The sequence below is a fragment of the Poecilia reticulata genome, chromosome 13 (genome assembly GCF_904066995.2).
Source record: "Poecilia reticulata chromosome 13, P_reticulata-male-v2, whole genome shotgun sequence".
NCBI lineage: Eukaryota > Metazoa > Chordata > Actinopteri > Cyprinodontiformes > Poeciliidae > Poecilia > Poecilia reticulata.
In genome coordinates, this window is record NC_088842.1 from 22082314 (window position 1) to 23177480 (window position 1095167).

Below are 1095167 nucleotides of genomic sequence, written 5' to 3' on the forward strand. Positions count from 1 at the left end.
TTCTATTAACGACGCAGCACCACAGCTTGCGCCATAAAGTAAAATTCTGAACCTTAACTTCTTAGACAACCTCTTCTTAAATTAAAGTCGAACAGTTAATGAAGAGTCTAACTTCTCCAAGGTTTAGCAGGAGGAGAAACACTGTGGGGTGGACATTAATTATAAATCAAGACACCTGAAGGTCAGGGTCTTGCCAGTTTGTGTTCATGGTAAGGACAGGAGTAGACTGAACTCTGTTAAATTAATTTGACCTTTCACTCTGATGAGGGCACTAAGTGATCTGAACTCTGAGTTTCTGCACTGCAAATGATTAATTGTCTATGGATAAAGTTTCTATTAGAGACCGTCCTATGTCTTCAGTTTCCACAGACAAATTGGTTCCTGGTGATGTTGGAAATACTTTAATAATTCTTTACAATTATGTGGAACCATACAGTTACAGCACCCTAGTAAAGTATTCATATCTCTTTAACTACTTCACATTTTAGGACGTTGTGACTGCAAAATGTGTGTTATATATATATATATATATATATATATATATATATATATACTGTATTTAGTAAATATTAGTTGAACATCTACTTGCTGCTCCTTCACCTTTACATCTCCACCAACTCTGGCCATTCTTCTTGACGAAACGGCTTAACTTCATTCATATTTGATGGATGGCAATTTGTAGGCCCTCTCCTTTTTGGGTTCCAAGTTACTCTCTTTGCATGAGAACCAGAAATATGGTTTGAGCCCCTTCAGCAATTTATGTGAGCACAATGAATCTGATGAGGTGTCCTTTATAGAGTGAAGTTGGCTACATTGTCAGAATAGTCCTGGCTTGAAATATTCTGCAGGTCAAATTTCAGACAAACCGCTGGCTTTGGAAGTGAATTAAAAGCAGTCTGATGTCTGATTGAGTTACAAATCATGGAGACCCTCAGCGGAAACAGAGGGGAGAAAAATTCTAGCCCAGGGGTCTGCAACCTGCAGCCCTGGCTCTGGCTAAGATGATAAAAGATGATAAAAACCTAACAATTTTGAATTTGGACACAATGACAACATCATTACAGCTTTCCATTTGCAAAACCATTCTATTTTTCCTGTCATTACTTACAAACCATGTACTTTTTTTCTTTTTTTTTTTTTTACATTTTCTGCAAATATCAACATCCTGTAGAAGACATATCCATCTTCTGTTTGCAAGTGCTGGTTTTTAAGTTACTGTAAAACCAAAGAATCGAAATAAAATGTCAACTCATCAAAAATGACAAGTTTCATACAGTTGATATTCATCAAAAATGAGAAGTTGTCTTTTTCAAAAGGTCATGTAACATGTGCAGATCTAAACTAAGTTCTTTTAGACTCACTAAGGGAAAAATGATTCTTTGGATTATAAAGATTGCAGACCCTTGTGCTAGCCAGAGGAAAGGGAGGATTGTATTTAGTACAGGAGTGTGTGCGCATGTGTGTGTATATTTGTTTAGCCATCATATTCAGAAGCATTTTGGCATAGTTACTAAAATTTAGAAGACCAAGTCTGCTGTGACAACTACAGCTGTGTAGTTTGCCCTCACTTAGTTGAACAACAACTTTTTGAGAGTTTTAGTCAACTGTAAATATGTGCCTTCGAAATACAGAGAAAGGCGCTAAAACGGAAAAGTATACAGTCAAAAACGGACTTAAGAGAAGCAAAGTTTATTCGCTAATAGTTCTTAAACGTTCTCCACTAAGCTGACTACTTGGTCCTCATCACCACATATGCATGAAGTATTCATATATGTGGAAAACTGACTTTGCATTACTATTTTAAGCAATTTAAAACACGATTTAAAAAGCTGTTTGAGATAATCATATTGACTTTTGTGAAGTGCTGAGTGTGTCAACATGCAGATTAAAATCATCACTGAGTACATGCAGTGCAGTGTCAGTTTTATTTAAGATCCACTAAGAGGAAAAAAAAAAGAGAATCCGTCCCTTGTTGACATTCTTTACCTTCCTGCTCTCAGCTGTTACTTTCTCTAATTTATGTTTTGTTTTACAGAATCGCATTATTCAAATGCCTCCATAAATATTCATGGTGAAATATGACAAAAGCTGGAGGGCATTTTCTGGCTCCACCTTTGTGCTTGTGGTAATTATACAACTGAATTCTGATGGAAGCGCAGAGTGAATTAAAGATTGCTAGAAATGACTGGCATATAAATGCATTCATCATCTAAACATTTGAACAAACACATTTTTCAGTTTAAACACTATAATTTGTGCATAGGTCACCAGGATATTTTAAATACTGCTCATGGTTCTTGTCATTTACCTAGAACCGTTTTGAACAATAGAACCCCTCAGAAGGCTTGTGCAGGAACTGAAAACTTTGTTTTTCAGGCATTTCTAAGACGGCTTTGTTCTCAGACATCCTGGTTTACTTTCTCCTTGCTTGTGTGTCCGCAATCAAATCTGCCACTTTATTCTGGTCACATCTTTGGGCACAGATCATTAACAAGACCACTGTTGGCTTGATGGAAAACTGAAATTGTGGACAATCTAATAACATCCCGAGAAATTAAGCTTTAAAAGCTGGCCATCAATTTGCTTGCAGAATCATAGCTTTATTTATTTATTTCATTTTAGGAGGTTGTGTGGCATATAATAAGGGGTCTGTGAAGAGTACTATCTGAAATGTGCAATAGTATGAAAACTTTTCTTGAATTTCCACTTCTGTCTTATCAGTTAGAGTAAATTTTATTAAACAATGTGCAGGTTTTATGCAACCCACTGTACATTTCAAGATATTCAGTTTAGTGTCCTGCATCCAGTCCCAACTGTGCAGTGTCTTTTGTTACACAAGTTTAAAAGGAGCACTGCTGAATCATTCTTACCCTCAAAATGTGATTAAGAAGAGCTATTTATATTAAATTATTGAAGTTAAACCAAGTTATGAGTAACATAAGAAGCTTGGGGACAAAACCCAGAACCAGGAATTGATTTCTGTAATACATGGATCTTTGGGAGGTAATCCTTGTTTACCTCGTCCATAATCGCACTGTCATCACTCTTGATACAAATGTTTGTCTTTAGCAAACATCTTGGTATTTGCTGAAAATTTAAAATGCTCCATACGCTCATTGAGAATCTGTCTTCGATTAAAAATTAATCTCTTCGAAACAGTGCCACTGTTTGATAAATGAACTCTGAATTAAAACACACTTCTGATTCTTATAAGCTGTTAAAAATCCATTGTTAAAGAAGCAGATGTCATTAAATGAGTCGGGTGTTAAATTTTCCCTCTTTAGCTCCAAAGATGGTAATTAATCACAGCTCTGGGGTTCATTACACTTTTGGGGGGGTTTTGTAGACATGACATCTAAAACGAGAAATTGATTTGAGACTTGCTGCAGGGATAACATCTCTGAGAACTAATAAAAAGTTTGTACAGCTCAATAGGATCTGTAAAGCTGGAACATGTTTCATATAACTTGTTTTGACAAAAAGGTAGCCTGGTGCCCAAGTTACACAAACACTTCTCAGTCCAACGCTCTTAAGCATGATTGTAAATGAAACAATGAGAGGCATTGTTGTGATGACGTGTTGAGGGTGAATTGTCAGAGTAGGAATTTTTTACATTTCAAAATCATATTTCTTTTAAGCTATGCTTGATATATACAACATTTTTATAACAAGTGAAGGTATCTGTTACTTGATTGTGCTATATAATGGCTTTATGTGCCTAGCAAAATCATATCACCTCTTTAAAAACTTGATGCAACATTAATGCATTTATATTATTTTCCATATTTTTGAAATGACAAATTAGTATTGTGTTAATAAAAGTATTTTTTTTTGTCTAGTTCTCCGATTTGCTGAAAATACAGTGAACTAAAAACCTAATATTGAAACTACCGCCACCATGAAGAGCGGTGCCATAAGTATTTATTTTACAATAATTGGTTATGTGGTTAATTTTGCAGCTTTACCCGTCGATACATGGATCACACAAACATTTGCACTATGGCAAGCATAACATCGACCTCCTGCAAACATCCTTTATTCCAGGCCTACATCTGAATTAATTGGTGTTTTAAAAGGAGTTTAGTTGAACCTCAACTGGCATTTAAAAGTCAATGCAAAGAAGAAATGATGGGGAGTTCAGAGGAACTTTGGCTGCATTATTGGCAGAAGCACAGAACAAAGTGAGTTGTGGCATGGGAAAAAAAAGAGAGGTCACCTCCAAATGCTTTAAGATGGAAAAATAAATATTCTTTAAAACTAATCCATGATCTAGAAATTACTTTCAGCCTGTTTTTTCAGAGGAGCCTCTTGAGCACGCTCTCTGTGAACATGGGTTAGACATGCATCTGCATCACCAAACCTAACTAAACGTATTTCTTGTTATCTTGCATATCTGGTCACTTAATCTGTATACAAAACACAAAGAAAAAAAAACAAAACATTTCCTGCCTCATTGATTTTTCCACAGTTCAGCTGTGTTTGAGATTATACAGTTGAACTACAATATCATTACATTACAACATAAAAAGGTAGCCAAGAAAGTGATTGCATGTTTATTTGGAGCATGCAAAAGGACCAGCACAGCTTTCCTGCCTCATTGATTCCTCCTCCTTACCTGTATCGAGTTTCTCTGCCGTCGGTTCTAAGCTCCTCTCTACCTGCCTGTTTGACTTCCAAGCAAACCCCTGGAGCTAATACAACCTCCTAATCCACAAAGACATTATTCACCTCCTCCACTCACACGACCAACCCTGATTCATCAGTAGAACCCTTTAGCTGTCAGTCGATTCTAAATTGGATCATTTACTTCAGTCCATCATTAACATATTCACCGGTACTTACCTGAACCATCATAGCTGCTTTTTTTTCCTCCTCTAAAACTATTTCTGGCAGATTTTCTGAGACGGAGAAGCAAACCATTGTTCAATATAGTTTTCTAACTGCATGTGTTTTGCTCAGACTTGACCAAATCTTTTTCCAGAAAAAAGACTATATTAAAAGCTTTTAAAAAGAATAATAATCTGATTTTATATTGGATTACTTTCAAGTGCCTTGAGATGACATTTGTTGTGAAATGGTTGTATATAAATTAACTGAATTGAAATTGGTTAAATGGAAAAGTCGTCTTATTCACACACGATTTAAAAATGTTGTTTAATAATAAAAAGGAATACAGAAATTCCTGTCCAGGGACACATGAAGAATGTTGCTAACGTTTTCAGCCTATGTCCATTGTATGACATTTGGAGCAATTTATTTTAATTACTCCGATTGGTCCATGAAGGATAAATTGAGCCAATAATGTTATCAGGTTATCCCAAGATGACACTTTATTTGGTTTCCTATTTTGTCCCTGACACTCATTAAGCAGTTCAGGGGAGAGAAGGACTTGGTGACAGAAAAAGCCATGATGTTAACAGATCTCTCTAAATGCAAATTACAAGTGGAAGACATTGGTTTTAGTTGAAGTGCTTGAGGTGTAGATTTAACAGTGTTAGAAAATATGAAAACAAATGCGGCGTAAGTATTGTGGCTTCACATAAATTCTTATTTTTTTTAATCCATGTGGCAGCTAAAGGGCCAGCAAACTTCAGTAAGTTTTCTAGATCTTACTAAAACATGACTTTCATTGAAAAACTCAGTCAGCGAAATGCATTTGCCACACATCTCCACATTAAACAAGGAAACTTTCATGAATCTTTCTGTAGCAGCAGATTTATTGAATGAGACAGTGAGTGAGTGCAATGGTCATAGCAGATTTATGAAACACGTCTTGTGAGACTTCTCCCTTAGTGAAAGTGATAAATGGGATCAACAGCAGAGCATTGATGATGTTCTGCCTCAGTGACAGGGTGAGTCAACAGCTGCTGGCCTTGTTAAAAGCCTGTTATCTAGCTGCCCTTACAAACTAACACATACAGAATATACACAAGCAAGTCAAGAGCATATTCGTTTTCAAAGCTAATCTCACCTTGCCTAGATAAAAAAAAATAAAAATAACTAGAACTCAGTGTAACTCTCTACTCATTTATAATGTCTCTTTAGAAATATGTTAAATTTAAATTCTGTAACAATACTTTGTTTTATGCTGGCTATTAACTGGTTAACATGTCCTCAAACACAAAGACATTGTCATCATGATATTTACAGAATAACTAATGTCCTAAAGAAGATTGTAAATCTCTGTTGGCCTCACAGTTGGGAACTGATCTCGCATAGTGAGGCCAGAAACACATCATTATGGAAATGTCCTAACTACTCATGACTGGGAATATCACTTGGTATCTAAAGGGGAGGTAAAGCCATTACGTTGGTGTTTTCTTTAATATCCTACTCAGTCCTGAGTGTATAGATCCTCTTCTCTTTCTGCTCTGAGGCAGAAGAATCAATCTCTGCTAATATTACATCCCCATGGTAGTGGACTATGCTGTTTCAAAGGCTCCATCTGTGTCATTAAAGCAGTAAAATCAGTCTCAACATAAATTAATCCTAACACACACACACACATACTCATGAAAGTTTATATATATATATTTGGATAAAATTACTGAATTTATTTAAAGAAATATGTTAGTTTATTGGTTTAACAGTTTAAGATGTATGTACATCTAAATAGAATGGACACATTATTGGTTCAGGAACAAAAAGTGACTTATTTGGAACATGCTGGCCATGCTGGCCAAATCTATTTCTGTTCTTGTCTATGAACTCAGGTCTATTTCTGTTTCAGGTTACTAGTATTGTCTCTCCCCAGTGGGGGAAAAAAAAAAGGTTCAGTCTGTCTATTTGGTGTGGCAGTATGAATAATAATTATTGGAACCGACATGCTGCCAGGGTTCGTTTCTGTGAGGCCAATCTGTTCCAAGATGTCCTGAGGTGCTGCTAATTCATGTAGACAGTCTGAGCTATGACAGAACAAGGCAATAAAGTGGATGACATTTATAACACTCACCTCAATATCTGCATTAAAAATCAGATGATGCTTAAACCCCATCCCATTGATCATCTTGTAGATCTTGAACTGATTTGCACTCACATCATGTCAAGCTTCTTTAAAGGTCAAACAGTAATTGTGCTGTACTGGGAGACATTCTTTGTCCCTGTTGACTTTTCTCCTTCCAGTAAATGAGTTAATAAGACATCTCACTCTGCACACATTAGTCCTACAGTGAACTGACTTTTTTTCTTTTTCTTTTTTTGCCTTAAGATTCCTCTGAAACACCAAATGGATTGAATGTCGTCACTGTTCAACATCGTACAAATGAAAATTTGAATTGAAGATTAGTTAGATGCAGACATTCCAACACGCAGAGAGACGGAATCTGTTTGGATATCTATAGTTGAATAGAACCACTGTCAGAAGATAAAAATTACTTGCATTCTCTAGTGCAAAGCTGATCATACATAAGATTATTAAGCATGGCCTGCCTGTAGTCCATTTTCATCAGAATGGATGTTTTCATGAAGACCATTTTTAGAGTACGTCTGCTTTCCATTCTCTATTCTAAGTGAAAAATTATAACACAAACGCAATTAAAGCATTTCTTTTTCTTGTGATTGATTCTGTCCAAAACAAGAAAAAAAATGTTTTGGTTACAAATGAGATTAGATCCTTTTAACATTTCTATCACACTCATGTACATTTGTATTTGGGAGGCTAAAACTCTTTTGGTGTGCCAAAAGACAAAACCAAAACAAAAGACATCTAGTCCCTGTTGTGTAATTAGTGGGAGAAATGACTCCAACCACATATATGGTTTGTGTCTCACTTACATGTAACATTGCACTTCACTCAAGATGTTCCGCTACATACATGCAACCCAACACACGACACAAACACAGCTCATCGAGAATAGATGTATGATTATGAGAATGACAAAAATAGCCTGGGTATATTGAATCGGCTTTGTACGGTAGACCTAAGGATTCTCAAATATCTTATTGATGCTGTAGTGATTAAACTGTTGAACAGACTGGTGTGATTGGTCAGATATACTGTAGTCATCCATGGAGTAATTTTCTGCAGAAGAGTAATATTTCTTCAGGTGGTTGTAATTCTTGGTTATAATTGTGTCAGCAGTTTTGTCAGTGTGGCCTTGGTTTGCTCCAACTGATCATTTTGCCAGAGTCTTGATTAACGGCTCTCAGTAAAATCCCTTTTTCTCATTAGAGAAGACCAAACACCTGAAGAGCATGATAACATTTCGAAGTAGTCCTAATAAGTACATGTTTCATAGCACAAGACTGGTCTTTTCAGCATACTTAAAATTATAAAAATAGAATCTTGGATCATCTTTTTTAATGTGGAGGATGAAGAAAAATTTTCAGTTTAAAATGAAGAAGAAATCTTGTTATAATCAAGGTTTCTCTTTGTTTTTTTTGCAAGTACACAAACACAAATGTAACTGAAATTTACCAGCACAAGTATCTTCAGAACTAATCATGCAAGTCTTGTCATCATAAATATTTATCCTTTCTTTATAGTTAATAAACTAGGTTTCCAAACAGATGAAGTGTGGGGATAGGGCAATGTAATTTTTTTGCACACAAATTCTAACAGCTGTTGGTTTTGCATTGAAATATAATAATGGTCGTGTACTGTATTTTTCAAAAATTAACAAATTGGGTTTAGGTTTGAGCAAAAATATTTGTATTCTCAGTCTAGCATGTGAAATTTATCCTACAAACAGTGCAACAGTCATATTGCTTGGTTCCTAGAGATGAGTAAGTATCACCACAAGGGGGCGCCTATTCCCTTTTTCCTTTGTCGTACTTCTGTACAGAGTTATAACTCGTCTTCCATGTTATAGAGAGGAGAAACATCGGTGGTAATGAGGTGCAGAGTGGTAAACCTTTGTTACTTTTCTCATGTATGTAGAATATAATGTTGAGTGCCGTGGAGATCTGTCTTTACTTGGACGAAGTGAAATCGAGAAAGTGTGGAATACTTCAATCATCCGTCCTGCTGTTTCGGGTTAGAGTGGCTAACCACCGCTGCTAACTCCTTCTCCAACCTCCCACTGCACCGTCACAACAGCCGGGTGGTGTTAGTCATAATCTATTGGGCTTTGAGTTCAGTTTGATGATTTTGGTTCTGTTGTAGCCTCTTGTATTACTTGACAAAACAATTAAAATTGCAAGATTCAAGACAAACCCATGTCCCCTGCAGTATTCCCAAAATCACACTCCGTAATGGTCCATATCTGAATCCTGAATGGGTGCATTTTAAAAGCTAAATGGAAAAGCAATGGGTTCTTCTCATGGGCAAATCAAATGTACTCAACATTTCAGTCTTAAGCATCTCACAAGAGCCTGGTTGTTTATGGGCAAATACTGATCATATTTCACACACTCGCGTTCATTTTCTCTAGGGAGGTGAATCTATTTTCCTTATCAGACAGACAATAAGTCCGGGAGACTTGAAAGAAGTGGATGAAAGGAAACAAACATGCATAAAATATGAGGACATTGTTGGAATTGATTGGAACAGGAACTTTTATTAAAATAGAAAAGTTTGGCAGCTAGACTAAATGGTCTTCTTGAATAAACATTGATTTGATAAGGAGATGGTGAGAGATGGAGCTTTGGGGAGATTGGACAAGGAAAAGACAGATAAATTGTTAAAAGGGAATCTGAAGAAAGAACAAGATAAAGTGTAACGAAGAATGGACTGATTTCCCTCAGGAGATGTGCCATAGTTGTGTTAAACTACAATAAACAGCAGCGAAAAGGATACACAGTTGACTATTAGCATCAGAGGAATTAATCATTGTAACCCTGGTAGTTTTGGGTTTTTGTGAAATAATTTGGTTTCTATGTGCAAAGCAAATCAATGTAAATATCCAAAATAAAACTAGGATGTTTGGAAAAGCTGTATTGAAAAATCATTGATCTGTTTAACATCACATCATGAAAAAAAATAATAATTACATTTCATAAGGGGCTTGATAATGTTCCTTATCAAATTTAAAATGCATCTCAAGTGCATTTTTGTTTATCCAGTTCTGTTTCATAAAACTGTTTTGATAAAAATTGCTTGCGCTTAAACCTTGTTTAGAAGAAACATTTGGCAGTTTCTTCTAAACAGCTTTCAGTTAAGTTTTTGGTTATTGTCTTTACAGTTTAGTTACTTTTCCTCATGTTTTGGAAGTTTATCAGAAAAAGTCATGATCATTCCTGGATTAATACTGCTGCTTACACAACTTACTCACTCCTCCTTACAGGTCAGACATTGCAGTGCTTCTGGCTCACTCCTTTCACTGACATTGCTCCTGGATTTCAAATGTCCCAGTTGTCTTCTAACTTTACGTCCACCTCACAACACAGTCAGACAACCATCTGCTCAGTTCCCCAATCCAACACAAACCTTTGACCCCCCGATGCTTTTCTAGCTGCTGCATTTTTCATGGGCAACACTTTGGCTGACAGGAAGTCAGCATACACAGAACAGCATGAAAGCATGGTTTCAGATTTCTGAGATCATTATGCATTTTTTACTGCTGAGGTGATGAGCAAATTCATATTCAGTCAGGTGTTTTGGTTTGTATATCCAGGTGTACTTGTCAGATATTGCTCTGTAAATGCTGGGCTTCAGGCAGTCGAACATCTTTCAGCTGTCAGTGTTTTAGCTTAATTGAAAAGGATAAATCATTTGTGCTTATATCGTGATTAAGTTCTCACTGTTCGCTTTTCAAGCATGAACATTGCTTGGAACAGTTTTAAAAGTAAAATTAGCAGCTCAACATATTTGAGCTTTATCATCTTTTGTCATAAAATAAGATGCATACTGCTTGGTTAGGAGATAGAAGTTTTGATTATGTGATGTAAGATTAATATTGCATCAGGCTTCAGTGGATCCTTTGGGACATTTTTGACATCCCCGTTTCTCCAATGGGGAACCAAGACTGTCAGTTTTCAATTTGTTGACAACCTTGAACCATCAATAAACTGCAGGCTGCTAGAATAAAAAAAAAAACCAAACACACAATTTGGCAAACACGAAGAATCTGTCCTGTGTAGATTTTGGAAGATGGTGAAATAATTTGCTATCACTATTTTTTTTAGCCGTGATTTATTTCACAGGTTTAAAAACAAAGTCATGTAACTGACTGAAAATGCTTTTGGCATGTCCTTTTTTTTGTCATAAAAACTTTTACTCTTCTTGACTAAAATGAAATTTCTGACATTCTCAGTGGCTTTTAGCCACATTGAGTTTAATAATACTGATGCAGATTATTGGATTATTAAAACCAAACACGATTCAATCCAATTAAGTTTATTGATATATTGCTGATTCCCAAAAGTTCACGTAAATTTAGTTCACAGTAAATTTAAAATTGTGCATGAATCTCTTGTTTTTTAAAAAAAAATTATTTATTCAAGCAGGGGAATTTTTTTTTTTAACAGTAATTGATGGGACATTATTCAGATAGGTCTATAAACCAGAAATGCAAATGATTAAATACTGTATTTCATGAACTGAAACTGTAGATACATATATTTGTTTTATTATTTTATGCACAATTGGTAACAAAAACTTTTTGTTTACCTTTTGGATTCTTCATTTTTTTTCTTTCAATCTATTGTGCCTGAGTTCCTCAAGGCTTCCTTGTTTTCAGAAATAACTCACTAAACTGTTGCCTAAAGTTAATTAAAAATGGCCAGTAGTTGCTTTAAGGTTCACCAGACAAGAAAAAGGATGTTATTTTTTTGTATTTTTCATTATTCTCTTCTCGGGGACTTCCTATTTGTTGCACTCTGGGAAATTGGTTTTCTCAGCTTGAAGGTGCCATTTGTCTATAATAGGTTCTGTCTCAATCAAGTAGTTTACTTCCACACTTAATGAGAAATTTAGAGACAATCAATGAACATGTGTTCTGAACACATACTCATATAGGCACAGCTTGTTGGATTCTGGATCCTAATTTAATTTATTTTCAGTCCAAATAGTTTTTTTAAGTGGTCTATATTATGTTAGCATGTCTGAGATTTTTAAGTAGCCAAGGTTCCAGTGCTGTAACAAATGAGTTTGCAGGACTGTCATAATCTACTATACATTAATTTCAATTACAACATGCAGCACAAAATAAATACGACACTCATTATTAGGCACTTGAATAAAATACAAACTGCTCATGGCAAACTGATCATGATTTAGATAAGACCACGGCAGTAAAAAATAACAGCAAAAGTACATTTATCTTTCATTAAAAAAAAAAAAAAATATATATATATATATATGCCAAACCTACACATTATAGACTTTAACTTATGCCAACTATTTTTTTTCAGCCAGTATATAGCTAATGAAAGAAATATAAAATAATACTCCTACCAGCAATTGCCTACTCCTACTGCAGTATTTACAATTTGATATCCAGCTAGAATACTGAGTATATTTTTGTATATAGTGAAAAACTCTGCAGTATGTCAATCTTAACTCAGATACATCCGATATAAAACAAGTGCGCATCATTTTTACAGAATGGACAAAAGGGCTATTTAACATGTCTGAATAATTTTATTTTATCACAAGGTCTGTTTCCACTGAATATAAACAGGCCTGGATCTCTGCCTGGAGCTCCAGGCAGAGATCCAGACCTGGATCTCCAGACAGAGAACCAAGTGGTCAAAGATTATCTTTAACCACTTGGGGGCACTCATTTTTCTTTCATGCCATAATGACCAGTTACTCCTTCAATACAGGTGGGGCATGGGGGAGTAAAATAAGGTGGTGACATAATGCCAAAACTAAGGTATGCCAAGGTAGAACATTGTGATTTTTACACTTTCTATTATTTTGGAGGTGGTACAGCAGTGCAGATGTTGCAGCTACTGTCTTCCAACAAGAAGATCCTGAGCTTGTTTTTATGTAAATGTGTTTGTTCTCAATGGATACTTCATCTCCCTCCACAGTCAAACAAAAGCAGACATAGCAGGTTAACAGGAGATTTTTAATCGCCCGTAGGTGTGAGTGAATTATTGTCTCGTATATCTTTGGAATGCTCTGAGATGGATTAGCAACCGTTCCAGAGTATTTTCCTCTTTACGCCCATATACTGTTTAAGATCCGTAGAGTGTGTCCCACAAGCCCTCAACATGATTCATCGAGTATAGAATGGATGACTACAGATTGGATAGATGGATAGATGTTGGTCTTTGGTGGTTGGAAATTTATAAGTGAAAAATATTTTCTCTGTGGGGTGTTTGCTCTTAATATATTTATTGCACAGGATTTATACGTTTTACAGTTCTCCCTCATAGAGCGCACAAAGTACTTGGCTTTAGGGTGAAACTGCAGGAAAAGCAGAAATATTTGTTTGCTGATCTAAAAAATCTGACGGCTTGAGAACAATACTTTAGATATATTTAAATATTTTGTGATTATTAGCTTGAACATCAGTACCAGTGTTGAACAGTGATATATGTTTTTTATGATTACATTGTAATAAGCAGGTTGTCTTTCTTCTTTTTTGTCTTTTCTCAGGTAAGAAATTCCTGATTGAACCGACTGCATGTGTCTGTCAGCTGAAGTTACTAGATTTACAGTAAGGATAAATTGACTGTGTTCACTGTAGCCATTCCATGTACTATATGCTTAAATTTCTGGAGAACATAGTAATATTTTCTTTTGATTTCATATACTTTCATCACATGTCTATATAGTACACAGAGTATGCTGAATATGCATACTGCATTCAGAGACTTTCTCAAGACACTATTCTGTCATGACCAACAAGGGAAGCAACAGGTTGAAGGCAAGTTGCAGGTTGTGGTTTGGCTACTTTCTGTTTTAAATCAATGTTTGATAGCTGACGAAAGGCTAATATTAAAATGTCCTATTAGGAACCATGTTTTTTTGTTTTTTTTTTTTTTTCAAAATATGTTAAAAATGTAGTGGCATGAATTTTAAAATAAATTCTCGATTATATTTTGTATAATTGTTAAGCATATTTCACATCCTGAAAGTTCCAGTTGCTCCTCTTGAATACAGACAAGCACAGCAGCAGAATGACTATGTGCATTCTAACCTCTTCCTGTTGTTGCTTTGCATGATGTTGATAAAGAGGGACATTTGTTTCAAACAAAACCAAAGACGGCTTATCAGCAGGCACACTTTAATAACTCGGATAAATTCTCAACCTCAACCTCAACAACACACAAAGATTTAGTTGACATATTACCCTCAACATCATAAATTTAAAGATAATTTAGCAAATATGAAAAGAACAAATACATTTAGGATGAGCTGACCCAATGTACTCCCAATATTATCATGTAATTTTCCCGTTTTTAATATAGTTTCTTACGATGTGACATACTGTGGAGTGCCATTACAATTAGTGGCTCCTCTCATTTTGGTTTAGTAAATAGACTATCCAACTTTCTATAAGTTCACCCTCGGTTCCAATAATGACTTTTCACCAGCTGTGTCGATGTCATCATTTGGGAGGATGAGCTCCCTCCACAGTGATTCATGAGCATATTTTAAACACCTAACAGAATAAAAGCATCTACAATAACCATCTGAACTTCCTCTAATACCCGTAATGTTACATGCAGTACTCCCTTTCTTTACCTTTTTTTTTTCCTAAATGAAACATGGTTCATTAGAACCTAAATGAAGAGAATTTGATGTGACCACACAGACACTAGCAAACGTTAAGGGACTGGACATTGAGTAAACTCTTATAAGTACCTCTGTGTTCACCTGAGCAATAAGCTGGAATGCAAACATAATAATGATGCTCTTCATAGGAAGGGTCAGACCACACTCTACCTGCAGGGGGCACTCCAGAAGACCTTATTTAATTCTGTGGGGGGAAATGGTCATGTTCTATTGTGCAGTTTGTTGAAACAGCTGCAGCTTATCTACAGCTGAGAGAAAGCGGTTAGATACGCTCACAAGCAGATTCGCTCTGTCCTATGATGCCTCCTCAACCCAGTGTAGGTAATGGGAGATGAACTATGGCAAAAATATCATCACCATTGGACAATGTGTCCCAACACATGCATGGAGATTTTGCAGAACTGGAGGATTCTGTCAGTGGCAGATTACTGCATCCTAGGTGCACAAAGGAGCATTACTGCAGGTCCTTCCTCCCAGCAGCTGTTGGACGTTTTAAAAAATCATTGCTTCCAGGAAACTCGGTAGGGGTTTACATCCATTTTGTTGTTTGCAGTTTCTTTATTTCTTGTAAATAGTTTTTTTTTTCCTATGGACAAATATACATGCGCATTTATATATTTTAAAATAACCATACACAGCTGCACATTTGTTTTAGTCTTATTATTCTAATGTAAACAGCTGCACAGTATTTTTTTTTTCAGATGTTGTACATTTGCCTTTACTTTCATCTTTTGTTTTTATACTTTTACCTTTGTGTGAATCTGCATGCTTCCATTTTCCCTGTTACTTTGCTGCTGGTCCATTGCAATAGGGAAAAAATGGGTTTTTCTTTTCTATTTTATTTGAATCTAAATGCCTGTAGATGTTTCTTTTTGCCTTTTTTTATGTTTGGCAAAGGATATTGGGCTTCTCTCAAAGTTGCTACTAGCTACAAAGCTACAGAAAGACATACACAGATAATACAGTTTCACATTGCCAGAGGGTATTCAGCTGGCATAACATATTCAGCACTCACCAAACTGACTGCCATTAAAAGCCTTCAGGCATGGCCAAGGACAAGGAGCAGCCTGTCGCAGCAGGAGAGCCCAGAATGTGAGCAGTGGGGAAGCAGAGAAGTGTAATCTGCCCCAAAGGTGAGATACAAGACTGACACAGACAGTGATGTGGTTTCAGTCTGAAACTCCAGATCTTATTCAGTCCCTGTGAAAAGACACAGAGTCAGAATGACCAATAAAATGAGTGATATTCAAAAAATTCTGTCTGGAATTCTCAAGAGCGAATCCAGCAGACAAAATTCTAAATTACATTTCATATTTTGTGTTCTACCAAAAGCCCAAAATGGGCTTTTTTGACTAAACCTGGTTTACAATTTCACATTGTTTCCCTCCCAAAGTCATAATAAAAACCTGCTGTATTCACTATAACATTTGGACCCTGTAAACCAGGGGTCCCCCAAACTTTTTCCTGTGAGGGCCACAAAACTTTTTCCTTCTCTGGTGGGGGGCCGGAGTCAGTTTGTAACAGAAAAAGTGAGACGATTGCAGGAGTGCCTAAATGTAAAAATGTATTGTTTTCCAGAAAGCACAATCAAATAACCCTCTCTAGGTTTGTCGCAGAACAAAAGTCAGGAAATAAATAACACTATTAATGAAATGAATAATAACCAAATAAACCTCTCTGGGTTCTTCGCAGAAAAAATCCAGGAAGGATCATAGTCCGTATTTTCCTAACTATGAGCCGCACCGGACTATAAACCACAACCCCAAAGTTTTGTTTTTTTTAACCAATAAACATACACATATAAGCCTCAGATATCTCTGCCGCTCCAGGTTTTCCACAACAATGCAGCAGCAGCAGAGGGGGGCGGACAGCCAACATTTTAGTCATAACAGGTCAATTGAATATCACATTTATTACGTAGGAAAAGAAAAGTTGCCAAGTTTAGATTTAACTGAACTGATTACGGTCGTTTCCGAACGATCACTGTAACAGTAAAAGTGCTGATCCTTCGTGTCTGCTACTAGCATGTGCTAAAAGAAAATGGGCTCCTTCTTCTTTAGATTTCAACAGCAGCTTGCAACCATTATTGTTGCACTACTGCCATCTACTGAATCCTAATATCTATACCTCAAATTCTCATAATGATCCCAGTATTATTTTAAAAACTGTTAAATAACATTTCCCCTCAATGCTATTTAACTGATCAACATTCTCAAATTTCAATTCCCTATTAAAACCTAATTCCGTTTTAATGGGCGCCTTCTTTTATTTCCAATTTTGACTTTCAATGATTCACTTTGTAATGGTCTCGCTATGGTGTCTTGTACCAAAACTAATCAGCCAAACTCCTTTCACACGAGTCAGGATTGATTAGTTCTTCCTTTATTTCCATGTAGAATGGAGTGAAACTGTTAAAACACAAACAACTCAGGATGAGCTCAGAGCAGCTTACAGAAGTGTTTTACATTCAGTTACACACATTAGAAGTACAACAGCTACCTCAGAATGCTAAGAGCGGCAATGCTATGTAACCTGAGAAATCTTAGCAGCCTGCTAGTTAGCAATGACGTAGCAAATAATTAAATCGCCCACAGGTATTTCCAAAACTAATTCAATAAACAAGTTATTTATTTTACCATATGTTAACATAAAGGCTCATTTTGAACTATAAGCTGCTACTTACAGGCATTGCTTTGAAGAACTCGACCGGAATGCGGCGTTCATAACAGACACATGTTTTCATCTGCTCTACTGCTACCAACCGTACTGATTACATAACATAAAAGTCGAGCAGTTCCCTAAAAGTCCAACAGATGGCAGCAATGCGCCATGCAAAACAAAACACCCACAGTTTACAGGACACACTTCCTGCTAAATAGCCCCTTGGTGGTTGAAGAAAAATCTACATATAAACCGGAAAATACAATATATGAAAAAAAATCTGAATGCTTTCTGGTATTGTTCAGGGGGCCGGACCAAATGTGGAGGCGGGCCGGATCCGTCCCGCGGGCCGTAGTTTGGGGACCACTGCTGTAAACCAAAAGGAAAATATTACTTGCATGACAGATTGCATGACAAAGTGAATAATTTTAAAGTGGGATTATGTATGAAATATTATTTCAAGGCCCTGCGACAGACTGGTGACCTGTCCAGGGTGTACCCCGCCTCTCGCCCGGAACGTGAGTTGGAGATGGGCTCCAGCAACCCTCCCGATCCCACTAAGGGACACAGGTGTAAAGAAAATGGATGGATGGATATTATTTTAAGCTTGGGACATCTCATTGAGGACTGCTTGACCCATCTCCTTTGACGGGGTATTCAACTCCTGTCCTTTATGGCCGGTGTCCTGCAACTTTTAGATGCAACATTTAATCCAGGTCTGATTCCATAGACCTGGATTAAATGGCTGAATTACTTCTTTGGTTGACAGTCAAGTTCTACAGAGTCCTGCTAATTACCTGATTATTTGACTCAAGTTTGTTGAAGCAGAGACGCGCCTAAAAGTTGCAGGACACCAGCCTTTGAGGCCTGGAGTTCTATAACCCTGTTCTACAACTTGGTCGTCTACCTGAACTGTAAGGCCTTAAACTTGCAGCCAAGAGTCTGATGGTAATTCTGAAACGACTGCTGAGAGCTACAGCTGAAGTTGGAGAATATGTCAACAGGGCAGATGATAGACATGTTTTCCATGAGTCAGGTGTTTAAGGAAGAAAAGAGGAAAGTTATTATTTTAAAAATGCATGAAAGATCCTGTTTACATTTTGCCATAAGCCATCTATGTATTAGAAGGATATGGAATAAGGTGATTTGTTCAGATTAAACCAGAAGTCAACGTTGGTCCGATTTTGAGCCAGTCATTGTTGAGCTAAGTACAAAGGCTCACTATATATTCAGGAGCAGAGCAGATAATTTTTGAAAACAATTGTTTCTCTTTATTCTAGATTGCATTAAATCGCTTAAATATCACATGAAACTGAAAAAAAAAAACATTGGAATTGTGATGTTTCAATGCACAGTGTGATACGTCGTTGTCTTTAGCTGTTCTTAATGTTGAGATCAGGAATCGGTAGGGTTAGCTTGGCAAATTAAAGGACATCGTCAATCTTAAAATATCAAGCAGGTAGCACCAAAAATATGTGACTAAGTCTACAGTAATTACTGTAACAGTGCATCTACTAGTATAATTTAGAAAAAAATAAAAAATGGACCAATTTGGTGGAAAATCAATGAATAAATTGTGTTGCATATTGGTTTGTAAGGGGAAAGGACAAGCTGTTATAAAACAAAGATGGGATGCACATAAAACCATTTTTTTTGCTCAAAACAAGGTGAGAGCTGTAAGGTGACAAAGAAACTGGTTTGGATGTGACGGATTGGAAGCTTTTCTATATTTTATTCTTACAAGGAAAATTACAAGAGATAATGCATTCACAGTGAGAAATTTGACTCGAGCAACAGGAAGGGCAAAGCTTGCGATCACAACTTAATGCTGTGAAATAATTTCTTCACTTACTCACCTTCACTTACTCTCGCATTCAATTGAGCAAAGTTTTCCATCAAGTAACAGAATAAGAAGAAATGTCTTTCAGTGTACAATTTGAACAATCCTGCCTTTAGATTCACCATATTTGTTTGAAAAAGTTATTTTTCTTTTTGACAGTTAACTTCATCAGAATTAAAATTTATTTTTTCCAAGAACACAAAAGAGAAGGAATATAGGAAAACGGTGCAGATATGAATCCCCACCAATCATAAAACAATAAAATTGTTTATCAGTTGGCACTATTTTTATTGCACTATAAATGACAGAAGAACATGCTTATTTTGTTGTTCTTCTAATAAAGTGTAGTTTTCTAATAAAAATGTGGTTGTATAAAAGGAACAACTGACAGAAAGTGAAAGTTTAAGAGATACAACAAATGAAAAGTGAAACAAAGGGACCCAAGTAGAGGTAAAAAGGAAAAGGGAGATGGATAGTTAAATGTGCTAGCAGATGTAAATCATGGCAGCAGCAGATTTTTACTTTTGTCCTGCCATGATGTTTCATCTCTCGCATCCAGTAGTAAAACAATTTCTCCCCCACATTAACTGTTCAAAATTCTACTACAGTTTGTTCTTTTTAGCGCACATAATTTCAAATCTGTTACTCAGAGAATATAAACTGCTACCAATTTCCATACATAGTGGTAACCAGGAACCAAATGTACCCACATCTATGCTGCAATCAAAGTGTTTCTAAGGTGATAATTGAGAAATAAGGACCTTCTGGCAACACTGTGCTACCCAGTCATGATGTGATTGCTAAAAAGATGCTTTTTGTACTGACATATGTGTATAGCAACATTATTGGAGTCATATTAATTATGACATTGTATCTCAGATGAAGATTATATGCAATCACAATTGTGAACATGTGGTTCTGTGGTATTGACTACATAATTTACCTTCTATTAGAGGTAAAGCACAGTACATGTGTACCTTACAAATGTACTGTGCAAGGCATGTGTAATTTACCTCCTAAATTGCACATGCCTTAATTTACCTCCTATCAAATTGGAGCAAGCAGAGAGTTTAAGAAGTTAGAGCTCCAGGCTTCTTAAAGCAGAGGCCCGGTGAGTCCAACACAATTGAAGTAGATCTGAGCCCGGAGATGCAGTGCTGCTGCTCAAGTTTAATGAGGGTATAAAAAGGCATAAATCATATGATCTCTGCAGAGATGTAGATGTTATGCTGTAGGTCTGCTGTGATGGGAGCCACTGGGATGAAGTCACCATAAATAGACAAGAACTCTTTATTCAGGACAGAGACCAATAGCACAGCAAGGCAGAAACTGGAGCTCCAGAAATCATTAGCAGCAGAGTGCAAACACCTCAAGGCACCTGTGACTTTTTTGGGGCTTTTATATTATCTTCTAGGTTTACTGTATTGTTTTTGTAGATTAACAAGAGTAAATGCAGCATTTTACCGTCATAATCTGTGGGACTTTGGTTTTGTGTTTATCTTGGTATTTATATTCTGCTTCCTTGTTCCCTGTGTCTTTGATTAGCCATTTCTTCCAATTCCTCAGTTTAACTTCAGTCAGTAAATACTGTACATGAAGGTTAGCTGCTCACAAATACGAAAACACAAATAAATTTTCATTCAGTGCAGGTCACAAAGTAGTCAAAGCAACGATCGAGTCTCCCGCTTTAATCAGGTTCCCTCAGATTTCCTCAGGTTCCTCCTCTTGGCTTCTCCAGCAGCGCTCTCTGTTCTGGAAACTTGCAACTAAAGATGGCGCTCCATGTGGAAGAGTGCAGAACTTTTCTACGCGACATTCGGACTCCATGAGTAATTTCTGAATACACACAGCTTGATTCATTGGAAACGTTTTCCTGTTTGGATTTCAAGGCAAGATATCATTGCAACACTTTGTTGTTAGCTGACCTGACCCCTACAGAAGATGCGTCTTTCCCTGAGACTGGAGTTCTGAAGGTATATGGAGTCTCTTTCTTCGCTGAAAATACCTGATAAGGCAGAGAAGAATCTAGCCGACACTCTTAAGGCCCAGGCTTCACCCTGTGTAATAGTCTGTATGAAGTTACTGATGAGTGGAGATGAGCTGATGACAGTCTGACTATACAGCATAGTGTGATAAAGGGAACGGCTCTGGAGGCTGATGGTGCTGCTGACTGCTTCCCTATAGAGTTGAGTTAAAACGCTGGTAATGGCATGAGCATTGGGCTTACTGTGTAGAACTAAAAATCCAGTTTAATTTCAAAGGTTTTACAGTATTTTTGAGAGTTGTGAATAAATCAGCTTGGCTCAATCAACTTTGACTCAAAGGACTCTTTTTGGCACATGTCTCACATTAGCAGGGAGTCCATAAATGTGGAGTGTGTTCCAGGCGGACGTGATTAATGAAGATGTTGCATTTGAAAAGTGCCACAGGAAACATGAATGAAACCTGTGAGAGGCGGAAGACCTGTGAGGATTTTTTTGAGTATTTATTTTGCCAATTTTTGGAGGTCTGGGCTCAAATGAGGTGGTTGAATTTCTCCTTCTGAGAATCAAGAAATTTGTTCTTGGAAACATTTAAGGGACGGAGGTTTCAGGGACTCTTTCCACTCAGCATTAAGTTGCACATTTGGTTACCATTGATCCTTTGGATGCAGACTGGTGAAATGTAATTGCTAGCCAAGTACTTATGCAAAGCTGATTTGTGAACTCCCCTCTTGCTTAGTGTTTAGGAGATGAGACGCAAAGTGCTGTTCCTTTCTCAAATATAGTTATCTCTCTTATGTCTGAAGAAGATGCTAACTCACTAAAACATCCATGGATAAACAAAACAATATCATGTATTACATGTTAAGAACTACTTGTTACTTGTCAAGAACAATAAATGATCAAACCTTTTAATACTGCAATCAAGCAAAACCATGTAAAAACCAATGCTTCTGGGTAAAAATACTATTGGTTCTTGAATGTTTTCTTTCTTATTCTGGAACTTCATGCAACCTTTTTATCTACCTAGACCATTTTTGTGTGCATTTTCTCTGACAGACCAAACAAATCTCTTGTACATGAGACGCATATAGGACCCTCCTGCTACCAATATCCACCTTTAGTTCAGAATCCATCCCAAATGTCGTATTTCCCTAACAGAGCTGTCTTTTGGGCATATTTCTATAAAAGCTAGTCTTATTATCACAGCCAGTACTTACTGTGATAACACAGAACTGAGAAAAAATAGCCCAGAAAATGAGTCGGTTTCCTGAAAAAGTACCTTCAGTAAAAAAACTAAACAAAAAAAAGGACCTTAATTTACTTTTGGAAAAATACATTTGATTGCTGTTTTTTTCTGCACTTGAAAACCTTACAAAGTGGGGGTGAGATGGTGTTATGGATTACAGGATTACTACTGATGGTCCTGTTTAGATGTTTAAATACCAAATACACACATTTGTTTTTTTTTTTCTGTTGAGCCTTCTTTCAATCAGGTAATCCTGTTAAGAAGAAAATGCTGCTCTCATCAAAAACAAAAACAAACATCTGTGTGTGATGTTTTATGGTGTGTGCCAACTGAAAAATATAATTTGCAGTCCTCCTATATCTGAGAGGAGTGTCCCATCTCTGCAAATTGATGCTTTCTAAGGAACCCACATAACATGTATCCATACACAACCATGAGTATAGATTTACTTTGCCGACCATCATAAGAAAGAAAATTACATCCGTCAATTCCCTTTTGTGTGAACCTATTCATCTTGATGTTGCTGTTTTACACTGTGGGACAATACTAGCCTTTTCTGTTTTTGCAATGCAGATTTGATATGTTGAAAACCAAGTTTTTGCAGTCTTAGTTTTTGAAGGTTGTGTTTCTTATTCATTTCTTTTTTTTTTTTACATGATCCAGAGAGGGAAAGACCTCAGTGATGATCTTCTCTCCATCGGTTTTCTGCAGCACCTTATTCTATTGAGGATTGTCGCATAAATGTTAAAAATCCATTTTTTGCTCCCCAAAAGTCTTGACAGGATTGTCGGGTAATTTCTTTGCCTTTTACTTACAAGTCTTAACTCAGAGACTTCACAAATGAGAAGGATTTATGACCGTTTCTACTCATTCCAGTAGTGGATGTTCCAGTAAGTTCTAGCAGTGACTGTGTTCATCATTGATATGCAGCCTATAGTTTAAGTTGATTACCTGAAATTGTTTCTGGTACACCTCATAGCTTCTTAAAATTAATTGGTTAGAATTTAACATAACAAATTTGGTATGCCTGTGCAAGACTTACCCATAGCCCAACCTCCCACAACAGCAGTTTAAGGGGAAGTGCAAAAAAAATGCTTGACTCAGTCTCTCCTTTCAGGCTTTTTCTGATTTTAAGAGAAAATTAGTTTCTGTCAGTTTCATTTCTCCCGTGGCGAACACATCGGTACATGATGCTCCTAAAAATTCCTCCAAGGATTGAGAAATCTCCGTATGTGTGAGCTATTTGCTTCTTCCACACATTAACAGCTCAGTTCAGCATAACAAGTTAGCTGGACTTAAGCTAAACTTAGGAGCTGCTTTATGTTCACTACTAAAGCCTTCCTGAGGAGACTGAGCTCTATTGTCCTTTTTTTTTTTTAAAGTTTCACTATTTTGTGAAATTTATAAAATTGATTGAGACCTTATTAGAGCATCACGTTTAAATCTTTTAAAGCAATCAAACGAGTATTTGTATGGTCATGGGTGAATACATTTCCATAGGAAATCTCGCTGTGACTCATTACGGACGATCATATTCCACTAAAATGAACACACTTTTAAGATCAATATAACAGTAAAAGGTTACCCGTTCTGTCTCATCTGCCATATGTTTCAGTATGTGTCTAACATCTGCTTCACAGTGTGGCTCTGGTTGTTAGAGAAGCACCTGCAAGTGGGTGAGTGGGGGGATCTGGGAGGAAGAGGGGATATAATGGCATCTTGCCAGCACTCAATTCACACCGCTGCAACTGTTGGTTCTTATTACTTCTATACCTTTCAGCTATGTCTTCTCTCTCTTATAGTCTCTGATGATTACAACTGAACTGACATCTCCTTTGTTGAGAGTCAGCTCTCCGTGATTAAATAATATGCATAGGCTTTGTCCTCACATGTACAAAAAGACATTTTACTTCTAGAAGCATTTTTGAAACGCCATGTTGAATCATTCAGGAAATATCTATGCAACTATGCAACCTGATGTTACAAACGGTTCGCCATCCACATTTCAACTTATGGCCTGTTTTTTGTGTTTTTCCCTCTGTACTATAGTCTCCTACACATTCTGTCTTGAATTGTAAAAAAAAAAAAAAAAAGTTTGTAATTACAAATTATTTGGTACAATAATTTGTACCAAATAATTTTGGTACAATTTTGGTACAAATAAAACTTAGAACTGCTCCAGTTCTAAGTTTTATTCCCAAATTTGGGGGAAAACAATAGGTTGTTAATCAGAACTTAAGCGTAATTAAAATATATTGTTGAATTGATATTTATCAGTTTATCTAATCAAGGTGAAATGGGAAGAAACTGGAACTGAACCTACAACCTTACAATTGCAAGACAACTTACCCACTGAGCCACAGGCACCCTTCCAAGCATATCAGTGTAACATATCCCTGTAATATCTAGGGATTATATGTTGTTAATGAGTCATTAAGCTGTTTAAAATGACTGTGACTTAAAAAACGTGTAAACATGGGTTAAATACCAGTAAGTCTTATACAGTTCAGTGCGACTGAAAACGGCTTGTTAGGGTGGTCCATGGCTCCTGGCACATTAAATTAGACCTCAGGGAACTGGCACTCTCAGTGGTTTCTTGTTAGACAGCTTCCTAAATAAGCTGTCTGTCTTCTATCTGAGTTTCATCCGTCAGCTTCTTTTTCCAAGCCGTCAGTCATTTCTTTCATACATTCCCTCATGAGGACACCAACAGCATAATGCCTGACTGTGACACTTTGAAACCGTGCTATAATGCTGATACAAGCTGTCAGTTCCTAGCCTGACACTTAACCTGTTTACTTCTGGCTGCTGCTGCTGCTCACTCAAACACAGGTCTGCAAGCAGAAAATGATTAGTCGTTGTACCCAGAGTTCAATGGTATTATCTATTTCTGAAGTGTGTTTCTTCTAATCTTTGCATGCAGACACAGACATTCACACACGCTCACAACTACTTCACTTATGAAATTGAGACTTGCATAGTTGGAATACCACCAATGCCAATAGGCATATCCAACCCTATTTACTGCCAGCACAACCTACCAGCATCACTTGAAATAACCCTCTCATCGTATAAATGTTCACTGATATCAGCTTTAGCAAAAGAAAAGACGTTGTATTTTCTCTAATAACTTGATTTTAAGTGTCTTTTTTTTCTTATTCATTTGATCTTTCTGCACTGCTTGTCCCATTTCCTCCACACCTACAGAGGCTTTATGCGCATTCTATGAGCCAACAACACTTCCACATGTTTACTGCATTTTGTCAATTGTCAGTTTGTTATCATTCTCACCATTTTCCCTTTGTTATGAGTAATGTTAATTAGGACAGACAACACGAACAGAATAACACACTGAATATTGCCGCCTGTGCTTAATTGTTGAGTGGAGTTGATGCAAAGTTGGTGGAATATAGAACCCTCTAACTGTTCAAATAATTCTCTCCACCTACATGAAGGAAACTGAGGTTTTTGTGAAAATTCCTTTGGGGTAGGATCACGAACTGTCGCAGAGAGCATTGCAATCTTCAGTGAGAGTGGGAAAGCATGTACAATATTCTAAAGAAGTGGAGTTAACCTCTGGAGAGAGAGAGGAATGAAAATTGGTAGAATCAAACCGGGACAATTTTCCGAGTGTTTGCCCATGCGCCTATCTTTCTATATGTGCACACCACAATCCTTCATGCAAACAGGACTTCATTTCATCTCTGAAAATGTTGCATATGTGTGTAAAGATGCCCTCACACTCAGACATTTTAATCTGCCTTGCTGTTCCCTGAGTAAAATCTTTTTTTAAAATGAATGTTTTTGTACAGGAAGTTTTATGATGTTTCTCCATCTGCTTGTTGGTGTGTTTGCAAATAGTGATTATATTCAGCTGTCTACAGTTTATACAGGGTAGTTCCTGTTAAGAGCTTGAAGCAAAAGTAGATCTCACCTAGACTTTTCACAACCCTTTTTTCACAGCAAATAATATAAATTATTAGGAACAAAAACTGAAGACGTATCTCTGTAATTTGGATGTGTGTGAATATATATATGTATATAACATAGGTATGTTAGAGACGTATTTCATTATGACATTTAGTCAAAGGGTGAAAACATTCATCCCTACAATGTATGAAAAGGATGTAAATATGAAGAAAACAAAAATTAGAGCAGGAAATTCTGGTGTCATCATAGGAAACATTAAATAAGCTAAAGTCGGTGTTAGCAGGTCAAAACTTATACAATTAAGATAAAGATTAGAAATTGATTAGAAATCTTTGATCAGTGCATTTCTATTCATGATATACTGTGACGATTGAAAGTATCAACATTGAGCATTGGAGCATTTTTTCATCATTCTGCTGTTTTTAAGTCCAAGTTCTGCACTAATACTGCCTATAACGGAGCTACACCTCAGAATTGACAAACAGGGTTCACAACTGAAACAGAGCAATATGACCTGCTACTAAGCAACAGACAAAATGCTGACCAAGTGGAAGATTTTTGGTTTCACTTTCAGTCCGTTTTTTTTTTTTTTTAAGCTGGAAAGCCTCTGAGCCTCAGTTCAGCTACAATAAATAGTTGATGTCCAAACAAAGGGTCATGGACTCTGGGTCAAGTACAGCTCATGCACTGTGACCCCACTTTACTGTGGTTGCTTTCATCAATAAAAAATATATCTGACACTGAAGCATTGAGTAGAATGTATTTTTTTCATCATCATAGACAGTACTACGTATACATTAACTCTTTGAAAGTTAGCATCATGTCATGGACAGCACCTATTTTCTATCAGTCTGCTTCAGTCTTCTGGAAGATTATTACTAGTGAAATATGATATTAAGGGATTGTTGACATAAAACAAGCTTCTTTTCAGTGTTTTAAGGCATTTGCACAAGAAAGTAGATCAAAAATACTGGGTTAAAATTTTATGTTTTTATAGTGCACCATTTTGTTTATGCCCTTCAAATGTTAATACCGGCAGCGATGTCCCGTCTCACTTATTCTTCTGTGTGATGCTGGTCTGTGCCAGTTGTTCCAACCTCTCCCTAGCTCCCACTAAAGCCATTAGCTTTCAGCCATTTGATTAGATGCTACCACTGATTCACAAAGGAAATGAGTCAAGTGTAGCATTATTTGATCAAATCTGCCAACTCCCTAATAAGAAGTCAGCATAGAAAAAAGAGAGGGTAGAGGAAATATTGGGAGGAGATGAAACAGCCTAATATGAAATGTACACATAGTTACCTAGCACCCAACACATCATGGTTTCTGACACAAACATTGTAACCGCTTTTATGTGATGTATTTCGTTAGATCTTTTTATGAATGTGTTCATCCTCTGACAAGGCTAACTAGGAAACCTATAAACATTTTACTGGTTTTATGTAAACTTTTGGAAAGGGTTAATTGCACCTACTCTGATGTTCCTCATGTATATAGAGAGGGATAAAATAAAAGTGCAGCGTTGAAGGCTCTTACTGATGAATGGTTAAGACAAACGGAGAAAACTAAGGGTTGGTGTTGTACTACTTAATTTCAGTGGAGCTTTTGATATTGTTGATCATGAGCTTTTACTTATACAGCTGCCAGATTATGGTTTTAAAAAGTCAACTATCAACTACTTGAGTAGCTTTATTATTGCTAGAAAATTGTTTTGAAAAATGGTATTTGTATCTCAAATGTTGTAAACCTTGCATGTGGATTTTCACAAGGTAACTGCTTAGGTTCTCTGCTTTACAGTATTTCTGTAAAGCAGAAATACTATAAATGTTATGCTACACATAACTGTTACGCTATACATTAGTTATGTATATACATAACTAATGTATAGTTATGCTATACTTTGATAAAAGTATATGCATCTTCATATGGCATAGAGCAAGTAAATATGGTGCAGCAACAACATTGACTGGGTGACGGATAATAGGTAAAAACTGACTGTTTCAAAAACAAAATGAGTGGTTTTGGGATCTAAATATTCTGTAAGATGAACACAAATGCTACATGCTTCTAAAGAAAGACAATCACTTCAACAAGTGAAAGAGACCAAGCTGCTGGGAGCGATGAAACATGAATACTCTTTTGTGGTCTACACAAATGAATCATAATTAAAATGGGTAGAAACATTGCTATAATTTGGTGTAATGCTCATATTATGTCTGTCAAAATAAGAAAATTAAAAAAACTACAGTCTTTTTGTCCTTTGTATACTTGAATACTGTTCAGCTGCTTGGTTGGGTGCTTCAAAAAAAAAATCTGGATAAACTGCAGACAGTTCAAATTAAAGCTGCAAGATTAGCACTTGGCTGTCACTTCAGTTCTAATGTTAATTTCATGCATCAATGCTTGTCATGGAGTAAAGTCAGTGACAGACTAACATGCACTTTGTATTTTGCCCTTGCAGAAAATCTGTAATTTACATAAACTCTTTCGCCTCTGCTCTCAGTTGCTACCTGCCTGTAATAGACATGATTTTATTAGAAAAGCCTCTGTCATTACTTTTGTACTACCTCTGCCTAGAGTTAATGCCAAAAATTCCCAGCCATGTATCGAGCCATTTCATACTGAAATTACATTAATTATTGATCAAACATTTAGAAAGAATCTTGAAAATGTGTAATTATTATAACGGAAAATTATTTAATTGGATGTGTTTAATCATGTAGTGTAGACTGATACTGTTTGAAGGTTTTATTTCCTTGAAAATGTTGATTGTTTTGCATTTTTTTATATAAAAAAGAGAGGGGATCCAAAAATAAATATATGTATATGTGTATATATATATACACACACACACACACACAGGGGTGAAAGTAAGGGGGTATGACAGGGTACTGGGTACCGCTAAAAGATTTAGAGTGGGTACACAGTACCTGCAAGAGAGGGGAGCAGCTGTATGCTGTAAAAAAATCAACGGGTTCACTCTGCAGCCGTGAGTTCACCCACTAATCATCAGTGACTGATTAATTTTTCAAGAACAATCTAAAACACGACTTGATCAGTAAATAAATGGCTTTTTTCCCATTTTATATTGTTTCTGAACTGTTCGTGCTTTACTAGAGCAGGGAGCAACAAGTCGATCGTGGAAGGTTTTGAGTCAATCTCGGCATTAGGTGACAAACTGAACGCCGCCAGGACGCTGAGAGCAGCACGTTCTCCTCTGGCTCGCTTAAAACGTTCGTAACTTTATTAAAGAACAACAACAACAAAAAAATCAATAAAACGTGTTCAAATTAATGACCCAACAACAATAATGGTCTCAGTGATTATGGTTTCAACAGGGTGTTGCGCAATTCTGTGCGTTTCGGTTCCATTACCAAAATAACGAGCAGAGCAGGAGTTTAAAATTAACTAATCAACCACCGCTGTGTTCAGGGAGGCTTATTAATAGGGAGGCTTATTAATATTCGCAAAATAAATATCAAGCCTGAAAACCTGATATCGTAACGGACTGAATGTTATGTTTTTAACGTAATCTCTGGTCGGCTTGCGGAGCGCAGGCGGTTGCCACGGCAACAGGTGTGCTTAAATGAAAGGGAGAGAGAGAAAAAAGGTGCGAGTGGTTTAGAGTTGATCACCTGTTCAGGTTGTTTTACCTTTGTTTTCCTTTGTCTTGGCGCATCACAGCCGCTGTAGTTTCTGAACATTCAATAAACGACAAACTTGGACTAATTACCTTGTTCTTTGTGACTATACGTCATTTACAACAAACATCAAGCATGGTAAATATGTTTCATTGAGTATTTAACAAACAAATGGCTTCTACCGCAATAATTATGTGAAATTAAATTGATTGTCTAATATAAAAAAATCCATCCATCCATCCATCCATCCATCCATTTTCTTCCGCTTATCCGGGGTCGGGTCGCGGGGGCAGCAGCTTCAGAAGGAAAAAATATGATAACCAATATGATGACCTTTTTCAACCTTTATAGCTCCACTGTTGAAAATGAGAAGTTAACATTCACAAATTACATTGAAATAAAATCCAGTCCAACATCTTTGAGGTGGTTCCTCTAGAACCTATTAGGGGAAAATATCCCAACTTCAGAAGATGTGATTTTAACTTAACATAACTCTGTGGTTCCTCCTATCAGTAAGAGAGTCAGGGTGAGGAGGCGCCATGTTAGGAAGATAAAGTGGAAACTGCAGGATCTTCAGAACAAACATGTCATGATGCTGGGCTACTGATTATCCCTCTGTCTGGACACAGGATCAATATAACCAGTTTAAAAGCTAAAATAAATGGTTATATGCCAGACATGGAAAACTGGGATGCAATTCATGCCATGATGTTCAGGACTTGGGTCTCATGGCATCGCAACGTTTCAACATTAAAGCCATGCAGTGGGCCGAAGGAGGAAATTGTATATATATATATATATATATATATATATATATATATATATATAGTCATAGTACCCCCAAGAATTTAAAACTACTTTCACCCCTATATATATATATATAGGGGTGAAACTGGGATTTGAAGCCTATATATATATATATATATATATATATATATATATATATCTTTGTACATTCTCCTTCCCAATTGGGTGTAAGTAATGTGTTTCTTAGTGTAATGATGGCTGTTTCAGAATCAACAAGGGAGCCATTCCAGACTAATCAATATCAATCATGGATTCTAAACCTCAAGATTGAAACTGGGATTCGAAGCCTGTAAGAGTGGGTTGTGACAGATAATCTCAGCTACAGCTGAAGATCAATGAAACGTAATAAACCAAAGGAGCATAGCTATTCTCTCCTACACGTTTTTTTTTTTGTATTAAGGTCAGGATTATTGGCACCCCCTGATGAAATTACATAAAACTCTTAATATTTCCTTGGAAATGACCATAATAAAAACTGTTCATATTCATACTGCTTCCAAAAGAACTGAGAATAAGTCTAGAAATATCCTTTGTTGTACAGAGGGTAAATTCAGTAAAAGTCACCAAAAATTTGTATACATATAGCTTAGTGATGTGCTGAATTGTAACAAGAAAACTGAAAGCCCCTTTTTTGTCCCTTAGCCCAGGTAAGACGCTTCTCACCTTGACTCTGATTCAGGAGTGGCTTTACATGGGGAATGTGTCATTTGTACCCTATTTGTAGGATTTGTTTTTGCTTAACACTGTGTAGGCAAGTTATAGTTATTAGTTACTTTTCAACTAACTAAGTTACAAATGATCAAGGAAAGTAACTAGTGTGTTACTGTGTGTTTTTAAAACACAAAAAAAAAACATGTTTAATATGTAAAAGCCTTTTGGATCCCCTCTTTACTTTCTCTTTGCCTCATTCCGCGATCTGCAGCTGTAGGTTCTACTCTCGTTTCGTTTGCTGTGTTTGTGTGTGATCACTGTGGTTCACTGCCTGGGTGTGAACACCTGCCCAAGTCTCCCTTTGATTGCATTACAATGACTGCTTCAGTCTTAGAATCTCCTTAATATATCCTTTTTTTCTTTCTTAAATGAGTAACGGTAAACTTTTTCTCTATATTCTATTATGCACTTGCATGTGGTACTATACTTTTCACTGGGAACAACCTGCTCGTCAATTCTAAAATTTCAACTGTTGAATACTAATATGTCCCTTTCCCTTACATAATAAAAGACTTAAAATGATGGAAGCACCTGGAATATCAAATAAACAAGAAGTCTGCCTTCATAACCTGGGAGTATTTTTGTGTATTTGTTACTGGCTGATGTCTTTGGATGTTGGTTCAATATTTCCACATAATATCCTTTCCTCGTGACGCCACCTGTTTTGAGAAGTGCACCAGTCTGTCCTGCAGCAAAACACCCACACAACCTGCTGCTAGCCCCATACTTCTCAGTTGAGATGGTGTTCTCAGGCTTGAAAGTTTCACCCTTTTTCGTCTAAATGTAACAATGGTCAATATGAGCTAACACTTTCATTTTAGTTTTTTTAAGAAAGCACGTCTAGAAAAATGAAAGCCTTTCTCCTACTGTGGTTGTGCAAGCTGTAATCTTGTTTTCTATGTAGGTATTGGGTAATAGTTTCTTCCTTTGAATGATCTTCCAGCCCATTCTGATGACATAAACGAAAATGTCCTTTCTTTTCTTACTCTTGTGTGTGCAACAGAGAAACTGACTTCAACATGAACTTTGGCAACTAGTTTGAAGGCTGGAATGTGGCAAATTAACAAATTATGTCCTCTAACTCCACACGCACAAACACAAATCATAGAAAAGGATAACATAGTGCAAAAATGTGTGATAATGTTATATGCCTTAATTTATAAAAACCTGCATTATAAGCAGTTGTGCTCTAGACCATTATCCTGCAACTCACATTGAACAGTGGAGTTTACAAATTACTTTACAATGTCTGAATTTCTAAGAAAATAGTCATCTGGCACCACACATGCAGCCCTTCTGCAATATCAATTTCTAAAAAGAAAAATTGATACTGTTTAACTCTCAAATGTAATTTTACAAACACATTTCAAAACTAACATCCCCACACAACAATGTCTCCCACTACATCCAATCATACAACGATGCAAGATGCACTTTTGCAAAATCGACAGGCTTGATTTAACTATTTTCACCGTTAAATGTGGTACGTTTAGATATCTGCAAATTACAAATTGTTCTTAAAACTGAACCAATCTTGAGGAGGTCCACAGTTTTCCTGATGTGTTGGCAGATTTTTGACTAATTTTGGGTCAGAGATATTAGAGGAGGGGGGTTGGGAGTATGGTGTCCCATAAAGAAACAATATTTCAGGTGTTATCTGACCATCAAGCTCAATTAATTAGAGGCTTACAGAGACTTTACAAGTAAAAAGCACAGTAATTTTAGTTTAAATATTCTAAGAAATGTTTCAACATATGGACCAGAAAAGAAATTATACTACAGGATACTTAACTATACTTGTCTAGTGTGAACATGAGTATCTAGTTAATAATTACTTTGGATCAACATTAGATTTTTTGAACTACTTTGGGCATTGTATTTCTGTTTTTGTCCATAAAAGCACACAGACCAACTAATAGACTACATTTCTTAGGTTTATTTCACAGATCATCCATCCATCTGTTCATCCATTCATTGTCTACGCCACTAAAATCTGCAGGGTTGAAAGCTTCTGCATGAGTGCAGGACACACTCCAGACATGTTTCCAGTCTGTGTTGTCTAGTTAATGTGATTATTTGCTCACATGGTCATTTATTTATGTCTTATACACATGTAGTTGATAATTTGGATACATATCTGTCTATTCACCAAACACATGTATGAGCAAACTGTTTACTTTTTTTTCCCCATCTTAGCATCACCCTATCTTCATGAGCTGTTTGGCCGGAGGGTAGAGTGAACTTCAGTCAGTCCAGCTGTATCTCCTCCAATTTTAGGTTGTGATGAATTTGAAAGGCTGCCTCTTGTTATTGTCAGCTTGGCAGAGCTCTTGGTCTGCCTCTGAACTGGGCCCAGCAGGCTGTGTTGTGGTGTCCAGTTGGGGGCTCTGGAAAGTTCAAAGGCGGCTTCACACTGATGCAGAAAAATGTGGAAGAAAAAAGTCATGGGAATCATGTATGATTACATGAATGGGAAAATAAAGAGTGATCCATTCAATTATATTCCAAGTGAAACTGGTTTAAAGCTGGTGTTTTGTCTGTGCTGTGTAACTCTGTCTGAAAGATGGTGCAGGAAGAATTTGATTTCAACTCTTAATCGCATGATTCTGTTTTATGGTCTTAAATATTCAGTGAAGGCTTTCACTCTAATCTTCTCCCAACAAGAACTCAGTCCCCTCCTGAGACAGACCATGTGAAATTTTGATTCATTAAGACAAAAGATCAGAAAAAATCCTAAGAAAAAGTTATGTAAACATTTTTTCCTGCCAGATCTCCAGTGTATTGTCAAGATTATACCAGATTGTGGCTTATCTGTTTTTATTGAGGCCTACCTTAACTGATATGCAAGACAGGATAGTCAATTTATGTAATGTTGAACAGGATAGTTTGAAATTAACATGGGCTTCTGAATACACTTCAACAATGGCTGTTGTAACTACATTTCATTGGCTAATTAAACTGCCAGGTTGCAGCTATATGCAGCATCCTGTTCAATGAAAGCTGCCCTAGCAAAGTAATATATTGCCAATAATGTGTCTTCTCTTTGAGGAAAAGAAAAGGCTTTCTGTTATGCCTAATGTTCAAAACATTCAACTCAAACACAATTTCAGAAGTATTGCACCAGCAATAAAAAGGGATAACTGTTGAATGTAATTTTGCCATTTTATGAGCTTCTTTGTTGTTGAATTCAACATGTTTAATATGATTCATTTCAGCTTAATTCTTACGGATTAAAAAAACCCCAAAGAAACAATGCTTCCGTTTGATTCAAGAAGTAAAGAATTTCACACAAGTCCACTATTTTTTGCTTTCATTGAGCATATAATATTTTATGGATGATGTACCTTGATGCATTTTACCTCCAACCGTGGTTCATCAAATATAGGTAAAATGATGTGGTGCAGACTGAGCTTTGTGGGGGTTTGAGGGTTTTCTATGTGCAGTTTGTGTTTTGTGACGTTGGCACAGTTGCATCCGGTCATATTTACTTCAGCAGTATAAGCAACTAGATCCTTCATACTCTTCTCATATCAGACTGTTTTAACTCTGACTAGTCTCTGCCAGCTTGTGTTTTCTCATGCCATGTGGTGACAGCCATATGGCTGGTTTGTGTTTGTGTGATGAACTGCAGTCATGAGATTCAGTTGTCCTGGTGATCGAATGCCTCATAACATAAACTCAAACACTGTGATTTAGGTTGTGCAGACATTACTTTCTGATTTCAAGGTTCTGTAGTTCTGGGACAATGGATGTTCCAGCATCGTGATCGATTTTGGCATCAGTTTAGAAGCAGCTTGCGATTATTCATGGAAAGCAGTCAGATTTTTATTTTGTTTTTCCATTCTGCTGTGACTTTTTAAATTATGGTCAAGCAGAGAATTTATCCTGCCCAACAGTGTGCTCATACATAACAAACTCGTGTATAAAAGCAAATAATTGTTGTTATTGAGTTAAACTACTAACAATTTATGTTTAAACTTGCTGAAATCATTCGCAATCCCAGTAAAACTCACTCTGAAATATGTTCATGGCTTTAATCTTAATATATCTGCAAACCTTCCTTAATATAATTTATTTGCAACATTAAGCTGGTAGTAGAATTAGGGGTAACCTTAACCCTAAGTTATAGGATTCATTGGGTAATTGTTACCCAATTTGTGATTAGAACAATAACCACAAGTTGGGTTTTTCCTGGCTTCCAACAAGCCAGGAAAAACTTAGACATGACCAACTTGCCTTTGGATGGTCTTCATCATAAGAGAATTGACAAGAGATGCGGATGTGAACAAGCTAACAAGTCTGCAATGAGCCAACAGGACAATGAATGGGAGAACAAATAAGGCCTCTGCTTGTCTGACCGAGAGTTAAGGGAAAGTAGTGAAATGCAATGAAGGGGAGAAAAACTGACTGTTCAATATGGATTATGTCTAAAACGTTCATCTGAGTCAATAAGTTCTATATGGTCTTAAGGAAAAGGCTAGTGTTAAAACGATAACTAATAGATGACATTTCAGTCTTGAATATAGTGATGGCAGATTCCCATGTCAGCATCTACTGTCCATTTCCCTACTGAGTCACATTCACATTCACAACGCTGGGTGGTTGTTGCTGTGGATTTAGTTTTTATTTAGTTAAATTAGGGACTAACAAAACCCCACAGAACGCCTGTGAAAAGTAGTCAGACATCTTGTACTTTTATTGTACATCTGCCATCACGGTGAAGGTAAAACAAAATGCTAACACTACTTTTTTTCCTTCTTTTTTTTTTTTTTTCTTACAAATGTCCACCAGTAAATGACATGGTACCCAGGTTTTATTTAAACTGAAGAAGCTCACTGAAGTTGGTGGGTAAAGGCCCATCAGGTGCCATTTCATAAAGATTTTGCTTCTTTCTGCACTAAAGATTAAAGGATTGACCTTTTTTATATTGGTACTTATCAAGTTAAATTACCTCATTAGGAAAACAGAAATGATCATATTTTTGGACACAAATTTACTTAAATTTACATTTTGTCAGACATTTTCAGCCACTCATTATAATTTTGATGGGATGGGGCAGAATTGCTAATTTTACACCTAAGATGGGAAAAAGATGTGTTGAAATATTCATTATTATTCCGTATGCAGACAAATGTAGTTTTTCACTGCCTGTAGTTTGAGTTATGTTTGCTGACAGGCTACATTCTGTATGCAGAACTACTTAAATTATTAATGGAACACAAATGGAAAAATGTGGCACACACATTTTAATATCATGGACATTACCATGTATCTTCTACACTTCAGTATTGCTAAACAGTAACATCTTCAGTCAAATATATATTTTACATTTAAAAAGAGTTTCTGTGACATACCCATTGAAAGCAAAAAAGCTTTTTGTCTTTGAATGTAGCAGGATTTTAATGCTGCACAAAGTTTCTTGTAACGCTCTATGCAGAGGTTGGATGTAGCATTTGGAGTTCAGTACCTATAAGACAGTTTTTCCTGACAGATGGGCTGAAAGGACAATACATTTTTTTTTAAAGGTTTGTCCTTCAGTGTCACAATCTTACAGAATTGAAGACAAACGTTAGACTCTCAGAAGAAGAAAAAACTAAACTAGACGGCCCTGATGGATTCCAACACTTGTGGTACAACAAGGAGATCTCAGTGGAGATGTTTTCTACATGGAGCAGCAGAGGAGAGGAGGTGCCATTCTGGTCTTGGGAGCGACTTCCCTGAATAGAACAATGGAGCTATTGAATATTCAAGAGCTTTAACCATGGTTGACGATGTTGAGTTGTTGCTGTTTGCATCGTCTTTGCTGACAGTACCCATCTGTGTAGTTCAGATTGAGTCTGCGAACAAGACAAGATGCAGTTCATACAGGACTTCTTTCATGAAATTGTCACTTTTTGTTCGAAAACCCCATATTGACAATGAGTGCATCTGCTCTCATTTTAAGTGCAGCAACATAAACTGAAGGTTTACACCATAGCTGTCAAAACCTAGAGATCAGTCTAATTCTAAAGTATTAAGTCTGCAACCATTTTGTCAGTTGTGCAGCAGTCAGCTGTAGAATGCCACCTGCACAGGGAGAGAGAGCAGCTGGGGTTTTGAAACGGAGACGAGCCAAAGGGTGGAGTTGTTTGTTCCAACCTTACTCTCAGACACCAAGCTTGTTAATTTATGTAAGGAATGCAGTGATGTACAACTCAAAAACACACAAGACGCAGTATTGAGTTTACAAGAATGAGATGAAATAAGATTTTACTTTTAAGAAAAATTCAAAGATCAAATGTATTCTTCTAAAAGATCTCAATTTGGTATTTTTTTGTTTTTGCTTTTTTGCCATAATCTCAACAACTAATGTCTTTGGTTTTATGAATGGTTTTTATCACTTCAAATGCTAGCACAGCACTTCAGCAGTAAATTTACCATTTCCCAGCTGCCATCAGTACTGTGCACTGTGATAGTGATGTGACTATCATCATAATCACAATTGATGGCTTTTTCCTGACATCAAGTCATCAGTAGTTATAGTGATGTTTTGTTGCTCCTTCAGCATCTGAACAATTTTCTCTGCTTACATATTGTTTTTGTTTTGTCTGTCATTGTGTTGCCATTTATTGTTCCTACTGGAAACCCAAAATACTGTCAACCAAAATGATTTAAGAAAAGCTGGGCCATCCTTTATTACGGCTTCATCAGACAAAGCCATCTTGACAGCAGCTGTCTTGTGTTTGTGTTATAGCAGTCAACTCAACAAGAAATATTGATGTAGTATATCGGGTATTGTTTTTTGGGATTGATTGATGTGATGATTTTGCTAGCAGAATTCGAAAAAATCTGTATTTTTGATTAGAAAAATTAGTTGCACTAATTTTTTGTCCATTTTATGCTTTTGTTTCCCAGTAGCTAGGTGAATATGCGAATAGGAGCAGCTTAATTATTCTGAATTACACTGTTTATGTAAGCACATATTGTTGAAAATACTATAAAATGGCATAATTGCTAAGATAAGAAATGTACCAACTGACCTATGACATCTTGCCTAAATATAAAACTAAATGGTGAATGAATTCAGCTTTTTTTTCTGTAACGGTAACATTCAAAAATTAAATGCATACAAATTGTTATAGACTAAAAGCTTATTTATTTAAAACATAAGTTTACCAGACTGCATGTTCTGTGCCAAGAAAGACCAGAAGCATCGCCTTCCTTGACATAGATAGCTGATTAATATATCTTTGTTGCATTATGAAAAATGTATCTCTCAAAGGCATAAAAATTTAAATCTAATCTCAAGTTTTAAAAGACTTGAAGAGAAACGTGAAGATAGCTTTGCAGTGTTTCTGCTTTCCATAAATAGAAATCAAGTGGAGTTGCTTTTTCAACAGTGAATACACTCTAATCTCACCAATGTCAAACTATTGGAAATTGTTATCATTACCTGGAGCCACAGAGGTTACTCACAGCTGTCCTACCAGAATGAACTGATGCTCTGATCTGTCACCTATCAGGATGGAGAAGAGAATCAGAATTAGGAATACTTTCTCTTAAGGGACAACAGATCTGTATTGTTGGCTTATCTGCCAAGTAGTGTCACGTCTTCTGAGGTGTAGAGGGCATTCATGAATATCTTTAAATCTGTTTGGCATCTTCTGCTTTTCGTGAAGTAACCCGCTGGCACAGTAGCATCTTGACTACTGAAGGAAGGAGGCTTCATAAACCTGAAGGCCAGCTCTGTTTGGAATGCTTCCGCTTACTCAGTGCAGGTCATTAGAGACGAAACAAAGCAAGAAAAGCTATCGAGCATGACAGTGTGCTGGTGCTGGAAAGTTCCTCCAGTGACAGGCTACTGCTGCCTAAGTCATGGAAGAGCGTTATCACAGACGATGTGTGGTTGCAGCCGTCAGACTTAATAATGATCAGCATGTCTTCCAATATAAAAATTTACTTAAAAAATATCAGGTTTCAACTGTTTAAATTAGGACATTATTGCAAATGTTACTCGTCAATATACAGAGACAGTCTGAAAAGTTTTACGATGTCATTGTAGTGTAACGTAAAACTTAAAAGCATCTTTATTTAGACATTCTAATTAGATCTATTACCAATTTACAAGTTGTTTTAGTGTAAAATTAATGCATGAGTGTGTTTCGTCTTTTAGTCTCACTGTGATCTTGATGTGAGTCTGTGGTGAATATTTCCAACCAAAAACATCATGAATTAGTGTGATTTTTTTTTTTGTTGTTGTTTTTTTTTGTGTGTGTGTTTTGGAGGTTACTTCCTCAATAAAATGACTTCAATATCTGGTGTAAAGAGACTTGTCAAACTTGTTCTATTTTTTGATATGCAAAAGCATGTTTACTTGAAAGAAAAGACATAATAACCGCACTGTTTTACAAGAAAAAAAATGCTTGAGTGCTCTGAAAAAAGTGCACTCAATGGCACTTATGCTCTTCTTAAGAAAGAGGTTGCCTCTCAGGAAAGGAAAACATGGATGCAAGCCATTTGGCATACATCACACAATAAGCTGATAAAAGCTTCAAATGATAAATGGTAACTAACTTGCATTTGTAAAACACTTTAGCAAGTCAGAGGACTTCAAAGCACTTTGTACTACAATCAGTCACCCGTTTGTATACAAATTCCCATTCCGATGGTGGTAAGCTACATTGTTGCCACAGCAGCCTTGGGGCAGCCTGACAGAAGTGAAGCTCCAATGACCACCAAAGTGTCTTGCTCCAAGGATACAATGACTGAAAAAGACAGATCAATCAATACAAATGATTACTGAAACTAAAGTAGATCAGAGTGATGGCAACCATAGCTTCTGGTTGTGAGATTAAGTATCTTAAACTGAGCAGAAAAACAACCTGAGGCTATCAAATCGTTCTAAAGACGACTTTAGGAGAGAGGGCTACGAACGTACAGTTGCATGAGAAAGTGTTAGTCATATTTCCTGTTATTTTGTATATTTGTCACTAGTGATGGGTAGTAGTAAAGCAAGGAATTATAATTACAAAAAGTAATGGATTACTGTTTTGTCATTTTGTTTGTGATAATGTCACGAGATTCTCACATCTCATTACCACTGAGCGTGCAACATTAGTGGTTACAGGCAGGAGTGTAGACCGACAACATTAGTGCAGCAGGACTTGGAAAAGTACCAACATTAGTGTAACTCGGTGACAAAAACATTAGTATCCAGGTGTACGCTCTGTGTGGGAAGAAAACTTATCGACAGCGATAAACGCCACTTCAAATCCAGTAAGACGCAGAAACTCCCAATTCAGCCCCACTGACTTGATAATTCCACCGCGCAAAACTCCGACCGCCCGTCTCTTGTTAAACCGGTGAAAATAGATTTTTTAAAACTCATTATTACATTCAACATTATTTGAGTGCTTTCCATTACACCAGATATCATGGGTATTACCTGTGTGTGCAGAGAGAATTGATATTTTCCTGTTAGTCTCATTAGCTTTAAGTTAGGTCACGGGACTGGTGACCTAGTCTGGGTGTTTTGTGCCTCTTGTCCATTGATCACTGGAGATGGGCACCAGCCTCCCACCACAACTGAAAAGGATTAAACGAGATTAAGGAAAGAAAAGGTACGGATGGATGGGCAATTCAGTTCTCAGCCACAGTAGTAAGCAGAGTATGAATAAGCCTTTTTTGCTGCTGTGATTGTTCACTCTCAGCATTCACACTGGGTGGTTTTCTGCATGAAATCTTGTGGAAACCATAATTTTAGTTCTTTAATAAATAGTAAAATGTAAAACTAGCCAGGTTATTTCAACCTGCATGGAAAACTTAAGATACTGTCATAGACCAAACTAAACAGTTGTATTTATAGTTTTATAATGAATGGCGATGTATGGTTAAAAAGAGACTATTGCACCTCTGCCTGAGCCTGAGTAAGGCATATGTCACAAAAAAATAGGCTGATGAGTTAAAAATATACTCGCAAGCTATCTTTAAATTAGCCAACCATACGTTATTAAAAACATCATGGGCGACATGCTGTCAGTGTGGACGTCTGCCTGTAACCCGGCTTTGTCTGCTTCAGGTTTTGAAGTGTCTTGGATGATGAGCTCCAAAAGAGTTGAAGCACCCATTTTGTCTGTCCTCTTTTATAATGGTTCTGTTGGTTTCAAGATAGGTGCAGATGCCATCACCTTTTTTAATGATATCCAGCCTAACAGAGTTGTTGAGAATGGGACTTGTGATCCATCTTCCATGTTTTTTTTCTCCTTTTTTCTTTTAGTTTTAATGGCATCCTCCATGTATCAAACTCATAGCTAAGCTGGTGTGAAGCCACATTAAATGTTTAATTATAAGGCAAGACGTTTCAAATTAAACTAAGCAACCCTTGCTTGTCACATCTGCAACCAGGTTTTGCACTTATTTTTTTAAGTAATTAATTAGATATTTTCAAGTGGTGTAATTTCAAATGCATGGGAACAGACAAACTGAAGGCACTCAGATTGTTTTATGCAGACACATTTTATGCAGACACATAAAATGTGTGTCCAGGTCATATGTACTGCTAAATTATACCAATTAACTTATTGCTTGAGTTACAAGGTATCAAGTTTTCTGACCTATAACTTTCCTACTCCTGTTTATCTGTCCTTTTTTTCAAATGTAAAAAGTCAGTATAACCTTGAGTGTCAGGGAAGAAGAAAATGGCTACTTACTTATTCAGACTGTGTTGTGCACTAATACCTGTCGCAGACAATTGACCACTTAGAACAGAAAATGCCAGCTGACAAACAGCTCAGGATTACACTGCTGTGTCATTGTATATCAAGTTTTACTTAATTTGTGTTATCATGTGTCCAAGTTAATGTATAGTCTGTCTATGAGGGATGAGGCAATCAGAATAACAATGTGAACCACAGTATTAAAACCAATTTGTGAGCACAAAAGCAACTCTCATATGAGTAAAACTTCATACAGGAACTGACCATCACAGGTTTTTGTTGTAAAACAAAAATATATAAAGCACAAATATCAGTGAGTATTGTATTAATCAGTGACGTGCGGTCAGGGGAGGCAGGTGAGGCAGAGCCTCACCTGTCATCATGGAAGAATAATATATAATAAAATTTATAAAGATATTTTCACCCTGTGGTTTGTACTATAAAGTACCTATTTTTCATTTCATTTAACCAAATCGTTGAATTTTCGCATTTTCCCATTCAAATGCTTGGAAGCAAAGCCGGTGAGGCAGCAGTGAGCTGAGCCTCACCTGGGATTGCGCAACATCTCTCTAACTGCACCGGTTGCTATTCTATGAGACCATGCACCTTCTGCCTGTACGTCGCCAATAAAATGGTTAAAAACAGTTAATGTATGTATGAACTGATTTTCCATAATTTAGCTTATGTATTTAATGTACTGTGTTTTTATTGTCACCGACTGTGTGTGTAACGTGTTTCATGTGCTGAGGAGCGATCAGAAATGGCAGAGAACAGATTCGAGGTGAGGCAGGCAGTTCTCGTGCCTCATCACTGGGGGCGCTCATGATCCCAGACATTGTAACTCCACAACTGCAGAGTAAGAGACAGTAACAGCAATCTAGCCATACAGAAGCTGTGCTGATACAGAGAGAGAGAAAGAAGTGGTTTTGAGTTGTACTTTAACGGTTTCTCAGCACGAAATTAATAATATCTGCATGTCTAAGTTTGAGATAATGAAATTATTCTGTGGTGGCGGCGCGGCTATGGATGGTATGTAAAGGAATAGCCTTTCTGCCCTCCAGCATTGTACGCATGCGTGAAATTTACTTATGTAAACGATAACATGCTGGGGTCTAGATTTGTAAATCCGATTATAATTAAGTCGGTGCCTCACCAGATATGAACCTCACCGCACGTCACTGGTATTAATGGTTAGCTTTAGTTATTTTGGGACTCTTATATCTATGTAATAGAAACTGAATAAATAATAAATTAGCTGGATTTAATTTTATTCTTTTTCCACCACCATCAATGTTGTTGAATGCTTGCCTCAGTCTCCATGGAAGCAGAAAATGCATTGGCAACATGCACATGTAGAGACACCATAAACAATCATATGTTTTCTTCTTTTTAAATGCATTTACTGGGCCCAAAGAAGACAGAAGTGTGACAGAAACTACCAGGCTTGAGAAGGAGCAGATAAAGACCAGCGTGTTTATCATCAAAAAGATTTTAAAAAGTTACCCGTTCCACTTGAAATGATTGCATAGATTAAACAAACAGCACTTTAAAATAAATCTAGATTTGAAATATGATTCTGGCTTTTCCAGGTAAACATTATCTAACAAATTCAGACTGAAAATATTTCATTAAGCGGTTCTGCATGAATCTTACATTGGTGTATTCATGATTTATACCACTGATGCCTTAATTCCATCCATGAATGTGCAAAATGAAAGTCTCCACAGACATACGAGTCCATCAACAAAGTGTGAGCAAGTTACAGGTATCAATGTGCTTATTATCAGCAACGTTGGATGCTGAAAAGTCAAGTTTTTGTATAACACATTTCAACAAGAAGGCAGTTCAAGGTAAACCCCCCCCCAGAAGAATCAATTAAGAAACAAGCAACAAACATTACATAAGACACTGCAGGCACCGCTGATCACCACATCCAGATTTTGGGTCTGATCAGTAGTGTGATAGCTGTATAGCTATGATATCTCATGTTCTTACTTGTGATAATCTGAGGCGAGGGAGCATGTCGATATTAAGTAAGAGGCGCCCCAGGATTGAACCTTGGGATATCCAGCCTGTGACTCCTGTCCACTCTGATGAGAAAGTACCTGACACATAGGGCATTGTACATTTTGCCAAGGCAGCCTTAACACTGGTGTGAGCAAATCAGTTGGTCATTGTTAAAAAGCTGTTTAGCTTTTGAAACACATCTTTTCCAATAACAGAAAAGAGGGAGAAATGAGGGTGGGAAAGAGTCGGCAGCTGCAGAAGGACAAAAACCAGTGATCGATTACAGCAGCAGTCACGCCGCATGATCAGAAACCGTTTGATATTTGTCCTAACTCGTCTTGAGTCTTGAGATCTCTAACTCAGCAGTCGGTGTGTCTATTATGCTGAATTATTACAATCCACAGCTAGTGCTTATCTTTGAGGACCAAACATTTTGACCAAAGCAGTGGAACATCTCACAGTGTGAAACCAGCTTAGGATAGCACAGAAATTATCCAAGCATAAGGGCTCAGCCATTCTGGCATTCTTATCAAATTTATGCACTCAAACACATATTGATCTGCACATGGATACACCAGATAACCCAGTTTCCAGTTTGTTTGTTCTTCCTTACTTAAGCTAAGCAACCTAAAACTACTTCAGATGTCCAATTAGGCTTCTGAATAAGATGATGGGATACTTTGTATTAGCTGTACTATGTGAGAGCGTAAAGAATCTCCCCACAGAAGAACATCTGACACTCTGAGTATCATTTTAATCAGTCACAATTTGAGCTCCTCTCTTTAACCTCCATTTGCCTTCTTGTCCTTTGCTTTCTTTCTTGTTTTTCGCTTAAAATGTAAATTCAATTCAGATATGTAGTGCTTTCAAAGAGCACTTTCTTAATCATAATATCTTATGTTTGCCCTCTTCTGTTGTTTAGTCTGCATTACTGATTTTTGCCAAAGCAGCTACATTGATGTTTATTTAATTTAGTAATTTAAACAATTTTTTTGTGAAGGAGAAATATAAAATCTGATGAGATTTGCAATAAATTTTAAAGATTCATCCAGACCTCAAGCAGTCTGGTTTTTTTGTCTGCAACTGTCTGTGGGTCAAAGCTTTTACACGGTTCACAAGGTCACTTGAGGCAATGACATTCTTGCAAAATCTGTTTTTGTCCTTTTTGTTAGAAATTGCTTTTAATTATTTGTGTACTTATTTTTTTCTTTTTTATTTAAATGATTTCGAATTTTTATTTTTTATAGCATAATTTCATATATTCAGAGGCCTGGCAGTACGTAAGTCTTTAAAAAATAAAAATAAAGGTTTTCTTTATGTTTTCTAAAGTGTGCAGACTTTGGTCACAGCTTTTGGCTCCTAGCATTTGTTTTCTCATTTGGACTGCGTTCCAGCACTACTTGTTTATTTTATAAAGTTGGTGCCAACACTGTTTTCACAATCAGAAGTGACAATGAAAGAATCATGCTCTATTCTTTAATCAAATTGCTCAGAATAATCAGATGCAAACCCTTTCTACATCCAGCAATCCAAGCATCCATTTTCCCCAGTTTCCTTCCAGGATTAAAGCCAAAACTGAAAGTGATTAATTTTAACCAGTAAGATCTTAACCACTTAAATCCATTCAATTTCAGTACTAAGCCATACTGCATTCTTTTTGTCATCTATTTGTAAGTAAATGTCTATAAGAATCATAAAATAACAAAGGGGTCAAGCAAATCTGCTGAATGAGCTCACATGGAGCAGTTCATTTGATCATAGTTTATTTCTTGTGGGTCTTCCTTTTTTTCAATGTGAATTAGCCGTATTTGTATCTTCTGGTTTGGAGTGAATCAACTATGAAGCTATCCATCACTGTTAAAAAAAAAAAAAAGAAAAAAGATACATATGCAGAGTTTGCATACAAGCTTTTCAGAAAAATGGAGAGTTCTTCCCTCTAAGCTGGAGGTATAGACATTTAAACTTCTCAGTTACATGCCTTTAGTAAGTCACAGACCTACCAGTGGATGGGAAAGTTTACTATGCCAGAACCTATTTGATAAATGTGTCTCCTTCTTCCCTTTTTCACATCAGCTCTTTTTTTGGAAACCCAAAAACCATCTTACGTGAGCCTAAAAACTTTTTTTTTTTGCAAAATTGAAGAAATTATTTAAAATTTTGCCGTTTCTTCATCCAATTTTAATGCAAGTACCAAAAATGTTGATGGAAACTAAGCGATTGTACATAGATCTAGGTTTCAGTACTTCATGTCTTGTGGTTAGATGTTGCAATTAGAGCTTATATGAAATCAGCAAAGGAACATTTTGTTGATCCTGATATACACAACATATTTATGATTCATACATGAAAGTTGCATTTTTTTCATTTTTTAGAAAAAAAGTTATCCTACGTAGTTCTGTAATCTTTCCATAAGTTCTTTTTGTTTATTTTTGACAAATGACCGATTGTGATGTTGGCAGCAGAAATTTACGAATCTGAGCAAAGTTTATCACTGAACCCTATGGAATGCCTGTCTCATTGTCTCTTCCAAAAACATTTAAAGCAAAGCCTTTTATACTCTCTGTACAAGAGTCGAAGCTTGCCAGAAACCCAGATGATCAATACTTTGTTGATTTAATCTACTTTGCTAAAGTCCTACAGATCAACACTATAATTAGAGCGATTTAAAGGCTATGTGGAAGCACAGTACAGTTGATGGATGTTCTGCAGCATGCTTGGATCATTCTGGTTAAACATTGCTTACATTAATCATTACATTTTAATTCAGTATATTTTTAAAATAAATTAAAAACTTAAAACATTGATTTTGTAAATATTCATGTATTTAATTGAAAAAAGGATATTTAAAATGTATAAATTATTCAGACAAAACGATTTGAAAAGTACATCAAATAGAAGCACATAATATCAACCTGCCATTCAGGCATACTTACATAACCCCACCATATATTAAATAGATTTCTATTCAACTTATTTCTAGTATTTTGTTCAATGAGCAGTAACAAAATAAAACAAAAACAGAATTTGGTGTCAGAAAGGCCTGAGTAGCCACAGAGAACATGGAAAATCTGCAGACGTCATGCACACCCCAGACCAGAACTCCTGGATTTTCCACCATGCAGCCCCGTTTATTAGACGTCACAGTCGAATAAAGAAAATGCTGAAAACCTGTTGAAAAATTAACTTAGATTGAGGCTATATTCATTTGTCACTTTTCAAGACGGAGGAAAGCAGTTTAATAGCTCAAGGAAACATAATTTTTGTCTCTAAATAAATAAAACATGAGCCATGTTAGCTGAAACTGGAATGGTAGCATCATCTTTCTGGCCTGATATTGAGGTTAAATGTTGCAGTTGGATGTGAAACAAACTCACCATCTGCAGCCCAGATGTAATAAAGCTTTTAGGCATCAATTAGAGCTTTATTTTGGCTACAGGTGGCTTAACATCCATTGCTGGCTGACGGCAACAAAAACCACAAAAATCATTTGATACCAGACCAGTTAGGAGGACTGATTTTTAGTTCTTCTCCCCACTCTTCTTATTTTTTTGTTTGTTTGTTTGTTTATGGATGTTTGCCCCATGTGTCTGCACAACCTTCCCATTGCAATTTTCTTCATATTCTGCATTTAAAATGTCAACTATTTGTATTTGAGAAATGACTGCTTTGGACATTTTCTGGAGTGTCAGGAAACAAAACTAAACAACACAATCGCATTCATGTGAACAAAAAGGAATAAAAGTAGATTGTGGATCTGGATGTTTGTTAATTATCTGTTTAAATGTAAGTCAATGCATCACAAAGCAGCATTTTTTGAGCTTTACTCAGCATGTTCTGTAGATGAGCCAAAATTCTGTCTCATCTCAGCTGGATCATGAATATTTAATTTGATCAAAATATTCAAATCTCTTGCCGTTATTTGGCTTTGAGTGTGTTAATGTCATAATTAGTTTGCTCCTCCTTGGTGAGAGGAGCAACAAAAACATATATCAACACAAAACAAACAGGTCTGAGTCAGTACTTTTTCACAGAGGTGTAGTCAGATCAGTCATGAAATGAATGTTTTTTTGATTAATACAAGTTGTGTTTTTTTGATGCCAGAAACAAATAAACAAAGCAAAGCAGCTAAAACTCGTGTAGTTTATTTTAGCACAAATTAATACTTGCTTACTTTGAAGAGTTGTAGCGTTTGAACTTCAATAGCGTTTGAACATTAATACTTCAAAAAGCAATTTTTTCTTAACATGCACAATATACACCATCTTAGCACTAGCGCAGAAGCTAACATCAACAGTCTTATTACCGCTGTAGGGGGTACAGATAATTAATGCCAAAGAAATTAAATGGTTAATGGCTTGTGCCTAGATTTTATCATTTCAAAAAGTGCATTTTCTTTTGATTATTTTATGTATTGTATGCTCCATTACAAAAAACAAAACACAAAAAACCCAGCAAATACACAAATTTGCCAGAAACACTTAAGAGTTAAGTTGCAGAGAAAAATCTGCAAATAGGTTAGTCAGTGAATACCGGACCACAAATGGGTAGGGATTTACTGTATCACACCTACATACAGCATAATTGATGTTGCGTTAAGATTTTGTGCTAAATATTGTTTGTGGTCATTAAAGATTAAAGTAGTTACATATAATGTTTTATCAAAGTGATGTTACTATCTAATCTCTTAATGTTGCTACTTAAACAAAAACTGGTCCATATAAAACTGACAAAAAACCCCAAAAAAACAGTGGTGAGGCACATACGTGGAAATGCCATAAGAGCATAAGAGAAAAGATGAGATGGTTGTGGAAATGAATGTTGCTTTCAAAGAAAGAAGCCTGCATGGACAAGAAAAACGAGATGAAGACGATCACTGACGGAGTGAGGTGAAGATAGCAAATCTCAAGAGGGACATGTCAGAGAGGGGAGGGATGTGTGTGTTCTCAGCGTGTGTCACTATTGTAGCCTGTGTGGATCTGACTGACAACTCAAGTTGATATTGAGCTTGTGCAGGTGAAAGGGCTGGCTTGGTGTCTCCCACAGGGACAAAGACCCGATGCTCCGGGAAGAAGAAATAAACTTGTATAGAGAATGACCAAAATGCTCAGAGCTTTGGTTCAATAAAACTTCCTCACATGTGTCTAAAAGTAGCTGATTACCAGCGACATTAAAACCAGTCATAAAGTTGCTATTGTAATAATGATCAATATTATTTATTTTTATTATAAACATGTATTTTTCCTTCCATACTTTCTCGCATACCTGTGTAAGCTTGATAACCTGTGTTATCAAGCTTGTGACTAAACCAGATTTTCAGCCGGAACAAAGTGAAATCTAGTGATCAGTTATGGGAGTTGCACCTTAAAGCAGCTGAAATCCAATCCTTTAGGTCGACTATTATGACTGGTACAATGCAAAAGAGAAAATAAGTATGAACACAGTAACATATGGTCCATAATATCCATAAAAAAACAACTGTGCAATCCTCTCTCCAATTATAAGTGATCTTCCCTCATAAATCTTTGTAGTAGTTTTTTGTTTTTCTTTTAGACCAAGTAATCATTAAGAAGCTCATTCGCTCATACAATATATGTGATTAGCTGCTTTGTTGATGTTATTGTTTGGCTCTCTAATGGCTAAAATGGTTGAGGAGCAACAAGACAAATGAGCTGTGAGCTGAAAAGTGAAAGTAGTTTAAAGTAGTAGTGGCTGTGTAAGTAGTTGAAGTGTTAATGAGTGATTCATTAGAGTAATCAAAAATCTTTATTAAAGCTTTTTTTCTGCTAATTAGTTTTGGTGATCATGTTTTTCTGAGCAGCATCACATTTGCTTAAAAGCTCCTTTTAAAATGCATGGAAAAACTAAAGACATTCAGGTCTGCGGAGATCTGATCGTGTGATCGTTCAAGTGCTTCACTGTGATTAGGTATTATTGATTCTTTTATCTTTTCATATTTTTGTCCCACTTTTTAAATGCCTAATTGGTATTTGGTAAACAGACAAAAAAGAAAACATTTAGAAAACAGCTTAAAATCAACACATGCATTATATAAAAGAATCAACACACTGTCTCTTTAACAGAAATCACTCATTCATCTTGCTGTTGCACCTATAACTGAATGCATTTTTCATAATGAGTTGTTAAGGCAGCTACTGAACCAAGTACGGCCATGTTTATCAGCAAAAACTCTCCTTTCTTTCAATCTCAAAGCTGATAAAGAAGCAAAATCTACCACTTCTTATCAGTAATTGGAAAACAATGAGTTGAGAAGGAAAAAGAGCTTGATAGAATGGAGAATAAAAGGAGAAAATAACGGATAGTAGTGGAAATTGATTTTGAACAAGTGCTTTTATACTACAAAAGCTCTACATCTGAGGAGAAAATGATCCCTTTGAATAAGAAGTGTGGTGGAAATGTGGCTTAGACCTGATAAAAGGATGCCAGAGGGAAGAGGAGATAGAGACAATGGTGTGAGAAAGTGTGATTGAAGAGAATGAGAGAGGAAGCAGAGTTTTAAAAAAAATCTGTAAGGAAAAGAGGATTGTGAATGGGATATGAAGAGGGGCAATAGCTCTGTGCCCTATATCCTCAGGTATACATTACCAACACAGATAAACCTGAAGTATCTCTTTTCTATTTTTATGATCTCATATGTCACTGTCACGTTACAAACTAAGCCTTTGTCAGTCAAAGGTACACAGGTAAGACAAACTGATCACCTGCTTATTTTCAGTTGTCATGTTTTAAAAACTGATGTCAGAAGTAGAAACTCATCTTTTGAAAGAGATGACATTTTCTCCAGTTTTTGCATTTCAAGAACTCTTTTCCTGTCTACTTGTGTTGCATTAGGTAGGTCAAGCGACTCTTAAAAACAAAAAATAAAGAAAATATTCAAAATTACACACAGTAACATCTTAACAGTCTATTGCACTGCAGTTTCAACTCATTTATGTGCTACATTAATTCTAGAGACACATAAAGTGGGAGTGGTGGTGACTTACAAAATACAAGCCAGAAAGGTCTGTTGAACAGAGTCAGTATAATCCCATCATGGCCGCTGATCTGTATCTACAGCAGAATGGGCAGAGATAAGCATATAATTTAGTTCTGCTAAAGTTTGCATAATGACAGAAGCACAGAAAGGAAGTTGGGTTTCAGAGATCTGAACAGAGCTCATCGAGTCCCTTTATGTAATGTTTTAGCCCACCGAGCGGGAAAATGGCAGACAAAGCATCAATTTCACAGTTCATAAGATATTCCTTTATCACTTTTGTACTAAGGATCATCAGATGCAGACAGAAGCTTGCGGAGATACTTTGACATACTGATAAGAGCAGGAGACCATTTTTTAAGTCTACATGTTGAGTGGGATGTATATCACTAAGGTGGTGTGGTAATTCTTATTGGTCAGTGAGCTAAATGATTTAACAGCTGTTCAATCTTAATATATAAATCGATTTACCTGTTAGCAGCTAAAATAAATGATGGCTGGCTCTTCTGGGAGGAAAGAATAAACTGAAAATCTTATTCACTAGTGTCCATTCCTAAATAATGCATTTTCAACTAAATGACAGAGACCACAGAGTAGCAAAAACATTTTCCACTGTGACCCAGCAGTTTTTTTGTAGACAAAATATGAAAAGTAAATGTTGGCATTCCCTCCTTCAATACAAATGTCAGAGGCAGAAAAAGTGAGAGAAAGGGTAGAAAGAATTGCTATTCGAGCTCTGACACTTTCATGAGCCAATGTAGAAAATGCTGGGGATCTGAAGAAAACACGCTTCCTGAAGGTGAAAACCAAATGAAACATGACATCTAAAGTAGGAGAGAAATAGGTAAGAAGATTTTAATATGTTGAGAAGGCAGAGTTGCCTCCCTGCTTGGAAAAGACAATAACATGATGCAGTATTCCCTTCACTATTGCTCTCCAGCTTCATTTATTATCTCAACCAGAATATCACAATGCCTCTTCACCCATGGAGACGATGACTGCTATGTGATTACTCACAGATTTAAGGTGTCATAGTCAATAAGAATAGCTAAATATCTGAGAAAAGAGGCACATCCCGTACTTTCAAGGATTTGCCAGTCAGAAAAAGAATACCGCTCAGATTTAAGGTAGTGTGAGATTGATTCTTATTTTCATTCGTAATCTACATGGAATTTTAAACTTTAAGACCTGGTTCACAGTAAATCTTTAACACTCCCAATGGAAATTGCCCACTCACTTTGTCGTATTGTGATGTATGGAGGTCTCGGTACATAAAAAAATTTTGGGGGAACTTCTCAATAACCTGCAGGAAAACTATCCAATGAAAATCCTAATTAATTTTACAGAAGTCACAGCTAGGAGGAACCAGTCTGTTGCTGTCACCCAAGGATAGAAATGGTAGATTATACCAAGATGAATCTTGCAGAAGAGTTGTGAACAGGGTTATGCTATAACTGCACACAGACATCTGAAAACTGCTTTTTTTATTCCAGCAGCACTTTTGATTCATAATCTGTTCACTCTTTGAGGATGTTTTATTTTAAAAATACCATAAAATTAGTTTTGTTGGAGCTTTCTCTCTGTACCACTGTCATTATACAAAGTCTGCAAGGGAAAAATATATGCCTCTTTGTCCATGCTGCTCTTAGTTACAGCTCAACAGCCATGATGAAATTAGATCTACGGTGTTCAAAAGATTTTTCTTGCTTTATTTTTTTTCTCTTGTAAGTTGCCAAATCTATTACATACTTCATTTGTCTATAAAATGAATGTAACTTATAAATGAGCAGAGCAGTGCAATAAGCATCATTATTGTGAGTAATATTCCCACAAGAGCTTTTATCCATGGTGGGTCGGTCTACACTTTCACATGGACACATCAAACAGAACAAAAGCAGAATAATGTTGAAAAGACTATAAATATTTTACATAAAAAGACAGTAGCCTAAATGAAAATTTTGCAGTGTGACTGAATTTTGTCAGTTTTGTTATGTGTGGGTAGTTTAGTCATGTGAATGAGCCCATTCTCATTCCACAAGGTAATTTTCTACTTTGAAATGTTCAGTGTTTCTATTCAGGCTTAACAGGGTTCAAACACTTTGTCAGAGTGAGGACATGAGGCCTTGTGAGGAGTGTTTGTCTGATGGTGAAAATGACTGCAAAGTACTTTTCGTCTTCATCTCATTCCATAGCAAGCCCTTTCATATTCACTCAAACCTCTACATGGAACTTTTTGAAGGACACGGGTTCAAGTGAAAAAGAGCTTTGTCACTATGCCTGGTGATTTGTTTTGATCTGAGACTGAAAGAACCTGCGGTTCAGCACTGCTATGTTGACCCACTATGCTATCATAATTTGTTCAACTTATGCAGTTATGATAATTTGCACAAAACAAACCTCATCACTGATAAACAGATTCTTATTTATCTCTCTTTTATAAGTGATAGAGTTCATATTTATTTCAATATTTTTTTATTTTAATATTTATCTCTCAATTTGAAAGCATAAGCCAGAAATGACTCAAAGAACATTTCCATAAATTTTCAAAGTGTTACCAGTTTTCTGAATGTTGCTTATGGCTTTTTCTACTTTTTCTTTCATATGGACATGTAGTTTATTATATTTCATTGCTGTTTCAATGAATAGGATTTTTTTTTTGCCTTATTATATTTTATCTTTAGTATACTTTCTCCTCTTTATCATGTCACCCCGCTTTCATTTAGCAACTGCTCATTTAAACCCATTCTTTTTTAACTATTGTTGAGAACTTATAGTTTAAATTTATTAAATGGTAACAATGTGTACTTCAAAATAGTAAAATCATAAAGAAACAGAAATGTTAGTATCACCTACATCAAGTGAAGTTTTTGTCTTTAGTTGACTTTGTATGAACTGTATTGAGACCACAAACAAATAGTTGTAGTTCACCTGCTGACCCCAAAAAGAAGCAGGGTGGTCATTAAACCACAAATGTATAACAGCCAGTCTCCGAAATGTGTTTTAATTAGATGTAGAAACAATTTTTAAAGCAATGTTAAGAAATAGATCATTTTTACTTGAGAGATTAAACAGAACAGAGACGGGGGTTAAAATGTATAGAGGTTAGGACAAAAATAAGAACTGAAAACAAGGGCAGATGGACATGCACTGCTCAGAAAAACACACAAATTATGACTTAATGCAAACAGCAGGAGATATGTCATGCTGTGCCATCCCAACAGGCTGAAGGGAGCATCGACTGTTAATCATGGGGACACCGTCCATGTGTTGGTGTAAATCCTCTGATCTGCCTCCTACAGAACAAAAACATCTCTTACTGTGTTTGTTTGCATGCTGGGATACGGAGGTACTTTGCTAAAGACTTTTGTTCTTAGTCTCCAGACTGTTTGAAAGAAATGTTTGATTTTGTTTTTTGAGCCATCTAAAACTTCAGCCAAGTTTTAGATTACAACCCGTTACTGGATAGTTCAGGCGTCCCATAGTGTTCAATAGTCAAAAAATTAGACCAAATATGTGTGAGGATGCCCTTACATTGCTGCAAACAGAGGACCACCTGCTATTGCAGGGTAAATCATAAGAATTGGAGGCTTTCAGCTAAGAGTGATTTCTCAGTTTTTGACAGGTTGCAAAGTAAAAGTGGTTGTTACTCTCCCTAAGCTCCAAAAGGGTGTTTTATAGTTGTTCTCTGAATGCTGTTTATCACAATTTTTCATGAGAAACATTAAGTCTTTTTGTAAGGCTCAATGAATGCAAGCTACTGCTGGGCTTAATATGAGTATGTTTTTGCCCAGCTCCTCAGGGCGGTGTGTTTCACTTCCACACAGTCATTCTATGTTTTAAGTTCTGATCTCCCTTCACTTTGAAAAAGACATCTTGGAGACTTTTTTTTTTCTTACCTTTGTGATGGTGTGCATCAGACTAGTGGGGTCACTTGGAGAAAGACATACAAGGAATAAGTGTTTTGCTTGTTGCTTAACTATTTTAAATGAAATACATTTAAATACACGTACAAAAATTTTTGATTTATCAAGTACCATCTCCTACAGTCTACCAGTCATGTTATGTAGAGTTGGTTGTTCAAATCCACGAGCTGCTTTCATTTCTCCCACTGAAATAAGGACTCCCTTAAAAGTGGACAGGGGTAGGGAATCTATGGCAGACCAAAAATGGAACAATTACAAAGGAAACAACAAGGGATTGGCTAAAAGGAGACTACTAAACTTAAAGAAGAAACAGAAATTAGGAAGTGAGGACAATAGAGCAGAGAAGACCAGTAAACTACAAATAAAAAAATAAAAAAAAGTTTCTGGACTTCAATGTTTTAAAAAAACATTCAACTTTAATTAGTTTGGTAACATGGAAACTTGAGATAATTAATCATAATTCCATTATGAAATTAAATGTGACTTTCTGACTTTTAATGAGAAACTATGTGGGTGCACTATTCCTTCTTTTCTTTCTCTCCTTTGCCCACACATCCTCTTTTTATTCAGCTTGAGTAGAGCTCACTACCTCTCCTGAATTTTAAAGCACTGAGAGATTTGTTCAGTCTTCATGCGCATCACTTAACTTTTTAACTGGGTAATATGGTGAATGATGTTGACTTGTATGTTCTTTTTAAACTCCTTCTCTTGCTTTTACCAATTTCTTACTAATCTGTCTGATAAGCACCCTATGTGTGTAACCCTATATGAATGACTACAGTAGCTGTGCTTGCTGGTGAAGTAGAGCCATGCAGAGACGAGATGAAGAGTCTATCTTTGATCTGTCACTCTGGAATTCAGTGACTTATTTCTGCTTCCACTTTCAGAGTTGTCCTAATCCTCCACAGAGCAGTAACTCATCTACACACAGACGCTGTGAGTGTGTTAGGCTTTTACCTCTGGAAACTCTTTGGGAACAATTATCTCACACATAATGCACGATTCTTTATGAAATCTCATATAATGTGGGTGTAGATGACACTATGTACAGCACAGAAAAAGGATTAATGAAAAATTGCTCAAAAATATATCTGAGGCAGGAGGGGTATACTTTTTTTTCAATACAAATATCAAGAAAGATGCCATCTGTTTAGAGTGATGCCCTTATTAATATTCTATATAAAATGATGTAAATATGTGAAAGAATTTATCAGGTTAAAACACTGACACCTATATTATTCAGAGGGATGTTTTATCTTTATTTAAAGGGGATGTGAGATTACTGACATGCAACAGCCTTTTTTGTATTTAGTTGAATTAAACTACTATTTCAGCATTGACACTTATTGCAGAAAATGTTGCTGTGAGATATAAAGGTTGATGTTAGAAACACTCTCTAAGAAAGCCACAGGGAAACAAAACTAGCATTGTTTCTTTTTACCACAGATTTTTTTTTTTTAATTAAGTACAAAGCAGTGACCTGACAACAGTTGAACACAATGATTGACCCCCTGCCCATTCAGTTTTTTTCTTTAGTCTTTTTTTTTTTTTTGCATGCTCTTATCTGTTGTCCAAGCAATTCATCCAGCTCTGGAAGCATCAATCCCACCTCAAAGTCCCAGGCTGTAGTCCGAGTTACAAAGATGGCGGCGAGACCCTCCACTCTCTGTAAACTCCACTAGCCTGCTCAGAAATCAACAGTGTAAAAAAAAAAAAAGTGAAATCACTGAACAGAATGGTCTCCATCCAGTTGAACATAAACAGGACTCTTCCCAGATCACAATGGCAACCTTTTGTGTGTAGTTGCAATGGGAAAAAAAAATAAAAAACCTTAATATCTTATACTTGCTCTGAAAGTTACTCTTTCTATGTTGGACTTCACAGCAGGGGTGTGGGCCTAGTGCTCTCATTTGGATAAATAAACCTAACAAATACAAAACTTATAGACGGATCAATGGTGTTTATGCTGGATGTACTTGGCACTTGCATAATCAATAAATGTGGAAGAGTTACAGTGCTAGTGCTGAAACATTCTATCAATTGTTGCATGTTTTTTTATGAAATATTAAATTTGATCATCCTTTCTTGCCAAGAGATCAGATTAAGTTTATTACTACAATGATGGAACTAGGGCAATAATTTATTATAAAAGCACATATTTTAATGTGGAGACGCAAATATGTCTTAATATTTTTAAGGCTGCAATGTCTTCTTTTAGTCTAACAGCTCGTCTGTCTCTAGCATGTTAAATATATCGAGTTTAGACAGAATCTACCTGAGCTACATTACAGACAAAGAGCATTGTCCCACTATTGTGGAGAGGCATTGCAGAGAGGCAGTGGGTCAGCACAAAAACAGGCTCAGGCAGGGTTTTGTGGCATCTCAAACTGTGAAGCCAGACACAGACACTTGAGATGTCACACAGTCACAACTTATCAGCTATTGTTAAATGATTCGCTCCACAGCTTCTTTCCTTGGCTTCAATGATGAGCTCAATCATAACTTGGAGGATCTTTATTTGTATTTTACAATCACAATAGGCCCGTTCTAGTTCCAAAATATGCATCCATGTTTTGATGTTTCCAGAGTTATCAGAAATGTGGCTGAATGAGTATAGTATATGCCCTCCCAGTTAAGAAATTGCACATTAATAGAACAGTAACTGTAGAGGTAAGCAAAAAGCTTTAGAAGAACCGCATCAACAACACAAACTTATACTTAGTCTTATTGTAAGATTTAAACATGATTTTTGTACATTGTGACACTGATATTTTTGTATTTATATTTCTAGTTTAGCTTGTATGGTGTTTTACACTGTGGCATATCTCTGCTACTCTTGTTTTGCTATGTCCATTTTCTGCCATGAGAGCTTAAATATTCCACTAGTGGGACTAAAAAGGGCTTATCTTATCTGAGCCCATTAGTTTGACTTCTCAAAATGTGATGCTGTGGTATGAGAAAGACAACGCACACGTTGAGCTTCCTTCACATTCAACCGGAAGATTTATTCTTCTGTGTTATGAGCACACTTCATATACAACATACTTCAGTAATGGCTGTAATATTACTTTAAACCAGTGGTGTCCAGAGTCGGTCCTCGAGGGCTGGCATCCTTCATGTTTTAGTTCTCTACCTGGTGGTACTAACAACCTTTTCAGCTTGTCAATGTTCCTCTTAGGCCTTCTAATGAGCCATCATTTGATCCAGGTGCATTAAACCAGGGAGAGAACTAAAATATGCAGGATGCTGGCCCTCGAGGACCGACTTTGGACACCACTGCTTTAAACCAGTGTTTCTCAACCTTTTTCGGGCCAGCGCCCCCCTAGCCTTTATCCAGGTCCCTCACCGCCCCCCACCAAAGAATTTGCAGGCTACTTTGCACTGACTATTATTTTATCATTAATATTACTATCACTATTGTAGATGTTTTGATTTTTATGCTTGTTTCTGTATTTATCATCAAAAATTATTTCCCAGAGAACAAAAAAGCCATGTGAATAGAAATTATTTTCACAGGTGTCAACAAAAAATGCAATGAACATTCAAGTTAAAATTGGTAGGCCTAACAGCAGCCAATCAGTCAAAAAATATTCTAATTTTGTGCCATTTTCTAGTTGTTAAATATTCCACAAAATGACCAGATAAAAGATGAACAACATGCCAGTTTAAACTTTGAACTATTTGCAAACCGACAGAGCTCTGCAACCTTAAAACATGGATACAACTGTAACTACATTACTCCTAGCTCTTCTTCTCTTCAGTGTTTGTCAGTTTCTAGTGGTGCAGCTCTGTGCTGCCTTCAGGAGAATGGGACATCAGAGTATCATTCATAAAATTTCACCCACATGGCATTTATTGTGCAAACCAGAGCTTTCAGTGGAAAAACAAAAGTTCCAGGTCCTTTTAATGCCATACAAATATGAGACAGAAACATGGATCATATCTTTATATCAACCTGTCTATTGATTTATAGATTAATAGTTTTGCTGGACAGAAATTACAAAAAACAAATCTGGTTCTTAATCAAATCCTAATGAGTCCAATTGAAAGTGTCATGGAGTCATCAGCCTCATGACATTAACACTGATATGAAAAATAATATTGAAGAAATAAATATATCAAATATAATTAAAAACATAAATAAGTAATCAGTTCTTTACTGTTATGGTATGTAAAATATATTTATTCTCAGTACTAGATATGGTCTTAAACCCATGACATTTCAACAATATTATTTTACTTATCATCTGGAAATAGCCTGTTTATTCTTGCCATACAGTCTCTGTATTAATTATTGCTCGAAAGGTCTTGCCATACCAGTTTATTCCTCTGTATTTACTTTAGTTTCTTAGTTTATTCTTGCATTTTGTTCTTCATTCATTTCCATTTAGTTTCATTTGATTATTATTATCCTCTCTTGGTTTATTGCTATGTCCACTTTAGTTTCTTTCCTATTGCTAGATTTATTTTATCATTTATCCATTATAAGACAAATAATATAAGACAAATAATATTCACTCGTCATCACCTGCTGCACCGTCTAATCGTCATGTGTTTCACATCATGTGTTGATTTTTTTCACTATTCAGCGTCGGATTCTCTGTTTTTATGCCATGATTCACATCTAGTTCGTCGCTCCGTTTTATGTCCTGTTTCTCCTGTTTCAGAGTTTTGCGCAATGTGCGCGTCTTTTTTTTTTTTAAGCCCCTAAGGTGCTGGGAGGTCAGGAAGCGTATCGATGGGGAAAAGGCAGACTGAGATAAACCTTTTAAAACAACGGAAACAATTTCTGCATTCTGATTATTGAAATTTAAAAGTATCACCCCCGTTTCATATCAGACCACTTACAGCACTGGTGTTAATGCTATAAAATGAATGATCTCTATCGTTGTATCACCCATGGAGGGATTTCTTTATTTGAATGGGTTCATTTTTCAGAGGGATACACGGTGAGGGTATCGTGATTTTAGCTACCAGCAGCAGGAGACCGAGCTGTGCGCCAAGAAGCTAACAGAAGCTAACAAACACTGAATAGAAGAAGAGCTGCCATCAATACTTGCAGCCAAGCATGATTTAATGTTACACAATACAGTTTTACCAAGTTGCTCAAAGTCTAAACTGGCATTGTTGTAGATTTAAGGTGTAGAGTTTACCTCCAACTAAACGCCCCCCAAAGGCATCTCAGCGCTCCCCTTTTGTAAAAATGTCCGCCAGCGCCCCCTGCCGTCCTCTGAACGCCCCCTGTGGGGCGGTACCGCCCACTTTGAGAACCGCTACTTTAAACCAAACAATTATTATTTTAACATGATCCATTTAGCATTATGAATTCCATCAAATAACAAAGCTGGCTAAGCTTCACATATATCCCAAATATATGGTTTTTTTCAACAAACCCATAAAAAGCATCACATTTATAAAATAAAGAAAACAAAATAATGTTATTTGAGTGAGAATTATCTCGAAATGTTCAAATGAACTCCGCAGTCCTTCAGCTAGCTCTTCAGCTAGATCACACACCCACATGTAAAAGTCTGCTAGCATTAGCTCCAATTAGCCTTCAGAACAAGTTCCGTTTTTGTACACAATAACAATCACAAAACGAACTACGTGACTCATTAATTGACATTCAATTTAAGAACCTTTTTTACTCTTCAAGAGAACTGGTATATGTGTATAAAAACATTTATACTGACCTGTGGTATGAGAAAGACGAGGCACATATGTTGAGCTTCCTTCACATTCAAACGGAAGGGTTGGGGTTAGGGTTACTTGATTACTTGGTTAGGGTTAGGGTTACTTGGGTGCTCAATCTTCTCTATGCCACCAACACGGCAGCTCCCCTAGCGGTTGTGTGTGGAACTGCACAGACTAACTGAAATAACACTAAAACACTTATTACAACGAGAAATTTAAGATACAAAATGGAAAATTAATGTTGGGGTGCCTATTTTCTTAATTATTTTTATTTACCTATAACTTGTTTTTCACCCCCCTACATTAGTATTTATTTTCACTTACACGACATAGAGTGAAAGTATTAAAGGGAAACTCTTGCAAAAATGTATTACCCTGAATAGCTAATTTTGATGTCTTACTCCTGACCCTTACATATCATTAAGTGCATGTGCATGTGCCTTGTACCTTGCAGCTAGTGAAAATATACTGTTCATGAAATACATTTTGATATAAAACAAAAGTATATGAGAGATTTCAGAGAAAATATGCTGTATATGAATTACAGGAGGCTCCTTTAGGCATTGGCAAACTATCTCATCTATCTCATATTTGAGAAACTATCGCATTTCAAATATAAAAATAAGCAGGATTACCAACTAGCACACATCTGACATGAGACTCATGCATTTTCTCTCGTTCTTACTGTTACAGTTCCCCTAGACACGTTTCAGGAATGTAGTTGAATAAGCATGAGACATGCTGGAAGTTCTTCCAACTTTCTTTCAAAACTAAAATGTGTTTGCTAGGCTTGAGTTCTAGCATAATGCTTAATTTTGATGATGAGAAAGGAAGAGTATTGCAAAACTTATGTTCAAGGTTGATAGGATTTATCAAATAATTTTTCAATTCTTAAAAACAACTTCACATCTGAGACTCTCTGTGATCAGATTTTTTATGTTATGCATAATGCTTCTAGACCTACAGAGAATTACTGTAAAATGTCTGTGTATGATGGCATAGGAATAGATAACAGTTAAGAACTTGGTACCAAAAGCTCCTTCACCTACCTATGATAATTCTGTCACTGTTCAGCAAATTGTTTTACAATTCATTTGTTGCATTTTCCAACGTTTTCCAACATTTTACACACACGCACACGCACACACACACACACGCATGCATGCACACACACCCACACATACATTTAAAATGTAATACTTCTAATATATGACATGGACATGTACGAGTAAATTGATACAGCCATGAAAAGTTTATAGAATATGCTAAAAAAAACATCTGTACTATTCAAAATGTTAATGTTAACATGCTCTATAGTCAAATTGTGTCTCAAAATAGTGTGTGCTTTTGTGGAAGGGTGAGAATCATGGCTGACTAACAACAATCAGCTGCTTGCAATTTACTTTCCTCAGGGATCTCAGCCATTGTCAGTTTGAAATCTTTAGATTATTTTCTTTGTTGGCCCCAGCTGTTCTCCTCTCAGCAAAACACAAAACCCACAAACCTTGAAATGCAGTCAATACATGTGGGAAGACTGGGCTGTGGATGATTTTTATTTTCTCATTCTGGTTTTACAATCTGTTTGCCATGCTTAGTGTTGTGGGTTTGTTCTTTAGAGGAAGAAATTAAAAAAACTAAAATGTAAGTATTAGGAGAGACAATTTGTGTTTTATTAACAGATCTATGATATATGATACATGTAATGAGGACAACTTTTCACTAAGGTATGTCAGTTGCAGATATTAGTTTGGTGCATTGTGAAGCAGAGTCGTCATTACTACCACCTTTACTTTCATTGGTATTTCAAATTAAGTTCAGATTCACGACTCAAGTCCCTGACCCTATTCCCCTAATTACATTCAAAATCAGTGTTAAACTTAGCAAAGTAAGGTGTGATGCTTCAGTTATAGCTTAATTGGACTGCATTTGAGACCTGCCTGTGTCAGTGAGTGTATTTGATATTGGGGAGGTATGGCCAAAAAGCTAGATAGTTTAATGTATGAAGCTTTTGAAAGCACTGCCATTGTTTCTGCTGTTCTGTTTTATAACTTTTGAAAGGTCATTATGGAAAGGTTTCAAATAAAGGCTGTTTTGTTTAAGGTTAATAGGTGAACTTTATATGGCTGATCCCTCTGGAACCTGCAGTGTTATTGCAAATGATTAATGTTCCATAAGAAAGCTGTATTGGTGTACAACAGGACTTCTCAGTTCAATGCTCCTCACTCCTTTCTGAATTTATGTACATATTTCACAGATTTCAAGACTGCATGAGAAAAAGATTGAGTTTGGAAAGTATTTTTTCTCCTCTAAGAAACTGGGAAGCCCATCAACTTAAATTTTAAAACTAGTTAAAGATCTTTGAATTATGTAACAACAATTTATATTGTTTTGGATCTTGTGTGTCCATCTCATTTGCTTCTGTGTTCAGTTTTGAACTATTTCCCCATTTGTTTCTCGAGCTACTTATTTCTCCCTATTATTATGGTGGGTAAATGTTTGTAATTTTCTAGGTCTTCCTTACTACTCTTCTTCTGAGCTTACATGTTTCCGAGCAATTGGCAGCCGTATGACTTTCCCAGATCAGTCATCTTTGTTTCAGGCTGTGATTTGTTGTGTTTGTCTCTTCAGCCTGTACTTAAATCATTTTTCTCTTTTACTTCACAAAAAACTGCCTTGTATGTTATGGATGACGACAACAATCGGGACCAGACGGAGACTAAAGGAATTACTTACTATGAAGCTGCACTTGTTCCAAAATGCCAAAGCATAGACACACACTTAGCTTGCCATCTGCCTGTAAGGACAAATTGATTATTATTATAAGTAGTTAGTGCTTATAGCTCCATGCAAGTTAGAATCCCTCCTTTATTGCAGTAATAGTGATTAGACTCACAAAAAATATGAAGTAATGTCAGAAGGGATGACGGTTAAGACCGAAGATGGATTTGGCCTAACTCCAAAACGATGCTAGGCATATTTGTATTAAAACTAAATTTACCAAACACAGTTAGTCTTTCTCTTTATTTTCTTCAACTTGCACACTGTTAACTAGTTAAACAACAGTAACAATTCTTTGAGATTGTTTCAGTCGTTACCCAATATTCATCACCCCACTGATCAATTTCCCATCTGCAACTACTTAAAACACCACAAGGGGAAAGTTTACAGAGAGTGGTTATTGAGTTAACCTTATTCAGACAAAATGTACAGTAGATACTGTATGTGTTGTACTTTATTTCTGCCACAAAGAAAATTCCATAACATAAAATAACATAATAACATAAAAAAATAGTAAAATGTTTTAAAGCTTTTTTTGAGACACTCTTGAGATCAGTTCATTACTATGTGTGTATGAATTGATAATTATTATTTAAATAAATGTATATGTTAAACATCCATCCATCCATCCATTTTCTTGCACCCTTATCCCTTAGTGGGGTCGAGGGAGCATGTTAAACATGCTACCAATTATTTTATTTGTGATCAGTTGGTCATCTTTTTTCATTTTGTTCTCCCTTTAATGCAGACAATAACCTGCTCAAAAGAATTTCAGAGTCACATCATTGACCCAGAGATGAGGTTTCTGATATTCATAGAATATCAATAGAATGTATGTCTAACAGCCTTTATACGGCAAAGGACACTTCATTTGTTATTTTAGTCGAGAGACTATCATGTACCTATAACAGAAAAAGGAAAGCATTTTATTATCCAGATTCTGTTAAATTTCATTTTCAGCCTTAGAAAAAAAACATGCCTGGCTGTAGTTTTAAACAAGAGCAGTGATGTCAGAGATTTGCTTGAATGAGTTTGACATCCTTTAACTTTAAGAGATCCATCCTCAATAACACAGGTGAGGCAAGGATATGTAGGGCAGTTCAACCATCCATTTCTACTGAGTATTGGTGGGCGTCAATTCTTTTCTGCAGTAAAAGAGAGCAGCAATTTTCAGCAAATTGCAGAGCTCTTTGTAAAATATTGCCGTCTTTTTTTTTCCTTTGGTCAAATTTACTGCAAAACACGTTGGTTTCTATCAAAGTCTGACAAGACGGCACACTTTATTACTTTCAACCTAGCTTTCCTTTTTTCCCCCTTTAGTGAACATGTTTCTCCAGATCTTTAACACATAAGAACTTACATATTCCTACATATTCTGTGAGAACATCAGAATAATATTTCAGTTATGCGTAAATGCCTTACTCTTAAATTTCGCAATGACTGAAAGGGATTTTGCTTCTATAAGTGACTAATCTTGCACTTGGTAGAAACACAATGTAGAATCCCCCAGAGAGTTTATTAAAACCAACAAAAGTGTTTGGGGTGACTTGCCTGGATCACCTTTCATTATGGATGTGCCTATTGTTTTGGTTGCCATCTTCATTTATTTATTTTTTCTGACCAGTGCATGGCGTACAGTTACATACATTTTGTCTGAGGGCACCTTTCTAAAATCCTAGATCACCTTACAGAGAAGATCAAAGAAATGATTAAACAGGCTTACTAAAAGTCTGTTTTGGATGGATCAACATCGACTGTTTTGTCACTAAAGCGTAATTTATTTTTTCAGAAGATCACTAGCGTGGATTTTGTGCTGAACAAAAATGTATTTTTCATCTAGGATTTCTAAAACTGCGCTTTCTAATGAATTTAATGTTGAAGGTTTATTTTGAGTAGTGACGCACCTGTCTCTACTCATTATTTGAACCTTGACTAGATCTTATGTCGTACCTGCATATGCTCTTTGTTTTCTTTCTGATACTGAAATGATTTCTAGCGTTTTCTAATAACTGGTTAATATATGAGTGTCTGTGATTTTACCTTGAACTGTGTGCAGTGAGGAAAGGTACTTTGTCTAAAACTGATAACTAAACAGAAATTGTTATGTTATTGTTTTGGATTACAGATAAAACTGTAAAGATATTTTAGGATAACAAATATGCTTGGACACTGTATCTACTAAAATATCATGAGAAAGATTGGTTTGACTATTTACCTCCAATATGAAATAAGTTTCAAGTTGATCCCGACATTTAGCACACAATTGTTCCGGACCCTGACAGCATGGGGACGTTTTTAAAGTGCTGCTGTACAGAGATCCAGTCTAACCTTAGCCTTTTTCTTGTGTGTCCCTTTAGAAATGAAAATATAATTCCATTCGCAGCGTGAAATATAAACTAGAGCAGGGTTACAGAAACAGATGGGCAGCACATATTAACTCTCCAAACCAGTTCACTGGTGTCATATGTTCTTGTGGCAAGATGCTTCACAGATGGAAACTAATCTTAAAAAATAAAAAAAATAAAAAACGGCAGACAAAGAATAGCTTAGTTTTAGTTTGGAAAGTAATGTCAGACTTACAAACTTTAGCCTGTTTCAGCATGTGGTCTTAAACCTTTGATCAGCTGATGAACTTCTGGCTTAAGTGTAAATTTAATTTCAAGTCTTCTGTTTGCTGACATCTGTCATGATGGGTGTCAGGAGAAATATTGTCAGAATGCTCAAACTTAGGTTTTCTTGTGAGTGTAATCAAATATTACAGTACTATTTGTGACCATATTGATTTCTAAGAAGCTGATAGATTCACCAAAACCAAGCCCAAAGGTTTGACAAACCTAAGGCTTTTTATTCTTTTTACAGGAACTATAGGTCATGCGCTTGTTGCTGCATGCTTCTTAAGGAGTGTGTATAAGCATTTTCAGAGTTGCGTTTTAAGTATTTGATTCATTTTCTCATGAATTCTGTGTTTATTTATTTTTTTACATACAAGCACATAATCCTTTCTAAATTGGTGCACATGCATATCTTAGATATTGCTGTTCAGATGCAATGATATCCATGTGCTCTGCTCCATATCATGCTATTTTAGGCAGTAGTGCTAAAGTTATTCACTCTTCTCTGCAAATCCTTGTTGCAATAAATTATTCAGTTTGCTGTGACATAATAGCATATGACTCATTAAATTTATGTCCAGAAAGAAGGTATTTATTTATATCTTGTATTTGATTGATCAGAATAGTGAGCAGCTGATTGATCTGCAGGGAAAATGTTATTGAGACAGTGTTTAGATCCAGCAATTATGTAATTAAATTGTGGAGTCAGCTGATGGATAGGCTCATTTTCACAGTTTTCCTCCATTTAATTCCCCTCGAACCACAAAGTAATGATGATGTAGCTTTGGTGTTTTTGTCTAAACACTAAAATGAACCATTTGTTTATGATTCTACATTAATCACAGTTTCAATAATGAGCTGTGGAAACCTATCATGTGACATTAGAGCAATGTCAATGGCGGTCAAGTCTGACATTTGCCGTGATGATGCAAAATGACAAACTCCTGTGGTAGTAATGGATTCGCAGTCACACACTTTAATGAACTGGATAGTTTAATGTAAGCTGAATGAAAGTCAATCATCTGGTGGATTCTGTAATCAAATGTTATTAGTTAGGGCTCTTCACACCAGAGAGTGCAGTTTGCTTACAGTGGGAAATCAAACGACTATCCAGCAAACAAAAGAGAGAAAAAAAGAACCAACAAGTGGAACTGACGTCTCCTATGTTATTTATTAACTTTAAGTGGGACCTAAAAACTTTGAAATCCTCACTGTGAAAAACATCAGCAGCACATTACAATCTCTTGCTTTCTGCTTTGTTTTTCCATGCAGCTGCTAACGGCTAACTTCTCAACACACACTCTTATCATTTCATTTAGACATGCTGCGTACGTTTTCTACAAGCTGCCGTGGCTTTCTGACATTTGAATCAAGTATGAGCAATTTGGCTGTTAGTTAATCTTCAATGTTTATTGTAGGATACCAGAAAACATAAATACAGTAATTTTCAGTCACGTCTGGTCTTTAGTTTCACTTCAAACAATAAAAACTAATAACCTGTGTGGCATTCCTTTAGTACAATAAGTTTACTTGACTTACAAACATGGTAATTGCATATGGATCACAAAAATATCATTACTGTGTTGTTTATGAAAATATTCCTCTTTATTTCAGCTTTGATTAGATTTGCTTCATATGTTTGTTTCTAATTATTTCTCCCAATTTCTATCTGTCTGTTTTTGACATGCTGCCTCTGGACCATCAAATACAGGTAAAACAAAACTTGTTGTGACATAGATTCTACATTAAAGGCGGCTTCAGCCTTTATGTGTTGTACTTAGTTTCTGAATCCTGACTTTTCTTCACCACTGTTCAATTTTACCAGTTGCAACATCTGCTACTCTAGATTTTCTATATATTATGGTTGCTCTTAATTGCTCCTTTTTTTCCACGGTGTGTAAAAAATATTTTATTTTCAGGGTTTTTTCTTCAAATTCTAAGAATGATCTATATGAAGATCTATCTATATCTATATGTCCAGTGATAGTTTGTAAGAGGTTTCAAACTTTTTTCTATGAAAATCTGCCTTTTGTGATTTATGAGGGTTGACGTGAACCACAGCTGTAGAGCACCATGACTTTAAAATAAAAGTACAATTTCCATTACACCTGTTCTGATTTATACTGACCGCTGGAGAAAAGCACCAGCCCGCCTGTTACTCTATAAGAATTAAGCAGGTAGAGACGATTGATGGATAGCTCAGCCACAACATAATGGTATAATACTGCTCTCCACAAACCCCTAAAGTGCTAATATTTTGTAAAACTTCCTAACTTATAGATGGATAACAATAATTTATGCTTTACTTTCCTCCTCTGCTTTCCAGCCACCTGTCATTCAGATGACTGTATCTCATAGAGAGTTTTTAGTGTCAGTTTTACTGTTAACAGATATTGACCCTTTGCAACTACCTCACTTAATCATGCTGGGCCATGGCAGATGTTGGAAATGAGGGCTGGGAGTATTGAACAGAACATCTGAAATTGTCTTCCCAAGTTCCTTTTGCCAGTTTAGCTTTGGGTTTTAATTGTACAAGTCAGGCTAATTTGAGAATGCAACACTCTTGGTTAGGGCTCATAGATCCTTTATTTACAACCAAGCCATGCTTCCTTTGTCCTGATGTGTTGATCAAATTGCTGACCCTGCCTGAATTCACGCCAGAAGATTTCTATCGCTATGTCATAAATAGCATTTCCCTTTACACCGGAGCATATATGTTGCACGATGGCGGGGCATTTTCTCCATGATTATTAATTGCTTGACAAGTACCTTCTCCATCATGCAATATTTGATTGCATCTTTCTAATCATACTCGTAAAGCATATGAACGTTAATCGTCTTGCCTTGTTAAAAGTTTTCGCTGCAAATCTGGGATTACACCAAGGTCTGTCAGTCATTATGATTGAGGTCTGATATCCAATCTTTCCTCATTAAAAGTTATACAATAAAATGACAAGTTTGGTTTGCATCCTTCTCTGTTTTTGCAGCCAACCACTGAGCTTCTTAACATTTTTACAGTGAAATAAATTAAACAGAAGTGATACTAGGTAATCAGATATCTGTGTTTTGACAGGCTTCGCAGGAGCGTCTAGGTTGTTTTAACATCCATTATGGCAGATTGGGGAGCGTTCTGAAGGGACTGACGTTACATGTAAAGGGTCAATTTGGATTGTTTGGAGTTGAGTAGAAGCATGTCTATGTTCTACAGAAAATCAGGGTTGTCTTTAAGTCTAATCATATATATAGAGAAAAAGATGGACCGAATGCCAGTAAGTGTTGCTCACTTGCATTTGGACAAAAACACTAAAATAGAGTTTTACACATGGATGGAATGCTACAGGCAAAGCAAGAGATAATATTGAGATAATATTGAGCAATGAGATAATATTTTAGTTTGACAGCTTTCATACAGAGTAGTTTGTGTTTTTAAAAGGTCTATGGTGAAATCTTTTGGGATGATATGGTCTGAGAGGAGATTTGGATGCGAAAACTATAACAAGTCTGCAGAGAATTGCCAGGAGAATCCTCAGGGGATTAACTGAGGGGTTTTTCTTTTTGGGCAAATTCTGTACAAACCATGAAAACCAGCTTTTGAACTTTGCAAAGACTTTAACCCCTTATTGTTTGTGTGTGTGTGCGTGTGCATGTGTGCGTGTCTATATATATATATATATATATATATATATATATATATATATATATATATATATATATATATGTTGCCAATACCAATACAGTTTGAAAATTTAACCATATCTCTGAGACAGATTCTTGTAAATGACATTCTAAAGAGGCTGTTTTCTTCATTAATTTACATCCTTTAATTTCACAGCCTTCCTCACTTCTAAATGGAGATAATTTGACTCTTCTCATGGAGTTGAATCAATTATGTCTCCCACTGGAACACATTACCTGGAAAAAAGCCCACCCTGACCAAATATTCTGGACTCACTGTAACCTCGGTCTGATGCTGGCAGGTAGCCTGGATGGTTCACTGCATCATACTGGGAGGTGGAGCTAATAAGAGAGATGGACGAGGCTTTGTGAGAAGAAAAGAGTAGAGAGCAGCAGGCAGTGTGAATTAAAAATAGAGAATAGAAAAGTTGAAATGGTCTCATTTTTCTTTATCTTTGTAAAATGATTGTAACAATGGGCTGGTGATATGTGTAGAGTGTACCCCTGCAGCTTCCCTGGTTGACCCTGCAAGGATATGTGTGTTTAGAAAATGGAGGGATGCATGGTAGGATTTTATTAAAAATGAGGACCATTGACCTTTGTACTTCATTTGAGGATAAGCACTATTTATTTAGAATTTGAGTGTAGCTAAAAGAATCACTGAATGAATCTCTGTTTATTAGTTCTTTCAATATAGCAACAACAGGCAAAAGACTGCAAAACAAAAGCTCACACATTTGAAATGGTTAAAACTTTAACAAAATACAAAACTGTAATTATTGCTCTGACAGCTATTTTGATAGCTCATTAGCAATCCAAGTAAGTAATTAATTAATCTTAGAGGAATGGTAACTTTTGAAAATCGGTTACTGTGCAGGATCACAGTGCTCATTCCCTACACTGAACTTGGTAAACTGTGCTGGTTGGTGATGTGCTTCATCTAAAATGATGAGAGGGCAATGGGTGTGGATTTGATCTGTCATTCTGATTCATTACATCTGAGGTTCACTGGGTGATTTTTCTTTTTCTTCCTTGCTGTATTTCAGCAGTCTTCATCTTTCACGGCTCAGCAACTCATCCACCCACAGTGTACGTGTCCAGTATGTTTCTGCTCTGAATGGGTGAAAAATATTATGTCCTTCTGTTAAACTGTCTAAAATAAGCTTAAAATACAGAGATTATAGCTTTATTTGAAAGTCTAAAGAATATGTAATTAATCTGTATATTATCATGCAACTTAGGTGAGTTCTTGAATTTCACCAAAGTATTGTATTCAGAACTTTCATTCAGAGTAGTGTATTTGCAAAAGCTGTGTAGAGAAATGCTTTTTATTTTAAAGTTGTAAGTAAATGGTTATGTTTTAATTTCAAAAGCAATCCAAGGTTACCAACATAAATTAGAGTGACAAAAATGTTACAGCTTTTCAAGCTATTTCTGAAAATATACCCTGGTTCTTAAAATGCCTGAAAGCACAATAATGCAAAAAATGCATACTTTCCTCCTTTGGCAATCATCTTAAAGTGACAGATTTTTAAAAATTGAAGGAATGAGAACCAAACACAGACATTTTTTTTTTTGGAACATAGTAGCAGAGGACGACAGACAGGTCAGTACATTGACTTCAGTTTAACATAAAGGGAAGACCAAACATGATTTTCAAATGTAATCAGAAAAGAGAAATGTCAGCCAAAGTCAACTTTCAAACAAGAAAAAAAATCTAATTTGACTTTGTTAAATATTCTTTTATTTTTGGGATCGTATTGTTCTGAGTAAAGCATAATTGATAGCTTTAATTGGTTCTGGTCAAAATTTAAACATAAGCTTTTCTATTGGATTTTGGATTTGTAAAACTGACCCTGGAGGAGTTGGTGCCTCACCAGTCATGAATCTCACCGCACATCACTGGTTTATTATTGGTTCTGTTTTGTGTCTCTTGTTGTGACAAACTGTCCAGGTGGTGTCCTGCCTTTTGCCCAATGACAATTTAAGATTGACACCATTGTTGGTCCATTGAACCTCGACTACAAGCTTCAGTGATTCCTATTTGTCTCCTCATTCATTTGATGCAACATGACTGTGCTAGTGATTTGGGCAAAACGAATGTATCTGGAATAGTAGCAACTTGTTTGCGCACGCGACTCATCTGAGTAGCCTTGTTCTTTATAAGAACTGATCCAAAGTACAAGTCAGACGACAGCGTTGGCGGAGTTGGGTTTGCTTGTGTCAGAGACTTGGCACATTATGTTTTATCTTCTGTTGGAGCAGTGTATGCTTACTGAATGTGTCTGCCTATAGTGACAGAAGCTTTGACACTCAGAGCAAACACAAACTGTGCAGTTGAACAGACAGACACAATGTAGCTCTCTTTCTAAAGAGTCTACACTGCTCCGTTTCTGTGTAGACAGCTTGCTGGTTCTCCTGAGTATTGGAAAAAAAACACTGTCTAGACTTTGAGGATTTTTGATGTATTTTTAGATGTGATTGCATTAGGGCTCTTATGAATCAGTTCACATAATTAACTAAACCACACATCAAATTAGCAGAACACCTGAGATCCTGTTTGATTTTTGCATTTTTGGTTTTACCTTTGCTACTTAAATATGTAATGATATAAATAAATATTATTCACAGATTCTCCCTTCTTCTTCAAGCCATGATTTGTATCTGCCTGATTAAGTGAAGCTGCCAGAACCATATGTTTCACAAGACCTAGGCTTTGTTCTTCCCAGTCACTTTCTGTTGTGTGCCCTCGGAGAATTACTTGGTTTTTTTAACATGTAGCTGTCATGTGTTGTCATGAATTGTCATGTCACCCATTTTATGGTCACATAACACGAAGTCTTATCTCAAGTCTTAGAAACCTCTGTCATGTGCACACTTGTTTTCCACTGATTTTCTTTCAAGCTGATGACGACTATATAGAAAACTGGCACTGACCTTTTTGCAGAGTCCTTGTAAGGCAAAATCATTCCACAACCAATGCACTAACTAGACATGAAATGCTTGTTAGATGACAGTGTGAAGGACAACTATTGCAAGCTAGACGTGCTTAATTTTTGCTAGCAAGCTGTTGTTATAGAAGAAAGAAACCATAAAACAAGCAAAAAACAAAAGATTTTGGACCATATGTAGAAAATGTGTTTTCTCCTACATGATGAGGGTCAATAATGTGGTTTGATGGCTCAGGATGCTTTTCCTTTACACCTGCAATATGTTCGCTTCATCTTGTTAAACGACAGTAGCATGTTAGCTAATTGTATTAGTACACTTAGCTAACGTGTACTCTGTTGACAGGCGAATGACCTTTATTCTTAGTTGACTTTGATAGTTGGTCTAAAAGCCGTTTCTGCAGTTTCAGGATATGAGAAAAGCAGCAGGACGAAAGCTCAGCTCTGTACAGAAATACTAGCAATATTAGTATACACAAAAGATTTGTGACAGTTATAGTAAGAAAAGTAGAATAAAACACAATACATAATGTTGAAGTGTAACAACCGTTAGTTGAAAATACTCAAACATCTAGTATATACTAGTGTGTTACAATGAGATGACAGATAACAGAAGCATTATGACTGTAGGCCAGGACAGTTAAGTCAGGAAATACCTAATGCATAAATAGTGAATGTGTCCCTACTCCAGAATAAAGCGTTCCTGGGACTGTGTTTCCATCTAAGCATCTGACTACATGCTGCAGAAGCTTGTTAGCTACAAATTAACTGCCTCTTTTGAAGTCTTTTTATCTGTCAGTTGTTCTTCCATGCTTGTCATGACGGTGAGCTCAAGTGAAAACTTAATCCTCTCCAGATTAATCAGGAGAATTAGCTACACCTAATACACCTGTATATTTCTGGCTGATTTCTTCACTAAAGTCTTACTTTTACTAAGACAGACAGTTGCTCCCAGTCAAGAAACATAAAACTCCAAAATATTTACCTTTAAAAGAACTACATGCAATTAAACTGTATTTGACTGCATGCAATTGCATTGCAATCTTAATGTAATCACAGTTCATAAATTTGTCACTTTTAGAGAACATTATATACTTAATGTCTTTCAATCTTTCTAATCATTTATAAATAAGGCTGATAATGGCCAGAGTTTGCTGAGGTTACAAATTCTGTTCGTAAAATGTAATTATTTTGCACAGTAATCCATAATTCCAAGGAAACAACTTAGTTTTTTTGTCTTTTTTTCTTCTATCTTATGTTTGCACATTTGTTTCCGCTTCCTCCCAGACTTTTAGGAGCACAGCTTATGTTTTTATGATGAGTAATATGTTATGCAGCACTGGTGTGTTTGATCTATTTGCCAAAAAGGTACAATCCAGAGTCTCTCTTATTTTAGACAGTTTTTATTTTATTTTATTTTACTGCATAAATCTATATCAATATAAATGTTGTTTAGCAACAATATTTACTACACAAATGTTTAGAAAAACATTGATCTATTCATCTGATATATTCATGGTAGCACGATTTCAACCATCACAAAGAGTCCTTTCTGAGTTGACCACTATTTCAGAGTCGGTAATACTAACATTAGTCTTTTTGGAATGATAAACTCTAAGTTGGTGGTCTTCTGTTACTGTTTGCTCAGTATGAGCTAACCGAATCAATCTTTAACACAGCACATTGCATAGATCAAATGTGCTGCCAGCCACCTCAAAATATTCAAAAGCAAAGATTAAGGAGAATATTAAAACTCCCATAGAACCCATAGATCAGCTCGGCTTGTGGGAGAAAAATGTCAACTTTGACAGGAAGCTTCAGGCTGCATGACATGGGAGGTTGCAGAAAACTGAACTCAGTTCCTGAATATATACAGATACCAGCATGTCAGATTTTTAGATATTTATGGCTAACTCTATTCTTTATGAGCTAATGAAATGATGCATGTTGTATTTTCTGAGAAAAACAATGTGCTCGTTACATTAATTGGTAGAGTTTCATAATAGTTACATATTCTGCTTCAAATGTAAACTTAATTGGATGCAAATACAAATTGTAACAAACTCCTTTTATCCAGAGCCTCTAAAACCTACAGATATTTCTGAGTTAAACTGGATAAACTTTACTATCTGGGGAGGAGAATCAAGTATTTCTGTGTGCACATTTGTAGTTGACACCGTTCTGATTCTCACCCTATATCTACCATATTCAGTGTCGTAATTTTGTTTCCCTTTGGGATTAGTCAAGTATACTTTTATTTGAATTTGATTTAACTGAATGTGTTACCTTCTACAAATGCATGCTGTGTCATTTCTTGAATACTGCGTTGGTGCATTTAATGTTTGTGGCAAATCGCCATTTCTTCACCTGCAGAGAAGGTTAAATTTTGCATAAACCAACATTACCCTCACTTGTTGAGTACTTATACAGGCTCTTTCTTAGAATTAAGAGTTCTGGTGTGACTTCTGCTGCAGGGGATAAGGTTGATAAGCATTAATAATACACTTTCAGAAGTTATGTGGTTGCCTGTAAACACAGAAGAAGGAGACATATTAGAGTCTCCCCATATCAGATGTGAGCATAAAGAGAGGAATGCAGCACTGGGACTGCTATCTACTTATGAAAAAGACCTTTAAGTGTGTGTATTATTGTGGGAAATAGGAGAGTTGTGCAGGTTTTGATTTAATAAAACGCCTTCTTGTGTAAGTACTTTCTAATGGAAGTGATATAATGTTGGATTTTGGGACTTAAAATGTTCATAATCTGGTTTGAATTCATCTCAGTCTTTACACAAAAAAGCGCCAAGTCTAGGGATAAATCTTTCTCATCCGATTGCTGCTGTAGATCTTCTTCCTTGTGAATGTTTTTTTTTTTTAGGTGGATTATTTGATCGGTGTGAAACAGAATCTCTCATCATGACTTTATTAAAGTTCTTGTCAGGACAGAAATGAAATGGTATATTTCTCTAACCTCTTCTTGGTGATTCACAGAGCTGACTCTGCACCACGTATGTGTTTTTTAAAGATCACAAGTGAGAAAAAAAGAAGTACACAGCATAAGCAGAAGGTCAAACAGTTTGAATTAGAAAACTGTTTGGCTAATTCTTATTTTTTAGTTGCTATTGGTGAATATATACATATGTTTTACAAAACAGGATGGCAATGTTATTTTATCAGATACAAAAATGAAATTGTTCACGGTGTTCAACTTTGTGCTCGTTCTATTCAGTCTATTGTACTTTCCACTTTCTTCAAACTCTGCAAACACTTCTGGAGCTTCTACATTAATAGTCTGTTAAAACTGGCTGGAAGTCTGCAATGGTACCACAAACAAGCAGGACATGGGGTCAAATGCAGATGAAGAACGGGTTTCTAATAAAATGGAGAGAAACAGGCTCAAGTGATGCTGCCTAAAGAGACTCTCTTAGCCATTATTGCTCCTTGCTGGAGGTTTTATGAAAGAGACCTGATATGCTGTGGCAGTTATTTGTATGGTAATTTGGTTCAGAAACACATCACTCTCTGGAAAACAAAAAGAGCTAGGACAAGAAGTAAAACAATGTAGAGGCTTTTGGAGCAAGTTAAGCACAAGTCGAACGTGTGTCATGTTCATCTTTTGTAAGCAATATTCCTTTAAAGGAAAAAATCAGCAAAACCCTGCACAGGTAAATTTAAAAGCAAATCATTGAGGGTGAACAATGTGGATAATCTCAGGTCCCAGACTTTGGTCTCCAAAGAAGATTAAGTAAAAGATCAAACCGATTATGATGTAAATTAGCTGGTCAGTTTATTGTACTGAATTACACTTGATTGTATGTACTTTATATGCCTGTTTTATGATTTTCTTTATTTAATTTTTAGTAAAATTAAACGTATATTATTTTTACATTCTTGCCTTGGTTTTGGAACTCAACACATTGGCAAATTAATTTTAGTCTGCTGTCACAGTTTTCTGTCTTTCCATGTGTGCTTCTATTTTGAGAAACATGTACCATGAAGATCTAAACATTGTGACAGGAAGGTGATTTTGTGGTGCAGTGATGTCTTTGAAGTATGTGTGCAGCTTTTGATGAGCTCCCATTCAGAATCAGGGGTGTACAATCAGTACTATCAGTGGATTGGACTTCAGAGTTTTACTCCATTGTGACCTGAATACATTACCATTACTTCTCTGTGATATGGCTGTCTCATTTTCTTTTTATGATGAAGGATAAACTGACTTAGGATTACATTTAAATGCTCTACGAATGCACCCAAGTGGTCAGATAATTGTTAGCTGATATAATCATAAAAATAGCTTAGATTTCCCTTCTGGTTTGAAAGATCCAGGCCGTATGGGTCAGTAAATCATCTGTGCAGCTTAGCATGATATTATGTAATATTATTGGGTCATTGCTAAGATATTTGTGTTGCAGTTACTGTGATTTTGTAGCACTAATGCTCATGTGGGGTTTCGTAGTGTGAGATAGTTGCAGTCCTGATGTGGGGGAACTGAACATAATGTTTGTCACTGACCTAAGAGCTCTAACAGAAATAAAGTCAGAGGGCTGACTTTTTTTTATACTTGAAGCTCTGTGTTACCAAGAGAGCCACTGCCAAGGTATCTGTGTTGGCTTGTTTGATTAAGAACATAGATTTGACCTCTGATTAAGTTTCAGATTCACTTCATTATATTTCTTTACTTACTTTTTTTTTATCAAGTGAACTTCCTTGCAGTGAACTTAAAAACAATGTTATACACAGTTACCGGTCTGTCCACTTGCCAGCGACCACATGGTGTTAGGGTCTGTGCTTGTAATGTCATGTGTCACGCTGCCAGGGCCAGCAGAGGGTCCAGGAGTGGATGTGACCCGCAATAAGGTTAAGGCAGAGACACCAGGCAGGAAGCCAGGATAGAGCAACATAGCATTATTTACTGCCAAGGTTAGACACCCGCACAAATACACACATGATCACACACTGCAATTCTTACCCAAGTCTGCACAGTTGGCTGCGAGCAAGTAACACAGAATCACCCCCCACCACCACCTCCACCACCACCACCACCACCAATCTATTGGCATAGAAAACTTTTAGCCATAGCAAACAACAAGGAGAAGCATGTCATAGTTTGGGGACAAAAGGCCAAAGGTAAGATACATTGACAGGCAATGGCAGAAGCAAAGTTTGAAATGGCAGGGCACAGCTAATCCCATAAAAATAACAGAATGAACAAGACACTGGGGGTATATGTATCACTTTACAGTGGCAAAACTGATTGGTTTGTCATGATAAGTTTCATGTGTTCATTTATGTGTCCCATACATTAACATATTTTGGTCCAAACTGTGCAGACTGACCTCATAACAAAAGTGAAAGGCTTTTCGAAGAAGCTGGCTGAACCTATGCCCATGTCGGTACATGGAGTGTGCTGGAAAATGTTTTAGTCAGATTCAAATACTCTAGTTTCTTCTGTTGATGTAACAGAACTGCATGGGCTTCAATTACAAATACTGTCAAAAGGATACACAGTTAGGTTTTACAGTCTGAATCCAGCCTGTTTTAACTACAGAGGACAAATGGAACATAGTCCGATTTTTGGCCTGCCGTCTTGTGTGTGGGGTGTTTGTATATTCTGAATTAAGAATGAACACAGGGGACATCTGAGTGTTAGTATTTGATGACTTGAGAATGAGAATATGCTAATCAGAGAACCTGTGAAGTGAAATGATCTGCATTACAGTGTGGTTTGACCACGTGTGAAGACGAGGCGGGATGCTGAGCCGTGGACTAGAGAGTCTGTAATCTGCCCACTCAGGAATGCTCTGTAGTGATAGTTTACTAATCCTTTTTAACATTTAAAAGCCAGTGCCTCTTTGGTTTTTGACACCAACACACACAGTTGTCTACACACAAACACTCAGTATTTATTTCTATCTTCACACGGATTTTGCATTGACTTACAATTGTTTTTCATTCATTTATATATCCTGACCCTGACTCTTATACCTAACCCTAAATTTAACCTAATCTCTATTCATCTCTGAGTCCCAAATGGAACTGCTCAGCCAAATACAGCACTTCTCCTTATGGGGCCCAGGCTTTGAGCATGAGTTTAACAGATACGGCACCTGTTACTCTGCTAAAAGACGCATGTCGATGGAAACATAACAGAATGTAACAAAATTTTTAATTAATTGCACCTTAAACGTGCTCTTTTAGGTGAAGATTTGGAATCTACATACGTAAGCCGAGTCCCCTCTGACATGACAAACATTTTGTCTCAGGTGGTATTTAAGAGGACAAATACAACAGATGGCAAATTTAGAATAATTTCTTTCATTGTGGGCATATGTCTTTTCTTCCCCAGCAGCTTTTGTCACTGTGCTAATATAGCTGTTTATAACTCCTGCATTACAACTAATCTTTATATATGTTGGAAAAGAAAACAGATTTGAATTAACTGCCTGTGCACTTCTTAATTTGTTTATTTCAGATATATAGAAAAAAAAATATTTTTTTTTACCTCTTCATTTGTGCAGTCACCTTAACTTTTCCATTAATTTGAATACTGACCAGGTTTGCTGAACTAAACATAAAAAAAAGAGCTTCAGAAAAATTCTAACAATTGCTAAAATAAATCATACTTCAAAAACACCTGCTGACAAACTGAAATAGTGTGGTAAAAACACAAAACACTCTTCGAGGAAGTACATGGTGAAAACTTGAGGTGACAAATCATGTTCCATCAGTGCTGTCAAACAAAATTACAGAAATGTCAGCATTACTTTTTGAACCATATTTTTTAAATCTATTACCTTGAAAGACATTTTGTTTTCCTCTGTTCTTTTTTTCAGCTTCATCTTTTGAAATATCAACTACTAGTGAGCACAAATTTGACATTGAGTATTTTTTTTAATAATAAATATTCATATGAACTCTGAAAAGAAACAATATTAAATTAAATTTAGTTTTTATGTTTATGCCAGGTAGGATAATCCCAATGATTTCTGTCTAATTGCCAGGATAATGAAAGAGAGAACCTTTAGACAATTTTCTGACCTGATTGAAGGAAACCAGATATTGACATACACTGAATAAAAAAGATGCACATTTTTTCTCACTGACTGAAGTTAAATCAAACCAAACTTTTCTTGTTTTATCAACATTTTTAGAGGGTTTTGACTTACAATTATTGGTTTTTGTTAATTTCTTCGAATTAAGAAATTTACACACATTTAGTCATCAGCGATGAGTATCTTTTAAAGTGTATAACTTGGATCAAACTTTTAACAACAACTTGCTGGAGTTCTGGCCCATTCCTCCAGACAGAAGTGATGTAACTGAGTTAGGTTTGTAGGCGACCTCGAAACTGAGAAGTTATGCAAATGCACTTATGCATACTCTCCACCCCTCAGTTTGAATTAAGGCCACCTCCTCGCACAATGTGAACTTTCCACTTTAATAAAAACAGAGCTTGTTCTCTTCAGCCAGAGGCATGATGAGGGTCTCCTTTGTGACCAGTTGTTGGTCACATACTCTCATGTTCCACTTGTTTGCCCCTCAGCTTATCTAAAGTTAGACAGCCGTCCTCCTTCCCACACCATCGTCTGAGTGCCACAGGCCAGAGCTGCTGTCAATTGGTCTCACATGAAGCGATCACACACAGTCTGACATCCTTTCCTGGTCCTTCAAAGTGGAACAAAACTCCAGCTATCAGTAAATTGGCACTCTCCAAACACCCTCCTCCGTTAATATTGGACTTCAATGTTAATTGTTTTACTTTGGTAGTATTTTAGTGGGAAGATTTAACATGGATATGAACTTAATTTATTCCATAAAGCTTTTTGAGCAATTGTGTAAAGATGTGCAAATAACCTATTTTTCTACTAGATATGTAAGTTGAAGTTAATGAAATACATGAACTTGTTAAAAACCAAATGTGTTTTTTAAAAAAGCATAAAATCCACTGTAGTCAATTAACAATTTCCACTGATTCATCAGCATATAAAAACATTTCCCAGTTAACAATGACCATCAGAACCATAATTATGTCACAATTTATTAGTGGCATTGCAAGTGTTGTGCCGTTCCTTTAGAGAAACTGCTTGAAACTTGTATTTTTACTTTGTGACAACTTCAACTGCTCTGACTGCAGATTCAATACTCATTCTGGATCATAATCCTAAATCAATTAAGTATGACCCAGAACACTTCTGGGTCATATTTAATTGGCCCAAAATTAAATATGGGAACTTTCAACCCATTTATTTTTGCTTTGATCACATAAACCATTCTAACAATAAATTAATTACATGCACAGTCAGGAAGACATCTGCCAAGGGGCCTATATTTAGAAGATGTAGGGAAAAATACAAGTAATCCTGGTCTAATAGCATGGCGGCATTCGTTTTGACTTTAGTACACAGTGCAATGTCAGATGTCTTTTCTTTATTTTCAGTCTTTTTTTTCTGTTACAATCAGCATTGTTGATCACAAGCAATGCAAGCAGATGGGAGTAAACAAATAAAGCATACTAGTGATAACACAATATACACTTATGTCATGGGAAACAAATGACTGATTCCAAGATGTTACTATATTGGGTGGGTGATGGCGTCACATCATTGTTCCAAATGTCTGGCATTAACAGCTTTTAGCCAGTAACAAAAGGCTGCTAACAGACACACAGGACAGAGAGTAACATGTTCTGACCTCCAGAGCTTTGATAAAACCAGCTGCAGCCCAAGTGGCCATAATGTGTCCCAGTTGTAAAACTCAGGACTACCACAGGCTGTAACTAATGTTTAAAAAGTCACCTTGTCCTAATTTAAAGATGGCATGAGGTACGAAGGAGGAAACAGATGATTGCTTTTGTAGTGAAGATTTGGTAGTTTTTTTTTTCTTTTCTTTTGCTTCTTTTTTTTAATAAGTAGAAAAATTGGTCAAGGGTAAGGAAGAGGCTGACGTCTATCTTGAGTGGTATTCCAAGAAAGACAAAACTGAAGGAAAGGTGGTGGTAAGAAGTTTCTCATATCTGTTGGAAACGAGATGGAATTATGTTTTTCGGGATGTCAGACCACCTTGAACAGTGAACATGTGAAAGGTGTGTAATCTTTCATCATGACTTGACAAAATGTCTGCTCTCCAGCTGTGTGGGTGACAGGTCTCAGTGTCCTTAACAAAACAAACTCCGTTCAAATTTTATGGGAAAGAAATATGATCTTTTGACTCTTTTAATGGTTTTAGTCATTTGTGACTTCCTTCCTTTACTTTTGGTTATTTCGCCCTCTCAAAGATCCAGATTAAGTCTCATCATTATCAGAAAGAAAGAAAAAAAGTTTGGACTTCACTGTGGTTGAAGGCTTTAACTGAAAAAAAAGTCATTTGACAACTAATCTCAGATGTCTATCAAATTTAAAAGAGCTGTCGGAGAACCCTCCAAGGTGTGGCGATGAGAGATGTCAAGGAGCAGAAGACCTTCCACTATGCCGCGGGAAAATCCAGATTTTCTTTTATATTTCAGGTTTAATCATTACGTCTAATCTCAGACTCCTGACATTTTTTAAGCCAATGATGTAAAGATACAAAGAGAGATGTAGCTGCATGATGTCTGTTGACAATATCTCCTCTTACGCCTGCAGCAGTTTGAGAAGAGCACTGCTGCTTGGGGTTTGATCTTGTTCCCCATCTTTTCCTTCTATCCTTTTTGCATATCAAAGCTCCAACCTGCAGAACTCACTTCCCTTTCGACGCACATCCCATCCTTTATGTTGGAGATATATATTTTATCTGTAGAAAACCAGAACAGATTAACATAATGTGCTTGCAAACAGGGTAATACAAGAGTAGATAGCAAAATTAGATAATAACATTGCATTAGGGCCTAAGAGAGGCAATCCAATATGTTCATAATTTACAGCATATTAATTCTCTTCTATTGTAACAGTTTAAGAAAACCAAAACAGAAGTGTAAGTACTGAGATGGGTTCAGCTTCAGACCCTCTACTGTGCTTGATTTTTGATGCATCTTATCTTTTGGCTTATCTGTAAACTTTTACTTTGGGGGAAAAAAAAGCTAATTTTCACTTTTTTTTTTTCTTTTTTCCACTGGTTGTAGTTATTGATTAAGCAAACGGTTATCCCTGATCTTTATTTATCACTAAGCATACAAACATACATTCATATTAAATGAACTATTAAGCTGAATCAAGTTCTGAGAAGCAATATTGACTTTATTTGAACCTTGGGGCAGAATAGTTGCCAAGTAATTTCTGTGACATGTAAATCATTAACAGGTTAATCCTGTTTTTGAAAATCCATATTTTGTCACTGTTGAAATTATGGTAGATGTAAATAAATTTTTTTGTTTGACATTCTCTCAAGAGTTACAGTGTTGCTCTTGTTCCGTACCTTATTGTAGATAAGTTATATATTGTATATACGGAATATTGACTGTCAATAATTTTGATCATTATTACATGGTTTCAGTTACTTTTGAGAATCCTTGAGCACAATTACCCTTCATGTTGAAGTTACAAATATCTTCACATTTTATTATCACAGTTTAAACTGCGTGACAGTTTTATGTTTTGCTACAGCAGTTATAATCTTTTGTACTTTTAGTTTGTAAAACACATTACTTTTTTGGGAGGGTGGGGGGTCTGCAGATATGAAAGACTGAGTTTGAGACATACTGCAGGGAACCTATTCCAATTTACAAACTTAATGACTGCACCACTTGCCAAGTGGTGCAGTCATGGTAACTGCTACACCAAACAGGTTATGGATCGTGCTTGCCTCTACTTTCCGCTGTTTAATCTTCCTGCTGATCTGTTACTCAGAGTCTAAATTAAACTGTTTCTCAGTTGTCCCAAGGAATTGTTTTGGTCTTGGTTGACACCTAATTTAATAATTCAGAGTTTAAGCAGGGTGCAGCTCGACCTGTCTAAAATTCAAAATCAATTAAAATAGTTTGATTTATTTTCATTATTTAGAGATTTTCCCATCATTTTTAAAAAATTTTTTATTTGAAAGCCACTGTATGAGAGAACATTGTGTTCAACAGACTGTCTGCAGAAGAAATGCTTTTAGGGTAAAGTCTGCAGAATATAAGAAGGAAACAAAGATGCCTATTGATGCGGTCAACCCATCCCAAAAATCACACTGGAAATACTTTGCGGTCATCTAGCAATCAGAGTTATGACAAATTATTCATAATGTCACAAATTTGTTAAGTAGTGCAATTTACATAAATTTAAGCTCAAGTTTAGGTTTACACAATTCACCCAATTCCATTTCTCAAATCAACAAAAACTCTTTTTATTATCTATGCAGTTGCAGCAATATCAAAATATAGAATAGTGCTTGTGATGGAGACCAGGGCTTCCATCCCATGTTGATTATTGATGTTGTTTATTTACAATTCAAATGTGTTTTGTATTGGTTCTTTATTTCAGTTACATTGTGACATTTAGTAAACATTCTTGTTGGGTAGGGAGACTGGCCATCTTTCCTGTTCAGAGAATGTGGGAGAAAATGTCAGTTTGTTTCTGATTGGTTTAATTTGAGTTAATTGTTTGAGTACTTGCCTTTCTGGGTGTGTCTCAGCAAGATGGAGCAGAAAGGGAGACAAATGCTTAAGAGGGGTAATACTCTGAGGATTTATATTTAGTTGCATTTACTTTTTGATTGACCTTAGGTTAGTTTAGTTTTAACCATTTGCATGCATGTAAATATTTGTTGGATCATTTATTGTTTGTTAGGTTTGTGTAAGTAGTGTTTGTTTCTTGTTTGTCTTTCTGTGATCACCCCTTTACCTGGTGTAAGTGTTGGAACTTGCCTCAGGTATAAATGTAAGCTGCTTTGTTTCACTGGGAGAGAGGGTGTTGGTGTAACTTTGAGCTCCCGAATAAAAACACTTCTAAGACATATTGTCGCCTCACTTCCTCCTTACTAACGCAGAGCCTCCGCCGGTCAAAGTGACGGTGCTTATAATGTCCTTTAGCTCAGCAAATGCTTCAAATATCTTTCAGGTGAGGTGTTGACACACACGTTGCCTCTAAACGTCTGTCAACCCAGCAAAAATCCCAATTCCTTCCTCATTCTTGGTGTAGCAGTAAGTTTACAGTAAAGATGGACAAATACTTTGTCCTGACAACTGCTATAGGGATCAATTTCAATGAGTAGGCTCGCCACTCAGCTCTCTGAGATTCAAATCTGAAAACGTAGGTCTTTGCTGAGGAAAATAAAACCCTGGCCTGAAAATCTATGCTAATTCTCCAATATAGTTTCGCTCTGCATTGCTACGTTATGTTTCGTTAATGTCAAACCCTGTAGATCCAATGCACAAATGAAATTCTGTGGGTTACGGATGCTCCAGGAATATACTGAGATACTGCTAATTTATGTAAACAGCTCGTGTGACAGAGCAATGCAATAGTGCAGATGACATTTTCATATCACTTTCTCATTATTTGCATTGGAAATCCCTTGCTGTTTAACTGCAGCATGTTGATAATCTTGTAAATCGGTTAACTGACTGCTCTCACATCATGTCAAGCTTCATCAAAGGTCAAACAGTAATTGCTCTTTGCCAGAGATGTTCAACATGGGTTTTGCAAACTCCTGGGGAGGTCAGTGAGGAACTGCAGGGAGGGGTCGCAAAATATCTGAATAATTACATATTTATTTATATTTTGGTCAAAGAGATAATTCAACATTTTGTCTTCAAGTACACATTAACATGATAATGTCACAAGAATTTAACTCTCTTTTCAGAGTTAGAAGGGGGTGAACTTCTATTGACTTAAGATATAATACCAAGTGCTTCCTGTGAGACAGTTGGATGAATCTTATGCTCTGCTTAAAGATGCACAATGGGAGTTTTGAAAAATTAACTTAGCCTGAAATTTTGAACAAGCAAAAGAATGGCAAGAATGTCCTGAGGCTAAATTTGGGATCCCAGTTAGCCGAGTGCCCATGTATCAACCTAGAAAACAGTTTCTCTGTAAATAGATTGATGGGACTTTCACAATATATTTCTTCCACCCAGCAGTTCTAGGCTTTATTACAGTCCCATGCGAATAAAGATCAATGCATACACCGACATCTTTCAGGGGCACAATGCCATTAGATGATCAACCATGTATCAACATTTAGCAGTGATAGATGCTGTGTCATCCACTCAGCTTTTAAACAAATGTCTCTTCATAATGAGAATCATCCTGTGACAATTACGGTCATGTTCCTTTAACTGCACTTCTTTCTTTATGTCTCTAGTATTTCCTCTAGGTAGTAAGGATTAAATGAGCTCTGAAAAGAATCTACACATCGTGACATAAAAACACACATTTAAAACATATATATAGATAGATAATTTATAAATTACTTTTAAGATTTTTTTGTTTTGATTACTTGGGCTGTTTTCGACATCTGGGGCAAATTTCAGTAGAAATGTTGATATGTTTAATGGGAAAAGCATGTTCAATACTTATTTTACCAGCTGTGTAATCTGGTGTAACTCTTCCCAGAGTCATTACAGAGTTCTCTTCTTCAAGACCGGATACTCAGATTGAAGGGACAAATAATGGCCGTACATTCTCTGAAAGCTATATGAAGTATTTGATGGAAAATGCATGGAGGTAGACATTAAATCTGGGTGTTTTCTCTGTTTTATGACATTGGTCTCATGACTTCGCAGTTTTCAGTATGACATTAACAAGAGACACTATGCCGGCAAACAAAGGTCAGATTAAATGTTACATGGACTTTAGAGGATTGCCACCAGTCTTGCTGAAAGATCACATCAGGGTGTAAAGGGGATGATGCAAAATGTATGTGTGTGTATGTGTGCGCCCTTTTTTCTATGTTTCCCTGTGCTGTCTGTTTTTGCAATAATATGTCACCAGGAAGCAATGACTGCAAGAGTCAGCTCTAAAAGAAAATGTGATTGTTTTCTAATGGGATAGACACAGAGGCAGTACTGTGATTGATCTGCTGAGTAGTACTCAATATTTTCCCTATAAACATTTGCAGTGTTATTTTCTGCTGTATAATATTATTTGCCATTTCATTTTAAATTGTAACTGAGTGAAGGAGTTGTATTCTAACATTTATTAGTCATGTGAAACTCCAATATTCACTGTCTGTATTGAGAAATGAAAAGTACTTTATTTGCTTATGTTGGCTAAGCTTTCACTCCCTCACCTTGACAACAGCTCCCATATTCGAATATCTCATTGTTCGCCAGGGGAACATGAACGTCTACTCTCTAAAGGAGTTGTCTGAGTAATCAGGACAAATTAAACTCTGTAATATTAATAAGTGATTGGCTTGCTTCATGATTTGCAAAAACAGAAGACACAGAGACGAGTCATCAACAAATTCTGTCTCAATAATCTTGCTATGACTCCTCATCCTCATAATCACACAACCTCAAAGAACTAATGAGGTAATCTGACTGCTCTGTAGTGAGGAAATAGGACATTTGTTTCTCTTGTTGAGATGTGATTGAGTGATCAGTCCATCACAAACTAGTAAACATTATCTATACTTTTGTTGGAATGATTACATCTAATCCAACATCCTCATAGCTGATGTAGATCAAAGTGCTGAATATTTCCAAAGAGGATGCATGTTCTTTCTAAAATAATTAGACATTCTGATATTCATGAGAACATTGGAAACACACAGTATTTCTCTGGTTGTTGTGTATAGACCTTAAAACCATCGGTTTTCCACAATCCGAGTGCATCTCCAGATTTTCCAGCTGTCTAATACAACTTTAAATGTCCTTAATTGTCCTGTCACTATACATACATTTATTTTCTCTGTCAGAGCTGCACAACTGTGGCATTAACAGAAATAAATGATATCCGTATCTCCTTTGCGATAAATACCAGACTTCATGGAAGGATGTTGAGTTGTTTAAGATATGAACCAATTCAGTTCGGAGCACTTGTTCAAAACTGCACAACAGTCCCGGTATCACATTTAAAAACATTGCATGCTCACAAAACAGCCGGGAACTAGTAGACTTTTCACGCAGAGGCTGCAATCTATGGAAAAAAAAAAAATAAAGAAAACTTGATGGGAGTGGTCCTTCACACAAACTCTGACCAATACATACACGCTCATACTGGAGACGGAAAACTGACAGTGCAGATGGTAAGGTGGACACTGCATCATGAGTCCTTTCAGACATATTCACTCCTATATTTAAGTTTAGTCATAGGTTGATTTTGTCGTAGGTATTCAAAACAGAAGTGTCATTTATGCTTCTGCTGGTGAACCATAACCATACAAAGGACCTTTCAAATAATAATAAAAAAAGGCCTTCAAGTTTTCTAAGCAACACATTCCTCTCCTCGGATGATCACCAAGGTGACGTGTACCACGGATTAACACATAAAATGTGACAATGTGTCAAAATCAGACTGATTACTACATTTAAATAATGTGGCAACACTCGTGATGCTGTACAATGGATGCATTGACACTGCAGGAAGACCTTGTAAATTTCAAGGAGCGTGTTTTCAGGGATCTCCATGATTTTTTTGGCTATTAATGTGGCAGTCATATGTATATGACACATTTAGTGACATGACATGATCAAAAACACGACTCCCTCATCCTGGCATAAAGCAGTGCACAAATGTGCAGGCGATATATATGATGACTGTGTTCTTGGTATGGTAAGTCAAGGAAAAATTTACTTGGAAATTAGAACTCGATAAAATTGTCAAAGACATAACATTGATCAGCTGGCTCACTTAAATACACCTCAACACCCATGAGGTATTTTACATTGAGATTTTATGGTCAAATGTGGGTATGCAGAGGGATGTAAATGATAAATGCCCTCAACTTGTATAGCACTTTATCAATGTTTATTCAGATTTATTTATTCACACATACATTCATTCATGGGCTGCACAGTGATGCAGTTGGTAGCACTGATGCCTTACAGCTAAAAGGTCCTGGGTTCGAATCGCGGCCCAGGATCTTTCTGCATGGAGTTTGCATGTTCTCCCTGTTCATGTGCGAGTTATCCCCACCTTCCTCCCACAGTCCAAAAACTTGTCTCTATAAATTCTCTGTTGTTGAGTGCGTTCATGCATGGTTGTCTGTCTCTGTGTTGCCCTGCCTTGGATTGGCGACCTATCCTTGGTGTACCCCGCCTCTCACCTATTGACCACTGGAGATAGGAACCAGTTACAGTGACAGCCTCATAGCAGATTTTTAGAATGCAAAGTTTGTACAGAACAACTGTCTCTGTTTAAATGCCCCAGAGTCGAATCATATTTCATCACACTGCAGAAAAAGAAATTAAACTGGAGTTTGTGCGAAACTCCACAGGTTGAAATTTCCCAGATTCCTTCTGCGGATACAGGGCAGACCCATCCCTTTTTTGGCAAGGGGATGCTCCACAGGATTGCATGTCTGAATGCAGGCAGATCTCCTGCAGAGAAGTTCTGCTGTGAAACCCCCCACAGCTTGGAGATCAGTTGATTTGAGCAGATGGTTTCTTTCTTTTAAATCTGGTTCAAGAATTTGTAATAACTCCACAATGGCTTATCTTGGAACACAGAATCAACCTCAGATCAGTCCTTGATTTTTATTTTTTTTTTTCACAACTCTCAAATTCAGTTCATCACAGTTTGATAGCGGAGTATGCAACATGATTGTAGATCTCACTAGAATCACTGAGACGATCAAAAATAATATTGATGATTTACAAATCGGGTTTTATGTAAAGTTTACAATAAGTCTTTTATGGATTCTTTTTTAAATTACATACTTTCAGTTCAGTAAAAGATAACATATTAAAAACATCCTTGGTCTCCATGCTAAATGTCATCATTAGACATAATTCATAAATCAAGCCACCAAAAGAAACTTGGAGGTTTTCAGTGAATTTTTTTTCTTCCCTGTACCACAGATGATGCTTCTTTATTCTATTGTATTTTCTGACCTCTCTCCTGTCAGCGGAACTGTAAATAATTTCTGGTGTTTTTCACCTGAATTGCATGGCAGCACTCTCTACCAAATTAAACTTTAATTGGACTCCTACTGGGGACAGACAAAAAAAAAAACAAAAGCAATGCAGTCACTTGCTCTGCTCAACTTTCTCTCTGTCATCACTGTGCCTGGGTGTAGACAGGGTCTGCTTCTGTGATCATAAAGGTCATGCCAGCTGTGCTGCTCTGGCCACGTTGTCATGGGAGGCTTTATGGGGACTCTGAGAGGTTAACAGAGGGACAAACATATACATGGAAGCAACTAAACTCCATCACCTTCCACAGACTGCCCACATGTTGCTTTCGCTCTGTGTTGTTCACATTTAGGATTTGCAGCTCGAGATATGACATGAGATATGAGTTGTTAACGCTGTTCAATTAGCAAAGGGATCTTTTTTCCAGAAAAAGAAAACAAAAAAATTTGGTTCTTCATGTATTTAAACAGTGAGCAGATAAAGTAAGATGTATGTGCATGCTTTAAAGTTTGGCTGGGATTTGTGTGCCTTTATAGGTGAATTTAAGTCTCATCAATATCCCATAGTCATGATCAAGTAAAAAAAAAAAAGCAGCTTGTCACCAAAGTCGAGCCCAGAATATAAACAAGGCTGCAGAGAGGCGTACTTTCCTAAAGCTCAGTTAAGATACACACATAACTTCTTGATGTTTTTTAGCTCAACTTATGATTTCCAGCTTTTTTTTTTACTTCTTTCTGATTTGAAAGAAAACATGTACCATTGTTATTTAATTTATAGTAGAGTTTATAAAAATCTAAAATCGAAGTATCAATTAATACTGACTCATTTTGAATCTTTCACTAAAATTACCAGCTGCAGGTTCATCCATCCTGTCTCACTTTTATTTAGCTTTTTTCTGATAGATACGGGACTAAATATGTGTATCTTTGCAAGCATCTATTGATATTTGCACCTGTGATTCAGCCGGTGTTTGTTTTTGTGTCGGTCTCCCTGAGAGAGCAGCCGTCCCCTTTTTCAGTGTTTCAGGGAATAATTTTGAAAAACAGACCGACTCGGTGGCTTCCCTCTGAATCATTTCAGGTTTCATCTGTGTTTGGAAACACACATCAAGGAAAGTGGAAAGCTTTTGCAAGAATATGCAGCAGGTGGGATTTTGTGCTGCAAAAAGGGACCGAGTCACTCATGACAGTAACAGCTGTGAAGTGAGGCAGGGTTGATAAAATGAACATCGATGTGATAGTGTAAAGGTTTCTTTCATTTTACAACTTAATGTTCTTCTAACCATATTTCTGTAGAATAAGAATACATTTGTAGGATATTGCGTGAACACGGAGAGAAGACTAAACTTGATTATAGATTTAATTATAACTAACATCAAGCTTAACAAGACACCAAGATATTCATAGTTGACCTAGTTGACAGAAAAGCAGAAATATTTTTAAAAAATGTTGCTCACCGAGATCAAAGAAGCATATGCATATGCAAAGGAAAACTACTAAAGGTAAATACAACAGAAAGTGTAAATAAATGTAAATGCATTGTTTCAGCATGTTGAATCATCTAAGTCAGGCAGGAGAAAACATTTCTACTTCTTTGTCATGACAATTCATCCATCATTGGCAGAAAAAACTGATTTAAAAGATGCACAAACTGATCAAAATCCTACTGCAGTCACTCTGTATTGGCTCAATTAAATCTCAAATGATGAGAATAGAACTACTCTCATACATGGTGATAGTCAGGAGCTAAAATCAAATAATAATTCTGTGTTCATTTTTAAGGCAGAATATGTTTTTATTGGTCTGTGGCATCCTGAGTCATGTGGAGGGAAATCATCTGGCTTTTTACCGAACACTGAACAGCAAGGTACAACGGTTTTGTCCTTTTGTTTTTTTCAGCATATAAACTGTAATCTTTCAACAAACAATCTATTCAGTATGTTGGAGAATTCACACCGTCTTACAAGTTATAGAACGAAAGAACTTAGACTTATAAAAGTGAGTTGTGGATATCTTGTCTTGCAATATGCTTTATAGCACAGATATACTGCATTAAGTGATTTGGAATCAGAAGCTTTATAGTCATTGCTCACTAAAATAGAATATAATTATTTGCAAACCCTTTTTTTCCCCCATTTTCAAATATGAAGTGTCTCAGAAGTTCAGTTTTATGCAATGTAAAGTTACCTAAACGTTGCATTTCCTGATTGGGATGGTTGCCCATGTTGTCTGTATCAGAAATCGCCCCTGTTAGAAATCCTCGGTCTTAGCTTCTAAAGAGTGCACCGCACTTCTAGATACTTGGATAACTGAGCTCACATTCCTCCTTTGACTTCAAGGCAAGTCATCATTTTATTCACTCTTCTACTAATCAGATTTCTATTTTTTTTTAACCAATGCAGAGATGAATCAGCACCTGCAATTTAAATCTGTCTCTGTCTGATGCTGACTGGAGCTCCAAAGGCATAGGGAGTGTCTATCTTTTCTGAAAACACCTGACAAGCCAGAGAAGTGTGCATCCCGGCGGTGAAACCCCAGACTTCACTGCGCTGTATTCAGTCTGAATAAATGAGAGCAGGAGATGAGCTGACAGCAGTCTCTGTGTACAGTAGCAGAGTGTGACAGAGGGAAGCGGCACTGGAGGCTGATGGTGCACCTGGCTGCTTTGACAGAGTCAGAGGGTTAAACGATGAGCTGATGACTACACCTTCTTCAAGCTCTAGTGTGTAGAAATAAATGGTTTGTTTGAATACTTTATCTTCTTCACTTTGCATCTCATGATGTACAAATCAAATTTTGGATCAGTCACTTTTGACCCAAAGGACTTCCTTTAGGCACCGGTTACACGTTGTCCGGGAGACCAAAAAAAAAAAAAAGTGTCGTTTTCCCCAGATGGATGTGACTCAGGAGTGTTCGAAGATGAAAAAGAAGTGCCACAGAAACAGGAATGAATGAAACCTGTGTGAGCCAGGAGACAAGGTGGCAACAGCAAAGGGAAATTAGCATTTGTTTCTTTTCTCCTGCCTACCTTTGTAATTACATGTCAAAAAGAATTAATGACACTCTGATTTTAAGTGCATCTGGTCAAAAAGGAAATGTGACTAAGTGGTGAAGCAGCGTTTGAATTAAGGAGTTGCAAAAAAGAAGTGAAAAGGGAGTCCAGCAGACTTAATCTGAAGAGATTTTCTCTGTTCTGTTTAAACCGAGATGTTTGCTCAATTGCTGCACAGGGATCGATCACTTGTTATTTTTTTCTTTACAATTTAGGAAAGATTGGAAAAAGTGTAGAACATGCCTCAGAGATGCACATTGGGGAAAAGGCTAGAGTTTCAGATGCCATAAAGAGTCTATCTTCTTGTTTGACTTGTGTATTTCACACTCTAAGCTGTAAATGTAAAAGAGCTGATTTTGGGTAACAAATTCAGACTTAAGATTCTACTGTCTCAGTTCTTGGTTGGTTGGTTTTTGTCTTTAGTTGTAATCTTCCTCATTCTTTGGTTTACACAAAACTCTCACATTTCACTATGATTAGATTACTTGCCATCTTTTGACTGACACTTATTTTTTTTCATTATGTCCTATGATTACCTCCTTAACCAAAGTGAGTTGAAATCTACTTTTTTATGTGTTTTATGGTTTGATATAGTTTCAGGGGCTCGGTAATGGGGGGGAAAGTGATGACAATTCTAGGGGCCCTGACCAACAGGGGGCCCTCCACAATTTAATTATTTATTTTTTGTTCACAGAAATACATAAAAAAAATTGGAGCCCTGTCAATTGCAAAATTAATCATATTGTATTGTCAAAGATTGTTTTTAGCAGTAAAAATTTAATGTTCCCACTCCCAGATCAAAAAACTCACATCCATATATGCCACAACCTACTTGCATACTGGATGTGGACTGTTGGATGTTAAATTCATGAGCAGTAAATATTGTGCTAATTATCAGTATTGAACCAAAGAAAGCAAAACAGATGCCAGCCTTTAAAATTATGACGCTTTTTGTGGGTCAAATAAACTCAAAAAATTGTAACATGGGTTTGTAACAAAAATAAAAAATATTATTCAGTAATAGTAATCTACATTCCTATTCTATAATTCTAAAAGATTTATTCGTCTGATATATTTTCTAATAAATTATTGTTTTCATTAGCTGTAATCAAAAAATTATGGTTACTAACGGAAGAGAGACCTTCAAAACAACTGTCTGGTGCCACTAATTTATATAAAGTGCTTCACTTCGTGAATTGATTTCCTGAAATACACAAACGTTTCAATAATATTCTAATTTATTGAATGGGTCTGTAAGCTGTCAGTTCTCAGCCGGCTACTTCTCACTACAGCTGCTCATTAACTTAAAAACAGAAAAGTATTAATCTCATGACGGTAAGGGTTCGGTGGTAGTACTCAAATCTGCAGTGTTCCTACTTCACTACACAAACAAACACATTTGTTCACATCTGACTGTGGAAATCCAGTTGTTCAATTAGCATAACAAATCACCCCCAAAGTATTGTTACTGCCAGCTCAACCAAGCAGCAAAAACGGCAGGGCTCATCTGAAATACATCATCTGATTTAAGTTTAACAGAACTCCCGAGCCCCTTAGCACACAGCTTGGTTAATTTTGGTGTCATTTCACAACCAACATAGATTACAACCTGCTTCTTAACCAACATATTTAAACTGCTTTATTTATTTTCAGTTTTGTACACCCCTAAAGGTTAATATATCAGCATTTCCAGTAATTTTAGATAAGGGACACAGTCCACAAAGTGTCATTCACTCTGTTTTAAATGCCTCTTGTGTGATTGTTGATGATGGCTAACACACTGTGGGTGGTTGGAAAATGCTCAAAAGGCTCAACCCACACACTCTACCTACATGGTGGAATTAAATTTGAATCAAATATCCTTTGGAAGTGTTTGTTTTATAGCAAGACCTTCATTTACAATTACACTTCATTGTATTCAATGAGATTTTTGAGGAGCTATTCACTTTCTGAGTTACGGTTAATCTTCGATTTAGATTAACTTATAGATGAGATTGATGGCCTTCTTACCATCAATAGTTTCAATTGGGAAACAGCAGCCATTGTTGAAGGCAGGGCTGAGCACTGAGGAAACACAGGCGTCAGGGTTTTCAATCTGTTGTTCCATGAAGAACATTTATACCACTACTATATTTGCTAAATGCACACTCTCACAATGTCATTATCCTTGGGTTTTTATATATATCAACAAGTTTTTATTTCAAAGATATAGTGAGATGAGAACATTTTATATTAACTAAATGGACTTGAAACATTTTTTTGGTGGTTAATGGATGCTTTGGTAATGAGGATATACATTAGGTTGAAACTAAGAATGAAGAACATCAATAATCTAACGTCTTACATTTTTGGAGATTGACAATTTCTCCTAATGTAGAACAGATAGAAACAGTTTCTTATTCTAAGATTATAGTCTAATTTATAGCAGTACAAATCCCATTCACTTATAAGAACTGATACTAACACAAAAATGTGCCTCTTTGCTCTTTTGAAAAAATAAGAACACTTGTTGGAAAAACTGAAAACATTGTTGGGCTCTCAGTGTGATAGTCACCTGAAGCGCTTTGAAAAGCCAGACAAAAGTACCAATAAATAAATTAAGCCGTTCTTTCTTTATTTGTCCGTTGGAAGTAAAAATGTTCAAATTATGCTGGTTTCTTGCTGGGCTGTTTGGACAATACACAAAGGTATTTGAAAGAGGGGGAAAATGTATTTTGCAAGCACATAGTGCCATTTCATATCACAATCAATTAACTGTTAACCTCAGTTATAAAAAACGCAGTAAATATCAAATATAACTTAAAAGAAATATGACTGCGCAATTTGCCACCTTGAATTTGGGCCTTCGTCTCTTAAAGATCTTTTTCTTTTACATTCCCACTTTAACACATTATCATAAAAGCGCTTCTCCATTATGCCGTTTACAAATGTTCTTAGGAGAATTTGTCTGACAAGTAGTTGGAATAATACATTCAACAGATACCCACCAGATGTTTTTTTAATTGCTGCTGCCGCTAGTCTGGGGGAGCTGTGTGAGGAAGGTATGGGAGAGGTGTGGTTTGTGGAGCAGAAACTCAGATGGAAAGTGTAGCTCCAAGGAGCATTGTGGCAGTTCGCAGGAAGAAACATTTACCCCTGAATCGCTGCCATGGGAGATTCAAGGATTCCTCAATGAGTGAATGACATCCATCCATCCATCTTCTTTACACCCTTGTCCCTTTGTGGGGTCGGGAGAGGTGCTGGTGTATATCTCCAGCTAACGTTCCGGGCGAGAGGCGGGGTCACCCTGGACAGGTCGCCAGTCTGTTGCAGGGCAACACAGAGACAAACAGGACAAACAACCATGCACACACACACACCCACACCTAGGGGCAATTTAGATGGACCAATTTACATGTAGGAGGACTGTAGGAGGAAACCAGAATACCCGGAGAAAACCCATGCATGCACAGGGAGAACATGCAAACTCCATGCAGAAAGACCGGGGCCGGGAATCGAACCCAGAACCTTCTTGCTGCAAGGCAGCAACTCTACCAACTGCGCCACTGTGCAGCCCAAGTGAATGACATAAGACATAAAACTCAAAAATAGCTGATTTTACATAATGCCTCCATTATAAACAACCATTTGTGAGTAATGGTTGTTTTACACAACCATAACTCACAATGGTTTTTTCCTGCATTGCTGAAATGCAGGAAAAAGGTGAACTGAAAACACACTGTTCACATGTACAGATCCCTGGATTTTTAGACATCTGACCTTTATGACAAGTACTACTTTACTTTCTCCATGTCAGAACTTTAGTTCAGTCTCTCAGTAGCTGTTCCACAGCATATTGTCAGCTATCTCTTTGAATCTTTTTATGTTATGATAAATTTGAAATTCTGCCTCTGGTTAATGTCAGCATGGCAGATATATTGGTTTTCGATTGAACATGACCCAGCATGCAGTTTCAAGGTAGAATACTGGGACCTCTGCATTTACAATGATGTAAAATAATTGAGAAAAAAATCCAGGGGGATGGCTTTATTACATTTAAGTGAAAAGAATGCATGGTCAATTCAGAGAGATTAAACGTAAAACTATAATTTGTAACAGTATGCAGGCAAAATCTCATGCAGAAGGATTTTCATTTTCAGTCCTCATCGTAGAACTCTGGGTTCACGATTGTACAGTCTTGACAGCTCAGGAACATCTCTGATATTACTCACACCATCAATCATTCACCACTATCAATCGCTCAGGTTCAGACTGAAACAAATTGTTCTTTTTTATGACTTGGACAAGAGAAAAGAATAATATACAGTGATCCCTTGTTTTTCGCGGGGGTTGCGTTCCGAAAATAACCCACGATACGTGAAACCTGCGAGGTTGTTACCTTAAGTTTTTACAATTATTATACAGCATAATTATATACTCTACATTGAAACCAAAGAACAAAACCTGTTTTCAGATCAGCGGATGTGCGTATTCATCAATTGAGCCTTAATGTGATCTGGAGTCATGCCATTAAAGCGTCTCCTCCAAACTGCCCCGCGAGATTCACAGCTGTATCTACGGCAGAGCGATGGATCTCGTCAAACGAGCCTGCAGTCTGGTTTTGCGCTGCCTCTGGCCACAGTTTTTTCCAGCAGGCATTCAAAGTTGTCAGCTTTCATCTCCTGAATGGCCAAGCTGTATTACTTGTATTTAAATACCATAACGTTATTGGCACTCAGGTAGAGAAGGAGCCCGGAGACTGTTTTAGCCAATCAGGACGCAGAACACAATGCACTGTGAAAAATACTGCACAAAAAAACCCGCAAAGCAGCGAGACCGCGAAAGGTGAACCGCGTTATAGTGAGGGATCACTGTACGTCATCAGGACAAATTATCTTCTTCTCAGACAGATTCATGAAACATCCACCACATTCATACTGATGGGATTAGATTTGAAATTGTAGTTCACTTTTTTTAGGAGACTGCTGCATGTAACATCTGCAAATGGCAAAGTTACATGTAACATCATGTCACTTATTCCTATAAAAAAAAGAACAGGTGAAATGAAATCTTGCTTTTAAATCATATGTACGTCATTCCATTGGCACTGAGATAGTTTGTTGCTGTGGAAGAAAAAATAGATAAAATACGATTTTACCCTTGGAAACAGAAGAAAATGCTCACAGGTGTTTAAAACTTTTAAAAGCTAACAAATTCACATATTTGTAAATGTTGGAGCATAAGACGTTTATCATGAATTTGTGAATATTGTATCTTTTTTTATTTAGAAATGTAGGCTAAACAATATTTGACTATGGTGCAGGTCTTGTCATTTCATCATAGAGAATAGACTTTAAAATACTGATGTTAGTTTAGTTTATAAATCACTGAACGGTTTGGCACCACAATACATTAAAGATCTGTTATTGTTGTACCAACCGTCTAGACCCCTCAGATCTTCTGGTTCTGGTTCTGCTCTGCATCCCCAGAACCAGAACCAAACGAGGAGAAGCAGCATTCAGTTTCTATGCACCACAGAATTGGAACAAACTTCCAGAAAACTGTAAAACAGCTGAAACACTGGGTGCCTTTAAATCTCAACTTAAAACCCACCTGTTTAGAGTTGCTTATGGCTAAATTAGGGTTAGAGTGCGGGTTTTGATGTCTTCAATGTTTTTATGTCATTAATGTTTTTAATTTCTTTCTATTTCTTTTCTCACTGTCTACGTTTTTAAAGCCTTTTTAAGAAAGTTTTTATTTTTACTTTTTAATTTATTTTTTATTTCTCTTTCTCTCTTTGTCACTTCACATGCTGTTTTTATTTTAATTGCGTAAAGCACTTTGAAATGCCTTGCTGCTGAAATGTGCTATACAAATAAAATTTCATTGATCATATTAGGAATAATAATGTGTTTTCTCAGTGTGGATTACAAGTCATGCAAAAAGAGACAAACGTTACCTATGTTTTTGCCAAATGGTCATCATAACTGAGTAAATGATATGAAAGAATATACTTTTGTCATAGAAAATGTAAACTGTGGCAGTTTTCTGGTACAATGCATCAGGAACATTTTAACAGTGTTTCACTTCTTCCACATTGTGTTACATTACAGCCTCATTCCAGATGTAATAGTTCCTAGTTCCCACACGTTCCTACGCCTATGCACATTACAGCTGAAGATGGTAAATGGTTTGGGTCTGATTGCATTTGACTTTTTCCTCTTTTTTTCTCCTTTTTTGCTGGGATGCCATTTCGTGATTGGCTTCAACTCCACCTTCAAATGCAGGTAAGATGATTTCTGTTTTTCAATAAGGCTTTGTGCATGATATGTTTGCTGTATATATAGTTTTGGCTTCTGGTACAGTTTCCACCATCCTCCTTACTTGAATGGTAGACGGTCCCACCACTCTATCCTACACTTCACTACTGTGATACTGACAAGTTGCCGCTTGCTTCTGTTGTCGCACCTGTCATGTGGTGACAGCCACATGGTTGGTTTATGTTTTGAACTGTAGCCATGGGGTTTTGTTGTACTGGTGACAGCTCACATCATGAACTCCAGGATTGTAATGCAGGCTGCGCAGGCCTAATTTTTAGATTGAGGCTTCTGTGGTTCAGGCCCAAACTAAGGATAGATGCTGGCACCACTTCTGTAGCAGCTTGTCATTATTCATGGAAAGCAGACAGATTTTTTTTTTTTTGCACAGCAGTGACTTTTTAAATTTTGGCCAAGAAGCAAATTTAAGACTGTGCTCATTCATATCAAGGTGGTGTAAAAAAGCAAGAAAGAAAATGTCTGTTAATAAGTTGAATTTATTGAGAATTTTTACACGTTTTCACTTGATGTTCATCATTTCAGTTATCTAGAAAAGTAAACATCCACATTTACTGTTTATCATAAACGGTTGCTAACTCAGAATTTCAATAATTTCATTGACCAACAGACTGCCAAAACAAATCAGGCTACACATCAGAAACTCAGACATGGCTAGCATAACCACTGATATCGTAGTACTGAGTGATGATGCTAGTCTGGAATTTTTGTTTCTTTTTAAGCGATGTTGACAACATGCTTAGATAAGTCCATTGTGAAAGACAAGAATCTTTAATAAATTTATCCTTCACTTATGTTTATGTTCTTCATCTCCATGCACTCCAAGACTGGTCAAATTCCATAGAAACAGTTTATTTTTGCTCCTCAATAATTGTGGATTTTTCCTTTTAGACATTTAGGGCACAAAAGGGTAGCTTTGGTGTTCGATTTAAAGAAAACATAATCAGAATTTTGGAGATGCCAGTCCTTCAAAAGAAATACTTTTGTTCTCATTTTACCAAAAAAAACAAACAAAAAAATGAATTACTCAGTAATTATATTTCAACCTTAGGGGTAGAAATCCTTATTCCTCTCGTTGGCAAACATAAACCCTGTTAAAACAAACTTCTTGACAGAGATGTGACTTAAACCCATTATTGAAACAAAATAGATATTTCAAATGAGTTTAAATTAAGTATTGATTGAATGATTCAAAAGGGTCCGTTCTCAGAAAAACTGGTCATTGCATTCAAATTATTGCTTTGTTCTACAAAGATGAAAAAAAAAAAAATTCATATTAAATAAATATTGCACTCAAAGAATGTAACTTTCTTAGTTACTGTCTCACAAGATGCCACCGTAATGTGGTCATGTGTCAGAAAAAGCTTTAGATTAAAACCCAAGCAAATGAAAAAGGTTGGGGAAAAAATCCACTTTAAATATGAAAAAATAATTTAAAAAAAATGCATATTTTGAATCAGATCTAGGAAACTACTAAGGAAATGCTCTGAAATTTCAGAAAATGTGCTCTGTTAATTTTACATTAGATCAACCCATTGGTGCTGAGTGAACATGTTTATAAAACTGATGTTATTTCTGACAATCTTTTTGCAAAATAACATTAAGTTCCCAAGAAAAAAAAAACACTTGTGGATTTGGGTTGGAAGTGGTTAAAGAAATGCTTTGTTGGATGCAATTCTTCATCTCTTCTTCACACAGAAGAGAAGTAATGAAAAGTAAAAAATTCGATACAGAGTGAAATTAGTAGATACAGAAATCCATTATAAATTCTGTTATTTCCTTTTTGTGCCTACAAAGTTCAATATCCATCCATCCATCCATCCATCCATCCATCCATCCATCCATCCATCCATCCATCCATCCATCCATTTTCTTCCGCTTATCCGGGGTCGGGTCGCAGGGGCAGCAGCTTCAGAAGGGAGGCCCAGACTTCCCTCTCCCCAGCCACTTCTTCCAGCTCCTCCGGGGGAATCCCAAGGCGTTCCCAGGCCAGCCGAGAGACATAGTCCCTCCAACGTGTCCTGGTCTTCCCCGAGGCCTCCTCCCAGTGGGACCTCACCAGGGAGGCGTCCAGGATGCATCCTGACCAGATGCCCGAGCCACCTCAACTGGCTCCTCTCGACGTGGAGGAGCAGCGGCTCCTTCCCTCCCTCACGGATGACCGAGCTTCTCACCCTATCTCTAAGGGAGAGCCCAGCCACCCTGCGGAGGAAACCCATTTCGGCCGCTTGTATCCGTGATCTCGTTCTTTCGGTCATGACCCAAAGCTCATGACCATAGATGAGGGTCGGAACGTAGATCGACCGGTAAATCGAGAGCTTCGCTTTTTGACTCAGCTCCCTTTTCACCACGACGGACCGGTACAGCGCCCGCTTCATTGCAGACGCTGCCCCAATCCGCCTGTCGATCTCCCGCTCCCTTCTTCCCTCATTTGTGAACAAGATCCCCAGAGACTTAAACTCCTCTACTTGAGGTAAAGTTCAATAATAGAGGAAAATGTTACAAAGTTCAAAATCTTGTTTCCTTCCTCTTTTTGCTGTCCCTTCATAAACTGTTCACTGTAATTTAACAACAAACATGGCAATAAAAAAAATCTAATAAACTGCCTAATGAAAGTCATAAATTATCGCTAATAAGTGATCTGTCATAAATTAGTCTCCTACCAGCAATAATTCCTAACAGGCCCCTAAGGATAGATTATATGACAGAAAAAGAGGGACAAGGTGAACCCTGCAGAGGTTATGGGATCTGTTTAATACTCAGTACAACCTCTCAGGCTTCCAACTACAATGTTAAATCCCTTGAGGTCTGCTGGCTATATGAAAAATGTTTGATGTGACAGTTTAATAAAGTTAAAAGGCTTCTGATGTTAAGCTTCAATTCTCCTCTTCAGATTGTCATGGTCACACATTTACCAGATACAGATGACAGTGACGAGTCAGAGAATGATAACTGCACATAGGCTGAAGCAGGGAACTTAGTTTAATTGCTTTTTTTTATTTTAACGAAAAAGCTTTTGAGATTTCTTCATAAAGTGAACGCAAAGCTGCCATAAATTTTTACTGCGTGCACCATACGCAATAAAAATGTATAATATAATATAATAATATAGCTTATTTAAATTTGATGTATAATAAATGCAAGAGAGGAAAACAAATCTATTTCAAGAAAGGTTATCAGGAATGAAAATAAAACTATCTGAACATTTCTGTCTGGTCGTATAAGAGAAGATAGACAATCTTTGCACACAAATCCAGCACACAGAGAAAAAATCATATTGTTTTATTAACAGACCTTAAATCTTGATCTATCAGAGCAAATTAGAGACTGAAGTAATGTTCTGTGGTTAAATTGTATTGTTCTGAAAAGGTGGCTCACCTGGAACCTGTGAGGACACGTTAATGCTTCAGATTAGCAGAGTAGCTGCCCTGTCAAAGTTAACAAAAGACTTTGACCAGTCAACTCTCAATCAGGAAAAGCAGAAATATTTTCTTACAGGTTGAAGCAACAGTTCAGTGGCATTCCTGATGACCTTCTACGAACCTGCTTTGGCATCAGATCAGTTACTGTACAAATAACCAAGCAGGGGCAGTAGCATCTAAGATGGTGATAGAATTTAAAAACAGATCAGGAAGGCCAGCTCTGCCTTGGTGTTCTCCCTCAACTCATTGGGGGCTCTTAGACAGAAGAATGCTTCAAAGCTGCCGTGACTCCAGCACAAGGACATGCACAAGAGTGGATTGGTGCTGGGAAACTCTTCCAGTGACAGGGTGCTGCGGAGTAAATTTACAAAAGGACATTATCACAAATTCAACAGCTTTGAGACACAGGACCGATCATCACTAATTATCATTCTGTTCCTCCCAATAGAATAATAATGGGTAACACTTTATTTGAAGGGGGGTGTCATGATCTGTGTTTCTGTGTAGTTATTGTAAGGTTTTTCTGTGTTCAGTTTCTGTCCTGTGAGTCTGTCTCTGCGTCTTCCCCTGTTGATTGATCCCAACTGTGTCTCGTTCCTTGAGCACCCTCCCAGTGTATTTAAACCCACCTATATTTAAACCACCCGAGTTTCCTGTGTCCGCTGCTGAAGAGCAGCCCCCCGAGTTTCCTGTGTCCGCTGCTGAAGAGCAGCCCCCCAAGCTTCGTGTGCCCGCTGCCAATGAGCAGCCCCCCGAGCTTCCCAGTGCTCCGTCTGAGCTTCCCAGTGCTCCGTCTGAGCTTCCCAGTGCTCCGTCTGAGCTTCCCTGTGCTCCGTCTGAGCTTCCCTGTGCTCCGTCCGAACTTCCCTGTGCTCCTGCCGGCCTGCTAGCCGACCCGTCCGAGCCTCCAGCCAGTCTTCCCCTCTGCCGGCCTTACAGAGCCTCCAGCCGGCCCCACGGGCCCGAGCGCCTCCTGCGGCGGCGGCGACCGCCGGAACCGCCTCCACGATTCCGCTTCCTGCGGCGACCGCCGGACCAGCCTCCTTGCCTAATGGTTCTTTGCCCACCTTGGTTGGGTAGTTTTTTGTTTGGACTGGGTTTTTTGTTTTTTGGACTTTCTGGATGCTTAGATTAGTTTGTGAAACATTACAAATATTCCTTGTTTGCTACATGTTATTATACATTAAACTGATATACTATGCTGCAGTTAAAATCACCATAGACATTACATCGATAGTGTCGCAGAGTTTTGAATACATTCTAATCAATTTAAGTAAAAAAGAAACAAAAATAACAAATCTGCTGTCCCACTGTAATATTTGCTAACTGCTTCATTATTCATTAATAGATATCACTAAAAAGTTGGTTTCTTAAAAAGTGGGGTAGTAATATGCCAAAACATATAACGCATAAAAGAGGCTTTCTGCTTTCTCCTCTAAGCACCTCCATCTGTTGTATCCCCAAGAGAGATGTGGTATCTTAGAAAATAAACAACCAAATAAACTTGAACAATTGTCCTTTGGCATAATCTAATAAACTGATAGAACATCGACAATAAGAGTGCATCTCTAAGTGTGAACAAGGTAAACTGATAAGTGACACTGAACAAGAAATTACAGCCAGCACACTACTTGACTACACTTGGCACCATATCTCAGTTTTAAAGCCAAATGTGAAATAGTGCCAAGGATCAAAAATAGAACACATCAAAACAGGAAAAATAATGAACCTCCATAATTTAAAATGAAATGTAGTATAAATGACGGGTGCCTTTATTTGACCTCGGATTAAGCAGAAAGTAAATGATTGACTATTCATCTCAAAATCTTCCTGCAGACATCATAACTTTTGCTATGGCTGAATAGCCAACAGTTGTGAAAGAATCCATAAGAATATTATGAGATAAGTTATCTACTTTGTCTTATTAGAGAAATAAACAGCCCAAGGCAAAAATACAAATAAGGGCTTTGGTCTTTGAGTAGATGCTGACAGTGACGAAGAGCTAAGTGATTGTATGGATAGTGGAAGGTGTGAGATTAAATGCCTTGAGCTGAGCACAGAAACAATCTGTCTGTTGTCTATCAAGCCTCTCTAAGGTAGATGTATCTAAGTTGAAGGATGAAGATAGACTGACAGGATACAGATGCAGTTTAGTACAGTTGGTTATCTCTGCTTCTCAGGGTGCTGTTTTTACTGTGTTGGATAAATGTTATATTATCTTTTTCTACTTATTAGTTTTCATTCTAAATAATGTAGTTATCTATAAAAGTATCTCTTCTGTTTATGAATAGTGTGTGGATTTAGTAGGAACTTGTGTCACATATTTGTTTCATGTGGATTGTAAAACCACCCCCGTTTCAGGACGCCAGCAGACAGAGTAGCTGGTGTCAACAATGCATGCTGACCATTACCTTATAAGGAGAAGAAGGCCAGTTGGGGGCATCTGGAGAAGGAAGAGGAATGCATACTGTAAACCAGTTTCAGCCTGTTTGCTCCCCCACCTTTAGAAATCATCTGTAACCAGGGCTTTCCCTAAATAAAAGCGGGGAGAGCGGAATGCAAGCCAGAGTTTGTTTGGGGCATGTGACTGGTTGCATCTCCGAACACCTCTCCTCGCAGCGAGTTGAATTCTAATCTCTGTCTCCGTGTTTCTTTTGCAGAGTTATATACTTATGTCAGGGGTTAAACCTGACATATATTTTGGTCCTTCGAGCCGGAGCTCAAGACACCTGAAGGTTGGTCCAGCACGCAAGGGGATCCAGGTGAAGTCTGTGGCCACAGCTTAAAAATCCTTTTCCAGGACTGGTTGCCCTTGTGGGGCTGGACCCCGGACGGTTGACGAGTGATCCAGAAGCACGGGAGACAGTGAGTAGTTTTCTGTTAAAAAAGGCCTGTATGAGACGTGTAGAGCACGTAGAATTAAAACCCTGAGAATCCTAGGCACTATCAGGTAAACTGAGTAGTTAAATTCCGCAGGGAGGGCAGACTCCTCTAACTGATAGTTAGTTAAATTCTGTGTGGGACGGCGGAGTCCCCTACTGCAGTTAAGAGAAAAGAAGCGCGTTCTAAAAGTGTGAGTGTGTGTGTGAGTGAAGACTTCTGACTCTAGACAGAACTCTTATACCAAAAAACAATAGGAACCAAGTGATGAGATTTTGTGGATGCATGCAGGCAAGAAAGCTCCACTCTTTTTGAGTTGAAGTGAGCTTTACCACAATCTAAATTATCATCACCCTATTGTAAAAATCCCAGTGTTTAGAACACAGTAGGTGTTGAAACCACACTGGGCTAAATTTAGTGGAAAACTAAGCGTAACACAGCTGAAAGAACTGCAGGACAAAATTAAAACAAAATGTAACGGAAAAGAGAAGCAAATGGCAAAGGAAGGTTATGAGCAGATAAAAGTCTGGCTCCAAATAGCAAGAAAGAGAGAGGATGAAGAGAGAAAGGCTGAAGAAAGGAGAGAGCGGGAGGCAGAAGGACAGGAGAAATATAAGGCAGAAAAGACAGGTTGTAAGAAGGAACCAGGGGAAGTAGCAAAGGTACAGTTATGTTTCATAGGAAAGAAGATGACAATGAAAGCACGGTGTATGCAGCTCTAATGAGAGAAGCAAGGCTGCAGCTGAGCAGAACACAAGGAGCTACTGCTCCTCCCCCACCAACACCAAGCACCCCCGACACATCATATATAGCAACAGCACAAGGCAGAGGCTTGCTTGATAGACCACCCTCATATGATTCGAGCCCAACACCCACAAGGACCAGATCACGGGGATCAGTGGGGGGATGGTCTCATAGGTTGGGAGGGCTATTATCACCTAACCCACCTCAGATGCCCAACCTCCATGCAGGAGATGAGGACTTAGTTAACCGGTCCAGACTGGTATCATGTTAAAGGGGATTATGACCCAATGAATAGAGTAAATGACCCCCTGGTGATAGAAGTAGCAGATGAAAAAAAAAAAAAAAAAAAAAAAATGGAATTAGGACTTTCCTAAAAGAGGACAAGTCGAAAGCTAAAACTAAATAATAAAATTCTCCTCAGAGAACAATGTTTAAAGATTATAAAACAAACTTGGTGAATCGATCCTTGGCTTCTAGCTGGAGGGGTCAGCGGTCAGAGTAAGGTACCGACCTGGACATTGTCCAGCCTCGTAACTCTTAGGCCTTGAGAGGAGGACTGCCCGCTGACTTCACAGTCTGCAGCACTGAGATCAACAAATTTAGAGAAATCCATTGTTCTCTGGTGAGACGTGTCTTAGATGAAGTTAACTTAAACGTACATTCTACATTTTACAAGTTAATGGTGAACATGATGAAAGAGACTACAGCTTTTAACATGTTTCATGTTTATATGTGTTTGAATAAGGAAATGGTTTATGACTTCTTAAAAAGTTGGATAATAAGTGGCTAAAAGCTATACGATGAAAAGAAAAGAAAGTTATAATTGACTCTTATTTGCTTCTTTCCTTTTCCTCTGTCTGAGCCTCGCTGCGCTGCGTCTGACCTCTGACCTCAGCTCAGATCTGTCCTGCCAATCAGATGACGTCCCTCCTTTATCACCAGCTAGTTGATAAAGAAGCGAAAAAGGACAGGACGATTTCTACCAACTGGACACTGAAGGCAATAAAGTGTCCACTGGTCCTAATTCCTTGACATCTGGGAACTGCCATGCAGCAAAACTACTGTATGGAGTCTTGCTAGATGTTTGGAAAAAGAAAGCAAACTGAACTGTTTGCCGCTTGTTTCATTGGTGGACTAAGGGACGGTCTGGACAACTTATAAATAATCCAACACCAGAGCCAGTTGGACCGACAGGGAGATGGAGGAGGGGCAGAGGGAGGACCAGCTGCAGTGACGCTAGCAGCAGGAGGAGAAATGCGAGATAAGTTATACACACACACTGCTGTGATACACACACTGCTACTGTAATGAGGACTTGCTTGCTTACTTACTAGCAGGAAGGACTTATCTATTTAGAAAAGAACATTTTGAAGGTTTTAAGGTACAATGTTAGATAAAAATCTTTCATTTTGTACCCATTAACTCAGTCCTTAACAGAAGGACCAGTGATCCTCTTAGGGCCCACGAGCCATAGATTGGGAAACTGTGAAGGAAAAAACTGTAATGGTTAAAAGTTAAGAAAGAAATAAAAAACTGAGTGTGATACGGCTAAATTACACCAACTAAAATTATTAGATTCAAAACTAATAGTGATTTGCAAATGTTTTATTTTCTTTGAAATAAATATACAAGTTTGGAACTAAATTAAACATCTCTAAGTGTTGAAATTAATTGATATTGCAGTGTTGAAATACTATGAAGTATTTCTTTGCATTTAACTGAAACACTTAACTTAGAGTTTAATTATATAAAGTATCTATAAATTGATCGGGATTGTGTTTGTGTGTTTTATATTGGGATGAATGACAATTGTTTTGAGAAGAGAGATATTTTACTGCTAAATTGAGTAACGGATAAAATTATTGACAATTAATTTTTTATAAAAAACTTACATTGTTAACTTGTCTGAAATGCGAGGTTAAGGGAAAGTCTGGGACTTTAAGCAACCTTGTAAACAGCTACTAAAAACTGATGATTGTGATTAAAAGCAACATTTTCTAGATTTCAGTCTAGAACATTTTAATCCAGATTTGATTGATAGTCAATATGCATTTGCAGATAAGCATGCAAAAGCAGCAGCAATGAGAGAAATAAAGGTTTTATGGAATGCTACTGAATCATTACAACAGGATGTTTTAAAAGACATGCAACAACAGTCACCTACACAGGAAAGAGAATCTTGGTTAAAAAAAGGGGCAAAAGAAAAGAATGGAATATACACTTGACCAGTAGGAAAACCAATCCTACCAAAAAATTTATACAAATGGGCTGCAATATTGAGCCACGGTGATACACATGTCTCAACAGGGGGGATGGTAGGACTAGTATCTAAATACTTTACTACTTATGGATTTAATACTTATTCAAAAAAATTTTTTGCAGAACGTGCCTCATCTGTGCAAAACACAATGCACAGGGAAACTTAAGACCAAAAAGGGGACAGTTTCCCAAACCAGAATATCCTTTTCAGCACATACACATGGATTTCATAGAATTAGATGCAGAAAAAGGAAATGAAGGAAAAAATATTGTCTGGTAATTATAGACTCCTTTTCCAAATGGGTTGAGCTGTTCCCAACAAAGACACCTGACGCATTAACAGTAGCTAAAGCACTATGCAAAGACATAATACCAAGGTATGGGATACCTGAGAGAATATACAGTGACAATGGAACGCATTTTGTGAATCAAATAATAAATAACATAGGGAAAGCATTTGAAATAAACCTAAAACACCATTGTGCTTATCACCCACAAAGTGCAGGCCTGGTTGAAAGAATGAATGGTACTATAAAAAACAGGTTGAGGAAATGTATGGAAGAAACAGGTAGACCATGGTCAAAGTGTGTAGATTTAGTCAAACTGCATATTAATATTACTAGCACCAGTGGGCTAACTCCCTATGAAATGCTGTTTGGAAGACCATATAGATTACCATATTTTGGAAATTCCTGGGAAACAAATGATGAGAGTAATCTAGCTGACTATATGAGAAAGATGTTAGAAAACCAGAAACAACCACCATCTGATGATGAATTCCCATTTGTCTGCCCACAGGAAGCCTCACTAGTTAAATCAGGAGATTGGGTGCTAGTGAAAAGTATAAAGAAGAAGCATTGGCACTCACCTAAGTGGGAAGGACCCTACCAAGTATTGTTGACTACTGGCACTGCATTAAAGATAGCAGAAAGAAATACTTGGATACACTTAACACATTGCAAACTGGTGATACGGAGAGATGACTAAAATTACATTTTTAATAATAGTGTTCAACTTGTAATAGTAATAAGTGTTGTAGTGATAGCAATTTTTTTTTACTTAGTGTAGTATTGTGAGGATTTCAAAGACCTCCAGAGAAAAGTCCAGCTACAAAGGGAGTTGCATTTATAGTATACAACTGTCTCAAACCTGGTGAAGATTGTCCACAACTCTGCCGAGAGGTGCTTAGGAAATCATCATAATCTACAATGTTGACCAAAAGAAATAAAGTCCTACTGGGACTAGGGATACTGATCCTAGCCATTGTAATAACAATTATTTTTAGTTTTAAGATAAGACCACACCAGGTAGCGAAAAGAAGATCCTTCCCAGTATGCAGGATATGATTTTTATCTAGATAGTCATGTAAGAAACACCAGGGATTCGTGGTGGGGAGACACTTTTATCACTACGTCTCGCTCATGGAAGCCAGACTCATATGGGTGGACGGATTTAGCAAAAACATGGAGGAAAATTGTTACAAATTTAACAGTAACCACAACCTCAGTGTATCTCACCATTAACTCAACGGCAATGCCCCTAAATAAAAAAAAAAAAAAGAAAAAATGTTCAAGGATTAGATTATGCGCATGGGCACCAGGTACTGACCCATGTTGGGAGCTAAGACTGTGTCCTTTGTTCATGGCCAACATGGCAAAGGCATCAAATGAGACTGGAGGAAATTTAACTCCCGCAGGGGGACAAAAAAAGAATTAAAGCTATTGTTGTAGTAGACTATAAATTGCCTATTGATGACTGGTTTAGGGTAACCACAGGTATATCTGCAGAAAGCAATAACTGGCTTTTAATGGCTGAACAAGCTGCAATTGCAGTTAAACAAGAATGTAGACAGAATCAACTACATCCACTACAATGTTCAGAGGTTAGGCAACAAAACTCAGGAAGGATTTGAGGCCGTCCACGCTCAGTTGTCTGCTACCTCCCTCATGGCTTTCCAGAACAGGATTGCGGTTGACATGTTGTTAGCTGAGAAAGGAGGCGTCTGCAGTCTCTTCGGAGCTGAATGTTGTGTTCTAATTCCAAACAACACAGCGGCAGATGGTACCTTGACCAAGGCTATTGATGGCCTGAGAAGCCTGAATAAGAAAATGAAAGACCATTCAGGAGTGGACACTGAGATGTGGGATGCATGGGCAAATATGTTTGGAAAATACAAAGACTTGGTAGCCTCAGTCCTAATTTCCATAGCTGTCTTTGCAGCAATCTTAACAATGTGTGGATGTTGTTGCATTCCTTGTATAAGAGCACTTCTAAATAGATTGATCACAACAGCAATAACTCCTATGGAAAAGCAGCTTTATGCACTGTTGCCATTGGATGACGAAGAACTGGAAGAGGAAGATGCAGCGGACCCTGATGGAGAAGAACTGTCACTGCATCTGCCAGACTTGTATCCTGATCCTAATGACTTTTAAGAGCTAGATGTAAACGATAACTGTTGACCCTTTTTCTCCTCTGAGTGTAAATAAAAGTACTTATAGTGAACTGGTGTTTGAAAATCTGAAACAGAAGAGGACACTAAGTGATTTGAGAATAGATACTTTTATGATAAACAGGAGGGAAATGTTGGATAAATGTTATATTATCTTTTTCTACTTATTAGTTTTCATTCTAAATAATGTAGTTATCTATAAAAGTATCTCTTCTGTTTATGAATAGTGTGTGGATTTAGTAGGAACTTGTGTCACATATTTGTTTCATGTGGATTGTAAAACCACCCCCGTTTCAGGACGCCAGCAGACAGAGTAGCTGGTGTCAACAATGCATGCTGACCATTACCTTATAAGGAGAAGAAGGCCAGTTGGGGGCATCTGGAGAAGGAAGAGGAATGCATACTGTAAACCAGTTTCAGCCTGTTTGCTCCCCCACCTTTAGAAATCATCTGTAACCAGGGCTTTCCCTAAATAAAAGCGGGGAGAGCGGAATGCAAGCCAGAGTTTGTTTGGGGCATGTGACTGGTTGCATCTCCGAACACCTCTCCTCGCAGCGAGTTGAATTCTAATCTCTGTCTCCGTGTTTCTTTTGCAGAGTTATATACTTATGTCAGGGGTTAAACCTGACATACTGATAGTTGAACCTGATTTCTTTGGAGAACTTTTAAAAATAAGTTAAAATAAAATATTATTCTGTACTTTGTACTAGCAGATTGATTCTCTTGGTGGAGATGATGTTAATATCAGACATAAAATAAGTCATTGCAAATATTGTTTTTTGCAACATTGTGACTCCTTGGAAATTTCTGGAAAATAACTTAATACATGCAATGCCTCTAATTTGAGAGGGCATCAATCCTGTATGTCAGAATAAAAATGATAAAAATTTTGACCAGTGAACCGCTTCGTAACAAAACAAATTTTGGTCTGTTCCCGATAATCCGTAGCATATGTAGCATTACATTTTCTACCACGTTGCCTAATGGGATTTCATGCAGCCTTTACTTGTTTCTGTCTTAACAGCTTTGCTGTTGGTAAAGATAAACACTTTGCTCTATTGCTGTGTGCCCAAAACACAGCTGTAGAATAGAATACAATGGGATGAATGACTGGAAAAAAAAAGAAAAGAATTAAAAAATAGTAATAAATGCTGATACTACTAATGAAACAGAAACAATGGCTAGTTTTTTGTGACGGTCTTATTTTCTCACGCCTTGAATATTGATGATTCTGTCAAATAAAATGAAAGTGTTTTGAGTATGCTTTCATCCTTCTTTCATCTGTTTTATGTAAGACTAGCGTCCTATATTCAGTATAGTTTGAGCAAAGATGGGTATCTCTACTAAATTTTATGTAAAAATTATTTCAAAAGCAGGAAATGTATTTGATGATGGTTGATGAATGTTGTTTAGGTTTTCAGTAGTTAACTATGCATGTAAAAGTCTTAAAATTAAGTGTTTCAAAAACACAACAAATACTTATAAAAAACTCAAAAGCTTAGAAAACATCAATGTTACTCCAAATGAGAATGTGAGTCATTTAACCTGTTTATACTGATAATTGATTTTATTCAACAAGAAGGCCCCAAAAAATAATGAGGCATGTTAGATCCACAAAAAAACATTTGAGTCTTTTAAACTCCAGTTTAAGATGACGTAAAAATTGTTTCTGAAGTGCTAAGTCTTGTACATGTCTACTGCTCAGTCACATTGGTTTCACACAGGATAATTGAGGGCAACTGCTGTAGTTCTGAAATCAAATAATTCCCCATTGTCACTGAATAGAGAATTTAAGCTACTTATCGGTTTGGAGGCTCCTTTGTCTCTTATTTTTATTCATAATGTGCCAAATCATTCCAATGACATTTTCACCACAGTCCGTTTTGTTCCATCTGTTTTTAGCCAGAGTTTTTTCTACCCTGCCTGTGACTAAGCTCTACAGACCACAGTGCTTTACTGCATTACATGTTTCCCCCTGCAAGTTTTGTTTTCCCTATATTTTGTCGTTGCACTTTTGTGAACTGCTTTTTTGTTGAGCATTGAGTATTTCTGTTGTCATTTTTGTGTTTCTTTGCCAATCTTAATTGCTTATATGGAATTTAAACTGAGCAAATGTTAGAAAAAGGAAAAATGTTTTAGCATTAGATTTGTTGTTAAAAGGCTAAGATAATGCTAATTGTGACTGTTCTGCCCTTTAACTTAATGTGAGATACAGTAGGTGCTTAATTCTAATTTAGTCTGTCTATTCAGTCTTTTATTTTGAAGATCAGCTTGGGCATGCAACAGGAAGTCAGCCATTTTCTGTACTTTTCACTCAGCCACTTGTGAGAAAGTTAATCTATTGCAATCTGCTTTCCGTTTATGCCATCGACATCACTATCTCTTAAATTTTGATTTAGTTTTCAGGAGTATCATTTATTTAAGTAAATTTTACATTTACTTAAAGTAAATGTAAAATTTGATTACTACGTGATGCCTGTGAGTTCATGCTAATTTATTTCAAATATGGCATTTTAATTTTGTGTTTGAACTTTTTTCTAGTAATGCTAAATTAAAACTAAGTAATAGTTGTACTCCATGTTAAAACATGTATGTGGTTCATAAAAATAAAGTGGAGCTAAGGAAGCTACATCCTGACTCAAGTATTCATTCAGCTGGCGTTAGACTTACTGCAAAATTGACGCAAACAAGGAGAGCAGAATATTGATAAATTCAAAAATTCTCATTTGGCTAATGGAAAATTATTTATGCAATAAAATGTAATAATATTTAACAACATGAAGACGGTATGATCAATAGAAGTATTGATCACTCTGAAGCTCTAGGTAAAGTGGATTTTATATCGGTGGCAGCAGATTGGATGGTATTTGATTCCTTATCAATAGTGACTTTGCAGTGTGCAAGATGTTGACCTACATGTGGAGACTGTCAAGGAGGTGATCTGGATAATATTAAATTCAAAAGTAAAGTACAGCTGATGTTTAAAGGAAACAGAGCTTTTAAGTGTGGTCTCTCAGTTGTTGGAGCAGAACATGGAACTCAGTGAAACCAAGTAAAGCCAGGATCCAGTGTGTTCTGCTGTTGGAAGACGTCTGTGGGGATAAAAATCACACATATTGACTCTCTAAAAAAAGAAGTAAAGACAGAGTTATTTTGCAAGTAAAACACCTTCAGATCCGTTGTCAGCAAAGTGATGGAAGCATTTATTTTTGTACAGGCATTAGTCTTCTGTTTCCTCCTGTGTCTCTGTATGTCTGGATGTGATGATGAATATGATGTCGCTGTGATTACAGTGCACTGGGATTACAAACTACTACTTTCTCCCTGTGTTGGGGTGTAGCACTTTTCCATCAGTCCACTACATCCCATCATCATGGGTTGCCGCTGTCATGTAGAATGATGATTCCTGTTTACCTTTAAGATATATGACTGCAACATCCATTATGAAGAGGAACAGACAGGCCAGTTGAATACATTCAGCTTTTTTGCATACACTGTCTGAATCATACTCTTCAAATTACTTATTGCTTTATCAGTTAAGGAAGTTAAAAACCTTACTGACATGCGTCTTACAGGTTTTATAACAAATGGCTTGCAACACCATGAACATGTTATTTTTGTCAAAGGTTTAACACCTAGTTATTATATAGTTATTTTAAATGCTTTTCCTGTCAATGGGTGTTTGTTCAGTTATTTGTCACTTACATGACTTGTGAAAGTAGCAAAATTTCATGAACACTGGATTCATTGCTGTGCTTTTATATTGAATTTCATATCAGACATGTGCAGGAGAAATACTTCATGAATATACTGGTTATGGTTTGTCTTCATGATCACTGCTGTGAATTCTGCTGACATCACTACATGTTTTTTTTTTTATTATTCTATTTGATTTTATCCTTTATTATGTTACAAAGGCAGTAATATTCACATTGCTCACTCCAGTTCTGGTTTGTGATTGATTTTTCTTCATGCATTTCTGGGTTACCTTGTTTAATGCTAAATATAGATTTTATAATAGAGCTTCAGTTGTAAAACTGAATAGAGATTTGCCCGAGTTAAAATAATGCTACAAAATACCTAAAAATGAAGTCACAGATCTCCAGAGAGCACTTTGCTGCCCCATGTCGGCTCTTTCTGAAATATGTTACTGTTGAAAGGGAGAAAATACAAGACTGAAGTTGGCGATGTGTTTTTTTCCACATATGCAAATTATTGGAAATGATGTTGGACTGTTTCAGGAATAATAAGGAGAAAACAACAGAGCTCTGCAGATCAGCAATAAGGAGCTTCATTATCAACATGAAGTCAACTGGAATACAGACTGCTATTATGTTATTTTTGTGCCTCTAATGTGTTATCTGCCATGAAGATATCTAGATTCTGCGTAGCAGAGATTAGTCTTGAAACTTTTTTTATTGTGTGGCGCAGCAGAGGTACAGAGTAGCTAAGAGTGGGGCAGGTGCATTCCTTAACCCTTGTATGTAGAAATGGGGTCCAACCGACCCCACACATGTAAAACTTGTATCATTTGCCATAGTCCTCTACTTTTGCCTCAGTCCTTGCATGCACAAGGGTTAAAATTAGACATGGAGAAGTCTTTCATCATTCATATGTAAATGTGCAACACTCCTTGAGTGTGCCTTCAGTAAAGGAAAACAGAAACTGCTTTCTTATTCAAAGTGTGTTTTCTGTAAGAATGTCTGTCACAGGCCATTGGTCCTGTGGAACAGAAAATGTCAGCTGACACACAGCTCAGAACTAACCCCGCTGTATCTTTGTATATTAAGCTTGACTGACTTTTCCATGCATATGTGGGTCCAGATTTATATCCGTCTCTGGGAGAGGATGGGGTGGGAGAGCAATATACAGTATAATTAGCTAATTTGTGTGTGTCCAGAAGAATGACAACTGTCTAGAGATGAAGTGGAAAAACTAAGGTTATCATTCAGTAATAATTTTTTTTTTACAGTAAAAGTTATCACTCAAACCTCATTACAGAAATCAATGGAAGTAATAGGTAAAAAAAAAAAAAAGAAAAACAAACAACTGACACCTATCTCTATACCACAACACAACAGACTTTCATTCTCCATACTGTTTGACTGTGGATGGTTAGTTGGCACGTCCTATAGGTTGTGACAAGCTGAAGCTGAATTGTGTGGTGTCCTCAGAAACAGTTCCAGAAGACACATACCCACACTGTACCTTGAGGTTGCTCCCTGGTGTAATAATAGTTCAGTACCAGTCGAGTTTGAAGTTATGGTTCGGTTTGGTGCTTCAATCAAAAAAAGAAACGATGAAGATGATGATAGTATATGTCTACGTTTTTAGTAGTTATCAAATTTACACTTGTATATGCTGTAACCCTCTGAACTCCCTAAAGTCAATTTAAGCATCTGGTTGTCTTTGTTTTTTTTTTTTTTGTTTTTTAAAGTTTGTGGAAAAAAAAAACTTCATTGCAGGAGAGCTAGACGAAGGGAGACCAGACTTGTTTGTTGACCTCAGAGGGTCAGACTTTTAATAGATTTCCTTCAGTTCATTTTCTCAAAGTGAAAACTCTGTGAAGCAGTAAATCAGTTTCTCAGGTACAACAGAAAAAAAAAAAAGTGCCACCGGGATTAAGGCTGCTTGAACAATGAGCGGTATGTCCTACAAGAGGAGTGGCATGTTAAATGCATCTGTCTAGCTCTTTTTTTGTCTTTTTTTGTCTCTCTGTCTATATCAATCTATCTAAGAGATCATCTCGTAATTACTTTCATCCTTAGTTTCGCACTGTCCTAATATTGAGTTGGCAGGTTGCCTTCATGTAAGACGCATAGAAGCAGTGATTTGTTTTTGTTACATTGATCCTTTTAAAAGCAAAGCCACTAGAGAGAACTGAAATAACACAATGATAAAACATTTATCTTCTGTTGCTCATATCCAAACCAGATGAAGTTGTTATAATGTGGAATGTTGACATAAGTCACTGTGTTGTAGCAAACAGTGGTTGTGTTGAGCATTTAGGATTGTGTTAAAATATGTGTGTCTGCTGCAGAATGTGTATGTTTATAAGAATCATATGAGGTCACCCATCAGAGATTGATCAATAATCTGAACCCTTTAGAGCCTGATGTGCATTCATCAGGCTCTAAAGTGTTGCTGAAGTGTAAATTAAGTGTTGTTCAGGTGACCAATTAAAAGACCCCCATTACATGTTTAGATATGAGATTAGAAGTTTTACATTGCATCAAAGCATCAGTCCAGGAAGGTCCACAATTCTTTAAATTAATTTTGGGTTGTTTGTATTACAAGGCTTTTGCAGGAAAAATCTCACTATTATTCTGATCCTGTCCTTAAAACAGAGAGTTGTGGTCTTTTTGTTTTAGTTATGCTTCCAATTTATCATGGACAGAGAAAAGAATTAAATAGATCCTGGCAAATATTTTTTTTTACATCATAGTTCTGTCTCAGTATGATCCAATCCACCCCCAGTACAGGGATTCATTGAATCGTATTTCTAGGTATTAGCAGCCAGCATTGTGAAACTGAGTTCAAAATCCAAAGGATCCAAAATTGTTTTCATCCTCAACAATAGGCCACTTATTCTTCTTCTCTGACTTTCATCCCCGGGGTTATTGTAATGTCTATTCCACTTTGAACTCAGCAGGTGATGTTCAGCTATTCACAATCTTTGACTATGACGTAGTTCAACATGTTGCGAGCAGAAAATTACATGATGACCAGCAGATTCCTCCTGCGTCTTCTTCTCTTTTCATGCATTTTCTCTGCATTATTTCCCCACCCCTCCTTCTTTGGTTTAACTACTACTCTCCTTTTGTTTTATTCAGACAGCTTGCCATCCTCCTCCTGAACTACAAACTGGCACAGCCTGTTAAAACTCTGCCCTTCACCCCCTTGCATTCCTGTCTTCAACTAAATGATCTTACAAGCAACCATTACTGACGATCATAACACTCCTATTAGTCATCATTTTGATCATGCTAGATATTTCTTTTCAATCTTGTTAAATCACGGGAAAGAAAATGATAATAATAATAATAAAAAAAAACATTTCCTTGAGGTAAATTCCAGCTTAGTGGATGAGGAATATGGGTTACATTTCTTGTGGCCCCTAAAATCTCTTCTCATCACAGAAAGATGGTGAACATTTAAGAAGGGTAAATGGAGCAAAAAATTCAAACCTTTTGCAGTTACAGCCACCGGCAGTTTTCTCGTTTTCCATTAGTTTCCATCTCCTTACTGAGAGACACCAGCAACAGAACCATCAATGCAAAAGCACTAGAAAGAACCATGAAAAAAGCATTTTTCAATTCAGAGAAACAACATTTCCCTGTTAAATCAATCATTCCATACCCTAAGAAGAACCACTCATACTGTGAAACTCAATAAAAAATGCTCCTTGCCTTTTGGACATGAGGATTATTTCCACATGGACAAAGGTTCTGTGATCTATGTTATCCACTTTGCTGCTCTGTGCTGATAAAACCGAATAGAAAATGGTTCCTCTTAGAGACGGTGCCACAGAAGGTGCAGAGATTATTTGAATATCTTCATGAGGACAGATATTAGTAAAAATGCTGACACAATAAAACTGCTAGTAGCTGAAATTAATATTTTCATTATGTACTCTCCTTTAATTGCTTTACAGTTGCGTTGCTCATTTAGGAAATAGACCATTTACCTGAAGTTTTATTCACTCGTATTGTTCCCTCACGGTATTCTTATAAACTTGGAAAAATGGATCAAGACCTTACAAAATTTTGTAATGTAAAATGCGATACCTTGATGAGCATTTAAATGTAATATTTATATTGTATCACAGCTGAAATAGTTCATTATGGGATCACTCTTGAAATGTAATTGCTTTTTAGATAGCAGCTTAATTCCTTTTTTAGTTTTAAGGCACATCATTATTGTTGTTCAGTGTGCTTTCTATATTTTGGTTTTTTTCAAGTAATGATTTGATTTGGTGTTAAAGTAACTTAAAGGGAATTAAGTTTGAGAAGTCTTTCAATTGAACCCTTCCTGACAAATGTCTGATTCAATATCAATATAATTTATTGCAAAAGAGACATTTAGAAGTGATTTTAGAAAACCCAGGTTTGGGGATTGTTCATGTCAGCTGATGACCTTAGAAGATGACTATTAAAACTCATGTCGTTTATCTAGAACTTCTGCTTTGGCTTTCTGACTTTCAGCAAATAATTTTTATTCAAATGTTGAACTGAATAATTTCCATTACCAGGAATGTGGAAACAGAAAGCCTCTGCTGGCCTCTACAACACGTATCTTTCTGTTTTCTCTCCTAGAACTCGGCATAAATATTTATGACAGTATTTGAATAATGTCAAGTAAAATTATGGAAATTATCATTTGCAGAGGTGAGGAGTAGAAATGGCAGGAGTTTAAGGGAAGTGAACCAGCCGAGGTGAAGGAATCTTCCAAACAATTAACCAAAGTTCTCTGGGGTTGAGTTTTTTTGACAGTAGGATTAATGTCGGATCAGTTCTAATCAAAATTTAATGTATAATTTATGTTGCAGTAATATTTTGGTTCATTAGTTATTTGTGGCACTGATAAAACTGTGATATCTGCTGTACTGTTCTGTTAGGTGTGACACTTCTTACTGATCTAGATTCAGATCAATTGAAGAATTGCTTCACTCATTGTAGCAACATGCTGGAGCAGCTGGGTTGAAATTTTCTTTTTTGTCATTTTTGTAGATTTTTCTCTTTTTTTTTTTTTTTTTTTTTTTTTTAGTTGAGGCATTACATATTTGGAAAATTATTCCTCTTTTTTGATTTTGGATGCTGTGTTGTTGAAAGGATTTTGGCACCGACTTTTTTGCTTACCAATCACCATAACAAAGGGGTATTAGTTGTTTTTTTTGTTGTTGTTTTTTACAACTAGGAATAGCTGATTAGCATCTCAAAAGCTCAAGTTAAACTGGAATTATGACCTGAAATTCCAGAAGAGTTGAAGAGGAGGCTCTATTGATACAGAGTGGTACCAAAGAGCAGAGAGAGGAGGAGGAAGTTCAAACCACCGGTTCCATCAATCATAATGGGCCAGGATCATAATACCGACTCTGATGTCTCTGCCCAGCTTTCTGACTGTTCGGCAAGAGAGAGATATGAAGAGAAGTAGCAAAAAGCAGATGAGGTGGTGCTTACCAACAACTGATTTTCATCCATGACATGTTACTGTGGAATATCATCTCTGCTTCAGTGGAAGATCTCTTCTGATTTGTTGCAGGATTGATCACTTTTGGAAATCCTCTTTGCCCACAGCATCACCATCCACAATGACTCTTTCTTTCAGCATACTTGGAGGATTTGAGTTACGCCTGCATTTCATTTCATTTTGGGGCAAAATATTTTTGAATTGAACTGAATTGAATCAATGAGTTTTGTCACTGGAAGAAAAGACATTGATTCTAAAAAGCAAAAACAAGTTATGACAAAAAGGGAAAACTGTTAAACCGGGCATGGAGGTAAAAATTCTCATGAGAATAGAAACGGGGGGGAAAAAATGAGATCCTTGTGGAAATGTGAGTTGGTTCTTTAAGAGAAAAGACTGAATGGAAGAGAGAACAAGATGAAAACAATCACTGCAGAAGTGAGGTGAAGATAGCAAATGTCAAGAGGGGTGAATGCGAGACGAAAGAGGTGTGTGTGTTCTCAGCGTGAGTTGCCGCTGTAGCCTGCGTGGATCTGACTGACAACACAAGTTGATTCTGAGCTGGTGCAGGTGAAAAGGCTGCCTTGATGTCTCCCACAGGGAAAGAGACCTGGTTTTTCAGAAACAAGAAATAGTCTGTTTAAAAAGAATGACCAAAATGTTCAGAGCTGTGGTTCCTGAAACTGTCCTTTGCTCTGTTAAAAATATAGAAGCGGATACAAATAGATTTAAAGACACGCAGCACATTTTGAGCTGTTGTACATTGTGTTAAAGGTCAACTGATTAAAGTAATGTTTTCATTACACCGAGTATGTTTTGTATACAGAGGAGAATTTTGCGTTTTGATAAATCAATATTTATGGATCAATAAGTATTGACCCACCTCCTATGTAATTCTATGTATTGATCATATTGTCTTTTCTCTTAGTGAAATAACTCCTTTCTTTTCTTCTACTATAATCTCCAACTAAAAGTTTTGGTTCTCACAGATTCTATACTTCATAGTTGTTTTTTTAATGGATCAATTTATCAAATCATTTAGATCACCATTTACTCACAAAGCATTTCTAATGAGCTTTTTTGTTGAGGTTATTTATCTTTTCATCTTTTTTTGCTTTTGGGCATTCCTCATTCTAATGTTAAACCTAAACCTGACCAACTGCAGCAACTACAGATCACAGTGCTGCCCTGGAGTTTGGAAATTAGGCACTAAGTATGATGAGCGCATCCCTTCATCTGCCTCTCTTATCTTGATGCACCCATCACTCTGGAACAGGGTAAATCTGCACTTATTAGACCTTTTATTGCTCTAGAGTCCAGTCTAAAGGCAAATGCAAGCTTTTTCTCCAATTCAGCTTCACAGATTAGTTTTTCTTTTCTTTCTTTCTTTTTTTTGGTTATACAGCTCTTTGGTCCCAGTCCTTTAAGTTCTCTTTGCATCGTGAGTGGGTGAATACTCTCTTTCACTAAGGCTGTTTGTTTTCTTTGATTTAATTTCAACAAATGGTTGCAGAGTGGTGTAATTGGTAGCACTTTTGCCTGGCAGTAAGAAGGTCCTTGGTTCGAATCCCAACCTGGTGTCTTTCTGCATGCAGTTTGTATGTTCTCCCTGCACATTCATGGGTTCTCTCCAGGTACTCTGCTTCCTCCCAAAGTCCAGAAATATGACTTCTAGGTTAACTGGTCTCTCTATGTTGTCCTTAGGTATGAGTGTGCGTGATGATTGTGTGTTCTATGTGGACCTGTGATATGTGCAGGTTATCACAGGTTTTTGGACCTGTGATAACCTGATAGCTCATCCAAGGTCTATATTTCCCACTGACTGCTGGAGCTCCCCCGCACCCTTAACTTGTTATAGAAAATGGATGGATTGATTGCATCAAATGTCCACATCACTGATTAAAACGATTTGGGATTTTTTCCCAACCACATTTCCTTTCCTTGGTAATGGTGGGTCTTCACTTTCCTTCCACTCTTTAATAATGCATTGGATGATGTTGATCTGGTTGTTGTAGTCTGTGCCGTCTGTTTAGATGCTTTCTCTGCCTTATTGCATGTCATTGACTTTACTTGTCTTTTTCCTCACACCTAGATGTGTCTTTTGACAAAGTTGTTAAAAAAATTAAAAGCTAGTGTTTGCCCCAGTTGAGGTTAAATGGCTTGTTGCCAGTGAAAGAGAAACAACCATGCCATGATCCTTCAATTGGAGCCTCTTAGCTGCTTGCTCTGGTAAATCCAGGGTAAGTGTATTTGGGGAAATTAGATTCTTATTATTATTTTATTATTATTGTTATTGTTATCATATATTAAAAAAACATAACCTAGATGTTGCCTTATAGATACAGCAATTTAATTTAGCTGCAGACTGTCTCCTACATTAACATGAATTTGAAAAATGTTTCTGAAACCATGCGATTTGAAGCTGAGACACCCACTGAACCAAGCAAAGTCATTTTTATCACATAAACTGTTTTGTTACTATGTTCAAACTGAATCTACTTTCTTTGAATGCTGTGACCAAAGACAATGAGTTGAGTTGAGAAGCAAAGAAGGCTTTTTTAAGAACTGAGTATGAAAGGCAAAAATAAAAGATGGTAGTGGAAATTGATTTTGAACAAATGCCTTCATGCCACAAAAGCTCTGCATCTGAACAGAAAGGGATCTCTTTGAATAAGAAGTGATGTGGAAATGTGGTTTAGACCTGATAAAAGGAAGCCAGAGGGAAGGTAGGTGAGGATAATGGTTTGGGAAAGGGAGATAAAGATTGATTGAGAAGAATGAGAGAGGAGGCATAGAAAAGCAATGTTGAAAAACAAGATGGAGCAATGACGGGAAAAAATGTTGAGAGAAAAGGTGGGAGGGTCAAGAAGGACAATAGCTTTGTGCGGTTCAGGTTTAGATTCCCTACATACAGAAACAATAGAGGGGGAAGCGTCTTGACATCTTATTTGTCACATTCATATTTGAAACTGAAGCTGAGTCAGTCAAAGGTTCCAAATAATCTCCCATTTATCCAAGAAGTAAGCCAAACTTGTTTAGCAGAAATGCTTAACGTGGCATCATCGGTTTGAGGCTATGCTGGTTAGTACATTTATCTTCTACTGATAAATTCTCTGGTTTTGATTTTTTTTGCATGGAGTCTTCATCTTCATGAAACTATTTTATAAAAAGATGGAGGTTTAAAGGTTTATTTCCATAATCTCTTTTATCTGTTTAGTTTTATCATGTCCATTAAAATACTCCGTAGACATAAAACTAAAACTTTGAATATAACATTTTCTACATGCTTTTAGAATTTCTTGCAATGGTGACATTGGTAAATTTTGTGATATCAACTTCAATGTATGCCTGTTTTTCTTCTTCCCCGTCTTTCCCATTTGGGTTTTCATCACTCTGTCATTTGTATGAATAAAAATAACCTTCATTGTCCCACTGTGGGTAAATTTCTGAAACAAAACAGTCCGCTCCATTGTGTGAATGCAGAAAAAAATACAGTTTTAATAAAAATACATAGGACTTCAAAATTAATATTTTTAAAGAAAAAATCAGCTCTTGAAATTAAGTGAGAGCTGCTTTAACAGGCTCCCTGCTTCGGTGGCAATAGAAATACAAGGTAAAAGCTACCTCTTGGTAATTGATGACCAAGAGGCAGCTTTTTATTTATATTATCATTATTTGCTTGTACTTTAATCTTTATATCTAATGCTTCAACTAATCCAATGGTAAAATTCAGACTCTTTTTATTTCCTGGGCTAATTTACTATTGAAATTGTTATTTTGGTGTTGTGGTGGAACCATAGTTATTTTAAAAGCCCAAATCTTTCTTGACACAAACCTTCCTGCCTTGATGAGTCCAGAGTCACCGTAATGGGCTGATTTTTGGATTGCAACCCCTTTCTGTTGAGATACTTAAAGCACTCTTCCTTAATGGTGTGCAATTATCTTGGAGTGTGCTTTAAAGGGAAAAACATTAGGGCTCTTGTCATGCTTGACCCGTTTAGTTGGAAAGGTGTGTTTGCCTGTCACTCCTTCAAAATACTCTATGATGACATTCTTTTGGTAAAGACACATTTAGAGTTCGAAATCATGGAATGGAAATGACATCGTCTGAGACAAACCACAGGCCGCATCATGCATGTGTATGTAGTATGTTGAAATATACATTAATTTACTGGGCAAATATAGAGTTATTATTTTTGAGGAAAATCGTTTTTTTTTTTTGTTTTTTTCCTCCACCATTTAAAGAAGCAGTTGATTAGTTCCACATTATATCATTTATGTTTCCCATCATTTGGCTTATTGGACAATTATGTCTACATCTGGTGATCCTTAGTGGGAAAAGGAAAAAATGAAGATGTGGTATATGAGTTGTGAGATGGATGCTTTGTCTATTTATCCTGCTCAGTAAGATAAAACGTAAAATACAGTAACTTACTTAAGGCATTCACTTCTTTACAAATTATTATTTTAATTTCAAGTTTTCAGTGTTTGTGATGACTTAAAACATCTTATTTTCTTAAGCAGATGTATTTTTTTCAGGTAAGAGGATTATCTTACCCCAAACAAAAGGTTAGATTAAAATGAGTGAACATTATTTTTTCTGCTCACTTTCTGCATTTAGCCTGAGATTTTAAATTTGAAACAGAATCACTGCAAACTGATGGAATGGTAACAAGAAAGAAACGCATCTTTCAATGATTCGGCAGTCGTTTTAGACAGCAATCCACATGGACACAAGTATTTATTTTAACATGAATAACGTGAAATTCTAACTGGATGCTGAATTAACACTGAAACTAATTTTGTGACACGTTTCCTGTGTTTGTGTTCAACAGTATTATAAAATCCTAAGCTGTATATGTGTTGTACCTTTTTCATGCTTACTTGTCCGTCTCCAAATTACCTAAAAAAAGTCAGTTTCATTGTCATTCTATTGAACATTACTTCTTTATCAACACTGACTCGAGCCTGTTGTTACACTCTGCAGCATGTGGCTGATTTTCTGGTCAGTGTGTCATGTGTGTGATTTTGAAGACAATGAGCCCATTCTCATCCCCCAATGTCTTTCCTGACTTTCACACTGTTATTGAGGCTACATCTGTTTGTCAAGGTGAAGTAACAAGGCCTTTTGAGGAGTATTTGCCTCCTTGCTGATGGTGGAAATGATTGCAGTATCTCTGTCTTCCCATCTGTTTGCAATAACCCCTCCGCCCCCCTTATTTTCACTCATCTTTAAATAGAATGTCTCAAAAGACACTGAGGAAACTAAAACAGACAATCAACATGCAACTTGTTGATTTGTTTTGCTTTGAGAGATCGGAAGAGTCCACTTGGTGCAGTGCTTCTTTACTCATCTTGTTAATATTCTGCACCATAGTCTAACCTTTATGCAAATAGCGAGGAAACATCATTAAGCTCTGTCCAAATTATATCACCACAAATGTAACGTTTGATGCTTGGCAAGTAAAATGCTGAAAATGGAGTCCAGCTGGTGACAAAGTTTTAAGGCTCACTGTATACTGTTCTAGAAACTAACCAATTTCTTTGCTATTGTTTTTACACTTAGAGTTCACATAAGTATGCAAATCGTTTTAGCATTTCATACTACATTATATTGGAGGAACAAATAAGCTGCATGGGAATTGTCAGACAAATTGAGTTCGTTATTCCACCCTCATGCATTGCTAGATTAAAAATCTACTTTTAATACTGTCAATTGGATGACAGCTAATATTCTAACAGACTCCGCAGATCTTGATATGCATATGAACGATCTGATTTAATTATGAAATCTGACTTCCAAATGACATTTAATATGTTTTGATGAAATGGAAACATTCCAAAACCCTGACAGCAATAAATTAATATTGAGTGACGAAAGCACAGAAATCACTTTTCCCCCCAAAAAGTTTCATGTCAGGTGTTTCTTTCAGTTTATATATTGTTTATGATTTTCTCTATTAATTTCATTGACAGTTATCTGACAAATTATTATGAGCATCCACCATCGGCTCCAAATTGCGATGCCCTCCTACACGGCTGACAGTTCATTAACTTTTGACAGAAGCATGCCAGTTAGTATGCCCATTCATATTAAATAAAAAAAGGCAAATGAGGCAACTGACAATGATAAGATGTGAAATTAATTTAAGTACTTTTTCATTAAGATTGAAGTCAAATATAATTTCCTCAAGCTGTTGACTAGTTTTTGAGCTCACCATTTGCCATTTTAATGATAACACAAAATCAATATTTGTTATGCGCTTGCAATATTTTTAAGGTATTTCCTAAATGAGTGTAATGCTTAGCCGGGATGTTTCTTATTACATATATACAAATTGTTTTTGTCCTTCAAATAATGGTGGGAGAGGTTTTTTAAAATGTTAATTGAATTTTTGCATTCATTTAATCAAATTGTGTAGACTCAAGTGCAACATTTCTTAGTTGACAGCTGAAAATTGTCTATAACTCCATCCTCTGAAGTCCTTATATGCCAACAATTTCATATCAAACTTGAACGAGCAATATTAAAGAGACGGAGTCACTGACTGCTGTTGTAGGTGTGGGATTGCACAGAGACGGGACGCAGAATCAGGATCAGTGAGGTTCTTATGGACACTGCCGCTGCGAAGCCTGCTGCAGAAATTGAGATGTCACACTCAGTCACAGCTTACCAGATACAGTTAAAGGATTTGTTCCAGAGCTTCCACCATTCCTTGACTTCAATCGTGAATTCATCATAACTGTAAGAATATTTCTACTCTTCAATCGCAACGGGTGTTGTTCACTTTATACATAGCTTTTGCAATATTACTTTTTCTGCTGCAGTAGAGTCCTGTTCTTCTTATTTGTTTTTTATTACCTTTTTTTACATTTCCTTCCTGACTTTTCAGACATGCCATATGGTGGAGCTGGTTGTCAACGTGTTGGTTTTGCTCTGAAAAAAGGGATATCAAAAGATGGAATCCCAATTGGCTGACAGATGTTATTAAAAGAAGACTGCATCTGGCATCCAAGTAGAAAGAACACAACAATAAAATAGGGATTTGTATTTTTGTGACCTGGTTTGACTTTCCACAATTTTATAATCCACATGAATATGCGTGTGGGTGGGTGGACTTATGTATATGTATATGCGTGCGAGTACGTGTGTGTGCATGAGCAAACTTATTTCACGTAGGCAGGGCAGACTGGAACTAAAATTCAATTCTGATCTTTTTCCTGGAAATGTCCACTTCCATGATGCACTCCAACAAGCTTGGTCTGATATGTGTAGATCACATTGCAATATGTATCTCCAAAAATGTAAATATTATGAATAATTTAATTGGGAAATTAACACCAACCCCAAACTTAGCCTGGTATGGGCGCATTGCTTAGGCTCAGCACTGCAAAATGGCAGAATGTTATCTAACCTCATTATGTCTTGAGTAATGACAGAATATCTCTGCAGTAACAACAGCGTGGATAATCATATGGGTGCTCTGTGGACTGAGATTCTATTCATATTTTTATTGTCAGTAAAGTCATTCATCATTCTTTCATCTTCTACCAAATGAAAGCCTAACTTCATATGCAGTTGCTTTAATCGAGGTTTGATAAGATCTGAGTAAAATAACCTGCGATCCCTGCTGTGCCAAGTAAACATCTCCATGCCTCTTGTGCACATTGTGGCTAAAATTAGAGTTAATTTGAAGTTGTTTAAACATACTTGGGCTTATAAAATGTGATTTATTTGTTTGAACAGTTTTGTGTTTTTTATAACTTTTTGTTCGGCAAAAGACATCACTGAAAGCCGTCACTTTTTCATTATAGAAAAAAAAAAATATTCCGAGTTTACACCAAAGTGTTAGATTAGGGTAAGAAGAAGGGGAATTGAAGTACGTTACTCGTGGTGCGTTCTCAAACTTTTGAGGCCTAGAAACATTCAGCTGAGCAATTTTCCCCAGATGTTAAAGGAAATGTCATTTCCCCTGGGTAATGACTCTGATGCACTAACAGAGAAGAAAGATGCATGATCCTTCTGATAATTCCTACTTTTCGTAGCGTAGTGAAACAAACCTCTGAGTGATAAAAAAACAGAAACATCCCAGGGTTTTAGTTCACATTCTTGATTCCATAAGGTCAACGTTCAGGCTAGAATTTCAACTGAACCTTCCCAAAGACTGCAAAACAAACCAAACTAAACGCTGCCAGTTTCACGCCAGCAAATCATTTCAACTGTCGGTTCAAAACATTACAATGCAGGTGCTTTTTATGGCGAGATGTCATATATCAGAGAAGCATCTGTCAACTCGTCAACCTAACATCTGTGCGATCCATCTGGAGAAAAAATTTCTGTCCGAGTCCAACTTTGATTAGTTTGTAGCATTAACATAAATTTCAGTCAAACCCGTCTTACTCACAGATGCTTTTTTTCAGGCCTTATTTAATCAAGAGATCTATTTAAATCTCGAGGGAGTTCCCTGGCCAAGACAGATGGCAGCTCAGGACAGCAAAAGTTTCAACATTCAAATTATGAATGTCTACTCCGCTGATAAATTACACAACAAATCCATTTTAACCTCAAACACAGTAAACTAGAAATTCAAACATTTACAAATGTAAATGCTAAAATCTCTGAGAACTAGGTTGAGCATTGGAAGGTTCAAATGGTTCTGGAGTTGATTTCTATCGTACAGGGCTGAATATTTTAAAAAAAAATTTTCCCAAAAAGAACAAAGACTGGAAACCAACACGGCGTCTTTCTGTTCCTTGTTACAACATTAATTATGTCCGCAGTTTGTTTACTTTAAAAGTTAAGAGGTTAACTTTGTAGAAATTATTTTTGCCACAGTTCAGCAAAATCTTTCCTCTGGTGCCTTTGGCTCACCTACTGCACAAGCTTGTGTTGCATGTCCATGCCAATATAATTGGCTCATTGGTCTTACTAATGTAACTGCAAGTGCTTAGCTCTCGTTTATTGTCATCTTAAATGTACTGAAAAGCTGCTTCATTCGGTGTGGGCTATATAAGTCCTTTAAATACGGTGAGACGTTTCTGACCTTGGAACAGTCTGAAAATACAGATGAGATGGAATATTTTTACATTTCAACATTTCATTCCAACTGTTAAGACAGACATGCAGCTTCTATAAATATATTTATTGTTGTTCATGCAAAGCAGTACAACAGACACAATGGAATTAAAAAACATAATAAATTAAACCACGTTACCCTCACAGAGTCTGACTCTTGCAGCTGTACTGACTACGAGTGAAACAGAACAAAGAAATAACCAAGTCATCAAAAGGCAAAACAAGCAAAGAGTGATTATAACAATGAACAGGAATAAATTGGGGTCTTGCATCCAGGTATGGTGTAAGCAATGGAGATGGGCATCAGCCCATTGATGGATAATAGAGAAATAGAGTCTTTAGCAGGGTACAATGTGTTTTTTCTTTTACAGGGACAATCAGATGTGCCATTTAAAGTGAAAACATCAATAGAAGAAAAAAAAATCAAATTTTCTTTAACATAGGAACATGAGTTTCTTAGAAAGCTCATGCTAATCTGAATATAATTACCCAGTTACTGTTTGTCTTTGTTTTGTATTAATAAACAAAATGGTTAAATTAGAATCATGCCAATAAATACCATGATTATTTCATCTGAAAAGTTGCATAAATGGTTATTAATGTAATTATATTAAATAAAAAGTTAATTCACCGCTCTGCTGGTGCTAGGTAACAATGTTTGGCATATGTCCAGGTTAATTTACTTCCGGTCTGGTCTTGTGGGAACTATGTATTCCAACATATCATGTACTTTGAAATACTTGGACAAATTCAGTGTCTTGTACAACTCTTGACATTTCACAATCAATACTAATCCCTGTACCTATACACAAATGCACACTGCTGTGCCATTTTATACTTATGTTGCTTGAATTTTATATTTTGTCTGACTTGGTTTTGTCTTTTTTTTATGGTTTTATTTTTAATTTTATCAGTTTACACTGGGACCAGAGTAACAAATTTCATTCCACCCCATGTTTTTTAACACGTCTTGAAGTGACCGGTGTATTCACTTGATCTCCATGTGGTACAGTAGGCTCAGCTGAAAACAACATTACACAACAAAGCTTGGACAAGAAGTTTTACTGTAACTTAAACAGTTGGTGTGTGTATCCCTGGTGCATTTTTGCTCACAGTGTGTTTGTTGTTCATTCACTGGAGATACCAGTGGTGGGTAGAGTACCCCGACATTTTACTCGAGTAAGAGCAGCGATACTTATTTCTAATATTACTCGGGTAAAATTAAAAAAGTATGGTGCAGTAAAACTACTCCTCAAGATACATTTTCTATCAAGAGTTACTAAACTGAATGAATAAATGTAACTAGCTACTACCCACCTTTGCAGTCACTATATGAATGCCTTGGTAGAGTAAGTGCAAAAAAATTGCTCTGAAAAACACATCTGTACTCAGAAAGATGTGAAATTTTAAGAAATAATTAAAAAGCAGAATTGCTCAATGTTTTGAGTGGCTTTTGACAGCCACTTAAAATGTTTTTCAATCAAGCCATGATGAAACGGAAGCCTCTCAAAACAAGGTACATTTTATGATATTTTATATCTCATGAGCAAATTCGATGCCTGAAGTACCAGAAATGCAAAATACACCAGCAAAGTGCTCAAAATAAGGTTCTGAGATGTTTTGTTGAGATGGAAAAAGTGAGAGGATTTTAAAGAAGATAGCCTTTTTATATAGGCAGATGAGACAAAGGCGCATAAATATCTAAAATTGTTTTTCTTAGAAGAACAATGATAGAATAAAGGCTTTTCCACTTGCAAGTCACGTTCTAAACGGTTAATGTGCAGTTGGGCTGTACCCCAGGCAGCTTCTCCATTCTACAATCTGTTACTCACTGTTGTGAAAGGGCCTTGAGCTCGCAGCAGCTGCGATCAACTGTGTGGATGATTGCAGTGATGCTCAGCAATGGAGAACCTCGAGGTTCTGGTTCTGACGGACTTAAATAATCCCAGGCGTTTCATTTGGTCTTCTAGAAATTCATTGCTGCACCAAACTTTGGTGATAAAGACTCGGCTCAGCGGATTATTTTGCTATTATAATCAGCTATAATAATTACATATAAATGTAGTTACATTATGGCACTTTATTTTGCTGCCCGTCCCTCAGTGAGACGAGCTGCTTACATAGCTGCTAAGTAACGCTCGTTCCGCTCCAAAGCTGAGCTGCTAGTGATTAAAATCATAGTTACTCTCCTCTGTACTGGGCAGCTCTCTGGTAGCAGACAGCATGACTGCAGTCCACAGCTAAACTAGGCTATTGTTTACCATGAGGTAATCACAAGTCGGTCAATAAATGCGGCTAGCTGTCAATCAAATCGCTTTGGTGCCGTACCCTGCTCGCTGCGGCTGGTGCTACCCCTGAAGTAGATATGAAAATATGAGAACAGCCGGGCAGAACCACGGCGGATCTGCTAACAGGTTAGAGACGCTCTAGTAGAAAAGGGCCTTAAGTAGTTTTTAAGTATTTTGGTTGATGTATGTGGACTCCATTTACATACTTCATCAAGGAGCTCCAGCACTGCTACCCTGCTTAGCCCCCATGCACCCAAACTCTACTCTCAAAGGTAACATTTTATAGACCTTCCACTGCTACATATGGATATGAAGCGTTTGATTTTACACCCCAGAATGCTATGTGGATCTATGTAGTTTGCATCGGATCCTTCTTTCTTCAGGACAACATAAAAGCTATGTTCTAAATGTCTTCTCCAGTTAATTAGGATTAATTGAATTCAGTGATTTAAATGAATGTTTAGTCTGCTTCTTGAGCGAGACATATGGAGGAAGGTGGAGACCTATTGTTGGTAAGCTTTGTTTTTGTTTGGTCTTCTTGTAACAACTCCGCTTAAGAAACGCTCAGTCCCATCTCAGTAATTAGATGAAGCTGCTGTATTGTTCTAAAATGGAACACATTTGTGCCTAATTTGTTTTAGTGAGTGGTTTATCTCAATTTAGCTTAATTCGACTAATCATACATTATACATCTGTCTAATTAGAGAGCTTGTTTTTTTTCCTCTTCTGAACATATTTGATTTGTTGTTGAACAAATGTAAATATTTATTGTATTCTCCAAATTGCTTAATATATTTACCAATACTCTACTCACTCCACACAATTCAATACTCTAAATATTTTGCCACGAAAAAGTACTAGGGAGGAGTATTTTGTGCAAAAGTGTTTGTGCCTTGTAAGTCTGAGGTTGAGGTCAGAGCCGGTCATCTGTGTAACTGTGAAGTCGTGGCTCTGTTTGGTGGGGTGCTGAAATTTGGGACCCAGCAGTTTGAACGGGTTTGTAGATACCATTCACAGAAAAGCGACAACGTTCACGCAGGCAACTGTCGGGAAAAGCTAACAGGTTGGATTCATCCTCACAACTACTTCCCATCTGAAAGCACTTATTATTAACATTATTACATATTTTACATGGTATTGGCAACTGTATGCAACTGCCTTTACTGCTATAAAATGTACAAAATGACAAATTGCCAAATCTCAAATTACAGTGGCAGTCACACAAAATTATGTGTGAATAGAGAGTGGGAGTAAATAAGTTTGTCTTCTTCCCACTCCTTTATGAGCTAAATCCATTTCTTCACTGTGTGTAAATACAGAAGGCATTATATAAACACTTGAGGGCAAAATTCACAACACATCTTGCTACTTGTTCGAAATAGCTCAGTGACAAATATGCACAATTATTAGGCAAGTGAGTATTTTGATCATCTCAGCTTTTTAGGCATGCTTCCTAGGGTTTACCTGGATAAACTTGAATACTTAAGGGATTTAAACATAGCCGATGACGAGGGAGGGTGTGGCCTGCGTAGGTCAATGCCCTATCTCAAGGTGTGCATAATTATTAGGAAACTTATTTTTTTTAGTCAGAAGGGGCCAAAAACAGATTTAATAGACTCTGAAAACTCAAAAATTACTGAAGGTTTCTCAGAGGGGAACAGAACTGCTATGAAACTGCTATGATATGACGGTGTGAATCATCAAAGGTATTTTAGCAAATAGTCAACAAGGTCACAAGAATCATGTTGGGAAAAAAAAAGATGCAATCCTGCACAGTAGTGTCAATAACTGTGCACAGATATTCTCCTAAGAAAGACACAACCTCATTTTTATTTTGTTATACACCCATGTCTATTGCTTAATAACATTTTGGATTAATCAAAAGAACTGTAATTGTAAAAATAATCCTCAACAATAAAACTGGCCTAATAATTGTGCACAATATATTACAATGTGCATGTCAAGTTGGAAAGAAAATGCATTTCAGATTTGTTGCTGCGGTGAGATCAGCAAACATTTGGGTAAACAAGTAAAAATCAGTTATATATAAAGTGAAAAACTCGAGCTGAAACATCATCTGCTATGTATAACCCTTGACCCCATTCACTCAGGTCACTTATTTTAATAGCCTGATTTCTTCAGTGAAGACATCAGTAAATGTAGTTCCTTTACATCTTGTGTTTTTAAAGATTTATTTGGCTTAGGGGAAGGTCTGTGAGTTGAGCATATTGGCATCAGTTCAGATTTTATAAGAAGGTTAATTATTTTGCAGACTTCAGTTGATCAGGTTGATCCTGTTCTTCTTTCTGCACATCATCTTTACCTCAAGTCCTTCTCCATCTCGTCTTTGTTATTCTCTATGGACGCTACCCCGATTCTTCCTTTTCTTTGAGCTCTGTTGAGACTGGTTAAAATTCACCTAGTGCCATTTCTATTTTTAGGACACACTTACGTGTTTTTAAATTAAGCCTTTACATGGTTGAACAACAGGTGGTTGTGTTTAACCAGTTGATTCATAAGTGTGGTCATTTGACAACTTGAAATGGCTAAATAGAAATATTGTTTGCCTGAGTTAATGTGTTTAATGTTTTGCAAATAACCTGGTCACAAATTTTGTGCTTTTAGTTGTGCAAATCTGTTCTGATGTTTCAGGATATGAGTTTTTATTTTGTGTGGAATATTTTTATTTATTTATTTATTTTACTTTAGTGAAACTAATTTAAACAGTTGCAGTTTAAACAAATGTGCACATTTCATCTCTGACTTCAAATAAATCTTACAACTGGAAAGGAATCATTAATTTAGCATTGAACTAGTCTCTTGATAAAAAAAAGGATTGAATGAACAAATAAACTTAATCTACAATGCTAATATTTAATTTGTATTTCAGTGTTTTGATGATTACTCTTGTAAACATAACTAGTTGATTGTACTTTCAATAATTAACAATTTATTTTCATGTGATTCATTTACCAGTTTTAATTGAACAAAACTCTGCTAATAAATCAAAGGAAATATTCACTCATGGAGGGTTATATCTCACTCAACGTGTAAAATGTACATTATTCTCTGAGGGTGTATAAAAAGAAATATTAATTCAGTTCCTTGACGAGACAGTCTTTGAAGCAACCACTGAGAAAGTTGCATTGGGTTCTGAAGTCCTCTCTGTCTTGAGATTAAGTGTTAATTAACAGGGTAAATGAAGTGTGGTGAAGAGATTAGAATAATCATCCTTCAGGTTTTCCACTGCTATACTCATAAAGCACCACCTCCTCAGTAATTCATAGACTGGGTTGACAGCTTGAATATCAATAGAAATGTGAAGACTATGTGTGTGTTAAAAAACATTTACTGAGAATTATCCATTTCTCTGATTGGATTATATATATATATATATATATATATATATATATATCAAGCCTTGGTAGACTGAAATCCTGTATACTCCAACAAACTTGCACACATAACAGATTTATTTCAACACGTTACACACGTTTAAATAAAGATACTTTATACCCAAAAATGTGCATTGTGTGCGGACAATGATGACGTAGACAGCTGCTTTCTTGCAAGTTTAGACATTTAGACTACATGTTGGATAATGTAAGTATGTATCCATAAAGCACACCAAAAGGTTTCAACGAGAAACTTCTTTAGGTTCAGAGTGTTAGGATGTATTTTGAAAAAATATTACATTGGAATGAATTTATCCTTCATATTTGAGTCATCTAAATTTAACTTTATTCAGAATAACCACAATGTCTATGCCACACAGTTCCCCATACATTCACTTCTTACAATATCTAAGTGAGTATTACTGTTAATGGGGGATCAGTGGGACATTATTTGGACAGATAACCTGTTTAGTTTCTACTTTTGAGAGACTCCAGCTTAACATAGCAGAAAAGTATTTAAAAGTGAAAGTCACCTTTCACAAGAGTACAAATTCCTCTGCATAAACTAAATCAGTTGGAAGTAACTCAAAAGCACAACAGAAACTTTTGTTGTTTTTTCTTTTACCAAAACTCAATCTGATCCGATCATTATTTGTGGTACCGTTTGTGGCATTCGTTAACATTATTGGTAAATGTTCTGACTAGTAATTATTCTGGTGCCAAATAGATTTAGTATTGAATGGGTTATGTTATGAGTGGCTTTAATGTTTTATTTAGTTTTTTTTTTTTTTGTTTTTTTTTTTACCATTAATTGTGATCTTAACAAAAAAGATAAAGAGTGAACAAGGGGCAGATGTAGATAGTTGGAGACAGGAGTTTGCATTAAAAACTAGGAGGGGAGTCGAGTAACGCGAGATGAACCAGGTTGATGCAAAATACCCACAATGAGAAAGACCACACTGTTGTTTCTTATTATTTTTGCACCAACCAGTGGTCCCAGGGATTTCATAGACAAAAAACAATATTATTTCTCCACATTTTCAAATATAACTCTCTGCTCTTCACTTTGAAAATGCCACATCCTTTACAGCCTCATTTATATGCAAATCTTCTTTCATTCACATTCTCCAAATCATACAGCCATGAAAAAATATCATGTTTTCGCTTTCAACTTTTAAACGATCACTCTAAAACCATAGATAGACGAAATAAATGATACTGACAGAATAGACAAATGCCTCCCTGTATCCATCATTGTCATGCATTTATATACTCATTGTCATGCATTTACATACTCATATTACCCTTGTTGCTAATGTTGTGTAATTTACAGACTCATGATGACGCCCATTATCGTAAATCATGGAAATTAATTTAGTGTTCATGTGAACACAGGGGTGAAAATAGTTTTAAATTCTTGTGGGTACTATGACAAAAAATAATATATATATATATATATATTGCTTCTTTGTGTGCTTTGGAGTTTCTGTGCTGATAAATTTTTTTGCAAAGCAATAAAAGCTGGTAGCCCTTGAATTGCTACAAAATAAAGCTGTATTTCCCTCAGCCCCACTGGCAGCAATGTTAACACCTTGAGATGCCATGAGACCTAAATTCTTAACATCATGGCATGGAGTGCATCCCAGTTTTCCATGTCTGGCATATAACCATTTATTTTAGCTTTTAAACTGGTTCTATTGATCTTGTGTCCAGACAGAGGGATAATCAGTAGCCCAGCATCATGACATGTTTGTTCTGAAGCTCCTGCAGTTTCCACTTTATCTTCCTAACATGGCGCCTCCTCACCCTGACTCTCTTACTGATAAGAGGAACCACAGAGTTCTGTAAAGTTAAAATCACATCTTCTGAAGTTGGGATATTTTTCCTCCAACAGGGTCCAGAGGTATCACCTCAAACCAGATGTTGGACTGGATTTTATTTCAATGTCATTTGTGAATGTTAGCTTCTCATTTTCAACAGTGGAGTTATACAGGTTGAAAAAGGTTATTATTTTGGAGAAAGTCTCAACATCAATATTTCCACTAAATAAGAGGCAAAAAAAAAATAAATTGTTTGATAAAGGAAACTGTGCTGTCGGACTCTGAGCCCGACAGCACCAAACTATTTTTTATATTAGACAATTAATTTAATTTCACATAATTATCGCAGTAGAAGCCATTTGTTTGTTAAATACTTAATGAAACATATTTACCGTGTTTGATGTTTGTTGTAAATGACGTATACTCAAAGAACGAGGTAATTAGTCCAAGTTTGTAGTTTATTGAACATTAAGAAACTACAGCGGTTGTGATGCGCCAAGACAAAGGTAAAACAACCCAAACAGGTGATTAACTCAAAACCACTCACACCTTTTTACTCTCCGTCTCTCTCTGTCATTTAACCACACCCGTTGCCGTGGCAACCTCCTGCGCTCAACATGCCAACCAGAGATTACGTTAAAAACATAACATTCAGTCGGTTACGATATTAGGTTTTCTGGTTTGATATTTTGCGTCATTAAGCCTCTCATGAACACAGCGGTGGTTGATTAGTTAATTTTAAACTCCTGCTCTGCTCATTATTTTAATAATGGAACCGAAACGCACAGAATTGCACAACACCTTGTTGAAACAATAATCACTGAGATTATTATTGTTGTGGGGTCATTAATTTGAACACGTTTTGTTGATTTTTTTGTTGTTGTTTAATAAAGTTACGAACGTTTTGATAAGGACACAGAGGAGGATGTGCTGGTCTCAGCGTCCTGCCAGCGTTCAGTTTGTCATCTAATGCCGAGCTCGACATATTGCACCGCTGCTCTAGTAAAGCACGAACAGTTCAGAAACGATATGAAATGGGAAAAAAGTTATTTATTAACCGATTAAGTCGTGTTTTAGATTGTTCTTGAAAAACTAATCAGTCACGGCTAATTAGTGGACGCACTCACGGCTGCACAGTGAACCCATTGATTATTTACAGCAGACAGCCGCTCCCCTCTCTTGCAGGTACTGCTTACCCCCGCAAAATTTTTTAGGGGTACCCAGTACCCTGCCGTACCCCCTTACTTTCACCCCTGTGTGAACAACAGTAAAACGTTTTGTCTCTATCCAGTTGACGCATCAGACTTTTAATGACATTATTGCACTTCTGTTTTACATTTATCTTTAGTTTTTATGAGCTTATAATTCCCTCATTTCTCTTTCATATATTTTCTAATGACTTCATTTCAGTAAGTGCTGCTGATTAGACAGTAATTGAGTTCATAAGAGCTATTTAAATAACACCCTAAAATACTGCTAAATCAAAAAAATTAGAATAGAATAGAAATATAATTTATTGTGGGGAAATTTGGGTATACCAGCAGGAAGCTAATGATAAGATTAAAAACTAAATAAAATTAATCATACACCTGGTAGATTTAGGTTTAAAACTGTATTTATTTCACCAAGAAATTTGTTTCCAATGGCAAATGAGACATAAATATTAAAAAGATAATTAAAGATGAGTAGCAAATCAATAAAAAAAAACAAACCTCAGTTAGGTTACAAACGTGTCTTTATTGTTACTGCAATCAAAGCGTTCTGAAGTGCTGACCAGCTTTCTACATGGCTCTACCCGTATTTTGACAATTTGTCTTAGTTGATCAGCTCCATGACTTTGAGACAGAAAAATTGCATTGGTGAAATTAAACCATTTCTTAAAACCATAATTCTAGACGAGAAGCTGAGTTCCACCTGAAACAAATTCATCTATGTATTTTTACATGACAAGATGTAATTTGAAAGAGATACAAGTTTATGTACTTTACTGGCTGATTGTTGATGCTTTAGAAACACGTCTTTGAAATTCCGTATGAGTCTGTGAAAAATGGAAAGATGAAGACATTCAAACACAATGAATAAATACTCCGTTTGTCCAAATGTGTTAACAATTGTTTACATACGCCGCCCTCGGCCTTCTCCTTACAGTACACTCAATCAGATAATTGATGAAGTCATACTGCCATGTTTTCTTTGGATTTTTTTTGTGCAACCTGTCGAGGCTGTATTGGGTACAAGATGGTATTTTTCTTTTTAAACAGAACCATCCAGGCTGAAAGACTGGAACAGGCTGGTGAACAATACTTAATGAGGGTCAGTGGTGTTACAACAAGAAAAAAGCTCTCTCAATTTTTTTTTTCTTCCAGTGTGTGTTTTTGTGTAGAAGCTGTGTGGTGGAGGAGCAAAGTGGGAAGCATCATGGCACAGTGATACAGATCAGCCACTGGTTTTCTCTTGTTTCATCTTTGCTCCACTTTCCTCACTCTATCGCAACAGCCCAGTCATCTCTGTACTCTCTGTTCTCATTGAGTTTTATATTGAGATTTCTGGTTACTACATTTTGTATTGATTTGCAGTATTATATAAAAAAAGTATTTGTTTATGTTTTCATATTTTTACATATTAAACAATTTTCAATCATTTCAACTGCTCTGTTTTCTAGGTATAGCACTGATCCCGACTTGATTCATAAAGGACAGTTTGTCAATGTGAAGTCAGAAAATGAAATTATGCTTATCATAAGGGGAGCTCAGAGCTGAACTTGGTAAACTTTTGACTGTTCTTAATATTCAATTAAAGCAGTAATCTTACCCACCTGCTGTGTCTGCAAATTCATCAAAACAGCTTCATCCTGTGTGTATTTAGCTGAGGGGGATGGAAACCCTTATTCAAGCAGACACAAAAAAAATGTAAAGTAAGCTTTAGATAGGTGTTTCAAATAGAGATGGATAAAACAGGCGCAGGGTTGCAGTGACATATACTGATTAGGATGCATGATGTTACATTAAGGCTGCAGGGTTTGAATTGACTGCACTTTGTTTATGCTGGTGCTCTATATGTAGGAGGAAAAGCTTTATAACTAATGGAAAGAGAACTCGCCCATTACTCTCAGGTTCAGCCATACTTTGCCTGTCCTCTTTTTTTCTCTTTTATTGGCATTGTCATTTTCAGAAAAATAAAAAAACAACAAAACATTGCTTTCTACATTTCCTACCAAAATTTAAAAAAGAGATCTGATCAAAATAGAACAAAGGATAAGATTGACAAATATTTGCAAATCTGAAGCCTTGTATGTTCATCTGATGTTATTGGTGGCCATTCTTACTAGCCTGAGTGTTCATGGCCAGCTTTGCCGGAAGAAAAAGAGGAAGGGTGTGAGTTGTGATTGACAGCGCTAAGACCCTCCTCCAGGCTCTGATTGGTTGTTTCCAACAGAGCAGCGTATTTTTTGCAGGCAATAGGAGTACTGTGAAATGGATGATTACCTGTCTTATAGAATATTGTCATGACATAGTGAAAGTTTTAGCAAACATGTAAAAAACATATTTTTTATATATATAATTTACATACTGCAGCTTTAAAAATGTACAGATAATAGCTTCATGGTCTGTTTTTGTTGTGAGAGCTGAATGAATGTTTGATACAGCTGGAGAAACGGCGTGCACAAAGTAACTAACCCCCGGAATATTTTTAACGAGGTATTTATTTTATTTTTTTTATGGATGTCACGTTTGTTTATTCCTTTAAATCTGGATGAAAGATTCATGCTTTAATAGGAAGAATTTTACAGTAAAACAGGTCGCTGCATTTCTCTGCTTTTCAGTTTCACTGAAGCCTGCAGACATTTTTTTTTTCTTTGATATGTGAATAATTTTCCTTTTGTTGTTGTTAGATATGTGGCACACATTGCGAATAGAGAGTGATTTATATACGTAGACACGCTTTTCAGATGGTTTTTGTTTCTGATGGCTGGAGTGCAGTTTACATTTGATTTGTAAGCTGACTAGATGCTACTTTTGTTTGTGGACCTTTTCAGAGACAGAAAATGCTCTCTAGTTTTGTTGAGATTTAAAAAATATTTATATGAACATTGATCTACTAGTATATCCAAGTTACTCAGGGTGTATTTGTAGACTTGAAATGCTATTGTTGGTGTGAAAATAAAAGTAATAAAATGGTTTTGGTTTGCTGGTTGCCCTCCCCTTTTTACTGTAGTATACCAGAATAACTACATACAGTATTCAGCGATTCCCATTGTGTGAAGTCTGTTGTTCACTCTTGCATCAAACAATAGAACCTATTAATCTGTGAACGTACGTGACACAAAAACAACACTGATTTGCACAGCACTGTGAATTTGTTGATATTTATTAACATATTGTTGGCAGTAAACAATTTGTTTCTGTTCCAGTTTTCATATTATTGTTTTGTTTTGTTTTTCTAATTATTTGTCACCCTCTGTATTTTTTGTCAATGCTGTTTCCTGGACTTTATCTGTGGATCCTAAAATGAAAGTTGGACACAATTTGCTCTTTCTGAAATGACTGCAGCATTTGATAATCTTGGACACGCATAAAACTTTCATGAACGTACCTTTTCTTTTAGACTTCAAGGTATTTGACTCAAGCTTCTAATAGTTCTCCTCAACAGAAAGTTTATGCCACAGGCTGTGCTATGGAATGAGAAGTAGGGCTCGGAGGCCCTGCTTACATGCTGAATAACGTTTTTAACCTCTTCTTGGTGGAAGTGAGGACATTATTTGAGGTGACAATAGATTTTTAATAAATGTCACATAGCCGTGATGAAGTTTAGCAAGTAAAATTTGAGGAAGAATCTCTAGAGGTGATTTTGGAGGTAAAGACAATAGACTGTAGGGTCTCCTCAGGAGAACAATGAAAGAATGTTTCTAATAGGCCAAATTAAAGATAAATCCAGCTGTTGCATGCAGCAAAACCAGTTAAGAAAAGTCTGGGGGTGAACTAATTTTACAAGGTCCATAGGTCTCCTGCAGCATATTTGTGTCATGATTTACAGAATAGCATTCTAACAACCTTTAATGTAGATAAATATCAGTTGATGTTTTTAATGTGTGCATACAGATTAACAAAACATTTACATTTTAAAAAACCTTAAATTTGAAGGTATGGGGATTTAAAAGTTCCACTATTTATCAGAGGGGCTCACTTTGCATTGACGTAAATGCTGCTACTTATTCTGAACTGAACCTTTCCCGTCTTTCATTCCTCTCCTCTGACTTCACATTTTCTTCACTTCAGCAATAACTGTACTAAATAGAGCTGATCTGACTCCTCTTGAGGAGTTTAATCAATTAGCTCCTTATGTCTCCCATTGGTTCACACTACCTGGAAATGTTCCTATACTGACAAGCATTCTGGACTCACCGTAGCCCTGCTTTGATCTTGGCAGGCAGCCTGAATAGTTTAATGTGCCAGATAAAGAGGTTTGGAGACAAAGAATCGTCAGGGGAAGAGAAGAAAAAAATGAAAAGGAAGCTGGTAAAGCTTTTGCCTTTCTGTTTCATAGAAGAATATGAAGCATATCATTTAGATTTAGATAATAACTAAATGAGTTGTGAAGCAAGAATTTTCAACAATCTGTGTTTTTCTGAGGTAGTTCATGGGTGATAATGCCTACTGTTTTTCAGAGTTTCTGCTTGCAGACTGTTTTGCAGCTGTGTTTTCCTCTTCATTCTCACCGTCATAGATATTGTATTATTAATCTCATTTTGAGTTGCTGAAAAAAATGGCCTCAGGGCCCAGCTTTGTGGCATGAATACAACTTGATTTTTTCTATTTCTTCCAGATCTTAAAAATTCACAATTGCTCTACAGCACTCAAGCTGTTAAATTCAACTCAGCTAAATTCATTACCATCACGTTAATGGATAGACTTTTTACTGAATATGGTAAACAATGCTGTTTGGAAATGTGCTTCATTGCTGGTAGAATATTGTAAAACAACTAGAAGGCAATAAGTATGGGTTTGGTCTGACACTATATATTATCATAACTGATTGAGTGGATGATGGTGCTTCTGTAGTCATTACACTCCAACTTTCACAGCTAAGCTGCTTCTCCTCCTACTGTTGGCATTTACAATATGTCAGTGAGCTGTGACTTGAGATTTCCTTTCCATGAAAGCGTTAAGAAGAAACAAAAGAGATGGAAATTGTGTTTTGTGTTCTCGTTTTTATGTGTGTATATTTCTTTATCAGTAACCTGATCAACAATGTGTTTGTATTTGTGTTCAGTTTCAAAAGTAACATCATGCGACTGCCTAACACCTGGTTCACAAGGCAAGATTTTTATGCCAATTTTTCCCTTTCCTTGAGAACACCCTAATGTTCAGGACGGCTTTTAAGATAATCTTATGAATGTTCCTGCCATGTCTTATTTGATAAGAGTGAACTGTCTGCTCGGAACGATGTCAAGACCACTCCAGTCTAAAAACTGGGATATTTAACATGTTGGATTGTCTTGGCCGGGTACCACAGTGTGTGGTGTTCCCCTAGGACAAATGAGCACAAAGCGAATGTGACATGTAGCCAATCAGAAAGCAAGGTGAAAGAAACACGAAGGAGCATTCAAAATACACATAGGGCAAAACGGCTGTCATGCTGCTCCAGAAAGTCTGGTGAATGTTGGAGATCAATTTTGTTTTTGTTTTTTTCTGTTAAATATGGTCCACAAACAATTGCTGTTGCTTTTTCCCAGTCAGCCATGTCTGCATGCTATGAAATAAGGTTTGGTCTGTCAAACATATATATATATATATATATATATATAAGATTTATTCTGGTTCTAGTTTAGTCTTTAGTCTATTCTCTAGACTAGGCCTTTATTCTATAGTGATCAGATAGGAAAGTGGGTTGTGTGAAAGGGGGTGAGATGCGGCAAAGGATCGGTACTCAAACCTGTGATGGCCGCATCAATGACTATGGCCTCCTTCCTTGGGTTGCCCACCTTACCTCTGTACCATTGCCAGTCTCGAGGTTTTGCAAGATTTGTGGTCTGATATGTGAATGCTGGTGAGGGAAAACGGTTTGTGTGTGTTGCTCCTGCTGTGTGGCTGCACACCACACACTGGGTGACCAAACCTCTTGTATCTAAGATTTCTTATTTTTTTTTATCTCTGTGTGTGGTCTCTGACATTTTGAAAATCTGTCAATAAATTTAAAATTCTGCTTTGCGAACCAGGCATAAATTACAAATAATTAATTTATGTTATTATTGATCATTTGTTTCATTTTCCAGGCAGAAAGAAACTCATTCTAATGTCCTCTTACTCTGTCTCAGTTTCTCTCCCTTTCTGTTGGACTGAGTTATTATTCCACATTATCTGCCAAAGCATATAAAGACAAAATGTATCCAAACCTTTGTTAGTAACACTATGTACTTTTGTATTGAGTTTTCATTATTACCTGTTTACTCCTTCATAAATAAAACTTTATTTCCTCTCAAATGTCCAAAATTCCAACCATACAAATTGATATGGATGCACTTTTATGTAAGGAAGCTTCTTTCTTGTACTTATTTCCCTTTCTATCGACCAGCTTGAATTTTTTTTTACCCGTTCAAACAACCCTCTTCCCCTTTCTTTGAACAACTGTCTTCTGCCCTTTGCCTGTCTTTAATCTAAGCGTTTGGTCAGGAGCCGCCAGAACTCCCGGGAGTTTTAGATTTTCTTCTTTCCAGGCAATTTCAGTCGTGTCCTTAGAGAACACTGGAACTTCTAATTTGCTTGTCACACATATTTCTGTGAACTTAAGCCAATTAAAAATGCCTCACAGCATACACAGCCATTACATACTTTTTAGACACTGATGTTATATGCAGAACTGCTGTACATGAGCTTTTCCTTCAAACTAATAAAAGAAACACAAATGTATAATTCTTTGCATGTTGTTGAATTTGTCAGATAAAGTCTACTACAGTTTAAATGAAACTAAACATGAAGTAATACGAGGGCTTTACATAGCTGCAAACTGCGACTCACGTCACTAAGGCCTTACTGACTGAATTTTTACAGTATAAATTGTGAAATATTACAAAGCCATACCTGTGTAATAACTGGAATATAACAGATGGGATTATTTTAGCTCATGTTAGCAATGTGATATTCTTACTCTTTAATAATCTGGTTTTATCTCTTCCATTAATCCCTTACTAACCAGACCTTGCTCCCTTTTGTTTTACTGGAAACAAATAAGAAAACTCAGTTTCTCCTTTTGTGAAATTTGCCTCACTGCAGTGAAAATTCAATAAATTGTTTTATTGACCACACATGCTTATGAAAAGTCTACAGAGCAACTTGACTGGACCAGCATTTCGAGCAAAAGCAGTTTTTATTTTTTTATGTATTAAACAGTTGGGTCACACTGTGAAGATGGTTTTCTAAAGCAAAGTAGGACTGGGTGTCTCAATCAAAATATTCATTCTATCAATACAAAGCTGAGTATATGTTTGAAACAATGCTAGTGGGATGTGATTGATGGCTTTGTTTGCAGTTTCTCTTGTATATGTCCAGCAAATTACTCAAATTTTCTCACATAGTTTATGCAAGCATATATGAGGAAATAAAATGCCAAACTATTAAGAGCTTGCAGTTTCAAATTGCAAGCTCCAGGCCTTGTAATACTTGCACTAAAACATGTCCGCTTTCTTTTAAAAACAATCTGCTTAATTCCCTCATAAACGCAGCTTCACTCCAACACTGTCTGCACAAACAGCGCACCTCTCTCTCTCACTATTTTCACAGTGTAATCTGTGATCAAAAGTGTAATTTTAGCGTACCAGTTAAACTATTATTATCTATTCAGGCAGCTGAAAAAAAAAAATCTTACTGAAATATTAATATAGCTGAATATAACGCTTCTGTGTTACTATTGAAAGGGAAAAATCTTGCTCCTTTTTTGGTTGCATGCAGATTACAGTTAGCTCAGACTTGGTTAATAAAAAAATAAAAAAAAACTGTGTAGTAGAAGGGAAAAAGGGAATTAATTTATTTATTTTCTTGTACATTGTGTTATATGGTAGTTGGTTAATAAAAAAAACCCAAACATTTTTGTCCTAAAATATTTTCTCAGTATTTTTAGCATAACCATAATCAAGTAACTGACGTTAAATCACCAAATTATTCAATGCTCATGATGTTTCAAGGAACATATTGCCATAGAATTTGAGCATTGAATTTATTTGGTATCAGATGGATGCCAGTATTCAGTGTCCGGCATCCCTATCGCAGTTTATTCTGCCCCTGAGATTCATACCAGTACTGATCATTTTGTCTCTTTGTTGGAATATGATGATAAATAGATTAAATATTTAGTTATCTGTTGCCTTTTAATGCATTATCTTTGTAGTGAGGTAAAATGTGGTCAATATCAAAAAGTAAACCAATAAGTCTTTGAAGTATTTTATGTAACGTGTGCTGTGTGTCATTCTCACAATAAAGCCTGGTGCACACTGTGATTTCATTTCACATGCATTTTGCTGGTAGCAACTGTGGTAAACCTAATCTCTGTTCAACTAAGCTACAAAGGAACTAAATTTAGGTTCTCTTTTTTTGATCTTATAATTTTATATTAGAGCATGAATGAATGGATGTACTTTGCTAATTCCTCAGGAATATTCAATATCTACAGTAAAGTAACATAAGTACATTAAGATAAATATTGCTTTTAGGGGTGGGTGACAGTGCATCTTTGCAGTGCAGGGTCACTGATACCAATACTTTTTATTTAAAATTGATATGTCATCAAACTTTTGATCGAGTGTCTTTCCCTGTTGAATTATTTTGTTATAACCATGGACAAACGTTTGACATATATTAATGTTGCTTACAAAATAATTTAACATGTTGACATGATTCTGTGCATTTTTCCTAATGCAGAAAATATATAATTTGAGTGCAAATCAAAAGAAAATCTTTCCTGAGGTAGAGTTGAGGAACAAATATGAAAATGACCAAACATTTCCAGCGTAAATTTTAAAGAAATGTATCAGTTTTACCACATTAATATCGATCCAAAACTAACACTGATTTGGTTTTGGTATTATTGATATTTTTGGATGAATCCACCCACCTGTGCTATAAATAAAATTACCTTACCTTACCTCTACTATCTGAATTTGCAAGTTTACAGACTTCATACACAGCTCTTTGACCTGATCACAAGTTCAGGTATTGATTTTCGCATTGATCTTATTTGAAATGATCAGCTCCTCGCGGTTGAGTCTCCTTCCTCTGTTTCTCTTTCAATATTCTCTCTCCAGGGTGGTTGGAGTGTTAGTTAACCAAATCAATCTTTAACATAACACGTTCCTTTGATCATATGTGATGCCAGACACCTCAGAAATATTCATAAAGTTAAAAAAAAAAAAAAAAAGATTAAGGGGAATATATAAACTTCTTTTCCATAAATCACCTCGGCTGTGTGTTGGAGAGAAATGCGAGGGCTGACAGGAAGCTCCAGGCTCCTTCCTGCAATGAGTTGCTGAGAGCTGAGCTCATATTTTGACTACATATCAACAGATGCCATCATATAAACTATTGCTTGACGACAGTTATATTCATTGTTGGCTACATCTTATGTTCATTATCTAATTCAGAATAAAGACACAATTCTTGTCTAATTAATGTGATATAAGTTTCAGTCTTATATCACTTTTTGACTTATCAAGTCAAAAAATATATATAGCTATACCTCTGTTCAATTTAGATGATAACCTGGATTATCTACATTTCCAAATTGACAGGGCACTATCTATGACAGAATCACTATCTGTTATTCTTTAAGTGTTTGGAAAATAAAGCTTATTTTAAACGACTTCTCAGTGAAGTCATTTAACATTTTGGCCAAATCTCCATCTCACCGCCTAAGAAGGTCAAGCTTTGCATGGAGCCCCTTTACACACGCTCGTTGAGTTACAGCCTCACTCAGATTGGAGAGTTGGGGTATTATTCCTGCTGCAGAGGCTGATGCTGATAAGAACCTGTAAAACACTTTCAGCTGCTCTGTGGCTTTAAAGCTGTGAAAAGAGAAGAATGAGTCTGATTAGAGATTCTGGTCACATATCACAGAGCAGATGAGAAAGGCAGCAGCAGCAGCACTGACATCCACTTATGTAAAAATTAAAAAAAACAGAAGTATGTGTCTGTTCTCAAGGGAAATAAGAGACTTATGCATATTTTGATTTAATAAAATAGCTCTATGTGCAAGTAACCATTAATTAAAAGAACATAATGATGGAAGATGAGCTTTGTGACTTAGAATTATCATAATCTGGAATGTTTTCATGTCAAAGAGCACTGTGTTTAGAGATAGATATTTCTTGATCCCTTGCTACAGTTGATATATATATATATTTAGGTGGATTTTTTTAAATGGCGTGCTTCAGTAGTCTTTTAACCACATTTTAATTGTCAAACATACTTTTTGTTTAAATAAAGTAATACTTTAGACTGTCTGGTATTTTTTGGTGATCTTTGATGATTCAGGGAAATCAAACAGGTGAACTCAGTGACTCACCTCAACAAAAAGAGCAAAGTTTTGGTGGATGCTAAAAAACAGTCCTTTCATACATCACCTTGCACTATCAATGTCATTTTTATTGTTTGTCTCACAACATAATTTTATAAATTGTGCTCAGCAAGGAGTAAATATTTTTAAATGTGTAGTTGTAAATCTGCAGGGGTTTTTTTTCCACACCTACAGTAATTTCCAAAGTACGCATTTTGTGTGTTTGTTTAGTTACACACATTTTTGGTATAATAAATGTTGGAGAACCATTTCTAATAAATGACATCCCATGATGTTGAACCTCAGCATATGTGCAGAAGAAATTTCAGGGTTTTTGATGTTGAAATGCGCTCGGTGGGACATTTAGTAACACTAAATTACCATTTAAAATGGTCTAACAAGTGTTTTTTTTTTTTTACCCACTCTAGCTATAGAAATATGATTTAATAACAATCAATACCAAATACAGAAATTACCCAAACAAGTGATTACTTTTGTCATTGTCGGTCTCACTTTATCTCAGGACACTGCTGGCAGGTATAATGCACAAGCCTGCAATGGGAGAGTGCTGATGTTGCAATTCTAATTAAAGTGTGTGTCAGAATACTCTGCAGGAGTCTTAAGCTCTTGTTTCTGCTGTGTAATGTTGATCTGAGGTTGTACATCAACAAAAGGAGCATCACAAGCGTCTCTGGCCTCTGGTTGTTTGATTGTTGACACTGATTGTCAATCCGAATGAATCAAGTACAGTTACAGTGCCACTTGATTACATCTGTTTGTTTACTGAGGAGTCCTGGCAGATGGCCGTGATTGATTTTACTCAGTCTGTCTGTATCGCTACAGTTTATTTGAGAGCAAATGCTACTTGGTTTCAGCTAGACATACACATTTGAGGTTGATTCCCCACAGGCCACTTGGTGTCAGCCTCTCTGGTTTCCGTGTCATGTGTCTCCTTGTTGGTGTCTAGAGGTTTCAGGAGTGGATGTGACCCACAACAACAGCAGAAGTGAGACACCAGCCAGGAAGCCTCCTTGAGGGAACACTTTAAACTGTCATGGTTATACAAAAATATACAAATGTGAGGACACATTCCAGTATTAACTAAGATCTCTGCTAGGTGAAAATACATTTGCTTACAAATCAATTCTCACAAACCTGTTCACATCAACAATCTTCAGCCACGGCTCAAAACCAGAAGGATGATGTCACAGTTTGGGAGAAGAAAAATGTCAGAGAAAAGTATTAGATTGCACATCAATATGTATGTTGATAGATTAATGTCTCTGTGAGGTAAAGATAATGATTAGCTGTCACATGTGTCATCATTTTGCTGGGTGCTGTTCAACATTCAAGCTTTAGAAACTGAACACCTAAAACTACAAAGCAATAGGAAAATTCATAGTAACCTCGCATTGTACTTCAAAAATCGACATCGACTTTGAAATTGTTGTAATTTTGTTCAGCAGATTTAAGTGTTGCCTTTTGAGATGCTCTACTCATTACTACATTACTTTTCCAGATATTGTTTTTACCACACTGTCGTGTTCAACCAGAGGTACTGGACTGTCAAAATAATTAGCTTAAAAAAATAAAACTAATGTTGGCCTATGGAAATTTGATTTTGTAGATATCAATAACATCTTCTATAATTTTGATTTTTTTTTTTAACTGTAATGACTGAAAAAATGTTTAGAAATATTTGTAAATGAACAGGCTGAAGTCAATAAACAGGAGGAATGAACTATATTTCTATATAACGTTATTTCATAATGTTTATTTTTCTCAAGTAAACATAAAAAATAAACAGCATTTTTCTAATATTTGTTTCACTATCCTAGCATAGGCATAAATGATGGGCTTAAAGAAAGTAAGTGCTGACAAGAAAGTGTTTAAAGAAAGTGACGGCTCAGCGTTTCGGTTTGCTGGACATTGAAATCATTTCTTCTTAGGTTTCTGCTACTGAACATTTCTAAAAGCTCCTGAGTTGCTATTTGTTTATATTCTGCAAACGTTGCACAATTGAGACAAATGCAGTGTGCATAATTACTGTTTCGGAGAGCAGTTTGATCCCAGAAGTGCTGTCATGGGAAATCAAAGACACTCAGCGAGAAAGAAATCATAGTAATTTTAGTCAATACTGTGACGATTCTGTCATCTGTTAAATTTATGAACTTGAATATCCCATAGAAAATACAACTTGAATATTAACTGGAGACTCCTATTTGTTGAAATGAAGCTGCAAAGATCTAAAATCTAAGCTAATAAATAAACATTTAGGTTGCTAGGAGAAAATTATGAAATCGATGCGCTAACTGCCAAGGCACTTTTCACTGGTTACAACCAACATATTTACATGTAACTTTTGCATGGAAATGTGCTACTTAGCAGAATAACAGATGTTAGAGAAGCAGAGTCTCTTAGAGAAGTCCTGTCAGTCATCAGTCCTGTATCGTTAATGTTGGAGCTGCACAGTATTTTGTGAACTAAACTCTGCATGAGATGCCAGCAGTGCTGAGAGTTTGCAGTAATGACCAAAGTTAGCTCTGATGTTAAATTATCAAGGACCAACAGTCATGGCTGTGTGGATTAAAATCTGTCTTGTGCTCTGATCAACAACATACTGCATCACAATTTCTCTGATCAGCAAGTTGTTGGTCCCAACTCCTTACATACTTTATCTATTTACATCCACAGCCCATTAAACTGTAGATTGTTTCTGATCACTTTTTTTGTCAGAATACATGCTGCATCAGCTGCAACCGTAGAGCAATATCAGACTGTGACTTTGATTTTGAACTATTAATATTGACAGGTATGTATTTTTGGATAAGGTCTCAAATATTTAGGGAGCTAGTCAAATATTACGGTTTCCTAATAACCCTAATAATTGGGTGCATTCAACATTTTTTCTGCCTTCATTGTTAACACACAAATACCATGGAACACATAAAGTCCTGTCAACCAGCTTTAGTATGACAATAGCGTAAAGTGCATCCATGTTCTGTTAATACAGAAATTAAGTCTGTTATTTCAGAAAAGGATCTCTGGAGAATCATAAATATTAACTCATACTGCCTCAGGAAAGAATTCTTGAAAGCGTTTATTCACCAAATGCTTTCCCTGTCTTAGTTCATAAGGCTTTGTAGGTAATCTCTTAATTATTGTTCCACATCCGTAATGGACACCTCTGTGTGGCTGAAGGTGGGTCAGAGAAAAAATATGAAGACATTGTATACCCTCAGTCCAATAAATAAGAGCACTCAAGCTCCATGTAGGGAGCCAGCAGGAAGAAGGCAAAACAGTCCAGGTTGAAATACAATAGCATTAAAAAGTTCAATATTGTACCAGCCAGGTACAAGTAAATAAATGCACCAGTTAAATGATAAGCAGCAAGTCAAATTATCTCTATAGAAGCAGGAATGTTAGCAGCTTGATAGTTTATTGCATTTCAGTTAACACAAGATTAGAGAGTTAGTCTGTCAGTGTAAATTAATGACATACTTATTTACAAATAGTTTGGTACAGGTCCGTGGACTCACTGATGTAAGGCAGATGACCCCATTAGATGAAGGTCTGAACCTAACCTAGGAGAGGGTCTTATTTCAAATTGAGCAGCATGTTTATATATTCCTGATATTTTAAAGACTACAAAAAGTTTTAATTAGAAAATGTTTAATGGAAAGAATAAACTGATTGTAGAATTAGGACTACACAGTTGGTAGTACTGTTGCCTTGCAGCAAGAAGGTCCTGGGTTCGACTCCAGACCCGAGTTCTCCCTGTGCATGCATGGATTCTCTCCAGGTACTCCAGCTTCCTTCCAGAGTATAAGAACACAACTGTTAGGTAGTTCTCTCTAAATTCTCTTTAGGTGGGAGTGTGCATGTATGGTTGCTTGTTTCTATAATGGACTGGAAACCTGTCCAGGGTGTTCACTGCCTCTTGCCTGTTGATCGCTGGAGATGGGCACCAGCAACCCCTCGCGACCCCACAAGTGATAATTGTGTATGATAATAGATGGATGGAGTTTAGGGTTACAGACTGACTTAAGAATTTAATTCATTACTGAATACTGTTTTGGTGGATCATGACTCGGGACCTGAAAGCTGAATCCTTGAACTACTGAAAAGACCAATTTAGATTTAATTGAATGTTGGCTGATTGCCACATTATTAGAGTTGAAAGCTTCCAGCTCCCATGACTTGTTTCCAGTCTAAGTAAGAAGTGTTCATTATTTTCTACAAATCAGAGTGATTTATTCAGGAAGAGTAATGGTCAGTGATGCTTGACCATAGTAATAATAAGGAAAGTCTCTATGGGTCAAACATTTATCTGCTACATTCCTTTGTTTTACTGCAAGTGTAACACCGAGAGCTGTTGTTTCATTTGGGCCAGCCAGACTCATTTAGACCCCACAAGTTTTTTACTCTAACAGTTCAGCGGGGTCATGTGTGTACTTTTACAAACTAACAGTCGACCGGGACAGTCCCCCGTTTCCCTGATGTCCAACTGTGACATTTACCACGCTTCTCCTGACCGTCACGCTAAGATGGCAGGAGGGTTAAATCGAATTTTCTAAAGGAATTACCATCTCTAAAAAAGGAAAAATATAATGTTGAAAGCTGAAAGCTGACCTTACGTTCTTCTCAAATTTAAAACATACAACCCTCCAAAGTGTGAAGATGTGTGATCTCAAACAACTGAAAACATTCCACGCTTGTCCTCTGATACTTTCTGATACTTTTATTATCACTTCAGCTTTATCACTGTGTTAGATCTTAAATTCAGCTGGTATTTTTAAGATGAAGATTTTGGAGATACAAGGACAGATGTGGGCTGACAATATCGCCGCTTACGCCTGCAGCAGTTTCACTATCAATCTGAGGAGAACAATCTTGGGTTCCAATCTAACTTATCGTTTCACATTTGTAATGTTGGAGGAGATTTATATCTGTGTGTCAGACTCCAGGAACATTAAAGTAGTGTACAAAGTGGCACAAAATGAGTTTAGTACAAATGTAGTAAGCACAATTAGACAACATGTGTGTTGCAGTAAATCTCAGTGAAGTGAGGCTCTATGTTACTGCTGTGGATATAAACTGCAAACATGTGGCCAAACAGATTTTACTACGTGGTTGAAAATTTGCATTTTCTTATAATGTTATTTACTCATCTAAAACATACCTTGATTCTTTCATGCATGTTTGAGAAATCCTTTAATCTCCCATGGCAATCAATTATTCTTTTTTTTTGGGCCATTTCTGTAACCACAATATTTGGAACATCCAACCATTAAGACTCTGTCTTCTCCTTGCTTCCTCACATTATCTCAGAAATGACAGACCACCAAATCTTTCCACTAACCCTGCATTTGCAATCACTTAGTTTTGTATCTGTTTTTCAAATGGAATACTGATATAATCAGCTCTACTCGGACCTTTGAAAATGTTCAGCTTTTTTGATTTTTAATTGCGATTAGCTTCATCATTTTCCATTTTGTCTAATAGTCACATAGTTGTCTGATAGAAATCAGATAACTGTTTGAAACCATTTCACCTCTGAAGGTTAAAGAATGTGCTGTCAAAACAGACTCCTGAGCAGCAGACTTGTGCTACATCTTTAAAGATGACCTTGAAGACAGAGAAATGAGGTAAACATTCATTATATTCAGTTATGAGTCATGAAAGGAAATACTTCTTTTGCAATGTTGCAGCCCGAAAGCCCTCATTACTGCTATATTCACACAAAGCCAGTCAACACAAACAGTTGTTTACACCAACAAAGTGAAACCTACTATTTGGTTATGCACACATTTTTAATATTTTTGTCTCCTTTTTACCCCTTTCTAGACCTCTGCGAATCCAAAAATTCAAGTAGAACACAATAAGTTTTGCTACTATCCAGTGATGTATATACAAGTGTGCTTATGTTATCCTCTCCAAGGTCACAATGCTTACTGATGTATGTACACAGTGGTAGTTAATTTGCAAAAAAATACATTTTTTAGGGTTTGGATAAAATGGTGGAGAAAGTACGCAAAACATTTACTTAAGTAAAAGTACAAATACAAAGACAAAAATGTACTCAAGTAAAAGTACCACATTATCATTATACTTAAGTAAAAGTAAAAAAAGTACTGGCTTTTAAAAATACTTACCCGCCTCCGAGACGGGACGCGCCTCCGAGACTGGAAACGCCTCTGAGTCTGGACCTGCCTCCGAGAAAGGACCCGCCTCTGAGACGTGGCCCGCCTCGTCTCAGAGGTACCCGCCTCCGAGTCTGGATAGACCTCCGAGACAGGACCTGCTTCCTAGTCAGGACAGACCTCTGAGACAGGGTCCTGTCTCCGAGTCCTCATGCCTAATGGTGTTTTCAGGATTTTTTTCTCACCAACGGAGTGACACGTTGTCAGAAGTGTCCAAACTGGATGCGTTTCTTCAGCAGAACTTCACATCTTACAGGAGTGGATGATTATGGCATTAAGAGTGCTTACAAGTTTTCGATCTGAGAATACTGGAAACCTTTGGTCATCTGCTGTTACAGTCGTACTGAAGAGTCAAGAGTCAGAATGGGGTGGCAAAGGAACGGTGGCGGACTGGGGGACTAGAGTATAATTAGAAGGGGTTTGAAGAAGAAGGAGAGAAGGTGGGGGGCTGACATATCGTTAGAGGGGTGGGGGAAGCAAAGAAGGAGGGAGCAAAGGAGAGACATTGAGGGGGGGCTAGTGTAGCATTAGAAGTGTGTGGGGTGGGATCGAAGATAGTGGGGCCGGTCTAGCGTACCATTGAGTGCTGGGGGAGCCGGACGTACGGCGTATTGCAAGAACGGGGAGGTCTGGCTGTAGAAGGAGGGGGGCAAAGGAGAGACGTTAATCCCCCGATCCCCTATAAATGCTATTTTATTTATATAATTAGGGCTATTGTAAACAAATATTTTAGTAATCTATCGATAATTCTTACGATTAATCGAGTAATCGTATAAAAAAATGTAACAAAATAAAGTATTGGTAAATCAGGCATAACAGCAATGTTGCTATCGGATATCAATATCAGTCCAATTTTTCATTTTTGAGTTTCCCTAACAGTTACTTTGTTGCAGTTAAAAAAACTAACCTGTAATAATAACAGCTCGCTTTCTAAGTTAAACCTGAAGAAAAGTTATACAAAAATCTGAAATTATTTTCATTTTAATAAAAAGAGGCAGGCTCACAAATACGCTTATTAAAAATGTCTATGATCCAGCTTTTAGTTTATGTCTTCATCTTCAGTCAGTTTAATAGATAAACTCTCATGTTGCCCCATACCTGTCAAGCTTTGAATTTGAGAATATGGGAAATGTCGCCTGAAGTGGTGGTGGTGGTGGAGGACCATAATTTAACAGTGTGTATATGTTAAATTACGGGGGAAAAAACTGTTAAATTACAGAAATATTTTTGCTGGAAATTCCGTAAAAAAACAGAAAATGTATTGGCAGAAAATTACCAGGATGAATGAAGAACAAAATACAAGAATAAACTACGCTGCCTAATCGTCATGTGTTTCACATCATGTGTTGATTTTTCACTGTTCAGCATCAGAGTCTGTTTTTATGCCATAATTCACATCTAGTTCGTTGTTCCGTTTTATGTCCCGCTTTTCCTGTTTCAGAATTTGGCTTAATGTGCGTGTCATTTTTAAATTTTTTTTTCCTTTTCCCCATCGATAGGGCGCATTGATGGGGAAAAGGCAAACTGATATAAACCTTTTAAAACAACGGAAACAATTTAGGTCTTCTGATTATTGAAATTTAAAAGTGCTGTGGTACCGTTGTTCTATCACACCCGTTTCATACCGGACCACTTACAGCACCGATGTTAACGCTATAAAATGAACGCTCTCTATGGTGGTATTACCGATGGATGGATTTCTTTATTTAAATAGGTTCATTTTTCAGAGGGATACAAAGTGAGGGTATGGTGATTTTAATAATTACATGTTTATAAGAGCGACTTTCTGTTGTCCTTCCATGGAAGCGGGCAGCTTTCAAACGGAAATAAAACACTTTTTAATATAAGTTACTGCTTTGACATGATCACAGAACTGCCAAAACATATGTACAAAATACCAGACAAAGTGAATCACAGCAACGTCATCAGCCGGTGTAACGCTGAACTGATGCAGTAAAGCTACCAGTAGCAGGAGAGTGGAGCTGCGCCAAAAAGCTAAAAGAAGCTAACAAACACTGAATAGAAGAAGAGCTGCCATCGATACCATTGCAGCCAGGCATGTTTTTTTTTTTTTATCAGATTGTTCCTGAATGTCATATCTTTGTATTGCAGACTTTGGTCACAGCGTTGTCCCATATATGCACACCTCAGTCAACACTTCCACACAATAATTCAGAGCATGAGTGACAACTTGTTCTCATCGCAGATGCAACATGTCTCTGTACAGCTAGCTTAGCTAGCATCACGTCCACATATCTTACCTTTGTTTAAAGCTTCCTTTCCTAGTGACGCTAAAAGTTGGACGAAGTCCTCACCGTCTGTGAAAGTGAAGCGCTGCTGATTTTACATGTCGCCATATCTTATGATTTATGCAGCGCTATTATATAACTGACGATCAGACAGACATGTTCTCCCGCTCAGAGGAAACCACTGCACGTCTGGAGCTCCGTGTGCGAGTAAAGGGGGTGGCGATGTGTGACAACAGACACATAAGTCACCTTATTGCTTGGATTTTATGGTGCCACCTTAAGTCTCTGAACTTCATATTTTAATGGAAAAAAAGCGCAACGCGACTTGGATGTAATGAGTAATGCGACACTTTGTAGAAATGTAGTGAAGTAGAAAGGACAGATACTTACTGTAAAATGTAGTGGAGTAAAAGTAGAAAGTATCCATTATTAAATCTACTTAAGTAAAGTACAGATACACGAAAATTGTACTTAAGTACAGTAACAAAGTACTTGTACTTAATTACTTCCCACCACATATATATATATATATATATATATATATATATATATATATATATATATATAGTTTTTATTTATTTATTTTGCAAATGTAACATTCATACAATCAAATCTCTAATCTGAATTATTCACAAGTGTAATGACAAAAATATTAGAGATTACAACTCTACAACTTATGGAGCAGGGCTGAAAATCAGTATTTTTCTTTCTAAGATGGGGTTGTTGCCATGTGACATAATTTTGCACAAACAATCCAGCAACTGACATGTCTGTCTCTGACACTGAATCCAGTCCTGATAAATAAATATCATTTTTTTCCATTCTTACCAATTTGAAGCTGTCATTCAGAGTGGAAAATCTGCTGCTCCTCACCTCATGGCTTGCAGAGTTAATCAGTGATTATCGGTAACTTGCAGTTTGGAGTCGGCATTCCAGTTTCTAACAAGCTTTAACTTCAGCCTGTTATGTTGCTCTGATTCCACCTGTTTCTGTGCACACACCAAGGCTCCCTCGCTATGGTATGAGTGGCTGCTCTTAAATGAGCTGTATCCCCTATTGCAGCCCTATTAAAAGTGCTCAGTGTACCTTTTGGGTAATGAACAAGTCGGGCTGGCATCCCTACGCTGAACCACTCTTCTGTACTTCTCCAGAATGGAATTACTAGTCCAATCCAGCATGTTGTGCAGTGTGTTTGTGCTAATAACCATTTTTTTTATCTTTGTTTTCTTATGAAAAGCGTACTGGAACCATCTGCACTTGCTCTTTGCTCAAGGAGCTTTGAAGCTCCCAGTGACAAATTAGTTCCAAAATTACTGATCCAATTTGTTTTTACCTTGTTGAAAACAAGCTGGAATAATTATTGTTGTCTTCCCATGTTTCCATTTTAAGTCATGTAATTATACAATTGGTTTGTTCATTGTTTGGATTAGAGAGCTTACCGGCTATTTCACCTTATGCTTCCAGGATACGGTTCAACTTTGAGTTCGGCACAGTTACATTCTTATGTTGACCTTCTAAGTATATATTCTACATGTATAACATTCATCTTTGTTGTTTCATGTTCCAACTTTGGAGTTTTTACCATGTGACCAGCCTCTGAAACTAAAGAGTAAATAAATAGTGCTACTTTCCTGAGGTTTAACTGGGAAAGAGAAACTCTGAGATTAATATTAATTATTAAATCCAGGCATCTAAAGGTCACGGGCTTACTATTTTATGTTCATGGTTAAGGCATGAGTGGACTGAACCCTGGTAAATTAAATTGACCTTTAACGCTGATGAGGGTATAAAGTAAAAAACTTGTTTTCCAACATTCAAATTCAGGACTGTAAATGACTAGCTTTCCATCAATAAACTTTTCATTAGACACGTTTGGAAGTCTTTAGCCTTTTAAATGCATTACTTTCAGGATTCTTGCATGTGTCTGTTGTAATTATGAACTTTTAAATTTTAAAACCAAAGAAATGGATATTTATCTATATTCAGCATCCTGTTGAATATACTAGTTGTATGGTAGTCCAGACTCTGTTGAATTGAGATCCCGCCTGATTGTTTCAGTGTTAGGATAAGAAATGGTTTTGGGTTGTAAGAAATTCTTGTGAGCAAGAAGAAACATATCGAGTGTTCTTGCGTATCTTTGCCTATGTTTCAGTACTTACCTGAAATATTCTGCAGGCCACATTTGAGACAAAGACCACTTTGAACCTCAAAGAAGGCTTAAAACAGTCTGAAGTCTGACTGAGTTAGAAATTGTGATGATCACCATTAGAAAGGGGAGAAAAAGCTGACCAAGGGGAAATGTTGAACACTATTTATTTTGTATAGGGATGGGAATGTGCTCATGTGTTCACACACGTGTGTTTCAGCTCTTATAAATTCAATATCATTTTTAGATATACGTTTTCAAGCAACTTTGTCTTACACACATTCAAAGATGAATGCAACTAATTTAGAATTAGTGATACAAATATTGAAACTAGAAGTTGTGTTTGACAGGATGCAAAACTTTAGTTTGAGTTTAATATCATAGTAAAATGAATAGTGATATGTAGTGAATCATGTCCATATAATGTTTCTGGTAGACTGGTGAGAAAAATACAAAATGTCATAAACAACAGCAACATTTAGATTACTGCCCCTGGTGGGGAAAAAAAAGTAAAAGCTCAAAGAAATAAATAAGGCTGCATAAACCAAATCTGCATATGTTGGTCCCTGTTGACTTCCTTCTGAAAGGTATTTCACACGCCATGTGAAATATGGCGTGTGAAATACGCCATATTTCACACGCCATAATATGGTGTATTTAGTTGCCTTGTTCTAAGGCAACTATTTCTTAGTTGCCTTAGAAATGTGTATATATATATATATATATATATTTCTAAGGCAACTAAATCCTCAAACTCACACTCGTATAAATGTGGTATATGATAGCTTTCAAGGCTCTTTCTGTCTTTAAAATATATTTTAAAGTATATTTATATGCGCTCGTGTGATGATAATGTAAGAACACATTGGTTTAAGCTTTGTAAAAAATTTTGAAGAGCATAAAAATAAGTTAGTTTTTTGTATTTAAAAATGATATAGATTGTATTCAGCATTCAGTCAATAAGTTGATCATGATAGATTTCTCAAAATCAACAAATAAGTTAAAACCACCTGGGGCTATTTAAGTTTTGTCAGCACTGAAATGTCATCACTTCCTTCTAAAACTGAAACTGTCTGAAGAAGCAAAGACGAACAAAGCTTGCAGAACAGAAATTTCGTGACATTTCATTATGAGATGAAAAATAAGATGAAAATGGGACAAAAATAGCAAAGAAAGGAGACCATGTGATGTTTCATTTAGTTTGCTGGATTTTACATGTAAAGTTGGCTCCTTCCTTAATAAAGCTTATTTTCTAAAAGTGTAAATTACCGCTGGAGACAATATGCTTTGAATATGTTTTTTCTTCTTTTGACATATAAATTGTTTTTTGGATACATTTTCTTTCCCATTTGAAATGATCGAATGTGCCATTGTTGTTCCTTAGAAATCCTGCTATGTTTCTGCACGAGAGAATAATATTATAAAGATAGGATAGATTTCCATCCATGTACACCAAGCAGTCCATTTTATTACAAATTCCTGAATGATGTGAAATGTATTTCGATTTCTCTTTTATGACCCCCTTAGTAAATTAAGCAATTATATTAGCATCAGCTGTGGGAAAGGCAGCTTTCAGCAAAGACCAGTCCTGTTTAAGCATGCAATTACAGGGTAGCGTGAAAGTGAAATAAAGTTATCTGTTTGTGTAGGCGAAGTATGCAAGATCACTTTCGAGTTTTTTTTTATTTTTATTTTGCAAGACTTTATAAAAGTGCATAAATCTATTCATTGGACATATCTGCAATTTTACATTATGCTGTTTCGCTCATTAACCCCAAGAAGATCCAGCTGTAAGTGGGAGATTCGTTCTCCTTCACTTGTTGACATTCTTCACCTTTCAGCTGCTGTTCCTTCCTCAAAATGACGTTTTGTTTACAAATTCAGATTACTCAAATGTCTTCATAAATATTTATGCTGAGATATAGCAGAGGCTGGAAGACATTCTCAGGCTTCACCTTTGTGCTTGTTGTAATTACTCAACTGAATGTGACAGATGGAGAGAGAGAGAAAGTGGGATTTTTTAGAAATGACTTGCATTCAACTGCATTCATCACCTAACTATTTGTACAAGGACATTGTCCATCTTAAATAGCAAAAATTGTCAGTCTCCAGTTTGCATTCAAATTCTGGATGGTTGATATTGTTTAGCCTGTTACAGTTTTGACTGCCTTTCCAATTCAACAACAAGCAAGTGAGTCAGTCAATCATGTAAGTACAGTTTATTTACATTGCACTTGTCACAAATTCAGAAATTGCTTTACAAAGAGTGCATTCTGTCAACAACAGATCATAAATATACTAGAATATGATTAAAAATAAAAGGGGCAAATTTAATGAAATAGACTGCAGGATTGACCAAGCATTAAAGGACGACTCATATTTTGGGCTTTACCTGGTTTAAAAGTGCAATGTGCAGAAAAAGATTGCAGAAACAAACTGTTACAAAAATATCTTACTGGAAGAGGTGAAATTTTGTTTCCGTTAATAGCTTGATGTAAAACTGAGTCCCTACATAAAGGAGAATGATCCCTAAGATGTGTGAAAAAAATATCAGTGGGAAAGCATATAATGCAGGTGCAGAGGATTGTAATTCAGGAGTTGGAGTACAAGGAGATTTTCCATGCAGACAGAGAAAATAATATATTTTCTCCATTGCAAAGCCCCAAACTCTGCTTTGATGTGTTAGTTCCAATCATCACACTAGGAAAAAAAAAGGCAATAATTCTCATTTTATACAGCTTTTAGCTTCAAAAGAAGAGAAAAAAAAATCTTTCTGTGAATGAATAGAAGCTTTCAGGGGAGTTTTGTTCTGAAAATCTAACAGCAAATTTAAGTGTTTTATGGTAATTTTGTATATTCAATATAAGATTACAGTACATGCCTTTCCAAAATAAATAGTAAATCTGAGATAAGTGTTACAACAATGAAATAAATGAAAAGGCTAGCAGTGGTCCAGTGTTGTTTCTGTGGAATGTTTTGTGAATTCTGAACACGTGTGTGAGGACCACAGATTATTGACAAGATAACTGTGTGCTGGACATCACACTAATTGTTAGCAATCTGTCTCCTTCTGTCAAGAGAATTTAAAGACTGACCATCCATTTAGGTGCTTAATTACCTGTAATTAGGCCCAATAAGGGGCAGACTGGAGCTGAAATTCAGCCCAGGAGCTTGATTTGGAGAGGCCTTTTATCCAATTGCAAAATAGATTAAAAAAAATTAAAATAAATTAAAACAAAAGAATTTTGCTTGCAGGTAACACTATATCTCCTTCTTTTTAACATATGTCTTAACTAGCTGCTATTGGGCTTATTCTGGTCCTGAAGCTAATTGCTAACAGCCTCCCTAGTCTCATTCTAGATCCGGCATGCTCTCAGCCTGTTCTGCAAAATCACTTTTAGGCTCTGAATTCGTAAGCTTCGACTATAATTTCATCACAAAACTTTCACTTCCACTTAGGCTCTCACACAAACATGAACACACACATGCACGCACACACCCACACACACATACACTCAAACAACAAACCAGGGTGTAGTCCTGAGAACTAAACTTTTATAAGCGCTGGAATACAAGCACCATGAGTGTTTTACAGTTGTTTGTGGAGGGGGTGTTAAGTGTGTAGTCATTAATTTGCCATTTTTACAATTTCACGAGAGTCCACATAGACCTCCTGCTGAATTATTTTGAAACCGGTGAACAGATGAATTCGCATTATTCTGTGTAAACACAGTAAAATTCTATCTCTCTGTATAAATGAAAAAAACTAATCAAATCTCTTGGAGTGCCAACATTCTTGGTCAAAAAAATGTAGTCTATGAGCTATTTGTGAGATAACACTCTGTGACACATGATTTGTGCAGGAGAAATACTGTTTGGCAGAAGTCTGCAGACCATGTAATAGGAATATGTGCAAAAGTCAAACATTAAGAGAGAAATGGAGAGAGAATTTCATTTCTCTTGTAGCTGTACTTGACAGAACAATGTTAGGTATGTTTTCAGGGCTTCAAACTGAGCACAAACTGCATAACAATGTGGCTCCTCACACAGCATAGGTATGATAAGCTAATTATTATTTTTATATATATATATATATATATATATATATATATATATATATATATATATATATATATCCTGTGGCATTTCGGGTATAACATAGAGAAGCTTGTTTGTGCTGCATGACTAAGGGCAGTGTTGCTCTTCAAAAAGAATATGAACATGGTATGGTAATTGGATGGATGACTTTACTTAATCAAGGCTACATCTGGAATGAAAGTAGACACACCACATTAATGATGTAGTAGCATATATTTATTTGACCTTCAGCCAGTTGAATTTGGTCGATGTGCGTGTGTGTGTGTGTGTGTGTGTGTGTGGCCTTGTATTTGATACATCGTAGGGAACATTTTTCCAACAAATAGTACATTATGAGGACCGACTGTTCCTTATGGGGCCCAAAGCCCGGGCCCCAAAAGAAGTAGTACGTTTTTTGAGTTGGGTAGGTACTAAAATAAAAGTCAGTACAAGCTCCTAACATAGATAAAACTACAAACTTGTGTGTGTGAACGTGTCACCTGATTGTTCATAGTTATTAGAAGCAGATCAGGTTTACATAACCTAGACTTTTAAAGATGACTGCAGCTCAAATCAGACAGACACCAGGAATATCTAGGCTCAAAAGGCCCTGGGAGAGATGGGTACCAAACTCCTCGGTCCAATGCCGCGTCCTCATGACTGCGAGGTCTGGTCAACCCAGTACTGAGGAGCCTACACCAAACCAAAGGAAGGCACCAGAATCTAGCCAAGTTCTCCTGCCCACAGTAGCTGAACAATGTAGCCATAGGCTGCTGGCCAGAAAGCAGTCAAGCTTGATAGTTTGATGCAATTATTTTGAAATGTGCATGGTTGAAGACTTTATCGAAATAATGCTAGTTTCAAAATCATAGTTTACTAGATTGAGGAACCATAAGTAATATTCTTATGACATTTTAATAAGCTTTCCATGAGACTCATCTAATATAATTTCAGCTTCACATTTTTTGTTTTTCTGATGAGTGACATCTAAAATATGCAGGTGGAGTAGTAAAGATGTTACAGCATCAGAGCAGATTATTTTTATATTTTGATGTGAGATCAAAGTTTGCTTTTACATTCAGTCACAGCAGTGGACCTCTCAAAATGGATAGCCTCACTTGCATCATTCTGACTTAGTAAAACCCTTTAAAAGTCTGTACCTTACCAAACACCTACTCAGTACTTCAAATCAACTATTCAGTTTGGAACTCCTCTTTAGCCCATAAATGGTATTATGCACCACACACAAATTTGTGCAGTGCTTTGCGAATGAAAAATCAGATTATATTGGTTTGGTTTAAACATTTTGAGAAAATGCTTCGTATTCTCGTATGTTTTCTAACCAGTTGACAGCCCGTGATGTTGGTTCAGTCCTCCACTCTACAGCTGATTAACTGTGTGCCAACAATAAGCATGCACTGGCAGAGATGCTCTGTCATCCATCCAGCTCTAAAACAAATCTTTCTCCATGAGTGGAATTATTACTGTGACAATGACATTTAGAGTCGCTTTAGTGTACGCTTATTTGTGTGCATCTCTGTGAGAACCTTTGTTTTTTCATTAGTTTGAGCCCCCATGCGGTGTGTATGAAATCAGTTCTTTGTAAAGAAAGTCAACATACACTCATCACTCAGAAAAAAGGCATATTTGATACAAAAATGGAGTTGATGCTGTACTATATTATCGAAACACAGAGGCTTAACAAATGAAACATTGTGTGTTTCCTTTGCAGTAATTAATATGTAGTCTTTTACCATTTAATGACCTCACATTAATCTGATAATATTTAACTTGCTAACTAATATCTGATATCCTGCTTATTCTGTCAGTTTGATAAACTTCAAAGAAATTAGACATTTTTCTTTTTTCACTTAATGATTGAAATTATGCTATCCTTCTGGCAGTCAAAATATACCAAAACATACTATTTTCCAAATTCATCAAAATTTCTGCCAATAACTAGACTCCAACAATACCCCTAATGTATATGAGCAAATTTTAAGCAACATTTTTTGTAACTCCAGTAGAGACACAGAAAGTGAAGTCCTGTAACAATAGGAATTCACCTGTATGCTAAAAATGTAGTTGAGTATATTTAGTATCTAAGGCGAGAGGTTTAAAATGTCTACCTTGGCAGATACTGATCACATTTTACCATCTCCCATTCATCTTCTCAAGAGAGCTGAGTCTATTTCCTTTGTCAGACAGACAATAAGTCAAAAGACCGGAAAGAAGTGAATAAATGGGAAGAGACATACATAAAAGATGAGAAAGTTGTTGCAGTGAATTTGAGCAAGTGCTTCGCAGCAAGAGCCTAAAAGGTCTTCCTGAATAAACAGTGAGAAAATGGTGGCAACGTGATTTGATCTGATAAAGAGATGATGAGAGATGTGGCTTTGAGGAGACTGGAGTGGAAAGAAAGGATATAAACAGATAACAGTTCAGTTAAGACAGCATTTATGTGTAAAAAATATGTGTGTGTGTGTCAAGACCTTTTTTCCTATCTGTGCGTTCCCACAGTTCATTTATGCATATTAAATGCTGTTCTAACTTGATGCCTGCAGTTGTGGTAAAGTGCTGACATGTAGGAGTAACTTCTTTTGGATTTGTCTTTCTCCACACAGATATGTTTATATTGAAAACATGTTGACATCTAATTATCATTCCTGGTCTTTAATATGTTCTAGTTGTCTATTTTATTTTAAACCTGCTCTCTTTTTCTTATTTTCCTCATTAACACACCGCCCTGTCAATGATTTTCTATTAACATCATGTCTCTAAGAGCTAAAAATAAATATTCTCAGAATTTTTCTTCTTTTCTCTTTAATATGTTGGCTGATCCATAACATGTTAATATGTTGGCTGATCCATAACACTGCTGGATCCATCCAGCAGTGTTTTGAAAAAAAATAAAATAAAATCATGCATGTCGTCAATATATATCTGAAAAAACTCACTACAAAACTTCCTCATGACACAGCCATGGCATTTCAGAGTGATATTGCAGTTTGTTATGCTCAGCATGCAAAGAAATCTATTTGCAGACCTCTGGATTTCACAAAGTTAGCTGAAAAGGATAGCTAAAGTGATAGCTGTGTTCAAAACAGAGTGAAATGTTGGTTCCATGTCTTTGGAAACTTCCCATAAGCCATACTTCTGGGACATGAGTCATACAAATACAGGGTATTTTATATCACGGCCAATGTGACTTCCTGTGGTTCGTAGCATCCTGAAGGACCTTTAATTGATGGATTGATTGACTGCTTCAATCCATCAAATAATTAATTTGCAAGCTCAAATTAATTATTTGTCAACATAAAAACTGATATTTGAGTTACCAATACCAATCACCTTATCTATGTGTTGAACCCTCAGTTTAATTTTCTTCAGAGATTTCCGATATCCTCACTTTCCTTCTACTTTGTACCTCACAATGCAGCCAGACAGCCATCTGCTCTTCATCCAGTCCCAAGCTAACCTTTGATCCTGGGATGGGTTTCTGTCTGCTGAATACTTCACAGACTGCACTTTGGCTGACAGGAGGTCACCCTACACAGAACGACATGAAAGCAGGACTCTGTTTCTGGGATCATTATGCATCTCCACTGTTGAGGAAAGGGGCAAATTCATATTCAGTCAGGTGTTTTAGTTTGTACATACAGGTGTCCCTGTCTTCTGATCGCTGGCTGTGGCTTAAACAGAGACGGTGCTATGAAAGACTTTAATTAACGAGTCCAATATATTTTGGCTTTAAAGGTTTTGGCTTTGCAGAAAGGGTTAAGTCAAATTAATTTCATTCCATCTCTCATTTTTAGTCAGAGAAGGTGGTCCGCTATCATTCTGTGCTGAAATAAATTTACTTTTGGGACAATTAAGCTTTTTGCGTTAGTAAGGATTACACACCAATGAAATGGTTGGAAAATAAATACATTTTTGTACTTGATGTGAAGTATTATTTGTTACTGCTCAGGTGATCCAGGTGATCCTTGACTCGGGATAAAAGGCCACCTACTTATCTAAAACTGAAAAGCTAACAAAAAATGTGCATGCTTACTCCAGGACATACTCAGAATTTTCACTTATCCCACTTTCTGAAACAGGGCAGATATGGATTAAAACAGAGACTCCTTTGTCCCACGGGCCATTAGGCTTCATGACGCTGTGATTTCTGGGAGGGAGACGGAGTAATTAGCATTTTTATGTATTTAAGCTCTTTACTAGACCACTTTTTAATGTATGTATATTGTGTAGCTTTTATAGATGTTTCCAGTTGTACGATTTTTAATGCTCTGTGGATGTGAATTAATGTGTGAGCAACAGACAACCTTAATTTCCCTACGGGATTAATAAAGTTTTACCTAACCTAACCTAAAATATTATGTGATCTGAAGGATTGCTTACAAACATAATGGCATATAGATTGATATTTTATCTTGAAATATTGTTTAATAGTAATTAAACAATCTTTCTTCTGGTTTTTTGACAAAGGTAAAGTTATATAAATATAAAAAATGCTCACCAATACGGTATATGAAATGCGTCTCAGTAAACTGTTGTTAATAGTAGATTCTATGATTCATAATTGCTAACTGTTGTTAGATATAATGGAGCTGTTTCTATCATGTAAAGCGCCTCGTCACTGGACAGGCTGTAAACCATTAAAGTTTTACTTATGTCTCTTCTGTGCACGCTGCTGACAAAGAGGCATTTGTCACAAACAACATGAAGGACAGTTTATCAGCAGGCCCGGTTTTAATGCCTCAGATAACGTCTTGACCCTAACACCACAAACACGAGCCCAGACAGGATTTCAGAGCTCATGGAATGACCTCACCACCGTACACGCGCAGATTAAGATTACAATCTGTCAGATGTTGGAGCAACAAAGACACACAGCCTGGTCTCACACGGTGCTGTGTTTCTATAAGAACAACAAACACAGCTGGGTGATCATTTAAAATGTTTTTCTTTGGTTTTTTTTTTTGGTTTTTTTAGAAAAAGGACAAACAATTGACTTGCAGCACTTTAATGCTGGCTTCTAAAGACAAACACTTAATCATGAAACATATTTTCAGGAATTGTGAGCAACTTGGAAGCCTTTTATTTAGTGTCAATAAAGAGAAACCTTTCTTACAGTCTTTGAAAGCAGGGTCAGTTACATGCATTTTTGTGTGGTCTTCTTGTTTATGTTTGTTTTATTTATTCATTATTCTTGTTCTCATTCTTAAGTGTTAAGAATAGTTCCTGTGTTGTCTGGCAGAGAGACTGGAGATGCAAATTAGTTTAATACTCTTATCAAAGCGTAACATTTTAGCTTAACACTATCCCTGCTTAAATAATGCAGAGGATAAGAACACATGCAGCGATGAAAGGGGATGAAGTAGTCAGCACTGCTGAAGCCTCAAGAAGGTTCTAGCTCTCCAACACAGGATCTTTCTGCATGGATTTAATGTTATCACATTGCATGTGTGGGTTTTCTCCGCTGTTGACCCTGGTTTTCCTGCTACAGTACTGCGGGTTGGGATAATTGGCTTCTCTACATTGCCCTTAGGGATGAATGTGTGCTTGCATGGTTATTTGTCCAGTTTGTTTCAGTGTAACCGTGTCTGTCTGGTGACTTACCCAAGATTTCCCATGAATCTTGTTCAGTCACGGCTTAAGTTAGGCTATGATTGACGAGGAATAATCAGATATAGAAAATAATGCATTACCGGAGACTCCAATTTATTATTGACACTAAGTGTTTGTGTCCTTTGCGTTATTTTCTGCTGGATAGAGATTTTTTTATTGATGGATATTGTCAAGGTCTAAGAAGAAAATGTGATTGAGTAGGAAAGATTGGATCTGACAGTAAGATGCAAACCAATTAGCAAGCCATCAACAAAGGAGCTATTAGCTTAAGTTTTGAGAAAAAAGGTAAAGCAATTAATATATTTTAGGTTTAAGTGCTGATTGACATTATTGGAAAGCATCTATAATTTCTTCCACCAAACAAAAGTTCTTATTGTGCTTATTGCCTGTAGTTTTGGTGTGTGGTGATTTTTTTTTTCTTTCTCTCCTGTCATAGAATTTGTTGATATCTGGTCTTTTGCACCTTAAGCACCTGGTCACACTGTGGACTGAATTAAACTTTAATTAGACTCGTACTGGGAACATAAACAACACAGATGATTGCTCTGCCCAACCTTTTCCCCGAGATTCCCCCCTCATCACGGTGCCTGAGTGTGGATAAGATCTGCTGCTGTGATCACATAAGGTAATTCCGACTGTTGGTCTCTTGGTCGTGCTGTCACGGGAGGCTTCAGATGGGCTGTGTTTCAAGAAAAAGATATGTTGATGAGATGTTTGAGAAAACATTTTAGTAGACAAAGTAAATATCTTTCACTGTTTGCTTGATGTCAATTACATAGTGTTTTTGTCAGACATAACATGATTGAGTTTTTACAGGGTTTTCATTGCTAGTTTGATTTGGTAATTTTTTTTCTTTTTAACTTTCACACAGGCTTATTTACGTAATTCCACAGTTTGAATAGACATATTTACCTGTGCCTACGTGCCATTAAATATTAAGCCGCGTCATTTTTTACATTAGCTGAAATAGGCCGTAGGACAGCACTATATTAAATGCTTTAAAAGTGGTGATTTAAAATAACACAAATCTGTGGTCAGTTTTTTTGTGGAAGCTTTGATTGGTTTGCTTGTTAACCATTTTAGTAAAATACTGTTTGTTCGATGTTTTTTTTTTTTTTTTTATTAGCTTGATGCAACAAGCCTGAAAACGTTGGTCTGTGATTGAAGTTTTATTTTCTTAAAACAGTTTAGATGGTGTTGAAGTTTTCCTCTACATACACCTCAGATAAAGAAAAGTCCAGCATATTTGGCAAAAGGATGTTTTTGTGGACAACCCACTCAGAGTAATGCATTTTGCGGTCTGAACTGACCCTTTGAGCTCTGATTTGTATTCACAACCCTTCCACATCTGAAGCATCTTTGAAGCCTCTCTGTGTTTCAAAGTTAGGTCGTGTAACCATTGCATCACTGTAGCGGCAGCTGTGACTGATAGTACTATGGTTTGTTCTGCAACTTCTGATTGTAGGACCACATGTGCTTTGGTCACCTCACTTTCTTTTAATGTCTGTGATCACTCAAAAATTATTTTTCCGTTGTTTTTTTTTTAATCATATTAAAAAGCTTGTTAAGTAGCTGTAATGTTTAAAATTTGTTTTATGTAATTACTTGGAGTTTACACGGCCACTGTAAGTTTTGTTGGCTCAATCTGTTCGGAACTATTATTAGTAGACTTGAGACTTACCGCTAATTGTTAGCAGAACTCACCCTGTCAAAATAAGAGAGTTCCCGGACCCTGTTCCGGTAGGGTCTGTCTCAAATTAAGCCCTGATGTAAAGCAATTAGCAGAATTATGTGTGAGAACAACTTCTGCAATTAGCAGGAAACAAATTTGTGGTCAAACTAAATAAATTGGTGCACGAAAAATGAAGCCAAGGGGGGAAAAAAAATACTCCTCTGTCACAGCTTTTCTAATTTTCTTTTCTCTTCGTTTTCAGCTGTAAATTTGCTCATTCTCTCCAAATGTGTGGGATAATTTATGTTCTCAGAGAGGTTTTGAGAGCAGAGAGTGACTCTGAAATGCTTGAACCAGTTCTGAACCAGGAAGGGATGTTTTGCTCTGCTGTCAGTTGGCTCTATTGGAGCCAAGTCTGACAAACCCTCACAGTTTGAAAAGAAGCTCTCAGAGGTTTTGCTTGCTCACTGGAAGCTGAGGCATGGCTCAAGCTTAATTAGCACAAAACAGTCATAAATCAAATGATCTCAGAAGAGATAAAGTAGGCATGCTGAGGATCTGGTGTGGTGGTAGTGGAGCCACTAGAAATACACAAAGGAACTCGTCTTTTTTTTTTTTTTTCTTCTTCTTCTTCTTTCAGGAGAGAGACCAGCAGTAGAGCAAAGCAGAAAACGGAGCTCCGGGAGTCATTAGCTGCAGACTTTAAAATACCGGTGGCTTTGGTTGAAGTTTTTCACCATTTCATTGTTCAACAATGTATGCATGCAGACGCTTGACTAGGAGCATTTCTTAAATGCGATAATCGATTCTTCAGTCTAATTAATCTGTTTGTTGCTGTAAATTGCTGTAAGTAAGTCATTTACATTGCCTAAAACAATATACGTACATCAAATTCCTAAATCAGACCAAGCTGTTTTAGCACCTAAACACAATCACATAGTGAATGTTCTATCCTGCAGTTAAATCCAGTCATTGTATTTAAACAGCTTATGTAACATACCTCAAATATTTTGCAGACTTTTATTTTATGGTTTTGTTCCTCCACAGCAAAGTTATGTGTGTTTCCTGCCACATAATGTTCTCGGATGGCTCCCGAACGCTGAGGGACGATATATATTTGATATGGTATTCACTTACAGAGAATATATAATGTTAACATATCTTCTCTATGAAAGTAACATTTCATGGTTATTTATTACCTGCCTGATAAAGACCCTAACAGAGAATGCCACAAGTTGGAAGGTGTCTTCCATTTCAGAAAGATGCAGACTCCTTTTTTTTTTTTTTCTGGTCAGTTTCTGGTCTGATGGCACCCTTCATCTACAGCTGAGACTTTTTTTTTTTTTTTTACTCACCCGGAATTTTTTCCCTTTTATTATGCCCATAATTCAGTTTGACTGAATTAACCTAAATTAAAAATGTTGATCTCTTAATTGTATATTTACAGTCGCGATCATGTAGCTGTCACGATGGTACCGTTTCACTTCAAATGCAGACCTGGGAAAGAGGGAATCCCCTCCCCTCCCCCCACAAACACGCCAAGACAGTCGCTGTCAGTGCGCTCTTCAGCAGGGGTCGCTACTCTCCGTGTGAAAGCAGCAGTCAAAGCAGTGATCGGCTTTCATCAGCTCTCCTTTAGATTGGATTCCTTCCTCCGCTCGGCTTCACCTGCGGCGCGCTCTCTTCTGGAAACTTACAGCTGGAGACGGAGCTTCGTCTGGAAGAGCGCGGAGCAACTGAGCCTGAGAACCGGATACCATGCGTTACTTCTGGATACCCACGGCTTGGCTCACCGGGATCGCTTTCCTCTTTGGATTCCAAGGCAAGGGATCGTTTTCTTATTTTCTCTTTAAATGATGCGATGGGTGAGAGTTTTTTTTTTTTTTTTTCGCCCCGTTTTAAAGAAATGTGGAAATAAGTTTGGAAGAAAAATAAATAAATAAAAACGCTTACAGTGGATGTTTGAATGTGTCTATCTGTCTGACGCTGACTGGAGCTCTGAAGGTATGTGGAGTTTGTGTCTTTCCTAAAAACACCTGTCAAGGCAGAGAAGTGAAGCCCCAGACTTCACCCTCTGTAACAGAAGTGCTGTGTTCAGTCTGAATGAAGTTGCTGATGATTGTAGAAGATGAGCTGACAGCAGTCTCTGTGTTACAGTAGCAGTGTGTGACATAGAGGAGAGCAGCGCTGCAGGCTGATGGTGCAGCTGACTTGCTTCAGCAGAGTTGGAGAGTTAAAAGATGGGATGATGGCTCCAGCTTTAGACTTAACCTATGGAAATAAAAATCTAGATCGGTTGAAACTCTGAACTCGCCCTTTCTACCTTTTAAATCGCACATTCAATTATGCCAGATGACTTTGATCCACAAAGTGATCTGGCACAGTTCTCATGTTGGCAGGTAGCCCATAAATGCAGTGTGTGTTCCAAGTGGATGTGATTCATGAGGTTGTTTGAAGATGGCAAATAAGTTGCACAGGAAATAAACTTGTGTTATCCAGGGAAACATGGTGGAGATAGGAAATGGGATTTCATGATATAATTTCTCCTGCCTACCTTTGTGATTATATATCAACAGAAGCATTTTTATTGACTTTAAGAGAAGGAATTGACTCTGAAAGGAGATGTGATTGTTTGCATGCTCAATTTCAGCTGAAGAGTTTGAAAACACTGTTGAATGCTTGAGGCTGAAGCAAGAAGTGAGCATGACGAGCATTTCTCTGTTATGTTTAAGTCGAGACATGCTGAGGTTTCAGATAGAGGCGTTGCTCATAAGGACAGGGGCAGACCTTCACATCTGAATGATGCACTGCCTCTAAAGTATTGGCTAATTTAGGTTACAGCCCTTGTATTGGCCACAAAACTTTGTTAAAAAATATTGGAGAAGTAAGGAAAGTCAGTGACATTCACCCCCACTGTTCCTTACAATGTGTTGTTGTGCACTTATGCATCCAATGCTATCTTTATATTCCTGCTGCTTTCTTGCGGTATTCAGGATATCCTCATGTTCATGCATTTCATGGATTAACACTGTTCTACCTCATAACTCTAACAGCTAAGCTACATTTAAAAAAAAGGACAGATTATTTGTTATTGTGCAGAAACATCCTCATGTGACAAGACTGAAAACCCAGGTGCCAATTAAATTCACCTTTCATATTTAAATGTATTTTTAAGCCCATTTGTTTAAAACTCAGGTAGATGAAACTAAACGGTCAGAGGTAAATAATCTGTACTTAAGAGTTCTATCACTATCTATCCTATGTCTTTGTTAGTCAATTTTTGGCTTTTATTGTAGCCTTTCTCTCTTATTAGTTCACATACAAATCCCACCCGTCTCTGCTGAGTTGTGAAAATTTGATTGACCCTACCTTACTTACTTACTTTTTTTTGTTGTTTTTGCTTTATTTTGTCACTGCATTTATTGATTTTTTCAGACTAAGATAGTGACTTTTCTTTTCAAAACAACTAGTGATGAATCTAGCAAAAGAGGGAGCGTAGTGCTTTTGTGCCAGAAGTGATGAAGTTGTACCAAGCTGTACTGCTGCAACCAATAGGAAAATTGCCTAAGAACCGTTTGACCATAAAGTGCAGTAGTGAGAAGGTTTTAAGCAAAACTGACAAGTAAAGGAATTCCGCAAAAATGTCAAAATTCAAGCTGAAACATAAAGATGGAACCATAAGTAACTTTTAAAGACGGTTTAAAAAAAAAAAAAAGTTGATTTGGGTTGAATTTTTGCCAGACAAGACATTAGTGGGTACATTTTTTTTGAAGTAGCAAAGCTCTTTCAATCAAGCATTAGTTTCATTTGTAAAAAATAAATAAATAAATCAAACAAAACAAACTAGAAACTCTCAATTTCTCTTGAAAGCTCGCATCAAAACTGAGGTTGTGAGGAAAGCTTTACATTTGTGTACAATGTTCTGTATAGTCAGAATGTGGAAGAAGGTTAGATTTGAGCTTTGTCAAAATTCATTTTATATTATATTAAGAAATTAACCTTTTCAAATGTACAAAAATTTTTCAGCTGAGTGTGTCATTTTTATTAGTTTAAAAATGAAAGCATGCAAGAGACCAAGGCTATGATGAAAACAAAAAAAAAAATGCTTATTGTGTGAATAGACTGGTACAAAGAAAGTCCTTCCTCCACAGAAAGATAATCTTCTTTCAATAATACAACTCATTAAATAGACATTTTCATCTCTTTTCTTTCCCCTAGATATAGTTTAAAACATTTTCTCTTCCTTCTTGGCCCACTGGGCTGTCATCCATTATTCTGCTCAGTGTTCTGATGATCCATGCTTGTTTTTGGACTGTTTTTAAAGAGGACCTGCTGCCTCTTCTTTGCGTTAAAACGTCCTATTCGCAGTAACAAATTCTAGCTAGTCTAGAAGATTGATACTATACAAATATTAAATGAACCACAATTTGTGAAGAAAATGTAGAGTTCAGAAGTCTTAATACAAAAGAATGATTACCTTTGTCTGCCGTGTATATCCTGACTGTTCATGCTAACCCTAGCCCATATGAAATCAGGGTGAGAACCTGAGGCATCTATTTTTGCTTTAGGGAAACATTCATACTTAAACTCATGAAGTAACAGGTAGAATGTTTAATTCTTAATGGCTGTTTACTGAATACCATCTGGTCATCCCTTCTGTGATTCAAAACTATGCGATAATATTTTGTACTTTTAGCCGTGCCTTCTGAAGCAAGTACCTATCTCTCTCCACTGTCAACTGGAACATCTGGAGTGTTTATGTTGTTGTTTTTTAACAGTGTTTACTCTTGATTTATTTAGTCAATGACTTCAGAACATATTTTTCCAATGCTGACTTGGCTGCCTTGGATCATACATCTTTATGGGTCGCCGTATAAGTCTTCATGCTTTCTTTTATACTTCAGAGTTCAAAACATCAAAGGTGAGACCAGGTTATAGGATTAGAGGATTACCACCATTTGCTTTGCTTGAATGTTCCCTTCAAGTCCATGTACAGAGCTGGTATTAATCCTTCATTAAAACATGTAATCCTGTTTAAAATAATAATAAATCTTTATACTCTGCCAGTCCGGGTGATTCACATTGCAGTAAACTTGTTCAAATAAATAAAGAGTATTTTGGGTAGACTTTGTGTTTTTAATGTCTTACAACCGGGATTTGAGACGAACAGGACAATATTAAGTGCAATAATAAGTGAGTTAATAGTAACAATGAAAACAACTGTAATTGTGTAACTATGTCAGTGAGATGTTTGGTATTAATGCCAGCAGTAGATGTGGCGGCAAATGCATTTCAATTTAGACAAATTGTTCCAGATTCTGAGATTTTATAGTGATCATCAAATCCAGATACAGGAATTAGTTTAAAATGGAGTCCTGATATTTATGAGCCACAAAAAATATATTAAATTTGAAGTGCTCTACCATATAACTATGGGGAGAGGACAGAGATTTTATCACTGCTCAGTCTGGATAAAGATGACTATAGTTGAGGACGTGTCTCTGGAGAAAAATCTTTCGACTACGGTTTTAGGAGCAAAGTTAAAGTACTTTACACTATGCTGTGTAGAATGAGACAGGAGATGGATAAAATGGTTGAGTCACGCTGTCTGTCAGCAGAGACATCACAGACAGTGTCACAGATGACTAAAAATGGCTGTATGTCTGCTGTGGCATGGTGTGTGCCAGCTAAGGTTTCTTTTAGAGCCTTCAGACATTCCTGCTCACCAGATTGATGCTGTCAGGCAGCCTTGTGATGCCTGCTGTGCAACACACACACACAGATTTTAGCATGAGACAGATGAGAAGTGAAAGCATTACTGTGGAGAGTTCAGGAGGCCACTACTACAAATATACTGAAATCGTGAAATTGTGGATTTTTTTCATTAATGACAAATCCTTGCTTACCCTTGTAAGATGAAACTGAACTTGAATGAATGGTACAATGTCTAAGAACCTCAACTTACACAGTCTATTAGCTTTTTCCACTTAGGCTTTTCCTGTTTTAAGAAGTCAGTTTTTGTTGGGTCAGTTAGGGTTGAACAATGAAAAACTCCCCAATCTTAATATACTGACACATCATTGCTATAAAGGGGCATTAAAATGTGCATTAAAAAATACACATTTTAGTATTTTTAAAAATTGGACATTTCCACACGTGATTACTGATTAATCAGACCAGAATTGACAATTTGTGCACTTCTCATGGATCGAGTTCAGTCAGGTTCTTGGATTGAATTCTGGCCAGGCAACTGTAACACCCGCTCAAGTACCTAGTGCTTTTTGGTTACCAAGTCTCTTGAGGCATCCTTCTGAAGTGTCCTGAAATGAAGAATTCTGTTTAGAGGGTTGATCATTTCTAAACTGCAGTTACATTTGAAAACAGGAGTTTGGGATGAAATCTGATAATCACATTTAACTTCAGAGCGGTTTTCTTTACCTACCGTATTTTCCGCACTATAAGGCGCACCTAAAAACCTTCAATTTCCTCAAAAGCCGACGGTGCGCCTTATAATCCGGTGCGCGTTATATATGGACCAATATTGAGCCACAACAGGTCTAGCAACTACGGTAAGCAGCCGCCGACTTCATTTTTGCCCGTAGAAGAACATGCTGGGATAGTTGTCAGAACGCTGGTTTGTTAATAAAGTTTGACTGACCCATCTACCTACCGACCGTCTAGAATCAGGTCGTCTGCAGGTCATTTAGCACCACGTTCTCCACGAACATGCTGTGCGCGAACGGAGAAGGGTGACCATCGTTCGGCCACGGCCCGGCCCAGTCGCGGAAGGCTCTCCCTGCCAACCCGAGTCGGACTGTTTTGTTGGCATTCTTTATGTCAACAAAGTGGCTTTAGATATTCATCCGGGGTGCTTCGACTAGGGTTACCAAGGGACCAGCCTCTATACATTTAAAGCCTGGGGTGTCGGGGGAAGAGAGACAGAGACTGCGGCAGCTTGTCGGTTGGTCTGTGTCACCCAGAAAGCAGTTGGGCACAATATCGCAACACCAACACCGTAAGTGAAACAATGACTGGGGCAGCCTACTATAATAAAGTACTCGGGGACCAATTCTTTATTATTACACATCCACATTTGTAGAGTATGGAACAAACCGTGTGGCAACCCTAACTGTAGCGTCTATTCTATGCGTCTTATAATGCCTTATGAAAAAAAGTTTTAAAATAGGCCATTCATTGAAGGTGCGCCTTATAATCCGGTGTGCCTTATAGTGCGGAAAATATGGTACTTAAATTGCTGTTGTGCAACTTGTTCCTGGCAAACGCATTAACAAGTTAGAATTAGCAGCAAATATCGTTTTGACATTATGCATAATTTAATTAAGACACATATTTAAAAGAATATTAGACTGGCAAAACACCATTAGCATTTAACTGTTGCGTTAATAAAGACTGGGCCAAAAATCCATAGAAGCCCCAAATAAAAGCACATTTCTTTATATAGAGAAACTTCACAAGTGGCAGCTCGTAAAGTTTACAAAAACCTGAAAGCAGTCCAACTGAATCAAATAACTAATATGAAACTATGTTCAGACTCTGTAATGAAAGTCACAGGAGAACTGTTCACTAAACTGAACACACAGCTAAGAGCTAATTAGTCAGGGAGAAGTAACAAACTGACAGTAATTAAAAAAAGAGCAAACTTAAGATGATTTGCTCTGGGGCTTCTGATGGAAATAATATTTCTTTAAGATCCAAGGTACATGTTAACTGGCTTGGAGAGCAATTAACGGGGAACTACTTAAGCCTTCATGACTCTGATTACTATTACTACTGAAATAATAACAAACATAACATCACACGCATATGCTAATCAAATATGCTGAACAAAATACGCTGAACAAAATGCTGAACAAGGATATTATACTGTATTTTGGGGGATGTTCAGGCATGAGTTTTCTTTGTCTTGGCTTGAACTGGAAGCAGGTAATTAGCTTTGTCTCGTGAATTTCTCTAACACATAACAGATTCAGTATTGATCGGTTCGTGTTTCATGACAGCCAGTTTATGTTTTTAAGGATTAAAAACAGGGCTGTGGTGATTCATTGAATGATTTGTGTAAGTTGATTATTAAAATTCCTTGAGGCAAATTTAGCTCCATGTGTTCCGGCTGGACAATTTTGTTGTGCATCACACTCTCTTTTCTGCCAATGAGTTGTTGACAAATGCCAAATTCTATTAGCATAACATAGGGAAACCAAATGTCCCCAATTCCTTGGACTTGTCCAGTTTTCACATTTTGGACGAGGCATCCGGTGCAATTTCATTGATTGATGGTATTGTCTGAGTTTTCGTAGTTTTTCAGGGGGACCAATAGGCCTCTTTAAATTGACTGGCGCAATGCGTCGAATACAACAGTCTTTCTCTCAGAGCTGCTACCTAGTGGGTGATTCGAAGCAAACGGCGGTGAAGTGTGTGGCGGGTGTATGTTGACAGGTGAAGCAGAGACATGTGCAGATAGATGGAACATAGCAGTAGCTGATGCTTAGCCCGGGTATAGCGCGCGGAAGAACCAGAAAATAAATTTCATATCACGTTCTGGTTATTGTTTCTCAGAGACGTCTGAGTAACAAAGGACTGTTGTCCAGCATATAAACTGCCAGTGATACTGAAACAGAGAGATGACAGCCTCTCTGCCATTTCTCTCTTTATCATCGGCATTATCAAATGCCATAAACATTTTTATAATGATTATGTCCTTAAATCTCAGAGAAATCCCTGGAGACACAACTATTCTTGTAAAGATCCCCTGAGACCTTTTGATATCAGGTTATTTTGTTTTCTGTTATAAAATAAGCTGTAGCCATGCAACAGAAGTAGGACATCCATATACCAGCAAATGGCTTTTGTATTTAATGAAGTTATTTATTTGAACATCAGATGAGTGTTGTCGCGGTCTGAGCGAAATGAGTTTCTCTAAGAGAACATGCTGTGATTCAATGATATATTATTAGATCCAGTTAATGTAAACACAAACTGTGCAAGATTCTGGTTTGGATTGCTTTGTTTATGAGTCTACCATCTGTTTCAGCGTATCGATCAAAAGCACCTGCAGGGGGGCTTTGTGGCATTTTGCCAGGCACGGCTCTGTAGGCATGGGTTTGTGTGTAATTTCAACACCCTCGGGTACACCGAACTTCATTTAGCTTCCTCTTTACTCAGTCATGCTTTCTCTCTCCATTAAAATCTGTTTCATAGTATTATCTATTAAATTCGAACTGGCAACTCTGTTTACGAATCTCTTCTTCAGGATATGCATATGCTCTGCTCTCCCTTGAACTCCTCTGGTGGAGCCTTATTAATCCTGGCAGCATCTTTCAAACACGGCTTTGATTCATGTAGAACATTCCTAGTGAGCTGCGCTACATCATTCAACCTTTTGTTGTTGTTGTTGTAACTGGTCCAATGTTTTGTGACATGTTCTCCAGGAGAGTTTTTTTTTTTTCTACCTGGGAGATGAACAATGTGAAATACTAAAACACCTTATTGAACATGTTAGTCTGTTATGAATGATTAACAAGTAGCTCATTATTTAGAAATGGTTTGGACTGAGACACTAAAGTAGATTCCACTGATTGATGTGCTCTGTTACCCAGCCTGAGGAGAGGATAATAAATGACTGTGAGCTGTGGAGAAGTTGTTGTCTCACATTCATCAATTTACTGAGTTATGTCTGAACTCAACACCTTGTAAACATCAGCTAGGCACTAACTGTGCCTATGCCTCTTAATATGACTGGGAGTTAAGTTAGTCCTGTTCCATGGCACAGTGAATTAGAGCTCAGTAGGTTGATGGTCTCTTGTTGGCAGGTTTTTAAAAAGGCTGTCAGTCTTCCACCAGGATTTAATCTGTCACTTTCTGCACACTCGATGTTGTCAGTCATCCCTTTCATGCCTTCTCTCATGAGGGCTTAAGGAGTCTTATGCCTGAGTGTGACAGTTTGAAAGCATACAATAATGGCAATATAAGCTGGCAGTGCACAGTTTGATACTTAGCTGTGTACTTTTAAGTCCAACTGTTCACTCTCATGATAGTCTGAAAGCAGGAAATGATTAAAGTCATTACACTAAGAGTGTAATGGTTGTACTTAACACCTGTGGTGCGCTCCCTCTGTTACACACACACACTTCTTTATGTTTGCTTTCTCTGGGACTTTCACTGTGGGAATACAGCAGCCAAATTAGCATAACAAATTAATATCCAAATGTTTCACTGCCAACATGGCCTAACGGTAACAAAGCCCTTAACAACTCCTCTTTTTAAATACATCCCCCGGTGGGGGCCTTGATACAGCTGATTGACCACTCAGCACACAGCTAATACACAGAGTAACTTGGGATTTCTATTGTTTGAGGTTGGAGTTTGTCTTTTGGATTTTATGTTTTCATATTTGACGACTTAGTTAAGCCCCTAATGCCACTTACCAACTACAGTATATTTGCAGTTAAGTGGTTTGGGGCTATATTTACAATTATAGTCTTTTATTCTTTTTAATATACTTTTTTCAGTTGAACTTGTTGACTTGCTACTCTTATTTTCTCAGCACTTGATACTTCTTGTAGTCATATTTTTATGTTTGAGCCCCGTTCACTTCCTCTGCAACCACCATGTTCTTAATTCCTGCTATTAGTTTTTGTTGAATTCTTCTTCTTTACCACCTGCAGTGTTTTGCCAAAACATTTAGCAAAAGCACTTTTGTTCAAAAACTTGAGAAGGAGCACGACTTCAAATGAGTTTAGGTCCATTAATTATTCTTAATATAATTTCAGGTAAGAAAGCTAGATATTAATTCCTGGTTTGGGGCCTTGAATGAATTTTCAGTGAAATACTGGGCTCTTCTACAAGGCAGGTTATTGTGTCTTCGCTGACTTTTTCTTTGCTTTGGTTTTGTTACCAGGAGTTTTATCTATTTTTTATTTTTTTTGACTGAGTTTATGGTTCTTATTTCGAGGCACCAAAAGCATGATTGATGCAAATTCACTGCATCAATTACTGCATGGTTAGGTTTAGTTCCTAACCATAATTCAAACCTAGGACTACAACCAGGAACTGTTGAACAACAAAAGTTTTATTCGAACAAAACCTTTAAAGGTACTTGTAATGGATCTCTTTAATATCAAACGTATATCTTTGATACAAAATAACTTAGGATAAAGCATATCTGTTTTTTATATTATGAGTATTTTGTTGATTGGCAGAACAGATGCATAATTTAATTGTGGTTAGGGCAAACCTTGGCACCATTTTTGCTTTGTTTCCCATCCTTTGAAATACTGTCCTCTGTCTTCCAATTTGTTACTTTTCATTGGATTATCAGTCACAGGTTTCAGGGTGACAGAGTAAAAATAATCATGTTATTGTCACTGGTTTCGTTTTTATTGACATTTTAGGGAGAAGGCAAATAGACTGACCACTGACTCTAGTGGAGATTTCACATTATATGATACTTTGACCCCTCAAAGCACACTTGCACAGACGTTTAGGTGGACTGTTTAACTGGATGCCTTCTTTCAGCATTCTTCTCCATTTATGTGTTTGTTTGTTGAACAGCGAATTTGCCTTTAGGATATTAATCAGAACATTGTTCAATAAATGGAGTGAACAGCTGAAGAAAAACATCTGTGAAAATGTCTCCAATCAAGTTCAGGAAGGCAATTTGAACTGTGCTGCTGCTTCACACTGGATCTGCTTCACACTCCAAAGAACATATCAAATATACCCTTCTAATCTGGGTGGTTTATTTGAATTGCAAAATGCCCTGCTCCATTCAGCATATCAATGATGGTGCAGCTTCTGCCGCTGCTGCTTCCGATTGCTTGCTTCTATTCAGCCATCCACATGTGAGCTTTGTTGTCAACATGTTGCCCCCTTTAAACGTGACTTGTCTGTCTGAAGTAGTTGGTTATGGGAGAATTCTTTATTGTCAAATACCACTGGAAATCCTAATGTGCAACACAATATCAAAATGAAAAGTAATTGTAAAAAAGTGTGTAAAATGAAGCCAATTAATCATAAATAATTGGTTTGTTTTTTGCGTTGGTTTTATTATTTGTAACATTAACCTCTTTAATTGTTTTCTATAAAACTGATTAATTATTCTGTTTTGGACAAACTGACCATTGCATGACATTTCTGATTAATTTAAGAAATGTGGGTTCATTAGGCAGGGATAAAATGAACTAAACTAGTTTCCTACAATGAAAGCAGTCGTTCCCAAGCTCTTCTTGTCTAAAGGCCTCTAAGTATATGTATGAAACCTAAACAAACAAACAAACAAACAAAAAAAACAAAGCAACAACGCATAAAACAGGACAGCCCAATAATTTAATAAAATAAAATATTACTTCTGTCTTGAATTAGAACTGGGGAGTTTGTCGTAGTTTACATTAGAAGTAGTTCCAAATCAAGAAAATTTACAGACAAGGGTTAATTAATTATTTGCTTATGAAATCATCACTAAACAAAGAAGCACTAGGATTAATATTTTGCATCAAGTAATAGATATTTTTCTGTTAGGTTGCCCTTTAGGTGTTTCTACCCGATTCTACATCCAGTGTCAGTTATTCTCCTGTCTGATGCTTTGGCCCAATTGCAAATCCGACCAGGGCTATTACTGCCTACCATTTCATTAAACGCTACTATTGATTAGTCAAGTACAGCATCACCTGATCAGATCAGCCAGCTCTCTAATGTGGTGTTAGCCAGGTTGGAAAGAGGAATTGCCACAAGATGGGAGTTCACATTAACAGTTGGGAGTGGGAGAACAACTAACAGCTTAATGAGAAATACATTAACAGTCCCATGTTGTGCCTGACTCACCGGCCACTTGCAGTAGCCTCAGGGCGTCATTGCTTCAATATTATGGAATAAAAATGTTTAAACTTTGAAGCTTATAATTTTCCATTTCCTTACCCAGCAGAGGGCTTGGAAAACACACTAACTTCATTAATTCATCCCCATGCCTACCTATTTTCTAGTCAAGTATTTACTATGGGTGTTATTTTACTTTGACTGGTAAAAATACAAAATTTATTAGTATTTAATGCTGGTTGGACAACAAAAATGATGTCCAACCCAAAATTCTACACATGCCAATCATGAAGGCTGCATCTTTAGACTAGATTTATGGAAGCACTGCATTGACTAAAAAAGTGCTAGTTGAGGTTATTCGATAACTAAGTCATAAAAAAATGGTACCTTGCTGAGCTCAGCTTTCAGAATAAAGGTCATTTGTATTTAGATTTTTCTTTTCCTACTTACTTTCTTTCCTCCTTTATGTCTTCCTTCCTTCCATCTTGTGCCCTATCAGTAGAGAAGTATATTTATATCAGATGCAAAGTAAAAAAAAATATTCTTATGAAACAAGTCACATTATTTTTTCCTTATCTGTATTAAATGCACAGCTAAAGTGTATTTATTGGGCATTAACAAGTTGGCAAACAAGTGTACATACATTGTTTTGTTTCATAATAAAGTTTGCACTATCCATTAATTTGTCTATTGTTACTCACAGATAGGTGAATTTTTGCCTGACAGCTGCACCAGGGACAGATAACTTCCACGTATGGTGTGTCTGCTCTACAGCTGAGCTTCTTGATGTCCCCTTCCAGAATTAAAATTTTAATATATTGCATGTACTTAAAAAAAACACATATTTTTCTGAGATCTCCTGTGACAAATGCATATGCATACTTTGTCTACTGCCATGCGCCACAATTTTCTTGTCTGTCACGAAGGTTCAGGTGAAAATATCCTTACACCTTTTGTCTTTATTTTTATGGCAATTCAGTAAAGAACGTTTTTTATCCTCCAAAATCTTTTTTGTAGTTTGCGTAACAAATGTGTTACCTAGTATAAAAATAGTTGTTGTTCTGGTCCAACAGGGACCCATTTCTCAGTAATCAATAGCAATCACTGATACTGTTCCTCAAGTGCAAATTGAAACTGAAAATAAAAACTTGACATATTTTCAGCAATAGCTGGAGGTCAAAGGACTGTATATTAAGTGAATGTGTCACAGCTGCTCTTTGTAGCACACAGCGGTGTGTTGCATGCAACATGTGGCTTATTTAAATTATTTATTTCTGATCTATTCGCCACTATATTTCATAGATAATAAAAATCATTACATTTTTATTCTTATTTTAACTGAAATTTTACATGTGCTAAAACTTGGGAGCAGGATAATACAGGAAAGTGACAATATATTTAGCATCCAGTTTTTTAATTGTAATTACGAGAAATTATAATTATATTAAGTATTTTTTCTCTATCCTCATTTCAGTATGAATCATCTTGATGTAAATTGTCAATTCTTCCCTTCTTGGCAATAAATAGTTAAAATTAGCATTTTATATTGCTCAGCTATGCATAGGTGGACAGCGTTGTAAAATAATGTGTTTCACATATAATTCCAAGCAGAAAAAGACTCAATAATTTGGTCAAATTCAAACTTTGTTGATTTTTACATCTCAAATTTCAAGTTTAAAATTTCTTCTGTTAGTTTATTGAATCAGCTACAATTACTATCAATTATCTGCAGACAGATCAAAGTTAGTAAAACAGAAGGGTCAGTGTTTAGGTACCTATAGACACCTACAGGGGTCTATCTCCAGGGGGAGATGGGCACCAGGGAGATCGTTTTGGGCGAGAGGCGGGATACAGGTCGCCAGTCCATCGCAGGGCAACACAGAGACAGACAAGACAAACAGCCATGCGCACGCACACACACACCCACACCCCCACACACGCACACACACACACACACGCACACACACGCACGCACGCGCACACACACACACACACCTAAGGAGAATTTAGAGAAACCAATTAACCTAACAGTCATGTTTTTGAACTGTGGGAGGAAACCAGAGAATCTGGAGAGAAATCACACATGCACAGGGAAAACATGCACAAAGACCCCGGGCCGATAATCAAACTCAGGACCTTCTTGCTGCAAGGCAACAGTGCTGATTGTACGTGTAATTGAATTTAAATAACTTTTTTGTAAAATGCCTTTAGACTCCATTTACTGTAAATTGGCTCTGTATAAGTAAACTGAATTGATTTTTTTGTTTATTCGGTCTCAAATATGTAGCAATTGTGCAGAATTTTTTTTTATTTTACTAAACACAGATAACACCTGTGTTTTTTTTTCTTTTTAACAACAATGTTCCCATTTTCTTTTAACCAACAAACAAGGAGAATAATGAAAAAAGATAATTAAATAACCAATAGAAACTTCAGCTTCTCTATGACCTTGGTATGACAAACAATCCTCTCAGAAAAAGCTGTTTGGACAGACAAGGTTACTGAAGAATTAATATTTGGAGCCTTTTTGTGTTTATTTGTGTGTTGCATGTAAAACTACACACTTATTTCTTTGAGTTCCTCTAACAGCCAAACCTGTGTGACACATTTATGAGCCGTGTGAGCATGTTAGCCTGAGGATTTAAGTTGTCAGGCTGCAGTAGATCTTGGATGGTTGCTTTCTACTGAAACCCCTCAGGCTGAGCCAAGATATAGAAATAAATAGCCTTTATTGTCCGACAGAGGCGAAATTCAGGTGTAACAGCAACACCAAGATGGTCACACTAAAGTTCAGAAAGTGTTAAAACTAGTGGAACAGGTTGGATATAAAAGCTGCATGGAGTTAATGAGAGCCACTGGCAATGTAAGAACTGTAAACACAAGGTGTTCTCTCTGGATATGTGAAGGTAAGAAGCTTCATGACTGATTAATATGGTTCAGGTGCTGGGAGTCCTTCAGCTGCACATCCCTGAAGCCGCTTTTAGTTACCAACAAAGTCTTGTTTTTACCCCCAAAAGAGAAAAACAATAAAAATAATTATATATATATATACTACATTTTTTTTTTTTTTTTACTTTTTGTGTTACCGTGCAGCATTTTGATGCTAGATGTAATAGATAAAGTTCACACTGATAATGATTTACTCATAGAAAGGTAGCAGACTTCCTGGATTTATTTGTATCTGTGTTCGCCAAAGAGGACAAAGAAAAACTCTCTTAACTCCTTGTTGACATTCTCCATCTCAGAGTGTTACCTCAGTCTCTCAGCAGGTGTTTGGCTGCAGTGTGGACCCTTTTTACGCCTTTCAGTCCAACTGAATCTCCTCCAAAACAAGTTGTGATGGACTAAAAATTCCTCCACAGATATCGTCATCATGGCAGATCTGTTGATTTGCCAGTGAACCGGGCCCAGCAGGCTGTGCTGTTGGATCCAACTGGGAGCTCCAAGGCAGTTTCACAGTGATACAGGATAATTGAGAAAAAAAAAAAAAAAGCTATGAGGATCTCGGTGTGTGATTTCATTTTGTGGCAAAATAATAATCTGATAAAAGGTTCTTTGTGAAACTTTGCCTTAGCCGTAGAGCAGTTTTGTTTGGTATTGGCATCTGTTTACAGAAACATCATGATCCATTTAATTTGTGCTGTCAGTTGCAAGTGTTTTTTATTTAAAATCTATCTATTGTTTTTGGTTCTCGTGTTTCATTTTTTAGATGTGTATATTTAAAATGTCTTCCATTTACAGTGTTAAGTGTTCTTTACAAAAAGTTTGTTTCTCTGAGAAGATGAACTTGCATTATTTTACCATTATCGATACAATACCTGAAAATGGTCTCAAAACATTGTGATAAACATATTGTTTATCACAATAATTGCTAGCAAAATTTATTGTTTATCAAAATTTGTTAAGACCTGATGTACTGATGCTCTATTCCAAAGTAACCCTTAAGGGACAGAGACTTGGCTTCTTCACCTCATCTGTTGGTTTGAGAAAATCCTTTTGGACTTTCAGTGAATATTCCTACACACAATTAGTGTTACAAAGCTAACTTTGATTGTTCCATTCTGAGACCTGGTTTTCGAAAACCTCTGGTGTCAGAGACTCTGATCACAGGAGATGTGTAAATGACTGGATCGCAACAAAAATGTCATGGTTTCTTGAAAGTCTATGTAAATGAACTCTACCAAAGAAAATATCTGGGAAGGTTACCATAAGGAATATTAACACCTCCATTGTTCTCTTGCCATCTTTTTTTTTTTTTTTTACCAATCAAGGAAGTAATTTCAAATTGAACAGATGATGATGTTTTCGACTGGCTTCTCAGATTGAATAGGCAACCTTTGTTTGGATGGGGGTTTGTGCTCAGAAGATAAACTGCCTAAGAAAACAGCACATAAAGTGCCGTGTCTTAGAGTAGATGTTTGACAGCAGAGCAGCGCAGACTGATGGCAGCAATGGTGGGTGGCTGTGAGATTAAATGCCGTAAGCAGAGCAGAGGAACAATCTGTCTTGTGGTTGTCTATCAAGTTTTTTCAATCAGTGTGTACTTGAGTAGAGGGAAAAAGACAGACTACAGTCAACTGTAGACAGACTACAGTTGACTGTTCTTGGTGATCATGATGCTATTTTATTGTCTTCCACCTCCATTTGAAAACTATGGAAAATTTTCAAAACCAAGCAAAAAACACTTGAGATTATAAATATTCTGAAAAATAAATACCAATGTGTCTAATTGGTGCTACCAGTTACACATTGTACAACTATGTGTATGTGTAAGACTTGAAAGTGAACACATTGGATACAATGGTCACTATTGTTTTGAATAATGGATTCCCTCTGCATGCCGATATAGAAATCAGTTATTTCTCTACAAATGAGGGCAGTTGTCATTACATTTTTCACCCTGTTGTAAAAGTGTTTGATTTTTTTTCCCTGGCAATCAGCAGACTCTTCTGTCCTGCCTTTGATTGAAGAATACATGTTTTATGGTGATGGGGGTCCATCTAACCTTCATTTCTTTCTGCCTTGGCAGTGCAGATGGTAGCAAACAAAAATGAACATTTTATTCTTTTGCTTTGTCCTTTGAATGCTTTCCACTGCTGAAAGATTGAAGATTTCACTGAGAAAAGAAAAACCCGCTCTGTCAAAAAGCATGAAATAACTTAGCTGAAGCTTCCATCTTTTCCTTTTTCTCTCCATTATCAGTTTTGCCTTGGATTCATATGCAATAAATCAGAGCGAGCTGAAATGAACAACTAAATCTCTGAATTCTTCTGAGGAAGAGAGTCTGTAGTTTTTTTATGTCATGATATTGAAAGTTTGAGCTGCTGCCGCCTCATTTTCACTCTTACTCTCATTAAGCTGATCTTATAACTGTGCATCTGCAGTGTACATAGAACTCTATCTGAATATCCATTTTACCATCTCATTAACAACAAAGCCTTGCTTCTGACATCTTTCTCTGTGACCCCAGTATTTAAAAAAAATGCATATTAAGAATTGTGTCAGCCTTGCAGCTTTATCATAGATTATTTTTCTGTCAAATTGCTAATCATAACATCCCCGTTGTGTGCAGGTTGTACCACGGTTGGAGCTGCACTCTTCGGTTTCTTCAAGTCTAAATATGTCCAATTGGCAAAAAGGGACTCTCCTCCACATTGTCTTCATTTTTTATATGCTTTCTCTGTGCACATTCTCTATTAGGACTCGGTAATGGGTTCATGACCCAGTCTCCAATGCAAGAGATCCGAGTCTGGTTTATCACTGACCTGTGGTACTGATATTTGTTACAGCATACATTTAGCAAAATAAGATATGCTGATTTTAATAACAGCAGAAATTCTTCTCTTTTATAGATGCTGAGCCTTGTAGCATAAAACTAGATCAATCTTAACAGTTCACAACATCTGCATGACAATCCTCTGTCTGAGCTGTGAAGCAGGAACTGCCTCACCGACAGTAAATATGGATGTCTTTTATGACTGTGGCCCTCCAGTGCTAATGACTTTGGAAATGTAAGTCTCGATTCTGAAAGTATTCTCCCATGACTTTGTCAGCAACACCACTGCAGTAGTTTCCGTCACATCAGCCATCCAGATTAATGGCCATGGGTGTGCAAGGGCTGTAGCTTCTGTGCATGTGACACATGCTCCAAACATTGAGCAGCCCAGCACCCCAACATGAATGTATTGGTGTGTAAAGCTGCAGTACTTAACACTGTACTTGTTAAAATGTATTTATTGCTGCTGTGATTGTACCTTTTATTTATCATAGTTATTATAGCTTAATAAATCAAATGGCACTTTCAAGAATACTGAGCAATTTGCCACATTTTAAGCAAAATTACCTGCATGTGTGAAGGTTGGGTGTGTAGCAACTGTCCGAAAAATGATGCCTGCAGTGGCATCTGAATCCCCCAAATGTGTATTGATCACTCATAAATATACTTAATGTCTTGTGGCAAATGATTGGTAGTTGGGAATAAGAATGTAATGTTAATTTTTATACATTTTTGGTAATCTTTCTGAAGATATGCCATGTGATGGACTGGTAACCTGTCCAGGGCGCATTCCGTCTCTGACCTGATGACCGCTGGCGATGGGCACCAGCCCCCCTCACGAACCTGCAAGGTTAAGCATGTTGGATGATAGATCCAATAGGAAGATGAAAATACTGAGGATCCTTTAGTTTTCAGCCTTTAACCTGTACATCTTTGATAAATGTCTTTTTTTGTCTTTGCTAACATAAAAAAAGGCTTGTGTTTGAAATGTTAGGACCTCACATTTTATGCAGACTGTTATATTTAGATGTTATAAATCACAAAACTCGGCATAATAGTTGATTAGTCCTCTCGGTTTTTGACCGGACTGCCAACATTACTCTTGTTTCAACATGTGCAGATTAGAATGGAAAGACTAGATTTATGTTACCCTTTGTCAATTTTTTTTTTCCTGTTTTCTTATGCAACTGTGGGAAATCTATTGAAAAGCCATTTGTCAGTTAATCAGAAGGTTTCCTGCTATTGCATAATTGTGTTATTTTAGGTAATTTCACAATAATTTATTTCATGGGGGTTGGGACTTTTGTCTTGTTTCACTTTATTTTAGGATTTTTCAGTCTTTTAATATTGAGTTCATTCAATAGGTTTAAAATTACTTTTGGTTTACTCTAGTTTTTGAAATGTATTTTTATTCTGCTCTGAGTTGAAGTCATTAGATTTCATCACCTTCCTAAAATAATAGCCTAAGCCATTTTGTTGATCGGATTTACTTTTTTTGTTTATTTTTTGCATACCTGCCTCTGCCCTACATTAGGGTTCTGCTCTCAAGTGTTATTTCGGTTTCAGTATGTCTTACTTTTCTCTTCTTTGATATCTTAACATTCAGTGTTACCTTGAGTGTCTTCAGCAGAGAGAGATGGCCTAGTGTCTTATTCAGAGAGTGTTTGCTAATAATGTCAGTCATATACCATTGACCCTCTAGAATACAAAATGCTGTCTTACACAGACATCAGAATTACCCTGTCATGTCTTTGTGCATTTAGTGACTTTGGTGTGAATGTAAGTAAAACTGCAACGGTCAGAACATTTTTAATGCCTAAACAAGTATGCTTCATCTTATGAGTAGTAACTATTGAAATCTCTGACCAGCAGTTGCGCTGACTGAATATTTAATGTTTTTTTTAATTTTTTTATGGTGATTGGATTTTTTGTGGATTGTAGAGCAAAGCGTAATCCGTACATTTAGACTACTTGTATATTAGCAAAATACATTTAAACTTTTTATACAAGAAGAAAATCCTTTGACCTCCCTCCTTTCATTATCACTTTAACTTTGCTTTGCTACTATCTAAAACTTCATTTCAAAGGTCCAGAGAACTGCATAAGGCTTCTTAAACTTAACTTTTAGCTGTAACTCTAGAGAAGAGATGAAATGAAATCTCCACACAGAACCACACCCGACACTCAGAATGTACCTTTCATCATTCAGTCACACTCTGTGCCTGGCTTCTTTAACCTCTCCTTACTTCATTTTCTTTTGCTTTCTCTCATTGATTTCTCACTTTATTTTCAAATCTAATTCAGAGATAAACTGCCCTTGCAGAACATCTATTAAAACATTTTATTTGGGCCAGATTTAGTTTACAGTTTAACTTTTTTTGCAGTCTCACTTTTTCAGTTCTGTCTTTCCTCTGTTCTAAACAGAAGTCCTTTATACTTAAAATGTTTCCCCAAAATCTAAACCTGTGCAGTGTCCAACGTAACTAACTCCCTGGACAATGGGTAAAATGGCAAAGTTATTTTGACACAAAGCAGGACCAACTACAAGGGACATTCATTTGCATATCACAATTTATGCACAAGGGAGTCAAAGAAAAAAAAATTAAATACTGAAAAGTAAAAGCAAGAAATGCATCAAAAAGCAGTAAAATTATAACAACTGTGCGTTCCATCACCATATTTAAGTATTCCATTCATCCCCCTTCAAATGCAGATTTCTGTATCACAGCCAGAATAGTCTGTACTTTCAATGTAAAGGAGACAAGCTGTGGTTTCATTTTAGCAGCAGTGATGTAAAGCTGTACCATAGTTCAAACAGAGCCTGTTTTGTTCTTATTGCTCAGATAAAACGTAATGATTGTTGTTTACTATTTTCAAACATATTCAAAATGTTTACAATAATGTCAAATAATGCTACAGATAAGTCAGGTTTTGTGTTTTACATTTGGTACATTAATCCTAACCACATCATACAAACTTCTTATTATTGACGCAGCAAACCTCGACTCACATTTTGTTTATGTCAAAGTGATCTGCAATAAAATTAGTGAGCACTGGAATGAGTTTAACGTTTAATAGGATTGTGTTTAACTTTTATTTTGCTTATTTGGATACCTATCAACTTTAGAGTGACGAGTGCTGCATAGAAAAACAACCGTCTTGTACTAAACATTTGTTAAATGTTTAGTACCTTAGAAAGTTTGAATCTGCTGAGCTTAACATACAAACTGCTTCTCAGTTCAAAGCTACTTAGACCGGTTGAAAATGACATAATGGAAAGACATTGCCGTGAAGACAGTGTCAGAAAGAACTGGATGTAGTTACTTAATTTGTGCTACAAAATGGAAATATGTTCATGAAAAATACATAACACCACCCCTTTAATAAATGGAAGTTGAATATCCATCTCTATTATTTTTTTTTAGTAAAATCCTAGTTGTTTACATTATCAGCCTCTTCTGAAATTGTATGTTATTTTACAATTTTCCTTTGTTGGAAATTTCTTCAAGTCCTGATAGATAATGCGATTCTTATGCAAAGCAGGTAATATCGTAATCCCATTAGCCTTTTAGGGTAGAGTAAAGCTGTGTGTCATCAGCAGGGGGTCATTTCATCTCATTGCCGGTTTATCCCTGTCTCTAAAGATGACTGCTGAGACTGAGTTGAAGCATTCTCTGCTACAGAATAAAACCTTTTTGCAATTCTTTTTTTCCCACCATCCTCAGGTTTGTGTGATCACTGCAGGAGGGGTACCTGTGGTTGATCAAGTTCATCCTAAAGATGAACTTGATGTTCTGTCAGTGAAGCCCTCCATTGACTCTGATCTAGAAACTGTGACTGAATCGTTGCTGTAAGAATTAATTAATACAAAATCACAATTAGGGAAATCTTTTCACACTACTATTTCCCTTTGTTGGTTTATAATTTGAGTTAATAGAATTAGTCTAATTAGAATAGTGTGTTATTCACCCATAATCCAATCATGCCTGCTGTGGCTAGTAGATTCTTTAAAATAATTTCAATACTGTTGAAGATTTACTGCGTCGGTGATCATTGCGTATTGATCCTCTTGTGACTTATTACATGGATATGTCACAGCTTACCATAGATCAAAGCCACTCTCCCACGATTATCCACTCTGCCCTTCAGGAAGACATTGTGAGCTCTGCATTCATAGCAGTGGCATGAGCATGATGCCCTTTAGCACTCCTCAGATCTCATGGAAGCTTCGTTTACTTATTCTATGTGGTGAGGGAGAAAAAAAAGAACATCAAACATTTTATTTGATATATGACTGACATTCCAAGCTCTGTGTTCAGTTCAGAACTTGAAGTGGATGTGGTTTGTTAAGGTATAGGTGCAGTATGTTTATACACTTGCTTGTTCACAATTTTTATTTTTTTTATTTTAATGCACAAGAGAGTGGCAGAATTTTTTTTTATCACTGATGTTTATGTGCTGAGAGACTGTGCTACCAGTAATGTGAACTTTTGTTTAATATCTCTCAAACGGAAGAGACATTAGGTAAAATACGGCTCACAACTGTATTTTAATTAAATAACCAGGTCAAGTGTTTTCAACTCTGCATTTGATTTAGATACACCTATAGCATGTTTAACACATGTGGAACACACTGGAAAACAAAACAAAAAAAAACCAAAAAACAAACGGGATAGAGGACTGTGATATATCTTATGGCTCTATTCTTGGCATTTCGACCATTCAGCACACTTTTGCAGTCATGTTGCAATCACCAGACAGCTTTCACAAGCGTAGACATTCATACACTGATTGGCAGGCAATTTAGGATTTTGTGCCTTTCCCAACACATACTGACACGTGGCAAGGGACGAAGCTGGAGTTGAACGTGTAGGTTTCTTGCTCTTTCCACTGAACCACATGTAGTCAGCAAGTAAACAACAAAAAATTGTATCCAGACATTTCAGTAGGTTGTCTGCTGCAGGAGATTCTGAATTACATAAGTCATTATCACATAAGTTCCTTCTTTCTTGCCTAGTGCTGGCCAGAAATTTTGGCATTATAAAATTTTTGAAACCGTAGAAAAGACACTTGTTCATGAAAAGGATCAGAGGCTATTTTAGTATTTGCATAAACCACAAATTTGCTTTTAGAAGATGAAAGAATTGTCATAAATAGATGTAGATGTATAGCTTGGTATGGATTTCTGAAACAATTTATGACAATCAAAGCTACAAGAAAACTTACCAACACTGGTACTTGTAGCTCTTGTCATGAGATGACATTAGAAACTTAATTCAAAGATGCCAAGAACTGCTATTTCATACACTGTTTTACTAGTTGGCAACACTTTATGCTCCCAACCAGCTCCACACAATTTGGTCATTTTACCTAAAGAAATGAAGGCAAGATGTTAAACAACAAATTATTACTATATGCAAGTAATTAAAACAGTCAGGTGGACACTGGGACCCAGGTGGAAGCTGTTTCCTCTTACCTTGGGTTTTACAGTTACTGAGCAGTCGGTCCAAATGAAGTTTTTCAGATATCTTTGCAGTAAGGGAGGTAAGCTTAAATTGTATGTCAAAGGCACTTATTTAAAGAATTGGAGCTGTCTGTAATTAGCCATTCTGTTTGTCTATGCCATAGAATATCATTAAATTCCAAACTCAATAATACTGTGAGCTAAAATAAGAAACTTCAATAAGTCAATATTATTGTAACAAATGTTATGTTTCTATTTTTGTAGCCTGCTGAGAGAAATTTAAATCATAGCAATTTCTTCACAAAACACAAAACAATTATAGTAAAACTTTTCTTCAGTTAAAAAAAATCACACCATTCAAGTCCATGCCTTAGAGTAGCAAGGGGAATGCATCAAAAGCATTCATTAAAGCTCACTTTCCTACAGTCTGATCAATTGTGATGCACGCTGGTCCAAACAAGTTACCTGATATCCCTTCCTGTGAGGTCACTTTTGAATGTCAACAGCAAAGGAGGCCTCATAGGTCCTGATTAACGTGCTGGTGCACCAGCACAGCACCAAGGGATTTGTAGTATTAGTAGTCCATGTGCTCTCCACCGACAGGCCAGCTTTAACTGACATTTTAATTACCTTGTGGGGCAAATATAATTACATTGGGAGCTAAATTTGGCTTGAGTTTTACACCTGTAGCTTCTATAGTTAGGGTTAATACTGTAAATCCCCAATCAAAGATTAAATAGATGCATAGTAGATGAATTTTCTGCAGACATTATATGATTTGTTCTGATTTAACTATTGGCCCCAGTTAAATTTTGTCTCTTTGAAAAGCAGATTTTGACAATGTTATAACGTTTAACCAGGGTTTTTTTTTTGTTTTTTTTCCCCCCCCATCACAGTTGAAATTTGGACATTATTGGAAACTAATGCAATAAATCCTTTTTATTGATCAAAAGTTAAATTAATACAAAAAAGTCAGCTTTTAGTTTTTGGACCCCATCCTCCTTTGGTACAAAATACAGAACATACTCCAAACCTTTTAAAACAAGGGTGAAAACTAGTGCAAATTGACAGAGCTATTAATGTAATTTTACATGTTTTAGATCATTTTTTCACATTACTCTGTTATTTGAAAATTAATCTCACTTTGAAATTTTAACTACTGAACATTTTTTTGGTGATTTACATGTAAACATTTGATTTCAGTTTTTGTTCAAGCACAGTTAAAGATGGTACTTGGACCAGTAGAACTTAACGCGTGTATCAGAAGTTGACTACTGATGGCGTCACTGACAGCAGAATGACATGAAGCACCACCCAAAACGCTGCCTCTCAGACAGATGAAAAACAGAATGCAAAGTAGTTTCAGGTCAGTCTGGTGGACAGATTTGGTTAAGCTACATGAGAGATTTTAACTTGCATGGTTGCACAGAAATACAAACTGTGTGTGTGTGAGGCCACATTCCCCTTTTTGTGACAATTATCCTGCCATTTTCTGTAGAGGTGAATAACAATAACTGGCACTTTTTGAGTAATGATTTGCGCAGAGTAAGAATGCCATGCAACGATGGTAGGATAGTTCTCCAACATGGTCACAACAAAGTTTATGGTTTTAATTTTTGTGGTGTTGTTCTGACTAAAGATTTCAAACAAGATATGACACCTAATGAATTTTATTTCTCTTGTCAAACATATTTGAATTTCAAAAGAAGGTTACTGACAAAAGCAACAGGGCTATTGCTAATGTTCTAAAAGTTTTATGATATGTTCAGATGTAATTTTGTTGTATTTTTCTCTCAATTAAGAAATTATATTTACTCAATGTGAAGCAGAGGGTTGTTGGTCTGAATATATTCTGGAAAGTTGAAAACTGACAATCTCTTGAAAGGACTGGAAGCACAATGGGACCTAAAATTATAGAGCGAGACAAAATCTCTCGGGATTTGATGTTTCAGGGGGTTCATTCTGGCAAATAAATGTTTTTTTATTTTTCTTTATGAATAATAAACTCTCTACTGTGTTAACAATGGAAACAAAGATGGAGCAATTTGTGAATCAGCTGAGACTACTGGTGTTAGTTTTGGTGCGGAAAATAGTTGTGAATTGTTCAGATAAGAGCCATATTCACCGACCCCTTCCCCATTAACATGGTAAAAGCTCTGCCCAGAAATCTGCGCGGGGAGATTAGTGAGAATTCTGACTCAATGAAACTGCCTGTCCCTGATGTGAATATTATCAATATTTGCTCAGCTGTAATTACATTATTCTTGTACCAAACAAATACAAGTTAACTACAGTGAGTTTTTCTGATATTTTTTTTTCTCAGTCACATTATGATTGCTATCAAAGTTTTATTCTGGTTGAAAGCCACTGTGTTATGCAAAGGAATCTGAAAAAAACATGGTTTAGGATTTAGTAGACCATGACAACTATATTTACCTTATATGCCTTTATGATTGGCCGTTATTGTTTGGGCATTTCCCACTTCATGACTATAGGTTTAAACCCAAGCCACTTTTTCAACATTGGAAGAACTGCTCCAGTTCTTTAAATTTGTTTAATATTTCACTGCAGTCTCCACAGAATAAATCACAACCTTCCTCTGCTTTTAGCTCTTGAAGAAAGAATGACCTGATTTAGGATTTTTTTTTTTTTTTTTTTTTTTTGGGAAAAGGAATTTAAAGTATCCTGATAATTAAAGTATCTACAGAAAGAACCAAAAGACAGAAATATGGACAGAATGCCATTGTTATCACTTATTCATATTTCATCAAAATATATGAAATCAGCTATAATTATGTGTCAGTATAATCACATTAACTGAATGAGCCTTGTAAGAAAAATCACAGGCTTGTCTTGGAGCAATAGTTAATTGGTTGTCAAGTAGGTTTTTTGTTTGTTATGCTGAATTTGGAACAAAAAAGTAACCATGTTTGGTCCAAAAAAAAAAAAAAGATAAAGTCTGAATAATTATCCAATGTTGCAGTCATTCCTAATTAAAATATACTTCCCTGAGAAAAATCCCTCAGTTGATAAAGAATGTTTTACTGGAGTTGTGACAGAAAACTACACCTCTTCTGGTTTCACTTCACTGACTCCCTGTATATTATAAATCTGGAGACCCTTAAAAACATTGAATACATTTGTGTTTGGCTCCCTTGTGCCACATAAAAGTACTTCACTCAAACTCAAGTCAGACATGATACTAATGGGTAATAAAACTGTGGTTCAGTGAGAATTGCTTGCAGGAAACCCAGTTTTAAGAGATTCAAATTTAGCAGATACATTTGTGGAATGACATTTTATACTGTTCATTATTTTTTCTCAACGTCACTGTGATTCTTTCATTTACAGAAATTATTTTCTAATCTGATTAATAGTTTTATTTTTTGTGACGAGGAATCTAGGAGCAGAAATGCTTCCCTGGAGTCTAATACATATTTGACTCATCCCTTTCGTAGAACCCATCACACTCATCAACATTTATGGAATTTTGCTATCAATACAAACTGAAAAGGGAAAATGTTGTTTGAAAAGGAATAGTAGGAAGGGTTTAAATCCTGGATAAATAAATCTTCCAAGCTTTTGCCTTCTGGGCTTGTGGGCTGGGATCGCAACAGGAACCAAAAAATGGGTGCTCCTAATATATTTGTGCCATTAAAAATTAGATCTCTGTTAAAGTAACTTCACAATGTGTGGTACTACAATTGTGGACTTAGCAGGTGTTTGTGATAGTTAAACTAATAAACTTTGCATATGTTTTGTTCCTCCCATGTTGCACCCTGTTTTCTGGAATGTGTGTTTTGTAAAACTGATCAAACTGATGGGGAAATAGTGAGTAAATGAGGTGTGGAGGTGAAAACCTGTCATGCGAAGTTCATGACGAGTTAATTAAGGTTTTCTCAATTACTGAAAGTACATTGTCCAAATACCACTGCAATCATTCGGGTTTGGTCTGTGTTTAATAAGGATTTAATTATTGTTATTCTTATAACAATTTTTTATAAAAATGTAAATAAGATCATTATTTTTAAGCAGATTTTATGCTGTTTAATTACCTCTTGAGTGGTGCCCATCTATTTATTTTCGTCACAAACAAACTGTGAAAGTCCTGTGAAAGTTTTTCACAGTACAATAGTGCTGGTTATGTTGGTAGTGGGCAAGTTGTTAAAGTATTAGTTAATGAGGATAGCTGTAAACCAGTTGTTCATTAGAATGATTACAGTTTTTAAGAATGTGTTTTGTAGAGTTTGTGGAAGAACACGATGTGTGAACAGTGTGACGAAATGGATCACTTTAAATGACCAATCTTCTGAGCTTTGTTTATATCGTGCTATACATTTTTTTTTTTTTGACACCTTGAACTGAAGCCTCTATACATCAGATAAAGACAGAATGATTGACAGTCTTGATCCAGGCAGTTATACATTTGTTGTCACATCAGTCATTTAATTTAAAAGGCAGGTGGATTATTGATGAGACAATCGATGTCATGTCAACTGAAACAGTATTTTTGTCTCTGGAATTTGAGACACCTGTGTAAATCATCAGAAATAATGGTCTTCCTCTGGTATGTAATAAATGTACAAAGCCCTCTCTGGCACTTTAAATCTGTTGGCAAATCACCTATCAATCACTATTTGTATGGTTGAAGAGGCACTCTGACATTGCGGTTGTCGTATTAAATGAAGGTGAGGAGGACTGGCGTAGGGAATCATGAATTACTCTGCTTTATATGTCATATCGAATCTAAGCATCTGATTGTCTTTTAGCAGACCACCAGCCTGAAAGTAGCAATGCTTTCATGCTTATCACTTAAATTCGTTTTACCCTTTATTTAAACCCTCCCTGCCTTTTATTTTTTTTTGCCTTTTTTTGGTTTACTAAAGCACTTTGAAATCAATAGAAAATGTTTTGCTTCACAGCTTTTCCCATGATTTGTTATTGCACACTTAGGTGAGAAATGCATTATGTAGAACTGTGCACTTAAGGTAATGAGATATTTTACAGTTTCGTTCCCAGCAGGAAGGCCAAACATTAAACAAATTAATGCTTGATGCCAAATGATGATGTTGGATTTCTAAGATGTTATGATGATAGCCGTGACCTAAACATCAGTAAATAAGGTACCAGACGTATTTTATACACACTTTAGTATGAATGCAAATAATTAGAATGGAATTTAAGAACAGTAAATATAGCATTTTGGTAATAGAGGTAACTTTTTCTCTTTTAAGCAAATTTCTCAATGTGTCATGCATTGTAGCAAAGAGGACCCAAAAGTGGGCTAGTGGTTTATGTATGGATGCAAAAAAATAAGTTTTATTTCATTTTTAAAAAGTTACAAAATACATTATTATTATTTTGATAGAAACCCCAACAACACTAAAAACTACACAATAACCTAGAACTACACATGGAAACCTGGCAGCAAAAATGAAAAACATTTTATAAAATAAACATACCTGCTAAATCTAGTAAAAAGTGAATAGAAATTGGGCTGTAAAATGTATAGAATATTTTTTTCTTGTCGTTCGTATAAAGATTTCAAAAGCATTCCCACTAAACTGGCTTCAAACATCTTTATTTGATGAACACAGCTATCTAAACAAACCTGACCCAATGTAAAACATACAGATGCATGTCAGTAAAGTAGAATATCCATTCCAATGACGCTGGTTTATCAGATTAAAAGCACTTTCAGACATCCTTTTCAATAAGCCCACATTTCTGTATTAATATCTATTTCTTTTGGCCTAAAATAGTATACTTATCTTCTAAAAAGAAACTCCATTTTCATTAGTTGAGGTTGATACAATCAAGTTGTACCTTAAATCTTAATTCAAATTCAAAAATACTTAATTAATCCCAAAGGGAAATTAAAAAAGCCATTAAATGTACTGTTTTGCTTCCTCCTTTTTTGATTGTAATCTCAGGTTGACATATTTAAAACAATCTGCCTCGTGTCAACGCTTGCTTGACATATGCTTGGTTCCTGAGGAGCCCAGTGACAATCCTATGTGTCACCATTCTTCTTCTGGAGAAATTCCAGGAGAAAACCTTTGAGACTAAATTACTGTGTGGCTTTTCTCCTTTTCTCTTGTCTAAAGAAAACACTCTGGACATTCTGTGATGCTCCTCTATTTTAAGGGGTCAGCTTTGTTTTGTGCAGGTTATTTAGTCATGTCAATGAGCCTACTCCTTTCTCACCAGGTAATTTCTCAGAAATTGTTAGTGTTTCTGTTAAGGCTAAGCCAGTGTGTAACACTTTGTCAGAGAACGGTAAAGAGGCCTTGTGAGGAGTGTTTGTCTGCGGACTGATGGTGAGAACACTTGCAGTGTGTCCTTTTCCTCCAATCTATATCATATTCTCACTGTCACTCAAACTTCAACATGGAACTTTAAAACGCAGCTCTTCAAGTGGAACAGAGCTTCATTCAGCTGTGTTTTGTTGAATGGCTTTGGTATATTCACTGGTGCTGTGCCGCTTTACAGAGCTCGTTAGCAACATCCAGTATTGTTTGCTCCTCTGGTACAATTATTGTCATAATCTGTACCGACAAAACTCCAGCTTAGATAAATAGCCTAACTTGTCACTTTTACAAACAGGCCAGACAAATCTGCCACTAAGCGACTGCTTTCCAAAAATCTGTCACTATGACTGAAATGTTTGATGCTTTGTTAGTAATATGATGAAAATGATAGTCGATCAAAGCTCAATTTATTCCATTTTAGAATAAACTCATTTCCATTCCTCCAACCATTTTGACCTTAAATTTATTCACATAAAATATATTTACAACATAATACAATTTCATGTTCTGTTATGTGTGTGCAACGTGATCTAATCTGCCCTTTCAAAAATTGAGATCTTTCCTCCATCCCACCACTCTGTTTTGATTTAAAATCTACTTTTAGTACTATCAGTTGGGTGACGGCTCATATTCTGACACGCTATAAATTTTGATATGTATATTAGAGATCAGATCTAATCAAAAAATTGACTTTTAAATAACATTTGGTATGCTTTATATTTAACTATTTGTAAACTGTAACAGCAACAAAAATAAGAATAAGAGATGGAGGCATATGTCTTTCCAAAAAGTCTCAGTGAAAGATATTTTTTATCAGATAATAATGTTGTTCATTACTATACTTTCTCATTTATTTTTCAGGACATTTGTCTGACAAACTGCTATATGTGCAGCAATCATCAGCACTAAACCTTAATCCCCACCTAGATGCTACATATTTTATTGATTTTTGGAGCACCTGTCATATAGCATGCACTTTGGAGTCATATTAAAGTGCGAAGTAAATATGGCAAATTAAAGTGATAAGAGCTGAAATTACACCCAGTAATTTAATCAAGATTGAGGCCAATTATAACTCAATTGGGCAGCTTACTAGTTCATGTGTGTAACAGGAGTTACTTAAGTTCATTATTAGTTGTTATAAAAATGCCATTCCAAAGGGTGGGTATACACCAACTCAATCTGCTTACGTCATACAACAATCTGACACAAATAATTACTTAGATGGATCGCCCTCTTTTTTTTTTTTCGAATAAGCTTATTTTTGTTTTCTGTCGTGATAGTGAGACATAAATTCAAGTCCCCTTAGCCTTGTTATCACTGCTCTGATCTGCTTTTTTCCTCCTCTAATATGTGAAGCAAAATCTGAATTAAGCACTCAACACAACTTAAGCTTGCAGAGAAGGGTTCTTTCTCCTAAATCCCATTTAAACTTGAGGATGAATCCTTAATTATTTTTCTAAAGTGTTGGAGTAGACGGTTTATTATTATTATTATTATTATTATTATAGTTCTTTTTATTGATTTTATATTTACATGGCGTTCAAGTTCCAATTTTTCTTTCTATTGTCCTTTCTATTAACCGTCTTTCCTCAACCGGACCAAAGCTAGATGTTTATCATGGTTATGCTGTTGGTGTGTTTGCTTGTGCATGTCCTCTGATCCATATAGATGTTTTTCTAAACACTTTTTACTCTTCAGACGATATGACAAGTAAAAGCTTCAGCTCTTTGTACCATTTAATAGTCACCGATTTACAAAAAAAGAAATGTGAACAATCCCATGTCTTGTTACTCCATCCTGCATAAAGATGAGCACCTGTCAGGTAAAGAGGAGGACCTGGAAGCCTAGAGATTCTCACATGGTTTCTTGGCTTTTGACAGGTTGCATTGTGAAAATTCTGGCTAGTCTCTCTAAACTGCCAGGGGGTGTTTATTCTGCTCTGTCTTCTGCGTGGAACAGTCTTTGTTAGACACATTCTAGTTTTTGTTTGTTTTTTGGTATTAAGGCCCAGCGAATGCAGCCAGTGGGTTTGACGTTAGTCCTTATCCTTCTCTGTACTTGCCAGGCTTCTCCAGCAGTGTTACTTTTTAATAAACACAACCAGACTTCAGAATTTTTATTCCACACTTATTTAAAAGAGACAGCCATTGTATTTTATTTTTTTTTTTTGTTCAGTTATTTGAACATTCTGGGTGAATGTTCAAATTCTGGGTGTTAACATTTCACAATATAGGGATTTTAATCAAAAACAAATCAGGGTGTAATTTGTAGTTAACTATTTGTCTCATAATGAGTTAGGAGTCAAGAGCCTGTTTAATGTTGGTTGCATCATGTAGTCACATTGTCAGGAAAGCCTCCTTTATGCATGTGGTCAGTAAATGGGCTTAAAGTCTTGTAATACAAACATGTTTCCTCCACAGCTTACTACTGTGAGAATCAACCATATTGAAACATGAAGTTGACCTTATAAATTGTAGCTCGAGGAAGTCTGTGTGTTCAAGTTGATTTTTCCTTCCACAAAGTGTCTTTTTTTATCTCAATTGAGCCCAACCCCCCTTTCCCCCCAAATGTCTGTGCACGCCACTGAAACTGAGTCATGCCTAAAATAGACTATATACTTTGAATTCAAAGTTTTTGTAGCATAGATGAACTTTGCTCTCTGAATTGTTTCTACTGAGACATTTCAGCTGCCAAGATTGAAGTTGTTGTTCATTTTGATTGCTTGTCATTGTACTGAATTATATACAGTAAGTTCATAGATAACAAAAAAGAAACTGAAACACTGGTAAAAGAGTATATACCTGTGTTATTAATAATGTTATGTTGCTAAATTTCCTCTATCTATTTGAGCACTTACGTCACATTTAGATTAAACATAAGTTCTCTGTTTAAGCTCAGCAGTGCGATGTGGCTGAATGTTATCTAACCTCATTATGTCTTGAGAAATGAGAAAACATCTCCACCATCAGACTTGGAGCACTATGGATTGGGAATGTACTTATGTCTTAATGACTAGTAAAGTCATTTATCATCCTTTCATCCTCCAGCAAATTAAAAACTAAGTTCATATGCAGTGACTTAAATTCAAGCTCCTTTACACAGTATTCAAATAAAATCATTTTGGTATACAGAAATTGTATAATGGAGGCATATGCGAGACTCGTATGAAAAGACAACATCTTACTTAAATACATCTTACTTAAATGACACACGGTCTAATTAGTTCTGATTCACCTTGCTTCAGAGTGATGGGATGTGAGAGTGAGAAAACTAGACTCTGATGGATTAAACATGGAAAAGGAAATTTACTCAGTGGCCATTTCTTTTGATTAGTATTTCATTCTGCTACTTTTCAATTTCAATATGTCGGTGTAATAAGTTACTGGGTGCAAAATTTGAAGGATTGGTTTAGGTAATAGTGTGCCTTATTTTGCTTTAGTTTTTATCTGTTTAAAACTTTAGTCTGATTTTTGTAGCCATCTCCAGAAATCAAACAGTAGGTCAGAAGACTCTGGGTCTTTAAACACATAGAATACAAGCACAGACATAAAGCTCAAATTCCTGTGTGATTCTAGCATTACAGTTTTCAGTAACCGAGCATCAAACAGACGGGAGTAATTTCTTTGAAATCATAATTGTAGTAATAAAGCTCTGGGGTGTTATTGAACTTAATGAACCTCTTAGGGCACAAAACACTGATTAATTAGTCTGAAAAAAAATAAAAGGCACACAGTTCTTATTTAGATATTACAAAGCCCCCAGGCTTCTTGCTGAATGAGACGGTGAGAGCGCTTTTAGTCTGCAATGGATGCGACATGTTCATGGCACTTTGTCAAGACATCACAGGGAAATTCAGTGTCGTGTCTGCATTCATGGGGCACACGTTTACTTTATGAATCAGGAGATTTAAAAAAGAAATATATAGTATTATAAACATTATAGCAATACAGACAAATCATTTATATAAAATGGTCAGGTTTCCAGATAAGGATTAAAAACAGTATGTCTAAGAATTATTTTTTGGAAGATTGGTGAAATAAAAGCTTTGTGCAAATGTATGAATAAATTATTCCAGTTTTGACATACTCTGTCGTTAATGTGCTTGCTATTTAAAAAATTACATCCACACTGATATTTTTAATGTCTTCTGTGTGGCTCTAATATTAAGTCGGAGTGAGATAAGAACGTGTCTCAATGGCAAAATGGACTATTTTAAGACAATTATACACATAATTGTTGCACATATTTTATTAGTGCCAATGTTACTAAAGTGGAGCTGTGGCTTTATGGATGAATTTCAAAATTGTTTTATCTTGCAGTATTTGGAATTGTGTTTTTTACTCAAAAATGTGAATCTTGTTTATTGAACCTATTTAAAATCAAATTACATTTTGATGAGAAAAGTTGAAAAACTTTGTACAAGTGGTTATCAAAATCTCATAATCTCATTTTGATAACAAAATTATTTTATTTTGATATCGGGCTATTCTCTGAGATCACTGCAGAGAGTAGACTTTAAAATACTTCAGGTTGTTTGAAAAAAACAGTGAATGGTACGACACCAAAATACATTGAAGACCTAATGTCGTATCAACCTTCCAGGCAACTCTGGCAACTTCTGGATCAAGTCTACTCTGCAACCCCAGAGTCAGAACCAAACGCAAAGAAGCAGCATTCTGTTTTATGCACCACAAATCTAGAGCAAACGTCTGTAAAACTGCAAATCCACTGTTACGCTAAGTCCCTTTTAATCGAGGCTAAAAACCCACCTGATTAAAAACGACTGGATTGATGTTTTTGTTGACAAAGATTATTCTTGATGATTTTGACAAAATTTAATATCAGTTTCTTGTTTCATAATTGTTGTTTGTGTTATGTGTTTGTCATGTAAAGCGCTTTCAGCTACTTTGTTCCTGAAATGTGCTATGGACATAAACTTGATTTATAAAAAAGATGAAAGTAAATTATCAATGCTAACTTGGTAATTTAAGCTTAAGGAGAAACTGTTGAGGGTTTGATTTCTAACCTACAGCAAAGCAATGCTAGATGTGCGCTTTGATTTCATTCTTGTGTAGAGACACCGTTTTTAAATCTTGACTTTGATTGAAAGACTCGACATTGCTTGGACTTTCCCCTCAAGGAGCGTTAGACTTGGGGAAAAAATGACTTGTGAACATCTTTGATTTGAAGCTCTCTTACTCTCATCATGTTACCATAAAATAGACTTCTTTCATATTTAATATGGGTATATTGCAGTGATGTCTGGCACAGCCTGTTTCCTTTTGGAGCAGAGCATGTCAGCTGACGCACCATTTAGCATCAACCCACATCACAACTATTTTTGGCGATTTATTCCTGAGCAGGTGAAATGCATCCCCGTGCAATGTTTGCCTGTCCACGAGTGGCATTTTGCGTTTTAAATCCGAATCACGTTTCTTCATTTTCCACTCTTTGAATTTCTCATTATCACTTCTTGGTTATGTCCTGACTGAAATACGAGGTAATTTTATTACAAGGGTCATATTTTTAATGTCTTTCTGTTCTTCCAAGTGAGGTTTTTCTTGGCACTAAAAAGACATTACATTAGCTATGTTCTTCAGTGACAGATCTTTTTCTTGACATTTCTGTAAAATATAGGAGGGCACGGATGCTCCTGCTAACGCTTTCTTCAGTTATTCACAGAGGATCCACCTGGGAGAAATCAGTTGTCCATTTCTGCATGCATGGACAAAAGAACCATGCATGTATACACTTATACCTATGAGCAATTTGGAGATGCCTTCGAAAGTTTGACTTGTTGAAAACTCCACTCAGAATGACCACAGGCCGGGATTTGAATCCAAAACCTTTGTGTTCCTGACGCAAAAGTGCCAAAATCTCTACCATCATGCAGCCCATGACAACAGCTTCTGGTGTTACTTCTGATGTTAAAATTGCAATTAGTGTCAACCTTATGAGAAAACCAAACCACCAAATCAACATATAAAACAGTCATAGCGAATAAAAGCTCTTAATAAAAAACATTAAAATGAACAAATTTTCCATGGCTATGCATATACAAGTTATTTTTTCTTGAATGTTTGAAGACATTTGTTGCATTTGATTTGTCTTTGCCTAAATTAATACAGCTTGTGCAGATTACAGTCTTCATAACAAAGATTTACTTGGTATTTAACCCGTGCATTTTAGTGGTGCAAACATCTCTTAGTCCCGTTGACATCATCAAGAGTTTCCAGATAGACATATTACAGTGGATTTTAGGTCAATCTGCCCATTCACCAATTTTAGCTCCGATTTCATTGCCATTTTTGTGGTAGTCTTAAATTTTATTCTTGAATTCAAACCAGCAAATCCATAGTTCAACCCTTCACGCAAGGTTTGGTGTATGTCTGTTTTTTATTGTAATCAAGTATAACAAATTACGGAGACACATGGACATTTCATTACACATTTTAATTCAACAGTATACAATTTTTTTTTTCCATTTATCCTCATCCAGTGGTTCCCACCTTTTGGGCTCAATCTAAGGTTTCAACCACTTGAAATTGAACTCAATTAGCAGGAATCAATTTGTTTATCTTATAATTTTAAAAGTAAAAAGGGAGAATCCAACAGAGTAACCAGGAATGAAAGGATACACATGCAGGAGGGCTTATCAGGAGATGAGGAACAGCTGGATTCAACGAAGCTAAGGGACAGTTGAGAGACAGATGAGAGCATCTGAGATGAGAGCATCTGTGCAGAGGGGAGGATAAAAGGAAAGAGAAAGAAATGAGAAATAAACCTGAATTTAATGAACAGAAATTAGCACTGAAGAAACAATTAATGGAATTTAAAGTGGGCTAACAGAAGGGATAAAAGGAACACTGGTAAGATGAGGAAATACACAAAAAATTGAGCAAAACAGAAAATAACTGAAGCTAAATGTCCAAACTATCACATGTCAGATTTAAGGCACCCAAAATCACTTGGACGCATTTAATGCATTATTCAGTGATCGTTTTAACCTTATACTTTTGCAGCTCTGATTTCCTTCAAATAAACAGCATCACATTTAGAAAATTACTTTTAGCTTCATACCTTTTTAAAAACACACATTTTAACTGCTCTTTAAAACGAACCACTCGCAATGTGAATTTTTACTCGCATGATTTTAATTAATTAAATATTTGCGCCACGCTGCCCTGTGCATGTACCCTTCCAAACTCCTCTGATCTGAATTCCACCTGGAACAAACAGTTTGCTGCTTCCCGGTCGGCAGACACAGCCTGACCTGCGCTCAGCCACAGACGAGTGTGGCCAGAAATTCAGCTCAACAACGTTGGTCCTGAGACTCATTTTTTTCCATTGACACTTGAAATATGACAGATTCAAAGCCCTGATCAAACTGGAATAAGATTGCACTTAGGGTTTTGTTCCCCTCACCCCCCAATTTTACTTTGTAAAGCTCTAAAGTTAATTGCAAAAACGTGACTGAAATTATCTTTCAAAGTGGTTAAAACATTTTCTGTCAAAGGAAACCAAGCAGATGGCCTCTCATCACAAGCTCTTTCTCGACAAGCATGTTCAGTGGTCAGTGGATTGTGTTGTTGATTTTGCAGCAGTCTGTCATACTTAATATGTATGGCACAATAGCAGAAAGGAAAACTCTCCTTTAACAGTAGGAGACCTCCAGCAGACCTGGCTCACAGAGGGCAGCCAACTGACATGACACACTAGAAACAAAGCAAAAGAAGAAACGGAGAGGCTCCAGTTTTTCCTTCTGTTAAAGAAAAGCAAAATGTTAATGTAAGAAGTAGCTGCTTAGATTGATTCATCGAGGAGAAAAACACAGCTAAGAAGATAATCTCTGTGTAAGACGTCAAGTCTGGGATTATTTTGGCAATGTTCCACAGATGAAAGAAGGACACCAGTAGTATTGAAAGGGGTGGGGGGTAAACAGAACCGTTAGGTATTCTTCAAAACCTTAATCTGTTTAGTTTTGTTTTCAACTTAAATGTAGAAACTCCTATAGATAGAATTTTGTTTCTCGGGAACGTGAAAAACATCTGAGCAGACATGAGGGTGTTTCATTTTCACCTGCAGTGGAAGACTTTTGATTATAATCGGCTGTAATTACGGACTCAGTTGGAATTGTGCATTTTCCCTTTGACTTGCATCAAGACGTATTCTTTTCATTTTAACTTCTGAGCTGTATATGTAAAAAAAAAAATCCTCATAGGAAAAAAAATCCTGTATCTTATTTTACCAATAATCATAGTAATTTTTTTTTTTAAAGTTGTACTCATTACATTCATCTGTAATGAGGCAAAATGAAAATTTTAATGCTCTAACTCTCACTAACTCTGCATGTACATCATTCCAAAGAACAGTAATACGTTTTATGTCCTGTTTTAATTAGGTTATTTGACATGATTAAATAAAGGCTGCATAGTGATGCAGCACTGTTTCCTTGCACCAAGACGGTCCTGAGTTAAAATTCCTTCTTGGAGTTTCCATGTTCTGTGTTTTTGAGTTAGTTATGGTTGTCTGCTTTTATCACTTAGGGTGTAGTCAATTTCTTCTGTTAAGTTTCAACATCCTTTCTTATTTTCTACTCTCTTATATTTTGAATTTAAGTGTAGGTCATTTTTTTCTTTGTTTAGGAGATTCTTTCTTATTTTTAGTCGGCCCTTCCTTGCTGTTCTTTTACTCTCACCCTGATACGATGTACTTTTATGCCTTGTGTCAGATTTGTAAGCTCCTTACAAGCTGCTAAATCGTCTCGCCAACATGCCCCAAACCAGGCATTTGGGTTCTATTAATCCACAAAACAGATCAACTCAGGGTTTAGACCCCCAAGGTTTTTGTTTCGTCCTGTTGACCTTGTAACTTAAGCAGACCACAACATCACACTCAAACTAATTAAAATCAAACCAATGACACTGAGATATGTTTCTGAATACTAAATATCTAAGAGATTAGATTCACTCTTATTTATGGTCATTTTAAATATCCCCAATTGGAAATAGGGTATTAAAATATTATTTTCCACTTGTAAATCAGAAGTGAGAAGTAAAAGAACATTTTCTTTTAACTTTTTTTGTTAAACATTGTGTCCTCTGGCTGCAGTTATAAACAATACGAGAGGTGTCAGGGATTTGCTTTACTGAATCCTTTAACTGTGCGGCTCCAGCCTTAATAAGAAAGGTGAAGCGAAGATATACAGGGCAGTTCAGAGACTGATTTTTATTGGAAATCTGTTTGTGTCAATCTTTTTCCAAGAGTAAAGCAGAAAGCAGCTATACTCTTCTTCCACAATATAGAAACCAAAGACCTTCGCCAAACATTACCGCCAATATTGTGTTTGCTTTCATCAAAATCCCTGCAGAGGGTGTTTGTTTCTATTCTAATTTCACAACATATTGCAAGACGTTTCCCTCAGTTTTTCTGATGTATTTTTTTTGTCTTTTTTGGATGTTTGTAAAATTCAAACAGCACAGAAGTTTCCTTTTCAGTAGAGCCATACTTTCAAATTGCCACACCACGGCACCACGGAAGTATTCCTTTAATCCCTAAAAATGAAAGGCGATCCACTCTGTGGAAGGGTAATTTGTCTGAAAGTTGATGGTTTAATTTGCAGGCTTATCAGTCTAATATTGGTGTGTGTGTCTGTGTGTTTGTGAGTGCGATTAGATATTAGCTATACAGCTCTAGTCCCCAAGTCCAGACCTTTAAAGCTGCCATCCTGCAAACTTTAGATTCATCTCTCCTCTCCTCCTCCTGTTACTAACCTCCAGCATAGCTGAATGACTGTTGGTCAGGAAATTCAGCCATTTGATTCGAGTGTGTCGGAGCAAGGATTAATTTAAAAGTTGCAGTATAGGACTGGACTTGGTCACCACTGTTCCGGTGTAAGAATATTGAGTTATCAATATGTATCGAACAGTGTGTTATAAATTAATTCCACTTGTGTACTATTCAATTTGTGTACGATTTATGGTGGAAAAAAGTGATGTATGACATCCAGCATCTTGAAATCATCAAGAATTATGTAGACATCATCATTTTGTATCCACACGGCCTCTTGTGCAGACATATCTGACTCAAGCTTGAGCTTTTACAATTATTTTATCTCATAAATCCGTATCATAATAGTTTAGGACCTCTGAAAATGTTTTTGCTTTGAGAGGAAGAGGTAAAAGCAACCATAATTCTTAGTTTTTACTTCAATTGACTCGCAATTCAATCATTTCACTGTGTTGCTTGTAATAGGAATGAGCAGACATAGAAAAACTGCCATAAACCCCTTTTTATGGCCCACATCTCAAATAACATCTTTCAATAAAGCAGGTATAACTTGATGAAATGTTTGTCTATGTCCAACAGTCAATGAGTAGTAGTGAAGAGCTAAAACGGATTACCTGTCAATCGCAAGGCCACTAAGAAAAAATAGTTTTTCACATAATCCCAAAGTCGATCTTAACTTCTTCACATGTATTTTTATTTCTGTTGTTTTAAGCTTTTTCTGGGCTACAAAGGAAAATCGTGTGTGATACTCAAGGTGGTATACTGAATTTGCAGCAGTCCAACCACATCTGAAGTGGATGAGATGCTGCGTTTTAGAACTTAATAAAAAAGTCTTCGATGTAATGATTTCTTTAAAATGGGTTTCATTTTCTGTATTATTCCCTTTTGTACCAAATGCTGACTTTGCTTCATTTGCTTGGATAACCAAGCTGTCAGAGTGAAAAATAATGTAATAAAGCTAAAAGATCAAATGTTAAGATTATCCTCACTGCCTCCTAAATTTGCTCACCGTGGATTGTTGTCTTTTCAACCCCAGCCTAACTTCTTTTTCATCTCTTAGCCATAAAGTGTTTTGTTCATCTGCTACTTGAAGATATTCACTCATTTGACCTTTGATATATATTTGAGTTTTGCATCATCCTCCAACAATGTATTTACCTATGAAGAGTTTTAATTGTTACACCATGGGATCCATTGCTAAGTTGTTGTGTCAAATAACTGATGAGCATTTGATTCCTCTGCACAGTTTCTGGTTGTATCTGGTCAGGGACTCACCAGGAACCCATCTCTGATTATGAGTCGCTATAATCAGATACACGATGATCATGTATTGTAGAAATTGTACATTTTTACAGTGAAGCAGTGAGATGCACTTTGCTTTCAATGTAAGAGTTTTTTTTCCCTCTCTGAAAGATAAATATAGCTATTCTGATCTTACTCACTCAGCCTTAAATTTTAACACATAAAAAGTGTAAAAGCTATGCCTCAGTGATTCTGACAACTTCCAATGCTTGTGAACTGGATGTTGTTGATGACAAACCCATGCAAACATCAGTGTGTTTACTTTGGCATCAAAGGACTTCATGGGTGGCTAAGTGCAAGAAAAATGTCTGTCACTGGTGCTGAAGAATATATATATATATATATATATATATATATATATATATAACCATCACTGTGGCAGATGTCCAAGACAGAGTCTCGGGTATGAAAAACTGGACAGCACCAGGACCTGACATGATCCATGCCTACTGGCTTAAGAAACTCACTGCCCTCCATGAGCGACTGGCAGCTCAACTGAACCAGCTTCTACAAAATGGGACTCACCCTGAATGGTTAACTGAAGGGCGCACAATCCTGATACAGAAGGAACCCTCGAAGGGTTCAGTCCCATCCAACTATCGGCCAATAACCTGTCTCTCTACAACATGGAAGCTCATGTCAGGCATCATAGCGGCTAAGATAAGCGGGCACATGGATAAATACATGAGCAAGGCACAGAAGGGCATAGGCATAAATAGCAGAGGAGCCAAACACCAACTCCTTGTAGACCACACAGTCGCCCGAGACTGCAAAACCCGACACACCAACCTGTGTACCGCTTGGATTGATTACAAGAAAGCCTATGACTCAATGCCACACACTTGGATCATTGAATGCTTAGAGATGTACAACATCAATAGGACTCCAAGAGCCTTCATTGCAAACTCGATGGGGCTGTGGAAAACCACCCTTGAAGCCAACTGCAAACCACTTGCACTAGTGTTCATCAAATGTGGCATATACCAAGGAGATGCTCTGTCCCCACTGCTGTTCTGCATAGGCCTGAACCCTCTCAGCCAAATCATCAACAAGACTGGCTACGAATACCGACTCAAGAATGGGGCCACGATCAGTCACCTCCTCTACATGGATGACATCAAGCTGTACGCCAAGAGCGAGCGAGACATCGACTCACTGATCCACACCACCAGGATCTACAGCACTGACATTGGGATGTCATTCGGACTAGAGAAGTGTGGTCGGATGGTTACAAAAAGAGGGAAGGTCGCCCACACAGAAGGGGTCTCACTCCCAGAAGGAACAATAGCAGACATAGAGCACAGCTACAAGTACCTGGGAATACCACAAGCAAATGGCAACCTCGATGAGGTCACAAGGAAAGGAGCCATAGCCAAATACCTCCAACGAATAAGGCAAGTCCTGAGAAGCCAGCTCAATGGCAAGAACAAGATCCGTGCAATAAACAGCTATGCCTTACCAGTAATCAGATACCCTGCCGGAATAATTAGCTGGCCAATGGAAGAGATGAAGGCCACGGATGTTAAGACTAGGAAGCTACTAACCATGCATGGAGGGTTCCACCCCAAATCCAGCACCCTGAGACTGTACACGAGCCGTAAGGAAGGAGGCAGAGGACTAGTGAGTGTGAGAGCCACTGTCCAGGATGAAACATCCAAGATCCATAAATACATCAAGGACAAAGCCTCAACGGACGATGTGCTCAGCGAATGTCTCAGGCAATGGAGAACAGAAGACAAGGTGCTGGAAGTACCATCATGGGAGGACAAGCCCCTACATGGGATGTACCACCGACAAATAACTGAAGTGGCTGATGTCAGGAAAACCTACCAATGGCTGGAGAAAGCTGGACTCAAGGACAGCACAGAGGCTCTCATCCTGGCCGCCCAGGAACAGGCCCTAAACACCAGAGCAATAGAGGCTCAGATCTATCACACCAGACAAGACCCAAGGTGTAGATTGTGCAAGGAGGCCCCTGAGACAGTCCAGCACATAATAGCAGGGTGCAAGATGCTGGCAGGGAAAGCGTACATGGAACGACATAACCAAGTGGCGGGCATAGTGTACAGGAACATCTGTGCAGAATATGGACTGGAAGCCCCGAGATCAAAGTGGGGAACACCCCCAAAAGTGGTGGAGAATGACCGAGCTAAGATCCTGTGGGACTTCCAGATCCAGACAGACAAGATGGTAATGGCGAACCAACCGGACATCGTGGTGGTGGATAAAGAACAGAGGAAAGCCGTTGTGGTGGATGTAGCAATACCAAGTGATTACAACATCAGGAAAAAGCAGCATGAGAAATTGGAGAAATACCAGGGCCTCAGGGAGGAACTGGAAAAGACCTGGAAGGTGAAGACCACAGTGGTGCCTGTGGTCATCGGGGCCCACGGGGCAGTCACCCCCAAACTGGAGCAGTGGCTCAAACAGATCCCAGGAACAACATCAGACATCTCAGTCCAGAAATGTGCAGTTCTAGGCACAGCCAAGATACTGCGCAGAACCCTCAAGCTCCCAGGCCTCTGGTAGAGGACCCGAGCTCAGAGGATGAAACAGACCACCCGCGGAGGGTGAGAAGGGAATTTTTTTATATATATATATATATATATTTATGAAATAAAAACAGGGCAATTTATTTTAATGCTCGATATTACCCATCAGATACCATTTCCCCTATGTTAAAATCACCCATCAGATACCGTTTCCCTTGTTTTACAGTGGGGGAACGGTATCTGATGGGTAAGATTGAGCATTAAAATGCATTGCCCTGTATGTGTAATATATATATATATATATATATATATATATATATATATATATATATATATGTATGTATGTATGTATGTATGTATATATATGTATGTATATATATATAATTACTATTGGTTTCCCACAAAAACGTGAAGAAAGTGACAACTTTGCCGAAACATATTGTTTGAGCTTTCACGGTGTCTGTAGTTCCCTATGCGCGTGGGCGGGGCGGAGCGGCAAGAAGACGCAAGGGGAACCGTATCTGATGGAGAAACGCGGATTGACGTAACATCTATTCAGTGAGGGACATCATCTGGAGAAGTGCGCAAAATAACGTATACGTAAGACAGAACAAACTTCGTTTTGGGGAAGACCTTTCCAAGGAAGACAAGGATACCAAGTCTGCTCTGTGGCCCGTCATTGAACAGGCTCGCAAGGATGGGAAGAGGGCCTACATTGTGGGTAGTAAAGCTTATGTGGATGGAAAGGAAATTCGAAGGGCTTCTGGAAAATGATTTTTTTCCTCAGCAGTAAACACTACACCTTACAAATGGTTTAGCTCATTTTGATAGCGGCTTCGAATTTTATTTTAGGCATCATCTTAAATGCTTTCTTTTAAGATGACTCTGCTTTCTTTCAGAAAAGCACGGAGCTCTCATTTTTATCTGTTAAGGGGTCTGCGTAATGATGTAAAACGTAAAGCGTTTTTTCTTTTTTCCAAAGAGGTAAGAGTAGATTTTGTTTTTCTTCAGGAATGTCATTCATGCTTAGAGGATGAATCCTTTTGGAAGAGTCAATAGGGCAAAGATATATGCAGGGGTGAAAGTAGTTTTAAATTATTCGGGGTACTATGAAATAAATATATTTCAAAAAAGTAGCATATTGTGATAAAGTTAATTATTTTTCATAGTGTAATGATAAAAATTAAACTGTCATATATTTTAGATTCATTGCACATCAACTGAAATATTTCAGGTCTTTTGATGTTTTAATACTGTTGATTTTGGCGTACAGCTCATGAAAACCCAAAATGCCCGTCTCCAAAAATTAGCATATTTTATTCGACCAATAAAAGAAAAGTGTTTTAATACCAAAAAAGTCAACCTTCAAATAATTATGATCAGTTATGCAGTTATTCAGTTATTCTCCTTCCTTGCTCTCAGCTATGTGGGCTGCTGACGCTGTGCTGCTGATGGTGTCGAGCTCTCAGTTACACAGAAAAAGCTGGAAGACATTACGTTCTGTCTATTGTTTACATTTCTGCACCGTACAGAACAAATGTGTTTGAGTGGGTCGTTTACAACCCACCAAATATCGAGTGGCAGCATCATTTCTTTGGGATCATTCTTTATTCTATATTCATGCTAACTTGTAAAATTATTAAACTAAAATTATTTCCTTGTAGCTCTTCGCCAAGCAGGCAAAATTTGTCACAATTTACAACAGCAGCAGCAAATGTTTGTAAGTTGCATTTAATTTTACTTTTAAGATATTTTTAAGTCAAGTATGATTCAAAATTTTAAACCTGATAGAATGATGAAAAACCCTACTTAAATTAATGATTTTAATATAACATTGTCAATCTAAACTTAATATTTAGCCATTAAAATCTGTGGTTTTAATCCCTAGCCTCCTGAAATAAACCCTTCTGAAGTCCGTCATGGCACCTCGAATGATTAGGTGATGGAGTTGCAAAGGGTTAATAGTTTGAGTCATGCAGAACTGATTTGACCGTTTCCATGGCAATGATCAGAAGTAAGATATTCCCCCAGAACTACTGTGAGCTCATTGTAGCTATGACCTCATCTATGACAAAGATCAAAGAACATCTGAGGTTATGAATGCTTGGGTCTCAAAGCAGGAGGTCATATCCAAGCATCTCTCTGAGCAATAGCACTGTTTGATTAATATTTTGATAATGCAACAGATAGGATTCTCCACCGTGTTTTTTCCCCTCTCGTTTGGAGCAGGTTATTTGATCACAACGGGAGTAAGAAAACTTTTTAACAGGGTATTTCCTGGGATCACTTTTGATATCAGTAGCTACAAGGATGAGCATGAGTACGATGAATTCGATGCGTACCTCTTCAAGCCTTCCACAACTGTAAAGCAAACATCACAGCAAGCTGCCCCGGCTGGGGCAGCTTGCTGTGATGAAAAAGGACAAATCTCACAAGGAGAGACCCCCGTAGAAGGGATTGCTTTATCAAAAGCAATCCCTTCTACGGCGAGACCGTCTGCTCTTTGCTCGGGCAAGAAAAGGGAAACAAAACACTTGCGTGTTCAATTCGAAGGTAAGCACAAAGATGAAGAAGATTTTTGTTGTCCGTGTTGTTGTCCGTCATCTTGACGGACAACAACACGGACATCAGGGCTACTGATATCAAAAGTGATCCCAACATCTGTTGCACTCCCCCCTGATTTTTTGAATGACAGAGAACTTGGCATGTTATTTCCCCTGGGTTTTGGTATTGGATATTTGATTACATCAGGAATGAGGAACAGTTTTGACAAACAACTTTCTGGTAGCAATTTGGAAAAAATTTGCTTGCAGACATCAAGCCGTTGTGGGAGTTTTCAGAAAGATCGGTCTGATAAAAAAGCAGTTTGGAGCGGAAAGAAAATGACAAAACTAGAAGAGAAGAGGAAAGACGGATCTGCTGTGTGAGCTGCATATTACAGTGTTTGTAGCGATTCTTCTGTTCATCGATAGAGAAAATTCATCAGACATCGTCTGACTGCCGAAGCTGGATAAATATTCAACATCACTAATTAGAAGAAAAAAAGAAAACGGATCGACTATCAACTCAGAAATCCGGGATCATAGAGCAGTTAGCGGTTGAGATTCGTTAGCCGCTAACGGTCTCACCTCACTTTGCGAGGAAAAAGACAACAGTCAAGAGAAATTGTTTCTGAGTTGAATATTTGGACATAGCATTAAGAGACGGAAAGATTCTGGTTTAAGCGCAGTGCTGGATGTTTATTCAGTAATTGTTGCTATAATTATCAGCGACGGCGGCGGGAAATTCCGGAAAGGACCAACCGTTAAACATTGTATCAAAGTGAGGACGCCTGAGAGCCGTTACCCAGACAAAGCAAGATTAAAAAGAAACTAATTCATTGCAGGAGATACAACCGGGAGAGATAGAGAAAAGTAAAAACCCAACAGTTGATACCGAAAAAGAGAGAAAAACAGGCGCAGTGAAAGGAAAAACCCAGGTGAGGAGCCAGTAAGATGGCTTTTTAAAACGTCTCTATTTAAACTGGACTCCAGCCTAGTATGAACAACTTCTGAGAAGCCAAAAATATACAGACTTTCCGCAAATCTTGCGTGACCGAGAAGCCATAAACTTTATAAAACAACAAAATAATAACATTTTCAACAGGATACTGTTACTCTGCTGAGTAAAACAGCTTGCAAAGAAGAGATGAGCGACAAAGGAAAAAAAAAGAAGAAAATAAGCGGAAGACCAGGACATCAGTCACACCTCAGATGCATGAGCACAACTACAGTAATGGGAACACTGATGCCTATCCTATATTCCCGGTGTTACGTCAATCCGTGTTTCCCCATTAGAAACACGGATTGACACGGGGCGGAGCGTCTTCTTGCCGCTCCGCCCCGTCCACGCGGCAAAATACGCGCGTGCTCGTGATGAGCACCGAGAAAGCACGCGCGTAGGGAACTACGGACACCGTGAAAGTTCAAACTATATGTTTGGGCAAAGTTGTCACTTTCTTCATGTTTTTGCGGGAAACCAATAGTAATAATACTAATAACAATAATAATAAAAAAATAATAGTAATGATAAATAATAAATACAACATATATGTCACATATATTTATTATAAATGTATATATGTTTAATTATATATATATATATATATATATATATATATATATAATGATGGGTAATATTGAGCATTAAAATGCTCAATATTACCCATCAGATACCGTTCCCCTTGTTTTACAGTGGGGGAACCCTATCTGATGGCCATATTTCGCCCATCAGATATCGTTCCCCCACTGTAAAACAAGGGGAACGGTATCTGATGGGTGAAATACGGCCATCAGATATCGTTCCCCCACTGTAAAAAAAGGGGAATGGTATTTGATGGGTGAAATATGGCCATCAGATATAGTTCCCCCACTGTAAAACAAGGGGAACGGTATCTGATGGGTGAAATATGGCCATCAGATACCGTTCCCCCACTTTAAAACAAGGGGAACGGTATCTGATGGGTGATTTTAACATAGGGGGAACGGTTTCTGATGGGTGAAATATGGCCATCAGATACCGTTCCCCCACTGTAAAACAAGAGGAATGGTATCTGATGGGTGAAATATGGCCATCAGATACTGTTCCCCCACTTTAAAACAAGGGGAACGGTATCTGATGGGTGAAATACGGCCATCAGATATCGTTCCCCCACTGTAAAACAAGGGGAATGGTATCTGATGGGTGAAATATGGCCATCAGATATCGTTCCCCTACTGGAAAACAAGGGGAACGGTATCTGATGGGTGAAATATGGCATTCAGATACCGTTCCCCCACTTTAAAACAATGGGAACGGTATCTGATGGGTGATTTTAACATAGGGGGAACGGTTTCTGATGGGTGAAATATGGCCATCAGATATCGTTCCCCCACAGTAAAACAAGGGGAACAGTATCTGATGGGTGAAATATGGCAATCAGATACCGTTCCCCCACTTTAAAACAAGGGGAACGGTATCTGATTGGTGAAATACGGCCATCAGCTATCGTTCCCCCACTGTAAAACAAGAGGAATGGTATCTGATGGGTGAAATATGGCCATCAGATATCGTTCCCCCACTTTAAAACAAGGGGAACGGTATCTGATGGGTGAAATACGGCCATCAGATATCGTTCCCCCACTGTAAAACAAGGGGAATTGTATCTGATGGGTGAAATATGGCCATCAGATATCGTTCCCCCACTTTAAAACAAGGTGAACGGTATCTGATGGGTGAAATACGGCCATCAGATATCGTTCCCCCACTGTAAAACAAGGGGAACGGTATCTGATGGGTGAAATATGGCATTCAGATACCGTTCCCCCACTTTAAAACAAGGGGAATGGTATCTGATGGGTGATTTTAACATAGGGGGAACGGTTTCTGATAGGTGAAATATGGCCATCAGATATCGTTCCCCCACTGTAAAACAAGGGGAATTGTATCTGATGGGTGAAATATGGCCATCAGATACCGTTCCCCCACTTTAAAACAAGGTGAACGGTATCTGATGGGTGAAATACGGCCATCAGATATCGTTCCCCCACTGTAAAACAAGGGGAACGGTTTCTGATGGGTGAAATATGGCCATCAGATATCGTTCCCCCACAGTAAAACAAGGGGAACAGTATCTGATGGGTGAAATATGGCCATCAGATACCGTTCCCCCACTTTAAAACAAGGGAAACGGTATCTGATTGGTGATTTTAACATAGGGGAAACAGTTTCTGATGGGTGAAATATGGCCATCAGATATCGTTCCCCCACTGTAAAACAATGGCCATGGTATCTGATGGGTGAAATATGGCCATCAGATGCCGTTCCCACACTTTAAAACAAGGGGAACCGTATCTGATGGGTGATTTTAACATAGGGGGAACAGTATCTAATGGGTATTATCGAGCATTAAAATACATTGTTTTTATTTCATAAATATATATATGTATATATATATATATATATGTATATGACTTGTATGTATTTATCATCACTATTATTACTATTATTGTTGTTATTGTTATTATTATTAGTTTCCCGCAAAAACGTGAAGAAAGTGACAACTTTGCCGAAACATATTGTTTGAGCTTTCACGGTGTCCGTAGTTCCCTACGCGCGTGCTTTCTCAGTGCTCAGCACAAGCACGCGCGTATTGTGCCGCGTGGGCGGGGCGGCAAGAAGACGCAGGGGGAACCGTATCTGATGGGGAAACGCGGATTGACGTAACACCGGATTCTCCTATCAACAGCCCAGCTGCCAAGAAATCCTGCGGCGATGAGTATCAACCCTCTCTACACGCCATCTTAAAAGCGGTGAACGACAGAGCGGACAAGGTAAAGGCTGACATCAAGGATATTAAAAATTCTATTGAATTCATGCATGCCGAGATTGAAGTTCCCCATGCGTCTTCTTGCCGCCCCGCCCACGCGGCACAATACGCATGTGCTCGTGCTGAGCACTGAGAAAGCACTGAGGGAACTACAGACACCGTGAAAGCTCAAACAATATGTTTCGGCGAAGTTGTCACTTTCTTCACGTTTTTGCGGGAAACTAATAATAACAATAACAACAACAATAATAATATTGATAAATACTTATAAGTCACATATATATATATATATTATAATTATTTTAAATGTATATATATATGTTTAGTTATATATATATATATATATATATATATATATATATATATATATATATATATATATATATATATATAAAGCCTATGACTCAATGCCACACACTTGGATCATTGAATGCTTAGAGATGTACAACATAAATAGGACTCTAAGAGCCTTCATTGCAAACTCGATGGGGCTGTGGAAAACCACCCTTGAAGCCAACTGCAAACCACTTGCACTAGTGTCCATCAAATGTGGCATATACCAAGGAGATGCTCTGTCCCCACTGCTGTTCTGCATAGGCCTGAACCCTCTCAGCCAAATCATCAACAAGACTGGCTACGAATACCGACTCAAGAATGGGGCCACGATCAGTCACCTCCTCTACATGGATGACATCAAGCTGTACGCCAAGAGCGAGCGAGACATCGACTCACTGATCCACACCACCAGGATCTACAGCACTGACATTGGGATGTCATTCGGACTAGAGAAGTGTGGTCGGATGGTTACAAAAAGAGGGAAGGTCGCCCACACAGAAGGGGTCTCACTCCCAGAAGGAACAATAGCAGACATAGAGCACAGCTACAAGTACCTGGGAATACCACAAGCAAATGGCAACCTCGATGAGGTCACAAGGAAAGGAGCCATAGCCAAATACCTCCAACGAATAAGGCAAGTCCTGAGAAGCCAGCTCAATGGCAAGAACAAGATCCGTGCAATAAACAGCTATGCCTTACCAGTAATCAGATACCCTGCCGGAATAATTAGCTGGCCAATGGAAGAGATGAAGGCCACGGATGTTAAGACTAGGAAGCTACTAACCATGCATGGAGGGTTCCACCCCAAATCCAGCACCCTGAGACTGTACACGAGCCGTAAGGAAGGAGGCAGAGGACTAGTGAGTGTGAGAGCCACTGTCCAGGATGAAACATCCAAGATCCATAAATACATCAAGGACAAAGCCTCAACGGACGATGTGCTCAGCGAATGTCTCAGGCAATGGAGAACAGAAGACAAGGTGCTGGAAGTACCATCATGGGAGGACAAGCCCCTACATGGGATGTACCACCGACAAATAACTGAAGTGGCTGATGTCAGGAAAACCTACCAATGGCTGGAGAAAGCTGGACTCAAGGACAGCACAGAGGCTCTCATCCTGGCCGCCCAGGAACAGGCCCTAAACACCAGAGCAATAGAGGCTCAGATCTACCACACCAGACAAGACCCAAGGTGTAGGTTGTGCAAGGAGGCCCCTGAGACAGTCCAGCACATAATAGCAGGGTGCAAGATGCTGGCAGGGAAAGCGTACATGGAACGACATAACCAAGTGGCGGGCATAGTGTACAGGAACATCTGTGCAGAATATGGACTGGAAGCCCCGAGATCAAAGTGGGGAACACCCCCAAAAGTGGTGGAGAATGACCGAGCTAAGATCCTGTGGGACTTCCAGATCCAGACAGACAAGATGGTAATGGCGAACCAACCGGACATTGTGGTGGTGGATAAAGAACAGAGGAAAGCCGTTGTGGTGGATGTAGCAATACCAAGTGACTACAACATCAGGAAAAAGGAGCATGAGAAATTGGAGAAATACCAGGGCCTCAGGGAGGAACTGGAAAAGACCTGGAAGGTGAAGACCACAGTGGTGCCTGTGGTCATCGGGGCCCTCGGGGCAGTCACCCCCAAACTGGAGCAGTGGCTCAAACAGATCCCAGGAACAACATCAGACATCTCAGTCCAGAAATGTGCAGTTCTAGGCACAGCCAAGATACTGCGCAGAACCCTCAAGCTCCCAGGCCTCTGGTAGAGGACCCGAGCTCAGAGGATGAAACAGACCACCCGCGGAGGGTGAGAAGGGAATTTTTTATTTTTTTTATATACACACACACACACACTTCCTCTGACTTTCCTGGTGGTTTCGTCACATATTAGTAATTTCTTGTTTCAGAAAATGTTTTCTTATATTTGACTTGAACTTAAGTGCTCCTAACTTTTATTTTTGGACCTTTGTTTGTTACTTTGTTTGGCTGAGAACCTAGAAGCCGATTCACAGTCTGACACTTTCCTCTTTACTATTTTCCATTAACCTTGCTGTGTTCTTTATTATTCAAGCTGCAAGCCAAGTCCACATAAACTCTAGCAAGTTTTTTTTTACATCACACATCCACATTTAGGCTTCCAGCTATGGAGATTGTCCAGTTAAATTGCTCCAATAAATGTTTTTACCACATTATCCAGCCAGTGTAAACTCAGAACAACAAACATCCAGCCAAAACGGTAACAATTACTTCCTAGTCCAGTTAATGCAAGCTTTAGTCGTCATGCCAAAAGATACAAGTACAGAAAATATCAATTAAGATATATTGCAACTGCTAATTGGATGGAAGGTTGCACCATTTTTTAACATCTTGGTTTTCATATTTTTGGAAATGTGTTTAAATAAACATGTCCTCCAAACATCACTGACTGCTTTGACGGATTTGGAGGTAGGTAGTCTATTGACCAGTTGGTCTATTGGTAAATCTAAGCTAAGTTGGGAGACAGCAATGACATGTTCCCTCAGAGATCTTTCCATCTTTCTTTCCATCTCTCTCTGTCTATCTTTCTGGATTACTCTCTCATTCTCATTCTGTCCCACTTTCCTTTTCTCTCATTCTCGTCCTCTGCCTTGCATTGTTATCCAAAATAATAATAATTACAATAAAAAATACAGTCTGGAGTTTTGAAAACTGGCTGTTTGTACTTCACTGAGCTGAATCTATATCCATACGCTCATCGTGTTTGAGTGTAAAATGTGGACCCTCTAATCTAATGATTGCAGGCTTTGTACAGAGCTCTTTCCTAATTCAGAGTCACTTATATTCCCACTGATCTCATTTTAAATGATCAACTTCTCCCAGTTGTGTCTCCTTCCTTTTTTCCCTCTGGTAATATGCACTTTGCAGGCCAGCTGGAGTTAATCAAATCAATTTTTACGTTACAGATTCCATAGATCAAATGTGATGCCAGACACCTCAAAATATTCAGCTAGCAAAGATGATTAAGGGGAATATTAAATCTCTTTCACTGTAGACCAGTTCCTTGTTATTGTTTATATAGTCAGAAATTAAAATGATACACTCTGTTATTCATTGCTTTAACATTTTCAGGAGTACTGAATATGGTTATTCAACTTTATGAAAAATAATGTATATCTGTATCCCATTTTAAGCAACATTTTGTTGAATTCTATTCTGTTCTGTCATACCTACCATTTAAGAAACAGCAAGCCAATCTGCCGCTACCTTCAGTGCATACAGTACACCATACTGTGAGTGCAGGAAAAAATAACGCGCTATAATTTCTACTGAAGACTTTTGACATTTTTGGCAAATCTCCAAGACTGAGGCAGTATTTCAGAAATCTAAAATTTAGTGTGTCTCATGCCATAGTTGCCATAGTTGCTGAGGTTCAGAAGAACCTGTGAAATACTTTCAGCTTCTCTCTGATTATAAACATGCTAAGAGAGAAGAATGAGTCTGATTAGAGAGTCTGCTCACATCCTAAAGCGCAGAGGAGGGAGTCAGTAGAAGGAGCACTTCCATCTACTTATGAGAAAGATCTGAAACGGGCATCTGTGTGAGAAATGAGATCTGTCCCACTTTTGATTTAATAAGATTTGCGGCTTTTTAAATGGGAACCGATGATGGTGGGAGATGTTTGATGTATAAAATGTGCTTAATCTAAGTGGTGTTTATTTTAAAGACTTTACAGCCAAGCCCAGGTCTACAGGTGTTGAAAATGTATAATATCTGCAATTAGTCAGTTTACTTTTAATGTGTTTTATTGTTGGATTAATAAAGCACAATAATGAAAATATAGAGCTTTTTTTTTCTAACTTCTGCTTAACTTTCTTGTACTAAGTGATCACAAAGGATTCTTCATCCCAGCTACAGACGTAAATGCTGTATTGTCATTTGTCAGTGAAAAATAAAACCTCAACCTCCACATATTGAACACATCGTCTCACTTTGTCACCAGAAGAAAATATACAATTGTCTCATTGATTGCAAATACCTCAAAGTTTTAGATGTGTTGATGGTAAATGGTCGGACACTGGAGTGTTCATAGAAACTGCTATTTCAAAGTAGTTTTATGGTGAAAAACACATAAAACAACAAAGTGGAAAGTTCTATTTGAGTCATAGCACAAGGGCATGGCCAACCACTCTCATCCTCCTGTCATTGTTATCTCTCTTACTCTTCTTCTATCACTTTACTTCCACCCTCATATAAATTCCCTAGAGTGATACTACTCCTGACATTGCCTTAAAGTATGTTTACTTGTGTTAACACTGCACATAAATAGTTCTGAGATGATGACAGAAGCGCAAGGACGGACAAATCGAATTCTGATAGGATGGAGGGAAATAGGCCTTTGCAATATTTTCTGAAGAGACTCTTTTGCCTTTTCTTTCTCCATTTGCATGTTTTATAACAACCCCTAGTTTGCTGCATCACTTATTTGTATGGTAATTCAGCATTGAAACCCATCACACATTAGAACACACCAAATTGGAGATGGGATTTTCTTTGAGGAGACCGAAATTGAGGCTTCCAGCATCTTGACGCGCACCTTTGTGCAAACATGTCCTCGCAAAGGTCAGTTTATTACAAATTCTGTATGTGTACTCAGTGATGCACTGAGTCACACAGGAGACCCTGAAAGGCTCCATGGAACAAAACTTACAATTGTGCTTTTAAATACGTTTACACAAACAAAACCATTCCCTTGCATAAAGACAACCAAACTCTCTCACAGACACTACTATGATCACAATGTCTCACACAGACGCTATCAAATTCTCTCACATGTACACATTTTTACCAATAGTGATGTCAGCCTTAATACTACAACACTTATCGAGGCAAAACATTGCCAACAAATAGTTGGCACGAAATCATGCAAAACAAACTAATGTTAACGCTAACCGACGTGCTATGAAGTTTTGTTTATATTCGATGCAAAATGTCCAGTCAGCAGATTGGCGGTTAATGACCAGTTAGCATGAAGAAACCAGCCGGAGCGCCAGGGTGACAGACGGGTTACATACTTTCTGGCACACGCCCACGATGCGATATATGACCCAGAATAATTGGGTAAACCAGCACTCCTAACTAGAGGCAGGACACAATGCATTTTATATGTTGCCTCTGATTCTCTGTTCTGTTCTCCTTGCTGTCTTGTTCACACAGTTAGAAGAGCTGTGAGACTTGCTGTCCCACTTCTCACGTTCTCTGATCAACATGTTCTCACTTCCGATTTGTGAATTACTGACAGCTGGTCATAAAATCCCAGCATCCATATTAATTCCAGAAAACACATGTGCTTTGTCTGACGGGCAAAGCACATGTGTGGTGTCAGTGTTACGCCACTACAGAGGACGACTTCACAGAACTGTGGCACGTTGAAAACGTCAGTTTTCATTTATTTTATGCAAGTTATATGACGGTCTGTGAGATTCTCATCGAGACTTGTAATGTAAGTTGTTCTTGTGTTCAAGATTAAAAAAAAAATAAAAATCTTTGTGCCCCTTTATACTTTGTCCTATTTACATTGTCACTACACCCTTTTTACACACTTTGTTGCTACCTATTTGTTTACTGTTATCACCGCCTCCACCAGTTTTTTTATTTTTTTTTATTCTGCACAGTTTCATTTCCTGCAAATCCCTGCAGCTCCTTGTGTTTTGAAGGATTTTTGTTGCAGCATGAATGCGTAGGCTTTGGTTTGCTTTTTAACCATTTGATGCTAAACATTTTTTTGGTAATGATCCTGTTTTATTTTTAGCTGGTCAGACTTGTTCCATATCATTAATAACTTAAATCATTAACTGAAACACAAACAAGCCCATCTAACGGTTCTGTACATAAACATATCTGTACTATTTTTTGTGTACAGCTTGTTGGGGAAAGAAACTTGACTAAAATAATTTGCAGGTTATTTTTTTAGAATGTGAAAGCAAGATATACTTTTGATCAGATGATGCTTGTACAGGAATTACTGTGTGTTTGCCAAATAGTGAACGGTTTCCACCACGACTGCTTAGCTCTGTGGTTTGTCTTCCTGCATTGTACATAGCAATATATGTCTGTCAAGTGAAACAGACTGTCAGTGTTCCAACAAAGGGGCTCAAACTGGCAGCGCCAGAATTAGGAAGACGTGTCTGGATTTCTATAAACACAATCACAAAGCAGTGTCCTGCAACCTCCCTCTGCATCAGTTTAACTGAGTCACTCTGAGAGCTGGCATGTTAAAGACACTGTCTTACAACAACTGTGTAAGAGTCTGCATTGTAGTTTCAATTTACCACAGCAGGGATGTGCCAGCTGCACAGGCACCCTGTTCCAATCTGAGGGCAAACAGGAAGACCGTGGGATTTTGTCTCCATTGAGTAAAATGGAGACAAAATGTTGGATTATTTTTTACCCAATTACTTCTCTTTCATCCATTCTGGTTTATTAGATACAAGTTTTATTCATTCAAAATCAATGTGCAAAACAAGGAGCTTTGTTTCATTGTTAAACATGAAGATGCCTTTTTTGAAGTGAGACTGAAAGTATTTCTGAGTTTTTACCACGTTTTATTTTGGAAAAAATTAGAAAATTTGTTATTGGAAAGCCAGGTTCTAATGCCAAGAACTCGTTCATGGGAACAAAACCTGAACTTCCTGTTTCCACATTTCTTTAAGGTTATCTTTAAGCCATTCCTTCTTGATGATCTTACACTAAATCCATCCATCCATCCATCCATCCATCCATCCATCCATCCATCCATCCATCATCTTACATGCTTATCCCTAGTCGGGTCTCTAGGGGTGCTTGTACCTACTGTATTTCCAGCGGGCGAGAAGCGGGGTACATCCTGGACAGTTCATCACAGGAAGTCTTACAGTAAAAATGAAGAATATAATTGCAAATGACGCATTTGAACACTAATTTCCTATCATAGCAATTCAATTCTAACTTCTGCAAATATATTTTTTCTCAGTTTGAGATTTTCTTTGGTATTTTAGCAACTGTTTCTTCATCTGCAAGTTAGCAGAAAACTGCCTTCACCTAATTTGAGAAATGTACTTAGGATAGAAAGAATTGCTACTTTTCCCGAAAGTAGTTATCGTCCTCAGCAATTTGGCACCGGGTCATTGTGATCAATGGGCATCCATACTCTGTTTAACACTGAAAGCAATCTTTAAAGTACTGCATCACAAAGTGGTTCATCCAAGTACTTTATGCAAGTCAGTACCCTGCAGGTTTCATCTATAATTGAGGCCACATCCTCACATGAGATGAACTTCCTACCTCTGTAAAGACAAACTTTATTCTCTGTGGCTGGAGGGGCCATAGGCTCTCCTCAGTGACCAGTCCTTTGTCACATCCACTCGTGTTGCTTCTTGTTTTTTCCCCTCACCTTATCTAAAGTTAGACAGCTGTCCTCCCTCCCAGTCTGGCTTCTGTTAGAGCCAGAAGGATGTCGTCGGGTGGCCTCACAGAAAGTAACCTCACACAGTCTCACTCCCTCCTTTAAACCCTTTAGATGGGACAAAACTCAGTCATTAAAAAGGTACTCTTCAGACCTTATGTCCTGTTTACTCAGTGACCTTGAGGAAACTTGAGGAAACAAACAAAACAGCAATTACAAAATGGTGCCGGTTTAAAACGTCAATTCTCTCTGTGGGGCTATCTGGAGAGCTTGTGTGATCCATTAGCTATGACTTTGTTAGGATTTGTCCAGTTTAGCTGGGTGCTCTTAGTTAAAAAATTAAGATGCGTCTTTTATAGTTTCTACATATACAATAGGTTTGAAATATGTGTTGGATTTTGACAAAATCAAGAACAAGTCACTAGAGCAGGAGATATGCATAAGTCATGAAATATAATATTTTCAGTGCCAGTTTAGGAGAACTTGGTGGCTTAGACAAATAAAAACAGCTGGCACAGAGCGGACAGGACTTCAGCAAATAACTGGAGTGCCTGGTGGGAGGCAAACCAGCAGCCCCCCCCCCGTCATTATCAATGCATACTGGTAATGAAGTGTCAATGAAGTACCTATTTAGAACACCCACTATGAATAATGCTATGTATGCTATCAGTGATGCATCTATTAAGGGTACGTTGAACTGTTAACTAGTAATCTTTCTCTTTTTAATACATAATTTGTTTTATATATTCATGTATTTGATTATTTATCATCATCTTGGTGAAATGCATGTTGATTCTGTTCTCTGTATCTCGGAAATATTGTGACTTTCGATGAACAACTGCTGCATATTAAATGTAGCCTGGCTGCTGGTTTTTAATGAAAAGAAGCTTCCATGCTTTGCTATAAGGAAAAACACTTTGTTCTTTTATAAAAAGAACCTATCTTCTAAAATCACCTTTCTTCTATACTTGTATGTTATCATTTCTGTTCCTTTTTCCGTGGTACTTATAGTATTATCAACAGTAGCCACTCAATAGGAGCTTTGCAAATTTTCTACTTTTCGGCTTTTAGCTCCAATGAGCTGCATCACTTCTGTCTCTCCGAGAGCTTATAATGTTATGTAATTTTATGTTGAAATCAACTAACAGTTTGAAACTATTTCACCTCTGAAGGTTAAAGTCTCGGCTGTCAAAACACACATCTAAGCCAGACTTATCTGTACCATCTTAAAGAATGACCTTGGAAGCAGAGCACTGAATTAAATTCAGAGGTGAAGCATGAAAGGGGGGAAAAAAACCCTGTCTTTCTCAATTTTGATGCATAAAAATCCTCATTATTCCAATACTCTCACAGAGTCACTTGACACAAAGGAAATGTTGTTTTCTGCAAAAACATAGCCACTGCTGTATTTGTGTATTTAGCTTGTATTTTAATAGCCTTTTCTCCTTTCTCCTCTCTTTCCCACATCTTTCTGTCTTGACTTCTTTCTTGTTGGAACTCCTCGGACGGATTTTTAAATTCAGGTAAAAACAATCATTGTGTTGTGATGGTTTGTGTGCGTTTGTGTGTTCATGTGTATGCATTGTGTGTTACAGGTAGCTCATTTGTATGTTATTGCACTCTGATAAATACATTAAGAAATTATTTTTTTAAGGTGTTAGTATGCTTCCCTGGAATATATATTGTACACAAAAGTTCGGCTTTTGAGATGAATATATCACAGTATTTCAAACACTGTTGTAAATTGTTACACAATGTGATGAGGTTGGCAGAAGTTTACATAGTATTTGTTTTTGTTTAATATCTCAATGTGTTTGACTCTTAGTTACAGCTTTTAGTTTCATAAAGCGCAACTTGATTACCTGTTGAAATGACAGTTTTTTTTGTTTTCATTTTATTTTTAATTTTATTGGGATTCGGTCAGTTATATGACTCACCCCTCCAAAAAAAATTCAAAGGAAAATAATGCCACCAGCTGTGCATCCTTCTCCTTATACATATTTTTTTCTTTTACTTAAATCATTCATTCAGTCACTAATAATCCTGAACATATTTTCTAATTAATAAACACTGCAGGGGCCTTATTTCTGCATTTACTTAGGGAACTGATACTTTTGTAACACTGTGATTTATTAATTTAGAAGGATGTTCTTCTTTGTCGTTCTGTATTACCTTTTTCCATTGAATTGAGCCCAAAAAAAAATCAAAACCATCTGCACTGACTCTTCAATCAAGGAGCTTTTAACTTTGTCAGTAAATAAATTTAAATCTAAATTAAACATGTTATTTCCACCCTGTTAAAAAAAAGTGAAAGTAATCAATGCACACTTTGTGTATTCGCTCAGTGAAGTGTGACAATCACAGAATTGATTTCAAACCTGACATGAGCCACAGACTTTGTTGACTAAGATTAATAAATAGATCTTAGTCCTTTTATCTTTTGCTTTCATCTTTATACATAGTACATGTGATAAATTATGTTTTACTTTCTAAATATACATGACACGCCTTTCACATTTAGCATTGTTCTCACAATAACACTACTCAGCTAATCTGTGGTTCCTGCTCAAACTTGGGAGCTGGTTCCACAAAACATGACTCTGAAATTGAACATCTTAAAGAACTTCCTCTCAAATTAAATAGGGAGTGTAACTTCTCCAAATTTTAGCTTGGGAGAGAAACACAGTGAGGTGAACAATAATTAAAAATCCTGACGCTTAAAGGTCAGGGTCTTGTTGCTTTGTTAAGAGTAAAGACAGCGGAGTTGGTGAACTCTGTTAAAGGAATGTGACCTTTAACAGGTGATTGTGTAAAGTGAGCTGAACTTGTTTTCCCTACACTCAGATTCTGAATTGTAAATGAGTAATTGTCCATGATTAAATTTTTATTGCTGTCTGTTTGACATATTTTACCTTCATATGCAAATTGCTTCATATGCTTTGCTGAACATTTCTATATGTCTGCTTTATTGATACAATATATTACTATTAAAGTTATGTTTTACTTTTTAGATCCAAATTGTTTTAAGAAATAATATGAAAGCATGGAGTGGAAATGATCACTTTTTCTATCTCTATGTCAGTCTAGTCTCTGACATCAACTTCAGGTCTGATTGCTTTAGTGTGAGGGTCAGAGGTGGTTCGTGATACAGCAATAATTTCTGAGTAAACAGAAGCTGATGATGCGTCCTTGGCTATCTGTGCGACATCGCCTGTGTTTTCTTTAAAGACGTGTCTTGAAATACTCTGCAGGTCAAATCTGAGGCAAACTGCTGGTATTGAAAATAAATTAAAAGTAGTCCGTCTGAGTTCAAAATCATGAAGGCCATCAGGAGAATGCAGATATAGACTGGAGAAAAATACTGGCCATGCAGAGAGGAGAGCAGTATTTATTTTGAAGAGGAATTTAAGTGTGCTTGTATCTATGCATGTGGCCAGGAAAGACAATGACGGTTCCTTCGATGTGTGTTTCAACCCATTCAGATTCAATATCGGTTCCATCTTTCAGATAGATGCTTTCAAACAGCTCAGTGATGGTTGTCTTTTTTGTTTTCTCTATTTCTTATTTATATAACATAAACACTCACTTAATTTAACTTTAGGATTAATCTTACTCAAGCTACTTTCATAACTTTGAGTCTGTGAATACACAGGAACGTGTTTTTTTTGTTTGTTTGTTTTTTTCTAAAATGGATATTCTGTTTCAAAAACACCTGCATCAAAACGGGAACATATTCGGAAATGTTTTCATCCAGAAACACGTGTTTCTGTGTTCAGAAATAGTTTCTGTGTTTCTGTGTTCAGAAACACGGATGATGGCTCAAAATCGGAGATATGTTAAATGCATTTCGTGCTTTTATCCAAAGAGACTTACAAATATGGATGTAGCAATTCAGTGGTTATCAAAATTAACAAAAAACTGCATGGAAGGAGGACCACTAGTCAGGTTCCGACCAAAGTGGAGGGGGTGAGTGTAATGGAAAGCAGACATAGAGAGGAATGCAAAGTAGGAATTCAATGGAAAAAGGAAGTAGATGTTGGCGTAGGAGATTCTCTCTGAATAGCTGGTCTTTAACTTTCTTGAATATGGACAGGGATCTCTGATGGCACTAAGTAAGTTATTCCAGCTTTGTGGAACAAATTATCAAAAGAGTCCTTATGTTGTAGGCACTGCTAGCAGGCAATGACTTGACAACCAGAGTTGTGACAAAAGCATTAGCAAGAGCGTTATAGGTGGATGGGAGCCGTTCCATTTAGCACTTTACTAGGTCAACACCAGTGACTTGAAATTGATACGGGCTGCTAAAGGTAGCCAGTGGAACTGCATGAGCAGAGGGGGGATGGATGCTCTTTTAGGCTGATTGAAGAGCAAATGCACTAGCAGGTTTTGGACCATTTGCAGAGGTTTCACAGTGCAACTGTGAGGTACATAGTTAATCTTCCGCTCTTTATGAAAAGAAAAAAATATATAGCTTTGTGATCAGATAGCAGGTTTTTACTTTATGCTCATAATATAGGATGTCCAGGAAATTGTAGAATGTTTGTCTTTAACTTACCGAGCAGGTTAACGACTCATCTGATGAGTTCCATATTAATTTAAATCATGAAACAAATTAATTCAACCAGTGTTAAAAATGTTATTTGCAATTCCTCAACTAGCCATCTTTTTTTAGTACTCAATGTGTTTTTTTTTGTTTTTTTCCAACTGACTTGTTCTGCACAGAGGCCACTTGAGCATTTTTTAAATAACAGGACTCACACAGACCTACCATTGGATTTTCTTGACTCTGGCTGACAGCTTAATTAAGAATAACTTGGGGTTTAAACACCGTGCAAGTTGGATTCTATCTAACGCTTAAAGCTAATTAAAAATAACTTGACTTTTTTTTTTCCTCCATTTCCAAACTTTCAACTCAGAACATTTTTCCAGACTGTGATCCATTTCTAAGAAAGCGCTGTGAGACAGAATCTCTGCAGGAAATACGCTGTTTGAGTAAAGCCTGCAGACCATGTAATAAGGAAATGTACAGAAGTCAAACATTAAATCATGCATATTTAATTTCCCCTGAAGCTGTTATAGAGAGAACTAGGGTAAAAAGAACAAGGTGTACTTTCACAGCCACAAACTAAACTTAAGCTACATTGAGTCATAGACCTCCACTGTATGCAATACAGTGCATTGTAAAAATATATGAAGGTATTATGAAATTTCTAATATTCTTTTCCCATTATGAGTACATTGCTTATAATAAACTAACACAATTTGTTTGTGTTAGTTAATTAATTTTGTTTTAGTTTTGTTCAGAAATAATAATAACAAAAAATACAAAACAGAACAATGTGCCTTATTTTGTAGCAGTGTTGAAACTAGCCATTTGGGTGTCCTTCACATGCTCTATTTGTTGAATGCAAACCCATAAAAACAACAAAAACATCTAACTTTACAGAGGAAACTGACCCGTATAATCACAACAAGCTTTGTTTTTCTGAGGAGGATTCATTAGGAGCAGCTTATAAATGCCAGTTAGTTGTTTTTTTTTGCCATACATAGCAGTTTGAAAGTAGGCCAGAAATCTCAATTTTAGTCTCATATGATCCCAGGAGCTTTTTTTTCTGTCATGCCCCTGAAATGGTCCATGGCAAACTGCAGGTGAAAGTTCTTGTGCCTTCTTTTCCGTAGTTTATATATTCTTGCTACTTTTCCAGAGAACTCAGATTTGTGAGGCAAATGACTAATATTTAACCTCCTTGTTGCCTGAAGGGCTTCATCCTTCAGGCGCCATCTTCCTGACGCATTCTTGGAGTTTGTATATTTCTTCTTGGAAGGTGGCTTTGATGCTCACTAGACTTGTGCCTCCTTCTGTACACTAAGTGGTCTGAATTTCCTCCTTTGGACAACTTATTACCCCAGGAAGGTATCTGATTACTGACAAGGGATAGTTGTTGATTGCCTGCACCTTGTCCTTGCCATTGAGCAGACTTCTCACAACTTGCAGGTAATTGGCTTCTTTCTGAGACCCGCTATCATGCATGTTTCATATGACTCACTGACTTAAACATATGTCTCTTCTGATTTTGATAATCTGCTGAGGAATTATTTCACTCGTTTGAATGAGGTATATTGCAAATATGAGCCAAGTAGACCAATCAAAGCAAAATATATATATATTTTTTTTATATTTATGCGAGTTTTTTACTAAGTTTAGATTAACAAATAAATGCGTTTAAGCACATTGAAAGGGTTCATTAAATGTCTACTATATACTGCTTGTTTGCCATGTGTGTTTTCAGAAGACTGTTTTATGTTGAAAGTATTTTTTTTATTTTATATGGGAATAATTTTCAAGCTCTTGAGTATATTTTATTGATAAATTTTACTCTCGATACTTAAAATTCATTGCATGCTGGTTTAATTTTTTTTTAATAACTGAACAGATGTAATAAATAAACTATGAAGGATTTTAAAAAATAGAGCATGACATGTGTAATTTATTTTGTATTGTTGGCCCTGCACTAAAGGGGGATATAAACGTTTGTTTGCCTCCCAGCAGGCAGCAGATCACACATGGTGAGGATTGAAACCAATGATTTTGTAGATGTTATAATTTCTCAGGATAGGGAATATATCTTGTGTCTTGAGGGGAGGGAGGCCATTAGTCTGGTGTTTTATTTAATACTCTCACTCACCCCTGAGTGCATAGTTCCCCTTATCAACAACATTCCCCTTTCGAGCCGGCAGAATTAAAATTTTTGGTTTATCAAGGGACTCGTGAACTATAAGTGCTGCTCTTTTCGATCTCATCTAATGGCCTAATAATGCTTGTTGTTGTTTGTTTCAGTCCTGCCCGACATTTTGTGTCTGATTAGGAGACTTATTTCCACATAGAGGGGAGGAACTTGTGGGTGACATTGTTGGAAAAACTTTTCAAGACATGTTTTTGTTCAGCTAACAAATATGTTGCTGTGAACTAATTTCAGCCTTGTGGCCCATACAGTGTAACTTTAACAGAAAAGTAAACATTCACACTAAACGTTTGAGTGAGTCAGCAAAGAGTTTGAACTGGGCAGCTCATTCATAATGCACTTGGTTTTGAGGATAATGTCACAATAGCCATTATTAGTTATATTTTGTGAGGTCTTTTTTTTTTACAGAAAATTATAATTTAGTGAAAATTTACAATTCTTCCTATGGCTTTGCAGATAAGAAACCATCAAAATATCAAAGATACATCTCTTTTTTAACTTTAGTTTTCCATTGAACTAAATCACGGTTCCTCTTTGTAACAACATGCTGTTCGTGTTGTGTTTAACAAAAAACTGGTTAGACTCGGATCGAGCGATTTACAGGTTTTGTCTTAGAATCAGATAAGGATCGTCTCTGTTTCGGTTACCGATCATAAATCCTGAATCTCAGCAGTGGAAAATGTTTTAGTCTGCTTTACTTGACACTCCAAATGGTAATTATATGGACAGACCCTTTGCAGTGGTTGGATTCAGTGAGGCAAATCTGCCTGAAAGAACAATGCAATATAGCACATGGCATTTACATAATTTTGACCTCTCTATCTGCATTCAGAACCACTTTCTGTTTAATTCCAGCTCGCATATCATCGTATAGATCAGCTAATCGGCTTCATTTACATCATGTCAAGCATCATGAAAGGTCAAACAGTAATTGTTCGTTGCTGTTGGGGAATTCACCTTTTTTTTCTTGTGAATTTTCTTCTTTGGCGAATGAGCTGACTAAATACTGTATATATATGTTATACTATATATTTTAAATGTATATTATATATTATAATTTATTCATTGATATGTATGTATGTACTTCCATCCACAGGCACATAATGGTCCAACAGTGCAAAGACTGACAAAAGAAGACAAACGATGTAACATTTATTTTCTTAGCAGAACTGGGCATGACTCATAAGAATACAAGGTTTAAAGAAATGTTTCATCTGTTAGCTGTTTGATTTAAAATATCAAATTTTAATTTATGACAAGGTCCCTGTACAGTCTGTCTAAATAGATGGACAGCGTTTACGCTCTTTCTCTTCCACTCTGCAGTTCAAAAGTTGGGTTTTAATCCCAGTCTCACGTGAAGAAAGTCAAACATGCTTCCATCTCCCATGAATAAAATTTTAATATAAATATTTATATTTGTAAACATATAAATATGTTTTCTAAGGAGCCTCTTATTATGTTTTATTTTTATAATCTGTCACCCTGTAGTGTCGGCTCAGTCCTCCACTTTGCAGCTGATTAACTGTGTAACGTCAATTAGTTTGCAGTGGCAGAGATGCCTTGTTGTCCTTTTAGCTTCAAATCAAATCTCTCTGCACGATGGGAATCATCACTGTGACAATGTTTATGTTCCATTCGGTGTACACTTCTTTTTGTGCGTCTCTGTGAGAGCTGTTGTTTTCTCATTAGTTCACTCTCCATGCAGTGAGGATTAAATGAGCTCTGGAATACGGTCTACACACATGCACAGGGCTCGCAAAGAACACACACACATTTAATACAAAAAGAGAGCTGATGTTACAATTCATTATCAAAACAGAGAGCGTTGACGGATAAAATCATACAAGTATATCAACTGATTGTTGTTTTTTATTGATCATTTTACAGATCATTCGCATATCAATCCAGAATGCAGGTCTATATTTTTGATGGCATAGAGTCCAGTTCCTTATTATTGTTTTTACATCATCTTTGCTAAGAATTGGTTATCTGTGATCATCTAATAAGATCATTGAACTTTAACCCGACATATTTCATTGCATTACTGGACTCTTGTTTGTGAAAAAGAGAAATTTTCTGATTTGTCAATCTTTTTTTCTGATATTCAGCTCTACAGACTTGCTGCTGTTCAGAAATATGCATTTACCGAAGCAAAGGGCCTTTGAAGGCATCCTTCATCACTTAAGTCTTTATTACCATAAACTTCACAGTGATGATCTGTTTGGAGTCACAAAGACACAACTCGACACACACAAATCCAACCATAGTTCAGTCAGTTGTTCGTATTTCTGTAATAATCTCGGTGACATCACACGGAGATATCCAGTAGGACGTGTTCTGTAATACAGACCTCAGGTCTCTCAGGTCTCTTTGTGCTGCTGTAGCGATTGAAATGTTGGTCGGCCAGGTATGACAGGCTGGATATACTGTAGCGATCCATAAAAATTATTTTCTGCAGCAGACTGTGATATTTCTTTAGAAGGTTGTAATTCTTGGTTATAATTGTGCCAACACCCCTGACAGAGTGGCCTTGGCTTTCACCTGTAGCTGGCTGAGCACTTTTTCTTGAACAATTGCAGTCAGAAGTTGCTTTGACAGGGTAAAACTTTCTGCCAGCAGAGAAGAAACCTAATCTAATGGAATAATGAGGTTTGCTTACGAAATGCCTTTTCTCCTGCTATAGTTGTTCGCAAACACAGGGGCAAACATGTTAACTAAACCTCTCATGGGACAAACAAGAAGAGATGAATAATTGTCTTTTATTCCCCAGTTTCTCTATTTTTTTTTCTCAGGGTCCAAAGATATTCATACTAAGTGAATTAGAGGATATAATTTACTCTGAGGTGTAAGTGAATGTCAGTGAATTCTTGTGGACTATGACTCGGGGTTCTCAGAGTTTTCCTGGATTCTACAGGATTTGTCAAGCTTTCTGTGGTGTATTTGATCCTCACTTACACATATAAACAGACTTATTTTATCAAATTGTTTTATTTTAGTGCATAGAGACAGAATTTAAAACAAACAAAAAATCATAAAAGCTAAATATTTATTTGCATCTGTGAGTGAATTTATACTTTCCCAACAACATATTTTAGTTAATTCTGGCGGATAAACTGCTGAAGATTTAAACACTGAGGATAACATTTCTGCTTGCCACCTTTGCTTTCTTCTGACTAACTATAGTCTTGAAATATTTATATTATTAAAACCCAAAAACAGGTGGTTTTGTAACTGTTTATTTTTCTAAACCAAAGAAAAATAGATTTTTATTTAAAAAATGTATATTTGTTTGCTGACTTCTTATCTCAAACAGTCTAAGATAAGATTAATGTGAATGCACATGCTGTGATACTTTCATAACCAGTCAAGTGTTGATGAATAAAGCAAATTAAAGTTCTGAAGCCTTATTTTGATCATGACAGCTTTCAGGTTTTAGTTCACCCTCCTCTTTGCTCCCTGAGGCTCTACAGCCTCCCTCTGGTGTCCAACAGGCAGCTTTGTTTTGTCTCTTTCACACAGGAGCAAAACATAAAAGTGTGTTTTTTTATGTTTTATGTATGTCAGTACAAGTACTGTCTGACAGTACAGTACTGACATACTGTCCTGATATACAAATAGAGTATGTCAGTACAGCATTTGTACTGAAATACAGAAAGGATACTGACTTTTTTTTCTGTACGCAAGAAAGCTGCTAAAACCAGCAAGTAACGATGATGATCTTTTAAATATGTCAAAGGCTTATGGCACATTTGAGGTTTTTCTTTCATCCAACATCTGTGTCAAAAGGGCTGTTCTGATTCATACACAAATACACATTGTAGCAACACTAACCCTGTTTACATGTTTGCAATAAACGGTCGATCTGAACAAAAATGAATCATGTAAACGTCCCACACAGAAATTTGAACTTAAGTCTGAATAAGGGGGGTAATTTATCCTGATTGATACTCTGAATGGCATGAATGTTCGGATCATGTCTTTGAATGTGGCAAACTGACCGGACTGCCCTATGTCAATATAACTAATGTGTCATGGTCAGAACTTTAAAGGATTATTATTTCCGCCTGCTCTCTCAACTTGAAGACCAAAAACAAGTGTTGCTTAGCCTGACTCTTCTTTAAAGGAGGTCTATTATGCTTCATTGAGCAAATTTGAGCTGCACAAAACATATTCATTAAATATTTTGCACAAATCATTCAAGTCCATCAGACAGCGCCCAGTGAGAACAAATGTTTAGGTCCTACCTGAATAGCTTCCACGGAAGATTCGAGGATTTCTCAGTAATGCATGAAAGAATCAAAGCAAGACTTCTATAATAATACATCTATAATAATACATTTATACAAATCTAAAAAAAAAAAAATACTTTCCACTATAATTGTTTTATTATTATTATTTGTCTGAAAACATTTTAAAAAATCAGGTCTATGTAAAAAGACTAATCCTGTGGCAACTCATTCTTTATTGTTATTGCAGCAGATCCATGGAAACTTAGGTGGTGTAGCAATAGTCTCACGTGTAAACTGAAATATAGTTGAATGTATTCTGCATCTCTGTCAAGAGTCTTGAAATATTTCTCCTTAAGCAGATACTGATCACATTTCACAAGCTCTCTTTCACCTTCTCAGGGGAGCTGAATCCATTTTCCTTATCAGGCAGACAATAAGTCAAGTGACCTGAAAGAAGTGAATGAATGAAAGCAGCATGAATTAAAGATGAGGTAATGGTTGTAATGGATTGAGCAAGTGCTTTGTTGCCAAAGACTAAATGGTCTTCCTGAACAAGCTGTGAAAAAACAGTGGAGACGAGGTCTGAGCTAATAAAGACATGAAGATAGATGTGGTTTTTGGGGTAGATTGGATAGGGAAAGAAGGAGAAAGACTGATAAAAGGATAGATGGAAGTATGAAAAAACTATCTTTAGGGAAATTATTAAGGATTGTGTTGGTGTGTTTGGTTGTGAAGATTAGCCCCTTCCAACTCAATAATGATAATTTGGGTCTTTCTGATTAAATACTTTGATTTTACTTTTATAGACAACAGAACATGCTTCCAAAAATAGTCTCCTCATTTCTGCATATGAAAAATTTAATCTGAGTTCTAATATTTTTGAATGCTTGCTTCACCTGCTCCAACATGACCTTTCAGCTCACGTTGGTGCAGGTCCTGTGCACAGTGACACTTTCTTAAAAATAATACATTATGTTTAGGAGAGCCTTTCAAAACACTCCAGGTCACTTTCCAATAAAGTAAAAAACAAATTCCTCAGCAGTATAAGATCTTATAAGCAACATAGGTTTAAGATCTTATGTTTTTGTTTATATACATATTTGGCAACAAGACGATTTATTGGACAAATAACCTGTTTTATATCACATTCTTTATTTCTGGCCATATTTCTTTAGGCAAGGCAAGTTTATTGATACAGAACCATTCATGCACAAGGCTTTTATGAGACCGATCATAAACTTACCAACTCATAAAAACTTCATATAGGTTTTAAAAAAATTATTATATTGAATTGTTAAATCAATTATTGTAGATTTAAAAGGACCACCTCTCATCACTGCAATCTATCTCTTTCAGGTATGAGAACACATGACATAAACTATTGAATCAAAGTAAGTTAGACAAGCTTATCCATATTTAAGATTATTAGCTGACTAGAAACTGCCAAAAAATATGCTGACGCAAATACATTCTCCATTTCTACTGAACAGGCTTTGGCTGGAATGACGCATAAACCTTGAGCTTCTCTGTATTCAGCCAATTCATTCTCTGAGTTTTTCATATCTGCTCAAATATGCATAAGAGAGACACATCATCATTTCATGTCATCTGTCTTAAAAGATAAGGAAGAGGAGAAGGAAAAAAAGCCCAGCAATCCTTGACCATAAATCTGATACTTGTCCCACAAAATTTAGTAATATAACCAAATCCCACTAGGCAGAAGCTTCGTTGTCTGTTGTCAAGGGGTCACATATGCATGTGCTCCAGTATCGGACCACTTTCTTGAAAAGCGTTGGGACGATGTTCTTCCCGTAGATCCAGGGTCATTCCACTGAGGGCCAGTCACAGTGTTATATCTATAGGTGTTCAAACTGCAGGAAATATTTGGGTTGATGCCTGTTGACAAACGCTGATGTTTTTCTAGCTTAAAAAAGAAATCTGTCTCATCAGCAGGAGATGCAAACCAGCACCAGTACATACATCATGCCGTTCAACAGCTATAAAAGTTTTATTTGTTTTTTTAATTCAGTGACAAAAATAGTTATGTGATATTGGCTAAGTAATAAAGTACATTTGTTCTTCAATTAAAAAATAATGTGAGAACTAAATGTAATCAGAATGGACTTGATCAAGTTTTCCCACCATATATTTATGCAAATTAAACACTTTTCACTGTTGCTTTTCTGGTTAACCTGGAATTGCATTTTGACATTTATTAGTTAAATAAATTAAATATGAAGTAGTTAATCTCTCTCTCTCTCTCTCTCTCTCTATATATATATATATATATATATATATATATATATATATATATATATATATATATATATAATATATATTTACATATATATATGTATATATATATATGTACATATATATATGTATAATTAATTCTAGGTTTTCCTTTGACATGATGATCAAAACAAACTGAGATCATGAACATTTCTACATTATCTGAAACATTTTTAATTTGGTGAAATATTAGTGAGGAGGAAACAATACATTGAAAAATGACCATCAAAATAACACACACTGTCATACAAAACAAGATCGAGTGAGAGAGGGAGAGAAGACAAAGTAGACAAAGTATAAGTAACATCATTTACCATTTAATCACAACTTGGTCTCCTGTCAAACTTTTGTAAATCGAATGTCAGCGTTAATGATGCTTTCAGATTGTAAGTAGCTAAGCTCTAAAAGGTGTTCTGGTAATGGAGTAGTAAAGATCGATCAGCAGAGAGAGGAAAGCTGTCAGCACAGATCTGTTTCCATTAGGTCTGCTGGAAACAGAACTGATCCAGTACTCTGCCAGAGAAAATAACTTGCATTAAAGTCCGGAGGTGTTTTACTTCATTCAGGATTAACGAGCAGAGGTTTAAATAAAGATGTGCAGTAATGAAGGATGCAGAAGTAGTACTAAAGTGCTTTTAACCATACATTTGAAAGTACTGACACCCTCAGACAACATATGGATATAGATCAATTTTTGTGTATTGTATTTGTGCAAAGTTTTGTTGTTTTAACGTGATTCCTGAACAACAGAATCAAGCATGTGAAAAAGAAGGCTGGTATGGAGGTTTGAAGAACCGACATTGGCGCTTTGAACAATGGCCTTGGGGCCAGGAGAACACGCATGGGCCTCCTGACCTCTGCAGAAGTCAGCTTTAGAGTTCACTTGATGACTGGCAGACAAGAGCCAGAGAGCAAGCCAGGTTTCCCTTGTTGTAGAGAACAGCAACTTGATAATGAAGCAAGATCAACTTGACCCCGTTGTCATGGAACTTGAGGACAGGAGCATGAGACACATCCTCCCGGGCCCCCTTGGAAAACTTGAGAACAGACTAAGGCGAGTTCTCCTTATTCCCCTTGGAGATCTCAGGAACAGGAACATAAGACTAACCTCTGCTGCTACTTACTCAACACCTCATCATGTCTTATCAGCATCTCTAAAGAAAAAAAAAAACTACACAAAAGTAATCTGCTCTTCTTCAGCTGGCTCCAGTGTTGGCTGCATCATTCTCTCATAATGGTGTATGTGTGCAGGACCCAAATACGGGCAAGAGGCAGGTAGAGGCAAATTAACGGAAGGTATTTAATAACCCAAGAAAGTTACAAAAACAAGGTTTAGCTTAAAATAATCTTTCTTTATGTTTTCTTTTAACTTTCAGTAAAAGTTTTGGCATTTTTATCCAAAAAGTGCCACAAGGATGAGGTGGGGGTTATTTTTTTGGTTGTATGAAAATTGTTTTATTCTGCAAACTAAATTAAACACATTTTATGCATCATACGAGTCACGATCAACAACCAGATTGTGGCACAAAATCATGAATAAGAAGAAGACGGGAAGTAGTTTGGAGGATCATTGGTCCTAGAAACTATCATGGATCATGTTTTTTTAACGATTTATCACATCAACAGACTTCCAGGTATGATTTCAATAATGTTTCTTATTTAATGAAAACACTGCAATTATGAAATTGCTTCTTTTTTTTTAGGTACTAGTAAACAATACCCAAGCAGAACAGAACTGGTCATGAGTAAGACTGAAAGACAAAAGGAGACTGGGGAGCAGGAAGAAAGTACAAAGCAGAGAGAACACAGGACAGAAAAACCTAGACGAAGCAGAATAAAATAGAAAACTACCATTAATTATTTCAGAAACTAAAGAAAACTCTAAATGTATGAAACCTAACTATACAACATCTATTCCAAATAGTAACCTCTGCTATTGTATCTATTCCATCGGTCTGATTTTATGTAAGATATGTGGTAGTTAAATTGGACATAATCTGCACTGCTGTAATAGTTAGGTCCACTGTGAGTCCCCCCCATGTGTATAACATGCTGACTGACAGGAGCCTCACAGCCCTGCAGGTAGAGGTTATGTTTCTAATTCCCTGTGATGGGGTAATGGCTTCACCTGCCAGTTAAGGAAGTCACTGATATCTTTAGATGAGACATGAGAGCAGCGTTCTGTAGGAGACAGCACCTCCCTCAAAACATTAAATGGATCTTTTGGAAAACGGTGCAGGAATACAGATTTTTATATGAATGGCACCGCTTTATTATCTGTTGAATGAATGCTTAATTTTGCAAGGTCAAAGGGACATTTTGGTTCTGAAGAAAAAAAAAATCTAAATGCAAATGAAAATTGCCTTTAGGCTCACCTTACAGTCAGAATAGTCAGATACTTTGCTGCAAGACAAAATTAGATTACTTGCACTGTCGCAACAATTGTGTTTTCTTTATTCAAAAAAAATACAAAAATGTCTGCAAATACATGTTCATATTGATAATCATTATTTTAGTTCCTTTACACTTTATATGTTAATATTTTGTATGAGTGATTATGTTTCATATAGAAAGCAACTGTTGCTGAAAGCTTTCCATTAATTTGAATTACAGACAGTTGCAAGATTTATAATTTGACCTTTGACTTCACTACACACATTATGGGGTAGGGCTGTAGTGATACAATAATCTCATGATACGATACACAATATTCTGCTCACGGTATGATATATATTGCAATATTCAGCAAACGATACAATTCAATACACCTTTGCGATTTTCTGAAAGATTTTAGAGGGACAGAGTGATTTTGGTGACATTTTGTGACTGTTATAGAGTTGGATTGAATTAATTTAACTGAAAACTGATTAAAAGCACCAATTACACAATACCTGGCTCTGGTTGGACATGGACATAGACTTAAAGTCAACAGCTGGACAAAATGAATCAAAGAAGTGGTGAGAAAACATGTTTCTTTTAATTGAAACAGTACAAACTGTAGCTTACATGCATTTGTAAAGTAAATAAAGTGCACCAACTACCCTGCTCTGAATAGTTTTGTACTTTGACACTTAACATCTGAAGGAATCACTCTAAGCCTGCTGACCTAATCACTCTCCCGGTGAAGCAAGGAGTGAGTGAGCAAGGTGACAGTTGGATGTTTCGATACTTGCGGATGAATATAGATTATTTTCTAGGAAAGAAAATATTGATATATATTGCAAAATCGATATTATTACACAACCCTATTATGGGGAGTGGGAATTGATTATCTCACCTTTCACTAATTACCTGAGGAAAGTGGGTAAAAGTTCCCCTTTGAGCATGTGGAAGGATAACTTGGCGTTGACGGAGGGATGGACAGATAGACACAGGGATTGAAGGATGCCACTTATTCCTAGACAGCAAATATCCCTGCTGTGTCTTTCAGGCTCAGGTCATCTGTGATTTACCATTTCCTTATGTTTATACTGTGAATGACATTGGCAAAGAGACATTTGTCACAAACCAAATCAAGGACACTTTATCAGCAAGCCTGCTTTTAACAACTCTGATAACTTTTGACCTTACCGCATCAAACACAAACCCAGTCAGAGCAGAGAGAATATCTTCACAGTCAGACACACAGATGGAGATAACAATTGGTCTGATGTTTAAGCAACGAAGACATGCTGCTCGAGCTCACAGGGTGTCCTCCACTGTTGTCATGTTGCTACCAGGACAGCAATCCCAGCTGGATGATAAATGGAAACATAGAGTAAAAAAAAAAAAAAATAACAAAACATTCATCTCTAGCATGTGCTGCATGGTAAGAGATTATCCTGTTTTCTAACATATTTTAAATAATCATCTTGCAATAAACACACACTCTGGTTCACTCTATGTTCTCTTTGTTACAGTGATGACTTGTCATACAAGAATCCATCTTCAACTCTAAAATAGTTTATTAAGTTAAAAAAATTAAAATAGATATATGGTTGTGCAGAGATCCCAAAGTGCCAGAGGCACTTTGTTGCACTTCTCTCCTCTGCATGTGATATAATGCTAATGTAGTAAAAACAGACCAACACACACATAAGGTGTTGAGATGCTTAGATGTGTTCTGCACAGTCTGCTCTTTCTGTACGTGCCGCATTTTAGATGTAAAGATGAAATAGTGTGTGGATCCAAGAATATTTTACTAGCACAAAGCATACAAAATTTGTACTACTAAAGGATTACCTGTATCATTGAGGTTTTACAATAAACTGCTTAAGACAAAAACATTCTTTTGGGTAGGTTTGTTCAACTGCACAGTAGGTAAAGTGACTGTTTCATCTAGAATAAATAACCTTTTTTGTGCAAATCATGAAATATTACTTTATCTTTAAATGAGCAACGTGACCATTATTGAACTGATTGCTAGTTTAAACTCAGTGAAGGACATTTTAGGATTTAAAATAAAAATTAAGTTTATTGAAACAGAAAAAAAAAATCCATAATTTTTTTGTCTGCACATGTAGATTTCTACTAAAGCCAAATCCATTTTCACAAAAGGTTTTGAACATCTTTGTAAGTGTATGTATGACGCCACAAGAAACGATGTGTTAATTAACCACCAAATGAAGCTTTGGGAAGTTTACATTGTCGGTGCTTCCTTTGTGTGGTGTATTTTTCTGACTTCTCCTTTCAGAGAGATTGCTAATATAATCTGGTATTTTGCACCTGCATCACATGGAAGCACTTTGCACTGAATTAAACTTTAATTAGACTCATACTGGGAACACAAACAAACAACACTGACACTTGGTCTCCCCAACTTTCTCTCCCTCATCACTGTGCCTGAGTGTGGACAGTGTCTGCTGCTGTGATCATAAAGGTCAGGCTTGCTGTTTTGGTGGTTTGGCCACGCTGTCATGGGAGGCTTCTAAAGGGCTCTGAGAGGTTAACAGAGGCACAAGCAGAAAGTTTGGAGAAAGAAACAGAAATGCATTGCCTGCTGACCGACTGCCCACAGGCTGTGCTTCTGTTTGTGTTGTTCTGCTTTCATAAATGCTATGAAATAACTAGAGTATGATTTTAAAACAATTATTTAATAAGGTTTCGAGACATAGTTTTATAGAACATGCAGACAACTTCACACAACGTTTGTTGTCCTGAGCCCCTTGTTTTTGTCAAATTCACTTTAATGCAGGTAAAAACCAGTCAAGCAACAAACGGAGATGAGACTGACTTTCTCCTTTTACTAACATTCCTCTATTAGCACACATTCATACTGGATGTATTAACAGGTCTGTGGCATGGATTTTGCTACAGGATTAAAAAGTACATAAAGTGTGCACAGAAAGGATGCAATGTTGTTCATTTATTTGTGTGTCAAAGCTAAAACCATAATAAAATAATAATAAAAACACATTCTAGTATGCGGTTCATATCAGGCAAAAAAAATGCAAATGCAAACACAAACACAATTTAACTATTTTCAAGTGAATAGCATGTGTTAGCAACTGCAGAAAAAATGACATTTTAAAAAAAATAACAAAAACAAATGCTAATGTTGTTTATCTTGTAAGGCCTGAAACACAGGTCCTTATGTGCAGAGTATGTGTTTAGTGGAAGTTAAAAAAAAACAAACTATAAATTAGTGAAGAAAATCCTCTGATACACAACCCAGGTCTCTGCTCATTAGTGAGAAAATCTGATATGGAAACTTAATCAGGAGTTCCCAGAAAGCCGTAGCTGTATCCATACTTATGAAATGTGCCAGAGAACAGAGAGTGACACACACATGCACACGCACGCACACACACACACATCCACGATATAAATTAGTGTATCAGAAAGTAGGATGGAGGAGAAAATCTTCATTCACTCTTTTTATAGTTCACAACAACTAATATATATATTTTTAGATCTTTTTATCTCAAAATATGCATGATCACTTTGTAGGTAATGAGCTCTAGACGTCTTCAAGCAGATACCAAGTGAGTCCAGAACGCTTTAGCTACAGTATATCTGAACCAGGAAATGATGTTCTGCTCCACTGCCCTTTGTCTCTTAGGTGGAGTTAAAGTTATACTTTCAAAGTCTCAGCTGGGCTATCCAGACCAGCTGAGAGTACAGAAGTCATGAAATTGTGTCAGCAGAGGTGTGGATGTTATGCTGTGGGACTGCTGTGATGGGAACCACCGGGATGGACTAATCAGACAGACAGAGGAACTTTTTATTCAGCACACAGAGCAACAGCAAAGTAAACCAGAAAATAGAGTTCAAGGTCATTACCAGCAGAGGCTGAGCACCTTAAGGCCTTTTTTTTTCATACATTTTCCATTTGTTTCTTATTTACCTCTGAGATGTTTTTGTTGATTTCCTGAACATTTGGAGATCCTTACTCTCCCACGGTATCATAGCATCTGAGGCAACCCACTCTATCGCCGAGCATGTTACACACGATCTGGTGCTTTTACCAACATTTGTCATAAACCTAGCTGCACCTAGCACTTTGTCTCAGTGAGGTGGAGGCTGAAGTGGTGGTTTACACAAACTTTTCAGTTCTGAATCCAGAGTGCAGCGTTACTTTAAACATCTTTGTCTCGCTGTGTAAAGTAGATCACACACATGCAAAAATCTGCAGTGGCTAGCATTTTTTTGGTGAGCTCTTCAGCATGGGTTGCTAAAGTTATTGTGAAATAAGGAGTAAAAGCAGAGATCGGGTCTCCAGTTCTTATCAGATCCTTTCAGACTGTTGTTGCTTCGTGCACTTGGTTTCATCTCCTGCACTCTCTTTTTCTGAAAACTTCCACATAGAGACAGAACATCATCTGGAAGAGTGCAGAGCTTTTTACCTGTTGTCCAAACACCATGTTTTTCTTTTACATACCAGTGGTTTAGATCACTGGGATCCCTTTCCTCTTTGAATTTCAAGGCAAGGAATTATTTCATTATTTTCTTTTTAAGTAATGCACTGGGTCTTTTTTGGGGGGGAATCAAATTTGAGAGGAAAATAACACCTAAGGCGGACATTTGATTTGAAGTCTTTCTGTCTAATACTCACTGGAGCTCTGGAGGTATTTGTGGAGTCTTTGTCTTCCCTGGTAAGGCATAGAAGTACGCAGCCTGCACAGTGAAGCCCCAGATTTTATCCTGTCTTCCGTCTGAAGGAAGTTGCTAAGTGTATGAGACGCACTGACAGCAGTCTCTGTATACAGTAGCAGAGTGTGACACAGAGGGTGCAGTTGGCTGCTTCATCGGAGTAGGAGTGTTAAACGACGGGGGAAAGAGCTTCTTTCAATTTTAGGCTTACACTATGAAAACGAAAATCCAGATTTCTTTGAATCTCTTGACCATCTGGCACTTTCACACTGAGCGTTGGAGTCACGCGCTTCGGAGTTTGTATTGTATTGATTTCCTTTTGACCCGCAGGACTCTCTTTGGTACAGCCTTCATGTTGGCAAGGAGCCAATAAACGTTGACTGCTTTCTATGTGGATGTGATTCATGAGGCTGTCTGAAGATGACAAAGATGTGCCACAGGAAACAAGAATGCAACCTGTGTGAGCCAGGAAACATGATGGAGATAGGAAAAGGGAATTCTTTTTTATTGTATTTCTCCTGCCTACCTTTGTAATTACATGTCAACAGAAAATAATGACTCTCTGTTGACTGTGTGGGTACTCTGAACGGAAATGTAATTGTTCTTCATGGAGATGCTTAGTTTCAGGTGAAGAGTTTGAAAACATGATTGAACACTCGAGTGTTGCAGTAAGAAGTGAGTCTGATGACTTCTCTGCTTTGGAACCAAGACGCCATGCTGAGGTTTCATTTGAGGATATTGTACAATGAGAGTGAACCACACTTATTCATTTTACTAATGTGAGTCTTTTCAGACAGGTATGCACATGGGTATATTAGACTCGGATTTTTGTTAGTAATAAGTAACAACATAATACAGTTAAAAGTGAACAGAGTATGATTAGAGGCTGTAAAGGGACTTGGATGTTTGAAATCTGATTGGAACCTTTGTGATTTACTTACTTTTTCATTTTTCAGTTTTTTTGTTTCATTTTTCTTTTCTCTGGATTTAATTGTTGATTCTGTGTATTCTCATATGTGTTATGTGTCAGCCATGTTTATATAACATTTCTGAATTATTTTTATTTGAATTCCTTTTGAATTTCTTTGATTGCGGTTGGAATTTTGAGTGACTGACAACTATTATTGTTTTGTGTATATTTAATGCAGCCAACTATGTGGCTGCATTAAAGTAACTGGTGGCGATTTTAAGGGGGAAGCAAGAGAAAAACTGGGCTCAAGACCATGCCAACTTTACTAAGGGATAAACCACTCATTCACTCCCTTTGACCCACCAGGGAAAATCCCAGGTAGTTGCATTATGCCAGCACTGATTGGCTAAGCAATGTAACGTGATCCTCTGCATTAAGTGATGGCAAAGCGGCGCGTCATCACGTCTTTACACAAGTGTGTCTTTACCTCCGCGGCAGAAGCTCCGCCGAACCCCTGAGACCGACTCATCGAACCCCTGGGGTTCGATCGAACCCAGGTTAAGAACCACTGATCTAAATCAAAGATCAAATCTGTTGCTGTGTTCAGACTGTAATGAAAGTCACAGGAGAACTGTTCACCAAGCCAAACACCGGATTTAGAGCTAATTAGTCCGAGAGAAAAAAAGCAAAGCGACAGCAATTAAAACCAGGTCAAATTTAAGATGATTTGCTTCAGGGCTCTTGATGGAAATAAAATTTTTCTAAGATAAATTGTACATTTTAACTGGTTCAGAGAGCAATTACTAGGGAAGCTCTTCAGAGCTTTGACCATAACTAGCTGATTAAAAATAGCACACAAAGTGTCACACACAGACATTGTGTAACAATAACGTTGTGATCTACTTGCATTTGCAAGTATGGGGACAAATGTTAATGTTACTGTTTTCTATGTTTGTCCAAACACAAAAAAACACACAAAAAAAACATGTCCACTTTTTGCACTTTGAAAATATATTTCCACTCCCCTTCTCTGTTATTTTGTTGACTGCTTATTTGGTTTGAATATTCAGATTGTTAGTACAGCACCAACTGACAAAAGATTTTGTCTTGAGGCATATTACCAAAAAAAGTACATTCAAACACACATACATTCCAATTAGTTAGTTATCCAATTTGATAGCTTAATTATTCAAATTAATTCAACAATTTCTATTAGAGATGTGCCGATCAGGTTTTTTCCTGCCGATACCGATCACCCATGAGGGCCGATCACAGATACCGATCACCGATACCGATCACAAAATTATTATTATTATTTTTTTTTTATCATAAACACTACCGGTTACATTATGTGGAAAAAGGAACCATGAATTCACCTTAATTTAGACAAAAACTTGTTTTTAATAACTGTTTTCAAGAAGAAAACTAAACAAAACAGGCATTCTGCAAATTGTAATGCTATCAGTAATACTATCTTTAACAGACTGATAACGTATGAAGGCCCTGAAGAGGCTAAATAATGCAAAGAGCCAAAATAATACCTCTCAACATTGCCAAAAAAATGCAAGTATAAAACTTAGCATTTAAAGGCAAATACAGGTTCTATTACAATAAACAATCCTGAGTTACTGAATGAAAACTTCCCGATAGCATGGCGGCTAGCTGATTACTGCTAGTTCTGATTGGCTGTTTCTGACTGAGCAGAGTAATTATGCAGAGCAGGGAGGAGATCGATTATTTTTTTAGAGATTATCTATCTCATGTTAGGACAGCAAAAGTTTTAATACATATGTAAAATGTATTTTTTTAGGTTTGATGCTGCAGCTTTAAGCAGAGGTTCGGTGTGAGAGTCACTACCAGGTGGAGCAGAAGCGGCCCCGTCTGTGAAATATTTCTGCCTGTAGCGCGTAGCAGCGGTTCAACAGCGAGAGCAGAACCAGCGTCTTACATCGCAGCTCGAAGACTGAAATAATTTTGCGGGTTATTTGTTTAGCTTTCTGACCGTCATGCTAATCCGGGTGAGTGTTTGCAGCTGTGCGCTGCTTTACCTGCTATCTGATCCTCCGTATGTCTTTTTTACTGCAGTGAGCCTCGATGTAGCGAAACTCCGTCAAGTATGGCATTGTTTTTATGTCGTATTAGCTTCGTTGTGTTGATGCATTTTGACGTGCTTCAATTTTCTGCCGCAACACGCAAACGTCCCCATTCACTCAGTACGTTATAGTTCAACATCGCTTAGGATTTGTTGCTGCGCGTTTGCACAGTGTGAAGGAAAGAGGAGACCAGTTGCACAGGCAGGCTGCGAAATGAGATGCAGGTGATCGGTATCGGCAACAAGAACCAATGATCGCCGATCACCAATCATTCACTTTTTCACGAAAATCGGCCCGATTATGATCGGTGACCGATCGATCGGCACACCTCTTGTTTCTACCTAAGGAAACCCAAGAGGGTGCATTGAGTCATTGACTTGTAGCATTCATTTCTCCTGCATTTTGTTGTTGACTTTTAGCAATCCCTCATACTGAACATGCATGTAGAACCAGTGCTGAGGAAAAACTTCCCTTTAACACAAACAAACCTCCAGCAGTACCTGGCTAATTATGAGTGGCCATCTGCTATGAACTGACACGGAGAGTAAAAGAAGAGAAAAGTGAGGGAAAAAATGGTCAGCCTAAGCCTACACCAGCACTACTACAGATAACCTAAGCCAGTCTAACCATAAGCTTTATTAAAAAGGAATGTTTTAAACCTAGTCTAAAAAATAGACGGGGTTTCTGTTTCACGGACAAATACTGGGAGCTGGTTCCACATGAGAGGAGCCTGATAACCTATAATTTGCTTCCAACTCTACTTTTAGAAATTCTAGGAATCACCAGAAAACCTGCAGTCTCGGAGCGAAGTTTTCTATTAGCAACATACGGAACGACCAGATCTCTGGTGTATTACCAGAGATCATACACCAACCCCCAAACCAATGACCAAACAAACAAAACCCAAACAAATGAACTACCAACCAACCAACCCCTAATGTTCATATGAATCCCCAAACCAATGGCCAACCAACCAACCAACCAACCAACCAACCAACCAACCAAACCCAAACCAATGACCAACCAACCAAACCCTAAACCAACCAACCAACGCCCAAACCAATGACCAACCAACCAACCAACGACCTACCAACCAACCCCCAAACCAGTGACCTACCAACCAACCCCCAAACCAATGACCAAACAAACAAAACCCAAACAAATGAACTACCAACCAACCAACCCCTAATGTTCATATGAATCCCCAAATCAATGGCTAACCAACCAACCAACCAACCAAGGCCTTGGTTATAAGGCCTTGGTTGGTGAGTGGCCATTATGTGAGATTATTGTGGTCATACAAAATAGAACAGAATAAAATTTACACCTAAGTACTAGTTAGTCTACATTTCTTTTAATATGAAAATAACATACATTTGATGTTACATTGCACATTACTTGAACCAATTAAATATAAGCCCACACACAAGATGCAGGGAGAATGTTTAGCTGTTAGATTTCATGCTTTCCTGATTCTTTAACTTTTTCTTGCAAAATGGAACAGCAGAACATCTACAAGTATTCGCGTGATTAATAGAGCAATGAAAACAAATAGCAAATGTGATAAAATCTCCACAATCCAATATTTGGAAATGTCTAATGATCCAATAAACATTTTAGATGTGTGAAGGCTTGGTGCTGCTAGTCACAGTCATGCAACAGAAACAGGACATTTACGCAGCAGGAAATAGCACCTCTGTTTAATTAATAAAGTTATGTGTTTATGAGAACATCCGATTGTTATTTTCATGGTGAAGGTCAAAATAAATTTCTATAAAACGGCACGCTGTGTTTCAACCTTTTTTAATCAAATTCAATTAATAAAAGATGAATCTCCTCTCTCGGTTCCAGTAAATGATGTACTCTCGGCACTCATCATTTCTGTGTAGGCATCCAACATCTGCTTTATGGCATTGCTCAGGTTGATGTAGAAAATATTGGACTTAATGGGGGTTCCCAACGCAGCTTTTCTTTCTTTATCCTGCAGCTCATGGAAACTTAACTGGTTTGTCTTTCTTCTTATTCTCATTTAAAATATATATATTTTAATTTGAGCTCCCTTTGCACCTCCAAAACACTTTCAGGCATTAAGTCTCACCGTAGCAAACCCTGTCTGCAGTCAGGGCAGAGAGGGATGGAGAGCAGTCTAACTCCACAATGCAGCTGAATCACACATCAACCAAGTTCTCATTAATTCTACTCTGAATCACAAAAAAATTAAAATATAATTTCATATTTTTTTGCCACTGTTGCAATAAATTAAACCTTTGGATTTGATTTACTGCCACAGTCAAGGATAAATGGGCAGTGGATGGGGGAACACCCTTGACCAGTCACCAGTCCATCACAAACAACAAACCACCACGCAGCTTCACACTCGTATCTAAAAAATGTGTTCAGACTGTGGGTGTTCAGAGAGAACCTCCTCATGCACATTGTTACGACTGGCTCAAGGTCATAACAAAACGGGAGACCATGCAGGGGTTAAAGTGTAGAAAAATGGCTATTTATTAACAAAAACAACAATGGATTGTGGATATCAGTATCAGTGGTGTAATGCAAATGCTTGGATGTGTTGTATGAGTGCATATGGAAGTGTTGAAGTGCCAAAACAAAGACAAACGCAAATGTGCAAAAAGGAGGGGAGCTGAGGCCTGGCAACAAAACACCACAAGCATCAATCGGCAGAGTGGACGCCGAAGGCGACCCAGAAGATGGAGACAGCCAGGTTTAAGTACTCTACACTCCCAATCAACCTGATCAGCAGCACCTGTAAAGGGGAGGAGCACAAGGACAGACAAAAGCAACACCTGCAGCCCAGCCCTTAAGGCCCAGGGCCATAACACCCCCACCCTTAAGAAAAGGGCCCCAAAGGGGAACCTTTAAAAATTCAAAAAAACAAATATGAATTTAAAAATGTTTGGGCTGGTAGTACATTACCCAAGAGGTGTTCATGATGACCACCGTCACATCAGCCTTCGTGTTCCACAGCCATAAGTTGCTGTGCCCATCATGTCCATTCACTGGTTAAAAAGACTGGCAAAGAATGGTAGGCAGCTAAAACAGGACGTCCTTAATGCGTCAACACGTTTAACTTACGAGGAGAGAACCCACTTACGAACACAGACCTGACACAAATGACCTACCACAGGTTCACAGCCAAATCAAAATGGATTCACCCAGTTATCACTCGCTAAAGCAATAACCAGTAATCCAACCAGATCTGAACTGATGTTACCCAACACAAAAGGTCACAGCAACATGTTGCTGTGACCTTGGTCCACTACCACAAAACGTTGCTCCACAAGTCAGGTAACCAAACAAGTGACCAACAAATTATGGAGAGCGACACCCACAACACGATGACCCTTAGCATGGTCCAGCACCATACTCAAAGTTACTGCCGTCTCACAGCCAGCAACACCAAAAGGGCATCAAAGAAAGTGAGCTGACATCTCCACAACACCAAACAGCCACATCACTGCTTCACAAATTTTTTCCCAGGGTAGAAAACACAAACTGTCTGGAGAAAGTCCCCAGGCCAGGACCTAGGAACGTCTGTCCATGTAATGTCTGTGCTCTGTTCTCCCATCTATGCCTCCAGTTGAAACGTATTGCTCAGTGTTTAAAAGACGCTGGCTTTTAAACACTGTCTCGATTCAAACGCCGAATGTAGCTACTGAACCGTGTTTAATCAGACATACACAGCTGTGCATGTTCTTTTCTAAAAATGAATGGTTCAGTCCCCTGAGACATGTTTCCCCAAGTGTGATTTTTTTTATTAACAAGAGGAAAACAAAAATACAAAATATCTTATGTAATGACAAATTAGTTTGTCATGAATGATCAACAGACACACAGGAAAATAGTTTGAGATTGACTCAATTTCCCAGCTTTACTTCCAGACTTCAGCAGTTTTACTGTGCAGATGTCTTTCTCAGAACCAAATCAGAGCTTGCAGACATTTGGAATGTGACATTTATCTCAGTTTAAGTAATGGATCATGAAATTAGGAAAGCTTGCCTGTGAAAAGTTATTTCACAATTATGAATTCACTGAATCATTTAGTGAGCTGGACAATATCTAAACATGAGCTTAATACCAGCTTTGCTTATGCCACTTTAGCATGACTTGGTCCACGGCACAGTGTCTTGGGGCTCAGTGGTTTAAATGTTTTGTTGTCAGACATGTTTTTAATAAGATGTCAGTTTTCTGCCCAAGTTTCCTCTGTCAGGTCCTTGTAGCCTCCATTTTCTTAGTCATTCGTTTCATGCCTTCTCTCATGGGGATTCGTGCTTCAGCAGTTTAGTAATCAGGTGTGACTGTTAGAAAAGCTTACAATTAGGTATTGGTTACTTCACAGTTAGACATTCGCTTGTTTACTTTTAACTTCACACTTACTGTTATTCTGTGAAAAAGAAAGTAATTAAAGTTATTACACTAACAGTTCAGTGTGAACACCTAGATCTGCAGTGCTCATACACACACACACACCCACACACACTTCACATCTGACTTCACTGGGACTTTCACTTTGGGAATACAGCAGCTAAATTAGCATAACAAATTAATTTCCAAGACTTTTCATTGCCAGCACAGCCCCACAGCAACAAAGCTGAGAAAATCCCATCTTAAATACGTACCCTGCTATACTTAAGAATGCAGATGACCTCTGAAAACAACTTGATTCATCCTGGTATGCATTTTAACCACACGTGAAACAGATTCTAAATTATAATCATAAAGCAAATGACAGCAACCCGAAGTGCAGAAATGAGCTCAGTTTAAAACCTGACGTTTTATTTTATTTGAGTTGGAGTTGGCCTTTTTTGCTTTTGTGTTTTCTTATTCCGCCTTGTTCCTTTTAGGCTTGATTATCATCTGTGGAGATGACAACTGACTAAAGGGGAACCTCTTTACACACATGCTGCCTCCTTTCATCATCCACAACACTCTGTCGACTGTCACAGGAAATACCCATCTCACGACCTGAGATGATCCTCACATATTTATTCTGTCCAAAAGAAGGCCCAGCAAGAGACTATGCTTCCTGTTGCAACTTTCGAAGTTCAGCCTTCTGCACCTTCTGCACTGCCATCATACGATCTGGCATTGTGTTGATCCATCTCTGTGGGGTGTGGCTCATCCACAGAACAGGACAGGTTAAAACTGCAACAAACATCTCTGTCCTCAGAGAGGCTCATTAGGACTGACCCTCCCTCTACTCATGACCTGCACTGATCTAGAACCAGCTAAAGGACGGCCTGCGACCAGGATGCCGAACTTAAAAAGAAATTTGACTTTGCATCTCTCTGTCAGTTGAATGTATGCAGAGGGAAAGAAAACATATTGCCTCCTGGAGCCAGCTGAGATATTATTTTGTAGAACACTTTGATCCTAAAAGACACAGTCGCACAAAAGGTCAGGTGCACTGTCCCACCCGATGCCCTCTGCCAGCACTCTGCTGCTTTTAAGGTAATATTTGTTCTACAGTGATTCTGCCCTCCCATGTAGTTAAAAAAATGGACTGAGCAAAAAAAAAAAAAAAAAAACAGAAAAATGAAGCAACATCTGATAGCTACCTCTGGAAGGCAACTCCATGCTGCAAAGCAAGCTGCTTTGATCCGTTGCTTGCTGCTACTTGCTTGCTTCGTTCCACCAGCATCTACTTGCGGACTCTGATATCTGAGACACCCTGAGTGTCACGCTGAGCAGCATGGTCAATGAGTGACTGAATCAAAATCTAGACACAAAACTCGGAAATATATTCTGTAGCAAAGACGTGCACTTTAATAATTATGCATGACTGAAATATAACTTCTTAGCAAATAAGGTGCTGACTACTCATCACTTTTCTTCTTTCAGTATTGCAGCCAATGAGTCTGATGCACTGCATAGCATTTAGAAATGGAAAACAAAAATTGGTTGATGTCCATGGTGAGGGTTATGATTTCAAGTTCAACTACAGTTCATGCTGCGATTTAGTTGTGGTTGCTTTTCCAGTCAGACACTGTAATATTGAATTCGATGTTTTTAACATCACCGTAGGAAATTACATGCATGCAAAAGTTGTCTAGTTGTGATGAGTGGCAAATGAGAATTTTAACAACCAGACTCAAACCTTTTGTTCTGGTAGAAAACCTATCATTCAGAAGATAGCCCGGATATGAATACTTTTCTGAAGTGCTTGTTTAAGATGAAAGAAATATGTGAATAATAAGCTTTGACCCAGATAAATACAGCCAGATGGGTCAGATCTGACAGGTCTGGCCATTCAGGAGAAAAGGTACCAGCCACCTTATCTGTCTCTGTTCTCACACAGGCATGCCCACAGAGGAGATGCAGATTGTTTTAATCTGATGTTTTTTTCTTACTGTTTATCACAAATATCTCTATATAAAATATTGGTTGGTTTCTCTCTAAATTTTTCTTGCGAGTTTGTCTGTGCACAGTTGTTTGTCTCTTGTGTCTCTCTGCTCCCTTCTGGTGACCTGATGACCTGTCCAGAGAGTACCACATGTCAGTGAGTGCTAGAGGCAGGCAACATCCCTCTGTGATACTGCAAGGATAAATTAAATACTATCAATTGGTTAGTTATTGTTAAGCGCTTAGTTAAAATTTCTTCATAAAACATTTTATTCATGCATAATGATTTTTTTTTTAAATCAGCACAAAATTTGTTTTATGAATTTTCAAAAGGAAAACATGTTTTGAGTTGACAATGTATAATGAAAAACCAAAATTAAAAGGAATTTCAAAACAAACAATAAAATCTGAGTTTTACTGCTTAAAAATGATTAAATACATAAATTTTTTTTTGTCATCTGTTTTTGCTTCAAGCCAGAGTGATTCCACAGTGGTGTTTGGGTTATCCAAACTTACCAATTAATGTTCAGATTTAGCAGAGTGCAAATTAGGTAAAAATAATTTCTTTATCGCATGGGATGAGAAGCCAAGCAAATCAGTATTTATCCATGAGTGGAAACAGCAGCTGCTGTGGTTGGCAGTTGTCTTTTCGACCAAAGTTTTCCCTGTTGGTCCCTGGTCCCTCAGTAAGATCTAAAAACACAGCTTGCTTGTCACTATGAGGAAAAAAAATCACTTTAATGCTCTGACTCTGAAGCTAATGTTCTTCATCATCCTAAAGTCATTACAGTAGGAAAGATGAGTGAACACAAACACTTGATGATCTGCTGCAGTGGCTCTTTTCTCTAAAGCTATTTAGAATTCTTTTATTTATTATTTTTTTATTTTTCATAAAAACAACCAAAGACTGTGTGTGTCTGTTTTTGGGTAGGATGGGTGCACGCCCTTTGCATGAAAACAGGGCAGTATAAGCAAAATGAAACCCTTAATGCTTTTTTTTTATTTCTACTTTAAGTAGGCAGTAAAACTCTGCTGCTTCTAAAATTGTAAGCTTATTTCTAGTATCCTACACTCACTAAAGCATGTTGTAAATGAGACATTCAAGGCTTCCAGGTTCTGAAAATTGGTTTTAGGAATGGACACAACAATGACTTAATCATTGTTGTGTCCTGCACGGCTTAGCCATGAGTCAGTTGGACTGAAATTAATTTCAAACCTGTTCTTAACAGGCTTGCTCCTCTCGTTGTGCCCCTTTTGATAAAAAAACCAATAAGTCAATGACTACTAATGTATTGTTATGTGATGCTTTCATAACAATACATGGCAACACATGTGTTGTAGCAGTCATCTCGATTCTTGAAGTTTCATCTTTAACCTCTCCAGTTGAGCTTATTCCAGACGGTGGTTGTATCTTGTATCAAGATTAATCAAAACTGGCTTCACATTTCACAATCAGTATTTTGATTCAACAGATATGAATCAATCTGCTGATGCCGTGTCCTACATAACTATAGATATTATAGTACGTAGTTGATGTGTAGTTACTATAGTAGCCATATCTATTTGTGTCTGACTTCTGTTTAACACGAGTCATCTGAGTGGATTATATATGCACTTTCAAGTTAGAGTATTAAAGCTCAGGGACTTTTTGCATCCCAAGCTCGTTGATATTTCTTTAAGAAAGAAAAAAAAAAGAAATACCACTTTATTTTATTAAATGCTGCATGTCTGGAATATACTTGAGAAGATAAAACTCTAAAATATCACAAGTATATTTTTGTTTTCAAATTATGTCAAGTTATTTTGTGGCACTGTAGTGCTCTCGTTCTTACACTTTTGGCTTCCATGGCAAAAAAAAAATTGACACGACTGCTTTAAGAGAATCCAGAGAATGTAAATTGATTAATAACTGTCCATGACTGCATCCCAATGTGAAGAAATAGACTTTCTCTAATTGTAATAACATTACATATTTTAGATGTTTTATTTTGCCATCTTCCTTACAGCAGAACCTGTTGGATGGATATAAAGTAGATTTTGTACTTGAGCCCCTCACATTGAAATAGTGGAACAGATTGAAATTAAAAGCCACACATGGTTAATTAAAACCACAGGCAATGCAAAACTACAACCACAGGATGTACTCACTAGCTGAGGCTTGGCTGAATAAAATAAACTGGCTAACGGTTTCATGGTCTTCCAGCCATGCTTGCTAAAGCTTATTTGCCACAAAGTAACAATAAAAACAAACTTGAAAGTAAAAGAATCTGAAAATAAAAGAACTTGCAAGAATTAGTATTTGAAAGTGTTATTCAGATTAACTTTCTATAAGGAAAAAATATTGCAGTAGCTTTCATAATTCACTCCTAATTTATAAACAAGCCTTAGACATGTGAGCTCTTATGTGGCTCAGCTCTCACAACATAGATAACTTAAATATCTGTTTACTCTCCCACGTCTCAGTGTACTATGTCAGATTCTCACAAGATGTTTAGCTGCAGGGAAGAGTCAAATACATCTTTTAGTCCAACTGAATCTCCTCCAATTTAAAGTTATGATGAATTTGAAATGTTGCCTCTAGTTATTGTCAGCATGGAAGATTTGTTGGTTTGAATGCGAACTGGTACCCGCAGGCTTTGTTGTGGTGTCCTACTGGGATCTCTGGAAAGTTCCAAGGTAGTTTCAAAGAGATGGAGGCTAATTTAGATGAAAAACCCATGGGAATCTCTGTGTGTCATTGCATGTAGGAGAACTAATGAACGAAGCTACTTTTTTAATGTTGTTTTTCCGTTCTCAACTCTTTGGCACTGATACAAATGCTGGATGTCACTCACCATTTTCCAAATTGTGACTTTTTTAAAAATGTTCTTGAAAATATGCTGGGAGCGCGAGTCAGTGATTGAAATGTTATACAGTATCTGTTGAATTCAAACTCCATACTGCACTGACAGTGCTGCTTTGTAAAATGTAAAATATGTTATTTCAAAATGTCAAAGAGAGGTGAAGGGGGTGCATTGGGATTCATGTTGCTGCCAGTGTTGTAGTTTCTCTTAACCTGAACCCTGACTCAGTGGGATCCTCTGTGGCCAGTGTGTCCTCTAATCTTTAAGACGGTATGCATCCATACACTAGCAATCATAGAATTAGCATTTCACCATAACATCAACTTCTGACGATACCTGCTAATAAAGAATTCAGTTAATTGTAATGTATTTAGGAAGGACATATTGAAAACATTCATTGAACAAGACCACTGCTCGATATATTTAAATGAAGAACTCTTCTGAAGTATTACAATAATGTGTTTTGTGACTGTCTGATTGTAATTGTCTTTTTTCTATTTGTTTTTTGGGGGTTTTTTTCTTCTGTATTCCCTGCCTGGATGCTGATTTCTGACCTGCACTAACTCCATCTGTCGTTCTTCAAATGCAGGTAATGCAATTTATTTTTTTACACATATGCAGTTTTGTGGGGGTCAGAGGCGCCCCATGTGCAATATGCATTTTTCTTCTGCATAATGTTGTCCCCCCATTGAATCCCACCACCCTCCTTCTGCACTGGAATGTTTTGACTCTGACCAGTCAGTGCTTACTCGTGTTTTTTTCATGTCATGGGGTGACAGTGATATGGTTGGTCATGCACTTCAGTTGTTCCGGTGACAGAGCAACTGCAAGCATCAACTCAATCACTGTAAATCAGGCTGTGTAGATGTTGTTTTCAGATTTCTGTGTAGTGTGGTGGAGCAATAGATGGTCCAAAATTAGGATAGATGTTGGCATCACTGCTGAAGCAGCTTGCTATTATTCATGAAAAGCACTCAGATCTTTTTTTTTTTTTTTTTTTTTTTCTCTCTGCAATGATTTTTTAAATGTTGATCAAATTGCCAATTTAACCCTGTGGAGCAGTGTGTGCATACATAAAAAATGGTATAAAACCAAATCATTTTTCTGTTGTTGAAATAGAGAAGTCTGCGTTTTGTTTCTGCTAGTTGATATTGTCCGTCACATTGACTGCAACCCGGCTCCGAAAACATTTGGTTGCTTGTCTGAGTGTGTTAAACATTCTGATGATGGCAATTTAAATAGCTTGAATAAATTAAATTAAATAAAAGTAAAGCAAACTGGTCAAGTTTGAGCAATTCATCATACTGGAACCAACTAAAAAGTCTGCAGTGATCCGAAAGGAGAATTCACAAGGGAACAGATGAATGTCTCTGCTTGTCTGAATTTCACTTCGGAAAATACGACAAAATCCAGCAAAACGAAAAAAACACAAAAAATGCATAAGGTTTCCTTTTGAAGAATCTGCTCCTGTAAAAATTCTAATAAGTCAATATTTTTGTCTGTTTGTGAAAGAGCTGCAGATTCTCACAGCGAAATGTTCTTTCTATTTTTCTATTGACTCAAAACTGACTGACATTGTCAGCTTTGGGTGGAGCTCCTACTGAGTTTTTATTTATTTTATCCAAATGTGTATTTAAATGCTATTCAAACTCCACTCAGATACAAGATGCAAGTATGATTTTTATGATGAGGATAAAAATATATATATATCTCTCATTACTGTCATATTTCATTTTGAGCAAAAGCTCAAGCCTTTTCATTATCCTCCACCAATCTGTATATTTTTGACTCTCGATGTTCAGCTGCATTAGTGAGTGTCTTAATTCCTCCACTGTTAAATTTGAACAACACAGGGTTGGTCACAGGATTTAAAGTTTCTTACACGTCAAATTTGCGTGAAGTTTTTGTTCCTTTCTTATTATGGCCACAAAAATGCATACTATTTAAAATTTAACTCATGAAAGTTCTTAACAAAAATTTAAAACGTTTGTATTTCAACATCATGTTGAAATACAAACATAACATATCAAACAGGTGCATTTAAATTATTAAAAAATATATATATATATATATATATATATATATATATATATATATATATATATATATATATATATATAATAAAGAGTTCTTTTGTGCATCCAAATGTTTGCTATATTTAACAATACAGCTGTTATTGCTTCATCAGATAAACACCAATGAAGCAACAACAGACTTATAGCTTTCCACCTTGACAATCAGTGTTGAATTTAGTACAAATATCAAAGAAAGAATTACCTTTTTCAAAAATAATAATAAAAATCTGACTTTAAAATAAGCTTGATTTTCTGCATCCATTCTATATGTGAGACGAAACAATAAAACAGCTACATCTGTTTTTTAGAAGTTTTTAAGAAAATGTATCAGTTCGACTTATGTTGCATGTGAAGCAACATTTTAATGAGTAGGTCTTAGATAGGTCTTGTATAGGATAGTTTGATGGTTTTTAACTTCTCTTTTTATCACAATAAATCAAGTTTTCCAAACTGAAACGCTGGGATTTTATGTTTTATTTATGCAATTAAACTGTTTTCATCAGAAAAGGAAATTCTTTGCAGAGAGAGCAGTAACTGTAATAGGGTCAAAAAGGTCTAGACTTTTCAAAGGTTTAAAAAAAAAAACATGATGGTTAAGCTTACGCTCATGCGGTATTTACACATAGACCAATGATGCAGAGAATAAAATGAAATGACTAAACAATCCGGGACCTTCTTCATGTGTCTACTACATTTAAGACAAAGTTGTCTTAAAATGTGCAGTTTGCTCAAATTAATTTCCTGTCATCAAGAAGTTACTGCATCTGTTAAACAATATATTTTAACTTTGTCATATTAAGATACTACGTATGAACAAAACAATTTTTTTATTATTATTTCAACAGCAAACTAATTTAGTGTGTTTGAGGTTGACACATTTTCTGAATAAGAAGTCAAACATAATGCTATTTTAAGTCTGGAATAGATATTGGTATCTGATAATAATTAGATAAAAGGTAAAAGCATAGGGTCATATTTTAACATCATTTCAGGCTCTCAGAACATTTTGCAATTAAAATAGACATCATTCAACAGTGAAGAAAACCACACATGCTACAGAACACTTCAATAGATCATTGGGTGAATCAGTGTTGTGTTGCTATTTTTAAAGACGAAGGTTTTGTTCCGTCACATACAAAACACATTATACGCAATCAGCAGGCACAGCCTTTGAGCCTGAGGACATTAGGGTCTTAACTGGAGATCAGTGGAAATGTTTTTTTTCTTCTTCTTAAATTGAGAGGTTTGTCGAGAGGGCACAGAGTTTCATTCATACAGTCCACACAGCATCACAGCCAAACTTCAGCCACACTGGTGGATCATTTAGTCATAATGCAGTTTTGATGGGCATTTTTAATTTGGATGGAGCCCTGCTGAAAGCGACATCTAGCTGAGTATGCATATTGAAGTGTACAAACATTATATCTCATAACTGATGCTTGAGCAAATAAATTTAGGGGACTTTACGACTATTGCCTTTTATGTTATTTTCAATTCAGATTACCGAATTTTCCGCACTATAAGGCGCACCTAAAAACCTTCAATTTCCTCAAAAGCCGACAGTACGCCTTATAATCCGGTGCGCCTTATATATGGACCAATATTGAGCCACAACAGGTCTAGCAACTACGGTAAGCAGCCGCCGCCTTCATTTTCCCCCGTAGAAGAAGAATTGGCGGTGCATGCTGGGATAGTTGTCAGAACGCTGGTTTGTTAATAAAGTTTGATAAAACATTTAAAGCCAGGGGTGTAGGGGGGAGGGGCGGGGGAAGAGAGACAGAGACTGCGTCGGCAGCGTCTCGGTTGGTCTGTGTTACCCAGATAATCCGTAGAAAGCAGTTGGGCACAATGTCGCAACACCAACACCGTGAGTGAAACAATGACTGGGGCAGCCTACTATATAAAGTACTTGGGTACGACTTCTTTACGAATGTGGATGTGTAATAATAGAGTACAGAACAAATTGGCAACCAAAATTGAAGCGTCTATTCTATGTGCCTTTTATATGAATAAAGTTTTAAAATAGGCCATTCATTGAAGGTGCGCCTTATAATCCGTAGGTAGGTATGTATTTTTGGAACTTATCAGAGATTGGTTAACAGCGTGGTGACTCATAAGGTAACCTACAAAATTAATTATCACACGTTGCCTAAAATGATAGCAGTAATGTTTACCATAACGCACAGGGTTGGAAACCAGAGGTGTACTAAAGAAATTAGCTTGGTTTTGCTGGTACAGGCAACCATGTACAGCAAATCAGCAAAAGCTTTGCTTGTGCATGGTAGTTTAACTCAGCGCAGTCATCTAACTGGCATATTAGATTCAGGTTTTTGAAAAGTAATCCATCCATTGATTCCTTGTGTGTTGTTTATTGTCATGTCTCAGATTATCAAATATATTTTTTTTGTATCAGACAAAGGTAAAATGATTAAACAATATATAAAAAAATAAGATAATTTTACTATTTTTCATAGATGTTCCAAAAAGAAACAGAAATAAAAAGGTACAGAAAACAAATGTTAACTATAAAAATAAAGTTGTACCAAACCAGTCACTCATCAGGAGAACTACAATTGGTATGATGAGGATTCTTCATGTATCATTTTGTGCGGGAAGCTGTTGGTTTCATTGTACTTATTTTAATTATCTCCTCCCGACTCATAGTGGAGCAGCGTCCTTCCTGCACAAAGGTCAGGATCATCTCAAGGAAGTGTTCTTATAATTGGGTATTTTTATGTCTGAAATGTCCTTCATTCACAGCTGCTGCTTCTACTGGAGAGATCTACATTGTTCATGAAAGGGTTAACAACATCATGATTTGTTGGATTCAACTGTTATGAATCATTCACACTCAAGAAAACAAATTTAGGTTATTAGATAAAAAACTGATAACAGTTGACCAAACTCTCCTTGTGAAAACTTTCAAGCCAAATCGCTAAGTATAACTTATGGTCATCACAGAATTAAGACATCAGTGTAAACCCTCTCATGGAAAAAAATAAAAATAATGATACATTTATTAGATTTTACCCTATTATGCAATTTTCCACAACTACCTATCATCCCACATATTGATCACTGCTCCGTTTGATTTATGCTACTAAATATCTTAAGCCTCTCTGTTCTAAATAATACCATCATGTTAGAAGAGGCACCTTTAGTCAGCATACCAGTTTTCTTTCTGAACCACTAAACAACTTATTTAAGGAACAGCAATAGGACAATATAAAAAAATATAGCAGTTTTTAACATCAATACTGATCAATTCTGCTTTCAACAGAAAGTTAGAATTAACCGCTGCTTGGATCACCATTTGGAACATATTATCCCTGCTCCATCTAAATTGCAATATATGTTTGTCATTGCATCTGTGGTGCTGAAATATCTTCCTCAGATGTACTAATTAGGTGTTAATTTATTGTGAATTAATAAGATATGTTGCAGTTAAATCAATCAAGGTGTGTTGCAGTTAAATCAATAACGTTCCTTCTCTCTCAGTGATCTTGATGTGGTTTCATATTTAGAGGTTCCGGTAAGAGAAATTAAGCAGTAATCCCTGTTTTTTTTTTTGTTTTTTTTTATCAGGCTGCAAATTATTACGCATATAACAACACCAGCATGTTTCGGAAAAGAGATGCTTGCACACAAACCTTACACAAATATGGCAAAGTTCTTCAAGCTTCATCCTCTAAGTGTCTTCTTAAACTCCTGAAATTCCCTGGTGCTCAGGAGGAAATGTGATACAAGCTTTTCAGCAGTCAGCTTGTGGCAAAATGACTGAGGATCCACAATAAAAGAACACCTCAGACTTCCATGGCCAAACAAAGATAAACTGATAAGGATTTGAAGTGGCACCAAGCGAGGAATCACCTCCTGCACCCTGCTTGACTCCACTTGGCTCTCTCCTTTTGTCTTTTAAGCCCAACACAAAATTTGGCCAAGGATCAAATTTATTCCTCCAGCAAGCTTACTATACCTTACCCAGCAACAATAAGATGTAATTAGTTGGGGACGTGGCTTTATTTTCCTGCAGTGTTATGCAGATTAAAAACCAAATGCACAATTGAGAATTCAGCCTTAGCAGAGTTGTTTTCTACAGGCTCCTCACAGCCTTTGCTACGGTTGAGGAAACAACCTTTGTTAATAAACCACAGGAAGATTATGGGCAAGTGTCTTTGCCCTGCCTCATTCTTATCAGATAAACAAACAGCCTGAGGCAAGAGGACAAAAAAAAAAAACTGTTCAGCCTTTGAGTAGACATTTATTGACAGTAAAGTAGAGCAGACTGATGGCAGCAATGGTGGGTGGTTGTGAGATTAAATGCCGTCAGCAGAGCAGAGAAACAATCTGTCTTGAGGTTGTCTAACAAGTCCCTCCAAAGAGGGTGTATCAGTCGTCGTATGAGGACAGACTGACAGGATTACAGATGCAGCTTAGGGTGTACAGTTGGTTATCCCACTTCTCAGGGTTCTGTTTATCTCAGTTTATATATAATTTTTTTTTTGCTACTAAGGAAACCATTGTGACATTATTTTTATCTGTCCTAGTAAAAACTTTCTTTCTGCATGTGGTGAGAACAAAACCTCTTCAAAATGCTTTCTTGCAGAGTTGTAAACGGACTATTGTAACCACTGTATATCTACAATATAAACAGTGCTCCTTGGTGGTTGAAATGTTCTGATATGCTTTCACTACCTATACCTTGAAGCTGGAGTGACAGATATGAGACGAGTTTGATAGATAATCAAAAACCTTGGAGTTCATCATTTGTGCTCCAAATCAGTATGCTGTTGACTCTAAGTTTATTTTAAAGCAACAATAATTTAACTGAACCAAAGATCAGTAACATTTTCAATTCAAACAACCATTCAATGTTTTTCTTTTGTCAGATTTTAGAAGAAATTGAATCATCTAGGCCAGCACAGTGGGACAGTTTATAGCACTATTGTCTTGCAGAAAGCAGATCCAATCCCATCTAGGGGTCCTTCTGCATGAAGCTTACATGTTCTTCCTGTACATGTGTCGGTTCTCTGCGGGTCCTCTGGCTTCCTCCTAAAATCAGTTGATTATCCCGAGTGTGCGAGTGTTCATGGTTGTTTGTCTTGCTTGTCTCTGAGCAGCCCTGTGATGGACAGGTGACCTGTCCGTTGTGTACCCTGCTATGCCCTGCCCAATTCTCACCCAATTCCACTAGCGATTTCCACCAGGTGCCCACGAGGTGCACAGACAAGCAGGTATAGATGATAGATCACTGGTCTAACTCTTGCAAAGTAAAACAAGAGTTATTTTTTCCACAATGAATCCAGCTGAGTGAGCCATAGCCCACTTAAAAATGTAAGGCATATAATGGAAGAAAATGAAAGTTTCTATCATTGGTGCCCTTCTGTTGTAGCTACTCTAAATAACCTACTGCCTTTTCAAGTCACTGGACTTCAAAGGACTTTACACTACATTGAGTCGTTCACCTGATCAATAGCCTGTGCAGATATTGCATCAAAACATACAGAGAAACTACTTAAACCACCATTTCTTACTCCCTTGAAAATTAAGACTATTTCTTTTTTGATTTTATTAGAGTCTCAAAACCCGCGGGGTGAGGATCCCTGCACTGTACTGTGCCAATATCATGGTAATCATTTACCAACTTAACTGCTGGAAAGCATAAGTCATTAACTAAAAGTTAAATTATCAAGCTGAAGAAACTAGAATGCATTCTATAAGCATTCCCGCAATCTCTATGCTGCAGCAGATCATTAGCGTCTCATCATTTATGACATCATAACTTCACATTGACCATCTTTATGTGTTCCTTACATCCAGTTTGTTTAAGTTTTCTATTTTTTTTTTTGACTCTTCAACATTTTTTTCACCATATTAGTTAAATGGAATTCCGTCAAGTCTTTGATTTGTTTCAGAAAATGTTCTTCCTTTGCTTTGTGCTTGAAATATAAATGTGATGGAAAATGGGATGAGTGAGAATACCAAACACATTTCATCTCTTTGAAAACCCAGGAAGAACTAGAGAAAAAAAGGCATATTAGAACATAATGTGGTTTATTTTGCGATGTTTGTAGCCTGTTCCTTTCATATGCTGACCTTGAATGCTTAGGATTCTACCAAGGAAGATTAAAGAATTTGCAAATCCTTTCATCCTTCTATCATTTGTGTAAAAATTCAAGGTGCTGCATTATAGACAGCGTGTGAAGAGAAGGGTCTCTCAGTCTCAGAGTTCTTCAGTTGGCAGCTTTTAGTGTCAAGACAGTGAGAAAAGCAGGTGATGTCTTAAGTTATTTTTTCACCATGTGAAAAAACCTGAAGAAAAAAAAAATTAAACCTTTAGCATTAATTGTTTTATTTTTGTGCAGTGGGGGAAAACAACCTTTTTAAGTGTCATTTTATAAGTCTGCTACCTCGCAAAGAAAATAACAGTCTTTGATTCTTATGGTACCTTCATTTTAATATGGAGACTGAATACCAGTCAAGAATCCTGTGAAAAATATAAAAATGCAGTACATGAAATGTGAGAATTGAAACCCTGAAACAGCTCAGAAGGTATTATTTGTTTGTTATGGGCCATTAGTAACAAAGTCAAAGAAGGCAAAGGTTCTTTTCATAATCTGAGTCTGTTGACTTTTACTTCAAGAAATGTAGATGCTTTTTCTGAAACTCTGCATAGGGATAAGGTCGTTATAATATTCTCATCGCATTTAAAAGAGGAACTCTTTTGTTCTTGTTTTTTTGTTTGTTTTTTCTGGGTCTCGTTAGTTGGTTGGAGGAGGAGGAGGTGGTTCAAACTGGTATGAATTTGCTTTCACACAGGATTTAATGCAAAGAAAAGTGATTAGATCAGCTGACTTACAATATTGTCACCTTAAATTGTGCAAGTTAAAAGCTTGGTACACATAAAGGAAAACTCAGATTTTCTTTTTAATGTTATTTTTTCCTGTCTATTTTGAAGTGAAGTAAAGGTTTAAATTATTTAAAAATTTAAATAATTTAAAAATGTTAACTGTAAGGGTAATTTAATAGTTGGACGTTGTAATCTCATTTTTCCTTAAAGCATTAAAAAAATCGCTTAGAGTTTTTAAAGAAGCAAAACAAAGACTTGCATTATTCATAATCCTAGCTAAATGCAGTGTGCATATTTACAAATCAGTCTCTTGTATGTTTTGTATACACATTTTACACAGGAAATGAGCCGTTCTGAATCCAGCTGTTGAAAAACATCTCCATCTGTTGAGGTGCCTCCAAAAACTAACAGGTTCAAAGCCAGAAGGGAAGCCAAAAAGGGAGATTTTGTATTTCTCCACACAGCTACAAAAAATTGACTAAAAAATTAGCAGAATGACGGTTCTTAAAAGTAAGTAGTGCAGTTTTTATGTTTTTGCTGAAATCTGTTGGAACCTTGTTGTTACTGAATGTATCAATACATCTCAGCATTGCATTACAAGATGTGTGTTAAGCCATTAGGGACTTCAATTTTCTGCAGCAACAGTAGCTGCTGCTGGTAGAGAACAGCCCTCTTTATTATTAGTACTTCAACCAACACATTATCCAAAGGGGGAAGAAGCAAACACATCAAAACTCACACTTTATCTAGATCTTGTCAGACAAGAGTTGTTGTTCGAACACTTTGTTGTTCGAACAAGATGACTACTGTGAGTCAGTCATCTTGTTTCCTTTGACCTTACTGTATTAAGAACTTAGCTTTAATGTGACTACAAACTTCTGTTTATACCTGGTAAAAATGCTGCATGTTTAACAAATGTATGAACTATAAGGATTTTCTGGTTGTTTATAGAATGTAATAGAATAGTAATAGTCATGTTGTAATGTTATTCCCTCATCAAAAACATACCTGGAGTGTTGCTTTGATTCTTTCATGTATGTATGAGGAATTCTGGAGTCTTCTGTGGCAGACATGTTGGGATACTGAAACACTCAAACTGAAACACTCACTCAAAGCGCTGCCTATTTACCCAAAGCTCCTCCTTGGAGCTTTACTACCTAGCCAAGTCACTATGCACTCCTCCCATGCACCTTCCCCACATTTCTACCAGACTATTCAGTGATCCAAAGAATATTTGCAAAGGGTATAATGGAGGAGCACTGTTGTGATGATGTGTAGAAGGCGGAGTTCTGGAAACAATAGTTTAAAGAGGCAGAAACCAATTTTAAGTTATACAATTTCTCTTTAGAAAATATGTTTGATATATACAGCCTTTTTAAAACAACCAAAGGCAACCTGGTTACTTGATTGTGCTATAAAATGACACTATGTACCTGGCACATACATAATGCCGCCCCTTTAATTGGTACATCATTGTGTTTCTGATTGCCATGTCTAGCCTCAATTAATGTTAATTGATCTTTAATTGGCGACCAGTGCTCACAACACTTGACTGCTGATTTGAGTTGCTGTCACCTTCTGACTATGGGCAGAACAAAATGAAAGAAATGGATGACTAGTACAGTGACCTTACTTGGTCTTTTTTCCCCAGTTTTTTTTTCCCTTACCACTTTTAGAGTTGCACTTTTGTGTAGAGCACATGAAGTAATTTTGTCAGGTCTGACTATACTATGTGGTCTTTGGAAGAGGTAAAAAAAAAACCCAACTCCATCTACTCCTTCTCATCGTTTCCTCTCTTTGTATGCGCTCTCTCTGTTCATCCTTCTCAATTAGGACTCAGGTAATGGGTTCATGGCCTAATCTTCATGGCTACAGATCCATGTCTCTAGTTTATTACTGACCTCTGGCTTTAGAGAAAAGCTTTTGCTTCAGTAGGAATTAGATTCAAGTTATTACTCCTCTTTGTTTATGATTGCAGAGCATTATGCCTGTGCATCATGTATGAAGAAAACATATAAATTAGAACTAAACTCATCCTCCAGTCCTCCTTTTAAATCATCATGTTGAACTACTTCAACTACAGTAAATGTAGCCAGATTGTGGAACTGTTGAACTCCTACAATGACCTTTGACCTCAGCTTTTTCCAAGCAGTTAGTTCTTGTTGTATGAATATGATAAGGCTGCACTGAGATAAAACAAACAAACAAAAAAAACAATGTTTTGTGTGCATGCCAAAGAGTAGCACATTTCAGTCCATTACATCCCATAATTATAGGTGGCTTTTGCCAGGCAGTGTAATGACAACAAGTCTATATGCAGGGCAGGATGAATAAGGTGAATTCAGTCAGGAGCAGACTGTTTGTAGAACTACACGTAAATGCTCACTTTTGGGTCCATTAATTGCATTTCATTAATGCATAGGTGCATAGGTTATATTCTCCTCATAAGAGTATTGGAATTATTGTATGTTGTAAAGGCAGTACTCTTTTTTTTCATTTCTTCAACCTGCTCTGCTCAATTATTATTGAAAATACAAAGGATGATTGAGTCTCATTATGTTTATTTTGGCTTACTTTTTTTCAATGTGCCCTCTTGTGTTCCGTATTTATTTTATTATGGCTCCATTTTACATGTTTATGTTGGATGTGTTTTACAGGAATAACATTTGAACTGTCAATTAACATCAGAATCATCCATATTAAAGTTCAATTGTGCTTTCATCAGTGGAATGTCTGTTTCCACAAATGAAACAAACTTTCTTGGCAAAAAAAAAACTATAGTTCAATTAAAGCAGACTAAACAGAGCTGGTGTGAATGCACCCTAAATATATCTTCATTAGCCATGAAGATGGAGCAGTAATAGCAAATTAAAAAAAAAATTGATACCACAGAAAATTTGAACAATATAAAAGACAAGAATGCCGTCCACGAAAGTACAGTAACACAAGTAAAACCTCTTGACGTGTTTGGTGATCCTTTGTTTAGTTCTGGGTCTGCAGAGCCGGATCCAACCATGGACACAGAAACCCGAGCCCCAAGGGCAGACCACTCCCCAGAGACCCGACAGAGCCAGGTCTCGCCAAGCAGCCACCAGGAGTGAGTCGGCACCTACCCAGGATGTTTCGTTGGCGGCCTTAAGCTCATCTAGAGTTTTGGGTCTTGCGTCTCTCAACTTTCTCTTCACAATATCCCACAGATTCTCTATGGGGTTCAGGTCAGGAGAGTTGGCAGGAAACTTGAGCACAGTAATATCACTGGCACTGTGTCAGTGGTTCTGGCACTGTGAGCAGGTCCAAGGTTGTGCTAAAAAATGAAATCTTCATCTCCATAAAGCTTTTCAGCAGATGGAAGCATGAAGTGCTCCAAAATCTCCTGATAGCTGCTGCATTGACCCTGGCCTTGATAAAACACAGTGGACCAACACCAGCAGCTGACATGGCTCCCCAGACCATCACTGACTGTGGATACCTGACACTGGACTTCTGGCCTTTTGGCATTTCCTTCTCCCCAGTCTTCCTCCAGACTCTGGCACCTTGAGTTCCGAATGACATGCAACTTTTGCTTTCATCCGAAAAAATTACTTTGGACCACTGAGCAACAGTCCAGTGCTGCTTCTCTGTAGCCCAGGTCAGGCGCTTCTGCCACTGTTTCTGGTTCAAAAGTGGCTTGACCTTTGACCTGGGGAATGCGGCACTTGTAGCCCATTTCCTGCACGTGCCTGTGCATGGTGGCTCTGGATGTTTCTACTCCTGACTCAGTCCACTGCTTCCGCAGGTCCCCCAAGGTATGGAATCGGCTCTTCTCCACCATCTTCCTCAGGGTCTGGTCACCTCTTCTCGTGCAGCGTTTTCTGCCACACTTTTTCCTTCCCACTGAGGTGCCTTGATACAGCACTCTGGGAACAGCCTTTTCGTTCAGAAATTTCTTTCTGTGTCTTACCCTGTTGCTTGAGGGCGTCAATGATGATCTTCTGGACAGCTGACATGATTGCGGTTTTGAGTAATGAACCAGGTTGGGAGTTTTTAAAAGCCTCAGGAATCTTTTGCAGGTGTTTAGAGTTACTTTGTTGATTCAGATGATCAGGTTAACTGCTCGTTCAGAGAACCTTTTCGTGATATGCTAATTTTTTGAGACAGAAATTTAGAGTTTTCATGAGCTGTATGCCAAAATCATCAGTATTAAAACAATAAAAGACCTGAAATATTTCAGTTGGTGTGCAATGAATCTAAAATATATGACAGTTTAATTTTTATCATTACATTATGGAAAATAATGAACTTTATCACAATATGCACATTTTTTGAGAAGGACCTGTATATGTGTGTATATGTGTTTGTTGGCCTAAGTTTCTCATTAAAATTTCAACCAAGCAGTTGAAGGTGGACCAGTCTCTCAGGAATTCCCGGACCAGTTTTTCCCCCCAGTCTGCCTCTGGAAAGGAATGATATGGTAAAAGAACAGACTGTGTGGAAAAGGCTGATGGAAAACTTTGAGCAGCTGATAACTGAGTACAATGAGAGACAGAGGAGGACAGATGGAGCAGTAATAGAGCGTCGGGAAGTAAAGGACATTAGTAAAGAGGAAGTCGGGGCAGCTTTGGGGAGGATAAAGTGTGAAAAGGCAGTTTGTTCTGGACAGTGAGAGGTGATGTATGATTGGAGGAGTGTGCTACTCATTTTCAAGAACAAGGAGCATGAACCGAGTTGTAGTAACTTTAGATTGATAAAATTGATGAACTACCCGATAAAGCTTTGGAAAAGCAAAGCTAAGACAAGAGAGATCAGTAAAATTGAATTCATTTTATTATTAGAGATGAGAAGTGTAATGGACCTAATCCTGTTCAACTGGAAGTCAAAGCTGTACTATTTTTTTCTATTTTTCTTTCTTCATTAAGTTCAGCTAATTCTGTAATAAGAATTATTCTAAGATAGCTTTTGTTATGTTTTGTAACCAAATTTAAACCGAAAGCTCAAAATACGTCCCTCAGATCTATGTACAAATTATTCATGATCAACAAATGTTTCTTTTTTTGGCAAAAATTATATGTATTTCAAAGTGAAACTTGAATTTAGCAAAAATAATGACAATTAAAAAAAGTTTAATATAAGATGAATGGCTGCATAAATATTCACCCATATTAGACATTTATTTAGGATGACATAATTATGACTACAAACATAAAATTGACCCAGAGATCAAAAACACTTAACCAGGTTATATCAATCATTAACATTTTAACAGCAGCAAAAACTCAAAAATGGCAACATGAGCTTCACCGTTATTAATAATGAAATTACAGATAATTACCTTTCCAGAAATAAGTTCAGGAACATGACATTTCTCATTCTCAGTAGGGTTGTTTCACTCTTCTGGGTTGTACATAAAACAACCCATTTTTAGCATATTAGATAAAACAGGTTTTATGCATGTGGAGAGGCAAACATCTGGATATTTAGCATGTATAGGGACTTATTGCGATCTCGCATCATGTAACCTTTTCTTGATGAGTTTTGTGGACCTAAATAGAGTCGATCGCTCTACCATCAGGGATGTCATTGTCTCCTTGTTTCTCTCCCAGGTTTAAAAGAGCAAAGAGGAGCTTTTTAGGCCATCTACATGGAAGTCAAAGCTGGCCAGCAACAAAGTAAATCAATACAATTTGTTGATTCAACCCACTTTGCTAAATGAATGACCTCCTATAGACTGAAAGTGAAAATGTGGGGTGCATGTATATTCAGCCCTCTCCTCCAGAATAAATTATATATATATATATATATATATATATATATATATATATATATATATATATATATATATATATATATAGGTTTTTGTCTGTCCTACAAAATAAGTCCAAATCACTTAGATGGGATGAGAGCATTCGTAAATATAGAGCAGTGGCTTAAATATGTTAGCGGAGGCCACCGAGATGTTGGATTTGATTTTTGGTTCTGGAACTTGGTGTGTACTTTGATGAACGTCGTACGTTGGCTTCTGTTGTTACTGTGCGTTGGCACGGTCAAATAGATCCCAGATATGCTCGTGATCTACTTGAAGCCAAACAAGAGAGAAATGTAATGTCATCCAAGCAATATATCTGCATTTAAAACCTAAAACTTTTACCCAAAAATTGTCTCTGCTGCACAGATAATTTTTCAAACAACGTTGGCAAATGCATCTTATCTGTTATCTGATTTTGCACATGACTTACCAGAACCAATCGTCTAGCCTGGTGACATTTAAAAGCTTTAGCTGTTTAAATGCCAACAAATGTACATGAGACAAAAAGTGATCTTTCAGAGACTACTGGACCCAAGGCTTTAACTCAAGGTATTTATCTTGTATTTGCTGGAAATGCAACCTATAAAAGTATACATATACACCTTACATATTTTTACTATCCCCTTTATCATGTTGAAAGTGAAGTGACTGAATTGCTTGGCAAAAAATTGTATGAGGAATACATTTTCTATTTCACAGTAACCTTTAAACAAAAGTGGTAACTTTGGTAAAAAAGTACATTTATGTAAAAACAGATTTTGACACCGATCAGCACATTATTACTATTATTAATGCAAAAGCACAAAACTCCTGGTACATGAAGATGTACGACGTTTTCTTTGAAGACCATATTTACATTTTTATACATAAATGTGTTGAGTAGAGAAATGGGATACTGACAAGCTTTTGAAATGTGGTACGATAACAATTGTCAGTTAAACCGGGTTTGAGGGGTTTAAAATGGAGCTTATAAATTTGGGCAGCGACAATAAAAATGTACCCTCTTTTTTGTACCTGTCATAGCGACTTTCATTTACAGCAAATAATTGCTATTCAGATGTTGCACTAAATAATTTCCATGACCAGCAAAGGCAGAGTAGAAAGCTTCGTGTGGCCCCTAACACATATTTGCCTCATTTTACTCTTAGAAGTCGGCATAAATATTTATGACAGCATTTGAATAATGTGAAATGAAATGACAAAATGTCATTTGGAAAGGAGAAAAGTAGAATAGGCGGAAGGTTAGAAAGTGGAAGCAGCTGAAGTGAGGGAATCTTCGAAACATTCAACACGGGACCCCGGGGGTTGAGTTGTTAGTGCAAAGTGGTAAAAAAATGAGTGATCCTCATACTTTGAACTCTCACGCATGAAGATAAAGAATCTTGGATGTAACATTTCTGCAATGTTTTGTGTAGTTGATGTGGCATTAACATTTTGGTTCATCAGCAATTTGTGGTATTTGAAATAGAATAAACATGGTTGCTTTGTTCTTCCAAATGATGTTACACTGATCTCTAAATGGAGGAGACTGCTGAATATAAAACTGATGGCAAAAACATAAAACAAAACTGTTGGCAAATGAGGCATGGAAGAGCAAAAGACATGGGAATACAGTGCTGAAAACAAGATGAGCTGTTTGTAGGAAGAGGATTGTAGTTTTCAAAGCAAGAGGGCTGCATGGAAAAAGACTTATTCTGTGTCTGTACTTACCTCTGCACTTTTGAATATTAATGTTTTGGGAAGGCGTATCAAACATTTTTTTTTCTTTTTATGTTGAATTAACCAGGGTTTAAAACACCAATAATTTGATCTGGATAAATTAAGATTGATGCCTGTAAGAGATTGTAGATTAAAGCAGCTGCAGATGTTGTATGAGTTATGATCAATTCAGACAAAATTTCTTCTTCCTTTCCTGGAGTCTAGTTAAACATTTTAATTGTTCATTCACCCAAATCTCATTAATAATTACTTTTTTTTTTTTTGGGGTTGGTAGTATTTGTATTATGCTTGGATTTGTTTGTTTTGTAATTAGTAAAAAATAATTTAGGAGTGACTGTTAAAACAGTCAAACTGTAAACTGATGGGTAAAATGAGCTGAAATGGAAGTTGGTGTATTAGTTGTGGAAATTAATTAATGAGCAAAAAGTGTAAATTTTTTATTGCAGCAGTTTGAATGTTTATTTGGGTTTCTTTTTTAATTAACCAGCTGTTATGGTTCTGAACAGCATAAGAACAGTCTTAGTTTAAAATAAGTCTTATTTGCAAGGGAGTCATTCAAGGCTTTCAGGCCTTCAGGGGTCAGATTATTTACGCAGCATATCCTATATCCTTCACTAGGGGTGGGCAATATTGACTACAGCACTGTTTTTCTTTTCTTTTCGTTTGTTTATCTTTTTCATTTTGTCCCACCTTTTGAAAGTCCTGCATAATAGTAGAAATTTTCGTGTTAACAAAAGCTTTGATTTCGCAAAAGATCTGCATCTGAGAAAAAAACCTCTGTAAATAAGAAATGAGGTGGGGATGTGCTTTAAATTGGATAAAATAATGCCACGGTAGGCACACGCACATACATTAGGGTAATTCAGAAAACTTAAAGTTATGTTTACGCCGTAGGAGGAAGCCAGTGTATACAGAGAGAACCAATGAATGCACAAGCGGACCATACAAAATACATGCAGAAGGATTTGAACCTATGATCTACTTGCTGCAAGACAACAGTGCTACCAACCATGCCACTGAGCAGTAGAAATACATATATGTTCCTTTTTTCAGCTATGAACATGGTCTGATTTCAAAAGCTACTGTCCAAACTATGGATGAATCTTATGAATGAACCTACAAGCAATAATAGGATGCAGTGTCTTATGAAAGGGTAGTGCTGCAAGAAAGTTTTTTTTCTTTTTCCTTTCTTGTCCTTGTTAATTTAAATAGGGCCATTGTGCTGCTCTTCTGGAAGGGATAAAATTAGCTGCTGACTTTAACTTCTTCAGACAAGAGATGACAATAAAAGTGCTCTGAAAGAGTCTGAGCACCTTCTGTGATAAGGCTAACAGCTGCTGAGACAGTGGCCAAAGTCAAAGTGGAATTCTTCTACAGGGCTCCTAATCTGAAAAAAGTGAGGCGCAGTAAGGAGCTTAACTTTTTTTTTTTTCCCAGATCCAGATAAGCAAGTTAAAAAAGTAGGATATGGAGAATGTTTGTATTTCAATACCTTATTCCCTGCCCATTGTCTCTTCATCAGTTCATTAGTTCTATGTGTCCATTAGTGACTTCATTCGTCTATACATTTGTATCTCATGGGAAACTACAGTACTATGGCTACGTAGATTGCTCTCAGTGAACAGACTTATTGGTCCAAAGTATCATTGGAATCTCAAGAAGAGTTTTCAGATGTGTGTGTGTTTGTGTGCGTGTGCATGTACTTGTTTAGCTATGTTATTTAGGACCATTCCTGGCATATTTTAATGAAAAGTGGTGGATCTTATGGGGATCAAAGACACCCTGGTCCTAATATGATGGCCCACCTTGTTTAGGCCAAGTGTTATGTTTAGAGATATGATGTGCATTAGGCTTCGCTTGACGTTGGGGATTTTACAGATTTCCAGATCCCTCTTGTTCTGAATAATGCCCTTACATTGAGATTACTGGTGCATAATGGTGATGTTCTGCATCATGACTCGAGTGCCTTTGAATGGTCAAGTAAGTACCAGAGAGTAAATAATGTCTTGAATTTCACTTTCATTTCCAAGCATCTAGCCTCTTGAGGTGAGCGAATAACCTGCATAGCATAGTGTTAGATTTAAGGATGAGTCATTGTAAAGACATCGGGGAGGATTAGACTGGAAAAATGCCGATGATCTATTTCAGTTTGTTGACATTCTACACCATCATTTCATCATTTGATCGCAAATTGTGCCAGTCCAATGCCCAATTTGCAAAATATTTGCCTTATCTGCTGCTTTTACACAAACTGAAGAGAAACTGGCTACTGAATGACTACTGTCTTGTAGTTAGTACTCAGACATTGAGTATGCCAGCATGATTGCAATGTGTGTTGCTCAGTCAATCAAGTCATGAAAATGGGTTGCCACTGATGATCATGGGTGTTTTTGAATCATGTCATACTGTTTTCGATTAAACGTATTACTATCTTTGCTCTTGTGAGGAAATTGAAACTTTTTCTTCTATATTTAGCATTTACATAACAGATGTGGTCCAAGTGTATTTGCCGAAGTGGGGATTAACTTCAAGTCACATCCAGTCATGTTACTTTCTTTGCTGTGCTTTGTGCTTGTTCTTTATTCTGACATGCAAAGTAAGATTTCTTTTCCTTATCCTTATCGGTCATTAGAGATTTTTTTTTTCTAAACTGAGTGAGCAGATGGCTTATTGTGATTCTAGTTGCCTAAAAGAATTAGATTTTAGATATCATACTGAGCCATCCCACCAGGCTGAATAAAGTGTTGACTGTTATTTATGGGGACACTGTCCATCTGTTTTTGTGCATCCTCTGACCTGCCTTCTGCAGGACAAAAACACATTTTTTGACTGGTTTTTGTTACATTCTAGAATACTAAGGTACATTGCTGATGACTTGTCTTCGGAGTCTTCATACTTTATGTTTATTTTTTTCTTTCATTAATGCCATTACATAATTAGAAAACACAAATATAACCCTTTAGAGGATAGCATAGGCTTAATTAATAACCCCAAATTTACAGCAAAGGAATGCAAAGATACTGATGCACTACAACATGCTGTGTTCAAATGTCCATCTGCCAATGCTTGCTAAAGCAGAATACTAAAAGCTTTTACTTCAAAGTGGTTTCTCAGCTTTTGACAGTAAAACTGGTTGAAGCTCCCTCTACTTCTAAACTGCCAGTAGGTGTTAATTGTTCTCATTTATCTTGAAACAGTCTGTGAATTAACGTTTTTTTTTTCATGGGTGTTGTGTTTTTTTGTTTTTTTTTCAAGGGTCAAGAAATGTAAAGTCCCCAATGGTTTTGATATTAGACCTTTTCTCTCCATCTTTTTGCCTGAGTCCTCAAACAGTCTCTCTTTTTCAACACCAACATAAAGTCAGTCTCCAGAGCTTTTCTTCACTTTCCCTTTGAAAGAGATCTGGGTATATTTCCCCTTTTTCAACCTCTGTAATTAATGGTGAGTGTTAACACGTATTAGTACGGGTTACAAAATTGGTAGCAATTTAGATTTCACTATCATCTCATGATTAACCACAACAGTCATGTGAATGAAAAAGGACATCCCATTAGACATTCTGTTAAAAATCAAAAATCGGTGGCTAATTATATATCTGTTTATGTCTGGACTGGCCTGACTGAATTACAGATAGCCTAAAATTAACCATCTTTAACTCATTAAAGCTATAGCATGTAATTAGTCTGAACAAAATCAATTTCAACCACCTCCTCCTGGTGCTCCTTTTGCCATCTGCAGAAATGGACTGCTCTCTGTCAGTTGTAATATTGTGCTGGACAGGAACTAGCTGTAGCGAAGCAGAGAGATTTTAAATTACTTTGTGCCCAAACTAGATTAATTACCCCTTACAGTGTTTTGTCTCAAGACCTCAGCCTGCTTTATCAATGTCACAATGATGTTCACTCATACATCAACATTTGGGATCGCAGCTAACTAAACTTATGAGGTTTAAACAAGATAAACCTTCAAAATGCAGGTGAATAATGTGTTAATTACATGCACGTATTATCGTATGATTGTGTGTAATTGTAGCCATTTTAAGGCGGAATAAATATACATGTGTCCCAACCTATTTCTCACTTGAAATTGTGTTGGATTCTTAAATTTTACAGACTATTTCCCTTTTCACAGTTCATTTTATGCTACTGGAATCTCTCTATATTTAAATGTCCAAATGAAAAAAACTAATATTTGTTTTCTCATATGACTGCACCTCATTAACTCCTAGCAAGTTTTTGACCAATTAAAAATTAAGTAAATATCAGTTATTGGATAATTATGGATTAAATACAAAACAAATAATTTAGGAATAAACTTCTAATGACCCATTTAATAATTAGGATCTCCCAAATGATATGATAAATGTAGCAGAACTTATTGCTATACATAAGTTACTCAGTGTTTTAATAATTAATCCTTGACAGACATCTTGCTGTTTTTTTTGTGTGTTTTTTTTTTCGTAGGTCAGCCAGGGACCTTGAAATTATTACGATCTTAGCTAATACAGTTGTGTAATATTTCCATTCTGGGATATAATTATGAATAATTCAGTTGGATAACTTGAGAAGAGTATCTATCAACTCCTCCTGCAGTCGGTCTTGTCTAGGTTTTGCTGTCATTTATGAAATCATCTGACACCCATTGTAACCACAATTGCCTACTAACAAACAATATATAGTTCCTACCACTAAGTTGAGTTAAATCAATAAAACACTGTTTCCTTCCCAATGTGACATGTTAATTAGAGTTCCTAAATATGGATGATCTTACCAAATGCAGTATGTTCTCTCCAGTATTGCTCTGATGCTGCTCAGCAGCCTGAAAAGAGTAGCACATTATTTTGGCATAAGAAGAGAGAATGACGGGGAGACACAAAAAGGGAGAAAACTCATGACAGGATTAAAATATGTGTATTACATGTATTATAATTCTTTGCTTCCATTTTCTGTTTCACAGTTATTTCACTGCACTGCTCTAAGCAAGCCACATTTTATTGGTTTATTAAAACAGATGTTTATTTCCGTAAATTAAATATTCAAGAGACATGAGATAATGAATTATCACCTTATCTTTAATTTTAATATAACTACTTAATTTCACCAAGAAAAGGTCTGCCTTTTTCTTTGTATTTCTCTTTCCCTTGCCCACACATCCTCTTTAATTCAGCTGGTGTAGAGCTGGCTGCCTGTCCTGAATTTAAAAGACTACTGAGCTATTTCTTCTCAGAGCTCAAACACAAGAAGAGTTTTTTTTTTTTTTTTTTTACTTTGTAATGCAATCAGTGGCGTCCCCAGTAAATCTTCATAGGGATAACCAAAAGGGGCCAGTGAACATTTTAGGGAGACACACGCATAGTTTTTATGAACTTATCATTCATTATAAGAGGTCATGGTATTCTCTTCTGGGCAGTGGCCACAGCTTTCCCTGCCCACTGACTCCACTGAATATCGTTTTTTTGTTGTACATACTTTCAGCAAATTATTAGTGAACATTTGCCATTTTAACCAGTAAGTACACAAGCAGTGATTACAGTGATCTAAGTGATGAAAGGCCTTCTTGCCAGTAGAGCCAGCAACAGCTTTTCCTCACGCAGACACTGATTGTGTGTCTGTGTAAGATTGGCACACTGCTGTTTCAAGGAGCTCTTTGGGAACAATTATCTCACACAAACAGAGATTGGCTGATCCTATATAAAATAACACAAAGTGAGCATTGAATAATGTCCAAAAAGTTTTTGTTTTGTTTTGTTTTGGTCGTCAATCCCCAGAAGTACAGAATGATATTGACATATTTTTATTTTATTTTATTTTTTTCAAATGTAAAAGTTTGCAAATACTAGGAATAAATTCAAAAGAAATTATATATATATATATATATATATATATATATATATATATATATATATATATATATATATATATATATATATATATATGGACATAATTAAGAGACACACCTCTGGCCTAGCAAAAAGTACTGGTTCAATTTATCAGTGTAATAAATGTTATATAATTTCAATCATCCATAGAATCTTTGAAGACATTTTAACTCTTCAGGCCTTTTTTAACTACAATTTTAACAAGCTGGATGTTATTCTGTCTGACTCTTATTACTTTCAGAGCAATACAAATGGTACAATAGAAAAATCCCCTCTTATTTTACTCTCATACTTTGCTCAATTTACATTTTGTTGTTAAGATGTTTTTGTAAGTTTTCAGCTTTCAAGGTTTTAAAAGATGCGTCTCACTGATGCATCGTTTAAGGTAATATGCTGTAATAATGCGTTTCCCTTTCAGAGAGTAAATTAACACATTATAGAAGTAAAGAGTGCTATTTATCTGTGATGTTTCATATTAAAGGGATCAACAAGCACTTAAATTGTAAGTCTTTATGCTCAAGTAGTAAATTGCATTTATATTGAATAATAATTTGCTAAATTAAAGTAAAGCTCAAGGAGCTAAAGCAGTATATAAAAAGGTAATCAATCTTTTTAGAAATTTTACGGGAACAGTCATTGACGAATGGACTAGATTTATTTTTGTATGCATTTATTTTTGTTTATGACAGAGTAATATCAGCCTTATGTACATCTCTTCAACTAAAGTGTTACCAAAAATATAAACTGGACTATTATCAACTTCAACTTAAAAGCAGAATTGTAACCTTGACCAAGACATTTTATTATCCCAGCATATTTTAAAAACTTATTGTAGTAATAATTTGATAAAGGTAAAGATTTTTTTAGTCTCCCTAAGGGATCCAGTTCAATGATAACATGTACATTTGATGTGGGGTGCTGACATGTTGGAGAAACTCTGTCAAACTGAGTAAAATAATTGGTCCCTCAGAAATAAGACTGTTGCCAACCCCTTAATAAATCACATACAACCTTTTGTGGTATTTTTTGAGTTTACTATCACACACAGATGTCCCTTTACATCACATGTATTGTACTAGGTGTAATAACATAGTGGTATTGCAGGTTTTTCTTTTATCATACTGTAATACAAACTGATGACAGTTCATAATAAAGTTGTTCTTCAATAAACATAAAAGCTAAGAGTAATGAACCACATAGTGTTTTTATAATCTTATGTATTTATGGCTCACAGTAACTAGATTAATGTTTTTTTGCATGAAAGTCCCCCTAACGCCTGTTCACACAGAAGCTTTGTAACAAAAAATAAAAAGTTTATCCTGAACAGCTGTCTTTTGTGTAAAATAATGGTGTACAAATTATGGCCTGTCATGATTAAAACTTAAATAGTCTATCACAACTTTTTATTTCAAGGCTTTTCTATTTCATGGGAGTGTGTCTGAAATAAAAATACATTTATCAAAATTAAATTCTTAGCAGCTTGTACAAAGTGTAAAATGAATTATTTCCTGCAAAGTGCAGGCACTGTAATTAAGCTAAATTAAAATGCTTGAGGACAAATCTTTAAGAATTAACAAGTTGTATCTCCTGTAAACAGTTATATGGTAAACCATGAAAAGTCCTGAGGGCTGTATTCAAAGTACATCACTATACATCCTCGTGATTAACTATTTAGCTAGTCGGCACAGGTGTTACTTAAATAATTTTGTAGTGGCTGGATATCTGTACTGTTTAAGTTAATTTGTTCAAGTGTTTTGGTAAGACTGTGAGTTTGACTACTGCTCTACTTAAGAATAATCATCGAAATAAAGTGAGAAAATAAGAGATAATAAGTTTTTGAGTTATATTGAGTGGGCAGAGGAGAAAAACAATGAGTCACTAAATCATACTGTTATTTTCTGATACCTCTTTTCCAAAACATGTTTTTGATCAAGTTTCCCTTATAAACCTGATAAAATGCACCAATTTTCCGATAAACGTTGACACCTGAGTTATGCTTCCTGGAACACTGCAAAACTAGTTTAGCTATTTTTAGCATTGTTTGAAACTATTATTTCTGGAAGTTATTCGTATGCGTTATGTTCTCATTATGTGCCATGTGACGAGCCTGCTCTCTGACTGTGAATGGTAGCTCTTGATCTCTTCTCTGTGGAGAAGGTTTCTTGAAGAAGAGAAACAATGTGGAAGCTGTGACTTCCAAAGGTTTGACTTCCAGTCAAAAAAAATCATATTCCTTTTTGATTGCCTAGTTTTGATGACTCAAACTTAACCATCAAGTCTCATAGCTTTAATGATTAAAATGCTATAGAGGAAATAGGTTTGGATAAAATGCAAAACTCTACTATCCTTTTCTCTGCAATACAGACACAGTCTTGTGCAAACAGGCACTTCCTGTTTATCATGAAGGAGGGAGCCATTTGTGAAATCTCTTGGCAGACACTGTGGGTAGTAGTATAAGAAAATAACACATGGGCATCCTATGTGTGTAAATGCATGTTGAATTCATTTCCATAAATGACAAATGCAAGAGCACCTGTTCCAAAACTAATAAGCAGATATGTTTTTTTTTTATATTAATATTTATTTCTTCCTTACTCTGGGGGATCAACACTACAAAGTTGTGTTAATTTTGAACAGATGAGCATCTGTATTATGGGCTGATTTCAAATATGCATGAGTCATTCACAATGAGTTTAGGATCATTAAACATGACTCATACCAAGATGTTGGGTGTACTTAGCTTGCATCACCTCAGATTTTTAGATATAAATCAAGATAAATGGCTGATCCTCCCACATTCATCTTCTAAAGGCCCATTTAAATCGATGTTTTTATAGAAGGTATCAGGCTATTGAAAAAAAAATGTTGCATATGAAAGTAAAACTTTCTGTACTGTCTTTTTTTTTTGTTAACGTTAAGCAGCAGGATTGTGTTTAAGATCTTATGTTTCGATTTTCCAGTCTTTTTAGTTAGTTGTCAGTTGAAAATGCATGAAATGTTCTGTGGTGTGCTTGTCAGATGTGGTGCAATACTTTTGTTTATAGTACATATCACAGCCGATTAACAAAGGTTGATTCAAAAACAGCGGATCTTTAATGTATTTTGGTTCAAAGCCCTTCAGTTGATCCAGAACGTGAGTTGCAGTGTTCTGGATGAGCTCCGTCTAATCTTAAAGTTTAATCTGTTGTAATCAATTCAGATGCATGAATGAGATCTTGCTGAGACATTAGTCCTTCAATCCTGGAAATGTTCTTCAGATTATTAGAAAGCTGTCTTTTTAACAGTGTCAATGTGGCTCTGAAGGTTCAGATCTGAGTTCATCATCACACCCGGATACTGAGCCTGATCGCTAGTTTCTAGCTATAATAACTGAAACCGTGTGCTAACTCTAGATTGTTCCTCTTTAGGTCCAGAGAGAATAGATCCAGGTTGTTGTTTTTTTCTATTCAGCTGGAGAAAGGTATGGTACATTCACACATTGATTTGGATGGATGGAGCTGTAAACAAGTGAAATGTAGGGAAGTCAAGTGATTGACTAGGTTATTTGAAGCAGTTTTACTTTCCTTCCCTGAAGCCAATCAAGACTTTCCTTGGCTTTGTTTGGGTCCACTATGTATCTTGGAAAATCAGACTTGATTCACTTCAGAGTATGATCAAAAATGTCATGGTACGTTTGTCCACATATCCTTTCTCCTTTCATATAAAATCTGGTAGTAGCATATGCTGTAAGACCTCCCACATCCCGCAATACAGAATATGTCCAATAAAGTTGCTGGGCAATTGAATCTGTGCTCTGTGGTGAGCCTTATTTCTCCTGGGACTCTTCTGCGCTTGTCTTCTGATTACTTGGCTTTAGGTTTATATCAATACACTAAAATCTCTGACACTACCAAGGTTATCAAAACTGCTGAAGTGCTCAAATTAGTTTGAATGATGACGTTTTTTTTAAATTAGAGCGTCTCTGCATGTATGTTTGTGGTTTTGATCTAACAGTTTCCGATATACCTTGATGCAGAGTAATTTGGGTAGCAAATTCCTTCAAGTGGCCCAGTGGCCTTTTCGCTTCAAGGTTATGTATTATTTTTACATGTTACTAGTTGTCATTCTCAGCTGAAAGTTCAAATGTTCATTAGGCTCAAACTGAAAGAGTATATGGAATACATCAATTATAGGGACATTTTTTTATTCAATTTTTTTTACTTTGGCTTTGTAACTTTTAAATTGTGGTCAAATTTATATATCTGTTAAGGTGTCCTGAAAAAAAAATTGTTGGGTAAATGTAATTTATTGTCTCGAGAAGTGACAGTTTACTGTTTTTTTTTTTTTTTGTAGTGGTCAAAAATATAATAATAATGCAGCTCTTGGGTACCGTTAACCTTAATGAGCTATATATTGCAAAACATTGATGAATTTGTTTGACTGCAGTATAAAATAAATGAGGACACACAGTTCCTATTTAGATGTTGCAAAGCTCTCGGGCAACTTGATGAATAATACTGAAAAAAGAAAAAAAACATTTCGCCTTTGACAAAAAAGAAAACGTATTCATCCGAATTAAAGTTACATGGTAAGGCTTGTGTTTGTCTACATAATTTTTTATTTTTAAATTACAGTTTTGACCTGATTACGAATGACTCATACAGATAATCTGTACAGATCATCTCCACTTGTGGATACAAACATACTACATAATAGAGATTAATAGAGATTCAAATTCCAGGATAGGATTTAAATGCTTTTTCACACACCTGATATGCTGTCTAAATCAAATAAAATTTTAATTAAAATTGTGAAAATGTATAAATTATGTTCCTGTTATCTTTTATATAATGTATATTTAATGTGCTATATATTTCCTATCTGTGTTTGATCAAACACCGTCTTTAATATCTTCTTAAGGATTAGAAGAGGAGGAATCCTCTGTGGTTTCTGCAGGATTCACAACAAAACACATTTTGAGAAGTGCAGCTAGTTTAAAGCTTTTCAACAAAAGTATATAAAAAGAGACAGGCTAGTTTTTCCTGTGGAAAAGTAATGAACAACCTCTTAACAGATGATTACTAGGTGTTACATCTTGAATTAATTTTTCTAAAGTCTGGTGTCTAAAATCAGATCTTTTTTTTTAAATCCACATTTAAACTCTATTGAAACAGTTATTTTCAAACAATTATAAATGTTTTGCAATGTAATTACATTTTTTCTTTTCCTGTTTAAAGGAACAGAAACCTCATACTTTGTCCTTTATTGCTCTCTCTGTGCCATTAAATATTAGGTGAAAACTATATTGTTCTAATGATAATGATGAGTGACAGTTTATTACAAGTTTGTCAGTGAGTAGGAGGAATGTCTTAATGCTGTCAATCACCATATTGGACATGCTGCTCACATCCTCTCCCTTGCTCTCTGCAAAGCTACAACGAGTTGCCACACCAGAACTCGTCATGAAAGCTCAGGTTAGTTAGCATAGTCACCAATGACAGCAGATAAACAGTCTTCCTGAAACAATAAGTTCTTTCTCTCCCATTTGCACATCGAGCAACATGTACACAAGCCTAATTGACAGCACCAAGGCTCCCTTTCTGGCTCTGATTGGTTGTTTCTGACTGGATATGAGGTCGATGCCCCTGTTAACATGATTATTATATGTTTGCCTTGTTCAAATTTTGGGGAGCACATAATAACTAACTAGGATCTTTCTGATGAATGAGAAATGTAAGATCAACAGATGTGCAACAACTTGACACTTGATGTTACAATAACCAAGATTGTTTTAAAACAAGAAGCCATAAGACTATGTGTTAATTTACTTTTACGCCCACAGTGGTGTTTGTCTAGCAAACCAAAAAATATCAAAGATAATTTATTTGTAATGGCTTTACTGGCACACTATGTGGTGATCACAGCTGAGAGGACAGATGGATGGTATGATGCTCCCATCATAACACAGAGAGGGACATCATTTATGAAGATTCAGCTAAGCGATAAACAGCCCATAGATAACAATAGCTTCCATAGTTCCCACTTTTCCATTTAATAACGGCACATTTACTGTCTCCGTTATGCCTTTTGTAAGCATTTTGGAGTTGTTTTAAAAACAGCTGTGGTCTACAAATAAAATTTACTGTTACTGTAATCACTGCATGCAAGTAAGCATCACAACTTTTTGCTTACACCAAGCTAACATATTGCGGTGTTTAAAGTCAGACAGTCAGCAAAGCACGTTTTGCTTAAATGATCTGCTTACCGGGGCACATTTATGTTCTGTAGGAGGAAATTCACCATGTTCTAATCTATTTGATGTTACACAGCGAGAACAATGTGGCCATATGTTTCCCATACTAGCTAACTATTTGGTCATAATCAGGGTATTTGCACTCTAATACTGAGAACTATTATTAGATTATCAAATAGCCTAATGCCAGAAATGAAAAAAGAAAATACTCATGGCTGAACTTCAGCTTATTTGTGTACGTTGGAACTAAAATACATCACTTCTTTATCATTGTCTGCATGTCTCTTTTTATTTTCTTAATTTGTAACTTGCATAGCTCTCCACGCTCTCAGCTACTGAGTCTGCAGTCATACATCTCAGAGATTGTTGTGATTGCTTTGTTTGTTCTTTTATTTGAATGGTAAGGCAAGATAATTACCTTACCACTTCTAGCAACAAGCTGAGCTTACCTCAACTTACCTTTTTTATTACAGAAGGGAGGAAAAAAAAATTGAATGAGGTATGGAAGAGGTCAAATAATAAAACGACAGAATGACAAAGAAGCTAAAAGATTAGATCTAAAGTATTAGATTTGTAGGGCAGAATTTTATTTTCTTGTCTTTTCCACTGCAATGTTGCCTGTGTTCACCTATAAAGCAGATGTCTTTGGGAGAAGTTATGGCTCAGTGGGCATGGTATTCATATTGCAATCCAAAAATTATGGATTTGATTCCAGCTTTTTTCTGCCAGGGGCACATCGTGTTGATGTGCCCTTGGGCAAGGCAATTAACCCCGAAGTTGTTTACCAATCTGTGTATGAATGTGTGTTTGTGATTGCAACTGGGAGAATTGAGCTCTCCTGTAAAGCACTTTATGTGGTCAGTACAACTTGCTATATTAATCAAGTTACACTGTTTTCGATCCGTGTTTAGTTTCTGTTTAGCTGGTTCTTGCGGTGTTTGGATCTAGGTGTCATCACGCACAGTCCAGGCATTATGCAGCTCCGTGACGTTTGGATACAACATTGAGCAATATTGTAAGAGTGATACAATTACATAACCGGAAAATAACAGTTAACAAACCATGTTCTTTTAAACACAGATGATCTGTGAACCTTGAGTTGAATTGTAGGAACAAGTCAACTATAAAGTATATTTCATTAAAAATATTGTTAAAATCTTGGCTCTTATTATTTTTTTTTATTTAGTGTTGAGTATCATGTCTTTTTTTTTTTTTTTTTTTTGCTTTTGACTCCCAGACTTCCTGTTTCAACCTGTTTATCATTATGTTAAAGTCAGAAAATAACTTGTTCAAACTGATCAGATACCATTCAAATGTTTCTGAATTAGAATGACTCTGGATTGTGGCCAATCCAGAGACCTCCAGGTTGTGTAACAGGTAATTCCTTATTGTGTCTAAATAATTATGATGCAACGACAACTGAGAAGTAATATTACATTTTTAGTTTTTTTTTTTTTTTTTTACTTTTACTTTTGTTCCATCAGAGGAAGAAGAAAAAGAGAAATAAATGGGCCTACGTGTGACTCTAGTTTTCAACAAGAGAAGTGATGTAAGGGATTTGCCTCACTGAGTCTGACATCCTTTGACTGTGAGGGATCCAGCCTCAATAACATAGGTGAAGTAAAGACATGGAGGGCAGTTCAGCCATCCTGGGTATTGGTGGGCGTCAATCCTTTTCTGCTATAAAGCAGAAAGCAGCAATTTTCTTCTTCCATGAGGCACAGACCATACTGCAAATTGCAGAGCCCTTTGTCAAACATTTCTGCCACTGCGCTGCACGCCAAGGGCAAATTTGCTGCAGACTTTGTTGGTTTCTATTAAACCCTGACAACACTTGCTTTTAAATGGATGGATAGGGTTTGTTTTATTATCATTTTATATATTGTAAAGTATTACTTAGCAAAGACACTTTCACGTATAAGCCTTTCTTTTTTATTTCTTCTTGTCTTTGTTTCAAGAAATGGCACATAAGTGCTCATGTATGGTAGTTTAGGGATACATTTGGGGAACAGGTTTTATTGTCTTGTAATGTTGTTTAGGTCCATGAAAACCCAAACTAGAAAATGCTGGTATTTTCAGATGTTTGAGGGAAGGTTCCACCTTTAAGATGAGGCCATAAAAATATCTTGAATCTGCCGCAGTTGTTATGCCAGAAAACTAGTGCAGTGTACTTTTTATTGTACTTTTAGTTTGATACTAGGAGAAGCATGACAAAGATAAATGGATGGGGACAGGTTGAGAACTCTTCCACTGAAAACACCAGTGAGAAAATATTTCACATTATACATTATACATGTATAAATACAGAGGCACCTAAATACATGTATAATGTATGTATAAATACATTATACATGTATTTAGGTGCCTCTGTGTGTTCATGAAGATATGAAATAAAATACCAGTCCTTCAGCAGAGCTGTTCATACACCTGCCTTACTGGATTAGCATCAGACCACATCTACTGAGCTGAATAATGTTCCAAATTTGAAAATGATGAACTGATAAATGCTTAGATTGGGATTAATGAAAAGCTAAATTACTTGTAATAGTAATTAGATGGCTGCTCAACAATGCATGCAATCTTATTCAGGTGTTACTTACCATAACTTAGAGCCCGAAATCTGGATGATAAGTAACTTGGTAAAAAAAAAAAACAAAAGAAAGAAAGAGATCTAACAACTTATTCTGTCACATGTTTCTCATGTAGTTGGCATAATCATGACATCATGAACGTGGCATGATTATTACATGGCGTCTTTTCTGTTTTTTGTCTTTTTTTTAATATTGATGTTGCCTCGAAGTCTCTATTCTACACATCTTTGGTCGCCAAACACTTCTGAACTTTTGACAAGTTAAACCAAAAACCTTTGATCAGAAAAGGCAGCCAGTGAGTCTTCTTCCACTATTAGAGGACATGGCTTTCTGTCTCTGATGCTAATAGTCTTTCCACATAAGAGGCACACGCCCACACACACAAAAAAAACATAGTGCAGTTTGTTAGACTGTCTGATCATCAGTACACATTCGGCCCATGCTTCTTTCTACCCCCGTACTTTTTTACATACAGATGTTGTCGGATCCAACCTCTCAGCCTTATGTTTTTCCTGGATGTGGTGGAAGAGCATCATTCTCTTCCACCACTGGACTACCAGTGGCAGTGTTACTGAAGGCATCTTTGCTTGTTGGAAGGTGCTGCTGTTTCTAACAGAGTCAAGCTTCAGAGGACAGTGTTAAATACCGGATTGCTGGTGAACAAGTCTACTTTTTTTAATTACTTCTGGCTCATCAAGTTGGATTTTATATCCTTGCCCTAAACTTGTCTTTGGCTTGATAGGGCCCCTTGTTTCTCTGAACTCCTTGACTGTGGCTGCTCTTTATAGCTCCTGCAGGCCTTTAGAAAGGGTGGTGGGAGCGAGGAAGGTTATAAGTACCAGAAAGAGAGGCTCACAGACATCCATCTGTATATAGTTGCTCTATATATTATGTTTCACTTAGTGATAAATTTAATCAGATTAATTGACGTTTCAATATCCTAATTTTGCTGACGGGTCACTAAGTTTAATCTGTGCTGTCAGAATCTGTATTATAAACTATCCTCGGAGTGCTGCATGTGGAACCTAAACTCTTCTTCCCTAATCACCTGTGCAGTGACGTACCAGTCACCAAAATGTGTGAAAGATTTTAAGAGTGGGGTTGCTGACTTATTGGAGAGAGTTGTTGTTCTTGATCACAGGGCGGGTGGAAGATGTTTTTGCTCTTTCTGTTTCTTTTCATGTAATACGATATATGAGTGATCAGACACTGCTGGACATCCAGACACTGCTGGTCATCCAGCAGTGTCTGGGCTGCTTTCAAACATTCAGTTGAGCAGCTTCTTATCAAAAAGAAAAATACTGATCAAAATGACCTCTCTAGCAGTTAATATAAAATAATAATAATAATAAAAAAAAACATGAAAGCCAGTGACTTGGGTATCCTTGATGGTCTTGTTAGTGAGAACAATGGCCTTATTCACTATAAGGCCAATCACACCCATGGCGATTGCGCCATGGGTGTGATTGTTTCTGATATTTTCTACCCAAGCTTCAAAACTGAAGAAGCTTCTTGAAAGAGAAGTTAAATGTGTTCATTAAAAACTGAAGATTATCTTTTCAGGGCATAATAATCTAACTAAGAATCTACACCAACTTATGCATGTTTCTTTCTTTTTTGTCTAAGCCAACTAAAGTTTTTGCATGGAAGCTCCTGTGGTAGGTTGATGCAACCTCCATTGCAGCAGAGAGCTCAACTATAATAGGAGCAAAACAGCCATAAATCAAACCCACTCATTAGAGTTGTAGGTAATCAGCTGTGGGCCTGCTGTGATTGAAACCACTGGGATAGAGTCACCAGAAATAGACAGAAGAACCATTTATTCAGGACAGAGAGCAACAACAGAGCAAAGAAGAAACTGGAGCACCAACAGCCATTAACATCAGACTGTGAGCACAAAGGAGCTTCTGTGTCTGCAGTGCATCTGACACACCTTTGCAGATCATGCCAAAGATTAGGGAATCAATCTTGCCATAGAGGAGTACACTGAAATGTGATTTGTGATGAGTTGCTAGTAACCAAACAAACATATTTTGAAGTGCTCTAACTAAAATGTGGTTAAACATGTGTAGTTCATTGTTGATTTGCTTCACAATCACTACGTGCCCTCGTCATGAAGCTCTTCAGTAAAGGTTGCTATGAAATGTGGGTCATTCCAGAAATCAGGCCCTCTTTATGAGGAACTCTTAAGAAAATGCTTACTCAGACATTGTTTCAGAAAATCTATTTTCATTTGTAACACGTGCGAGAAACTGACGTCTGCATAGCTATCAATCCAATATTTTGCAGCCGTTAACTTGTGTGGGTGGGACATAAAAACTGCCTCAAGCCAAGGAGTGAACATTCTCCTTTTGTTTTCTTTTTCTTTTTTTCTTTTTATCAGAGGGAGGGGGATCATTTCAAATGCAATGGACACAAAGGCAGAAAAGAAAGATGAAAAGAGAAAAAAAAAACGAAATGAAGGGGAGCAAAATCTTAAAAGGGGACAAGAGAGGTAAGAATATAAGAATAGAGACTATAAAAAACCCAGCAGAAGTCTGCATCATTACCTGTAGGCCAACCCCCCGCCCCTTCCTTAAAAAACCCAGGAGAGAGTGTATCTGTAAACACATCAGTCCAAACACCTTTGTGCGTGCTTGTGTATGTGGGGGTGTTCAACAGCGGGTGTGAGGAGCCACAGCACTGACCCCCAGAACCCAATGCAGACATCCAAAGGACCCCCACAACATTTGAGCCCTGAGCGGACCATCACAGGATTAACCCCCTGGAAACAGACCAACAGCCACATTGCAGAAGCCCAAAGGGACTGGAATGATGAGAAGGCCACCGGCAGGAAGTGTGGTGGGGGAGGAGAGGGGAGGAGCTGGAGGGGGTTGTCTGTGCGCACAGAGACACCCACACACACACAACATGAGGCACATGCGGGCACCCACCATGCACCTACACGCACTCACTGTACTCACGCTATACTCCCAGGCTCAGGTATATAAATCATCAGGGTTATAAAACCATTTTGAGAAAACTAATAATCTAAGCAAGCAGAGAACTACGGTGCCATGAGGTCATCCAGCACAAGAAATCATAGATGGAAGCTAACCAGAAAAAAAAGAAAGAAAAAAACACTGTCAGAGTATTTAAATGATAATAAATGATAAGGATAAGGCGATGTCTTAGTTTGCTGGGTAAGGTCAGAGATAATGCATGTCATTTCTCTTTATGAAGGCAGAGGCAGAAAGATAGTGGGAACATTTAAATAGTTAGCTACATGTTTTTAGACTGATGGGTGGGGTTCGGGGTTCACAGCAGATTTAGGCATATTCTGTGGGAAAAAAAAGATTGTGTCAGTTGTATAAATGTGTTTCTGGTCTGTAGATTCCAGGGCAGTAGTGATGCAGTAAAGCCTTCCTGGGATTCAAAAAAGGAGGGAAGGACAAAAGAACACAAAAGTGTCAGATTGCCTTCACAATCCTATGTAAAGAGAAACTAACAGATATAGCTCTTCTTTTAAGTATTAGACATTTGCATGAAAATTTTCTCTAATTATGTCTATTTAGAACAAGATAAAATATTCTGTTCCCTGAAAATTTGTTTAATTTTTGCTTTTCTGGCTTTGCCGTCCTTGGTGAGAGAACCGAGCTGCCAGGAAGAGAAATGATGCAATGTTAAAAGTTAAAAGAGGGAACATTAAGATTCTCCTCACTGGCTCTAAAACTAAATCCATTCTCAGTGGGTTGTTAAGTCTTTTCAGTCCTTCTTTAACTTCTTTCCTATTGTTTTCATCCATAAACTGTTCTTTAGTTCTCCTACGTCTATACATTCTTCTGTTTTTCTTCTGGTTGCTGTTTCATTCTGGCTCATGGGATAAGCAGAGTTTATTTTTTGGGTTTTTTGTAGGGCACCAATTAACAAAATTCTTTGTTCCCTCTATGACCTAATCTACAAAAGGCTCATGTTTTTTTTTCTCACTGTCAGCCATACTTTTGTATTCAAGTTTGAAAGAAGGCACATAAAATAATCTTAAGTCTCTGTAAGGGAGAACTGTTGTGAAGGACACCCTGGCATATCATCTTCAGTCGAGTGCATTAACTTTCTCTCAGAAAAGAGTCTTCCCTCTTCCTTCCTCAGTCCCAAGTTGTTGCACATAAAGTAGTGTTAAGGATGTGCATCAATGATTCTAACATTTTGAGAGGATTGTGAGCTGGGAGTCACTAACAACAGGATCATGCAAAGAACAATGCGTTTACTTTTGCAGCAAAGGATTTCATGGTTGACTAAATGGCATGGAAATGGATCTGTTGGTGGTTTTGAAATACAAACGATTCACTCCAAATGTCTGTTCGTTGTTGAATTTGTCATGACTGCAGAGTTTGTGCCTCCTCTGACATTATCTTTACTTCTACAATTTCAAGAGGAAAACAAAAATTGCAAAACCATTGACTATATTCTTTCTTACAGAAGACATGGAAGTGCAGTAAAACTTGTTTTTAAATATGGCAATAGGTAATTGAAATGGGCTGCACAGTGGCGCAGTTGGTAGAGCTGTTGCCTTGAAGCAAGATAGTTCTGGGTTCGATTCCCGGCCCCGGTCTTTCTGCATGGACTTTGCATGTTCTCCCTGTGCATGCGTGGGTTTTCTCCGGGTACTCCGGTTTCCTCCCAGAGTCCAAAAAAACATGACTGTCATGTTAATTGGTCTGTCTAAATTGTCCCTAGGTGTGAGTGTGTGTGTGCATGGTTGTGTGTCCTGTGTGTCTCTGTGTTGCCCTGTGACAGACTGGCGACCTGTCCAGGGTGACCCCGCCTCTCGCCCGGCACGCTAGCTGGAGATGGGCACCAGCAACCCCCCTGACCCCACTGAGGGACAAGGGTGGAAGAAAATGGATGGATGGATGGGTAATTGAAATATTTGTAACACTGAGCATCTGGAATCAATATAAAAAAAAAAGACAAAAGGGTTTGTTGGTCAAAGGTAAGTATGGCAAATTAAGTTTTACCATGATGAATTACATGGCTCACACACTTTAATGAGCATCAGCTGAGTAACCGTGCTTTTGGTGATTTCTGTGAATGTACATCATTAATCAGAGAAGTTAATTAGTGGTGGGGATTCAGTGGGACTGGGATTTATTTTTGCGAGCACACGCTCATTTTAATTTTATCAATCTATTTTGCTACTTCCAAGTTCCTATCTTTATTATGGACACTCTCATCAATTAGTGAAAAGCCTTTTGTAATTATGAGACACTTTGAAAATATACATTGATGATAACATTAGCTACCAGCTAACTCTGTGAAGCCTTACTGTTTTCTTCATAATTTAAATTCACACCCTTATGCATTTTCACATAACAGCTCATTATGTTTCAGCTGTGGGAATATAGGAGCCAAATTAATATAATACCATTCATTTCAAGAATACATATTCACACAGTGTAACCTCACATCAACACATATCCAACCAGACACCTAATGCGTCTTTTACTTTCATCTTGTTTTCAACTCAACTGATTAAGGCTGAGGATAATCACCAGTGTCATCATGCAGCATTCTAACATTAAGTAAATTTGAATGAAGCACATCTGGAGGTTGTTGTTAGAGGTAATTCAACTTGACCTATTATAACAAAAGATATATCCTACATTGACCTATTCAATGAATTAAACTATTGTTCCAAAGCTCATTTATTTCAGTTACTCAATTCACAAAATTAAACCACAACTTATATGCCACTAATTACACACAGACTGATTTTAAGCTTTTATTAAAGTTACTTGAAGAGATTTTTGCATTAATGGCAACACATGTATGAGTAGAGTATTACATAAGACCAATAAAAACATTTGTAATAAAAAAAATGTACTAGAAGCACAAACTAATAGATATATAAAGACACAAATTCTTTCGGAAACATTTGAACTTAAAAGTAAGTAAGCAACAACGACTAACTTCCTTCTGGCCTTTTACCATACATAAAATAAAAATAAAAAAAATAAAATTAATAAAGGAACAAACTTATGCTTGGTGTTACCTTAACAATATTACTACTCGGATTAAGTTGCACATTTGATCAGTGACTGGTTTAAGACACAAAAACCAACTCTACTCATATCTTTCATGCCTAGTTTTGGGACTTGTTTGGAAAGACATGAGATTCACGACGACTTTGTGCCACCTCTGACTTTCAGCACTGCAGGTTTTTAATGTTCCCATGTACTTGTCTGGCACAACTTTAATTTGTGTACAATACCTGTATTTTCCTTTTTTAAAATATTAAAAAAAGAAGTGAACCTTTTGTTTGTATAAAAACCGAATTGTTTGTTATCCCAGTCTTAACATGACTGGGATAGCATGATTTAATTTATGTTTCCAATAGTTCATTCTCAGTGCTGCCTCCCAAATGTCAACTTTGGATGTTAAAATGCAGGTATAATACAACTTTTTACATAAGTGATATGTTAAAAGGCATGCATGTTTGAGGCTCTTGTGCTTAGCTCTCTAACTATCCACTGACCTTCAGTGCAGTTTTGTTTAAGCAACAGAAAATGATTTTAAAAAAATCATGTCGCTTATTCAGGTTTCTGCTTTGCTAAATTTTCTTCTTTATATTATCAACAGCAGTGCTATCAAAGGTCTATGTTTTGCAAGCAAGAATTAAACATGTAGATAGACTCAGTTTGTTTGTATATGATTTGTTTACATTTTGAGGAAAGTTCATATTTGTCTTGTAGTGACCTCTTGAATGTGGACCAAGCTGCTGTAAACAGTGAGGGTGTTGACATTTAGAGGTGGTATATGTGCATAGAAGAGTGTGACTCAGTCGGTTTGCTGGAGCGGATTTGAACTGATCTTCAGGGGTTAAGCAGACTTTGGTTATTCATGGGACACACAGCTGCTTAGCGTTTGGGATTTGCACACTGCACTGAGTTGTAAAATGAAACAGACATTCCCTCAGTGACTTGAGTTAAAGTGAGGTTTTCTTTTCTGCTGATTGATCTGATTTATCTTCTGTCTCTATTTTATGGTGTTATTTGCACTTGAGGAAACAACATAATTGAACAAATACTGCTAATATATTATTTAATTTATGAATTAGTAAATTTACATTTTGAATAGATTTGTTATTTTGCTGTGCTTTTTTTTTGAAAGCCTGCATCTTAGAAATTTAAATCTATTCATTTAAAAAAATTAATTAAAAGATAAATATTCATTAATGTGAGTCTGAACATAGTAGCGTGTGGTGTGAAAAAAGTAGAAAGAAGATGAAAAATGAAGTTTTATATTAGTTTTGTGATTAATGTAGTAAGTGAAATTTTTATCTTAATTTTCTAAAAAGATTGGTTGATGTTTTATTGAAAGGGCCTGTGTATTATGTGTAACAATATTATTTCACATTATAGATGCCTTCTCCTTTCTGAAGTCTCTGCTTGCTGAACTTTATACCTCTCTATTTTTTATCTTTGCTCACCCGTATATCTATTTTTTATGCAGCACATGTAGCTTCATCCCAGGCCCAAATTTGTGCTGAGAAATAGTCTCAGACTGCAGCATTAATAACATTTTAATTTTTCATATTAAATCATTAAAACCCATTTAATGTAAGATGCTAATGTAATTTCAACTACCTGACTAATGAAGATTGTTCATACTCTAAAGAAAACCATGATAGAGACGGGAGTAATCGACTCTGACTGACCAGTTATTTGTTTTTTTAATTGCCTCACTGTTAGAATCATCTGAAAGGACATGAATGCAATAGGTGCACCTTTTGTCTATCACTGTATTTCTTCAAATCTGATATTCAGTGAATGATTCTAAATACTGTTTATTTCTAAATAAAGTTTATTATTAGTATTCAAAGTCCTTCAGACAAATCAGATAGTGCTTAATTCACATGGCAAGATTTTTATGCCAAATGTTGTCCTGGTTTTCTACCTTCAACAATCATAAGTATAGAAAGATATTCCTCCAATTTGTGGTATGTTAAGAGTGATCTGGTCAGCAAAGGAGGACATCAGGACCCTCAGATCTAAAACTGGGGATAAATGGTAAATGGATGAATTTATTCTGAATTTACTGAATAAATGGTAAATTGACTCTTATAGCTCTTTTATAGTGGTTTTGACCACACAAAGAGCTTTACACTACAGCCATATTCATCCATTCACACTCACAAAAACACATACATGTATACACCAGATTGGTAGGCAATATAATGATATTCAGTACGGCCCAATATTGCATAGTGTGTGGTGTCCCCCAAGGACAAACAACACTGCAGTCTGTTCAGTGGTTCTGAAAAGTCAGCTGACAATTTTAAAATGTTGCTGTATGAACCAGGGATAAAAGTTTAAAATCTAAAATGTTCTGGAACTGTGTCAAACTTGTTTAAACTCAAATGTCTTTATCATCAGTGGAGAACTGAGTTCTGCTGTTTGGTCTCTATCCACCTAATAGTCTAATAGTAGCCTGTAAAATAATGCTGACTCTAGTTGGTTCAGACACGCATGATATTTTAACTATAATTTCTATTACAAGTATCCTGGAATTAAAAAGAGTAAACGGCTAATTCTGTAAAAGTCGTGCATAACAAGCTGTCTACTGAAGGCGGGATAATTACTTATAATCATAACCAACAGAATCCCTCTTCAAAAGATAGCATCTAACATATTAAGATCAACGTCACTCCACACAGACATAAAACTACATATAAAATTAAGCTCTGAAATTGAACAGGCCAAAAAAATGAGTAATTCAGCTGTCATGAGGGCCAGTTTAAATTTAAAAAGTTATATTTTTAACTTGAGAGTGGCTATGCTTTTGATTCTTGATTTAAAAAAAAAATTATTAAGGTTACTGCTGAGGTTTATCTTCACTTATTTAATAAAACAGTAGAGTGCGTGATGTGGTTTTGTTTATTTTTTTATTCCATGCTCAAAGCCAAAAAGATAAAATCTGACCAATTCAGTATCTATTTGGTACAGCCTCCTCTCAGCACCAAACAACAAATATCTCACTATCGCCACCCAGGACGGTTATTGATCCAGTATGCAGTCTAGTTCTTTCTTTCCTTTGTTCCACTCATTTTTTTTCTTTCTTGTCATCTGCTTTGCTTTATTTTATGATTTATTCCAGATGTAATTCTGGGGAAAAACAGACTTGTGTGGGTGAATTTATAAGTCTGCTAATTCTTTGATTTATTTGAGAATGCAAAGTCAAAGCATTGATTCTGTAAATGATCTCTTTGCCCTTGTTCATCCTAATTTGTCATTAGAATGTTTAACATGCAGGACACAGTTTGTGTCTTAGAATAAGATGCCTCATTGATTTAGAAAATGTGAGCAAAGTTTCTTTTGTTGTTTTTTTTCCCATACATTCTTGGTGTGTATTATAAGGTCAGACTCTTCTAATTTTGCCAAGTACAAGTATAGTTCAAATTTCTTTAATGCTTTGTTCCATAAAGTACATATAGGCACAAAGGCGCATGAAGAGAGATGTAAAGAAATAGTCTGTATTGACGCTGTCTGAAGACTCTTAGCTACTGCTTACACACAGATTTTTGAAAAAGAACCCTGATATGCTGCAGCACTTATTTAGATGGTAAACATCACACATCGGACCCAACCTGCTTTAACAGAATCAACATGGGATGTTCTTTGAAGGGAACAGAAGACGAGACTTTTAGCACCTTAAAGTCAGACATGCAGTTCCAATGCAGACCTGATTTTTTGAATATGTCCTTATTTACATTCTGCACCATAATTGGTCTATTGTTTTCTCCTGCAGGAAATACATTTTTCAAGTATCACTGGCTCAAATATGGTCCTTTGCTGAATGACAAGGGTTCCAGTGAAAATTTTTATTATAATGTAAATAATTTATGAAATGTATCTGTATTTATGTAGGTGTCTAATGAGACTAGTCATTTTATTTAAACAGTGTTATCTGTAATGTTTTTTTCACTGCTCCAATATTATATTATATAATAAACCTTTTATTTATTTATTTGTAATTGAACTACTTATACTTTTTTTTACTCTTATGTTTTTTTTTATGTCTAATTACTTGGAAAATGCTAATTGCTTTTTAGAAATTAACCTTATTTAAGTAAGGTAATTTTTAATGAATAATTTCAAAGTATAAAGTCAGATATTGATTTGATTTTGATTGTCTTTTGACAAAATAATGTTTGTTTCATGTTTTATGATTGGTGGCTGCATTGTTTTTATTGAGTAAAGCATTTTGAAATGCCATTTTGCAGAAATGTGCTATAGAAATACACTCGACCTAATTTGGTTCAGTTTGTGCTGCTGAATTCTTGCTTCTGTTCTGCGGAGCAAGGTCTCTGAGCTGTCCATGGTGCTGAACATCAATAGACTTGTTTCTGTGGTTTTAATGTCATGTTTCATGATGTCAGGAGAGGTTTTATGATGAATGCAACTCACATTGATGTTCAGGCTTAGACACTAGACAAGCTGAAAGGAACACATGTGAGCAACATGATTCACTGCCAAGGTTAGACACCTACATAAATACAGACACATCAGTATACTCTAATATAGTGTGGGGCCATTAGTCAGCTGGTGGAGACCAAACAGCATATAAAAACCCAACCAACCTGTTGGCACTGAAAGTCTTTAACCGTGGCGAAAGAACAAGGCTGTCAATGGAAAGAAACAAGATGTATTGTATATATATATAAAAACTAGCAGAAGTATTTTAAAATAGATTCTGTTATCTTCAAGGAGACGATATAAAGACTTTACTTGACATGCATGTGACATGCTATTTTCCTAGTTTTAATGAGAAGGTGAGCAGAAGCATTCTGGATCAGTTAGGCAGACCTGTGAAAATACTGTTTCCATAATCAATTTGACTAAAGGCTAAAAAATAGATTTACATAACATGCATTTTCCACCCCATTTTGGACTCCTTTTGGACCATTTGAGTTTCTCATTCTAGGATGCCTCTGCCATCTTTATTTCTGTGTCAACTGGCTCTGCTTAAAGATGTCCTGAGATACCCTCAATATTGTAACAAATGCTACAAACCAGATTGTGAAATCAGACATTATCAGTTAATCAAGTGGCACATATATCTAATATATATGTGCCACTTATATTAGATATAAGTGGCACATATATATCTGTATGTATGCCACAGAGCTACCAGACTGTGAATCGACTTATGATTGTCGATTAATAAATAATTAATCGACAATCGTAAGTTGATTAATTGTTTAGCATGAAGTTGTATTTCTAAACTAATTAAAATGAGAAATACTTGATGTAAGATAACTGTATAATTCAACTGTGCATTTTAAAGTGCATAAAGGAAATTTTTCGCTATTTTCAGTAAAAAAGTTTGTACAACATATATCAAATGTGTTGGATCAGTCATGAAGCTCGCCGGTGGTCACTGTCGTGAAACATGCTCTTCAGATTCTCTCTATCTTTCGAGTTTTATGGGGCTTCAACATCTATAGCCTTTTAGGTACTGTGTGAACTGAGCCCTCAACCGAAACATGATACCCACTGCATGAGAAGCCAACTGTAGAGAGCATGCCTGTCTCAAAAGCCAATATGGCTCTGGCCTTCAGATGTTCAAAAGGATGGGTGAGCTACCAGACTGTGAAGATTACAAACTGGGTGTAAGGTTTTCCGCTGCTCAGCCTTTCTTTTTGCCCTTTTCACACAGTCACAGTGAGCTGTGTGGAAAACTGTTCCGCTTCACAAGTTCTCTCAGCGTATTCTCTCTCCCAACTCATCACATACTGACACTTGATCACACGTCAAAATTTTATTTCTTAAAAACAAGCTCTGACAGATGGAAAAAATAAGTTATTGTGGCCAAAGGTTCTGTAAGTCCAACAGAGCTTGGAGGGTATATGAAAGGAACTAGCTTGTAAACTACAAAAAAGGTGAACAATTTTAAAGGGAAGACGTGTTGAAGGAGAAACTGGTGCAATTCCTATCCAGTCACATGGAGTCCAAATCAAATTCAAATCATTCTAATTCGTTCTACAACACTACCACATTGACTGTATGTTGTCCTATACAGTCAATGCAAGATAGGACAATGACCACTACCTCATAAAATCCAAACAAATGAGCAACGCTTCAAGTAAAAAAAAGTGTTATTTTTAAATGTAAATCATCAGTTATGAACATTTCTCATCAGTTTGGTATGTATGTTTGAAAATTCAAGCTACAGTTTCCTTATCTGTTTAGTTACTACTGCTATGTCCCCATCTCCTGAGAGAGACATATCACAAATGTATGCTATATTGACAAATATGTTATCTTGGTTAACTTGTCACAAATTCATTATAGTCAAAGGGTCTGAATACTTTCATTTAACATGGATTGCTTTCTTTAAAGTACTGAAATCAACACAGTCTATAATGTGTTTTATGGAGGTCAGTACCCTGAGGCTCTGTTTAAATTGAAGTCACATCCTCATATGATGTGAACTTTGCACTTCTGTAATGATAAAGTTTGTTCTCCTCAGCCAGAAGGATAATGAGAGCCCCCTTGGTGAACGGATCTTGGTCACATCCTCTCATGTTGTCCATTGTTTTGCCTTCAGTTTATATAGAGTTAGACAGTTGTTCTCTTTCCTAGAGTCTGTGACATCCAGAGGGAATCGGGATTGAAGTTTTAAATTTCCAGTTTTGAAACAACAGGTAACAGGATGTAAAAATGTCTTTAAACATAAAAAAAAATGTACTCTGGAAATGTCAAGACTAAATAAACAAAATTAGAAATAACAGGGGAGGAGCATAGCATTTCCAGTGCCCGAGTTTTAAAACCACAACACAAATTCTCTGTCCTTAATAGTGAGTGGAGGCAGTGAGCAACTCACCGTGAGGCAGCAGCTTAGCTTCTCTAGAAGACTACAGTTTTAGATGTTCCGCCACTCCAGCACAGCTGATTTAAATGACTGCATTACCTGCTTTGCATGCCTCACATATTCACTTAATTTAGGTGTGCAGCAGCAGGTTAACACCTAAAATATGCAGGACTGTGGGTCCTGAAGATGAGGGTTTGACATAGAAATTAGAAAACCATCTGCATGCTCACTTTTAGTTTAATTTCTCCATCCTGGTAGAAGGAGTCATACAATTCATGTCCTGCCATTGTTTCTGTTTCAATGTTTTTTTTTTTCTTGTTTTTTTTTCCCCTTTGTTTTCTCCAGAAATGTATTAACCTGAAGCTACTCATCAATGTGTGAGCCATAGTATAGATCTTAATCTAAAAAAAAGCCTTTTACTGAAGTGATTTGGATGAGTGCCTTGCTTGGAGGCACATCATTTGGAATCTCAATTTTAAAACCATCAGTTAAATATGCTCTTCTCTGATGAAGGGGAATGACCAGCAGCTCAAGATTAGCTTATGCAGTAGGACAATGAGAAGAAGCACACAAGTGCACTGCTGGATTATAAAATAAATAAATAATAATAATAATAATAATAATAAGGATTTTGATGTGGTCTAGTCAATGTCTGAATGATATTGCATGTCATAATGCCAGCTTTTTTTTTTTTAGCTAATTTTAACTGTTTATTGTTTGTTGTATATACACAAACAACCTGAAATATATTCAACTATTGGAGACAATATATTAATGGTTATTCTGTTTCCGCAATAAGCTTACCTCCATATATTTCAAGTCTGGCTGAGGCTGTACCAGGAGCAAACATCCAGACCTTGCATACTGGTATTCACTGCTATGGAAAACCAAGCAGGAAGCAGGCATGATGAAGTGTAGGTAAATAGGTGATTAAAATGTTTTAATTATGCTAAAAGGCTCCATGTTGTACTCACCACTCCTGTAAGCTCCGTCAAAACAGCATGTTGGACACAGTCCACACTGGTCAGCCGTCCATCACCTTAGAAACACATGGCAAGACAGAACTGGCAACGACGCACACACATTCAGACTGTGGATAAGTATAGATTGGCTAGTTATCTATCATACATGTCAGCGGTCAGTTTAATAAAGAAAGTCCAGAGGAAACCCACACATTCATAGGCTCTCTTCAGTACTGGCAGCATCAAGACAGTTAGATGTGACCTTTTAAATGTGGGGGATGTAATTGTAACCCACAACTAGTCAATTAGTCAAAACTTTTATTTTTGCGGGCCCACTTCCTGTTTTGCCCCAAACTCTGCAACTTCTTTAAAGCCCCGCCTCCAGCGCAGTTTGAACACAGCACCTGTTCTACTGTGGTTGTGGCTGACTGGCGTCTTACTGATAATTCATCCTGGCAAATTTATCAAAATCTCTGCAACCACTGATTTGATCTATTGGTGAGTTTTTGATTGTATGATAGCAGTATTGTTTCAGCATAAAATATCTGTTTGATTGCTCATTGGAGCGTTGTTTTATTAGAACTGGCGTTTGTTACCTGGGCAGTCACCCTGATTGTGGTCTAGTACACCCCACTCTCTTCACAAAGGTAACCTGATCATTGGTTTTATGCAAGCTTTGGCACTGTTGTAATGAAATTTATTAAAATAGGATGTAGCTACATTTAAGGAGATATTGCGCAATATAATTTATTTAATTTACTTGTTTCTTTTTTCTTTTCCCCACTCTGCTAGAGTATTTTGAGTTAATTTATTTTTTTCTTGATTGATATTTTGAAAGTGAACTTTGATTTCAACTTTAACCTTAAATTGATTAGTTTAAAATATGATTGATATTCTTTTTGTTTATTGAAATTATGGTTAATTTAACCTGCCTTAAATGTTTAGTTTAATTATTAGATATTTAATAATTGCATTTGTATGTTTGCACATAATTGTTTCATAAAACACTTAATGGGTTTTTTTTTCATGACTGATCAGATCCTCTTCTGAAACTGATGGCGACCTAAGAAAAAGGACAACAACTCTATGATCTTTGAATTGATTTATTTTGAATTAATTTGTCTCTGTGTATTTGTAATTGTTTGTTTGTTGCTTTCCCCCACCCCCCTCCAAATCACTTGTATACACCAAAACTAAAACATTGCTTTGTGTCTTCATTCACACCTCGGGCTCCTTAGAACCATCTTCTGATGCTGCTTTTGTAGCCGCAGTTGGCTACATAGCCCATAACTGTTACATAATGTAAGCAGGAGGTCAGAGGAGGAGAGGCGTTCACATTAAACACTCTGCTCCTGCATGATTAGCTATATCCTAGAAAACATCTGTTCGACAAAAAAAAAAAAATGCCAAAAAATGAAACACTGTGTGTACATATTTACTCATAAACAAGACTCTAAAACAGAGAATGTAACACACTTAAAACTGACCATCGTACATGTACAGACATGCTTCTTCTCTGGTGCTTTTAAAGGGACTCTGACATCTCCATAGAAACAGAATCCATGTTGGCTGTGACCATTAATCCATTGGCTGGAGAGAATTTTGAGCATCGGGAAGCTGTTCCCATGTTTCCTCTTGGATGGTCATGACTCAGCATTTGAAAACCAGATCAGCCATTTTAAACTTTACTTACTGTACTGTATATGATGAATTACTACAGAATAATAGCTGACACATTCCTGCTTCACGTGACTTGTTTCTACTGTAAGTAAGAAGTGTTCATTATTGTCTGCTAAAACCGAGTTTGTGATGCAGAATGAGTAATGACTGCTGACACTTAACCACAGTTATGATCTACTTCAATGGATGGAAAATTGCTGAGGGTCAGACATTTATCAGACGTGTTCCTTTGTGGAAGTATCTTTCTCTTCAGCGCAGATTGTGACCTCTGTTTCTGAATGAGTGGCTTTGTTACATAATCCTTAAGATGCCCATCTTTCTTTGAGATCCCTGAGGATGGTATATTCTGTTGCTGTGTCTTCATAATTTCTGTCTGCTTATCTGCTTCATCTGCCTTATTGTCCACCTTTATTCTTTTCTTGCTGTTCTTTTTTTATACCCACCCACAACTCTCTTAAAGATTGCATTGCACTATTCTTGAATAATTCACATTCAATCTCAGGGTTATTGGCATTATTTGAGTGACTATACTTCATCATAATGAATAATAGATATACCCTCAAAAAAGTACATAAAACCTTTATTAGGCTAATTTTTCTTTTTTTCCCTCTTTTTTTAAGATTCCTTCACATTACAACTGACTTTGCTTTTAACTCTGGGAATCACTGATTCTGACTTTTAAAAAAGCTAATTGAATTTCTTCAACTCAACTTAACGGGATTTTTATCAACAGGTTAACAAGTGATATTAACACACAAGTAATTGCAGTAATTTAATTTGAAATAAAATGAATAACTTTTTCAAAGCTTTTTAAAGAAGGTTAGGACTTCACTGTGGCTGAAGATTTTACCTAAAAAAAAGAGTAAATTGACAACTAATCTCGAATGTCTGTCAATTTCAAAAGAGCTGTCAGAGAACCCTCCAAGGTGTGGTGATGAGAGATGTCAAGCGCGAGAAGACCTTCCACTCTGCTGCTAGGAATACCAGATTTTCTTTTATGTTTCAGGTTTAATCTGTAAGTTTGATCTCAAACTCGGATGACATTTTTTAAGCCAATGATGTAAAGATACAAAGATGTCGCCTCATGATGTGTTTTGACAATATGTCTTCTTGTGCCTGCGGCAGTTTGAGAAGAGCACTGCTGCTTGGAGTTTGATCTGGTTGGTCATCTTTTCATTTTGTCTTGTTTGCATGTGAAAGCTTCCACCTGCATATCTCACTTCCCTTTCGCTATCCATTGCATCTTTTCATTTTGTTGGTCTACATTTCATCTGTAGATAACTGGAACAAGTTAAAATAAAGTGTTTGCAATCAGTACAAAGCAAGATAGCAACCACATAAACATTGCATTAAAGTCCAACACAGGCAAACCGATAATTTACAGCAAATGGCCATATATTTTTATATACTGCCTGTAAAAAGTATTTACTGCATTGGATTTTTTTAAAGTCATTTTTATTGATTATACAATCATAATCAACAGGGTGTAACTTTTTGCGAGACTGGAAGAGCACTCTGAGGTGAACATTAATTATACATTTAGGCACGTCAAGTTCAGGGCCTTGCAGCTTTGTGTTGAGGGGAAAGAAAAGAGCGGATGAACTAAATAATTGTCTATAATCAAAGGTTTCATTAGAATAAACCTCGTCTTCTGATATAAACTGGTTGCTTTGCTTTTCATAATGTTCACACACTTCATACAAAACCCCAACAATACTCTAAAGCTAGGTGAACAAAGATGGATGTAAACACTTCTCATAAACTGTTGCCAAAGTAACTGCACATCATTAAGATGCAAGCAGGATGTTAAAGGGCTAATTAGGTTGTGTCTCATGACATTTTGAACAGAAGACTTTGTTAAATTCTGCCCATGTTCAAAAAGTATTACCACTATCCAGACTGAAGGTCCATGCACTAATTTAATGTCTCTGAAAGGTATTTGAAATGGCAAAGTAAATGTCCATTCATACACCAAAATGCATTAGTGAAGCCTAAGATACTTTACAATTGGAGATTGAGTTTTCTTAAATAAATATAGAAATACAGACATTTGATTATAAAGGGATTTTATAGAAGAAATTGGGAAACATTTTGGCTTGTGATGTTGACACTCACTTTTTGTGTTAACATACACCGTGTACATAACCTTTTTTTGTTTACATTTGCATAAACCTTGCCTGCATATTATATGTGCTAACATTATTAAATGAAAAAGTATGAACAAATATTCCTCTTTCCCAAATCCCAGTCAATCTATCCACTGACATTAGTTTATACAATAAACAGAAAGGCTTTCAAAAACTGCAAGTTTTTGGTAACTCACCACATTTTTGGCATTTTGCTGAAGGGGGATTTTGTTTGTTTCAATGAGCATATCTCTCTGCTTAATGGATGAGTGCATGTTACTAATAACTAATAAATATTTAAAATTATTTAAATGACTGAAAACATTACATTTATCTCTTTCCCTCAGATATGTTTGTCATCCATAATGTTTCCTTTATTGCATAAATTACGGATATCTGTCGTATAGAGGCAAAAAGCTTGCAGAACAGAAAATAATTGACTGGCTGTGAGAGACACCAGCTGAAAATGACTGGGAAGAAGAAGAAGAAAACATTTTTTGATATTTAATTTTTCTTGAACCTTCCAGAGTTATACCTCTGCATGAGTTTAGCGATAAACAAACAAAAATGAGGAATGTATTAAGCTAATCAGCTGTGAGTAGGTTTGCTAATCCTTTTTTAAACAAGTTCAGTGTACTTAAAATCTGATGCATCATATTTTTTTCTTTGGGAGAGTTGCACAATAATCTAGTTTCCACAAGAGTCTAAATATGTAAAAACTGTATCAACGATATTCAAATTCGAAGAAGATGTCTGTTCCACATCTTTGTACAATTCACATTTTAAAGGTTTTATTTTTTTAGATTGAACCAGCAAAAGTTAGCAAAATGCTGAAGAATTCTAGTAATTTGTGTGCACAAAAAAGCATGTCAGTCTTTCAGGTAGTATGAAAAAGGACAGATTCATAATTTTGTTCTGTTTCTTTCTTTTGGCCTTTGTGACTACGTACATATGCAGTTTCAGAATATTCTGCTTTGCTCATTAGCTCCGAGGAGATCTAGCTGTAAGTGGGAGATTCTTCCTCTTTCACTTGTTGACATTCTTCACCTTACTGATCTTACTCAAAGTTATGCTTTGTTTTACAAAATGAAATTATTGAAATGCCTTCATAAATATTTATGGAGGAATATGACAGAGGCTGGTGGGCATTTTCTTTACACAACTGAATATGATGGAAACCCAGGGAAAATGTAGGATTGTCAAGAATGACAGGCCCATAATGATATGCATAACCTAAATTTTTGCAAAAGAAAATTTTCTGGCTTATATGATTTGATTTTATCTTTAGTGGTGATTGGTTCTTCTTTGAAGATGAGCACTGCTTTGTAAAACGCAAATGAAAAATGTAAATGAAACTTCAAATTACAACTACTTGTATGAAAAAAGTTTAAATAAATATTTTCTGCAGCCCTATTCAGGCCAAGCCTTTACAATTTCTTCATCAGCCGTGGAGGCTACCGAAAGGCTTTACTGAAGTGTATGGCTTCTAAAGTTTTTACATCTTCCAAAACCTTGCAGACGATATGAAAACTGAGGTCAGACAAAAACACAACGCCTAAAACTGGGGAAAAATATAATCACACAGTATGTGTGCACTGCAGGCACACAGAACACTAAACCCTTTGTCATATAGCCAGAAGCACATCTTCGGGTTCTCATTTTAAACATAATCATTAAGCCATGGCAAGTCTCAAATAGTACTGCTGGGTACTATAAGTCTAATTGAAGTACGTTTGGGTACTATAAGACTGGCCCTATTATTGCTCCTGGATGCCTCGGTTTTCCCAGCTTTGCCTTTACGCCAATAGAAAGCAATAATTTTCTTCTTGACTGAGGGTAGCAAGAACCCTTTACTTGACAGACTTGTTTTCATCTTCTTTTGTGTGAGTACTCAAAAGAAGAATATATTGTTTTTCTCCAACTCGGTTCTAATATTGGAAGTGCTAAATCAGAACAGAGGAATTTAGCTGGAGGGGGCAAAAACTTATTTTTGGGGGGACACAGTCATTTGATATAAATACATAAGCAAACATTTATGTAACCTTTAAATTAAATATGTTTTATTAATGCAATACAAATAATACTAATGATGTAGAAAATGCTTTATGATTATGCTCAGATTAGCATAAACATTAGCTCATATGTTGCAGAAATCTAAGCATCTAATGTTTACAATCTCTGTCCATTTCCTTAAATGCAAAATCAATGTACTCAAGTAAGAGTAGCAATAGTTCATTGAGGGAAGTCTGGGCCTCCCTTCTGAAGCTGCTGCCCCCACGACCCGACCCCAGATAAGCGGAAGAAAATGGATGGATGGATGGATAGTTCATATTATTCAAGTAAAAGTGAAAAATGCAGTTCAGTAAGACTACTGTGAAAAGTACCTTTTCTTCCCAAAAGTTATTAATTTAAGTAAATGTAACCAGCATTACCCACCTCTGTCTGAAAACAAAATAATAATAAAATTAATAGCTTACTCTTGTTATCTATCTTTATATAATATATTGTCACTGATTGGGTCGTCATCTTTTAGCTAACATTATGTGCATGCCACAGCATTACTCAACACACTTGGTTTGCTTAGAAAAAAACTGCCAAAGTAATTTGCTTTTTACTGGTTTGCTGACATGATTCTAACACGCACAGGTGTAGAACAAGCATGAACACCTTAACGTGCATGTTGCATTTAAGAGCAACTCGGAAAAACACAACATGTGTTTGTAATTGTTGTAACAGCTGAAAAAAAGTGCGAGGGGCAGAGGGCAGATGCATTAGTGTGGGAGCCATTACTGTGTCAAATCGAGGTAGGAATAATAGAAAGTTGGCCATTCTGAGATAAAAGAAGCAAATAAGTTCAGGGAGGCCATGGCTGACTCTGTAGACAGGCAATATCTCCAATGTTTTGGAGAAACTGACAATAGTATAGATTTTTTAATGTGCATTTCAAAACTGCTCTGTACTTTAGAAATGTGCTTTTTCTTAGTGTTTTGTCTTTGTTACAGCACTGGGACAATAAAACAGACTGATTCCGGATCACATTTGTGAAGTACACAGACATTATTGATAAAGTTGATGTAGCTTTCAACTAAGCTGTTGTCACTTCGGTGAACTATCTTGTCAAATACCTTCTTCAGTCAAGAGACTTTACATGCTTGCCATCCATTTGTGTGCTGGATTGTAGCTTATTATGTTCAATTAAAATTAATTAGACTCTTTGCAAAAATAATGAGGGGCTTGTGCACAGTAAAAATGAAAACAGCGCGTGGTGGTCTGAAAACTATTACCGAGTGCTCACTTTTCCTTCTGGATTCTTACCAGTTACATTTAATTTAACTAAATAATATCCAGACTCTGTGCAGCTTTCTGAAAACACAGTAATGTAAATCTATGTTTTTATTTCTGTCTCATCATTTTAAAAATGAAATATCTTCTCTTTTTTTTTTTCTTCCACAACTCATTAAACTTTGCTCAATATTTCTGTTCTGTTGTTTAAAGTTGATTCAAATAGTTTAAGCAAATATTCTGTATTTTCTAACTTCTCTGCTGGAGGAATCCTGCTTGGCAGCAGTCTACAGACGATATTATAAGGAAATCTGCAGATGTTAAACACAAGATAAAATGTCATAGAAGGAACAGTGCTACCCTTTGTTCCGCAACTTTAAACTAAGCACAAACTGCAAAGCATTATGGATGTTCCACAAAGCTGCTAATATATCATTAGAGAAGTACACATTCATATTCAATTTGTAAATATAGTAGTTTTAAAAAATTATATTTTTGCTCTGTCATTGCTAATATTCAAATAGTAACTCTAATACTGTATTTTCTAGTCTACTCATATTTTCCGATATTTGACAGCCAGTGTACGGAAGAGCAACCATTTGCTAATTGGGTGTAATTATTTTGAAGAGGGTATGAGGTGAAAATACGACCACTAATGTTATCAGGTTATCCCAAGATGAAACCTCCTTGTTCTGTCTGCTACTTGGTTTCTGACCCTCATTACACAGTTCATTTAGTTCAGGAGAGAAAATCTCTTGGTGATTTACTGGAGGGTGGCTGCACAGACAGAGCCATAATGTCAACAGTTCTTTCTAAATGCAAGTTAACAGATTAAACTGACAAAAAAGTTAGAGCAGGGGAAACCTTTTTTTTTCACTTTAAATGTAGACGTGTTGGTTTCTTTTTGTTAATTTAGTACATGAAGTTTTTTTTTAAAACAGGTAAGTGAAAAAATGTATTTTCAAGATCATCTTTCACACCATAGAAAAAATGGTATGCAGTAGTTTTAATTGTGCAACCCTCTACATATACCACTTTTTATGTCTGTCTTCATATGATGCGAGGTTTAGAGGATGCAGAATAGTTTGCTGATCATACACAATCACAAAACTAGACAAGTTCATTGTAACATCAGCTATAGCAAATTGTTGAGGTCCTCAAGCTGCCCGAGACCCTTAAGCTACCTCAGTCTCCATCTTTGTCTGTACATGTAATGTTATACTCCAAGAAGACTGTTAGTTTTATGCCAGATGTTAAATTTAGCAAAAAAGTTCCACTTTTCTCAATCATGCACAACACTGAAGTAGTGTTTGACATTCAGCTATTTGGATCAGTATGTGTGTGGGTGGATGATTGTGCATTTGTGTGCGGAGAAGGTCTGTGTGAGGTGCAAAGTTGTTTGAATAGAGTCCAAGAGTCCCTGTGCCTCTGTTCAAGAGAGGCAGAGGGAAAGAGGATGGTCATCCAACCTCCCGGCTCACAGTGCAGGCCAGGCACATACACAAGATCCCAGGAGCCGTTGACCAGAACTCGGGAGGACCAAGGGAAGGAAGGCACAGTGTCATCCCATCTAATTAGATAGCCCAGCTGCAGTGGCCCACAACTGGCCTGACTAATCACCATTAGCCCCAGGTCACCGGCATGTGACCTGCCGTAGTGGCTCTCACTGTGGTTCAGGAATAACCCTTTACAACCAGTCGGATGTCAGTTACCTACTTCGTGCTGTTCTTTTTCTGCATTATTTATAAATTAAGGTCAGCAAATCCTGCTCCACAATCTCTCTTGCAGAACAAGCCTCTTGTCATGACTTCTCTGAGGACTTGTCAGTGATTGCTGAAGTCTACAAGTCATTTTGTTTTGGTGTGTATTTGTATAATAAGATTTTGAACACTAAAACTGGTCTCCAGTGTTTAAAGTGATACTTTCAAAGACATCATGTAGGTAAGAGGTATACTTTCCTTGGCCTTCCGGTTATTTATTGCTTATTGGGTCTGATAAATGTCACTGTGCATTTATCAGACCCAATTTATAGTGACTCATGTGCAAATAACCAGTCAAATGCATTATTGAATTAAAGGTTTTATGAGGCTTAGTCTGCTTTTCAATGCAGGTGAATGTGTGGTGATATGTGGTCTCCTGGTCGTATTTTGGGGGCTCAGTGCAGGATATAATTCAAACACTATAATTTGTGAAAACACCACAAAATATCATGTCTGAAGAGCTGAATGGTGTGAAACCAAAACATAATCTGGTTTGTTTATTTAAAGCAGTTAATTAAACTGAAATGTATTTCTTTTTTCATTAGTTGCTTATGTTTTAAAAGAGCAATGCTTTTCAGAAAGCATTTCTGAAACTGCATTCACAAAGCTGCATCTTCATACTCCCAGAATGCACCCCACCTCTCGTCCAATGACAAATGGAAAGAGGAACCGGTGCCACTGCCGTCCTGCAAGGATAATCAGGTATAGACAATGGAATGATGAACAGATGGATGGATAAATGTAAATTACATAGGAAATTGGCTTTCAGACAGATCTGACTCTCCTTGTTGAGAGCTATGATGGCTAGTCTCCCATTGTTCACAGCTATGAGAAAATACTTTCTAGCAGCACAAATACATGTGTTGCTGTCCCCATCCATTAAATAGTGAATGTTTCTCTTTCATTCTGAAGCAGTGTTGATGAGTAATGACAAAAATAGATAGTGATATAGAGGCAAACTAGCAGCAGGGATTATATTTTGCAAGGTAAATCTGACAGAACAATGTAATAAATTGGATGGCATTAATATAATTCTCATCTTACGTTCTGCATTGGAAACCACTTGCTGTTTAATTCCAGCATTGATCATCTTATAGATTGGCTAACTGACTGCACTTGCATCATGTCAAGCCTCATCAAATGTTGAACAGTAATTGCTCGTTGCTGTTGGAAGAGATTATTCTTTGCTCCTGGTGACTTTATTTTTCCTTTTAATGGATTTGGTAGGAAGCAGCACTCAGTCCTCAGACACAGCGGACAATTCTGAACTTATTTCTGTCAAATAGATTAACCAACATTAATATTTCTTAGATTTAGACATTTCTCTTTATGTCTTGTGTTTCAAAATTCAAAGAGGAGACCAAAATTTCAATCATTTTAGAACTAAAATATCTATGGGGTTGTTATGAACAGCTGATTTACCTAAAATCTTATAGACCCTGCAGAAAAACAACCAATATAACAGCAGTTTGCAGGAAACTAATAAAACAAGAACAATTTCAAAATGTCATTGCAAATAAAATCACAAGTAATTTCACCAAAAAAATCTCAAAATTAAACACTACTACTCAACATTATTCATCCAAAATTAGTGAGATGAAGGTTGAAGGTTCAAAACACCCAGTGGGATTTTCACCAAGAATTTTGCTGGTACTCAATTTAATTGTCCTCACTTTCAATAAGCAGCAGGTCTCCTGTATCAAAGAAAGCAAAACGGCTCCAGAGCTTCACTAAGCATGTGTGAGATCTAAACCCACACACCTCGAATTGTTTTAATTATTGTAAAATCCACCAAAGCATCATTTTGAACGGATTATTGAAACAACACTAATGTGCTTTGAGCAAATAAAAATCATGACAAATGATAAACACAAAAACAAAGACATGAGAAATCATCCCAGTTTCAGGACAGTTTTTGAAGCAACTGTCCTGCTTCAAAAAGATTTTACTTTGAGCAGCAGGGTTACAGTCTGTTGATCTGGGAAAAAAAAGTCAGCAGAACTGTGAAGACGTTTTACAATTTGGTTTTACAGTTTTGTTTTCATTTTGGTGCATTTCTCACAATACTACTAACACTAAAAAAATGTAGTGCATTTCTTTTAATTACTACAAACTGCCAAATCCACCTGAACTGCAAAGACATGTCACTTGCTAAAAATGCATATTTCATTCCTCAAAGGTAAATGTTTTTTGTCAGTGATAGTGTCTACTATACTTTACTATACACTAACTAGTAGACTACTTTCTGTTGCTAGAGTTGACACCTGAAGTGTACAAGCTTCTTTATATAGCAATACAAATTTGTTTTAATAAAAGCTGTCTTTAAAATATGCTTCTCTTGTTATTCTGTCATTTAGCGAATAGAAAAAAAAATGGTAATCCTAATTGACCTAAAACTGGAAAAATTATTCAAATTTCATATCAGACAGTGTGAAAAAAATGCATATGTGTCTCTTCTTGTTGCTGTAGTGATTAAACTGTTGAGCAGTCTGGTGTGATGGGCCAGATATATTGTAGCCATCCCTGAAAATTATTTTCTGCAGTCAACTGTGAAATTTCTTGAGGAGGTTGTAATTCGTGGTGATAATTGTGCCAGCAGCTGTGAGAGTGGCCTTGGCTTGCTGTTACAGTGGTCTGAGCACTTTGTCAGATGGTCTTGAACAATTGGACTCTGTAGCTCTGAGGATCTACAGTTGCCTTCTGGCAGCAGATAAATTGCAACATTCCTTTATTGTCCATTTATGTTTGTTTCCAAAATCTCTTCTTTACATGCTGCTGCCATTTGTTAGACATATAATAGAGGTGTTGTCTAAACCTTTATTCTGAGGAATCTACAGTAAATGTTCACTGTCGGTGGTACAGAACTTGTATGACCTGTGTGGTTTACAACATACGGGTGGACATGCTGAGTGATCAGGCTACAGTTTTTTTTGTGAGGCAGAGTGTCGGTGCTTTCTTTTTTGTTTTCGAGTTTTCATTTAAATTTCTTTGTAACTTGTTCTTTAACCACTGCAAATGTGTGGGTAAATACGATTTTCCTTTCACAGTTTTATTGATTTGACTTGTTATAAATGAAAGATTAAAATATCCACTTCATTTTAATATGGAATTGGACAGTTAACAATTAAGACAAAATAAGCAAAATATCTCCGTTCTTTTAAAGATGACAGGTCGCAATTCTTCTTAATTATTTTTACAAAACTGTGCCTTTTTGTTTTTCTGTGAAACCTTGCAGCATAAAAACAGGTGAGGTAGAGCTGTAAATAAATGTATTTAAGGATCGTTAATAGAAGTAGTGAGCTAGATAAGACTCATAAATAACAGTAGCAATCACAAAGTCAGCAAAATGTCATTTTATGCCATCTTGTTCAGTGTCTTTCTGTTCTGGTTTCCTAACAAATCAAGATAAGCAGCGGAAGTTATTTATATGGTAATACACTAAGACACACAGCACATGTAGTCTGGATTCAGCAGAATATAAATGAAACGTGCTTTGAGAATTAGACTATGTCCATGTTTATACATGTATATTCTTATTTTTCAAATCTATTTACATTGCAGATTTTTTTTGTCATCCTATGCTTCCAGGTTTCAAAAGTACATCGTATACCTGTAACGTTAAAGTATTGTATGAAATTACACCCCTTCTCCTCAGTGCATTCAGTCAGTCACTAGTTTACGACTTTGCATGTTGTCTTACAGACAGTGAGATATGAGCTCCATTCACAACTCAACAAGCTGCAGTAACTGCTACAGAGAACCTAGGCAGCAGTAATAGTGTGTATGTATACTTGCTTCATATTTTCTCAGCATTGAAGAGTCTATAAAACTGATATCCACATAGACAAGGGAGCCATTATAGACAGTAATACATGTCACATTACCAACAGCCGGAGTAAAATATTAAAAATAAAATCCAGCTCTGCAAAGTTTTACTCACCAATATAATCTAAAATAACTCCTAAATTTCTCACATAGGTATAGAAAATATATTCTATCAAACTTCCTCTTAAAAAAGAGGAACAATACAACACATTTTTTGTGCAATCTCTACATAAATGTTGTTACAACAGAAGGAGATCGGTGGAACAATAGTGTCCCATGAGCCCAGCATAATACAGTCAAGTATATTCAGCCTCCGAGTCAAGAGCCTAGAAATACAGGTTGTCTCTCTTAGCAGATACTGATCACATTTCGCCATCTCTCTTTCACCTTCTCATGGGAGCTGAGTCTATTTCCCTTATCAGACAGACAATAAGTCAAAAGACCTGAAAGAAATGAATAAATGGAAAAAGACATGCATAAAAGATGAGGACATTGTTGCAATGGATTTGAGCAAGTGCTTTGCAGTCATAGACTAAATGGACTTCCTGAATAAACAGGGCGAAAATAGTGGAGACATAGTTTGACCAGATAAGGGATGACGTGGAGAGAGGTGGATTTGAAGAGAGAGGAAAAGATAAAGATGGAAAAAAAAAGATGTAGAGAAAAGTTAAGAAGGAAAACGAATAATGAAAAAAACAGAGCAACAGTGATAATGTGTTTCAGAACTAACAACTTTTTGTAAAACGATTCTGTCTTGTGAGGGACCAGACTCAAACAAGGACAAAAAAATGTTCAAAGTATAATGTTTCAATTTAATATTTAAAAAAAATCATTAACCAAGCATAAAGATTTAAAGCAAGAATAAATCAAAGGATAAATAACAAATTTGGATCCAAATTGACTGAGGTCAACTGAACTCTAACTGAACACAAACATAACTGACCTCCCAACAAAGAACAAAAGGCTGCTTAAATAAGGGTGGAGTAACCTAAATCTACCACATGAGGGAGGCCTGACCTAACAAAAGAACAAATAAATACAAAATTAAAGCATTCTATAAAAGAAATAAAGCAAAACTAACTTTAACTTAGCACAAACAATAAGTGAATATTTAAGTGACAGTCTTTCAGAAAATGGTAAATGGTTTGACCCAGGTTCCTCTTCCAGCTGGTTCCTATCAGCGGCACCACAAACAAAAACACAAGTGTAAATAAACCATTCAGACAGACATTAACTAAAGTTAATGTCTTAGAAAATATATATCTAAATGAAATAACTAACTTAACCCTATGTAGTCGCTACTCGCTGCCCGGCGTACAAGCATGTGACGCATTAATAAGGCTTTGTAATAACAGACGGCATACCGAGTTTTCATTTCGACTCTTCTAAATGTACCACATTTCGAAACAACCAATGAAAATGTGTTGACGGTCTGTTGCTAGGTAGAATGGAGACACGCGAAAAGAGACTAGGGGGTCGGGGGATTTGGATACGGCAAGAGACTAGGGTGCGGCGATGCTGGGGATTTTACTGAGTGTTTCGATGGGTTTTTTAGACCATAAGTGTGTTAGTTAGAGTTTGTGGTGTGTGTAGGGTTAGTAGTAGTTTTGCTAGCTATCGCTACATGGCTTCATAGCGAGCGCTGACGCACAGAGAAGAGAGACTGGGATGGCCATTTAGACCTCGACTGCACATACTATAAACTATACTAATAAAGAAAAAATTACTAACACGATGTGGTGGTGGTAGGAGCATCCACCACGTATCTCCTCACCTTGTCGCTACATTCACCAAGTTAATTTACATGGTTGGGGGGTTCAGGCACATTATGCTATTTAAATGCGCAATTAAATAAGTGTGTTACCTTTCATTGATATGAAAATGCTGCATGAGTCACTTAAAACGTCTCTGTCGCCTCGGCGCTTGCCGCAACAAGATCAATTAAAAACACGTGCTATACATTTATCAAAATAGGCATATTGCATATCCACGTAAAGGGAAAATGCTCTTCTAAATGATAGGATCGATATTTTCTTCCTCAACAACACCCAGATTGAACACTAAGCAGATTAATAAAAAGAAACGCAATTAGACGCAAACGAGGCTAACGAGGCACACCCGGTAAAAAACGCAATAGTAAAAGAGCAACGAGGCCCGATATACAAAAACTATTAATCAGAGTAAAGCCGAAGCTCTGAGGTTTTTAACAATACTAGAGTCACCACGCTACGTGCAAAACTCAATGAACCAGCAGCTAAAGAAGAAAAACAGAAATAGCTCATTTCACGAAGCTAAAATCAAAAATCCAGTCCTACCTTTGCCGTTTCGTGGTCATAATCCATATTAGAGTAAATATTTCCACTTGGTCCAATAATCCCTTTTCCCTGAGTACATCTCAAATGGTTTTTGGTTCGGCACAGAGGCATTTCAGTGTTTTACGTGCATTCACATTATGCCTGGTCAAATTTGGTCAATTTACGTCACATGCCTTTTTTTCGCTGTAATTGGTGAATGACTTTAGTTTCCGTATTAATGTCAACGCCCTCAGATTCTATTGGCTCTGACGGTTCGAACGACATGTCAATCGTCAAAATTGACCAATGGGTTCCCGAGAAACTGCCCCGCGTAGTTTTGAAAAAATGAATGGGGAATTGGGAGGTTTTACGCAGAGAGCGCAGAGCGCAGTTATTGTAATGTAATTATGAGATATATTAGTTTTTCCTTTGATCATATCATTTTGACAACTTAGTTTTCATTGCTATTTGCATTTTCATTGTTGTATAATTCTATTTGAAGTGTTATTGTGAGTTAATCTGTTCCATTTTCAGTCTATTACAATTTGTCTATTTTTTTTCTCTTTTTATGAATGAATGCAATGTGGATTTTTCAAAAGAACCCCCAAAAACAATTATTAGATGTAATTACTTATTTATGATAAATAATAATTCATTATATGAAAAGAATAAATGATTAAAACAGACCCTACAGAAATAAAAACTAAGAAAGTTCAAATGGCACAAATTGTGCCAAAATGGCTAATTTGGAAGGTCCGCCTAGATTTTTATCTAGAAGCACCTCTCTAAAACTCATATGATTGACTTTTTTTTCATGAAACTTGGCACAGTAAAAGGTCAGATTGTGTACTGTTGTTACTACTTTTTTTGGCTTTCACTGCATGTTTTGAAAGGAGCATTCATAGATTGAAGTGGGTTTTTTTAGGCGGAAATTGATTTTTTTCTTAATTTCTGCTGTTTATCATATTAATTCACTTTCCTCAGTAACAGGCAGAGTGGTTTTTAGAGCTGTAACATGTTCTCTAGGGTCTTGCCTTTGTTTTGATACCAAAACAATTAAAATAAACTCTGTAGTTCTTGAGATACATTCAATTCATTTTGGGCATGTTATTTTCAGCCATATTGCTCAAAAGGAGGCCATGTTCCGGAGAGGATAACCTAAATGTACTTATAAACATAGCTCTACCTGAACCTGTTACCCTGACTGACACCCTTCCTTCACCACTTCATCACGATAGTGCTTCATGCCGTTCACCAATGCCATTCACAACCGTTCTTAGGAGGCTCGTAGTTCCACCATGTGCTTAATAGTTGCTGCTGCCACCAGTATGGGGACTGAAGCTTCAAACCAGAGCTCTGTGGAAAGAGGCGGGGATTTGTAAGAGCATGCGTTAAGGTACAAACTGAATGGCTGCCACGGGAAATTCAAGGATTCCTCAGACATACATGGAAGAATCAAATTTCTTCCATGCATTAATATTTTAATTGGTAAATAACATCATAATATGACGTAAAGCTCAAAAACGTTTATTTTACATAACACTGCCACTTTAAGTGATTTGATAAGTGAAATTTAGGACAGCTTTTCAAAAAGTGATTAAACACAGATAAGTGAGTTGGCAATGAGGGCAATTAGGATTTTACATGGGGCCAAGTTTGTTTTTATAATAGGCTAACAACAATTTGTTTGATGTTCTGAAACATTTTGTGAGACAAAAAATAAAAGAAACAAAACTGAAAAAAAAATGTAATTGAGTACTGTAGTTGTTTTATTTGGGCTTTCCACCAGTTTTTATCGAAGGGATACAGTAGAGGATGTTCAGTAGTTGACACTACTCCTAAACAGACAAGAGAAAATGTAGGGAAAAGAGTCAGTCACTGTGCAATGATGTGTGTATTTTTTATGTTTTTTTTCTGTGTTTACCTTCCTGGCTACTTTTGTAATTAAATGTCACCAGTAAGTAATGATGCTCCCCAGACTGTAAGTGCATTGGCTCTAAAAGGAAATGTCGATGTTTGCTAATGGAATGCAGACAGAGGCAATGCTATGATTGATCAGTTGAGCAGCATGACTTAAGGAAACAGGTTGAGCTGATTGCTCAGTGGAATGAGAGTTTTGTCATATTATTAGCTCTATGCTTAATTTTTCCCTCTATTACTGAATTCAGATTAACACATTTTCAAGTTGCTTTTTGATATTTAGTGAAATCGACCTCAAATGTTTACCTTTAATGTAGCTGGTAAAATGTCAAGTGACTTGTCTCGGTTTTTAATGCTTTGCTGTCAGTCCCCACTCTGACAGCAGCTTGTGATATCTCAGCTCGTCATAAGGACATGGAGGGCTTTTTCTGCAGGAGTTGTCCAATTTCTCAGGTCCAATTATTTCTGCAGTGTTAGTTAGTGATTTGTTTATTTTAGAGAGCAAAGATAATATCATTACTCAGTCTCCTAAATCGTGTTAGCACTCTTTATCATCTCCTTAATCGCTCAACCTCAAAGCACTAATGAAATATTCTGACTGCTCTGCAGCAGTGACATGTTGCCTTTGTTGAGAAGTGATTCAATCTATTAGGAAAAAGATAATCACTACCTGTCATGATTATAGGCAATTATCTGACCCATATGTACAAATACTCTCAGGAGGCAAAGTGAGCCTTAAAAGGTTTATTTTACAATTATTTGATTAATGACTTGTTGCTGCTCCAGTGGGGTTGCTGGAGACTGGAAGCAGAGACACTGTGTGGATAAGGCGATAGGTAAATGGCCTGTACTAGTATAGCGCTTTATCTAGTCCAGAGGACCCCAAAGCGCTTTAAACCACATTCAGTCATTCACATACACGCTGGTGGTGATGGTGGTAAGCAAAATTGTAGCTGCATTTCTCCTGGGGAAGATTTTACAGCAGTGAGGCTGCCATACACCTGCTCCACAGGGCCCTCTGACTAACACCAGCAGGCAAGGTGGGTGAAGTGTCTCGCCCAAGGACAGAACGACAGAGCCACTGTCGGCCCTCCTGAGCAAAATGGAAGAGTGAATGTGAATAAGTGGAGGGGATAAAAGGAAGGAGCTTACTGAAGGGTGAAGCACACCAGGGAGGAGTGAGTGGAATCCAGGGTTGTTGGTGTGTGTGGTAGTTTTAGCCAGAGGTTTGATGGAGACTTGGAGCTGGATGATGAGGAGAGTGCAGGAGGCTCGGAGCTGGGAATGAGGAGATGACGCTGAGGGCTTCAGCAGGTGGAACAGAGTGAGCGTCGGAGAGCAGACAAGTTGGCTCAAAGGAAGATGATGATGAGGAAGGAGCACAGAGATTGCTGGAAGGGAAAGAGATCCAGAGCTGTTATTGGTGAAGAAGTGCATCTTTTACGAGGATATCTACGGAGAGCTGAGATAGTGGGTCTAGGAGACACCACGGAAGCTACCACAAAGATTATTGCTGCTGAGCTTCGTCCGCCGAACAAAAAACAGCAGCTCTAGATTTCCACTGCGTCCTCTAGCCAGGCCAACTAGTGGAAACATGGATCTCCGAAACTGAGAGAAAACCCACCAAGCAAACACAACAAAATCTATTTCTCTTTCTCACTGTTTATTCAATGTCACATGCTGTTTTTATTTTAATTATGTAAAGCATTTTGAAATTCCTTGCTGTTGAAATGTGCTATACAAATAAAATTTGATTGATTGAACAACCCAAATTCCTGATATTATCTGTAATATGCTGAGAGTGATTGCATCTTCTAAACTGAGAGTCTGCAAACTGTGGCTCCCAACTTGCCTGTGATTTGTTAGGCCCTTTACACTGGCCTCGTGAATTATTAGTCAATAATAATAATAATAATAATGATAGTAGTAATAATGATATCAGTAATATGAAACAGAACAGTGTTTTATCATTTGGAGGTGTTGAAAAAATGTGCAACAGGTCAGGCTCTTCTCTGTGGAACATTAAACTCAAAGTCTGTAGTTAGTGTTCATCAAAGTGCATTGCGGAGATAAAGTTTTTTGGATACACATACCGTCTAGTACGCATAAATATTTGATTGTGTCATATTGGGGAATACAATAATTTGAAGTGGAATATGCTGCATTGGGTCAATAATATTGGTAATTTCCTTGAGGTGACTTTTTTAGAGTATAGATCAAATCTGCCGTCTTGCATATATTTAGAAAGCTGTTGGGTCATTGTTCGATAGCACAATGCTCACCTACCCAACACCAAACAATTACCCTTATGTGTATTATGTCCAACACTAATCATCTTCAACATGGCTTGCTAAGTTTCGATGTGTAAGACATCATTAATACTGCTTACTCATTTAAAACACAGATTATATTGATTAGAACATCATCACGTATCGGACCTTTGGAATACCTGCATGTGTATTTGTATGTCTAATTTGTCTGAACAAGTATGGAATTATCAGCAGACAGGATATGTATTGACAAGACCCCGACTTATAAAGGCAAAGCCAGCAATAAATAGAAAAGGTAATAAAAAATAGTATGGAAGAAGAAGGGTGAAAGACATCAGAGCCTATGTGAAGAATCAGATAAAAACAAACTTCCATCTCAAAAGATTTCATTCTATAAAACAAAAGACAAGGTTTCTCATTTGTGTTTGTATAAATGAGCAGCTGAAGTCGTAACTTACCTTTATTAAAGACCCTCTATAAAAGGTATATAAAAGGTGATTTTGATTTATGCTTCATCTATGAACTCACTTCACAGCCTGTGAAGCAGATGAATGAGTAAAGCATAAAATCATAAATGATGAATGTTCTAATGTCCAAGGCAAACTCCACCACCTTCTGTGAACCATTTGTTCTTGGGTGGTTCACAGAAGGTGGTAGACAAATTTCCATAATTTGACATAAACGCATACTTTCACTGATTGTAAATGTATGTTGGTGTACAATTAACTGATTGAAACTGACCAAAAGGGACAAGTCGTACAGAGAAAGCGAGAGAAGAGAATGTAAAAGTAACAACACAGTGGGAAACATCCGTTTAATTCACTCTCTGCCTGCTGTCAACCTTTGTAAATTGAATGTCAGCATTGATGATGCTTTCCAGATTGTAAGTAGCTCAACTCCAAAAGGTGTGTTGGTAATGGAGTGGTAACGATCGATCAGCAGAGAGGAGAGAGCTGTCACTACAAGTGCAGCGGTAGATCTCAACTCTCAGCCAGAGAAAATGAAGCTTTTCCACCTCCAAAGTCTGTAGTTACATCACGTTTTTCAAGATGCCAAAAAAAGAATGATGCCCAATAATTAAATCTGAATCAAAATATTTGTGTGCTTTAATGTGTAAACTCTTAAAAATATGATGAAAGAAAGAAAAAAAGATCAAGGGATGTCTAAGAAAAACTTTATACAGCAATTAGTCTTCTTATCTGCTTATTAATATAAATGTGCAGAGGCCCACTTGGGGAACTGATCCCCAGCAGGGGCTTCATGTTACTGCCTTAGTGCCCATTTCTTCCCCCTTAAAATATCTTCACCTTTCTGAAATAATGGCCTAAGTTGTTTTTTCCCCCAAAAGTAATTTTTGAAAAAAAAAAAAAAAGAAAAAACGAATAAAAAAAAAATCACCAACCCGTTTTTGCTAAAAAAAATGACTTAACTTTTTCCAAGAAGAAAACTAAACAAAACAGGCATTCTGCAAATTGTATTGCTATCGGTAATACTATCTTTAACAGACTGATAACATATGAAGGCTCTGAAGAGGTTAAATAATGCAAAGAGCCCAAATAATAAATAAATAATTTTGCGGGTTATTTGTTTAGCTTTCTGATTGTCATGCTAATCCGGGTGAGTGTTTGTAGCTGTGCGCTACTTTAACTGCTACCTGATCGCCTTTTTTACTGCAGTGAGCCTCGATGTAGCCAAACTCCGTCAAGTATGGCATTGTTTTTATGTCGTATTAGCTTCGTTGGGTCGATGCATTTTGACGTGCTTCAATTTTCCGCCGCAACTCGCAAACTTCCCCATTCACTCAGTGCGTTATCGTTCCACATCGCTTAGGATTTGTTGCTGCACGTTTGCGCAGCGTGAAGGAAAGAGGAGACCAGCTTCACAGGCAGGCTGCGAAATGAGAAGCGGGTGATTGGTATCGGCAACAAGAGCCAATTATCGCCGATCACCGATCATGCATTTTTTCACGAAAATAGGTCAATTATGATCGGTGACCGATCGATCGGCACACCTCTAGTAGCGACTCAATAATTCTTTGATTATGTAGCGACTCACTCATTCTTTGATTACCCAGCTACTCACTCATTGTTTGATTACGTAGCAACTCACTCATTCCTTAATTATCTTGTGACTCAATCATTCTTTGGTTACGTAGTGACTCACTCATTCTTTGATTATGTAGTGACTCACTCATTCATTGGTTATGTAGAGACTCACTCATTCTTTGGTTACGTAGTGACTCACTCATTCTTTGGTTACGTAGTGACTTGCTCATTCTGTGATTATGTAGCGACTCACTCATTCTTTGGTTACCCAGTAACTCACTCATTCTTCGGTTACGTAGCGACTCACTCATTCTTTGGTTACATAGCGACTCACTCATTCTTTGGTTACGTAGTGACTTGCTCATTCTGTGATTATGTAGCGACTCACTCATTCTTTGGTTACCCAGTAACTCACTCATTCTTCGGTTACGTAGCGACTCACTCATTCTTTGGTTACATAGCGACTCACTCATTCTTTGGTTACATAGTGACTCACTCATTCTTTCACTACCAGTAGCGTCTCACTCATTCTTTGATTACCCAGCGACTCACTCATTCTTTGGTTACGTAGCGATTAATTCCTCTTTGGTTACCCAGCAACTCACTCATTCTTTGGTTATGTAGTGACTCACTCATTCTGTGATTATGTAGCGACTCACTCATTCTTTGAGTGTGACTCAAAGTACGTAGCGACTCATAGCGACACACTCATTCTTTGTTTACGAAGTGACTTACTCATTATTTGGTTATGTAGCGACTAACTCATTTTTGGTTAACCCAGCGACTCACTCATTCTTGGATTACATAGCGACTCACGCATTCTTTGATTACATAGCGACTCACTCATTCTTTGATCATGTAGATGTAGTGGCTCACACATTCTTTGGTTACCCAGCAACTCACTGATTCTTTGGTTACATAGTGACTCATTCATTCTTTCATTACCCAGTGACACTTTCATTCTGTGAATATGTAGCGACTCACTCATTCATTGATTAAGTAGCGACTCACTCATTCTTTGGTTACCCAGCGACTCTTTCTTTCTTTGATTACATAGCGACTCACTTATTCTTTGATTACGTAGTGACTCACTCATTCTTTCATTAGGTAGTGACTCACTCATTCTTTCATTACCCAGTGACTCATTCATTCTTTGGTTATGTAGTGACTCACTCATTCTGTGATTATGTAGCGACTCACTCATTATTTCGTTACCCAGCGACTCACTCATTCTTTGAGTGCGACTCAAAGTATGGAGCAACTCATAGCGACTCACTCATTGTTTGGTTACGTAGCGACTCACTCATTCTTTGGTTACACAGCGACTCTTTCATTCTTTGATTACATAGCGACTCACTCATTCTTTGGTTACGTAGCGATTCACTCATTCTTTACTCATTCTGTGATTATGTAGCGACTCACTCATTCTTTGAGTGCGACTCAAAGTATGGAGCAACTCATAGCGACTCACTCATTCTTTGGTTACACAGCGACTCTTTCATTCTTTGATTACATAGCGACTCACTCATTCTTTGAATACATAGGGACTCACTCATTTGATTACGTAACAACGCACTCATTCTGTGATTATGTAGCGATTCACTCATTCTTTGGTTACCCACTGACTCACTCATTCTTTGAGTGCGACTCAAAGTACGTAGCGACTCACTCATTCTTTGGTTACATAGCGACTCATTCCTTCTTTGTTTCCATAGCGACTCACTCATTCTTTGGTTCCCCAGCAACTCACTCATTCTTTGCGTGCGACTCAGGGTACGTATCGACTCATAGCGACTCTCTCATGCTTTGGTTACATAGCGACTCACTAATTCGTTGGTTACATAGCGACTCACTCATTCTTTCATTACCCAGTGACTCATTCATTATTTGTTAACGTAGCGACTCACTCATTCTTTGGTTACCCAGTGACTCACCTATTCTTTGGTTACCTAGCGACTCACTCATTCTTTGGTTACGTAGTGACTCACTCATTCTTTCCTGACCAGTGACTCATTCATTCTTTGATTACGCAGTGACTCACTCATTCTTTTGTTACCCAGTGACTCATTCATTCTTTGTTTACATAGCGACTCACTCATTCTGTGATTATGTATCGACTCACTCATTCTTTGAGTGCGACTCAGGGTACATAGCGACTCACTCATTATTTGGTTACCCAGCTACTCACTCATTCTTTGGTTACCCAGCAAATCACTCTTTCTTTGATTACATAGCGACTCACTCATTCTTTGGTTACTCACTCATTCTTTGATTCGTAGCGATACACACATTCTGTGGTTACCCAGTGACTCACTCATTCCATGGTTATGTAGTGACTCACTCATTCTGTGATTATGTAGCGACTCACTCATTCTTTGGTTACCACCGACTCACTCATTCTTTGCGTGCGACTCATGGTACGTAGCGACTCATAGCGACTCTCTCATTCTTTGGTTACATAGCGACTCACTCATTCGTTGGTTACATAGTGACTCATTCATTCTTTCATTACCCAGTGACTCCCTCATTCTTTAACGTAGCGACTCACTCATTCTTTGGTTACCCAGCGACTCACTCATTCTTTGGTTACGCAGCGACTCACTCATTCTTTGGTTACCCAGTGACTCATTCATTCTTTGATTACATAGCGACTCACTCATTCTGTGATTATGTAGCGACTCACTCATTCTTTGTTAACGTAGCGACTCACTCATTCTTTGGTTACCCAGCTACACACTCATTCTTTGAGTACGACTTAGGGTACGTAGCGACTCATAGCGACTCACTCATTCTTTGGTTACATAGCGACTCACTCATTCTTTGGTTACGTAGTGACTCACTCATTCTTTCCTGACCTTTGACTCAATCATTATTTGATTACGCAGCGACTCACTCATTCTTTTGTTAACCAGTGACTCATTCATTCTTTGTTTACATAGCGACTCACTCATTCTGTGATTATGTAGCGACTCACTCATTCTTTTAGTTCGACTCAGTGTACGTAGCGACTCATAGCGACTCACTCATTATTTGGTTCCCCAGCTACTCACTCATTCTTTGGTTACCCAGCAAATCACTCGTTCTTTGATTACATAGCGACTCACTCATTCTTTGGTTACATAGCGACTCACTCATTCTTTGATTACGTAGCGACACACACATTCTTTGGTTACCCAGTGACTCACTCATTCCATGGTTATGTAGTGACTCACTCATTCTGTGATTATGTTGCGACTCACTCATTCTTTGGTTACCACCGACTCACTCATTATTTGCGTGCGACTCATGGTACGTAGCGACTCATAGCGACTCTCTCATTCTTTGGTTACATAGCGACTCACTCATTCGTTGGTTACATAGCGACTCACTCATTCTTTCATTACCCAGTGACTCCCTCATTCTTTAACGTAGCGACTGACTCATTCTTTGGTTACCCAGCGACTCACTAATTCTTTGATTACATAGCGACTCACTCATTCTTTGTTAATGTAGCGACTCACTCATTCTCTGGTTACCCAGCAACTCATTCATTCTTTGAGTGCGACTTAGGGTACGTAGCGACTCATAGCGACTCACTCATTCTTTGGTTACATAGCGACTCACACATTCTTTCATTACCCAGTGACTTATTCATTCTTTGTTTACATAGCGACTCACTCATTCTTTGTTAACGTAGTGACTCACTCATTCTTTGGTTACCCAGCGACTCACTCATTCTTTGTTTACATAGCGACTCACTAATTATTTGGTTGCATAGCGACTCACTCATTCTTTGGTTACCCAGCGACTCACTCATTCTTTGGTTACCTAGCGACTCACTAATTATTTGGTTGCATAGCGACTCACTCATTCTTTGGTTACCCAGTGACTCACTCATTATTCGAGTGCGACTTAGGGTACGTAGCGACTCATAGCGACTCACTCACCTAGCGACTCACTCATTCTTTGGTTGCATAGCGACTCACTCATTCTTTGGTTACCCAGCGACTCACTCATTATTCGAGTGCGACTTAGGGTACGTAGCGACTCATAGCGACTCACTCATTCTTTGGTTACATAGCGACTCACTCATTCTTTGGTTACCCAGCAACTCACTCATTATTCGAGTGCGACTCAAAGTACGTAGCGACTCATAGCGACTCACTCATTCTTTCACTACCCAGTGACTCACTCATTCTTTGGTAACGTAGCATTTGGTCTCGGTCTTGTCTCGGTCGAGACCGCAACTGTCAAAACATCACTAAACGTACAGTATACTGTCCAGTTTATTTGTTAGCATCTTTGTTTTCAGTGGATGCAAAACGCACCGATAAAAATCCAACCAATAACGTGACTATTACGTGTTTATGTTTCTCCCCCCCTCCCCACCTTTCACTCGCACGCGGCGCTCCAAGACATGCGCAGTGGTTTTCTCTCAGCGGCAGATCTGTCTAATTGTCAGTAATAGAATAAAGCTGCATAAATTATAAGAAATCCGATGGCAACAGCTAACTCAGCAGCGCTTTGCTTTCACAGACAGTGGAGACTAGGTCCAACTTTTTTCGTCACTTAGAAAAGTATCTCAAAGAAAGGTAAGCTCCGTTGACGTGATGTTGGCAACGCTAGCTGTATTGAGACACATAAGCATTGTGATGAAAAAAAGTCACTCACTGCCTGAATTATTGTGTGGAGAGATGTTGACTGACTTGTCGCACATATGAGACAATGCTGTGTCCAAAAGTCTGCAATGTAGTGATGAGACATTCAGGAGCAGTACGATTCTTCTGCACGGGTCTTTACTTATTGGATAGGACTGGAGTGTCTCTGAGAGCCTATCAGATTACCATACCATGTCAGAATAGCATACATCAGAGGTTCCCAAACTGTGGGGCGCGCCCCCTAGAGGGAGCGCCATGCCATTGCAGGGGGGGCACGGGAAGCCGTCTGGATAAAAAAAACAAAAAAACATGAACCTTGTATGCGCTGGGTTTTTACTTTAGAACGGCCAAGTCTCTGTTATTCCTCTGTCAATTTGATACAGTAGGGGCTTCCACACTAACCATATCTGTGTCCTCTGTCACTTTTATCAGCAGTTAAAACTGTTTAATCCATTGTTAACATGTGGTAATCTGTTTTTCCAAGCCGCCTTTAAACGCAACATGAGCGCTACGACGCTGGGTTTACACTTGTACGGCAGCGAAGGAGACCTGCTACTGTGTGGAGTTGCACAGGTGTGTTAAAATCATGGCAGCAAAACGCAAATAACTTTTCACAGTTCCCCCCCAAAACCAACAGACTGTTGAGTAAAGCTGCTTGATGCAGGTAAAGTTAGCTAAAAGATGACTGGCTAGAAATAGTTTGGAAACCACTGGGGGGGCCCAGGAGAAAAAGTTTGGGAACCGCTGATGTAAGGGAAATGACGTGAAAGAAGCACAAAGTTTCCAACCTAATAATAAAAAAACATTGATCTAAAAACATTTGTACTTTCAGTTCTACTCTGTTGTGAAAATTAACACAAATATTCTATAAAAACATAAAAAACTGCTAAAAAACTGCATTTTTATTGTATCTTTGTTTAAAAACATTAATAGGTTCTTGATCAATTTAGCCAGCATTATTAAGGAGTAAGGAGATCAAGGTTTCAAGAGAGATGGAAAAAAAAGAAAAAAGAATCCCAAAGCCCTGCAGGAGAAACTGTTTAGTTTGATGAAACCAAATATGACGATTCCCCCCCACCTCAAAAACACATTGTTCAACCACACAGCTATTTGTACAGGGGTTGGGGGTGTAGAAAATGTTTGGAAACCACTGGGGGGGTGCAGGACAAAAGGTTTGGGAACTACTGGCATACAAGTATCTACTTCTTGCTTGTTGCTCCTTGGTCAGTGTTTATAGTTGAGCATCAGGGCTTTGCCTCAATTGCTATGTTTAATGGTGCAGATGGTGGTTTCTGACATGAGCAACATGGGTAAACAACCAGGGCATTATCTTTTTAGGGATGGCACAAGACCACCGCAGATCGTAGCACAGAGATGGAAGCAAAGCAGAACAAAGAGTTTGTTAAATTTAATATTGGTTTAAATTTGTTAAGTATTTAATATCTATTGGTTTTTATGGGAATATGGATCTTTCAGATCAATTTGAGAAGTAATTTTGATGATATTTTACATTTTATTGTGTCATGTAGCGCGGGGCGCTGTTCTTGGTCTTGACTCGGTCTCGACTTCCGTCGGTCTTGGTCTTGACTGGGTCTCGGACCCTAAAAGTCTTGGTCTTGTCTCGGTCTTGATACACTCTGGTCTTGGTCTTGTCTTGGTCTCTGGTTAGGTGGTCTTGAACACAACACTGTTACCCATTGAGTTATTCCTTCTTTGGTTATTTAGTGACTCACTCATTCTATGATTATGTAGTGACTCACTCATTTTTTGGTTACCCAGCGACTCACTCATTCTTTGAGTGCGACTCAAAGTACGTAGCGACTCACTCATTCTTTGGTTACATAGCGACTTATTCATTCTTTGGTTACGCAGTGACTCATTCATTCTTTGTTTACATAGCAACTCACTCATTCTTTGTTAACATAGTGACTCACTCATTCTTTGGTTACCCAGTGACTCACTCATTCTTTGAGTGCGTCTCAGGGTACGTAGCAACTCATAGCGACTCACTCATTCTTTAGTTACATAGCGACTCACTCATTCTTTGGTTACATAGCGACTCACTCATTCTTTGGTTACATAGCGACTCATTCATTTTTTCATTACCCAGTGACTCACTCATTCTGTGATTATGTAGCGACTCACTCATTCTTTAACATAGCGACTCACTCATTCTTTGGTTACATAGCGACTCACTCATTCTTTGGTTACATAGCGACTCACTCATTCTTTGATGACGTAGCGACTCACTCATTCTTTGGTTACCCAGCGACTCACTCATTATTCGAGTGCGACTCAAAGTACGTAGCGACTCATAGCAACTCACTCATTCTTTCATTACCCAGTGACACACTCATTTTTTGATTACATAACGACTCCCTCATTCTTTGTTTACGTAGCAACTCACTCATTCTTTGATTAAGAAGCGACACACTCATTCTTTGGTTACCTAGGGACTCACTCATTCTTTCATTCCCCAGTGACTCATTTATTCCTTGATTACATAGCGACTCACTCATTCTTTTATTACGTACCGACTCACTCATTGTTTGGATACGTAGTGACTCACTCATTCTTTCATTACCCAGTGACTCATTCATTCCGTGGTTATGTAGTGACTCACTCATTCTGTGATTATGTAGCGACTCACTCATTCTTTGAGTGCGACTCAAAGTACGTAGCGATTCATAGCGACTCACTCATTCTTTGGTTACCTAGTGACTCACTCTTTCTTTGGTTACTTAGTGACTCACTCATTTTTTCATTACCCAGTGACTCATTCATTCCATGGTTATGTAGTGACTCACTCATTCTGTGATCATGTAGCGACTCACTCATTCTTTGAGTGTGACTCAAAGTTTGTAGCGATTCATAGCGACTCACTCATTCTTTGGTTACATAGGGACTCACTCATTCTTTGATTATGTAGCGACTCACTCATTCTTTGGATACGTAGTGACTTACTCATTCTTTCATTACCCAGTGACTCATTCATTCTTTGGTTATGTAGTGACTCACTCATTCTGTGATTATGTAGCGACTCACTCATTCTTTGAGTGCGACTCAAAGTACGTAGCGACTCATAGCAACTCACTCATTCTTTCATTACCCAGTGACACACTCATTTTTTGATTACATAGCGACTCCCTCATTCTTTGTTTACGTAGCAACTCACTCATTCTTTGATTAAGAAGCGACTCACTCATTCTTTGGTTACCTAGGGACTCACTCATTCTTTCATTCCCCAGTGACTCATTTATTCCTTGATTACATAGCGACTCACTCATTCTTTTATTACGTACCGACTCACTCATTGTTTGGATACGTAGTGACTCACTCATTCTTTCATTACCCAGTGACTCATTCATTCCGTGGTTATGTAGTGACTCACTCATTCTGTGATTATGTAGCGACTCACTCATTCTTTGAGTGCGACTCAAAGTACGTAGCGATTCATAGCGACTCACTCATTCTTTGGTTACATAGGGACTCACTCATTCTTTGATTATGTAGCGACTCACTCATTCTTTGGATACGTAGTGACTTACTCATTCTTTCATTACCCAGTGACTCATTCATTCTTTGGTTATGTAGTGACTCACTCATTCTGTGATTATGTAGCGACTCACTCATTCTTTGAGTGCGACTCAAAGTACGTAGCGACTCATAGCAACTCACTCATTCTTTCATTACCCAGTGACACACTCATTTTTTGATTACATAGCGACTCCCTCATTCTTTGTTTACGTAGCAACTCACTCATTCTTTGATTAAGAAGCGACTCACTCATTCTTTGGTTACCTAGGGACTCACTCATTCTTTCATTCCCCAGTGACTCATTTATTCCTTGATTACATAGCGACTCACTCATTCTTTTATTACGTACCGACTCACTCATTGTTTGGATACGTAGTGACTCACTCATTCTTTCATTACCCAGTGACTCATTCATTCCGTGGTTATGTAGTGACTCACTCATTCTGTGATTATGTAGCGACTCACTCATTCTTTGAGTGCGACTCAAAGTACGTAGCGATTCATAGCGACTCACTCATTCTTTGGTTACCTAGTGACTCACTCTTTCTTTGGTTACTTAGTGACTCACTCATTCTTTCATTACCCAGTGACTCATTCATTCCATGGTTATGTAGTGACTCACTCATTCTGTGATCATGTAGCGACTCACTCATTCTTTGAGTGTGACTCAAAGTTTGTAGCGATTCATAGCGACTCACTCATTCTTTGGTTACATAGGGACTCACTCATTCTTTGATTATGTAGCGACTCACTCATTCTTTGGATACGTAGTGACTTACTCATTCTTTCATTACCCAGTGACTCATTCATTCTTTGGTTATGTAGTGACTCACTCATTCTGTGATTATGTAGCGACTCACTCATTCTTTGAGTGTGACTCAAAGTATGCAGCGACTCATAGCGACTCACTCATTGTTTGGTTTCGTAGCGACTCATTCATTATTTTATTACTTAGCAACTCACTCATACTTTGGTTACATAGTGATTCACTCTTTCTTTGGTTAATTAGTGACTCATTCATTCTTTGGTTACGTAGCGACTCATTCATTCTTTGGTTACCTAGGGACTCACTTCTTATTTCATTTCCCAGTGACTCATTCATTCTGTGATTATGTAGCGACTCACTCATTCTTTGAGTGCGACTCAAAGTACGTAGCAACTCATAGTGACTCACTCATTCTTTTGTTACGTAGCGAATCACTCATTCTTTGGTTACCTAGCAACTCACTCATTCTTTGGTTACGTAGTGAATCACTCATTCTTTCCTGACCCAGGGACTCATTCATTCTTTGATTACGTAGCGACTCACTCATTCTTTGGTTACCCAGTGACTCATTCATTCTTTGTTTACATACAGACTCACTCATTCTGTGATTATGTAGCGACTCACTCATTCTTTGAGTGTGACTCAAAGTATGCAGCGACTCATAGCGACTCACTCATTGTTTGGTTTCGTAGCGACTCATTCATTATTTTATTACTTAGCAACTCACTCATACTTTGGTTACATAGTGATTCACTCTTTCTTTGGTTAATTAGTGACTCATTCATTCTTTGGTTACGTAGCGACTCATTCATTCTTTGGTTACCTAGGGACTCACTTCTTATTTCATTTCCCAGTGACTCATTCATTCTGTGATTATGTAGCGACTCACTCATTCTTTGAGTGCGACTCAAAGTACGTAGCAACTCATAGTGACTCACTCATTCTTTTGTTACGTAGCGAATCACTCATTCTTTGGTTACCTAGCAACTCACTCATTCTTTGGTTACGTAGTGAATCACTCATTCTTTCCTGACCCAGGGACTCATTCATTCTTTGATTACGTAGCGACTCACTCATTCTTTGGTTACCCAGTGACTCATTCATTCTTTGTTTACATACAGACTCACTCATTCTGTGATTATGTAGCGACTCACTCATTCTTTTTTAACATAGCGACTCACTCATTCTTTGGTTACATAGCGACTCACTCATTCTTTGGTTACATTGCGACTCACTCATTCTTTGATGATGTAGCGACTCACTCATTCTTTGGTTCCCAGCGACTCACTCATTATTCGAGTGCGACTCAAAGTACGTAGCGACTCATAGCGACTCACTCATTCTTTCATTACCCAGTGACACACTCATTTTTTGATTACATAACGACTCCCTCATTCTTTGTTTACATAGCAACTTACTCATTCATTGATTAAGTAGCGACTCACTCATTCTTTCATTCCCCAGTGACTCATTCATTCCTTGATTACATAGCGACTCACTCATTCTTTTATTACGTACCGACTCACTCATTGTTTGGATACGTAGTGACTCACTCATTCTTTCATTACCCAGTGACTCATTCATTCCATGGTTATGTAGTGACTCACTCATTCTGTGATCATGTAGCGACTCACTCATTCTTTGAGTGCGACTCAAAGTACGTAACAATTCATAGTGATTCACTTATTCTTTGGTTACCTAGTGACTCACTCTTTCTTTGGTTACTTAGTGACTCACTCATTCTTTCATTACCCAGTGACTCATTCATTCCATGGTTATGTAGTGACTCACTCATTCTGTGATCATGTAGCGACTCACTCATTCTTTGATTACGTAGCGACTCACTCATTCTTTGATTACCCAGTGACTCATTCATTATTTGGTTATGTAGCGACTCACTCATTCTTTGCTTACGTAGTGACTCACTCATTCTTTCATCACCCAGTGACTCATTCATTCCATGGTTATGTAGTGACTCACTCATTCTGTGATCATGTAGCGACTCACTCATTCTTTGAGTGTGACTCAAAGTACGTAGCGATTCATAGCGACTCACTCATTCTTTGGTTACATAGGGACTCACTCATTCTTTGATTACGTAGCGACTCACTCATTCTTTGGATACGTAGTGACTTACTCATTCTTTCATTACCCAGTGACTCATTCATTCTTTGGTTATGTAGTGACTCACTCATTCTGTGATTATGTAGCGACTCACTCATTCTTTGAGTGTGACTCAAAGTACGCAGCGACTCATAGCGACTCACTCATTGTTTGGTTTTGTAGCAACTCATTCATTATTTGATTACTTAGCAACTCACTCATACTTTGGTTACATAATGACTCACTCTTTCTTTGGTTACTTAGTGACTCATTCATTCTTTGGTTACGTAGCAACTCATTCATTCTTTGGTTACCTAGGGACTCACTTCTTATTTCATTTCCCAGTGACTCATTCATTCTGTGATTATGTAGCGACTCACTCATTCTTTGAGTGTGACTCAAAGTACGTAGCAACTCATAGTGACTCACTCATTCTTTGGTTACGTAGCGACTCATTCATTCTTTGGTTACCTAGGGACTCACTTCTTATTTCATTTCCCAGTGACTCATTCATTCTGTGATTATGTAGCGACTCACCCATTCTTTGAGTGTGACTCAAAGTACATAGCAACTCATAGTGACTCACTCATTCTTTTGTTACGTAGCGACTCACTCATTCTTTGATTACCCAGTGACTCATTCATTATTTGGTTATGTAGAGACTCACTCATTCTTTTGTTACCCAGAGACTCACTCATTCTTTGAGTGCAACTCAAAGTACGTAGAGACTCATAGCGACTCACTCATTCTTTGATAACGTAGCGACTCACTCATTCTTTGCTTACGTAGTGACTCACTCATTCTTTCATCACCCAGTGACTCATTCATTCTTTGTTGATGTAGTGACACTCATTCTGTGATTATGTAGTGACTCATTCATTCTTTGATTACATAGGGACTCACTCTTTCTTTGGTTCTTAGTGACACTCTCATTCTTTCATTACCCAGTGAGTCATTCATTTCTTGGTTATGTAGCGACTCACTCATTCTTTGAGTGTGACTCAAAGTATGTAGCGACTAATAGTGACTCACTCATTCTTTGGTTACATAGCGACTCATTCATTGTTTGGTTACGAAGTGACTCACTCATTCTTTCATTACCCAGTGACTCATTCATTCTTTGTTTACATAGCGACTCACTCATTCTTTAACATAATGACTCACTCATTCTTTGAGTGCGACTCAGGGTACGTAGCAACTCATAGCGACTCACTCATTCTTTGGTTATATAGCGTCTCACTCATTCTTTGTTAACGTAGTGACTCACTCATTCTTTGGTTAGGTAGCGACTCACTCATTCTTTGATTACATAGCGACTCACTCATTCTGTGATTATGTAGTGACTCACTCATTCTTTGTTAACGCAGCGACTCACTCATTCTTTGGTTACCCAGCGACTCGCTCATTCTTTGGTTACCTAGCTACTCACTCATTCTTTCCTGACCCAGTGACTCATTCATTCTTTGATTACGTAGCGACTCACTCATTCTTTTGTTACCCAGAGACTCATTCATTCTTTGTTTACATAGCGACTCACTCATTCTTTAACGTAGTGACTCATTCATTCTTTGGTTACGTAGCGACTCATTCATTCTTTGGTTACCTTAGGACTCACTCCTTATTTCATTTCCCAGTGACTCATTCATTCTTTGGTTATGTAGTGACTCACTCATTCTGTGATTATGTAGCGACTCACTCATTCTTTGAGTGCGACTCAAAGTACGTAGCAACTCATAGTGACTCACTCATTCTTTTGTTACGTAGCGACTCACTCATTCTTTGATTACCCAGTGACTCATTCATTATTTGGTTATGTAGTGACTCACTCATTCTTTTGTTACCCAGAGACTCACTCATTCTTTGAGTGCAACTCAAAGTACGTAGCGACTCACTCATTCTTTGGTTACGTTGCGACTCACTCATTCTTTGGTTACCCAGCAAATCACTCGTTCTTTGATTACATAGCGACTCACTCATTCTTTGATAACGTAGTGACTCTCTCATTCTTTCATCGCCCAGTGACTCATTCATTCTTTGATTATGTAGCAACTCACTCATTCTTTGATTACATAGCGACTTACTTCTTTGGTTACCCAGTGACTCACTCATTCTTTCATTACCCAGTGACTCATTCATTCTTTGGTTACATAGTGACTCACTCATTCTTTGGTTACGTAGTGACTAGGGATGTGCAGATCAGGTTTTTTCCTGCCGATACCGATTCCGATCACCCATGAGGGCCGTTCACCAATACCAATTACATAATTTTTTTTTTTTTTTATCATAAACACTACTGGTCACATTATGTGGAAAAAGGAACCATGAATTCACCTTAATTTAGACAAAAACTTGTTTTTAAGCCATTATTTTAGGAAGGCGGCGATATGCAACAAGACCCAAAGTATTGGATCTTTAGTTTGGTATATTGGATCTTGCTTGCATAGGAGAGACTGACTGTGCCTCCCCCTCAATTTGTTCCGATGTATACTGCAAGCCAATTTGAAAGCACTATGCCACTCACATTTCTGCAAACATATGTACATGCACAAGGACTGAGGACAGGCGGTAGTGTGGTGTGGCTCTCTGCTGCGACTGCCTTACATCTCTGCTGTCTCGGTGGGCAGTGCTGGCGTTAGTACAACATTGAAATATCTGGTGGCAGTATGGCGGTGGACCAGTAGGGAAGGGCGCCCCTCTTGTGTCATGAGTCTCACAGCTCTGCAGATAATGCTTGAGTTTCTGATTCCATGTGATAGGGTAAGGCTTAACTTGCCAGTGATTGCAGTCACTGCAGATATGTTTTGATTATATATTATGTGAGTTACATTGTGTCAGAGACAGCACTTCTCTCAGAACATTAACTGGGTCTTTTGGAAAATGGTGCGTGATTAATGGTTTTTACTCGAATGGCACAGCTTTATTAACTGTGGAATGGATGTTTTATTTTGCAAGGCCAAAAGGACATTTCAGTTCTTTCTTAAGACATGGAGGGAAAATTAAATGATGGTCACTTAGCATTTCAAGGGAAAGACAGCATAGGCTTGACTCTGTATCTTATGAAAAGATGGGCCGAATGTTCTGCATGCAGTTTTGCTTCAGATTATTTGAAAATGATCAGTGATTATTTTTTCTCAAAGCCTTGGCTTTTCTGCTGACATCTGGGAAATGTATTTATTTTTCCCATCAAGGTATCATTATCTGTAAACAAACAACACATTTCTGACCCAGCTGCGTTGTTCACTGCCACGTCTAATTGGACATTTCTATGCGATTAGTGGTCATGTGTCTTGGGCATACACTATTTTACTTTCAGTCTAAAGTTAATTCTGATTATGGTCTGTCATGTTACATTTTCAGTCATACCTGTCTGTTACAGCTTCATCTTAATTTATTTCAGTCAAATTTTAATAATAGTGTATATGATTTACTGGAGAAAGAGAAGAAATGAGTGTGTATCAAAGTATAGGTAAAATATTAATCAGTTGTTGGTCATCATATTAATTTAACAACTCTCAAAATATTTTCTCTGTTTCATATTGATAACAATAGGAAGAGAAAATGGAAATGTCGACTCCAAACTGGTAAAAATTCTGACCTTCAGCAAACACTAAGGATTCCTCCTACTGTCCTTTGTTGTACAAGTATCCACTTTCTTCATCTACTTTATGAATGCTTTTTTTTTTTTTGCTAATTGTAACAGCTAAAACGAAGTCAAAGAGCAGGCACTCATTTTTCAAAACAGCAGTCAGCCATTGATTAAAACAGGAAGTTACTATGGCAACAATAATTTAGGGCTTCCTCTTTTCCACAGTTCATGTTCACTTCTATGTAGCTGGGCCCACAGCACTGACAAACACATTTTCTCTCTCATTTAGGATATGTCTAAGCTTTTACCAGCTGAAAAGTGAAATATATGTTTACATAGAATTTTCCATTAGAGTTAGGAGAACCCAGAATGCTCATCACAAATCTACATTAGTTTTGATTTATATGTTTTATCATTCAAATTACAAATTACGAGAAAGGGAGAGAGTCAAACACAGTCAAAGCCTGAGAAAGAAAAGTATATGCAGATTACATTCATAGTTGGTACAATATTTACAAAAAGCAAGCCTTTGGTTTTTGCATCTGGTTGTATTTCACATGTTGGTTTTCATATCACTAGCACACTAAATGATTATGGCAAGACACTATTAAATAAGGAGTGGACAACGAATGTGCCAATCTAAATGCTAAAAATCATTCACAGCAAATTGTGATCAAGATTATGTGGTTGTTTGTCCTGTGTGTCTTTGTGTTGCCCTGTGATGGACTTGCAACTTGTCCAGGGTGTATCTTGCCTTTTGTTCAATGATTGCTCAAATAGACACCAGTAAGGTTTGCAGGGGGTTTAGACAATGGATGGGTGCATGGATGGATCTTTTTCATTTCCATCATGTCTGTGGTTTATCAGATCATCTGTGGCTGTTTGAGATTTAGTTCAGTGGTGTGTTTGATATTATGCTTTCATCTAAAAGACAAATATATTTCAGGCTCTGACCTTATGGTACACACTAAAGTGGATGAGCATGAGTGACCCTGCCTCTCATCCACCGACTGCTTGAGACTAGTTTCAACTCCTGGATGGATAGATAAATAAGCCTCTTATTTATATCTGAAAGCAAATATTGTAGGTCATCCACTGTTTAACCTTTCCTCTTGTCTCCACTGTGCATGGTTTGACAAAAACACATTTGTCACAAATAACATGAAGGATAGTTTATCAGAAGGCCTGGTTTTAACAATTCCGATAACTTCTGACCTCCAAACTACAAACGCAAACTCAGACAGTATTTCATAGCTGACAGAGTTTATGGAATAGCTTCACAGATAAAGATAATAGTTTGTCTCATGTTGGAGCAACAAAGGCATGCAGGCTGAGTTCATATGGTGTCCTCTACTGTTGCCATGTTGCTACAAAGGCAACAAACACAGCTGGATGATAAATGGAAACTTAAGACAAGAAAAGGACACAAAGTGGAATTCTTTCATTTGGACCACACAGGCTTAGTAAGACTGACACTGGAAGATGAAAATGTTTTTCAGTAGCGAGGGTTTACATTGAAGCATTTATGTAAACAAATGTTTTGAACACATTTTTGAAGCAGTTTATTGCAGTGCGCTAAAATGCTGTGCACTTTGTGGCTATTAGTATTTCCTCTGTAACACATTCAATGTCATTTTGTTGAGATAAACACACCGTCTAATTCTCTGCATGTTGTCTCTCAGTTACGGTGATATCTTCTCTGACTAGAATCGTATTTCAATTTTTGTACTGCTTTGAGCAATTTGAAGCAACACATACCTTCACAGTACCCTATGGCTTCATTGTAAAGCAGCAAAAGTGAGATCTATTTAAAGGAAGAGGTGCTCATGTATATGTGCTTCTAGTTTTGATCCCATTTAATGTAAACAACAGAGGGACCAAACACACATTGTAATTTAAGGAGGTGCATGCAGTTTCACAGTTCATATCAAACAAAGGGTTTCATTATTTGTTGTTAGATCAGATTGTTCTAAACACTTATTCAGTAAACTGGTCCAGCCTTTTGTTTGCCTTTATAGTAACTGTTGTGATGAATAAGTAAGTTTGATAACTTTAGTAAGGATTGATATCAGTAAGGATTGATATCAGAAAGACTTGCTAGCGATGTTTGTTTCAAATTTTTTGACACATTAGATCCGTATAAATTTGTAAAACTTTAATTCAGAATGGTTTGATGAGGCAGGACTCATGTACTTTTGAGAGATAAAGTAACTGCTTCACCAAATCAGCCATGTATTTTATTCAAGACCATTTAACTCTAAAGGACAGTTCAAGATTAAGAAAGAGATTCACTACAAAAAAGTCATATCTATTTTCAGATTTATAAAGTTTTTTTTTTTAATTTAAGCAAGTCCATTTCAAAGTGGAATATTATGTAAAAAAAATACTTCTTTAATTATGTTGTAGTGTTATTTGATCATCAGAAACATGCTTGGAGTGCTGGTTGGGTTCTTCCATGCATTTTTAAGGAATTCTTGAATTCACCATGGCATCCTTCAGAAGTGCCTAAACACTTGTTTCCACAATGTGCCACAAAGTTTCTCCTTGGAGCTGCAGTACCCAGCCGAGCTTCCACCTCACAGAACACTCCTCACCCGCGCCTTTCCCAGCGAGTGGCAGAAGCAATTAGCAAACACCATGTGGAAATGTGAATCTGTTGAAATCATGTGAGCTACATTTCAGTGCATCACTTGTTAAGGAATAAGGCACAGCATTGTTTTGATGATGATGATGATGATGATGATGATGATGATGATGATGATGATGATGAAACAGATGCTTAAAGAAACAGAGGGCAATTTCGAGTGTCAAATTGAAAAGTAAAATTTCTTTTAAGCTATGTTTGATAAATATAGCATTTTATAACATCTGAAGGTAACATAACTACTTGATTGTGCATAATAATATGGAAAATGCATGATATCAAACAAATCCTGTTGTTAAAATCCACAAAATATTTTAAAAACACAGAATATTTTTAGCTCTTGGTGCTTAGAGACATCAGAAGCAATTTCTAACTTCTATCATCAAAAAAAAGCTTTTAGATGTCTACAGTGTGTTTTTTCTTTCTTGCTGCACTGATGAAGAACCTTACCGCCGTTGTATTTTTCTTACCCCTTTCTTGTCTTAGAGGTTGTTAAAAAGATCTGGTGTTTTGGACTTGAATCACATGGCAGCACTTTGCACTGAATTAAACTTTAATTAGACCTGTACTGGGAATATAAACAAACAACACCGACACTTGCTCTGCCCACCTTCCTCTCCCTCATCACTGTGCCTGAGTATGGACAGGGTCTGCTGCTGTGACCATAAAGGTCATGCTGCCGGTGTTGGTCTGGCCACGCTGTCATGGGAGGCTTCTGAAGGGCTCCAAGAGTCTAGCAAAGGCACAAACAGAAATGAAAGGGGATGAGCCAGAACTGTATGAGCTGCTACCAGATTGCCTGCAGACTTCTTCTGCTTCTGCTGAGTCCTACACTCTAACAAAGGCTTTGAGTTTATCTACAACTTACATTTTTTTAATAATTAGCAATTAGTTTCGTGTGCAAAGGTCTGGTCATTAACCCTTGTAAAGTCATTATTCATTTTCTTCTCTTCCTTCTTTTTCCCTTGACCTACATACATAGGAGGAAGTGAAAAATTAATAGATTTACATAATTTGTTTGGGTTAATGTGACAGACACGCAGCTTGCCTTATAATGAAGTTGCAGATCTTTGCTAAAAAGACTAAATTAATCACTGATGAATATGAAGTTATATAAGGTATATGCATTGGCAATGTTAGGGATATATGGCTCTGTCTCTTTTCTCTACATCTTTTATCTGCTTACACACACACGCACACCCCCCCGCCCCCCACACACACACACTACTGCACACTTACATAACCATAACATATAGGACTGGCGACAGTCAAATGTAAACATGACTGATTAAGGCAGGCCAACACTCCTTAGAGAGGGTGCAGAATGAGGAGAAAATAAAAGCAGACCTCACACTCCATTCTTTGCTTCACTTGATTGCACCCTTAAGTGTGCTGAGTGGAGCCCAGAGCTGGACGGTAACTCTGTGGCTTTTCCATTTGTATGACTTGTAACTTTTGATCATTTTCGGCATTAATGCCTGTCTTATACTTAGCCAAATCTCATTATTTTTCAAGGTAATGAATCTGAGAAGCTTTGGTCGGGTCCTGAAACTAGGAAATTAACCTGTGTGTTGCACAGAAGGGAAAACCGTGCAGCACAACATCAATGTGAAATTAAAGCTGCAAGCAGCCTCAAACGGCCCTCGCAGCTCTGCGTTGCTCGGGCCTATTGGCCATTGCGGGGGTTCCTGCAACGCCGCCCGCCGGCCACTGCAGATGTTCTCGCACAGTTCCTGCACCCGTCCGCCAAGTGATACTCATTGATGCGTTCAGCAGCACTCCCTTACGACGCACAAAAAATGTGGTGCAGATCGGCTGATGCAGGGAGGAGATACAACTGATGGATTAACATAGGGGGCGCAGTGGAGTCAAACTACAATGTAATCCTTTTGGGCTCTTTAGAGGTTCACTAGAGTCTATCTTAAAAAGTTTGGTGCAAATCGGATGATGCATATGGGATTTAAAGACAACCGCATGCTAATGGCGAGGGATTGAAATTTGCCGTTTGGCCACACCCCCACACGGCTCAGCCAGCAGCCAGCATTGACAGAGTTCATCAATATGTCATTTTATGCCATTTGGCACAGGATTAAACCCATGTGAATCATAGAGTAAGACATCCAGTAGACAAAACAGGTCACTTGCAGTTGGAAGTGGGCGGGGCTAAAGTGATGTCATCAATCCACCCTTACAATGTTATCAGGACTGGTTTGTAGTGAGACATATGAAGTCTGTTGCAGCTGTGACCTTGATCAATCACTGAAAGTTTGGTGCCTCTATGAGTTTTTGTGTCGCCAATTGAAAGTTTGGTGTCACAAGGCGAGTAGGCAAACTTTGACCCCAGGCAACCACCTTCAGCATGCACAAAAACTTGCCGTTTTGATAACTTTTAATCGGCCAAGCCTTATGAACAATCTGACCAAGTTTGAAGCCGATCTATCAAAATCCCTTTGATCAAATGCGAAGGCTGTAAACGGCCAAAATAGGGTCAAAATTGGAACTTCAATCCAAAATGGCCGACTTCCTGTTTGACTTGCCCTCTGACATTAATTGTATTTTCTGTGCGTCTTGGGGAGCTGTACAAGTGTACCAAATTTAATGTCTCTACGATGAAGTGAGGTCATAGCAGAGGGTATTTTGAAAGTTGCTAGGTGGCACTGTTGAGTCGCTTTTTTTGCAATTTTTGCGATGACATTAAAATACGTAAATTTCACACAGGCTCTATGCGTCTGCCAAGTTTGATGAGTTTTTGAATATGATAAAGCCCCCAAAAAGTCAATTTATTTGGCGGAAGCATAAGAAGAAGAAACAGTATGATTACAATAGGCCTTCGCAGAGCTTTGCTGCTAGGGCCTAATAATAAATAATACGATTACAATAGGCCTTCGCAGCGCTTCGCTGCTCGGGCCTAATTAGATACCATAAATATCATCCACAACAGAAACTCAGCAGCTGCTTCTTCATGCTGTCTTTTTTTGTCAAACTTCTGAGGGTCACAGCTCTATAAAAAAATAGAAAAAAAGCATCTCCTTGGAAAAGATCAAAGGGAGAATGATGTTTCTGAGTTTTTGCTTTGCTTGAAGCCAAAACTTTGAGCATGTCTGTCTCAATACAATCCAGACAGAATTTGTTTGCATCTTTTCTTTTCTCCAAATTTCTTCATATTTATTCAAGAGTTACATTTATGCTGACTAAGTGTGATGTCTAGGTATTTGTTGGTGTGGGATTTTTTGGAGTGTCTGTAGTGACAAGGCTCCACACACATATTTGCAGTGCCAGGGGGAATCAGCTGCTTGGCATAAAAATCCCACCCCTCTCCCAACTGACTGCCATTACCAGCCTTCAGTCATGGCCATAGACAAGAAGCAGCCTGTTGCAGCAGGGAGCCCAGAATGTTAACAGTGGGGGAGCCAAGAGGTGTAATTTGTTGCAAAGGTGAGATGCAGTTTCAAAAAGAAAATCTTAAATTGTGGAACTTACACAACATTTTTTAGTACACAATATTGTTCTGATTTGCAAGTATCTGAATTTGTACGTCATATATTCTATAACACATCTTGAAAATCTATTATATTCACTTTATTTCACATTTATGTACTACTGTGTGGTGGTGTGTATCTTATAAAATCCCTTTCATTTTGGGAATATGTTATTCTTGGAACTTTGATTCTGTCAAACTGGATTAAATCTAATGAAAAACTGTATGAGAAATTAAGAGTAATGGGAAATTCTAAATTTTCAACTGGTTTTTGGCTGAAATGTGTTGTAGTTGTCCTCTGTCTGGTACTCCAATGTCCAGCGGAAGCCAATCCACCACCACTGAAAGGTGAGCACTGCCTTGATTAGGCTGATGAGCTTTACCTGTGACCATTTGACCCAAAACAAGGACAGAAAACTGAGGAGATGATGAGAGTTTACTCTGGGTGTTTTGGAAGAAAATTACTTGCAACCAAACCAAAGGAAAACCATCTCTAAAAAAACTGAACTGAAAACCTGCCAGTGGGCTGGCTGCTAAATGAGGTTTTGGGCAACCATTTCTGGAGGTGTAAGCAAATGGAACTTAAGGTGAGTAAACCACATCACTGTTATCTCATACCTCCTTTAAACAGTCAGTTATCCTCAGTTATAGAAGGCTGAGAAATTTGACTGCTTTTATGTTATTCTTATTTAATCCCATTTTGCTGAACCCTCCAAGTGATTGTTTAAAACTCTGAATGCACATGTAATGGAAAATCAAATCTGCAAACGTAGTCCTGTTAATTTCATTTGGTGACTCCAAGCTTCTTTTTGATGGACAAACTTTTCCAACTCTACTTGGTGTGTCCTGTCCACCACAACTCTACCCCTGTCTTTACGTTACATATTTACGATCAACTGTTCTCCATAAAAAGAAAGCACACGTACTGGAATTGTTTGGATAACCTGAAGTTGGCAAGTAAAATGTTCAATTGTACAAAACGTAGAGAGAATGCTTTCAAAGAGCTATGGGACTTCAATATACAATATTTTGTACCTTGGTTGATGATTACTGGACTGTAAATGCATGTTGCCATTTGACTGCAAAACAGATTAATGTTGTTTTTCATCAGCTTTTATGGTTTTTGTAGCCATGTGTTTTCTGTACCTATTCATAGAATGTTACAAAAAATATTTTATAGTGCAGGCAGTATGGATTTTAAAATCTGTGGTGTTGAATAACTTTAGAAAATGGGTATATTTTGTTAGCTTGACTTTGAAGAAAAAAAACATGTTGACTGGTGAATTAACTGATGATTTGAATTTTACCTGTGTATATAAGAACTGCATATTGCAGCTGTTGCAAAATATATTGTTGTAGCATGTATTACATTTTAATAAAAGTATGCATCTTTATATTCTCATGAAAATGTGCATTTTTATTTGACCTAAACTATGAAAACACAATTTTTCCACATATTTGTATTGATTTCAATGACAATAGTTGTGTTAAAACCACATACACATTAGTTGTGTCAATAAAGACAATTTAATACATCACTGTAATTTGTTGCAATTAATGGGACCTGTGCTTTTATTTGTATTCCTGTAGCTTGTTTAATATTACTCAGACCATTTGTTGATCTCTATAACAGGAAATTGTTGGATTTTAATTTTTTTATTTGTCTTACCAGTTATTTTTAAGTATTGATCATTTTTGATTTATTCAATCTTGGATGACAAAATCTCTTAAAGAACATCTCAGTCAGTTGATTTAAATTGGAATTGGAAAATTTACAATAGCCTTAAGTCATGCACAACACTTCTCACTTGACCAGTGTGACGGTCATTAAATCAATTTTGCTGTTAGGTTTATTTTCTGTCTTGTCTTGAAAAGCAGTATTAGGTCCAGACGGACTGTTATTTATTCTATTTCACACTGTCTGAACTGACTCTTTGAGCTCTGATTTCCTGTCACAGCTGCTTTACTACATCTGTAGTCTCTGAAATGTGACTGTTTTTTAAAGTTAGATTGTGCAACTGTTGCATCACTTTAGGGGGCAGGCACTGATACTCTGATTGGTCACGGCCTGTTCCGTGTCTCCTGATTGCAGTTCCAAGGATGGCTTTACTGATTTTCTGAAGGGTCACCTTTGTTCCTACATTTTTCATTTCTGTGACTGCATGCGATCAGATGTTTCTTTTTCTCCTGTAATTTTTGCCACTTGAAGTGCAGATGGTACATGCAGAAACAAATGGTAAAATAATCTGTCTGTGATTTTTGAAAAGCACTTAAACAAAATTTTGTGCAAATTCCAAACGTTAGGAAGGGCATTTTCTGCTGCCGTCAGTATTTGCATATCAGTCCTTTTGCCATTTGTTGGATCTTTTATAGGCTTTTCTCAAAAAAATATTTTTGTATAGTACAACCATATGTTACCTTGCTGTAACTCTACACATACCTACTGTTTAGGCTGCTTAGGTAGGTATGCATTTCCTGATGGTCCTTGATCCACACTGCCCTGTATGTTTCCCTGGTTTAACACCTGATTAAGATGATTTGAGTTCTGTACAACCTCAGTAAACAGCCATCAATTGGAATCAGATTTGATGAAGCAGGGAAACAATTAAAACATTCAGGGCAATGTGGTTTGAGGACCAGGGAAGAAAAAGCACCTTTGTTGACTGCCACTGAAAAATAAACCGTTAATTTCAAGACATTGCTAGATTTTTCTTTTTTTCCCCAAAAATAAATATAAGAAAAATCCCAAAGCTGACATGAATTAGGAGGCAAGTCTGCATTTCAGTATTCCAGATGCATAGAGAAAGGCAAGTTGATGTTTTGCTTTGAGTGAAGAGAGAATTAAAAACATAGGCTGCTTCCCACAGAAGTTATTTAATGAATCATATCACTAATATAATTGCTATGACTTATTTCACACCATTTTAAAGAGTATTGTGCACAGGAATAAAGTGAATGATGCTTTAAAGTCTCTTCAATTCAACCAGCTCTTCCTACTTAGTGACATTCAGCACTAATGGCTGCCATTAGGCTTTTGCTTTAACTGACAATCTGTCTTTTACATCACTCTGAAGGAATGTATTCCCAGACTATGTCGAAATGTTTCAATTCAGTCACTTTGGGGTTTTCAAGCATAAATATTCCATTGAAAACCATAGCACAGGATCTCCAGTTGATTAGAGATTTGACAAGGCCAAAATCATAGTTGTTTTAGTTTTTTTTTGTTTTTTTTTTGAGCCACTAACTGGTAGCTTTGCTGGTTAGCTTCATGTCAAATGCTGTATTACTTGACCTTGAGATCAGAGCTTTGTTATGGGCTACATATGGGGAGTGACAAATGATGGTGAAAAGCAACCGTTTTCTGCTACTCTGGGTAAACCCAAGACACAGGATATTACAGTGACAAAGTTTTAACATTTTTCATCGTTCTTGCATTGCTGCCCTGCATGTGCACGTCTGCTCATACGACCTCAGAATTTCAAATGCACAAATTCCGGCAGTCGCTTGGCTGGAGGAGGGAAAGCTATTGTGGAGAGTGAACGACGTTACCTTTTCTTCCATCAATTAGCACAAACATTTCAGGTTCCTGAATCAACAGAGCAGCCCAGAATTATTACACTACTATTACCATGCTGATGTAATAGTAGTATTTTCTACTATTAGAAAAAAAAATAAATAAATTCTGAAATGGTGTTAGTTTTAATGCAGATGTAATGGTGCACAGATTTTTAAGATTTTTTTTTTCTTTTTCCTTGTCAGTTCATATAATATTTTCCCAGAAGGTTTAGGTGTTGTTTAGTGCTGGTTTGAGGCATGACTAAAATGCAGAGAAGAGATTGAGATTGTCATGCATAATTTAATGAAACAAAGAGAACATTTACAGGTCACCGTAACGGAAGAGAGCACAGGCAAGAACATGGAAGGAATGGAACAAACAGGGGAGCTTAAATACTGAGAGAGAGAGGTGAAAGTGACAAAGAAACCAGAGTAGCTAATCATCTGAGAAAGCAGCAGACTGAAAGTGCAGGAACAGGGAAATCAAAGGATAGGAAATGGCTGAGAAGAGGAGCAAGACGGCACAAGCAGAGGAAAAGGTAAGAGCTGAAGAACTTAAGAGACCGAACCACAAACTGACTTGATCAGAAACACTAATAAAAGAAGCTCAAAGCACAACCAATTGGATAAGGTGAACTAACTCAGGAATAACCTAAAATAACAAGAACTAACCAAATAAACGATAAAGATATTAAATGGAAACGGGTGAAAACCGTAATACAAACTTGAGGATCATAACATTGAGAGGTCCCTAAAGGGTTTAGCTTGGTGGGGAAACAGATCTCTGTTTTAGTAAGAAGGTATCATATTAGAGCTATCCCTTTGTGAGGTTTTAAACAGGATGTGGATAATCTAAAACTGAAGAAACTGTAAGAGGAGCAGTTGCCTATTCACTGTACTTAAGCACACACACACACTTTTAACATTGCAACACTTTATGCTCCCCTGAGGCAGCAGATGAATCCAATAAGATTTGTCACAGTGGTTTTCACAGATCATTTCATGGTTTATGTATGGTCTATCTACGTGTCACCAGGGTGGGTTTACACACTATCACCATCTTTGCTTGCTTGGCTTTTTGCATATTTGCTTTCGTTTTTATTGCTGCAAATTTATGAAAATAATTGGTAAAGAGGGTGAAGGACACAAATTTTAAGCTTGAAATTTAGCTTGTAAAAATATGTGAATAGTTTCTGCATTTGTCCTAAGTCATCTTCAGTTTATAGAATCCTCCGAGTAGCAGGCTTTGATTGACGTAGATTGCAGATAAGCTATGCATTATCAATGAACCTTAAGTCTAAGAGCTTTGGAGAATAAGGGGTGTACAAATTATTGATGGGCTTCTCCAGCCATTACAAGGTTTGTCATAGAAAGTCAAAGTAGAGCTGGTGACTTAAAAAAATTCAGTGCAACCGTTGTCTGCACATTTGAGTTTGTCCTTACCAAAAGCAGGTGGAGGTGGAACAATTGTTTTTCTGTGAATCATTTGTGGTAAATGTGGAAGAAAAAGTTACAAGTGACTCCATAACGAGCAGCAGTGTGGGATGTTTGTACAGAAATGAGAGAAAAGCTGTGAATGAGCTTTTATGTGGGAATGTGTGGTTGAATTACTGAGCATGTATAGATCTTTTTTTTTCTTTTTTTTATGTTGATCACCTTTAACAAACAAGTTAGCTATGATATTCTATTATGAAAGTACTTTCTCAAGAGATTAAGAGCTTTCTTGGCTTTGATGGAAGTTATTTTATCAAACACCATCTCTGAGAGAGGCCTTAACAAATTGTATGCTCTGATTGAAAAGTACATCATCTGCCTAACATCCTTAATGTTTAAAAACTTCTCATGGAAATTCTTGTATCAGTGCATGTCTACATGGCTTGACAGCACTTAGTCATTATTTAAATCTTTACACCTGGGACCAATTGTGATGTTTAATTCAAAAGTTAGTTTTTTTTTTCTTTCTTTGCAGTCATCAGTGGAACATGGTGTTCAGTTGATGGGTGTCTGATGTTGAACTGCTCCAAGTGGAGCATGAATTAGTCGGGGTATTTGTTACTTTGATCATTTTAAAGTAAAATGCTGAGTTGAGAAATGCAGTATCACTATAGACGTTGAGCTGATAATTGATTATGGACAGAATTATCAACATTGAATTTATTTTAACTTGCAAGGTGGTCTCATTTCTATGCAATTCTCTGTAAATAGCACAACTGAAACGAACCAACTTTCTTTTACTGGTTTTTAATATTTTTTTATTCATAATCCTACTGAGTTTCTTTAGCCTGACGGATAATCCAGAGAGGGGAGGGAAGTGGATCAGATTGATCTCATTACTGTCACCCTCCTAATAATAACCATAATAAATGGCAACTATTGTGGATAAATGTGCAGCAAATTGGCACATGAACTTTAATGAGCTGTATAAATAGGTTGTATTAAATATTCTTGACCTACATTCAGTTAGCAAATCTTAAAACGGTATCTTCCTACTATGTGAAGCTTTTGAATTAACAAAAAACTGTCAACTTTAGGTACATTTTTCCATTCTCTGTATGGAAAATTTTTTTAAAAATGAGTGATTTATTTAGAGTAATCTTAAAAGTTTACCCAGAAAATGGGAGGTTGTAGAATATTCAATGGTGAATGCACAACCAAGTGAGACGTGTCCATCTGATCCACTGACTACAGAGCAGAGAAGAGACAAAAGAAACGTGGAACCAGGAAAGACTCCATCAGTCTGGGTTTTATCTCATGACGGTTGTGAACTTGGAAACTTACAAGAATGAACACTATGAGCTGTCTTCTTTAACATCAGTAAAGGGTTGTATATTTTTTTTTTCTTTCCACCAAAAAGTGCTTCCTTCATTTTTGCACATGCTCAGTGCATTTGCTTTAAAAATACCTCAATATCATCCCATTTTAATTTCTGAACAAATGTCAGGTAGCTGAAATGAAATACTCAAATATGAGGGGTCAAGGAAAATGAACTCAATAAATGCAGGTGCTACCACAGCAAGCATTGTTTAGTTGATGCAACTCTTAGTAAAGGTGTGAAGCACTTCTAATTCATCACACTGAATCACTTTGTTGTTGTTTTTTTTTTTCAACAAACAAAAAACAGTACTTCACACATTGCAGAGGACTCGGGGAACAGATGAATATTTAATTTCTGCCTTCCTACTCTCCTTGCCTTTACTATTTTAGTCCAAAAAGCAGTTAGATTTATTTTTTTTTACCAAAAATAATGAGCTTAAATATGTCTAAATAACTATCATTTTCTTGCTTCCACAGTTAATCTTTTTTTGTTTTTGTTCCAAACGTCTGAAAGGCATATTTTCAGTTAATGCACTGTTGAATTGGTGAACAATGAGCTTGTGACCTTCTTTTCATTTTCTGACCTGGACTGTGGGTTTGAGAGCTCAGTGGGAAAAGTATCCATTTTTAAATCCGGCTTGCAAATATGACATCAGACAGCTCTGCTGGTTACTGAGAATGTTGACATTAATGCAAAATATGTGAAGCAATTAGTGAAGTGAGAAAATCTCGCGTAATTAGAAGAAAGCGAATCTGTTGCTGCTGTGACGAGGAGGAGGTGATGAAGAGAAGCTCCTTTGGCTCCAACAATACTGCTGTACTGGGGGGTGTCCCGTTTAGTTCCTTTTACATTAAATATTTTCCCGTCTTTCATAATTTCACATCCTCTTCTCCATGCCTTTCAGTATCATGTATAATTAGCTCGGGTTCTCATGTGTTGCTTTGAATTATTCATGTTGAGCATAGTTAAGTTCTGCATGAGGGAGAAATTGTCAGGTAAAGTTGTCACAGTACAATGAAAATGAGTAACAGATTTAGGGGCTTTGGAGAAGTTAAGTTGAGGAAGCTCAAATATTTTTTTAAAGGAGGCAAATATGGTAAATCCTAAAGTTCAATGTCAGTTAAAAACAATCTTCTGCAAAAAAATACAAATTGGCTGTCATATTTAAAACTATACAAGCAGACACTATTTCATATATTATAGCTAATTTGGTATAATTTACATGTTTTAAAAAAATAAAATTTTGGGGGTGGGGGGAAATGCAAATATTGTTTATGCCCGTATAAGGCTCTTGGTCACAGATTTGTGTTCAGCGAGGATAGGTTCTGAGTGCAAGTGAACACACTGTAAATTATTGAAGACAAGCTACAGAAAATCCTCTGACATGCAGCAGGTCTGTGCTCATTAGTTAAAGTTGATGCAGAAACTGAATAATTGCTCACCTTGAGATCTGCTACAGTATGCAAGATGATGTATGCACATCAAACAAACCCATGTATCAGCCAGGAAGTAGTGAGACATTATGTCACTATTTTTGTTTCGTCTTAATTAATTTGAATATTTTGCAGCTGTAAATTGTTTTCTCTTTATATGTAGGATCACTCCTGTTGGTAATGAGCTCCATACTTGTTCAAGCAGAGGCCCACAGTCCAAAGTACTTGAGCTATATCTGAACTAGGAAGTGACGTTTTGCTCTGGTATCATCTCACTCTTTGTTGGAACCACAGTCTCACTAACCCTCAAAGTATGAAGGGAGCCTCTAAGGGGTTTTCAGACCAGAACGCTGCGGATAGTTCAAGTTAATGAGAGCACAACAGTCATAAATCAAATGATCTCAATAGAGTTGAAGATGAAATGCTAAAGGTCTGCTACGACAGGAACCACTGGGATGGAGTCCCCAGAAATAGACGGAAGAGCTCCTTATTTAGGACAGAAACAATCAGCTTAGCGAAGCAGAAACTGGAGCTGCAAAAAACATTAGCAGTAAAGTCTACAAATGCTAAGATAACCTTAGCATTTATTTATCTTATAACCAAATGCTATAGTGACAGAAGCTATATAATTTTTTTTAAACTTACTTTTACATGTCCCATACTTGATCAGAAGCATTTGCAATCATGAAAATAATCAAGAGTGTGGTTCCTCTAAAATAAGGAAAAATGGGTTTTGGGGGTGTAAATACACACACATATTTTTTTCATGTTACTTTGTGTTGGTACATTTTAACAGTTTTAAAGATAATTTGTAATGTTTTATTAGGCTTTCATGTTCCTCTGAAGTGAATCTTATCAACTCTGGAGCTGTTACTATTAACATTTGGTTAAAATAGAAGACTGAAAAAAACACAGGAAAATAAAATTACAATTAACAAATGCATCAATGAGTAGAATATTATACATTTTATAAACGGTACAATTTAATAGTGCTTAAATGTATTATTGGAACTAAAGTGGAAAATACATGGTCATTTATAAAAACAATTGTTGCGTTGTTAGTTTGTTTTTTATTGGACCGTTAATATATTTCGCCTTTTATTTATTTTTTTGTCAGTTTCGGTTCTCCATCGTCTGTGTTAAAGACTTGGAGATCACCAAAACCTACAATGTCAAAACCACTGTATACATGCAGAAAGCTGTTGAAATGGCAGACAAATATCACGTCTAAAAATGGAATGAATCACTTTTATCAATGTCTAAATGTTTTTTTTTTTTAATTATTTTTATTTCATATACTACGCTTTACACTCGTCTTTCGAGAGATGTTTGATTTGTCTTGCACATAAACGTAAAAAATAGCTGACATAACTTCTCCATATAATCTGCCTCGAGTTATAGGCATAACTGTAACCGACTTCAAGCATAACCTCAAGAGGGAATCCCTCCACCTCGCCCCCTCACCCACACCTCATCCTCCCTCCCCGTGCAACACGGAACTTATCCTTCTCTCGGTGCGCTCTTCAGCAGGGGTCGCTACTCTCCGTGTGAGAGTAGCAGTCAAAGCAGTGATCGGGTTTCCAGCTTTCATCAGCTCCCCTCAGACTAAGGATTCCTTCCTCCGCTCGGCTTCACCTGCAGCGCGCTCTCTTCTGGAAACTTGCAGCTGGAGACGGAGCTTCGTCTGGAAGAGCGCGGAGCAACTGACCCTGAGAACCGGATACCATGCTTTACTTCTGGATACCCACGGCTTGGCTCACCGGGATCGCTTTCCTCTTTGGATTTCAAGGCAAGGGATCGTTTAATTATTGTCTTCTTAAATGACTTGACAGGGTTTTTTTTCTGCGTAAGTTCAGAGGGAAATAACTACAGTGGATGTTTAAATGTGCGTTTCTCCGTCTGACGCTAACTGGATCTAAGAAGGTAGGAGTATCTTTCTTCCCTGAAAACATCTGACAAGGCAGAAAAGTATGCAGCAGCAGCAGCAGCAGCCGCCGTGAAGCCCCAGACTTCACCCTGTGTGACAGTAGCGCTGTCTTCACTCCACGTTGCTGATGAGTGTAGGGGATGAGCTGCTAGAGGTCTCTGTGTACGGCAGCATTGTGTGACAGAGGAAAACAACACTAGCGGGTGATGGTGCAGGTGACTGTTTCAGCAGAGTTGACTGGGCTCTTGGCTTCAGTGTAAAGCTTCAGATCTGTTTGAATCACTTTGCCATCTTGCACCTCGTTTTGCTCCTTAGAGTCTTAGAGTTATATGTACATCCATTTGGATTGATCACATTAGAGTCGTAGGACTTATTATGGCACAACTTTTTCCAGAGAGTACATACATTTGGAGTGTGTGATTCATGTGGCCCACAAGGGTGTTTGAAGATGACAAGGAAGTGCTGCAGGAAACGGGAATTAAACCTGTAGCAGCCGGGCAACATGATAAACAGAAAAAAGGGAATTCATTTTGAATTCATTACCCCTGCATTTTCCTTTCTACTTGTATCTCAACATAAATGACTGAATGTAAGAGAGTCTACTCTAAAATGAAATGTATCTGTATTTGATGTTGGAGCTGTTACTTGGTATGCTTGGCTTTCAGTTAAATAGTCTGAACACTCTACAACACTTCAGGCTGAGTGCTGGAACAAGAATTGACAACGGTGAACATGATGAGCTTTTTCTCTGCTTAAATCAAGACACATGCTGAGGTGTCAGGAAGAGTGCTCCACAGAGAGACTGTCAGGCTTTCACATCCCATTAATATGTTGCCTTTAGTTGTCCACATGGCTAAACGTGTATTATGATTTGCCACTTTGTGTTTTTGAATGTGTTTAAATTTGTACAGTTTTAGTATAACTGTTAAATGTGAATTTTAGCCTACAAACATTGGTTTCTTGGCAGATGTGTGCAGATGTAAATTTGTTCATTCATTTAGTGCCGTTTGCTGCTGTTCTACTGAAACCAACAACTTATTGGGTGCTGCTTTTCATGATGTCCTGTTTCCCATACAACAGTAAAAATGTACACAAAAAAAGACCCGTGCTTAAAATTCCCTTGACTATCTCAGTTCTTGGCTTTTGTCTCTTATTGTAACCTTCTTCATTAGTTTGCACCAAATGCCACTTCTTCCTCTATTTGACTTGCTTATCACCTGTTGTTGTCGCCTCCTTTTCCTTTTTAACTCATGTTGTTGAATCATTCTCCATCACTCTGATTTAAGTTGTTTCTTTCTATCTGCACTGCTTGGCAAGAGTGTCCACCAAAATAAAAAAATAACACTTGCATTGCACCGTCTTTAGCTTTGATTACAGCCCTGTTCCAGAGTCCAATCTTCATACTCCCTATCAAACTGAAGGCCTTTTTTATCCCGTTAGCCTCAAAGATTTTAGTTTTTCTTGTAGCTACACTGCTATTCATTCTCAGTTCCTTGAGTTTCCTTTGCATAGTTCATTTTCCCTTGCTTTTACAACTAAATGTAACCCAGAGTGGCTGACATTACGTTTTTTTTTTGTTTTTTTTTCATCTACATTCCATCCTCAAAGATGATGGCTCTCCGTTTTCATCAGTTTAATATTGCTTTGGTGAGTTCCTTACCCAATTTTTTAGCAGTTTTTGCAATGTCCTTAGATGTTTTCACTGTTTAATGTGTGTCAGTGGTTTGGCCTTTCTTAAACAAACCAACATATTTTCCGCAACAACACAAAATGACTTTCTACACAGTGTTATAGAAAATGGGAAGCTGATTGCATTAGCTGGGGTTAAATAAATTGTTGCCAGCTGGAATACAAGTACCCATGCTCTAATTATCCAATAGGAGGCATAAAGCTATTTGCGTTGTTAAATCCAAGCTGGCACTTTTTTTTTTTTTTTTTTTTGCACCTAGGCATTGTATGTTCTCCAACATTTTAGACCCACAACAGAAAGGAAACTAACTGCAAACACATTTTGTATTGTCTCATAGCAGCTGTGATGCCCATATCACTCCAGGCCTACTTTTGAACTTGGAGATAGAAACTGATTTGCACATTTGACCCTCACTGTTCCTGGCTTTTCCCTAAATGTAGCTAGTATACATAAACGGTCTCCTTTTTAAAACAGCATAGACAGTTGCTATTTAATATGAATACTTTATTTCCTTTTTGATACTCCGCACAGCTGCTTCCATCTCAAATATTATCCTATGCTACACTCAGCTTTAATCACACAGGTACACACTTTCTTTCAACCACAAAGCCAGCTGCTAAAGCATAAAAAGAAAACATTACTGGAGTTTTCTGTACTTTTTAGAGCAAATCAATTACAAGGAAAAAAAAACACCTTTGTTTTTGTACCACAATGCAGAAACAGTTTGCAGAAGCATTATCAAGCCTTAGTCTGTATAAAATTTGCAGATCTGTTCTAGTTTTTCTTTATATTTAAACTTGAATGTTTCATATTATGGATTAAATTTTAATCAAATTTATGACCAAAATAAATGCACGCACTTTTCAAATGATTGCTAATGGAAATGGCTATCTCAGGCAACCAGACTCTGTCAGAAAAAGTGATTATCCACCATGCTAAATCATAAATTAGCTCAGTCACAAAAGTATATTGTTCTTTGATCTGACAACATGGAACAAATCTTTTAAACAAGGCAATGGTTTGGGGAATGATTTGTATGTCCAAATTTGTTCCTACTTTCTTTGCAATGTTACTCGGGTTACTCAGTTTAATGTCTTCATTCATGTTTTTTCTTATGCGCCAAATGAATTGGTGTGCTACTGCCACTGTGACCTACAGTCTGTATTGTGGATTTTTCCAGTTTTGGTATAACGTCTTGTCATTATTCTTCCACGATGAAAGTGCTGAGGCATTTGTAAAAATGTAGAAAGTATAGATATTTATCTTAAACTGTAGGGGGGAAGTCATCAGAAAATAAACACTCAAGGTACATATATGAATAATCTATTTAGGTACAGTAATGGAATATTTTTACTTCACTTGACACCTCTGGGTATATTTATGCATATGCTGCCAGCATGTTTCATTTATCATTTATGGCTATGTAAACACATGTGGATTGAAGTCTGGCATCAAAAAAAAAGCTCTCACTGAAGGTGCAGTAGGAGTATTGGTCAGGGTAGATGAAGTGAGATCAATGAAGGGGGAAATTATTTGTTTTGGAAGTTGAAAACCATTGTATTTTGTCCATACATCCATCCATTTTCTTGCACCCTTGTCCCTTAGTATGGTCGGGAGGGGTTGCTGGTGCCTATCTCCAGCTTACGTTTCAGGTGAGAGGCGGGGTACACCCTGGACAGGTCGCCAGTCTGTCGCAAATTGTATTTTGTGGCACTACTCATTATTCTTGCAGGCTAATTTCCTACACATTCTTAATGGAGCACTTGTGGGATTGGCAGCAGAACGGAGACTCGTGCAGTGTGAATCTGGGTTAGTGCATTAATGACTCATCCATACCGGTCACTAAAGAACAAAGAATACAATATAAACCACTGCAGATATCTTCATTAAACAATAAAACAAGGGCTAGCAAAAGCCATCATTGGATAGTTGCAAGGATAAAGACGGCTGACCAAAAAGAACACAATTTTGGGGCCATTCTCCCAAAAAAAAAAAAATAATACTCTCAAAAATGTTCATGGTACTGCTGAGACAAAATTGAAATGTTTGGTTGGATTTGCAATTTCCATTCCATCTAGTATAATAAGACGGCATTCTAGAAAAAAAATAACATTCTTTTGATAATATGATGGTCTGAGACTGCTTTGCTCCTTCAAGAGCAAGAAGATTTGTCATAATTGAAGTTACATATTATGCTCCTCACTAGAACGACTGTATGAAGAATATTCGGCCACCTTAAGATGTAATGCATTTTGGATATATAGCAGGAAGATGATCCAAAGCACATCAACAAGTCCATTGTCAAGAACTATAAACAACAAAAATGCAAACCAATCAAATTTTCACCTTTGCACACCATGTTTGAATTTCTATTGCAATGGTTGAGAATGAATAGAAGTTAGAGTGGAGACAGTGTTATAGGACTTAAGAATTATCACCTTTGGACCTGCGCAAGTGTTTCCCTATTAAATACTTAATTTGCATACAAATCTATTAATCTTTAAGTTAATCTTGCTAAGACAAACACCGTAGATACTTTTTCATACTCAAGTAATGTTTCAGTAAAAGTTTGACTTTTTTTTGGTCAATTAGTAAGTTATGTTAGATCAGGGCACTTACACCAATTATATCTTGGTCAAATACAAGATGGAATAATAGCAATAAGAAGTATGGGGGCGGGGGGCACATTAATAAGGGGTTTGGTTATTTATTGATTGGGTTTTGGTGAGAGACGAACACTGAACTTGGTGATTTGTTTAAAACAAAAAAAACTATAAAAACATGAAGAGGTTTGTGTGGAAATAATTGCAAATTATGTTGAGTTCTTTGCAACTAAAGTGATTTGTTAGAACAAATCACTTCTATCTTGTTAGATATGTTCTATCATGGATATGGTAGAACATATGATAGAACATATCAACTAAAGTGATATGTTCTTTTTTCCTCTGAGTCAGATTGTGTTCAGTTTGGATTTCTCTAGCAGCACCACTATAGATCTGGTCACTGTACAGGAGACGAAGATGGTTGAGTCGGGCTGAAACTACGGATCATATAGTCTCACAGATGAGTTCTGTTTCACATGTGCCAGTTGGCAAATAAGTATGGGCTTTCAAAGTGAGGTAGAGCTACCCCCCCTCCCCCGGTCAGACTAAATTACTGCTATTTCAGTAAACTTTTTACTGTTTCTATGTTGTGGGATTTAGCTTCTTTAACTGTCAGTTGTCTTATCTCTTATATTGCCAGTGTCCAATTTCCAATGACCAAGATTGGCCTTACCCTTCATGATATTTTTCTCATCCAGCCATTGTCTAGGTCAGCTTATCTTTGTATGATAATGCGTGTGTCCATAGAAGTCACTGGGCAACAGGCGGGTTACACCTCGGACATGTTGCCAGTCAAACACGGGGCAACAGTGAGCTCAAGTGCTCCCTTATGTTTGTTGTTGATCATGTACTTCACAGTGTTTCTCATGCTGTAAAAGCAGCTGCGTCTCTTCACATTATGAATATGTTCTTTTGTCCCGGGTACATCCCCCAGAAGAACACAATTGTTCCTGGCAGTTTATTGTAAACACTGCGTTAATTCATGCATCAAGCTATTATTGATCCATACGTCCTAAGCCAAATGTAGCAGGACATGTAACCTTTTTTTTTCAAAACGGTCCAGCTTCCTGTGAGTTATTTCTACAAGTAGAATGGCTTTATTATTTGTAGGTAAGAATTATAACTTACTAAGCAACAAATTGGTCTGTTTTTAAATGATCAGAAAATGTAATCATTTGACTAAGAACTTAACTTTCAACTTGGAACAATATTATGGTAGCTATTCAGAACTGTTTGGCGATTTCACATGTCTGTAAAACCTGTAAATAGTCAGAGGAGGAGGATGTGTGACTATAAATCCTGAAGAAGTTGCTTCAGTCATTCGTTTCCTGCGGCATCATGAACTGAGCAACGTTCAAACGCAAACTGAATATTTACTGTGGCATGGTCCATGGCTTCTGGCAAATAATTTAAATCTCAGGATGGCACATGGTTGCAATTATTTACAATTAGGTTTTTAAAGAACCTGTCAATCTTTTACGTAGGTTTCAGAAGACACTTGATTCCCCATGATATCAGTCAGTCCATCTTCTCTCATGAGGACTTCAGCATTCTGATGCTGGATTGTAAACCTTTCAAAGCAAAAATTGTGATAAAAGCATTTACATTAGACTATTATACTTGCCTCCTTTTATACAGCAGCTCATGTGTAAATGATCAAAGTCTTTACGCATCAAGTTCAGTATTAACACTTAACACCTGCAGTGTTCTCCGTCTGTTATACACACTCACCCACCCACCTACAGACACGCACATTTCTTCATGTCTGACTCCACTGGGGTTTTCACTGTGGGAATAGAGCTAAATTAGCATGACAAATTAGGATCCAAACCTTTTCACAGCAAGCGCAGCATCACAGTAACAGCTTCTCATCTTAAATATGTCCCCTGGTATCAGCATTAATACAGCAGGCTGACCTTTCAACACACTGCTTACTTCATTTTTGTGTATTGCTAAACTCCACATGAAGCAAAGTATAGATAACAACCATAAACGTCTGAGAAGTAGCTCTTGACAGGAGAAACCGATTGGGTGCTGATTGGTTGTTTGATGGTTTGAGCTTAAAGGTTGTCGTTTTCTTGTCTTTTTTCATTGTTGTGCAACAATAGGTTTGGTGCATCTGGTTAACTTAATTAATGCCAAAGGCAATTATTAATACAATTAGTCATTTACATCAAAATTGGCAAGTGGTTCACCGCCCTATAATCACAAAAATAATGAGCAAATAGCTTTCAGTCTTATTGCTTTAAAATACTGCCTTGCTAATTCTTGGGTGATGGCTGATGTTCTCAAACAGCATAGCTCTTTATGTGTGTCTTGAACACAACTTATCTCTGAAATATAAAATATTATTCACAAAAACAATCAAACCTTTCTGTTGACTACATTAAGTCACAACTGCACCTTAGGCTTTTTGATTAAAAATATATTTTATCCTTTTGATCCGTTAATAAAAGCAGCTGGTAAATGCTGAACTGGAAATTCAACTTGTGAATGCTTTACATGAGACTTGTATCCCAACTTTATATTTGCTTTCATTTGTTTCGTTTAACTTAAAACAGATTTTGGTTTTCCACGCCTTCTCCTCCTTTTTTTTTTTTCTTTTCTTTCTTTTCCAGCATGGGTGTACAGTTTATCTTGTATAGCTGCTTTATTTCAGGTAATCCAAACACATAAGTGTTTACAACAAAGAGCATTTCGAAGTATGATGTCATAAGAATAATCTTTTGTACAGTCATGACGATGAAAAATCATTTCCCATCATTTATTCAAATAAATAATTTGACTATGTAGTCCTTGATTTATGTTCAAGAACAGCACAATAACACTTCTTTTATATTTCAATTTAATTCTATTCTGCTTAGCCTTGTTTACAACCTTGATGGTGGCAGAGTCAAGTTTCTCTCTACTTGTTTTTGTTTTCATTTACTTCTTGACTTTTCAGAGGCAAAGACAAACGGGATGAAATATCACTTTATAAGATACTTTGACCCCCTCGATGCACAGCTACGCATCAGGTCAGGTGTTCATTCTCACCTGATGTGGTGTTCTGCTGCTTATCAATTTATGTTTCTTCACAGGCAATATTGCTTGCGAATGATTTAGTTCTTTTTTTTTTTTTTTTATAAAAGTCATGAATAAGTGAGAGTGCGGATTAAGGCAGGCAGTTCACCACATATTGAACTGCCTGCCTTGATCCACGCAGCGTCATAGTTGATCTGCTCCAGACTAAATAACATCAATTTCATCCTCCTGATCTGGGCAGTTTATTTAAACTGCAACTATGTATCAGTCTGAATAGCTGTACCAGAGCTTCCTGTTGCTTATTTAACTTTTTTTTAACTTGTAAATATGTCTTGCCTAGTACTATGGAGAGCTTATTTTTATCAGAATTTTAGGCAATATCAAATTCTGATCAAATTTGATCAGAAAATCAGTGAAATCGTTCACTGATTTTTAGAAAGGAAATTAGCCCAAATATACCCTTTTTAGAATACGGATCAGTGCTAGGACTTGTGCCTCCATCTTTCACATTAATTAACCTCACTTAGATTCAGAACACACTGAGTAATCTCGTTATGCAGTAATTTTATTTTTCAAAAAAAGACCTAACAAGCCAGCAGAACAGACCCTATTAAATTTAAACAGGCAAAACTAATTTACACAGTTAATCAGTTAAGCAAAGCAATATCAGTCAGTAATATTTGTTTCAATGTATTTACTTTGTTTTTCTTCATGTGAATGTCACCTATTAAAAAATGCAGATGTAGTGCAGACAGATTTTACATTAAAACTGGAAACCTGATCAGTATTACAACTGTTATCCGAGTAAAGGTGGACCAGGTTGATTATCAGTGGTGATTGACTTGACTTGGCGCTATAGGATGAATCACTGTGGGATGGGGCTGCTTTAGTGTAAAGACAAACTGATGCTAAAATTTAGTTTTAACATTTTGCTCCCATTTTGAAATTAATTTTGAAACACCCATTTGAAAATATTTTAGTCATAACACTGAACCTCATTGCATAGCAAATATATTGGGTACTTCCTTATAAGTGTCTTTTGGTTTATATACTATATATTGAGAACATTGCAGATAATGCTGTAATTGGTTTACAAATCTGAATTCCTTTCTGTGAAATGTCTGGTAATCTATGTACTTATCAATAATCCCTGCTCCTTACACAAATATATATATATATATATATATATTTGTGTAAGTTTTAGGATGTGTAACATAAATTCTCTTTTTTTTTTTTTCATTTTAATCCAGTGTCTCCACAGTGAAGTTTTGGTGTAAACACATTACATTCTTGTCAGCAGATGCTCATTGAAATGCTGCGAGTTAGATATTGAAAGTAAAGTGCCTGGAGATAAGCAGGTGGAGCCATAAAGGCACAGCAGAAGGAGAAGGAAAAATACAGTAGTAATAATGATGGGAACATGACATCTGTTACTGGCTGCATTTCCATTTCAAATATGTGCAAATCTTTGCCTACATTCTGCTAATGTTACCAAAAACACAATTTTGCAACAGTGGTTTTCCCATTAAATAAAAAAATTAATTAAAATCACCCATGAATAAGCTTGTTCATCTAAAAGATGAGTCTTTTGGAATCATGGCACCAACAGATGCAAACATTTACATGTGATATAGTCATAATTCAGCAATGGGGCAAGAGCTCATCTATCATCCATCAGAGGAGACGTTGGTGTCATATACTTGGCAGCAGCTAAGTATGCTTGGGGAAATTGTAGTCAGCGATTTTACATAAAAGCTATGGATTCAATGCGTTTCAATGACGCAACTTTTTATGAACTGCAATGCTGTGAGAGCTCTAATGGCGCCAGCTTCACATTGTTCTAAAAAAGAACGATCCTCCTCCTACTACGTCATGTCATCATCTTGTTTTCGCCAGTAGTAGCATCCGGCTGTTCATCACATAACTCATGTTATGCGAATAAAGTGTTTCCATTGCAGTTTTACTAAATAAATTTACCTTATCCTGGCGCAAAAACTGTTTTTTTTTGTTTGTTTGTTTTGTTTTTGTTTGGTTTTTTTGTTTAATTGCTGTGTTTTCAACAAGCAAATTTATTTTTGTCATCTGTTTAAGGGAAGTGTAGCTACTGTTGCTCAACTCAATATTTTAAGAACTTTATCTTATGACTTCAGGATAATATGGAATGGAATAAACTGATTTCTTAAACAGAAATCAACAGTTTTCACCCATGTTTTGGTCACAATCTTCATGCAAGTTTGATCTGCAGTTTTGCAATTTCTGCCATTGTGGTGCTGGAATAAGTAATTCTATGGCAATGGAAACAAAAATGTGAGTATGGTTCTTGCTTATCCAAAGATTACTGCCCTAAATGACATCCACTCCCAGTTGTCCTCCTGTCTGACGTTGAACTGAGTCAGTGTGTGCCCTGGTCCCACCCCAGATTCCACTAAGACCATTAGCTTCCAGCCATTTGATTAAATGTTACCATTGATTCCCACAGGAAATGAGTCGGTACAGCAACATCTGATCACATCTGCCAGCTCCCTAATGGTGAGTTATCAGTGGTAGAAAGAGGGAGTGGAGGAGGCAAGAGTTCACATTAACATTGATGGGGTGAAAGAACATGAAGCTGCACACATCAACAACACCCAGCCTCCTGTTGTGCGTGAGTTTGCCACTGCTTTGAGCAGCCTGAGGCCTTCACATTATATTGCACTAGCTGTTAGAAGTAACAATGTTTAAACATTAGGCTTTTGATTTCGTGTTCTCTATCATAGATGATGTTGGCTCATTAAACTGGGCCCATTCTGTGTGGATTTATATTCTACCCTTTGCTCAAAAGATTACATTCAAGACATTTTGTTGCCATTTTGTTTAGGTTTTACGTTTCTCTCTGACGTTTTACCTTAACGTGACAAGTGCAAGTTCCGATAGTGGTTAATAGACAGCAATATTAAAGCAGGATGTGCTAAGGGGGAAAAAAATTCAAGAAGTGTGACACTGAATATAATTTAGCTCGGATCCTTTCATCCAAGTTGTCACTTGTTTTATCACATCAAACTCCTTAATATCAGCACCCGTTCTCGATAAGAAAAAGCACTCTTTGTTCCTGCAACTCAGATTGAGAAATTGTTTGAGGAACAAGATATTCTATGGATATTATTATTTAAATACATGCCTCACAAATGATTAATCATTTTTGCTTTTGATATTTTCTGGACTAGTGGTGATGTAGTTGTTGGCAATAAATGCTGAAGGATCAAAACCATTGTGACAGCATTCAGGTTTCCATCAAAAACATTGTCAAGGCAATTATCTCTGCAGTTAATAACTGTAGCTTTAATAATTGGCTTACTTTAATTTTATAAATTTAAGGTAAGTTTAAGAACAGATTAATAATCTTGGATAATTTGGGGACAACTTAAATAGTGAATGGTTGGCCAAAAAAGTATCTGAATTCATTGTTTATGAAAAGGTCAAGAGACGAAACAGGACATCGATGCAGAGGTTATAACACAATGTTCTGAAAAAGGTTTCACACAGCTAGGCTAAAAAGTGACGGACAAGAAGAGATGCATCCTAAAGTTCTGTTATGCCTGAGTGTTGCTTTGAAATATTGCTTTAATTAGCATGTTTATGCAAAGCTCTGCCTATTTCCACAAAACTCCTCCTTGGAACCTCGGTCTCCAGCCAAGCTTCTGCATCACCACTCCTTCCCCTATGCCTTCATTACTGAGCTCCACCACACTAGCAGCAGGAGCAATTGGCAAACAAATGCTAATAACTGGCACTACAGAATAGATGAATGGATGAAAATAGTAATCTTCTGGCACATTTGTTAAGTCCAATTTTTACGATACATGGGGAATCCTGTCCTGTCTTTTTTTCATATCTGAAGTAGACATGAAATATGAGAGAAGCATCTGATGCAAAGTGATTTCTGCTCAACAGGCATTTCAAGAATAACCAAAAGCCTGGCGTAGCTCCATGTGTGTAGCTCGTAGAGAATTGTGTGCTCATAGGTATTGTAGTCATATTTGTCTTTACATCATTGCTTTGAGCAGTTGGGTTTATTTTAAGAGCTATTTTAACAGACTGAAGCAGTAGAAAAGTTTCTACCTATTTATGCTTCAGTTGGATTTCACCTTTGTAGTGTTTCAAATAAGGTTTTCAAACGAGAGGAAACACAATGACAACATTTTGCTGTGTATTTGTGACGGAAATGAAATGAAGAATATGATTAGGGCACTTTCTTACAAAAGAAATTGCGTAGAAGAAGCGTAGAAGGATAGAAACTGTTGCTAGCTTTGAATTTAACGTTCTGTTACCAATTTCACCTGGATAGAATGAAGTTTGTAGCGGTACAAACTTCATTTTATAAGAAAACAGTCTTGCACAAAGATGCCTCCTGTGCTGTTCCAAACAAAATGCATACAAATGATCATATTCATACAACCCATGATGTTTGGGCTGGATTTTGTGACTTCCTGACCAGTATTCTTACAAATGGTTTCTCTCAAATTAAACATGAATAGAAATACGTGGAAACAACCTGAAGCTTGATAATGTTGCACCATCATTTATGTAAACGTTCTGCAGGACATCCGCATATACAGTAATGTTTGCTGTATTTTGTTTGAAAAAGTCTTACTGCCACACATCATCCAGTTTAAATTCCGTTTGTCAATATCTGGAGGAATATAGATGGCTGGCTGCTCCTGTGTGGCAGGACCAAGGTGATCTTATAGTCACAGAGCTGTGATGTTATGAAGATAAACTATAATTTCTTATTGATTTTTTTTTTATTTTATTTTTCTGTGCACACTTGCTGTGTATTTGAATATTTTCAGCACTTGTAGGATGAAAATGTGGTCACGGATGGAAAGACCAGTGTGGGTACACTGAATAAATATTCCTGATCATGAAAAGGTAACGGAATTACTAAAACTATGTTGGGTCTTCTCTCTGTAGTATTTACAGTCCATTTCAAGAGCCTATGTTTCTTTGGTAAATAATTGCAACAATATATTAGAAATCTTGTATTAAAGTGAAAAGTTGCCTGCAAAAAAAAGAAATTCAGTTAAGCTGCAGTTGAGAACTACAGCTCACTGCATTCAATTACCTATCAAAATAAGCTGTTTTTACAGCAATATCTTACTGGAAGAAAGGAACATCAGCCTTTTAGCAGAAAAGCTGATTTTTTTTTTTGTATATTTCTCTTTTTTTGTTCGTCTTCATCTTGTTGACCTTTGTTTTGGTATTGCAACAACATTCACTCTTCACAATAAGAGTGAATGTTGTTTGAAATTCATATTTCCAAGCTCATTTTGTCTCCGACAAATGGACAACAATAGCTACTTGACACAGTAAAAACAAGAGCACACCAAAGAGTCGTGCTAGACCTTTAGTCAAAGACTTTAAAGCAGTTTATAAATAACTGTTAAATGTTTTTTTGTTTTTTTTATATAGATGGTGTAGGCTAAGTTAACCACCTGTTTTCTTTTCTACACCTCCAGGCATCATCTCAGTCAGTCACGAGCTGTTTGTCTGAGTGGAATGAAACATAAGTGCAAAAATGTGTCTTTTAGCCTTTAGTAAATGTATGTGTGCATGTCTATCAAAAAACATATCTTTTAATTTACCTTTTAATCCTGTGCATCAATGATTTCGTACTCATACCTGGTCTAGTTATTCATTTTTCTGATCACTAATTTGTCTTTCTTTTTCTTTACCGTCCCGGGTTCTGGATTGCGCTACCTTAACCTGTGGCACTTCAAATACAGGTAAAAAAAAAGAAAACGCGGAAACTTCTGTAAAGCACATATTTGGCTTTGTCTAGATTTCAAGGTGCTCTGTATGGGTTCAGTGTGTAATCTTGCAGTGGGTGTAGACAATGTGCCAACAAGGATTGTAATTTAATCACCGTAATGTCAGCAGCTCTCTACTACATTGCACTGTTTTGACTGGCAAGTTGCCAAATGCATGTTTTTTTTTTCACCTCATGCGGTGACCATCGTATGCTTGGTTTGAACGATATGTCATGAGGTTCAGTCGTCTTGGTCTTGCAATGTAAATTCTAATAATACTGTTTGACTCTATATTTACAAATCTGTATCTACGGTTCAGGTGGAGTAGATTGGCCAAACTCAGGATGCATTTCGGCATCACTTCTGAAGCAGCTTGTTGTTGGTGTTGAAAAGCAGACAGACTGTCACTCTGTTGTGATTCTATAAATGTTGTTCATGCAGTCAATGCAGTTCCCTACAACAGTCTGCTCATACATTACAAGTGAGTGTTTAAAAGCATATTCGGGTGTCGCGACAGTTTAGCTAATAATAAAGTGTTTTCATGTTGATGATGACTAGTGTGCTTCATTGAACCATTGCTGTGTTTTGAGAGATTTTTTTTATTTACTTTTTAATGCAAGAAAAAAAAAACAACAAAAAAAAAACTTGTGAAAAGGTTGTGGCTTTGTCCAGGGCTTAAAACCCAATACGAATTGAGCATTTTTGACACTTTACATTTACTAGTTTTATGTGAATCTTTTGTACAAGCTTCTTAAACCATTTTAGGTTAATGAAAATAAGTATTCTTAAAGATGTTTTAAACAGGACATATTAAAATAAATGAGTCATTGGATGACAGCACTGTATTTCTCAATCATCTAACACTGTTTATCAGATATTTTGCCATTTCTGACCCACTGTAGTGTCAATTATTTTACTCAATAAGGCCTGAAAAAAAATCTCCACTTGGATCCAAGTACACTGTTAGACATGGTTGACATAGCAATCGTGGTTAGGGGTCTTGTTTTGAAGGGAGACATTGATCGGACGGAAGATGTGGAAGAAATCGAATCTAACGGTCTGGAGAGACCTGGCAGGAGAATCGTCAGGGGAGAAAATGAGGTCTCTGCTTGTCTGAACGGTCACTTTAGGAAATCGAGCAAAATCCAGGAAAAACTCAAGGGGATGAATGTGTACATCCAGCAATTTATTATCCATCTTCCAGGACAAATATTCGACGAATGCCATAGAAACTTTGCAGTTAAATTAAACCCAGACAGCATGAATCATTTGCAGTAGGTGCAGTAGTAGCTTTTGTTCATAAGGATCAGTTCAGTCATGTTTAAATCAGTTTTAATGAAAGCAAAAGATCTTGATCTTTTTTTTTATTCAAATGTATACAATCAAACTTTTCTTTTGCTAGAAATTTTCTTCTTCTCCACATTCTTTAACTGTTATTTAGTGACAAAAAAGTGAGCTTAAAATATACACCACTTCATTCCCGAATACTACCTGAGCTTTCCTTAATTCATTTTTCACCTGATTTATTTCTTTAACCTGAAAACTGAACCCAACAAATTTAATTTCAAAAGCAGCAGCTTTAAAGAAAAGTTAATTACATGCCAAGGTTAGCTGTGAGATTTTCAAAACACAATACAAAATTTAATCAAACCTACTTAAGTCCCAAAGAGGCAGTGACCAAGAATAAACAGTCCTTCAATATTTAAATATATTTATCAGACGCTAAATCTCCCTTGGCTAGAAGGCAAAGGTGACCGGGAGGAACATGCATCAGCACCATGAGCTTTCTGTCTACATGGGAATTATATAAATATATCAATCAATCAATCAATCAATCAAATTTTATTTGTATAGCACATTTCAGCAGCAAGGCATTTCAAAGTGCTTTACATAATTAAAATAAAAACAGAAATAAACAGTGAGAAAGAGAGAAATTTAAAAAATAAATAAAAAAAAAAAAAAAAAAAAAAACTCTTCTTACCAGAGGACGCCGCCGTCCCACACAGAATTTAACTAACTTATAGTTAGAGGAGTCTGCCCTCCCGCGGACTTTAACTGGTTCCATTCCATTTCCATTCCACTTTAATTTTCATCGTTTTCCACCCTCATTTTTCACTTTCTTCCCCATACATAAAAAAAAAAAAAAAAAATTAAAAACATTAAAGACATAAAAACATGGAAGACATCAAAACCCGCACTCTAACCCTAATTTAGCCATAAGCAACTCTAAACAGGTGGGTTTTAAGTTGAGATTTAAAGGCACCCAGTGTTTCAGCTGTTTTACAGTTTTCTGGAAGTTTGTTCCAAATCTGTGGTGCGTAGAAACTGAATGCTGCTTCTCCTCGTCTGGTTCTGGTTCTGGGGATGCAGAGCAGACCAGAACCAGAAGATCTGAGGGGTCTAGATGGTTGGTACAGTAATAACAGATCTTTAAGGTATTGTGGTGCTAAACCGTTCAGAGATTTATAAACTAACATCAGTATTTTAAAGTCTATTCTCTGAGCTACAGGGAGCCAGTGTAGGGACTTTAAAACTGGTGTTATGTGCTCTATCTTCCTGGTTTTAGTGAGAACCCGAGCAGCAGCATTCTGGATCAGAATATATACATATTTTTCCCACAGTTCAAACAAACAATCACAAATGATTCTAAATACCTGTGATCATTTCCAGGGGGGAGTGAGGTGAATCAAAAGGTTATTGGATCAGTTTAGCACAACCTCTCAGTTTTAACCAGAATGTGAAATCTTTTGAAGTCCGCAGCCTGTATGAACATTGTGCGATGTGGAAGTTTAATAAAGTTAGAAGGCCTCTGATGTTGAGCTTCAGATCTGTACTTTAGACTGTTATGGTCACACAATTTGTCAGAACAACACACCACAGAAGAGAAAATGAGCTATGACAGGTGTTTTAAGTGAAGAAGTGGAACTGTTTTGTAAACTTTATGATGAAATGAGCATGTCAGACTTCACAAGTGAAGTATTTATATGTACAACAAATACAGATGAGAGCCAACGGTATCTCAAAAGGCAAATATGGTTTATTAGTTTAACAAAGATTTACAGTTATAATTCAGCCATATCTTGACAAGTTATGGACAGTGTTGACTTGCATTTCACACCATTAACCATGACATTATTAAAGCAGCTGGAGAGCTGGGTAGGACTCTCCGGTCCAGTACTTGGTTTGTTCAAATGTTACCTAAAGTACAGGGACTTCCTGGTATCAACAGATAACTTCTCATCAGAGTGGACAAAAGTCACGTGTGGGGAAAACCAAGGTTTAATCATGGGACTCCTCCTATTTAATATCTACATGTTTCCACTATTTTAGATTATAACAAGTTTGGTTACCATAAGTATGCTGATGATGCACAGCTCTAAAATGTCACCAGGAAACTGAACCCATCTAATCATTAAATAGATGCCACAGTTTTCTTCAGCTGAACAGAAACAAAACTAAAGTTGTCTTTAAACCTAAAGAACAACGATCCTGACTAGATATGCAGCTTCAGTTAACTTTTAGGTAGAAGTTTTTGCTAAAATGTACTTTAGTGATTTTATGACTTGTATTTATGAGAGTACGAGATGTGAGCTTCCTGCTGCTACTATACACAAGCAGTGTTCTAGACAATGTACTGCAGAGTAAGTTAGAAAAGTGCCACAGGTATGATAAATCTTCCTTTTAAAGGAGCCAAATATTACCACTGCTCAGTTTTTGTCTAAAAATGAGTAATGCTGTCAAGTTAACTATTCGAGGAATTGCAGGAATGGGAACTCTTCAGCAACAAGGACGTATGTCTCCCTCTCTGCTGAAGGAGTCTCGTATCATATCCACGACACACGTAAGTGTTTCTTGAGGATCAGAGCGAGTGACAGGTGTGTCCACCAGACTAGAATATTTGGATGGGAGGATTCTTTTAGATTGTATTCATATTAACATTAAGCCACATGACAAATGTATATTCGTTCAAAGGCAACAATTATATTTTACCGTCTGTGTTCATGCTATTTTAATTCTGTCAGCCTCCAGCTTACCAAACCTCCAGGTCCTCATGGCATTTCTGCCATGAGGACCTGTATACACTACCCTACTGCAGTAGGGTAGTGTATACAGTTTCTCTGTTTCTGATTTTTGTCACTTTCCTTCTATCTTGGCCATTGCCTTCTTGTGAAATTCCACTCCAATAAAATTTCGCTTACAGCACTGTCTGTGCTTTCTCCCCTTAAGTTGGATTCCCTCCGGTAGACGGGAAGTTGTCAAAGATGATGTCTATTTTCTGTATCGTTTTAGAATTGTAGTCCGCTTGTAGTTTTAGCGATGGCAGCAGAGGAAGTGAACGACGCCGTTCAGTCCATGTTGGCCAAACATCCAAACACTGAATTAACATTAGCTGTCATCCTGTTCGACTCTGCGCCTCTCTATTTGCAGTGGAGGATGGTTGCTTACGGCGCAGGTACGGCAATTTCTCTGATTGGCGTATAACATACTGGAAGGCTAAATGTAGCGGTTGGGTAAAATGTAAACCTCGACACAGTCCACACCTCCAGGAAGCAATCGTTTCTCGGTAGCCAGAGCTCAGACCCTCTGTACGAAGCAAAGTTTAGTACAAGCGCAGCAGGTTTTTACCATGTTAGTGTTCTTCTTTAAATTGTATAATTTTTGTTTGTGTTTGAAAGCTATTACTCTTATTGGGGAACAAGTTTATCATGCAGAATAATATATTGCAAATATAAATGGGCAATTTTTATATTGTGGGATCCTAAATCAGTCTTGCAAAACCAGTCATGAAACCCAACTCAAGAGATAGGATTTTTTTTTTTTTTTTTTTTTTTTGCCCGAGTAGGTAGGAATTTTTTTCCCATAATAATACGTCCACTTTATGCCAAGAAATCATTTACATTTCATCCGTGTGACCAGAAGCCATGGCCAGATCTATTCCATTATAAAACAAGATTTGACTTCTTCCTGACAAGAAGTGGTGTCTTCTGTTCTGACTTTGACTCCAAGCTATATTTTTCATCACATTAGTTTAATGGGATTTCAGCCAACCTGCACTTCGTTGGCAGCATTGCTGTTGGCAAATTAGGATGAACACATTGTTCTTTTGCTTTGGGCCTGAAATACAAATGTGTTAGAAAATGGTATAAATGACTTTGAACAGTTCAGGCACCATTTACCTCTAGGAAGTTTCAAATAGACATCTGAAAGAAATCTGAGAATTCTGGTCGATCAAACAAAATTATTTTTTTAGAAGCTTTCATCTTTTTCTCTTTAATCTGACCTTAGAATTAAGGTCCTAGTTAAATCCCAACTTCTCACTTAAAAAAATCTTTGTTAGGCTGCTTTGTTTTGCTGTGCTTGGTTTGACTGTGGGTGACGATTAACAATTAGTAAATGCCAAAAGCAATTGTAAAACAAAATTGTAATTTAGATAAAAATGACCAAGTCAGGACTCCATCTGATTACAGAAAAATAAGCCAATAGTTGTTAGTCAGTTATTGCTGTTGAATGAGGCTCGGGCATTAAACATGATGGGTGAAGAATTCAGGTTCAGCTCTGGTGTTTACAGTGTTTTAAGTTAACAAAAATAATTCAACCTTCCAATTGGAATACTTTGAACAACAAAATCTAAGCTAGTAACAATCAACAAAATTACTTGGTGACATATGAAACAATTAAATTGTGCAGACTGCTAAAGTCGAAAAAACAAAACGGTGAAAATGAACAAATAAAAATAAAACCAATATCGAATAAAGAAGATGCAATGATGTCACAGTTCAGATGAACTGTAAATGTTGAGATGCAGGTTTAAGAGGAATTTGGAAATGAGGACATATAACCTTTCAACTATTTAGATTGTTTTGCACAAAAATAATGATTTGTTTAGACAGCAGACAAAGCAAACTATTATCCACTTAACAGTACCCAAAGCTGAATTTGATCCTTCACTGTGGTGACGGGCGGGGTAAAGCTACAGAGTGCTCTGTCTGGCAGGCGGGGAATTGTTTTAGAAGCTGTGACGTGTTCACTTTCAGGACAGTTGAAGCGGTAAAGAGAAAAGCGGCGGTGGCAGCTTGGCTAGGGATGCATAAGCTCAGTGTGCTAAGACGAGCAACATGTGTGGACATGCAGTCCCTCTTGACTCTGCTCCAGGACTGGACTAAGCATGGGTCTGCAGCGACGGTGGTAGCAGAACCAGACTGGTGCTGGCGTCCTCATTTCTCAGGACATGAACGTCACAATAGGCGGTTTTAATGCTTGTATGTTGAGATATACCTTTGAGTGTAAACAAAGACAGAAAACTGAATTATGTTTCAAGACTTTTACAGTTCATATTAAAGTGAAAATAATCCGAAGAATTATGAAAGATTTGGGCCGAGGCAGATGTGCTGCATCACTTTCACAGTTGGAGGTTAAACCAACTGTTGTTTCTGGAATGAGTGTGTAAAGCCACTTCACAGTTCGTGGCCTTTTTGTCTTGGATTCCTATTCATAATGTGCCAAATGTTCTCAATGACAATTTTCTGCAGGCATTCTAGTACCCAGATTATTTTTCCTCTCATACTTTGCAGAGTTTGTCAGTAATTTAAGTTTTACTGCTTGTCTGAAGTGTTTCTGAACTCTTGGCAAGATTTCTCTCTTGATGTGAAAGAAAGTAGTCCTGTAATTCTCCCCTCTTTGTTTGTTCTTTTCATTGTACATTACATGATTTTATTTTTACTTTCTCATTAAGCTAATCATTTGTGTAATCTTTAAATGTTTTTACGCAAAAATTAAGGACCTTGCCATTACATTAGTGTGAGATTACATACTTTAAAGTTTGATAGATGTTCTGCCAGTTTTAGGATTATTGATCTAAGCATCAAACATCCAGATAATATGTAACAGCAGTTGCATAGAAGAACTATAAGCTCCTAGCGATTCTGTCTTGTATATCACTGGGACATGTCAAGACCATCTCTCTTGGAAGAAGTCTGGAAGTCATGCTTTCTGGATTCACAAATAAGCTTGAATGGCTCCATTCAAAATGGAGAAGGAGCAGAAAAATGTTCTGTAACTGGAATGGCCGAGCTCTTAACACTGTCTAGACTTTCTTTCATAGAAGTTTATAACAGCCGTTTTAAACTTACACTTTTCATCACTAACCACAACTTGCAGCCATAGAAAAAGGCTTGGTTGACTGTTGAATTGGCAGCTTTGACTCTAGCTGTTTTTTTTTTTTTTCTTGTTTCAAATCGGCATCACATGCTAAGTCTACTACTTTGCTATACTTTTAACACATACAGTAAATGACTAAGTCTCCTGCTGCATATCAAATGTAGTTTTTTAGACCTCAGAGTGCATTTCATTCATCTGGATTTTTTTTTTTAACAAATGTGTCTTAAATGCCGTTATTCTCCCCCCATTCAAACAAATGTACACATTTCTCTCCAAGTCCTGGTCTTTGGTACTTTGAACCTTTTTTGTAAAAGCTTCAAAAAAGCAGACAAATTAAAAAGTAAAACAATCTAGAATTTGTCTAGATTGTCTTAAATGCCGTTATTCTCCCCCCATTCAAACAAATGTACACATTTCTCTCCAAGTCCTGGTCTTTGGTACTTTGAACCTTTTTTGTAAAAGCTTCAAAAAAGCAGACAAATTAAAAAGTAAAACAATCTAGAATTTGTCTAGAAAGGAAGATTTTTTTTTTCTACTTGGTAAACAAGACGGTGCACAACATTTAAAGGAGAATAAGGCATTTTCCTCCCTCAAGTGTCCTGGCGCAGATTTTTACGCATACCATTTAGAGTCAGCTTACACATGTCAGGACAGATTTGCTCTACAAAAAGTATATCTCAATTCATATGCGAATGCACATTTGCAAACTATTATCCACTTAACAGTACCCAAAGCTGAATTTGATCCTTCACTGTTGTCGAGGAATCTGGTATGGGTGTGAGATCTGTCCAGGTATACGCAGAAAAATGGAATAAAGGCCTGGGAAATAACAGTATAACCCTGATTAATGATTAAAAGATGATTATAAATGTTAAGTGATTATAAGATGATGATACTCATGCCAATGAAGCAATGTGTGATGATACTCATGCCAATGAAGCAATGTCTGTGATGTGTAATTAAAACATATACTCTGTACTTTTAATCAAATGAATGTTATAGTAATGTATGCTCTGTATGCTTAAATCAGTTAATTCTACTACATTGTGAAAGACTGAAGGTGACGTTGTGGAGTTAACAATAATTAACATAACTATGTATGGTTACCATATATTATTAAAATTGTGAAGACTGAGGAAAGGAGAAAAGCAGAAATTCTCCTCACTGAGTGAGAGGCGAGAGGTGGGGGCGAGAATGGAGCCAGATGGCCGGGGAGTAAGAGGCCTTGGGAAGGTCAGGCCGCCCGGTCTTGCGAAACGTCAGGATGATAAGGCAGATAGGCGGGTTCCAAGTCAGGCAGCCCGGCCTTGCAGGATGTCAGGATGATGTAAGGAAAGTAGGCGGGTTCCATAGAAACACAGTGCATAAATACTGATGGTCAAAAGAAAAGTTCGTACTTCGTCTCCGGCGCAGAAGAGGAGCCAGCAAAGGGAAGCAAACTAAAGGCCAGCAGAGGACTACACTCGGGACCGAGGAAAAAGCTCAAAGACTTCACGCCGACAGCAAGGGACAAGTTCCACCGGCCACCAACTCCGGTTCCAGATTCGACCGTATCCTCTGCTTCTACCCAACGCTCTCTAAAATCATCGCAGCCGACTTGGAAAAGGGACGGAGGTCTTTTAAAGATAAAGAGTCTGCACGTTTAATGGAAAGCGTGAGTCTTCTCTCCGCTTCTCTTCATTAAAGAGGACTTTGCTCCGGCTGGACAAAGACTCTGACCAAGGACACCGAAAGATTACAGCTGCCGAGATCAAGAATCATCGGGTATGAGTTGACCTGCTTCCCCCAAAGCCTCGCTCAGTGAATTTAGTGAAACAGGTTAGGAATGAGAACAAGGAAAGGAGGTGATTAATCCTAGTTGATTCATTATATTTTTGCTTCTTTTATAACTCTTGGAAATTAATTTGTTGTTATATGCCCCTGCTAAAGCTTGCTTAATAAACTTGTAATTCTAAAATTCTAATGAGGATTGTGAACAGTGAGTTTAATTGTGTCAGTCTTAATTATTGTTGGTTCTCCTAAATATAGTAAAACAACATACATGATGCTAGAGACAGGGTGGCTTTGTGTTTTCCTCTGGTGAGTGTTAAAATAATGACCTTGGGACTTAACTCTAAGTCACTAAATTTAATCTAGCCGTTAACAAGTGCCGTTATTTTAGGAAAGGAGCTACCGTTAACAGGAGTGGTTGTAGGGGTTATGTCGCTGTGAGGGCTACTCAGCGGATTGCCCCTCAACTGTAAAAGGTCATAACTTCTGGATCGAAGGTAGTCAGAGCTAGACGTGTCCTTTCCGACCCCAGTTTAAACAGATAATTCTCCACAAACTATCGCTAGGGTAAGACCCGAGTTTCTGGGGGTTTTCCGGACCTGTTAGACAGAGAACTGGGCAGTAGTGAGTCCAAAGAAGTTGTGAGGAGTAGGCGGGACTTACTATTGGGTAGTAACAGACATGGCGTCCCTGGGTGGGCCCCACCCTAATGAGTAGGAGGGCCCTACTTTGACCAAGTCAGTAAAAACAGACGAGAGGGTCTGAATAGCTCACTTGGGAGACCAGCTCTTAGGAAATAGAGTTGGGAGCGACTGATGAGGCTTATCAGTCGCGACCCTTGCAGTAACTGTACAGCGTGCAGGCGAGGGAGAAGCTTCCACTGAGGCTGAATAGCTATATCCAGGACGGGAGGTCCCAGAAGAATACGTGGATGAGGTCGTGCGGAGCGTGCATGAAGCCCTTGGACATGCAGGCGTACGGCCTACCCGTAAGGAGCTGGATGAGCATGAGCTTTGGATCCCAGTGAAACAAGTCCAACGCGTGCTACGGGGCTGTGAAGTATGTGGACAATACAACGCAGGCCGCCGAGGGCAGCGGTTGGAAGGATTGACCATCAAGAGCACAATTCCCTGGGGCTCAGTCTGCATGGATGTAGCAGGCCCCCTGGGAATAACGGGAAGAAAAGGTGAGAAGTACCTTTTAGTGCTGGTGGACTCAATGTCGGGATTTGTAACTGTAAAAGCAGCCAGGAAGGCTAATGGCAACAGTGTTGTCGGCATGCTGGAACAAGTGTGCAGCGTCCTGGGAATCCCAAAGGAGCTACGTACGGACAATGGGACTCATTTCCGTAACGCGCAGGTTGACCAATGGTGCCAAAAGTTTGGCGTGATAAGAGTTTATTCACCCCCTTACACCCCTCAAGCCAACGGGGTGGTGGAACGGACCATTGGATTAGTCAAAGGCTGGATAGCTAAGAATGCTAACGACAGCAGCTGGAGCACCGTGGCTGTGGAAATAGGACGGGCCCTGAATGACAGGAACAGAGTCGACAGGCCCGCCCCATCCATGGAACTCAACCAACGACCGTTCACCACGAAGGAAACGGGGCGGGGCTCCAGTGATAAAAAGGAGAAGCTGACGCCCAAAGTGCCATTCAGAGTGGGACAGCGGGTGTGGATTAAAGCAAGAGAACAACCTGTGAACGCAGCAGTGAAACCTAAGTTTGAAACAACAGACATCATCAAGCAAGTACTGGACAGGAATACAGTACTGCTGGAGAAACGGGGATCCAAGGAGTTGAGCAGCTCAAGCCAGTTCCTGACTAGAGAGAAATAGAAGCCGGTGAAATGGCCAGTGCATCATGTATCGTTCCACCCTATCTCGGACTGGCCACCGTGAAAGGGGTGGTTGTAATTAGGAGAACAACTTCAGGGATCTGGGCAGGACGAGCCCTGAAGAAATTGGATTGGGCCAAAAATGGAGTCCTGTCAAACGAACCTGAAATGCTGAAGTGGAGTAGCACCAAAGACCGTTGCCCAGTATGTCTAACAGTCCTCCAGCTCCCCCTCACCTGGGAAGGACCAGGCCGCGACAAACCCTGGCGGCAGGAGTCAACGGCGGACGGGCTGCGAAGCCTCCCCGTCTCCCCGGTTTCGGTTATAAGCATTACGTTTTGCGGAAATTGCCGAATAGGATACCTGCCACGAACCCGGGTGATAAATCAATGGGGATGGCGAGAAGAAGAACCAAAAAGATGCCTCTGCCAGTGGGACGGAGAAAAACTGATCTACTGTGCGACCTGCGAGGAACAAATCCGCAGGGACGAGGTGACAGCAGCGGGACAGGCTGATGGCTGGCAGGTGAGAAGATACTACAGCTCCCTAAGATTCTTCCAACCTTGCGTGGGGGCCCAACCCACTTATGGGAGCCCCATACCCTCAGTATATTGGCCTCCAGGACCTTCAGCTCCCCCTAACACCCCAGAGGGACCCTCGGTCAGAGAGGACTGGATTTGGAGAAAGGCGGAAGGGCCGCATGACTTTCTTTGGGAGTCTGTCCACGCTGCATGGCCCTATGATCCTGCACGAGCAGGCCTGTCCTTCCCGCCAGTGAACACCTCATATTCCCCAGTCATTTTCCGAGTGCTGCGGCCTCAGACAGGCCCCAATTCTGTAGAAGAATTAAGTTGGCTTCCGGATGACACCTTAGCACAGGCAGTGAACGGAGGCTGGACGGGCCCCTGGGAACTGACTACCTGGGCACATCTGATTTTGGAAACCATCAATGACTGCACCATCCCGATAGTGGATTTGCCGGACGTGCCAAGAGAGGGTGAGATACGCACGTCGGATCTGTACTATTGCACCACTGAGCTGGATGGGTGGGGTAGCAACGCAGCAAGACCCAAGGAGAAGTCGGCCCTGTTCCGTGTAACAGCAGAATGCAACTTTCGTGACGGAGTCCTGCAGGTCCCAGGAGGCGTGGCCCATAGAGTGAAGACGCCCTCTGATCCTGACACTACCCGTTCGGTTCAACTGTCAGTGCAGATGCTCACCATTCCATATAAAGGAGTCTATTCGGTGGGAGCAACAATCACCGTGGTCTCGGACGACCAGGTCTACCCCACTGTGTCCTGTACTGAGCCAGAGAAGCCAAGAAGAAGACTCGGAGGCGGCGCTTGGCGGTCGCTCTCCTCCACTTTTGCACGAAGGAAGAAAAATTAAAAAAAAAAAAAAAAAAAAAACTGATGGATACACCGGCAGAAGGGGGTCAGGTCGTCAAGTCTACGAATCAGCGAAAAGATAAATATCAAAATGGGAAGAAGTATTTTATAAGCAAATTATTTAAAGTAGGAACAGAAGTCTGGTCCGGACTCTCAGACAAAGGACCCTTTCTGAAACTCCCAAATAGTTCAATCTTGTTGGATACCCCTCGAGAGGACTTTACCGAATCCTACCCGCTTTCGGAGGCTTATTTCCTTAACCACCTCGTCTATGTTCGACCCACAAATCTACAAGAGGTGAAGGTAGTACGGGGAGTGAGGAGGCAACGCCACGGCCGTGGCATGACTCATATTTCTTCCCCCCTGCGGAATTCCCGATTTGGAAAGGAAAAATGTCTCCAGAGGCCATCAATCACACAGGGAGTACGCCGACCTACCAGCAACGACTCCCGTGGATCTTTAACACAGTAAACCTGCCATTGGGGGAAAAGAAATACAGGTGCGATGGGGACCCCATTATCTGGAACCACTGCAAGGCCTGTACTGCGAGATATCAGTGAATGGCGTGATCATCTGGACTACGTCACCAGGTATGGCCAGAGCTGTGGTGAAAATGGAAGCAAACCCAGAAGATTTCATTTTCAATAATACCAGACTCCCACTAAAATTGGAACTAGACCGAGTTTATCCCAACCCGCCACACCTGAAGATTTACACTCCACCACCGTGGGGATACCGCACACGACTGACGTTACGTGGGCAATCGTTGTGTACGTACGTCACAATGCCAGTGCCGCTAGGCTACAAGCATGAGGCCTGGCAGGATCAGGCACTAAGAGAAGGTACGATCCAAGGCCCATTTCCTCGGCCAGATAGTTGGAGAGTATTTCTGTGGAGGTGGGTGTGGAGGGGGTTGGAACCTAAGTTGCCCTACCCCTCTCCAATATATAACTCGCTGCTACAAGGACGAGCCACCAGACGTGCAGCTACAACCGCAGGACGTCAGCGATGCCCTAGAGCCTTAGCAAAGATCGGCACCGCACATGGTACGACAGATCCCAGACTACCACTGACCTACGCTTTGAAGAACCCAAAATGGAAGACACCCGCTTAAGACGAGTGGGGACAAGAGCGAGTTTACTGGATGACCTTACGGATTCGGATACCACCACAGACGACGAACCAGACACCCCTGAACGACCCTTGCTACGAAAAACGACTACGAGAACGAAAATACCACTTTGTATTAAAGCTTTGCTTACGCTTTTGGCTCTACTAGTTACTGCTACTATTCTCATCGCCATCCTGTACTTCATAGGAGTTGGGCCATGGCACCTTACGCATACAAAGGTTACCTATGGTCGCTCCAAGTACTTCACTTTCAATTGTTGGAATACCAGTACCACCTCTATTTTTGTGCCATGGGACAACGAGTCTTCTGTTCATAACCAAAGTCAATTATTCAAGAAGGAAAACGGGAAAAAATATGTGGAAAGCAGAGCTTATAATCTAAATGACTCCATGATTGATGACCTCCTAAACCGCACCTGGGAGATCTACAGCTACAGCCTCCTCAAAGATGGAGTGATCTGCTGGGTAAGGATCATGCATCAGAAAGAGCGACAGACGGCCCGATGCAACTGGATCCATCCAGACCACGGCATGCCAGAATGGCATTGCAACAGAGCCTGCCGACCCCTGGCGCTGGCACCGTCCCAAGGATACTGGGACACCGAGGTGATTTATTCGGCCCCACACAGGTCCTCAGGCTGCAGGACTTGGCTCCCACGGAAGGAGTTTTGGGGAGATTATCATCTGAATTGTGAAGAAGACGAAATTGACACCGAGACCCTGTATCAGAACCGAACTGCTAGTAACAGCACTCGGACACGACCGACGGGGCAACCAGCACAGCCCGTCTGGGAAAACATCACAGCCTTCCTGATTAGACAAGGACCCAGACGGTTCATGTATCAGGCTGACCAGCAAGAATGTTATAAGACTAAATTTGGTGTCCTAAATGCATGCCTATGGAACAAATATGTTAGTTGCACCGGACAAAATCACATAGTTTTGGCTCTGAAGGAAGATTGGTCATTCTCGTGGACCCGAGCCAGAACCGTGCAAACAGAAATAGAACCTTGGTTGAATGACTCGTTTCCCTGGACTGGTATAGCAACAGATCAAGTATTCTTCATAGGAGATTTCCCGGAGGGGGCAGTTCGCTCCCCTGCCGGGTTGAAAGGACCGCACTTTGCTGACATGCGCACACAACCACTTCCAACTCCAGATGACCTCCTAAATGCCCCTAAGGACCAGTTTGCACAAATTGATGAGTGTGTAGCCCGACGCATTTTTGATAGCCTTAACGACACAGAATGGGTGAAGACGATGTCCTCCCCACATGTCAGGACAGATTTGCTCTACAAAAAGTATATCTCAATTCATATGCGAATGCACATTCGCAAACTATTATCCACTTAACAGTACCCAAAGCTGAATTTGATCCTTCACTGTAGTGACAGGGGAAAAGCTACAGAGTGCTCTGTCTTCTATACACTAGAACCGTAATGTGTTTCTAGTGTATAGTGAGGATTCAGCATGACTCGGAAAGCTTTGTATAAGTTGCAATTGTTTTCTTCAAGTGCTTACTGGCTACTCTAACTTCTTCCCACAGTCCAAAAACAGGGTTGGTAGGTGAATTGGTTTCCTTAAACTCCATGTAGGAGTGAATGTATGTGTCCAATTGTCTTGTGATGGATGGACTGGCAACTTGACAAGGTTTTCCCTGCCTCCTGCTCAGTGACCACTAGAGAGAATATTGCGAGGATGTTTTTTTGTTGTTTTTTTTTAGGCAGGAACAGTAGCTGGTTGGTATTGAGAAAATAGATGGTGCTAAATACTGGTCAATCTGAGGGGAAAAACAGAGTCCTAAAAAGAGTTAGTTAAAAAGAGTTTGCCAACAAAAGTTCAGACATGCATGTGGGGACCAAATGCACAGAGATGTAGACATAATCAAAGACATAATCTGAAAATTAAACAAATTAAAAAACTGGTGGCATAAGGGGGTTGATAGCAGAAGGAGCCTGCCTATAGAGATTAAAACCAGAGGGGAAGAAATACTGAAGATTGATCACTGGAATGAGAAACGGATGAGAGCAGATTGAAAACAGCTGAGGGAGAATCCTGACGAGGGAGACAGGTAACTTAATGAGGTGAAGTGGTAAAAAGGAACCTAAAGAGAGGGGCACAATATGGAACGTTCATAATCTGCACAGATTTTAGACTTTAAATTCATACTAACAGACAGACCAGCTACAGCAGATTGTTTCATGACTGAAAGACCAGGGATCACACACTTAGCAGCTGAACATGCTGATGGATGACAGGTTTGATCAAATTAAAGTGAATACATCATCTCACAAGGGAGACCACTTCATTAGTAAACAGTTATACAAGTAAGTGGTGGCAACAGAAGACATTGAATTTGGAGAGACAATATTTCCCTTTTAACTTTAAAAGGATTTTGTTGTTTCTAATGCAGTCCTGGAGTTCATATTGTAGATGAAGAACATTCTTAAACCCAGCATTTGTTGCAACTTGAGTGCACCTGTGCTCATCAATAATCCAGTCATAATCATTGAAACTGGATTCAATTTCCTCTCTGAGGCTGTTGGAAATGTGTGCATAAAAACCACCTGTCATCTGTAGGGCACAATATTACTAGTAACATTTCTCTGACTGTCTGTGCTGCAGTTTGTGCATGATGATTCAACATGCGGGCGCCGTTTTATGCCCCGACAGTAGAGATTGATCATGTCTGCTGGTAATGGCATTTCATGAATCAGAATTGCATCCTTCTGCAAAAGACAATGCAGTCATCATTCTGTTGTGCTATGCTAGGTTTGTTTACTGTTGAATAAGCTTGCTCCACCTGTTTTTATATGTAGTATCAAACCAATTGTATTTTGGATATTTTTTTCTCAGATTTCTCCTCTCCGTCCATCCGTAATCTAACACTCTTGTTCTTGCAGAGTTGCAAGTGTGGCTGATGCCCTGTCCTGATGCCAACAGGACAAAGGGGTGCACCTTGTTTTGTTAGGTCCTGAATTCATCACAGGATTTTTCTCTCTCATCTCTTTTCCTTCTTTCTAAGTTGTATTGTAAACTGAAACATATTGCACAACCACAATGACTTTCACCCTATGACCACATAACTGTGTGCAAAAACCAGACCAATGGACAGTATAGTTGGTATGCGAAATAAATGTGTATTTTGATTATTTCAACTCAATAGATTATTTTCTTGTGATATATCAAATCACATTTTCATTCTCTTTTCATTTTATTTAAATGATTCCAGGAATCTTTTCAGCCCTGCTTGAAGCTGTATGTCTACAAACTGTTTCGAAAAGGTTGCTAGATGCAGACACACACTTTTCAGATTTATATTGTAAATTGTTAAGAACAATGTACAGTTTTGTTTGAGTCTATAATAATTTTTATTTATTTCCAATTACAATATTCCTATGTTTCTCAAAGTTTGGTTGTGTTTTTGGAAACAATGTAAAGCAGTTCAAGGCATATGAATAATATTCCAATTAACTATATTGTCTTCTATTGCACATAATAAACAAGCCTTTTAGACTCCAGCTGTTTGATAAACAATGCTCCACCTGTTGGGGTATTTTTTCAGTGCGAGTTACTGCCAAAAACCGAGAGGTTCAAAGTCAAAAATAACGCCAGCTGTTTTACCTCACATTCAGTTTAGATATTGTATTTGTCTCCATAGCTGTGACAAAATTGATCATTTCCCATGTAAAAAACATTCATGAATAAAATCCATTGCAAAGTAGAGGATGATTATGAGGTGCCATTTTAATGGATGCATTTCACAGCATACATCTAACATGAGTTTGCATTTTCCACAACCGAACATTTAAATACTTTTTCATTGATACCTATTAGACCATGAGAATAATGTCATTATATGTCATTTAGCTCTTACAGAGATGTTATATTCAGTCTCTTCATTAAGTTACATATCACTGCTGATTTCTACTTACTCTCACTCTACATGGTACTGAAGAAATATTTGAAAGTGACTATTTAAAAAAAAAAAGTTTCTTTTTACATTGCAAAAGTCAATAAGGTTCTTGCTCTTCCCTACTTCTTATAGACAATGAGTTAATTAGAGCTTGACTATTGGAGATGTCGATCATATTGAAATGTACCTGGAAGTGGCAGCAACCTGGAAGGTATTTGATTCACAAATAAACCAATAGTGACTCTGCACAGCTTGATGATTTGACCAGCATATGGAAGCAGCCTGCACTGGATGGAAGCTTGATGGAGGTTGTGGTTCAGGGAGATTAGGTGGAAAATATTAAGTTTAAAGGCTAAAAGCACAGTTCATGTTTAAATATAAAGGCCCGTCATGTCACCCGTGATCACCAAAACACTTTAATTCTAGATGTAAAGATGAACTTTAGTTATATTTTGTAAATTTTAGTCCTCATAAGCTCCTATCGAACAGGTTACATAAACAATAAAACGTAATCGAGGCAAATTGAAATAAACTTTTCTGCATTTTTCCTTTGCACATCTGAAAATACATTGGAAATGCTGCATGATGCATTATTTTGGTTTTTTTGTTTTGTAAATTTAAAAATCTCTTACAACATTATTTACTATGAACACAGGAAGACGGAAGGAAAAAAGTGTACAAGAGGACTTGAGGTTGCTTTAGCCACATGTTTTGTCATCACCTTTGTTTTCAGAATATAATTGTATAGTAATTATTTAATGCTAATTAAATGTGCCACGGTGCAAAAAGTATAAATGCTTTTTTTCTTAAATACTTAAATACATATTGTCCCATTTTAGAATTGTAGAATACTGCAACTGAAACTATTTACTTGGTGAGTCTGGTAGAAATCTAACTTTGCAAGGACTTTGGAAAGCAGTCGTCTGCTCTTCCCTAGTTTTTAGTATAATCTGTCCCACAGTAATGGCAAAATCAACACTAGCTAAAACACAGAAACAAAATAAAAAGTTGCCTGTTCTGGAAAGGAAGAGGAACAGCTGCTGATTGGAAGAGTTTAAGAGTGGAGCCCACAGCCATCCTGAAATGAAAGAATCTGCTTTCTTCTTTCAATGAATATAATTGTCTGCTCTAAATGCCTTCAGGTGCATGTGGGTCTTCTGGTTGGATGCATTTTGTTCATCACAGTTTACTTTGCAACTGTGAATGTTCTGGCTGATTGAATAAAATAAGCCTGAACAAAACAGCTTTTGTTTACAGAGTAGAGTAGTGCTCTTGTAGTTTTCAAATCTTCTGGAACACACACACACACACACACACACACATTCATTATGAATTGTATTCTGCTCCTATTGAAAATATTTAAAAAGTTTTTTTTTAAAATCAGCATAATTGGTGACTTACTAAATGACTTGATTTTGTTTGTAGAAGTGTTGCTACCCCTCTGGAGATATGAGTCACTTTTGTGACATGTTGATGTCAGATATCCTGTACAATTCAACATGATCCAAACTGTAGTATTCTGGAAATTCATGGGATTTAATGGAAAAAAATGTATCCCCATACACAAATGTAGTGGATGGTTCCCTTGTTTTCAAAATTCATAACTGGGATTGCATGTAGATGCCGACTTTACAGATGCATCTGAGCGTCATCTCCAAACCTCCTGTGGCCTTGTCGCTGCAGCCTCCTGGGACTTCAGGGGTAATTTGTCCCTGCGGTGGCGCTCCTTGGGTTCTGTGCTCGGGCGCCTGTGGCTCCTGTCTCCATGTCTTCTTTGGTTCCTGGTGGGTGGATTTGTGACTCGTCACACACGCTATAGAACATTTTTATGGCAAAATCGTACCTAGACAAGCACGCACACACACAATTTTTATTTTTTTTACATTGTTAAAATTATCCTTTCACCTTGACAGTATAATATAAGACAGATAATCTGTGAAGTCATCTTTCTTCTCCCAGTATCAACTGCAGAAATACACCACTGTCAGAGCCAACCAGTCAGACAGGAGGGTCTTTGCGCTGTCGGTCACTTTCATTAACACCCCCCCACTTTGCTGCTTACTGTGCTACAGCTGGATACATACAACATAACCTGCCATGAAAACTAAAGCTAGTTGACATGGTGATGATGGGAAAACAGTTTTTCTGTACTGGTAAGTTTATTCGCCATACATTGAGCAGCATTGATTCTCAGAGCTCCTCATCACCCTGATTGGTTGATTTTTGACCGAGCGCGGTGCATTTCTTCAGACAACAGTAGCTCAGGGAAAAGATGCTGGAGACAACATGTTGACAGCTTTAATAAATATAAAAAAGCATATATTTGTAACAGTTACATACAGGAGCTTTAAGGTTCTTGTGAGTAATCTGTCCATGTATATTATTTTATCGCTATAACTCCCCCTATCTTATGCAACCGCACTCAGACTGATTTCACTGCAGAATGTCCCTGGAGATATTGCAGCATTGGGTCTTCATTGTCCCAGTGGACAAAATGAGCTCACAAAGGCAGAAAGTGTGTCAGTGGTTGTTTAATTCTGGAGTCTTTGGAGCTTGTAAAGCTAGTATTTCATCCGAAACAACCAATCAGAGCTAGGAGGAGGGTCTTGTCGCTGACGAGGATGAAGCCTGAGGGCAAAATTTCAACTGTGAAGTCCAGGAGTGGAAGCATCCTGGTTTGCCATAGGTGTCCGTTGCTCTGTCTGGGGTCACCTGTTCAGTAACCAAACAGGTGACAGGATGTTCATGGTCCAAAAGATATTGCACAAAATAATTTAAATATGCAAGGAAATTGTTTGTCAGTCACTTTAAACGGTGTGATTGAGTGCAAAATCATCAGGTAATATGTACATTTCATCAAACATGGAGTTTAATACTGCAGCGTAATAACCTGCTGGTCAGATGAAATTAGAACAAAGAAAAGACTCAAACCCTTTTCTGCACAGACATGAGGAATGGTCCAGAGGTCTGGTGTAATGGAAACTAGAGCAGTAGCGTTACTGACACATGGGCACAAAAAATACTTTTAGAACAGGGACCCAACAAGTTGGCCAAAGCTGAGCTCCAAAGTGATTAGTACCAGAGTGCTGCAGCTACTTGAGATGGACATGGTTACTTCAAATCAAGCAGTTCTGGATCACAGCTCAAATTCAACACAGCTGAGCAGTGGTTTAATCTATTCATGCTATTTCTGTTTTATAACATATAGCCGTACTCAATTTTGAGTCGCATAGCTCAGTTTTAAACACATTATATAGAATCTCTATACTGGACTTAAAAATATGTCTTGCATCTCATTTATGCTGAAAAAGTTCAACTCTGCAGCCACGGGTCAGTTATAAACTACAGAATAGGATTTGTTGCCTTGAAGACTGGGTCATGAACTCATTATCTCAGTTAGAGCCGAGAGAACAATGAAGAAAAATGAAGACGATGTGAAAGGAAGAACTGTAGTGGATTTTTTTTTTCCTCCTCCTCCGAAGACCCTGTATTATGGTCAGGCCTAAAGAATGTGATAACATTTTTTCCTGCATACTGCAACCCTAAATGTTTTTTTTTCCCAAAATCTGTTGAAAATTTTAAGACCAAAAGATTGTGAAAATATTTTCTCTAGTTGGATGTCAGAAGCATTTTTGCACGATAGAGAGAGAGGGCACCATGTGGAGGGGAAGTCCTGCTAGAAACTTTGCAGGTATTTTGAGTTACTTAATGATTAGGGTGCGACACCATGAGTTTCTACTAATGACCTTTTCCCAGTATTCCAAGTCTAGAGACACTGAATTTTGGGTTTTCAATTTCTGCAAGTCACCATCATTAAAATTATAAAAGACTAGAAATATTTCAGACCATGTGATGATTATAGATAATATATGAATTTCACTTTCTAAGATGAATGACGGGAAATATTGCACTATTAAATATATAGTTTTAGTTTTATTTGTAAATTCTAATATTAATTGTATACCAAAATATTGTTAAATGGTGCATACAACTTCCTCCCTAAAAGTTTGGTTCAGATAGATTATTTTTAAAATGTCTGGTTGTATGCATGATCATGTAAAGTGTTTTTATTTTATTTTTTCGCCTTTTTATATTGTCAACATACATATTACCATGCAAACGTATGATGAAATATGAAAAGCTTTTAGAGAAGTTCTGAGATTGTTCATTGGTGGCTTCATGATTCCATCCATATTCTTTTTGCATGTGCAGATTAGAATGAAAAGTCTAATGGTCTGTCGTCAGCACAGAAATGGTCTACTTTCTTATTCCAAGTCATTTCTGTCACAGACCATTGACCCTCTAGAACAGAAAATGGCATCTTACACACAGTTGAGGATTAACCCTGTTGAATTTTTTGTGTGTACAGAATGACTGAGTGTGTGTTCATATTGGTGTGTGTTTGCAGACCCTTTTTTTGAAGCTCATAAAAAAAATGTGTATTATCAGGTAAATATAATCGGTCAGTTAAAATGATGCTGCTTCACACATAGAATAAATAGTCATATTGTTAAAATGTAATGGCCCACTGTCACGGTTTTAAAGCTCTGATTATGTGGTTTCAATTTGTTTGAACAGAATTCAAGTATACAAACATCTCCAAATATTTTTTTGATTCAGTTTTTTTCTTCTTTTTTTTTTTACTATGACTCCTCATTGCTTTGCTTCCAGTATCTCTGTTGTTGACTGCTTGTTGCAATAACTTTGCCACGAAAGGGCTATTTAAGGAATGACACATTGTAAATTTTAGGAGGAGCAGCACAGCTTGTTGTGTGAACTTAACAATGAATGCATGTTAAGTTCACACATCGCAAATAAACGGAGGCATTCATCACTGGTGTTAATTTGTGATGCTGTGCCAAAACCCACAGGTTCATCTTAATGTTTTATTATAATCAGACGCAATTAGAGCTAAATGAAACGTAGTTGAAAAATATCACTGATTACAGTCTTAATGCTTTAATGTTTTGCCTCGCCCATTTGTTTCACCACAAGTGAACAGGAACTAAAATGAATACATCCCCAAAATCTGATGACTTTTGGACAAAGAGACAGATTCAGATTTATATTTTTAACTCTTTCAAATGGTGTGAAATGTAAAAACCATCTTTGCTAGCATGTGGGTTTGGGATTTGGGGACGGCATTAGGCTTATAAATTTTAATTATTAACAATTGTATTGGAAAGGAGAAGACATTAAACCTGTCACAATCTAAGCTGCCCTTAGTTGAATGATCATTGTTTTTCCTTTTGACTTTGATCCTGTGAAATGTGCATAGGGTTCAAAAAGCACCATCTTTTTTCAAAACCACGAAGATTAAAATTATGAAATTGCCCGACCCTTCTGCATGTCTGGGCTAAAGCATTTCTGAATCTATACCAGGAATTTTAGCGAGTACACACAGTCGTCTTTGACAAGACGCCCACATTATTTGCTCGCCATGCAGATTTGGATTTGAAGTAATTCTGCAACCATTCTAACCTGTGATAAGATGTGATGTAAAGCCTGTGTTGCTTTTCTTTTCTTTTAAAGTAATTTATTAAAAATTAATTTCTTTTCAAATTGACTCGGGTTTCTCATACTCTTTGGACCATATAGATCAGTTTTAGTTTAGTCAGAAGCAAGATAAAATCAACATGAATAGGTTTCACCATTATAGTCTGCATTCATCTGCCTTACTTTGTTCCTAAGCATTTACAGTTCAGCATCATCTGACCTTTTTCCAGTTGTGATGCATAATGTAACAGCAGTAAAAATCTGCAGTTTTATTAGTGAATACCTAGAGATAGAAATAGACTGCCACCCAACCTTTTAAATGTTAGGATGCTGCATGATTTATTTAAGAATAAAGTTAACCTGCAATCCTTTAATTTACTGTGCACTGACCTTTTAACTGGCTTATAAAGAAGATTTGTGCTCCATAGTAATGCAAGTGTGCTTTTTAATATCCTGAAAATCTGAAATTATGGGGCAAGTTGCTTGTTCCTAACAAATAAAATGCATAAATCTTAAATGTGCCGCTTGAAGCGGCAGTAGGGAGTTCTCAGAAAACTTGGGCTTGGCCAGGGAAATGTTAACCATCACATTGATACGGGTGCCTCTCGGTGCTCTCTGCTGCGATGCTGTCCTCAGCTCCTCTCCCACAGTGGAGCCTGCCGACAAATTGAGAAATCGGCAATGGACTGAAGTCATATCGTGCTGCTCTAGTCACACCCCTAGAAGTACTATACACAAAAGACGTATTTAACCATTCAGACACATTCACAAGCAGTGGACACACTGTGCAACTTGGAATTGAACCTACAACCATTGCAAGACGGCAAGGGATGCAAAGGATGTGCCAGTTCACATTTGCATTTTAAAATTTTGTAAAATGTTATTTCTAAATGATAAATTAACAAAAATGTTAAAGAACGCAGACCAGATGTTGTAAAGGAGATTCGACATTAAATGTAGCACAAATAGTTTTGGCACATGGGTCATTTTGTGCAAATATACTTTATGTTGCTTAGTGTATTTTGTGTTCTGTTATATTTTTGGGGTTACACATAAACACAACGGCATCAGATTTTGCCACAGACAACTTATTTGAAATGATTAAATGAAAAAGAAGTTAAAGCAAAATCCAAAAGGAAAATTACTGTACCCAGTTTGAAATTGTACAGGATATGCTTCATCATTGCAGTCAGCTTTAGGTATTTGGTCTCAAAACTGAGGCTGTGCAGAGGCAGAAGAGCTGCTTTATATGAATGCATCCTTGGGTGAATCATTCAGGTTGTGCTAAATAAGCTTTACCTACAGCAGCCACACGTGTTGACTGACCTTCAGTTGTCTTTGAGTAAACCTGTTGAAAAGTTGAAAGATGAACACACTTGGCTTTTTTTTTTCAGAACCTTTTCTTTTTCCAAGTAATCTATAAATGTATTATTCTAGTTATTTTGAAACCTACATATGCTTATGGCAATAAGCACATGACCAGTACGTTCTATGAAACGGGTAGCCTTACTGTATGTAGCCTTTACTTTTTCTTTTTTTTTTTTTTGGGTGGTCAAACAAAAAGGCTAACTGATCTCGTCTCCTATATAGTGAAAACAGGTGAAGAAGGGAGACCAGATCAATTTGTTGACCTCACGGGTCAAATTTGGAATTGATTTCCCTCACTCCATTTTCCCAGTGTGGAAACTCTGTGAAGCAGTAAATCAGTTTCTCAGACACAAAAAGAACAACTGCTGCTTGGAGGAAGGCTTTTTTTCAACAATGAATAACGCATTTCCTCTCTTGTGAACGCATACTAGAGGTTGGCTAAGACATTGACTCACAGATGCATTAAATTTATTTTTAGCATCTTTTTAATATTTGCCATCTTTCTTCACTGGAGAGTACTTGCCCAATAACCCAGCATGTGTTTTTGAAGACGGTACATTGTTGCTTATATCAATCAAATTTCATTTATATGGCATATTCACAACTTCAGCTGACCAAATTGCTTCATGATAAATGACATAATTATGAGAAAAATAAGTTTGCTAAAAAAAAGAAAAAGATAAAATTGGCAGTAAAATACCAATGAAATAATACAAATAAAAACCAGAACATACTTGATTGTGGTTGCAGGAATTTTCTAAAAACTTTAATCAATTAAGTACATTTTTTTTCCCAGTGCTGCCACAGAAAGACTCTTGTTACCTGCAGTCTTTATAGGTCTGTGATAACTCTAAGCTGTAGTACCTGCAAACTGTAACTTTATGGCTAAAATAACATTAGGTTTAAAAACAAAGACTATGAGCACAATTGTCTCACACACAGTTTGTGCACAAATCTGTAATTTTGTACACTAATCTCTCATAACTCAAAAGGCTAATAATATTAGACATGCTTAAGTCATTTAATCATTTCCAGTTTGGCTACAATTTCCACATTATTTAGGGAAGATGCATTTCTATTCATTTTTTTTTTAATTGCATTAACTGCTCCTCCTTTGTTTTTTCTTATTTTTTTTAACATTTTTTTTATTTGTACGATCATTATTTTTACATTCTTCCCAATACATCTGCATAGTACGGGCCATCGTAATTTCTGTCAGACATTTTCTGTGTCTGACTGCAAGCTATTCCTCCATTCATGAACATTTCGGCTTTATAGCATTGCCAAATATTTCTTTTACTTTGATGCATTTTGGTGGGTCCACTTGTTGGCATTTTTGCCTGTTTTCTCCCAATTTTCTAAATCATGTCAGCCCTGGACTGGTCCATGATTTTGGGCTGATGGGTAGTACGCCCCTGACTGGAGGAGTACCCTCATCAGTGAATTTGAGAGAAGAAAAAAAAAAGATTGCAACACACACACACCTTGCCTACTGAAGCCGCTTCCTGCCTATTTTCTAAGAAGACTACGACTCTGATGGCTTTGATTTGATTTTTGCTTCAGCTCTTGTCATCCTAAATGGTTCCTAATGACTTTGGCAGGATATGAAGACAATTACCACTAATTTAACAATGCGGAGTCGCTTTTCTCCACCAGTTTTGGTTAAAAGTGCCTGTTTTACAGAACTCCATTTTACATGCTCCAGGAATGGTGTTTAAAAAACTCAGGCAATTAAAAATCCACCTGTTCTTATTCTTTTCTCATTATACAGACATGCTTTAAGTCTTCGCCTAAATTAGGTTAATTTTTAAAGCAAGGCAAGCTGTTATTTTTTCTTGAATTAGTTTTTGGCAGTGTATGCAAGGAAAAAAGTATTTGATGCTCTGGCTCTATGTGTCTCAGGTACCACGATTTTAAGCCATTCTGGCACCAAATGTTTACTGTAAGGCAATTCTATTAGCATAGCACCATTTATGCACAAGAAACTGTTAATCAGATTGCTTTACGGGAAAATATTGACGTAGACAATAAAGTCACCTTTTAAAAAAGATAAATATATTAAAGGAGCTTACATGTGCAACAAAATGTAGTTCATATATAAGTGTCTTTGAGAACCCTTGACAGTTTAAAAGCACTACATAAGTCAGACTTCATTTCATTATTAGTCAGAATGATTTGTGATATAATTTTGAAGCAGAAGTGCTGTAGAGTATATTTTTGAAAGTTTCTGGAACGGTAATGGGATTAAAATAACCTGGGACAGGTGTCAGTGGCTTCTAATGCAACATCAGTTTCTGCAGGCTATGTAAAGTAGTGAGGAAGTTTGGGCTTCATGGAATAAATAAATCCAGAAACTGCATTACTGATTAATTTTCATTCGACTTTACGATATTGCCAACGCACACTGTGACTTTTAGCATGTTGGGTACTGTCAGTTCTGAGTAGCCAATAGCTCTATTGATACATTTCTTTACATCAAGTATGGAAGTGAGGGGTCAAATGATGGACTACTGAAAGTTGACACTTTAATTTGTGTGCCTTTTTATTATAGCTCAGTAAAGTTTATGCATTTGATGAAGGGCTCAGGTAACAGTGGGATGGGGTTCAAATTGCAACATTTATTACATTTCCAGGTGTGTTTCAAACAAACCAAACCCTGCGGAAAAACCCGTTTACCCACCTGCCTATACAGTGCTGCACCAGGAATCTCTGAAGGAAGCAACACACAAACCTCTGAACAAGACAATGAGCGCAACTTCCTCCTTCACAAAATGCTGACATCTGGCAACTGATTTTAGCAGTTGTAGGATTTCTCTTTTATCTTTGGCAAATGTGCCAAGCAAATGCTATTTAACAATTTAATCAGCATGAGCAGAAAATGAGGCAGACATGCACATTTGGTTTAATTGTATTTACCTAGAATGCCATGCAGTACTGTCTGGTTCCTGCTTTTGGAGCGGTCTGCAGTCTGCTTGGCATTCAGATACGCTTTCTCTTCGACCAAGCTAAGACCTAGGTTTTTTGGCGTGCCAGAGTTCACTTTTTTAGCCCACATCAGAGTTCAAATATGCTTTCACACCTTCTAAAATAATCTGGATTTTCCAGGTAAATGAACTGGAATTTGATTAAAGTGGACTAAATAGGACCCGTGTCTGCATCCTCAAAAGAGTAAGAACGGAACGCCTGAGTTTTGCATCCAGCAAATATCTTTCAGGACTCAACAGCATCTTTCTCATTCTTTTAGGTGACTTGTACCATTGTGGGTGTTGCCTGCTGTGGCTGACAAAGTGAGCTTTTCCAAGGGACTTTTGAGGTGCAGATACTTGGCCAGTCTGCTGTGTTCAGGATTCTGCTCAGTTTCTGATACTTATATCCAGCTGTGATCTGCTTCACTGGAGGGAAAATCTCTGATGGCCGACTCCTCTCTCTACGCTGATGGAGACATGCCGTGATGCTGGGAGCGTTTCCATCTGTCATTTTGTCACTTTGCACCTTGGTTACATCTTTCCTTTTGTGTCCAACATTATCCATCTTAGTACGTGTTTTCTTTTATTTCTGTTTTTTTTCTTTTTTTCAGATTTGCTACATTTCCAATTCAGTCAAAATCCTACACTCAAGTTGAAGATGTTATTGTTGCAGTAAAGGTGGAAAGTAAATTATGTTACATTACTTTGATTACTCTAGCACACCACCTTCTTCAAGGTTTAGCAGTATGGACAATTTTGCCAAATGGATGAAGCTTTAAGATCGCTTTTGATGCCACACAAACATTTTTATCTCTATACTCTGTTGCATCGTCTCTTTGTGTATTTTTTTATATAAAGGTTTTGTCCTCTATTGGTATTTATTTGGTAGTTGTCAGACAGGAATGGAGGTTATTACGGGTTGAGGGGGTTGATATTAGGCAAAGGTCATTGGGCCAGCTTCATCAAGAACTAAGGCCTCTGAACATTGGTGGCTGGTCATTGCACCAAGTGCCCGGTCATTGCACCATGACCGGGCGTTTCCTCTTCGCTTTTAATGAACTTGCAGATCTCACACAACTCAATTCTTTCAGCACCGTTGCCTGGCAATAACCACTGCCCCTCTGTGTGATGGGGCAAGTAACCACATTCTGAAAGGACTTGAATTTGTGGTAAAATTTAACCTTTGGCTGTAATAAAATGAACCACTTGTGTTATGGTACTCATTACATGTATTTTCAAAGCTTTGCCACATAATGATTCATAGTGTCTGATGCAGCAATGAACTGTCAAGTCTCAGATCCTTAAATAAATTCCCTCTTGTGACAACACATTGTGGTCACTACATATATTGTCAGTCCCTCAAGTTCATCACAGGTCATCCCCATCTGACTTGCACATCTGGACACCTGTTCAAAGACATCTTCCTTGTTCTTGTGCCAGTCATTGAATGTAAACCCCCAAATCACCACTGTCACATACAGGCTCGAGTGCACTGCATGGATAAAAATTGACAACTTTGCACTATCCAAATTGTTGGTGCTCTTATCTACAGCTAGGGGCAATGAAATGAAATATTTTCTGTTTTCTACAAGGTTTTTTGGGGAATTGGCAGCATGCTGGTTTACACAGTCAGCAACGGCGTTTTGGCTTAAACTCATATTTATAAATGGTTGCCTTTTTTTCTGGGTACCCGGCATTTCAGTCTTTCATCACGCAATTTTTGACAAATTCATTATTGGTAAAATGCTGGGCTGGTTTTGCCACCTCTGCTGCCACAATTAAACTGGCCTTCACATCTACGTCCTATTGCGATTTGGCTCTTGTGAGGACAGCCTGCTGTGACGCCAGATTCGTCTTTATTCTTTCTCCTGCTGGAGTCTTTGTTTTGTGTCTGTTGTGGTGCCGCATTTCATATAGTCTTATTATTTTATATTATTTTATCACAGCCAGAGTCTCTGTGCACAGAAGACACAGAGCTTTGCCCTTTACATTTGCAAACATACGCTGTCTCCCACCTGTCTTGAAAACCCCTGTTTTCAAAGTCTATTTGTTTAGAAAATTTTTGAGAAGGGAAGAATTTGAAAATAAATAAAGGTGCTGAGAAGCTCCATAAGGCCACTGATGAACAAGGAACTCATGCCCCACCCCCCCCCCCAACAAGCAGGGAGTGCACACATGGTGGTGTGTCAGTATATCGGCAGCCCAGCTGTAATGGTAATTACAGCGCCATATATAACTTATTTATGTCAAACTCAAGTCCCTTTTATACCACTATGGTTCATTTTAGGTGTTTATTTTTTCTAATACAATATTGATATTATGAAGACTTGAAATGGTATAATGTAAATAGCAGACATTGAAATAAACAAAACAAAGAAAAACGCTGAACACCTTCCATAATCTTTCACCAGATGTCAAGGTCATGGATGTACTGCTGCTGTCCAAGTCTGAAGTTTGATTTGAAAATTACAGTGCATGTTAAATAACTTGTAAAAAAGCAAACTGAACTTTATCTATGGTGATATCGGACAGTGAAGTTTAAGGACACTCTATGTTGAAGAGACTGTACATCTATGTATTTTCCACGCACAAAGTGCCATTTTAGAACACAATCAAGTTGCCTGTTAACTTTGGTCCCTATAAAAAATTTTGTAAATGGCAAAAGTGACTTAAGCATGAGGAGGAGCTGCATGGAAAAGGTGATACTCCGTGAATGCAAGTATTTATGCATCCTGAATGGAGATTAAAGGATTTCTCAAACATGTTCGAAATAATCCAAGCAACATCCCAGGTGTGTTTTTGATGATAAATTATTATTGTAACATGATGTAAAGCTCAGAAAAGTTGATTTTACATAATTCAACCCCCACCTTTAAAACATGTTTCCTTTTGCCAATATAATGCCAGTCATATTTTGCCATCCCTCCCTACCGCTGTCTGGTTCTTAAATAAACAACAATACAGATATTTCCACATTTACAGTATACAGCAACTGAAAATGCGTAAAATTCATTTCCACTGAATAAAATGAAGCTGACTTCAAGGTAAAGTTCATTTGTTCTGTTTGCTTTGCATGATTTACATGCTGGTTGTGGACCTTGTGTATTTTTAAAACAAAGTCTTACCTAAAACCATTTTTAGATAGAACTGTGAATAGATGTATCATGGAATTGTGTGTAAAAAAGGTCTATGTGGAGCATACATATTGAAATCAGTATATTTCCTGCTGGGACTAGATTAAGTGTATTGTATTAAGTGTAGTTATCAGTTGAATATCTTAACATCCTAATTAATGCTATTATTACCATCTGTTGATGCATTGATCATGTTTTTTCCCCCCATTTGTTGAACTATTTCTTCAAACCCTGACACATTTTCTGATTCTTATTCAAAGCAGCTGAATTGATGATCCCATTAGACTGTAGGGGGTAAAGCTGTATACATCTTCAGCAGGGAACCGTTTTAGCGCCCTGCAGGTTTATCTCCGTCTCTGAAGATGAATGCTGAGTCTGAGCTGAATGACTCTTGAATCCATTATGAATTCTCTCTCTGTGGCTCACTTTTCCCACCATCCTGAGGAATGTTGGATCACTCCAGGAGGTGCCCTGGTGTATTTTGGTGTCCAAACTGAGCTTAAAGACAAACGCGAGGGTCTTTAAGTTGATCCCTCCATCAGACTCTTTGATCTACAAAATGCAGGAGGAGAAAAGAAAATTATAATTGGAACTGTCATTGTTTAAAGCAAATAGTTGCCTGAGACTCGTTGAGTCAATAGTGTTTTAAATCCCCTTGGGAGTTGCTTCATAGATGTGTCGGAGCATGCTGAAGCTGAAAGCTGCCCTCCTACAATAATCCACTCTACTGCGCCGCAGGAAGCTATTGTGAACTCCAGATTAACAGCAGTGACACGAGCCTGCCCTTAACCCCCTCTCAGGCCACATAAAGCTGCCTTCAGTTACTCGCTACAGTGAAGTAAAGATGTTTTCGGCTAAAATGTGGAACCTGAGCTTCACATTCATGACGGTGAAAGTGCATGAATGAATAAGACGCACTGATCTGTGAAAAGATACCAATTTTTTCCAGGATTTAATTAATCAAATATGTGAATTTTCAAATTGTCTCACTCCAACTGGGACTGGCATTGCTGTTAAAATATCAGGTGTCCATCATAAACTCACTTTTATTTTATTTTAGTTTTTTCAAATACATTAGCAAGTCCACCTCTAACGTCAAATATTTAAATGTGACAAAAACAAAGTCTCGAAAGTCTGGCTAAAGTGGATAAATGCTTTTGTCACAGCCGTGTACGTATGTACGTATATGTATGCTATTATGCATTAGTGCAACTCACTTAAACAGTTGCATCACTTTGTCATTACTTTTAGTAATTCTTTGTTTAATTATTCATATTGGATACCTTTTATTTTTAACAAATGCATGTAAATGTTTACAATCCACCCTCATGGTTGATTTTTATCTTGAAAATATTTCTTAGAGGATTTAAATGGCCAGCTGTGGGTTCTGTGCACGCATGTTTTTATTTATTTATTTTTTTCCTTGTGGTTTTTGGCATCAGTCATTTAATTCCTCATCAGTTATGTCTGCCAGTGTTTTATGATGAGACGAAGCTTCTTCTGCCAACAAAGTGAGAAAATGTCAATAGGAATGGAAGAACTCCATTACACGCTTTAATCAGATGGCTCAGAATAATTACCAACAAAAAGCTTTTCGCATTCGTCGCTCCTAATACTTTATTTGTAGGTTTTCCTTTTAGGACAGAAGCCAAACAAAGTCAGATTTTACAACCAGTAGTGGAACGCCACCAATCTCAATAGTAAGCCAAAATGTGGATTGTTTTTTTTTTTTTGTTTTTTTTTTATGGATAAGTATGCAGTTTTAAAAATGTACAAAACTCCTAATCCCAGGTCAATGCGTATTCTGAGCAATAAAATTCTGATTTGTAGAAATAGGACCAAAAGCAAGGCAATTAAAAAACCCTCTGCATAGATATGCACTGGTCTTCCACTTCCAAAGTTGTTGTTTTTTTTCTGGGAGATTCTGGCATTGTATTGTTTTCATACTGCTATTACAAAGAATGGATTAGCTATCTGCCTGTGGTGGACTTTGCCACAAACAAAAACCAAAGGATGAATGTAAATGAGCGTGCATACGTTATCACAAGGATGTCTTAGCAAGCAGATGCATTTGTGAGCTCTAAACCCTCCTTATGTAAATGAGCTTAAACAATCGCTGCACTATTTCCCTGTTTTGGATCATGGGAAAATAATGATGGAAAAAACAGAGGCAGACATGCTTCTAAAGTTGTTTTTTGTATTTTTTTTTGTTTTTGTCTTTTTCCATAAAATGGAACCAAATAACTGTACTTCTGTATTTTGACATTGCATTATATATATATTTTTTGTCCCATGGGCTTCAAGTAGCTCCAAAAGACATGAGTAAATCAATGTGGTTAGCAATTCCCTTTAATATTGTACTATAAAACATGTCTTAGATGAGAAGTACTGATTTGAATTATATAAAATATTGAAACTGAGATCTGTTCTTGATTTTCCCTCAGATTCTTTAACAGCAAAGGCAGCAGCTATTCAAAAACATCCAGCTGACAAAGTTGATATAAAACCATAGCAGTAAAAGGAAGTTACTTTTGCAGAAGAAATTACCTTTGCACAGAAGTTTAATTCACATCTTTCTACTTGTGAGAAACTGCTTCTTTTATTGGTCTGTGTTAATATAGTTGAATTAACTGTAATTATATATATTTGTGTACACATACAACCCCATCTTATATGGAGCAGTTGCACTTCCAATCTATTTAGCCATTTTTGCACATTTGTCTTTGGAGTACTGTTTGTTTACAGTGTACTTTTTTCGGAACTTTACAGATATAATGGTTTTGGAAAACCTCAAGCAACATTAGAAACACAAAAACTAGATTCTTTTTTTTTTTGTTCAGAGATAATTTGGGCTTCCAATAGACAACGTGCTGTTTGGTTAATTTTCTCTATCCACAAGGTTTTACTTTTTTCTGCTCCAATCACTGCTTGTATGTTTGTTTAGTACATTAACCTCTTACCCCCTAAGGGGGTATAAATAAATTTCCGCCTGACAAAAACACACAAAAGTAAATCACTTATAGCCTCACAGCTATTAGATCTAATAAGAAACTTTTGGTACCTCTGTAAAGGTAAGATGTCATAGAATGGTTTTCTGGTGTCAGCACCATTGTAGCTTTGACCCTGCCTGAAATATTAGGGACAAAATACAAAATATTTTGCATTTTTTTTAACCTCGCCAAAATTTTCTTTGAAATAAACATTGAAAACACTACCAAAATAGTATTTGTAACACAAAAAAGTAGTACAGACTTTTAAATCTAAATGTTGTGTAAAAGTATACCAAATTTGGACTCAATCAGATGAATCATATTTATTTTAGAATGGTATTAGTGAGAAATTTCTTAGGCGGAGAGGCCATTTTGGCACATTTATCCAAAATGTCACCAAACTGTGCCAAATGTGTTTTTTACATCAATACTGGGGGTTTGTTAAAATTAAATAGCTTATTACCACCTAATGACACTTTCTACATATAATATAACCATTGGTCATGACATTTACCCCATTTATATGCAAAATGTACCATTGTGCACAGTGTAATATGTATAATAATGATGACCTGAAAGCTCTTTCTTTGACTCCAAATAGAAAACTTTTATTGAAATAAGATAAAACAGTCAAAAATACTTTTTGAATAATTTAAAAGAGCAAATAAACAATTTTGAAAATCCACCACCACCATCACCACCAAAAAATGGACATCTTACCTCAAAGAAGGTGAAGAATCATGAGAGGTGGGGGAGGTGGGGGGAGGTTCAGCGTCACCCGAGCTTGATGGTTCGGCTTCCACTCGACTATAAATAAAAATAAAGTATTTGAAGAATTAGAGGTTTATTACAAAGTAATGAACCAAAGTAAACATGAAATCCTTACTAGTAAAATAAAACATATTTTAGTAAAACATAAATAAACAAATAACCACATGGTTTTACTTCCTGCCGTTATTACAAGCATATAATCACTGAAATAAATAAATAAATAAATAGAACCAAAACATCAAATATTTTGTGTGAAATTGCGGGGGGAAACTTACACATCACCGAGATCAAGTCTGTCAGCTGTGTCCGGCTCTTCCTCTTCGTCCGAATCCCACCAGCTATCTGAAGAGCTAGCTCCACTCGTAGCAAATCGAAAAACTGTTGTTGTTCAAAAGCCTTCAAAAGCCTCTAAATCGTCCAGTTTCTGCTGCTATGATCGATTTATCATAAATAAATCAAAACTGAACTCACGGAACCGAGATAACTCCACGTGCTCAGACTCCCGTATACCACACCCGCTTACGCATCGAGAACGCATAAATTACGCATACATTTAGATCGGGTTCCGGAAAATACGTTATGATTTTGCGTAGCCGACATCTTGTGCCATACTCTGAGAGTCTTTCCACTCTCACGTGAAGCCATAAAATGGCCGTGATGATCAGCTGATCGGGTGTTTTCCAGGCAGTTGCGTCATCGCCCGAGGACCTTTAAATCTCATCAGCTGTTTTTAAATAGCTCTAAAATCTTAACATTTTGGGCAAAACCTTTATGCGGAATAGTTTTTGAAAGATTAAAGCCTCTTTTAGCGGATAATAATAAAAAAAAAAATTTAAAGGCACACGGAGCCTTTGTTTACAGAGCGAGTCGAGGTCACATGGCAGCTGGAACCCTCGGAGGGTCCGTCGGGCTTAACAGGTTTTTAACCCTTCTGTTATGTTGTGGGTCAAATCGACTCGTTTTAAAGTTTACATTTTTTTTTTAAATAGTTGGAAGTATTTTTTTTTGCATGAAACTTTTTCTATTTGTCTTAATAGGTGAACTCTACATATAAATTGAAAACGTTTTCATTTTACACATTTGCAGTCCCCCCTGCCTCTACTTGTTACATCGATACTGTTTGGGTCAATTTGACCCGGCAGTCAAGTTAAAGCGTAAAAAAAGATTAAAATGTTCAATTCGATGTGTTTCCTTGAAGCTATGAACCATATTTCACCACACACACACACACACACACACACACAAACACAACAGGCCAAACACACACATGCACATGCAGACGCACACAAGCCCACTTTCTCCCTACTGTCTTTACTTCATTATGAACTGCGAGAAAGCAGGTGTTCATACAACTTTTGACGGGAACCTATTCTGTTCCAGTGGGTAAACTCCACCCACACTGAGTGGACACTCAGTAGAAGTGGAGGAAAACATAAATACTCTCTGCATGACTCATTTATCTTGATTTTAACTGGCGGGTCAATTTGACCCAGAACAGTATGTGTGTCTCAAGTTCAATTATAGAGATCACCCTTTGAAAAAAAAAATTTATGTAATATAAAATCTTTTTACCAAAGATCAATTTCAAGGATTAATCTTTGGTAATTTTTTTATATTACATTTAATTTTTTTCCAGAAATGTCAGAATTTCCTTGAAATTATCTTCAAGGAAATGTTATTTTTAAAATCTCTCAATTTTCAAAAGAAAACGAAAAAAAAAAAATCCCAACATAGTTATTTTCCTTTTTTTATTTTTTTAAATAGGATCACTCTGGGATGGTAGTGCAATGCCTCTCATTTGGAAACATGAAGTACTTTTCTTGTGTGTCTAGGTTTTTTTCAGTGGACATAAAAAATGTAAATTCCATTTTTTATGTCCAAATGAGTAATTGAGTAAGTTGTCATCACTAATTTCTGAGAAATAAATTTCTGAGAAATAAAAGAACATCATTGCACAAATATTGATTGAAATGGTTAGTATTGGAGTTAATAATCAGATACAAAAATGATTTGGAGGAATTTTTTGGTTTCTGACACTATTGCATGATAAAACTCTCCCTGGGTCAAATTGACCCACGGACATTATTGCTGTACCTCCGAAACGAACATAACAGGAGGGTGAACTGGGAAGTAGAGCAATCAATGCTGGAATGACAAAGTACGTAGTGATATACTTTAATTTTCTTCAATAAAACTTAAAGCTGATCTTCATTATAAACATTATAATCCACACAGATTTTGTCCTGCAGTGTGTGAAAATGTTTTTAAGTCTAAATTCGCTGTCACATTTGTGGCCTCTGACTATCTGCTGTTGAACTGAGGATGTTTTAAGAGATTCAGTGTGACACCCTGCACACAAAGGATCGCTTATGTGCTTTTACTTGCATAGAAGATAGAATAATTTTATATAGAGCTTTGCTAGTTGGACTGACCACCCAAAGTGCTTTTCATTAGAGCCACATTCAGCCATTCACACTCACAAATGCACACAATTTTATACACTATTATGCAGTTGGTGAGCAACGCATGGTAGAGTGCTTTGCCTGTCAAATCCAAAAAGTTGTGATTGCAAGACATCTGCTTTATCCATTAAGCCAAAGTGTCATGCTACCCTTAATCTCAAGGATTTGATATGATATTGTCCCTCTTTTGTATCTCAAACCACTTAAATTATTTGGTACATTTTTGACAGCGCCATTGTGTGAGAGGGTGGTGACCTCTTCAAGTTGAAATTAGGGTTCTGTGTAAGTCAGTCAAGTGGTTCCACACCAAACTCTCTCATCCACATCTTTATGAACTTTGCACAAATATGTGGTCATGTTGGAACTGGAAGGAACCATTCCAGACTTCTCCCATAAAGTCGTGAGCTTGAAATTGGTGTGCTACATTTTACTGGCGCTAAGAGGCACGACACACAACCCCACACCATAATCCCACTTACACCAAATTTTATTTTCGACACACCGGAGTCATGCAAGTTCTGTTCTTCTGGTAACTCCCAAACCCATAGTGATTCATAAAATTGCCAGAAAAGGGGGCATGATTCATGACTTTTGAATCATGACTCCGGTTCTATAGAACAGTTGACATTTTGTCTCAACTGTTCTATAGTCCAGTGGCAGGGATCTTACCTGGGTAGAGATGAGATTTTCAACAAATTTATTTGGCGCTTTGTTCCTGATAAGTTTATGAAAAACAATCTCTGCCATAGTTTATTCTTGCCCAGTTTATGTAAATGAAGAATATGTGTGATATTGACACAAAACTTCGAGATGTCACTCCTCCCCAAAAGATATGGGGTTTAGATGAATACACCTCCCTCACACATTGCTTTTAGGACACAGAGTTTTCCAGATTTTGTTCACTCTTGACATGACAGTTTGGAATAATGCATCTTTTACTGCTCTGTGGGTGGCAACACTGTCAAACACATCAGCAGGGAAGAAATAAGGACTCCACAGGAGGAGCAGGAGAGAGATGGAGGGGCGGGAGTGACCATTTCCAGTCTATGCTTCATAAATCAAAAACTTGTATAAAAAAGGCTTAATACAGAATAAATCAAACTCAGTGAAACCATGAATATATGGCCCCATCCGAAAGGTTAGACACAGCTATCCATGTATAATTAATAAGTAGGTATGTTGAGACTTTTTCACAACAACTTTTAGACATTACAGTCATCCCAAGTTTTCTCTTAAATCTCCTAAATAGTTTCATGAGGAAACTTTTAAAGCTTCTAGAAAGACATCTTTCCACAATGTTCTGTCAGATCCCTTTCACTATTATATGCATTCATGCATCACTCTTTCTCTATAATTTCATGTATGCTGCTTCTAAGTGTATGTATGTGTATATAAATATTTACTCTGGACCTAAATTAAAACTATGTAGTCTGCTTCTGAACATGAGATGATGTTCCCATCTTACGTTTACTTCCTGAAGTCAATTTAAAAATGGGTTTATTTCAGAAAGCTGAAAAGTGGTACTTGTACAGACTGTGACAACTGAGCCAGTGAACTACAATAATACAAGAAATATAATGTGATGGAATGTATTGCGTAATATCCATAAAAATCAAATAATGCAACTACATGAAAAACATTATGGGTCATGTTTCCTTGACTCAAGCGAAGCACTTCAGCTACTTTTAAAAAGTCTGCCTGGATGAACTGTCATGTTGCAGCCCATCAGGCTGTCTAAACAGTCTGAAAACATGACATTTATAGATCAGTGAGGTTTTTCTACTTCTACTTGTACATAAAAAAATTGTTTTTTCTAGGTTAAGCATATGGTAAATTTAAAAAAAAATCAGTTTTTATATAAAATGATTTAAATGTCATCTCACTGCACTTTTTTAATAAAGGGTCCAATTCATATCCAGTCATACAGTTCATATATTCCCATCTAGTTCTATGAAGTTTGACGTAAACACATTTCAACTGATCAAAAAAGACCAAATTATAGAAAAATAAATCATAAATAAAAAAAAAATATATAAAAATCATAAATAAAAATCATATCAGGATGCCAGAATATTGCACAGTATCTTGTGCAAATGCTCCTGTGCAATATGTATTTAAATGTCTAAATACACTATTATATCTTGATCAAGCACCTTGTAACTGTGGAAAGGATTAACTCCTTTTTAACATTAAGTATCTTCAAGCAGAATGACGGGGATTAAGAGAATAAAGCATCGTGTTTGTACTTCCTTTTGGAAAAAGAGCAACATTAATGGGAGTAGTAACTGCCAGTAATGCATAAACTGAATGTAAATAAAATTAAGAAAGCAGAGTGAGAAAAGCAGATTACAGTTATGTCTGTAATCTGCATCACAAACTCTCAAACTTCCTATTTAAAGAACTGATTTTATAGAAAACGTCAACAGTTTGGAACACACAGTGGTGAGCAAATACCTCTTAACAAAAATGCTTACAATTTACAGTCAAAAGAAATAAAATTTTCCTTTTGCAATTATTTGTCTTTAACTGTTGACAATAGAACTAAATTGTCTTTAAAAAAAAACCTTGACTTTACTTACCTAATTACTTCTCATTGCTCAGTAAATAATGTAACGGCTCCAAAAACCACCAATAAACCTGCAGTCTGAGTACAAAGGTAATCAGTAATTTATTACAGGATGGAGATTGATTATTCAGAGTCTTATGGGTAAAAAAAGACTGTTCAGATCTGGATTTAATAGCCATCAAAAAGGAACAAAAATTCAATATTTCACATGTCATAATCGATCCTGATGTTAGAAACCCTAGAAGCTTTTTTAGAGTTTTATGGACCTAAGCAAAGTCAATCAGTGCAACCTCATGGATGCCTTTGTCTTTCTGTTTCTCTCTCGGGTTGAAAAGGGCACAGTAAAGCCTTTTAGACTGTCTATGTAGAAGTCGAAGCTTGCTAGCAACCAAAATAATCAATAAAGTTTGTTGTTTCAACCTACTTTGCTAAATGAGTGATCGCCTGCTGATTGAGAGATGCCTGCTGGTTGGCTCAATAATTAGAAAAGTTCAAAGCTTAAATAGATCTGTTGTACTACATATGAATGTTCTGATAACCTGGATTTGGCAAGCTATTTCTGCAGTATTTTTATAAATTCAGAAGAATAACTGTTCTCAGTGCATCTGGGGTGTCTGATTATATTCTTTATCTTTTTCTTTTTTTTTTTACTTTATTCAGTATCAGAAACCACTGTGCTGTCACTGTTAAATGAGATTTTCCACAGCAAACCCATGAACATTAAGAAGGCACTGGTTCTGAGGATTTTTAATTTGCTTTCAGCTGGCAGGTCATATTGTGCAAAAGTCACATTAAACCAAACCGTTATGTTTTCCTAATTTGTAAATAAATGTTTCAAATAAAGCAAAACATTTTTCCTACTGTCACACAGAACAATGATGCCTACTTTTTTTTTCTTAGAAGTCTGAGTAAAAAAAAAACAATTTGCAAAATGCCTATACAGAATGCTGTGTCCTAGACGTGTGCTTTTATGAAGTTTTTGGCAATAACTTCTGCCTGATTATTTCTAGCATCTCAACTGCTGTTGACCGTTTGTAGCATTAGTGATCAAGGCTGGGTTATATGCTTTTTGACATACACAGACAAGTTAATTAAGGACTCATGAGTTGGAGCCCTGATGCACTGGTTAATGAAAATTAATCTGACACTACAGTGGACTTTTTCTGCATAATTGAATGCTGTCCAGAAGAAATACCACACTGAGGTTTGTGAACAGTCACATCTAAGCCTTTTGGATCTAGCAGACTTAAACGTTTGAGCATAGCAAAGCTTTGTGCACTTTTAATTAGACATTCTGATGGCTGATGAGCAGGTGAAGTTATTTTCCTGCCAGCCTAACTTAATTAGCAAGTGATGGCAAAGATCAGGAGACACTTGAACTTTGTCATATTGTCTCACGATATCAGGTGGTAAACAAGAGAGTGACATTCAAAGTCTTGGTGCGTTTGCATGCTTGTTCTGTGGCTGTGAGGCAGATTTGTTGACTATAGAACAAGGAGCCATTGCTTGATTGGACAAAAAGGTTGATGTAAAAGGTTAATAAGAAGGAGGACGAGGACAGCTTTCACATTCTTTTATTTTTCCTATTTGTGTTATTACTGCATGGGTGTGTTAAAAAAAAAAAAAAAATCACCTCACTGGCATGACACTTATTCTATCCATTAGTTATACCCGCTTATCCTTGCGGGGCCTCAGGGGGGCTTTTGCCTATCTCCAGTGATCATTAGCTGAGAGGCGGGGCACACCGTGAACAGACACAGGACAGACAACCATGCACACACATGCTCATACCTAAGGACAATTTAGAGACTAATTCACCCAGCAGCCAAGTTTTTGGACTGTGGGAGGATGAGAGAGAACATGCAAATGCCACACAGAAAGAACCCAGGACCTTCTTGCTGCAAGACAGCAGTGCTACCAACTGTGCCTCTGTGCAACCCATCATATATTTTCCAAAACATATCGAGCTGCTTTTAGTATGAATTATTTTTACTTTGTGAATGCCCAGAATGATGAAAACTTATGAAGTTGCCAAATGTTTGTGTTCGACAGCTGGTCTGAGTCACAAAGTGTCATTTTTAACATTGGCAGTTTTCTGTGCATATTGTGTTTTTTTGGTGACATGTGCCAAAGTCTTGTTATTTATATCTAACTCACACTTCATGATTCAACATGTTATGCTTGTGCCAGACTTGTTTGGAAGAAAAATGAGGAAAAAGCTTTATAAATGTCAAGCTTGTACAAGCAAACTTCTTTTTAGGAAACACTAGTTTTTTAACTGTTTAACAAGAATAAACATGGATGGTTTTCTGCTGCAGTAAATAGTATCTCTGCAGTGCTTTGTAGTAGTCCTTGTGTGTTATTTTGTCTTAGGCGGTATGTATTGGATGGTAATATACTTTTCTCCAATTGGCTAATATATTGTAAAGGAATATTGTATATTCTTCCAGCAAGACATAATTTGACAGTAACTGCATAAAGCACAGAGTTCTTTTAGCTGTAGATGGCTAGACATCTAAACATTGACAGCAGCAGCAGCATTTCATCTAAAACCACAGAATAGTTGCCTCGTTACAGATGACCGAAGAATCCCAGACAATAACAGATGTCTGATGGAATACAAAACGCACGGGCCTTGTCTGCAGGGCTAATTCTGGCTATGATTGGCTGCACATAGATATAAAATAGGGATGGCGTGAAGAAATTCCACTCAGTTTCATGACCATTATAGATTGAATTTAGGGGGAAAAAAACAACAAAAAACTTTTAAAACAATATTTGTTGTTTTAACAGTGACCTCAATGATTTTTGAGATTGTGCAACCACAGTAACATAACAGTTTGCTAACTCCACTGCTAACACTAAATGTGGATTGCTTTGTCTGGGCTTTTTGTGAAGATACAAGGGAGGTTTTATGCCAAACTGGCTGAATATACTGCTTATAAACATAAACCCAATTCATAATGAAGCACTCCCATGAGTCTGTTTTAGCCATATGTTAAAAATAGTTTGTCATTAAAACAAAAACTTCATATGCACCTAAAAATACATTTCGGTGTTTTGGATTTGGAATTAGCATTTTTCTGCCTTTTGAACCATCGTTCTGTCCTTGCATAGAGAATATGCTTACACCTCAAGTAGCTTTAGTTGCAAATAAAAGTATTTCTGAGAGTAGAAGAATTTAAATCTTTTTTTTTGTATCTCAATAACTTGGTTCCCTCTTAAACGGGGAGTAAGTTACAAAAACGACTTTTTTGAGCTTTAGATCGTGCTATGCGATTTAATCTTACCTGGAGTGTTGCTTTGATTCATGCATGCATGTTTGAGTATTTCTCGAATCCTGGCAGGATGTCCTGTGATGCCTGTCATCTACTTTGCTGCAATGTCTGATATTGACCTGGCACTGTGCCTGGAAGTAGGACAAACGGAAAGCAACGAGCTGTTAGTGGAATATTGATCTCCTTAGAGACGATATCACAGAACTTGGATAGAGGATTTAAATGTCATCATGTGGACATTGCTGCCTGTGGCCATTACCTTTAACAATGGTAATGTTTTTATGAAGCTGCAATTGTATGACTGTGCTGCAACAACACATACTACATTATTGTTAATGCAAAAAGGATTTCTTCAATATTTACCATTGAGAAAAGAAAAATCCAGTATTTTCATATTAGTTATAGAAAAAATTAAACCAGATAAATTGGGGGGGATCTAAACCTCCTGCAGATTATTGCAGTTAAATGTGTTTCCTTATTAGATTTCTCCTCCCTACTGAGAGATTTGAGCAAGTGGCACATTGTTATACTAACAAACTCTAATCTTTGAATCATTACTGCTACACTTTGGTGGAGACTTTTCATGAATGTTGCCACTACGCCTTCAGTGAGTTGGTTCTAGCAGATGTAGTCAAATGCACTAGTTCGACAAATACATGTTGCGCTGTATTTGATGTTGAAAACAAATATGAAGAAAACTGAACAGTTTTCATAAACTGGAACTGACAGTAATTTTGGCGCAGGAAATATGAAGCTGTGAATAACTCAGCTCAGAGCCATGCACTGATACCCACCCATCTCATTAACATTGCGGCAGCTGTGCCTGAAAATCTGTGTGGCAAGATTAGTGAGAATTTTTACACAGAAAACTGCGAAACCCTGACATGACTACAATCATTATTTACCCAGCTGTAATTGCAGCAATCACTATAAATGCTAATAATCACCCAAATACTTTCACTTTTTTTCTGTTTCGTACTGTCCAATCGTTGTCGTTGCCAGTCAAGTTCTCAGTTACAAAATTTGCTAGATTTTGTGGAACAGGTACTAATAACACCTTTTCACACCTATATTTAGTTTACTACGGACTGCATCAGTTCATGAGTTAACCTTGTAACTTTTTGGGGTTGTTTTGTTTCTTTGTATTCATAAAAAAAACTTGTCATTCTGATCTCCAATTAGTGGCATTTTAATAAAAAAGGGGTTATGTTAAAAAAGATTTATAAAAAAAAAAAGGGATGGGCAGCACAGTGGCGGAGTTGGTAGAGCTGTTGCCTTGCAGCAAGAAGGTTCTGGGTTCGATTGCCGGCCCTGGCCTTTCTGCATGGAGTTTGCATGTTCTCCCTGTGCATGCGTGAGTGTTCTCCGGGTACCCTGGTTTCCTCCCACAGTCCAAAAACATGACTGTCAGGTTAATTGGCCTCTCCAAATTGCCCCTAGGTGTGTGTGCATGGTTGTTTGTCCTGTGTGTCAGGTTGCCAGTCTGCCCTGCGACAGACTGGCGACCTGTCCAGGGTGAACCCCGCCTCTCACCCGGAACGTTGGCTGGAGATGGGCACCAGCAACCCTCCCGACCCCACTGAGGGACAAGGGTGGAAAGAAAATGGATGGATAAAAAAATGGGTGTTAAAGCTGTTGTAAAATTAGGAAGGAAAGTGAAAATGTCAGTGGGACAGAAGAAAAATGAATAGATGGTTCTAGGAGTGTACGGTTTTCTTTAAAAAGAAAATAAAAATTGAAGAAAATGTTTGAGAAGAAAGCAAACATGTAGTCCTGTTGTGGGCTGTGTCACTTTTGATAAGACGAGTTCCTTCTGGACTTCTACAGGTCAAAGGTTTGTCTTCATGTCTCCCACAAGGGAGAGACACCTGATGTTTCAGAATGTGCCCCTGAGGGGCTTATTATATAAAATATTTCTCAGTCCAATGCTTGAAAAAAACTTCTGTAAACAACTTAATGGAGAAATGTTGCTGTGACAAAGTGCTGTCAGACAAAGCAGAAGCTTCTTAAAGAGACAGGGGCCCGATTTCAAGTTGTCAAATTGCAAAGTCAGATTTCGTTTAACTTATGTTTGATATTTACAGCATGTTTAGAAAAACTGAAGGAAATAACATGGCACTGCTGGAAAAATACTTTAAACATAGTAAAGGGTTTAGGTTCTATTCCAATCTGGAGACATTCTGCAATGAGTTTACCAAGTGGATGTTTCAGCGTGGTTGAATTAAAAATAATTTTGACTCCTTACCAGAAATCACAAATGCTTGATGACGGTTGTTGCCACCAGAATTAAAATCAATGAAAACCTATTCAGCTTATTGAGAAAATTGACTTGTGAGAATACAGAATTATAAAAGCTGTGATTGTCACTTGTACAACCTTGTTTTTCTTTTTTTTATTCTTCTTGTGGGAAACTGACATACATTTCAGAAGCTAATGCACCCACACAGTGTGAATAATTGGCTTTTTATTGTTTGTTTCTGTCACTGCTAAAAAATGGCTGGAGATGATCTGTTAAGACTGATGCACTGTCAGACTGAGAAGTAACAGCAACTGAGCTGTCAAAGCTGTTGCAAAAACTAAATGATGGTTTAAACAAAATGTTGTTTGCTTTTTTTTTTACTTTTCATTTGTTTTTGAAATCATTGCTAAACTTTTTCATGAATGGTTTTTATTTGCAAATGCCACAGCACTTTCTCCATAGCAGCAACTCAATATAGCTGTAGTGTTTTATTAAATGATTGTTCTATGCAAAAATAGTACAAAATATTGACAACAATCGGCAATAAAACTGGGCTCTAAACGCATCCCTCGGGCGTCCCAGTGTTGAGGCATTGTACAGATGACATTTTCAAATGCACAATCTGTTGTCTGCCACACTGCACCCCAGAATGGCTGGAGAACCAATCAAAGCACAAGAACAACATCCAACCAAACATGGCGCATCTCATAGAGCCACTGAGAACCCAGGGAATGCAACATATCCAAAACAAGAGACAGCAAACGGCTGAATGGCTATTGTGACAGAAATGAACCACCACATACCACAACGTGACTCAAAACCCAAAGATCATCGACTCAACCTTAAATTCATTTTTATAAAAGTCAAATTCTTGTTTAGTGAAATTAATGGAGTGCCTGGAGTTTATTACAGAGCAAAGTGCTGCCTATCACAAGCTTGTAGCTTGGTCTGCGCGTTATTGTTTTTCACCTTGACCTTTCTTGCAATAAAAACAATTGCAAAATTATTGATTGGTCTATGTTTTTGCTTTAGTCTATGGATAAATGGAATATAATCATTTAATTCAAAGTCATCATACTAGATGAATTCCAAACCCATCCATGCATAATGGATAGGGTACTGCTAAAATGTATTTATTTTTTAAGCTTTTGCCTGGACAAAAGCAACTGGTTTAAAACATGACCTAAGGTCTGGTCATGAAGCTTTTCACGTGTCATCTCTACTAAAGTATTTGTCATCTTTACTAAAGTATTTATGCTGTCATTCTGAGAGACTAGAAGTAGGGAGAAGTCCCCCTCTGGCAGAAACTGGCCCGACTTTGGTCATCAAAGTTGGTGTAGAAGTTTCTCTGGAATAGAAGTGTTTGCCTTTTCTGGATTGTATCTTTTGCTATCTGTCATGTTCTTTAGTGCACTTCACATGTTTTTGCTACTGGAGCTGAAGAAAAGCCTCTACTATGAAGCCTAAAATTAACCTTTTTGTACAATAGATACCACATTACCTGCACATTTTGTTGTGTGGATAGCAATATCTATTTTTCTCTGTACAATTCAAAACACCTATAATTGAATGCACTTTGCATAATAAGTTACTTTGATACAGATCGAACCAAACCCAGCAGTGTTTGTCATAGAAATGCTGTTCTTGTTCCAATCTTCAAGCTGAATGAAGGAGCTGAATCTACTTTCCTTATCACAAAGCAGAAAACAATGAGTTGAGAAGCAGAAAGGGCTCGAAAGAATGGAGGGTGGAGGTGGAAAATAACATAACAGATAGTGTTGGAAATTGATTTTGAACAAGTGCTTTTATTCCACAAAAGCTCTGCATCTGAAGAGAAAATGTTCTAACCGAACAAGAAGTGAGGTGGAAATGTGGTTTAGACCTGATAAAGAATGCTAGAGGGAAGGTAGATGAGACAATAGGTTGAAAAGGCAGATAAAGTGTGATTAAAGAGAATGAGAGGAGGCAAAGCAGAGGAAAAGAAAAACAATGTGTTAAAGCAAGATTGGGCAATGAGAAGGAGACAAATGAGGAAAAAACAGTGGATGAAAAGAAACACGAGCTTATGGCATTTTCGGTTTTAAAATGCTAACATTCAGAGAAAAGCGACACCAATCTTTACTTTGCTCAGCGTGACTTCATCACAGGGGTGTCAAAAACTGGATTTGAGTCGGACAAAAGTTTTAAATGGCATCTTTTTATCCAAGAAGTGAAGGTGATAATGAAGCTTTTTTAGTGATGTGAAAATCAGCCCTATTTGATGCATCTTCAATTTGTTTAGTCAACGGAGGAGCATAAGACATAAAGAGTGCTGTAGTTGGTGTTTACACAGTACGGTTTTTAGGAAGAGCAGTGGTATAAATATTTTTCCCTGTAAGTGAAACAGTGGTTAGGGAAAATGCCACTAAAATCTCCAAGACTACGTTTAAATGTTTCTCGAGTAACTACTATCAAATTTAACTGGTAACTGATTGCATCAGAAAGGCCAGCTCTGTCCTAGGATGCCCCCCTTGATCCAATGCAGGAGATAAATTAGCTCCAGCAAAATTAACGTCATTGTTTGACAATATCTCCACTGACGGCTGCATCTTCTGTGCACAAAGGAGCATCATCACAGATCCTCCCTTCAGCCATTGCTGAATAAAATACTTTTAACTACACTGTACATTCTCTTTTTCCTTGCATATATATATTTTTTTATTTTGTATTAATCTGCATACTTTGATTTGCCTGTCAATGTGCTGCCGGTGCACCTGAATTTTCCCACTGAGAGAAAATAAGTTGTATCTGTTCTATTTCTAATTATCCCATCCTTTGTCATAGATGTTCCCCCTTTTTTTTTTTTTTTTTGCTAAAGGTTTTTCCTGAAGTAACTCTGACAGACTATATTAACACAGATTTACTGTGTTTATTTAAATTAGGATTTTTGAGAGCCTTTCCCATAGGTTGTCAAGTTTCTTCCAATATCTTTTCTTATGAGGTGTCCATGCATTTTATACCTTGACAGAAGGTCTCACAAGATCAGCATGCAAGCAGCAATTTATTTATTGTCACATCTGTCTTTATAGGCAGATGAAGGACTCATAATAAAAATATTGCAATAAATTCATGCCTTATTCTGTATGTTAAGATACTTGTGTAAATCATTTGAATCAAGCACAGTGTCTCTCTTCGTCTGATATTTATTAACCTTCTCAAACCCTCTGACACTTTAAATCTGCTGCAAATCACCCATCAGTCATGATCTGCATGGCTGAAAGATGCACTATGACATTGTGGTTGCAGCGTGAAATGAAGACGGCGAGCAATAGCAAAGGGAGCCATGCATCACGTTATTGTGCAGATTTTCTGCAGTCCGGTCACATAAAAGCCTTATTATCCATTCTTCTTCTACTTTAGATGTCATTTTCCACTTGGCGTTCACCTTGGCAGAATGTCTCTTTTACGAACCACCAGCATTTTCTACATTGGTTCATGAGGTGGCAGCTCTTGAATGTCAATTCTTTCTACCCTTTCTCTTATTCTCTATGCCTCGTGCCTCCTTGTTCAAAAAGGAAATGATTCAACGGATTACTTCTTTTATTTGGCAGAAATAACGCTGCTGCAAATGACTAGATCATTCTAAGCCACATTGCGTTTCGCATTTCATGTTTTTTTTTTTTTTTGTTTTTTTTTTATGTGCACACCCAGGTGTTGTATAAGAGTGAACACTTCAGTTAATATACTTTATACTAGTATGTGGGGTATATCAGGACGTTGAGGTTCTTCCTGCAACAGGTGGGTTGCCGGTTCGGACCTCAGCTTTATGTCTCTGTGTCCTTGGGCAAGACATTTGCATAGCAGCATCACTTCTATCAAACTACGATGTTGTAACTTGCTGCTATCAACATGAATGGATGAATGATTGATGTGGTTTAAAGTACCTCGGGGTCCTCTAGACTTTAATGCTACACAAGTACAGACCGTTTATTGCATAAACTCTTTTGGATCATATTACAAAAGCCTATAATCAAATAAATTACTTGAATATGCCCAAGTATAATTATTGTAACTTAACTCACCACAAGATTGCTTTAATTGCAAGTTGATGATTACTAAGTGTAAAGGATATCATCAAAAATTAAGATATATGCATTGTAATGTTGCATGATGTTTGATTGTAATGACGGGTAATGGCGTGACAAAAAGGATGAACTTTTAATGATTTACAGCAGGGTGTCATTGATGTCAGATTAGAATTAAATTCCCTAGCAGATAACATCTGAGGACATTTCATTACTTGTGACAGTATCTCTCAAAAATACCTATCATTATCATAACCCCTGCTGTATATTTTGTGTTAAAAACTAAATGTTAAACAGCGGGGGCCTGACCATCAGATTACAGTTTTAAAAAATTCAAAGTAAGCTTTTATTTGTGAAGTAAACTAGGCATAAAATATAAGTTCCAACATACCCCACTTATTTATTTTTTCTCCCTAATTGACCCTATAGTAGTGGTCAAGAGCCCCCAACAAAACTCCAGATTTTGAGTTTATTAAGCCTGTTGTAGCTTAATTTTTCAGCTTGCAGTTAGTCTGTACAATCTGAATTCTGCTATGTTGAAGCAGCTCATGGTGTCATCAGTCACATTAACAGCAGATGCTTGTGGACATACAAACCTATTGATGGTTGAGTACCATCAATAGGATTGGAATGCAACCATAATGGGCTCCATTCCATGACAATAAACCTCTTGGGTATGCTGCAATACCTGCTTTGCTTAAATCATTCTATTGTGCATTGTGAGTTTTACATGGAGAAAATATGGTTACAAACAAGTCCTTCCATGATTATGTGTAAAAAAAAAAGTCTTGGAAATTTTATTTTACATAATTGTTTAAAGCAAGCATGGTGAAAGGGTAAAGTAGGATTTTTATAATGGATCTAATTGTACATAAAAGCCTTTTTTTAGGACATAGAAAATAGTTTGTTAGAATAGAAAATAGATGACAAACACTGGCTTTGCAAACTTATTGGCATTACTGTCAGGAAATGTTCTATTTTATCAAATCATAAGTGAGAAAAGGCAACTAATCATGGCAATAACAGGTAATGCAGATATTTTGCTGTGGAAAAAAAATCAGATGATTTATTAGCCAATAACATCCATGGACTGTTAATGGTTTACAGCAATGTGTTCATCTGTTCTGTCAGAACGATATATTCTGTTCCTAACTACCATGATGTAGCACACGGATATTGGTGCGTCACAAACTAAAGCTAATTATCTCAACATTGCTTTAAATCCATGTTGACAATGTAAAGCGCTATAAAAGCTGAAACATGTTCCTTTGAAGTTATTGTGCTTTTTGTAATTGTCACCTTAAATCATGAACAGTGCAAAAAAAAAAAAAAAGTTAAAATTCCTCTCTACAAAAAGCTGCCTTATTCAGTCCAGACTCCCTGCAATGTTCTGATTGCTGCTACCCTTAACCTTCTATATGACTTCCTCCTTTGAAGTGTAGCCTCTTTTTACGTTGACAGGTTTAAAGCAATCCACCTTGTTAATGATGCATAATTATCTCGGAGTGTGTGAGGTGAAAACTGATTTCTCCATGTCAGGATTGTTGACAGCTCGACTTGTTTAGGCAGTAAGAGGTGGCCATTTGTCATCCCTGTGAAATCCTCTGTGTCAAAGCTGGCTCTAGCCATTTTGGTGCTCTGGGCGGGATTATAGATCGGCACCCTCCCACCTCAAATGGTAATGGGCAACAGCTGCGTAAAGGTTTAAGGCTTATGCAGACAAGCTATTTTAGCTTTAAAATGTCCTGTAGAAAGCTTGATTAAATACTGAAGGTTGGAGACTGTAGTTGCAATGTAAACTGTATTTGTCATTGTGAGGTAGCAGCTCCATCTGCAATTACATGACTCTGTCTGAATGTTAACTACAACCTTATCACCTTACACACTCACCTTTTTTCCTTTTTGTGTTCTGTGGCAAGACCAAAGATGCATGCATTGAGACTCTAGTATCAATTTTCATCTTAGGTCCACAATTGTACATGCACTTATGTCCTGTAGTCACCTGCGAAGCAACACACAGACCAAAGCAAGCAATGTAATTTTATCATCATTCATCAGAATTTAATCTTTTATTGTGTAATTATTTTCTTGTTGAAAACTAATGCTGGCGATAATTGGTTGTTTTTGTGTTTTCTACATTTGTCATTTGTTTTTCTGTGTATAAAATGTGGGGTTGGTTGTTAATTTGAGCAAAACTGAGGGTTTATAAGAAGAGACTTGGTCTTGATTTGTTACAGAGAAGGTTACAGTAATTTTAAGGTACAACTTCTACCATAATGATAGAAGTGTGTGTATTGTAGCTTCTGATAATAGAAACAGTTTGGACTAATGCAGTCTTAATATTAAAATATTAAATATGGAGCAAACTGCATTGAAATTAGAATTTGAATGTGTTTGGAAACTAGTATTCACATTGCTTTGCTCTCCCTATGGAGGTTTAGAAATACTTAGCGATTTAGCCATGTTATTAGCACAAAATAAATAGTTGGAGCCTCTATTTGTTAACATATTTGGCAGGTGTTTCAATGCATCTGTCAAACAGAAAAAAAAAAAAAGATTTTATGTCTTTGCAAAACATGGCTACAGAACAGATTACTTAATGTGCTCAAAATACCACATATCATCAAGCTGAGAATAATTTATAGTATTGTTGGGGGAACTTAGCTTTATTTTAATTTAGATAGCCAATAAAAATCAACAAATGACAGGGCAGGCCGGTACAGTGTGCTGCAACCAAAAGGCTCAAACAACCTGACAAACAGGACGATGCTCCAACCAAACAACATTCAGATCAGCTCTGTTCCTCGTCAGAAATAAAAGCCATGGTCCAATCATTCAATTTGCAAACATTTTTCTGGAGAATAATTAAATTGTGGCAAGATAATTATCTTTCATTCCAATTTCCGTTAACCTAACAACACTAAGAGCATGATCCAGATTATTTTGTGAAATACATGTAATATTATATCGCATAAGAGAGAAGGCAAAAAGTTTTACATTGAGCATTTCATGTTTTCCAACCATTTAAAAAGAAGGCACAGTATCCCTTATTTTCTCAGCTGCTCAACTATTGTAAGGCTGTTCAAACATCAGCTTTTATAGGTGGAAAACATAATTCTCCAGTCAGCTTCTGATTAAAAGCCGACTCAAATTCAAATGTTCATAAGTGAAACAGCTGTTCTAGAAGCTACATATTTAATGATAATTTCACCTTCTAAAAGCTGAAATTATAACTGATTTAATGAGCCACTCGCAGTTTGACTATACTGGCCGTGTGTACTTAGACTTGCATGGCTTAATCTTTGAGACAAGCATATGCTACTGGCAGGATCATTCAGGTAAACCCCCTTGAATGACATGCCTCCGCCGCTAAAAGAAATAGATGGAAACACCATTCAACTGATGTCTAAAAGTTAACAACTGCAGGATGTTGCTCTCATGTGAGCCAGTCACATGACTCTCTGCAGGGTTGAGGTGTGACCGTCAGGTTTCCCTGTGGCATAGGACAGGTCATATTGTCCTGAGAGCAGCGGGTATGCCAGGTGTAAATAAAACCCACCTGCTGAAGCGAGTTAGTTGAACTGTAACTCCAGAAAAAGAAACATTATAAAGGTTAACATCTGCAATTAAAAGATATTTTGAAGGAAAACCTAAAGGAATTCACTTAAATATTTCTGTATCTGCTTAGTATGTATCAGCTGATGGCGCATTGCTCAGGATGTTCACTTTAAGGCACATTTGAGTGATGTAGTGAGGGGCGGCAGGGGGGTTCATCAAATAATGAAAAACTATAGGGACACCAGGGGTTTAGCTGTAGTTTATATGCATGAGCAAGGGGCATCAGTCAGGTCTTCACTTCATTTATTTATTTTATGTGTCCCTGCTCTTTGTCCATCGCTCGGAAATTAAATTCACAGCATCAAAAAACTCTGAGACTTCCTGTATGAAGGCAGAACAAAATCCTCAGAGCTGTTACAATCGTTGCTTCTCAATAAAGTCAGCTTGAAGAAAGTTGGGTGGGTGGACGACATCTAAAAGTACAAAAGACTGTGGGTATACTATCAGCTCGTGTAGATCCTCAATCATCCGTGACATTCAAAAATTTGCAGCAAAGTAGAGCTCCAAGTTCAATGCCACTGATGAGATTCTTACTAACTGAATAGATGAAAAAAGTTCTGCTTTCACAAAAACATACCAGTCACTTGTTAAAGTTAATTCAGTGATGCCGTTATTGATTAGTTCCTCATTAAATAATTGATCAAACTTGTATGAAGATAGATTTTTCATCTTTTCTTTATTTAATCTCCTGGCTCTTTGAACTAAAACTCACTGCACACACAGCTGCAATAATCTAAATACACACCACACGGCGACACTGGAAGTGCAGCCTTAATGAATAACTCTGAAGTATTTTGATGTGCAGATCAAAGTATCTCTGGCAGTCTGAAGCTTCTGTCTGCATCTGATAAACCTTTGCGTGAACGTGATAAAAGTATATATGGCATATGAACTGTGAAATGGATGCTTTGTCTGCCATTTTTCCTGCTCGGTGGGCTAAAACTTTAAATGAAAGGACTCACTTATCGAGCTCAGTTAAGATTAATGAGACCCACTGACTTCCTCGCTGAACTGATGCCATTATGCAAACACATGCAGAGGTAAATCATAGCCGTTTCTGCTCTCAGATGCACATCAGCAGGCACCATGAAATTAGATTATCTCTGTCCCCAAAAGGCCTTTCTTACTTGTCATTTTTACACCACCACTCCTGTCAGTATCATCCTGTGTCTATAGTATGAATGTTGGTTAGATTTATGACTGAAGACTGCAGGTCTTCAAGAGAGTTGGTTATTTAAAACGCCTAACCATTAAAAAATGTTCATCTGTTGATGTTTTTCTATACACTTTTTATAAGGAAATCTCTGCACACTTGTGAGGGGGTTGACTGTGGTTTGTCCTAGTTTTTTTTAGAAAAGTCCAGATGATTGAATGTTTGCATGTTAATTTAAATCAATTGCACCTTCCTAATTTTCTGTTTTTTTGTTTGTTTTTTGTTACAGGTAAGTGGAGTCTCTGAGTCCCCCCAGGAGAGTGTAAGAAAAAAGTTATCCATGTAATCTTTTACTTTCTTTATGTTCAAACTTCTTTCTTACTTATGTTTCAGTGGTAAAAACATAATTACGGGACTTAAACAGAAAAAAAGTGAAATTCTTTTAGAGGGATGTGTGTGTGTCTTTTTAGTATTTCTGACATCATAAGACCCACTTTTCCAACAAATGCAGCTTTGTGACGACCCACTGCTCCTTATAAGGCCCATAAAGAAAAGTGCTGATTTTGGGCTAGGTTTAGGATTAAGGTGTGATATGAGTTTAGGATTAGGTGTGTACTGGTAATGATGATGTTTAGGGTCAGGTTAAGGCTATAGAAATGAATGAAAAATGAACGCAGGGCAGTGCAATGTCCTTGTGAAGATGGAGAGCTGCAGAGTTGTATGTGTGTGTGATTGTTTGTCCCGTGTGTGTGTTTTATCTTGTGATGGACTGGCAGCCTGTCCAGGATGTACCCCACATCTCACCTAATGTCCTGTGGCGATAGCCACCAGGGAAGCATAAATGGATGGACTATATCATATTTTTTTTTAACATATGCATTCAGGCATCATTTTAGTATTTCTTTATTCTAACTGTAGCGAGGGATTTTAATCAACTTTAAATGCTGATTGGCATTTTTGATGATTTGCGTGTCTGTGTTCATAATGCGTATAGGTTTACTAAATAGGTTTTGGGGGATTCCTGCCTTTTTTCCGAATTGTGTGGTGCGCCCATAATGAGTAACACACACTGCAGTTGTGTGAATATCTGACATTTTTTAGCAAACTTTTTCAGTCCTACTTAAATAGGATAAATGTACAATGACCTTGATCGACTCAAGGGAACAAATTAGCTCCACAAATATGGCACAAAATACAAAACTGCTTCATTTTGGTCACCCAAACAAAGTTTCATCTGGACCCTGGCCTGTAGCTAGATTTTATTGAAGTGATTTTGTTTTATTCACAGTATGTTACTTTAAGTTGCTCAGCTATTCCTTTTTTATAAGAGTAATTTTACAGTGGGCTATGACTGAAGGGTGGGCTCCATCAGCCTAATGCTGGAAGAAAAAACAGAAGCAGTTATTTAAAAAAAAGAAAAAAAAGTAAAACACACCCCCCAATCAACTGGAAACGGCAACTCTTATGACAGCACCAAATAGCCAGAGGGTAAGAATATTTTGAAAATAAGTGGATTTTTGGATTGTATGTTTCACATTTGAATGAAATGAACTTGGTCACAAAGGCAAAGTAAGCTTTTTTTTTCTATTCTTTTTTTAACCTGCTGACAGCTGTCTGCTCATTTTAAAGAACACCTGGAGGGAGGGATTGTGTGCCCTTCCTATCAGAGAAAGAAAGACAGATCTGCATTCGTTGACTATAACAAGCTGATGGAAAGTTTCTGCAGACATTCTGAAAGCTTCAGGCTTTGACTCAAGCTCATCCTACTTCTTCAGAATACATTTCTCATCGGTAATGTGGCTGGATTTTCAAAGAAAGTCACACAGCTCTTAAGGCAGGGCCTCCTCAGAAGCATGTCGTAGATCTTCAAGCAGATGTGACTTTGAGAGAGCTAGTGTGAGAAACTTCTCCTTTTTTAAAAAAAGATTTCTTTGGCTCCAGTGGACTTAATTAATCAGCAAGTTGACAGGAAGAAGGGCAAAGCGAGAATGGGAAGACATCCAGTAATAGATCCAAGTCTTGAACTTGGGACACCTGCACTGAGGAATGTGGCCTCTGCATATGGTGCCACCTGCTCCACCACTGATCCACACTGCAGCCCAAGCTCTGTACCTATTAACCATGTTTGCACTGCATGCATATTCAGTCCAGCTTTCTTTGCTGTGAATATCATAAAAAGTCTATATTTGCAGGGTATAAAAAGAACACCTACACAAAAATATGAAAATGGCTCTGACACAACTACAGTCAGAATGTTAAAGTATGTTTGGTCAAATGAATGCAGCCCTGTTACTGGTTTTATTTTGATGGTTCTCAACTGTAGTTCAGTCAGTCAGTCAATGTGTAAATGTTTAGCTATTCTTTAAGGTGTGACTTTTGAGTTTCTCATCAATCCATGGCCATGCTGCTCAGCGGTGGGCGCATCTCTGCCACTCTGAACACGTCCTAATCATGTCAGGAAAGTGAGGAAAGGGCAAGGGGGATAATGGGATAGTAGACTGACGAGAACCAAGCAGAAACGGCAGCAAAAGGCAGGCAGGCAGGAAGACGCACTGGCAGGCAGGAGCATTAATGCAGAGTGCAGCTGGAGGTTTTTCTGCTCAAACAGACCTTTCGAATCATTAGGGCACGCTTGATTCTGGAGAGTGAGAGAAAGATCAGCTGTGATTAACAAGCATAGCTTGAGTTAACTGTCTGAAATGGCTCGCAGGCATGGCCTTTTATTTTAATCCCAGCAATATTTAGACTTCACAGAATGGTTGTATCATCACTCTTTAGGTTAATTTCATGCAGTTTATAACTGTAAAAATACATCTCCAGAAGGTCCTGAAGTCATTGTTTAACTGAGAATTGCATAAAACCGAGTTTTATGTAATTATATGCCGATTTGTCATCAGCTTTGTTGTGTGACGGTTGTGAATGATTTCAAATGGGTGCCCTCCCATCCCACACGTTAATTTCTTTCTTTAAATTGCTGTGTTGCTATTTAGGCTGAACAGTGCTGTCTCTTTGTTAGAGCACTCTAAAGAGGCCTTGTGAGGAGTGTTTGTCAGATGGCTGATGGTAGAAATGATTGCAGAGTGTCTTTGTCTTCCCATCAGTCCATAATAAGCCCTCTCACATTCACTCAAACCCCCGCATGGAACCTTTTGAAGGACACAGGTTCAAGTAGAGCAGAGCTTCATCACTCGGCCTGTTGATTTGTTTAGCTTCAAGAGATTGGAAGAATTATTGTGGTACAGAGCTGATTTCCTGAGCTTGTTGACATTCTCCATAGTCTTTTCATCATCTCCTGCAGTTATGGTCCTAATTGGCATCATTAAAACCCCGGCTTTGGTAAATAGATTCCTAACCTGTCACTACTACACAAACACTGTAGAAAGTTTAATGGATAAGCATTTCCAGAGCCACTGCATTCCCCATGATTGTTGTTGGAATCTAGTGTGTTATCATCATACTGTTTTAGAAGACATTTTGCACTTTTGCCTGCTGCCTTTGTGATCTACTGTCAAGTATATTTTTACACACTTTCAAAGTGTGTAGAAAAATGTTGATGAAATGGGAAAGTACCAAAACTCTGACGGCAAGACTGAATGAAAGTAAAGGCAGCTAGTGTTCTTTTGTTCCTTTTGCCATTTTATATTTATTAGGATATCATTAATTTCAACTATGTTTGTCTACCAAATTATTATGACCAGCTATGGTCAGCACCAAGTTTTAAATCTGCAAACTTCACCGATTTGAAACAGGCCTCCACCCCATGTTTCAAGGACAAAAACCATCAAAGACCAGAATTGCTCAATAGAATGATGTAATCTTAGCAAGATTTCATCTTTTCTGAGCATGCCTTTAAGCATTTGCCACTTGTGTAGTGCATGCATGACGTAGTGCCACTTTCTCAAAACAATCATTGGAATTTAACTTGGATATAATTCCAGTTAAATTAGGTTTTAGAGAGACTTAAACAACATAAACAAATAAAAAGTCATTCACATTTTGGAACAAGAAATGTATGTCCTCCATCTAAATGTGCAGCTTTTTGCTCAACAAAACAGCAGATGAGTCCAAAATTAAGTGAAAAGAAGAAGAAACTCCTGTGGCAGTTAAATGTTTCTTTGGAAATTAAACATCTGACAGTTGTCCCAGAATATGATCTACAGTTGATGGATTTTGTTGGTTTTCAACAAAATCAAACATTATATTTGATAAGTGTATCTGTAAGTAGTAGCAAGAAATGTCTCTAACTTTTATACTTAATTTGTTGCAGCTGTCACTGGTTAATGTTAAACTCTCCCCTCCAGTGACTTATCTGTCTTTTGCCCCTCGTGGCGGGAAATGATTTTTTGTCATCATAAACCAATTTAGTATAATTTCAAAGTAGTTTGCATGTTTTCTTTTAACTTGTGGAATATAAAATATGTTGATTTAACCACTCTCCAGTGAAGCTTTTAGAGGCTTACAGATTATGATTCTTTTTTCCAATCAAACTCATGCATGATTCATTACCTGTTTTTTTTTCTTTCTCCAAACTGTGTGAGCAGATGGTTTATTATGTTCCCCATAGTTGTGTAAATGAATAGAATTCCTATTTTTTGACATTGATTTCAACTTTTCTGGAGGACAATTTTTCTCATTTCATCATCTTCTTTCTTCAACCACCTGCTCGTTCCATTTATTTCCTTCCTTTTTCATGAAAATTGCGAAGTCTTTATTAGTTTTATTCTGAGGAAATTGGTAATAAACTACATTTGGAACTGGTTACAGATAGCGGAGTTCAAGCTTTGGGTAATCACTTCTGCAATAGAAAAAGGACAAAGAGGAGAAATAGAGGGGTGGGGAAGAGGAGAGGCTCAGGCAGTTGAGGGTTTAGTAAGCTATTGACTTTGCATCAATTGGATTTGGTCCACAATCAAATGGTGGAAGTCGGCCCATTTGCCGTAAAAACATCCAGCCCGGGCATTAAAACAAAGATGTTTGAACAGAGTTGCTGAAATGTGTAAAATCTCAAACGGATGAAGCTACGAAGTGCATAAAGCTTCATATCTGCTGTATCACGACAGAACGTCAGTTTAATGATAAAATGCAGATCACGAAGGAAAGCAGAGATGATGCTATGCTGGGCCATCTCCCCAAGTGGAAGTAGAGAACTGAATGGCATGTATGGGAGTAATCTGCATGTGTGTTGTGTGTATCCTGTAGCCTGCCTTCCGCAGAGACAAACACCTTTTTTTACTCTCTGTTTGCATGCCGGGACATATAGATGCTATGCTTTTTTTTTTTTTTTCAGACTGATTTAAAACATTTCATAAAAATTCAACAAAAAAAACCTTGAGAGTTTCTGTCCTGCCAGATTTTTCATCTTCCCTTCAAAGAAATCTTGTGGTGCCATCTAAAACCATATATTCACAGATTTATAGCACACTGTATATTGAGGACCTCCTGTCACTGCAAGGTAAAGGAAAAGAAAACACTCTTAGTTTGCAGCTGTTCTTTGACAGGTGGTAAAGTAGATGGTTTTGAAATGTCAGGGGGTGTTTATTGTTGGGATTTGTCTTCTCCTTTGCATCCTCTTTGTGAGGCAGTTTCTTTTTTTTTCTTTTGCTCTCTCTTTTGAGTCTTGTTTTTAACACTCTAATCCATCGACTCCTAGTAGTGGTAGTTTTATTTGTAGTTCTTTTCTGTCTTTTGCAGGCTTCGCCAACAGCCTCTCCTTTTCTGTTTGAAACAGAGTTATTCCTACTCAGGAATTTGTATTCACCTTCTCTCTGTAAGAGGTTTTTGGCTGTTTTTCTTTAGTCTTTTTTTTTTTTTAGTTGTCATGAGAGATGGAGCCAATTTAGAACAGTGTGTTTCATTACTCATCCTACACACAGATAAGTACACATTTGTAGCTGTTGCCTATGAACAATGAATCAATGGAGCTGGCTATCGTCTAGGTCATTTACTCTCACAAGAGGGCTCTGTTTAATATAATTTATTTTCTTTCTTTTTTTTTTTTCTTTTACAACGGTTGCTGAGCTTGAAGATGTCCAAAACTGCCTGTTAATAAAGCTGAACCCTTTTAAATCTAACTTAGGCTTGATCAAGAGCCAACCTTTCATGTGACTCTATGCCAAACCCAGCTGGCAAACACTCCATTTCACCCTGGAGTCGAGCAGACCCTGCCAGCCTCTGGTCCTGCAGGAGAAATCGGCTAATTAGTTATATACAGGTGAGACACAAGAGCTTTTGGCAGCTGCCATCACTGAAGGACTGACTTTTTATTCCCCATTCTAAATTACAATTATCTGCTTTTATATGCTTAATCATATGATCAGTTCTGTTGCAGTTTGTTAGGTTTGCTGGAGTGTAACATTTTGGAGATGGTTATATTTCTCCAAAATGGTATATATATATATATATATATATATATATATATATATATATATATATATATATATATATATATATATATATATATATATATATATATATATATATACACACACACCATATTTTTCGGACTATAAGCCGAAAAATACGCTTCCCACGCTTTGAACCATGTGGTTCTCGCCCGATGCGGCTTTTCTCTGGATTTTTCTTCAACCACCAGGGGGCTCTGTAGGAGAAAGTGAGTCATTGGAAGTCAAAATTGTAAATCAAAGAGAGCGCAAATTTCCATTTAGAACAAGCACATGCTAGAAGCAGGCAAGACGAAGAAATTTCTTCAAACTCATACCCCCTCATCACGGAAACCACACGAAGAAGTTCATATGATGCAGCTTTTAAGTTGAGGATTATCGATCTGGTAGTACAGGAGGGAAATGGAGCCGCTGCACATAAGCTCGGCATAAGCTCCATGGTTCAGTGTTGGAGACGGAGGGCTGCGTTCTTAATAAATCAAGCATATTTATTAAGAACGCAGCCCTCTGCTGTGACCTTGTGAAAAACTGAGTGGTTTATATGTGTACTTTTCCAGTTTTTTTTTTGTGTGAAAACCAAGCATACACAAAATTGCTTTTAAAATGACAATCCCAAACACATCAGTATAATTTTAGTTAGACTAATAGATACAGTCAGTAAGCTAGAAATGGGTATTGCAAGTTAAGTCGTGGACTTCAGTACTGATCATTTAAAAAAAAAAAAAAATTTTTTTTTCATTTGAATGGAATCATCTTGTCTCTGCGCATCATAATGAGCACTGTTTTTCCAAACTAGTTTTGCTTGCATGATAAATTTACCAAGACAGTTATGAATGTGTTTGAGAAAGTTTGGAAAAACTGTAAAACCTGTTTTATTCTAAATTAGATATATTTCAGCCCTTACTCTTGCAGAACTTACATTTTTTGTTTTCAGTGTCCTTGAATAAAAAGAGTGTAATTGAACATTTATTTTTCCTTCTTCAGCTCCTTGGAGAATAACCAGCTGGGTTGTTGCCAATGTCATTGCAGCTCTCTCGGTGACAGCCATATGGTCCGTGTGTGTGTGTCACCTTTGTCACATAATAACCTTTTGTTGGGTTGTTTTCAGAGTTCCTCAGCAGTGAGTAATGAACACGTCAGCATGCAGGGGAACAGGGCATGACAAAGAAAGTCATATGAAAGAGAAGGTGAGAGATTTGTAGATCAGGCGTTTCGTCATGTTTTAATCACAGATCCAGCATGTTAAAATGTGTCTCCAAGGTATACGTTTGGTAAACTCATGTCATGAGTGTTACCATGCCTGTCAGATGAGTGTAGAAAAACGCAACTTTTTTTTTTTCAAACCACTAAACCTAATGTTTCAGCATAGCTGTGTATTGATGTTGGGAAAGCTTTTCATTCTCTGTACCTGTTGTATAAAAATTTGTATTCACATAAAAATCGATACACTTGTGCATCGCTACATTGTGACCATGAGCGTCTTGCTGTGACTCAACGCCGCGTTCGCACTGCTCCCCCAACATTCACCTTTCTGCATTATCCTTTTTGCCATTCCACGACAGCGACTGTGCTCTGCTCTATATACGTCTTTCATCCCAGCGTGTGTACGTGAATTCTGATTCAGTTCAGCCATAAAGGCAAACACCGATATCTCCACTGGCATGACAGCGAAGGCGCTGATGCAACTGGTGGCTCAAATCCTCAAATTCAAACAGTCTTCCACTGCACGGCTCCTCCGGGCAATGAAAGGGCCTGAGAACAAAGCTCTCTGTGAAATCACTGCCTGTTTGCTAAAAGCATGTTTCGGTAGCGTGTGTGAGAAGAAACAAGGGATGCGAATAAAAATCCATCACCCACCTGCTGCATGGGCAGGGTGTAGACTGGATTTGTTTGCTTAAAATACAGCACATTTCCAATTTGTTGCAGAACCCCTTTAATCTCTTCATCCCAGCTCTCCTCTCCTTAAAAGAGGAGTCATACAGCAGCAAGTGCATTGCCTTGTGCGTGGGTGTGTGTGGGAGCTTTTGACGACCACACTTCAACAGGACTTAGCTTTTTTTTTCTTTTTTTTTTTGCGTCAAGCTGCACATCATTAAATGGCTAGCAAATTTGATTGAATTCTCACATCTGATTTGTACGTGTGGCAGGTTCCTGAGCTGATGTTTTGGATGGCAGTCACAAGTTTTATCGCCGGAGCCCGAAATTTGACCAGCTGCAAAAAGATGTATATCTAACTGCTGCGCCTTGTTAAATATTCATCGAGGCGCCATTTGCTGCCTGCCAAATGGTAGCCACAAACATTTGTCAGACAATCAAGTCACACCAATGCACGCCTACAAACCTGTACACCTGCTCATGCATACCATGATATCACTGTATACTAATGGCAAATGGATTCCATGAATTTGTTTCCCATATAATTAAAGAGGTTGCATGTGACGGTTACAGCTGCGAGGGGGAGGCAAGGGAGTGTCCCTGGACAGACAGAAGTCACTTATGAATATGCAAACACATCTGCATGATGATGTGCTTCTTAAAATTGTGTATTTTCAAAAGCAAACGAGGACAAGTGTGCCTTGCAAAAGTGTCGATATCCCCTGTACAGTTTTTCATTTTGCCACAAAACACAACCTTCTGGGGCTGTTGCTTGGCAGAACCGTTTTGTTTCAATCACAGCTGCATTGGAGGAGAGTCTCTCGTATAGTTTCCTCTTTCTTCTTGCAAAATACAAGACTGGATGTGAACCTGAACTTCTAAATCCATCTTGGAATCATTGGCAAGATTTTAATTCAGACTTTGACTGAGCTACTCTATCACATAAAAATTATATTTAAAACTTTTCTTTTGTAGAATTATTTTCAAAAGATGAAAAAAAATTGGTATCAGCTCTAAATAGACGCTGTTCCTCTTAAGAAAAGCATCTCCACAGTATGACACTGACACAACCATGTTTTTTCTTCATATTTAGAATTTTGCATCTATGTAAAAAAGTTTGATGTTTCCAGACCATATGGACATGCTAGTCCTCCAGAAAGGCCACATTGCGAAGTGAACAAGACTTTCACCAGAGCTGCTGATCTCTACAGCCCCCCCAGAGCTACAATGAGCCTCACATTTAATTTAATAAATTTCATGTCACATATGTGCATCTTTTTCCATTTCACAATTGGACACCATTGTTGTGTGTCAGGCAAAAAAAAAAAAGTAAAATTGTATATTTAAAATTATATATATAGATAGATAGATTAGAGAAAACCCAATGTTTTAGCTGTGATGTTGTAAAATGCAAATAAAGGCTATTAATTGTTTTACAAGGCTTCCAAAGATCAAAGTGTGTTGCAGTTCAAACTGCGGCATAATATTTGTTTGCTTCAGTCCGGACTGAAGCAAACAAATATTATGCTGTTCTTTGTTTTCATACTGCTGTAATAAATATGTATTTGTTACTTTGTGTCTGAAGCACAGGGATTTCTCAGTTGTGAGCAAAAGCACCGACGCCGGTCAACACTCAGCTTTATTTGGTGTGTTGGTCCTTGGTTTGACTCCTTGTTCATTTGCATGTACAGCATACCGACACACATTGCTTCAATCAAATGAACCTTTGCTTTCAGGGAAGCTGAGTGCTTTCCATTGTTCAATTTGCCCTTATCAGAGCAGCATTGTAGACGAGGCTCTGAGCCATAGATTAAATGTCATTATTTAATGAGAGCAGACCAGGATGGATGCGGCGTGTAATTAGTAAGACACATCCACTGCTATGATAGATCCATCACTATAGGAGAGACAGAAGCGCTTTTTGTATGTGTAAGGGGTTTCTGTGTGGGTGTTCCTGCCACTGACTTTGCCTTTCAACCCCCTAGTGAGTGTGTGGATTTAAACACTCAATGCATCAGATGATGCTCATCAATCTTCTGGTAAATTTATTTCCCCCTCCCCCAGATGAGCTGCACATTCACTTAGATGTTTGGATACCTCTCCAACAAGGCAACATTAAACATCACGCAGCACCACACTGGGATCGTAATTTCCCTAGTTTTCCTGCTTTAATATAGTAATAATGTTGAGGCTTGGATGCAACAACGTCTTCCATGACTAATGGTGGGATTCACTATCTATTTATCTCTGTCTCCCCATCTCTTTCTCCCCCTACGCCCATGCAATTTCAATTTTCTGTTTAGACACAGTCATAAAAATTCAGCTGGTATCCCATTTATCAAGCTAAAACATGACATACCAGGCACCAATCTAAAAATACAGGCTCAAAGTAACACAAAAGTACACAACAATAATATAGCACTACTGGAGAATTTGGCCTGATGGTGCACAATAACGAGGCAAGCAGATGAACTATGAAGATCTGCTGACATCTAGTGATTCGAACACGGTATTACAGATCACAATTACAAACATTTTACTTAGTCTTCATAATATCTGTGGCCAGTCTGACTATAGACATTTCTTAAACATGTTTTTTGATCCTCCATAATGTTATTTTTATCTAATGTGACACATCTAAGGGATAAATTATGATTAAATGTCATTTCACATTTTTAAGGTAAACACTGATGTGATGACGAGCTCCTAAAATATTTGATCATGAAATTCTTACATCTAAGTGAATAGACTATTTTCTAATCCTCACTGTACATTGAAGTGAATAGCAGTGACCTAGAGTCCTGGTCACTGTTTGGGCTGGGTTCCACTTCCTCTGAACTTGGATTCAGGAATGACATGAAACCCACCTGAGCTGTGTTCAAGTTTTGAGTTTGATAAACAGTCGATTCATTCAGTGACTAATGGGCTAAATAGAAAACGATAATAATGCATTTTTCAGCATTTTGTACATTAAAACATTGCAGGAGCATATTCGTATTTTATGTGATTCTTGGCGAAAAAAGAAATCTGATGAAAATGTTTACAGCTGCAACTTGATTTCTTGCTACAATCAATAAGCTTTAAATGCAAAGTATATTGGATTTTGGCATTCGGTTTAGTGAAAAACCCCAGCTGTCCTTCTCTGAACTCTGAATTACAGGGAACTTTATTTTCCAATTAAAATCTTGGATATTTTATCTTGGAGTGAAGCTGCCATAACAGTATTTATCTTGCCATGTATGTTGGTGGCGAGAAAATCATGTTAGATTAATTGAACTTATAAATGACATTTTGTGGAACATCGTGTCCTGTTCTATCTCGGAAGTAAAAATATCACATTAACCCTGTCTTAAAAAGTTTTTGTGCAGTTCAGATCAATGGAGTGGAGTGCGTTACAAACCTTAGTGTGTAACTTCTGCGACATTACCATTTTGTTCTACTTTTTTTTTTTTCAAATAATTATTATCTGATCATGTAAAAACTAAATTGACTATTGTTGTATCCCAGAGGCCAAATCAGTGATAGCCAAATTAATCAGACGCAAAGTGATCACTTAAGTTTTACTTTCAGTCTCAAAGTAAAGCTGTTCCCTGAAGGGCAAAGGGCCTGCAGGGTCACTGGTGTGACACTGTAGCTTCTGTAACACTGGTGCACAAGTGCAGAAAACGTGATGTGTGATGACATTTTCAAAAAGTCTGTGGCAACCTGCTTGATGTGGTAGTAAAATGGAATATGCTACAGCGTTGATGCGTGGGAACGTGATGTGGGAGCTTTACTTTCTCTAGCAAAAATATTAACAAAGCGAGGGTTTGAAATGGAACAGAAGCTTTTTCTTTTTCTTTTGCTCTTAAAAGGAACAGCTAATGTTGTGAGAGTATTAAACAATTAAACACAGAATAAATGGCGTTCAATACCGTACCTGATGGATTCTTGATCCTTTTGCTGTGCTATGTCAGAGAAGTGAGGTTGTAATGCTGTTTTTAAAATGTAGGTCAGTACAGAGGAACTTTGCATTCACTGTGGTTTTATAAAATGTTGCAGAACTTCTAATGTGTACATACAGTGGTAAAATATAAACATCCAATATGTTATGTACTATTTTACTCTAGAGAGATATTATACTTTTTCACCGTTTTCTCTTCGCAGCGCAGCACTGGTACTCTGTTATATTAGCAAACAGCAGATAGTGAGTCTGCACTTGGCACCTGAGGCAGCATTCCTCTTGCTTACCAGCCATTGTTTTAGAAAAGTGTTACTTATTAAGATGAATAGGGGCTTATTGAGGGGGGGCTACTCAATGCTCTAAAAAAAGCAGAGGCCACTCATGTATTTTCTCTGGGAACTATTTGAAAATAGTATAACCCATGGAAGTGATATGACTGAAAAACAATATGCAGTTTTGAACTTTAACTTCATGAAACCATTGCATCACTAGATAGTTTTAAAAAGCAAAGCTTACTATACATTATACCGAAGAGTGAGCTAATGTTTTATTGAAATGTTGGGTCCCTTAATGGTTCCACTACGTTATAAACAGATAAATAAATCAGTCCTTTTTTATCTCTGTTATTTGGAGAAAAAGCCATACTGTGTAGATGCACTTGAATGTCATATTTTTTCTTTTTTTTTAAAAGCAGTTCTGTGTTTACCATGAGTGTTCACACTTCTGTGCTTTGATGGCCAAATGTCAGAGAAAGTGTCAGCGTGTATGGTGCATTTGTGTATATAGATAAGGAGAGAGCCGAAAGGCAGTGGGATGCGACCGGCTGGCGGATTCGGCCTTCGCTGCACAGATGAGGGCAAGCGCACACTGCTCATTAGACACAGCTCAGCAGTCCTCTCTGAAATCTCACTCTGTCACAGTCATACTCCAGGAGACACACACTTATAAACACATCCACCGCACTCAGTGCCTTTCTCTCTTGCTGTCTGACGTTTCTATGGCAACGGCGAGCAGCCACAGAAGTAGGGAAAGAGGAGCTGTTATTCCTAGAGCTTGCCAATAATTACGCTCAAAGAATATGGCACACGATTCACGGAGCCGTTCTGAACTCTTGACGACTTTTAGCATGTTTCAGTTCGGTTTCTGAGGGCAGAGTTCTCAGGGGTTTACTCGAGATGAGAGGATTTGGTCAATTTGATCTGAGATGTAAACTCTGAGATATAAACTCTGAGTTTTCATTCCATCACAATGATTCATGAATGAAAACTCTTTGCAAATAAGTTTTTTTTTTTTTTTTTTGCATTCAAGTCCATATGAATGATGACTCCACTTTACCAAACACCATTGTGTCACTGTGGATGTCTTCAGAATTGCTCTTATTTTTAGTTATTTCACATTAGCTAAGACCTCATCACCCTGACAGACATGTCTACACCGGCCTCTTGTAAAGATGATGTTTATTCAACTTTTGATTGTCTGCCAGCTGTCTAAAACATTGACATAGCCAACATATGCAAGGCAGATGGAATAGGGTGCTACTTTTAATGAATTCCACTCGGAGCACACTTGGCAGCCATGGCACGTAGTCAGTTTAAAGATGGCTGCCTCTCAAGAGTTACGCTGGCAGCATATGGCTGTGTCAGTTTGTTGCCTACATAACTGTAGCATCAAAACAACAGAGATAAACTTGTGATAAAAGTGACTGTTGGAGGAAAATGTAACAGAGTTTAATAACAGAAGAGAAGATTGTCAGCTTATCCAAATATTAAAAAAAAAAAAAAAAAAAAAACAGTTCTCCCTCCCCCAGATTTTCTCTGCAGGATTGTGTTTCCATCCTTAGACGGTAAACTAGTGCAGTCCTCTTTGAATCCATGTCCCATTAAAGGCCCATATCTTTTGCAAAATATGCCTCAGTTAACCTAACCGCAGTAAACAACAGGCAACCAAGTGTCATGTAAATGGTGAAAGCAATGGGACTCAGGCACTCTGAGAGGTTTCTGCAGAAATTAATGAATGTCTGCCTTTTGAGTCTTTGCCATGGAGTCATCTATGAACCACTTTAGTGGAAATAAACCAGGTGTGTAAAACTAATTTTAATTTTGGGCCCCATCAAGAACATGAATGCCCTCAAAGGACTGCTTGTGGCAGTCAATTAGTTGCCCATTAACTTATTTATTAAAATATGATGGATTTCTAAATTAAATATCAAATATATTTTCATATTGATGAAAACTACTTTGATTTGAGTGAGGCCATCTTGACAGTAGAGCCATATGTATAGTCAGGGAGGATTTCTGTTCCTTGGCTGGCCAGGGAACGCCTTGGGATTCCTCTGGAGGAGCTGACCAACCTCAACCTCTCTGCTCTGGCTGTAGCCCCCCACGATCTAATTATCTAATATAATATATTAGACAATTTTTTGTTTCAACCCGAAGAAAGCCCAATGTAAACAATTACTTTATTTTAGGCATTCAGTCAGATTTATGAATTTTTATGTATCCATGAAATCAAACATCTGTTAAAGGGAGTTTAAAATGGAGATGAACACAATCTGCCCGTTCAGTACACTATTTAAATAATCCCTGCACTGATGCTCAGGAGCTGCTTGTGCTGTTGGTCTGAAAGACCGCTGGTAACCAGCAGATGTCTCCCCTTTTTAAAGGAAGGAGAGGCAGTTCACAGAAGCTCCCACGAGTCGTTTCAGTTTCTCTCTTATGCTGTCAAAGAATATGGGCTTATCTGACAGATGGAGTGTTGATAAACAGACACATCCCTCTCATCACTTTGAATGAGGCAGTGCAGTTTGATGGATTGGCCTTATCACAGATCTCCAAAAGACGAACAGTGACACCAGATTTCTGTCTTGAAGTGCAAAGTATTTCATTTGCGTGTTTCCTTTGCCATTATGGACCAAAGTGAAATAAAATTTAAAAAATGCATTTTGCATTACCCTTTTTTTTTTTAACAAATCTTGGTTTACCTTTACAGCTTAATGCCAGGACAGCTTTACTTTGTTTTTGCAAAGTGTCTATTTTAAGCAACCAAGATTTCTTGGTGTTTTCCACATGCTGAAATATGTGCAGAATGTACTAGAACCTAATTGGGATCAACTTAATAATTTATCTGTGTTACCATTAATAATAAATACTACAAGCCTTTCACTTTGTATCTCTGGGGGTTTGTACAATGTCTTGTTGTTGCTGTATTAGAGGATTCAACAAAAATATTAACATTTTTGATAAGTTGTATTATGAACTCAGAAAATTCGTCAAGTGGCTGAATGTTATGCAATTACTGGACAGTTCTACTTCAAAGCATTCAGTACAATATGAAAGGTTGTAGACGTGCAATTCCTCTTTTTCTTTCTTCTTTTTTTGCCTTTTCCTTTTTCAATTAGAATTTTCAAAAATCTAAATTATGGTTATCTTTACATTGTGATTTCTTTCGTGTTCCTACTCTTTTTAGATCTACTTGTAAACGACTTCCTCACAAACGGCACACACACTGAGCAGTGCCCTCGTTCTGCACTCTGGCTACTCTGTGCTTGGCTTTATTCTGTTTCATCCAAGGCTTGCAGCTTGTGATCCAAGCATTGCCTGCACACCGGCTTTGCTTAAAATAGAGCCTGTAAGCTACATGGCTCCTCCCAAGGCAACAGGATTCCAACTGATAGTAGAAATACAGTAAATCAAGAGTTGTTTCTTTCATGGTCCGTTGTGATATTTAATAATTTTTCTTTTCCCATATGCATAAAATAGAACCTTTTAGGCATTTAATGTAGTCCATGTACATCAGCCCTTGTTTTGTTTGAGCAGAAGTGTAACACCTGGACCTAATCAGTTGCTGTTTCAGTCTAAGTGTATATCAAAAGACAAATTTTGATTCCAGTGGTACAAGGGATTTTATTTCTTTTTTTCCCACTAAAATTTCTTTTTCCGTCCTCCAAATGTTGGTTAAAATGTTTTTTTTTATTATTATTATTATTATTTGATGATAGAGAGCTTTATTTCTAACTGTGCCTGGGACTCTTAGCGGGAGGCTGAGGCTAAACACCACTTCTGTGGTTTATGCCAATTCTGTATTTATAATAAGAAAGCAGTTGATGTGGGTTAAACAGTGTGGCACTGTAACTCTATTTTGAGATTCACTCAGTTTTCCAGTTTTGTTCTTGTTATGACCAGGATTAGGAGACATTTTGTTTTGGAAGTAATTTTATTTAAAATAAGTTCCACATAGTGGGTTACCTCATTGGAATAAAGATTGGTTTATGCTTGAACACGTGGAAAAAAAAAAAAAACAATAAAAAACCCAGCCGTCATTAGTAGCAAGACTGCAAAATCTGTAAGTTCCAAAGAAAAGTAGGAATTTTTATGTTTGAAGTGGAATATAACTCACTCGTGAGACCAATGTGTAGAACTGATGAACAAGTACATGATCAGTATATCCGCATATCTGTTTATAGATTTGACGATTTGTTGAAGCACATCAGGATGGAGCTCAACATGTTTGCTCAGTGAAATTGGAAGAAAGACTTGCCGTCGTTTGTGTGCTGGCATCAGGAGACAGTCGGCTCAGCCTGGCACATAGCTACATGTTGGCAGTCAGAACATCCGCTCTTATGGCTGGCATTCTCCAATGAATTAATTGCATTACCTGTTAAAGGCAAATGAAAAACAATCTCCCAGACATTCTGGCATGTGTGGATTTTCTCAAGTTCTTTGGGTTGTATTGAAGAAAAAATATGCGACAATCAGAGCACCACTAAATGCATTGAGTGAGTATTTTAACCATCAAGGAACTTGTTCCGTTGTCCTGGTGGCAATTTTTGATGCAAATTATAGATTTATCATATAGGAGCATATGCATTGTGGCATTTTTTTCAAGATCACACATTTGGGAAGAACTTGCTATGCAAAAGTGAGTACACACTTATTAAGATTTGTAGTAGCTGTTATTAACCAGAGACAGTTCAGTAGTTCCAGTATGCTTCTCTCGGAACTTTTTTAGTTGCATCGTACAGCAATTATTTGGCGAGAGCTTCCAAAGCATCAGAAGAATATAATTGTCAAACATAATTGAGCAGAAGGGTATAAAGAATTTTGTAAAGCTATAAGACACAGGAAAAGCAGTGGTCTTCAAGTTAATATTAACAAAAATATATTATTTTTTCAAAGTGATGAAAAGCCAAAAGGAAAATTGGTAAAATAATCTGGTCGGAGGCCTATAGAGCTAGTATACTTCCTGAGAAGTACTGGCTGTTTATATGCAAAACAAGAATCTACCAGTTCCAGTATTAGTCATATGATTCTATTTGTGGCCAGTCGGAAAATTCGTCCTTTTCTTGGAAGGAAAAATACACTTCTTGCACTGTTTAGACTTTCCAGAAAGACACTCGAAGTCTAGCACAATCACGTAAAAAAAAAGTTTTAAAGTCTAATGCCAACAAGGTTGAACGTTTGGGTTTTAATCTAAAATGTATATTTTAAGGCATGGAAATAAGGCAGGATATATATGGATATAAGGCATCATGCTGTGGGGCTGTTTTGAGGATTGATATGAATTGCTCCAAACATTAATTGGGACAAAACCTCGAGGCTTCTGGTATAACATTAAGTTTAAAAATGACCTTTTCAAGAAGCTGGAAACAAAAAATGTCTAGAAGATTTTCGTTCACTTCAATTTAGGCATTCTCTCAAATTTATTTTACAAACGGGTATCTAAGGAACGCAGGGAAAGTAAACAAGGTATTTACTTCCAACCTAATAACCCTAATCTATCTATCTGCTTCTTTATTACCATTAATCTTTTTATCTGAGACCAAATTAAAGTCATAGAGCACTTCCCTTGGGTCAATGTCGCCCGTACACAGTGAAATCAGTCAGTGTTTGGATTTGTGAAATATCCTTCAACAACGACGTGACGAAAAGCTCAATTTTGACCCCAGTCAAATAACTCAACACCTTTACGCGTGTCCTTGTCAAGCACTGAAATGATGATTAGGTTGGAAACTTGGAGGACAGGGAGGTGGTCATGCCTGAGTGCATCTGTATGAAGGAAAACAAAGACTTGGCAGCTGACAGAGTGGGGTGAAATCCCAACCACGAAGCACTGTGTTACTTTCATCCTAAAAACAAAAGAAAGAAATGAAAGGGGCAGACTGTTCATGTTGCGAGAGAAAACTTTGAAAAGCCAAATAAGCTATATCATCCCGTAGCCAATCACAAGTCATATGTTTAACTGTAAAAAGAGTAAGCGAAAGGTGGCTATCCCAAATGTGCCGTCTACCTCCTGTTTATTCATGTAACGTAGGTGGTGAATAACAATGAGTTATGAAACTTTAGGCATGCATACATTTTTTCTTCAACTTTGTAACCTTAAACATTGACAAGCTTAGAAGCTTTATCATGATTTTTATTTTATTTTTTTTTATGTTTCTATTTTGGTGGGGCAAATTGTTGGAGGAGATTGTTGTATTTTTTCCCTCCAGACTCGTCATGATTCAATAGCTCTTGCTTTTTTTTAGGTACAGGGCACATTGGCTGTCAAATAAAACTTTGGCTAAACGTTTCATTATCACTAGCCTAGGGAACGAAAATATATAAAGGAGTAAAGGTTGAATCAAAAACCTCTCAGAATTTTACTTTTACCATTGATCTGTTGCAATATGCTGTGTTTTACAAACATTTGCAGAAGTCATTAGCATTAAGGTTGTGTGTCACAGAGCCATGTCAATGATTACCAATAATGTTTGCTGGAGGACAAATGGAATGCATTTACTTGTGCATAATCAGTTACATAATTATCAGTGTGGATGCAAGAAGCTCTAAGTCATATTCAGTTAGCCTGTTTTAGATTATAAGGGTTTACAAGGTTGCATGTCTTTCAGCTGCTAAAATATGTTAAGTTAGATTAGCACATTTTGTCTCTTACAAAATTATTCTTACCACTTGAAGGTTTCCACCTTTTGCTATTTTTCCTCTACAAACCTCATACATTTTGCTGTGATTTTACTTGACAGATCAACACAAACTGGACATACTGTAATTATGTGGAGAGATAATTTTAGATGATTTTATTTTTCTAAATTAACACTGACAAAAGAAAATTCTGAAGAGCATCATCTATAAACTTGGATGCTTTTCACATGAATTTGCTTCCTGTTGTGCTGTGCTCTTTTTATTGTCAGATATTTGATAAAACGTTGCTCTACGTTATATTCACTGCTAGGCATTTTGCTTCATACCCAAGTAAAAACCAGCCCCTTGTTTTACGCTTTGCTTCATACAGAGGGTCTGAACCATCAGCTTTTGAGAAACGATTACTTGCTGGAGGTGCAGACTGTCGAAGTTTTAAATTTTACCCAATTACCAATGTTTGTTTGACCAGTTCCTATGTAATTTATATAAATCTGCTATACGTACAAAGCAAATGTTCAAGCTTAATGAAGCTTACCAGAAATTGCATGCACTATAAACTACCCTGTAGTTAGTAGGGCTATGAGATGTTTGCCAGCAATAACATCCCACGTGCTCCGACTTTAACTGGTCAATATTTGGGAGTGTAGCCAACATGGACTGAATGGCTTTGTTCACTTTCTTCAATGACATAATTTCAACTTGAGAAATCAAGCTCAATGGGAGAAGTCTTGGACGTAGCACTGAGCTGAACTGCATTGGAAGGCAATGGCCGGGCTAATTGTTTCATGACCTGACCCTGTTTTTAACTACTTCACAACTTTATCCAAGACCTGTCTGCTGTATTGTTTGGTCTTCATCATGACGTTTGTTCACTGACGCTCTCTAAAAAACCACAGAGAGACTTCTTCTGTCTTCCAACACTGATTTACAAAGTATCGATGCTCAGTTCTGCAACGTTTTTAGCCTCAAGAAAATACTTTAAGCACGCCTGGCTCGCTGGAAGCAGAATGTTCAGAAGTTAGGGGTTGTTTTAAAATTGTACCCAGTTTTGTATCTGTTTTTTTTTGTTTGTTTTATGTAGCATAACCTCCTAAGTCCTGTTGGTAAGATCTATATCACTTAAAATGCAACACAAAATAGATCAATGTTTGATTACAGCTGCTGGCCTTGTGTTATACATGACTCCTACATACTGAGCTGTTGCAGTTTGATTAAATTTTATCACTTCAAGAGGAATTGGTATTCCTTTCAGTCACATAGTAAAATATGTTTTCTCTACTTGCATCCACACATTTTTCTTAATAAACCATCTAAAGTTTTACATTTGCTTAATTTCCTCATGCCACCTTCAACCGAGCGTCTTGGTGTGTAATGCTTTAAGAGATTAGTTGCATCAGTAGTGGTGACTGATATTGGCCACTTCTTAAAGTATCACTTTACAGGTGGGACATTTGGTGTATTTCTGTGAAAAGTCCAAACACTGCAGCACATTGCCTGTTATCCAGTATATCCTGCTGACTCGGCAAACAAAGGACACGTGTGCTCAATTAACAAGCAAAAAGAGGCATTTTTCCAAACTTTTCAGGGGGTAATCTTCTTTCCAGAATGTGTAGCCCAGTGTGTTTGAGTAGTCAGCAGGATATTATTGATGACTGACATATTTACTGAGCAATCAGCCGAAGCAAAGTGTCTCTTTTCAAGGCTCCCTGCCCTCCCACTGTTAATTCACTTTCATGTGAAATAGTGTTTCTGTTTTTCTTTTTTTTTTCTGCTTCCCCCCTCTCCTGCATTTTCTAAGTTTCTTGGTGGAATAAGACTGACTTAGCCCTGGGGTGCTCTTGTATTTGGCAGAGTCCTGCCTCTGGGCATAGCTTTGGAAGAGAAAGTGGCTACATGATGTTCGCTGGATGATTATTAAGGCAGCAGTTACAGAGCCATGGACGGATTTCCTTCAGTTTCTGAGAGTACAATGTCTAAAACTCCTCTGGCGTTAAGTACAGATTAATACTCTGGAGACAACAAACTGGACAAAAAACTAGAGCGCTTTTAAAAGTTTTGGGTACAAAGTCCAAAAATCTAATTAATCAAATTGAAACTGACCTCAGCCCACCACAAATGAAGTTTACAAAAAACAAGAAGGCATTTCATAGGGCTAAGAGAGCAGAATATTAAGACTGAGATACAAGACCATGTTTTGACATTTTGAGCTACAGGGATACACTCAATTGCTCTTCTCATTTCCCTGTATGTTATAGGCTATGGCTGACATCACCTGTCATCTTTTATAGCACAGACTTCCACTTCAGCTCTATTCCTGACCTCTTGTGTGAAAGTTTCAAGGGTCACCATTTCTGCCCGGATCATCTTACATTCATCAGCTGTAGCCGTCTCCACTACGGTGATATACAGGCAGCAATTCAGGAGGTGGGTCGTGCTGTTGCAACATCCTACCTCTCGTATTTAATTTGTAACCAATTAAATACTTTTACAATTTGGAATATGCGCGTTTAACTATGTTCTTACGAATTAATTGGTGGTTAAAAAAATAAGTAATTTATTTTATTTCCTGTTAATTATCCTTTAGATGTTGCAGTTAATGGTGAGGTAGCCCCCGTTGTTATATCAAGGATGTCTTTTAGGGCTACAAGCTATTCTATTCTGAGACATTTAAGTGCCTGAAGCATGATTGGACTGTGGTGCATTCATCTGATTTTTTATACCTGCCAGTTAAACACCCACAACGTTCAGTTATTTATGCATCATAGAAACAGTTTCTCATTCCTACTAACAAATCGCAGTTGCTTTAACCCATGGATCAATTGCTTCCATGTAATTCTTTGCTGATTTTTTTATTTATTTATTTTTTATAATTATTGTTTGCTTATGTTGTCAGTCAAAATAAATATAATAAATGCTGAGTAGTCGTTTCCTCTAAAACTAACGGTCCTAATTTTATAGCATGAGTCACTGCACACAAAAGGGTTGAACAAGTTCTCAAAACCTGCCAACTTAATGCCTCTCTTGTTATTCTTTTGGTGGCATGTTGCCCAAATTGTTCAATTTGTGAACTTTGGTTTTCACAGATGACTTCTGTAGATTAACTAGGTTTTGCAGTCTGTTTTAAGAAACTCATTAGTTGTGCAAATATTAATCTGTCTGCACAACTTTGAATTAAGTTTCATATTTCAGATTAAGACCTTAGCACTGCTTTTCATAGTTAATCATTACTGAAGCTGAAGAGGTGTAAAAGGCTGGAAATGGGATGATTTCTCATGTTTGCTTTTGTACTTGTATATTATGATTTTTATTTTTGTTCTTTGCAATCTAGTGGTGCTTTGAACAAAATGCTTTGCTGCAAGAGAAGAGATTCATAAGGGAGAATGTGTTTCTAGTGCTGCAATCATGTCTCAGTAAAATATAAAAAAGGATAATTTCAGCTGGGTGGGGCTGTGGATTTTAATTTTACTTATGCTAAGAAGATGTATAGAATAAATTCAATGATGGTATAATTGAAAGTGATTACATGACCGCAAGGCAGGGTTAAAAGTCAATACACGATCAACCTGCGTTTTTTTTTTTTTTTCTTTTTTCAGGTCTGTTGCTTCTACATACTCACTTTTAATGGACAGATAAACGTAGCTGTGGATCCAAACTGACTGGAGCTTCAATGACATTCACTCAACAAGCTGACAGGTCTGAAAAGGGTCGACCAAGTGTGAAAGCAGCACTGAAAATAAACGTGGCCCCTCCACCGCGCTGGTGAAGCTGCCTCCTTATTGATGCCTGAAGAGCCTCCTTTCTGCTAAAAACATGTACATCACACATGTGACCCCTGCCAGGACTCCAAGATGAACTGGTTGAATGTTCTCTGAACATTTGCATTCAGTAGATCTCTGCAGAGCAGGATTTGATTTTCTTTCTTTTGTGAGTGTGAACGGGGAAATCTAAATCCTGACCTTCAGCTGGACTGACCCTGTAGACTTCAGGTGTGAGAAGAGGTGAAACAGTTGCCTCTGGCAAACATGTACTGATAGACGTCAAGAAGGAAGGCCAACATATTTGTTGTCTTCCTTCACATTTTATTTTCACCCAATGTTTTTTTTTTCTTCTCATACTTACAGTCGTCAAGAGTCTCGCAATCATTCCAAAGAAAGACTTCAGTATTGTATAATGCAGTTCTCATATATCTCGTGAAGGGTTTGATTTGTAGCCTGACAGCTTGATTCTATTAAAGTTTGACTTAGCGGAACCAGAATCAGTCAAAAACGTCCCCTGTGTATAACAATATGCAAAATGGATTTGCTTTTTGTAGGTATTAGTCATAGCAAATTTGAGGGCACATCAGTCACAGAATGTAGCATGTGCATATTGTGTACAGCATAAAGAGAGTAAGATCTATGCTGTTGGATTGGAACAAAGCAAATTACTTTTTTTGCATTACCTCAGTGTCATTTTTTTAAATTTATTTATTTATGTATTTATTATTTAATTATTTTTATTGAAGTTCAGAGTTTAATGGACTACCAGAACATTCGAGAGTTGAAAAATTGGTCAAAATCACATCAGAACAATGTATGCGAGTAGTGTCTCCAAACAGGAGAAGTCTTGAAACATGTACAGTATTTAAAACTTTTTTGAAGTGATTACATAACAATTCCTAATTTATTCTGCAATAAAGTTCCACACAAGTTCTATTAGAAGCTTTTTCTTTTTATGTCCAAACTATGTATATGTTTATCCATCAAGTCTTTGGTTTATTCCTCTTATAAGTCAAATGCAGTTTGAAATTGAGCAGGAAGATGAAGCAGCATTACTCACTATGATACTAATTCTACATGCAGTTTAGTATCATTTACCACTCGGATCACAGTTCCCTATGACCAAAAAGAAAATCCAATTGCAGATTTCTCAAAGAAGAAGCATTCTCGCTCCTCTGTGTCCAATCTCTTTTTCACAGGCTTCTGTTCAGTTTTCTTTTTTTTCCTGGCCACTCCTGTCTCACACTCCCTTTAGTTTCCTTTTTATTGTCCTTTTGAATCACAATTCTGATGGGAAAGAAATAATCAGGCTGGTGAGATGGTTGGACATGGATGGCATAGGAAGCTTTGATCTGGATTCTTTTCTTTTTCTTTTTTTTTTTAAAACGTGCGCACATATAAACAGAAACGCACTCTTACACAAAAAGGTCACAAACCACAAAAACAAGCTGAGCTGAAAATGTCTTCAGACTTTTGGCCCCAAAGCAGATAGTGTTCCAAAAAATGACATCTATGGAAGCTACATGTTCCTCTTAGCTTTTTGTTTGAGCTGAAGCAAATAAAAGAATTCACAATGACATTGAGATTAAAGCCCATTAAATTTCTTAGCTACACTGAAAAATATCTCGCATCCACATCTATGGAAGGGAGATTCTGGATGATAAGAGGCGCCTTTGTGTTGCGTTTTGTCATCGCTCACGTTCATAGATGTGTATGTGTGACTTTTAATGCCTGTGTGTAACTCCCGTGTCTCCGGAGCCATGGGATAAATGGTTTTCTTTAGTCGACTCCCCTGTTCAAATAAAAGTTTCAAGGTCTGAAAATTTAGTGAGTCCTAAACCTACAGAGGGTTTGCTCCACACTGATGAATTGCCCAACTGATATGCAAATCTTGTTAATCCCAAGAGTCAACTCTGTTAATATGGTCCTTGTTTGTCTTTTATGTAACCTGGGTATTGTGGCTTACGTAAGCTTGGCAGCTGTCTGCGTGTAGTCGCGAATGAACCCAGTCACTGTGCAGATGGTAAAAGCATTTCCAGGTGCATGGCGCCCAGCTGTTGTCGAGCTTTACAGCAACAATAAATCCCGTTCCATTGTGTGGCTTAAACGTGATCAAAACGAGTGGTGTGAAAGAACTGTGTCGGTGAATTTAGTAAATGGAGGGATTTTACTTGGATCACATGTTGTGTAAAGCAGGGGCTTGGTACAGCATAATTAGGACAGGATTAATGTGTCTTCTTTATATGGTACAATAATCAAATGTGATTTAAAACACAAGATTTGGTTTTAAAACCTTTATAAATATAGCTTGAAAGAGTAGAAAAAATATGTGCACCAGGCAGAGAAGGAAGTTCTTGCCCTGGGCGTCCCTCATGCAAGAATCACCACAGCTCCTGTGACATTGGCATAAACAACCAATTATATGCAGAAATACATCCTTGTCTCATTTACTCTCTCTGAACAACCGGCAATTAGATCTTTATCGATGAAAATGAATGTAGTTTTTTATGGTTAGCATAAACACCTCTAAAATGCACAGGCTGGATTGTGATTAACCTTTGATTCTATTCCAAACTGCTTTATCCAAGAGAACCATTTAAATGACAAATGCACATTGGTTGGTAATTGATATATGAGGGAGGGACTTCTCTTACCAAGCTGCTTCTCAGCATCATCTCCCCCAATGCCTGGCTGGGGCCGTTTAGCACTTATTCGCCCGATCAGGCTCCTCTGTGCTTAATGGGCCAAAGAAGAGCCACAACTCAGTTTACACCTCCTCCTCTCATGAGGTGATGTGTGTTATAATTCTGCTGAAAAGCCAGTAATATCATGGATATTTTTTTTTTTTCTAGATTTCCATTGAAACACTTATTTTTTTAATTATTTATCTATTGCAGAACTTTCTCAAACATGCTTTGGTCAAAATTTTGTAACTGCAGAATCCACACTTTTGTTTTTAGAGAGGAAATATATATTTAAAGTTAAATCCAGCAGGATTACTAGATGATGTGGTGGTAGCGTTACGTTAAGGCTAAACGTGCTTCCAATTGTGAAACAAAACAACAACAAAAAAACATTTCCAGCATCCTATTGGACAAAGAATAATGGAGACAGATAACACAAAGCATTATTAGCACATTTGTTTTTAAAACCAAGTGAAACGCACACCAATAATATATTATGAACACCTACCTGACAGTGTGTCGTGTCGAACAGAATGCATAATAAGTTACAGGGAAAGTTTATTGAATCAAATTAAATAAAAAATAAACTTCAATAAATATTCTTAATTACAATTTTCTACTCGTAAAGGAATAACATGTAAATCAAAAAAACTGTTCAGTGCTCCAAGATGCAACCAAAAACAGACAAGAATTGGCCGATTAAATTACCGAGTACTTTCTCCACGTTTTCCTCAAGAGATTAGACAGGTAGACACCTTACTGGAAACCAGGAGCAAACAAACATTTAAAACGCTGATTTAGCTAAGTGCCTGTAGCTGCTTTCTAAAGACGGAGGCATGTGGTTAGAATTACCAGCACCTCTCCTGCTCTCCACTTTCCAGAGAAAGTGCTGCCATGAGGCATCCAGTCACCGTGATGTATTTATCTCTGGCTCTCTGCTCATGACTGATGCTTTTCCATTAGCATTGGGTGAGACGGGGTGGGGAAAAAGGGGCGGAGGAGGGGATTTTTAAATCTCCACTGCTCACTCGCATGCCCCACACCTGAATGATTTCAATCTTCCTCTTCCCCTCCGACTCTCCCGTCGCCCCATCTGACTACTGGCAGATCATATCCCACCCACCCGTCCACTCATGAGTGTCCTCTCTGCCATCTCTCCTTCAATACTGTTGCTCTCCTCTCCTCTCTCAATCTAGATGGCAGAGTCCCTGCTCAGTGCCCTCCTCATCTCCAGGCTAGCTAGTCTGTCTTTGTCGCCTAAAAGAGAAAGCATTATTGAATAATACACTGTAAACGCTGCCACTGGGGAAAGTTAATGCCACATTGTATCAGCGTCGACTTTCATCGGCTCCAGTCTGCATGGCTCTACTGGTGTTTTTATTGAACATTTGGATCTGCAGACTGATATGATCTGTTTCTGATGGTAAACAGTTGGAGCTGGCTGTGAAATCAAACTTAGTTCAGAACTTTCACTTTTGATTATCATAACATAGATGGTGCAGGGCTTTTTTATTGTGCACTTTTTTTCTTCTTTAAATCATGCTTTTGTCTGACAACCGAAACTTTCTAATGGCATGAAACAGAACAGGAGCATCTATTTCTGAGTCGTGGTGGAGGGTAAACAAATATGGACCATTTTCTTCTTCTGACTGCATGATTATGCACATAGTCAAATGAGCATAATCCATCCATCCATCCATTTTCTTGCACCCTTTTTCCCTCAGTGGGGTCGGGAGGGGTGCTGGTGCCCATCTCCAGCCAACGTTTCGGGCGAGAGGCGAGGTACACCCTGGACAGGTCGCCAGTCTGTCGCAGGGCAACACAGAGACACACAGGACACACAACCATGCACACACACACTCACACCTAGGGGCAATTTGGAGAGGCCAATTAACCTGACAGTCATGTTTTTGGACTGTGGGAGGAAACCGGAGTACCCGGAGAAAACCCACGCATGCACAGGGAGAACATGCAAACTCCATGCAGAAAGAATCAAACCCAGAACCTTCTTGCTGCAAGGCAACAGCTCTACCAACTGCGCCACTGTGCAGCTCCAAATGAGCATAATGATTTGACAAAAAGCACATAAAAAGCAATTTCTTCATAAGGTTTTACCTCTAAACATTTTTACATCTTAAAACCACAGATAGCACTAGAACGTTTTTGAAGACATTTAAAAGGAGCCTCCCAACATGGTTCTCAAATTTGAATTGGTTTGTGACGCAGCAGGCCTCGGCTTTGAGCAGTGAAGCCTAAATAAAGCAAAAAATTCAGTTTGTGTCTGTCATGTGGAGTTTGTCTAAAAGGATGCTAACGTTAAGATGTTAACGTTAGTTGTACGAGCTAAAATTAGCTTAAATCAAAAACAAAAACATGTGGGATGTCACTAGCGTGTTGACATTCTCCACTCATTATGTAATTTTATCTGTATGACAACGTTTCTGAAGAATCCTCTGAGTGAAGACACTGTTTTTGTATAACCGTCTCATAAGGAGGATTAATTTTCAAGGCTTTCACGACTAGATTAGATCTGGACTTTTTGTTGTAGCAAACACAAAGACTGACTGTCTACTATAACCAAAGGAATGCACATGTATGACAAAACATTTAAGAGCAATAATAAAGGAACACAAACCTAAATAACAAGTGATCAAAGCAAACTGACAAAATAAACCCAAAACTCAAACTAGGACCATGACAGCACTACACTTGGCCATTCAAACACAAATGCAGGTTTTTGACTATAATTTGATGAAATATGAGAAAGTATTATGCTTTACAATGGGCTGTTGCAGAAGAAGCTGCACCATATAAAACATGAATTTAGTATTTTTTGGTCACTTCAGTTGGAATCTTCGGCTCCTTTAAAGTTCTGAGGCTAAAGTTTCAGATCACAAACTGAAACGTCAATCTTTGTGACGGATATTGCTTTGAAAAGAAAGACAGAAAAAAAAGACATTTCCTATCTATGAAAAGGGTGAAACCGGAATGAACAGGGCATAATGAAGTGTCTCATTTGACTTCGGTACTTACTTACCAACCTATCACGGACTGAGCCATATTCTACTGCTGAAAATTAAACACCTTTTCCAAAGGTACATGGCAACATTCTCAGCTGGGGAAGGTTTTGAGACTGCATAATGTGCTTGTGTCAGCTCTCAGTCTCCAAGCCAATCCATCACCAATTGAAGAATCCTGCAGAGTTGTTTGAACCGAGTTAGGTCTCGTTAGTGAAATAGATGAGACTCCAATCACCAGTAACTATGGGAACAAGCCAACATATAGCAGCAGGAAATGCGCTGGCGGAGCTTAAGCAGCTCATCAATGAGTTGAGGAAATGATCAGTGAAAGGATTAGCGAGCAGGTATTGTGATTTATCATCCACAGAACATAACATCAGAGTTTCTACTTTGCAACTTTAGATCAAAGTAGTTTTTTTTTTTTTTTTTTTTTCAGATTTGAATTTTTCTAGATTGTATGATTAAACTTAGGCTGAAAAGGTACATGTCTAGAATCAAAAGATAAACAGAGAAGGATAGTTACAATTTCTATAACTTTTTTGGACTGATTGTGGTGTCCAGTTGTGAAATCTCAATGGGGCAAAAAAAGGGATTGAGTTTTTCATGTATGATACCGAGATATAAACAGGCTTGCTAATGTTTATTTATTTTTTTCTTATTTGTTATAAGTAAGCCTATTTCAACATTTTGTTTTGTTTTGGGGGTTTTTCACAGTATTTCCCAATGACTACGTACTCTCTGAACACAAGATTAAATTGCACAAAAGGGACGTTCATCTCTAAAGTAAATTATGGCCCATGGAAATTAATTGGACGTAACCAACACAGTCGGCCCCGGTCAAATCTATTTGCAGGTCCTGCATGGTTACTCCCCATTTTATAGAACAAGTGGTGCAAGCCAAGTATTGCACACAAGTGATTCAATTAGCAGCAGCCTGCATTTATTGATTGGCCTGTGGATTTACATCACTAGATGAGTGAAGACTGTAGTAGCAGAACAGTAAATACATTGCCAACTGGATAGGGGGATCTGCAAAACATTTACCAAGAGATTTTGGAGAAACGAACCACCCAAGGGTGCGCACAAGCAAAATGAAATAGTCTTATTGCCCACTGCTCCTGCGTGCTCACACGCCCACATTCCTACCTATGGTCATGTCCACCTAGTGAGGAGCAAACTGTCAATAGAGACAAGAAATTCGGCTAGAACCGAACTAGACATTTACCAGCTAGAATGAGACTTAACAGCTGAAAAATGGCTCAGTTTTTAAAAGTGAGGTTGCTGCTGCTAACCTTTTCTAGCACCAACAATGACGTTCTTTTGATTTTTGATGACTTTGTTGCAATCTACTGATTTGGATAGACATTGCAATTGTTGATCAGTATCCCAGAGATGATGGGTGTGAAGGTTTACTATGAAAACACACACAATTCATTCCTGGGTGAAGAAAATCCCCTTTATCTGGAAATAAAGCACACCGGGTAACCTGGATTGAACCAACTTAAAGGGGGAGCAGTGTAGGACTCGAGTTTAGTAATTAGATTATTAATTCGTTAAAGAAACATGTACAATGAAACGATACAAATGGGGAGAGCAAAACCAAAGTTTACTTCCTCACTTTGATAAATAGGACAGCGGTTTCACCACACTCACAAAAAAAAAACAACCTTGCATAGTCCATAAAAGTTTTTTATACAACATATTTTAATATGTATTCCTATTTGGCCAGTGGCAAATAATATATTTTTTATCTTTCTTGTTAGCTGTTTATTTCATAGTTGATTTTCTTCTTGAATAACAAACCTCACGCAGTCTGTCACAGATAAATCTGAACTCATCAGTTAACTTTGACAGACCCGAATAGGAGCATTCAACCAGATGCCTGCAGCATTCATTGTTCGTCCAATTTTACGCTACCGTTGTCAAACATTTCATCCCTGCAGCAGGTAAGCGGTGCGCTGGGAAATTATCACAGTTTAATCAGTCACAATTTATTTCTGTCTTGCAGCAGTGACACCCTAATGCAATAATAATGAGATGGGAATGAATAAGACTTTCTTCCTGAAAACAAAGGTTACCAGATGCCTTTTGAGTATCTGTCTTTGTGTTGTGAAATTGTAGCATATGGTTATCCTTGTGAGAAAAACAAGACCTTGTAGCTTTAAAGTTTCTTTAATACAAATTAATTGTGTAGCCCCATGGTGCTAATGAAAGCTTCTCTCCATGTTTCCTGACCAATGTCTTATGGAAAAATGCAGACTGATGATGTAAATGCTTCATTACTTTGGCTTCATGACAAAAATCTTTTTATCACAGATGAAGCATATATCATGGTAGTGTAGAATCACAAGAAAAAAAATATAATTTTGTCTTGCAAGAGTCACTCAAACTATCTTACTTTGCAAAATGGAAACTCTTTCAAATTATTAGTTCTGACTCCTACGGATTTCAAATATCCCATTAGTTATAATATATTCCTTTTTTTTTTTAAACAGCAAAAAAAAAAACCTCCCCTAGTCTGATTTCCTTTGCTGCAACACAGTTAATTCCTCCTTAGCTGCACTCTGGAAGCAATCAAGTATTATAGGTTTGGGATATGTCCCTATTTGTGCCGTATTCAAAAATGTCTTTGTTCCGCCCTGCATTCAACATTGCTGTGAATGGAAAATCTACCATTCACAGCAAGTCTACCTTCTGCTTGTGATTGTTTTACGCCACTTCAAAACTCGCATTATCAAAACATGAAGTCAGAAATTATATTTGGAAAATTAGCATATTAGTTCAATTTATGGACAGTGTCCTGCATGATGAGTCTTATTAAAATAGTACAGTTTTTTTATTACAAAGAAAAATTACAACTGTGTACATTTTTTAGTATAACTTTTACTTATATTTTTTTTAATCTAGGATCATTCAAGGTTTTCAAGTTGCCATGGTTACTCTTGCACCTGTTTATCTCTAAAACTTCTGTTCTCTTCTGTTTTTTGACTCAAGCGTCCATTGAACTTAATGAGCTTAGTTGTAGTGAACCTTTACCCAAAACACAGGTTACAGTTGGTTCTCATCTTTGCTGACATCCCTGTGTTTTGACTGTGGAATTATAGAAAACATCTAGATGATTATTATTCTTTACATTGAGCTCTTATGACATACTATTAAAAAATGTCTATGCCCATGGAGGAAAAGCAATCGTGAATGATGTATGTCAATAACTATGTTAAGGTTACTTCCTGCTTCCACTCTACTGTCTTTACACTTCCCGGCTCTTGACCAATCACAGACTACAAAATTTGTTTGCTCAACACCCACCACTGTTGTAAACCTCATTGTTCTCAGCTCCTGTGTTTTTATTTCTTGAATTTATTCCTGTTTACAGGTCAGTATGTGGGAATTCCAGGATTCACCTTTTTAATGACACAGAAGGCTTTGCTAATAGAGGTCATGTACTTGCACTGATCACGATAAGGGGACTATCAGTGGGTAAAGTCTTGTTTTTGTATCTGTGTGGTTTTATGTATATCGTACGTGTGGAAGGTTAGCTTGTTTTATTGATGAGACCTGAACTGTGTACACAATGGTTGGGTTAGGGACACTATTTCGGCAGCCTGTAATTACTTTCCATTAGATGCAGCTCAGTGATGTCATAGAATAGCTACACATTTTATGACTCTGCCTCCTGTAAAGCAAACATGTTGAGTTGACTCATAATATATCATCAAACCTTACCTCAAAGATCATCCTCTAAGCCTGATTCCAAGTAATTCTACATCCAAATAAAACTAGAAGATATTGGTAAGTCAAAAAAGAGAAAAGGCTCACTGCATGATAAAATCAAATCTGGTCTTGCAGAGAGGCCCACATAAGACTTGAATACAGATAAGAGGCAACCAAGGTTAATTTAAAAGCTCAGGATCCAGCCTAGGAACAGAATGTCTGAGCCCTTCTGGATTTTAGATAAAGGAAGTTTTATTTACTTCGCATTCTTGCTTAATGTGATGTCAGCATCAGTTTTCAAAAGACGCCGAGCTTTCTATGCAACAGGGGAAAACTGTGCTTAGAAATCGCTGTCATCCCTCAGGAGCCTCTCCCACTTTTTCAAGGTCAGAATCACAGCAGCATGAGGTGAGACGTGGTCACCAAAGTGTGCACAGTTTGCTCTTTAAATTTTTACAATGCAATCTGGGAATCTTTGCTCAGGACATTTTGTGAAGGTTAGCCCATCCTAATTGCAAAGGGATTCATCCACTTTAATACTCACTGTGAACTTTGAGATGAAAGTTTAATGATAAAGTAATGCTTCCATTAGATTGATCAAATGACAAGAGATGGTTCTTGGTTTTTTGTTCTGATAGGTTCTTTTTTTATTTATTTATTTTATTTTATTTGAGGTAGCACAGAAGCATTTTAGGCTATTTGGAAAATTAAGAAGTTCAAGGAGAGGAACTCTGCAGAGGTCACGCTATAAGCCTTTTAAACACTATGACACTGTGAAAAAATAAAGGCAGCCTTATCAAAGTTTGCATAAACGTTTTATGGACTGTCATGGTAAAAAAAAGAAAAAAAAATAAGATGATACTGGTGCGAGTTGTGAGTCGTCTGAAACAAACTTCTAAAAAACTGCAAAACAGCTGAAACACTGGGTTCCTTTAAATCAAAACTAAAAACCCACCTTTAAAGTTAAAGTGAATATCCACTGATTATTTGCTTAACAGTCTATTCTTATTTTTGTTATTCTAATCAGTAGCCACCATCTTTACCTGCATCATACAGGTAAAGATGCAAAAACCAATACCAACAACTATCCAAATAATAAATACCCCAATGGGGAAATAGATACCTGCATATATTCATAAATGTATCTAAGGTTGCTGGTAAAATTTATCAGGTTAATATAATACTGAAATTCCTACAATTTAAACTTTTAATCAAAGTTTTTGTCTAGTTAAAATCAGTAAGATGTGATTATTGATAAACTTTCCCAACATTTCAGAAGCATGTCTCTTTATCAAGCTTTACATCAAACTAGCACCAAGCCAAATGATAAAGGGTAGCATTTTACCATCACAGTTTGAGTTAAAGCACAACGGTTCTCCCTGTGCTTTATCTATCATCTATCTAACCAGCTGGAGGCCAACATGCACAGAGGTAAGTACAGATTTATAGCTACCTATTGAATTCACCAAATCCCCCAGGAGAGGAGGCTAAATGAAATGTGAATAGGACTCATTAGGGGCAATTTAAATGTAAGCCTCTGAATCACAGCTATCTGGAAAGTGTTTATTGCAGCTGAATATTAAATGCAACGCACCACAGCTGTGATGGAGTCCAATAACATGCGATGCAGTGGCTAAAAGGATTATCCTCCTCATGCCTCGCCCACAAGAGCTCATTACCCCAGCCTATTTTACCCGAAACCCTGACTAGGGCTAATCTAGTTTTAAACTTCCCACACACCTTTTTTTTCTCTCTCTTTTTTCCCCCACTCTTTTAGCCCCTGCTGTTTTTACTATTGAGGCATATCTTTCCATCCTCATGATCAGCCTCTCCACTGCCACCATTTTGAACCCCCTCTACCTTATCCCATTCTTCACTCTCTCCAGCTGCAGCGCTCCTTCCGAGTCTTTCTCTTCCCTTGCGTGATTAGACCATTTCAGAAAGTTCTGAAGCTCTTTCTCTCCATCTCCCTCATGACTTCCCGCCTTGAACAGAATAACTTTGGAGTTTAAGAGATGGGAGCTGTGAATGGTCTATAATTTTGTGAGGCTTTGTGTGTGTGCGTGCGTGTGTGTGTGCGTGTGTGTGTGTGTGTGTGTGTGTGTGTGTGTGTGTCGGAATCACTATTTTGCTGTGCATCAGCACCATAAAACCACACGACATAAACTTGCTTGTGTGCAATGTAAATGGGATCGTTCTCTTGGAGTTTAGGGAGTGGAGGACGTAAACCTTGCTGTAATGCTAAGTTCTCTTCATCACCTTCATTTTTTTCCCTCATCAATTTATTCAATAGCAGCATAAAGGACAAAGACTTAAAGGGATAATGCTGAATTTTTATTTGAAGGGAAGTTCCAAGTCGAGTCAAATTTAATGTATAGCATATTTTAGCAACGAGGCAGTACAAAGTGCATCACATCATAAGAACATAATTGATACAGTCATCAATTATGAAACAAGCAATAGAAATTACATTCTATCAAATAACATCAAAATTGTTAAGCGAATACAAACCGAATATGTGGATCAATGAGTCACTTACTATTGATCAAAGGCAACTTTTAACCGGTAGATTTTTTTTAAGCTTTGATTTAAAGGAACTCTGTGTTTCGACTTTTTTCCATGAATTTATCTGATACTGTCCTCCCCTGTAAATGGACTGAACTTATATTGCGCCTTATCCAGTCATTTTTGACCACTCAAAGCGCTTTACACTAGAGTCACATTCACCCATTCGCACTCACAAATGCTCACACATTTATACACCGATACGCAGCTCGGGGTTAAGTGCCCAAGGGCACATCGACACGTGGCAGAAGGAAGCTGGAATCGATCCTACAACCTTCCGATTGCAAGACGACTCCTCTACAGAGCCACAGTCGCCCCTGTAGTACAACTGCATCATATTACAGCAAGTTCTAAGAAAAGTTCAGAAATCCTTAAAGTGTTGAGAGACTGCCAACTACTGTTTGTTTGAGTTGATTTAGCTATTTAAAAAATCTCGGACTGAAATTGTTCAAATCTGTGGGACACACCGCTACGTTAGCGGATAATAATAGACTACACTTTTGCCAAGAAACGGTTGTTAATTTTAGCCCTGTTTTCTCAGCTGAACATTATTATTTCAGCCCCCCCCAAAAAAAAGAAACTGGAAAAGCATGTGAAAGCTTAAACCTGCGATTACCAAAAAGCTTGAATTCCTTCTTGTATCAACAAATCAGTCTGGATCCACAACTTATTACAGTGTGATCAACTGAGGCTTTCTTTCTTTACTGTAATATTAGTTATTAACAATGAGAATATTGAATGCAAAGCTCTTAGTTTGGGAACGAGGAGAACTTCTATGAGGTAGACAAATAAGTGGAACTGCAAAGAAGACAATTGCAAAACATATAATCAGTCAGTCATGTCAAACTGGGGAAGGAAGGAAGCTAACACTAACCAAGCATATTTTCCTGTGGAAGGCTTGTAATCAATACAGAAATCCAAAATCTATCACTTTTACATGACAAGAAGGGTAAGGAACAGGGAGAGTAGAACCAACACAGAGTTTGGACAACAAAAGGAACTAACAAGATGACCAAAATGAAATGTATAGAGGTGACTGCAGCAGTGGAATATGTTACACGTTGGAGGCTAACTGAGTTAGAGCTTCTGCATGAGAAACTCTAATGGAATCAAAGAATAGAGAGGAGAGAAACAGAGACCAGAAAATTGAAAAAGTACACAAAACAGAATGCAAGTAACCATGTAAGCCTGCACAAAGTCCAAAAAATCAGACAAAATGGCTCAAGTATATTTTTTTCTCCTAATCAGAACCAAACATCAAAAGGCAGTTTTTATGCTCCACTAACCTGGAACAAACGTTCAGAAAAATGCAATAATGTCAAACCTTGAGTTTTCATTGAATCCCGCTTTAAAACTTATTTTAAGCATTGGTTTTGACTGGTATAATTAATAACTGAAACATCTTTAATTGTATTCTCTAGTCCAACTTTTCCATAGTCTGCTACTGCAATGTACTCCCTTTTCTCATGTTATGGAAGCTTGGGTGGAGACTCCCGGGAGAAGCTCTACAGACGTACAGTAGGTGGTTGCCATGGGAGATTCAAGCATTTTCCATGTGTATTTTTGATGACGGAAAAACATTATACCATGACAGAAAGCTCAAAAAAGTTTATCTTACATAGCACTTTCCCTTTAAGAGTAAGTAAAAGATACAAATGAGACAAGAAAACTCATATCTAGATATCTAAAAGACTACAATCCTTTATTACATCAGAAACTTCAGTAAATGAGAAGGAAGATTCCAAAATATAAGACGTATGCATACAAAAAAAGTTTGTAGTTACATGTGCAACAAGTCATTCCATCAAATTTAAAATCAAAATCTGCATCTCCTATAGAAACTTTCTAGAAAGTGAGAGGAACAAAATATTAGTAAATATCTAAAAAAAAGTTTACGATTTGTTTGGTTTATGTTGGGGAATGTGCTATCACTTTCCAATGGTCTTTATTCTTTCACCTCATATTGAGGAACCTGTGAAAGTCTCTTAGGCATTAATGGCAGAGAAGCTGTCAAGCAGTCGTTGTGACAAGTGAAGCCTTCCTCTGCCAGAAACGATGGAATGGAATTAATTTTTAAAGCCTGTTCGGTATTTTGATGAAGAAAAAAAAGATGACTTTTGCACAATAACTCTCAGCATGAATTGCATATCGAAGCAACCATGAAAGTTCAGTCCCGGAAGTGCTCCAGGGTAGACATTTTATCCCAGTAGCAGAAACATAAAATACTCTACTTGGCTGTAATATGTCGAATACATTTAAAATCTAAATGTCTAAAAGCCATTGAGATTTCAGAATAAGTGCTCTGAAGGATGTATTAAATTTTAAACTCAGAGGATTGTTGTGGTCCTTCAATAAATGGTTTTTTTTAAGTATTTCTCTGGAGATGTTAAACTTTTTTAAAATGAAAAGCTAAAAAAAAAATGGAATAAGCGAAAAAGATCCCATTCTTTTATTGATATATTTGCTCAAAGCAAAATACTACCAACTACTACTACCACTTGGTGGTAAAGATAAATATATTTCAGGTAGTTCAGGATATGGTGAAGCATGAATAAACACATTAGTTAGTGCATATTGGAAGAAAGACAGTGTGACTCTCTCAGGAGGATGAAGCTCTAATGTGCATTTCTCTGTTTTTCTGTGGACTTAACTTTTTTCCCTAAGAACCTTTTACTTTCTTGTGCTTTTTACTCCGCTGCAATGGCAGGTGAATAAACTGACAAATATTCTGTATCAAGCTGCTGGTAGATCGTTTTCAAAGGAGGTATAGCTAGAAAACATCCAGTTTGGATCTCACCTATGAGGCCTATTTCTATTACTCGAATGGATCTTGGTGTTATTGAGCCTTCTTGACAAAATGACAAATCTACCTCCCAAAGGCTAGAGCAGGGCACAGTGGCCTTGCTGTTTCATTTACAATAAATTCTCTTTGTAATGGAATGTTTCAGCTGCATTTCCAGACTGTGTTCACACATTCCCTCCACATTCAAACAGTGGGGGAAACGTAAGGTTTGGTCATAAATTCATATTATTTCTGAAAGAGAATTTTTAGCCTAGAGAGAGCATTTGAGTTTCAACGCCTGGTTCAAACCAGACATGCTTTCATTACAGGTTTGTGGTAGATTTCCATTGTTTGTGAAGGGCTGATTGACATTACATTTGATAAATCGTTCGTTTTCTGTAGCTACACAAGAATGCAGTCTGAATGTGATTTGGGGGACAGTCATGTTATTTTGTGGCCTTTACTTAACAGTGGTCAGAAATGGAAGTGGGCTATGAGGGAGGGAGAAGAGACGGGGCAAAGGTCAGGTCAGGACTCAAACCTGTGGCAATCTCTTCCCTTCTGCCACCACCGTGCCACATTTTCATTTAAACGTTAGTTTTATTTCCTTAATTGAAATGTGAAACATCTTATGGATTCTTTTCACACAATATGACGTATATCAATCATTTATTACTGTCATTTGTTCAGTATGCTTAATAGCTAAGTAAAATTAACTTTTTTTTCTTGTGAACTTAGCATAAATAAAAGATCAATTTAACCACTTGTGAATTTGTTTTTATTTAATTTTAATCCCGTGATGACTGACTGAGAAGGAGAAACTGGTTTGGTCTCACGAATAATTAAAAATCCATTTCAAGGCTGACTTTTTCACAGGAACTGAACATCGGAACGAGATGCCAGTCCACTTTCAAACCAGTAACTACGATCGGTGCCACTTTCTTACTCCCTCTGAGAACCACTGCAAATTCTATAGCTGGGAATGCCTGCTATGTTCAAGCAGTCAACTCGGTTTTTGGAGTAAAGGAGAACTTGGCATCTTGATTTATTTGACCAAGTCAGCTAATAACTCGGTGACATCAAGCCACGACGGGTCTGTGAAACTTTTGAGAACATTTGGAGAAGTCAGAGTTTATCTCCAGCTGTCAAACAGACCTTCTTCCATCAAGCAAATAAAAACATGTACATCACAAATACAACAGGAAAGGTGACTCACAGCCTTGGCCGTCATGGCCACAGAAGAGGATTTGTCGATGGAAAAGAAATGAAGAGATCAGCTCTATGACGGTCATTGAAGTCTTCCTGCGTGAAGCGGGGAAAGAAAAATTTGTCAACAAAGAAATAATCAGCTACTGAGTGAATATGTGGCAGAGCTGTGGATGTAGCATACAGGTTGGAAGTTGTGTTAATTGACTTTCTTGTTTTAATGATATTGTTCACTTTCAATGCGCAAAATGTCCTTAATTAGTAGTACGGTAATTGATGAATAAAACACCCTCTCGGTTGCTCTTCCTCTCCCTCCCTTTTTCTGCGCATATCATAAACATCCTGCTGCTGAATAATTGCAATTATATGTGTAAAACAATATCGGAAGGAATAATAATTTCTTCTAGCAGTCTTAAATGAATGCAGCAAAGTTAGTGAGATCTGGATCGATGCGGTCACTTAAAACGTATTTAAAAACGTATTTAAATACCAAGTCTGAATGATGGCCTGTATAATTGTAGCATGTAATCTCTGTACCTATGCCTTCACACACTTTTTGGCTGTGTAGTAGTGAATTCTCAGAATTTTGTGTTTGCGCTAATTACTGATATTAGGCAATTAGTAGAATCGTTGAAATCCAACGGTAGATCCCTCACCTTCATCTGGTACTCTCATTTAATTGTCGTTCGTTAGCAATCCATCTATTTGTGTTTAGCAGGAGTTACAGAATGAGTGAAGATGTGTCACGGTGCTCCCATGAGGTTGGTTCTTGTTTCACACCATAAACAGTGTTGAAAGAGGCTTCACAAGTCTGCTGCTGGCGGAGAGCTAACCAGATGGGCTCATCATACTGATAGTGTGTGAGTGTGGGAGAAAGACGCACATAGACTCTCCTTCCTCCGTGTCATTAGGCCTTCCTATCTCCATCTCAGGAATACACAGACATGCCCACAGAGGCTTACACTCGGCGGTATAATGCAATCTGCAAAAGCAGCGAGCACAAGCGGAGAACATCTGCGGAGCAAGACAAAGCCAAATTCCGACCGCTGAAAGATAGTGACCACAGACATGGCCCATATGGACAGTCCACTGATTTCCAACAAAGCCAAATAATGATTGATAAAAAGCAGTTACAGAAGCGTCTGTGCATTCCCGATTCACCAGAGAGTCTCAGTTGGAGCCAAATGAGCAAATAAGCCATGATTTCATTGCTGCTGATGATCAAATTTACCTGCCAGTCTAATTTAGAGCAGGTTGCACATTAAGTGGGTTCGGATTTTGCCCTGTCTGCTGCTGAAAGGGGAAATTACCATAACTGGGATGATGATATGATACGTGTGTCACTGAAACTCTTGAGCTGTGACTTTCATTGCATCTTTTTTCCGACAGAGTGCTGACTTAGAGGATGACGAAAACGTATGTAACTGGAGCAGTTAATTCACCTTGCAAGACCCAGAATGAATTTTATCTGAAAGCCTGGATTATGTTATTTGAGCAGAAGGCTGTAAAAGAAAAATGTGTATTATTACAATAAAGAAATATTTTAAAACCTTTAATAATATGTACAACTAAAAGTGAGTATTTGTTTTACTAATTTAAATTAGGCTTGTACTTTTCAGAAATGTTTAGGCAAGGACACATTCTTGATTTTTACAATGAGGAAATATATAATAGATTGCTGTTTTTATATGATCCATTTTGATACACATTTTCTGCTGAAAGGTGTTTGGGGTTTTTTTTTCGTCTTGAACAGAAGGCGAGCATAACTTGAGGACCCACTGATGCAGAGTTTTTTTGTAAGAAAGTCTCAAAATAAGCCGAAAATAGCTACGCCAAGCAAAACCATAAGTTTGAACAAAACTCTGAAAACAATGTAAATAATGTCAGAGGTCTTGAGAGGGACATGAAATGTGAGGGGTAATACTGTAAATATCTACTGAATTTCTTATGAGTAGCTCCTTTAACTGCATTGTGTGGAGACAGAAATATTACTGGAGTTCTATAGATATTTTTATCAGAACCATCAACAGTTTTGAATAAAACTGACTCGGCAGGATTACTGAGCACCATCAATATCAGACCAGACATTGTTGGTAAAAGGTAAGTCAAATAAAAGAATGGAGACATATTGTTTTATACGTATTTGACATCTCTGAAGTGCCAAGTCTTGACTATACAATACTTGACTTGTATAGTCTAATATTTCTGTTGAAATACCCTCTTATTTTTCATCTGTAACTCATTCCTATTGTTACTGTTTTTGTTTGTCATGCTGTCAAAAGTCCAGCTTCAGTGAAGGATTTGTTGGTTCTTTAGATCCTGCATCTGCTATTCCAGTCTTCTTTTAAGTAAGAGGACTCAAATAGGAGTTTGAAAGATTTCAATGCTTTTACAATTGAGCAAAAAAATATTATGTTGTCCCCTCCACCACCTTTAGCTAATTCATCTTGCCTGTTAAATAGGACGTCATTTAATTAATACAAGACATCTACGCATATAACATACGCCAGTGTGAATCAGCCTCTTATCATACTGTTTATTTTTTAAATTATATTCCATCTTTATTTATGCAGGCAAATTTAAAAATGAACTGTTTTAGATTTACAATGTACATAAAACAGTTTTTGCAATCTATAGAACAAAATACCCGAAGGTTCAGCTGAAAATAAGCCAGTTAATATATATTTAAAATTTTGTTTGTTTTATTATTTTGTATTTTGTTCATTCCTTTAGTTCTTTCCTTTATCCTGCATTCATAATAGTGTTTTGGCATAAATGTTGCTTGGCTGGTCAACGTTCTTTCAGAAATCAGAAAACACTTTCAAACTACAATCGTCTTTTCAAAAGGCTTCAGTGGTAAATTTGGTGCTATTTTTGTGAAAATTACATGTAGTATTTACCTCTTGCCTACAAGAGGTAAATTGCATCAAGAAATCTTTGCAGTTTCTTGATGCAAAGATTAGAGACTTTGCATCAAGAAACTGAGTTGGGCTCTGTTTGCCTTTTGGATTCAATCACTAAATCATTTCCTGCAGGTATGTGAACATAACTCGACCACAATTTGTATGCAATCTGTTGTTTTAATAGGATCATTGTAGCAATGTGCATTTTTTACAGGCTGCACAAGATTCCTTTAATTTAGCCACCTGGATTGGTGCTCTGCATCATTAACACCTTTAGAGACACTTTGTTTGTGCCTGCTGGTTCTCTTAAGGTTTTCTTTTCTCAATACCTACCACTGAAGATGATGTGTAATGATGTGCCATTCCGTTTCCCTGCTCGCTCACCAAGCAATAAAGTTTATTCAGCCCATCTGTGCCTGCCATGCTTGTTAATGCCACTCACCTGCACCTTTTGCTATTTAAGCTCCTTCCACTCAGACAGATTATCAAAAGCCACAGTGTGGGTACTTATAGCCTTCCTTTTGATGCATGATCACGATTTCCCATTTATGATGTTGTTTTTTTGCCTTTTTGATTTTTGCCGTCTGGTTTCTATGCTTGCATCTACTTCTTGGATTCCATCTCTTGACCTGTTCTTTCTTTTTCCCTACCTCGTTTTTTTATTGATTTCATCAGTTCTCCACTGCTGTGAAACCAACCCTCACCTGTCCCTGGACCAAGCTCTGTCTACCTGTGTTCGATTTGTCTACTTTTGGGATCTCTGTGAGCCACCCTGGATAGGATCTAAATTGCTCTCTGAAGGATTCCCTTTTATAACCGAGATGTCACCCGAGATGTCATACTCTAACTGCTGATAGGAATCTCCATGACGCTTACGATTTGAGTGTATATGATGTTGAGCTGGATTTGTTCCTGAGCTTACCTACCTTTGTTCCAGAACTCCTACCACTGAAGCGCATAAAATCTTTAAACTCATCCTCAATTACACAGCGTCTATTTGATCCCGGTCATCGTAACTGAGTGGATGTTGTACCAGATTTGCTATGAAGTCAGCCAGATGTGTGAACCTTCATACCGACCTTAGTCAATATAGGGAACATTAGGTACTTAAAACAATGAATATTCTTACTTAGTGGTGTAAAGAATCAGAGTAGATTAGACTTAGCTAGTTTCTGAGGATTTTCCGGGTGACTGAGTTATTTACTTGCATGAACTCAGCAACTGCACATTATTTTAAATGTGTTTTTTTTACACTCTGCCACCACTGGAGATGCATTTCAACTGGAAATGACATCTTTATTATAATGTGGCCATACATTGCTTCTTTATTATGAATTCTAAAGACAGTAAGTTAATAAGGACCCTGATAACATACTGCTCAGACATGCTTGTTTTAGCAGATTGTGCTCCTACATTTCCCCTCACCCACGCATAAGCACAGCATTCTGCATGTTTTCACTTGCTTCACATGGTTTGACAGTGTGAGTACTTCCATATTCTTGCAAAATGCAATTAGACCTGCAAACTTTCTGAGTAGCTGTTTAATGAGCTACTTCTGCTGTAACTTAGTTTTGTAAGAATGACTGTTAAACACTTTTTTTGACCTCATCAGTTTTTGATGTTGTGATATATAGAACCTTTACCCAGTGAGGATAAAGTGAGGCACTGACTCCCTCAAAGTCAGATGTAGAAATCCAAAATCCAATATAGAAGCTTATATTTTAAGACAGCAATGGGCATGCTTGCTTATTTTGCAGTGTGTGAAAACGCACCACAAGAGCTGAGACACAACACATAAAATATTTGGATTCTCACTGACCAATGAGACAAAACTGTTTGTTCCTATTTTGGGTCAATTAGCATGACAAAAATATTTTGATTTACCAAATGGCAAAATTATTGTGAGGTTGTTCCCGACTGTCACCATGATATGTAAACGACTTCCTCTGATTCCTCTTTCAAAAATCACGCAGCAAAAGTCAAATTTGCGAAAAGTAAAGGTAAAAGGAGTGTCAGTTTAGTTCTTCATGATTTTTTTTTTTTCCTGTCGTGCTCTTTCATTGTTCGCATAAAAGTACAAGGCTGACACAATGTTCAAAGTGCTCAGGATCAAAGAAGAGCGCTCTGCTTTTCTGAGTGATCAGGGTGGGATTGGATCCAGAGGGTTAGCTGGTGTCAGACCACATCAATCTTCCTTTTTTGTTTTTGCTATTACAGTTTTTTCTCCTGGTTTCTCCTCCCAATTACATCCTTGCTGCTGTGCTTGATAAATCCAGTCTTATGCCTTATCCCAGCCTTATCAGGAGAAAAAGTTCCCAAACTTTTTCTCCTGGGCCCCCCCAGTGGTTTTCAAACATTTTCTGGGCCCCCCCCTATGGATTACAAATAGCTGTTGAAGGATGTGTGTGTGTGTGTGTGGGGGGGGGGGGGCGTGTGTGTGTGTGTGGGTGGTGGTGGGGGGGGAAGTTCTTAGAGTCTCCCTGTCTCTAAGAATGGGGGGTGGAGGAAAATCGACTTTTTGGGGAGCAAAATTAATGTACGTAGCTGGACATAGAAAACAACATCGGTAGCCTACAGGCTACTTGTTAAGCTTAAGGTGATGTATTGATATTAGCTAGCTAGTCATCTTTTAGCTAACTTTACCTGCATCCAACAGCTTTACTCAATTCAGTTCTTTCCGTTTTGCTGGTTTGCTGCCATGATTCTAACACACACCTGCGTAGCTCCTCACAGCAGCAGCAGGTCTCCTTCACAGCCGCACAGGTGTAAACCCAGCGCGAGGGTCGTAGCGCTCATGTTGCGTTTAAAGGCGGCTCGGAAAAACAGGTTACCACATGTTAACAACGGATTAAACAGTTTTAACTCCTGATAAAAGTGACAGAGGACACAGACATGGGAAGTATGGAAGCCCCTACTGTATCAAATTGACAGAAGAATAACAGAGAGTTGACCTTTCCAAGGTAAAAACCCAACGCATACAGCGTTCATGTTTTGTTTTTCATCTAGACGGCTTCCGGCACCCCCCCTGCAATGGCACGGCGCAACCCCCCCCCCCCCCCCCCCCCCCTAGGGGGCGCGCCCCACAGTTTGGGAACCTCCGCCTTATCCTATGTTTTTCTTTGACTGACTAACCCTACACTCTTCTTTTCCTTCCATCACCTTGTTCTTTCTCTTCCTTAGCCTGTGTCCTCTCTTTTCTCTTAATCACTCTCTGGCCCCAGTTGCCATTAAACATTCACTTGCATCATATCAGTTTTTCCATCCTACTTCTTTACGTCTCCCCCTACCTTCTCACTCCATTTCCTTTGCTTCCGACAGAGGTACTTAAGACTAATAGTGATTCTAATCAGCACTAGTAAATTCATTCGTGGTTTGAATGTTTCCAAATTGATATGAAAGGATAGAGTTTGTTGCCACTAAAAGCATATGTGCACAGAAAGTATTTTAAAAACTAATACTTTTGCTGTTGTTTAGTTTCTCAAATAGTATCTTTTATAGCATTTAACGAGACATGTGATAAAGAACTTCTGCTTTTTTTCCTTGCTGTTTACAAAATATACTGAAAGATCACCTTAGATACTTTGTGAAAATCAATAACTATCTAAAGTATACTTTTGAAGCTTTAATTGTAACATTTAATGCATCACATTAAGAAACATGCTGTAGAGTTTAAATCCTTAACTTGCATCACAAATTCCAAAGGAGTATTTGTTTTGTCTATATAAAGCTTCAATGCTTTCCAAGACAAACACTTAACCTGTGGTGATATGACACAGTGATTTCATTACAAAGCAGTAGTCACAAGAGTCACCTGAACATCCAACCAATTAAAACAATTTCCTTTTGACTACAGTGTTAGGCAAGGTTTCAGTGTTTACGTTGGGATATATTACGCTGTCGTTGGGATTTTTTGTGCTATAAACAGCAACATCATTTGAAGTGTAAAGCTAGACTAAGTTTAGATATTTGGGCAGTGTGAATAACATCTGATTAACTCAAAAACAATTTTAGAAAATGATTTGACCATCTGTGGGTTCTCAGACTGTGTGCATAGAGCATTCGACTTTAATTGTGAGACTGTCAGTGGATCATTATGTGAGGAACAAGGGAAAAAAAACAGTGTAAATAGTACAAAAATAACTTGCTCTGTGCAGATGCAGTGTAAATTGTTAATTTTTCATCCCAATACAGACTATGCATCATATGTGGCATACACAGATCACAGATTGGACTTTATGTAATTCTGAAAAATATTTAAATCCACATAAACTTTTTTTTTTTATGTATCCAGCCAAACATGTAGAAAGATGACATCTGTGTTGAATCAATGCACTGGAAAGTGTCTATACAACAGAAGGTGACCCAGTTGTTTGCTTCACCAGCTTCAAGAAATTTTGAAATGATTCAAACTCTCACTCGTGTCAGATCTGTACAAGTTTTGTTGCAATATTTTGTAAAGATAAAAGGCTTCACATACACAAATTATCACACACACACACACACACACATGCACACACACACACACACGCATGCACCCCCCCTCCCCCACCTCCCCACACACACACACTCACCTTGCTTTCTATACCTGTTGTGAAAAGCAGCCTGTCTTACTTTGACATTGTGAGAACTTCTTGCCTACTGTAGCATATACGTGTTTGTTTTAAGTGTCTCTATCTGTGTGAGCTGTACGGTAGACTGCAGGGACATTCAGCAGTTTCCTGTGAAACGTGTGTTACTTCTCACATGGTGTTGATACAATGCAGGTCATGGTAATTCACTAGAGAGACGAAAGAGGCTGTGTGCTGGTTTCTCCATATGTTCACCTGGATATAGGTTGTACTCAGCACGATATGACTCACACACACTCACTGGCTTTATAAGCACTGCTCCAATTTGCTTGGATATGTACATCAGTCACCTTTTGTAAGAAGATTTCTCCAAAACTACATCATCAGAGAGTGTCAGGGAAGACTGTGGTTAAACCAGGGTGTGAGAATTCTTTCCACAAAATGTGAATTTTATCATGCTTGGAGTATAAAATTACCAATAATGACCAGAAAATGGGAGATAGAATGCATTTTGGTTTCACACCAGACTGGAGGCAGCTCTAAGGGGGAATCCATAAACAAGGGGCCGTCAACTGGTCAGGTTTTTTTTGTTAATAAGCCGTTGCTTGTGTGTTAGACATTTATATGTGCGCAGGATTATTGATTGATCTGAATTGCTGCAATCTGAGGTGCTCACTGCTGATAATGTTTCCCGCTTTGACCAAAGAGAAGTCATCTCCCTTTCAAATGGATTATAGATGTAATGGCAACATTATAACCTGACACAGATGCTTAACTGTAACCCTCTTCCTTCCACCGCCACACTCCAATCCTTCCTGGCTCCCTGTTCTCCCGCTTCTAATTCGGTCTGCTTCTGCGGCCCAGAGAAACACAATCAGAGCATAAGCCACTGACAAATTTTCATTATATGCAATTTCATGGACGATAAACCCACTTGAAATCAGAATCATTCCCTGAACGTGTGTGTGCTGCTTTTCAAATGAGATAATTATAAAAATCCTCATTTTTTTTTCCTATTTATTTATTCATCCTCATGGAGCCCAGGAGAGAAATTTATTGAAATGGAACACAAATGGGGCACAGCGATGATGGTATAGCTCCATGTGAGAGAAAGAAGAAACCTTGGCTTCATGAAGAGCTTTTGTCCAAAGCAGCAGCCATGGACTGTGTAACTCAAACTTACCTTTTTTTTTTTTTAAGATCGTTAACCACTTATTTTCTAACGGCATACAAAAAAAAAAAGAAACATTTCTAGACCACGATTGATTCCTTCTTAACACCTATAAAGTGACAACTTAAAATAACCAGGGTTTTTCCTAGGAGTACTACATATAGATCCTGTTTTTGGGTAAAATTCTAAATAAAACCAGTTATCTTTGATGTTCAGTCAGACTAACAAGCCCCAGTGGCTTTTAAGCATTTGCATTTGGGTAATTGAAATAGTCTACATGGACCTAAACGTACAAAGAAGTTTGTATAAGGTGTGAGAAACTTTGTTGGGAGCTTCACAGCAGAAATGATTAACGGGAGCCGGGAGGTGTTCTTTTGTGTTTCTTTATAAATCACTGTCTACCTTATTTTAGAAGTAGACTAATATTTAGTTGGGCTTTTTTTTTTTCTCTCACCCACAGATGCAGTTGTGATTCTTGCATGAATGGCACCCACGGAAAGAATCATCTTCACCTCCTAGCACCCATGCAGCAAAATTAACTCCCAGTGCCCTTACAAAATGAGTCATGACCAGAAAAGAAAACCGTTTTTATTACGGAGCTTCTCAGAATCACGACAGGCCAAAAAATACTGAGCTGACCTGAATGGGAAAACTAGATCAGTCATGTTTTCCTTTTAACATTTACTGGATTTTTTTGATGTCTAACAATAGAAAGAAGTCAAGTTGGGCAGCTAATTGGAATAGTTTATTCCACTGTGGATTATCCTCTTTCCTGCTTCAACAGCCCTTTTTTTAGACAAACCCCTAAAACAGCTTTATCATTCTCAGGACTAGGGTTCTCTGGCTTCACGCCTTACTTGTAATTCATTGCTTAATCTGCAGCATATATCACTTCTCCTTCACTATAAACACCATAAATCTTTTGACACTTGCGACTGAACAAGCACAAGCTGCAGGCTCTCTGTCACTTCTCATAATTTGTCCGACTGAAAATACTTTTGTAGTGCACGCAGATAGCAAGCAAAGGGCGTATGTTTTATACCGATGTATGTGTTCGCTAGAGTAATGAAGGACTCACACATGCTGGTCCAGTAGTTTTCCATGAGAATGCACAATTTCTGATGCTATTGTGCCTCGAAACAGACTTAAAACCTTGGAATATTAGGGAATCAGAACAATTTCATAATGTATATGTACTTCATGAAGAGGCTCAATGTACATGAAACAAGCAACCCTATGAATTATTTACTACTTGTTCCACATCTATCGTTAAGTCTTCAGAAATTGGTTCAAATGACAGCCGTACTCGTTCTAATACAGAGAAAGTAAGCTATCGTTCTAAAAAACAGATAGTGAAAATGCACATTATAGCAACTTCAGTTGCTATAATGTAAATAAAGTGATTCATGTAAATTAAAAATTGAAGATTTAGAAATTAAAATACTAAGAAACAGCTGTTTTGTTTGAGAATCCATAATTCAAAGCTAAATATCCACACTTTGTAAAATGATAAGAGTGTGAAATAATCTTAAACCACTTCAGTGAGCAACATGGTGGCATTTGATAATTTTCATTTTCTTTTGGACTCAGATCCCACTTTTTATCCACCAAAACATAACCTGACTTTCTAAGCATAAATGTGATGTTGATATTGATATCCAATATTAGTATTGCTGTTATGGCAGTATTTACCAATATCGTATTTCATCAAATATTTTATTTGATTACTCAATCATTAGAATAGTCAATAGGCTGTTTGATTACTAAAATAATCTAAATTAGAAAACGTAAAACATTGCTAAAAAACATAAGCATTACTCACAACTGGGTAGACCACTCCAAGAAAATAATGTTTATTAAGTCCAGTGCAGTGAGGGACCCACAAACATCCATACAGGTTATGCTAAATGGCAGATCTGGAAATGTTGCTACAACATAAGAGAGCCAGGTCCTGGGGTCAAAACTCAACATTTTGACTGAATCTGAAGGATTACGGAAAGCTTTCTGATATGTATGAGGTCTATGTGCACATTCGGAACAGAGAAGAAAGTTTGCAGTTGGGTTATATGCCAACATTTTTAATGCATACTTTGATTTCACACATTGGAAAAGGTCACAAACAAATTTGAAGAAGAAAAGGACATTCTCAACTTGGCTGCATTTTTGTAGCAACACATTACAACATCTGATGTTTAGTGGAAACCTACGATATTAATAAAAGACGAAAATGTAATTCACTAATTGGAGGCAATAATTTGATCAAATTGGGTCCAAACTTGTTTTGAAGTTGTCCCTGTCTTTCTTGAAAAGAACTGATCCCACATAATGACAGAACAAAATGACAATGAAAATTAGTAAATGCATCATAAACTCTATGCTAGCATTAGACCATTTTAGAAAACCTATTGTACTTTTCATGAGAATAAATTCCGCACAGTTTGTATTTGGGCATCTCCTGTGTTCGAAACTGAGGTCATTTTGCTGTCGGTGTGCTGCCGTTTCTGACGAATGTTCTCTTCTGACTCATCAGAGCCCAACAAGCACTTCAGCGATAAGTTTCTGTAATATGTAAATTTGTTCCTGAGAGAGACAGAGTCTGACTGTCTCCATGTGTGGGTGTTAAACGTTATGTCCATGTAGGAGAAGTGAATTGGCCTCCTTAATTCCAGACATTCTACCTTATTCCACTTGACGTTTTCATGTACATCCTGCACATAAATACCTCAATCACACACACATTATCACACACACACACACAATGAGACAATAAAAGCAATTCATGTTTTTATTCTCCGTACGTGGTCATTGAATGCACATAACTGATATAGGAGTGCTGGCGAGACAGGTGGCCCTTCTCCCCATCTGTCTCAGTTAAAAGGGTCAGTACGTAGGGTAATGATGGCGAGGCCGTGACGATGAAGAACGTAGAGTGACAAGCTACAAATCTTCTGTTCAATTTCACTAAGTCCAGCAGCACGGGGGCTGTCATTTGTAATTGAACACATATGACTTAATGCTGACATGAAAATGGCCCCACAGGCAAAAAGCTTTCTGACAAAACTATTTTGGCCAATAAAACTGACATAACAGCTCGCATACATTTATTCAGGTGGAATTTAATCAGCGTCTCTAAGAATAATACATTTCACAGCTAAAAGAAAGATGTATAATTTGTCAATTATTTACATTAACTAACTGAATATGAATTGGACATGTTGGTCACAAACTTATTTGAAATGACATTTGTTGTAATTGGGCACTATATGACTAACACATATAGTGACTTGAACTGGAATTGAACTGAATTTAAGTTGTATGTACTATAGGCATTTCTTGAAACAATGCCTTGTTAAGGTTTTTTAAATACCAAATACTTCAGATTTTCACAAAGCCTTCAAAGAACAATTTTTACAGTTGCTGTTAGAAGTAGTAGCAACAAAATGACAATTCAGCTCTTTGAAAATCTATTAAAACTGTACGAAGGCGCCTTTTTGAGGAGAACAAACCCCTTTGAGCGTGGCAGAAAATGATGTAAAAATGTTCATCCTTACATAATACTTGGCTTTAAAAAACATGGCTTTTCGTAGGGTAAGAAATTAGATTCTAAGTCAGTTCACAACCTTAAGTAAAAAAAAAATAATTCAATTATGAGCAAAGTGAGTGTAACTTGTGGCATCATTTTCCCCCAACTGTATGCATTTTGTAGCCTCAGATTTTTCAAAGCCCAAAACAATGGGTTTAAAGATTATCTAATAAGACACCAACACATTTTTCAGTGATGTCAAAGCTTCACAGCGTGCTCCCTAACCATCAGGAGGGACTTTGGCTTTTAGTTTCTTGCCCAAGGATACTCCTCTTCATCTTTTGCTTTCATGGCTTTCCTCTCCCCAGCAGCACACATGTCACACGAATAATGATGCATTGCAAAATGCTCAGTTGAGATAGGCATTTCTAATCCCCAGCTGTGAATGGTAACGTTGTCTCACAAGGTTTCAAAATTGTTCCCTTTTTTTCGCATTTAAGTTTGGATTTTTGAGATTTCTAACACCATGAAAGATGTAAAACTGAGGATTCTGTCCTCTTAGGTCCCGTTTTCTACCTTTTTTTTTTGTTTGTTTTATTTTTCTTTGTTTAAAAAGATGCCAACAATGCCTGCTTACTTTGTCTATTCAGATTGTTGCACTTCTGTTTTAGTGTTGGAGGGAGTTTATTGGTGGGTGATTAAATCAAATGTTATGATCCACAGAGTTTTGCTGCTGAATGCAACACTGATTTCCATCCAGCTCTAACAGCTTCATAATTGCAAATTACATAAAATGTGCTGTACTACATGGAGTAAAATAAGTGTTTTCAACAGTTTCACTGGGGGCGACTATTCCAAGAAATCACACAGTGATGTCTAATTCCTGCACATCTTTCTGTGGGCTTTGCTTTTCAGTTTAATTAGTTCTTACTGCAAACCAATTCTCATGAAACATGGACAATGGTAAAGTTAGACAACTCATCCCCTTTTGGAGGCAGAGCTATAAATCATCCAGTCATCGCAGGAGGACAAACCCAACATGCACTGAATCACCACAGGATGGTTTCCTAATCACATTAGAACAGAACCCGGCATGCAGTAGTGATTGATAGCTATACTTTTTCACAGTAAAGATTTATCCCGGAGTCTGAGTAAGTAAAACACGTGTCCTGAACCATAAAGATACATCCACGAGTTTAAGCAACAGTACTACTGATGCTCACAGTTTAAATGTGTCATTTTATTTTGAAATTGAATTTACAAAAGATGAATTGGACCCGCTTCTCCTGCTGTACTACAAGATCACATGTGTTGAGCCAGTATTCAGTGCTCGCAAAAGAAATTCTTACATGGCAGATCAACAAAAAGTACTGAAAATGTGTGTTCCAACTTTGCTCCCTCATAGCTCTTCTTACTTCATTGAGACACGTCTTGCCGCCGTCTATCATTCCTTGACATTGGTCCAGAAAAATGTGTCCCACTCTTTACTTCTAGCTACAAAGTGGTTTGGTGGTTCTTGCATTTACAGCATGTTTCAATTCATTCAACAGCATCTCAGAAGGTTAAAAACTTGGACAGCTCCACATGGCCGCAGACTTTCCAATTCTCATACGGCCCGAGGTGGATTTATCATCATGAGGCCTTGACCCAATGACTTCTGCTTCACTTTTACTTTTTCTCTACAGATTGGCTCATGCTTTTCTCTAGCACCCTCTGATACACGGTAGAATTCAGAAAGAGACTATAAGATGGTGAGCTGGCCAGATCCCTCTGCAAAGCACCACCAAACTATGAAAAAACAGAGAAAGCTTTCCTCGTGTGGTGTTTTGTAAAGTCCTAAACCAAACCAGTTCAGATGTTAAAGCCACACCAGTTTCTTTTTCTCTGGCTAAGCTAAAGGTCCAAGCAAAAATGAAGGTAACCAGTGAGAAGTTCACAAACAAGAGCTTTATTTTTATTTTTTTCACTCATCTTCCAAATATAGCATTTTTTGACTGTACAATAGCTTCAAATAAAATGTCATTTAAAATTATTTTTGAGCTCATTTAAAATGAGAGAATACTTCATCCCCTATGGACTGGTACAGTATATTTTATATTGATGTTGTCATGCATTAAAGGTGGCTCTGTTCTTTTCTGGGAAGAATTTGATTTGATTTGACAAGTTTTTGTCCTGTTTTTTATTTTTATTTTTTATGCAGCTTACTTTAAGAAAGATATGACAGCTTTTCTGATCTAAAAGAGAGGTCTTCTTAGCAAGGTTTATCACTTCCAGGATGAAAAAAATATGCTCGACTTCTGGTGTTGATTTAATGTCATTGATGTAAAAATAGCTGCATCAAATGGGCTTGCTTTTAGGACTTTTGTGACATGTTCACGCGATTCCTATTAAATTATCAAAGCTAATTCCTTTTACATCCTAACACAGTTCTTTAGCAAATCCTCACTGAAAGCAGAGTGCTGATTAGTGTGAAAATGGAAGTGTGATGCTCACATTTTCAGTTAATATTCATAATAGAATTTTATTTAAGCATGACCTTGATTAGGAACAGCCAAACCATTGATACTAAGAGAAAATTAGAACAAGGCTGAGAGTAAGCTAAAATATATGGTATCTATGCCCCTAGTGGAGCTGCTGCAGGCTTTTTAAATGCTAGCAATACCTGTACATATATAAACTCAGAGTACACCCTGTAAACATTGTCTTTGCTAAATGTAATTGTCTCTATCTATACCTAAACAAGTTGGACATATGCTTGTTTTTTGTTCCTACGTGTTGTTTTGACAACAAATACTGCACTATAAAATTTTGTAACAGAGGATGTGTTTTTTTTTTTTTTCACTAAATTTGCTGGCAGACACACCAACAGTTCAGAGAGAGACCTGTAAGGTAAACAGAAGTGTTTCTCCACGTCACAGATGCTATGGGACATTAGTTTAATGATTGCTCCCAGAATGCACAGTAACTTGGAAAAGTAGCCCTTAGACTTTTTACAATTTTGTATTGTTACAGTCACAAGGTTTGAAGTTAAATTTATATTTTATGTAATATACCAACATAAAGCAGTGGAAGAGGTCAGTTTCTTTTTACAAATAAGAATCAAAAAATGCTTTGGGTATTCATATCGTAGAGAGGTTTAAATCAGCAATAAGCTATAAAACAATATAGAATGTTAAGCTTTGAACATCTTACACAGCACTGTATTTTGATTATGTAACTAAAGGCCCTGACATACTTAATCTAACCTGCCGAAATGGTTCTTGTTTACATACATGCAAATTGCATAATTTTGTTTGCCTGCTGAACTCGGCACTAGACCTGGGCGTCCCCGTAGATAGTGGCGTGACATGAAGTGGGCGGCTTTCCTCCAGGTGAGCCGCACTTTGCAAAGTTGTGTGCGAATACGATTTGCAACCACATGCCCGTGCGTTGACTGTTCATTTATGGATGAAGTATGTCGAGGTCCTCAAGGAACATCTAAATAAACGACTCATGTTTGCCTCGTGACATGACATACATCCATAGCATGTACGAGTTGACATTTTTGAATACAATATAGTGACCGCTGGCAGGAGGTGGGCAGAAGAACGTGAGACTTGATGGTTTAATAAACAAGTTCATGAACAGATCAGAGAACAACTTGGTAATTCAGTAGAAGAGAGATAATTCATAATGGGAGGAGGGATTAGTGGAAACATGAACAGATGGGTCTAATTAACAGGATGTAGAACAGCTGTGGGGAAACGTTAACTGAGAAAGCTAAGAAAAAATACTCTAGTTAACAACCATAAAACACAGAACAAATTCACAAAATGACAATGAAGTCCATCAACTCATGACTGCTACTCTATCTGCCATTTTGTTTTAACAGAAACGGCACTAAAAAGGAGGAAAGTCTGTCATTTCACCAGCCTTAAAATTCTTTATTTGTGGACGAGTGTGAAGATGTTTGCTTGCACCTCTGTAAACTGAATTGCAAATATATAATCCTACTTTAAAACAATCGGAGACCCAAAAATTCTCATTGAAAAAGCATAGTTTATAGAAGAGTTTGCTTTCCAGCTTGTTTTTGTCCTTATGCAAGATTTTATTTTTAGTACTGTTAAAGAGATTAATAAATCTTATTTTAAGGTGAAGCACTGAGTCAATCAAGAATGAATTAAAATGCTTTTTGATTATAATTTTATCCATAGGAAGAAAATGACCGATGAGACTCTGGACAAATTGAAAGTAAGGAAAGAAAAGACGCTTGTTCATCAGCCCTGAACAAGAAGGGTGGAGGAGTTTACAGCAACTTCATACTGAGAACAACGAGATCAGTTCATTTCACAACTCTGGAATTTGCGCCTCTGGTCTTGAACCAAATCCGGTTGAAAAGAGTTTCAACAAAGAAGAACAAAAGCTCTGATTCTTCCCAGTAAATAAGACAAAGTGTATTTTGTCATTACAGTACCAAAGAACAGCGAAAAATGGCATTGGTCAAAAACCAACCAGCAACCATGAGTAATAAACGAGATTTGATCAAATTTGGTTAACTGTCTGTAATGCCAATGTAGGGCTGTAAAAATGTTTCTTCAGATGGTTTTAAATTAACCATAATCTGGGGGCGTTAATGTAAACACTTCTCTTAACACAGTTTCTAGATAAGTTCAGTCCTGTTGGATTAAACATTATCTCAGTGGCTTACACTCCATGGTATGCGGTTTACTCACCCTGGATCTGCGGCTGACTTGAGGCATTGAAGACTCACTCATATATTAATAATTGTAAAGCAGTTACACTCCATCAGCTGCACAGCCTCCCTCCCCAGTGTCCTCTGGGTCAGCGGAGGGTCTCAGCAGCGGCGCACGCTATACCTAAGAACCTGTTTTCTATCTCATATCCCCTCAGGAGATCCTTTCTGTCCTCTACGGTTTGTCAAAACGTCAAGCACTAAAGAGGATTACATGTCGTTCTTAGCTAACTGTTAAAGATGCTGTGGTAGCTTAGCTGAGAATGTAAAACAAACCTCTTTTCCTGAAGCCAAGTGCTGTTGTTGCATTACAGGATAATTAGTAGTCAAAACTGATTTTCATTAGCCAACTCAAAGGACAAACAAAGCTACTATGTGTCATCTTTTTCTTTTAGTTTTATTCTTAAAACAAAAATAAAAATTTGTTTTACTTTCATTTTGCATCCTAGTTTTAAACCAAAAACATGAAAAAAAATCGTACGTAAATTTCATGTCATTACAAACTATGTTGGTGTGCTTGTTTTACGAAAGAATCTAAAAGTCTGTTAAGAAGTGAAGGTCAAAACAGGAAGAATCTTCAGAATAGTGCAGTTGCTGTGTGAAAAGGAAATCCATCCATTGTGTATACCTGCACGTCTTTTCACCTGGGGCTGGTGCCGATCTGTAGCGATGATTGCGTGAGAGGTGGGGTACGCCCTGGAAAGGTCGGCAGTCCATCACAGCGCTACACAGGATGACAAACCATACACTGATGCCTAAGGGCAATATAGAGTAACCAATTAACTTTAGAGGCGTGTTTGATGGACTGCGGGGGAAGAACCCATGCAATGGGAGAACTAAACAAGAAATCAGAGAAGAAATTAAAAGAATTAAATCTATAAAATAAAAATAAAAAGATTTTATTAAGGGATTATAGGATTCAATTTGGGGACGGTGGTCCAACAATTATAAACACTCTGTTACCTTTTGTTTTCTCTTCAATTAAATCAGACTGAAACGTTCATCTTCTAGTTAAGATGACCAAAATTACTAGGAAGGATTAAAAAGCTTGATGTGTTCACTTCAAGTCTTCTACTTTTGGTCCAAGCAACACTCTTTAAAGCTTTTCTAACTCTGGTCTGAAGTCCTATTTTATTTTCTTCTTTCTTTTTTTTTCTTGTTTATTAGACTGAAGTCTTGCTGGTCTGAGATGCTTTGCTATGCGGATGGTTCTAAACAAAAACACAGCTTTTTTATTATTATTTGCAGGTGTACATGCTGAGTGTGTACTTGAAGCTATGAATAATCCCTCCTCCAGGCGATGAACATTAGCAGAAAACAGCCAGGGCTGTATTTGTTTCCTGCAGACCAACCCTAAGTGGTGCTTTCCACATACTTTTGCTCCCCAGCCTCTGTCCCTTCATTGACTCCGCTTTCTATGAGGCTTCACTCTGTCATTTCAACCAATCAAGCCCTCCTCCAGCAGTTAGTTTAGCTGCCCTCTATCCTAAATACGTTAGTGAAGCTCCGTCCTTATCCACAGTAACAAACAGCATCAATAATAATCCCTTTAACCCGAGGAACCAAAAGCAAACTGTGTTTTACTGAACAAATAAATGCATTTGCTGGCATTCTGAAAATATATTTCAAAATGTATAATGCTACATTTTGAGTTTATCACAAAAGATTGACCTAATTGTAACACTTGTAGTCTGGATTAATTTGTGTAGCCTATATATATTCCAGCAGATATATCCTGTTTTCAAAACTTCATCTAACTGATCAGAATAGATCTTCACACACCGAGTTTCTGAAAACAATTGCATCTGATTTTGAAGTGAAGCACTGTTTCAATTTTATACAAGAACAGCTGAATCTCACAAGTAGCTAAATCAGCTGCATTGGGGTCCCATTTGATTCTTTTTGGGTGTGTGCTGGTTGCTGGTGGGATTTATTTCATGTGATGGACTCGCATCCTGTAGGGGTTGTTCTTTGCATCTTTATGTGTCGATTGCTGAAGGTACCAGCCAGATTTGGTCAGGTTATAACTGGATAATAAATGGATCAATGAGTGCTGCTTCTGTGGGTGTACATTTTCCAAATTTAGACTATCTAATGTGTAAACTTGTAACTGTCTGGGGAACAGGTGTAGATTGTCTAGCTAGAGGAGTAGCAGATGGACCAGCAGTCATGCATTACATCAATAGCACCTCTCCTGTGTCCTACACAGGTTTGGGAAATATTTTACTACCCTTTCCCCCACCTCTGATTCCATCCACTCTAGAGGGCTATATAGGCTGCTACTGCAGTTTTAGGAATGACAGCTTGTGCACTGCTGGATTAATATAGGGTGTGAATGCTTGTGTATTAATGTGTATGTGTCCGCATGAATCAGGTCACCTCTACTCCCTCCTGGCCTTCCCCACTTTCCTCCATACCTCCATCCTCCTTCTGTTTCCCCTCTTTCCGTCATTAACAGCAACAACTCTCTTTAAAAGTTAGTCTTCATAAAATCAAATTACAGTTGTTTCTTTTTTTAAAAATGCTGAATTATTAGCACATATTTAAACACGTCAGATCAGTATTTTGTGTTAAATAGGTTTCTAGCAGCTAAATTATGCTTCTTTCTATTTATTTCTCTTAGTCTGAATAAAGCTGTCATCACATTACTGACTTGTTATGCCTTTAACATCTTTTTGAATTGTAAGTGAATCAAAATTAGATTAGACTTAAAACCCTGGCTGGCATTTTAATAACTTAGTTCTATGATGAATATCTTGCTAAAAGATGGTGACAAGTGAATTAATCTATTGTAGAAAAGCTAAAAACATAGTAGCAAAATCACAAAGATCAGTAACTCACAATTCAACTTTGTAACTAGATATTAACCACATTATTTTTCCATTGACATTAATTTATAGTTGAAGACTGTTTAAGTTTAATCTCAAATTTACAAATATCTTGTTTGTAAATGTTTTTGAACACAGTTTGTCATTCTTTCCCCTTTTTATTTTATAAGAATGAGTCACAGTAAGTGTGCCACCACATTCTATGAGCTGAAAAGTTTTGAGACTTATCTTTTTTTTCATATTTCATATAAAGAAAAGTGCAAGCATGCATACAAGGCTAAATCAGGCAGACCCGTAAACCAGAGCAGCAGGCGGCTGACTGAGGCTGGTCAGCATAGATATGAAACATATAAAATGGCTCTTCTACATCATGTATTTCTACTGCAGACTAGTTGGATGACTCCTAACACAAGCATGTGTGAATGTACTGTATGTCCTCATACAGGGTGCCAAATTTGTCACATCGGTACATTTTGCTCCTCACACTGAATGCTGAGCTGACGGTATGCTGTATGCATTCAGAGAACTGCAGACTTAACAAATGTGCCTTCTGCACCTTGGTTGAAAATCAGACAGTGTCTGATAGTATAATATTATGTATTCAATGAAAATACATTACATAAAAAATGTTTAAAAAATCCTTGTCAGCCGTAATTAATACATAATTTGAGAGCTTGTTAGAAGAATAAACCACATGATCATGTAGCAATTCAGTTTATATGATGCAATAATTATTTCTTTGTTTTGATGTGCTAAATGCCACCCAAGCTTTGCTGACAGCTTTTTTATTTTTTTTTATTTACTTGTCTCAGTTATATAAATCCAGCCCGGTGGACATTTGCAAAGCGGATTACTGTAGCTTTCTTGTTTGTTTTTAAATTTTCCTTGAATCTGTTAGACTGGGAAAGAACTTTGAGGCAGTCTTTTCAGTACTTACAGATAAAATGCTGAGATAGAAAACCAAACTCTAAACATAAAGCTCAGATTTCAGTAGGAGAAAAAAAAAAAAAAAAGTTTTTTACACCTTTTGAAGTAACCCACTCATGTTTCAGAGGTAAACATGAGTGAGATGCTCATGTTTACCTTTAGGGTTATGTTGACCCTAAATGTGTCATAAATATGTAGTGGTGAGTCACCAGTAACTAGTTGCAAAGAACTAATTGTCAAAAGCCCCAGCTAATTTATTTTTTTTGCTGTATTAGTGGTGAAACAAGAGTTTGTGCCATAAGAGCTTCTGATATTAAAATGTCCTTGTATTTCTTCTTCAAGTGAAGAAACACTGCCCAGCTACTCCCAGCATGTGGCTTTGAGTGCTGAAATAAGTGTAAGCCATTTTTATGGGCCCGCAATATGAAGGTTTGTCTGACAACCAGAATCTATGTTTAACACTTGTTTCTGTCTAATTGAGGTTTGGTTTGACCTTCAACTAATAAAAACTTTTTGCTGAACTGGCGAGTTAGAAACCATGGGGGGAAAAAATCATATTATCTATCATTTGTTTGTTTGGCAACACTTTGGTTATCCAGTAGAGGAAAAAAAAAACAACAAACAACCTGACAGAGATGGTGCAAAATCAGAATAACCTAACTGGTCAATGAATGGCCACCAAAGGTGTCAGCAATACAACTTTAATTTCCTGTCTAATCACATGGATTGACTTGGTCTCTGCCACAATAACTCACTATAATACAGCCCCTACAGTATTGCTTTTTTTGTTACACATGTTTATATATCCTCCTTATGTCATTGTTAGGATTTCTAAATCCATTGGTGAGAAATGTACACTTCAAGGCTTCTTATTTCCTGTTTTTTTTATATTATTATACAGAACAGCAATCACAACATATCATGCTCCTTTCACATACTGTTTATGGCGAAAAATGTCGGCCTGACTGTTTAGAATGAGATTACTTCAATTTAGTACTCCATATAAATGCTGCCTGGAGCTTGACTGGATGAGATAAGGGTCAAATATTGACAAAAAGATGGATTTTGGCCATTTTTGCCTGCAGTGTCAATGTAGCCTTAGAGTTGGTCATAGTTTTGAAGGATGATATTTGATCAATAGAAACCATCATCTTCTGAACTACTGAAAAAATGTGTATGATTCAGTGAAACTATGCTAATCGGAGGACCCTGAAAGCATGAAAAAGGATTAAGTAGGCAATGAAAAATGAAAAAAGAATGGACATTTAAATGAATTAAACCACCATTCATGTTTCAACAAACAAAAATCTTGCTTTGCTACTTCCCCCTTTAGGAGCGAGTGCGATGATGCATTTTGCTGGTATGGCTGCATTTTTATTTATTTTTTTACTCCTCCGCAGTGCAGGTGTCTGATCAAAAACAATAAAAATGCTCCTTTTGACATAATTCTATAATCTGTCTGAACATGACCACAGGGCTGCAGAGATGGTGACACATTAAGTTTGTCTATGTGATAGAATTAACTCTAATGTTGCCTGCAGCTTACTGTAAACACGCAAAGCTCTTTAAATCATAAAACTGGGTTATAGCTGTCGTCGCCTTCTGCGCAAGAACGATGAACGTCCTCTGGGTGAAGAACCCGTTGGCCGCAAGCTTGTCATTCATTTGCTTTCCTCATTTGCCTTGGTATTCAGCAGAGAAGGGGAACAAGAGAAAGACATTCATTTCTGTCAAGAAATGTTTGGAGGGAGATTGTGATTTAGTGAATTCCATTAGATATGAAATAGGGGTATTATCTAAAGAAGTTAAGCTCTAGCCCTTTTGCTCTAATGCCTAATGAGCAATGATTCGTTGTAAAGGCTTTATGTTGGGTTGTTATTGACTTTTCTGCCTTGTGGCATTTCTTACTCCCTTAATTATTTACTCTGCCCTTTTGCCACATCCCATCGCCTCGGTTGCCAGCCGTAAATAATCTGGATAAAAACATGTGCTCTCAATGATGAGCAAGTTAGACACACAAAGGATGCAGCGAAACTGACAAACATGTAAAGATAAAAGACGCCAGCGTAGGAAAGCAGATTATAAGGATTTGTCACAAGGGAGAAATAAAATGAGAAATCTCCAAGAGTGCTATTACTGTGCCTTCACGTCCACATCCTCCCAATTAAGAGAACAGAGGAAGAATGCAGATTAAAGGGGAGGGCCTGGAGATAGCCCTGTGGCTCTGCGGTCTTCAGAGAGAAGTTCGTCCAGGGAATTGCTTCGTTCATACCAAAACAATGAGGGGGTCTACATTATTCATTTATGGAAGTGAGACTGAAAGCCAGTGGGAGAAAGGAGCCTAGTGAAACAGGAGTGGGGTTGGAGAGCTAAGATGTGAATTGCCTGCGAAAGAAGCACTTCGGGGTTCTGCAGATCCTTTTTCATGTAGGTGTGGTTTGACTTTATTTTTTTACTTTTTTTGTTCTTGTCAAAGCTGCTATAGGAATCCTGACCACCCGGAGAATCCAAGCCTTTCAAACCTGTAACACTGTGATATATCATCCTTTCATTAATACATGATGCACTAAGAAAATAAGGCTCTCACACATTGCATTAGATTTTTTTTTTGTTGTCTGTCACTTTGGCTGACAGCATAAAAAAACAAAATTATTTCAGTTTCTATCCATCAATTTTTAAATGATAATAATGACACAGATTATTCAATTGTATTTCATTTTTATTTGATTTAATATTCAGCAAGTTGTACAGAGAATCCAGATCCCATCACACAGCAAGCAGATGAACACATGTAACCACAGACTGCGGCCCCAATAACTACACATGAACAATGAAATTAAACTTTTTATTATTATTATTATGTTGCCTCTAAGAAGTACTTTGTGTGTGAAGTTAAAAATGTCTGTGTGTATGAATCAAGTTATCAGGGGTGTAAATTGTAATCCGTCAAAATGATGGACAGTCTTCAGATTTTTCTATCATCTAAAATAAAAAAATCCACATAACTCTGCTATGCATTTAACACTGAAGCATCCATAATTTGACCCCTTGATAAACCAGCCCGCCACAGATATTTTTTTGGACATGTTGAAAAGTTCCTCCACATGTGCATCAGCTTTCACATGTGCACCACTGCTTTTATATGTGCACAACAATAACTCTTGATCTCAAGCTATGGAGTCTATTCACTCAAGTCTAAATGCTTCATGCTGAAAATGAAGCTTGAGGCAATCTCTATTGCCTGATTAATAAATCTCATAATCGTCTAACCGCAGTGACTGATGTTTATTTCCATTTGATGCAAGGGAAAAGAGACAGACCTAGTCATGAAACAGCGGGACACTGATTTCTACACTATGAATCTCAATGCAAACTGACTTTTCATATTTGGAGCGTTTCAGAGAACTTAACCGAATTCAAAGACATCACATGAATTGGTTACAAAATCACCTTTTCACATCACACTTTAGCCCACATAAGATATATTCTTCAGATTTCCAGCAGACATGGCAAAGCAAAAAAGATTGTGACAGCAGCTTTAGGTTCCTCTGGTTCTGCTCTGCAGTAAGAGCATTGTGAAAAATGGGCATGGTGCAAAAAATGTATTGCCATTTTATATCCTCAAATGAACCTTTTACATGTCCACTTAGCAGAGGACATGTCTGAAATTATTCTCAGACATACAATTTTGAGAGGACATTATAAGAAATGCATGTTTTCTTTTGAATACCAGGCAATATGGAATGATTGTTCTCCATTATTTTCAGTAGATGTGTTTCTGACAGTCCAATACTGCAGGAATATTATTTGGTGCTGGACAGCTCAACTCTGGACATGCAATTATTAATTGGACACAACATGTGCAAGCACAAACCACAGGAAATGCTAATTTTTCCTTCATATTGTCAAGTTTTTCTTCACAAACGATAATGCCAGTTTGAGCACTGATGCAGAGTCAGTGTTCCTGTCTGCAGATGTTGTCTGTTCTGTCATGTTCAGTGTTTTCCCCTCATCATTTAGTTTCCGGCTTGGTGTGGATTTTAAGTACCAGTTTTTAGACACTCAAGAAGGTTTTTAATCCTACAAAACACACCTGTCATTGTAGCTGACACATTCATGCAGCTGCTTTAGTCTTTTAAGTCAGTAAATGGTAAAGCACCGCAACAGTGGTGCATTTCCTCTAATTAAATGTACCATGCTTGCTGCAATTTTTGACATTCCTTTGTGTGGCTTTAAAGAATTCTAGTTTCAGATGTCATATCTGTAGCTTTTCAAAGTTCCTCAAAATATTGGGTGCCCAAAGTCGGTCCTCAAGGGCCGGCATCCTGCACGTTTTAGTTCTCTCCCTGGTGGTGGTAACAACCTTTTCAGCAAGTCAATGTTCCTCTTAGGCCTTCTAACGGGCCATCATATGATCCAGGTGTGTTAAACCAGGGAAAGAACTAAAGCATGCAGGATGCCGGCCCTCAAGGACTGACTTTGGACACCACTGCTCTAACTAGTATGTGATCAGTTATGCTTTTATTTCAACAGGGGGCTGCTGTATAGGCAGAATCTAAAACTGGGGACATGTCCTTTACCTTTTTCCATATTGAGAACACATTATGGCTCATAGGTACAGGCTATTTGCCTATGAGTATGCATGTAATATATATGTGCTATGTACAACATGCATGTTTAAGATGTTTTCTTGCTCTAACACAAATGAGTAAAATACATAAGCAGAAATCCGCCAATTTCTGCACAGGCTTGGAACTAAACCAGAAATCTGACTGAAACAGTGACAGATCTAAATCATGCAGAAAAGCTCCTCTTGATGATGACTTTTGACATGTCTTGTGGCAAACTTTAAAATGGAATTGTCATGGGTTTCTTACAACAGGGATTTTCTTCTTGTCACTCTTCTACAAAGTATTTGGCGAGTGAACAACTAACAGTAATACTATATTAACATATTCCCCCACCCTAACTATGGACCCCTCCAGCTCTTTCATAACTGCAATCGGCAACTAGATGCTTCCCTTGCCCAGTCTTATCAGGTTAGGTGAACAATCATGTATAAATTTTAAGCTGCCACATACTCATTTTCAGATGATACATTGAGCAGTGTTCTGTTAGATGTTCAAGCTTGATATATTGTTTAATAATCAAATCCTGAAACATCTTCACATGACAAAGATGGGGAAGTCCATGGCTTATGAGTGGTTTTGAAAGACACTGTGGCTCAGGTCTAATGATACGAAATATTTCATGTTAGAAAAGTTACGAATGGTTTGCTGGGACTTGGAGTGACCGGTTGTTACAAATGAAGAACAGAAATCATTTAAGAAATCACCTATAATGTCCAGTTATATTAAAACACATCCTCGTTGTCCATGTGTGAATTTCAGTGATACACAGTTTCATGTTCTGAAATGAAACAGCTGTGTCAGCTGGCACATTGTGCTGATGGTTTTTTAATCTGAGCTAAAGAAGGAACCACTTAAGTGCAACCTGTTCACTTCATTACAGCTTTTTAATTAATATCAATCAATGGACTGCACAATAAAGTGTGTACTGTGATTTTTTTTCTCTTTTTCTCTGAGAAGAGGCATTTCTTTTTGTGCAAAGAAATCTGTGTAAGATGTTCTTTGGCAACGTTCTGAACTACCATGGAGAATTACCAGGGAGAGCCCTCCAGAACTAGAAATGGGATGGAAAACATCCAGACCACTGGCAGCCCATAGTGAAAGGCAAATCCGTTTGGGATAAAATTCCTTGGCTTGTAATAACTGCATTTACCATGTGACCAGCTGACATAACTAAAGTTTTGCAGTCTTCTTTTGTGATGCTTTCTGTACTTCCTCTTTCAGCTTTTTCTTAATTGGAGGGTGTCTCTTCAGTCTGTTTCATCGGTAACTATGTACAGCTCAGGGGCTGTGAAGATGCTGCTAAAAGAACTTTAATCTTGTTTAACTTGTTTAATCACATTTTTTCCCCCTTGTAAGAAAACCATCAATTAATCATTTGAAAACTGTGTTTTACCACAGTGTACCATATATCTTTAAAAGCTGTGCAAACTTAATATGTTTCTAAAGTATTCTCAAAGCACATTTGATCTTTTGCAGCAACAACAAAGCTCTGTTGCTTGAGTTCCTCACATAGTGTTTGTGCAACACAAGCAGTCATCTTGTTGGGAAGTGAACCAACTAGATCATGTTTCATTTTTAATTATATATTGCTTTAAACTATTAAACAGTCATGTCGAAAATACTTTTTTTTTTTTTTTTTACACAGGAGGATGTGCTGCATCAGCATTCAGATTAATTAGCAAGTATTCAAATGGCTGTAATTTTGTCTATTCAAAATAGCTATTTTAAAAATGTGCTCACGGATAAAGTAATTTCAGTTAATTACTTTTAATTTCCTCAGAGTCGCTTAGTTGTTTGGAACAACAGTGCTGTCTCTGCAGGTCTTAATTAGTTATCCATCACCTCTTGAAATCCATCCCACCATAACTGAACTGATGCAGAGAATAATTCAAGCATGGTCGTATGATGGTTTGCATGAAATAAACCCGCTGCAGATTTGAGGAGTTGTTTTTGTTGCCAAGGACAAGCGCCTTAAATCGCTCTGACCATTACACTCGATGCTTCTGTTCCTGCAAGGTATTCATGGTGTTGTCCTTTAGGTTTTTACCTTGAACAGCTAAACCAATCCTCTGCAGCAAGGTCCCTGAATGCCTGCACTCTAATAGAACTGCATAGCAGGAGCAGGAGATGACCCTCGGGGAACAACTTAAAGCAATTCTTTTGTAAGCAAATTGAGGAGCAGCCATGGCACAAATATCAACAGTAAGGGAGAAGGATGATGCACAAGTCCTGAGAGCTAAGGTCACATTTCGACAAGCTACACATGCATTAAACTGATAGTAAATCCTCTTTCAATTCTATTCAATAAATTCGATTTTACTTTGCCGCACAACCAAATCAAGAATAATAAAACATACGAATGTAGGAAAAGTGTTGTCGTTACCCTTGAACTCCACCTATTTAACTGATTAGCAGTACGTTCGAAGCAGAAATGTTAGTAAATTTCTTATGTTGAGCATTGAAGTATGAATCCCGAAGACGAAAGATAATGGCGCTGCTTTACAAATGCCAGATAATGGCTTTACAGACATCATTTGAAAACTGTGCTGTTTTCAAATGATGATACAGACATCAGAGCTGATCTGATCCAGCTGATCTGATCCAGCTGATCAGATGCTTGCCGATCAGCTGGATTTGGGCTCCACGTATTATGTGGTCCATGACTAACTTTAGCTTCTACTTTAACAAATGTTTAAGTTTATCTAGGGTGGGTGAAATTTTGAAAAGAGAATTTTGAATACCTAGTTTAAAAAGCTGTTTGCAAATAAATTTACATCAGCCCCAATGATTTGAGGCAACATTGTCCGGAGTCTGGAATATTGCTTGATCTCCTCTGCATGCCATCTAGTTCTGCTGAAGTCTGTTAATCGATAACTTGAAGTTAAAATTGAAGTTCCATAAATTAGATTTTTTTTTTTCCAACAACTGAAGCAGAGATGTCTCTTTGGCATGTTGTCTGTAATAAAGGTTGCATTGTGTCAGAGGTTTGCCTCATTTTGTATTCCTGCTGACAGAGAGAAAGAGAAACTATGGCGCGTGCACAGGGCTTCAGGCATAGGTTGGTGTGTTTTGTTAGTGTGCATGACTATCTGCTTTGAAATGCAATATATGCTTCAAAGGATGTTGCCAGATATTGTCTTTAGTCTTTCATTTTGCTGCCAAGAATACATTTTTGATATGTATGCCAGGGTTCAACGTGCATATGTTTTGTTTTTGTTTTTTTTTTTTAATTTGAAAACAATTTTTTTTTTCATTGTTTTGTTGTGCTTTCTCTTACATCTAAGTTTGTCTACGTGGAATATTTTTGGAAAAGTCTCCATAGGTTGGCACAAAACACATTTGGGCCCTAAAAATGAAAGGATGTGAGAGCAGTGTTTGGCTCATTGATCTTCTATTGCTCACACCAAAGCTAACTGTGATTTGTTTTCATGCAGAGGTGCAAGAGCAGAGGTGGACGGAGAATCAAACTCCCATTATAGAACCTCCACTTATTGTAACTGCTCTGTTGTTTGTCTTTCATAAGATGGTATTGATTTCATGATCTGAAAGAGTGAGAATATATCCTGGAGCAAAATTCAGAGCAAGGAACTTTGTTCCAAAATGATAATATAACACACACAATGTCAAAAGGTAAATCAGTGAGTAATTACATTTATTTTAAAGAAATATTGTTTATAAAAAAGTATGTTTGGAGATTAAAAACCTCTAAAACCTTTTTAGTTTAACTCTTTGGGACACATCCTTTATTTATTTCTTTATTTCGCTAAATGTGTTGCACTGCTGATTTGTGTTGATAAGCAACTGAACAGGTCTGGCTAATAAAGAGGATGCATATACTCCTAAGTGTATGACATTTATCAAATATGCCTCAACAGTGCCCTAACACTTCAGGATTATGGGAGCAGTGTAAGGATTTTTCTCGAAAAAAAATAGGTCCCACAATAGCAATAAAGCATCATTTAAACTCCACAGACTACTTTAGTCTGTCTCTTTATGATCACATAGTATCAGCCTTCTGATGGGTACGTCTGGTGGATATTTGGAGATTAATAACTGAACCCCAGAGGTCTCAGCAGTCTGCAGATCTCAATCCAACATAAAGTCTTGGATGTGTGGTAAAAAAATAAATAAATAAAAATCTGCAGCTAATTTGTTATGTTATGTCAACATGGACCAACATCACTGAACAATATTTCTGTTGAATCCATGCCATGAGGCATTAAGGTTGTACCGAGGCCAACGGAGGGAGTTGTACCTAATAAAGTGGCCAGTGAATCTACATGTCTAATGACAAATCAAGGTTTCAACTTCATCTCTTACAGCACAACATGATTTAGCTGCCATGCAGCAATAGTTCACATACGAACAAATGGAGCTGCTGTTAAAGTGTTCCTTGTTCTCCTCTTCCCCTCCCACTGTGACTTCCATCTGTACACATCATTAGGTTAACAGACATTGTCATTTGCACTCAATGGGAAATTTGATAGCTGTTTCACAGACTTTCCAAAACAATATTTTAGGCTGCCAAATAAAAAAGTGCAACTTAACACTGGTTTAAAGGATTTCTCAAACATGCATGGAAGACTCAAAGCAACACTCCAGCTATGTTTTTGATGAGGGAATAACATTATAACATGATGTAAAGCTCAAAAAGATCATTTTACAAAGCACCGCTGAATATCTAGGAGACTGTTGCGTTTACAACATAAACACAAAAACACATGCAACATAGAATCAACAATCAAAGCATTACATTAAACCAAGTGCCATCACTGAATTCGTAATTGATTAAACAGTCGCCACAACTACGGTAATTTGACTGCAGACTACCGATTAATTATTAAAAAAGTAACTTGGTTACATTACTGATTACATGATTTCAAAATTATCTGCCAACACCAACCTCCTAGCTTTTGTTGATTGGATGGTGGAGGTACTCCTGAATTAACTGCAGCTCTCTGCTGACAGAACTTTATCTTTAGGTTTGCCTTTGCTGCAACTCAAAATATTTCTTCAGTTTTTATCTAGTGCTGGTATTTTTACTCCTTACTATTTCTTATTGCCATCCCTATTCTGTGCAAGTACCAGGAGTTCACTGGTACTTGCACAGAAGAACCAGTGAAAAAATATTTTTCTCCCCGGGACAAAAGTTACTTGTTTCGGCAAGAGGTCAGTTTTTAAATCTTTTTCTAGTTCTTGTTTCCTGAGTGGCAACTGTACAGATGTCTTTATTACTTACCCATGTGAGAATGAAGTGAAACTTCTTGACTGCGTTATAAATAGCATGAATATGTGGGTGCAGTCAGGCCTTAGAACAGGAAGTAAACCTGACAGACATAAGATATGAAGATATAAGGATGAAGAGCGAGCAAATGTCAGGACTCTAAACCAAAACTAATAACTTTACAAAAAGATAAAAAAAAAAAAAAATCTAACTCTGAACCCAATAACCACCAGTGGGGACATTTTTTATTGTGGAATTCATTTCTTATCTGAAAAAGCAGTTGTTCCACATAGAGATATCTGACATTTTGTTTTTCTTTTTCTTTTGCTTTGATACAATGTACCCTTTCAGAGTCATTAGCTGAGGGGGAAGTCAAGACACCATGCAAAAGTGTAATATCTAAATCACACCTCAATAGTTGCCCTTTAATCTAGACTTTGACAAAAGTACATTTCAAGTTTTACCAACAAATATATAAAAAAAACATTTAAAGTTTCAGAGTAACCCATTAAAATCTGAATTACAACTGAGCTTTAGATACATTTACCAACAATGTAATATAATTATAAGACAATTAATTAGATAAAATGTTGCAACATTTATTCTATGTAGACTGTTATGTTGTACTATCTAAAACCAGAGATGAATAACAGCTCATGTTCTGCCTTCCACTTGAATAAACTGATTTCCTCTTTTGCTGCAGTGGTTTCATCATTTATCTCGCTCCGACTGTGGTGCTCATCATAGATAATGACAGTTGTTTTTGCATTTCTCTGAGCCATACTATTCTCTTCCAGTCTCACTGTCCTGAAAAAAAAAATCTCTTGGGTCCTTGGTAATGCAGTACTTGGAGCTGAGGCACAAAGAAACATGCTGCATATTTCACCAGGGAAACAAATTCAATAAATATCCTGTCCAGGAGTGACACTGAAAACTAGTCATGGATTTGTTACTTCAAGGCTGGGATTCTTTACTATCAAGAAGTCCACACAATCTAGTTAAAAGCTTTCAGCTGATCCAAAATGATGCAGCAATGGTCCTGATGAAAATTAAAAAGAGAAATATTGTTTCTCCTATTTCAGCTTCCCTTAATTGACTCCCCGCTAACTCCAGAATTGAATTTCAGATTCTACTCCTCACATACAAAGGCCTTAAAAATCGAGCTCCATCAAACGTCAGAGATCTGATTGTTCCATATGTTCCTAATAGAGCTGTCAGACTGCAGCTTTTCTGGTGGTTCCTAGAGTTTCTAAAAGCGGAGTCGGAGGCAGATCTTATAATTATCAGGCCTCTCTGCTGCGGAACCAGCTCCCAGTGTGTGAGCCAGAAAACCCTGCCTACTTTTAAGACTAAGCTTAAAATGTTCCATTTTAATAAAGTTTATGGTTAGACTGGTTTAGGTTATCCTGCGCTATCTCTGTAGTTCTGCTGCTATAGGCAAAGGCAGCTGGATAAATACCTATCCTGGAGGAGGGCATCGGCTGAGATCTCCTGCTGTTAACGTTTTACTTTTCATAAACATTGAAAATATTCCTACATCAGTTCATGTGTTTTTTTATGCGCATCTCCTCTGTTTCCTCACATCCCCAGTCGGTCGTGGCAGACGGCTGCTCGTACTGAGCCGGGTTCTTTCGGAGGTTTCTTCTTGTGTTTTTTTTCTCTCTCTGCTGTCGCTGTATGCATTCTCAGTATGAGGGATTGCTCTAAAGTCCATGACAAAACGCAAGTGATTGTCTACTGCTGCTACATGCTCGTCCAGGAGGAGTGCATGTTGCAAGTCAATGACTCAATGCAGTCTGCTGGGTTTTGTTAGAACTTTTTGAATTAATTTGGATGCTTATCTGAGCTCTTAACATACTGTTTGTAAACTAGGGTTATTTGGGATATATGTGTGACTGAACTGATTTTTTTTTTTTCTTGTAAAGAGCCTTGAGCCATCTGCTATGAACTAGCACGCTATAAATAAACTGAATTGAGCTTAATTATATAAAATGTGCCTGGTTTGCATGTACATTTTCAGTGTATTTGGGTTCATACAAAAACAAGTAATATTTTTTTCAAAAGCCACATACTTCTAAATAACCTTTTATATAGATCTCTCTTGCATATGAGCTTTATATGGGGTACCTTACATACTTTGAAAACCACAACACTAAAACTTTGCGTGTATCATGCCAGCTTTGTTATAACCTCGCTATTTTTCAGCCCTCAGTTTGACTGTCTGAGTCCTTCAGTGTAGACTAGAGCAGAGACTGACTGGCTCTTTGTTAGGCATTCATGAGTGCTGCTGTGCTGCTGTATACTCAGATCACTGACCGACTTCAGAGAATGTATGACTAAAAATACAGCTCAACACCACATGAGATTCTCTGCTGTGTAGCTCTGTATGCAGAGTGGTACCCTGCTCTCTTCTTCAGAACTAGTAGTCCCAATTTAAAGTGGTTTTAAATGCACATACTGCTTTAACTGTGTGATCTTTAAGATTGCTTCCACTACCAGAGGCTTAGAAGATTGGTAGAGGGCTGCAGGGATTTTAGGGACGGCTTCACATCGTATCGATAAACAGATCTCAATGAAAACATGTTTTTAACTTATAAACAAACATTACACCTTCAAACATTTACTGATGTGAGTAAGCTGAACATTTTAATATAAACATGTTTTTGTTTTTTTTTTGGTTCCGTTATTTCCAGTTATACAGCTTGTGTCACAGTGGAATAAGCTCCAGATAACAAATTTATTCCCCCATCACTCTGTCGCGTCTCTACCTTGCATTTTTATGACATACAAGGATACCCAGATTTAATGCTGCAGCATGACCTTTCTACCAGTCTAGTGCTGTATTATGCGAAGTTTGTTCATTTGCTACAACAAGCGGTTATAAATTTCATGGATATTTTTTAAAGATTTCACAGTGATGCAACTTTAAAACAACACATGCACCACAGATTTGCACAATTGGCATGTTGTTTAAATAAAGGCTATTTAAATGTTACAATGCCCCATAAATAATTGCATCCTGTGCTCTGCTGCTATGTGTGTTGATGAAGATTCACCCACACCCGGTCCACACCAGTTTAGACCATTTTTTTTTTTGGCTTTTCAAATGTTCCTTTTCCTTATAACAGAATCTGAAAGGTGTTTTTTTCCCATGTTGACAAGACAGTTTCAGTTTGTTTCTCCAGCATCAGCATGCCAACATTTCTTGGCTAAAAATCTTTAGTTGCCACTGGGTGTGAGGTGAGGTACCTCTGGACAGGTCAGTGGTTAATAACAGGATAAAACACGCACACACACACACACATCCATACCCAAAAGCAATTTAGGGTACCCAGTTCACCTAGTAAACACATTGGCGTCATGTGTGGGGAAGCCAAAGTATCTAGGGAGAACCCACACATCATGGGGGAAGTGAGTATTAAATGCAGAAAAACCCCAGGTCGGTATGGCATGTCTAAAGTCATTTTCCTCACATCTAAATATCTGAATGAATAGAAGTAGCACCATGTAATGGGGTACAATCAGACAGGTGTAACTAATGATGTAGACAATAAGAATACGGGAATTCTCACACAGTATAGTATGGCCAGTCCTTATAACTGGTTGCAGAGGTTTTTTAATTCCAAATGTTGAAACTGTAGTAAAGAACACAAAACAAACTGCACATTTGAACACATGGTCAAGTGAGTATAGATGGGCATTTTCAATTCTAACTGAAAATTCAAATTGAAATTTGAATTGAAATTCTAAATCTACTGTATTAAATTGTTACTCTGAACCAATCTGAATCTTCCACTGATCACTAGACAATGCCTAATATAGCTGTTGCATAGTTGGTAAGAAAAACTGTCTTATTGTCATGTTTTCAATGGCTTTTACACATCTGTAAAGGCTACTCCTTATTTTGGCACAGTGTTTGTGCCAACACAAACACTGTTCACTGTTCACGCAAATAGTCCTTTCTAAACGAAGTAGAAAATTGCATTACTTCACATATTTATTGGCTTTACAAGTGATGTGATCTTGAATTAAGTTTGTGCATTTGTTAATGTTGGTTCAGTAGTACAAGAGGCTTTTATGTTTCTTTCTCTTCTTCTATTAACAGCATTTTTAGATGTTATTGCCCTGAGCACAGAATTAATGAGTATCTTCTGTGGAATTATAGTTTGGTTTTGTCAGAGCATCTGTTCCGATGTATGCAGCAAGAACAATAGGTGTAGTTCAATGTATTTTTAAACTTAGGTTCAGAAATTTTCAAGAAAGCATTTTTTTACTGAGCTTAGCAGTGTTGCACAGCTCATGAAATCATATACAGAAATTCCTGAATTATATTTTTGCATACAGTTACATGCATACTGCCAGATAAATAGGCAGGTTTGAAAGTTTTTTTTTTTTTTTTCAAAGTAGATGGCCTATGTTTCTTGGCTGTCCTAGGAATGCTTTGGGATTCCCCAGGAGGAGAAGGCTGGTGAGAGGGAAGTCTGAGCCTCCCTACGTAGACCTGACCTGACCGATGGATGGGTGGATGGATGGTCGATCATTTTGTTTTATCCTTGCAACAGGATTTCCAACAGTTGATTCGGATTCAATTCAGGGATTCTTTCTTTATTTTGGAATGGGATTTCTAGCTAAAGCTAGTCAGTGTGACAGACTATTGGAACATACACTTTAATTAGAATATTAAAAAAATGATTGAAAACAGTCCAATAATTAAATGAGAATGGGAATTATTTTGGCCATTCTATACCTAAGGTTTTAAGATCTTTAAAGTACAGGTCTCCGGGCTGCTATTCAAAAAATTAATTCACCAGCGCAAAACTGCCAGGCCTGGAAGCTCCTTGGTGATGTTTTAAATAAATTAATACCTATAAATTCAATGACTAATGTTCTAATGATCCCCATTGTGTCTCTTTGCATACATTCCTGCTAAGCGAGTTTAAAGCATATTCTTGCCTTCTCTTTTCTAACCTATAGTACTACTTATGTTAAAGGAATAGTTCATGATTGTGTTTGAGGTTTAGCACTATTCACAGAAACTAAGACCTTTTTGAAGCTGGGTTTGTGTTAGTAAGGTTTAATTATCTGCCATGGGGAAGGGAGACTGGACAAAGGGACAGGTGGGCCCCAGTGATGCTTCTTTTTTTTTTTCTCAATCCATTCTGAATAGAATTAATCCCCAAAGAGAATGTTGGAGACATCAGAGAACACAATATGCATCAGTCACTATTGACACCAGACGAGCCTTTAGTGGTGGTGCTACAGTGTAGGCAGATGTGTCTGATCAATACAAAACTGCCCAGCACTTTGTAAATGCTACAGTGATAAGCCCATACTACCTAAACACCATCCAGACATTGTGACCCAGCATGAACAACGCAAACATAAAAAACCTCTAAGATCAGCTGAGTCTCCATGTAAAGGCTTGTAAACCTGTTTCCCACAACATTAGTTACCTGAGGATCACCCTTCAAAAGTGGGATGTAAGGCCTCAGCAGATAAGTTGACTTGTGAACAGCATCAAACATTGTTGTCAAGCTGTAATGTATGCACAAGAGCATATGAAACGTTATTGAGACAGTGACATTTTTGTTGTAGCATACCCACCTCTAGCAGTAATGACATTGTAGTCGTGTGAACTTTCTATGTTCTTCATAAATTTTACCAAAAAGCCAAATTAGTAATTTATCGATGTCAATTATTTTGACAGGAAAGCAGACATTCTCAGAACATGGAAGAATGAATCATTGATGACACACTACCTCCTTCTTCAATTTCTCTTTTAAATAAATCATTGGGTTTCTCTTCAGTAATAGCCCAATGCAAGCATGACAACCGTTTACTGGTTCACAGAATAGCATCCACATACCTAAAATGTTCTTGAGAATGAACTTGTTTTAAGATGATAGAAATCTGCTTTAGTCTTGACTTCTCTTAGTGAAGGAGCCTCCCGGACCAATAAATATGGACATATGCTAAATGAAAACACCACGAGACTTATCCATCATCAGTAAGATATTTACAGCTTATAACTTTTACCAGAACCACAATCTCAATTTTTGAACTATCCCTTTAATATACCCCTTAACATGAATATTTTTGAAAACGTTGTTTTTATCTTTCATAATAGTACTTTTTTTTTTCTTTTTCTTTTTTGGACAGTTATTTTACGGTGGTCCTCACTCAGCTGTGTGTCACTGAAAGGGACCTCAGGTGGTGCTGTTGTCCTGACAACGAATGAAGGGAGCCTCACAGTTAGAGGCTGGATAATGTGAAAGAGAGAGAGAGAGAAAGAGTAGGAGAGAGCAGAGAGGGAAACAGGGAGGAAGAGTGAGGAGGTGGGGAGTTATTTTCACAGAGTCTAAACAGTAGCCTGCCTCTCTCCGTCGCCGCTGTGGGTTGTGAAGTCCCTTTACGCGGGGAGCATTACGCGTCACTGGACTGTAGAGCGAGGACCCCGCACTTTTCCACCCCCCAGCCGTGAACTATTTCAGGCTCTCATCCATCCCGCGCTGTTTTGGACCTACATTTATCCCGCGTTTATTTACAACAGAAGTCTGGACCACTCGTCTTGTTTGTTTTTTTTTTTTTTTTTTTTTTTGGTTTTTTTTTTTTTTTTTTGAACGTTTGGATCTATTGCTCCCGAGACGCGCTTTTAAGATGCATGTGGGGCGCAAATCGTGTTGGAGGCAGCTGCAGGCTTCTTTTTTCAGACTGCTCTGTCTTATCCCCACAGGATTCCCCGTCCGGAGTGTGGATATGCAGCGGGCCACCGACAACATCACCATCCGCCAGGGCGACACGGCGATTATAAGGTAAGAGTCCATCTCACAACTTTTCCTCCAGGACGCAGCATCGTTCCTGCGAGCACGCAGCTACTTGGGGGGAGGGCGGACCCGACTGTTTTTTTTTTTTTGTACTTTGTGCTACAGACTTTTTCTCTCTCTCTCTCTCTCTTTATTTCCCTAATGTAAAATGTCATATAAATTAAAATGAAAATATTTTTTTATTCAAACTCTACAAAATACTGAAAGTTCCTGGTCACTACTTGTTCAGAAACATGAGCTATTAAATGTTTATTCGTTCACAAAAACGTGGATGTGCACGTAGCGAGCTGATTTATAGTTTAGATCGAGATTTAGACAGGGGGACCTTGTTACTAAATATATTTTTTGTAATGGGTTGCAGCAACAAATTATATTATTTTAGAAAATGATAACGGGATGGGAGCTATCTGATCTGTAATGACAACTTTCCTGTGGCTTTTGGATATTTTTTTAAAAGAAAATAAATAAATAAAAACAGAATGGTTCATGTTCTTGCATTTTCTCTGTGCTTTCGCTTGAGTTTGAATGTCAAACTGCAAACTGCGTTTTCTCCTTGCTTCAGTTGTTCCTGGAGTACCTTACCAGTACAATTAATCACGGCTCAGGCAATGCAAGCTGTCAACTTTGTCATACTCAGATGCTGCATGGACAGACGCCACTGGCCACGTGATCGGAGCCATGTGTTTGTGACAGCCTATAAATGAAAGCGGATTAAGCGTTTTCCCTCGTTTTTTGGTAAACATGTCCCTCTGCTTCAGCCTACCTCCCATCAACTGAGAAAAGGCGATGCTCTTTCATATTGTCAAACTGGAATTGCAGGGCTGCACAAAGAACACACAGAACACTCTGCATTGATTTTACTCTCATTCTCTGGATCTGTTTATTTGCACCTCCAACCTAATACTTGCTGCATGTCCAATCTGAACAGGCATGAGCCATTTCTCAGGATCAATGTAGGTTTTTTAAAAGTTAGTGTCATAAACATTATCATTTTCTATTATAACATGCTGCTTAAAGGTGTTCTTTTTATTTTTTTATTGATTTTTTATTAAGATGCCAGAAACCATTTCAGTTTTTCCTGAGCGTCCTTGCACGCAGAGCTCCCCCAACGCCAACTGTCGCTGCACAATACTGCTACTTTCTGAAGTTTACAAAATTATGGATGTTTTGAAATATTTCCCATTTCAAAAACACGAATAATAAAAAGTAAAAAAAAAGAGACATGTAATATATGTATTTTATTTTTTACATATTTGTTAAAAGTGTCACCATGTCATGAAAGTATAATACAAGATAAATCATCTGTGAGAAAATTGAGCTCCTCACTCCTCCCAGTTCTACTCTCGCCATCCCAGTTCTACTCTCCTGGCAACCAATCAGAGCCAGGAGGTTTGATTTAACGCTGTCAGTGAACCTCGTGGATGAACTCCTGAACGGCTAATGACAGAGAAATAACGTATTTTTCGCATGATAAGGCACACCTAAAAACCTTCAATTTCCTCAAAAGCCGACATTACGCCTTATAATCCGGTGCGCCTTATATATGGACCAATATTGAGCCACAACAGGTCTAGCAACTACGGTAAGCAGCCGCCGCCTTCATTTTCCCCCGTAGAAGAAGTAGTGCGCGGTGCATGCTGGAATAGTTGTCAGAACGCTGGTTTGTTAATAAAGTTTCATAATACATTTAAACATAGACATAATATAAGAGTAGATGCCTCATGGACAGCTCTCGCCTATTGTCGCTGACGAGATTTAGGGCGGCCATCTTGGAGCGGTACTCTACTCCACTCAGCGTTATGTGTTTAGCAGGCAAAATGACATATCAGTGCATTTTATCGATCATAACACGCTTTTTTGTTACTGGAAACCATATTCAAACATCTATCAAAGATACATTTATAAACAATTGTATTTTTTAAGTATGTTTTTAATGCATAGTTCAGCATATTTAAATATGCTTAGTGGCTATAACAATAGAATAGGAATGGAATATTCTGATATTGATGTATGATGAGCATATTACAAAGCCCACAGCCATTCATAATTTATTTAATAATTTATTTAGTAAGATCAATACATATTTATATAACTATACAAACACAAATAAATAATGATTAATAATGACAAATAAATAATGATTAATACTGAATAATATATATTGGATACATGTTTATATACATCCAGCCGACGAGTTCTAGCTTCAGAGATTCCGCACCTGAGATTGAGTCCAAAATCCGATCCGAGATTCATCTGTGCTGCATGAATCCATCTCTCTTTATAGATATCTCCCACTTCTTCCTCATATCGTGTCTTTATAAAACCTTCAAAACAAAAACAGAATATTTGGGATGTATCTTACTTTTGACAGAGTGAGATAATTACACATAAATAGTCTTTACCACCTGTCTAAACTTTGCTGGTGAATGTTATAACACATAATATAAGTTTTATAATATGTGTTATATTGTTTCATTTTAAATATAGGCTCTTGTGTCAGATAATTTAAGTCAATGTTAGAGAATAATGTCTATGCATTTAAAGCCAGGGGGGGAGGGGTGGGGGAAGAAAGACAGAGCCTGTGGCGGCAGCGTGTCGGTTGGTCTGTGTTACCCAGAAAGCAGTTGGGCACAATATCGCAACACCAACACCGTGAGTGAAACAATGACTGGGGCAGCCTACTATATAAAATACTCGGGGACCACTTCTTTACGAATGTGAATGTGTAATAATAGAGTACGGAACAAATTGGCAACCCAAACTGAAGCGTCTATTCTATGCGTCTTATAATGCCTTATATATGAAAAAAGTTTTATAATATGCCATTCATTGAAGGTGCGCACTTATAGTGCGGAAAATACGGTAACTTGCTGTTGCTGAAAAAAACCTTCTGTCATCGGCAGCCATGCTAACTAGCCTGAGCTAACTATTGTGGTGAACAAGCTGAAGTATAGCTGAGAGAAGGTGGAGGGTGCAAGCAGTGCATACATGAGCAGAATTGCCAGAATATATATTTTTTATGTCACATACTGCAACGTAAAGCAAACCAAAACATCTTGTGTGAATGCCATTATACCTTGAAACTTCTCTATTCTTTTAAAGCATATCATAACATTAGAATCATATTATGCATTGTGAATGACAGTCCAGATGTAACCACACAAGCTAAATACAGTTGCAAATACACTCAAACCATTGTGATGATAGGGTTGCCAACTTTTGTTCTTCTGGAGTGAGACGCTTGCTCTCGTATTTCTTACTCTTCCAAAAACAGTTCAAGTAATTGGAGCAAGACACTTGTTGCCACACTCCTTCCTGGAGGGGTTCCTTCTAAACACAGTGGCACATCTTACTGTTGTGATGGGCAGCTCAAAACGTACGACATCTAAAGTACTGAATTTCAAAATTTGTTTAATCACTGTCTACTTTTATTTACAATTTTTTTGGACTTCCTTCTGTCTTCAGAACTCCCTTAATTTCACATGACATAGATTGAGTAAGGTTTCAGAGCCATTAGTGATTCTGGTCCAAGAACTGAAAATACTCTTGCTAGTGACTTTTAATATAAAACACAGAGCACAGAACTCTGCAGCTTTTTAAACTGTTTTTCATGATAAACATTCACTAATTAAAATGTAATTTCTGGTTGTTTCTTAAAAGTAAGAATGTGTTAGTGAAATCCAGTTGTTATGCTGTCCCCTTTCTTACCCCATCTTATCTCAATCTCCACTCTACAGATGGCAACCAGCTTTAGAGGTGGTCTATTAGACATCTGTCTGCATTAGTTCTACAGTATGAACACAATCTGTTCTTTGAGATGAATTGAAGGACAACCCAAAGACCTGTAAGCTTCCTCAAGCAGCAGAGTTATTACCTAGACTTTAGGCCGTTAAATCAAAATTCGTGACCAGCATTGTTAAAATCAGAAATTGCTGTCAGCTAATTGCAATGATTTTACTCCAGTATAAACCTAGGATCTATTGTTTGGTGATATTTTTTTTCATCAAACTTTGTTTTAGTAATTCTACTCTGTAATATCTGAGTGAATCTGGATTTTACCGATCAGTGGGTTTCAGGACAAGGAATGAATGAGAGATTATTGTTTTTAGACAGTTATGGTCACCATGTTGTTAGATTTGTGTAAAGGATATATATATATATATCAGTGACGTGCGGTGAGGTTCAGTCTTTTATGTTGACGTCAGAAGAGAGAAGAAAACAAATATATTGCTGTACTTTACTTATTTACTGTGTGGCTAGCTCCATGGCTAGCTCACTGTGTCTTACTCTACAGTTGTGGAGTCACAATATCTGGGAACATGAGCGCCCCCTGCCATGAGGCAAGAGAACTGCCTGCCTCACCTCGAGTCTGTTCTCTGCCGTTTCTGATTGCTCTTCCACACACAAAACACGATACACACACACAGTTGGTGACAAAAAACGCTGTACATTATATACATAAGCTAAATTATGGAAAATCAGTCCATATTAAATGTTTTTTAGCCATTTTATTGCTGGCGTACCGACAGGACGAGCATGCTCTCATAGAGTGGCAGCCAGTGCAGTTAGCGAGAGGTTGCGCAATCCCAGGTTAGACTCAGCTCACTGCTGGCTCACGGGCTTCGCTTCTGAGCATTTGAATGAGAAAATGTGAAAATTCAGCGATTTTTAAGAAAAAACTAATCAGAATTGGTTAAGCTAAGTAAAAAATAGATATGTTATAGTATAAACCACAGGGTGAAAGTAGCAATATAAATGATTTTATTATTATATATTATTTTACCATGATGACAGGTGAGGCCTTCCCTGACCGCACGTCACTGCGGTCAGGGGAGTGCGGTCAGGGGAGGCCTCTATGATATATATATATATATATATATATATATATATATATATATATATATATATATATATATATATATATATAATATAATATTCCGCAGGGCCTACCCTGGTCCTGGTTATGTTTGCATTGAGCAGAGTACCACCTTGAAAGTGAGAACTCAATTCGACTCATTCACAAACAGAAAGAAAGACAAAAACTACAAAGAAACAGTCCAAATGGTCTCTCGTGTACAAGAGAATGCATTCGTTCCTGCAAGCAGGTGCCATCCATTCAGGTATCTCTTAATCAGATTATCTTGTTGCTGTGTGGTTCACAGGTATTTGTTTCAGTTCCAAATCTAATTGTCTGCTTCTTTGCTAAATCCAGAAAGTTAGTCAGCTGTAATGGCAGACTATGTATAGAACTACAGCTAAGTAAGACTATCCTTTGAATCTGATCTGAAGCTTTTTATTTCACCTGAATCCTTATAAAATGTTTTTTTTGTTAGTAATTGTAATAATTACTTAAAGGGTGTCAATAATCATTTTTGAACCATGTGTTGCATATCATTGGGTTTGATGATCAATCTTATTTATTTCCAGTCAGGCAGTCCTAAGTCAAGTCAGGTCCCCATGGCTCTTTGAAAAACAAAGCTGTTTTTCACACCCTGTTTCCACCTGACAAATTGGAAAGAGAGGGAGGAAAGAGAAGAAAAAAAAAGCAAAAACCAAACCCGTAAGGGTCTAAAGAGCAACAAAAGTTTGCTATATCTGTTCCGGTAAGCTGTGTTTCTGAGGAGGCTGAGGGATATTGGTGACCTGGGGGCGTAACGGGGCCCGCTCTCGCTCAGTGGAGCCCCTGGCTGAAGTCGTGACACTCCAGGCGCTCAAAGAGAGATGCAGTGTTATGGAAACAGTATGTGGCCAAACAACCACTCTGACAAGAGCACACAGCAGCGGTCCACAACCTAAATGAGAACGGAAATGTAGTTTAACCAGGGGGCTATGAGGTCTGTCTTGCTGAATTCACAGGAAAAAACAAAGCAGGAAACTTTCAGATTTGCAGCACTGCTGTAAGGGGATTCTGTTGACCAGTGTGTTTAAACCATATGCTGCATAGTTACTAATGCTATTTAAAATAATGCTCATTTCTATCATAAAGTGCTAAAGAGGGTTAACATGCCAATGACTGCTGAAGGGTATGTAATCTATATAGGCCTCAGCAGTCAATATATACTGTATAAAGATATATTGGTTAGCAAAGCTGTTGTTTTTTTTGAATGGATATTTTAAATCATGATTTTTTTGCTTTGTGATATGTAGGATTTGAAGTATAAAAATAATAAATATTATGTAAGACTCAAGGAGAGATGCTGCAATTCCTTTAAGTTGTATTTTATTTTCCATGTAGCTTGGAAAATAAGCTACAAAAAACAAAAAAGTCAGTTCTCTGGGGGGTTTTTTTCTGCACCATTGGCCATTATTTTATTAGGTAATACAATTTTTTTGCTTAAACGGTATTCAGTTTTTTTTATTTTTTTTTTTTTACTTATTTAGAAAATAGAAGTATTTTGCCGTTATTTCCCATTCCTCCAGTAAATTAAAATCAGATGAAATTTCCACCAGCAGCACAGAGCACCATCAGAAACCAGCCACAGAAAATCTTCACCGTAGATTGTAGATTTAAACGTCATTGTACACATTCTGGCCATTTGACGTTGAGTCCTTGTCATTTGCTCAGCATTTCATCTCACAAAGCTTTGTCCTGCGAGTGTCGGCCTTCCTCAGATTTCATCAAAAGAGAACTCATCGTAAATATTGACATAGATATCTGCCAGCTGTCCATGCCATTTGGGAATGACAATAAATCTACAATTGATTTTCGCCATTCACCTGCAAGGTGGAAATGTGCTCTCTGTAAGAACGCTTCACATAATTAGATTAAAATACTCTTAATCTATATATATCTTAATCTATACAAGAGCTCCTTATCCTGAACAGCCTATCCAGCCGTTAATCTAAACGGGATTACTCTTTTACAGACGGTCACTGTGTGGGTGCGGTGTTGACCTAATGAACTTTTTCACACTCCTACTTGATCAGATGTGGTTCCATCTACTCATTTAATTTTTGTTTTTGTTTGTTTTATTTCTTAAAATATCTCATTTGTCTTCTGTAACATGTCCCTCTGTGCAGTAATTACCAGACATACTCTAGTTTTCCACTACTTAAAATTCAGAGGTTCTGTTCTTAGTTCAAAGACCAGCTATCTAGTCTTACATTTGTCCCCAGGCTGTTGTATCACTCCAAAGAACGATGGGGGAGGAGCATTTTTAATTTGTATCTGCTTGATGTGACATTTGGCCCTGGAAAGCATGAACAGAAGTCTCTGCATGGCAAATCTAGGCCCATGTCCCAGCAGTCATGTTTAGACCCATAAGATTTAGGTCAGAGAAAAAAAATCCAATACTCCAAAGCCAGTTTTGCGGTTGCTTAGCCTATTTTTAATTATTTCTTTACAAGTATGACATGAACAAGCAATAGGAGACTCCTCTCAGTCTCTGAAAGATGCCTAAAGAATCTAAAAAGATGGTTAAAACGCGTCTTGACATTTGTTGAGGCCATTTCTGCAGCATAATTTTTTTTTTGCTTTTTAATTGCTTTTTCTTAGCCTGTCGCAGTGATGGGGCCTTCAGGGGCTGGTCGCAGTGTCAGGAGAAAACTCAGATAATTGACAATTGCTTATTAAACCATTGATGACACAGTCTCAGCGACCACTCTCCTCTGGGTCAATTATCTGCACTTTGACAATGCTCCCTGTCTGGCTTATGTTCAGACAAGATTCTGCACTTTTGCTTTGCCCCAAAAGGATCTTTATCATAACTTCTCTTACAACTCTGCCTTTAATTTAAGTCAGAGTCAGCCATATATTATGTAAGTGGATCCTGCTTGAAGCCAAAGCCTGATGTCAGTCTGATTCAAGACCTAATGGAATTCACAATGCTCGAGAATGCAGTTAGTTTCATTTGCATTATTGAAGCACAAACTATTGAACTCTGACGGTTGCATCTTTCCACGCAGATGTGCACGTTGGAACACTCTTTGGAGTGTGGCTAAAACAGAAACAAAGGCTTTCCAGATGCAGCAAATAAGCCGCATATACCAGCAGATTTCACCGAGCGTAAAGCTGATCGCACACTGTGTCTCCACTGAACCAGATGGTCTAAATTCTAGCAAATATTTACTATGGAACAACAGAAGTTATCAACTGTTACACACATCCTTTAAAATGCAGAGTTTACAATTAAAGTTACTATCAGAAATTGTTCTGTGAACCACAATTGCAAGCTACACTCAATACAAGCATCTATGCAATAATTATGTATCATATTAGCCAATCCTCATTTAATATTCCTAACATCCAAGGACGCTCTGCACTGGTGATGTGATTCGAGGTTTGTAGCAAAGAGAGTGGATGTAAAACATGGCAACACTATGTTAATGTCAAAGCTCAGATGATAAAATTTGACTTTGAAAATTCTAAATTCAACAGTGAGTGGACTGATGCATATGTTTTTACTGAAACTGCCAAATGCAAGCCGATGTGCCTGCTTTTCTTCAAGTGCATCGGCATTGTGAAGGATTACAACCTGTGGAGGCATTTTCTAACCAAGTTTTGTGGCTTCCACCAGCCTTTTCTAGCTGGTTCGGACATTAGCCAGTAAAAAAAAATCTGTCGCCAAACAAAGTGTGAGAGTAGCAGTAACACCTGACTTCAGCATGTGTTGCTGAAGTCAAGAGAGAACTGCCGTAGCTTTTCTGTGTGCGGTGTGGATCCTCTGCAAAAGGAAACAGCACTTCAGAGATGGTTTAGTGCCTCATGGCTTCATTAGATGAAGGGGTCGCTGAAAATCATGTAAGAAGAAGTGCTAGCAAGCATAAAGTCTATCACATCTGCTAGAAGTAGGATGGACATTCTGGCCTCAGAATTTTTTGAAAGTGTTGTGACTCGGACGAGGAAAGCTAAAGTGATGTCTGATTGGCGATGAATCCACCGATAGTTCTGACATGGCCCAACTTTATTCGATTTTTGACTGTTTCAGAGAGGACCCATTGAGCTTGATATTTTGAAAGGACATACCACTGCTGCAATTAATGTTCAAAATTTGGGTATTTTTAAAAAGACGAGCTCAAACATGTTTTTGACTGACAATCGACAGTGAGAAAAGTGAACGGGCTTTCAGCTCGGCTGTTAGTTGCATGGATGAAATCCCTTCTGTGTCTTCTGTGTGCCTAGCAGTGAGTGAAAAGACTACATTAACCTCAGTAATCTCTATTAAATTTATCCGATCAACATCCAGCCTCCACACACAGGCTGTTTTGCAGGCTAGTCGAGTCCACTTAGCATCAGGACTTGCTTTTACATAATAATGTCTGCCGATTAAGTAAGGTAAATGCGCAAGCTTACGGAGGAAACTTTTATTTTTATCTGAGAATAAACACAACAAAGCCACCACATTTCTGTCTCAAATGCAGGTTTATGTGTGATTGTCAGAAATGTGCTTTTCAAGTGCAGTTGTGTGCTTCAGTCACGCATGTAATGTCAGATTTTTGTGTTAAGTAGAGTGACAACTTTGCAGTAAGATTTAGTGACTTTGACATGTCCAAGGAGTTGCAAACCCAGGTATCAAATAGGTGAATACAATCATGTGAAAACTGGTGTCTGGTGGAGAGGTAAAAGCAAAGTTTACCTTTGAACAATTATCATGAAATTATGACAAATTATAACAATCATAACATTTTAATGAGAAAAAAAACACAACTAAATCTTTCACCTCTGCCTAAATGCACCTAAAATTGAATGCTCACTGCACACACTTATGTTCTCTAAACGCATGCAAACATATTTTAAAGATTTCTTTGGTATTGTTTTTTACTCCTTGTTTTATCTTTCATTGTCTACCAATCCAATTTCTTGCTGGATCACATAAGCAAAAATATCAGACCAACTTTTCCCAAGTTACCTTGTCTTACACAGTGTCGTTTCCAAGCTTGAAAGCTGGTTGAGCTGTACAAACTGTTCTGTAAGCCTGGTCCTGGGTCAGAAGAATCTGCAGGAAAAATGTTTAGATAAAATCCTAAACAAATGCACAACCAGACTGAGCAGGTTTGTTTTATTGCCAAGGAACAGGAACTTTATAGGCCCCTGTTTCGTGGCTGAACTTCTAAGAGCAGCTGTTGCCTTGCAGGAAATAGTGTTTGGCTTGAAAACCTGGTAAAGGCTTTTCTGCATGAGTTTACATCTTCTCTCTGTGCATCCATTTGTTCTCTCTGGCTTTGCCTTCATTCCACAAGCATGCATGTTGAGTTAACTGAACACAATAAGCTATAATTATGAGTGTGTGCGTGTGTGGGCGTGTGTGTGTGTGCGTGTGTGTGTTTGTTTTTTCATTTATGTCTCTGTGATGCCCTCTGAGAGACCAGTGACCTGTCCATATGCTGCCTGGATTTCTTTCCTGCGTAAAAAAAAGAGGAGAATGAAAGTTTAAAGCAGGTTCAAATACAACGTTTCTAGACTGGTTTCAAACAGGAACCAGTGTCCCTGTAGAACTGCAATGGCTCCTGTGCAAAAGAGATAATACAAAGTAATTTTCTTATGATGATATGTTGTAGCACAGAAATAACTAATTGATGCCTTGGAACAATACAATTTTTGCAACAATGAATTAAAAAGGAATGTGTTGTGCCTTTAGCTTGAGCCATATTGATACAGGATCACAGTCTTTATCTGCTAGATTGGAGGTCTGCTTCCTGCAACTTTGGAGATGCAATTGGCTCTGTGGCTCACTTAAGATATTAAATGATGAAATGTCGCCTTGTGTTTTTGTCTCATTCTTATTTTTTGTGTGGTGTCCCCATTTATTTATGTATATATTTATTTAGCAGCATGCAGCACAAAACATTTTGTTTTTCAAAGTTGAGCATATGTGTATCGTGGAAATCTCAACGTACAGCAGTGAAATAAGCAGATATTAAACCTGACGCTTTGACATCAACACAGCAGAGTTGCATTTACTTCTGACTCATTAAAGTCTTTGGTATTCTCTTCCTAAAAAGCTAAGGTTTCCACGAAGAAAAATGATTAGTAATGTTAAAGGGATTTACAATCAAATCCAACCTGGCCCTTTCTGAAAAAGTAATTGCCACCCTAAATCTAATTACTGGTTGTGCCAGCTCTGGTCACAACTGCTATGAGTTTCTTAACTGGCAGTACATCTTTTACATTGCTATAGGGGGGTTTTGGCCTTCTTTTCTTTGCAGAATTGTTCTAATTAAATCAGTTATATATTATTCACTTATTAAAAAAATATTTAAATAGTTGATTCTCCCTCTTAATGTCTTTTTTTTGTGAAGGACCAAAGGGCACACTGACAGCTTAACTCAGCAAATCACATTATTCCAAAAAACCTGCAAACAGATGCTCTAATGTTACCATTTTATTTTGTTAGTGCTGTTTTAAAAAGCAAGCATTGCTTGTGAAGGCGTCAACATCCTTATCATCAACACTCTGAAAAACTGGGATTTAACACAACTTTTACAGCATGATTTATTAACAGAACCTGGCAATATTAAAAGACAGATGGTTTTAAAGACCTTAGTCAGAAATAGAACTTATGAATTCAGTGCAAAAGAACGAACTGTTGTTAGCACAGGTCTATTTTTGCATTGTATTGATACTTGACAGGTGAATTAAAAATTGCAGGAAGAAAACAAATAGTGAGCATGTTTTGTTCTATAGCTAATCCAACACTTAAAAATAGTTCAATAAGGCATTTTTACAGTTTTTATGTCTCAGATTTCACACATCAAAAACGAAACTAAACTGTAGAAAACATAATGCATTGTTTTTCTTGACCTCTACTATCCCCCATGAGACTGCCTATACTTGCTGACAAAAGCATTTCCTTCCTTCGGTCTCCCAGCAATCTGATGCCAAGTTAACACCAGACTGGCATCAGTCTGGTGTTAACAGTGGAAATACAAAGAACTAATCACTAGCACAAGCGGACTGCTGGAGCTTCTTAAGAGTAGCTTTACAGACAAAACAGAAAATAAATTTACCACCATCCCTGTCACAACAAATAGTGGTGGATTACATGTGAACGATATACCTGTCAGATGTTTCTGTGTATGACGAAGGTGCCAAATTCCCTGGCTAACATGGACACAAAAGCTATAAGTGGCTGCACAAAGTAAGGGTTCATCTAATAAGTTGACTGGAGATGAATACATGAACTAAAACTGGAGTATGGACCACTTGTGTCGTGACGTCACGTGTTTCCTGCTGGAAGATGGGGGCGGCAGACGATGATTACTATTGGTTTTCGCTGCTACCGTAAGTTGTCAATATAAAAATCTTAGATGTATGCCTGCTAAAAGAAGAAGGGACGCACTCCTTTGCTACCAATTGTCAACAGTAGGACAACTAGACAAGGTAAGGAAACGGTTTTAATTAAGACAAAAGTGAGTGAGAGGGAAGTAGTTCAGTTGTGCTTGCTTAACTGTGATAATTGTAGATGTGATGTGGGATTTGACGTGTTTCGGTTCAGTTGCAAAATGGAAAAAGGCGACCACCAACACTTGAGACCATTAGTAGAGCAGGTGTTTGCAGCTAATTAGCTACCACCGCTGTTAGATTAGCACTAGCAGCAGAAGCTAATCACTTATTAATAATTGCAAGATTAACATCGAGCCTAAAAATATACTCCCGTAACGACCTGAATGTTCTGTTCTTTGTGTGGGAAATGTCGGAGTGTTTTTTTTGGGTTTTTTTTTTTTTGGTGTTAAATCCAGATAGAGATGGAGACGTTATTGTCAGTTGCGAGTCTGCGTGTAAAGTAGCTGACATAGAGAGCGAGAAAAAAAAAAGAATAAAGTGGTTTTGAGTTATTCTTCAACGGTTTTTGTTTGGAGTTTTTTCCCTTTCCTGTGGCACACTTGACTAAATTGGTACCTACATTCCCAGGTTTCATTTAGGTAGCAGAATTGCTCTGCCACTGCGGCTATGGATTGTGTACAAAAGGTCGATTAATTTTTTTGCCCTCCAGCATTGTGCGCATGCGCAGAATTTTCGGACGTAAACAATAACCTGGAAGTGGTCCATAGACATTTGCTTAAAAATAGAAGAACCATAGTGGAAATCTGGATATATCATTTCATAGCACTTTATCTAAATCTGACCTTTGTTTTCCACAATCTAGGATTTTATTTTTCATTTTGTATTAGAATTGGGGAAAAAAAACAAAAAACTTATTGAATTTTTCATTTTGCTATACAATAATAAAGTACTTCTGTATTTACCCACTTTGACAAGGTGTTAAATATAAGATGATTTAATTAATTTCCTTTAAATATAACTGTAAAATAAAAGAGAGAGAGCAGGAGAGACATTTGCTTGTTGCAGCGATGGAATAACTCGTGAATGGGAATTGTAATCTTTACCGTAATGTGATCATCAGAACTACTCTGAACAGGTGTAGGTTTTCACTTGTATTTCAAAGCTGTTTGAATGTGAACCATAGCAATGTAGTCCTGGCTGTATTCAGAAAAGGGGGGGAAAAAAAACAGATCAATTTCTCGATTTCCGGGCAGGGGGCAACAGTGCAACATAATTTGGGAATTCCAGGCCCCAGGGTGGCTTTACACTCTATGTCTTCTAACTGCTTATCAGTTCAAAAGTATGCTTTTTGTTTTTTACAATTTTAACCTTCCCTCACCACCTTCATATCTTATCTGCCCAACATGCTGCCCCCTCCACTTTATTTTCTTCTCTCTTTTGATATGCCAGCACTGAACTTTCTAAGCATGTTTCGAACTGTGAGCACAAAATCTGGTGAATGGATGGAGCTTACTTTTGGGAACAATGCAAAAAAAGTAAAATGAACAAGCGACGACCAAAGAGCTGTTATCATGAAGGAACGGCACAACGGGGGGATGGGGAAATGATGGGTGGAATTAGTGTGGGGGAAGGCCACAGTATTAGGACAATCAGCACAATAATCCCTTCTGTTCCAGTCTGGCCCGGCGGAGGATTTTCAAATCAATTTCATTTTCGCTCGGAGGCTACAGTGGTGGGGCTGTGAGTTGGGTCATTGTGATGTTCCAGTTTAGGCTCAGGCCAGAGCAGAGGTGAGGGCCGGCAGGGTGAGCTTTGTGGGTGGAAGGACGTGAAATTTGGCAGATTGTTCTTTTTCTTCTCCGTTTCTCCAAAGTTCTACTGGTCTTTTACAATGTCTCTGAGACATTCAAAGGTTTTCATGTTGGTCAGTTAGATCTGTCTGATGGCCTGCAGAGACAAAGCATAGCCTATTCACATAACGTTCAGAGGCTCTCTTTTAAACCTCGCAGACCAGTACAGTTCAGCAGGACTGACTGGGACTCCATCAAAGACTCCCAGCCAGTTATGCTTTCAGACTTCAGTTTGATGTTTGCTGGTTCATCCGCAGTAAACACACCATGACTCTCCAAGGTCTTTATTATTTGCTTTCAACATGTTTTTGTGAATAACTCAACAGGGAATTCAGAGCTGAACTTGTTTTTTCTTCTTTTTGATACAACTGAATATTAAAGGAGCGCTTCTCCCTAAAAGCAATTCCACTCCATTTCCCTCTTTACCTAGGGTTTTGTTGGTAAAGCCAGACTGTCTCTAAGTGCATATTTAAGATACTCAGAAGTTTCTCGTTGCCTTTGGCAACATACAGAGGGCAGCCAGAGTGGGCTGCAGGACTATTCTTTCTTTCTCAGAGATCCTAAGTATGTCAGACAGCCACAACACTGCAGGATGTGTGTTATTTAAAAATAAAAAGAAAAAAAGACTGGGACTATGATTTGTGTAACACCCATTTTATATCGATATACTGTCAGGAAGTTAGGATTATAGTTTCCACTTTGATAGATGATTATCTCCTCTTTTCACTTAGGCGTTGTCACTTTAATTGCATTTACAACTTTAAGAGGTTCAACATCATTAATTATGTCATAATGATTAATTTCTCAAAATGGTACCGATGCTGAAGCAAAAGCTCACTGCCAGTTCGCTGTAATTTAGCCATCAAATAAACCTTGAAAGAACAAAAGAAGTCTTTAAAGTGAAATGTAAATGTTTAAAATTCTAGATCAGTCAGGGTGAGAGGAAATTAAAGCTGAAACGTGTTTCTTTGAGCTGTGATAACTGGTGTCCCCGCGGCTGGAAATCCAGATGGCTTTAAAACAGATTAGTGGATTGCAGTAAGTATCACCCCTGGCAGAGAATGCTCTGCATCCACGCCCCCACTTCCCACAAAATCAGCAAATACCTCTGCGTACAAACCCGCTGACACGTCCTGAACTCGCATCACCAAACCATAATTTCCATATAAATTACACATCTGGTAGCACATCACATAAAAGAAGGTGCTAAGTGTGTCAAATATATAAAATCATTGAACTATCAGGTCACTCCTTGGGCTAAGGAAACACAAGGCAATAGTTTTGGGTTGATGGTTTCTGTGATGGGTTACGTTGGTTTATCAAAGTTTTATCTTTAGTGACTTTAGCATTACTGTCCTTGATAAAGAGAGTTACTGTGATATAAATCACTGACATTTTATGATTTAGGTGCAAGGATATGGATTTATGATTCACTTTTTAGTTGAGTCTTTTTCCTAATTCATAAATAACACAGCATTTACAGTGAGAAATGACATGTGCAAGTCTTTCTGGTGTTTCCATTCAAGACTATCAGCTTGTTGTTTTTGACAATAATCCAATTTATATAAATGCTTGTGAAGATCCTTGACTATGAGCACTAGTGTTACTCAACATTAATGTCATCTAACAGTGATAACAATGGCATATTTGAAAATGCTTTCCTGTTGTCTAAACAATAAAGCAAATAGCCACATTTTTTTTAGAACATCAAGGGCAATCACACATTGTAAGTATATACAGCAAACTGCGAAATAATTATCAAACGCATTACTCCGAGTGGAGTATGGTGTTGGGGACATCAGTAACTGCTCCTGGCTACCACGACTGCGGGTTCAGTTTGGCAGACTAACTTTGGTAGTCAGAAATGTAAATATCCTATGTGTATAATGTATTGTATATGAATTGTATATAACTTTTCCTTTAGACTTCTTTTTTTTAGATTAGTTAAGATTAGATTCAGACATTCACCCCGTGATGTCCTCCACTCTGCTGTGCCAATTCCTGCTTTGTTGTTTAAAAAAGGCTTTACAGCAGAGCAGTGGGTCTTAGAGCTAAAAAGCTCTTTGCACATACATGTTGTTGTGGCTTTTTACTCTCTGCCGTTAGTTATACCCTTTCCCTTTTTGCTGTCTGATATAATGTAAAGAGACTCACAAAATAAATTCCATACTCCATTAAAGGAAATATAATAAGATAATTTAATAACTGGCCTTACTGAATATTTTTTCATCTGCCATGAGAGCTGGCATGATTTATTTTGAGTTACATATTCATATTCTGCACTAGCACTTACATTAATGAATTTCACTTGTCACCTCTGGCAGCACAATATGGATTTCTTTCAGAGAGCAACTCTCAATGGCAACATGCTCTGAATTTCATTATTCTACTAATTTTTAATTTTAGTTCTAATCAGCACAATATCAGAAGGCCACAGTGGTAAAGGTAAGCAAGATTAGAGTTTTTTTTCCCCCTCTCATGCTACTAGCATTTGGAAGTATTTATAACTACTTAGCCTGCCTTGTTCTAAGTTTTTATATGATTTCTAAATATTTTAGCTGTAAAAATCCAACTGAATGTATGTATTGTGTTATCTTTAGACTTTGGTTTTAATTACTTTAGTTATTCAGTTGAATCATGTCCATACATAAGTTAGTGATGCTCTTTTTGTCAACAGCATCACTAGCATGTGAACATGCAGAGTCAGATTCTGCAATTCTCCAAAGGTTGGAATGATACATTACTAGACAATGTTCAATACTTGGAATGCATTAGTGAAAGCATTGTGTGGTAACCACACTTAAAAAGGTCGTCTACCTCTCTGGGAAAGGGGATTCACTCACCACTGTATGCCTGAGTGCACTTATATTAAAAAGCAGATAAAGTGGAGGTGTCTTTTAAAAACAAGTCATAGCATAGTTTTAACACTAAATTAAAACACGTGTGCTTAAATTGTGCTGTTTGTGTAAAGCATATATTGTAGAAATATTAATCCTTCCTCTATATGTTTCCTAATTTTAAAGTTATGTAAGTGCAATATTTCATACCAGTCATTTTATAGATTCTTTACAGAATGAACCCCTTGCAATTTTCATGTTTTCATAATGTAAAGCACTTTGAATTGTCTTGTAAAATGTGTTATTTAAATAGACTTTACTTGCCAAACTTGCCCTTAAAATCAACAATGTAAATTGGAAAACCTCCCACATTTGCTGCTAAAACAGTATTCCAGCTGAGACAACGGGATACAGACTGTGATGTTTGGTACTGGGATAGTTCCTAAGGTCCTGTAGAGTGGTTTTCTAAAGGATATACCTTGTGCTTAGCTCATTTATATTTCTGTGTTGAAAGTTCTAATCTGGGAAATAAACTTAGAGCACTTTGCCTGAAATTCTACTTGAAACGACAGTTATGTTACAAACTTTAACCACTACAGCTACGTCTGAAGACCTGTGATCATTGGAGCAAGAAGCTGTTTATTTGTAATTGTCAATGAATCGAATTACAATCGCTCACTAGTCGGTACTGGGCAGCCTCTACAAATTAAGATGCTGCTGAACTATTTGAGAGCACAAGAAGCAAAGTAATAAAGTACAATGTGATTGTCTTGCGTTTGTAATAGAAGTTGGTGTGGTCTCCGTTCACAACAGTTAACCAATCTCAAAAGTTTAAATCTCAGCTCTCAGGTCTGGTGCAGCTCTCAGATTTCCATTTTGGCATCCAGCTTGGGAAAATGCCTCAAACCTTTTCCTTACTCTTTGAAGAATATGGAAATAAAAGGTTTTTTTTGTTTGTTTTTGTTTGCAGGACTCACCGTTCTTGTTGCTTGGAGGGGTGTGCTACTCATAAAAATGAGCCTTTCGGTGCTGCTTGCACTACTACCTTATTTGCTGAAATCGTACCTGATTTGTCGTTTTCTGCTTAGCAGTGCTGCTGGTAAGATGTTATCGCAGCGTCTTGTCTCATTCAGCTTGCAGCTGAATTTACCGATGTCATTCCGAAATTAATGTCACATCACAAAACCTGCATTGTATGAGTTGCTCTTGACAACTGTGCACAGGGCAAATGCAACAAGCAGGACTTCCAAAATTAGTTTTTTCTGGGTCTGTGCTCTGGCCTTCCCCTTCCGCCCACCTGTCATTTGTTGAATGGTAGCAGTGACCGTCACTCAAATGTTTTTTATTACAAATTATAGTTTGCTTGCAAAAGAAGCACAGTTTGAATCCAAATTGCATGGAACAAACAAAAAAATAAAGTCAGCTTATGTCCGGATCTAACAAACAACAAACAACAAAGGACTTTCCTGGTAGGAATACACCCTTTCTCAAGCAATATACGATGCTGAAATAACATCCTGTTATGGATTTTTTGCATTTTGACTTGTAAGTAATAAGGAGTCCAAAACCTTTGGAAACAAAGGACCATGTCTGGAGGTAAACAGTGCTTCCATGCATCACGCAGGGCTAAGGATAAGTCAATAAATTGATCTGGCAAAAAAAAAAAAATGCTAATGTGGCTTTATGACTCTACCATCACAGTTTGCATTTCTAGTCTTATTATGTATTTAAAACTAAAATTCTTTAGACATGGTTTTAAGTTGACATTGATTCTTTGACTGCTTAACTGCTAAAGGTATAAGAGGTATGTTTGTTATCAATTTATCTCACAAAGCTGAAGGACATTGCACAGCATGATGAGCCTCAAGTAAATATTGTACCCAAAGTCTTGGCTATGGATGAATGCAGAGATGGTAAAAACAGTTTCCCTTTGTGTCCTCGTACCAAGAGAACACGAAGGAAGACAACTTCTCATCTATTTAAGTATGATTTGACTGAGTCTTGCCAGCAGTTTCTCAAAGAAAGAAACTGATTTTATCTGCTAATGGGGGTTTCATATTGTGTATCTTAAATACAAATAGAAAAAAAAATGAACAAAGATGAACATTGATGTTCACAAATCTCACCATGCAAGTTCTGAATGCTTTATAATCACAGCAAGTTTGAGACTCTATGCAGTTTTAGTTGTGCTTGTAAATGTGGTTTAACATTATTGTTTACTATGTTTTCGCTGTGGTCCTAACCACAATATAGTTGCGGAAAAGTAATAGAAAAAAATTAAACTGCACACATAGTATATGAACTGCTCATTTAAACTGCATTTATGAACTTAAAATTTTAAAATGGAATCTTTTAGTATTTTTTTTAAATCCTTTTAGTTGTTTTATGTTTTTCAAAGATATGATTCATATTTTGTCTGGAAACCCCTGTATAATTTAAATTTAACACAATAGTACTGATTAAACAAGCCAATGTGCACTACATTTACAATTATTTTTTTTTGCAACAGCCTCGTAGACTTTCATCTAAAAACAACTTGCTGCTGTTTTGCTAGTCAAAAGAGCAATGGAACAATTTTGATTTTACTGTATAGAAAATGTTTTACTTCCTGCCTTTTAGGTGTGAAGAGTGAGAACAAATATAGTTTGTTCTGAATATGCCGTTTTTGATGCGACCAAAGCAGTTCAATTTTCTGAGAAAGTCCCACTTTACAATGTCTGTGTGTCAAAGCTTTAATAAGATGTTTGGAGCATGCAAATCGCACAGTGCAGTAGCTTTGCTGAGATGTTTTACTTAAAGTGGCTTAAGATGGGGTCATTAGCTTGGAGACCGCATTAGTCATGTTGTGTTGGGACTGAATAAGTGAAGATATGGCATGGTGAGTAAAACCTGAAGTTGAGATGTACATTCTGAGCTAACCATGGAAGAGAAATGGGACTGATGATGGATAGATCTACGTTTTGCAAATAGAAACAAAATCATGGGCCAGCACAGCTGAGGCAGTGGAGTCAGAGAATATGTAAAAATATTCATAGTTTTTCTACATCTCCAAAGCTGTGAATCTTTTGTAGGACATTTTCCTGTCTTAACTTCTTAGATGTGTGATGTATGTATTACCTTTCTGAGCTTTGATGTCTTGATAGTCAGCATTTTCAAAAGTGGCACTGAAACAAACCATCTTGAAAGAAGTGATTCATAAATAATCTGTCTTAAATCAGGGGTTTTGTAATTCTCCTTGTAGAATCCTGATGTTTTACTCATCTCAAAATGAAGCAGCCTCTAATATAAAAAATTGCCATTACCCTGGTGAACACCCAAGAAAGGGTTGAGGCTTTCTGATAATCTGCTTTGAAAATTTCTCATTCTTTATGATATTTTCCCCCATAACAATGATGTGTTTCTGCTTTTTAAGATCTATGTGCTTTTCCATAAATTACTTTTTATATCTTTCTGCTCTAATTAAAATTTTAATTAGCAAAGAGAGTCTTTGTGTTTCAATACTAAGCTGTTTACTGAGTGTTCCCAGCGTAGAACACATAAAAGGCAGCTGGGTTGCCTTTCTTCTTTCATTGCTCAAGGCTTATAGCGGGAGTTGGGAGCTGTTGCACCACATTCCTGTCGTTTTGTAAACACAACTTGATATGGAATGAAGCTTGAAACATTTGACTGTCCATGATAATGTATGACTCTGCTATTCCTCTCTCTTTTTTTAACCTTTATTGAGATTGTCTCCCAATCTGTTAAGAGATGTAGAAGTTATCTCGTAGATCATAGCTAATATAATGCTTTTTTTATTTTCATTTTTTTAAGAAATGTGATATACCTTGGCCCCCAAATTGAATATACATTTGAAGTTGTTAAAACTGAACTAAATTATTCTGAGCTACAAAAGGAATCTGAAAATACAAACGGGTTATGACTAGTAAAACCTGTATTCTATTTGTAAAAACCAAAATGTTTTTGATGGTTATATTAAATTTTGCATAGGCTTACAAAATTTAAATTGAACAAATCCTAGATTTTTTTTTTGTACATGATCTATTTTTAGTTAACAATCATACAGGTGAGTTTTAGCCAAATGAACTATTTTAGTTCGCAATCTAGAGTTAATCACAGCTCAGATTCCTTAAAAACAATGACTAGTTGGCTGAGGTGTTTTCATAAAAGCAGCTTATTCTTCTGAATACTCACCCCTATGAGAATGTTTGTGTAATTTGTGCTCTGCATTATGACACATGGCAGGCAGGTTATTGTCACTGTGTGTAGCTGTGTAGAATTTCAAGTTGTATCAGATGGAATAGGTTAGGGAAAGAGCTGGGTTCTGTAGCAGTGGAAGAGTTTACATATTTCTGTTTCTAAATAAGACGGATCATGTTATGCAATCTTGCAAACAGAAATATGTACAAGGATTTATTTTTTGCGAGTGGTGAGATGGTGTCAGATAAAGACAATTTCAATAAATTTCACAGATCTGCAAATGTTTTTTTTTTTCCTTTGACAGACAGTTGGAACATTATCATTATGCTCAGAGGTATTATTGGCAGCATTCTTGTAACACTGCTCATTTGCCCCAGCAGTGTTTTCACTCCATTTTGCAAATTGTTTCATCTCTTGTTCTGCTTTTATTCAATAATGGAGTGGAGCTCTCTTATTTTACAGCTGTCCACTCAACAATTTGAACATTTTTGTCATTATAAAATTGTTACGTTCTACTCTTATGTAGTAAAATCACAAGCACAAATTATAGTTCTATGTAAGGTCAATGGTTATATCCATGTAGCTATTTATGACCATATGATATCAATATGACTTTAATGCAGAGCCATAACAATTACAAAGATGAAGCATACAGCAGTTTAGTCAAATTAAATGACCAGTGGTACACAAAATCTATGGCATATATTTTAAATTGAAACTGAATTCAGCCTAGATGGTTTTAGTAAAATATCCCAGCAACGTGTTGTTCATTTGAATATGTTCATGAATGCAGTTCACTTTTTTGAGAACTTTCAACGGAACAATACATTTTTATTTATCTATTTTTTGTAAAATGAACTGATCTGATCCCAGCTTGTCCGAATTTCATTAGAAATTGAGATATGTTTTTATGTACTGGTTTGCACACAGCAAAAACATGTTTTCTGAAAAAAGTCAATAAAATTACTGGTCATCAGATGGTTCTATTTATTTGTCTAAAACTACTTTGTGAAAAGAATCAAAGCTCTCAACATCTCATCCATCACTATAGCAGTATCTTCCTTACCAGAATTGCTGCATCATGTTCCCCTGGACTTAAATTATTCTTTCATTTGTTGTTTGACATATTATTAGGGCTGAAACGATTCCTCGAGTGATTCGAGTACCTCGATTATTAAAATTCCTCGAGGAAAATTGACCTGCCTCGAAGCTTCGTTAATTTATGTTTTATCATTTAGCGCACTGTGTTTCAGCCGGAACATTATTTGCGTTGAGCGGAGCTCTGACTTCCGCCTCTGAGTTGTTGACGGAAGCTACGTGTTAGCGGCATAACGTCCAATCTTCAAGTTCGGCCCGCGGGGATTTTACTGATTGGTGATAATTCCGGGTTTTCATCGTTTTTGTGGGACCAATAAACATCCTTAAAATGACCGGCGCGATGCCGGGAGTTCGGCAGCCTTTCTGCTCCGGAGCTGCTGGTTGAATGGCGGGAAGAAGTTGAGGAGGATTTATACAGGTGAGCCGAGAGACTGAACACGGCGGGCGGCTGAGGGTTGATGCTTACAGGGTAAGAGCAGCTTTACGGACAAACCGCACAATAAACTTATATCATCCCGGTCTGAACAAACGGGAGGCGGAACATGGCTGGTAGATGAGTTTCTGAACGGAGGAGCCGTAAATATCCCGTATTGCTCCCCCGGACTACAAAAAAGTAACTGGTAGGGAAGCTCAAATGTGGAAAAAATAGACTGATGTTGATATCCGATAGTAACACTGGTGTTATGGAATATTTACCAATATTTTATTTCATAATTGTTTTTATCCGATTACTCAATTAATCGTAAGAAAAATCTATAGATTACTCGATTACTAAAATAATCGTTTACAACAGCCCTACATTTTATGGTGAGCATCTCCATTAACCAAGTAAAACCAAATGAAACCTATTTTGAAGCATTAACTATGCCCCTTCTGAGTTTTGAGCACACTAATAAGATTGAGACTCTTTGTCAGTTTTGAATAGAGAAACCGATTATGTAGTTTTGTCACACTGCCTTATTGGCCTGTAACTCCATTAATTAGTGATGAAAGGCATCAGGCAAAATAGGAGAAGAGAGCAAAGACTCTGGGCTTTCAGGCAGTGTTTACAAGACCTTTATGTGATTTATTATATCAGAGATAGGAATGATAATTTCTGAGAAGTTTGATTTTGTTGCACTGGCATGTCTTATGCACAACTTTTAAGACCTGTGATTGAGTGTTACAATTCACATTGTCATTGTTCAAGTCTCAAACTCTAGTGTGCAAGGGCTAGTTACTTACAACGTTTAGAAGTGTTTTTCCTTCAAAACACCTGAATTAAAAGGTTACATCATTTGCATTACTTTGTAAAATTTCATTTCATGTTGAGATGGATAAATAACCATTTGAGATGCAAATGAGATGCATCAAAAACTAGCATGGGAACCCCAAGAACTTAAAAAAATTGTTTTTTTTAACAGGTTAAACCTCAACGCCCAAGGGATTTAGAGGAGTTATGGTGTCATCGCCAATGCATCTTTTAGTTAAAAATCTTTGGGAAGAACATTGGAAACAGATTATATCTCCCTGACACAATTTGCAGCCTTATCACAACTTGATGGAGTTTGATAGATGTGGCATTTTGAAAATGTGTGACTCTGAGTGGTTGTAGTTTGCGAATTGAAAGTACTTCCGACGTGCAGATGTCACAGAGGCCCAGGCTCCATTCAGTAGGCTTGTAAAGGTAACCATGAGAAGTAAGCAGTTCATATAGCAATATACACTTCATGTACATGTATACCGCTAGATGAAGTTTACAAAAAATATGACTATTAACTCTCTTGACTCACTCTTTTAACTCAATCAGAGGCCCGAATTATGATGCCATGACTTATGTTCTCTATTGCCCATTCTGGTTACGGCTCATTCCAAACAAAATCGACTTGATGGTCTGCCTGTGTCCTACATTACAGGACAGTCTATTCCTTCCGGATGCTTAACTTGGTGATTAACTCTTTTTGTTACGAAGTCTATTGCCCTATTTTACCATGTTAGCAACGTGAAGGACAAAGAAAGTTGCTTGTAATGAGATACTAACAGTTCTGGCCTAGGCTAGATGATCCTGCAAATAATATGCTTGAGTAGGAGGGCTAATGCAGATGCTTGTAATTTATGCTAATTAAGAATATTTACATTTTTATTACAGCAATGAACTTTTCCAATTATTATTAGCATGAGGTTGCTGTCGCTGGTGTCATTTCTAATTAAATATGCAGTATTAACTTTTTTCATTTTTGGTCATTTTTCTCCTGAAAGTCAGGAATAAGACATTTTCAGTGTCCATAAATTTGTGAAAGCCTGATCTACTTTAGCTGTCAACATACATATTGCAAAGTTAATGTTGCTCTGCTTGCACGGTCTGTTCAGACTTCATTATTTATTGCACATGACATGCTATTTTCTTGATGTTACACATCAAAAGATGCTGAAGTTTTGCACATATTTTTACACATGGAATTATAAGGAGGAAAAATGCTACAAAACATCCCTTAAGGAATAAAATATAACTAACACCTTTTCAAAGGATAAATATGAGTTACTGGGGCAACAGAGAAACTGCAATGAAAGTAAATCAAGGAATCAGTAATTCCAAGGTTAATGTTTATTTAAAAAATGAGTTTCTAAATCCAGTTACTCATTCCTTAAAATGTGAAAGTGACAAAATGACTCCACATTCAACTATACTCCTACAATGCTTCACAGATTTATGTTTCAACTTGTCATCAAGGTAAAATAAAAAAAAATAAAAAGATTTTGAACTTTCTTCTCAAAGCTAACAAAACATTTGTTTTGTTAGAGATTTGTTAGAGATTTCTCTGAGCAATCTGCTTTATATTGGTAACGTATATTGATCACATGAGACTCAGAACTGTTTAAAAATGCTGTGATATCTCCAGCTTACTGTCTGAGTTGCCCGTAGAATGTAGAACTCCCTAATCCGGCATACGGAGCAAAGCGAGAAGGTGATAAATGTTGTTTTTATTTGCTGCGAGGAGAGATGGAGGGGAGAGATCACAGGATACAAGAAACAAGACACACTATCACAGCTGAGACAAAAGAGACAGAACCTGAGGGACGTGTTTCAGAGCGCAGGGCTGCTGCTTTTCATCGCACGTAGAGGGAGTGTTGTGTGCTCAAATGATCCGTCTGATCTTTGTAAGAGTATGAGGAATGGAGGATTATTGAGGACATTTGGTTCATAAGGTTGAATCTGGCAATGTGACATTTAATTTGGGGTTTCATTCTATGAATCTTACATATATGCAGTTCCACTAGCATTCAACTTTTACAATCTTCCTGTTGCTTCTCAGGCATGCATTTGAGAAAAAAAACAAAAACAAACGGGAAAAAAAATGAAATTGCAGTCATTAGAAAATATTGTTGGCATATATGTGTGTTGTCTGAATCATAGAGGTATAGGTACAAATTCACCCTGTGAATGTTCCTGCAGTTGCTCAATATTGTCCGACATTAGCTCATTTTACAGCAGCTTGACTTCCCTCTCTTGCATGCAGCTTCTTTCTCGCCTGTAGGCATTATTGATGCACACGCTTTCTTTAGAATCTGAGGTTCTCAGATCATTTTATTCGGCCAAAATCAAGAGTTAGATATTTTGGCTGGCCTCTTCTTTTGCTCAGGGATGCAATTCTTATATTCACATACATGCCACAGAAGCATTAAGCTGTGTTAAGGTGCTCCTTTGTTCTAAAGATGCCAGCAGGTGTTAAATTATGAGAGCAAGCTCCCAATGTTCAACAGTGAACCTGTTGGTGATGCACTGATATGTTTCTACTAAGGAACCATTTTGAAAGTACTCTGCACAAGTTTTTGAGGATATTAAAACTATCACTGGAATTTCTTTTAACCATAATGTTTGAAGTTCAAGAGGTATGTGTTTACTTGTTGAAAGTAGATTGTTGATACTTACGCATTTTACTTGGAGTTAAGCTCATAACACAGCAATAATGTTTTTTTTTTTTTCTTAAATTCATAGATACAATTATTAGTACCACAGCTGTCAATTTTTTTATTTTTTAATTTTTTACCACAAATGTGTTCAGACAGTGTGGTTATTCTATTGCAGTAAAGGATGAATCAATGTTGAGTCTTTTTAAAACTCTGTTCATATACCACACCTGTATGTTATGTGTAATGGGTGCTTAATAGAGATGTAGTGAAGTGTATGATGGTAGTAACTCAAAACTACCAGAGAAACTCCCATTACTTATGGGGCAGAGTTAACAAGTGGAGATGGGCTTATTTGGAGCAACAGCATAGTCTGATGCCAGCATCTTCCAGGTGTCTTTTGTTTAGTTGTTGGTGGAAAAAATGGAGCATCCCCACCAACCACTCGCATATGAAAGAGGGCTCTTTAAAATACATAATGTATATACTTAACCTTCCACCTCATTTACTGAGCACAAAGGAACACGTTGCCAGTTTCCTCTATGACACACAAGCTGGCACTTGAAAAGAAATCTGCTTCATGATTTAGCAAAGAGGGAGCGATGAGAGATGCAGAGAGGCAAAGAGAATAAGAAAAGAAAGAGACTGATCAGTGAGTGGGAGGAACTGTAAGTCTGCTTCAGGCTATGGATTTTTACCATGTGGGAGCCACCATTTGGGTTCTTTTTTTGCACTACAGTGTAATGTTCTGTCAGATGTCACCCTACAAACGCTGCGTTTCTCTGGTATGCTAACCTCTCCCACTCTCACTAACGACCGCCCAAAAAGAAAATACACTATTTCCATTTCACAATTTTTTTTTTATGCAAAAAAACATAAACATTTTCAGCACCTGTTGATAATTTAAAGTTCTGCGTTGAAACATCCTGTTTTGCTACCAGTATGTGCTATACTTGTAAAAAAGGATCATTCTCATCACTCCTGTCCTCCTCCAAGCAATACATTTCTTTCATGTCTATTTTACATCCCTTCCTCATGTCTCTCTGCTCCTCTGCTTCCTCCAGAGACAGCCAGTTTCTGTTCCTGTTTCACTGTTTCAAACTCTCGACGTCAACATTCAAGGCTCGAAGAGTCCTCTGCCTCGGTGCTAATGACCGGTTTTGTCTTGCGCTATGTTCCTGTGTGTTTATGGACTCTGTTTTAGTGTGCCTTAACCTCGCTTCTAATCTTTCACCTGACATTTAATCCCTCCACGCAGGAAAGCCAGGATTTGCAGAGAATACCGTAATTATGTTTCGTCATAAGGAAAACGCAGTTGCAGTATTTCTCTCTTGCTTGTTGATTGGACCTTAATGTACTTATTTTTACCAAAATAAAATGATTAAACCATGAGGACTTTATTTTATTTGCAGAAATAAGCCTGAAGCCATTTCACATGCAACACATACTGTTACGTAAGTGTTTCTGGCATCATGTCTCATGTTGGTCTTAAAAAAGAACCCAAATATGACGGCATGCTCTTACTGAACATTTCTCATCTGTGCTTTGAGTTCCAGCACTGCAAGGTTGTGAACAAAACCTTTTGCATTCTTTAGTGCAAGATCAGTGTCTGTCTGGAGGCCAAACTTACTGCCATATGCACTGGCCTCTATCACAGTCCCTCTAATCTTATTAATTGCTCTTCCTGAACTCCATCAAATGCAATCTGTATTGTATTTGTCGCAAGAATTTAGGTTTGTGACTGTTATCCATATTGGTTTTAAAGAAAGGGTCCTCTATTATTAATAACAACAAAGGTTTATCTCTGCCTTTAAGTCTTTTTAGCAAGTACTGGAGCACAAGACAATGTATTTGCCAAATTTCTTGATTATTTTTGAGATTTTAAAATGTAGCTTTTTTCCCCCTCTTATTTATAGTGTCAAAAAGGGATTTATCAGGCAAACAAAATGACTGGCAACTTGCTCCCATGTTTTTATTGCGTTTAGTGCAAATGGCATTAATGTTAGAATGGTGAAGAAAGTGGAAAATTATAAAGAGTATTTAAGATTCATTCATCATGGTATGCCAAATGCTTGAAGAGTTGAAAAGCAAAGTATGACTCTTGTTTAATAATTTCATCTTATAATTATGTACCCACTAAGTCCAATTCTTAAGGCATCACCATTAACCCTGCAGCAGTCTCAGAATGACTGAGAAGGAGGGCTGCAACTGTCTCAGACTGCGTGCAATTCCCAGAACTACTCAAAACAATCCCTCAAAAGCATGGGGTCAGTGTGACCCCACTGGAGCATGGAGTCTTAATGATCCCATCTGTTAAGACTGCAGAAGGTATGGGTATGGGGAAAAAAAACTGATAATCATTCTTATTGATAATCAGTTCAACCAGATAAGATATGGTTGTACTTTTTAAATTTCCTATTTCTGTCTTGGTGGGGCTCAGACATTGGAGTTCTTCATTCATAATCTACCTTAGACAAGATTAGACAAGTGTCTGTTTTACACAGCAGGCTGAATACGCACATAGAGAATTTTTATGTATTCTTTTCATCTGTTTGTCCTTGTGGAGTTAAGTCTCAACAGTCAATACAGTGAAAGTTTGAAAGATAACCTTTATAACATCACCGGGTGTTATAAATTCATTGTCTTAATCCGATTTGCTTTTTATGCAACTATCGCTACTACATCCTTATTCTTCCTTCTTTCCTTCTTCCTTATTTTTGAAGAATGGCGCCTTATTCCTTTAGTAGATCCAGAGAGGCTTGTAGAATCTGTTACATTGAGGGCAAATACTGCTCTGGGGAGATGTGGTGGCCTAAAATGTTCTTGAGACTTTTATTTCAATGATTTGTCACTCATCTGTGTTTGTTCTAAAATGTCCCCTGTGGTGTGCATCAGAGAATGACAAATGGAAAGGCTGCACACTTGTAGGCAAAGCAACTGATTTTTTTGGGTGCAATTCCCTGAGGATCCCCTATGTTGAATAGATTGATGCTTCTTGAAATGTCTGTAATATATCCCTACCTTTAGAAAGACAGTCTGTAGCATTTGCAAGTTGGCTTTGTTACAAGTAGTTTTGGAATAAAATACTATGTTTAGGTTTCAGGAATGTTGTCTTGTTTTTGGCTGTATGTATGGAAGATAAAACATCTTGTTAAATAGGAGAAACTCCAAGCCAAACTACTAAGGGGACAGTCCAGCTGGCTGAGCTGACCACATGAAGTCACAGAATGTGTGCTTGAAATCTGTAGTTCGCTGCAGTCACAAACCATCAAAATGGCTTTGTAGCTCTTTCCATACTTGCAGATGTCAGTAGATTTAGCTTTTCGTCTGACCTTGAATTTCTTTAAGTCAGTGTTGTTTTTGGAAGTATTTTAAACGACTTCATGTTGTCAGACAGGTTCTGTATAAATGATGTCTCTATTCTACATTTTTGACAGCTTTGCAAAAACTGTCATTAATTGCAGTTAATGAGCTGTTTCCTCAATTCTCATGTGAAAACTGCATTTTGCAGTTGCTTAGGTTATCTTGGCTTAATGGTAAAGGTCTATTTGTATACCCTGTAGCATGTAGATGAGAAAACGTGTAAGGAATGTATATAGGGGAGAAATATGTTTTGTTCCCACATTGTATATCTCTATGCTGTGTTCATTTCTGTGGTGCATCTGGATCAGTAAAGGAAGTAATTGGACTTCTGTCACCTATTGCCAACTATAATAGCTGGTTAACAATGACATTAAATGTAGACTTCTATGCTTCACTCCCAATTGCTGTTTGATTTTCTAGTTAAATATCAAAAACATATGGACAAAAGAAAAAGCAATTATGCATATTGCATACTTTTAACACGTCAAAACAATTGTTACAATTATGTGCAAGGTAGTATGTCGCCATGACTGTACTCTGAGTGTAAGACGGTGTATAATCTCTTGTTTTTTTTATATTCAGGTTGATTAACATTGTATTTAATGGAGGAAAAACATCCCCACTATAAGGGCAGAAAACCTTTGTTTTAATTGATTTCAATATGAGAGCAGTTCATCGTTATTCTGCCCTCTGAGATAATTTCTGACAATCTCATTAAACTACCTTATAATTCTAAGCATGCCTTGATTCCGTTACAACGTGTCCTTCCATATTTTGCTGTGTTTAGGTTTACTACTGTGAGTGGAGTGAGAGGTTCTCTGATTTATTAACATTTTTCATCAACTCCCTTGACATTGTGACTTAATTGAGTGCTTCTGCCATGGTGAACTAAGGGATATGACATTAATAAATTGTGTGGAAAACCCAAGCAACCACAATGAGCTTGAGTGTTACAGAATAAATAAATATTAAGTATGGTGGTATACAGGATAGCTGAATGTGTAAAGTAGGGGTTATTCATTATTTAGGTATGAATTAAGCTAGGCTCTGTCCCTCAGAATTCTTTCACTCTTTAACATCTTGATGCCAGCAACAATCAGCATTCGGCAGGCTCTTAGTTTCTAATATACTAATGGCGTTTTTCATCCGTAAACATCGTGTACTGGCCATCTGGTAAAATCCCACTTGGCCATGCTGAAGTTTATTCAGTGAGAATTGTGTTTGAGGTGTGAGATGTTGTCAAATCTGCCTACTGGAATGTGTTGCTTGTTTTTCTGTTAAATGATACACACCACTGACTTTACCAGAGTAGAAACTGTTTACCTGATGAACTCTTCTAGACAAATGTTAATATGTCCATAACTGAGATTCCACTGTGTACTTTAATAACGTATCCAATAGAAATCTGTGGCTTTTTATAGGTTTTATGCTGCTACAAATGACATTCAATTCCCACAAGCTGTGACCCAGCAGGAGGTCTGGCAGACCTGCTGCACTTTGAAGCCTTGCATATTTTTGAAGGTCTGTTACACTTCCCTCTGTCCTCCTGTCTGACAGTCTCCAGCTCACGCAGACACTACCTCCACCATCACAACAGCCACAGGGGTCCTAGATTACAGTGACCTACATGTGGTGCATGGTATCGAACTGGGTTACAGCTAATCAACTCTATGTCCATACGCATTGTAAATGTGGCGATGTGAGGACAAAAGATGAGGCACATTGGGTGTATATCAGCTGGTTGGCCACTGTCTGGTTGTGACAGTGGCCATCTTTGAGTTAAATTATCAGCACAGAGCAGTTGTAATATTTTAAGAAACAAGTGGGAGGTAGTGAGCTGGTTTGCAAAAAATGCAAAGCATTGCAAAAGTAGTCATAACTTTTTTTCATATTTTGTATTATTACAAGCAAAGTATTTTTTAGATTTTTTTTTGTGATGGACTGGAAAAAAAGTATCACATTAATCTGAAATAGAGCAGTGAGCAGTGGAAACAAGACCACATTTTACTGTAAATCGTTTTGGGTATGTCTCTACCATATTTACACATCTTGAGTAAAGCATTTTTGTCCTTTCTTCTTTACAAAATAGCTCAAGCTGAAGCTTTGAATAGCTTTTTTAAAGGGGCAGTAGTATATCAAATCTACTATTTTGAGATGTGGTGTTTATCATGTTAAAAAGTTATTCCCTCACCAAAAACATACCTGGAGTGTTGCCTTGATTTTTTTTTCATGCCTGTTGGAGAAATCCTTTAATCTCTGGTGGCAACCATTCAGCTGTGCAAAACACCTGTGAGGACCAAGCTTCCGAGCTTCCATGCGACAAAGCAGCCATCCTCCATTCAGCTCCTGCAGGTTAGCCAGTATCAATTAGCAAACACCTGGTGGAACTGTGCATCTGATTATACGAGCTAATTCTCAGCTAGTAAAAACATTGTTAAAGGGTTAATAGAAGAGCAATGTTGTGATGACTTCCTGAAGGTGGAGTTTCAGAAAGAACAGGAGTTTTTAAAGAGACAGAGGCCGTACTGCAAAGTGTTAAATTACAAAATCAAATTTATTATAAGTCATATTTGATGTATGCTGCATTTTTATAACACCTGAAGGTTATATAATATCACTTTATTGTGCTATAATATGACACTATACCTAGAAAATACATAGTACGGCCCCTTTGTCATGCAACACATTCTCAATTAGATTTCTGTCAGAACTTTGACTGGACCATTCTGATGTGTGCCATTCCTATAAACCATTCTGTTAGAGCCCTTGGGTGTATAGGGTTGCTCTCATACTGAAAAGTGACCCTCCTGCCACAACAGTCTCACGTTTTTTGCAGCTTCTGTTTTTTGTTTGTTTTGTTTTCCTCTGGATTGCCCTGGATATTTTTCTGTCCCTTTTCCAAGAACACTTACTTGCTCCCCTGTTGTAGAGTAATAGAAGTCCACCGAGCATGATGCAGCCATTACCATGCACATTTATCTTTTCAGATCTGTAGTTGTAAAAGAAAAAAAATGTTTTCCTGTTCCACATGTATGCAACACTTGGTGTGTCTATTGTGTAAACTTCCAAGAGAATACAGGGTAGTTTACAGCTATGATATGCCAATATGTCAAAAAGCAATAAGTAATATTCATTCTTAAGGCATCATACCTAAGTGGCACATACCTGATATGATAAACTATGGAACATATTGTGCCTATCTTGATTCCAATCATGCATTGACTTTCAATGTTATGCAAACTTTGTATTGGTATGTAAAGGAAAAAAAAAGTAAAAAAGCAGGGCAGCAGTTTCCAGCTGTAATGTTATTTAATCCCAAAGGAGTTGGTTTTGCAAGGCCTGAAAACTCATTATTGGTGTCCTAGATATTTACATTATTAACCCTTTCACTGGCATTTTGTACACATATAAGCTCCACGTGTAGCATGGATAAATTACGTTCTCCACACAAGCTTCTGATCCAGATTTCAGCTTTTTCCTAACACCAGACTGACATTACATTCGCAATACAAGTGTAACATACTTTCTTCTATTCCACTAAGTTTTTTTTTTTGTTTTTTTTTCTCCTGAAAAGCAAAGTGTCCAAATGTAAATGAAACGGATGGCTTAAATTAAATGAGGAAATAGAGAAATTAGATTGGGAATTGGATTTCACTTATTTCACTTTATTTTTTATAAATTAACATCACACACAAAAAAAACAACAAAATATTTTACAAACCCGCAATTTACCTAAAAAGGGACAGGTTGGAGCCAATACTTAAGCTTGCATACCCTCTCAGATCACTCAGTTTTAGTAACTATGAGATAGTGTGTTATTTGCAAAAAATATTGTTCTCTCTGAAGGAACCTGCTATGTGTAGATGCATTTATAAAAGTAGAAAACATTAAGACATCAAAGCTTATACCCTCTATTTTGTCATCATAAGCACACACTATCCCTACTTACTTGCCATTCATCATAGCTTTGCTGGTTTGCAGGGATTTTGTCACTTGCACTAAAGCACATCAGCTAATTTGAGAGCAGAAGCAAAGGAGCTGTCTACACAAGGAAACTTGTCTGCAGTAATAGACAACATGATCACAATGCCACGTCACCGACACCATCTTCCATGCAGAAAACAGTAGGAGTTTTGCAACCTCTGTAAACAATGTTGTTTTAACCTCTCCAGAATAGCAAATTGAAGTAATTGAAATCAACCTGACAAACACTTGCGATAGTGTGGTGAGGTAATAAAAGTGGTGGCTGGTAGTCCACTCTGGTTGCAAACATCTTAATAGAGGAACACTACATGGTGATACAAACTTGGCAAGCTCTTACCAAAAAGATTACTTTGGCTGATTCAGTTTGAAAAAGTTTGACTAAAACTGTCAGTACATCTTTCTATGTGACATTTGGTTTTAAGTTGTCTTTCTGTGTTTGTAACTAAAAGTGCATATGCTTGACTGCACCTTTTAAACAAAGGTAGAGTGGGGCCTTCCGACAGGCAATAAACATGCAAATGAGAATGCAACACCAATATGAGGTTATATCCAGATTACAATACAATGAACAGTTTAACAACTGTTAACAGCTTGTCAGTTAAAATAAATCTTCAGTTATTAAGAACATGTTGTCTGACCTTCGTGTTTTTTCCCACGATCAGACAACCCTTTTTGTTGAAACCACTAATCGTTCATATTAGAGGCCAATATGATTCCAAAGAAACGTATTGTCTCCAGTATTGCAGTTTGAAAAACAGAGCATGCTATTATATTTATTTCATAACCAGATAGGTTTGCTGCACTATTAACTTTGTCTTTTTTTCCCCCTTTTATTCCATGAAACGTGATATCTGTGGACAAATGGGATTTTTAAATTTGAGTTTCAAAATAAACAATAATTAAATAACTTGCAGATTCAAAGGGCTGCACAGTGGCACAGTTGGGTGAGCTGTTGCCTTGCAGCAAGAAGGTTCTAGGTTTGATTCCTGGCCCGGGTCTTTCTGCATGGAGTTTGCATGTTCTCCCTGTGCATGCGTGGGTTTTCTCCGGGTACTCCGGTTTCCTCCCATAGTCCAAAAACATGACTGTCAGGTTAATTGGTCTGTCTAAATTGTCCCTGGGTGTGAGTGTGTGTGTGCATGGTTGTTTGTCCTGTGTGTCTCTGTGTTGCCCTGTGACAGACTGGCGACCTTTCCAGGGTGAACCCACCTCTCGCCCGAAATGTTAGCTGGAGATGGGCACCAGCAACCCTCCTGACCCCACTAAGGGACAAGGGTGTAAAGAAAATGGATGGATGGATGGATGGATGGATGGGTGGATGGATTGCAGATGCAAGTTTCACAATGCACTGGGCAATCCATCTCAGGGGATTAAACTTCACAGGTACTTCATTATTACATGTGCCCACACATCCACATATTCCTGCATAACCTAGAGTACCTTAAAAATCATCATACAGCTTATCATTCTCAGAAACCCATCCAACTCTTGTAATTAAACTCCAAACTGTCTCTCAATTTAGCAGGTTTGAGCTGAATTGAGAGCACTTTTCCTTTACTGTGATCTGACATGAGAATCTAACATGATAAACTAGAGTAAAAATACCAACTGCATAGTTTTGTGGTATTGCATTTACACTAAAAAATGTAACTAGTTTTTGTGATGTGTGAATTGCTTTCATTTACTAAAAATATTAATTCCCGCAGATGCTACAATAACGTAACCCAATTTTTACAGTTCTATATGTATGTGGTTTACTTTTTCCACTAACTTCATCAAAAGGTTTGAATAAAACAATATTAAACTTTGTAGTAGTTTTTAAGGTTTTTTTTATTTGAACCAAAATTGTTTTCTGGAGCCACTTTCCTGTCCCATTGTTTGTCCAAATCACATTACCAGGGTTGAAATCTGCCACTACAACTTTTACCATACACCTAAAGCTGGAGGATGCTAATTTTTTCTTACTACTAAGAAATAGTCCCATGTTACTTGGTACTTTGTTTTAGGCCTCCCAAGGTTTGCACTCCTTATTCACATTTTTTGTGCTTTCAATTACACATAGTTTGCTTTTGGAAACACATTGAAATCCAGCCACACATCTTAAATATTACAGTGTCTTATAGTGTCTACATTATAAGACACTGTAAGAGATGGATTTGCAAGTTAGTAAACTTGCAAAGTTTACTAAATTGTTTATTTCTGAAAGTTTATTTCTGAAAAGAAAAACTAAAACAATAGCAACTCTATGGTACTTATATGGTTAATACAAGTACCATAGTAACCTCACTACGCATAGTAACCCATAGTATTGCAGGCTTTAATAACAAAAATGTTAATTTGAGCAAACTTTCTCTGAGTAGAAATGATCTTGATTCAGTTTGAGCGTAACCACCGCCAGATGATTTGTCTGACAAATTTCAGATTGTTTCTGTTGCACTAAATCCATATTGTTAAGATTAACTACACAAACTATGAAACTTAATTGTTGCAGAATTATTGGATGTATGCTTACTGCTGAAAATCATGACTTTTGAAAGAAATTGGGTATAGCTGTTTGTTCAGTTTGAGGCGTCGGTACTTTTGCTTCAAACCATGACTGTTATTAATAACTGATAAATACTGAATTGGTCTGATTTCATTGTTATCATTGTACTCTGGACTCTGCTATTGTGGTACAGACAGACCCCTCTTTGTATTACGGAGCATAATCTCCTGTATCTGAATGATCTGGTTCCAGACCCCACAGCTAAAAGTCTGGATAATATAAAAGGTTCTTCTGATACCAGGAGTTGGCCTACTTCTACTACTGCAGTAATTTATTGATGCATACAATTATTGTAATTATATTAATAAATCCAAGGCACCTTTTCTGAATTCTGTGCTTGTAGGAGCCTTCGAAAGACCCTGTGTACATCAGAGCATCAGGCAAGTCTACCGTGTGAGACCCACCTTCCAAGACATGTCTTAATTTGCAACAATATTGACGTACAGAGCTTTCCTGGCTTTGTAGCCATGTCTTGCATACTTCCGCTTTTGCTATGGCTCTATCTGATGCAGATCATGTCACATCGACACAGAACATCTTGCATAGACAGAATACAACGCATCAAAGGATCCCTCTGAAAAAAAGAGATGGATTTGCAGCAGCTACATGAGAAGGATACACCTCTTCCCTCTAAGAATGCAAGCAGGTGTTAAAGCATTTGCAGGGTTTTTGCTCTGTTCTGTCTCGTGCACTGCTTCACTGAGCTAATGTAGGTCCCATCTCTTGTGAATTAAGTTTACCGGAAGAGCGGTGCATGAATAGTGTGGAGTGTGGGATCTAAGAGCAGAGAAGTTTTAGGAGCTTAGTCTCTGAATTTTTCTCATACACTTCTCAATCTCTGCTTAGCTTGAGCCATAATCAGCATTGAATAACTATGGAATATGAACAAATACATGCTAATTATTGTCTTTATCAAAGAGCTGCAAGCAAACTTTTTTTTCTCTTGGTATCTGGTATGATTATGTGGATAAATATGTATAAAACAATATCTATCTCTGCAGTACAGAGCAACCACATTCCTGCTGTGAACAAAGCATAGCATGTATAGTTACTGCTATAAATAGAATTCCCTCATTTTCTTCTGTCATGCATATCTCCACTCTCCTCTTTTCTCTGTATAATCTTACTCATCCACATTGGGGCATTTTTCAGTTTCTCAAGAGTGTAAAAAACCCGTCTGTGTTAAATGTGTTTATCTTCTTAAGTGAGAGAAGGAAATGATTTGTGGCTCTAGATGTAACAGATCTAATCAATGAAGATGCGAGGGGTTGCGAAAGGGGTGTGAACCAACAATGAGAGTGGTAATGAAACAACTTTCCATGGATGAAAGCCGAATTTGTTGGTCACATGTTACAAAGTAACAACAACTATTGTGACATTATCCTTCTTTTGGTTGTTGAAGTACCTGAGAAATCTATTAATACCGTTAAGCTTTACCGTTAAACATTTGTCATGTTGCAACCATAAAATTCAGTTTACTTTCATGGGATTTTATGTGACACCGCATTAGGTAGTGCACTGTTCCTCAGTCAATGAAAAGATAGTTGGTGTCCACATTTTCTTACACCTGAAAAGTGTACTGTGCATTTCTGTCAACTTGAGACAATACCTTTTGGAACCTAACTTTTCTGCCATTGTAGCTGCAAGTCTTTTGAAATATGTCTCTGCCACTTTTACACATCAGGAAACGAAGATGTTTCAAAATAGTTCAAGTTTTGTTACATTGGATTAAAGGCCTCTGAATATATATTTTAAAGTGCATTGATGTCAGTCATTTCGTAGCAATCCTGGCTGTATGTTACGGGTTGTTATCCCACTGGATAGACGAACCTCCACCATTTAACATGATTTTCCTCTTGGATTGCTCTCTATTTAGCACTGTGCATCTTCCCACCAACTCTGTCCAGTTTTTTGGTCTCTGCAAAAGTAAAACGACCCCACAACAGCATGAACCCGCAACCATGTTTCACTATGTGGGTGGTGTTTTCAGGTGATTTTGTTTTTTGCATTCCATGTTTGTTTTCCACCACCTGTTCACTTTTTGCTTGCAGACCAAAATAGTTTTGTGCCTCCTGTTAACATGAAGTTTTATGACCTTTTTTTATTTTTTAACAATGACTTTCTTTTAACCACTTTTCCCTGAGGACCGGATCTCCGAAATGCACTATTAATCATTCCTTAAAACATTTGAAAAATCTGTCTCCAGATACTTCTTGGCCCACTCTAGATGCGTGTGTGTCTTATTCAGTAGTGGTTGGGCTTCAGCATTCCTTAGCTTGGCCGTGTCTCTGAGCACTGAACATCTTGTATTTCTAAGTACTTCAGTGAGGTTGTAGTTATGGAATATAATAGAACTGAAAGATAATGAGTTCCTGGTTGCTTTTTCTGATTTAATTCCCCGTCGTTGGGTGATGCACTAGAATAATCCTTATGTATGAAGAAAAAATATGTATTAACGACTTTGAAGAGTTATATGTGCATTTAATGAAGCTTAAGTGATTAGTGCAAATGATTTTAATGAGCAAAGATGGGACATTTAGACATCTCTAAATCTGCAAATTAAAAGTGATTAAAACAAATTATGTTCATTGTTAACAGGTAGGAACCATTCAATCCACAGTGAATATCTCAGATGGTGTTCAGTTGGCATGAAAAGTAAATCTGATAGAGTAATAATTATTCATCCTTAAATTGTTTTGTTTCCTAGAATGTGATCTTTGGTTCCCTCTGTGACCTAACTCATTTTAGAGATGTATCTGTAGTGAAAAAAACATAGGATAGAGCATTTAGATTAAATGAATTCCCTATAATAGGACTGCACAGGAGTAAAAATAAATGATGCATGTATTGTCATAGTCGGTATGATATTGATTAACCCTTTTCACCCTGTTCACCTAGTCTTATCAGGTGGATTCTTCTGCTCTTTCTTTCCCCACTTCCCCAAATTCCCTAGTGGGTATTTTGAATTTATGAAAATTGACTCTCCGTCTTTTTCAGCAGATGTTGCTGCTTGGCAGAAAGAAGCGCTTCATTAGTTATTTAAATCAGAATAGCCTGGGACTGTGTATCAGGCACTAAATTAATCTGATGTATGGCAAGAGAAAAACAGAGCTATTAGTGAAGAAACAAAAGCACAACGTCAGGGCTGGGGGATTTTTCTGCTTCTTGCTGTTAACCATTGCTGCAACATGTCAGGATGTCAGCAAGAGATGCCAGTGCATTTTTTTTCCCCAAAGCCCTGGAAAATGTATGCTGTCAACAGTAAGAGCTGAATAGAATTCACAAAAAGTCAGTCTTGGCTTGAAGTTATCATACGTATTGCGACTATAGTGTATAAAAATGCCCTGTCCAATAGAATGTATATTTTGTAAATCTAAATGGGACCAGGCTCCTGAAGTGAACAACCTCCATTCAGATGATTATGTGACTGCAGTCCAGCATAGTTGGAAATATTTACATGGTATCTAAATTCATGCATGATGGCCATTTATTTTGTAAGCAATTTTCTTAATTCTCAATGACAATTTTTCCCCTTTACCAATTTAAAATGTCAATTTCCCATTTCCTCTCTTATATGATTTGCTATTAACATAATTTAAACAGCTTTTCACTTAGGCTTTCATCTTAGAAATGTTTTTATATTTGGAACAGAGGTGACATCAAGAGGTGTGTGTAAGAGGAATGCCTGAAACATATTTATTGTTGTAAAATAAATCAAAATTGATTAGACTATAATCATTGTAATCATAACTATAGCATCTTATGTTGGCAGTTTGATTAGCATAAACAACTATACACATCTCAGTTATGTTGTCCCTTACTTTAACTTTCAAAAGCCTGTCATTATTTACAAATCCAGTTCATTTTTTTTAAGTTAGAAAGCTCAGAAGTATAAATCAGCAGTTTTTCTTGGGTACCGTCAGTTCGATTCGGTGTCGTCTAAAGACAGCTGTGGGTCAATTTGCCCAGAAACATGTATGAATTGACATCCTGGGGAAGATGACTCTTTTTTTATACTTGACATTTTAGGTACAAGACAACTATAAAGCTGCAAGCAGAAAAATGTGAAGGAGGGAAATAATTATTCAACATGTCTCCATATAAAAGGTGTAATTTTAGCCACTTATGGTCTTTCTGCTTCTTCTAAATCCATTTTTAAACACTTCATTGACAAAAAGATGAAACTGGATATAGCTAAATATTCGTTTTTTTTCTTCCTCGGGCACATCAAAGAGTGGTGCTATTAGTGTGATATGTTAGTACTTATGTGTGGTACGTTCACTCTCTGGAAGTAGATGCGATTTTTGAGATTCCAACTTGATGGTCTCCTGTCAAGGCAGGTCAAGCAAAAAGGCAGTTAACAGTCAGTAGACTATTCCTCGGTACATCTCCAGCTTACATGAGCAGACTTCCGCATCAGCATTGGTGGAAAGTAGCATCTCACTGAATATGTACCACAATCAGTTTTTATGTGTTTTCATGCATGTCAAAGCTGAGGGTACAGAAAATGCAGAGACGGACTGAAGTCCCCCCGACTTCCTTCTCTTCTGTTTGTCCATATCCAAGTTCCTATATGCCATCTTTCATCAGTCCCCCAAACGATGTATGCCACAAGCTCTCCATTCTGCCTAATTGGGCCATTCCTTCACCCCTTTAGCATCTGGTCCACAGAGAGCAATCTGCATTTAGATCCTTGTTCCAGCTTTCAATTCGTTTTGCGCAGGCCGCCACCTTGCATTATGCGCTGCCACTTAACACATCATTTGTAACAATTTGCTGCTTGTTTATATGGAAATCGCTATACCAATTAGGAAAAACGGTAAACAGCTTCAGCTGTCAATACTGCCATACTGCTGGGGTCTTTAGTGTGTGAGAGGGGTGTGAAGTAGAGGAGAGGGGCTAACTTTATGTCAGTTATTGCTGTCATCATAGTCCCTTGTCTTTACATTCACCCCCACCTCAGGATAAAACTATCATAACTCTACCAAATATCAATAGAGCACTTCTCTAGCTAGACCATTGTGCACAGACAACTGTAGGCCCCCTTAAAAGTATCAGAGACAACATTGGCCCAGGGGATGAATTAACAGTTATGCAAGATGAACTTTTCTTTGTTCTTTGTTCACTTCATCATCTCTCACAAAAGGATGAATAGGCTTAAAAAGGATAACACTCTGGAAGATATGGCCTAAGCAATTATACTCCCTTTTCTCAGATTAGTCTGCCTGCCGTCCATAATCCTTGCCGGTTAATATGAGCAGTGGAGCCCTGTGGAAAGGTTTTTTTGGTGATCAATCTTCAACCATCCTCTCTAATTTTCCACGGTCAGCGCTTCCATCCGGCCTGCCCTTGTCGCTTGAGTGGACTTCCCAATTATGACTGTAACTATGTCAGCTTATTACAGTACAGGCATGGCCCTTGCCACCATATTGACCCCATGTGATTGACCCAACCCTGCCAACTTCTAGTCTTCAATTAAATATTACCCCTACTGTAGTCCTATCGAAGACTGAGATAAGATATTGATGGTGCCTGTTTATTTGCATTTAGTTTTGCCTGGATTAAGGTTGAATAAACTAAACACGTGTGAACAATGAGGTTTTATTACATGTAATAAGTGCAATAAAAAGCTTGTTGGCAAAGAGTTTAACAAGATATTTTTTCATATCTCACAGTGGCTGTATGTGAATGTTTGCTTTAACTTAATTAAGAGTAAAGGTAATAGAATTGAAGTGTATTATTGTCTTATATTTTGTACATATCCCTTTTTAATGAATTTGGAAAAAAAAAATCTTCCACAGCCTTAGCTTCTCACATTTATATTTTGCCCAACAAAACAGGATTCTGAGTTAATATCCCACAGATCTGATTGCAGATAGTTTGCTGTCCCTCAGGCAGATAAGACGTCAGAAAGAAGATGCACTTTAGGATCCGTACAAAAGAGAGATTGAGGAGAATTGGACTTGTGGATGTGTGTGCCTGAATGTGTGAGAGTAAGTTCAGTGACTCTCAATGAGGCTATTATTGATTAGAGAGTTCTATCATTAGATAATGTACATCCACAACTGGCTTGTCGGAGTATGCGGTTGGCTAGTGCAGTGGGTCAGTTAATGGGCTGGCCTATTTAACTATAATTTAATCACTGTCATCGCCTTGATCTTAGTATTGGCTGAATCCAGTACCATAGTTTGGTTGACAGGGTTATATACTTCTGCTGATTTGGTCTTTCTAAATCTATATAAATTAACCTTTTCATCATTCAGACATACTTTTAGACTATTTTTCAAACTAAATGAAAATGTAAGCTCATTACAAGAAGAGATAAGCTAAAGATGTTTTTATTTTTATGGTAAGCTTAACCATTAGTGTTAAATGTTGCACAAAATAGTTTTTTCCTTTAAAAGGACAAGAGTTTCAAAACTTTCATGAGTCTCTTGTTCTTAGTGAGTCCCAACGTTCAGCCCAGTAGACCCTTACATAGCTGCCAAATATTAGAGAAAGTGTGTATGTTGGTTTGGATATTTGACAGAATGACAGAAAGTGGTGTTTGTTTTAGGCTTTGCAAAAAAAAAACAGAAGCACTACTTCTTGTTTCCAATACACCAGCTGCTAGTGTAGATAAGAAAACTGAAAGACTCAATCATGAAAAGAAAAGAAAGTTTCTTTGTGCTTTTCTAAACTGAGATTTTACAGGAATGCTTCACTGGCTCAGAAGTGGTGTTGCACTGTTGTGGTGAGTCAAGAATTGGATACACTATGTGCACTCATTATTTGGCCCAGACGTACCCACAGGCACAAAGTGGGGCTTGGTCCTTCTGTCAGTGGCTAAAGAAGAGGTATGACTTGAAGAAATCATCTTCCTGCTCCCTTTTTGAAGTATTTTTGCTTTTTTGCCTTCTCCTTGTCTACTGTTACTCTCTGCTTTCTTTACCTTTTTTTTTATACTTTTTTCTAATTTTTCCTCTTTTCTCTTAATAACCTGCACTTTGAATGGATCTTCCACAACAATGTGGATGTGGGAGACAAAGAAACAAAAAACAGGACAGCTGTGTCTGCTGTGATGGACGAGAGAAATGAGGGGTGTACAGGCCTGTACTGACAGAGGCTAAGTGGTGCCATGCCGTCCCAATGGATGACCATCTTAGCCCCTAGTTGGCCTCCACCCAGGCCATTAAAGTCTTGTTGTGAAATAAAAGGCGATTTCACTCAGGGCCCATTTGGGTCCATGTTTTAATCACTTTTATTGCAGCTGTATCATTGCCTCCTTGTCCTGCTCAATGCAACTTCTTCTATTTCTGAGAACAATCAAGACTAAACTTCGACCTGCCCTGCCAAGTTCCCTCTGTTGCGTTAATCATGAGTGATGGTCTGCCTCTTAACCAAATTATTTTCCATATTGAAATGAGTCTCTTGTGTAGTTTTAGGCAACAGCTGCAGCAGTTAAAATGACTGCCAATCAGTAAGAATAATCAGTCTGACACCACACAGCATTACAATAAAGCGTTGCAGAGTTTAGCCTTTGCTGTCGGTGCATAGCCATGCTGCTTCATAATTAGTGGTCTACAGAGTGCCTGACCCTAGCAGTAGTCTTTCTCTTCTGGGGGGGAGGAGGAGGTAGAGGAACTGGGCAGAAAAGGACTCTCATTGTTGGCTTAACTGGGCACACTGCATGGACAGATGAATAAGGTGATTAATATGCAAGGAATGGAATGTCCTCCCTGTGAAAATCTAGGAAGGAGCAGCAGAGATTCATTCAAGGAGGGGCCAAAATGTGTGCGTGTGTGAGTATTGAGAACTGGCCAGAAAAGAGAGAGCATACTAAAGAGGCATTAGAGACACAAAGAATGCCTGTGTTACAGCTAGAGACGACATACACTGACTCACAGCAGCAACAACAAAAAAAACTTAACATCATACAATTTAAGAGGCCTTAAACTGTTTGATGTCGTTTGGAAATTTAATAACGATAGGAGCTGATAGCAGTGTTTGATGCAGAATTTTACTTGTTCAGCAAGCCAGAACATTAAACGTTAACATCTACTTAGCAATTCGTATGAGGATTTTCACCCCAAATTCACTGCAGTGTGATAATCAGTTTAATATTATATGGGAGACAATTTTTTTTTATCATTACACCAGTTTGTCTTTTAGGACTCTGGTAGAAATGATTCACTGACCTTTTATCATTTCATGGTTGCCAAGAGAAACTGAAAAGCATAAAGAGAAAACATAAAGTAAGACAGGCCATGAAGACCATCAAAATGAAAAGAAGGAAACGTGTGAATATATCAATCCTTGCAGCAGGACCTTTTCTATTTCTGGGTGTCAATGGCTGTTAGGCAGGGTACAAATCTCACTGGTTTCAAGTCCAGGTTGCATGGTTTAGAACGCTAAACCATGCAACTCACACCTGATATTTTTGGACTTTGGGAGGAAACCTGAGCTTCAAGAGAAAACCTAGATATGCACAATTAGAATGTTTGGTTGATGCAGAAAGGCCCTTGGCTTTGATTCAAACCCATGACCTGCTTGCTGGAAGGCAAAAGTACTTTCAAGTGTGTCACCATGCAACCTCTGCCATTATACAGCTCCATCTACCCCTTACATCAGCCAATCAGAATCTGACTGTTTTGAATGTTTTTCAAACACTCATTCACAGTCACACAATTTATTTAAATTTTTGTTAGTAAATCTTCTTTGTTTGAATGCATCATTTACCAAAGCAGTAAATGGCAAAACTATTTATGTGGATGCAAACATAATCTACATCTATTATAAAGAGGAAGTACTAAAAACTTTAAAAAAAGAAGTAAGAGAGCCATGTAAAACAGCACATTGACTGAAAATTCATGGTTACTCAGAGCACAATATACCACAGTGTAAGTTTTATGAACCAACTGAGCACTGAGCTGTGAAAGAGTCTGTTCTTTAACTTTGTGCTCAATGACTCAGTCACTGTATATTACTTGTGCCTCAATCTATAGAAGCATGGCTGCTTTTGTTTTGTTATATGGGTGAATCAGCAGGAGGAATATGCCACTCCAGCTATCAACTATCAACACAGCAAAAGAAATTCAAGACATGTGGTGTCGTCAGTGTCAGCACTGCATAATCGCTGTGTGAGACAGAATCGGATGGCCCCCTGCAAAGATGCTTACATCAAAAAGAACAGCCTAAAGGCTCCTACATGAATCGATACAATACACTCACAGAGAGGGTGCATAATTCCACTGAGAAAAAAATAAATAAAAAGGCAGCAAAGTTTTATAGCCTCATATATAATAAAGAAGGATTATCTCATAGCTTGTCAGCCAAGCAAACGGTGTCCCTAAAGGGATTTTTACTGGCAGGGGTGATTTAAGATTCCTGTTACTGGTAATTTAGTTTATGCTCATGTACTCAAGCATCTTGCCACGTTATTGCTCTGAGGGTGGTCAGCATCAGCAGCATTCTCACATGCTGCATTTATCTCAGGCATTTAATCATTCTCCCAAATTATTGGAATCATCCTTTACCTTGCAGCAATCTCTACAGCTCTTTGCTGGAAATGATAAAAAAAATTCCATTCCAAGTGTTTAGAACCCAATTTGTATTGAGTAAAAAGATGAACTCTTCATATAAGTTGGTACATTATTTTTTACTGATATTAATGTAGCCAAATCTTCATAGTTATTTAAAAAAATAGCTAGAACGTCAGTTGAGGTCAGATATTGCAATCAACTGTAAACTGACCGAACCAGGTTGAGAAATAAAGGATGGTTAATGTTATGGCTTAGGCAACATTCTTGCTGATAAAGCTTAATTTTAGGGCCTTGTTGTAGTTCTGCTGCTTTTGTCTTCACAAACACAAGAATCATGAAAAAAAGGCTGCAGAGGGACCATGACCTTGCTGTAGAAAAGGAAATGTAAACTCACCTCCAAGGAGCAGTGGGATCTGGTTAGGACACTGCAGGTCTCAGCACATGCTGAATCTTCTCCACTAGAGTAAACACGTGGCTTCCCCTGATGCACACGAGGTCAGCAGTGGAGGTAGCAGTGACAAGGACTGCAGCGCAAAGGGAATTTGATTTACCAAGTTGCAGAGCAAGATGAGCAAGAAAAACAAGACATGACAAACAAATCGACAAACTGAAGTCCCATATGGCAAGTTTATTTACTCTAGAACACCAAACAAAAAAATATGAATAATGCCATGAGCAAATACTGATTTTCCTGTTTGATGCTCTTTTTAAAACGCCATCTGTTGTGATGCTCTCCCTTAGTGGTAGTCATCATTATAATGACTGTAAGAAAGCCCCACAGCCCCCCAGCAATATTTGCATTTGAAACCTTTAGGATTTCAGCTGATGGCAGGTATGACAACATGTCATAGAAAATGGCAAAAGCGGTACAGAGGATACTCATCTACTTAAGTTTTGTTCTTGCCTTTCTCCTTCCTCTGAGATTGGCAACATTTTCCAGTTCACATGAACTGTACAAGCAGAATTATTAATAGCCATACTCAAAGTAGTTAAAATATCTTTTATATGATTCATAGTTTTCCCTCTATTGGAATTGAACTGATTAAAGAGAGGATTGCATCCCGAGTGATCTCATCTGCCAACTGCTGTTTCTAATAAAACCAGGAAGTCAAGGGGAATATAATTTTGTTTCTGGCATAATGGCACTAATGATCACCATAACCCATGGTAGTCATTGAAATCCTTATCCTCTAGATTGCTCTAGAGAGTGTGCTTTAGGAACTTTCCTGTTACCCAGTTCAATCGATCCCCATCGTAAATAGTTAATGGCCCCATTCGAGTTAGTGGAGTTACTTCTGTTCTGTTCTGTCCTTTGAAAAGTATTGGCCAGCTTGTCTAGAATGTACCTATGTTATACAGTATGAAGGCAGTTTAGGTGATATTCTGGCTGCGCGTGCAGCAAGTACCCTTCAAGGGCTATTTTCCTCACGTTTTACCATGTGAACACAAATTTTAAATCAAACGATAGTGAAATAAAGTAGAAACCAGCAATCAGTTTGGTTTGGAAAATGCATTATAAGAATGGGTGGAGAAGCACCTGGAATACTAAATCAGTCATGCACTTCGATCTAATCTGCATTCATGAAGATAAAAAGGCAAAAATAGGTACAGTACTTCCAAACCAAGACCCTCTGTCTGTTTTACAGACTTGTTTTCTCCTTTTGTTTTCTCATACAATGCTTTATGACACCAGAATTTCCTTGCTCATCTCCAGGCGTTAAAACTGATTTGAGTGATAAGGGCCCTTCTGGAGTGGCACAGAATGCAAAGTGGTGCTCTCTGACACTAATTGTTCTTTCATCTTAAGCGGAGGCGTCTCAGCCAATCTCCAAAGGCACTCCCTGATGAGACCTGTGGGGGAGAGAAGACAATGACAAAGGGGCCAAGACAGAAAGCTGACTGATGACATTGTGATGCTTTTTGTCGTTTGGCTATTTACTTAGTTATTTTATTATGGTCTAGTTATCTTAAGATTTCCTTCCTCTTCTGAGTCTGGCGTGCCCCTTCCTGACCTTTTTACTACGGAGAAAACGTATTTGCATTGCTCTGGCTGACTTGCTCCATACTTTATAAAGGGGATTTAGAGATAACACCCGTGAGATTAAAATCCAAATTGCTTGACCAAGCAGAAATAATTTCATAATTGGCTGGGGTAGACTTCACGCATGGGTAGCGTCCAAAGCTGCATAAAGATGCACTCTCCTGGTGGATTCTAGTGTTAATATCAGTGTTACATAGAATGTGATTTCCTTTTGTACAACCTACCTGTCAGTGACATTAATTCAGGGTTCTTTTGCTATGACCAGTATTGGCTAAAGAAAACATCTTTGTGACATAAGATCAAGACATAAATTATTAATTGGACTGTATTTATTCACATTTCAGTCAGTTGTGAAGCAGAAAATAACTTTCTGTATTCTGTGGACATAGCAATAAACCAAGAAAGGACAATACTAATCAAAGGAAACTAAATGGAAATGAATGAAGAACAAAATGCAAGAATAAAATTAGAAACTAAACTAAATACAGAGGAATAAACTGGTATGGCAAGACCTTTCGAGCAATAATTAATACAAGAATAAAAAGACACTATTTCCAGATTAAAGGTAAAATAATATTGTTGAAGTGCCATGGATTTGTTGAGACCATATCTAGTACTGAGAATAAATATATCTTATGGACCATAACAGTAAATAACTGATCACTTATTTATGTTTTAATTAGATTTGATATATTTCTTCAATATTATTTTTCATGTCGGTGTTAATGTCATGAGGCTGATGACTCCATGACACTTTCAATTTGACTCATTAGGATTTGATTAAGAACCAGATTTATTCTTTGTAATTTCTGTCCAGTAAAACTATTAATCTATAATCAATAGACAGGTCTATATAAAGATTTAATCCATGTTTCTGTCTCATATTTGTATGGCATTAAAAGGACCTGGAACTTTAGTTTTTCCACTGAAAAACAAAAGTGGGGGCGGTGAGGGACCTGGATAAAGGCTAGGGGGGCGCTGGCCCAAAAAAGGTTGAGAAAACTGTGCTAGATAATAACTCCAACTAAAACAGAGGTAAACATGCTAACTGTGGCCCAACACTTTAGTGAACTTCAGTGAATTAATCTGCATGAAAGCAAGAGCAAGACGTTAGCTCATTGAAGAACTTTGTCGTGTGTGAAAGTGATTTTAAGCAACAGTAAGGTGCCCCTTGGTTAAAAATACATGTACCTGTATATTCTTTCATCTGGCTAAATAATGGAAAGCACAAACACATTAGAATGTTCAAAGAAATAGCAAGTTAGCACTCAAATTATGTCTACTTGTCCTATTGCCAAATAGATCACCTATTACCTCATGAAAGTGAAACACTAAAAGGAACAATGTCATTCAACTTTCAGCAACTTAAGCACAAAATGCAATGTTAATTGAAGTAAAATACAACATATTCATTTAATAGTCATTGGAAGTCCTGAAATAAAGTGAGCTCTGATGAGAAAGGCTCACATTAGCATGTTTAAATAAAATTATTGTCATTACTGTGCTCTGATCTAGTTATTTATTTGAAAATGTATTCAAATGTTTACACCAAAATTTGTACCGCAATATCCTTGAGCTGTTTCCCTCTGTTGATCCTATAGACTGGATCCTGTCCAAACTGACTTTTAAAGCATCTGCATTATCTACATAAAACACATAGCAGCTCAAACCTTTTGTAATGTTTTGATGGTTCTAAAATTGAAAACATTTCTGTGAGATTGTGAAAGACGTTGTGCATTTTCGTGTGTAAGAGATGAGGCAAATTCAACTTCCTTATAGCACACTGACATTTCAGCCCAGAAGGACGTGGGCTTCCCTGATGATATGATAGTTTAACACAAACGCCGAATTTTTAATGCATTCCATCAAGAAACCAGATGGTGTCATTGGAAAGAGGAGACAGCTCTTCGTCTAGCCGGAAAGTCAAATGTTGATGCGACTCCAGTAGATCCTTTCTGGCAACAGAGCACAGTACAAACAAGTAAACATATCTGCACTTCTGTGTGATTTTCCCCTCTGGAAGAGTTCAAGGAATCGTCCAACCCTGCCTACATCATTATGGTCCAAGTAGTGCGCAGCATCGCCTGCGGAGGCAGTCGCTACAGCTCCAACAGTGTTGTGCTCATTACTGTCCTCTTACCCAACGAATCCGCTAATAAGTGAGGGAAATCAGTTAGTGTGAAGCGACTGAAGTTCGAAGCGGTAGAGGACACTATGGGCTCTCTTTTTTTTTTTTTTTTTTTTAAATCTTTAAGCCATCCATTGTTGAAATCGATTTTTCCGCTTTAGTGATTCCCTAAGGAGCCATTTAGTCTGCCGTTGGCTGTGGGCTGAACCATGAGCTCCTTCTTTCAGTGTCACTGTATCGGTTTGTTTCTCTCAGGTTCTCTCCTCCTTTGTTTTTCACACACACGCACCAGACACCAGTGGCTAAAGGTATACTTAATGGGCCACAGTTTGATCCTCTGTCAAGAAGTCTCAGATATACAGTTGCTAGTGAATAGAGAAGCAACTTGAGAGGATTATTTATTGCCTCTTGCTAGATAAATCTACCTCAAAGATACCCTGCAAGTGTCTGCTTACGGAGAGATCCAATTATTTTTAAAGCATCTCTTTGTGTAATTGTAGTTAATTAACATAATTCTAATATCAGCTTAAGTGTTTAACATGGTTTGACAAACTGTTAACCACACATTCACACTCATCAAATGTAGCATGTTAGTTGTATCCTTGTGATTTAAATTGATTAAGCTGTCAGGTTGCTGCATGTCTATCCCTTCTGGCTTTTAGGGGCAATATTTTTGCACCCCTTCATGCACACACTTTGGGATTAATTTATTGTTTTAGCCCACACACATCTATTAATTTGGTGTGAAGGAGGGAGGGAGGTTAGGGACGAATACAGTGCTGATGGGACTGAGGCAGATGTGTTGTTGGTAGTTCTGTGCAAAGGAGACTAGCTGAGAATTTAAGAAAAAAAAAGCAGTGGGGAAGACAAGATTTTTATATCAGAGAAAAACTGGGGCGGGGGGAGCATACAATGTGAGAGTATGGCACATTGTGTGAGAGAAAACGTGGAAGCAGAGAACATGAAAAACTAATTAAGGAAGTCAGTGCAAAGATGGATGTCAGTAAATTCTGCTCTTATGCTATGGGAGGCCTGCATAGGCATGGCTTTGAATCCATTACTGTCATTGTGATTCAGTCTGCTGACATTTGCAAAATTTTACTTTGGGTTTACCATTCCCTTCAGGGTGGCTGTACATCTGCAGGAGATCACTGGAAGGATGTGTGTGTGTCGGTCTGTGTATCTATGCGCGTGTGCTTGTGTGCACTTTGCCACCGTGAGAACTTTCGATTAGGAATAACTCTGTTGCTCATAACTCCCTGGAGGCTGTGATCAATCACTGTCATCAATAAAGAGAGGCCAGTTTGTCAGGAAGCTCCCACAAGCCCCAGGGTCAGATGACAGCAGGGGAGGTAGATTTTAGTTGTGGTTGGTCTTTTGCCTCTGCTGGTGCTCCAAACCTTGGTCCGACCTTTAATGTTGTTAGGCTTTTACCATCTTCCAACAGAGTTACTGTTATCCAGGATTTTGGGGCTCCCAACACTCAAATTTAAATATCTGCCCCATCATTTCTTTTGTTCTCCTACACTTTGTATTCTGCTAATCATAAACCTCTTTAGCATGTTATGCTGTATTTCTGCAAAGCTGTTGGGGAAAACAAAAGATGGAGAGGTGACTGCAAAACATTTTAGTTCTTTACAGTATGAGGGAATGTGACTTCAGAAAAGCACTGACATGGATTGTAACTGGTTGAATATTTTGATACCAAACTGAGCAGAAGGAAATATTAATTGACAAGATTCACAATTTTATTATCATAATTGTATGGTCTTTTAATGGGCAGTCTTGATAAAACTATTTGGGGTATCCCAAAAACTGTTTTAAAAATACAACACAGTAAACACATTTTAATCATTTATATATACTTGTTTTTGTCTTTGGATGCTGGCAAGTCTTGTGTTTCAGTACAGAATTCAAAGAATAACATTCTTTTAAATCAGACAATTGTAAAACTTATCAAAAAGGTAAATCCAGTTTAATTTATATAACTCCAAGTCACAGCAACTGTCTCAAGCCATTGCACAAAAATAATTATATACAAAATCCGGTTGTGACAATTCAAGTAGTCAGTTGAGTTCATATCCAAACCAATTACACAGTCATCATAAAATGTATTTCTTAAATAGCTTTTAGGTGTTGAAAATGTTACAAAACTAATTTAAGAATGGCACAAAAAGATTTTGCTGGAGTACATTCAAGTTTCTACTTACCCTTGCATACATTTTAAAGACATCTTTACAATGTAAAAACTAATTTATTTTGTTGACTTTTTATCTCATCCATCACACAACCTCATTTTAAACAAAAAAATGTGTTGGGTATTTTTACATTTCAGTCTGCATTGTGGCACAGTTGTTAGCACTCATGGATAGCCTGGGACAAAAGAAAATGGCCCTACAATAATGGCCTACCTTGATCATTTGTATGCAAAGGCCCTGGGATGAACTGGTAACCAGTCCAGAGCGTACTCTGCCTGTCACCCAATGTCTTCTGGAGATAGCCACCATTTCCAAGACCCCACAGCCCTCTAAGGATAAGTGGGTAGAGACAACTAATGGATTTGATTTTCACATTTCTTTCTTTTTAATCCATCATGTTTTACTTAATGAATACCTATGGGTTTGACATAATTAGAAACAAAATGGACGTGAAGCATAAACACAAATATTCAGACTTTGTGTCTTATTACTAAATCACAGAGCTCATTCAGACTCCCCTCACTGTACCCTTTATGCTACAATAGAATAATTGTAGCCATTAGTGAAAATACCGTCTCGCTTGAGCAAACAGACAGTTTAACCTTTAGACTGAGGGTTCGTACATAATAGCGGGATTCTATCGTATCTCCTTGTTTCTTCTCAGGGAAGCTATTAACGATCTGTGAAGTAGAAGATAAGGGGCATACATCAGTCCTCTGAATTGCCACAACCTTAGCAGATATTGTTTTAAGTAGCAACACATCATGTTTGTTATATTATTTACACATAAAACTGATGCCATTCTAATTCTAATGTATTTAATCTCACCAGTGTTTTATGTCTAATAGCAATACTGAGATGCTAACGTGTCCCCAATAACTAATGCTAATGTAATATAAGTTTTAAAAATGTTAATGACTAATGTTTAATCCAAGCCAAGCAACATGTCACGAGCCATTTCACTTAAAGTAAAATATATTTTTGTGTCTTGCTGGAAATACGCCTAGTTGCCCAAGAATCAATAAGTAATTGATGTTTATCTTGTGAACTTTATAAATTCATGAACAAATATTACTGCATTTCATCCAATTGTTTGAATATTATTAAACACTGCTATATTTCCTTGAGCATTAGAGAAAGGCACATATAAATCATTTGTTTAGTTTTGTAACTGAGCAATCCATCCATGCATTGGTTTCTGCACCCCCTAACCCTGACAAGGATTGTGGAAGGGCTGGCGATGTTCAATACATTAAGGACATAGTATACCATAGATAAGCTGTTAGTCCATCACTAACAGCTTATCTGTGCATGGACAGATGCACAAGACTAATGTCTGAAGACAACGCCCCAGGGGAATTTAGTCTAGTTAACCACATTGCATGTTTTTAACTTTTTGGGGAAACAATCGTGCTTAGCTTATGAACAGAGAACCTCTAAATTTCTCATGAAAAGTACTCCTCTTAATGTCTTATGTGTTATCAATAACTTGTAGAAATACCAGTAAGTTTAAACACAAGGCCAACATAGACAAAACCAGATCCTCTATTGGATTACTGAAATCCTGGAAAGTAAGTGGCTGGAGGCCATTACAGTCAGTCTTGTAACATCTCAAAAGCTAACCCATCTGATCTTTATATGGCTCATGGCAGCTCATATAGATCCCCATTGTCTTTGCAGTGGATCTCAACCACTGTAAAAATTTTAATAATTATTGCAATGTCCCAGCAACCCGAAATTTGCTGAGAAAGACTGTATTCATGGTCAAGTTGGCCATCCCATTGGAGGACGGAAGAGATTGGCTTGTAGAATCCAAAGAACAAGCATCTAACGCTGGTATTTGCATGCTTGGAAGCAGGGTGGAGAAATTTCACAATCCTGCTCGAGGTTTTATTGCAGAGACTACATGAAGGCCTCTTTGGGATATCTCCAAAGGACTAAAGTGACATTGAAATAAACTAAGAAAATTATGAAAAATCTTTCTTTGAGAGGAGTATTTTGCTCCACCACCCTGAGATACTACTGGATTAAAAGGAAGAAAATGTCAGTCGAGGGTGGCGTTCAGGTGATAACTGTGCAGCTAGACAAGTTATGCCAGACAGGGAAGCCGCCAAAGTGCAACTGGTACAAGTGCTTTGACAAAAATGAATAAATATGTGGTATTTCATATGCTAAGATGACTTATCACAAGTAACACTGTATTAGCAGTAGAGGTAATTATGTGCTAAAGAAAACCTATGTTTCTCCCCCGTTCTTCATGTTGGCATGAGCTGACTGATGACATAATGCTAATGACTGGTGACCAAATTATTCTAAATGTTTTTTTACACCCAGCTGTGGTCTTCCGTTATAAAAACAGCACTGGAACTCAGTAGTGCTAAAAGTGAAAGAATGTTAATCTGCTGGCAGCTCTAGAGTAACGCCAAATGATGAATAGCAGAAATTGGCACAGAGACCACAGAGCTTAGAGGTGGGACTTATTTTTATTTGGTTTAAATACCTTTTTATATTTAATCCAAGACTTACAGGAAACAAAGTATGAAATATTATTGACTCTCAGTCGAGCACAAAAAACAAACTACAGAATTGATTACATTATTTTTCCAAATATTACACAATTGGGGCACATTTCATTCCTTTTTGATGCAATGTTAAATGAAACCGAAATGACAAGTTGGACTACATATAACAGGAGCGAATAACTGCAAATGGTATTGTTTGATGACTTCTAAGTATTGTCACGGTCCTTTATACAAACCCACTGTAGATAATGCACTGCGAGTTGTGCCAGATCTACGGCTTCTCAGACCAAAATGAAGGGAGCCAAAACCTGACTTGGAGTCCCTCGGCAGCTTGCAGGGTCATCCGTCTCGGAAAAGACAGAGCAATGTTGTCTGTGCTGTAATCCTGGTCTTTGTGGAAGGCTTCTTATCAAAAGAAAAAGGTTTAGTGTGGACCAGCCACAACACAGAACAGTACAGTTAAAACCACACAGAGTACAGGGATATTTCTTCTATGTAAGGACAGTGTCATGTCATCTCTTTATGGCAAAAAGTTGCTGACGAAAATGTTAAAATATATTGGATTTATGCTCAAACATTGGCCTCAAAGTGAGGCTTTAGTCTCCAGTCATGAATACGTTGTACTGTAACGTTGGACTATATAGATATAGTTTGGACATTGAGTTGATTCCATATCTACTACATTATTGGTTTGAACTTTTGACCAAAAAAAATCAACACAAAACAACGATCTTCTGATAACAAATTATTTGCTCACTAACTTTGCTCAACCTGAACTTTAAGAACCCCAAAACTGTAGCAAGAAGACGGATCTATTCCCTGTCATATGAAGAACGTATATTTCATCAGTGCCCATTTATTACTCAATGTGATGTTAACAATTGATTTGCTGTACGTAGTGACGGGTGGAAGGTGAGGGAGATATTTTCAACACAGACGTAGAAATCATGTCAAACGAAAGCAAAGGCAGACGAGGATGAACCGTGATGAAAGCCTTGCACAAAAAAAGAACCTGTAGAATAAAGATACAGTGGCTAGAACAGGTTCTGCTAGAGTTCAGGTCTCCAGTGCCTTCCTCAGTTTTTCCATGAGCTCTGACCTTTCACCTCACTTTAATTCACATGGAACATACCTTGCTTCCCCTCTGCCTACTTTACTGTCCTCTTACATCCTTATCTTCTCGGTTCTTATCACCTTTTCGACTCCATTCCATCACTCATTATTTTTTTTGCCTCATGTGTATGTGGGTGAGTCTATAGAAGCACTAACTGTGGTTATCTCTAGAGAGGATTGTGTAAATGACTGGAGCTGTAAAAGTGCCCAAGACCAAATTTGGAGTTGAGAATCTTAGATTTGATTAAAAATTCTAAAAATTGCATTATCTCAGAGTCTGAAACGGCTTTAAATCGACTGCTATAGTTTTAATTACTACCACTACAATCTGTTTTGGCTACTGAAAGCCCACAGTTCTGTGGCTGGGATTTAGACTTTGCTGAAGCAAGTCAGGTCAGCTTAATTTAGATAATGTAGTAATTTAGATAACATCTGTCTCGTCATGACGTTGCTCAAAAAGAGAGTAGCACAGAGACGGGTAGGTTTGTAGTCTAAAAAGAACAGAAGGAGCCACCGATTAATATTTACTTAATAGCATAGATTTTTGATTTTGTCTTGTCAGATAGTGTTTGTAATCTTGTTCTTGAAAAATAAGTCTTAAAAAAAAGGTAATAGCAGCTCACCTGTAACAACCAAGGGATGCAAAATGCAACCCACGAAAGCACTGCAAATTGCTATAATACTAACAATGTCTAGCCTTTAATTTTTTTAATTTATCTATTGTATCATATAGAAAAAAAATATACTATGTAAACGACATTGTACTAGTCACAAAATATTTCTAGTTATAATTTGTGATCATTGGTTGGAAATGCAAAGTAACATCACCATAAATATCTGACAATTGTTATTTCCCACACATGTTATTTTATATTAATATTATGATAAATCAACTCTAATGTTCTGCCTGTTGGGAGGTTCACACTGGGTGGGGTTTATTGAATTATTAAATTCTAGCTTTTTAATTTGTACGTAGATCTTCTGATATGGCATCCTAGATTTTAACAATTGAAAATATCCTTGAAGATAAAACCTTTTGTTCTGTGGTTTAATTAAATCGAATCTTAATTTCAAAACAAAGCTCTGTCCCCAGGAAGTTTTACACAACCACAATCTGCCTTTCTTCTGACCTCCCCATGTGTGGGGAGGATAGGTGCAAGTGTACATATTGCAGTGAGGCTTGGCAAATTGGTCCATGAAACACTCTAAATCTCTAGGGTGGTAGCCATATTTTTAAAGATAATCTGTGATTGTGTGTGATTTCTCCGACACAATTCAAACTGAAAAGATTGCATTTTTATAATCTGAGGCCGAGGGTTTTCAGGAAACGCTGAAACAGTGGGACAAGGAATTAAGCGATAGGAAAACAGATCTAGTGATGATCTATTAGACACTTTCAAACATTTCTCTTCAGGTTTTCTCTCCGGTGATGGCTCAGAATGTAAAGTGGGCATGAGGCTGTGCATACCTCCATGTTTGTATTGTGTTTGCGTGTTGGTTATGTATTGATTGCTGCAGGGTGATGTTTTATTAAACAGGTGAGAACGGAGATAGAGAGTGTCAGAGTAGCTGTTGTCCTTCACAATTGTTAAAGCCCCTTTCAGTTGGCCTTTTGCACTTTTTCCCCATGGAAAAAAAAACCAACTAATTTTCTCCTCTCTGCTCCTGTTAATCCTTAAATCAATCAGCAGAAGATTCTAATAGATTTAAACATTCCAGGCCATCTTTCTATCTCAACATAATTTATCAGTCAACTTAGTTGTACGTAGGTTAAAAAAACCAAGCCAAAATAATATATTTAGTTTAATTTGGATACAAAGTTTCTGGTGGTGTCTAACCAACTTTTGTCAGCTATAAATTATGTAATGTATGGCCATTATATTAATGAGAACAGTTGTTTAATATTATTTTATCTTACAAACCTTCCCTCAGCGTCTCCCTCTTTGCTTCCAGCCGTTACTTGTTTGTGTACCGTCTGTCTTTCACAACCAGCTCTGCCTTCTCTTAGCTCGGCCTTGTTTCAGTTGTCTACCTCCATCCTGTTTTTTGACTTGTCGTCCATCTCTGTTTTTCCAAATCTCTCATTCTTTTCTCTTTTCTTCCCTTGTGCTCATCTCTCCCAACCTCTCCTGAGGAAACCGAATCGACAAGCCCATACAAATGGACATGTCTTCATGCCCTCCTCACCTTTATTTATTTATTTATTTATTTATTTATTTATTTATTTATTTATTGCCTCTGCAGCTCTCACAGTCCTTCAGACAAGGATGGACTCCATCTACAGATCCTGTGTTTCTTTATTCCTTACTCTCCATTTTGACATTCTTCTCTCGTCTTTCTTCTGTATGTGTTTCTGTCAGGTTATTTTTCCTTTTGTCATTTCATTGCACATTTTGTCTAATCCCACACTGATTGTCTCTAGAAAAAAAGATTCTCCATTCATTTTAGGTTTTCTTGGATCAAACTGAATCATAGTAGGGGCCAAAATAGGGGCTTCTGGTGTTGACTAACCAGGTTATTGTTTATTTGTGAAAAATCTATATTTTAATATTCCTTTTAAATAGGTCAGGTAAGCTTAAATGGGACTAAACTTAACTGTGTTAAGGATTTATTATGCTTGTAGCTAGGTGAATGTCAGACATCGCACTCCACATTTTTTTCCAGTCGTACTTAAATTGGGTAATTCTTAGAAAACCTTTAACATTTGTTTGGCTTCACTTAATGTTTAGTAAATCTATAAAATGGGACTTTCAAAAATTGAAAGTCCCATTTCAAAAATGTACAAATTATGACTAATTATAGAGAAAAAGCTAATTAATTTCTGGCTCTTTGAATATTGTTTTCTCTATATTTGCAAAAACTGTGTTTTATATTGCAAATCCCTCTGGCCTTCAATGCTCTGCCCACCATTTGGCACTGGTGTAGATATTCTACTCAGCCTAAGGGACATGGCTTCAGACAAAACATCTTCAAGTGGGCGTTTGGCCTCAAGGGGAACATATGTGGTAATTGCTTCTTTCACACCTCCAATTCATTTTCATTCAAGCTTGTGTGCTCAGCAGTGTGGAGGAAGACACATCTCTATTTCTGAGGCACACTTTTAAAAATCATGCAATGGCATGTTTCATATTTCATTGCATAAGATCTTTTGAAACGAATATGTGCCTGTGGACTCCTACTTTCATTCCAACATCAATACTTGTATTTCTTTCTGTTGTTTGCCACCAGTTTTGGTGCACATGTGGAAACGATGGGTGACTGTAGAGCGGCAGCTATTTCAAGGTGGCCAGTGGCTTATTGATTTTCTCAATTTTTTTTTTCTCCAATAATGCCGAACAGAGGTTGTCAGACAGATTGATTGGGAGTGCCTCTGTTTGTGTGCCTTTGTGTACTGGTGTTTGGCCCACATCACCCTGCATCATTCCATACTGAATAAGATGAGCTGTTTAAACACTTCTCATCCCTTTAAAACTATTCAGCAGGAATCACTCAACTGGCAAATGACAGAAACGACAAACGATAAGATCCTTGCTGACATCCTGTAGAAGTTTTTTTATTTTTTATAAATTTTTTTATTGGCAATATGGCTTTCCTATCTGTGTATCATTTTTGTTGGTGGGTGTTTTGAGTGAGTTAAGTTTTCCATGCATCCAATGACTTTTGTGCAACTTTCCAGCACGTTACACGTGTTGTTGAGAGTGAATGGTAGTGCAAGAAAATACGATAATAATTCTAAAATTTCTATTTAATTCACAGGTTCCCCTTTGGCGTTATATTTTTCTATTACTTATTTCTTTGAGCATACTATATAGCCAAAGCTGCACCACAGTAATAGACAGAGTAAAGATTTTCTAAAAAATAAAACAAAATAAAATAAAAAAAAGTCTGTATTAATCTTACATGTTCAGTAAAATTTAAATGTCTCAGACCTTTCTGGCATTACATATTAAATATTTGCAGTGCGTTGAATATGCATTCAAATGAGGCTTGCTTGTCAGATAGAAAGTATATTTTTTGGAAAATGACACATTGGTTGTTTTAAACATAATTTTTATTTATTTTATTTTACAAAATGTGGTGTTAAATTTTTTATTGGTTGAATGTAATATTAAAATGCCTACTGGTGTTTTCTTTAGCTGTAAGTAAAATATGATCATAATTAACAGAAATAAAGGCTTGAAAACATTAGTCACTGTGTAATTAATCTGTATAATATGTTTTACCCAGGGAACTAAAAAAAACTAGCGTTTTGAGCTTTCGACTTTTGGACCACCGTAGATTAAAAAAAAAAAAAAATCTAAAAACTTGTTGTCAAAAGAAGAGGCGTGCCCAGGGAGGCATTCATGCAGAACCACTACTGATGTCGCCATACTGTCAGTTATGAATCACAGCTGGAAGGTGGGGGATTTAGATGAAAAGATTTTAAACAAAAATACTTCTTAGAAATAATTTTATCTCCCAGACACATACTAAAAAATCATGCCCTGTCTGACACATTTGAATATATATGTATATATATTTATTTATTTTTCCTCAGGCGTTACTATCTCCTAGTTGAAGGTGTATCTCTGAGTTTTCAACAGCTTAATAGTCTGGTCCACACATCTCAGACCGGAGGAGATTCTCTCCCCGACTGTTTCATCCTGAACTTATTTCTGCTCAAACCTTATTACAGTCTGTAGAGTAAGGCGGTGCTTCTGTGAAACAACCAGCTAAGCTTGTCCACGAATGAAAAAGTGTTTTCAATCAGTGGAGCCAAATTGAAACTGTATGATACTGAAATGAACATTATCAGTGTAGCACTCCAACGACGGCAGAAAAAGATGTACCAGTAATAACGTGAGTTTCTATGCAGTGAAAACTGTTCGTTCCTGAGATGTACCATACGGTTTTTCAACCAAAGCCGGGCATTTTAGCAACTGAAAAGTTGTTCAACAGAATTTTTTTTTTTTTATTATTAAAGTTTTTATTAATGTTTCAGAGCATGTTCACAACCTTTCCCAACCCCCCCACCCCCAACACACCCTCATGAAATAAAATACACAAACAAAATAAAACCAAGCAAGAGAGAAAAAAAAAAAAAAAAAAAACAGGTCAGTGCATTACAAATCAATAAAAGTTTCACAAAAGATTAAATATCCTCGGTGTTAGCAGAAACAACCACAGTAAACAGAAGTAGTCACTCGCTAGTATTTTCCAAAACAATAGGCCAGTAGTACCCTAACTTGTCCCCATGTTACAGGAGAGGAAACAGTTCCAGGATTTTTTGAAGTTCTCCATGTCATCATTTAGTTTGGCCAACATTTGTTCATATGACACTATTTCCAACATTAATTCCAACCAGTCCTTAATATTTGGAGCGGATGGAGATTTCCATAATCTGAGGATTATTCTGGCAGCCGTGACCGTCCCCACCTGCATTACAGTATTTTGGTGTTTTGACATATTGGGCATCACTGTTTGATCCCCCAACAAGCAGAGTCTTGGTGACATAGGTATCCCTAAACCTATCCACTTTCCAACGTACAGCAATACTGTTTTCCAGAATGGGAAAATTAGTTTACATTCCCAGAACGCATGTATAAAGGTTCCCGGGTCAGTTTTGCATTTCCAACATAGGTTATTGGTGAGCAGACCCATTCTATGGAGCCTGGATGGAGTGAAATAAAATCTATGTACAATCTTATAGTGTGTAAACTTCCCTCTTGATTCTCTAATATATTTCCCGTTATTTGATAATATTTTCAACCATTCTTCATCAGTAAAAGTGCATCCAAGGTCCTGCTGCCAGATAGTCCCCAGACTTTTACATGTATCACTTTGCATACTATTAAACAATTTGTAATATGTGGATGCTTTATATTCAATTCTACTTGAGCCCATATATTCTTTTATTGGATTATCTTCATATATGAATTTGTCTTTAATAATACAGTCTCTAATTTGTAGATACAACAGAATTTTAAAGTTCTAACATCCTTACACTAGCTTCCTGCAGTTCAGCGAGTACTCTTTAAAATAATGTTGTAAGTTTACAAATCGCTGAACGTCTTAGTGCCACAATATATAAAATATCTGTTGTTGTATCAACCTTGCAGACCTCTCAGGTCTTCTGGTTCTGATGTGCTCTACATCCCCAGAATCAGAACCAAACATGGAGAAGCAGCATTCAGCTTTTATGGACCACAAATCTAGAACAAAATTACAGAAAATGTTAAAATGGCCAAAACACTGAGTTCCTTTAAATCTAGACTAGAAACCCTAATGTTTGGAGTTGCTTCTGAATGAAACCCTAATCAACATTTTGATGTGTAATGATGGCACCCCCTTGGACACACTGCCATGCAATTTCCCACTCATGTTCTGACTGATATGAACAGCAAAGTGAGGTGCATGCACTGTAAAAAGAGGTAATGGAGTTTGCTTATAAGCTTAATGAAAATTTAACTTAAGATGTTTTTGTCCATAAAAAAAAAAATGTGTCCATAAAAATATCCTGATCAATCCTGCCTGCAAAATAAAAGGAAAATACAAGAGGCCCATTACCTCTCAATATAATTAATTAAATGCCAACTATTTGGCACAACTTCTCTCTGGCCTTCTCATTAACCTTCCCTCTTCTGACGGTCAGAAGAAGTAACCTTTTCACAATTCACTCATGGTCTTGAGACGCTGCTTTCTGAGCGGAATAACATAATACCCATGCCAGCACATTTCTCTGCTGTTCAGTCTTTGTAGCACAAATAATTGTATCATTCGTTGACTCTCACATCCTTATTTATCTTTCAGGAACTAATTAATACTCTGAACTGTTGACTTAGGCAGAGAATCTGTTAGAAATGCTTATTGTCACCCATGAAAAGTTCTGCATAAAGCCAGAGGCCATCTTTTATTGTCATGTTTTTTAATTAAAGTTGCCTTTTTATCCTACCTCTGTTGTTTGAATTAAAACCATCACTTTCATAAAGCCGGGTCATTATTTAAAATGTTATGAATCCATAGCTCAGAGGCAACAGCAGGCACATTATGACCACATCAACAATCAATTTTACTGGTGAACTTAAAGCCACTTCCCCATATTAAACAGCTCTGGGGAACTGAGCAGATCACTTATCACCATGGAGAGTCTCAGCTTTGCAAAATTGAATGGTTTATGTCAAAATACCAATAAATGTCATGTTATCCATGACCTGCTTCCCACACCTCACTTTTCTGTGTGAAAAAGGAATCAAATCAAAATCAATTTTCTTGGCTCAATCTAAAATGAGCTTAACCCAACAAAATGTCTTTCCTAATTGCACCAATAGTGTTGGGTCTTGCTGACTTCGGAGGCGACACTAACGAGAAAATGAGTGTGAATAACTGTAAATAAAAGATGTCCTTAGTAGAATAAATGTGACTCTTCCTTTATGGAATTTCAAAAATTTCCTTGTCAATGCATTTCATAAAATTACAGGGAAAAACTTGTGCTAATTTACTGTTTGCATCCATTGTATTCATTTTCACGATTTTGACAAGCCTCCTCCAGTCCCTCACAAAATGTGCCTTGAATGTTTTAACATTTGTCACATGACAACCACTAACTTGAAAGAATTTTAATATGATTTTATGTGATATTGTGGATCAACACATAGTAGTGTGATGATTGGGAGGGGGGGAGCTAAAAACCAGAAGATATCCCGTGCAACCAACTGTCTTGGGAGGTTACCTGCATAAAAAAATAAATAAATAAAAATAATCCTCTTGGGTTTTATTTTATACCCGTTCTGTCAAAGCCTGAGATGTTAATTAAAAATGAACAAACTGCATGATGACAGCACAGGAATGCGACAAACAGGTCAGGGATAAAGTTGGTAAGAAGTATAAAGCAGGGTTAGGTTATAAAACAATATCTCAAACATGGAATATGTTAAGGAGCAATATTCAGCCCATCATACCAAATATCCCTATATATATATATATAACATGGAAGTCTTTAAATATACAAGTCATCAAGACATACTACATCAAGACGTCTCCCAAAAAACCTGGGGCTTCATCTGCAGCTGAGGTGTTCCTATAAAACACTGAGCTGAACTCAAATGCTCACCACACTATTCAGATTTTTATGTGTTAAAAATGTATATTTATATCTCCTTTTTTTTCTTCTACTTTATTACTTTACAGTTTTTTTCTTGATGATCATTTTGTCTGTCACAAAATGATTTTTAAAATATATAAAAGTTTGTGGTTGTAATTTAACAAAGCATAAAATGACATATCTAACAGATGTCTGTTATTTTTTCTTTCATGTGGTTTCTTGCGGGCATTGGGTGTGGCTATAATCCTCTTGTTTCATCCACGTGTTGCACAACCCTCCCTGCAGGTAAGAAAAGCTTTTGTTTGTTTCTTTTTTTGCCTTTTTTTTTTTATTTTTTAAATTTTTTTTGCTTTTTCACACACACTCGCAATGTACCCGACAGGACCATTTAGTGATGATAAACACTTGTGTGCATCAAAGTTTGCATCACTGACATGACATAATGACGAACTGTGAACTTGCATTTGCATAATCAGTGTGTGCACTCCTGGATCTCATTGAATATTCATATGATGCTGAAAACAACTCTCCGACTTCGAGAAGGAGATTGCTGTCACAGTCCGTGAATCACGGAGCAATTTTAGCTCTTGAATTGCACTGTAATCAGCACAGCCTGCTGCCATCCCTTATGCACATCTACAGATCCACACGCACACAGACACGCATAAATGCGCACCATGATCCACTCCATAATCACTGATGTCTCTTTCACACCAAGGGACAGTTTTCAGTAAATCCCACTGAGGGTTTGTAGCTGGATGTGTCACAACCTTATCACTTTAGTTCCTCTTCACTCAAGACTCTCTTCTAAGGGGCAGACCTAATAAACTGAGTGGACATCTACAACCCTGGAATGTCATGTATCCATCAATATAGTCCATTCAATTCACTCCCAGATGGGACTATGGGATTCTTAAAAGCACTGAAAGTGTTTATCTCCCAAAACCAATACTTGGGAGTTCAAAACCTAGGGGAAATGGGGAGAGATCAAACAGTCTCTTGTGGCCGTGGATGAGGAAATTTCCTTTGCCCATCAGTTTTTGTTGGAAGCAGTGTCACTTCTGGTTAATGGTATAAAATGCTTGTGACCTTTAAAAGGAAGTGAAAAAAGACTGAACTTTGTCACTTGTGGATCTACTGATTTTCTACATCCTGTGACCGTTAAGTAAAGGCCAGAAGTCATTGGTGTGCTTGCGATATTTGTGATTCAAAGGGTGAAGAAAAAGGAAGATGAATTAAAAAAAATGATTCTTTCATATATAATCTACAGAGAAGCTACAAAACACACACTTCATCTCCTGTTCACATTAGTTTATAATGTTTGGATGTTAGAAACACAGTAACTGGATCAGGCTAAATGGAAGCATTAGTGCATCCCTGTCTTTTGCACAAATTAAGGAAAGCTACACAAACCTTTCTTTTGCACCCGTCAAGTTTGTATAGAATATTTACTTTTAGAAAAAGGTATGTTAAAATCCCGGCAGGTGAGAATATCAAGCCTGATTTACACACAACTTTACAGCATATATATAAACCACAGCTGAAGCTTTGCTGCAGTTGTGTTTTATATATTGTAGTATAAAACAATTTGGTATATTGAAAAGCTCAATGGCTGCAAGATGAGCCCAAATCATCACCCCTCTACCAACAGTCTTTCGGGTAGGCTTAGGTGTTTGTTCTGATAAGCTCTTTGGTCCTTGCCACGGGGAACCATGCATTATGAGTAAACCTCTTGAATACCGCCTCATCTGTTTAGAGGGGATTGGCAAATAGGTTCTGTGGTTCATTCCAATGCCACTTTTCAAACCTCACCTTATATTCTTTTCATATGAAAGAGTCTTTCTCCTGGCAAGATTTCCATAAAAGGCAGACTTGTTCAGTGTTTTATTAGTTATCCTCTAGGTTAACTTTTTACATTTACCACTCTTAGCTTTTGAGGTAACTTTGTAATTTTTTTTTACTTTCTTCAGTACACACTCTGGTAAATTTCCTGACTTAGATTGAAAAGGTTTCAAAACATGACCAGGTAAATGACCAACAGCAATTCCTTAAACATGCCACATAATAAATAAATTAATTATTTTGAAAGAAATTAAAATGGCTAAAACACTTGCTTCTTCTGTGGTTGTATTTATGGCTACTTCTTAAAAAACTGTGTGAAAATTATATTATTTTACTTCGACTTTATACAAACATACTCATACATACATACATTCATTGTTTTTCTTCATATGATTTTGGTGATTAAGCTGTTGAGAGATCAGTACGCAGTAGAGTCACACATCTCTCCTGGAAACAGTTTTATTTATTTTATTAATGGGGCCTTCATTGTAGACTACAAAAACGTACCCGCATTTTATTTTATCATCTTCTGCATTTATAAAAAAGACATCTCTGTCTTGTGTGACTTATCACAGAGTAGGTGGGATGTAAGGTGTTGATACAAGCACTATTAGTTTGGGTTGTTGTCAGCGACAATTAATTTTAGTCTCTGTATCTTAAACATTACTGACTCATTCTGGCATATTGATTCCACCGGTATAAAACGGTGTGAGTCAGCGATGCTTCAGACATTTGTCTTCTCAGGTTTGCAGTATTTAATAAATCGCAGCCATCTCACTCCCCGTTGCACTTATTCATGGTCATGCTGACTGCTCATGTCATAAACTTTATAAGACTTGCAAAATTATTTTAGCCTTTTGAACTTGCTCCCACTTTGATATGTTACAACTGCTAGCTTTTGTTTATTTTATTTGGGTTTTTATGTGATAAATAATACAAGTTAGTGAGTAGTTGTGACTTGGAAGAAAAATTATACATAGTTTTCTGTGCTATGGTACCCCTTTATTAAAATCCAGTTCAGCTAATTGCTTCTTCGGAGTGTTTCTGTGTGTAATTTAATGTGACTACAAATGCAGCAGTTCTGTACAGTGGTAAGCAAACATAATGCAGACACCTCAACAAACCAGGGATAAAATCATGAAAAAATTTAAAGTCCTGTTCAATCCACAAACAGAAAAACAAAGAACACACCTTCAAACCTACCAATATTCATCTGTCCACCTAAACTGTCAGGCCTTGTAGGGACAACATTAATTATAGAAGCGGTCAAGAGGCCCATGGTAACTCTGGAGGTGCCTCAGAGATCCACGGCTCAGATGGGACTTTTGTTTCAATAAACAACTACCCTAAGCACACAGCCAAACCTGGAATGGTGACCATCAAAATATACTTGTGTTAGAATGGCCCAATCAAAGTATTGACCTACATGGATTTCAGAATCTGAGGCAAACTTGGAAAATCAGTGTATCAAAATCTGACTCAGCTTGACCTGCTTTTCAGAAAAGGGATATATTTTAGTCTAGATCTGCAAAGCTAAATACCCCTAAAGATTCACAGACTACAAATTATTAATTTTGTATCCTTCTGGGAGTTGAATAGAAATGCAAGGCATACGTTTCAAAATTTCACTTATAAGCAAACTGGTAAAACCACATATAATTTTCCCCCACAGTAATGAAATACTTTTATGTTTGCATAATCACAAAAAACAAACGACAAAGTATGTGAAGAATGTGGTTCTAACCTAGAAAAGGGTAAAAATTGTAATGCAAGATGCCATATTTGCACAGTTTTAGGTCATGCTTATGATTGAGCCATCCAGCTAAATCTGTATTAATTCTAATAACTTCATTTCGTCATTCTGCAATATGTGTGTTACATGTGACCTGAATAATTCTGTGTGTGCATTTGTTTGGATGCCTGTGTGCAGATCTTCGTCTCTGCCCTCATGGCAACGTACCAACGACTTCACTTATTGTGGAGAAGTTGCACTTTCTTAGCAGAGCTGCTCATTTAGATAAGAGTGGCAGGGTATTTGGAACATGAATTATAGGGTTTGGGCGATGGCCTGCAGAGCTGCCAGCAGCTGTGGATCTACCAGTACGCCAGCTGTGGAATTTAGAGGAGAAACTGGGACTAATCCTGTTTGTAAAACGTCACAGGTAGAAGGATGAGGGCCTGCTCTGTTGTTGGCATCAACATAGGCACAAAGTGGGTGTTGGATTCTAGTTTTTTGCGTGTAACTGAGAAGCGCCAGAGGGATTTGTGAGGACAGGGACCCATAAATGACCTTCAGCCAACACATGCATGCATGCATAGTTTCGCACTATTAGCCTCACTTGTGGGGATATTGCATTACATTGCTGTTTATTATTCACAGTATGTCCTCTGAGATCAGAATTTCATGCATTGAATTTCTTTGACGGATACTCATTTCCTTCACAATGACACATATTTACCAATGTGTGTTTAATATTGAAACAAAATCAAAAAGCTTTTTGAGATGATTTTATTATTTTTAAAACGTATTTAAAAAAAAAAAAAAAGATAAAGAAATGTTTAGGGTAGTCAACATTTTGATTCATCAATGACATTTTTTCCTATGCTGCATTTCATTTCCTAATTGCATTTAATTTGCTAAGAATTCATGTCTGTCCTAAGGCTGCCATTAGGTTTAAGTTATTTTGGTAATTTAAAGCTGAACTCTACAATCTTTATTTGGGGTTTGAATGTTTGAAAAAGAATTAGAATATTAAAGTTCCAAAATTTTACACCTCAAGGCATCTACTCAGACTTGACTACTATTTTCTAAAATTAACAATTACTTTTTTATGTTAAATTTAAAATTATTCAACAAATCCCCATATTTACTTTTAAGCAGAAATTACACAGTCACCTGAATGACGGAGGCAAATGTGGCTGAGTGAAAATTTGAAAATTGTGGGTTTAGTTTCTTCCTCTTTGCCACATATTGGAATGAGATGTAGCATAGCCCCCCCTTTAGAGTTTGACTTTTATATGTACAAATACGTGTGCTCTTCTATTTTTGATGACTGGTTTGATTTTGTTATGCAGGCAAAATTAGCAAAGTAAAGCATCTTTATCAGTTCACATTCCAAACGGTTGTTAAATCCTTTTGTTTATATGGATGCCACCTGCAGAGACAATTAGGAATCATGAAGACTCCCTACTTAGTTTCCTTTAAAAGAAAATCCATAATTAATCATCATGCAATTGAACTCTGAATGTTCATTATGCCAAACTCTAGCTGTGAAACTGCTTTCATCCTGTAATAGAAGTACTTGAGTTTAAAAATTATTTCATTTGCAAAGCAGTTCTTAGTAGAAAGTAGTGTTAGCTAAATAGGAATATATTTTTTCATCTGTAATGCTCTGTGATGCCTTAGATAAGTGCTCTTCAACTCCAGACCACGAGGATTGGTGTCCTGCAAATTTTAGATGCGTCTCTGCTTCAACAAACCTTAGTTGAGCTAATCCGATCATAAGCAGAACCCCAGAGAACTTGACTGCTTACCGAAGAGATAAATCGGCAATAGATTCAGGTAAAATTGGACCAAGAATACATCTAAAATTTGCTAGACTGGAGCTGAAGATCTCTGCTGCAGTGGAAAAACGGTTGCTTTTTGGCTGCAACACACTTGATGGATAACATAAAACAACTCTCACCATACCTGATTACATAGTCCAGGTTTGGAGTGATCCTCAGAAACAAAGTCGGAGTCAAACAGGACTCATCCTGTTCATACAAGTCAGATTTGCTTAATTTTAACTGAAAGCATTGAGGGACCTTTTTTGAACATACACTCCTTGCATTAATAATCAAAAGCCCCCAGCCATTCCAAAATACTTTTTTATATAAAAAAATTTGATGTATTGCATAATTAGACTTTTTACAGTATGTGGACTTTGTTATTGAGGATATGCCACCCACCCAAGTTTATCTTTGACTTTTACATACATCAGCACACACCTCCTACTGTCATTTTTACCTTCCTCCTACATTCAGATTTACAATTCCCACATTGTCTGAAAGCCTCTTTGTCTTATAACAGTAACTGAAAATAATGCTACTATGCCCATGTTGTCCACAGCTCTGTTCATATTATTTACATGTGAACACCAAAAAAAAAAACTTTGACTCTGTTACACCCTCATAGGAATGGAATAAAAGTATTGTGAGAGAGCTTCCAAAAAACTACAGTTAATCCCAAAATTATTCATAAAATAATCCTTCAATTTTCTAGAAAGAGTTCCTTGTGACTGGAAATATTAAAATTTTGGGGTGGTCCAGCCAGAGTCCAGATTTCAATCTGATAGAGAATCTGCAAAGAATATGCAAGCTGCATGCAGAAAGACTCCCTGACCTAGAATTGTCGTGCTTTATGGCAATAGTGCTACCATTGTTCTATTGTCTAGATCAGGGGTGTCAAACTCCAGTCCTCGAGGGCCGGTGTCCTGCAACTTTTAGAAGTGCCTCTGCTGCACCACACCTGAATAGAATAATTAGGTCATTAGCAAGGCTCTGGAGAACTGAGGAGGTAATTAAGCCATTTGATTCAGGTGTTTTGTACCTGTGGCACATCTAAAAACTGCAGGACAGCGGCCCTTCAGGACTGGAGTTTGACACCCCTGGTCTAGATACTCAATGAAAATGCAGTTAGATCTGCTAGTGCTACAAATAATTTTGCGCTTAGATATAGCTGGATGCTTGAGTGATAGGGGACTAAAAGTTTCGCTCACCAACATGTATTTTTTAGGCAACCCAAACCATTTTTTTTTGTTTTCATTTAATTTCCTCATACAGCCAAATTAAATTTAATGCAAAGGCACCAGTACACATTCAACTGTGGTTTTTGATTTTATAAAATGAATGGCATGTTGCCACTGACTGGCACAAACTCTCTCAAAGAAAAATAAATGACATAATGTCATGTGAAATTTAAGCATTACAGAAAGTTTTCTTTTAAAACATTGTGGAGAGTGAAGAATCCCAAAATACTATAAATACATTTAGTTAAGGTAAATGTTATCAATTATATTTTATTTTCAATTTTAACAAATTAATGACATTTAAATTATTATTTCATAAGTTATGTATTTATTGTAATTTGGCACTCTTCACTCTCCATCTAGGACATTACATTCCCTGTCCCCCAAAATAAACTCTTTTCCTATTTGTTTTCGGAACGTCCTAGATGCAGATAAAGTAAATAAGAGAAGAGAGAGATGGGACTTGTACATCATGGGATTCCCATCTGAACCAGCCTGCACTGCATTTGTACCATATGAATTTACCTTCATGAATGAGTCAGCAATTGTGCAGCAGAAATGACTGGAGATTAGCTCTGATTAAAGAGGGGAATCGGTTAACAAAAGCACCGCCCTCCTGTCCTCTCTAGCATCCCTTCTAATTAAATGCAGCCATGTGAAGCTGTGGTTTGTTGAGTTTTCCTGGACCTCTCCTGTAGCTCCTGAAGCTCGCATGTAAAATATGTAAATCACTTTTGATTATGAATATATGATATTAATAATTTCAGACAGGAACATTAGTGTGTACTTAAACACAATGATTAATGTTGTTTTGTTATTTTTTTTTAAGGTACATTGAATGTGTTAATGGTTCAAACGTTTTTGTAGTTGGATATGTTCTTTAAATTGCAAATAAAAAACAACAAAAACAAACAAACCAGCTAAAGATGATTTAAAATAGATAAGTTATAGTTTTAAATCCAAAGGGTAGTGTTGTATTTTAATAGCCTCATTTCACCACATCCTTTGACTATGTAGCCTTATCTTTGTTCTTGCTCATGTTGGGAGTTTGAGATGTTCCAGTTACTTTTGCAATTTAGATAGAGAGCAAACTTTTTTATGTGGTCAGATTATTTTTGCCAAATAATCCTAAATGCTACGCAGTGTCCTCACTTATTCCTTGAATTTTGCTACAACTGTACAAAATACAAACAGCTTCACCATAAACATGCGCAGAATCTCTATCTGTGCTGCTTCTAGCAATCAAAACTCACCGATCAAACTGGAGATATCTCATCGTTTATGGGTGAATCTCCACACAATGCCAACTTTATGATGATTGTTGAATTTCAAATGTTGTTGTTCAAATAGCTGCAAGTCTCCTATTAGCCTTCTGTGTCCAGAACCTCTGGGTGTTCACACCAGGTAGTCAGGCAGACTCTGACTCTACGCCGAAAATGAAACGTTTTTCAACTGGTGCAATTTGTTTTCAATTAGTCAAACAACAAGACACTGACCACAACTTATCTCTTTATGAAATGTAAACACATGCGCACTGGTGTCACATAGGTGTAAGGCCTCTCTTATGTGTTTGGAAAATGTGCCAAACAAACGCCCTTCAACAATGGGCTCAGCATGAGTAGACATGCGCATTTGTTTTGGTTGTATTTACCCAAAATGCCTTGTGCTTGAATTCATTTCCTGCTATAGGAGTAGTTTATAGTAATAAAAAGGAGCCTTGTAAAAAAAAACAAAGTATGCAACACAATATGCCTTGGGGGAGGGGGGATTAGCCTTCCTTCCATTTTGCTTTAAACTTGTATGTTGTATGCATACGCAACACGAGCAAATTAGGTTCTGAAACAAAAATATACTTTATAACATTACTATATGTATATATGTATCAATTTTATTTTATGTTTTTACCTTGCACATTAATCTAGAAGTCTTGCCAAGTATTCAAAAAAGGAAGACATAAATGGAGTCAGCCATTTCTCCCTTTTCACCTCGTTCCTTAGTTTGGAAGCATACATTATTACATGGAGTGCCTTGTTAATGGAGAGGAAATATTCACATCAAGCTACTGGTAGGAGACAACCGTTCACCTATTCGCTCGGAGTCACCAGGCGTGAATTTTTACATCCTCATACCTCAAGTTGCAACCGGTGAGTGAACATTCCATGTATTATGGATGAGGTGAAGAGGATGGAAGTGTGGAGGATGGTGAGGGGGTTATCACACAGAGATAGAATTGTTCAAGAATGAACAATGTCTGTCTGTTCACTACATGAAATGCTTCTGTACGGGACGTTTGGATGTGTGCGGCTTCGGAGTGTCTTGTAAACCCTATTAGGCTCTCGCGCGTCAGCCCATGGACACAGTTCTCCTGACTGAATACATCCATAGACAACAAGGGTTTTAAATTGCGGAAAACTTCAGAGCTGAGAAAGTGTTTTCTTTTAAACCACAATCCCTCTGGTTGTCGACTTAATAGGAAAAGGCTAGTGCACATAAGAATGCCAGTAAATTGAAGAGCCTAAGCCTCCAAAAAGGACCAATTTGTTATTTTGTTTTATCTTTATTTTTTCATTAAATATATCAAATCATCTCTGATTTCTGCTTATATCTAGTAATGGGGTATTTCTGTAGATTTCTTTTATGCAGAAAAAAGCCTCAAAAGCAAGTATTTGGTAATTGGGGTGTGTATGTATTTGCTGGCATCCACAGCTTACATTAACGCCCGTCAGGTTCAGAAGTGTTTGTAGTGGAATCCATATTGGCAAAACTGTGGCTACATCTCAAGAAAGGTAATTCCAGATCACGATGCAGCCACTAACTGGTTTAATTGTGGGCATGGTGTTCCTCTGGGGAATACACGGTTTTTTCTGTGTCAGTTTTAACCTTTGGAATTGTGGCATTCAAATTTTTCATCTGACCACAGCAGTTAGTCATGAGGTTTTTAAAATTATTGGCAGCACTATGTGCTTTCTTTGACAATTGTATTACTGTTGAAACATATCTGCAAAAAAAATTATGTTACCAGGGTGTGCACACTTTTGAGAGCCACTGTATGAGTTTGTAAAAGTTGGTCAAGATTAACTTCTGAATAAGGCAGGAGAGATTTATGTTAACACTGTTGCAATAAAAAAAAAATCTAAACTTTGGTCATTTTAATATGACATATATTCATGTTTATAGCCATGTACATGCACAAGTCTAACTTGGCAATGTTTCCAAACAGCGATTAGGATCGTTTTCTCCTAAAAGTTAATTGTTTGCCTTTTTACTCTCTACAAATAGATATATCACACCAAAGGTTGAAAAGCTACATTTTGTTTAGCTTTACCTTAAGTCACTAAGGTAATTGAAGTCTAAAGTGCTGAAATTTTTGCTCTCTATATCCAAATCTTCACCTGTTCAAACAGGTGGGCAGATGTTGAACATTTCTAATGTATTGTTTGAGGGGGTGAGATAAAATCAACAGCAAAGTTTGAAAAATCCCTTCTAAAGCTGAAGGGCAAAGATAGTGCAGGTATGACAACATAGAAGTAATATACCAGTGATAACCCTTATTCTGAGCAATCATCTTGAAATAACTCTGAAAGTCACAGAGCCTGCCGTATAAAAAAAACCATACGTGCATTTTATGCAAGAGAAACTGATGCAACATTTACGCTGTAGATGATAAAGATATGTCATGTTGATCACTTCCTTTCACAAAACGATACACATTGTTCAGAGATTGGCCTGCTGGGAATGATGCTAAATGAATAAACCTGCAATGCAATGATTACACAGCAGCTATGAATTAAAAGCCTCATTAAAGTAGATGTGCAAAAATATAGCAGCCAGTTTTCACTCTTCATCTGTTGTCCTCAAGTATCTCTGGGAAGCTTAGTGAATGACTTGCAAGAGAAGCAGAAAAAAAAGCCTTATGGATCTGCTGTTTACCTAAACAAATATCATAACTTATTCCTTTGTGAAAGGGCTAGTAGGGCTATACATCTTTAAGGATATTTTATTACACACTGCTGTCTTAGCTTCATAAACTTTGCTGGTAGAAACTTTAGGAGCTAAAGCTGAATGTAATCTCTTTTGCTTTGTGTGAGGGTTGGATTTCTGGCTTAAAAACTCTTCTGCCTAATACAACTGTGAAATAAAACACAGAGTAATTCTAAAGCATAAAGGTTCCTATGGGATGATGTATTTCCATGGTAACAAGCCAGTTTATCACTGTGAAGGCATACAAATGATGTAGCACCACCTTGTTGTTACGCTCAGACTTCATGAAAGTTTTAACAATAGGTATTCATTCTGGATGAAAATCTATTTAGACTGGCCCAATTGCTCAAATTATGAATATGTACTTTTGACATAAAGTGTGAAAAGTATGAAATGACCTACGACTTTCTTTTTACTGAAAAACTGGTATTCTTCAGTCTTGTCATGTCGGTAAAAATGAATGTAGATTTTTTTTTTAAATATCTTTTTAGAAGTGTACTTAAGCCGAATATCAAATTATTTCCCTTGAGCATGGCTCTTTAGTGGAAATGTGACAGATTCATTCCAATTTCTGAGAAAGAAAAGAACATCTAAAGAGCATTTAATCTAAGGGAGTCTTGTTCAGGGATCAAACATGCAGGGTGACGTATTGTTGAGCTGATTTCACACGTTTCATTTCTTCATCTTGCATCACTCGCTAGTCTCAATGAACAAGCATTGGGGTTTTAGAAGTTCATCTAATAGATTAACATTTATATTAATTCATAATCATACTGAATTATGTTACATTAATATTATAAGATTAAACTCTTAAGAGATTAGACATGAAGATAAAAAAAACCTGTCAACTCTTTTAGAACATGTGGCAAGATTATCATTAGCATGACTTTGCTCTCAAAGAACCATAAATGCAGAAAAAATAGAAGGATTTGCAAAGAGTATTTTGTCTTTTGCATGTTTTTATTGTGTGTATTATCAGGTTTTGGCCTTCAGAATTATCCACCATAGGGTTCTGTTCTCTAGTGATAAGGCAAAAGCTGTTGAGGAGATGTTTTTTTTTTTTCATTTTGCTCTCAAAGTTAAACAAAATGGTGACAAATTAGCAGCCAGACTTGTTGATGTGTAAAAATGATGTGCAAGAAATGGTAACTGAGTTTTTGCTCAATTTCTTCCATTGCTATAAAATTAATGGCGCTCTCTGTTTTGCTTAAACTGCAGAGAATTTGGCTGGTTATAGTTCACATTTGAACCTTGTGCATCAATACAGTAGGTGGATAGATATAGTGATTTTAGCATTTTTTTGCTGAGACATTTTGCATGTCAAATACTCTGAGAAAAGTACATTATATGTTAATCATATACAAAGTTTTATTTTACAAATGTACGTATTATTTTGTCCAAGTGCCTAATGACATTGACACGTATGTTGAAGATTTCTCTGACAACATGGATGGCCACAGCACTCATGCTTTTTGAAAAGGCACAGTTTGCTGCCACAGATAAGAAGAGTTTCTGTTGCCAGTTGAAATCTTGTTTCAGTCTCTCTCGGGCTTTAACTATGCTTCAGCTTCAAAAAAGATTGTACCTTGCAGCGTAGGTAAACAAGAAAATGCCAGCAGTCATGTCAAACCTGATAACCCAAAAACGGCAATGCAGAAAAAGAAGTCATGACAGTTACGCTAAATGTTACTTTGCATGCCAATTCAGCATAGTTTGAAATGTTTTCTTTCTAGAGTTTTTTATGCATTTTATCAACATCCTTTTCAGTTTTCAATACTGTATATTTTTCAGAGATGGAGCTGGCAGTTCTCAAGTTGCCACAGGTGTCACAGAAAGAGGCAACCCCCAATCCCACACACGCAAAACTAGCACAACCTTAGTGAATTTTTATTCAATTTTCCAGGTCTGGCTGTCAAAATGCCAGTCAAGACCAGCAGAGCCCAGTTTGCTGTTGTCACAAAAACCCCAGTTTTCTGGCATACCGTTGAGCTTTGCTTCTCCTGAACTTTGGAGCCGATGGCGTTTAAAAAGGACAGCTGAAGTAAGTCTTGCACTATTTGAGAGCAACAAACTGAGGTCACAGAACCACATAAATTCTTAAACAGGCATTGAAGTCTGTAGATAAAGTAATCTGGAAAAAACTACACACACTCTACTTGTGCTTGTTGGCTTTTCTCGCCAACTACTGTGTCAGATGGACACCCGGCTGGTTTTGACCTTCGATTACCACGATTCCAGACACATATACTGAAATTTATCAGGGTTTAGAAAAACATTTACATTGATTCTACTTTTTCCCTATTTCTAAGCCTGCTGTTCTCAGCAGCACAGGATTGTATGCATTAGTCAGCTCCACACATATCAACATCTTCATCTTAGCCACCTGCCTAGACCACCCACCTTCTGTCGTGACACCTGCCAGTCAAAACCGTGTCAGCTAACGATTAGCTGGTGAGTCAAGTCAGCATATCAGTCAGTGCATCTGTCTGACCGAGGCGAGTCTGTTGGCTTTCCACTCGGACAGTCAGCAAGTCAGTCAGAGAGACAGATTGTCATGCAGATGGCTCATCAGTTAGACATGGTGGCCCTCCACTGCACAGTGTCTATCAGGACAGTAGCATTTCCTCAATTTCTGTTTAAATTTCCAATTGACAAATAAGATATATTTTACTTTCTAGTTCCAAGGGACCCTCTCCTTTTTGATGTCACCCTGGGCAACTGCCCATATAGCCCATATCAAAATCTGCCACTGTATGCACGACTTAAAAAAATATCAAGCATATCAAGATTCTCAGTTTTCTATGGCGAGGTTTGGTGCCACCAAGTTGAGCATGCAGTGGTGTTCTGACATGCGCTCAAATCTGACAAGCGGCTCACGCTCGGCTCCATCTCTCTTTGCTCACTGGGTCAGTTCTGTGTGTGTGCTCACACTTTGCTCTGCCTGAGCTCGAAACTTGACTTGTATGTAAATGAACCATACCACCAGCCAATTTTTTATTTATTTTTTATCCAGTCAAAGCATGCCTTGACAATACTGCGTTCACTTAAGTGAAAAACGTCCAATCACAACCAGCAAATTGGGGACATTTCCACTGTTTTGCAGCCGATAGACACATGCAGCATGACTTTACACCAGTGGTAACTAATGTACCACACCAATATCTTAATAAGTTAATTGTTGTCCAATAATCGCAAAATGCATGCTTTGATTGGATGGAAAAATCCTGTCTGTGATTGGCTGGTGGTGTGGTTCATTTAAATACAAGTCAAGTTTTGATCAGACACAGAGTTAAATATGATCACACAGACAGAGCTGGTCGAGGGACCAGAGAGAGATGTTGCCGAGCGCAAGCAGCTTGTCCGTTGAGTAAATGTCAGAACACCACTGCGCACTCAACTTGGTGTCACTGCACGCTCACCTTGCTCATTGCTCTCAACTTGGTGGCACTAAAGTCACACGATAGTTTTCCAGGTTCCTATATTCCTATAGGAAGTCATTTTGCACGTGGATGTCCACATAGTGACACAACACAAGAAAGCTGAGAAATGTTCAACTTTTGTCGCCGTCTGCTGTCACGGAAAACATTCACCTTTCGCAATCATTCGTCACTCCCCATGTGTTGAGGCCATAACGAGCTGCTGTGAATTAAGTAAACCTCTGTGGGAGAGAGACCCGCAGGTCAAATTAGTTGCTCAATTAATCTGCGTTATGTAATATTAATGAATAAAACTTTTTATGTTAATAACATCCATTAATGTGTTAACGTTGACAGTACTAATTTTGATGCTCGTACTGTTATAAGTCCTTTAAGATGAGTCATTTGCGAGCATTGATATCCAATTAAGACATGCATATGCTTGAAAACTCATCAGCTATATAATAACACACTATATTTGATTCCTTTCATATGGCCTATGACTGTACCCCACTGTACTCATTAACAACAGTTTCCATTTTTCACCATAATTGACCCTTATGAGCAGATCATATAGACATCAATACCATTGTGTCTTGCTCAATGTGACAATATTTTCATACCAAACTATTCATGACAATTGTTTTTTCTTCTGTTTTTCCTATCTGATTTGGGTTTTGTCTTAATAGTTCACTTAGGAGGCTAAAATAAGTCACAGTCCAACATAAATCCTTATTTATTTATTTTTTTAAATAATCTTTATAAACCAAAAGGAGATGATGGGGGGTGGGGGGAAATGCAATAGTATTTCTAATTTATTTGTACAGAAATATGATTAGTTCCTGTTCTGACTACAGCTGAGTGGGACTGGTGTGTGAGGACTGAGAAAATGTGAGTGGTTTGGGAAGAAGAGGGCCCCTTGGCAGCAGCCTCTGTTTTTTGACAAGCGGTCTAAGAAAATGTGTGCTTTCACAGCAGAACTCATAAAAGTCTCTGGTAAGACAACAGCAGATTTGCCTGTAGTGACATTTTTAAAGAAAAAAGAGAGATTTATTACTAGGGACTTAAAAAAAAAGATCAATATTCGCTAAATATCATGACAAGAACATTAAGTTGGCAGCACTGTAGCTGTCACATGTGCCAAGCTAGTCACTTGACACTGATGGATACTTGCAGCAGCCAATACAGTCTCACTTCACAGTAAACATGTTAAAGGATGGAAAATGTGTGAGATCACTGGGAAGTGAAGACACACATTTGTTAAATTTATTGTCCTAATATAGATTTTTCAAGCACAACAGTGGCTGTAATACTGAAAAATGAAATGTAAATCCACTTGCAGGTATATATATATATATATATATATATATATATATATATTTATTTGTATATTTATTTATTATTATTTCACTTTGGTATTATCAGACCAAAACACCTAACAGTTATTTAAATGTGGACTGCATCTCTACCATATGCAAGATTGATTACATCTTCCTTATTTTATTAGTAACAACGCTTGAGCACAGATGCATATGAAAATAATGAGCACAAGTAGGAAGGAGAGAGTCATCCTTTATTGACGTTTGAAAGACGTTTTGCACTGCTGTATCAACTGATTAGAATGATTTGAATGAATATGCCACTGTTGTTTATGCAGATAAGTATGAGTGAAAGTGTGATTTGATTGGTGCGCTACTAACAATTCTTATGAACAAGTAAGATTTCAGCCTGATCCGTCTTCAAGTACGAACACCTCACACAAAACCTGTTGCACACGCGCAAAAAAAAAAATCAGATGGGATGATTGCTGATACAGTCTTAATTAAAAAAAACAATACGAGGACCTGCACAGTTAACCCCAGCAGATAATTTGAAGCCGCTGCAATTGTGGTATGATTGTATTTCTTTTTCTCTCCTCAGTAAAAGCCAGTGAGAACGGATAAACAGAAACAAAAGCACAGCACGGAAGTGCAGCCACCTTGAAAAGAACATCAGCACACTCATGCACAAACAGGCACCAACCCAAAATGCTTTGTTTGGACTGAATCACTTGATACCAAACTGAAAAACAATGAAAGGACAGGCAGAAAATGGCAACTGCTGGCAACCACATCAGGATTCACACTGAGATAATTCTGTCCATCAGACTAACTACAATATTACAGGTATTAAGGGTTTGACATTGAACAGTGTCTCAGTTTGGGTTCAGGGGATTTATATGTATATATGTATGTGTCTCCAAATTCTCCAAAGAAATTATGAATGTGGATAAAATGTGATGTTTTGACCTCTCCCACCTTGTATGCACATCTCTTTCTACTAGAAAACCTCTGTTTCTAGACGGTGATGTTTTTGCCACTAGAGAGTTTTTTGACTTTGTTCTCGTTTAATGAAAAGCATTTGCACTCTGTCACAGTTCACGCCTTTATCTAAAAACAAGTTTCACAATTTAAACAATCTTCCTTTTCATATTTGTTTTTGTTTGTCCCTTATAGTTTTTAATTACTATGGTTTTTTTTCTCTCTTGCATAAACACTTGAGCTCCCACTGCTAATATGCTGCTTCTGAAAGTGCACTCAACATGACAGTGTTCAGTAAATCCCAACATAAAATCAAACTTTTAAAAAAAGCAACCTGCTATTTGGTTGAAACCAAATATTAAAAATACCCAAATGAAATGTGAAAGTATTGCCCCTGGAGATGCTTGGACTTCGTCTAGCAAATCTGCCTTCAACTCTGACAGCATGGGATGAAATATCAAGGAGTCTGTGATGATGCGAGTGTATGCTAGGAAGCTATTTTGTGTGTTCAAGCTGTCATTTTAAAAGCCAAGAGCTGCTTGAAGGATATGTTGCTTCCCTAGAGGCAGAAAAGGCAAAATATAAGATTTATCTCAGACAAGCTCTGTAACGCAGCAAGGCTGGGCTGATGTGTTTTAAAACCACTGCCATTGAAAAAAACCCCACAGTCGACTGACATCGGGAACACATCTTGGATGTGACAGATATGGCATCTTTATTATTAATTCATTGGAACAAAGTTGGATCTTGGCAAAGTGCTTCCCTGTGCATCCCAACCCCACATCCAAATGAATCTGAAAAGGCAATCTAAATTAAGAATGTCATAGAAATCTAACTTCTTACTGTGGAATACACTCATGCCCTTACCAATGGCTAAACATGTCCACTTTTCTCAATTTAAACAAACAGAATTCTTCATATGCTCAGCGTTTCTCCCTTTGCTTTTTTGTGTGTACACAGGAAGCTAAGTTTGGTTTTTCTTTGCCCTTTTAACACAATGTTACTCCCTGAGAGCTTGTATAAAGCTTAATAAACGGATGTGGTAGAGCAAAGGAAAAACACGTAAATAATGAACACCAACCTGTTAGAGATTTTTAGACAGCTATTTTGTTTTATTTTTCCTGATAGAGTTTAAAGGCAGAATATTTATGGCTTCGAGACAAGATGGAGGAAAAAAAAAACACTTTAATGCTTTTGCTGCTTTAAAGTAATCATTTCTATACCTGTCAGTAAAATACAATACTTATGACAGGCTGGGAATCCACTGTGGATTTTGTTCTCATGTCATGCGCTTACATTTCTCACTTCTTCTACAGTTTTGTACAGCATAGTTGGGTCTAGAATTGCTTCAGGTTGGTATTTTCAGCTGTGCTGTAATAAATGATTGTTACTCAAGACAATAAAGTATTAAATGGTTCCAAGATTCCCATAAGTGAAGATTATTAATAATATTCTCGCTTAATTTTTTCAGTTATTTTTGTCTTGTATTGTATTGTCATGACATAATTTTAACAAATATGTAAAAATCAACTGAATCCTTGAATCAGTTGATGAATCAATTTGGAAGTATAATAACTTGACTCTGAAAACTGGTTTTATAAGCAAATCATGTATTTTTCCTCATTTGTTAATTTAATTTATTCTTCTTTTAAACTTTAACAAACAATTTTCTTTGCAAGATCTTGGTGTTCAGGATGTCTGGGAGCTAAAATGATCTTACTTCATTTGTCACAGTAAATGCAAAAAGTTGCACTCTGATCTTTGTAGTCAGGAATCAATCAATAATTGTGATACTGTTGCTCCAGAGAGCGTCAGCTGTGTGTGAACCAGTAACTTTGCCCATCAGTACCTCCAGCCACAACTGGCCTCGCATTCACAGTCTTAATGTGGCCCAAAATGTAAACCAGTTTGACACTCCTGCTCTAGTTGAAATCTGTTGAGCTAGTAGGAACTGTGCTCTAGTCATTAATATACTGAATCAACAGCAGAGCCTGTTATTTTTAGAGAGAATGGCTGCTAAGATTACACTACTGTATGTGTGCACAAACAAGCTGACACTTTACACGCCTCTCCTCCTGACAGAATGTCTTTTTTTCTGCATATTTGCGTATGCTGCATATGTCTGCTGCTCCCTCTGTCGGCCTGCGTGTAATTGCTCTGTCATGCCGTGGACACTGCATGCTGCAAACACTGAGGTTTGGAGGGATCTTCTGCTTCACCCACACAGCCTTATAATTATGGTGGCCTCCCTCCAGGGATTGGTTAGATTCAGCTGGGGAACCTCCCTAACCCTCCCAGCACCGAGCCCACATGTCCGCAAGGCTTCTTTTAAGCAAGCACTCGTGCAATTACCTGAAGGTGAGGGAGTGACATACATTAATGCAGCTAGAATTTGATAAAGTGGTTTCTATCATGTGTGGCAATGAGCAGTACTGCATAGATGTTATGTTCCTGTATGTGTGTATGTTCTGTTCTGTTACAAAAGCAGACATTCTTACCTTTGTAAAATATTTTAATGAGACTTTTTTTTTTTTTTACCATAACAAATGAGTAAAACCCTACAAACACATCTACCGATCAGACCCATTATCATGTGATTTATCACATTTCTGTCCCCTCTTTTCTCAGCTCGTTTTACATAGATTTGTGTTGACTCAACTTGTGTGTTGTCTGCCATCCTGAAAGTTGAGAAGTTTACACTAATTGCACTAGATGTATTTTGAACAATCAGAGGCAGTGAACAAAAAGCATTTTATTTTCTACAGCTCTGAGCAAGTTCCAGGAGTGTTTGTTATCCAGAGAAAAGTGGAGGGAAAAGCAAAACAATTGTAAAGACAAAGAAATTCCCAACTGAAATAGATCTGGCCAGCGGATGCGATGCAGAATGTGCTCTCAATCTTTTTTTTTTGTTTTGTTTTTATTTGTTCATAATAAATATATTCTGAAACTGAACAAGCAGTGCCAGTATGCAAAATCATCCTTTTTGTATGAAGCCAGTTTAATGCCAGGGTCACTTTTTACACTGAGGTATCATTGTTTCTCAGTGGGCCAAGAAGAATAAACGATTTCCTCTCTTTGATGTTTTATTTATTTTTTCTTTAATGTTACTATGCCCCATCTGTATCACATTTTGCATCGATTATTTTTGCTCCACTAAATCGTTGAAGTTAGCTTCTACCATTTCATCCAATTTATTCTCTGTGAAAAGCTGGTTGTCATTTTCATTAATATTTCATTAATGTCCCTCATCCAAAATATCCCCAACAAGGAAATGTATTCTAAAATGAAATGGAGTCACTTAAACTTTTTTAAGGTATTATGGAGAAACACGGTCATATATAAAATGTATAGGAATATAAAAACATGAAAACCTGTAGAGTGCGCTAAGAATGTATTCTTGCTAAGTTATATTTTATGTCTACCCATAACATGGATTCATCCCTGTTGACTTAAGAGTTTGAACAACATATGAGTCAAGTGGCAAAGAAAAATCTAATCTTTTGGTTAAAATGAATAAATAAATAGAGAGTTGAACATTCAGCTTATCACAGCTGAAAAACAACTACACAAGAGTTCTTAATTGTCTATTGTTGGCTAAGACACAAGAGTCGACCGAGAGGAAAACAAATTATGCTTCATTTAAAATCACTTTAAAATCTACTTAGATTGATTACATCCTCAGAGTGGATGCTTGAAAAACACTTTTTAATCTATTAACTACCTTTGACAGTAAATTAATTAATTAATTGTATTGATATTTAATGTACATCATTAGTATTTTTCTTTATCCATCGACTTGGAGGCCATTAGGAACAGAGCAACTTTAAATGCCAAAAGAGAAAAATAAATCTTATCAATAAAGAGCAAGCCCTGCTGGGAAGGTAGAACTGCCATCTGCAATAAAAAAAACTCAATAAAAAAAAATATATCTGCTATTGCAGTGCTACTTGAATGATGATTTAAACACTGTTAAACAAAGAGAATTTCCAATTGCTTTTGTGGCAAATTGGCTTGACACACCAGTGTAAATCGGTTTATGTAAATCTCATAAAGAGTGCTGTCCTTATCTCAACATGACATAAACCAGAAGCTGAATCAAAGCCTTTAAAACCAACAGCTCTAAGTAAACACTGAGATGGGTTGGCGGGAACTCCGGTGCAGAGGTTACGCTTTGCAAATAGAATGCTTAGGGTTTAGCGAGTAAAACAAAATTAATCAACCTTTCAGCTGATTTACTTAGATTAGGCTTCCTTTTGTTTTCCCAGGCTGGTTACTTTTATGTCTGCTCAAAGTCATCGCTGTTAGTTATTCTTTAGCTTTTTCTGCAAAAGATGAAAGTGAAGAAATCATCTGGAAAAAAAAAGGAGAGCCAGACTTCTTATGAGACCAAAACATAACAGAGATCCTCAGATGATGCAACACTGCTGTCATGAACTGCATGAACTACGCCTCTCTTCAGGAACGTTAGGTTGAATTCTAGAGATGGTTTTCAGTTGTGTCCAAATCATTTTGCAGAGACACCTGACCGCAAATAATGAGGGTATTTCAGATGGGGGGTAGCCAAAATGCATTTGCGGCACTGCTGACACAAAAATGACGACCAAAAACATTTAGAATTTAGACGGACTAAGAACAAATACATTTAATCTCCTGCAATTAAAATTCAGTTTGGCCAATGTATTCCTTTATATATTGAGTAGCTGCAAAAACGATTATGTAAAAGAAATGACAGAAACATCACAGGGGTGAAAATTAATTAATCTGTCAGGTAAACACTGTTGATATAGTGGAAGATAAAGGTTTATTTGTTCATCTGAGTTCCAGCGAAATAAAAATAACTCAATCATGAGAAATTAGCGACTTCTAAAGTTCTGACAAAAAGGTAAGATAAACATCAGTTGTTGACATTACAAAACAGCAGATATTTCAGAATGCTATAAGAGGTTAAATGAACAAAAATAAATGATATTCAGGGGAGTTTTTTTTTCAAGCCATATCTTTGTGTAGATTCTTGCTGCATAAACACAAAACAAAAGCTTTTCAGAAAAATGTTTTGCTCAGCTATTCTTAACAGTAATAGAATCAAATGTTTTTTTAAAAACACTCGTTCATCTGTTTTCATCCTTCTTTCATTATTGCCCTTTTACAGAGCAAGCAATTGTGCAAGTAATAGGTTTTTTATCATTATAATTTAGCAGTGACTTAGGCAAGTATAGTGGAACAAAGGATGGTTAAAAATACAATGTAAAAATTGTGTCCAATGACTTTAAGAATGTGTTAAGTCACTGTAGTTTATTCAGCAACATTCAGTATTATTCTGTATATAGTGGATAAAATAAGTACTGAACATGTCAATGTTTTCCCAGTTCAAATGTGGTTTTATTGGCATGCAATTGAAAGCAGATGTCCGCAGCAATCCAAGTAATCCACACATATAAGAAGTCGTGGCAAATTATAAATGAAGCATATGATAAAATCCATTTTAAAATACTTGGGCTACTTTGTTTCAAAAGTTGTGCGTGCATAAATTATTGGGCATCCTACTAACAAGATATTTATTTTAATAAAGTTATTTTTTGCATTTCTAATTGATAAAAGAAACAAAAGGTGTGGTCCATTCATACTTTAAACTTCATTATTTTGGATCACAAAATAATACATTTAACCATCACTGCAGTGGCCAAACCAGTATTGTGTGTCAATGAAAAGTAATGTGACCAAAGCACACAGTTCAATCTAAAGTTCTTCTGAATAGTTGGTTTGAGATCCCTGGTAAATCTTTTGCCTCAGTCTGTTACCTGCTAGTCGACCTTTGGCCCCCCCACACTTTCAATCAACAGTGCTGATCGAACTCTTGCTTTTATGATTGTATAAATCAGTACAACAAAGCTGACATCTCCCTGCCAGGCAGTCTGAGTTGGTTTAACTGACCCTCTTCTGTAATCCGCTTAGAGTACGACAATTTAGCCAAGACCTGGGGGTCACTGTTAGTGTTGTTGCTTTTCTCTTACATCAGGTACATAGAGTGACCCCTGAGAGCAGGTCAAGCTGAGGTAAATCCTTAGGTTAACTATGCTACTTTCTCTTCTCAGTGTCTCTCTCTTCACACGAGAAAATACCAGGAACTGATCACTAGGAGCAACATCTGACTTTAATGTGTGTTACATGCATCACTTCACGCTTGTTTGCTTTAGTACAACTCCCTTATGTAACTCTAGAGTAGCTGAGCCAGAAACATGGCTTTTCATCTGCTTTGTGTATATGACTCATGGAAAAAAAGAAAGAAGCCACAGACCCAAGGCACCAAGGAAGAGAGGAGGAAAACAGCTCAACTGACTGATGACAAGTAATGATTTTCAGGCCTATGTTCCTGGAAGTGCAATTTGTCGTATTAGTTGAAAAACGCTGAGCCGAGTAACAAGAACTCATCGCTGCTGTTGTTTAGATGACAACTCGCACAATCCCTCTCCTAGACGGGCCCCTGTGTGTTGTTGGAGGCTTGTGATAAATAATTGAAATGTTGACTCAGCCCAGTGGTCTGGGTCACAACAAGCTGTAGTGCTGCTTATGTGGGATGTGTGTGTACATAGGTTGCCATGCATTTGATAAACCTATGAGGCTGGTATCTGAAAGACATCATTGTATAGTCAGCCGGGAGAGGGGGCATGAGGCTTGGACAGATATGACGGTTGAACCAGAGTGGCATAGAAGTATAAGGAAGAGTGGGAGTGAAAGGAACTGTGAAATTGAACAGCTGTCCGACGTGCTGTCCGACGCTCGATCTACCCAGTGGTGGGTGAGTGTGAACACACATACACACACCTGCAAAAGTTCTCACTGGCACAAGCGGAAGATCACGGACGTAAGCATTTACTGGAAGCAGAACAGAGGTGTTTCACAACTTAATTTATCTCCTGTATAAGCTTTATTATAGGGTTGAATTCAATTTAAGCTAAACGAAAATGTGAAAAAACTAAATTCAAATATTTTTTTCTTGCTTGTGTGTAGTGTCTTGGACTTGCTTGTTTAGTTTGTTTTGTTTTGTTTCTTTCTTGATATAAACTAATTCTTAAAGGTAGAGATATAACTTGGCTCATAAACTATAAGTGGTCCTGCAAAATGTCAACCTTTTCAGTGTTTCTATCCAGTTAAATATGTCAAGTCAATGAAATGCTTTGAAGTCCTCTGGAGACCTGAATTTAGATACATGTGGTGCTGCAGCTGCAAGACAGTGGAGCCTTTCCAATAGCCATGCCTTACCGATGGACTTAAAGTCAATTTCACTCGTCTGTACTGCCCAGTAAATTCCAGACATTAAAGGAAATCTGACAAAACAGAGAAAATTAGATTTCTGCAGTATTTTATTGTTGTAATGTCTTGCAATCAATTTTTTGAGAGTCCATTCTGGTTTGTACTGTTGATTAAAGTGTAATGAATAATGTAGCAAGTAATATAACTGGTCGCCATGCTGAAATGAAACATCCAATCTAAGAGCATAGTACGTTAGTTTACTTTGCACTCGAGTTGAGCCCAATCCAATCAAACACGGGTATCTGAGTTAATGATGTCACTCTGACTCAGGTGGTAGACTTCGCTTTTCAGACTTGGATGAAAAGTTGTTGCACATTTAGATTTTAAAGTATTGATTGTTGTCTCATAGTTAAATATAGGAAGATGTTTTTAACAGACATATTTGTTTGGATTCTGCAAAAACCTTCAATGTAAACTAAAGTTTTTTTGAGTTAATTGGAACTTCTTTTGTGGTAAATAGTTTGCTGAGCACTCCACTGCTCAGCATCCCCTTCCTCTGAGAAATGTTAGATTAGAAAAAAAATGATAATGTTGTTTGTTTTTTGCAAACCTTTGGAGCCGTGGATGTAATGAGGGGTTGTTACAATAACAACAACTGAGGAAAGAACTACATAGAGCTTTATCAGACAACTTTGTATAATAGAAATTGTTCTTAACAGTCCCATAAACTGAATCGCAATTAAAGGATTGTCGTGAATACTATGATTATTTCTGTACCAAATAGTGTTTAATCTTCCATCCTGCACAATAACAGCAAAGTGGATTATTTCATAATAAATGCTTGAGATCTAATAGAGAAAGCTTCAAGGCAAACCTGTGTTGTGTTGAAAACTCCCTTATTGAAATAACTTAACAGTAACAAAAAGAATAGCTCCTTAAAGCTGTCCTCCATGAATTTTTCATAAGTAGATGCTATGTGTTTCTTGCATTGAACTTTAGAATAATAATAAAAAAATCTTCCAGCTGGTGAAGTTAACAGCTGGAAGTGAGCAGCTACAAGACAACAACTGAAGAAGGCCAGTTATGACATTTTTACATGACAGACATTTGCACATTTTTTACGTCATAGACCGGAATATAAGCGTGGTTTTCAGTCACAGTCGTCACATTTCCAACCCACTTGCAGCTGTGGAAAGTGTGGACATGGTGCAGCTTTGACATCCCGTCACCTCGTTTAACCATAAAAACACAGTTTGGGGTCTCTTTGTGGTTACATCTGTTCCATGCCAAGCTGGTATAATTGAGAGTGCACTGTGGTATACACTTCGAGTCTGAAAACACCTCTTAAGCCGTTTACTTTCAAGTTAATCCCAGATTTTGTGAGGTGAACTGCCACCATGACATTGACTGCACAAGTTCTGAGTGAATAAATCCCACAAAGTCCAAGAGGTCGTTCAGTCTTCTGCTCAAGAGCATGACAGTGTCAGGTTCAGGTTCAGGCTGACTAATCCTTCATCAAAATAACCATTTCTTTTTTCTTTGTTTTTGAGAAAAACTTTATCTTGTGTAAAACAGTTTTGTTTTTATCGCAATATTCTGTCATTTTATCAGTATTTTATCTGGATCCAAGTCATTTTTGAATGCTTTTTAATGTTTGGTTGTTAACTTAATTTAGTTGCATCTAAATATTTTAACATGATGTTGTCCATGTGGTTAGAAGATATTTGATCTAGAATTATTAATGATTCTTATCCCTGTTTAATATAGAATTAATAATATGACCATGCAGGAATACAAAAGTTCTAAGAGCTTTGTTTTGAAATTGTCCAAAAGCAATAATGTGTATCTGGCACGTCATTGTCAAATGCTATAAAGCATAATCTGAATGTGCAAATGACAAATATGAAGACACAAATCAACTTAAGTGCAAACCTGGAGTGTTTAAACAACCTCTGACAAACATAAACAATGCAACAGGAAGTGTTTAGTAGCAAACGTTTTTGTTGGACTTAAAACACAAGAGTAACAGAACCACATTTTTAAAGTTCAATCTTAGCATATACAGCATTAGCCAACAAATTAAACCAGCTTAAGTGAATATCAACTATAATTATAAGGAAATATAGGCCACAATTGTTTTTAGCCTCTGGTATTGTGCTCTCCATTAATGTTAGTTTGAACACCAACAACTGCATTAATACATATATGAAGTTTTGTTTGTTTCACTTCATCTAACTTTGCTCAAAAACATATTAAACTGTGACTATAAAGGAGTTACTGTCACACCCCAATATTAAATCAAAACCTGCCCTCTGACATTTTAGGTAGCTAAGTTGGAGTGACTTGATGGCACCAGAGGGGATTTAATGCCAGATGGGGGAAAAAGGTCATCGTTTAGTTCTTGGCATCGCTGAAATGTGCAATAATCAGGGTGGGATCGGGGGGGTAATTGCACTGAGATCCCCTTCTTTCCCCCTCATGTCCTGTCATTAGAGACGTCGGTGTGATAAAGCTGCTCCATGCCCAGATTCCATTATTGAACACAAACCCTACTTACCTGTTGCCATAGCACTCATATATCTAGAAGATCTGTTCAGTACCATGCCTTTTTATCCCTTAACCTAGTCTGCATATGTTTGCTAAAAATAAACAACGGTTTGACAAGCGTAAAGTAATGTATTTATCCAGGAAACAGCCACGGCAAACAGTGTTTGGAAAAGAACGTTTGTATTCTGTGGATAATCATATTGTTACACTGTCAGTTCACTAATGCCTTCAACAGGGAAAAGAGATTTGGCGTTCTTATGCGCTTCAAATCCGTACTTGGAACTTGCTCTTGCTGTCTAAACACACACACACACACACACACACACACACACACACACACACACAAATATACCCAGACAAAGCGAGTTATTTTTCAGGGTTTAGTCCAGTTATTATTCTTGGAGAAGTTGACTCGGAAGTTTGGTCCTTTGCATCTTTGAAGTATATGTATTCTCTTTTAAGACGCATAGTAACTCATATGCTCATGACAGCCCACTCCTCTTAATCACATTTTACATGACTCATTTCTATTTCCTTGTCATTCTTCATCTTCGCCTTCCTTTGCAGTTTCTTGTGACACCTGTCGCTTGCACTTTGGAAGAAACAGACTGATGTGCAGACATTAATACCCCTCAACCTGCTCTCACCCCACGCACAAGCCTTAGGCTGATAATATTTGCAGACTTCGTTCTGAAGCTTTTCCACTTCTCTCTGTCACACGTTGAGCAGTGATGGGTTTGAAGCAGTGGTAGAGCTCACATGCCTATAAAGGAGGGTGGGGAGTCTGAGATTTAGATAATTTATGAGGTAAGTACAGTGCTTTGCAGTAGTATTCACTCCTTGAACTGTTCCAAACTTTGTTAATCACAAACATCAATGTATTTTACTGTGATTTACTATGTTAAACCAAATCGGTTATAATTGCAAAGTGGAAGGAAACATTTGTCTTTTTAATTATATTTTGCAAATACTGAACAGTACAGTGCTTTACAGAGTCCAGAGGACCAAAACGCTTTACACTACATTCAGTCATTCACCCATTGATGGTGATTATAGCCACAGTTGCCCAGGGGCACACTGAAAGAGCGGGAATCAAACCGGCAACCCTCTGATTGAGACACAAACTCCTACCACCATAACATCCCATAAATTACATGTAAGAATTGTTTTTAACCATGTATTATAATTCTTGTATTGCACTTCGCTGTGCAATACTTTCACATAACATGCTAATTTAAATGTGTGCTCGCAATGGGACAAAATGTCTGGAAGTTGATATTTGACGAAGTTTGGACAAGTTTGTTTAGTTGGTAATTGTCAACTTTTTACTGTTAGTAGCACTATCATGCCACGCAGAGCACATGTTGATGTGGAACAATGATGATGATATTGATATTACAGAACAAACAAACATTAAAATGTCCACTTATTGACTGTAAATATGGCTCATTGCACCCTCAAATTGAATCCTTAACCATATCTGATGGTGCCGGGTCATTAAAGCCTGCAACACAATGTGGAGACCATATAACGCAAACAAGTGGAGTATCATCAGAATGAGATGAGATTGCAAGACAATTTGCATTTAAATCAAATGTAGTCAGAAGGAGCCATATTTAACTCAAAAGTCAAAAGTTTGCATGTCCTTGGGCAGGGTTTTTACACATTTCATATCAACATATGTGTGTATTTGCTTTAAAAAAAAAACAAAACTTGCTTCTTGTGTGCGTATTCCTCAGTGTGTGTATGCTAATTAGTTGTGTTGTCTGTGGGTGGGAGGAACATTTGATTGTTGGCGGGTTTGTTTCCCCTGAGTCCTGTCTGATGGGGATAAGAGAATGGCCTGAGGCAAGCCAGATAGACGGATGCTGTGTTTATTCCCACAGTTCCACAGGCTATAGCCCCAACATCACAGCGAGGCAAAGACAGAGTTGTAGGGAAGCAAGGAATACACCAAGGAACTGTGATGATTAAGACAAAAAGGGGGTGTAATGGGAAGCAGCAGGGAAAGGAGATTATTAGGAGAGGGGTATGCCAAAGGAAGCAGTGATGGATCTGCTGAAAGGAAACCGAGTGGGGACTTATACTATGTCAAGAAGCTTTTAAGTCCTAGAAGAACCTCATATGCATACTTAAAACCCCCCACATCCAGATTCCAGGCTCTATAAAAGGCAGACGAGTCTGTGTGGCTTTAATCTGTACCCAACACATTCAGTCAGCTTATTGTTGATGAATGCCCACCTTTTTTTTTCCCCCTTCCTGAAGCACCCGCACAACTTCAACATTATGAAGCCACTCTAAATAGATATATTTTGCAGCATTATGCAAAAGACTGAAGCAAGTCTGTCAAAATTGAAATATGAGGATAACGGACTCGAGAGAAATGCCAGACTGTAGGTTTTTAAACAAGAAAGCCTGCCAAGAGGTGCCTGACAGAATAAATCACATTAGATCATAAGATTGTGTCTTTAATTGCAATTTCTAATTACCTTTTAATGCGATTATAGAAAGGGTACTTGATTAACACCTAATTTGACTGTATACTGTAAATTTCTACAAAATGTAATTCCCTCAGTAGATAATTCATGTTTGAGTGGTTTTTACAGTAGTGGCATTTTTGTGTTTTTTTAATTTTTTTTATCTTCCATTGCAGAAGCCTTTATCTACATGCAAGGCAATTTCAGCTTCTGACTTTTTTTGTAGGGTAAAAAAAAGAAACTACATCTAAAGTGGTAGCTTTGCTTTTTAAGGATTTAAAGGTCTTAAAAGGAATTTTAATGAGCGCTTCAGTGTTTGTAGAGATATGCCTGCCTTTTTTTTTTACTTTTCTTTAATCTTTAAGTTTAGTTTGAACTGAGAATAGTCCTGAATGTGACTTTAGATGACTTTAAACAAGCCGTAAGAATTTTGGGCTTGTAAATTCCTGACCTCGCAATATTGTAGTTTGACTTGTTCTTTGTATTTGCATTTGTTTTACACAGAATAATAGATTCTAGATCGTAGAGTATTTAGTACAAAGGTATCTTCGACGTGTTTGTAGTTTTGTTAAAGCAGTGTGAAGCAAATAGAGATGTAACTTCTGAAATTATGCCATTTTAATCTCATCTGTATTCAAGGGTTGTTTTTTGTATAATATCCCTTAAATATTCAACAATTTGTTGACAACTGTTTTTTGGGGGGGGTTTTGTTATATGTATATTTCCATTTAAACATTTCTCATGAAGGTAAACTGTTTGGAAGAAAACAGCTGATGTTTACTCTTATTCATAATTCTGACCTTTCTTTTCCATTAGCTGGTTTTCACCAGTCTAGTTTCAAACAACTTCTGCACAAGTTCTTTAGCTTTTGTTACTGGGTTGATACACAGTTTTTACACCAATAGGCATTGATCACGTCTTCTTCCCATTCAGACAGTCTTTTCCATTTTTTATATGGGGTTCAAAATTATCCTTCTTGATATTAAAAAATTTACCAAATTGCAATCAATTTAGTAATCCTATCTGAGCACCATGAGAAAAAGTTTGGTCTGATTTATGGTTGGATGATGAGAAAAAAATGGTTACATTTCTTTGTTATACTGCTAAGTACATGTCTGATTTTAGCCCTAGTCCTGTTGTTTTCATTTCATCCGCTGTTTACTTTCATCAGTTTTTTTTTTAATATGGTATATTATTATATCTCAACTTAATCTTTGCTGTGTTTTAATATCAAAATCTATCACTTGCATTGTTTCATTTTTACTCCAGCGATCCTGCTATAAAGAATAACACAATTTCTCCTTATGGGTCAATAAAGTTGAAATCCTGTCAAACTCTCATGCAGCATCTTCGGCACGCTGTCATCTGCAAATCAATAAAAAAATTATCTGTCTGAATTGTAGTAACAAAAATGTGGAGGCTGTTTTATGACAAAGTGGGCACAATATACCTTTATTATTAAATGTTTTATTTGAGGAAATATAGCATGCTTTCCCCACCTGTTGTAGCAATGTACATCCATCACAATATGTATTGATTAGCAGCTCAGCTGGACTGTCTTGAAACATGGATGAACTCATGATAATTGAGTTTTAAATTCAGCTTGTTCATCTTGTGTCAAATGCAAATGATTGGTGGAGAAGCAGCTGCTTCCTCGTCCAGGTGTAGCAAGCTAATGTTCTGTCAGGCTTCCAGAACAAATATAGCACAACAAAAATATCTTTCCATCATCAGCCCATCATTAAGTGATTCAACTATCATTTATCGTGTCATCTGTTTTTCCTTCTACCCGTATGTTCATCCACTGATGCAATTACACTTCCTCTATACCGACACACATCACCAGCCAAAATGTCCAATCAGTTTTGGCTTTTTAATCATTTAAGTCGAGATTATTTGCATATCGCATTTCAGCAACAAGGTAGTTCAAAGTGCTCTCAAAACGCAACAAAGCAACTATTAAACAAGCAACAAACATTTTCAAATATTGCAATTTTTTTCTCATCCAAAAAGTGGCCAAATAATAAACGATATAGGGGTTAAAATATATGCATTCACCCCAACTCGTATACCAAAAAACAACCCTTACCAAGTTGCAGAGACTATTGAGTCTTTTTGTAGACTTCAACAAGCTTCAACTTATTTTCAGAAGATATTTGTTCGGCGGCCTGCCAGTTCATGTGAGAGCATCTCTTGGCTTTATTCAAGGTTGTTATGAATCGCCCTTCATCTGATGAGAACAGCTTGGTTAAACCTTTACAACAAGCAGGTGTTCCAGATAATTTTGAGTAAATTCTTAAGCTACGTTGAAATGCTGGGTCTGTGTCATGAAATCAACCATTTTAATTAACTTTTATCACATCTGATGAACAGAGTGATCAAATCCCGTGCCAGAATTTTCCCAGAAGCTTGCTGATGGAAAAAAAAAAGTGTGTGGAGTAACCTACTTGGGGGATGTTTAAATATTAATGAGGATGTATAAATTTCAGAATAATTTTGTATAATTCAGAACCGGTGAAGGTTGGAAAAAAGTAAATAAAAGTCAATCAATGCATTAATCAATCAAACTGGTTTACCCAAAAGTTGCTTTTAATTATCTTTACACACTAGAAGCAGAAGAGTTCAGATAAGTCATTAAAAGTCTCAAATTGGTCTAGCGTTCAGGCCCATGACGAGTTCACATAAACCTATTTTTACGTTACGCCAACTTGAACTCAAAGTTAAGCTTGTCCCACTAGCATTCAGCTGCTTGATGGCAAAGCCCCATGAAAGTAGAACGCAATTTTCACTTGCTGTTAACCCCCATCAGTGCCCCTAGAGGTACCGAAAAGTCTCTCATATGGCCTCTCTGTCTGCATTTCCTCTGCTCAGGAAGTTGCCAAAAACCATAAGCATATTACTTGTATTTGGAACATCTCCTGACATTTCCAACCTTCTTTCTGCGTTGACTGAATAACAAGCACCGAATCACTAAAGAGCATCAGAGGAACACATACAAACTGACATGCATAAGTTCACACCTGCAAGACCAGGAAGCTCAGGATCACCTCCGACTCGGGGCATGCCTCAGGCAAATCGGTTTTGGAGAGCACCGCCGCTGTTTAATTTCTCTTCAAATGTGTGAGAGCATCGGATAGTCTAAACATGACTCAGTTTACGTTAGGCCCAATGCGGTGAGTTAGTTGAGGGGCTGTTTAGAAGCTATACTGTCATTACCCTTAAGATTGACAGGATTTCACTTTAAATACGAGATAGTGAGGATATGCTGTCTAGTTTCGGCTTGACAGGGGGACAAATATGGGATAATACAAACTCAGTGATGTAACTACGCTGCAATCACTAGGCAGCATGTAAATTATGCTGTCGCCTTTTCTCTGGGAACCCATTAATGGCTGCTTCAGCAACTGTGTTTCTCTCAAATTGTGGGTGTTGTATGGGCCGATATGGCATTTCTGATTGCAGTAATTTATCAATGTCTTTGTATTTGTGTGCAGAGAAACATTGAGTAGTTTTGGAAAACATGCTGATATTATTTCCTCTAAATTAAAAGTGACAAGTGGCTGATCTTGTTTAATAAAAAAAAAAAAAAAAGTGAAAAAAAAAATATTATTTTTGGCTTTACACAACATTAATTACAAGTCTTGTGCCTCAGGCTTTTAAGAAGGACGTCTAAAGTCAATATACACTTTCCAGTCCAGTGGCTTGTAAAAAGAACAGCAAAATGTGTAACCTTCTTTAAAACGCACGCACAATTACAGACACACACATACTAGTGTCTTTCTATCTTCCTTCACCAAAGACGTCACATTGACTTGATTTCATTTTTCATTCATTTTTTATAGCCTAAACTTGACCCTAAACCTAATCATTAGCAGCACATGTCTAAACCTTCCCTAAACTCAATCCGCATATTAGTGCTAAGCCTAACCCTTAAACGACACTAATTATTATGGGGTCTGGGGTTCAGGCACCATAAGGAGCAGTCGGTTCCCAAAATGTAGCATGTTTTATGAAAACTGTTTTTACAATGTGTCAAATTTAAGGACACGCGCACACACACATACGCTCAAATACAAAGGTGCGTGCACACACCTTGTCAATAAACGTCCTTAGCCAAAGACCTTAATGCCAGAAATGGCCGACTGCTTTGCACACTGGGTAATAGACCATCGTCTTCCTCGATATGAGGGATCCTCTCCCAGTCTGGCTCAGAGTTACAGACCCAGGCTTACACAGCACAGCCCTTATCTCAAACGGCTCTTCCAGGAGATGGGGAGTGGAGGCAAAGCTGACAGCGGTATCACAACTCCCGACTAGTTTCAGTATCATGTAATGTCTCCACCCTTTGGGAAACAGTTCTCTGTGTTGCTCACTTTAAAAAGCCTCTGAAGAGATAATTACTACCCTTTCCACTGTTGACCCACTTTGGGAGGATATCGTTTGCAATTCCTAAAGAGGGCAGATATTTGCAGTAAAGATATGAGCTTTTTTTATTTTTTTTATTAATTATAATTTAGCTGGTTTCAATTGAAAAGAGTCACAGTTCACCTAGTTTGACCCCAAAACAACTACAACATTGTAAAACTGAGTGATTATGAAAGTAAATATAATGTTCATGAAGAGTCATTGAATAATTGCTGTCGTAAATATTTAAGTAATCATCTCAAACTACTTGAAGGCATGTAGTTCAAAACAGTTTGGTTGGTGGAAATTTGCTCTCAAATAGATTCTTTTAAGCGGCAGCTTGACTTAAGCTTGACTTGGACCTTCCTACTCAAAGATAGATTCTTACTTGTCTTACATACTCCACAAAACCTCACTTTGAAAGTAATTAATTACCCTTGCAAGAGACCCTGCTTTAATTATTTCCTCCAAGTCTCCATGCTGTTATAAATGGATTCATTTGCTGCGTGTCAGCCTGGGGTAAACTCAAAGGTGGGAGTTTTATTACAGATTAACAGCATCCTCAGACGCCTCATTCTTTTGCCTGTAAAATATTACAACAATAAGTTCAACCATTTACTCGGTACTGCTTTTTAATGGTGTTTAATTACATTGCATCAGTTATCACCAAAATGGCCAGCATAGCATATTGCTTAAAAAGTGTACAGTTTTATGACTTCATAGCATCCTTATGAAGTGGGCCACAGTTTATTAAACATTTCTCCACCTTGAGGTGGACTATTGTCCTCATGTCAAATCCAAAATAGTAAATATGTTCCAAAGCCATTTCAAAGTTTGTGCAATATTCTGTGCCTCTGGTTGTTTCTCATGAATGAAAATAAAACGTTGCCAATTAATCATTTCTTTATCATTAACAGAACACATTTTTTCTTCAGAAATGGTCGGACCCCTTGTTCTTATATACTTTTGTGGAGGGATCAGATTTCAGAATTTGGCAACTTCCAGAATTATTTTGAAAATTAGCTGAATTCTCCAACTTGCCCTTTTTTGTTGGTATACTTCTAGAAATTATTTTCCTCTCTGAAGCTTAAACTCTTTGGTTTAAACAGTTTTTTCTTTAGTACCACACTTCCTTTAAGTAGGCTCTTAGTAAACTTAAAGCTTCAGTGTGTAACTTTTATGACAAAGAAATATATTTATTTTTACATATTTTTTAACACTCACAATATCGTGAAATAGAGACAGATAATTAGTGAAAAAATCTGTTTTTTTCAGACAGCAAGAGTAGATCAGTGAGGAGGCGGCGGAGCTCAATCTTTTCACGGTTTGTCTCAAACAATAATGTCACGGCATGGCGACACTTTTAACAAATATGTAAAACTCATACTTTTGCAACACTTACATACTGCAACTTTAAGCTTAATTTCCTCCCAAAACTTGCTGCAAACATGTATTAAAAGAGTCACAAGTCACACGTTCCTCCAGTTTGTGCTGTTTAATGATTTGACTCAGGGTGTGACTTTTGAGTCCAGGAAATGCCATTGTTTAAAACAAATGAGTTCAATACACTTGTTAGAATGTATTGGTTTTTATTTTGAAGTTGAATACAATTTATTTAACATGGGCATCGTGTTAATTAAATTGTAATTAACATGGTTATTTGAGATAAATATATATTTTTGTGGTATCATGTCTAACATGTTTAAAACACGTTGACTGTCTTTTTGCCATTTAAGCCTAAACCCTGACAGCAAAGGAGTTGATTGCTGCTTAGTTGTACCTGTGAAATGTTTCACCTTTCCTAATTAGAACTACTTAGTTTACATTTTATGGCACCTCAAAAACGTACATTTACTCTGTCTTTTAAGGAGTCTGTCATCTCAATTTATATTCTGTTTTTATACCTTCATTTTTAATATTTAGTAGTATATTAGTTGGTTTTACTTTCCTTGTTCCCACTTTTTGGGTTTATTGCATTATTAAGTATTGCTGCTTTTTGTGTCTACTCATCTACTCTGTTTTCCTAAAGTTACTATATGGATAAGGTTGGTGTTGACATAAACACAACTTACACCCACCAAAACCTGCAGTAGTTTACAATTAAACATGCTTATATATGTGTGAGTGTATTTGCCTTGATTGTCTTCCACTTTGCTACTGCTGCACAGGAAATTCCTCATTTGACACAATAAAGGATATTTCTGTTTTCATTTCTAAATATATAGCACCGTACAGTAGCCATTGAATTAGTCACTCCATCTGCTTGGGACAAGAACATCCAAATTTGTCTGTCTTGTATGAATGGTGAATGTATTATTTCAACCAACTGACTAACACACACACACACACTGGTAGTACAATGGAGCATTTAACAGATTTCAAACCTATTATATCTTTGTCACTGGAAACCAAGTAATAAATACATTATTGCCCTTGGATTTTTTTTTTTCCACTTGATTCCTATCTGCAAAGTCCTCAATTTATTAAAACATTTCAGACGTGGCTTGCATTTGAATTGGCGTGTTAATGTGCAAATTTCCCCTTATTTCAAACCGAATCTCAATCAGAAACTACGCAGGTGGGGAAATTACTTGAACAAATATCAAAGTTACAAAATCGTATCAACCTGTCAGAGCCCACCCTTAGCCACTTACTCTGTGCCAGACCGAATGTCATTAATGATAGTCCATCAAAATGATTGGTTTGACACATGAAAAATATTTAGGATTTCCACCTTCAGGGGAATAAAACGGCTTCACACTGTCGTGGAAAGTTTTTTCTTGCTTTAATGAATAGAGCAGCTGACAGTGTGCTTTGGTGGAGATTACAACCATCAGTCTGTGTCCCAGACTGTCAGAACAGAGCTGCCGACTCTCTGTGAAATGATGGCAGGGTGCCACGCAACAAAAGCTCAAGCTTCCAGACAACTTTAAAGCTGAACCTTCGCACCAGAAATCACTACAGAGGACTTTCTGGGTTTAGAGTAGCTGTGGAGTTCAGAATCTCTGGGCTGCTGAGAATCAGTGTTCAGCTTTACCTTGATGCTGATGAGATCAAATGGAATAATATAGGGGGAGCCGTATAAGAGTATGTTTTAGTAATGGCTTTGCGTTTCAACTTTGATACAACTGAGACCTCATAATGATTTAATGAAAGGATGTAAGAAAATTAATCAAGCCTCAAAATTATACCAAAAGGTATTCTTTTATACGACAAAAATGGGGCTCGGGAGAAGATCTATAGCTATAATTTGCTAACCTCTTTTTCACGCAGTCTTTTTGATTTTTCTTATATCATGCAGATATTATTTTTGAAGAAATTAGAATTGTTTTCTCCTGTAAAAATACACATTTCAGAGGACACTTCATAGCGCAGTGGTAGAGCAGACGCTTATGCAGAAGCAGCAGTCCTCAATGTGTGTGTGTGTTTTTTTGTTTTTTTTCCCAGTTCAGTTTCTGACTCTGGACCATTTGCTGCATGTCTTGCCCTACTCTCTGCCCTTCTACCTGTCCAGATATAGAGCAATAAAGGCCACTAGAGCCACAAAAACTTAAAAAAACAAAAACAAAACCTTCATCTGTATGCTCTCTGTCATGCCAGTGAAGAACAATCTTTGGCACCAGTAAAAGGCGACAATGTCAACGTTCGTGGCTTCAGAATTTGGAAGAATAGTATCTTGTCCTAGCAGAAAGCAATGATGGGGTGAAAAATTTTAAAGAGAAGAAGAAGAAAATAAAGAAACAATTGTAACTTGTTTTTGTTCTTTGGTGGTTTACTCCTTATGGTCAGCCATTATTTTGTTCTATTTAGATTCAAATCAAACCTGAGACTAGTTATAGTCTCATGCCGCCCCCTGACAAGATGCCACCCATATCGGAAGCCGCCACCGACAATAACGGGTACTGATAATCATGCCACTGGTGATTTTATTATCATTTAATGTGGAAGTGAAATTTTCCACAGTGAGCTAATGTAGTCAAATGAAAGATTGACCTTTTTAAGGTATTTCTACTGATCTTTTCCTGGGCTGCCAATAAATGTGACCACATTACTGCAGTCCTATTAAAAAGAAAGCCTTTCCCAAGCAAGACTTCCCTTGAGAGTTGTATAATAACAACAACAACAAAACTAAGTGTAAGTGAATAATAAAACTAGACTCGGCATTTGGCTGCAGATATCACTTTTTGCCTAAGAATGAGTGAGCAGGTCTGTTCTTTCTATCAAAGGCAGATAAAACATGACAGGGTGTTTGTAATCTCTAGTTATTTATTGGAACAAACCATAAACTAAAGATCTATTTGAAAGACAATATTTCTGAAACAAGATACAAGTGTCAGAGTTTCTTTTAAATAGAGTCTTGCACTTCAGAGCACAGCAAAGAGCGTAAGGCTGTATTTGTCCCTTCTGTCTCATTTTACTGTTTTTCTTAATATTTTAGGGGAAGTGCATGTGCATGGACAAAAATTAGAAATAAATTAAATACACCACAACGATGTTACTGGAAAATGTGTCATGTACACACAAGGTTGTATTTTTGGTCATCCCTAACCAAACAGTTGTGTAGAGCTTCTCATGAATTCCAAATTGTTTCCAAAAACTTTGGATTTCGGAGAATATTCCTTGTTGGATGAGCTCTGAAAACAAGCATACATGTAATATCAATCAGACTCCCTGAAAGGCTCATTCCTCACAGTTGTTCCGTTAATACTGTGGTCCAGAACACATAAAATTTGTAATAAATGTCTTGCACAACAAGAGAGGGGGAAAAAAAATGCTTCTAATTTATTGCCCAAAATCTTAACATCCCCCTGCTCAGTGTAAAAGAAAATAACAGTTTTATTACGGAGTGGTACGTCTATGAGGTGTGGAGAAGCAACAGATGATGAGCAAAGACGCTGTCGGGTAAACTGCTCTTACAATTTGAACGCTTCCCAACACACCTGACAATTCAGCTACCCTGTTCTCTGTGGATGAAACAGGATTATACTAGTTTACTAATGTCACTGCTTCTGGGACTGTTTAGTCTGTGTGCATGCATACAGACTAAATATCTTTTAAGCAAAAAGGCTCATTGCTTCTCTCAGATGGTGCGTGCAGGTTGCTGTGGTAACAAATAACCTCTAACTTTATTATTCAGTTTTATATTGTGATGGCCATTAATGGTAAATAGGAGTAATGTGGGGAAAAAAAGCAATTAATGGGGAAAAAGCTTCACTGGATACATTTATAATCACAGTGGATTAGATTTAAAAGGGGTCGCTCAAAGTGACCCACAGACAATTAGAACTTTAAAGGTCCACTATTATGCTTGGATAGATTCGAGCTAGAATACATCTGTGGGCTACATAAAACATGTTCATTACATTTAATACACAAAATTATTCCCAGATGTTGAGTTTTATCCCGATCAGTTCTGCCTGTTTTGAGCTCATTAAGGAATGCAATATTTTAGGGCTACGTCACGATTATGAAAGTGAGCTGGTGCTGGCCAAGCCCTCCCAAGCTCCTTAGACACGTGAAAATGGCTACAAGCAGTGGCACAACCCTGCATCTTTGACCCAAAAGCAGAAGTGGAGCCTCCTGAACAACAATAAAGCCACAACAACTGAAGGATTAAACGTTTATATTGTTATCAAACTTTGAGGATTTTATTTCGCTTCGGGGCAATGTGCCATGATGTGAAGTGGAGCAGCTGACATCAGCACAATAAGTTAGTACAATTTTTTTTCCCCAACCTTCTTTTACAATGCATTGTTGAGAGGTTAGAAGAGAAGGACTTTGATCAACATGTAAAAAAAAAATAATAATTCAGTTGGGAGTCCCACATGTTTTCAGAAACACTGCAACTTCTTAATGCAGACTCACTTCCAGCTACTGTCACACTTTACTGCGACTGTAATAGTGCAGATATTGTGAGGAGCTAGACATCAGACACAGGACTAGTAGAGCTATCTTATGGTGTTAACTTGTGCTAAATGGCAAATTATGTTCAGGCCGAACAACAATGCAAAACACACAAGGCATCATTATGTACTTACATCGGCATCATCTGGAGATTTGTGATGAACAGGAGGGACAGAACCTTCTTTCAGTCCAAGTCTTTCGGTACGTCCTGCTGTGTACTGTTGGTAGTTCACAAAGGACTCCTTCCTAAACTGATTTGCACAAACTACAACTTTCTTAGGCAAAATCACAAGGATATTACAAGCAAGAATAAAAAGAAGTTGCACAGCTCTGTTTTCCGTGACTTCAAAGTAAATTTTGCATACTAGCGGACATTTAATGGTTCCACTGATTCAAGCTTTTTTGTAAAGTGTGAGCTTTGCTTTGATTTTGTCTGTTATGTTTAATGTAGGATGAAAAAGTTACCGAAGCTGGTGAACCATTAGCAACTAAACATTTATCACAGATTTGTCTCAGGAGTTGGCATTGACCAAAATCTGACCTCTGGTGACATCTGGTGTAAGATGAAAACCTTTAAATACATAGAGATTATTTTTTACTTTTATGTTCTGTTAATAAAATGTTGACTTTGCGTGAAGGTAAGCATTGCTATGCATAGCTGTGTTTTACTCCACACCATGCGAAAAAAAAATATAATGTACAATTCTGTATTTATAAAAGAAGGCATGCTTAAATGGGTATATTTATGATATATTGAGATAATTAGATATTTATCTAATTGGCTCGTGATAGTGGACCTTGTTTTGCAGTGATAATGGTTCAACAGTGTAATTATTTCAATACACCATTGTTTAAAAGGTTTTCAGCACATAATGTTCTTTTCTGATAAAAACAATTGTCTAAATCAAAGCATAAACAAAAGGCAAATTTTTTATTTAGACTACAGTGGCTTTGCTGGAGAAGACACCACATTTAGAAACCGCCATCACTGACCAGTGGTCTTACTTTTTAGCTTAACCCCAAGTGTCATAACTGAAAACCTGGATGATAGAACGGTGCACTGCGCGAGATGAAAAATTTATGGGATTTTTTTTTTTTTCCAGAAAAATACTTTGTGAGAAAACAAGCTTTTGATTATCTTGATCTACAGAAATTGGCTTCTCTGTTATTAGTTTTGGATATAGATCTAAGATCTCGGTTCTTTGGCAGTGGGTTATCAGAGATCCTTATTTATTATCGGATCCTCTTGCCTCCTGGAGCTTTTGGCTGTTTGTAGAAAATAATTGGTATTGATTAATGTCATGTAGTAGAGGATAACAAAACAAAGCTCGACAGGTTTGATCTGGACGGTGACTGACTGACAAGTGAGTTTGGCTAAAAACTCAGAAATTGTCATAAAACAGAATTATTGCTTTCCTTTCATACAGATTTTGTACGACTACAGCTAATGCTTCCACTTGTCCGCTGAGGGTGAGCACTGATCACAGAGAGCCTAGGTGGAAAACATCACGTCTCCTTTACCTTCATACCGATTTGTTTCACTTGTTCATGTATCGACTTGGGTGGAAATTACAGGCAATCATGTCTCAAATTACTCTTACTTACTTAAATTAAATCCCCTACACAAAAACATGAAGTTGCTTAACCAAGGCATGCTCCTTGTAGATGTGCTTCTGTCAAACCGTGATGATGCTTTCTGATACAGTGCCCTGCTGTGTTCTGGTGTCCCCCCTGGCTCAAATCTTCTTACTGCGTTTGCTCTTTACTTCTTCCCACCGTTCACTATTTCCAGGGGATTAATGGTGCATTCTGAATAGGGATGCATCAAGAAATCAACTTGCAAGCAATTTCTTTTCTTGGCAAACTCAAAGATCGGTTGAGTTTTAAATGTTCACACTAATGATACTCTCAGGCTGGAAGGTTGTTAAAAAAGGGCAGATGACTCAGTTAACTGTTAGTTGGTTAAAAAAAAAAACGAGGTTCAATAAGCAGAAAAGGTTTGGCAGGTTTTTTTTTTTAAAAGGAAAGTTTCTTATGGAGAACAGTCTGGCAGTCGTTGAGGCTTACACGACAGGGGGTGAAACTTCAGCACATATCACAAGTACTAACTGTATTGAAGCAAAGTTTCTCTGTTTTATCATTTTTGAGCTTTCAACCGCTGCCTCAGATTGATTTGGAAATGTTGGCAGCTTTTTTGCAAATCTTGGGGCTTTTATGAAGTTCTGCATTCTACAAGGGTATGCACACACAGACGGATCCTAAACATGCTAATTGCTAATTCAAGATGTTAAAAATAGCTCAAATGTCAACCGCGTTCTCATTTTGTTTTTGTTTAAAATGCTAAAACCCTATTAAAAAAAAAAACTGTCTAATGCACCCAGTGTGACATCACGTTTGATATTAATTTTTAGTAAATGGGAGTTAGGAGTAAGGGTTTAGCTTACAAAGTGAAATACAGTTTTGCCGGATTTTTAAAATTAAAACCAGCTATACATAGTTCTTTTTCATGTTTCTTATTTGAACCACTATTTCCCCCTATAACCTGTATTATGCATTTCAATAAAAGGTGAGGAAGAAACATTGCCAGGAGCGCACAATGTCGCTCTCTTTCAAGTGTCGATGTGATTCATATGCTGTAGGAAGCATAGAATAAAATATGAAAAGGGTTATTGAAGAAAAAAGTTTGGCCTTTAAAATTCTTTTTGTTTGTAAAGGCCCTAAACGCTAGAGGTGTTTCTGCACAGGAGTGTTGAGATTGGCCTTTTATATATATATATATATATACATATATATATATATATATAATTCTGATTCTTTGATGGTTGTGAATCCAGACTGTTAAAGACAAGAAAAAATAGAAAGCATGCTAATCAATAACTCTCTGCTCTGAAATAATAATAATAATGAAAAATGTTGAGCAGAGCACGTTCTTAACATTAGCATGCTGCATGTGCTATTTTGATCATTGGATGGATTTCTGACTTGAATGACCTGAGTTTCCCATTAGTCTGCTGCCAGTATCGGCTGCTTTGAATTCCTTTTGCTATTCTTCTTCTTCTCACTGAGCACTTCTGTTCTGTCAGAAAAGTTACAGTTTGCCAAGTCCAGAAAGCGGACTACGCCAGACAAATCATTGATATGTGGCTGTTCTCGTATCTCAGTTGCCATATCTTTGAGCCACAGATGGCTTTAATAGGCCTATGAGCGGCTGCACATCTCGAGAAGGGGTCAACATGCTTTGTACTCGTAGACGTCTCTTGGTTAAAACAGCAAGGGAACGCAATGTGCTGTTTATTTTTGCTTTCGGTTTCTATCGCAGCCCTTTCCTCCACTTTGTGTACGTCTGTGGGTGGTTCTTTAGTGTTGGATGGTTGTGAGGAGAAACACTTACCAAACACTAGGCTTTTAGGCTGTCATTATTGCAGAACAGAGAGAGATATATGGAAAAACAGGCTTTCAACACAAAGGATATTTTGACATCAAACTGTAATAAAACAGTGTAAATAAAACCAATTCTTACGCTTTTTTTTAACTCAAGTTCAACTTATTGAGCCTCCAGGCTTTTCATCATGCTGTTATGTTCTTCTGAGACACCGAAGCCATTGTGAATTGAACATTTTCAGCAAAATGTTCAGTTATTAGGCTTTGAATGAGCCCTGGTATGAAGTAGGCTGGGCTAGCTTGGTGATAACATCCCATATTAACCTATATGTTATATGGTCATAGCATCACATAAGAGTAAATGAGCAGATCCACATGTGGAATCAGACATTACCCTCTGGATCCAAGGAACTAAAGGTCTACCAAGTGTTGGTAACAAAAGTTTGACTATACAGGCTCATGAGACTGTTATGTCATAACTGATGAAATTCAAGTGATTGTGGACCTGGCAATTTTCTGCAATCAGCCTGAATGATTTGTGCCTGGAAACTTTGTCAGTGTTAAGAACTGAAGAGAGCACTAGAATTCATATTTGAAAAATAGCTTCTAATAGTGTTTTATTAGTCATCAAGCATATTTAATTTGGGTTAGCAAAGGCCGGGGGTAAAAAGCATAACTACTTCAAAGCTCAATTGTTTCTTTAGAGACAACATTTTGTTGGTTGATTGACAACTGAACAATTAACTAGCAGTATAACTGGCTCGGCTTCCAACACTAACCCATGTGCCAGACAATAGGTGGTTTCTTCAGGAATATTCAAATAATCTGAGTGAATAAAAACCCTAACTCTAACCCTATAAAAAAGTAGTTGTGCACTCTTAACTAATGAGCAGGAGCTTTGTTAATTTTTATTTCTTCTCTTTATCCGTCACAGACGCACATCTCCATTGAAGTAACTACTGTCGGTGTTTTGGTTCTTTGCTACTGTATGTCCTTCTCTTCTCGCCGATGTCGACTAATTCTGTGAAATTGTGCATTTTATTGTGAATTCCTCAGTTCTATCCGTGTTTTTCCACATCACGGAAATCACAGAGCCCTAAGAGTCAAATGTTCTGCAGTTCTCTGATGGAACAGTAGGAGCTGTTACTGAGAAAAAACTGCATCAGATTTGGAAGCAAAAAAAAAAGGCATTTAAGTTTAAGGTTTTTTTCCATGTACAATTATTTTTTTTTGCTTTCAAGAACATTTTACATGAAATAGATTGTTAATTAGTAGATAGCATTAACAAAATATATAAATGTGGGTCTTGGCATACTAATTGGCAAGATTTTGTTTGCATATGGGGCATAACTGCTAGATGGTTCTTACTACATGTTTTATGAGTATCATTTTATGAGTACAATATTCATCAAGTGGTATAGTTGGTATAGATTTTCCACCCTTGGTGTATGATAGTTAAAACAGAATTGATGACAAGTTTCAGAGGTGTCGAAGAATGTCGTTCACTATTCTAATCGTTGAAGTACAACTTTAAGTTTTGTTCATAAAGTTGGACACAAATTTTTATTAAAGTTTATGCTTTCAAGGAACTGACATCTTTAAACACAATGTGAAATGACATACTGTAAAACAGAGGAATGTCTCTATGCTTTTTGTGTCTGTAGCTATGATCAAAATTAAATGACACTGCAAATCGTATCCCAGTAAATGTTCTGGTAGAGCATGCTGTTGTGACTCCAGCCTTCCAAGACTCAGATTGGATTTCTGAGCCAGCTTTCTTGCCTGGCTGCTTTCGATGAAGACACGGGATGTCACAGCTCCAGATGGGAATCTGAAGCCAGAATAGAGTAAGATTGAGCAACAGATTGAGCTTCATTCTGAGCAGCTGCTTCTTTAGTCTGTGTCCACTAAAAGACCGGGGGTGATGGAGTGCCAGGAGATCCAGTTTGACACTCAGAAACTTTCCCCTGAAAGCCATATATATACATTTTATTTTTTTTTAGATTTTTTCCACACCCCTTTAACTTCTACATATTTTATTACATTAAAATGACAAACACTATAACCCATAGCAAATGTGGAATAAAATGATCTGATACCAAAATTAGAGTTTTGGGACCCCGAGACCTAACTTTGTACATAACCCTGAACACACCATTCCTGATGTGAAACATGGTGGTGACGGCATAATGCAGTGCAATGGTTTAAATTAGATCAAAGCATATTCACCTGTTAGAGTCCAGTTAACATATAGATATAAATCCAAATCAGAATGATTTGGATGCATGATTTGAAAACTGACGTTCCTCCATCCAATCTAATGGTGCTTGAGCTTTTTCTAAGGCTGTAAATGTCTTATAACATGAGGTAGTTTTTTTCTTCTATTTTTACAATTACTCAAAGCGCTTTTGATTGTAATGTGGTAAAATGTAAAAACGCAAAAATGAAAAAAATTCAGAGTACTTCTGCAAGGCACTCTAGGATGCAAAAACACATTTATCTTTTTTTTTTGTAATTAGTTAGTTTCATGGTTACGAGCAACAAAGGCATGCTTTAGACACAAATAATTACCAAAGCTATATTTGAATAAAACTGCAAGTGGAAGAACCAAAAAGCTAAACTTGGGTGCAGGGATCTGAAAAATCTTCAGCTGAGCTTCTTCACAAAAACATGCAGTCGAAAAGCCCTCATAAATCAAAAATGCTTTGTGAAATTAAAGTCTATTCACAGCTCCGACACAGCTACTTCATCACAGCTTCTTTTTTTTTTACACTGTAAAACAATGCTAAAAAAAAATCTGTTTAGCCAACTTGCCTCTCAGCCCTACTCAAACGCTTCAGAGGCGATGCTCTCAGAAGCATAAACTGACAGCACCTTCTGTTGGTGGTTTCAAAAAAGGCGTCTAATTTTCTCTCTTTGTGTGAACTTCTTGCTCTGTCACTTTCTGAAGCGAGGCTGCAGAACAGCACTGTCCATGCAGTAAACAGCTTGCTCATTTTCTTCTTCACAAACAAACAACATACTCTCGGAATAGAAAGGGCATAAGAAATGTCAGATCATTTAAAGCATTTCACAGTAACCCTGAATTAATTGTTTATGTTATAAATAATACTCTCCTGTGCTAAAAAGCAGCGTGTAGAAAACCCACTGTTGGGCTTTTGGCTGCCTCTTCTCTGAAAGCCACTGCATAAACAATTTGTTCTCATTTTGTACCTTTACAATGCTTTTACTAATTTCCTCTGTCCTTTTAACCTCGCTTTGTTTTTTCCTTCTCAAAGACACTTTGTTGTTTTCTTTTTACTTAAGACTATGAGCTTGGCACTGTAGCTTGAAAAAGAAGAAAACATGAAAACAGCTAAAAAAAAAAAATCATGAGCAACTCTCAGTCCTCAAAGGCATCCTGTAAATTCTGCTCCCCTTTCCCCACAGTGCAGCATATGTACTGCACTTTTGGATATGTTTATTACTAATGTAAAAATGACTAGTGTTGGTATGTACTAAACCAAGATGGTCACCAATTTGGGTATTGCTAATATTACAATAAAGATTAGCAAAAACAGACTGACCAGGAGGAAGAGAGAGATAGGTGAATGAATGGACGGACAGCTGTCACTTTATTTGAGAGGGTAGGATGTGTTTACTTATGAGCATAAGATAATCAAATATGTATTTAAATGTCATAACAGGGGCACTATTTTGTATTTTGCAGGCACATGGTGCCATTTTGTAGCACAATCAAGTAACTCTAACCTTCAGTTGTTTTGAAAATGCTGTAAATCAAATACGACTTTGTAATTTAGCGCTATAAAATTGGGCCTCTGTCTCTTTAAAAAATCCTGCTGTTTCTCACACTTCACCTGCAAGAAGTCATCAAAACATCAAAGCATGATCTACTTCTTTAAGGGTTTTGGCTTTTGTTCCTTTTCCAAGAACACTGTGGGCTTCTGTCTTGTCTGAGTCATCTGGGAACCCCACTTTAGTGGACTGAGGAAGAGAGAGAGAGGCTTGAACTTATTATAAAAGTAATGAGTTCAAACCAGTTCAATTAATGCAGGTAATCAGTGGAGGATAGCAGAGATTTGAAAAAATGAGCCTGCGAGAGCCTGATTTCTTCCTGGTTGGTAGGTGATAAAACATTAAATACTAACAAATATTGATCATTTCAAATTAACGCAACGTGATTTTCTGGGGGCCATCAGGGTTTAGATTTTGTTTCTCTCAGATAAGCGTACCTACGACAGAAATCACAGACCCCTTCATTCTTTGTGAGGTACGTGGGAAAAGCTGAAGAATAAAAAATAAAATCAAAGTTGTATCAAATACTTATTTTCTCCACTGTATGTAAATTCATCTCCAAATAACAATGTAAGCCAATGTACAGGCTTCGTTTGCTGTAGAAATGGAGAAAAGTTCTGATTCTAACAAATCACCTTTCTGACTCTAGTTCCTGCCTACATGTAGTCAGAGTGGCTGTAGTTAAAGCTGAAGCAACTGCTTCTGCCTAATTTGTCTGGATTAAATTCAGATGTCTTTAAGTGGGTTTGTAACTTGTAGAAACATTCTTAAAGTTTATCTTAAGGTTAAGAATTCAGAAGGTGAACTTCTGTCTGCCCTAAAAAAAAACAAAAAAAAACTCAAACTCCACTTGTTAGTGGAAGTTTTCTGTGTGAATATTTCACTCTCATTTAACCATGTAGGAGGCTAAGAGAATGTGTACATATACCGATATTTATCCTTATTAGTTTTATGAGGCAGTGTTGCTCGTCATCAAGGTGTCGTCTATTATTGATCGAAGGTACTCAGCAGTCATTCTGGTTGAAAGACAATATAACACTTGGCACTGATTCACTACCTTTTCCCTTAAAGCCTTTAGCTTTAAGGACTTTTGTCTCTGACTGAACAATGTTCTTATGGAAGGTGACAACAGTGTGAGGCTGGCACAAAGGGATTTCCCACTTTACTGTCACGTCAAAGTGATATGCTACATGCCACGAAGCCAGTTCTAATCTACCTGTGACAAATACAGAACTGTCTATGTCGAGATGCCACAAAATGGGTTTTCCAGTTGATGGGAATGGGTTGACCAAAGCAAGCAACTTGGAGGGGAAACAAAATCAGTCGCAGTTCAAATGAACCCAAGCAGTAAGGGTTGCCACGTAGCACTGGTCCAAACCAATGGATTGTGCCGATGCTATCAGGAGTCCAGGTGAGGTCACTGTCCCAAAAAGATGATTGATGAGATCATTACTTCCTCTACATCCTGGAAAATCCCGATTTTAGTTACTGTCCAGCAAACTGTGTGTGCAAAAACATTTTTAAAGCAGTTAGTGTTCTGTAAGCTTGTTTTTTATTCTTCATGTTTCATGATTGAAAATCAATAAATGTCACACGCTGTCACGTTACAGCCACAATCATGAGTGTCCTTTATTCGAATTTTAAGTGATAAACTAAGACAGGGTAGCACATATTAACTTGTCACCTCCAAAATGCTTACAAGTCAGACATACAACAGGTTATGTCAGGTTACTTCTGTCTACATGACAGTGAAGACGTTAAAAGTAAAACTCAGCTGGTTTAGGAATCTCAGTGCCCATTAGATACATAGTTGGTTAAGTGTTAATCTCTAAAAGTGGGGATTTAGTTGGGGATGTACTTAGCACTTTAGACAACAAAAGTGGCAGGAGTTGAAACCTAAAGGGAGGTATTATACATTTCAGACTCGTATCAATCAATTAATCAACTTTATTTTTAGATCACATTTTAAAAACCGCTGGAGTAGTGTGTCACTTTATAGCAGAGTCAAATATCTGTTACTTTCCATTTGAAAATTCAAAAGCAACTTTAAGGAAATCTGATCTGGGATCACAGTCTTATCTGCCTTTAGTGTCACAGACTTCACAGACCACATTTGATAGGTAGGTATTATTTATTTTAATTTTACAGTTATGCAATAAATTAGTGTTGATCTTGCTTTCTCTATAAAACCTTTGGGATGTAACATGACAAAATGTGGTACAAATACTCTTGTTTTGTCCCATATATCAACCAGCCAGTAAAATAATTTATTCAGCTTGATTGAGTTTACATTACAAAGCCTCAAATTCTGGAAGAGCAGACTCTAAAATTAATGGAACCTTACTCTTAACTTTTGCAGGAGTGTAAAATGGAAAATGCATTTTTTACTGCCTCAGCTAGACGATACAATAGCACAGGAAGGAATCTGACACAACATACAGATTTACTCTGCAGCTAATACATAGCAATTCCTCACTGTGTGTTGTTGAGAAGTTGAGTCGTCTTGTTGCCTTAAGGAGGAGTATATAAAGAGGCAAACAATGTGTGGCATTTTGCTTTAAACAACCCTCCTTATCGTCACTTCTGCCGGAGGCTAATTTCCTTCTTCACAGAGTCGGAGTTTTACCACAGGGGCATAGTTTCTTTGTTTATTAAACCACCGCTGTGATGAAATTACATTCCTCTGCTCATTGATTTTCTAATGGCAGTTGAGTATTTCAGCATGATTATTAGCTTTAAGATTTTTTGTCTCTTCCCCACAGCTATAAAAGTAAAAGAAGAGTAAAAGTAAAGATGTTTCTAAGCCTACAGACACTTTTCTCTTCTTCCATCTCTTTCTCTTGTCAGCGCTGCTTGGCATTATCTGCTGGAAAAGTTATTCTGAGGGGGAAAAAAACCAAACACTTTCCCCCATTGTTCTCCTACATTTTGAAAAATAACTAAGCTGTAAGGACACTGAAGAAATTTTAGCCTACATTAACATAATTGCTTTGGTCACTTCAAACGTTTGTCAAAATGTATCGACAAAGTCCATTATCATTTGTTTAAGTGAAGATAATATTACATTTTCTAGAATTCTTATCATATTCCATGTGATAAATTGTTGCGTCATCATTTTGTATATTTGTATAGTTTGCAAAATTTTAAAGGCTAACCAGATTTTCTGCTTTTGCATCGACTCTTTTTGTACCAATTCCTTTCTTATCCTAACCTATGTCATTCAATAAACTACTCCACACCAAGTTATTTAGTCAACGGCTTTTGGATGAATCACTTAGATAAATTGGCATAATCATGGGAAAATATCAGTAATAGCAAAATTTTTATCATGGTGAAAATCAGTTTGGCCCATGGAAAAGGGTAGTTAAACATGCAAATTAAGGACAGAACAGAATATCTAGTGTTTCTCCAAAATTTATATTGCGGAGCAACACACAACTATAACTTTCTAGTATTAGCTATAACGTCAAATATGACTTTAATAGGTTAGTTAAAACAAAGTGAATAATTCACCAAAGAAGATATTTGTCTTCACAGGCTGCTCACTCCTTTTATTTATATATATACATATATATATATCTGCTTGAATCCTAGTTTATATAACTGAATGAAAATCATCAAATGTCATCTTGCTTTGAATGCTCCAGTGACAAAGAACTGCTGAAAAGAAATGACCGTCTTTGCTACAGGACAGAAGGTTTTGAAAGAGATAATAACACTGAAGCTCTTTCCCATTATGTAGAACCATACCTGCTTTTATCATTGCTGCCATTAGATCCTTCTTTCACACGGTGGAGTCTCAATGGCACTGAGTTCAGTTCACACCAAGTGCTCCAACCATGATGATGACACAGTGGCAATTTTTGCTTGCAGAGTTGCACAACTACTCATGCAATTCCTTACCTATTGACTAGAGGATGACATGTATGATATCTTTTTTTGTTGTTGTTTTTTTGTTTTGCTTGGAGCATCTTCTAGCTCGACTGTTGCATTTTAATAAATTTATACCCTGTGATTTATTCTCCAGTTTAAGTGTTGAGTACAATTTTCACAGAAATTATTTACAATCGCAATTTTATGAGTTATTTGTTTAATTGCCATACTTTTACTCTCTGTGGTTCTTTCACCTTTGCTTTTCTGTAGCAGAAAGCATGATGCGCTATGAAGACGAACCTTGTATTTGTTTACCTTGTACCACTCTACCATATAATTTAACAATAATTTAAGTCAAAGATATGATTGGAATTTATTTGCAGTCATCTGTGAGTCCCCTGCTGATCCTAAATTATGTTCCTATCGTGTCATTATCTTGAGGCAATGACTTTTGTGGCACAGCCTAATGGGGCTGCTGGGGCCTGTGCCTTACTGCCTGCATAATCTAATGACCGGATCAATGAATCAATACATTTTCACTTCATTATCATCTCGAAGTCAACCTGGTGGTGAGTTGGCTCCGGTGGTGGGGGAGGAAGCCGGTCAGACCTGGCAGGCCCAAACGTGTAGTGAGGGTCTGATGGGAACGTCTGGCGGAGTCCCCTTTGAGACGGAGCTTTAACTCTCATCTCCGGCAGAACTTCGAACACGTTCCGGGGGAGGTTGGGGACATTGAGTCTGAGTGGATCATGTTCCGTGCCTCCATTGCCGAGGCGGCTTATCGGAGCTGCGGCCGCAAGGTTGTTGGTGCCTGTCATGGCGGCAGGCCTCAAACCCGTTGGTGGACACCTTCAGTGAGGGATGCTGTCAAGCTGAAGAAGGAGTCTTATTGGGCCTTTTTGGCCTGTGGGACTCCAGAAGCAACTGATGGGTACCAGCGGTACCCCTGGAGGAGCTGGAAGAAGTGGCTGGGGAGAGGGAAGTCTGGGCCTCCCTTCTGAAGCTGCTGCCCCCGAGACCCGACCCCGGATAAACGGAAAAAAATGGATGGATGGGTGGATGGATATCATCTCGCTTTGTGGTCTAGATCAAAGGAGTATGAAAGGGTCTCTGTCAGCCCAAAAGGTTTTGCTAGAACACCGTGGAACAGGGGATTAACATTATCTACACATGGTTTCCTAGGTTTATATGAACAGGTGCAAACTCAGCATGAAATGGATGATTAAAAAACATATTTAAGAGAACAGCCTTGAGCTGATTCAACCCTTTTGCTCTGATGTTCTCTGTAGCATGCTAAAGGTGTTAGCATTAGAAAACCTTGATGAGACTCAAGGGAGCACTTGAAAATAAGTTATCCCTGGTGCTAAGTACTTTGAAATGCCTGTTAAACATTAGTGGGAGTCCATGTGTAAATGGGGCCTATCTTCTTGGGAAAATTAATTCTTCAAATAAATAAGAAAGGCTGATGTTCAGATGTTGACTATTTAGGGCAAGTATTTCTTTCTAGCTGATTTTAACAAGAAGTCAAAAAAAGCATTTGAATTTTAGCATTTCCCATTGAAATATAAGTGTGATTTTCACTAGATGTAATGAGATCTTCTCATAACAAATCACCACATTATCAACATGTTGATAAGTAGTTTCTATCACTTTGATTGAGCCTACTGCTTCGTTCCAACTGAGCAGTATGGCATGTGTCAATGCTGTTAGGTATGCTATTTTGTTTCTTTCGATTGTAAAAGTGGCTCATCCAACCAACCTGTCGTATACCTCCTCCAGTTGTAGGTCCATAGGACAGTGCTAAGGTATGTTATAGTGCATTCTCACCAAACGTGTTTTGCATGTCAGGCGCGTCTGGTGTACATTCAAAGTCTATGTGGAGGCATGTTGAGGGCGCAATTTGAAGCATTTGGAGCGTTTGACACGTCAAGCACATCCAACGTGTCCGACAAATAGGCCGGCAAAGGAGAACAATGGCTAGAGTGATTTTGATGCATCTGATGAGCCTCCACATAGACTCTGAATGTAAACCAAATGTGCCTGATGTTCAAAACACATTTGGGGTGAGAACACACCATCAAGCATTTGCATTCAAAGTGCACACAAGTCGAACTTGGAAGCGTCGGACGCGTTTTTGACACATGTAACGCGTTTGGTGTGAATGCACCGTTAAGGGTGGAGCTACTGGCATCACACTGTTGATTGGAGTCTGAAAAATATGGCAAAACTTTTGAGGTGAGCTTGAGGAGATGGGACCTGTGAGTATCAAGAGACGACGATGAGGATAGCGAGAATTAAATGAGAACGCAAATTAACTGAATCACAAAAACTAAAATGCAAAGAAGCTTTCTATTTTAAATGGGCCAAAAGTTCAAGTAAGCAAATCCTAAACCAGTTTACATATTTAAAGAAGAAAAACATTCAGACTATAGTCCAACAGTTTTGTAGCTTAGTAAAAAAAAATGACACAGTTACTGTTATAAGCACTGGTGACATTAGACTCTTAGTGTTTGGGTATTTTAGCAAAATCAAAAGCAGTGTTTATTAGTTGAACACACTCACTGTTATGTCCCTATTCTGACATGTGAGACAAGGCAAGCTAACTGATTATAAGGACAAGTTCAGAAAGTGCTTTCTTGACATATTAAGTGATTGAAGTGCATTACCCGGGCTCAGTACAGATATATTTAAATTATATATCCAGTATTCCCATTAGCCTGGAGGCTTCTGCATAAAAAAGATGAGTAGCTGTCCGCTTTGTATGTCTCCCCCTTCCTCTTTGGCATTTCTGTTAGCTCTGCCAACCCTTGCAGCAAATCACAGAAGACCTATGTGACCTTCTCATTTGACACAGCATCTGTCAGTCATATTTGATCTCTTGACTCTGGCAGTAGAGCTGGCTAACCTTCAGAGCCTGCTTACAAATGTTGCAGTTATAGAGCCAAATAACATCAAACGGGAAGCTTGAAAGTTTTGAAAATTAGCCAACAAGGAACAAATAAAAGGCGCATTAAAAATGTAGTCACTGGCATGGAAAAGTCATGGAAAAAAAACTTTCCCCTGAATCACAAATAACCATTACAGATGGGTGAGATGAAGCTGCCTATAAGTCATAAAAGACAGCAAATCTCTTGGCTTATTTCTCTATGATTTTCTGAATTCTACTAGAGCTCCTCTAGATGTGCATGGAATTTCATTTAGCTCTAGCACAGGCCTGGCTTGTGATTCTTTAACGTGAACATTTCCTGGAAGTATGAAAGGAAAACTTGGCCAACAAAATCAAAATAAGCCTCTTTTATTCTAGACAGAAGTTATTCTAAATGTTTAGCACCTCCAGACTACATGAAGCAGCCAGGTCTGGGGTATTTTATCTGTTTATAAAAGCATCTTTTTGCCTCCCCTCCTCTGCTCTCCTTCTTTGGCACTGCATAATCAAGTGATTCACCTCTTTGTAGCTTTAATGCACCAAAGCAGAACACTCTGATGGATCACATAGGAGAAAAATATGGAGAGCAGAGAAACGAGGCAGTCATTTCACAGTGTCAGGCGTAGATGCAAGCCGTTATGTGACATCCTACAAAAATAAAAGGAAGTTGCGTGTTGAGATGTCAAAACAGAATAAAGGCAGCAAAGAGCTGAAAAGGTTTTGACTCTATAGCCAGTAATTGCAGATTAATGTGTGTAATCTGCACCTGTGAGAGGCAAGCCGCTCACACTGCCGCAATAATAACTATGCTGTTCATGCCTTCTTTCAGCAAGATGAAAACAGAAGTGCAAAAAGGAGGTGACGTTTTATCTACCATTGCTTTGTCCATCTTCCACAAACACTGTTACAGCAATGCCATATGGTCAGAGCAACTTTAAACTGGAGAGCAGGGAGTGAGCTAAAAAAAAGAAAAAGGGAATGAGCTAAGAAAGGGACAGAAGAGACGGACTGTGGCAATTGAAAGAAATCATGTGGCAAGGATGAATATTGAAGACCCGGGAAAGAGGGCAAAAACAGACGAGGCGTGTGTAAAACAGTAAAAAAAGGATAACTTAGAAGAATAAGAGTGACAAAGGGAGAAAGTATGACTAAGGCAGGAAGCACAGTACATCTCCTGAGATTTAATAGTAGCAACCTGCTCTCACAATACATCCTCCTGCCTACATCTCAATGAGGCACCATCTGTCACTGGCTCGTTACGTTCGACCCCTTCTCCCTCACAATCCTACCTAGCACAAAAACACAATGTAGGAAAAGGAAAAAATAAGTGGAAGAATGACAGAGTTTACATATGAAATTCAAACATCAGGCCTCTTTCAACCTTGACTTGTACTTTGTGTGCACAATTATTAGGCAAGTGAGTATTTTGACCACGTTATTTTTTCTAACTCCAAGCTGGATAAACTTGAATGCTTAATGGGTTTATTCATAGCAGCTGATGTGTAATGAGAAAGGGAAGGCTGTGGCCTAAGGAGCTCAACACCCTATCAAGATGTGTATAATTTTTAGGCTAGGATATCCCACACTTATGCATAGGAGTCAACTTTAAAATGCTGTGAAAGCACAACTTGGTAGAAACTTTAAAAACTTTACTAAGCACAACAAAATAAATAAAAACGTATTTATATACTTAGTCCACACAAAGGCATTGCGGTAAGCTTACATCTGAATCATGCTCATATGAATAGCTCATACAATATAATGACTGGTTTGTGGTCATTTTTGATTAGTAATACTCTCCCCTGTGGTTGAACAGGCTAAGTCTCAAAACAATCGGTGTAGTGCTGATTAACAGCTTGCTCTGAGCACTGAAACATGCAAACCAAAATGGAGGAGTTTCATGCTGAGGGAATTATTTGGTTGTTTGTGGCTATCAACAGAATTTGAAAAAGGACAAAAACAATAGTTGGAGTTCTTTAAGTGCCGCAGCAAAGGGAAAATAACTTCTGACCTTATCTGAATGGGCTTAAAGTAAATTTGGTTTTTCTTTCTTTTTTTTCTTCTTTTTTTATTCATTACGGTTGCTAAGAACTTCCAGCTAATTGTCTATGATATTCTGATTTCCCAGCATAAAAATAAGAGGTGTCCCTGTAGATTTTTCGGAGTTTTTAGGGAAATAGTGGACTTGACCAGGAAACTGAAAAAGGTTCATCATTTGTTTTTTTTTTGTTTTTTTAACTGCATGTAAGTGTTTTTGGGGTGAGTTAATGGATTTTAACAGGAGAAACGATACACAACAAATGACAAATCAGCACATTCAATGTTAATCTCTCATAAAATCAGTCATCTATCAGCTCAAGTTTCAGGCCTAGATACTGTAGAAAGGGATGAGCTGAAAAGAAGATAACATCAGTGAGTCTCTGAACCTATTCAAGAGATTTTGTGAAGAATAATGGTTAGAAATATACTTCAACTGAGTGTTGTCCATCTCCAATTAAAAGCTACACACTTTAAAGTATACTTAAATTATGACATTTTATGATGCATGGAGGCATGGGAAGCTTATAGATTGTAACATCGCCTGAGCAAGAAATGTTGACTAAAGTCATTTCACAAGAGCAGAAAAGGACCTTTTCTGGGAGGACTTGATTTTACAGATAAAACTTTTTATGTACTTTTCTTTGTTTACTCTTTTACATGATAATGTAGAGATTCTTCATTCATACTGCTCTTAACTTCAATGTTTAGAAAGAAAAGTGCTCATGTATGCTCTGGGTTTGTACAGCAAGCTCAGTTGTTCTTTTATACATAGCATGCAACTTGTGCAAAATATTCTTATATTTCGATAATGACAGACAATCGACAATTTCAGCTGATGGAAAAAAAACTGTTGTAGGTGGGAGTGATGGCCATCCTGTTGTGTATTTATTTGAAATGTATCTCAATAAAAGGATTTGGTTTGTTTCCCCCCAAATTTATCTCCTTAAACACTTCATTAAACCAACAAACACAATTTCACAGGCAAGCTTTAAGTACTTTCCACTGTGGAAATCAAGATAATTAATTGTTTGCCACTCGTGTCAACTCCAATTTACAATTTCATTACATAGATTCTACCTGCTTTATTGTCAATTAACACAACAACCACACAAGCTAACATCTGTGTACAGGATAAATATATTTAATATTTGGTTTTGTTTGTTGCTATATATTTCAATTCCAATGTTGTGTAACATTGCCACTGCTTTGCTTAATAAGGTCATTCAAGGCAAACTAGTAAACAGATGGTGGTAGAGGTGGAAGTATTGTACAGTATCATTCACTCTTAGATTTTTATGTATTTGAAATGTCACTGCTTCTGAGTTTCAATCTTATTAAATTTTGTCATTTTAAATTTTTTTTTAAAGAGCCTTTATAATAATATTTCATGTTCTTCCATTTGTCTCGATACATTTGCAGCACTGTCCTTTTGCTGCTTGGATTAATTATTTTAAATTCAGTAGTTTATTTTGAAGATTCTGGACTTTTTTTTTATTTTTGCAAAGTTCTGGTGATGACTCTTGACATCTTCATTCAGTATAAGTCCAAGTAAGAGAAGCTCACAGCAAATAATCCAGGGACCAAAGTGGATTTCTTGATTATTTATGACAGAAATATTGAAAAGAAATATTGAAAAATGGGGCTTGCAAGGTGAGAAATACTAAAACAAACACACACATAATGCCTATAGACACCAAAGACATCGCAGTCAATTCACCTCCAGCGAGTTCAAGTGGCAAAAATGCTCACAGAGAAACCCTTTGTGACACAAAACCTCCAGTCAATATGAGGTGTAAGGGAGGAAGGGATCAGTAGGCATAGTTTTTAAAATACTATGGGGGTGGAAAAAGACATCAGAATTAAAAAGAAGAAAGAGGATGAAAATTGTTTTGTTAACGGGTGAGAAATGTCAGAGACGTGAGAAAAAGATGAGGTCAGGTGAGGAGAGTTGGGTATTGATGCAACAGTGGGTGGCGTGGCTCCTCTGTCAGTCTTGGCACATCGTTCATCTCATTACACTTTCACTCTCCGGCTCCAGCCTGCTCTCTGGTCCTCCCCCACGGCTAGCCCCGGAGCAGGGTTCCGTCCCGCCCAGCTCTCCTGTCAACACAAGCCCAGCTCAGCAGCTCTGGCCCAGGCATCTGTCAGCCCACACAGTCCCCTGTCAGCCACAGCCTATTGGCCAGCTCATATTGACACTACACACTGCGCCAGAAAAAGACTATAATATACCGCAGCAGAGCATCTATCAACAAAGCTCCCGGTGAGCTAGAAGCCGAGGCATCCATCACCGAAACATTCTTCCAAAACCTTACACTGATCTCTGTGGGGATTGTTGCTCGACAGCTTTAAAATCAAATTAATTAGCAAAACATTTGGCTGAAATTAGGAGGCACTGACATTTTTGTTTCATGACAATGGAAACTGTGGGGTTGTTTTGCAGATCACAAGGTGGACTTTACAAATGGAGACGCTCCAATTGTTTGCCAAAAAAAAAAATCTGATGAATATTGTCAAACTAGATTACCTAGCTAAGATACTAAATTATACTAAAACCTTAACCTCGGTAATGGGATGCATTTCCTTTTCTGTTCAACTGTGGGTTTCTGTTTCAATGAAATTGAGTTCCATGGGAAAGATGAGTTAAACATGTTGGCAATGAAACCAACCAAAGTCAGGTGCACTGTTTGTTTTTAGTCTACGACTTTAGCACAACCAAGGAAAGACCCACCTTGACAGCTTCTCTGCTGAGCAGAAGTGAGAGCTACAGGCAGACGGCTTTGACGAGTGATGGGATACTCTCCACCTCACGGGCAGTGGCTCATTAGCGAGAACAGAAAATGGTTACTACTGGGAGTGCTGTGCAGACTGAGCTGAGAGTAGCACGGACTCGGCATGAACAATTCTGCAAAAGAAAGAGAAAGCAAAGGCCAAGTCGAAGGAGAGACAGGGAAAACGTCGATCAATGAATGGCACATTTGATTTTAGCAAAGTGCTTTTCACCTCTGCTCTGGAAAACTGATGAGCAGAAAATAGTTGAGAAGAAACCTGTTGAAAGCAGCGACAAGGACCAGGATGTGAGGCAGCCTTGTTGAACAAGAAAACAATTACATCAATAGGATTTGGGGAGAAGTTGTGTTTTAATAATAGTAATAATGAAGAAAGCATATAAACAGGAACATGTTTTCGGAGGAACATTACAGTATAGTTCTCTGAAAGTGAAATGGTTTTTAATCCGTTTTGACTTTGTTCTATATCAGCATTTTTTGAAGTGAAGAAAAAGTAGACTGTATAGTTACAAAATATATATTTAGATTAAATTAACTGCAAGTCGAGGATGATATAGTTCCATCCTAAATTGATCAAATTGTTGAAGAAATGTGCTATGAATTGTGCATATTTATTGGTAATCAAACATAATCAGAACACAAATAATCAGATTTATTGACCAATATTGGGAATTTGGTTTCACATGCTGATAGTGTATAAACAGATGAGATAGGATATGATACGAAGAAAGGCTACTTTTTGTGAAGATGTTGTTGTCATAGAAACAAATAAATTACTGACCTGTTAGATAACTTCTTTAAAAAAAAAAAATTCTGCATCTCGACGCCAGTACATTTCTGCCAGATAAAAGCACCATATGGACAAACACTCTAAAAGTACATTATTTATCAACTATCTGTCTGTCTTTCATATCTTTGAAAAGCCACTGGTTACAACACTAAAGACATTTGGAACATAAAATTAAAACTGAAATTGAGAATGTATTGGAAAATTAATTAAAGATTTAAATTTACAAAGCTGAAGTGCCTTGTGTGAAAAATAGAAAAAAATCTCAATTTATTTTTTCTACAGTCAATAGATTTTTATATTTTATATAATTTTCTATGAATTGGACGTATTTTGTAAAGGGCTTGGATATGACATTTGTTGTAAAGTGGGTGATAAATAAGTAAATTGCACAGAGTTACTACAACAGATGCTTCCCAACTGTACAGTCTAAGATTAACATATCTAATTGACTAGATGAAATAAGTAATTTCTTCATCTACTTTCACATTCAAGTTAAATTTGAATTTTATGTCAAGTCTTATTTCAGTGCAATACATTTTTCTTATACATCGTTGTCTTGTACTATTAAAAAAATGGTGCCCTATTTTAAGCTAGTAATAAGAAGAAACATGAACAGTTGGTGCTCAGAAACAGTGACAATTAATAGTTCACCTTGCATAATTGTTGTATTCACTTGGCTTTGCTTTAGAACACGCTGTTTTGTTAGTTCTCAAAAAAGTGACTCTGACTTCAGTTTATATTTTACACCACACCCTTCTTATTATTTACCAAATCTGTCCTTTCAACCCACTTAAGCACTGATTTTGTCCCTGTCTCTTTTAGGCCTTTTTATGACTTTTCTTTTTTACTTGTATGTTATATTTTTTTCACACTCATCACTTTATACATCGAGAGTGAAGCTAATTAGCGATGAAGAGAAAGCAAGTTAAGAGAAAATAAAGCCAAATGCAACCATTCCATCACCCCAGAGAGTTTCCTGCCTTACTGAGAACACAGAAAAGCTTCTCAGTTTGTCAATGTCTGCCTTCGGGTTGTATAAGGGTTGTAGAACATTAACTCCTTAAAAAGTAAGGCTTGTTGAACACTCAACAGCGTTACTTGTCTGAAGCCTTTTGTGTTTGTCAGACTGAAAAGGCTTTCACAAAAGGGAGGATACCTGCAGATGTTTCTGTATACCTACATAAGTTTGTGATGAGGTAGTCTTGCTCAAAGGTGCTAAAGCAGATGAGCCCTGATCTCTTTCTTCTTTATTCTGCTCAGAGTTAGTTCCAACAGACCAACAGTTCAATAGCTGAAACCAATGCAGATTTTTCCTTTCAGGATATACGGTGCCGATGATTTGTATGAAACCTGCACTGCAAGGTTGCGTCATACGTGAACAACTTTGAGTCAACAAGGCTCAAAACTTTAACGAAAACGAGGAAACTGAGTCATAAACTGATCGATGCTCCATGGCTTGAGACGGTTGAGTCAGACTCCATTATCTCCTCCAGACGTTTCCTCTGGATTATGGATGGTTCTGGGGGGAAAGGGTTCTTCCTCAAACCCTGTGCATATAGGAAACTGTCTGAATCAGTTTAGCATGCTGCTCTTTTAATTAGACCCCTGAAGATTTTTTGAAACTAAAATGGATAAGTGCTTCTGGATGAGGAAAGTGGGAGTTATATGTTAGACAGTCGATAACTACAGACAGCTATCACAGTTCCACATAAAGGGAAGGCGGATCAGCAGGGATTCGAGCTGCAAGTAAAAGCCATCAAAGATCTGACATTCACCTCCCACTGGGTCACACACTGGGGTGACTGAACTGTCACTTTTGAGCATCACTGGAGGTCAACTGCCTCAACACTCTGCCTCGCTAATCTAATCCCTCGTAGGCCAATCCAAAGTAGCGTGCTTAACCGAGGCTCGGAGAGTTGCATGAATTTACATATGAGGTACATCTATTGTCAGCTTGCATTACAGCTTATATTCATTCTCATTTACTCTGACATCCTCTTACATTTACATTTATTCATTAGGAAGATGCTCAGCTCCTTTGCTTCATGTGTGAGATGTCTTAGCGTAAGCTTACCTGGCATTAAGCTCTACAATGACAGGAGAGTCTTTTTATGATCACAGAAAGAGGGTTGCTGTTAAAGAGGATGCTTATCACAAAGAGACGGCTTATAGGAGAAGAACAAGTCGAGAAGGACTGCAAAAGAGAACACTTACAAATTTTGATGTAGTTTATTGGATTTTGTGTGATAGACCGATGCAAAGTAGCCTGTAATTGAGACATGGTAGGAAGCGTGAAGAGGGTTTTAAAAAACAATGTATGCATTTAGACCCACTGTGAACTATCCTTTGTAGAACTATCTTTTGTTGGAGTGTGTGTTTACCAGCTTTGGACATTTAGAGACTGAAATATTTACCTTATTTATAAAATACAGCAGCTCAGGGTATTTCAAATACGGGGTAATTATCCCCTCACCCCCCTGTCCCACTCCAGGTGTGCAGCTCTTCTGGGTGAGGGCAAGGGAGGGGGAGCAACATTAGAAAAATAAGAGACCTTTTCAGTCATACTGACCACTTAAAGTTCTTTATAGTACGAACACATTCACTCATTTGTGCTCACAAATGTACACATGTTCGAAAATCGATTCGCAGATTGGTAGTCATCTTGGGGTCGAGAGCCTTTCCCAGGAGCACATTTCCACTTGACAGGAGGAAGCTGGAATCAAACCCACAGCCTTCTGGTTGCAAAACAACTATTCTGTCATTGATCTCTATTCAGGCACCTCCATTTATATCTCAAAAATCCCTTGTTTTCATTCATCATACATGTCCTTTTTCTAATATCATTTCTCTTCTGTTTGTATTCATTAAAAGGTGAGCTGGGGTGTTTAGTTTCTCCCCCCCAACCGCTTATGTGGCGTTCTCTTCTTCTGTGTTTGCAGGTGTTATGTTGATGACAAAGTCTCCAAGGTGGCCTGGCTCAATCGATCCAACATTATTTTTGCTGGTGAGGACAAGTGGTCCCTGGACCCCAGAGTAGGCCTGGTGACTAAAGGGCAACTGGAGTACAGCCTACGCATACAAAAGGTAATGTTGACCGCTGCAGTACAACATCTGAGCCATAAATAGTTCAACACTGAAAATGTTGTTTTTTAATGTTTATCAGAAAGATGGACATAAATGCATGTTCTCCAGTCTTTTCCTTTTTGAAGGATAGCCAGTCTGTCATGCTCTGTTAATACCTCAGAGAAAAAAGGAAGTTGTGGCTTACTGATTGAATCTTCCTAATCACAAGGATCAAAAGGCATATTTTATATTTTCTTTATACTTTTTTTACATTTTCAGGCTTGGCAGTCATAATTATATTCATTTCCACAAGTCAAGAAATTTGTGGAAAAAAATAAAAATAAAGTGCAAGCAAGCCAAGGACCCAGCTTAAAGTTGCCAAAGACTGATAATGTTGGGAATGAAACATTAAATCCAGGCATAAGTACATAATGCAGTGTCCACCAAAGACTGTAAAGTAAGAAAGTAGTGAAAATCATGACCTATTCTTTAATATGAGCTCATAAGGGTAAGGTTTATGTTGATTTGTTTGATGAGGAGGATGAAGTCAGGAGACATGTTTGATGGCAGTGTTGAAATCTAACACACCCACATCAGACCCAGAGATTTACAAATTATCTGGGGAAAATCCAGTCTGCCTGTAATTCATCATGGTGGGCAAAGACCCATTATGACAAAAATTATTATTAAAACATAAATTCTGGCAGTTTCTGGTCTTTCTTTTTCACTGCGGCTGTGTGTAAGACTCTGTTTGTCAGAGGAAGGATGTTGAGCTTAACCTAATCTAACCTAACATAAAATACCGAACAAAAGAGTCTGAGAGCAAATCATTGACTGGGGACTGCAGCTTGTGTTGAGTATAGTATTCTCTGTGGCTGGAGGTGAAATTTGAACAGAATAGTCCAAACAAATCAATACGCAGAATTAAGAAGGTTAAATTAAATAGAAGCGGTCAAACAAAGTGCAGAAAAGCAGAAAGAGGTTTATGTTATAACTCCCATTTGTGGTCGCATCCAGCCATGATAAAGCAATGATCTTTAAAAGTCTTTAAATTTAAGAGACCACTTTTAAGGCAACTTTTGCTTGCTCTTGTTTGTGTTTTTGTTGCCTCCGTAAAAGTTGACAGTCTTTTCAGAGAAAACCCCTACCATGAAGATGGTTATTGATTTTGTTGTTGAACCAGACTTTCTGGAAACAGAGGCCTGACTTCTATCCTCTGTTTCCAAAACAGTGCAAACTTCAAACATATAAAATGCATGAGAGGTGGGAATAAGTTCTTATGTTATTTCACTTTTTCCAAAGTGATGAAGTCTGACTGATTTCCCTGTTTTTAATTTAAGTATATCATAAAGTGATTTTGAAAATGACTCGTCTAAATAACCAAGATTTAGAATGTAAGTGCCAAGTATGAGGAAAACTGATAATGAAGCAGTAAATATATTAAGAGGTTTGTAAAGTTTTTTGTAGGAATGTAAAAATGCAACTTTTTTAAGAATATGACAATAAAATTTCCCTTTCTTCCTCTTTAGGTGGATGTGTATGATGAAGGCTCATATACCTGCTCCATACAAACCAAGCAGCAGCCTAAGACCTCACAGGTGTACCTCATCGTACAAGGTAAGCTGCCAACACCTGCTCCCAAGGTGCATACCGCATGGTTTCCCATAGTTACCAACGAGATGTGCCTGGAAATGATCTTAAAACTTGCTTTTTTATTTTACGTTGTTCTCTGATATATCTCAACTGTGTCAAAAGTCCCAAGCTTAGCCAGTGTTCTTAGAGGCAGCAGACATCATCATCACTCTTCATTTCCTTAATGTGGAAACATGTCGTTCTAAGGTCTTTGCAGTAAAATCTCTGAATGTGCTCAGTGAGAATACACAGGCAGTTTGATACAATTGTCTGCCCACAGCAGTACACTTCTTTCCATTTGCCATTTCAAATGATTTCCAAGTGCACTTGTCAAGCCTTTTTAACATTTGCCTTATATATCATAGAGCATGAAGGTATTTGTCCTGAAAGCAGTAAAACTGACAGAAAGATATGATCAGAGGTGCTTCGGGATTTTTCCTGTTCCGTCTTTATATGCAGGCCAGAGCTACTGGTTGATGTAATGATGCATTCCGCTTATGAAACAAGACACGGTTTTAAATTTGTAAGAGACAAGAGATGAATTTAAGCATCCACTTTTTTTGTTATGTTTTCACTAGTGATGTGTCTTCTGTGTAAAGTCTCCATAGCGGGTCTCGAGTAATTCAGGATGATTTTTATGAAGCGTGTATCGAGTCTTGTGTTGATGGTGTAGGCATCATTTGTGAAATTCTTAACCATAATCAGTTTTTGCATCTCGATTGACTTCCTCAAAGAGAAAAAAGGCAAATAGGCTTAATGGCTAGAGCACATCCACATTCTGCATTTTCCTGAAAAATGTTCCTTCTTGTTCTCTGACGATGCGGTACCAGATCTGTAATAGAAATATCAATTCATAGATAGGCCATACAATGAAAAGCAACTTCGCAATATTTTTTTTATTTTTATTATTTGTTTTAGATGAAGGAAACTTGGGTCCATGTTAACATGCACTCTTTTAATGTGTTGATTATAAAGTTTTCATGAACAATAACAAGATCAATATTTAATCCCAAAATATCAAATACTGAACTAAGCCAATCCTAAAAATAAAAATGCTTATTCAAATTTGAATTGAATCACCTGTAGTCTATTTTGTCTACATACTCTGTAGCCTCTTTGTCCTTTTAGAGAAAATGTGAATATCAACATACACTGACTATTATATTGAAAATATTTTTATTTGACTTATAAAAATCCGTCAAATAAAAACTGCTCAGATTGAAGCAACTGAGCAGTTTTGTAGAGTATTTACCACTTAATTTCTTCTTTCAGTGTGCTTTGGAATCATTAATGAATAAGAGCAATAGGGACATCTGATGCCGCATCAAGGTCAAAACAGACAGATTCATTATCGTTCCTAATGTAATTGTATTGTTTGTAGTCTTCTTTTGCAAAGCAGCCGTTACTGCAGTGTGTGGCACTTGTTGCTTAGCTCCTTTGTATGGAGGAGACGCGTGTGGGGGAGTGCACCTCAGTTTCACCTCTGAATTATGAAAACACTTGACAAACCAGATGCATTCCCATCATTAGTGAGGTTTGTTCCTTTAACTCAGGTGTGTATCATGTATGAGTTGGCCAGTGAAATGTAAGCCCAGTTAAATACAACAGGCTGGTGGATAAATGCACCTCTGCATAATGTCACCTAAGACAAAACTCCACGAAGAGACTCTCTCCTTTCATTATGAGCTTATCAATTCATCCATTAATAAAACTTTCAAAGGTCAGTGCTTGTATTGACGATGCTCCTCTGGGATTCATGGCTGCAAAACTGCCCATCCTTCCCAGAATCCATTGCATGCGATTAGTCAGTGCTTGATCATCTGAATGTCCTGTGTTGACTTCCAAAGTTTCTGAAGGAAGGATCATTTATCACAACTAATGCAATAGTTAAAGCCAAAAATTGATTTCTCTCTTCTTTCTTTTTTTTTTTTTTATTATTCCCGGCCGCTGTGTCCTTTGTTTCACCTTTTAAATAAGATTATTAATTCTGCAGTCCTCCTTGCTATGTGGGTGTACTCTTTTATTTTATTTTAGCTCAGTATGGTTTTGCTGATTAAGGACAATTGGGTTCAGAAATTGAGAACAAATGTAGGCAAACAACTGGCTTTAGGGTGCAGATGGAAGAGCTCATAATTTGTCATAATAACTAATAAATGCTTTCTGAACAACCCAATACAAATGTAAATTCAGCTTCTTCAGCGCACCGGCTTTGCCCACCTATTCACTCGCTTTAGCTCAAATCTTTCATTCAGAAGATAAGAATGTCCCTTTGTGTGCAGCGACACTTGCACCCTTGCATGCAGCGACCTGAACCAACCCCCACAAAAAACCCAATCAACTCTGTAGGATAATAATTCACCCTGCCTTCATCTTTTAATGGGTATGAAAGTCCTAGGCATCCAACATTGCCCCTGGTTACAGACTCCCAGATCAGGTTCACATAACCAAAGCTGACAATTTTCTGCTCGCAGGGACAGGGAAGTAATTGGAAAACAAATGGTCAGACAAAGTAAATTTGTGGAGGATGAAAAAGTGGCAGACTTGTGGAACTTATACAAGAGAAACCAAGCAGCTGAGTGATTGCACTAGAAATCCCAATATAAGGTAGACTCCCTTCTCTAATCTGCTTAGATTTGTTGAAAAAAATAAATATTGTTTTTATTTTTCTTATTTTTGATTTAAAAGTAAAGGATTTGTACTTTGAGGCTGTGAAAATATGTGTCAAGGAACTGGAAGTAATAGATAAGATACAAAATTGATTACTAAACTAATTATTAGTTCTGACCATATATATATATATATATAAAAAAACAGAACAAAAAAAAAAACATTATCCACTAACAATGTCTCAAGTCTTTCTTGGTGGTCCTCACACTTTGACAAATTGTCAGCAAGTGAAGAAAACAATAAAACAAGTTAGGTGAGCTGCACACTCTCTGCCTCCTATATAGTTGTGGTTTAATAATCACTCAGTAACCCTCAAGGACCCCCCCCCCCCCTCCATGCCCCCACCCCCCGTCAGTGTTGGAGTAACTTCCAGAGTGACTGCCTTTGATTAACTCCTGAACTACTTCTTGCACTTGTTTGTACAGTCAGGCACATAAAGCCTCGCTTAAAGCCATTATTTTCTACAACCCTGTAAGGTTGCAAGGTCCTTGGTTGTTAGTTTGGCACAGCCTGTGTCTGCAGGTCATAGCTCATATGTTGTTCAGGCAATCAGGACATGTAGGTGATGCTGTTGGAGAAAAAAACTAAACAAAAAGACAAACACGTTCAAAGTATCTGAACTTATGTTTTGCCAACTTTAGACTAAGAGAATTAATTTAATAAGACTGTAGTGGTACCCCGAGCTGTACTTTAGTCGGGAATTGCATGGTTTACCTTTTGGCACTGATGAATTCATCTGGGTGCAACTAGAAATTGTAAATATTTTACATTATTCAGTCTGTGCTTTGAATTGTGTTTGTGGCCACGGATAATGAGCCATCATGTTGCTCAAACTTCCACAGTTTCAGTCAAACCCTCACAGCTCTACATATGTCTGTCAGACTGTCAGATATATGCAGATTCAGCATATTTTTGCACAGTTTTACTTCCCATCCTGGATGTCAAAACACACTGCAAATCAGCCAATCACATGGCAGGGGCTCAGTGCATTTAGCTTTCTAGATGTGGTTAGGACAATCTACTGAGGTTTCACGTACAAGAACCTCTCAGGTTTACAGTGACTTGTTAAACAAGAGAAAATATCTGGTGAGCAGCAACTGTGTGAAGGAAAATTACATTTTCATAGAAAAGTGTGAAGTGGATGGTCAATAATAACAGGAGATCACGTCAGGTCTTACTCTTTTTAGGTAAACTCGGGTAGTTGAGGCTAAGATCCAACAACTTAGGCAAAGTTTCACAATAGCAGATATGAAAAATGTTGCCTTTTAAATTCAGATGATGCATTTAGATGGAAGTGTCAAATGTAAACATGAATGTATTGATCTAGCCTACGTTCCATCAACGCTCCAGGCAGCTGATTACAGTGAAATAATGTGAGATTTTATTTTTTTGGTACAAACTAAGCATTGTTTGAATCCTGTGATCTACTTGAGTGTTGTTGTTATTGTCCAAACATTCAAAGAGTAATTCAAAGTGCTTTACAGAAAGAACAACGCACCATTAGCAAAAAAAAAAAAAACAGCTCCCGATACATCAAAAAGATAAGCAAAGCATCACATAAAAACTCAGGACAAAGGCTTAATGTTCACACAGTAGAGAGATATGCAATCCTTTTTCATGGCAAACTGAATGGCCCAAATAAAATCCAAGTTGTGCCGCTTCTTTATGCGACACTATTGAGCTTTGTTTTCAAAGTGGCTGCTGTCATGTTGCATTTTTTTCTGACTTTTATGTCAATGATGTGAGGTGTGCATAATATTTTTGCCCCAGAAGCCACATGTGGTAAATCCAGACATAAACAATAACTGAAAAAGTTAGAGTTATGAAATTATGGAAGTCAGGGTGTCAGTGGAGAGCACCACATCCCAATGCCATCACTCCTAATTTGATGATGCACCCAAACAGACTAATATACAAAAGTTGGGGTCAATGCTCCACAAAAATATATTTCTATTACTTGTGCTTTCCTTTTATTAGCTTCCCCCATGTTGTTGTTTTTATGGCAATACTGTTGCCTCTGAATAACTTTGAAATTGAGCTGTAGACATTATTACTTCTGTAAATAGCATGCTGCTGTGAGACGTCTGTGTTCTTCTTCTTCTTCTCATTGGTCTCATTGCAGTCAAGGCGGGGTACATCCTGGACAGGTCGCTTGTCCACCATAGGGCTAGCGGTATAGATACCATTGCAATAATTTAACCTGATGAAACCAAAGTTATGCATAATTTTTTCTGCATATATTTCGATAAGAAGCCATTTATCCTGACAATGTTTTTAAGGCCATGGCAGGCCAATCTACTGATTGACTTCCTATGATTGCTTTTGGGACCACAGTGTGTCCATTTTCTGATGAATGCTTCCAGCAGGATATTACATCATGTCTCAAAATGGTTCTTAAACATGTCTGTGTGCTGTACATTAATGACTTCCACAGCCACCAGCTACTAACCCACAGGATTAAGATTAAAGTAACAATTCCTATACCTGTAGTATTTAGCAGTTTGTCTAACACTGTTGCTGATGTATTTTATAGCACCATCTAAAAACAGATAAAAATGACTCTGACTTGTGATGCACACGGTATTCTCGCAGAGGGGTAACAGTCGGTGCATTCAGAATATCCACAAAAATAAATCCCATCAGCAGCCCATATAAACTATTTCACCGTCCTTGTTAATTACGTTCCTCTTCTAAAGGAAAAACAGCAGTAGTTTCTCAAAGGACAAACAGCAGTAGTTTCTCATCCATAATTTTAAACTATGTGTTGTGTAGAAAGTTGTAACGCTTATTTCTGTGTAGCTACTGTCAAAATGAATAAGCACAAGTTATTTTTACATGACTAATGGAATCTGGAGACATCTTTAAGGCTGCAATTTTTACAAATATGTTTTCTTTCCTTTTCCTTTTTTCCAGATTCTCTATATTTTCAAATATTCATCTAAGCAGGTTTTGTTTTCCGACACACCACAGCAACTGATTAAAATAAGGACTAGAGCAAATGATAAACCTTGTCCATCCATCCATCCATCCATCCATCCATCCATCCATCCATGCATCCATCCATGCATCCATCCATTCATTCATTCATTCATTCATTCTCTTCTGCTTATCCGGGTCGGGTCATGGATGTAGCAGCTTCAGAAGAGAGGCCCAGACTTCCCTCTCCCCAGCCACTTGTTCCATGTCCTTTGGGGGAACCCCAAGGCGTTCCCAGGCCAGCCGAGAGGCATAGTCTCTCCAGCGTGTCCTGGTCTTCCCCGAGGCCTCCTCCCGGTGGGACGTGCCCGGAACACCTCACCAGGGAGGCGTCCAGGAGGCATCATGACCAGATGCCTGAGCCACCTCAACTGGCTCCTCTCGACGTGGAGGAGCAGCGGCTCTACTCTGAGTCCCTCCCGGATGACCGAGCTTCTCACCCTATCTCTAAGGGAGAGCCCAGCCTCCCTACAGAGGAAACCCATTTCGGCCGCTTGTATCCGTGATCTCGTTCTTTTGGTCTTGACCCAAAGCTCATGACCATAGATGAGGGTGGGAACGTAGATCGACCGATAAGTCGAGAGCTTCGCTTTTTGACTTGGTTCTCTCCTCACCACGACGGACCGGTACAACGCCCGCTTCACTGCAGACGGTGCACCAATCCGCCTGTCGACCTTCTCTCTTCTTCCATCATTCGTGAACAAGATCCCGAGATACTTAAACTCCTCCACTTAGGTCAGGACAGCCCCCCGACCCGGATAAACCATGTGTATCCCTAAGCATACATGCATGGTGAGAATATACAGGCTCCAAAGTCCTCGGATTTTAACCCAGGATGTTCTTTCTGCAAGGCAACAGTGCTGACAACTGCACCACTGTGCAGCCAAGATATTTTAGAAATAATATTTAGGTAAAAATGGTGTGTTTGTATTCGTCCCGTTTTCTCTGATACCCCTAGAGAAAACGTAGTGCCACCAATGGCTTGAGCAATTTACTCTCTGTATACATCTATTACGTTGGTAAAGAAGATTACTGAGCAAACAACATCATAAGCAAACAAACAAACAAAAAGAAAGAAAACATCGTGCCCATGTTGAAACATGATGGTGGGAGCATCAGGCTGTGGGGATGCTTTTTCTTTCCATGAACTGGGAAGATGATCAGGTTCATAGGAAAATGGATCAAGCAGAAAATCAGTGGAAAAATTCTCCCAAACTTTTGAGTCCTCTCTTTTTAAAGGTAGCTGTACAGAACATTGCGTACTTTTGCACATAAAGTTCATATGGATCCAGCTAAAAAGAAACTTGTGAAAATTAATGCAAACACAGATTTCCTGTTTAAGTTTAAGCTATATTGTTAAGAAAATGCAAAGCTGGTAGAGACAAATCCCAAAAGACTTTCAGCTCTACAAGCAAAAGTATGGACTTTACATATACTGTATTGTATATTACACTTTTCTGTGTAAACTGTATAAGTTTTGTTTCACTGCATAATTGCGTACTACTTTTTGTCCGTCAATCATCAAATAGTCAAATGAACTAAATTACGTGCGTGGTTATAATGTGACAAAATTAGAAAAGGTTTGAGGGCAATGACAACATTTAAAAGTCTGCAAATACACACAGCTGCTAAGGATAATGGCTTTACAATGAAGCCAAATATAGTACAAATTATGTTGCACAACGGCAGTGTTTCAGCAAATTAAGCAAGTGCTATGTAAATATGCTTCATAAAATGCAGAGCCTGGGGAATGATTCATTCATTTCATGAGGTCAAGCTTGTAATTCCCTTACAGGAATGGAACCTCGATTCCAGCTAACTGACAAGCCGCCAGTAGACTGCTGACCCCAATCATAAGCGTTTCAGTTTGTTGAACCCTGCTTTTCACCAGTGTGTCTAACATTTAGACTTCATTTGGCGTAGCTGATTTATAGGTTGAGCAAATCTTACTAACTCCAGCATGTGAGTCTGTTAATTTGTATGGGTCTGTGTCACAAATTAGACTGACGGAGAGAGACGGAGGTAGAGAAGACTGAAATGGTGTGGTTTGATATTTAGGCAATCCAGTGCATGAGACTTATAGTAGTGGACCCGTATTTATCAGTTCAGTATTCACTGATTTTTCTGTGGAATGTAGCTCAAAAATGTTAGTGAAAAATTCACATTTTACTGTAAAGCATATCTAGATTATTGATAAGTATAACGCAGCCCACACAGACGATCCCAAAACTGATGAAGTTGCTCGAAGAGTTTAGTTTAATCTCTGTTTACAAAATTAATATAAATAAAACTCAAGTATTAACATTTAACTATGATCCACCATCTTCAATTAAAACTATGTACAACTGGAACTGGGAGGCTGAATCTATCAAATATTTAGGTGTTTCACTATCGAGGGACTTCTCAAAACTGTTCGATTTAAACTACGGACCACTAAATTTGAAAATAAAATCAGATTTACATAGGTGGAATGTTATTCCCTTTCTAAGTTTAAGCTCCCGGATAGAATTTATCAGGATGAATATCCTTCCACAGTTATTGTACTTATATCACTGTCTTCCAGTTGGAATCCCACCTAAACAGTTCTTAGAATGGGATAGATTAATAGCGAGGTATTTGTGGCAGGGTAAAAAGGCCAGAATCAAGTTTAGAACTCTACAACTAAAAAAGAAAAGGGTGGAATGGGCCTTCCCTATTTACAGGAATGCTACCATGCAGCCCAGCTAAGACCTTTAATATGCCTGTGTTCATATGCATGGAAGGAAATAGAAGGAACAACAATAAAAGGAATCCCAATAACGGCCCTACTTAGTGATTATAAGTTACAGGAAGAACAGCAGATCCCAGAAGATTCCATAACAGGTAGCTTTCTCGAATCTTGGCAGGAATTGACAAAAATTAGCAGAATAGAAGATGCATCCAAAACTATGAGGTGGTGTGCCTACGATTCATATTTTGCACTAAATAGAATTGATAACAGATTCAAGTTATGGATCTCAAAAGGATTAACTACATATTATTCACTCGCTCACAAAGGGATATTTAAGAGTTTTGAAACCTTGCAGAAGAATCATGGACTGGGAAAAGATGATTTTTTTTAGATACCTACAGGTGAGACATTATTTTACTAAAAATGTAAAAGAGGTGTTGAGAAAAAGTGATTCAAGTTTCATGGGGGTATTTCTATCACTAATTAAGCCCAGATCAGACAGCAGAATTATCTCTAAATTATATAATGCCACACAGCTATCTAAACAAGAGAATACAGAGTATATAAAGAGAAAATGGGAAAAGGAAATGAAGGTAATAATCTCACAAGAAAGCTGGGAGAAAATATGTCAACTGCAGTGGATCTCGACCGGCTCAAACACATGGCGGGAGTTTTGCTGGAAAACATTACACGGTTTTTTGCTACACCCATTCAGAGACGATATCAAAGAAACGGAGACGCCTGCTGGAGACTCTGTGGGTCTAAGGGAGTCAACCACTTCCATGTTTTTTGGGATTGCCAGATAATAAAACCATATTGGGAAGAGCTCCACAAACATATTGAAAATGTATTCAATGTAAACATCCCATTCAAATGTGAAGCGTTGTACCTGGGCAACCTACAACTGGACTCATGGACCAATAAGGACAAAAAACTGCTGGCAATTCTACTGGCAGCCAGTAAGAAAGCCGTCACAAGGAAATGGCTAAAACCAGTCCCACCCACTATTGATGAATGGATTGAGATTGTTTACCGAATTTATGCTATGGAAAAGATTTCTTTTTCCTTCCAAGTTGAAATAGGACAATTTTATAAGATCTGGACCAAATGGACTGAGTATGTAAAACCAATTAGATCTGACTTCATTTGATTATTCTTGTGAATTATGTGTCCTGCCCTTTTATGTTCGTTCATGTGATCTTTATGGCTCGAGTTGGTGCAATCCCCATTTTTGTTCAATGTTGTTAATTTTTGTTATCGTTCACAACTAAAATTAGTAACAGTCTGTAAAAGAAAATACCAGAAAGGCAGTATGTATGTAAGAAATTACTTTGACTCTCTGCCTCTATCCTTACGCACAACCTTAAATGGGTTAAGTTGTAATTAGCGATTGTAATGGAAATCTGTCTTTCTAAATAAAAAATGTAAAAAAAAAAAAGCATATCTAGAATATTTAAAGAAAGTACAGCTTGGGAAACTGAAATCGCTCAGTGCAATGTTATGTGACATGCTATTTGCAAAGCAGCCAATCAAGGACTTCCGTTCATTTTACATGACTAACCCAAGAGCAGAGATAAGGAATGCTGTAGATACTGTATTAAGTAGGGGTGGGGATCTTTGAGAATCATGGTCTGGTTCCTATTTTTGGGGAAACGATTCAATCCAAAATGTATTTTCGCTTCAAAATAATTATTCATAAAAATCTCTGCTTTGATCTGTAGGTGTGCAAAATGGTCCTCATGATCTCCAGCATGCATTGCAAGGCAGAATGACAAACGGAGATGTTGAAGTGTCTTTTTGACGTTTATTATGTTTCAAATAGTAGTCCATCCTGATATTACCATGTATAGATTAGCTCACCAGGAAAATCTTCATCTTCATCCTGTGCACTAAAACCACTAAAGTCGTCTTCTTCAGTATCAGATTTGAACAAGCTCAGATTTACTTTGTCACACATTTCCTCTCAATGTCACTTTTGTCCCGAGACAAACTTGCCCTTGAACTTGTGCTCTTCATCATGCAGCAGTCTAGCCTTTCAAAACCTGATGGTAAATTATTCTTATATTAGTTGAATTATTGTTTAAGCCACAGTATTGACTGAAATACTCATATGCTGATATAAAGTTTGGTTCAGTCCACCCTTCTTTTTCTTAAGGACAACCAGTTTTTAGATTTATACACTTTTTTTTTTCCTTAAGCAAACTTTTCTTTTGCTTAAGGGGAAAAACAGTGTCCAAACCAGCTTGTCCTCATGTAAAAAAAAAAATTGTCCCATAAATCTAAAACTGGCTGTCACACTTGGCAGCAACGGCTACCATTAATAAGATAAATGTGGAATAATTTAATTAATAATAAATCTGGTTTAAGATTATTGCTTTTTTTTTTTTTTTTTACTAATTTGAACTGTGGTTCTGATTCTGGATCCAAATAATCTGTAATAAAAACGTACTTGTATCCTCACTAGGAATGGTTTAATTTCTGGCAGAATGATGGGACACTCAAATATCTCCACTTCAACACTGACTCATTCTTTCTTCCTTTCAATTCTTCATTCTTGCCATCACAATGCTGTGGTATTTAAAGAGTCAGTCCACTGAACTCTATGAAGAAAGCCATGTCACTCTAAAGAGCACCTTAACAGGAGGGGGCTGAGTCCCTCTGCTTTCACATAATCTCTTGCTCTTCAATCTGGCCAAAGAGGGGGACTGACCTTTTTACAATTATCATGGGACAATCAGATTATTTGAGTGGAAGCCATTTGCTTCTTTTCCACCTCTCCCAGTCTTGACTCTCATTCATCTTTTTATCTTTACTGTTCTCCTGTGCATCTCGTGACTGCCTCCAACACTTATAAGAGCTGTTGCCGGGGTGCTTTGTTACTTCCTCTTGAGCTAACTATAAAGGTTCTGGACAGGAGTTAGAAACACTCCAGAAGACTGAGAAATTGAAAGAGCTATGTTGGGTAGAAGTGGATTAGTTGTTGTATGGCTTTCATTCATTTTGGATATCGGCAGTCTGTCTGGCTCTCCTGCTACAAAACTATGATCACACCCACAAACACTTAATTGCTTGTTCTGCCGCCAGGCATGGCTCTCAGACTTCCTTCCTTCTCCCAGATGATTCCACCTTCCTCGTCTGAAATGAAGAATGTTAAGAAAGATCAATGAAGCTTGTACTCTCCGAAGAGAAAAAAGCAAATACAAGAACAAAACTTCCTCTAAACCACAAGTACTACAGCTGTTTGCAGTTTCTCAGTGAGAGCAAAGATACTGCGTGTCATGGGTTTTCCACCTAACTCTGAGCATCTAGATGGTTTATCATGTGCCAAATATAAATATGAATATAGTGCATTGGAATTATTAGATTATTCATACCACTTGCACATTTTCACATTTTGTTGCCTAACACTCATTTTAATGTATTTTATCATGATCTTGTTGGACTGACTCGGTGGTGACGCATTTAGTCTTAGCTTCACACATAAATTGTAAATAGGCTCTAAAGTTCAGTTTTGGTTTCATTTGAAGATTTCACCCATTTCCACATGTTTGCTTTGTCCCTGATTGACCTCTGGCACTTTGACATAAACACCAGACTTGTGAGGTACATGACCAATATTGGTCCTATAAACGGTTTCCTTGCCTGAACTGGGAATCCCTGCAGCTGTTTACATTGCAAAGCGGAATCTCTGAGGAATCTCCTCAGATGATTTGAAGGGCGTTGCTTTATGTAGGGGCATCAGAGTAAATGGGGACTTAATACCACACCAATCAGATTTTATTAGTAAAAATATGTACCTTAGAAATTCCTTTCACTTCACAATTGTGTGTCGCTTTATGTTGATGATTAAAATTTGAATTCTGCAGTTCGACATAAGTAATTGAGTTAAACTGCAAAACTAAATAAAATAAAAAGCCTAATGGTCATTCACACAGACAGTCTATAAAGACATAAAAAAAAGATGTTGGAAACTATTCAAGTAAACGCTGCAGCTTACAGTTGATGCAATCTATTTCTGTTAGGAAGTAAGACTTATAGTGTGTCATAGTTGGATGCAAGGCTTTGACTGCCTTGCAGAGAGCAAGGAGAAGATGCCTGGAGAAGAACAGGAGACACTGAAAGTTAATTTTAAAAAAGCACTGCAGAGCAGGGCAGTCGGTGAGAACAAACTGCATAAAGCAACCCTATCAAGGCTGGGGAGAACAAAGAAAAAGTGACAATGTTGGCCTCTGCTTCGGGGGGGAGAGATTGACTCTGAACTAAAGAAATCCAGGAGGTATATTTTGAAGAGTCTATGGAATTGCAAGTGGTGAGAAAGAAAGCAGAAAGTCACGCTGAAAAATGAAGCTGACTCTTGTCAGTGCACAGCATGTAAAGCTCGAATGCTTATAGCAACACTTCAGATAAAAATGTATGTTGTTTCCATCTGTCACTACACAGATGGGGTGCTGGCTATGGGGTGCTGACTGCCTGTAATACAGTTGAGGCCAAAGCTCAAAATTAGGGTAATAGCAAGGATGTCTTCCAATCTCAAAGGCTTGGATCATGTTCCCAAGAATAAAGGGTCAAAATACTATTCAATTAAATTCAGTTCTACCTGAACTGAATGTATCACCAATTCACAACAAATGTTGTCTGAAGGCACTCTATAATAAAAATCCTTCTAGTCCGTTCACACTTACATTCCAGTTGATCCTTGTTCAGTTTATCAATCAAGTTTATTATTCATCAAGTAAATAACTTTCAACAAGCCCTCGTGCAGAGCAGAGAAATATGATCTCTCTTCTTAATTTTCATTGGAACCTTTGCTGCAGAGTTTTGGATCTAATTTTACTGAATGGTATACAACTATTTTTGTGTTGATCGCAATTGAATTATTTGGTCATGCTGGAAATATCCCACATAAAAAGCTTAGGCATTGGTTTGACAAAACATTTTGTTTAAACATAAATGGTGCATGCACCATCTATGTTTAAACAAAGCATAGATGGTTTGTTTATTTAATTTCAACATCGACTCAGGTTGAAATGAGGTTGTTTGTGTTACCACAATGAAATTAGGTGTGTTACAGAGGGGATAAATACATTTGTACGTAATCTACAAACATGGACTTGGCAAAGATTATTTACTGACCTTACTGCTTAATCCAATACCATTGCTATACGGTCATTCTAGTTCTTGCAGTAGCAGAGTTTTTCTATCTGAAAAGGAATTACTATATTCAGTTTTAATATAAAACTTCTGTGCAGTTGTTAAAAATGCATCCCCCTCAGTTGTTATAAGCATCTCTAAAGACACCAGAGGCAACTTATTTTCAGCATTTTACCACTCTCTATGCAAACAGGAAACTGAGGTCCAGCTTTCAAACTTTTAAAAGCCCAAGCTGAGCCCTGACTGGGTGAAGGCCAGCAGTGAGCCGTGCCATGCCTCATTATGCCTGACGTGAACACGACAGCAGAGCGACAGCAGGACACACATCCATATGCACAGGTCCCCTTGGGGACAAGATTACAAGAAGTCGTCACAGCGGACATTATTCAGTGCAGCCAGCCAGTTGGACGAAGCAGAGGAGGAAGAACGGAGAGAGAAAGAAGCCACACACATTTGCCGTTGCCTTTGAACTTTCATAATGAAACTGACTCCTTGAAGTTTTAATGAAAGCAACAATTTACCATTCCCTTTTCTCCCTGGGCTGCTGAGGCTTTCTGAGGCGGAATCTCTAAAAATAAAATAAAAATAATAAAATAAGACTGCAGTACCCTTTAATCTTTTTTTTTTTTCTCCCTTCGTGGAGAGGAACTGCCATGCATTTAAATGGCACCATCCCATGGACACACACGACAGTGGCAATATATTGACCAGGGAGTGCAGGTGATCCAGAAGAGTCGTATTTCACAGAGTAACCAGACGGACATCGGTTCTGGCCAGCGTCTCTACGGTCTGATCTCTGATGTAGAGGGCCACTATTTCTTTTTGACTGCCTCTGCTCACCGCATGCATCCCCATTACTTGCATAGAACCTGCCAGCATCCTTTCCCTCCATCATTTTTCCATCCTCTGTGTGACCTGGGCCTGTCAATTAGACGGACAGCCCGTCGAAATGGCGCTCGGCACACTTGCCTTTGAAAGTGAGATGGAGTGGCAGAGTTAAACTTGACCTGACTGCCTTCCTTTGAGGGGTAAACACGAACCGAAGTGTGTGCAGAAGTGGTGTCAGCATGCGTCTGCTGTGTCAGAGTAAACAGACCCAGTTCTGCGCATGAAAATATATGGGGTGCTGACTGCCTTTTTAGAACTTCGCCCTGATATGCTGCATCTGTAGGCCTGTCATTACTTCACCAAATTGTGGCCTTACAGAATTCTGTCACCTGCTCAGCCGTTCCTGTGGCCTACATTACTTTGGGTCGCCTGTCTGAATGCGTGTTTGGGTGTAAACTTTCTGCTTCTCAGCACAGCTGCTGTTAAGGTCAACGCTGCTGCTAGACTTGATCCCACTATCAGCACCATGGTTCAGCTCTGCACAGAGATATAAAAAAACAATATTGAAGGTTTTCAAAGTCACCTAGCAGCAGCTATTTAATTTGTCCGAGCAGGAGCAACGGATCTCTGTAATAATATTAATGGGTTTTTCCTTAGAGATCTAACTGGGCATCCATAAAGCGGAAAAAGCACTTTGTCTGCATTCGAAGTGTTGTAAGCAGTGCAAGCAGGGGCTTCGGGGGCATGCTGAGGGATATCTGATTTTGGATGCCTCCTGATGGCTGAGCTGAATCAAGCTCAGCACTGCAAACCGGCAGACCTCTCTACTTCTCCTTTTTGCTTCCTTCTGCTGTCTGCAGACAGAAAAACAGACCATTTTAGAACGAATCTTTCTTTCTTCGTTTTTCAGTGCAGGCAATGTCCAATGAAATATGAGCGGTGTTGGTTTCGATATGAGCGACATGGCTCACGTGGTATCGAAACTTTTTAAAAATTATCAGACTGTACATTGTTATGCCTTATCCATTGCATGGTAGTCTATTTTAAAATCAAAGCACACAAGCCATTACAAAGCAAGAAACTTGGCATTGCCTCACAGCAGCAACTCATTCTAGGTCATAAGAGACCGTGATGTACATATGGGGTACATGTGGCTATAGAGGTCAACAGTCCGGATATAGCAAGGCAGCCTCATGCACAAGGTAAGATTACTTGTTTTACATGGATTTCTGTAAATGAAACATGAGGTATATTTGTTTTAACAGTGTTTGCACAAACAAATCCAGATGGATAAAATGTTGTGTATAAATGAATTATCTCATGTTTCCTTTGCATATCCCCAGTAAGTGTGGAACTGAGCACGCATGAAGGAAATACCAGACACATTCATGAGTATACCCCTTTGTAAATATGCAAATACCTGTGAAGACGCCCTGCACATCTCATTCTCCAAAAAAGCTAGAAGACGACCTACTTCGTGGCCTGTGTATAGTAAATTTGCACTGGTGAAGGCTGAGACCTTTTTAAATTGTATAAATGTTTACTGGCATAACTTTTGTAAACAAACACATTCAGGAGCTTGGAAGAATACATTGAAAGTGTCGTTTAACTATCAAAAAATAGAAGGTCACTCCACTGTAGAAAGGATCACGTTGTATCAAGGGCATTATTGTCAACATGAATGAATTTTCTTGCCAAGAACTAGTTTCCGTTCATAGTGTATCTCGGTCTTCCAGTTTACGACAGTAAATGAATTTTTCCCTGAATTTGTAGAATGAGAGAAAATGTGTTTTGTTGACATGAACAGGTTCATTGTGTAAAGAAAAAAAAAAGCAAAACTAATGTTTTTGCCAGGAGTCTTTTAAAGATGTTTGAAATTTGTTCCCTAACATCCATCATGTGCTTTGCATGGATTACATACTCATGCACATCCTCAGCATTTTCCAGTGAGTGTACTTGGCTGCTACATTCCCTGCTGCCCCACCAGATGTCTGGCATGCTATTCTGTTGGACCATATGCTGGCCGGCGCTGATGCAGTGCTTTACATACCAATTCATGAGAGTGGCAACAGAGTATTAAACACTCGTGAAGAAGCATAACTTTTTGATTTACAGTTGCTTTATTAAAATGCTACAATTGCAATAAGTGCAAAAAAGTAACTAGTTTGCAGTAAATAGTGTTAATTTTTGTTTTGCTGCTTGATCGGTTTTTTATGCATATTAACATCGCATAAAGAAATAAAAGGAATAAAAATATATGTTTGCAGTTTTTTAGTAAAGTACAAATATTTAGAGTGGATGAAAGCCATATTTTAGCATTAACTGAGGAAATATAAGTTTGACTGCAGCTGAGTTATCTTAGTGCTTAATACGTTTTGTTTTGAGCAAATTCAATGTGAAAGTGGGATCTGAAAACAAAAAATGGCTGTCAGTGATATTGTGACAGGCAATTTGTTTTTGTGTGCAGTCTATGTGGTATGTAAATTTGTGTCATTATGCATGCACTGTGAACAGTTTTAACAATCTCCAAAACCAGTTTTAAACATTTTTTTTTTCCTTCCTGGTGGAGTGCATTTTGTTTTGTACCGCTTGAGCTGTTGTGGGAACAACAACTCAGCCTGGTTGAGCTGTATTGGATAAGTTCTTTGCTGAATGTATTGAATAGGCTAATGTTGAATTGAATTTATCTTATATTTGACAATAGCTGTCTAAAATGCCTTTACCCTCCCGCAGTCCTAGGAGGCGGTCAGGAGGACCCTGCGTGCGCTTTTACAAGTTTTTTTTTTTTTTTGTGTGGTTTTGGGAACTGACAGGCTGATGAACTACCCCCATTGTCTGACTGTGACATCTTTCTACAGATAACAGAAAGTTACTTCTTAGGCAATCCTAGGAACTGTAATCTACTTCAGAATTCAAAGTTTAGATGAGAGATGCACAATATATCAGCATTAATATCAGTATCGGCCAGTGTGCTTGAACATATCTGTATCAGTCCCATTAATAAAACTGCACCGACATTAACAATCAGTTTTCATTTCCATTTTGTTGCCAGTTGTGTATGTGGCTGAAGAAGGGAGAGGTATTCATATTGGAGTATTCATTAGGGTGAGTAAAGAAGAGATTGGGGGGAGAGTTAAAGCAGAGAATCCATCTCTGTGGCATGGACGTTTTTTCACAACGTCAGAAAGGTAGGGATATATTAAATGTATAGACATATGTATTGATACACTTAATATAAGTAAATATTGGTCATCGAGCAAAATGGTATAATATCAGATATTGATATTGACTAAAATGTTCAAAATGGTACATTCATAGTCAGATTTTTGTTTTTCACCCATTAGCTGTATATTCCAGGTATTAAACTTTGAGACTATAATACTGTAACAAAATATTCATTTATTTTACATCTTCTTGCATATTTAAGTCTCATTATTTTAGTAAAAGAAATAAAAATTTACTGTTTTGATACAGTATTTTTCTTTCCAATGATTAGGTATCCCAAAGTAACAGTGCAGTCACAGAACAGAGTCAGATATCTTCCTGCTTTTAACACTTTGATGGTGAAATTACAGATTAGATGGGCAATATTTTATTCCTGTGAAGACGCGCAAGAGTTGGCAGAGGTTAGATGCTGCACTAGCCACTGCAGTAAATAAACATATGAGGTTGTTATCTCTTGTCAGAGCTAGGGAATACTCAACTCCTGCAGCCTACTCATTACACTGGAGCTCAAGGGAAAATGCAGAAAGAAATGAAAGACATACTGGAGAAAAAGCGACGGTGATGATGTAAGAGCTGAGCGATTGACTGCAGCCGATAAACTGAAGAACAGAATGATAGATGCACATGTAAGATATTGGTGTAAAAAGCTCATCTGCATCCTTATGAGGATGTTTTTGATTATATAGAAAGCAACTAATGTAAAAGGAAATTGAAAAGCAGCACCGGTGACATCCACAGAGACTAAAGAGAGAGAGAAAGATGGAAACGATGAGCGTGTCCCCGCAGAAGAAAGAGCAGCTGTGAGCCCAGTCAAAGACTGTGCGTGTGTGAGTGGAGAGCAGTGTGTGGCAGTCTCCAGCTAAGTGTATCAGGTGTTTTCCACTCCAGAAGCTGTTCACAGTTCTTCACACAGCAAAGAACCAACACACTGGAAGAGAGGGCGCAAACTTGTAACTCAGTCAACCCGATCAATGGCATCGCTTTATTTTTACATTCTGGAGCCACAGATAAATCTCGCAAGATGTGAGGAACTTTTTTAGGAAAGATTTTCTCAATAAATTGTTGCTACTTATTTTTGTATTTTCCATTGTTATGCTAATTTCTCCTTTGATTTTCATCATTGAATCCATTAACATCATTTTGGTGGTTTAAAAAAAATCACAAAACACCAAAGTGTGACCTTTGTACCCTGCTTTGTCAAAGACGGATTAATAAACTTCTAACGGATGGAAGAAGAAAACTCCGCAGGTTTGACTTTTATCTAGACAAATCATTTCAAAAGGGTATTCATAATTTGCTAAACGTTTCATCTGTGTTTGAACTGCAAGCCCAATTTAAGCAATTGTAGATGCTAAAGCATCAACAGACAAATTCGTATTATTACAATCTCCATTTTTTCCACTTGCTTGTTGTTATTTAGCAACAAGAAGTTTGCCCTCACTCCTAAGCCTCATCGAGGTAAAAGATGAACCAGCTCATGAGATTTTCTCAGACAGCTAGAGCTGTGCCTGGTTTTGTGTTGTTTGTAATATAGCACTCACAGAGGCTGTAAACTTTTAAACTGCTTACTGTGTTGGATAGATCAGGATCAGTATGAAATTATGCAAGATGGTTAATTACTGTGGCACTTTAGAGAGCGCAGATGTTTCAGTACCATGCACATTTGGGTTCTCAGCTAAATAATACCCGTTTTTTGTCATCCCCCCCATGGCTCTTTTTTTTTTCATGGCTCCATGATTCAAATTACTATTGAGAATTTGACAATATATTTATCTGTGCAAACCACTTTGCCCAGTATTCTGTCACCTGATGTTAAAACAGATTAAATTTGAAGTTGTTGTAGCTCATTTTATCGTTTTGAATCTTAAAGCCATGTCCAAGTTCAGTTTATTAACATAGTTTGTAACACTTAACCAAGACTGCTCAGTCTTTGTGATTCTCAAAACAGAAAAAAAATGTAAATTATTCACCGGGATGTGCTTTTTTTCGACTTTACACTAAAAATGCACTTTTCAAACTGTAAACACTTGCTACTTATCTGCTTCATCTGGATAACACATTTCAGTTTTGTTTTCTTTACAGGGCCAAGTTATTGCAAACAGCTCATGACACTTTACTCCACAAACAGATGAACATAATTTTCACTTATGTAGGTGTGATCCACTTTATTACATTCTAGTACTTTCATAAAGTTATTTTCTGATACAAGAACAAACATGGATGGAAGATGTAAACATAAATAAATGCCAGCTATGACAAGATCCTTGAAATTATCTCCTACCTTAAGTGCTGGCTTGACGGGGATGTTTAAATATGATGGGGATTTGAACCTTTAACTTGATGATAAATATTTAGCACATATAACAAATCAATAAGAAAAAAAATAATGTTCAAAGAAACATCTAAAGAATTTTTTGATTTAACAAATTCTTGCCATGTTAGTTGGAAATTTTCTTGCCCCACAATCAGAATCAAATAACAATATCAGTAGTAAAACATGTGCAGTTCTATTTATAAAATGTTAAAAGTGTGATTAAAGAAGTTCTCCTTTCTGGATGTGGTTAAAGTGGCATCTGGGCAAAGACAGTATTGTTAAATGTGAGTCTTGAACAGCGATTTAGTTGAATCCGAGTTGTAGCTTGGCCGTGGGCTTACGGTTGTGTGGTGGCGTTTCAGTATGAAAGAAGGTCAGTTTGTTCCTGTTGTGCAGTTGATGAGAGGTGAATCTGCAGCAGAGCGGAGCTTAGAAAAGGTGTTGTGGAGCAGACAGTCTGGTGGAAATTTGAGTACACCGGAGGTGCGGAGGACAATTGTGGAAAGGCTGGTTCCGAAATGGTTTTTAACACCAGAGGTTTGTTGAAGAAAACTCAAGTCGAGGGACCTAATAGCAACCTGGGAGCACAAGAGAATGAATGTAATCTGAAGCCAAGATAAATAGAGTTCTAAAACACAGGAGAGCTTGACCTTACAGAACAATGAGACTAGATACTACCCAGCAAAGTAGATCACCTGGTGGAAAGAGGTTTTTATGCAGGTCCTAAAGTCCTCATAGTCTGATAAAGAGCCTGGTATGCAGCTGTGCACAGATAGAAAAGTCCACCTGCAGAGATGCTCTGAAAAAATAAGACTCACACTCTCACAGAAAATACACGCATACACACCACAATCATGACCTTTGCTTTTACCATTGTTCCTTTAAATAACCCCTGGAGCTCCTTAAAGGGCACTTTTTTTTTTCTTTTACTTTGATCCCCTTTGCATATACATAGTATTCTTATAAAGAATACAGTATTCTCATTTGATTGGGAAGTAACTTGAATGTGTTCAGTCATATCATTTAAGGCTCTTTTGTATATAGATGCAGCCAAACATGTTTTTATATGATTTACCTGCACTTTTGTAAAATCTTCTTAATACGAGTATTTTCATAATCCTATCTAAGGATAATCTGAGCTCTGGTTGAGAACTATTGCAACAAGAGCAGGATGAACTCGTTCTGCCAGGTTGAGGCTCTCACTGAGCAGGATTTCATGTGCTATTGTGTCTTATTTCTGAGAGGTAACTGACACGTCTATTTTCTGACCTTTACCCATGGACATGAAATTTGGATCATGACCAAAACAATAATGTCTCAGAATAGAAGCACCTGAAATTGGCTTGGGTTACTGGGCTCAGCCTTACGAATAAGGCCAAGAGCCGTGTCGTCTGAGGGGAGCTCGAAGTGAATCGAAAAGAGTCAGATGAGATGGTTTGGGAGCCTGATGAGAATGCCTCCTGGCTGCCTCTCAGATTAGATTAAAATGCTTTATAAACTAAGCATGTAGGACTCTTGTTACTCCCTCACTGATACATGAACACAGAAATGCAAACTCTAAGAGTCCACGTTATGCAGTCAACTTTAGCAGATTGTCTCAAATGGGAATAAATCAGGTAGTATCGATTGGTTAGTGCTGACTATTAGTTTCACTTCCTTGGAACATCCTTAAGGGTCTCTGGGAATCAGGGGAATTGTACTGAAAGGCCATCTGAATGCCACAGTAAGCCACACTGTAATCTAAACTATTTTTTATTGCCTGGGTGAACAAAGAAGTAGTTCTGTACGTTAATGTTTTGAACTTCAGGCTTTCTTCTAAATTAGGGAGTGTCGATAAGACACAGTAGTGGACTGCAAACATTTAAACTTGACCTCATTTTGGAATGCATAAGAATTAACCATTAATGAAAAATGTTTACTAAAACACCTGTTTCTGAGAAGAAGATGGAGGCAAAATGTTCAATGTAAAATAGTTCAATAAAAAACATATTTGATGGCTACAGTGGAATAACGGTGTAAGAAAGTTCAGTCCAACAACCTTGGAGTCTTCGTTGAGAAACCTTTAAAATGACAAAGCAAAGGTGACTTGCTTTCACACTGTTTCTCTTTTTAATGATCTCCTTTCATGGGCTATGGTTTTAAGTGGTAGGCCATGTAGATGGGTAGGTTTGCAGATGTGATACGATCTTTCCATTTTAAAACGAACAGTACTTGATGTGCTCAGAGGTATAATTTTATGACGTAACCCTGAGTTACAGGGTTATCCCTGACATTATGTTCCTTTTTGTTTTATGTTTTGTTCTGGACTAAATGTCTGTAAAATAGTTGGATTTGTCCTGAGGTTAAATCAGTCTATGTACTAATTAGGTGACTTCTTGGTAGCACATTTTATTAATAGCTACATGAATATATGTCGGCTTAAAATAAATGGTCACCAAATATTTTAGATTTTTATTTTGTAAAAAGAAATAAATAAAAAAATGGGAAAAAACATTAACCCTAACCCTAACCCTATACCATATAAATTTATGGTTTCAGTATGGTAGATTTGTTCAAGGTATTTGAATATTTAACTGAAAACAACGAGGAAAAGCTGTTTAACGTTCTTTTATTTTCTCCTCTTTAATCCCCTCTTTTCCATCACTTGGAGAGAAACTACTCTTGGACCTTTCTGCCTTGCGTCTCCTGATCTCCACGTTTTAGTGCAGAGACCAATTAAATGTTCAAGCAATTTACAAGCTGCTGCCCTGAGCCCAACCATCAATTGGAAGAAGACTAAAATAAAAAATAAAAAAATGGACTACCCACTTAATTAATCACCTTGGGGGTCCCCAAATCACTCGAGGTTTATAACAGGGTGGATGGAAATCTGATAGCTCTAGCACACTGTTAAAAATCAGCAGAAATGGAAAGCTCTTCTTCACCTCCTTGAGTCAGGAAAGGCCAGTAGGCCGTGGCATCTGTGTTACACTCTGTGTTTCCTTTGAAAGTTTCTCATTCGTCTTGGGCTTTTAAAGCACTGCAGGTGCTAATGGCTACATAAGAAATGAGGAGAGAAAAAGTTCTTTTTTCCTTTGTTTTTTTGATCTTCCCTTTCTTCAATTTATGGTGAGAGGCACATGTGCAGTGGAAATGTAGTTAGTGAGAAGTCCCCTTTGCATTTCCAGGTCACTTGGCAAGAATCTTATCTGGGTGACTGCGGACAAGACACTTCAGGTTTTAACGCAAACAGTCCACGCTCCTACAGTTTGCATAGGGAGATGGAATAGTCAGCTGAAATGTGTATTTAGACTAATGTGTGTGCCGCCCATGTTATGCAGAGGTCGCTTTTCATGAGATCGAATGGTGGTTTAAAGATGAGTAAATAAAGTGATAAACCACATATTTGATCACTGAGTAAGATTTGGATGGACAAAATGTCTGTTTGTGTGTGATTCAACTGACTAAAAATAGCAACATAAGCATCAAGCTCGTGCTCCTGTCGGACTGCTTCCTGTCTCGTCACAAACGGAGCACTGATCTTGTTGCAACTGCAAAACGTCAGTCCTGAGAAAGGCAACATGTAGGTCAGATGTGTCCAAAATTAGATTTTGCCCTGGACTCACCATGTGGAACATGGTGGTGGCAGCATCATGCTTTTTTTTTCCAGCAGTCACAAGTCGGAGTCAATTCAGCGTTTTATTTTCTATTTTAAATAAATATAAAAAATGAATAGCGGAAGGAGAATGTTTAGTTGTTGACAGTTGTAACTCAGCTGATGCTCCCTTTCAAGAAGCTATTACAGCGAAACAGATGTAACCTCTATGGAAAGAAGAAAACGGAGAGAAAATAAAAAGTTAATTGTTGAAATAACGGTGAATAATGCAGATTGGAGAGTTGAAGAAAGGAGCAAAATGAGGAAGTGGCCAGCGTGTCCTCCAGCATCCGTAGAACAGCGTAATTAAAGAAATGGTTTAGGACAGTGGTGGGCACAGTTCCGCCAATGTGCTAATAGTGGAACCAATTTTTCATGTTGCACTTGGCGTCAACCTAAATATTTTTTTTTTCCTGAATAAATTCTGAATCGTTAATTTACTCGACCGTTTTGTAAACTTTTACTTGAATAAAGTTTGATATCTGTGTTGAAGTTTTGAGATCAATCAAATGACAGATGTGATTGTATCAGTGGAGTGAAAAGGCAATGCTGGAGGAATGTAAGCAAAGGTTCTATACCACTGAAACGCAAGTTAAATATGCAGTGATGGAATAGATGAGTACTATGTTCTGTAAGCATTTTTTAGCTCAGGGTTTCAATTTCTTTATCAACCATTTCATATGCATGGATTCTGTGTGCTTCCCCTACTTGCTTTGTTTTTTACTTTAATCAGCTTGAATGGTTTAAGCCACTTAATTGTTGTTTTTTTCACCTTTTACAATAACATATTACCTTGTGGGTTTAAGGTGCCATATTGTAAACACACAAAAGGGCTAAAAACAAGCTCGCCGAGGAAGTAGACATAAACACACAGCAGCATTAAGTCACAGCAGGTGCTTATTTAAAACGACGTGATTCCGTCTCTTAGTTTTGACGGCGGCTGCCCTGGTTGAGCTGACTTTCTTTATAGAAAGGAGGTAATTGGTGCTAATGCTTCCAAGCACTAAAAGCCAAAAGCAAAAAAAAAAAAAAAAAACCTACAAGTGCTTTCTCCTGATTATCCTCTAATGGTCTCAAATTAGCTGAGCATAATCATATGCCTCTTATGCACTGGCTTCCATATCCCTCCTCCAAATGTCACACAGAGAGCCGGTGGGGGGTAAATGTTAGGCAAGGCAAAAAAAAATTATAATAATAATAAGCTCATATAGGGGGAAAAATACAAAACATTCAAAATGATATACACACACCTCAGTCTTTATAAATGTGCTATTGTTGTACAGTACAATAACATCTTTGATGTAAAAAAAAAACAAAACAAAAAAAAACACAGAACTGTATCAAAACAACATAAAAAAAGTCTTTCATTTTGGATTCTGCCTCCTATTTTATGACCATAAAGCCAGTGAGTGTGGGAATGAATCTTTACAAAGACTAAGGCTGTCTTGTTGTTTCCCTCTGTCTTGCATGTCTGCTAAACAAGAGCGTAGAGTTTGGCACCGTAATCTGTGCATTGTAATGAACAGTTTAGCTTGAACATAAAGCAATGTGACAGAATACAGGTGGGCGAAGGCTCATTTTGTTTTTCTCTGCGTCTTCCCTGCTTCTGTTCAGAACCTAATTTATAGATCGTTTTATTTGCGATGAACCCAACAAGAATATTGGTACTTTTGTTTTTTGCTACATTAGAAAATAGAAGTTGTTATTGCATAGAAAATGAGTTCAGAAAAGGAGAAAAACATCACAGGAGAACTTGGAAGTAAATTTAGATGTAGGGCATAAGCAGTGTAACAACCAGTTAAATGTTTTATGGTCCAGAAGAGCATTTCTTTAGTGTATATGCTGTTTTATTCCTCTACAAAGCAAAGCTCTAAACAATGGTTTAACTTTATTTTATAATTTTATTGACAAACACCCTATGGACCACAGTCAAGAAAAAAATCTTAAGTGTTTGGTCAAACTACTGACTTGACAAAACTTATTTTGAATTACGCCTCAGTGCTCTGATTTTCAAATGGGTTTCGTCAGCTGCTGGCAATCCCCCCAAGTAGGTAAGGTCAAAAGATCTGCCAAAGATCACTTCTTGTGGTTTATTCAAACTCAGCGGGGAAGTCTCTTTTGCATAACGTCTGCAAGCCAAAGTCATTTTTTGTGTGATTTCTATTCATCTGAATTTAAGGGGACTAGAAGTCGGACCACCTTTGCTACTCGTCTTTAGTCCCAGACAGGGATGAACCGGGAGTAGAAACCCTGGATTTTCTCTCAAACAGACCCGCTGCCCGTCATAGCTGTGATTGTCTGTTATAATAAAAATATTATTATACAGTTTCCCTTAGGTCTACATTCACTATTTTGCCAAATGGATTGTCTCACCCTTCAATTTGAACATTCCTAGGAGCATAAAATCACAAATGTTTATTTGATTTCAACAATTCAATAGCAAAATATCCCATGTCAACACATTTGAATCATCTGACAGAATGCTACTCCCCAATGAGGTTCAGATGTCACCGAGGTGTTTGCTCTTGTCTGTGTTTATGACTGCGATTTCCCCCACTGGGGTTTCAGCAGGATAGCCTCCCCCCTGCTTCAGCACAGGGTGAGGATCCGTTCAAACACCTGAAATATGAGTGGCAGCATAGTTTTATCTCAGGGAAAATCTAGACACATGTGGTTAGTGTGGTTGTAAACCTGCATCTCACATCCACTGAGGATCTTTGCATTGTAAGTGTTTTTTGAAATACAGGCAAAGTTACTTCCTGTCTCTTTGGATGTGAATGTTGTATTGATCTTATGACAAGTTTTTAGTGGGAATATTGAAGACTTTCCTTTGGGGTTTGTCATGGTTTCATACTCAGACCTCTTTTTTTTCTCTCTTCCTGTTTGTTGGTGTCTGTTGTGAGAAAACATGAAGCCTCTTTCCGATTTCTTACTCTCGGCTTTTTGTTGCTCTTTATGTCTGTTCTATATCTTCTAATGTTTTGTCCCTGTATAACACTTTGGTTAAATTTGTTTTTGTTCACATAAAGTGTTATTAAAGAGAAATTATTTACTTTATTTGACCTTGAAGCGATGCTCATGAATTTTTGGTAAATGCTCGATAGAGTTGTTTTTTTAATGATGTCAGTAGCCTTGTCCACATATCTTTTAAAATTTTCCAGCTCTAGTCATATTTGTCTTCAACAGAATACTGAAATAACACGGATGTGAAAAAAATGTTCTGCTTCTTTTTAAACAATTAAATGCTACTGCACATGGACAGAATTACGCACTGATACTAAGTAAACCATAATTAGCACATTTCTATTTAACTATTGTTTACATAGTGACTGTTTTGGCCTTTTTTTCTGCAGTTGTCCATTCTTTAATTATCCAGTCAGTAAAGAAAGTGTCTTTTTTCCCCCTGAATTCCCTGCCAGACACTTCTTCTCTCTGGGAAAAGCTTGTCACTTGGAGTCAGGATTTGCCTGAGGTTCTTTTTCTTTCATTTTCCCTCTTCTTGTCTGCTCAATATACTGTGATAAGGACATAAACCTACAGACATGAACACGTTTTTCTCTAATTACTCTTTCTTTCTATGTGTGCACACTATATCACTGTCTTTGAAGTTTGAAATAGCAGTTGAAATGAAGGTCACTGTATATATATATTTTTTAATGTTTTCATCTGAGATTAATTAATTTTCTGTTTCTGTCTGAGGGCCTTGTCTTTTTTAGCCAAAAATCTTTTTGTTGTTGTTGTTGGAGGTGGTTTCCTTACTTTTTCATTTGGTATTGTTTGTTGTTGTTGTTGGGAAACCTGCCATGAAGAAGGGAAATCTCCCACCGCAAAATATGAGCTGTTGTATTTGGATATAGATGATGCTGGGCATGGTGGATGGGTTGAGTTATGATAAACATGAACATTAATTCTCTAAAGCAAGGTCTGAAAAGTACAAACAGTTATTGGAATATTAAATATCTTATATAACTCATTTCAGTGGTTAAAACATTTGCAAACTGTGCATGCCATCTTTCCTGCAACTTTGGAGGGGAACTGCTTTTCAGCTAGCTGCCCTTTCCACAAATATTCCTTGAAGGCTGACCTATGATCACGCCCTCACCCGCCCCCTGTCACCGCTGACAGCTGAACACCAGGCGCTCTACGGCTGCATGAGTTGAAATGTCATTCACCCTTCTTTTCTTCCCCATTGTTATGCTTTTTTTCATGTCTTCTCCTTCTTCGTTTCTCGCCCACACTTCTGTCCCTCCTTCCCCGTTTTTATATGTGACAGGATTATCGCAGCATGAGCTGTCGCGTCCCCTCCCGATCCATTTATTTTATCAGCTTCTGAAGATTTATTTGCCAGTCACACCTCCCACTCATCAGTTTTCCCCCCACCAAGACCCCAACAGCCGATTTATAGATGAAAATAAATAAATAAAAGAGAAAAAAATGGAAAGAAAACAATGGACAATTTGGTCCTTTGTCACTTCTATGGAGAGCCCCCCTCCTCAGCAACCCTTGTTTCATTTTGTCACATCTGGAAAGCACATCTTCATTTCTGCTAGGCCATTTGACTACAGCAATAACTCTGTATGACTTCGGTGAAGATGCTGCGTGGCATGATTGTGACTGCCCTGTCAGTTGGTATTAGGCAGATGGTTTCCAGCGGGGCGCTATGTGTGTGAGTGAAAGAGACGGAGAGATGGAGGGACGTTGGATGGGAGAAATGCTGTTAGTGTTGTTGTGCAGAGATAAAGCTCCAATAATACCCTTGCTGGGGAATCAGAGATTGAAATACCGTTTCTTTGAAAATGCGGTCGATATGAAGGAATGAGCAATGAGTTCAACACTATCAGATTTAGAAAACAACAATTCCCACACGATACATTGCTCACAAATGACTGTTTTGCTCCATATCATTGAAAGCTTTCAGTATGGATTCTAAACGTGTGCCGTTGATGTTGATTTGGAGACATAGGAAAAAGTGTCTTAGGCTTTACAATCATAAAGTCCTGCTTTGGACCAATTAACAAGTCTTACATCAGACTACAACCATTAACTTCTAATTACTAAATTAGGATTTCCTGTCTTAGAAAGCAGCGTATAATTGTAGAGGGAAAGGATTAAATTGCTTTCAAGATATTTTGCATGTAAAAAGTTGGAATGCATTTGAATTCAGCTCCCAACCCCTTGGTGTCAATAGTTCACAGAGACTTCTATCAAATATATCTATAGTCTGAATTTTCCTTTGGTTCATTTCTGCAAAAGAGCTGCACATCACCCAAATAGCTTATGCTATTTGTTTAGAACAACTTTGAACAGCAGTCTTCAATTCTTGCGATACAATCTTTTCATTAATTTTCAGTCAGTTATCTCTGGCTCAGTGTTGTTGTCGAGCTGTATGATGATTTTATGCCATAATCTCAAGTTTTTTGTAGCGCTAAAGGTTTTATTTTATGGTTGACTTGTATTTATTGTCATCCAGTTTTTGGCATTGATGGCCTTTATTTGAAAGTATTCCCACAGGAAGGGGGCAGAGAGAAAGTTTTACTAAAGACGAGAGCTACATCCAGAAAAGGAACTGGCAAAGGATAACCCTTCACAATTAGGTGACCTACTAGAAGCAGGCCTTTTATCATCCTCAGATTAACACCAATCAACAATAACGTGCAACATTTTTGTTGATAAGGCCTATATAAAGCTTAGTTGAAACAACTTGAGATAAAATGTTTCTATCGCTGTTTCTAGAGGCAGAATAAATTACTTTAAAAATATTTTTATTCTAATTATTCTCTGTTCTAACAAAATATTTTGTCACAAGTGTCAGAAAGAGATACACACCAGCACATACTTTTTGACAAGGGAACATTTTTTGAGACATCTCCAAAGAGGCAAAAAGAAACCTGAAAGTCCTGCCTTAAAAAAATGTGTACCTTGACGAAAATTATTTCCAGCATAAAGTGTGGCCTATTGTTGATTTAACTAAATGAATGTGGCACCTTGAAACCTGCATGTTGTCTATTTGTTGAGCAACAAAAGGGACTAATCTTGTGGAGCGAGGCTCTGGCCCTGATGAACTGAAGGATGAACTTCAAACAGCTGGTGTCAAAGAGGGAAAGGGTCAACATTATTCTTTTCCTGTATACTTCAGGGTCCTGATGATGTACGTCAGAAGTGGCAGCGTGCGTCTTATCTGCAGAATGAGTCAAAAGCAGCACTCTTTGTCTTTGTCCTTGGCATCGGCAGGTGGTGATAAATGGGGACATTGAAGCCTCAAAAAACTGCTACACTGGCAGTCTCCAAAGCCTGTCCTGCAAAGTACTTCCTTTACGCCATTTAGTGGTTCATGCAGTGAAATAAAGGAGATCTATTTCTTACAAAGGTTTTTCTTGCAATTTTGCTAAACAAAAAAGTACAGTGGTAGAATGGTAGCCTTCAATGCTAATCAAAATGACTTAGAATCCAATTTAGAACCCTCAAAACCTCAATACGTACTGTAGGATTTTATTTCCATAATTGAAGAAATTTTGGGGATCAACTATGAAATTAGTCCTGTGATTCATTTGCTTGATCAAACAAGGATTGAAGTTCCATCTATCCATGGCCACACATACTGTAAATATTAAATGAGTGAAACCGATTTCACATAGAAACGGCATGTATTTGCGATACTATAAAGCCTAATGACCCAGCATTACCTTTACCATATGGAGAGTCAGTTGCAGGTTGAGAGCTGCTCATAAATGTCTGCAGATAGTGATCAGAAACCATCCTCAGTGACTTTAAAATCATAAACAGTATTTTGTAAAACATCAGATTGCAAACAAGGACACTTGAATGATGACTCCTATCACATTTTATTCAGCAGAATAGTTAAGTTAGAGTATGAACTGAAGTCTCTTTTTTAACACTAATAAAAACAATCAATGAAAACAAAATCCCATCTAATGATCATCTCTGACCTGGACAATGAACTCGGTGCATCTCTCTGGACGGGTCTGGTGCGCCTCGTCCAGAGAGTCTTGCTGACTTCTGATTGTCAATCTGAGAGATGTGAATTTTCTGTTAGGCTTGTTGAACATTGATTAAACCGAGTGAAAAGCATATGGAGTTAAATGTCATTGTAATTATTCTTAAAAATGACACGTAAAAATAGAATATGATCGAATGCTTTTGACTGCATCTGTCAAAATGACTGAATGAAAAGGTCCTGCTTCAGTTCTCTGTACAAAACAAAGCATAAAACAAGTTGCTGTTTTTTGTTGTTGTTGTCGTTTCCATGCCACCTAACTACAGTCTCAACAGCATACACCCAGCATTGGAATTTACGACATAACTTTGGTTTCTGCAATTTCCAGAATCCATAAAGCAAATACTATTTTAATCTTGGACAAAATGGGCTGCATGACCACTGCAGGGAAATATAGTTTCACTGTCAATATTAATATGAAAGGCAAACCTGCATTCAGACTAGACTGCACTTGGGTATTGCTTTGTTTACTGATATTATAAGGTCACACTGAAGGAAAGGAAACTTTTAGCTTGTAAAGATGGGCTCAGATCAGGGGAAAAAAACTGGTTTAGATTTTCAAAGTCATTCAGTGTTGCAAAGTTAAACCTCAAGTAGATCCATAATCAATGTTTTAGAGTTTTGGAAAAAAAATATTTTATTTGATTTAAATTAAACATGAATGAACTTCATTATATTCACCATTGTTCATCATCATTTCTGCTTTACCATTATTCATCTATGCCACTTTAGAGTTGTGAAACTCTTGATGAATACCCTTTGCATCAGTCATGATTGATTACATGCTAGCTGATGACTTGCTTTATCGCTTTTACCCTCAGAATATGTCAGAGCTCGTTCCTCCTCCCAAATCTCTCGTTTTGAGGCTTTATTTTTTACTTATTTATGTATTATTTCATTAAAAGTGACAGGACTGGGAGGCCAGAGTAAACAGAGACTGCAAAGGAGAATAATAATCAGACACGGCTGAATACAAAAAAGGAAGGTAAACGCAACCTTTAACCTGTACATTATGAATCATGCATTAAAGCCCGCCTTCTCGAGGTGTGTTTGACTCAAAATCAGCACGAAACAACTGTCGGATCTCCCGCAGGACAAAAGAACCAATCTGTCTATTTGATTAAATTGCTTATTGAGATCTTTGTTTTCAACACATTATTTGGATCTGCCTCTAAAGGCGAAATTTAACAGAAAAAAGTTTTCTATAAACCCACCTAACCTCTGAAGAGCAATACATTCTTTTTTTTCCATTGTCGTTCCTGCTTTATATCACCACTTGCCTTATGTGAAAATGTATTCTGAGAGTTATGTGAAACATTCATGAGATTATTTATACTCTGGCTTCAGTGCAATCACACATCAAATCTCCTGTGTCCACAGTTCCAGCTACAATCTACAAGGTGTCAGAAGACATCATTGTAAATGAGGGCAGCAACGTGACACTCAGCTGTTTGGCAAGTGGCAGGCCGGACCCTCTAATCACCTGGCGGCTGCTCAACCCCTCAGGTAAGAAACATGCAAACATTGCTCATTATTTTGGTTATTTTGTCCAGGTGTCTCACAGGCTGTGAGACAGATTTTGTCATTATATACCGTTAATGTTCGGTTTCTTACCTGACCCCCGATACGCAAACACAGTTTGAAAAAAATACTGCATCTAAATCTAGAAATACAGATTTCACCATGTGAAGTGCTGTAAGAAATATATTTGGTATCCTACAGACGTCTTCTGTTTTATCCCTTCAATGAAATGTTTCAGATAAATAGACAAGGAAAACCTGAGTAAATATGATTTTTTTTTTTACATAGTTAATTTAATCATGGATGAACTTAAACATACCTTCAGTAAGGAAAAAAAGGCTTGCCGTGTTTTGTGTCCCCATGAATGTGTAATCAGTACATTTATGAGGTAATTCTAGTTGGATGGGCAAGGTTCACCATTGCTCCATGTTTTAATGTTTTTAATCGTTAAAAGTCTCCCCAGGGGTGTTTTGAATTATTTACAGATTTGAAAGTATGGATTCTAAGCTTTCTAATAATGTCAAACATAGAAATAAAAAAAACAGATATGGTCATTGGAATGTGAGCAAATTGTCCTCAACGGTTCAAATGAATTGACCCCAAGCCAGATCAGTTACCAGTGGGGAGGTTAACAAAAATTTACATTACTTTGCAAAAAAACCCAACACTCCCTTGTTGACTGGCGACTGGTATGACCGGGAAGGTTTACAGTCAGAAGCTCACGTTTGTCTGGTTAGAAATTTTTAGAGGTCTTTGTCCCTTTTTCCAACAAGGCTGCTGTGGCTGGGAAGTCTGGGCTTCTTTGCTTAGGCTGCTGCCCCCCCATCTGACTCCGGATAAGCAGAAAATAATAATGAATACAACGTGTTGGACAATGTTTTCTTTCAGCAACATTGTCACAGTTGTTTATTTTTTTCCTGAATCCCTGCAGTTCAACTGCACAACAAATACCAACAAGCAAACATCATCAACAAAAACTCTACCCACCATGAAGCATGGCAGTGGCAGCATCATGCTCTGGTTGTACATCTATGCAGCAGGCACTGAGAAAAAGGAAAATATTGCCAAATCCAAGAGGATTATCTGATTTGACTGTCACTGAAATATAATGCAGGATATATGATTTTCAACAAGACAATGACCCCAAATAAACAGCGAAACTATTCAGAAATGGCTCAAAGAGAAAAAGTAGGACACCGAGGCGCTCCCAGTTCAAAGACCAGATCTGATTCATATTACGATCTTATGGTGGACATAAAAATAAGATTGATCCCAAAGCCACCTGACAAAGCTCGAGCTTGTTAGTAAGAGTTGATTGACCAGATGTGCCAGCCTGAGTGAGCCGTATCCAGTCCGACTCAGGGCAGCCAGTGATGCATCTAATGTCACATGTGGTACATATTTATGCAGTCATTCATGTTATCTTTTTTGATATTAATGAAGTGACATGTTTTGTTTTCACTTTGAAATTAAAATAATTGCTTTCCTTTCTCCAAATCCTTGCCAAATTGTAATGACCTTGGCATTATTTACGACAGCAATTACAACCTGAAGCCTTAGAGGGGATGGACACTTTTAGAGGCTTTTTAGTTTCCTCAGATGTTAGCAGCATTTTGCTTTCGGGATGTAGCGCTTTTTCAGAGAAACAATGCATGTCGCAGGTCCCCGATAAGCTCGTAGAGTGATGGATGAAGATTGTGGAGTTGATGAAATCCCAGATTTGATGAGAGATTTGTGCTGATGGAAAGCCATTCTATGCTCATCTCTCTTTATCATTTGCCTCGTCATCTTGTCAGTACTCCAGACATGTTTCACTGACCACATCTGTTTCCTGCACCTGCAGCCTGAATAAATTGGAGAGGTGTATTGGCCTCTTTTCCATATAGGCATTAAAGAAGGCCAATTTGTTCTCCCTAATTTTACATGCCTTGTGGATCAGACAGTCTGCAAGCTTCTCTGAAGTGCAGTGGAAGTGGAAAACTTTTTTTTTTGTATTGCCTATAAAGTCAAAACAGAGGGTAGTTCAGATTTCTAATAAAGGTGTTGAAATACCTTTGTATACATTGATAGTATTTTGTTTGGACGAATAGATGAAAATATCTATCGAGGTACAGAAAAGCTACGATCTGAGCTACAACAGTCTGCTTTTATTTGCCATTTCAAATTCTGTTTTCATAACGTGGCTTTTTTATATATTTTTTATTTGCTTTGCCTGTGTGTTATTGAGAAAGACATATTTTAAACAAGAAGGGAGAGTGAAAGAAAGGGGGGAAGAAAAGAAACGGTCAATGCACAGGCAGGATTGAAACCTGCACTATATGTCTGCCACATATGGCTTCCTGAGATGAGAGCAGCACTTAATTTGAAAGCACTGGCACTGTTATTATTTTGGCTGCTGTTTTATGGGAGTCTTTCTCTGCAGAAACCTTAAGTCTGATGCAGCTCATGAGTGTGTGCAGGGAGAGATAATGGTGTCTGGCAGATGGCAGGCTCGCCCCTTCACACTGCTGCGCTTAGCTACCAAGCTTCTCGACTTTTTGCAAGGACCCCAGATGTTCACAGGAAACAAACTGCCAGTCAAATTGAAGAGTCAAGCTTGTATGTGGTGTGCAATTTAAACCTTTGTTCTGCTCTCTAAAGCTGTTTTCACACTTACTCAGATCTGTTCACGTTTGCTACCATACATAAGTATATGTTTTAACATTTTTTGCAAATCCAAGATAAACCTTTGTCTGTTGACAGGTTATTATGCAAAAACAAATTATATATATATATATATATATATATATATATATAGGAAAAAAATCATATTATTCTGTTAAAGTCCGGGTCTACATTTAAGATCAACTTTATTCATATAGCTTTAAGATATATGTTTCAAGTAAACTTTGTAATTGGAGTGGCTCAGTCAGACTCCTGACTCTAATCTGATAGATAATCTGTGGAGTAAGTGAAGGATTAGGATAATGGCAAGGGGGCCTTCTGACCTAAAAGACTTGGAGCATGTCACCAAAGATCATCATTATGCTAGTGGAAACATGCAAAAGATGACCAGCAAATATCAGAAGGTTTTGACTGCTGACATGCCTATAAATATTTTTCTATTAATTATTTAGACATGCATAGGAGACCTTTAAAATGTATTTTTGTTTTATATTATCTTTTGACTGATACCTTCTGTATTTCCTGTGAGAATCTATGAAATCCTAAACCTGCCAGAGGTCTGAATAATTTTGGCCATAGCTTTATGCACAGAACACATTGGAGTCTCTCTGAACTGTGAAACTCCTAGTGCTGAATTTTTCGACAAAATTTCCAAAATGATCTATTCCCACCAGGTTTAGCTTGAGGTCAAATTATGTGCGCTATGTTGTAAAATTCATAAAACGGTTGAATGAGAAAGGCAATGCTTAAATGTATTTTCATACACCAAGGAGACACAAAGCAAACACTCAACTGTGTCACAAGGATAAGAATCAAGTTTTTAATATCATACCAGCATGGCTGCACATGCATTTTTGATTTCAACTGCTTGCAATAACAGCATAAAGACACCATGCTTATTTTAAACTGTTACATAAATGACACCATTACACAAATACACAAAATAAAAAAAAACAAAATGCCACAAGGTCATTGCTAGAGCTTACACCTCATTACACTGAACTTATAACCACTCATTTGTTCATATTCCCTGTTGCTTACACCAATGAGAATAAGGCAAGACAAAAAGAGAACAAAACGGCATTACCACCGTTTTTGATTTTATTTAATAAAAAAATATCAAAGCCACTACTCTCATGCTAGAAGTCTGGCAGAAGCTCCCACGTGTATGATTACATAAATATGGAGATGCAGACTGATGACTTTATGCACATATTAATTTGAATAGGTCTTTGAGAGAAAATTAGGTGGCATGCAAACACAAGGACAGAACAAACCATAATGCCTTACAGTTCCACTGCACTTTTGGCTATTTCCTGCTGCGTGTTTGCACTTATGTGTCCCTAAAGAGTCAAAATCAATTAATTTGAAAATCCTTAAGAACTCAAGGATATCAGCAGAGAATAGAAATGCCTGAGCACCCAGGCTCACTCAACAAGAAAATTATCTTCAGGCCACATGAGACAAGTCCTTTGCAGTAATGGCGGCAGCTGAGAGATGTTCATCAGCCAGACATGTCTGACTTTTCCATTAAAATCCTCTTTAGGTCTGCAGAGTTGGTATGAATGAGGAATTGCAATAAATGCAATGACAGGCACTGGTCTTGACGTGTTCAAAAATGGTTTAGCAGAATCTACAAGCAAATAATTTCTGGATCTACACATAAACTCTCTTAAAGCGGTGTAGCTTTTTTCATGGTGCAAAAATCAATTTATCAGACCAAATTGAATATTATACATTTATTATGAATTATTCCAAGGTTTGTCATCTTCACAGTTTGTCTGGTTATAAGCCTTGGTGGTGAAACTTCATGAGGAAAACCTGATGTACTCCTTTAGGATTAAATTACATGAGTGACAAATGACGCTAACTGTTTCAGCTGACATTTCATTTTAGGATTTATTTACTGCACAGTTATAGCAGTAATTTTCAAGGTGTCCATGTTCATTACTGCTGTCATCTGTTTCTACAATGCATCCAAGCTGCATTTTAGCTCTGCTCCGCTTTTTCACTGATGCTGCTGACTATTTCTGTTGGTTACCATACAGCTAATTAGATTGAAACTGACGTGTTTGGCTTCTTAATGACAAACTAGCTTGCAGCTAGCTGGTTGGAAGTCTAACCAGAAATTGCTTTTTTGCGGTGATGAAAATAGATGCATAACTGGGCTCCACCAAAGAGACCGACGATACGTTTGTCACCGAGACACGAACTCTGACAGTCGATTGCTTACATTTCACTGAGCTCGATTTGAATCTAGACTATAAAATCTGATTTGTTGAAGTCTGCCAATACATAGCTCTTGTTTCGAAACTGCAGCCAGCAGGAACTGACATGACAATACAGCAAGAGATACAAGTATATCAAACCTGGTGCTCATTAGTGTTGGCAGGAGTAGGAGCCAGAGATGAATTGTGCAGATAGTACAAGTTCAAGCGATATTTACAATGTTCTAACTAAACATTAGATGTCAAGACATGTTTATGGTTTACATAAGCTTGTAATTATTCTACAGGTTGAGACGATCTCTTCTTGCTGAAATATTATAACATAATGATGAGAAGATGCTCTTGTTGTGGCAGGCTTGCACATATTCACTTGCTCATATTGACAAATGAAGAGAACAAAGCATCTTATCAGTGTGGGATTAATATTTGCATGATAACTATTGGGAATTGCTTAGTTTTACTTTTACTAAGATGCAATTCATAAACACCAACGGGGTTACTCCTCAAACAAAACGCAATTTTGAAAATACAACATAATTTTTCAGGCTGGGAAAGAAACAAGTGTTTTTAATTGTTTTTTCTAAGGAGATAATGGTATCTCCTTAGATTGGGACAAGCATATTTTGGTGCATATGATATATTATGTATTGTATATCGAATAAAGATTGTTCAAACCAGAACTTCTATACAGGTTAATAGTTCTAGTTTTTGATTTGAAAAAACATTTTCTCCATAAAAAAAAGATTTTCTTAGCTTTTCCCAAGCTATTGCTAGACATTTGTCTTGAGACTTAAATGTTTTGCTACATCTCTGCCAATCATCGATAAAATACCCGGTCCGGGTTTTGCCAGTTTGAGTACTTTTTGAAGAGAGCTAATTAAATGCTTGGAAGAAGACTGTGAAATTATTTATTCTCATTGCACAGCACAAAACTGGAGGCATCCACTTGCTATTGACTAGACATTCACCTATGTAATAAAAAATGCATTTGGGGATCAGTAGACATAATTTTTTGAAAGCCAATGCTTCCCTTTGACAGGATGGAGTCACAGGGGCTTAACTATATTGCCAGTATTAAAGCTGTCGCTGTTGATTTAAATATAAAAATTAGCAATAGTTTTTTTTTTTCAAATGGAAAAAATATTTTTTTCTTTAATTTAGATATTTTTTGACATGCAGTTTGATTGTTCACAAAAATGAATGAACTGGGCCATGCTCATGAGTATATGATTCTCACATGAAGAAGAAATCGACGCAAATTCAGTAACTCAATAAAATTGTCTGGGTTTCTTTTGTCAGAAAACATTTTACCAGTTAGCACAATAAAGTAGAAATGATTTATAAAAAAGGATAGGATTGGAGTGCATGAATTCTGAACATCTCTATATCCAGATAATTGCATATATCTATACGTTTCAACTGAATATGTTTTTGTTTTGTAAAGTGCCTTGAGGTTACATTTGCCTTTGATTGCCACCATACAATTCTAATTTGGAATTCAAATTATTTTGTTTTGCATCAGTATTTAGTGTTTAGAAAATAATCATTAAGAAAATAATAGTGTCTGTCAGGACGTTTTAATGTGAAATGATGACAGTCAGTGGCCTGTTGGGTTAATTACTGTAGATGAAATACAACCACATTTAAACCATCAAAGAAAAACAAAGGGAAGCAACTTAATTAAAAAAAAGGTTTATCTTATTATTCATATTAATGTTTTATATGTTTTGGCCTACTTCCATTAACAATGTTTAACCCCTCGTCTTCTTAACGTAAGCCAGTGATCCTTCTCTATTTTGCTGAATAAAGTACGCAGCATTGTGAACATCTTTTTCTTTGATTTATGTGACAATAAGTCCCTGCCAAATGTTGTGCCCTCCATATGTCAAAGCAGCAGCGTGCCTTTTAAAAAGAACCATTATAAATGATTATCCATATCCCTTGGATGAGGCGCAGCTCATACCAGTTTTGGCTTTGCTTAGATCTTTTCTGGCTCATCATCATAAAACCTTTAGAAAAATCTACTTTTTGAGGTAATAGGTTTAAGACCATTTAACTGAACTCTCTTAATCCATGTAAATCTTTAAAAAAGGATATGCTTTTATAATTTCCTGATTGAACTGTTGTATACCTAAAGAATTTGAGAGTAAAAGTATTGGCTACAATGAGCTCTGATTATTTAAATGTAATTACAAGAGCCCAGTATACACAAAACAAGCATTTCATAATTGAAGTTTTTTTTTCATTTTATTTTTTATTGAATTACTGAGAGGAGAAACGGAGATGCAGAAATTGATCCCACATATCCAACAGAAAGAAGCATATTGGAGATTTTAATCACGTAATGTTGTGGGCATCTACAGTTCATACAAAAATATGGAAGTACATCGCTTTTCTTGTAATTATAGGGCAGGGAACATTCAGTATCCTTGTCTTCCGCTAAGTATAAATAAGAAAATGGTAATAAATCAAAGAAACTATAATTTGCATAGTTTGTCTTTCTATCTTAGGATGCTCTTCAGTATCAAGAAAAAGATTGAAGCCTTAACTATATAACCACACATGGCCCATATATCCAGGGATCAAAGTAAATCCAGAAGAGTAAATATGTCCAAAAGTCCTTTATTTATTCTAATAGCATCCATGTAATATCAATGCAATTACATCACCACTATAATCTCGCTCTAAATAAAGAAGAAAAAAATCAATCAAAACTTTAATTTGAGTGCTTTGTTTCAGAATCAGAAAACAAAATCCATGAAAATCTACAGGCGCCGCAGTTTTTTTAGCACCCCTGCATGCAATACTTTGAATTTTGGCAACACGACAATATTTACTCTGCTTCTATAGTATTTCCGAATCGATTCCTTTGAATGTCAACCTGCACTGAGGACATCATTTGGTTTCTAAGCTTAGTTCTTTTTCTTTTCCGAATCTCTATATTTCTCTGCAGTGTTTTGTTCATTTTTTTGGTGTGTTAAATAAAAATGAAAACTTTAATTAAAATATTGATGAAAAGCAAGAAAGAATGATTGCTTTTGTAACTAAACAAATGCATAAAATTAGGCAAGCATAGACTTCTCACAAAAGCACTAAATGCAGAAGGATTTATTGGCATGCGAAACACTCATATTTGCCAACTTAAGCTAAAATATGAGTCTAAGATGGAGATAAATCAAGAGATGTTTGGGAGCTGTGCCACAAGAGTCCGGCACTCTTAAAAGTGTCAAACTTCCCATTACCACTGAGCACTGTCTCACTGCAGCAACGTAACGATGGTGCGCGCCGGAAACCGCACTGTGTAGGAGAAGAGGGTGACACAAAGAGAGTGAGAGAGCGTGTGAGGCAAGTGACGCATGAACGAAGCACAAGCATCATCCTGTTTTCTTTCTCCTTTCTACCCTGACTCTTCTCAAGGCTGCGTTCAAACAGGTGCCAGCCACCTGAGCTTTAAGCTCAGAATGGACTGCTGGGAGGTGGAGCCCAGGGGCGCCATGGGGTGACATGATTCATTACTCTAGAGCAAATGTGTTACCTTTTTATTGCTTAGTCTGTATTTATTAAAATGCTTCACTTCACTTTTTTGTTAAATTATGTTACCCATCTTGTGATGTTTTATTCCTACAAGGTCGATCTTTGTCTCATCTGACCAAAGATAACTTGTTCTCAGTAAACTCTTCATGTTTATGTTTTTGATGGTCAGGCAAAAAAGGCCTTTTTTCTGGCATTCCTCACAAGGAACATTTAGGATGTAAACAGAATGTAGTGGCTATAATGGGGAACCTGATCCAAAAATGTAACTCCTTACTGCTTCCCATTAACACCAAGCTTTGGAGATTTTTTTTTTCTTGCCTTCCTCATCATCCCGTTCTCTGTTGAGGCGGCAAGATAAATATGAGTTGTCGTCCAGTCTAACAGCCAATGGGGGAATGAAATGTGCCTGTGAGTCATGTCATATTTATACCTCAGGAAATAAGAAAGTCATGAATACCTAATTTAATTGTATTTAAATTATGTTCAACTCTAAAAAGTAGTTTTCCCCACTGACTAAGATTGTGCTACTGCAATGGATTTGCTAATTTATTTTAGGCCGTTTTACACAGCTCTACTAAATCTACCACATATCTGTCCACAATTTGTGTAATCTCAGCTACCTTTCAAAAATAAAATTTCTAATTTGCTCTGCTAGGGAATACAAGTCCAACTTTTGATATTAGAGAAAGAAAATGACATGAAACAAGTCGTGAGAAGCACAGTAGTTTGGATAAGGAGACTGGTTTTGACACAGTGCATTTGTTCAGAACTTGTAGTGTTCTGCTCTGTGTGTGTCCAGAGACCTTCAAGTATGCTGCTGATCCTCACTTTAGCTGACTGGATCCCAGCAGGAGTCTGTCCCTCGTTCTTTAAATTGCTGAGAAGAGTTGCCAGAGGTTATAGAGTGGAACTCCTGGGTGGCGGGATGCCGGAAGAATGGTGGCACCCTGTGTGGCACAATGACGGGAGAAATAGAGCCGCCAGTCAAGCAAGGAATGCTTCCCTTCATGCATATCAGACCACCAAAATAGAAGCTGGACAAGTATGAAAATCACTTGGCTCCTGGTTGATTGTAGTATTTCATGACACAAGGAGGAACCACACAGAGCAAGCAAGATTTAAAAAAAAAACGGAAGGTGTTGTGCTTTCCAGAGAGATTGAGGGAACACTACAGAAAAGGCCACAGACGGATAGAGAAGAAGAGCACCACTTTAGTATGTGAACAATTAGTTTCACTTGGTAGGAAATTGTTCTTTTCATTAGTTACAGCAAGTACAATTATGAAAACATGTTAAATTATGCATTAAAGAGCCACTCACTTCTTTTGAAGTTCTGGAGTTTGTCAGTCGCTGGCTTCTGCAGGACGAAGGCACTGCATGCAGCTGTAAACGCAACCATAAAAAGTCATACAAATGCAGACTTATAAATAAACCACAGAGACAGTAGTGGGGAAATGCACTGCCATGCAAAAGAATTAATTTGATTTACTGTAGTTTTGTGTGATATACCAATTGATGAATAGTTGTGAATTGTAAAAGGAAAAAAAAAAGAATTTATGCTTTTAAAAATCCTTTTGAAATTCAAAATCCAAAACTTGTCGTGTGCATTTCTGTTGTTGTTCCCGTTGTTTTGCTTCATAGAATCCCCCTTTTACTTGTAAGTAAGGCTGGAAGCCTTTTGGCATTTGTCTCTGCCAAATAAGCACAACTATCTGAAGACTGAATTGTTTGCCCATTCTTTGTAAAAATGCTCAGTCGGACTGGAAATCACCTGTTCACAGAAATGTCTTATCACAGATTCATAATTGGATTTGGGTCTTGGTTCTGACTGGGCCATTTGAACATGTGAATATTGCTTAATCCAAACCATTATAATCTGGCAATGACTATATGTTACAAATGCTTTTATGTACAAAATACAAAAATCATAGCTTAGGTTAGTATGTTTGGTCAGCATGAAAGTTAAGTTTATCTGCAAGGAAAGAGGGTTCTTTGACGCAATAACAATGGGAAGCGCTCAGGTTTATGTGATCAATCTCGTAAAATCCAAACGAAAAACCTTCAATTCTAACTAATGCAGAAAATGTTGAAAGATGTAAATACTTTTGTAAGCCACTGTATTTTAGATTATGGAGAACAGGAATATTTCCAAGGCCACAGTTTGACAGCTCAATCAATTAACAGCTATAAAGAAGAAACCCAAGCATGACAAGCATATTCCCCTCAGCAGTATTACCTGCCCATCAACAGGGATTACTGCTAATGATGTCCTTGTGCTTCACACTTATGGAGTTGTGGATAATAGTATCAACTGCCTGCAAATGCTAAGCCATGAACACCCAATGATGCTTTTCACTGCAACAACGTGTCGAAATGAATCGATTTAGACTGCGGCTCGCATTCATCTGCTGTATGAAGCTGCTGCATACTGAAGACGCGAGCTTTATTTAAACAGCGTTTGGAAGAGTAGTCCTTTAATGGTTTGACACTGAGCGCCCTTGACGTCCCTCCCACGCCATCCTCAGCGTTATCGGCTGTGTTCCAAGACCAACCTCAAGACAGTCTCCTCAGGACTGTCGCCTTAATAGGACAGCTCTCCTCCTCTTCCTCTGTCTCGCCATCCATCCTCGGCTGTCGTTACGTCTACCTCTTCTCCCTTCTCTCTTTCACTCCCTCCCTCCAATAATTCGTCATCTTGCCATCTCTGCCAACGTTAAGGTATGACGGTCTCCGCACCTCAGCTCGCTCTCAGGAGAAAGAGACGGCGTCAGAGTGAACGGCTTGCTTGTGCACGCATTTCTCTATCTCTCAGGAAGGAGTGAAGCTGGCCAAGAGTGCGTAAATGTAAGGGCTAGGCAGTGTTTGTCCCTGGTAGAATGAGAGGATGAGCAGATTAGGCAGGAGACAGCACGTATACAAACTTATCATTAAATACCAAGCTGTTACCGAAGGAGAGTAGCTGGCAGGCCAGTTGATTGTCAGAGTGAAGTGTGAGGTGATGACAAGTCCTTGTCAGAGAGACGCAGGTCAAAGCCACGGATCCGCATCCCCAGCTGTCTGGAAGTTTATTTTCCACAGAGTTTGAACTCTGCTCGTGTCGTTACAATCATTTAAGCACCAGCACTTTGGGGGGCTCATCACTTTGCAGGTCTCAGATCTGTGTTTTTTTTTTTTTTTTGTCCGCAATCAGCCGCCAGTCTATAATCGGTATGCTGTTACACCAGCAATAAAACAAGATAAGCACAGCTTGCCTTATGTTTGCATTGCCTCATTAGCTGCAATCAAGTACAGTCCAGCTAAAAATTGCAGCTCGCACCTTTTTTTATTTAACTCACAACTGTGCTAAAAATTCTCCACTTTTTTTTTTTATATTTCCTGGCCATAAGCACTTTTCCCAAAACGCCTAAAGTCACAGAGGCCCTGAGGGAGGCTGTAGCCTAAAGGAGACGAGAGCTCATGACTTAAGGGTGTGCAAGCTAACGGATGAGAGGAAACGGAGAAGAACAGAAAACACATTGGACAACTTTATATTGTGGCTAAGAAGCTGCATCTCATGTGCCACTCTGCTGCTGCTGCTGCTGCTCTGGTTATATTGAGGAGCTTATCTGTAATTAAAAAAAAATACAACGGCAGAAGAAATTTGAATGAAGAAATGTCACAAATTGTTCTGTATCAATAAATGGTGCAGTGAGCTTAGAAACTGTGTGAATCATATTCTCTGGCCTCCACAGACAGCAGCACTCAAACTAATGATCACCAGTGGGAGATCTCAAGTGATGTGTTAGATAGCTCTCTCCTCCACAAATGAGGGTTAGCTGTAAATTGTGAAGGGAAGATGTGCATTTGCCCAGCAACTTTACTGAGACATGCCCAGGAAAGTATTCCCGGAAGGACTGGAGCTGTCTAGAGACTCCTGATGGGATATCTTCATACTTATGGTATTTTCATATAACTTAGATAAGGGATAACATAACTTAGGGAGACCATGGGTCACCGTGTGCCTCTCTTGAGTGTACATCGATTAGGAATAACATTATGACCACTAAGAGGTCAAGTGAATAATTCTATTTACCTCCTAATCACGGCACCTGTTAGTGGGTCAGATATATTAGACAGGTAACGGAGGCAGTTTTGTGTGGAAAGTGAATATTAGCATCAGGAAAAATGGGCAAACGTATGGATTGAAACAAGTTTCACCGGGGAAGTTTTCACTGTAGACCCTAGACAACTGGATCAGACCATCTCTTCATCTGCGTTGGGTGTTCTCAGTCTGCAGCAGTCAGTTTCTATTAAAAGAGATTGAAGAAAAGGACCTGTGGTGAACCAGCGACAGGGTCACTAATGCATGTGCGGTCTGTTTTATCAGAGCTGCTGAAAAAGTTAATGTTGCCTCTGAGAGAGAGGCGTAAGACTACATGAAACAGACCATGTTCTGTAGCCGTTGGAAAGTAAGAGAGATTCACAACTGGATTACTTGCACAGGTGGCATTCGATAATGGCACAAGGCTGGATTTCACTGATCTCATGAGAGCAACTTCTACTTTCACAAATGTTTGTGGAAGCAGTCTTACTGCACAGGTGCTTGGTGGTTGTTTGTTTTTTTTTTTACACTTGTGGCCATAGAAGTGATTATAAAAACCAACTCAATGATTTGAATGGATGAGGAATCGCTTCCAGAAGCACAGCCCAAGTTATGTGCAGGAACAGGACAGTATTCCTTGAACTATGTTTTAGTGAACGTTTGTGATGATGATTTTCTCACTGGTAACAAGCGAACCAAAATCAGCACAAAGTATCGCTCCGTGTTCAACTGAAAGTCGTTATCATGTTCATCGATACTAAAAGCATTTTCCCTCCAAAGTGGAATCTGCCGTCAGGCAATCAGAAAATATCCTTGGATGAGTCGCTCTGTTTTACAGCAGGTTGTAATGTCAAAGCATGATAACGGAGGTATAATCTTGTAAATGTCACTTTCTTTTTAGAGGTGTGTTTACTTCCATAAGCTGCAAACATTTTCTGCTACATACAAAAGCTCTGGCAGCTGTGTTTTAAAAAATATTATTTTATGTCTAGTAGAAGATCAAATCTAGATAATGTTGCTCATCTCGAAATTTGTCTTCGTTTTGTCTATGTTCCAGACTCACATGTGTGCTTTGAGCCAGCAAAATTCAGAATAATAGGAATCAGACGAATTTAAATATTTCTACTGTGCTGTAATCTTCAAAATTGGAAAAGCCCAAATGTTGACAAGCCGTCATTTATAAGCCTTTTTTTGAATCCGTTTTAAGAACTTCCATATGAGTTTCAAATCTCGGCGTATTATGCAAATACTTTGAAGATGGCAGCTGTTCTGTAAATCAGATATTATTTACATGACAAATCATTACTTAGCCAAATGAAAACACGTTTTGTTTTGTTTTTCTCCAGCAGACACACATACCTCAGGTGCTGTTTCCTTTGCTCTCATCTCTGACGACGACAAACTGTAATTCTATCCTTCTGAGGCTAAAACAAGATAATAAAAAAAATTGATGAATGGAGCAGCAGTGCTAGCGTAGACTGAGGTAATAAATATTTCATAAAAAGTGGGCCTTGACAATAAAAGGAAAACAAAAACAAAACTAGATGCTGTTCTTTTTCCTCTATCACAACGTCCATGAGGAATTATCTATTTTCTTTTAGGATTAGCAGAGAGAACACTTTTCTTGACAGATGCATTGATTACAGTAACTGGCCAAAAACTTCAGATACCGAAATAACTTGTTTGAGCACAACATCGGATTGGTTTGGGAATGGTACTATAAAGTTGAAATAGTACTCTAAAAAAGGAGAGTCATTGGAAAATTATTGTATAGTTTATGTTTTTTGGTGACATTTTATAAAAAGACCTGAAATGACAACCAAAAGTTTAAAAATGATTTCCAAACTCTCCACAATGAAAACCATCCTGACATGGAACATGAAATGAAAACAACATTTCAAAAATATGTTTATATCTGTAGATTGTATTTAACTTAACTAGGATGTCACTAAATTAATATAAATGTGGACATTGGAACAAATGTGGAACATTTTTTGCAATTTGTTGGTTTCATTTGGTTTGTGGGATAATTGAGCGAGTTAATTGTCAGTCGGCTAGTTAATGGGTTGGTTGTTAATTTCTCGGCTGAGTGGTTTGTCATTTTGGGGATGGCCATTTGATCTTTTCATTTACTGATTAGTTTATTGGTTAACTGACTGGCTGGTTATTTAATGGGTGATTGGTTGGTTTTATCAGTGTGGCATATATTACTCTTGTAAATCATCGTGTTCCCTGGCAACAAACACAAATGATCATGTATAGTCGTTAGTCATTACAGCCAGATCTAATAAAATGGTGTATTTTGCCAAGGTGGATTTTAACAAAATGAGTGTAAATTAACAGTAAAGAAAAGGAATTAAAAAATAGTGCAAAACCTCCTATTTACAAAGTTTCCTGAGTGGTGGATTTTGTTTAGATAATGAGGCTGCTCATATTCAGTCTGTCTGTAAGATAATGCTGTCTTTTTTGTGCCAAGACAACTATTTTTCCTATAAAATATTATTTTCTGTAGACAATGCTTTGGACTTCTTTGTCTGCGTTACTGCAGGAAAAGTTCTGCATCAGCACAGGGGCTTCCAGCTAATCATCTGAATATGACAGAGAGCGTACTATCACGAACCAGAGAAATGAATGAATATGCCAGGGGTAGATTCCTGCACAGTCATATTTCTGTCTTTACAAGCACTTTTCTGCTGAAACTTAAAGCCAAACTTGGATTTATTGACGTAAAGAGAAAAAAAATCTCAGTTATAAGTCACCACATGTGGCCTCATGCTCATTTGTTGCAGACAAAGGAGAGGGGATACGGCAGATAAAGACCATAATAGAAGAGTGAGCAGTGATCCTCTGTGGCTCACTGTGCTCTCCATGCTTAACCCAGAGCTTTCTTCCCCATGGTAAACATAAGCTCATTAAATTTATCAAGACTGTAATAAGAAGACCTCCAACAACAAAAGGACAGCTTTGTTTATCAGCTGATTTGAAGCAATAGCAGACGAACCAGCTTCACTTAGAGGGAATTCAGTGGCTCAACCTTATTGTACTTTATCAATGAATCTCCTTTTGAAGCCTCACATACTTCTACAGCACGAACAACGCTCTAGTGAGCGACAGTGAATGTAGGGCTGCCTCAGTATGAAACAAAGGTCTGAGAAGAAAAGAGATTGGTATTGGTATTGTTTCTCTGATCACATCTGCAGTGTGGCAGCAGGAGCAGCAAATAAACAGTCGACTTGTTTTTGGCTCCAGCACTTGTGTTGTTTCTGCACTCCCAGTTACTGTGGTGGCAAATGGTCTGTGAATGGAAGGGGAAGTTCTGCTTTTCTGCTCCAGTTTTTCTTTCCAGTAGTTCAGTATTGTTGCCATTCATAAAGGAAATCGGGCAGCGAAGCACAAAAAAAAAGAAAGTTTGTCAGGATAGTTTAGTGGGGGTTTTGCACAGAACATTTTCAAACATTTGAGATGCTTGTTGCAATCAAAGGTCATACACACATACTTGAATAGACACCAATATTGAAGGTCTCATTGAATAATGATGGGCATGTCCTTGTATGCAGACACCAACACACAAACACACACACACGCGCACACGCACACACACCATCATAAGGATGCAGACAAATAAAAATAAATGTCCCGGGGTCTTTGACTCTGAAGTTTCTCAAACATCTGTTTAACATAAATTAGCATTTGGAAAATAAATGTAATGTTTTGCGCTGTGGTAAAGAGATGCAATGAATAAAGCATGAGGAAATGCAAAAGAGCACAACTCATTGCTCTCCCCCAATCCCCATTTCCTACCTTATCCGGTCCACTCTGCAGGAAAATGCTTGGACATCTACAACGCAGTTCCTGTTCCCATCCAAGATGGCTTCTCTGTCAGCCCTATAGAGTGCATGAATTCACATGTAAAAGTTTTTTTTTTTTTTTTTTGTTCCTGCCAACTTGAAATTTACAGTGCAATGCAAATCTGTATCCAGCAGGCATTTGTAAAAGTGTACTGTGTCTATGCTAAGCTCTTCACAGATCCCCTCCTAAGGCTGCGGCTGCATTTTCAAAAGGCTTGAAAGTCTTTCAAATATACAATGGATGGGGAGAAGGCAGCTCTCAGTGTCCGAGAAGGAGTAAACCACCAGCATGGAGAACTGCTCAGGACTTTTGTTTTCTTAAAGTAATCACAGAGAGTTTATGTGCTTTCATGAGGACATTCACATTCTGTAGTGTGAGCAAAAAAAGTGATAAACTCATGACTTTTATATAATTTTCAAGGGAATTTCCACAAGCTTTCAGATGGTAATGGACAGGAAGACAGACTGGCTAATGTGCCTCATTCATGTCATCATTTTTCTGCAGGGGTGCCGTAGTGCTGCTTTACCGTACAACCTAATCATTCAAAGATGTTTCCTGTAATTCTCATCCATCACATGGTTTCCAATTACAGTTTGCTGTTTTCATATCATGTGCTTCTGACTCTGAGCATTTCCACCCAAAGGGATTCTCAGATTCGAGGTATTACCTTTCAATAACACCTGAAACAAGACTTTCCACCTCAGATTGTTCTGGAGTCCAACAAGTAAAGTGGCATTTTCACCCTCATCATCAAGAAATGGGCTTATTTCAATGGTGGATATGAAGTCTATTAAAAATATGCAAAATATTGTTACCAGCACAATAACCAAATGTCCAAAGATTACTATATGTCAGTAAAACATTAAAAACAAAAAAAAAAACCTTTCCACTAAGCTGCAACCACTTTAAAGAGAAACATAGAGTTGATGAACATTTCAACATGTAGAACTAAATGACAGAAATCGTGTTTTATAAATATTGAAATGTTTTTTTTTATGTATTCCCAACATGGTTGCAGGATTTAGACGAGCATAAATGTAAAGGTGATGTAACTGCATCTGGACCTGTGATTGGATAAAATCACTGCATTGTAGCAAAGCCACAACATTCCCAGTTTTGCTAAGTATGTACATCATCATCATCATCATCATCATCATCTAAATGTTTCTATTTATTGATTCTATCATTGATTAAAGTTACTGGATTTGATCAACTTTTTATTAGTTTTACTTTTTTAATGATTGTGTTGACAATATGCATTTTTTTATTAGATGGAGGACAAGAAAGGAAAGCATTTATTTTATTCTGTATAAACTGATCGAGACTTACTGAGTAACTTTTTATTGTTCTTCACAATAATACAACATTTTGTTTTACTTTTTATATTATCTCTAATCATTTGTTTCTTCACAAGAAATATCCCACTCATTACATGGAAGAAATTTGCACAATCTTAGCTGACCTCATGTTCCAATTTTTTTTTTTTTCCAAATCCCTAGCAAATACAAGAAATACTCCATCTTGTCCCATATTATCATCTTTCCTAATGATGCAGTGGATTATAGAAGCCAGAACTTTAAACTTTAGTTTATATACACAAGAAATACCACTGCTGTTGGAGGTTGTTCAAACTGTAACTTGTGACAACAACTTTTTTTATTAAAGAGTTGCGTATTTGTGTTTAAATTGGAAATAATTTTAAAAAACGTTTTCTGTAAGTAACATTTATGAAATGAAAAGTAGTTTTTCAAAAATCTGGGAAAGAAAACTTGCTTTGTAAGAGGAGAATCCACAAATAACGGTAAAAATCATAAATTAATTTGGAAATTAACCTTGTGAAACATGCAACATGAATAGCAACAGATTTTTCATTAAGCTGAATAGAAAAGTAAGTACAGCCTTGGCCTGTGAAGCAGTTCTCATTTACAAATGTCCATATTTTTCGTCCTTTGTAGACATTTCTGAGATTTTTGATGACTCTTCCACATTCAGTGAAGCTTGAAATATTTAAACTGCTCTTACATGTTCTGCCTGATTTTGAAACTCAACACAACATGAATGTGAATTGGAATTAAATTCAGTCGGGCTTTTACAAGGCCATCTAAAATCCACACTTTTCATTCTGAATCTGTGGCTGTGCCCTGAACTTTATTCACGCTGAAAAGATTCAATTTTATTTCTTCCAATATTTGCACAGCTATGCATCAGAAAGGATATGGGTTTCTTGTCCTGACAAGATCTTTGGCCTGCACCAAACACTCCTGCTGTGATTGAAGTAATACTTAGAATTCTCTTATGTTCTGTTTCAAACAGTCTGGTTTTTGCCTTTGTTCACTGAGGATTTAATTTTTGTTTTAATGTTCTTTTTGCACAGCGGACGCAAAAAATATTCTGAAGCACATCCTTGGTTTATGAATTACGTGTAGGCCCTTTAATACAAAAGTGCCTCGTAACACTAAAGACAGGCAATAATTAATATGTTGTGCATCAATAACTGTGTTCTTTAAACGAACTGGTTCCACATATCTTTACACCTTCAGAACTTTTAAGAAATTAAGAATGTGTGGAACCTCATTTTGAATGTCCGACATATGTCTGGTTTATGGAAATGACATAAAATTAGAAAATGCCATCTGATTTCATAAAATTTCATAAACGCTTCCTATATTACTAGCATTTAATGTGTAATGTAGTATTATTTCGTAAATATTTGTGTCTAAAATTCTTTTGTTCTCATAATTTTTGGCTAAATTCAAAAAAAAAAAGTGACAATACAATCATGCAGCTTAAAATGTCAAGCTTCCAGTCAGCATGTAAACACTGGTGGGTGTAAAGCAAAAAGTAAAGTTAATGTTTATAGAAAGAGAAAGACATTACTTTGGTTTAATAAAAACACGATTTCAAAGAGTATTTTGACAAAGAAAAGAAAATGCAGTCAGAACAATTGGAGCAAAGATGCAATCTTTGTAGTGTTGGAGAGGCTTTTGTGGTGGCTTGTAGGTGCCTGAGTGTGATAATGCAGACAGCTCCTGTTCACTGAGAGACCGCATTGTCAAAAGATGGGGAAAAAGAAACTAAGCATTGCACTGTGGGAAAATGAATCTGGATATCGTGGAGAGCATCAGATATGAGATGAGGATTCCAGCCGATATGAAATCTGTCGTGGATTCTGACGACCCATGTAGAATTAAAAAACAAATATTAAAAAGAGGACTCCTCATGTTGTGAAAAATAGTTGCATTGTTCAGCATTTGCAACATGCTTCAGATTATCTCCCTCCTTTTGTAATAAATGTTTCCTAAAACATGCACCATGGACGTGTAAGAGCTGGGACTTGCTGTCCAATATTCTCATATTGATTTGGACGCATAGATTCTATGAACCACAAACATAATTGTGATCTTAGTTATTTATTTTCCATTTCACGGCTTCATTATTGGCTGGAGTGATGATTTGTAAGCAACATACTAAACTGATAGCAGCTAAAGTAGGAAAAAGTTTCAGTTGTCACAGTTTGATGGTTAATTACGTAGACTTGATGCAGTTTGTGGCATATGGGCCCATACATCTGCAATGCAACTGAAAGTTAAATGTATCATCATTTATTTAGCACATGGCTTTTAAATGACCACATTGCAGAATTATATATAACAGCATTTAAATTCTCACCACCTTCACACCCTTGATTTCCTTGGTAATTAGGATGCAGTTGCAAACATGTCACTAATTATGCTATGCTGATGATAACCAAGTGTAATGTTTACTGTAGTTGTAAATCAGTCAGTTTTCACTCACGTCTGAGTCATACGGTGCCTTGAAAAATGAGTTGTATCACTTGAACTTTACGAGGAGACAGGTTTCATATTACAGCCGCAAGTTTATTTGACCAAATTCATATAGTTTTATTTTTTCTCATTCTTCATAAAAGAGCATTGTATCCATCCTTTTTTTTTTTTTTTTTTTTTGGTTGAGGTACTGCTTCTTACGACAATTTCTTCGTCTGGGTTTGGCTGTTGTGTACCTTTCTGATCTTACTTCTTTACTTTTGGACAGTTGTGGCAACTAGGTTATACAACTGGGAGCAGCTGATTAGAATCTGAGGCTCAAATAACACCTGTACTATGACCCCAGATCTCAGAGGAGTTTAAAAGGACACTTAATGGAAGCATAGCAGAACCAATGAGCAGATAGGAGGAGGATCTTCCTCCTATCTGGGCAACGATCATATGCCTCTGACTCCAGTCTCTCTCTACCTCGCTTTCTAATCATACAATTAGACGGAGATTTAAAGAGGAGTGGTATAAACAAATGCGATGGATCAGCAGTGCTTGACAACAAGTGTTGGTGACATTCAGTACATGCTATTTTGAAGTATCACCCCTGCTGCTTCGATATTTGAGTTGTCAGCATGTAATGACACTCATGGGACTGTCTTCAGTCAGAATCCTCTTCAGGATTGTTGCAACATTTAATTTCCCTTTGAATAAAGTTTTTTTTTTTTATATTGAATTGAGTTTGAATATGGTTTCATTTGAGTTCTGGCTCTATGTCATGCTGAAAGTAAACTTCAAACTCTCAGGTCTTTTGAAGTCTCTAACAGGTTTTCCCCCAGCACCACCTGCTAATCAGCGCTGTGTAGTGCTAGGTTTCCTTAACACATAGCGTGTGGCTTGTAGGCCCAAAACTTCAATTTCAGTTTCATCTCTCCAGAATGCATACTGTTTGTTGCGTTTTCCAAATGGCTTGTTGCAAACTGCAAGCCAAACTTCTGTTGGCTTTCCTTCGATCAAAACTTTCTTGTTGCTATTCTACTTTCTAAAGGCAAAATTTGTAGAGCTCACAACTGAAATTATTGACAGATTCTCCCAACAACACATTTTATCTGTGCAGCGCCTCCATGTGAGTTTTTTTTTTCTGCTTTTGTGATTTATGCTCTCCAGGCCCAGTGGGTGAGTTCAGGTGGACGACCGTCACTTTGTCGCTTTTCAGTAGTGTCCTGATCTGTGTAATTTTTTTCTTCTTTTTTTTTTTGTTAGCTAATTGAACAAAGTTTGGAATAATTTCTTAAAATCAAATCAGCTTCAGAATTCTACACAAAGTTGATATTCATGATGTTGTTTGGTCAGTAATGTTCTCTATCTGATAAATTACTAATAAATTGTATCAGATTAAATAAATGCTGGGAGCTTATGCACTTCACAATTTCTTGAGTTATAAATGATACACTGCTCAAAAAAATAAAGGGAACACTTTAACATTTAAGTGAACACTGAAGTGTTCCCTTTATTTTTTTTAGCAGTATATTTATGAAGATAAGTGAAATATATATATATATTTTTTTAGACTTGATAAAAATAAAAATCTCTCATAAAATAAAAAAATAAAATAAGTGTAATTTTTTTGGTTGTAATGTATCAAATGTGAAAAGTTCAAGTGGTATGAATACTGTTTACAGATGGCTAACATCAGCATAAGCAGATAATCAGTGATGTGGTCTGCCTCTTTTGGAAGACCATATGGACTAAAAACCAATCTTTTCACTCCCCTCTGCCTAACGTGCTCTTCCTTTTTCTGACACCTACTCACTTTTCTCCACCCTGATTAGCATGGAAATGTGACGATGTAACGTGACATATGGTGTAAGAGCAGGATTCATGGGAGGGGGGTTTAATGTGCATACTTTGAACCAGCAGCTACATTCGGTGGTTCGTGCAAACCTGCAAGGAAATTTGTCTTCACATCAGCTCATGCATAAAAGCGCTGTGTGCTCACCACACTCCTCCTCACACAGCGCAGACATGTATGCGTATTATCGGTGCTGTGCACACACTCAAATCAGCTCCCTTACAGACAAGATTAAGCAATCTGTCTTCATTACTCTTAATTAGAAAGACACCTTTAGGCATTGATTATGTGCGTCAGGCAGTTGTATTCCCTGGTGGGAAAAGAAAACACAGCTGAAATTTAGTAACCGATTGTTTCTTTGGACATTACATATTTTCCCACCTATGTCATGATTGATCATTTTCTCTCTTTGCAAACTGAGTTACTAAGAGTAAATGTATTACTTCCCCCCACCCCAACTTTCTCATCGTTTCTGATTTAGATTATCTTCCCTCCCTGTCTTCACTGTTTCTGTGCTTTGATCTTGGTGATCACCTGGTCCTTTGCCGTTCTTTATCCAGCACCAAGCTAAAGTGCTGAAGACGAGATTGGACTTCAATAGAATTTCCATGGCAACAGATTTTCAATTTAACCTCCCCGATCATGTTAGTCTGACAGTTCGTCCAGAGAGAGGTGACTGATGTGCTGCAAACTTTGATCCTGATCCTGCTGATCTTTCAATCAGCATGAAATGATATTTTATCAACTGACCGCCATTTTATCATTAAGCTTAGATTTTTTGCTGCTTCAGTCCCCAAGGCAGCGCCTTATTTTAGAGATATTATCTGAAGGCATGTAGAAAAGTCGAGCTGACTGACATTTTAGGGTTCTCGTTATAGGGGTGTTTTATGAGTTTTATGGACTAACGCAGCCAAAATCAAAGTATTAGTGTCCATTGAGAAACTAACTTTTTTTTTTTTGCTTTTTGTTTGTGGTTATTTCACCCCCTTAAAAGGAAACTCATTCCTTCTTTACTGCTCTGGTAATATAGTTTTCCAGCTTTGATAAATCCTAAATCAAATAATTCCATAGTGTAATTTTCTTCCTTTCTTATTTTCTTGGATTAAGAGAAGTATCAGTCGAAGTTATAGCCATTATTACATTTCCTGGCTCCTTCGAGACCATCTCCTATCTCTATGCAGATAATTGTATCTTCTGAGAAACATCATGAGTTCTTCAATGCTGTACATGGATCACAAAGAGATTATTACTTAGCAGTTGTAAAAAACAAAATAAAATTCTATTTTCTGACAGTTTGAAATATATCCAGAATGGATATCTATAGATCACAAGTAGAGTTTTTATCATATCTCATTCAAATGTTGGCACACAGATCGTCATATCACGAGTAATGATATGATGAAGTCTTGACGTTAAATGCTATTTTTGTGTTTCAAGATCATTCATTGAGTGCAGTTTACATGGCAACTCATGAAGAAAGATCTCATCTGACCCACCTACCTGTCTCTAATATGTCACAGCATTTGGAACAAATACAGTTTTATTAGAATCAGACTTTTAAACATTGACTTTATAACACTGAATTTTTTTAATCAAATGTCAAGGAAGCAGAACTACTGTGCTTAAAGTGGGTAATTAGCTGGATTGAACATGAAACAAGTATTCTTACGGCAGTAGCTCTGGTTCACTTTTGCCCTCTGTGCCTTTCTGTCTGACAAAATGCAAATCTCTACATTTTGTTAATTTACTACAAAGAAGCTATTTAAAAAATCAGCTGTAAGTGGTTGAAGACGTTCAGTCAAGACTTTCAATGTCAGCTGAATGAATCTGAATTGCTACTCGTTTGAAATGACATGAATGTGTGCAGTTAGGGGTCTGGGTAAGACGTTCTTTATTCAGCTATGAGAAATCAATAAACCTCTCCAGCATATCAACTTCGCATACATCTAGTGACTGTCATGGTGTGTGTGTGTGTGTGTGTGTGTGTGTGTGTGTGCGTGTGCCTGCGTGCGTGTGCGTGGGTATGTGTGGATGTCTCACCCTTTCCATAGAAACTCTTTATTTTTTCAGACCAACGCTTTAGTGGCTTGATGTGTGTGTCATGAGTATCTTGACAACAAAAGAGAGACAAGACTATGTCATTGATCAGGAGTGGTGTCCTCCATCATGTGCACAGAACGGTCTGACATCTTCATGCTGACTCCATCCTATCTGATCTCACCACAAACTGTGAAATTATCACTTTTTACTGAAGTCACCCTGAAAAACCTTGCGTTTCAGTGTTTTAAGTCATCTAAATCTCCATCTTAAAGATGCTAACAAAAGTTTTCATTCTCATTGAACAATTTCACATTTTGTCATTTTAAGAACACAAAGGGATTCTTCACTATTACTCGCCATGACTAAGAAGTTTAGAAAAGGGAATATAGAGCCCAAGCTTCTTCTTTTTTCTCACATCTTGAAAGAATCACCTTTTCCTGTATTTACAGTCACAGACTTGCTGTTGTGTCTGTACCAAATTTGCAAATTTTAAGAATTCAGTTTTTGCTCCAGCTCAGTTAAATCGGATTAAGATCGGCTCCAAATACTTTTCCAAGTATTGCAACTGTTTGACTGGACTTTAACTGGACCATTCTAATATAACTAAAACCAGCAAATCTCTGGTCCTATGTAATTCATTGTCTCACACTTTTCACACTTGCATTCAGTTACATTCATCTTCTCTGACGAGCTTTCCTGTCCTTGCTAAAGAAAAACATGACCACGCCATCATGCTACCAGTGGGGATGTTTGTTCATTTGCTCTGTTAGTTTTCCACCAGTTTGTGAAGTGGATAAAAGTTATCCTGTCAACATATTTTTACCCACCTAGGCTAATGAACTTTGCAACTCCTCTAATCTTGAACCTCTTGACTGCTTTTCTGATTAATGGGCTCCTTGCTGAGGCTTCCCTGTGGAGCTAAACACGAACATGCTGGCAAAATAAGTTTGGGCTCAGAACTCCGGTTGTTTCTGGATGTTCCTATAGACTCTGAAATCTGAGGAAACTGAGCTTTTTATGTTGTTGTTGTCTTCTTAGCATCTGGATGTCAACAGTTTGAATGGTTTTAAGTTACCTGGGTGTGCTCTATAAATAATGTTTGGTTGGTTAATTTTTTTTTTTTTTCAAAATTTGTTTTTCCACCACAACTTCTGATCTAAACATCTCAAAACTATGAAGAATTTTTGATTCTTCATATAAAAAGACATATTACTGTTAAGCAAAAGCTGAAGAACATTTACAAATCCTGGTTTGACATTTATTTTACAAATATTGTTTTGTCAGTCATTCTTTCGCATGATATTTGCTCTTGTTCTGTAGTTTAGTCAAAAACACATCTTTACATGAGTCATAAAGGCCATACATGGGCGTGTTTCGAAGGTGTTGCCATTTATTTACTTGTTTTTTTCTTTTACTTCAAATAAATCTCAAGTTTCCTCCTTGTCTTGTTCTGTCACTCATCGATTCCATCTTTCCACAGCCGAGCCGCTGGATGGAGAGGAGTACCTGGACATTATAGGCATCATGAGAAACCAAGCAGGTCGTTATGAATGCAAAGCCAGCAACGATGTCGCCACACCTGATGTCAAATATGTCAACGTTGTTGTCAACTGTAAGTAGCAAGAAGCCGCTGCACATTAAATGCTTTCTGAATGCTCATGAATATTTTTTTCCCACATTTATTATTGAATTTTATAGAGAATTGATGCAAAGTAAACCTAAGCAAGAACTAGAGATGTCTTGAAAGTTCTGGAGCTCTCCTCTGTCGTTCCCAAAATGAAATCAGGTGGAAAAAAAGGAAGAGATGCCTTGCACTGATTGCCGCTATTACTTCTATGGCAGGTCTTACCCACCACATCGTCATTTAAATAGACACTTAGAATTTCAAAAAGAGGATAATTACCTCCTTTCAGTGGTCCATATTATTACGGATTCTAGCTCTTCGGGGTTTGATAGACGGCTCATGAGGCGTCGCTAAACTAATTACTCTTCAAGGTATTCAAAAATTCCCTTTGATCTGAACAAATCACATGTGGCTGTTTGCCCGAGTCGTACTCACACCAGGTCTGAGTGCCAGATAGGAGAACATTTCAGTGTATATTAAGCTTTCTTTTGGAATTTAATCTTAAATGGAAGATGGGCATAAATCCATTTGGAAAGCTTTGCTGGCAATTGTTTGTAAAGATATGTGCGCGATGAATACTAATATACCTGTTAAAATGGGGCGTTTTGTCAAAGGTCCATTTGTTATGTCAAAACAACAATCTACTTTGCTTTGGCAAAGTATTGTGTGGTACTGATGGGTTAAAACTTGATGAGAGCTTTGAAGAAAGGTCTGCTACAAAAATCTCATAAAGTGCACTTGATCTTGTGAAATGAGCTAAAAGGCTTTTTCTATAAGAAAACAGTCTCTGACTCTGTCACTGAGTTCTTAATGAAATGTCTTTGATGTTGGTTAATATTCAGTAGCTTATTTCGAGTAATATGCTATTCTAAAATAATTACTATGTGAAAACCTACACATTTTAATAAAAAACTTTAAAAAATAGTTTTAATTGTGGCAAGTTTTTCTTTTAGATAAAATGAAATGCTACGGGTCAATGTGATTTCTTGGTCTGTGACTTTGCAGATCCTCCGTCAATAAGGAAAACCCAGAGCTCAGAGCCTCCGGTGGGCCGCATGGGGACCCTGCAGTGTGAGGCTGCCGCCGTGCCCACACCGGAGTTTGAATGGTACAGAGACGACAAAAGGTAAAACTTACCTCACATCTATTTTTATCCCTTCGTGTTCATCAGCAGGATCTCAGGCAGCCACCCGTACGGAGCTGTGTGTTCCTAATTATGCCTAAGAAAAATATTACTGGGGATGCGATAGACTGTGGAATTTGAAACGACAGAAGATAAAATTGTCCTCATAAACGCTGGGTGTTTTATTCTTGTGGGATTTCTTTGACATTAAGTTCAAGATGGACAGAAATATTGACATTAATAAATTGTCAGTAATTTTACAAAACCAAATTGCATTGGAAACAACTCATCACAGACACTCCAAACAAATATTTATTGACATTTTGTTACATTCAACCACAGATTTGCAGAATGCTGTTTGGGTGCTGATAGGGAGTGACATTTGCTTCAGTATCCTTCAAAAATGCACTTTTTGCTGGCACTGTTTCACAACCAAGTTGAAGTCAGAGATCAGTATTCTGAGGACATTGGTTGGTAGCTGTATACTTTTTCCAACTGGTGTTGCTGTTTCCAAGTAGTGCAGGTTGTCATTTAGAGGACAATCTTTTTTTCAGCGTTTAATTAAAACCATTTGCACCTTCAAATAACCAAAATGTAACTTTTTTGCAAAAAGAGTGACATGTCATATCACTCTGAACAGACCATCCCCACTGTCAAATATGGTGGTAGCAGCATCATGATCTGGGTTACTTTTCTTCAGCAAGGACAGGAAACATGGTCAAAGCAGAATGGAGCTAAATACAGGGCTTTCTTAGAAGAAAACTTTATAGAGTCTACAGAAGACTCCAACAACTGAACAACCACCCCAAACATAAAGCCAGGGCTATAATGGAGTAGTTTAAAACAAAACATATTCATGTGTTAGACAGACACAGTCAAAGTCCAGGCTTGGACTCAATCGGGAATCTGTGGCAAGATCGAAAAATTGCTGTTCACAAATGTGTTCCATTTTATCTGACTGAGCTTGAGCTGTTTTACAAAGAAGGATGGGTAATTTTCAGTCACTAGATGTGCAAAGCCGGTATAGACATATCCTAAATACTCGCAACTGTAACTGCAGCAAAATCTGCAGTTCCACAAAGTATTGACTCAGGGGAGCTTAATATTTTTGTACGCCACATTTTTCAGTTTTTTATTTGTGCAAAATGTTTTGTATCATATATAATCTTTTATCCCACTTCACAACTGCATACCACTTAGTGTTGGTTTTTCACATAAAATTCCAAAGAAACATATTTATGTCTGTGGTTGTAATGTGACAACAATACAGAAAAATTCAAGTGGTATGCTTTTGCAAAGCCACTGTATAAGTAAATAAATTTCCCTTATGTGATCAATAAAGTATTCATCCATCAATTCCGTCCACAGCTAAGGTCCAGTAATCTCTTCTGTCTTGGCACAGAAGAGATTTTATATCCATTGTATTTGAAGTGTGAGTTCCTTTATGGGCTCACTTTGCCTTAAGGAGGTTATGTCTTGAAAAGGACTGTTTGTGACAGATATGTGATGGCTTTTTGCAGAAACAACATAGAAGGGACCTTGAACAAGAGGTCCCCAACTCTAGTCTTTTAGGCCCCGTCTACACAGAGATGGTTTTAGGTCTGTCCGCAATGTCTAGGCTGTTGATCCACATGGATTGAGCATCTTGGGAGATGAGAAATTATCATTTCTGAAATCGGTTTCCAGTGGACAAATTTCAAAACGCTGGCTTTATGTTTCCAGGTGGCCACGTGAGATGTAGATTTGTTTTTAAATGATGAAAATGAAGTACAATCTCTCTCTATCCAACATGCACCCGACTCACAAATAACAGATATGACATAATCCAGTGTTTTTTGGATCGTTCTCTACATCATTTTCTGTGGCGCTGCAACTTGTTGTGTGGACACACATTTTTGTAGAAATATTTTTTTTGTAATTCTACAAAAATATAGGTGCATCCTACTGTCACTATACCTGAATCAATTGATTCAACTATTACTGGACCGCTGCAGAGCTGAATGACATGCTCAGGAGGGGATCCAGGTGTGTTGAAGCAGGGATGCAAATGAATGTTGCAGGTCAATAGCTCTCCAAGAACTGGACACGAAGACCTAAACCGACTTCCCAAGAGTTAGAGAGGGGAAAAAAACACGCTAGCTATTTACAGGCAGAATTGTTTAGCATACATAGGTAGCTACATTTATTTATCGTGAACAGTAAGTTACTTACTTGTACAATACTTAGTACCTTATTAAATAATGCCTCCTATGTTGCAGTGTTTGTCTAAAATACTTGCTTTCACTGTTTTCTGAGTTCCAGTAGCTTTCCTTGCATATTGTCCTGTGTTGATTTATCTTTAGCTTCCAAATAAAGCAGAAACTTAATCACTTTACTGCAAGCTCTACACATTTTTTTGTGTGTCTTTGTCCATTGCTTATAATTGGATCTTTTCCTTCTCTTTCTCAAGTCTTAATAGACAATAGAACCGTAGTGGTCCCATTGTAATGTAGGATGAAATCATCATTGTAGTTCAATAATGACTAATCACCCACTTCAGCTCTCCCTTGGCTGTTAGTCTCTTAATTGAATGCTATTACTTGGGAAGGAGTGGATTTTTTTGACATTCTTTATTGAAGAGACAAAGGACAGATCATCCGTCTTGTTGTAACCAATTGTTTCATGAAGTACTGCAACTAAAAATCTCTTCCTTCATAAATCAATGAAAACACAAATCAAGCTCGTCGTGTTCCGTGCCCTATTCCAAATTGTGTTACCAGCCAGATGTCCATTAGAAAGCCATCAATTCAAGTCTCGTGCATCTGTCTAAAAAAATACTGGAATACAATCGAAATGAAATGATGCTCAAAGGTAATGACATTCAAGTTGTTTCAATTCAGCACTTGACTCTCAACAACCTCAGACATTTTACTCATTTGCAGCAAACTCACCTCCCACCTCCTTGTGCTAGGAAAGCTTTGGCCTCTGTGGATAATAATAATAAAAAAAAAAAGAAATCAATGATGTGTAATTTCTCTCATCCCCCTGCTACAGCAGGAAAAGTTTACCGAAGATAGCAAGGAAATATTAGAGCAGTGGCACAAGTGTTATCAGAGGCCTGGTCTCCAAAGTAATAGGCCTATCACGTCTGAGCTTGAAAGGAGAGATTTATGGTCGCTGAAATATTTTTGCATTATCTGTTGTTTGCAACCTTCATCTATCTCAGTGGTTTTATCCCCTGGAGGATTCTGGCTCTGTGCCTCTTCGTGGCAACTCGGCTCCCTCTCTGCCAGTGGAAAGTGTTATTCCTCTTTCTCCTTGGATGATGATCCTAATGCACCATAAAACTGCAATTTAGCCATGGTTGGCTTCCTAATTTTATACGTCTTCTGCAAGAACTAAAGTTAATGCTCTGTAGCATATTCTGTCTTCCTTACCTGATTCTAAAGGTGATGTCTTGCTCATGAGCTTGCACGGTTCATTGGTTTAACTTCACGAACACAAAGGTCATCGGTAAAATTGGCATTTCAATTGCCGTTTAATGATGCTGTCAAAATTTTGCTGAAGTTAAAAGTGATGTATTTAAAAGTCGACGCTTTTCGTTGCAGCATTTGATTTCCTATATAGATATACTACTGTGGACATTTTGATGCCAACTCTTATCCAATCCAAACTCAGATTTAACACAACCACGCTGGATCGTCTAAATTGCAGCCATGGCAGCAATAAAGGGATGTTAAAACTGAGCATACACAGACACATTTACTAAGGCACATCCAACTTTTATATTGTAAAGGAGCTCTTTCTATTTGACTTTAATGCAATTAAAGAGCAACACATATTTTCAAATATTTTCTACTGCTGGTCAATAATCACTTAAACTTAACAACTGCTGCTAAAGTCCCTACCACATAACTCAACATTTGCAATATACAGGTTTATCTCAAAAACCGTGAACATTGTGAAAGTTTTGCCTGCAGATTAAACAGGCGGTGTTACGTAAACGCCACATTTTTGTGTTTTGCATTATGTTATAATGTTATTTCTTCATCAGAAACCTGCATGGACTGTTGATTTGATCTTTTCGTGCATGTTTGAGAAACCCTTTAATCTCCCGTGGCACTAATTCACCTGTGCAAAATAACTGGTGGGACCGAGCGCTGCCTTCAAGGACGAAGCTCCTCCTCAGAGCTGCAGCTTCCAAGCTTCTGAGCTTTCAACTCACAGAGCACCAGCAGCTTTTTGCAAACACCTGGTAGAACTGCACATGTGCTGAGCTCATTATACAAGCTACTTCTCAGAGAATCGCTGGTAAAAACATTGTTAATGGATTAATAGAGGAGCGGTGTTGTGATGACGTCCGGAAGGCAGGGCGTCAAAAAGAGCAAGAGTTTCTGGAAGAAACAGAGACTCAATTTCAAAACGTTAAATCACAAAGTCAAATTTTTGTTTTGCATTTGGTAGCACTTTATTTGAAGGGGTGTTCATAAGACTGACATGGCACTGTCACAAATATGACATAACACCAGTTATGAGCATAAAGAAGTCTTTATTAATATTTATAACTGTAGTAATGAAGTGCAATTCTGTAAATAATGACACTTTTAATGCAAAGTTGCATTAAAAGTCAATTGAATGTGTCGACGTATACCAACTGAAGATAATGTAGTTCATATATTGTGGTATAAAATAGCACTTTGTGGCTATAAATCACATACTGATTTTTAAACAAAAGTGCATATCAATAACGGGTAGAAAAGCTAATAATAATAACTCCAATGAGCAGCTAAATAACTTTCGAATCAGGAACTACCTCTTCAGAACAGTCATTTCCTGGCTGCAGTAGAAGTATAGTTTCACCCACCTCAGTTTAAAGAACAACGCAGCACTGGATGTTTTCCTTTGGGACCTTTGTAGTTAATATGCAGCAAATAAGGAATCAGGAGACACTAACAAGGTTGAGTCTTGACGGCCCCGTTATCTTCCATCTGCCTGTCATGTTTGTTAAAGCAATGCCTGTATGAGCCATTTATTTGAGCTGTGGGTCAACAGCTATATGTTCTTCACCAAGCCACCGTTTGCTTTAGGGCCTGAAGGGTTCAACAACTCACTGAGATGAGACTACCACTTTGCTGGTACTCCATTATACTCCATTATCCTCCATTTGATAGAGTATTTCAGTCACATGGAATGTGGAGGTGTGATTTTTTTCCAAGCTGTTTTTGTTCGCTTTATTTCAAGCTTCCTTTTCCACCCCCTGTCCTTAACTTATTTCATTTTTAAAAATCCAATAATTCTGAGACAATATGATAATGTTTGGTCAAATGTTTTCACTTCACCAGAGTTGAAAGTTTCATTTTCCACAAAAGAAGGCAGAAATAATTGGACAACCACATTATTAGAGAACACACAATGAGAGAAATTACTGATCCAGCTTCATCACTGTTTTTATTTGTGTGACACATTATAAATGAAGTTAGATTTTTGTAACATGTAGAAAGCCTTTGCTCTTTTTGTTCTCATTTTCCTATTTTGCTCTGCCACTTTGACTTGGAACTGTAACACAAAAGACATTTGTGTGCTTTTCTCTTTGTGTGTTTTAGTTTTGAAAAATATATTTTATCAGAAACAAAAAATAAAAAATAAGTTCCCAGTCTTTTAGTACAACTCTATTAGATCTTGTGTGTGTGAGTCTATAAACTGAATAAGCTTTTAACACAGGGTTATCACATTTCATTCAGAAAATAGACATTTGCTATGTAATTATGCCCTTACAAGTAAAAAAAAAATCACTTTAATCACAGCTAAATCAAAGCTTTTGTTCTTGTCAAGGTTTTTATTGTCACCTCTGTCACCTCTGCTGATAATTACAGTTCTAGAAATACAGATTTTTTATAAAAGTTTTTTTTCTTCATCTTTTTCTTTCAAATAATATTTCCGGAAGATCTCAGAAATATTCCAGAGTTTCAGCCAAATGTCTATACTCCCTGCATAGATTAGAAATCATATTTATTCCTGAAGACCATATTCTAAAAGTCACACCAGATGTCACCACAAATACTTTTCTGGAGATAAAGAATGGCAAAAAAAATTTAACCTTGAACATAATAACATAATAGTGGACCTTTCATACCCCAGCCTGGTATTTAGAGCACAAATACAGCTGTCATGCCAGATTATATTAGCATGGTCTTCATATAATTGCAGCTAATTGTTTCTCTTCAGCTCTTGTACTTTAACACAGCTTTCGTTTCTGATTCAACAACAAAACGTATGGGGAGAATAAGAAATTTTCATTGTGGACTCGACATATAATATATGCAAAACCAAAAGATGCCTCTTTTTTTTTTTTGCAATGTTATGACATAATTGGAAGTTTTTAAAGCTGGCGAAGCAAACTCTCTAGATTTGGAACAATTTGCTTGGCACAAGCATGTGAGCGAATGCTGGTGTGCAGAGCACTGAGCATAGAGGCTTAACTCAACTGTGTCTGTGTGCATCTCCACCTTCAGTCTGTCTCACACGAATTCGTGGACCCCCTCAGGCGATAAAGCCCAGCTCGTGCTCTAAAACAGAAATGAATCATGACTTCACAGCATCTCCCACAGCGCAACAATCTGAGAGCCCACAGCACATAAATAATTGGTTTACCTCAGAGGGCTGAGCATCATCTTAAATCAGCAGGCTGTGGGTGATAACTCATAGATACTTGATGTCATAATGATGATTTAATAATGTGATATGGTCCAGAGCAAACGGTCATCAATGTGAGGGAATTTTCAATTAATTTTTGGTAAAATCTCTCCATTAATACAGAAACGTGCCTATGTACTTACACCACTTAATATCTTTCACATTTTATTATCTTAAAGTAAAAAAATTAATAAATAAGGGATTTTCTCTCAATCACCACAAGTGGAAGGAAAAGGATGCAAGGTTTGCAAAATTTTCACAGATAAAAATCTGAAAAGTCCAGCATGCATTTCATTTTTGCTGCAATTACAGGAAAAACACTTTTGGTGCCCATCTTCACAGTCTATCCACATCTACAAACTAGGTTTATTCTGTCAACAGCAGAAACAATTGGCCAAATATGAAACGCCTCAACCAAAAAAGAAAAAATGCTAACTTTTGTCACCCAATAATCAAATATCTGTATTTTCTCCTAACCATATCTTGTGCCACCTGATATAAAGTGTCTTCTAACACGATTATTCTACATTTAGATTCTTCCATTTTCTTACCAGCTATGAATAGCTTTACTTTTCTTGCTAGAAAAAAAGTTTCCCTTCAACATGATGCTGCCACTGTTATGTTTCATGACGGGAATTGTGTTCTTCAGGACGATGTACAGACAGTGTTAGTTTTCCACCACACAAATCATTTTGTGTATAAGCATACTTATGGTCTCCACTGACCAGAGCACCTTGTTTGATGTGCCTGGCAAAAACTGCAGATTGGACCTTCATCTGATCTTTTTTTTGAACAATGGTTTTGTAAAAGCCAAATGTGTGGCACTCACAACTAATAGTTGTTGTGCTAACAGTAACTATTAATTGTGGAAAAAACCACACAAGCTGTGGATCATTTCAGCTCCTCCATTGTTAGCATTGGCCACTTTAGTGCTTCTCAGATTAATTCTCACTTGGATTACTCTGTTTTGGTTGGTTTGTAAGTGTGCCTCACTCTTTCCATGTTCTCTAAAAGATTTATACTTTAACGCTGACATTAAATGGACTAAAGGCACTCGCGTTTTATTTAGGGCACTCAGGATAATGGCTCCATACACACAATATGTTTTAAATTCTCATTTGTGAGAAACATTTTAATGTGAAAAGGTTGAAGCTTTTTTTTTTTTTTTTTTTTTTGTAAGACACCAAACTTCTGACTTGAAGAATTTTCAAATAGAGCTGTCAGCTAATGTGACAGACAGAAACATTTGTTTTTTTGTCAGCTGATAGACAACTGTCACTACCCATGGACCATTTTCAATCATCCCTGGGTTGTGACTCTCAGCAGGACTCTCCACTTGATTACATTTATCATCAGCCTTGAATCATAACAGGCCTGTCACATTCCCTGGCAGTGATAACCTACTTTCAATGCTCCTACACATCGCACAATCAAATCTGTCCATCTGATGATTTGCTCCAGTGTTTCATCTGCGCCGGCCCAGGACCGCAGTCCGGCGTGAGCGCAGCGCGCTGTCCGCTAAATTGAGAGGTCAAATCATTTTGGTCTGAGGTTTAATGTTGCGCAGCAGCTATGTGAGGCAGGCGTAGAATGCTGAAAGACATCCTGTAGCGCTCTGCTGCCCTCTTCCTGTGGAGAAAGATACCAATTTCTTAAAAGCACTGCTCTGACAAATAAAGAAAAAAATAATTGTCCCGTTTCTGGCAATGTTTTCGATGAAAAGTTTCGGTCTTGTTCTAGATTAAGAAGCTGGCAAACATGCAGGAATATATATATATATAAGGATACATTTTAAATCCTTGCTGAGTAAAAGTGCAGATTGCAGATTAAAAAAAGTGCACCAAGGGAAGCAACGTTGAGCTCGTTGCAAGCTGAACTGAAGACAAAGCGCTCGGCTTTCTGCTCTTAAATAAATAACCTTCGCATCACTAATGAGAACAAAAGACTTGCACTCCGACAACAAAAGAAAGTTCTTTCATCCTCTTTAGGTCAGTTTACCCCCTCGCTGCTGCATCACTATCATCAATTGTAATCTTTTGTGAAAGCAGCTGTTTGCTCTCGGCTCCCTGCAGCTCTGCGTATTATCTGGTTTTCTCAGTGGGTTCGGTGGGCAGAGAGGCCTTTTTAATAGTGCAGTCACTTCTCATGAAAAAGCACCGGAGAATATATCTGCTGCTGCTGCTTCTGGCCTTATCTTTGCAGCCGAGAGGTTTGCTTTTAGATGAAGCGCGGGGCACTGCTGGAGCACTTGGCCTCTCTTCATGCTCTCTCTTTGACTTTCAAACACAAATGCGCTCGCCGCCGCCTCCGTTCCCAAGGTGTCCCCATGGTAAGGGCTTCAGCACTTTATCAAGTTCCCCCGCTCCCCTGTGTGCCGAATTATGCTGTGCGCTATGATGTGAGTTTCCCTTTTTATGTTAATACTTTCTATCAGCCGAGCATGCGTCAGCACAAACGTCTCGCTCTCCTGCTCAAATTCCGATTACCAATTACACAGGCTTAAGCAGGATTAAGTTGAGGCGCCTGAAATGAACTTCACCTCGTTCAGGATGTGAAAGGCTTCGAGCAAGAATGTATCATGTGCATCTTTTCATAAAAATACTTTTATTTGAGTATGATAATTAAGGGAATGGTTTTCAGTGGGTTGTACACTTTTTCTGAAGCATATTTCCAGAGGCATGTTGAGTTTTTAATTTGCTGCAAACTGGAGTCAAAGTAGACTTATGCCTGACGGTCATTTGTAAAGAGGTTTTAATTTTCACATTTTGTCAAATTAAAACCATATGTAAAAAAAATATAAATGAAATTCTGAAGTTTGGTTTGCTTATATGAATTGGAATACAAGTAAATAAGACCAAATGCAATAACCTCCTTCAGAAGTCACCTAAATAGTGAACATGTCAGTATAAATCCAGTTGTTCTATGAAGGCATCAGAGGTTTGTTAGAAAATGTTGGTGAACATAAAGCATCACAAAGAACAAAGATCACAGCCAACAGGTCAAAAGGAAAGTTCTGAAGAAGTTTAACCAGGGTTGGTTTACAAAACAATATTCAAAGTGTGGGACATTGCACTCCACTGCATTCACTTCCTTTGATATTTTACACTTTTATTACTTTTAAAAATCTGTTATAATCCACAAGATTTTCTGACAAAATAATTCACTAGAAAATTCCTTTAATGTTAAAATGAATACTGAGTTCTACAATATAAGGGCAACTTAATACAAATATTTAATATAAAATTTAAAAAAGTGATTACATAAATATTTATCCCCTTCAAGTCAGTAAATAATAGCATGGAGTTTGTGTGGATAGATCTCAGTCATGCTATGCATCTTAATGCTGCAGTTTTCCTCCATTCTTCCTTGCAAAGGAAGTCCAGGCGCAAATCCTCAATTGAATTGTGGTCTGGTCTTTAACTAGGCCACTCCGGGACATCCACCTTCATTTCTGTATAGCTTTAGCTGGATTCTCAGAATGAGCTGCCACCACCATGCTTCACGCTGGAGATAGTGCGTTTGTGGTGAAGTTTTGTGTGTCTGTCAAACATGGTGTCTCATCTCATGTCCAACAAAACTCCATTTTGATCTAGTTACTACCCGACTGTTAAATAACAATTGTGAATATTTTGTAGAAATCAGTTTTCACTTTTTTACATTTTTGTTAAAAAAAAAAGAAAAATGCCAAAAGTTTATTTTATTTGCAAAATCAATTAAAAGGGTAAAACATTCAATGTGGCGATTGTTTTTTAGCTCTGAACTCTGAAAGAACTACAGTGATCCATAATTCAAGGAAGTGAATTATTTCTGGCAAAACAAAACCAAAATGAAACTTGTTCAGTCATCATGCAAAACTCTACATGTGGAAGGCCTGTCTACAAACTAAAATCCCTAGAAAACACATAGAAGTTTATGATTGTTATGGCACAAGGTGTGAAAATGCTAAAGAAGTATGAATACTGTCCAGGGCTGCCAAAGTGTGTTGTGGGAATTTTTCAGCAAATAACTGGAATAGAAAGGATGTTTCATTCTCAAGGACATCTGACTGCACATAACTCAAACTTTAAAACAGCAGTTTTGTCATTTTTATACGGTGGAAAGAAAAATAAATCTGAGAAGAGTGCTGCAGTCCCTCACTAAAGTCAAGTTTGCTGCATTGTATCAATCTCTTAATGAAAAAAGTTCAAAATGACTAACCCTGCCTGGGCCTTCCCGTACCAGCAGGAGCTACACTAGCGGTTCTCAAAGTGGGCGGTACCGCCCCCAAGGGGGGCGTTCAGAGGACGGCAGGGGGCGCTGGCAGAATTTTTTACAACAGGGGGCGCTGGGATGCCTTTGGGGGGCGTTTGGTCGAAGGTAAACTTTACACCTTAAATGCACAACAATACCAGTTTAGACTTTGAGCAACTTGGTAAAACTGTATTGTGTAACATTAAATCATGCTTGGCTGCAACTGTATCGATGGCAGCTCTTCTTCTGTTCAGTGTTTGTTAGCTTCTGTTAGCTTCTTGGCGCAGCTCCGTTCTCCTGCTATTTTAGCTTCACCGCATCAGTTCAGCATTACACCGGCTGATGATGTTGCTGTGATTCACTTTGTCTGGTATTTTTGTACATATGTTTTGGCAGTTCTGTGATCATGTTAAGCAGCAACTTATATTAGTTAAGCAGCAACTTATAAAAGTGTTTTATTGTCCGTCTGGATGCTGCCCGCTTCCATGGAAGGACAACAGAAAATCGCTCTTATAAACATGTAATTACTAAAATCACAATACCCTCACTTTGTAGCCCTCTGAAAAATTAACCCATTTAAATAAAGAAATCCCTCCATGGGTGATACCACAATAGAGAGCGTTCATTTTATAGCGTTAACACCGGTGCTGCAAGTGGTCCGACATGAAACGGATTTGATGGAACAAAGGTACCACAGCACTTTTAAATTTCAATAATCAGAATACCGAAATTGTTTCCGTTGTTTTAAAAGGTTTATGTCAGTCTGCCTTTTCCCCATCGATATGTTTCCCGACCGCCCTGCACCTTAGGGGGTTAAAAAAAAAAAAAAAAGTTTTGCGCAATGTTTTGCTCACATTGCGCAAAACTCTGAAACAGAAGAAGCGGGACATAAAACAGAGCGACGAACTAGATGTGAATTATGGCATAAAAACAGAGAATCCCACGCTGAACAGTGAAAAATCAACACATGATGTGAAACACATGACGATTAGGCGGCGCAGCAGGTGATGAGTGAAGATTACTGGTGGTCAATAAATGATAAAATAATTCTAGCAACAGGAAAGAAACTAAAGTGGACATAGCAATAAACCAAGAGAGGATAATACTAATCAAAGGAAACTAAATGGAAATGAATGAAGAACAAAATGCAAGAATAAACTAAGAAACTAAAGTAAATTCAGAGGAATAAACTGGTATGGCAAGACCTTTCAAGCAATAATTAATACAGAGGCCTGTATGGCAAGAATAAACACATACTATTTCCAGATAAAAGGTAAAATAATATTGTTGAAATGCCATGGGTTTGTTGAGACCACATCTAGTACTGAGGATAAATATATATTACAGACCATAACAGTTTATATTATTTTTCATATCAGTGTTAATGTCATGAGGCTGATGACTCCATGACACTTTCAATTTGACTCATTAGGATTTGATTAAGAACCAGATTTGTTCTCTGTAATTTCTGTCCAGTAAAACTATTAGTCTATAAATCAATAGGCATGTCTATATAAAGATATAATTCATGTTTCTGTCTCATATTTGTATGGCATTAAAAGGACCTGAAACTTTTGTTTTTCCACTGAAAGCTCTGGTTTGAACAATAAATGCCATGTGGGTGAAATGTTATACATGATACTCTGATGTCCCATTCTCCTGAAGGCAGCACAGAGCTGCACTACCAGAAACTGACAAACACTGAAGAGAAGAAGAGCTATGATTAATGTAGTTACAGTTCTATCAATGTTTAAATGTTGCAGAGCTTTGTCGGTTTGCAAATAGATCAAAGTTTAAACTGGCATGTTGTTCATCTTTTATCTGGTCATTTTGTGCAATATTTAACAACTAGTAAATGGCAAAGAATAAGAATATTTTTTTCACTCTGATTGGCTGCTGTTAGGCCTACCAATTTTAACTTGAATGTTCATTGCGTTTTTTGTAGACGCCTGTGAAAATAATTTCTATTCACATGGTTTTTTGGTTCTCTGGGAAATTATTTTTGATGATAAATACAGAAACAGGCATACAAATCAAAACATCTACAATAGTGATAGTAATATTAATAATAAAATAGTCAGTGCAAAGTAGCCTACAAATTATTTGGTGGGGGTGGTGAGGGACCTGGATAAAGGCTAGGGGGTCGCTGGCCCGGAAAAGGTTGAGAAACACTGAGCTCCATTAAGCTTCAATGCACAACATTGAACTTTGCTGCTGTTTGCTCGTATCAAATTCATGTGTCATGTTTATCTACATTTTTACCCAACTCTCATGCTTTTGATTTGGCAGATAACTCTCCCCCTGAAATTGTTCTTCCTCTTTCTGTTTGTCTCTCTTTTTCAGGCTGTCTAATACTCAAGGCATCAATATCCAGATGCTTGGCGGTAACACTATCCTCATGATTGCCAATGTCACTGAAGAAGATTACGGGAACTACACCTGTGTGGCCTCAAACCGTCTGGGTGCTCAGAGTGCCAGCGTTTTCCTCTATAGTGAGTAACGAGTCCGTGGCCTTATATCGTATAAAGCAGGTTTTTTTATTCAAATGAGATTGGTTCTTTAGAGGTACACTGACTCTATAACTTTAAAATCTGTGAAACATATTGACTTTAAAGTACTAATTCAATTCATCTTAATTCCCTCTGAATCGTTAAATATCAGCACAGAGTTTTCTCACTGCAAGCTTTACCGGTGGACATCTGGAAGCCAGGAAGAGACATAAAGCCTCTCTGCATATTAGTTTTTTTTTTCTCATTTGACATACAGCACAGATATATCTCTGCATTGAATACAGCCTTGTGTGGAAATATAGACACGCAGCAAAAGAGCAAAGGTGACATTTGAAAGTTAAGAAAGATTTAAAGTCTTCAATTTCAACAGTTCACAAACTCAAGTTTCCATGAGTCTTCATCACCAGAGGTAAGGACATCATTATAAGTTCTCAAAAACAATCTGGTCCTTATCAGGTGTAGCAACAGGAAGGAACTGCTGATAGGATCAATGGAGAGGTTAGGAACTGAGGTCCAGACTTTTTCAAAGGGATTTTTTCCCCTTTATCCCTGTATTCAGTTGCAACTAAAATAGTGCAACCGTGTCTGTTGGAAAAGTCAGGTTTGTAAGTTAAAGATGAACAGGTACTCTTGCTACAAAAAAGAGCCAAATCATCATGTCATGCTGGTTTGAGGTATGTCTGCTCATTTGTTTAGTTTGACCAGTACCTGTCCCTGTGCATTTAACCAAGTAAAAGAAAACTCAAGCAAAACTGGTCTGAAACTGTATGTGCTGCTGTGACACATAGTTTAGTTTTACCCTCTCTCATTGTTAACGGCATATAAAAGGCTGATTACATGAGCTCCTTCTAGAAATATTTGATTTCCCATTTCCCATGATTTTGTTAGCAAAAAAAAAAAAAAAATCCTTTCCAATCAGTTTTTGGAGATCACAACAGCCTGGAAGAAAAATAAATGATTAATGATTAAACGTTGCCTTCACCAGCTAACAATACTGGCAGGATTGTATCATAAATTGTTGCCTTTTACGCACAATATTACAATACTGTCATCTTTTGTATGATTGAAGCAGGGCTACTACGCAGAGAGCCAACTGAAAAAGGTCTGTGGAAGGTTTAATAGAAAAAGAAATCTTGTAAGGTCTTGAAACAAGGTTAACAGGAGGTGGAGCATGGAGTGATGTGCAGGGGAACAAAAAAGTACAGCACAGGAACAAGAAAAAGCCAGGAGCTTAAATAAAGGGGCAAAGGTGGAAAATGACAAAGGAACGAGATGAACTTATCAGGTGATATGGAGCAGCTGTGGCAGAGAGAGAGAGCAGGGAAACTGGGCGAGAGAATAATTAACAAAATGGGAGCTGAACTAAGACTCAGAAGATATCTTCAAACCAAACGGGAAAAGGAGAAAAATAAATTCAAATGTACAAGGAACAAAATAATAAACTAGGAAACTCACAAAGGATATGGCAACTTAAATGAAATCAAGTGGCAGGCCAAAAGCTCCATATTGTTCTGATGTGACTGGAGCACATTTTTCCATATGCTCGCCGTGATCCCTACATGACTTATGGCAAACCGCTAATGAGGTTTGTGTCAACAATGGCTTAATTCTTGGCACTGTTCCATAAATGGCAGATTTGTGGAGTGCAGGAGGCGTTGACAGGAGTGTTGGTGTCAAGTGGGAACAAAATAATGTTCCCACTTGAGCTGTGAATCTCTTCAGAAAGTTACCAATTTATCTCTCAGTTGCTCTTCTGCACAATGCTCTTATTGGCCAGCCTGTTTAGAGGAACATATGTGGCATTGTATGTTTTTAAGTTTTGGCATAGTCTTTCCGTCTTTGATGGACAGAAAAGCATTAGATTTTACTAGTTAAGTAACTCCTAAGGGCGTTGGCCTTGGTCTCAGGCCAAAGCGAGCTTAATGCCGATCTATGCCACCCATCTCAGATCGTGTTTTTTGTAATTTTGAAAATGTAGCATTTGTTGTAAGATAATAACAAGGGGAAAGGTTCACTTCTGAAAAACACTGCAGATGGCACACTGACATTCAATCACAAATACCAGCATAAAAAAGCATTACCTAAACCCTTTATGAAAGAATGTTGCTCTTTCCGAAGCTGTAAAACGATAAAACATGAGATGCAGAGGCAGAGTTAAATCAGGTCCGCCAGCCTCCAGAGCAGAGCATCTGCAGCAGTGCTGCCTAATGATGTTTGACCGCAGCTTAAGCTTGCTTCAGGGTCTGAGTTAAGTAATGTAGTTTGTTTCATGTGATTTTGTTTTTGTAAAGTCATTGAAAGCTCGACATGCTGAAACGTAAAATGCTAGAGGAAACTAGAAAAAGGTCTGTTCAAATCAAGAGAAACAAAACTGGAATAAATGCAGTTTGTTGTGCAGAACTTAACTGCAGAACTGGTATGTCTTTATTATCGACATGACCAATTCAAACTATATCTGTTAGTGCACCATTTTTCTTTCTTGGCATAGTCCTTACAACAGCTGATCAATAGTTTACATAATTAGCATTTGCACATTGATGATTGTATGATCTTTACATCTGTGTACATTTTTATCAGGTCTTTTTTCTTTTAGTTGTAGAGCGTAAGATTTGTCGAACTAGTGTACATCTCCTTTGTGCTATAAAGTCTTACTGCCAATTAAATTTGGAATCTAAAAATGTCTTTACTTGTGTTTTTGTCTGACATCTAAGTAGCCTGTAGCTCTCTAAACTCAGTTTATTTGTTTTGTTTATCCTTTTTTTCTTTGGTGCTTGAGCTGTTTAAGTTAATCAAGCTTAACTTTAAATTTGTTATTAAATTAGAGTACTCACTTAGGGTGGAGGACCTTTGAGTGACAAATACTGCATGGATGAAGTCTCATTTCTTTTATTAGTAAAATAAAAAAATGTGATAACAGGGCTTCTCCCATCAATAGTTTTTTTTTTAGAAATGTGATTCAGACCATTGAACATAAAATTTTTGAAGCCCAGGTCAAAAAACGCAATTTGTTCAACGGATCCATCAATGACACTCTGAAGTCACTAGATGTCAGCAAACTCCTCTTAATGTCTGTCATTCCTTTTGTAGTTAAATCTTTCTCTCCATCAAATCATCAGAAATATAACTAAAGTGAAATAGATGGTGTCAAATGTTGGCTCGCATGAAACAGGCTGATTGTTCACTTTCTATTTGTGTGTTTCTTCTAGATGATGATGCTTTGTTTTTATGTCCTAAGGACATCTTATTTTCACTACAATGTAACCACGGTGTTCTTTCCTACACCCTGGTGACAACAACAGTGGGAGATTGCTTCTATCTAACTCAGTGGTTCTTAACCTGGGTTCGATCGAACCCCAGGGGTTCGGTGAGTCAGTCTCAGGGGTTCGGCGGAGCCTCTGCCACGGAGGTAAAGACACACTTGTGTAAAGTTGTGATGACGCCCCGCTTTGCCATCACTTAATGCAGAGGATCACGTTAAATTGCTTTAGCCAATCAGTGCTGTGGAGGAGCACTGATTGAAGGAGTTCCACTATCAGCATGGATTTGAACTTTTGTCTTTATTTACTTCAGCAAAGCTCACAGTTTTTACCAAATTCTGTAGCTTTTGGTGTACTTCTAAATCTGCTCCTTAGTCGCATCTTTTCGAGGTTGGTACTGCCTCTAGTGGCATGAGGGTGGTAACACAACTAATATAATTACATTCCTAAATCAGAATACTGCAAAGTCTTTATTATTTATTATTAAGGGAGGGGTGGGAAGTCATATTTTATTTATCACTACAGAAGGGTTCAGTGAATGCGCATATGAAACTGGTGGGTTCGGTACCTCAAAAAAGGTTAAGAACCACTGATCTAACTAAAGCCGCCTCAGATTTGTGTAGTGTCGCATCCCTTTTGCTCCATTAAACCCTTGCTGACTCCCTTCTTTGCCTCTCTTGCAGGACCTGGGACGGGTCGAGACATCAACGGCTCTGCCTGTGCATCTCTATCACTGTGGCTCCTGTTGGCCTCCTTCGCCTGCCTTTTCTTCAAGTGTTAATACCGTCCGTCATCCAGCTCTCTTGCTGACCCCACCCCTGACCGCCCAGCCCTCCACCCGCCCCCCTGCTTTCCCGTCCTCCCGCTCTTCAACTCAATGACATCCTTTTCGCTACCTTATTACCAACGCTGCCGCCTCCCTCCCGCAGACTGTTTGCATCACAGTACAAAAACCTTATGTGCTCTTGAGCACGGCTTACAGATATTATGAGAAGCGATGAATTATGATCGAGTAAGATGTTTTACCAACAAATAAAAACAGCGGAATGAAGGACAAAACAAGCAAACAGTGCTCTTACAAAGATTTGTGATGTTGTTTTTAATTTGTATGCACTATTTTGTGTCTGTAACATCTTGTTTTTGGGTCTGGATTTGGATCTTTTCCCCTCCGACACCCTTTATTTTTCAGGGGGATAAAAGCAGAAGCATCCCAAAAACTGGGATACCAACAATCAGCTCTTTTGAGTACATCTAAGATCTATTATGTTATTGTGTGTTTAACCCATACATTTAATAGCAACATGCAAAATATCTGCCAAATATACACCAATATTTGAAGCTAAAGTGTGAAACTCAAAGGGAAAAAACTAATGTATCTGATTTTTATTTTGCTTTTATTTTTTTGACGAAATGAGATTTTGGTGTTGAATGTGTCCAACTATGACATGAGGCGACTCAGCTGGAACACAGATGCAGAGCCTTAGCAGGACAGCTCTTCACTCAGTAACATTTGGGCTATGGCAGTCAATCTTAGAGAGGAGGATGCAGTGAGCGAATCCTTCCGAACAAAACCATCCTTTACGTCCTCATCCAGTGGCTTTGCTACTACCCGCCTTTATTAAAAAAAAAAGGAAGAACTGACAAAAAAAAAAAAAAGATACCCATGTAGGTTATAATTATGCGTACTGTACATAGTTCAATTTTGTATCTCTCTAAGACAAGTTCTGCCACTGTAACACCAGGATTTCAGAGAACGTTGTTGCAGCGCGTACTTTTAGCTGAGATATTTTAGGATCGTTCTGCTAGACAGTGGGGATTTGGATAAAAAATATATATACACGTATGACACCAATGAATGACTTTTAAGTTCTTTCCTCTTTCTCAAAGAGTGTTTGTTTTACTATGACATGGTACAGAAATATTCATGACAATATATGATGCTCATGCTATTTTTTTCCATCTTTGTCTCATTCATTTTTGCAGCACACTTCAGCCAAAATACCTTATGTACAATACCAACCACGTTTATTGGCACCTCCGGTAAAGATGAATAAACTGCCTTAAAATAAATTTATTGTAGCAACCTGATCTCACAAATAATAACACCGAGTATGTTTATTCAGAGTGGACAAAAGTACCATGTTAAGAAAATTGTTTCTTTTCACTACAAGACTGGTGGCCCCCATGTTGGTACAACTTTGTAGAACCCCATTTTCCCAGTACGATGAGTAAAACTTAACCTCTTAAAAAAAGATTACAAGGATGAACTGGGCTGGCTATGGAAGACGTTTTCGAGGTTTATGCTGGTAGGACAGACACTTTTTTTCCGGAAACCAGTTGACATGACATAAATAACTACAACTGTAGAGATTCTGTGTACAGTTCTCCAGCAGTTACTTTTGAAGAATTTTATTTTTTTTATATAGCACGATACTAAAAACCAAAAAACATGTTAAGGTGATTAATTTGCTTATGTTTAAAACAGCTCAGCAACAACTACATCTGCTGCTGTGGAAAAAACACGACTAAATTCAACGTATTAAGTATTTCCATCTTGTAATTGTGCCCTTTCTTTAGTCAGCTGACTGGCAGTGTGCAGCAAAAGGGCAAGGAGGAGCAGCACTGTGCTACTTTACTCTCTGTCTCGTGAAACTCCAGACTCTTTGGGTTAAACGTAGAACCATTTAATGGTTTTGAGCCACTTTTTTTTTTTAAGCTTTGTACACCAATAACCAGGAATGATTGCACAATTGATTATGATTAAGAAATTTCTATAATTTCCAATTATGAATGCGAAAGTAAGCCTTTAAAAAAAAAAAACTTCAGTTACATTTATTTTTCAGGAATTTCTAAGAGTGTTGATGATTTTTATTATCAGTGATTGTTTCTTAAAACAGTATTTTTCTCCACTGAATGTATTCAAATGCTAAATATTTTAGTGGGACAAAATGATCCTGGAATAAAGGATGAATTTATTTGAAGGCAACAACTTTAGCGCTGGTGCACTGTATAAAAAGAGAAATCTGATGTTTCTTTATAGGATAGCATCTTATTGAGGCTTGTAGGTCTTTTAAACTGACAGGCGTACAGTTTTGATAGAAGCCTGTTGGATGGGAATACAATAAGGCAAAGTTATGCATTAAAAGCAGATAGTTCTGTGCCGTTGTCGTCGTCGTACTTATTCTTGAGTTGACATTTTTGTTTTTAAGAATGCAGTATTATGGTTAGCTTGCAATGCTCATTCAAATGCCTGAACTTCAGCACGAGAACTGAATATTAACAAGACACTGGACATGACTCCTCTCAATCGCCAGCAAAAAGTGATTAAATTTAACTGCAGCCAATCACCAAGGCCTTTGCCAAAAGCTGTCGCAGAATTTATTTCTGCAGGAACTACATGTCTGTGGGTTGTTCTCTACTCACTCACAGAGGTGCAGTTCAGGGGCGCAGCTGTGTGGCTCAGTGAACCTGCTGCACTATTAGCTGCCTTTTTTTTTTTTTGTTACCATTTTCTTTGACCTACTGTAAAGCTGCAATCCTTTGCTTAGCTCAACACTACCAATTGTCGGTCATCTGGAAACAAACATTTAATTATCGTCATTTTCACCGTGTATTTAAAGACTCGTTTCAGTGTTTCCATGGTGATTGCCTCTGAGGTTGCAGCTGTCTGTGGTAGTGATGTTGAACTTAAAATCTCGTATGCTTTTTACTTGAAGTGCTGTTTTGGTCACACCAAATCCAATATCACATTTCTGACTCTTGGAGGTGTTAAGGACTCTGCTTATTTTATGCTTTCACCTTCTTGCACAATTTTTTTCATTTGTTTTTGTTTTTTATGCATACAGTATATACCTGGTGTGTTTTATTTCTTTGCAGCATACATTAGGCACAGCAATATAATTTAGTTTTTGTGGAATAGATCTTAGCAGGTCAGTTTACCTGAGAGAAATGTTGATTCCTCCTCCTCCGTTTCTTCTGTCTTTTTATTTAAAATAAGGGCAGAACAGAGAATGGCTGACCTGAAGCAGATGACCAGATGTAGACTTTTTTTTTCTTTTTGCTTCCTGGCTTTTTTCATCAGTTAAGTTGAGGAGACTAAGACAGACAACCAATCTTGTTTAAGAAAACAACTTCTAACTGCCTCAAACCTTCATTTTAGCATTTGTATGCATGGCCTCTGCTTAAAAGCAAAACCTTTAAGGGAACTCTGATTAATGGATTTTAAGTTGATTTATAGACTATCTTTGTACCATTCAGGTTGTTCAAGTGCATGAGGCTAAGCTCAGCGGTGTGGGTGCCCAAGCACATTCATGCAGGTTAAAACCAGCTAAATAGCACCGACTTACAGTGCCTTGCAAATGTATTCATACCCTTTGAACTTTTACACACTTTTTGTCACATTGTAGCCATAAACTCTGATGTGTTTTATTAGAATTTTAAGTGGTGAATAATTTCGGTATAAAATGAAAATGACACATGGTTTTCAAAACTTTTTGATACATGTAGCATATCATTTGTATTCAGCCTACCCACCTCTGCAGTCCCCCATACATAGGAATGTCTACTTATTCTAAACTGGAACGTCATTTATAAAAACACAGATTTGTCCAGACGGGACCGTTTACATAAATGTTTTTATCTATTCGTAAATACAGAGCAGTCCTACACATTGTTTTTACTCCACCACCAGTGTAAGTGGTGCTAAATGTTGAGTATGGAATATAAATATAAGGCCTCCATAGAAGATTAGTGGTAAACACAACATGGAAAAAAATCGCAAACAACAAAACACACAAGTGGAGACATTTGTAGAACTTTTTGCAGTTGCTGCAAACTTTTAATGAAGTTCTGCACTGCCACCAACTTGTAATCTGCCATTGTTGTTATGCATAATCCATACAGCATGTGAAGTTGAGCTAATACGTCAGCATTGTCACAAAAGATGCATTTTTGTCGTCCAGATTAATATGTTGGGGCTAAAATTTCACTCTTTAACCTGTTTTTTTGATAAACAAAAAACATTTTCTGTCTACCTTTGTTTTGAAAAGTGCTCAAAAACGTTACACAAAAAACATCTCTGTAGCTGCAACTACAGCTGTAAGCCTTTAGGGATACATCTCTGCTAGTTTGTAGTAATTATTTCAACTAAAACCGTTTTCCCCATTCTTGCAAAATCACCAAAGCACAGTAAGCTTGGTTTGAGGACCCATTAACTTTATCCACCATCACCGTCCTAGTTAAAGAAAAACATCTCCACAGCATGATGCTACCTCTGCTGTGTTTCGCTCTGTGGGAGAAGAGTTTGCACCATTCGTTTTCATAGTGAAAAAGTAACATTTTTGGTGTCATGTGAGCAGAGCATGCTTCATCCATGTTTGGTGTGCCCACATGAGACTTGAGGCAACCTGCAAATTGTAGTTCTGACTTTCATGTAACAACACTTTACTTCCTGCCACTTTTCTATCAAGGCCATTTTGTGTTTTTAGCGTCCATAACTAATAGCTGTCCTGTTAAAATATTCTCCCTCCTTTGCTGTTCATCTTTGTAGCTCCTCTATTAACCTTGGGTCTCTTGACTACTTCCCTGATTAATGCTTTCTCTATCCGACTTGTCAGCGTAAACGGACAGTCATGTAATAATAGGTTTGCAGTTGTGAACTTACTCTTTCCATTTTGGATGGTGGATTGAACAGAGCTAAAGATGTGTCTGAAGATTGAGATGCTGTTTTGTTGAACAGCTGTATTTATACCAACAATAAATCACACGCAGTAGGCTGCAGTTTTTGATTAGAAAATGTTTCAATAAGCTACGTATCATTTTCTTTCAACTCTACAAATATCCACTCTTAAAGTTCGTGTTTGTAATGCAACACAATGTTAAACATTTTAAAGGGTGTGATTACTTTTGCAAGGCACTGAATGTATTCAGACCATACATGTAAAAGCCATGAAGTTCTGTCTCATCTGTAAAGCAGAGGAGGAGATCTGTCTTTCCACGTTTAACACATCCTAACAGCCAGTCTAAGGACACAACACTAACCCAACATCTGCTGAAAGCTACAGGCACTGCTACCTAGTTTACTACTGAGCATTGTCTCGGCCCTCTGCTTCACTGTAGTAAGCTGGCTCTTGTAAATGGCGTGTGCGTTCATGACGATTAACAATGACTGAAGTTGTAAATGTGAGGCATGAGATATATGAGGAGTACACCAGTTCGTTGATGGTTGCTGCGGTAACCCTCTTTTTCTTTAGTTTCAGGTCCTACCATCCTTTTCTTCCTCTTGTCTGTATATACAAAATTATGTTTCTACATTAGAATGTTGTAAAGTCACCAGTTCCTTAAAGATCTTATTCATACAACTCCTACCTTTTGAAAATGTAAACTGTTTGTACTTCCCCCATACTTCCCTTCAGTCATGGGAAAATTAACATTCAACCGTGGACTATGATACCGAAATGTTTCTTTCTTTTTTTTTTTCTTTAGTTTTGCTTTACTTTAATATTGCATAAGGTAATTCCAGTCCATTTCTAAAAAAAAAAAAAAAAAAGATACGTATTAAAGGTAAACTGTATGAGAAAATGTTAACAAAATAAAGTTGTTTGAAGTCAGTGTTCTGTATTTGAATGTGACTTGAAATGTTGGGGCAAGTATCCCTTTTTCTTCTTTGGGGGGAACTCAGAACACACAGCATCTCAATGGTACTGATGTGTTAATCATCATGTAACATGCAAATAAAAATAATGTATGTATTGTTACAATCTTTTCTGAAAGACATTTTTGTACCTACAAGGTGTGAGAAAATCAACTAAGGTTCTGGTTTATTGTAGCTGGTAACATGCAGGTAAATACACCAAAGAAAAAGACAAACTGTGTACAGCTATTGGAAAGGCTGCAGTACATAACTGCGTCTCTAGGTGTCACAACAGACCATATTTTAAAGTATTGGGAGCGTAAAAGCAAATACAGAGGGAATTAATTATGAAGAAGGCTGACCTGAAGCATCTGCCTCACAGCAAGAAGGTTTTGGGTTCAAATCATGTCGGTCGGTGACATGATTTGTCATCATCGTGTCTGTCAGCTCTCCTTGTTCATGCAGGCCCCCCGAGTTCCCACCTAGAAACCAACATTCAGTTGGGTAAATAGGAAACTCTACCTTGCCTGTAGGTATTGAGTTTCCTTGAATTGTTGTCTGTGTCATTTGTCTCTGTGTTGGTCCTGTGGTGGACTGGTGACCTATCCAGGGTGTACCCCACCTCTCACCCTTTGACCCCTGGATATACGCACCAGCCCCCTGTGACCACGGGTAGGAAAAAACAAGCACAGACAATGGATTGCATCTAAGTTTGTGCACAAACTATGTCTGTAGTTCTGCATTGCAGCATTGTCTTCTGCATACCATGTATAGAGCATGTGAAAAAAAAGTACATTTTCCTCACTTTTTCAGACTAAAATGAAATAAACGAATGAGTTAAACTTGTTGAATTTCATACAACGTAGACATCGACAAGGAATGTAAGCACCTACAGGAAGAAAACATTACCAGCCTGATTGTGACTCAGTAAATTGAGGGATTTTTTTTTTTCTCCAAAGAAAGGAACCTCTTCTCTGGAGAGCTCACTCAGTGAGCGAGCATCATTAGTATGAAGGTCACTCACCCTTTGTGGGAAAGAGAATGGCATTTTCTGATGGGCATGTGGGATGTTCAAGTATTAGCACATAGTTTGCTCATAAGTCTTGTCCACACACCTGAGATTGAACCCACAGACCTTCTTACCAAGACAATATACTGCTATCACACCACCGTGTTACGATGTTCTAACGTGACAGTGTGGGATTCCAATCCTTATGCAAAGATGCAGACGTATGTGGCTGAGAAATGAAATGCAGAAGATTTTCTTTTTGAAAGTTAATTAATAACAAGCATTGGAAGATATTGAGTCCTAGTTCAAACACTTGACAACTAAAATTTAAATAACACATTTTCATCAGTGATAGTCTAAACTCAGAATATCTTATTTGGTTCTGTGTTTCTTCAGAGATTTTGGTTCATATGCATTTGCTGTAGATTTGTCAGTTAAACATCCATGCATTGAATCTGCGCTCAGACCACATTCAATGCCTCTATATGTTGAATTAGCATCTGGTGACTGAGGGAGCCACTGGAATAAAACAGGTACAAGTTTAAGAAACAAATTTTATATTATTTCAGCCTTGTTGCGTTCTGCATGATTCTGCTGCACAACATAACAATACAGCAAACCTCATATTCTCTTAGGTTCAATTAGTACGAAAGGGCCGAAAAACCCCCTAAGGAAATATCCTTTATGCAAAGCGGAGTGGTTTCAAGCTTACACCAAATTCTGAGCACACCATCTGAATGTTTCAGCTGAAATCTAGACTCGTTGAAACCAATCTAATTTACACAAATTTTATAATTTGTGCAATTTCTTTGAAGTTATACATTTGATCTTTTGTGGACCATCTTCTGTAAGCTCTAGCAACACTTGTGCATGAGTGCCAGAAGATCTGCATGACATTGGATGAATACTGGCCATTGTCTATACCTGCTTATTGTCACAAGGTTGTTGGAATACTCACCCACACCATGCCTCATTCAAAGTTACTTAAATTTCCTTTCTTCCCCCTTCTGATGCACAATTTGAACATCTTCAAGTAATATTCGCCTCATCAGATACTTTAATATATCTTGCTGCTGCAATGATTGTCTAAATTCCCATTTATGTTAACAAGCAGTTGAATATTTGTGCATTATGAAGTTGTCATTGAGTCTACATCAGATTGTTGTCATGCTTCACCTAACTTACTTATCGGTGATGTGCATTGTCCAATCTGTTTGTCTTCATGACAGATATTTTATCCAAAAATAAAGTTTCTGTAGTTTAGCCTCAATATGCTGCTCCATCAGAGATTAACTGACTTAAGGAAGCAACAATAATGTTCTGACAGCTCTATAGTTTTTGATAATATATGAGAGAGCCACAATGATATGCTAAGCTATCAGGACCTCAACCCCGTACATGGGATGGATAGAAACATCTTTACTAAGCCCATTTGTAAAGTGTTATTGTAAATCTGCCTCAAGCTGCTTTTAGTCATGTGCTACCAAGGTGGCATTTGTATGCTATGACTGCCAATAGTAGCATATTACACACATATTTTGAATACTAAGGATCAGGTTATAAGCACTTTGCTACCATCTTGAAGACAGGCCCATTTTACCTTATTCTTCTGGTTTGCGTTAAAAAAATGCACATTTCCAGCTTTTATGTCTGCTGTCAAATTAACTATGTCTACTTGGTAAGAGTGTTTCCCAACCCTGGTCCTTATGGCACTCTCTGGCCTCCATGCTTTAGATGTTTCCCTTATTTAAGACACCTGATGCAGATGGTTGCAGTTAAATCAGCTGTCAGTTGAAATTATGTGTGCTTTTGAAGCAGGGAAAAATCCAAAACATGCAGGGCAACAGGGTTAGAGAACATTGTTTTAACCAGTGGGTTGTTGGTTCAGAATCCTTTCAGTCAGTCTCTCGTTGTGTCCCTGGACAAAGTCTCTTCACCCGCCTTGCCTGTTGCTGGTGGTCAGAGGGCTTGAAGGTGCTGGGGCAGGGCAACAGTGTGAATGACTAAATGTAGTTTGAAGTGCTATACAAATACAGACCATTTACCATTTGACATAAAATCATTATTTTTATATATTTATAAATACCTCAAGGCATTATTCTTCTACAACCTAAAGGTTTCCATCCATCAGACACAACAACTCGGCTTTAAACAAACTCAACTGCTTAGGATGGTAATTGGCACATTTGCTTTATTTTGAAAACAGACATTGAAACCATTTTTTATTTTTTTCAGCATTTTTTTTTTTTTTCACAAGTTTGAACTCTTTGATAAGGTTGAAACTGGACATTGTACTCACTGGAACATAGGAAAAGAATTTCGTATGTTTGAATTTTTCTTTTTCAGATTTTTTATCTTTTTTTTCAGTAACATCAGTGCAAGAGTAATTTTTTTTTTTTTCCAATTCATAGAAACTGTCATAACAACACCAAAGACATTAAAAAGAAGCCGCCACACCTCTTAAGTTTTTGTGACTGCGAAGAAGTTCCTCTCGGAGGGAGAGTTCCCATCATGCATCTGGTTCCATGGTTCATGCTACTGTTCTCACGCTTGCTTGGCAGAACACAAGTCAATATATATAAGAGCCAGTTACATCAATACTCTAGTAATTTACTATAGTTTATTATAGGATTTAAATGGCAACAGGTCCTTTACTGTAAATGTGGATTGACAGAGTTTGTAAAAGGGGTGTAAACCGAGCCTGAGTGACTCAAGCTGAATAGAAAGAGCAGGAATTTTATTGTCTTATTTTTGATGTGGAATAAAACTACCCAACTAGAAATCTCACACATCTAGATATACATTCGAGTACCCATCTGACGTGTTGCTGTGTTCTCAATACACTTGCGCGGTGCTGAAAACTGGAGTTGCATTTAAAAACTGGCTTGTTTTTTGTGCATGCATTTGCATTTGCAGAACAGATTTTTGTTTTTGCAATGTGATTTTTAAAAAAAGAGTGCATTACAATGCAAATGAACCGTGGTGCATTGGCAATGCATTTTAAATGTGTGAGAGGTCCAGTTGGAAGCAGACAATCCAGTCATGTTTCATTTATATTCAGTAGTGAAGCTTTTTACCTTTGCAACATCATTATTATCATCATCAAGGTAATATCATTTTTCACACTCATTAATACAGACATCATCATCATCATCACCATCACACTATTAGCTTGAGCCAAAAAACTTCACGTTGGAAACTCCCCCAACATGAGAAAATCATTGCCACACAAAAAATGACAAACAAATAGAAACTGACCGCCCTCGACATTGGGAAGGCAAAGAGCAACCTTTTTAGATTTTTGTTTTTGTGTTATTCATCATTTTCTCTTAATTCTGATTTCCAGTGGCTAAGACTTTGCCGTTAGTCTTCCTTGGCCTCAGAGATCTCCGCAGCCCCGTCTGGGTGGGCGTTCTCCTCCGCTTTTGACTCCTCTGCAGCATCTGTGGGGAAGCGAGGGGAGAATACAAAGGGAATAAATGTAAATCGAGGAAAAGGAAGAAGAAAAAGGAAACGTGAGTTTGAGAAGAAAAGTCAAGAAAAGCTCATTTTAGCCAACTACTGTTAGACTACAATGATAAAAGTCTAAATGTTGTTTTTTTAAGATTCGGAAAAGTGCTGCAAATATTAAATGTGAGTTTTGGAGCTTTAAAAAGTAATATCTGATTAAACATTGAATAAAAACAACATTATGGGGGGAAAAAAATCTTGAAAAACATAGAAAGGGGCAAAATAATTTCATATTTTTCCATCAAGAGCACACCATCTCAAGCTTCAAGCTAATTCAAAAATATTCCCTTCTACGTGTGTAAATAATAAAGGAGCAGAGGGCTCCTAATGGACCCATGAAACCCTTGAACAGACATCACAATGCTAACAGCAGCATCTTGGCCTGCCACATCTGATTATGTGTGATGCCTACAGGGAAGGACTGGGCTACAATAACCACCAGAGTTGGCTGTTGCTAACTGTGAATCGTTGGTTCCTCACAAACCTACATGTAGGTTTCTAGGCTGTGGGTTATGTTGTTCTGGTGTTTTTATTTTTACATTCTGTCTAATGAGTTTTTCTCTCCAAACAACATTTTTAAAACAACAACAAAATCATACCAGTCAAGGTTGTATTAATAAGTAAACGCTTCAGTTCCAGATGTGCCAGACACATGCATATTAGTAGAGTGCTCTTTGTGAGGTGATGTCACACTTGGATGATCTCATAGTTTTTTAATGAAAAAAAATAATAAAAAATAAAAAACAGATGACATCACCCGGGGTGACGAAGTGCATGAGTGTGTTTTAGTGTGTGTGTGTGTGTGAAGAGGTGCAGGGAAAAGTGGGACGATCATATGGCTGCACTAATATGTGACTCATGACAGAATGAGTCATAGTAGACCGTCCAGGTAAGAGGTAATTAACTTGTTAGCTGGCATGACAGATTCAAGAATGTCCTTCTCCATGGCTGCTGAATGTGTGTGTAGCAAATACAATCTCATCCAATTTCCTGAGCCAACGCTTGTTTCCAATGTTGTGGCATTTGCTCCAGATTATCCATGGCATCATTGGGACCAGCAGAGAACCGCTGAAGAAAGCAACCAGTGTGAGAAAATGGCTGGATTAGGATTTATATGAATAAAATCCACCTGTTATTTTCCACTTGTTTTTAAAGCAACTTGGCTGACAGAATATCAACAGTCATCAAAGGATTTTTCATAAAGACAGAGAACTGATGTAACATACTATGCAGATGACATTTGATTGTTTATAGCAATATTATTCTGTCAGTAATATTTAAAAGTATTTGAAATTTATCTTTGCAAGTAATTTTGGCTTTTTTCTATCTCCTTTGCTTGTTATTTTAAATGTCCAGACTTGGTTAGGTACTAAATGTGCTCTTTTCAAACAACCACTTGATGGTTATTAAAGCAAGCTCAGATGAGAACTGATCAAAACTGAAAACAGAAAACCTAAAATAAAGACCTTTTTTGTAATTACCAAACATTTGGTGCATCATTGAACCTGGAGCAACATTTTGATGAAAAACTTTCACTGCTTGAACCTACAATCACTAAAGATTTGTTTGATATCTAGAGCCAAGCATTTTTAAGTAACAGATGTGTTATACAGCTCATTGTTCCGTAGTGTTAGAAACACTTTAACAGTTTTTTACTCATGTTCCCCTTTAGTAATGAATACAAAATTATTTCCAGATTATTCAATAAGGAACAGTTTGATGCTATGAAAGTCAATTTTGAATTAAACAAGCGTCAGACACATGGCCTCTCATATCCGACAGTGTTCTTCAGTATATCATAGCAATCTGCACATTAGGAAACCTAACCAAGTTATTCAGTAATAAATATTAATTTACTCTGAGTCAGTTCAGTGAGTCCAGCAGTGTTTTGCTCGCTGTGGCTATAGGTAATTAGATGTTCCTTGTCAGCTTGTGCTTGTTTATGACATGCCTCCCCGGCGTTGACCGTTACCTTTAAGGGATCATTAATCATTCATTTAAATCGGAGCACCTGTTATGGCAGCTCTTCTCCACGCAGGGCCAGCTATCCCCATTGAGGTGGTAACTATGACAACAGGGAGACAGGTGACCTAGTTTCTTTGTAGTTCTCGAGTTGGTACGTCTGTGTGCTTCACCATTTCACACCCCCTCCGACTCCGCACTGAGCATGCTCCACTACCCACCTGTCTGACCCAGTCTGAGAGTCCTTGGACCAGAAATATCAACTCATGTCAAGAGCGTGTTGTCAGAGTCTGCTGCGTGTCTTTGGGACGTCTCTGCTCTTCCTGGAACTTGAACTCTGGTTTGCTTAAAAACGTAGCCTTCATCAGTATTTGTTGTTCATTTTAAAACCGTGACAATGGGGGGATTTAAATGCACTTCTGTCAACTTTAAATAAAGCTTTGTAACATATTCAGAAGATCTGAATGATTGAACAGGCATGGTGATTTCTCTTTAAACGACAAGTAATCTCTGCTTCTTAAATACAGCTTTGATTACTCCTAAAATCGCTCAGCACATCATTCTCAGAGATAATTATTCTTCAGCTCTAAGCATTACCACATCAGTATAGAGTATCCTTCAAGCTGAGGCTGAGATACAAGGCTGTTTAATGTAATATTGAGCTGCATTTCTGTGTTAAACAGTGAATGCTGGAGCCCTGCCAATGATCTTTATATCCCAAAGACTTAACGCGAAGTGATGTCCTGGGGTGCCTGCCAAGCAGCCTATCTGAAAGTCTACCAACTCTTCTTTATTACATTTTTACACCTAGTAATTGCTTCTATATTGTTGGAATTGACTAGGAGTATTTGTTTGTCTCCAAGTACCATCACAAACATATGCACAGAAACGTGTCCAATTAAACAACTTTTTAAAGTTTAAAATTAAACTTTAAAATTAAACAAGAATCTTGTTTAACTTTTTAAATTAAACAAGATTCTTATCTAAATGGAGCTCTGTGATCCACATACCTTTTTTATCATTTGTTTGGTTAGGCTCCTCCTTTTCAGCTGTCGGACTGACAGCAGCAGGCACATCGGCTTTTCTGGCCTCCTCCTTCTTCTCCTCACTCTTCTCCTCCTTTTTCTCCTCGGCTGTGGCTGTGGTGGGACTCTTGGCTGTGGCCTCCACCTCTTTGGGCTTCTCCTCGGCCTTCGGCTCCTCTTTCTGAGGTTCAGAGGGGGCTGTGGCAGCCGTGGGAGAGGCAGCAGCTGGAGCTGCCGCTACGGGAGATGTTGCTGTGCCTGCAGGAGAGTTAGCTGGCTTATCTGCTCCTGGGGTTTTGGCCTGGTTTGTCTCCTCCCCCTCCTTCTTGGCCTCCTCTCCTGTAGTTTCCTCCTGCTTAGCAGGTGCCTCTTCTCCCTCCGCCTTCTTCGTCTCCTCTCCGTTTGCTGCCTCTTCTGCAGCAGGACTGTCTCCGTCCTTCTCTTCCTCTCCATCTTTCATCTTTTTCCGAGTTATGTGTCCACGGAAGCTCGCCTGTATTTTGGTGGCAGCCTTGTGAGCCTTGTCTTCAGGCTTGTTGGGGGTGCCATCCTGCTCAATCTTCTGGTCTGCATCTTCATTCTTCTCCACCTGAAAAGCAAGAGACATTTATGCAGGTTAACAATTGAAACCAAGAGTTTAAATTTAGGGGAAGCAATCTAGGTCTGGAAAAATGTATTGAAGGGATTTTTTTTTCAGGAAAATATACAAACACAATCCCTAAATATCATGCTGGCATTTGTATCTGTTCATTACACATTGTTCAAATGTAATGAACTGAGAGATCAACAGCAGGAAAAGTTACTGAAAAAGTCTTTAGCCACCCTGTGCTTCTTGTTGATTTCCATTATTCTGACAACCTGCTAAAGTGATCTTCTGAAGTCATTCTTCAGAATGTAATTTGTGAAAAGATTTTCGATGGAAGTTGGATGATTTTCCATTTAGCTTGTGCTAAAGATGATGCAAAACTGTTTTCTATTTCTAATGCTGGCACATCTAAAAACACAACTGATGTAATAAATAATAATAAAAGGTTTTGTTTTGTTCTACTTTGGTTAGTGTACATTACTTTTACCGTCAAATCACAGTTTTGTTTTTTTCCTACTTAATAATGGTGTAAGCATGAAGGAATTGAAGACTACAAGAGTTTCCCCCAATTTGCATACAATTGTTAGCTGAATTGATAAAAAATAACTTTGCATACAGTCAGTTACAGCCACTTGAAGCATTTAGCATGCTAAGGTAAGGGACTCTTCATTGGTGCAGACTGAGCATATGCATTGCATTACACAAGATTCATAGGTTTATGGTTGTGACATTTTAGTAGCCTTTATCTCAGGCTTTGCTGTAGTGACATATAAGTGTGATGTTTATTTATTTTTATTTATTTATTTATTTATTTGCTCATGTATTTGTACTTTATTGTAATGCAAGGCCTGTTTGTGACTAGAACCTAGCTTAGGAGTACTTAAACTGACTGGCCTTAAACAAAATCAGAAGAACATATAGAAAATATAGAAAACCAAATCAGCAGATAATTCATAGAGGAGGAAATGTGCTTGCCTCAGTTTCATATAAAATAACTTTGGGTTTCCTAAGTTGCTTTGTGCTGGTTAAAAGGTCACAACCACAACGTTAGTTGATTTAATAATCAATCATCTCTATGAATAGACTCATCTAGACTGAAATACAGGTTTTAAAAGCTGCCAATGTTCTTCATAAATATGCTCCCAAGCTGAAATTTAAGCATATAGTCGGTTAAAGACTTTTTCATTGAACTGAATAAGCTGTATTTGTAACCATAAAGAAAGAACTGAAGGCTGGGAAAAGTTCAGATTCAGGAGGCATATGACAAGATGAGGAAAAGAGTTAGGAGCAGGACAGTGCTGAGTGCAAGATTAACCAGGATTTAATGATTTTACCTTGGGCAACAGGATCCATAGCTGTCCATCAAATAGTGGCTTGTGTTATGAGTCATATAAATCTAATAAAAAGAAATCAAATCCAACAAAAGCATGAACGATGAGTACTGAAAGTGGCAAACAAAATAAATCAACACATTCAAAATGAATAGGAAAATAAATCAATGTAAAAAATATTCACAAGTCAATAACCTGGAAACAATGTTCATCTCAAATCAATGTAAGTAAGCATAATTAAGCAATAGAATTATCCAGCAGCCTGGAGGCTGTAATCATTTATTTATGCTAAGTGGTAAAGAGACAAATGGGGAAACAAGCAGCTTTTAAATGGCTTGGGACACTTTTTCCTTCCAGCTTGAAATGATTTAGCAGGAGCCGGTGACTGACTTCAGGAAAAAAATAGACCCGTAGTATCATTTTATGTGACAGTAATAGCAGACTTAGTATTGTGAAATCAAAGTTGTGTGTGTGTGTGTGGGAAGGGTGGGGGTTGATTGCCTCCACATAATGAATTAGGCACACTGGGATTTAAGGGAATACAAATATCTGAGTATTTATTATGATGGTTCAACTTAGGCAGAAGGCTGATATTGTTCTCTTCGCATGCTGCTGAGTTACATTTAGTAAATCCTCCCCTCAGCATCCATTTGTCGCGTGCCGAGACAATTTTCTGCTAGTGATTTTCTAAAAACTGTAAAAGCCATCTCTGTCTCCTGCGTACGGTCGGTGCTTCCCATCTGAATGAGATGCCTGCACAAAAATCTCCTCAGCATTCACTGCCATACCCCTCCCAACCATCAAAGGTTACCTTGACAACCAGAGTGCTAACTCATCACAGCTCTGTATGCTGGTTGGCGCTATGAAAGACCACATATCACCCTGATTGGCAGTGCATCTGACCTCTCGGGTGGAGTGGGCCAATGGGAGCACATAAATTAAAGACGGAGCAATCGGGAACAGCTACGGAGGGGTTGCAATTCAGCTGCAGGGCGTGGTGGGATGAAAGGGTCAATGTGCATGTGTGTGCATTAATGTTGGTAGTCTGTGTCATTAGGCAGCGGGATGATGTCGAAATGTGACTGGAAATCGTGCCCTCATCACTGCTACTGTACCTTTGTTTCCTTCTGCCTCTGTTAGTGTCACTGTATGTGATGTAAGGTCTAAATCGGAGAGCTGCCTGCCCAGGGAGTCACATCAGTGTCGGATGATTTACTGTCAGAGTCAGAGCCCCTAAACCAACATGTTCTCTTCAGGGTCAGTGTGTCAGTGCAATAAGGTGCAGCAGTCTCCCTCCTTCACATTTCCTCCCTTGGGTTCAGATAATAAATTCTACTGCTCCATAGCAACCCATCCTCCTTAATTATTTTTGCCCTGATAACATTTTAAAGTAAAAAAAAAAAATGTACCTGCAGAGAAAACAATCCACAGCTTAATCCAAATAGCGTATTTTAGGCCTGAAGGTAGCAGCTGACTGCAGAGGGGTCAAGGCCAAAATGGTTTAAGCAAATACTAATTAGAGAGAGAATCTTCACTATATTTGCATTAAGTGGTTAATTTCACATAATCAAATTATCGACACAGGAAATGCAAGCAGGAGGCTGTGTGCCACTAATAAACTTCCTGTGTTAAGAGTTTCTACCAAGAGTAAAAACCGTTCTTGGTATGCCTTTCATGCTGAGAACTGTGTACATTTTTATTGGATTATGTAAAATTTACCATTTAATGCAAGTATAATGAAGCTTCCAATCTTAGTTCCCTGAATAAATAATCACCCAACTTTTTGGCTAAGTCCCAAGGTTCAGAAAGTAGCATTTGCCTAAACTGCTATAACATTCTTGACATTTGTGTTAAGATGGTAGAAGTCTGGTGTTAACACCTTTAAATCTACCCGTTAGGTTTAGCCTTGGGGATAAACCAGTATGGATTTACACTAAACAAGGACAGTTACCTACTGCTGGGAAAAAAATAAATAATTGCCTATAACTTTTTGACAGAAGCTCACTAAAAAATGGACTGGAAACATTTGCCAATTGGCTATTAAGTGTTGTAATAAACATAAGAATGAGTCCTTTCATTAGGCTGGATGGCATGGAGTCAGACAAAGCTGCACTGCCCGGCCCTCTCCTCTTAGTAATATGCAGGCCTCCAGAGACTTGTTTGGCTTTTATTGGTCTGATCTCATAGAAGCTTGCAATTGCCAAAAAACTTGACCTGCGCACTTAACTCCAAACCAGATTACTTACCGACTGCATTCAGTGAGTCAGGCGGACAGAGAAAAGGATTGATGAGGGTGTTTGGGAATATAGAGAGGGTTGTGGGGGGTATGACATCATTGTTGGAACAGAGCTAATATCATTTACTTTATAGATGAGTGGAAATATAATAAAGCATCGGCAGCCTGCTGAGTGATCTCATATCAGCGTATGAGGGCGGGAAACGCCATCACCTTCACATCACCAGCTTAATCAACTGCATTCGCCTGCATTACACTCTTCAGTGATGCTGCGCTGTCATGTTTTTTCAGGAGGATGCTAGACTTGTCATGTCAAGCTCATTGAGCTGCTAGCAGTGGTAAAGCTCTGCTTTGTTGGCTACAGGATATGAAGAATCCCATTTTGTTTCAACAGGACCGTAGTTGCAAATGCTTTTACAAAGCTTCTTGAAGAGCTGTTAATTGAGGCCCCGGTCACATAGGAATCCTCCTGCGGGCGTTTTTCCACTCTGTCCCTCTGCGGCGCACATTTTCATTCATAAATACAGAGTCGCATCCCTCAGGTACAGCAGGCCACAAGGTACGCTCGGCTTAAACAAAGACTTCATGCCTGCTCATGGTCTTCGTCAATTCATTTCCGACGAGGCAACATATTTGCATTATCCTGCTGATCAAATTACTTTTTTAATAAAAATCAGCTAACAGAGTTTTCTCCCTTGTGCTCACTCATTTTGGTTGCCATAGATACGGAGGAAGGACGCATACAATGTGAAATCTTTGTCATGTGAAGGCAGACAATGTCAGTGATGATTGTCATAAAAAGCCTTGAGTGTGTTGTGATGTCTAAGGGGTCATGCTTTGATGTAAGGAAACCAACAATGACTCGCATCTACCTCCACAGCCCTGCAGAGAACAAACACCTCTCCTCTGTCTTGTTCGGTTTGTAAAAGTGACAAATAACTGAGCAAAAAATGTCTTCAGATCATCATCTACTGGCTGAATGTGTCGATCAGAGCTTTTTGCCAGCGGCTGCCGTTCGCCTCTGGTCTTGGCTGGCCACCGGGAAAACCACACCCCATACAGCCAACGGCTTTACCAGCTTTATCCATAGCCAATCGCATCACCATCCCCCTGCCCCACCCCCCACTGCCCCCAGTGGGGACACACTCTAACAATTTGCCACCTTTCCGCAGCCTCCCTGAAAATGCCATTAGGGACTTGTTCTGGGAGGGGGAAGGAAGGAGAAAGGATGGAAGTGGTGAGGAAGACAGCAACCACAGAGCAACAGCGCAAGCTAATGCATACACAATGATGTGCACACAGACCAAGAAGATCTTTTTAAAAATGAATATTTGATGGTTCTATGCCAAATACAATTACGGAGCTATTAAGAGTAATTTTTGCATCCACAATGATTATGTTGCTCAGCATTGCTTTGCAGAAACTCTTCAGTCAGAAAGCCAACAGGTGCATATATATATATATATATATATATATATATATATATATATATACTTTTTTTTTTTTTTTTACAAAAGCCATAACAATGGAAATTGCTCTCATATCAACGATCTAAATACCAAAATAAAAACCAAATGGCAATCATTTAGAGCACATACTTCTCAAACTTTGGTCACTCAGGTGAGCTAAGGCTCAGTGGAGCGCCCCTCGCTGAAAGCCTCCACAAGATTTGAATATCTGTATGCTCGTCTCCAATAAGCATCCAGACACCAAAGAGCAAAGGCTGCAGTCTGCAACCGCTGAGCATCTCTTCCTCGTTCTCTTTCTCTTGTCTTTCACTCTTCTTCTCGGTGAGCAAACTGCCACCCACTCACTCTCCGTCTCCCTCTCTCTCAGTCTCACACACACACACACACACACAGGCACAGCAAAGCAAAGCACCACACCCTTTTAGCCGGCTGTCTCCTGCAGATGAGGAGAGAGAAGTGGGAGGGGGGGGGACTCAGCTCAGGTGGTGGCTGCCACAATCCCCACTCGCTCTCTCTCTCTCTCTCTCGCTCGCTGCCTCTCCCTTGACGGTGAATTCATTAGGATGTAATGTTTCTTTATATTTATTTTTTTTATTATCTTCACCACAGCCCAGGAAAAGATGCTCTGCAGCAACCACTAACAGCCATATGCTAGCTTCATTACGTCCTCCGGAGCAGCCTTTAATTGAATTACACCGGCTCTCTGCCTGAACAAAGGCTCTGCAATCAGCGCTGATCTCATAGGGAGCCGAGGATAAGGACGGAAAGGAAGAAGAGGATGAAGAGGGCTGGACATGAGAGGTGGGGGCTAGTTGGCGGAGGAACAGAGACAGTGGTCTCATGCTTTGGCTTGGGAGTTAGACTGCAAGAGCAGCCAAAAGAGAAGAAGGAACAATTCAGGTAGAGAATAATAATCTTAATAGCTGAGATGACAAAATAGGTCCCCAAGATAAAACTGAAGACTTTGGTGCAGGTGGAATTCAGGTGGAGCCAAAAGAGGGTGAGAAATAAAAACTTCAGCTAAAAAAGTGAGAAGGAGTTGGAGACAACTTTGAATTTAGGTAGGAACCTGGATGCAGGAATAAAGCTGGAAGGCATGCGCCGGCAAAGACACAGCCATAATTTGGGGGCAGCAGGGGACTTCTAAAGTAGGTGCTAGCAGCCACTCCTGTACACTGAAACGATGCTGCAGCAGCACTTAGTGCTCCACAAAGACATGGTCCAGTATTACTGTGCTAAAAAGCAGAAAATCATGCTCTTTGCTCATCCATCCATGAGGACCACAGACTGTGTCCAGATTCATTTATTCTTAGAAGCGGGAAGATGAGGATAAGTGCTTATGGCCCGGGGGGGGGTATCTCTCCCCAGCGATGAGGTGTGCAGCCTCACCCACATGGCTGCCGTCTGCAGCATGCAAGCCGGCTTTTTATTCCTTAATGCCTCCTCCCCCACTTTTGATCTCACTCACCTTTGCACTCGTTCACCTGCTCCGCCTATTATCTCCTGCCGGCTGCAGCCACCACCGTCTTTCCTCTTCATTCCCCTTTTTTTTTTTTTTTTACATCACCTTTGCAGCATCCCTGCCTCTCCCACCATGCCCCCCCCCCCCTTTTGAATGGTCTTTTCCTTTTGCATCTTTACCCCAGATCACCTCCATGTGCAGCAGCCATGCTCCCTCCCTGCCTGCATCTCTCCATGCAGCCTCGTGCATGTCTCTTAAGCAGCCTTAGCTCTACCACTCTCTCTCCTCCCTCCTTGCCAGAGCTAATATGACTCATGTGGGCTGACATTTAAGATGCAATCAAGGACCATCAGAATCCAACATGTTATGAGTCTGATAAATTCCCAATATGTCTGAGGTAGCAGTCTGAACCTCTCTGAGATCACACAGAATGACCATGATGAATGCTGCCTCCTTCTCTTTCTTGCTGTCCTCCACCACTGAGACCGGACTCTGGTTTTCATAAAGCACCCCTTAACACCCTTTAAACGAGCACTCTCTTCACACAACCTCTCCACTGACTGCATCCACTTGTAAAAAGCTGGAGGGCTGTGATAATCCATTTATACTCATTCATTCCCATTGTATTCCCACGAGGCCACTGACATGATGGTGCCGGCAAACTCAATCCGTACCCCACCCATTTTCTTCCTCGCTGTGGAAATTTCTACAGCTCAAGATAACCCGATTTCAAAAGACACTCAAGCACCCCTCATTTAAGGTACCAGTGAAGGCATCACAGAAGGTTGGTCCAATTAATATGAAGCATCATTACGAATGACAGACTCTGACTTTTGGAGAGTTTCTCATCTTTTATATCAACCAATAAAGTGCCCTTTCATAATCTTTAACTTTTTGTCTCAAAGTGTTCAATCAATAAAAAAATAAAAAATAAAAAAAAAGAAACCAGCTGGCTAAGATTGTGTTTCAGCCTTTTGCCTCCTCACCGGAGCAGTGTGAGGTCTGAAAGACATTGTAGCAACATCCATTCATGCGGGATAATCACATTAACTAGGCGTGTCGGGGCTTTGTGGATAGATTTCTATGAAGAGAAGTCGGGCCCAGAGTCAAAGCAAATGAGCCCAATGCTTCCCTCTAATCTCCCCCCACCACACCCCCAAAACCTCCTAATCTGACTACCAGGCAGCCTGTGACAAAAGTTCAGAGATGAGATGAATCATTTAGCGATAGGAAAAAAAGATGCTGAGGATGCTGGAGAAAGCAAAGCGATGCACTTTACCGGTTTGGTTCTTCTTATGCAGCACAGCATAGTTGGAGTTGTAGTATCCTCCCTTTCTCTTCTCTGCTTCTTTCTTCCCTTTTTTCCTTCCCTTTCACTTCTTCTCTGTCACCCTCTCTCTCTCTCTCTCTCTCTCTCTCTCTCTCACTCACTTTCGTGCACACACACACACACACACACACGCTCTCTCGTTCTCTCTCTCTGGCTGTATCACCAGCTAAGCCTTCCAGTGCATTTATTCATCCCAGTTTGCACACACACGCTCTTCGCTGCCTGGGTGCAACTCTTTTCTCTCTCTTACTCTCTGCCTGACAATGCCTACAAGCCCATCCTTTAAGCCCCTCCCTTCCCCTCTCTCCTCCTCCTCCACCATCACTTTTAGATCAGCACTCCTCTCTTCTACATGTTCTCACCCTCCTCTTCCTCCTCCCTTTCAGCCTAGCTCCAGCTAAAGCTGCGGCCCCACCCAAAAAGGCAGCCCCCTTTGATAACTGAGTGGACACCTCCAGCCAGGATTTGCCACAGCGGTCTCATTTTATTCTGCTCAAATTTACTTTTGCGTTACTTCCCACCCCTTTTTCTCACACACAGATGAGGAGATGTCTCTTTTCTTTTTGTTTGGCTCCAGTATGAAGAGTGTGTGTGGGGGGGGCTGGGGTGGGGGGCTTGTCGACTTCTCAGATTGCGAAGGCTCTCAGTGTGTCAGATTATATGCCTGGATGTGCAGTGCCCAAATTTTCAGGGAAATGCCAGAAGCATGTTTTCTGGCGCAGCCAGGGAGCAGCTCCTGCCAGCACAGACGTATGAAAGAGAGCAGCGATGAGCGCTGATGCATGCAGACATACACACACACACACACACATACGCATACATACATATACACATGCACGCTCAGTGCTTTTAGGACACGTCACCCACATCACCAAAACCACCCACCCACCCTCACTCTCTCTTCAACCCCCCCTCGGTACCCAGCGCTCTCTGTTCTCATGGAAACACCACACAGAAGAGCAGAGGAGGAGAAGGAGAGAAGGAAGAAAAGGGAGGAATGATGGCAGGAGGAGGAAGCAAGAAGGCCGGGTGTGGCAGACAGGCGGACTGCTTCTCTCTCTCTCTTTCTCTCTTTTTTTTCCTCCTCCTCTTGTGTCCACCTTTGCACATAGTCTGGTTTAATGAACAGGGACTGGGCAAGCACTTCCCCCTATTAGAACCATTAGCATAGAGTGAGGCTTACAGGCGCATGCTCATACAAACACCCACACACTGTATTTGTATTTCATAACACACACACACACACACACGCACACACACGCACACACACAGACACACAGTGGTGTCAAAACTGTCCCCACCCCCGCTCTGACACCAGCAGGCTTCAGCCAAAGACACAATGAGGATGGGAAAACAGGTGGATGAAAGGGAAGAGGGGTGGATGGCGTGAGAAAAAAAAAAGGAGAGGAGAAAGACCTGGAGGCATTTCCAGTTTACTGAAAAAACTCATCAACTGGCACCACCACGTCTTCCTCCTGCCCAGTGGTCACTGCTGTCACACGTTCAAAACCCAGCACCATTACTTGGCAGCACTACATCATCACTTGGTGTAATCATGGTCTGTAGCAGGCACAGTGACACAAGCTGTGTAATAATGCAGGGTTCTGCTGAGTGTGCCTGATCTCGTTTTTACCTCTGCATAGTTTATGCACATTCATGCTGAACAGCTGCCAGTTTAGGGCCCCGTTTACAAAGCTGCTGCACTGCAATAACCGTTAGATATGGCAAACGAAAATGGATGATATTTTGTGTTCTGCCTGGACTTATTGAGACAAAATGAAAAAGGAGGTCAACAAATAAAGTTCCCAGAAGAAACACGATAAAATAGGTATTTTAATAAATGTAAATAAACAAGAGTGCTTGTTTATTCAGCTTTCTTAATTTAGGAAGTAACGGATAAGAAACAATTGTGAATTCAGAATGACATCAGCTGCAATCACAACATTACCAAAAAAAGGCATAGTCCTGTGGTGACTATCACCAGGTTTTGTTGTCCTTTATATTTTCTCTCATCAGCTCTACCATTACTGCTCATCCTGACAGAACATCTGGAAACAGATCAACAGAAGACGCAGTCATCACAGTTTTAAAACACATCTCCATATACACTAGCCAAATTTTACATATCGATTTCAGCCCACGTGTGAAACACTCATACCTCACAAAATGGACCAGAAAATGAGCAAACTTTGGTTTTTGGCAGGTTGCACACAGAAACTCAATGCCCTGAGCCACAGTTTGCAATGTAAATAATTCTAACTCATATTCAGACTGGGGCCAGGCAGCATTTCTGAACAGCAATTTGAATGTCTTGCCACAGATTTTCAATTCGATTCACAGGGTCATTCATACTTCGATATAAACCAATGTTTCTCAATCTGAGTCACCAGGCACCGTTGTCCTGCAGGTTTTAGATGTGTACCTGTTCTAGAACACCCAAGTCAAATGATTGCATAACCCCCTCATCATGCCATCAATTGCTGCAGAATCCTATTAAAAGTGAAACACCTAAAACATGCAGTGCAGTGGTTTCTGAGAACTGGATTCAGAAACATTGATCTAAACCATTGCGTTGTAGCCGCGGTTGTATATGGCTGTGTTCCTGCTAGAGCAGTGGTTCTTAACCTGGGTTCGATCGAACCGATGAGTCGGTCTCAGGGGTTCGGCGGAGCCTCTGCCGCGGAGGTAAAGACACACTTGTGTAAAGCCGTGATGACGCGCCGCTTTGCCATCACTTGCTGCAGAGGATCACGTTACATTGCTTAGCTAATCAGTGCTGTGGAGGGGCACTGATTGAAGGAGTTCCACTCTCAGCATGGATTTGAACTTTTGTCTTTAATTACTTTAGCAAAGCTCCCAGTTTTTACCAAATTCTATAGTCTAAATCTGCTCCTTAGTCGCATCTTTTCTGGGTTGGTACTGCCTCTAGTGGTGTGGGGGTGGTAACACAGCTAATATAATTACATTACTAAATCAGAATACCGCAAAGTATTTTGTGTGTCGGGAGTGGGGTGGAGGGTTGGAATAAGAAGGGTTCGGTGAATGCGCATATGCAACTGGGGGGTTCGATACCTCAAAAAAGGTTAAGAACCACTGTGCTAGAACATGGATATGTCTTGTCTTGAAGGACACCACAACAACTCAGCGACGTTATCCAGAACTTGTCTGCTGTGTTTCTTGATCATTGTGATGTTATTTGTTCACTAATGTTCTGTAAACAAGTTCTGAGGCCTTCGCAGAACACTTGCCTCTCCACTGAGATTAAACTCAATTCACTAACCAACTTGTAGTCTAGTGGTTGGGCAAGATTTGTTTTTCAAGAGTATAAAGTGAATCTTTTTTTTTTCTTTTGAATTACTAGAATAATTTCATTCCATGTTACACTCATGCATTATTTTATGTTGCATTCATCTATAATTACCAAAGATTTGCATCTATGTCAGTCATCATTAGTGCATTTCACCGTTGGTAAAATATTTACAGCATCAGCAGTTCAACATTAAGAAGCAAATCACTTAAAATCAAGTCCCCATTCTGGAAGTGTTGATACAAGTCCTTAGAGAGAACAAATAATAATCAGCTCCCATTTTAAATGAAGAGGGCTGTTAGAAAGAAAAAAAATACTCAACCAAAATAATAATCAAAACATTTCAATTACCAGGAGTCAGAAATCAGGCTGAGGCCGGGGCTGTAGTATCTGTGGAAACTGGGCGAGAGTGTGTGGGCTGGCCTTTGAAAACAGTCCATCTGCCATTGCAACAGATTGGGCTGCAGTTGAGTGGAAACTAACTCAGCAGACATTATAGCTGTTCCTGCTTCCTGAACAACTTGCTACGCTAATGTATGTCCAGTTCTTTGATTGTTTTGTTAAGCAATTGAATCTGCAGCCTTTGCCGACCACAGAAATCAATAATGTCGCACTGATCGGCCAGCGCTGCCGTGGTGTGTGCTTCGGCAAGGCTTCACACCTGGCAGACTGTACCTCCGGTCACAAAACAAATATAAATAGTTGTACTCAGAGGTTGGCAGAGTAGCCAAAAATTGTAAGCAACTGTTGAGTCAGAGTTGCATTATTTCAGTATGTTGGTTATTAAATAATAATAATAATAAAAAAAAGAACCAAGTCATTTTTGCACAATTTTTACAGAATTACAGTATAACTGGTTGTAATGTTATGTTAAACTTAATTCTTTTTTCCCCCTTTCATTTTCACCTCAGTCCATCTCCAGTTCCAGTGGAAGAGAGATTTAACATTCAATGTGTGCCCAGCTGAAGGCAGATAAAGAGGGTTTGCAAGAGTCTTCAATGAATGTGTAATCCCTTAAAACTTATGAAGCGTGTCTTTGCAAATGATTTTAACTATTTGTATGGTTACAATAGTAATGTTCACATTTAAGGTATTTTAAAGCGTTTTGATGTTATTGCATACTTGGAGGATCTTCTAAGGCTGCGGGTGAGAATATCTTAACCCCCGTTAAGGTATTATGCTACACACAATTGCTAAAACTTGGCAGACGGGGTAAAAAAAAATCATGTCATGCATCCTTGAATTTCCTCAACACATAAATCTACTAAATGTATAATTTCACTCTGTACATATAAGAAAACTCCTTACCCAGTGTCAGCCCTGTGCACTGAGAGTGCATTCTGTTTGTTGCTTTGTCCATTAACAATGTACCACTTTCCTCGCTGTGATGAAGCTCCTCGTCTGCAGAATGAAAGGTCACCGTGTCTGTGAAAGGCAACGAGGTTCACAAGTAATATACAGGCTGCAAGCTACAGTATATGAGAATATTAAGGCCAGGGCCAATTTCACCTAATTGACCATAACTATTGTAATTGATTAATTTCCTGTAGAATGCTAACGCAAATGTCAGAACTCAAGCAGCGCAGATGGTCGTGAACTGTGAAATATTTGGCTTCCTAGAGTTGCTAAAAGTAGTCATTATCAGCTTATTTATAGTTAGCCCTTTGCTATATATCAGTATATGACACATCCCACATGGACTTTAAATAGATGATTCCAACTGGGCGATGCAAACCTACTCAGCTATACAGAAACATTTGCAGAGGGTTGTAACAATAAACAAAATGTGTAGCAGTAACACAAACTCCTCCAAATAAAACTTCTTCTTGCTGGTTGTGGCTTCTGGTAGCAGTGAAACTTGTTCGCATCCAACTTTATGTGACGTAAATTAAAAATTAATTGCATTAGGATCTCAAATAGAAACATTTACAGAAATAACATTTGGAGGGATATTCACCTTCCGTAACCGGGCACTGGTATAACAAAAAGCTGAATTTCCTGTGGTGAGGTTGGAGACGGTTTGTGTGTCTGCCATTACTGCTGTGTCCAACGTCTTGTGAATGATGTTCACGGGTTTTGTTGGTCTCTTATATGAGTTGTTCAAACACGTTCTGTGATTCAAGCTACCAACAATACACAAAAGAACCGAACAAAGGAAATTGGATAAGTAATTTCACATCAAAAGCACTTCAGCTGGTAAAGAACTGCATCATCTATGCAAACTTAATAATAAAATAAAGACAGATAACACAAAGGTTTTGAAAACTGAGAAAATTGAGTCTTTCTTCCGTCTTCTCTCAGTGTGTATCCACTGCATGTATCCACTTGAAGAAGACATTGACATTGATGGTGTTATCATACAGCTTTGTAAGTCTGGAGTCCAAATCCTTTAACCTCCAAAACACATTCTCCTCGGAAAATCAAGTCCGTGCAGGAAACCGAGGCTTCTTCATTCAATCAATTTTCTTGATTTTCTTTTTTCTGACCAACACTAGTAAGCTGTTGCCATGGTAGTTCAGATGAAGCAGGAATAATAATTGTTTCACCATAGCTGTGTGTGAATTATTAAAGCCTAGAGGGCATGAGTGAACTAACTGAGATACAAAGAAGTCAGAAAGAACAAGGACTGAGTTTTCTTGTGGATTTCATTTTTGTGTTCTCCCTCGGTCTCTTCACAGGAGTCAAACCTGACCTCCAAGATCTGCAGAACGACTCGGCAACATTAGGAAGCGGCTTATTCATAAAAAGTACATAAGTGGAGACTCGACTTCAACAAGTTGTGTTTACTGATGAAGCACTGCATGTTGTGTTGTCTTTTAGAAGGGAGTCTAGTTTTAAAATCAATGCTCATTCTCTCATCAATAATTTATTTACGTTAAAAAAAAGATGCGTCCAGAGCTAAACTGTCACACAACAGGCCTCAAGAACACACAATAAGAAGTACACTGACACAAGGTTGGTGCTAAAATGAAACAGTGAAAGACAGAACACAAAGTGAGATCAGTAGAAATTTTAAATCAAAATGTTTATTCTGTCCTAATCTCAAACACCCAAAACGTTCCACTGCCACTCAAAGACAGAATGAATACAGCCGCTCTCTGAGGTAATAAATTAGAATAAAATAAAATAAATGCATCCACATGCTTCACAATAACAAAATGACACTAGGTAAATCAGAAAGTTAAAAATATATATATATTTTTTATTGTATATATATACAGTGCTTGGTTGGCTTGTTTTGTCAGGTTCCACCTGATTTAAAGGTGCTTGGTTTAGTAGCTCTACTGCAGACAAAATAAAGTATCTACACCATAACCCACGAAGGTATAAAGGATTTTTGTATTCTGTCAGATCTTATCTGCTCAGCTCAGCAGTAAAAAGTAAGTCAAATAATTGTGGTAAATATTGCGGTGGAGCAATTTCTGAAACTGTCTGAAAATAAAAATGGAAGAAAAAAAAAAAGTAAACTTTATGACCAAATACTAATCAAGAAGGCCAGTTTTGTTTTCTGTCCAGTGGCTGAAGATTTTAAACAACTATCACCGTGGATGTTAGCACTGAGATTCAACATGCTCCTCTTCTCTGGGTTGCATCTTCTGCATACTGTAGTATTCCTCCTCTTCGTCAGAGTCCTTGAAGAGACCAGAGCAGGGAGAGATTAAAAACTCTGTGCAGGAAAATTATCAGTATGTCACACATCTTAATGTTCCTGCTGTAATGCAATGAGGTTATGCAATATGCACTATTCATTTGATGAAGTGGACATAACCATTCAAGTTATTCATGAACTGAGAGTTATTGTTTTCCAAGTGCAACACTGTTAAGACGTACCATTAGACACATGTCACAGCAAGTGGTGCTCTTTACGTAGGCTGCCTGTGGGCAGACACCAGTTTCCTCTCTGATGGGAGGAGAACACGCAGAGGGTCGTTAATGAAAGTAATCACACAAACAGATGTCAAAACATGCAATGTATCACACATTTTAACCTGTGTTTTGTGTGTATAAAACATATCAAAAGCTGATTTTTACCCAGTGTTGAAATGTGTCACTGTGTCTTTCACTCCTATTACTTTAATATCAGGGCAAGCAACCAGGGCAAAAAAAAGTAAAATAAAAAAACTCTTAGAGACAAGTTCAAACAAAACGACTATTTGAAGATCTATAAAATGACTATTTTTATGAGTTATCACCACACAAAAGAAAGCGATGCATCAGTGCCAGAAGCTGTAATTCTTGGAGAGACTGCCCTCCAAATGTGAGTCAGTCCCTGCAGACCTTTGTGTTTGAAAACCCTGCTGCTCGGTGCTTTCTGGCTGGTCTGGAGTCGGAAGTGGTGCATATGCTTCAGTGTCTTTGCTGTTCACAACATGAACATGCATGTCTGATAAACCCTGATGAAGGTTTTCACATTCTTGCTCCTAAAGCCACAGTGCAGTCCGAAGCCTCATGAACTGTGGTTGAGGCCGCAATTTTGAGTATCAGTTCTCAAGTGAAGACAAGTGAAATATTAAATTCTATTAGGAAAAAAAGAGTGATCCATTATTAAAAGGTTATTAAATTGGCAAATAAATGATGGATGGCTGCTGCCCTGTGCTCTGACTAAATGGATGTTAAGCAGAAAAGAAAAGCCTGAAGCTGAAAGAGAGCTGTGTTCAGTAGCGGGGTTCAAAAACTTACATACAAGGACAAGAGTTGATTTTGTCATAAAACTACACTATGCTATAATTCTTTAAGGCGTGTTTAGTAATCACTTTATTTGTTGTGCTTAACATTGTGATGTCAATTTATAGAAACTAAAATTTACAGTTTGAGCTCAAAGCCCCATACTCTAAAGATGAACTAGGTGGAATAGTCCAATAATTTTTCAATTGTAAATTTTCCTTGATTAATGAACCTATAATAATTACCAGGAATAAAATTGAATGCAAAATATTGAAATTTTTTTTAAAAAGTTGGAGAAAATATACTTTGGCATAATCTTGACTTAACGCACCCAAACCCCTTACATTTTAAATACATTCATCAAGTATAACTAAGCTATATCTCAATGCCATAACACACTTAGTGTGTTATGGGCTTATATAAATTTATATATTATTGCTATATAACTTATATCAATTTCATTTTATTTTAACCTAGGGATTGACACTACTTCTCAGTAAAGCAATCACATTGTGTTCTAAGTTTTTTAAATCTCGTACATATCGTGATATTTTTCAATCAAGGTATATGGAGAGCATCCCATACCGGCCCAATAGAGCAATAAAGATATTATGGTGTGTTTGTTTTATGTTGGGGTTTTTTCCCAGTGCACCTAAAACACAATAAAGTATCTATCAATCCATCTATCTGACTTTTATAGTTATGTTAAGGTAACCAGTTTATCCAGAATCCCAAAAGAGTTAAAAAAGAGAAAGCAGCAGCTCTGCTCAGATTATGAAGTCCATGCCTGCAATCTGAAGCCACATTAGAGATCAATCATGGGAAGACGGTGTTGGTTCAAAGCACGTTCCTCCAAAACGCCTGACCTTTCTTAAGCCAAACCTTTAACTTAGACCTCAGTTCTTGCTTAACCTTTGCCGCATTAGCAATCCAGATGTAGAATCTATCATTGCTGAAGGCTGACTTGACTGTCATTATCCCCAAGAGAGTAACATCAGTGATTGGTAGAATAAATGTCCTCACCCCTCTGTGACCTCTATTGGTGATCTGTAGGCCTTTGATTGGTTGTGCCGTTTCTTGGGACACAACATCCGTCCAATCAGGAAGAAGGTAATGAGGCCGGAGGGGAGGAGGATAAAGGCGATGAGCACGGCAACATCTGAGAAGCGGATGGTCGTAGCTGAGGACAGCAAGAATATCGGGGTCGTTAGGTACAAATTACCAAGGTGATCATCATCAGCTACTCACAGGAGTTTACACCAAGAATACAAACTCCTCACAACTCTCTCCTCAGAGAAAAACAAACATTTCAGAAACATATTTAAAACAATTTAACTTCAACGTTTTAGCATAAACAGTTATGACTATATGCACCAATCATAATTTCATTCACAGGAAGTTTATGGTCCTATTTGACTGGGACCACGAACTTCCTGGTTGCCTGGAAACTGCTCTCAGACATAAACAACTAAAATGTGCAAAGTTTTCTCAGGAGCTTTAGCAGTGCTGCTACTGCAGGTGCTGAAACACACACGGCAGAGGAGGGTGATCTTCTCCAAATAGACATCCTCAACCTTAACCTCAAAAGCCAGAAAATGTTGAGCCAGATTGCTTACATTATATGGCAGCCCAATGAAAACGAGGCCTAAATATTTGCACTTAATCTGCTGAATCAAGAAATATTTGGCAGGCAGTTGAATTCAAAGGGCTGCCCACCATTATGATTTCCCATCTGTTTCTGTGTTAACTTACGCTTCGGAGTAACTGTCAGAACAGTGTGCGACTTCGGGGAGCCGAAGACATCTGGGGGGTTTGTGACATCACATGTGTATGTCCCATTATCATTCAGAGTGGCATTGATCAGGTAGATGGAGACGTCCCCACGTGCAGGGGTTCCCTGCCATTTGATGCGACCAGCAAACTGACCAGTCTTTGGAAGTTCCGCTTTGGAGGAGAAGTGGAAAAACTGCAATGGAAAAGAAAAGCCAAAAAAGATTGTTTCATAAAGACCAGGTGGTGAAATAAAGTGTAGCTTGAGCAAAAACTGTGCACTTTAAATATTTAAATTCGCTGTCAAATATATAACACCTGAAAATATTGAGTGTACTTATTCAGAGCAAATAAGACGAATTGCTGCAGAATTCAACTTGGGGCACTGCATTTGTCCTATTTTGGCAAGGTTGTTCATAGAAAAACAACTACAGGGAAAGGATATTCATGGTTGTGGAAAAAATATCTGCACATGTCTGGAAAGCAAAATTTAACTCTCAAGTTGACATTTACCCACATCAGTTTGTTTACAACAACAAACCTCAACACTGAGTCACTACTCTGTTACGCCGACCAAGACCTTTTCAAACACTGCATCTGGAGTACGAGTTTGTTGTATGTGTGTGCGTGGGAGCAGGGAGGGAAAGAAAAACATGTTTTAGAGCACATTTCGACAAATGACTAATAAAGTTAGACAAAAAAATTAACTATAAATATAACTGGATTTAAACAAAAAAAAGCAGTGATATATGATGCTATGATGATAGATTTTTCCAAATGTAATGAATAAGGACTACAAATGTTTTAAATATTGAAATGAAGGCCAGAAAAATCAAGATTCCTTGATACTACACTCGAAAGCTGGAGCTTAAAACTGAGAGATCATATCCAGGTTCAGTATCTTTGAGTTGCAGGATGAAAATTGCACTACCAAACTTTGCCTACAGGCAACAATGCCATGGAGAAAAAGTGAAGACAGAGTGACTATTTTACCCATCACAGAAAAATGTAAGGTCATTCCAGTTAATTAAGGGTTTTAAACGTTGGTATAAACCAGTAAATCCCCATGAAATCTTCTGAATTATTCACAGTCTGGTCTGCTAACAACTGTAAAGATCAGTTAGTCAAAGCTTTAAATTTATGAACTCATAAAGCCACATTTTAAAATGTAACCAGACTAATTGTCTCCTATGTCCCCTTAACTTATGGCAAAATGTTGTCTAATGCAAATTTATGCAGTAGCATCTAGGTGAGTTCAGTAAGGGTGATAAAATTACATCTGTCTAAAGTAAAGGTTACAGCATAGCACTATACCCCATTATGCAATATTTCATTTGGCAGCTGGACAGCAGACTGTTTTTATTACTCTTTGGTCTATATAACAGAACTCGGGCTAACAACTCCTGAGACGATCATGATTAGATCTATAATGATTCCTGAGAGATTTCACTTTTAAAGCTAATGTCTAATAAAAACATATGGCAGTCAATGTAATTTAAAAAAAGATCCAGACCTCATTTTTATCACAAAACCTGAGTTAAAATTCAAGAAAATAGCAAAAAAGAAAAAGATTTTGAATAGGAAATTATGCATTTGTTCCCTAATGAGGACTGAGGACTGATATAACTTTGTGGTTAAGGGTGGTGCTGAGTTCATTTTCACAAATGAACAGGTGCACTGCAGCCTATCGTTCTCAACACACTGGTCACTGGCTATTTACTGCATTGTCCCGCTGCCTCTGCCCTCCTTCCATCAAGCTACAACCGAAAAGGTCACTAATGTCCATCCATCCATCCATCCATTTTCTTGCACCCTTGTCCCTTAGTGGGGTTGGGAGGGGTGCTGGTGCCCATCTCCAGCTAACGTTTCGGGCGAGAGGCGGGGTTCACCCTGGACAGGTTGCCAGTCTGTCGCAGGGCAACAGAGAGACACACAGGACAAACAACCATGCACACTCACACCTAGGGGCAATTTGGAGAGGCCAATTAACCTGACAGTCATGTTTTTGGACTGTGGGAGGAAACCGGAGTACCCGGAGAAAACCCACGCATGCACAGGGAGAACATGCAAACTCCATGCAGAAAGACCCCAGGCCGGGAATTGAACCCAGAACCTTCTTGCTGCAAGGCAACAGCTCTACCAACTGCGCCACTGTCCAGCCCGTCACTAATGTCACCAAACCTTAAAAAAAAAATGCTGAGGTTTTGTCCCCATTTCACCTTACACATTTTTCTTTATTTTGTGTGTATCTAGGTGTGTGTTCAAGGGAACTATGCTTCTTATTCATTTAAATACTGTACAAACACAGATACTCTCCAAATAAGATTTAAAAACATTTAAATATTGTGTGCTCAATTCTCCCCATATGCATATTACGAGTATTTCAAGCTCTCAATTTTCGTTTCTTGATGTGATAGTAGCCACATTCTTTCATTCAGCTTGTTGTTGATAAAGAACACTGGTTTAATGGTTAGTGTGAAATTGGGATGTCAGTCTTAGTCACAGCTATGTGAAATAAACAGGAAGCAAAGAGAAAGCTTTCCTTCTCATCCGATTACCAAGAAAATGGCATTCCAGATCATTATAAGAAAATGGATACCAAAACTGGAGAGAACTGATAAGTATGTAAGCAGATAAATCACACTACTACTGTAGCTCAACGTTTCTGAACTCCACCACGCTAATTAGTAAAGTAAAACTGAGAAACCTGGTGTATTTTTGGATTTGTTACCATTTTTTAAACACTGATCCAATTTAAACACTCAATAAAAAATGCCTGAAACCTACCAAAAGGAATTAACACAACACAGGCAAGGTCATTTTGTTAATAACATGTTCTAATGCACTATTTTGAGCTTTCCTGCATTAATATTTATTAAATATAGATCACACAGCAACATTTCATATGTTTTTACATCCAGAAGCATGCAAAAGATTGTCAGAAGCATCAACAAGGTTAGTTACACGTGGCCTCGGAAAATAAAAACCGCATAACGGCAAAAGCAAATACAGAACAATCACAGCCACTGATAAATGTTACTGTTTTACAACTCTATGTGTACACAAGCACTTTCTAAAAGACTCACTGTACGCTCATACTGATAAAGCCAATCATCCTTATGTAATGTAGCTTGACAGGCCTATAAGCAACAAACTAGAGGAAGACTAAGAATCAACATAGCACTTTAAACCGGAGAAAACTTGGATGTATCTAAAAGATTTAGAAAATAAGCATCTGTTTCTGGCCCAAAGAAGAGTTCATCAGCCAAATACTCCAATTACTATCATTTTCTGCAAATATTTGATTGAATATTCAGCCTCTCTCCTCCAATCTGCAAAGTTTATTCTCACTGAGACAGAGGTAATTATGCAAGCCACTGAAGCACTGCAGCAATGCTGATTGACACTAAAGCTTCAGCAGCAAATTGATATTTTCTGACAGGTTTTCACATGCTTATTCATGGCCTCTCCCAGTGTGATATACAGCCAGGGGCCCGCGGGCCAATAAACCAAAGACGCTAATGAAATTGGGAGGAAAGTAACTGAGGGTTTAGAAATAAACATTTCTGTGGGTCGTATCGAGATTCAGATCCAACACAGCGGAAAAGGCTCCATAGAACGAGCGCTAGAAATCCACGAGGATTTATGTTCTTTAACTTTTTAATGGTTGCCGGTTGTTCTGTCCTAATACTTAGAGAAGACAACTTTGTCTTAAATGACCCAACCAACAGCACGCCACACCAGCAGAACCACAAAGCATTAGCTTCCATTTAATGCTGAGTGCTCCTATAGGAAATTACTGCATATAGGGTTGCAGCTACCACACTATAGAATCTCACAGTCCAAATGCAATTACAAAGAACCACACTTGATGGTCGTCTCCAAGCACAAAGGAGCTGCTTAAATTATGTGGTGCACTCTTTGTGGACTGCAGAGTGAGCGTTAGCCCAAAGTGTGCAGGGTTATGAGACTGAATGCAGTTATGGTTTAGAGTGGATACATCTGAACTCATTTCAAACAAGACCACAATGCAGTAAAGGAAGTGGTATCGGGTTGGGCTGGCTGGCCGGCCGGCTGATATTTACTCTGAAAGCTGCAGACATATACAAATGGTGGAAAGGAACATAAAATTCTCAGCATGGGACTAATATATCAAACATGCAGGTACAAATGGTGTTCAAATCAAAAATGAATGAAATCAGAATGAAATGCCTTCAGTTATTACCATCACAGCTTGTGCACTGATAGGTTCAAGAATTAGATCACACTAGAATGCAAATAAAGTAACCTGCTATTAAAACAAGTAATTTTCCCGTATGTTAAGCAGGTCCTGATATTTTTTTTTATCAATATGTAAATATGATCTGTATGCGTTTGGTCTCTCTGGCTCATAAAGACATTTATTCAGTGAAAATATTAGGGTTTTTTTTGTTCAAGGCTGAAAATATGGAGAATATCAAACCAAGCTAGGAAAAGCAATCCCTATTTTAAGCACCAAATGAACCACTTTATGTGTTCCCAAGACTCCACCTTGCTTTTCACACACCGCAAACAGGAAAAGTCAAAATTAGTAACTTATGGGTCTGACAACATATTCAGCTAGCAGGAAAATACACTGGCTTCAGAACAAAATTATGATAGTATTTTTGGGACGCTCAAGACTTTTTTTTTTTTTTTTTTACGAATAAAACGTTTCAAGAATCACAAACTGGATTTTGAAGAATCTGTAGTTGATGGTAAGATAATTTAACTATTTTTTTATATTCAGTCTTCTCAACATTGCAGTCCCAGTATGAAAAAAAATAACATTTAAATGTTTTTTATATGTCCAATTTTCCTTTGGATATTTTTATTGCAGAGCACATCTAAAATATAAAAAGGAAAATTTAGCTTTGAAATCAATCTATTGTTACTGGCTGCCGTTTCAGGTACGCCTATCATTTTTCTTGGTACTGATTGACCCCCCCACTTTAGTGGAGATCAGGAAGACCTTAGATATTAGTTTCTGCAGTAGTTCCAAGATGGTTCCATGATTTTTAATTTATGTAAAACTCACTCTTTAAACTTTCACTGCCTTAATACTGAGCCAAGTGTCTAAGTGTCAATAAAACAGAGTGTCAATAAAACTACTCTCAAACTGTGCTTGGTCCATTAGTTTGTCTTTGAGTATTATGCTTGAGAACACAACAACATTACATGGGTTTTTATTATGGTAAGGAATTATACAAGTAGGTTCTCAAATACTCACCACCAGTGATGAACCTCCAGTCTGTGGTGTATATGACCAGCTAACACGCATTTTACTTGTTGGGCTTGCTGTGGAGGTAAAAGTGCAGGGCAGCCTAACAGTATCCCCTTTAATTGCATGGAGCTCTGATGGAGTGGTCACTTCGATGGAGGAAACTTGGGAAAGACCTGGAGAAGAGATGAAGCCAAGTAAGAAATTGGAAATATGATACGAGCTGAATCACATCTTCTTGAGTTCCACAGAAACTGAAGTGGAGAACTAGAAAGAAAAAAACCCAAAAAAAACACTGCAAGTGGTTTTTCCACCCACTTTTAAATGAAAAACAACTGATATCAACCAAGAAATGTTGCAATGTTGTCACTTTTGTGGTTGTCACAAAAGTGACAGGACAGCAAGGCTCTCCTGGTACACATAACACTGAGTGACACATTAATACAAGTTTCTCACCAGCTGCTCTTCTTGCATTTGATAGACATGTTCAACGTCTGTCCATCAGACCTATAACAGTTATGAGTTTCTTAACATGTGTCTATAAACCCATCAGCTCACTGAGGATATTAAGTGAATATAGAGATAACAACACAAACAGAACTATTTTCTCATAAAAAGGAAATGAAGCAGAGGACTCTTGATAGAGGAAACACTCTAAATCTCAGTGACATGATGGATGCTGCTAATGTGGTAATTAGAGGTCTTGGCAGGTCCTCTGTGGTCTTTGCACTGACACAAAGTTTCTAAATGTGATAACAAAAAAAGCTAGCAAGGAAAATGATGCAGAATAATAAAATTTCACAGCCCCACAATTGGAACAAACAAACACATCTGTATTTAGATGCAATATATCTAGTTATTCTTAAATAACTACTTTTTGAAATAGTTATATTTTTGCTCAGAATATCACCATCACAATGGGTTGAATTCATTTGTACAAACTCAACAGTTGTTGATTTGTGTCAACTATCTGATTTAGAGCTGAAGTATATGATAAACAATATGTTTTTTGACATAATAATTAAAACTGTCACCTTGATTTAACAGAATGACAACCAATCAGAGCCAGGAGGAAGGTCCTGGTGCTGCCAATCATCATTACTTAATGTAGCTTTAACTACCATTAAATGAACCTATATTTCCATAGTGGCTTGGAAAATATTCATACCCCATAAGCTTCCTTTTTCAAACAAAAATGTGAAGAGTGTGCTGTGGATTTACATTCAGCCCCTTTTTCATGTGGGGTTATACGAGTAATCTAAACTAGTAAAATACACCTGTGTGTAATTTATTCTCAGTCTGCAAAGAACAATGGGGGCCTGGGGTGAATTACATTGACTTATTTGCAAAAAGTTCTGTATTAACTCAGCAGGCTGAGTACAAATACAAACCACAAATTTAATGAGAGAGAAAACAGTACATTTTTCTTCAAAAATCTCAAATACTTCAAATATAAACTTCATATTATGACAAATTTTGAAAAAGTTACTGGTTAATTAAACTTTAAATAATTAAGGCAAAAATAAAACTACCTCAGATTTACCCAAAAAGACACACTTGGAGGCGTACACAAGCAGCATTCAGGATAGATACCCTGGCAATATGAATGTTATTGTAACCACCCAGCATAACGTAAGTACATATCCACATACAGAAGCTAAAAGTCTGTGCTAATGACTGTTTATGTCCTATCCAAGTTATTTAAAGAGAGCTCATGTTGGAAGGATGTTTTAGTGTATTTTAGACATGTCCTAATCCAGTACGGAGTCCCAGCGCTGAAGCCTGGCCCCGGGATCCTCTTCCTGATTTTACGACTCAAAAGGCCTGTTATTATGCAATACTCTCCCACACAAATACTGACGATCCTGTCAATTAAATTGAATAATATTCTATTTACTGTTATTTTATGTATTGACCTTTCAACATAAGGTTTTAAATTTAGCGTCTTAAATTCATTAATGGTGTTTCCTTACATTCTAAAACTTATCAAAATACCATTAAAAAAAAACTATCTTGTAGTCTGCACTATTGATACAAGTATGACTCGCCAAGACAAAGCATTTCCCTAAATAAGTAATGACTAAATAAGCCGCTTTTAAGAGCAAATATCTTAAGTATTTAACCGCCTGTTTTTCAGCTGACGTTAAATGTTGAAATATTCACTGCGACACGACACCGGATCTCAGGCTCTGCTTACCGAAAACGCCAAACAAATACAGCAGCAAAACTACATTTAGAGCTGTCCTTCTTGCGTCCACTCGACACATAATTGGATTTGAAGGTGGATCCACTCCGGTGACGATAGAAAAAAATCCTCAAAGTTGCGTCAAAACTTCGGTAAATTTCCGTCCATAGTATGTTTCGTCTGGAGTGAGTTTCTCCCCCCGCCTGCGTGGATACCTGTCGGACAGGTGGATCAGGAAGTAGGAGCTCAAGGAGACAGAGCTCAAAACTTACGCCGAAGGGGGAAAAAAAAAGTCAAATTCCACCATAAGATACAAAGTCCAACACATTTTTTTAAAAAAGATAGATAAAAACCTGTAACCAGGAGTTAGTTTGGTTGAATACATTTTAGATTAGGTAGCTGCGCTATGTCCATTGAAAGACATAGCACAAAAATAAATAACTAGTACAAATACTTTGGATTTCAATAACAATGTGCGCTATTGGAAAAGGCAGGAGCTTGTCTGAATATGTCTTTATTTCACCTATTTTGGTATTTTGAATTGATTTAGACTCTTAGTGTGACAGTAAGTGTTCAAAAAGCTTTCAAAACAGAGCTGGTCTAAATCAGAAGCGAACTAAGCAGCTGCTTACCTCCCTTCTCAAACTAGCAGCGGGTGTCCAGGAGCATTCAATTTGCCACAATTTTATTTACTTACTAAAGTCAGTAATTTGTTACTAGAACAACAATGCTGAACAGTACATTTAAAGTAGCTACTGTTCAGCATGGACAACTTATTTGAAATTAATTTCAAATATGATTATAAACTAACAAATGAAATAATCTTGATTAACTTTTTGAAAGAATACTTGAACTATGGTGATTTATGGGTAGTTGGATGAAATCAAAATTAATTATATTTCAACACTGTTGGAAGCAAAGACATGGGGCTTTACAAATAGTACTTTCTTTGATGCGGCCTGTATAACCATGCATATGAATTCATATGAGCCTTTGTTTGCAGACCTTATCTCCCCACCCAGATACATAAGAAAACGCAGATGATCTGTTGGGACAAACTCCTCTTCTCTCCCTGTTCCCAATCTCCTGGTCCTACGGATGTAATTGTGTCTAAAGGGAGAAGGTGTTTTCTTTTCCCAGCCTTTGTTAGTTTACTTTCTCATGGGGTGTAGTGCTTTATCTCTCAACTGCTGCATGCGTTTCTTCAAAAATCCTTTGAAGTGTATATATATGTCTGTATTTGGTCTCCGTAGTCAATTTCCTTCTTACATCCATCATGTGTTCATCAAGCATTTCCTCTTATCTGAAAAAGGAGTCATTTTATGGCACATCAAAGCATCAAAGAATATGCAAGGGTAGCATCTTTTTGTACACTGACCCTGACATCCTCTGCACTTTTATGAGCTTATAATGAATTCTAGTATTTGTCAGCCTACACAGAAAACCAATGCTGTGAAATTTAATATATGACAAACAACCGTGAAGGGAAAAAAATTGCACAATACATTATTCCAGAAGTAGGCATTTCCAGTCCTGGTGCACTGATGTCTTGCATGTTTCAGTGGAACTGCTTTGCTGTACCTGATTTTAAGCATTTGACTTATTCCTCATCGTGTCTGAAGTTCCACTAGATGCTGCAGATTTCTTATTCAAATCACGTGGACGCAAAGTGAGAAAGGGATAAAACATTCAGAACTTCAATGAAAACCAGAACTGCACACCCCTGAATTAATTTACTATTTGATTCATTGTTTTTTTACTGCATAACTAAAGTAACCAGCAGAGAAACCTATAGACACCCCTCAGAGGAACGCTCTCCATCTCATTTTAGGGCATCAGGTCAGGAAAAACGAGCGCCGTCCCTTCAGTGAAGTTTGGGTCTAGCATGGGTTCTCCTCCCAGTTGGATGTGCCCAGAAAACCTCCGTCACGTATGAGGACTTTTTATTTTTAAGTGTCCAGTCTGGCAATGTAGCACTCAGAATTGTTGCTGCGTGCCAAGAAAAAAACCCAACAGATTTACTTTCAGAAGTGGAGCACTACGTCTTCTTCCATGACTCCCTTAGCAACGCTGTGAGGTAAATGTTGCATTCACTCTTTCATAGCTCGGAAGAGCAAATTAGATGTTGGAATCAGTTGTCTCCTTTTTTCCAGCTACCTCAAGCAGTGGTGTCCAGATGTGTCCCTGCTCGATATGAACTGAATTAATTCTCTGAATTACCTTTTCCGTGTGTCCTCAAGTTGTGCAGAGGCCTTACAATGAGCCACTTACAAATTCATGGTTGTTAAATCAGGAAAACACTTTAATATGCTGGACAATGGCCCCTAAAAATTCATGTAGGACAGACAGCACCGCCACAGTGTAAACCTACGGAAAACTACCAAGGGAGTGACACAGTAGGGCTTTGGTCCCTTTTTTTAAAAGAAGAAATGAGTAAGAGGTCAGAAAATGAATTCCAGTGAGCAAGGGATCACACTTCCCAGTAAAGGAGCATTGAATTTTAACAAAGCATTCTTATTTACTTAATGACAGAATATGCTCACAAAAGTCTGCTTCTCAGGTTGTTACCTCTTTTGTATAAATTAATCACCTTACTGCATTGTAATGTTGCATAAAATGGGTGTGTTATTAGATGCCAAACTGTTCCTTTTTGCATCGTTAACTGTAAATCAGGACGATGACAAAATCAACACTGCAGCAAATGCAGCTATGTTGTTCATCTTTAACCAAAATATATGATGTAATAGTTTCCGAGTTCCTTTTCTGAGCTGGTGGTGGGTAATGGTGCTGGCCTATATAGTGAGTATTTAACCTCACATCTTTCTAAAGAAGAATTGCATAAGCTGTATTTTGCAATCTGTTTCTCAGTCTGGTGCCTCTTACCTGGGTATGCAAACACACCATTATATCATGTGACACATTGTGTGTACGAATAAAAGGGTTCTCTGTTTGGTAACAGTCGCAGGTTCTCAGTTACAGCAGCAGGCCCCTCACTGACAATCAGGGCTCTCTGCCCTGCTCACTTACTTACTGGCGTCTCTGAACAACAAGAAACTTCTTTTCTTTTTTTTTTTTGGCTGTCAGCACAGAGGAAGACTAAAGAAGGTGATTTCAATTTCTTGGCACCAAAAGGTAGATACAATCATTGTTGCCCCCCCCAAAATGTAGAAGTTTTTCTGTCTTGTGATTGTTTTAAATGGACTGAAAAGGCGATAAGATACTGTCCAGTTCACGTCTTTTATTTAAGGTTTCACATACACAAGTATTAACTTCTCAGAAAGGAACACAAACAAGAGAGACCGGATTGCACAAGAGTTTAGAGATTCTTAGCTGCACAAATCCTGCTTCTCCACCTCTAAATGAATGCAAAACATTACCTGAACATTTGTCTTTGCACGTTAAGCTGCAGCCCTGAATGGAAATCTCAGTCCAACACTGAGTCATATTTTACACACCAGTGAGAGCTATAATATCTCTGTGAAACATGTCCTTCCAAGCCCATGTTTTTGTGTGTTCTGTGTGGTTATGCATGAGCAAAGGAATTTAATATAAGATTGCTGTGCCAAGTACAACCCAATGCAAGGTGTGGAGAGCAAAGAAAAATGACGGGTACGTCTTAAGCACAGATTTACATTGTAAACAGACTGTAATTTCCTTCTTCTGTCTTGATTTCTATTTCTTCCCTTATTGTACTGATCTGACATCAGGTTGGCTCTTCTTAGGAAATGTTTAATCATGGTTGCCATAGCAACTACACTCCATTGGAAAATGTTGAGTCACAAAGCAAAAGTATTTCAAAAACGTATCTTCCAGGAGTTTCATCAACATGTTTCTGCTACAGACTTCAACAACAAGCTTCGGTGGAGTCACAAAAACAAATCTGTGTATAGAAAAAGTTGCAGTTTGCTCTTTTTTTATTATTATTTCAGATGTTTAAGCAAATTTTGGCAGCAGACAAAAGCAAATTATTTAAATACAAAATCTAGTTTTCTGATAATAATAGCACTTATTTATGAAAAAAGTTATCAAACCTACCTAGAAAAGTAATTGCTTACCCCCATGTCAAATCTTGAATTAACTGAAAAAAAAAAAAAATTAAGAAGCTGATTTCAATCTTTCTTCAATCTCTATCTTAAGTCCTGGCCTAGCAAAAGGACCTGACAACAGGAAGTATGGTAAAATCAAATCAAATCAAATCTCAAAAAGCATATAATCTAAAAAAACATTTAGGACAGCCATAAGTATAGAAAGGGTTACAGTGTCATTTATAAAGATTTGAGACTCCACTGAATCACAGTAAGAGCCATTATCTACAAATGGAGAAAACAGGAAGTCGTGGAGAACCTTCTTAGATGAGGCCTGCCAAGGACAGGAGCTCATCAGCAACTCAATGTATTTTGTAGTCTTCTCTCACTTTTTGAACTGGATTACATGGATAATATACCAAATGAACACCAGAGGTGTTGCACGCACAACTCAATTCCTCCAACTGTGCAGTGTGACCTCGAATAGTAACAGTGTTTCTTTTTAGAAACAGTTGTGTTGCTAGTCACATGTTAAATTGCCAGAGTCGTCAAGACACTTCACAAAAGACTAAAAAGATTAAACAAGAATGGTAAGCGCATCAAAACTGTAATTCTGTAATTGTTGTGTGATTCTGTGAAGTTATAATATTTCTTATGTTAAAATTTCATAGTTATGCAAAAGAGAGTTTAAAAAAAAATCTAAAATGCGGCTGGCATTTGCTTACTGAAAATGCATCATGACAATTTTGTCTATTAGCTTTTACAAATTGGCAAAATTGGTGTACTCCAAATAATCATTTTACAAAGCAAAAGACATTATTGAGGAAGTAATGTCCTTTTAATTTTTGACTGAATTAGAAAATCTGTAACATTTTGGAGAATTGATTCTTCTTATCAGTTAACCATATTGACAGATAATTTAATAATTTAGAATAAAATGTCCTGCGACAGACTGGCGATCTGTCCAGGCCTCTCGCCCGGAACGTTAGCTGAAGATTGTCACCAGCAACCATCCTGACCCCAATAAGGGACAAGGGTGTAAAGAAAATGGATGGATGGATGGATGGATGGATGGATGGATGGATGGATGGATGGATGGATGGATGGATGGATGGATGGATGGATGGATGGATGGATGGATGGATGGAGAATAAAATGTCAGACTGAAAGAGTGCTGCCACTCACAAAATGCAGTCTTAGACAAACTGAAGTCATCTAATGTTTTGCTGTTTAAAAAAAAAAATTCCTAAAGAACCATGAATAACAATTTTGTTGTTTATGACAGACTGCACAAGCAAAAAAAGATATGGTTGGGGATGCTGGATCTCTAAAGTTTCTTTGGCATGTAGAGCTACTTGTAGCTTAGCCAGAAAGAAAACTCCAGTGGTAAGGAATAAACACACATGGCTTGAACAAAATGACTATCAGTCGATAAAAAACATTGTTTGTACCGTAGGCTCCATGGCCTTCATGGCCAAGCCAACAGATTGCAGTCTTGTGGGTTAGCCCAAATTAGCTTGGTCAGGGGTTTGTTTTGTACAGGCTGATGGTGAAAACAGCTGCACCCAAAATATCCTTCTCAGCTTAAGTCCTAGAAACAAACATAACTGTTAGCATAGCTAGCACAAGTCAGCTTGGAAATCTGGGGAGCTGGTCTTTACAACATCAGCAGCAGTTGTTGATGCTGTTGGCTTGTCAACGACAGTCTTGAGGAACCTGTAATTATAAAGTTCCTTCTTCATATTTGTGAATAAAACCTAAGTCAAGGTTTATTTTTTTGGCAAGGAAGCGTAACTATTTCATGCACAAATCAGTGACCTGTAACTTTGGGTCTTTAGCTCCTGGGACCTTCCTCCATTAGCAAAGGAAGGATTCATGTGGCACACTTTGTCCTCTCCATTATATTAGCACCACGGAAAGAGAACATCTTTGTTCTAGTCGTAGTGTTTTAAGGATCATGACATCACAGAGTTTCCTTCCTGAATCTCCTCCTCTTCCTGCTCCTGGAACCAGAGTAGGTTACAATGCAAAGTATTATTGAAGTAAAAACTTACACTAGCCTTATGTATTCAGTCCTTCGTAGCTCGAGGTTCAGCATGGGGCCCTTCTTAGCATTCCACCACTTTGAGGATTATTTCTTTTTTTTTTTTACAAACTCACAGTAATTCCATCTTCCTAGATATAAGGGAACTGTTACCAATAACATTGTAACAGAACCTGACTTTAAAATCAAAATTATCCCTTCAAGTGTTCATAATCTGTGGTTAAGAAGCTAACAATGTGCTAATAAGATCAACATGCTAATAGTCCGTACAGTGCTGTTTTTCTAGCAACCGTTTTGCAGTGTTTTTGTCTTCCTTGTGCCAAAATCAGACTTTGGAAAAGGAAGGAAATTTTGAAAAAGTGCAAATACTATGTAATTTCTTTTCAGAAACATATTGTAGAATATTATCAGTTCATTTCTGTGGGATGCACCGATTACATTTTTGTGCCAAGAGCGAAGCAATGCAGTCAAGTTGAGACCACAAGCTTTCCCTGTGTAATAAACACAGAACGATGTCAAGTTTGGTTTGAAAAAATGGGAAGGGAAAGTTGGATGTTTCTACTCTGAGAAATTACTGTGAAGTAAACTCTGCAACTCTAACCAGCTTTCTGAATGACAGACTTGTTTAGACCTCCAAAGGAGCTTTCATGTCAGTTTTAATATTAGAAAATTCTGAATAGACTCAAATAAAAACTCTCAAGCAGAGAAATTGAAAGTGACCCCTATCCTCGCCCACCTCCCACAGCATAACTTCCCTTTTAGGCAATCATAATATATGCGCTTAGTTTTCCACATCTGTCTATGGAAGAAAAAACATGAAACATGCTGAAATGACTGAAACGTTTGTGTAAGCAGTCATGCAGGGTATCATGTAAAAGAAAAAGCAAGATTTTTTTTTAAATCATGTAGAAGGATTTTGGTTCTGTAGTTCATTTACATTTTACTGTGAGACTCAGTTGGGGCAAATACTTTCCCTGCAGAAAAACACTTTTTGCTATGTTTCAAATTGATGTGTAGCAAGATGAAAAAGAATCAATGTTTCATAATGCACAAGCTCTGATTGTTTCTATTGAAGTATAGAAAAAATAAAGTCAAACTGTTTCACTGGAATAGTGTGCTCAATCCCACATACAGCGATGATTGCTGAGCTATTTTCCAACGTGTACAAAGAGATACCAGCTGATGCTTTTGTCATAAAACTACGTTATCCAGCAGGTTTAACATTTAATCAATTTAGCAAAGGGAAATTTTTTTCTTAGCTTAAAAAAAACAAGCTTCCGCTCCGCTCCCCCCCCCGACATTAGCTTTTTCTTGAGCGTGACTGAAGCCTTCTTCTGTCTGTGTAATTCTGCCCACATTCAAGGTCTGTCATTCAGTAACTAAAGCTACACCCACAGGGGCAGACTTTGATCAATACACACAAATAGACTCAAACACACGAACTAATAAATGGAACCACATATTCACAGTCATGAACATTCAAGCATTCGACAATGAAACCCAGACAGGAATAACAGCAGAGGGAGTTAGCATAGTGAATGCACAATAAGTTAAAGACATTCATGCTTACAGGTAAGCATGTGAAGAGCTCTGCAGACAGAGAAGTCATAATTACACAAATGGATACAGTGCATTAAAAATACAAAGCATGTGGCTGAACGGTATTTTGTTACATAATGAATGAGCACTTTCGAATAGTTTCACAGGATAATTTTTTATGAGACACTCTGTTGGGATTAAAATAAGGCAACATGGGAAAGATTTTAAAGGCTTTTTATTAGAAAACTTTTATTTTTTTTTATAAAAGCTCTATTACAAATACAAATGTAACATTTTCTTATAAATCTAAAACACTTTGAACACGAATACAAAATCTGCCACAAAAATCTGAAATATGGGCATTTTAACATACTTGTTAGTGTGGAATGCATTCACAAATGAAAGAATAGAGCACAGGCTTTCAAGGACATTTTGCAATCAGAAAGGGTTTTCAGATCTTACTGTGCACTCCCATGTGAGTTTCAGGGCAGGTGTGTACATGTAGTTGCTTCCCACTGATCAAATCTTTGGCTTTTAGACAGAAGGAAAGAAAAAAAATCAAATTTTTAGCGTTTAATATGAGAAATTTGATGTGACGTATTACTTAAGTCTTAATGTAAAGTACTCCGCTTCTCATTCAACTTGCTTGGGTTTAATTCTCAGGTTACTTCTAGTGACAAAGCTTTAGGACTTTAAATGTCCTAACAAAACAAATTTAAAAAAATCTAAAACTTGTCAATTTTTAGCAAAACAATATGGCATGGTCTGGGAGAATTTAAGGGAAAACACTAAAATTAAGCTTTTTCTGACAAGTCTAAAGATGTCTGGTAAAGGGATCGGACACCAACTAATCCCTACAGCAAACAGGACAGGTGTGGCAGAAGAACGACACCAGATGATCAAAGTTAGCATGGCTAGCAATACAAAACCAGCAGCCTCCACATGTACTCACTGGAGAAATCTTTACCATAGCTTTGAGATTTCCAAAAAAAACTGCCAACATTTCCTAATCCACCACTTCTCATGACAGACAGAGGTTGAAAGGCGCTCTAAAGGATTAAGGAGTGCAACGTTGGTGTATTATATTCAGCCTTCCTGTTACCTTCTGAAAGTATTGCTCCACCTCACTCTGTCGCAGCCTCAATGAGCTGCACACAAGTGTTGACACGTTTCCTTTTTGGTAGGTTCTTACATCTCCATGTTTTGGCTTCATTTTTAAACACCTGAAAATAGCCAACAGAGTCCTCTTCACCGATAACAGCACCTACATGAAAGAGCGATGTTGTAACCTGGACTTGTTGGTGTTTGGGTATAGTCACCAGCCAGCGCACGTCAAGCTAGAAATAAATCTGATGATTTATTTGTGCATCTCTACAAATAACTTGATATTTCCATTTTAAAAACAGTCATTGGACAACTCACGAAATGTAACACACTTTGTGTGGCTCAGTATTACAGCAAACATTTGTTCTGCTAAGAAGATTCATGTGTAAACCAGCAGAAAGCTCCAACAAAAGCTAAACATACTCTCTACATTACCCAGGCCAGCTTTAAGTCCACAATCCAGTTTGTCACATAAGCGTTGGGGTTTTGTTCAAGTTTGATCCACCGTTTCATTTTCTCAAACATTTATGGACCCTCCAAACAGGAATGTTGTTTTACTTTAGAACTGCTTCCAAGCATTGAAATGAATCTGAGATCTTTACAGAAATCTTGTTTTTTTTCCCTCCAAAAGATTCATATTCTTCATTTTTCCTCACATCTTCATTATCTTCTCATTTTCACCGCAGCGGCACTTCCTTCAGCAAGTCTCTGCTTAGCAGAAGAGTGCAATCCAAAAGTGCCCTTAGAGCCTCCTTCCAGGAAGTTTCCTGATGAGATTTCATCAGCATTCCTGTCTCTGTTTGGTCCTTCTTAGTCCTCCCAGTCGTAATCATCATCCGAGCGAGGGCCTTCATCCTCGGAGGAGCTTGGGTCTCCGGTGCTGGGGTCTGAGATCATGCCATCTGAACTGTCAATCTTTATGGATGTCTCTGACAGGTAGAGGTGGACGGCCCTTGATGGGTGGCTGGGATAAAGTAGGAAAACACCAAGACCAATAAATACAAACACAGAAGGAGGGTACAATGGATTAGCATCAAACTGGGATGGGCTGAAAAAAGTTTGGATAAAATCTGTTCACTCATCTGCATTTGTTTTGGGTCGGAATCATTTTCTTCCTTCTCAGTTTTTGAATGAATGATTTATTTTGAAGCTTGAATAAATATGTAAGCAAAAAAAAAAAAGCGATTTCTACTGGTGGTGGTGAGAGTTAAAGCAACATTTATATAAAGATCTGAAAACCCCGCAAACTGAAAGAGAAACCTCAGGTCCCCAAGAAAATACAGCACATTGTTTGAAACAGACAACCAGCTATTAGAAATGCTACATAAAAAGAAAATGACAATGTAAAAAAAAATAAAAAATCAGTCAATAGAAAAATTAACTGCAATTATTTGTATTTTTGTACAATATTTTAAGATGTTAAAAAAAATGTCTGTTTCCAACAAGCGCTTACAATCAGGTGTAATCATTGAAAGACACTTTTATCATATCACAGAAATAAGAACACAGTAACAAACAAAAACACAGTAACATGACTTCAGTAGTGATTTTGAACAGAAATGGTCAGTGGCTTTGTAAGTGTTGACACCCCTGTTATAATTCCAGGTTTTAGTGTGTATGTACGCAAGAGTTGAAACCATCATAAACCGTTGCAACAATTTTAAAACATTTGACTTTTCAATTTCAGCATTCAGTTTTCTTTGGTAGGAGTAAGTGAGCCTCCACCATCTTAACTTGGCAGTTTCTGCATTGGAAAAGCTCTTCAAATCTATAAGACTCAACGGTAGTCCACAACCCTCTTCAGGAACCTCCTCAGATTTTTATGTCCAAATTATAGCTAAGCAATAAAAATATTTTCTCTCTTTAAGCTGATATGCTGACTTTGATGTGTGATAAAAAACTACACTTTATCTTAAACTCTCAAGTTTACTTTAATAAAAAAAAAAGGCCTTCACACACCTGGAGATTTTTTAAAGATGATTAAAAAAAATAAAAAATAAAAGAAGAAATCTAGTGCCGTCTCCCAAAAAGAAACCCCAGCTCTTGGTGCTACCACCGCCATATTCCACAGTGGGAATGGTGTAATTTTGGTTGCTTTTGTTGGCAGGCATGGTTGCTTTTCATCAGAAACAAAGTCTTTTACTCTTTGTCCATAAAGAATACAAGTTCCATCCCATGCAAAGAAAAAAAAAAAAACTCAACAATGCTGTGAGTGTTTTCACCCTTATCTCCTCATAGCCTTAGTACAGTGTCTCTCTGAGAAGACTAAATGCTGAAATTGAATAAAGAAAGTGGCTTGAGTGCTGGTTTATGTACATATATATGCATAGAAAATGTTGATTCATGATATTTTTTTTTATCTGGCATTTTAACAGGGGTGTGTAGACTTTTAACATCCACTATAAGCAAAACCCCAGAGGTTAGATCAGACAGTCGCCACATACCTCCACTGAAAATGATCAGAGCTTTGTGCAGGGTTTTTATAAAGTGATCAAATACATTTTCACTGGAAGCTTGGAAAGTGCTCGATGTTTCTATTGTTTCTTGAAATAATACACCAAACACGTGTCATGTACTGCACTTGTACAATGGGGCTTGGATTGTATTAGTAGGGAAGTAAACAGCAAGAATACACCATTGTTCTACATCTTCATCATCAAAACATTTACTCCAAACAGGAAATGTGGCTGGAGGCCCATTTAGCTAAACAGGAAAAGATGAATCGATAAAACAGTTGTTTCTCTCGAGAAATGAAAGGCGCATAGTAATTCCACAGAGGCTAAGCAGCAATATGGCTAAAGTTCAGCATCGAGAACTTTCTATATAAAGGCACAGTCTTCCTCACTTTCTGTCTGACAACAGCTGCCTGTTACGGGTACAAATGTGGGATCTGAAGGCAGGAGTCGCATATGGAGGAAGAGAGAGAAGCAAGAAGCAGGAAAAGAGCCCAAGAGGGAGCATAGCATGCCCTGATCCCCAGAGTCTCTCGCAGAGGAAGAGAGAAAGCGTGTGAATCTTCTGCTCCTCTTAGTCCCCCTCTTCATCTGCTACACTTCATTGGTCTTACCACGCCGTGGGGTCTTTCCTCTCTTTGCGGGGAACCTCTTCATCGCCCTCCAGCTGCCTCTGTCTGTGTTTCCTCTTGCACCTCCTGCAGGACACGATGACTATGAGACAAAAGACCACAGCAGCGATGCCACCTCCAATGGCCAGGACCAGGTAGAGAAGTTCGTTGAAAGAAGCTGTGACAAGAAAAAAAACACACGAATGAAAAAGACATGGTGTGCAGGTGTAGAAAAATAAATGCAGCATTTGTTAACATTAAGGTCAAGCAGTAAATTAGCACCGGATGAGCCATGAATAGCGGTTTAAAAAAAACAAAAAAAACAATGGGATAAAGCCTTGCTCTCCCTTAAAAGCCTGTGAGACAAGGCAGATGTAATCATTTTAGTCCTAAGTCTGAACCAAAATAATTCTAGAACAATTCGAGTTATACAGCAGATTGTCTTTGTAAGTACCCAGTTTTGCAGTGGCCAGTTGCACATAGTATTACATTTATTTTAAAATTAAATAATTTTTTTGCCGTGTACTCAGACAGATTTATGCCTAGAGTGCATTTTCTGAAAAATGTCAGGTGTTCACCTGTTTTGACGACACGAAGACGAATCTCCCCAACCGGGCCATGAACATCAGGAGGATTCGTCACCTGGCAGGTGTAGGTGCCGTTATAGATGAACTTGACCTCCCGAAGTATGATGGAGGCATCGCTGCCCATGATATCACCAGCCCAATGGACGCGCTTCTTAAAGATGCCATCGGGAGGCAGATATGGTTTTTGCTGGTAATGAAAAATCTACAAATGGAAAAATAAAAAAATAAAAAAAACACTTACCATAAGAATTTATTTTATTTTAAAGAAAATTACAATGAGTGCAGAATTATTAGGATGTGCTGCTTTTTATTCTCTCAAATCTCAATATGCAGACACAAAGGTACATAAAGACAGGCTGTCTTAGATGCTCCATTGGGAGCCTTATGACTCACCACCTCCTCCTTTGGTTGGATGAGTGGGTGGCTGCACCCTGACACAGCAATGGAGGTGAGAGATTTGTTCTCCCTTTCTCCTGCTCAGACACAGACACGCACACCCCCACACGCACCCCCACACACGCACGCGCGCACACACACACACACACATGAACTCACCCTGTCTACTCGGCCTCCTGAAAGGGGTTTGAAAGTCCAGGAGACGATGACAAGTTCAGGGTTGATCTTAGCTGAACTGTCAAATGTGCATTTGAGACGAACATCTGTCCCATTGACCGCCTCAACGTCCCCAGATGTGTAAACACGCATTCCGCTCACCTGCAAGACACCTGCAAAGCCACATGTAGTGAAATGTTTACATTCAAAGCTAAATAGCATGAACAATTCAAAACAACAGACGCACCATGAATACGTTAATCAACTCTTTATGCAATGGAAAAGTGACCACATTCATGTCTACCTGCTGCTGCAAGAAATTCACCAATTGTAAGTAAGAGCAAAGAGGGAGACTGGCACCAATTTTGCTTGACACTGGTGGCTGATGACACAAACTCCCTGGAAATGAGCTAGCACTTCTACCCACATGCATTGTCCAGAAGCATGCACACACTATGCATGTAGGCCTAGAAACACATTTAATTATTGCTGATGTACCGCCTGGCAATCACACTTCCCCTCTCCTGGAGATCACAAAAGAAGCGACTGTTTTTTGAAGCAGCCCACTGAGAAAGCAGGCTTGTGGCTGTGGGGAAGTTTATGTGAGGGCTGTCTGGTCAAAATCACCAGGGCTATTAATAGAAGGAGCCATATATGCTCTAAGAATAGTGGAAGGCATGTCTAGCCTTATTAAAGCCAATGCCCAGGAGAACAGTAAGCTGACCGTCTGCCAAGCTGCAGCACAACTCGGAGATTTGGTTTTGTCATCGTCATCATCACTCTGTGCATAGAAGATCTACTGAACAAGGTGAATAGCACATAATCTGAAGATTTGGGAAGAAATTACAAGTAATTATTTGTGCTGCTGGATTATAACCACATTGTAAGAAGAGATCCCCACTTCCTAAAAAGAAATATGTGCAATAAAAATAGCCTGCATTTTGTTTAGGATGGTATTTAGACTCAAATGGGTTGCTCACAAGACCATTAAACTTTAAAAGGCAAACAAATCATCTGTAAACTTGGTATTCAACAGTTATTATCCAGCAACAAAGCCTTCCATTGCAATTGGCAGTACAAGAAAGTTCTACTGGATGCATTTGTAGCAGGTACATTGTGATGTGGCCAGTATTTTCCTGCTATGTTGTAGCTTCAGGTTGTGTAGAGAAGTTGAACTAGAGCTGATGATGCACAGATGTTAAAGTGAGGACCAATAGGACCTTTTGCCAATAATTCCTCATCCCTCTCTTGGTTCACCCTGCAAGATTCTTTGTCTTAAATACCATTGGAAATATTTCTGAATGCAAGGCAAACAGGTTTTACAAAAAATGTCACATCCAGACCATCAATGTAACCCAAGATCAACTCTTCCACCAGGAAAACACACACATAATCGATTTATGAACATATTTCCAAAGTGAACAAACAAAAAACAAAAAAATGTCATTTTTTGTTGCAAAATGTATGTCTAAAGTATATCTTTTGGATGTGTGTGCATGAGATGGACAGGAGATTAAGAAGAAGTTCAAGAAGGATGCCTAATAATTCAAGGCACTCATTTATGCTTTTATGATGGTTTAATCTGGTGCAGAATGCCATGAGAGCTCTACTGTTCAGTCAAGAGTCATTTATGGAAAATACACGATCCCTTAGTAACTCTAGCACCTTTCCACAACTCCACTGCAATTTCTATACTTCTTCTTATGTTGTATTCTTGCAATCTTCCCTTTGAATAAATGTATCCCTTCATGCACACGAAAAACTTGTTTACTGTACTGAATTTTTGATTTGGTACTACAGTTAATGGGGATATTGAGTCAGAAGCAAGCTCTGAAAATATCAGTAAGGGACTTGGTGCTCTTAAGCTGCATTTTCAGCTTCTTATCAGTGTTTCCTGTAGACAGGGAGGAGAGTGAGAGGGGCTCCCTCACGCTATTAAAGAGACCTGCTACTCTCTCATCGCTGGGGCCATAACAGCACTCTGTCAGCCTAATGTGTTTTAAATGAGCCTGATGAAATCTTGGAGTAGGTCAAACAAGTGAGCAATAGAAAAACTGCAAGAATCCTTTCCATCCTTTAGTTAAAACTCATGTGGTGTTCTGGATAAGCAGGTATTTTCTACCTCAACTTCTTTTGGCCTTTCAGCTACCTTGCTGTCAGTAAGGATGCACTGAAGTCAACGGATTAAATTGCCAACATGGAGGATGTTCATTAAGCAGATATCATCAGTTCCAGCTCTATCAGTCCAGACAGTAATAACTCCCTCCTTAGCTTGCATGCAGGTGTGTGTGTGTGTGTGTGTGTGTGTGTGTGTGTGTGTGTGTGTGTGCGTGTGCGTGCGTGTGTGTGTGTGTGTGTGTGTGCGCATGTGCGTCCTAAATCCATGTTGATAAGTTCAAAATACTGCGTACGGATTAAATTACCCATTTTTCATGAAATTTGAAATCTTTTTTGTTAAGGTTGACTAGAAGAAATAAATAGCACAGAGGAATGGAGGATTGTCAAGGTACTATTTAACTGTCCATCTAAAACAAAATATGTCAGCAGCTTACAGCATTTTGCTTTATAGTGATGATTTGCAGCAGATTCAACACTTTGAGGAAATAGAGATATTTAAACATGTGCTTTTGAGAATTACATCATCAAGGGTTGTAGTTTGTTAGAATAATAAGTAAAACATCTGAATAAGGGACTCATAATTTAAATGTCATGCAGAATTTCTGTAAACAAAACCTGGGCTGCAATTACAAAGACAATTTAAAGTGAAAGTTGAAACCTACCTAATATTTTTTGAGAGAAATAAAATTTACCCAAATAATTTCAACTTCTCGGACTAATACTATGACACTGAGGTATCTGTTTACACAATAAGTGACCAGTGTAGCCAGAAAATGATGAAACAGGTGGTATTTTTTCATTCACACAACAAAGAGTGTAGCATTTATGAGCTGGGAAAAAAGAACAAAAAAAAAAATCATGGAAGAACAACAACAACTTCACCATGTTGGTTGATGTTGAACAAAAACCACCTACTAGTGTAAACAACATCTTTGCAATTTGGAACCACTTAAAAGCAGAGCTTGGTAGTTTACCCAGGTAACTATAATGAGTCATTTACAACAGCACATTGAGGACTGAATGACCAGGCTATCAAAAGTGGCAGAGAAAAGTTAACATCTGGACCTGCTAGAGCCACAACATCCTCCCATTTCAATATAGTAAACACATTTCTACCCCAGCTGAATGAAAAAGTCTGCCATCATCTGCATGGTATGTCATCCAGCTGTGACTGCTATTCACTTGAACACATACACTGTTCAGATGTCTGACTAATGTCACTTTTTAGCCTTAAGTCATGTGGGGCATATGTATTTAATCCTCAATGATTAAATACAGACTGTGTGTCCAGTGGTTTTGTAGATCTCATCCTGCAGAGCATATGAACAAGCAATAGAGGTGTTTTAGAGATGGAAAATGTTTCCTAGTCATTCCAAGAAACACAAAGAAAGAGATTTATTGACTTTGGGCATTGGCTGTTTTAGGTGCATATTTTAGGTTATACACAAGACATTCCTTTTACAATGCAGAATCACAGAAGCACTGGGTACAAGGAGAGGAATGTTGGTTATTTAAAATCACTTCATACTTCCATAGACCTGTGGATACTTCAATAAAGTAATTGGCACCAATATTAGCAACTTTTTCCTACCTTTAGTTTGCAAGTCTGGGTGTAAAATTCACAAGTATCCCAACTGATTGATAAATTACTTCTCTTGGAGGCACAGCTTTTAGAAGAGCCTGAAAACTAGGTAGTGCTAATGCTGTGAAGCGTCTCATTAAGCCTCTAAGATGGCTCCATTGAAGCCTGCCGCCAAGACTTGTTTACTCATGAGAAAATTGGATTAATCTCTGCAACGTCTGCTCCTCAGAGATCACAACCCAAAGTTAAACACATCACTTTTTACATTCTTGTTTAGTGTTTAAAGACCAGAGGCAAGATTAGAAAAGCGATTAAGTAAAATTTAAAATGACTTCAGAGCTCATGTTTACGTTGTCCCTCATGTCTACCATTAGAAAGTGCACTTTCAGGCCATAGCACTTCATTTCCCAGTCCTACCTTAAGTTCATTTAAAACATACAAATTGAAATTCCCGCCCCCCAATCTCTGAACAAGAATACAGCGCAATGCGTCCAACAACACTGTCCTTTGACGTAAACTGAACTGGTTGGGACTTAAGGTTAATTAGGGCTTTTCAAAGGAAAACATTTAATTAGCAGAATGATGGTGCTTTCTAAACTATGGACAGTGCCCTGGTTATTCATTTTTCCCAGTGGCTAAAAGTACAAGAACATTAATTAATCAGTCATTAGCAGGAACTAAGTGGCATGTCATTACTTGAGTAAGACCATAAGGATCATAGAATTTGAGTAATTTACTCAAAGAGAGAAGAGAAGAGTGGTCAAAAATATGATTAGCTTATAATAGTGTTTTGTTTTTTTTTAATAAAAGTAAAATAAAAGGATGGAAGATTTGTTTGTTTGCACTTTAAGAAAGAGCTAGCATAATTATACTTGTTTTTTTCTGCTTATTGCCAATGTTATTGCTGTATTTCTTGTTTTGTCCACCCCCCCACCTCCCCTTTCTAATCTAGGTCACCGACTTGTTTATGAGTGAACATCCTGTCTGGCCAGAACTGAACACACCCAGCGTCCAGAGGTTATTTCTGCAACTTTTTAATCTCATGTTGGCCTCAGAGGTGAGAAGGTCTTAGGTTAAGTAAAAAAATTACCCATTTATAAAAGAGGGTTACAAAACTAACCACCAATTAAAATAAATAATAATGTGCAACATTTTTTTACTTTTCCAGACCAAGGAAACAAAGGTGAAATGGTAAAAGGTAATGTGAAAAAGGACAGATAGAAGAATGAACACATGGAAGGAAGGAATTAAAGGTAGAGAGAAAGGACAAGGAATGAAACAAGGTAGGACAAATGAAAGGATGTAAGAAAGACGGGGTCAAAAGAAGAAAGGAAACAGGAAACAAAAATCACAGAATGAAGAGAAGATGCAATGGAAAGGAAGAAGGGAAAGAAATGGGGAAGAAGGAAAAAAGGAAACAATTTTTTAATTGCAGGGTTACCATTAGGCAAATGTATTTTTCATATTTCCACTTTGTGTATTTGTATGGTCAATAGTAACAACTACTGAAAAGGAAAGAAGAAGCTGATGAAAGAAGAAAGATTATTTTTTTCGTAATGGAAAGGGGAAAAAGTCTGCCAGTACAAATATTTCTTTTTCCACATTATCCAGACCAAGAAAATGCATCAAATTCCATACTTTTTAAAAATGTTGTGGGACTGCATATAGGAGCCCTGTGTAAAGCAAGTCGATACTCACAGTAACTGAATTTTATGAAAGTAGCTAAGATTAGCATCTCAAATACAAACACTAACTTGCTCAGAAAGTGTGTGTTTGTGTATTTGCACATCCTTGTCTTGCAACCGCAGATGTTTAGAGTCACAAACAGCAGCAGGAATACTTGGAAAAGGTCAAAGTACATCTTTCCTCAGTGTGTGTAACTCAGGATGCTCACTGCTGACACACACACGCGCACACACCCGCACCCACGCGCACACACACACACAGCCTCTACAGTACATACTACTGGACTTGGCATTACTCCATATTTTCTATCAATACATCCAATATATTACATTACAATGAACATGCTGAACCATTAATGTACTTTATTCCACCCGTCAACACTACTTGGTGCAAGCTGCTCCACTCCACTGCTCCGTCTGGGGGTAAAGGGGTAAATACTTTGATACACTGTGAAATAATAAGCAAGAATCACTCAAGTGTGATTAGATTTGCTTGGCTGTGATCCCGTTACTGTAAAGAAAAGCTTTCTGAAGAAGAAGGAATGAATATTAAATAGTATTTGACTAATTAATATACTTAATTTAGAGGAAACCAGGGTTGGCAGGTTCTTATGTGTGTAGCCAAATTGACAGATTCATGTTTTCACACCGTCAAGGTTGGTACATTGCTAACAGAAAGTGTTTAGAGCACCTCAAGTTTTTGTTTCATTATGGTTCAAAAATAATTTTTCAGACATTCTTCTGTTTGGCTACCCAGAGGAATTCTGAATCATTCCCAAGACTATTGAGTCATAATGAAAACAATCTCTAAAGCAGATAGTCTCTGTAGAATATGCCTGAAGATTTCTCTAGGAAGGCCCCCAGACGGCAAAATTATCACAACTGGTGCTATACAAAGCAGTAGAATAGATATATGACCCAAACCAAAATGTTAAGATCAGGTTTGGCCTTCTGTGGTGCATTTGATAAGCTTACAATACATACAGCACATATAAAACCAAACAAGAATGCTGGATATGAAGTTGTATTAATCTACTTATAGTCTAAATAGAGAAGTTGTAGAGGAGTTTTGTAGAGGAGTTTTTATTTCCCTGTTAAGGAAAGAAAGAAAGTAAGGTGTAAAGGTTCATTAGACTGCAGCTGGTGCAGCACACTGCACACAGCCCTGCTTCAATCCTATAAATTTCACATCCCAGATGGCTTGCACTTGACTCACCCTGCAATAACAAGCGACAAAATGGAGTTGGAAGATGTTAAAAAAAAACTGCAAAAGGGAGAAGTTACAATGCTTACTCAAATGATGGTCTAAAAGTGAAAACAGTAAAATCTTAATTAAAATATAGCAGGTTTACTTTGGGCTCTGGTCTCTAATTAAAGTTAATTGGCCTGGTTGGATCCAGCTCAGGGCGGGTCGGGTTGGACTTTTTTAAGCCTGATGTAAATATGACAAAAACAGAGTAGCTGTGACTCAGCAGCATTCCCTTCTCCATCCCTAGGAATGGATCCAGCTGCAGACAGAGATCGTTTCATGAGTGAGGAAAGGGAGGAATAAAACGTTCCCTTCCAGTTCATCGTTTTCTGCCCCACCTTACACCAGCTGCATTACAGCAGCCTGTCAGCATCCCACCAATGCTTCCTCCACCCTAGATATTTGAATTTCTTTTCTTGTAGAAGCAGCCAACTCACCCTAGAGGTGACAACCCATAATAACCTCATATTTGAAGGTTGTTCAAATCCCAGTTGTTTCATACTCTGTTGTAAACTGTCCCAGTGCCTCCAGGAGGTTGATGAAGGCCAGCAACACTACATCAACTGCAAAAAGGAGCATTTAAACTTAAAGTCTTAAATGGTAAAGTCTAAACTGGGATCTTCCTGGCTGCATTTAGAAATTCTGTCCATGAAAGTTACAACTAGAATCAGTGACAAAGGGCAACCCTGGCAGCGTCCAGAACAGTCTGAAAACAAGCTTGACATTTACAACAGCAACGCAAACCAAACTTTTACTGTGCTTGCAAGAGGTCCCATTTGGTTTTTATAACTTTAGAACAAAAACAACAGTGGATAAACATTTGTGCCTCTCACAGATTCTCTGAGACAGAGGCACACACTCTTATAAGCTTACAGAAGCAGCCGAGCCTTGGTAGTGACATTTAGGAGGGCTTTAAGGAGGATCAGCAAAACCCAGACATTTAGTTTTACCTAAACTTTCTGTCTGCAGGAACCTTCCTTCCGTGCAACTTATTTCTTCTCTCTCTTGCACCCAGAATAATTAACACATTTATCAGTGCTTTAAATGTCCATCCTTTATTTTATATACTTAGCATCCTCCTGAACACTAAATTTACAATCCTGGTTTAAATAGATTCTTCCAATTTCACCTCAGCTGGTGAATTCTCCTTGAGGCTTGCAAAAGTGTGTCTCTCTTGACCTTTGTTACACTTTGTCATGTCAAAACCACAAATCATATTGTAATTCACAGGAATTTTTTTTTTGTGATAGACCAAGACAGAGTACATTTGTGAATTGAATGGGATTAAAAATTAGTAATAATTCTTAATTTTATTACTATAAGAATTAGAGAAGATTGTGATTTGAATTCAGCCGACCTGAATCAAATTTTGCAAAATCATGTTTTTTGCGCGATGTTTCTACAAGTCTTGCACTGAAATATTGCTCCATTTAAAAAAATATATAAAAATAAAAAATAGGTCAAGTTTAGTCAGATTGGATGGGTGGTCGTCTAAGCAGCACATTTTTCAATTAGATTTAGAGATGAACTTTGAGACTCTAAAATGAGTATGCTTTGATCTAAACTATCCCATCAGTGTTGTGATGACTGAGCTACATGATGTTTGTTCATTAATGCTCTCTCAGAAACCACTTACCCAGCCACAGAACAGCTGAATTTATGCTGAGATTAAGACAGTTATTTTTTTTTTAACTAATCAGGTGAATTCTAAAGGTTACTCATTGTACCATATTTTATTTTGAGGTTGATTATCATCAACCTGTCCAGAGACTGCAAATGCAAGTGGAAATTAGTTTTTTTTTTTTTGCTACAAACTGGTACCATGCATCTTTCCTTTGAAAAGGTCGATGAAATGCTGAACATTATCTCTGTGTACAATAAAGAAAGGTCCAGGTCTAAAAGTCCAGATAAGAACTTGAAACTCATGCAAGATTTTCTTTTAAATTTGGATGTAATTATTGTTGACTTTTTACTATAAAATTAAATCCCATTATAATACATAAACATTCATGTTTGCAATGTGAAAAAAGGCAGTATATCTTTTAAAGGTTTAGGCAAACTAGTTAGAAAACTCTAAGATTTATCCTGTATTGACGTAAACCAGGCAACCTGCTCTTGTACGTGCCTGACAGTCATTTACAAAGAACTATTCCACACTCCAGCTTAGGCTAAACATCTTACACAAGCAGTGTTCAGCCAGAGCTGAAAATCATCTTCCTTCAAGACTTAAAGAAAGGGGAGGACACATAATGACAGCAAGTGAAACCAAGGACCTGGCAAAACTTACTGAATCAGAAAATCAGTCCCATTACATTACCCCCAAAAGGGCCCGTTTTTGTGCATTTCCTCTCATAATCACGGCTCAGAAACAACATCACCATGGGAGGAAACCAGCCTCTTTTGCTGCCCCGCGCTTGAAGGACACATTTTAAGACGGAACAAAACACGCATAGAGCCGAGTCTCTCACAAAGAGCCTGTTCTGCTCTTTGTGAGAACTTTCACAAGGCCAGTTTTGGTTCTTTCTGTCTTTGTACAAGGCTTGCCTTTCACGAGGGGCTGGGAAAAGCCAGTTCAGGTAACATGTTTTCAGGACCCAGAGCTGAGGGAGTGGGTCAGTGTTGAGTGGTGTAATGGAAGGGGAACCCCTGAGATGGACACAGTGCTGAAATAAACATTGTGATATAGAGATGGGAGATAGGAAAAGCTGGGAAGAAGTACAGTAATGCAGCATAACAGAGGCAAATGCAATGTTTGCTAGCTAGAAATTTGAAAACCATATAGTGGACTCCAGCCTATTTGTGGATTCACCAATTCATAATTTTTTTCCTCTGAAATGTAAATTATTGAAGGAAAATTCATCTATCTGCTAGAGCATAATACATAGAGGAAAGAAAATGCAGCTTGGGAAGTGAAAATATCTAGTCAAAATGCTACTTGATAATCTATTAGCTGGCATTTGCAAATTTGCATAGTTAGCCAACTTTAACTCTGAACTTTAATTTCATTAGAAAAATAATATGTCGGTAAGAAATCAGTTTTTTGGACATTATTATAAATTTGTGCCAAGAATTCCTTAAAAAAACATTTCTTAAAATCTCTACTTTTTTATGTTGCTCATACATGTATGACAGTTCAAAAAGTAATCTTTTATGTTTTCACTAATTTTACATATACACTTAATGTCTGTATGCTGTGAGCGTGGAAAAAAAAATCTTGTTTATGCACACAATCTTGGCCAATAACTGTTTCTGAGACTTCCTGTTCCCCGAGGGCAGGGAAAATATCACGTGGCAGAGGCCGATGTCTTGGAAAAGAACAGAATGGGCTATCTAGCAATGGCAGATGCTTTTTATTCTTTATATGTGAGGAATTATTTTGTTTGTTTGTTTGTTTGTTTGTTTGTTTGTTTGTTGGTTTGTTTGTTTAACAGCTACAAGGTTAAACTCATCTAGGATTTTAAAAAATGCTTAAAACTGGCATGACAGAGGAAAAGCTTTTTTGGTCGCATCACAATAAATTTGTAGACTTTATAAAATTTAACAGGAACTATAACTACAATTGGACTTTTAGGTTCAAGTATCTGGTTTGAATCAAGGTATACTTGTGTGGAAAAGCACCTCACGAGCACTGTACAAGTATCTGATGAAGTGGGCTTGTTTTTACTTCAATTGGCCAGGGAACCTTATTAATGTGCCTGAAATGATGAAATCAAATGCCCGAAGATTAAAATGAAAACTGTCCATCACTAACTCTTTCAGCAGTTTGATGAGCCAAGATATTTAGCTAAATCAAGACAAAATCCTATAGAAAACATGTGCTGAGCTGAAGAGGACAGAGATGAAAAGAAACTGGAGCAAATAGTCAAAGATCCTTATGTGTTTATTCTTATGAAATATTAAGTGCACAAAGGGTTATTCAAAGTATTACAGAGGTGTCAATATTTGTGATATGCTTGAATTAAAATAAAAGCTACATTTAACATTTTTTTTCTCCTTTGGAAAAAAAAATCACTCAAAAGAAATTGGGTTTTGAACATTTCTCAAGGTGAGATTTTGCTGCTCCAGTTAAAAACTAATTTATTTCTTTTCACACATCTTTACTAGTGGAGCAAAGACGTGTGGAGGATGCTCCGTTTAAAAAAACATCCTACAAACCAGATTCTGCTACACCGAGAAAAAAAAAATCCACAAAGAAATACACTAATTAAGTTATATCCATGTGTTTTTAAACATCCAGAATTATCTTTCTTCATGTGCAAGATTCAAACCGAGAACCTGTCTCTAGTAATCTTGCTCAAAGCTCAAAAACAACCAAAAGCGAAAGAAAGCTTTTAAAAATGCTTTTTATAAGGTAATGGACAGAAATCTTTTTTTCCTCAGACTGAAAATGTTCATCATAATCGTTTTGCTATTAAACTTTCCACTCCCACTTTCTTTAAAGACAAATGTGGAGAAACACGACGGACTAACGTGTCCGACTGCAGTCTAGAGGTCAGTTGACCAAAAATCAATCTCTCTTTTGAACTCTCTCCTCCTTCCTTCCTTCCACTCTCCTCCTACTTCCTCCAGCCCAATTGTAATTCATCAGGCGACGGTGTCCAGAGGAAACGTGAAGTGAGTGAATGAGGATAAGTATTTAATCCATCAAACTCCTTTCACTCCCACCAAGCAGCTGACTCGACTACTTCTCCCTGGGATTAGATACTCTTGCAGGAGGTATAGAAGGAGGGGGTCTAAGCTTCGATCCAGCTCAGCCCACAAGCGTCTGGTGCGCAAACAATCCAACAACAAAAAGGCTACCTTATAATTTAACATATTTACTACTGCACTACATAGACAGATGTCCCTTGTGAAACAGTGGTGTGAGTCAGAATGGATCCAGTCCCACTGCGGTTTCCCCTTGTGCTCCAGAGCTGATGATGGAGTGGGCAAATGACAGTATACACAGCGAGGACAAGCCACATTGTGTAGGAGGTACAGACCTCTGATCGTTGCAAGCTGCCTTAAAGGGGCACATACCAATTTTCCAAGACTGTCACAAAGAGAACTGCTCCTTGCAAACGGTTTTACTATGCGGTGTAGAGGGACTGGCTTTTTAATGAGGAAAAGCACAGTCTGTCTCTGTGTTTTTAGGTTGAATCAGGCTTAGAAAAAAAAAGAAAATAATAATAATTAACAAATTTATATTTGTATTTTCGCATATAGTTCTCAAACTGCGACTCCATTGGTTCCACATGCGTCACCTACAGAAGACAAATTAACTTCTTCAATTAAGTTAATTGAAGAAGCCACTGACAGGCAAACTGAATCTTCACACACTGATCTTTGCTTCAGACACATCTAGGAAAAGTGCAGTGAGGAAATAATCAAGAACCCCCAGTAGGAACTAATATGGACATTAGTGAACAAAGAGCAAGTGCCAGTGGCTGCTACTTCTGCCATATTCCAGTTTCCAGGAAAGTCAGAAACTAAATCTAGGAATGACTTAAACCCAACTCAACTTTCCGCCAAATCCAAGAAGGAAGACAAGTGGAATTTGCAAATGAATGTTATACAAGCGTCGAATATTGCAGCTTGGGTGCTATGTGGCTCATTGGTAGAGCGGCTGTGACTGTGACTTATGCTGAAGCTACAATCCTCAAAACTGTAGTCCAAAGTTTGATTCCCAGCCGCGGCCATTTTAACTGCATTTCTTTCCCTTCTCTTTCTGCTCAACTTCCTGCCTAATGAATAAAAGCCACTGGTGTCAAACAACCCTGCAGCTTTGTCACGGCTTTCTGTGCTTTCAAACACTGCAGGAACATATTAGTGGAGAGTGTGTGAAACATTTAATTAGATACAAACTGGGGTGCAAATAGTTTTTACTGCAGTTAAGCTTTTATGCAATCATTTTAAATAACTTTTCTACTTGAAGTACCTTGTTGATGTGACTGGTTATAACTTGCTCAGCAGCTTATGAAACTTTTTCACAATAAATATATCGTCTTTTTACAAAGAATGACGAAGCACGCTTTTTAAATTCCAATCTGTGAAAAAAACCAACAGGCAAGTTGGTTTATTTATATTTATAAAGTCATTTATTTTCGTGTTTCTTTTCTGTTATCTTTAACATACTAATTTTACTTGCACATGTAAATGAAGTGAGTGCTTAGCTTTGTACTCTTAGCAGCGGAAAAATCCACAAAGTGACAGTGACGATGTGTGGAAAGCAAATACAGACATTTTTCACAAAACTTTGTTTTTAGCTCCAGATTTTCCTGCACCTCCAAAGGCTGTGTTGAGCTTTTTATTTATTTCTTTGTCTGATTATATCCAGACCTCTGTTGTGTTTAATCAGCATTGCGGTTTGGGGAATTTTCTTCAACAGGCAGAGTGAAGCTGGTCACAGTGGATTGAAAAGTGTTTTATTTAAATGCAGGGCGGCGCTGCATAAAAGAAAAAAAAAAACTTCTTAAATCCACATAAGAATCTGCGGTAAGACCAAGTCTGATGTTCAAAGACGCCTTTCATCCAAACCTGACTGGTCTTGAGATGTTTTACAAAGAGATTAGACGATTTCATTCTCTTGCTAAAAACATTATCCAAAAGACATGCAGCACATTGTTAGAGCAAAAGATGTTCCACAGTATTTATTCTGGGGAGATGAATAGAAATACAACACTTTTCATATGTTTACCATTAAAAAACTCTAAAAAGAAACATATTGTTTTTTATTCCACTACACAATTCCTACTTTGTGTTGGTCTATAAGATAAAACCACAGAAAATAAATAAATAAAAAACTGAGACCGTAATGTAGCAAAATTAGAAAATGCTCGTTTTTTTAGATATATGGATACTCCTGTATGTGATGGACTGCCAAATGTCTGTACACTTCTGAATTAGCCAAGAAAAATTATTTTAGGATTTCTAACTAACATAAAAGAAGAGATGTTTGATCTGATTTAAATTCATACAGCGAGAAGAAATGTGTTCATTTTAATTTGATTTATGTTTATATCTGGTTTAAACTGTACATTTTAAAATAAATTACTGAAGATGGATCATATTTTTCCTTTTCTGGCTTTGACAATGATTTTATCATTAGTTTGCTCTTAATGTTTCTAGTTTCTTACACACAAGGACATGCATCTTGGCTTTCCATACATTCCCGTGCAGAAAGGGATTCAGAGGAAAATAATGACTAATATGGAAATTTACCTGGGGTTCTACTTGGACATGCAGATCTGTTTGTTTGTGCCCAGGTCTTTGAGAACCGGGCCAAAAAAAAAAAAAACAAATTGGAAAACTGTGGCAACAGAAAATGCTACTAGTAACAATGCAGAATTTGAGTTTTCCTGAGATGGAGATAAATGTGTGTGTGTTCAAATTGTACACCCGCTGGCAAACCCAAACACTTTACAGTGTGAAATGAAATCAAATTCCCTGTTTGCACTTGGCGCCAAGGACCTTGGCACATTTTAACACTTCACAGACAGCTGCTTGTCCTTGCGTATTAATACGTCATCGTCGACTCAACGCACCCTTGAGCCGTTCTGTCAACTCATCTCAAAGGGTTCCGAGGTGTGTCAGCACACCATGTCGAAAAAAAAAGACCACAGCCATGTTTTCTTCTGTTCATGCCACTACAGGCAAGAGATTAGAGGCGCCACAAGAGACAGATAACAGATATATCCCAGTAAACATTTCCAAGATGCTTCTCCTGTACTGTAAACTCAACAAGGTTCAACTGAAGCCTCACAGCTTGTGTGATCGTTTGGTATTCTGCAGTCAACAGCAGCTGTACAGTCACTGGCAAAGTATGTGTTCTTGTGTGCTAAACCTGTATGTTAAGACAGGCTGGCACATGTCAGCTTGTGAGCTTTCCATGTTACTGTCTGGAGAGGAAAAATCTTGCGGGAAGAGAGGCATTAAAGTAAGGCACAGACATGAAGACGACAGAGCTACAGTCAACAAAGATGGATGACGATGTTTGAAAACGACTTAGTTGGATATCTGTGTTTGGACGAGACAAGAAAGTAACCTAGTTTAAGAAATTAAAACTGAGCGAAGTTGACCTCCCTTCTTCCTACAAATTGTTAGTTGGAGTGTAAGTGATCAATGTCAGCCATGTGATGAAAACGAGAAAAACGTGACAGAATCGGCAATGTGGTACCGATTTTCTGGCAATCGGTACCACATTGCCAGAAAATGTGGTACCGATACTGTTTAGTATGACGGTTTTCTCTGTATTGCAAGTTTTTAAAGGAAGTCTGACCTCATGCAAGCCTGCACATTGTCACAGTCAAGCAAGAACCAAAGCAAGAACCAGATTTGATTTCCAGTTTAAAACATTTCCTCCCCCCCTCACTTTTTTCCTTAAAAAGAAAACAAATGACAGAAAATATAAAAAATATATATATATATATATTTTTTATTTCAATCATTTCTTCTATGAGTTGACGAATTCAAAGTCAAAAATAAATACATGAAATTCAATAGTCCTTCAGTGAGCCGACTCTACACTGGAACTGAACTATGAACAGCAAAATATGCCGATTTTGTAAAAATTAAATCTTCACAAACAGGAAATTTGATTAATAAAATAAATTTTATTGCCAAACCCCAATCTCACCAGAAAGGCTACAATGAGCCTTTTGGTTGTAGTTTTTCTTTTCTTTTTTTTTTTTTTATGTTTGCCTTGTCAAATACTTTGTTGGTGTCAATAACGTTTTTTAATAACGCATATTTTATATTATACGCATATTACACCTAGCAATATTTTCTAATTTCTGATCAACTTAAAAAAATAAATTAATTATTCAAAAGTAGTTAAATAGTAGGTCGTTAGCTGACAGCCATACCATGGCGCTTAGCAGGTTTTCTGTGGAAAACCATGCCAACCCAATGTATGTGTACCATTTCTAAAATACATGCAGTGAAAAATCGAAGGACTGTACAAAATGTCAGTATGACCAGTTTGGAACTGGGAGTTTGGACGAATGCCTCTGTCTCCATCCTCCTTCTGAGCTCACCATTTACAAGCTCAGTAACAAAGCTCAATGAGTAAAAGGAGAACAAACGATGTGTGAGTTACCAGATCTCAGTGTCAGCGCAAAGACACTAAATACGTTAATCAGAGGAGTTCAACCGCCATAAAACACCTGGAAGTTTGCTGCCAACCACTACAGATAAAATCAAAACAACAACATCCATCTAACGTCTACATGGTCTTTGTAATATCCCACCAGGCTGGTCCCTGTATCCTAAATAAAAAACAACAGAAACATTACACACTCCACAGAAACACCCCTCAGCTTTCTGACCCTCTAGACCCCAAACTGTGATGAAATATTTATTTTCCACTCGCAAAAATTGTAAAACAAATTTTATTAAAACTTAAAACATAAATTCTCTCTGGTTTAATTCATGCAATGAATTTCCTAAAGCACTGAGCAGCTATGTCTAATGTTTATAGTACCATTTATGAAAAAAAAATCATATTAGAATGCTTTTAAAATGTTCATTTAAATAACTGAATTCACCATGTGAAACCTATGATACACACATCAATGTTTTCAAGCCTTCATTTCTATTAAGATGAGTTTCTGCTTATAGCTAATGAACACACAACATTTTAGATTATATCAGAACAAAAATAAATTTTTATTGCAAAAATGTATTTTTGCATTTAAAAAAAACTACCTTTTAAAGGGTATTTTTAAACTGGGGTATTTTTTTACTGTTATTATGTATGTGCAGATATTCTAATTTACTGAAAATGACTGTATATAAATAAAAAAAGACAGATGCAAACTCCCTAATCAGCTATAAGTTTTCCTAATGATTATTTTGATCACATTTTTCTCACTTTTAGTTTTTTGAAAATTTCATTATTGATTGCAACATTTGATTAGACGTTCAGCTGACTGGTCCAAGTTTTGTGTTTACAGAGCTCGTTTGTTTTGGTGTGACCTTGTTTATACATCTTACAGGAATAAAACTGTAAAATGTTTCTGTTTCAGCCTCTGCTATTCAGATCCAGGGTTGCATGCATGAACAGAAACAGAAACGGTGAGGGTGGAAGCCTTCACCACTCAGCATCGTGAGCCTTCAGCTACCCCTGGATTGTCATTTTCATGTCTGCTTCATTACATATTTTATTTTAAAAAGCAAAACCGTAGCTCCTCAGTGAGTTCCAAAGTCACGTTATGTTCCCAGAAATACCCAACACCTTCTATTGGGATGCAGTGACTTTGGAATTTCATGTTATTTAAACATTTATTCCATCAATTAGAATAACTGATAAGTTCTTAAAAGTTCACACAATGCAGGCAAACTATTATATCTAATAGTAAAATCAGCAGTTTGTTCTACTTTGACCTTCCTGAAGTCCAGGTATCTCTGGACTGTATGTTGTAGTTCTCCAGAACTCAACATGAAAGAAACTTTGTTCACCAAGAGGAAATTGGCAACATATGCTAAAAGTGTGGCAGGACCTTTGGTGGAGTAAGTATGTAAAGTATGGGGCTGTTTCAAATGGAAACATACTCAGTAGTTTAAGAATAGGACTAATGGAACAGAATGTAGTCAAATATGAACATGCGTCAGCAAAATTTGGTTATACATTCTTATCTGAGGGATCTCTAAAAGCACAGGCTGATTTTGTATTTTTTTTTTTGTAAATCGTTGCAGAGCTAATGTGGGTTGAAGCTGATGACTTCCAACAGAACTGGCTGCATCCTGACACCAACATCCATTATATGCAATTCAACTGTAACCACTGATGACAATTTTCAGAAATGTAGGCCCGTCTAAAAGTGCAAGTACAATGATTGGCGAAAAAACGAAAACCACATTTCCTCTCATGGTTCATATTTCTAACTGTGGTAGATGGAAACTTGTGGGCAGCAGTGTGGGCTACACACCCAAAACAGGGAGGGGGCTCCGAGGAGACCTAGAGCTGATGTTTACCAGTGATGGTGGGGGTTGGGAGGGAGGAGCATTTAACAGCACAGCTTTCAAATGAATACAGACAGAAATTAGAATTTCAAGTGTAATATCTTTCAAAACCTACCAAGTTTACATTAGCATTCATATCCCTTTAACTGCTCACATTTTGTCACATTACACCCACATTCCTCCGTTAGTTTGATCTGGATTTTATGTGTTAGACTAGCAGGAAGTGGTAGATAACTGTGACTGGTTAGCAGTTATGTGTTTGAATTGTTTGAGAACGCTGACAAATATAGACAGAACCCTCAAGTACACATGGAGAACATAAGAGCTCCATGCAGAAAGAAGCCAAGCTGGGATTCTAACATGGGACATCCTCACTGCAAAACAAATAAAATCCTAAAAATTTAAACTGGAAGGCACTGCAATGTAGAACCAATATGATCCTCTCACCACAATGCTTCACGAATGAAGATGATGTGCTTAGGATGATGCACGCTGTTTGCCACACATAGTTTTGCTGGTGGGTCAAACTGAGCAGCTTATGGCAGGAGGACTCCGCAGCTCCTCCAGACTGAACTTAGGCCGAGGCAAGGGCAGCGTCTATCAGAAAACATACCCTAGAAGCCTGTCAGTTTAGTCATGCATTTGTAAGTTTGCAGCTGTCCCATATTTTTTCCATTTCCAGACGATGGACTGAACAGTGAGTTGTTCAAAGTCTGGAACATTCCTGCTTTAAACTTCTCAAAAACTGCATTTCTAACCCACCTGCTTGTGTTCCTTGGTTTTAACCAGGGAGAATTCCTGCAACCTATGAGATCTTAAACGTATGTATTCTTCCTACAATTAAATTATGCACAAGTTGACTGCAATTTCTAACCACTTGACTTCTGATGGCATTATTTTACATTGGACATTTAGTGGTTTCAGCATAAATGGTTGCTAAATTAAAATAAGCATAATTTTTTGGGGGGATATCCAGTTTTAAAATGTTTTGAAAAGCCTGTATCTTTAGTTTTAGATCATCTCTCAAATTACTTAAAAACTATGCACTACTTTGTTTTGGTCTCTCAGAAGAGATTTAGGTAAACCTAATAAGAATCATGTTGTCCAAGGCCTTGAATATCAGAATGAGGTCATAGTCACGTCTCCAGCACATGTGATGTCCAAAACTTAGGGCAACACCATTCTGTTTTGTAATATTATGAGTCTTTCTGCAAGTTCAATAATGAAAACCAAATGTCTTTAGGAAAACCCTTCACTTGTTAAAACAACAGCAGGGGGAAGAGCAAAAAAAAAAAAATTTCAGATTATGCAATAGCAACAGATGTTAAAAATACAGATGAAAATAAATGTTGTGCACATGTGTTATATCTGTCATGAAAGTGAGACGTGCTTTCTTGTTTCATTAGTGGGATGCCAGTGCAACAAAGCTTGAAGGAAAACTCTACAGCAAACAATCATGAGAACTGAGATACTGCTGAGCTGCAATCAGTTCCCCCATAAACATACTTATTTGATCAGCCATCCTTCCACATCCAAATATGTAGCCATCCTGCAGCTCAGGCCCTGTCAGACTGTTATGATGGATCCACAGGCACATGTTCACTGTAAACATAAGCAGCTTGCTGCTACACCGGACCCCTGCGTGGTGCTTTGGCACTGGATGGAAATGTTCAATCAATATAATCCACTTAACAGGGCTGGGCGCAGATTACTTCAAGGTTAAACAACCTGCCGTACGCTGAATGAATTGTCGCTGATGCGCGCATTTGCGCACTTGTTAAAACGTGCTACATTTACGGCGCCGTCTGAGCGCTTTAATAGGAGGATGTGCTCCATTACTGTTTATCCCAAGACATATCCTGGACCCCCTGCTAACGGGAAGCAGGTGGACTTATCTGCGTCCAAGTGGCCACTTTAGAGTCTCCGCGCATACGTACACAAGCACGGATGCGCATTAATGGGCAGGAAAAGGAGGTTGTGCGAAAACACAAAGACAATGCGGCAGACTTCTGATGCCGGTAAAGTCGTTAGCTCGTCAGAAAGAAGTTCTAACTAAGGATGTTTTACAGGAATTCTTAAGCGACCCACCCGGTGCCACAGTGCCAAAGTTCTCCACTTCCCGATGACGCACGGCAGCGCATTGAGTTAAAGGTTAGGGGTCCCAGCGGAGTCTTAATTAGCGGACAGTCAATCACGGTTGTCTTTTTATTTTAAACCTCGACTGGTTATGGAATATCCAAATAGTCTTCCAGCCCTCTTTTAAACCCCCCCCCCCCCCCCTAAAGACAGAACAGCATGGAAAGTTTTGACTCGATAAGTCAAATTAGATCAACGTGTACAACCAAGAAAAAGATTCAGCACATCAAGCGTGATTTTAAACTAAAAGCAAAACAGTGTTTTCAGTCTCACTCACCTGAAGCTGCGAGTCCAAGCAGGACAGCGATGATATTGAGCCCCTTCACGCACATTTGGTCGGCCAGTCAACGGAGCAGTGAGGGAGAAGAGTCAACAAGCCCCAGCCTGTTCAACCTCCTTCCACAGACTGACTCACAGAGACAGCAGAACCGAGCGGCAAAAAATCTACGGATGCCCCTTGGAGAGAGTAAGAAAGAGAAAAAAAAATAGAAAAAGGTCTCGATAAGTCCTCTATTTCAGCTTCTCTGTCCAAAGACGCTTCCTAGCTTGTCTTATGGAATCAAAGATTTGACTCCTAGTACCCTCCCTCCCACTATAATTTCGGGCGGAGTAAAAAAAAAAAAAAAACAAGAAAGAAAGAAAGAAAGGAGGGAAAAAAAGGAAGAGGAACAAGATTTGATCATCTATATCTCATCAGACCAGTTCTGCTGCTACAGGTACATACCTGGTGTTATGCAAACTGACCATAAGCTGGAAAATCCAATCAGTCTCAAACATGTGATGGAAACAATTTTATAACCTAAGTTTCATACACTATAAAAATAAATTCATATATATTTTAAATACTTTAATCCTAAACCAAACCTGTTGAAAAAGTAACACAGCAAGTAGCAAAACGTGTTTTTTATATAGAAAATATGTTTTTATACCATGATTTTTAAATCATTCTTTAATGCGCTTTTCCGTAATATTAATTATTGAGATGTCACCTCATTCGTCTACTTGAAAGTTTGTTTCTGCTTATGACATCACTTCCCCATAAATGTAAAGTCAGTATAACGATGACGTTTTGAAGAAGTCTGAAATCTATAGCCGACTAGATATTAACTTCAATAATGACGTTTGACATCCCTTCACTGCACAGTACTTAGAAAAAGAAAAAAACAACTTTAATCTGTCTAATTGAGAAGTAGAGATCAAGTACAAGAAAAAAAAAACTAAATTTCACATAAAGCTAATATAAATATAACATATAACAAATTTAAAAAAAATTAATCAGCTACTTGTTGGTGTGTTGCTGAATCGTCCAGGTATTGTTTTATGTGGCACTTTAATGTGCCAGGGTGAAGTACTCTGATTGTTTTTTCATTTAAAAAAAGGGTTAAATAATATTTAGTCATTTTTGCACAAAAAATATCACAGAGCCTCATTTATGTTCAATCCCCTTGTTCATACAAAAAAAAAAAAAAGAAATTGCCTCCAAAACAATAGAAGAGAATATTTGTCACAACTTATTTTGAAAAACCTAATTTTGCATCGTTTAGCCACATGGGGGCAGAGAAGCACCGCGATATCCACTAACTTTCATCAAGCATGTCCATGCTTTTACTGGTGAAGTTTAAATACTCTAAATACATTTTTAAAATCCTCTGTATCTGAAGTTAAATCAGAAATTTCTCTTATTTCAGGGCAGTGAAAGTAACTATAATTATTTCTATTTGCTAATTGCCATTTTAATTAAAGGATAAGTCAGATATTTATTTACTAAGCTCTAACCTTTATTAATACTAAGTCCGGACAATTATGTCATGGCTTTTGAGCCCTCTGAGAAATTAAATGACACGTTTGAGATCATTGGAGTTACACCTGTGGATGTGTTTAAAGACCACACCTGGAGCTGTCATGGAGGGTGCAGGAACGGGATTAGGACCAAAGTGCAGACAGGAGAACGGAATGTTCATGAGCCATGGTTTAATTAAATAAGTCCAAAAATACTTAGAAAAACTGGAAACGCAGAACTGGTGACAGAGTGTTTCCAACCCTGGTCACACCGCCCTACACGTTTTAGCCACTTCCCTGCTCCAAGCACACATAATTTCAACTGAAGACTGAATAACAGGCTTTTGTGGAACTGCAGTCATCTGAATCAGGTGTCTTAAATCAAGGAAACATCTATAACATGCACCGCAGTGTGTCTTGAGTTCCAGAGTTGGGAAACACTGAGCAACAGTGGCGTGGCGCATCCAGAGCAAAGGGAAGGAACCAGTGGCAATCAATGAGTCCAGGAGGCAGATATACAGAGTCAGAGAGAAACTGACTGCAGCTGGGAAGGTAGCAAATGAGGCTAGATGAGATAAATGATTAGTAGCTGGGAAAGGGGAGAAAAAGAAGAAGAGTAAATGGCAAAGTGACTAAGGCAAAACAAAGATGAAGCTAAAAAAACTAAATAATAAGAGAAATATTTTCCAAATCTAACAAAATTAATCCAAGAGAAACTAAACTAAGAGAAATAATAAACTAGAATCAGATAAAACTAAGTGTAAAACAATTCCAAAAGACACGTATGACCAAGCTTTAAAAAATACAATGAAAATAAGAAATCTATACAAGAAAACAACAAAGGAAGAAGTTCATTAGTAGAAGGGAAATGACAGGAACACATTGTTTCCTTGTTTGACATGACTGGAAAGTGCAAAGAGGTCACTGGAAACAATTTTCAGACATTTGAAGATGCCGCATTCATCTGCTAAAACAGTTATATGCAAGTATAGAAATGATGGGACTGTCCAACAGTCATACCACTCAGGAAGGAGACTGATTCTGTGTCCCACAGATGAACGCTTTTTGGTCCAAAATGTACCGATAGACCCCAGAACAAAAGCCAAAGACCTTGTAAAGATGCTGCCTTGAAGGGTCATTATTCACAGTAAAATGTGGCTTTAACAGATATGGGCTGAAAACCATTTCTCCAAAAGAAACACCAGAAAGCCTTAACGACCATCGTCACATTTGAATCAAAAAGGGGGAAACACTTGTAAACCTGGGAAGAACGTTCCAGCTGTGAAGTATGGAGGTGGCAGCCTCATTTTGTTTTGCTGCCAGAGGATCTGGTGCACTTTCTAGAATAGATGGCACCATGAAGGAAGAACATTATGAAGCAATATCCAAAGACATCAACCAGGAAGTTAAAGCTTAGAAAAAAGTTGTCATCTAAATGAACAGTAACCCTAAGCATACAGCGGTTACTAAAATCTACATGAACTCTTAAAAGGATCAGAAAGCTTATGTCTAAAATCTGCAAGATTAAAAACTGACTTTGTGGGTTATTTTGTCAGCTGCTTCCTGGTCAAATGTGGACAACAGGGTTGGATTACAGGTGTGACCCCATGCATACTGGGTTAGGCTGTCAATCACAAAACAGGTCCATGTCACAAATGTTACACCAGTCCATTTACAGCCCCTTTAATAGCAAATAGTCAAATTTACATAACAAAATGTATTTCACTGTAACATAAATAGTCAATTTATTTCTTTTTAGTTATGATAAAAACATTATGTCAAAGCGTAAATTAGTGCATTTGTACTATTGCATGATCAAACTGGGGTTTTTACTGTTTAATACCCATCAATACAACACACATTGCAATTTTGACAATCAAAAATTAATAGCAAATGTTTGTTTTTTTGCAGCTTTTCTTGGAATGGAAAGTAGTGGGTGTTATTAAGTAATCTTTAAGGAGGAGGATACAACAGCTGGATTGCTCCAGCGGAGTGAAGTAAGATGAACACAATGCAATAGAGGTGTGGCAGCAAGAACGTATCAGCTCCACATAAAGAAGAATACACAAGGCAGCACAGACAAAGGAGCAACCGAAAGCCTAAAAATAAAAATTCGCTGCCAAAGTAAATGTCAAGATGCATGAAAGCTTTTGTAATTATTCGCAGGCTGGGTGTGAGGGCAGAAAGCAAAGAGAACAGAAACAGACCAGAGAGCAGAAACAGGAAGTGTGACGAGCTATTAAAGACAAAACCAAAATGATTGTTATCAAAACCCAATGCGATAAACAAAATGAGACAAAGACTACGCTCACTAACCAGGGAGAAATTTTACAGTAAATGACATCAGACCCAAAACACGAGAAAAAAAAAAGAGACACAGAAAGCAGAACCTACTAAACACTGATAGATACGTTTGCTAAACCATTAGCTTTTCTATTTCTCTGCATGAGGGAAGAACCCTGATGCCAGCTGTCTGTTACCAGCTGTCGGCTCTGGCAGACAGAAGCTCATCAATCCATCAAGCACTGGTAAAATAATTGACATTAAAGCCAGAGTATTCTCTCTATTTTGACAGTTATTAATACTATAAATAACCAATTTATATTTAATGTATGTTGCACAGAAATACACTACGACATCAAGTCAATCTATTGTTTGTTCATTGTAAACCTAACAACATGCAACAAAGCAGAAGAGCTTTTCTTTTATCTCACACGTATACAAGCTTCTTTTTCCAAAATAATTCAATAAGAAAATACTGAATAGTATTATAAATACACTATTCAATGCAATCTTTGAATATAAATACATTGATTTTATTTATTTTTTTACATAAAAAATGAACAGCATATGAAGGTTCCAAACATGAATTTTCATAGCCGGAGCTGAAACACCTCTTGAAACCTTGACTTTGACATGCTGGTCAGAAACAACAGCATCACCCAAACACAGCCAGCGTCTCAGACAATATAACTCTGTGCTGTTAAAATGGAGCCGGTTGTTTCTACTGTCACCACATGCTTGTTCATTAGATCGCTGCAAAGTCACCTCATTGTGGCCTTCTTCAAATAAACTCCGGCTGACCAAATTTTCACTGTCAATTGTCATTATATTGTATTTTTCTTTATAATCATATAATTTCTTTATGAATGAAATTGACCAGTTTTTTTCTTGTACAGGTCCTTGATATGACAATAATTTTGAAGTGCTAGATAAATAAACAGAATAGTATTCATTTGGGAAAGATTAACGTTTGGACACTATGAACATTTAAAGTGTCAAGACCAACAATGGAGACAGAGACCCAATAGATCGCATTATTGGGTCTCACCCCTTATGGTGAAATATAAGGGGTGCCAGTGCTGCCAAAATTTCTACCTTCAACCATAAAATTTGGTGTTGTGTTGGTTTAAGGGCCTAGAACATAATTCCTGAGGATGAAAGACACCAAATAACATTCTTTCTTTAGTCATAATGAAAGATAAAATAAAAATAAATTCTTCTAATAATCCAAACCATCAGTTGTCTCCATCATGCTAAATGGTGGGTGTCACGCTGAAATCTTGCTCTTTTACTTTTTTATGTATTCTTTCATTAAAATATTATCATGCAATACTTCTAGCAGAGCTGTTGTAGAAAATAGTGAGCATTATTTTGTAATTGTGGTGGATAGGGTCTTGAATTTTTCTGAGAAAACATGTTTTCATATTCAAATTGTCTATTTGAACACATGACTGTATTATTTGCCTAAATCTGTTATTTTGTCATTCCTGCTTCTTCTCCATGTTTTTTCGATCTGGAATAAATCAGGAATCAAAATGTTTCTTTCTACAAGCTCCACTTCAGCTTGACTTCAATGAACAGTGAAATCCTACTGAAAAAACACACACTTCCTGTAGAGCTAATTGTGTGTGTCTTTTGTGAGTTTATTAGCGCGCACAAGTGAGAGAGCACAGAGAGAGAGAGAGTCTCAGTCTGTCATTAACCAGGCTGCTGAGTTTAATTCAGACTTCACAGATTTGATCCAAACTCCAGACGGATAAAGAAACACGCAGGATGGGTGTTCAGGTCATGTTCGTCGTGCTTTTCATGTTTTTAGCCACGGTGGAGTCTCAAAAAGGTAAGCACAAACCGGTCCTGCAACATCTTTATTTTTACCGTGAAGTTGAAATATTTCTTTTATTTGTCTGGAGGTTGGACAAATACACATTTCAGCTCTAAATATACTGTTTGCCATGAGCAAACCCTTTAGTGTCTTTGATCAATCAAAGTTTTAACAGAAACTTATGTAAACATTATGGACTTCAATAATTACAAAGTTATTTATTAACTGTTTGTGGTTGAAGGAGGAGTCTCATTCTGGAGAAACAAAGTTACTCTGAGCTGTCCAGAAAACGGAACATGGACGAATAAAATGGAGAAAGCAACTTTAGGAGCTGCTACAACTTATGAATTCAACTTTAAAGGTCAGGCCCAATATTATTGTGAATATGAAAGTGAAGACGAAAAAATTAAATACAGCTTCTTTGTAAAAGGGAAGGGTAAGTAAAACCAGATTTCATTTTAAGGTCTTTGTGCTCGTATAGACCGAACTGTTGTTTGACTGTTCACGTTTCTTCTCCAGCCTGTGAAAACTGCTTTGAGGTGGACGGATTCCTCTTCATGCTGGTGATTCTCGTGGATGTGATCGGGACTGCCGTGGTGATGAGGATAATCTATGTTTGCACCAAGAGGAAACACCCAAATGTACCTATTCAACCCCCACGAGGTAGGAATGAACTTAAGATCTTATCCCAATTTCTGGGCCCCAAGTACTCATGAAGTCCTTGGAGTTAATTAATATTTATTATCTTTATTTCTTTAAGCACGTAGAACCCGGCCTCAAGGAGACCAGTCTTCTGCCTATGAGGTGGGTATTACCAGGAACTGTATTACAAAAAGAATGTTTTATCTGGCATTTGTTACCTAGAACAACTTTTCCCTTCCTGTTGAACTAAAAGAAGCGCCATCAGTTACATGATCTAATCAAAGATTACAATCTAAATCTTTTTTGTACAAGAAAAAATATTTATTTTCCCATCAAAGAGAGATAGTAGCCTCCAGCATCAAAAAGGTGCATATGAGACTAATGCAAGATCATAGTTACTGAAATAATGTCAGCGCTGCGAGAAACACACTTTGTTGTTTGGTGTTTGATGAGATAATTTTTATTAACTCTTTACTTATTGTACCTGTTATTTAAAGATGCAGCTACAATGAAAATAATGTTAAAAAATGTTTAGTCTGTCTTCTTCAAGGTATAGTTTGTATATACAGAATTATGTGAGGTACGTATAAAAATCAGCAGATAACCAGCAAACTGATTGTTTAGAAAGTGGAACATTTTTTATAAATGAGCTGAGTCAGCACCAAGCACAGATTTTAAAATGGGAGAAGAATGTATTTCTACTGACACCAAATTGTTTTGCATTAAGTTATATATGAAACAAAGGGTATTTCATTGCATTATAGCAAAGATTTTATTTATTTATTTATTTATTTATTTATTTATTTATTTATTTATTTATTTATTTATTTATAAATAAAAACATGTTTTCCTCTTTGGTAATGTATTATTGCTCACATTATAAAATCTAATATATTCTTGAAAATATCTTCTGCTATAAAACAATGTCAGAACACTTGAAAATTTACTGAGGATCTATTGCCATTCAAGAAAAATATTAGGAATATACTGAATGATCTACAACCGACACCCCTTAGTTCATGGAGTGTCCAGGGTGAAATATTTTATTTATTTTATTTAATGAGACATTTGGGTGTATTGGGTGGTCTACTGAACAAGTGTATGGATGATTTCTGTGTATTTGAAGGCAAATTACTATTTGCCTGTTTACTTATTTATTTATCTATTTATTTATTACATTGCTTGTTTGTTTGGTACTCTAGTATTTTTCTAATGTATTGTTTTATTTCCAAACAGTAACCCATTTGTATATATAAAAAAAAATTGATTTTGGATTATGTCTCGGCAGTCACTGAACACCAACACTCAAGCAACGGAAACCTACTCCGCTGTGGTGCACAGGACGGGGTAGACGGTCATCATCAGAAGGTCAGAAGATGGCAAACATTTATAAACGGATAGCATGAAATAGCAAGGAATTACCAGAACTTGTGTTAGATTTAACATCATTAAAACTGAACATTGTGAAATTAGTTTAAAATGATTTAAAATGATTAGTCATCTTTTGTGTGTTTCAATGTGAAATTGCAGCTGTTCAAAAATTGTGCAGCAAATAAGTTGTAGAATTTCAAAAGCAGGATTGAAAGTAAAAATTATATAATTTGTTCATGCATATGCAAATGATTATATGTATTTCTGTATTTAATTTTCTATATTTTTATGTTTTATTTTGCTATTATTAAGCTAAAAAACATTCATTTAGAGTAATAAAAGTTTTTTATAGTGTCAAGGTAATGACACAAATAATTAGGTATTTTATTTTCATCCAAAAAGTTATTGAGAAGCCCTTTAAAAATGTTTATAATGAAGAGCTCAACCTTGGATTATTTTTCTATTTTCAGGAACAGCAATGTTATTCCATATGCATAAGACATTACTTCACGTAAAAAAAAAATGGAAATGTTAAAAAGATGTTTGCTATAATCATTTTGAACAAAAAATTAATAAAATTCATTAATAAAACTTCTGGTAAAACTTGTTACCCAAAAAATAGGACCAAACATAAAATTATTCAAATAAAATAAGTATCCAAAGATGAAGAATTAAGATGTAAGACTCCCAGGATCATTTTTGGAAACTGCTAATTTCAGAGCTAATAAAATTTTAGTTAAAAATTATCAGATCTATTTGTGATAAATGATGGAGTGTGTGCTCTGAAGGGCGACCTGAACCCACCCAAAAATGGTGGAGAGGTGTGTGATAGACAAAACACTGAATCAAACTGCAGACATCTTCTGCTTTTCAATACTGTGGAGTAAAAGCTAGAAGACCAGATAGATAGTGAGCGTGGTAGAGAGGAATCCTTCAAAGAAAACTACTTTCTTTTATTAAGGATGATGTTTAAACTGTTTGATCAAAATATTGTTTTCCTTTTTGTTTTGACTTTGAATTGAAACTCAGTATATTTTATAATTCATAGTCATGTAACAACTGTAGGTTTTTACATATCCTTTTATGGCTTCACGATATCATTGCTTGTAATCTATGTGAAAGTAATAAATTCACATATTTACTGTAACATCAGTCTTTATTTACTTTTCCTTTTTCCTATATGAAGTTGGTTATTCTGCTTTTCTCTCTTACAAATAAAGGATTATTTGTTTTTCATTGAAAAAAGGAAGTATTTTTGTCGAGTTAAACCACCAGGTGGCAGACGTGTACTAAAGGATACACCATTAAGCTTTATTTAAATATTTTATGAGGATCTAAAGGTTACATCTATACACTAACTTGCACAAAACTCTTCCAAATACTTAACTGCCACTTTTATACATTATATAAATAATATTTTCTAATGTTTTATTTGTTTGCAAAGATAATAGGAGTATATTTTATAAGTCTGGAGAGAGAAAAATGAAAGAAAATCAGAAAAAACATTGGTCCAGACTCACTCTGCATCTGGTAGAGGGTTTGAAGTGAGCCACTAAGTGGGTGAGATGTGTCCCTAAAGAGTTTGCATATCTAGAGTGAGGTTGGTAAAATGAAAAGAACATTTTAACTTTGAAAAATCTCCTGGTCAAACATGATTTCCAGATAAACATAACACAACAGCCTTGAGGTGTAGCAACAATAAAACAACCAGATGGCTCAAACAAATGGGACAAAGGAGCAAACGAAGTTATATAAATAAATAGAAGGCACACTTAAGAATGGGACCAGAAAATTTAACAACACAAGATTTTAACAAAAAGAGATTCCTTATATTCATATGTTTATGACATAAGTAATAAACTTATTGCAATTATTTTACAGGGAATGGACAACAACAAAACATGAGTTTTTCTCTGCACACGGTACTGCAGGTAGACTTTGTTTTATGGTTTGTGAATTCATCTTGAAAAAAAGGAAACACTTCCTGTGTGAGTGTGAGTGTGAGTGTGAGTGTGAGTGTGAGTGTGTGCGTGTGCGCGCGTATGTGTGTGTGTGAGAGTGGATCTTCACTAGAGGCAGTTTCAGAGAGAGAACCATCAGCTCCATTTTGAATCGTTCTGACTTTCTGACAAGACAGTTTGATGTAAATCATATCTTTTTAGAGAGTTTTTACAGATTTGATCTAAACCTGAAAAACATTCAGAATCAGACAATAAGGATTAATTAGGATGACTGTTCAAGCTGTCTTTGTCATCATCTTCATGTTTGCGACCTCCGTGAAGGCTGAAACAGGTAAATATGGCACAATATTACCTAATGTTGCTTTACACTGTAAAGTTGGAGCATTTCAGTCTCTTTCAGCTTAAAACAAAAGCAGATATTGTCTCTAGACATAATATTTGTTAGCACCAACTGCATTTCCTGTGTTAATGTTCCTTTACTGCTTACAATCTTGTTCTTTCTGACTATTTGTCTAATAATACTTTTTTTCCAATTATAAGGTGTTGATTGGAACACTTTTGAGTACAGTTATATAAAATGATCATAAAACACTTTAAAGAAACTGAGAATAAAATCTGACATGCATAAACATTTATATGAGAGCCTATAACAGCTCTGAGAGCTTCCTGGTTCTGTGTGAGAAGTACTAAGAGGATGAGAACTTGGGTTTATTAAAAGGTCGCAAACTAAAACTTGTGCAAAAAAGTAATTTTATAACTGTATGATTGGTTAAAGGAGGAGCAGAATTCTGGAAAAAAGACGTCACACTAACTTGTCCTGAAAGAGGAACGTGGCATAAGGGACAACCAACAACTCCAGAAGCTACAACATCTCCAGTAGTGTCAACAAAAGAGTATACATTCCTATATGAACGGCAAGTTCTATACACATGTCAATACAAGAAAAATGAACATACGTCTCCAACAGTGAATTATTATTTCTATGTCAAAGGAAAAGGTAAGTAAAAGCATCTTTTCATTCTTTGCCACCTGCGTTAATTATATGACCAACTCTTGTGCCATTGCTGCTTTTTCCCCATCAGCCTGTCAGAACTGCTTTGAACTGGATCCAAAGTTCTTTGTGGTGATCATTGTTGTGGATGTAATCGGTACCGCTGTTGTGATGATGATAATCTACAGGTGCTCCAAGAAGAAAAGCTCAGATGCACCGACCCCCTCCAATAAACGTAAGGCTCTGCTTGTGTAATGCATGTCTCTTGATCAAAGTAAAAAGATTAAAAATGATTGTATTGAATCTCTTTTTGTCCTCCAGCGACTCCAAGAGCTGGACACCGGGCTCCACATGGTCCATCTGAGTATGAGGTAAATATTGTCAAAAACCTTTCAAGACAGACTGATTAATTTTCTTAGTTTAATAATTACTTGTTACGTGAAATAATTTTATCATTGCACTTAACTTTAAATCGTACATGCAGTGATATTTTTTTTATACTTAAATTAAACAATCATATAAGATGATTCAATCTTGTGAAACTTTTTTGTCATCAGTTTGACAAAAAGGAAATAACATTTTTGTTCACCACAGAGACCTTAACATGGTGGTCACTTCAGGAGGGAAATGTTTACCTTATCCAAAGGACAGAAAATAGGAAAAAAAAAATTTCTTTCCAAATTAATGCATATATGAGTGTTCTTTGTTATTTAAGACTATGTAAAGTTTTTATATGTTCTTGGCAGAGAAACCAATTAGATCTACACACACAAAAGATGTGGAATATTGTATTATCAGAAATTGTCCAAACCCCAAATACATTTTTGAAATATTCTAGTAAAACGCCTTAATATTGCATACATTTTGCATCAGATGGTTATTTAACACCAAAACACACACAAGACTGCAAGACTCCTGTACAGTCGAAAGACCCTGGTCAACTTCTTACATGCTCCTTTGGAAAACTATTTGAAACCAGATCATTGTTATATAAGCACAGCTGGCCCAAGGCATCATCAGCACAGCAAACTGCATAAATCACCGTTACCACTATCTGAGAGTACTTAACTGACAAAGACAGCATATTATAAAACATTACAGATGAAGGCAAGTTCAACCAAACAAACCTACTTAAATCAGGATGTTCATACAGCTTTTAACTACAGCCTTTATACAAGTGTTTGTTTGATTAATAATATGTAACTCATTGGATTCTATCATCCAGTGGATTTAGAGAATTTATTTCAAGCTCACTAGTTAACTAAAAATTGTTGTGTTAAATGTAAGCTGGGCAAGCAATTGAGAAAATTTTTAATGAATATAAATAATGCAGGAGTGTTGGTCTAAACTCTGCTTATGCCCAAACACAGTTCTGTTTTGGGTCCCACATACTCCTGGATCAGCCTCACAGTCCAGTATCAGCAGATCAAACCATCATTGTAAGACTTATCCCGTTCTCACCCAACTAATTCAAAATGTATCTTATGTTCGGCTTCAGTGCTAATGTCAGAAAAGTTTACTTGATTTAACTCGTCACTCCTGGATAATTTCTGTTAAATGATCCAGTAAATGGTTGGGATGAATGGTTTGGCTTCATGTTACATGCTTTAGAAATTACCAAAGTGTTGTTTCGGTTCCAAGATTATGAGCAAATTTACCAATGTTTCTAGAAGTTGCTGTCTTCCAAAACATTTACTGCTTCTCTTCTATCAATATGGTTCAGAACATCATCTCTGCGACTCACAGAGATGTAAATAAAAACAGTGGTGATGTATTTCACAATAACTAGACAACAGAAGTCTGTCCCTCACATTTATGTAGACCATTGTCAAAGAATATAGGACTTGTTTTGGATCAACATTTATGTTAAAAAATCATATTGATATATTTTTTTATACTTTAAAATACATTTTGTTTTTAGGCGCATTTGAAATGCACTAAATTATGACACTGCAAAAATGTATTCGGAAGCCGTTTCTCTGATTAATTACTTGGGGTGTAATGATACCTAAGCCTCACGAGATGAGACATGATACAGATTTTGTGAGAACAAGACGGAAAGAGATTTTTATATTACTTTAAAGACAACTTCAAGAACAAATTTCACTTTAAAAAGGCTTCATGTGGTAAAATCTGCAGTTTTAGATTTTGCCTCAAATTCAACCATCTGATTTTTCATTTTCTGATTTGTTTTCTTCTCTTCAGACCTTAGGGCAGTTCTCGCACTACGCATGGTCTGCTGTTTGAGATTTCCCAGTTGTTATTGACAGAATGGAGTGTGATTGTTGCGTAGCTTAACGTACAATTAGATATTTATCCAGCGTTTGTTATAGTGATCTTATCTGCCTTTTTTGCATCTAACCAACTTGGAATACTAACACATTATCCATGTCTTGTTTGTCATTCTGTTACATTTATGATTCCAACTGGAAACCCAACATGCATCCCACAAATGATTTAAGTGTAGTTTGTGTATCTTCTATTCCAACTTCTTCATGCAAAGCCATAGTGACTGTAACTGGCAAGTGCTTATGAGCTTTCAACAAGAAATATTGTGAGATCTTGTATGGTGAGATCTTGTTACTGTAATTAATTACCGTATTTTATGTTGCTCTGAACAAAATGAGACAACAATAAAACCTCTAAAATTCCTGTACAGCCAAGCCATAAAAGTGGTAGATAAAACGCCACTGAGTTACCATCACTGTAAAATTTTAGCAAGATATAAAACTTTAATAATTTAGTTGTGAGGCTTGTTTTCAAAATTGGGAATATTACTGATCCACCACTGAAACCCCAAGTGTGTTTCAGCGTTTGCACGACCTTTTTAATCAAAGACATTTAAAAATGGAATAAACCCCCAAAAAGTCTAAAACGCTTTGCTGACCTGAGGACTTTTCTCATGTTAGGAAAGTGCTATTAGAAAACCAGCAGTTCCAGAACTGAAAATGAAAACTATAATTACACAATTTAATACTGTGTTTATTGGGATAATTTTATGACTTTTATGTATGATTTTAGACTGTACATTATTAACTTATGTGCTCACGGATTATAGATAGAAGCTATTTTAAGATAAATCTGGTGCACAGTACCATTGCCTTCCTGCGCTATTCAGTTCAATTCAATTCTCGCTAAGCGCAGAACAAGGGGCTAGTTTATGAGGACATTTTTCTGCCATAATTCGAGAGAGCACACATTTTAGCATCTTTCATTAACGTTTTTTTCCACATTGTTTCTGTCAGATTAATACATTTAATCTGAAAGTCACTGTGATCCAACCATGTTACAAAATGTTTTCTGTTTGTTTTTTACAGACACTCAACCCAAACACCCGATCACAGGACACCTACTCTACTGTTGTGAACAGTGGCATGGTGAACAGGACCGGATAGAGACATCTCCTTTCCAATTATGAAACTCCTTACATACATCCTCACATGTTTTAATTTTGCTTTATTGCAAATCCCACATTTGTTAAAGGTGCAGTTTCATACTGAAAAGTAGAAATGTGCAGTCCTTGTACATTATGCCAGCTTGAAGTCATTCTGTGGGTTCAAAACACGTGCAGCCTTAAAACATTAAAACAAAAACAGCAAACATTGTTGATAGGTGACACAAACTATTTTGTTCTACTTGTCTATTAAAACAGTTTATGCAGCATAAAACTGTATAAACGGTTTTATGCCATAAACACACATTGTGGCAGATGTGTTAAACATGAAGTTATTATGTTATATAGTAATGATTTTACAAAGTATATCTTTATTTCTATGTATTTGGGGTTTTAATAGGTTTCATTTATATTCAGTTTATTTACATGGCACAACTCACGTCTCAAGAAAATTTACAAAGAAAAAAACAGCTTATGGTAAATTTAGAATATGTTTCAAACTAGCGAAGAACAGAAAGTTTATATGTATAAAGGTTATATAAAGTTTATATATGTAAACCTTAGTAAGAATGAAGGTGGACTGGTTTAATTTTTACCACTAATTAGAACTTTCAATGTTCCCAGTTAAGGGCATCTTGAGGCTCTATATTATACATATTATGCTTTGAATATTCAAACTTTTTATTAGCTTTAATAAATATCAAGCTTGTATGATCAAACTCAAACAGTTATTTGCTTTATTGTTTTTTTAACTGTATTTGTGCTTTTGCTGATGTTTATATTGCACAAGCAGCAAATTTTGTCAGCTGTGTTATTTTATTCTCTTTTTTCTTTTTTTATATTTTTCTCTGTATTAAGTGTCTCTAATTGAAATAAACATGGGCAAATCTCTTCTCATTTTTCTTTCTGTGTACGGTTAGAAACGATACCACAATGGCTCAACAGATAAACTGCATGTGATTCATGAGGCGGTTTCGAATCCGCAGGTCATATCCGCAGTACACCACCTAAAGAACACAGTCACCGCTGGTGTTTCTTCGTCTCTCTGCATGTCTCATATAAGACAGACGTGATGGAAACATTCAACAAGCCTCTGTGTATTTCACATTATCAGAGACAGGATGGAAAGGTTGTGTCACATAATGTTTCTGCTTTCTGTTTGTTCTTCCCAGCAGTGACAGAGAGCAGTTATACTGGATGGAAATGAAAGCATGAAATGTGATGCAATAGTTCTCTGAAATATAGATTTTTATTGATCACTACATTTATTGTAAAGCAGCTCATGTTGTGTCGCTTTGTGGAAACACTCCACCTCTTACTGCTCAGTTATCTTCATTTACATCTGCTGTTTTTTGTGTGACAATGTAGAAATATAAACGATGGTTTCTTCTGTGACACGGTGTCAAGTCAAACCGCTCCCACACACAGACCTACATCTGCTCATCTGTCTGTGTGAGAGAACATCCGCGCACCAGTGTAGACTCTCGTGTTCAAAGTATATGTACGCTGTATCGTTAAAGTGTATGTGTGTGTGTGTGTGTGTGTGTGTGTGTGTGTGTGTGTGTGTGTGTGTGTGTGTGTGTGTGTGTGTGTGTGTGTGTGTGTGTGTGTGTGCATGTGTGTGTGCTTTCAGGTAGAAGTTGGTTCAGTATGAGTGCGTGTGGGGGATGATCAGGGTTTGGTTTACTCAGCTCAGCTGTATGAAGCCGTCTCTCACTTCCGGTTAAAATATAAAGAAAAAAAGACGCATTTGTTACCAGGCTGGAAGCTAACATGCTTTATTCTATCCTCCTCATAGACTCTGGTTTTCTCCAGCCAGACTACTGAACTAACCCACTAATGATATTAATTTATCTTTTTCAGAAGCTTCTTCTGAAATCAGCTACTTGGTAACATCCTCTCCTCAGTTTCCTGTCCTTGCTATGGTAGTATTAACATTTACTATTATGTTAATACTACCTTCTATTTATACATATTGCATATCTCCCTTATTTCTCTAAATGTAAACCCAAAACCTAAACCAGGCTTTCTAATCGGATGCCATTTATCTTTTTTCATAAAAATGTTTTCATGGTTCTACTTTTATTCATTAGTAATTAAACAGGAAGAAGGGAAAGACATGCAACAAATAGCTCAGGACCAGGATTCGAACTATTGAAAACTATGTTGAGGACCGTAACCTAATGTATATGTTGCGCCTGCTCTAGAACTGAACCATGTGTCTTAAAGCTGTTTAAAATACACGAGTAGTAATTCCCTAATTGTTTTGTGATCATGGTGTCTTAAAAATGTGAACAACTTTCAACAGACTGGACAAGGGTGGAAACCATTTAGAAGTTTGAAAAATTCAATTAGTATCAATTTGAACAGCACTCCATTAAGAGTCTTTATTGGTTGAGTGCAAAAGTGTTTAAAAGGAAAGATCGGTCGTGACTCACCACTTTTTCCACATTTGATAAAAGTTAGAAGAAAATGATTATAAATTAGAAGAATCTCCACGAGGACACAGAGAACATTTCAGAAAAACAACACTAAAATGTTCATTGTTTGAAAAACTATGGTTTAATACACTATATATGTAGACAAAAGTAATAGATTCAACAATTTGTAGTTTGTTTCTTCAATTTACAAAAAAGGAATGTCCTTATTGGGGGTGGGATTGGGAGGCAGACAGATCATGGATAAAGATTTGGAAAAGTCTCAATAAAAAAAACAAGCTTTGACAATTTTAAAGAACATTTTCAATCCATCAACCAAGAACTGTATGATTTCAGTCCATCAGTAAGCCTTCCATGTCATGAAAAACCACCTAAACAGACAGGCAGTGAAATAATAATATTAACTGAAAAAGCTACAATGATCTACACAAAGATGTAAGAACTGTCATTTATGACAGGAACTGTTATGGAAAATGGAAAAGAAAATCCCTTGATAAACAAGGCCAAAACTGAACTTTGAGTTCCACATATAAAACAATATGTTTGACAGCAAACTAATTCTGCATATCACCCTGTCCATCCCTGCGATGAAACATGGTGGTGACAGCATCAATCTGTGGGATGCTTTTTTTTTTTTTTTTTTTTTTCAAAAAAGCCCTTAAAGCAGCTCAGAGTTTATATGAAGAAGGATAAAAGTAAATGCAAGGCAATGCTAAAGTCCACAGATGGTTTGTATCGAATCTGACAAAACTTGAGCGATTTTGCAAAAAATGGGCAAAAGATTTATTTTCTAGCTGGTTGAGACGTACCAAAACACACTTGCAGCTAAAACCTCAGGATAAGGTAGTTCTACAAAGCATGGACTCAGAAAGACTGAATAATACACATTTTTATTTGTAAAAGTATTTTGAAAAACATCAATAATTTTCCTTCCACAATCATGTATTGTTTTTGTTGATCTTTCATGAGGAAACAAAAATGTGAAAAAGACAAAGCATTGTAAAAAATGCAATAACACAAGAATAGATGATGTAACTTAAATGAGCCTGTTTAAAACTTGCAATCTAATAATAAACAACTGAAGTATGTTTAAAACAAAGCAGTAATAGTACACTTTATTTGACCAGCAACAAATATTTACCTATTTTCAAATGTTATTATTTGCAACTTTTTTATCTTTGAAACATGAATGCAGCTTAAGAAGTTTTTCATCAGTTACAAAAATCAACGTAGAACTAAATATTTTACATTGGCTGACAGACTGAGTTCATCCAAGGGGCCAGAAAGAGACCCATGTTCAAATGACAAGTAGAAATTGTTTTCAAAGACAATGCCAAACACAGCAAATTACATCAGGACAGAACAGGCTGTACACACATCACACTGTCCTGATGGAGACTCAGGAAGCAGGGCTTGATGTTTCCTCCAGTAGAAGTTTTCTTGCAGTCGAGAGTTAGCATGGACCTCCGTTCTACTTTCTGTTGAGTACGTCATATTCATCTCTTCCTCTCTTGTACTTCAGTGGCTGAAACAGTAATGGCCACAGTGAATTTGGGGACAGCGAGATCAATGATAGGCAAGATAATTACTGGGGTTTTTTCATGTTCTTTGGGGCATTTCTCTAATCAAAGTGCAGTTCTCATAGCCTTTAGTTCAACCTCTCCACCATTCAGTCATTCGTGCTAATAACAGAAGCATTTTGTCATTCATTCTAAGTAATTGCATGTTTTTGCACATCCATCAATTGTCTCTATACATTTTTCTACTGTTTTTGCACTTTCCAGCAGAGAAACACAGTCCCTCCAGCATCTACTGGTCCATCCTAGGTCGTCCTGGTGGGATGTACCTTAAACACTTCATCATCACCGAGACAAGGTGGAGGCATCCTAACTAGATGCCAAAGTCTGCTCTCAAAGTGGAGGAGCAGCAGTTCACATCACCCCATCTCTGAAGCAGAGCACAGACGCCCTGCGGAGGAACTCATTTGGGATGATTGTATCTACAATCTCATTGGTTCTGTTACTATCTAGAGTATATGCAGTAAAAATGTGAAGCATCAGTTCCATGTCTTCTATTCAGTTAACTCACAAAATACACTAATGCTCGATTTCAAATAGATGTGCAAATAATCTGTGGCTCTGTACTGAGCATTCAGGTATTGTTTTGAGAGGTGAAATGTCATAATATTGGCATTTGCCAGTCTTATTCAGAAACAAGGTGTCTGACTTTTCATTTCCTGATGTCCTTTCATTGACACAAACGCTTTCAGGAATGTATTATCCATTTTGAGCAAGTGACAAACATTTCCAGGTTATCAACTAGGTTTTGCAGTTTGTACTAATTGTTCTGAAAAATTCACCAAAGTACCTGAAAAAAGTAATATTTTGAAGAAAAAATAAGCCTTTTCATAAATGTTTATTAATCAGCTCACCTGGTAGCTGGGGTCATTCGGCGCTTCATTAAGAATCAGATTGTGCTTATCAGACCCTGAGGAGGAAATCATAATGATGATAAAACAGTACAAACAATGTCTAACTTGATTAAACTTAAAGTTCTAATACAGTGGACTCAATACTTTGTGGATATAAATTGTTAGTTACGTGAATCTGTGGGTGGATGTCGATTAACTGTACTGTTATCGACTGTTTGACAGCTTGCATAAATGCTGGCATGTTACTTTCACATGTCTGTTATGGAGACTACATCGTTTCAACAATGACATTCAGGGGACTCACTAATGTCCATCAAATGTCAAAATATTTTTTTATGTTAATGTTTTATTCAATCAAGAGTTTCAAAGGTAAACAAAAACAAAAAGTCGTTGTTTTATCCCACCAGCCACAATTGCAAAAGTGTTACATCAAGTGATCTGTACATGAAAATGTGCTTAAGTCAGAATTCACCCACAATAGAACAAAATGCCATAAAAACTTTGTTAGTTCATGTTTAATGTTTTATTTTACATTAATAAAGAAAAGTTACTAATATTTGATGGAAATTACCCTCAGAAAACACAAAAAATGGTATTGGTGTTTTGGTTAAGTAGTGTATTTGTTATATGACAGATGGAAGATAAAAGACAGATAAGTAGACTTTTACTTTTCTTGGTGGCTTTAACTTGACCAGGCCGACCTTGAGAAGCAATCAGATAGACGGCCACTCCAACCACTATTGTAGCCACCACGTCTCCTACTGCCAGGCCCACGATGGAGGCGGTATCAAGCTCTACACAGTTGTCGCACGCTGAAAAAAAACAACCATTTTCTTAGATATTGGTGTCTTCACAAATATCCTAAGTATGATAAAATGTAAGTTTCATGTATATTAAAATTTCATGGTTTAATAAAAAAAAGCACTTTCATCTCATAGTTTATTAAACAAAAAAACAAAATGTTTCCAAAAGAACTTACTCCGAAATTTTACAAAGATTTTTGGTCCCTTCTCACAACTGTATTCTCCGGTGTAATGATCACTGTACGTCAGTTGCAACTCTTTGTCCTCCAAACCATTTCCAGAAATACTTTCACCATTCTTGCAAGACAGCTTGATTCCATCTGCAACCTCAATCACTTGTATCTCCTTTTCTTTTGTGTAAAAAAAAAGAGAAACATCAAACACAAGCCTGTGCCTTGAGGTAATTGTAGAAATTATTTTGTATAGATGCACAAGAAATTAAAAAGAAAATGTTACACTTTTAGGTATAATAGTGTTCTTACCTTGAGCCACAGTATTGCTAAATGCTGAAGGAAAATAAGAAAAAGAAACAAAAATTATTGAATGAAACTGACCAACTAATTCTCAAACAAAGATTTTGAAAGACATCAAGAATTCAAAACCAAAGCCATCTAAGTTCATATAACAATTAGAAACTCAATCAGGTTTTTCTTAGGATCCAGTATTTAAAATACTTAAGGACATGATAAGAATCTTGATCTTTCTGGTGCAAGAATGAATTCCTAATTAGAGCAGCATACTGCACAGGAAAAGTTCAACATCTCAGGTGTACAGCGTATGGATTAAATGGTTTTAATATAAATCAGTAAGAATCAACGAATTATATTAATGATGACCTGGCAGCATCTAGTCTAATCTGATTTAGCCACATTAAATAGCAAAGGGAACTGCACCTGTAAAGGAACCAAACAACTGGGATTAAAGTTTGAAGATCAAATGAATGTAAATGTACATACATATATAGTAGGAGACTACACAAAGATGGGATTCATTGAATAGACAATGGTCGGCACTTAAAAGGAAAAAAACATCTTTATTTATGACACCTACAAAGTCCCTTAAACATGTAAAACAAGTCAGGATTACATGAGACAATTATTATTATTTTTTTTTTGCTGTTAATGAAAACACTGTTATGATGTCAAATGTAATGTTCCTATCACAGCTGAACCATGTTGGTAGCAGTGTCATTCTGATACAGATTTTTTTTCCCACAGGGTTTGAAAAATTGTCAGAATTATTGAATTGTGTAGAAGGTAGGACAGAAAAAAAAAGAAAAAAATATATATATATATATTTTTTTTATTATTATTATTATTATTTATTTATTTATTTATTTTATTTTATTTTTTTTAAAGATTAGAGTTCCAAATCTTGATGTATTTGAGTGTTTTGTTTTTATGCAAAGAAAATAAAAAATCAGTGCATTCCCGTTAAGGTTTTGGAAATTTTTTGCCAATCTTTCAGTTATGCAAATCTACAAAATCCCTTGCTAGTTTTGAATCCATAATGAATTATGCAAAAAAGTTATCAGATTATATTTTTTGGTATATCTTTGAAGACTCACTAAAAGTTTTTAATTTTTTATGTAAAAAAAATAAATATATCTATTGCCTGTCAACACTTTTAATTTAACCCTTTTTGGCAATTGTGAATATCACTGGTTTAAGGGTGAAGTAAAAGCTTTAAAATATCAAAGTCATTTAAACTGAAATTATGTGTAAGGATTTAAAAACTAAACAGCACTAAACACTTTCAAATTCCAGTTTGAGGGTTCTGAAGTAAGTTAGTCTTTGGTAATGGATAAATATCCAAGAAGTTAAACATGCCAAAACCTAAATATACTGAAATCATACTTGATAAAACATGCAACTTTTGATGGTCAGTTGACCTCATCAGCATGTCATAACTTGCTCACCATGAAGACATTTACTCACATTTGCTTTAACAAAAATGATTTACGGTACACTCCTATAATTGCTTCAGTTTAATGTGAGGAAATACAGTTTTATAACTTCAGTCAATTACATTTACTAGCAGGGAGTTACTCAGAGTTATTTTGGTTGAGTAAAATTAGATTTTCAAAGTGTGCTGGCTGACACTGGGATCTGGACTTAAACCAATGGGAATAGGGTGTCTTAAAACTTTTTGGAACATTTTTATTGTAATAAAAAAGATTTTAATATTTTTATGACATCTTTTCTACATATGTAGTGCCATATTGTATATAGCTACAGAGTACATAATATCGTAAAATAATATACTAAGTAGGAATGTGAAAATGGTTTGTTAAAGGATACAAAAGGGAAGAAGATATGATCAAAATAGCAACGTTCATCATTTGGCTGTAAGAATAGATGAAGACTCCAAATGACCCGCAATCCTTTTCCACACAGCTATCTTGTGTTTTTTTGTTGTTATTGTCTTTGAGTGAATAATAGAATTCTTTTAAAACCTTATTTAATGTGATAAGCAGCATCATCATCATGAATTTTATTTATAAAGCGCTTTAACACTAGTCACACCTGAAACAAAGTGCTGAACATCAATAATAAAGAAGATAAAGCATGAGTATATCTAATGATATCCTCTTGACTACCAGTAGTTAATTTTTGTCCTCTGTAGAGGACATGTCTAAACTTGAATATCTCCCACCCACTGCATTTTACTGAATTAATTCCTTTTGGTATCTGGAGAGGACATTTAGGGCTTACTCCAATTCATAAAAATGGCATTTATCAATAATAGCACTTTTTATGGGAAGAGACAAAATAAGTGCATAAAACCATTTATTACCTTACAAAGACTGTGGGATTTAAAAAAAAATGGTGATTGGACAATATTTTTTTTCTTGGAGTCAGGAGGATATAAGACCACTAAAATATTATTTATTCGACTTTGAGTCTACATATACAGCCAGTTTTATTACAACAAATTTAAGACAGATTTTTACTTCTGAGTTGGAGTGATGTGTAATTAATATTACGTGTACGATAGCATACAAACAAAATATATTGTTTTACATACCACCTACCATACCAGATGTTTTATAATCTTGAGATATTCTATCAAGAACAAAATTGTTGAAGGAAGAAAAAATATTTGATGACATGAATAATTTTGACCTTAAATTTGTGGTCAAAGTGCCTTACTAATTTTAGATGAATGGAAACAAAACACTTGAGACAGACTGCAATAAAACTATGCTCAGAACTCCTTACTCTGACACACCTTGTTAGATGTTATTTTGGTTCATTAAGAGCAAAAATAATAAGAGAAACATACCGGCCAGAAGAGAAAGAAGCAGCAGCTGATATTTCATTGTTATGTACCTGCTGGCTGCTTTTCTGAAGACAGAAGGAAACACAGAGGCATCAGCGAGCGCATTACAGAAACCCGGAAAGCTGCCATCTTCTCACTCTCGTCGACCATTTTATTTTACTTAACGACTTACAGAAAATAAACAATTTATTGTTGCTGCCACCCGATTAATATTTCAATTGGTCCCCAGTTCCAGGCCTTACTTTGCATTAGAGTTAGCTGGGTTTAGTCAAAGATAATTTAATAGAAGTAACAAATCAACACACTTTTGGAGTTTTAACAGAAGTACTCAAAACATGAGATGAGTATAAAATGTAATTCTGACACAAATTAAAACAAAAATACAAACCTTAATCTAATGAAGTTCTGGGACTCTGCTTAAGGATTTAGTTTCTGCCTGAAGTCAGAATGTCTCCGTCTGCCTGTCTGAGAGGGAGAAGGAAGTCACTCTGATTGGTTTGTCAGCTTCATCAGGCTTTGTTAATTATATCAGAAACACTCCATCATGTCTGCATGCATTTTACCATCAAAAACAGCACATGAAACACTGGAAACTGTTTTGTGGCCAATAATATTGGCACTGTTTAGCAGATTGTTCTGGTTGTTGCTGTTTATTTGAATAAAATCAACAGCAAAAATCATTAAGGTATTGCCAATTCATTCAGAAATGAATTTGAGGTTTATGTTTATGAGGTATAACAACCTGATAAAGTAAAAAAATATATATATATATACTAACTTGCTGATTGCAGCACAGTCACATGGTGCAATAAGTCTCTGGTGAAACAAAGAATCTAACACAGTCACACAGTTTATATGAAGATTTCAAATCCCCTGCATATTGGGAATGTTTCCCTCATCAATGACAGTCTGCCTTCCCTGTTCAACACAGGAGCTCTAGCAGACACATAAAGAGAGCAAATGTTTGCTCCCACAACATAATTCTGCTTCCTGTTTGTAAAAAAAAAAACCCACAGCAACCTGTGACCCAAGAGCTAACACCTGGCACACACACACACACACACGCACGCACGCACACAGTGTCTTTATAAACTCACACAGTTACACACCCACCTCGTCCCCCCACCACACACACACACACACACACACGCACACACACACACACACACACACACACACACACACACACGCATTCATCAATATCATCCTCTCCTGCACCTGTGTTAGAAAAACAAAGTGGATCGTTTCATTTTACCAAACAAAACTGACACTTTCTGCTGTTAGAAGAATGTACATTCCTCTTACTGTGCACAACCCAGTTACCATCTTTTACACCGCTTCATAGCGCCCCCTGGTGATTACAGAGTAAAAGCACAGCATGTTCATCATTCACTTTGATACAATCTCAATAATACCTTTATTAGACTTTTCCATTTTTATACACATATGCATACAAATATACAGGGTGGGACATGTGGCAAGTCCATAAACAGTTCTATACTCTGTAAATCTGCACCATCATATTCAGGCTATATTTGTCCAAATAAACATTCTGGTTTCAGCAGAGAACATCAAATGCATCCCATCAATGCGACAAGAAAGAACATCATGAGAAAGTGTTTACAGAAAATCATATGATAACTTCGCCTTGATGAGACAACAGCAGCACAGACGGCTGAGTACCTGATTTACTGGATGACAAACATTCACAGGTACAGTATGCTTTACAGATTTGAAGAACAGTCTCTGAAATCGAGGTGGTCTCTGAACTTTGTTTCCGGCTTAAAGGTGACTGAACTGTGCTTGACTCGCTGATTGGTGCAGCTCTGGGTTTCTTCCCAAAGAGCTGCATTCTTAGATGTAGGTATGCATGCAACAAACAGTTGGAGTTGAACTGAAATGTCCGTCAGAGCCAGATTTCCTCGCTGCTTGTGCTGTTCACCTTATAGATGTAGCCCACCATCGGATACCTGGCAAAACCTGGAAGCACCAGAGAAAAAAGACAAAAAGAAAAACATAAATAAGCCACGACTCGACGTATAAATAGTTGAAAAAGCAGCAGAGGTTCAAAGGGAATTTTGTTGACCTCTTGCTGCGTAGGCTAAAGACAGATCTTCCTCCTCCTCTTCCTCTTTCTTCTGCTCTCCCACACTGTTCTGCTGGGCGGCTTCTCGAGCTATAAGAAGGGCATGCAGAGAAACAAAAACATGCATTATCAGTTTGAAGAAATGATTTCATGTAGAAAACAGTGACTATACAGTGAATTTTGTTTCTTTTGCACTGTAATGTGCGTTATGTTACATTTATAGCTACAGATAAAATTCAAACTTTTACCTTTATGTCATGCTGATCTATGAAATACATGTAAATACACTTAAAAGTGGGAAAGCTGTATGGAGCTCTGTCAGTGTTTAAGTGTGTGCTGAAGTGTGCTAGCTAGCTAGTCCACTAGGAGGAAAGTAATTCCTTGTAACTTTGTGTAAATAACTCCTAATAAATCAACACACTTGGTTTCTACAGCCTTGTACATTTGTATATAAATTTTTATACTCTCTGTACTTTTAATTATGTAAAAGTTAGGTTATCTAAAATGCATCTGTGTGTGATCAAAGTCACAGAATTTCATGAGCTGAACTAATGTGTGCAGTAATAATGAAAAATTAATCATATCTCCACAAATTTCAATGTATATCATTGGGACCAACACAATCTGATACATAATGGCGACACATGCTTTGTTTCCTTTTCAGTAAAAACTTAAAAAGTCTTACAATCAATATTTGTCTCTGCAGTTACACATTATTCCTTAGGTAGAGTCACTCTGAACCTATTTATCCATCCATCCATTTTCTTCCGCTTATCCGGGGTCGGAACCTATTTATTTCTATTTAAACCTCTCTTCCTTCCCAGGAAGGTGTAGCAACACAGACAATAATAACTTATAACCTCTAGCCAAATGTTTGAACATTCTCACGCTGGACGAAGCTCTTACCTTTCCTCAGAGTGCTGAGGTCATGGAGCTGCATGTTGGAAGGCAGAGACATGTTCTCTCTGGGAATGTTGGTCTTATCTGCTCTGTCCGTCTTCAGGCTTGCTGATTCACTGCGGGGATAACATGGAGAGGTGTCAAACTTGGATCAGAGGTTGTTATTGATCTCCTGGGTGGACGTACTTTTCCTAAGAGCAGAAAAAATATGCTTTCATCAGTGTTCCCTTCCATTGGGCTAATGGAGGAAGACATGACGTGGCATAAAGGTGAGCCAAAATACAGAGTGAAAGGCCAGATGTCCTTAGTGTAGCACAAGGAGACTAGTGAGGCTACAGTTACATTTTATTATAAGTAAAGTTGGGCATAAAGTATATTTATCATATAGAACGGTCTTTAATACACATGTCTCTAAGAAGTATGTGCAATGTGTGTGAAAAGGGAAAATATGTTGAACTAATCAGGACAAAACTTTATAAACATAGTAAGCTCTTTAAAATTATCAACATTTTAAATTCTAGGTGAAAAACATGAACTAAAGTCACTAGACTGACTTTGTGTTGGAGGTTTGTTTTCGCTAATTCAGTATATTGCTTATATTAATACATCTAGAAATGTTAAAAAGGTAGATATTAATAAATAATTTCAGTCTCTGCTAACCCAAAACCCAGTTTTGATTTTTTGTTTTTACCTTTTCTTGGTCATCAGGATCTCCACTGGTTCATCTATAACAAAACACAGAGAAAATGCATGACAAAGCTCCACGCCACAAACATTTTCCTGCTCAAAAAAATACGCAAGCATACATTATTCTCACCAATAATCTTGCTCTTGTTTTTTTGCATAAGGCAGAGGACAATTAGACTGAGGATGAGGAGGGCCATGAAGGCCATGGCTCCTCCAGTCACAATACCCAGCATGGGAACCTCGACACGAGACTGCAGGAACTCTGGAGGGCAGAGGAGAGGAACTTAAAGGAAACTTTTAGAGAACGTTTTGCAATGCAAAATGTCTACTAGCTAGCAAAAAATAGTTTCAGCACAATTAGTGTCAGAAGGATCTAAAACAAATAATAAGGAGAGTTTAAGAAGGAAGACATATTTAAATACATTTAGGGAAGCTTAAATGACGAGGCATTCCTGTGATGATTTTTCTACATCAACATGCTGTTACACCTGATTCTGGAAGCCTTATGAAGAGCTTGTATTGTGCTGCCTAAGGGAACACACACACATGTAATCTGAAACCTGGGGTTTTCTACAATTACACCAAGTTAAAGGGTTTTACGAATCGCCAAGAACAGCGACTCTGAACACGGCTAAATGGACTTTATCACTGCAGTAGTATCATTGTGCAGTTTAATTCAGCTACTTTATCAAGAAACTCAATGTATATATTATATTTGAAACAATGAGTTCTGCCAGACTGGGTCAGAAAATATTGAATTACCAGAGCATTTCCCTAAGGTCCCATTTGGGAACCGGAATAGTTGTTTTCATGTTCTTATATAAATGTATATAAATAATACAATGTTCAGGCAATTTTTTGTACGGATGAAGACATTTGCAGAAAGGATGCACCCCAAATAATCAAATGGTTGATTATTTATGAAAGAATCACATCCAGAATCACACGCTGCTGGCACAGATGAGCCAAGTGTGGCGTTAGAAATGCAATAAAAATTAAGGGACAAAATTCTTTCCTTTCATGGAAGCAATCACCAACCTGCCAGTGTGAGGTTGCTCTGAGCCATTCCCACACTGTTGGTGGCATTCACCGTTAAGTTCCCTGATAGACTGCTCAGCGTGACCCTCAGCGTGTGATTGGTCAGCCACGGATAGCTCCGTGAATCCAGGATGAGGAAGTCCGAGGTATTGGCCACCAGCTGGCCCGACTGGTCTACGAAGGTGATGGTGGCAGGAGGGTTAGAGCGCACCAAGGCGAACAGGACCAGGGAGAGGCCCGGGTCCGAGGTTTCACTGTAGTGGGCGTTGACCCTGAGGATTTCTGGCTGGACTGGGGCACAGAGGAGAGGAACGGCTTGACAATGTCAACTGAAACAGACATTTTTAGTCCATGACATATTTAACCCAGACTCACATTGGACGTTGAGAGTGACTGTTGCATTGTAGCTTTGTCCTGTCCTGGGGTTCGACGCGACACACACCAGCTCCTTGTCCCACTTTCTGGCCCGCAGAGAGAAGGTACTGTTGTGATTGGTCCCCGGTCTCAAGACCTCAGAATCCTTTTGTGACGTCATCACCAGACGGCCTCGGTTTGGCGACGGCTTCTTCTGCTGTTCTCCGTTGAGGTACCAGGTCAGTAACGGGGGCGCTCGAGGATCCCAGCCGTCTGATTGGCAGTTGAACCTGTGTGTCACATTCTCCTGAAGTGTCACAGCCGCTTGCTGCCGCCCATCAATTTTAAGAGCGGGTTCAATAGCACCTGAGGTACAACACAACAAAATAGTATGGAAAAAACAAATATAATCAATGGAAAATATCAAGGCTTTAGACTCCTAAAAGATTAAAGGGTAATTTGGACCTTTATTAGACAGTAGTAAAATATATGAATATTGTTTCATTACAGACTCATTATTTTCTAAGAGGAGCTTTTAGTTGAACTATAAACACTTTTCTTTCTGTCTGAAATATTTTATAAACACAATTTTTTCTGATTGGCCAAAAGATTACAGTAAAGGTATCGGGTAGCTCCAAATTAATATAACTTTGCTGTGATTTACTAAATTATCAATTAGAACCGCCAGTAATGTCAGAAATTCCTGTTGGAATTTAAAATAAGTGCATAAACTGTGCAGCTTGGGAGCTGACTGGGAATTTTTGTGGGTACCAAAATGTCCAATGTTAGGTCTTTTGTTCAACACCTAACGCTTGGCCCAAACTAGGTCATCAAAACGTTAATAAAACCCATTCTCTTTTACTGACTGTCAGCATTCTCACTGCACAGAAGGACTGTGATTTTTAACAGGATTCATGATTTGCCCGTGTGCAGTTTAAAGCGTGTGTGTTGGAGTGTGTGCTACCTGTCCAGGACAAGGCCAGTGTATTGAAGAACACAACGGCAGACCCTGATGTCCATGTCCTCAGCCACACACTCTCCATCCTGGCCGAACCGCCACACACTCAAATGCATCTACCTGCTTAGACAAGGATTCAAATTACTCTTAGAGTGAGGAGAGCAATTCATATAAATCAAATCACAATAGCGGACGGACAAATGTTACACCAGTTACACTTTGGTATCCAAGCAAAGAGCTTTGAGTACAAATGGAAATGGCAATTTTCAGATTTTTATTTGTAAAAAAAACTAACAAAAATAAATAAATAAATAAATAAATAAATAAATAAATAATAATAATAATAATAATAATAATAACAGAATTCTCAAAGTATGTATTGTTTTAGTTTCACTTCACAATTGTGGTTGCAATTAGGGCTGCAATTAAAGATTATTTTAGTAATAAAAATATTATGTCAATTATTCTGACAATAAATCACTTAGTCCGTTTAAAAAATTGGCTGATTTTGCAGATTTTTCATTTAACTGCTTAAGCATTTTTTAAACATTAAAAACATGTAAATGAAATATATATACATATTCTTTTTTTAAATTAGAAAATAACACTGCATTTCCATAAAACGCAGTTATACTGTTCCTTTATTGCTGCATCACTTTCAGCAAAGGATGCATCTGCAGCTAAAAATAAAATACTTCCAGCATCAACATGTGAAAAGCTCAGCCCATTCTGCTTGACTTACATCAATACTTGATGTACTGCTTGACTTGAAATACATCAATACAGTGTAGGGCTGATCTGATGATTTTGTTTTAGATCAACCCATTTATAACTGTATAGCAAAAGGTGTTTGGATTCTTTTTTTTTTTTTTTACAGAATTTGAACCAGGTGAAGCTAAAACTATGTTAGTTGTGAGGTTTTGGATAGAACATATTTACAGGAAAGCCAGTTTTTTTTTATATTAAATGCAAAATATATTTATTCTTTGTACATTTTGGCCTAATTTCTATTCTCAGTGTGTTGTTATTTCACTAAATAGCCTTTATTAAGAGTCTATATACTCCAGCTAACAATTAATCAATTACTTAATTAGTTGGCGATTATTTCAACGATCGATTCACCACGATTACCCCGATTAATCGCTTCAGCCGTAACTGTAACATGACAAAATGTGGTAAAGTTCAAGAGTTATTAATATCTTTGCAGTGTGCTACAGATTAAAATGAGGGTTTGGGTATATAACTGGCAAAATCTCTAACAGACAAATAGGTCCTGATAGGAAACACGCCTCAAAGAACAAACACATCTTCCGACAGTAAGATCACAATGCATTAAAGGCAACAGCAAAGCCAACACAGGTCTGTCCTCACAGTGACATGACTCTGTTCAATAATTCACTGCCTTTGTAGCTTTGATCTGCAGGGTACTCCTCCATCACTGCGAAACCAAACATCCTCATACCAGCTTGGATCAATACACACACACATATCTACAGTAAAAGGGGGCAGAGCTAGCGGTCTCCAGAGCTGGCTTGCTGCGTGGGGGTCATGTGATCCGTAGGAGTAATAGCAGAAACTGAGCTGTTAAAGACGCACACATAATCTGCATAATCAATACAGTGATCACCAGGAATAATCCACTAATACGAGTGCAAGACAGGAGCTGACAGCTCTCTGCGCTGTGGGTAAGGACGCCTAATGCTTTGAGCTGACAGTCGGGGGTAGAGGAGGGATACACACATCAGTTCAGCCCTGCACACACAAACACACTGAGATACAAACAGGATGCACACACACACACACACACACACACACACACACAAAAACCCGCCTTGTGCAAGAAACAGACGTTACTACCTCATCCGTTGGTGCAGATCCCGTCTGGATTCAGCCCACCGGAGCTCCATGTCAGAGAAGAAGGAGAGGAGGCAGAGGGAAATATGGTGATGACAGCAGAGGGATGAGAAGCAGCCCTTCCTGACTCACTTGCTCTCCCATCTGCTTACGCTCATACTATTACACACACACACACACACACACACTTGGCTCTCTGCAAGATACGGCAACCTCCAGCAGCAGCTTTCACTGGCTGATGCAGGCAGTTGTGTTGTCGCCACTCTGAGGTGGAGAGGAGAGAGGGAACTGGGAAACAGGAAGCAGAAGGAAGGAAAAACGAGCAAAGGACACACAGAGAGAGGAAGGATGGGAAGATGTGAGAGAGGGACAACAGCTGGTGTGGAGGAGGATAGGGAGGTGAGAGAAATAAGCTTCATGCACAGGATCAGTTTGAAACTGTCAAAAAAAAAAATTTGGTGTGGAGACTAAGCTGTCAGCTCAGAAGGTTTCCCATAAATCTTATAATTCATCGCACCAAACGTACACCAGCTGGATATTGTGGTACCGCCATGATGGACACTTAGACAGAACATGATTCACCTGGTCTGAGCTCAGCTAATTCAGACTGAAAAGCCTCTGCAGTGCAGCTGTACAGACCAGAGCAGCAGCATGCAGAGTGACGCTGCACAAGCAAAAAGCTGCGGCTTATAGGAGAAACCATTCGAAAGGATTCAATGGAGACTGGTTTTTCACATTTTCTCAAGATGCAAATGAAAGTGTAATGTGATTTCATGTGACAGAGCTGAAAAGTGTGGTGCTTAATTGCACATCCAAGCTAAAATGCCTCCAGAAGTTGCAGAGAAAGAGACTCCATTTGTGCTTAATATAATCTGTTAAAATTCAGATGTTTTGCAAAGAATGTCAGAGAGCAGTAGAGAGAGAGAGAGAAAAAAGGCATCAAAAAGACCAAGAAACCCAGCAGGTCAGGGAGAAAGTTCAAAGAAGAGTTAGGTGAAAACCCCAAGCTTTAGTTCAGTCCATCATCTGAATGGAAAGAGCTGCAAACTTACCAAAACGTGACGACCATCTGGAATGACAAAAGGACATTGTTAACTCTGGAGGAGATGCAGAAATCTACAGTTCGGATGAAAGAATCTGCCAACAGAACAAGTAAGAGTCGCAAATCTGGTTTTTATGAAAGATTGGTAAAAGAAAAGCTGTAAGAAGTCTCAATGAGAATGAGAAGTCTCATTTAAAACTGGCCACAAACCATGTTTGTGGACAAAAAACATGTGAAAGACACTGCTCTGGTCAAACGAGAGAAAGATTTAACCATCAAGCCAAATATATACATAGATCAAAAGCTGTCAAAAGTAACTTTAAGCAGGTGGGTTTTTCACCTTGATTTAAAGGAACTCGGTGTTTCGGCTGTTTCGCAGTTTTACGGAAGTTTGTTCCAAATTAGTGGAGCATAAAAACTGAATACTGCTTTTCCATGTTAGGTTCTGGGGATGCAGAACAGAGTAAAACCTGAGCGATGTGGAAGGTTGATACAACAGATCCTTTCTGTATTTTGGTGCAAGGCCATTTAGTAGGAGGAAGAGAACTATTGCTGAAGGAAAGCCCTGGGAAGTCCTGCCTGCCTGACTGTTTAAGTTATTTATGTAAAAAATTAATCTCAGTTTGGTTGCTTGGATACATGTGGTCTCAATGCAATTAAAATATTATTAGACACTTAGGGACTGACAGGCTAGACACCATGTTTTTATAAACTGCAAACAAGATTAAAAGAAAATACCCCACACACATAAACACTTTTAAATTATTTATTTATATATATTTATTTATTCATCTCAGTTTGGTTGATATTCTTTTGAACCATTGTTGTTGCACTTTAGTATTTTTGTACCCAACAGAAATGAACAGAAACAAAGACAACAGGAAAAAAAAAATCATAAAATGAACCGATAGAAAAACAAATGAATCTAAGGAAAAGGGGAGGAGCAGAGAGGGTCGGCTTGCAGGGATGGAGAGAAAGGACGACAGTCGGCGTCGACAGGGTTAAAAAAAAAAGAAAAAAAGAAGAGGTGGAGAGAACAATGGTCAGTCTGATCAGGCTGAATGTGTCTATGCGAGTCAGCTTGCTTCATAACTCTCTGCGGTCTTTTAAATTCCCATAAGTGGTCCCTTCTGCCATGCATCTGCTCCCACCCACACACACACACACACACACACACACACACACACACACAAACACACACAACACGGGCCAGTCACAACATTACATCAGATGTGAAGTTCCTGGTTGGATTCTTTTGCTGCCATGCTTTCAGAACCGTGCTCCAGTATTCAGATAAAACGCTCCTCCTTTTCTCTTCCAGACCTCCTTTGGCTTGGTGTAAACACAGAGGAAGAAAAAAAAAAAAAGGACAGACGTGAAAGAGAAACCAGAGCTGAAGTGAACACTGAATCTGTAAAGGCAGAGCTCCAATGAGATGAGAGCCCTCCCTTAGTTTTAGAGGACAAACCAATCACAATGGGTCTGCTTGGGCGAGCTTTGGTTAAAAACAAGCCGATTGGACAGAAGCAGCTCTCTCAGGCGTTTATAGCATACAGTATGTCGACCGTGCAGCCAGTTACTAGGATATCTGACCTGTACAAACATGAGTGGAGATTTGTTTTCTCTAAAGCAGTCTCTTTGACGGTCAAACTTTGTTTCTATGTTCAATATATTGGGAGGACAGAGTGAGCTCAGACACACAAATAAAAATAAAGGGTAATGGTGAAGGTTTCATTCATTGATGATGGTCCCCAATGTGCTGCAGCCTGAATTTGACGGAACTTCAGAGTCGTGTCTGAATACAATCTTGGATTTACTGTAGAAGACTTCAGATGACTCCTGAAACGATTCCCTTTTCGCAGTTCGCTCCAACGACAGGAACCTTTAATGGTTCACGAGACGCAGCTCTCACCTCCCGTCCTCGATTCTGGTTTAGGGCTGAACAAACCGGTGCAGGAACCAAGTAACATGAATAAAAGGGGGGGAAAAAAATTAAAAAAATACAAACGGGTAACTGAAACTGTAGTTTTCCTCCGTGGTTGTAGCAAAGTTAGCTCAGAAAGAAGGGCCGAGTCCATAAGGCGCCATCTTGTCAGAAGTCAATGGTGGGAGGATCACAGCAGGAAAGGGTCGGTGGGGAGAAGTGGGTTTATCTGTCTCCAGGCTTGGGATGTTTAGGATGATATGTCAGCTATTTTACAAGTTATTCCCTTGTTTATTTGTTTTTTTTTTTTTTGTTTTTTTTTAAGTCTTTGTAGCACCCAAACCAACCCAGACAAAGCCCCAAGCCTGACCCTGTATAGCCCGCCACGACGACCCCGGTAACAGAAAACAGGCCCAACATCAACTAGAATGACAGTCACAACAACATCGATTGAAATGATACCTTAAAAAGCAACACAAAATAATTGCTCTTCTCTTATTCAAGTGTCTCAATATAATAATATTAAAATAATAACAATCGCTTTTTACGACAGAAAGAGCGGAGCCCTCTTCTCTGTCCTCTTTTGGCTAGAAATCTCAAGAATTCATAAAGCAAAGAAAATAAAAAAAAATAAAATAAAAACAAAGGAAAACATATTAAAAGACTCCAAAAATACAAACAATAAACAATACCAATAAAAATAAAAAATAAAAGCTTCCCCAACAACATCAAAAAAAATGGAAGAAAACATATGATTTGATACAGAAACTGTAATAGCGTTCTATACATGGCATCACTGTACAAGGAAAGGAGGAAATGTCTGGTAAAACTACCCACAATGCAATACACGGTCAATGACGTGGTAGGAGAGGAAGATGAGAACGTAGAGGTGGGGGGAGGGGCAGGGGGGGCGTCAGAGATGGAGAAGGTGGGGAAGAGGAGAGGGGTGAGGGGGGAAAAAAGCAGGTGGAGCATAAAGGAGAGGACAGGAAGCCCAGAGGGACAGTATGAACCGAAAGTGCAGAATTAAGTCAAAGAACATTGTTGTCCTCCTCGCAACACATAACTATTCTCCTTTAATAATAATAATAATAATAATAATTCATATAATAAACATCTTTTACAGAAAAACATGAGAGTAACCATATTGACCATAATGCCTACATTAACTGTAAAATGAGTCTTAAAATAATAATAATAATAAAAATAAAAAAAAACGAATGCCTGAAAACAAAGAAGAACAGAGCTGGTTTGTCCTGTGCGATGTCGAAGCGCTCCGCCGCTGGATGGAGCGGTTTTTGGTGCCCGTTCAGAGCCCGGCCTGAAACACCTGAAAGGGGCCTTCGTTGCTAAGGTTTCAGCCTCGACGCTCCTCGCCCCCGCTGCCCTCGCCTCGCTCATACGCACGCAAACACACACACTCGCTCCGAATGGGAATACTTTGGGTTTGTGGCAGCAGTGTGTGTGTCTGATTGTGTCGCTGTGTAAATGCACTGGCCAGTCAGGCACGTAATGAATGTATGCCGTTACAGTTGCCGGGGATAGGAGAGGGGGCGGGCGGGGGAGGTGAAGGAAGAACGGAAGTTTGGGTCAGAGCTGCAGGTGGGCTTAAAGCGGGCCGGGTCGCCGATCGGAGGGGGTGAGGTCGGCGAGTCAAAAGGGAAGGGGCCGGGGGGAGGGGAGGAGCGAGACCTCCAGCTACCCAAGATGAGAGGTGAAAGGAGACGACCTGCAACAGAACAATGCTGGATGTCTGTGTAGAAAATGCTGGCACTTTGACCTTTGAATCCCAAGGACCCCACCTTTGGCCCAACCCACCCTCTCCCTCCCTCCGAAGGGACAGATGGAAACAGACAGATGGACACAGAGCGCCCCCTGCTTGGACAGACAGCGGTGGTTTGGCGTGATGCTGCTCAACTCAAGTCAACAGCTCAGGGTGGCTGATATGGACCACGCACACGGGGCTCCTACGGGAAGACAGAGGGACAAAAGACAGAAGCTGTCATTCAAAATTCCACCTTACACTGGAGGAAACTTGTGCAGCTGAAATTGTGGAGCTTTGACAGGAATAATAAAGAGCTGCACTGATTATTCACTCCAGCTCAAAAACTCTTTTTTTTACATTACAATCAAACTCCTGTGGTGTGTTTTATTTGGATATTCAATATGAGGCAGAAAAAAGGAAACAGTTTTCATTTTGTAACCCCTGATAAAAACTGATGTATTCATCTTCAGCCCCGTTTACTCCGATACCCATAGATTCCATGCCTCTAGAAGTCAGAGTAAATATGTCTAATAGTCATATATAATCTCAATATCCGACCTGTGTGGCAAATTGAAAGTTGTTAGAAATCAATTTTTGCTATGTTCACTATCATCTAAAAAGCAAAACAAACTATGGAAGAAGATTCTTTGCTCAAATGAGAGAAAAGTTCAACTTTTGTCCCTGTCGCCATGGTGAAACACAGAGGTGACATCATCATACTGTGGAGAAACCTTTCTTCTGCAGTGACAGGGAAGCTGGTCAGAGTTGTAAAAAAAAAAAAAATGCTGTGAAAGACTTGAGGCCAACACTACCCTGAACTACACACACACACACATACGCACACACACACACGCACGCACGTACACAGTCAGGTGTAGCTGCAACAAAAGGTGGTTTTTCAGAAAATTTACTTGTTAAGGATCAAAACAACTGAGATTGATTTGAAAAGCTTGTCGGTTTTCTTTCAACTCCACAATTGTTTGCTACATTAGTGTGAGAAGCCCACACTAATGTGACAAAAACTGAAACATTTAAAGGGTTTGAATCAGGGGAAATAAGAAATAGCGAAGGATAGAGCAGCCAGGGACAAGGGTGTAAAATAGGATTGTTGTTCAAAAGGCTGGAAGCTTTTGGTGCCAATTTCATTTTGAAAGGTTCAACAGCAGCACAACTCACAATAAATATATATATATATATATATATATATTTTCTATTGCTTTGTACACATACCTGTGCTAGACCCCAGCCTGCTCCATGCTGTACTGCAGATCTGGGGGTTTGTAGCTGAGGAGCATGTCACTGGTGCAGGACGACGGGTAACAGGCTGCAGCATGGAGCTCCCCTTCTACATCACAAACTGAGAGGGGAAAAGAAAACCCAAAACAACAAATTTACTGGGTTTCTCAAAAATAAATGGAACATCTGCACAACGCTGGAGGTGTCTGCTCCTCTACCGACCTGACTCCTCTCGCTGGTGAAGCTGTTGGCTTCCAGTCAGAGACGTCTGGCTGAGAATGTCGGACATGCGAGCCGAGCTGAGCGCCTTTCCTGCCAAGAGGCTCATTCCAGACATGGGATCCGCCTGATCCTGAGCAGAAAGACGGAACGAGAGATTAAGAAGCAGAAAGATAATTTAACATGTTTTTTTCTTATATAGATAAGACAAAAATAGTCCATCGCAGTTGATGTGGAGACCTAGGAAAGCTAAGGATTTGCTTCCATTGGGTTTAATGAGAGAGAAGGTGGCAAACAGATGAGAAACAACGACGACATAAAGGGGATTCTGTGAGCTATTACCAGAAAATACAGTCAGAGAGACAAAACGGCAGCAAATTTCTTAGCGAGCAAAGAAGTTCTGATTATATTTCACTCTTTTCTGCTAATTATACATATAAAGTCTGATTTGATTTGCATATTTAATTTCTTCCTCCCGGCCATTCTTCAGTAAAGTTGGCTCGCTCCGAGATTTACAAAGAAGACGAGCTGCAAACAGTCGGACGTGCAGCGCAGCACTTCTAACGAACCACACAGAGGGAGACTGTTCCTGCCAACTTATTTACATGACATCACTCGCGAATCATGAATCCCTTTGCTAATTCTCTCAGCGTAAGTGAGAAAATAATATGTATGCAGCACTAATTAAATTATGATCTGCTAAAAAAAACAGATCTTATCACAAAAAAGAAAAAAACATCATTAGTTGACCCTCCTAAAAACAAGTTTTAAAACAATTTTGCTGTCAGGAGCTGCAGATATGGAGAAATTTGCTGGTAAATATTTGAGCGAAATAAATCCCTCTATTACTGCAGTAGTCTATTACTAATTTTTGTACTTTTTGGGAAATAATGGTGCCAAGATTTGTGCCAACTGTGGTTTACTGTTTGTTTTATTCTAAAAACATCTCTTCAAAAGAGGAACATTCCTCTTATTCAAATGTCACTTTTTTTAAGTCATTGCATGGCAGAAAATCAATGATGCTACAGGCCTGTTTCTCTTCCACAAATTTTAAATCAAATCCATGTAGACGCTGACTGAAAATGGGTTGCCAAAAGGCTTTTTAAAGAGAATAATCCAAAAATAAAAAGAGGCCAAATCAACTCATAAATCAACCATCACAGTCTCCAGACCTAAATCCTGCATTTCTCTTTTGGTGAGCTGAAAAGAGGAATCAGGAGGATCTGGATGGGTTGTGTGAAGAGAAATGAAAAGATCCATCTCTCCTTTAGATCCAAGCTTGTTAAAATAATGAAAAGACAAAATCATATCACATATCTTTGACTAGTTACTTGCAAAAATATCTTAGTACACTTGGAATCAGACAAAACTTACATAGAAGCAACTTTTCTGCTTCAGAGCTTTCAAAGTCAGTAATCCCTTTTTGTTGACAAAATGTACTAGTTCCATGCTGAGCCTGCTGAGCCCGGGAGATACACTTAAAACAAGGCATTTTTCACATGTTATAAGTGAAATAATATGCCAGTGGAACTACTTTTTAATTAATATTAAGAAATTATTAAGTTAAAACAAGTGCCTATAAAACAAAACTATGATATCTGGACTAGAAACTATGTAGACAAAGTGAAAGGACAAAACTATTTACAGTAAATGGAGTCCTAACAGGGGACTGTATAAATCTGTATCAGTTTCAAAAATGCTTCAGTGTAAAATTATGCATCTCAAAATAGAAGCACGTTTATTTTAAGAGGTTTTGCACATCTTCACCAAAAACAACAAACAAGCTGGTTTGTTTCCGATGCAACCGGAGGAATCTGAGCGGACTTTCACTCACGTAGGCATCATCACAGGTCTGTATGGTGTGGTGACGCTGTAGCTGCCCTCTAGATCTATACACTTCGCTTTGGGGGCCTCGCTGATAGTTCAGCCCGTTGTGATCAGGCACTTCCATGGCCTGTCCTTGGGGCCGGCACTCTACATGCTCAGATTCTAAAACGAGAAGAGTTCATATGAAGACATTTTTGACACAAAAGAGAAAACTGCCACTTGTTTAAGAGTTGAATTGTTGAACAGATGTCGCTTTTGAAGAACCAGTCTGACCTCTTGAAGCAGGAGGACTCCTTATGTAAGCACCGTGCCTGTGTGTAGGGGAGTTGTAAGGTGGGGTGCCACCGCAGGGGGGCCCCAGGAGCTCATGTGCGTCTCCTGCCTTAGCCAGCAGGCCTTCATGCGGGTGGTGGTATCCAGCAGGGGCCTCGTCCTCTTCCATGCTCTCCGAGTGTGGTAAACTGGGACACGGCGCCTGCGTCACGTGCTGCGGCTGCTGTTGGACCTCTGGGGGCTGTATTTGGAGGAGATGGTGGTAGTGTTGACCCCCTGAGGCAGGTTGAGCCACGGGAGGCTCCAGGGTGTCTCCTGGGCTCAGCTGGCGGAGGAGCAGCATTTCTCCAAACTCCTGTGCTGCACCGCTGGGCGGGGTTTGGGGCGCAGGGCACTGCCGGAGGTTCTGTCTCTTCAGGAGGGCAGCCAAGTCCTGCGGTGGCAACCTGGGGTCCGCGTGACCCGTTAGAGAATGCCGAGGAGACAGGAGGCCCTGCAGGGTGGGGGTGACGTGCTGCTGCGGGGGGCGGTAGTCCAAAGGAGTAGGGGAGAGCAGGGCCTGCTGTAGTGTGGAGGGGGTCCCGTAGCTGCCGGTCCCCACAGCCCCGCTCTGGTAGCCCTCCAGGCCGGGGACTTTCAGGGAGGCAGCCTGCAGGTAGGGGTTGTAGGAGCCGATGACTCCGGAGGCGCCCCGAGAGGCAGCGTCGCCGGAGAAGAGGTGCGGATTGAAATGGGCCTGGTCGTAGGCGGAGGTGAAACGGCCGAGGCTGCGGCTGAACAGGAAGGAAGGAACAGGAAGGTTAGCGACAAACAACAACATTGTCCAGTTTTCACACAGAATGGACACAAGGCATGGGCCAGCATCACATTCTCATTGGTTTTTATTTCTAGACTTATTAAGTTTCAGTTTATTTTTAATTTCCCTTTGGGGATCAATAAAGTATTTTTGAATTTGCATTTTACATTAAAAAAAAATACCACAATTTTACCATATCAACACAATATGATTTAATTGCTTTTATTTAAAAAAAAAAAAAAAGAAAATCTTAGATGTTGCTGGAAAAAATATCTAAAACTGGTAATTATCAGCAATCAACAGGAGCTTGGCTCAACTTTTATTTGGCAGACTGGCACTATTTTTGCATCCTTTGGTAATCATGCCCCAGAGCAGCTGTGGCCATCATCCAGTAGCTTGCCATCATCAGCATTTGAATGGTTGCGTGAATGAGAATGACTCATCTCATGTAAAGCGTTTTTGAGTGACCTGAAGTGATAAATCAGTGCAAACAAAAATGACGGGTGGGGAACCTTTTGAACCACTTTTATTTAGCATCTACAGGCTCTCCCTAGCCCCAGATTATGCTCCTCTACATCTCTTAATATCACTTTATATTTCTGTGTTACTGCCTCGCCACAGACCACTGCAGGGACTGAAGAAGTGTGCGCAAGATTTTCACCTCGGTACATTTGATTGTCTGACGTAAGCCACGCCTCATCCTCGGCTTCCGAATCAACTCAGAGAAAACCTTGCGACTTTTCAAACGAACCGTGGATCCCATTTACCGTTTCACTTTTTAAAAGTCAAAAACTGTTTAATCATTTCATGTCTTAACTTTGTTTTGTTTAGTTTTAAATTTGAATTTAAATGACTATTTTTCTTTGAATTCACTCTGTTTAAATTTCTCTGCTCCATTTTTCTTTAAAGCGACTTCAATTACCCAATGTAAGAATGATGCTATTGGGTTCCATTTTAGCCATTTGGTTTGATACGGCATTAAACACTGGAAGCATTAAAGCTGATAATAGCTAGTTAACTGGTTGGGTGTGTACCAGATTTGAGTTCAGACAGAATCCGTCTTTCATGTGAGTAAGAGAAAAGTGATGTCAGCTTCTTCCAGCCAGTTGATTGGCAGCGTGCAGCGCTGTGATGCTCTCTGCTCCACGTGGCAGGAGAAAACTCACATTGGTGCATTCTCTGGCATTTCTTTAATAGGTTTTTAAACCATAGGGACAGTATGACAAAAAAAAAAAAGTAACACCTTAAAACAATAACTGTTTAAGATCTTGAGATTTGCAACTGACCCATGCCTAGTGGAAACCATTTACAATAATCTATAAAACTTCAACACACACAGCCTAGCAAGCACTTTGGTCTGGCCAGAGTACAAGTTTTCACAGAGGAGTATAGAAACAAAGCAAACATTTTAACTGGGCAATGCAGTCTCTCAGTGAAGACGGTCCTGACAATAATAGAGAGTTTAAGGGGCTCACAAGGTGACTGATCTAATCCACTGGTTAGGTCACATTCATATCTGAACACTCACCCAGACACACTGATGTGGAGAGTTAGTTGATGATCTCTCAGCAATCAATGATGATGAAGATTTACATGCATTTTAGTTTTTTTAAAAATGGCAACAAACATGATGCTCATTCTCACATACACACATCTTAAAACCTCTGAGAAGCATGATGGATGCTTCAAATGTTAAAATCCAAGTATTTAAAAAACAAACAAAAAAAAACACAGTAACTGTGCCCACAATGTCAACAACCAAGAAAATTTTAAAAAAAGAAAGAAAGTCATTAAATTCATAAAAGAACAAAGAGTAATTACATTTTTTTTAACAATCAGATCTGTCTCAAAGAAAATAAAAAATAAAAAAAACGGTAAGGCTGCAGAAGACACTGTAACAGTCCATTGGGTAATGTTGGTAGCCACCAGGGGGCGCGCTGACTGGCTGTTCAGAGGGGTCACCTGTGCGTCTCGGCGTTGTCTGCGCTGAGCTGCTTCCCGAGGACTCGGTGTCCACCCGGTGTGGACAGGAAGCTGCCTGGTCTCTGTGCCCCTCCTCCCAGCTCCACATCCTGCACCTGAATGGTCACCTGCAGCAGCAGCAGCAGAGAGTGAGGCCTCCTGGCACACAGGATTCAACCTTCAGTGACTGGTTTGGCTGTTGGTTGTAGATACCTGCTGCTGTTGCGGTACGCCCGGCGCCAGTGGGACAGCGGGGCGGCCGGGTGCTGTCTGCGGATTGGCTGGGAGAGTGACTCGAGGCAGGCCTGTGGGGGGCGGGCTGCCACTTTGTCCCTGGTACAGCGCCTGAGCACCGTGTTGGTACTGCACCGATGACTGAGCCCCTGAGAGAGGAAGCAATCAGTGAGAACAAAAGCACCGTCTGAGCTCATCTGACATTGTCAATAAGATTAAAAATCATATTTTAGCACAAGAAAACTTACAATCTTAAAACTACACAACAAGCTCATGGGGCAACATGAGCTCTGAAATTTAAACGAGAAAGGATATCTAAAATCCTGCAGGTAACTGTTTGGTCAGTTCTAGAAAAGCAGAATATTGACAAGACAGTTACATCTGTGATATATTGAATTGCGTTTATGGATGTCAGACCCTTTAAGTGATGAATTTGGTGATATAATTCAAGATATCATGAAAAGAATTTGACTTGTCAGAATGCATTTCAAGATATCTTGAGCTGTTCTTCATACTATGTATGAAGAATGTAATTAAAATATAGTCCAGATAGTCAACTGAAGCCATTTTATGTTAAAATGGCCTGCCGTATGCAAAGAGACAAACACACAGTGAAGGGGCCACCTGTGACCTAAGATTAACATCGTTACAGCTACGCTACAGTGCTGCAGCTAAACCCTCATGAGTAAATCACCTGTTAACAGTAAAGGACAGTGAGACCAGCAGCCTCTGCCATGTTATATATGAACACAATGAGAAGAAAGTGCTGCTGCACCCCTGTACGTTCTGCTAATTACATTTAGCCAAATGACTCCTGATTTTGTTCTGTTACTTTATTGACTATTTCTTTAAAAAGCAGTTCTTATTGAGCAGAATGGGCTTTCCACAGAGTGCTTCCAAATATCAAATATCTTTTTCCTTAGTTTCTGGACACAACTAAGTAGGGAAAGTGGTGCAAATGGTGAGAAAGATACGCTTTTAATTTTTTTTTTTTAATTATTATTTCAAGAAGACAAAATATACCCAGGGCATGTTCAATAAGAACTTTTGATTATCAGAGATATTTGTCTCCACACTTAATGTAACAGAATGTTCTCGTGAAGACTGGCACCATAGCACTGGGATATAATTTCAACTTTGGCATAAGAGGTTAACATCTAGTGTTTTCTTGCCTGTTTTCCCAGTTTGAAAATGTTATCCAGTAAGCAAAACCTTTGCCTTCATGCCTCATGCATTACTAATGACAATGTGAAGAATTACCACGTGAAAATGTTTATATAAGGACAATAAAAACAAAAGGTAGCAAAGCGGCCCTCTTGAAAACCTTGATGCATCCCACCTCATTTTAATCCTACTTCTAATTAATGCTTTAAAAAACAAACAGAATGTAATTACCTAAAGGGTAATTAGCCATGAATAATAGATGCGCGGCTAAAGTATAACAGGACAGTTAAAGCAAGGCAGTGGAATGTTATATCAGCCAGTCCTCTGGTTCTTGTAAGTGATCTGCAGTGATTGCAGCATTTCTGCTTAGTCACTGCACCTACACCAAATTTTTGTGTCAAAACAAAACAAAAAAAAAAAGCGCCATTACTAACCATGCCCTTGCATTAGGCCTGCAGAGCCAGGCGGAGAACTCTGATTGGGCTGTCTGAAGAGGTGGTTGCTGGGATGTGTTGGCGGAGGGCTGGAGGGCTGGATGTGCAACCTGAGGGAGGACGGGCCAGGGAGAGAGACAGCAGTGATGTAACACTTCAGTCGATATTGCTGCACCACAGCATCATTGTTCACCGTTCAATAGCTGATGAGTAATGTGTGTTTGTTCACCTCTGGAGCTGGTGGGTTAAGTGACTGGGCTGGCTCTCTCCATGGCCTAAAGACAGACCCTGTTGGCGAAACGCAAAACAAAATATGTCACCTACATAGCATCTTACAGTGAGCTACATTTTGGTTTTTATGACCTCGCTTTCTGTCCTTTCTATCCAAGCAACAAATGGGACTTCGATTAGATTTCCTTCAAAAAGCCCCAAAAAAGCAACACAGTCGACAAATTCCTACATTCGAATGCTGGATTCTGCAGCTCCTCCAAAGCTGCCGCTGCTACTACAAATGGTGTCGGGTTAGCTGTGGTGTCCTACCTTTCTATTTTAAGATGATGGACTGAACTGGGCTGAGTGTCCAACGCTAGGAATATGGTTTCACATTCTAACCCTACTTCATAACTTTAAAAAAAACAGTTTGGTGAACTCAATGTAGGGCTGGACAACATGGCTAAATAATTCATGATATAAAGGTCATATATCAGTTGATAGATAATTCTTGACTCTTTTTTTCTTTTAAATATCTGAAATACTGCCAAACTGATGTGACCTGTTTTTATCATTTTTAGACGGTTTTGAGGTGGTGAAACCAGAAACTGCTGCTGCGCAAGTTACTCGACAGGTTGTTGCTAGGTAACCAAAGAGTGAGTAAGCTGATGGTAATCTGGCCGTGAAAAAGCTACATATATATAAATATATACAAAACCTCTTTTTACAGCGCTGGGATGTTTAGATGTACAGCAGTCAGTGGGAAATTGTTTGAACTATTCCCCCACGGGGCTTCTGGCTTTATTGTTGCATCTTGGTGTACTTTGCGAACTAAATCAGAATATTTAATGTGATCAACAGGTACCTGGATTTGCTGGTGAAGGATTTGTTGCTCTTGCTGGTACAGGATGTGCTGCTGCTGGGTGTGCTCAAAGAAGCGTTCATCCTGCTGGGCAGCATACTTCTTCTGGAGCTGCTCACACTCCTATTTCATAGGCGGACATGAGAAATATTTTATATTAATCCCAGAACAGACGGTGCAGATTCCAGAAAGGTTTGCTGTCACCTTGATGAACCATTGCCAGGCTGGCTTGAGGGATTGTGATTGTACGTAGATTTTGGGAAGTGTTTTTTAAAGGCAGCACCACCTTATAATCTGCAATGTTTAATCGAAACGTGGTAAAAGTCACAACTGTGGACTCAAACGAAGCTAATATCTGGATCTTGATACTTTAAAACTGCGGTTTATGTGCGTGAAAACAGTCTTCTGTAAGGTCTTAACCTGACTCTGCCCTACAATCTGCATATGGAGCACATGACCCTCTAGTTGGCTAGAAGGGGAGTTAACGTAACCCTGTCCTCTAGAACCTATTAACCCCTGGGACACTTGAGTAATGATAATCCCAGCACATCAGTACAGGCCAAAGATGGCGCACCTGCTGCCACCATGATGATTATCCCTTTCCCTGCCTACATCCCTGAGATGTAATCCTACTGTGGGTTCACTGCGGATGATGTAATGTCTCAGAAAGCAGCTTGCGGGTTTTCCCAGGTCAGAGCCTCGGCCTGATCTAATCTTTTCCAAATACTGCTGAGTGTCACGATTCCAATAATGCCACAAGAGTGAGCGGAGCAGAGAAAAGAACAAAAATATCAGACAGGAGCAATCCTGTTAGATAAATGGCCTCTATAGATTACAGAGGTTCTTTGTTTATATGCTTTGCTGTGACAACATGATCCTGCTCCATTCCTACCATTAACTAGAGTCTGAGCCTCAGCATGTCTTATCTACAACTCCTCATGTGTGCATGTGGAAATGACTGATTTGTTTCCTTTGAAATAGTTTGTTTTTAAAGGGGCAGTAAATAAAATGATACCATTTTATTTCATTATCAAGCACCTATAATAACTTTGAGTTGTTCTAAAAATGCCATATATTTCAAACATGCCTCAATGCCTTGAAATTCGGCCTCTGCCTCTTTAAGAGGCTCCTAATCTTTCCAACACTTTGCCTTCATCATTTCATCAGAATAATGTTCCTCATTATGTCGTTTATAATGTTCCTAGGAACATTATACTGAGAAGTAGTTCATATGATGAGCTCAGGAGATGCGCAGTTCCACCAAGTGTTAGCTATTTGCTGCTGTCACTAGTCTGGAGGAGTCGCTGGACAGAGGCGCTTGGAGACCACAGACCAGACGAGGAGCTGCGTCTCAAAGGCGGCGCTCGGTACCCTCAAACGTTTTGCACATCTGATTGGTTGCCATGGGAAATTCAAGGATTTCTCAAACATGCATTAAAGAATCAAAGCAACACTAAGTAAAAAAAAAAATGAACTCAATAAAAATAATGTCATTTTATAATAAACAATGATGTTGAGAAAAATGAAGATTCACAAGTTTGGTAAATTCCGTTTGACCCCCACCTCCTCTCACCAAAACAAGTGACGCACCTGCTTGAGCTGCTTAATGAGGCTGCTGTTCTCCAGGTGAGCCTTGAAGGCCTGGATGGAAGCAGCGCCATCAGAGAAGCGTCTGACAGGAGAGAAGCGCTCCATGGGAAGGTGGAGGGTGTTACAGTCCTTATAGGTGGATCTGAAAAGAGGTGGGAGCCGCAGGGACCACACACACAAACAGATGTACGCATACACACACACACCCACATAAATGGTGACACGACATGACGCATAACACAGGCACAGTGACACACACGGACACATTCAGTCAGAGACACAGAAACACACAAGTCAGATCTTAAAACCTTTGCTTCCAGTTGTCATAATGCAGTAAAAATGTGCAAAAATACTTTGGAATTCCCAGAATTGATAGATTTAAAAACAAAACAGGTAAAGGTTTTATGTAAATGATTTCCTTTGTCATACAAAAATAGTGACCGGTGAGGGTTTGTAATAATAAACAGAAAGTTTTTTTTTTTCGATTAACGTTGGACACGCAAAGAACTACTGTAAACTTTCACTTTTTCTATCATTATTTACAAGGCTTGTAAAAATGCACCAATAAACTGTTGAGAATTTCAGCTTAATCAATGTCCAGCTTGTTGAAAATGTTAAAAAAAAAAAAAAAAAAAAAAAAAAAAAAAAAAAAAAAAAAACTAATCTTTATCCGGTCAGTACGCATCATATCAAAACACACTCTCGGTTGTGGATGTCTTTGCTGAGGGGAAGAAGACTTAATGTGGATTTAAAGACAAACTATTTCTTGAAAGATGTGCTGGCTATTCATTACAAGTTCAAGTCAGAGGAAGACTTCAGCAGACACCAGGAAGTCTCATTTTGACAGAAATTTGCTCTTATCTTTCAGAGCTTTTCACTGATCTCTTTCACAGAATATGCTGAATCTGGGAATTTTGGGAAACTTCTGGAAATCTTAGAGACGTTATAGTGCAACCTGTGGCTCTTATACACACAATATAGGTGGGGGGGAAAAAAAGAAATAGAACTGAGCAGTGAGTTTAAACTTATGGTATTATAAAAGGCTTAAAATGTTTTGTTTCCATATTTGCACAAAACAAAACAACACAAATGACATAATGGGATATTAATCTTTTTTCGTTCAGTCATTTAATAAAATGTTTCGCTATCAAACAGCAAAAAGCATTCAAAAATAAACTTTATTAAATTTCTTTTTTATAAATAACGTTTCACTCAAAACAATCCTTTAAGTTTATTTTTTACGGTAAACGTTTTCTGGTAAAAAGCCCCGTCTCTAATTCAATAATTAACTGAATAAAAGTAAATATTCTACTCTGTTAAAGGTTCCCATGTTATGTTGCCTCCCATCACTATTTACTGTCATTAGGTTTCTGATTGGTAGGGATTCAGGTAAGTGTAATTAAAAGTAGGCGGAGCCTGTCGTTTTAAATGAGCTGGTTCAGCTTCTCAGTTTCAGTTCTTATGTTAGTCATTTAGTCAGTGCATGAAGTAGAGCTGAAATGATTAATCTGATGGTTATAAACTGATTCTAGAAATAATCGTCAACTAATTTAGTAATAAAACAATCACTAACTGGAGAGTACAGACTCAAAAAGACAATTTGAGTCTATACTGTAATTAAGTCAAAACTACACAAAAATATTTACATATTTAGCACAAAAAGATTAAAAAGCGTGCACTACAGGAATGCTATTTCAGCATTTTTGGCAACAAAATTTTTTTCTTATTAAATGAAAAATCTGCAGAGTTTGAACATTTTTTAATTCTATTAATTGTCAAAATAATTAATTACTAAAATAATTGTTAGATCCAGCCCTAATGCATAGAAAACAGACTGCTCTCTACAGTTTGTGATGAAAAATGTTAAGTTTGTACTCATTTTATGATAAAATAGAACATCTGTTCTATTATAAAATGTTGCTTCTACTGCCAATATAAATGATTAATGTCTGCTAGCAGCCGGAAGGCTACAAAGTTCAGAATCAGGTAAAAATCAGCAGCGCACTTCCGACCTTTACAACAACACAGCTGTGACGGGAGCATCTGTATCTATGGCCCTGCCTGGAAGGAACATCCTTTCCTGATGCTTCTCTCATCCACGTGACTGCGTGAAAAACCAGAGTGCTCTGTGCGTGGGAGTGTGTTGGTGTGTATTCAGCTCAGAGTGGGCGTGTCCCCTCACCGGGCGTATGTGTCAGGCACCCAGCCGGCCCTCTGGCGGGGGCCCTGGGGCCGCTGTGACTCTGTCGAGGGCTCGCCATGCGATGTGCTTGGGAGCACGTGCGTCGTGTGCCGCTTGGAGCGGTTCGCCAGGTACCTGGGCCGCAGGAAGGGGGGAGGAGGACGGGGTGAGGGTGGGAGACAGGAAGCAGCGCTGGTCAGCTCTCTGTCCTCATTGGCTAACAGGGATGGGGGCGGGGGAAGGCCCTGCCCTTCCCTCCTCTGCCAATAGGTGCCATCATTCATATCATCTTAGCCAATCAGAAAACATTGAATAAAATGACACCACAGATGGATGTTAAGGCTTCATGGGAGTCAAACAACCACCCAGCTTCCAATTAAAGGATTGGGCTGGTTGCTATTTGTTCTTTTAGGCGGTCGCCGCTTTGGCAAGCCTCAGGAGTTAGCAAAGCTGTGTGAGAAAGGGTGAAAGAAGTCCACAGAGTCATTTGGCACTTACGCAGATGAGAAAGATAAAGAAGCTCTGACTCAGAGAGTTTGAGAGAACGGATGGCAGAATCGCTTCGGGATGGCGGCAGAAGGCACTTGCGCGATGGAGAAAGAGGAAAAGATGGGATAAGCAGCACAGTGGCCACCTCCCGAGGGGGAAAAGAAGCAGAGCAGCCTGAAGGCACTCACTCCCAGCAACCCAGGACACCGGCAAGGAGAATAGAAGTTGCGGTCTGAAGAGGAGCAGCTGAAACACCTTAGCGTCCACTTTTCAGCCTAGCATCCCACAATTTGCTTTATAATTAAGGCTCCAACATACTTCATCCAAAGTTGGCACGCAGTTTGCAAACATCTTTCAGTCACAGACCACCTGGGTGACATCTCTCCCCACTTTAGTAAAAGTACGCAACTACCCACCAGGGTTCCCCTCCATCCTCTGCTTTTAAAAAAATCATGGAAATAACGGCAAACCTATCTGCAGACAACCCCCTCCATGAACCGCGACTTTTAGTTCGGCAGGTTAATGCCTCTCTGCAAATAAAATTATGCAATCTTCTTTAAGCGTCCATGTCAGTGAGAGACTTTTTTGGCACTTTGATGAAGTATGTCGGGGCCTTAAGGCCTAAAGAAGATTGGATCCAATATTTTAAGCCATTTCTACGCAGCTATTTCATCTTTAACTAAAACTGAGACTAAATTTGTTTTCCAAATGGTCTAAAGTCTTGTTTTAAAAAGGATCCAGTATCTCTAACTTTTCCCCCTGAGATTTCAGCACTTCCTTGTTCAGACAGCAGCTCTATAACGAAAACCATTAGCACAAAAACCCGTCACCATGGGTTACCTCTGCACCGCCTCTTGGTCTGGCTCTCCATCTGAACCCTCCTCATCCACCGGAGCTACAGCAGTGTTAGGATGCTGAGAGGGGCAAAGAGTTCACTGGTTAAAGCAACGTGGGCACATGGGCAGACAAACACACAACGCGGAGAGATCCGGACCCTCACCGGGTTGGTGACGAGCGGCGAGGGCCCTCGGGGCCTCTTCAGGAGCTGAGCGTGCAGCTGGATGTTGGCCCCGCCATCGGAAGCTCTCCGGCCCAGGGGCCCCATGCCATTGAGCAGCTGCAGGGTAGGCGGCTGCAGCAGCGATTGCTCCTGCGGCATCGGCGGTCGCACAGGGAAAATAAATCATGATGGTTCCCGCACATAAAACGAAAACAATCCGGTGTAACCCCGGTGACGGTACCTTGTACTCCAGCTGCTGTGTAGGCTGCAAGCTCTGTGTGGGCATGAGAGTGTGCATTTGGGCCATAGTGGGGGTAAGTTGGGGGAAGGTGGGTTGAGGGATCACACCACGAGGGAAACCTGGTGGAAGCTTTTGGAGTTCTTCCTGCATCTCTGTCCTGTGATGGAAGCAGGTGCATCATCAGATGTTAGTCAGCAGATGTTTACATTTCCATCCCACTAACCCAAACTGCCCCCATGTGTCCAGAAACACACTTGCTTTCCAGGACTTTCACTGTTTTGTTTTTCTATTAGACTCAATGAACAGTTGAAGGTTTTTAAATTTAATTTATTTTGTTTCATTCAGTATCATCTAAAAAAAACAGTGGTAGAAAAACTCTAAAAGACATGATATTCCATTAAAGTATTCGCACACCTTTCATTTCACCACATTTCTACCAATGCATTGTGTTAAGACATCAATGTAATAAAAAAATTGTAATTGTGAAGTTTTTTTTGGGGGGGGGGGGGGGGGGTTGAGATTTTTTAACTATACAAACTCATACCTGAAAAGTCTGACATGCTTTATAGAACTACATTTTGCTTTAGTTTTTTCACATCTAGAAACCAAAATCTCTTTTAATCTCAGGAATTTTGGTCTGGACTTTGACTGGGTCATTCTTTGATCTAACCCAAACCATTATAGTTCTTTAACAGCTTCATTTTGATGCATCCAAGTAAGTGTGGCTCAAAAGGTGGCATGCCACACTTTTCAGATTTTTATTTGTAAATAAATTGAACAATTCCACATAATCTTTCCCTTTTACAGCTTAATACTGCACATAAAATGCACAGGAGTCTGTGGTTGTAATGGGACAAAGTTCAAGGGGTATCAAAACTTTTACACATCAGTTTTAGTATTAAGTTTTAAACAAACAAGAGAAACAGGTTGAAAACAACATCAGAGTGAAAAGTTGATGCGTTACTACCTTTGGTCTGGTACCCCTACAGTGTGTCGCCTCATTGAAAGGTAGCGAGCCATCGCCTCTGGAGATGGCTCCTCTCCTTCATCACTGTCCAGGGCCATGCTACCATCAGTCTAAACACACACACACACACACACACACACACACACACACACACACACACACACACACACACAGAGAGTTAAATATTAGGAATCCACGTTTGTACTTCAAGTGGCTCAAGTAAAATACAAAAACAGACTCAGATGAATTCCACTAGAATTATATAAACCCTCTTAGAGTCTTTCATTAAAATCTCTGCTGCAATGCAGTAATTTGACACTCTTGGTTTAGCGCGTGAGTCAGACCTTCTCTGTGTTATGTCTGCGTGTGCATGTGTGTGTGATTGTGACCGATAACAGTCTGAGAGGAGGGTCTGAGTCAACACAGACATAGTAAACAAAAGTAACAGCAGCAGAAATTCTCGACAGGAAGTTGATAGTTCTTCAGGTCCGACTTTGAGAGAAAAAAAAAAGTGAAAGGAGCTCATCTCTGACTTCTTTCAGATTCCTTCACAAAGATATGTTGACAACAACCCACAAAGAGTTCAAAGTTGACTCACCTCTACAATTTGGTTCTCTGGGTTGATGAGCTGGACATGGGGCACGGTCATGCCAACAGGATTACCTTGTTGGTCTGTCTGCTGGGCATGGACACACACACACGCGCACACACACACACACACGCACACACACACACACACACACACACACACACACACAAGTTATGCGGAGCATTGTGCAGCACTCACCGCAATCTATTTAAGAGCAGTGGGATTGACAGATGTGGGTTAAAACCTATGGACTTCGTTCAGTGGAAACACATGACTACCATAAGATTAACCCATCAAAGTCATGGAAACCCTGATGCCTTCCATAGAAACATTTGAGGACAAAAATAGCCCATTTCTGCTTAAATAAAAAAATCTGAAAGACGAGAGAAATATTCCTTCTGTGTTTCCACACATATTTATCATCAAAAGTTAAGACACCAAAAAATTGTGGTTCTTCTCCAGACTGTTTGGTACTAATTAGTTCACTTTCAATATTCTAGTCAAACCATAATATATAAATTTTATTCATAAAAACTAAATGTTAACTTTTGTAAACTAGAGACTTGCATACTTTATGTTCACTTTCAGAAAACAGCTAAGACCAGCTAAGGATTGAAGATTTTATACATAATTAGAAAATACATTAATAAATTTGACATTTAATTTTCAATAAAGTGACCAATAAAGTGGTTTCATAATCAAAATTTTAAAAAAATCTGCAGGATTCCTCTCTTTTCCTTAATATTAATGCAAGTCTCCATCATTGTCTCCGTAAAGGCAGATTAACATTTCTAAAAGAAAAGGTGTTATTATAGTCAGATTTGATCACTAAATCTGTTTGTGAATCGACACATTTTGAGAGGAAGAAGAATCAAATGCCTGAATTACAGAAGTGTTAAAACGGCCGTTGAAGTTCGGGTTTCCTCTGGAATGGAAGATGAGTGCAATCACAAGCGATCAGCATTTAAAGACACAAACAGAGAGGCAGGAAATGGTTCACCTGAACGGCGTTTAGAGGATAGCTAATGGAGCGTGGCGGGGGCGGTGCGACACGCAGCGTCTTGTGTTTCTTGAGGCGTTCTGCGAGCAGGCTGTAGATGGCACTGTAGTGATCGTATGCGTCTGTTTGCAGGGACTGGAATAAACCAACAAGCATTAGCTGCCAGAAATCGGTGCTACAAACCCAGACGCATCAACGTAAGCGAGTTGCGTCCAACCTGAATTGTGCGCTCTCGGTCCAAACCCATCTCAGACATGGCCATCAGCACCTGCTCATTGATTAGCTCTATCTCTCTCTCCGTCTTCACCTGCTCACACTCCGCTATCAACTGAAAGGAGAGACGGGTAGCGCGAAGCTAATTAGCTTCTTTCAGAGAAGGATCAAAGGAAGCGTTTTTTGGGTTACGACAAAACATTGTTTAATCATCTGTGATGGTTGTTTATAGAAAACACTGAGTGCAATATGTTTGGTTCCATATTTAATAAAAGGGTCTCACCCTGTCGAAGTCTGGGTCTGGGTCTCCTTGTCTCATCCACTTGTTCTTACAGATCTGCTCCATACTCAACCGTCTGCTGGGCTCCAGAACTAACATGTGTCTAATTAAGTACTCACAGTCTGTAATGACACAACCAAACAAACAGAGTCCATCCGACGTGAGACAAGAGAGGCTGAAACCAAAACACACGCCGACTCCAGAATTATCGAATGACTGTTAAGCCACCTAGAAGATAAGTCAAAGGGTGGAATTCATTGGTTTTCAGCCTCCCTGAATCAATCATTTGTATCTTTTCCTAAAATTAAGTCATATTGAGAAAGTCTCTGCCGGTCTTGCGTTGAAAAACTAAAATTTCTGTCAAATTTTCTCTGTAAATTTCTCAACCTCAATCAGAGCATCTGTGAACAGATATTGAAGTTTATTTGTCTTGACTTTGACTAGACAGCCTGTTTAGATTTTGCCTTTGATTAGTAGTAAGTAAAACATTGATCAACTTATTTGAACGGTTTGTCCTTGATGATTTTGATAGCAATTGACAAAATGCAATATTTATTGATTGTTTCATAATTGGTGACTGTATTCTTTTTTTTATGGCGTAAAGCACTTTGAAGTGCCTTGTTGCTGAAATATGCCCTACAGAAGACTGACTTCACCATTCTCTCACACATGTATGATTGGACCTGCTCCTCACGTCCCACTGTTCTGCAGGTTTTAGGAGTTTCCTTGCTGCTGCACACCTGGCGTAGATGGATGGGCTATTAAACAGCTTCTGTAATCATTTAAATCAGCTGTGCTGGAGTGGGGGAACATGTAAAACATGAGGACAGAAGGCTCTGAGGAGCAGAGCTGGGGAACAATTTTTAGGTGCATCTCTTCTCCAACGCACTTGGATAAAATGGGTAAAATTCCTCATCATGCGCCATTCAGCTCTGCAGAGACCTGGTAACGATTCATTTGATTCAGGTGTGCATCTAAAAGTTGCTCTTGAGGACTGGACTCCTCTAAACCTTGTAGTTTTAGGCTTATTGTTAAGCTGTGAGCATGAACCTCTGCAGCCATGTGGCTCTGTAAGTTCACAGTTCTGCCATTGAATTTTAGATGATAAATCATCTAACATATACCCGAATTCGAGGTGACAGTTAAGGGGTTAACCCTCTCCACAGTCCCCCCCCCCTGCTTTGTGTCCTGGTCTTCGTGATGCTGTTTATTCTCTAGCAAACTTCTGCGCCTTTCGCAGGACAGCTGGGTAGATGATGAAGTTATCTGAATTCAATTGAAATCGCACTCATCAATTCTACTTCGAGCTACTGAACACAGATAGGAAGCAAGGGATTTTATATAGGCGTATTCACAGTAAACGGGACAAACAGAAAAAGCTTTATTTTTTTTTATGTTAAATATCTAATAACCACTTTTCTTTCCGTATTTGACTGTGTCTCTTAGTTTTTGTCTTTTTTTCATTTCTGCTTGCTGAAACATTATTTACTTTTAGAACTTGAATAAACCTGGACCCTGAATCTTAGTCACCCTCTGCTTTATGTCAGTCCATCACAAAAAATGCTATTAAAAAAACATTGAATATAATGTGAAAGTTCAAGAGAAACCGAATACTTTGGGTGGACGATGTATATTGTGATGTGCTTCTACTGTTAAAACAAACATCGTGTGTGTTTGCGTTTATTTATTCATTTGTTCAGTCCCCAGGTGGAAATAAATCCCTACCTGTGGACATGAAGAAGGGGATGCGGAACTTTCCACTGAGGACACGCGCTCGCAAGTTTTGGAGAGTGCTGCCATCAAAGGGTAAGGCGCCACACACCAGCACATATAACACCACACCTAAGCTCTGTGCAGGACAAAAACAAAGTAAGTACGAGCACAAACAATCGATTCTGGATTTTTACATTAGCTTTTAGTTCATGCTCTTACCCATATATCTACTTTGGGTCCGTCGTACTCTTTACCCTCAAAAAGCTCTGGAGCAGCATAGGGAGGGCTGCCACACCACGTCTTCAGCAGCTGGCCTCGGGAAAATATGTTGCTGAAGCCAAAATCTGATCGCACAGGGAACAAAAATTATAGCGCTGTACTGTAAAATAGGAACTTTATAAAAACAGGAAAATGATCCAAAAGAACATGCCAACATGCGCCTGTCAAACAAACAAACCCCTTTGCAAAAATGCACACACCTGCGATTTTAATGTTTAGGTTGTGGTCCAGTAACAGATTCTCAGCCTTCAAGTCTCTGTGGACGATGTTGCGGCAGTGACAGAAGTGGACCGCTGCCACAATCTGCTTAAACTTCTTCCTGGCATCCTTTTCTGCCATGCGCCCGTGGGCCACCAGGTGGTCTGTAAGAACAAGGAAGAGTTGGGACATTTTACACCATAAGGACAACTCATTTGTTACCGTTGTGGAAAAAGTAAAGCAAATAAATAAAATACGAGAACAGAGTGTTTCAGCTCATAGGTTTTATGCATCAGGGCAGTAGTACCCTAACTCCAGATCACGCAAATCCATGAACTTTGTTACATGATCATCAACAACTAAGAGAACCTTTCTTAAAACAAGAAATCTTTACAGTTGGCTGCAAGAATCTGTTTATGATGCTCTACAGCAATCAGGTCTGAGTCACCAAAATGCAAAGAAGGAAATATCTCATCACAGATTTAAAGAAAGGAATTGACACCTTGCATCAATCTATGAAGGTTACATCACTGTACGGTGTACATATTTTTACCAAAGTGAAAATAGGATTTTTGCTTTAATAAATAAGGCTAAATGCCAAGAATGTGGTTTCCAAGTCTGATAAAAGCACAAAAGAAAAAGACGTTAATGCAGATAAAAATGGTTAAACAAGTAAATTAGGATGTTTTCACACCGGACAGCCTGGTAGACCCGGTTCTATTTGGGACCAGCATTGCAACACTTATATTTTCAGCTGGTGCGTTTCACTTTCACACTGCACCGTGTCAAGCAAAGCAAATCCTTTGAAAAATCTGTTCACTGCCTCGCCTATAGTAGCGCTGCACCAAGAACAACTGAAGGAAACAACACAAAAAACTTATGAATAAGAAGCTGAGTGCAAATTCCTTCTTCACAAAATGTAAAACATGGAGTGCCATCACTCCATGAGCTATTTATTCCGCTAGTCATGTGTTTGTTTTGGTTGAATTTTAGCAGAATGCCCTGTGCTATAGTCTGTGTCCTGCTTTTGGAGCGGTCTGCTTGGCTTTCACATATACATCTGAACCACACCAGAGTTCGCTTCAACTGAATCAGAGTTCCAGAGCTCAATTTAAAAAAAAATTTTTTTTGTTTGTTTGCATCAAAGATCGGTTGCATATTCACACCTTCCCAAACAAACCAGACTTTCTTGACAAACACTAGAGTCTGAGTAAATCTGACTAATCTGGGCTGGTGTGAATGCATGCTTAATCTCAAGAGATCCCTGTTTTGTTTTTTATTACAAGATATCACAGCAATGGATTATAAATTATAGTTAATGGGAAGTTGCATTCTAATACTTTTAGGTTGTGAAATGTACCGCCAGGAATTAAGAGGGCGCAATTTCACCATTTTTGTGTTTATTCAACTTGAGTCAACCCTGATCAACTACTACATTTATTAAGAGCTTAGGGGTTTTATTAATATAAAAAAATATGTTTAAACCAAACAACTGCATCTTCATGAAAGAAATGCTAAGAATATAAAGAAAAGGAAGATGAAAACAGTGATGGGGAAAGACAATAACAAAACCAATCAACGTTAAGAGGCTGGAAATCCCTTACCGAATATCTCTCCCCCACTGGCGTACTCTGTTACCAGATAGATCATCTTCTCCGTCTCCATCACCTAAAGATACAAACGCATCAGAACCAGAGGGACCGACAGACCGTCTGACAGGCCAACATCCAGTGATGGGCGGTTCACCGGTTACACAACAAGTATGAGTAAGCACAGTTTGGCATATAAACAAGAGATTTAAAATAGAAAAAGACCTGCCGTGCACTGTGGTGTTCAATCTGTGTTTGAGAACTCCCGGATCAAGTTATGAGGGGAAAAATACTGGGAGGTTTTTAAACGTCTATAAGGGTTAGGAGGTGAAATATAGCGGCGATGACAAAGTTCACTGATAAAACCTCAGGAGTGTTACGTTTGGGGCAGCTGGGGTTCTCCTGCCAGACCGCAGGTTAGAGCTGTAAGATGGTAGCTGAGTGTGTTTGGAGCTGTGTGTACCTGGTAGAGGCGGATGATGTGGGGGTGCTTCAGCAACTTCATGATTTGCACCTCTCTGAAGATCTTTTTCAGGTTCTCGTCGTCCAGCTGGGTCTTATCCACTATTTTTATAGCCACCTGGAGAAACAGACAAGACGGAGATGGAGAGATGAAGAGTGAGGAGGAATTTACCACACAGTACACCTACCTTCTTCTGAAACGCTTTAGTTGAGTTCACATGTTTACATACACAGCCAAAACCTAACTATTTTTTTTACAGTACACAAATAATACAAACTATCTTTTAGTTTAGTGGTTGAGTGAAGCCATAGTATGAATATTTTTAAGCTATATAAACAACAAATTTTGCCACCTTATTCTTAATACTGTGTATTTCCACCTTTAGTATAATTTCTGATAACATGCTGTATTCGCGTTACCAAGAGTTTGCAAACTGTGGCTCCAGGAAATCCTTTTTATTTTTTTATCTGTAACAAATCTTTTTTAATTATAAAGGCAATAATAAGTGTGTCGAGAAGTTCTTCGGTATGGCTTTGTGCAGTATCTGCATAGATTAATTAAATAAATGAAGCACATAAATGCTACAAGGTTTTTAAAATACTAACAATTTAAATAATTTTTACTTTCACACTAGGCGTTATATTTTTAAGTGGGCTACTTATATTTTTATTGTCCACAGCAATGGGGGGGGAAACACTCACTCAGCTGATCTTGTTGTACAAAATACTTTTTTTGATTATTCATTAAAAAAAATCATTTTTATTCATTTTTTTTGTTGTAAAATTTGTAAATAGAAATTCATTTTTAATTTTAGTTTACTACCAAAAGTAATTTTGGTACGTGTTTGTTTACATAATGTTTTCTGTGGCTCTAGACAAATTTCATTTGGTAGCAGCAGAGGCAAAAGTGGCTCTTTCAACTTTCAAAGGCTCCTAAAAACTTGGTTTAGACTAAGCTCCGCGAGCCATTATAGCTCATAAATCCCCAGACAAAAAGCAACCCACCTCTGGGTTTTACAGGAGCTTTTCATCATCCACCTTTTGGACTTCCCTCCAAATGTAGCATTGATGGTTGTGGCTACATAGCATCAATTTTGGTCTCATTAAGTGTTTAGACTTGCCTCTATGAACTGGCTATAGTCATTTCTGGGTTTTTCTGCATCCTGAACAACTTTCCTGGCAGGTGTGGCTGAAAGTTTTATAAACCTACCTGACCTTGGCTTGGTTTCAACATGATCCCTCTTTTTCCACTTCTTAATTCACGTTTGAAAACAACCGATTATCTTTTCCTTCATTGTAAACTTGAACTACCTTCTCTTGCAGATGCTTTGTAAATTTTTTTTCTTGCTTTCCCTAGTGGTTCTTAAACAATCGGCGTCAGTGTGGAATTGAATGGAACATGCAGGGATCTGTCTGGAGCCCTGGAACTCAGACTTCTGACTCACACACACACACGCACGCACGCACACACAACTAATTACAACCCAAAACCTCAAAGTTCTATAAACCTTGGGAAAGTTTATACAATATTCACCTTTTCTGAAAAATCTGTCAAACACTTAGAAACATTAGGAACAGCCAGGGTATGCAATCTTATGAGCCCCACTTTAGATTCAAATCTAATAGTTTTACAACACCATGCCAAAACATCTCTGCTGCCTGTGTATTAAAGCCCAGATAAAACAATCAGGAGAGGAGTGCGAGTCGTTGTTCACCAACATGAAGACGTGTTATGCATTAGCACGAAGACCCGTTGCCTGCCACTGGTTGGGTGAACAAGAACTGAGGAGATAATTGGCCTAAGTGCAAAGGTTAGCCAACCAATGCCACAACCTTTGCCTGCGAACACAACTGTTGCGTAACTGCTGAGCACTGGACAATAGCTCCAGCAGGGTGAACGGTGATGGTGTGTGACAGGAGCTTTGCTCTGCCACTTAGGAATGGGTGGATGACTTTAATGACTTAATGAAGCAGGGCTAACAGGGATGCCCCAAAACACAAGCTTCTGCCAAAAATAGATGGGCGAGGACAGAAAAACATGAAAAGCATGCAGAATTTACACACTCAGACACCCTCATCCCTTCCAGTTCTGCTTGGTGCCACTATTTCCAGGAAAAAAAAAAAAAAAAAGACATGAAGAAGATGAGGCCATGTGGGGACCGTCAAGGCCAACTTCCCATGGAGACAGGAAGGGGAAGTGAGGAAGAGTGATCAGGGGGCTCCTGAGAGAGCGCAGAACAGTAACAGTGACATTACCCCGGCTCATTGTGTGAGTTTCCCTTCAAGGGTATTGTACAAATTGTGGAAAACATCTGCCCCAGTGGAGAGAATGTCTTCTGCACACGTAGCTTTGTCCAAACAAAGATGTCTGGGTTTTGATTGGTTTTGTTTCGCAGCGAGACTGGATCCTGTTCTGATCATCTGTTCAGAAAATGAGCAGGAATGGCAGAAAAATCAAAGATATGGTCAGAAGTTTGCCTGCCTGTATCCTGGACATGAAAATCATTAATTACGGGCTTTCAGTGTGTTAATCAAATGCTCCTCTACAGGAAGAATATTTTAAAAATTTCAAGCATTTTAAAACAAGAAATTACTAAAAAAATGTTGTCCTCCAACTTCAGTATTTCCCCCTCTTCATACAATTCATCATGGCTACAGGAACCAAAACAAATCCTTGGCATGATGCTACAAACTTGCTTGGTAACAGTTGCATTGTTCTCGTTTTAAAATCTTCACCTTGATGCCTCCAAAGGTACTTCTTGTCACTGTGGCAAAAAAAAGGTATTTGGTTGTCCATTATTCATTCAAATTGCCAAATTCATTTAAACTATTTCCTTTCATCTGCAGGTGACAATTTGAGTCAGGTGGTCAAAACAAGGGATACAAGGACAACGATCCCAAACACCCAAAACTAGTTTAGGGTGTTCAGGGATCAGGATTTCCCTGATCCCTGATTTCCACCCTGACAAAAAACACAGTATCTTAAAAAATGGGTCTGCGCCAAAAAACCAGCCAATTGAAAGAGGACATTGAAGTAAATGGAGAAGTCAAATTAGGGCTGGGTGATATGGCTGAAAAACAAGGCACAACATTAGAGCTTCAAATCAGTCTGTCAATAACTATTGATTAGTTTTCTGTTTTAAATATCAAAAATACTTCAAAACTGGTGATGTAACCTTTCCTCTTCTATCCACAATTTTCCTGCCACAATATTTTTTTTTTTTAATCTTTTATGGGGCACATTCACACAATGTATGGAAACTGCTCCCATACTCAGACATACTTTGTGTATTCTATGAAACATGCAGACCTTGTGTGCACTGTCCGTGGACAGTTGATATTTTATAGTCAAGCGTACCGATTTCCTACATTTCTCATGACAAATTCCTTAATTTCTCACAATGCAAAAAGGTTACTAGCAGGTTTGAGCTTGTTGGGCGCCTCCGTCCAGTTTCTTCTCCATCAGGGCTGCCGCTGCACAGCTGTCGCTGCTGCACAGAGTGGCAGTCACAATATGCATCTTTGCCATTGGTTGCACTGACTCTCAATATTATCAGTTCGGTGATGCATACAAAACTGCTCGATGTGAACACTATTTCCTGCCAAGCAGTTTCCCATGCGAGCCGGTGCATGGAGTATGCAAGGTTGTAAAAACTGACCTCTGTGGGGATGAGTCTGATGGACCGTATTGAGTACATATGTGGACATCCAAGGAGTGAAGTATCCTAGAGTATATAGGTGCACACTCAAGTTGTTGCTAGGTAACCAAATTTAGTTAGTTAGTTAGTTAGTTAGTTAGTTAGTTAGTTAGTTAGTTAGTTGGTTGATCCCACCGGCCTTACTTAGCTGGGTTGTGAGGTTGTGCAGCTGCAGTCTTTCCTCTGCATACATGCCCAGAATGTCAGGCGGTTCTGGATCAGAGTCCAAATAGAATGAGTCCAACATTTGTTCAGGATGCAGAAAAACCAAGGAATAACTTTAGCCAACGTATCGAGGGGAGAAAAGAAGCTCAGAGATACCAACTATCTGTGTTTCTACTAGAAAATAATATTCAGACACGTGGACCAAACTAACACTCCTACACTCAAGCACATAATGCTCACACACAAGCATTATGTGCCTCTTCTAAATGGTGCGAGACGTCGTAAAAACACAAAAAATTCAAATCAGGTAAATGACAGTTGCATGTCTAGAGGTAAAAAAAAAAAACCTAAGGGGGGCTGTGACGACATATAGTGAGAGGAAAACGGAGGGAGCTACACCTGAAGTAATCCACAAACGGGTCTGTCCCGCGTAGCGATGGAAGAGTCTAGGACATCTCTTGTCTGTTCAGTTCTGAGTAAATAATATGCTATCACACTCTATCCAAATAACTAGTTGCCATGGCGATCTGATGCGCAGGACTGACTGTGACGTATGTTGTCTTTGCTGCCTGCCACAGAATAAAAGCTACCAGCAACTTTCAAGTTCATCTATTCACTATTTAAAGACAGCATTGAGCAAACGTTGGTGTGCAAACACCGCAATATATTGCTGGTAGCAGCAGCAACCGTCCAACACGTTGGCTCATCTACAGAAGAGTTACTGATTGACAGCATGGGGAAGATAAAGTTAGGTAGAGAAGAAAACACTTCAACTTCCTTGCCTGTGAATAATCTCGGCACTGGCATGTTTCACAGCTAAATTTCTGCAGCCTGATGCCATTGTGCGGAGGGTAGGATTTTAACATGATTTACGTTTTAAAGCTGAAGTATAATATTATTTTTTGCTTAAACGGCGATTCCTAAACTTCAAGGGTTGTCTGAAAGACGATAAGTTTCTGTTGTGTGGAGACTGAACATCCACAAAACACAAACATGACAGGTTTTAAATATCCATAACAACCTGAGACCATCAGTGAGGCTCCAACACATCTTATAGGTAAATCCTGTATTTGCAGAGACCTGAAACCTTAACCTCGGTTTAAAATATAAAATACATATGTGTAATACAAGAGAGCCATTTCTATAGAAGTCAAGCTTTCAATATGAAATTTGGAAAAACAGAAAATGACAGGAAGAAAGGAAAGACAGATGTACAGGGAAGCAAGAAAATAAGGGCACACAAAAGAGAGGGATGCAAAGATGGTAGGAGACAAAGGAGAAGGGACAGAAAAAAAGAAGGAAACAAGTAAGGAACAAAGAACAGGCAAGGAAACAGACAGCGAGGGAGGGTAGGACATGAGGACAGAAGGAAGAAAAGAATAAGGGTGGCAGGAAGGACAGAAGGGGGGGGAAAGGACTGACGGAATAAATTACGAGCCCAAGGTCAGTCTGAATCCCAAAAGTTGAGTTTCAACTTTCAGCCATATAGTAAATGGCTGTATGCTGGTATTCAGATGGCCAGTACTAGATTCTATGACTGTAGTATTTCTTGTAGCTGGAATTTGTGCATACCATAATGTTCATTCATTTGTTATTTCCCACTTCAGGTTTGTTTGTTCAATAAGCCCGAGGAGGAAGTCCAGCCAGATCAGTTTTTGCTGACTACGTTTTTTAGCTATTCAATTAGTATACAAAATAAATAATTTGCATAATATCCACAATCACAAAGCAGCATGCATGCTGTATTATAAGTTTAAAAAACAACAAGATAAACCCTATAAAGTTAAATAAACTGACTGCTTGATTGCTTTACACATAAAAGGGCATCTATTCTTAAGGAAGTACTCCTCATTTGTTGACAGATGATGATAAGTGGACTTGTGATACAAAAATTGTCAGTACCAGATAATAAAGCCAGTCATAAAATGTCAAAATTTATCATGTCCCTGTTGGAGTTGTTCCTCTTTTTAGTAAAACGTGGTGCATCTCTACTCGACACTGAAATATTGTAAGCTGTAGCTCACAAAATTACACCTGTAGCAGGTGTAACTTTTATTGAAATACCACTAAGATAGACTGCAGATAGCGTGCAAGAGAAGGCACGCCAACCAACGACAGAATAGAGGCCAGTAGGGCTGGGATTACTGGGAGCTTGTCAGCAGCTTAGAAGCAGGTTAATGACACACAGCAGCACTTGCATGTCCTTCTACATCAGAGGTATCCAAAGTCGGTCCTCAAGGGCCGGCATCCTGCACGTTTTAGTTCTCTCCCTGGTGATAGTAACAACCTTTTCAGCTTGTCAATATTCCTCTTAGGGCTTCTAACGAGCCATCATTTGATCCAGGTGCGTTAAACCAGGGAGAAAACTAAAGCATGCAGGATGCCGGCCCTCGAGGACCGACTTTGGGCACCCCTGTTCTACATGAACATAGTAAATAAATTGTGCTGTATCAACACACTCTGACGCATTTATCTCTGGATGAGACAATAATAACAACACTAGCTCTTCCTTTGTTTACAAAAACTTTTTTTTTTTTCTAATCTACAGCAGCTGCAGACCGAATCTGGTCTATGACCTATGACTTGCTTTTCTTTTCTAAGAAACTATTTACATAGAAAAAGTAAAGTTACTTTTTCTAAATTATGCAACACCTACCGACTTCTCTAAATATTAGCAGTCTGTCCCTTGCCAAATGACATCTGTTGAATCAACGGCAGGAAGTTTGACTTATAGTCTGTGTGAACCGCCGTACCTGTCAAAGCCTCAGTAATATACGAGTCCGTCCTTTAGGTAAACAGTTTCTGGGCCACACATTCTATCCTGTTACTTCTTGTAACTGACGATTTAACATTCCCACTCGCCATTTGTCACTCAGTGTCTTCTGACACATATCATTCGGACAATTCAACACTCTCGACTTCACCCTGGAGAAAGTGTTGAAAAATGTGTGACCTTATCTTCATTTCAAGTGACTTTTTAGATGCGCAACGAGTGTGTCAGAACTTCCTCTGGTTCATTAGCAATAATGGACTAGGGGTGTACAAAGTAAAATATTACTGATGACCTATTGCCGCTTAATGAAAGCATGCGTATGACGTTCAATATATGTCACATACATTTGAGACATATTTTGATCCCCAAAACCAATTGCACACAAAATTGTACTCTAAGACAATGTTAAACAGGGCTAAAACTGACAATTATTTTAGTAAGTTATTATTCTATCAATTATGCTGATGATTAATTGAATTTTAAAAAATTGCAAATTTATTATTTAACCACCTAAGGCTTTTTTATATTAGAAAATGCAAAAAAAAATGTTTTAAATATGAAATCCAACATTTAATTGCCTAAAATGGAAGACTACAGTAGTGTATGCTCGATCATTTGTAGCAAAGAATGTGTCTGCAGCTAAAAAATAAAAATACTTATAACATAAACATCTGAAAAGCTAGGCCCTTTTAGCTTGACTTAAAATCAATGCAGATTAATCATGTTAATCTTTCAGCCCTACATACAAACATGCTTTGATATTTTCCAAATTATTTCACCATGAATGTGTTCTTGTAAACATGTCTTGTTCCAAAGGTACTCGTACGACTTGAATTTTTTCCTGGTTTTGCATCAATCAAAAACTTGAATTTATTTCATTAGGATTTAATACTGATATTTTATCATTTAAGCAGAAAATGATAAAAATCTGAAAATGGTGGCATGCATTTCTATTCAACCCCCTCTGCTCTGAAACCCCCTGACCAGGCTCAGAGTAACCAACTGCCTTCAGAGGTCACACGATGAGTAAACAAAGTCCACACAGGTGTAACTATATCTCACTGAAACCCATCTGTCAATGTAAACTGACAGACCGGTTGAGGAGTGCATTATTCAGAGGTTTCATATGTAAAGCATGGCCAGCTCATTCTGAATGAGCAGGAGAACCTGTAAACAGGACAATTATCAGCTGTATAATCAACAAAACGTGGATTTTATGAAGTAGTGGCAAACAGAGGAGCGTTCTGTGGTGTAGCAGCACAGTAGACACCCCATATATGGAGCCTGTGGTCCCATTTAAAAGTTGACACAAGGTATGTAGAGAATCTGGCAAAAATATGGAAAAAGTGCTCTGGTCAGATTAGACCTAAACTTTACCCATTGGCCTACATGATGAAAAACTAGCACCACACATCACCTTTAGCACATTATTCCCGTGGTGAACTCAGACGATGACATCATCATGTAGTGGGGATGAGTTGGCAGCAACAGAGAAGTTGGTTACAGTTGATCGGAAGAATCCCGTCAAACTCCAACCCTAAATACAACTGAAAATCCACAGCTAAACATAAACACTGATGTTCACAGATGCTCTCAATCCAAATTGCCTGCTTGAGGCATTATCCAAGGAACAACAGGCAGACATCTCAGTCTGTACATGTAGACACGTGCAGAATACGTCCATCTGTAACAGTGAAAGGCGGTTCTAAAAAGCTTCGAGGAGGAGCTGACTATAAATACATGCTACACCTTTTTGCTGCTTATTTGCAGCAAGTTTCCTCCACTTCACAATTATTTAACACTTCAATCACACAGAATCCCGATTAAGTATATCAAAGTTGTTGTTGTGACATAACAAACTGTTGAAAACATTCAGGAGGTATAAATACTTTGTCAAGACCCTGTATGAGCAACAAAGCCTTTGAGTCCTCTTTGGGACTTTGAAAACAGTCATCCATGACTCAACTTGTTACTCCAAGCGTATAGAGTTTGTGCCGGGGAACTGGGAAAGTGCATTTTGCACACTCATCTACGTTCACACACTGTGGTAAGGCGATATAATGGATGAGGTTAACCTTCATCGACATGAGACGCAGATTACAACGCCCTGAGAAGGTGTAATGCTCAGGCTTGACCTGTACCGGCGAGTGATGGGGTTTGACTCATACACACGCTCACAAGCACCCTTCCCAGTTGCGACTCTCCACAGCAGGACTCTTTGCTGACTGTATGAGACTAAAACAGGGGCTTTTACGTGTGGAAAGTATTTTTCTGCACAACAAAAGATTGAGCAGGTGGTAAGGTCATGTCAGGTGAATACAAACAGCTAAAAAGAAAGATTGTCCCATGGGAAGCACGAGGGGTTGATGTGATCAATGAGTCAAAGTCCTTATAGGGATTCAGCTTGTGCGTTTCACATGGTGAGAATGACTCTGTTGAGTGTTTCAAAGTGAAAGTGGAAGATGTAGTTTCAATAGACTGGACAGCATAAGTTCTGATTTGCTTGTTTTGTTGCCCAACAGGTATAGTTGGTTACCAGAATAAAGCTGTGCCAGGATTTTCAAGAAGTTGTGGTTTCCAAACCACTAAATCTGTTTCTATAGCTTACAGTGTTGACAATGAGATGCTGGAGGTTTCTAATGCTGTACGGGGCATAAAGGTAATACTATTCCCATGCCTACAAGGAAGAGAAATACAGCCAAGAGAAGCAGCGTTGTCGTCCATTGCTTTGTTCGTAAATGTCATTTGCGCATCACATCAACTGGTGTACCAGAAACAAATAATTTGATTAACTGCGTTAAAATTTTTAATGTGTTAAGATCTATCTAATTACTTAATCAAACTTAACACGTTGAAGTTCCAGCTGTAGATTTAATGCATAATGAACTATTGGTGTTTGACCAAATAGAGGTATATGCATTTTTAGAGGGGGGCTCAAATATTCCTGGATTTCAGCTACTCTTGGGCTGGTGTGGTTCCTAACTCCCATAAATACTAAGGCGTTTGATGCATTGTCAAGCACTGTGAAAACATTACAGAGCTCAATTGTATCATGCATTTCTATATTTATTCAGCATTTTGAAGTTTTCCACATCCATGTCTCCAGGACATCTGCACTGGTTGATGAAACCTTGAAGTTTCGAGTAAGGAGAGCTATTCAGGCCACTTCTTTTACGAATCATTTGTGTTACATAATGTTCTGCAAGAGAGAGAGAAATATGCTGCCTCGTTACTACTTTGTCTTCAATCTCCACCACTGAGATTGAAGTGGTGCTAAGTTGTGCTAAGATCTGGATTTTAAGCCTTTTCGTCTTGAACATTTGCTTCTGCTTAAGGCTATTATCCTGTTGTATCAAGCAGTTTTGGTCAAGGTTCAGTTTGATCTGTTGCTCTGCAGAACCTCAGTGCTGTATATTTAATGTATCTTAATTCCTATAACAGCAGAAAGAGTAGAGTAAGTGAGTTTATTTCCTCTGCAAGTCTTCTGTTGCACACCTGCTGTATATTTCATTTCTATGACATGCAATCTGCTGCACACTTGGGGTTACCCTGTGAGGCAGATGAATCCTCACAAGATCAAGATCAGAGAGCTGAGTCACAGTAATCAGTATGCTGGCTCTGAGGGGCTAGCTCTCTCTATACCGACATTCAACAATGGAGGCTAGATAAAAATTAAAAAAAATACTCATGTGGGCGCTTAAATCATCACTTATATCAGAGAGGGGGCCTTTCTTTATTAAAAGGAGGCATTGTTAGATTATTTCAAACATGTCATAAAATCAATACACCAAACAATGTTCTCTTGTTCTCTTGAATAACTATATTCAAAAGCAATTATATATGCTTTGTACACAGATAGGTTATTCCTTAGATAAACAAAAGAGATACTTACATTAGTTGGTTTAATTTAGTCAGTCTACTTGTAGCTCAGTAAGATGGTATGGGTCATTGATTTATTTGTGACTTAAAATAAACTTGTAGCAGCTGTCTTTAAGCCAGCTGACCTGCAGTGCAGAGACAAATGGGGGAGAGCTGACGCTGAATATATTAATGCTCCATAACGACGGAGGACACTATGGCATTTCATTAATGACTTTTAACCATACGATGAGTATGATGCTCAGCGTTTCAGTATAAAAGCATGACTTTTTAACACCTTATATCAAGCTTCTGCCTAGTTCACCATTTCATAAATGTAAATATTACTTGATGGATTTCACCTCTTATCTTCACTAAATTAGTACTGTAATAACACTGATTGCCCGTGTAGTTTTTCTCATGACTAAGAAGACAAGTGAGATGTGTGAATGTTTTTCTATAAAAATCAGCACAACACACACACGTGCCTGTAACTGCTGACATGAGTACTATCATCTTGACAAAGCCTACTAAAATCATGTCATAAACTGAGACGCTTCTGTCCTCTTCTGACGCCGAGGGACTGCAGAAACTGAGATGCAGCAGACAAGGACAAGGCGATATGTCAAGCAGAAACCCAACATTTGTCATATTACTCACTCAAATGAAATCGCGTTTGGCCATGTGCAAGCAAGTGTGTCTTTGAGAACCAGAGAAGAGCTGCTGTTTATGAGCCGCCTGTGAGTGTGTCAGAGGGAGGGAGTGATGTTATTACTCAGTGTGCTCTGCCCGTTACCCACTGCTTACCATCCTGTCTGTCCTCTTCCTCTTGCTTTTCCCTTTCTCGCCCAAAACACTTAGGAGGAAGAGGGAAAATATAGGAAGCCTAAGGGAGAACAACAAGGGGAAAGGTCTACCTTCCCTACCACCACACGGGTCAGGACGTGTCAAACAGTCCCACTGACCACTCATGCACGCGCACGCACGCACGCACGCACGCACGCACGCACACACACACACACACACACACACACACACACACACACGAGTCCGAGCAGTTGCTTTGATCAGCAAGGTAGGGAAAACAGATGATAGAAAAACGAGTTCAGCCAATGGCAAGCAACTTCCATTCAAAATTGTTGGCTAAAGTCAATCACACCCACTATCACGACTGAAACCATGGCAACCGCAAAGACTTCAATGGAAAGACATTTCTCCGACAAGGAGCCTTGACAACACACATTTCACCTTTAAATCCAAGAAGCTCTGGATGAGTTTCAGCCAATGTAAACCGACTTTAACCTGCCAGACGGCTCCGTATGGAATCAAATCCACATTCACAAACACTGAGCAGTCTGCTGCATCCGTTTTTACTGAGCATGTTCCTTTACTTAGAAGATTAAGCCATATTATTTATTGCAAAGGGAAATATGAGACGTTTTGGTTCCATCAGAGAATGTAAGCACTGACCCTTTACCTAGAGGCCAGCCAAGACAATATATCAGCAAAGGTCAGAGCTGCAACGAAGATTAAAGGTTTTGTGGGATCTGATGTAATCACCTCTGAATAATAAAAAAAAAAAAGCCAGAAGGTGGCATTAGAAAGAAAATGCTAATATTATTTCAATTAACGTGACATTTTAATAATAAGAGTGAGACAAATCCAGCCTTCTCATCTTTATCTCAAATCCGCCGTTACATCAAGTGACACTACACACACTACATTCACTGCAATTTTAAATTAGACACCAACTCCAATTATGCTCATAAACATTCCCAGTTGAGGAAAAATATGACAAATAATGCTACAACAGGATTATTTGTTGTAGCATTATTCTGATTAGAAAGACAAAATTATTCTTTTGGAGCTTCAGTGGGAATCAGAAGTCAAAGCAATCAGCTACCTTCAAAAGCTGTTAGTGATCAACCGATCTGAATGGTTGATGCATATATATCTAAAGCATGTGTGCCTCCAGAATTAGAGTTTGGCCAAAACTCTGGGGTGCACCGTTTATGGAAGAGAACTAGGAATAGGCCAGTAGTAGGAGATTCTAATTGCATAATAACCAAGAGTAAAAATACCTCAGTTGTACAATATTTATGAAACATTGTAAAATAAGATCCAATCACTGGGTGTTAAACAGAAACACAATGTTCTCTCCAACTGCTGCTTAAGCAACAAAACATATTCCTTATTTCAGTGTTATTTAGATTTATTCATTAATATTTTAATTTTGTCTTTTCTTTGTCAGCTCAAAGGCAGCACATAGCAACAGGTGGGGGAGGGACAAAACACCACTACTCTACACCTCTGGTAAAACTACAGTCATCCCAGTATCTTCATGGGGAATTCAGTTAACTCAAGAAATGTTGTTAGCAGAAACAAAATCCATGTTAAAAGCCATCACACATTAAAAATAAACGTATACGGGCATCAAGTCTTAAAATTAGTTTCGATGCTAGATACGAAAAATAAAACAACAAACATCTTGGTATTTATAGAATCAATATGTAACCATTGGAAAATGACAGCAGCCGTATCATCAGCACTGTAAACACATCAGCTACTCAGCTTTTCTTTCTACAGGATTTTCTGAGCTGGTTCAAAACGTGACTTCACCACAAGCCTGTGGCTTACAAAAAACTCCCCCAAAAAACCCAGACTCAGTATCTATACATTAGTAAACTGCAGATGCATTTACCGACTATAAATCTAAGCTCCGTTTTCTGTTTGCGTTATTAAAAAAAAAAATCCTAACATATGTCCTCTGATACACATTTAGAAACTGTTAACAAAAAATGTGAAGCGATCTTAAAGCTCAATATTTCTTTGTCTTCAGAGGTGCAATCCACTTCTTGACCTGTTCAAACTGCTCAAATCACTTAGATCTCCGTTAAAAACTCATCGCTTTTCTCTGACCTACGACTGACTGTATACGATTGACTTTTTATACTATTTACTGTTCAATGGTTGCGGATATAACTGCAAAGAACTTTGATCAACAGATGTTTTCGAACAAGTTGTAGAAATAAATTTGACATTACCATATCAACCATGTATTTCCACATTTAAACGATTTGAAGGCTAAAAACAAATTGCCTTCAATCTGTTCCAATAATGTTTTAAGCAGCTGACTGAAGGATGGCTACATGAGCAGATAGCCTGATTGGTTAATCAGATTGTTGAACTTGTGTTACTCTGTAAAGAGAAGTACTGCAAAAAGAGATTATACTCTCTCATTTGGAATCAAAATAAACTATCACAATAGATAGCATTATTATTATTATAACTTTAATAATATGTAATATTTTAGCAGGAGTAGGAAGAATTGTTGCTTTCCGATTTTAAGTTAAAGCAATAAAATAATATTAGACATTTTAGATTAAAAGTGCATGTGTTCTACTGTGAAATGATGACATTTTATACTAAATATTTTCATAGTCATACCCTAAGAATACTCTCATGACTGGTATCAATACTAAAATCAAAAATACTCACATGGTTATTCTGATTACCATGTTGATAATGATTTAAAACGGATAATTTTACTGACATGCAGAAATTTAAAAAAAGAAATTTTAAGTTGGCTGACAACTACGTTGTGCCGAGCTCTAAAATGTCCATCTAAATGAGATCACATGTAGGCCGCTGCACAGCTTTATCTGTCCTGACAATTTTTAAACTCTTGTTTTGACTTCACTGCAGTACCTTATCTTCATCTGGATGAGATCAACTTTCACTATTACAACGGTAGTTTTCAGACACTGAAGATTTGTGTTGTCTTAGAAGGCAAGTTGAAAAATCAACTGTATTCGTTTGAAAATAATTACAGTAAGTTTGTTTTTTTATAGATTTACCTAAAAAAAATATAAAATAAAAAAAAAGTAAGGAAGCGAGAAAAAGGCGGGCCATCCCATTATATGCCTCTAAGCCTTCAAGCATAAACATAGGGTCCTCCTCGGTGTGACTGCACTGCAGAATATTATCCACCTCCATCCAACAGCAGAAAGGAGCTGCTGGGCTATTTTTGACGAGTCAGCATTTAGAAACCCTAGGCCATAAAATAAGGCTCCATCTCATCTCATGACTGATCATCATATCCATATTCATGATATTCACAGGCACGTAAAAGCACACTCATTCTTCTGATATTCATGAGAAACTGGGGACGCAGAAACCCCTGTGCGTGTTCATGTAAATCCTGAGCTGACTGGCTCCGTCTGTGGCACCCATCAACAAACAAGGCCCCTCTTTCATTCTGTCAGTGTCATTTTGTCCTCCGCCTATCATAGATCCACACAGACGGCACACATCAAGGCAGGCAAGAACAGAACACGTCACCGCTGTCACTGGATTGCTCTTACGGGATTTTGAAGACCCTTCTGGCACACCTACTACGCTTTAAATTATACTGCAGTCGTATCAAATCCAGGTCTGTCGAGCGCCGTCTTTTCCCACTTTTAAGAGTCACTTCACGGCTCACTGGTCTGGGCTTATTTTGGCCTCACGAAACTGAACTGAAGGCTCTCATCTGTGTCGTGGAAAAGATCCAAATGACCTGTGTCGGCCCGCCTGTGTGTGTATCAACAAGGAGCATCGAAGTATAGGTACACACTCAACAACACACCTTTATTTATGCCATCCGAGTAAAAGCCTCCACATTGGTTAAATAAAAGAAAGACACAAAAGATACCTCAACCTTTCCCATGTGCTTCACTGGTAATACTGGTCAACCATTATAGGGGATGTACACACTGATCAAAACAATCTTTTATAAGCAAGCGGTAAGCATATCTAGCATACTATTTTCGCTTATTTGCTTGTCTTATATAATCTTTTCACATCATTCAATGAAAAAGAAAAAAAAATCAAGAATAATACGGGCAACTCTGAGCATCCTCTTCATTGGTTTATTACGACAACAGAGTGTCTTATTCAGACGCTACTTCAGATCTGCTGCAGAACATCGCCCCTCCACACATCCATCAGCGTCTGCAACAACTTTTTGAAGAAACTCGGATAGCTTGAGTTACAACATTTAATTTCCCTTTGGGATAATTACCCTCTCACTGCTACTCTGATGACACCCAACGTTTTCTAAATGTAAATACTGTGTATCGTTAAAGTTAAATTCTACAGAAATAAAATACTGGCTGTTCGCTGATGAGAAACCTGAGCCTCTTTTTGTGCTATTCGTAGATTGTCTCTCATTATTACTGAAAACCTACGGTAGCTTCTACAGACTGCCGACCTTTGATTTATTGTTTGATTCACACATAAAAAAGTCAAATAAACTGAGAGCTATTAACCAATATCTGCATGCCTTAACTTCATGGAAAAATTAATGTAGTTCTTGTCTGATTGACATTTCTCCGGGTCAACTGCAACATTTCCAAATTGCAGCTAACGAGCTTTTGACAAGATCCTCCAAGCTACGTCAACTCTCTGCAAGGGTTCCCTGTACAATACAGAATAGAATCTGAGGTTCCAGTTTAAACTTTAAAAGCGCTGCATAGTCATGCAGCATCAAACTTTTCAGGTTTTGGCCAGCAAAGTCACCACCAGGACCTTGAGATAATTTGATCGGGGCATGTTATCAAAAATAAACACTAAAGTGGACAGAGCCGTAGGTTTGTAGTCCCAATATTCATTGCACCTGCATTCTAAGATTTAATGATCTTGTTCAAGAAGCAGAATGAACCTGTTCACATGGGTATCTTGTGGTTTACGCTATTGTATTTCACATTTTGTTTTGTTTTGTTCAAACGAGATGTAATGATAATGTGATTGATGCAGATTAGCAGCCTTCTTTTACGTTTACCTGGTCACTTTGTGTGATTCAGACTTGTTTTTATTCAAACACCTAAAAAAAACACGAGCATAGAGGTAGTATTTTTAAATCAAACAAAAAATAAAGGATTTATAAGATTATCCTCACTTACGCAAATAAAGCATGTTACCTTCCACAGGCCTTCATCAGATTTGTGTTAAACTCTACATTAATTATGGATCTTTTAACACATCTTCTAAAAACGTATGGTTTATGTTTAAGTTTTCCCAAACATCTTGCTAAAATATTCTGAACTTCACTAAGGTGGCTATTATAAGATTATTGTGCTGGTGCTTCTGTTTTGTTGTGTCAAATTTAAATGATTCTGCAACTCAAACCATAATCAATTGGGCAAACAAAGCTTCAGAGTATGTGAACGTTCTGTACCTCTTGTGAAACAACAATTACTGGTTTCGAATCAATACATTCCTTGAACCACAAAATAAAAACAGTTCACTTAAAAAAAGGGGGGGGGGGCTGATCTGAAGCTCAATGGGATCTTCCAGAGGAGTGACTGTTTTTTTTCCCCCTCTCATGGCTTTCATTTGTTTACAGTAGTACGATTCTGTCAATGTGGCAATCATCCAGTGTAAGAAGTATGCTAAGTAGCGCCCACATATTCGCAGAAGCATCCATGTATGCTCTTTCTTTTGAAAACCACTATTTTTTTTTTTGTCACTGTCGGTGTTTTCTTGTCCGAGTGGGGTGGTGTGTGTGTGTGTGTGGGGGGGGGGGGGGTCATTGGAAATGCCATGCAGTTATTAACAGAGAAATCTAAATACCACAAAAAACTTGATACACAGAGATGAAGAGTAGCTCTGACAAACCGGTTGCGTTTCGATGAAAAAAGGCGTAAGAAACTTTCCAGACGTGAAACACCGGATGAAAACAAGTAATCATGCCGAGTGAAGAAATCTGCAGCACAACTCTACGGCATTTGACTCAGCTATAGGTATAGGAGTTTAGTTTTCTGAATTTCCCGACAAAGCTTACAGGGATTAGGTATCCATATTTGGGCAACACTAACTTAATAGAATTGTTAGTCTATAGTTCTGCAGTAGTACTTTTCCATCTGCCTTCTTTCTTGCTATAGTTAGGTTTAGTTAACATCCAAAAGATGTCGAAATAGCTCATTAAGCATTTGAGCTAAAGCTAGTAACATCAAAATATCTCTCTCCTCTTTATCCTCCTTCGTCAATACCCTTCTATCTATTCTCTTAAAACACAGGCCTTTTCAGCTCTTAACTTGATAATACAAACAAAGCATTAACGTCCTGGAGATATTATATTAGGCCGGGAGTGTCTACATATCCATCAGCTGAAGGTGATGCCCGGGTCGAACGGACCCCCAGTACTCCGAGCTGCGGTGGCACCAGAGCGAACACTGGTTGTTCAGTCTCCGGAGTATGGAGGCCCCAGCGTCTTTCCGAGTTCGTGTTTAAAAAGCTTTAAATAAATCACTGACAACTTCTAATTGTTTTTCTATAGCGTAGATAAGGCACTCGTCTTACCTTTGCTTTAGTGATGATGTGTGTGGCTAGTTTAACAACCGCGAAATTTCCCTTGCCGATGGTCCGCTCGATTTCGTAGTGGCCCACTCGGGCTGGAGGGGGCCTGGTGGCCGAAGTGTGCCCGGGATTAGTGATGCACCCGGTGGCCGTGGTGGTACGACCATTGGGATTGATCCCAGAGGACGGCGGGGCCCGGTTCTGGGAGACCATTCCTGCTTGGGTCGGTCGGGCAGGGTGCGTAATTGCAGCCGCAGCGGACCCAGCAGCACCTCCGCTAGACACGGCCGCCATCTTCTCGCCTCTCTGCGGGAACAACAAGCAGCCCTGCGCAGCGCGCATCGCGGGCACGCCCCCGCCCTGCGTCATTTTACGTGAAGGGCTCCTCCGCAGCGCCCTCTCTAGGTTGTAGCCATGGCAACGATCGGCGTAACAAATGACTTCATCCACGAAAACGTATTTTGGTTGCCGTGGAGACAGAGAAGTGCGCATTATCACTTTGGTTCCCATGATTCAGTGATTCCTTACAAAAGTGCTGCGCTATGTGCGATCAGAGGGCTTCCTGAAGCTTTAAAGGTATACGCCATGCTAACACCACAAAGACTAAATTAATCAATGCAGCTAATGAAAATATTCAACTCCACTGAGACAAAAGAAATATTTAAACAAGGAAGTATTCACAGACTAAGGCGGTCAGTTCAGCACGACTATTGTGGGACAAATCAGTAATCCATGCATTTACACACAGATAAATCAGAAAAAACGAAACAAATACAGTTTCATTGATACTTATGGAACCACGAATATACGGACTATCTTCAAAACCTTCGCTTTGGAGGCAAACGTGACTAGTGTGCAAAGAAACGGCCTTGACATTCGTGAGGAGGGATGGGAGGGGATCTTTTCAATGGTGCTTTGTTGAATGTTTTGGCATTTAGTAGATAGATAGATAGATAGATAGATAGATAGATAGATAGATAGATAGATAGATAGATAGATAGATAGATAGATAGATAGATAGATAGATAGATAGATAGATAGATAGATAGATAGATAGATAGATAGATAGATAGATAGATAGATAGATAGGATTCTGATACCACGAAATCAAGTATTTTATTTCAAGTATCGATGTAAATGAAATTAGAATAAATAAAAAGACAACATTTATATACATCAGTGATTCTTGAGAATAGGGACAAAATGACAAAATGGGTTTTAATTTTCCCTTTTTTTTGTTATTTCTCAACCTGTCATATGCAAATATGACAAATAATGTTTTGGAAATGTAAAGATGCTAAGGTACAGGCTCCCAGTTGCAACATAAAAAAAAAAAAAAAGAATTTAATGGACCTGACACAGAACTTTGTCATTACCATCTTACAAAAATAAATAGAAAATAATTTTTAATGACCCTATTAGTGATATTTTTACTCATTTTACAGACAAATGCTTCTCAAGAAACAAAATAAATATTATTTAAAACAAAAAACAACAAAAAGTCCATCTGGCGGAGTTGACACAGAACTGAAGGTGGTGACAAACTAGTGAGTAAAATGAAAAACTTGGTACATGTGAAGTAATCCAATTTATGTAAAATACATTCAAATGAATTAATTGCACATTTAAGTGAGATTTGACAACAATTTCACTGAAAGAGTCACAAAAACTCTGATAGAGTTGACGTCTGACGGAGTTGACAAAATGCCAAACTACCTCAATTTATATGATGTTATTCTGAAGGAGGCCATATTGTAGCTCATCAGGTCCATGAAATCTTTACAGTATACTACAATCAAGCTTTTATTTCACAAAATGTCATCAAAGTTTTGTAAATTGTCAGTTATGGTGTTGACACATCATGGTTGTGCCAAAAAACTTAAGAATAAAAAGAAGAAAAAACTAAAGAATAACATAAGCTAACCAGAGCTAACTAGTCCTCTCAGCAAAGTAAGAGAAAGGAAGTGGTCATGGGGTTCTGGTGCCCCCCAATAATGCATGATTTTTTTACATTCTTTTCATTTCTGAAGGTGTTGACAAAAACTAGGGACAAATTTCAATGGAGTTGGAAAATATATAAAAATGATTTTTAATTCAATTTATTGATACTTTTATAATTATTTATACGACTACTTATACTTAATTGTCATAATATATCATTTTAGTATTTCTTTAATTGTTTTGAACTATTATAATGTATTGAGTTCTGCTCCGGGACAAGGGATTTTACAGGCATCATCCACTGACTACAATGTTTAAAATAAAATAATATTCAGCAAATACCAGGAAAATGTACATTGTTGTGCTCACATGACCCAGGTTATTTTAGTCAGATATTTTAAAAATATATATATTTTGTGTATATTTTATTCAAATTTTGTGCTTTATCCATAGGACCTGTTTTGTCCCTATTCTCAAGAATCACTGTACATATATATTATATGTACAAATAACATTTATAAGCATTCATTTCTTGTTGCAGTTTTAACCTGTTGTAGTTCATGACTCCCTAACCAAGTTGTAGACACCGCCATCTATTGGTAGATGTGAGTTCTTGCAACAATTTTGACTGCACAAACAGCCATTTGCTATTATTAACCAAACCTAAACAAGAACATTTCCATATAACTGCTAATGAGTATTGTTTCATAACAGTAACTGGCAGTTATAAACACTTTTCCGTTCAATCTTGTTACAAAGAAGAATATCACATGCATAAAGCAAAGAACTGGAGCAGATAGATTTCTTAAGTCAGTTTTGTCATTCGATTAAGACCTTCTATCATAGAATACCCCAATGCATTTTTCGTAGTTTAATGAAATTCTTTGATCTAGAATTTTAATTGATGCCTTCACTGAAGATAAGATACAAACAAAATACAAACAAAAACCAGTGAATCTTGAATCATCATGAAATACAATTTCAAACGATCATCAAACTTTTAAACACTTTTTTGAAGTATATATACATTTATTTATTTATTTATTTATTTATTTATTTATTTATTTATGTATTCGCAATATGTGTTGTGCGCTTATTCAACTTTATTTATTTAATTTGAATTTATATTAGTTTTCTGTATTTTATTTTTATTTTAAATGTAAATTAATAGAGGTCATATTAATTACATTTATTTTTACTCATACTTCTCTGTACCTTGTAATTTAGATCAAATACATTTTTGGAGTTTATTTAATATGACTGATGGATTTTTGTTGTTGGTTTACATTAAGCTAAACTTCATTACTTTATTTGCCTTGTTGTTCAGCTTTATTTAATTTCATTTGCATAAGCTTAAGTAATTTCATTCTTCAATTAAATTAAGGTGATTTGAATTAAATTAAATTGTTGGCTTGTCAATTTCCAATCGTGAAGTTGTTCCGCAGTGACGTCATTACGTCGCGTGGCGTTTTGTTTACTGTTAGAGCGTGGAGGAGGAGGAGGAGGAGGGGGCTTCGCTAATGGAACGGATTTTTCGTAGTGTGCACAGCTTTTAGACGACAAATATTTTCACCTGGTGCTGACCGGTCTGGTGCTGGCGTCTTTTAACGTAGACGTAAATACGAGTTAAGAAGGAGGGCAGAATTAGCTAGCTGTAATGCGCGGTTCTGTATTCTGACTCTCTTTTCTAACCGACTTAGAATCCGCGGTGAATTCTATCCTGGCGTCCTAACTTGCGAGCTGTTAGCACAGCTCCCCAGATGGAGAAACGGAGGGTCATTGTTGCGTCGTCGTCTTGAGTTTTGTGTTTCTGGTTGTATAGCTGCTAGCTCAGAAGTTGTTGTCAGTGCCGAACTGACTGAGAACAAGTCCGACGGTTGAACATTTCGCTGTGTGTTTAGTTTGTCAAGTAGCTTGCAGCAGCTGGTGCTTCTGCTCTTTGTCAGTGTGGAAGTGGCCCAGTTCATCAGGACATCTCGGTTTAACTGCTCCTTAATGGGGTGGGGTTATTTATTTGCTCTGCCATACAGGCTGCAATAAGCTTAGTTGTCGGTTTTCGGTTGAGGAAGACGGTGTCGGACAAAATGGTGTTGAGGAGCTACTGGAAATGTCGTCTTAAAAGCAGCTGTTTTCCTGCGCCTCGCTGGATACGGCCAGGGCTGGCAGCTTTGTTCTGGTTCTGTGTGACCCAGTTAGTGTGCGGTGCTGGGGCGCTTGGAGAGGCAAAATTTGTGATACAAAAGGATGCAGAGTTTGATGTGACCTATAATGACACGGTTAAAAGCGATAACCAGACCATCTATGCGTTCAATCACACCATCTCCAGAAATAAGGTGAGTTTCCTTCTTTACATCTTGGAATATGGTGTCCAGGTAATGATTTGGTGATTCAATCCTTTCCTTGTTACTTTCTTTGACTTTCAGACGGAGGGGGTGCGCGTGACTGTAGACGTGATGCAGCAGCATCTGGAGAGTCCTATTCTGTTTGTTATTCGGCAAAAGCAAGCTGTGATGTCTTTTCAAGTCCCCCTCATTCTCAGAGGCCTGTGAGTAATTCTCACTTTTCTAAGTTTATTAACTTTAAGATGATGTTACCACATTTACTTTTTTTTCACCAAAACAATAAATAATTTGAAGCCAGTGCACTCTTTGAGGACATCCACTTCATTTACAGAAGTCCTCTCTGTAATTATGACTTCAGGTCATGTGATAGAACACTGTAAACGCGACCTGTGCTACTCATAACTGTTTTTTCAAAAGTCTTCATAACCTATGAATACAGACTACCGCCAATTCTCTCTAGTATTCAGGTCTGTATATTAGGCCATTCTAATGTACGAATATGCTTTTATCTAAACCATTCCATTGTAACTCTGACTGTATATTGGATATCCAGCATATATTCAGAGTTGTATGTTGGTCATGTCAGTCAATCCTGAACACGTAGAAAATGATGGCAACCCCACAGCCATGGCTTGGAACGTATGCAGTTGTGACATATGTTTTCCTATTGAAGTTGTTCAGATTCTGGGATATTGTTTCATATCATAACTCTGCTGTAAACTATTCACAAAGTCACCCTGGATCTGTCTGCTGTTTATTGGTCTTCATGTTGCATTTTGTTTCCTAAATTTCTCTACTCTGTTTACAAGTAAGGTGATTTCTGAAGGCATTTGGATACACTGGTTTTTATTTTAAGAACTTCATTGTAACCGGGTCAAACATTTTGGATTTTTAATAGTAGAAATCTTTTAAAACCCTTTTCTTTTAACTTCACAAATGTGCAGAACTGTGGTCTATTGGCCATAACCCTGAAATAATAAGGTTAAGCTTGTGTTTGTGACATGACAAAAGGCAAGATAAGATATGAAAACCTCTGCAAAGGACTGTATTTTGTAGAAGGAAAACAGCTGGTTTCTCCTGCTAGAGGTTAGAGCGCACTCATGTAGTTTCAAGTAATCGGGGGAGTTTGTGACGTGTGTGGAGTTCAGTACCTTTTATGCCTCCCTCAGCAGTTTCCTTATTTGATCTTTGTCTTGTGCCTTTTGGTTGTGCAACTTCAGAATTACCTTGTCGCCCTTTCGCTGTTGCGCCCTCGTGGACAGACAATGTTCCAACGTGGACAAACAATGTTCCAACGTGGACAGACAATGTTTCAACGGCTCATTAACAAACTTTGAACTTTCAGTTCCTCCACTTGGAAGCCACCAGGACAGATATGAGGAACTTGTGTTACTGGAAATGAGAAACTTTAGAATATTTTCCTGTGTGTCATCACATTGTACGATGTGGTTTGTGTGTTGTATGGGAATTTGCAACAAAGGTGGTTTTGGTTATCAATTATTTATCTATATACTATAGAACTTAATGATCCACTATTGGAAAATATTCTTTATTGTTGAGACACTTAAAACTGATGAGACACTTAAAATGTCTCATCAGTTTGTAAAATAAAAGACATTTATATTTACCTCAAAGCTGATCTTTGAGGTAAATAGAAGCCGTGTTATCCTCTGTGTTCATCAGCACGTCTTCCTGTGTGTCTTGCCCTTCAGCTATCAGAGGAAGTACCCGTACAAACACGTGGGCAGAACCTTGTGCCAGCCTCCAACCCGAGCCGCGTCCGAGACCCAGTACTTCTTTGTGGACGTGTCCACCCTGTCGAGCCAGGAGACAAACTTCCAGTTGCGAGTGAGCCGTGTGGAAAGTTTCACCCTGCAGTAAGCTATACGACTTAGATCTTAGCTCTATGTCTCGGTGTCAACAAACAGCTCCTGGTATGCCTGACATGCTATTTTTAATGCGATTACAGGACAGACAAGAAATTCAGCTTCACAGCATCACCTTCCCAACCTCAGGTAACCCAGCGTTACGTTCGGAATAATGACTGTCGCTCTCCAAAATTCTATTTATTGCAGTCATAGCAATGTCCACAACAGATAAAGTATCAGCATGGGTGGAGTGAATGTAAGACAAATAAAAACAAAAGACAGAAACTTAATTTCTTTGAACAAGTTACAGAAGCTTTTGCACACTCATGCAAGTGATTATTTACAATTTTCTGCCACTTAGCACATTTTTAATTGCTTGTCCTGTTGACCAAAATGTGTTATTTGGGTCTTTGTTGAATAGGCTCAACCTCCACAACATTTAAGCATACGTTATACAGGTCATAACGTGCAAAATCCTTGAACATGTCATAATATTTAAAATATATTTATATTCATTTTCGTTAGACTTTTATTTTTCTAAATTAATCCTGAATTGTCAATTTGCTCCCAGGTGAATCCTGATGTTCTCTAACATAGGTAAACATGTGAATCTAACCACCAGTCTTCTGTGAATTTCCCCATCTTAAAATCCAATCTTTAGTGGAACCTAAAAAGCATATCTATTCTGAAACCTGGAAATTTCAGGTTCTGGGTTTAAGTTTAAGACATAATTAAGCTGCATCTTCAACCAGACATGTAGTGCAATTGGATAAGAACACGTATTCTCTTTTTCAAAGTCATGTTTAAACTGTTAAAACGTTTTTGTATGATGGCATTCAGAAGGCCTACTATTCACTGAGGCAACACTTGTAAAAAGTCAAGAGTGCCACAATAAAAAATGTAATCCTACCAGCATGGATCAGGCTACAGCTCCTATATCAGATAACCACAGAGTGACTCCATTCATCTGCCCTCTAATTCCGGTTTACCTCTCCTTCTTTTCTCCCAGTTTTTTAAATACGTCTTTCCTGACGGGGTGGATACTGTCATCGTCAAAGTCAACTCAGACGTGAACTTCCCCTGCTCCGTCATGTCTGTCCAAGACATCCAGGTATATAGTTGGTGGCTGCCATGCGTTCTGTATATTTTCTCTACCTTCTTTTTATGTTTTCCTTTTCACAGCAGACGCCTCCCTCTAATGTTTTGTTTTTTGACAATTGTAGCATTTCTAGACCACTAGAGGTCACCATAGAGGCACCTGCATAATTTTGTTTCACTTTTAACATTTACTTTATCGAAACAGTGAAAAACGTTTTTCTCGATGTTTTCTTGTCTTTTAAATGTAATTGTCTTTTTTTTAATGTAACTTTGAATGCAGGAAGCATTTCATTTTCTCATTTCTCTCCTTATAGTGTCCAGTCTATGACCTGGACAACAATGTGGCCTTTATTGGGATGTATCAGACTATGACAAAAAAAGGTGCCATCACTGTGCAGGTATTTGATTTTTAACATTACACTAAATCCAACATCATTTTTCACCAACCATTGTGACAAAGAACACATGTAATATCTCTGTGTGTCGATTTTTTTATTCAGAGAAAGGATTTTCCTAGCAACAGTTTCTATGTAGTAGTAGTGGTGAAAACGGAGGACGAGGCATGCGGCGGCCCGCTGCGTTTCTACCCCTTGCAGCCCGATGAACTAATTGATGCTGGTAACCGCACCAAGGACCTCGACGTGGTGGTCTCACCTGCCATTAACTGTAAGCCACATATATTAATAAAACAACGGTCACTTTTACACACCTGTTTATAGATTTTGTTGCACACAATCACTTCATTCTTAATGTAACGGCGACATATTAAGATACATTATGTAAACTACATTCAAGATCTTCGTCTTTTATATTTGTTAGGCAAAATACTGAGCTTTGCTAAATAATAGTTAGAAGCGTGACAAGGAAATGAAATGTCTCGTTGGCTTTAGATTGAGTGTGTGTTTTCCCTCACAGCTGAGAAGTATGTGATCGGCATGCTGTTTTGTCTGGGGATCTTCCTGTCGTTTTACGTGTTGACTCTGCTGGTTGCCTGCGTGGAAAACAAACGGTAACATTTTTCACTTGTTTCAGCTCCCGAAGCATCTGTTAATCAGCTGCTTGATGAGTTCATAGAGATCTTAATCACATTTTAAAAAGTTGGGCTCAAATTTGAAGTATATTTTTGGCTCAATCCTACAAAGACGTAATTCATAGTTGATTAATTATTGCTATTTAATAACATTTGAATGCCATATTGTAACTCACAAATGAAAGTGGCCTAAAAATACACATAAGTGTACTGACTAAATCATAATTACCCAGGTTCCTCAGCATGTACTCGCTGAACTGCAGTAAAGAAGGCTGCCTGAAAGACTTTATCAACATTCACATAGTTGACTTTAATAAAAAAAAATCAGAAGACACTGGGTGATGTCTGACAACTATTTGTCTCTTTCTAGATGTTGGTGTCTGTTTTCTTAGCTCTAATAATCTAACTCCTCTATTTCCCTAGATAGCCAGGAAGTGTTTCCAGTTTTTTTCACCAGTGTCATGAGTTATATCTAAATATAGCAATTAGCTATTGTACTGAGATAAACCTGATCAAAGAGGTGAATTACCACCTGAAAGTCTCCAGTCATCACTTCTCGATGACTGAATCTGCACACAACGGAGGAAACTATGTTGAACACAATTTTAATTAATTTTTGTTTTTCTTCAGAATGAAAAGGAGAGAAATGTTTCCGATCCCTCCTGACACGTCGCCCGCTGAGACAGGTAGCCAAGCAGCTAGCTGATCTCATTAAAAAAAAAATTTTATTTATCTTATAAATGGATATTTATCTGAAATATCTTAACCAATTTCTACATTTCTTTTACATATAGCACTAAATGTTATTGTTACTCATTGTGTCTTTGACCTTCTCTCCCTGTGCGGTTCAGCCTCCCTTCTTGGGAAGAACAGCGACGGTATAACAACACAGTCACTCTTCTTGTGCACTCGCTGCTCTTTCTCACACTTGTTTGGCTTGTCTGTAATCGCTCTGCATGCATTAGCTTGCACACATGACCTCGCTGGAGTTTAAGCATCCTCTGCTGAAAGGAAGCGCCTGATTGGCTGCTGAGCTCTGTGAACTGTGCATTAGCACGACTGCAGCACGGTTCCAATAGTTTCATTTTATGACCTCAAACGGATAAGGATGCAAGCTCTCCTCGGTGCTTTACAGGTTTGACCGATGGCTAATGCACATTATCAGGAGCTATTAAAATTATGACAATGCTGCAGATTTATGGAGACTACAGTTGAGATAAAGGATCCATGCTTATGCGTGTCTGGAGTTCAAAATTGCCTCTCGGTGTGTTTGTTTCGTTCACTAGTGTTTGCTGGCATGATTTGCATGAGAAAGCCCACAATTCTTGCAGTTCATTGTCACTGCAGCATAAACTGTACCTTCTTTGTGCCATCTGTCACACACAGTGTTTGCACATCTGTTGTGTCTTGTGTGTTTTGGACTAACAGCTCATGTGCCGTGTGTTAGCAGTGAGGGATATGGAGAAACTAACAACTATAGCAGTGCCAGTGTGTTTAATGTGTGAGATTTGTTTTAAAATGGTCTCTTCTGGCTTTTAAAATGTGTTTATCTTTGTCACAGGCAAAACTCCAGCCTCTCCGTATGAATATGGCTCCTTTGGTGAGTCGGGGGTTGATCTGTTACTAATCTCTTAGCTTTTGTGGAGGTTGTTTAATCAACACATTTTCTTCTGCCAGCTGACAACGGCAGCACCCTGAGCTCCGAGGCCATCACTGACAGCGCCACATCAACGGATAACAACTATGGCTATTTGGGTATGAGCTCCAGCAGACACAGCTGTTATTTTTCACCTCATCATTCTCACCCTGAAGCATCTCGCCGTGGCACGGCGAGTGGCCGGCTTCCCTGAGCACCTCGGGTCCCTCACTGCTGTTCTGTGTTTGTTCATCAGGACAGGAGCCTTTCAAACGCCGACCGTTCCTCAATCACCTTCACCACTTAGCCATCCGCATTGGTGACACCCTGCCACACAGTTTCCCCAGATTTGCTCCAAACCAATCAGCACTATACTAATCACACACCAGATTTAGATTTTATCTCCAGATATTTTGCCATGCAATGCAAATTAAATGAGAAGTGATTCAGTGTACCAATGCAAATCCTTTATTGAATAATTTGTGATGCATTTCAGCACTTGTGCATCAGTTTGCCGATACCTTTACGGATCCAATCACCAAATTGCTCACAGTCCGCATCCAGATGGCTAAGCCATCTCTTTATCACTCTTCTGTTCAGAGCGATCGTTGGACAGCGTCGCACGAAGCAGGCAGGAGTCTTTAAGTTCTGTGGAGGAGGACGACTACGACACGCTGGAGGATATTGACTCGGATAAAAACATTGTCCGCACCAAGGTACACATCATCAACACAAACATGCTGTAGATCAACAGAAAGTAGTGTGGAAGGAAAAACAACACATTGCTTTTTCCTTTCGTTTCAACCCCTCTTTACTCTAATACTCTTAAGTAAATCCAGTGCATGAATTTACCTTTAAAATTTAACCAAAAGTAAAAATAATCAGCAGGAGTGTAATTAATTTTTGCTAGTTTGTTAGAGACCAGAAAGATGGATTCAATTAGTTAGATTAAAACATGTTCATAGCCCAGATCTGAATTCAGTTGAAACTTTGAAAGACTTGAATCTGGTGTTAACTGATGTTCACCATCAAATCTGGCTGAGTTCATCTGTCTGTCTTGCCTCTTTTCCCTCCTGATGACTTCTGATTCATTCTCCTCATCACAGAAGTACCTGTGTGTGTCTGACCTGGCTCGCAAAGACAAAAGGATCCTCAGCAAGAAATACCAAATCTACTTCTGGTGAGTTCATTGCTCAGATCGCTGGTAGTACATTAAGTCCTTGAATCAGTCATGATTGTTAAGAAACAAAAGCTTCTTACACTATGGACATCCTCAGGACATTTTCACATGGCAAGGACCCTTAGAGAGGATCTGGCACATGTTGATATTACAGGTGCAACTAACAATTATTTTAGTAATGACTTTTTGTGACTATTAATAGATTTCTCTGATAGGGACAGTTTTGGCTTAATTATTACTCTGTATTATTTCAGCAAATGGCCTTTTGAGCCTGCATACACCAGTTAATAAATAATCAATTACTAAATTGGTTGATTATTTTAGTAATTGATTAATCACAATTAAAATGATTAATCGTTTTAGCCCTGGTTGATGTAATTGAACGAGGGTAAAAAGAGCTCCCATCAGATATTATTTAACTATTTCATCCATGACACTTTGGTCGCCATGGCTACCTCGTTAACATTTTATTGATCAAAATATAGACTGATAATTAGCATCACGTTCTAATAATTATTCTCTCCTCAGGAATATTGCCACTATCGCGGTGTTCTACGCGCTGCCGGTCATCCAGCTGGTCATCACATATCAAACGGTGCGGTGGTGATAAACAAACATGGCTGCTCAAACGGCCTTCGAAACATTCTCATGGTGATTTCATGTTTGGCCTTCAGGTTGTAAATGTGACAGGAAACCAGGACATCTGCTACTACAACTTCCTGTGTGCTCACCCTTTGGGAGCTCTGAGGTGTGTGTTTATTCATGCTGCCACTGTTGCAGCAGTAATACACACGCTCAGCTGGCTGTGTTAAACCTTTTGTGTGCAGTGCGTTCAACAACATCCTCAGTAACCTTGGATACGTGATGCTGGGACTCCTCTTCCTCCTCATTGTCCTCAAGAGAGACGTCACACACAATCGAGCGTTGCTTCGCAACGACCTCAATGCTCTGGTGAGGCGCCTGCCACCAAACTGATGCTTGATGCAGAGAACTGTTTGTTGACGCTCTAAGCTGTACATCCCTCCATCCTGAGGTTCTGTTTAATACTGTAGCACAAAAGGTGACATGTTATTAATGCCACTTCCTGTCAAACGGGTAATATCTGAGCTGAAATGGTCGTTTCGACACGTTTTCTGTTTCTTCTGCAGGAGTGCGGCATCCCGAAGCATTTCGGTGTGTATTATGCCATGGGAACTGCTCTGATGATGGAGGGCTTGCTCAGTGCGTGCTATCATGTCTGTCCCAACTACACTAACTTCCAGTTTGGTGAGACATGAGGATTTATTGTTGCCATTTCATGTTTGTTTTCTCTAGATCCTGCCGCACACAATGGTTGTAAATCATTGAAAGTTGACAATAAGTCTGACATAGACACATTACCAGTTCTAACTCCTGACTTGCCATGGGTGTGTGTGTGTTTGAGTGAGATGGATTTATTCAGCTTATCGGCAAAAACTGGTTGATTTGCTGTTTAGCAGGAAGATTAAGTCTGCAGGTTTACTTTAAGAAAACATTTGAACAGTCAGTTGCATTTTAAGCCATGTCCAGTATTTTAATTGGTTAAAACAAAACAAACAAAAAAACGGTGTTAATATTTTCCAGACACGTCCTTCATGTACATGATTGCCGGGCTGTGCATGCTGAAGCTCTACCAGAAGAGACACCCCGACATCAATGCCAGTGCCTACACCGCCTACGCCTGCTTGGCTGCAGTAATCTTTTTCTCTGTGCTGGGAGTGGTACGTTCACACACACACACACACCTCATACAAGCTGCTGCGGTCAAGCTCTTGTTAATTGTATGCAGCTCTGTTTAATGATCATTGTGGGTTGTTGTAGAATTGTATTTGTTTTGTTTTGCAGGTGTTTGGGAGAGGAAACATGGTGTTCTGGATCGTTTTTTCTGTGATCCACATTCTGGCCACTCTGCTCCTCAGCACACAGCTCTACTACATGGGCCGATGGCGACTTGGTAGGACCACAGCAAGAAACCAAACACACTTGATTCAAGATCAGTGTAATTTAGTCTGTGTTTAAATTAATTATAACCAGTTTTAGGGTTTCCTTTTATTTTTATTTAACATGTTCAAACATGAAGTACTTTCAGGTAAAAAGTTCAACGGCAGATTTAATATTTTGAGTAAAGGCTTGTTTGACACTGCTGCTTTCAATGATGACATCTATTCCTATAACTTCACATATTATCAATCCATCATAAACTTCAGAGCATTTCATTGAGATTTTATGTGATTGAAGTTGTTGAAGGTGAACCTCTGTTTTACTTGTCGTTAACAGTCTCCAGCTGGTTTAGTTGAATCCATCTATTCCATTTTCTCGTGCCAGTTTTGCTCTCATCTGACTTGAGCATCTTCATTTGTTTCCTGTGTAATGTGGGACTTCTGGCTTTCTTCCAGCATTTGCTTTCTGTTTTACACTCTTCCATAAAAAAAAAAAACATTCATGGAGTGAATAACAGCTGCTGGCAGATTTTTTTATTTTTTTTTACCTGAGCCGTGGCTCTCTGCAGCTCCTCCAAAGTTACCTTTGCCCTCTTGAATGCCTCTGATCGGTGATCTCAGTGAAGTTTGTGATCCAACCATGTCAAAGTCCCTGCGCCACACTTTGTGAGCCACATGTAGGATTACGTTGAGGTCGGGCAAAGGTTTTATTCTGACACTTGAAGTAATCAAAGGCCATTTGATTAGTTCTAATGTGGTTGCATTGCATAATACACAGCTGTTTTGTTTGTTTGTTTTTGTTTTTCTTCAGCCAACTAAACATTGAAAATTGTCACCCAGTGATCAGTTATTTTTCTCAACTAAATACAGTAAAACTTCTTTTTTTGCATTTTATTCTCTTACCTGTTTGTAATTTTGTCTACTAGATGCTGGTATCATGCGCCGGATTGTCTATGTGATCTACACAGATTGCATCAGACAGTGCAGTGGACCCATGTACATTGTGAGTTGAGATCTAAAGATTTTGCAGCAAAAATTCACATTCACAATTAAAGACGGTTAGTTTGTAAATGTTGGCACCTTACCCCCCCCCCCCCCCCTCTTTGCCTTCCAGGACCGTATGGTGCTACTTGTGATGGGCAATATAGTCAACTGGTCTCTGTAAGTAAACACACCGTGTCTGACTTTGCTTAAGCGCTGTAATCTGGAGCTTCATCTGGATTGGCTGTTTGCTCTCCGCAGCGCTGCCTACGGCCTCATAGAGCGACCCAATGACTTCGCCTCATACCTGCTGGCCATCGCCATCTGCAACCTGCTGCTCTACTTTGCCTTCTACATCATTATGAAGGTGTGTGTGCGCGCGCACGCGCGCGTGTGTGTGTATTAACGCAGCCAGCATCAGATATCAAGATTATATTTGATTATTGTCCTTTTTGTTGTCGCTTCAGCTCCGGAGTGGTGAGAGAATCAAGTGTCTGCCGGTGGTGTGTATTCTCTTCACGGCGGTGGTCTGGGGCTTTGCACTCTACTTCTTTTTCCAGGGCCTCAGCACCTGGCAGGTCAGCAACACACTGATCAGATTATTTATGTATGATTGAATAAAATGTACTCTAGAAGGGCTACAAATGTCTAATTGCTTTTAGGGCTGCGACTATTGATTATTTTAGAAATCGATTATCCTGTCAAATATTCTCACATTTAATCAGATAAAAAAATTAGCACTGCAGATTATTTGTTAAACCACTTAGTATTTTTATACAATATTATAAATACAAATAAACAATTTATTTCCTTTTATAAAATGGCAAAATTAACTTTTTATTAGCTAAAATTCTGTTGTACACTTGATTATTTGTAGCAAAGGAAAAATGCTTCTAACATCGTAATGATGCTGCTCCACTCGGCATCGGTACAGTGCAGAGCTGAACTGTTGACTATAGATGAGCCGATTAATAATTTCTATCCAACGCTGGTAGGTTTTTCTCGACATGAAACTGAAACTATGCGACTTTAATTCATTAAACATATTTACAGACAAAGGAGTTATTTTTTTTTTAAATCCAGTGTATATTTTGTAGTTTTGGATTAATTTCTGCTTCAAATGTTTTTTCAGCAAATAGCCTTTTTTGAGTCTGTCAATTAACGATTAATCAACTGCTCATTTAGTTGACGTTTATTTCCATAATCGATTCACCAATCCTAGTCGCTTTGTTTCCCGCTGCAGAAAACTCCAGCAGAGTCTCGCGAGCACAACAGAGATTGCATCCTGCTGTCGTTCTTTGACGACCACGACATTTGGCATTTCCTGTCCTCCATCGCTATGTTTGGATCCTTCCTGGTATGGTTGTTGTTTCTTGTAAAAATGGTGATTGTTTGAAGCCAGTGCAGCACTCGACACATGTTGGAGTTGGAATCCCTCTTGTCTTCCCCTCGTAGGTCCTCCTGACCATGGACGACGACCTCGACACTGTTCAGAGGGACAAGATCTACGTCTTCTGAATCCGTCGGGTCTTCTATGAGAAGCTCAGCTCATCCTCTCTGCCTTATCACCTGTTTTCTCTCTGTTGGCATCTTGTCCATGTTTGGAAAAAGAAACAGTCAGTAGCCTGTTGCTCCTCAGGCGGTCGGTGAGCATGTCTCCGCTTGTCGGAGCCAGGCGGGGGACACTCGTGTGCCAATCCACAGCTGGGTCAACATGGAGTGGTCCTGAAGCGTTTTGTCCTCCTGCTGCTATCATCGATGTTACTGTCGCTCTGCGTGTTTACGTGCTGCTGCTGATGAAGACGACAATGCAAACACTGAACTCTTTTTCTCCATTCTTTTTATATATGGTCCTCGTTATGGTCAAAACAACAGAAAACGATGCATTTTGTAAGCTGTGTGTGGTTCTGCAGGGTTGTGTGTGTTTACAAACTGGGGGAGCGCGAGTCAAGTCCAATCTGCCAGTGGCCTTCTGTGTTTCTAATCACGTCAGTCACACACTGTGCTCGGATTGGTCAGCTTGTTAAAACTAGCCGTCCTTAAATGATTGTATTACTATTTGACTGCCCTTGTGCGCGCGTGTGTGTGTGTGACTGCGGAGCCGGTTTTTTTGCACTGTTCTGTACGAAAAGTAGATTTTATTGTCCAGCATTTCAATGAGTGGTTACTAAATAAAAGGTTCTTTTTCACAAATGGGACTCTTTTCATCTATTGTCTTAACTATTCCTTCTCTTTGAATTTACCCATATTTTCTCATTGCAACCACAAACTTTAATTTACTATATTGGGAATTTATGTGATGGATCAGCACAAAGTAGAACATAAGTAGAAGGGAAATGTTCCAAGATTTTCATAGTGCCTTTAAGACGACTCTTAAAATATGTGGCGCATCTACGTATTCAAGCCCATCAACTTTGCACGTATACAGACTGAAAAATATGCAAAAGCTGTCAGATTGGATCAGATGACAGCAATTTTCTCTCCATTTAATATTGCTCTGGTCTTTGACTAAGCCATTTTAACATGACTTTCATCTAAACAGCCCATTGCAACTCTGGCTGCATGTCAAGTGTTAATTTTTTTTTTCCTCAAAGGATAAATGTGTTTAGTGCCCCATTAATAGTTCTGCCAGACTCTCACCTGAGCCATGGTTCTCTGGCAGCTCCTCCAGAGCCACCATGCCATCTCTGGTTTCTGCCAGAGTTTCTGCTGTTCCTGGGTTTATCCCAATACTTTTTTTTTTAGTTATAATGTGAAGGAGTATGAATCATTTCTATAGGTGTGGGCAAAAGAAAATGTATAAAAAATTACATTTATTAAAAAATACAATATTTACACAAGACGTGCACAAAATATAAATTTGCATCAGTTACTGGTCTGTAAACACCAAAGAGCTAGTAAATGTATTGCTCTGCAAAAGTTGAAACAGCTAAAAACCTTTAAATAAGTGCTTTACAAAAACCAGTGGTATAAAGACAGATGTAACCTGCACATGGTTTTGGAAGAAATCATGTTTGGACCTGACTTGGTAAACCAGCCTGAGTTTACAACATCCGGAGAAGGAGTTACATCCCTGAAGATCTTTATTCTGAAAGCTTAAACGTCCTTGTAAACATCACTTGCTGACCTGTCACAGTGTCATTCATGACCCAAAGTCCACAGAACTGCTGGTTACGACCTCAGTAGTGATAGACTCTGATCTGGTTGTTGTCGTCCAGGCCCAGCTGGATGAGTCTGTTAGAGGAAGCAGCTCGATAGCGAGTGAACAGAGGTCTGGAGGGCGGAGTTAAAGACGACACCAGGTGAAGCAGATAACACTTTTTTCTTTCTTAAAATGTTAAAAGCTCTTTGATCTGTTTCTATTTAATAATTACATTTATTTCAGGTAAAAATATTCGACCACTAAAAAAGCAAAGTGTTTGCGTCTCAGTTTTCTGCAGGAAGGATACATGCTGGGGTCTTTCCTCCGCATGTTCAGCCACTTCTTGTTACTGTCAATCAGCCCCTGCAGTCTCTGACCGTCCAGCTCCACTGATTTCTGCATCGCCTGATGGCTGCGGCTGTGCTGACTAACACACACACACACACACACACACACACAGAAACACACACTTTAGCTCACTGTCAGGCAGTAATAATCAACCGTTTGACCAAAAGCAAAAGACGTCTGTACCTCACAGGAGTGTATGATGGATAAGACGGGACGGTTCTCACGGTGCTGGAGGCGACCAGGTCAGCAGCTGCTCCTGCAGAACAGAAGAACTGCTCAGAACCAGCAGGAGGGACTGACCGAGCCCAGATGTCCAGCTTTTAATTTGACCTTTGACCTACCAGGGAATATCTGGCTCCACCTGCTGTTCATGAAGTCTCCTGGGGCAATCAGCCCGCTGCTGATGGGGGTGCTGAACAGAGGGGGCGCTGCAGAGCCGCTCCACAGCCTCTCAGACAGAGGCGGCGCTGCAGAGCTGGGGGCCAGGCCGGGCCCCTGTGTGAAGACGGGCGCTGAGGCGGGAGGCCCCCACGCCTCTGTCCCAAACCGCTGAGGCAGCATCATGGAGAAGGAGGGGTAGAGTGGGCTGCTCTCCCTCTGGGTCAACGAGCCCAGAGCGGTCAGAACGCTGTCCAGCTGAGCTGAGATGTGCTGCAGCGACTCAGCTAACTCCTGGACTTTGGCTGGGATGATGGGATGATCTCCTGGTGAGGGGAGGAGGAGAGATGAAGGGAGGAAACAGAAGCTCTATCAGCATGGTAACACGCAGGTCAGAAATCAAACAATAAGCTGATTGTTATACTTTTTTCTACCTCACACGTTTTTATTCCAGCAGCGCTGTTGGCTGTTGCAAACGTTTGGGTTTCCTTAGACAGAAAACTTTGCACCAGTGACTGAATTTAAATCTGTTTTAATTACAAATGATGCATTGCTATATAAAAATCAAATGAACTGAACTCATGAAAATAAACTATTAGAATTCACGATTCATATTAAAGCATAAAGAAAAGAGCAAATTAACGCTCCAACCTTGGAGGTGAACGAACCAGAGATCCATCCTGGACACGTCGATATTCAAATATCGCACCACTACAACAGGAAGTTACACGAGCACAGTCTCTGTATTTTCAAAATACTTCACCAAGACCGACTATATTTACTGAAAATACTCATTATACAAATGAATATATGGGTATATTTATACATATATGCTGTCAGCGTGGATTGGCTGTATAAACACAAAATGGGGATTTAATTCTGAAGCCTATTAAGTCACGTTCTTTCGCTCTTGTTGCAGTAAGAGCGTCAATCAAGGCAGACAATGAGAGAGCAACGAAGGGAAAAAGTATGAATTTTGGAAGTTAAGAATGGTGTGTTAATAATGTTTTTATGATGCAAACTACTCTAAACTGCCTTGTCATTGTGAAGCGTTGCGATGTGTGTGTTACCCGTCCCGTCCTGCGGCTCCACAGGGCTGCTGGTGTCTGACCTGGTCACGTCAAACGTCACCTTCCTGTCAGGAAGCTGAGAGGAATCCTCAAACATGGCCTGAAGGAACACGGCAACAAACATGTCTGCTGTTGACTATGTGATTGGACTCATGCTACTACATGATAAAATGTGCAAGATTTTCCAGATTAAAAAGTGAGATTTATGACCCCAAATATTTCATTTTCAATCTTTCATTGAATCAGCTAAGAATAATTATGTATATAATAAGCAGAGGAGGAGATTTGTTTCGTGTTTTTTGGGTTTTTTTTTTTTTTGGTTTCCTGACCTCGTCAGCCATGGAGCTCTCCAGCTGCTGCAGCTGCTCCTCCTTCCTCCGCAGGAGGGAGTTTCCTCTCTGAACCGTCCGCTGAAGCTCTGCCACGTCTCTGGCCTCCTGACAGAACCAGAGACACCAGCCGGTATTCAGTGGCGCATTTCTCAGAAATCAGCCCGATGTTTGAGGCATTCACAAGAGGAGTGGGGGAGAGGGGGGAGATTACACTCCAGCCTGCACCTGCTGGATGCTCCTCATCCTCTCCTCACTGGGTCCTCTGAGGCCGGGGTCCTGGCTGCTGCTCGTCTGGGCTGCCTGCAGAGCTGCCTGCCTCTCCATCAGCCGGCTGTTCTCGCGCTCCAGGAACTGCTTGGTCTTCTGGATGGAGGCGCCGTGTGAGGAGACGTACTGACGCAGCCTAGGAACGATTTGATCACGGTTGTTTTACGCTTTCAGCAAATCATCGGTTTGACGCTCCGGGTTTCGTGCCTCCTTACTCGTTGATGCTGCACTGGCTGTCGGCTACGGGGGACAGAGGCGAGTCCAACTCATCCACCTGGAGCGATGAGTCTATCCTGTCATCAGAGGGCGCTGTCGCTTTCTCTGCTTCCTTCTTGTTCTGCTCTGCTTGGGGCAAAGTTCTTCCATCTTCAGCTTGTTCCAGCTCACTGAAAAAAAACACATCTTTAATGTTGAGATTTTGTTTTAAGGAGTTACTTTTTAGATGTTTTTTTTTTACATTTGTTTTATTTCTTTCATATAAGCCAGCAGTTGGAGTTTTGCACCAAAACGTGTGTCAAACTCAAGACCCGTGGACCAAATCCGGCCCACCAAAGCTATTTATGTGTCACATAAATAAATCTTCAAGATAACTGACGGGTGCTTAAATATTATTTAAGCACACAAAATAGTTTTTATTTTTATAGTATCAAATAACGTCAATCATTCATCATTCGTCATTTTCATGTGCCCTGAAATGGAAATGAGTTCGACACCCTGATCTGTACCGTACCCGACTCTGCAGGTGAGGCGGTCACATCTCTCCTGCAGCAGCGCCGCCTTGCTCTCCAGCCGCTCCCTGTCCTCCCGCGCCGTCCTGCTCTCCTCCCTGGCTTTGTCTCGCTCTTCTCTCATCCTGTAACTCTGGTCCTTGGCCTCGTCCCTCTCCTCCCTGGCTCTGTGTGAGAGCTCTCGGGCCTGTGCCACCTCCTCCCTCAGCCTCTGCAGCTCCTCGCTCAGCTGGTCTCTTTCCCGGACCAGCCGAGGGAGAGCCTGGAGAGACACGTGCGAACGCACAGTCGGTGGACGGCACAAAAAGCGAAAGAAATTGGTGAGAAAAACCCCCGCACCTCTAACTGCCTGTCTAAGTCTTCCTCGTCGTCGCCGAGTTTCTTCCTCCTCCGATTAAGATCTGCAGCCTGTCAGGAGGAGGATATGATCAGCTCATGTAGTTAGGATTTAGGATTTGTGTTAAGAGAACACACAGTGCTTTGGAAGAGTATTCATAACCTGGAAACTTTTAAACATTTTGTTTCATCACAACCACCAACTTCAGGTTTTTACATTAAGAGGATGGTGGCTTTTTGTTTTATCCACAAAAGCAACCAATTGTGTTGTCTTACAGACCATGTGTTAAGATGGTTTAGTCAAAGTCCAGAACCGAATCCAACTGGGAAACTGCAGTCTTTTGAAAGCTATGTCTTATATTCTGTCCATATTACAATTATCCACTGTTTTTTGGTAGTTCCTTGCAAAAATACAAAATCTTACAAAAGTATTTTTTGTTTAGTTTCTAGTTCAAATACACTTAAATAACACAAAACTAACAAGTAATTTTTCAGCAAGAAATGGGAGTTTAATTTAAGTAAATAATTCATGAATATTGATTTTAAAAAGTACCATCTCCACTGGCAGATTTTTGCCTTTATAATAGATTTTTCCCAAAAATTCAATATAGAAGAATTGCTGACTAAAAACAAGCTCCTATGTCTTCCTGAAAAGTTAATTTAAATAAGTAAGATGTTGTGTTTTTGCAGTGTTAATCACATAAAAATCGCAGAAAACACAAAAATGTTAGTGGTTGTGAAGTAACACAACATCTTTTGGGAGAGATCAACATGAATGTGTCTGCAAAGCTCTGTGTTTTACTAGAGGAAAACCTTAGTCTGCAGCAGGACTTCCAGGCTCTGTAGCTCTTTCTCTCTCAGGTCCAGTTTATCAGCCAGATCCCTCAGCTCTGATTCCTGCAGGAGAAAATAAGACGATCGCATTGTTTGGGAATCATTTGAACAGCACGATAAATCCCGGCAGAACCATGCGCCTGCATCTCGACTAACCTTGCAGGAATGAGTCAGCTGCGTCTTCTGTATCTGTCCATCGAGCTGCAGGCGGAGTCTGTCCAGCTGGAGGTCATGTGACGCCTGGAGGCGAGCCCTGTCCTCCTGTAGCGCGTGCAACAAGCGCTCCCTCTGGGCGGTCTCCTGCAACGCAAGCATGTAGACGTACCGTCAAGAATCATCTGGAAGCAAACACGAGGATCTTATTTTTCCCCAGGATATTTGAAAACATTCCTTAGTTGTACGTCAGAATTTGTACGTCAGGCAAATTCTGACGTACAATTTGTACGTCAGGCAACTTCTTTAAAATCAGAAGTTTAAAGAACTTCTTTAAATCAGAAGTTCTTTAAACTTCTGATTTAAAGAAGTTTAAAGAACAACTTCTTTAAATCAGAAGTTGTTCCGAAGTCTGACCTCGTCCAGATATTTCTCTCTGATGCCGTCCATCTCTCTCCGGTGGTCGTCCTTCAGCTTTTCCAGCTTCCTCTCGTGTTCGCGCTGCACCTCGTCCCGCACTTCCTGCAGCAAATCGCCCAGCTGCGCACAAACGAGCACAAACAGCAGAAAAGCTTACTTAGATGATGCTGATGACATTAGGTGTGTGTGCGTATGTGTGTGTGTGTTTTCCCTAACCTCTCTGTGGTACTCTGCCAGCTGCTGTTCAGGTCGGGGACTCACTATCAGCTCCTTCCTCCTCTCGGAACTGTTGACCTTTATACAGACAAAAAGTTTTAAACACAAACTGATCTTTCTTTATTTTGCCAGAAAAATCCATAAAAACAGATCAGATGAAAACTTTGCGGTGGATTTATAAAAAAAAAATAATAATAATAATTTTTTGACATTTGATCATTAAAACTGTCGCATTCAGCTGTACGGTGAGTAAATCTATAAGTAGTGCAGTGTTGCCAGTTTCAGATACAGCTCATCTAAACTGCTCCCCATGCTCGGTCACCTCCTTTTTCAGCGTGTTCAGTTTCTCCTCCCTCTCCCTCTCCAGCCTCTTCGTCATGGCCGCCAGCTCCTCCTCTGACTCCGCCTTGAGTCGCTCCATGTCCTGCTTCTTCTGCGCCTCCAGCCTGTCGCGTGTCGCCACTCGATCCTCCTCCAGGGTGACGTGCGTCTCCTTTAACAACGCCTCACTCTCTTCCCTGAAAATATGAAATTAGTCTTGATGTTGACGGCGGAGTTGAAGATGCTCTAAAAGCCCTACGGATGTTGAAGTCGTGCACCAAACATTTCATGTTTTTCTGGAGAAAATTTTTTTTCAAAAGGTAGCAATTATACTTTTATCATTTCCAGTAAAACATATTAACATAAAATTGTACATATGTGAACCACTTGTGTGAACCTATGCTGTTTTTACACCTGAATTCCCCCGCAGTGGGACAATACAGGCTGTTTCTGTTCTATTCTAAGCTTTTTGTTTGTAACATGGCATTAGGTGAGAAAGTCCTCAGTGCTCCGTATGTCCTTCATGCATGTCTGACCTGAGTTTCTGCTGCTGCCGCTCCCTCTCCTCTCTGATGGACTCTCGTAGTTCCTCCAGAGTTTTATCAGCCTCCTCCTTCAGCCTGGCCGCCTCCTCTCTCCTCTCAGACAGAAGATTCTGCCGCAGCTGCCTGGAAATACGCAGACAAAAAGGAAGGCAGAGCAACACGGGTGTTATAGTTCAAGTAAGTCTGTGATTAAACTGTTAGGTGAATTCAGCCAACACCTACTTCAGTTTATTCTCGCTTTCCACTCTGAGTTTCCCTTCCTCCTCCTCCTCTTCCCTCCTGAGTTTCTCCTGAAGGAGACCCATCCTCGCCTCCTTTTCCTTCAACAAACGCTCCCTCTGCTCCTCCAGCCCTTGTTCAAGCTCCCTTCTCAGCCTCTCCTGCTCCCTCTCCATCTCCTCCCTCTTCAGCCTCATACTCCTCTCCTCTCTCTCTGCCTTCATCTTCTCCTCCTCTTCCTCTCTTTCTCTCTCCATCCCTGCTTTCCAGTTTGGCTCTTCTTCCAGAGAACCTTCCTGTTTTTTTGAGGACGGTTCCGTATTTTCGACCGGGGCGTCCACCGTCCGGCCGGGCCGACCTCTAGAGGTTTCGGGTCTCTGCAGCCCCAGAGTCACAGCGAGGTTTTGTGCTTGGGGATGTTTGGGGGATCTTAGATCGAGGTCGGAGGAGCTGGACAGCGAATGGCTGGACTGGTGGAGGACAAGCCGATCAACTTTATGAGCCGTGAGCTCGACTTTGTCTTCAGGCAGCGCCGGACTAAAGAGACATCGGGAGACGACAGAGTTACGGTCATGTTGTGCTCACTTTACAAAAATGACAGAACCAATAGTCTTAAGGAAACTGATATCAACAGCATGATGTCAGGGATCACAGCAGAGCCATAAAGGTCTAATTAAGGTCATGGCCTAATTGTTAAGAAGTATTCTAGCAGACGAGAGGCAACCTTCTCTGTATAAGGAGGGTGATGATCATTTGTACCATGAATACTGGGAGCATGAGATCAAAAAACCTTTGAAGTGACTTCTCACTAAGATCAGCATTAATATTCAAACATCATTCACAAAATAACCTCTTGGTGGCCTCAGTCTTTGTCTTTCCTCCGCTCTCTTTCCCCTCTACATCTCCCGTTTCCTCCCTCTCGTCTTTCTCCAGCGGACCGATTGTGCCAGACAAATCTTTGGTGTCTAGAACCTTCTGTGACAGCTAAAAGACAGAGGGGGAAAAAAAAATCCAGAACATTTCCGAGACTTTCAGAAATCAAGCAGCCGGGTTTATGTGTGATGAGTTTCACAGAAGGCGATCAGATTACCTTCAGGTCCAAGGAAGAAACCTCTGCCTTTTTCTTACTGGCCTCAGACTCCTGCAATAACACAAACACGCTCAGTGGAAGAACGGCGGCTCTGAGCATGCATGAACAGAAGCGCGCAGACAAACACCGAACCAAGACTAATGCAGGACAAACATGCAAGCAAAGGCTGCAAACTGCACTCTGGAGATTTCTAACAGCAAAGCGAAAGCTTTAAAGTGGGAGGTGGTGGCAGGAAATGGAGGTCCAATTTCTGACTGAACAGTCCACAAAAGCAGCTGGCTAATCTGTACCACCAATGAGGTGCAGGGACCAAAATTTTCCAATCCAATCCTCGAGGACACAAGCAGATTATCCTTTGATGAGGTTAATCTACTTGCATGCACGATGACACCCAGACAGAGAATCACAGCAACACAACTCAGCCCCTAAGGCGCTGGAGTTGGACTTGGGGAGCTACATGCTTGCAGAGCCGGGAGCCTGGAGGAGGACAGAGGTGACACTGAACCCTACCTCTGCAGGAAGGCAGGAGGGAGTCTTCTGTCCTCGCCCGGCCGGCTGGGCTGGAGACGGACCTGCTCTAAACACCTCAACCACTTCTTCCTCACTTCCAGACGCTCCTGCTGGAGCTCGGCCCTCTGACTCGTCTTCCATCTCCACTCCTTCCTTTGAGGTCCCCTCTCCTTCGCTCTGTACAAACCTTTCTAACTCCTCCTCTGGGGTCTCCGTCAGTTTTCTGTGGCTTATGGAGCAACCCCCCAGAGCTCCGTCACTCTCACCCTCATCCTCCTCCTCGTCTTCATCCCCTTCCTGCCCTCTTTTGTAATTCTTCTCTTCTTCTTCTTCCTTCTCACACTCACTCTGGGACTCACCATCATTGATGTTTCTCTCAATCTCACCTCTGTTTCCATCTGACTTCCCCAGATTCTCGCTTACACTACCATTCCCATCCGAAGCACTGAAGCATTCTTCAACAATTTCACCCTCAATTTCAGGCTCTTCTGCTTCTTCCTGTCCTCCATTCTCCTCCTCTACATTCTTCTCACTCTTATTGCTGTCAGTTTTCTCCTCTCTGTTCTTGCCTTCGCCATTCTGGCTCTCAACATCTCCTTCTAACGCCTCATTACTCTTCTTTTCATCCTGTCCACTGCTGTGACCCACGCTCTCTGAAACTTGTTTTGCTTCATCTTGGCCCACACAGACTCCCTCCTCCAACTCCTCACGTTCTCTCTCTTTACTTCCACTCTGAAGCTCTTCTACTTCTTCCCTTTCCTTTTCTTGGCTTACATCATCTTGCTTCTCTCGTTTTGTTCCATCGTTATTCTCATTCCCTGCCTTGTCTTCCTCTGCCTTCTTCACTATTCCTTCTTTTCCATCATCTCTGTCCATTTTCTGGACATCTTCCCCTTCCTCCACCTCCTGTTCTGACCCCTTAGCTAAGTGTTCAGCTCCCTCCTCACTGGTTCGGCTCCTGCTGCCCGCCTTGGCAGAGAGCTGGATGTGGCGGCCCCTTAAAGAGTCCTTGTTGGAGGGGCAGAAGAAGACCAGTCCATCCATCCCAAAACATAAAAGAAGGCGTGCAGAGACACAAAGGGGCAGATAGGGGGACAGGAGAGGGAATCAGGCAGACAAAAAGATTGTGACCCCGACAAAAGGACTATAAAGGTTGTGATGTTCCTTAAACAACAGCATGCAAAACTGATGGACACAATTTCAACATGAAGAAATTCCCATGGATACCAATAAAACTAAAGAAAACATGGTAAAAAAAAATAAAGTAGACCCTCTTTTAAATCTAAAACTTAAAATGTTAGAGTCAAATAAATCAAACTGAGCTTTTCCCATATTCCACAAGATATCTTTGGTTAGATTAAGACTCAATCAGAAGACAGATGTTGTGCAAATTAAATGATAACTTAAAATGTAAATCTTCAGGAGGAATGACTATTTTTGGCTTAACTGTGGTTGTAGATATTTTTCACATCAACAAGACAGGACAGAGTAAGTCATTTACAAGAATGAACTTTTTATTTCAGGACTGAATTGAGGCAGCGGGGGATTTCTTCAGACAACGGTTCAGATGAAATGAAGTACAGTAATCCTAATTTCACTTTAGTAAAGCTGCTGTATGTAATTTATAAAGAATATATGTTTTTTTTTTAAGGTTTTGTTGGCTCTAGTGGCCTTTATTTGAAAGTAGTTCGACGGGAAAGAGGGTAATGAGAGAGGAGAAAGACCTCCTCTCTCCTCATGCGGCAAATGTCACCAGGTTGGGAATCAAACCTGCGACCACCACCTCAAGGACCAAGGCCTCAATACATGGGTTGTCCTTTGCCCCTGCGCCACTACAGCACCCTAAGAATATATGTTTTTATATATTTATTAAGACTGTCACTGTGTCCTCACAGAATAACATGAGACATATAATCTGTGAATTTCTTTTTTAAAAAAGGCAAAAAAAAAAACGCTTTCTGTCAGTGGTCCTACTGCAATCTGCAGACATACACGCTCAGTCAGAAACAACCAATCAGAAGGCGGGTTTTAGCACTGTTAATCAGCAGTTTCCTGTCTGTCTGTGTCATGTGATCCACTCTGTTCACTGCAGGGGAAAGAGCTCTGTAGAGAGCAGCTGAAACACCTGTCTATAAATGTTATGACATTCAAATCAGAGAACTAAGATTAGTAGGCAAAATATATTTTTTTTATATATAATTTTTTTGTGTGTGTGTTGAGTCGTACTGAAGCAGAGTGGAAACAAGCAAGCTATGTAACACTGCATGTTGTGTTAATTTAGAAGGATTTTAAGAATGTGGATTTATGTCAACTGGTGTTGCCTTTGCATCAGGTTTTCTTATATTGTGCAACTCTTATATAGATGGCGTTGGTGGAAACAAGGCTCATTACAGGCAAACGTATATTCATAAATGACTGATAAATGGCGATAACAAAAACAAGCCAGGGTTGCTTCGGCTCAGACAGCAAAGCAGTAACACTGGCAGTAGGAGGACAGGAGGACAAAGAGGAAGGCACAGTAAAAGCCGCGCCCGTAGGACAGATCCCAGCAGCACAGCAGCTGCAGGAACACATGTTGGGTCCGGGAAAGGTCGAGAGGTTTCAATGTTAAAGAGACGAAGGACAAGGAGTGACACATGATTCAAACAAATGGTAGGGAAAAAAAAAAAAACATGATAAATGATCAAAAACAAGTTTTCTGAGCACAGCATTCAGGTGCTGTCAGAATAGTTTGGATTTTCAAACAAGAAAAAAAATCCTCAATGTTAACAATTATTATAATTACTGTAATGCATAAATAGTAACTAAATATAGTTAAACTAACAACCTGAATGAATAAAATGCTTCACAGCAAACTGGAGGGAGCAGAAAGCTTGATGATGCGGTTACCTGATGGGACGGTGGTTCGGGGCTGTGGTCCGCAGACAGACCCAAGTCCTGCAGCTCCGGCTCCGTCCTCTCTTCAGCTGGAGTCGCACCGCTGGTCTCGCTCTCCTGATCAAAACGAGCGCAGAGAAACCAAGCGCTTGCTTGAGGACTTCAGGAAAGAGTTTTAAAAAGCTTCACATCGTTTGCTGAAGAGTCACTCGAGCCTAAGCTGTCTACCTCGTACTGCAGCCCTCCTCCAAGAGCATCCAGGTCTAAATGGAGGTTCTTCAGCAGTCTGTCTGATCCACGGAGACTCGGCTGGAAATAAGACCGATGCTGGTTTGTATGGAGAAAAAACAATAACCAATTTCTGAAAGCATCGGAAAATTAAACCAACCTCATTATCTGAGATTTTCTCATCATCTTCATCATAATGTAAACCGTGCAAGCTCAGTGAAACCCTCTCCTCCTTCCTGGAGCCTAAAACACTCGCTGCCCCACTGCTTCGCGGACCCTGAAGAAACAAAAAAACATAAACAAAAGCTATATTAAAGCAAACATAATGTCAATACGTAAATACAGAGATGCATTCTGGGTAAGGTTTTACTGGAAGGGACGTCTTGAGAGGTTCCAGCCCCCCTGAGCTGCCGAGGGACCCCCTGGCAGATGTGACAGACCCAGAGAGAGGGGCATGCCCCAAGATGTCTAAACCTCTAAGAGGAGCCAGAGTGGACTGCGGGGACGGTAACGGCCCTAAAGATGAACTCAGTGCCTACAGAAAAAGATGGAGAGTCGGTGAAGAAACAACAGGCATCCCACTGTTTTAAATAAAACCTTCCCCCCAAAGATTTATCAGATCAGATGAGAGGATTCACGTTTTAAACTTTTATTTAGTTAAAAAGGAACGACGAGTCTCTTATTATCGAGACCCTGAAAATAATGTCTAAATATAAATCTTTTAATTGTTAAAGATGCACAACATAATATCCAGTGGGGTCACTAACTGCTGGAGTCTTCAGTGGCTCTTTCTTCCTCTTTTCTTTTTTCTCCTTCTTCTCCTTCTTCTCTTTCTTCTTCTTCTTGTCCTTCTTAGCTCCGCCCCCCCCAGTGGCGCCTATGAGCGCTGCGCGCTGGCGCTCCTGCTCCACCAGGCGCCGGTAGTGCTCGTCACAGGGGTGGTCCCAGGTGGACTGACCCGTGGAGAAGTTGAAGTAGTAGATGTCCCCCGACACGTCTTGGCTGCCACGAAAGAGGAGAGGACAAATCACTTTGAGCTGAAAATGCTGAAAGCACAAAATCTACCTCTGTGATTTATCGGTAACAACTTAAACTAGGGGTGTGTTGTGGTAAACCAGCATAACGTACTGGAAAACTATGAGGTAAAGTCGAGTGAGCATTTAAATTTGGCCCTCTTTTCTTTGATGCCCTTAGATAATTAGTGAACAAACACGACTTGTTCCCTTGAGGAACACAACAACAGGATGGTGTTGACTACGGTGGAGAGGTTTGAAGTAGAGGTGTGCTCGGCTATGAAAGACCCAACGTAACACACTGAAGGTTGTCTTATTCTTCGCGTATTAACAACATTTATTCAATTCCGAATAAACCAAAAAATAAAATAAAAAAATAAAAACAAATAACCAAAAAACACTCTGCTGTACTAACTTTCTGTTGAACTCAGATAGTCCTACTGGGGAGGATCTTTCTTCTTTACTCACCATGGTTTCCACTCAGGAGGCAGAGGGGCGACCATGCCCTCTCTGGCCAGCCACAGGAGCTCCAGCTCATTGTCGGGATCAATGCCAATCTCTATCGCGTACTCATGGATCTCTGACCATAGGGAGTGAGAAGAACATGGGGAAAAATGAACAGAAGATGATCGATTTTTTTTAAACATTTCTGTGGCACAAGACTATAAACATCATTACATGTTACTTTATTACGAATCAACGAGATAAACTATCACGATCAAAAGATAAACAGTGAGTCTTGATGAACAGGAATGTGCATCCACACATTACGAACACCAGATCAATCGTGGGAATGATGAATCAAACAGAAGTAAACTTCAGAAACCTACAATTATCAAACAAGTCACGTTTAGTAATGAATTTATTTCTGTAAATGTGATTTCAGAGATAGTCTGAGAGAACAAATCTGGTCATCCTTGATATCTAGCATGTCAAGATAACATTTTCTACAATTAGATGTTGAACATTCATCAGGAAGGAAGGAAAAACGGAAGGGGTTGATGAATGATAGGAGGATAAAAGAAGAAACAAACATAGGAAGAAAGGGATTTTCATGGATACACGGATGGAAATCAGTTTTAGGCAGTTGGAGAGGAAATATAACATAATAACATAATAAGATTTATCAAGACTTTATTTTCTCTTTCAGTTCATTCCTTTTCCTAACTCTGCCTGGCTCAACTGTTAGGATTGTGAATTTAAAGTTATTCTAGTTATCTTATATCTGTCCAGGCAATTTGACAATTTTCCAAACTAACCAGACGGAAATCCAGAAAAACATCATGAAATAATACACTGATTTGATATTACTATGTAATACAATAGAAATTAGTCCTGAAGGAGTAAAGTCATTGAAGCAGTGGATTTGAATTCTATGTTTAATTTAATTTTGCTTGTGTCTCAAGGAATACTATTATATCTTTTTTGTAATGTTTGTAAATAATTTTTATAGTAACGTTTGGTGTGGATCACAGGAAGATAGTCTGGGGATCCTTAAATAAGCAAATTAACATTACAACTGCTACAGATTTTGTAGTCTTGTGTTTTCCAACACTCTCCAAAGCGGTTAATTTAATCAGGTTATAGCGTGTACCTTGTTCAGAGGGAATGTAGTTCTCATCGTAGTCCTCCTCAAGGATCAGCTGGTCTCCTATGAGAGCAGCCGCTGTCATGGTTACTGCAGAAAGAAGAGGAAAGCTGGTTCACAGAGCAAAGATCTGGTGCTAACGTAGAATAGCATGGTGAAGATGGAACCGCGCTCACTAAAACATCTTTAAGGCAGTCTTCCTCACCCCCCTGCGCTAATAATAGGATTATAGAATGAGATAACTTCACAGGTCCGCAAAGAGAAAAAAACAGCAACTTATAAATAGGCGAACTGAGTCCAAACCGCCAGCTTTAGCAACCACAGAACAGCAACTTCGAAAGAAAACATTTTATGAGATATTGTATTATTGCGTAGGATGGGGAGTGTTGGAAGAGCTTCGATGTTAGCTTAACGTTAGCTCAGCAGGCTTAGTAGTTGAAGAAAAACTCATTCGTAGCGGTCAGTTCACCTTCCCTACCTGAACCGCTTCTTCATCAGGACTTTCAACAGTTCCGAGAAGTTTCCAGCTCTTCGTGAAAGCCGTGGTATTTTCAGAAAGCAATAATGGACGGACAGTTACGATATAAACATCATCTCCATGGACGCTTTTCTTGTTTCCTGTGGATCTGGCTGGCTGAGCTGCGTGACGCCTTCATGTAAACTCGGATATTGTGTTTTCACCAAGACGTTCCGTGAATCTCCATATGTGAGTGTCAATGAATGGAATAACATAACAATAGATTCTGCTAAAATAATGTTTTCATTATATTTATATCAAATAATATTACGCAAAATAACTTTTACTTGTCACATAGGAAGTATAGAAAATTGCTATGAGAATAAAGCTTCCGTTTTTTTGTATGTTATTAACATGAAGGTAGATTTTCTTACACCCTTTAAAGCGGTCTTGATAAATACCCCAAACTTGAAATTTATTTATTTATTTATTTATTTATTTACACATCTGGGTAGTAATTTACTCAGTTACATTTATTTTAGTAAATTTTTTTGAAAAATGCATTTTTAGTTTTACTGCATCGTACTTTTACTTTTACTGAGGTGATATTATTATGAAGTACCACTACTCAAACTTGATTTTGATACTCTATCCCGTATTCATGTTTACGCTCTACCCACTGTGAGTAACTTCAATCATATTTTAATCAAAACTATGACATGTTAAAGTGAGACCTCTTGTTTGTACAAACTTGTTCAGATGTTTAGTCTGTTGTGCCATTTGGGGATAAAGAGAGGCTACAATAAAAACTATATATTGCCACTGGAAGTATTTTAACTTGTTCTAGGATATATTGTATACACATTATCTACTGTAAGCAGTAATTTTGCTGGTTTTAAGGTCGAAAAGATTTGATTTGGAAAAGTGTTTTTTCCGCTTGAATATGTTATTTTGTTAAAATATGTTATTTAAATATTTAAAATATGAAATTTAAAGTGATGCAAACCATTTTTATGGATATGAATTAACAGAAGAAAAAGCAAGTTCCAACAATTTGGAACAACTTATACAGAAAAATTTGTTTCTGGAAGGAAATGAGACAGGCACCTCTCAAAAGATAACAAATTATATGAAAGAAGTATGAATTTTGAAAAAAATAAAATAAAATACAAATGTACAAACATTATATGGTACTCCCAGATTTGACCACAAGAGGGCAGACGAGAATGTAAATCCAGTTAGCGATAAAGTGGGAATAGAAAATGGATGGGTGGCTGGATGAACTAAAAGTTTTTGAAGCTCTTTTTCAGTGATAATTGACTCTGAAACTAAATTGTAAATGAAAGTCTGCAAAAGTTAGTTAGTTTGTCTTAATGGGGTGCAAGTGATTTATTGCATTTAAAAACAAATACTTCCTAGTTTGTATTACTCCATTTCTGCTTTTGTGAACAGAAAATGCAGATACGTCCACTGTGATTCAGCATGAAACACAGTGGAGGGAAAATGACAAGAAATAATTCAGTGGTTTCCAAAAATCTGCTCCAACTCGCCCACTTGCATGGGTGGACAGCAAATCATCCCTATCGTGTGTGTTTTATTTAAGTATCAGGGTGAATGACCTCTTCATCTTGAGCAATGCTTTAGAATCACAAACAGGCCTTGAAACTTTGATGACCAACACCTACGCAAAGCACACAATCCCAGTGTGAGGTTGCACTTTGTAACACATTCATTTCTAAGCGAATTACACGATGGACGTTACGGTAAAACTGGTTTAGTAATGTCTCTATCGGAGTCTTCAGTCACCAGCGATTCCTTCATATTTCTGCTGCACGTCTGTTCAGTTCTGAAATGCCGCTCTGGTGTTATGCATCAAAAAGTTTCCCTTTTGTCTCCCCAGTTCCCAGAATAGTTTTCTAACAGTGTTAGCTGATGGCGAACTATGATTTTAACTAAAAACAGTGAGGCCTGCAGTGCTTTTACCGTGTTTCTCGGGTCTGTCATGACCTTTCATGACCTTTTGGATGAACTCTCTCAGCACACTCGTGACAGACTGGCCACTTCTCTGAACGTTCAGCAAGCATGTTTTCTCCATTTGTGGTTAATAGTTCTTATTGTACAACACCAATAAACATTAACACCGCTTTTAATCTGGTCTCTTGGATCTGTTACTGCAGAGAGGAGCAGGAAAAACTTCCAACCTTGAAGAGTGAAATGTTCTAACGAGGTTATTATTTACCCATCTCAGTAAGTCCCAACGTTTACTGTTCATGTCAATAAACTCGATTATCTAAGGAACAGAATCTAGAACAGCAAATGGCACCAGAAACTCATAAACAGGGAAGATAATGTTCCCTATCGCTGATCAAAGAGCCAACTCACTGATTGCTGGTTGCCATAGAACTTGCCCAGGTGTGTCCTCAATTTCCTTCGATTGCTTTTGTCAGCATGACACCATGTGAAAAAAGAAAGTAAACTCTCAGTACACTTTAGAACTAAAATCCTAACCAGATTTGATTGTCACTGATTTGATCTGGTTCAGATGCAAGTTTAAAGACATAAGTTGTGCTGCCAGCTTTTTTTGATTACAGAAATGTTTTTTTTTTCTTAACAGAGGAGTCTGACAGTAACTCTGGAGGAGCTTAAAAGATTGGTTGCTCAGTTGGGAGAATCTTTCAACTGGACAAAAAGACAAAACAAAACAAAAAACATTCCATAAATATTTCCTATACAGATCAGTGGCAATTGTTGAAAGAAAACCACAAGAGTCATGCTTGCTGTTTGCCAAAAGTATTTTAGGATAAACAGATAACAAACAAAAGAAGGAACTCCATGGAAAGCGCAAAATAAAACTAACTATAGATTACCCTGAACCCACAAACCCCCACACTGAAACATGGAGGTGGCAGCATCATGCTGTGCTGCTTTTCTTAGCAGGGACATGGAAGTTGGTCAGAACTGATACGATGACGCATGGGACTAAATATAGGGCAGAAGATAACCTGTGAGAGGTTGCCAATGTACTGGCAGCCTCTGGGCCTACCTTCTCCCCTGGGCTCGATTAAAATTAATACTGTAATTAAATTATGCATAATCGTATGAACTTCATTCATTAGATAGGGGACAAAGGGAAGTGACTGCACTGGATTTTGCATAGAGGTATTAAAGTAAAGGGGCTACAAAGATATGACTGTTAAAATTGATGGGGCTTATTGATAAAAAGCATGCATCTACAGCATTTTCTGAAACTCCACAAGCAGCTGCTACTTTGTGCTGATCTATCACACAAAATTTCATTATTAAAATGCATCAAAGTTAGTGTTTGAAATGTAACAAATACAAAAGAGCTAAAGATTATGAAACTGTTTTGTGGCCACTGCACATCTAAAGTCTCAGAGTGGAAGATCACTGTCTGGATATTTTTAATAAACGCTCTAGAAATAATAATAATTTAAAAAAAAAGCATTTTGCTTAATATGTGCATTGAAGGGGTAAATGAGTTTATGATTAAGTAACAACTCTTTTAAGTTTCCTTAACTCTGTTTGTCCCGGTTATCTGAGTTCAGGGTGGACTGTCTTGCTTTGCTGTCAAGCTTTCCAGCCCTCAGGACGTTACAACCAACAGTGCTGCTCTGCTAGAGAGACTTTGTCACAAATGTCTGTATTAAAGAAGAAGTGACCTTAGCAGATGTGATATTGCAAAATCACACCATACAGTTAAAATGGCTCGGGTATAGCGATTTACAACGGTGTGTGCTTTGGAGAAAAATAAGTGCACGCAAGCTGTTGCTTACAGCTGAAATAACCTCCCCTGCTGGTCTGAGAGCAGCGCTCCACCAAGGATGCAGCTGGAACAATGAGATGACCTTCGACCCTCAGCCAGCACATGATCAAATGTTGGATTTTCTGCTAAAATATTTAGCAAACCCCGTGTAATCGTTTAATCTGTTCATGGAAGTAGTTTGTATTCATCAGGAGAAAAATTCATGTTCTAAACGAGATCTAATCAAAGTCATAGAAGAATTGCTTCAAGCAGATCAAAGTTTTCAAACCTTCTTCCACTTCTGACACATTAGGAGTTCAGCAACTCTCCTGCCAGCAACTCTACCGACAGCAGTAATCTACAGATGCAGATCGGTCTGGATGCTGAATCAATGCACAGCAGTGCAAGGAGTCTCAAAGGTTGTTGTTCCAGATAAGTCTCCTCTCTGACACAGCCTGTTTCACTCATGATACGTTTGCAACATACCAAACAAGTTTTCCAAGATGATAATAAAACACTTTCTGAGACACCAAGATACTTTGGTGAGATCCACAATATGTTAGAGCCTGCAAATGTCTTGCAAGACTCAAGATCCAGAGTTACTTTTACAAGACCTCTAATCTCTTTTGCATGACCTGCAAGGGTTTAGCAAAATTCCCAGTCAGTTGGATTGATTCTGAATATGTTTTGGCAAATTGTCACAAAAAATTATGTTGTTTCTAAGAGACTATCTTTAAGATTAGGTTTTGGATGACTTTGGATGACTTTGGATGACTTTAGTTTTGCAAGGTCCCGAGTTACTCAAAAAAATTGTCTAATACTGCCGAAGGTTATTGAAATCCCGAGCAACTTTTGAATGAGCTGATGAAAGTTTTCCAAGGCTGTGCAAATATCCACGTTTTCTCTCAAGTCCCTTTGTACATTTTCACTCCTTCTGGATCTGATGGCATTTCCTTTAATAGTAAAGCAGCAAAATATGGTTTACTTTTCAGATGAAGAAGATGGAAACATCTCGGCCTTTCTGATTAGATAAAAATAAATAAACTAAGTCTTTCCTTGCAAATGTTTCCATGTGATCTGTCCTCACCCACCATTGTCACAGTTTTCAGCTTGTCTGGAACATTTTGCTAATCAGTTTCAGACAAACCACCACAGCTGATAACAGCATGGTGAAAGTTTCAGGACGGAGAGGGAGGGAAAAAGGGGGTCGACTCGTTGGTCTGTTTATCTAACTCAGCTTCAGCTAACCCTCTGTGAAATGTTGGCTCAATAACGCAATCAGGGGAGACAGGGAACAGACAATCTAGGAATTGCAAAGGTGACTTAAAATTAGGTCTAAACTACACGTGTTAACCAATTAGCTTACTGAAAAGAAGCAAATGATCAACAAATAAATCTAAAATATAGATCTGGGGAGAAAGAGTTTGGCCAGAAACATTACTGAATTATAGATCCATCAAAACTCATCATACCTTTAGTTTCTTAATCTCACAAACTGCAGTAGAAGATGGTGACACTCATGTCACTTGAAATGGGCTTCAGACCTATTTAAATGACATTATTTTTTTCCAAACAGAGTCTTATTTCAACCAGCTTGTAAAAGCTGGTTATTCAATGGAACCAAATAGTATTTAGCAGTATTTATTTTTGTCAGTCCCCTGCACAATTACTCTTTTTAGAGCTGTGAGAGATTATATTTCATCACATTTGCTGGATTTACCAAGTATTATTTGCCTACTATTTCAACTTATAGGAGGCAAACGATCAGTGTTGCATAAGACAAGCTGTGGAGATGTTGCAATAGGACAGAGGGAGAAGTCACAGGAAAAAAGGCTTGAAAGAAACTGCGTTCACAAAGATATGTATCGACCACATAAAGGCCTGACATTATGCAAGAAAAGTAGTTCCAGGGCTTCCAATGATTAATCCTGCAACTGGTCACTGTGCTGGCTGTACAGAGTCCACTCTGCAAGTATACCACTGCTAAAAACACTTGGCTGGACACTTTATTCACTTTCTTTTCCACAAGTTTCACATTTCCACCTCACAAGGATAGAGCTGTGAAAATGCACTACACATGTACATGTATAATTATAAAATGTGATCGCTCCAAATCCACAAATCACATGAAGCCAGAGTGATAAAGTCCACAGGTGACAGGACAACAAACAACAGGACAGAGTACACAACTCTTTGACCTATTAATGATCATGCAAACACACACTCACACACACACACACACACTCTCAACCAGTGACAAATTTTGTTATCTAAATGCTGAGATTATTCTGTTTTGATACTTTATACATGATATTGTTTGTGGGGTGGTGTGTGTGTTTTTGTGTTGGGTATCTTCAACACACAACACACAGGGACTGTTTATTGATTGCTGTTGAATTTCAGAAAGCTGAGCGTATCAAGTCCATGTGCTCTCTGTACTCGTCATTGTTTTACTTGGCAGCATTTTTAGAAGCACAAGGAATAAAAATAATGTGGCTTTCTGGCAAACACATTTGGATAACTTTTTCTGCTTGTGTGAAATTCTTTGTATTCACTCTTTTCTCCTACTCTTTCCTAACCTCCCTCTCACCTTTCCAACATCTCCACCACTGCGGAGAACAAAAAAAAAAAAAAGATGTAATTAAAAGTGCTTAATAATCACACTTCCCTTTTTATTGTAGGTTTCTTGGCTTTGTCTGCATAGTTTTGTTTTCATAACTATATGATGTCTCAGACACAAGAAAAGCAACAAAAAAAAAACTTCTTGGAAAGAATAAATTCTGTAAAAATTACCATGCGTATTGAACAGCGATAATGTACAGGATATAGGGCATATTTTGCCAGATCTGTTGACGTGTGTTCCTGATCTCCTCGCAGCATGTGACCGTTGAACCCTCAACCCGATCCCCCTGCTGAGGAAGACGGCTCGGGGGTGAGGTCCACCTCCACGGAGACACGCAGCCCTCACTGCTCCACTCCTCCCCTTCGCCCCCTCCTCTGCAAAGGACTCGTCCCTGATCCGGGGACTATAAAAACTCTGCCGTGGCTAGAGTTGTTCAGTCTCGTCACCAACTCCACCAGGTAAGGCAAGCAGCAGCTGGGATAGGAACTGTAATTTGGTCTTCATGCTGGGGGATCAGAGAAAAAAAAAAAATCACATCTTTTTAAAATTTCCAAAATTTTGCTTTTCTGTGAGACCTCAACTTCTGAACGAGAGGCTAAAACATACTATTGTGGAAAGATAAGTGTTTTTCTTATGGTAGCATTAGGACTTTTCTTTCTTGTTATTACAACTTCAGGTTGAAGCTGTTGGGCCTCAGGAGATATTACAGCTGGTATTTCCATTTAAAGATGTCTCTAAACTCATTTGCTTCCGGATTGAGATCGTCTTCTAGCCCGGACAGCTGACTTGCTAAACCCTAAAACAAGATTATGAAACAGTTCGGATTTTATCGTCTTAAACTGCTTTGCTAATCTACTCAGATTACACGATGTCCCAATCGACAGCCATATGTTGGCTGCCAGCTAATTTAGGTCAGTTTGGGGATGAGTGTTTTGCAAAGCATTCTTAATTTTGAGACGCCATAAATCTGCTTTAGGCAGGAGATTTAACACTGCTTTAGTGGATACATTACTATATTCCTTTGTGTGTTTTCACCGCTCCTCTTTAACATCCTGTGTGATTTTTCACTCTAGACCATCATCATGAAATTCGTGGCTCTTGCTCTTGCCGTTCTCCTGGCAGTCGGTGAGTATAAAACACATTCTGTCCTGAGTCTGTGATGTCTCAGAATATCTGTTGCACATGTTCAACTTTTTGTCTTTGCACTTCTCACCTCAGGCTCCCAGGCCGCTTCCCTGCAGGCTGATGCCCCCTCCCAGCTCGCCCATATCAGGGCTGCTGCGGATGTCTACATGACACAGGCAAAGGAAAGTGCCATCAAAGCTCTGGACCAGCTTGATGACACTCCATACCAGGAACTGAAGTAAGAAAATGTTTTAGCTGATGCCTCTCTCACGAATCCTTCAGTGCTGCAATTATTTAGTCATGAGTCCTTCAATCTTTGTATTGTTCCAGGACTTCCCTGGCTCAGCGCCTGGAGGATATCCACAATAACATCAAGCAGATGCAGGCCCAAGTGTCCCCTATGACCGACACTGTCGTTTCCAGCATCTCTGATGCCACTGCTGAGTTGCGTGCCTCTATTGCAGCTGACATTGAGGCTCTCAGAGCTGAACTGGAGCCCCAGCGTGCCAAGCTGAGGGAGGTCATCGAAAAGCACTTGGAGGAGTACCGCACCCACTTGGAGCCCTACGTCAGAGAGTACCAAGCTAAGCAGAACGCCGAGATGGAGGCTCTGAGGGCCAAGATGGAGCCCGTTATGGCAGAGCTGCGTCAGAAGGTAGCCACCAACGTGGATGAGACCAGAGCTGCCCTGATGCCCATTGTTGAGTCTGTGCGCACCAAGCTTGTCGAGCGCCTGGAGGCCCTGAAGGCGATGGCTACCCCTTACGTGGAAGAATACAAAGAGCAGCTGAGACAAGCCTACAGCCAGGCACAGGGTGTCAATGCTGAGCAGATCACTAGCCTGAGGGAGAAGCTGACTCCTCTTGGAGAGGAAGTCAAGGAGAAGATCCATGCCATGGCTGCCATCATCAGAGATACCTTCAGCAAAAACTAAATGCTCTGTATCTTTCTTTTAACTAACCTCACCTTGCTGTCTGTCTTAGATATATTGAAGCTGTGTCTATGTTCTTTCTTCCCCCTCACAAACAGACCACCTCAGAAGTGAAGCTAATGCCTAACTTATGAACAAAAATGGCGGAACTTCCTCCCCTCCGAGCACGCAATTTCATGAATATATGCAAGCACGCACACAGAGACACATACACACCTAGCACACATGCCTTCAGCTTTACATGCCATTTGCTAACATATTGTGTCTGAAGTGTTTGTGAATTACCACACAGGCTTGAACCTCTGTGTAACTATGGTAACTGTGCTTTGATGAAAAATACAGCTCAATAAACATCTGACTGTTTATACAACTGTGTTCTCTGGAGTCATTTTCCTTTAAACTGCTTGTTAAAAATACATCACACTCACCTTATCAGTCCCTCAAGGCACAAGGGGGTAAGATCGGGATTTTAATAGGTCGATATTGATCACAAAGACCACCTGAAAAGAACAATATTAAAACAATCAGTTGTAGTTGAGACTGCCATTCAGCTGCATATGAGGTATTCCTGTCTGCTGTATTAAAAGCAATGATTAATGAGTCGATCAGAGAGGGAACCGGCCTATTGACAAACCAGAATCATGCTGTGATTAATTAGGGGAAAGTCTTTACAGCTTGGGATCCCTCAGGCTGGAACAATCAACACCATCCCATCAAAGTGCCACATGAGGCTAAAAGTGGAAGCAAAAGCCTCTGAAGCAGAATCTTATTGTTAAAGTCCTGCAAACTACTTTTCACTTCTTCTGTGATGTTTATTTAAATTAGCAATAAAAGTTTGCTCTAATCATGCAAACTGGTATGGTGGAATTCAACCCTTAAGGAAAACCAGAATTTTAAGCTGGACATCATGTGTAAGTGCAGTCTCCAATTAGCATGGTGTTGAAAATCTGGCCTTATGAATAATAAAAACAGAGTGTTTCTGTTCTCATCTGTTCACACCCACTAACATCAAACTGTTACATGCAAAATGTTAATCCAACTTGGGCTTCAGGCTACAAGTCACAATGAAATCTTCGCTTCTTCCCAAAGAATTGCATTCAGGTCTTCGCCGCTCTTGCAGCTTGAATGCAGCGAAGTACGTCCAGCTTTGATTAGTTGGTGTCAATGCCACTATGAGTATTATAATGGATGAGGCCAGCTTGGAGGTCCCCAGTGAGAGTTCTGTGCTCTATAAAACCACGCTGCTCCCCCAGCCACAAACAACCACTCAGAGAACCTGATTGTACACATCTACGGAAACCGGAGGGAGAAAACTTTGTACAGGCTGCTGCCTTTTTGTTACAGACTGAACTTGTGGGTTTAGCTCAGTGTGGGGCAGCAGCTAGCAGCCAGATTTGCAAAAACTAATAGGAGTGAACAGACACATTAATAGACACTTGTAGACACTGAAAGGATGAACGGTGAGTGTTTTCTAAGTATTGTATTGATGATGCGTGCTCATTATTTTACACTCAGCTCCCCCCTTCACCAGGGACAAAGTGGTGAAGGGGCGAGCTGACCCTGAGCTGCTTTGAGAATTTGGAAAAGTGTAACAATGTACATGGAAGTTTGCCTTCTTTTCCTCTTAGGTCTTGCACTGTCCCAGAGCTGTGAACTTTCATTGCCTGGCTGCACAGATGGAGGGGCGCTATTCATCACCAAGGCCCCCCAAGTCTGTGGGGTCAGAGTTCAACTTGAGATGCAGGCACTGTGGCGGCAGTTTGACCAGCTGGGCACAGAAATGATAGTTACAAAATCTGGAAGGTGACGAATGCATCATACAACGTACTGTGGCGCGTTCTGTAGTTAGACTGTCCCAATAGCTGAAACTGTCTAACTACAAAACACGCTGCACTATGTTCATCCACTAGCTCTTTTTGCTGTAGTCTTTTTTTTGCATTGTTTAATGTGTTTCTTTATCTGTTTGTTTGTTTTTTTATATTCATAAAACGGTAGGAGGATGTTTCCAACATTTCAGGTGAGAATCTCTGGAATGGATCCTTCAGCCGAGTATGTTCTGCTCATGGACTTCATCCCTGTTGATGACAAGAGATACAGGTTAAGCAATATTGATTTCTTTAATAAACATGAAAACCGTTGCAGATTAAGCTTCCTTTACTTTTACATTGTCTTGAGAGTTTTGATTAATTAAAAAAAGAAGCTCAAGACATTCTAATTTAAATATTTTCTGTTTATAAGATTTCAGTTTGTTTTTAATAAGCCATATAGTTTAACGTTTTAATTATGCTTTAATTTAAACATGTTTTAATGTTTGTACTCTATCTGTGCAAGGTGCCAGACAGAGTTTATCTATCTAAATTTCACTACAGAAAAACTGACTTAACATGTTGATCATCTGCATCCTTAAATTCACATTAATAAAAAAAGAAAATAGTAATAATAATGTGTGTGTTTCAGATATGCGTTCCACAACTCCTCATGGTTGGTAGCAGGGCGAGCGGATGTTGCAGCCCCAAGCAGGATGCATTTCCACCCAGACTCACCGGCCCCTGGAGCCCAGTGGATGAAGCAGACAGTGTCGTTTGACACTCTCAAGCTCACCAACAACCTGCTGGATGACAATGGACATGTCAGTTGGATGTTCTTATTGCTTTTCACTCCATGCTTTAATGAAACAGCCCCTGAAATGTTTATTTAAACTGACTCTTTGTTTTCTCCTGCTTTCTGTTTGTAAGATGATTCTGAACTCCATGCACCGTTACCAGCCACGCTTCCATGTAGTGTATGTGGACCCAGCACCCAACAGCCATTTAAACGCCTACAAGAACTTTTGCTCTTTCTCCTTCCCTGAGACACGGTTCATGGCCGTCACCGCCTATCAGAACCACAGGGTGAGAACTGGACCTTCGGTAGCCTAAATACTGAATGGGCCCAACCATTCCCATATAGATGAAGTAAATGGTTTAAGAGAAAAGAACATTTTCAATATCTGAATTTTTCTATGCTTTTAGATAACTCAGTTGAAAATTGCAAGCAACCCATTTGCTAAAGGTTTCAGGACCACAGACCCACAGGCATGGTGAGTGCCAGTCTGCCCTAATTCAGCTTTTGTCCTTGACTAGCAGCAGAATCCTGACATGATCGTCTTTTTCCACCGTTATCAGCTGCTAAATGATAAGGCTGCGGGCATGATCACAGCTAATCTTTCACCTTTGTACTGTCTTTCACCCGTACAGTCTCCCATGTCAGGGAGGGGATTGCTTCAGATACAGTAGACTGATCACAAATGCGTGTAAAGGCACGTATACAGCTTTCTAGAAATGACTGAGTAATTGCATGTAACAACTGTGTTCTTACATTTGCATGCAGGGAAGGTGCCGCAAGCTCCCTTCCAGTATCCTGTCCACCAGATGGCGGTACAGAGCCCCTCACCACTAAACCTAAAGATCAGAGTCGTTCAAAGTCTTCAGCCAGTGAGTATTTTACAACATATTACTTTTCAGCTCAGTGCAGAGTTTAATTGTTTAAAGTTGTATGATTCATCCAGCAGTACTAAGACTCTTAGTTATAATTTATTAGTCCCATTGTATTTGCACAACTTTACTGATTTTGAATAACATCTTGTCTGTTGGAGTTTATAGTCTCTCTTTTTGATTCTCAAATGAACACGTGAATTTTGTACGTTTTGTACATTTTTAAATTTACCTCCTCAGTTGCACATTCCTTTGGACCAGAGTATTTTATTTTTTTTATAACTCCATGGAATTTAAGTTGAAATTTTCTCCTTAAGTTACAGTATTTTTTCTCCTTAATTGGTTTTATATATTGCATATTTCTATCTTTGAGTGAATCTACTTGCTTTGATTGCCTGCGGCAATTTCTGCGCTTCTGCTGCACAGAAATTTCCCCGCTGTGGGACAATAAAGCATATTTCTATTCTGCATTGCAATGTTATAAAGCCGTGTTAATAAATGTCTGTTTGCTCAAGAATTGTAATTACAAAATATGGAGCAACTAAATTAAACTATTTAAGCATTTTTCTCTTCATTTACAGGACAGACAAGTTCATCCTCTGTGCTGCTGCAGGAGTGTGAGCTGCCTTACCAAAAAGAGGACTCTGTGGAAATCACCATGGAGAGCAAAGATGAGAACAGTTTAACAACATCTGCACATTTCCTCCATATCCCTGTGTACTGGGATTGCACTGGATCATCTCACTAGAAAGCCAACCTGTTGCAAAGCAAGCAAACAAAAACCAATTGTTCCAATTAGCCCTTTAATGTTTAACTTCTTTCCTTCTGATATTTATGGATATAGTACACTTATGGTAGTTCTAGTTACTGGCCTCCATGACAGACCCTTTAAATTACTTATTAAATCCTTTCAAAACAAAACGTCAAAGGTGACATTGTGACATACATTATTAATGATGCCACTGAAAGAACTCAGGAGCCACAGAACAGAGAATTATTTCATAGTAACAATGACATAACACACATTAAAATCAGCTAATACGGTGGTTCCCAAAAAGTATATACACCCACCTCTTAAATTACAACTTTTTTGTTTTGTTAAAAACAGGGATTGCCATAAATGATTGCAAATGCCTTTCCACACCTAATTTTTAATTGTATTTTTTAAGTGAGAAAGAAAAAAAACAAGAAACAAATCTATTAAAAATGTAGAAATGAGTAAATGAATAAAGGCACAATAACATGGTTGTAAATGTCTGTACACCCTGAAACTGAATTGTTGCTGAAGCACCTTTTGATTCAGTTTCACAATATGTCATCTCTTGTCCATTATTGAGGTAACACTGTTTTAAAGCTACAAAAGGAAACCTCCAAGCAGCATGTCAGGGAAGCAGCCACTTGCAGGCTCTACCCAGGCAGATAGATGAATTAACTGGTTTATATCAATGTTTTATATCATAATTACTTTAAAGAACAGAATGTCAAAAGAAAATTAACATCTGGCTCTGAAAACACAAGCAAAATTTCAACATATAAATGTTCTGAAAAACTATATTAAAATTGTTATTTATTTTTCTGTTTAATTTATCTGTAATGGGCTCACACCAAGTTCATTTAAATTAAGTTCATCATCACTGTGAGAGGAGACAGATACCAGAATTAATATGTGTGTAATACAGCATTTTAATACCAATAAAAACATTTAGCGTATGCGTATACGTATGACATAGGCCGCCCTGATTTTGCTTATAAGTATGTCACAATATTATTAAATATGAAATATGTATTCCTCTAAAACTATAGAGAGGATGAAAGAGAATGGAGAAATCCTTTGAAGCCAAAGAAGTCAGGCTAAAAACTCCATTACCCATGATACCACCTCTTCTCTGGAAGTTTCTTGGAAGGGAGGGGAGAACTGAAAAATGATTTTGCTTTCAAAATAAAATACAACAAATGTTCAGCAATTTTTTTTTTTTTACAATGTTGTTTCTATTTGTTAAAAGAAAAGTGACATTATTGTCGACATATTTTATTGGGTATTGGATCAGCAGTCAATAATAGCTAAAAAATTCTTTTCCTCCTGTTTGCCATATGGTTGGGGTGCTACAAAAGACTGCGAGCTTTAAAGATCAAATGGGCCAATAGACCTGACCCTCATCACAATACAGATAATAATCCTCTGTCATCCATATGTGTGCAATAAATATCTAATGTTGTGTGTATTATATCTTACAACTCTGAAAAATAAACACATTTAGCAAACAATTATTGCATGTACCACTTAATCTGTGTTTCTTCCCATAGCTGTTCTTCCCTGTCACGACCAAACCAATACGTAACTTATTGGAAAAGAGCCAAAAAAAAGAAGAAATTATTTGATAATTCATCTAGTTTCACATAAAGATATCCCTGATCACACATCTCACTCCAGGTTTGCCCAGCCCTGCACTTTTCTCAGCCGAGATGGTTCTACTATCTAGGCAGGACTGAAATGTTTGAGTTTTATGAACAGGATAATGGTTTCATAAACCTAATTTTTCATTAGAAATAATTTCTGTTTAGTTTAGAATTACATAGCTGAAATATATGACCAGACTAAGTAGCTGCAATTTGGAGTTGGAGATGGTCAAATGCAAGCAAGGGTCTATAAAAACACTGACAGTATCATGTCAATGTCATTAGCCAATTCTCTGTGTGCCACATCAGGTAAAACACTCAGGCATATAAATAAATAGATTGTGCATGGTGGCATCCTTTGAAGCCGGCCATCCAAAGCAAAAGCCTAGAATATGAAAGTTGTCAACTAAATAATTTTGATATACTTCTGGTACTCTATGAGAGAACAGCGAGGAGGTTATTTTGAAAAGTCCTCCAGGAAACAGTTTGGATTTGCAGTTTAACTTGGCATCATTGATGCCTGCACCTTCGCAGATCTGAAGGATGCGACGGAGTAGATGGAGGAGGAGGAAGAGGAGGTGAAAGACAGGAAGGCGGAGAACAGCATGAACAGGACGGAAAATAGGGAGGATGCGGATTACGGTAGCCTACCGGCCAGTCTGCCTTCTGGTGATGCTTTCGGTCGTTTAGTACAAAGATGTTCGGGTAAAGAGACCCAGGCCTGCGGCTTGTCGTCACACGGAGCAAGTGCTGGTGATTTATGCGTCGCCTCAAATTGACACCGAGCAAAGCCTGAGCGTTAATTGAGAGGACGATTTGATGTCTACCATAGGTTAGTGTGTAGTCTATTAGAATGACTGATTTAATTTAACACTAAAATCAGCCAAATCATATTGAACCTCGTGCCTTTTAGCGTTGTGGGTCAACTGCCATAATGGTTTTAGCCGTCGTTTTAGCATCATCCCCTCTTGACCCATTCTCCCGTGCTGCTTCGCTCTGGATGTCAAGCTGAAAGCCGCGCCGCAAAGTCAGCGCCAAACATCAGAAATAAAACTGAGCCGTGGTTAAACATGACGGGGTCAAGGCTGCAGCCGCGCTGTTTGACGGCACTATTCATATGGACGACTCTATGTCTGCACAGCAGCGGACAACCCGCACCTGACTCCTCGGGCCTGCCTCGAGCCATCCGCGTGCCACTGCGGCAAGGCGCTCGCGCCGAGCAATCACTGCCGCTGCCACCTGCCGCCGAATCGAAACGGGGACGCGGCACCGCGAGCGAATCCCCTGCGCGCAGGCGGAGAGGAGCGGCAGAGGGCGGTGTCAGCTTTGTGGACATGATCGACAACCTGCGTGGGAAATCCGGTCAGGGATACTACGTGGAGATGGCTGTGGGCTCTCCTCCGCAGAAGGTAAAAAAAAAAAAAGTCTGCTACATGACCACTTATTGTCGTATCACACATGTCATTAAATGTCACACAGGTGCACAACGATACAAATACATTTACCTATGGTTTGTAAAAAAGCAACAACAAAACAAACAAAAAACATTTACTTATGACTTTTTAGTGTGTGGATACAAAACTGATATAAATTATGATATAATATATCAGTTTTAAATTATGATATAATTCCAGGATTGTTGCTTTAATTAATCATATTTAATAAAATTGTTTTTAATTTGTCATAGTGATGGTTATAATATTAACATAAAATGCTATATTAATGTTAATTATGTTTTTCCTACACAAAAAGCTTTAAAATAAATCAGGGTTGCACCTAATGATTATATTCTTAATCAATTATTCTCTTGATTATTTTGATGATTTATTGATAAAAAATGGCATGTTCTACATATTTTTTATTTAACCACTTAAGCTTATTTTGTACAATATTAGAAACACATTAAAAATGCAAAAAAAAGAACAACAACAAAAAAGCAATTCAGTTTCTTTTCAAATGCGTGAAAAACAATTACCTGCCTCAAGTGCAAATAATCTGCATCTAAAAAATATTATAACATCAACATGTGAAAAGCTCAGCCCTTTCTGTTTGATGTAACATTTATAGGGCCAATCTGTTGATTATCTTTTTGATTAACTGATAAATAGAAAAAGGTGCTTAACAGGATATTTTCTTAAAGAATCAAGGTCCTGTCAGGAGTTCTGAGTTGGACATTTTTAAAATGCAAAATGTCTAAATATTTTTGTACAGTTTTGGCTTAACTACTGCTCTGAGTAAATTATTCTTTCAGCAAATGACTTTTTTGGGTCAGTATACTCAAGTTATGACAATTAACAATTATTTCAACAATCGATTAATCAATTTTAATCTAACTAATCGCTTCAGCCCTTAAATAAATGGAGAAAATATACTCTCCCTAATAGCTTGTTGCAATTTGAGATCATAAAGGGGAATTACTGCAAACTTACATCACTCCCGCAACAGGCTTTAAAGTTGATTATTCTACTTTCATCGCAGCACTTTAAAAGTCCTTCAATTGTACCTTCTGATTGTCCACGTCTGTGGGTTGGCTCTGCCATGGCAGGTGGCCTGTGTGTGAAAGAATCTGAAAAGAGACAGACAGATAATGGGACCATTAATTCTGCAGAGCAAGGACTGCCAGCTGGGCGCAGCTGCAGTGCACAGGCTGGCACACAGAGGGTGACGGCAAAGGAAAGGAGAGGATAAAACGAATGAATGAAAGCTGAGGAAGGGAGGAAAGAAAATGAGCGAGAAGATCGAGGCGGAGAGCGGTAGAGGTGAAGGAAGGGAAAAGGAAGTGGATGATGGGTGTAGGAAGAAAAAGATGCGGCAGACGATTGATGTGGGGAGTCAGACTGGGAAGTCCCTGGAGAGAAAGAAGCCAACTGTAGCAGGAGAGGATGAGCGAGACAGTAGGCTCTAAAGTCCTCAGTGTAGGTGACACTCGCTCTGAGAGACACCAAAGCTTTCAGAAAAGGTAGAAGACAGATCTGTGGGGTAGAAATCCCAATTTTCAGGACATTTTTTTCCATCCAAATCTTCATAAAGTTTTAACTTTCAATCAATTATTCACTTTAGAAGTCAAGAGGACGTTGCACTGTGTATGTGTGAGTAAAGAAAGGAAGGTTTTGCTACCGTACTTGAAAACAAAGACAACATAATTACACTAGGACTGAAATTTAAACCTATCTTTACCATCTCATGCTGTATTAGCAATATTTCTGATTAAAGTATGTTCCCATGAGAGGATAGACCGTTGCCTTATCTTGAAAGAATACTAGCATTTTCAACTCCAGGTTCAACATTAGCAGACAGACTTTAAAAGCTGAAAAGGATAGAAGTGAGCACTTTGGCTGTAAAATATTCCTCCTTTTTATTTTCTGCTAAAAATCTAGCTCTTTCTTAGTTTGAGCTGTAGAATTGCTTTGAGATATCCAAGAAAACGTAATTTCCTCTTAGACAGTCTTTACAACGCTGTACTGCCTTTGGCTTCTTATATTAACACGATTGAAAATAGCCAATTTTGAATATTATTCCCCCAACACCACCTTTCACACCAACGAGTGTTGTTAGCACTCATGACTGCTCTCATATTTTGTTCACTGACTGCACAAAGGTCAGATTTCTGAGCCATGCAATCTGGATTGCATGGCTGATTTCTTTGTGCACCTCCACAGACAGACTTACTAAAGCTTCTCTTAAATCGCAAATATTTTCTAGTAAAGTTTATTTTAGGACCATGTCATCTAGGAAAAATGCCGTAATGTTTTATAGACCAAATTATGTGTTCTGAAAAACAATGCAAACACTAAAAAGTTCTGAATCCTTCCAGCAAAACTGGTGGCAAATATTATGGCTGGAACAAAAAGGATCATGAAGAGAGGCATTGGGGGGGAGAGTGCAGGGAAAGCTCTCAGCGTGTCAGGATGCAGCCTTCAGTGTTGGTGTCCTGCTGAGCTCTGAATGTTGTGGTGAAAGAGGCAGCTCTACCCTGGACAGTCAGCACATTTCTGTCCAAGGGATTAAAGACACAAGGTTCAGAATTAGGACAAACTCTGGTAACGTTTGAGTAGTTCTATGCGGATTATGCTTGTGGATGGTACAGTGTGTGTGTGTGAGATTGCATGCGTGTGTGTGTGTGTGTGTGAGAAAGAGAAGAAGGTAGACAGCGTCAGGATTTATTCTAGGCTGTCAGGGCTGGCCCTTGAGACAATAGCACTTCTCTGGGTATTTTAAGAGCCAATCCATTATTGAGCAGCTTGCTTTAGCTCTGCGGCTGGCTCTCTGGGTGTTTCTGTGCTACCGCGCCTCTCCTCACTACCAACATCCTGCTCTTTTCTTTCAATCTGTCACCGGCGACCTGTGAAACATCCAGGCATGAATAAAGCAACGCCGAGTTGTACATTTTCTGCTTTGGCGAGCGTCTGTATGTTCGCTCTATTCACACGTTCGCTGACTGTTTTGACTGACGGCGCAAAATATGATACTCTCATAGAGATGCAGACAGAAGAGGAGGAAATGGCAGAGAGGAAGGGGGGGAGTAGAATACGCAACTTGAGAGGCAGGGAGAGTTTGAGGGGGAGACGGAGATGGGACAGACAAGGACATCTGGGTTAGAGGGAAAGAACTGCCTGGTATAAAGAGTCCCTGCCCATTGCACAGTAATGCAATTTCTCTTTTCTTTAGTTGAATATCCTGGTGGACACGGGAAGCAGCAACTTTGCTGTTGGTGCAGCTGCACATCCCTTCCTCCGCAGATACTACCATCGTTCACTGTGAGTTGTCACTCAGTCGCTACACACACAGGAACTTGCAGAAAGTATTCACATCTCTTTTTTATTTTTTTTAACTACCCAATTGTTTATATTTGGCTTGCATTTGTATTCACCCCCTTTACTCTGACAGCCATAAATAAAATACATTTTGAAATCCTTTTCTCTTCCACTTTACAGTTATGTGCCACTTTGTGTTCCTTTTTTCCACTTAAAGTCTCAATGAAATGCTTGTTATAATGTGGAAAACTTAAAGACGTTTGAATACTATTGTAAGACTCTGTAAACGAGTAAAACACTTGTTCACAGAAATAATTGACTGTAGTCTCTTGCACTGGTGTTCAGCTCTAGTTCATACCGAGACCTGGGCAGGAGTGTGTACGTTCCCTACACTCAGGGCCGCTGGGAGGGGGAGCTGGGCACTGACCTGGTCTCTGTGCCACACGGCCCCAATGCCACGCTGCGCGCCAACGTCGCTGCCATAACCCAGTCAGACCGCTTCTTCATCAACGGATCAAACTGGGAAGGAATCCTGGGGCTGGCCTACGCTGATATAGCTCGAGTGAGTTTTTACGACTTATTTCATTAATGCCTTGGAACAATTTCAGCTTCAAGCTGTGAGGGAGAAACTCTGCTGCTCACAGTCATATTAAATGAAACAAACTTGGAAGTTAATTTCTCGGCAGCTGCGCTATTGTGGGTAGTAAAATAAAATTGGCCCTTAGAGATTACTTAGCAAAGATTTGTATTGGCATTTAATCTGAGGAATAGAAGAAGACATGCAAATTTCTAATTTTCTATTTGTAGCTGAACTGTTAGGTCAAAATTGGCTTCTAGGCAGCAGCAACTTGAATAGCAAATTACTAACAAGGAGATTTTTCCCATTTTCATTAATAGCCCTTATCACATTTGTTCCCTGCTGGTATTAACTGCAGTTCTAAGGAACTGAATTGATGAAAATGAGTTGCACTGCTAATAACAATGTTATACATTAATACGTTCATACAATAACCCTTTGGATACCTCAGAACAGGACAGTTCTGTTTTTTACATGACCAGTTGGAGTCGTGCACAGATTATCCTGCCATCATTCAACCCTGTTTATTCTGAGTCGAACTAGCAACATAAATTGCTGTTTTATATCAAAAAGATGAATTATTTTCCCTCAGAGGTAAGAATGTGGTGACTGCTATATGAGTGCATGTCGGCGTGGACCCAGCTCAAGCATTTCTCAATCACAGGCAGACCTGATAATGGAGAATGTTTGCCTCTTCTCACTTTTAATTTGTCTTCAGTGGCCTCTTCTTTGCTTTAAATATAACACTAGAAACTAAAAGCACAACATCAATACTAATCTAATAAGAGCTTCCAGGTGGGTTTGCAGAGGAGTGAACCTATTGTTTAGTGCATACTGTTCATAACCTTTTTGCAAGTATGTGTAAGTGTAGCAGAAATCACAGCACAGATGTTGTTTTTAATTTACTCTTTTTTTTGTCAGCTTAAAGACTTCATTAAAGAGGTACGCCAACCTTGCAATTCTTCAAATTTGGCCACAGCTACAAATGTTGTCCTAATGAGTCACTATTAAATCAGACGTTCAGACCCATTTAGCTTTCTGATGACTGAAGCAGAAAAACATGCAAATGAGAGAAGCTTCTTTAGGAATTGGTCCATAATGAACTACAGTTCTTGTGAGCAAAGGCAGAGAGAGATTAATTAAGCAGTCTGCAACTTTAAAAAAAAAGGTCATGCTGTAAATCCTGTATGATGATATTAGCTCTGTGCTAATTGAATATTCTCACAACTTAAATATTTTTAAACTTGAAAGAAAAAAAATGAATGGACAAATTTTAATTTATGTTAGAGCTCTGAACTTGGTTCAGTAAGTTCAGGCTGGAAACTATAACTATAGCATCCTCTGTTTTACAACAACAGTGTCTTCAATCAGAGGCCTCTTCTGACCCACTGTAATACAGACTGCTACAGGAGATTCCTCCTGCCATCAGCCCCTACACCAGCTCTTTGGAGAAAAGTAGTTTTGAATCTTAATTTAATTGATTTAGTTTAACCCCACTCTCCCAGTTCTGTTAACGTGCTACCAAGGTGTCCCAAGTTCAAATATTGTGTCATTAACTACCATTGATAAATCTGACTTTAATTACAGCAAACATGGTGTGACGAGTAGGCATGCTCAGAGGAAGAAATTGTAGATTGATTCAATCCAACTGCAAATTACTAATCAGGTCCTGAAGCCACAGACACATTTCTGCATTTTGGGATTATAATCTGAGGTTTTTGTATTGGAGAAATCTATGCATTTCAACGGTCAAAATACAAGTGTGAAACATGTTGGTTTAAGTATCGTAGTATGTAATCCTTGTATTTGATCAAGGATTACACACTATTGTCGATGAATCAGTAAAAGAAAGACTAAACAAGTCCATTAAAAAAAAGAAAAAAAAAGCCTTTTTCCGTTTTATTCATGAAAACTGAAAATTTTAATGATGTCACAAACTGGGAAGCTGGGCTGATAACTTTTCAGCTGGGGAGTCAAGAGGAGCTAAATGAAGAGCTAAATGTTTTTGTCCGTCAATCAGCTTTTCCAACAGCAGCACTTCTCTCTCTGTCTTCCAGCCGGACGAGACGCTGGAGCCTTTCTTCGACTCTTTGGTTCGTCAGACCTCTGTCCCCAACCTCTTCTCCCTCCAGCTGTGCGGCGCAGGCTTCACCCAGAACCAGTCGCTGGGCAGCTCCACGGTTGGCGGCAGCATGGTGACCCACACACAAACCCAAACCGTGATGTTTTGTTTTTGTTAAGCGCTGGGTTCATTTAGTTTTTCCTGCTTTTTTTTTTTTTTTTAGATCATCGGTGGAGTGGACTCGTCGCTGTACGTCGGAGAGCTTTGGTACACTCCCATCCGCAGGGAGTGGTACTACGAGGTCATTATTGTTCGGATTGAGGTGAACGGACAGGATCTTAACATGGACTGTAAAGAGGTACAGTTTTATCAGGGATAAATAATTTGAAATGATCATTTTTCTTCTAAAAAGTTAGGTAACAAACATGCAACATGTGTGCTCTGCAGTACAATTATGACAAGAGCATCGTGGACAGTGGAACCACCAACCTTCGACTTCCGAGGAAAGTCTTCCAGGCTGCAGTGAAGGCTATTGAAGCCGCCTCTTCTGTGAGTCCTTTGCATGTGACACATATGGTTGCAATCTTGATTTTCCTTTTATTATAGTTTGACTGAAATCTCTTTATATAAAAAATTTTAAATTAACCAAAATAGCTCAAATTTATTATTTTTTTTACTGGACAACAAATAAATGTCTTTGTGCAGACGGAGCAGTTTCCCTCTGGGTTCTGGCTCGGGGAGCAGTTGGTTTGCTGGCAGGCTGGAACTACACCCTGGCACATCTTCCCAGTGATCTCCCTCTACCTGATGAGTGAAAACCGCAACCAGTCCTTCAGAATCTCCATCCTGCCCCAGGTAACAGCGCTCTCGGGTTCTGGATGTGAATTTATTTATTCACGTAGAACAGAAACGGACCGACCGTGTGTTGCTATCGATGATACATGAAGATCAGCCCTGAGTAAATGTTTTGAAACTGTCCAAGTTTGGCTCCTGGATTTAAGATTCATTGAAAACATTTAAAGCAGAAACTTTATTCACATTAAGACTCTCAACACTTGAAGATTTTCATTTTTATAATCCTTTTAAATTAAAGCTTTTTGAAAAGCGCTTTTTGTGCTATCAGAAGCAGTTGAAAGTCATTAAAACGCCTCAAAGTGGCTCATTGAGGCCTCAGTTGTCAAACCTATGGGTGGTTTGTGACCTTCGTGCTACAGCGTGATGCGTCGTCACGTTTCTGTTGCAACTTCTGCTTCAGGTAAAATCCACACTGAGAACAAATATACAAATAAACACATCAACTGATTGTGTGGGAGTTTAAAGAACAGAATCGCAGTAATGTGCAGAAGTCATTTCCCTCTAGTGGACAGTTATGCTATTACATCTTTTTGTTTTTCTCCTCTGCTGCTTGTTCATCATAGTTTTAAATCTGAAAATTGTGTCTGAAATTGAAGGGGAACTTGTTTGACTGGAAAGGAAATATGATTAACTATTTTTAAACTTGCCCAAAGTTCCCATTCACTTAAAAGAAATAGAATGTTAAACTGAGGAAGACAGGAAAAAAAAAAAATTTCTCATCTCTTGGGAAACATCAAAATCTGTAAGCTGAGAGCGAAAAGATGATGTGTTCTTCGGGAAGGCTGTAAGTTCCCGAAGGACTGGTGTGTACATGTCCCCACCAACTTGCAACACAAAGTTACTTCCTTGCTTCTGCTGCAGGGCATTACGATCCCACACCTCTACGATTCAGCTCACCACTTCGGTTCCCTGTTTTCTCCATTTAGAAAATAGGAAGCAGTTTTTTAAGGATGGATAATCATTTTTAAGGATGACTAATCATCCTCAAAAAACCGAGAAACATTGATTTCTAGGATTTTGAATTCTAAGAATTTCTAAATCCTTATAAACTAATTTCTAAGAATTTAGTCATTACTTAGAAATGACTAAGTCATTTAATCTAAAATTAAATCCTGGCTAATTTCAGTTACGTCATGATTTAACAAGAGAGCAGCTGCTGTTTCACATCAGGTTAAGTTGCTTCAGGAAATATTTTTTCCTCTTAATAAATGAAATCATAGTGTAGAAACACATATAAACACTCAGGTTACAGTTGTCTGATGCTACAGTTTGTATGATAATAAACAAAAAAGTGGGTCAGAAAAGCAAAAACAGAAGAAAGGGGTACTAAGTTTTTAACAACTTAGTGCCCCTAATAGCTAAATCCACATATGGCTTTGATGCAACTGATGATGTCTACAGAAACTACAGGTTTTCTTTTTGGAAACTCACCACATATACCTTCATCTGAAGCCACGTTTGAATGTTTTCCTCTTTTTATTTGCTTATTGTTTCTGTCTGTGCAGCAATACCTGCGGCCGGTGGAGGATGTTGCCTCTGCTCAGGAGGACTGCTATAAGTTTGCAGTGTCTCAGTCCAGCACCGGGACAGTGATGGGAGCCGTCATCATGGAGGGCTTCTATGTCATTTTTGACCGAGAGAAGAAACGCATCGGATTCGCCGTGAGCACCTGCCATGGTGAGGAGGAGAGGACAGAGACAGGATGAAGGACATCCTGTCCTTCATCCTGTCTCTGTCTCTGAGAGACATGAACAAAGTGCTCATTCTGATTCTTGAATGTATTATTTTGTTACTCTACAACAGGCCTCAGTGTGTTTTCACTGGGATGCTATGAGATGCTAGCACAAAGTAGTGCATAATAATGAGGCAAACTTTGGTTTTGGGTATGTTTCTTCCAGCTTTTCATATCTAAACTGAAATGTGTGATATTTTTAGATATTCATTTACAAAAAAAAACATGCATTATTTTTTTTTTGTAAACTTGAGTTGGTTTGTCACATGATATTCCATTGAAACACATAGACAGTTGAAAAGTGAAAAAAAAAACATGAAAATGTTCAACTGCTATACATGCTTTTCAAAAAGCTTTGCAGTTAGGGTTATAAAGCACAAAACTAACAAAAGTGAGTTGAACAACTTGAATTCCTTATGTTCATGTTTGTCCGTTCTCAGTGCACGACGAGTTCCGCACGGCGTCAGTGGAGGGCCCGTTCCATGGCGTCGACCTGGAAGACTGCGGCTACAACATCCCGCAGACGGACGAGTCCACCCTGATGACCATCGCCTACATCATGGCGGGAATCTGTGCCCTCTTCATGCTGCCTCTGTGTCTCATGGTGTGCCAGTGGCGCTTCGCCCGCTGCCTCCACCCACACGGGGACTTCGCAGACGACATATCGCTCCTAAAATGAAGGGGCGCGGAGCTGAGGTGGCTCCTTTCAAACTGACGGTGCTGTTCCCAGAAAGCTTTGAAAAGATTCTTCAGGAATCACGGAGACACAACAGAGAGAGAACCTTGCTGCCATTGGGTTGTTTGTGTGAATAACAAGAGCCATCTTGAGCTTGAGTCGGACAAGAGAAGGTGCTGCTGTCAGTGTCCACTTTGTCTGTTTAAGCTTCTGTATCTATGCAGATCAGCATGATTTAAGGAACTGGTGGGAAAATGCAAAACAAACATGTAAAAAGAAAAGAAAAACATTGATGGATCAGCTGGTAAAGATAGGTTTCTTACCTCTGCAGAGCTTTGATTGGGTTATTTCATTAAAGAACAAACTGACCCTTTACAAACAAAACCTGGATGTGTATTAAAGATGGAGAATCCTGGTTGCAGCCGGCTTCGCGTTGCCGTGATTTGAATATATGAACAATTGGTCACGTGTGTGCTTCTGTAGCTCTTTTATTTGTGGCTTTTGAGTGGATGGCATTAATTGTTGGAGCCTGCGTATTCGTTTGCACAGCTGTAATGCATACAAAGAGTTTATGGAAAGGTTTTAAAAAAATAAAAAAGTCATAAGAAAACTGCAGAATAATGCAAATGCTAGTGAAGAGTTCTGGAAAAAGCTAATGACGTACACATAAAGAGGCTATTTAATAAAATATAATGTCAAGCATTTACTATATGTAATCTGTTTTTGCAGAATATGATCAGAGACAGATCGCACTAAATTTCAGATGTCATTTCTTTTCTTCTACTACTGATTAAAGCCTAAACGTATCTACTGTACATAACATTTGTGCATTCCAGATTGTCTATTTGCACAGACACAGATCACAGAGTGCTTATCCTCGCAAAACTACTGCTGCACCTATTTGATGATTTGCACATGTAAACACACTACATGCTAACAACAAATGAAGAGGGCTTCTATCACAGATACACACACAGCCTAACAATAAGTTTTTAACTGGGACCATATCTGCTTTGAAAGGGAAACCAGCCCTAAGTAAGTTATTTACTGGGAAACATGACATATGTCTATTAGGGACAGTTTGTGTTGTCTCCATAAAAGCTGTACATAGATTAACTCAGATCTGGATATTTATCTGTCAGGTGCTGGCAGCTTTGTTGAACCAATAAAATACTTATTGTAACTGTAAAATGTCTCCTTTTTTTACATCCTGGTCACATAATCACTTTGAAAAAAGTGTTAAAAGAATCCATCCTTTAATTTGACTACATAGATTTAAAAAATATTATTTTTAATAAAATTACTGGTGTCTCAAATATTCAATTATTGGTACCCACATTGATCATATTAATGATTATAACTAAAGTTTTTTAAATCATTATTTCTACTTCCACTTTTTTGGTTGATCAAAGTACTTTATAATTAATTCATTTTCTATTCCCCCACACAAATTCAGGTGTATGTTCATTATTTACAGAATCGTCTAAAAGATAATTTATTTCAGCAACTTAAGCAAAATCGGAAAAGTTTTAGCGGTTAATGACGTTAAACTCACAGGTCGCCTCATAGACATAATATAAGATATATCATCTTATATTATGTCTATGGGTCGCCTGACCGCCCCCGGCAAAAACGCTTCCGCCTAGAATTAAAAGAAACGAAACAAAACAAAAACAGACTTCGCTTTCTTAACTTGTACTCGGGTCAACCTTCTGCTTCTTGTTACGGAGTGCACCCACTTTCTCTGATCCATTCTATTACCTGTGATGGCTCTGGGCCAATCAAATATCACGCACGATAATTGCGCAGTCTGTATGACGTAATACGTATAGCAGAGCGCTTGGATTACGGAAATGGAGTGTCAAGCTCGGCGATAGCACTCTCAATATTAATTGTCGACCTCAAATCGAGCTCTTTCATTAGAACAGTAAGACATTCTTATTTTTTACCTTAGACTGTCGTCGATAATCACATGTTTAGCTCTGTTTTATTGAGGAACATTAGTTTCAATCGTTAGCACGGCAATGCTAACCTGCTAACACAGCTAAAACAACAACTACGCTGCGGTGAAACTTGAGTTCTACATTAGGTTGTACTATGTTTTTTCTAACGAATTTATCTGTTTGTTTTAATGTAAATCAAGAAGTCAGTATAAACGTAGTGTTCCTGCTATTTAAGAGATAATTAATTATATTAAAGAACATCGCCTAACTAGAGCAGAAGCTAGAAAAAAAAAAAACAACAGGCATGTCATCAGAGCTAATGCCAATGTTTAGGTATAGCAGTGGTGCTTTAAGCCATCTGATTGTAGCCTCGTTAAGACAGAAATATTGCTTTAAAGGAAATATTTACGAAGCCTAGGAGTTTTCTCTCATTCACTATTTTAATGTAAATGCAGACCTATTGTAAATGGAATACGATTTGTTTATTTTTGGGGGTTTTTAGCTATTACTAATGTAATCACAAGTCTTCACTATAGCGATTGTAGAAGGTTTGGTTTATAGTCACAGAGTTGCTCATCACAGGTGTTGGAACCCAGATAAAGTGACGCTGTGATTTGTGGTACTTTCCCTCTGAATGTAGCACCCTGATGTTAAGCAACCAGACTGTCATTCTCAAATTGTTCTCACTAATAAAATCCTTTTGTCTTGTCTTGTCTAGATCGCTGCTCAGATGAAGAGGGCTTGCCTGGCGGACCAGTTGTTTCACCCTTCCTTGCCATGGCAGCGCCCTATTTTCCCACATTCCTCCTCCTCATTTTTTTGTCCTCCGTAGCCCTCTTGCTGCTCACCCTTCTGCCATCTGTCGCCCCATCCCTCCCTTTAACCGCCTCGTCTTTATCCTCGTCTTGGCCGTCATGTGGTCCAGGTCAGTCTTGGGCCGTCCGGATCCACCACAGCCTGCATCACCAGAAGGAAGATGAGAGAGAGGCCTCGGTTCAGCTGGATGTGATAGCTGACAGGGTACAGTAGTATTTCAGCATCTTTTCTGATAGTTTGCACTTTGGTTTTAATTTGAACTCATAGATTTTCATCATTTTCAAAGATATTTAGATAGTATTGCTGAATTTAAATTTGCTGGAACTATTTTCTATGGAAATATCAAAAGAAAGTGATTTTGGTCCTTTTCTGTATTTACAAATTAAAAACAAGTGGATATTGTTTCTCCGGCCACAATTTATTTATTTATTTTCAAAACAGGGCTTAGCTGTTTTGTTGGGTTTTTTTTAATGCCTCATATTTGCTCTATTTATTATTGTATAAGCTCAATTCAGTATTTTGTAAGTTTGCTGATTTTACTAAAAAAAACGACTCCAATATTGTCTTTGCAGGTAGCAAAAGAGGCGGGGCTTCAGAACCGGGGTCAGATTGGAGAGCTCGAAGGCCACTATTTGCTTTGCTCATCACAACCTCACACTGGATCTCTGGGACACATCTGGAAAAGGAGCATCCAACCGAGCGATGTTCTGGCAACACATCCTCATGTCCTGTGGTACTCCAAGGACAGGTTGCTCAGTCGCTCAAAGAGGTCTTTGGCCTTCAACGACCCCAACTATCCTAAACAGTGGCATTTGGTAAGAACACATAGCACACATCCACAAAATAAAAAATCTAGATCTGCCACATATTATATGTTTATTTTATCACTGTCTGATTTTATCTGGGCTGGCTCAAAGCAGTTAGATTAAACTAATTAAAGAAATTTTAGGAGATTTTATGTAGGTGCTAGAAGCAGAAATATGCGCTAAATAACAAGATGCTGGAGCTTCAGGCTCAATGCTGCCTTAATATTTGACCACTGTTCTTGGCACAAATAGTAGAGATTAATTAGTTAATTAATTAGTTAATTAGAGATTAATGAGTTGCTATTCTTCCAAAGACTCAGCTTTTAAGCATAGTCCACAAATTTCTAAAAGAGTTGGAAGAGTTCCAGTAGCTTAATGGTAGTCTGTTTATCATCCCATGATCAGTTCTAATATGCGTTTGGCACTGTTGTTCCGGTTTTGACCATTTGACCCCAAATCTCACCAGAAAATGGAAGCATTAAGGGCACCAGTGTCGCTAACCTCTCTGTAAATAGCTTGGATGATAAATTTATGTACAGATGAATGCGATTACATAATTTGAATATGTCCACAGAACATTAACAAATGCTTGGTGTTTGTGCAAAACGGACACATTTTTAATCAGAATACTGGAATTTGGTGGCGTAATAATTGGAACTTGAGAACTGAATTAGTTTTCACTGCGAAATATGAAATCTACAACTATTGCTACCCTGGTAAACAACAAATATGTATAATATGTTTCTCAGCCGTATTGCAGCTACTGCCATATTGTGCTTTCAGTTTCATTCTTTGAGCAATTTAAACCTGTTTTGCATGATCATAAAAATGATCCTGATCACGCATACCTAACATGCTGGAACAATGATTCCAAGTTTAAAGCTGGAAATGGTTCGCTTAATGCCTCCTATGTGTGTTCTTCAATCAGCCTTTAGCACCAATTCTATCTGCCATCATACAGTTTACAAGCTTTTCTATCATCCACATCTGCACCTTGGCATTTTTGCTATTTTTATTTTTCCTGGCGTTCATTAACAGAGTTTTTCCTCCTGCCTTTGCAGCACAATCGAATTAACAGAGGCATGGATATCAACGTGACGGGAGTGTGGGAGCACAACATCACTGGCCAGGGGGTCACTGTTGTTGTTGTAGATGACGGTGTGGAACACACCCACAGAGACATTCAGCTCAACTATGTAAGTCGGAATTTAGTGTTGGCTCTGCTTTAATTGTTTTTGAAAGAACAGTGGGCCTACTCATAAGCTGTGCGGAGTGCTGTTGTGAAATATTTTCCCTTTTTCATGTCACAGTTGAGTTCAAACTCCAGTTCAGGGATGAAACCTGATGGTGGAACACATATTGTGAGCAAAGCTGTCGGCACTTTGCAGTAAATCAAAGTTTTGAAGAAAAAAACTTTCTGAAGAGATGAGAGTGTGAACTTTCTGGCAAATCTCATTCTAACGTAAAATATGGCAGATCACTGGATAAAAGATATTTCTGATCACTAATTTTTGAAAGTTAATATAATTTTTGGGCTGAAAATAAGAGGTTTTAGCATTTACATTAAACAATTTAAAAATATGTCTCTATTATTCTGAGATGTATGAGAATAGTTCTTCTCTTTTCTAAGGAGAAAAAAATATATTATTACATAATGGGGCAGAAACTATTGTTATCATCTTGAACCCAGATTTTATTACATTACATAATGCGACCTTCCAGGGTAAAGGCAAACTTAACCACTTTCCAGTTGAACTTGTCCTGTTGGATGCAAAACTAGAACAAAGCTTGCAAAGGTTCGATGTCCATATGATAGATTTTTGTGTTCCTGTTAAGAGTCCAGAGGGGAGTTACGACCTGAACTCCAATGACCCTGACCCCATGCCTCACCCAGACCTCCACAGCGACAACCACCATGGGACTCGATGTGCTGGGGAGATCGCAGCCGTTCCCAACAACAGCTTCTGCGCTGTGGGTGTGGCCTATGGCAGCAAGGTGGCAGGTATGACACACCCAGTCAGTCTAAAATCTTTCAATACTGTTTTATTCCGACAGTCTTTTACTAAGAGGCACCAGTTTTTACAAAAATGTGTTCTCATCTGAAATCACCAATGTCCTTTTTTGGTTTTTGTAGGTATCCGAGTCCTGGATGGGCCCCTGACTGACAGCTTAGAGGCCATTGCCTTTAACAAACATTACCAAATAAATGATATCTACAGTTGCAGGTAACTGTCGATGTCACAATAACAATTCTCTGTAATTTATCATCAAAACTTGTATTATTTCTTGGATGCTAATGAAGACAGCTCCTTCTTGTAGTTGGGGACCAGATGATGATGGGCACACTGTGGATGGACCTCATCCCCTGGGCAAGGTTAGACTTCTTGCAGCTCTCTTTTTGTCCAGCAGGTGGTAACAGACCCCAGCAGATCTGTGCATCATATTATGTAGCAGTTTCACTAGATTGATGCTTTTTCCCTTGCTGGATACATATGTTAAAAACATCAAATCAGCTTTTTCTCTTTTTGTTATTTTTTTCACCAGGCTGCACTGCAGCACGGGGTGATTGCAGGCCGAAGAGGCTTCGGGAGCATCTTTGTAGTTGCCAGCGGTAACGGGGGTCAGTACGATGACAACTGCAACTATGACGGCTACGCCAACTCCATCTACACCATCACGATAGGTAAGAAACAGAGATTGTTAGGAGTGTGGCGATGTGTGTATGTGCATTCAACTGTGTGCAACACACGAAAGTAGTCATTATACTCCAGTGTTGTTTTTTTTTTTTTTTTTTAGGAGCGGTTGATGAGGAAGGCAAGAAGCCGTTCTACGCAGAGGATTGTGCATCCATGCTGGCTGTCACTTTCAGCAGCGGGGGGGCCAGATCAAGGAGCATCGTAAGTCCTACTGAGTCTAACACTTGCACAGTAGCTGGAGTGAGCTTATATAGTGCTGTTCTTGTCATACAGACCACTTTAAACAGGTTTACATGATGAGTTTGACTCGCCCAACAACACTCACAATGTTCACACTCTTATACAAATATATGCAGAACTGTTCCCACTGCAAGTTATTAAGCAACGGCACAGTAGATGCATTCGTTTAGAAACGAAAAGGTTTGAAGGAAACCTTGTAAGAATAATACTCCAGTACTAATGAGTAACTTGTCTCAGTTAATTTCAGATATTCTTTCTTTCTCTTTTTAACTTCCAAAGCTGTACATTGTAGGCTGTGGTCAGTTTTATAGATATATACACAACCACCTTCTAAAAGTATGATTTTAATGATACTAAAATTTCCATAAAGCTGTTTCTGCAGTTTAATGTCCTTTCACTGAGATGTCAGGGAGTGTTGGGGTGACTGGAGGTTTCTACGGCTGAATGGAGTATACAGCCGCCCCGCCTCTATTTTCCACTCATTACTGAGCAGCTGGCTGAAAAAAGGCTGCTGCATTTATTACCTCTCTAGCAAGAAAGAAATATTTGGCTCTTTGGAAATATTTCCAGTCCCAAAAGCCAGGGGTCCTCATGTGGTGGAAACTAAAGAAGTGCCACTAATAATTGCTATTATTAATTTTAGTCTGTCTTTGAAATTACCTTTAATTTCAACATGTTTGTTAGGTAACCATCTGCAGCTGCAAGCAGATTAGAGCAGAACGGATTAACCAAAAGTAGGAAAGTCAAGTTAAAAGCTTCTTCAAAACATATCTGGTGATTATTCTGTTGTTTGTTCAATTTTATTGTATAACTGCCATGAGATTGTCATACCAGCCCAAGTCTATATGTAATAATACTAAATCAAAGGAACCAGTTGGAATATGATGCACTGTCACTTTAAGAATCTTTGTTGGCTCTAAAATAATGGAAACATTTGGGCAAAATCCTCCACATCAGGAAAAGTATTGACTTCATTCATCTGAAAACGCTGGCTGAAGATGACAGGAGTTGAGATCCACTGAAACCTCTCCACAACTGTTTGTTGAAGTTGGAGGCTGTCACCGTGGCAACCTGTTTTGTTGCGAGGATGTCATCACTTGTGGGGAAACTGAGATTAGCCAGGACCTAACCACCGATCCACCCCTGACCGCATTACACTCACATACTAAGTGGCTCCAGAAACGGGCAGCCGTTTGCTTCTCCTGAACATTCAGTAATGAACTGGGATGATTACAGAGCAGCAATGGTGGTGTGTGGATTAACAAAAGTGGGTGTAGAAATAAAGTTGGTATTTATATGCTGTTTAACTGAGGAAGTCAGAATTTGAGTTTAATACTTCAGGTATTAAATATGGGTTTGCCGTTTTATTTTTATTGCTACAGCATTGTTCACTTTCAGGCTCTTTGTTCTTCTTATTAAACTCCATATGGCTTCACATTCCCCCAAATCAACACTGTTTAACTAAACACAAACAGCACTGAACTCTGACCACCTGCTGTCAGTTTATATCATCAAGATGGTGCAATGATGTAGGTGCTACTTTATGCACCAGTCCCTCCGTCTTCATGGTTTTAGATCTTTTTATGCTCTGGAGCGGTTACGTGGGCTGTTGTGTTTTCCAGTAATTTCATCATTTGTACGGATCACACCTCTCCGAAACGTTCTAAACGTACCAGCTGTGTCGTTCTGCAGGTGACGTCTGATTGGTCGATGCACAAGGGGAGCGGGTGCACCGAGGGCCACACCGGTACGTCTGCTGCGGCCCCGCTGGCAGCAGGGATGGTGGCCCTCATGCTGCAGGTGCGTCCCTGCCTGACCTGGAGAGACGTTCAGCACATCGTCGCCTTCACTGCCACACAGGTAAACCTGCAGGAAAACGCTCAGCAGTGTCAAAGGTTTTAAAACGACAGGCAGCAAAAAAGAAAATTGTATTTCATGTGACTTCACTGTTACCAAAGATTTTTTTTTCTCTCTCTGTTTTATTGTTTGGTCTGTTAGGTTTACAGTACAGATGTAGACTGACACAAAAATCGTATCGTTAATGAAAATCAAGTCTGCATTCCTCTCGTAACTGCCTGTTTTTGTTGTCGACAATTTCAACAAAACCTCCTTCTAACCAAGACATCACAGTATTGAAATAAAAATCGAAATGCTGAATATTTTTAAACATAATCACAGTTCTAATAATGTTGCAGAGTCCGGGCAGCCTTAAAAAGTTTGAAATTCATGTATCTTAAAATAAGGCCTTAAATTCGCTTAGATTTAAGGTCTTGTTCACTTAAAAAAAAAAAAAAAACTAGTAACAGTCAGCAGCAGTCTGTTGGTTATGTACACATCTATACTTCTAATTTTGAGGTGCACATAAAGACTAAAAAGTGGTCGAGGCTTCAAGTTTAGGCAAGTTATCGGCCAGCACACACTGAGACTGACGAGGTAAGAACTGCTTCTTTCAAAATAAGAGTCTCAAATATAGGCAAGATGTCAAGTTTAAAGCACTCACCTTGTCATCTAATTCCAGATCAGATGAGAGGAGATATTTAAGTGCTGTAAAATTTCTTATTTGTTTCACTAAACAGATTTTTTTTGTCCTAGAGTTGCTAATTTACGCAATAGCTGAGAGTAAATGTGGTGATAGTTTGCCTCTGTCCTGTGGTAACATCTTTTCAATCTGCATCTCTGTTTTTTTAGACCAGACTTCTGAACTTTAGTTTAACTGGATGGACAAGACCATGAAGGTGTGGATGTTTTCTTTGTGTTTCCTAACAGTGCGACATGACAGCTGACTGGAAAGTGAACGGAGCCGGTTTTCATCACAGCCACCAGCATGGCTTTGGCCTTTTGAATGCATGGAGACTAGTTAATGCTGCCAAGGTACAGACACACTGTAAATTCACTTTTTTTTTTTTTTTTTAAACATTTTGCCACCAGAAGTCGACCTAAATATTCCTGCGTTGTGTCTCAGGTGTGGGAGTCGGTGCCTTTCCTCGTGTCCTATCAGAGCTTGGTCATAAAGGAGGACGTTTCCGTTTCCACTCATACGGGCGTCTTGATCCGCACCTGGAATGGTAGGGTTTTTATTTTTTCCCCTTCTCTCTCGCTCTGTGTCGCTGCCTCAGCTCTATGAGGGACAGTTGCTTGTCGAGTTTAAACATTGCTCTCCATAACAGAGCCATCCCTCCCTCCCTGCATGCCTGCTGCTCAGGCTGCCTGTCCTTATTAGGTAATGTTCGGCAGTTTGTGAGTTTTGCTTTTGTTATTCCCCCCCCTTTTTTTTTTATTTTGTTTGTTTTTGAATTTCTCCCCAAATCTCCTTTTTTTTATGTAAAATCTCTGTAGATCCTCTTCCTCTCTCAAACCTTTCCACGCTGAATCTCTCGTATTCAGAGCCCTCTGCATATAATCCCGCTAACACTTTTATTTTTCCACAACTGGTTGTTGAAATGACCTCATTCAAGTAGAAACATTTCCCTCATCCTCCGCCTAATCCTGTCCTCCCTCAGACTTTATCGCCCTTCTTTTATCGCCTCATTGCAGTTAATCATACGACCACAGACGGGTTTGTGTACATTTGGTCTCATGCAACAATGTTTTTGTGAAAAAGCTGCTGGTTTTTACAGAGCAAACTCCCAAAGAATGTGAGGAATTATTTTCTCAACTCACTTTAACTCATGTTGTTCTGTGAACCCGTCGTTGTTCTGTTTTGGTCGAATTCCCTGATGAGCTCTTTGTAACAGAATGTAGTTGGATCTGCTTTTGACACTGTTCAGTGTTTTGGCAGCCTTGCTGACTGATTCATTGTCCATTAGGCCGGTCATATGTTCTGCTTCCTGCATGAACAGCTTTCCATTTCAAAGCAAAGCTTACTCATTACTTAGAGTTGGTTCTTATGCCTGGAAAGAGCAATTACTAGAATTAGAGTGCTGGAAATATTGCCTCCAAATGGAATATGAAGCACAAAATATTTAAGCAAAAATTAAATAAAACAGACTGTCGCTCTTGGCCACTCTGCAAAACAGGACAGACAAGACAGCATGAATTTTAAGATGATCGTGTGTTGGATTGGATCATTTTAGACAAATATGAAAGTTGAAAACAAAAACTAGGCTGGTTAAGGTCGGGAAGAAAATGAAGAAATGTCTGCTGCATCATTAGATCATCTCCATAACAACCATTGGACACTTTCTCCCCATGCAAATTAGTTGCTTAGATTGAAATAAAATGATTTATTGTCCATTAATTGCTGATTAAATTGAAGTTTCTCTTCAAGAACTTGGCAAAAAATTACAAATAAATCTTAAAATGCACAAAATACTTCAGGTTTTATGATGTTTGATTTTTTTTTTTTAAGATACAAATGCATTTGTTTGTAGGAACAGCATTTTTTAAAGCAATATAACTCCATCAGGCTCTGACGCCAGAAAAATAACCTTTTCTGTCCCTCCATCTGGAGAGTGAAGGTTCTTGAACTTGACTGGGATTTAAACTGGAACTGTGTGCTTTGCTCAGACGAGACTGACGTTGAGCATTTTTGCAACAAGCTGTCACGGTAATTTTGAAGTGAAATGAAGAATGAATATGTGAAAAAGCTCCATCCTAAGAAAACATTGTTATTTAGTTCGGTTTAACGTTCCTCTCCTTCAGTCCCTTTGCGATTCTCCCTGCCCTGGGGATATGTGCATCTCTGCATGGTCACGATGCACTGCCGCTTATTAGTAATCAAACCGAGGGAAATGATGGGAAATTACCAGGCAGCCGCTCTGAGCGGATGCACTGTGGTCAGAGGACTCGGTGATAAGTGCTTCAAAGATGGATAACAGGAGAAATCCAGAGTGAGATGGAGAACTGCAGCAGGGTTTATCACATTATTAGAGAGTTACAGATGTGTTTCAGTTACACTAATGAAGGGGTAATAAATAACACTGACATGACGCATATAACGCATTTAGAAAGATGTATGTCTAATGGGTCTAATTATTTCATTATGAGTGCAGCTGTATTTTTGTAAAAGTGGGTGTCTACAGGTGTCGTACGTACTCTTTGAACATTTTCACATTTTCATATTTGTCACAACTACAAACTGTACAGGGGGTGGTATTATGTATCTTCCAGGCACATAGTGCCATTTTATAACACAACCAAGCAAAAATGTTACAAAAATGCTATATAATAAAAGAACCTGAAGAGAAATTTGAATTCGTAATATGATGCCTTGACATAGGGCCTCTGTCTCTTTAAGAAGCTAGTACTCTCTTCAGTAATGAGAATCACAACAATGCTTCTCATTATGCCATTTACAACCGTTCTTAGGAGCGCAGGACTGAGAAGCAGATTCAGTAATGAGCTCAGCAGGTATGCAGTTCCACCAGCTGTTCGCTGTTGGAGCTGAGCTTTTTTATGGGTTGCACCATCGAATGGATGTCTTGAGAGATTTAAGAATTTTTCAACATGCATGAAAGAATCAAAGCAACACTCCAAGTATGTTTTTGATGAGAAATTATCATTAAAACGTGATTTAATCTAAAAAAAGTTGATGTTGCACAATACCCTTCTACAATGTGTTTCACTGGGATTTCATGTGATAGACCAACACATAGTGAATTCAGTAGTGGATATTATTGAGGGAATGAATATTTTTGCACATCACATTTTACTACAAGCCGTGTATAATCTGATCTGCCTTTTGTCTCAAGTTTGTCTTGTTCAATTACATAAAATCTTGACATTTGTAGTGTGTAATGTGACACAATTCTTCGTGTCTGAATACTTTTGCAATCCACTGCACATTTTTCCCAAATATAATGAAGATTGTATTATTTTTATACATCTCTTGCTGTGCCCTAAAGACATTTAATTGAACTTGCACATTACCCTTCCTGCTGTCTTCTCTCCTGTAGTCTCTGCAGCCGACCTGAAGCCGTCTGGGATGCAAACGCTCGAGCACGTGGCCGTTACCGTGACAATAACCCACCCCTGCCGTGGGAACGTGGAGATCGTGCTGGAATGTCCCAGCGGCATGAGTTCTGTCATCGGGGCTCGCAGGCCCATCGACAGGTATACGCCGCGTCTTTCATCGTGTCTGTTTAAAGGCCTTTAGCTCTCTCTGTGGAAGGAGCAGGGTGATGTTCGGGTGGATGTAAAGACGTGGGTTTTTTTTTTTGTTTGTTTGTTTGTTTCCACACAGAGATCCTTCCGGCTACCAGGACTGGACTTTCTCCACCGTGCGCTGCTGGGGGGAGAGAGCTGAAGGCCAATACACCCTCAAGATTTCTGACAACAGTAAGTCAGCAGGGAAGACACACACATTGCACACACTTCTCCGGTCAGCTTAATATACTGCTGGTCTGGGTTTTATGAGGCTTCTTGTGAATCCAGGCTTCTTAGTTCTCTCTGACCCATGTCTGTGTTTCTGCAGAAGATGAACAGTCTGACCAGTGCGCCGCGGTGGGAGTGCTGAAGCAGTGGAAGCTCACACTCTACGGTTCATCTATGACTTCCAGCGAAGTGAAGGAGAGGCAAAAGTAAGTCCAGGTCTCCTGCTGGTTTGCCGTCGGTGTCTAAAATCGGACTGGGATGCGGTGATCATGAGCGCTTAATTGTTTCCCGTTCGCCGGTCTGCAGGCTGGTGGAGGAAGCCATGAGTGGCAAACATCTGGACAGCAGCTTCTCTCTGCCCTGTCCTCCAGGCTTAGACATCCCCCCCGAGATTGTTAATCCCTTCACCTCCAACAGCCTTAAGGTAAACACAGCTTTCAGGCTCACACTCTCACACCTACCAAAGGTTTACCATATCTTTGATGAATTCTGTCCGTCTGAAGACAATTTGCAAGAAAGATTACTTGAAATAAATGATAAAAAAGTGATGCACAGCTTTGTTTGAGCATGTAGATGTTGCAGTCAATCCCATTCAATATAAAAAAGTATGGATTGTAATTTTTTCCACCTTTCCATGTCAAGAAATGTATGAAAAACATCAAATAATGTGCAAAAATATTTTTTCTTACTTTTTTCTGCACTTCCTTTCTGCCTCCCTCACTTCCTTTATTTTCTTTGCTTCTTCCTTCTGAACAATTTCTTGTTTTTGCAGATTGCATAGTGAAAGGCTCTCTGCTGTAGAAATGTCAACTGTAATATTTCAGATTATGAAACTAACATAAAGAGCCAAAAACTCTGCAAGCTGTTTTTTATTATGTAGGAACCAAGTTTCCAAACACTTCCTTCTGTAGATTTGTAGAAAATCAGACCTCAGCTTGGCTGAAGGACATTTTTTATTTTTGGTGGAAATGTTGCAAAAAAAAACAAAAAAAAACGTCAAGAGATTCTTGTTTTAATTTCAATCCCAGCTATGACATGCAGTAATTAGCTGCTGACACTACAGCTCATAAACCAATAATGTTCAGAGAACTCATCTTCTCTTTTCTTTGACATTGTCAGACATTCTGTCTCAACACAGTTATAATCTTCTTTAACATTCATTGAGTTGACAGAATTGTGTGTAGCTACAGCTTTCTGTAAACTCTTATCTTGCTCTACATTTGTAAACAATTATTACTGTTTTTCCATCAGTGAGGGCAGCAGTAACACACCCCTTGATGTCTGAAATGAAGTAAATTAGAGTTAACTTAAATATGTTCCAGATGACGAGTTCAACCACTGTAAACAATACGGTTTATGTGTTAAGAGAAGAAATGTCTCCATTCAGGAAACACAGTCGGTCTGTTTGGCTACGTTTGGACAATCTTTATCTTTTTATTGGATTCCTAATAATAAAATTTACTTGAGTAAAATAATAACTTGGTACTGAATTTGTGGTAACATGTCTTCTCTTCCCTCCCCCCCATCTAGTTCTTGCTTCTGCTCGGATGCTTCGCTCTCTTCTGGTCCGTCTACTACATCTTGGACGTCACACTCGGTCAGGTGAACCTCCGAGGCCTCCTGTGTCTGCCGAGGAGGCGGAGTCATCTCAAAACCAGCCACATTAGCAAAGGCAGAGGAGTGGAGGAGGCGAACGAGTACCGGGACGAATACATCGCAGAGTTCAGGGACCAGGAGGACCAGGACTCGGGGGTGGAACTGCAGGCTGTGCTGGACTCGGAGGTCAAAGTTCCCTTCATCAGGGAACAGGAGACGTAACACTGAGCCTACACGTTTCCTCTTTCTCAGGCTTGTTTTTCTGCTCTGATTGCACTCGCTTCCAACAGCGGTGATGGTACTTAAAGACCGAGCTGCAGATAAATCAAGGAGTAGGTTTCTTACTCCTTCTTTTCTACCACGGTTACTCAAGTGGCCTTGAATGTGTTTGGGCTGTGATTTTACGTCTTCGTTTGTGCACTTCTTCCCGAACACATCACCTGACCAGGAAAATAGGATGTTAAATCACCTGTAGCTTCTAAAGCTTTCTTTAAAACTGGGATTCATGGACTGCGGGCGGCTTGTTGGGACTTAACCACCCAGTTTAATGGAACAGGTACATGTTGGGTTGTGAAATTTGCCCCCAAAAGAGAAATTAAATTTTCAGATTGAGGCCGAAACACCTGTGGAGTTAATTAGAGAAAAGGTTGTGTGCAATATTTAAGGGAATGTAAGTGTGTGTGTGTGTGTGTGTGTGTGTGTGTGTGTGTGTGTGCGTGTGCGTGTGTGAAATGGGAGTATTTGTAATATCCAGGGTCTTCCTTTAAAGTGTTGCTATAATGCGTCTTTTCACAAGGGTACCCTTTTGTTTTGTTTTGTTTTTTATATCTCTGACCTATTATTTCTTCCATCTTGTAAATCTGGGTTTTTTTTTTGTTTTTGTTTTTGTTTTTAATCTGTAGCTAAGTAAGCAAAATCTGATTAAAACTTGAAGTGGGATTTTTCAAGCTTTGGATTTGCTGTTTGTATTTTTTTTAATAAACTGTAATACATCAAGGATTTGTGCCTGCTGAACACATTTGCTGTATATGGACTGCATAATAGGGTTTTTAAAATTTTTAAAGAATGTATTCAAAGCTGCAGGTGTTTTTATATGAACTGAACAAATGTTTTTGGAGTGTTGCTGTGCAAGTCACAGCTTGTTTAAATGAAAATAAATAAAAAAAACTTGGTGAAGTTAATGCTGCTTTCTTTTATCATTTAGCTTTAAATCCCACTCAATAAAGCAATTCAATAAACAATGTTATTTAAATATAGGATGCATATTTTTGAGAAATAAAAAAGGGTTTTCATTCAAAAGGTTCTCGTTGCGCGTTATAATCAGGGCTCCTATAACATTTTACAGGATGTGTGAAAGAGCCTACACTATGTTTTAAGTATTTTCGTCTCCTGAATATGAGTATAGAAAAACACTTTGGGGATATCCGGATTTTATTCCCTTTGTGTTAAATATGTGAATTTTCAGAAACTAGCTGGTTTTACAAGATTTTTTTACTACGTTCGCCTGAGAAGTTTCTCCATCTAGCATGTGATGTTTTATTGTCAAAACCATCACAGAAATAGTGCAGGCATTCGCCGATAGAAGAGCAAACCAAGGAATTTCACCAAAAGCACATTGGAAAAACGGTTTAGTTGTTTTCCTTCTTGTCTCCCTACTTTATTGATTAGTTTTAAATGGCTTTGCTAGTTTAGACAAATCTTTATCACGACAGAATAAAGATTTGTCTTACATAAAACTTATGATTACATAAGTTTTATGTAATCATAAAACTTATTCAATCCCTTTGATGTTTTGTTGCTTTGACAAATCAATCCCGATCAGCAAAATTTGACTTCTGTGACAAATTTACCAACAAAAAAAAAAAAAACCTTTGTCAAAGTGACAAAATGACATGAGTACGCAAAAAAAGTATATGTACTCGTTACGGGACCAAAAAATAAAGACAATTGAAAATAAAAATCATAAAATGAGTGAATACGGAAATTTAGTAGATACATATTTGACTACAATCACAATAGTCTGTATGGATAGATGATGATAATAAAAAAAACAGATGAAAGCATGAAATCCAGATCTGGCATTTTTTTTGTACAGCAACACACTAAACATGCATTAAACACAAACAACTTGTAAAAGAGTTAAAAACAAACTCAGTCCTACAGTTTATTTAAGTCCACATTTATAAATAAGGCTAAATTAGTTTCCAACTCATCTAGTTTATGCCAGAATATTTTCCTCACACACCAACACCAAAATATGTAAGAATCAATCATGAAATCATGAATCTCATAGAATAATATTGAGCAGTATCACAGTGCAATATGTTTGCTTAAAGACCAAGGTTTGTAGTGACGCAATCCCAACCGAGAGTTACACACAATGTTTGGAGAAAGTTTTTTTTTAAACTCTTCTGACGACATTAAAAGGCTGACAGTGTTTAAGAACTAAGTGTTTACAGATTCAACAGAAAATACCAGCTGTGAGCCGCTTGGACTCTGTGACCCCTGTCATTCGACAGTTTTTTTTATTTTTTTATACAGTTTTTAAAGACTGCAAGCTTTAACCTTTTAACTGCTTGCTGACCTCATGAACCCAACTCCGACTCCTGGTGAAGGCGGTTCTTCCCTCAGGTCCAAATCAAAGTTGGTGCTAAGAAAGAACCGTTTTGTTGTTGGTAGAGGCGGAAACACAAAGAGCTGCGGCTAATACTGGCGCTGGAATGCAGGAGGTGATGGTGAAAGCTCCAAACTAGCTCTCTTTAGTGCCAGAGATGAAATCAGGGGAAGCATAAAAGGCTCTAGAAGAAATTTTAATTTAAATTGGGCTGCTGCAACACAGAATAAAACTTTACTGGATGCTGATCAGCCGAGTGTGAAGCGGCCGGGATGAGGCTCAGTGCCTCCAAATCCGAGGCCATGGTCTTGAGCCGGAAAAGGGTAGAGTGCCTTCTCCGGGTCAGGGGGGTCGTCCTGCCTCAAGTGGAGGAGTTTAAGTATCTGGGGATCTTGTTCACGAATGAGGGAAGAAGGGAACGGGAGATCGACAGGCGGATTGGGGCAGCGTCTGCTGTGAAGCGGGCGCTGTACCGGTCCGTCGTGGTGAAGAGAGAGCTGAGCCAAAAAGCGAAGCTCTCGATTTACCGGTCGATCTACGTTCCCACCCTCATCTATGGTCATGAGCTTTGGGTCATGACCGAAAGAACGAGATCACGGGTACAAGCGGCCGAAATGGGTTTCCTCCGCAGGGTGGCTGGGCTCTCCCTTAGAGATAGGGTGAGAAGCTCGGTCATCCGGGAGGGACTCAGAGTAGAGCCGCTGCTCCTCCACGTCGAGAGGAGCCAGTTGAGGTGGCTCGGGCATCTGGTAAGGATGCCTCCCGGACCCCCCCCTTGTGAGGTGTTCCGGGCACGTCCCACCGGGAGGAGGCCTCGGGGAAGACCCAGGACACGCTGGAGGGATTACGTCTCTCAGCTGGCCTGGGAACGCCTTGGGATTCCCCCGGAGGAGCTGGAAGAAGTGGCTGGGGAGAGGGAAGTCTGGGCCTCCCTTCTGAAGCTGCTGCCCCCGCGACCCGACCCCGGATAAGCGGAGGAAAATGGATGGATGGATGGATGGATGGATGGATGGATGCTGATCAGTCCATTCATTCGTCATCGTTTGCCGTTTTGGTTGTTGTGTACTGAGCTTTTCTGGGCATGAAAAGAAGGAGGAATTTGCACCTTTCTCTGAGAACATAATATTTTATTGAATTACTGAAAGGCTCAAAGTTACTCAGAATCAACTTCAGTGGATACTGAGAAGGCTGGCTGTACCAAAGTTTTTATGTTTTATTCATTAGAGCTTTCGGCTTTTGACTGTCATGGGAGGTGACAAGTTTACCTGCTGCAGGTAAACCATCTAAATGGACCATGAAACAGACATTTAGATGGATCTTTACAGTCTGTAATGCCAACAAATTTCTAACATATTATGCTGTTTGATCAATTTTGCCAAAAAAAAAGAAAAAGAAAAAAATTAAAAGAGATATCAAAACCACAAAATCTGTAAAGAAAGGCAGATGTATAATTCAAAAAATTAAAGAGTAAAACACATCAAAGTTAATATCGATCTTTGGGGACAGTCACACAATGCATGTGCTGAATCGCTAAAGTGCAACGATTTGCACAGCCTGACATTTTTGTACTTTTTCAGTTTGTGTCACATCAGGAAATAGAAAGAAACCAGGTGAAAACTATGTGTAAACCCTCACATGAACATTACTAAACTCTCAATTATTTTCTCATCTTGATCAAAACAAAAAAAGCCAGTTTAATGTGTCTTTGATGTGGATGCACAATTAAGATTGAACCAGCCACAATCACAAATGTATGTCAAAGTCATTATTTATTAAGACAACGTACAAAACTGTTGGTACTGACACAGCAGGTGTAGCAAAGTAGGAAGTGGCCGTTTACTAAACGATACTAGCAGTAAAAATTAAAGAGTATCTGGACGACCCTTTGGTCGTCCTTGTCAATTTGGGAATAGTTTCTTCTAAATCTTCTGTAAACAAACTAATGTTTCTTTCTTAGCAAGTAGAACCAATGTTCTGAAAATGTAGAAAACATGACAAAATGTTAATATTTCAAGAGAAACTAATTGATAAACAATGCACTGTAAAAATCATAAATTGCCTTTTGGTACACAAGGATTTCTTTGGCTATTGCTGCATCTTAAGACACTCAGATGTAGGGAAAGCATGCCGAGTCCTGCAGTGGTCACCAGAGTAAACTTAAAGGAACCATAAGGCAGGGTTTTGAGACTAAGGAGGTTCCTTGACTCTAAAGCAGAAGGTTAAGACATAAAGGAGCAGTCAGTTATCCAAAGGCTCCTGGAGGATGTCTAGCGCATCTGAGGCTTCCGGGGAAAAGGAGGCTAAGGAGGTTTTGCATGTCTGGACACTTTAAAGGATCTGTCGGGGTCGGCCATAGCTCATTCCCTCCTGACTGGCCCCCTTATTGGACCCCATCTGCAACCCAATCACGTTTTTCCCAGCCTTCATCTGCTCGTCGCTGAAATCTCGCTTGTTCTCTTGTGCTTTCCTGCAATACAGCATCCAGAAATGTCACGCATTTAAAATGAAAGGAGTTGTGTTTTACTGTTTATTTTTTCTTTCTTGTTTGATGCAGTTTGTTTTACTGGACTCACTTGAAGAACCAGTTAGGGTCTCCGTTGTATGTGCCTTCCTCCTTGGTGACGGCCAAGCTGCCTAAAGCCGACAGGGTCCGCTGAACCGCTGCCAAGTCCTTACCTGTACCAGCACACAACGTTTAGGTTAAAGTACCAATCATTTGCTGAAGACTGGTCTGCTTCCACCACAGCAACACATTCTAACCTTCCCATAGGTCCACGGTCTGGAACATGTCAGTCTTGGTGACGCCGTACTTCTCTGCAGCGTTGAGGAACTGCGAGATCTGCTCCATTTGTTTGAAGGCCATTGGCGAGCTCTGGATCTTCTTTATCGGTTTGTCTCCGGGAAACAAACTATTAATAAGTTCACTCAGGACCTGACAGGGGGACATGAAACAAAGAGAGGTTTGTATTATGGAATGCTCTTCTAACAGCAGCGCGTCAAACAGGGTCGGCTAACTCACACATCCGTCTTTCAGCCAGGCCTGGAAGCCCAATTTGCCGTCCTCTGGCCTCCCCACACCGGAGCCACACTGACGGCTGATCCACTCCACCAGGATCTGCTCCAGCTCGGGGTCATACTTGCTGTCGATCTTATCCTGAACCTGCCGGCTCATGCCGTAGGATGGACCTTTGTTAGCCATGCCGACACTCTGGAAAATGAGAAGTGGATATGATAGAGCTGCGTCAGCACTTTAGACCAATGCACTTTAGACCAATGCTTTTGGTCTAAAGTGGATGTTTATAGACAGTTCTATTTAAACTACAGGACTATGCAAACTATGGGACTACACCATAGGACTATGGTGTTTGCATAGTTTAAATGGAGCCCAAAGGAGACACCCCACTGGTAACATGAAAACCCTCTTAAAAAAACATCCAGACATGAGACCAGGTCATAGTGTTGTAAGTGAATTAAGTCTGAAGTCTTTCCTCCCAGGTCTCGAGTCAAATCTCAAGTTGAGTCTATATAAATAAACTGTGCTTGTCTCTAATCATAAACATTGAATTTCAAGTCTGAAAGAAAATGTAATCTAAGTAAAAATATTTCTCAAAAAGCCTTAAGAAAAATATTTTTCCAGCTTCTATAAAAAAATATGAGGAGTTTGTAAAAAAAAAAAGTACTTTGCAATTAGCGATTTAGGCATTTATTATTATAACAGATATAGTGTACACCACTTGGCTGTGTGGCAGCTTTGTTACAAAATTCTGCCAGTAGCCTACATGTTAAAGTCAGAGTCAAGTTGTTCTGTAATTATTTCATCCATTCAATTTGTGACTTCATGACTTGGCTCCAAATGTGACTCCAGTGCATCCCTCTGAGACTTACCTTTCTCCTCACAATCAATACATACAGTGTACAAAATTCACCAGCATAAACAGTGACCACATGCAGGTCAGAAGCGTGTAGATAAGTGTAGCTGCTCATCAGCTATGTTTGAATATTTTCTGCTCATCAGTGAAATTCACAGCATCATGTCTCCCAATGCAATCCATTCTGCCCTGTCAGGGTGTCTAGGGCAAAATGATTTACAATAGGAGCTCTATAGAAAGCCATCCGATTTCTGCACTTTTGCCTTTAAAACACACACACACACATATATGCACTCTCTGTTAGCAAATGCAAAGTGCCACAAATAACGACGAAATAAAGTCAGAGTCTTTTGGGGCCGCCAGCCAAGAGCAAAAGGCATATCAGAGTGCTGTCAGCGCCATCCAACCTTTGTTGCCATCTTGATGTCAGGACACGTCAACTTCCTGTTCCTGGAGAGGTTAAGGAGTTAAAACGTTAAAGATGAATGTGAGGACGTTCGAGGAGACTTCTCTCTGCGTTGCAGTTTTAGCCGCAGCTTTAAATCACAATGTAAAGTCGGGGATGGCTTGACATGATGTTTTTAGAGAGCAATCTGAATTTAATTTAGAGTGGGAATGCAAGAAACTATTGTGTCCAAGAACTGGAATATGCAGAGTTGCCAACTTTCACACATCTGGAGTGAGACTGAAGCCTTCTCTCCGTTTCTCACTCAGTCACTCTGCCAAGATTTCTTTTAACTCCAATGTTTCTGATTGCTTCTCCCTGATGTCCTGGTTTTGGTACAACTTTGGGAGACAAACGTACTTTTACGTTAGTTTGCTCACTACTACATTTATCTCTGTATGCTAAATGGGTAACTAAATGGGTAACTTGAAAATTGAAGGTTTCACATCACATTTTAACATGTTTTGGTTTTGATCCCCGTCGGGAACAGCTGACTGTTTCAATATGATTGGACATATTGTAACCCGAGATGAACCTGATGAAATCCAAGAGCCCTCCTGTTAGAAGTTAAACATTTTTTGGGAGGATTGTGATTACTTTATAGATTACTTTAAACCACTTAAAGTGGGTCCAAAATATGTCTGGTCACACGTCATCTGGTGAAAGTTTGGCATGAAATGACCTCTGGTAGGCAGTCCCTTTGAGTCCATAAACATATTAAGTGATCCAAAACTGAAAAAGTCTGAAATCGCAAAGTGGTAAAAGAAGCAGCGCCTGGTAGGAATCAGTCAATTTTAGACCTTAAAACATAAGTTTTGCTAAGTTCTGAATAAGGTTCACAAAGTTAAGTAAAGACACTCTGCATGTCTGTAATGTGAGTTGGTGTGCCAAAGCCATTAATGGACTCCTGCCCAGAATGTCCGCAGCGAGCTACCATCAACCCTCTTTAATACATTGTGCTTTTCCTGTGGTGGTTTTCCAAGCCACACGGAACTAAACTCACATGCTGAGCAACACAGTCACTAACTTAAAGCCACAGGTTTACATACTTAAATTCATTTTCATCTCTCTCTAGGCCCCACACACTCCTACAGGCGAATCATTATTGCAGCGTAGTTGCTGGTCTGGTAGGCCCTCAGCTTGTCTCTTTCTTATTGGCAACCAGTAGTTAGTGTCATAACGTACTCAGTGAACCACAACTGCAAATAGCACAGACTGAACTTATTGTGGGGACATGTTTACATGCCCAATGCCTGAAAAAAAAAAAAAAAGGAGAAGAGAAAAGGAGCCAGGAATGTGCATTACATGACAACCGTATCAGGGTTACATAAGACTTTTGGAGGTTAAGTGAGTCCATGTCTATTTAACTGTTTATGGGCATCCAGGGACTTGTTGTTATGCTTGGCATCCGGCCTAGGGTCCAATAAGTCAGAACTATCTCCTAAACAAGCTCCTGTGTTGCCTGTCTGCTTATTAAAAACAGCATATGGGGAAAACGTCCAGCCTAACATACTTTACAACTCAAAATGTTGCAGCAACTTCAGCTGCAACAAGCTCAGTTGCCGTTTGTGCTGCTAAAAGAAACACCGGTGAGGCTGTCCATGGTAACGTTAACGAGCGTTTTGACAGTAGATAACATCTGCTAGTTGTTGGAATGCGAGGCCCAACGTATTGAAATAAATCAACATTATGAGTGCAGATTGACAAATTTTTCGTTTGAAGTCATTGAAAGTCATCTACCTTAAAATATAAAAACATTATAATTAAAATGTATTTAAAAAAAAACACTTCATACGTGCTATTTCTGAGAAATCTAAAAGTGCTGATTCCCACAAGCATTACTGCATCAACTCAGTCCCCACAATTATCCTCTCCTTCTCGTGTTTTCCTGCTCTGTTTGTCTATCGCCATGGTAAACGTGCCTAACGCCAGAACAGGAAACCCGTGTGAGGGCTGTGGCCACTGTGGCGGCATGCAGGGACATGGAGTCATGTAGCTATGCCTTTTCCACAGTTAACCAGCTAACCAATAATATAGGAATTTGGGTTGAGCAAACTGTTTTGTGGGACTAACATTCATTATAAGCATTTTGTTCCTCAGCATGACTTGGCAGATCAGTGCTGGGTGCAATGCTGCTGCTGCTGCTGCTGCTGCTGCTGATGGGACGAATCCAACGGTTTTCTCGGCTTTGTGTGGAGGATACTGAGCTGCTGCTTCAGAGCTCTGCTGTAGTTTGGCTCTGGTTAATGGAAGCTGAGCATAAAAACTACTGTTGTTCCCCCTGATCTGCCAGACATAGCTGAGCCCGTTTTTTCTTGAACCTCCTGCCAAGGCTCTTTGCGGCTCTGATTAGCTTGACAAACTGCATAACTGCTGCTTGGTCAGATCTGATGTATTACGTCTAGAGTCTGAAATCGAGGATGTGCTCCAACTTGCCCCCGCGCTGACATTTCTGCTCTGTTTATCCGCTGCCACAAGATTGGCAGAGGAGATAGCCTTATCTCGCTCCTGCTGCTGTTCAGAAAATGAGGCTGCCTGCTGGTCCTTCCCACAGATCTGCTGTTCCTGGAAACTCTTAGTGTGCTGCCGTATTTAATGATTTGCTAGTTATCTCAAGTGCAAACATTCCAGAAAACCATTTAAATGAGACACCAGCTCCATATGTGTTCACAAATGCAAGGCAGTGTGTTTCTATGGCGGTGTGAGTCACATTTCTTTCTTCCTCGCCTAGTCATCTGCATCTTCATCAGAGCATCTTCATAACCAGGCATGCAGCTATAAACACTTGGCTGCAAAGGCCATGTATGGCATCGGATCATTTGCGTGTGCAAACAGAACTATGTCAGTGTCACACAGGCTGCGCTGTATGATGGCTTCTCTGCTATCCTTCTTGCTTTGCATGGAAAATAATTTAACAATGGATGAACTTACATTTGGGACTAAATGTAAAAGAAGTTGGGTGAATATAGAACAGCATGAACTAGATCTGAGTTTTCACTACTTTACCGTCATTTAAAAAAGAAAAATCTTCAGATAAGAGTCTCGTCATCACATTTACAATCTGAGATCCCACTGTGAGACTGTTGACAAGAAATGTTAAAAACTGACACAAATCCTGTTTTTCGGAAGCTTCCTCTTGAAAAATGACCTGAATTAAAGATATACTCACTGTGCAAGAGAAAAGGCGAGTTCTGAGCTGGTTGCTGGTGTGGTGTGAGGGACAAGTGCGGATGCTTCACTCAGAGTGTGTATATGCTTGCAGGGACGTCCCTCCCCAAAATGCCTGCTTAAAAGGAGGAGAAGGCACTGATGACTTCACTAGTCTACTGAGGGACAGAGCCAGGGTGGAGGAACGAGGAAAAATGGGAGCGGGGGAAGGAGGGGAAAGAAAAGGAAACTTCGCCCTTATAAGGCCATGGCCTTTCAGCGGCTACCTCTCCCTGTCTGCTGCGCCTCTTCTCCTCACGTCAAGACCGAGCGCCCTGCCTTATTTGGGTAGAGCTCATTCCCATGCAGAGGAGGGAGACAGCAGCCAGGCAGCGTTGGTTTTGGTCAGAGGGAATTCTCCAAATACCTTCGCCACATCACACATCACTCAAAGAGGCTGCGGGATGGTGGACGGGAAAGGGAATGCAAAGAAAACAGGGAAAATGTTTACAAAAGACATGAAGTCCCGGTTTATAACGCAGGCAAAATGTAGAGAGGACTGAGTTGAAGGAATAATGATTCTCATTTTGGGATGGAAGGGAATAAGGACTAGGAATTAGTTGATTCAACCCTCATCTTTCTCAGATTAAGACACAGAACTCCATGTAAGTCCTGTGAGTGTTGTGTTGTGTGAGTGTTCGCCAAGCCACCACTCATGACATTTCAATCACTTCCGTTTCCATTACAGCTGCCTTTTGGCATGACGCTCTCGTTTATGCATGTGTGATTTTTGCTTCTGTGCTCAAAACACAAAAAAAACTACGACTGCAATAATATACGCAGTGCCTTGAGAAAAACCTTTAATGCCATTTTAAACCTTTTCACATTTTATTATGCCACAGCACCAAACCGTAATGTGTTTTATTATGAGATAGACCAAAATCAAATAGCACAGGAGAACGTTAGTGAACAAACGGGATCATACAGAGCAAGAGACAAAGAAGTTGTGGGGAAGTTTAAAGCAGAGTTAGCTCTGGTCAATCCATCATCTGAAAATGAGAGGAGTTTGGCACAGTGGCTGGACAACTAAGGTGTGATGTTTCACCGAAACTGACGAGCTGGCAAAGGGGAAGCATTAATGAGAGCTGGAGTCCAGTTTGGAAACACGAGGGAGAACGTGCTCTGGTGAGATGAGAACAAAGCTGAAATCCATTGCCAACATGCAAAATGCTGTGTGTGACAGAAAGCACACTGCGCGTTACGCTGAATGGGCCATCCCCACCATGAAATGCGGTGGTGGCAGCATTATGCTGGAGAGAAGCTTTTATTCAGCAGAGCCAGAAAAGCTGAAAAGAGTTAATGGGAGAATGAATGGAGCTGAAAACAGGGCACTTCTAGAAGAAAACCTTACAGAGGGAACTAAAGTCTTCAGACAGACTCAGAAGGTCACCTGACAGGAGGGGGATTATTTACTAAATGCCACAATGATGAGAGAAGGATGAACCGGGCTTGTGCAGCTTCAGAATTCTCTATTTTTTTTCTCAATTTTTTTTTTCTTTTTTGACTTTCCCATTGTGTCAAGCAAAAAAGAAATGTGTTTCAGGTATGCTATGGGGATCATCAAATCCATGCTTTGGGGATTTATTTTGCTGCAACAGGAAATGGCAGACAAGTGAGGATAGAGGGAAAGATGAACGCAGAGGCATCCTGGATGAAAACTTGCTCCAGAGAGCCCTTGACCTCTGACTCAGAGCCCCTCTGTGAATGTCTTGGACTGACCAAGCCAGTGTCCAGACTTGAATCTGATCATCTCTGACAATGACTGCACCATCTAACCTGATGGAGCCTTAGAAGAACTGTATAGAAGAATGAGTAAAACCGCTCAAAGACAGCTCAGCTTGTGGCATCATATTCAAAAAAACTTCAGGCTATAATTGCAACCAAAAGTGGATCAACAAAGTGTTTTGTAAAGGTTGAAAATACTTGCGTAAATCAGATTTTTAGTTTTTTAGTACAATTTTTGACATTGTCATAATGTGATATTTGTATGTAGAATTTGGGGGGAAGTCAGTTAATTTAATACAATTGGAATATGGCTGGAACATAAAATGTGGAAAAAGTTGAGCTCTGTGACGAGTTTTTGGATGCTCTGTATGTGTCGTTTTATTTGGTCTGTTTTCAACTGTAGAGCAGAACATCTTACACATAAGCATATTCATTTATTAGAGTGGCCCAGTCGAAAAGTCGAAAAGTGACGTTCACAAAAGCTCTGCGGTGAAGTAAGATTCTATGTCTTAAAAGAGATTAAGTGAGATTAAAATTTCACTCTGCCATATGCTGCAGTTTTCAATATTCAGTCTTCACTTTGCTCACACTTTGTTTTGGTCAACTTTAAAAACTCCCAACGCAGCGCTGTATCTCTTGCAGGTAAAAGAAACAAAGACCATCAACAAGAGACCCAGGCCAGCTTTATCGGTGCAGTAACGACTGTTTTTACTGCGCCTCTGGACATCTCATTTATTCCTGCTCCAGCAGCTGGACGTAGAGTAGAACCAGATGTTCTTATATCTCAAGACATTTTTTATGATTTTCCTTTTGATGCAGCTTGTGATGAGGACTGTGGAAGACTACAACAAGGATAAACACAGCTGCGGCATTGTAGCTGAAATAACAGCTACTAACATTTATCATTAATGAGAACTTGAAAATACATCATGTGGAAACATTGTTTCATTTGCAAGTGCAGCTTTACCAACTGGATCTCAATAGTAGCAATGTATGTTCTCACAATGTTATTTAAATAAAAATGTAAGAGGCTTTCATAAATTATTCTGCTAGTTCAGTTAAAGTTTAATTAAAGAAGAGAAGAATTTGTAAATCAGAGAGCCTCAGGCAGGTTATTTGATGAAAAACTGTAAAATAACTAAGACTTGCAGCAGCCGAGTCCCTGGAGCAGAAAGTTTCTGGTACTTTGCAGGACTCATGCTGGAGAGAAGGATGCTGTCCAAGGTGCATGTCGTCTCACCCACTTCGTGACCTGCTGCTCGGCTGCAGGAACACTTTCAGCAAAATGTGCCACAGAAAATCCTCCCTGCCTGTCGCCCATCAGATTATACAATACCCAACTCTGTGTGTCACTAAGTTTACAATGGACAGATGCAGACATATTTCCATATTCCATGCATAAATTTGTTTTTATTTTATCTTATATTTTACATTCAGGTTATTTTAAAATTGCTTATAACTTGACATTTTATTTATAATTTTTATAAAAAACTGTGTGTATATTTTATGTTTTCTAATATTTTAACACTCTTGGATTGTCAACAAATTTTAAAAAAATCCTCTTGGGGATCAATAAAGTATTTTAGATTTTGTATTTCTGATTGTATAATATATTGCAAATGAATTTATTGCTGCCAAACATTCCACCTGTTTGTTCCTGTCACATATTTGGTGATACTTTAGAAGGTAAAATAAGTGTAACAAGACATTGAGGAAATAAATCTAGTTTTTTTTTTCTTTTTCAAGACAGCACATGTCGGCTAGAAGCAGCTTTTTCACTGAGACCTTGCTGTCGAGATGGAAATGTTGATTTAACTCCTTGTTAGCTGGAATCTGTGTGCTATGAACCTAAAATAGAAAGACATGAACAATTCATAACTTATTTATTCACCACAACAAATATTGTTATGGTGGCATTCATTAGTGTTTTAGTAATATAATGCATACTATAAAACACATGTATGTTTTTTTCATTAACTAGCTCCACATAAATGAACCTGTTAAAACTCTACCTGCTGATCATTTCTCGTTATGGATTGTGTGTTTATGTTGGCCCAGAAAAAAAAATCATTATCGCTCTGACAAGTTTTTATTACATCCAAATCAACAAAAATGTCATGTTTTGTTTTTATGCAGCCTGTTCTGGTCCTTTATTCACAAAAATATTTTTTTTCATATCCTATTGAAAGTATTCATGCAATGCAAATTCACTGTCTGTAATCACATGTATAACTACAGCACAGGTTCTGAAGCTACAGGATCACAGACCTGGTGCAGTAACAAAAATTTTTTATCAAGAATTTATTCTCTTTGTTGTATGAAGACAAGTGGGTTTCAGTGATCCCTTGATGTCCTGCTGGTTGGTCACTCAGTGTACGGGTACACAATGTGGCCGGTGAATATATTGTATTCCATAAATGTGCAGAGCTTCCTTCCAGACACCAGCTCCACATAGACCTGATCGCCTCGCTGCATCTCCATTACCACAACCTGAAAACAGAGATGTGCAACACGTTGACCAAAATTCAGCAAAAAAGGTGAAAAATAAAATAAAGCAAAAATTTGTATGCATTGTCTTTGCAGTACTCTTCCCGTCTAACCTGAGTGGCACTGTCCTCGATATCTTCTCGATTGTTCTCCCACACGCTGACCCCCATCTTGCCATTCTTCATGAGCTGGACCTACACATGCAATAAACATCACAGACAAAGGGAAACACAAACGGCTCAACCAAGATGCTCGGAAGAGAAAAGTTCCCTTTGAAATTTAGGGATACCTTGTGGTACAGGCGTCCGTCCACTCCAACGGAAGAGAAGGCAGTGAAAGAAAACATATAAACACCTGGAGAAGGGGCAGTGAAGATACCTGCAGAAAGAAGGGAAGTATTTATTTATTTTTTAAATTCCGCATGAGAAAATATTCCATTGTTGCTCAGATTATTTCTTCCTCATGTGCTTATTACCCAGTGAGGGGTTGTATCCATTGCCGCTGTTGAGCGCTACGTTGGAGTAAGGGATCGGCACGTTGGTATTGAAAGGACCAAAGCAGCGCTCAGTAGATCCGGGAATTTCAATGGCTATATTCTGATTCATGGTGGCCTTGAAGGAAACCTTGAAACCACCTGAGAAGAAAAATTAAACACTAGTCGGCAACTACACTTTCATGCCCTCATACAATATTTGATTCTTTTCAGCACTGGTGTACCTGAAAGTGCATTTACTCTGGTATTCAGGGACATGATTTTCTCCCCCAGGTATTTTATCCTCTTGAGGCTCTCTTCTTCTACTTGGTACATCTCGTTGGCGGCACAACAGCAACCACGTTGACGGTTGAAAGGACAATCGCAGTCCCACTTGCTGCAGGTAAGAGACACGTCCGACTTAACTGCAAAAACAGGAAAATTACAATCAGTATCTGTGATTTTCACATTTATCATCACGTTTATCATCATGTTTTCATTATTGATGCGTCAGATTTGATCAGATCTTCTTTATAGAGCACTTTTAGTGCATTAAAATGTGTCATCTAGTCAAAACTAAGACAAGAAGCAGTCATACAATCAACAATTACACCAAGAAGTTAAAATATAATTAATCCAGATCAGAGTTTGTGGCTTACGTGCATCCTGTTTGAGAACGTCCATAGCGGAGGAGAGGGCCTCAACGCGTCCACAGAGAAACAGCGACCCCAACAGGAGCATTAGTGGTAATACATCCATCTGGAACAAAGTGGGGGAAAAGACGCATGTAAAAATTTACATATTTTACCAAACAAACAAGCAAACAAATGATAACAGTAATAAAACAGACTTTTCCACGTAAGTCTAAAGTTAAAGTTTTAGCTTTTTGTCCACTGGGGCAAATTCACACCAAACAACAAAGTGGAGTCCTCAAGAGCAATCCTGTAATTTTTATGCACATATTCTTCATCACACCTAAATAAAATTGCTCAGTTTGCTTATCAGTCGTCATTCAGCTTTACAGAGACCTGGTAATAAGCCAGTTATTTAATTCAGGGGTGTTGGAGAAGGGAGGCATCTACAAGTTGCAGGATAGAAGCTCTCAAAGGACTGGACTTTGATACCCCTGAACTAGATGTATTCAATAGCATGAAATTATTATGCTTTATAATAAGATTAATATCACTGGGTTGTGTCAAAATACTTTCTACTTAGATTGGATAATTAGTCTTTTACATGCTAAGTATCTAACATGCTAAGTATCTAACGTAAGCTAATACTAGTTATGTTCAGGTTCAACATTTGACTAAAGAATTTGTCATATAGTCATATAAACAGGTAATATTACAATGCAATATTATAGTACTATATTATCATACTGTACAACATAAATAGTAGCTACATACGATATAATTGTGAAAATGTACAGTGGCAAACACTATGAATCTTTTGCTAGTAAAAGTTTTACCACAAACCAAACCAACAAATTGGTTTGTATTTCAGCAGAATATACAAAATTGATTAAATTATGTTTATAACTCAGATGTTTTCTCCTTAATTATCAAAGTTATGGATCAGTCCTTTCAACCCACTTTTTCATAGCCTTGTTTAATTACTTTATTCCATTTTTTAGGGTGCTAAACATTTTACATGAAAAAGTTAATGTTAAACTCATGCTGGGAAGTAAGGATGGTACAGCTCTTCTATAAACCAAGTCACAATAATACGCATTTCACTCAAGTTATGTTTGGTCTCAAAATGGATCCGCAGTGGTTATTGTTATTAGTTTCTATCAAGCATTTGTTAACTTGTTGTAACTGATATAATAGTGAGTTAAGCAGAGACAGAAATGTAAAACTTACTGTTTTGTTAAGTTTCTCCCTCTTCTTGTTCAGAAATGCTGAGTCTATTTCAGGTGACTTTGTGAAACTAAGGGTTTAAAGCAGGGGAACTCTGTTGCCTCTTATTGATTGACTAAAAGAGATCCACCCCAAAAGGTGGCGACTGGGAGAAGCTCCACCTCCTCACACGTAAATTAAGACATACACTGTAAATTAAGTACTGTATGTTTGTTTTCTCCTGACAATGAAAGGCATGTCTGTCTATGATAGCCAAGATGGATTTCATTTTTTCTTAGGTGTAAAAGAGCAACAATCACCTGTGTTTGGACCATAATAACCTTTATTAGGACATCGGTCTCTGGTTGCCGTCCTTTCATAAGACGCTGAAGGCCATTGTTAAGAAAGCAAAATAGATTATCTGTCGATCAATAATGGCCTGAATTAGACAACAATACGCTTTCACCTGATTCTCATGATGAGGTTTGGCAGGTACTGTTATTTCCATAATCGCTTTCTTCTCAGCTATTGTAGTAGAACCAGACACCGATTAATCTCTTGTTGTTGGTCGGGACATGTGATATGTACAAGGCACACTCCCTATTCATGTGAATACAATGATCAAAATTCAGTGAAAACACAAACCGTTCACAAGGTGTTACCATAGGTTTTCACTGTCATAAGAAAAAAATTCGAGGAAAGCCAAAATATGATAGATGTCCAAAATGTACAAGGAAAACACAATCAAGCAGTGAGACACCGGAAGCCCATCAGATAATAGCCCTGACAAGTTCTGGTTGCTCAAGACTCTTATTTCACAGAGTGGGTGGCAGCATACACCCTGAACAGGCTGCCAGACCTTTAAATGGCCCTTCTAGTCCATTACAGGAAAACAAATTGTGTCCAGGTAACTTTGAGAGCATAACCCATGGGAAGAAAGAAATGGACTGAGACAGTGGATGAAATTTCACAGATTATATCATTAGGACGCTTTTGTCACTGTGTGTCTTGGTCACTGCTGTTAGGATTTTTTTTTTTTTTTTTAAATTTACAAGCCTATGTGGTTGGGTATATTTGACTTGCACCAAATTAGAGCTATTCTGTGTTTCTTTTAGATGAGGGTAAGTGTTAGTCAAAGAATAGCTCTGAAATAAGAATTTAATAATGGAAAGAAGAAGAACTTTTATTTCACTCTGGATAGAAAAGAGAGCTGATGTTTCGTTTCAGTCAAAATCCTGATCATCATCATTTACTTGTTGACTTGTGAGCTTTGTCAGGTTTGAGTACAATTCAAATATTTATAATGGGAAATTAGACTGTGATTGTGAATTTATTTGAGAACGGTTGCATGAACAAAAGCAAGCATCTAAATTATTATACAGTCGATATCGAAGGTCAAAATCGTTGTTCCAGTAGCTCCTTTTAACGGCAGGGAGTTTCCTTTCAGCAGCTTCTCTTTCCTCTTGGGACAGCGGCCTGCCTATTCTGTTTGTCCGCTGCTTCATTCCCACATCAGCTGACCTGTTTCTTATTGCTTTTTCCTGTGTTCCTCTGCTCTTATCGTCTAGATGGAGGCCAGGATGTATTAGGTGCTCTTTGTTGGCTTTGCACACCTCTTCACAAAACAAGCGATTGTTTTCTAACCTCGGATGAGATTTGAAACCCCAGAGTTGAATTATGACGTTTTTGGTCCCTCTGAGATGGCTTAACAATTTGTCAAGTAACAGACAGAATATTAAGTACAAACATTTGCCATTTTTTATTCTTCATCAATCACACAAGAATAATCAAGTTCTATTATAAAAAACAACAATAGTGTCAGAACTGAAGCTTTGCAACTTTTCATGCAGGAGAAGCCACGAGTTTTGATCAATTTCAGTTTAAGAATTCGTCCAACAAATGAGCATGTTCTTTTCGCAGACCTAGGATATTGGATATTTCCAGATGTTTTTGATGTGAAGAGGTAGAAGAAAGAGTTTAAAGAGATTAAAATCAGGGATCATGAACTGAACTGCAAGTATTTTCTGCTATTATATTTAACAACATCTTCTGAAAAGAAATGGCACAACTACAATCCTACATTTGAGATTAAAATAATTTGTAACCAGGGAAGATTTAAATGTAAAGTGATCTTTTAATTTTTATATAAATTAACATGTTTTTTTCAATCTGACTGGAAGAATTGTTTTATATTTTAAGAGTGACGCGACCAGATATCAATGTAAAGAGGTGGTATTATGTATTTTTCAGGTCTTTTTATTGCACAATAAGGTAACTACGTTACCTTAAGTTGTTATAAAAAATATAGCATTAGAACATGACAACGCTGATTCTGCACATTAAATATACATTTATGAGAATCCATTGACAAGAGGACTGTCAAAGTCTAGGCCCCTCTTTAAATACCATCGATTTAAAAATGTGGATGGCCATTCAATCTCAAACACTTGAAGTTAAGTAAGAATAAATCATCATGATATCAGTGGACACACTGGAAATTTAAATGCTTGTCAGTAGAGATAGTGGTCAAGACTTAGATTTAGAGACAATACAGATAAATCTTTATTGTCATTGTACCAACATATAAAGTTTAGTAGTACAATGAAATTAATGTGCTGACCCGCAGAGAAATACTGTCACAACGAACCACTCAAAACTACACAGAGCATAAAATAAGCATATAGTCCGGCCATAAATAAGAAAAAGGAAAAACTAATTGATAAGAATGATATTTTTGTATTGCACATGACCCTCTTCAAAGAGGCGAATCATAAATTAGAGTTACAGCATTGTTGTAAAAGCTGCCTTCACTACTGCTGTGGCGTTAGATCTCCATTTCAGATCTGCATCCATGTGCGTAACCAGGAACAGCTTTACTTACATGATCTGTCTATCTTTCCCGAATTTGAAGAGTATTTATACTATATACTTAAAGAAAATAAAGATGGGATGTATTTTAATTAAACAAAGATAAACACTGCAATCATCTATAAAAATGGTATTATATATGTTAAAAGTTGATTGTTTTAAGGGTGTATTTAATGTTCATATATGTATGATCAACTACTACAGCTCTGGAAAAAAATGAAGAGCCCACTACAGTGAACCTCATCGAAAGCCTCCTGGGTATTCCAGCAAATATTGATTTATGAACTCTTCCTGAGTTAAAACGTTATTATTGTTGTTTCTAAATGATTATGAACCTGTTTTCTTTGCATTATTTGAGGTCTGAAAACAATGCATCTTTTTCCTTATTTCTGCAAACTAATACTAAATTTTTGCTTGGAAATTGGAGACATGTTGTCAGTAGTTCATAGAATAAAAGAACAATGTTGATTTTACTCAAACATAAACCTATAGAAAGAAAAAATAGAGAAACAAATCATTTTAAGTGGTCTCTCTTCATTTTTTCCAGAACTGTATATAATCTTCACAGTGCAAATTGAACCATGAAAATACGCTGTACTTTAACTTTCAATGATGTTTTTTTTAGTGATTTATTAATAATGTTTAACACATTACCAAACATTCACCCCAGAGATCATGATTTTAGATATCCTAAACATGTTTTACTACATGTTAACACATCTTATACTTCAATCTTCAGTCTTTCAGAATGGCGACTTGGAGACATTATCTCTTCGTAACAAAAAAGTTCAGATATAGACCTTGAAGTCCTTGTGTGCTGTCTCATCACCACCAAACCTACATTATGTGTATATATATATATATATATATATATATATATATATATATATATATATATATATATATATATATATATATATATTTATTTATTTTTTTTAAAATTTTATTTTAATTTAATTTAATTTTCATCATGGCGCCTCCTCACCCTGACTCTCATACTGATAGGAAGAACCACAGAGGTTGTCAGGCTTGATATTTATTTTGCGATCATTAATAAACCTCCCCTGGTTGATTAGTTAATTTTAAACTCCTGCTCTGCTGGTTATTTTGGTAATGGAACCGAAACGCACAGAATTGCGCAACACCTTGTTGCAACAATAATCACTGAGATTATTGTTGATGGATCATTAATATGAACATGTTTTGTTGATTTTTGTTGTTGTTGTTCTTTAATAAAGTTACGAATGTTTTGATAAGGACCCAGAGGAGAACGTTCTGGTCTCAACGCCCTGGCGCCGTTCAGTTTGTCACCTCATGCTGAGATCGACTCAAAACCCTCAGCGATTGACGTGTTGGAGCCCTGCTCTATAGCATGAACAGTTCAGAAACAATATGAAATTGGAAATAAGTTATTTAATAACTGATTAAGTAGTGTTTTAGATTGTTCTTGAAAAGCAAATCTGTCACGGCTAATTAGTGAGTGAACTCACGGCTGCACAGCGAACCCACTGATTTTTTACAGCAGACAGCCGCTTCACTCTCTTGCAGGTACTGCGTACCCCAGCTAAATCTTTTAGGGGTACGCAGTACCCTGCCGTACCCCCTTACTTTCACCCCTGATTATATGCAAAGAAAACATCAATTGACAGCAAACCAATGTTCACATTTCAGTATTTTATTGTTTTTACACTTCTTTGTTTGTTGAGAATACACAAGAACTCAGATTAAAAGAAAATCACAAATATAGGAAAGTTCTTTCTCTTAAAGTCATTGAAGGATTTAGGGGTTCGAGCCTCAACTCAAACAAGAAATGTCATAATCTGATGAGGAAAATCATAAGATGTTACACATCTAAGCTAGTCGTGCTTAATGTCGGGAAGATTTCAGATCGCCCAGACTGAAATCTTAAAGGATGACATTTAAAATATGATTTCCCTCAAAGAGCTTAGAACATGATAATGTAAGCGCCTACATGTCATTACAGAGGAGGAAACTAAACTCCCTAACTTATGCGTCAGCATAAAGCAGAAAGGCGCTGAAAGTGTTGTAGTGGCTTGAGTCGTCACAGAGGTAGCATCCCTTGACCAACTTGACTGACACTTTGTCTCCAGCTTTCAGTTTGAGGGCAACAGCTATGGTGGTGCTGTCCTCCTGGTCTTTCGTGTTGAGTTCTCTGGATCCAGCCACTATCTGGCCGTTGACCTGCAGGCTGGTGCAGACAGCCAGCGTGTTGCCAGGAGAACCGGCGTCACTAAAGGAGGTCACGGCCAGGCTGTACACCCCGGGGTAGGTGACAGTGAAGACGCCAGTGGCCATGTTGTAGGCCATTCCCAGGTTGATGAAGATGTGCTGGTAAGGGATGATGGTGTCAATCCCAAACGGTCCGAGACACTTGAAGTTGTCTGCAGTGTACAGAGAGACGGAGAAGGCAACACGGCTGCCTGAGGAAGAAAAGATTAGAGAAGTTAAAAAGTAGAACAGTGATTTCTTATCTAAATATCTTCAGAATGTGATTCTCACCTTGAAGGGTGACCAAAGTTTGGTTTGCTTTATCCAACTCCCTCTCCAGATTAGTTAGAGTTGTATTGAAGTACGTCTGCAGTCGGTTCGTCTCACGCACCATCTTGCAGCATTCACATGAAAGCGTGTCCACGTTGCAGGCTGAACACATAGACAATTTAGCGTTCATTCAAGTGAAAATGCACACATTCATCCACTCTTAAAAACACAATCTCAAGTCCTCACCGCTGGCTGAGCTGGTGACGGCGGCCGGAGCGGCTCGCTCAGGTCCATCCCATTCGAACTGACTCCTACCAGGGTCCACATGCAGCAAGCACAACAACAAGACAGCTGGAGGGAAGAACAAGTAAAAGATAGACGAACATTTGTCGAGCTTTGTAATAAAATGTTCTTTTGTTGTGTGTTAATCTCACCTATCATGTTGGTGATATACAGACAGCTTCAAGAGGAAGGACTAGGTGAAAGAAGTGAATGTTTGGGGAAAAGAATCGTGCATATATAGTTCTCCTGGGGCTCCTCCCTTACTACCTCACATTTACGGTTCTCCTCCTTTAAGATCGCTCCACCTTGTTTTGTTCTTCTTTAATCAGGCCCCCTGCTTGCCTCTGTAATAGTATAACTTTGGGTATTTTCATCACTGGGTGCTCACAGAAGCAGCAACACCCTCCAGTTCTTTGTTGTTGATGCAGGGCACATATCACATATCGTCTGCAGGGAGGTGTCGCTTCTGTCACACCAGGAGATAACAAGAGACACCTTGAAAAGTTCTGGACTTGTTTCCACATTTTGTTATGTTTCAATATGTTGATTTTTAAAAAAAAATAAAAACCAGAACAGATTAATCTTCACTCCAGTTATGGCATCTTGACTTTTGGTCCAAGTCTCCACCAGCTCCAGGACACGTTCACACAGCAGGAAAATTTAACCCAAATGTAATTCTTTTGACCATATGTTTGACGTTTTCACAGCAGCTTGAACAGCCTAATTCCAGTTTTTCACCCCCCCCAAAAAAATCTGATTTGTGCCTCTTCCAGTAAAACTAAATTGGACATGAATCTGATAGTTTTCTAAGCGACTGCAGTCTGAATGTTCATGTTGCGTCTCATCCCACTTTTACATCATCGATGTGATGCATACCTCATAATTCTACACCAGAAGAAACCAAAAACGGTAAATCTGGCTGTAATGAAATGTGGTTGTGTGGTTGTGATTGCATCTCAGAGTCCTGCTGTCATCAAATCTTTTGCAGCCATGCACAGATTTTCTCGCAGGATTTCGCTACATTTAACTTCATCCACTTTACCTTCAATATGGACCAGTTTCATGGTCTCTGCTAAACAAAAGCACGCCCACAGCATAATGCTGCCACCACCACATTTACAGTGCATGTAGGCTATAAGGTTCAGTGGATTCAACAGTGCTCTGTGAGACGCTTTGAATATTGTTTCAGCAATATTTAAAGTATGTCTTAGTCTCTGTTATATTTGTTCCTTAATGTTCTCTGGGAAATCTTGGAAACTCTTCATAGAACAGCTGGATTTAGGTCAATCCTAATTCTCAATTAGATGACTTTTGAAGCTATCCTGGATTTAAATTAGGGGTATGAGACTAGAAGGTGGCTGAACACAACAAATGCAAGCCATACCATTCAAGTTTTAATTTGTAAGAAATGTAAAATAGCAACATCTCTTTTTGATTTCACTCCACAATTATGTGTAATACAATTGATTTGTTGTATAAAATCACAACAAAATAGGTTCTGCTTCATGGTTGTGATGTGACAAAATGTAGAAATAGAAAAAAAAATCATCAGCAACATCAGAATTAGTGTGAACTTTCATTTTTTATTGTTTTATTTGCTCACAAATTTATGCTCAGAATGACAGCTGTATTTTTAAGTCCAGTTTATTTGTTTTATCTGAACAATGAAAGCAACTCAGATCAGATCATTTCATTGGAACAGGGTCAAAAGTTACATCCAGGATACCTCAATTTAACAAAAAAAGAAACAACAGCTACGTTATTTGTTCATATTTACTCTTCAGTCGACACGATGCTAACAATTTATGTGCACGGCATACAGACTGAGCACAACGGATCAAGGCATTGAACTCATGACTGTTAAACCGAACAGACGTCATCTAGCCGAGTTTACGCCAGAGGCAGCTACGCCGTCTCAGCAGCATACAGCAGGAAACCGGTGAACGTGTTATAGTGGGTGGCGTCGTCGCAGATGTTGCATCCTTTCAGCAGGAGGACAGACACCTGGTCGCCGGCCTTCAGGTGCCTGGCGATCACGACGGTGCTGCTGTCCTCGCTGTCCAGTCCGTTCTTCTCAACGAGGGTAGCCACGGCCACGCCGTTCACCTGCAGCTGGGCGCAGGTGGCCTGGGGCAGGTCAACAGGAGACAGGCTGTAGACGGTGGCCGCCAGGCTGTAGACACCCGAGCTGGGAGCGGTGAAGATGCCGGTCAGAGCGTTGTAGCTGTCTCCCAGGTTGAGGAAGATGTGCTTGTAGGGGACCCGTTTGTCATCGGCTGTGGGGCCGAAGCAGGTCAAAGTTTTCTCGTTGTTCAGGGCGACGGAGAAGGCGCTGCGGTTGTCTAAAATAAAGATAGATAGAAAGAACAAAAAAGATCTGCTTAATGGGATCAGAAGGCCATGATGTTCTGTGATGCACTCTGCTTGGCGTGAACACTCACTTTTGATGTTGTTGAGGGTCATCTTAGAGTTCATGAGCTGCTGGCTCATTTCTGTGGTTGTCATGTTAAAGAACTGCTCCATCCTCGCCATCTGCTTCTGCATCAGACAGCAGCCACACGCCGCTTGGTCGTTACTGCAGACTGTACACATACAAGAAAACATACAAACGATAGCTTTGGAGGCGAAACTTGGTAGGAACTCAGTCTAAAGAGACATTTAACCCACTTTTGTTTAGATTAGGATCTGCAGTGGGTTGTGTGGCGGCAGGTCCATTCCAGCCGAAATTTTGACCCTGACCAAAAACTGCTTTCAGCAGACACAACAGAAAAATAGCTGAAACAACAACAACAAAAAAAACAATGTATTAATCAGGAAACTTTTGCAGAAATGCTTTCCAAAGTTTGAACCATCTTTCAAAATGATCATCAAATTGACAGATTTTTCCTCTTTCTATAAAAAGCATTCATTTTCACATTTTTCTATTAAATTTGTGTGTTGTTTTATACTTTTAATCAAATCTAATTTTCTTACTTATCTTCAATACTAACATTTGTAATTTACATCTCTAAAACATTACACTCCAATAATAATGTCCGTCAAGCTCGAACTATTGAAGTCTCACCTCTCATGATGGCAAATGACACTGATCCTTCTGCAGGAGGAGAAAGGTATTCACCAATCCACAGGAACAGAGAATATATATATTTTTATGTAGCTCCTCCCTTGGTAACCTCCCAATGTTGCTCCTCCTCATTCTGTCCCTCCCATTTGCCTTTAAAACCTGAAGTGTGAGTATAGATTTCTTCATCCCTGTGGCCTCTGTGCCCGACATTTCCTCATAGTTTGGGGCTTTGATCCTCATGCTGCTCAGGTATTATCTGTCACTTGTAAGAGACACACAAATCTCTTGGATCGCTCACAAAGCTGCGTTGTGTCCAACCTCCTGGCCAGGAAACTTCCGTTTTTATATATATATTATATATTTGACAATTACTGTGCTGGGTCAAAAGTGTACAAAAAAATCATGTTGAAAATTATAGCAGTAGCAGAAAAATAAGCACCATTCAAAAATCAACTCCTTCAAGGATGAATGACCGAAAGATACTCAGCCGCTCACATAAGCCAGATGTTTTCAAGAGAAAGCGAAACGTTAAGGACACAGACGGTTATTGGCAACAATAACAGTGCAATATGTTTGAAGGAGTCCAGATGAACTTTTTCAATCAACAAAAAAGTAACAATAGTCAAGCATGGTGGAAGTAGCATCATGCTGAGGGTCTGTTTCTCTCCTAGTGAAGCTTTTCAATTAAGAACCACACCAACAAAAAAAGTTTCAAATAAGATGCTTTTTTATTTCATTGCCTTTCAACAATTTAGCAACACTTCAAATCACAATGAGATTGGGACACAAAATATTCTAGAAATTGCTCAGTTAAGTATTTCCATGCATGTCACGGTCACAAGACATTTTGAGAGCTTAAACTTGGAATAATCAAAAACACAGCAACCAATCAACGAGAATCAAAAACTCAATCCAGTTTACAAATGGTGAGAGAGTCCCCTATTCCAGCCCCCAGCCTGAACCCTGCGTGCAGTGGCTCGGTGAACTGTGTCTCGTAATGATGGATGAGATGAGCCTGGCTGTGGGAGATGTTGTAAAAATTTAGAATCCCTGCATGCTGGTCCAGATAGACGCCGATCCGCGCAGCCTTGGGCGAGCCCAGAAGTTTCTCCTGGTTGTTGTGACAGAAGGAGTAGCCGGTGCCCGACCAGTAAAGGCTCCAGGACTGAGCGTTGTGACCTAAACGGCTTTTGTTGTCACTGCTTTTGCGCTCCATGTCCTTGAAAGCAACACCAATGGTGATCTGCGTGGTGGCACAGACAGAAACAAATCAGAGAACAGAAAACCAAGCGATCACAGGAGTAGGTAGCAGGTTTTCATGTGTGACACAGGGCGGTAGAAGCATCTGGAGGATGGAAAAAAATCAAAACGGCAACAAAAATAATCTGCCAGTTGTGCCCAGATTAGCATGTTATTGCTTATTTGTCAATTCTAAATTGGCACCCACACTTGAAACAGAGAATAGATCTTTTTTCTGCATTTTTATAAGTTTTAAAAAGGCACAGTTGAATGATATCCATGCAATAATATTTTCTGTGCATGAAATGAGACTTTTTGTCTCTCTTTGCTCTTCAATAAAACTGGACCTATATCTGTAAACAAGTAATTGTTTTCCATATTTTAGTTCCAGTCTATCACAAAATTTGTAGAAATTCACAAACGAGTGATGCTGCTGTGAACATGCTTCATGGACAAAATCATGAAGACAGCACAGACCAATAAGTGTTGCTTTAAGAAAATGGGAAAGGTCAATTACAGCTGGACACAGCTGCGAGGAAATCCACAACAGAAGAAGGATTTTTTTTTAGAAGCTACACAGTCAAGTGTAGCTTCTAAAAAAGCTATACTTTTTTAGAAGTGTAGCTTCTAAAAATTATGGTCTCAAGTTCTAGCCTTAAAGGCCTTTTTTGTTCCATAATGCAAAAACACTGTATGAAACTACTGTGTCCAACTGGTCAAACTTGACTCAAGTCTGTGGTGCAGACAAACATTTTGGATTTGCCCTGGACAGTATTCACACAAGAGCTTCTACAGACATCAGGAAATGAAATTATGGACAAATTAGAAATGGGCAATCTGCCAAAAAGACTAAATAGAGGTGTATAGGGACATGACTGGATCTTTACGTATCTAAAATTTTCCAATTAAAAGTGAACACGACCACAGACGGAGGGAAGATATTAAAAGCAATTCATCCACTAGATGTCTCAACGTTCCTCTCCTAAAAACAACCATGAGACATTCATTGGTAGTATTATGATGAGCAAGGCATAAATTAAGGGCAAAGTTGAATTTAAAGCATGTGTGTAAGGACTCGCCTTCTGGCCAGTCCACTCGACCTCCCAGTAGTAAGGGCTCCCTGCCAGCGGCTCTTTGCAGAGAACTTGTCTCCAAAAGAAGAAGCGATCAGGGTGGTCAGGTGGATTCAGGTTTTCAGAACGCATTTTGACCTTACGACAATCGTCCGACAGCTTCATGTGGCGGTAGGCTGTGTTTGGGTCTATGGTAGGTTCAAAGCGGACTAGAAAAACAGAAAACATTGTGATGAAGCCTAAGGGCATCTAGAATGCTTCATTTCAGTTTGATGTGTTGTACTTCATATTGAAGATGAAAACAGACTCACATTTTAACATTTCCTCTCTTGTTTTTGGCTCTGGATTCACAAGCTTAATTGATCCAGATGCTACAACAACAAATTCATAATGATGCATTATTAAAAATACAAGTGAAGTGCGACCTTTAGATTAGATGCATTGCAAGTAGATGTACCTTGAGGCCTAAAAGGTGGGAGAGGTGGAGGGTTTCCTGGAGAGTCATATCCAAAACAGGTAGGGGAAGAGAAAAAAAAATTATATAAATATTTCACTGACACAAGTTTAACTTATATAAGCATCATTACAACCACATCATCCCTGTTATACTTTGTTCTAATCTTACCTTGATGACTCATTGATCCTCTGAATCTTGAAGACTCACGTACTGTGGAGGAAACTATGACAATTTTAAAATTGAGAATTGGCATGGTTAAAAAAAAAAGACAAAAACATCCATGTTGCGTCCATAAGAAACTTACACTGATGTTGCATAGGTTGTGGTGGTGGAGAAACATCAATTTCTTCATAGACTATGTATTAAAAAAAATAATACTTTATAAGAAACAAGTCCTTTTTCCATAATTTAAAATACATTTGTTTCAAATTTAAGAATATTCTGTGTAGCACTGGACAGGAAAAGAGGTTTCCAAACCTAAAGCCTGTTGAGCAGCCTGACCAGAATAATCAGCGGACACTGTGCTTGCTGCTTCCACACCGTTGGGTGTTGAAGCCATGGGTTCATGACTCACTGCAAAGATAAACTTTTAGTCCTCAACAAAACAGGAAATAAAAGAGAAAACAATAATGAGGAAAATAATCTGACCTATTTTGACAATCTTGGATAGACTTTCTTTGCAGAGGTTCTGTACGGACTCTTGCAGCTCTTTAATGACCGATCGTATGGAAGCCACCACGCCTTCCTCCTGGATAATCCCAGACTGTCCTGTGGCACCAGTCTGCCCCAACGGCTCCACGAGGAGGAAGTTCTTGAGAGAAAAACATTGAAAAGAATCAGATAGAACAACCATAACAACTCTCTTTTTTATTGGAATATTTTGTGAAAAGAAAATGAAACTATTTTCCAGAACCATCCTTCCTTACCTTCAAGAAGGAGATATTATCCTGCATGTAAGCCAGCCTGCCCAGCTCCTCACCCTTTTGTTGAAGCTGTGATAAATCTTGCTCTAAACACTTCACCAGTGCTTCGACTTGTCCGTCAAAGACGCTCTCCTGAGCAATAAGGAGCTCACCAACTTGTGTCCCTGTCAGATTTAGACTCTTAACCAGCTCTGGAAATAAATCAGAGCTCTCCCTTTGAAGGGCCTGCAGCAAGGCCTAGAGAGAGAGCGAGACATGAGAGATGCCTTTGTAAATATCTACGTGAAGAAAATCAACAAGGAGTTTCGCTGACTTTTTGTTGACGCGCGGTATGCGGGATCTCCATGATATTCCTCTCGGTCTCCTGGATTCTCCTTTGTACTTCTGCCTGCATCTGGACAAGCTCTTTCTAGAGACACATCAAAGTTTGGTGGACAAAGTGAATAAATGGATTGCAGTGCAGTCAAATCAGAAGTAGAGGCAAATAAAGATAGTTTGTGATCTCTCTGATCTTTATTTTGCTCACTAATCTCTTTACTAAGGTGGAAATGACATTTGCCAGTTACATACCTGTCTCTCTCTTCTTTCTTCTTGTGGTCCAACCACACGATGTCCCGTGTGTCCATCCTGGCAACACATCACACACACACACTCCTTGTCTTCATGGCAAAACAAATCCAGTGGTTGCTTGTGTTGAGGGCAGATTCTGTGTTCCACCGAAGGCAGCTGAGGGTACACACTCCCCTTCCTGGGCCCAATATCCGATATGACGTCCAAGTAGACGGGCATCACCGGGTCAGCTGAGTAGACGCCCACCATGTTGCTTTGCTTTATGCTGTTTGTTCTTAGTTTCTCCATGGCCTGTGCAAGCAGCATATTCTTGGCCACATAAGGCCGAGGAGTGAAGAGCTGCCTACACTGCGGGCAGCTGTAGTGACCTTTCTTGTCTTCCTTGTCCCAGTGGTTTTCGATACAATTCAAGCAGTAGGAATGTCCACATGTTAGAGTGGTGGGCTCTTTCAGAGTTTCAAGACATACAGAGCAAGCAAAGCTCTCCTCTTCAGGCCAAGCTGAGGCCATGATGATGCTTGAGGTCTGGAAGGTATCAATGAAGAAGTATGTCACAGTTTACAAAAATCAATGCTTATAGCTAAAAAGAAAGAACAGCAAGGGACCAAAGTAGTAAAATGACAGTTGACTTGAGTCACATGCACTGAAATACTCAAGCTTCCTTAGCTTGGGGTGGGGCTTGCAGAACAGGTGTGGTGGAGTTTCTTCCTATTATGTCACTGGTGTTTGTCAAGAGTACTTCTAACCTGAACCATCTAAATCATTGTTTTAAAATTCACAAAACAAAACGATTGGGATAAATGTTTGACATTTTTTGACTAAAAATTGGTTTAACTCTTTTTTTTAGAAATGAAAATCATGAGGAACACTTTTTTGCCCACAAACAAGACAAACTGGTTATTTGGCACTAAACAGCAATGACGTAATTCATGGGGTTTTGAGGGAACTTAATTATTAACTCTTTTCCTACTACTAACCCAGCCCTTATCCAAAAAAAGAGGAAAAACAAGTCTTATGTGAGGTATGTCTGACGTTTACACAGGGAGACGCTGACGCATGTGATGCTCAGAGTCCCAGTTGGATCCGCCTCATTTTTCCAACGGCGCAAGCCATTTAAAGGTTTTTATCTAAGAATTTGTTTTACAGTCTTGTTTTTAATCATATCTATTAGTTTTGAATGTTTAGCCTGATCCAGTCTCTGCTCTTTAGGTGCGGGGTTACTTGCACCCCATGTAGGAACGAGGTGTAAGCTCTGTGATCTTAAACCCCACTTGGTCTACTGCTTTCCACAACCTCTGTGTGTGTTTTATTTATTTATGTTGCAAAATAAGTGTCCAATTCGTGTTAGCAGAACACTCTGCGGTTCATATCACGAGATCTGAGCTCTTTTAGCATTTAGTGGTTTTCATTTAGACTACACAGCTGGAATTGACAGCTGGGTTGTTTTAATGTCAAACAAGAAACAATTCATGAAAATATAAATAAATTGAATCAGTAAAAGTGCTTGATAAGTTGTATTACAAGGTCTATATTTAAAACATTTTCAGTTCTTATATATTCATCTTGTAAGCAAAGCATGTTAAGTTGAACGAGTTCAGTAGATCACCCCTCCCTCGCCGAAAGTGACCACAACTTCTACTGCACCTGGCGCCGTTATGAGAAAAAGAAGCGGACCCAAGGGCAGCTAGCCGGGTAGCACGACGAATAACCAGGTATTGTTTTTTTCTCTCAGTCTGAACATGTTCAGCTCTCAGTGTACGTTGTACTCTCGTAAATATTTTATTTATTTTATATATATTTGTCTTATGTGTATCCTGAACTTATGTGGGACATGTTGAGTCACAATTTTCAGCTATGTAACGGATGACATTAGCTTGGTAGCTATCTGTGTTGCTAATGTTTTGCTAACTTATTCAGTTAGTTTGGGTTGCTATTCTGAAAGCTCAATTTACAGAGTAGGTCTTGACTGCTACCAAATAACTCTGCTGTGTTATTTAAATATTGGCATTTGCAAAAATAATTGCCTCAAGATAAAGTACAGCACATTAAGTTAGGTAGCAGCAGAATATGACTTGTGGGCATTAACTTTACCTGCTGGGTGTTGAAATTATGTCTTTGCTTTAATAAACTCTTCCAAAAATGAAAATTTTCACATTGTGTCACGTTACAACGTACTTTATCAGGTGGTTTTAATTGGAGACTAGTAAGTTTTACATAATAGTGATGTAAAGGGAAATGTTTACAAATGCAAATCTGATTAGTGCAGCATGCATTTGTATTCTTTAGTCTAATAATTTGTCAGTCTGCAAGTTTAAGAATGTATAATCAGGTTCACATGACGATTATTTATGCTGATGAGTCAATAATAAGCACAACCTGTCTGTACATTGTTCTAATCTCAGTATGTTTTCTATTTGTTTACAGGATGTTCAGGGGTCCACAAATACTAGTTTGGGCTTGTAACTTAAGGTCACTGCAGCTGTCAAAGGAATTTCGCCTTTTTTCTTTCTCTAAACACATTGACTCAACATGTTTGGGAGTAAGACACATTTGTGCCAGGAGACATGATCAAATCCATGAAAAAGGCACAAAGACTTTATGCTGTTCATCTCAGCTGTCTTTCAGTGCAGACAGTGAGAATTATCAGCTAGAAGGCCTTATATCTGAAACCCCCATTTCCAAAGCCATTCTGAGAAGCCGCTGTCATCACCCTCAGGTCTCTGCCAAAACCAAAGCACCTTATGTTTTCAGCACTTTCTGGCACTGTTTATTCAACAGGACTTCCTGGCCTTTGGATCTTAGCCCGGCTACATCTTATAATATACCAGCACTTAATCCCCGGATTTCAAACCAGCTCCACTGTCGAGCACAAACCAACTATTACTCCGTCCATCAAATCAGAACTGTTCATCAGGCTGTCCCTCGTGTAACAGACACCTGGAAGGACTGCCTGTCCCCTGAGAATGAAAACAGATGTCGACAGATCCTGCAGGCCAACTGGAAGCACTACAACATGGACAAAGTGAGGCAAGGGGCCGGCCAGGCTCAAGGACAGAACAAAGGGAAGTGGGCTTCCATCTTGGTTTCCCTCTGCTACGATAAAGGAGGACCAGCGTTTCTGTTTACTCTGCGCTCCTGTATGCTGAAGGGCAAGCACAAAGGAGACGTCAGGTTAGTGGGAGGCTAGAGACAAGCACACACTACAACATTTTCCTGTAAGTCGCATTTCATTGATTTGCAGGCAGAGTACTATATTATCTGTCCTTCTTGTAGCTTTGCTGGAGGAAAGGGTGATCCATCAGACAGAGATGTAGTGGCCACTGCATTGCGAGAAGCCAGAGAGGAGCTGGGAGTTACTATTCCAGCTGAAATGGTCTGGGGTGTCATGAAACCTCTGAGGGACACAGTGAGTGGAAGGTGTTTTGATCTGATTTGAAGGCTTACTTTGATTTGTCCCCTGTTGAATCCACAGAAGTAATAACTAATATATATATATATATATATATATATATATATATATATATATATATATATATATATATATATATAGATCAGTGACGTGCGGTGAGGTTCATAGCTGGTGAGGTACCGACTTAATTATAATCGGATTTACAAATCTAGACCCCTTCATGTTATTGTTTACATAAGGAAATTTCGCGTATGCGTACAATGCTGGAGGGCAAAAAGGCTATTCTTTAACGTGATGCTTAGCTGCGCCGCCGCCGCAGAATAATTCCGTTTTTCTCAATCAAACGTAGACATGTAGATATTATTAATTTCCTGCTGTGCTTAACAGCAAAGGCAGAAACCGTTAAAGTACAACTCAAAACCACGTCTTTCTCGCTCTCTGTATCAGCGCAGCTTCTGTATGGCTAGATCGCTGTTACTGTGTCTTACTCTGCAGTTGTGGAGTTACAATATCTGGGAACATGAGCGCCCCCAGCGATGAGGCACGAGAACTACCTGCCTCACCTCGAATCTGTTTTCTGCCGTTTCTGATCGCTCCCCAGCACATGAAACACGTTACACACACAGTTGGTGACAGTAAAAACACATAATAAGCTAAATTATGGAAAATCTGTTCATACATTAAATGTTTTTAACCATTTTATTGGCAATGTACAGACAGGAGGAGCATGCTCTCATAAGAGTGGCAACCGGTGAAGTTAGCGAGAGGTTGCGCAATCCCAGGCCTTATATCCCAGGTGAGGCTCAGCTCGCTGCTGCCTCACCGGCTTCGCTTCTAAGCATTTGAATGGGAAAATGCAAAAATTCAGCGATTTTGAAGAAAAATAACATCAGATTTGGTTAAATTAAATGAAAAATAGGTACTTTATAGTACAAACCACAGGGTGAAAATATCTTTATAAATGATTATTATATATTATTTTTCCATGATGACAGGTGAGGCAGAGCCTCACCTGCCTCCCCTGACCGCATGTCACTGATGTGTATATATATATATATATATATATATATATATATATATATATATATATATATATATATACACTGCTCAAAAAAATAAAGGGAACACTTAAACAACACAATATAACTCCAAGTAAATCAAACTTCTGTGAAATCAAACTGTCCACTTAGGAAGCAACACTGATTGACCCGACGAGGGTCCCTGTTGTCAATCAGTGTTGCTTCCTAAGTGGACAGTTTGATTTCACAGAAGTTTGATTTACTTGGAGTTATATTGTGTTGTTTAAGTGTTCCCTTTATTTTTTTAGCAGTATATATATATATATATATATATATATATATATATATTACTGCTCAAAAAAATATGAACAGAGAATATTTATGTATATACTATATAGATCATTAAAGGGGCAGTACTATGTATTTTCCAGGCACATAGTGCCATCTCACAGCATAAGTAACTATGCTACATTCAGTCGTTATAAACATGACTTGAACAAAATTTGACTTTGGAATTTGGTGCCTTGAAATTGGCATCTGTCTTTTGAAGAAGCTCCCACTCTTTCCTATACTCCACCTTCAGCATGTTAAATCTCAATATGCCATTTACAACTGTTCTTAGGAGTGCTGGACGGAGGAAATGCTTGTATAATAAGATCAGAAGAGACTCAGTTCCACCAGGTGTTTGCTAATTGCTGCTAGTTTGAAGAAGCTGAATGAGGAAGGTGCAGAGGAGGGTCCAAGGAGGAGCTTTGTGGAAATATGGGGTGTTTGTGAGAGCAGGCTTCAGGCACTCCTGAATGGTTGCCATGGGAGATTCAAGGATTTCCCAAACATGCATGAAAGAATCAAAGCAACATGGAGGTACTGGTAGAAATCACCTTGAGTCTAAAAAAGGCTTGACTGGATAGGTCCACCATTCAGCAATTAACAATTCTAACTTGTCTGGATGTTAGAATGGCCCAGTCAAAGTCCAGACTTAAAGCCACCTGAGAAGTTGGTCGTAATGTAAGGAAGCTCAGGGCTTGTGACTTGACAGTATATGTTGTTATTTCTCTGCAGTCAGGGATGATGATTGCTCCGGTGTTGGCTAACCTTGGTCCTCTTGAGGAGTTGGCATTCAAACCAAACCCAGAGGAGGTACAATCAAATCCAAACCAAGATTGTTTTTTTTGTGTGTGTGTGTCATTTCTTCAAAACTTTAATTGAACTTGTTTTGTCTGTATTTCCTTCAGGTGGACGAGATCTTCACCTTGTCCTTGTCACACCTGTCCAATCCCCAGAATCGCGGCTACACAAACTTTCGTACTGGCAACAAGTATGGATACACACTACCAGTGTTTCGTAACAGCAAACACCGAGTATGGGGTTTGACTGCAGTCGCTCTGGACCAAACTCTCAAACTTCTTATACCTTCATATGGATCTGTTACTGAGGTTTTCAATGGCTGAACGCTTCTTTTTGTAGCAGACCTCAATAATCGGTGGAGAAAATCTGGATTCCTTTCATCCGGTCTAATGTTTAATAATCCTGTTGTGTTTATTAACGTGTTAGGAGACAGCTCTTTTCTCCTATGCATTTGATGATTATATATTATAATCTTTTATGAGGAATCAAGACAGCAGTCAGATTTTTTTGACCTCACTGAAAGGCACTGCTGAAGGTTTTCTTCTGTCCTTTTTTTTTTTTTTTAACTAATAAAGTGAAGGAGAATATTTAAGTGTCTGACTGGTCCATATATGACTAAAACACAAGAAAACTTGTGATGTCATGTAGTGAACCAAGCACAAATAGAAAAAAAGTTTACCTTCTTATCTCATTGTTGATCAAATCCTAAATAATCAAGGCATTTCATATTTGTTGAAGAACAATGCAATAAAAAATATTTTTAAAGCAGTATGTTTATTTTTACAGTATTGACATTAAAGCAAGAAACTAAAAAGTCAGTTCACTTAACCATTGTTTCTTACTTCATCCGTAGACTTGGACCATTAGTTTTAGGTCCATTTAAAGTTGCACCACTTTAAATGCCTCCATGCTCACGTTGCTCAGCGAATTCAGTAATTTCTTGGTCAAAGGTCATGCAGCTTTAGCCTGACCTCCAGAAGGACAAAGAGCAAAGGTTAAATCCTGAAGGACTTCACAACCTTACCCTGCAGTTATTTTCTAGTTAAAACACTAACATATACAGCCCCCTATACAGCAGTAAATGTGTTGCTGCAGTTGAATCTTCAAGGCTGTGAACACTCCACTGGGTCTTGTGAGTCTGGTAAGAGGTGGCAGTTGAAAGGCCAGCTAAAGGAGAAGAGGTCCAGGGCCTGGCTGCACTGCTGCTCAGCGGAGGAGCAGACTGAGCGGCAGGGCTGGAGGACCCCACCCTGAGGGCTGCACTGAGGAAGAAACATCCCACACACCAGCTTCCGTAGAGGCTCGAAGCACGCCAGCTCCATTAGCACCTGTCCACAGAGCAAAGTAAATGCTGATTATCACTGTCTGGCTATAACCTGTGTTAAAAACAATGTCTGCACTGATAAAACGTGTCATAACAGTCTACTTTATTCGAGTAGTTTGATTGTAACTAACAAACTAGACACATAAGTGACACCCTAAACACTCCCCACACACCAAAGAACAAGTGACTTCAAATTACAGCTCATAATCACCTCCCATAAACACACATTATAGGTATATTACACATTTTCTGAATCATTAAGAGTCTGTTTAGTATTTCAGTTTTTAACTCTTGTGTCCTTTGTGTCCCTGGATACAACTGGGCCAAAAGAAATGTATCGTTTAGGCAAGAAGTGTGCATTATTTTTGGTTTAACAAGCTCTAGTAACTTCTGCGTTGTTGGTCAGGGAGATTCAAAACATGGTCACCAAACACTATGTTATAGATTTATGACAAATATCCGTAGTATAAGCCTCATCTGGACATATACCAGTTTAACTTTATGAGGTTAACTTCATGAGCTACCTATAACTAATCTACCACTTTGAAAGGGTAATCATACCTAAATATTATCTAGAAACTAAGAGACGAGTATTTTTCACAAAATATGATTAAGCATTGCCATCCTGAAATGGACCAAAAATTGGTCTGGTCTATGACCATATATGGTTTGTTTTGGAGTGTGGTTGTTCATCCCTAAACATTTAGTTTTTTTCTTTCTTTCCAAACTAGTTATTGTGACTCTTTGAAGCGATAAAGTAAAAGAAAATGAGTTGGCATAGTAAAATCCTTTCAGGTGTGTTATTATTATGCGTTATTAAGATAACCTTTACCCGGTACTGTCGCAGGAGTGTAGCGGCTTCCCTCTGGTCAGCGATGGACAGCCATATGTTGGGGAATGAGGTAAAGTTGTAACTGAGGCCCCGACACATCTCCACCTCTATGATCTCACATGATGAAGCTGGTGTTATTATGTGAGGGGGGAAAAAAAAAACATACTTAAATTTATTAAAGCAGCTGTAAGAAATCTGAACTCATTTAAATTGGGACGTCTTTTGTGTCTGAGCTTCTTGTGTTTCCTTTACCCTGATATGAACAACAGATTGTCTCCTATGTCAACCTCTCAGCAGCAGCAGACAAAAGAAACTATCAGTGCTTCTTGATTGAGGCCGGTGATAACGTGGACTCACTGAAAGGAGGGTAGGTGGAGTTAGCACAGCCCTGCTCATCAGCACCGTCTGAACAGTCGCTCCACCCGTCACACAGCCACTGCTGCTGAAGGCACTCCCCTGTGCTGCAGGCGACCTGGTTCGGGCCACACGTTCCTTATCAGGGAAAACAAAAACAAACTAAGTTGGCATGACAATATGCATGGTTTTAGGTATGCTGGTTTTTCGCTTTCTCTTGCGACATGACAAGGACAGAAACATTTGCATTAGAACCTAGTTGCATTTATATTTATAGTATGTTATCTACATTAAGCTGCAAAAGATTCAGATTCTCTCAGTTACCAAACAACATCAATAATTTTATTGGGCTTTTCTGTAACAGACCAACACGCCGAGTAGCTGTGAAGGGAATGGAAATGCATGCTCCGATAGCAGAAACGTAACAAATACAAATTTCCGCTCCTCTTGAGTCAGTGCTAACAGTTGTAGCTGCAGTATTTCTCTACCACCTTTGCACATGTAGGAACTGAAATTCTTCATGATTCTCAGCTCTAGTCTTAAATCTTTGTAGCCTCTGGCAGATTTTTTTTTTTCTAGGGCTACTTGTATTTAGTTGTCTGAATGTTCTTGTCCTTGTAAAAAAGCAGCTGGATGCTGCCGTCAATATGAGAAATCAAGCTGATGGTGTGTTCAGAGTGATGGGCAGTGTTTTTGCTTTGCTATAAATGATGTTATGCACCATTTTGTATTGTTCTATTACATAAAATCCAAACACATAGAAGGGGAATGCATACTTATACAATGTACTCTACTTATACCATGTGGCAGAGGCAGTAAAACAAATCCAAACCATGACACCATCATCGCCACTCACATTTTACCTCCGCGCTCCAAATTAATGAATAATATGAATGTTTATTTAATTCAAGTTGTACAATCTGACATTAAACTAGTGGAGATTCAAACAGATGGATAGTTTTTCAGTAACTTTTAAATACATGAGCATCAGCTTATTTTCTTTCGATCCATGTTGAAAATATGGGGGTGAAATTAGAGGGATAATAAGGAACAAGAAGATTAACTTTATTAAAGCAAAGACTCACTGTTCAGCACAGACACAGCCTGGTATGTTGCGTTAAAGCCGCTGTCTGCCACGCCCTCATCTGCAACAAACACCACTGTCATGTGCGGGCCAGAGGAGGTCAGGTCTGGTGGGAAGGTAGTACCGCAAAACCTGTCACCGAGGCACAACGGCTGCCTTAGCTCAACTCTTGAACTCAGGCGAAGGAAAACACAAATGTTATCACAGTCAAAGAGCTTCTTACCGCCCTAAAACTCTCCCGGCTCCAATGCTGCTACTGTCATGAGCCTCCACATAGTCAAACTCGCACACATCCTGCGTCTCCAGACTGAAGTTTCTGAAGCTTAGCGTGATGACATGACCCTCATCAACAGATAAATGCCACACGCACAACTAGGGGATATAAAAAAGGCTGTTACTTTTCCAGTTACTAGTAGTCTGGGTGTGTTTGGTTGTTTCCAGAATTACCTGTTGGTGAGGATAAGGCCTGGGGTGATTCGGACTTGCCAGGTAGCCATACGGCCCAGACTTCTGACCACCGCATTCTGGAAAACAACAGCGATCACAGATCCTTTCTTCTTAAAGATTCCTGTTGGGTTTATAATAGCTTCTGTGCTCTCACCTTTGTGCTTTTGACTACAGTTTGCCTCATCAGTTTGGTCATTACAGTTTGGATGACCGTCGCACACAGACACGGGCAGCAGGCACCGACCACCATCACACATGAACTCTTCTCTGCTGCAGCTCTCTGGGGAAACAGAGAAGATCCTGGGGTGAAAGTGGAAATGAAGGTGAGTTTTCCAGGCCATGGCCCCCCAAACAGCATTAGCTTCTGGCTGAAGACCCACAGACAATGCTACAAAATTTATAAAGAAACATTAATTTTTAGATTTTATCTTCTCACTTTCATTCGCTATTCAATAAAGATTACATTCATTTCCAGAAATGCTCCTCACATCTTCTAATTTTAGGTGGCCATGAGTTTTGTGGTGGAACATTTTTATCATATAATTTTCTTAGAATTCTTACGTTGATGTCAGACAATTATAGTCGTCTTCTGACTGTAATTCTGAGATTATAGTGAGAATCTCAGAATTCTGACTAATCTCCTGACATCAAAAGTAAGAATTCTGAGAGAAAAGTCAAAATTCTGAAAAAGAAGTCAGAATTCTAAGAAAAAGGTCAAAATTCTGGGAAAAAAGTCAGAATTCTGAGATTTTTTCTTTTCAGCAGCCCCAATCCTCTTCTGTTAATTGTATTTAATTTCCACGTTTGAGTTTTTTTTGCCACACTGTCCTCCACAACAGGAAGAAAAAAAGTGTTACCTTCACTCTTTGTCTTATTGTAAACTTTTCAATTTCACTCTTCCTATATGCTAGCTTGAGGAAGGCAAGTTGATAAATTTGAGTAGCAGCCAGTCAGGTAGATGAATGTGGCCCTCTTTGGGACAATAAAGGCAATTTCTTCCATCCCTGCTTTTCAATAATGATTGAAAAACAGATTACATTTATAAAATCAATCAATAAATAAAATGAATAATTTAAAACATCATTTCTTTCATGTAACGTTTTCCCACCCTCATCTTCCCTCCAGCTTTTTGAGCGGCCCTCCGTGGGGCCGAGGCCCCCACTTTGAAACACACTGATCTGGAACACTGAATACTGACTTTGTGCAGGGAGGACCGCTCTGTACTGCGCAGCAAAGCCGGCGCCGGCGATGCTGCTGTCAGAGTGGAAGGTGACCCACACGGTACTGCTGTTTGTGTTGATGGTTGGTGGGGCGACATTACCACAGAACCTGAAGAAAAAGATTCACTTCAATCATTGTACTATGTTGTCCTGTTACGACATTTCGTATGTAAAAAGGTCAACATATTCCTGAGTAGATAAAAATTTTGCATGCAACGTTTTGACAAAAAAGACTACAAATATTTGCAAATCTTTAGCGCCATCTTGTGTCATTTTTTTTTAACACTTCTTCCAAAAGATTGAGGAGCAAATCTTACATGGCAGTTAAGCAGCTTAAAGTAATAAACCTGTGGTAGACTTAGATTTTCATCCTGCCTGCAACCTGACCGACCTGGTGAACACTGAGGTCTGCTCGACCTGCTGCTGAACCTCCAACCAGTCAAACAGACAGGGGGAGGGCCCCTCCACCGCCAGATAGGAAACACGGATCTGAACCAGGTGTGGGGGCGCGACCCGGATCACCCAGACGCAATGTGAGTTTGAGGGGTAGGAGCCAGGGTGGTCTGGGGAACTGAAACTGCCCCCTGAGTCAGTCAGTACACCTCCACAGCCTGGGAGACAGAAAGGAATATTTTATTAAAGGGGAAAAAGAAACGAGAGTCCTGTTGATTGAGGATGGATGTACTTGTTTCAGACTGGGGGGTCACAGCAGGCTGTGGTATGGCTGTGCTGTCCATGTGACTTCTGTTCAAAGGTGCTGCGGTTGGCGTGTGGGGCACATCATGCCCTGTGCTCTGTAAGCCTGTAGAGGTTGTTGTCAGGTGATTGTCCACTGCCTGGCTTTTCAGCTCTAAAAGAAAAGCAGGGCATTCTGAGAAAATGACACACATCTGGACGGACAGAGACTTTTGTCTGCTGTACATTTTAAAGTCCATTCATCTATTCTCTCAGTCGTTTTTAAGTATCACCTATTGCTTTCTGAGCAACTAAGTGCAGCAGGAACTCACGGGTGAGAATAAGAGCCAGCGCCAGTCCGATGGCTGTTAGCAGGAGCAGGGCAGCAGCAGAGACCACCACCACTCCCCACCCACCACCTCTGCCTCTGAGTCGCATGGAGCACATTTCCACAAAACCTGAAGGACAGATTAAGCATTTAATCTGGTTTTAAATAACTTAATTTACTCCTACACTGCAAAAACACAGAATCTGATCAAGCATTTTTTTCTCTGGCAGATTTTTTTCACTTACAACATGGGAAAATGGCTTGTTGGGTGAAATAATCTAATAGTGGAACTAGTGCTTTTTATCTGTATTAAATAACTGACTTAAAACAAGCGCCTATATCTTGCTGAAAAGTTGCTTGTAAGCTAGTTTTGTCTTATTTCAGGTGTAGTACGATATTTACACAAAACTACTTTTTGTGTTTTTGAAGTGTAGCTTAATAAAATGTACAAATCCTCACGATGAACAGAACTAAAACATTTCATGTGATACACAGACTCTCAGAGATCTGTTTTCTGTCCAAAACGCAAAGCAATGGATTGATTTGACTGTTTCACAGTCATGAAAAATAAAAATAAAACAAGTTTACATTAAATAAAACATGTAAGCTAATTATCTCTATAGTCGCTCACTTAGTTGAGCTACTCAAACCAATCCAAACTTTAAAATCTATACATAAATGAAATGTCAGTCAGGGATTGGCTGACTCACTGGCTGCTGGGGGTTTGATTGGTTCAGGGGTGGATGAGGAAGTCCTGAAGCCGTCCACCCGCTCCTCCTGCTCCCCCTCCAGCTCAAAAGCGGGATTACAGAACACATTCTGTAGAAAGCAAAAAGGAATAAATTTAAGCAAGATTTTATTTACCAAGAACTTTTTAAATAGACTGTATAAGGGAACATAGTCTTCCTCTTTCAGATGTATATTAGGACTGTCTTGTTTTTAGCTAGCTCAATGTGTTGACCTTGTTTACGTTCTTTGAGAGGAATTGTTTCAATTAATCGACGTCGGAGGATTTTCACCAATTAACAGCCTGCTAAAGGTCATGCCACATTATCATGGATTTATCTTGACTTTGACCACACCACTCCAGAGTCTTCAAATAGTTATTTAAAGCTATTTAGAGAAGAATCTGCTGTCCAGGTGCATAACCCAGATGTTTTGGGGTTTAAAGTCAGAAACCTATTATTTCTCAGATGTGATAGAAGGTACACCTTTCAAAACATTTACAGCTATCATTAAGATGTTTTCTGGCCAATATCTTTTCTGTTTGGTCAGCAGATTGTTGTTCAATGTCTTTCCGCTCCTGAATCTCAAAAACTGGCCAAAACTGAGCCAGGTAAGGCCTTAAATGTTGCTTAGATATTGCTTAGGATTGCCAAGTAGCAAACAAACATTTAGTAGGCTGTCCACTCCAGGAAGTGCTCCTCGTGTTCTCCTTTTGCAGATAGTAACTCTCACTGTGGCTTGGGCCCACTGTTGTTACTCATAAAATTAAAAAGTACCAACATTCAAACTATCTGCCACCAGCTTGTTGCTTTCCAGCTTACCTTATAAATGTCAGAGGAGTCAGAGTAAACAGAGACCTGACTGAGATCAGACATCTTCAGTCTCAAAGGGAAATTCTGATTCCGGTCAGCAGTCCTCTCCAATGGTCCGGCGTATTTAGGAATAAATCTGGAGGAACATCGCAAAGACAGAGCTTTTTCTGTATTAGAATTTTTCAAGGACATTTTCCAGAGTTTTCTTACCATCATGCATTTTGCCCAAAGAGTTAGCCTCCTCTTTGACTGCAAAAACTTCCAGTCTTCGATCCTCCTGCACATAGAATTCCTTTGTTGGCGATCCATAACAATAATTCTCACAAAAATCAGCAATAAAACCAAGATAATTCAGAGGGAAGGAGTTTTAAGCTGCAGTTGTCAACATAACCATCCTCGATGCTCTTTATTCTCCGTATTTCTCTTGTGTGTTTTTGCTGGTATGGGACTGGCTACAAAAGGGTTTCAGAAAGTTGTTCCCAGTGCTCAGCAAAGCCGTGTCAGCTGAGAGGACTAAGCCCTGAGAAGGAGGGAAAAATGTAAAGTGAGGGGGGCTGTTTGGGGTTTGCTAAATGTTTGTAACACTTAGATTGTACAGAGACATGCGGTCGCACGGCTGAGCAGGAGCGGCCTGGAGATCAAACATTTGAGTGCAAACAAACATGAACGGACAAACAGAATTTTAGGCAACTGGTGAAGACGAAGCAGTGTTAGTTACTGAGGATTCATTTCCCAAGTTTGAGGTAGTAATAGGTGCAGCTTGGTCTGGGAATATCAAATCTGTTATTTTGAATATGCAAAGTTGTCTTTTAATGCCTTTTTATTAGAGAGTACAGGGTTTACTCTGAAAACAGAATCCTTCAGCAGAAAGGGGTAGTGTCACTAAAAACGAAAGTGCTGAAATAAATCTATTTTCTGTCCAAAATTGCTCAATACCTCTGTCCCTGTTTGGTAGCTGGATGTTAATGGGTAATCAGTCATCAAATAAAGTCTCCGACTGCAGAACAACTCAGAAGGTCCGTTAGTGGTTTCTGCCACTTAGAAACAGAGAAACCGAACTCTGCTAAGTCTGATCATGAGTGTTAAATCCGCACTGTGGATCCTTGTCTCCATCCTTGTCCTGGAGGGTGAGTGTGTCAGTTTTATTCAATATTTGCAACACCAAATGGAGATCGTTTGGTGCAACATGACTGGTTGCATTTGCGTGCAGAGGTACGTGTTTGTCTCAAACATTACTTAACCTGTTGTGCTCCAGTGGCTGCACAAGACTTTGACTACTACTCCGAAACGTACGATGACCAAGGACCTCTGAACTGCTCGACCACAGAGACGATCAAAGGCGGAAGTGTCACATACTCAGAGGTGGGGATTATGAATCGTTCCGCACTTTATCACAGCAACGTCACGCTGCTATTTAAATAAGGTGTCACATTTGCATCAACATCTTAGAATAATTGTTAAAATTGTTAAAAACTTTATAGATTTCAGTGAATTAATTCAAGAAGCGAAGGCCACTGTAGGTCATAAATTCATGACCTACAGAGTGATCTTTGACAAGCATTATCTTCTGTTAGGGTTGATTTTTATGGCTCCTAGGTGTTGGTTCCTGTAGCAGTGAGGGTAGGTGGCGTCAAGACCTTCTGGAAAATAAAATCATCCTCTGCATGAAGCTTGTTGGCAGAAAGAACCATAAAGTGTTCTACAATTTCCTGGTTAACAATTTGGATAGCTTTGGACTTAGTACTGAAGTTAACCAATGCTAACAGGTAGCAATAGTGGTGCCATATCAAAAATGATGGACTGAATTTGATGTTTTGACTTTAAACCCGACTTACAATTTGTATATCTTTACTTGGGACTTGACTCAAATGAAAGACTTGAGACTAGTTGTGAGTTGCAAACGACTGACTTGGTCCTCACTCTGATTGTGTGTGTGTGTGTGTGTGTGTGTGTGTGTGTGTGTGTGTGTGTGTGTGTGTGTGTGTGTGTGTGTGTGTGTGTGTGTGTGCGTGTGTGTGTGTGTGTGTGTGCGTGCGTGTGTGTGTGTGTGTGTGTGTGCGTGTGTGTGTGTGCGTGCGTGTGTGTGTGTGTGTGTGTGCGTGCTGTGTGTGTGTGTGTGTGTGTGTGTGTGTGTGTGTGTGCGTGTGTGTGTGTTGACTCTTAATGTTCTGACTCAGGCTGTTCATAAGAGCATTCATGTGTTTTTATTTCCTGAAAATGTTTGACTGGACTTTCTTCACAATTTTCTCTGGACAGCAGCTCTCCCTGTTGCTTGTGCATTCTGTTAAAGCTTTTCTTCCACTCAACTTTCCATCAGTGTGCTTGAATAGAGCACTCTGTGAAAAGAAATCCTCTAACAGCCACCTTTAGTGGCTTACTTTCTTTGAGGGAGGATGTTGTCGGCCAGTGAAGACCATAATATACATTTATGTGTCAAAAATCTTTTCTTTTATTACCAACATGATTTTCTGATTTTCTGAGAGCTAAACTTTGAGTTTTTATTAAGCCGTAATCGTCTAAATTATTGTGATGAAATGAATAAGAGTCACTCTGTCTGGATGCTGAATGAGTTTCACTTTGAATCGGTTTGCTGAAATAAATTCACCTTTCAATGATAATCTAATGTATTTAATTGCACCTGCAGATGGAATGATTTGTGTTTTTTCAAAAATCATTTATCAAGCCTGTTAGACTGATGAAAGAAGTAAAAAAAAGACAACAAGAAATTAAAGAAATAAATTTAAGGAGTACTAAGAAGAATGAGTAGCACAGTCAAAAGAAGAAGTATGTAGAGTAAAAAATCTTCATCTCCAACACTAACTTTAATTATTGGCGAAAGGAGCGAGAAACATGAAAAAGAATAAATGTGGGCTTCTTTTTAATTAAATGCTTTATTATTTATTTATTTATTTTTTACCTTTACCCTTGAAGAAATAATGAATTTCCTCCCCAGGGAGGGATGGAGGGTAGTGTGATGACCTATCACTGCGATCCAGGGAAATTCCCACACCCCGTCAGTGACAGGATCTGTGGTGCTGATGGAGAATGGTCACCAATGAGACTGCCCAGTGGCAGGCTTGTGTCCCGGCCCACTTGCAAAGGTAATGTTTTTATTTTCAAGAACCTCCGCCTCTTTCCTCCTCCGTCCGCTGAACACCATTCTCTCTCCCTGTTGCACACAGACATGATGTGTCCGGGTCAGCTGCAGCTGGACAATGGTGACTTTTGGCCCAGGGATCAGTGGTTCCCAGTTGGAATGACACAGAGCTTTTCCTGCCATAGCGGTTTCTCCTTACACGGGTCAGAACAAAGAAACTGCACTCTGTCTGGAGAATGGACCGGCACCACTCCAATCTGTCGCAATCATGGTGAGCAAACAATACAAAAATTGCTCACTGCACTACTACGCTGTAGGTGGAAGGAGGCGATGTGTTGGTAAGTTTGGATTTTTGCCTTATGCTTTCCATTTTCAGATGATGGCTTGTTCAGAAAACAGAGATTTTCAAAGTTTAGATATCGTTCTATAACTGCTTTTAACTTCTACCAAACTTTATCCATCATATGAAAACCCCAGAAAATTTACATTTGTGGTTATAATATGACATATGAAAATCCTTAAGAGGTATGACTAATTCTGCAAGGCACTTGATAAAATTTGTGAAGAATAAAATATATTTTCAACATTTTATAAACAAGGACATCAATTTTGTGCAGCCTCAGAATAAATCATTATAGTACTCTTATAGTTTTTGCAGCCAGTGAATGTACCGACCCAGGGATCCCCCCGGGGGCCAAAAGGTCAGGCGATCGTTTCCAGATAGAAGACAAAGTGACTTACCGATGCCAGGCTGGAATGCATCTGCTTGGGTCGGCTGAAAGGGTTTGCCTGGAAAACGAGGAGTGGAGCGGCTCATCACCAAGGTGCCAAGGTGATAACTTTTGTTATTTCTCATTAGAAAGAGCTCACACACTAAACTCAAACATTATAACTCTACCAGCAACAGAGTTGAATGTAGCTTTTCCCTACATTCGGTGTTTTTGTGCTTTATTGCAGCTCCTCAAACCTTTGACACGCCCAGCTCCGTGGCTGAAGCCATGGCGGGATCACTCGCCGGTGTGATGGATGTTCTCTCTCCGGATTCCAAAAAGAAAAGTAATTTTTTTGTGTGTGTGAACATTAAGATGTTTTTATGTGAAAAAAAAAAAAAATTTCAAATGGAAGAAAAAATGTCAACCGTGTGCTTGTGTGTAAAAAGATGTTAGCAGAACATTTGGCCGGAGCTTTCTTGTGGGTGAAGTCAGTCGTATGAACATCTACATTTTGCTGGACACGTCGGGAAGCATCAAGAAGGAAAAATTTGAGTTGGCCAGGAATGCAACCATTGCTCTGATCAGAAAGGTTTGTATGAGACACGGCCGGGGTTAAAGTTACAATAACATCCTACAATGGTCACGGTCTTTGAATCTCATCCTCTATCCATTTAGTTGGACAGCTACGATGTCCAGCTGAATTTCCACGTGTTGTCGTTTGCCAGCGAAACCAAAGTCATTGTCAGCATCCATGAAACGGATATAAGTGGGGATTCTGAAGAGGTCATAGATTTAATGACACACTTCAACTACAACAGTAGGACATGGCTTGTTGCAAACTTTGTAATTAAAAATCACATGTCACAGTATGCTGGTGAGTTAACAAATTCAACCAAGTGATTTTTGTTTTTAAACTGATCAGTTTCATTTTCTGCTGCAGGTCACGGCCGTAAGACAGGCACCAACCTTTACTCTGCTCTGGAAAATGTCGTGAACACAATCAGCTTCTTAAATGAAAACAGAAACAAGAACCATTTTAATGAGACCCAGAACATCATCATCATCGAAACCGATGGTAAAAAAAAAAAAAAAACTCTCAGAGTCTCACAAACGCAACTACAGATCAGCAGTTTCTCCTGCTTTTCAGAGCAAGTGTAGCAAAGTACAAAACACTGACCTTGGACACAAAAACATGCACATACACCACACCCCGACGATGATGAGTGTTGCTGAGGCCTTCATCATGAAATTTTATTCCACGGTCCTTTACTTGACCGTACCTGACTGAGTTTGACGTCATTTTGTTTACTTTAATAAACAAGCTTGTCCTCCGTGTTGGTTTGCTTCAAGACAAATTGCAAGTTTTATTTTCATGGAAGCTAAAGAGATAAAATACTTTACCTGTATTACCATGGCGATAAGACAAGCCCTTTTCAAAAGAATGAAATATTGTAGTATAAATATTGCAAAAATTGTGATGTTTCTTTTTTTGCTGTTGTATTTTTCTACCTGCAGGTTACTCCAACACAGGGAAAAAGCCAGAGGCCGCTCTGGTCAGGATCCGGAGCTTACTGGGCTACAGCACCACACAACATGATCAGACACACGAGAAACTGCTGGGTAGGATGACATGGATTGATACGAATGCACAACAAGCATTTTTGATTTAAAAATTTAATTGACAAATTTGAAACAAAAGATACACTGTCAGAAAATGATCAGTGCAAAAATAAAACGTAAAAATAAGGGAGTTCGATGTTTCCAGATGTCTATGTGTTCGGCGTTGGGGATCAAGTGAACAAAGACGAGTTGAACTCTCTGGCCTCCAAGAAAAGTGGCGAGAGGCATTTCTTCGTTCTGAAGGACTTCAGCTTACTGGGAGAAGTGTTCAACAGCATCATCAGTGAGTAGCAGCTCTCACTCAGCCCGAAACCAAACACATTACTCAACACGAATTGTCTCTAGACGGAACCAAATTCATGGCTTTCCATTGACCAGGTGACAAAAGTGTGACAATGTGCGGGATAGCTCAGGAAGACATCACCGAAAACCAGATGCTAGATGGCCTGAAGGCCTACACCAGGCCTTGGCACGTCATCGTCTCATCGGTAAGTGCAATCTCTCTCAGTTGGAAGAAACCGGTTGAAGTGGGCTGTAAGCTTAAACAAATTCTGTCTCCCTGTAGAACGAATGGCCACCTGATAAACTACACTGTACGGGATCTATTGTAAGCCAGACCTGGGTGCTGACAGCTGCTCACTGCTTTGGCAAAGTGAGCACAAGCAGAGTCCCAAGTCAGCTAAAAATACAATATGGTAAGGAGCTGAAATTGTCAATAATTTGGAGATGAAGGCAAATATTTAGTCTTTTAAAAAGAAATGTTCTCATACAGAAGGCATTTATTTTAGATTAATCTTTAGATTAAAGCTTTGCTTAAGCAAGAATACACGCAAGGATATCATACTTTTTCCACAAGTTTTAAGTTCATGTTTATATTAAATATCTTTGTCTGGAAAAAACAAAACAGATAGATTTTTCATTCATATGTTGTCCTGGAAACAGTGAACATATATAATTATATTGAACTCAAATCCTTTATGCCGACATAGTAAACCGTGTCTTTGGTTTCCAGGTGGAGGAGAGGTGGACGGCATCAGGGTGATCACCCACCCCGAATTCAACACCCTCAAACTGAAAGGGAGGAATGTCTCAGAGTTTTATGACTACGATGTGGCTTTGGTAGAGACTAAACAGAAAATCCCGTTGTCCTGGGAAGCCAGGTGAGGCAGATGACAGTAAAGCATTCTGTAAATGGCTGCAGGTCAGCACACGTCTGATTGAACAACTTCTTCAGGTGTTTAATTATGAATGCATACAGGTGTAGCTTAATGTGAGATTTATTTACATAAAATGTTTTTCCAAAAGGCCTATCTGCTTGCCGTGTACCGTAGCGGCCTCTCGAGCCATGAAAAAAATCAACTCCACCTGTGAGCAGCACAGTAAGTAACTTTTATAATAACTGCACTTGGAAAAACGTAATGCTGCAGTTGATTTTTATGATGTGAAGCACTTTGAACTGCCTTGTTGCTGAAATATGCTGTACAAATAAAATTTGGCTGGAGAAAAGCCCTGTGTTAAAAGACTGAAGACTAAAGTGGTGGTTCACCTTCACCAGCACGACCCTAAACACACAGAGCTGAAATTCAATGTTTGTTTGTTTTAAAGTGGTCCAGACCTAAATCCAATTGATAATATAATGTTTTTTGGGAACATTGTATTTCAAAAACACTTTTTTTTTTCTTCAAAGTGATCAACTAGTTGGTTCCTCACATGAAATCCTAATAAAACACTGGGGTTTGTTGTAGCATGTGACAGCTGAAGGGGAAGCATGGCTGTGTCTCGTATTTGTTCATAAAGCTGCAAGCAATGTTTCAACAGGGGAGCAACTCCTTTCACTCACGGCGACTCCTGCCTTCTTCATCCATAAGGCCAAAGAACGGAAACAAACTTATATCCACCTGAAGAATCAGGTGAGTTTCCTTGATCAGTCATAAATCTGATAGAAATCCTCCTGGTAAAATAAAGTGTTGTTGTGTTTTCTCTCTCTGCAGAGGCCTGCCTGTGTGGAAAAGGCCAGGCTGACTCTAACTCAACCCACAAACGTATCGCTGGACGAATATGTGACTGAAAATTTCCTCTGCTCTGGAGGAACGGAACGATATCAGGACGGCATCAGCTGCAGAGGTCTGGATTCTTCCAGTTCAAAAACTGTTATTTGTGTCCTATCAATATAGGACACAAATAACAGCTGCACCTCTGTTACAGGCGACTCTGGCGGATCCCTGTACCTGCAGAAAAGGAAGCGCTTCTTTCAGGTCTGAAAACTTTTAAATACGGGAAAAAGAGTAGAGTCGGATTGTCAGAACCAAACTATTTTCTGTTTTTATCGGTAGGTGGGGGTGCTGAGCTGGGGCACCATAAACGTCTGTGAGATCCCAAAGGTGAGCAGTACCCTTCATGACGCCCGAGACTTTCACATCGACCTCTTCAAGTTGATGCCGTGGCTGAAACAGCACCTGGGGAAGGAAATCCAGTTTCTTCCTTAAGAGCCAGAGAGCAGATCCTGGACCGTACAGTAGAGCAAGTCCACTGTATGCTAATGGATACCTGACTTAATGTAGATTGTAACATCATGCCCCTTATTCTAGAAAGATGATAGACCTGTTGAATTAAAAATCTTAAATGGAAACACAAATTTTATTCAACAGTTTGAAAAATAAAATGTAAACTTTATTCTGAGTGTTAATGTTTCTTCAAACCTTGAGACTTTTCTCGTCAGTACATGATATCATTAATCAAACTATTCAGATAGGAAGTTCTATTGTCCAGTGGAAACAGTGAAAATTTGGAGCAATGGAAGTAAAAAAAAAAAATCTACTTCTGTTCTTACATTTTACCAGTTTATCTCTAGACTTAACATATAGACAAAAATGTCCCCGTTATGTTGAAATGCTTATGTCAATAAAATGGCCTGAGCTAATCTGCTTGACATCTCTGCTGCCTCAAGTAATCACTTCAATAGCTTAGCATGTGAGCTAAATAAGCAGACTGTTTATCAGCTGCAGGTCTAATATCCCAGTGTCTTTCCTGAGGTCTCATCTGTGATCCGTCGTTGTCAGAACCGGCTGTAGGAGTTCGGTCAGCCCTCGGAGAACTGCCTGAACAGAGTTTCAGACTGACTGTCCTTGAAGTGTGGAACAAAGTGGATTTGAAGGATCTCAGAGAAACCCTCAGAGACATTTGGAGCCACAAAATTTTTCCTGCCCAGAAACAAAAGACAGATCACATCAGTTAATTCATAAAAAAATGTTTTAACTACACAAAAAATTAAAAAATAAAACAAATTTAGCAAAAAAGACACATTCTGAGCAAGTACTTTGAACAAAATACCAATTTCAGTCCACATGGGCCTTTTGGCTCTAGGAAAAAGTTGAGCAACATGACCGAGGCCGCCATCGCAGGCCAGTTTCACTCACTTGTAGCTGTGGAAAACCATGTCGTTGACCTTAGCGTGTTTGCTGTTGGATGGAGCCATTTCACGGAACTGAGGAGAACAGTAAAAACAGACGAGGTTCCTCACAACCAGGACAAAACTGAGCCATGTGTTTAAAAAAAGAAAGGGGGGGATGTTGTGAAGTTGGTCATACCCTGTTATTGTGCTTGGCTTGCTCCAAGGTGGCAGTGAAAAAGAAACAGCGACAGGACACTCCTGCTGCTTTGGCCACATCCAAGTATCTGCAGAAACCCCCACACAGGTCAGTTTATCAGTGCGATTCTGGTGTCGGAAAAGCTTTACAAAATCAGAAACATTTTCCTACAAAAATATGCTAAAGGGGACCTATTATTAAAAATTCACACTTTGCATGTTTTGTTATTCCATTTGAACCAGTAAGTTAATGGTTTCTGGTATTACCCATCAACCCAAGAGAAGCTCCAAGACACATTTGGTCACGTGATGCAACGGCTGTGTTTTGTTGTTGACTACCATCCAGGAACCACTTGCTGCATTCTTACTGGTTGTGCAGGAGGCTCTACTTCTGTTTTTTAAAGATGTGCAGTTGTATAATTGTGAATCTGTTTGAAGTCGTTTTCACATGTGAGTGTAAACATTGAGTTGGGGGCGGTGGGCGTGGCCAGCAGCAGATTATTTGGATTTAAAGTGACAAGAGGCCCTGAGAGCTCAAAAATGAGCAAAACTAACCAGACTAAATTCTCATAAGACTGATTGTGTACAACAAATAGAATGAACATGTTTTGTGTCGCACATAGACCTATCCTAACCTTGTCAAGGAATCATGATAGGTCACCTTTAATGTTTTAATGCAGTCTGCAGAGCCTTATTACTGAATAATAATTAACACCTGAAAGCATCAATCATGAGAGAAGTGGCTTGAATTAGATTGCAGAGCAAACACTCCTCCAACAAAAACATTAACTAATCTGTTTGTATTAAATCATTTGCATTTGTGACATAATTCTCCTGCAGACTGTTTACATAAAGGTGGATACAGTGAAGTGATCGGATCGCGATCATCAAACTGAAACATAAAAACGACACACCCATCCAAGCAAACAGAGAGAAAACACATGGGAGGTGCTGCAACGGAGTTACCGTTTGCGAGACTCTGGGTCTGGGTTGGTGTTGTCCACGGCGACGCTGCGGCCCTCCTTCAGAGCACGCTCACACGCCGACACGCAGTTCTGCCAGGAGCCGAGCGTGTCCTGATGCGGACGGGAGTGGAAACAAGCTTTACTGAACTGAAAACCAAAACAATGAGACTCATTCAGTTAGCTGAGCTGAAATACTAAGGATCTACTCGCCCTGTTGACGTAGACGTAGCCCTTTGGAACAACGTGGGTGTGGAAGAAGGTGGATTTACCACCTGGAAAGAAAAGACATAAAAAGAATGTCAGGGTGTTGGCGGACGGACAGACCAGAAAGGTGACATACCCCTCTAGACAGTACCTGCAGGGTAACCCACGGCAACAATAACTTCTGTGTTGGTGCAGGTGAGAGAGGCGGACGGCGGGTCGAACAGTCTGCAGCTAGAGTCGAGCTTCCGCTAATTCAGAATGAAAGACAATGATTAAGACGCACACAGATTAAATTATATATCTACACAGCAGAGGCTTGTCAGCCTTGGACTTTAATAAGATTTTTATAAAACATATTGATCATTCCCTTTTAACACAATTAGGGCTCAACAGGTTCCCTGATTGGTTTTATGCTGAGCCAGAATAAATCCCAACAGAAGGAATGAGTCAGGAAAACATCTGTGACACCAAAAAGAGGATTCAGAACTAAGCTGTACTCACAGGGTCAAAGTCAGGCAGGCTGTAGGGGGCGCTCTTCCATCCTAAAAAGTATTCTTCTGGTGTGTAGAACTGAAGCCCAATGTTCAGCGCAAACTGCAACAACAGAAAGAAAAAACAGCTTTGAGCTCCACTAATCTATTCACTGACATCAAACATGACGTTAACGACTTGGTGGAGACAGGAAGTGACAGGAGGAGGATAAAGTTCCCACATATTTTCCATGGAAAAATTCCCAAATTTTCCAGATTCAACCTTCTAAAATCATCAAGCAAAAAAATAATAATTTAGAGCAGATATTTCTACACTGAGCTTTCAACGTGGAACCTGCAAAAAACAGAGAGAAACATGAGAGAAGGCACAAAAAGGAAACATGGAAGAGTGCAGAGAAAAAGGGAGGAAGGAATGAAGGAGAGGAGAAAAGATGGGATGAAAGGAAGGACAAGAAAGATTGTTTGGAAAGCAGAAGTAGGGACCTTGTAGCTCTTACCAATCTGTCACTGCAGGAGAAATCCTTCTTCTTCTTGCCCGGAGCCCAGTTCTCCGGCCTTCCTGCAGCATCTAGACACAGGGAGACGGTCAGGATGCCATGTGGATTTGTCAACCCAAGTGTTATTGTGGACTGCTACAGATTCAACTGACACATGATTTGGTTAAGCAATGGAGGCTTCTATGTTTGACATCAAACAGAAACATAGAAAAGAGAATATTTATCACATCGACATCAAAGCCACACACCTGAGCTTTGACTTACCTCCCACATAAAAACTCTGGGTCTTGTCGACAGCCAGCCCATCATTAGCCTGGGCAGGAGACACACCAGAGACGCCGTGCAACAAAATTTATTTTTATTGATTCTTTGTTTGGTTTCTGGTGGTGAAGCTGCTATGTATCAGGTGTGTACTCACTTTCTCACACAGGTGATTCCACATTCCCATCACGGGTTTCCTGTAGATACCAGGGCCGCTGGCGACAAACACCTGAAGCGTGGAACGGGAGATCAGTCGCTGCTTGATGCTGAAGGAATCTGTGATGAGAACCTGGGACCAACCTGCACAGGCAGCTGCAGCGTGGTGAGGATGTCCTCCACTTTAGACTTGAACACCTCTGGTATCAGTTTGCCCCTAGCGATCCCCAGCTGGTTGGTGAAGAAAACAACCTGCAACAGGGTACACAAGCATGTAAAATCCAGCAGCACGCCACTAGGTTCATACTTCTAAAGTCCACCAGTGCAGATGTTTCAGTCCTTCGCACCTTATAGCCTTTTTTGAGCAAGCTGGCCAGCCTGGGCTGAATCTCTGGGTACAGAATCCTAGGAAATTCACATAATGAGAGTTAAATAATGTACATCTATTAAAGCGCATACAGTTTTTGAACCCTTGAATATTGTTCACGTTACAAACACAAAGTTTATTTAACTGTTTACTGCTGGCGAGGCTGATACTTTATACAAGCCATCTTTTAATGAGTTGTGAGGTAAAACGTGCTCAAGTCGCCCCCACACCCCATCACAAGGCCAAAAGAGGGAAATAAAAGATCAACAATTATCAAAGAACACATGGAGGAGAATGAACATACTTCCAGTCATCAGGTGCGGTGGGAAAAACTTTTCCAGATTTGGTGGTGATAATACATCCATCAATATCAAACCCAGCAATCTGAAAGCAGAGATCAAGCATATAAACCAAGTTTAGTAGTACATAGCACAAACATACCAGTAAATCTTGTGTTTCGTTCCAAAAAGGAACCGTTCCCCACCTTGTCGCTCGCTTTCACTCCTGCAGCGGTGTAAAACATGAGGTTTCCTGTCTGCTGCCAGCTGCTCTTCACGCACGCCTTTGCTGGAGATGACAATGGGGAATAATGGGAGTCTTTTTTCTCCTCCGTCATGTTCTTTTCTGCAAACTCCTGCAGCTGCTTCAGCTTTTCCTCAGCGAGTCTCTCCTCCTCGTCTTGCTCATCTAATTTCTGTCGCTTCACCTCAGACTGGTCCCTCTCTGTGTTCAGCTGCCTTTTAGAAGCCTGAACAAAAAAATATACATACAATCAATCTCACAATCATGTAAATTCATTTGTGGTGTATCATAAATGTATAAGATGCATGAGAAAAATATGATGTTTTACCTTAGAGGGAGAGACGGAAAAGAAGTCCTTAATATTGCGTTTTGGCGTCGGACTGGATTCGGCCTCCTTCCTGTTTCTATCACCTTTAGTCTTATCCGAGGCTTTCAGGTTCCTCCGTGGCATATTGCAAGCTGTTCCGTTGGAGCTCAGAGAGACGTCCAGTGTAAACGGGTGGCTCTGGTTGACCAGGTACAGGGTGCCTCCGTGGGTAAGTTTACCTGACTGACCCCGACCTAGCTTCTCACCATTTAGGAAACTGGGATTTGGCCCAAGCTGCAAAAATACAGCACATGTGGACAATGGACTTTAGAATCTCCAGGGTAACACTTCGTTTAATGACTCCAAGATAAGCAGGGTGTGTGTAAAGGGAAAGAGAAAAATGTGCTGACCTCAGCTTTTCTCATGAAATAAAATAACTAACTTGATGTGTTAATTTTGCATAACATGGCAGTGATGCCTTAGTTGTAGATAATTATGATACCTCTCTGGGTGGGTGTGTTCCCATACCTGAGTAACAACCACATCCTGCTCTTCATAACAAGCCACCGCCTTCACTGAAACAAACACAGGGGCTGTTAAAATTCATATGGCACATGATCACAGAGGAGGCGATTTAATATGTGCGTGGCTTTCTCAAACATAGGTACAATGAGTGACAGAGTGTGCAAATATTAAAGCAAAACACATGAAAGATAGGAGAATGTTATTTTGAAGCTATCAGTATTTTTTAAAAAACATTGCTTATTTGCAGGTTGAACAGAAACTAGAGGAAAACAACGGTTCATGAAATGATTTGCCTTTTTCTCTCAAGTTTAATATTTAAGTAGTAACACTGATTTAAAGCTCTGCAGACATAATGCAATCATGTATGCACAGATTCATACTAACAGTCAGTACAGGGATGTTGCTAAGGCAGAATAAAAACATATTTTGACAGACGACTGGAAAATTTCCAGTCAAATGTTGACTGGTTTATAAGAAATAATTTTTGCGCTGCACGGAGCATGTTTTTCTTAATTCTGGGCAGTTTATTCCCTTTCAATGCAGACAGCAGGAGCCTAGACACATGTTTTAACCTTACTGCACCGAGATCAATCTAAAAGCAATTATATTTACCCTATTTGACAATAAGTTTGAAATAACACCACTTTTAATCTCACATTAAGCATCAGATAATCTTTATATGTTCAAATTTCATAAATTTCCAGACATATTTCCAAATAAATCTCCTTTGATTTAGGCTGTTTTTCAGATCTAAGCACAAACATTCACTTTCATTTAATATGAAGATAATGTGGATCTTTAAAATACCAAAGAAATCCCCAAACTACCGGTAATAACAGGATCCATTTCACCCATTATATAAGTGCTACTGATTCCCTCCAGTAATTAACATGAAAAACAAAGACAAAAATACACTAAAAATATGACATTATGTTATCACATTATACTTGGATGGGCATTTCCTCTCTTTTATGTATACTCCTGATATAGATATAAGTGAGCATATCAACATTCATGATAAAACTGATATAGGCTGACATTAAGGCCAACAGCGCATTGTTACTGTTTCTCTCTGCCTCACCCTGGTGCCTGGAGCATTTCTTGTCGGACACTCCAGTGTCCGGACCCCGGCCCAGAATCACAGCCCGTCCGTCCTCCAGTGGAATCCGGATCCCAGAGGGTCCAACCAGCGTACACGACATCTGTGGAGCCACTTCCAGCTACTTTTACTAACTATTTAGAGCAATAAGGAAGGCAAACATAGGACGTTCTTTTACGCCCTTTTTCGTTGGCGTTTCTAGGTCTACTTTAAAGGTGTGTTGCGGCTAAGAAAATTAAACTGCAGGTGGTGCGTCTGCAAAAATCTGTAAAATTGTGATTTGTTTAGTTGCGAGCTAGTTTCGCAGGTGGTGCGTCTGCAAATTATGCTCGTGTAGAAACATGCTTTATGTTTTAGTGTTCCGCAATGACTGACAATAGGCAACATGGAATATAAGTTTTATTACTATTTAACTGTTTGCATTCACTTTTAATTCGTTTTACAATTGTACGTTTGGAGTCCAAGTCTTGTGCATTGTAAAATGTGTTCATTTTCTGCGGTAAAATGCGTTTAAAGAAGTTTGAAACTGATCGAATGTGTATTTTTCCTGTCAGATGAAAAACTACCTTTTATGATAAAGCAAAAATAAATAAATAAAATAAAGCTAAATGAAATGAAATAAAGCTACCAAATGCCTTGGTTGGTTTGTGTTTTTATGACATCCGTTGCATTTTTCCAAATGACAGTGGTACAGTTTGTTAAAAACTAAAATGTTTTTGAAAAAACAAACAAAGTAAAAAAATCTCATGGGCAGTGTGTGTTTCTTTACATTCTAAGGTTTTTGTATTATAGCCTCAAATAAATGAAGACTAACTCGATAAACAGGTTTTACTTGATGTCAGGATCGAGTAACACTGGACTAGTCACACACTGAGACTGTTGACACACTGTTTTTGTTCATTGAGCTTATCTCTGCAGTTCCTCCTCTTTTTATTATATTTTGACTGATAATCCCTCCCTGCTCAGCTGTCATTTGTATTCTTGTGTCTGTGTTAACCATAGGTGAAGCACACTGCCGAAGCAGGAACTATAAGGTATGCATATTGTGAAGCAAACTATTGAACAGATATTTCATATTTTATCTTTGCGGATATACATGCTTGTGTTTTAACTCAATTGTCACAAGTTTAATTGTTTTGTATTTCATTCTTGTTTCTTCCTATAGGCCTGTCAACCATAAACTCTACTGGAGCTATTAGACTGGATGTGGACAAATTGAACTTAAGGCATCCTTAATTTTCTTCACTGATCAAATATAATTTGATTGCATCATGTCTAACCCAACCAGCCAAGTCAGCCATCAGGCAGCCTACTTGTCTCTCATGAAAGGAGTGAAGGAGCTGGACTTTCATTGCCCTTGTGTCCCCAGCGACCTGCTGCTGATCGGAGACCATGCCTTTCCTTTAGCCATGAACAGCAAAGGTCAGGTCCTGATGGCTGCCTCTCTGTATGGTGCTGGGAGGATTGTTGTTCTGGGTCATGAGGGTTACCTGACTGCCTTTCCTGCTTTGGTGGAGAACGCCCTGATCTGGCTGCGGGGTGATGGATCAGATGACCCTTCTGTATTTGTGCACAACAGCGTCAAGGTGGTCAGCAACAACCTCAGCAAGTCCACCTTCCAAGCACAATTAGTGGGGGGCTTTGATAGTAATCTAAAGACTGGTGTGTATGTGACGGATGCATACAGCGTTGGTGCTGACCCGAAAGACTTGGTGGCCTTCATGAAAGCTGGAGGAGGGGTGCTGATAGCCGGCCAGGCGTGGAGCTGGACTGCAGATCACCCTAAGGAGAACACACTGCATCACTTTGATGGAAACAAGGTGTCTGGGGTTGCAGGGATCTACTTCTCTAAGAATCCAGCAGAGGTGGAAAACCTCCCAGTTTATCCACAGATCCCATCCTCCTACATGGCTGTAGTGTGAGCATGCATTCTGTTTCTTCTAATTTCCTTTTTTAGAAATGTTTTCATGTTGAGTTTAAAATATCTGATTTAAATACATTGCTTTCAGTTTACTTTAACTTTTAAGATAATATATAAGCTTTACTCTTTATTAAAATTTGTAGACTTTCTGGAGGAGTTAAACGTTAATATTTATTTACATCTGTGCATGTTTTTGGAAGTTTTGAGTTTTAAAAATACTAGTAATTAAAATCAGAGCTAAGATCTTTTTTTAACTTTCAGAGAAAGAAAGTACGTAGCAATGGTAATTAACAAAAATGTGCTTCCTTTTCCAAATACAGAGTAGGGAAGGATTTTGAGGACGACTTGCAGTTCTTACTTGATGGTGTTTCAGAGCTCGCCATCCCAAATGGTTCACTAGCGTCAGAGGTTATGGTCCATGGCCCACTAGCATTTCCAATTGGTGTAGCAAATGGTGGGCAGGCATTTTTGGCCGGAGCCTATTATGGCCAAGGTCGGGTCATCGTTGCTGGACATGAAGGAGTTCTGAGTGCTGAGGTAAAGTAACCAAAAAACAAGTTAAAAATTTCTAAGGTTAATCAGAAAAACTGGGTTAATTTTTCTCTTTTCTCTTTCAACATCTAATTATAACCCAGGCAAATGCTCCATTTTGGAAGAATGCCCTACACTGGCTGGACGAAGGACGAAGGGGCGTTGTTGGAGTAGCACTGAAAAATGGGATTAAGATAGCTACCGACTCAGGTCTAAAAATGGAGAAAACAGTCATCAAGAAAGACCTGAGTGTGTTTGTGTCTCCATCAAACCCCAAAATCCACTGGGAAGAGATCCAGAACTTTGTAGCAGAAGGAGGAGGTCTTCTGATTGGAGGACATGCCTGGTACTGGGCACAGTGCCATGGTGGAAAAAACCCAATGACAGAGTTTGGAGGTAAAAAACTTGAAAAAATGAATATAAGAGAAGAAGCCTGAATTTCTGGTGGATTGGCAAATGTTGCATATTTGACCCTTAGTAGAAATCCTGGAAAACTGTATCAAAAGCCTTAAAATGCAGACTTCAAGCTTATACAGGTATTAGCATATTCAGATTGACATGTGCAACTGAGTGCAAAAACAGTGATGTGCTTGTACAAAACTGAGTAAGCTATTTACAAAAAGTGAGAAAAAAAATCTACAAATAAAAGCAGGGATTTTAATTGCACTGAAAAAACTGTCATCAGTGTTAATAGATGTTAAGTTAGATGTTGGGGAGTTTGTTTTTTAGCAGTGATGATTCCAAAGTCTTACAGCTGGTACGGCGAAGGATTTTTCATAACATTCCTTTGTATACAATATTTCTACAACACTATCAAGACAAAGATGTTTTAATTCTATGTCTTTCAGGGAACAAATTCCTAAACCAAATGGGATTGAGCCTGTTGAAGTCAACTATTAAAGCAGGTTCATGCAAGGTACCTGATCCCAGTCAGTCCGTCAAAGATACCTACCATTTCCGGCATATTTTGCACCGCTTTGCAAAGCATGTAGCTCTGCAGGAAAAACTCAGCAAACATGAGGAGGAATTCCTCAAAAAGCTGGGCAGCGACATCTACTTTACTTGAATACTATGTTCTGACATGTTTCCTATTTTGAAGAATGGCTATTAGCCTCTACTTCATATTGTCACTACAGGATAACAGAGTCATGGATTACTAATTAAACACTCATTGCCACCGATTAACAAAACTAAAAGGTAGAAATGATGAAAGCACTTCAGTAAAATTTCTTTCTTTCTTCCTTTCCTTAAATTTTGTTTCCTTAAAGAAATGTACTGACATTGCAGGTCATATTTTTCAAACGTATTCAGGGTGAGATTACCAATCAGCTATGAGGACAGGACAGACAAAATCCTGAATCTGCTCTGGGAATGGTCATTGTTTAATATTTCATATTGTATTTAATGTCTGGTACTCTGACAGGTAGGGTATTATAGATGGCTGGATCAAATTTGACTTTAGAACTAATTAGATGCATTTAAATGTTAAAATCTATTAATTCTGAGATAAAAAAGAAGAACTTAAAGTTTGGAGGCTGATTCAATTATAGTGAAATTACTGTTGAAAAGACAAGAGATTGCGTTTGTGAAACTCGGACAAGAACTCAATCGTGACTGATTGATGACAATTCTGTTTTGAAACCAATGTGTGAGAGAAGTTTAAGTTTGTTATAAGGAAACCATGAAGACCGTGGTGGAATTGCAAGTTTCATGGCAGATATTTGGTAGATCAGGTCTTAGCTGAGCTGTGGTCTTAGTGGAGTTTCCCTTTTTCAGGTAGTTTGGAGGTTTTCTTCATCCATGAGGATCTCCTTCACAAAGTCCAAACACAGTGTCATGTAATTGTATGCATTGCTGCTTGTTTGCCTTGGGTTGCCCTGTGTACTTCTGACCCATTGAATGTTTTGCAGGGAACAAAATCCTAAATCAAATGGGGTTGAGCCTGCTGAAGTCAACTATTCCAGCAGGTTCATACAAGGTTCCTGATCCCAGTCAGGCCATCAAAGATACCTACCATTTCCGGCATATTTTGCACCGCTTTGCAAAGCATGTAGCTCTGCAGGAAAAACTCAGCAAACATGAGGAGGAATTCCTCAAAAAGCTGGGCAGCGACTGCTCCACCTACTTGAACATGAAAGCTCATGACTCCTGCCACTACTCTCAAGTGGTGGCAACTCTCACAGACATCTTAAAAAAGTCAGGCATGCCACAGGTGAGGAGAAACAAACACATTTTTTAGAAACAACTCAAAAATATTGTTACACTACATGCCGAAATGCCAGTGGTTTCAAACAAAATTGCCTTATTTTTCTTATTTTCACCACCAAGGTGAGTGAAAAATGCCCTGTCAAAAGTCCCAAAGACCACCTTCTGCTCAACATTGGGGCAGAAGTTTACAAGGTTTGCCCAAATCCAGACGACCTCCTGCCGTACCTCATCAAGGACAATCCACTGCTGCCAGTTGTCCACAATCACAGGGTCAAGTTGGACACCAAGACAGAAGGTCTTTTTGTTGTAAATTACTAACAAATAATGCCATGAGCTTGTCTTTGAGCTTTTGAGTTTGGTTGTGTTTATCAGGAGGGGGAGAGTGGATCAGCACAGGTCTCTACCTTTCTCCTGGTATGAAGACATATGTGGCCGTACCAGCAGAGATCATCAACAAAGGATGGCAGGTACTTTACACAAAATACAATTGTGAATATGGTTTTGACTGTTTTATACCCCTTTCAGGATCATGGACTGATATGGGATTCAATGCAAAAAAAATCAATAAAAAATTGTTTGTCATGATGTTGAAGGTCATTGCTGAGTGACTCGGTTCCAAACATCCAGAAAAAAACCTCAAATATAATTTAACTTTTTCTGCAGTAATGACATGACAGAAAGCTTTAATGAATTCAAAACCGCCATTTTTAAAACCGTACCAGCCACGGCCCTGTATGTACCCACCACAACCGTTTTAATGCAACCAGTCCTGCCACAAGGTGGTTTTGTTTGTATGTTCTTTAACTAATTATCTGCTATGATCAGCATCAACTGCCAGTTTTACAGGAATGAACTAAAGTAAGACACATTTTCTGGAACTAGGAAGATTACTGGATCCAAGAGGGTACAAATAGGAAGCATTTGCAGCCACATAAGGACCTTGAAGGAATGCATCCTTCAGAGGTTTAACTTGTATTTAACTCTTTCCATAGATTCAGATAGGCTGTCAAACAGATCACCTGAAAGCAGAAGCATTGAAGAGAGCTCCATGTGTCCACGTACGCTTTCCTGTCACCTCTGAGATGATCCAGGTGTCGAACCTGTGGGGAGGACTCATTTACCTTGTGGCCCCACCCAACACACAGGCAGAGGGATTGGAGGTTGTTGTACAGATGGCTGTTCCTGCACCCTACTACAAATCAGGTGAGTCTGGTGATCAGCTACAGATTTAGCACTGACCTCAAGCATTTATCAGTGGCCAAACAAATTGAAAGCGGCGATAGCAAAGTCCTCAGCTTGGCTCCCACAAAAAAAGTTTGACAATCTACTGTGAATTGGAGAAAAGTTGTTTGAGGGAGATACCCATAGCTGAAAGTTGTAGGTTTTATCCCAGCTTCTGCTTGTCAGATATGTCAATATAACCCAAGTTGCTCACCGGTTTATGCACCCCAGAGTATGAATGTGCACATAGTGGTGCATATTCACCACTATGAATGTGCATAGTGGTGAATGTGCGGGGGATGAGGGGGATCGGGTGAATAAGTTGGCTGTGTATATGTGCTTTAGTGTTCAGCATGACTAGAGAATCACTACATACATTCAGTCCATTCACCATTTAGTTGTCTTGTAGTTGAAAAGTTGTGGGTTTGTTTCCAACTTACTCTCTCACCACCTGTCATTGTGTCCTTAATACATCTTTCACAAGGCATTTAAGTCCAAATTTAAGGAGTTTAAACTAATTATATATTTTAAAAGTGTTTTGAGTGGTTGCCGTTACTAGAAAAGATATGGAGCCTCTTTTCTCTATTTTCACAAATATTATCCATTTTTCTGTCTGGCTTGATCTTTTAAAATTAAGTTTGGGTCTGTCCTTTTCTGGAGACTCAACAGTCTGTTGTAAAGAATAGACAGTTGCAGTCTTCTGTTCCAGACCACAGAGCATCGCTCCCCATGTGTAAGTGTATATAGATTGCTTACTTTATTTTTGACAGTCATATTACCCGAGTTCCAAGTTGGAATTCAATGAGAACACTCCCTGAAATTGGAAAAACTGGCTCTGACCGACCAGTCAAAGGGTGTATTTAGTGGCTGCTGTTGAATTTAAGAACTGCTGGCATTAGCGGATTAATTTATGAAATACAAACCATAAATAAAGAAAGTGACACGTATGATACTGTAAAATTAATAAACATGATAGTGTTTGAACACCTAAAAGGAAAATAAATATATCATAGACAGATCCAAGTGGTAACAGCAGTTAGCTTAAAAGGATATAAGCCAATATAGTTTTCTGATTTGCAGCAAGAACTCTGTGATATCAATACCAGGTCTGACTTCTGAGACGAATTAATTCTTGAAGTCTCCTCCTGTATTACCTATTGTAAATGCATATTTTCAGTCATGCAGATATGAAAGAAACGCACACTATCCTAGTTCTACTTTTAACATTTTACTGAATGCCAGTGTGTTATTTCATTCCTCTGTTTTAATAGACCTTTTTGTTATTTTCTTTTTAGGTGTTACGACTCAAGCTGAATGGTCGTTGTTGTGTACGGCCCCTTCACCTTGGGCGGAGTTGGAGTTTGACAACATCATCCTCACCGTACCCTCTGATGTCGTTAGGCGTCTCGATCATCCCTATAAGTTGGCGGTCCTCTGGAATGACATCATGAAGGCCATCGCTGACCTGGCTGCCAAATCCCACAAATTTCCACGGAAAGAGCGTTTTGTAGCAGACGTTCAAATTTCTCACGGTTGATATTTTCCTAATTTCACACATCATTCTTTGTCCTGATGAGTCTCCCAAACAGTGCTGAAGTACTTCACGCTTTTATAAGGATTTTATTTATTTTTTGCTCAGGTTTTATGCATGCAGGTTATCCTATAATGGCACACAGGGGTTCTGCAACTGGGTTGGTGGATGTTAACCATGTGAAGACCAAAGGCATTTGGGGTGCCATCCATGAGCTCGGACACAACCAACAGCGAGGCTGCTGGGAGTTCCCTCCACACACCACAGAGTGCACATGCAACCTGTGGTCAGTGTACGTGCATGAAGTGGTGTTTGGGATCAAACGGGACAAGGTAAAGGAAAACAATGCCTAAAATTGGTAGATGTATTGTGGTCCACACAAATTTGAAACAAACTTCAGTTTGTGACCAGAATCTAAAAAAATATTTTTTTTAATACTTTATCTGTATTTACAAATCCTGCTACATACTTTTATTACTGTAGGCTCATGGAGCGATAACTTCTGCAAAAAGAAATAGCCGACTCCAGGATTACATCAAAGGAGGCAAAAAGCTGAGCAGCTGGAGCATGTGGATGGCCCTGGAGACATACTTGCAGGTAAGGAAATTATAACCGCAAAAAAGAAAATGGCTCTTTAACCTAATCAAAATTCTTAAATACAGTGACAACTTTTCAGAAATGATTTTTGTTGTAATTTCTCTGTACTTTTCTGTTTGTTCTTGTAGCTCCAGGAGAAGTTTGGCTGGGATGCCTTTAAGAAAGTGTTTGCTGCCTACCACAAGATGAACAACTTTCCCAAAGACAACAAAGGGAAGATGAACCTGTATGCAGAGACGTTCTCCCAGACTGTGAGCATGAACCTGACTGGATTCTTCAAAGCCTGGGGATGGCCTATCGAACAGGCCACTGAGGAGAAACTATCCAGCCTGCCTGCTTGGACTGATCATCCAATGGTGTGAATGGCAAAGAGCTGATTGTTTCTGAGCCCTGACGTGGTTATGTGGACCAGTTTCTTTAGATGAGCTGTGCTGTTGATTTTTATTGAATTTTCAGCAGTCGCTGCCCGCCACGGGGCGTAAAAGCATGTGACGCATTTATAAGGCTTCGTAATAATAGGGACGCATACCGAGTTTTCATTTCAACTCTGTTGGACAGCACGGACTTCAAACTTTATAAAAGTGGTGTTTTTATATTGGTTTTGTGGTTATTTACTTCAAAATAAAATATGATCGATCATTTCCGCCTTATTTTGTGGGGTCTAAATGTACCACATTTCGTAACAACCAATGAAAATGTGTTGACGGTCTGTTACTAGGTAGAACGGAGACACGCGGAGAGAGGAGGGGGTTTGGTGGATTTGGATACGGCAAGAGACTAGGGCGCAGCGATGCTGTGGATTTCAATAGGTTTTTTAGACTCTAAGTGTGTTAGTTAGAGTTCGTGGTGTGGTGCAGTGTTAGTAGTAGTTTTGCTTGCGATCGCTGCATGGCTTCATAGCGAGCGCTGACGCACTGAGAAGAGAAAGAATGCGCGCCGGGATGGCCATTTAGACCTCGACTCCAAAGGGTTTTAAGACATTGAGAAGAGAGGTACATATGACTGGCACTTTTTACTTTACTGTTGAAGTTGTATCCCAGGGAAGTTGGGAAACAAATATAAGAAATAGGTAATATAAAACGTCTCTGTATTAATGTTCTACATATTGTTTTACTTTTTGCAATCTTATAAGAAATAACTTTCTTTTGAGAGCTGTTTACTTTCCAATGATACAGCACTTTTAGTAACACTGTTAACTGGCCTAAAAGTTGACACTTGGCAACAAACAATAAAAAGACCCTTAGCAATATTTGGGTCTTTGAAGCAAACGTATGTCCTGTGATTGACTGCTGACCTTCCCGCTGACCCCGCCTCTCACCCAATGACCACAGGTTCTAGCCCAGCTCCTCCATGATCCTGCAAAGTTAAACAGGTTTAGATGAAAAATAAAATGGATCAAGTATTTACCTTCTTTTAAACCTTACTGCCATAGCTATCTGTGCTGCAGAGCTAATGCTAGCTTACATCCAAGAAGGATGTACGCAAGCTTGATTGACATTGCTAAGACTCTGCTCCTGGCTCTGATTGGTTGTTTCTGACTGAGCTGTGTATTTCTGTAGTTAGCACTGGAGGAAGGGGGAAGAGCTACATTTTTTCACAAGTTATCCGTTTCATCATAGGCGTAGGAGGCGGGGGGGACGGGGGGGACATGTCCCCCCCAATATTGGAGAGAGCCACGTTCGTCCTCCCCAATAATTTCACCGCAGTTGCGAAGAATTTTAAAATCTTCCACTCGCGTGCTTTTATTTTGAAGGCGCACAACAGCACATTCAGCAGAGCGCTTCCTCCCCTCGCTGAACGGCTCAGAGTAAAGGCAGCAGCAGAGGGAGTCAGAGAAACTCCGTTTGAATGAGGTAAACTGTCTGTTAGGAATGTTGCCATGAATATCGCTTGTTTATAACATCTTGTTGTCAGTTTACTTTCATATATAGAACTAAATCTTTTTGGTTAAGCTGTTTTAATTCTGGAATAGTCACATGTCCAAACTTTTACTGCTAACTCTGTTTAAAAGTTAGCTAGTCTAGTCAATTATTTAGAATGAGACTGAAACAGCAGCAAAATTAGCCTTTTTATTATTTAAAGTGAGGAACACCTGATCATACTCGACCAATACATTAAAATGTATTTATATTATATTATATTATATTATATTATATTATATTATATTATATTATATTATATTATATTATGTATTAACTGTTTTTAATTTTTAAATAAACTAAACTATTTTATTATGAGAGGAGCAGGTCAGGGGAGACATAGGAGAGCCAGGTGGAGTTTCAGAGTGTGAAGATGTAAAATTGTATTAATTTCAATAAAACCAGAAAGGAGAACAGGTGAAGACTGATGTCAGGTTGATTTCTTTCAACGTTTCAATGTTTTTTTCATTATTTCCACACTATAAGGGTAATGGTTAGGAGACAATAAGAAAAGTGCTGGAGGAGAGGTTTAAAAATAAATTAGTGAAAATGTTTGCTACACAGTAAATAGAGTTGAGATGTATAATAATACATCTGAAAATGAAGTTGTTTAAATTCTCATTCTGTATAATAAAAACATACTTTTTATATTTAGTTCACATTCTTTCTGAAGAAAGAATGTGAACATTACTGTTGTGTATGTTGTAAATATATGAATCCTTGCAGGAACATCAGGCTGCAGAGAGTCAGAGGGAGGCAGAGACAGAAACGCATAACTGTAGAAATTTCAGTTAAATGTTTGCGGCTGAAAATGACAGGGAAAAAACATTTAGTCTTTTTGCTTCAGTTTTTTATGGATCATGTTTGGTAAGTTACTGAATGCAGGGCTGGAAAGTGAAACTGAGTTAACAGTGAGGAGCTAAAGGTTTGTTAGACGTGAAAAGTATCATTTTTATTTATTTTGTAGATCAAACTGTTGCACTGATGTAGAGAGTTGTTCAAGAAGAACAAAACTTGGTCTTTAGATTTTATTTTTGCTGGTCAAACTGATGTATTGACTGCTGAATCCTATTTTATGAGCTGCTTTCTGCTTTGGTTTTAGAAAGAAGTAGAACCATTTAAATTACCAGTCAATTTATATCAGTGCATTTTGACCAATAAACAAATGTCTTTTGACCAATAAGATATATCAAAATCTGTTAGCCTGTCTGTGCTACCAGAGTATTTAGCTTGCTAGTTGTGAGGCAAATGCTAAAGTGAGAGTTCATCCTGGAATGACAGTCATTTTACTATGCATAACTTTAATCTGATTATTGGATTGTAAATAGTAACATGTTAGAATACTCGTTACTGAAACAAGGGTCAGATTAGATTAACGCATTACTGACTTGTTGATGGCATAATAGTTTGACATTTCTGCTCAAGCTATTTACTGATCTGTCAGCTTTCCGAAATGCGTCCCCCCCAATGACAGACTCGTTCCTACGCCCTTGCGTTTCATAGCATATTGTTATGACATAGTGACAGTTAATACAAATATGCAAGAAATATATTTTTCATAAAATGTACATATCCCATGTTTAAGAGCTGCTTCACAGTTTAGATGTGGCATATGAGAGGATTAGGGCCACTGGAAAAAAAAGACTTAAATCTCATAAAACTTATTAACACATTTTTTTCAGTGTCCCTAATTGACTTCTAGATGTCAAATTGAGAAACAGATAGGTTTCTGTCTCAACTCGCAAGTAAATTAAGAGATATGAATTATAGGTTGGCAGACAGGAAGAGGCTATAAAACTGTTCCTGTTTGTTCCCACAGCAACAGGAACAGTCACACCAGCTGTAGGGTGTGACTGCACCTCTGACTGTGTCTCAAGATCTTTTTTTTTTGTATGATCTTCATAGTGTTTCACTAAAATAATCCCCTTGATCATACAGTGTGAGCATATCACATAAAATAACTTCTGAAGAAAAATCAAGGACTAAAGGTGAGCTTTAAGCTTAAGGGGTTCCACAATGACTTGGTGAAACGCAACACGAAATGTAAGTTTTACCACTATTTATGCCCACCTCCTTTTTGCTGTTTTTAAATCCTGTAAAAATGTACTGAGTTGTGATCTTTTACTTGTTTACATTGTGTACTTATATGAGTATATACGCATTTAAAAAGTCGATAGACATTCCGGGTGTGTCATTGAATTCTCCTCCGCCCAGTTAAATAGGGAAACAGGGAGTCCCGTGTATTGTGTGCGTTTGGCAGCATAAACAATCTACCCAACTAAAAATACCGTCAAGAATGAATACAGTGATTTTTTTATATGTATAAAATACACTGTATTTTGTAAATGGGCTTAGACTTTTTTTCTTAACTGTGCATATTGAATTAAGTATGTTCAAACAGATCTTCCAAATGCATTTATGTTTATTTGAAAAAGACTAAAAGCTTATGTACAGGGTGTGTTCCTTTATCTTAACAGCAAACCTTCATCAGGCTCAAATATTAGTTTACTCCCATGATAAACAGGTCTTACTAGAAGTCTTATTCTGGGTGGCTCCTTTTATGCTTGTCCTGCCATATTGTTTTTCTGCAGATGATCACTCTTTGCTCTGCTTTCATTTACATTCTTGCCTCTCTGCCGACAGCTGGTGATTGATGAAGCTACTTAAGAGGGAATACATGTAACTTTCAGGTAAATTATGATTACAATGATGTGTCTTTTATAGTTTTTATTTTTGTGGGTTTACATGTCTGTGTTTTAACTCAGTTGTCACAAGTTCCATCAGTAATGTTTTGTATTTTAATCATTTTTCTTCCTGTAGGCCTCAAACTGCACTCATCCATCAAAGAGCAGCTATTAGACTGGATGTGGACAAATTGAACTTAAGGCATCCTTAATTTTCTTCACTGATCAAATATAATTTGATTGCATCATGTCTAACCCAACCAGCCAAGTCAGCCATCAGGCAGCCTACTTGTCTCTCATGAAAGGAGTGAAGGAGCTGGACTTTCGTGGCCCCTGTGTCCCCAGCGACCTGCTGCTGATCGGAGACCATGCCTTTCCTTTAGCCATGAACAGCAAAGGTCAGGTCCTGATGGCTGCCTCTCTGTATGGTGCTGGGAGGATTGTTGTTCTGGGTCATGAGGGTTACCTGACTGCCTTTCCTGCTCTGGTGGAGAATGCCCTGATCTGGCTGCGGGGTGATGGATCAGATGACCCTTCTGTATTTGTGCACAACAGCGTCAGGGTGGTCAGCAACAACCTCAGCAAGTCCACCTTCCAAGCACAAGTGGTGGGGGGCTTTGATAGTAATCTAAAGACTGGTGTGTATGTGGCGGATGCGTACAGCGTTGGTGCTGACCCAAAAGATTTGGTGGCCTTCATGAAAGCTGGAGGAGGGGTGCTGATAGCCGGCCAGGCGTGGAGCTGGACTGCAGATCACCCTAAGGAGAACACACTGCATCACTTTGATGGAAACAAGGTGTCTGGGGTTGCAGGGATCTACTTCTCTAAGAATCCAGCAGAGGTGGAAAACCTCCCAGTCTACCCACAGATCCCATCCTCCTACATGGCTGTAGTGTGAGCATGCACTCTGTTTCTTCTAATTTATTTTACATTTTTCTTTGTTTTTAGATCAAAAGGTCTGAATAGCATTTTTTTTGCTTTCATTTTGACTTTAGAACTGTAATATTCACTATCATTTGTTTCTTAAGAGCTTAGAACATATTTAAATTTTAACTAAACAATTTGTTGACTTATTTGTTTATGACTCAATTTAAAAGTAGAACTAAATGTTATGCAGTTGCATTTATGTTAATATGCTATAGGATTGTTTTTGACAAAAAATCAGAGTCAACAATCCTTTATTTAGTATTGAACAGATTTTCTGCTGCCACCTTTCTGAATCTGACATAAATATCAGCTCCTATTCCGTTTTTCATTTTTAATAAATCTTCTTTACACTCTGCTTTTCAAATACAGAGTAGGGAAGGATTTTGAGGACGACTTGCAGTTCTTACTTGATGGTGTTTCAGAGCTCGCCATCCCAAATGGTTCACTAGCATCAGAGGTTATGGTCCATGGCCCACTAGCATTTCCAATTGGTGTAGCAAATAGTGGGCAGGCATTTTTGGCCGGAACCTATTATGGCCAAGGTCGGGTCATCGTTGCTGGACATGAAGGAGTTCTGAGTGCTGAGGTAAAGTTAATGGGAAAGTTGTGTTAAAACTTAGAAAGGTTTATCAGAACATCTAGTTTAACTTTTTTTTTTTTGTTGTTTCTTTCAACACCCAGGCAAATGCTTCATTTTGGAAGAATGCCTTTCACTGGCTGGATGAAGGACGAAGGGGTGTTGTTGGAGTAGCATTGAACAATGGGATTAAGATAGCTACCGACTCAGGCCTAAAAATGGAGAAGACTGGCTTCAAGAAAGACCTGAGTGTGTTTGTGTCTCCTTCAAACCCCCAAAGCCACTGGGAAGAGATCAAAAACTTTGTAGCAGAAGGAGGAGGTCTTCTGATTGGAGGACATGCCTGGTACTGGGCACAATGCCATGGTGGAAAAAACCCAATGACAGAATTTGGAGGTAATAGACCTGAATAAATTATTATAAAACATCATAAGTAAATGCCACACACTTTTCTGAATATGCATCACCTTACATCTTCATTGGCAAAGCCTCAAAACAAATATCCACATCTTGTCGATATTTATCAAATACCATTTTGTCACACGTAAAAAAAGTTTTAAATTAAGGGGAAATTTAGGAATGTGTATTTGTCTTTTTTTCCAAACTTAAGAACATCAGTGACATCTACTTTACTTGAATACTATGTTCTGACATGTTTCCTATTTTGAAGAATGGCTATTAGCCTCTACTTCATATTGTCACTACAGGATAACAGAGTCATGGATTACTAATTAAACACTCATTGCCACCGATTAACAAAACTAAAAGGTAGAAATGATGAAAGCACTTCAGTAAAATTTCTTTCTTTCTTCCTTTCCTTAAATTTTGTTTCCTTAAAGAAATGTACTGACATTGCAGGTCATATTTTTCAAACGTATTCAGGGTGAGATTACCAATCAGCTATGAGGACAGGACAGACAAAATCCTGAATCTGCTCTGGGAATGGTCATTGTTTAATATTTCATATTGTATTTAATGTCTGGTACTCTGACAGGTAGGGTATTATAGATGGCTGGATCAAATTTGACTTTAGAACTAATTAGATGCATTTAAATGTTAAAATCTATTAATTCTGAGATAAAAAAAAGAAGAACTTAAAGTTTGGAGGCTGATTCAATTATAGTGAAATTACTGTTGAAAAGACAAGAGATTGCGTTTGTGAAACTCGGACAAGAACTCAATCGTGACTGATTGATGACAATTCTGTTTTGAAACCAATGTGTGAGAGAAGTTTAAGTTTGTTATAAGGAAACCATGAAGACCGTGGTGGAATTGCAAGTTTCATGGCAGATATTTGGTAGATCAGGTCTTAGCTGAGCTGTGGTCTTAGTGGAGTTTCCCTTTTTCAGGTAGTTTGGAGGTTTTCTTCATCCATGAGGATCTCCTTCACAAAGTCCAAACACAGTGTCATGTAATTGTATGCATTGCTGCTTGTTTGCCTTGGGTTGCCCTGTGTACTTCTGACCCATTGAATGTTTTGCAGGGAACAAAATCCTAAATCAAATGGGGTTGAGCCTGCTGAAGTCAACTATTCCAGCAGGTTCATACAAGGTTCCTGATCCCAGCCAGGCCATCAAAGATACCTACCATTTCCGGCATCTTTTGCACCGCTTTGCAAAGCATGTAACCGTGAAGGAAAAACTCAGTAAAGACGAGGAGGAATTCCTCAAAAAGCTGGGCAGCGACTGCTCCACCTACTTGAACATGAAAGCTCATGACTCCTGCCACTACTCTCAAGTGGTTGCAACTCTCACAGACATCTTAAAAAAGTCAGGCATGCCACAGGTGAGGAGAAACAAACACACTTAAAATATTTTAAAACTTCAACCAAGTTATCAGATCTCTGACTGGCAGTTTCATGCAGTAATATCTCGTTTTTATTACTATTTTCACCACCAAGGTGAGTGAAAAATCCCCTGTCAAAAGTCCCAAAGACCACCTTCTGCTCAACATTGGGGCAGAAGTTTACAAGGTTTGCCCAAATCCAGACGACCTCCTGCCGTACCTCATCAAGGACAATCCACTGCTGCCAGTTGTCCACAATCACAGGGTCAAAATTGATGTCCGTACAGAAGGTGTGTTTTTTATTTATTTATTTATTTTTTTATATACATTCCTTATGGATAGTTCCCCAAGTTCATTATATGAATTTGATAAGCTTTGTTTTTGAGAAAACAAAACAACAGAACTTCTCTGCAGAGAATCACTGGCTTGACCAACAGTTGTCCTGCCATCTCAGCAGCAAAAAGATACAACTTTGCATCTGACAAAGTTAGACCAAGATTGTGTAAAGTAAATTATAAATGGATGGAGACTTAACACTGAGTTTTGTGGCACCCCCTTGTGGACTGTAATAAATTCATAACACAAACCATCATATTTAATGCTCTGAGACCCTTTCCAGAGGTAATTTGAAAAATCATGTTACTATCCTGTAAATGTTGCCCTTGTGTTGTACTATTCTCACCTTCAATATGTTATATAATTTCTATGCATATGATATAAGCTTTACTTCAGATGTACAAGCAGAGGTACTGAAATGTGTCGAGGCAATAAAAGGAAACTTCTTCCAGCTAAACTCTAATCAAACAGAGAAATAAATCCCAGACCCTTGTTATTAGCAGTTTGTTCAATCTTAAGAAACCTTGGGTCAGTATTCATAAGTTGCCCTCCTTTAATACCTGCATAAAATCAAAACCCTGCTTTGTTCCGCCTGTGAAACACCAGAAGGTGAGGAGGTAGCAGATATGGAGATGCTTGTTCATTTTTTCATCCCATCTTGTATTGATTACTGCAGTGCAATATATTCATCACCCAATATAACTATCCATTGCAAAACTAGCTTACGCACACAATCAAATGAGGTAATTTCTTTGCTGTGTCTTTTGTTTTTTGAAAACCCTTTTTTGATTTTATCTTTGAAAAGTGCATGCATATTGGTAACTTTGACCTTTTCTCTTTGTGCGTGTTTATCAGGAGGAGAGGAGTGGATCAGCACAGGTCTCTACCTTTCTCCTGGTATGAAGACATATGTGGCCATACCAGCAGAGATTGTCAACAAAGGATGGCAGGTACTTTACATAAAATCTGTTGCTGTATTAACGCAGAAGTGTTTAATATGACATTATTGCCCATGTACTTGCAATTATTCCCTGCTCATGTTATAATAAGAAAGGGGCTTGAATGAAGCTATGAAGCATCCTCCCAAAGCTTTAACTTGTACTTCATTATACCCACAGATTCAGATAGGCTGTCAAACAGATCACCTGAATGCCGGAGAGTTGAAGAGAGCTTCGTGTGTCCACGTACGCTTTCCTGTCAGCTCTGAGATGATCCAGGTGTCGAACCTGTGGGGAGGACTCATTTACCTCGTGGCCCCACCCAACACACAGGCACAAGGGTTACAGGCTTTAGTACAGATAGCTGTTCCTGCACCCTATTATAAATCAGGTGAGTGTGGTGGTGAGAACTATTGAATGCCTAAACCAAAGACTATTCTGATGTAGTCAGTAGGTGTCCAGTTACAGATTTAGCATTGACCTCAGGCATTGGAGGTTTAAACAATTACCAAACAAAAGTAAATGATGGCAAAGGTTTTAGTTTGCTCTTAAAATTAGATTTGCAGTCTACTGTGAATTGTCCAGTGAAAAAATGAATTCAGGAAAAACGTTTCTTCCGATTTATAACTTGTAGACCTAGCAACCCACTCAAGGTTTTAAAATCATGCTGCTTTCAATACCAGCTCCAACTTCTGAGACAATTTTGTTAAATTGAATGAATGCCAGTGTGTTATTTCATTCCTCTGTTTTAATAGACCTTTTTGTTATTTTCTTTTTAGGTGTTACGACTCAAGCCGAATGGTCGTTGTTGTGTACGGCCCCTTCACCTTGGGCGGAGTTGGAGTTTGACAACATCATCCTCACCGTACCCTCTGATGTCGTCAGGCGTCTCGATCATCCCGATAAGTTGGCGGTCCTCTGGAATGACATCATGAAGGCCATCGCTGACCTGGCTGCCAAATCCCACAAATTTCCACGGAAAGAGCGTTTTGTAGCAGACGTTCAAATTTCTCACGGTTGATATTTTCCTAATTTCACACATCATTCTTTGTCCTGATGAGTCTCCCAAACAGTGCTGAAGTACTTCATGCTTTTATAAGGATTTTATTTTTTTGCTCAGGTTTTATGCATGCAGGTTATCCTATAATGGCACACAGGGGTTCTGCAACTGGGTTGGTGGATGTTAACCATGTGAAGACCACAGGCATTTGGGGTGCCATCCATGAGCTCGGACACAACCAACAGCGAGGCTGCTGGGAGTTCCCTCCACACACCACAGAGTGCACATGCAACCTGTGGTCAGTGTACGTGCATGAAGTGGTGTTTGGGATCAAACGGGACAAGGTAAAGGAAAACAATGCCTAAAATATATATATATTTTTTTTGTGGAGAAAATTTCGTAAACATCTCCTATTTTAATATTTAAACTGTAATTACAAAGTTCTGCTACACAGTACGTTTTACTGCGGTTGTTGCAGGCTCACGGAGCGATGACTTTGGAAAACCGAAATAAACGAATGAAGGACTATATACAAGGGGGCAAGCAGCTCAGCAGCTGGAGCATGTGGGTGGCCCTGGAGACTTACATGCAGGTAAGAGAATGTTAAAAAATGTGTTTTAACCTAATAAAAATAATCCTCAACCCATTACATACGCTTCAATCTTTTTTAATGGGCCTCTATTTGGCCTCTATTTGTTCTTGTAGCTCCAGGAGAAGTTTGGCTGGGATGCCTTTAAGACAGTGTTTGCTGCCTACCACAAGATGAATAACTTTCCCAATGACAACAAAGGGAAGATGAACCTGTATGCGGAGACGTTCTCCCAGACTGTGAGCATGAACCTGACTGGATTCTTCAAAGCCTGGGGATGGCCTATCGAACAGGCCACTGAGGAGAAACTATCCAGCCTGCCTGCTTGGACTGATCATCCAGTGGTGTAAATGGCAAAGAGCTGATTGTTTCTGAGCCCTGACGTGGTTATGTGGACCAGTTTCTTTAGATGAGCTTTAGTTTGGGGTAAATTAGCTACAAGTCATGATGATTTTCATGCATTTTCACCTTTATGTATAACATTAAAAAGAGAAGGATATATATTGCATGCACTTTTTACCTATTAATATGGCATTCTAGAGAAGAGGGGAGCAGAATATAAAAATGTGGGAAATGTTAATTTAAATTATTCCCACACATCACACCTGGGCAAAGGATCTCAGGAGTTATTTAGGTCTATGTGGCAACAAAGATCTTATAATTAACCCTTGGTGCCCCTTTTATATCTCAGATTTAAAAAAAAACAAATGGAAGACCAATGTGCTCATAGGATATATAGATAGATTATGTATTCATGGTCCACACAAATGATATTAGGATGCACATATGATTTTTTTTCAATGAAATATATTGTTTTACTTATTGCAATATTACATGTTAATCATTGCTGGAAGAACTTAATTTTGGGGTCCGTTTACAGTATCCAAAAAGCTGCTACATGGCAAAAATCAATAAAACAACAAAAACACTTTTGAACCTTTGAAGCAGGGAACTTCTTTTCTACCATCTCTGCTATCTCAATCCCTGCTGCAGGGCTAATACGAGCTTATATCAGTTCAATTCAAAAACACTTTATCTCAAAGGAAAATTAAATGAATAGATATCAAAGAAGGAAGAAAAAGTTGTGCTCCTGCTCAGCTGTCTTATTTTATGTTGCATTTTTGTTGCTCTTGACACTTTGAATGGGCTTTTAAATGAAATTGTTAATATACCTTTGCATTAAAAGGGTCATTATGGACCAAATAATGCAAAAGTTAATCAGCGAAATTCTTTTTTTATGTGTGTGTAACTGAGGCTTGTAGGGCCACATATATTTCAGGGTTTTTTTTTTTTATTAAAGCATGTTCTGTTTCTCAGGTGGAGTCTCAGAACACAGAGGTCATGTGGAAACACACTTTTCTGCTTCTTTGTCTGTATTTTTCCTTCCAGCCTGTCTGTTCATGTTCATTTAGCTTTGGATGCCAAGCCACAGACATGTCATAACACATTTTCATAGGTTGACTCCAGTGGAAAGGCGTCCTGACTGCACCTTTACATCTCTATTTTAGTTAACGTCAGTGTTTTATTCAAATGATCCTCTGAATCATATATTACCAAATCACATAACATGTTTTTTACAACCTGTTTTTTTTTTGCTTTGTGCAAAAAATATGTTTGCACAAAGCAAATTAATTACTGTGTGTCTGGACAGTCAAGAGAATTACAAAAAAATAGTAGATTTTACAGCTCTAGCATGATAGTTTTCACCTTCTGAAACCCATTTGACGGAGAAATACAGCAGATTGTAATGTATTTATATGAACATTAAGCAATGCCATTTCGAGAATGATAAAGAACCAGAAAATGATCAAAGTACGTTTAAATATGAAACTAATTCAGTACCCATTGGGATTTAAAAGCTTTTGGGAACTCTGGCCCATGTGGCAAAATACCACAGCTTGTTTTTACATGTTCCAAGTTGCTGAAGTTATTATTTTGCAAGAACCAGCTCATAAGTAAGTTCAAGCTGAATATAAAATATACCAATATCTTTCAAAATACTGACTGATAAAAACAATCCATGGGCACCAGTAAAGCAGAAAACAGTTTTGCACAGTCAAAACTTGTGGCAGTAACTCAAATCTGCATTATACACTTTTTCCTCAACATCAGAGTAGTTATACAGAAACAACTTTCTTTAATTGTCTTGAGCAGTTGTTTGCCTTGCACATTACATTGTCCTCATTTGACGTTTCTAGCCACAAGCTCGTTTTGTGAAAACGTTGCTTATTTTTCCACATTTCAGAGCTTCCCTCTTTTTTGTATCCATGCAACTCTCGCTTTTTCTACTTTCCATTTCTTAAACACCATTGACCAAGAGCATTGACATTTTACTCCTGGGTACAAAGGAGAAAAAAAACAGGACATGAAGTCACCACATGAATCTAGTGATTCATGTGGTGACTTCATGCTGCTCTAGTACTGCCATAGCTTGAATTTATGTTTGTTGTAACTTATAAGAGAAGATTGAGACAATGCAGTTTTGATCCTGCAGCATTTACTTAGTTTCTAACAGAAAAATAGTAGAAATCAAAGCAGGAATGGGTGCGCCACCTGGTGGTCACAGTCATTACGACATGTACTGCTTCAACACAGTAAATCGGACATGGCCTGTGGGACAGCAGTAGCGGTGTACATAATCAATCCAGTGTCATATCTGTATACCGGCCTGATTAAAATAATAATAAAAGATGACCAACCTTGAGGCCCAAATGTCAGACCGACCCATCCAGGAATTGTCTCTATTCTCCCAATCAGCCAATCAGGGCCTGAATACAGTTTAAATAATATAATATAGATGTCAAACTCACCTCTGTTTTTCATATACTCTCTAGCAATCCATCAAGCACCCTTCTCCATAGAAGGTCAGTGTTTCATTGTGCAGAAATCCTAATAATTCAGGTTTTTATTGTCATCGTTTATCTCAAAATATTAAAGGAATGATGCCTCAAGTGAAGGAGTTTAAGTATCTGGGGATCTTGTTCACGAATGAGGGAGGAAGGGAGCGGGAGATCGACAGGCAGATTGGGGCACCGTCTGCAGTGAAGCGGGCACTGTATATCGGTCCGTCGTGGTGAAGAGAGAGCTGAGTCAAAAAGCGAAGCTTTCGATTTACCGGTCGATCTACGTTCCTACCGTCATCTATGGTCATGAGCTTTGGGTCATGACCGAAAGAACGAGATCACGGATACAAGCGGCCAAAATGGGTTTCCTCTGTAGGGTGGCTGGGCTCTCCCTTAGAGATAGGGTGAGAAGCTCGGTCATCCGGGAGGGACTCAGAGTAGAGCCGCTGCTTCTCCACATCGAGAGGAGTCAGTTGAGGTGGCTCGGGCATCTGGTCAGGATGCCTCCTGGACGCCTCCCTGGTGAGGTGTTCCGGGCACGTCCCATTGGGAGGAGGCCTCGGGGAAGAACAAGGACACTCTGGAGGGACTATGTCTCTCGGCCGGTCTGGGAACGCCTTGGGATTCTCCTGGAGGAGCTGGAAGAAGTGGCTGGGGAGAGAGAAGTCTGGGCCTCCCTTCTGAAGCTGCTGCCCCCACGACCCGACCCCGGATAAGCGGCAGAAAATGGATGGATGGATGAAGAGCAGCTTCACAGTCTTGTGCTTTTTTAGCCTTTTTCTCATAGTAATGTGTGCATATAGTATACAAAACTATGTCAGAGCTATAATATATATGTCTGATCAACTCTGTCCCAACGGTACTGGCACTGTATGAAAATGTAATTTTAGTTGGAAAAAAAGTTTCTGCAAATATTTTTTTTTCTAGTGACATTCAGTCTTGCTTTCAGAGCACAGTTTATAAAGTGACAATGTTTAACTTGCTGAAAGTGCATTCTTCCACAAGTACTGTACAAAATATCTAGAGATGTTATATTTTCACACATTTGATATTGTACAGCAATACTACAACAAGCAAACAACTGTTACTTTTTTAAATCCTTCTTTCCCTCACTGGGTTTCTAAATATCGGTTGCCTAACATATTGGCTTCATGTTTAATAATTCTAGTGTCTAAAAGTTGATGTGAACTTTATTTCAAGGTGAGTGAGGCCATCTCTGTGAAGAGTCCCAAAGAGCATCTGCTCCTCAGTCTGGCAACAGATGTGTACGATGCTTCCCTGAACCAGGAGGAGCTTCTGCCCTGCATCATCAAGGTCGATCCACTTCCTGTGGTCAAGAACCAAAGAGCCATGATCACCGCCCAAACTGGAGGTTAGATCTCATTGTTAATTGACCCAAGATTTAAGTATGAGCTTCACACTGACTCTTCTGTTTGTGTGACAGAAAACATCGAGTGGATCAGTACAAGCCTGTACGTCTCTCCTGGCAATGAAGACAGAAATGATCTTACCACCAAAGCTTGTCAACAGTGGATGGAAGGTAAAGCACAAACAGTGAAAACAGCACTGTATTTATTTTAATCCTGAAATCAATCAGTATGTTTTAAACAGCTTAATAATACAGCTGTGGTTTAAAGCAACAAAAAGACAGTCGACATAAACAGAGCAGCAGCATCCTATGCAGGTTTTAACAAAGTAATAATTGATCTATGTCATCTGAAAATCCAGATAGGCTGCCAAAGCGATGAGCTGTACAAAGAGGAGTTATGGAGAGCGTCATGTGTTATCAAAATGCTCCCTGTTACATCAGAGAGGATGCAGGTGTGGAACATGTGGGGAGGACTCATCTACCTGCTGGCTCCTCGTGACATAAAGGTGGAGGATGAAGAGGTCACAGTTCAGGAGGCGGTCACTGCTCCTTACTACACGTCTGGTGAGTGAATCACGATCAACACAAGCCCTATTAGGGGATAGTTTAAGAAGGCTGCCATTTACTGCTTTCCTACACAGCCACACTGTCATGATTTATGGTGGGGTTTGGTGAGGTGAGAAGCTGGACGCAGGCAGACCCAGGTTGAAGTGATGAAATAATTTAATGAATATCCAACAGAGGCGGCACGGGAAAACAGACTGATGACATAACACGACAAGGATCCGACAAGAGACAAAGACAACAGGTGGACTTAAATACACGAGAAGGGTAATCAGGAAACTAGACACAGCTGGGATCAATCAACAGGGAGGACAGGACAGAGACTCACAGGGAAACGGGACTAAACACAGAAAATCTCAAAATAACTACACAGAAAAACACAGATCACAACACACATATTTCAGATTTTCAAACATCCTGCCATAGACAATTTCCTTTTTTCACTTTTGCAACGTCCAGCTTTCTTTTATGGCTAACATGTTTGTCTCCGTGTGCATTATAATAATAGCTTGTGTTTATTACCCAACAACACATTCTTCAATGAGAAATATTCTGAAGACGTTTCCATCCGTCCTTGGTTTACTTCAGGTGCAACTAAAGTAACATGAACAGAGCCGTGAACATGAACCTGACTGGAGTCCTCAAAGCCTGGGGATGGCCCATCCAGAAAGCCACTGAGGAGAAACTCTCTGACCTTCCTCTCTCGATCAATCACCCTATAGCCTAATATTCCTTTCAGATTCAATGCACCATGCACAAATATTCACTCCACTGACATACAGCATCACTGTCACCACCTGATCAAGAAGTGATGACAGGAATATGAGGGGCTCAGGTTGCTCACTTAACAGATTTTATTTTCATTTTTAGAGCCAACTATACCCTTCATTGTAAACAGGTACTGTCTGACCATTACATTTTTAACATAACTATCAAATGAACTGCTTAAAACAAGACTGATGGTGAGAATGCCTATTACTGAGTGGGTTGCCAGGTCTGATATAATTCCAGTCGAACCTGTAACAACATTTTATGGGTTAGAAAGATTCATGTCGATTCTGCATTGTGTTGCATTTTTTCTTATGGCTTTGATTGTAAAGGTGGTGGAAATTTAGTAAGTTTGTCAGTGCAAAATAAATGGCAGCAGTCAATAGAATGACACTTTGACCTTTTAACGGATAACACTGAGTGAACTGTGATTTATTCAAGGGGATAATGTATGCTGAGAGACTGGGAGAAGAAATTGCTAAAAAACTGATTAGGTTGTGTTGTGTGACCAGACAGAATACATTTCTATTCATTGAGGTTTTGCTGCATTTCCATATAAGTTTATTATTGACCATAAGACCTTGCCGTAGTCAGTAACTGTGCCCAAAATTAGTCATGTGTTGAGAAAAGTCTAAAATGGCACGTCCTGAACGGTTATGAAAGATAGATTGTGTTCATGGCTCTTGGGTAATTCTTCTATCAACTTTGAATTTCCCCAAATAACTGCACAAATCTGCCTGAAATAAACAAATTTTTAAAAATAAGTCTCTGTCAGAGTTTTTATTGTAACAATTTTTTTTTACATATTTCTTATGTAGTTGACAAAATGTAATGTTTACTTCTTGTTTCATAATTGATGACAGTATGATGTTTTCATGATGCAAAGCATTTGAGCTGCCTTGTTCCTAACTTGACATAGCCATCAAGTTGACTAAAGCCCCATCAATACAAAGATTTCAGAGAAACTTCCAACTCAATGCTGATTATTCCAGGTGTTTATTACAATCACACCTGAAGGAGATCACTCCACTTGTTGAATGTATTTCAGTTCCTGCAGACACATTAGACCTAATTAGGCTCAATAGTTTCAATGGTTTCATCCTTTACATTTTCAAATGGCGTTTCCTTAGATTTTTTCTTTTCGAGTCACATTATAAAATGCAATATCAATCTTTGTAATGTCTTGAGATAATATATTGGCAACAAGATAGTCAAGTGGAAAATTGGAAAGAAAAAACCTTTATTGTGGTTAGCAGTACAGTTGTGACAAAACATGACAAGTCAGAACCGGAAAACATGAAGGAATGGAGTGTTTAAATGTACTGACAGAGAGAACAGTAATTACTTAAAGAAATTAAAATTGCAATATATTAATGCACCAAAAAGATAATAAACAGTGATTTTTTCCCCCCGTTTCTCAATGTATCATCCATGCTGCTCATCTATTAAAGAAAGAAATTCTAAATATTGTAAAGATTTTTTTATGTTCACTTTGCTGAAATAAAACAAGTTTCATTTAACTAAAAAAAAAATACTTGTTTTAGAGTCACTAGATGCCAAAATGATCAATTTAATTCAATGTAATGATGTAATGCTGGGATATGAATTATACTGTTTTTTATGAGCCATTGGCCAACCTGTTCCATGATGCTTCAATTATCTTTTCTTCTTTAAGTTAACTCTAATGTTTCCATTTTCACCAACAAAACATCACATGTTGTCTTTAAAATCAATCACCCCAAAAATCATTCCTTGATAAACATGATTAATTTCAGTAATCATTCAGCATTTCTAGCATTATACTGGAAATAAAAGACAAACTACAGCTAAAACCAGGTCACAGTTTAAACTTGACCCAGTGGTAGTTTTAGTTAAAGGTGATCGTGTTAGGCCATAGGGTGATCGGTCCAGAGAGGCAGGTCGGAGAGTTTCTCCTCAGTGGCTCTTTGGATGGGCCATCCCCAGGCTTTGAAGAATCCAGTCAGATTCATGTTCACAGCTCTGGAGAAAGTCTCAGCATACAGGTTCATCTTCCCTTCTTTGTCTTTGGGATGGTTGGTCATGTCATGGTAGGCAGCAAACACCTTCTTAAAGGCATCCCAGCCAAACTTTTCCTGGAGCTACAAAGAAGAAAACAGGATTATGCAGATGTGACCTCAGATACAAACACAGTGACTGTTCTGTCTTTTTATTTCAGAAGGACTTTTTATTGTACGTCAACATTCACACCAATGATTGTGTTCATATAAATTCAATAACATGTGTCCTCTGTGATTAAAGAGTAGGCTGGAAATTTTTGTCTTGAATGACTGATTGAATAAACATTCAATAATTCATCTGTTACCATGACTATCAATTCACCTACTGGAAGACTAACATTCGACCAAACGTCTGCTGTTTTAAATGACTTTTATTTGTTCGCTCTCTAACCTGCAGGTATGTCTCCAGGGCGGTCCAAACGTTCCAGTCGCTGAGATTCTTGCCTCCTTTAACGTATTCCTCTACAGAGCGCTTCCGACTGGCTGCAGTTACGGAGGGATGAGCCTTAAGACAATGACTTAATTTTAGGTAAAGGTAGCAAAAGTTGACTCTATGACTTAGATAAACATCATCTGACAGTTACCAGACTCATGTTTGTTGCAACATGTACATAGAGTCTAAAGGCAATTTTAGACTTGCAACATAAATGTCTTCATTAAGTCTTCCCTACTTGTCGTTACAGTAGATGACTTTGTGAGGCTTTTCCATAAAATTATGTGATGTCAATCTGATAATAAATTAATGAAACAAACTTATACGTGTCTCTATCTACACAGTACAAGTCTGATGTGCTAAAGTGCTCAATATATACAGCATGATGCATGATGTGAAGAATATTTGTTGTTCAACAACAAAAGGTTGCTGTTCATAATTCCTGAACTGCTGTTCTTGAGTCAAAAATAGTCATAAATAAATGGATAAAACTCACATTTAAAATACTCAACAAATTAAAAAAATAAGCCACCTTTGCTCTGTTGAGTCCCAGCACCTCCTCATTCACATACACTGACCACAAGTTGCACGTGGCCTCTCCAGTGTGTGGTGGAAACTCCCATGGGCTTCTCTGCTGGTTGTGCCCCAGTTCATGAGTTTCTCCCCACAGACCTTTGGTCCGGGCATCTTGTATGTTAAACAGCTCAGCTCCTATAGATGAGTGCATCATGATGGGATAGCCTGAATGCATCCAACCTGGGAGGAGAAAACACAATTTAGTTCTGATTTCAGTGCAGCTGAGATCAGAAAATAATCAACATCTTTCTCATTTTCAGCCAGCTGCTTTCCTCACAGCGACAATGTTGTCTTCTTTCTCCACCATAAATTAAATGATTTTGAAATCATATTTGAAAAAAGCTGATTTCTGTGGGATTCTGTCACGTTTCATTGCTTTGGTGTACTGTGATCATGTATGTAGCACAGACAATAAGTAAAGATCTGTGTCTTAAAGGAAAGTGTTACATCTTGGTAGTTTTGAGTTATATTTTAACTCATTTCCTATGGAAACCTATATCAAAATTCTAATTTGTGTTTATCTTATTTTAAGTGTTTGCTTAGATTTGTCACTTCAAGTTGCTTGGCCAAGATTACAAGAAATTCCTGCAGAATTATTCATCAATCATTTAACTTCTTCTTACATTTCCTGCATCCTTACCTGCAGAAATCTGCACATCAGCCACGATGCGTTCTTTGCGGATGAATTTTTGTGGAATGACGGCCAGATCTGCAACACCCTTCATGATGCCATTCCAGAGTTTTTCCACCTCCAGAGCGTTCTCCAGGTCACGAATGATGTGTGACGGTACAGTGAGGATGATGTTCTCAAACTCCATTTCTGCCCAGGGTGCAGGAGCTTTGCGCAAAGAGGACCAATCAGCTGCTTTTGTCACACCTGAAGTAAGCCAAGGATGGATGTTGTGATGAAAACAACTTTGAAATACTTGGAAAAATAAGCAAATAAGAATTCAAGTACAAAACTGTACACAGTGTGAGTTGTATATCTCCCAAAATGAAATGTACTTAACCCTCCTGTTGTCCTCGGGTCAAAATGACCGAGATTTGTATGTGTTTTTCCTATACACAAAAAATGAGGACAACAGGAGGTTAAGCAAGCAGTCTCTCTAAAAGTTAGCTTCTCTTGTGATCTAATTTGAAATATTTCAATCTTTTATTCATAGAGAATTTACCATAGGAAGACATTCGCAAATCAAAATGGACAGATGAAAAGTTTATGCTTTGAATCCAGGGGTGGAAGCAACTGCAGGGGAAACTATTCACTTCACAAAAGAAATGACATTAGTGAATATTAAAGCAACATTATGAGACATCAGCCAGAAAGCTGAAGACAACAAAACCATGATCTAAATGTTGTTAAAATGTGAGCAGACTTAAAAAGGTAATTCTGAAACACAGTTCAGTCAGGCAAAATGGGCCACAATTTCAGAAAATTGTAAGACGTTTCTGGTGAAAATGTTTGACTCAAGCTTTGTAAGTTCATGAAAGAACTAATTATAAGGAAACAAATTAAAACTTTAGAGAAAACAAACAAACAATTATCTCCCTCGCTATTCTGACATTAACAAAATATGATTACCCTAAGTGACCTATAATGGGAAAAGTGTCAGATTTCATGACGCCTTTTTCTCAAACAGTGAGAAAAAAATGCTGTAATCTATGCTTATTTATGAGCATACGTGGTAATCTAGCTGGAAGTTTCCTGTATCTCCTGTGATCTCTCCATGATTCTGCAAAAGTAAACTAAAAGGAATGTGTTGTCTATCAAATATTACCAATGTGTAAGCTTCTGAAAGGATCAAACTCAGTTTTATTATGACTGCATACACCAGAGTATTTTTTTATTTTTTTTTAAATAAATATAGTTTGTTTTATGGAATAGAACAACCTCCATATCTGGCACTATTGGTAGAGATGTGAACATTCCTAAAAATGAAATTCATTACTGACACTGAAGGTGATCCTTTAATACTCCTGTCTATCATGCAAAATTACTCATTTCTTTTTCTAAATTGACCGTTACAATTGGGTCTTCAAACAAAATGCATAGCACACCCAAACAAACAGGAACAATTGCAATTGAAATTAAAAAGAAGTGGAAAACTGTGTTTTTACATTTTAAGTTACCAAACAACCAATGGATGTGATGTACACAGTATATCAGAAAGCCCAGAGCTCATCACATCCATTGGATTCTCAAAATATCCCCTTATGGAGCATGAAATAAACTCACCAGACTTGTAATAAGGAGCAGTGACCGCCTTCTGAACCACGATCTTTTCATCCTCCACCTTCACGTCACGAGGAGCCACCAGGTAGATGAGTCCTCCCCACAAGTTCCACACCTGCATCCTCTCTGATGTAACAGGGAACCTCTTGATAACATATGGAGCTCTCCATAACTCCTCTTGATGCAGCTCATCACTTTGGCAGCCTATTTGGATCTGTGGGTGACACAGACCAAGTAATACAAGTTGGAAAGATTGCAGAAGGTTTTGGTGTATTTTGGGACAGGACTTTTTTTCACTAAAATGTGTTGCACAGCCATGAATTGAAGAGGACATATGATGCCATTCCCTTTGACATTTAAATCATTTAGTTGTGGTCCATATAGAGAGGACCTGTAATGGTTTGGTCTGAATTCCTCTACAGGTGCCATTTTTATCCCTGTTCTATTACAATTATCTTGGGGTGAAGAAAGGCCACAGAATGGATTAGGATCATCCCCAAGACAAAAGTGGCATAAAAAAATCCCAAACAAAAGATGTAATTATACAATTAAAAACACACGGTACTGCAGTTATTGTCCTCAAAGAGATAAAAGTAGAAGTCATGACGCTATTTATTTTTCTTGGAAAGGTATCCACACCAGTGGGGAAAGTCTTTGATTGCTCAGTGCACTTCAAGAACCAGGGCTTTAGCAACCTGATACGATGAGGCAGTGTAATGAATTGTGTGAATAAAGACATCCTACAGCTGAAAAATTTGACTTGTCCACCTGTAGCTTTGGCATTTATGAATCTGGACTACAAATTATCTGCAAGATATAAAAATGGATTCATGAAACTGGTTAGCCAGAAGTCCATGACCTTAATTACCAGTTCTGCAGAAAATGTTGTGATTGTTCAAAAAAACATAATAAGGAATCAAGAAAGCTGAACATATTGAAAAATATGGCTCGAACATAACATAAAGTTTACACAGCAACGGAAGAGACAAAACTTTTCTGCACTCCATAATATATTTTAGTGCTAAAACAGTGGATTTTGCATTACATGTCCCCTTTAAAGCATTAATGTTTGGTAATATTAGAATTACATTTCATTCAGATGCTCTAGGATTTAGCATAATGTTTAGGGGAATAAATAAAGACAGCAATAGTTTGAGTTCATGTACACTACCGTCCATTTCCTGTTCACAAACTTTGGTGGTAAGATCATTTCTGTCTTCATGCCAGGAGAGAGGTACAGGCCTGTACTGATCCACCCCTCATGTTCTGTCACACAATCCCAAAAAACAAGCCAATGAGTCGTTTCATTTTTCACCAATATATAAAAAACATTTTTTCACCTTTTCTCCATATTAGATAACAACAGTGATCTCTGACCTCCTGTTTGTGCAGTGATCTTGATTTGTTGGTTCTTGACCACAGGTAGTGGCGGGTTATCCTTGATGATGTAGGGCAGAAGCTCCTCCTGGTTTAGGGAAGCTTCGTACACACTGGTTGCCAGACTGAGGAGTGCATGCTCTTTGGGACTCTTCACTGGGTTCTCCTTACTTGCCTTGAAATAATATAGTTCATATGAGCTCTTAGAAACCAGTGCTTTGCAAAAGCATTGACATTTATTTTAAAAAATGTTCACCCTGACAATGCACAAAAATGTTGTGTCTAAAATTTTTGACCATGTATAATTTTTCTTCCAGTATTTTGAAATACCCAATGACATCTTTTTTTAAACTGAATAGATTTAAAGTACAGATGGAAACAGAACATTAATATTATAAGTCCCACCTGTCGGATGCCCACTTTCTTTAAGATGTCAGTAAGAAGGGACAGAATCTGTATGTAGGAGAAGTTATCATAAGCCTCCATCCTCAAGAAGGAGGCACTCTCTGATCCCAGTTTCTTTAGGTTCTCTTCTTCTTCCTTGGTGAGTTTTATGCCCTCTAGAGCATGACCAGCAAATTGATGCAGGAGATGACGGAAATGGAGCTTGTTGACTTGGTTTGGATCAGGAGCTTTGTAGACATTTGCTGTTATAGTTTGTGTTAATAAGCCCAAGCCCATTTTGCTCAAGATTTTGTTTCCTGGAACAAGAAAATTGTACAGAATAATCTAGTAAATCTGTCGTGTTTTTTTTTATTTTTGACTCAGAATTAGACATTAGTCAGTTTGAATTACACATAAAACAGGAATGTTCTTCTACACAGGCATATAATAGCACCATAATGTAGCTAAGCCCTAATTTATTCAAACCCTGGAAGATTAAGATTTCAAATTATATTACAAATATACATTTGTTCCTGAAATAGAAGTGGGACTGGTATCTCACAAAAAACAATAAATTAGTATTATTTATTTGGAAAATAATTTTAATTTGCTTTCATTTTGATAAAAAAAAAATGTCATGACAGTAATTATTAACACCCCATCTGATAATCAGTAGGAAAATATGAATTGTCATTATATCAAAGGTTAATTCAGTATGACTGACCTGCTTTCCAGATGTTTCCACTATTATTTTAAAGTTGTTGTTTTTTTATGCTGAGCTCCAAGTCTCACATAGATTTGACATTCGCTCAGCTCTTTACAGCATATATTTCTCTTTTACTGTGTTGGTTTATTAGCCTGATAACTTTTTAAATATGAAGAAATGTGGCATCATATACCTGAGAAGTCTTGCATGGGGTTCTGACCAATGTGTTCTGATGCCCAGTACCAGGCATGTCCACCAATCAGCAGGCCTCCTCCCTCAACCACAAAGTTTTGGATCGTCTCAGCATCCATGTTAGTGTATGCTTTGCATACAAACACACTCAGCTCTGAGCTGAAGTTTGTCTTCTTACATGTCAAACCTAAGTTGGGTAAAGGTTTGACGCCTGGCTCAAATCCAACCACTCCTTTTCTACCTTGGTCCAACCAGTCAATTGCATTCTTCCAAAATGATGCCAGTTTCTGTTAGAAAAGAGAAGATATTTAGAGGAAGAGACACTTAAAGTATTCTTAGTTCTCAGCCAATAAACATGATGTAGAATATGAAACCATACATTATACAAGAGGTCTGTAACCCCAGGCCTCAAGGGCCGGAGTCCTGCAACTTTTAGAAGTGTTGCTGATCCAACACGCCTGAATCAAATGGCTGAATTGTATTCTCAGTATGAGGACAAGTTCTCAGGAGTCTTGCTGAGGACTTTATTATTTCACTTAGGTTTTGAAGCAGAGACACATCTGAACGTTGACACTGGCCTCCAAGGTGTGGATTGTGTTAACATTTTACTGTTAACTCGTAGCTCATTCTGTTTAAAACATAATGGATGTTTTTAGTGAAACAAAACACATTTTTAGGTCTCCTTTACTGCACCTCATATTGCAGAAATGCCTCATGCGTCACCACAATGACCCGTCCCCGACCATAGTAGGTTCCTCCCAGGAATGCCTCTCCTTTATCTGTGGTACCGATGGGAAAAGCAAGAGGGCCGTGGACCAGAGCGGCAGAGGGAAGTCCATCTCCTTGAATGTCAAAATCTGAAATCCCTTTCAGCAAGAACTCCAGGTCTTTTTTGAAATCCATCCCACAACTTTGTAGTAAGAAGACAGAAACAGAAACACAAAGCTGTGATGATGAGAAAAGGAGAAAATAACTTTTAAATATTAACACCATTAAAACCATACGAGGAAGAGTTTAAACATCAAGATTTCTACTGGATTTCTAAAGAGTACCTATAAAAAAATGATCACATATTAAAAAGAAATGTCTGAAATTTGCAGTCAAACTGAAGTTAACACTTACTCTACAGTTTTCCAGGAGGATGGGATCTCTGGGGAAATGGAAAGTTTTTCTGCCTCTCCATACTGAGCAGTAAAGTAGATTCCTGCTACTCCTGTAACTTTATTCCCTGGGAACTCAAGGATTAGGTTTTTATTCTCGTTCTGTGAAGCCCACCACCAAGCTTGTCCACCAATCAGCAACCCTCCCCCTGCTTTCATGAAGGCTATCAGCTCTTCTGCCTTTGGACCCACTTGGTACGCATCTGTTACATACACACTGACACCCAGGTCTGCTCTAAATTCCCCAACGGGACTGACTCGGTGGCTGGATCTGTTGAGGTTATCAACAACTCCTTTCATTGCTTTTGGTACACCTAAAGACAGGTTGGCAGACTCCCTTCCTCCCAGCCAGGTCAGAGCTTTTTCTACCAGAGCAGGACAGAGGGTCAGGTATGTCTCATGGCTCAGGACCACGATTCTTCCTCGGCCGTACACAGAAGCAGCCATGAGGACGTGACCCTGGCTGTTCATCAGTACAGGAAAGGCATCTCCTGCCAGCACCAAGGTGCAAGGAGCACTGGAGTGCTGAAGGTCCACCTCCTGAATACCTCTTATCAGAGCCTTGTAGGCATCCCGAGGGTAAGACTGGGTTGACTGGTTGGACATGATGCTGTGTAGTTTGGGTGAAGAAGGTAATGGACAAAAGAAAGCTGTTCCAAAGAGATGCTGTGTCAGTGTCTCTTCCTGCAATAGAAACAAAATGTTCAAGTTAAAAATGCTAAATCATGTAGCTGTTTATCAGTCATAGCACCACAATGAACTACTCCTACAAAACAGCATAGGGGGTTTGTTGAAGATTTAAATACAGAGCATTGTCACATTAATGCATTCACAGATATGAAGTAAAGTCTATTATGATGCACAGTAACTTTTTAACCCTGAAGTCTGTGTTAAAATTATTTAAAATTTAAATGTTGGTCAGACTGGTTTGTTTCTCTTTCAAGTAATGAATACAAAATCTAAAATAAACATTGGTTTCTTCACTGGAGGATTCTAGGGGAGCGAAGCTGCCACACCTTTGCTACCAAATGTTGATACCAAAAATGTGAGAACTTGTGTAATACTGTCTTTAATAACCACTCAATCATGTTCAAATGTTAATATGTTTACAACGAGTCTGATTCTACAAAAGAAAGAAATATCATTAACTACACAGGAATCAGAAATATATTCCAGACATAAATGGACTTTTATAAATAATATTGAAAACAGAGTTCCCAAATTTGTGCAAATAGCATCAGGTAAACTAGTTTAATCAAAATTCATATTACTGTTGGGTTATACACAACAGTTTTGTGAATAAAAAGCATTGCATAATGATTTGGCAAGGACATTTGTAAGAATATATTAAAATAAATCACGTACATTTAATTAAAGTAAGTTGATAATTTAGTTCAAAAGCAGGTTATCATTTAATGCCAAACTTTAGATTAAATTAAATTAAATCATTTAATTTAATGTCATGAAGCCTGTAGTGATCATTTGCAAGTTGTGTTTAACCTAAACATAAAAATATAAACTTAATATTAGTAAAAATTTGATAAACTTAAAATCCGATATAATTTCTAGCTTGTGTTTCTAAAATAAGCCAGTTTAATAGTCAATAGAGTCAATATAGCTGTTTTTACCTCTGTGCAACTTGAAATCTCTAAAAACAGAAACCTGTCCCAACGTGCAGCATTCCAAGCAGCTTCTCGTAAAGATAGTGTACTGGAGAGAAATACCTTTTTTTTTTCTTTTTCCAAGGAAAAATGAACAAGAGGAAAAACAGGGAGGGATTCAATGATTATCCAATGAACATTTAGCACAGAGAGTACTTTTCTTTTCTTTCTCTTTAGGCAACGACTTTGTAATCTTCTGAAATTTTAGGTTCACTTTAAAGGTCAATGAAGCTCATACTTGTGCAGCTTTTTATTTATTTCAAACAGACAATAAATAATTAAAACATGAAAAAAATACACAATAATGTCCACTGGCATGCAGTTTTACATAATTTATTCAAAAAGAAGCAGGTAGAAGATATAAGATCTTATCTTACATCTTCAACCTGTATGCCAATGGACGTTATTGTACTTTTTCATGTGCAGCACAAGCTCATACTGCATGTGAGCTCTCTCAATATGAGAGAGGATTTCCTGCCTCTCTCATATTGATCAACTTACAAACATTTAAATCTCCAAACATCACACAATACTTCACTTTCTTGTTGTTTGCCCTCCTTGCCTGGACCTTTGTGATAATCATATCTGCTCCTCCGGGATTAAATGTACCAAAGATAAATACATGTTTGGAATGATGTTTCTGAACAAGTCCATGCAAGTTTGTCTGAAGAAGAAAAGGCCTTCATTTTATAAGCTTCTGTTTTTCTTTCTTTTCTCATTCAACATCTCCAAGAACATCAGTCTCATTGGTCGAAATATATGTATCTTGTCAAAATTGATTTCTACATGTACTGTATTCAGTGGTAAAGATGCCAAAATATGAGCAATTGTTAGAATTACTAGCTGCTCTCCAAACCAAGGTTGGTTTTAGTCTATGCAGAATTTGGGATGTGCTCCACTCCACAGAGGAGCAGGGCTCATAGCTTGGCAGAAGCGCACACATTTCCAAATTGTGCCCATGCTTGACTGTTATCTGGTTCTTAAAGTTGTACGTTTAAATATTTCTTTCAGACAGAGAAAGAAAAGTCTTCAGGATCAGCAGGATCAGTAGAGGAGACAAGTGATCAAGCAGTGGCTCATATGGTCACAACATGACTTATAAAACTTCAAAACCTCAGTGTGATTACAAAAAACCTAAGATTTTGAATTCAAGGTGCACGATTGAAGGTACAGGTGTTTGTTTTATGGTCAGCTGTGCTCTCCTAAGTTATCAGCAGAGAGAAAGAGAGCTCTACTGGGTTAAAATGACAAAATCCACAGAAAAACCCTTCTTCACCTGAAAATACAGATGGTGTTTGTCTTTCTACAGCAGAGTTTCTCAGTTCTGGTTGTCAGGGGCCGCTGCCCTGGATATTTTAGATATGTCTCTGGTCCAGAACACCTAAGTAAAATAATTGCATGACCTCATCAAGTTCAATAAAAACCTGTTAATCACTTACTTATTCAAGTCAGGCATGTTGCAGAAGAGCAGCTACTAAAACAGAGGCCCTCAAATCCAGGCCTGGAGGGCCTGCAACTTCTAGATGTGTCCCTAGTTCAACACGCCTGCAGGACACTGGCCCTCCAACCCTGGATTTGAGGACTCCTGACCTAAAACATGTAGGGCAGTGGTGCAGAGGACCAGAATTGATAAACACTGCTCTACAGCAAGGCTCAAAGTGATTGTGGAGGCATTAATATTCCTCTTAAATACAGAGAAATTTCCCAGATTTTGATACGGTCATGGAAAAATGCCAGTGAACACCAGCCCTACTTGTCATCAAAAGTGATCAATAAATAGCAATAGTCAAATAATAAAATTTACTGTGTAATATATTGATGTGTAAATTGAGTGTTTTCAATCATCTTTAGTGCCATAATCGATTATGGGATTGAATATAATTTTTTTAGAATAACCCTTTTAGTTTTATTTATCTCAAGCTGAAAGCAGGATGATATTTTGGCTGCTTAAAAAAATTAGAAACTGGCTATTTGCTTTTAGTTCGTTTTTAAAGGGTGCACAGTCACTATTCAAAATATTGTTTTTGGTTTGAGATTTTTCCATAAATTTAAAAATAGAAACACTTGTTATTTCAAACTTACAGTCTTTTCAGAAGCTTAAAAGCTCTAAAACTCTTTTAATGAGACCTAGGAATGAATATGTCTTTCCTGTATTCGAAAGTCAGAAGAAAACCTACAAATTGGTTTAGTTTACTTATAAAACTATCAGGTAACCAGTTACTCACTGTGCAAGCTGTAGATCTCCAGATGATTTTTCTTTGACCAGCAGGGAGCAGAAATTTGCCTCTCATAATGAAGACAATGTGCAGACAGACTCTTATATAATACAGCTATGGCAAAGCGTGGTAAAACATTAATTTTCTGACGTCATTGTCACTTTCTGTTGTTGGGAAAATGAGTCACTAATAATTTCTGTAGAAGGGAGAGCAAGATTTCTGATAAAGGGAGTATATGACTTCTGTTGAAGTCATTTTTGCATGTGGCAATAAGCTGCATGCAAAAATGTATTTGAAAAACCTTCAAGCTTTATATTTTATCAGAAATGTCAAACTGGTTCCCTTATGCCTTTCCTGTCTGTAAGACATAAAAACATAACCTTTGACCCTAGAAGGACATACACTTAAAACTGTACACATTTGTACTCTTTTGTATCTCGTTTTAGTTTAGTCATAGGTTTTGGAAAATGTAAAAGTAGTTTCCCTGGAATGATCTGAAAGATTCGACGTGTTCTGCTGAATCAGTTGATATTTCACGATTCTTTAATTTATTCATTCAACTTCCTTAAATCTGTGACATTCTTCTGAAAAGTGTTATTTGTCTTGTACTTGATCAAACGTGTCTTTCATATTAATCTTGGACTTTTTATGTATTCAAAGTGTTCCTTCTCAGACAAAGTCCTACAGAAAAATGTAATTCATGTTATAATTCATGTGTAGATTTATTATTATTATTATTATTATTATTATTATTATTATTATTATTATTATTATTATTATTATTATTATTATTATTATTATTATTGTGGATTTAAAATGTATTCTTCCAAGGCCTAATACATATATATAATGTTTTTTTCCATTGACAGAACTAGTTCACAAATTTTCTACATGTTTGAGGTTGGGTATGTGAAAGTTGTTTTAAACACTGAATGAAAGCTAAGACATCTTTTTGTCAAACTTTGATAAGAAGTTTTGACAAGTTGACAGGTGACCTCTAGAAGAATGGTCTTGTTGGTTAGAAGGTCTACATACTTGTTTTCTAGACTAGAAAGTTGAAAATTGTGGCAGAGAAACAATTTGACAAGAAGTTGAATGGTTGCTATTCTCTGCCACATGCATGCAGTATCCTCTAATTTTAATTTTAAAATATAATTAATAACAAGGACAGAATCTTTTTTTTTTTTTTACTTAATGGATACAATTGGCAGAATATTCACAGAGGATTCAAAGTTTGATTTGCGTACTAAATCTTGTTGTGGAAACAAATCGTTTGTTGCACCTGCAGTTTTGCCTGCTCAGGTGGTTGCAGATGCTGCAGTTGATCAGCATCCTTGGAGTCTGGTACTGCTGCATTTATGTTTCTCATCTGGAGGAAAAGGTAAGTTTCTCTCCCCTGATCTTGGATTGGAGGTTTCCACTAGTGTCTGATTGTGAAAGTTAAAAGATGGACACAAATAATCAGTCATAAAAGTCCAGTGAAACATGCTTTTATTAATTAAGATTCTTGTTAGATAGGTAAATGGTTGTTTCATTAGCTTTAACCCTTTTTAGAATATTGCTATGAATTCATCTCAGGCCACTTTGGGTTCTAATCTCCATCAGAAGCTCTTGATGCAAATTCCACATGTACCAAGGATCATATTGGAGACTCCTTGTTGCCATCTAATGGTTGTAATTATGCTAGAATATACCTAATATTTCTGATTTGCATTCTAAATGCTTTAATTCTTATCTGTTGTGTTATAATCAAATAAACAATTGATACCTAATTTAGCATCCATGTGAAAGAATAATCACTATTACTTTATTTTTAATTCCATTGTGAAAACCAAAGACGCTTGTCAATAAACTGGGATTAAAGCTATTGAAATGAATATGTTTAATAATTTTTGCTCTTTGTTGGGTCACTGTTACTCAAGATGTGCTAACCAGTTTTGCATCTAATCCAATCTCATTTTGAATTGCATTTTAATGTGATTTTAGCCGGATGCCTCTCACCTATTACGCCTCTAGAAAGGGATGGACCTCATTAAAAATTGTAACAGGGTTAAGCTGCTGCAGAAGTTTGATTTTCAGGCTGGTTGTTCAAATATACAGTTTGGAATCTAAAACATTGGGGAACCACATGAAGATTTTCAGCTGCCAATTATTTATGCTCCGCAGTTATTGTAAAACAGCTCCCCCACTGGTTCATTGGAAAACTGCTGCAGGAAGGCACCCAGTTCATCCAGTGAACGTTTTACAACATAGTTCTCGTCTGTGTTTCTTGCTGTACCAGCGCCACTCTGAATGGGCTGGTCGTTGTTGTCCACGCAGCAGTAGGCATTCCACACGTAGTCTGGGATGTTGACGCGCTTCACGTTGTTTTTGACAATCCAGTTGTCTGCTGAGGGCACGGCACCAACCAGGACGTAGGCCTTTGAGCACTTTTCAAGGAAAAGAGTGGTGAGGTCGGACTCGTGGATCCTCCAGGCATCTTGATTCGTTTTGGGGTTCTGGGGAACCACGTTGGTCAGGGTGAACGTGGCATTACGACTGGGCACTGGAAGAGAAAGTAGCCAGTAATTCTAAACGTATTCTAAATTGATCACAGAAACCCGAGCAAAAATATAGTTGCCTTTCATTATTTTGCCATTGTTGGAATGTGAAAGAGGAGAATGGTTCAGATAAGTGGAAAAAGACAGTAATAGCTTAGCTATTGTCTGCTCTTGCCAAATAGACTATTATCAACTGATTATTCCACTTTATTTTTGCACCAATATTGGCTAAAAATATTCTCCAAACCCCTGTCATAACGATGTGAAGAAATCTTTGGAGCTTTGGCTATCAGACTCAATCTGTCTGTCTCTTTCTTTTAAGGCAGAGATGTAATACAAATACAAACCATTTTTAAGAGAAACATTTGCTTTTTATGTAGAGCAATTTGAATTTCTTCATTGCTGTTGGTTTGTTAGTCCTTTTTGTGTTAATTTGGTTAAGTAGTAGTGCATTTGTGAATTTTTTGTAATATATCATTTCAAATTTCATGTTTTTTCTCTGGACACTTTGTTACCACCCTTGGTAACAGTTACACATGTAACTACGGCTAAAAAAAAAACAAAAGTTGACTGGAATGTATATGTAGAGGTTTTATTTTTTATTCTGCTTAGTTAAAAACAGTATTTTATTAAACTACAACAATGTTTATAAGGAGCAATGATTTCCATGTCGGAATTGAAGACTTGTTGCTTTCTGACTATAAAAACAAACATTTGCATTGTTTGTTTGTCTCAGGCATGATCTCAGCAATGCCTGAGATCAGGTTCAGGAAGTAATTTCTTCACTTGTTAAAAACCTTTGGCTGCGTGCTCAGCTGCTTTATTGTGTTTGTTTGTGAAACATATTTGTCTACATTATGTAAAATCATGGAAAAGTAATGAGTTTTGACTCAAAACCTCCATAACTCAACTTAAAAGCAGAGAAATTTGTTTAGGATATAAATGTAAAAAAAAGAAATAAAATTATTTCAACAAGTTTTCTTGAGTGTACGTCTAACCTCAGATATAGTGTATCTGTCAACAGTTTCAACCCCAAAACATACAAATGAACAGCAATTTAAATTTTGAGCATCACGGTAAATCCAAGCATACATCAAAACCAACAAATATATCCATGTATAATAAAAAAGTAAAAGTTCAGAATGGTTTATTCAAAATGTGGGATGCTGCAGAAATCCTACTCAAGAAAACCGCATGGTATTTTTGAATAAAAATGCTAAAAAAATAAGTTTAAGGGTGTGTGCACTGATGCAATCAGGTTATTGATTTTTTTCCCCTCATTACATTTGCTTGTTTTTCAGTTGGACTGTACAAAATATATCTCACACACCTTTTAAATAACTTTTCATTCTTATTTTTTACATCACAGAACTTGTCATTTTAACACAGGTTTGTTAATATTTAAGACTTAAGTAACTTAAAGGACATTTACGAAAGCATGTGGAATTTCTCTGAAGCAATAAATACTGTATCTTGCATCTCTGGTGCCATAGCACCACCTACTGTGCCTCAAGGATAACAGCACCAGTATTTGGTCTTTCCTACCTGGATGGTGTCCGTTAGGGTTAAGGTGGCCACGGTCAAATCCAGAGTTTGTGTAGTCCTCGTTCAGAGCTTGTTTCTCCCCGAGGTAGACGCCGGGGTAGTCCTGCCCCAGCCAGTATCCATCCTTCATCTCAGCTTGCCAGCCGTCATTCACCAACTACAGCACATCAGAACATGCAGAGACTGAAACATAAAAGCCGTAGAAGGAATCAAATAGTAAACCACGCAGTGGATTCCTTTCAAAGTCATCCCACCTCCACAAAGCAAAGTTTTTGTTGATGATAAATAGAAAAGATGGTGTTGAAAGATGGTTGAAATGGAAACTGGGACACAAAGATGTTTATTCATGTGTAAAAGTCATTTAAAGGTGGCTTAGGTTCATCAGCTAAGCTAAACAAGCAGGGATTGCAATGTATTAATTAAGGTCACCTTTTAGGGACTTAATGAAAAGTTAAGTCATTAAGTGGATTAGGGTTAGGTTTACTTTTGTGTCTACTTTTCATTAAGTTTTGTTCTGGAATAAATAAAGTACAGCCTGGATTAAAATGTCCACAGAAAGCTGGCCGTGGAAATGTTTTTGTTTTGATAGAATCTTCTAAACATCTACTTAACAATTCTGACAATATCCAACCGTTTAGGTCAAACAGTGTAAAGCTGTGTGTCACCTGAGGCTCCACAAACCACCTGTTCTCCCTGCCACCTCCATTGCTGGGCTCAAACTGATACGCAGAGTAGACAGCAATGCGATGGTTGGTGTCATACAGTGTGGCAAAATGAAACCTTGAAGTGCAAAGATCATAATTACAAAACTTAATGCCAGCAGGAGAGAAAACAGCATGCTGCACATGATCATGGAGGTACAAGGAACAATAAAATAATTTAGCGTAGAATCGCTTCGTGTGTTCAGAGTAGACATTCATCCTTATAAGTACCTGTTGACAAAACGCTGGCACAGACGGGCAGCGCCTGGGGTGGACGCTCCCCATTCTGGCACCTTTGCCTTATAAAAATAAGTCATGCATTCTGGCACATCCTGAGGAAAGAACAACAGAACAGACGTTTCCTGAAAACTTCCAACCAAACACACTTTTGTAATGTTTAAGATCAGGGTGGAACTTGAGAAGAAACAAACCTCAAAACGCTCCACAACATCTGCATGAGCAGAAAAGAGGAGTGACAGAAGAGAGCACAAAGCTGCCAACGTTTGCATTCTGAGGAGAAGGTGATGAAACCAGGAGTGTCAGCTGGCCTGGAAAGATGGGGAAAAGCAAAATACTGTGTATTTAGCAGTCAGGAGGGTATTTGATGAAAGCATGTGGAATTACTTCAGGACCTGACACATGGGAGGAGGAGCAGTCAGTTTGTGCCATCTGTGTTTGCATGAGTATATTTCCACTCACCTGCTTGCTGCTGCAGCCTGTCCTTTGCCACGGCCACCACCTTTATACAGGACTTTTCCTCTCCACCTTTCACCCTGAATGACCCGTTTTATTTGATCTCATGTTTACTAGCGCTCTATATTGATCTAAGATTAATTCAGATCTGACTAACATGTGATGCCTGGATGATGATGGCCAAAAGTGGGAGTGCAAAATGTGAAAAAGTGCTACAATTAGCACCAGAAAGGTGAGAGCACACAGTGAAATATGCAAGTTCATCATGTGTCAGCGCTCTCATATGTGTTATGTGATGACATTTGTCTAATTTCTTTCCAACACCTTAGTTTGAGCTGTTTTTTTCTAAAACTAATTTATTTTATTTAAATTAGATCAATCTTTAGTTCGCTGTTTATGCAACCGGATATTTATTTATACAGACATTTCTTTAATTTTAGCTAGAAATGTACTTTAAATCCTACTATTTTCATCCAAGAAAAAATATTTTATACAGCAAAATATTTGGCACCCATAGAGCTTAATTCAGTGTTTATGTTTTGATCTCAAAACAATCAAGAACTCAGTTTTAAACTACTCAACAGGAAGGACATTTTTTTGCGTTTGATTTATACTTTTATGAGAAAATAAAAATACACCTAAGGAACCATCTGAATTTATTCCTTCTCATGAAAAGCTATTTTTTACAGTATGTTATGATTGAATATTTTAGTTTGCAGACCTGGAAAGTTCTACAGCACCTCTATGGTTTGGTGTTGAAGCCCTGAAATATATTTATTTTCTTACTGCTTTTCTTATTGCTAGCACAATCCATAACCTATAAACATTTATCCATAGTATTTGTTGTATTATCTTTTTTCTGTGTCCTTTGACATGTTAGTCATCTGTTCTCACATGTCTTGCAACATAAAGCCTGTTTTCAGTAAAGGATGTTTTATTTTTAGCAGTTTCCCTGAAAGTAAAGTAATTATACAATGACTTAAGTCCTCCAGGAGGTTGCATCAATTTGCAGAATACGGTTAGCTCATAGTTTATTGACTCAAATAAAGTGTTCATATTTGTTCAGAAAATCCTAAAACCAACAATGCTCAGTTTGGATGTTTGATATCAGGACCTCGCGTCCCAGAATATTTTTAGCGTCTCATGTTGACAGGGTCCCTAATAATCTTCCACATGCTGTTTCGGGTTAGATAACAGAAAGATTTGTGCTCATATGTTGCTGTTCTCATGACCTCGGCGTGTTGTTCACAGACACAGAACGGACAAAGACCCTGCGCAATATCTCTTCAACATGAATAACTTTAAATGTGCTACCAAAGTTACAATCAAAAAATGAAAACATCTCTCTTAAACTGTTAAAAAAATACCAGTGTCAGGAAGAAGCCTTTGTTCTAAATCCTGGAAAATTAACTCAGAAGTTTATTTCCTACATGTTTTTGATGCCTGAACTTCAGTATTACCCAGTTACCTAATGAGAAATTGTCCATTATGAGCACTGATGTTTCCGTCTCTTTTCTTTGTGTGAACTTTTCTGTGGAGACAAGAAGACCGATTCTGTTTTTGATAGAAAAAATGTAAAAGAAGTTTTGATGTCTGCGGGTCCAGAATCGAACAAACTGCTACCAAACTAATTGTACATTCAGTTGTTTTTGCCAAAGCCTGCAGAGAAGAGACGGGAAACAAAAAGGACTGAGATGAACAGTTTCATTTCCTCTTTGAAGTTTCTTGTGAAAGTACTGAAATACTGGATTATTAACTAGAACCTTTAGAATACACACTACAATATGTGTGTGTGTGTATATATATATATATATATATATATATATATATATATATATATATATATATATATATATATATATATATATATATATATATATATATATATATATATTCTTCTCAAAACAAGTTTAAAAACAATATAAAATCAGATTATATATATCATATAATAACATAGTGCTAGAATCTATTTCATCTGGCTGGGTGTAATATTAAAATTTTTAACTGAAAAATATTGTAAAAAGAAAAGGAACGAGGTAAACAAGAAAAACAAAATGCATTTAAACTATAAATGAATCTGCTTCTGAACGCAACAAACTGTAACAGGCAATACCTTTGAGTTTTAAACTGTCAAAGTGGGCCTTAATTGTTTTTATTTACTTTTCTGTCAAATTATAAATGTGTTTATTTTGTGTCCATCTGTGGTGGCTGATCAAATGAGAGCTCGTAACATTTTGTTTAATTTTTGTTACTTCTGTGTGTTGTTGAGCAGTTCTGCCTCTAGGTTGCACTGTTGAGTTGTGATTTTGAGTTGAACCTTTGAATGAATTTTCAATGTGACCACTGTAGATTATTCTTCATCCCCCTGAAAAAGATTTACCAGATGTATGATCCAGTCTCTGATCCATCTGTACTCCAGCAGGTAAATGATAGACTTTTTTAAACTGAAACCATTGAAAAAAAATCCTTCAATTTGAAGCTTGAAGAAGGAAAGACTGACAAGACATTAAGTGTTTGTTTTGGGGTTTTTTTTTCAAATTATCAATGTGTGTTTTTAATTCATTCCTGGAGTTTAGTGGACTGCTTCTTTAACATGGGAGACTGTGCTGTGTTGTCACTCTGAAAGATCACAGGGAGTCAGGGTCCCCGGGCGCAGATTAAGCCTAATCCTCAACTCAAAAGCATCTTCAGACTCTGTCTACAAATAAGAGGAAACTCGATTCAGCAGGGAAAGTCGGTGTTTTTGAGAGAAGCAGTAGATCAGAAGAGAAGTCAGTCACTGAAAGCTGCTAAATGGAAATGGTATCCTGTGAACTTATTGCACTTCTGAGTTCAGGTGATCACATGCATTTATTCAAACTGGTAACAAATTCATCTAATTACATTCAGCTGGTCTGGTAATGTTTGTGATTTCAATAATTTTCTTTTTTTAAATTGCTGACCCGACTTCATGTAGATGATGCAAAAGACTGCATTTAAAACAGGTCAAGAGATCCAGTGATGCTGTAGTTGAGACAAACGTCCAAAGATTTTGTATAAAAACAGCAGAAAAATGTTGTTTTTAAATGGAGAATTTCACAAAGTAAGGAACAAATCTAAATTATGGAATAATTTGATTGTCAAATGATGTGGTGAAAATCAACAAACCTTTATTTATTGAGCACTTCTCAAACACAAACCCATAAAATGATTGCACAATGGAACACAAGCATTTGGATTTTTACTCAGGGTAGCATGGTCTAGGGGGCAGCAGCAGGGAAAGAAAAAATTAAATAAATGGCCTGACATTTCCCCAGTAAACCTTTCCCTTTAGTGCGTCTCAGAATGTGTGATTAATATGAACGTTTGTCTCTTCACATGGTGTAACTGCTGCTATTTTTTCATTTTAAAGTGAATGGAAAAATCTAGACTTCAGTCAATAAAAGTCCCAGGAATGATATTAAAATATCTGGATTTATAGATGACTGCAAATACTTTAGTCTAATCTGGTGTGTTTGGATACTTTATCTGTTAACATAATTCAAATAAAGATGAGGAAGAGTGGATTAAGCCTCTACCTACAACATTAACGGGCCTTTTAGGAGCTCATCATCACAATGACATCCTGTACATTTATTTCACAGTAAATCAAGGGTTTAGTTTTTTTATATAAAATCTTCATGCTAATTCATCAACAAAGGTTCACATGGGTAGTTTCTATTTTTATCTACAATGAGCTATGCTTGGATTTAGGAAAGTATGCAGCATTTGCACACTTTGAGGTTGAGACTTTCTTGCATGTTTTCCATCCCAGCCTGTGGCGATGGAGTGGAAATCCTAAAGAAGTTTCCGCACAGTGATCGCCAGAAGAACGAAAGGTGAGACTAACATCTTTTCCATGCACTTCCCTGCTCTCCAAGTAAAGATGGCCTGACAGAAACACTCCTTATCTCAGACAGAAAAAAGAAAGAATGGAATCCGCTCTCACACAATGGCTGCCCCCCATCTTACCCCACAGAACCTATTCCAAACGTCCTCTTCCCTCTTCCACTCCCCCCTTTGATCATTTTCTCTCACTTTTTTTATCTTTTTTTTTCAAAATCGCCTTATTTCAGATGCATTCATACATTTCCAATATCTTTATGTATGAGTCTCCCTCCTTCCTCCTCACCTCCCTTTGTCACCTCTCCCGTCCTCCCCCCATTCTGTCTCTCCTTCTCTCCTCATCCTGCCATCCCTGCTTTCTTCTTTCTTCCTCCCCTCCTTCCCTATCTGTGCCCCTCTCCTTCCCTCCCTCCATCCCATTACTGTAATCCATCACTCCTCCATCAGCCACCATGCAAACAGGCCTCCTGGTTGCCACGGCAACCACCTCCGGCCCGGCAGTGCGCAGCCCCTCTCCCATTGGCTGGCAGGACCTAGGCAGTCTCAGTCTGTCTGGGAGATGTGGTAATTGGCTGGGAAGACACGCACACAGACACAAGCACGCACGCACACACACACACGCACGCACGTTCACGCACAAATGACACACACAATTCAATATTCACACAATATTAAACACACATTTAAACACTTGTATTAAGTCTGGGCCTTCGATGAATATACAAACATATTCTGCTGGATATTAAAACACACATACACACCGCATAAACATCTTCAGAGATATGAAAGCGAGACTGGGGTCAGAGTAATGAAGCTCATAAGAAGATGGGCTCTAGGCTCTGTGTGTGTGCTTGTGTGTGTATGCGTGTGCGTGTCTGTGTGTGTGCAAAGCGATTTTGTGTGAAAGTGCACACGTCTGAATTCGAGGCATTTTTGTGTGGGTTTCTCTATGAACATGATGGCTGGAGTTGGGGGTGGTGTGCAAGATTTTGGATAAGGTTGGAGCTCTGCCAAAGGATGGATGGAGGATTTTTTTTTTTTTGTTCTTTTTTGGAGAGCATAGTTAAAAATACCTATATGCTCCCCCTGGTATGAAGTGCATAGTATTTTTTTTTTGTCTGTTCTGTCTACTGGGAGCCAGCAGGAAGGATAAAAATGAAACTGTTGATGGGCTTGACTTCACCATGCCGCCGTTGTACAGCCAAGTCTGGCCAACACGGCAACAGTGATGAATGTCTCATCTTCAGGAATACATCACAAATAAAAGCTGTACCTGCCCTGAATAGCAAAGCGTAGTCGGCTCTGCTGGGCTTGAAAACAATAGTGGACAATAGGGCTGCTTTGTCTCCTATTCTTAGATTATAAGGTAATCTTAGTGAAACATTTTTGTTCCTTTTTGTTGTGAGTTAATAACCAATTAAATTCTTTTCAAGAGCATGAAGAGAAAAAGGAAAGCAGAGTTCTGTTTAATGTGTTTTAGCAGAAGAGCGTTTCATTTAAATAAGAAATTATCATTTGTTATTCAGTGTTGAGAGCTGACTTTGAACAGGCTGCTTTGATAGATTGTGATCTGCAAAGTGGAGAGAGGAAAAAAATGGTTGCTTGTTGACCTCGGATTTGAGCCCAGAAGTGTGGCTTCGTGCGAGACGAGAACTGGGTGACCTTACCTAAATAAAAACGTCGGCAGAAAATGGAAAATAAGAAATTAACAGGCTTGAATACCAGAGATGATGATTTCCATTCTATTGTCGTGCAGGCAAAAATATATATAAAATGATTTAATTGCTCTTATTTACGTGAATAAAAGAAGAAACCAGAGGATCTCAATTTTTTTCACATTTTATCTGTCTCACTTAAGAAATGTATAAAAAAATAAAATGATAACAAAAGTTATATATTTCATCTTAAATAAAGGTGATCAGCTCACCTTTACTTTCTAATCTGGTGGGTGTCCAATCCATGACTTTCTAAAGAGGACAGGACAGGACAGGACAGGACAGGACAGGACAGGACAGGACAGGACAGGACAGGACAGGACAGGAAAGGAAAGGAAAGGAAAGGAAAGGAAAGGAAAGGAAAGGAAAGGAAAGGAAAGGAAAGGAAAGGAAAGGAAAGGAAAGGAAAGGAAAGGAAAGGAAAGGAAAGGAAAGGAAAGGAAAGGAAAGGAAAGGAAAGGAAAGGAAAGGAAAGGAAAGGAAAGGAAAGGAAAGGAAAGGAAAGGAAAGGAAAGGAAAGGGTTATTTGTCTTTGAACATGAATCTATTTTTATATTTCTAATGCATTTTATAATTTCACCTTATAACTTTCCAACATAATTTAAAACAACTCGTTACAGTTTTTGAATATTGATTAAAATGTTGAAAGACTGAAACATAATTGTTGTTAAATTGCAAAATACTAAATGACATTTGACAAACAAAACATGTAAGAATTAATTTGGCATAAGGACAAACAGTGCAAATTTTGAATTTACAACATTTAGTAACAGCTGAAGAGAGGCCAATCACGAGAAAAGGTTTATCATCAGAAATTCGACTTTGAATTGGAAAAATTGACTTGAAATAACTCATCCATATGAGAGAAGAACTGACTTTTCACCTGAAAATCTGACTTCTGGGTACACAGGAGCAAACAAGACGGAAACAAAGTAATCAAGAAAATAAATAGTTAAACAATTAGAAAAAAAGAGTATGCAAAGCATAACATAAGCATAAACACACAATTACACAACAAAGGTTTGAGGCTCATTTTTCAATTGCAATTTTTAATGGAAAAAAAGAGTCAAGGGAAGAGAAAAAACTGGGTAAATTGAGAAAGCCAAATGAATTCACAGAGAATGACTGACGGCAACGATGGCAGCAATGCAGTCACAGTCCACACCTCAAAGCATCCCCAGGTACCAGACAGAGAAAGAGACCGGGAGCTGGAAGGGTGAAGGGGGGGTTAAAAAATGTCCAAGAAGATTTCATCTTCCTTCCCAGGTAGAAAATACAAATTAAAAATTGCTCTGCATCTAGTGTTGATAACAACATACAATCACATTTTTTTTTAAAAAATGGCAAGAATAAAAATAAAAAGTGCAATCGCACCCACACACTTACATACTTACAATTAGTTTCAGGGTTTTTGAGAAAGGAAACAAAAGAGTGCAAGCAAGATCACAGAAGAACAACAATTTACAAGAAAGTCAGACAGTGGGCCCAAAGTCTCATCGTCCAGCAGCCAAAGACCAGGCCGAACCGTGGGCCCCGTGGATCCGGATGTGGCTCCTGTCGCCCCCACCCCTCACATCTCCTTCACATTGGTTTGTCCGTTTTGTACAAAGTGAAGGCTCACATTTTATCAGACAATCACAGTCCAACATGGCTTCCACACCCTCCCTAGAGAGTACAATCAAAATGAGTTTGACTCCACCATGCTTATCCCAGTGCCGAGAAAGCTCCCAGTAAAAAGGCTGTTTACTCCCCCCTGACATTGTCTTTTCTCACCGTTCAGAAGACAAACATTTTCCAGCTAAGGCTTATCGAGAAACATTTTCACTCAAGCACACTTCAAGTCTAAATGTTAGCTCTGACTGGTTAATGATAATAAAAGAACAGGCTATCGGACAGCACGTTTGTGAAAATGTTCATACGGTTTTAACAATGTGAAAGAGTGCTATTCAAGTGCAAGGTGTGAATTCTGTAAGTACACTGAGGTGAATGTAACCCCGGTGCAGCTGTCTGAGAGCTAGGTCAGTTTGCCCTTTCTACAATTCATCATTCTTTTTTTAAATGAATACATGCTGCCATTTCATCCCAACTTTCTTCCGTTTTATGCCCATTGTATAGCAACCTTTTCTCATGAATATGCTTTTATTACGAATTATGGAGTTAAATAATCCTACAAATGCTCAGTTACCAATTATAGTAAAATTCAATATATCACTGTTTCAACTTGTTTATTGCTCCCTATTTCCATGTCCATTTAGGCAAATTGACTAAATATGACAGGTTATCATAAGGGCAGAATATCTATGACTGATTTTTCTGCTGATAGGTAATTCTGATACCTTATATTTACATTTACTTATAGTAAACTATTATTAGATCACAGAATGTTACTTTTAATCAGCTGTCACAGTGGGAACAAAATGCCTTCAGGTTGGGTACGAATCGACATTTTCTGGATAACTCAACCTTTCCTAGATATGAAACTATACACGCATAAGAATGAAATAGAGATGGGATGGAATGACCAGCATTGCATAATGTCGTGCCATGCAACTGGTTCATCTTAGAAACCTGTTTTTCTGTAAAAAAAACAAACAAAACAAAAAACCCAGCTATTTTGGTTCAGTTTGCATTTTTGACTAATTCTGAGTCGTGGGTAGGGTTCCCACTACCACACAAAAACACTCCTGAGGACCAAATGTGTCCACACTGTAATATTCAACAGCACAAAAGAAAAAAAAAACCTCTAAACATAATGATAATGAATGAAAGTTTAAGTAGTATCTTAATGTGTCATTCATGCACCACTGGATTTTACTCTGATCTGATGTGGTGGCATAACTTTTCACCTGCAATCCTACAGTTTGGGTAAAACTTGCACAAGCTGATGGTTTAAACAAGATCAACTTTAACTAAAGCCAGCAAATTTGAGTGGTATGGATTTATACACAAGCATGGAAAATACTGCGTGAAATGGTAATTTGCTGATCTGAAGATATTCTCATATTTACAGCTATTGTTTCCGAGCTTAAAGCTATCAGACAAATCAATGTGGTTCTGCTCTGTTACAGCAAATGATTTGGAAATGCTGAGTGACTCTTTCTCACTCAGCACTTTGCCCATCAAGAGTGGCCATTAAAGTGGCTTTTAAAAAATCCAGTTAAACTGTTTATAGATAAAAACAATAGGACTTTAAATTAGAGGAGAGCTGTTTAGTGCAAGCTTAAAAAAAAGCTCGTTAAGCACACTGAGGTCATGATGAACATGGTTAGCATACCAACATATTTTGGCCTATTTCAGGGCTGTAAAATCTAACAGAATATATATTGTAATTTTATTCTCAGTGTGACAATATTAACATTGGGAAGGACTGTTTAAGAAGCCAAGTTTGCTAGCTATTATATTCCAAGATAAATTGATTCCAGTTAATACATTCAGCCTGATGGATGGGGCTTTAGTGCACAGTTCACAGTGTCCAAGATGTTAAAGAGCTCAGAAGGTATTGGAATAATCAGAACGTCAGGAAGTGGGAATTAATACTGTAGTTGCATGGTTTCCTATTTATGAAGTCTTAGTCAATATGGCTTTCTAAGCCAAAAACAAAATAGAAAACAAAATGTTAATTTATTGTGGTATGTGAATGTTATACCCAGGCCAAACTACACTGGATCTATAATTTACTTTTAGCAGCACAATGCCTTATAAAAATAACACAACATCCTGGTATCACTACACCTTTGGCAATGTAGCACATTTGATCACCACATAAGCCAGAAAGCCATGGATTTTTACAATATCCCATACTTGCAACAAGTACGGAATATCCTGTCAGATATTGCAGAAATAACTCAATAATAACATTACTTATTGTCATACTAGGCTTCTAGACACTGATATCCAAACTGTACTGATGAAGATTCACTCACCATGGCATGCTGAAGGCTTGAAACTGAAAGTGAAACTCATAGCTTGACCTGTGCTCTGACTGATTTGGCTAATAATTATTTGACCGCTCAGATTTACTCATAAAAGCTTGAGATTTGCTTCCCCTTTCGTCAGCTGATCCTTAAATACAATAAAAAAATAATAAAATGGTGATATCATGGCCAAATGTACCCTCTCATGTCACAGTGGAACACCGTGAACTTCACACTTTTTGAATTTCCATGCACTATTGAGAACAGGAGTCCATCAGAAGTGCAACATGTACTTCAATTCATGAAAATGGATTTTCTGCTTTGGCCTATTAAGTGACTGAGTAGAGTCACTGAAAAATCTTTCTTAGAAACCGTAATAAAATACATATAAATACTGCACTTCGGATAATTCTGACTGGCTTTAGAATTTTTAGAGAGAAAAAAACTCTTAAAACTCTGGTTTAAAATGTTTTTACACATTTTATTCCCATTAACAACTTGTTGTGAGAAAGTCCCAATCGCCTGATATCTTCTTAGCTAGCTTAAAGTTGAAAGTGATGTAACAAGCCTTTAAACATTTGCCACCAATTGCTTCGGTACATTTTTGAAAATTAATTTACTCCTTCAGTAAATGAAGAACTATATGAATCTGTTCTCTCCAACATTCAACCTTCCAGCAAATGACTATGACCAGATACGTAACACCACAGCTATACTGCGTTAATTCATATGCCTGTTTACATCAAGGGCTTGCTTAAATTGCATTCGTAATCACTTGTAATAACTTTCGACTTCTTTCACTTAATCTACATTGCCACAACTACAAGGAAAGATGGATCAGTTGTTCAAAAGAGGCCTGGCTGTTTTTACCTAACCATTAAACTGGTACTTAACAGCTCTGAAAAACAAGCCATAAAGCCACAGCCAACAGATGGTCAAGAATTGCTCTTCCAGTACAGTCGGGGGGGGGGGGGTTGGGGGGTATTTTAAAGCAACATAATGATACAAAAGATGTCTCAATATTCACCTTAATGACAACTGAACAATTAAAAAATTTAGGTGGTAACCATATATCATGTAAAACAGTTTTTTTTCTGCTCCTGATTTCTTTAAGTTAAAGAATACATCTTGAAAATATGGCTAAGCTATCCATAATTGGAAAAAGATAGAAGTATTCACTTCTTTAATAGGTAAATAAAGATGTAAATGACCAACAAGTTTGTTTCCATTACATTAGCCTAAACCTTCATACTTCCGAATCTAACTACCATGACGGCTGTTTGTCATGTACGTTTCAGTTGTTTAGGTAAATTAGACTCATTGATGCTGCGAGTTTCCCTCATCCTCTACAGGCTACTGTCAGTGTTGCTGCTTTATACAGAAAAAAATGAAATAATCTTTTGAAGTGCACTGCAGCCACTGTAGTGTTGTTTAATTACCATTCAGGCTCAATAGTCTATCACTGGATTGAATTGAACTGAATTGAATAAGTGCTATGACTATGACAGACAAGTTGTCAGGACTACTCCTTACACCAGGGAAGGCAGATCCTAAATGGAGCAAAAACAGTGAAATCAGAATACCGATGCATTAAATTCATAGTTTTACAGCTGTTTAAGTCTAACATATTATCAAAAAAAAAAAGAAAACAGTGAAAGTTTCTGGAAGTCAGAAGTTGTAGATGATTTTAAGTTGACTGTGACAACCTTGATGTCCTATAACCAATTACATCTCCACCCTTTTACTTGAGACGATAAGACTGAAATGGTGAGGACTGTGTGGGCGACTGTGGCTCAGTAGGAAGAGTAGTTAGTTGCAATCTGAAAGTTTTTGAATCCAGCTTCCTCCTGGAAGGCACTTAACCCCAAGTTGCCAAGCGATATGTGTGTTGGTGCATGAATGCATGTGTTAGTGAGTGTGGCGCTAATGTAAAGCGCTACGCGTGGTGAGTTTGGCTAGAAAACAAAAATATAGAAAACATAATAAAAAAAAGCTGATAAAAATTCAGTCCATTAACTGTCTGGTGACCAGAATCTGTTCATTTCCAGCTTTACAGTCCCTGACCAGTGCTCAGATTCTTGGAGTCTCAGAAAGCCATTTTTTTCCCATTCAATGAACGCACCTTGTCCAAACCCTATGTCACCCCTACAAAAACACTCTTCAATGTGGGAGTTGTCACTCAGACAGAAAGTCAGAGAAAGCACAAAGAACTAATTTAAAAAGAAAATCAGTCTACTAAACCTGATATCAACAAAAATAAATAAATACATAAATAAAACAACAAGGACCAAAAATCAGTTTGTCTCAATTAAGTAAACTTCAAACTGTGTGGAAAGATATAACTGTGCAATCTTTGTCAAATGCAGATTTTCTGTAATCACTGCATTTGCTAAAGACAAGAGATAAAAAGGATCTACACACGTCATAAAACCTTTGATGCAGTCACGCTTTAAAACAAATTAAAAATCACCCTAAAGTCAGAAGAAACATATAACAGCTGATGCTTAAAAACAAAAAAGCTAGTGCAACGTCACCCAAAAGAGGGCTGTAAACACAGCTACATGCTGACAGTACGCAGTTATGATATGAAATATACCTTGACTGGAGGATTTAGTGTCCCAAATCTGTCTCAAAAACATGAGGGAAGTCATTAAAGTTTGCAGAAAAAATTGCGTATTTATCATTTTAATCTGTGATGAGTGGAACGGTGTGAATAGTCAACTAATTTCAAAATGTTTGGCATCTTCCCTTTACTGCGCTCCAAACCAAAAGCTCAGGGTTAATGTCAAAAGTTTCCTACCAAGGTTCATGTCTCTGATAGATTTCTACTCAGGGTATGCAATTTCAGAACATAGCTTGTCTTGAATAAGCTATTAGGCTGTTTTACAGCTATAAAGCTTTAGAGGTTAACATATGAACGTGAGGAGGAGTTTGTTTTCGTATACAGTGTATTGTGCGCCAGAAGATGTCCACTTGTGTAACACTGAAATGTTGCACAATGAAATGTGAATTTTTGAACTTTACTCTGTACTCCAGACTTACAGCAGGACTTGTATCTCAGTCAGTCTGTCTACGTTGTTAAATCTCCCGTTTCTACATTCAGATCACTCGGCCTTTGACCTCTTCATAGATCTAACAGGTATTTGACTGGCCATAGTCACTGGCTGCTGCACTGTTCAAAGAAATCCACTAAGACACAGGCACAAACAGAACTTCAAAGTTACAATGGGCGGCTAAAGAGTTTGTATCACAAACACATTATTGCAAATTAAGTGTGCTTTTCTTTCCATTTCAATTACAAGTTGTTGGGGTTTTTTTTAAGAATAAAAATAATAACATGCAAATGAACACAAATAAATAAAAGGAATCATAGAAAATGTGTTTTCAGGCCTCGGCATGAGAGCTGCATATTTCCACACACCAGTCCTACATTCTGAGATCATAGACAACACACCAATCACCAGAAGTGTTTCAGTCCTGCACTGGCTTCACAGTCATGGTTTCATGGGAGGAAAGGTTATATGCAGGTCAGCTAAGGGCTCGCCAGAGATGCTAAGCCAAAACTGTTATTTTTTTTCAAATACACAGTTTGATTTGAATGGAGAGGGGGGATGGGGGTGGATCTTTCTCTCCATTCATCCAGGAGCCAAAACCATGCACTAAAAACCTTCAGTGTCAATTTCCAAAACGCACCATTAAGTTGTGGGAACCCCATGCACAGAGAGAAGAAAGGGTGAGGTCAAAGGTGGTCTGAGTTCCTGACCGGATGCCTCTTATTTACCACTGAGCCGAGTCTTTTTATGAGTGTGTGGTTCAAAAATCAAATCAGATTAAATTCTGTACAATTTACTCCCTGGTTGAAAAAGACATCCAGACAAATACCAGAGGAGAGTTCAGCGTCTCTTCAGCTCTGCCGTACACAAAGGAGGACAGAGAGAAGAAAATAAAATTTTGGTTGAATGTACATTTCACAGTTGGAAAAACACTGAGACGCACTGCTCCATGGCTCTCCACTGCTTCGTCCTCTCTCGAACATGTCACCGTTTTATTAATTTTCACTCACTACTTGAGAGAGTCACAGCTGAAGATCATTAGGGCTCATCCGAGGGCCCTTATGAGGGTTCCTGTGGAGTAGTATGCCTCAGAAGTGCCCTTGGCGGGCTGAAGTGTGTGTCTTGCTGACAAACTTATTGCCGGCTGATGAATTCCTCTGCTGAGACGGAGGAGAGGGACGCTGGAGTTTGGGTCAAGCACAAAAGGGAATTTCAGGGGGCAAAAGAGGACGGAGTGTGGCTTCGCTGCTGGAGAGTCGCTCGAGAGCAGGCGTAGCGCCGTGGGTAATCTGCGTGCTCCAAAGGTCACAGGGACAGATTGTGAAGACTGTGCCGACGAGCAGATCAGTAAAACGGGAGAGGTGGAGATGCTGAAGAACACGGGAGGAGCGACAGAGAAGTGGTTTGGGAGAGGGCGAGGGGCCACGAGGACGTGCTCTGCAGATTAAGTCAGGGTGATGTAGGCTGAGGCCTTCTCCTTCAGTTGTCTCAAACACAGATGACAGCTCCAGCTCCCTGTAAGGCACACAGATCAGTGACATCACAGATCAGACGTTCAATCACTGCGATCGTAAAGCCTGCTGGATAAATCTCTTGTTTCACACAGAGAGCCGAGTAACACTGTAAATTAAAGCTCGGCGAAGAGACGTGCACACGCTGCGCCTGTGATTTTGTAGATGCGGGGGATTTCACAAATAGTCTGGTTTGCAATGACATTCGAGACTTTGTGACGTCTCTTAAAGACCTCGCAGGCCAGAGCTAAATTTTACCTCAACCTTAATACTTCCAAGTGGCTGGTAATCCTGCCTGAAGACGCCGAGAGCACTGAACGCAGCGCAGATGCTGAAGCGTACACCATGTAAGTTCGCCATCCGTGAGACGGAACCCTCGAGTGTTCACCTCCAGCAAGAGGCTGGCTTTCAGAACTTGTTTCTTCTAAATTAAAAGGCATCGCATGTGTGTGGGCAGAGCTTGACACTGTTACCAAGCGTTAAACACAAGTGGCACTGCTAGTGTATCTTCAGCCACTTTTACCATGGAAACAGGTTATCTTTCCACGACTCATTTCCATGACAACGCCATCAAACATCCTGAGGCAGCCATCTTATGTGGAAAAATGACAGTTTGATTTAAATAGATGTTCCTGCACCATTAATGGGATCATAGACACAGTGCCAAGTCTCTCTCTCTCTCTCTCTCTCTCTCTCTTTCTGTCTGTCTATCTATCTTTCTCTTTCCCCCTCTCTTCCTGTCTGGTGCATTCAGATTAAAACGTTCCAGCAAAGAGTTGCTGCTTCCTCACTATTATATTTTCCCCTTCGTATGAAAGCATAAGACAAAACATGGCTGCTCTCCTGAGAGCAAAAAAAAAAAAAGAAGAAAAAAAAAGGCAAGGCGTTTATTCTGCACTGATGGTTAAAATGTTCTCAGATGACGGCTCTGGTTGGTGCAGTGTGACCAAAACCAGGCCTGTGAACTCCTCGTAAGCAGCAACACTAAACTACAAGACTGTTTTAATGAACCAACTGTTGGCGCGTACCCTCTGGTGGTTCAGACATGGGAGGACTCAGACAGTACATGTGGTAGCCTCTGTCGCAATCGTCACAGAACAACAGCTGGTCCTACAACACAACAGAACAACAGATGTTAACATTAGTAACATGAACAACTTTGAAACGATAGCTGCAGGACTCAACAGCACAGATTTAAGTGTGTTGGGTTATTTGGGAATTGTAAATTTGGGTTGGTTTTAATAAGCACTGGAAACAGTGTGGGCTTCAAGGAGGGAGTTAAAGTGAAAAATTAAGAAACGGCTAATTTCCTGAGTTTGTTTTTTTTTTAAATCCTGCACTCCAGCAACACACTGGAAAATATCTGCGTTTAGACTCCTGTCTTAATTATTTCTTTGTAAGTACAATTAATGCTTAGGAAACTGTATTTGTCCTGGATCAAACACTATTAACATCAGCAGCTACAAGCTGATAAATTTGTTTTCTTACAGGCCATTAAAACAACGTTTAAATCCACTTAAAAACTGATTCTATGGAAAGCAGAAACAGAATGTTTACCTGAATGTCTTTAATATGTGGTAGAAATGTAATTAATTAATTAATTAAACTGTGAAAAGGAAAGATCTGTAATTTATTTTACCAACACAGGTACATCTTTAAAAAAAATCAATTCTAAACAGTCTCTCACTCTGGGTCAGTAGGCTAAACAACCATGGGGAAAAACGCTGAGTTGACATTAAGAGCCTCCACAAGGGGGTACGCTACAAAAAGTCATTGCTAAAGAAGCTGACTGTTCAGACTTCTGTGTCCTAGTGTATTCACAGAAAGTTGAGTGGAAGAACAACGTGTGAGAGGGATGACTGCATGAGAAGATTGTCAAGATTTTGTGGGGAGTTTCAGCAAGATTGCTCTGAGATTGGAGTCTAGCACAACAAGAGTGATTATTCTCACGGCTCTTAAACATGAGCTACATTTTTGCATTTCTTGTGTAAAGTGACCCCTGAACCAGACACATTGTAAACGTTTTATCTGGACTAAGGAGGAAAAAAAAAACTGCACTGTTTCTCAGCGGTCCAAAATCCGCTTTTCAGAGAAAACTAAAATATGGTTTTCATTTGGAAATCAGGAGTTTGAAGTAAGAGTGAAGCGACACAGTATCCATGTTGCTTGAAGTCCAGAAAGACGTTTCCAAAGTCAGTGATGGTTCTGGAAGTTATATCATCTGCTGGTTCTGGTTCACTGGGTTGTCTGAAGTCCACATCATCTAACAGAAAAGCTTAGAGCTTCTTGTTCCTGACCAGTATACTGATTTTATTGCCCAGCTGAACTTACCTCCATACCTCAGCAGTAATTCATGCACAACCAAGTATTGAGTTCATAGAATTGAACATACTTTTCAGAAGCCTGATATTTTCTATTAAAATATATATCTTGTGTTGTTTATATGTAATATTCAGATTTTCTAAGGCACTAGACTTTCACTATCTGTAAGCCATAATCATCAAAATTTCAAGAAACAAGAGTTGAAATATTACATTCTGTGAGTAATTTATGTAATGCATTAGTTTTACCTTCCATTCCAAAGGTAAAACTAATGTTTAAATTAATTGCACAATGTTGTGGCACGTGTGTTGTGACTCAAAACTTATGTTTTGGATGTTTTATACTAAGGATTATGACTCCAAATATAGATTTTAATAAAATATAAATATTACATAATGCCAATGAAACAGGATTTTTAATAAAGAAGTGTCATGGGAAACTGTACCAAGTCACAGAAAAGACTGCAGACTTGAAATCTATGCAAAAAATAAATCTTGATGTCCAGAGAGTGCTGTGTCCTTCAATATTCCATGCTAACAGAAAGATAAGGAAGAAAAAAGCATGGTGTGGTTTAAAAAAGTACACAAGCAACTGGGACCACAGCCGTGGGAGGACTGTGAAGCAAAACTCATTCAAGAGTCTCACGGAGATTTACAAAATGTGGACCAAAGCTGAAGTCAGAACTTCAAGACGCAGTGATGCATCCAGGAGACGAGTTGCAGCTGCAGCATTACTTGTTTTAAGTCACTCCTGAATCAAAGGCTTCAGAAGCATCTTACCTGGGGAAAGAAGAACTGGACTGGTGCTCAGGGGCCCAAAGTCACCTTTTCAGATGAAAGTATGTTTTGCTTTTCATTTCGAAATCAAGATGCCAGAGTCTGGATGAGGAGGGGAGGGCCGCAGAAGTTTCCACAGTCAGTGATGTTTAGGTGAGCCACGTCATCAACTGCTTTTGGTCCACTGTGATTGATCAAGTCCAAATCAATCAGAGTAGGACTCCATCAGGAAATCTTAGAGCACCTCATGGTTCCTGCTGCTGACATACTTTTTGAAGATGCTTTTTGGACTTCTTTTTGGACTGCCAAAGAACTGTCTGCTTTAGTGGCCATAGTGCAACTGTTCTGGATCAGACAGCAAACTGACCTGACCCTACATAAAAGCTGTGTAGGTTAGACAAGAAGAAGATGAGAGACACAAAACCCAACAAAATATTTTAACTGAAGGCTGCTATCAAAACGACCTGGGCTTAATTTACACCCCAGCAGAGCTAAGGTGGTTCTGACAGTGTATTGATGCAATAACTGGAGCATGTATTGAACACATTTAGTTTGCACTACCTCAATATAATTATTAGTCAATTTTTGTTTTTCAGCAATATTTTAACAGTACTAATTTATTATGTGTAAACCATTACTATCAACAACAGAATAAATGATTGAAATATATCACTCTGTGTGTAATGAATTTATATATAGGCTATTGAAAAATGAACTTTTAAGGGTCTCTAGTTAATTCAGATGTGCTTGTACACTGAGTGTGCAGTGTGCATGACTGTGGATTATGTGTGCATGCGTGTGTGTGTGCATGCGTGTGTGTGTGTGTGTGTGTGTGTGCAGCCACATGTGTTTATGTAGCATAATGAAGGGATCCTACGTCATTCTCAGAGGTGCCACACAGGCTGCAGGACTTGCACTCGATGCACTGCCAGCGATAAGTCCTCACCGCAGCCGTCATGTTCACTGTGAACTGCAGACAGGACGGGTGGCCTGGGTGCACACACACACACGCACACACACAAGCACGCACATACAAAAACATAACGCATGCACACAAGCACATGGCCACACAATTTTTACTGTCATTGCTTCTCTGTTTCTAAGACAATGATTCACCATCTATATTATTTGTGCAACATCTCGTTTGTGTCATACAAGAGAAATTGCATTCAATATAATAATGAAATAATGAAATAGTGTTTAATTTAGAAAGCTATGCATTCAGAAAGTAAATTTTAAAAAATCATTTCAGCAAAAGTAATGCATTTTTCCAGTACTCTAAAACTATTTGCCCACATTTTATCCTTTCACTTCACAGGCAGATCCCAAAATACTTGAATATGATGAAAAACTCTGTGCTTGCTGTCACTCATTACAGAAAGCGAAATTCATTCTGTATAGATTCATCACACATAGAGTGAATTCTTCAAGTCTTCATTTCTTGTAGTTTTGATGATTATGGCTTACATAAAAACCCAAAATTCTGTGTCACAAATTTAAATACTGTGAAAAAGTTCATTATTGGAAACTCATTGTGTCTCAGCATAATCAGCTAATTAACTCAAAACACCTGCAAAAGGATTCTTGAGTCTTTAGACGGTCTCTCACTCTGGGTCAGCTCACTACACAATCATGGGGAAGACAGCTGACTGGACAAATGTCCAGACGACAGTCATTGACACCCTCTGCAAAAGGTCATTGATAAAGAAGCTGTCTGTTCACAGAGTTCTGTATTCAAGCATATTCATCAGCAGTTGGGTGTCATAGAAAAAGGTGCACCAAGAACAGGGATAACAGAAGCCTTGAGAGGATTGCCAACCAAAAACAATTTAAGAATTTGGAGTAATTTACCAAGGAGTGGACTGAGGCTGGAGGCAAATCATAAGAAGCCACTACACGGAGACAAATCCTTCACATGGGTTACTGCGTCTTACCTGGACTAAGGAGAAAAGTAACTGGACTTTTGCATAATGGTCCAACTTCCTCTTTTCAGATGAAAGTAAATTCTGCATTTTATTTCAAAATCAATGTCCCAGAGTCTGGAGGAAGAGTGGAGATGCACATAATTCACATTGCTTGAAGTTCAGTGTAAGGTCTTGCCCATTAGTGATGGTTTGGGTGCCATGTCATCTGCTGGTGTTGGCCCACTTTGTTTTCTGAAGTCCACAGTACAGAGCCACCATCTACCAGAAAAGCTTAGAGCACTTCATGCTTCCTTTTTCTGACCAGCTTTGTGTAGATGCTGATTTTATTTCCCAGTTGGACATCATCCCTTCCCACATTGCCAAAGGTGCCAAAAGCTGCTTCAGTGGCTATGGTGTTCCTGAGCTCGACAGGCCAGGAATTTGGTCTGACCTGAACTCCACAGAAAATCTAGGGAGTGTTGTCAAGAGGAAGATGAGACTCACCAGACCCAACAATGCAGATGTCCTGAATGCAGCTATCAGAACAACCTGTGCTCCCATTACAGCTCAGCTTTAGGTTTCAAGTTTGTTTCAAGTTTGTAAGCCATAATCATCAAAATTAGAAACTCAGGCTTGAAATAATTGGCTTTATGTACAATTACAGTACAACATATGAGTTTCAATTTCTGAAATGAGTGACAAAAAATGTTTATTTTTCTCACAGCATTAAATTTTTTAAGATGCACCTGTGTTTTTCTTGGTTAACTACAACAGACATGGACAAATTTGTTGGCATCCCTGGTAAACACTTGAAAAAAGTCTTTAAAAATAAGTAATTTTTTATTGCAACAGAAAAATATCACTTTTTTGTTCGTTTTTTTTTTTTTTTTTAGAAAAAGTTTACTTCTAATGACAGCACTGTAATTGAGTGGGAAAAATATCCAAGACTGAGGAATAATAGTTTTTAGCCAAATTGCCTGTGGTACAGTTATTGGCACTCCTAACTATGTATATAAAGGTAATAGAACTGAAGTATTTTTATGTTCATACTATACTCATTTGAACAACAGACCACAAGCAGAGCTCAGTGTTGGAGAACTGCAACAAAAGCATCTCTGTCATCTAAATGCCGACCACTGGGAATCACGCCTCCTACCATCACAAATATAACTTTGTGGAGTTAACTAAACTGTACTGGGACTTTGAACTGAAACCATTTTCTCTTCTTTTGTGAGCAGAGACCATTTTGATTTTTGACAAACAGTAGGGAGTTCAAGTAAAACTAAAAACTACGTAGATGTAAACCTCACCCTCACGGTACAGCATGGTGGAGGAGCCATGATGCTGTGGGTCTGTTTCAATCTTGTTAAGAGTGCAGAGTATTATGAATTCTTTGAAAACCAGGACACTTTAGCAAAAAAATCTGGTAAATGTGTGTCATCAATGGGTCTTGTCATCAACAAGGTATTGAACCTAAAATATGGCAAAAGTTACACACAAATGGTTCAGGAGGCGGTACAGGCAATTGGCAACTGTGTCATTTTATCAAAAACAATTAGTTGTTTGAGTGGGATTTTTCTCCCCAGTGAATAAATTCTCACTTAGGTGGGATTTTCTAAATGTTTGAGTCCAAGATTACACTCTTGCAACAAAATATACATTTATTTTAAAGCTTATCACACAATATTACCAGGAGTACCAATAAACGTGGCCAGTGCTGTAAACTTTTAATAAATTTTACAACTCTTTAAGCTGTCATGACCTTCCATGTTAGCGGTTTCACAGAAAAGGGACCATACCAATGCTTTTTCATTAGCCCATTCACTACAGTTCACAGAAGTAATGTTTGTTCACTGATTTTTTATTTTTCAGAATAATAAAATGATGGACGGAATAAATATATATGTATTTATACAGTACATGCAGTCAGTGATAGATACAAAAGTTCTGCACCAATTACACAACATTCTGTGGTTTTACATGCAAGCAAAATATACAATAACTTTCAGTTGCAAAACAAGTTTGATGATGGGGAAAATAACACAATCATTTATTATAAAAGCATCAGTCATGAGCAAATGGAAACATCCACTCTCAGAGATGTCAGTAGACTTATGTAACAGTCAGTTATTATAAAATGACAACTAAGGAAATTTGTTGTTTTGTACAAAGTTGTTCAAATATGGCATTTCACTGGATCTATTTATATAAAATAATCTAAAAGTATTTCACTCCTAGTACTAGGGAGCAGGGTGTTTTCAAGGTTTCTAGCTGAACATAAGTCTACTAGCCCATATCCACGTATGAAACTATAGTTAGGCAGCTTTTTGGCAACTTTGTTATTGACTGCATTGTTAGATCCTCATTTGTAAGTCGCTTTGGATAAAAACGACTGCCAAATGCATGAACATGAACATGAAAAGTTAAGCCTGAAATGATTCGTACATCTGGCAGATTTAGACGTAAAATCATTTTCAATCAATCAGAAAGTTTGTTTCTGACACAAATCTCTAAAATGTTAATACAGCAATCAAACTTTTCTTACAACATGCTTTTTATATGTCGTAGCTGGTATTTTTTCTCTTGTGATGAGCTCCAAGTCTTTGAGACAGAAAACTCTCCTTACCATCATCTAATCTCCAGCACAAAATCTCAAATCGGGATATTTGCTGGGCCACCACGAAACATTAATGTTACTTCCAGTCAGAAGAATCATTAACTTTAAATCTAAATCTGTCAGTTGTATGAATACATTTGGATGTAATTTGAGTTTTTAAATGAAAATTTGATCAGGGGTGTGTGACCCCTCATTTGTAGGACGGTTACACTAAAAACAATCACCTTACACTCTCAATAATTTTCAATAAAAACTTTGACTTGCCGTAACTGGGTAATTGTGACTTCATAGTCTTTCAGCCAGTACCACAGTGTAATTTGCATATTGTGTTCTGGGAATTTATATATGATATTTTAGAGCATGCTCACCATGTTTGTAGAAAACAAAAAACAAACAAAAGAACAACAAAACAGAATAAAAAACTTTTGTTTATGTTTTAGCTTTCTTTCAAGCAATCTGATTTCACACTGTAGAAGAACCAGATATGTAATCACTAGAAATAGCGCGGTCACAAAAAAACGCCTCAGAAGATCGAAAACATTATACTATAAAATTATCAGAGACTCAATGTTCTGACTTTTATTTAAAGGGCTAAAATACAAAAAACAATGGCATGGTCCTTTAGTTTCTAAAGGGATAGTTCAGATTTTTTGTTGAGGTTCCATAAGGTTATTTACTATAATAGATCCCTCACCTGAACCAGGTAAATGCCAAGATATAGAACAGTATTTGTAGTAGGGTTTTAGTTATCAAGATTTTTTTTTAAAGACCACTGTTAACTTTGTTGCTGTTTTTCTACACTAAATATAAGTTATTAAGACCAAGAATGGCAGAGGAACATATTATCCTCATTGCACAAACAATGGGCAAACACAAACTTTACTTCTCTCTTGGTGGAGTTAGAGCACTTTGACGAATTGATACGTCCCACATCTTCAAACCATTAAAAGAAAAAACTGAATCTCTTGTAAAGGTGATTAATATCAGCTGACTTAGTATTGCATCCCACAAATATAATTATTTTTACTTTCACGTGTTTTATTTTCTAAAATCAGCTAAATCTGTCTGACATATGACATCCGTGTAGGACAGATGTCATATGTCAGACAACAGGGGAACTATTACTGATGATAACTTCATGGAACCTCACTTTTAAAAATCCAAGCTAACCCTTTAAGATCAAATTGGCTAAATCTCGTACTAAACGAAATACACATTTTTGGAAATCAAACATCTCCAAACTGTGGGTCATCAGATGGCTGCCTTCCTCCTGCCAATCATTCCCTTCTGCGGTGTCCTACCTGAGCGTCCACAGTCCGCACAGGAGATAAGGTCTTCGGGACAGCCCGTCTTCTTTGAGCCTCCGAGGCAAAAGTCGCAGTAGCCATTGGCAATCACTGAGCCGTCCGGTGCTTTCTTAGCTGAAAAAAGAAGAAAAAGCAGGCACTCTAGGTTAACTGCTCTCCGGAGAAAAAGGTGATGAAGAGCAAACTGTAAACTCATAAGTTAGAGATATGAAACGTTGTCCTGGGACGGGGACCCTGTGTCAGTCTCTCGACAGTAAGACAGATTGAAGACAGGTGAAAAACTAAGAGAGATCCACACAGCAGCCATCAGCGGGATGTGACAAAGAGTGCCATGGAGTGTTACTGAAAGACTGTGATTACAGACAAAATGCTGAGATGTAAGACAAAAGAGAAGAAAAGAGACAAGCCACTAAGCCTTTGCTGTCCCGATTGTCTCGTTATGTTTGCTTAAAACAAATCTAAGTCTTCACAGGAACCAGGGACTCTCCAAACCCAAACTCATCCAGGAAGTGGTGCCTCCTGGGGGGGGGGCAGGTGAATAATGTTGGAAGCAAAGACGAGGATGAGCAAGAAATGTAAGAACAGAAGGTTGAAGAGAACCGAGTGTACTTATTCCTGACGGAAAGATGCAGCGACAGACCTGGCAACACGCTGAGCACAGGAAACAAGTGCTCTGTGTGAATCTGTTTCATAATAATTATTAACAAGAGAGAGATTCCCCCTGCCTGCCAGACTGCTGTGCATGTACAGTATGTGGGCATGTCTGTGTGTATGTGTTCCACATGTAACCCCCCAACTATCTCGCTTCCCGTCTCTCTGATGCTGATTGCATAATCCCTTTAATGGAAGCAATCACATAACTGCACTCTGCTGTGTATGGAGGCTTTCTTCTCTAAGATGCAATGCAGTGTACTGGCCCTTTAACAATGAGTCACCAAGCAGGTTGGAGTCAAAACGCAATAGATTTTACAGGTGAACTTTGCAAAAGTATTCAAGCCCCTTTAACTTTTTTTTACATTTGTCAAGTTAAAAGCAGAAACTTCATCCTGGTGAGCCTCTGATACTGAGCCCTCTGATTCAGTACTTTGTAGAGCCACCATTTGCCTTCAGTCTTTTGGGCCTTGCACAACAGTAAACTGATCTGAACACAGACACAGAGTTGATTTTAAATCTGACTTTCAGTGATCATTTTCCTATTGCTACTTCTTAATTTCCCTTGAGTTGTTCAAAGCTATGGATATTGTTTTACAACCTAACTTAGCTTTAAATTGCTCCACAACTTTCTCCGTGACCATTCTGCTGTGTTCCTTGGTCTCCGTGATGCCTTTTGTTTACTACAAATCTCAGCCATCTCAACAAAAGAGCCTAATTTATAGATATTACATTACACAAAGGTGGACTCTATTTACTGATTTTGTTTATTCTGTAGGCCATTGTTTAACTTTAGGTCCATCAAAGTAAATGTGTACCACACAATTATCTATTCTCAAATAAAACGAAGTTGCGATCACAACTTTTAATGCAAATTCAATCATTCACAAATTTTGCACGGACTTGCAGCAGTTATAGCAACTACTCTGCAAATCTGACCAACCATGGAAGTGCACTTCAGCATTTTCTGCATTTCCTTCTTTTCTGACCAATCACTGCAACTCAGCTGAATTTTGACCAATCCTGTTAGCTTCCTTCTAATTGAACTTCATGTTTTAAATGCCTGCAACGTGAGAGCATGAATGATGCTAAATGGTGACATTTGCCTTTTTTTTTTTGGCATTTTGAGATGTTCTGTAGAATTTTCTTATGTATATGGCTCGTGTAAACTTTAATAACCAATATGGGATTCTTCTTTTGTGCTTTGACACCTCCTCAGGATATGATTTTATTTGTGTTGGGGTGCCATTTCAAGACAGTACCTAAAAAAATCCTGTTTTTGGGGGACGTTTATGTGAAGCAATTTCAACTTTTTTGTAACAATGTTATAGCAAAAATAAACTTTTTTTTCTCTTTTTTTAAGGTGCCACAACATCAGTAATTTAAGGAACAATAATCACAAAAATGCACCTCGGCGTTCTGGAGGGACTGATTATATACAATACCATGTAACGATATTGATAAAAGTCTCAATAAAATGTGATGAATGACTAAATATAGTCAGTGAAATGTGCAGACAGAAATGTTGTGGGTTATCCATTTCAGGATGGAGTCATGCTGAGGAGAAACAAACCATTAGACTGAAACACTCCAACACCTGCATGGTAGCAAAACTACATTTTTGGTAGTCTTACCAGCCTTGAAGATTAGCAGATTATTCCAAGAAAAAAATGTACACCTTAAAAGTGTAATTCTATTAGTCAACCCAAACGTATGCTGAATTTGTCTTATACTTTCAGTGCAGAATAATTTATAATTCTGAATGTAACACAGACGGTTGGTTTTCCCCCTTTTAGCCTCTTTCAGGCCTGCTCCAATAACCTGAAGGAAACTGATCATGTCAGCTGTGTGTCTAAATGAGCGCCCTGGTGCTGGTCTCTAATAAACTGTGACAACATGTCACCAATCCCTGCTGTATACAGTCACAGTAATGGATAGGCAACCTCTGGCGTTTGTTTGCCATACGCTCTGCTTGGCCCCAGAGAAATCCCACATTTCTTGTCAACATACATAAATAAAGAATTGTGCTGTCCAAACTTTCCTGCACTGTATGTTTTGTTTTTTTTTGTTTTTTTTTAAATCATTAGTTGATTCAGCTGCAATACGGGGGACAAAGCAAGCAGGAAATGCTCTTCCTGATTTGCAGCTGCAGCTTCTCTCCAGGACATGAACACACTAGGATCCGGTCAAAAAGTCATTTTTAAGGAAGGTTCCTCGCTGAGTGAAATGACCCAGAATTACTAAAGTGGTAGCCATGATGAGTGCTGTTCAAATTATCCAAATACTGAGGAAATGAGCTCCAGTGCTCCCTTTATTATCTCCTTCAGCAATGCATTCACTGGCCAAAGCTTTCTGAAAGCAAAATGGGTGTTTCTGTCCCACAATTCTTTGCAGCTGCATCATTTAAATCCTCTGAAGAAATCTTGTAATGCAATCAGGCTATATGGGCAACAAATAGGTAAACAAATATGAATACAGTGAAGCGTGAAGCATCAGCCAATTGTATTGTATTTCATTTGAAGCTTCTTTGAAAATGTTTAATTTTTAATGATTACTATATTTTGCAGTAGTTATAAATGACCACGTTTCATATCTTACACACTGAAAATTAAGATACTTGACGTTCACAGATTTTATTAAACTTGACAATTTCAGCACTGCCAATAAAAATCAGAAGAGGTTGAATTTTTTCAATGTTGCTTTACAATTTTTCCAACATAAAAAAAAAAAAAAAATCAAAAGAAAGGCTACAAAAAGGAAGTCTCAGCATTGTTACATCTGACCTGGTGTTCAACTTAAGAGTTTCTACTCAATAAATTCACAGGCACTTTGTTCCCAATCTGCTGACTGCTTCACTTGGGGGTTATGAAGTAGCAGAGAGGATCCAGATAGTTCATAATTCTGCATTTTACCCAAAGAAGTAATTTACAATGTGGTGGTGATAGCAAAAGGAAACAATCTAAATACAGGAGAGAAAAAGATTATGTACATACAGAGATGATGGTATAAAGTTGTAACCTGATCAAGAGTCATAAAACTGGCTAGCATTCTATTAGCATTGTTGTGATAATTGAGTAGTTTGTGACAGCACCGACCCAACAGTTCTTGGCTTTTTGTGTGCGTGTGTGTATGAGTGTGTGTTTGTGTGTTTTTGTGACCTTTTTATTGAAAATCAAAGGTGTGTGTCAGGTGCTGTACTCTCAATTTGTGCACAGCGCCCGGCAGCAGTCCTTCAACGATCAAAGAGGAAAAAAAGATTGCCTGTAGACTACCATGTTCAAAGTGTTGGCTAGCAAAATAAAAGGAATACTACATGTAAGAGTCACACTGGGACAATATATCTTCCCTGCATAATATTTGCATATTTTTTAATAAGTTCATTTAAAAGAAATACATAAGACATGTATTTTCTTTATTATGAACAGCTATTTATATTCTAGCCTTCAAATAAAGTGTAGAAATCTGAAAACAGTATGTGATTATTGTTCTTAATCTATTTTTTACCAGGCGTAGCGTTTACAGGCTGCTAGTAATATTACCACCAGGTGGCGGTAATGCACCAAATTGCTTGCCTAACAACATAATACTTTTTTGAGCATTTTTGTGACAGCCACAAAAACGGAGAAAAAAAACAAACAAACGCTACATTTACTGCCATCTTAGATTTATTGGGAAATTTTTTAAAAGTGCAACAGAATGTTACGACAAAGCACACAACTACCCCTCTATTGGACCAGTGAAAAAAATGGTCTGTCAGAGGAATGGCTCTGCACCCAGGGCAAAGTTTCATCAGGGGTCAGAATGAACGTGTGGGGATAGCTTTTCTGTTGCTTATCAAAATGTCTATATCAGGACTTCAGCAACACTGAGAAGCATTGAGAAATCAACTTTATTAACAGACCAATATGTTAATGACTTGTGGCCTTCATTTGAGTCTGTGTTAATTTTGGTGACTAAATTTTCACAATAGCCATTTTTACATATAAAAGCAAGTTACAAATAAAACATTGTTAATCCATTTAATTTCCATGTAGTTTTTCTGGGGGGTAGGAAGGTTTTATTAGCTCCTTCTGCTCAGTTCTGGAGGGAATAAATCAATCAATCAGTCAATCAAATTTTATTTGTATAGCACATTTAAGCAGCAAGGCACTTCAAAGTGCTTTACATAATTAAAATAAATGACTGTATTGCCTGGTCGCCATCTTTGGGTTTGGGACCGTACGCTGAACTGGTCGCCAATGAGACCGAGTCCATCTGAGGTGAATGGCTGTAAGCATTCGATGCCAGGTGTGGAGTAGTGTGAGTGAGTCAATACTTTTGCTTTGCAATTTAGCATAATGTGTAATCTTAGGGAGCTGTAAAGGCAAATGGATCTTCGTCCTTCAGATCAGACAATAATAATTTACACATGTAGTCTTTCACTTAATGTCACTGACATCTTTTAAATTAACTTACAGTCACGGCAATACGTTTCACAAGACCTAAGAGTAAACAGATCAATGCTTTTATAGCTCTTAATAGTACTAATAAGATGCAGTTTTTTTTATCTAAATAGGATTTATTTCCATTTTTATGCATGGAGGCTGGAGGTGTAACAACATTAAATGCACTGAGGCTAAAGGAGGTGCTTATGAAAGGGATTCACTCCTGGGGTCTTATGAGGACAGGTTTGCGCAGAGTGTACCGCAGCCACTGCAACGCAAAGTGATTTTATGTTTCTCTCAACGCTTGAGAGAAACATAAAATTTACCACAAGACTTGAGTTCAGTATTTTATTTTGGAGCTATTTATTAGCCCTATGTGAGTAAAGTTCCTTATAACTGAATTATTAAAAGGATGGATCACTGTGGCCCTCTCTTTATATGCGCATGCTGCGTACGCGTGGGGCAATGGGAGGGGGAAATACTGAGAAAAAAAATGTTTTTGATTTTGAAGCAGCATATTAGTATTTCAAGCCAAAATATTAGCATTTTTTTATTTCCATTTTTACTATCTAACGTTTTGTACTTCCACCAAACATTGTATATTAAATTGTTAATTTTGTATAGACAAATAAAACTTAACGTTGCAGCAGAAGTGAATGCTGTAATTAAATAAGAATCCCTCCAATGGATCCATTCCGAAAACAATCAAACTTAATATAACTGAAAGGAAAACCTTCTTTGAGGCACAAATCTACGTAAAAACATGGAACCTCTCCTGCCAGGGCCACAGAAGAACTGTGATCAAATTTTTTTTATTTTTTAAAAAAGCTCCAAAAATGGTTCCAGTGGAGACTTCATGCATGAATGTGTGTTTACTTATTAATAAACCAACAGAACCAGAACCAGACGTTGACTGAAAGTAGCAGGAGGATGCGTAAAGCTGCAGGGCCGAGGTACGCCGGCCTGAGGTCAGTATAAACATATTTCTGTCTTCTTGTTGTGGTCAAATACATTTCTTTCATCTTACTGTTTTATTTGGACTCATTGCTGTTGATTGGAGCTCAGATTCCCTGGTGGAATAAAACCAGCACGCGCTCACACACACACATCTAAAACACATTCCGTCTGCTTTCTTTCTTTTTTATCTGTCTGTGTGTATCTTTGTTTGCTTTGCCTCTCCCTATGTGTGCATGCTTTCAAGGCCCCTAGAGAGTGAATCAGCAGGTCCTGACGTACGTGAGTGAGTCGGGGCTGCCCGCTGGCCTGCCTGCGCGAAAGGGGGAAAAGAAAAAGAAAAAAAAAAAACTCCCATCAATGATTAAACGCTTGTGGCCATGTTTCAGAAGCTGCCTGCAACCACAGACACACTAGTGCTGCCAAAGAGAGGGAGGGGAGGAGAAAAAAGGGTGGAAAACAGTAACAGAGGGAGACAATATAGAGGAGTGGAAATGAGGGGGAAAAAATAGAGACGATACACACGGCAAGAAGAAAAAAGAAATAAAGTGACCAAGAGAAAAAGAGTAGAATCTGTACTCTTTTTATATATATATATATATATATATATATATATATATATATATATATATTCCACCTTTTCTCCTGACAATTTCTTCCTGCTTAACCCCCATCTCCAAATTTTTCTCCTCCTTTACCTGACCATCTTCTCCTCTCTCTCCCTCCCCTCCTCTCCTCTCCTCTCCTCTCTCTTCTTCCAATTACCAGGAGGAGTACGAGCAGAACCGCACACTTCACAGCTTTCAAGTGTTGGAGAGAAATCCTCCTGGGAATTATCCAGCAAGAGATGAATTCTCAAATGGTCCCTTCGACTCCCCAACAACACCAACCCTTCTCCCTATCAGCCTGTCTCCCCCCCCACAACTGTCTCATTTTCTCCCCTTTTCCTCCTCCGTGCTGCTCCTTCATTACAATCTGCTGTTATTTTGCTTTCGAGCTCTTGTGCCTGAATCCTTTTGCTTTCACTTTTGTCTCATCTCTTTTACTGAAACAAGTGTTTTCTCCTGTTTTATCTTTGTCAAATTACAAACAATATAATTGATGACCATAGTGCGGAATATTACTTTAACAAAGTCTTTATGAATACAGCTTAGAGGAGTGCTAATTTCCCTGCTGTCTGACCTAATTCATTAAAATATTGCCGTCCTATTAAAGACTTTCAGTAGGAAGGAATCCATTTAAAATAGCCCAAATTATCAGATCTATTTGACTTGAAGCTTTTATTATCTCACTCTTTAGTTCAACAGGTTTATTTGTGAGTCATACAGCTAATGCTGTTCCACTAGGCCACCAAACGGGAGTCACACCAAAACTCCTGTGCAGAGAAAATAGTGCATGAACAACACAAAGAAGTCATTATCCCGTGTCAATATGTTTAACCTCAGAAATTAACCCTGATTTTGCTGATAATCAGTTTTTTTTCCCTCCAACATCTCTCTGACCTAATATTTAAAAGTCATGAGGTCAAGAGCAAATTAGAGGAAGAATCTAATATTAAATCAGGTCAGCATTTGCGATACAGAGCATGTGCAGTTCAGGGGCCACTCTGAAAAATCTACTTATTTTAAATAATGTTAATAAACATGAATATATTCTCAGTGAAACCCTATTAGTACACGAGGCTGTGGATCAGAACGTGCCCCTCATTAACCAAGGTCCTGTTTGTGTTTTGCTTTAAGCCGAAGGAGATGTAGCAAACATGAGGAAGAAGATGATGTAGTCGGAGGAAACCAAAAGTAAATTATGACCATGATGAGACATGGTGACGGGAGCATCATGCTGTGGGCTTTTCTCTATCAACGACAAGGTGGTCAGGCTTGATGGGAAGATGCATGAAGCTAAATACGAGGTACGTCTGGAAGAAAGCGTGTTGGAGGCTGAAACGATTTGGTGCTGGAGCTGAGGTTTACCATAATGACAGAACACATGAAACTACATTATCCCCTTATACCATTACTCTCATTATTTGTTTTCTTCTTGAGTGATAAAAGCTTTATGGCCCTTTGAAAAAATATAATTGAGCAAATTATCTAAATGTTCTATTTATAAATTGCACCTTTTCATGATTAAAAAGCTCGATTTTATTCCTAAATTAACCTTTTAGAAACTGAATATACCTTTTATAGAACATAAAGATTTGCATTTATGGAAGGGATTATGGGGAAAAGCATAAGGTTGAGGCCCTAAAGAGAAAAAGAGACTCCTTGTGCCATAAAAGTTTCATTCTTCTTGAAAGCGCACAGAAAAACAGCTACCCTACAATTTTTCACCACTTTCAGACTTAAATACAGTTTTATGTTATTTAAGTTAAGAGCCAATCATAGTCACATATAAATAGTCACATGTCAAATAATAATCTGATGATGAACTTTCTTTTGCCAAAAACCAACAGTGTGACAGGGGTGTTGGTATCCAAGTTAAGGGTTATTCTTTTCTATTCACACTTTTTTACCCTTAACATTAGATATTATTCAATTTCACCTCTTTTTGGGTTGATATGATTTGTAAAACCCGGCCATGTTGAGTCATATTGGACCCAAAGCTTGTTAAGCAAAATAATCCAAAATTGGGCAGCTTTTCCCCCCCTGAAGGTTGTAACGTATTTCTTCGGACTTATTGTCTTATGACTTTTGTACTTCCACTGAAGTGTTAGCTTTGACCTTTCTGCTTGAATGCGTTGATGTTTCTCACTGTCTTCTAAATAACTTCTTTTTTTTTTATTCATTTCAGTTTTTTCCCATCTCCATGTCTGCTGCTTGATTTTACCTATAATGCATAATTTCGTAATGGCATTTGCGACTAATGGACTGACTAAAGTAATTTTATATTTTTTTTGTGCGTTTTCTTTATTTATTTTTTGGTTCTCTGCAGTTATCCAAAAGTAAGCAAAGCCATTACTGATTGTAGCCATTTTGTTCTAGCTGTTCTTTGGACTCGGGACCGCAGGGCTTCCAGTTTGGCAGGTGGAGATGGAAGAAAGAAATGAGGATGAGGAGTAAGAGGGGGAAAATGGCAGAAACCAAGGTAAGGGTTTGAGTGAAAGTGAAAAAACGAGGAGGAAGACAATGAGGAAACAAACGGGAGCGAAGGAAAGGAAGCAGGAAAAAAAAAACTGTCTCCATGTTGTGTCGAAGCAGCAGTGTGTGAAAACACACACTCTGCACTCCTGTCGCCTCGCTGCTTAATGAGGAAAGCCTCTGAGGGGTAGCGCACGCAGACACAATGAGAGCACACACATGCACGGCCAAAATCACACACATACAGTAGGGAGCACACGTGCACACACAGAGATTTACAGCGATGCCTTTGCATAATAACTTTGGCTGTCCAGTTTTACTTCCGTCCCCTCCCCCCCCACCGCTGCTTGCTCTTTTTAACATGATGCACAGGAGCCTCTCTAACCCCTCTGCAGCCACACACATACGCACACACACACACACACACACATATACTGTATGCATGTAAAGTTGAGGAGCGGACAACAAGAGAGGAAACCAGCAGCGCATACTTCACATTCACACTGACACTATCCCAAATGCTTAGGGAGACATTTCCAGATTTTTTTTTATGCAGACAAGGAGACATAGATGCAGTCAGATGGAAACCGTCAGTCACAGATGAAAAGTCACTGGCTTCCTTCCTCCCTCTCTCTCTCTCTCTCTCCCTCTGCTTCTGTCTTCTTCCCATCCTCTTCTTTCTTCCTCCTCACAGTTTCTCATTATTGCTTCTCCTCTCCCTGTTTCTGATTCCATCTCTTCTACGCTTCATTGTGCTTCTGTTTTTTTCCTTTACTTTTCATGTTTCATCTCTTTCTTCGTTGGGTTTTTTTTTTTTTTTTGCCTGCTCTTGCTTCACTCTTGGAGAGGAAATTGGAACTCTTTGCTGCAATCCATCTGTTGTCACACTAATGCTTGCGCCAGTGCCACCCCCCCATACCCGTCCTCCGTTTCTCCCTAAAAACCTGCTCCTTTTATTCCCCATCTCTGTCTTCACCACACCCATCCCAACCTTCAGCCTTTCACATGCGCCGCACAAAGACACAAGTATTACCTCCACTCGTGTCCACTCAGCAGCTTGCGTAACTCTCGGTGCATTGTGGGACTGTATGTGTGCGTTTGTGTGTGCAACGTGAGTCGGTGTGCCGAGATGACATTGCAAAGTAAAGAGGACGGAGGCTGGTTTGGTGCATAGTAAAAACTTGATATATGGCTGCACTGTAATCACACTGACCCAAGACAACACACACCTACACACGCACGCATACACACCATCTATCTATCAAGCTCTACAGCCTCCTGAATGTGTGTGCATACAGTAAACAGACACACATGCAAATAAATGGCCCACGCACACAGTCACACAACCTCCCCATAAATCATGCATGTAAAGAAATCAGCCTTACAGTGGGACTATGTGTCTGTGTGATTATTTTGTGCAAATGTGCTCACATTTGCAAACTCTCAGGAAGAGCCACTTAGCCAGCACAGACCAGTGTCCCCGTCGATAAAGAGTTAAAATGCAAATTATTAATCCTATTTGGTTTCAGGGGAGAGAACCGGCTGGGAATGTGACTGTGAAATCCTGTTTGAATTGCGCCCAGCCTCTCATGGTCCACTGTACAGCGTGTCGGCCCTGCACCATCATGTGGAAATGTCAGAAATTACCACTTGGGACAAAGCAGAGTGCATAAAAGGGGGAGAATTTCAGACAAAAAAAAAAAAAAAACAGGGGGTTGGGGGGCTGAATCACTGCATCCCATTTTTGAGAAGATTCTGCTCGGAAATATGGAGTTTTTGTCAGTGGAGCAGGTTTCATGTGTTTATTTCAAACAGATTTTAAATGCAAGTGGCAACAGTTCCTGCACCAGGTTTGGCAAGTTTCCCAGGAAGAACCAAATTATTACTCCACTCTGGAAAAAATTTTTTTGAAAAAATAATCCCCATCAAACCAATTTTCTGTGCACTAGTAGGGATAATTTGACCGGTAACCAAGGTAGTGTTGATTCTTATCTCTTTCAGAAGGTTTACGCCAATTTCTTTCGGTCGCAGACAGTAACAAAACAAGAAATAGACGTAAAGTACGGCTAGATTAGGTTGGAGGCTGGTGGGCTGTGGTTGTGCGAGCCGGGGCTTTTCCAAACACGGCCAAGACAACGAAAGAACCGCAGAACAACCAGCCAGCAAGCCACAGCACCACATCATGAGACAGAATACCAAATGAAGCAGACTCCAAAATTACGCTGCCTTCACCAGTCGGAGTGTCAGGGGGGATCTATATGATGAATCATGAAGAGATTTTTCCTGGTCCTCAACTCTGTGCGCCCCGCTCTGCTTCCCTCTTTGTCTGCTTTCTCTTACTCCTCCCATTCTTTATGTTATTTTTAATGAACTCCTCTGAGCGCCTCTCTCGCTCTTGTCTGCTCTTGAACTTCTCAGATTCTGCTTTTCTTTATTTCTTCTTCTCACTATTTCTGATCTTCCCATAACTCTCCTCTCTTACCCCTCTCCTACTCCTCGTCCTCCCTTTTTCTCTCTCAATCTTTCTCTCTTTTCAATGTACATAGCTGTGTACTCTTTAGGAGGGAGCCCTGGCGGTATCTATGGCAACCGGATTGCTAGGCAACAGCCATTTCTCCCCTTCCTCTCTCTCGGCACTGTGTGGCAGCAGCAACAATTAACCAATCAAAAGCGCAGAGGGAATGTCAGAGTAAGTGAAAAGTTCAAAACAAATCCATGTTTGAGCATGGGCAACAAGTATGTATCCAATCAATAAGTATCGGCTGTTAAGGTTATCATGCCTGACTTTACAGAGTTCTTTTGAATGTATCCCAGGCCTTTTATTTAAACGTAATAAAAATACCCAAAAGATGTCTTACAGATCCTTTCAAGGATAAGTTGTGACCATTTGTCAGATAGATGGTCTTAAACCTTATTTATCGGATACTAAAGTGTGGCATATAAATGACAGTTGAACAAGTTTTACCTTGGTTTATTCTCACCAGTCAGGAAGAGTTGAATGTTTACAAAAATATGCTGGTTGGAAACAAGAGACACGTTGAGAAATTGATGATTTTCAGCTTGATCAAGCATGACTGGCTGGTCGGAAACCCAATTTCACAATTGATCAGAGATCCCACCACATTTGAGCGCATTCAACAACACTCTTAGGTGAGGATGTTGTTACAGAAGACTCAAAATATTTGTTTTCATTGTCAGTGAGCCGTTTAAAAATGAAGCCATTTAAAAGAAAACTGTATTTTCTACAACATATCAAAGACCTCTGAGAATAGTAATGGGAAGGCAGAAAAAAAAACCCAAAAATTATATATATAAATATATATATATTTAGCAAAGTTGCTCAGCTCTAAACATTCAAGATCTGCCTGTTGTGGATTATACTGGATTTGGTAACATAAGCAGTCTTTTGTAAAGGTCTGCATACACATAAAGTAAAAGTTTAAGTAATTCTACCCCTGGAAACTTGCACTAATTCCTAAAATGAAATGTTAAAGACAGTTTAAAAAGCACACATTTGTTTTAAATTATTGGCAAAACCCTCTTTAAGATCAACTTCTCTTTCAAACAGTGCTGTGACGAACTCTCTGCTCCTAGTATAAATAATAAATAACCCTCAGGAAGGCAGAGAGGCTAGAAAAAAATATTTAAAATACTGTGAATATTGGTGAATTTTAAGTCAGAGGATTGTATCCACTTGTTAAAAAAAATGTTCCTCCCTGTCTCTTTACAAATCAGACTGTTTGCCTGTTTTTATCTCTTAGGGTTACCAGATCCATTATTATTTAGTGATCGCCATAATAATCAGAGAGGGATTTTTTTTGTTATATATTCCTAAAGTCACACATTTTATAAAACAGGTGAACAGTCATTTGGATTTGAAATTGAATAAATAAAATTTTACTGTAAAAAATACATAAAATCCATCTTTATGGTCACAGTACATCACATCGAGTGTGCACATATTCCATACATATCCTTTGTATTGTGTGAGGTATTATACAGTATATTGCTCCAAGTGTTCAATCATTTGCCTTTACCTTAACATAAACTTTAATGCTTCCCCATTCTGACAAAATCTTTAATAATATGTTGAACTGTTTCAGCCACAACAGCTACATCTTCTTCTAGAGGAGCATTTCTGTGGTCAGACACTGATGTGGGACCAGGATACCTGGCTCATTGTCTCAGTTACATTTAATTCTTATGATGTTCTGTCAGGCTGAGGCCACGACTCTGCACAGGCAGGTCAGGTTTTTTTACACTGAGGTCATTCATCCATGATGGTCATCCATCATCCAACATGTCAGGTTGGAGCCGAATTTGTTATCTATCCCAAACTGCTCCCATATTGTCAGGAGCATTAATAAAATGTGCTGATATACTTCTTTCATTGAAAATACAGAGTCCGAGCCAAATTCCCAAAATTTACACTTTACACATAAAAGCGCTTTTCTCCTGGCAACTTTTCTCCTGACTCATCCATTTGATTGCTAGTAAGAGGTATGATTCAAGCAGTGGCAGCACACTTTTCACCACCACATCCAATGCTTTGCATTGTGCTTGACAACATAAGGTTTGCGTGGTGCTGCTCAGCCATGGAAACCTGCTGACTCTGCAGAAGGTTGGTGACGTCTGTGCAAATTGTTGAAAAATGTCCTCTGTTTGTTTGTAGACAGCCGATAGAGGACAGGGACGCCATTTTAAAAACACAAGGCAGAAAAGTGAAAAGGAGGGAGGACATAATAACCCTCAATGTTGAGAAGGTACAGAGGGAAACTGACCTTCAAAGGGCTCAATTACATGTCGCACACACACAGATAGGCACTGGAAGTTGGGCATGATTGGCCGTATGGTACATTTGCACAACTAGCTGGCAGAATCACACACACAAAGATGCTAATGCATGTGTATGCAGAGTGAGTGTGTTTTCCAAAGCACACATGCAAATAAACACACAAGAATTCAGAGTGTCCCTGCTGCTCCACACTGTAGGACCGTCTGTCCGTCCAGATAAAGTGGGCTCTGAATCTCAGTTCTGATTTGAGAAAGGGAGGAGGGTATTTAATGACAACTGCATCCCCATCCTCCTCTTCCTCTTTCCTATCCTCCCGCCATTTTTGTTTTCAATATACTTTGGTCTAGGTCACACCAGGATGTCCCTCAGTTTGAAGCCTTTTCCTGAGATTTCCCTAACATTCCGATCCATACCTATAAAACCAATTTACAGGTGTGGCTCTGCAGGTCCGACCTCGAGCAGAAGCACCCCCCGCCACCGCCACTACTACATCTCCACAGATACCTCCTCTTTGTCTTCTACCCCCACCCCTCCCAACATCACATCAATGCCAAAAGAGACCTCCACACCTCCACCCTACCCTCTCTCCCTCCCTCTACACCTCCAACCTCTTCCTCTCCTGTTTGGGAGTAAAAGGAAAAAAACACTATATGTGGTGCAGTCATGAATTTTAATGCCGCTGCTCAGTCTGAGTAAACACTACATTGGCTCGCATTCAGATATATATATGGGCGATGTTCGTAATGGTGGCTGATTTCAGAGACATTAGACGCGAAACAAAGAAGAAAATAATTGTGAGGGGAGCCAAAGCTGATTGATGAAGCAAAACACGGGGAGACAAAACGGAAAATGGGAGAGGCAGGAAGGGAAGGAGGAAGGGGAGAAGAAAGTAGTGAAAGATGGACCAAGAGAATGAAGGAAAATCTCATCTCCTTGTGGAATAATCCGCCATTTATCACACTGATGGTAAGGAACAGGAAGGGAACGCTTCAGAAACGATCTCACAGCTTCTGTGATAAGTTTCTGTAAGTATCAGCTCACACTCCTGTTGTGGTAGCTGCATACATACCATAGAGTCTAGACAGCCAGGATATAGCATAAATTATGCATGCAGGTTTTGCTCTGAACTAACAGATATATTAATATTATTACACGTGTGGCGATATATAGAAGGGTGGACCGCTCAGCAGATTGGGTTAATGCGTATTGACGCATACACATTCACACTCACTTGCACGCGCACACGCCTTGCAAATAAATGTGCATGCACACACACTGCCACCCTCCAAAAATGGCTAAGCTTCCCTTTTCATTTCAGCAGAGAAGATTGCATTTTCTGAAGCAGTGTGCGTGTGCGTGTGTATTTCTGTGTCAGGAGGGAGTGTGTGCCTGTGTGTGTGTTGGGGGAGCACATTAAGTGATTCAAATGCTGTCTCTCTTGCACTCCTCCAGTGAAGAGACCCAGAACTCCAGCCTGACCATATAAATATATATTTATATAGCCAGGGTCAGTTTGTTGTTTAGGACAGGCCAATTTAAAAGCACACTGCCAATTAAATAACAGGCAGCACAGCTTCAGCCTGGACAATGTTGCAGTGCAGCATACACAGAACAGATAGGGTGAGTGTGAGTGTGCGTGCGTGTGCACTGTGCGTTTATCTGCTCTGAGCAAATTGCTTGCTTTTAAGACCTTGCAGAACAAAGAAAAGAGATACTCCTTTTTTCAAAATGTCTGCAACTATTTCTGTTGCCTTTCCGCAAAAGAAAACTGTAGCAATTTCACTAAACATTACCAACCAAAGCACAACTTCTCTCCGGATTAATACATTCTGTTTCCCTTAAAGGAGTGATCAAAAACCAACAAAGCATAAAGACACAAGATAATGGTGAACACAAACCACAAACTGACCCGGAAAACGAAACCTTCCGAATGATAAAGATTGTGTGCTGATTTGATCCTGCAGCTGACATAAATGGACTTTAGGGTTTGATTCTAGACTTCAGCATTTAGCAGAATCTGTGTTCTTGTACATCACTAGAACCATTTCATAGTCTAAATCAGTCAGTACAGAAAAAAACTGCTAATTTCCACACATCTCTAACATCGAGTTCTACTCAACAGAATACAAAGTTCTGTGAATTCTAAGCATATTTAAAGAGATGGTTCCAGATATACATTGTTGGCAACATTTATTGGCATCCCTGGTAAAACAAATATGTACAAAAACCTTATAGCAGCACAATAATCCCACCATCAAAAATTTGATTTGATTGGATTCCTAATAATGAGTGGGATTTCTAAAAAAAAAAGGAAGAAAAAAAAAAAAAGCTAAAACTAAAACAACAGGTGCATCCTACAAGATTCTTAATGCTGTGTGATATTCAGTGTGTTTAGCTACAAGCATGCTAGGAACCTACTAGTACGACTATGATAGTGTGGTAAAAATAATCTTCAACAGGACTGTAAATTACAAGAAATGAAACTCAGCTCATCACCTAAAACATAAGGATTTTTATCCTGTTGACAGCACCAGAACAATATCTCTATCACGTTAGCCTAAAACTGGCCAAAGGGGAAGAAAGCATTAGTAAACAATATGGTGGATATTCGTTACAACCTCATAATATTATGCACCAGTGAACTAATGGACACTTTGTAAGCTATTGAGCCGTGCTGAGAGCGGTAAATGAAAACATACACACACTCAGGGTTTAAATATAAAGAGCGCTATGGATTAAGAGGTCTGTGACAGTATTACTGGTGTTTGTTCTTTAGAGCTGGTGAATGTTGTGTGAAGAGTCATTTGTTCTCTCATTAAGCCGGTGTGTAACCTTGCAGCTGATTCAACAAGGTTAAAGCATGTTGCATTGATTAGAGTCTTTTTTAAATTACTTGAGGCATTACACTTTAGATGCATCTGGAGATATATCTATGATTTTGTTTCTGTACTAATCCAGAAACTGAAGAAAAAATGCAAATGTGAGCTTCAAAATATTTGAAGTTGGTAAATCTAACCCTAGAGAATATGCCTGGCTGCCGGTGTCCTGAATGCTATCTTAAGATAACACACCAGGTGCTCAGCCATAGAGCTGTATGTAGTGAAAATGTTTCCTTGTTTAAATATCTTGGTATTTGATGATACTTTCACTTGTAATCTTTTGAAAGCCTGGTTATTATTTTTGTTTACAAAAATGCATCTGTTTTCGTGCTTGGAAAATATACAGCCAGAGCTCGTTATCATTGTCATGTTGTTTTATTTTTTTTAAAAAACTGGTCACAGTATATAATGCTGCTCTGTGTTTTGTAAAAAGGGCCAAAAGCAAATTTTATGAGCTGGTCAATTGGACCAGAAGAAATTAGAAGAAAATTTCAGATTTTAGATACATTTGACATTATTTCTAAAGAGCCTTTAAGAGTCTAAAACATTTAATGAGTAAAAACAAAGAAATTGTGATTCTGGCAACAATATTCTTCCAGAGCTTCAGTTGTCCAGACACTGGAAACTCCCACAAAGAGATAAAAGTCTAGTTATTCTTGCTTTAAAGTGGCTTCAGAGCAATTATGTCAAGAATCAATCAATCAGTAATGGATGTTTCAATGTGTCCTTTAACACGGATTAATTCCATGCTTGCTTAACTTGTGAATTAAAAACAAAATCAAAGATTAAAACTCAACTAAGTAGACAGAAATACGTCTTAGGAGAAGGAAACTAAGCTAAAAAATAAAACTGGCTATACATTTGTCAACTCAGTCAATCTAAATATAATGTATTTAATCTGAGTCATTGTGGTTCAACAGTCATTAAGGTACATTATTGTCAATAATTCTTTGTACTAATGCAAATTCCAGTTATTAATAAAATAATAACTGGAATTATTTATTATTCCAGTAATAAATAATTCCACAGTGCCTTGCAAAATTTAATATCAATTATTGATATATCTTAAACTTTACCAGATGTACTAAGTTCAGTTCAAATAAGTACGGGTGATTTCTGAGGGCAACTGGGAGCTGAATTTTATTTAGTGGTATCAGATTAAAATTGGCAAAATATGCAAGCCACACTCTTCAGATTTCTATTGTAAACATTTTTTAATGTTATCTTTCGATTTCATTTCACTTCACAGTCAGGTGTTATTTTGTGTTGGTCCATCAGATAAGATCCAGATGGAATATGTTTGTGGTCGTAGCATGACAGGAGGAACATAAACAAAAAAAAAAAAAAATCAATACGTTTGCAAAGCATCATATGTGAAGAGATTAGATTTTAAATCAGAATTTTTGGATGGTCAGTAACAATAAACGGCATAACACAAAAAGCAGAATTTAAAGTCATACTAATGACAGACAATTGTTTGAAATAAACTTGGCTGCAACTCACTTTGAATGTCTTTGATGCAATTGCAAGTTAAGGAATAGTGTGAGAATTGATATCCTTCAATATCCAAATAATAAAGGACATTACATCTCCTACTTATGCAGCTATAGGAGTGACTATAATCAGGCAACACTGAATTTGATCAGAGTTGCTGAAATCAAGAGTGAAGAATCTTATTTTTCATCTTCTTTACAACAGATAAAAGGCATGATTTTTTTATGACTGTAATTTATTCATAAATGGTAGTTGTTGCAAACATTGTTGTTTCACTGAGCGTTGTCTCAGAGGGTTACCGTTGCTGTCTCTCTGCAAGCAGGTTGCTTGAATGGCTTTTCTCCAGGTATTTTGGCTTCCTCTTACAGTTTTCTACATCTTTGTTGCCCTGTAATGGACAACGGCTTGTTTATGCGCTGCTGTGTTAATGGCGAAAAAACAAATTACTGTTCCAGGAAGACTGTTTATCTTCCGTCGGTCACCATGTTAACTAGCCTGAGCATTCATGACATTAGTTAGCATTAGTATAGCAGAGAGCAAGGGGGTAGGGTGTGAGCAGTACATACACAAAGGGATTGACAGCACTAAGACATTCTTCCTGCCTCTGATTGGTTGTTGCTGACCAACGACACATTTCTGCTTGTCAGCAGAACCACAGAGAGCAGCTTAATTTTTCACAGATTAAGTGTCTCATGTTATGCTGCCACGGCAGTAATAATTTAACAAATATGTAAAAAACATATTTTGTATAAAAGTTACATACTGCAGTTTTAACAGGTACTTCTCTCTGTTGCCCACTGACCTAATCAACAAAGAGAAGCCTCTGCGAGTGAAAAATGATCTGCTTGTTTAAGCAGATAATTTATGTCATGTTATAGTTCTTTCTATAACATGACATAGAAAGAACTGAGGATGCATACACTGAGGATTTGAGTTAGCACTGTACTCAACTAAAACACTTCTTCAGGAGAATCATTGGGTCATAACAATATTCTGATTTGGAGGCATTGTTAGAACAAAGAGTGAAATCTCCTGAACCAGAACTTCTTATACATTGATTCTTAATCCTTTATTCACATGACATGAATAATGGACAAGGACGGACATATTCAGACGGCAGACTCACGCTTGTGGTTGCTCTTGCGTTGAAAGGGAAGTGTGTGTCGCTCCGAGTCCTCTTCACCCTCCTCATCTGCCAGGTGTGTGTGAGTGTAATGGTAGCTCAGCCCAGGACGGTTCTTATATCGCTTGCCACAGACTGCAACACACCCATATGATTTGTGTAAGCTTTGTTTCGAATAATGTCAAAGTTGTAAAGAAACCATGCATTTTCAAAAAATTTATTTTGAGGATATAAACAAGTCTTCATAATGGTCAAAGTTAATATTTTTTTTAATACTCAGTATGCATCAATGTAGCCACAGACAGATGTGAAGCGTGATCAGCAGAGCCGATTTTACAACAAGATAAAAATGACAAAACAAGGTTTTTGCCCGAAAGCAAGAATATGTACGATGACATTCTTTTAAAGCAGAAACAAGGGGTGGAAGGACAACTCATGCTACAAGATCCTCACCAAAGAGAAGTTTTTCTCATAAAAACCCTATGCATAAGTTATGTCATCATGTGAACATTTCTGGCGAGAGAAGCTCAAGTTATTATAAAGGTTTTGAAGTGAAGTGCTTTAAGCTTGACAACCTGTTGTATCTGTGTTAGACATTCTCATTTTGAGGTGAGAAAGAAGGACGTTCTTGAGTTTCAGTGTTGTGTTGACACACTCGGCTGGCAAAGAGTTCTCGCCTATTGGCTCATTTACATTATCATTAAAGAAACCTCAGTGTTTTGGATATTCTGTAAAAAAATAAAAATAGAAATGTTCACAGAGTGACAAATGAATCTATCAACCACATTGTGAGCTGTGAAAACAAACAATGGGAATTATATTTCCCAAAAATAAGCTTAAATCTAATCTTGTCTCAGGAGCAGAAAATGTCCTTACACCCCTAAAAATAATGTTAAAAAAATTAATTAATAATAATAATAATGTGCATATTTACAAAGCTGTGTTAATATGTGTTATGGTTGCTCTTTTTTGAATGCCAGCAAGTTAGTGAAGTAAATTAGTTTTTTTCTCAAAAGCTCTTGCATTTGTTACTTCAAGGCTGGACTACCATAACTACTTTTCTATACAGAAGTTCACAAAATGCAACTGAAAGTCTTCATCTGATGCAAACCACTGCAGCAAGATAAAAATTAAAAGGATAATATTTCTCCTATTTTAGCTTCCCTTCATTGGCTCCCTGTTAAATTCAGAATAAAGTTTAAGATTCTCATTGTCACATCTAAGCCCTTAATAATCAGCTCCATCATACATCAGAGATCTGATTGTTCCATGTGTTCCTAACAGAGAACTTTGCTCTCAGACTGCAGGTTTACTGATGATTCCTAGAGTATCTCAAAGTACAACGGGAGGCAGATCCTCCTCTCCTGTGAAACCAGCTCCCAATTTAAGTGCTCTAGACTATTGGCTTAAAACTTTGCTTTTTGATAAAGCTTACAGCAGTGTTTACCCAGTCAACTGAGGTGAGGTAGATCTTTTGACCAGATCCGGCAGGAGAGAATCCAGTCTTAAGGCAGTCCTCTACGGCTCTCTCACACAGATCATCATCTTGAACCATCTCTGTAGTTATGCTGCTGGCCACTTTCCCTCACTTTCTTCTTCTACTCTCCAACTTGCATTATTTGATGTAATTGCAATTGCTAAATTGTTGTTTTCTCTCTTATTTTTTCTCTCCATAGATGCTCCACCTGGTCTGGCGTTCTGTTTGGCAGTGGTGCCTTCCTGGAGGAGAGCATAGGTTGAGACGATGCTGTCAACAACTAGACATCCTTCCTTTTCTGCTATAAACTTTTAATATTACATTAACATAGAAAGTACTCTTATATCATTTATTCTGTTTCTTTTTTTGTGCATTCTGCTCTGTCTTCTCAAACCCCTGTGTCAGATGTTCGCTTGTATTGAGTCGGGTTCTGCTGGTGGTTTCTTCCTGTTAAAGGACAGTATTTCCTCTCCACTGTCACTACATGCATGCTCAGTATGAGAGGTTGCTCTAAATTCAACATGACACAAGAAATTGTCTGCTGTCACTACCTGCTCATCCAGGAGAAGTGAATGCTGCAAGTCAATGACTCGATGCAGTGTACTGGATTAGATAAAAACTTTTTTAAATTAGATTGATAAACTGATCTTAATGCGCTGTTTGATCACTAGGATAAACCAGAATGCATGTGTGACTTAACTGAAGTGCCTCGAGATGACATTTGTTTTGAACTGGCATTATGTAAACAAACTGAATTAAATAAAAGACCCAACGCTCACTGTCACAGACGTAAGGCTTATCTCTGTCTTCAATGGCAGGCAGCTCTTGTCTTTTCCTCATTCCTCCAACACCATAGGCCTGTAAATAAACACCCACACACAAACACACACGTAAGAACACGCATGCAAACACATGTAAAGGTAGACACAAAAATGTTTGAACTTCCACACTCTTCACATGTGGCTTGTATGAATGAAAAAATATATATATCCAAAGAACAGCACAACCCTCACGAGTGTGTTCAAGTGTCTCTACACGCAAACACACACACGCACACACACACGCACGCATGCACGTTTGGATTCTAATCATCTGCTCTCAGTGCAAAGCTACACTTCCAGCAGGAGGGGGCTGATGACACCTAGCAGGGGAGCAACAGTTCCAATTAGCAATCCTGGTGTCTGTGTGTGTGTGTGTGAGAGAGAGAAACAGAGTCTGTGTGTATGTGCTGCATGTGTGTGGGATGATTTTCAGAATACATTGTTAACACTTGATTATCCTCCCATAGGATGCGCAAAAAGAGTGGGAAAATAAGACCTCCGTGCTCTAATCAAAGTTGTAAAAAAATAGAAGGAAAAAAAAAAGAGGTCATCCCAGCGTGATTTAATCTCTAGATCTGTTTGCTTTTAATCGGGCCAAGTCCTGCGTTGTCAGAGGAAATCTCATTACATTAGTGTGGTATGCAGAGGACTGACAAATGATTACATGTCACACTGTGAGACTGAAGACTCCAATGTACTCTAGTTTAGAGCCTGGAAACACAGAGGTCACCGTTTGTCTCATCACTGTTTAACTCTGAGCTCTGACTGGCCTATTTCTCTTATGTTGACCTCCCTTTCTCATACAGACAGCCAACCAGGCACTATGTAATCACATGAAAACTGACCACGATGTGGAAACTTGGAGAGAAAAATAGTCTGAAATGTCATTGCTGTCCTACCCGTGCTTTGGTACGGTTCTTGCGCTTCGGTACGTCTTCCTCCATGTCGTCCACCTCCAGCTCATGAGGAAAATCCCCAACAAGCAGCTTCTATAAAAAGAGAGAAAGGTGGACTATTATGAAGGACTCTTATCCTCGCTGCAACAACAGAGCTGCAGCACAGGTCAGATCAACCTACACAGGACAAAGAAATGACAAAGTGTAATTTACTGCTTTACTGCGATTACACTGCTGCCTCCTTTCTACAGCAAATATGCAGCATTCAAATCTGGAAAAAGCCTTAAAATACATGGATATTTTATCATATAGGTATACTCTCACACTGGGGAAAAAAATAGAAAAAGCATACATTTCATTATTTGTGCATTGAAAACTGCTTTTAAAATAAATGTACTAGAAAAAAAGTTTTTCTTTCCATTTACTTTTTAAACTTGATTTAAGTTTTTAGAAATTTCTAATTAGTAATTATAATTTCCGGCTTCAATGGAGTATATATATGACATGAAACTTGGGTTCATTTCCTTTAGCCACTGTCAATTCTGGCAGAACTCCCTGATTTATCACAAGATAGTAAGGAAGGTATGAAAAAAAAAGTCTCCAAAGCTCACCAAAATAGATCTGCAGCAGCAAGAGGTTTCTTTAAGTACCCCTATCTAGATGCCAGAAAATTTACTACACACCACAACTGGAACCATGCAATTTGATTAGATGAGACTATAAGTGAACTTTATGGCAAAAAAATACTTCACTTAAGTTGAGAACTATAGAACAAATAAGTGGATCTGTGATGCTGTTGTCCAGTGGGCGACATAGGTTGCTACAATCAATAGTAGCCACACAGGCTCACCCACTAGAAGGAAACAAACGCACCCAGTGTAGCACTTTCATTCTATTGGCTGAGAGGTTGCTAGGCGACGGTACTTTTTTTGTTCCAAGTGCTAGCAGAAAAGAATTTGCAAGCGGAGATTTGCTCTGAGCAAAGAGCATGAGGAGAAAGGTTTGAGAAAGCACAGCGAATATTAGAAAGAGAGCAGAAGTTTTCAGTACAGGCATTACAAGTTTTGAGAAGATATGAAGTTCTGCTTTCAAGCTGAAAATGTAAGCACAGTATTAAAAGTTTTGAGCAGAAAAGACATGAAATTCTGCTTTCAGAATGAAAACGTGTGCTCTCAAATTATGACGGAAAAATTCCCCCATATTTCTGTTCAGAAACTGATGGGAACACCATGGAGTCTCTCAACAGACTCAATTGATCAAATCAGCACAGAAATATTACTTCAGACAGAAAATCAAACTTTCCTCCATGTTCATCTGAACACCTAAACCTTACAGAAAATTTAGATGAGCTGAAGAGAAGTGAGTGAAAGACGGGATCCAGGGTTGTATTTGCTTTGTGTCATATCACTTCCTGCTATGTGTGCTACACCTCACAGTTCAGTTTAAAGTTCAGTCCCAGGTTTGCTTTTATCTACTGAGTCGGTTCAACGTCAAAATGTTGGTGAGACAAACTCAGCCTCCTTGGTGTGAAACAAAAGATGAATATGTGGAAAGGAACCTCATGTCCATTATTATAGGATCTATGATGCTGTGGGCATGCTTCTCTTCAGAAAACCATTAAAGATGGCATCCTTAAAGATGGCAACATTAACTATTTAAAATACCAGGATATTGGGCCTTTCATCATGAGTGATCTAATACATGGCAAATTCAACACAGAATTGGTTCAACAGACAAAAAAAAAAATCAACGTTCGTTCATTGTTACAATATTTAACAGATGTGCATCCTGTTTCCTCTCTGCTTATCTTTATTTTTTTTTTAATCATGTTTATTCATTAAGCTCCTTCCATTCTCATGATTTGGTGTTAACACCAAAACATGAAGAAGGCAATAAAATAAGGAAGCCTGCTTGAGCTTTTTTCACTGTTCGTTTGTTCTTTTTTAATTATGATATTGCGTGTAGCTGCCTGATGATCAAGAAAAGAATAAGGTGTGAATTAAATGTTTTGAGACATTAATATTGATGCACTATAAAATGGAATTTTTTTTTTTCAAACTATTGTGGGATAAAATACAGGATCGCTGAGAGAGGAAAGTACAGATATTAGTTATAATTTAGCAATTTCACCAACTTCAGGTAAAAAAAAAAATACATTCTCAACTTTCCCTTTTCTATAACTATTTCATGTTTAGATGGAAGGCAGTGGCATGTTGCCGAATGAAAAACATTTGGGGTAAAAAAACTGGTTCTGTAACTTGGCATCACTTCAGTGAACTAGAGCCAGCTGGTGCTGGGAGCTCACCTTGACCCTAGTTTCACAAAAAAAACCTTCCTGCAGTTAAACTGGAGAACTTAAAAACAAGTTTAAGCACAGAAACATTAAGTGTAACATCATAAAAACAAGTGATACCACCTTCTCTCAAGTTTGATATCTGTTGTCGTGTGCCCTCAGTTAAACGGACTCAGAATTGGGTTGCAGATTATCTAGTGTAAAACGAGGGTAGTTGCTCCATAAAAAGAAGGATAAAACCAAGCTCCAGATGCAGACACATCCTGTTTTAGGTCAAGCTCCAAAAACATGAGTTCTTAACGCCTGCTGTAAAAGAAATTGATGGCCTCTTTTATCAGACTCCTGTGCGTCCTAAATATCCACCGTCTGTGTAGGGCCCATTCCACGAATAATCCCAGCATTGAGTGTAAAAATAGTTGAGTGGCCCTTTTCAGATGTGTGATTTTTGTCACCACTTTGAAACAATACTGGCTTTATCTCATGATCAGTAAAGCAAATGTGATAAATGAGCAATCTGTTAATGTCAGACTCCTTATAAATGGAGAACAACCGTAATGGAGGAGGAGTAAAGCGTGGACATGGAGCTTGTGGAGGGCACAGGATAGTGCCAGCCTGGAGACAGGGGAAGCCCTGGATTTAGAGGCCTTAAACACAGAACCAACACTCAAAGGGGCAACGCAAGCTTTTATCTCTAAAGTCCTAATCAATTAGCCATTCATCTGGGCTACTTTGTAAGGCTATGGGAAATATTCTAGAGTTTATTCCAGGTATAAACAAATAGATTTTTTTAATGGGTGTTTCGTCTGGAGATTTTCAGACTTCTCACAGAGTGGAAGTCTGAAGCACGTGCCTGCGCACAGAGAGCCCGCAGGGAGCAATCAGAGCCACAGGAGGCTGTGTCAGCACCAGAACACATTCTCCAAGAAACAAAGGCAATGACAGACAAAGACGCACAAACATAGCCAGATAAAAAGACAGAGATGCTGTACTATCAGAAACAACACAGCAAAACACAAAGAACAAAACAGAAAAACTTAGAAAAGGAAGGAAAAGGACAGAGAGCCCCACCTGACATTCACTCATTGGCTCCTCTTCCTTGGTCTCCACCTTCTTGTCCAGCGTCTCCCCAGCAAGCAGCGACTCCAGGACAGGGCCGTCTGGGATGCCCCCCTCCTTCTTTAGAGAGGTCTCGTAGTCTGGACATTTGTCAGACAATCAATGTTAGTTAGCAGATTTCAAATAAAAGTGAATGTGAACAGGTGAGCTGATGGGAACTAGAGTGAGCTGGTTCAGGAAACAAGGAATGTTACTTCTGCACTGCGCAGGCATTAAAAACAATTAACTGCATTCTGAAATTATAAAGGCGGTTTGTGGATTCTCTACTACAGACATGTCAGTTCCTTCTCAAAAACAGGCAGCAGATCAATAAATAAGTGAATAAATTACAATGTAAAGCAGATCACATTTTGTAATTGTGAGGATTTGGGTTTTCACTGTGTGTTTATTTTGGCTTCTGTTTCTTGTGAGTCTCTGTGTTGTGTTGTCCTGTCAGCCCCCGATTGTTCCCAGGTGTGTCTCGTTCCCTTGATTATGCAATATGGCGAAGAGTGTAAGAGTGATATGAGGGTGATTTATTTTTTTTTGGTTCGTGTAATAAATTCTGAAAATGCGCTGTCCTGTCTCTTACTCACCAATTTTGAATTCGATAGGTAGAAGCCGTGGGTCCTCCAAGATGTTTAGCCGTCTCTTCTTGCGCCAGCAGCGAGCAGGATACGTGTACAGCTGACCTGGAGCATGACCTGAAACACAGGATGTTTCACAGGAGGTTAGAGAAAAGTAGCATAAACCTAATTTAACTATTAAAACATGACTGAAATTAAAGTTTAACTGTAAGTGCTAAACAAACCGCCTTTATAATTTCAAAGCACAAGTTTCTAGTGGCAGCCAACGAACACATGCACACAACAGTATTCCTCCTAAGAGTAGTTGGTGCCAAAGGCGCATCGTTGCCTACAGGGGTGTCTGAATCGCTGCCAAAATACATTGACGTTACAGAAAAAGAAGAAGTGCCGAGGAAATATCCTTTGGGGAAAGCTGGAAACTTGTGAGAGGGAGGGAAAAGAGAAAACGCCTTGGGAAAAAAAGGTACCACAGAGAGTTGAATGTAAGAAAGAGAAATGGGAGAAGGATGGAAAAAATTGGGAGACAAATGAGTGGAGAGCTGTAAACACACGAGGGGTCTGCACTCTTGACCAACAATTATATGTAAGGTGATAGTTTTAAAATTAATTGCTAGTTTTTGTATTTCCTCTGTTGTTTTTTATGGATTCTTTGTGGGATGAAAAATTAATCATGATTTATCAATTATGAAAATAATTGTCAACTAATTGAATATTCAATTAACTGTTGACTGAAATATACAGACTCAAAAAAAAAAAGCCAGGAAATTTGCTGAAAGAACAACACAGTCAGAGCAGCAATTATGCTAGCCTAGTAAAAAAAAAAAAAACAGCCCATTGTTTCACGGTATTTGCTTCGTACAGAAGGTCTGAATTCTCAGAGCTGAGAAACGATTACTTCCGGAGGCGTGGACTGTGTTGATGTTTTAAACGTTACCCAGTTGCTAACATGCAGCTACACATATGTAATACGCCAGTTGAATACACAAAATTGCCTGCGTTGCAAATAACCATCCTCCACTGTTAGAAAGAAGTCCCGATCTGATCAAGGCAGCTGGTCTTGTTAATTCAATATTTGAAAGCATGTCCAACACGCACTGAATGGCTTTGTTTACTTCCTCCACTGCTATTGGTAAAACTACAGGGAGACTACAATTATAAGCCATCGCAGCAAATAGATGTCATTGTTCACAATTTCTCCTGTTCATTGGTTGGTCTGGTCAAAAGTCTAGAGGAGGGAATCCAAGTGAATGTGTGAAAGTCCAGACTGTGCTGCAAGTTACTCTTTTGTTGTTATTTTTTAGCAGAGTTGCACAAGAAGGCAATGTCCAGGCTACAATTATGTCAAAGCTGTACAAAAAATTTATACATTTTCCATTTAAGTAAAAAAAAAAAAAAACACTTGTCTGTAAATGTGATTTACCTTGAACCCCTCAATTGCCGGTTTTAGATTCACCTGGTTCAAATTCACTTTTTCACACCAGGCCTTAAAGGTTTGGATTTTTTTCCTTCCTTAATAATTAATACTTTCATTTAAAAACTACATATTGTGTTTACATATGTTGTCTAAGATTTAAATTGGTTTGATATTCTGAAATAATGAAGTGTGACAAACATGCAAAAAATAGGAAATCGAGAAGGGACATAAAATCATGAAGCTATAGAACTGACTATCAAATTTGTTTGGAGAAAAATAAAACAAAACTTAAAGGCTGAAATAAAGTAGCTGCGTAAGGGTGCACAAACCTTTTCAAAATGCTCTAATTGTATGTTAGTGTATAAATATATATACATCCCAGGGTTTCCCCCAGTGTATTATAGGCCTGGCGGCCCGCCATGCTTTACTAGCGCCACCGCCAGGCTAAGCCTTTCTTGTTTTTAATTTTTTTTTTAGGAAAATAAAATTTAGAAATCGTCTTTTTTTTTTTAAGCCGGATTGCAAGTGTTTCTGTTGCTCCGAGCGTTTCACTATCAGAGCAGATTTATTCCTAAAAGATATGTTTATAGAAGATATGTTTATAGTTTATGCATTTAAAGCCGGAATAATCCCACCGCTGGGCCTCTGCGCGTTGCCTCGCGCGCTGCATCTAAAGTTAACCTCAGCGCGGATCCCACGCTCCTCCTTTCACTCGAACTGGACACAGGCTGACCGCTATGGATATTTACATCAACCCCCTGTGAGGAATTATGATTAGTTATGAGGAGTTATTGATTAAGGTAAGAGTTTAAACCCACCGCGTTAGCTCTGGTTGCGCAGCTCTACGTGAACCGCAGGAATAACTTGTAGTCGCGCTTTCAGAGGTGCTTTGAGCAGCAGTGAGAATTATGTATATTTGTGAACAAAACATTATGCGGCGTTTACATCTCAACACGCTGCCCAGCGTTTGACCCTGTATTCCCTGTAAAGTCTAGCTCGTTAAACACTAGCGGGTGCGTTAGTGTTTAACGACCCAGTGCTAATCGCTCATCGTGCAGGTTTAACCCGGTGAGGAGCTTCCGCGCTCTCCTCGCAGTCACGCATCACGCTGATTTTATATTATTTTATTATTATTACTAGTATTATTTTTCCGGTTACACTAAGCACCAAACCGTATCAAACGTTTTGATACGGTTTAGACAGAGTTAATGCGCGCGGCCACCGGACATCTGAAAAACTCGTCCAGAAACTCGACCAACCAAAATAGTTTCTGTGTCCCCTTGTTAAAAACTCAACCGACACGAAATGAAAGAGCTACTAAAGCCACATTGAATTAAATCTCCCATTTGTTGCGCATCTCTGCGTAGTGCAGCGGATTACCACATCATGCAGGGCCGGTCCAAGGGTGTATGAGGCCTGGAGCAGAATATGACTTAGGGGCTCCTTTTGTTGTTAAAAACATCAGCACCTCTAACAGCTTCTGTGTTAGATTTAGTGAAATCTAGGACAGGGGGAGTAGTTTAACTGGCAAACCTAAAAGGCAATAAATTATAACTGCAGCTTACTAATTTGTATTTGTGAACAAACGGAGCTGAAACTCAAATATTAAACTCAGCATCAGATTGTAGCTGTGGTAACAAACCAATCTGACTATGAATGTTGTTCTTTGAACTTCTACAAAGTAAACTTGCCAGCTCTTTAAAATCTTACATATAAATGTTAAATAATTTAAAGTCTTTTAATTTATATATGCTGAAACCATTATGTCAGATTTAGCAGCAATGATAATCTCAATAGGCAAATGCTACATTTATATGTCTGTGGTATATGCTAAAATATTAGCATTTATGGGGCCCCTGAAGCTCTGGGGGGCCTGATGGAGCCGTTGACTTAATTTGGATTTAACAGAAGTGGACATAATTGATATTTATTTTAATTGTATTTTTTGATTATTTGTTTTTAAGACTAGTTGTGGGGTTATATAGCAGTTCACTGACAATGTTTCCCCATAACATATAATTACCCAGTGATATTTTTACTTTTATTGTCTACTTAACATCTTTTAATACAAAAACTCGGTGGACCGCCAGTGGACCGCCTCGGCGCCCTGACCACTGGGCTTAGCAAGTTTTCTGGGGGAAACCCTGCATCCCTGCAATCTATGGCCCTCAATAGTAATCAAACTCTAAAGCTGGTATTTATAAAAATGCTCAAGTATGTTTTTGAGGTTTAGGGCAACTTTATTTTATTAGAATCAATACAGAGACACCTGGACTGTAAAGGTCGTGAACATCTGCACACAAACGGATAATACCTGTAAAGAACAGTGTGGAGGGGCACACACACAACCACACACACACCCATGCACACACACCCATGCACACACACCTGGTCCACGGTGGTTCTTCTCCATCCAGATATAGCAGTTGCTCTGGGCCACACCGGTCTGCGAGTCCAGGAAGGGGAGCCGCATGGAGCGCTCCGCACACAGGCGGGCATTGTAGCTGCGACAGTGTTCAATGGCCTCCTTATAAAACTCCTCTCCGAGACTGAGAGTCAACACAGAGAGAGGGGGAGAGCGGGAGGGAGCCCACAGACAAGCGGCAGCGGAGGAAAAAACCAAACAGGGAGAGTTTCATCATGACTTTCAGGAACATGTAGAGGGCATGGTTTTTATATCAGTGTGTGCGGGTGGGTGTGCGTGTGTGTGTGTGTGTGTGTGTTCAGGCTTCATGTTGCACTTACAGGGGACACGTGTGTGTAAGTCAAAAGGGGCAGTGGATACACACACAGTATATATGCGTGTGTGTGTGTGTGTTGCCGTGGAGATGCCCAGTCCTATCAGTGGATAAGCTGGCATCTACACTCACATGCTCAAGCTGTACAGTAAAACAATACTTCCTCGCTGGAGTGCTGTCTGCACTGTATTTTCCACACCCGTAGAAGTGAGAGTTTGATTAACATTCAGCGTAATATTCACTCCCAGCCTCCCCACCCAGCCACCTACCTGTTTTTGATGACTGCACCTCCAGATTGCCTGCAGGGGGAAGCAGAAGAAGAGAAAGAAGAAGGAAAAAAAAAACAACAGATGTGTGGTGAGTCACTCGTTCACCCCACCCCAATTTTCTCCACATTTTGTTTAGCTTTCCAACACTTCACTTTCACTTTTTTTCCCACTCATTGAAATGTCTCTTTCCATGTTTAACTTTCACACTCTGCCTCTCTCTGTATGTCTTTCCTCTTTTTTTTAATTTTATTTCATTATTCTTCGCACTTCTCTCTCTCGTTTTCTCTCTCCTGTTAATCACTCCTCTCCAGTGTCTTCCTGCTGAGTGCAGACATCAAGGTCACTCAGCTACACAGACTGTAGATACAGGACACACAAAACCATACACGCACATACACACACACACACTGAGTTACAGTGCAGAGCCAACAGCGGCTTCACAAAAATAGTGCAGAGTAGCTGCTGGTAGTGATTTGTTCGATTTTTTTTTGTGTTTTTTTTTTTTCTATGTGCCATCGCCAAAGAACAAGACTGACTGATTTCTACACAAAGAGAGCTTGCTGCAGATGTGGATGTGTGAAAAATGTGGTGTTTGGCTGAAAAGGGTGTGGTAAAAGTCATAAAAGTAAAGAGATCCTGAAACAAATGAGGATGAGGCATCTTTTGTGTTCAGATGCACTGAAGCTTAAACGTTAAAAATCCTCAAACATGATTTGTAAAGGTTTTTTGTGGCGGTATCGGCCTTCGTAGAGAAGAAATGAGCAGAGAGAAAAAGGGGGAGACACATGTTGGGAATCAGACCCCAGACCTGAGTTTATGACTAACAGACTCTATTTATGGAGTCCCTGCTTCATCGCTACAGCACACGCTGTCCCTCAAATACATTTTTTTTATCTAACAAAGATAACCTGAGTAAATACAAAGAGCCGTTTCCAAATGATGATTTAATTTATTAGGAAGAGAGAAGCTATCCAAACCATGCTGGCTGGCCCCATGTGAAAAAGTAATTGCCCCCTTAATCTAATAACTGGTTGTTGTACCCTTAGCAACAACAACTGACTTCAAGTGTAAGCAATAACGGGCTATATTTTGCATCACTGTTGCTAAGCCAGGTTGGTTTTGAAAGCTTTGTCCTCTTACTAAATTAAAACATTATTTCAAAACTACATTTTGTATTTCCTCTGGTTTTCTGCGTCCGATAATTAAATTGCTTCGATATCCTGAAACGTTTGAGTATGACAAAAGAAAACAGAGACAAAAGAAATGAGCAAGGGGCAAAACTATTTTCCGCACCACTCTATCATGAGGGGGAAATAAACTCAACCAATTTCCATTCTTTAAGGGAGCAAGTCAGAAGAAGGTGTTGTTAATACCAACACACAGCCCAAGGTTATGAAAAGCCCGTAACGGGACTCTTGATATTACGAACATCATCACGAACAAAGTTTCAATGCAGGTTTGGTGGAATCTGGTGGAAGCGGACAAGTTTAATTAGCCAAGCTTAAAAGCAATCACTAATAATTGGTTATTATTTACTGGGATGTATTTGTGAATAAACCAAGCTAAAACACAAAGTTTGATTCTAAGCACAACGCAACAATCAAACAACAAAGATTACTCTTCGCATTTTTACACAGTTAACTTGCCAGTTTGATTAGATCTTAAACCTAAATGTTAAACAATTTAAACTGTTTGGATTTATCTATGTTGAAACTGTTAATTCAGATTTAAAATCCTTCTCATTCTCAAAAAGCAAATGTTTTTTGAGAATGCTTAGTTTTTTTTATGTGTTAGGCTGGCTCTGTGATATATACACCAGATCAGTGTCAAAGGTCTAAAGAATTCAAGAAATATTTCAATGTAGTAATAAACGAAGTCTCAGTTATTGTCAGATGAACCTTCTCAGAGTAACTGTCTGCACTTCATCCCTGATACTTGTCATCGATCTACTCCGGGTTTTACATCAGTTGCACCACAGAAGTGCAAATATGAATTTAAAGTTATTTTTAATTAAACAAAGAAGTTTATATCTGCAAACAAATAAAACATTTCCCAAAATATAGTAAAATTATGTACACGGTCTATGACTCTGGTACTGAAAAATATCTATATTATAGCTAAATCTTAGGCTGTAAATTCTTATTAATATTTTTATTATTATTATTATTGTTACTTTCATTATTATTATTACATAGAGATTATAAAACATCTAGGCTTGTACTTGTCTTAACAACAAAAACATTTTTGCCCCGAAGTAACTAGAAACTATACTAATGTATTATATAATGTTAATTAATTTATTTATTGACTAAAATCTAATATCCTCCCTTCTAGCTCAAAGCCCCGAATTTCTGCTAAATTACACAGAAACACATTAAATATTTTTAGATCCCCTCTAATTAACAGATAAAAAGCAACTCAAAACCAACTCAGAGACTTACAAAGTCTCACTGGCACAGATAATTATTTCAGTCTGATTCAGTTTAGTGCCACGCTGCAAACCAGAGCATATAATTACAACCAGTAAGGAATAAAAGCTAAACTGACTAACAAAAACATTTTTTTTTAAAATCATTAAGAAGGCTTGTGACACTGTTGAATAAAATCAGCAGTCCTGGGTGGAAATACAGCTCAGCTGTCAAACCAAACAGATGCTGGAGCGGTCTGACAGCTTGAGCGTGGCAACATCAAAATCTCACGAACCCGATCTGCAACCTCGAGGGTCATCACTGACCACACGCATTAAATGATGTGACTGGACCTCAATATGAGGTCCACTAAGGGGCCACAACACCTTTTCTGAGGTGAATGCCCTTTTTGACAAAAATGTTACCACTCAGCTCTCAGGAATGAACTTTAAGCATCACATTTTTTTGGCCAGGTTGGAGGCTCATAACGGAAACGTTTCTTTTTTCTTTTAACTCACTCCAGTGAGGTACCAGGGTTGCTTTTTCCCAGCCAATTAGACATTATTTTGCAGAATTATTATTAAAACTTATGGATAACCAGCACCCTCCAAATGCCTGAATGTATAGTAGGTATGAACGATCATTCAAATTAAATGTATAGAGTGCAAATATGGAGTGCCTGCTGTTTGCATGTAAATAATACGTATGAAGAGAGAAGTCCAACAGACATGCAGATGTGCTCAAAAAGTCCCATAAGCATGAGCCCAAAAATTTGGAAGTACAAAGAGAACCCTCATGAATGAGAGACATGGACTTCAAGGTTGCTCTAGTGACCAAATAGAAATACCAGGCAGAGTTAAAAGGGAGGGGGAAAAGGAGAAATATTCCAAATGCAAAACTGCTCACCCCTAAGCTCCTGATGCTTCCCTCCTCCCTCCGCATCCTTCTTGCAGTCCTCCTTCACCTCCACCCCCACCCCTGCTGCCTTCAGAGAAACTGGCATAACTCAACCACCCCACACCCACCTAAGCTCAACTCAATAATAAGGTGACAGCTGAAGAAAATGGCGTCTTTCAATTTGAGTCCCTCCAATCTCATTATATTGAGATAGGGAAGTTGCATGACTGCCTGTGAGGAGGCTTCAATAGGAGCAAAAAGGGCAGAGAAAGTTAAGAGACAAGGCAGAGGATGGAATCTAATCTAATTTAACCTGACTATTGAGCAAATAGCAGGAAGAGTTCATCAGAGTTTGAATACCGGTTAAAAAAAATAATCATCTCAAGCTTTTAGAGTTAGTTCAAATATTCAGCCGGGTCTGTGTCCGAACAGCTGAAAGAGCAAGATCAGCAAACATTCCCTCGAATGCAGTCCCTCGTCGTGTTGGCCGGCTTGCTAAGTAGCTTTAACCTGAATTGCAGAGGCATAAAGCTATTCTTAGAGCAACAAGGGGGCAGCCTGATCCCTAAAGGGGCTGCAGGTGCAACACAAATAATGCTTTAAAAAATGCTCATGGCAGAAGGGGTTGTTTGTTATGTGAATTTGCAGCCAGAAGATTTTCGACTTAGCGTACTACTGTCTACTACTGTTCTGCACAAATGTGGGAAAATGTAAGAGGTGTGTTCCCCCCACAAATGCTCTGCAAAGTTCCATGAAAATGCACTCATACCCCTTACATTTTGTCTTACCCCTAAACTCAAATCTATTTTGGGAACTTAATGTGATTTATCATCATAAGGTAACATAAATATGGAGAAAGAGTTAATTAGAAAACAGTCAACAGAGCCATGTTCGGGCGATGCAGAGATCAGGTGTCAGAATCTGTTTACAATACAAGTGTTGGTCATGCACTTCACAAATCTGGCCTGTGTGGAAGAGCAGCAAGAAGAAAGTTGTTGCTTTATTTGTGATCTTGTTCATTTGGTATCTACCTAAAGCTTGTGACTATAGATGTACTCATCACTGCTCCTCATCCTGGTCACTTCACACTCAGCTGCAAACCTTCCCACCAAAATCTGGACATCACGATCTAATGAAGCCAAAAGGATCATATTATCTGCAAAAAGCAGAGACGCAATCATCAACCCATAAAAGTCATGAACAGAATCAGTGACAAAGGGTAAAATTGTCCAACTCTCACCAAAAAAAGAGCCTGACTTACTATGGGCAATGCAGACCAAGCACTGACACAGACATCCAGGGACCTAACAGGGCCAGAGGGATGCAGTCAGACACCTTCCCATGCATCCTGCAGGACCCTGCTGAGCTGGTCTAGTGTTCTACGACCAGGACGAAAACCACATTGTTCTTCCTGAATCCGAGGTTTGACTATCCTACAGATCCTCCTCTCTAGAACCCCGAATAGACCTGACCAGGGAAGCTGAAGAATGTGATCCCCCGTTAGTTGGAACACACTCTCCAGAACTCCCTTTTTGAATATGGGAACCACCAACCAGGTCTCCCAATACAGGGGAACTGTCCCTGATGTCAACATAATAATTGCAGAGTCGTGTCAACCAACACAACCCCACAACGTTCAGAGAAACTCTGGTTTCCTTGTGAACTTGCTACTGAGGAACCCAGTACAACACAACAAGACCCAGTGGCAGCAACGCAGTGAATGGCAGCAAGTGAATGGAAGGGAATGGCAGACCTGAGGCCTAGATGAAAGCATATCTGTGTTATAGTGGCTCAGTCAAAGTCTAGACTTAAATCTAGTTGGAAATCTATGACAAGACAAAAAAAATAAACTGATAGACGTTCTCCATCAAATGTTACTGAGTTTGGGTTATTTTGAAAACAAGACTTGCGGAGGGGGGGGGGCTAAAAAGAAAAGCATGCCACACTTTTCAGATTTCTCTTTTACTTTATTTCCATAAAATGCATAGAAGTCTCACTTGGATTTTGACATAACATTTAGTGGTTTTATAATATTTTGCCCAGCACTGTATAAAAAGTAAGAAATACATTCCCAAAATATGGAAACATTTATTTGACTTTAACCAAGCCAGAAAATGCAAGTTGATTAAAACGAGAAGGTGACTGGGAAAGTGAACATAGAAACTCCCACAGCTGCAGCCTGCTGGCTTGTGGCCACTGTGGTCCTACATGCAGAGCACTTGCTGAAAACACAGACCACAGAGAGCGGCACTGAGAAACCAAACTGCCTATCATCAAACCACACAGCTGATGGAGGAAAGCCAAGACCGGATTTTAGACCCAGGCACACACAGAAACGGCTAGCTGATCCCTCCGTCTGCATGAAAACTCCTTCTTTACAACACCAAATCACTGAGAGGGTTAACGAGAAAACTAAAAAGTAATCTTAAAAGAACATACTGTTAGTTTTTTTTCCCCCTGATGGTGGAAGCTCGGATTAACAATAACAGATACAACTTAACTACTCGCAGCCAGAGAGAGGTTTAGGTGCAGCGGCTTTAGTAATGAACTGGCAAAGAGCCAAATCTCCAACAAACTGGAGCTGACTACCCAAAATGTCCAGGCAGACATGACACACATGACAATTATGTGGCTCCTCACTTTGCAAGGACACAAAAACACAAAGGACACCTGCACACGCGTGCATGATTGCACAGAGTGACGTCCAAAAAGTAAAGCCACCAAATACTTGTAGGAGGAGGCATGCAGATATAGTACAGATATGAACCTCTGAGCACATCCACACATGCCAACTCAAGATTAGATGTGGAAAAGGAATGAGAGAGCCTGGAGCATGCAGACTGTGTGCGTGCGTGTGTGTGTGTGCGTGCGTGCGTGTGTGTGTGTGAGGATGAATCCTGAGCCCACACTGAGCTGTCTGCCTCAGCCTCCACTGAGCAAACAGCGGGGAGGGAGAGGCCTACGCTACAGCACTGAGGAAACTGGTATGACTGGGAACACACACTCACACACACGCATACACATAAATAAACGTGCATCGTGCAGCTGACAGTCACCAGCAGACACAGCCATCCTAGAAAGCACAGCCAACCCACCAGGCCCACAGAGCGTAAGCCATTGTCTGAATCTCTAGGTGATCCCTCAAGTCCCATCCAGGAGAAGCAGCCCACTTCAGCTCACACTGAGTTACATCCACACACACATACACAGGCACACACACACACACACACTCAAGGAGCAACAGTTTCTCACAGTGCTGAAATTAACCATACCAATTAGCTGCCTCTTTGACCATTAGGGATACAAAGGGCTCCCCCTAGAGGTAAAACCGCATCATTGGAAGAGTAAAAAGAGAAATATGAGGGAATTGGGAAAATTAGTGCCCAATTACGAGATACGTCCGAGCCAACAAAGGATTTCACTTTAGTGCGGGGAAATGAGGTGATTAAACTGGAAGTGAATGAAGTGCTGCACATGTAAAATAGGCTTTATGAGGGCTGAGGGCAGATTCCTTTTCGTACTGATTTCTTGCTCCAACTGGTCTTTTACTCGAAAATGTGTGTGTTTGGGTTTTGTTGCAGTCAGACCAGTAAAAACACTTAAGTCTTTACACCTGGCCCACACACCTGTTTCGTCCACTATTGTCCATCTGTGCAGCCACTCATGCAGACACACACACACACGCATGCATTTCGGCCCCTGCAGAGCTTTATGTGAGCATGCACAGAGGAGGGCTGATATCAGGCATCCCACCACTGCTCTGGTGCTCCCCTCCCCCATCCCCGGCCTTTCCACGGCTGAACTTAACAGATTAAACTATGCAATATCACCCATACCAAGTCACCCCCCCAACCCACCCCAATTCAATTTCTTCTCCACTCTCCTCCTCTCTCAGTCAAATGATTTCTCTTTTTTTCCCCCTCTCTCTCTCCTCGTCCACTTTCAGAGAGAGAGTGTGTGTGTGTGTGTGTGTGTGTGTGTGTGTGTGCGTGTGCGTGTGTGTGCGTGTACGCATGTGTGCGAGCAAACACATTCTCCTGCTCCTCTGATGTTGGGCTCAAACTGGCACACGGAGGGAAACGGTGGCTTAAAATGTTCAAACGTGCACTAATAAAGCTCCTGTGTGAGCGTGTGTCTGTCAGAGGGAGACAAAGAGGCCACACACTCGGTTTGACAGTGACAGACAGACAGATGGACGGACAGGAGCGGGTGTCTGTGCAGGAACGAAACGTCTGCCACAATACCAGCTGGAAAACGTCAGTTTCCTCGAATCGCTGTCACGGCACCGGGTCGGCCTGTTTGCGTGTGTAAATGTGTGTGTGCATATTTAAACTCAAGAGCAGTGACAGAGAGTAGCAGGCCAGACATATGTGCAGAGTTGTGCCACAGATCATGTCATTTCTGTCAGGGCTTTGTGTTACCTACAGAATGGGATTTTAATGAGAGGTGTAGGGTTTCCCACATGGACCTCCTTCTTTGTCCACTGGGTGTGGTTTCTCTGGGAGTCCCTAAATCACAGGGTCTGTTTGTGCATAAATCCACATGCAGGCTACTGTTAGCGCACACCTCTTTATGCGTCCTGTGTGCAATGCTCTCCTGGTCTGAGCGTGTGGGTGTGTTTGCTGTAGCCCATGGCTGGCTGCAGAGTGTACCGAGGGTAGTACATCAGGGTAAGGCAATCTGCCTCTGAACAGCTCCTTCAGGTGAGATTTATCACCACTGCACTTGGCCTCTTATTATAGCGATGGATTCCCAACCTCTGATTCTGTGCGTGCACCTCTCTGTGCTGGCAATGTGTGTGGGTGTGTGTATGTGTGTGTGTGTGTGTGTGTGTGTGTGTGTGGTACCCTACCAAAACCCACCCCCACCTCTTCACCTCAGTCTGCATCCCTATTAAAGCGCTGCAGAGAAAATCAGCCTTTCTTTTTTTACTCCACCCTCATAAACTCCTCATATGGACCCAAAAGAAGCACAGAGGAAATAGAGATGCTCCAGTTTTATAGAGCGACTAGATTCACATATTTACATTTAAATATAGAATTTCTAATTCTACACACTTTTTATCATTCAGCGTAGTTTTTGGTATGCAAGTATGCCAGTTGGTATAAGTACTGAGTATAAAAATATTACAGCTTTTCAGCATTTACACATTTAGAACTAACAACAAGCTAATTGCTTTTATTTAGAACTGATAAATATTAGTTATGTACTAATGAAATAACATGAAATAATATGTGGAAACATTTTACATCTTGATTTGGTTCACTTTCACGCTGAACTTTTAAAAAGTGAACCAAACAATAGAAAGAATGCCATGCAGAGGCGCTGAAGTGAAGTGTAAGCTGTGTCTCTGCACGAGATGCATGAAGCGGTTTTACCTCCTATCCGTGCCTCTATATGGATTTGCATTTCCACCCAATTTTGCAAACTGCCCCAGGGTTCACTTGCAAGTAAATCAAGATCCACTCCAGAGTTCAGAGGACCTTTCACATTTTCCCCAAACACAGCAAACTATCCAAAGAAATACATTTCAATCTATTTTTAATGGACCAAACATTTCAGCAAAAACATTTAATATAACCCTACCAAAATTTGAAGGACAAGTGTTTTATTGAGCAGGATATTATCCATTTAGCTGTTCTTATTTGCTAAGAACTGTTTATTTAAACCAGCTAATCGGCAGTGCACAGCAGCACTTTTGTGGAGAGGAGGCATAGTCTATGTGCCATACAGATTGAGAAACCCCTGCATACTCCCAGCTTTTTCTCTGGCATCTCGCTAAAAAGTATTTAAACTTTCAAACATTTCAGGCAGTTTTGAAACTGTAACTTTTAAAATTCTTGGTACATCTCGATACGAGTAATTCACCACTGCCTTAAGCTAGTATGAATAAACCTCACAGGCACCGTCAGTTAAATCTTTGCAATTTTGCCCTTGACTTCAGTTGCACTTATATTTACAAGAGTGATGATTGCATAAAAAGCTTCAGAGGTACACTTCCTTTTCCATACTTCAATTATTATAAGCTGCGGAGCTGCTCAACCCAATCTACAGACTGCTGGAGTGGCCGGGGGTAGGAGCAATATGGACCTCAGAATGTGATGGCAGTTTTTTAAAAAGCTGTCACTGTAAACTCTTTTTGGAGAAACATGCTGATGTGACAGTGTGTTAAAGGTGTTAAATGCAGCAAATGAAGTAACGACACACCAGGTGTGCATGTGAGATGCTAACAGAAATAAGATTTTAAGCATTTCCTGCATTTTGACCCAGTCTTCCAGCAGACCGCCAACATTTCCAGGCTCCACTTATTCCGTGTGAGATCGAGTCTGAAACCTCAAACAGATCAGACAAACCAGCTTCCTGTAATCCAGTTAGCCTTCCTGTTTGTGGTGAAGCACCTCGCTGCTCCTCCATGTCGCTGCATGTCGACATGGCAGAGCGGCAAACTGACTAGATTAGATAATCCTTGATGTTGGATTCACGAAAACAAGACCTCTAAAAAATAAAAACTGTGTATCTTTGTTTTTCACCAAAGCAGGAAGTAGTTAGATTTACTCAGTTACATTAACTTAAGTAACTCATTAGAAAAATTTTATTTTTAGGACTGGAGTTACTTCACTACACTTTTTACTTGTACTTGTAATTGTACAGTAAATAGTATATTCTCTGTCACTGCAAGTACTTTAACCTGTTCTATCACTACTTTTACTTAAGTAAAAATATGGTAAAGTAGTGCTACCATCCTCTGATTTTCACATGTAAAAAAGATTTCACAAATAATAAACTTTGTTTTAAGAAATTTAGAACTTTGGTAGATTATTCCAGTACAGGTTTAACTCAACCATATAATTATATTTTTATTCTTCTCCAAGATGATTCTAAAGTGCTCCCTCTTTTGAGTTGTAACAAACAAAATGAAGATTTGATCATGTCAATTTAGATTTTAAAAATACTTAGGATCATCCGTGTGAGCTTTGGTCACTAGAGACAATCAAATGCAGCTCAAGCTAAGACTTTTTAAAGATTGCCCCAAAAGTTTATACTCAATGGGAAGCTCAGAAGCAGATGCTAACTTTAGTATTAATAGCAATTAGAAACAGAGATTACAGATCACTCAATTTGTGTCACTGCAGCAACGTTTCTTTTTACTTCCGAATCGGCACATTTCTGTGCTTCTTAGATTACTGCAACTGTGTTTGGATCAAACATCCTGGAAATTTGGAAGAGTATTTCCAGGGGAGGAAACAAAGACAGCAGATCAAAGTAGTTATAAGTCATGTTCTTTATATTTTAGTTTACCAAAAGTAAATAAAGTCGTTTTGTGGTGTTATTAGAGGTCTAAATGTGGACTGATTTTAGCCTAGTGCCCAAAAAAATGTTAAATAGAAGGAACGGTAGCCAGCTTTAAACTCATGACCCTTCAGCTATAGCTGCCTGTGTTTTTGTAACAAAGCTATGTGTCAGGATAGATACTCTAGAACAAATGACATATAAATCCAGGGCATGAGTGTATTGTTAGTAGTTATTTTTTTGAAACTCTGTTCCTCTTTCCTGCCGTGGCTACATTCTGTCAGAGCTGCATCCTCGCTGTTACAAACAACTTTTCCACGGTGGTGTGTGGTGTATTCTGCTTGGAAATCACAATTCTTCATGCACAACCCCAACAAACGTGAACATGGACTCTGATGATATCATGGAAGCATCTCATAGTGCAGCTGGATTGTTTCACAACACTGTACACTAAATAGCGTGCTTCATGCTTTCTGACATTTTTTGCATTTTTCTCTGTCTTTTTGAGGACCTTATGAATTTTTTATTTAAATTCTAAGTTTAGACCACTTTTAGACCAGAGGCTTTGGCTTGGTCTAAACCTGGCATACGTTAATAGGTTTTGATCAACTACGACTATGAATAAATCTGTTATTGACTCATGTCTTATGTATAGATTAGATATTTAAATTAGGTCTAATGCTCACTTGGAAAATGTTTAGTTTTAATTCATCTTTTGGTGTAAGCTTAAGCAAGAATAATAATCCAAAATAAATAAGCTAAAATATGCCCTACAGCAACACAGCGACGTGGAGCAACAGCCACGCTGATCCAGACATAACATCAGTATCAGGTCCAGTGACGGCATTTAACTAGATCGGACCCAATTCTCTAGGAATGAATCAAGAAACTGTTTGGTGCAGACAGAGAACAAAATAGATCTGGTTTGAGCTATCCCCATCTTTTTCCACCATATACTCCTCTTCAGATTTACACTAACATTCATGCTAAATTTTCCTAAATTTGCTGGCTGGAAAGCACGCAAGGTCCCCAAGCAGTGGAGCTGACTGACAGTCAGTTAGGTAGCACTGGAGAAATAGGTCATAGCGCTATAAATACTTATCTATGCTTCGCTCTTTCTCCCTCTCTCAGCTTCTTTCGCTCTTACCTTCCTAAAAAAAAAAAAGGGCTACTACAACATATAGAAAGTCTAAGAAATGGAGATGATGAAAGGAGAAACTCGGAAAAAGTAACCCTCTTAAAAACATCAGACCTCAGGCTCGCTCCCATAAGATTACAGAAAAAGAAAACTCAGAGAGGAGAAATGAGTGCAACAGTGTGTGTGTGTGTGTACGCGTGTGTACCGGAGGCAGAGTAGAAATGAGCGAGTGAGGGAATGAGAGGGTGAGACTGGGAAGGGGAAAGAAAGCTCTAGAACTGGCAGGCTGCGGCCTGAGCCATCACATTGGGCTGTTTGCACACAGAGCCGGTTATTACATGGAACTCATTTAGCTGGGCTCAGTCAGGCAGGGCACAAGTAATATTATATAGGCCTGCTGCAACTGCCTCCAATACAGCAGCCCGCGCTTATCTGCATCTGCCCCTTCTAACCAGCACAAAGAAGTAATATCGCTGAGAGACACCGCGCATCCCCACGTTTTGAGTTCTGGCTGCCGTGAAGCCGTAGAAATGAATTTAATTGCGCTTTGTTCCATTTTTAAAGATTTTAGTCATTTTCTAATCCCAATATATTGAGACGGGATATTTATATCCCATCTCAGAATGTGAAACATTATATAATTTGGTAACAGTAGACTATAAACCTTTCCTGTCAATAGATTTGAGTCTAAATCCCCCTAAAAAGCTCTTAAGTATAAGCTATCTAAAAGGAATTACAGGGATCTAAAAAAAATGGATATAAACTGTCCTCAGTTATAGTTTCTGCAGAATATCAACACAGACATTGATCCAGGATGGGGAGGAGTGATTTGGAAGAGGTGGGGGTTTAATGATTTGAGCCAAAGAAGGAGGTAGAGAGGAGGGGACCATGGAAAGGAAGTGGCTGAACAAAAGGAAAACAAGTGATGAGGAAGAAGGGAGGTAAAGATGCAGATAGGGCAGCGACGTTGATGTGAGGAAGAGAGGAAATCGGATGGAGAGAGAAGCAGAGGGAAAAAGAAAGAGAGATTAAACGTTTCTCTAATCCAGCCGAGCGACAGACTGGTAGAGAAATGCTCAGTGGATCTTCTCGTCAGCCGCTGACAGACCCGGCCCAAGATTGTTTAGGACCCTAAGCAGACACTGATTTGGGAGGCCCTCCTGCAGTTAAACCCATCTTCCACTGCTACTGAAATCATGCAAACAGAGTGAATTAATCATCAGGTTAGACTAGTCCACATGTTATTTTAAGATTTCATGTTTGTCTAAAATGCAACAAAATTACTCCTTGTTGAGTTTTTGTAAAAAGTACATAGGTTTTATGAAGCTCGGGCTGTGTTTTAAAGGAAGAGTAGAAAGAACCTGTTGAACAAGAGGTAATTAAAGCTTTTGTTATTCCACCTGCTTGTGTTATTTATTTTTATTTTTTAAACTTCCCAAAGGTTTGGTTTTAGTTTATTTGGGCAAGGTGATTCCTTTGAATTGTGACAGATTCAGATCACTCCTCAAATAAAAGTGAATAACCATGTTTCACCACAATAAACTGTAGTCAAACATGGAAAACGACTAGAAATCACAAACTGTCCTATGCTAACTTTAGCAGGCACAAAACTTTCTGAACCAGATGGCTCCATTTTGTTTCTGAGGACGTAATGTTTGACATGACCAAAACTGCAAAGGTCCAAAACAGAGAATGGAAGAAAGAACCACTCCCCCTCTCTACGGTTTCACAGATCAGTAGTACAATCATATTGACCATATAAGAGATTATGTTCTGTTTGAGCCTTACATCAATCATTTTACATGGTTTGTTAAAGAAATATGCCATTAAACAAACTATGGAGACACAATTATTGACTTACTCATTTGGTCTGACGGTCTTGTCTAATGTGCAGCTTTTCAATACAGACTTGATAGAGTGGGCAATAATTTTAAATTGCTTTATAATTGACATTTAGGAACTTCACATCCCTGTCAGACCATCATGAATCTGCCTTTCATTTCAGCAGTGTTGGAAGCCATGATGCAAAATAACGCCTGACTACACACTGAGTCTGTGGCATGAACAGCTTGAAAACTAGCCAGTCAGGCTGCCATAAATTTGTTTTGGCAAGTTGAAACATTTCAAGAGAGCTGCAGCTCCCACACGCGCTGTTTATGTCCACCACTGCTACAGAAGAGACATATTTTCAATTCAAATGCTGCAGTAAGACCTCGCCTCTCGTCCGAAATGTCTCGCTGGAGATAGGCACCAGCACCCCTCCTGACCCCTCTTGGCACAAGAATGTACAGAAAATGGATGGACGGACGGATGTTGCAGTAAGAACACAATAAAAGCAATGCTCAATCTTGCACAACAGTAACGCATCTACACTTATGAAGAAACTCCCAGCTCAGCATGTCAGATGCTGGAAAGTGAAAGAGAAACTAAAGCTTGACTTACGTTGTGACTGATACTTTATTTATCTCACCAAATACGGACACTCATTCAAATGTCTCTATAGTTGAGCCTTGAATGTGAAATAAATAAGTTAAAAAAATTAAATGAGACGTTGACATCATGGCAGACGTAACAAAGCTCATCTTGATGGAGCAGAATGTGGTGGATTCCCAATATGCATGCACTATTTGGAAGGGGAAGACATCGATTTTAATATTGTTTGAGGTAAAATTGAACTACTTTACATAGCTCATGTACTAAAGAAGCTTAGACATGGTGAGGTCGTGGCTCTGGCTAGAGACTATGTTGTTCTGTACACTGCAAGACCTGTTTATTTGGCATCAATAAGACATTTTATCAGTGAATTTATTCCTGAGCCTGAACAATCTTTAAAGAAATTTAGGGACAGAACAGGCATTGTTTCCGCCCCAGGCTCGCAGCCAGCCACCCTGTTAGAGCTGACTTTGAACCCAATCTCGCTGGTTGTCTGGCCCATTTTTAGCATGATAGGCCTCTAATTTGTGAGCCTCTTGTAGCAAGTTTGTTTGGGGACGTGCTAATTAAAAGGGCTTGTTTAAAAGCCCATTTCAGTGTTGTAACTGGAACGTACTTAAAGCCATACTGGGTAACGATGGCATTTATATAGCCAAGGAGATGTTAAAAGGAGCTTCGATTGCTGCGGCTGAGTTGTCTAATACATACATTCAGCTTTGCAGTTTCACAGAGCCCACACTGATTCAGTGATCTAACATCTCTGCAGAGCTGATACTGGCTGACAGCTTGTGCTGCCTTGTTTTGTGCCTCGTTTTTACCTCCTTTGTCTAACTTAAAGCACTTAAAAATCAATACAGGACCACCATTTGAAAGTGTGCTGTTGTTCATTAGTCACTGGCCCTCAGTCTGGCATTTACTCTGCATTCCCTGTGCACCTTCTTTTTTTTTTTAACCAACCCTATTCTCCTTCTTTTCTGCTCAACCTCTGCTCCCCCTCTGACTCCATGCAAATCAGTCCATTTAATCCCCTGACATGGTCTCACCGAGGGCCTCTGGGAGCAATCTGGCCACACTTCTGCTTTGCTTGAACGAGCATACCGTGGACCAAAGACGACTTGGAGGAGGATGGCCGAGGAGAAGACGAAATGTTTTGTGTGCAACTTCCCATCCCCTTTTCCTCCTCGTTGTCCAAATCCTGATGCAAGATTATCATAAACAGTTTTATTTATGACACCAGTGTTAGTTCTGGCATAAATAATGCCCAGGGTGAGCTCCTTTTTCTGCAACCCCACAAGCAATATTGTATCCTAAAAAATAGACACTGAACAAAAGGGTTATACAAGTTGGGTCATATGTTCGACAATGTTAAGAGAAACTACATGTAGATTAGAGGTTTAATCAACAGAGAATTTGAATTAAAGCACCTATAATCACTGTAGAACAATTCAATGCATGTCAGACTAGTCAATATATTGTGCTTTTCACACTTGCTTATATATGCTGCTGGCATAATTGTGTAATGGCTTCAAAAATTGCATACATTCATTGTAAAATAACAAATTTCTGCAGCAGATTAAATGCAGTTCAGAGTCTTAAAAACCAATCTTGAATCAGATACTAACTTTTGCATCAGCTTTAGTCTCTTTTGTACCCCATTTTTAGGGAATATGGTGGATAGTGGACATATTGGGTGAAGGCAATATTTCCACTATCAATATTCTCTGCAGCCTCAATGTATAAGATGTGAATCAAACACCAACTTCCGCAAGAGCAGCAACTCGGCGAGAACAACACATTTCAACAACTGAGCACACCGCTGACTGGCAAAAATAAGAAATTAACAACTTTTTCAGCTAAACTTTTGTTTGTTTAAGCCGGTGGTGCCTCCCAGTGCCATCCTGAATATAAAGTTATGTTCAGGATATTAAAGTTATGTTCCCAATATTACAAAACAAACCACTGCATGGCATTTCTTTGGCGTTTCACCAAAAAAATCATCTTGTTTTCTGAACAGTGAGACTGTTGTGTTTGATCGGCCCTGACTACCAGCTGGTCATAAACTCTAAACTATGATCGTTTTCCAAACATGTCATACTTTAGAGCTCTTAGTCTGTTGACTGAAGAATACTCAAAGAATACTCCAAGTTGTATTTTGCCACTCTGTAAGAGTGGCAAAATACTGTAAGCCACAGCTGTAAGCCACAGCTGTCAAAAGCGCTTTGAAAGGAAGTTCTACTTGTTTAAAACATGTCTAGACGAAGTTAATTCGTGCTGCAAGAGAGCGAGAGAGAGCAACACTTTCCGCAGGGAGGAAGAACAGAGGAAGGCAAGGTTCCTGTTTAAGTCCTTTGAGTTTTAAAATTGTCTAGTATGTCGAATTTTAAAATGCTCTTTGTGGAATTTTTAAGTATAAATAATGAGCTACATTCTCCATTCAAAACAAACAGACTGCAGTTTTGGGAATGCTAAGCTAATTGCTAATACAAAATGCAGTGGAAACTTAAAAATGTGAACTGTGTAACCGTTATGTCTTTGTTTTAAATATTTCTAAAACCCTCCTTTAGAGTGAATTTTACACATCCAGTTTGATGTCTTTGATCTTGATATGAATAATGTATCACTGCTCAAGGCAGGCAGGAAGGCTACAAAAATATTTAAAATGCTGTTCATACATTCATCTTCTTATATTACAGCTTTTAAAGAAAAAAAAAATCGAAATCTGCCAGAATCTCTACAGGTGGAGATTCTGGAGTTAAAATTATTCTACTCAAGAGGGAATCTTTTATTTCTGGGGACTGGCTGGTGTTTTAATTACAATAGCAATCAACCAAAAACACTAAAATACCCTGACAGCCAATCAGAGCAGCCCTCCAATCAGCACCATAGCACCCCGGTTTCCTGCCTCCTGTGAAGTGATATTCAAAGCAGCCACATGTAGGCTGGCCGCGCGCTGGATCGCACGAATTGTCTCGTGTCTGCACATCAGAGTGAAAAGCAGAACGACGATCCATATCTGTAATCTGGTCTCAGGTAGTTACGGAACCGGCACATGCGTCCGATGTCCGTCCCTGCTGCCGCACACAGCTCTCCTTCCCGAGACTTTTCTTTGTTTCAAACTGCTTAAAGCCGGAGCGGCTTGGAGCGCTCCAGCACATCACGGTGAGCTCGTGTCGGAGCCATTGTGGAATATTTTGGGCTGGATTAGTGTAAGCACCAACTGACAGGTGCACATCCGCTAACCTTTTTGGCCGGGAGCCCATAAACGCGGGCAACCTCTGCATTGCTCTGAAATAAACCTCATCATCGTCATCATAATAAATAATAATTTAAAAAAAAGAAGTAGAACCACTAAAAACCGATGCGCAAAGCGGATCTCCATAAAGAAGCAAACGTGATGCTGTATGCATACAAGGTTAGTGTAAATGCGGCTTAAACGCGCGTAGGACGAGCGCAGCTCTCTGACCGGCGTATTTATCCCGCCTGTCCATCTCCGAGGGGTCCGGAAGGTAAAGCTGCATCCTAAAATCAGCAGCTGTGTTTACCTCCTCCTGGTCTAGAAGCAGTGCTCAGTTCAAGCTGCTTTATAGCCAGCCAGAACTGCGGCCAGCCCGCCTCCACAGCCTGACTTTGACCGTGATCTTGGCTGGTTACACTGGCAAGGGACATGCCGGGTCACCCAAACCTACCTCCAGCATTCCTCCATATCCCTGCACACACACACGCCGCTGTTGGATCAGGGGAATGGTTTTATGAACTGCACCGGAGCGCACATACAAAACACTTCCCTCCCCAAACCGAGATCCTTAAAATGCAACTTTTCTGCTCACTTGCATCCCCTGACATTATCCCAGTGTCTGCTGTGTGCATTGTATGTATATAGACATGCTGATGATCATGCTGAGAATTATCTGTGATTTATTATTTTTTTCCAAAAGCGCCGAGGTTGCGCTGACAGCATGCACAAACACACACGAAAAAGGCGCAAAAGCCCACAAGATGCCCGGTACTTACGATTTGAGGGGGTTCTGCACCGCTGTGGCCATTTTGGTATAGTATGATAGAATGCAACACCGCAGAGCCCGGTATTGTACATGTAATGTAGCAGCTATTTCAATTTCATTCATTCTCTGGGGCTGCGGCTGGACCGAGCCAGCCAATGGGAGACGGGAGCGCTCAGTGACAGCTTCGGGGAAGTGTAGTTTTTTGCGCATGTCTGCTTGTCACACGGCGAAGCGGTGGGCACTACAAGTACCAGAGGGGATAGCGGTGCCAGTGGACCACAGGCCCGCCTCGGACCTGTAAGGGCAAAGCCATCCCCCATCCCAATTTACGGAGAAGGGGGGCGGGGGGGATCGTTTATAGAGTTATGTTGCATGGATGACTGTGAATCTATTACTGTCTAATCTGGTGATAAATTAGATTACGAGAATACCTTTAGCTTCCAATGTAAGTTTTAATTAAAGAGGTGGTAGGAGTGTATATGCAAATGAAGGAAATTATCTATCTGAAAGGTTCAGCCTGGAAACTTCTATTACACATATTAAAGTGTTAAACTCTGCAGTTTACAGATAATTAAGACATTTACTGGTACCCATTACAAAAAAAGGGGATATGCCTTAAAATGAAATCTTCTTTTATTTCAGTAGCATAAAAAAAATTATAAAAGTCCAGCGTTTAATTTGAGCTCATTTCCTTTCAGGAGGAAGATAATTCTCTCTAATTGTATTTTTATAAAATCAGCTGTGGCAGTGCTGGCTCTTACATGAATAACGACCTGGGCGAGTCCCTCCGTCTGTCGCAACCTAACATCCCGCTTTGACTACACATGCATAAAAGCTTTAGATAACATAAAGTCCTGGACACAGCACTAGATGTTAGATTTATAATGGTGCTCATACGCCACCCTCTGTAATACTGCCCTGGGCAACTGCCCTTATAGCCCATATTAAAACCCACCACAATTGTTGGTACCCCTGATGCTTATAATGTCTTGTTGACCACAAAACAGAAATCTTCTTCAAAAAGATGTGATCTTTGGCCTTTCCACTAAGCACAGCCACTTTACACAATCCAGAGTCCCCAGTCCTTTATTACGCTCTTTATTCTCCAGCTCACTCTTCATAGCCAATTAGATATCTGTGTGAGATGGTTGATGTTAGCCTGATGAACCATTTCTTTGTTGATCTGGTGATATATTTTGGATCATAATCCATCTGAAATTTCCAGTGATCCACAATCAAATTACCAGTGGGGTCTACTAGATTTTCTTTTCAAATGTATCTTTATGTCATGGTTTATGTACTTTAATAAGTTCCCCGTGGCATTTGGAAGCAAAACTGCCCCACAGCATAATAGATCCTCCATTGTACCTAACATTGTGTAAAATGTCATTTTCCACATATTCACTCTTTGTTTTGAACCAAATTCACCTGGAAAGTTTTTTGCCCAGACATTAATCTTCAGTGTCATGTGAGTTTATGTAGCTATGAGCAAACTTTAAATGTTTATATTTGGGATGGTAGGACAGAAAAGCAATTTTTCTGGTATGATTCCCAAAAAACTGTTGGCCAGATGATGTCTAGTAGCAGCTATGGGGACTAGGTGTTTCCAAAATATTACATTTTGCTCTTATTCGCTAACAGTGAACATTGGACATTTTTAAGATCCCATACAATTCATACCAACTGATAATTTTGTAAAAGAAAATAATAACAAAAAAGAAAACATTATGTGTCTGCTGTAAAATATACATAAAAAAAAAACATTTTATACATCTATACCAGGAGTACCAATAAATATGGCTGACCGGTGTATATTAAGTGATGACAGATGAATTGACCATGCTTTATCTCATTATCTGGGAAGCCTGGCATAGGAGCATCCTAAATTATTAACTAATCAGAGGTGATGGCTCGGGTCTAGATCTGTAATTGATTCTTTCAGACATGTGTCTGCACTGGATGAGCCCCAAGCAAAACTCTCTTCAAGCTCTTCACCACTTCATCCATATTCTTCCTTGTATGAGACATCGTTTTTTTTTGTTTTCTGGCCGCTTGATGGATCCGAGCAATTTCATTTCATGAAAATTGCAAAGCAATATTTTAGATGTGTAATAAAAAGGAAAGAAGGAAGGAACGGAG

General features: G+C 38.1%; 29 protein-coding genes and 7 long non-coding RNA genes across 53 annotated transcripts; 16 read left to right on the top strand and 20 right to left on the bottom strand.

Annotated features, from left to right (window-relative positions):
* Positions 1 to 171555: 171555 nt before the first annotated feature.
* On the top strand, positions 171556 to 709016 carry lsamp (limbic system associated membrane protein). 3 transcript variants are annotated; one of them, XM_081614361.1, is made up of 9 exons: positions 171556 to 171974; positions 499902 to 499980; positions 625026 to 625170; positions 626679 to 626766; positions 658682 to 658807; positions 684323 to 684454; positions 685472 to 685592; positions 698835 to 698983; positions 702942 to 709016. In XM_081614361.1, exons 1-9 carry the CDS (start codon positions 171911 to 171913, stop codon positions 703037 to 703039), a joined length of 1002 nt encoding a protein of 333 aa, XP_081470487.1. In that variant the 5' UTR covers positions 171556 to 171910; the 3' UTR covers positions 703040 to 709016. The 3 variants fall into 3 exon arrangements, with proteins under 3 accessions (XP_081470487.1, XP_008424281.1, XP_008424280.1); XM_008426059.3 differs by lacking the exon at positions 171556 to 171974 and adding an exon at positions 356859 to 357252; XM_008426058.3 differs by lacking the exon at positions 171556 to 171974 and having other exon boundaries at positions 498520 to 499980.
* Positions 323181 to 345391, bottom strand: LOC103474817 (uncharacterized). The gene is made up of 3 exons (XR_535236.3): positions 344793 to 345391; positions 323764 to 323985; positions 323181 to 323687 (listed from the first exon to the last, which is right to left on the bottom strand). It is a non-coding gene; the product is annotated as an uncharacterized LOC103474817 (long non-coding RNA).
* LOC145554499 (uncharacterized) lies at positions 443175 to 447626 on the top strand. Its single transcript, XR_014090462.1, has 2 exons — positions 443175 to 445356; positions 446526 to 447626. It is a non-coding gene; the product is annotated as an uncharacterized LOC145554499 (long non-coding RNA).
* A 3047-nt stretch (positions 709017 to 712063) lies between the features above and the next one.
* On the bottom strand, positions 712064 to 725062 carry gap43 (growth associated protein 43). Its single transcript, XM_008426062.3, has 3 exons — positions 724759 to 725062; positions 716381 to 716984; positions 712064 to 713341 (listed from the first exon to the last, which is right to left on the bottom strand). The coding sequence occupies exons 1-3, from the start codon at positions 724786 to 724788 to the stop codon at positions 713262 to 713264; spliced, it is 714 nt and encodes a 237-aa protein (XP_008424284.2). The 5' UTR covers positions 724789 to 725062; the 3' UTR covers positions 712064 to 713261.
* Positions 725063 to 731122: 6060 nt separating this feature from the next.
* Positions 731123 to 742216, bottom strand: mpzl3 (myelin protein zero-like 3). The gene is made up of 6 exons (XM_008426063.3): positions 741988 to 742216; positions 739800 to 739966; positions 734534 to 734747; positions 733805 to 733961; positions 731948 to 732017; positions 731123 to 731748 (listed from the first exon to the last, which is right to left on the bottom strand). Exons 1-6 carry the CDS (start codon positions 742055 to 742057, stop codon positions 731668 to 731670), a joined length of 759 nt encoding a protein of 252 aa, XP_008424285.2. The 5' UTR covers positions 742058 to 742216; the 3' UTR covers positions 731123 to 731667.
* Positions 742217 to 749801: 7585 nt separating this feature from the next.
* Positions 749802 to 775215, bottom strand: LOC103474820 (myelin protein zero-like protein 2). The gene is made up of 4 exons (XM_008426064.3): positions 774879 to 775215; positions 754894 to 755063; positions 754330 to 754540; positions 749802 to 753929 (listed from the first exon to the last, which is right to left on the bottom strand). The coding sequence occupies exons 1-4, from the start codon at positions 774931 to 774933 to the stop codon at positions 753751 to 753753; spliced, it is 615 nt and encodes a 204-aa protein (XP_008424286.1). The 5' UTR covers positions 774934 to 775215; the 3' UTR covers positions 749802 to 753750.
* Positions 775216 to 779978: 4763 nt separating this feature from the next.
* Positions 779979 to 782857, top strand: LOC103475178 (uncharacterized). The gene is made up of 5 exons (XM_008426616.3): positions 779979 to 780500; positions 780727 to 780921; positions 781005 to 781148; positions 781246 to 781289; positions 782416 to 782857. Exons 1-5 carry the CDS (start codon positions 780437 to 780439, stop codon positions 782476 to 782478), a joined length of 510 nt encoding a protein of 169 aa, XP_008424838.2. The 5' UTR covers positions 779979 to 780436; the 3' UTR covers positions 782479 to 782857.
* A 1705-nt stretch (positions 782858 to 784562) lies between these two features.
* Positions 784563 to 790777, top strand: LOC108166815 (uncharacterized). The gene is made up of 5 exons (XM_017308179.2): positions 784563 to 784790; positions 785235 to 785456; positions 785542 to 785685; positions 785772 to 785821; positions 788768 to 790777. Exons 1-5 carry the CDS (start codon positions 784727 to 784729, stop codon positions 788843 to 788845), a joined length of 558 nt encoding a protein of 185 aa, XP_017163668.1. The 5' UTR covers positions 784563 to 784726; the 3' UTR covers positions 788846 to 790777.
* A 1376-nt stretch (positions 790778 to 792153) lies between these two features.
* LOC103474821 (T-cell surface glycoprotein CD3 delta chain) lies at positions 792154 to 799099 on the bottom strand. Its single transcript, XM_008426065.3, has 8 exons — positions 798577 to 799099; positions 798187 to 798263; positions 797802 to 797863; positions 794999 to 795022; positions 794693 to 794866; positions 794382 to 794525; positions 793714 to 793769; positions 792154 to 792807 (listed from the first exon to the last, which is right to left on the bottom strand). The coding sequence occupies exons 3-8, from the start codon at positions 797836 to 797838 to the stop codon at positions 792754 to 792756; spliced, it is 489 nt and encodes a 162-aa protein (XP_008424287.2). The 5' UTR covers positions 797839 to 797863; positions 798187 to 798263; positions 798577 to 799099; the 3' UTR covers positions 792154 to 792753.
* An 87-nt stretch (positions 799100 to 799186) lies between these two features.
* tmem25 (transmembrane protein 25) lies at positions 799187 to 807008 on the bottom strand. Of its 4 annotated transcripts, none has more exons than XM_081614302.1 (9): positions 805653 to 807008; positions 803828 to 803944; positions 802885 to 803229; positions 802510 to 802800; positions 801602 to 801733; positions 801476 to 801509; positions 800791 to 800900; positions 799885 to 799974; positions 799187 to 799778 (listed from the first exon to the last, which is right to left on the bottom strand). In XM_081614302.1, the coding sequence occupies exons 2-9, from the start codon at positions 803904 to 803906 to the stop codon at positions 799705 to 799707; spliced, it is 1155 nt and encodes a 384-aa protein (XP_081470428.1). In that variant the 5' UTR covers positions 803907 to 803944; positions 805653 to 807008; the 3' UTR covers positions 799187 to 799704. The 4 variants fall into 4 exon arrangements, with proteins under 4 accessions (XP_081470428.1, XP_017163747.1, XP_008424289.1 ...); XM_017308258.2 differs by having other exon boundaries at positions 803828 to 803941; positions 805653 to 807007; XM_008426067.3 differs by having other exon boundaries at positions 803828 to 803941; positions 805679 to 807006.
* A 461-nt stretch (positions 807009 to 807469) lies between these two features.
* Positions 807470 to 850651, bottom strand: sik3 (SIK family kinase 3). 3 transcript variants are annotated; one of them, XM_008426070.3, is made up of 26 exons: positions 850251 to 850651; positions 832417 to 832533; positions 831969 to 832032; positions 830367 to 830528; positions 830107 to 830231; positions 829900 to 830023; positions 828178 to 828296; positions 827899 to 828009; positions 827682 to 827816; positions 826691 to 826768; positions 826093 to 826202; positions 825126 to 825282; positions 824885 to 825034; positions 824725 to 824798; positions 823396 to 823530; positions 821214 to 821355; positions 819627 to 819746; positions 818781 to 818839; positions 818552 to 818661; positions 816933 to 817102; positions 816720 to 816847; positions 813962 to 814734; positions 813696 to 813850; positions 811865 to 811994; positions 811637 to 811763; positions 807470 to 810608 (listed from the first exon to the last, which is right to left on the bottom strand). In XM_008426070.3, the coding sequence occupies exons 1-25, from the start codon at positions 850614 to 850616 to the stop codon at positions 811642 to 811644; spliced, it is 3936 nt and encodes a 1311-aa protein (XP_008424292.3). In that variant the 5' UTR covers positions 850617 to 850651; the 3' UTR covers positions 807470 to 810608; positions 811637 to 811641. The 3 variants fall into 3 exon arrangements, with proteins under 3 accessions (XP_008424292.3, XP_008424290.3, XP_017163746.2); XM_008426068.3 differs by having other exon boundaries at positions 826691 to 826771; XM_017308257.2 differs by lacking the exon at positions 823396 to 823530 and having other exon boundaries at positions 826691 to 826771; positions 850251 to 850650.
* On the top strand, positions 829000 to 829996 carry LOC145554484 (uncharacterized). The gene is made up of 2 exons (XR_014090451.1): positions 829000 to 829140; positions 829875 to 829996. It is a non-coding gene; the product is annotated as an uncharacterized LOC145554484 (long non-coding RNA).
* Positions 850652 to 853673: 3022 nt separating the features above from the next.
* Positions 853674 to 866474, top strand: sidt2 (SID1 transmembrane family, member 2). Of its 2 annotated transcripts, XM_008426071.3 has the most exons (26): positions 853674 to 854521; positions 854612 to 854733; positions 856243 to 856407; positions 856500 to 856545; positions 857408 to 857509; positions 857811 to 857894; positions 857997 to 858162; positions 858412 to 858505; positions 859157 to 859212; positions 859378 to 859404; positions 860088 to 860126; positions 860204 to 860281; positions 860763 to 860878; positions 861269 to 861342; positions 861871 to 861937; positions 862017 to 862090; positions 862170 to 862293; positions 862491 to 862608; positions 862945 to 863081; positions 863206 to 863314; positions 864227 to 864303; positions 864415 to 864461; positions 864543 to 864648; positions 864749 to 864859; positions 865525 to 865638; positions 865737 to 866474. In XM_008426071.3, exons 1-26 carry the CDS (start codon positions 854273 to 854275, stop codon positions 865797 to 865799), a joined length of 2565 nt encoding a protein of 854 aa, XP_008424293.1. In that variant the 5' UTR covers positions 853674 to 854272; the 3' UTR covers positions 865800 to 866474. The 2 variants fall into 2 exon arrangements, with proteins under 2 accessions (XP_008424293.1, XP_008424294.1); XM_008426072.3 differs by lacking the exon at positions 859378 to 859404.
* An 872-nt stretch (positions 866475 to 867346) lies between these two features.
* Positions 867347 to 881601, bottom strand: cep164 (centrosomal protein 164). Of its 2 annotated transcripts, none has more exons than XM_008426073.3 (28): positions 881375 to 881601; positions 880903 to 880986; positions 879777 to 879888; positions 879063 to 879297; positions 878666 to 878830; positions 878456 to 878572; positions 878296 to 878376; positions 878080 to 878184; positions 875191 to 876198; positions 874681 to 874731; positions 874441 to 874574; positions 873594 to 874127; positions 873363 to 873494; positions 872828 to 873023; positions 872506 to 872583; positions 872287 to 872409; positions 871873 to 872016; positions 871696 to 871779; positions 870886 to 870954; positions 870549 to 870808; positions 870034 to 870204; positions 869777 to 869954; positions 869549 to 869656; positions 869220 to 869319; positions 868113 to 868475; positions 867955 to 868027; positions 867731 to 867850; positions 867347 to 867554 (listed from the first exon to the last, which is right to left on the bottom strand). In XM_008426073.3, the coding sequence occupies exons 2-28, from the start codon at positions 880979 to 880981 to the stop codon at positions 867461 to 867463; spliced, it is 4914 nt and encodes a 1637-aa protein (XP_008424295.1). In that variant the 5' UTR covers positions 880982 to 880986; positions 881375 to 881601; the 3' UTR covers positions 867347 to 867460. The 2 variants fall into 2 exon arrangements, with proteins under 2 accessions (XP_008424295.1, XP_008424296.1); XM_008426074.3 differs by having other exon boundaries at positions 881073 to 881601.
* A 225-nt stretch (positions 881602 to 881826) lies between these two features.
* On the bottom strand, positions 881827 to 890312 carry LOC145554657 (uncharacterized). Its single transcript, XR_014090640.1, has 2 exons — positions 890224 to 890312; positions 881827 to 888244 (listed from the first exon to the last, which is right to left on the bottom strand). It is a non-coding gene; the product is annotated as an uncharacterized LOC145554657 (long non-coding RNA).
* Positions 888132 to 890165, top strand: LOC103474828 (uncharacterized). Its single transcript, XM_008426077.2, has 4 exons — positions 888132 to 888197; positions 888813 to 888864; positions 888958 to 889102; positions 889195 to 890165. Exons 2-4 carry the CDS (start codon positions 888822 to 888824, stop codon positions 889796 to 889798), a joined length of 792 nt encoding a protein of 263 aa, XP_008424299.1. The 5' UTR covers positions 888132 to 888197; positions 888813 to 888821; the 3' UTR covers positions 889799 to 890165.
* Positions 890313 to 891388: 1076 nt separating the features above from the next.
* LOC103474829 (T-box transcription factor 10) lies at positions 891389 to 893157 on the top strand. Its single transcript, XM_081614839.1, has 5 exons — positions 891389 to 891598; positions 891791 to 891892; positions 892253 to 892424; positions 892531 to 892686; positions 892807 to 893157. Exons 1-5 carry the CDS (start codon positions 891390 to 891392, stop codon positions 892876 to 892878), a joined length of 711 nt encoding a protein of 236 aa, XP_081470965.1. The 5' UTR covers position 891389; the 3' UTR covers positions 892879 to 893157.
* LOC108166823 (uncharacterized) lies at positions 891788 to 893227 on the bottom strand. The gene is made up of 3 exons (XR_014090639.1): positions 893153 to 893227; positions 892339 to 892406; positions 891788 to 891870 (listed from the first exon to the last, which is right to left on the bottom strand). It is a non-coding gene; the product is annotated as an uncharacterized LOC108166823 (long non-coding RNA).
* Positions 893228 to 896173: 2946 nt separating this feature from the next.
* Positions 896174 to 907512, top strand: bace1 (beta-secretase 1). The gene is made up of 9 exons (XM_008426079.3): positions 896174 to 897074; positions 900334 to 900422; positions 900765 to 900981; positions 903054 to 903191; positions 903282 to 903416; positions 903506 to 903607; positions 903764 to 903913; positions 905419 to 905590; positions 906086 to 907512. Exons 1-9 carry the CDS (start codon positions 896736 to 896738, stop codon positions 906322 to 906324), a joined length of 1581 nt encoding a protein of 526 aa, XP_008424301.1. The 5' UTR covers positions 896174 to 896735; the 3' UTR covers positions 906325 to 907512.
* A 589-nt stretch (positions 907513 to 908101) lies between these two features.
* On the top strand, positions 908102 to 921911 carry pcsk7 (proprotein convertase subtilisin/kexin type 7). The gene is made up of 17 exons (XM_008426080.3): positions 908102 to 908248; positions 908983 to 909284; positions 909653 to 909895; positions 910948 to 911082; positions 911723 to 911888; positions 912021 to 912111; positions 912206 to 912260; positions 912431 to 912569; positions 912683 to 912783; positions 914515 to 914682; positions 915589 to 915693; positions 915785 to 915887; positions 918717 to 918873; positions 919004 to 919098; positions 919235 to 919340; positions 919441 to 919558; positions 920665 to 921911. The coding sequence occupies exons 2-17, from the start codon at positions 909042 to 909044 to the stop codon at positions 920950 to 920952; spliced, it is 2313 nt and encodes a 770-aa protein (XP_008424302.1). The 5' UTR covers positions 908102 to 908248; positions 908983 to 909041; the 3' UTR covers positions 920953 to 921911.
* A 3183-nt stretch (positions 921912 to 925094) lies between these two features.
* On the bottom strand, positions 925095 to 930988 carry tagln (transgelin). 2 transcript variants are annotated; one of them, XM_008426081.3, is made up of 6 exons: positions 930828 to 930984; positions 927621 to 927663; positions 926364 to 926552; positions 926105 to 926276; positions 925918 to 926020; positions 925095 to 925811 (listed from the first exon to the last, which is right to left on the bottom strand). In XM_008426081.3, exons 2-6 carry the CDS (start codon positions 927630 to 927632, stop codon positions 925673 to 925675), a joined length of 615 nt encoding a protein of 204 aa, XP_008424303.1. In that variant the 5' UTR covers positions 927633 to 927663; positions 930828 to 930984; the 3' UTR covers positions 925095 to 925672. The 2 variants fall into 2 exon arrangements, with proteins under 2 accessions (XP_008424303.1, XP_008424305.1); XM_008426083.3 differs by lacking the exon at positions 927621 to 927663 and having other exon boundaries at positions 930828 to 930988.
* A 3672-nt stretch (positions 930989 to 934660) lies between these two features.
* On the bottom strand, positions 934661 to 937523 carry cbln18 (cerebellin 18). Its single transcript, XM_008426084.2, has 7 exons — positions 937412 to 937523; positions 936209 to 936308; positions 935795 to 935974; positions 935553 to 935711; positions 935367 to 935455; positions 935191 to 935271; positions 934661 to 935080 (listed from the first exon to the last, which is right to left on the bottom strand). The coding sequence occupies exons 2-7, from the start codon at positions 936306 to 936308 to the stop codon at positions 934955 to 934957; spliced, it is 735 nt and encodes a 244-aa protein (XP_008424306.1). The 5' UTR covers positions 937412 to 937523; the 3' UTR covers positions 934661 to 934954.
* Positions 937524 to 941909: 4386 nt separating this feature from the next.
* Positions 941910 to 943298, bottom strand: LOC103474835 (complement C1q-like protein 4). Its single transcript, XM_008426085.2, has 4 exons — positions 943189 to 943298; positions 943001 to 943105; positions 942776 to 942916; positions 941910 to 942696 (listed from the first exon to the last, which is right to left on the bottom strand). Exons 1-4 carry the CDS (start codon positions 943193 to 943195, stop codon positions 942263 to 942265), a joined length of 687 nt encoding a protein of 228 aa, XP_008424307.2. The 5' UTR covers positions 943196 to 943298; the 3' UTR covers positions 941910 to 942262.
* A 1301-nt stretch (positions 943299 to 944599) lies between these two features.
* On the bottom strand, positions 944600 to 946174 carry LOC103474836 (complement C1q-like protein 2). Its single transcript, XM_008426086.2, has 4 exons — positions 946101 to 946174; positions 945704 to 945811; positions 945478 to 945618; positions 944600 to 945378 (listed from the first exon to the last, which is right to left on the bottom strand). The coding sequence occupies exons 1-4, from the start codon at positions 946105 to 946107 to the stop codon at positions 944942 to 944944; spliced, it is 693 nt and encodes a 230-aa protein (XP_008424308.1). The 5' UTR covers positions 946108 to 946174; the 3' UTR covers positions 944600 to 944941.
* Positions 946175 to 946809: 635 nt separating this feature from the next.
* Positions 946810 to 951053, bottom strand: ftr86 (finTRIM family, member 86). 2 transcript variants are annotated; one of them, XM_008426088.3, is made up of 11 exons: positions 950363 to 951053; positions 950106 to 950201; positions 949796 to 950029; positions 949518 to 949680; positions 949347 to 949442; positions 949174 to 949224; positions 949038 to 949079; positions 948870 to 948905; positions 948724 to 948783; positions 948419 to 948621; positions 946810 to 947343 (listed from the first exon to the last, which is right to left on the bottom strand). In XM_008426088.3, the coding sequence occupies exons 1-11, from the start codon at positions 950870 to 950872 to the stop codon at positions 947008 to 947010; spliced, it is 1827 nt and encodes a 608-aa protein (XP_008424310.1). In that variant the 5' UTR covers positions 950873 to 951053; the 3' UTR covers positions 946810 to 947007. The 2 variants fall into 2 exon arrangements, with proteins under 2 accessions (XP_008424310.1, XP_008424309.1); XM_008426087.3 differs by having other exon boundaries at positions 949038 to 949091.
* Positions 951054 to 951917: 864 nt separating this feature from the next.
* nudt8 (nudix hydrolase 8) lies at positions 951918 to 956686 on the top strand. Its single transcript, XM_008426091.3, has 5 exons — positions 951918 to 952074; positions 952787 to 953533; positions 953636 to 953768; positions 955853 to 955930; positions 956026 to 956686. Exons 2-5 carry the CDS (start codon positions 952788 to 952790, stop codon positions 956239 to 956241), a joined length of 1173 nt encoding a protein of 390 aa, XP_008424313.2. The 5' UTR covers positions 951918 to 952074; position 952787; the 3' UTR covers positions 956242 to 956686.
* mfrp (membrane frizzled-related protein) lies at positions 956674 to 964333 on the bottom strand. 2 transcript variants are annotated; one of them, XM_008426090.3, is made up of 14 exons: positions 963931 to 964333; positions 963730 to 963856; positions 962893 to 963001; positions 962187 to 962312; positions 961865 to 962029; positions 961571 to 961790; positions 961158 to 961288; positions 960114 to 960239; positions 959960 to 960036; positions 959736 to 959884; positions 959514 to 959644; positions 958432 to 958566; positions 958075 to 958202; positions 956674 to 957246 (listed from the first exon to the last, which is right to left on the bottom strand). In XM_008426090.3, exons 2-14 carry the CDS (start codon positions 963781 to 963783, stop codon positions 957022 to 957024), a joined length of 1776 nt encoding a protein of 591 aa, XP_008424312.1. In that variant the 5' UTR covers positions 963784 to 963856; positions 963931 to 964333; the 3' UTR covers positions 956674 to 957021. The 2 variants fall into 2 exon arrangements, with proteins under 2 accessions (XP_008424312.1, XP_081470413.1); XM_081614287.1 differs by lacking the exon at positions 963931 to 964333 and having other exon boundaries at positions 963730 to 963912.
* Positions 964334 to 964672: 339 nt separating this feature from the next.
* LOC103474842 (complement C2) lies at positions 964673 to 971823 on the top strand. Its single transcript, XM_008426093.3, has 19 exons — positions 964673 to 964847; positions 964976 to 965082; positions 966674 to 966821; positions 966903 to 967088; positions 967467 to 967649; positions 967775 to 967873; positions 967977 to 968119; positions 968206 to 968347; positions 968471 to 968605; positions 969046 to 969150; positions 969296 to 969433; positions 969529 to 969638; positions 969716 to 969845; positions 970163 to 970310; positions 970456 to 970529; positions 970969 to 971060; positions 971142 to 971274; positions 971356 to 971405; positions 971484 to 971823. The coding sequence occupies exons 1-19, from the start codon at positions 964796 to 964798 to the stop codon at positions 971634 to 971636; spliced, it is 2328 nt and encodes a 775-aa protein (XP_008424315.2). The 5' UTR covers positions 964673 to 964795; the 3' UTR covers positions 971637 to 971823.
* pnkp (polynucleotide kinase 3'-phosphatase) lies at positions 971798 to 978453 on the bottom strand. Its single transcript, XM_008426092.3, has 17 exons — positions 978113 to 978453; positions 977035 to 977081; positions 976528 to 976800; positions 976162 to 976425; positions 975982 to 976061; positions 975658 to 975715; positions 975455 to 975562; positions 975312 to 975383; positions 975158 to 975206; positions 974894 to 974964; positions 974407 to 974499; positions 974057 to 974153; positions 973912 to 973973; positions 973703 to 973812; positions 972738 to 972825; positions 972567 to 972634; positions 971798 to 972350 (listed from the first exon to the last, which is right to left on the bottom strand). Exons 1-17 carry the CDS (start codon positions 978231 to 978233, stop codon positions 972230 to 972232), a joined length of 1782 nt encoding a protein of 593 aa, XP_008424314.1. The 5' UTR covers positions 978234 to 978453; the 3' UTR covers positions 971798 to 972229.
* A 390-nt stretch (positions 978454 to 978843) lies between these two features.
* Positions 978844 to 986779, top strand: LOC103475179 (TRPM8 channel-associated factor homolog). Its single transcript, XM_081614288.1, has 12 exons — positions 978844 to 979164; positions 979296 to 980048; positions 980372 to 980588; positions 980687 to 980978; positions 982493 to 982794; positions 982911 to 983085; positions 983163 to 983257; positions 983783 to 983993; positions 985307 to 985543; positions 985651 to 985874; positions 986026 to 986139; positions 986268 to 986779. Exons 2-12 carry the CDS (start codon positions 979402 to 979404, stop codon positions 986499 to 986501), a joined length of 2748 nt encoding a protein of 915 aa, XP_081470414.1. The 5' UTR covers positions 978844 to 979164; positions 979296 to 979401; the 3' UTR covers positions 986502 to 986779.
* Positions 986780 to 986882: 103 nt separating this feature from the next.
* Positions 986883 to 998236, top strand: LOC145554480 (TRPM8 channel-associated factor homolog). 4 transcript variants are annotated; one of them, XM_081614285.1, is made up of 13 exons: positions 986883 to 987131; positions 990702 to 990748; positions 990879 to 991636; positions 992039 to 992255; positions 992351 to 992642; positions 993730 to 994031; positions 994147 to 994321; positions 995223 to 995317; positions 995486 to 995696; positions 996085 to 996321; positions 996426 to 996649; positions 996784 to 996897; positions 997011 to 998236. In XM_081614285.1, exons 3-13 carry the CDS (start codon positions 990990 to 990992, stop codon positions 997242 to 997244), a joined length of 2748 nt encoding a protein of 915 aa, XP_081470411.1. In that variant the 5' UTR covers positions 986883 to 987131; positions 990702 to 990748; positions 990879 to 990989; the 3' UTR covers positions 997245 to 998236. The 4 variants fall into 4 exon arrangements, with proteins under 4 accessions (XP_081470411.1, XP_081470412.1, XP_081470409.1 ...); XM_081614286.1 differs by lacking the exon at positions 986883 to 987131 and adding an exon at positions 987190 to 987208; XM_081614283.1 differs by lacking the exon at positions 986883 to 987131 and adding an exon at positions 987801 to 987992.
* Positions 998237 to 1001201: 2965 nt separating this feature from the next.
* Positions 1001202 to 1003180, top strand: LOC145554481 (uncharacterized). The gene is made up of 3 exons (XR_014090448.1): positions 1001202 to 1001277; positions 1001466 to 1001670; positions 1002259 to 1003180. It is a non-coding gene; the product is annotated as an uncharacterized LOC145554481 (long non-coding RNA).
* A 476-nt stretch (positions 1003181 to 1003656) lies between these two features.
* On the bottom strand, positions 1003657 to 1013270 carry LOC103474843 (TRPM8 channel-associated factor homolog). The gene is made up of 12 exons (XM_008426096.3): positions 1013164 to 1013270; positions 1011498 to 1012219; positions 1011069 to 1011285; positions 1010377 to 1010662; positions 1009499 to 1009794; positions 1009094 to 1009268; positions 1008888 to 1008982; positions 1007720 to 1007930; positions 1006127 to 1006363; positions 1005443 to 1005666; positions 1004869 to 1004982; positions 1003657 to 1004558 (listed from the first exon to the last, which is right to left on the bottom strand). Exons 2-12 carry the CDS (start codon positions 1012139 to 1012141, stop codon positions 1004325 to 1004327), a joined length of 2733 nt encoding a protein of 910 aa, XP_008424318.2. The 5' UTR covers positions 1012142 to 1012219; positions 1013164 to 1013270; the 3' UTR covers positions 1003657 to 1004324.
* A 3616-nt stretch (positions 1013271 to 1016886) lies between these two features.
* Positions 1016887 to 1020979, bottom strand: LOC103474844 (endonuclease domain-containing 1 protein). Its single transcript, XM_008426097.2, has 6 exons — positions 1020898 to 1020979; positions 1020630 to 1020746; positions 1020430 to 1020530; positions 1020163 to 1020277; positions 1019498 to 1019654; positions 1016887 to 1017957 (listed from the first exon to the last, which is right to left on the bottom strand). Exons 2-6 carry the CDS (start codon positions 1020705 to 1020707, stop codon positions 1017566 to 1017568), a joined length of 843 nt encoding a protein of 280 aa, XP_008424319.2. The 5' UTR covers positions 1020708 to 1020746; positions 1020898 to 1020979; the 3' UTR covers positions 1016887 to 1017565.
* A 10410-nt stretch (positions 1020980 to 1031389) lies between these two features.
* dpf1 (double PHD fingers 1) lies at positions 1031390 to 1093253 on the bottom strand. Of its 3 annotated transcripts, none has more exons than XM_008426098.3 (12): positions 1093039 to 1093253; positions 1074862 to 1074891; positions 1074243 to 1074403; positions 1070450 to 1070557; positions 1069827 to 1069954; positions 1066469 to 1066558; positions 1065528 to 1065606; positions 1063275 to 1063406; positions 1043869 to 1043988; positions 1038924 to 1039036; positions 1035977 to 1036058; positions 1031390 to 1034952 (listed from the first exon to the last, which is right to left on the bottom strand). In XM_008426098.3, the coding sequence occupies exons 1-12, from the start codon at positions 1093236 to 1093238 to the stop codon at positions 1034882 to 1034884; spliced, it is 1314 nt and encodes a 437-aa protein (XP_008424320.2). In that variant the 5' UTR covers positions 1093239 to 1093253; the 3' UTR covers positions 1031390 to 1034881. The 3 variants fall into 3 exon arrangements, 2 of the variants coding, with proteins under 2 accessions (XP_008424320.2, XP_081470686.1); XM_081614560.1 differs by lacking the exon at positions 1093039 to 1093253 and adding an exon at positions 1081262 to 1081299; XR_535238.3 differs by lacking the exon at positions 1038924 to 1039036 and having other exon boundaries at positions 1093039 to 1093183.
* LOC108166830 (uncharacterized) lies at positions 1049989 to 1065536 on the top strand. Its single transcript, XR_001777234.2, has 2 exons — positions 1049989 to 1058741; positions 1064948 to 1065536. It is a non-coding gene; the product is annotated as an uncharacterized LOC108166830 (long non-coding RNA).
* Positions 1093254 to 1095167: the final 1914 nt, after the last annotated feature.

Excerpts from the sequence above, each read along its gene's own strand:
- lsamp (XM_008426058.3), top strand. The coding sequence starts at position 499,826 with ATGCATGTGGGGCGCAAATCGTGTTGGAGGCAGCTGCAGGCTTCTTTT. Across the intron at positions 658,808-684,322 it reads GCGGCTGCTCAACCCCTCAG|CCGAGCCGCTGGATGGAGAG; the intron begins GTAAGAAACATG and ends ATCTTTCCACAG. Across the intron at positions 698,984-702,941 it reads TGCCAGCGTTTTCCTCTATA|GACCTGGGACGGGTCGAGAC; the intron begins GTGAGTAACGAG and ends CCTCTCTTGCAG.
- gap43 (XM_008426062.3), bottom strand. The coding sequence starts at position 724,788 with ATGCTGTGCTGCATAAGAAGAACCAAACCG. Across the intron at positions 716,985-724,758 it reads GCATAAGAAGAACCAAACCG|GTGGAGAAGAATGAAGATGC; the intron begins GTAAAGTGCATC and ends CTTGCTTTTCAG. Across the intron at positions 713,342-716,380 it reads CCAAACAAATGATAAAAAAG|ATGCTGCAGAGGAGTCAAAA; the intron begins GTATGTGGATCA and ends GCTTCCCCACAG.
- mpzl3 (XM_008426063.3), bottom strand. The coding sequence starts at position 742,057 with ATGTGTCGAGTGGACGCAAGAAGGACAGCTCTAAATGTAGTTTTGCTG. Across the intron at positions 734,748-739,799 it reads CTGGAGGTTCATCACTGGTG|TTTTTCCACTTCTCCTCCAA; the intron begins GTGAGTATTTGA and ends TTTCCATTGCAG. Across the intron at positions 732,018-733,804 it reads CCAATAGAGGTCACAGAGGG|AGAGGAAACTGGTGTCTGCC; the intron begins GTGAGGACATTT and ends TCCTCCCATCAG.
- LOC103474820 (XM_008426064.3), bottom strand. The coding sequence starts at position 774,933 with ATGTGCGTGAAGGGGCTCAATATCATCGCTGTCCTGCTTGGACTCGCA. Across the intron at positions 754,541-754,893 it reads CAGGAGGCCGAGTAGACAGG|ATTTTTCATTACCAGCAAAA; the intron begins GTGAGTTCATGT and ends TTCCATTTGTAG. Across the intron at positions 753,930-754,329 it reads TCTTCGTGTCGTCAAAACAG|CTTCTTTCAACGAACTTCTC; the intron begins GTGAACACCTGA and ends TTCTTGTCACAG.
- LOC103475178 (XM_008426616.3), top strand. The coding sequence starts at position 780,437 with ATGGGTGTTCAGGTCATGTTCGTCGTGCTTTTCATGTTTTTAGCCACG. Across the intron at positions 780,501-780,726 it reads CACGGTGGAGTCTCAAAAAG|GAGGAGTCTCATTCTGGAGA; the intron begins GTAAGCACAAAC and ends TTGTGGTTGAAG. Across the intron at positions 781,290-782,415 it reads ACCAGTCTTCTGCCTATGAG|TCACTGAACACCAACACTCA; the intron begins GTGGGTATTACC and ends ATGTCTCGGCAG.
- LOC108166815 (XM_017308179.2), top strand. The coding sequence starts at position 784,727 with ATGACTGTTCAAGCTGTCTTTGTCATCATCTTCATGTTTGCGACCTCC. Across the intron at positions 784,791-785,234 it reads CTCCGTGAAGGCTGAAACAG|GAGGAGCAGAATTCTGGAAA; the intron begins GTAAATATGGCA and ends GATTGGTTAAAG. Across the intron at positions 785,686-785,771 it reads ACCGACCCCCTCCAATAAAC|CGACTCCAAGAGCTGGACAC; the intron begins GTAAGGCTCTGC and ends TTTGTCCTCCAG.
- LOC103474821 (XM_008426065.3), bottom strand. The coding sequence starts at position 797,838 with ATGAAATATCAGCTGCTGCTTCTTTCTCTTCTGGCCG. Across the intron at positions 794,526-794,692 it reads AATCTTTGTAAAATTTCGGA|CGTGCGACAACTGTGTAGAG; the intron begins GTAAGTTCTTTT and ends GTTTTTTTTCAG. Across the intron at positions 792,808-793,713 it reads CGAATGACCCCAGCTACCAG|CCACTGAAGTACAAGAGAGG; the intron begins GTGAGCTGATTA and ends TTACTGTTTCAG.
- tmem25 (XM_081614302.1), bottom strand. The coding sequence starts at position 803,906 with ATGGAGAGTGTGTGGCTGAGGACATGGACATCAGGGTCTGCCGTTGTG. Across the intron at positions 803,230-803,827 it reads ACTGGCCTTGTCCTGGACAG|GTGCTATTGAACCCGCTCTT; the intron begins GTAGCACACACT and ends GTTGTACCTCAG. Across the intron at positions 799,975-800,790 it reads CCTCAGCACTCTGAGGAAAG|CTCGAGAAGCCGCCCAGCAG; the intron begins GTAAGAGCTTCG and ends CCCTTCTTATAG.
- sik3 (XM_008426068.3), bottom strand. The coding sequence starts at position 850,616 with ATGACGCAGGGCGGGGGCGTGCCCGCGATGCGCGCTGCGCAGGGCTGC. Across the intron at positions 832,534-850,250 it reads ACATCATCACTAAAGCAAAG|GTGGCTATAAAAATAGTGGA; the intron begins GTAAGACGAGTG and ends CTGTTTCTCCAG. Across the intron at positions 811,764-811,864 it reads TCACCAGCGAGAGGAGTCAG|TTTGTGATGTAGAAGGGGAG; the intron begins GTCGGTAGAGGA and ends TTCCCCTCTCAG.
- sidt2 (XM_008426071.3), top strand. The coding sequence starts at position 854,273 with ATGGTGTTGAGGAGCTACTGGAAATGTCGTCTTAAAAGCAGCTGTTTT. Across the intron at positions 860,282-860,762 it reads TAACAACTATGGCTATTTGG|AGCGATCGTTGGACAGCGTC; the intron begins GTATGAGCTCCA and ends TCTTCTGTTCAG. Across the intron at positions 862,609-862,944 it reads CTACACTAACTTCCAGTTTG|ACACGTCCTTCATGTACATG; the intron begins GTGAGACATGAG and ends AATATTTTCCAG.
- cep164 (XM_008426073.3), bottom strand. The coding sequence starts at position 880,981 with ATGACAGCGGCTGCTCTCATAGGAGACCAGCTGATCCTTGAGGAGGAC. Across the intron at positions 870,955-871,695 it reads AAGTCCTGCTGCAGACTAAG|GCTGCAGATCTTAATCGGAG; the intron begins GTTTTCCTCTAG and ends TCCTCCTGACAG. Across the intron at positions 869,657-869,776 it reads GGATGAGGAGCATCCAGCAG|GAGGCCAGAGACGTGGCAGA; the intron begins GTGCAGGCTGGA and ends TGGTTCTGTCAG.
- LOC103474828 (XM_008426077.2), top strand. The coding sequence starts at position 888,822 with ATGAAATTCGTGGCTCTTGCTCTTGCCGTTCTCCTGGCAGTCG. Across the intron at positions 888,865-888,957 it reads TGCCGTTCTCCTGGCAGTCG|GCTCCCAGGCCGCTTCCCTG; the intron begins GTGAGTATAAAA and ends TTCTCACCTCAG. Across the intron at positions 889,103-889,194 it reads ACTCCATACCAGGAACTGAA|GACTTCCCTGGCTCAGCGCC; the intron begins GTAAGAAAATGT and ends GTATTGTTCCAG.
- LOC103474829 (XM_081614839.1), top strand. The coding sequence starts at position 891,390 with ATGTACATGGAAGTTTGCCTTCTTTTCCTCTTAGGTCTTGCACTGTCC. Across the intron at positions 891,893-892,252 it reads GTTGATGACAAGAGATACAG|ATATGCGTTCCACAACTCCT; the intron begins GTTAAGCAATAT and ends TGTGTGTTTCAG. Across the intron at positions 892,425-892,530 it reads TGCTGGATGACAATGGACAT|ATGATTCTGAACTCCATGCA; the intron begins GTCAGTTGGATG and ends TCTGTTTGTAAG.
- bace1 (XM_008426079.3), top strand. The coding sequence starts at position 896,736 with ATGACGGGGTCAAGGCTGCAGCCGCGCTGTTTGACGGCACTATTCATA. Across the intron at positions 897,075-900,333 it reads TGGGCTCTCCTCCGCAGAAG|TTGAATATCCTGGTGGACAC; the intron begins GTAAAAAAAAAA and ends TCTTTTCTTTAG. Across the intron at positions 900,982-903,053 it reads CCTACGCTGATATAGCTCGA|CCGGACGAGACGCTGGAGCC; the intron begins GTGAGTTTTTAC and ends TCTGTCTTCCAG.
- pcsk7 (XM_008426080.3), top strand. The coding sequence starts at position 909,042 with ATGGCAGCGCCCTATTTTCCCACATTCCTCCTCCTCATTTTTTTGTCC. Across the intron at positions 912,112-912,205 it reads AATGATATCTACAGTTGCAG|TTGGGGACCAGATGATGATG; the intron begins GTAACTGTCGAT and ends TCCTTCTTGTAG. Across the intron at positions 919,559-920,664 it reads TCACCTCCAACAGCCTTAAG|TTCTTGCTTCTGCTCGGATG; the intron begins GTAAACACAGCT and ends CCCCCCATCTAG.
- tagln (XM_008426081.3), bottom strand. Across the intron at positions 926,277-926,363 it reads CCTGGCTGAAAGACGGATGT|GTCCTGAGTGAACTTATTAA; the intron begins GTGAGTTAGCCG and ends TCCCCCTGTCAG. Across the intron at positions 925,812-925,917 it reads GACCCTAACTGGTTCTTCAA|GAAAGCACAAGAGAACAAGC; the intron begins GTGAGTCCAGTA and ends GCTGTATTGCAG.
- cbln18 (XM_008426084.2), bottom strand. The coding sequence starts at position 936,308 with ATGGATGTATTACCACTAATGCTCCTGTTGGGGTCGCTGTTTCTCTGT. Across the intron at positions 935,712-935,794 it reads CAGAGTAAATGCACTTTCAG|GTGGTTTCAAGGTTTCCTTC; the intron begins GTACACCAGTGC and ends TTTTCTTCTCAG. Across the intron at positions 935,272-935,366 it reads ACGGACGCCTGTACCACAAG|GTCCAGCTCATGAAGAATGG; the intron begins GTATCCCTAAAT and ends TTGCATGTGTAG.
- LOC103474835 (XM_008426085.2), bottom strand. Across the intron at positions 942,917-943,000 it reads CGTCACCAGCTCAGCCAGCG|CCTGCAACGTGGACACGCTT; the intron begins GTGAGGACTTGA and ends CTATGTGTTCAG. Across the intron at positions 942,697-942,775 it reads AACTTTGGTCACCCTTCAAG|GCAGCCGTGTTGCCTTCTCC; the intron begins GTGAGAATCACA and ends TTTCTTCCTCAG.
- LOC103474836 (XM_008426086.2), bottom strand. Across the intron at positions 945,619-945,703 it reads AGATCCTAATCTAAACAAAA|TCTGCAGTAACGACCAAGCG; the intron begins GTGGGTTAAATG and ends GTATGTGTACAG. Across the intron at positions 945,379-945,477 it reads GACCCTCAACAACATCAAAA|ACAACCGCAGCGCCTTCTCC; the intron begins GTGAGTGTTCAC and ends TCTTTATTTTAG.
- ftr86 (XM_008426087.3), bottom strand. The coding sequence starts at position 950,872 with ATGGCCTCAGCTTGGCCTGAAGAGGAGAGCTTTGCTTGCTCTGTATGT. Across the intron at positions 950,030-950,105 it reads ATACCGCGCGTCAACAAAAA|GCCTTGCTGCAGGCCCTTCA; the intron begins GTCAGCGAAACT and ends CTCTCTCTCTAG. Across the intron at positions 948,906-949,037 it reads AGGATCAATGAGTCATCAAG|GAAACCCTCCACCTCTCCCA; the intron begins GTAAGATTAGAA and ends ATGACTCTCCAG.
- nudt8 (XM_008426091.3), top strand. The coding sequence starts at position 952,788 with ATGTTCAGGGGTCCACAAATACTAGTTTGGGCTTGTAACTTAAGGTCA. Across the intron at positions 953,769-955,852 it reads TGAAACCTCTGAGGGACACA|TCAGGGATGATGATTGCTCC; the intron begins GTGAGTGGAAGG and ends ATTTCTCTGCAG. Across the intron at positions 955,931-956,025 it reads TCAAACCAAACCCAGAGGAG|GTGGACGAGATCTTCACCTT; the intron begins GTACAATCAAAT and ends TATTTCCTTCAG.
- mfrp (XM_081614287.1), bottom strand. The coding sequence starts at position 963,912 with ATGTCCTTGAAAAATTCTAATACAGAAAAAGCTCTGTCTTTGCGATGT. Across the intron at positions 961,289-961,570 it reads CAGACCTCAGTGTTCACCAG|GTTCTGTGGTAATGTCGCCC; the intron begins GTCGGTCAGGTT and ends CTTTTTCTTCAG. Across the intron at positions 960,240-961,157 it reads AGCGGTCCTCCCTGCACAAA|AGAGCTGCAGCAGAGAAGAG; the intron begins GTCAGTATTCAG and ends CTGTTTCCCCAG.
- LOC103474842 (XM_008426093.3), top strand. The coding sequence starts at position 964,796 with ATGAGTGTTAAATCCGCACTGTGGATCCTTGTCTCCATCCTTGTCCTG. Across the intron at positions 966,822-966,902 it reads GTCCCGGCCCACTTGCAAAG|ACATGATGTGTCCGGGTCAG; the intron begins GTAATGTTTTTA and ends TGTTGCACACAG. Across the intron at positions 969,846-970,162 it reads TCAGCTAAAAATACAATATG|GTGGAGGAGAGGTGGACGGC; the intron begins GTAAGGAGCTGA and ends TTTGGTTTCCAG.
- pnkp (XM_008426092.3), bottom strand. The coding sequence starts at position 978,233 with ATGTCGTGTACGCTGGTTGGACCCTCTGGGATCCGGATTCCACTGGAG. Across the intron at positions 974,154-974,406 it reads GCCTGCCTGACTTTGACCCT|CGGAAGCTCGACTCTAGCTG; the intron begins GTGAGTACAGCT and ends ATTCTGAATTAG. Across the intron at positions 973,813-973,911 it reads GCTACGTCTACGTCAACAGG|GACACGCTCGGCTCCTGGCA; the intron begins GCGAGTAGATCC and ends CGTCCGCATCAG.
- LOC103475179 (XM_081614288.1), top strand. The coding sequence starts at position 979,402 with ATGTCTAACCCAACCAGCCAAGTCAGCCATCAGGCAGCCTACTTGTCT. Across the intron at positions 980,589-980,686 it reads AAGGAGTTCTGAGTGCTGAG|GCAAATGCTCCATTTTGGAA; the intron begins GTAAAGTAACCA and ends ATTATAACCCAG. Across the intron at positions 985,875-986,025 it reads TTGGGATCAAACGGGACAAG|GCTCATGGAGCGATAACTTC; the intron begins GTAAAGGAAAAC and ends TTATTACTGTAG.
- LOC145554480 (XM_081614285.1), top strand. The coding sequence starts at position 990,990 with ATGTCTAACCCAACCAGCCAAGTCAGCCATCAGGCAGCCTACTTGTCT. Across the intron at positions 995,697-996,084 it reads TGCACCCTATTATAAATCAG|GTGTTACGACTCAAGCCGAA; the intron begins GTGAGTGTGGTG and ends TTTTCTTTTTAG. Across the intron at positions 996,650-996,783 it reads TTGGGATCAAACGGGACAAG|GCTCACGGAGCGATGACTTT; the intron begins GTAAAGGAAAAC and ends CGGTTGTTGCAG.
- LOC103474843 (XM_008426096.3), bottom strand. The coding sequence starts at position 1,012,141 with ATGTCCAACCAGTCAACCCAGTCTTACCCTCGGGATGCCTACAAGGCT. Across the intron at positions 1,009,269-1,009,498 it reads AGAAAGTGGGCATCCGACAG|GCAAGTAAGGAGAACCCAGT; the intron begins GTGGGACTTATA and ends TATTATTTCAAG. Across the intron at positions 1,004,983-1,005,442 it reads TGGGACTCAACAGAGCAAAG|GCTCATCCCTCCGTAACTGC; the intron begins GTGGCTTATTTT and ends CATTGTCTTAAG.
- LOC103474844 (XM_008426097.2), bottom strand. The coding sequence starts at position 1,020,707 with ATGCAAACGTTGGCAGCTTTGTGCTCTCTTCTGTCACTCCTCTTTTCT. Across the intron at positions 1,020,531-1,020,629 it reads ATGTTGTGGAGCGTTTTGAG|GATGTGCCAGAATGCATGAC; the intron begins GTTTGTTTCTTC and ends TTCTTTCCTCAG. Across the intron at positions 1,020,278-1,020,429 it reads TGCCAGCGTTTTGTCAACAG|GTTTCATTTTGCCACACTGT; the intron begins GTACTTATAAGG and ends TTGCACTTCAAG.
- dpf1 (XM_008426098.3), bottom strand. The coding sequence starts at position 1,093,238 with ATGCGCAAAAAACTACACTTCCCCGAAGCTGTCACTGAGCGCTCCCGT. Across the intron at positions 1,074,404-1,074,861 it reads GGTGCAGTCATCAAAAACAG|TCTCGGAGAGGAGTTTTATA; the intron begins GTAGGTGGCTGG and ends GTTGACTCTCAG. Across the intron at positions 1,034,953-1,035,976 it reads CATGTCTGAACCACCAGAGG|GGAGCTGGAGCTGTCATCTG; the intron begins GTACGCGCCAAC and ends TGTGCCTTACAG.